The sequence below is a fragment of the Somniosus microcephalus genome, chromosome 12 (genome assembly GCF_052327205.1).
Source record: "Somniosus microcephalus isolate GS21.2 chromosome 12, FLI_Smic_1.0, whole genome shotgun sequence".
NCBI classification, from domain to species: domain Eukaryota; kingdom Metazoa; phylum Chordata; class Chondrichthyes; order Squaliformes; family Somniosidae; genus Somniosus; species Somniosus microcephalus.
In genome coordinates this window covers 16,292,416-17,445,848 of record NC_140998.1, presented here as the reverse complement: position 1 = coordinate 17,445,848, position 1,153,433 = coordinate 16,292,416, and the positions used below count along the sequence as shown (strand labels likewise).

The 1,153,433-nt window shown below is 46.5% G+C and overlaps 3 protein-coding genes and 1 pseudogene across 13 annotated transcripts; 1 reads left to right on the top strand and 3 right to left on the bottom strand.

Moving 5' to 3' along the window:
* Positions 1 to 37,800: 37,800 nt before the first annotated feature.
* LOC147109051 (calmodulin-1) lies at positions 37,801 to 55,998 on the top strand. Of its 2 annotated transcripts, XM_086002627.1 has the most exons (6): positions 37,801 to 37,956; positions 41,786 to 41,816; positions 44,496 to 44,639; positions 49,452 to 49,558; positions 51,338 to 51,473; positions 55,114 to 55,998. In XM_086002627.1, exons 1-6 carry the CDS (start codon positions 37,954 to 37,956, stop codon positions 55,140 to 55,142), a joined length of 450 nt encoding a protein of 149 aa, XP_085858753.1. In that variant the 5' UTR covers positions 37,801 to 37,953; the 3' UTR covers positions 55,143 to 55,998. The 2 variants fall into 2 exon arrangements, with proteins under 2 accessions (XP_085858753.1, XP_085858756.1); XM_086002630.1 differs by lacking the exon at positions 37,801 to 37,956.
* Positions 55,999 to 275,763: 219,765 nt separating this feature from the next.
* On the bottom strand, positions 275,764 to 775,191 carry ttc7b (tetratricopeptide repeat domain 7B). Of its 7 annotated transcripts, XM_086002625.1 has the most exons (23): positions 774,990 to 775,191; positions 771,591 to 771,745; positions 768,621 to 768,789; positions 728,847 to 728,980; positions 701,532 to 701,653; positions 660,846 to 660,924; positions 649,902 to 650,074; positions 628,532 to 628,595; positions 615,900 to 616,037; positions 600,546 to 600,629; positions 599,531 to 599,635; positions 568,744 to 568,861; positions 567,966 to 568,023; positions 566,164 to 566,236; positions 564,832 to 564,992; positions 552,535 to 552,603; positions 547,883 to 547,999; positions 511,169 to 511,266; positions 487,654 to 487,800; positions 485,366 to 485,405; positions 481,320 to 481,442; positions 479,676 to 479,816; positions 465,209 to 465,318 (listed from the first exon to the last, which is right to left on the bottom strand). In XM_086002625.1, the coding sequence occupies exons 1-23, from the start codon at positions 775,108 to 775,110 to the stop codon at positions 465,315 to 465,317; spliced, it is 2,493 nt and encodes an 830-aa protein (XP_085858751.1). In that variant the 5' UTR covers positions 775,111 to 775,191; the 3' UTR covers positions 465,209 to 465,314. The 7 variants fall into 7 exon arrangements, with proteins under 7 accessions (XP_085858748.1, XP_085858746.1, XP_085858749.1 ...); XM_086002622.1 differs by lacking the exons at positions 481,320 to 481,442; positions 485,366 to 485,405 and adding an exon at positions 275,764 to 276,182 and having other exon boundaries at positions 465,116 to 465,318; XM_086002620.1 differs by lacking the exons at positions 481,320 to 481,442; positions 485,366 to 485,405 and adding an exon at positions 384,528 to 389,902 and having other exon boundaries at positions 465,116 to 465,318.
* A 1,300-nt stretch (positions 775,192 to 776,491) lies between these two features.
* On the bottom strand, positions 776,492 to 778,290 carry LOC147109049 (tetratricopeptide repeat protein 29 pseudogene; annotated as a pseudogene).
* Positions 778,291 to 838,177: 59,887 nt separating this feature from the next.
* Positions 838,178 to 1,097,750, bottom strand: LOC147109048 (ribosomal protein S6 kinase alpha-5). 4 transcript variants are annotated; one of them, XM_086002616.1, is made up of 18 exons: positions 1,097,470 to 1,097,750; positions 992,798 to 992,869; positions 987,700 to 987,918; positions 967,399 to 967,514; positions 965,029 to 965,136; positions 901,593 to 901,676; positions 898,572 to 898,675; positions 897,533 to 897,683; positions 892,329 to 892,490; positions 885,631 to 885,756; positions 885,206 to 885,339; positions 882,502 to 882,595; positions 871,029 to 871,199; positions 849,199 to 849,390; positions 846,226 to 846,385; positions 844,862 to 845,025; positions 843,620 to 843,793; positions 838,178 to 842,960 (listed from the first exon to the last, which is right to left on the bottom strand). In XM_086002616.1, the coding sequence occupies exons 1-18, from the start codon at positions 1,097,525 to 1,097,527 to the stop codon at positions 842,856 to 842,858; spliced, it is 2,394 nt and encodes a 797-aa protein (XP_085858742.1). In that variant the 5' UTR covers positions 1,097,528 to 1,097,750; the 3' UTR covers positions 838,178 to 842,855. The 4 variants fall into 4 exon arrangements, with proteins under 4 accessions (XP_085858742.1, XP_085858743.1, XP_085858744.1 ...); XM_086002617.1 differs by having other exon boundaries at positions 838,178 to 843,793; positions 1,097,470 to 1,097,749; XM_086002618.1 differs by lacking the exons at positions 992,798 to 992,869; positions 1,097,470 to 1,097,750 and adding an exon at positions 990,208 to 990,310.
* Between the last annotated feature and the right edge of the window lie 55,683 nt (positions 1,097,751 to 1,153,433).

Genomic DNA, 1,153,433 nt, shown 5'->3' with positions numbered 1-1,153,433 from the left:
GATGTACACCGTGGACATTGGAGACAATATAATAAGGCGCCATGTTGACCAAATCATAGGGTCCGCCACAAATGGGCAACCGACTTCACCACCTTATCCGGGTAATGTTGAAACTGAGATACCCAGAACACCTACTTCCGATCTAGTGATACTGGAGTCAGCTGAACCTGACACGGCTTTTCAAGCCGAATCGACCTTGCCAGAAGCACCTCCTAGCCCGCCTGAAATGACGACACCACTGCGGCGTTATCCGGACAGAATCCGGAAACCCCCGGAAAGACTGAATCTATGAACTGTCTTACATAAACCTGTATATATGTTAGAATGTATGTTCACTATGGACTTAGTAAGTAATAAGCTAAAAAGGGAGGATTGTAGTGTATGTACCCGTCTACCTTTAAGGGAACTATTGAATGTAACCGTTCACCTTTAAGAGGACTACTTTCGGTGTGGCACTATTTGTTTGGCTTCTGTATACTGTAATACCGATAGTGACCACACCAGTATATAAGTGTTGTGGCAGGATTGCTGGGGCAGATTCGCCCGGACCTTCGAATAGTAAAGACCTGTTTGTTTGTTACTTCTGAAGTCTGTGTATTTATTAACTGCACAACCCACAGACTTTACAAGTGACAGTCTTGGAAACGGTGGTTTGATGTTAGGTCGAGGGGTCATGGTCCAGGTGGAGGTAGGAGGAGGTATCGGAGAGTTGGCGTTCAGCTTCCGCTAGGTAGAGGTCGTTTCGCCAAACAACAACAGCACCACCCTTGCCAGCAGGTTTAATGACAATGTCGGGGTTGGATCTGAGAGAATGGAGTGCTGCAAGTTCAGAGGGAGGTAGGTTGGAGTGAGTGAGGGGAGCAGAGAAATGGAGACGGCCGATGTCACGGCGGCAGTTAGCAATGAAAATATTTTAATTTAATTTGCTAAGTTTCCTTCTAAAGTTCTTTGTTAAGTTACATTTTTTATTTGTAGCGCCCCTTTAAAAAGGGGGCACATGCTGAACTTTTAATTGGCAATTGCCGGGATGAAGAAGAGTCAGCAATATGCTGCTAATGCAATAATATATATTTAAAGTGTTTGACACTTTTAAAAAAAAGCTGAGATGACACTTAATGCAACCTTATATAATCTATACCAGTAGTTATGTGTGCAGAAGGTTCAGCTCTATTCACAACTCCTCAGATAATGAAGCAGTCCATGCCCGCATGCAGCAAGAGCTGGATGACATTCAGGCTTGAGCTGATAAGTGGGAGGTAACATTCGCGCCACACAAGTGCCAGGCAATGACTATCTCCAACAAGCGAGAGTCTAACCACCTCCCCATGACATTAACCACCTCCCCATGACATTCAATGGCATTACTGTTGTGTATGTACCTTTAAGGGAATAACTGGTCTCAGACTGCAGTACCGGCAGTGACCACCCCTGTATAAAAGGCCCTAGCAGGCTTCTGTAGTTTCAGTTTCCAGGTTGTCTCCATTCAGTAAAGACTTGTTATAATCAACTCCTGCAGTCCGTGTCTCAATTATACACGGACATAATACTGGCGACGAGTACGAAACGAACTTACCTGCAACTCGGCAGCAACTCAGATGACATTATTGAAGGTTGAAGCCAGAAGAAAAAAAAAAAAAAATCCAAAGAAACTCGAGAAACGGGCGTCGACCGTGGGCAACCGCCCTCCATATCATCGAATTGAAAAGTGCAGGAGAGACTGTCGAGAGCCAGGCTTGGATCTCCAGTCTGTGGTTTCCCAGCTAATCGGGCTGGTGGCAGGTAGTGCACTGATCCTTCCTGGGCTGCGGCGGGCTAGAGCTTGATCGGGTGGCTCTGCAACGGGGCCGGGCAGCGAGTCGGGAAGCAAAGAGAGAGAGAGAGGGTGGAACACACAGGGCACGGCCGGTGTTTCGAAGCCAGGCAGTGTTCGGACCTAAGAAGAGGGAGGGAAGTGTCCCAGAGGGTCCGCTCCACGATGGGAACGGTTCTTCAATTAACGGAGCAAATATTGAAGCGCGATAGAAAAATAAAAATACCGCGGAGTGCGGCATTGGCAGCAGCGGCAGCGGCGGGAAAGCACGGGAGGCGCCATCTTAACTCGGCGGGGAAGAAGGAAAAGCGCGGGAGGCGCCATTTTGATCCATTGGGGACGAAGGCAAAGCGCAGGAGGCGCCATCTTAGATTTTCAAGATGCCAAAGACTGGCGATATCACTGCCTTCGATAATGCAATAGAAGACTGGACCACGTATGTGGAAAGAGTCGAGGTATATTGCGAGGCAAACAAAATAGCCGATGAGAAAAAGGCATCGGTATTGCTAAATTTAATGGGCGCAAGAACGTACGGCTTATTGCGGGACCTGATTACTCCAGCCAAACCGAAGGCGAAGAGTTTTAACGAAATTGTTGCTATCCTACAGGAACACCTAAATCCTACACCGCTGCTGATAGCAGAAAGATTTAAATTCCACAGGAGAACTCAACATAAAAATGAGAGCAATGCTGATTACCTTACGGAACTACGCAAGCTATAAAATCACTGCCAGTTCGGAGCAGGACTGGCAGATACCTTACGGGACAAATTTGTCTGTGGACTCCTGAGTGAAGGAACCCAGAAGAGGTTACTCTCAGAGAAAGAGCTGACGCTAGATAAGGCTTTCAGCGTGGCAGTATCGTACGAAGCAGCAGCAAGGGGAGCTGCGGAAATACAACAAAAGCCACAGGAATACGGCACCCACGAAATGACACGGGGATTTGCAAAATGTTATCGCTGCGGCAGAACAAACCATGACCAGAAGGACTGCTGGTCCAAGGACAAAATATGCAGGCAATGCGGAAAGATGGGACACATTGCACGAGTTTGCAGGTCTGGGAAGAAGACCAATGACAACAAAAAGGCTACTAAGGAACCGTACAGGAAAGTACAAAAGATGACGGACAGTAGTTCCGAAGACCAGATGAGCGATAGTGAATCCGGGAACAAGAGACTAAGCTGTCTCAAACTTCACAACGTAATCGCAAAAGAGGATCACCGAACCATTTGAGTCACCCTCACGATAGCAGGGTCCCAAGTCAAAATGGAATTGGATACAGGATCAGCTCTAACCGTCATGAATCGACGAGACTACGAGTGGCTATTCTCACACATACCCTTGAGAGAGACATCCATTGTCTTGAGGACGTATACGGGGCAAAAAGTATACCCCAGAGGAAAAATAAGGGTGCCTGTCGAATACAACGGCAAGAAAATACGGAAATTGTATCTCTATATTCTGCAAGATGGTGGACCACCGTTATTGGGACGTGAATGGATCAGAAAGATAAGTTTAGACTGGCACTCCATTCAGGCACTGACGGTGGCTGGTAAAAAGGATGACGACGTCACTCCTGGACGATTGTCAACAATCTTAGCTGACGCCAAACAGGTATTTCAACAAGAACTGGGAACTCTTAAAGACGTAACCGCCTCGATAAAAATAGAGGAGAATGCAATTCCCAAGTTTTTCAAAGCAAGACCGGTACCATATGCAATTCGCCCAGCCGTCGAGGCAGAGCTGGAGAATCTGGAGAATGCAGGCGTGTTATCTAAGGTACACTGGAGCGAGTGGGCGACACCCATCGTTCCTGTCATGAAGAAACGTTAAACAATAAGTCTGAGGAGCCAAGGAAGGTTCGTATCTGTGGGGACTTCAAGGTGACGGTGAACCCAGTCCTTCACACAGTACAATATCCTCTTCCAAGGATAGAAGATATCTTCACCTCACAATCTGGAGGGAAGCGTTTTACAAAAATTGACATGGCACAAGCATATTTGCAGATGGAGGTTGAAGAATCCTCTAGGAAGTATCTCACGATAAACACTCACAAAGGTCTTTACCAGTATAATCGACTGGTATTCGGAGTAGCATCAGCTCCGGCGATATGGCAAAGAGCGATGGAACAAGTCCTGCAAGGGATTCCGGGGACTCTGTTACTTGGACGACATCCTAGTGACAGGTGAAGATGACAGTGAACACCTTGCCAACCTAGAGCAGGTGCTCACTAGACTACGTGAACATGGGCTACGAGCCAATTGCCCCAAGTGCGAGTTTTTTAAGAAACAGATATCGTATTGTGGCCACGTGATTGATGAAGAGGGGTTGCATAAGTCCCCTGACAAAATTGAAGCGGTAGTTAAGGCTCCAGCGCCTGAAAATGTGTCGCAACTGAGGTCATTCCTCGGATTGGTGAATTACTACCATAAGTTTTTGCCGAATTTGTCCACAATTCTGCATCCACTGAACGCCCTACTATGAACGGGAGTAGCATGGAAATGGAGCGATGAATGTAAGCGGGCCTTTCAGAAGAGTAAGGACCTAATCACTTCAAGAGAAGTATTGGCTCACTACAACCCATCGTGTGATGCGTCTCCCTACGGCATTGGGGCCGTTCTGTCACATAAATTCCTTGATGGTTCAGAGAGGCCGATAGCTTTTGCGTCACGCTCGTTAACTTCTGCCGAGGGTAACTACGCCCAGATTGACAGAGAGGCCCTCAGCCTGGTGTGGGGGGGTGAAGAAGTTCAATCACTACCTGCACGGTTAGAAATTTACTCTACTAACTGATCATCAACCTCTCGTCTCCATTTTCAACCCTCAGAAGGGCGTACCGATAATGACGGCACAACGGCTACAGAGGTGGTCCCTTTTCCTAGGGGCACACCAATATGACATCGAGTACAAAGGAACTAAACAGCATGGGAATGCTGATGGATTGTCACGCCTACCGTTGCCAACGGTGGAAGAAGAACTGGCAGTGGATCCAGTGGAGTTATTCCACTCGACTATAGTCGAATGTCTCCCTGTAACGAATGCAAACATAGAAAAGGAAACACGAAATGACCCGACACTCTCCTGGGTCTATGATTTAACGGTGAAGGGATGGCCAGCACATGGCGAACCACTGCTGCCAGCATTCTCGCTGAGAAGAGAACAGCTGTCAGTGTGCAGAGGAACCTTGATGTGTGGATCCAGAGCAGTAATTCCACCCAAATTGAAGGATAGAGTGCTCAATGAGCTTCATGAGGGTCATCTGGGAGGGGTAAAAATGAAGAACTTAGCCAGAGCGTTTGTGTGGTGGCCGGGAATCGATAGAGAAATCGAAGAGATGACCAAGAGCTGTACAGGATGCCAGAAGGTCCAAAACGCCCCACCACAAGCCCCTCTACATCCATGGGAGTGGCCCTCATCTCCATGGCAAAGGGTGCACATTGATTTTGCTGGTCCCTTTATGGACTCGATGTTTTTAATTGCGGTGGATGCACATTCAAAGTGGCCAGAGGTAATAAAAATGTCCTCAACCACCACAGAAAAAACTATCACAGTCTTACGAACCATATTCGCCAGGAATGGGCTGCCTGAACAGATTTGCTCTAACAATGGACCACAGTTTGTGTCTGAAGAGTTCCGGAGGTTCTTAAAGAACAATGGTGTTAAGCATTACACATCCGCCCCATATCATCCAGCCACTAATGGATTGGCTGAGAGGTTCGTTCAAACATTCAAGAAGGCTATCAAGGCAATGTGTAATGAAGATATACCCCTACAACACAAGGTGAATAACTTCTTGTTTGCCTACCGGAATGCGACACATGCGGTTACCAACCAAACTCCAGCCATGATGTTCTTCAATCGAAGACTACGATGCTGCTTGGATTTGGTTAAGCCAAACATCAGAAGAGATGTGGAGAACAGGCAGTTTCAGAATATGAATGAAAGGCCGACCAGGAGTTTTAAGATAGGTCAACCAGTTTTGGCCCGGGACTACCGCACAGAGAAATGGCAGCCAGGAACGATCTGTACACGGCAAGGACCGCTAATGTATACCGTGGACGTTGGAGAGAGCATTGTAAGACGCCATGCTGACCAGATTCTAGAGTCACTGGAAAACGTCAACTCCACACCACGATCTGATACACCTGGCGATGAAACCGAAGTACCAATTGCATCTACCGCAGAATCGGTGATATTGGAAGCAGACGAACCAAACAACGACATTGATCCCGACGCAACCTTGCCAGAAGAACCTGATATCCCAAAGAGGCGTTATCCAGACACAATCAGGAAGCCTCCTCAAAGACTGAACTTATAATTGCTTAACTTCAACCAATGTATCTAGCAACCGTAATTGTAATTAGTTATTATTTAGTTGTCAAATGAATGTTATGTACTGTTTATCTAAAAGGGGAGGAATTGTTGTGTTTGTACCTTTAAGGGAATAACTGGTCTCAGACTGCAGTACCGGCAGTGACCACCCCTGTATAAAAGGCCCTAGCAGGCTTCTGTAGTTTCAGTTTCCAGGTTGTCTCCATTCAGTAAAGACTTGTTATAATCAACTCCTGCAGTCCGTGTCTCAATTATACACGGACATAATAATTACCATCGCCGAATCCCCCACCATCAACATCCTGCGGGTCACCATTGACCAGAAACTTAACTTGACCAGCCACATAAATCTTCTTCTTAGGCAATCCCTCGGAACCGAGGATGACTTGCTTCCACGTTAAAAATGAGTTCTCAGGTGACTGATGAGTCCAATGCGGGACCTACAGTCTCTGTCACAGGTGGGGCAGACAGTGGGTGGGGTGCTTGGGTTGACGTGCGCTCCTTGCACTGCTTGCGCCCGGCGAAGAGACTAGAGGTGTTCGGCGCCTTCCCGGATGCTTCTCCTCCACTTTGTGAGGTCTTGGGCCAGGGATTTCCAGGTGTCGGTGGGGGATGTTGCACTTTTTCAAGGAGGCTTTGAGGGTGTCCTTGAAGCGTTTCCTCTGCCCATCTGGGGCTCTCTTGCCGTGTCGGAGCTCCGAGTAGAGCGCTTGTTTTGGGAGTCTCGTATCATAGAAAAATAGAAGATAGGAGCAGGAGTAGGCCATTCGGCCCCTCGAGCCTGTTCCGCCATTTAATGAGATCATGGCTGATCATCCAAATTCAGTACCCTGTCCCTGCTTTCTCCCCATATCCCTTGATCCCTTTAGCCTTAAGAAATATATCTAACTCCTTTTTTAATATATTTAATGAATTGGCCTCAACTGCCTTCTGTGGTAGAGAATTCCACAGGTTCACCACTCTCTGGGTGAAGAAATTCCTCCTCATCTCTGTCTTAAATGGCTTACCCCTTATCCTTAGACTGTGACCCCTGGTTCTGGACTCTCCCGCCATCGGAAACATCCTTCCTGCATCTAGTCTGTCTAGTACTGTTAGAATTTTATAAGTTTCAATGAGATCCCCTCTCATTCTTCTAAACTCCAGCGAATATAAGCCCAATCGACCCAATCTCTCCTCATATGTCATTCCTGCCATCCCAGGTATCAGTCTGGTGAATCTTCACTGCACTCCCTCCATGGCAAGAACATCCTTCCTCAGATAAGGCGACCAAAACTGCACACAATACTCAAGGTGTGGTCTCACCAAGACCCTGTACAACTGCAGCAAGACATCCTTGCTCCTGTACTCGACTCCTCTCACTATGAAGGCCAACATACCATTTGCCTTCTTAACTGCCTGCTGCACCTGCATGCTTACCTTCAGCGACTGGTGCTCAAGGACACCCAGGTCTCATTGCACTTCCCCTTCTCCCAATCTATTGCCATTCAGATAATAATCTGTCTTCCTGTTTTTGCCACCAAAGTGGATAACCTCGCATTTATCCACATTATACTGCATTTGCCATGCATCTGCCCAATCACCCAACCTGTCCAAATCATACTGGAGTTTCTCTGCATCCTCCTCACAACACACACACACACCCAGCTTTGTGTCGTCTGCAAACTTGGTGATATTACATCTAGTTCCCTCATCTAGATCATTAATATATATTGTGAGTAGTTGGGGTCCTAGCACCGATCCCTGCGGTACCCCACTAGTCACTGCCTGCCACTCGGAAAAAGACCTGTTTATTCCAACTCTTTGCTTCCTGTCTGCCAACCAGTTTTCTATCCAAGTCAGTACCTTACCCCCAATCCCATGTGCTTTAACTTTGCACGCTAATCTCTTATGTGGGACCTTATTGAAAGCCTTCTGAAAGTCCAAATACACCACATCCACTGGTTCTCCCTTATCTATTCTACCAGTTACATCCTCAAAAAATTCCAGTAGATTAGTCAAGCATGATTTACCTTTTGTAAATCCATGTTGACTTTGTCCAATCCTGTCACTGTTTTCCAAGTGCTCTGCTATTACATCTTTTATAATGGACTCTAGCATTTTCCTCACTACCGATGTCAGGCTTACCGGTCTATAATTACCCGTTTTCTCTCTACCACCTTTTTTAAATAGTGGGGTTATATTAGCTACCCTCCAATCAATGGTATCGGGCATGCGGACGATGTGACCCGTCCATCGGAGCTGATCGAGCGTGGTCAAAGCTTCGATGCTGGGGATGTTGGCCTGAGCGAGAACACTGACGTTGGTGCGCCTATCCTGCCAATGAATTTGCAGGATCTTGCGGAGGCAGCATTGGTGGTACCTCTCCAGTGCTTTGAGGTGCCTGCTGTACATGGTCCATGTCTCTGAGGCACACAGCTGCTACTCTGTAGACCATGAGCTTAGTGCCGGGTTTGAGGTCCTGGTCTTCAAACACTCTCTTCCTCAGGCGACCGAAGGCTGCACTGGCACACTGAAGGCAGTGTTGGACTTCGTCATCGACGTCTGCCCTTGTTGACAGTAGGCTCCCGAGGTATGGAAAGTGGTCCACGTTGTCCAAGGCCTTGTCGTGGATTTTGATAATCGGCGGGGGCAGGTTGGTAGAGGACCTTTGTCTTCCAGATGTTTAGTGTAAGGTCCGTGCTCTCATATGCTTCGGTGAAGGTATTGACGATGGTTTGGAGTTCGACCTCCGAGTGAGCGCAGACGCAAGCGTCGTCTGCATAGTGTAATTCGATGACAGAGGATGGGACGACCTTGGATCTGGACTGGAGGTGACGGAGGTTGAACAGTTTCCCGTTTGTTCTATAAATTAGCTCCACTCCAGCGGGGAGCTTACTGAGGGTGAGATGGAGCATTGCAGCAAGGAAGATCGAGAAGAGCGTTGGTGCGATGACACAGCCTTGCTTGACCCCGGTCCGTATAAATACTCTGGCTACAAGCGCAGGTCAGAGGCTGGGTATTCTGCGGCAAGTGTCTCAGCTCCTGACTCCCCAAAGCCTTTCCACTATCTACAAGGCACAAGTCAGGAGTGTAATGGAATAATATCCACTTGCCTGGATGAGTGCAGCTCCAACAACACTCAAGAAGCTCGACACCATCCAGAACAAAGCAGCCCGCTTGATTGGCACCCCACCTACTACCTTAAACATTCACTCCCTCCACAACTGGCGCACTGTGGCTGCAGTGTGTACCATCTACAAGATGCACTGCAGCAACTCGCCAACACTTCTTCAGCAGCACCTCCCAAACCCACGACCTCTACCATCTAGAAGGACAAGGGCAGCAGGCGCATGGGCACACCACCACCTCCAAGTTCCCCTCCAAGTCACACACCACCCTGACTTGGAAGTGTATCGTCGTTCCTTGATAATCGCTGGGTCAAAATCCTGGAACTCCCTCCCTAACAGCACTGTGGGAGTACCTTCACCACACGGACTGCAGCGGTTCAAGAAGGCGGCTCACCACCACCTTCTCAAGGGCAACTAGGGACGGGCAATAAATGCTGGCGTTGCCAACGATGCCTACATCCCAGGAACGAATAATAAAATATATTCTACACCAGCACTTGTGTGCAGAAGGTTTAAAAAAGTTAACTGTGAAACTTTTACAGGTAAAATGTTATAATGTTAAATTGACATTCCAGTGATATAATGGTGTCACTTGATATTGGTCAAAAAATTATGCAGAGCACTTTTCCTCCCCTGGATGATGATATATATAAGGGAATAAACTCAGCTATCGTTTGCTTGTTACTTATCTCACCTTATTTATACACTGTCATAAATCGCAACTTCTACAAGAAGTAACTCAGGAAGTACTACTGGATGGCCAGCTGAGGGCGCCGTCCGAGGAGTATAAATACTCGGGCATGGGCCCAACTTGGCCAGAGACAATCTGGAAACAGGAAGCTAGTGACTACGAACTAGACCTCCATGTTTTGTTACAAGTCGATTAAAGCCTTGCTTTATGTTCAACCAAGTGCGTAGTGAGTCTTTATTACGTCACACTACATCAACAACTTGCATTTATATAGCACCATTAACGTTGTAAATCATCCCAAGGCATTTCACAAGTGCTTAATCAGACAAAAAAATTGGCACCGAGCCACATAAGGAGATATTAGGACAAGTGACCAAAAGCTTGGTCAAAAGAGGTAGGTTTTAAGGAGTATCTTAAAGAAGGAGAGAGAGGTGGAGAGGCACAGAGGTTTAGGCAGGAAATTCCAGAGTTTAGGGCCTAGACAGCTGAAGGCACGGCCCCCAGTGGGGGCGAAGGAAGTCAGGGATGTACGAGGCCAGAATTGGAGAAGCCCAGAGCAATGTTCCCTCTAATTTTTTCCCCTGCGCGAGCCCTTTAAATTAGCTGTGCTGTATCTCTTTCAGCGGCAGCAGCTGGTGAGCGGACTGCGCGGGACCTTGCGATCGGTGCGCAGCCGCGCACCTTAGGGGAAACATTGGCGCAGAGATCTCAGAGGGTTGTAGGGCTGGAAGAGATTACAGAGAAAGGGAGGGGCGAGGTGATGGAGGGATTGGAGCACAAGGATGAAAATTTTAAATTTGAGGTGTTGATGGTCTGGGAGCCAATGTAGGTTAGTGAGCACAGAGCACATAATGCTACTGCCACCAAGATTATATGACAGAACAGTAACCAGATACAGTGCAGTGACATTTACAAAATATTTTTTCCAGTCATTGACATAAACAGGAAATCTACAGTTGCTCAGCCAGCAGATAAAAGGGAAATTAAGTTGATGTTTCAGGTGGGATTGGAGTAGACTGGCTCCCTTAAGAGCATTCTATGGGAAAAGGTGGCGCATTGGAATCATTCATTGGGGCACTCGGGAATTCTCCCAATTTCCCATATGGCCTGTTACCATTGGGTGAGTTCCTTCATCAGAGCTGGCACAGTAAAGAGGGAGAATCAAGACAAACATAAGAACATAAGCATTAGGAGCAGGAGTCAGCCATGCGGCCCCTCGAGCCTGCTCCGCCATTCAATAAGATCATGGCTGATCATCGACCTTAACTTCACTTTCCCGCCCGATCCCCATATCCCTTGATTCCTCTGGAGTCCAAAAATCTATCGATCTGAGCCTTGAATATACTCAATGACTGAGCCTCCACAGTTTGGGGCACAGAATTCCAAAGATTCACAACCCTCTGAGTAAAGAAATTCCTCCTCATCTCAGAATTAAAAAGCCGGCCCCTTATCCTGAGACTATGCCCCCTAGTTCTAGACTCTACAGCCAGGGGAAACAATCTCTCAGAATCTACCCTGTCAATCCCCCTCAGAATCTTATGTTTCAATCAGATCACCTCTCATTCTTTTAAACTCCAGAAAGTATAAGCCCAATCTACTCAATCTCTCCTCATAGGACAACCCTCTCATCCCAGGGATCAATCTATTGAACCTTCATTGCACCCCCTCTAAGGCATATATGTCCTTTCTTGGATAAGGAGACCAAGCGGGAAACATTCAGTAGCTTTGCGTCTCGTTAGCGCCCTATAACTGGGCAAAAAGCAACTAGCGCCCGGGCGCGGCACCGCCAACACCTCCCGCGAAATTCAAGTGGGAGGTTAGCGGCGGCGGTAACTGTTAGTGCCCCGCGGCGCTAACTGTTAGTGCCCCGCGGCGCTAACTGTTAGTGCCCCGCGGCACTGCGCCGTCGGTGATGACGTCATCGCCGTGCACAGCGCCCCGCTCACGCCCCGGCCGCGATCTTTGGTAGCACCCCCTGACTTACCGCCGGATGCAATGTCCGACAGGGTCAGGGGGGGCCTACCTGTGGCCGGGGCAGCGCTATTTAAAGGCGAGGTGCCGGGCGGCCATTTTTTTTGCTTTCCGTCTGCCAGCACCTGCTTCCGCTTCCGTCCCCGGCCTCCTGACCCGCCCTGCCCCTGTGGCGTGCCGGCTGCGCTCCATGAGCCCGGCACTTCTCTTGAGTGCCGGGCTCTTTTGCCGGCACTCCCGATCCCCGGTGATCCAGCTGGGCCCCGGGCCGCGCTGCGCAAGGCCCCTCCCCTTTAAGAAGGGGAGGAAGGCCTGCAATACCACGGCACGTAGCGCCGTGATATTCCATCGCAGCACCCCAAGAGGGAGGCGGGACGTTTCCAGTAATGCCCCGCTTCCCTCTTGGGGTGCTACCACTCAATTTCGGCCGCGGGGGCGCAACATTTTCCGGGGCGCTAAAAGTAGCGCCCTGGCAAAGTTAGCACCCCAAAGGGGGTGCGACTCAATTTTTCCCCTGAAAACTGTGCACAGTACTCCAGGTGTGGTCTCATCAAAGCCCTGTACAATTGTAGTAAGACTTCCTTACTCTTATACTCCAACCCCCTTTGCCTTCTGAATTGCTTGCTGTACCTGCATGCTAACCCTCTGGGCTGGATTTTGCCGGTGCTCAGAGGGCGGGTTTGGAGGCGGGTCAAAGGGTAAAATCATTTTGATTGACGGCAGGTTGCGATCCCACCATCAACCCGCCTCCAAACAATTTTCCCAAGTGTCGGGTCCCTGATTTGCGCATGGACCCGACACCTTGTGGCGGGAAGAGGATTAAAGGCAATTACCTGCCTATTAATAGGTAGTTGCTAGTAGTTGACAGGCTATTTTTAAATTTTGCTGCCTCTGCCTCGGGTTTTCCAACGTCCGGACACCACACCAGGTAAGTGTGGCGTGTTGTGAGTCTGCTGTAATGTTTCTGGATTGATGACAGCTGCAGAAGTGGTGTGAAGGATTCAATGTTGCACTGGTGAATCTCAGAGGTAAGAAAATGTTGGGAAATTCATTTCTAATACATTTACACATTTCTTTAGGTTACAAGTTTTGAAATCCATGTCCAGTGCCACCTCATTGGGAGAACCTCTCTCACCAGTGACAGATCGCTTCTGTCACCTCACCTGCAGCTGCCATCTATTCCAGCCTATGGAGGGAGTCATTGGAGAGCCTGGGTGCAAGAGGTCACCTTTGTGCAGTGATTGTCAGTGTTTGCAGCACCTCAATGCTGTCAAACACTGAGAAATCAACTGTCAAAAAAAAATTGTGTGTGGTCCCTTTAAGAAAACCGGCAGATGACGCATCATCAAATTACATTATCTGACCGGCTTCCTCATAATTGGCCGGCAAGCCCGCAGGGCGGTCTTAACAAGTTCAATCAACGTAAAATCACGTCTGTGGGCCGGATGCAGCTGGGGGCGGGACTGGAAGCCGAAAACCACCTGACCCACACCCAACCCGCCTCCATTGATAAAATTGCGGCCTCTGTGTTTCTTGCACTAGGACACAAAATCTCTCTGAACACCAACATCTAATAGTTTCTTACCATTTAAAAAATATTCTGTTTTTCTATTGTTCCTACCAAAGTGAATAACCTCACATTTCCCCACATTATACTCCATCTGCTACCTTATTGCCTACTCACTTAACCTGTCTATATTCCTTTGCAGGCTCTTTGTGTTCTCCTCACAGCTTACTTTTCCACCTAGCTTTGTATCATCAGCAAACTTGGATACATTACACTCGGTCCCTTCTTCTAAGTCATTAATAAACACTCTCAGCAGAACCTCATTCCTAGTTCTACCTATGTCGTTGGTTCCTACGCGGACCACGACAACTGGATCCTCCCCGTCCCACTCCAAATTCTTCTCCAGCCACAAGGAGGTATCCTTAACTTTGACAGGCAACACAGCCTTCGGAACTCCCGATTGCAGCTGCAGAGAACAGTATCTATCCCCCTGACTATACTATCTCCTACCACTACAACATTCATAGAGACATAGGGGGATAAATTCGGTATCGCCCCGTTTGGGGCGCCATTATCGGCCGTGCGCAAAGTTTAGCGGCTGGCGCTAATTATCGCCTCTGACAGCAAACTTGGCTTTTTTCGCCCCTGGAGGTGATTGGAGCGCTAAATCAGGCGCTTCACACCTGTCTTAAGGCGCAAAGGCCGAGGAGCGAGGCGTTACCTCAGAGCGCTGGCGAAGCAAGGAAGGGCAAATCAAAATAAACCTGCAAAGTGCTGCTCAGTACCCAAAACTCCTTCACACAGCGTTGAATCTCTCCAGAAGTCTCTCTCTCTCTCTCAGAATGCGTGGTGCAAAAATGTCACCGACAAAAAAAGGCAGGAAGCGGTCGCCTTTTTAAATAGCGCTCCCCCAGTCCCTTTCTGACAGCATAATGCTCCCCTCAACCTGTTGTTGCTAGCGGCAGGCGGTAAGGCAGGGGGCGCCACTCAATATCCGGTCCGGGGCGCTAACGGGGTGTTGCGCACTCGACTGACGTCACAATCTGCCGGCGCAGGAGATCGTGGCGGTACTGTTTAGCGCCATTGCAAAATGTTTAGTTAATTTCGCGAGTGGCGCAAACATCGCCGCGCCCGGGCGCTAGTTGCTTTGCGCCCAATTAGCGCCCTCTTAAGGCACTAATGGGAGGCGCAAACAACTGAATTTTTCCCCCATAGAGTCATAACGGCACAGAAGGAGGCCATTCGGCCCATCGAATCCGTGCTGGCTCTCTGTAGAGCAATCCAGTCAGTCCCATTCCTCTGCTCTATCCATGTAGCCCTGCAAGTTTATTTCCCTCAAGTGCCTATCCAGTCTCCCCTTGAAAACATTGAGTGTCTCCACTTCCACCACTTCCGTCAGCAGCGAATTCCAGGTCATCACCACTCGCTGTGTAAAAAAGTTTTTCCTCACATCTCCCCCCTGTATCTCTTGCCCAAAACCTTAAATCTGTGTCTCCTAGTCCTCGTACCATCAATTAGTGGGAACAGCCTTTCCCCGTCTAGCCTATCCAAACCCGTCATTATCTTGTACACCTCTATCAAACCACCCCTCAAACTTTGCTCTAATGAAAACAAATTCAGCTTCTCCAACCTGTCCTTGTAGCTAAGATCCCCCATCCCCGGAACCATTCTGGTAAATCTCCTCTGCACCCTTTCAAGGGCCTTCACATCCTTCCTAAAGTGTGGTGACCAGAACTGGACACAATACTCCAGTTGTGGCTGAACCAGAGTTTTATAAAGGTTCAGCATAACTTCTCTACTTTTGTACTCAATACCTCTATTCCTTTTCACTCCCCCCACTTGAATGGCCTCCTGTACCACAGTGCCATTGTCAGTTTGCTCATCCACCCTACAGTCTTTGCCCTCATCCATACAGGCAGCAAGAACCTTGTACCTGTTGGATAAGGGCAAAGGCCGAGGCTCCTGCAGCACTGCACCTGGGGTCCCCTTACCTGCCTGAGTTGCAGTCACGCCCTGCTATCCCTGACCACTAACCAGACCTGTACTACTAGCTAACCTAATGGGTGTGGTGGAAAGGGTGGACAGCTTTAAGTTCCTCGGAGTCCACATCACGGAAGACCTCTCCTGGTCCCTCAATACCTCCTCTCTGGTGAAGAAGGCCCAGCAGCGCCTATATTTCCTAAGGAGGCTGAAGGGATGTAACCTGTCACCCCTGATCCTCTCTAACTTTTACCGCTGCACAATAGAGAGCATCCTGACGAACTGTATCACAGTATGGTATGGCAGCTGTAGCTACTATGACTGGAAAGCCCTGCAGCGGGTAGTCAAAACTGCCCAACGCATTACCGGCACCCGGCTACCGACCATAGAGCACATATACCAGAAACGCTGTTTACGGAGGTCACGGACCATCATCAAAGACCCTACCCACCCCAGCCACAGTCTGTTCGCCCTCCTGCCATCTGGGAGACGCTACAGATGCATTCGCACCCGTACGACCAGATTTAGGAACAGCTTCTTTCCCAGGGCTGTCATCCTACTGAACTCCACAAATAAACTCTAAAGCCTGCACATCTTCCAATGCACTTTATTATGGTTATGTTTATGTTAATGTATCACAAGCCAAATGTATGTTGAATGTTTAAATGTCTTAATCTAAATGTACACTCTCGGGAGCCGCAAGCCTACATTTCGTTGTACTGCACTTGTGCACTAACAATGACAATAAAGTTGATTATTATTATTATTATTATTATTAGAACTCTCCCCTCCCTGATGCCCCGCAATGTCTGCACCTCGGACTCCAGCCCAACAACTCTGAGCCGAAATTCTTTGAGTTGCAGACACTTACTGCAGACGTGGTTGTCCAGGATCGCAATGCTCTCCACAAACTCCCACATGCTGCAGTTGTGGCACACCACCTACACTGCCATCCCTTTATAACCTTGTTTTAATTATTTAGTTAATTAAAGTTTATGTATTTAATTAACTTAACTTACAGTTTAGTTTGTAACTAATTACCAGATCTAGTTTAAGTTCTAGGTAGATTAAATTAAATATTCACCTATAACACAAAGCACTCCAAGTTCTTGAGGCAGAAAGCAGCACCTCCTTCTTGCTCTGCTCCGAATTCCCACTCTCTCAACGGAGAGGAGGAGAGAAAGATGTAGGAGTCAAGAGTACCAGTTCTGATAAAGGAACCCAACTGAAACATTCACCTACCTTTCAGCTGCTCTCTGGCCAACTGTGTATTTCCTTGGGTTTTTCATTTATTTAGATTTCTAGCACTTCATCTTTTACATAGTTTGTGTTTATTCTTGGTGAGAACAGGACTTCTTTTTATTAAGAATCCAAGGCCCATGGTTGAAAAAAAAAAAAGAGATTTTAAGATAATTGGCAAAAGATTCAGCAGGAGCGAGGAGACATTTTTTTATTCATTGAGTTGTTATGATCTGGAATGCGCTGCCTGAAAGCAGATTCAATAGTAACTTTCAAAAGGGAATTGGATAAATACTTGAAGAGGAAAAATTTGCAGGGCTACGGGGAAAGAGCAGGGGGAGTGGGACTAACGAGATAGCTCTTTGAAAGAGGTACGATGGGCCGAATGGCTTCCTTCTGTGCTGTGTACTTCTAAGAGTCTAAGTGTTCGGATCTAGCTATTGAACTGATGTGGTTTCCAGCTGCTCAGAGCTACAAGACCTGCACTGTTAGCACAGGAAATCACACAACTATTTCTGTAGCTGTGCAGTCACTCAAACTGCACACTGCAAAGTGTTAAAGGTAAGTCTCCTGGTCATAATCGCAGCTGAGTAACCTCTCTGTGAGTAACCGCCCAGTCAAAAGTTACCTTTCTTTTAACCTTGAAAGCACTTGCTCGGCAGATTGTGCGGAATGAAAGAATTTTTGTACGAACACAGGAGTCTTCATAATCCCAGCATGGAAATTTGTGAACTAAATTCAACAGATCTGGTCATTTGTGGGCTGCCATCATGAAACGACCATGACTGCTGATGGATTGTCGTAAAAACCCAACTGGTTCACTAAAGTCCTTCAGGGAAGGGACTACATGTGATTCCAGTCCCACACCACGTGGTTGACTCTTAATGCCCTGACAGCAACCAGAGATGAATAATAAATACTATCTTGCCAGTATTGCCCACATCCCAAGAACATCACTGCAGGTGTTCCTGAGGGCAGTGCCCGAGGCCCAAGTATCTTCAGTTGTTTCATTAATGATCTTCCCTCCATCATAAGGTCAGCTTGCTGATGATTGTATAGTGTTCGGCTTCATTCGCAATTTCTCCGATAATGAAGCAGTCCATGCCCACATACAGCAATGCCTGGACAACATCCAGGCTGTTAAGGGCCAAGCAATATTCGTATCACTCAAGTGCCAGGCAATGACTGTTATGTGTATTAATAACTAGTCATTTTTTATTAAGAACAGCTAGCTTTTGCTAGACACTTTATTGAGCACATGTGGACTAGGTACAGTATCTGTAGAGGCATCCATCTTGACTGCTGCCTTGTAGGTAGCCTCGTGCATCATGGGTAGCCCACTCTTATATACATACAGCACCACCTAGTGTACCATTCCAGAATGACAGGTTACTGATCATTACATCCCCCTTTCTTTGAGGTTAAACAAAATCAGTATCAATTAATATCAATCAATAACAACATAAACATCTTCAACAGTCAATACATTTTCAATGCCGTTTTCTTTGTACTCAAAGATTAAGTCTATCAGGCTTTTTTACTTCACGTGTGGATCTTCTCAGCACAGGAAAGGCTGATGTGCTTTCATGAGAGCCTGTATGTGTATTTGTGTTAGATTGTTCTGGTGGTGAGTGACAAGATTCAGTTGCGGCATTGTCATCGATTTGCTCTTCGATAGTCTCTTGTGTTTTTAGGAGGGAACGGCGGTTCCTCCTGAGAATCTGTCCTTCCTCAGTTCTAACAGTGTATGACCTTGGTCCTACTTCCTCAAGAACTGTAGCTTTCCTGTTCCATGCATCTGGATCCTCAATCCTGACAACATCATCCCTTGTCAACAGTTTCAGAGTTTTGGATGACTTGTCATAGTATGATTTCTGTTTCAGCTTTAACAGTTGAAGTCTCTGTCTCAGTTCCTTACTCTGCTTTTCTTTTGCACAGCAGGGTAGCGTGGTACGCAACTTGCGACCCATTAGGAGTTCAGCAGGTGAAGAACCAGAGTCTAAAGGTGAGGCTCGGTAGCTCAGCAGGGCGAGATAAGGACCAGACTTGCTTTCTGTCGCTTTCTTCAGTAGCTGCTTGAGAACTTGAACACCTTTCTCTGCCTTACCATTCGACTGAGCATACAAAGGACTGGATGTGATGTGTTGAAAGTCATAATGTGCTGCAAACTGTTGCCACTCCTTACAGTTGAAGCACGGACCATTGTCGCTAACGGCAATCCTGGGAATTCCATGTCTGGCGAAGATGGATTTCACATGCATTATGACACTGCTTGCTGTGGTGCTTGAGAGCAGCGCCATCTCAGGATAGTTAGAATAGTAGTCAATCACTATTAGATAGTCTTTACCATTTAAATGAAAAAGGTCCATACCAACCTTTTGCCATGGTGCTGTTGGTATGTCAGCTACTATCATTGGTTCCTTTGCTTGTTTGTTTTGGTGTTTCTGACATGTCTCACATTTGCCTATCATGTTCTCAATGTCCTTATTTATGCCAGGCCAATAAACAGTGTCTCTTGCTCTCCTTTTGCATTTTTCAATTCCGAGGTGTCCCTCATGAATCCTTTTGAGCATGTCTTGACGTAGAGCCTGTGGAATGACTATTCTGTTCTGTTTTAGTAATAGTCCACTTGCGACACTCATATCTGACGTTATGTGAAAATATTTTGGACAGGAACTTTTTGGCCAACCATGATCAATGTTCTCTATTACTGTTTGTAATACTGTATCTTTTACTGTTTCTTCTGCTATTTGCTTTGATTTTGTGTCTGACACGGGCAGTGCAGCAGTGACCATACTCACATGAACATCCACGTCTTCTTCAGTAGAGCTCACATGACTCATTGTGGGTGCTCGGGATAGTGCATCTGCTAACACTATGTATTTGCCTGGTGTGTAGATCAGTTCAAAGTCATATCTTTGCAGCTTCATCATGAGTCGTTGAATCCTTGGAGACATCTCATTCAGGTTCTTTTTTATGATGGCAACCAGTGGGCTGTGGTCTGCCTCAACTGTGAAGGTGGGAAGTCCATATATGTAGCCATGAAACTTTTCTAGTCCAACTACCAAGCCTAGACATTCCTTTTCAATCTGGGCGTATCGACACTCAGTATCAGTCATAGACCTGGAGGCATAGGCAACAGGCTTCCAATCGTCACCCTCTGCTTGTAGCAAGACCGCACCTAGGCCATCTTTTGATGCATCCGTTGACACTTTGATTCTTTTGGTTGGGTCAAAGAAGGTGAGTACAGGTGTGGTTGTCAGCACTGTTTTGAGGTTTATCCACTCTTGTTCATGTCTTCCTGTCCATGCGAACTCATTTGTTTTATGTAGCAGGTCTCGCAGACAGGCTGTCTTGGCTGACAAGTTAGGAATGAACTTTCCAATGAAGTTTATCATCCCCATGATGCGTAGCACTCCTTTTTTGTCAGTGGGTCGGGGCATGTTGAGTATGGCTTTTACTTTTTCCATGTCTGGCTCTATTCCTTTACCAGATAGATTATCTCCTAGGAAAGTGACTCCCTGGACGCCAAACTGACACTTGGCTTTGTTGAGCTTCAGTCCATTCCGGCGTATGCTCTGTAGCACTTTAGTCAGTCTCTCATTGTGTTCTTTCAATGTGGAGCCCCAGATGATGATGTCATCAACATAGACCCGAACTCCTTCCAGACCTTCAATTATGTGTTCCATCGCTCTATGAAAGATTTCAGATGCAGATATTATCCCGAAAGGCATTCTGAGGAAACAATACCTGCCAAATGGTGTGTTGAAGGTACAGTATTTGGTGCTCTCTTCATCCAGTTTTAGTTGCCAAAATCCTTGTGAGGCATTGAGCTTTGTAAAGTATCTGGCACCTGACATTTCACTGGTGATTTCTTCTCGCTTGGGAATCTGGTAATGTTCACGTTTTATGTTTGCATTTAAGTCCTTTGGATCCATGCATATTCTTAGATCATTGTTCTTTTTCTTTACACATACCATGGAGTTAACCCAGTCTGTTGGCTCTTCGACTTTCCTGATGACTCCTAGTGTGGTCATTCTGTCCAGTTCATTCTTGAGCCAGTCACGCAGGGGTGCTGGAACTCTTCGTGGAGCATGTACCACTGGCTGAGCATCCTCCTTTAGCTGGATCTTGTAAGTGAATGGTAGAGCTCCAAATCCTTTGAACACATCCTGGAAATTATTCACTACAGAATCCATCGAGTCATCTGGTCTGCTTATGGCACAGTTTATACTGTAGACTCTCTTGACCAGTTCTAAGTCCTCACAAGCTTTGTCACCTAGTAGTGAATCAAGCCTTTCAGCCACAACAGAAAACATGAGATGATGCACTTTGTCTTTGACTGTCACTTTAAGTCTGCATACACCTAAGCTATCTATTTTCTGTCCATTATAGTCCTTCAGTAGTACTGACTTTTTCTGTATTTTGGGCTTTTCTTTCATATTGTTAATGTCACTCATACTGATTAAGTTTGCTTTTGCCCCAGTGTCTAGTTTCAATGTAACTAATGCTCCATTTACCTGCAGTGGGATCATCCATTTGTCCTCTTTTACTGCATTAACTTTATGTTCAGCATTGTTAATTCCTGAGGGCTGCCCATTTTCTGTATCCTTTTTGATATTGTCACATGACACCATTCGTACAAAACATGTCTCACTTAAATCAGTGTCCTCAATCACATTAACTCGTTGCCCTTTCTTTGTTTTTACTTTTGAAAAGCATTGTTTGGCAAAGTGATTCTTTCCATTACACTTTGTGCACATTTTTCCAAATGCTGGGCATTGTCTTAACTGGTGTTTGTAACCACAGCGTTTACAATTAAAAATTTCATCCTCCGATTGCTTTTCATTTCTGTTCTGCCCACGTTTCTTCCCCTTGTAGGACACAGCACCGACAGCAGCATTATCACTCATTACAATCGCATCATTATTGATTTCACTGAAAGTCTTCGCGTGCTTTCGAGCTAGCTCGCTGGCTTGGCATATTTTCACAGCAATTTCCAATGTTAGTTCGGTTTCTCTCAACAGACGTTCCCTGACTTTTTTATCATGAATACCAAACACAATCTGGTCACGAATCATGGATGCTTTCAGCTCAGAGAAATTACATGTCTGTGCTTTCAGTTTCAGATCAGTCATAAAGCTATCAAAAGTCTCATTTTGCTGCTGTGTCCGAGAACAGAAGATGTACCTCTCATAGGTTTCATTCTTTTTGGGAGAACAATGTGTATCAAACTTCTTTAGCACATCGTCTAATTTTTCTCTGTTCGCCTCTGGATTAAATACAAATGTATTAAATACCTCTATTGCCTGTGGGCCTGCAACCATGAGCAGCAACGCTATCTTCCTTGCGTCTGGCTTCGTACCGTACCCGATGGCAGCAATGTAGAGTTTGAATTGTTGTTTAAAAGTCTGCCAATTGTAGTCGATATTTCCTGCGAGTTTCAAATTCTCCATGTCGCATTGCACAATATTCAGCAGATCTTACCAATCCTGGTACCATGTTATGTTCATTAATATCTAGTCATTTTTATTGAGAACAGCTAGCTTTTGCTAGACACTTTATTGAGCACATGTGGACTAGGTACAGTATCTGTAGAGGCATCCATCTTGACTGCTGCCTTGTGGGTAGCCTAGTGCATCCTGGGTAGCCCACTCTTATATACATACAGCACCACCTAGTGTACCATTCCAGAATGACAGGTTACTGATCATTACATGCTCTTCTTCAAAATAGTGCATTAGAATATTTTACATCTGACTGAGAGGGCAGACAGGGCCTCGGTTTAACGTCTCATCCAAAAGACGGCACCTCCCTCAGCACTGCACTGGAGTGTCAGCCTAGATTTCTATGCTCAAGTCCCTGGAGTGGGACTTCAACCCACAACCTTCTGACTCAGAGGCAAGGGTGTTACCAACTGAGCCACGGCTGACACAAGTATGAGGGGGAATAATACAAATGACAGTAGCACCGCACTCAGTATTGTTACAGAGAAAACTGACTGGGCTGTTACTGCTTAGCAAACGCTTTGGTTGATTACAGAGTGGGATTAAAACATGGAGGGGTAAGAGTGGGGGAGCTAAAATGCAGGAGAGGGAAGAGAAAGAAAAAATCAAAATCTATGGGAAGGGAAAATACCTCAGTTTTCTTGCAACTTTTTAGTTACCTGGACGTCAAAAAGGGATACCAGGTGGCAATGCTGATTGAAGGTAGCAACTTGAAGGTGTGAGCCTTGGCTCAGTGGGTAGCACTCTCGCCTCTAAGTCAGAAGGCTGTGGGTTTGAGTGCCACTCCTGAGACTTGAGCCCATAATCCAGGCTGACACTGAGGGAGCGCGGCACCGTCGGGGGGGCCGTCTTTCGGGTGAGACATTAAACTGAGGTCTCTTCTGCCCTTTCGAGTGGACGTAAAAGATCCCACGGCACTATTTCAAAGAAGAGCAGGAGGGAGCTCTCCCTGCGGCTGATAATTATCCCTCAAACAACACCATTAATAACAGATTATTTGCTCATTATCACGTTGCTGTTTGTGGGATCTTGCTGTGTACAAATTGGCTGCCGTGTTTCCCTACATTACAACAGTGACTACACTTCAAAAAGTGGCTGTAAAAGTACTCTGGGACATTCTGAGGCCGTAAAGGCACTAAGACTGTGAGAATTGTCTCAGCAAACTTTCCCTCTGAGTTTTGCAGAAGGCTGTATAAATTGCAAGTTTTTTTTCTTTTTTTTTCCACGTTCCCCCATCACTTTATCACCGCTGCGTAAATATTGGCCCCAGGGAGAACTCCCCTGCTCTTCTTTGAAATAGTGCCCTGGGATCTTTTACGTCCACTCGAAAGGGCAGACGGGGCCTCGGTTTAACGTCTCATCCAAAAGACGGCACCTCCTACAGTGCAGCACTCCCTCAGTGTCAGCCTGGATTATGGGCTCAAGTCTCAGGAGTGGCACTCAAACCCACAGCCCTCAACTCAAGCAGCCAAGTAGTCAGTTGGAAGCAGCTGCTCTTGAATCACACACTGTAAAGTCTGTGCTGCAGCTCCAATAATACCACCAGGGGGCAGAGCTCATCTTACACAGCATCATGTTGGTAGCTGAGCGGAGTTTACTATAAAAAGGGGGTTACTCGTGCTTTGAAAATACCGTTTTCTTTTGAAGTCTAGACACGTCAATGGCAATCTGCTTTGTACACAAATCCCAGAAAGTGAAGTTAACATGCAGGTACAGCAAGCAATTAGGAAAGCAAATGGTATGTTAGCCTTTATTGCAAAGGGATTGGAGTATAAGAGTAAATAAGTTTCAGTGCAATTATATAGGGCCCTGGTGAGACCACACCTGGAGTAGTGTATACAGTTCTGGTCTCCTTACCTAAGGAAGGATATAATTGTCTTAGAGGGAGTGCAACAAAGGTTCACTAGACTGATTCCTGGGATGGGGGGATTGTCCTGTGAGGAGAGATTGAGTAGACTAGGCCTATATTCCTTAGGGTTTAGAAGAATGAGAGGTGATCTCATTGAAACATATAAAATTCTTAAGGGGCTTGACAGGGTAGATGCTGAGAGGATGTTTCCTCTGGCTGGAATGTCTAAAACCAGGGGTCACAGTCTCAAGGTAAGGGGTCGGCCATTCAGGACTGAGATGAGGAGAAATTTCTTCACTCAGAGGGTGATGAATCTTTGGAATTCTCTACCCCAGGGGGCTGTGGAGGCTCAGTCGTTGAGAATATTCAAGACAGAGATCGATAGATTTTTGGATACTAAGGAAATCAAGGGATATGGGGATAGTGCGGGAAGGTGTTGAGGTCGATTATCAGCCAGTGATCTGATTGAATGGTGGAGCAGGCTCGAGGGGCCGAATGGCCTACTCCTGCTCCTGATTTTTACGTTCTTATCGTTTCTCACCAAGGTGGAAACATTTTCATATTTTCATGTTTACAGTCCCATCACACAGTTCGCCAGATACTTACGGATGAAGCAGCGCCTCGTTTTTAAAATTCTCATCCTTGTTTTCAAATCCCTCCATGGCCTCGCTCCCCATCTCTGTAATCTCCTTCAGCCCCACAACCCCCCCGAGATATCTGCGCTCCTCTAATTCTGCCCTCTTGAGCATCCCTGATTATAATTGCTCAACCTTTGGTGACCGTGCCTTCTGTTGCCGAGGCCCTAAGCTCTGGAAATCCCTGCCTAAACCTCTCCGCCTTGCTACCTCTCTTTTTCTCCTTTAAGACGCTCCTTAAAACCTACCTCTGTGACTAAGCTTTTGGTCACCTGCCCTAATTTCTCCTTATATGGCTCAGTGTCAAATTTTTTGTCTTAAGATACTCCTGTGCAGCGCCTTGGGACATTTTACTATGTTAAAGGCGCTATATAAATACAAGTTGTTGTTATTGTTGAAGGTCATTTGGCTCCTCTAAAAGTATCTACCAAAAACGAACCTACACTTCCCCCCTGATATATTTGTTGAATGACAGTATTGTAATCCAGTTGTGTCATGAAACAGCGGGGAGAGGAGGGGAGGGGAGGAGGGCTTGTGTGTTCCACCTCTTTAATATAGTAATGTTTTTCACTTAACTTCTACATTGTGAAAAAACAGAGGACGAGTTTTCTCCGAGAATTCCCACAGACAGGCTTACAACAGGACTCCATTCCAGCAAACTACCCTTGGTAATACAACAAGAGATTCTTAGTTTAGAGGATAATTTGAGAGGGTTGACTAGGGAAATATCAAACCTTATTGTTGACAGAAAGAAGGAGAGACTTCTCCCAGTGGACCGAGTGTGGCAGACTCTGTCTGGAAAAAAAACACAGGAGGTTGTTTATCCACTGAAAAATAGACAGGGCAATTCTGACACTCAGAATATAGAATCGTAAAATAGCACAGCACAGGAGGAGACCATTCGGCCCATCGAGTCTGCTCTTTCGAAGAGCAATCCAGTTAGTCCCACTCCCTGGCTCTTTCCCCATATCCCTGCAATTTTTTTTCTCCTTCAGGTATTTATCCAATTCTCTTTTGAAGGCTACTATTGAATCTGTATCCACCGCCCTATCAGGCAGCGCATTCCAAGTCCTAACCACTCGTCACGTAAATTTTTTTTCCCTCATCTCGCCTCTGGTTCTTTTGCCAATCACCTTAAATCTGTGCCCTTTCGTTATCGGCCCTCCAGCCATTGGGAACAGTTTCTCTTTATTTACTGTCTCTAAACATGTGGAATATATTTTTAAGCTTGTTGATTATTGTGACTTTCTCTACATGATGTTCCTCGGCAAACATTTTTTTAACCCAATTTTTGGCCTTCCTCTCCTGAAGGTATTGAATCCCTTACAGGTTTCACTCCACTGGCTGCCCCTCCCCCGCCCCTCACACACAAGTGACCGTTCTTCATATAAAGATCAGCAGGCTATTTGACTGCAGGGGGCATCACCGACAAAGCTGCTCCTGCCTTCACCTGATGTCCACACATGCACTTTCCAACACGGAGCACTCGCAGTGATCAGGAGTGGACTTTCCTGTTTCTTGGCCCAGATTAAGTGGGTGTTTTTTCTTATAAGTGCTTTGATGACTGTAATTTTCTTTTTGTGACTCTTTAAAGCAAACTCTTTATTTCTTAGCTCATTAGACCCTTCTCTCCGCCCACCCACCACCCCCCCGCCTTATTTGTAGATCACCGCATGTCACATGGTGTACTGGTCATTTATTCCCAGGCTTCTTCTAATGCTGTTCCACAATGGCCTGACAAAACATGAGCAAGAACGGTGTGGGCTCCATAAGAAGTTTAATCAGCAGGGAAAAGATCTTTGGGCCTGGCATTTCTGCCCCCTTTTGATCGATTTCAACCCCACCTATCCACCTTCTCACTATGACTCTCAATCATTTCTCTCTCCAGATTCCTCCTGAATCTATCTACACTTCTTTCTTTGGTGACTTATTCTACAAGGCCTCGATATTACCTCCTCCCACCAACAAAGGGCAGGAGAGGGTCGGGGAGCGCGGGCGGGGGGGGGGCGGTGGGTGGGGTTACATAGAAACATAGAAACATAGAAGATAGGAGCAGGAGTAGGCCATTCGGCCCCTCGAGCCTGCTCCGCCATTCGATGAGATCATGGCTGATCATCCAAACTCAGTACCCCGTACCTGCCTTCTCCCCATATCCCTTGATACCTTTAGATCTAAGAAATATATCTAACTCCTTCTTGAATATATTTAAAGACTTGGCCTCAACCGCCTTCTGTGGTAGAGAATTCTACAGGTTCACCACTCTGTGGGTGAAGAAATTCTTCCTCATCTCTGTCCTAAATGGCTTACCCCTTATCCTTAGACTATGACCCCTGGTTCTGGACTCTCCGACCATCGGGAACATTCTACCTGCATCTAGTTTGTCCAGACCTGTCAGAATTTTATAAGTTTCAATGAGATCCCCTCTCATTCTTCTAAACTCCAGCGAGTATAAGCCCAATCGACCCAATCTCTCCTCATACGTCATTCCTGCCACCCCAGGGATCAGCCTTGTGAATCTTCGCTGAACTCCTTCCATGGCAAGAACATCCTTCCTCAGATAAGGTGACCAAAACTGCACACAGTACTCAAGGTGTGGTCTCACCAAGGCCCTGTACAACTGCAGCAGGACATCCTTGCTCCTGTACTCAAACCCTTTTGCTATGAAGGCCAACATACCATTTGCCTTCTTCACCGCCTGCTGCACCTGCATGCTTACCTTCAGCGACTGGTGCACAAGGACACCCAGGTCTCGTTGCACTTCCCCTTCTCCCAATCTATTGCCATTCAGATAATAATTTGCCATCCTGTTTTTGACACCAAAGTGGATAACCTCGCATTTATCCACGTTATATTGCATCTGCCACGCTTCTGCCCAATCACCCAACCTGTCCAAATCATCCTGGAGTTTCTCAGTATCCTCCTCACAGCACACACGCCCACCCAGCTTTGTGTCATCTGCAAACTTGGAGATATTACGTCTAGTTCCCTTATCTAGATCATTAATGTATATTGTGAATAGCTGGGGTCCAAGGACCGATCCCTGCGGTACCCCACTAGTCACTGCCTGCCACTCGGAAAAAGACCCGTTAATTCCTACTCTCTGCTTTCTGTCCGCCAACCAGTTCTCTATCCAAGTCAATACCTTGCCCCCAATCCCATGTGCCTTAACTTTACACGCTAATCTCTTATGCGGGACCTTATCGAAAGCCTTTTGAAAGTCCAAATACACCACATCTACTGGTTCTCCCTTATCTATTTTCCCAGTTACATCCTCAAAAAATTCCAGTAGATTAGTCAATCACGATTTACCTTTTGTAAATCCATGTTGACTTTGTCCGATCCTGTCACTGTTTTCCAAGTGCTCAGCTATTACATCCTTTATAATGGACTCTAGCATTTTCCCCACTACCGATGTCAGGCTTACCGGTCTGTAATTCCCCGCTTTCTCTCTACCACCCTTTTTGAATAGTGGGGTAACATTAGCTACCCTCCAATCCATGGGTACAGTTCCAGATTCCAGCGAATTTTGGAAGATGATCAGCAATGCATCTACTATTTCTAGGGCCACTTCCTTAAGTACCCTAGGATGTAGATTATCAGGCCCTGGGGATTTATCGGCCTTCAATCCCATCAATTTCCCCAACACCATTTCCCTACAAATACTGATTTCTTTCAGTTCCTCCCTCTCATCAGACCCTATGCTCTCCAACATCTCTGGGAGGTTATTTGTGTCCTCCTTTGTGAAGACAGAACCAAAATATGCATTTAATTGGTCTGCCATTTCTTTGTTCCCCATTATAACTTCCCCTGCTTCTGACTGCAAGGGACCTACACTTGATTTCACTAATCTTTTTCTCTTTACATTACATTACATTAAAAATGTAAAATATGGGGAACGCATCCCCAACACGCTGCGTATGGTGGTGGGTTCTTTGTCGTGCGTGTGTCCCGCCCTCGAAAGGCGGGCCACTTCATTAACATATCGGGCTCCCGCAGTGCAATGGAGAGCCCGATTTAAACTTGCCAGTTGCCGGTGCGGGTTTCCCAGGGCTTGGGAAACCTGGCAGCGAAAGGGAGGCGGGAGCTGCCATGTCAACAAGGTAAATACCTATTACAGCAATCCTTGTGGGCCAGGAGGAGCAGAAACGCTCCCCACCTCCATACACTGCTCCTACCAGCGCTCCCCCCCCTGACCCCCCCCCCCACCAGCCCCTCAAGGAAGGCTTCGGCTTCCCCTCTGCCGATCGCTAGATTGGAACAATGGGGAATCAGCAATGTAAAACTACCAAGGGAGTGTTTAAGACTGACTTTGCCTCTCATTTTTCCCTTCCTTCCCATGGTCAGCACTAACCACCTTACCCCTAGCAGCACATTCAAAACCATCAGTGTCAGCGTGGCTCAATGGGCAGCACCCTTGTCTTTGAGTCAGAAGGTTGTGGGTTCAAGTTTCACTCCAGAGACTTGAGCACAAAAATCTAGGCTGACACTTCAGTGTAGTACTGAGGGAACGCTGCACTGCCGGAGGTGCCGTCTTTCGGATGAGATGTTAAACCGTGGCCCCGTCTGCTTGCTTGGGTGGATGTAAAAGATTCCATGGCACTATTTTGAAGAAGAGCAAGGGAGTTCTCCCCGGTGTCCTGGGGCCAATTTTTATCCCTCAATCAACATCACCAAAACACATGATCTGGTCATTATCACATTGCTGTTTGTGGGACCTTGCTGTGTGCAAATTGGCTGCCACGTTTCCCACATTACAACAGTGACTACGCTTCAAAAATACTTCATTGTAAAGTGCTTCGGGATGTCCAGTTGTTGTGAAAGGTGCAAGTCTTTCTTTGTATCTCAGTATTACTACAATGACTTTAGCGTGCCCCATCTCACCCGGTAGACACTTAAGATTAGCTAAAAATGATCTGAAGGAACAGGATTGGGGGAGCGTTCATCATTGCGTAAACCTCAATAAGTAACATTGAAATATTTGCTCTGTTAAAATATGTAAATGAATTCTAGTGGGCTGCATTTATGTCACCCCACAGAGTACTTGATTTTTAAGCACATCAGCCTTTTGAAGACTTTATGTCGTCTGATTAGCCATTTTAGGCAGGTGACAGATTGTATAACCCATCACTGTTTCTAGTTACTAATGGCATCATCTGCTAGGTGAATACGCTGCCAGGGATGTTTTAGTAGCAAACATAATCAATGACGTAAATGCTCGATAATGAAATCATTATACTGGACTGGTTACTGTCATCCTTCTCTTACTTTCATTGTTAACTCAATGTGACACTGAAGTAATGGAGATAAAATGGGTCAATAATTGCTCCACCAATGCCTACACAGGAGCTTTGTATAGTCTGGAAAAGGCTTATTTTTTTCTTCCGCAGTTTTTGCAAGCATATCTTTAAACTGCGACTGTCTGTTGGCTTGAGCTGTTAAGCTGAAGTCCTTCCATGGCACTATGCAAAGTTTTCCTGGAGTCCTAGGCCAACATTCCTCTGTCACCCCGCACCGCTGAAACAGATTAACTGGTCATTCATCTCATTGCTGCTGTGTTTGCCTTCATAACAAGTCGGTGCACTTCAGAAAGCAATTCACTGTGTGAAGTGCTTTGAGATGTTTCAAAGACGTGCAATAAAAATGCAAGGATGTTTCAAAAACGCTGGCGCACTCAAAGACCCCGCTAAGAAAGCCCTATTCAGCCTGCGCCTCACAAACAACCTGACGACTCCCAGTGATGCAGCGACACAGAGTGTCCACAGCACCTGGTCTGCGCTCAAGGCCTCCATAATCAGCACCTGTGAAGAGACGCTCAGTCACTCGACCAGGAAACACCAAGACTGGTTCGACGAGAACGACCAGGAGATCCAGGAGCTAATAAGCTGCAAGCGCAAGGCATTCCTGACCTGGAAACAGCAACAGAACTCGAGAGCAAGAAAGCAGCTCTACAGACGCCTGAAGGCCGAGGTCCAACAAAAAACTCGTGACCTAAAGAACAGGTAGTGAGTCGAGAAAGCGCAGGAGATCCAGCAGCTAGCCGACCACCATAACGTGCGTGGATTCTTTAGCGCAGTCAAGACCGCCTATGGCCCAAGCACCCAAGGTCCTACCCCACTGCGGGCCAAGAACGGAGAGGTACTCATCAAGGACAGGGAGGCAGTCAGTGCCCACTGGAAGGAGCACTTTGAAGATCTCCTTAACTGAGACTCTGTCTTCGACGTGAGTGTCCTCAACTCCATCCCGCAGCATGCTACCCGTCACCATCTCAGCACAACCCCAGCTCGGCATGAGGTTGAAAAGGCCAACCGACAACGAAAGAACAACAAGATGGAATCCCTGCCGAGGCGCTAAAGCATGGCGGAGAAGCACTACTGCCGCGAATTCATGAACTCATTTCTCTTATCTGGAAGGAGGAGAGCATGCCAGGGGATCTCGGAGATGCCGTAATTGTGACCATCTTCAAGAAAGGTGACAAGTCCGATTGCGGTAATTACAGAGGAGTTTCCCTGCTGTCTGCCACAGGGAAAGTCATCGCAAGAATCCTCCTCAATCGCCTTCTCCCAGTGGCGCAAGAGCTCCTCCCAGAGTCGCAATGCGGATTCCGCCTACGAAGGGGCACAATGGACATGATCTTCACCATACGCCAATTACAAGAGAAATGCAGGGAACAGCGCCAACCGCAGTACATGGCCTTCTTTGATCTCACAAAGGCCTTTGACACTGTCAACCATGAGGGATTATGGAGTGTCCTCCTCAAATTCGGCTGCACTCAAAAGTTTGTCACCATCCGCCGCCTGCTTCACGACGACATGCAAGCTGTGATCCTGACCAACGGTTCCACCACAGACCCAATTCATGTACGGACCGGGGTCAAGCAAGGCTGTGTCATTGCACCAACGCTCTTCTCGATCTTCCTTGCGGCAATGCTCCATCTCACCCTCAGTAAGCTCCCCGCTGAAGTGGAGCTAATTTACAGAACAAGCGGGAAACTGTTCAACCTCCGTCGCCTCCAATCCAGATCCAAGGTCTTCCCTTCCTCTGTCATCGAATTACAGTATGCAGACGATGCTTGCGTCTGTGCACACTTGGAGGTCGAACTCCAAGCCATTGTTAGCACCTTCACCGAAGCGTACGTGAGCATGGGCCTTACACTATACATCCGTAAGACAAAGGTCCTCTACCAACCTGCCCCCGCACACAGTACTGCCCCCCCGATTATCAAAATCCATGACAAGGCCTTGGACAACGTGGACCACTTTCCATACCTCGGGAGCCTACTGTCAACAAGGGCAGACGTTGATGACGAAGTCCAACACCACCTTCAGTGTGCCAGTGCAGCCTTCGGTCGCCTGAGGAAGAGAGTGTTTGAAGACCAAGACCTCAAACCCGGCACCTTGGACTCATGGTCTACAGAGCAATACTCGACCTCCTGTATGCCTCAGAGACATGGACCATGTACAGCAGGCACCTCAAAGCACTGGAGAGGTACCACCAACGCTGTCTCTGTAAGATCCTGCAATTCCATTGGCAGGATAGGCGCACCAACGTCAGTGTTCTTGCTCAGGCCAACATCCCCAGCATCGAAGCTTTGACCACGCTCGATCAGCTCTGATGGACGGATCACATTGTCCGCATGCCCGATACGAGACTCCCAAAACAAGCGCTCTACTCGGAGCTCCGACACGGCAAGAAAGCCCCAGGTGGGCAGAGGAAACGCTTCAAGGACACCCTCAAAGCCCCCTTGAAAAAGTGCAACATCCCCACCGACACCTGGGAATCCCTGGCCCAAGACCGCACAAAGTGGAGGAGAAGCATCCGGGAAGGCGCCGAACACCTCGAGTCTCTTCGCCGGGAGCAAGCGGAAACCAAGCGCAAACAGCAGAAGGAGCGCACATCAACCCAAGCACCCCACCCACCCGCCCCTTCAACCACCGTCTGCCCCACCTGTGACAGAGACTGTAGGTCCCGCATTGGACTCATCAGTCACCTGAGAACTCATTTTTAATGTGGAAGCAAGTCATCCTCGGTTCCGAGGGACTGCCTAAGAAGGAGAAGAAGAAGCAAAGTTTTCCTGGAGCCCTGGGCCAACATTCCTCTGTCACGCCGCACCGCTGAAACAGATTAACTGGTCATTCATCTCATTGCTGCTGTGTTTGCCTTCATAACAAGTCGCTGTACTTCAGAAAGCAATTCACTGTGTGAAGTGCTTTGAGATGTTTCAATGACGTGCAGTAAAAATGCAAGGATTTTTTCAGAAAAAGATATAAACAAATATCTTGAAGGGTGGCTTAATAGTAAGGGTAGTGCAGAGCTGGACTATTATTATTTAGGGATTCTCCAACTTCAGATGCTAATAATTCTCAATGGGTAACTTTTATTAGTTCTTACAATGAGCACTTTCTATTACCAGAAAGTTGTATAATACTGTTATATTAGTTATAATATAACAATAAGTATATTAGTTATAATATATAATCATTATAATAATTAATCATCATTATTAATAATTCATTAGCATTGATTGCGGGTTAAAATTATTAATATTTAGTCCTATTAAATATTGTTATTTAATAGATAATATTTTAAATAGATTTAATCCATTAAAATATAGGTGTTTTTTCTATTGCTGTGGTATTTTGACACGTTGGTCGAGCTTTCAGCAAATGTATCTCTCCTATCTTTAGTCCTGAAGATGGAAGACAAGTCTTCCGAAAGATCAACGACCAGAGAGAAATAAAAGTGCCTGTATTTAAATTGTTAGTTCCTCGCTGCAAATCATTGGGTTGGCGTAGGTTGTTGTATCTCAGGAGGGTTGAAGGAAAAGCCATGTCTTGCCGAGCAGCCCACTTGTTATCGAATCATTAGTCAGCTGTGATTATGGCCATGCTGAAATCTAGACCTCAGATTAAAGTTGGTGGGAGGTGGCATCAGTGGGGTTGCCACAGGGGAGGAAGTGGGTGAATATTCTAAAAAGCAAAATCGCGTCACTGATTTTTCCCTAAGTTAAGCTTCCTAGAGGCCGTGCTTATTTCATTTCCAAAAACTGAAACTGAGCAGAAAAAATAAATGAAGGCCGCCGTTGTTCATTATAGCCATAATTGACCATGAACACAGTCAGATTGTCATAAAAACCCAACTGTTTCGGGAATGCCTTTCAGGAAAGGGAACCTGCTCCCCACACTCCCTGGTCTGGCTTGCATTTGACACCAGTTCTACGCTGTGTGGTTGACCCTTAATATCTTTCAAAATGGCCTGGCAAGCCAATCAGTTAAACAAACAATTGCTGATGCCATGTTCTCAGGGCAACTAGGGCTGGGCAATAAATGGGGCCTTACAGTGTTGCTCACATCCCTAGGACAAATAGAAAAAATAGCTTTGTATGCAGTTATGGAAAAACTATGATGTCACCATTAAGGTCGAGTCCTTATCAACAACAAGTTGCCTTGAACATAGCAATATGTCCCAAGACACTTCACAATTGGGAGATGAGAGCCTTTTGAGGAGCTTGTTATAGGTGGGAGAAATGTAGCAAGGCAGAGGTGTTTAAGGAGGGAAATAACAGAGCATGATAGTTGAAAGCGCTATCACTGATGGAAAGAACTTGCATTTATATAGCGCCAATCACATCCTCACGACATTTAAAGCCAATTAAGTACTTTTGAAGTGTAGTCACTGTTGCAATGTAATGAAATCTGACAACCAATTGCAAGCTCCCACAAACAACAATGTGATAATGACCAGATAGTTTGTTTTGGTGACGTTGGTTGAGGGATAAATATTGGCCCAGGACACCGGAGAGAACTTCCAGTTCCACGCTCTTCTTCAAAGTGTCATGGGATCTTTTACGTCCACCTGAGGGCAGACTCAATTTAACATTTCATCTGAAAGATGGCAACTCCAACAGTGCAGCACTCCCTCAGTACTGGCACTGGGGTGTTGGCCTAGATTATGTGCGCAAGTATTTAAATTAATTTCCCCCTCCTTAACAAAGATGCCAATTGTAATGTTTCTCCTGCCACCCTGGTTGAGATCAGTTAACTAATCAGAGACTGGGGATTGAATGTAGACCCTTCACAATCATAACGGCGGAACTACTGACTGCATAAACCTAGAGAGACATTGGGAGAACTTGGAATGACAGAAAGGATAGCAATAGTTTATTTGTGGCAGATTGTTCCACAATTTATATAAAAGTAATGCTTTGGAATCAGAGCCCAAATCAAGTTCGAAACTGAATTTATCTTTACCCTACTTTTTGGTTCCCGAACTCACATTTACGAGTGGATATACCACAGTGCGGCTCCTGGTAAATCAGATGATGTCAAATGACAGGAGCCTTAAGCTGTGTGATGCCCAATATATTATTCTGCAGGGGAGTTCTCCTCGGCGTCCTGGCCAATATTTATCCCTCAATCAACATCACTAAAAACAGTTTATCTGGTCATTCTCACATTGCTGTTTGTGGGATCCTGCTGTGTGCAAATTGGCTGTTGTGTTTCCTACATGACAACAGTGACTACACTTCAAAAAGCACTTCATTGGCTGTAAAGCACGTTGGGACATCCGGTGGTCATGAAAGGTGCTATATAAATGTAAGTCTTTCTTTTTTTTTGCTAAGATGGAATTGAGTCTAATGTGGCCTATCCCTTTAAGAGTATCATTGCTGTAAATATCTTGACATCAATTACAGGTTACCTGCTTTTGGTGAAGGTCTGCAGATTGACAAGCGATTATAAATGTTCAGCTCCATGTCAGAAGAAACCAGCATGAAATGACAGCCTTTCTTTTAAAATATTTTTTGACTTTTGAAGTGTGGCAGATGCACTCAAAAAATACTATATTCATTACATGGTACATACCCCGGAAAGTAGCCTTTAAATGTTTCCTAAGAGGTACAGTTTAATCTTTGCAGCATCTATCTAGTCAACCCACCTTAACAATGGGCTCACTGTCACATAACCGTATAATAATAGTGATTCTGCTTTTCAGACCATTAAGGTGCATTCTGCAATAGTACACCCCCATGGAATAAAGTTATTATGTTGTCTCACTGTTTAAGAGAGAGCTTAAATTAATTCAGAAAATCAATGTGCAGTATAAACAAGACAGAGGACTTTGTGATATGTGTATCCTCCATGCGATGCACAGTTCGGAGAAATGTCAGTGTCAGTTTGATTCAGTGCAAATCACCCACTGTTTTAGTGCTAGCTGTGTTTCCGCTGCTCCTCAGACCATCCGTGCCTCTCTTGATCTCACCCAAGTATCAGCCTGTACCCTCTCCGTATGACTTTTCTGACCAAATTTCTCCCCCCTTCCCCTTCAGTCTCCCCACTACTCCTGCAATTGCGGACAGTACAAGACTGATCATTGATGCTAACTACAAGACTGATCATTGATGCTAACTACAAGACTGATCATTGATGCTAACTACAGTGTTGCATGGCCTCTTCACCCACTGCCAAATCTCTGCTCTCTGCTTCAGCAAAGAAATTGTGCCGAGAATGGGGCAATTGCAGCAAGCTGCAGCATAAATAACAGAAGACTCAGCTGATTTGTGTTTCACCTCTTAAATGTGTCAATTTATATAACCCACCTAAATCAGCCAGTACTTTATTTTAACAACATTCATTTAACTCCAGAATCCATTTACGGACTAAAATATTCAATTTCCAAAAGCCTAATTGTTTTGCAAAAGAAATATTTCTACTAAAATGTACATGAGTTTTCTCTGGTAGATTCCACATTTACCTCCCTTGGCACATCAAAACAGTGGGTGGGTGGGGGTTAGTTGGTGGAGAAGGAAACTCCTTTCATAGAACGATACAGCACAGGAGGCCATTCAGCCCATTGTGTCTGTGCTAGCTCTTTGGTAGAGCTATCCAATTAATCCCACTCCCCTGCTCTTCCCCCATAGCCTTGTAATGTTTCTCCCCCCTTCAAGTATTTATCCAATTCTCTTTTGAAAGTTACTATTGAATCTGTATCCACCATCCATTCAGGCAGTGCATTCCAAATCACTGTTTAAAAAAAATGCTTCCTCATGTCGCCTGTTTCAAGTTAAAACAGAAACAATAAGAAAACAGGGTAGGATATACAGCACAAAAACAGGCCATTTGGCCCAAACGGTCCATGCCGGCGTTTATGCTCCACTCAAGCCTCCTCTCGTCTTTCCTCATCTAACTATCAGCATAATCCTCTATTCCCTTCTCCCTCATAAGTTTGTCCAGCCTCCCCTTAAATGCATTTATGCTATTCGTTTCAACCACTCCCTGTGGTAGCGAGTTCCACATTCTCACCACTCTCTGGGTAAAGAAGTTTCATCTGAATTCCCTATTTGATTTCTTGGTGACTATCTTCTATTGATGGCCTCTAGTTTTGCTCTTCCCCACAAGTTGAAACGCTCTCTCTGTATCCACTCTATCAAAACCTTTCATAATTTTAAAGACCGATTAGGTCACCCCTCAGCCTTCTCTTTTCAAGAGAAAAAGAGACCCAGCCTGTTCATCCTTTCCCGATCGGTATAAGTATCAGGAAAACGATGTAAGAAAACATCCTGATAAGGCATTATTCTTTTTCTCAATCTCTCTCTCTCTGCACCAGTGTTTCCGTCTTAAATTTGCAGTTTATTTGTTGGAGTTTCCACCTGGACACGGACAACCCAAAAGCTGCAAAGTCCACAACACTTCGATCCGCTCTCGCTCTCCCCTCCCCCAGGCCCCGCCAAATCACAAGCATCATGACTTGACGCATTGCAGGTACACGGCGACCAATCGCAGAGCGCGGCACATCCGCTCTCCCATTGCAGGTACGCCTGGACCAATCACAACGCGCGAGACAAACTCAACGGCCGTCCCCCTTTCCCCCCTCTCCTATCCCCTCCCCCTCTCTCACTCACTCGCTCTCTCTCTCTCGCTCGCTCCCCTCCCCCATCCACGCCAACCGAGCCTCACCGCGCAGCCTGCCAGTAGCCTTGCGCCCTCGCGATATAAGCCCCGAGTGGGACCACACACAATTAAGAGAAACGCGCAGATATTCGATAGCAGTCATCTGTTTCGACAAAGGGGTGGGGGAAATCTGGCGGAGGCGGACTGGCTTTCTTGCAGACGCAATTATTTTTTTTCTCTCACCACAGCGCCCCTCCTCCCCCCCCCCCTTTTCTCTCCTCCTGCTGCCGGCTGCGGCGGAGGGATACGCAGTATATAAGTAGTGGGTAGTGGAGGAAGAGCGCGGTAATCGGCGCCAGTGGCATCGCGGCGTGTGGAGTAGCTGCTTGGGTCTGCAGTTAGCGCGCAGTCTTCATCAGCATCGCCCCCCTTTTTACTCGACATGGTGCGTATATACCGGGCCGAGCGAGACAGAGAGACTTTATTCTCCTCTTAATCATTTATATATCTATCCAAAAATATATATTTTTAAAATTGTGTGGGGAAAGGAAGGAAAGCCATCAAAATGGCGGCGAGTGCGAGCGGTTGTCATGCGGCTCGCGCCGTTTTGTCGTGTCTTTTTTTGTTTGAATTAATTTCCCCCCCTTCCCCGGGAGGTTGTTGGCGGGTGGAGGATGGAGGACCGAGTTGAACAACTTCTGATGGTGTTGGGAGGGAGGTTGCGGGTGTTAGTTTTTTTGATTATGCGGCATAGCGGGCGAGTGTGAGAGAGACTGGTTTCCCCCCCCCCCCTCTCCTCGCCGCGAGTGGCGGGCTGGGCGCCAGCTCTCCCTTGATCCGCACCCGAGCGCTGGCCGGCCGGCTGGTTGGGAGCTTTGATGCTTCAACACCGCCCCGGCTCTGCATTTGTGTGTTTTCTGATATTGCAAAGTGGCTGGTTGAATGGAACGGGGTGGGTGCTGAAAGATTCTGCTGCATTCATCTCGATGCATTAATCAAGCTCGTAAAAGGCTTGGCCGGGCTGTTTATAATTTTAATTTTTTTGTACTATGCACTATTTAAAAAAAAAAAAAATTGCAAAGTGTGCGGTTTCCGCCTCCGTGTGGTGCATGCAGCAAATCTCTCAGTAATTTTTGTTCGCCCGCCCGCCCTGTGTCCCCTTTTTTTGCTTTGCTTAGAAATGTCTGGCCAAAGGGCGGACCACCCTCTTTTCCCCTCCCTGTGCCGGATTTCATTTTTTTTATGGCCGTGTTAAAGGTGGCTTTTTCAAATCTTTTACAATTCAAAGGTTATGACGAAGTGCACATGGTTTTTTTTTGGGTTGAGTAAATTACTATTAAGTTTCGCTTGGAGGCCCCATCTGCTTAGAGGTTCCTAATTAGTTTGACCGTCTTGCAAATTAAGAGTGGTGGTGGCTGATGCACCAATGAGCTGAACAAACTTCTAAATGTCCTCATGTGCACAGAACTGCCTTTACGGCGAGGACATTACGTAATTGCCGATTTCTCTCTCTCCAAGTGGTGATGCATTGTTTTGTCACTGGACTGTAGAGTTTGAAGTATCTTGTCTTTTTAGGCTAGCCTGCACTTCCGTTCTGTTGCGTTGCCAGCATATTCGTGACATTACCTGCACCAGCATATAAATCACTAATGTAAAATACTGTTTTTTTTTAAAAAGCCTCCAATATAAATACAATAAATTTGGATTGAACCTGACTGGCTTCTTGTATTTGCACGTGGATGTGGTTAGGTTTTGGGTGTGTTGGTTAAGAATTGGAAGCTGCAAATGTGGCTTAGTGCCTAAAGCAATTCACCTCTCGTGCTTGAGCTATTGAAATAGCAAAATTATATTTCTATCTATTTAAATTTATTTCAATTGTATCATTTTACCTGATGGTTATGTGCATGAAGTCATAAATTATGTAATTAGCATTGAATGGTTTATTTGCTGAGTCGATACTGCTTTAGCACTTATGAATTTACAAAAAGCATATGCTTATCAAGGATAGCAGGGTTTGAAGTGAATCCTAATGAATAATACACACCATGTCAATGTGTGCAGCAATTTTTCATGGTTGTGCATTAAAGGTGTTTGAATATTGAGGTGCTGAGGGCAACATATGTAAATTGAGTTTCATTGGATAACATCAATTGTGCTATATATTGCATGGTGGGAATTGTGATGCAGCTTTATTTTTGGAACTGAAGTTCAACTGATAAAGTTGGGCATAGAACAGCAAAAGGTATGGGGATCAGTCAGTTTATTTTGAGTAGACAAATCAAACCAGATTATGGATTATAAGAATGTCTTCTGTCTGCATACAGCATTTTATACCTGGATGGTTGCCAGTGACTTTGCACTGTTATACACCCAACTTTTTCCACCTTTCCAGGCCAGCTAAACATTTTTCCAGCTTAGAATGTGGGCCCCAGTATACAAACTTGCAGAACTGTCAATGGTACAATCTCCACCATTGGGGCAGTTCTGTGCAGACTGCAAAATAGGGAGTATCGCTGCCCCCTCCTGGTGAACAAACAAAGCATAGATAGAGTTTGACATTTTTCCTGGACCCCCTTCCTTTATGACATTAACATTCCATTCTGACTTTAAATTAATTCCTCCCCAATTTTTAAGATCCCAGTTTTTCCATTGATTTGAGTCAGAAATGCTGCTTTCAGCTCCCTGAAGACCCATATTTTATTAAAACTATCCATTCAATGTCACTATATACTTTGACCTAGCCTGACCACTTTGGGAAGAAAACTAGAAACTGGTACACAAGAAACTGAAGACCAGGCACTTGCCTGCAAACTTTGTTCCCTTCAAGATAGCTGCAAAGTGGATCAAATCAGGGAGCATCTTGCTGGCAAGTCGACCGCTAAACTGAAGGCCTGCATGGAAGCCGAGCTCTTGCAGCCACCTTAAGTATGGCTGAGAAAGTGGGATGCACATGTTACGAACAAGCTTGCTATGATGTACAATCTTTCTACCAAGCTGAAGGGTCCATTGGTGAAAATCTATCCTAATACTGAGCAGATTGGGAATGACATGTCAAGCATTTTGAAGCTCAGATATTTTGGATTACCTACCTTTTTGACTAATTGTGTAGTGGTTGAATCTGATTTGCAAACATTTTGTTATCACATTAGTGGTTGCATTGGCACATTATGGTCTATGTGGGAACTGATGGGGTTCAGCACAGATTCATTCTTGTACATGGCAAAATATGCACAGAAAATAGCTCCATGTTGAACCAAATCTAAGGCATATGCCCACCACACATAGACAACCTCCTTGAGAACAAAGATGGAAGTCCTTTCTGGTTGTCTTTGAAGCGGTCTTCAGGCATGATTGTAGACACATTTGCCTCTTGTGATGCTAGGAACCAAACACATTCAATGGAATGCCTCAACAGTTCCACGCTAAGATGAGCTTCTACAGTGCTACGGATCATGTTGCCACAATATGGAATATGCTGCCACAGTATGGAATATGCACATGTGGCGTCTGAAGTAATCTGTACTGTACTTTGATATTCTTCCTGAAGATTAACGAAGGGTGATTTCAGCAAATGTGACAAGACCATCAATGCAGATGTTTAAGTGGCATCTGGCATGCCATGCAACTACTAAACCCTCCTTTAATGGTGGATACATGATATCAACAAGTCTTTCAACAAAGACCTTCTGTCTTTCTAGGACCAACCTGAATTTACTGTGCATGGGAATGCCAGTTTCTTGCGATTTAAAAAAAAAAAAAAAAAAAATTAATTTGGATATCTGGCAGCTCCACATTCTGCCAAAGCTTGGCAGCTTTGCCCTTGTTAATCTTAAGGATTAGCCATGGCTTAAGCTTGAGCCTGAAAAATGACCACCAGTAAATGCTGATGAGACAGCTTATACCATGGTTTTCAGTTAGTGTGAATTTCCTTCCCTGATGCCTGTTTCTATTTAGCATCAAGATTGAGCTTCAATATACACAAACTTGACTTTTACTTCAAACTCCAACTTTCCATTGAGTGCCGTTGATCTGCCTTTTATGTTGACAGCATTGGAGAACACTGACTTGCTTGCTGTTATTTTGCAGAGTAGTGTTAATCTGCAATTTGTTCCTTGATTTCAAATTGCCTCTACCAGAAATGAGGTGACCAGTCAGTAGACTTGCACAAATTTCAGATTATTGCTTTCTAAAGTCCACCCACTTCTTGTAGCTTTTAATGTTACCACGCTTGCCTAAACTCAATTACATTTAAGGATTTGCTTTCTGTCTTGCAGGCTGACCAACTGACTGAGGAGCAGATTGCTGGTAAGTGACTAAATGATATTTCTATGCATTAATTACTGGAATTTGTCTAGACTTAGATCTGAACTGCAAACTAACTTGTACAAATGCAAAGAAAAAAATTAAGGTAGCCTATCAAATTTATGTTCCAACATAATTCCAAAGAATGGTTATAGCTGTTTTCCCCCACAATGAATCACTGATGTTTTGTGAGAAGGCTTTGTTTGCTTTTCTCAAGGAAGGCTAGGAAGGGTGACCAGGACTGAGGACCTGATGGCTTAATGTAGGCCAGGGACTATGCTGTCTATCTGCATTCTCTACCAAGATGGTGCATGGCCAGACTAAAAGCTGGTATGTACAATGGCTCAGCTTAGTCTATTTTTTAGTATGCATATCTACATCTGCTAGCCCATTTACACAATTAGGATTTTATTGTAAAAGTGAGCGCATTCAAAAAAACTAACTTAAATTGGGACATGTTTACATATGCATCAGACCAGTCAGTCAGTAAAATATACACTGGGAAGGGAAAGTTTTGCATAGGATAAACACCTAGATTTTTGTTTTGTAGGGCAGGCCTGGTAGCTCCAGCTGCAGGACTGTATTGTGATGAGGTGTCCCAGCTTTTTGATCTAGCGGAGGAGGACAGGAAAAAGGATGGGATTTCCAAAACTTGAGGGTACTACAAGCCCTTGGGCGAGGGGGTGAAGAGACAGGGCGGGGCCTTCACATTATTGTCAGCTGACGTTAGCCAGTCCTGCTAAGGATTCAACATGATATTCTCTGAGCAGTCTTGTTCAGAGAAAGCTGGTGTACATTGTAAATGTGGTGCAGCAAAGAATGTTCTCCTAATGGTTAGGAGGCCGTATGGAGGAGCTGCGAGTTCTACCTAATTTGTAGAGTATATTTGTCACGGTAAACTGAACTTTCGATCAGGAATTTTACTGATTGGAATTGTGCCCCAGGTTGGACTTTAGGTAGTCAGGATGGTGCAGGTTGTTAACAAGGAGTTGAGGCTTGAGGGCCATGTACAAATGCATTGTTGCTGCGACATTTGATACTTTGGCATTGGTGTATGTAGTGTTTTGAGCCGCGGTTATAGTTGTTTACTTAATTGTACTTAGCTACCTGCATGTCATCTAAGTGTTTTTTGGCCTGGAGAAGTTTCTTTAATCGGGTGGCAATGGTATGGACACTTAACTGCCAGCAGTAAACTTCAAATCAAAAAGCGCAAAGGAGGTAACCAGTGAACATTGCCCAGTTTAAAGCCCAGAATAGTGCCCATAACCGCTTAAAGATGAGCCACACAGGATGCTGTCCAGTAGGGTGGCTGCATTCTTCTAAAGTGACGTGGTAACTTATGCACTTCAATAGATACTAGGGCTTAGGAGATATATTTTCAAAACTATTCTTGCTCTGCCTGCATATTTCCACCTTAACTAAGTCACTCAATTTCTCTCCTGTGGATCTCTACTTAACATTGAGTGGATCCAATAATGTAGGCTACAGGGTGGAGTTGTCCAAGGCAGCTCCATGGTCTGTAATTCTTTATCTGGGATATTTTGAACTTGTGTAGGATGTCGTCTTGGCTGAAGTTTTGTCCAACAACAAAATGGATTTATTTCCTAATGGTTCATAGAATGACATTCAGACTAGGGCCCATAACCGTGCTGTAAGGACTTCAAGATGAGCCACAAAAGGCAAAACTGTTGGTTCCATTAACACAGGTGATGTAACCAGCGAATGCACCATTGTTTGGTTATGTCGGCTGTCTTGAAGTCCCCATTGCCCTGCAGCTTTTTTCTAGGGGGTGGGGGTTGGAACGATAAAGGAGAAATACACCAGCCAAATGTGAAGAAATGTCCCAAATTAGTTGAGGTGTAATACTGAACTGTTTGATTCAGATGTCTACTTTTGGAATTGAATGATGCTTATTTACTACACAGTACTGAACGAAGTGGGGATCTTAATTTTAAAATATAGCCTTGATACTCAAATCAGCTGAACATTTCTATAGCATGCAAGTTAGGCTATCTATAAAATGCTGGGGCACTTGCTTAGCAAAATTTGTGAACTTTATTTTTAAAAAAAATCCATGCCAAATTATATCAATGCTGGTTTCCTCCTACCAGTAACCATTTTTGACTAGATGGTGCCTTTTGAGTTGTTAAGAAATGATATACATCATTTCCATCTTTGCTGTGTTCATGTAGTTTTGGTTGCAAGCCTGAACATGCTGGTACTGTCACTGACTGCCCCACCAGATTGATTGGAGCATTGTCACTGTTGTGACCTAACTGCACTAGGGTGAAGCACTTGTCACAAGAAGTGAGTTTAAACATTGGTGGTGACTAAGCATTGTAGAATGTGGTTGTATGCTAGTGGTCACAATCTGAGAATTATTTCATCCCCTAATGGAAAAGGGGTGGGAAGAAATGACTTTCCTTCAGTGGAAAATAAAAATCTAAACCTTTGCCATGTTTTAGAAGGCAATTTTCAGTGACTGTGCATTTAACTGCAGCTGTCGTGTTAGCATGTTAATTGTCAAATCTGTTGCAGCCTGCTTGCACTGTTGCATTGCACAAAGTAAAACTTCGTTATGCTAAGACTTTCCTGGATAAATTGATTTTAGTGTCAAAAGTTATGTTGCATGTTGTGTAATTGTTTTATCCCATTGTTAACCAACTCATCTGATCTTTGCAGAGTTCAAAGAGGCATTCTCCCTCTTTGATAAAGATGGCGATGGCACCATCACAACGAAAGAGTTGGGGACTGTAATGCGGTCTTTGGGGCAGAATCCCACTGAAGCAGAGTTGCAGGACATGATCAATGAAGTTGATGCTGATGGTAAGTTTGACAGTTGATTTTTCACTTTGCTTCATGAAGGTAGCCAGATTAGAGCCCATTGTTTGTTTTCTCTTCTCTTTTCCCTTCCCCCCCCCCAAAAACCTGGGTCACATGACCATGTTAGCCAAAATGGGACTGCTTTGAATGCCAGAGCTAGTATTTGCTGAGTTATACTTGTGAACCTGTGCACTACACAGGTTTTTCCAGTGGTGATAGTTCTTGCTGTGAGTAAATACAATACTGTTTTTGGAGAACTTGCTTGCTTTACACTACTGGGCAGTTTTGACTACATGCCAAATCACAGCATTAAGCAAACTTAGAAAAAACTTGTATAGCAAACTGCTAGTGTTTGATTTGTTCACTCAATCACTGGCATTTACTGGTTACTGAGTGTGAAGGCTTGGAAGAGTTTGTTTTTGTGGTATTGGAGTAACTGACTCAGTTAAATTCGCTTTCACCTGTTGTGGGCTAGCTAGTTACAATTGTAAAGGTTCAGTAAGGCATAGCATTGAACATCATGCCTATTGGTAGTTTTAACATGTAGAATTACAAAGGTATTCTAAAATAAGATTGCATCATTCTGTTAACTATACTTGAATGTCACTGAAGATGAAAGTCAGTGTCTGCCCAGTGAGTGGTGAAGAGTTTGGAAAAAAACTTCACGAGGCTTGTTTTTGTTTATCACCTGACTCATGCAGCTGAGCACAGCATTCTGATATTTAGCCTTTTGAGCTTCTAGGACTCCAGGGATTGTTCTTTCCCACAGAGTAAACACCTTTTTTTGAGGTGTGTGCCCATTAGTAAAGGCTTGTTCCAAGTCTCATTTGTGAGCTGGCAATTAAAATTTGCTGCATCCCAGGCCTATACAGTCTGACTGCATTCCTGAAAGAAACTTGGCATTCCAATGTGCTCCCAACTATTATGCCGAGTATATGTCCATCCACACTCGGTTCTGTGCTGGAAGAAATAAAGACTTTCATTTATATGGTGCCTTTCACGCCCACTTGATATCCCAAAGCACTTACAGCCAATGAAGTAAATGTAGTCACTGTTGTAATGTAGGAAATGTGGCAGACAATTTGCGCACAGCAAGCTCCCACAAACAGCAATGTGATAATGACCAGATAATCTGCTTGATGTTGATTGAGGGATAAATATTGGCTAGGAAACCAGGGATAACACCCCTGCTCTTCAAAATAGTGCCACGGGATCTTTTACGTCCACCTGAGAGCAGACGGGGCCTCGGTTTAACGTCTCATCCAAAAGCCTCCCTCAGTACTGCACTGGAGTGTCAGCCTAGATTTTTGTGCTCATGTCTGGAGTGGGACTTGAACCCACAACCTTCTGACTCAGAGTTGAGTGTGACCCACTGAGCCACGGCTGACACGCAGTTGATCTTGGCTCGACTGGCAATGAGAGCAATTGACTTCTAGTTCTGTGGGTTAGGAGGAGGGGGATAAAATGGATTCCCTGCCCCTGATTTCTGTGGATATTGGGCAAGGATGGGATCCAGCTGGACTCTGCTGTTCCTCAGCCTCAGTAGTTAAATAGCTTGATGCTTTCTGCATAGGCACATGTTGTGACCAGCTAGTTGGACACGCTACTAGAGATTCTGGTACCCTTCTTGAAACACATCCTTAACTTACATGAGGGGGACAAGTCGCACATTACCAATTGACAAACATATAATCAGAGTCCAAGTAAACACTCTCTGCAAGAGTGCATCTTCTGTTTGTCACTTTTTAAGCCCAAGGTTTAATTAGCTTTAAGTCTTCTATAACACTAACTGGTTTAGGATACTTCGAGTGGCTGCATTATTAAATTAGGCCATTTCATTAATACTTTGTTGGTTTATATATTGGTTTCTAAAGTTTGTGCATTGTGTAGGAATGAGTTTGCAGTTCTGAAGTTGTGCTTAAATGTGTTCTCAAAAGGATTTTAAGTGGGCAATGGTAATAACCTTGCAAGTTGACTTAATTGAATTCCTGGTCAAGCAGAACATTTCTGATCCCTAATGGTTGAGAATAAATCTTCTGATGTGGTACTGAGCTGTACAGTAAAGGTCTCTGGTCTGAGTTTGCTGATCTTGACTGATGATGTCCCTAGGTTTTGGAGAAGATAGGTATCAGTCACTGTGCCTGCACCTGACCATCAAATCCAACAGAATATATGATCTAGGGAATGATGTGGTGAGCAGTTTTGAAATTACAGTACTTACTAACTTAAAATAAAATTTTAATCAGGATTTGGTTTCCCTTGAATTTAAGTTTCAAGACTTGGCTGCCTTGGATATGGCTGCTTTTTGATTGCACTGTACATATAGTGCATGCTGGCACATTTAGTTTTACATTTTTATCTCAGCCAGTGTGTAACAGGCATCTGGGAAAGTTGCAGGCCTAGTCTTTGGTTTTTCTAGTGCAGTGCCTCTAGTTGTACTGGCCTGTTCCTTCTGCCAACAGAAGGAAAACCAGGGAAGGCACAGCTGAGCATAATACCCAACTAATTAATGGTGTAACTCATTCATTACTAACCAAATTCAATCTATTCCTAACTTGGCTGAATGAGGGCATTTAATCTTTTTTTTGTTTAAATTGAATCCCTAGCTAATTGACTAATTGCAGACTTCTGTAATGCTTGAAAGATGAAGACATTTAAAAATTATCCCTGCCTCTTGGCAGCAAATTTTTTGTTCAGCTGACCAACTGTTTATTTGAGTTTTGAACGAGGCAGTCCATGGAAATTAAGTGAATCACACCCTCATGAGGCCATCAGTGTTCAGAAATGAAGTGACTTCACTGCCTGGAAAACATGAATTCAGTTCTTTGGCTTCACGATGTAAATCTATATCACTATTTCTCTTAGCTGTTCTTTGTAATTGATCACTTTGCATGCCCCTGGCTTTAGTGCACAGTGTAAACCTGTAGCTAGGGAAATAAGCAACCCTGCCCCTCTACTGTCAGTGGCTAAATGGATTTTTGAGTAGCAGAATTGGGGTATGGTGTAACTTGCACCCAAAATGCCACAATAGCATAGGTCATGAGGCAGGTATAAAAGTCTGTGATCCTTGACTATTTGTACTGCATTTCTTAAGTGGCTCATGTGTGAAGTCTCTAATCTGGAGATCCCCAGTCCCAGATCTTGATTCCTGGCTTGTTGGCTTGCTAGTGTCAGAGTTGGGGGGGAAATGAAGAAAAGTCACGGTTCTTACTGCTGTACAGCATAGGTTTTCAAATAAAGTTCCCTAACCCTGGGGGGTGGTTGTGATTTAAGGAATCCCAATAGTGCAGAGGTCCAGAGTTCTGCATTAATAATGCATTATTTCTGTTGTGAACAACTTGGTATACAACCATGATGGCACTGTTTCCCTTTTGGTAATTGGCATTGTCTTTGGGTAGTTATGATGGGGATCCCTAGGATTGTGCTTATTTAGGGGTGAAGACTGCTTTGCTGACTATACTTATGTGATGTGTATGTGCCAAAAATGTTGGTTATGCTTTGCATTTACCCACTTGCTCCCTTACTGGGATGTATACATAGTTCCCCAGAGCCCAGGTTGCTGGTTTCAAATAGGCAAAAGTGGCATGGAGCAGCAAGCGGGCTTTGTCGAAGTAGCAGTAATAGGCACACATTGCTGTAAAATGCATCACTGCAGCCTGTTCAGTGATTGGAGTTGCATTCCAGTGCCCAAACTAATTGCTGCTTCCTAAACCGATTCAGCATGGCAGAGGCCAATTCAGAAACAGACATGTCAACTGTACCTTGGAAATCTGGTTTTGGTCAACTTTGTGCCAAGGTGCATCAAACCAGGATATTGAAGACTTTGCATGCATTTAGTGGTGGTAATACTGGGTTTCTACATAGCTAGTGATACTTAAGTATTAAGGAAAATGTAGAAAGTCTGTACAGGAAGCATGGTACTATTGACTTGCTTTATAAAGTAGTGTTTATAGAGCATAATCCAAACGGTAATACAAAGAACCTCCATAATTGAGGATCCCTCCTTCCTCTGATCCACTGAATAATTGTGCCCCAAGCTTTGGCCCTTGATATGGCAGTTCCCTAGTTATGGAGAATGAAAATTTGAAGGCATTGTATTTAATCTATCCTGAGCTGTGTGATTGATTCCTGTTGGACAAGTTTGGTGTTTACAATCTGCAGAGGCAAAAGCTCGCCTAAGTCTTTTGTCTTGCAGAAGCTGATGAAATATCAGGAAGCTGGATAATTAGAGTGGAGATGCTGCTGGTTCCACTGTATCATGTAGTTAATTACAAGGTGAAAATTGTGCTGTAAGGTGCAATTGAAATGAGAACAATGAAAGCTATTAGAGTATAATTAACTATAAACAGTAAAGTTTCTCATTAACTTGGTGTCACCATGAACCTGCCGAGCTGGATAATTTCAGTCGGATCTATTTATGATTTAATGAGATTGGATCACAGCTTTAATTAGGTCAGCAGAAACGGTGTATGGGGTCACATCCTGGTTTAGAAAATTAAGAGTTGGTAGTTCTTGAGCAGCTTTTAATTGTAGCTATGACCAGCGTTTTAACTCCTACAGTTTAGTTCTTGTATAGTTGCATGTAAACATTGGATAAGTTCTTTAGCCTCCTAGAAGTATACAAAACAATACCTGGATGGGAGGTGTGCTTTTCTGCATCAAGACCTAACCAAGTTCAGTATCAACTGTTCAGCTTGTATCTAAAACTGGGTGCATCAGCTATTAAGTTCTGTAAAATTTGAGGTTCTGTGGTAGATTTTGCTTTAAGCCATAAATGTGTCATAATGGTTCTTCTGTGTTTTTCTGTTCCTTTAGGTAATGGAACTATTGACTTCCCTGAATTCTTGACCATGATGGCCAGGAAAATGAAGGACACAGATAGTGAAGAGGAAATTCGTGAGGCGTTCCGTGTATTTGACAAGGTAGGCATTTATATAAAATTAAAAAAAATACTGCTAGTGCAAAGTAATATAGCTATGGGGGCCCTTTTGTTGATTTGCCTTTGATTAACTTTGTAGTTGTGGAAACATTTTAAAAATGGAATCAGTGTAGGTTTAGTCTGAAGTGAATCGCTATCTTGGGGGTAGGTGGGTGAGCAAGTGAACTGCTACACTCCCACATGTTTTGCTAGTTTTTGGTTGCGTTGCTAACTGCAGCACTGACAGCAGAGGTTCTTTCTCCAGACGTCTCATGCTGCATGGTATGGACAGTCTTTTGAACAGCCATTAGTTCACTCTCTGACTAAGGTATGAAGCTGCAATTTGTAGGATACTTCAAGCTTAGCAGAAACCTAATGGTATTCCCAGTAGGCAAAACTGTTCTGTTGCAGAGAGTATTGACCACTCCATTTTTTCCCTTTGGTACACAGCCTGCCACAATCAATCCTAGCAGTGTCAGGGTTCAGCTCGCAGATCATTGACATTTGAGGAACTTTAGTGACCTTGAAAGAATATACTTTATCTCACTAACTTGAGATTGTGGGCTCAGTGCATGTAGTGTCATGGCAGACCTTGCCCTGAGCAAGGTGTGGCAGTATAACTTCAATTTGCTGTTAACTAATTGATTTCTCTAGCTCTAAGCCAACAGCTAATTCCTCCTCTTTCCAGTTGTGCTGCTTGTAAGTGAAGGTTGAAGTATTGATGCATTTCCAGTAGATCCAAATGCTTTTCTAATGTTCCTTTTTAACCTTTGTTGATTACTTAAAATGTTGAGTACCTTTCCCGCTCCAATTTGTCCCAGTCCAAAAGCAGCCCAATGAAGAAATGGGCACGTCGGCAATACCTTTCCCTGCTTGCCTCCGTGCAGGGCTCACGGCTTCTCTGATTCATTGTAAGAGATGCATTTAAGGGAAAGCTAGATAATTACATGAGGGAGAAAGGAAGAGATGATGGGGGGTACTGAAGTACGGTGTGAGGAGAATCGTGTGGAGCAGAAACACTGGCAGTGGGGTCGAATAGCCTGTTTGTGCTGTAAATTCTATGTAAAAACAGGAGATTCTCAGCTTGGAATGCTGCACAAGGTGCCTTTGGATCAAGGTGAATGCAGGTATTTCTAGAATATAGGAAGATTATTCTGTAAACTCCTGGGAGGTAGAATTCCCTCATGATGCCCTATTTGTTGCATTGCTGATGCAAATTAATTGGTTATGTTTATAGAAATTTAAATGGTGCCGTAGCAAGTTTAATGTGTAGTGCCAGCGTGACTGGACTCTGGGTCATGCCCAGATAGATCCCAATCTATTGAGGTGCCATTTTTTTTACAAATTGCCTTGTGATTGGCACACTGGTGTGTATTAAATTCATTGGCTGTGGGCATTGCAGGCAAGGCCAGCATTTATTGCCCTTGAAGGTGGGGGTGAGCTGCCTTGAACAGCTGCAGTCTTGAACCACTGCAGTCCATGTGCTGAACGTACTTCCACAGTGCTGTTAGATAGGGAGTTCTGGGGTTTTAACCCAGCAGCGATGAAGGAACGGCTGATATATGTCCGTTGGGATGGTGTGACTTGGAGGGGATTTTGGAGGTGGTGTCCCCACCTGCCTGCTGCCCTTGTCCTTCGAGGTGGTGAGGTGCTGTCGAAGCATGAATAGGGTCTATTCATTAGTGTGCAAGGATCTTAACAGGAGAAATTCTTTGGAAAAGAATTTCAACATTTTAAAAGTGCACTGCAGGACCTGGATAACTAATTTGAATTTCTCACGCAGGATGGTAATGGTTACATCAGTGCGGCAGAACTGCGTCACGTTATGACAAACCTAGGTGAAAAATTGACAGACGAAGAAGTAGATGAAATGATTAGAGAAGCAGATATTGATGGTGATGGTCAAGTCAACTATGAAGGTAAGTGTTTATTTCCTGCTTTTATTATCTAGGGTAGAAATGAGAAGTAGTGAAAAGTGGAACTAATTGAAGCTCGTGTATTGCAGTGAAAGAAATCTTGTCTGTCACTGGTCAAATTGCCACTTGATTGCAGTCTCTTGTCTGGCACTGGTGTAAAGCTGTATTGTACAAAATAATGCTTCCAAGTGATCCAATAAAGGATTGTATTTTGAGATTGAGCATGAATAAATTGTACAAACTTCAAACAGTAAATCAACCCCTTCCACCCCACCTGTTCCTTGAGACTTGTTTAAATGATTTTCTGTACAGGAACCATGTGGCAGCATCCTGAATGCACAAGATGTATCCATTTTTATTTCCCTGCCAACTCAATTTTGCCCCCCCCCCCACCTCTGAGAAGGTGTCAACTTGTGCTGTAGTGCATCCCCTCTGGCAGCTTTCCAGTATCTTGCCTGGGGCCATTTTTGTGTAAACCTGTGTTGGGGCCTCAGCAGAGCCCAGTCCTGTGCACTTTAAATGGGAATTGGAAGCAAGACCCTCAGCTGTTCTCTTTAGCTTAAATACATTGACATCTCTGGATTTAATTGTGTACTCTGCTACAGTGGCTGAGATCATAACTGGTGAAGGTTAAGAGAACAGTCAACTAGAAGAATTGAGGTAAATTATAAATTTTTAGACTCTAGGGGAATCAAGGGATATGGAGATTGGATGGGAAAGTGGCGTTGAGGTCAAGATCAGCCATGACCCTGTTGAATGATGGAGCCAGCTCGAGGGGCTGTATGACCTACTCCTGCTCCTATTCTATCTTTCTGCTTGGGCTAGATTTCATTGTTACATGCAGGGAGCTGAATTTGGTTTGGTGGGGAGGGGGGGGAACAAATGCAGCTTATTTGTAGTGTTACATGGCAATTTATTTCCCCTTAGAACACAAGGCAGTTCATTGTTCACTTAACTCCACCTGGAAGTGCCCAGTTGGCCAGTGTGCTGCTTTCTGCAGTACTGGGCTACAGAGACCACAAGGTCCTAGGCTTGCTTTCTGATCTTAAGGACAGTCTCAGCTGAGACGGTTGTCTAGGCATCAATGTTCCCTCTTAAGCTGCTGGCTTGTGTAGCCGTGCACTAATCTGCAAGGTATCCTGCAGGCTGCTCACAAGCTTCCATTCGCAATGCTGTGTGTGCAGAAATTTCAAGATCACGTTTTGAAATAAACAGGCTGTGCACAAAAGACAATTTAAGGGATCATGGGTCAAGATTACAATTGCCCTTGACATTTGAGCTAGTGGCAGTTTAAAAAATCAGCCAGAGTTCTGGCTCCTGATCACAAATGATCTGTTGGAAATTGTGTAGATGCTGTGCTTGACCAAGTCCCTTTTGTGGTCCATTAGCCTACTAATTTTGGGGTTCATATGGCAACTGGCCTTTTTGGATATTGGATGTGTGGTGCTTGTGGAACCACTGAACAGCGTGAATGAATTGAATATGTACGATTAAGTTTACCCAACTCTGGATCTGGCTCTTGTACAGTGAGTTTTGCATATTGTTTTGCATTTCTGGAAAATGTGCCACCGTGATATTTTTACAATGGGACATGTTTGTCTGATCTGGTTGTTGGCCTTGAGCCAGATGTGAAATGGTAAATCTCTCATCTTAAAGGTCACCTGGTCTTGGTAGCTTTATTTGAAGCAGTAATGGGATTTACCTGTTGGTCTGTTTTTATTGTGACCACTGTAAAGCCTTAATGTAACCTGCAACTTGTACTGTTGTGGCTTTTTATACCAATATTCCAACATACAATTTGCTTTAAATTACTTTGCCACATTGTTAAAAGTGACGCATCATTAATTTCAGGTTGCCATTTTCTGAATTCTGTTCCATTATTGCATACTTTCTGACTATACTTAATTTGTCTATTAAATCTCATGTTGGGTCAATTATGCAATAGATAGATATCCTTGCAGGTCACTTTTTATATATAGGTAAATGAGGGGTCTCAACACATTGTGTGGAATTCCTTTCCTTGCTCCCCTTCCCTACCCAGTCTGAGGCTATATCTTGCCAAGTTTGGGTTAACTTTTTAAAATGGCTTCTTACTCTGATTTGCCTGCATACTGAAACCAAATACAAAGCTCGTCAAATTGGCACACCAGAATAGAGGCTAGAAACCGAAGAATCGGTTATAGACTCGGTCAATATCATGGCAGGCTAGGAAGGTCCTCGGTTTGATCCCTACCCTGTGCAGAGTTGGCTCATCCCTGTGGGAATAGTTGTGGGGTGCTTGAACAACTGAAGTTTCCATTTCTGACTGCTATCTCTGGCCTCTTGTGCATTCCTTCTTTCCCCCTCTTCCTCCCCCCCCCCCCCCCCCCCCCCATTCACCCTATTGATGGCTCTGCTTTCAGTCACCTAGGCCCCACACTCTGGAATTCCCTCCCTCTTTTTTAAACCCACCTCTGACTGAACATTTGCTCACCCATCTCTTGCCTGTCCATTTTTTGATCGTGCCTCTATCACACATCTTGGGTGTGCTTCTACATTAAAAGTGCTATTAAAAATGCAAGTTGCTATTCTTTAACTGACCCTCCTAGTAGGATGCTAAGGAGTAAATCTGGCACCAATATGTTGCTGGCTATGGGTGAGTTACTGAGCACCTGCTGTGAATAGTTCATTGAACCTGTTCCACAAGTATTGTACTCAGTCATAAATCACTGCCTTGACAGATGATAGAAAAATGACAGCCAACATTTTTGTAAACACCTTTGACAATGTGCTGACATGGTGCAGCATAAAACAAATGTTTGCAGCTTAAAGTTCATAGAGGAACTCTAGTAAAGCTGGGTCCTGCTACAAGTGGTGAACATGTTACAAATTTGACCATATTTATAAATTCTATAACTTGATAGATTCAAATTTTGGCTGAGGATGGAGGTGCCGAGCAAAGTGGTTGCAGGGACTACTTTATTAACTGTTAATCTTAGTTCCCAGTCTGCCTGTTTGTGTACAGTATACAACATTACCATATGTAGCTATGCAGGACAGACTTTTCACCGATAACTCGAACTGTTCTACATGGGTGCAGATATGTATCGCTTCAAAAAGATTGCTCTGTTATGTGAGCATAACTGCTGAGTAATGGGTCTGTTGTCATGGGTGTTCATGCAGAATGAGACTTGTGCCATGACTGCTCTTTCTCTCCTGCCTCTCCCCATGCTAAATGGCAGAGGCACTTTTTTGGTGGCTTTTGACAGTAGTTTTTCATTTTTAGTGAAAGACTGCAATGCATTACAATTGGCTCACTGCCAATAGGAACATTTCTCTTAAATTTTGTATAAAGGTTGCTTAATACTATTCTGCTACTGCCTGTCTTGCTGGCAGTGTTTAGTTTCAAATCCGTTATGTGCTGGCTCCTTCAGTTTAGAAATAAACTATTTAAAAGTAGACAACTCAAATGAACTGGGTGAAATGAGGCACCAGAAATATGTTGCCACTGGCTTGGGCATATTAGTTGCTTGTTCAGAAGCAGCCATCCTTCCCTGCTCTGTGCAAGGAGGCTGATCTGAACAGCTGCTAATTGATTTGTATTGAACTACTGTTTGAAAGCGAACTTCAGTTAAATTCTCATGTGTTTTTTTTCTCTTCACAGAATTCGTACAGATGATGACTGCAAAATGAAGACTTTTACCTTTCCCCTTCCTAGAAAAAAAGTTGAAATCTTTTACTTACCTCTTGCAAAATGTTCATTTATTCATTCTGTTTCTGTATAGCAAAAGTTACTGAATGTCAAAAAGAAAAAAAAACCTGTCCACAAACTCTGCATGTAATGATCAGTGGTCCTGTCCCCAAAGATCTTCAAGCCATGCATCAGTAAAACTTGTACTACCTTAAAAACAAAGGCAATTGGACTCTATGAAGTTCCATGCTAATAAATACACTGTTTGGGCTGGCCAGTTTTTCATGCATGCAGCTTGACAGTTGAGCACAGCCTGGCTCTGTTAATTCCACTTTATGTTCTTTGTGGGAATAGTTTAGTCTTTTCCAGTTTGTATATTGTACCAGGATGATTGTTCCTGACAAGTTGGTTAATTTTTTTGAGTGCTAAGGCGCGCGAAAACTACAATAGAAGGTTGTAATTGTATGACAGTCCCTGGAGTGGAATCCTTTTCATACTTAACAGTGTGCTCACAAAACAATTACCAGGATTGAAGATCTTAATTTAAAAAAAAATTTAAAAAATGGATGGCATGTCTGTATAAAACTTGGTTAACGTGTCTGCATTGCACTATAGTGAAACGGATGTCAGGCAATTTACCGTTCACTGAATTTTTAAAAAAAGTTACCTATGATAAGGGAGTGTCTTGGACTCTCGCGTTTATCTTCTGTTCTGTACCATAACTTGGAGCCGTCAGAGTATATATCTACATAGGACTTCAGCACAATGACGACATGGCTGTTCGGCAAATTACAATTATGTCCATTCCAAGTTGTAAATGCTAGTCTTTTTTTTTCCAATAAAAGACCATTAACTTAAGTCTCTTGGGTGCCAAATTTATTTATCCACTATTGGTTATTCACATGACCTGTAGGTGACTTCAAATTATTTTCTTTTTTTGTCAGCCAATGATTGCTGTTTGCAATGAAATCTTTTTTTTTTTTTAAATAGGCCTATTGGGTGGCTCCTGTCCACAGTAAAAGTTGAATGCACCAAACCACTTTACCATGGCATGTATTTTAGCTTAGTTATATCCTGATTTTTTGATTTGCAGTTAAATATGAATTTGCTTACTAAAACTTGTCTTTCATGTTACTTGCTGCAAACTACAAATAAATTCATAATCAAACCAAGCAATTTCTCACCAACTTTTATATTTAAAGATTCTTGTTGGAAAAATGTGTATAAAATTTTCAGAAATGTTTTGAAAGTGGAACTACATGTTAGCCCTTGAAGAGTAGTTTATCCTTTTGGGTAAGTTTGCAGATTTTTGCAATGCACCTTGTCCTACCTTTCTGTTCACAGTTGACTGTCAAGGCTGATTTCCTCCCCTTGGGCTCTGGTGTCCCAATGTTTTGGAGCTGGGGACAGGATATGTGAGTAGGCTGCATATGATTATACAAAATTTGAGCTGCCATATGCACCAAAGCAAGGCCTGGCCATCCTCCTTTTCATCCCACTCTTGCACTGCTCAATTTATACCTCCCTGAAGCCTTGTTCTTTTTGCTCTCCTGTTTCCTTCTTCGGCATGAGCAGGCTCAGGATTGATGAAGGCTGCTCCCTGACTGGGGGAGCAGGGTCCAGGCCCAGGATCTTTCCGCAGCTCTAAGGTGCTGAAGGCAACTTCGCACAAACTCAATGAACGATCTGGTGGGAATGTTTCCCAGTCAAATCAAAGCAGCTTGAGGGCCTAGTGGAAGTTTTTGAATTTGAATTGTAGCCAAGACTGATGTGATGGCACTTGTAACTCCTGTTTAGCTAATGAGGTGCAGTCTTTCTAGGAATGAATGTGATGGGTCTATAATACTGGCGGCATATATGCTGATGCATTGCACCTTGATGCTGTTAGATGTGGGAGATACTGGTTTTGCAAATGTGTGCATCAGATGAACAAAATTTTAAACCTAATGAAATGTTACTATGTTGTAAATATTCAGACCAAACTTAATGCTTTATGTATTACAAAGTTTTAGCAAAAGCTACTAATAAACAGAGCCAATAGTGCTATTTGTGAATAGCATTGTGCATTTGTCACATCTTTCCCAACTTGTAAACGAAAGGGAAAAGTCTACTGCAAACTAATACCTTGAATTTAAAAGCAGCTGAGCTTTTCACTGATCACTACACTGATTGTTACTCTTTCTCCAGAGACTACACTGACAGGAAGTCACACTCTTTAGAGAAAGAGTATGACTTCCCGTTTGGAAATTATTAAAGCAGGATTTCACCATTTATAATAAATCTGAAAAATGGTATTCTGTAGATCAAGGTAATGCATTATTGGTTTCTAGCTGATTAACTCCTGACAAATGTTTGCAAGGTTTTGGGTACAAATGTCTAACTTGGAAAAACTCTCACCTCTTCACATTTTTGTAGTTTCAGCCAGTCTTGTGTGTAGTGCTCAGGTACAACTTTTTTTGGTGTTTATGTAGTATATTCTGACTGACTAATTACATGGCATTATTCCCCCCCACAATTTCTGGGAAGTACATAGGGAAATTGAAAAGTTGAGACTTAAATTTTTTTTTTAAATAAATAAATTGCAAGCCCCCATCACTGCTTATTTTAAGTGTTTATGGAGTTTTGTAGTAGGAACTTATTGTGGTAGTGAGTTCCACATTCTAACAATGAAGTATAGAATGATGCAGCTCTTTGGAAGAGCGATTCAATTAGTCCCACTCCCCTGCATTTTCTCCAATTATTTATTTCAATTCGCTTTTAAAAATTATTTAATCTGTTTCCACCACCCTCTCGGGCAGTAGATTCCAGATCACAACTCGCTATGTGACCTAATCTCTGCTCTTTTTTTGTCAATTACCTTAAATCTGTGTCCTCTGGTTCCCAACTCTTCAGCCACTGGCAACAGTTTCTCCCATATTTACTCAAAACTCATCAAGATTTTGAACACATCCATCAAATCTCCTCTTGGCCTTCTCTGCTGTAAGGAGAACAACCTCTGCTTCTCCAGTCTCTTCACATAACTGTCAGCCTTGGTGCCATTTTAGTAAATCTCTTCTGCACCCTCTCTAAAGTGTGATGCCCATAATTGGTCACAATATTCCAGCTGAGGCCTAACCACTGTTTGATAAAGGTTTATCATAACCTCCTTGCTTTTGTACTCTGCCTCTAAAGCCAAAGATCCCACATTCCTTTTTGGCTGCAGCCTTAACTTGTCCTGCCACCTTCAAAGACTTGAGTACTTACACCCCCAGGTCTCTGTTCCTGCAACCTAAAATTGTACCATTTAGTTTATATTGCTTATTCTTCCTACCAAAATAATCACTTCACACCTTGCTTAAATTTCATCTGCCGTGTCTCTGCCCATTTCCCCAGTCTGTCTCTGTCCTTCTGAAGTCTTACTATCCTCCTTTGCTACATTTGAGTTGTGTCCTCTGCAAACTTTGAATTGATGCCCTACACGCCCATGTGCAGGTCATTAATATCGATCAAAAAGGGCAGTGGTTTCCAGACTGACCCCTGGAGGATATCACTGCACACTTCCCTCCAGTCTGAAATACAACCATTCGCCACTACTTCCTAGGTCCAGCTTTACTGGACCTCGCATGGGCTCAACCCCTTTTAGGAACAGGATGAGGCCATTCTGATCCTTGTGCCTGTTATACCATTCAATTAGATCATAGCTGATCTGTATCTTAACTTCTAGCTACCCTTAAAACCCTTGCCTAACAAAAATCTATCCATCTTAGTTTTGAAATTACCCATTGACCCACCCCCAGCCTCAACAGCCTTTTTTTTGGGGGGGGAGGGGGGGAGAGAGAAAAGTGTTCCAGATTTCCACTACACTTTTTTGTGTAAAGTGCTTCCTAACTCACCCCTGAATGACCTAGCTCTAATTTTAAGCTTATGTCCCCATGACTCTCCCATGGGAGGAAATAGTTTCACCCAACTACCCTATCTAATCATCTTAAACACAATTAGTTCACTGCTTAATCTTCTATATTCAAGGGAATGCAAGCTTAGTCTATACAACCTGTCCTCATAATTTAACACTTTTAGCCCTAGTTTCATTCTGATGAATCTGCAGTGGAGGCCGTGCTGGTTCTGGGGGATGAGGTAGGCCAAGTGGAGCGAGTCAGTACGTGAACATTTAGGGAACAGTGATCATAGTATCATAAGGTTTAGATTAGCTATGGAAAAGGACAGGGCACAATCTAGAGTAAAAATGTTCAACTGGGGGAAGGCCAACTTCAGTGGGATGAGAACTAATCTGACCTGGGTAAATTGGAATCCAAGATTGGCAGGCAAAACTAATCAAACAATGGGCTGCCTTTAAAGAAGAAATAGTTCAGGTACAATTGAAGTACATTCCCACTGCAGGGAAAGGGTATGGCAACTGAAGTCTGCTCCCTGGATGACGAAACAGAATATGAAGCAGAAAAAGAGTGCGTATGACATGTCAGGTTGCAAATACATCTGAGAATCAGGCTAAATATAGAAAGGTCAGAAGTGAGAGAAAATAAGAGGGGCAAAGAGGGTGAGAGAATAGAATGACAGCCAACATAAGGTAATCCAAAAGTCTTCTACAGGCATATAAGTAGTAAGAGGGGGGTGGGCCGATTAGGGACCTATGCATGGAGGCAGAGGGTATGGTTGAGGTACTGAACAAGTACTTTACATCTGTCTTCAAGGAAGAGCATGCTGCCATAGACATCGTGAAGGAGGAGGTGGTGGATACACTTGATAGGATAAAAATTGCTAGTTATTAGAAAGGCTGGCTGTACTTAAAGTAGATAAATCAAGAGCGGATGGGATGCATCCTAGGATGCTGAGGGAATTGAGGGTGGAAATCACTGAGGTACTAGCCATAATATTCCAATCCTCCATAGATACAGGGCTGGTGCCAGAGGACTAGAGAACTGCAGATGTTACACCATTGTTCAAAAAAGGGTGTAAAGAAAACCAAGCAACTACAGGCCAGTCAGTTTAACCTCGGTAGTGGGGAAGCTTTTAGAAACAGTAATTGGACAAAATTAAGTCACTTGGATAGGTGTGGATTAATTAAGGAAAGACAGCACAGATTTGTTAAAATGCAAATCGTGTTTAACCAACTTGATCAAGTTTTTTGATGAGGTAACAGGGTTGATGAGGGTAATGCGGTTGACGTAGTGTACGTGAATTTCCAAAAGGCGTTCGACAAAGTGCCACATAATAGGCTAGCCAGCAAAGTTGAAGCCCATGGAATAAAAGGGACAGGCGCAGCATAGATACGAAATTGGCTAAATGACAGGAAACAGAGTTGTGGTGAACGGTTGTTTTTTCTGGATTGGAGGAAGGTATACGGTGGTGGTCCCCAGGGGTCAGTTCTAGGACCACTGTTTTTCTTGATATATTAATGACTTGGGTGTGGGTGTACAGGCACAATTTCAAAATTTGCAGATGACACAAAACTTGGAAGTATAGTGAACAGTGAGGAGGAGAGTGATAGTCTTCAGGAAGACAGACAGGTTGGTGAAATGGGCTGACACGTGGCAGATGAAATTTAATGCAATAAAGTGTGAATTGACACATTTTAGTAGAAAGAATGAGAGGACAAAAGTGTTGAAATTATGATGGACCTGTGTTGATAGACTGGAGAAGCTGCGGTTGTTCTCCTTGGAGCAGAGAAGATTGGGAGGAGATTTGATACAGGTGTTCAAAATCATGAGGGGTCTGGACAGAGTAGATAGAGACTGATTCCATTGGCGGAAAGGTCAAGAACCAGAGGATACAGATTTAAGGTGATTGGCAAAATAACCAAAGGCAACGTAATATAAAACATTTTTACGCAGCGAGTGGTTATGATCTGGAATGCACTGCCTGAAAGGCTGGTGGAGGCAGACTCAATCATGGCTTTTAAAAGGGAGCTGGAAAATTATCTGAAGGAAAGAAATTTGCAGGGCTACGGGGGAAAGGGCGGGGCAGTGGGACTAGCTGACGTGCTCTTGTAGAGAGCCGGCACGGGCCGAATGGCCTTCCATGCTGTAACCATTCTATGATTCTATAGTTCCTTATACTTGTAAGTATTACATTTCATCGGCCATTGTTTCACCCACTTACATATTTTGATTAATGCTTTCCTGAACTGCCTCTTCTGTATCAGCTGCCCCTTCTAGGCTGTACCATCTGCAAATTTGACTAATTTGCACAGCTTCTGAATCCAAGTCTTGATATATATTTGAAATAGTAGGATCGCAATACCAATTCCTGGGGCACTCCACTGGCGTTTACTTCTAATGGGTAATCACTGCTTTCTACCCTGCAGCTAATTTCTTACCTATTCATTCGCACCTTTTGTCCTAAACTTTAAGCTGGGTGTCCTTGTACATGAGTCATTGAAAGTGAATATGCAGGTGCAGCAAGCCATTAGGAAGGCTAATGGTATGCTGGCCTTCATTACAAGAGGATTTGAGTACAAGAGTAAAGAAGTCTTACTCCAATTATATAGGGTCTTGGTGCGACCACACCTGGAGTACTGTGTACAATTTTGGTCTCCTTACTTAAGGAAGGATATACTTGCCATAGAGGGAGTGCAACAAAGGTTCACGAGATTGATTCCTGGGATGGCGGGACTGTCCTATGAGAAGAGATTGAGTAAACTAGGCCTGTATTCTCTTGAATTCAGAAGAATGAGAGGGGATCTCATTGAAGCATACAAAATTATTACAGGGCTTGATAGGATGGATGCTGGGAGAATGTTTCCCTTGGCTGGGGAGTCTAGAACCAGGGGCCCCAGCCTCAGGATAAAGGGTAGGCCATTCAGGACTGAGATGAGAAGAAATTTCTTCACAGAGGGTGGTGAATCTTTGGAATTCTCTACCCCAGAGGGCTGTGAAGGCTCAGTCATTGGGTATATTCAAAACAGAAGTCGATAGATTTCTGCCTAGTAAGGGCATCAAGGGATATGGCGATAGGGCCGGTGAATGGAGTTGAGGCAGAAGATCAGACATGATCTCATTGGCGGAGCAGGCTTGAAGGGCCGAATGGCCTACTCCTGCTCCTATTTCTTATGTTTGTTTTATTTGTAGCTTTTGTATGTAACTTTGTCACATTTTTCTTGGAAGTCAAGGTACATTACATTATGGGGCTTTCCAATCTGGAATTGGAAAATTGATCTTTCATGTCATTTTCTCAAAAAAAAAGTCAAGTCAAATAGAATCTTCTCCTTCATGAAACTATATTGACTGCAGTTTACTAAACACTCTCGGGAGCCGCAAGCCTCCAGTTCGTTGTACTGCACTTGTGCACTAATAATGACAAAGTTGATTGTCAGTTAAGTACATTTTATATAATAATAATGAAGTGTACACATCTGGTGCCAGCTCCAGCCTGTTTTCTTACTGAGCCACAACAATCAAAAACCAGGATATGGCATTTTGTGAACAATGAATCTTTAAAAGTTTGCATTTCTGATCACTTCTGTGGGATTCATTTGAAACTTCAAATATTCATCCATATTTTTCCAACTGTTGTAATGTAGGAAAGGACTAATGTGAAGAATGACTGCTTGGATAGGAGGGAAATTAAGAAGTAAAAAAAATTCCTATGAAGATCGCAGGGTATTTTTTTGTTAATTATTCTGATACTGTGTTCAAATCCCTCCATAGCCTCCCTGTCTCTAACTTCCTCCAGCCCTATAACCCTCCAAGATCGCTGTGCTCTTCCAATTCTGTCCTCTTGCGCATCCCCGATTTCCGTTGTCCCATAACATCCCAAATCTGGAAAACTCTCCCCCAAAAAGCGGTGGATGCTGGGTCAAGACTGAGATCGATAGATTTTTGTTGGTTAAGGGTATCAAGGGATGTGGACCAAAGGTGGGTTAATTGTGTTCAGGTACGAAGTCAGCCATGATCTAACTGAACGGTGGAACACGCTCGAGGGGTTGAATGGCCTCATGTTCCTAAGCAGAGACCGGGGATCAAGCTTTGTCTCCTCCTGGTCTGTGTGGCTCGCATCAGCACTGAGCAATGTACTGTCTACCTGAGCTCTATTTTACAATTGAAAACAGAATTTATAAAGAGAAATGTTTTGTGAGAGGGATGCAAGGGGGAGGAGATGCCGGGTAGGGGAGTGGGGAGAGACGGGTGCGGGCAGGGGGAGGGAGATAGGGGGGGTGCGGGCAGGGGGAGGGGAAGAGGGAGGGATGCGGTGGAGGAGAAGAGGTGCAGTTGGGGAGGGGGGGAGGAGAAGAGGTGCGGTGGGGGAGAAGGAGGGATGCGGAGGGGTAGGGTTGCGGGGGGGAGGAGAAGGGTTGCGGGGGGAGGAGAAGTGCGGTGGGGGACGGGTTAGGGTGCGGGCAGGGGTGGGGGGAGAGGTAGGGGTGCAGGGGACGGAGGAGAAGAGGTGCGGTGGGGGACGGGTTAGGGTGCGGGCAGGGGTGGGGGGAGAGGTAGGGGTGCAGGGGACGGAGGAGAAGAGGTGCGGTGGGGGACGGGTTAGGGTGCGGGCAGGGGTGGGGGGAGAGGTAGGGGTGCAGGGGACGGAGGAGAAGAGGTGCGGTGGGGGACAGGTTGGGGTGCGGGTAGGGGATGTGGGGGGACAGGTTGGGGTGTGGGGGGAGGAGAAGAGGTGCGGTGGGGGACGGGTTGGGGAGGGGGGGTGTGGGGGGAGAAGGAGGGGTGTGGGGAGGGGGGGAGAAGGAGGGATGCGGGGGGGTAGGGGTGCGTGGGAGGAGAAGGGGAGGGGGAGAAGGAGGGATGCGGGGGGGGGAGGGGTGCGGGGGAGGAGAAGTGGGGTGGGGTGCAGGGGACGGAGAAGAGGTGCGGTGGGGGAGCGGTGCGGGCAGGGGGTGGGGTGCAGGGAGGGGCAGGTGAAGTGTGCGGGAAGAGGGAGAAGTGCGAAGGGTCTAGACTTTTCACCAGAACTGAAAACCGAGCATATCCACCTTTTAACATTTAGTCCTGTATTGAAATGAACAGCTGGCTACCCTCTGCTCTCATGTATTTCTGGTAATCTAAAGCTAGCTAAAATTTCAGGATCAGCTTTATTAGAATTTATTGCCTAATGCACAAATCCTCTTGCAGAAATCAAGTCACTTAGACTGTGACAACATTGTAGATGAATAAATCGGATTTGTGAAGCCAAGGTAATATGGGACTGGTGTCTCTGAAGACACCCAGTGAGGGAGGTGGGGCTGATAAACATGCAGAATGGAAATTGCAACACAGGTTTATTATGGTGGAAACAACGGGAGGGAGGAGAACGACAAACTGGTTGATGGATCATGAGAAGCTGTCCCAGGTTTCCTAGGGGCGCTCGGTTCCGGTTACTCTGCGTGGAATTCTATGGGGAAAAGGACTGGCCGGAGGAGACTGATTGCCTCCACGTTATCTCTGTTCCGTCTCAACATCAACAAGAACTTGCATTTATATAGGGCCTTTAATGTAGTAAAACGCTTCACAGGAATGTTATCAGACACAAAATTTAACACCGAGCCACATGAGGATATATTAGAACAGGTGACCAAAAGCTTGGTCATGGAGGTAGGAGCGCCTTAAAGGAGGTGGAAGAAGTAAAGAGATGGAAAGGATTAGGGAGGGAATTCCAGAACTTAGGACCCAGGCAGCTGAAGGCATAGCCGCCAATGATGGGGCGAAGGAAGTCAGAGATATGCAAAAGGCCAGAATTGGAGAAGCGCAGAGATCTCAAAGGCATATGGGGCTGGAGGAGGTTACAGAGATAGGGAGGGGCGAGGCCCTGGAGGGATTTGAACACAGTATCAACAGAATAATTAACAAAAAAAAACCTCGGCTCTTCATAGGATTTTTTTACTCCTCAATTTCTCTCCTTTCTAAGTCATTCTTCATATTAGTCATTCCCTACAAACGCAGGGGCCTGTGAGTGCAGCAAGCACAGAGTGAACAACTGGGAGTTTGGTAAGTGTGGGAGTTTTAAGGGTTAATCTCTTTTAAAATCTAGTGTTAATTGCTAGTAGCTCTTAAGTAAGATCAACTGTTTAAGTTAAAATTTAAACTTAAAATTTTTAAGTTTCTTCAGGCTTAAGCAGAGACAAACAAGGAAGCTCTCCTGCTGGAGAGCAGCTGTCGTTAGTTAATTAGCTAACTGGATTAAACTGGTTCCTGAAACAGTAGCAGAGCAGTGGTGACTCATCTGAGTCACAAAACAGTATAATCACAGGGGCCTGTGAGTGCAGCCAGCACAGAGTGAAAAACTGGGAGTTTGGTAAGTGTGGGAGTTTGATGAAGGAGGTGCTTGTTTTTCGTAACTTCTCCCACAGAGCGGCGGCGGACCTGAATGGGTGCAGACCGAGGCCCAAGAGTGGGGGTAAAAGCAGCAGCAGACCTGCATCAACAAGCGAAAACGGCAGTGTGACATCACAGATAAGGCAGGTAAGTGATTGGCAGTGACTGTGGGCCAAGTTTTAAGTTAATATATTACAATATTTTAAAAACTAAACTTAATTTAATAAACTAAACGAGGTAAATAATTTGATTAACACTAAACTAATTAAATAAATAAATAAAATAATGGGAGAACAGGAGATGTGTTGCTGCTGCAATATATGGGAGCTTGTGGATATTTTTGTCCAGGGCGACTACATTTACGGTAAGTGTCTGTGGCTCGAGGAATTTCGGCTCCGAGTTGAGGAGCTGGAGCCTGAGCTGCAGACATTGCGAGACATCAGGGAGGGAGAAAGTTACCTGGACCTTTTGCTCCAGGAGGCAGCCACAGCCCTTAGATTAAATACTTTAGAATTGACACGTGGTCAGGGACAGGAGGGTGTAACTGCGAGTGAGGCAGGTACGGGGATTCAGGAGGTAGTATTGAAGGAGCCTCAGTCCCTGCACTTGTCCAATAGATTCGAGGTTCTTGCAACCCTTGTGGAAAAGTGCGGGGACTGCGGGGAGGATGAGGAAACTGAGCACGGCACCGTGGTACAGGAAGCCGTTCAAGTGGGGGGAGTAAAAAGGAAGGTGGTTGTAGGCGAGAGTATAGTTAGGAGATAGACACTGTTCTCTGCAGCCAGGAGTGTGAGTCCCAAAGGCTATGTTGCCTACCCGGTGCCAGAGTAAAGGACATCTCCTCTGTGCTGGAGAAGAACTTGGAATGGCAGGGGGGGGGATCCGGTTGTCGTGGTCCACGTAGGTACCAACGACATAGGTAGGACAAAGAAAGAGGTTCTGCTGAGAGTGTTTGAGCAGCTAGGGACTAAATTAAAAAGCAGAACCACAAAGTTCATAATCTCTGGATTATTACCAGAGCCATGAGCAAATTGGCATAGGGTCAATAGGATCAGGGAGATGAATGCATAGCTCAAAGATTGGTGTGGGAGAAATGGGTTTCAATTCGTGGGGCACTGGCACCAGTACTGGAGAAAGAGAGAGCTGTTCCATTGGGACAGACTACACCTGCACCATGCTGGGACCAGAGTTCTAGCAAATCAAATAACTAGGGAGGTAGATAGGGCTTTAAACTAAATAAGGGGGGGGGAGGGGAGGGTTCCGGTGGAGAGAAATCTAGAATGCTAAAGAGAAAAGACAAGGAAGCAGTGCAGGAAAGTGATTGGGGTAAGGATAACCAGATTGTGTCAGGAAGGGACAGAGCGTATAAACAAAGGAGTGCACTAACAAATAGGGTCCGGGTAAGAAAAAATGGTTATAAGACAAATAGGGCCATAGTACAAAAAAATGTTAAGATGTCTAAAAATGTTAAAAAGACAAATCTAAAAACACTGTATCTGAATACATGAAGCATTCATAATAAGGTAGACGAATTAACAGCACAAATAGATGGAAACAGATATGATATAATTGCGATTACAGAGACATGGTTGCAGGGTGACCAAGGCTGGGAGCTGAATATCCAAGGATATTCGATATTTAGGAAGTACAGGCAGAAAGGAAAAGGAGATGGAGTGGCGTTGTTAGTAAAGGATGAAATCAGAGCAATAGTGAGAAAGGATATTGGCTCAGAAAATCAAGATGTAGAATCAGTCTGGGTGGAGCTAAGCAGCACCAAGGTGGGAGTTGTCTATAGGCCCCCAAACAGTAGTGGTAATGTAGGAGATGGCATCAAACAGGAAATTAGAGATGCATGTAACAAGGGTACTACAGTAATCATGGGTGACTTTAATCTACATATAGACTGGCCAAACCATATTAGCAATAATACTGTGGAGGATGAATTCCTGGAGTGTGTACGAGATGGTTTTTTTAGACCAGTACGTTGAGGAGCCAACTAGGGAACAGGCTATCCTAGATTGGGTATTGTGCAATGAGAAGGGGTTAATTAATAATCTTGTTGTGCAGGGTCCTTTAGGGAAGAGTGACCATAACATGATAGAATTCTTCATTAAGATGGAAAGTGAAGAAGTCCAATCTGAAACTAGGGTCCTAAATCTAAACAAAGGAAACTACGAAGGTGTGAGGAGTGAGTTGGCTATGATAGATTGGGGAGCTTCATTAAAAGGCATGATGGTGGATCGGCAATGGCTAACATTTAAGGAACAAATGCATGAATTGCAACTGTTATACATTCCTTTCTGGCGCAAAAGGAAAAGTGGCCCAACCATGGCTAACAAAAGAAATTGAGGATAGTATTAGATCCAAAGAGGAGTCATATAAAGTTGCCAGAAAAAGTAGCAAGCCTGAGGATTGGGAGCAGTTTAGAGTTCAGCAAAAAAGGACCAAGAGGCGAAAAATAAAATATGAGAGTAAACTTGCAAGGAACATAAAAGCGGATTGTAAAATCTTCCACAAGTATGTAAAAAGAAAAAGATTAGTGATGACAAATGTAGGTCCCTTACAGTCAGAAAAGGGAGCATTTATAATGGGGAACAAGGAAATGGCAGAGCAATTAAACAAATACTTTGGTTCTGTCTTCACGGAAGAGGACACAAATAACTTCCCAGGAATTAAAGGAAATTAGTATTAGTAAAAAAATAGTGCTGGAGAAATTAATGGGACTGAAAGCCAATAAATCCCCAGGGCCTGATAATCAGCATCCCAGAGTACTAAAAGAGGTAGCCATGGAAATAGTGGATGCATTGGTTGTCACCTTCCAAAATTCTATAGATTATGGAACAGTTCCTGCAGATTGGAGGGTGGCAAATGTAACCCCACTATTTAAAAAAGGAGGGAGAGAGAAAACAGGGAACTACAGACCGGTTAGCCTAACATCAGTAGTAGGGAAAATACTAGAGTCTATTATAAAGGATGTGATAACAGGACACTTAGAAAATATCAACGGGATTAGACAAAGTCAACATGGATTTATGAAAGGGAAATCGTATTTGACAAACCTACTGGAAACAGAGAGTAGGAATAAATGGGTCTTTTTCGGGGTGGCAGGAGGTGACTAGTGGGGTACCGCAGGGATCAGTGCTTGGGCCCCAGCTATTCACAATATATATCAATGATTTGGATGAGGGAACTAACTGTAATATTTCCAAGTTTGCTGATGACATGAAACTAAGTGGGATTGTGATTTGTGAGGAGGATGCAAAGAGGCTTCAAGGCGATTTAGACAAGTTGAGTGAGGGGGCAAATACATGGCAGATGCAGTATAATGTGGATAACTGTGAAGTTATCCACTTTGGTAGGAAAACCAGAAAGGCAGAGTATTATTTAAATGGGGATAGATTGGGAAATGTTGATGTACAGAGGGACCTGGTGTAGGTGGTTTGCCTTGGTGGTTCGAATCGCCTCCCCTACTTAGTTCCATATGACAGGAACTACGGTGAACAGGATTGGAACACAGACAAGCTTTTCGGACTCAACCGTATGGTGTTTAATGAGGTTAACACACACACCCACCTCCAGTACGTAAAATGCCTGGTGGCGTAAAACAATACAACTTGGCCCGTCGAACAGGCCCCTGTCTCGTATTAAGACGCCTAAAATAACACTGTGTTGCTATACAGAGTATCTTCTTCTTGGGCAGTCCCTCGGAACCGAGGATGACTTGCTTCCACATTAAAAATGAGTTCTCAGGTGACTGATGAGTCCAATGCGGGACCTACAGTCTCTGTCACAGGTGGGGCAGACGGTGGTTGAAGGGGCGGGTGGGTGGGGTGCTTGGGTCGACGTGCGCTCCTTGCGCTTGGCTTCCGCTTGCTCCCGGCGAAGAGACTCGAGGCGTTCGGCGCCTTCCCGGATGCTTCTCCACTTTGTGCGGTCTTGGGCCAGGGATTCCGAGGTGTCGGTGGGGATGTTACACTTTTTCAAGGAGGCTTTGAGGGTGTCTTTGAAGCGTTTTCTCTGCCCACCTGGGGCTCTCTTGCCATGCAGGAGCTCTGAGTAGAGCGCTTGTTTTGGGAGTCTCGTATCGGGCATGCGGACAATGTGACCCATCCATCGGAGCTGATTGAGCATGGTCAGAGCTTCGATGCTGGGGATGTGAGCCTGAGCAAGAACACTGACGTTGGTGCGCCTATCCTGCCAATGGATTTGCAGGATCTTGCGGAGGCAGTGCTTTGAGGTGCCTGCTGAACATGGTCCATGTCTCTGAGGCATACAGCAGGGCAGGTATCACTGCTGCCCTGTAGACCATGAGCTTAGTGCCGGGTTTGAGGTCCTGGTCTTCAAACACTCTGTTCCTCAGGCGACCAAAGGCTGCACTGGCACACTGAAGGCGGTGTTGGACTTCGTTGTTGACGTCTGCCCTTGTTGACAGTAGGCTCCCGAGGTATGGAAAGTGGTCCACGTTGTCCAAGGCCTTGTCGTGGATTTTGATAATCGGGGGGCAGCACTGTGTGGCGGGGGCAGGTTGGTAGAGGACCTTTGTCTTACGGATGTTTAGTGTAAGGCCCATGCTCTCGTATGCTTCGGTAAAGGTGTTGACGATGGTTTGGAGTTCGACCTCCGAGTGAGCGCAGATGCAAGCATCGTCTGCATTCTGTAATTCGACGACAGAGGCTGGGACGACCTTGGATCTGGACTGGAGACGACGGAGGTTGAACAGTTTCCCGTTTGTTCTGTAAATTAGCTCTACTCCAGTTGGGAGCTTACTGAGGGTGAGATGGAGCATTGTAGCAAGGAAGATTGAGAAGAGCATTGGTGCGATGACACAGCCTTGCTTGACCCCAGTTCGTACATGAATTGGGTCTGTGGTGGGACCGTTGGTCAGGGTCACGGCTTGCATGTCGTCGTGAAGCAGGCGGAGGATAGTTTTTTTAAATTCATTGATGGGATGTGGGTGTCGCTGGCTGGCTAGGTCTGCATTTATTGCCCATCCCTAAGTGCCCTTGAGAAGATGGTGGTGAGCCACCTTCTTGAACCGCTGCAGTCCATATGGTGTAGGTACTCCCACAATGCTGTTAGGAACGGAGTTCCAGGATTTTGGCCCAGCGACAGTGAAGGAACGGCGATACAGGTCCAAGTCAGGATGGTGTGTGGCTTGGAGGGGAACTTGTAGGTGGTGATATTCCCATGCGTCTGCTGCCCTTGTCCTTCTAAATGGTAGAGGTCGCGGGTTTGGAAGGTGCTGTTGAAGGAGCTTTGGCGAGTTGCTGCAGTACATCTTGTAGATGGAACACACTGCAGCCACAGTGCGCCGGTGGTGGAGGGAGTGAATGTTGAAGGTGGTGGATGGAGTGCCAATCAAGCAGGCTGCTTTATCCTGAATGGTGTCGATCTTCTTGAGTGTTGTTGGAGCTGCATTCATCCAGGCAAGTGGAGAGTATTCCATCACACTCCTGACTTGTGCCTTGTAGATGGTGGAAAGGCTTTGGGGAGTCAGGAGGTGAGACACTCGCTGCAGAATTCCCAGCCTCTGGCCTGCTCTTGTAGCCACAGTATTTATATGGCTGGTCCAGTTCAGTTTCTGATCAATGGTAACCCCCAGGATGTTGATAGTGGGGGATTCAGCGATGGTAATCCCATTGAATGTCAGGGGGAGATGGTTAGAGTCTCGCTTGTTGGAGATGGTCATTGCCTGGCACTTGTGTGGTGCGAATGTTATTTGCCACTTGTCAGCCCAAGTCTGAATGTTGTCCAGGTCTTGCTGCATATGGACACGGACTGCGTCAGTATCTGACGAGTCTCAAATGGTGCTGAACAGTGTGCAATCATCAGCGAACATCCCCACTTCTGACCTTATGATGGAGGGAAGGTCATTGATGAAACAGCTGAAGATGCAAGCATCGTCTGCATACTGTAATTTGACGACAGAGGATGGGACGACCTTGGATCTGGACTGGAGGCGACGGAGGTTGAACAGTTTCCCGTTTGTTCTGTAAATTAGCTCCACTCCAGTGGGGAGCTTACTGAGGGTGAGATGGAGCATTGCAGCAAGGAAGATTGAGAAGAGCGTTGGTGCGATGACACAGCCTTGCTTGACCCCGGTTCGTACTTGAATTGGGTCTGTGGTGGAACCGTTGGTCAGGATCACAGCTTGCATGTCGTCGTGAAGCAGGCGGAGTATAGTGACAAACTTTTGAGGGCAGCCGAATTTGAGGAGGACACTCCATAATCCCTCATGGTTGACAGTGTCGAAGGCCTTTGTGAGATCAAAGAAGGCCATGTACAGCAGTTGGTGCTGTTCCCTGCATTTCTCTTGTAATTGACGTGCGGTGAAGATCATGTCCATTGTGCCCCTTAGTGGGCGGAATCTGCATTGCGACTCTGGGAGGAGCTCTTCGGCCACTGGGAGAAGGCAATTGAGGAGGATTCTTGCGATGACTTTCCCTGTGGCAGATAGCAGGGAAACTCCTCTGTAATTACCGCAATCGGACTTGTCACCTTTCTTGAAGATGGTCACAATTACGGCATCTCTGAGATCCCCTGGCATGCTCTCCTCCTTCCAGATAAGAGAAATGAGTTCGTGAATTCACGCCAGTAGTGCTTCTCCGCCATGCTTTAGTGCCTCGGCGGGGATTCTATCTGCTCCTGAGGCCTTGTTGTTCTTCAGTTGTCGGATGGTCTTTTCAACTTCATGCCGGGCTGGGGTTGTGCTGAGATGGTGGCGGGTAGCATGCTGTGGGATGGAGTTGAGGACTTGTCCCACAAACATGGACTTGTCCCACAAACCCCGGAACATACACTATATAATACACACAGAACCTCCCCACTAAACCCCTCTGGATTAGTTGGGACACACAACACCCCCTCACACAGTAGCAGTGGTCTTAAGGATGCATGGGCTTGGACAATGCTCACCCCCATTGTCCATTTTCTTGCTCGCTGCTTTCCTGTGTAGAGCGTGTCTCCTGGTTCCGTATTGCCGATGCAGCATCCAAGTCCCAGTTTCGAGGTTCGTTTCTACAGTCGAAGAGCAAGGCAAGGCTCTTGTCGCTCATGGTGGTTTCTTCTCTCCGTCTCGGACGGAGTGCTCAGTTCTTGGTTCAGAGATGAGGGCACGCGAAGGCGAGAGCAAGCGAGAGAGAGAGAGAGAGAATGCCCAAAGCTGCTTTCTCTGTATACACTAAAAGTTCACTAAGGTCTGTGTATTGCAGTGATGTCTTTTAAATCACCCTTCTTTGTCTGGTTCCTGCCTTTTCGAGTCTGGGCCTTCCCCCAACTCTTGTATTCCAATCCACACTCAGTAATCCAAACCACAGGACATGTACAGGGCTGGGGGATGGAAGACAATTCCTTGTCTTGTCTCCCCCCTTCCTGTGGTACATATTTGATGTGATTTAGTCTTACTGCTGATGTGTTTTGCCCAAGGTTAAAGTGCTTTTCATTGAGGCCAGGAATTTCATTGTTCCAGCGAAACTGGCATCGTTGTCTTATCCAATTGTAGATCCATCGAAACCCATTAAAACACAAAGTCTCATTGTCCAAAGTTAAATCACCTATTCACAGTTAAATCACCTATCGAGACGCTCATTGTCCAAGCAAATGTCTTTTCCATAGTTAAATTGTAACTCACAGGTGTGTGTGTGCTTCTAGGTCCAACTGCACCGCCGCCCCTACCACTGGGCCAAACAGATTGCTGGTCAAACAGCAGTAACAATCACACAAATCCTTGGGGCCTGCTCCGATGCTTACACTGGGTGTCCTTGTACACCAGTCAATGAAAGCAAACATGCAGGTGCAACAAGCAGTTAGGAAGACAAATGGTATGCTGGCCTTCATTGCAAAAGGATTTGAGTACAGGAGCAAGGATGTCTTACTACAGTTATACAGAGGCCACCAACCTCATAGTTCCCCAACTCCGCACAACCCGCTTCTACCTCCTTCCCAAGATCCACAAACAGGACTGCCCTGGTAGACCCGTCGTTTCAGCCTGTTCTTGCCCCACGGAACTTATCTCTTCCTATCTCAACTCTATCTTTTCTCCCCTTGTCCAGTCTCTTCCCACCTACATCCGCGACTCTTCGGACGCCCTCCGCCACTTTAACAGTTTCCTGGCCCCAACTGCTTCCTTTTCACCATGGACGTACAATCCCTCTACACCTCCATCCCCCACCAGGATGGCCTGAGGGCGCTCCGCTTCTTCCTTGAACAGAGGCCCGACCAGTCCCCATCCACCTCTACCCTCCTCCGCCTGGCTGAACTTGTTCTCACATTGAACAACTTCTCCTTTGACTCCACTCATTTCCTCTAAATCAAAGGTGTTGCTATGGGTACCCGCATGGGTCCTAGCTATGCCTGCCTTTTTGTGGGATATGTGGAACACTCTTTGTTCCAGTCCTACTCAGGTCCTCTCCCTCACCTCTTTTTCCAATACATTGATGACTGTATCAGTGCTGTTTCCTGCTCTCGCCCTGAACTAGACAATTTCATTCACTTTGCCTCCAATTTCCACCCTTCCCTCACCATCACATGGTCCATCTCTGACTCTTCCCTTCCCTTCCTCGACTTCTCCGTCTCCGTCTCCATCTCTGGGGATAGGTTATTGAGCAACATTCACTACAAGCCCACTGACTCCCACAGCTACCTGGACTACACTTCCTCCAACCCCGCCTCCTGTAAGGACTCTATTCCATTCTCCCAGTTTCTCCATCTCCGCCGCATCTGCTCCGACGATGCCACCTTCCACACCAGTGCTTCCGACATGTCTTCCTTTTTCCTCAACCAAAGATTCCCCTCTACCGTGGTTGACACGGCCCTCGACCGTGTCCGTTCTATCTCCCACACTTTCACCCCACCAGCCTCCACATTCAACTGATCATCCTCCGCCATTTCCGCCACCTCCAAAGTGATCCCACCACCAAACGCATCTTCCCCTCCCCTCCCCTTTCAGCATTCCGCAGGGACCGCTCCCTCCGAGACACCCAAGTCCACTCCTCTATCACCCCCAGCACACCTTCCCCTTCACCTGGCACCTTCCCGCGCAAGCGCAGGAGATGTAACACCTGCCCTTATACCTCCCCCCTTCCCACTGTCCAGGGTCCCAAACACCCCTTCCAGGTGAAACAGCGATATACTTGTACTTCTTGCAATCTAGTATACTGTATTCGCTGCTCACGATGTGGTCTCCTCTACACTGGGGAGACCAAACGCAGATTGGGTGACCACTTTGCGGAACACCTCCGTTCAGTCCGTAAAGGTGACCCCGAGCTTCCGGTCGCCTGTCATTTTAATTCACCGCCCCATTCCCACTCGGACCTCACCGTCCTCGGCCTCTTGCATTGTTCCATGGAAGCTCACCGTAAACTCGAGGAACAGCACCTCATCTTCCGATTAGGCACTTTACAGCCTTCCGGACTCAATATCGAGTTCAACAATTTCAGATCATAACCTCGGCCCCTATTACATTTTTACTTATATTTTTTATCCACACCTTTGTTTTTCCCTCCCCCCCTTTTCTATTTTTTTCTCTCTCTCCCACATGGCAACTGTCTCTCATTCTGCGCATTTCACACCTAATCTGGAGCCGCCTTTTGTCTCCACTAGTCCTATCACCATCTCGTCTCGTTTTGAATACCTCTTAATGTCTCTTCACTTCTTTTGTTCTCTCCCAGCCCAGCCTCTTAATCTATTTCATTTCTTGTGCCTCTTTAGTCTTGACAAAGGGTTCACCCGAAACATTGACTCTATTTTCTCTCCACGGATGTTGCCTGGCCTACTGAGTTTTTCCAGCATTTTCTGTTGTTATTTCGGATTTCCAGTATCTGCAGTATTTTGCTATCGTACTAAGAAAGGATATACTTGCCATAGAGGGAGCGCAGCGAAGGTTCACCAGACTGATTCCTGGGATGGCAGGATTGTCGTATGAGGAGAGATTGGGTCGACTAGGCCTGTATTCACTAGAGTTTAGAAGAATGAGAGGGGATCTCATAGAAATGTATAAAATTCTGACAAGGCTAGACAGACTGGATGCAGGGAGGATGTTTCCCCTGGCTGGGGGGTCTAGAACGAGGGGTCACAGTCTCAGGATACAGGGTAGGACATTTAGGACTGAGATGAGGGGAAGTTTCTTCACTCGGAGGGTGGTGAACCTGTGGAATTCTCTACCACAGAAGGCTGTGAAGGCCAAGCCACTGAATATATTTAAGAAGAAGATAGATAGATTTCGAGACACAAAAGGCATCAAGGGGTATGGGGAGAGAGCAGCAATATGCTATTGAGATAGAGGATCAGCCATGATCATATTGAATGGTGGAGCAGGCTCGAAGGGCCGAATGGCCTACTCCTGCTCCTATTTTTTTCTATGTTTCTATTACAACAGTGACTCCACTTCAAAAGTACTTCATTGGCTGTAAAGCGCTTTGGGATGTCCTGAGGTCGTGATAGGCATGCAAGTCTTTCTTTTTCTTTCTTGGATGTCATTGGAAGGATGGTACGGGGTGGGGAGGATGAGTCGATGCATCAAATGCCCACAGGCTTTTATCAGGAGTCGCTGGATAACAGTAAGAGTGGGAAATCCTGGCTGATTTTTCCCCCTCTCCAATCCAGGGGCAACCTGGGCAATTGTGCTATTCACAATACGGAGTCTTCATGTGGGGGAGATCTGCTAACCCAGCACAGAACAGGAATCAAAGCTGGCAAGCACATGGGGGCTGAAGTTAGTGATGTTAGTAGTGACAGAATTAAAGAAACAGAAGAAAGTGTGTTTATATATCATCTCATCACACCCTCATGACATCCCAAAGGGCCTCTCATTGCTTTTGAAGTGTAGCCACTGCTGTTATGTTCAGACAGCAAGATCCCACATACAGAAAATGAGATAATAACCAAGCTATTTTGGGCTTTTTTTGCAGAGGGAAGAATGTTGGCTCGGCCACCACACAAACTCCCTACTCTTCTTCCAATAGTGCCATGGGATCAATCTTCTTTTATATCCACCTAAACATGGACGTTCAGGCTTGGGCTGATAAGTGGCAGGTAACATTTGCGCCACAGAAGTGCCAGGCAATGACTATCTCCAACAAATGTGAGAAGTCATACAACACCAGGTTATAGTTCAACAGCTTTATTTGAAATCACAAGCTTTCGGAGCGCTGCTCCTTCGTCAGGTGAAGTGAAGAGATGCACATAGGCACAGCATATATAGTCAGAGAACACTGCCAGATGATTACAGGTAATCTTTCTAATTGCCCTTTATCACACCTCGGCAGAGAGGTAATCACAGCAATCAAAGGTGTGAATGGTGTCCAAACAGGTCAGTCAGGAAAACATTACATCAAAGAACAATGAGGTGGGGTCACAAGGGGTCGAATGTTGCAGATGCTGGGGTCTGTATGAAAAAAAAGACAAAAAACAATAAATTTAAAAAAAAAAGTTTTTTTGCTGGAAATCACAGCAGGTCCGGCCGCATCTGTGTAGAGAGAACAAGCCAACGATGACTCGAGTCTGGATGACTCTACGTCGGGTGGGGTTACATGTAGCGTGTCATGAACCCAAGATCCCGGTTGAGGCCGTCCTCATGAGTACGGAACTTGGCTATCAGCTTCTGCTCGACGATTTTGCGTTGTCGTTTGTCTCAAAGGCCGCCTTGCCCGAAGATCAGAGGTTGAATGTCCTTGACTGCTGAAGTGTTCCCCGACTGGGAGGGAACACTCCTGCCTGGTGATTGTTGTGCGGTGTCCGTTCATCCGTTGTCGCAGTGTCTGCGTGGTCTCGCCGATGTACCATGCTCCGGGGCATCCTTTCCTGCAACGTATGAGGTAGACAACGTTGGCCGAGTCACATGAGTATGTACCATGTACCTGGTGGGTGGTGTCCTCACGTGTGCTGATGGTATCTGTGTTGATGATCTGGCATGTCTTGCAGAGGTTGCCGTGGCAGGGTTGTGTGGTGTCGTGGTCGCTGTTCTCCTGAAAGCTGGGTAATTTGCTGCGAACGATGGTCTGTTTGAGGTTAGGCGGCTGTTTGAAGGTGAGTAGTGGAGGCGTGGGGATGGCCTTAGCTATGGCGTTATAGCAGGGCACTTAGAAAAGTTCAAAGTAATCAGGCTGAGTCAACATGGTTTTATGCAAGGGAAATCATGTTTAACCAATTTATTGGAGTTCTTTGAGGAAGTAACATGTGCTGTGTATAAAGGGGAACCGGTGGATGTACTGTACTTAGATTTCCAGAAGGCATTTGATAAGGTGCCACATCAAAGGTTATTGCGGAAAATAAAAGCTCATGGTGTAGGGGGTAACATATTGGCATGGATAGAAGATTGGCTAGCTAACAGGAAACAGAGAGTAGGCATAAATGGGTAATTTTCTGATTGGCAAGATGTAACGAGTGGTGTGCCACAGGGATCAGTGCTGGGGCCTCAACTTTTTACAATTTATATAAATGACTTGGATGAAGTAACCGAAGGTATGATTGCTAAATTTGCTGATGACACAAAGATAGGTAGGAAAGTAAATTGTGAAGAGGACATAAGGAGGCTACAAAGGGATATAGATAGGTTAAGTGAGTGGGCAAAGATCTGTCAAATGGAGTATAATGTGGGAAATGTGAAGTTGTCCATCTTGGCAGGAAGAATAAAAAAGAAGCATATTATCTAAATGGTGAGAGATTGTAGCGCTCTGAGATGCAGAGAGATCTGGGTGTCCTAGTGCATGAATCGCAAAAGGTTACTATGCAGGTACAGCAAGTAATTAATAAAGCTAATAGAATTTTATCGTTTATTGCGAGGGGAATTGAATACAAAAGTAGGGAGGTTATGCTTCAGTTATACAGGGCATTGGTGAGACCACATCTGGAGTACTGTGTACAGTATTGATCTCCTTATTTAAGGAAGGATGTAAATGAGTTGGAAGCAGTTCAGAGAAGGTTTACTAGACTAATACCTGGAATGGGTGGGTTGTCTTATGAGGAAAGGTTGGACAGGCTAGGCTTGTATCCACTGGAGTTTAGAAGAGTAAGAGGTGACTTGATTGAAACATATAAAGATCCTGAGGGGTCTGGACAGGGTGGATGTGGAGAGGATGTTTCCTCTTGTGGGAGAATCTAGAACTAGGGGTCACTGTTTATAAATAAGGGGTCGCCCATTTAAGACAGAGATGAAGAGAAATTATTTCTCACAGAGGGTTGAGTCTTTGGAACTCTCTTCCTCAGAGGGCGATGGAAGCAGAGTCTTTGAATATTTTTAAGGCAGAGGTAGATAGATTCTTGTTAAGCAAGGGGGTGAAAAGTTATCGGGGGTAGGCGGGAATGTGGAGTAATCAGATCAGCCATGACCTTATTGAATGGCGGAGCAGGCTCGAAGGGCTGAGTGGCTTACTCCTGCTCCTAATTCGTATGTTCGTAATCTAACCCCTGGAGCCCTGGTAACATTCTGGTGTGTCTGGTAGCTCAGAGGTAGTGTTTTGGTGCTGTAGTTTGGATGACCAAAGTGAACAAGAGAGCCCGGATCCAAGTGCCCGGGCTGTCTGTTTAAGTGATGTAGGCCAGGCCGTGGTCCAGTGGGTCGCACTCTCGCCTCTGAGTCGGTAGATCGTGGGTTCAAGCCCCACTCAAGAGACTTGACCTCGGTTGACACTCCAGTCTAGTGCTGAGAGCGTGCTGCACCATCGGAGGTGCTGCATCGACGGCATGTACACTAAAATCAGACGATTAGCACGGCGCCTGTGCAAGAATGACAGGCAAATTCGTGAAGCGTCCTAACTCAAGAGGTCAAAGTACTACCAACTGGTCCGAGCTGCCACTTTGTGTGTTGGTATTAATTTCTCTGTCTGCCATTTTAATGAAGTCATTAACCTATTTCCTTTACATGGGTATGTTAAAACAGCAGAGTGAGGAGTTTCATCTGAAAGTGTTAATAAATCTATCAGTAAGATTGCAAAGCTAAGATTTCAACTCTACCAACTGAGCCTTAAGGAGCTCGCTCTTAAATTTTTTTTTTAGTATTTTCTTTTCCCCCTCTGTACATCTTCCCATCCCATGTACCTTCCTCAATTGAGAGAACATGCTAGAGAACTTGTGAACGTTCAACCAATACAGCGCCATAACCAGTTACTAGGCGACTAGAGAGAGCCAGTGTGACCAACCCTCCGACTGCCCCGTTAGGTTGTTCCTGACCTTCACTCGTTGCCCCCCCCCCCCACTCTTCCCCCCTCCCCCCCAACCACCCCACCACCAAGGCAGGAGGCCACTGGGTGGGAGACTTGTAAAAATTCTGAGAGGAAACCAAAATTTAGGGGTAGGCTGGCTGCCGCTAACACTTCATAAATCACTGTTTAGGCCTCAGCTGGAGTATTGTGGACAATTCTGGACCCCACACTTCAGGAAAGATGTAGAGGCCTTAGAAAGGGTACGGAGGAGGTTGACCAGGGTGTTACCAGGGATGAGGGACTTCAGTTATGAGGGGAGGTTGGAAAAGTTAGGGCTGTTCTCCTTGGAACAGAGAGGGTTAAGAGGTGAATTAATAGAAAGAAAAAGAAAGACTTGCATTTCTATAGCGCCTTTCATGCCCACCGGACGTCCCAAAGCGCTTTACAGCCAATGAAGCCCTTTTTGAAGTGTCGTCACTGTTGTAATGTAGGAAAAATGGCAGCCAATTTGCGCACAGCAAGCTCCCACAAACATCAATGTGGTAATGATCAATGTTCTTGCCATGGAAGGAGTGCAGCGAGGATTCACCAGGCTGATACCTGGGATGGCAGGAATGACATATGAGGAGAGATTGTGTTGATTGGGCTTGTACTCACTGGAGTTTAGAAGATTGAGAGGGGATCTCATCGAAACCTATCAAATTCTGTCAGGCCTGGACAGACTAGATGCAGGAAGGATGTTTATGATGGCCGGGGAGTCCAGAACCAGGGGTCATAGTTTAAGGATAAGGGGTAAGCCATTTAGGACTGAAATGAGGAGGAATTTCTTCACCCAGAGAGTGGTGAACCTGTGGAATTCTCTGCCACAGAGGGCGGTGGAGGCCAATTCATTAAATATATTCAAGAAAGAGTTGGATATATTTCTTAAGGCTAAAGGGATCAAGGGATATGGGGAGAAGGCAGGGACAGGGTACTGAATTTGGATGATCAGCCATGATCTCATTGAATGGCGGAGCAGGCTCGAAGGGCCGAATGGCCTACTCCTGCTCCTATCTTCTATGTTTCTATAATTCATTTTAGTGATGTTGATTGAGGGATAAATATTGGATAACTACCCTGCTCTTCTTCAAAATAGTGCCATAGGATCTTTTACGTCCACCTGAGAGGGCAGACATAGCCTTGATTTAACGTCTCATCCGAAAGGCTGCACCTCCGGCAGTGCAGCACTCCCTCAGTAATGCACTGGAGTGTCAGTCTAGATTTTTGTGCTCAAATCTCTGGAGTGGGACTTTGAACCCACAACCTTCAGACTCAGAGGCGAGCGTGCTGCCCATTAAGGCACGGCTCACACGAGAGAAGTTCAACATGATGAGAGGTTTTCATAGAGTAGCTAGAGAAAAAACTATTCTGGCTGGCAAGTGGGTCAATAACCAGGGGTCATAAATTCAAAATCATTGGCAAAAAGTCTAGAGGGGAGAATTTTTTTCACTCAGAGAATTGTCGTGATCTGGAATGCTCTTCCTGAAAAATGTGGCGGAAGCTGACTCCATCAATAATTTAAAAAGGGAGTTGGACAGGTACTGGAGGATGAGGAACTTACAGGGTTACGGACAAAAAGCGGGGGTGTGGGACTGAGCACAACTGCTCTTTCAAAGAGACAGCACAGGCACGATGGGCCGAATGGCCTCCTTCTGTGTTGTAGGTTTCTGTGATTTTATGAAGAAACTGTTCGAATGAAAGCCCCTCAAATGAGATGAATATATAAACAGAATGTGAAAAAGAAATGAGAGTGTGAGAAGCAAGAGAGACAGAAGGAAAGAGGGAAGGAAGGAGAAACCAGACTGGGAAGTCACAGATGTAGAATTGCGATGATTATACCTGTGAAGACTCAAATATTTAGCCGTCTGTTAGAAATAATTGTGATCTAAATTCTGCCGGGAGCTTCGGAGTGAGGTCTGACACTGTAATAAAGGCAAAGATCAAAAATAACAAGCCACATGTATAAAATCCTTAGAGCAACGGATGGCAGGTTAGCAGAAGAGTTTTGTACAGTCTGGGAGGTTATGTTACATGAAGTGGATTTTAAAATCGAGCCGTTGCTGGACTGAGAGCCAATGTAGGTCAGCGAGCACGGGGATGATGGGTGAACGGGACTTGGTGCGAGTTAGGGTACGGGCAGCCGAGTTTTGAATGAGCTGAACTTTATGGAGAGTGGAAAATGGGAGGCCGGCCAGGAGAGTGTTGGAATAGTCGAGCCTAGGTGTAAAGAAAGAAAGAAAGAAAGACTTGCATTTCTATAGCGCCTTTCATGACCACTGGACGTCTCAAAGCGCTTTACAGCCAATGTAGTCACTGTTGTAACGTGGGAAACACGGCAGCCAATTTGCACACAGCAAGCTCCCACAAACAGCAACGTGATAATGACCAGATAATCTGTTTTTTTAAGTGATGTAGATTGAGGGATAAATATTGGCCTGGGACACTGGGGAGAACTCCCCTTCTCTTCTTCGAAATAGTGCCATGGGATCTTTCACGTCCACTTGAGAGGGCAGTCGGGGCCTCGGTTTAACGCCTCATCCGAAAGGCGGCACCTCCGACAGTGCAACACTCCCTCAGTGTTGCACTGGAGTGTCAGCGTAGATTTACACGCTCAAATCCCTGGAGTGGGACTTTGAACCCACAACTTTCGGACTCGAGAGGTGAGGGTGCTACCCACTGAGCCACAGCTGACGCTAGCAAAGCAAAGTGCGCTGGTAATTAAACAGAAGATTTTTCTGTGTTATTGCTGGCCATCGGAAGGGGATTAAAAAAAGAATTAAATGCACTGATTTTCTGGATCAGCTTACACCTCAACCAATAACAAGGAACTGCAAAACAATCTGCAAACAAGTGTCTGATAACAATCTCTGTGAAGCTCTTACTACTGCTAGAAGTAAGTGAAAAGCATTCTGTTAGGAACTTGTTTTTGTTGGGTAGATGAAGTGATATGACCGAATTATAGTTACAAACTAGCTGCCAGTTGTGTGCTCATAACAAAGGACATTCTAATAATGAAAATATGTTTGGAGTCTTAGAATCATACAGCACAGAAGGAGGCCATTGGGCCCATCGTGCCCATTAGTCCCACTCCCCCACCCCGCTCTTTCCCCATAGCCCTGCACATTTTCCTTTTCAAGTTTAGTGCAACGAAGGTTCACCAGATTGATTCCTGGGATGGGGGGATTGTCCTATGAGGAGAGATTGAGTAGACTAGGCCTATACTCTCTAGAGTTTAGAAGAATGAGAGGTGATCTCATTGAAACATACAAAATTCTTACAGGGCTTGACAGGGTAGATGCTGGGAGGATGTTTTCCCTGGCTGGGGAGTCTAGAACCAGGGGTCACTTAGGACTGAGATGAGGAGAAATTTCTTCACTCAGAGGGTGGTGAATCTTTGGAATTCTCTACCCCAGAGGGCTGTGGAGGCTCAGTCATCGAGAATTTTCAAGACCGAGATCGATAGATTTTTGGATATTAAGGGAATCAAGGGATATGGGGATAGTGCAGGAAAGTGGAGTTGAGGTAAAAGATCAGCCATGATCTTATTGAATGGTGGAGCAGGCTCGAGGGTGTTATGTTCATTAATAACTAGACATTCTTATTATGAACACAGCTAGCTTCTAGCTAGTCATTTATTCAGTACACGTTCTCTAGGTACAGTGTCTGTAGAGATGCAGCATGTGTGCTCCTGTGTGCAGGCTGCCATCTTGACTGTTGCCTTGTGGGTAGCCTAGCCTCATGGGTAATGTAGTCTTAATATATATACAGCTGGGTAGTGTAGTCTAATACATACAGCTATATACAGCTCTACTGCTCCACCTAGTGTCCACCACAGAATGACATGTTATTGATCACTACATCCTCCTTTCTTTGAGGTTTAACAAAATCAATATCAATCCACTTTCAAGAAAACAATAAAGATAATATCAGTAACACTTTTGTTAGTGCTCTATAAACATAAACATTTTCAAAACAGTCAACACATTTTCAAAGCTTTACATTGTACTCAAAGATTGAGCCTATCAGGCTCTTTTACTTCACGTGTGGATCTTCTCAACACGGGTAAGTCTGATGTGTCTTCATGAGATTGTTCTGGCGGTGAATGACAGGATGCAGTTGCGGCATTGTCATCAATCTGCTCTTGTATAGATCGAGGTCTCCTTGCGATCTTTGCTTGGAGAGGGTTTCAGTGTTTCCTTCACTCTTCATGCCATAACTCTCAATGTAGTCAATGTACTCTCGAAAAACTGCTGGCAGCTGGATCCCATCATACAGCATAGTCCTCTCAGCAGCCTCGGCTAATGGAACACCAAAGATTGGCCTGAGGGAAGAAGGAGTATCCACCGGAACTGCTTCCTGCTCTGGTGCAGGCTTCTTCTTTTTCTTTTTCTCTTTCCACTGCTTAACAACATCTGCTGCAGTTATATCTTTGGACTTTTTCTCCTTGTGTTTTTCCTCTTTGTGCTTTTCTTCCTTTGGCTTCTCTTTGACCTTAAAGTCTTTTTCTTTCTTTTTGAAGAAACTAGGCTTTTTAAAGACATGGATACCCTTTGGCCTTTTCATCCTTGATGGGCTCTCTGCTTCATCACCTGAGTCATCTGGTCTGCTTATGGCACAGTTTATACGGTAGACTCTCTTGACCAGCTCTAAGTCCTCACAAGCTTTGTCACCCAGCAGTGAATCAAGTCTTTCAGCCACAACAGAAAACATGAGATGATGCACTTTGTCTTTGACTGTCACTTTAAGTCTGCATACACCTAAGCTATCTATTTTTTGTCCATTATAGCTCTTCAGTAGTACTGACTTTTTCTGTATTTTGGGCTTTTCTTTCATATTTTTTATGTCACTCATACTGACTAAGTTTGCTTTTGCCCCAGTGTCCAGTTTCAATGTAACTAATGCTCCTTTTATCTGCAGTGGGATCATCCATTTGTCCTCTTTTACTGCATTAACTTTATGTTCAGCATTGTCTATTTCTGAGGGCTGCACATTTTCTGTATCTTTTTTGATATCGTCACATGACACCATTCCTACAAAAAATGTCTCACTTAAATCAGTGTCCTCAATCACTAACTTGTTGCCCTTTCGTTGTTTTTACTTTTGAAAAGCATTGTTTGGCAAAGTGATTCTTTCCATTACACTTTGTGCACATTTTTCCAAACGCTGGGCATTGTCTTAACTGGTGTTTGTAACCACAGCGTTTACAATTAAAAATTTCATCCTCCGATTGCTTTTCATTTCTGTTCTGCCCATGTTTCTTCCCCTTATAGGACACAGCACCGACAGCAGCATTATCACTCATTACAATCGCATCATTATTGATTTCACTGAAAGTCTTCGCGTGCTTTCGAGCTAGCTCGCTGGCTTGGCATATTTTCACCGCATTTTCCAAATTTAGTTCAGTTTCTCTCAACAGACGTTCCCTGACTTTTTTTATCATGAATACCAAACACAATCTGGTCACGAATCATGGATGCTTTGAGCTCAGAGAAATTACATGTCTGTGCTTTCAGTTTCAGATCAGTTATAAAACTATCAAAAGTCTCATTTTGTTGCTGTGTCCGAGAACGGAATATGTATCTTTCATACGTCTCATTCTTTTTGGGAGAGCAATGTGCATCAATTTTTTTTAGCACATCTTCTAATTTTTCTCTGTTCTCCACTGGATTAAATACAAATGTATTAAATACCTCTATCACCTGTGGGCCTGCAACCGTAAGCAGCAACGCTATCTTCCTTGCGTCTGGCTTCGTACCGAATCCGATGGCTGCAATGTAGAGTTCGAATTGTTGTTTAAAAATCCGCCAATTGTAGTCGACATTTCCCTCGAGATTCAAACGCTCTGGTGTCTTCAAATTCTCCATGTCGCTTTTCACAATTTTCAGCAGATCTTCACCACCCTGGTACCATGTTATGTTCATTAATAACTAGACATCCTTATTATGAACACAGCTAGCTTCTAGCTAGTCATTTATTCAGTACACGTTCTCTAGGTACAGTATCTGTAGAGATGCAGCATGTGTGCTCCTGTGTGCAGGCTGCCATCTTGACTGCCGCCTTGTGGGTAGCCTAGCCTCATGGGTAATGTCTTAATATATATACAGCTGGGTAGTGTAGTCTTATACATACAGCTATATACAGCTCTACTGCTCCACCTAGTGTCCACCACAGAATGACATGTTATTGATCACTACAGAGGGGCCAAATGGCTGACTCCTGCTCCTATTTCTTATGTTCTTAGTTGCTTATTTATCCAATTCCCTTTGGAAAGTTACTATTGAATCTCCTTTCACCACCCTTTCAGGCAGCGCATTCCAGATCATAACAACTCGCTGCGTTAAAAAAAAAGGTACCTCATCTCCCCCTCTGCCAATTACCTTAATGGTGATTAAAAATAGTCTCCCCCTCCCCCCCCCCATGAAGCTGTCTGTAAATGAACTGACCGCCCTGTTACTGAGACCAAGAAACCCGTGGGCCTGGTCTGTATTGAGTTAGCTGAGCTTGGTCAGGGGCTGTGGTTGGAGAACGGGTTACATAGACTAGGCTTGTATTCCCTTGAGTTTAGAAGGTTAAGGGGTGAACTAATTGAGGCGTTTAAGATGATCAAAGGAGTTGATAGGGTAGATGGAGAGAAACGATTTCCTCTGGTGGGGGAGTCCAGAACAAGGAGACATAACCATTAAAATTAGAGTCAGGCTGTTCAGGGGTGATGTCAAGAAGCACTTCTTCACACAGAGGGTAGTGGAAATATGGAACTCTCTCCCCCAAAAGGCTGTTGAGGCAGGGGGGGTGGGGAGGTGGAGGTTCAATTGAAAATTTCAAAACTGAATTGATAGATTTTTGTTAGGTAAGGGTATTAAGGGATATGGAACCAAGGCGCAAGGCGGGCAGATGAAGTTAAGATATAGATCAGCCATGATCTAATTGAATGGTGGAACAGGCTTGAGGGGGCTGAATGGCCTCCTCCTGTTCCTCTGTTCCTCTATTTCCATAGCACTCCTAATCTAGGGAGGGAAGTAAATCGAGAACTCCTGATCACTCTCCAATGATTCCTACTTGAAAGTACATGAAGGTGGAAGATGGGTGAGGCCAGGATTGGACACAGCTGTATGGTCAACCATAGTCAAACAGCCTAATGACAGCACAGCCCTCCCTGAAGCCTCTACCAGCTAGAAGGACAAGAGCAGCAACATCATGGGCACACCATCACCTCCAAATTCCCCTCCAAGCCACACGACAACCTAACTCGGACATACATCACTGTTTATTGTCGCTGGGTAAATATTCTGGAACTCCCTACCTAACACTATTGTGGGAGCACCATTATCACAACCACTGCAGTGGTTCAAAGCAGAAGGCCTATGACCACTTTCTCAGGGCATCTAAGGTGCCAGCCAGTGGCTCAGTGGGTAGCACTCTAGAGTCTGAAGGCATGTGTTCAAGTCCCACTCCAGAGACTTGAGCACATAATCCAGGCTGACACTCCCATTGCAGTGCTGAGGGGGTGCTGCACTATCAGAGGTGCCACTTTTCAGATGAGACGTTAAACCGAGGCCCCGTCTGCCCTCTCTGCTGGACGTAAAAGATCCCACGGCACATTTTGGCAAAGAGCAGGGGAGTTCTCCTGGTGTCTTGGCCAGGAGTAAAGAAGTCTTACTCCAATTATACAGGGCCTTGGTGAGACCACACCTGGAGTACTGTGTACAATTTTGGTCTCCTTACCTAAGGAAAGATATACTTGCCATAGAGGGAGTGCAACGAAGGTTCACGAGATTGATTCCTGGGATGGCGGGACTGTCGTATGAGAAGAGATTGAGTGAACTAGGCCTGTATTCTCTTGAATTCAGAAGAATGAGAAGGGATCTCATTGAAGCATACAAAATTATTACAGGGCTTGATAGGGTGGATGCTGGGAGAATGTTTCCCTTGGCTGGGGAGTCTAGAACCAGGGGCCACAGTCTCGGGATAAAGGCTAGGCCATTCAGGACTGAGATGAGAAGACATTTCTTCACACAGAGGGTGGTGAATCTTTGGAATTCTCTACCCCAGAGGGCTGTGGAGGCTCAGTCATTGGGTATATTCAAAACAGAAGTCGATAGATTTCTGACTAGCAAGGGCATCAAGGGATATGGCAATAGGGCCGGTGAATGGAGTTGAGGCAGAAGATCAGACATGATCTCATTGAATGGGGGAGCAAGCTCGAAGGGCTGAATGGCCTACTCCTGCTCCTATTTCTTATGTTCTTATGTTCTTAATATTTATCCCTCAATCATACACCAAAAAACAAATTATCTGGTCATACATTCAATCGCTGTTTGTGGGAACTTGCTGTGCAGAAGTTGGCTGCCGCGTTTCCTACATTACAACAGTGACTACACTTCAAAAGAACTTCATTGGCTGTAAAGCGCTTTGGAATGTCTGGTGGTCGTGAAAGGCGCTATAGAAATGCAAGTATGTTCTTCCTTTTTCTAAGCATGGGCAGTAAATCCCAGTGTTGCCTCCATCCCAAGATCAAATATTTAAAACTAAAATCTCACTCTCTAGGCTCATATATAAGAATGGGGTTTCAGATGAGATGATGGGTCCCTGCTCAAGGGAAGATAAAGAGGTTGGAAAATGGGGAATTAAATGAGACATGAAACCCAAGAGAGATTTGACTGATGTTACGAATGATGAATTATCCTTCTCATTCAGACATCAGTCACTTTTGTTGACTCCAAACACAGGAAAGTGCTCAGGAAACAAGTATTAAAAGCAATTGGCTGCAAATTGGTTGTGAAATTCATCCAGAATTACTGAGAGGTTACACCTATCAGGAAAGATTGAAAAGGCTGGGCCTCTTTGCTCTAGAAAAGAGAAGACTGAGGGGTGACCTGATAGAGGTCTTCAAGATTATGGTAGACATGGGGTACGTGTAGAGAAGATGTTTCCAATTGTGGGGGAGGTCAAACTAGGGGCCATAAATAAAAGATAGTCACTAATAAATCCAACAGGGAATTCAGAAGAAACTTCTTTACCCAGAGAGTGGTTAGAATGTGGAACTCGCTACCACAGGGAGTGGTTGAGGCGAATAGCATCGATGCACTTAAGGGGAAAGTTGGATAAACACATGAGGGAGAAAGGAATAGAAGGATGAGGTTAGATGAAGCAGGAGGCTCGTGTGGAACATAAACACCGGATGGACCACTTGGGCCGAATGGCCTGGTTCTGTGCTGTAAATTCGATGTAATTCGATGTAATCCTGGTATATAAGTTGCCTGAGTCATGGGTCTATTGGCCCAGAACCGTTCGACAAAGTGTGCCACTTTGATAAATCATCTCATATATTATTTTGATTATGTACACGATTTGACAGAATCCAGCTACAGATAATGAAATTCATAACCAGACTTGCTGACTACAATTTGAATGTTAATGATAGAAACTCTTTTACTGACCCGATACCCACTGCAAATGTTTAGTTTTCCTCCGGCAGTTTCTCCTTCTTTGAGCATCTCACCTTATTCCACCCTTCCCACCTCTCATTTAAAATTCTTGTTCTCTACCACCCACCCAAGTACCATAAAAATTTTAATACTGAGATATCTTCACTGCTCTCCTCCCTCAGCCTCTGCATCGAATGACTTCTCATCCTCGGTAATTTCAACCTCCATCTCAATTCATCATGCTCTCTCTCCTCTGAGTTCACTAACCTCCTATCCTCCCTTAATCTCTCCCTCCATGTAAACTCCACAACCCATATTCACGGCCACCCCCTCGACCTTGCCAACTCTTGTGGCCTCGCTACTCCCATCGTGTCAATCGCAGATAAGGCCATCTCTGACTATTTCCTCATATCACTCTCCACCCACATCCCCCTTCCACCCACCCCAACCCTACTACCTTCTGTGTCTGCCGCTGGAAAAAACTCTCTCCCAACTCTCTTACAACTGCACTTATGAAATCCCAAGTGTCCAGCCTCTGGCCCTCCATTCACCATGACATTTCTGCAGCTACTGATCTGCTCAACCACACCCTCACCACCACCTTTGATGCCCTAGGCCCTACTAAAACAATTACCCTCTCTCACCCTGGCCGTTCCCCCTGGTGCGACTCTCATCTTTGCTCCCTTAAGTCCAAGGGACGCAGACTTGAATGGATATGGCAGACAACTGGTTTCGCCATTCACCGTCAGATCTGGCTGGTCCACATAAAGCATTATCGGGCCCTGCTCTCGTCTGCCAAAATTGCTCACGATTCCAGAATCATTCTGGAATACAAAGATAAACCCCGGCTCCTATTCTCTACTGCTAACCATCTTCTTAAACCCCTCTCCCCTGTCTCCTCCACCCTCACCTCCAATAAAAAGTGTGAGGAGCTCATGGACTTCTTTGTCTCTAAGATTGAGATCATCTGTTCAGCTGCTTCTGCCACTTCCCTTCCTTCCCCTAGCCCACTGGGCCAAACTTCCCCTAAGGTTCCCCCCTGCCCTAGTCCTGAACTCACATCTTTCTCCAGTTTCTCTCCGATCTCCCCTCATGACCTCGCCGCTCTCACCTTGTCTATGAGACCCACCTCCTGCTCCCTCGACCCTATTCCCACCAAACTGCTGACCACCCAAATTCCTTTTCTGGCTCCCATGTTAGCTGATATTGTTAACGGTTCTCTATCCTCAGGTACTGCCCCCCTCTCCCTCAAATCTACCGTCATCACCCCTCTCCTCAAAAAACCAACCCTTGATCCCTCCGCCCTTGCAAACTACCGCCCTATCTCCAACCTCCCTTTCCTCTCCAAAGTCCTTGAACGTGTTGTCACCTCACAAATCCATGCCCATCTTTCCCGCAATTCCATGTTTGAATCCTTCCGATCAATTTCCGCCCTTGCCACAGTACCGAAATGGCTCTCATCAAAGTCACAAATGACATCCTTTGTGACTATGACAAAGGTAAACTATCCCTCTTCGTCCTTCTTGACTTGTCTGCAGCCTTTGACAAAGTTGACCACTCCATCCTCCTCCAATGCCTCTCCACCATCGTCCAGCTGGGTGGGACTGCACTCGCCTGGTTCCATTCTTATCTATCTGATCGTAACCAGAGAATCACCTGCAACGGCTTCTCTTCCCGCTCCTGCATCGTTACCTCTGGTGTCCCCCAAGGATCTGTCCTTGGCCCCCTCCTATTTCTCATCTACATGTTGCCCCTTGGCGACATCATCCAAAATCACAGCATCAGTTTTCACATGTACGCTGGTGACACCCAGCTCCACCTCACCACCACTTCTCTCGACCCCTCCACGGTCTCTAAATTGTCAGACTGCTTGTCAGACATACAGTTTTGGATGAGCAATAATTTTCTCCAATTAAATATTGGGAAGACCGAAGCCATTATTTTCGGTCCCCACCACAAACTCCGTTCCCTAACCACTGACTCCATCCCTCTCCCCAACATCTGTCTGAGGCTGAACCACACTGTTCGCAACCTTAGTGTCATATTTGACCCTGAAATGAGCTTACGACCACATATCCGCAGCATAACAAAGACCGCCTATTTCCACCTCCGTAACATCGCCCGTCTCCGCCCTTGCCTCAGCTCATCCGCTGCTGAAACCCTCATCCATGCCTTTGTTACCTCTAGACTTGACCATTCCAACACTATCCTGACTGGCCTCCCACATTTCACCCTACATAAACTTGAGGTCATCTAAAACTCGGCTGCCCGTGTCCTAACTCGCACCAAGTCCCGTTCACCCATCGCCCCTGTGCCCGCTGACCTACATTGGCTCCCAGTTAAGCAGCGTCTCGATTTCAAAATTCTCATCCTTGTTTTACATAGAAACATAGAAGATAGGAGCAGGAGTAGGCCATTCGGCCCTTCGAGCCTGCTCCGCCATTCAACGAGATCATGGCTGATCATCCAAACCCTAGCACCCAGTCCCTACACCGACAGCCATCCCACCCAAGCCCTATCCCCGTAACCCCGTAACCCCACGTATTTAATCCCCCCTAACACTAAGGGTCAATTTCTATCATGGCCAATCAACCTAACCCGCACATCTTTGGACTGTGGGAGGAAACCGGAGCACCCGGAGAAAACCCACGCAAGCACAGGGAGAATGTGCAAACTCCACACAGTCACCCGAGGCCGGATTTGAACCCGGGTCCCTGGCGCTGTGAGGCAACAGTGCTAACCACTATGCCACCATGCTGCCCTAATCCCTCCATGGCCTTGCCCCTTCCTATCTTTGTAATCTCCTTCAGCCCCCCCCCCCCGAGATATCTGCGCTCCTCTAATTCTGCCCTCTTGAACATCCCTGATTATAATCGCTCAACCATTGGTGGCCCTAAGCTCTGGAATTCCCTGCCTAAACCTGTCCGCCTCGCTACCTCTCTTTTCTCCTTTAAGACGCTCCTTAAAACCTACCTCTTTGTCCAAGCTTTTGGTCACCTGCCCTAATTTATCCTTATGTGGCTCGGTGTCAAATTTTTTGTCTTAAAATACTCCTGTGCAGCGCCTTGGAATGTTTTACTACATTAAAGGTGCTATATAAATACAAGCTGTTGTTGTTTTCGTTCCATTTTCTTACATTACATATTTCGAGCATTCTATATTTTCCTGAAGGTATGCCCGCCAATGGTGGGTCATTGGAGGAGCGCAAAGCTCTTGGAGGGTTGTAGGGCTGGAGGAGATGACAGAGATAGGGTGGGGCAAGGTAGCAAGTATGCTTGGTGCCTGAGGAACTGAACTCCGACCCTTTTGGCACGAGTTAGCACCTGCAGCAGAGGAGAATATTTGGATGGTGGATTGTAACGGGGTCACTGCTCTGTTTGCCATGCTGGGAAATGCTCTCTGACAGCTGTGCCAACAGCTGTTCTGGGATATGAGTGAGCCTTTCACGAAACATATCCCTTTAATGAGGTGAAGACACCATCTTAATAACAAGGTCGGCATGCGAAACATAAGCTGAAGCCAGAAAGGCAAGTGAGACTCTCGAGATCATAAAGTGGCCACTTGAAAAGGATAAGATATGAAGGTGGAGAAAAGGAGAGTGTCCAAATGTTGGCCGTACAAGGGGTGACAAGAAGCCTGCATCATAATCTGTACAAATTTCACCAAACATCAAACAAAGACCTGAATAGATTCCAACTGGTAAATTCCTCAGAATGATTTCAACACATCTGGTTATTTAGACCACATCAATAAACTAAATATGGCAATTTTAGGGACTCTGTCTGGTACAAACATTTAGGGACATAGGAATTACGAGATGAAAAAAGACTCAGATCCACCAAGTTCGCCTTCTCCTGTCCTGGTAGTCGCACAATACAACGATAATGGAGTTGTTGACTAATCCTAGCCATCAGCCTCTTATCAATCAGTCTACAAGAGCAGGTCAGAGGCTAGGTATTCTGTGGCGAGTGTCTCACCTCCTGCCTCCCCAAAGCCTTTCCATCATTTACAAGGAGTGTGATGGAATACTCTCCACTTGCCTGGATGAGTGCAGCTCCAACAACACTCAAGAAGCTCGACACCATCCAGGACAAAGTAGCCCGCTCGATTAGCACCCCATCCACCACCTTAAACATTCACTCCCTCCACCAGCGGCGTACCGTGGCTGCCGTGTGTACCATCTACAAGATGCACTGCAGCAACTCGCCAAGGCTTCTTCGGCAGCACCTCCCAAACCCGCGACCTCTTCCACCTAGAAGGACAAGGGCAGCAGGCGCATGGGAACACCACCACCTTCAAGTTCCCCTCCAAGTCACGCACCATCCTGACTTAGAAGTATATCGCCGATCCTTCATTGCTGGGTCAAAATCCTGGAACTCCCTACCTAACAGCACTGTGGGAGTACCATCACCACACGGACTGCAACGGTTCAAGAAGGTGGCTCACCACCACCTTCTCAAAGGCAACTAGGGATGGGCAATAAATGCTGGCATTGCTAGCGACGCCCTGATCCCATAAAGGAATAAAAAACCAAGGCTTCAGCTCAGGTATCGCTTGGAGTGTCAGCCCAGACTTGTGCCTGAACCTGCAAACTTACATAGAATTACATAGAATGTACAGCCCAGCAAGAGGCCATTCAGCCCAACAGGTCTATGCCGGTGTTTATGCTCCACACGAGCCTCCTCCAACCCCTCTTCATCTCACTCCATCAGCATATCATTCAATTCCTTTCTCCCCCACGTGCTTATCTAGCTTCCCCTTAAATGCATCTATGCTATTCACCTCAACTACTCCTTCTGGTAGTGAGTGCCACATTTATAACTCTCTCTGGCTAAAGAAGCTTCTTCTACGAGCATGGGTACATAGCATAGTGGTTATGTTACTGGTGCATGGGAACACCACCACCTCCAAGTTCCCCTTCAAGTCACGCACCATCCTGACTTAGAAGTATATCGGCTGGTCCTTCATCGTCGCTGGGTCAAAATCCTGGAACTCCCTCCCTAACAGCACTGTGGGAGCGCCTTCACCACACGGACTGCAGCGGTTCAAGAAGGTGGCTCACCACCACCTTCTCAAGGGCAATTAGAAATGGGCAATAAATGCTGGCCTTGCCTGCGACGCCCACATCCCATAAACAAGTAAAAAAAAAAGACCCAGACATGAGGCGAGGAAAACCCCCAGTGGTGGAGAGCTTTAGAAACCATGACCTAGAATTTGAGAGATCGCCACCCATTACCGCCATAATTGGGCAACAAAATGGTGCCCACTGCCGCTCCTCTGCCTGCTGGTGACGGGTCCTGTGGCAGCCGCCATTCTCGGATGGCCGGCAGCGCTGCTGATAGAAGCGATCGCGAATGTCATTGAAATGAAGCAAGATCATGACGTCAGTGAGTGTGCAACGCTCACTTGACGCCCGACCTGCGAGTTTGGACATTGCCACTCCACTTACCGGCATGCCTTAAGTACGTCAAGCTGAGAAAGCATTGATAAGCAGGAAGGAGGCTGCAGCAGCGGTATTTAAAGGGATCATCAGCAATCACTTGCACCTGACATGTTTGTTCAGTTTGACCGGCTCTGTGCAACTTCAGCAGCTTTATTAACTAATTGCAAGGTTCTTAGGTAACAGGGAGTGTTGTTGCAAGTGGAGAATGCCTTCATTCTTAATTAAAGGATTCTGCTCACAACATTTGTTCACAGTTATTGGGGTCTCGACTCGCAGTCCCCCTCACGCTTGTATCTTCGGGAGAGGGAGTGGAGGCAGCGAAGATGATGAGAAGATGCGCACAAAGGTAGAAGGAGGAGAGCTTTCAACAGGAGGCCTTACCCATCCAGGTTTTTCCGAGAGCACTTCCCTTATATCCATTTATTTAAGTGAGAGGCCGTGTATTGGAATCATAGAATCATAGATTTTTACAGCATGGAAGGTGGCCATTCGGCCCATTGTGTCCGTGCCGGTTGACAAAGAGCTATCCAGCCTAATCCCACCTGCCAGCTCTTGGTCCGTAGCCCTGTAGGCCACGGCACCTCAAGTGCACATCCAAGTTCTTTTTAAATGTGATGAGGGTTTCTGCCTCTACCACAATTTCAGGCAGTGAGTTCCAAACCCCCACCACCCTCTGGGTGAAAAGATTTTCCCTCAAATCCCCTCTAAACCTCTGACCAATTACTTTAAATCTATGCCCTCTGGCTGTTGACCCCTCTGCCAAGGGAAACAGTTCCTTTCTATCCACTCTATCTAGGCCCTTCATAATTTTATACACCTCAATTAGGTCTCCCCTCAGCCTCCTCTGTTCCAAAGAAAACAACCCCAGCCTATCCAATCTTTCTTCATAACTAAAATTCTCCAGTCCTGGCAACATCCTCGTAAATCTCCTTTGCACCCTCTTTAGTGCAATCATAAGAACATAAGAAACAGGAGCAGGAGTAGGCCATTCAGCCCTTCGAGCCTGCTCCCCCATTCAATGAGATCATGTCTGATCTTCTGCCTGAACTCCATTCACCGGCCCTATTGCCATATCCCTTGATGCCCTTACTAGTCAGAAATCTATCGACTTCTGTTTTGAATATACCCAATGACTGAGCCTCCACAGCCCTCTGGGATAGAGAATTCCAAAGATTCACCACCCTCTGTGTGAAAACATTTCTTTTCATCTCAGTCCTGAATGGCCTACCCTTTATCTTGAGGTTGTGGCCCCTGGTTCTAGACTCCCCAGCCAAGGGAAACATTCTCCCAGCATCCATCCTATCAAGCCGTGTAATCATTTTGTATGTTTCTATGAGATCCCCTCTCATTCTTCTGAATTCAAGAGAATACAGGCCTAGTTTACTCAATCTCTTCTCATACGACAGTCCCGCCATCCCAGGAATCAATCTCATGAACCTTTGTTGCACTCCCTCTATGGCAAGTATATCCCTCCTTAGGTAAGGAGACCAAAATTGTACACAGTACTCCAGGTGTGGTCTCACCAAGGCCCTATATAATTGGAATAAGGCTTCTTTACTCCTGTACTCAAATCCTCTTGTAATGAAGGCCAGCATACCATTTGCCTTCCTAATGGCTTGCTGCACCTGTACATTCACTTTCAGTGACTCATGTACAAGGACTCCCAGGTCCCTTTGAGCATCTGCATTCCCAATCTTTCACCATTTAGGAAATACTCTGCCTTTCTGTTTTTTCTACCAAAGTGGATAACTTCACATTTAACCACATTATATTCCATCTGCCATGTTCTCGCCCACTCACTGAGCCTGTCAAGATCCCCTTGAAGCCTCTTCACATCCTCTTCGCAACTGACACTGCCACCTAGCTTTGTGTCTTCAGCAAATTTGGAAATGTTACATTTAGTCCCATTATCCAAATCATTGATATAGATTGTGAATAGCTGGGGCCCAAGCACCGATCCTTGCGGTACCCCACTAGTCACAGCCTGCCATCCTGAAAAAGATCCATTTATCCCTACTCTTTATTTTCTGTCTGTTAACCAATTCTCAATCCATGCTAGTATATTATCCCGAATTCCATGTGCCCTAATTTTGTTCCCCAACCTCTTGTGTGGGACCTTATTGAAGGTCTTCTGAAAATCCAGGTACACCACATCTACCGGTTCCTGTTTGTCTACTCCACTAGTTACATCCTCAAAGAACTTCAATAGGTTTATCAAACAGGATTTCCCTTTCATAAATCCATATTGACTCTGCCCAATCTTACTATTAGTTTCTAATTGCCCAGTTATTGCATCCTTTATAATAGATTCCAGCATTTTCCCAACTACTGATGTGAGCCTAACAGGTCTGTAGTTCCCCATTTTCTCTCTTCTTCCTTTCTTAAATAGCGGGGTTACATTTGCTATCCTCCAATCTGCAGGAACCGTTCCAGAATCTATAGAATTTTGGAAGATGACAACCAATGCGTCCACTATTCCAGTGGCCACCTCTTTCAAAACCCTAGGATGTAGGTCATCCAGTCCTTGGGATTTATTAACTTTTAGTCCCATTAATTTTGCTAGTATTGTTTTTTTACTAATAATAATTTCTTTAAGTTCCTCATTCTCGTCACACCCTTGGTTTTCTCATATTTCTAGGAGGTTTTTTGTGTCTTCCTCTGAAGACAGAAACAAAGTATTTATTTAATTTCTCTGCCATTTCCTCATTCCCCTTAATAAATTCTCCCGCCGCCGACTGTAAAGGACCTACATTTACCTTCGCCAGTCTTTTCCTTTTCACATACCTATAGAGGTTTTTACAATCCGTTTTTATATTTTTTGCTAGTTTGTGCTCATATTCCATTTTCCCGTTCCCTCCTAAAAACACAAGAGACTATCGAAGAGCAAATCGATGACAATGCCGCAACTGAATCTTGTCAGTCACCACCAGAACAATCTAACACAAATACACATACAGGCTCTCATGAAAACACATCAGACTTACCTGTGCTGAGAAGATCCACACGTGAAGTAAAAAAGCCTGATAGACTTAATCTTTGAGTACAAAGAAAACTACATTGAAAATGTATTGACTGTTGAAGATGTTTATGTTGTTATTGATTGACATTGATTGATACTGATTTTGTTTAACCTCAAAGAAAGGGGGATGTAATGATCAGTAACCTGTCATTCTGGAATGGTACACTAGGTGGTGCTGTATGTATATAAGAGTGGGCTACCCACGATGCACTAGGCTACCCACAAGGCAGCAGTCAAGATGGATGCCTCTACAGATACTGTACCTAGTCCACATGTGCTCAATTAAGTGTCTAGCAAAAGCTAGCTGTTCTTAATAAAAACGACCAGTTATTAATGAACATAACAATCATGATCTGCCGAGCCAAGATCTTTTATGTCGACCGTACCGATCTCATCCCTTATTAACAGCGCTACGCCACCTCCTTTCCTTTTTATCTGTCCTTCCTAAATGTTGACTACCCCCTGGAACATTCAGTTCCCAGCTTTGGTTACCCTGCAACCTTCCTGTAATGTGGTGACCAGAACTGCATGCAGTACTCTAGCTGAGGCCTAACTAATGTTTTATACAGTTCAAGCATAACCCCCCTGCTCTTATATTCTATGCCTCAGCTAATAAAGGCAAGTATCCCGTATGCCTTCTTAACCACCTTATCTACCTGTCCTGCTACCTTCAGGGATCTGTGGACATGCACTCTAAGGTCCCTCTGTTCCTCTGCGCTTCTCAGTGTCCTACCATTTATAGTGTATCCCCTTGCCTTGTTACCTCGCATTTGACACTCACTTCACCGCGCTTCAACTACAAGAGAAATACAGGAAACAGCACCAACCACTGTACATGGCCTTCTTTGACCTCACGAAGGCTTTCGACACTGTCAACCGAGAGGGATTATGGAATGTCCTACTCAAATTCGGCTGTCCTCAAAAGTTTGTCACCATCCTCCGCCTGCTTCACGACGACATGCAAGCCGTGATCCTGACTAATGGATCCACCACAGACCCAATTAACGTACGGACTGGGGTCAAGCAAGGCTGTGTCATCACACCAACGCTCTTCTCGATCTTCCTTGCGGCAATGCTCCATCTCACCCTCAGTAAGCTCCCCGCTGGAGTGGAGCTAATCTACAGAACAAACGGGAAACTGTTCAACCTCCGTCGCCTCCAGTCCAGATCCAAGGTTGTCCCATCCTCTGTCATCGAATTACAGTATGTAGACGACGCTTGCGTCTGCGCACACTCTGAGATCGAACTCCAAACCATCGTTAACACCTGCACCGAAGCGTACCAGAGCATTGGCCTTACACTAAACATCCATATGACAAAGGTCCTCTACCAACCTGCCCCCGCCACACATTACTGCTCCCTGATTATCAAAATCCATGTCGAGGCCTTGGACAACGTGGATCACTTTCCATACCTCGGGAGCCTACTGTCAACAAGGGCAAACATCGATGACGGTCCAACACCGCCTTCAGTGTGCCAGTGCAGCCTTCAGTTGCCTGAGGAAGAGTGTTTGAAGACCAGGACCTGTAACCCAGCACCAAGCTCATGGTCTACAGAGCAGTAATGATACCCACCCTCCTTTATGCTTCAGAGACATGGACCATGTACAGCAGGCACCTCAAAGCACTGGAGAGGTACCACCAATGCTGCCTCCACAAGATCCTGCAAATCCATTGGCAGGATAGGCACACCAACGTCAGTGTTCTCGCTCAGACCAACATGCCCAGCATCGAAGCTCTGACCATGCTCAATCAGCTCCAATGGACGGGCCACATCTATCCGCATGCCCAATACGAGACTCCCAAAACAAACGCTCTACTCGGAGCTACAACACGGCAAGAGAGCCCTAGGTGGGCAGAGGAAATGCTTCAAGGACACCCTCAAAGCCTTCTTGAAAAAGTGCAACATCCCTTAAGAACATAAGAACATAAGAGACACCTGGGAATCCCTGGCCCAAGACCGCACAAAGTGGAGGAGAAGCATCCTGGAAGGCGCCGAACACCTCGAGTCTCTTCGCCAGGAGCAAGCGGAAGCCAAGCACAAACAGCGGAAGGAGCGCACGTCAACCCAAGCACCCCACCCACCCGCCCCTTCAACCACCGTCTGCCCCACCTGTGACAGAGACTGTTGGACCCGCATTGGACTCATCAGTCACCTGAGAACTCATTTTTAATGTGGAAGCAAGTCATCCTCGGTTCTGAGGGACTGCCTAAGAGGAGAAGAAGAGAAGAAGATCTTGCACTTGTCCAGACTGAATTCCATTTGCCACTGTTCTGCCTGTTATGTTCATTAATAACTAAACATTCTTATTATGAACAGCTAGCTTCTAGCTAGTCATTTATTCAGTACACATTCTCTAGGTACAGCATCTGTAGAGATTCAGCATGTGTACTTCTGTGTGCAGGCAGCCATCTTGACTACTGCCTTGTGGGTAGCCTAGTGCATCGTGGGTAGTGTAGTCTTAAACACATACAACTAAATATACAGCTCTATACAGCTCTACGGCTCCATCTAGTGTACCACTCTAGAATGACATGTTATTGATCATTACATCCCCCTTTCTTTGAGGTTAACAAAATCAATATCAATCAACTTTCAAGAAAAACGATAAAGATGATATCAGTAACACTTTTGTTAGTGCTCTATAAACATAAACATTTTCACAACAGTCAATACATTTTCAATATAGTTTTTCTTTGTACTCAAAGATTAAGTCTATCAGGCTTTTTTACTACACGTGTGGGTCTTCTCAGCACGGGTAAGTCTGATGTGTTTTCATGAGATTGTTCTGGTGGTGAATGACAAGATTCAATTGTGGCATTGTCATCAATCTGCTCTTGGATAGTTTCTTGTGTTTTCAGGAGGGAACGGCGGTTCCTCCTGAGAATCTGTCCTTCCTCAGTTCTAACAGTGTATGACCTTGGTCGTACTTCCTCAAGAACTGTAGCTTTCCTGTTCCATGCATCTGGATCCTCAATCCTGACAACATCATCCCTTGTCCATGGTTTTAGAGTTTTGGATGACTTGTCATAGTATGATTTCTGTTTCAGCTTTAACAGTTGAAGTCTATGTCTCAGTTTCTTACTTTGCTGTTCTTTTGCACAACAGGGTAGCGTGGTGCACAACTTGCGACCCATTAGTAGTTCAGCAGGTGAAGAACCAGAGTCTAAAGGTGAGGCTCGGTAGCTCAGCAGGGCGAGATAAGGATCAGACTTGCTTTCTGTCGCTTTCTTCAGTAGCTGCTTGAGAACTTGAACACCTTTCTCTGCCTTACCATTTGGCTGAGCATACAAAAGACTGGATGTGATGTGCTGAAAGTCATACTGTGCTGCAAACTGTTGCCACTCCTTACAGTTGAAGCACGAACCATTGTCGCTAACGGCAATCCTGGGAATTCCATGCCTGGCGAAGATGGATTTCACATGCATTATGACACTGCTTGCTGATGTGCTTGAGAGCAGCGCCATCTCAGGATAGTTAGAGTAGTAGTCAATCACTATTAGATATTCTTTACCATTTAAATGAAAGAGGTCCATACCAACCTTTTGCCATGGTGCTGTTGGTAAGTCAGCTACTATCATTGGTTCCTTTGTTTGTTTGTTTTGGTGTTTCTGACATGTCTCACATTTGCCTATCATGTTCTCAATATCCTTATTTATGCCAGGCCAATAAACAGTGTCTCTTGCTCTCCTTTTGCATTTTTCAATTCCGAGGTGTCCCTCATGAATCCTTTTGAGCATGTCTTGACGTAGAGCCTGTGGAATGACTATTCTGTTCTGTTTTAGTAATAGTCCACTTGCGACACTCAATTCTGACCTTATGTGAAAGTATTTTGGACAGGAACCTTTTGGCCAATTATGATGAATGTTTTCTATTACTGTTTGTAACACTATCTTTTACTGTTTCTTCTGCTATTTGCTTTGATTTTGTGTCTGACATGGGCAGCGCAGCAGTGACCATACTCACATGAACTTCCACGTCTACTTCAGTAGAGCTCACATGACTCATTGTGGGTGCTCGGGATAGTGCATTTGCCAACACTATGTATTTGCCTGGTGTGTAGATCAGTTCAAAGTCATATCTTTGCAGCTTCATCATGAGTCGTTGAATCCTTGGAGACATCTCATTCAGATTTTATTTTAAGATGGCAACCAGTGGGCTGTGGTCTGTCTCAACTGTGAAGGTGGGAAGTCCATATATGTAGCCATGAAACTTTTCTAGTCCAACTACCAAGCCTAGACATTCCTTTTCAATCTGGGCGTATCGACACTCAGAATCAGTCATAGACCTGGAGGCATAGGCAACAGGCTTCCAATCAACACCCTCTGCTTTTAGCAAGACCACGCCTAGGCCATCTTTTGATGCATCCATTGACACTTTGATTCTCTTTGTTGGGTCAAAGAAGGTGAGTACAGGTGTGGTTGTCAGCACTGTTTTGAGGTTCATCCACTCTTGTTCATGCCTTTCTGTCCATGTGAACTCATTTGTTTTATGTAGCAGGTCTCGCAGACAGGTTGTCTTGGCTGACAAGTTAGGAATGAACTTTCCAATGAAATTTATCATCCCCATGATGCGTCGCACTCCTTTTTTGTCAGTGGGTCGGGGCATTTTGAGTATGGTGTTTACTTTTTCCATATCTGGCTCTATTCCCTTACCAGATAGATTATCTCCTAGGAAAGTGACTTCCTGGACGCCAAACTGACACTTGGCTTTGTTGAGCTTCAGTCCATTCTGGCGTATGCTCTGTAGCACTTTAGTCAGTCTCTCATTGTGTTCTTTCAATGTGGAGCCCCAGATGATGATGTCATCAACATAGACCCGAACTCCTTCCAGACCTTCAATTATGTGTTCCATCACTCTATGAAAGATTTCAGATGCAGATATTATCCCGAAAGGCATTCTGAGGAAACAATACCTGCCAAATGGTGTGTTGAAGGTACAGTATTTGGTGCTCTTTTCATCCAGTTTTAGTTGCCAAAATCCTTGTGAGGCATCGAGCTTTGTAAAGTATCTGGCACCTGACATTTCACTGGTGATTTCTTCTCGCTTGGGAATCTGGTAGTGTTCACGTTTTATGTTTGCATTTAAGTCCTTTGGATCCATGCATATTCTTAGATCATTGTTCTTTTTCTTCACACATCGCATAGAGTTAACCCAGTCTGTTGGCTCTTCGACTTTCCTGATGACTCCGAGTGTGGTCATTCTGTCCAGTTCATTCTTGAGCCGGTCATGCAGGGGTGCTGGTACTCTTCTTGGAGCATGTACCACTGGCTGAGCATCCTCCTTTAGCTGGATCTTGTATGTGAATGTTAGAACTCCAAATCCTTTGAACACATCCTGGAAATTATTTACTACAGAATCCAGCGAGTCATCTGGTCTGTTTATGGCACAGTTTATACGGTAGACTCTCTTGACCAGTTCTAAGTCCTCACATTACACTGCCCACCTGTCCAGTCCATTGATTTCTTCCTGTAGTCTGCAGCTTTCATCTTCATTATCCACCACACTGCCAATTTATGTATTGTCTGCAAACTTCTTAATCATACTCCCTACATTCAAGTCTAAATCATTGATATATATATCACAAATAACAAGGGACCTAGTACTGAGCCCTGTGGAACCCCACTGGAAACAGCCTTCTAGTCACAAAATCTCCTTTCGACCATAACCCTTTGTTTCCTACTTCTGAGTCAATTTTGGATCCAACTTGCCACTTTGCCTTGGATCCCATGGGCTTTTACTTTCGTGGCCAATCTGCCATGTGAGATCTTATCAAAAGCCTTGCTAAAATCCATATGCACTACATCAAATGCACAACCCTCATCGCCCCTCCTCAAAAATTCAATCAAGTTAGTCAGACACGACCTCCCCTTAACAAATCCACGCTGACTATCCTTCATTAAGCCATGTCTTTCTGAATGAAGATTTATCCTGTCCCTCAGAATTTTTTCCAATAACTTTCCCACCACCGAGGTTAGGCTGACTGGCCTGTAATTACTCGCTTTATCCCTTTCTCCTTTTTTAAACAATGGTACGACGTTAGCAGTCCTCCAGTCCTCCAGCACCACACCTGTAGCCAGAGAGGATTGGAAAATGATGGTCCGATCCGCTGCTATTTCCTCTCTTGCTTCTCTTAACAGTCTGGGATATGTTTTATCTGGGCCTGGAGATTTATCCACTTTCAAAGATGCTAAACCCCTTAATGCTTCCTCTCTCACTATGTTTATTTCATCTAATATTTCACACTCCTCCTCCCTGATTGCAATGTCTGCATCGTCCCTCTCTTTTGTGAAAACAGACGCAAAGTATTCCTTAAGGTCCATACCCACGTCTTCCGTCTCCACACATAGATTACCTTCATGGTCTCTGTTGTGTCTCCTTGTGTTCTTATTACTATGTAATACAGACACTTTTAACTCATTTAGTTTACGACTTTCACTCAGTTGTATTCTTGCTTTTATGATGTTGCTGCCGCATGGTGCGGAGTGATACAAGATGTCCGACCTTGCACTGCGCAATGCATTTCACAGTGTGCCACATAGCAATATAAATACACTAACCAAAGTAGTTCCATATAACGATGTAACAAGTAGTTCCATTTAACGATGTAATAATATAACGATGTAACATCCCTCTTTCTCAAAAAAACGAAAACATGAAATTTAATTAAATTAAAAAAATATTATACCTAAACTATTATTATCAAATACAAAGAATCATGAGTTTTCTTTTCTTATTCGCAATATCGCTCAGGTGGTTGGATGTTATCCCTTCATCTTGTGGATTTGGTGGTGACCACTCTTCTCTGCGGTGTTTTGGTGTGTTCCGCTCTTGTTGTTGTTGTTGCTGTCGCACTTGGAGTTGGAGTGTGCATGCTCGTGGTTGTTTGACTTGTGGCGCTTGTTTCTGGCATTGTACTGCTTGTGGTAGCTGGTGTTGTCAATGTTGCTGATGTTGTCTGCTGCTTAACCAGTTCAGGTGAAGGTCTGATGTGGCATCTGTTCCGTCTGTATTGGTTACCAGGTTTGGTCTCTATGAAGTAGGATCTTGGAGTATCAGCTTTTCTAATGACCTTGGCTGGATTCCAGGTTTTCAACACTGGGTCTTGCACATGCACTGATTGCCCATTCAACAATTCTGGTAGCATCTTTGCATGTTTGTCGTAATGTTTGCTCTCTACGACTTGTGCTTCTGCCAGCTTTTGCCTGAAGTCCTCCTGGTCCTGGGGAGGATGTATTTTTGCTGGTATGGTAGTCTTAAACTCCCTCCCATTCAGCAATTATGCAGGTGATTTCATGTCTGCTTTCAGTGGTGTTGATCTGAGTGATAGGATGGCAAGGTCTTGGTCTTCCCCCATCTCATTGCTTTTGATGAGAGTTCTCTTGACAGTCTGGATCTGTCTTTCGATGGACCCGTGTCCCCTTGAGAAATGTGGGGATGAGGTTACTATTTTGAACCCATACTTTTCTGCCAGAGCTCTGAATTCACTCGATGTGAACTGGGTTCCATTGTCACAGATTACCTTTTCCGGGATTCCTTGTTCAGCAAACAAGTTCTTTGCAATTCTGGTGGTAGTTGTGGCCCTCAGATCTTTCATCCTTCTCACAAAAGGAAACTTGGAATAGTAATCTGTCACTATGAGACACCATTCTTGATTGCACATGAAGAGATCTGCCCCAACAGTGTGCCATGGTCTTGACGGTATTTCACTAGGTATCATCTCCTCTTTCTGTTGTGCATTTCTGTATTTCTGGCATATACCACATGCAGAAACCATCTGTTCAATATTTTTGTACATGCCTATCCAGTATACAGCTGATCTGGCTCTCAGCTTGCATTTCTCCATTCCCATGTGGCCTTCATGTATTAGATGGAGAAGTTCTGTCTGCATCGTCTTTGGCGCGATGATCCTTGATCCAGCCAGAAGAATACCGTCTTCTATTGCGATGTCGTCTCTAATCATCCAGTATTGACGAATTGTCGCCTGTACCTGCTGGATTCTCTCTGGCCACCCCTGTATCACTTGTGTGAGTAGTTGCAATTCCTCATTTTTGCTAGTCTCACCTCTGATTTGACTGAGCTTTGTAGGGGTAACACTCACTAGGTGGTGGATTTTTACTGTTAGACCCTCCACCTCGTGTTTCTCATATGGTGACAATCGAGACAACGCATCTGCTAGCACCATTTCCTTTCCTGGCTTATATTTAAGCGTGAAGTCATGGCTTTGGAGCCTTAGAAGTAGTCTTTGCAGTCTTGTAGGTGCTTTGCACAGATTCTTCTTGTAGATCTGTACTAGTGGACGATGGTCACTCTCTATTGTAAACTGCCTTCCATACAGGTATGTATGGAATTTCTCGCATCCATACACTACTGCTAATAGTTCTCTTTCTATGTTGGCGTATCTCGTCTCGGCTGACGTCAAGGCCTTTGATGCGAAAGCTATTGGCTTTCCTTCCTGCACAAGAGCTGCCCCTAGTCCTCTGGTAGAAGCGTCTACTTGTTGAGTGACTGGTTTTCTTCAGTCATAATATGACAGACTTGTTTCTTTGCACAACAATTCTTTAAGTTGTTTAAAATTCCTTTCATGTGATTCAGACCACTGGTATTCAGTATCTTCTTTCATTAGCTCTCTGAGATTTGTTGTATGTTCCGACATGTGTGGGATGAAAGAACTCATGTATTGGACCAAGCCGAGGTAACTCCTCAGCTCTTTCTTATCTTTGGGTGGTTTCATTTCAGCAATTGCCACAATCTTCTCAGGACTTGGCTTGACTCCCTCTGGTGTGTAAATCATACCGAAGAATTGGCATTCCTTGACTTTAACTATGCACTTATCAGCATTTAACTTGATGCCAGCCTTCCTGGTACGCTCCATGGCCTCATGTAGGTGCATATCATGGTCTCTTTCATCTGCTCCATAGATCTGAACATCATCAGCTATTCCTATAGCTCCTCCACAGCCTCTGTATGTCTCGTCTACTTTCTGTTGAAAGATATCTTGACTGACCTTTAACCCGAATGGTAGCCGCAGGAATTTGTAACGCGCAAATGGTGTGTTGAATGTTGTCAGTGTTGTTGATTCCTCATCTAACTTCACGTTCCAATATCCATTTCTGGCATCTAGTTTTGAGAAAACCTTGGCTCCTGCCAGTGATGGCGTAATCTCCTCTAGCGTTGGGGTGGGGTAGTGGTCCCTCTTTATCGCCTGGTTTAGATCTTTGGGGTCCAAACATATTCTGAGACGCCCGTTTAGCTTTTCTCGCACCACAATTGAGTTTACCCAGTCTGTGGGTTCAGTGACCTTTATGATCACTCCCTTTTCTTCCATCTCCTTTAGCTCTCTTTCAAACTTCGTCTTCAGCTCGATGGGTACTTTTCGTGGAGCATGGATAACGGGCTTTACCTCTGGATCGATGGTGATGTGGTATTGGAAATCTCCGAAACATCCCACTGTATCATCGAAACATTACGGATACATGTCTATCAAGTCTCTTTTACTCTTGATTTGTAGGCGATTCTCCAGTGGGGTGTTACTGTCTATCCTCAGTGACGTTTCCATCAGCTCGTGATTCACTGAGATCAATCTCAACTTCTCGCAACTGTTTAATCCCAGGGTCGCTGGCCCCTCAGTGTCGGTGACATAGAACATGCAGTTGATGTTCTTTCTTTTATGTGTCCCTTTGACAAAGGTTGTTCCGAGTTGTTTAATCTCACTCCCCCCGTATGCTGTCAGCGTGACATTACTTGCCTTTAAACAACCCTTTTTCGGGAAGCCATCTTCTCTCAAGTTTTCAGGAAAGATCTGCTGGTACAGTCTCAATGGGAGAATGTTGCTCTGAGCCCCTGTGTCCAGCTTCAACTTTAAGTTGATGGTTGTGGGCTGACCTTTGACCCTCTTTTCGATTTGGATGATGGTGTGCAATTCTCTCTTCGGAGTATTTTCCGCTCTGGACATCTCGTGAAGCTGTACCTTTATGGTTTCGAAGTTTAGTGTATTGTCATGACCATAATCATCATCATCCTGTTCATCCATGGCATGGATATTGTGATTCTTTCTCTGGTTCTGCTGTCCGCCTTTGTTTTTGATGTATGTTCCTTCTTTCTTCGTTCTACACCTCTTTTCCCAGTGGTTTAGTTTGCCACATGCATTGCAGCTTGTTCCATATGCTGGACATTTCCTCCTGTCTGTATAATCGTGCGGTCTTCCATAGTTTCTGCACATGTTTCTCCCATTGTCATGTGCATGTCTTTGTGTGTTGTACTTTTCTCTCACTGTATCCACTCTGTTGTCCGTCTCAGAAGCCGTCCGCATGTCAGCCGTTTGAGAAATCAGCATTCTCATTTGCTGCTTCATGGCTTCATGAGCTCTCGCAGTATCTATAGCCTCTGTTATTTCGAGCTTTTCTTTCCCTACCAGGGCTTTTTGTACCTCTGCATGCGCTGACCCCCATATCAGCTGGTCCACAAGCCTTTCCTCCATTTCCTTAAATGCACACTTGCTGGCTTCATTTCTCAGCCTTGTCAGGAAATTGTCAGCTGTTTCACCGGGTTCCTGTCTTAGACTCTGGAATTTGTATCTGTGTATATGGTGATTGGATTTAGGCTCTAGATGGTTGCTGAATTTCTCAAAGATTGTCGCAGGGTTTTCCTTTTCCTCTTCAGTCAAACTCCAGCTATTATACAAATCTAGACCTTTTTCTCCTGTCCACAACAGAATGTAACTAACCTTTTCTTCGTTGGCAGTACCCTTCAGGAAGCTTTTGAATGTAAGGTCACATTTCTGTTTGAACTTGCGGAATGCCTCTACTATATCTTCGGCTTCATGTTCATGAGGGGTTGCATTTGTGTAGTCAGTGCAGCGGCAGCTGCCATCTTAGTTGCCCGTACGATTCATGCTCAATCACCACAGACACCGGCACTCACGATCAGCTTGTAGGAATGTCTAGTTCCTATCCAAAAGGTCCACTCAGGCGATCAAATAAACGAGGTTTAATGAAAAGTAACAGAGTTTAACAGATAACTACAGGAGAACATCGAATATAGGTCTAGTGAGTTCAGAGGCTCCACGAGGACTGCTAGGGCAGTCCCGTGGCTGACGTCATGATGTCATCACGTTTTTCCTGCCGGTGGGGGATCACGTGATGAACGGCGTGACGTCATCACGTTTGCCCGCGCTATTAAAGTGATCGCGCTCTGTACATGTAAACAGTGAAAACAAAGATACAGACTCAGGCTGCAGCCAACATATTATTAAAGGGAATTATATACAATTGATTGGAGTTCCTTAGTGGCTCCGCCATATGCGCCCCCCCAGAATTGTCTTTAATAGCTAAAGTAATACGGCGAGGAGGCTTGACAAGCCTGTCAGATCGACTTCTGTAGCCTTGAAGTGGAAGCTGATGGACGGCGGGCGAGCTGGCGGGCTGTTGCGTTTGATCTGGCACAGCGACTGTGGGCGGTCGGCCATGTTTTGGCGGTTGTGCGATCTCGACTGGGCGGTCAAGGCCCAAGTGAGCCGGCTTCAACCGGTCAACCGAAATGTGGTCCGGTTTACCCCCGACATCGACCGAAAAAGATTTGTCTCCCAGTTCTATCACACGGAAAGGACCAGTGTAAGGGGGTTTGAGCGGGTCCCGATGAGCGTCATGGCGGATAAACACATAGTCGGCGTTCTTCAGCTCAGCTGGGACGTGGGAGCTCTGCAAGCCGTGATGCGACGTAGGCACTGGAGCGAAACTTCTGGCTGCCTCCTGGTGGCTGATGAGCTGCTGGGACGCAGACCATGGCTCTGTTGGAGACGGAAGGAAATCCCCTGGTATGCGTAGCGGCTGGCCATATACGAGCTCCACCGAGGACGATTGAAGATCTTCTTTAGGTGCCGTATGAAGACCCAAAAGGACCCATGGAAGCCTGTCCACCCAGCCTGCGCCTTGAAAGCTGGCTCGCAGTGCGGGTTTGAGCGACCTGTGGAATCTTTCGCACAGGCCACTCACCTGTGGATGGTAGGCAGTGGTGCGATGTAGCTTGACGCTGAGCCCATGAGCCACAGCGTTCCAGAGCTCTGAAGAAAACTACGGCCCACGATCGGATAAGACGTCCGCCGGTACCCCGAAGCGGGCGACCCAAGAGGAGATGAATGCCCTGGCGATGTCTGCGGAAGTGGTGGAAGACAGAGGAACCGCCTCCAGCCATCGAGTGGTGCGGTCCACCATTGTAAGAAGATGAGTAAACCCGTGCGAAGGCGGAAGTGGCCCCACCAGGTCCACATGCACATGATCAAACCTACGTTCCGGAACGGCGAAAGTGGCCAATGGAGCCTTGACGTGACGCTGCACCATGGCCTTTTGGCAGACCACGCAGGTGTTGACCCAGTCGCGAACATCCATGTGCATGCCCCGCCACACGAATGTGGACGACATCAACTGTTGCGAGGCCTTCATGCCAGGGTGCGACAACCCGTGGATGGCGTCAAAAACTTTTCGGTGCCAGGCGACTGGGATGATAGGGCGAGGATCTCCTACGGAGACGTCGCAGAGTAGCATAGTGCCCGCTGCATGGAATTTGACGTCGGCCGCTTGGAGGTTAGAGGGGTTGGTTCTGTAAGATTGGACCTCCGGATCCGAGGCTTGATCCGCAGCCATGAGGGCATAGTCAATGCCGAGCTGGACTGCATGAATGGTCGCGCGGGAGAGGCAATCCGCCACCAGGTTGTCTTTACCGGACACATGCTGAATGTCAGTGGTGAATTCTGAGATAAACGTCAACTGACGTTGTTGCCGAGCTGACCACGGTTTGGCGGTCTTGGCCATAGCGAACATTAGTGGCTTATGGTCCACAAAAGCCATGAACGGACGTCCCTCTAGCAAGAACCAGAAATGGCGGATGGCCAGAAAAAGGGCCAGCAACTCCCGGTCGAACGTGCTGTACTTTCGTTCATTTCGCCGTAGTTGACGGCTGAAAAATGCCAGCGGTTGCCACGTCCCATGCACCCACTGTTCCTGCACTGCGCCGATGGCATAGTCTGACGCGTCGGTGGTAAGGGCGATGGTGGCACCTGGCAGCGGGTGTGCCAGCATGGTTGCATTGGCTAAAGCGCCTTTGGTGTCGACGAACGCCCGGTCCATGTTGACCGTCCAGCTGATCGGATCCTTGCTGGACTTGCCCTTGAGGGCCTCATACAGGGGCTGCATGAGCAGAGCTGCATTACGGATGAACCGGTGATAAAAATTTACCACCCCGAGGAACTCCTGCAGGGCCTTGGCGGACTGCGGACTGCGGGAATGAAGTAACTGCCTCCACCTTCGTTTGCAGGGGAATTGCGCCACCTGATGTGATGCGATGGCCCAAAAAATCAATCTGCTGCAGGCTGAACTGGCACTTGGCCGGGTTGATGATCACGCCGTGTTGACTGAGGCATCTAAAGAGGGTGCGGAAATGGCAGATGTGCTCCTCTTTATTAGGGCTGGCGATGGGGATGTCGTCGAGGTAGGCGAATAGAAACTTGAGGTCCCGAAGCACGGAGTCCATCAAGCACTGGAAAGCCTGTGCAGCGTTCTTCAATCCAAACGGCATCCGCAGAAATTCAAACAGGCCGAATGCGGTGATGACTGCAGTTTTTGGGACGTCTTGCGGGTGTACGGGGACTTGGTGGTAGCCATGGACAAGGTCGACTTTTGAAAAAATGGTATTTCCCGCCAAATGTGCAGAGAAATCCTGAATATGAGGGATCGGGTACCGATCAGGAGTAGTGGCGTTGTTCAGGCGTCGGTAGTCGCCGCAAGGCCGCCATCCATCACCAGGTTTCGGAACAATGTGGAGAGGCGAAGACCAGGGACTATTCAACCGGTGAATAATCCCTAGCTGCTCCATCGTGTCGAACTCCGCTTTCGCAGCCACGAGCTTGCCAGGTTCAAGGCGCCGGGCCCGTGCGTAGACCGGGGAGCCAGTAGTGGTGATGTGATGTTCGACACCATGTTTTGTGACCGTGGAAGAGAAAGTGGGTCTGGTCAGGTCTGGGAAATCTCCGAAGAGGCGAGTGAAGTCATCCAGAGGTGGGGACATGCAGGAGACAGTGCACACCACGGTGTTACCGCGGTAGCACGGGATGGAGTGAAAAGTGGCCACATTGATCAACCGGCGGTGCCGTACATCCACCAGGAGGCCGTTGGCGCACAAAAAATCCGCCCCGAGGATGGCTTGAGAGACTTTGGCCATGATGAAATCCCAGTAAAACCGCTGGCCGCCGAAGCACACCTGGACCCACCGGCTTCCGAAGGTCCGAATGGCCCCGCCATTAGCCGCCTGGAGGGAGGGACCATGCCCCCCAACTTGTAGATCAAGATTTGACGTGGGTAGGACGCTACACTGCGCCCCGGTGTCGCAAAGGAAACGTCGACCAGATAGGGAATCGTTGATGAAGAGGAGTTTTCCAGAATTACCGATTGCCATCGCAGCCGCGGGGCGCTCGTTATAACCGGTCCTCTTTCGACAGGGTGGCTGCTGATTTTTTTTTGGGGGGCAAAAAGCTGCAGGGAGGGTGGCAGCATCTTGCTTTCGCACCAAAATGGGCGTGGTAGAAGCACAACCCCGCAGGTGGAGGGGCTGGAGCAGCGTCTGTGGGGGATGGGCGCCTCGTGGCAGCGCAGTACTGCTGTGTCATCGTGAAGATCTTGTCCGCATCGGCAGCCAGCTCTGCGCAGTCAGTGACTTCTGACCTGGCTAGGGCAGCTTGAACTTGCTCCGGTAGCTGGCTGAGGAATAGCTCCCTGAAGAGGAAGCATTCCGGTTCAGAGCCCAGGAACGTGAGCATTTGGCTCATGAGCTCGGACGGCTTGGAGTCCCCGAGGCCGGGCATATTGAGCAGCCGGCGGGCACATTCCAATTTCGTGAGCCCGAAGACCTGTAACAACCACGCCTTTATCGTATCATACTTGCGATCTTCTGGTGGATTACCAAGCAGGCTGACAATCCGCGAGGCTGTGGCGCTGTCGAGGGCGGAGACCACGTGATAGTAACGGGTCTGATCCGCAACGATGTTCCTGATTGCGAACTGGGCTTCAGCCTGGATGAACCACGTGGCTGGCTGTTGCTGCCAGAACTGTGGTAGCTTCAAAGCAACGGCATTCGATTCCATGTTCAGTAACTTCTGCGAAAACCGTTCGCAAAAGTCGGGGTCACCAATGTAGGAATGTCTAGTTCCTATCCAAAAGACTGAGGTCCACTCAGGTGATCAAATAAACGAGGTTTAATGAAAAGTAATAGAGTTTAACGGATAACTACAGGAGAACATCGAATATAGGTCTAGTCAGTTCAGAGGCTCCACGAGGACTGCTAGGGCGGTCCCGTGGCTGATGTCATGACGTCATCATGTTTTTCCCGCCGGTGATCGCGCTCTGTACATGTAAACAGTGAAAACAAAGATACAGACTCAGGCTGCAGCCAACATATTATTAAAGGGAATTATATACAATGATTGATTGGATCCCTTAGTGGCTCCGCCACAAGCTCATATATTCACTTTTCGTCTTATTCGTAGTTCGTATGGCACAAGTTGTACTCACTTATACCGCTGCCACCGTGTTGTGTCTCCTTGTGTTCTTATTACTATCTAATACAGACACTTTTAACTCATTTAGTTTACGACTTTCACTCAGTTGTATTCTTGCTTTTATGATGTTGCTGCCACATGGTGCGGTGTGATACAAGATGTCCGACCTTGCACTGTGCACTGCATTTCACAGTGTGCCACATAGCAATATAAATACACTAACCAAAGTAGTTCCATATAACGATGTAACAAGTAGTTCCATTTAACGATGTAATAATATAACGATGTAACAGTCTCTAATAGAGTGGGTGAGCAATAGTGGTAGGGGATTCGATAGGGGAGCAGACAGGCGTTTCTACGGCTGCAGACATGATGCCAGGATGGTATGTTGCCTTCCTGGTGCCAGGGTCAAGGATGTCACTGAGCGGCTGCAGGACACTTTCAGGAGGGAGGGTGAACAGCCAGAGGTCGTTGTCCATATCGGTACCTACGACATAGGCAGAAAGAGGGACGAGGTCCTGCAGGCAGAGTTTAGGGAGCTAGGAGAGAGATTAAAAAGCAGGCCTTCAGAGGTACTAATCTCTGGATTACTCCCAGTACCACATGCTAGTGAGTACAGGAATAGGAGGATAGAACAGATGAATGCATAGCTGGAGAGATGGTGCAGGAGGGAGGGCTTTAGATTCCTGAGGCATTGGGACCGTTTCTGGGGAAGGTGGGACAAGCCGAATGGGTTATGCAATGATCAGTAACCTGTCATTCTGGAATGGTACACTAGGTGGTGCTGTATGTATATAAGATGGGCTACCCATGATGCACTAGGCTACCCACAAGGCAGCAGTCAAGATGGAGGCCTCTACAGATACTGTACCTAGTCCACATGTGCTCAATAAAGTGTCTAGCAAAAGCTAGCTGTTCTTAATAAAATGACTAGTTATTAATGAACATAACAGGTTACACCTCAACAGAGCCGGGACCAATATTCTCGTGGGGAGGTTTGTTAGTGCTGTTGGGGAGGGTTTAAACTAACTTGGCAGGGGGATGGGCACCAACATATAGGAGTAGAAAAGAGGAACAAGGTGCATAAAAGAGTGAGTGTGTTGGACAGTCTTATGTTCATTAATAAATAGACATTCTTATTATGAACACAGCTAGCTTTTGCTAGACACTTTATTGAGCACATGTGGACTAGGTACAGTATCTGTAGAGGCATCCATCTTGACTGCTGCCTTCTGGGTAGCCTAGTGCCTCATGGGTAATGTAGTCTTAATATACATGCAGCTGGGTAGTGTAGTCTTATATACATACAGCTATATACAGCTCTACACAGCTCTACGGCTCCACCTAGTGTCCACTATAGAATGACATGTTATTGATCATTACATCCCCCTTTCTTTGAGGTTAAACAAAATCAATATCAATCAACTTTCAAGAAAAACAATAAAGATGATATCAGTAACACTTTTGCTAGTGCTCTATAAACATAAACATTTTCAAAACTTTACATTATACTCAAAGATTAAGTCTATCAGGCTTTTTTACTTCACGTGTGGATCTTCTCAACACGGGTAAGTCTGATGTGTCTTCATGAGATTGTTCTGGCGGTGAATGGCAAGATGCAGTTGCGGCATTGTCATCAATCTGGTCTTGAATAGTCTCTTGTGTTTTTAGGAGGGAACGGCGGTTCCTCCTGAGAATCTGTCCTTCCTCAGTTCTAACAGTGTATGACCTTAGTCCTACTTCCTCAAGAACTGTAGCTTTCCTGTTCCATGCATCTGGATCCTCAATCCTGACAACATCATCCCTTGTCAATGGTTTTAGAGTTTTGGATGACTTGTCATAGTATGATTTCTGTTTCAGCTTTAACAGTTGAAGTCTCTGTCTCAGTTCCTCACTTTGCTTTTCTTTTGCACAGCAGGGTAGTGTGGTGCGCAACTTGTGACCCATTAGTAGTTCAGCAGGTGAAGAACCACAGTCTAAAGGTGAGGCTCTGTAGCTCAGCATGGCGAGATAAGGATCAGACTTGCTTTCTGTTGCTTTCTTCAGTAGCTGCTTGAGAACTTGAACACCTTTCTCTGCCTTACCATTTGACTGAGCATACAAAGGACTGGATGTGATGTGCTGAAAGTCATAATGTGCTGCAAACTGTTGCCACTCTTTACAGTTGAAGCACGGACCATTGTCGCTAACGGCACTCCTGGGAATTCCATGTCTGGCGAAGATGGATTTCACATGCATTATGACACTGCTTGCTGTGGTGCTTGAGAGCAGCACCATCTCAGGATAGTTAGAATAGTAGTCAATCACTATTAGATAGTCTTTACCATTTAAATGAAAAAGGTCCATACCAACCTTTTGCCATGGTGCTGTTGGTATGTCAGCTACTATCATTAGTTTCTTTGCTTGTTTGTTTTGGTGTTTCTGACATGTCTCACATTTGCCTATCATGTTCTCAATGTCCTTATTTATGCCAGGCCAATAAACAGTGTCTCTTGCCCTCCTTTTGCATTTTTCAATTCCGAGGTGTCCCTCATGAATCCTTTTGAGCATGTCTTGACGTAGAGCCTGTGGAATGACTATTCTGTTCTGTTTTAGTAATAGTCCACTTGCGACACTCAATTCTGACCTTGTGAAAATATTTTGGACAGGAACCTTTTGGCCAACCATGATGAATGTTCTCTATTACTGTTTGTAATACTGTATCTTTTACTGTTTCTTCTGCTATTTTCTTTGATTTTGTGTCTGACACGGGCAGCGAAGCAGTGACCATACTCACATGAACATCCACGTCTTCTTCAGTAGAGCTCACATGACTCATTGTGGGTGCTCGGGATAGTGCATCTGCTAACACTATGTATTTGCCTGGTGTGTAGATCAGTTCAAAGTCATATCTTTGCAGCTTCATCATGAGTCGTTGAATCCTTGGAGACATCTCATTCAGGTTCTTTTTTATGATGGCAACCAGAGGGCAGTGGTCTGTCTCAACTGTGAAGGTGGGAAGTTCATATATGTAGCCATGAACCTTTTCTAGTCCAACTACCAAGCCTAGACATTCCTTTTCAATCTGGGCGTATCGACACTCAGTATCAGTCATAGACCTGGAGGCATAGGCAACAGGCTTCCAATCTTCACCCTCTGCTTGTAGCAAGACCGCACCTAGGCCATCTTTTGATGCATCCGTTGACACTTTGATTCTTTTTGTAGGGTCAAAGAAGCTGAGTACAGGTGTGGTTGTCAGCACTGTTTTGAGGTTTATCCACTCTTGTTCATGTCTTTCTGTCCATGCGAACTCATTTGTTTTATGTGGCAGGTCTCGCAGACAGGCTGTCTTGGCTGACAAGTTAGGAATGAACTTTCCAATGAAGTTTATCATCCCCATGATGCGTAGCACTCCTTTTTTGTCAGTGGGTCGGGGCATTTTGAGTATGGCGTTTACTTTTTCCATATCTGGCTCTATTCTTTTACCAGATAGATTATCTCCGAGGAAAGTGACTTCCTGGACGCCAAACTGACACTTGGCTTTGTTGAGCTTCAGTCCATTCCGGCGTATGCTCTGTAGCACTTTAATCAGTCTCTCATTGTGTTCTTTCAGTGTGGAGCCCCAGATGATGATGTCATCAACATAGACCCGAACTCCTTCCAGACCTTCAATTATGTGTTCCATCGCTCTATGAAAGATTTCAGATGCAGATATTATCCCGAAAGGCATTCTGAGGAAACAATACCTGCCAAATGGTGTATTGAAGGTACAGTATTTGGTGCTCTCTTCACCCAGTTTTAGTTGTCAAAATCCTTGTGAGGCATCGAGCTTTGTAAAGTATCTGGCACCTGACATTTCACTGGTGATTTCTTCTTGCTTGGGAATCTGGTAATTGTAGTGTATGTACCTTTAAGAGCCCCTGTGTACTGTAATACCGGTAGTGACCACTCGGGTATATAAGCCTGTATAGTGTCTTGTATCTTTTAGTTCACCTCCAGACTTTGTTCAGTAAACACCTGTTAAACCAACTCCTGCATTCCGTGTCTCCATTAATACATGGATACAACAGTGGCGACGAATTGGAAACGGACTTACCTGCATTTCGGCAGCACCTCAAGGAGATTGATTCCTCAGACGAAGGTCGAAGAAAAAGAAAAAAAACTGTGGTTTCACCAGCTAGCCGGGCTGGTGGCAGGTACTGCACTAATCCTTCCTGGGCGGCGGGCTGGGGCTCGATCGGGTGGCTCTGCAGCGGGGCCGAGCAGCGAGTCGGAAGGCGGAGGCAAACAGAGACGGAGGGTGGAGCACTCAGGAGACGGCCGGCGCTGCAAAGCAGGTCGGCGTTCGGACCAAGCAGAGGGAGGGAAAAATCCCAGAGAGTCCGGCGGGAACGAGTCTCCAACTATTAAAATTATCTGTGTAAATAAAAACCACGGAGAACAGCGTTGTCAGCAGCGGCAGTGGTGGGAAAGTGCGGGAGGTGCCATTTTTTCTCGGCAGGGCAGAAAGGAAAGCACGGGAGGCGCCATTTTTGATTTTCAGAATGCCTAAGACTGGCAATACTACTGCTTTTGACAGTAATATAGAGGATTGGACCACATATGTGGAAAGAGTGGAGGTATATTGCACAGCGAATGAAGTCGAGGATGATAAAAAGGCATCGGTACTTCTAAATCTGATGGGCGCAAGGACATACGGGCTGTTACAAAACTTAATCACTCCAGCCAAACCGATGGGCAAGAATTTTAAGGACATTGTTGATACCCTACTGGAGCACTTAAACCCAACACCGCTGCTCATAGCGGAATGATTCAAATTCTTCAGGAGGAATCAGCACAAGAATGAAAGTAATGCTGATTACCTCACCGAATTAAGAAAGCTGTCAAAGCACTGCCAATTCGGGGCAGGACTGGCAGATTCTCTATGAGACAAATTCGTCTGCGGTCTCCTAAGTGAAGGAACACAGAAAAGGCTACTTTCTGAGAAAGATTTGACACTGGACAAGGCTTTCAGTGTGGCTGTATCATACGAAGCAGCAGCAAGAGGAGCTGTAGAGATACAGCAAAAGCCACAGGACTTCGGCACCCATGAAATAACACGGGGTTTCGAGAGATGTTATCGCTGCGGCAGATCCACCCATGACCAGAGGGACTGCTGGTTCAAGGACAAAGCATGCAGGCAATGCGGAAAGATGGGACACATTGCACGTGTATGCCGATCTGGAAACAAAAAATCCACTGACAGAAAAAAAATCAATAAGGAAAAGTACAGAAAGGTACAAATGATGACGATAGTAGCTCCGAAGACCAGAAGAGCGATAGCGACTCCGGAAACAAGAGACTAAGCTGTCTCAAATTACATAATGTAATTGCCAAAGAAGATTACCAGACCATTTGGGTTACCCTCACGATAGCGGGGTCCCCAGTTAAAATGGAGCTAGATACAGGATCAGCTCTGACCGTCATAAGTCGACGGGATTACGAGCGGCTATTTCCGCATATACCTTTGAAAGATACATCCATTATCTTGAAGACATATACGGGGCAGAAAGTATACCCCAGAGGGAAAATAAGGGTGCCTGTTGTATACAACGGCAAGGAAATACAGAAGTTGTATTTATACGTTCTGCAAGATGGTGGGCCACCGCTGTTGGGACGTGAATGGATCAGGAAGATACGTTTAGACTGGCACTGCATTCAGGCACTGACGGTGACCAGTAAGAAAAAAAATGATGATGTCGTCATACCTGAACGATTAAAAGACATCTTGGCCAACGCCAAAGAAGTGTTTCAACAGGAACTAGGAACCTTGAAAGGCGTCACCACCTCAATAAAAGTGGAAGATGCGGCAATTCCCAAGTTTTCAAAGGCAAGGCCGGTGCCATACGCAATTCGTCCAGCAGTCAAGGCAGAGCTGGAGAATTTGGAAAAAGCAGGCGTGTTATCCAAGGTAGATTGGAGCGAGTGGGCAACACCCATCGTCCCGGTCATGAAGAAAACGTTGAATAATGATAAATATGAAGAACAGAGAAAAATCCGCATCTGTGGGGACTTCAAGGTGACTGTAAACCCGGTCCTTCACACGGTACAGTATCCTCTTCTGAGGATAGAAGATATTTTCGCCTCACTATCCGGAGGGAAACGTTTCACCAAAATTGACTTGGCACAGGCATATCTACAGATGGAGGTTGAAGAGGCCTCTAAAAAGTATCTCACGATAAACACACACAAAGGCCTGTACCAGTACAATCGACTGGTTTTCGGAGTAGCATCAGCTCCAGCTATCTGGGAAAGAGCTATGGAGCAAGTCCTCCAAGGGATTCCGGGGACTCAATGCTACCTAGACGACATCCTTGTAACAGGAGAAAATGACAACGAGCACCTTGCCAATTTGGAGCAGGTGCTCACTAGACTGAGAGAACGGGGCCTACGAGCAAATCGCCCCAAGTGCGAATTTTTCCAGAAACAAATATCATATTGTGGCCATATAATTAACGAAGAAGGGTTGCATAAGTCACCTGAAAAAATTGAAGCTGTCATAAAAGCCCCAGCACCTGAAAATGTCTCACAATTAAGGTCGTTCCTGGGATTGATAAATTACTATCATAAATTTTTACCGAACTTGTCAACTGTTCTGCACCCTCTTAACGCACTGCTACAAACGGGAGTAATTTGGAAATGGAGCGAAGACTGTAAACGTGCCTTCCATAAATGCAAAGGCTTGATCACGTCCAAGGAAGTGTTGGCTCATTACAACCCATCACTGCCAATCAGACTAGCGTGCGATGCATCCCCTTATGGCGTAGGAGCTGTATTATCGCATAGATTCCCTGATGGCTCGGAGCGGCCGATAGCTTTTGCGTCACGCTCATTGAACTCAGCTGAGCGTAACTACGCCCAGATCGACAGGGAAGCACTCAGCCTGGTGTGGGGAGTGAAGAAATTCAACCATTACCTACACGGACAAAAATTTACCTTGTTGACTGACCATCAACCCCTCGTCTCCATATTCAACCCTAAAAAGGGCGTTCCCATTATGACAGCGCAAAGGCTACAGAGGTGGTCCCTTTTCCTAGGGGCACACCAATATGACATAGAATACAAAGGATCAAAACAGCATGGGAATGCTGACGGTTTATCGCGCCTACCGTTGCCAACGGTAGAAGAGGCACCTACAGTGGACTCAGTGGAAATGTTCCAGTCAACCATAGTTGAATATCTACCAGTAACAAATTCTACCATTGAAAAGGAAACGAGAAATGACCCGACTCTCTCACGAGTCTACGATTTAACGGTGAAGGGATGGCCAGCACATGGCGAACCACTGTTGCCAGCATTCTCGCAAAGAAAAGAACAGCTGTCAGTGTGCCAAGGAACCTTAATGTGTGGATCCAGAGTGGTGATTCCACCCAAACTCCAGGATAAAGTGCTAAAGGAGCTTCACGAGGGGCATCTGGGTGGAGTGAAAATGAAGAACCAAGCCAGAGCGTTTGTGTGGTGGCCAGGTATCGATGGAGACATCGAAGAAATGACCAAGAGCTGTCTAGGATGTCAGAAGGTCCAAAACGCCCCACCACAAGCCCCTCTACATCCATGGGAGTGGCCCTCATCTCCATGGCAAAGGGTACATATCGACTTTGCTGGTCCATTTATGGACTCAATGTTCTTAATCGCGGTTGATGCACACTCCAAGTGGCTGGAGGTAATAAAGATGTCCTCCACCACCATGGAAAAATCCATCACAGTATTAAGGACCATATTTGCCAGGAATGGGCTGCCTGAACAGATCTGTTCTGATAATGGACCGCAATTTGTGTCTGAAGAATTCAGGAAGTTCTTAAAAAACAATGGGGTTAAGCACTACACGTCCGCCCCATACCATCCCGCCACCAATGGATTAGCTGAAAGGTTTGTCCAGACCTTCAAGAAGGCCATAAAGGCCATGGGTAATGAAGACATAAATCTACAACATAAGGTAGATAACTTCTTGTTTGCGTACAGGAATGCAACACATGTGGTTACAAACCAAACTCCCGCCATGATGTTTTTCAATAGAAGACTAAGATGCCGGCTGGATTTGATCAAGCCAAACATCAGAAGGGACGTAGAGAACCGGCAATTTCAAGGCATGAATGAAAGGCCAACTAGAACCTTCCAGATAGGTCAACAAGTTTTGGCCCGGGACTACCGTACCGAGAAATGGCAGCCTGGAACTATTTGCACACGACTAGGACCTCTGATGTATACCGTGGACATTGGAGAAAGCAGAATAAGGCGCCATGCTGACCAGATCATAGAGTCATCCGAAAAGGGACAACCTACACCACAACTCTATACGCCTAATGATGAAGCAGAGATACCCATAGTATCTACCTCCGATCCGGTGATACTGGAACCAGATGAACCCGACACTGGCATTCAAGCCGAATCGACCTTGCCAAAAGAACCTACTACACCACCGAAAACTACTACACCACCGAGGCGTTATCCGGACCAAGTCAGGAAGCCTCCAGAGAGACTGACTTATAATTGATTAACTGCAGCAAATGTGCAGATTATTGTTCTTGTAAACATGTTAATTAATGATTACTTAAAATGTTATGTACTTATTATCTAAAAGGGGAGAAATTGTAGTGTATGTACCTTTAAGAGCCCCTGTGTACTGTAATACCGGTAGTGACCACTCGGGTATATAAGCCTGTATAGTGTCTTGTATCTTTTAGTTCACCTCCAGACTTTGTTCAGTAAACACCTGTTAAACCAACTCCTGCATTCCGTGTCTCCATTAATACACGGATACAACAGTAGTGTTCACGTTTTATGTTTGCATTTAAGTCCTTTGGATCCATGCATATTCTTAGATCATTGTTCTTTTTCTTTACACATACCATGGAGTTAACCCATTCTGTTGGCTCTTCGACTTTCCTGATGACTCCTAGTGTGGTCATTCTGTCCAGTTCATTCTTGAGCCGGTCACGCAGGGGTGCTGGAACTCTTCGTGGAGCATGTACCACTGGCTGAGCATTCTCCTTTAGCTGGATCTTGTAAGTGAATGGTAGAACTCCAAATCCTTTGAACACATCCTGGAAATTATTCACTACAGAATCCATCGAGTCATCTGGTCTGCTTATGGCACAGTTTATACGGTAGACTCTCTTGACCAGTTCTAAGTCCTCACAAGCTTTGTCACCCAGTAGTGAATCAAGTCTTTCAGCCACAACAGAAAACATGAGATGATGCACTTTGTCTTTGACTGTCACTTTAAGTCTGCATACACCTAAGCTATCTATTTTCTGTCCATTATAGTCCTTCAGTAGTACTGACTTTTTCTGTATTTTGGGCTTTTCTTTCATATTATTAATGTCACTCATACTGATTAAGTATGCTTTTGCCCCAGTGTCTAGTTTCAAGGTAACTAATGCTCCATTTACCTGCAGTGGGATCATCCATTTGTCCTCTTTTACTGCATGAACTTAATGTTCAGCATTGTCCATTTTTGAGGGCTGCACATTTTCTGTATCCTTTTTGATATTGTCACATGACACCATTCCTACAAAAAATGTCTCACTTAAATCAGTGTCCTCAATTACATTAACTCGTTACCCTTTCTTAGTTTTTACTTTTGAAAAGCATTGTTTGGCAAAGTGATTCTTTCCATTACACTTTGTGCACATTTTTCCAAACGCTGGGCATTGTCTTAACTGATGTTTGTAACCACAGCGTTTACAATTAAAAATGTCATCCTCCGATTGCTTTTCATTTCTGTTCTGCCCATGTTTCTTCCCCTTGTAGGACACAGCGCCGACAGCAGCATTATCACTCATTACAATCGCATCATTATTGAGTTCACTGAAAGTCTTCGTGTGCTTTCGAGCTAGCTCGCTGGCTTGGCATATTTTCACAGCATTTTCCAAATTTAGTTCGGTTTCTCTCAACAGACGTTCCCTGACTTTTTTATCATGAATACCAAACACAATCTGGTCACGAATCATGGATGCTTTGATCTCAGAGAAATTACATGTCTGTGCTTTCAGTTTCAGATCAGTTATAAAGCTATCAAAAGTCTCATTTTGCTGCTGTGTCCGAGAATGGAAGATGTATCTTTCATAGGTCTCATTCTTTTTGGGAGAGCAATGTGCATCAAATTTTTTTAGCACACCTTCTAATTTTTCTCTGTTCTCCTCTGGATTAAATACAAATGTATTAAATACCTCTATCACCTGTGGGCCTGCAACCGTAAGCAGCAACGCTATCTTCCTTGCGTCTGGCTTCGTACCGAATCCGATGGCTGCAATGTAGAGTTCGAATTGCTGTTTAAGATTCTGCCAATTGTAGTCGATATTTCCTGTGAGTTTCAAATGCTCTGGTGTCTTCAAATTCTCCATGTCGCTTTCCACAATTTTCAGCAGATCTTCACCAATCCTGGTACCATCTTATGTTCATTAATAAATAGACATTCTTATTATGAACACAGCTAGCTTTTGCTAGACACTTTATTGAGCACATGTGGACTAGGTACAGTATCTGTAGAGGCATCCATCTTGACTGCTGCCTTCTGGGTAGCCTAGTGCCTCATGGGTAATGTAGTCTTAATATACATGCAGCTGGGTAGTGTAGTCTTATATACATACAGCTATAAACAGCTCTACACAGCTCTACGGCTCCACCTAGTGTCCACTATAGAATGACATGTTATTGATCATTACAGACAGTACTACAGAAGATAGCACTAGAGGCGGTAGTAGTACGATGTTAGATAGGAGCAAACTAAGAAAGACTACGAAAAATTCAAAAATGGGTTTAGAATGCATGTACGTAAACGCACAAAGTGTGGTGAATAAGGTTGGTGAGTTACAAGCACAATTAGTTGTGTGGTAAACATAGAAACATAGAAACATAGAAGATAGGAACAGGAGTAGGCCATTCGGCCCCTCGAGCCTGCTCCGCCATTCAATGAGATCATGGCTGATCATCCAAATTCAGTACCCTGTCTCTGCCTTCTCCCCATATCCCTTGATCCCTTTAGCCTTAAGAGATATATCCAACTCCTTCTTGAATATATTTAATGAACTGGCCTCCACCGCCCTCTGTGGCAGAGAATTCCACAGGTTCACCACCCTCTGGGTGAAGAAATTCCTCCTCATCTCAGTCCTAAATGGCTTACCCCTTATCCTTAGACTATGACCCCTGGTTCTGGACTCCCCGGCCATCAGGAACATCCTTCCTGCATCTAGTCTGTCCAGGCCTGACAGAAGTTTATAGGTTTCGATGAGATCCCCTCTCAATCTTCTAAACTCCAGTGAGTATAAGCCCAATCGACACAATCTCTCCTCATACGTCATTCCTGCCATCCCAGGTATCAGCCTGGTGAATCTTCGCTGCACTTCTTCCATGGCAGGAACATCCTTCCTTAGATAAGGTGACCAAAACTGCACACAATACTCAAGGTGCGGTCTCACCAAGGCCCTGTACAACTGCAGCAAGACATCCTTGTTCCTGTACTCGAACCCTCTTGCTACGAAGGCCAACATAGCATTTGCCTTCTTAACCGCCTGCTGCACCTGCATGCTTACCTTCAGCGACTGGTGCACAAGAACACCCAGGTCTCTTTGCACTTCCCCTTCTCCCAATCTATTGCCATTCAAATAATAATCTGTCTTCCTGTTTTTGCCACCAAAGTGGATAACCTCACATTTATCCACATTATAATGCATTTGCAATGTTTCTGCCCAATCACCCAACCTGTCCAAATTGTACTGGAGTTTCACGACATCCTCCTCACAGCATACCGTCCCACCCAGCTTTGTCATCTGCAAATTTGGAGATACCACATCCAATTCCCTCGTCCAGCTCATTAATATATATTTTGAACAGCTGGGGTCCTAGGACCGATCCTTGCAGTACCCCACTAGTCACTGCCTGCCACTCGGAAAATGACCCATTTATTCCAACTCTTTGCTTCCTGTCTGCCAACCAGTTCTTTATCCAAGTCAGTACCTTGCCCCCAATCCCATGTACCTTAACTTTACATGCTAATCTGTTATGTGGGACCTTATTGAAAGCCTTCAGAAAGTCCAAATACACCACATCCACTGGTTTTCCCTTATCTATTCTACCAGTTACATCCTCAAAAAATTCCAGTAGATTAGTCAAGCACGATTTACCTTTTGTAAGTGAATGGTAGAACTCCAAATCCTTTGAACACATCCTGGAAGTTACTCGCTACAGAATCCAGTGAGTCACCTGGTCTGCTTATGGCACAGTTTATACGGTAGACTCTCTTGACCAGTTCTAAGTCCTCACAAGCTTTGTCACCTAGTAGTGAATCAAGTCCTTCAGCCACAACAGAAAACATGAGATGATGCACTTTGTCTTTGACTGTCACTTTGAGTGTGCATACACCTAAGCTATCTATTTTCTGTCCATTATAGTTCTTCAGTAGTACTGACTTTTTCTGTATTTTGGGCTTTTCTTTCATATTTTTAATGTCACTCATACTGATTAAGTTTGCTTTTGCCCCAGTGTCTAGTTTCAATGTAACTAATGCTCCATTTACCTGCAATGGGATCATCCATTTGTCGTCTTTTACTGCATTAACTTTATGTTCTGCATTGTCCATTCCTGAGGGCTGCACATTTTCTGTATCCTTTTCTATATTGTCACATGACACCATTGCTACAAAAAATGTCTCACTTAAATCAGTGTCCTCAATCACATTGACTTGTTGCCCTTTCTTTGTTTTTACTTTTGAAAAGCATTGTTTGGCAAAGTGATTCTTTCCATTACATTTTGTGCACATTTTTCCAACCATTGGGCATTGTCTTGACTGGTGCTGGTAACCACAGCGTTTACAATTAAAATTCCATCCTCTGATTGCTTTGCATTCCTGTTATGCCCACGTTTCTTCCCCTTGTAGGACCCAGCACCGACAGCAGCACTATCACTTACTACAGTCGCATTATTATTAATTTCATTGAAAGTCTTTACGTGCTGTTGAGCTAGCTCACTGGCATGGCATATTTTCACAGCTTTCTCCAATGTTAGTTCAGTTTCTCTCAACAAACGTTCCCATACCTTTTAATCATGAATACCAAACACAATCTGGGCATGAATTACATGTCTGTGCTTTCAGTTTCAGATTGGTCACAAAGCTATCAAAAGTCTCATTTTGCTGCTGTGCCCGTGAATGGAACACGCACCTCTCATAGGTCTCGTTCTTTTTGGGAGAACAATGTGTATCAAACTCCTTTAGCACATTGTCCATTTTTTCTCTGTCCTGCTCTTGATCAAATACAAATGTATTAAATTCCTCTATCGCCTGCGGGCCTGCAACCGTGAGCAGTAATGCTATTTTCCTTGCGTCTGGCTTCATACCGAATCCGATGGCGGCAATTTAGATTTCAAATTGTTGTTTGAAAGTCCGCCAATTGCAGTCGACATTCCCCGTGAGTTTCAAACCCACTGGTGGCTTCAAATTCTCCATGTCGTGTTTCACAATATTCAGCATATATTACCACTCCTGGTACCATGTTATGTTCATAAATAAATAGACGTTTTCATTATGAACAGCTAGCTTGAGCTAGTCATTTATTTAGTCATGTGGACTAGTGTACAGGCATCCATCTTGACTACTGCCTTGTCCATAGCCCACTACTAAACATACAGCTCCACCTAGTGTACCATTCTAGAATGACATGTTACTGATCATTACAGAAAGTACTGCCAGTTTGTGGTGATATCACCCCAAAATCAGGCAGTAATATCATGATATGGGGAGAAAGCAGGGACCGGGTACTGAATTTGGATGATCAGCCATGATCGCATTGAATGGCGGATCAGGCTCGAGGGGATGAATGGCCTACTCCTGCTCCTATCTTCTATGTTTCTATGCTTCTATATTTCTATATTACTGCCAGTTTTGGGGTGATATTACTGCCAGGTTTGGGCGTATATTACTTCCAGTTTGGGTGTGATATTACTGCCAGTTTTGGGGTGATATTACTGCCAGGTTTGGTGTTATATTACTGTCAGTTTTGGGATGATATTGCAGCCTGATTTGGGGTGATATTACTGCCAGTTTTGCGATGATAGTACTGCCAGTTTTGGTGTGATATTACTGCCAGTTTTGGTGTGATATTACTGCCAGTTTTGGGGTGGTATTACTGCCAGTTTTGGTGTGATATTACTTCCTGCTGTGGGGTGAACTTACTGCCAGTTTTGGTGTGATATTACTGCCAGTTTTTGTGTGCTATTACTGCCAGTTTTGGGTGATATTACTGCCAGTTTTGGTGTGATATTTCAGCCAGTTTTGGTGTGATAATTCTGTCAGTTTTGGGGTGATATTACTGCCAGATTTGGCGGTATATTACTGCTAGATTTGGTGTGATATTACTGCCAGATTTTGTGTGATATTGCTGCCAGTATAGGTGTGATATTACTGCCAATTTTGGGATAATATTACTGCCCATTTTGGAATGATATTATTGCCAGTTTTGGGGTTATAATACTGCCTGTTTTGTGGTTATATCACTGCCAGTTTTGGGATGATATTACTGCCAGTTTTGGGGTGATATTACTGCCAGTTTTGGTGTGATATTGCTGCCAGTTTTGGGATGATATTGCAGCCAGTTTTGGGGTGATATTACTGCGAGTTTTGCGATAATATTACTGCCAGTTTTGGTGTGATATTACTGCCAGTTTTGGTGTGATATTACTATCAGTTTTGGGGTGATATTACTGCAAGTTTTGGGGTGATATTACTGCCAGCTTTGGGGTGAACTTGCTGACAGTTTTGGTGATATTACTGCCAGATTTTGTGTGATATTGCTGCCAGTATTGGGGTGATATTACTGCCAGTTTTGGTCTGATAATACTGCCAGTTTTGGGCTGATATTACTGCCAGTTTTGGTGTGATTTTACTGCCAGTTTTGGTATGATATTGCTGCCAGTTTTGGGTGATGTTACTGCCAGTTTTGGGGTAATATTATTGCCAGTTTTGGTGTGATATTACTGCCAGATTGGTGTGATAATACTGCCAGTTTTGGGGTGATATTACTGCCCGTTTTGGGATGATATTATTGGCAGTTTTGGTGTGATATTACTGCCAGTTTTGATGTGATAATACTGCCAGCTTTGGGGTGATATTACTGCCAATTTTGGGATCATATTCTTGGCAGTTTTGGGGTGATATTTCTGCCAGTTCTGGGTGATATTACTGCCCATTTTGTCATGATACTATTGCCAGTTTTGGTGTGATAATACCGCCAGTTTTGGGCTGATATTACTGCCAGTTTTGGTGTGATATTACTGCCAGTTTTGGTATGATATTACTGCCAGTTTTGGGATAATATTACTGGCAGATTTGGGGTGATATTACTGCCAGTTTGGGATGATATTACTGCCTGATTTGGGGTGATATTACTGCCAGTTTTGGGATGATATTGCTGCCAGCTTTGGGATGATATTACTGCCTGTTTTGGGATGATATGTCTGCCTGATTTGCTGTGCTTTTACTGCCAGTTTTGGGGTGAAATTCATGCCAGTTTTGGGATGATATTTCTGCCAGATTTGGGGTGATATTTCTGCCAGTTTTCGGGTGATATTACTGCCAGTTTTGGGGTGATGTTACTGCCCATTTTGGGTGTTATTATTGGCAGTTTTGGGATGATATTCCTGCCAGTTCTGGGGTAATATTACTGCCCATTTTGGGGTGCTAATACTGCCAGTTTTGGGATTATATTACTGCCAGTTCTGGGATGATGTTACTGCCAGATTTGCAGTGATATTCCTGCCAGTTCTGGGGTAATATTACTGCCCATTTTGGGGTGCTAATACTGCCAGTTTTGGGATTATATTACTGCCAGTTCTGGGATGATATTTCTGCCAGTTTTGGAGTGTTATTACTACCAGTTCTGGGATTATATTACTTCCAGATGTGGGGTGATATTACTGCCAGTTGGGTTATATTACTACCAGTTATCGGATGATATTAGTGCCAGTTTTGGGATGATATTACTGCCAGTTTTGGGGTGAAATTCATGTCAGTTTTGGGATGATATTGCTGCCAGATTTTGGGTGATATTGCTGCCAGTTTTGGGGTGATATTACTGCCAGTTTTGGGATGATATTACTGCCAGTTTTGTTGTGATATTACTGCCAGTTTTGGTGTGATATTACTGCCAGTTTTGGGGTGATATTACTGCCCGCTTTGGGATGATATTATTGGCAGTTGTAGTGTTATATTATTGCCAGTTCTGGTGTGATATTACTGCCCATTTTGGGCTGATAATTCTGCCAGTTTTGCGATTATATTATTGTCAGTTCTGGGATGATGTTACTGCCAGTTTTGGAGTGTTATTACTGCCAATTTTGGGGTTATATTACTGCCAGATTTGGGGTGATATTACTGCCTGATTTGGGCTGATTTTACTGCCCGTTATGGGATGATATTGCTGCCAGATTTGGGGTAATATTACTGCCAATTTTGCGTGATATTATTGACAGTTTTGGTGTGATATTACTGCCGGTTTTTGGATGATATTACTGCCATTTTTGGAGTGATATTAGTAACAGTTTTGGGGTGATATTCCTGCCAGTTTCGCGATGATATTCCTGCCAGTTATGGGGTGATATTACAGCCAGTTTTGGGATGATATTCCTGCTAGTTCTGGGGTGATATCACAGCCAGATTTGGGGTGATATTACTGCCAGTTTGGGGTGATATTATTGCCAGTTTTTGGGTGATATTACTGCCAGTTTTGGGACAATATTCCTGCCAGATCTAAGCTGATATTACTGCCAGTTTTAGTGTAATATTTCTGCCAGTTTTTGGGTGACATTACTGCCAGTTTTTGTTGATATTACTGCCAGTTTTGGGTTGATATTACTATCAGATTTGGAATGACATTACTGCCAGTTTTGGGATATATTACTGCCAGTTCTGGGGTGATATTACTGCCAGTTTTGGGATGATATCCCTGCCAGTTCTGAGGTGATATTACTGCCAGATTTGGGATGATATTCCTGCCAGTTTTGGGATGATATTCCTGCCAGTTATGGGATGATATTACTGCCAACCTTGGTGTGATATTACTGCCAGTTTTTGGGTGATATTACTGCCAGTTTTTGAGTGATATTACTGCCAGTTTTGGGGTGATTGTTCCACCAGTTCTGGGGTGATATTCCTGCCAGTTCTGGGGTTATATTACTGCCAATTTTGGGCGATATTACCGCCAGTTTTGAGGTGATATTACTACCAATTTTGGATTGATATTACAGCCAGCTTCGGGATGATATTACTTCCAAATTTGGGATGATATTCCTGCCAGTTCTGGGATGATAGTACTGCCAGTTTTGGGGTTATATTTCCACCAGTTTTGGGGTGATATTCCTGCCAGTTCTGTGGTTATATTACTTGTAATGATCAATAACATGTCATTCTAGAATAGTACACTAGGGGGAGCTATAGAGCTGTAGAGCTGTATAGAGCTGCATGTTTAGTTGTATGTGTTTAAGACTACACTACCCACAATGCATTAGGCTACCCACAAGGCAGTAGTCAAGATGGTTGCCTGCACACAGAAGTACACATGCTGAATCTCTACAGATGCTGTACCTAAGAACGTGTACTGAATAAATTACTAGCTAGAAGCTAGCTGTTCATAATAAGAATGTCTAGTTATTATGAACATAACATGGCAGCAGGATTGGTGAAGATCTGCTCAAAATTGTGAAACGCGACATGGAGAATTTGAAGTAACCGGAGTTTTTGAATCTCACGGGAAATGTCGACTACAATTGGCGGACTTTCAAACAACAATTCGAACTCTACATTGCTACCATCGGGTTCGGTACGAAGCCAGACACAAGGAAAATAGCATTGCTGCTCACGGTTGCAGGCCCACAGGTGATAGAGGTATTTAATACATTTGTATTTAATCCAGAGGAGAACAGAAACAAATTAGATGATGTGCTAAAGAAATTTGATACACATTGTTCTCCCAAAAAGAATGAAACCTACGAGAGGTATGTGTTCTGTTCAAGGACACAGCAGCAAAATGAGACTTTTGATGGCTTTGTGACTGATCTGAAACTGAAAGGACAGACATGTAATTTCTCTGAGCTGAAAGCATCCATGATTCGTGCCCAAATTGTGTTTAGTATTCATGATAAAAAGGTCAGGGAACGTATGTTGAGAGAAACCGAACTGACATTGGAAAATGCTGTGAAAATATGCCAAGCCAGTGAGCTAGCTCGACAGAACGCGAAGACTTTCAGTGAAATCAATAATGATGCGATTGTAGTAAGTGCTGCTGTCGGTGCTGTGTCCTACAAGGTGAAGAAACATGGGCATAACAGAAATGAAAAGCAATCGGAGGAAGGAAATTTTAATTGTAAATGCTGTGGTTACAAACACCAGTTAAGACAATGCCCAGCGTTTGGAAAAATGTACACAAAATGTCATGGAAAGAATCATTTTGCCAAACAATGCTTTTCAAAAGTAACAACAAAGAAAGGGCAACAAGTCAATATGATTGAGGACACTGATTTAAGTGAGACATTTTTTCTACGAATGGTGTCATGTGACAATGTAAAAACTGCTACAGAAAATGTGCAGCCCTCAGATATGGACAATGCTGAACATAAAATTAATGCAGTAAAAGAGGACAAATGGATGATCCCACTGCAGATAAATGGAGCATTAGTTACATTGAAACTGGACACTGGGGCAAAAGCAAACTTAATCAGTATGAGTGACATTAAAAACATGAAAGTGAAGCCCAAAATACAGAAAAAGTCAGTACTACTGAAGGACTATAATGGACAGAAAATAGATAGCTTAGGTGTATGCAGACTTAAAGTGACAGTCAAAGACAAAGTGCATCATCTCATGTTTTCTGTTGTGGCTGAAGGACTTGATTCACTACTGGGTGACAAAGCTTGTAAGGGCTTAGAACTGGTCAAGAGAGTATACCGTATAAACTGTGCCATAAACAGACCAGATGACTCAGTGGATTCTGTAGTAAATAATTTCCAGGATGTGTTCAAAGGATTTGGAGTTCTACCATTCACTTACAAGATCCAGCTAAAGGAGGATGATCAGCCAGTGGTACATGCTCCACAAAGAGTTCCAGCACCCCTGCGTGACCGGCTCAAGAATGAACTGGACAGAATGACCACACTGGAGTCATCAGGAAAGTCGAAGAGCCAACAGACTGGGTTAACTCCATGGTATGTGTAAAGAAAAAGAACAATGATTTAAGAATATGCATGGATCCAAAGGACTTAAATGCAAACATAAAACGTGAACACTACCAGATTCCCAAGCGAGAAGAAATCACCAGCGAAATGTCAGGTGCCAGATACTTTACAAAGCTCGATGCCTCACAAGGATTTTGGCAACTAAAACTGGATGAAGAGAGCACCAAATACTGTACCTTCAACACACCATTTGGCAGGTATTGTATCCTCAGAATGCTTTTCGGGATAATATCTGCATCTGAAATCCTTCATAGAGCGATGGAACACATAATTGAAGGTCTGGAAGGAGTTTGGGTCTATGTTGATGACATCATCATCTGGGGCTCCACACTGAAAGAACACAATGAGAGACTGACTAAAGTGCTACAGAGCATATGCCGGAATGGACTGAAGCTCAACAAAGCCAAGTGTCAGTTTGGTGTCCAGGAAGTCACTTTCCTAGGAGATAATCTATCTGGTAAAGGAATAGAGCCAGATATGGGAAAAGTAAATGCCATATTCAACATGCCCCGACCCACTGACTAAAAAGGAGTGCTACGCATCTTGGGGATGATAAACTTCATTGGAAAGTTCATTCCTAACTTGTCAGCCAAGACAACCTGTCTGCGAGACCTGCTACATAAAACAAATGAGTTCGCATGGACAGAAAGCCATGAACAAGAGTGGATGAATCTCAAAACAGTGCTGACAACCACACCTGTTCTCACCTTCTTTGACCCAACAAGGAGAATCAAAGTGTCAACGGATGCATCAAAAGATAGCCTAGGCACTGTCTTGCTACAAGCAGAGGGTGAAGATTGGAAGCCTGTTGCCTATGCCTCCAGGTCTATGACAGATACTGAGTGTCGATACGCCCAGACTGAAAAGGAATGTCTAGGCTTGGTAGTTGGATTAAAAAAGTTCCATGGCTACATATATGGACTTCCCACCTTCACAGTTGAGAGAGACCACAGCCCACTGGTTGCCATCATAAAAAAAAATCTGAATGAGATGTCTCCAAGGATTCAATGACTCATGATGAAGCTGCAAAGATATGACTTTGAACTGATCTACACACCAGGCAAACACATAGGCCTAGAAATTCAGTTGCTTGCGCCAGCCGGTAGCGCCTTAGGAGGAGGAGATGTTGGGCGCTAGGCGGCTAGTGGCCGGGCGCAGCGCGATCTGCGCCTCTCCCCAACTTCACTAGAGATTTAGCGTCGGTGCAAAGTCTTTGCGCGCGCTCAGCTGCACGCGCAGATCCTGACGTCATTTCATCGTGCAACGCCCTTTGTACGCCCCAAACCGGAACTTCAGTGGCGCCGCCCTTCTTTGCGCCTGGCGCCCCCAGCGACTGGTAGAGGGGAACGGTTCCCAGTCGCTGCGGGGTGCGGGGGGCGCTATTTAAAGGGGACTCCTCCTGCATTATAAGTGACAGCCATTTTGTGCCAATCCTTCTGTGTGAGAGACAAAGGCAGAGAGCTTTCTGCTTTGACTCAGTGCTCGCACAGGTACTTCTGGCTTCAGGCCAGAGCTTTGCACTTGGATTTCACTTTCAGTGCCATAGCCTTGAGTCGCCACATATACTGTAATGGGGGCTACAATGGGTGGAAACGTTGGCTTTCTGCATTGCATTCAAAGGGATCAGAGACGCCGTGAGAGAGTGCCAGTCATGGCCAGACAGAGAAGGGCCAACAGGTGTCGGCACAGGAGGCCTTACCCACCCAGGGTATACCGCCAGCAGTTCTCATATCTGAACATGTCTGAGGAGCAGTGTGTTCGGAGGCTGCGATTCAGAAGGGAGGTGGTCACTGAGATCTGCCACCTGCTTCACAGAGATCTGCAGCCACAGCTGAGGAGCAGGACGTCTCTGTCGGTGGCAGTGAAGGTGACGGTGGCTCTCAACTTCTATGCCACCGGCTCCTTCCAATCCACTACTGGGGGCATTGCCAACATCTCCCAGTTCGCGGCACATTGCTGCATCTGACAGGTGAACAATGCCCTTTTCAGAAGGAGACGTCAGTACATCTCCTTCCCCATGACCCTGGACAAGCAGCAAGAGCGTACAATGGGATTTGGAAGAATAGCGGGCTTCACCACGGTCCAGGGCGTAGAACTGATGAACCAGCATTGGTCAGGCCTTGCTTCAGGGCTGCAGTGCGCAGGGCATGGCAGCCAGACAAGTCCACCCTCCCCCTTTAAGAGTTGACCGGCGCCAGACTGTCTGCCGTCAATCAGCAACTCGCCGCACCTGCGCTGCGCCCGCCCTCGGGGGTTTCGCCCCGGACCGCCGGCTTAGCGCCTAATGATAGTCATGCATCACCTGTTTTAGCACAGCAGCAACCTCTTGGGGCGATGTGACTGAATATCGGCGAAGGTGGCGCGAACTTGCGCCGGGCGCAAACTTTAGCGGCCGCCCGACTTTGGCGCCCCGAACGTGGCTATACTGAATTTCTAGGCCACAGTGTTACAAACAGTAATAGAGAACATTCATCATGGTTGGCCAAAAGGTTCCTGTCCAAAATACTTTCACATAAGGTCAGAATTGAGTGTCGCAAGTGGACGATTACTAAAACAGAACAGAATAGTCATTCCACAGGCTCTACGTCAAGACATGCTCAAAAGGATTCATGAGGGACACCTCGGAATTGAAAAATGCAAAAGGAGAGCAAGAGACACTGTTTATTGGCCTGGCATAAATAAGGACATTGAGAACATGATAGGCAAATGTGAGACATGTCAGAAACACCAAAACAAACAAACAAAGGAACGAATGATAGTAGCTGACATACCAACAGCACCATGGCAAAAGGTTGGTATGGACCTCTTTCATTTGAATGGTAAAGAATATCTAATAGTGATTGACTACTATTCTAACTATCCTGAGATGGCGCTGCTCTCAAGCACCACAGCAAGCAGTGTCGTAATGCATGTGAAATCCATCTTCGCCAGACATGGAATTCCCAGGATTGCCGTTAGCGACAATGGTCCGTGCTTCAACTGTAAGGAGTGGCAACAGTTTGCAGCACATTATGACTTTCAGCATATCACATCCAGTCCTTTGTATGCTCAGTCAAATGGTAAGACAGAGAAAGGTGTTCAAGTTCTCAAGCAGCTACTGAAGAAAGCGACAGAAAGCAAGTCTGATCCTTATCTCGCCCTGCTGAGCTACCGAGCCTCACCTTTAGACTCTGGTTCTTCACCTGCTGAACTACTAATGGGTCGCAAGTTGCGCACCACGCTACCCTGCTGTGCAAAAGAACAGCAAAGTAAGGAACTGAGACAGAGACTTCAACTGTTAAAGCTGAAACAGAAATCACATTGTGACAAGTCATCCAAAACTCTAAAACCATTGACAAGGGATGATGTTGTCAGGATTAAGGATCCAGATGCATGGAACAGGAAAGCTACAGTTCTTGAGGGAGTACGACCAAGGTCAAACACTGTTAGAACTGAGGAAGGACAGATTCTCAGGAGGAACCGCCATTCCCTCCTGAAAACACAAGAAACTATCCAAGAGCAGATTGATGACAATGCCGCAACTGAATCTTGTCATTCACCACCAGAACAATCTCATGAAAACACATCAGACTTACCCGTGCTGAGCAGATCCACACGTGTAGTAAAAAGCCCGATAGACTTAATTTTTGAGTACAAAGAAAAACTATATTGAAAATGTACTGACTGTTGTGAAAATGTTTATGTTTATAGAGCACTAGCAAAAGTGTTACTGATATCATCTTTATCGTTTTTCTTGAAAGTTGATTGATATTGATTTTGTTAACCTCAAAGAAAGGGGGATGTAATGATCAATAACATGTCATTCTAGAATAGTACACTAGGTGGAGCTATAGAGCTGTAGAGCTGTATAGAGCTGTTTGTTTAGTGGTATGTGTTTAAGACTACACTACCCATGATGCATTAGGCTACCCACAAGGCAGTAGTCAAGATGGCTGCCTGCACACAGAAGTACACATGCTGAATCTCTACAGATGCTGTACCTAGAGAACGTGTACTGAATAAATGACCAGCTAGAAGCCAGCTGTTCATAATAAGAATGTCTAGTTATTAATGAACATAACATTACTGTCAGTTTTGGGCGATGTTACTGCCAGTTTTGAGGTGATATTACTACCAATTTTGGAGTGATATTACAGCCAGCTTCAGGATGATATTACTGCCAGATTTGGGATGATATTCCTGCCAGTTCTGGGATGATAGTACTGCCAGTTCTGGTGTGATATTTCTGCTAGTCTTGGGATGATATTACTGACAATTTTAGAGGTAATATTACTGCCAGTTTTGCGTGATATTATTGACAGTTTTGGTGTGATATTACTGCCAGTTTTGGGTGATATTACTGCCATTTTTGGTGCAATATTACTGCCAGTTTTGGGGTAATATTACTGCCAGTTTTGGGGTGATCCTACTGCCAGTTTTGTGGTGATATTACTGCCAGTTTTGGGGTGATAATACTCCCAGTTTTGGGGTAATATTACTGCCAGTTTTGGGATGATATTCCTGCCAGCTTTGGGGTGTTATTACTGCCAGTTTTGGGGTGTTATTACTGACAGTTTTGGGGTTAAATTACTGGTAGTTTTGGGATGATATTCCTGTCAGGTTTTGGGATGATATTCCTGCCAGTTCGAGTGTGCTGCTACTGCCAGTTTTGCTTGATATTACTGCCAGTTTTGGGGTGATATTTCTGCCAGTTTAGGAATGATATTCCTGCCAGTTTTGAGAGCTATTACTGCCAGTTTTGGTGTGATATTACTGCCAGATTTGTGTGATATTACTGCCAGTTGGTGTGATATTTCTGCCTGATTTGGGATGATATTCCTGCCAGTTTTGAGAGATATTACTGCCAGTTTTGGTGTGATATTACTGACAGTTTTGGGATGATATTTCTGCCAGTTTTGGTGTGATAGTACTGCCAGTTTTGGGGTCGTATTACTGCCAGTTTTGTGTGATATTATTGCCAGTTTTGGTGTGATATTACTACCAGTCTTGGGATGATATTACTGACAATTTTAGGGGTAATATTACTGTCACTTTTCGGATGATATTTCTGCCAGTTTTGGGGTAATATTACTTTCTGTTTTGCTGTGATATTACAGTCACTTTTGTGATGATATTCCTGCCAGTTCTGGGGTGATATTACTGCCAGATTTGGGGCGATATTACTGCCAGTTTTGGGGTGCTTTTACTGCCAGTTTTGGTGTGATAATTCTGCCAGTTTTGGGATATTACTGCCATTTTTTTGTTGCTATTCATGCCCGTTCTGCGGTGTTATTACTGCTAGTTTTGGTACGATATTCCTGCCAGGTCTTGGGTGATACTACTGCCAGGTTTGTGGTGATATTACTAACTGTTTTTGGGTAACATTACTTCCAGATTTGGTGCTATATTACTGCTTGTTTTGGGATAATATTACTGCCAGTTTTGGGGTGATCCTACTGCCAGTTTTGGGGTAATATTACTGCCAGTTTTGGGGTGATCCTACTGCCAGTTTTGCATGATATTATTGACAGTTTAGGTGTGATATTACTGCCAGTTTTGGTTGATATTACTGCCATTTTTGCTGCAATATTACTGCCAGTTTTGGGGTAATATTACTGCCAGTTTTGGGGTGATCCTACTGCCAGTTTTGGGGTGATATTACTGCCAGTTTTGGGGTGATACAACTGCCAGTTTTGGGGTGTTATTACTGCCAGTATTGTGGTGTTATTACTGACAGTTTTGGTGTGAAATTACTGGTAGTTTTGGGATGATATTCCTGTCAGGTTTTGGGATGATATTCCTGCCAGTTCTGGTGTGCTGTTACTGCCAGTTTTGCTTTATATTGCTGTCAGTTTTGGGGTTATATTTCTGCCAGTTTAGGAATGATATTCCTGCCAGTTTTGAGAGCTATTACTGCCAGTGTTGGTGTGATATTACTGCCAGTTTGGTGTGATATTTCTGGCAGATTTGGGATGATATTCCTGCCAGTTTTGAGAGATATTACTGCCAGTTTCTGTGTGATAGTACAGCTAGTTTTGGGGTGGTATTACTGCCAGTTTTGGGTGATATTACTGCCATTTTTGGGGTGATATTACTAACAGTTTTAGGGTGATATTCCTGCCAGTTTTGGGATGATATTCCTGCCAGTAATGGGGTGATATTACAGCCAGTTTTGGGATGATATTCCTGCCAGTTATGAGGTGATATTACTGCCAGTTTTGCGTGATATTATTGAAAGTTTTTGGGTGATATTACTGCCATTTTTGAGGAATATTGCGGTAAAGCATTACACATCTGCCCCATATCATCCAGCCACAAATGGATTGGCTGAGAGGTTTGTTCAGACCTTTAAAAAAGCAATAAAGGCGATGTATAACGACAACATACCACTGCAACACAAGGTGGATAATTTCTTGTTTGCTTATCGGAATGCGACACATGCAGTCACCAACCAAGCTCCAGCCATAATGTTCTTTAACCGAAGGTTAAGATGTCACCTGGATTTGCTCAAACCAAGCATAAGACGAGATGTTGAGGATAAGCAATTCCAGCACATCAATGAGAAGCCAACCAGGAGCTTCAAGATAGGGCAACCAGTCTTGGCCCGCGACTACTGAACAGAAAAGTGGCAGCCAGGAATGATATGCACACAGCAGGGACCACTATTGTACACAGTGGACATTGGAGAGAGCATCATGAGACGCCATGCTGACCAGATTCTAGAGTCACAGGAACAAGTCAAACCCATACCATGAGCATGCGCACCTGGTGATGAACCCGAAGTACAGATTGCGTCTACCTCAGAATCAGTGGTATTGGAAGCTGACGAACCAACCAATGACAATGAGCCAGAATCGACTCCGCCGCAAGAACAGGATACTCGAGAAAGGCGCTATCCACACAGGATCAGGAAGCCTCCTCAAAGACTGAATTTATAAATGATTACTTCAGCTGATGTATATAGTACGGAGAAAATTGTAATTGTAATTAGTTATTATTTAATTGTTAAATGAAAGTTATGTACTGTTTATCTAAAAGGGGAGGAATTGTTGTGTATGTACCTTTAAGAGAGAACTGCTTTTATACTGTAGTACTGGCAGTGACCACACCTCTATATAAAGCCGTAGCAGGCTTCTGTACTTTCAGTTCCAGCATACCCTCTGTTCAGTAAACACCAGTTATTACCATTCTCCTGCAGTCCGTGTGTTATTGATATGCGGACACTACAATATCTAGCAAAACTGGTGGGAATATCATCCCAAAACTGGCAATACCAGCTCGCAAAACAGGCAGGAATATCATCCCAAAACTGGCAGGAATGTTATCCCAAAACTATCAGTAATATCACCCCAAACTGGCAGTAATATCCCACCAAAACTGGAAGTAATATTGCTCCAAAACTGGCGGTACTTCCACCCCAAAACTGGCAGTAATTTCACACCAAAACTGGAAGTAATATTACTCCAAAACTGGCAGTAATGTAATCCCAAAACTGGCAGATCACACCAAATCTGGAAGTAATATTAGTCCAAAACTGGCAGTAATATCACCACAAATCTGGCAGTAATATCATCCCAAAACTGGCAGTAAAATCGCCTCAGAATTGGCAGGAATATCACCCAAAAACTGTCAGTAATATCACCCAAAAACTGGCAGAGATATCACGCCAAAACTGGCAGTAATATCACCCCAGAACTGGCAGGAGTATTGTCCGAAAACTGGCAGTAATATCACCCAAATCTGGCTGTAATATCACCCCAGAACTGGCAGGAATATCACCCCAAAACTGGTGGAAAAGTCACACCAAAAGTGGCAGTAATATCATTCAAAATATGGCAGTAATATCACCCAAAAACTGGCAGTAATATCACACCGAGACTGGCAGTAATATCATCCCTGAACTGGCAGAAATATCATCCCAAAACTGGCAGAAATATCATCCCAAAACAGGCAAAAATATCATCCCAAAACTGGCAGTATCATCACCCCAGAACTGGCAGGAATATCATCCCAAAACTGGCAGTAATATCACACCAAAACTGGCAGTAATATCACACAAAAACTGGCAGTAATGTCATCCCAAAACTGGTGGAAATATCATCCAAAAACTGGCAGTAATATCACCCAAAAACTGGCAGTAATATCACCCAAAAACCTGGCAGTAATATCCCACCGAGGCTGGCATTAATATCATCCCAGAACTGGCAGGAATATCATCCCAAATCTAGCAGTAATATCATCCCAAAACTGGCAGGAATATCATCCCAAAACTGGCAGTAATATCACACCAAAGCTGGCAGTAATTTTGCCCCAAAATTGGCAGTAATATCACCCCAGAACTGGCAGGAATATCATCCCAAAACTGGCAGTAATATCACAACAAAACTGGCAGTAATATCGTCCCAAAACTGGCAGGAATATCACACCAAAACTGGCAGGAATATCATCCCAAAACTGGCAGTAATATCACACCAAAACTGGCTTTAATATCTCACAAAAATGGCAGGAATATCATCCCAAAACTGGCAGTAACATCTCACAAAACTGGCAGAAATATCATCCAAAAACTGGCCGGAATATCATCCCAAAACTACCAGTAATATCACCCCAAACCGACAGGAATATCACACCAAAACTGGAAGTATTATTACTCAAAAACTGGCAGTAATATCATTCCAAACCTGGCAGTAATAGGACCGCAAATCTGGCAGTAATATCACCTCAGAACTGGCAGTAATATCATCCCAAAACTGGCAGTAATATCACCTCAGAACTAGCAGGACTATCATCCCAAAACTGGCTGTAATATCTCCCCATAACTGGCAGGAATATCATCCCAAAACTGGCAGTAATATCACCCCAAAACTGGTAGTAATATCACGCCTAAAATGGCAGTAATATCACCCAAAATCCAGCAGTAATATAATATCAAAACTGTCAATAATATCATGCAAAATTGGCAGTAATATCACCCCATAACTGGCAGGAATATCATCCCAAAACTGGCAGTAATATCACCACAAAACTGGCAATAATATCATCCCAAAACCGGCAGGAATATCACCCCAAAACTGGAAGTAATATCACTCCAAAAATGGCAGTAATATCAACCAAAACTGGCAGTAATATCACACCAAAACTGTCAATAATATCTCGCAAAACTGGCAGTAATATCACCCCAAAACTGGCAGTAATATTACCCCAAATCTGGCAGTAATATTGCACCAAATCTGGAAGTAATGGTACCCCAAAACGGTTAGTAATATCACCACAAACCTGGCAGTAGTATCACCCAAGACATGGCTGGAATATCATACCAAAACTAGCAGTAATAACACCGCAGAACCGGCATGAATATCACCAAAAAAATGGCAGTATTATCATCCCAAAACTGGCAGAATTATCACACCAAAACTGGCAGTAACAGCACCCCAAAACTGGCAGTTATATTGCCCCAAAACTGATAGTAATATCACCCCAGAACTGGCCGGAATATCACCCCAAAAGTGACTGTAATATCACAGCAAAACAGGAAGTAATATTACCCCAAAACTGACATTAATATCATGCAAAACTGGCAGAAATATCATCTGAAAAGAGATGGTAATATCATCCCTAAAATTGTCAGTAATAGCATCCCAAAACTGGCAGGAATATCACCCCAAAATTGGTAGTAATATCACCCCAAAAATGGCAGTAATATCAACCAAAACTGGCAGTAATATCACACCAAAACTGTCAATAATATCTCGCAAAACTGGCAGTAATATCACCCCAAAACTGGCAGTAATATTACCCCAAAACTGGCAGTAGGATCACCCCAAAACTGGTAGTAATATTACCCCAAATCTGGCAGTAATATTGCACCAAATCAGGAAGTAATGTTACCCCAAAACGGTTAGTAATGTCACCACAAACCTGGCAGTAGTATCACCCAAGACATGGCTGGAATATCATACCAAAACTAGCAGTAATAACACAGCAGAACGGGCATGAATATCACCAAAAAAATGGCAGTATTATCATCCCAAAACTGGCAGAATTATCACACCAAAACTGGCAGTATCAGCACCCCAAAACTGGCAGTAATATCACCCCAAAACTGATAGTAATATCACCCCAGAACTGGCAGGAATATTACCCCAAAAGTGACTGTAATATCACAGCTAAACAGGAAGTAATATTACCCCAAAACTGGCAGTAATATCACGCAAAACTGGCAGAAATATCATCTGAAAAGTGATGGTAATATCATCCCTAAAATTGTGAGTAATATCATCCCAAGACTGGCAGAAATATCACGCCAGAACTGGCAGAACTATCATCCCAGAACTGGCAGGAATATCATCCCAAACCTGGCAGTAATATCATCCCAAATCTGGCTGTAATATCATTCCAAAATTTGTAGTGATATCACCTCAAAACTGGCAGCAACATCGCCCAAAACTGACAGTAATATAACCACAAAACTGGCAGCAATATCAACCCAAAACTGGTGCAAAATATAACCCCAAAACTGGCAGTAATATCACTCAAAAACTGGCAGTAATATCACTCAAAAACTGGCAGGAATATCACCCAAAAACTGGCAGTAATATCACACCGACACTGGCAGTAATATCATCCCAGAACTGGCAGGAATATCATCCCAAAACTGGCAGGAATATCATCCCAAATCTGGCAGGAATATCATCCTAAAACTGGCAGAATCATTACCCCAGAACTGGCAGAATATCATCCCAAAACTGGCAGTAATATCACACCTAAACTGGCAGTAATATCACACCAAAACTGGCAGTAATATCAACCCAGAATTGGCAGGAATATCGTCCCAAAACTGGCAGTAATATCACACCAAAACTGGCAGTAATATCATCCCAAAACTGGCAGTAATAACTTACCAAAAGTGGCAGAAACATCACGCAAACCTAGCAGTAATATCACACCAAAACTGACAGTAACATCTCGCAAAACTGGCAGGAATATTGTCCCGAAACTATCAGTAATATCACCTCAAACTGGCAGTAATATCACACCAAAACTGGAATCAATATTATGCCAAAACTGGCAGTAATATCACCCCAAAACTGGCTGTAATATCACCCCATAACTGGCAGGAATATCAACCAAAAACTGGCAGTAATATCACATGGACTCTGGCGGGAATATCATCCCAGAACTGGCAGCACTATCATCCCAAAACTGGCAGTATTATCACCCCAGAACTGGCAGGAATATCATCCCAAAACTGGTTGTAATATCACACCAAAACTGGCAGAAATATCACACCAAAACTGGCAGTAATATCGCCCCAAAACTGGCAGTAATATCACCCCAGAACTGGCAGGAATATCATCCCAAATATAGCAGTAATATACCAAAACTGGCAGTAATATCATCCCAAAACTGGCAGTAACATCACACCAAAACAGGCAGAAATGTCACACCAAAACTGGCAGTAATATCTTACAAAACTGGCAGGAATATCATCCTGAAACTGGCAGTAATATCACACCAAAACTGGAAGTAATATTAGTCGAAAACTGGCAGTAATATCACCACAAATCTGGCAGTAATATCATCCCAATATGGGCAGCAAGATTGCCTCAGAACTGGCAGGAATATCATCCCAAAACTGGCAGTAATATCACGCCAGAACTGGCAGGAATACCATCCCAAAACTGGCAGGAATATCACCCCGAAACTGGTAGTAATATCACCCCAAAAATGGCAGTAATATCAACCAAAACTGGCAGTAATATCACACCAAAACTGTCAATAATATCTCGCAAAACTGGCAGTAATATCACCCCAAAACTGGCAGTAATATTACCCCAAAACTGGCAGTAGGATCACCCCAAAACTGGCAGTAATATTACCCCAAATCTGGCAGTAATATTGCACCAGATCAGGAAGTAATGTTACCCCAAAATGGTTAGTAATATCACCACAAACCTGGCAGTAGTATCACCCAAGACATGGCTGGAATATCATACCAAAACTAGCAGTAATAACACCGCAGAACCGGCATGAATATCACCAAAAAAATGGCAGTATTATCATCCCAAAACTGGCAGAATTATCACACCAAAACTGGCAGTATCAGCACCCCAAAACTGGCAGTAATATTGCCCCAAAACTGATAGTAATATCACCCCAGAACTGGCAGGAATATCACCCCAAAAGTGACTGTAATATCACAGCAAAACAGGAAGTAATATTACCCCAAAACTGGAAGTAATATCGCGCAAAACTGGCAGAAATATCATCTGAAAAGTGATGGTAATATCATCCCTAAAATTGTCAGTAATATCATCCCAAAACTGGAAGTAATATCACCCCAAAAATGGCGGTAATATCAACCAAAACTGGCAGTAATATCACACCAAAACTGTCAATAATATCTCGCAAAACTGGCAGTAATATCACCCCAAAACTGGCAGTAATATTACCCCAAAACTGGCAGTAGGATCACCCCAAAACTGGCAGTAATATTACCCCAAATCTGGCAGTAATATTGCACCAAATCAGGAAGTAATGTTACCCTAAAATGGTTAGTAATATCACCACAAACCTAGTAGTAGTATCACCCAAGACATGGCTGGAATATCATACCAAAACTAACAGTAATAACACCGCAGAACGGGCATGAATATCACCAAAAAAGTGGCAGTATTATCATCCCAAAACTGGCAGAATTATCACACCAAAACTGGCAGTATCAGCACCCCAAAACTGGCAGTAATATCGCCCCAAAACTGATAGTAATATCACCCCAGAACTGGCAGGAATATCACCCCAAAAGTGACTGTAATATCACAGCAAAACAGGAAGTAATACTACCCCAAAACTGGCAGTAATATCACGCAAAACTGGCAGAAATATCATCTGAAAAGTGATGGTAATTGTAAAGTCTGTGGGTTGTGCAGTTAATAACGACACAGACTTCAGGAGTAACAAACAAACAGGACTTTACTATTCGAAGGTCAGGGCGAATCTGCCCTATAAATCATGCCACAGCACTTATATACCGGTGTGGTCACCGTCGGTATTACTGTATACAGAAGCCAAACAAGTAGTGCCACACCTAAAATAGTTCTCTTAAAGGTGAACGGTTACATACAATAGTCTCTTAAAGGTAGACGGTTACATACACTACAATCCTCCCTTTTTAGCTTACAACATACGTATTCCCCATTAAACATAACATATATTCAACTTCATGTAAAACAATTTACAGATATAGTCTCTGCGGAAAACAGTTCACAGGTTCAGTCTCTGTGGGAACAGTTCACAGATTCAGTCTCTGGTCTTGACTCGGTCCGAACAACATCTCTGTGGTGTAGCCGGTTCACATTGCTAGCGTGACTCATCCAATAGTCTTTCCCTTGACGTAACAGCTTGAACTTCCGTCCTGCTGAACCAGCAGTGCTGACTTTTACAAACAGCTGGACTGCCTTCGTAATTTTTCCCTACTTTCCCATTAGAAGTAATAATGATTTAGATGGTTATCATCTTCGGCTTCGTCTTTTCCTTTTTTGCTTCTTGGAGACTCTCGGGGCTCCCTTATCAGCTGCCAGCTGTAGCGCCACCATCTCCCTATGTTCTTTAGACTTTAAGTGCTTCATCCTGATTTCTGCACTTTGGGAGTTTTCATCACAAGCTGGGCAGACCAAGTCCTCGTAATATTCCGTGTCACTCAACAGGTCATGGTAATATTCGGTGTCATCCTGAGCTAGTCTAGCGAGAGGGCCTGCTACTTCTTCCTTACCCAACTGGATGTTAGCCGACTGTTGTTCCCTCCCTAGACATCTTTCCTGAAGAGACTTCTTTATGCGTTCATATTCATCCCACTCTTCCTGGGTTTCCTGCAAATCCTTCACTAATGACTTCAATACTTCCCCTTCCATCGGAGATTGATTGATCGGGCTATTCAATCCTTCTACTGGAGCATCTGTTTCAACAGTCTGTTGTTCCCATTGACGTGATTCAGCGTACTTTTGGCATCCCAGTAAAATCCATGTTGCACCCTCAGCTATATCCGTAACTTTTGAGAGCTCCGAACTCCTTCCCTCTGAAGATTGAAGCTCGTGTTCAGATTGTTCCCATTGCAGAGTCTTGTCCCTCAACATATGAAGGAGTTGGCTGACCGTTAACTCTTCCGCGGGAACACTGTGAATCAGAGTCTTCTCCATTTCATCCACCTTTTCCTCCAATGCTTTCACCTTCTTTTCCTCTTGGACTTTGGCTTTCAGCGCTCGGAGAAGTTGTGCCATGATGCTATCTAGCTCTTGTGCCATGATGCTCTCTAGCTCATGTCTTACAGTCTCTGTGTTTCTTACAGTTTCCTTTTCTTCCGCTGAAAGGATTCCCAGTTGAATCTGTTCTTCAAGTTGTTGAACCTCGGTCATTGCCGCCTCATATTTGTCTTGGGTTTCCTTCAATAATTTTCTGAGTTCTTGGACATCTTGCCTTTCATGTTCTGCCATGTCTTTCACCTCTAATTTCTCCTCTATGGATGGAACTTCTACCGATGAGTCTGTCTTGGCCTTGAGCTCATCAAGAATTTCCTGCAGCCTTTGGACTTCTTGCTCATGTTCAACCTTTAGTTGCTCATATGCTTCTACTGAAACTAGCTTTTCGGAGGTTGCCGAGTTAACCCCCTCCAGAATTGTAGCCTGGGCCTGTTCATACTGTTCTTTCAACTTCTCACACTCCGCTTGTAAGGAGTCGTAGAGAAGAACTGGAATAAAATCCTGGCTTCCTGAAGATTCCTCTTCATTTGCTTCTTTCGCAATTTTCTGTTGGAGTCCAGCCAAGGCTGCTATGCTATCTGGCTCTCGAAGTCTCACTGCCATCAAATCTTCTTTATTCTTGCAGTCTATCTCAGCCATTTTCCCTTTACTTTAATTTAACTGAGTGAGTAGTCCCTTATTCTGGGCTGAGAGATATTGCACCTTCTCCTGTAGACCATTGCACTCCTTCTCTGCTCGACAAAGCTGGTTACTGCTGATTTGGTTCTGTGTTTCAAGTTCCAACATCCTTTGCTTAGCTTCTTTCAGTTTCGCCCCTATAAGCTCCTCTTGCAACATGGCCACATTATTCTCATCAGGTAAAGAAGCGTTTCTCTTTTCTATGTCCAAGATTTTTTTCTGCATCTCTTTAAGTGCACACTGCGATTCAGCTTCTCTTAACCTTGCCTGCACTAGCTCCGTCTCCAATTGCAGAACAAAATCCTCAGTGTAGCGTGGTTTGCCTTTATGCTGTATCTCTAGATCATGCAAATATTCTAACTCCTGAACATCAGAAGGGAGATGTGATCGGTAATTGGTCACGATGGCTCTATGGTCGCTCTCTGCTTGAGCTAGCTGCTTCTGTTGTCTTTCCAGATTCTCCCATTCGGTGTCATAGAACTTTTTCATTGTTTTCATCTCTTGTACGAGATGGTAACTCAATTGTTCTAATTGTTGTCGTTGTTCGGTGGAGTTCTGTTCTGAAACTTTGTTCTTCTCTGGAGCATAAGCCTTTATGCATGCCTTCGTTTTTCCAACCTTCATCGGCAAGTCCATTTCAGCCTTGTCTTTCATATTTGGGTTGGTCTTATCGTCATCCGTTTCAGAATCTGAGCTGCTTGTCTGCACCGAGTCCTCACTCGTTAGGGCTTTTAGATAGTGCCATTCCCTGTCTATTTTCTTGATCCACTCCCGTCCTAGAAGTGGTGGTCCTCCCTCATGTAGTACATATAAGTTCATTCTTGGGTGTTCTTTACCCCTATCTCTCACTTTGACTCTTATCTTTCCCATGGGGTATACTTTATGCCCCGTGTATGTCTGCAATACGAACTTGGTATCTCTTAAGGGTATATGTGAGAATAGCCAGTGGTAATCCCTTCGATTTATGACTGATAGAGCTGATCCAGTGTCCAACTCCATTTTCACTTGGATTCCAGCTATTTTCAGCATGACCCAGATAGTTTGTAGGTCAGCTTCCTTACTCACATTGTGAATTCTCAGACTACCCAGCTCCTGGCCGTTTGGGTCTGAGTCTGAATTCTGTTCGTCTGAACTCTTCTCAGCCACCTTGTGTACCTTGTTGTACCTTTCCTGTGATGGCTTCCTTTGGTTGTTGGTCCTTTGGTTGTTGGTCTTCTTCCCTGACCGGCATACCTTAGCTATGTGACCCAGTTTGCCACATTTCCTACATTCCTGGTTCTTAAACCAGCATTGGTTCTGGTCGTGTGTTGTCTTCCCACAACGATAGCATTTTGTTGTTGTCGAGGTAATTTGATCCACACTTAGTGCTGCTGTCTTTAGCTGCATTTCCGCAGTTCCCTTCGCTGCGGCTTCGTGCGATGCTGCAATAAGGACAGCCCTGTCAAGTGTAAGGTCGTTCTCTTCGAGTAGTCGCTTTTGCATTCCTTCCTTTGCCAACCCGCACACGAACTTGTCTCGCAATGCCTCTGTCAGATTCCCTCCAAACTGGCAGTATTTCGCTAGTCTACGCAGTTCGACCAAGTATTCTGCGTTGCTTTCGTCTTTCCGTTGCGTTCTCGCATAGAATTTGAATCGTTCAGCCAACATCAACGGTGTAGGGTTCAAGTGGTCCTTCAGGACAGCCACAATATCATCGAAAGTCTGATCCGTCGGTTTAGCTGGTGCTAGTCGATGCTTCAAGAGCCCGTATGTCTTTGCGCCCATCGAGTTCAGCAAGGTTATAGCTTTGTCATCTTCTTTTATTTTATTGGCCTCACAATAGATCTCAATGCATTCCATGTACGTGGCCCAGTCTTCTACCTCAGAATTAAAATCGTTGATGTTACCATGCTTAGGCATCTTCCTCTCTTTGGGAACAACACAAGTATTTCTTTAAATTATTATTTCTTTTTTTTTCTAAGATGGCGGCTTTTCCCGCGAAAATGGCGGTTTCCCGCTCTTTCCTTCTCTCCCCGCCCCTTCAATGGCGGTTTCCCGCGTCTGTCGTCTTCTCCGCCTAATGGCGGCTTCCCGCGTTTCTTCCCTGGTGGGAGGGGTACGCTTTCCCCACAGCGGACAGGTTCAGCCGCTGGGCTGGCTCTCGCACAGTTCCCCTTACTCGGCTCTGTCTCTCTCTCTCCCGCCCGCTCGGCTCTACCGGCGCTGGGTACTCCCGTTGGCGGAGAACAGTTCAGCCGCTGGACTGGCTCTCGCGCAGTCTCTCTCCCCTTGCTCGGCTCTGTCTCTCTCTCTCCCGCCCGCTCGGCTCTACTGGCGCTGGGTACTCCCGTTGGCGGAGAACAGTTCAGCCGCTGGACTGGCTCTCGCGCAGTCTCCCTTGGTCGGCTCTGTTTCTCCCGCACGCTCGGTTCCCATTCGCCTCCCAGCCCTCTCGCAGTCCGGTGCTTCCCTCCCCGGCTGCGGCTGAGTTTCTCTCTTCCCGCGCCTACGCTCCCGGTCTCAGCGCTTCGTGGCTTCGGTCGCTGCCCGGCTTTCCCGCCGATCGCGGTCTGGCTGTCTCACGACGCCGTTGGACCCGACTTTCCGTCCGGCTCCTTTCCCCCTCAACCGTGGTCGAGTGCACAGCCCTTATCCTCCGGATATTCTTTACACTTTCCCTTACTCACAGTCTCCGTGGCCACCTTGCTTCCTGCTGATCGGCTCACTCCGCACCGTGGCAGAAGGGACAGTCAGTGCCTGTTGCTGATGGAAGCTTTTGTTGCTAAAGTCTTCCTCCTTTCTATTGCTGCAGCCTCGTGTTTTCTCCCAGCAGAACGACGAGGGCGGTTGCCTCTCTTCGACGCTCTTTAGTTGCTTTGGTAGTCTTGCCGCAGGGTACGATCGGACTCGTCGCCACTGTAAAGTCTGTGGGTTGTGCAGTTAATAACGACACAGACTTCAGGAGTAACAAACAAACAGGACTTTACTATTCGAAGGTCAGGGGGAATCTGCCCTATAAATCATGCCACAGCACTTATATACCGGTGTGGTCACCATCGGTATTACCGTATACAGAAGCCAAACAAGTAGGGCCACACCTAAAATAGTTCTCTTAAAGGTGAACGGTTACATACAATAGTCTCTTAAAGGTAGACGGTTACATACACTACAGTAATATCATCCCTAAAATTGTCAGTAATATCATCCCAAGACTGGCAGAAATATCACACCCGAACTGGCAGAACTATCATCCCAGAACTGGCAGGAATATCATCCCAAACCTGGCAGTAATATCATCCCAAATCTGGCTGTAATATCATTCCAAAATTTGTAGTGATATCACCTCAAAACTGGCAGCAACATCGCCCAAAACTGACAGGAATATAACCACAGAACTGGCAGCAATATCAACCCAAAACTGGTGCAAAATATAACCCCAAAACTGGCAGTAATATCACTCAAAAACTGGCAGGAATATCACCCAAAAACTGGCAGTAATATCACACCGAGACTGGCAGTAATATCATCCCAGAACTGGCAGGAATATCATCTCAAAACTGGCAGGAATATCATCCCAAATCTGGCAGGAATATCATCCCAAAATTGGCAGAATCATTAACCCAGAACTGGCAGAATATCATCCCAAAACTGGCAGTAATATCACACCTAAACTGGCAGTAATATCAACCCAGAATTGGCAGGAATATCATCCCAGAACTGGCAGTAATATCACACCAAAACTGGCAGTAATTTCATCCCAAAACTGGCAGTAATAACATACCAAAACTGGCAGAAACATCACGCAAATCTGGCAGTAATATCACACCAAAACTGACAGTAACATCTCGCAAAACTGGCAGGAATATTGTCCCAAAACTATCAGTAATATCACCTCAAACTGGCAGTAATATCACACCAAAACTGGAATAAATATTACGCCAAACTGGCAGTAATATCACCACAAAACTGGCTGTAATATCACCCCATAACTGGCAGGAATATCAACCAAAAACTGGCAGTAATATCACATGGACTCTGGCAGTAATATCATCCCAGAACTGGCAGCACTATCATCCCAAAACTGGCAGTAATATCATCCCAAAAGTGGCAGGAATATCATCCCAAAACTGGCAGTATTATCACCCCAGAATTGGCAGGAATATCATCCCAAAACTGGTTGTAATATCACACCTAAACTGGCAGAAATATCACACCAAAACTGGCAGTAATATCGCCCCAAAACTGGCAGTAATATCACCCCAGAACTGGCAGGAATATCATCCCAAATCTGGCAGTAATATACCAAAACTGGCAGTAATATCATCCCAAAACTGGCAGTAACATCACACCAAAACAGGCAGAAATGTCACACCAAAACTGGCAGTAATATCTTACAAAACTGGCAGGAATATCATCCTGAAACTGGCAGTAATATCACCCCAAAACTGGCAGTAATATTACCCCAAAACTGGCAGTATAATCCCCCCAAAACTGGCAGTAATATTACCCCAAATCTGGCAGTAATATTGCACCAGATCAGGAAGTAATGTTACCCCAAAACGGTTAGTAATATCACCACAAACCTGGCAGTAGTATCACCCAAGACATGGCTGGAATATCATACCAAAACTAGCAGTAATAACACCGCAGAACCGGCATGAATATCACCAAAAAAATGGCAGTATTATCATCCCAAAACTGGCAGAATTATCACACCAAAACTGGCAGTATCAGCACCCCAAAACTGGCAGTAATATCGCCCCAAAACTGATAGTAATATCACCCCAGAACTGGCAGGAATATCACCCCAAAAGTGACTGTAATATCACAGCAAAACAGGAAGTAATACTACCCCAAAACTGGCAGTAATATCACGCAAAACTGGCAGAAATATCATCTGAAAAGTGATGGTAATATCATCCCTAAAATTGTCAGTAATATCATCCCAAGACTGGCAGAAATATCACACCCGAACTGGCAGGACTATCATCCCAGAACTGGCAGGAATATCATCCCAAACCTGGCAGTAATATCACCCCAAATCTGGCTGTAATATCATTCCAAAATTTGTAGTGATATCACTTCAAAACTGGCAGCAACATCGCCCAAAACTGACAGTAATATAACCACAGAACTGGCAGCAATATCAACCCAAAACTGGTGCAAAATATAACCCCAAAACTGGCAGTAATATCACTCAAAAACTGGCAGGAATATCACCCAAAAACTGGCAGTAATATCACACCAAGACTGGCAGGAATATCATCCCAAAACTGGCAGGAATATCATCCCAAATCTGGCAGGAATATCATCCCAAAACTGGCAGAATCATTACCCCAGAACTGGCAGAATATCATCCCAAAACTGGCAGTAATATCACACCTAAACTGGCAGTAATATCACACCAAAACTGGCAGTAATATCAACTCAGAATTGGCAGGAATATCATCCCAAAACTGGCAGTAATATCACACCAAAACTGGCAGTAATATCATCCCAAAACTGGCAGTAATAACTTACCAAAACTGGCAGAAACATCACGCAGATCTGGCAGTAATATCACACCAAAACTGACAGTAACATCTTGCAAAACTGGCAGGAATATTGTCCCAAAACTATCAGTAATATCACCTCAAACTGGCAGTAATATCACACCAAAACTGGAATCAATATTACGCCAAAACTGGCAGGAATATCACCCCAAAACTGGTAGGAATAGCACCCCATAACTGGCAGGAATATCAACCAAAAACTGGCAGTAATATCACATGGATTCTGGCGGGAATATCATCCCAGAACTGGCAGCACTATCATCCCAAAACTGGCAGTAATATCATCCCAAAAGTGGCAGGAATATCATCCCAAAACTGGCAGTATTATCACCCCAGAACTGGCAGGAATATCATCCCAAAACTGGTTGTAATATCACACCAAAACTGGCAGAAATATCGCCCCAAAACTGGCAGTAATATCGCCCCAAAACTGGCAGGAATATCATCCAAAATCTGGCAGTAATATACCAAAACTGGCAGTAATATCATCCCAGAACTGGCAGGAATATCATCCAAAATCTGGCAGTAATATACCAAAACTGGCAGTAATATCATCCCAAAACTGGCACTAACATCTCACCAAAACAGGCAGAAATGTCACACCAAAACTGGCAGTAATATCTTGCAAAACTGGCAGGAATATCATCCTGAAACTGGCAGTAATATCACACCAAAACTGGAAGTAATATTAGTCGAAAACTGGCAGTAATATCACCACAAATCTGGCAATAATATCACCCCAAAACTGGCAGTAATATTACCCCAAAACTGGCAGTAGGATCACCCCAAAGCTGGCAGTAATATTACCCCAAATCTGGCAGTAATATCGCACCAGATCAGGAAGTAATGTTACCCTAAAACGGTTAGTAATATCACCACAAACCTGGCGGTAGTATCACCCAAGACATGGCTGGAATATCATACCAAAACTAGCAGTAATAACACCGCAGAACGGGCATGAATATCACCAAAAAAATGGCAGTATTATCATCCCAAAACTGGCAGAATTATCACACCAAAACTGGCAGTATCAGCACCCCAAAACTGGCAGTAATATCGCCCCAAAACTGATAGTAATATCACCCCAGAACTGGCAGGAATATCACCCCAAAAGAGACTGTAATATCATAGCAAAACAGGAAGTAATATTACCCCAAAACTGGCAGTAATATCACGCAAACCTGGCAGAAATATCATCTGAAACATGATGGTAATGTCATCCCTAAAATTGTCAGTAATATCATCCCAAGACTGGCAGAAATATCACGCCAGAACTGGCAGAACTATCATCCCAGAACTGGCAGGAATATCATCCCAAACCTGGCAGTAATATCATCCCAAATCTGGCTGTAATATCATTCCAAAATTTGTAGTGATATCACCTCAAAACTGGCAGCAACATCGCCCAAAACTGACAGTAATATAACCACAGAACTGGCAGCAATATCAACCCAAAGCTGGTGCAAAATATAACCCCAAAACTGGCAGTAATATCACTCAAAAACTGGCAGGAATATCACCCAAAAACTGGCAGTAATATCACACCGAGACTGGCAGTAATATCATCCCAGTACTGGCAGGAATATCATCCCAGTACTGGCAGGAATATCATCCCAAAACTGGCAGGAATATCATCCTGAAACTGGCAGTAATATCACACCAAAACTGGAAGTAATATTAGTCGAAAACTGGCAGTAATATCACCACAAATCTGGCAATAATATCATCCCAAAACGGGCGGCAAGATTGCCTCAGAACTGGCAGTAATATTATCCCAAAACTGGCAGTAATATCACACCAGAACTGGCAGGAATACCATCCCAAAACTGGCAGTAATATCATCCCAAAACTGGCAGTAATATCACACCAGAACTGGCAGGAATATCATCCCAAAACTGGTTGTAATATCAACCCAAAACTGGCAGTAATATCAACCAAAACTGGCAGTAATGTCACCCAAACACTGGCAGAAATATCACACCAAAACTGGCAGTAATATCACCCTAGATCTGGCAGAAATATTGTCCCAAAACTGGCAGTAATATCACCCAAAAGCTGGCAGCGATATCACCCCAAACTGGCAGTAATATTACCCCAAATCTGGCTGTAATATCACCCTAGAACTGGCAGGAATATCATCCCAAAACTGGCTGTAATTGTTGTGTATGTACCTTTAAGGGAATAACTGGTCTTAGACTGCAGTACCGGCAGTGACCACCCCTGTATAAAAGGCCCTATCAGGCTTCTGTATTTTCAGTCTGACGCTGCCTCCTGTTCAGTAAAGTACCTGTTAAACTGTTCTCCCGAAGTCCGTGTATTATTGAGGCGCGGACTTTACAGTGGCGACGAGTAAGTTCGAACTCACCTGCAGTGTGGCTTCATCTCACGGGGATCTCGCCTGAGAGGAGGGTCCTGGAAGGCCGTAGTCTGAGCAACGGGCGTCGATCGAGGGCAACCGCCCAAAGAATTCATCGGTGTTCGGAGAATTGCGGGAGAGACTGTAGAGTGCTGTGCTTGGCTCCCCAGTAAGGTGTTCCAGCAAATCGTGCTGGTAGCAGGACCCTTCCAATCGAGCAGCTCTACAAAACGGGCCGTGCAGCGTCGCCGGGAAAAGAAAACAAGAGAGAGAGAGGGTGGAGCGCACAGTGCGCGGTCGGTGCTCAAGAACAGGACAGCAGAGAGAAACCAAACGGGGGGGAAGGAAAGCGAGACGTGCCAAAGCTGCGGGTCGCCGCCATTACCCCGTAGAACGCTAGGAGCAGCGTGGCAGCAAGGGGACGAAGCAAAAGCACGGGAGGCGCCATTTTAAATCACCCAACATGCCGAAAAGTGGCAGTATCACTGCTTTCGACAACGAGGTAGAAGACTGGACCACGTATGTAGAACGAATTGAAGTGTACTGCAAGGCAAATGAGGTGTCCGATGGAAAGAGGGCGTCGGTATTATTAAATCTGATGGGTGCGAGAACGTACGGCCTATTGCGGAATTTAATTACCCCAGCTAAACCAATGGAGAAAAGTTTTGAGGAGATTGTTCATATCTTACAGGAACACCTAAGCCCTACACCACTGCTGATAGCAGAAAGATGTAAGTTCCATTAAAGAAACCAGCACAAAGATGAGAGCAATGCTGACTATCTTACGGAACTATGCAAGTTACAGAAGCACTGCCAGTTCGGAGCAGGACTGGCAGACACCTTACGGGATAAGTTTGTCTGTGGGCTCCAGAGTGTAGGAACCCAGAAATGACAAGAACTACTAAGGAACAGTACAGGAAAGTAAAGAAACTGACAGACAGTAGTGCAGAAGATCAGGAGAGTGATAAGCACTCCGGGAGCAGGAGACTAAGTTGTTTAAAGTTACACAACGTGATCGCAAAGGAAGATCACCGAACCATTTGGGTCACCCTCATGATAGCAGGGTCCCCAGTCTTATGTTCATTAATAAATAGACATTCTTATTATGAACACAGCTAGCTTTTGCTAGACACTTTTATTGAGCACATGTGGACTAGGTACAGTATCTGTAGAGGCATCCATCTTGACTGCTGCCTTGTGGGTAGCCTAGTGCCTCATGGGTAATGTAGTCTTAATATACATACAGCTGGGTAGTGTAGTCTTATATACATACAGCTACATACAGCTCTACACAGCTCTATGGATCCACCTACTGTCCACTATAGAATGACATGTTATTGATCATTACATCCCCCTTTCTTTGAGGTTTAACAAAATCAATCAACTTTCAAGAAAACAATAAAGATAATATCAGTAACACTTTTGTTAGTGCTCTATAAACATAAACATTTTCAAAACAGTCAACACATTTTCAAAGCTTTACATTGTACTCAAAGATTAAGTCTATCAGGCTTTTTTACTTCATGTGTGGATCTTCTCAACACGGGTAAGTCTGATGTGTGTTCATGAGATTGTTCTGGCGGTGAATGACAAGATGCAGTTGCGGCATTGTCATCAATCTGGTCTTGAATAGTCTCTTGTGTTTTTAGGAGGGAACTGCCGTTCCTCCTTAGAATCTGTCCTTACTCAATTCTAACAGTGTATGACCTTGGTCCTACTTCCTCAAGAACTGTAGCTTTCCTGTTCCATGCATCTGGATCCTCAATCCTGACAACATCATCCCTTGTCAATGGTTTTAGAGTTTTGGATGACGTGTCATAGTATGATTTCTGTTTCAGCTTTAACAGTTGAAGTCTCTGTCTCAGTTCCTCACTTTGCTGTTCCTTTGCACAGCAGGGTAGCGTGGTGCGCAACTTGCGACCCATTAGTAGTTCAGCAGGTGAAGAACCAGAGTCTAAAGGTGAGGCTCGCTAGCTCAGCAGGGCGAGATAAGGATCAGACTTGCTTTCTGTCGCTTTCTTCAGTAGCTGCTTGAGAACTTGAACACCTTTCTCTGCCTTACCATTTGACTGAGCATACAAAGGACTGGATGTGATGTGCTGAAAGTCATAATGTGCTGCAAACTGTTGCCACTCCTTACAGTTGAAGCACGGACCATTGTCGCTAACGGCAATCCTGGGAATTCCATGTCTGGCGAAGATGGATTTTACATGCATTATGACACTGCTTGCTGTGGTGCTTGAGAGCAGCGTCATCTCAGGATAGTTAGAATAGTAGTCAATCACTATTAGATAGTCTTTGCCATTTAAATGAAAAAGGCCCATACCAACCTTTTGCCATGGTGCTGTTGGTATGTCAGCTACTATCATTGGTTCCTTTGCTTGTTTGTTTTGGTGTTTCTGACATGTCTCACATTTGCCTATCATGTTCTCAATGTCCTTATTTATGCCAGGCCAATAAACAGTGTCTCTTGCTCTCCTTTTGCATTTTTCAATTCCAAGGTGTCCCTCATGAATCCTTTTGAGCATGTCTTGACGTAGAGCCTGTGGAATGACTATTCTGTTCTGTTTTAGTAATAGTCCACTTGCGACACTCAATTCTGACCTTATGTGAAAATATTTTGGACAGGAGCCTTTTGGCCAACCATGATGAATGTTCTCTATTACTGTTTGTAATACTGTATCTTTTACTGTTCCTTCTGCCATTTGCTTTGATTTTGCGTCTGACACGGGCAGCGCAGCAGTGACCATACTCACATGAACATCCACGTCTTCTTCAGTAGAGCTCACATGACTCATTGTGGGAGCTCGGGATAGTGCATCTGCTAAAACTATGTATTTGCCTGGTGTGTAGATCAGTTCAAAGTCATATCTTTGCAGCTTCATCATGAGTCGTTGAATCTTTGGAGACATCTCATTCAGGTTTTTTTTTGTGATGGCAACCAGTGGGCTGTGGTCTGTCTCAACTGTGAAGGTGGGAAGTCCATATATGTAGCCATGAAACTTTTCTAGTCCAACTACCAAGCCTAGACATTCCTTTTCAATCTGGGCGTATCAACACTCAGTATCAGTCATAGACCTGGAGGCATAGGCAACAGGCTTCCAATCTTCACCCTCTGCTTGCAGCAAGAATGCTGCTGTCGGTGCTGTGTCCTACAAGGGGAAGAAACTTGGGCAGAACAGAAATGAAAAGCAATCGGAGGATGAAATTTTTAATTGTAAACGCTGTGGTTACAAACACCAGTTAAGACAATGCCCAGTGTTTGGGAAAATGTGCACAAAGTGTAATGGAAAGAATCACTTTGCCAAACAATGCTTTTCAAAAGTACAAACTAAGAAAGGGCAACGAGTTAATGTAATTGAGGACACTGATTTAAGTGAGATATTTTTTGTAGGAATGGTGTCATGTGACAATAGCAAAAAGGATACAGAAAATGTGCAGCCCTCAGAAATGGACAATGCTGAACATAAAGTTAATGCAGTAAAAGAGGACAAATGGATGATCCCACTGCAGGTAAATGGAGCATTAGTTACCTTGAAACTAGGCACTGGGGCAAAAGCAAACTTAATTAGTATGAGTGACATTAACAATAGGAAAGAAAAGCCCAAAATACAGAAAAAGTCAGTACTACTGAAGGACTATAATGGACAGAAAATAGATAGCTTAGGTGTATGCAGACTTAAAGTGACAGTCAAAGACAAAGTGCATCATCTCATGTTTTCTGTTGTGGCTGAAAGACTTGATTCACTACTGGGTGACAAAGCTTGTGAGGACTTAGAACTGGTCAAGAGAGTCTACCGTATAAACTGTGCCATAAGCAGACCAGATGACTCGGTGGATTCTGTAGTGAATAATTTCCAGGATGTGTTCAAAGGATTTGGAGTTCTACCATTCACTTACAAGATCCAGCTAAAGGAGGATGCTCAGCCAGTGGTACATGCACCACGAAGAGTTCCAGCACCCCACTCCTGGTACCATCTTATGTTCATTAATAAATCGACATTCTTATTATGAACACAGCTAGCTTTTGCTAGACACTTTTATTGAGCACATGTGGACTAGGTACAGTATCTGTAGAGGCATCCATCTTGACTGCTGCCTTGTGGGTAGCCTAGTGCCTCATGGGTAATGTAGTCTTATATACATACAGCTACATACAGCGCTACACAGCTCTACGGCTCCACCTAGTGTCCACTATAGAATGACATGTTATTGATCATTACACCCAGTAAAGATGGAATTGGCCACAGGATCAGCCCTAACTGTCATGAATCGACGAGACCATGAGTGGCTATTCTCACACATACCCTTAAAGGACACATCCATTGTATTGAAGACATACACGGGGCAAAAGGTCTACCCCAGAGGAAAAATAAGGGTGCCAGTTGAATATAACGGAAAGGAAACACAGAAACTATACAGGTATATACTACGAGATGGAGGACCACCATTATTGGGACGTGAATGGATCTGAACACTACAATTGGATTGGCATTCCATTCTGGCACTAACTGTGTCTGACAAAAAAGATGATGACGTCGCACCTGGACGTCTGTCACAAATTCTATCTGACGCGGAAGAGGTGTTCCAACAAGGACTTGGGACTCTAAAAGGAGTAAAGGCAACCATAAAGATTGAGGATAACGCAACCCCAAAATTTTTCAAGGCCAGACCGGTGCCATATGCGATCCGCCCAGCCGTGGAAGCTGAACTGGAGAGTCTGGAGCATTCGGGGGTGCTGTCTGAGGTGGACTGGAGCGAGTGGGCCACACCCATCATTCCTGTAATGAAGAAAGCATTGAGCAGCATGCCTGGGGAGCCAAGGAAGGTTCACATCTGTGGGGACTGCAAGGTGACTGTGAACCCAGTCCTGCACACAGTACAGTATCCACTTCCGCGGATAGAAGATATTTTCGCCTCACTATCTGGAGGGAAACGTTTTACAAAGATTGACCTGGCTCAAGCGTATCTACAAATGGAGGTGGAAGAAGCATCTAGGAAATACCTCACGATAAACACTCACAAAGGTCTTTACCAGTACAATTGACTGGTATTCGGGGTAGCATCGGCCCCAGCTATTTGGCAGAGGGCAATGGAACAAGTCCTGCAAGGGATCCCGGGGACCCAGTGTTATTTGGACGACATCCTGGTTACGGGCGAAAATGACAATGAACACCTTGCCAACCTGGAACAGGTGCTCAGGAGATTGCAGGAATATGGGCTACGAGCCAACCGTCCCAAATGCGGGTTCTTCAGGAAACAAATCTCGTATTGTGGCCACATGATTGATGAGGAAGGGTTGCATAAGTCGCCGGGCAAGATTGAGGCTGTAGTCAAGGCTCCAGCACCGGAAAATGTGTCGCAACTGAGGTCGTTCCTCGGGTTGGTGAACAACTACCATAAGTTCTTGCTGAATTTATCGACAATTCTGCACCCACTGAACGCCCTGCTTCAAACTGGTGTAACATGGAAATGGAGTGATAAGTGTAAGCGTGCCTTTCAGGAATGTAAATGCCTAATCACTTCAAAAGAAGTATTGGCCCACTACAACCCAACACTACCGATTCGGTTGGCATGTGATGCGTCACCTTACGGCATTGGAGCGGTGCTGTCACACAAATTCCGTGACGGTTCAGAGAGGCCAATAGCCTTTGCATCGCGCTCGCTAACCTCAGCCGAGCGTAACTACGCCCAGATTGACAGGGAGGCCCTCAGCCTGGTGTGGGGAGTGAAGAAGTTCAATCACTATCTGCACGGGCAGAAATTCACCCTACTGACTGATCATCAACCCCTGGTCTCAATTTTTAACCCAAAGAAGGGCGTTCCGGTGATGACGGCGCAACGGCTGCAAAGATGGTCACTTTTTCTAGGGGCACATCAGTATGACAGAGTAAAAAGGTACGAAACAACATGGAAACGCTGATGGGCTGTCGCACCTACCGTTGTCTACGGCGGAAGAAGCACCTGCAGTGGACCCTGTGGAGGTATTCCATGCGACCATAGTCGAATGTTTGCCTGTTACAAACGCAAGTATTGAGAAGGAAACCCGAAATGACCCGACACTCTCTCAGGTCTATGATTTGCCGGTGAAGGGATGGCCAGCATACGGCGACTCACTGTTGCCAGCATTCTCGCCAAGGAGAGAACAGCTGTCAGTGTGCCGGGGAACCTTGATGTGTGGATCCCGAGTGGTAATTCCACCCAAGTTGAGAGATAGAGTGCTCCATGAGCTTCACAAGGGTCATCTGGGAGGGGTAAAAATGAAGTGCCTAGCCAGGGCGTTTGTGTGGTGGCCGGGAATCGATAAAGAAATCGAGGATATGACCAGGAGATGCACAGGATGCCAGAAGGACCAAAACGCTCCACCACAGGCCCCGCTACATCCATGGGAGTGGCCCTCATCTCCATGGCAACGGGTACACATTGATTTCGCTGGTCCATTTATGGACTCAATGTTTCTAATCGCTGTGGATGCCCATTCGAAATGGCCAGAGGTCATTAAAATGTCCTCCACCACCACGGAGAAAACTATTGCAGTCCTAAGAACCATCTTCACCAGGAATGGGTTGCCAGAACAGATTTGTTCCGACAATGGCCCACAGTTTGTGTCTGAGGATTTCCGGAGGTTCCTGAAGAATAATGGGGTGAAACATTACACACCTGCCCCATATCATCCAGCCACAAATGAATTGGCTGAGAGGTTTGTTCAGACCTTTAAAAAGGCCATAAAGGCAATGTATAATGAAGACATACCACTGCAACACAAGGTGGATAACTTCTTGTTTGCTTACTGGAATGCGACACATGCAGTAACCAACCAAACTCCAGCCGTACTGTTTTTCAACCGGAGACTAAGATGTCACTTGGATTTGCTCAAACCAAACATAAGACGAGATGTTGAGGATAAGCAGTTCCAGCACATAAATGAGAAGCCAACCAGGAGCTTCAAGATAGGGCAACCAGTCTTGGCCCGCGACTACCGAACAGAATAATGGCAGCCAGGAACGATATGCACACAGCAGGGACCACTAATGTACACAGTGGACATTGGAGAGAGCATCGTGAGATGCCATGCTGACCAGATTCTAGAGTCACAGGAACAAGCCAACCCTGTACCACAAGCATGTGCACCTGGTAATGAGCCCGGAGTACAGATTGCGTCTACCTCAGAAGCAGGGGTATTGGAAGCTGACGAACCAACCAATGACAATGAGCCAGAATTGACTCCACCGCCAGAACAGGATACTCGAGAAAGGCGCTATCCAGTCAGGATCAGGAAGCCTCCTCAAAGACTGAACTTATAAATGACTATTTCAGTTGATGTATATAGTACCGAAAAAATTGTAATTGTAATTAGTTATTATTTAGTTGTTAAATGAATGTTATGTACTGTTTATCTAAAAGGGGAGGAATTGTTGTGTATGTATCTTTAAGGGAATAACTGGTCTTACACTGCAGTACCGGCAGTGACCACCCCTGTATAAAAGGCCCTAGCAGGCTTCTGTATTTTCAGTCTGACGCTGCCTCCTGTTCAGTAAAGTACCTGTTAAACTGTTCTCCCGATGTTGTAGTGCCTTTTCCTTAGCGCTGGGTAATGACTCAATACACTCTTGTATTCGTCAGATGGACAGGCCTTTTATTTCACTTGCAAGGGGAATCAGTACCTCCACTCAAGGGGTGAGGCTACTATTCCAATGATACAGCATAAGCGTTCCATATTTATACAGTGTAACAAACAAGTTGAATTGACATTCCTTTGTTCCTCTATCAGGATACATTTTAGATTAATCATCAGGTCTTATGACATATTGACAGAAGGATCCTGGACACATAAGTCAACCGTTAATCTATAACAGTACATGAATCGTGTAACCGGAGGTCCTCTTTAATCTTAATCATGTATCGGGAGGCTAGGGTTGCTTACGGTCGCAAGTTGTTAGGTCACTGGGTACTTCAAACAGAACCCATTGTCTCACTTCTACATTCTCATTAAGAGGGCAAACATCTGTTCTTGGCTGTAATCCAAGTACGTGCAATAGCTCTAGTTACACATCGACTCTTGACCGGTGTCAAGTCTGAAAACATTTACCCAGCAAGCACCTGAAATTAACCCCTTATATCATGTAGATTTCCTCACCGAAGTCCGTGTATTATTGAGGCGCGGACTTTACAGTAATATCACCCCATAACTGGCAGGAATATCATCCCAAAACCTGACAGGAATATCATCCCAAACCTGGTAATAATATCACCCCAAAAATGGCAGTAATATCACCCCAAAACCGGCGGTAATATCACACCAAAACTGTGAATAATATCATGCAGAATTGGCAGTAATATCACCCCATAACTGGCAGGAATATCATCCCAAAACTGGCAGTAATATCACCCCAAAACTGGCAATAATATCATCCCAGAACTGGCAGGAATATCACCCCAAACTGGTAGTAATATCACCCCACAAATGGCAGTACTATCAACCAAAACTGGCAGTAATATCACACCAAAACTGTCAATAATATCATGCAAAACTGGCAGTAATATCACCCCAAAACTGGCAGTAATATTACCCCAAAACTGGCAGTAGGATCACCCCAAAACTGGCAATAATATTACCCCAAAACTGGCAGCAATATTGCACCAAATCTGGAAGTAATGTTACCCCAAAATGGTTAGTAATATCACCACAAACCTGGCAGTAGTATCACCCAAGACCTGGCAGGAATATCGTACCAAAACTTGCAGTAATAACACCGCAGAATGGGCATGAATATCACCAAAAAAATGGCACTAATATCATCCCAAAACTGGCAGAATTATCACACCAAAACTGGCAGTAAAAGCACCCCAAAACTGGTAGTAATATCGCCCCAAAACTGGCAGTAATAACAGCCCAGAACTGGCAGGAATATCACCCCAAAAGTGACTGTAATATCACAGCAAAACAGGAAGTTATATTACCCCAAAACTGGCAGTAATATCTCACAAAACAGGCAGAAATATCATCCGAAAAGTGACGGTAATATTACCCCTAAAATTGTCAGTAATATCATCCCAAGACTGGCAGAAATATCACACCAGAACTGGCAGAACTATCATCCCAGAACTGGCAGGAATATCATCCCAAATTTGGCAGTAATATCATCCCAAATCTGGCTGTAATATCACTCCAAAATTGGTAGTAATATCACCTCAAAACTGGCAGTAACATCGCCCAAAACTGACAGTAATATAACCACAGAACTGGCAGGGATATCACCCCAAAACTGGTGGAAATATAACCCCAAAATTGGCAGTAATATCACTCAAGAACTGCCAGGAATATCACCCAAAAACTGGCAGCAATATCACACCGAGACTGGCAGTCTGGCAGGAATATCATCCCAGAACTGGCAGGAATATCATCCCAAATCTGGCAGGAATATCATCCCAAAACTGGCAGAATCATTACCCCAGAACTGGCAGGAATATCATCCCAAAACTGGCAGTAACATCACACCTAAACTGGCAGTAATATCACAGCAAAACTGGCAGTAATATCACCACAAAACTGGCAGTAATATCACCCCAGAATTGGCAGGAATATCATCCCAAAACTTACAGTAATATCACACCAAAACTGGCAGTAATATCATCCCAAAACTGGCAGTAATAACATAACAAAACTCGCAGCAATATCACGCAAAACTGCAATAATATCACACCAAAACTGACAGTAACATCTCGCAAAACTGGCAGGAATATTGTCCCAAAACTGGCAGGAATATCATCCCAAAACTATCAGTAATATCACCACAAACTGGCAGTAATATCACACCAAAACTGGAAGAAATATTACTCCAAAACTGGCAGTAATATTACCCCAAAACTGGCTGTAATATCATCCCAAAACTGATAGTAATATCATCCCAAAACTGGCAGTAATATCAACCCAAAACCGGCAGGAATATCATGCCAAAACTGGCAGTATTATCACCCCAGAACTTGCAGGAATATCATCCCAAAACTGGCAGTAATATCACACCAAAACTGGCAGTAATGTCACACCAAAACTGGCAGTAATATTGCCCCAAAATTAGCAGTGATATCCCCCCAGAACTGGCAGGGATATCATCCCAAAACTGGCAGTAATAGCATAACAAATCTGGCAGTAATATCATCCCAAAACTGGCAGTAACATCACTCCAAAACAGGCAGAAATATCACACCAAAACTGGCAGTAATATCTAGCAAAACTGGCAGGAATATCATCCCAAAACTGGCAGTACCATCTCGCAAAACTGGCAGGAATATCATCCCAAAACTGGCCGGAATATCATCCCAAAACTATCAATAATATCACCCCAAACTGGCAGTAATATCACACCAAAACTGGAAGTAATATCGCTCCAAAACTGGCAGTAATATCACCCCAAAACAGGCAGTAATTTCACACCAAAACTGGAAGTAATATTACTCCAAAACTGGCAGTAATATCAGCCCAAAACTGGCAGTAATATCACACCAAAAGTGGAAGTAATATTAGTCCAAATCTGGTAGTAATATCGCCACAAATCTGGCTGTAATATCATCCCAACACTGGCAGTAAAATCGCCTCAGAACTGGCAGGAATATCATCCCAAAACTGGCAGTAATATCACGACAGAACTGGCAGGAATATCATCCCAAAACTGGCTGTACTATCACACCAGAACTGGCAGGAATATCATCCCAAAACTGGCAGTAATGTCATCCCAAAACTGATAGCAATATCAACCCAAAACTGGCAGTAATATCACCCAAAAACTGGCAGTAATATTGTAATGTATGTACCTTTAAGGGGGGAACTACTTTCTACAGCTCATGTATAGTGTAGTAGCGGCAGTGACCACACCTGTATATAACGCTGAGTAGTAATCTTTTGTTTCAGTTGCAGTTTGAGCCACGTTGAGTAAATACCTATTGTACCGTTCTCCGCAGTCCGTTTCTTATTATACACGGACGTAACAAATATCACCCAAAAACTGGCAGTAATATCACCCCACAACTGGCAGGAATATTGTCCCAAAACTGGCAGTAATATCACCCAAAAGCTGGCAGTAATATTACCCCAAATCTGGCTGTAATATCACCCTAGAACTTTCAGGAATATCATCCCAAAACTGGCTGTAATATCACCCCATAACTGACAGGAATATCATCACAAAACTGGCAGTAATATCACCCAAAAACTTGCAGTAACATCACACCAAAATTGTCAATAATATCACGCAAAACTGGCAGTAATATCACCTCATAACTGGCAGGAATATCATCCCAAAACTGGCAATAATATCACCCCAAAACTGGCTGTAATATCACCCCATAACTGGTAGGAATATCATCCCAAAACTGGCAGGAATATCACCACAAAACTGTTAGTAATAGCACCCCAAAAATGGCAGTAATATCACCCAAAACTGGCAGAAATATCACACCAAATCTGGCAGTGATACCACCCCAAAACTGGCAGTACTATCACACCAAAACTGGCAGGAATATCATCCCAAATCTGGCAGAAATATCACGCCAAAACTGGCAGTAATATCTCTCAAAACTGGCAGGGATATCATCCCAAATCTGGCAGAAATATCACACCAAACTGGCAGTAATATCACACAAATCTGGCAGTAATATCACACCAAAACTGGCAGTAATAGCTCTCAAAACTGGCAGTAATATCATTCCTAAACTGGCAGAAATATCACCCCAAAACTGGCAGTAACAGCACACCAGAACTGGCAGGAATATCACCGCAAAACCTGACAGGAATATCATCCCAAAACTACCAGTAATTTCACCCCAAAATTGTCAGTAATAACACCCCAAAACTGGCAGTAATAACACCCCCAAACTGGCAAGAATATCATCCCAAAACTGGCAGTAATAATACCCCAAAACTGGTAGTAGTATCACCCCAAAACTGGCAGTAATATTACCCCAAAACTGGTAGTAGTATCACCCCAAAACTGGCAGTAATATTTGTTAAGTCTGTGAATTATTTAGTTAATTAAAACAGACTAATGAGTAACAATAAAAACAGGTCTTTACTGGTTGGAGGTAGGGACTATACTGAATACAAGATTACTGCACAGTGCTTATATACCGGTGTGTTCACCCCCGGTATTACGTCTACAGCAGCCTGAGAAAGTAGTACATCTCTTAAGGTGGAACAGGCTTAAGCTCTCTTAAGGTGGAACAGGTTACATACACAACACTCCTCCCTTCTTAGCTTTATAGTCATCCCCCCATTTAACATAACGTAATAACATATATACATATATAACTTCATGTTTAACGTAACATATCACAGATTCAGTCTCTGCGGAAAACAGTTCACAGATTCAATCTCTGTGGTGTAGTCGGTTCACGTTACTCATTCAATAGTCCTTTCATGGATTTAACAGCTTGAACTTCCGAACTGATTTGGCTCCGTTCGGAGGGACCACGTGTGTGATCTGGTAGAGGTGATAATGGTTCAGATGGGTCATCTTCTGTTTTTACTTTTCCTTTTCTGCTTCTTGGAGACTCTCTGGGCTCCATTGTCAGCTGCCACAGCTGCCAGCTGCATGCGCAGTTCCTCCTTCTCTTCCTCCTGTTTCCGTCGTAGAGCCAGCTTCTCCCGATGTTCCGTAGACTTTTGGTGCTCCTCCATGATTTCTGCACTTTGGGAGTCGAAGTTACAAGCTGGGCAGGACAGGACATCGTAATATTCGGTGTTGTCCACCAGGTCATAGTAATATTCGGTGTCGTCCTGAGTTAGACCAGTGAGAGGGTCGTCTATTTCCTCCATACCCAGCTGGACGTTAGCCAGCTCTTGTTCCAAATCCAGACATCTTTCCTGAAGAGACTTCTTCATGTGTACCTCTGCATCCAGCTTTTTCTGGGCTTTCAGCAAGTCGTTTACTAGTGACCTCATTTGTGATTTTAATACTTCAACTTCCTTTGGAGATTGATTGATCGGACTATGCAATCCCTCTACCGGAGCAGCTGTTTCAGCGGTCTGTTGTTCTACGTTGACGTGAGTCAGCGTACTTTTGGCATCCAAGGGCTGCTCTGTTGCAGTCATCTCAGTCTGTGTTGCCACCTCAGCTCTTCCAATAACCTTTGAGAGCTCCGAACCCCTTTCGTTTGAATATTGAAGTTCATGTTCAAGTTTTTCCCATTTCAGAGTCCTGTCCTTCAGCATATGCAGGAGTTGGCTGACCGTTAACTCCTCTGACATCAGACGTTTTGTGTGCTCCTGCTCCATTTTCTCCATCAGCTGCTTCTGTTGTCTTTCCAGATTCTCCAACTCTATATCAAAGAACTCTTTCGTTGCATTCAACTCTTGCTCAAAACGGCGAAGCATTTGTTCTAATTGCTGTTGTAGTTTGAAATGGAGTTGAGTTCGAGCCCGGTGTCCCTCAGAAATGGGCACATCAGTAGACTTGCCAGACTCAGAATCCACAGTTAAACTATGTTGTTGTTGCTCAGTGGAATTCTGTGCTGAAACTTTGTCTTTTGCACCTGAGTTGGGCTTACCATCATCCGTTCCAGAGTCTGGGCCGACTATCTTCACCGAGTTCTCACTCGTTATTGTTTGTAGGAAATGCCAGTCCATATTCATTTTCCTAATCCACTCCCATCCTAGTAGTGGAGGACCTCCTTCAGATATCACATATAAGTCCATTATTTGACTGTCTTCGCCCTTGTGGACCACTGCAACCTCTATTTTCCCGATGGGGTACAATCTTTGCCCCGTGTATGTTTCCAATATAATCCCCGTATCCTGTAGGGGAATATGTTGGAATAACTTTCCGTAATCTTTCTTATTTATGACCGTCAATGCCGATCCAGTGTCCAATTCCAGTTTTACTTGGACTCCTTCTATCTGAAGAGTGACCCAAATTGACTGGAGGTCTGCACCCTTACCAGCGTTGAGTACTCTTAAGCTAGCCAGTTCATTACTGCTAGCATCTGAATCGGACTCCTGTTCGGTCACCTTGTGTACCTTTGCGTATTTTCCTTGCGGTGACTTCTTGTTGCTGGTCTTCTTCGCTGACCTGCATACTCTAGCTATATGTCCAAGCCTACCACAAGTTCTACATTCTTGGTTTTTAAACCAACACTGGTTCTGATCATGCGTTGTCTTTCCACAACGATAACATTTGCCAGAACTCACACTCAATTTGTGTGCACTGAGCTCCGGTGACCGTAGCTGCATTACTGCCGTGCCTCTCGCTGTGGCTTCGTGTGCTGCTGCCATAGTGGCCGCCTTCTCAAGCGTCAGCTCATTCTCCTCGAGCAGTCGCTTTTGTGTATCCTGTTTAAATAAACCACACACAAATTTGTCTCGTAGTGCCTCTGTCAGTCCCGTTCCAAACTGGCAATATTTCGCTAATTTACGCAATTCCAGCAAATATTCAGCATTGCTTTCATGCTGTAGCTGCCTTCTGTCATAAAATTTAAATCGTTCCGCTAGCATCAGCGGCGTGGGGTTTAGATGATCTTTCAGGACAGTAACAATCTCATCGAACGTCTTATCCGCCGGTTCATCTGGTGATAACAGGTATGTCTTCGCACCCATTAAATTTAATAATGTTAGAGCTTTATCTTGGTCACGAATTTTATTGGCCTTACAATAATTTTTTACTCTTTCAACATATATGGCCCAATCTTCGAGGTCACTATCAAAGGTGCTAATATTCCCGTGTTTAGGCATTGTAGATTTGCAATTTCTCAGATTTTATTTTCTTTACTTGTTATCAAAGATGGCGGCTACCCGCTCTTGCCGTCGTCCTCCGCCCACAAAATGGCGGTTTTCCCGCGCTTGGCGGTCTTCACCCGTCCCTCGACGCCGTCTTCCTTCAGCCCCCGAGTGCGGCCCTTATCAGCGGATGCGATCGATGGCCCGGCTGCGCCTCGCACTTGAAAGCGGCCCGGCCCTTATCTGCCGATCGCTATCGCCCTATACCTCTCTCTTCCCCAGTCCTGTCTTCTACTCCGGTTCACAAGCTGATGGAGGCTTCAGGGTCCTAATGCCTGTCACTTCCAGTGGGGTGGTGAGTGGTGAGGTTTGAAACCTCTCTTCAACCGCCGTGGAATAACTGCCGCAGGGTAAGAACCTGACTCGTCGCCAGTGTTAAGTCTGTGAATTATTTAGTTAATTAAAACAGACTAATGAGTAACAATAAAAACAGGTCTTTACTGGTTGGAGGTAGGGACTATACTGAATACAAGATTACTGCACAGTGCTTATATACCGGTGTGTTCACCCCCGGTATTACGTCTACAGCAGCCTGAGAAAGTAGTACATCTCTTAAGGTGGAACAGGCTTAAGCTCTCTTAAGGTGGAACAGGTTACATACACAACACTCCTCCCTTCTTAGCTTTATAGTCATCCCCCCATTTAACATAACGTAATAACATATATACATATATAACTTCATGTTTAACGTAACATATCACAGATTCAGTCTCTGCGGAAAACAGTTCACAGATTCAATCTCTGTGGTGTAGTCGGTTCACGTTACTCATTCAATAGTCCTTTCATGGATTTAACAGCTTGAACTTCCGAACTGATTTGGCTCCGTTCGGAGGGACCACGTGTGTGATCTGGTAGAGGTGATAATGGTTCAGATGGGTCATCTTCTGTTTTTACTTTTCCTTTTCTGCTTCTTGGAGACTCTCTGGGCTCCATTGTCAGCTGCCACAGCTGCCAGCTGCATGCGCAGTTCCTCCTTCTCTTCCTCCTGTTTCCGTCGTAGAGCCAGCTTCTCCCGATGTTCCGTAGACTTTTGGTGCTCCTCCATGATTTCTGCACTTTGGGAGTCGAAGTTACAAGCTGGGCAGGACAGGACATCGTAATATTCGGTGTCGTCCACCAGGTCATAGTAATATTCGGTGTCGTCCTGAGCTAGACCAGTGAGAGGGTCGTCTATTTCCTCCATACCCAGCTGGACGTTAGCCAGCTCTTGTTCCAAATCCAGACATCTTTCCTGAAGAGACTTCTTCATGTGTACCTCTGCATCCAGCTTTTTCTGGGCTTTCAGCAAGTCGTTTACTAGTGACCTCATTTGTGATTTTAATACTTCAACTTCCTTTGGAGATTGATTGATCGGACTATGCAATCCCTCTACCGGAGCAGCTGTTTCAGCGGTCTGTTGTTCTACGTTGACGTGAGTCAGCGTACTTTTGGCATCCAAGGGCTGCTCTGTTGCAGTCATCTCAGTCTGTGTTGCCACCTCAGCTCTTCCAATAACCTTTGAGAGCTCCGAACCCCTTTCGTTTGAATATTGAAGTTCATGTTCAAGTTTTTCCCATTTCAGAGTCCTGTCCTTCAGCATATGCAGGAGTTGGCTGACCGTTAACTCCTCTGACATCAGACGTTTTGTGTGCTCCTGCTCCATTTTCTCCATCAGCTGCTTCTGTTGTCTTTCCAGATTCTCCAACTCTATATCAAAGAACTCTTTCGTTGCATTCAACTCTTGCTCAAAACGGCGAAGCATTTGTTCTAATTGCTGTTGTAGTTTGAAATGGAGTTGAGTTCGAGCCCGGTGTCCCTCAGAAATGGGCACATCAGTAGACTTGCCAGACTCAGAATCCACAGTTAAACTATGTTGTTGTTGCTCAGTGGAATTCTGTGCTGAAACTTTGTCTTTTGCACCTGAGTTGGGCTTACCATCATCCGTTCCAGAGTCTGGGCCGACTATCTTCACCGAGTTCTCACTCGTTATTGTTTGTAGGAAATGCCAGTCCATATTCATTTTCCTAATCCACTCCCATCCTAGTAGTGGAGGACCTCCTTCAGATATCACATATAAGTCCATTATTTGACTGTCTTCGCCCTTGTGGACCACTGCAACCTCTATTTTCCCGATGGGGTACAATCTTTGCCCCGTGTATGTTTCCAATATAATCCCCGTATCCTGTAGGGGAATATGTTGGAATAACTTTCCGTAATCTTTCTTATTTATGACCGTCAATGCCGATCCAGTGTCCAATTCCAGTTTTACTTGGACTCCTTCTATCTGAAGAGTGACCCAAATTGTCTGGAGGTCTGCACCCTTACCAGCGTTGAGTACTCTTAAGCTAGCCAGTTCATTACTGCTAGCATCTGAATCGGACTCCTGTTCGGTCACCTTGTGTACCTTTGCGTATTTTCCTTGCGGTGACTTCTTGTTGCTGGTCTTCTTCGCTGACCTGCATACTCTAGCTATATGTCCAAGCCTACCACAAGTTCTACATTCTTGGTTTTTAAACCAACACTGGTTCTGATCATGCGTTGTCTTTCCACAACGATAACATTTGCCAGAACTCACACTCAATTTGTGTGCACTGAGCTCCGGTGACCGTAGCTGCATTACTGCCGTGCCTCTCGCTGTGGCTTCGTGTGCTGCTGCCATAGTGGCCGCCTTCTCAAGCGTCAGCTCATTCTCCTCGAGCAGTCGCTTTTGTGTATCCTGTTTAAATAAACCACACACAAATTTGTCTCGTAGTGCCTCTGTCAGTCCCGTTCCAAACTGGCAATATTTCGCTAATTTACGCAATTCCAGCAAATATTCAGCATTGCTTTCATGCTGTAGCTGCCTTCTGTCGTAAAATTTAAATCGTTCCGCTAGCATCAGCGGCGTGGGGTTTAGATGATCTTTCAGGACAGTAACAATCTCATCGAACGTCTTATCCGCCGGTTCATCTGGTGATAACAGGTATGTCTTCGCACCCATTAAATTTAATAATGTTAGAGCTTTATCTTGGTCACGAATTTTATTGGCCTTACAATAATTTTTTACTCTTTCAACATATATGGCCCAATCTTCGAGGTCACTATCAAAGGTGCTAATATTCCCGTGTTTAGGCATTGTAGATTTGCAATTTCTCAGATTTTATTTTCTTTACTTGTTATCAAAGATGGCGGCTACCCGCTCTTGCCGTCGTCCTCCGCCCACAAAATGGCGGTTTTCCCGCGCTTGGCGGTCTTCACCCGTCCCCCGACGCCGTCTCCCTTCAGCCCCCGAGTGCGGCCCTTATCAGCGGATGCGATCGATGGCCCGGCTGCGCCTCGCACTTGAAAGCGGCCCGGCCCTTATCTGCCGATCGCTATTGCCCTATACCTCTCTCTTCCCCAGTCCTGTCTTCTACTCCGGTTCACAAGCTGATGGAGGCTTCAGGGTCCTAATGCCTGTCACTTCCAGTGGGGTGGTGAGTGGTGAGGTTTGAAACCTCTCTTCAACCGCCGTGGAATAACTGCCGCAGGGTAAGAACCTGACTCGTCGCCAGTGTTAAGTCTGTGAATTATTTAGTTAATTAAAACAGACTAATGAGTAACAATAAAAACAGGTCTTTACTGGTTGGAGGTAGGGACTATACTGAATACAAGATTACTGCACAGTGCTTATATACCGGTGTGTTCACCCCCGGTATTACGTCTACAGCAGCCTGAGAAAGTAGTACATCTCTTAAGGTGGAACAGGCTTAAGCTCTCTTAAGGTGGAACAGGTTACATACACAACAATATTACCCCAAAACTGGCAGTAGGAGCACCCCAAAACTGGCAGTAATATTTCCCCAAAACTGCCAGTAATATTGCACCAAGTCAGGAAGTAATGTTACCCCAAAACTGTTAGTAATATCACCACAAACCTGGCAGTTGTATCACCCAAGACCTGGCAGGAATATTGTACCAAAACTGACAGTAATAACACCACAGAACGGGCAGGAATATCACCACAAAAATGGCAGTAATATCATCCTAAAACTGGCAAAATTATCACACCAAAACTGGCAGTAATATCACCCCAAAACTGGCAGTAATATCACCCCAAAACTGGCAGTAATATCACCCCAGAACTGGCAGGAATATCACCCCAAAACTGGCAGTAATATCACGCAAAACAGGCAGAAATATCATCCGAAAAGTGACCGTAATATCACCCCTAAAATTGTCGGTAATATCTGTGGTGTATGTAACCGTTCCACCTTTAAGAGAACTATTTTAAGAGTTGCACTACTTTATCTTGGCTGCTGTATACTGTAATACCGGTGGTGACCACACCGGTATATAAGTGCTGTGTAATGATTTATTGGGCAGTTCCGCCCTGACCTTCGACTAGTAAAGACCTGTTAAAATTTACTCTTGTGGTCTGTGTATTAATTCTCATTATAACACACAGACTTAACAGTGGCGACGAGTACGATCTTACCCTGCGGCGGAGATACATCCAAGGCAGTTTAACGGGCGTTGAGAGGAGGCATCCGCCCTCATCATCCTGCTGAGAAAAGACGCGGGTTTGAAGAGCAAAGGAAGAATTCTGACACGAAGCCTTCCATCAGCAACAGGCAGTAATCATCCCTTCTATCACGGTGGTGGGTAAGCCGATCAGCGACGAGCAGCAAGTCGGCCACGTTGGCTGTGAAGTAGGGGAGGGCAAAATGGAGGATACAAGGGCGGAGAACTCGACCACGGCCGGGGAAAAGAGCCGGACAGAAGTCGGGGCCAGAGGCGCTGAGACTGGGGCAGCGTAGGCACGGGAGCCACGGTGAAAAGTCGGGGCCAGAGGCGCTGAGACTGGGGCAGCGTAAGGCACGGGAGCCGCGGTGAATGCAAACGCAGCCGGTGTAAAAGACCGGGCTGCAAGCGGGCTGGGAGACGCAACAGCGTCGAGAGAGAGCTCGACCGCGACCGGTGAGAAAGGCTGGGCAGCTACCGAGGCCGCGAGGCGCAGCGACCGGGTCAGCGTAAGGCGCGGGAGAAATTTTTTTTTTAAAACGCGGAGAACTCAGCCGCAGCCAGGGGAAAGGACCGGACTGCAAGAGGGGCTGGGAGGCACGATTTGAAAACCGCTGGGGAGGGCGAACGCAGCAATACGGCAATCGCCATTACAGCCAGCGGGGGAGAAAGGCAAACGCGGGAAGCCGCCATTTTCGTAGGCTGGGGGGAAGAAGACAAGCGCGGGAAACTGCCATTTTGAAAAAAAAAAGAAAAGAAAAATTTCTTTTTGTTTCTCAAGAAGATTGCGAGGATGCCTAAGCGTGGTAACATCAACGATTTCGACCCCGATGTTGAAGATTGGGCCACGTATGTAGAACGCATAGAGGTATATTGTAAGGCAAATAAAATATTAGATGAAGATAAAGCACTAACCTTACTAAACTCAATGGGTGCGAAGACATACGGGCTATTGAAGCATCTTCTATCACCAGCTAAACCGGCGGATCAGACTTTCGCTAAAATTGTTGCTGTCCTGAAAAATCATTTGAACCCCACACCGCTGATGTTAGCGGAACGATTTAAATTTTATGCGAGAACACAACTGAAAGAGGAAAGCAACGCGGAGTATTTAATTGAACTGCGTAAGCTAGCGAAATACTGTCAGTTTGGGGAAAGTCTGACAGAGGCACTGAGAGACAAATTCGTGTGTGGATTGTCGAAAGAAGGAACACAAAAGCGGCTGCTTGAAGAGAATGATCTTACACTTGATAAGGCTGTCACTATTGCAGCATCGCACGAAGCCGCAGCGAGAGGCACTGTGGAAATGCAGCTGAAGGCAGCGGTACTCAACATAGATTAAATGGCTTTGGGTACAACTAAATGTTATCGTTGTGGAAAGACAACACACGATCTGAACCAATGCTGGTTTAAAAACCAGGAATGTAGAAAATGTGGCAAGCTTGGTCACATAGCTAAAGTATGCCGGTTGGGAAAGAAGACCAGCAACAAAAAGTCACCACAGGAAAAGTGCAGAAAGGTACATAAGGTGTCTGAGAAGGGTTCGGATGAACAGAATTCGGATTCAGACTACAACAGCAAGGAACTGGGTAGTCTGAGAATTCACAATGTGAGTAAGGAAGCTGACCGACAAACTATCTGGGTCACACTGCAGATAGCAGGAGTCCAAGTGAAGATGGAATTGGACACCGGATCGGTGTTGACGGTCATGAATAAGCAAGATTACAAAAGGTTATTCACACATATTCCTCTATGGGATACGGAGATAGTATTGCAGACATACACGGGGCAAAAAGTATACCCCATCGGAAAGATAAAAGTCAAGGTGATACACAAGGGCAAAGAACACCAAGGAATGGACTTATATGTACTACCTGAGGGAAGTCCACCACTTCTGGGACGGGAGTGGATCAGGAAAATAAATATGGACTGGCACTCCCTAAAAGCAATAACGGTAGATTCCGGAAAAAAAGATGTCAAACCTGAACGATTGTCCAGAATATTGGATGAGGCTAAAGAGGTGTTCCAACAGGGACTGGGAACACTGAGAGGAATTAAGGCAAAAATCAAGATTGCAGAACATGCAAACCCAAAATTTTTCAAAGCCAGACCGGTACCTTATGCGATACGACCTGCTGTGGAAGCTGAGCTGGAAGGGCTTGAACGTTCAGGAGTACTGTCTAAGGTGGACTGGAGTGAGTGGGCCACGCCCATTGTTCCCATCATGAAGCGTTCATCGAGTAACAAGCCAGGGGAACCGGGGAAGGTCCGCATCTGTGGAGACTTCAAGATCACAGTTAATCCGGTGCTTCACACGGTGCAATATCCGCTTCCGCGGATTGAGGATATCTTTGCTTCATTGTCTGGCGGGAAACACTTCACCAAGATAGACCTGGCGCAAGCGTACTTACAGATGGAAGTTGAGGAAGAGTCGCGCCAGTATCTCACAATCAACACGCACAGAGGCTTGTATCGATATAATAGACTGGTTTTTGGAGTGGCTTCGGCTCCAGCAATTTGGCAGAGGGCCATGGAGCAGGTATTACAGGGAATTCCAAGCACTCAATGTTACTTGGACGATATCCTGATTACAGGAGATGACGATGAGGAACACCTTGCAAATTTGAAACTGGTGCTCACCAGGTTGAAGGAATATGGCCTTCGAGTTAATAGCCAGAAATGTGAGTTCTTTCAGAAACGGATCTCGTACTGTGGTTATGTCATTGACCAGGAGGGGCTGCACAAGTCACCTGACAAGATCGAAGCTGTTGTGAAGGCTCCCGCTCCGGAAAATGTATCCCAGTTGAGGTCGTTCCTAGGGTTGATTAACTATTACCATAAGTTTCTGCCAAATCTATCCACGGTGCTGCACCCGCTGAATGCTCTTTTACAGAAAGAAGTACCATGGAAGTGGAGCGAGGACTGTAAGAAGGCCTTTCGCAAAAGCAAGGCATTGATCACCTCAGAGGAAGTGTTGGCTCACTTCAACCCAACGCTACCTATTCGTTTAGCTTGTGATGCTTCTCCTTATGGTATTGGAGCAGTACTCTCACACAAGTTGCCAAATGGCTCGGAAAGGCCAGTCGCATTTGCATCCAGATCATTGACCTCCGCTGAGCGCAACTATGCTCAGATAGGTAGGGAGGCTCTCAGCCTTGTGTGGGGAGTAAAGAAGTTTAATCATTACCTGCAGGGCAAGAAGTTTACACTGCTGACAGACCACCAGCCGTTGGTATCCATATTCAACCCTAAAAAGGGCGTTTCCATTATGACAGCGCAAAGGCTACAGAGGTGGTCCCTTTTCCTAGGGGCACACCAATATGACATAGAATACAAAGGATCAAAACAGCATGGGAATGCTGACGGTTTATCGCGCCTACCGTTGCCAACGGTAGAAGAGGCGCCTACAGTGGACCCAGTGGAGATGTTCCACTCAACCATAGTGGAATGCCTACCAGTAACAAATTCTACCATCGAAAAGGAAACGAGAAATGACCCGACTCTCTCACGAGTCTACGATTTAACGGTGAAGGGATGGCCAGCACATGGCGAACCACTGTTGCCAGCATTCTCGCAAAGAAGAGAACAGCTGTCAGTGTGCCGAGGAACTTTGATGTGTGGATCCAGAGTGGTGATTCCACCCAAACTCCAGCATAAAGTGCTAAAGGAGCTTCACGAGGGGCATCTGGGTGGAGTGAAAATGAAGAACCAAGCCAGAGCGTTTGTGTGGTGGCCAGGTATCGATGGAGACATCGAAGAAATGACCAAGAGCTGTCTAGGATGTCAGAAGGTCCAAAACGCCCCACCACAAGCCCCTCTACATCCATGGGAGTGGCCCTCATCTCCATGGCAAAGGGTACATATCGACTTTGCTGGTCCATTTATGGACTCAATGTTCTTAATCGCGGTGGATGCACACTCCAAGTGGCCGGAGGTAATAAAGATGTCCTCCACCACCACGGAAAAAACCATCACAGTATTAAGGACCATATTTGCCAGGAATGGGCTGCCGGAACAGATCTGTTTTGATAATGGACCGCAATTTGTGTCCGAAGAATTCAGGAAGTTCTTAAAAAACAATGGGGTTAAGCACTACACGTCCGCCCCATACCATCCCGCCACCAATGGATTAGCTGAAAGGTTTGTCCAGACCTTCAAGAAGGCCATAAAGGCCATGGGTAATGAAGACATAAATCTACAACATAAGGTAGATAACTTCTTGTTTGCGTACAGGAATGCAACACATGTGGTTACAAACCAAACTCCCGCCATGATGTTTTTCAATAGAAGACTAAGATGCCGGCTGGATTTGATCAAGCCAAACATCAGAAGGGACGTAGAGAACCGGCAATTTCAAGGCATGAATGAAAGGCCAACTAGAACCTTCCAGATAGGTCAACAAGTTTTGGCCCGGGACTACCGTACCGAGAAATGGCAGCCTGGAACTATTTGCACACGACTAGGACCGCTGATGTATACCGTGGACATTGGTGAAAGCATAATAAGGCGCCATGTTGACCAGATCATAGAGTCATCCGAAAAGGGACAACCTACTCCACAACTCTATACGCCTAATGATGAAGCAGAGATACCCATAGTATCTACCTCCGATCCGGTGATACTGGAATCAGATGAACCCGACACTGGCATTCAAGCCGAATCGACCTTGCCAAAAGAACCTACTACACCACCGAAAACTACTACACCACCGAGGCGTTATCCGGACCGAGTCAGGAAGCCTCCAGAGAGACTGAATCTGTGAACTGTTTTTACATGAAGTTGTGTATATATGTTATTATGTTATGTTAATGGGGAATATATATACTGTTAAGCTAAAAAGGGAGGATTGTGGTGTATGTAACCGTTCCACCTTTAAGAGAACTATTTTAACAGTTGCACTACTTTATCTTGGCTGCTGTATACTGTAATATTGGTGGTGACCACACTGGTATATAAGTGCTGTGTAATGATTTATTGGGCAGTTCCGCCCTGACCTTCGACTAGTAAAGACCTGTTAAAATTTACTCTTGTGGTCTGTGTATTAATTCTCATTATAACACACAGACTTAACAATATCATCCCAAGACTGGCAGAAATATCACACCAGAACTGGCAGTACTCTCATCCCAGAACTGGCAGGAATATCATCCCAAATTTGGCAGTAATATCATCCCGAAGCTGGCTGTAATATCACTCCAAAATTGGAAGTAATATCACCTCAAAACTGGTGGTAATATTGCCCAAAATTGGCAGTAATATCACTCAAAAACTGGCAGTAATATGACCCAAAAACTGGCAGTACTATCACACCGAGATTGGCAGTAATATCATCCTAGAACTGGCAGGAATATCATCCCAAAACTGGCAGGAATATCATCCCAAAACAGGCAATAATATCATCCCAAAACTGGCAGTATCATCACCCCAGAACTGGCAGGAATATCATCCCAAAACTGGCAGTAATATCACAATAAAACTGGTGGTAATATTGCCACAAAACTGGCAGTAATATCACCCCAGAAATGGCAGGAATATCACACCAAAACTGGCAGTAATGTCATCCCAAAACTCGTGGAAATATCATCCCAAAACTGGCAGTAATATCACCCAAAAACTGGCAGTAATATCACCCAAAAACTGGCAGTAATATCACACCGAGGCTGGCAGTAATATCATCCCAGAACTGGCAGGAATATCATCCCAAAACTGGCAGGAATATCATCCCAAAACTGGCAGAATCATCACCCCAGAACTGGCAGGAATATCATCCCAAAACTGGCAGTAATATCACCCAAAAACTGGCAGTAATATCACCCAAAAACTGGCAGTAATATCACACCGAGGCTGGCAGTAATATCATCCCAGAACTGGCAGGAATATCATCCCAAAACTGGCAGGAATATCATCCCAAAACTGGCAGAATCATCACCCCAGAACTGGCAGGAATATCATCCCAAAACTGGCAGTAATATCACCCCAAAACTGGCAATTATATCACCCAAAAACTGGCTGTAATATCACCCAATAACTGGCAGGAATATCATTGATAAACTGGCAGGAATATCACCCCAAAACTGGCAGTAATATCACACCAAAAATGGCAATTATATCATGCAAAACTGGCAATAATACCACCCCAAAACTGACAGTACTATCACACCAAAACTGGCAGTAATATCACGCCAAAACTGGCAGTAATATCTCTCAAAACTGGCAGGAATATCATCCCAAATCTGGCAGAAATATCACACCAAATTGGCAGTAATATCACACAAATCTGGCAGTAATATCACACCAAAACTGGCAGCAATAGCTCTCAAAACTGGCAGGAATATCATCCCAAAACTATCTGTAATATCACCCCAAACTGGCAGGAATATCACACCAAAACTGGATGTAATATTACTCCAAAACTGGCAGTAGTATCACACCAAAACTGGCAGTAATTGCACACCAAAACTGGAAGTATTATTACTCCAAAACTGGCAGTAATATCATCCCAAAACTGGCAGTAATATCAAACCAAACCAGGAAGTAATATTACTCCAAAACTGGCAGTAATGGCACCACAAATCTGGCAGTAATGTCATCCCAAAACTGGCAGTAATATCACCTCAGAACTGGCAGGAATATCATCCCAAAACTGGCAGTAATATCACCCAAAAACTGGCAGTAATATCACCCAAAAACTGGCAGTAATATCACACCGAGGCTGGCAGTAATATCATCCCAGAACTGGCAGGAATATCATCCCAAAACTGGCAGGAATATCATCCCAAAACTGGCAGAATCATCACCCCAGAACTGGCTGTAATATCACCCAATAACTGGCAGGAATATCATTCCAAAACTGGCAGGAATATCACCCCAAAACTGGCAGTAATATCACACCAAAAATGGCAATTATATCATGCAAAACTGGCAATAATACCACCCCAAAACTGGCAGTACTATCACACCAAAACTGGCAGAAATATCATCCCAAAACTGGCAGTAATATCACGCCAAAACTGGCAGTAATATCTCTCAAAACTGGCAGGAATATCATCCCAAATCTGGCAGAAATATCACACCAAATTGGCAGTAATATCACACAAATCTGGCAGTAATATCACACCAAAACTGGCAGCAATAGCTCTCAAAACTGGCAGGAATATCATCCCAAAACTATCTGTAATATCACCCCAAACTGGCAGGAATATCACACCAAAACTGGATGTAATATTACTCCAAAACTGGCAGTAATTGCACACCAAAACTGGAAGTATTATTACTCCAAAACTGGCAGTAATATCATCCCAAAACTGGCAGTAATATCAAACCAAACCAGGAAGTAATATTACTCCAAAACTGGCAGTAATGGCACCACAAATCTGGCAGTAATGTCATCCCAAAACTGGCAGTAATATCACCTCAGAACTGGCAGGAATATCATCCCAAAACTGGCAGTAATAGCACCCAAGATGTGGCAGAAATATCATCCCAAAGCAGGCTGTAATATCACCCCAGAACTGGCAGGAATATCATCCCAAAACTGGCAATAATGTCATCGCAAAACTGATAGTAATATCAACCCAAAACTGGCAGTAATATCAACCAAAAACTGGCAGTAATGTCACCCAAAAATTGGCAGAAATATCACACCAAAACTGGCAGTAATATCACCCTAGATCTGGCAGGAATATTGTCCCAAAACTGGCAGTAATATCACCCAAAAACTGGCAGTAATATCGCCCCAAACTGGCAGTAATATCACCTCTAATCTGGCTGTAATATCACCGCAGAACTGGCAGGAATATCATCACAAAACTGGCTGTAATATCACCCCATAACTGGCAGGAATATCATCCCAAAACCTGACAGGAATATCATCCCAAAACTACCAGTAATTTCACCCCAAAACTGTTAGTAATAACACCCCAAAACTGGCAGTAATAACACCCCAAAACTGGCAGGAATATCATCCCAAACCTGGCAGTAATATTACCCCAAAACTGGCAGTAGTTTCACCCCAAAACTGGCAGTAATATTACCCCATAACTGGCAGTAGGATCACCCCAAAACTGGCAGTAATATTACCCCAAAACTGGTAGTAATATCACTCCAAAAATGGCAGTAATATCAACCAAAACTGGCAGTAATATCACACCAAAACTTTCAATAATATCACGCAAAACTGGCAGTAATATCACCCCAAAACTGGCAGTAATATTACCCCAAAACTGGCAGTAGGATCACCCCAAAACTGGCAGTATTATTACCCCAAAACTGGCAGTAATATTGCACCAAATCTGGAAGTAATGTTACCCCAAAACGGTTAGTATTATCACCACAAACCTGGCAGTAGTATCACCCAAGACCTGGCAGGAATATTGTACCAAAACTAGCAGTAATAACACCACAGAACTGGCATGAATATCACCAAAAAAATGGCAGTAATATCATCCCAAAACTGGCAGAATTATCACACCAAAACTGGCAGTAAAAGCACCCCAAAACTGGCCATAATATCACCCCAAAGCTGGCAGTAATATCACCCCAGAACTGGCAGGAATATCACCCCAAAAGTGACTGAAATATCACAGCAATACAGGGAGTAATATTACCCCAAAACTGGCAGTAATATTACGCAAAACTGGCAGAAATATCATCCGAAAAGTGATGGTAATAACACCCCTAAAATTGTCAGTAATATCATCCCAAGACTGGCAGAAATATCACACCAGAACTGGCAGTACTATCTGTTAGATCCGTGATTCTGAGAGTATGCTGTTTTTCAATTACCACACGGATGCTGTAACTTAACGATAAACAGGTATTTACTGGAGGAGGGTGGTCTCAAGACTGGGAGTACAGAGGCATGCACAAAGCTTATATACAGGTGTGGTCACTGCCGGTACTACAGGAGCTGTAAAAGTAGTTCTGTCTTAAAGGCACATACACTACAATTCCTCCCCTTTTAGATTAGTAGTACCCCTAATATTCAAATAACAATTAACACTTTAACATGTACATTAAACAACAATAGTCCATTTATAGATTCAGTCTTTGGGGCGGCTTCCTGACTCTTTCGGGATAGCGCCTTTCCTGAGGTTCTTGTTCTTGGTGCAGAGGCGATTCTGACCCCTTTTCATCGGGTAGTTCATCGGGTTCCACTGCTACTGGTTCTGAGGTAGATGCTACCGGTATGTTGGGTTCATCCCCAGGTACTCGAGACATGGGGTTGACGCGTTCCTGTGACGCTAAGATCTGATCGACGTGGCGTCTCACAATGTTCTCCCCGACATCCACTGTGTACATTAATGGCCCTTGCCTTGTACATATCGTTCTGGGTTACCACTTCTCTGTTCGATAGTCACGGGCCAAGACTGGTTGCCCTACATTGAAGCTCCTTGTCGGCTTCTCATTGATATGCTGGAATTGTTTGTCCTCAACATTTCTTCGCACATTTGGTCTGAGCAAGTCCAGACGAGATCTCAACCTTCGGTTAAAGAACATCATGGCCGGGGTCTGGTTGGTAACTGCATGTGTCGCGTTTCGGTCGGCTAATAAGAAATTGTCCATCTTATGCTGTAGTGGAATTTCATCATCGCACATGGCCTTTATCGCCTTCTTAAAGGTTTGTACGAACCTCTCAGCCAATCCATTTGTGGCTGGATGATACGGGGCGGATGTGTAATGCCTTTTAGTGTTCCTAGTCCCTCCTGGAACACTTCTTTTGCGTCAGTTAGCATTCTTGACAGTTGTCCAGGTGTGATGTCGTCATCCTTTTTGGCCTCAACCTTCAGTGCCTGTATGGAATGCCAATCTAATTGTATCTTCCGGATCCATTCACGTCCTAGCAGTGGTGGTCCTCCATCTGGCAATACATATATATCCATTTTAGGTATTTCCTGGCCTTTATATATCACTTTCACCCTTATTTTTCCTTTGGGGTAGATTTTTGCCCCGTATACGTCTTCAAGACAATCTCTGTAGCTTTCAAGGGTATATGTGAAAATAGTCGCTTCTGGTCCCTTTGATTTATGACTGTTAGGGCTGATCCTGTGTCCAATTTCATTTTCACTTGGACTCCGTCTATCTGAGTGTAACCCAGATAGTCTGGTGATCCTCCATTTTGGTTACCTTATGTAGTTTCAGACAACCCAGCTCCCTGCTTCCGGAGTCTGTGTCACTTTTCTGTTCATCTGAACCACTGTCCATCACCTGGTGTGCCTTTTTGTACTTCTCCTGTGGAGATTTCTTACTGTTGGTTTTCTTCCCAGACCTGCAGACTCTTGCTATGTGTCCTGCTTTTCCACACTGTCTGCACACTTGGTCCTTGAACCAACAATCCTTCTGGTCATGTGTTGTTCTGCCGCAGCGATAGCACTTCCCTGTTCCATAGGACATTTCATTGGTGCCCCATATTCTTGCAGTCTCCGTTGTATCTCTGCAGCTCCCCTTGCGGCTGCTTCGTGTGATACTGCCATACTGAAAGCCTTGTCCAGCATAAGATCCTTTTCTGATAGAAGCCGTTTCTGGGTTCCTTCACTTTGTAGCCCACACACAAACTTGTCCCTTAACGTATCTGCTAGTCCCGCTCCAAACTGGCAGTGTTTTGATAGCTTGCGCAGTTCCGTTAGGTACTCAGCATTGCTTTCATCTTTGTTTTGGTTCCTTTTATGGAACTTAAATCGTTCTGTTATCAGCAGCGGTGTGGGGTTTAAGTGGTCCTGTAGGATTTCGACTATGCTTTCGAAATTTTTGTTCACCGGCTTCTCTGGGGTTATTAGATTTCACAGTAACCCATAAGTTTTTGCACCCATGGAATTTAACAAAACCAGTGCTTTACTAGCATCTGGCACTTCATTCGCCCTGCAGTACACCTCAATACGTTCCACATATGTCACCCAATCTTCGACTTCATTGTCAAATGTAGAGATACTGCCACTCTTCGGCATCCCTGGGTGTGATTTAACTGTCAAAAATGGCGTCTCCCGCGCTTCCTCTTCTTCTCCGCTGGCACAAAATGGCGTCTCCTGCGCTTTCCTTCCTTCCCGCGCTCGCCCTTCTTCTCCGCTGCGGCTTCTAAAAATGGCGTCTCCCGCGCTCTTCCTTCTTCTCCGTGGCTCAATGTCATCTCCTGTGCTCTCCCTTCTTCTCCCCGTGGACACTGTTCAGCCCTTGAGCCCTGGCTGTGCTCTGCGCGTTCTATTTTTTTTTTTTTTTTCGACGCCGCTTGGTCCTGAACCCGGCTGTTGCTTTACCCTCTCTCTCTCCGGTTTTTTTTTTCTCTCGACGCCGCTCGGTTTTCAACCCCGGCTGTGCCCTGTGCGCTTCACCCTCTGTCTTACCCCATCGACGCTGCTCGGCTTTCTCTCCGCAGTCGGTCGGCTCCAGCCGCCGCTGTCCAGGAAGGGTCTGCGCTGGACCTGTCATCAGTCTCTTGCTGATCATCATGGCTGGGCAACCAAGCCCGGCTCTCCACAGCCTCCCCTGCAATGTTCACTCTCTGCCGGACGACTGGGCGGTTGCTTGTGGTCGACGCCCGTGTTCCTGGCCTCGACTTTTTTTTTTGTTACACCGCCCTCCCGGAGCGAATCCTCGAAGGGAAATGCAGAGTTGCAGGTAGATTCGAATCGACACTCGTCGCCACTGTTAGATCCGTGATTCTGAGAGTATGCTGTTTTTCAATAACCACACGGATGCTATAACTTAATGATAAACAGGTATTTACTGGAGGAGGGTAGTCTCAAGACTGGGGGTACAGAGGCATGCGCAAGGCTTATATACAGGTGTGGTCACTGTCGGTACTACAGTATACAGGAGCTGTAAAAGCAGTTCTGCCTTAAAGGCACATACACTACACTATCATCCCAGAACTGGCAGGAATATCATCCCAAATCTGGCAGTAATATCATCCCGAAGCTGGCTGCAATATCACTCCAAAATTGGTAGTAATATCACCTCAAAACTGGCTGTAACATCGCCCAAAACTGACAGTAATATAACCACAAAACTGGCAGGAATATCACCCCAAAACTGGAGGAAATATAACCCCAAAACTGGCAGTAATATCACTCAAAAACTGGCAGGAATATCACCCAAAAACAGGCAGTAATATCACACCGAGACTGGCAGTAATATCATCCCAGAACTGGTAGGAATATCATCCCAAATCTGGCAGGGATTTCATCCCAAAACTGGCAGAATCATCACCCCAGAACTTGCAGGAATATCATCCCAAAACTGGCAGTAATATCACACCTAAACTGGCAGTAATATCACACCAAAACTGGCAGTAATATTGCCACAAAACTGGCAATAATATCACCCCAGAACTGGAAGGAATATCATCCAAAACTGGCAGTAATATCACCCCAAAACTGGCTGTAATATCACCTCATAACTGCTAGGAATATCACCCAAAAACTGGCAGTAATATCACACCGAGACTGGTGGTAATATCATCCCAGAACTTGCAGGAATATCATCCCAAACCTGGCAGTAATATCATCCCAAAACTGGCAGAAATATCATCCCAAAACTGGCAGTAATATCACACCAAAACGGTCAATAATATCACACAAAACTGGCAGTAATATCACCTCATAACTGGCAGGAATATCATCCCAAAACTGGCGGTAATATCACCCCAAAGCTGGCAATAATATCACCCCAAAACTGGCTGTAATATCACCCCATAACTGGCAGGTATATCATCCCAAAACTGGCAGGAATATCACCCCAAAACTGTTAGTAATATCACCCCAAAAATGGCACTAATATCACCCAAAACTGGCAGTAATATCACACCAAAACTGGCAGAAATATCATCCCAAAACTGGCAGTAATATCACACCAAAACTGGCAGTAATATCTCTCAAAACTGGCAGGAATATCATCCCAAATCTGGCAGAAGTATAACACCAAACTGGCAGTAATATCTCTCAAAACTGGCAGGAATATCATCCCAAATCTGGCAGAAATATCACACCAAACTGGCAGTAATATCACACAAATCTGGCAGTAATATCACACCAAAACTGGCAGTAACAGCTCGCAAAACAGGCAGTAATATCATTCCAAACTGGCAGAAATATCACCCCAAAACTGGCAGTAATATCAAGCAAAACTGGCAGTAACTGCACACCAGAACTGGCAGGAATATCATCCCAAAACCTGACAGGAATATCATCCCAAAACTACCAGTAATTTCACCCCAAAACTGTAAGTAATAACACCCCAAAACTGCCAGTAATATTACACCAAAATCGGCAGTAGTATCACCCCAAAGCTGGCAGTAATATCAGCCCAAAACTGGCAGTAGGATCACCCCAAAGCTGGCAGTAATATGACACCAAAATTGGCAGTAGGATCACCCCAAAACTGGCAGTAATATCACCCCAAAACTGGCAGTAATAACACCCCAAAACTAGCAGTAATAACACCCCAAAACTGGCAGGAATATCATCACAAAACTGGCAGTAATATTACCCCAAAACTGGCAGTAGTATCACCCCAACACTGGCAGTAATATTACCCCAAAACTGGCAATAGGATCACCCCAAAACTGGCAGTAATATTACCCTAAATCTGGCAGTAATATTACACCAAATCAGGAAGTAATGTAACCCCAAATCTGTTAGTAATATCACCACAACCCTGGCAGTAGTATCACCCAAGACCTGGCAGGAATATCATACCAAAACTGGCAGTAATTACACCACAGAACGGGGAGGAATATCACCACAAAAATGGCAGTAATATCATCCCAAAACTGGCAGAATTATCACATCAAAACTGGCAGTAATATCACCCCAAAACTGGCGGTAATATCACCCCAAAGCTGGCAATAATATCACCCCAAAACTGGCTGTAATATCACCCCATAACTGGCAGGTATATCATCCCAAAACTGGCAGGAATATCACCCCAAAACTGTTAGTAATATCACCCCAAAAATGGCACTAATATCACCCAAAACTGGCAGTAATATCACACCAAAACTGGCAGAAATATCATCCCAAAACTGGCAGTAATATCACACCAAAACTGGCAGTAATATCTCTCAAAACTGGCAGGAATATCATCCCAAATCTGGCAGAAGTATAACACCAAACTGGCAGTAATATCTCTCAAAACTGGCAGGAATATCATCCCAAATCTGGCAGAAATATCACACCAAACTGGCAGTAATATCACACAAATCTGGCAGTAATATCACACCAAAACTGGCAGTAACAGCTCGCAAAACAGGCAGTAATATCATTCCAAACTGGCAGAAATATCACCCCAAAACTGGCAGTAATATCAAGCAAAACTGGCAGTAACTGCACACCAGAACTGGCAGGAATATCATCCCAAAACCTGACAGGAATATCATCCCAAAACTACCAGTAATTTCACCCCAAAACTGTAAGTAATAACACCCCAAAACTGCCAGTAATATTACACCAAAATCGGCAGTAGTATCACCCCAAAGCTGGCAGTAATATCAGCCCAAAACTGGCAGTAGGATCACCCCAAAGCTGGCAGTAATATGACACCAAAATTGGCAGTAGGATCACCCCAAAACTGGCAGTAATATCACCCCAAAACTGGCAGTAATAACACCCCAAAACTAGCAGTAATAACACCCCAAAACTGGCAGGAATATCATCACAAAACTGGCAGTAATATTACCCCAAAACTGGCAGTAGTATCACCCCAACACTGGCAGTAATATTACCCTAAATCTGGCAGTAATATTACACCAAATCAGGAAGTAATGTAACCCCAAATCTGTTAGTAATATCACCACAACCCTGGCAGTAGTATCACCCAAGACCTGGCAGGAATATCATACCAAAACTGGCAGTAATTACACCACAGAACGGGGAGGAATATCACCACAAAAATGGCAGTAATATCATCCCAAAACTGGCAGAATTATCACATCAAAACTGGCAGTAATATCACCCCAAAACTGGCAGTAATATTGGCCCAAAACTGGCAGTAATATCACCCCAGAACTGGCAGGAATATCACCCCAAAAGTGACTGTAATATCACAGCAAAACAGGAAGTTATTATACCCCAAAACTGGCAATAATATCACGCAAAACTGGCAGAAATATCATCCGAAAAGTGATGGTAATAACACCCCTAAAATTGTCCGTAATACCATCCCAAGACTGGCAGAAATATCACATCAGAACTGGCAGTACTATCATCCCAGAACTGGCAGGAATATCATCCTAAATTTGGCAGTAATATCATCCCGAAGCTGGCTGTAATATCACACCAAAATCGGTAGTAATATCACCTCAAAACTAGTGGTAATATTGCCACAAAACTGGCAGTAATTGTAATGACCAATAACATGTCATTCTATAGTGGACACCAGGTGGAGCCGTAGAGCTGTGTACAGCTGTATATAGCTGTATGTATATAAGACTACACTACCCAGCTGTATGTATATTAAGACTACATTACCCATGAGGCACTAGGCTATCCACAAGGCAGCAGTCAAGATGGATGCCTCTACAGATACTGTACCTAGTCCACATGTGCTCAATAAAGTGTTTAGCAAAAGCTAGCTGTGTTCATAATAAGAATGTCTATTTATTAATGAACATAAGATGGTACCAGAGTGGGTGAAGATCTGCTGAAAATTGTGAAAAGCAACATGGAGAATTTGAAGCCACCAGAGCGTTTGAAACTCACAGGAAATATCGACTACAATTGGCAGACTTTTAAACAACAATTCGAACTCTACATTGCAGACATCGGATTCGGTACGAAGCCAGATGCAAGGAAGATAGCATTGCTGCTTACGGTTGCAGGCCCACAGGTGATAGAGGTATTTAATACATTTGTATTTAATCCAGAGGAGAACAGAGAAAAATTAGAAGATGTGCTAAAAAAATTTGATGCACATTGCTCTCCCAAAAAGAATGAGACCTATGAAAGATAAATCTTCCATTCTCGGACACAGCAGCAAAATGAGACTTTTGATAGCTTTATAACTGATCTGAAACTGAAAGCACAGACATGTAATTTCTCTGAGCTCAAAGCATCCATGATTCGTGACCAGATTGTGTTTGGTATTCATGATAAAAAAGTCAGGGAACGTCTGTTGAGAGAAACCGAACTAAATTTGGAAAATGCTGAGAAAACATGCCAAGCCAGCGAGCTAGCTCGAAAGCAAATGAAGACTTTCAGTGAAATCAATAATGATGCGATTGTAATGAGTGATAATGCTGCTGTCGGTGCTGTGTCTTACAAGGGGAAGAAACGTGAGCAGAACAGATATGAAAAGCAATCGGAGGATGAAATTTTTAATTGTAAACGCTGTGGTTACAAACACCAGTTAAGACAATGCCCAGCATTTGGAAAAATGTGCACAAAGTGTAATGGAAAGAATCACTTTGCCAAACAATGCTTTTCAAAAGTAAAAACTAAGAAAGGGCAACGAGTTAATGTAATTGAGGACACTGATTTAAGTGAGACATTTTTTGTAGGAATGCTGTCATGTGACAATATCAAAAAGGATACAGAAAATGTGCAGCCCTCAGAAATGGACAATGCTGAACATAAAGTTAATGCAGTAAAAGAGGACAAATGGATGATCCCACTGCAGGTAAATGGAGCATTAGTTACCTTGAAACTAGACACTGGGGGAAAAGCAAACTTAATCAGTATGAGTGACATTAACAATATGAAAGAAAAGCCCAAAATACAGAAAAAGTCAGTACTACTGAAGGACTATAATGGACAGAAAATAGATAGCTTAGGTGTATGCAGACTTAAAGTGACAGTCAAAGACAAAGTGCATCATCTCATGTTTTCTGTTGTGGCTGAAAGGCTTGATTCACTACTGGGTGACAAAGCTTGTGAGGACTTAGAACTGGTCAAGAGAGTCTACCGTATAAACTGTGCCATAAGCAGACCAGATGACTCGGTGGATTCTGTAGTGAATAATTTCCAGGATGTGTTCAAAGGATTTGGAGTTCTACCATTCACTTACAAGATCCAGCTAAAGGAGAATGCTCAGCCAGTGGTACATGCTCCACGAAGAGTTCCAGCACCCCTGCGTGACCGGCTCAAGAATGAACTGGACAGAATGACCACACTAGGAGTCATCAGGAAAGTCGAAGAGCCAACAGACTGGGTTAACTCCATGGTATGTGTAAAGAAAAAGAACAATGATCTAAGAATATGCATGGATCCAAAGGACTTAAATGCAAACATAAAACGTGAACACTACCAGATTCCCAAGCGAGAAGAAATCGCCAGTGAAATGTCAGGTGCCAGATACTTTACAAAGCTCGATGCCTCACAAGGATTTTGGCAACTAATACTGGATGAAGAGAGCACCAAATGCTGTATCTTCAACACACCATTTGGCAGGTATTGTTTCCTCAGAATGCCTTTCGGGATAATATCTGCATCTGAAATCTTTCATAGAGCGATGGAACACATAATTGAAGGTCTGGAAGGAGTTCGGGTCTATGTTGATGACATCATCATCTGGGGCTCCACACTGAAAGAACACAATGAGAGACTGACTAAAGTGCTACAGAGCATACGCTGGAATGGACTGAAGCTCAACAAAGCCAAGTGTCAGTTTGGCGTCCAGGAAGTCACTTTTCTAGGAGATATTCTATCTGGTAAAGGAATAGAGCCAGATATGGAAAAAGTAAACGCCATACTCTAAATGCCCCGACCCACGGACCAAAAAGGAGTGCTACGCATCATGGGGATGATAAACCTCATTGGAAAGTTCATTCCTAACTTGTCAGCCAAGACAGCCTGTCTGCGAGACCTGCTACATAAAACAAATGAGTTCGCATGGACCGAAAGACATGAACAAGAGTGGATAAACCTCAAAACAGTGTTGACAACCACACCTGTACTCACCTTCTTTGACCCAACAAAAAGAATCAAAGTGTCAACGGATGCATCAAAAGATGGCCTAGGTCCGGTCTTGCTACAAGCAGAGGGTGAAGATTGGAAGCCTGTTGCCTATGCCTCCAGGTCTATGACTGATACTGAGTGTCGATACGCCCAGATTGAAAAGGAATGTCTAGGCTTGGTAGTTGGACTAGAAAAGTTTCATGGCTACATATATGGACTTCCCACCTTCACAGTTGAGACAGACCACAGCCCTCTGGTTGCCATCATAAAAAAAAACCTGAATGAGATGTCTCCAAGGATTCAACGACTCATGATGAAGCTGCAAAGATATGACTTTGAACTGATCTACACACCAGGCAAATACATAGTGTTAGCAGATGCTCTATCCCGAGCACTCACAATGAGTCCTGTGAGCTCTACTGAGGAAGACGTGGATGTTCATGTGAGTATGGTCACTGCTGCGCTGCCCTTGTCAGACACAAAATCAAAGCAAATAGCAGAAGAAACAGTAAAAGATACAGGCCTAGAAATTCAGTTTGCACAGTTTTGGGGCGCTAAAGTCAGGCGTTCGGTAAATTTAGCGCCCGCCGGAAACTGCAGGGAACCGCGCCGAAATTCAGTGGATTTGGCCAAGAGTTTTGGCGAGCGCTGAAACCGGCGTTGCAATGCTCGGTTCCGGCGCTAAACCAGCGCTGCGGCCTGATAACGCCGATGCCGGGCGCAGCGCAGGTGCGGTCATGTGTTGCTTGACAGCAGACACCCTGACGCCGGCCTGCTCTTAAAGGGGGAAGGGTCAACTTTGACTGCTGCCACGCCCTGCACACTGGAGCCCTGCTGCTAGGCCTCAACAGTGCTGGTGGGACAAAATAGCGCCAGAACAGATGGAGATGGCCCGTGAAAGAGCCCAGCGCTTCTCAGACCATGCACTGAGGGTGCTGATTGATGCTGTCCAGGAGAGAAGACCCATCTTGTGCCCGGACAATGGCAGAAAGGCTCCCAGGAGAGAGTTCAGGAAAGCCTGGAGGAGCATCGCACGCAGGGTCTCCTCAAACTCAGATGTGCCCAGGACTGCGGACCAGTGCCGCAAAAAGTTCAATGACCTCTGTCGGCTGGTGATGGTGAGTACCCTTTCCACTGTCCTCCTCATCCTTGCATGTGAGCCTCACACTATGGGCAAAGGGACCTCAAAGGCATAATGGGCAGCCCTCCTCACGCAGCAATGCCACTGGCATGATCATCAGCAGCACTTTCTGCACTGACCACACTGGCCAGGCTATTCCACCATGGGAGGCAGTACACACAGCAACAGGGCACCACACTGTACTTAGAGTCCGTCCTTTCTCTTGCAGGCCAAGCTGGCAAGAAATGCGCGCAGCCGGCTGGAGACTGGTGGTGGACGGCCCCACTACCAGGCTCTAAGTGCTCTGGAGGAGAGCGTCGCTGGACTCCTGCGTCCCCGGGTGACTGGCCCTGTAGCCATCGGGGATGCGGACCCTGTGCTGGAAGCCACTGGTAAGGAGATGACCGCTTGCAGCTCTCTCGTTGCCCTAGTGCTTCCGATCTGAATCCTTCCCCACTGACGGACAAATGCGCATAATGCCACCGCTCAGGCGTCCCTCGCTGACGCCCTGTCCTCACTTTAAAGCTACTCTTGTGCCTTCCTGCTTTCAGCTGCTGAGGAGGAGGTGGTCCCTGAGGCGCCGGGTGCCAGGCCCTTGGAGGAGGAGGACGTCCAGGACGAGGAGGAAGCCGGGCCATCGGGCGAGCCCTCAGCCGTGCCAGGGGATGGCAATGAAGGGGGGACGTCTGGCATGCAGGAGAGCCAGGGGGAGGTGTTGCAGGGGAGGGCAGATCCTGCTTGCAGTGGGGTCCAGGCAGGCGGCAGGGGTCGGCCAGCTCGGCCGGCTTCTCCCCAGCTGCAGAGTCCTCTCTCCAGTCCGGAGAGTGGCCTCGGCCAGGAGGTGCGCCTCCTGCAAGAGATCTCGGTGGCGTCTGACCGGCGCCACCATGAGTTCATGGGGGTTGTGCAGCAGATGCCGCACGCCATCGAGTCCCTGGCTCAGAGTGTGGCAGCATTCGGCCAATCACAGGCCAGGGGGGTGGAGCAACTGGCCACAGCGCACGCCAGGGGGGTCAAACTACTCGCGGCACTGCAGGAGGAGAGTCGCCAGAGAGGTGGTTCCTTCGACACACTGTCACAGCAGCTGGAGGCACATACCCGGGCAGTGCGGTCACTGACTTCTGCCACACTCGCTTTGACGCAGAGGCGTCGCACCCGCACCCGCCGCCCTGCTGCAACACAGCGGGCTGGCCTCCAGCACATAGCTGCGCCAGCTGAACTGCCAGGCCGGACGACTGCCACTGTGTCTGCTGAGCCTCGCGCGCCTGGCAGCAGCCAGCTTGCCCCCCTTGGAGCATCCGACACTGCCACTCCCCCAACCAGGGTGCGAGGAGCTGCTGCTGCCACTGATGCTGGCCAGCCACAGCCGAAGCAGTCAGCAGCCAGCCCCTCCCGGGACGTGCGTTGTGTTGGCCGACCCCCAAGGGCATCTGTCGCGACGCATGGGGGCCCTCATGAGCCTTCCCCCAGCCTTGAGTCCGCCACAGGGCCCACGTTGAGGCAGAGCAGCAGGCCGGGCAGGGGCCGGGGAAGGCTCTCTAAGGACTCGCCCTCTCGGCACAGCCGCTAGAGTGTGGTCTCTGCGGCATTGTATATATGGGGGGGATTGTGTTTTGGGGGCTGATTTTTGTGGATGGCCGAAATTGAAGGCATTTTTTGTTTTTATGGGGGTCTTTCTGTTGGCGAGGGGGGCCCTTTTTTTGTTATGGCCAATGTTGAAGGCCATGTGGATGGCCAACTTTTGTTAGTCCTCCCCAGGTTGGGGGAGTGACATATGTTTGTGACTGTTTTTTGGGTGTGTTATGTGTTTTTGAGTTTCATGTGGGAAGGGGCCTCAGTTTGTTAAATAAAGGTTTTTATTTATTCAGCTTGTCCAGGTGTCATGTTTCAAGTGTTTGCTGCGTTAACCGGCTGACGGCTTCCGGAGCGGCTGCCTTCAGGTGCGCTCATTCCCACAGGCCATTCCCTCACAGCGGGCCTAGAAGTGTCGAGCAATAAGCCCCCGGCGTACGGCCCTTGGGCCTTCTGGCCCCCTCCTGGCCTGCTCCTCCTCCTCCTCCCCCTCCTCCTCCTGATGGTCCTCCTGCTCGTCCTCCTCAGGTGGTGGTGCAATGTCAGGTGGCAGTGCCTGCGTCCAGCGGATAGCCAGGTTGTGCAGCATGCAGCACACGACGACGAACTGGGACACTCTATCCGGCGAATACTGTAGAGAGCCGCCGGAGCGATCCAGGCAGCGGAAGCGTTGCTTGAGGACGCCTATGGTTTGCTCTATGATGTTCCTTGTTGCTTGATGGCTTTCGTTGTATGAGTCCTCCGCTGGGGTCCTGGGCGCGCGGAGCGGGGTCATGAGCCATGTGCACAAAGGGTAGCCCTTGTCCCCGATAAGCCATCCCCTTGGTGGAGGCTGTGCCTGGAACATGTCAGCCACAGTAGTCTGGCGCAGGATAAAAGCATCGTGGCTGCTTCCTGGGAAGCGGGCATTTACAGCTAGGATGCGCTGCCTGTGGTCACACACCAGCTGCACGTTGAGGGAATGGTAGCCCTTGCGGTTGCGGTAAACCTCGGGATTGTCTATAGGTGCCCGCATAGCCACATGCATGCAGTCAATGGCGCCCTGCACCATGGGGAAGCCCGCGATCCTGCCAAATCCCACTGCATGCTGCTGCTGCCTCTGTTGGGTCATGGGGAAGGAGATGAACTGGTGTCTCCTCGCGAACAGTGCATTGGTGACCTGCCGGATGCAGCGATGTACGGCGAACTGGGAGATGTTCGCGATGTCCCCAGCAGCGGCTTGGAACAAGCCGCTTGCATAAAAGCTGAGAGCCACCGTGACCTTCACTTCCACCGAGAGAGACGTCCTGGACATGAGCTGTGGCTGCAAATCTGCGTGAAGCAGCTGGCAGATCTCTCCAACCACCTCCCTTCTGAAGCGCAGCCTCTTTACACAAAGTGCCGCAGACATGGTGACATAGGACACCTGCTGCCGGTATTGCCTGGGTGCGTAAGGCCTACGTTGGCGACGCCTGATGGCCCTTCTGTGTCTACGCATGGCTGCCCGTCTCTCACAGCGTCTGCGAGCCCTCCGCACATAATGCTGCAACTCAATGTTGGCCCCCCATGCAGCCCCCATAATCAAGGTCGCAACAGTGAAATCAGCAAGAGTCAAATGTCAAAGCACTGGCCAGAAGCCAGAAAGACCTCTCCTATCTTGTCCCAAATCTGGAATCTCTGTCCCTTGGTCTCTGTGTAGAAATCCAAAGCAGTGAAGTCATTGAAGCAAAATGGCTGGGCTTTATAGGTCAGTGGAGGTGCCCTTTAATTTGCGCTCCCCGAGGCCCACAGGGCCTCTGCAACGTTCCATTTTACAATTCCTAATAGCGCCACGCCCACATTGGGCGGGTGCCACTCAATTTCCGGGTTGGGGCGCTAAAACAGCGTTGCGCGAGGATATGACGTCATAAGCTGCGCGCGCACCCGAGCGGACGCTAACACTTTGCGCCGGCGCTAAATCTCAAATGAATTTGGGCGTCGGCGCAGATCGGTCTGCATTCCGGCGCTAAGGCTTTATCGACGGAAATATAGCCCTTTTTTGGCGTTAGCGCCTGGCGCAGCCAACTGAATTTCTAGGCCACAGTATTACAAACAGTAATAGAGAACATTCATCATGGTTGGCCAAAAGGTTCCTGTCCAAAATATTTTCACATAAGGTCAGAATTGAGTGTCGCAAGTGGACTATTACTAAAACAGAACAGAATAGTCATTCCACAGGCTCTATGTCAAGACATGCTCAAAAGGATTCACGAGGGACACCTCGGAATTGAAAAATGCAAAAGGAGGGCAAGAGACACTGTTTATTGGCCTGGCATAAATAAGGACATTGAGAACTTGCTAGGCAAATGTGAGACATGTCAGAAACACCAAAACAAACAAGCAAAGGAACCAATGATAGTAGCTGACATACCAACAGCACCATTGCAAAAGGTTGGTATGGACCTTTTTCATTTAAATGGTAAAGAATATCTAATAGTGATTGACTACTATTCTAACTATCCTGAGATGGCGCTGCTCTCAAGCACCACAGCAAGCAGTGTCATAATGCATGTGAAATCCATCTTCGCCAGACATGGAATTCCCAGGATTGCCGTTAGCGACAATGGTCCGTGCTTCAACTGTAAGGAGTGGCAACAGTTTGCAGCACATTATGACTTTCAGCACATCACATCCAGTCCTTTGTATGCTCAGTCAAATGGTAAGGCAGAGAAAGGTGTTCAAGTTCTCAAGCAGCTACAGAAGAAAGCTACAGAAAGAAAGTCTGATCCTTATCTTGCCCTGCTGAGCTACCGAGCCTCACCTTTAGACTCTGGTTCTTTACCTGCTGAACTACTAATGGGTCGCAAGTTGCGCACCACGCTACCCTGCTGTGCAAAAGAACATCAAAGTGAGGAACTGAGACAGAGACTTCAACTGTTAAAGCTGAAACAGAAATCATACTATGACAAGTCATCCAAAACTCTAAAACCATTGACAAGGGATGATGTTGTCAGGATTGAGGATCCAGATGCATGGAACAGGAAAGCTGCAGTTCTTGAGGAAGTAGGACCAAGGTCATACACTGTTAGAACTGAGGAAGGACAGATTCTCAGGAGGAACCGCCGTTCCCTCCTAAAAACACAAGAGACTATTCAAGACCAGATTGATGACAATGCCGCAACTGCATCTTGTCAGTCACCGCCAGAACAATCTCATGAACACACATCAGACTTACCCGTGTTGAGAAGATCCACACGTGAAGTAAAAGAGCCTGATAGACTTAATCTTTGAGTACAATGTAAAGCTTTGAAAATGTGTTGACTGTTTTGAAAATGTTTATGTTTATAGAGCACTAACAAAAGTGTTACTGATATTATCTTTATTGTTTTCTTGAAAGTTGATTGATATTGATTTTGTTAAACCTCAAAGAAAGGGGGATGTAGTGATCAATAGCATGTCATTCTATAGTGGACACTAGGTGGAGCCGTAGAGCTGTATATAGCTGTATGTATAAGACTACACTACCCAGCTATATATTATATTAAGACTACATTACCCATGAGGCTAGGCTACCCACAAGGCAGCAGTCAAGATGGAAGCCTCTACAAGGTGCTGTACAAGTCCACATGTGCTCAATAAAATAAGTAGCAAAAGCTAGCTGTGTTCATAATAAGAATGTCTATTTATTGATGAACATAACAGTCACCCAGTAGTGAATCAAGTCTTTCAGCCACAACAGAAAACATGAGATGATGCACTTTGTCTTTGACTGTCACTTTAAGCCTGCATACACCTAAGCTATCTATTTTCTGTCCATTATAGTCCTTCAGTAGTACTGACTTTTTCTGTATTTTGGGCTTTTCTTTCATATTGTTAATGTCACTCATACTGATTAAGTTTGCTTTTGCCTCAGTGTCTAGTTTCAAGGTAACTAATGCTCCATTTACCTGCAGTGGGATCATCCATTTGTCCTCTTTTACTGCATTAACTTTATGTTCAGCATTGTCCATTTCTGAGGGCTGCACATTTTCTGTATCCTTTTTGATATTGTCACATGACACCATTCCTACAAAAAATGTCTCACGTAAATCAGTGTCCTCAATTACATTAACTCGTTGCCCTTTCTTAGTTTTTACTTTTGAAAAGCATTGTTTGGCAAAGTGATTCTTTCCATTACACCTTCTGCACATTTTTCCAAACGTTGGGCATTGTCTTAACTTGTGTTTGTAACCACAGCGTTTACAATTAAAAATTTCATCCTCCGATTGCTTTTCATTTCTGTTCTGCCCACGTTTCTTCCCCTTGTAGGACACAGCACCGACAGCAGCATTATCACTCATTACAATCGCATCATTATTGATTTCACTGAAAGTCTTTGCGTGCTTTCGAGCTAGCTCGTTGGCTTGGCATATTTTCACAGCATTTTCCAAATTTAGTTCGGTTTCTCTCAACAGACGTTCCCTGACTTTTTTTTATCATGAATACCAAACACAATCTGGTCACGAATCATGGATGCTTTGAGCTCAGAGAAATTACATGTCTGTGCTTTCAGTTTCAGATCAGTTATAAAGCTATCAAAAGTCTCATTTTGCTGCTGTGTCCGAGAACGGAAGATGTATCTTTCATAGGTCTCATTCTTTTTGGGAGAGCAATGTGCATCAAATTTTTTTAGCACATCTTCTAACTTTTCTCTGTTGTCCTCTGGATTAAATACAAATGTATTAAATACCTCTATCGCCTGTGGGCCTGCAACCATAAGCAGCAGCGCTATCTTCCTTTCGTCTGGCTTCGTACCAAATCCGATGGCTGCAATGTACATTTTGAATTGTTGTTTAAGAGTCTGCCAATTGTATCGATATTTCCTGTGAGTTTCAAACGCTCTGGTAGCTTCAAATTCTCCATGTCGCTTTTCACAATTTTCAGCAGATCTTCACCATCCTGGTACCATCTTATGTTCATTACTAAATAGACATTCTTATTATGAACACAGCTAGCTTTTGCTAGACACTTTATTGAGCACATGTGGACTAGGTATAGTATCTGTAGAGGCATCCATCTTGACTGCTGCCTTGTGGGTAGCCTAGTGCCTCATGGGTAATGTAGTCTTAATATACATACAGCTGGGTAGTGTAGTCTTAATACATACAGCTACATACAGCTCTACACAGCTCTACGGCTCCACCTAGTGTCCACTATAGAATGACATGTTATTGATCATTACAATTACTGCCAGTTTTTGGGTGATATTACTGCCAGTTTTGGGGTGCTATTACTGCAAGTTTTGGTGTGATATTACTGCCAGTTTTGGTGTGATATTACTGCTGGTTTTGGGAAGATATTACTGCCAGATTTGGTGTGGTATTGCTGCCAGCTGTGGGTTGATATTACAGCCAGTTTTGGGATAATATTACAGCCAGATTAGGAATGATACTACTGCCAGTTCTGGGCTGATATTACTGCCAGTTTTTGGATGATACTACTGACAATTTTAGGGGTGTTATTACTGCCAGTTTCAGAATGATATTACGGCCAGTTTTGGGGTGATATTACTGACAGTTTTCGGCGATACTACTGCCAATTTTGGGGTGATATTACTGTTGGTTTTGGTGTTATATTACTGCCAGTTTTTGGGTGATATTACTGCCAGTTTTTGGGTGATATTCCTGCCAGTTTTGGGTTGATATTTCTATCAGTTTTGGGATGACATTACTGCCAATTTTGGGATGATATTCTGGCCTGTTCTGGGGTGAAATTCCTGCTGGTTTTGGGTGATATTACTGCCAGTTTGGGGGTGATATTGCTATCAATTTGGGGATGAAATTACAGCCAGTTTTGGTGCGATATTAGTGCCAGTTTTGGGATGATGTTACTGCCAGTTTTGGGATGATATTACTGCCAGTTCTGGGGTGGCATTTCTTCCAATCTTGGGATGATATTACTGCCAATTTTGGGGTGATATTACAGTCACTTTTTGGGTGGTATTTCTGCCAGTTTTGCGTGATCTTACTGCCAATTTTGGGGTAATATTACTTCCTGTTTTGTTGTGATATTACAGTCACTTTTGGGGTGATATTACTGTCAGTTTTGTGGTGATATTACTGCCAGTTCTGGGGTGATATTACGGCCAGTTTTGAGGTAATATTACTGCCAGATTTGGTGTGTTATTACTGCCAGTTTGGGATGATATTACTGCCAGTTTTGGAGTGATGTTACCGTTACATTTGGGGTGATATTACTATCAGTTTTGTGGTGATATTACTGCCAGATCTGGGGTGATATAAATGCCAGTTTTGGTGTGATATTACTGCCAGTTTTGGGGTGATATTACTGCCAGTTTTGGGATGATATTACTGCCAATTTTGGGATATTACTGCCAGTTTTGGGGTGATATTACTGCCAAATTTGGGATGATATTACCACCAATTTCACGGTGATATTACTGCCAATTTTGGAATGATATTACTGCCAGTTTTGTGGTGATATTACTGCCAGTTTTGGGCTGATATTACTGCCAGTTTGGAGTGTTGTTACTGCCAGTTTGGGGTCATATTACTAGGAGTTTTGGGATAATATTCCTGCCAGTTTTGGGATGATTTTCCTGCCAGTTCTGGGGGGATATTACTGCCAGTTTTGGGGCGATAGTACTGTCAGTTTTGTGATGATATTCCTGCCAGTTTTGGGATGATATTCCTGCCAGTTTTGTAAGGTGTTACTGCCAGTTTTGGAATGATATTCCTGCCAGTTTTGCGAGATATTACTGCCAGTTTTGGTGTGATATTGCTGCCAGTTTTGGGATGATATTCCTGCCAGTTTAGGGATGATATTCCTGCCAGTTTTGTGAGATGTTACTGCCAGTTTTGGAATGATATTCCTGCCAGTTTTGTGAGATGTTACTGCCAGTTTTGGAATGATATTCCTGCCAGTTTTGTGAGATGTTACTGCCAGTTTTGGCATGATATTCCTGCCAGTTTTGTGAGATGTTACTGCCAGTTTTGGAATGATATTCCTGCCAGTTTTGTGAGATGTTACTGCCAGTTTTGGAATGATATTCCTGCCAGTTTTGGTGTGATATTCCTGCCAGTTTAGGGATGATATTCCTGCCAGTTTTGTGAGATGTTACTGCCAGTTTTGGAATGATATTCCTGCCAGTTTTGGTGTGATATTGCTGCCTGTTTTGGGATGATATTTCTGCCAGTTTTGCTGTGATATTACTGCCAGTTTTGCTGTGATATTACTGCCAGTTTTGGCATGATATTACTGCCAGTTTCCGTGTGATATTACTGCCCATTTTGGGATGATTTTCCTGCCAGTTCTGGGGTGATATTACTGCCAGTTTTGGGGCAATATTACTGCCAGCTTTGGTGTGATATTACTGCCAGTTCTGGGATAATATTTCCGCCGGTTTTCGGGTGATATTTCAGCTAGTTTGGGCATGATATTCCTGCCAGATTTGGGGTGAAATTACTGCCAGCTTTTAGGTGATATTTAGGCCAATATTGTGATGATATTACTGGTTCTTTTGGGATGATATTCCTGACAGTTTTGGTGTGATATTACTGCAATTTTGGTTGGATATTACTGCCAGTTTTGGTGTGAAATTACCATGGCCTAGAAATTGGGTTGGGGCGCCAAAGTGGCGCAAAAGTCGCCTGAGTGCAGGATTTAGCGCAGCGATCGGAGTAATACCGATCGCCAGAAATTCAGTTTCAGTGCCGCTCGAGGGACATGTGGCGAGGCTCGAGGCGCTCCGCGTCCCTCTTAGGGTGCTGAAACTGATTATCGCAATGCAACATGCCGCAGCGCCACACACTGCGGCACGGCACGCTGCGGTACTGCAGGCCTTCCTCCCACTGTTAAGGGGGAGGTGCCTGCAACAGCACGATCCCCGCTCGCGAGTGCCGGCAAATGAGCCCGGCACCAAGGAGAAGTGCTGGGCTCTTGGGAAACAGCCGGCAATGCCGCGGGGGGGGGGGGCGGTTAGGAGGCCAGGGACGGAGGTGCTGGCAGGCGGCCGCCGAAAAAGCGGCCGCCCCGCACCTCCACCTTAACTTGCGCCGCTGCCGGCACAGTAAGGCCCTGTGCACCAAGCGCGGGTAGCGAACGGCGCAACTGCGGCGTTCGCTACCAAATATCACGAACGGGGCACGAATGCGGCGCTGCGCACACCAATGATGTCATCATGGCGGTGCAGCGCAAATGCCTAACGCCACCATTAGCGCCCCTACTGAATATCGCGGGAGATGCAGCCAGTGGCGCTACAGCCACTGACTGCCTCTTTAGGCGCTAACAGGTGGCGCTACTCACCCAATTTCTCCCCCCATCAGTTTTGGGATGATCTTCCTGCCAGTTCTGGTGTGATGTTATTGCCAGTTTTGGTTTGATATTACTACCAATTTTGCATGATATTACTGCCAGTTTTGGTGTGATATTTCTGCCAGTTTTGGGATGATATTCCTGCCATTTTGTGATATATTACTACCAGATTCTGTATATTACTGCCAGTTTTGGGATTATATTTCTGCCAGTTTTGGGTGATATAACTGCCAGATTTGGGTGGTATTACTACCAGTTTTGAGGTGATGTTACTGCCAGTTTTGGAATGATATTCTTGCCATTTTTGGGGTGATACTACTGCCAATTTTGGTGTGATATTACTGCCTGTTTTGGGATGATATTACAGCCAGTTTTGCGGTGATATTACTGCCACTTTTCGGTGATATTACTGCCAGTTTTGCGGTGATATTACTGCCAGTTTTGGGGTGATATTACTGCCAGTTTTGGAGTGATGTTATAGCCAGATTTGGGATGATATTTCTGCTAGTTTTGAGATGGTATTACTGTCAGTTCTGGGATGCTATTACTGTCAGGTTTGGGATGACATTCCTGCCATTTTGGTGTGATATTACTGCCTGGTTTGGGATGATATTACATCCAGTTTTGGGATGATATTGTAGTGTATGTACCCGTCTACCCTTAAGGAAATTATTGTATGTAACTGTTCACCTTTAAGGGAACTACTTTAAGTGTGGCACTACTTGTTTGGCTTCTGTATACTGTAATACCGACAGTGACCACACCAGTATATAAGTGTTGTGACAGGATAACTGGGGCAGATTCGCCCAGACCTTCGAATAGTAAAGACCTGTTTGTTGTTATTTCTGAAGTCTGTGTATTTATTAACTGCACAACCCACAGACTTTACAGTGGCGACGAGTCCGATCGTACCCTGCGGCAAGATTACCAAAGCAAGAAGAGCGTCGAAGAGAGGCAACCGCCCTCGTCGTGCTGCTGGAAGAAAACACGAGGCTGCAGCAGGAGAAAGGTGGAAGACTTTAGCAACGAAAGCTTCCGTCTGCAACAGGCACTGACTACCCTTCTACCACGGTACAGAGTGAGCCGATCAGCAGGGAACAAGGTGGCCGAAGAGACTGTGAGTAGGGGAAGGTGTAGAGAATATCCGGAGGATAAGGGCAGAGCACTCGACCTCGGTCGAGGGGGAGCTGAGCCGGTCAAAAGTCGGGTCCAACGGCGTCGGGTGACAGCCGGACCGCGATCGGCGGGAAAAATCCGGGCAGCGACCGCAGCCATGAAGCGCTGAGCCTGCGAGTAGGCGTGGGAAGAGAAACCCAGCCGCAGCCGGGGAGGGAAACACCGGTCTGCGAGAGGGCTGGGGAGGCGAACGGGAACCGTGCGGGTGAGAGCCGGGTGCGGAGAGAGAGACTGCGAGGAGCCAGTCCAGCGGCTGAGCTGTTCTCCACCAACGGGGTACTCAGAGCCGGCAAAACCGAACGTGCGGGAGTGGGAGAGAGACACAGCCGAAAACGGGGTGAGAGACTGCGCGAGAGCCAGTCCAGCGGCTGAACTGTCCTCCGTTAACGGGGTGTACCCAGCGCCGGTAGAGCCGTGCGGGCGGGAGGAGAAGACAGAGCCGAGTAGGGGGAGCTGTGCGAGAGCCAGCCCAGCGGCTGAACCTGTCCGCTGCGGGGAAAGCGTACCCCTTCCACCAGGAAGAAACGCGGGAAGCCGCCATTAGGCGGAGGAGCCGACAGAAGCGGGAAACCGCCATTGAAGTGGGCGGGGAGAGAAAGGAAGAGCGGGAAACCGCCAAATTCGCGGGAAAAGCCGCCATCTTAAAAAAAAATACATAAGAATTTAAAGAAATATTTGTGTTGTACCCAAAGAAAGGAAGATGCCTAAGCGTGGGGACAGCAACGATTTTAACTCCGAAATAGAAGACTGGCCCGCGTACGTGGAATGTATTGAGATACATTGTAAGGCTAACAAAATAGCTAAGGAGGAAAAAGCTGTAACCTTACTTAACATGATGGGTGCGAAAACATTCGGGTTGTTGAAACATCTTCTCTCTCCAGCTAAACCGGCGGATCAGACTTTCGAGGATATAGTAGCGGTGCTGAAGGATCACTTGAACCCCACACCATTGAAGCTGGCTGAACGATTCAGATTCTATGCGAGAACGCAGAAGAAAGACGAAAGCAACGCGGAATACTTGGTCGAACTGCGGAGGCTAGCGAAACACTGCCAGTTCGGAGGGAATCTGACAGAGGCACTGCGAGACAAGTTCGTATGTGGATTGTCCAAAGAAGGGACGCAAAAGCGGCTACTGGAAGAGAACAACCTCACACTTGACAGGGCTGTCCTTATAGCCGCATCATACGAAGCCGCAGCAAAAGGAACGGCGGTAATGCAGTGGAAGGCGGTGGCACTAGGGGTGGACCACATCACCTCGAGGACTACGAAATGCTATCGTTGTGGGAAGACAACACACGACCAGAAGCGTTGCTGGGGTAAAAACCAAGAATGCCGGAAATGTGGCAAGATCGGGCACATAGCTAAAGTGTGCCGGTCAGGAACGACGTACAACAATAACGAGTCCTCACAAAAATGGTACAGAAAGGTACAAGAGGCGACTAGGAAGAGTCTGAAGGAACAGAAGTCGGACTCACACTCCAAACACAAAGGACTGGACAGTCTGAGAATCCACAACGTGAGCAATGAAGCCGACCGACAAACTATTTGGATAACGTTACAGATTGAGAAGGTCCAAGTAAAAATGGAAGTAGACACCGGATCGGCGTTGACTGTCATGAATAAGCATGGCTATAAAAAGTTTTTCAAGCATATTCCACTACGGAATACTGTAAAGTCTGTGGGTTGTGCAGTAAATAAATACACAGACTTTTGAAGTACAAACAAACAGGTCTTTACTATTCAGAGGTCAGGGCGAATCTGCCCTAGTTATCCTGTAACATCACTTATATACTGGTGTGGTCACTGTCAGTATTACCGTATACAGAAGCCAATCAAATAGTGCCACACCTAAAGTAGTTCTCTTAAAGGTGAACGGTTACACTCAATCGTTCCCTTAAAGGTAGACGGGTACATACACTACAATCCTCCCTTTTTAGCTTATTACTTACAGGGTCCCCGTTAAACATACATATCTTCAACTTCACATAACAATTTACAGATATACTCTCGGTGGAGAACAAACAATTTACAGAGATAATTCCGGTGGAGTCAACGTCATATAAAACAGTTTACAGATATACTTTCGGTGGGAACAGTTCACAGGTTCAGTCTCTGCGGAAACAGTTCATAGATTCAGTCTCTGATCTTGACTCATTCCGAACAGCATCTCTTTGGTGTAGCCGGTTCACATGGCTAGCGTGACTCCTCCATAGCCTTTTTCTTAACGTAACAGCTTGACCTTCCGTCCTGTTGAACCAGCAGTGCGGACTTTTACAACCAACTGGCTGTCTTGATAATTTTCGGGTTTTCAACTAATTTAGCTCCTTTCATGGTGTCCCGCCTGAGATGATAGTATTTTAGACAGTTATTATCTCCTGCTTCTTCTTTTTCTTTTCTGCCTTTTTGAAACTCTCGGAGCTCCTCTCTCTGCGGCCATCTGTAGCGCCACCAACTCTCTATGTTCATTAGACCTTAAGTGCTTCATGCGGATTCCTGTACTTTGGGAGTTTTCATCACAAACTGGGCAGACCAGATCCTCGTAATATTCAGTGTCACTCAATAGGTCATGATAGTATTCGGGGTCGTCCTGAGTTAGGCCAGTGAGGGGCCCTTCTACTTCCTTCTTATCCAACTGGACATTAGCCGATGGTGGTTCCTTCTCTGACCATCTTTCTTGAAAAGACTTCTTCAAGCATTCATATTCATCCCGCTCTTCCTGGGATGTCTGCCATTCCTTCACGCCTGGCCTCATTTGTGAGTTCAATACCTTCCCTTCCATCGGGGATTCCGTTATCAGGCTATTTAATCCTTCGACTGAAGTAGCTGTTTCCGCATTCTTCTGTTCCCCTTGACGTAATTCAGCATACTTTTGACATCCATGTGCAAGCTGTGTTGCCCCCTCAGCTCTCTCCGTGACTTTTGGAAGCTCCGAATTCTTTCCCTTTGAAACCTGAAACACGTGTTCCCATTTTGGAGTCTTGTCCCTCAGCGTGTATAAGAGTTGGCTGGCCGTTAACTCTTCTACGGGGACACTGTGGATTAGCGCCTTCTCCATTTCATCCACCTTTCCCTCCAATGTTTTCACCTTCCTTTCCTCCGGTCCTTTGGTTTTAAGCGCTCGAAGAAATTGCGCCTTGGTGTTCTCTAACTCCTGACCAGGGGCCATTCCTACAGTCTCTGTGTTCCTTCCATTGGCCTTTCCTTCCACTGTCCGGATTCCTAGTTGAATATGTTCTTCAAGTTGTTGGACCTCTGCCATTGCCGCCTCATATTTGTCTTGGGTTTCCTTCAATAATTTAACGAGTTCTTGGACATCTTGAATTTCACGTTCTGCTATGCCTTCCACCTCTAATTTTCCATCTACGGATGGAATCTCTACCGATGAGTCTGTCTTGGCCTGGAGCTCGTCAAACATTTCCTGCAGCCTTTGTAATTCTCGCTCATGTTCAAACTTTAGTTGTTCATATGCTTTCACTAAAACTAGCTTTTCGGAGGTTGCCGAGTTAACCCCTTCCAGGATTGTAGTCTGGGCCCGTTCATACTGTTCCTTCAACTTGTTACACTCTGCTTGCAACGAGTCGTAGAGATGAACTGGGATAAAATCCTGGCTTCCTGAAGATTCCTCTTACTTTAGGTCGTTCTGTAAATAGTCTAGTTCCTGAACAGTTTCAGGGAGATGTGATCGGTACTTGGCCACGATGGCTCTATGGTCGCTCTTTTCTCGAGCTAGCTGTCTCTGTTGTCTTTCCAGGTTCTCCCATTCAGTGTCCCAGAACTTTTCCATATTTTTCATCTCTTGTACGAGACGGTCACTCCACTGTTCTAATTGTTGTCGTACTTTGACATAAGTTTGAGTCCGAGCTCGGTGTTCTTCCGTCGTGGATGAATCCTTAGCTTGAACAGGCTCAGAACTCTCTGTCAACCTGGAGTTCTGCTCTGTAACTTTATTCTTCTTGGTGACATAAGTCTTTCTGCATGTCTTTGTTTCCTTCCCCATCGTCGGCAAGTCCCCTTTAGCCTTGTCATGCATATTTGAATTGGTCTTATCGTCATCCATCTCAGAATCTGAGCTGATAGCTTGCACCGAATCCTCCTTCATTATGGCTTTTAGGTAGTGCCATTCCATGTCTATTTTCTTAATCCACTCCCGTCCTAGAAGTGGTGGTCCTCCCTCAGGTAATACGTACAAATTCATTCTTGGGTGTTCTTTCCCTCTATCTCTCACCTTGACTCTTATTTTCCCCATCGGGTATACATTATGCCCCGTGTATGTCTGTAAGACGAACTTGGTATTTCTCAAAGGTATGTGAGAGAACAGCCGGTGGTAGTCCCTTCGGTTGATGACTGATAGAGCTGATCCAGTGTCCAGCTCCATTCGTACTTGGACTCCAGCTATTTTTAGTACGACCCAAATCGTTTGTAGATCAGTTTCTTTCCCCACATTGTGGATCTTCAGACTACCCAGCTCCTGGTTGTTTGGGTCTGAGTCTGAATTCTGTTCGTCTGAACTCTTTTCAGCCACCTTGTGTACCTTGTTGTACATTTCTTGTGGTGGCTTCCGTTGATTGTTGGTCTTTTTCCCGGACCTGCATACCTTCGCGATGTGACCCAGTTTGCCACATTTCCGACACTCTTGGTTCTTAAACCAGCAGTGATTCTGGTCGTGCGTGGTCTTCCCCCAACGGTAGCATTTTGTTGTGCTCGAAGTAATTTGGTCCACCCCGAGTGCTGCCGCCTTTAGCTGCATTTCGGCCGTTCCTTTCGCTGCGGCTTCGTGTGATGCAGCTATGAGGACAGTCCTGTCCAGTGTGAGGTCGTTTTCTTCCAGTAGTCGCTTCTGCGTTCCTTCTTTGGACAATCCGCATACGAACTTGTCCCGCAGTGCCTCTGTCAGATTCCCTCCGAACTGGCAGTATTTCGCTAGCCTACGCAGTTCGACCAAGTATTCCGCATTGCTTTCGTCTTTCCTCTGCGTTCTTGCGTAGAATTTGAATCGTTCAGCCAGCATCAACGGTGTGGGGTTCAAGTGGTCCTTCAGCACTGCTACAATTTCTTCGAAGGTCTGATCCGCTGGTTTAGCTGGTGCTATTAGATGCTTCAAGAGCACATATGTTTTTGCCCCCATCGAGTTTAGCAATGTTATCGCCTTGTCGTCTTCTTCTATTTTGTTGGCTTCGCAATAGATCTCTATGCGTTCCACGTACGTGGCCCAGTCTTCTATTTCAGAATTAAAATCGTTAATATTCCCTCGCTTAGGCATCTTTCTTTCTTTGAAGCAGCACAGTATTTCTTTAAGTATTATTTATTATCTTTTTTTTTCTAAAATGGCGGTTTTCCTGCGAAAATGGCGGTTTCCTGCTCTTCCCTTCTCTCTCTCTCTCTCTCTCTCTGCCCACTTCAATGGCAGTTAAGATGGCGGTTCTTTTCCCGCGAAAATGGCGGTTTCCCGCTCTTCCTTTCTCTCCCCGCCCACTTCAATGGCGGTTTCCCGCCTCTGTCGTCTTCTCCGCCTAATGGCGGCTTTCCGCGTTTCTCCCTGGTGTAAGGGGTACGCTTTCCCCACAGCGGACAGGTTCAGCTGCTGGGCTGGCTCTCGCACAGCTCCCCTTACTCGGCTCTGTCTTTTCCTCCCGCCCGCACGGCTCTACCGGCGCTGGGTAAACCCCGTTAACGGAGGACAGTTCAGCCGCTGGACTGGCTCTCGCGCAGTCTCTCTCTCCCCGTGCTCGGCTCTGTCTCTCCCTCTCCCGCACGTTCAGTTCTACCGGCTCTGGGTACACCCCATTAATGGAGGACAGTTCAGCCGCTGGACTGGCCTTCGCGCAGTCTCTCTCTCCCCGTGCTCGGCTCTGTCTCTCCCTCTCCCGCACGTTCGGTTCTACCGGCTCTGGGTACTCCGTAGGTGGAGAACAGTTCAGCCGCTGGACTGGCTCTCGCGCAGTCTCTCTCCCCGTTCTCGGCTCCTGTTTGCTCTCCCACTCCCGCACGTTCGGTTTTGCCGGCTCTGAGTACCCCGTTGGTGGAGAACAGCTCAGCCGCTGGACTGGCTCCTCGCAGTCTCTCTCTCCGCACCCGGCTCTCACCCGCACGGTTCCCGGTCGCCTCCCCAGCCCTCTCGCAGACCGGTGTTTCCCTCCCCGGCTGCGGCTGGGTTTCTCTTCCCGCGCCTACTCGCAGGCTCAGCGCTTCGTGGCTGCGGTCGCTGCCCGGATTTTTCCCGCCGATCGCGGTCCGGCTGTCACCCGACGCCGTTGGACCCGACTTTTGGCCGGTACAGCTCCCCCTCGACCGAGGTCGAGTGCTCTGCCCTTATCCTCCAGATACTTCTACACCTTCCCCCACTCACAGTCTCTTCGGCCACCTTGTTCCCTGCTGATCGGCTCACTCCGTACCGTGGTAGAAGGGTAGTCAGTGCCTGTTGTTGCTGGAAGCTTTTGTTGCTAAAGTCTTCCACCTTTCTCCCGCTGCAGCCTCGTGTTTTCTTCCAGCAGCACGACGAGGGCGGCTGCCTCTCTTCGACGCTCTTCTTTCTTTGGTAATCTTGCCGCAGGGTACGATCGGACTCATCGCCACTGCAAAGTCTGTGGGTTGTGCAGTAAATAAATACACAGACTTTTGAAGTACAAACAAACAGGTCTTTACTATTCAGAGGTCAGGGCGAATCTGCCCTAGTTATCCTGTAACATCACTTATATACTGGTGTGGTCACTGTCGGTATTACCATATACAGAAGTCAATCAAATAGTGCCACACCTAAAGTAGTTCTCTTAAAGGTGAACGGTTACACTCAATCGTTCCCTTAAAGGTAGACGGGTACATACACTACAAATACGGATCTAGTGCTGCAGGCATACACGGGGCACAAAGTATTCCCCATCGGAAAACTAGAGGTTAAGGTGAGATACCAGGATAAAGTTCACCACCGGTTAGATCTGTATGTGTTGCCTGAGGGAGGTCCACCACTTCTGGGACGAGAGTGGATCTGAAAAATAAAGATGGACTGGCATGCACTAAACACCATGACGGTGGAGTCCGAAAAAGAGGATGTCAAACCTGAACGGTTGTCCAGAATATTAGACGAAGCTAAAGAGGTATTCCAGCAAGGACTGGGAACGCTGCGAGGTATTAAAGCAAAGGTCAAGATTGCAGAACATGCAAGCCCAAAGTTTTTTAAGGCCAGATCGGTACCGTACGCAATACGACCAGCAGTAGAGGCAGAACTAGAAGAACTTGAACGATCAGGGGTTCTGTCAAAAGTAGACTGGAGTGAGTGGGCCACGCCCATTGTTCCCGTCATGAAATCCTCACCAAGTAATAAGCCAGGGGGACCGGGGAAGGTCCGTATCTGCGGAGATTTCAAGATCACAGTGAATCCGGTACTTCACACGGTACAATACCCGCTTCCGCGGATTGAAGATATTTTTGCTTCATTGGCTGGAGGGAAGCACTTCACGAAGATAGACTTGGCTCAGGCATATTTACAGATGGAGGTTGAGGAAGAGTCACGCCAATACCTCACCATCAACACTCACAGAGGCTTGTATCGCTATAATAGACTGGTCTTTGGAGTAGCTTCGGCGCCAGCAATTTGGCAGAGGGCCATGGAACAGGTGTTACAAGGAATTCCAAGCACGCAGTGCTACTTAGATGATATTCTAATCACGGGAAAAGATGAGGAAGAACACCTCACGAATTTGAAACTGGTACTCACCAGGTTGAAGGAGTATGGCCTTCGGGTTAATCGCAAGAAGTGTGAGTTCTTCCAAAAACGGATCTCATACTGCGGTCATGTCATTGACCGAGAGGGACTACATAAGTCACCGGAAAAGATAGAAGCGGTCGTGAAGGCCCCCGCTCCAGGAAACGTGTCACAGCTAAGGTCATTCTTGGGGTTGATTAATTATTATCACAAGTTTCTGCCAAATTTATCTACGGTGCTGCATCCGCTAAATGAGCTGTTGCGGAAAGAAACACCATGGAGGTGGAGTGAAGAATGCAAAAAGGCTTTTCGCAGGAGCAAGGAGTTGATTACCTCTGAAGAAGTGTTGGCTCATTTCAACCCAGCATTACCCCTTCGGCTAGCTTGTGATGCTTCCCCGTACGGAATTGGGGCAGTACTTTCGCACAGACTACCAAATGGCTCGGAAAGGCCGGTGGCATTCGCGTCCCGATCATTGACACCAGCGGAACGAAATTATGCCCAGATAGATAGGGAGGCCCTCAGTCTTGTGTGGGGCGTGAAGAAATTCAACCATTACCTGCAGTGTAAGAGGTTCACATTGCTGACGGACCACCAGCCGTTGGTGTCCATATTCAACCCAAACAAGGCCGTTTCTACCATGACGGCACAAAGGTTACAAAGATGGTCAGTTTTACTTGGGGCACACCAGTATGATATTGAATACAAACGGTCCAAACAGCATGGAAACGCTGATGGGCTATCACGCTTGCCATTACCGATGGTAGAAGAAGCGAGGACAGTGGACCCAGTAGAGTTGTTCCACTCATCAATAGTGGAGTGTCTGCCGATAACAAACTCAATGATTGAGAATGAGACAAGGAATGACCCGACTCTTTCACGAGTCTATGATTTAACGGTGGAGGGATGGCCAGCACAGTGCGAACCAACACTGCAAGCATTCTCACAGAGGAAAGAACAACTGTCAGTGTGTTGAGGAACCCTGATGTGTGGGTCTAGAGTGGTGATTCCACCCAAACTCCAAAAGAAGGTACTCAAGGAGCTGCACGAAGGACACCTGGGGGCGTAAAGATGAAGAATCTAGCAAGGGCGTTTGTGTGGTGGCCAGGCATCGATGGGGACATAGAGGAGATCACGAAGAATTGCCTAGGATGTCAGAGGGTTCAGAATGCGCCACCACAGGCTCCTCTGCACCCATGGGAGTGGCCCTCATCTCCCTGGCAAAGAGTACACATCGACTTTGCTGGCCCATTTATGGACTCGATGTTCCTAATAGCGGTAGATGCCCACTCCAAGTGGCCAGAAGTAATTAAGATGACCACCACCACGACGGAAAAAACCATCACGGTGTTAAGGACTATGTTTGCTCGGAATGGCCTGCCAGAACAGATCTGTTCTGACAATGGACCGCAATTTGTATCTGAGGAATTTAAGAAATTCTTAAAGAGCAATGGGGTTAAACATTACACGTCAGCCCCATACCATCCTGCCTCCAATGGATTGGCTGAAAGGTTTGTCCAGACCTTCAAGAAGGCCGTAAAGGCCATGAGTAATGAAGACATAAGTTTACAGCATAAGGTGGATAGTTTTTTGTTGGCATACCGAAATGCAACCCATGCGGTCACAAATCAAACTCCCGCGATGATGTTTTGTAATAGACGCCTACGATGTCGGCTGGATTTACTCAAACCAAACGTCAGAAGGGACGTAGAGAACTGGCAATTCCAGGGCATGAACGAAAGGGCCACTAGATCCTTCCAGACCGGTCAACGAGTTTTGGCCCGGGACTATCGTACTGAGAAATGGCAGCCTGGAACGATTGGAAAAAGGCTAGGCCTGTTGATGTACACTGTGGACATTGGAGACAATATAATAAGGCGCCATGTTGACCAGATCATAGGGTCCGCCACAAATGGGCCCCCGACTTCACCACCTTACCCGGATAAGGTTGAGACTGAGTTACCCAGAACACCTACGTCCGATCTGGTAGTTCTGGAGTCAGAGGAACCTGACACTGTGCTTCGAGTCGATTCAACTTTACCAGAAACACCTACTAGCCCGCTTGGAATGACGACACCACTGCGGCGTTACCCGGACAGAATCCGGAAACCTCCCGAAAGACTGAATCTATGAACTGTCTTAAATAAATCTGTATATATATATGTGATAATGTATGTCCACTATGGACTCAGTATGTTGAAAGCTAAAAAGGGAGGATTGTAGTGTATGTACCCGTCTACCCTTAAGGAAATTATTGTATGTAACCGTTCACCTTTAAGGGAACTACTTTAAGTGTGGCACTACTTGTTTGGCTTCTGTATACTGTAATACCGACAGTGACCACACCAGTATATAAGTGTTGTGACAGGATAACTGGGGCAGATTCGCCCGGACCTTTGAATAGTAAAGACCTGTTTGTTGTTATTTCTGAAGTCTGTGTATTTATTAACTGCACAACCCACAGACTTTACAGATATTATTACCAGTTTTGGGGTGATATTGCAGCCAGTTTTGGTGTGATATTACAGCCTGGTTTGGGATGATATTACAGCCAGTTTTGGGATGGTATTATTACCAGTTTTGGGATGATATTGCAGCCAGTTTTGGGATGATATTATTACCAGTTTTGGGGTGATATTATTACCAGTTTTGGGGTGATATTGCAGCCAGTTTTGGGATGATATTATTACCAGTTTTGGGGTGATATTATTACCAGTTTTGGGATGATATTATTACCAGTTTTGGGGTGATATTATTACCAGTTTTGGGGTGATATTGCAGCCAGTTTTGGGATGATATTATTACCAGTTTTGGGGTGATATTATTACCAGTTTTGGGATGATATTCTTGCCAGTTTTGTGGTGATATCACTGCCAGTTACTGCCAGTTTTGTGGTGATATTACTGCCAGTTACTGCCAGTTTTGTGGTGATATTACTGCCAGTTACTGCCAGTTTTGTGGTGATATTACTGCCAGTTACTGCCAGTTTTGTGGTGATATTACTGCCAGTTACTGCCAGTTTTGGGGTGATATTACTGCCCGTTTTGGGGTGATATTACTGCCTGTTTTGGTATGATATTACTGCCAGTTTTGGGATGATATTGCAGCCAGTATTGGGTGATATTACTGCCAGTTTTGGGGTGATATTACTGCCAGTTTCGGGATGTTATGCATGCCAGTTTTGAGTGATAGAACTGTCAGTTTTGGGCTGATATTACTGCCAGATTTAGGGCTATAATTTGGTATGTTCTGGGATGATATTACTGCCAGTTTTCAAATGATATTACTTCCAATATTGGGGTGATATCACAACCAATTATGGGATGATATTATGCCTAGTTTTTGTAGTGTCTGTGCCTTTAAGAGCCCCATGTGTACTGTAATGCCGGTAATGGCCACTCGGGCTATATAAGCCTGTATATTGTGTTGTATCCGTTAGTTACCCTCCAGACTTTGTTTAGTAAACACCTATGAAACCAACTCCTGTCTTCAGTGTCTCTATCAACACACAGACACAACAGTGGCGATGAAGTGGAAACGGACTTACCTGCAATTCGGCAGCACCTCAAGGACATCGATTCCAGAGTTGAGGAAGAATCAAGAAAGTGAAAGAAGCTGTGGTTTCACCAGCTGGCCAAGCTGATGGCAGGTACTGCGCTAATCCTTCCTGGGCATCACGCTGGGGCTCCAGCGGCTGGCTCTACAGCTGGGCCAAGCAGCGAAAGCGGAGGCACGCAGTAACAGATGGGGAGGGAGCACTCGGGAGATGGCCGGCGCTGCAAGCAGGTCGGCGTTCAGACCTAGAGAGAGAGTCCGGCGGGAACGAGTCTCCAACTTTAAATAAATAAATAAAAAAGAGCGGAAACCGCGGGAAACAGCGTTGTCATCGGCAGCAGCGGCGGGGAAGTGCAGGAAGCGCTATATCTTTTCTGCAGAAAAGAAAGAAAAGCGCGGGAAGCGCCATTTTATTTTCTAGGATGCCTAAGTCTGGCAATATTGATACTTTTGATAACGAGATAGAGGATTGGACCACATATGTAGAAAGAGTGGAGGTATATTGCACCGCAAATGGAATAGAAGATGAAAAAAAAGCTTTAGTACTGCTAAATCTCATGGGCGCAAAGACATACGGGCTGTTACGAAATTTAATCACTCCAGCCAAACCAAAGGACAAGAATTTTAAAGAAATTGTTGATACCCTACAGGAGCACTTAAACCCAACACCGCTGCTGATAGCGGAACGATTCAAATTCTTCAAGAGAAATCAACACAAGAATGAAAGTAACGCTGATTACCTCATCGAATTAAGAAAGCTATCAAAACACTGCCAATTCGGGGCAGGACTAGCAGATTATCTTCGAGACAAATTCGTCTGCGGTCTCTTAAGTGAAGGAACACAGAAAAGGCTGCTTTCTGAAAAAGATTTAACACTGGACAAGGCTTTCAGTATGGCTGTATCATATGAAGCAGCCGCAAGAGGAGCTGCAGAGATACAACAAAAGACACAGGACTTCAGCACCCATGAAATGACACAGGGTTTCGAGAGATGTTATCGCTGCGGCAGATCCACCCATGACCAGAGGGACTGCTGGTTCAAGGACAAAGCATGCAGGCAATGCGGAAAGATTGGACACATTGCACGGGTATGCCGATCTGGACAAAAAAAATCCACAGACAGGAAAAAGAAAATCAATAAAGAAAAGTACAGAAAGGTACAAATGATGATGGACAGTAGCTGCGAAGACCAGAAGAGCGATAGTGACTCCGAAAACAAGAGACTAAGCTGTCTCAAATTACATAATGTAATTGCCAAAGATGATTACCAGACCATTTGGGTTACCCTCACGATAGCAGGGTCCCCAGTTAAAATGGAGCTACATACAGGATCAGCTCTGACCGTCATAAATCAACGGGATTACGAGCGGCTATTTCCGCATATACCTTTAAAAGACACATCCATTATCTTGAAAACATATACGGGGCAGAAAGTATACCCCAAAGGAAAAATAAGGGTGCCTGTTGTGTACAACGGCAAGAAAATACAAAAGTTGTATTTATACATTCTACAAGATGGTGGCCCACCGCTGTTGGGACGTGAATGGATCAGGAAAATACGTTTAGACTGGCACTCCATTCAGGCACTGATGGTGACCAGTAAGAAACAAAATGACGATGACGTCATACCTGAACGATTAAAAGACATCTTGGCCAACGCCAAAGAAGTGTTTCAAGAGAAACTAGAAACCTTGAAAGGCATCACCGCCTCAATAAAAGTGGAAGATGCAGCAATTCCCAAGTTTTTTAAGGCAAGACCGGTGCCATATGCAATTCGTCCAGCAGTTGAGGGAGAGCTGGAGAATTTGGAAAAGGCAGGCGTATTATCCAAAATAGCTTGGAGCAAATGAGCAACACCCATTGTTCCAGTCATGAAGAAAGCATTGAATACTGATAAATCTGAAGAACAGAGAAAAATTCGCATCTGTGGAGACTTCAAGGTGACTGTAAACCCGGTCCTTCACACAGTACAGTATCCTCTTCCGAGGATAGAAGATATTTTCGCCTCACTATCCGGAGGGAAACGTTTCACCAAAATTGACTTGGCACAGGCATATCTACAAATGGAGGTTGAAGAGGCCTCTAAAAAATATCTCACGATTAATACACACAAAGATCTGTACCAGTACAATCGACTGGTTTTCAGAGTAGCATCCACTCCAGCTATCTGGCAAAGAGCTATGGAGCAAGTCCTCCAAGGGATTCCGGGGACTCAATGCTACCTAGACGACATCCTTGTAACAGGAGAAAACGACAACGAGCACCTTGCCAATTTGGAGCAGGTGCTCACTAGGCTGAGAGAACGGGGCCTACGAGCAAATCGCCCCAAGTGCGAATTTTTCCAGAAACAAATATCATATTGTGGCCACATAATTAACGAGGAAGGGTTGCATAACTCACCTGAAAAAATTGAAGCGGTCATAAAAGCCCCAGCACCTGAAAATGTTTCACAATTAAGGTCGTTCCTGGGATTAATAAATTGCTATCATAAATTTTTACCGAACTTATCAACTCTTCTACACCCTCTTAATGAACTGCTACAAACAGGAGTAATTTGGAAATGGAGCGAAGACTGTAAACGTGCCTTCCATAAATGCAAAGACTTAATCACGTCCAAAGAAGTTTTGGCTCATTACAACCCATCACTGCCAATCAGACTGGCGTGCGATGCATCCCCTTACGGCATAGGAGCAGTATTATTGCATAAATTCCCTGATGGCTCGGAACGGCCGATAGCTTTTGCGTCACGCTCATTGAACTCAGCTGAGCGTAACTATGCCCAAATCGACAGGGAAGCACTCAGCCTGGTATGGGGAGTGAAGAAATTCAACCATTACCTACACAGACAAAAATTTACCTTGTTGACTGACCATCAACCCCTCATCTCCATATTCAACCCTAAAAAGGGTGTTCCCATGATGACAGCGCAAAGGCTACAGAGGTGGTCCCTTTTTCTAGGGGCACACCAATACAACATAGAATACAAAGGATCAAAACAGCATGGGAATGCTGACGGTTTATCGCGCCTACCGTTGCCAACGGTAGAAGAGGCACCTACAGTAGACCCAGTGGAGATGTTCGACTCAACCATAGTGGAATGTCTACCAGTAACAAATTCTGCCATTGAAAAGGAAACGAGAAATGACCCGACTCTCTCACGAGTCTACGATTTAACGGTGAAGGGATGGCCAGCACATGGCGAACCACTGTTGCCAGCATTCTCGCAAAGAAGAGAACAGCTGTCAGTGTGCCGAGGAACCTTGATGTGTGGATCCAGAGTGGTGATCCCACCCAAACTCCAGGATAAAGTGCTAAAGGAGCTTCACGAGGGGCATCTGGGTGGAGTGAAAATGAAGAACCTAGCCAGAGCGTTTGTATGGTGGCCAGGTATTGATGGAGACATCGAAGAAATGACCAAGAGCTGCCTAGGATGCCAGAAGGTCCAAAACGCTCCACCCCAAGCCCCTCTACATCCATGGGAGTGGCCCTCATCTCCCTGGCAAAGGGTACACATCGACTTTGCTGGTCCATTTATGGACTCAATGTTCTTAATCGCGGTTGATGCACACTCCAAGTGGCCGGAGGTAATAAAGATGTCCTCCACCACCACGGAAAAAACCATCACAGTATTAAGGACCATATTTGCCAGGAATGGGCTGCCGGAACAGATCTTTTCTGATAATGGACCGCAATTTGTGTCCGAAGAATTCAGGAAGTTCTTAAAAAACAATGGGGTTAAGCACTACACGTCCGCCCCATACCATCCCACCACCAATGGATTGGCTGAAAGGTTTGTCCAGACCTTCAAGAAGGCCATAAAGGCCATGGGTAATGAAGACATAAAACTTCAGCATAAGGTGGATAACTTCTTGTTCGCATACAGGAATGCAACACATATGTTTACAAACCAAACTCCCGCCATGAAGTTCTTCAATAGAAGCCTAAGATGCCGGCTGGATTTGATCAAACCCAACATCAGAAGGGACGTGGAGAACCGACAATTTCAAGGCATGAATGAAAGGTCAACTAGAACCTTCCAGATAGGTCAACAAGTTTTGGCCCGGGACTACCGTACCGAGAAATGGCAGCCTGGAACTATCTGCACACGACTAGGACCGCTGATGTATACCGTGGACATCGGAGAAAGCATAATAAGGCGCCATGCTGACCAAATCATAGAGTCATCCGAAAAGGGACAACCCACACCACAACTCTATACGCCTAATGATGAAGTAGAGATACCCATATCTACCACGGATCCGGTGATACTGGAACCCGATGAACCCGACACTGGCATTCAAGCCGAATCAGCCTTGCCAAAAGAACCTACTACACCACCAGAAACTACTACACCACTGAGGCGTTATCCGGACCGAGCCAGGAAGCCTCCAGAGAGATTGACTTATAATTAATTAACTACAGCAATGTGTAGATTATTTTTCTTGTAACATGTAATTAATAATTACTTAAAATATTATGTGCTGGTTGGCTAGAAGGGGAGGAATTGTAGTGTATGTGCCTTTAAGAGTCCCATGTGTACTGTAATGCCGGTAATGGCCACTCGGGCTATATAAGCCTGTATATTGTGTTGTATCCGTTAGTTTCCCTACAGACTTTGTTTAGTAAACACCTATGAAACCAACTCCTGTCTTCAGTGTCTCTATCAACACACAGACACAACAGTTTTGGAGTGATATTTCTGCCAGCTGTAGGGCTATAATTTGGGCAGTTTTGGGGTGACATTACTGCAAGTTTTGGGGGTGATATTACAGCCAATTATGTGATGATATTATGGCCAGTTTTGTTGCCATGTTACTACCAGTTTTGGGGTGAAATTACTGCCAGATTTTGGGTGATTTTGGGGCCAACTGTGGGGTGATATTACTGCAAGCATTGGTGTCATATTACAGCTCCTTTTGGGGCTGATATTACTGCCAGTGTTGGGGTAATATTACTGCCAGATTTGGGGTGATATTACTGCCAGTTTGGGATGATATTACTGCCAGTTTTGGAGTGATGTTACCGTTACATTTGGGGTGATATTACTGTCAGTTTTGGGGTGATAGTACTGCTAGTTTGGGGTGATATTACTGCCAGTTTTGGGATGATGTTACTGCCAGTTTTGGGACAATATTCCTGCCAGTTCTGGGGCGATATTACTGCCAGTTTTGGTGTGACATTTCTGCCAATTTATGGGTGATATTACTACCAGTTTTTGGGTGATATTACTGCCAGTTCTGGGTTGTTATTACTATCAGTTTTGGGATGACATTGCTGCCAGTTTTGGGATGATATTCCGGCCAGTTCTGTGGTGATATTCCTGCCAGTTTGGGTGATATTGCTGCCAGTTTCGGCGTGATATTACTACCAATTTGGGGGTGAAATTACAGCCAGTTTTGGGGTGATATTAATGCCAGTTTTGGGATGATGTTACTGACAGTTTTGGGATGATATTACTGCCAGTTGTGGGGTGGTATTACTGCCAGTTTTGGGGTAATATTACTTCCAGTTTTGCTGTGATATTACAGTCACTTTTGGGGTGATGTTACTGTCAGTTTTGTGGTGATATTACTGCCAGTTCTGGGGTGATATTACTGCCAGTTCTGGGGTAATATTACTGCCAGATTTGGGATAATAGTCCTGCCATTTCTGGGACGATATTACTGCCAGTTTTGGGATGATATTCCTGGCAGTTCTGGGGTGATATTACTGCCAGTTTGGGGGTAATATTACTTCCAGTTTTGGTGTGATATTACTGCCAGTTTCGGGATGATATTCCTGCCAGTTTTGGAGTGTTATTACTGCCAGTTTTGGGGTGATATTACTAGTAGTTTTGGGTTGATATCCCTGCCAGTTTTGGGATGATATTCCTGCCAGTTCTGGTGTGATGTTACTGCCAGTTTTGCGTGATATTACTGACAGATTTGGTGTGATTGTAATGAAATCTGTTTGTCTTGATCCTGTATTCGTTTTGCACTCATGTATATTACCCTCCCCCACTGTGTATAGTTTCACTTCCTCTTTCCCGACTAACCTGGGAGGTTCCAGGTCTTGGCTCTTGGCTCCGCCCCTGACTTCTCTTACATAAAGATCCCAGGATCTGTATGACTCATTCCTGTGAACCAGTCAGCGTGTTGAGATGTTTGCTCTGATCTTAGTGATTAAAAGCCAATTTGTTTAAGTCTATAACTTCTAGTTTTGTGGTTATTGAAGGCCCATCAATTTTAATCACTAAAGAATACTAGGATGGATCGACTCCTAAAACCAGAGTGTCTGGACTTGGATCCACATTCTGCTGAAGCATCAAATCAATTTGGACACTGGCTCAAATGCTTCAAACTCTTCGCGGGGGCCTCATCCGCTAGCGAGGTAGATAAACTGAGTCTACTGACTACTCGCGTAAGTCATCGGATTTATTCGTTCATCCGGGACGCCACCTCTTACACGGAGGCCATCACTATCCTGAAGGCCGAATACCAGAGGCTGGTAAACGAAGTGTACGCCAGACATCTGCTGGCTACACACAGGCAGCGACCAGAGGAATCAATGGACGATTTCTTACAGGGCCTAAAGGACCTGGTCCGGGACTGTAACTGCAAGGCCGTGACGGCCAACGCGTACTCTGATGAATTGGTCCGCGATTCCTTCATCACGGGCCTCAAATCGAATTATATCCGGCAGAGACTGCTGGAGAAGGAGGTCCTGGACTTAAAAAAGGCAGTGGCCACTGCGCGATCGCTGGACGTGGCCCAGAAAAACTCTGACTCTTATTCTTCCGGCCATGCGGCCCTCACCGCCTCGCGCGCACCGAGGGGGCCGCCAACTTGGAATCAGCCATCTTCCCCATCCAGGTCTCAGACCAGCTCTACACCGCCGGAGTCCCCACACAGAAGTTCACCCAGGAGTCCTTCTACAGCGGCAATGTCTCGAGGCCCGAAATGCTACTTCTGCGGCCAGGCCAAGCACCCCAGACAACGATGCCCAGTGAAGGACGCTACATGCTTCAAATGTAAGAAAAAGGGGCATTTTAGCAAAGTCTGCAGGGGGAATCCGATTTCCAACTCCGTCACCGCCTCGTGCGTGCCGCCATCTTGGGATCCGCCATCTTTTCCCGACTCAACGGCCGCCCAGGGCCCAACAGTGGCTTCGTTCACGGTGGATCAATCCAGGCCACACCCGCTGACAAAATCCATGATGGACATACAGGTAAACGGGAATTTAACGAAATGTTTAATTGACTGTGGGAGTACCGAGAGTTTTATCCACCCTAGCCTGGTACGGCGGCACTCATTAACGGTAACCCCTACACGGAGCAGAATTGCTATGGCTGCTAAGCCCCACACTTCGGACATTTTGGGCTACTGTGTGGTAACACTGACTGTAAAAGGCATGGACTACAAGGATTTTAAACTCCTCATGATGCCAGAACTCTGTGTTAATGTAATCTTGGGCCTGGTCTTCCAGTGCCACCACGAAAGTGTCACGCTAGCATATGGCGGATCCCAGCCGCCACTCACAGTCTGTGGCCTATCAACCTTAAAAATCAGCCCGCCCTCTTTATTCGCTAATCTCGCTCCGAACTGTAGGCCCATAGCGACCAAAAGTAGATGGTACAGTCTGGAAGACAGACACTTTATCAAGGCGGAAGTGGACAGACTCCTGCGGGAAGGCATTATTGAATGCAGTACCAGCCCGTGGCGTGCCCAAGTAGTCATAGTTAAAATTAGCGAAAAGAAACGGATGGTAATTGACTACAGCCAGACTGTTAATATTTATACCCAGCTGGACGCCTACCCTTTATCCCGCATATCAGAAATGGTCAACCAGATTGCGCAATACCGAGTCTTCTCGACTATCGACCTCAAATCCGCGTATCACCAGCTCCCCATTAGAACGGAGGGCCGCCCATACACCGCCTTCGAGGCGAACGGACGCCTCTACCATTTTCTCAGAGTGCCCTTCGAGGTAACAAATGGGGTCTCGGTCTTCCAACGTGAGATGGACCGCATGGTTGATGAGAATAAACTACAAGCTACCTACCCTTATCTGGACAATGTCACTATCTGCGGGCACAACCAGCAAGACCACGATCTAAATCTTGCGAGATTTTTAAAAACTGCCCTAAAGCTGAATCTAACCTACAACGAAGACAAATGTGTCTTCAACACAACCCGTCTCTGTATCCTCGGCTGTGTGGTGGAAGATGGGGTAATTGGACCGGACCCTGACCGATTACGCCCCCTAAAGGAACTGCCCCTGCCACACAATCCCAAAGCTTTAAAAAGATGCCTGGGATTTTTTTCGTATTATGCCCAATGGGTGCCCAATTACTCTGATAAGGCCCGACCCCTCATTAAATCGACATCCTTCCCACTATCAGCTGAAGCTCGGGAGGCTTTCACCAGTATTAAACAGGACATTGAAAGGGCTGCAGTGTGTGCAGTGGACGAATGCATTCCCTTTCAAGTCGAAAGCGATGCGTCAGACTTTGCCTTAGCTGCGACCCTCAATCAGGCTGGGAGACCTGTGGCCTTCTTCTCCCGAACCCTTCAGGGACCTGAAATCAGGCACTCTTCTGTCGAGAAGGAGGCACAGGCTATAGTGGAGGCAGTGCGGCACTGGAGACACTACCTAGCCGGCAAACGTTTCACCCTGCTCACCGACCAGCGGTCGGTGGCTTTCATGTTTAATAACAAACAAAGGGGGAAAATCAAGAATGACAAAATACTCAGGTGGAGGATCGAACTATCCACGTTAGACTATGATATTATGTACAGGCCGAGAGCCCTTAATGAACCCCCAGATGCCCTATCGCGGGGAATGTGTGCCAGCATTCATACGGACAAATTACAGGGTCTCCACAACGACCTCTGTCACCCAGGGGTCACCCGACTATACCATTTTATAAAGTCCCGCAATCTGCCCCACTCCATCGAGGAGGTCAGGGCAATGACCAGAGCCTGCCGCATCTGTGCGGAATGCAAGCCTCGTTTCTACAGGCCTGACCGTGCACACCTTATCAAAGTCACACGGCCATTCGAGCGCCTAAGTCTGGACTTCAAGGGACCCCTTCCCTCTGCCGACCGTAACGTATACTTCCTCAATGTCATTGATGAATATTCCCGCTTCCCCTTCGCCATTCCCTGCCCAGACATGACCAGTGCCACGGTCATCAAGTGTCTCTGTAATCTATTCTGCATGTTTGGCATGCCGAACTACATACACAGCGATAGGGGGACGTCATTCATGAGTGACGAGCTGCGCCAGTTCTTGCTCTTGAAGGGGATAGCCACTAGCAGAACCACTAGCTACAACCCCCGGGGTAATGGGCAAGTGGAAAGGGAGAATGCTACTGTTTGGAAGGCTGTCACGTTAGCCTTAAAGTCAAAAGGCCTTCCGACCTCCCGCTGGCAGGATGTCCTCCCAGACGTGCTCCACTCCATAAGGTCTCTGTTATGTACAGCCACTAACGCTACCCCTCAAGAAAAGATGTTCGTTTTCCCCCGGAAATCCACCTCGGGCATATCTCTACCTGCATGGCTGACGTCTCCGGGGACAGTACTATTGCGGAAGCACGTGAGAGGCCATAAAACGGATCCCCTTGTGGAAAAGGTACAGCTCCTCCATGCAAACCCTCAGTACGCCTATATCGAATACTCTGACGGGCGAGAGGACACTGTTTCCATAAAAGACCTCGCTCCCTCGGGGAGCGGAGAGAACGACGAGAGACTACCCGATGAAGACCTACACTACAAAGAGACAGGACGCCCAGAGGTATCAATACCCAACTTTAACCTGGAGGACACTGCAGATAACCTGGAAGACACTGTGGAGGCCCGGACAGCGGAGGAACCAGAATCCACTCCCCTAGAGGCACCCCAACCGGCTTTGCGCCGATCACTGAGAACTGCAAAACCTCCTGACAGACTCACTTATACCAACTTTTAAGAAACATCACCCCGATGGACTAAATCTATAGAAGGGGTGAATGTAATGAAATCTGTTTGTCTTGATCCTGTATTCGTTTTGCACTCATGTATATTACCCTCCCCCACTGTGTATAGTTTCACTTCCTCTTTCCCGACTAACCTGGGAGGTTCCAGGTCTTGGCTCTTGGCTCCGCCCCTGACTTCTCTTACATAAAGATCCCAGGATCTGTATGACTCATTCCTGTGAACCAGTCGGCGTGTTGAGATGTTAGCTCTGATCTTAGTGATTAAAAGCCAACTTGTTTAAGTCTATAACTTCTAGTTTTGTGGTTATTGAAGGCCCATCAGAGATATTTGTTCCAGTTTTGGGATGATATTTCTACCAGGATTGGGGTGATATTACTGCCAGATTGGGGGTAATATTACTTCCAGTTTTGGTGTGATATTACTGCCAGTTTTGGGATGATATTCCTGCCAGTTTTGGAGTGTTATTACTGCCAGTTTTGGGGTGATATTACTAGTAATTTTGGGTTGATAACCCTGCCAGTTTTGCGTGATATTACTGACAGATTTGGTGTGATATTTTTCCCGGTTTTGGGATGATCTGCCAGGATTGGGGTGATATTACTGCCAGTTTTGGGGTGATATTACTGCCAGATCTGGGGTGATAGTACTGCCAGTTTTGTGGTGATATTACTGCCAGTTTTGGTGTGATATTACTGCCAGTTTCGGTGTGATAGCACTGCCAGTTTTGGGGTGATATTACTGCCAGTTTTGTGTGATATTACTGCCAGTTTTGTTGTGATATTACTGCCCATTTTGGGGTGATACTACTGCCAGTTTTGGAGTAATATTACTTCCAGTTTTGGTGTGATATTACTGCCAGTTTTGGGATGATATTCCTGCCAGTTTTGGGATGATATTCCTGCCAGTTTTGTGAGATGTTACTGCCAGGTTGGTGTGATATTGTTGCCTGTTTTGGGATGATATTCCTGCCAGTTTTGCTGTGATATTACTGCCAGTTTTGGCATGATATTACTGCCAGTTTTAGTGTGATATTACTGCCCATTTTGGGATGATTTTCCTGCCAGTTCTGGGGTGATATTACTGCCAGTTTTGGGGCGATATTACTGCCAGTTTTGTTGTGATATTACTGCCAATTTTAGGGGTGATATTACAGTCACATTTGGCGTGATATTACTGCCAGTTCTGGGATAATATTTCTGCCAGTTTTCGGGTGATATTTCAGCTAGTTTGGGCATGATATTCCTGCCAGATTTGGGGTGAAATTACTGCCAGTTTTTAGGTGATATTTAGGCCAATTTTGTGATGATATTCCTGACAATTTTGGGATGATATTCCTACCAGTTTTGTGAGATGTTACTGCCAGTTTTGGTGTGATATTGTTGCCTGTTTTGGGATGATAATTCTGCCAGTTTTGCTGTGATATTACTGCCAGTTTTGGCATGATATTACTGCCAGTTTTAGTGTGATATTACTGCCCATTTTGGGATGATTTTCCTGCCAGTTCTGGGGTGATATTACTGCCAGTTTTGGGGCGATATTACTGCCAGTTTTGTTGTGATATTACTACCAATTTTAGGGGTGATATTACGGTCACATTTGGCGTGATATTACTGCCAGTTCTGGGATAATATTTCTGCCAGTTTTTGGGTGATATTACAGCCAGTTTTGGGATGATATTCCTGCCAGATTTGGGGTGAAATTACTACCAGTTTTGCTGTGATATTGCTGCCAGTTTTGGCATGATAATACTGCCAGTTTTATTGTGATATTACTGCCCATTTTGGGATGATTTTCCTGCCAGTTTTGGAATGATATTCCTGCCAGTTTTGCGAGATATTACTGCCAGTTTTGGTGTGATATTGCTGCCAGTTTTGGGATGATATTCCTGCCAGTTTAGGGATGATATTCCTGCCAGTTTTGTGAGATGTTACTGCCAGTTTTGGGATGATATTCCTGCCAGTTTTGGAATGATATTCCTGCCAGTTTTGCGAGATATTACTGCCAGTTTTGGTGTGATATTGCTGCCTGTTTTGGGATGATATTTTTGCCAGTTTTGCTGTGATATTACTGCCAGTTTGGGGATGATTTTCCTGCCAGTTCTTGGGTGATATTACTGCCAGTCTTGGGGCAATATTACTGCCAGCTTTGGTGTGATATTACTGCCAGTTCTGGGATAATATTTCTTCCTGTTTTCGGGTGATATTTCAGCTAGTTTGGGCATGATATTCCTGACAGATTTGGGGTGAAATTACTGCCAGTTTTTAGGTGATATTTAGGCCAATTTTGTGATGATATTCCTGACAGTTTTGGTGTGATATTACTGCCAATTTTGGTGGGATATTACTGCCAGTTTTGGTGTGAAATTACTGTCAGTTTTGGGATGATATTCCTGCCAGTTCTGGTGTGATGTTATTGCCAGTTTTGGTTTGATATTACTTCCAATTTTGCATGATATTACTACCAGTTTTGGTGTGATATTTCTGCCAGTTTTGGGATGATATTCCTGCCATTTTGCGATATATTACTACCAGATTCTGTATATTTCTGCCAGTTTTGGGATTATATTTCTGCCAGTTTTGGGTGATATAACTGCCAGATTTGGGTGATATTACTACCAGTTTTGAGGTGATATTACTGCCAGTTTTGGGGTGATATTACTGCCAATTTTGGTGTGATATTACTGCCTGTTTTGGGTGATCTTATTGCCAGTTTTGGGATGATATTCCTGCCATTTTTGGGGTGATATTACTGCCAATTTTGGTGTGATATTACTGCCTGTTTTGGGTGATCTTATTGCCAGTTTTGGGATGATATTACAGCCAGTTTTGGGGTGATATTACTGCCACTTTTCGGTGAAATTACTGCCAGTTTTGCGGTGATATTACTGCCAGTTTTGGTGTGATATTACTGCGGGTTTTGGGATGATATTACTGCCAGTTTTGGGGTGATATTACTGCCAGTTTTGGTGTGATATTACTGCCAGTTTTGGAATGATATTCCTGCCATTTTTGGGGTGATATTACTGCCTGTTTTGGGTGATCTTATTGCCAGTTTTGGAATGATATTCCTGCCATTTTTGGGGTGATATTACTGCCAATTTTGGTGTGATATTACTGCCTGTTTTGGGTGATCTTATTGCCAGTTTTGGGATGATATTACAGCCAGTTTTGGGGTGATATTACTGCCACTTTTCGGTGAAATTACTGCCAGTTTTGCGGTGATATTACTGCCAGTTTTGGTGTGATATTACTGCGGGTTTTGGGATGATATTACTGCCAGTTTTGGGGTGATATTACTGCCAGTTTTGGTGTGATATTACTGCCAGTTTTGGAGTGATGTTATAGCCAGATTTGGGATGATATTTCTGCTAGTTTTGAGATGGTATTACTGCCAGTTTTGTGATGATATTACTGTCAGTTCTGGGATGATATTCCTGCCAGTTTTGGTGTGATATTTGTGGTGTATGTAACCTGTTCCACCTTAAGAGAACTTAAGCCTGTTCCACCTTAAGAGATGTACTACTTTCTCTGGCTGCTGTATACGTAATACCGGTGGTGACCACCGGTATATAAGTACTGTGTAGTGATATTGCTGTTAGTATAGCCCTGACCTCCAACTAGTAAAGACCTGTTGAAACGTTATTCTTGTAGTCTGTGTCAGTAATTAATCTTAAATACAACTGGAACACACAGACTTAACAGTGGCGACGAGTCCGATTCTTACCCTGCGGCAGTTTATATCCACGGCGGCTTCGTCCACAGAACGGGCGTCAAAGAGAGTCATCCACCCTCATCACCCTGCTGGAAGACACGTCGCGCGGCAGGCATCGAGAACCCGGAGTGCAGAAGATATCCTGAACTCGAAGCCTCCATCAGCGGCAGTCAGCTATCTTCCTTCTACCTCGGTGGTGGGTAAGCCGGTCAGCGACGCGAGCAGAAAGTCGGCCGCATTGGCTGTACAGACGGGGAGGGAAGACGGAGGAATAAGGGCGGTGAGATCGATCGCGACCGGAGATAAGGGCCGGGCCGCATTCGGGCCAAAAGGCGCAGCGCGGGGACATCGATCGCGGCTGGTGACAAGGGCCGGGCCGCATTCGGGCCAAAAAGGCGCCGTGTCTGGGGCGACGGAAGGCGCGAGAGCCGCGGTGAAGGCGAACGCAGCCGGTGCTAATAACCGGGCTGCAAGAAGGGCTGCGAGGTGCGACATCGGGAAAGCGCGAATGCCCGAGGGAGCCGCGGTAAAGCGGAGACAGCGTCGGGGGAGTTACTAACCGCTGGGAAAGAGGAGCAGCAGCGGCACGCCAAACGCCATTGCAGCCAGCGGGTGAAAAAGGCGAGCGCGGAAAAGACCGCCAAGCGCGGGAAACCGCCATTTTGTAGGCGGAGGACGAAGACAAGAGCGGGAAGCCGCCAACTTGGAAAAAGGGAAATCACTAAAAAAAAATTGCAACGATGCCTAAACATGGGAACATTAATACCTTTGATAGCGACATCAAAGATTGGGCCACGTATGTAGAACGCATACAAAATTATTGTAAAGCAAATAAAATCCCAGATGATGAGAAAGCACTAACTTTATTAAACTTAATGGGTGGGAAGACATACGGGCAATTGAAACACCTTTTATCACCAGATGAACCGGCGGAGAAGACGTTAGAGGAGATTGTTACTGTCCTGAGAAGTCATCTAAACCCCACGCCGCTGATGCTAGCGGAACGATTTAAATTTTACAGCAGAAAGCAGCTGAAAGATGAAAGCAATGCTGAATATTTAATGGAATTGTGTAAGCTAGCAAAGTACTGTCAGTTTGGAACGGGACTAACAGATGCGCTAAGAGATAAATTTGTGTGTGGATTATTAAAAGTAGATACACAAAAGCGACTGCTCGAGGAGAATGAGCTGACGCTTGAGAAAGCGGTCACTATGGCAGCATCACACGAAGCCGCAGCGAGAGGCACGGCAGTAATGCAGCTACGGTCACCGGAACTCAGTACAAATCAATTGGTTTTGAGTACTGTAAAATGTTATCATTGTGGAAAGACAACGCACGATCAGAACCAGTGTTGGTTTAAAAACCAAGAATGCAGAACGTGTGGCAGGCTTGGCCACATAGCTAAAGTATGCCGGTCAGGAAAGAAGACCAGCAACAAAAAGTCACCGCAAGGAAAATACATAAAGGTACACAAGGTGACAAAGAACAGTTCGAACGAACAGAAGTCAGATTCAGACGCCAGCAGTAATGAACTGGGTAGCTTAAGAGTACACAACGTTGGTAAGGATGCAGATCTCCAGACAATTTGGGTCACTCTTCAGATAGCAGGAGTCCAAGTAAAGATGGAATTGGACACTGGATCGGCATTGACGGTCATGAATAAGAAAGATTACAAAAGGTTATTACAACATATTCCCCTACGGGATACGGAGATTATATTGAAAACATACACGGGGCAAAGAGTGTACCCCATCGGAAAGATAGAGGTAAAAGTGGTCCACAAGGGCAAAGAAAGCCAAGTAATGGACTTATATGTGCTACCTGAAGGAGGTCCACCACTACTGGGATGGGAGTGGATTAGGAAAATGAATATGGACTGGCACTCCTTAAAGGCACTAACGGTAGATTCCGGGGAAACAGGTGTCAAACCTAAACGATTGTCCAGAATATTGGATGATGCTAAAGAGGTGTTCCAGCAGGGACTGGGAACACTGAGAGGAATTACGGCAAACATCAAGATTGATGAACATGCACACCCAAAATTTTTCAAAGCCAGACCGGTACCCTATGCAATACGACCTGCTGTAGAAGCGGAACTGGAAGCGCTAGAACGTTCAGGTGTACTGTCTAAGGTAGATTGGAGTGAGTGGGCTACGCCCATTGTTCCCATTATGAAACGTCCTTCGGGCAACAAGCCAGGAGAACCAGGGAAGGTTCGCATCTGTGGAGACTTCAAGATCACCGTTAATCCGGTGCTTCACACGGTGCAGTATCCGCTTCCGCGGATTGAGGATATTTTTGCTTCGTTGTCTGGCGGGAAACACTTCACCAAGATAGACCTGGCGCAGGCGTACTTGCAGATGGAGGTTGAAGAAGAGTCACGCCAGTAACTCACGATCAACACGCATAGAGGTTTGTACCAGTATAATAGGCTGGTTTTTGGAGTGGCATCGGCTCCAGCAATTTGGCAGAGGGCCATGGAGCAGGTATTACAGGGAATTCCAGGCACATAATGTTACCTGGACGATATTCTGATTACAGGAGATGGTGATGAAGAACACCTCGCAAACTTGGAACTGGTGCTCAACAGACTGAAAGAGTATGGACTTCGAGTTAATCGGCAGAAATGTGAGTTCTTTCAGAAGCGGATCTCGTACTGTGGTCATGTCATTGACCGGGAGGGGCTTCATAAGTCTCCTGACAAGATAGAGGCAGTTGTAAAGGCTCCCGCTCCTGATAATGTCTCTCAGTTGAGGTCGTTTCTAGGATTGATTAACTATTACCATAAGTTTCTACCGAATCTATCCACGGTACTGCACCTGCTGAACACTCTTTTACAGAAGGGGGTACCATGGGAATGGAGCGAAAACTGTAAGAAGGCATTTCGCAAAAGCAAAGAATTGATCACCTCAGAGGAAGTGTTGGCTCACTTCAACCCGACACTGCCTATTCGGTTGGCTTGTGATGCTTCTCCATATGGTATTGGGGCAGTACTCTCACACAAGTTGCCAAATGGCACGGAAAGGCCAGTCGCGTTTGCATCCAGATCATTGACCTCCGCTGAGCGCAACTATGCGCAGATCGATAGGGAGGCTCTCAGACTTGTATGGGGAGTGAAGAAGTTTAATCATTACCTGCAGGGCCAAAAATTCACACTTCTGACAGACCATCAGCCGTTGGTATCCATTTTTAACCCTAAGAAGGGTGTTTCGGTGATGACAGCACAGAGACTCCAGAGATGGTCCCTTTTCCTAGGGGCACATCAATATCAAATAGAATTCAAAGGTACAAAGCAGCATGGCAATGCTGATGGGCTGTCGCGCCTGCCACTACCTGAAGAAGAAGAGACGACAAAAGTTGACCCTGTTGAGTTATTTCATTCGACCATCATCGAGTGTTTACCAGTCACCAATGCAAGTATTGAAAGAGAAACCAGGAATGACCCGACACTGTCCCGAGTCTACGAGGTGACAGTGAAGGGATGGCCAACACATGGTGATCCTCTGTTACCGGCATTCTCGGTAAGGTGAGACCAGCTGTCCGTCTGCCATGGTACTTTGATGTACGGGACAAGAGTGATTATTCCTCCCAAGTTAAGGGAAAGAGTTCTAAAGGAACTGCATGAAGGTCACCTGGGGGGAGTTAAGATGAAAAGTCTTGCTAGGGCTTATGTATGGTGGCCGGGTATTGACCAACAGATAGAGGAGTTGACGAAAAGCTGCGCTGGGTGCCAAAAAGTGCAAAATGCACCTCCGATCGCACCGCTACACCCATGGGAATGGCCTTCAGCCCCATGGCAACGCGTACATATTGACTTTGCTGGTCCATTCATGGACTCCATGTTCCTAATTGCAGTGGACGCACATTCCAAATGGCCAGAAGTGATCAAGATGAATACCACTACTTCAGAAAAGACAATTGCGGTGTTAAGAACAATATTCGCAAGGAACGGATTGCCAGAACAGATATGTTCGGACAACGGACCACAGTTCATGTCGGAAGAATTCCAAAAATTCTTAAAGAAGAATGGGGTGAAACATTATACCTCTGCCCCATATCATCCGGCGACAAACGGGTTGGCCGAGAGATTTGTCCAAACATTCAAAAAGGCAATAAAGGCCATGAACGATGATCAGATTCCGCTACAACACAAGGTGGACAATTTCCTAATGGCATATCGAAACGCCGCTCATGCAGTAACTAACCAAAGTCCTGCCATGATGTTTTATAACAGGAGGTTGTGGTCCAGGTTGGACTTGTTAAAACCAAATGTGCGGAGGGAAGTGGAAAACAAACAGTTCCGGCATATTAATAACAAGACCACTCGAAGTTTTGACGTAGGACAACCAGTGTTGGCAAGGGACTATGGAAACGAAAAATGGCAGTCCGGAACAATTCGGGCCAGACAAGGACCTCTGATGTACACAGTAGATATTGGTAACAATGTGATAAGGCGTCATGCGGATCAACTGGTAGAATCGAGAGCAAGGGTCGAACCCATGGTTGCGACAGAGACAACTGTGGAAGACGTTAATGAACCTGAAGCATCTACCTCGGCAGGGAATGTACCTGATGATGACGTCCAATACATAGGAAACCAACTAGAGGAGTCACCTCAGCAACAAGAATCAGAGACCACTGAAAGGCGTTATCCAACCCGAATCAGAAGGCCTCCTGAGAGACTGAACCTTTGAACTGTTTATACCTGAAGTTATATATGTATATATGTTATTATGTTATGTTAAATGGGGATATGACTGTTAAGCTAAAAAGGGAGGATTGTGGTGTATGTAACCTGTTCCACCTTAAGAGAACTTAAGCCTGTTCCACCTTAAGAGATGTACTACTTTCTCTGGCTGCTGTATACGTAATACCGGTGGTGACCACCGGTATATAAGTACTGTGTAGTGATATTGCTGTTAGTATAGCCCTGACCTCCAACTAGTAAAGACCTGTTGAAACGTTATTCTTGTAGTCTGTGTCAGTAATTAATCTTAAATACAACTAGAACACACAGACTTAACAATATTACTGCCAGTTTTGGTGTGATATCGCTGCCAGTTTTGGTGTGATATTACTGCCTGTTTTGGTGTGATATTACTGCCAGTTTTGGGATAATATTACAGCCTGGTTTGGGATGATATTATTACCAGTTTTGGGGTGATATTACTGCCAGTTTTGGGGTGACATTACTGCCAGTTTTGGGGTGATATTACTGCCTGTTTTGGATGTGATATTACTGCCAGTTTTGGGATAATATTACAGCCTGGTTCGGGATGATATTACAGCCAGTTTTGGGATGATATTATTACCAGTTTCGGGGTGATATTGCAGCCAGTATTGGGTGATATTGCAGCCAGTTTTGGGATGATATTCTCGCCAGTTTTGGGGTGATATTACTGCCAGTTTTGGGGTGATATTACTGCCAGTTTTGGGGTGATATTACTGCCTGTTTTGGTGTGATATTACTGCCAGTTTTGGGATGATATTGCAGCCAGTATTGGGTGATATTACTGCCAGTTTTGGGGTGATATTACCGCCAGTTTTGGGATGATATTGCAGCCAGTATTGGGTGATATTACTGCCAGTTTTGGGCTGATATTACTGCCAGATTTTGGGCTATAATTTGGTATGTTCTGGTATGATATTACTGCCAGTTTTCAAATGATATTACTTCCAATATTGGTGTGATACCACAACCAATTATGGGATGATATTATGCCTAGTTTTGGAGTGATATTTCTGCCAGATATAGGGCTATAATTTGGACAGTTTTGGGGTGACATTACTGCAAGTTTTGGGGGTGATATTACAGCCAATTATGTGATGATATTATGGCCAGTTTTGTTGCCATGTTACTACCAGTTTTGGGGTGAAATTACTGCCAGATTTTGGGTGATTTTGGGGCCAACTGTGGGGTGATATTACTGCAAGCATTGGTGTCATATTACAGCTCCTTTTGGGGCTGATATTACTGCCAGTGTTGGGGTAATATTACTGCCAGATTTGGGGTGATATTACTGCCAGTTTGGGATGATATTACTGCCAGTTTTGGAGTGATGTTACCGTTACATTTGGGGTGATATTACTGTCAGTTTTGGGGTGATAGTACTGCCAGTTTGGGGTGATATTACTGCCAGTTTTGGGATGATGTTGCTGCCAGTTTTGGGACAATATTCCTGCCAGTTTTTGGGTGATATTACTGCCAGTTTTGGGTTGGTATTACTTTCAGTTTTGGGATGACATTGCTGCCAGTTTGGGATGATATTCCGGCCAGTTCTGTGGTGATATTCCTGCCAGTTTTGGTCATATTGCTGCCAGTTTCGGCGTGGTATTACTACCAATTTGGGGGTGAAATAACAGCCAGTTTTGGGGTGATATTAACGCCAGTTTTGGGATGATGTTACTAACAGTTTTGGGATGATATTACTGCCAGTTCTGGGGTGATATTACTGCCAGTTCTGGGGTAATATTACTGCCAGATTTGGGATAATAGTCTGCCATTTCTGGGACGATATTACTGCCAGTTTTGGGATGATATTCCTGGCAGTTCTGGGGTGATATTACTGCCAGTTTGGGGGTAATATTACTTCCAGTTTTGGTGCGATATTACTGCCAGTTTTGGGATGATATTCCTGCCAGTTTGGAGTGTTATTACTGCCAGTTTTGGGGTGATATTACGAGTAGTTTTGGGTTGATATCCCTGCCAGTTTTGGGATGATATTCCTGCCAGTTCTGGTGTGATGTTACTGCCAGTTTTGTGTGATATTACTGACAGGTTTGGTGTGATATTTTTTCCAGTTTTGGGATGATATTTCTGCCAGGATTGGGGTGATATTACTGCCAGATTGAGGGTAATATTACTTCCAGTTTTGGTGTGATATTACTGCCAGTTTTGGGATGATATTCCTCCCAGTTTTGGTGTGTTATTACTGCCAGTTTCGGTGTGATAGCACTGCCAGTTTTGGGGTGATATTACTGCCAGTTTTGCATGATATTACTACCAGTTTTGTTGTGATATTACTGCCCATTTTGGGGTGATACTACTGCCAGTTTTGGAGTAATATTACTTCCAGTTTTGGTGTGATATTACTGCCAGTTTTGGGATGATATTCCTGCCAGTTTTGGGATGATATTCCTGCCAGTTTTGTGAGATGTTACTGCCAGTTTTGGTGTGATATTTTTGCCTGTTTTGGGATGATATTACTGCCAGTTTTAGTGTGATATTACTGCCCATTTTGGGATGATTTTCCTGCCAGTTCTGGGGTGATATTACTGCCAGTTTTGGGGCGATATTACTGCCAATTTTAGGGGTGATATTACAGTCACATTTGGCGTGATATTACTGCCAGTTCTGGGATAATATTTCTGCCAGTTTTTGGGTGATATTACAGCCAGTTTTGGGATGATATTCCTGCCAGATTTGGGGTGAAATTACTGCCAGTTTTGCTGTGATATTGCTGCCAGTTTTGGCATGATAATACTGCCAGTTTTATCGTGATATTACTGCCTGTTTTGGGATGATTTTGCTGCCAGTTCTGGGGGGATATTACTCCCAGTTTTGGGATGATATTCCTGCCAGGTTTGTGAGGTGTTACTGCCAGTTTTGGAAAGATATTCCTGCCAGTTTTGCCAGATATTACTGCCAGTTTTGGTGTGATATTGCTGCCAGTTTTGGGACGATATTCCTGCCAGTTTAGGGATGATATTCCTGCCAGTTTTGTGAGATGTTACTGCCAGTTTTGGAATGATATTCCTGCCAGTTTTGTGAGATATTACTGCCAGTTTTGATTTGATATTGCTGCCAGTTTTGGCATGATATTACTGCCAGTTTTAGTGTGATATTACTGCCCATTTTGGGATGATTGTCCTGCCAGTTCTGGGATGATATTACTGCCAGTTTTGGGGCAATATTACCGCCAGTTTTGGTGTGATATTGCTGCCAATTTTAGGGGTGATATTAGTCACATTTGGTGTGATATTACTGCCAGTTTTGGGATGATATTCCTGCCAGTTTTGGAGTGTTATTACTGCCAGTTTTGGGGTGATATTACGAGTAGTTTTGGGTTGATATCCCTGCCAGTTTTGGGATGATATTCCTGCCAGTTCTGGTGTGATGTTACTGCCAGTTTTGTGTGATATTACTGACAGATTTGGTGTGATATTTTTTCCAGTTTTGGGATGATATTTCTGCCAGGATTGGGGTGATATTACTGCCAGATTGGGGGTAATATTACTTCCAGTTTTGGTGTGATATTACTGCCAGTTTTGGGATGATATTCCTCCTAGTTTTGGTGTGTTATTACTGCCAGTTTCGGTGTGATAGCACTGCCAGTTTTGGGGTGATATTACTGCCAGTTTTGCGTGATATTACTACCAGTTTTGTTGTGATATTACTGCCCATTTTGGGGTGATACTACTGCCAGTTTTGGAGTAATATTACTTCCAGTTTTGGTGTGATATTACTGCCAGTTTTGGGATGATATTCCTGCCAGTTTTGGGATGATATTCCTGCCAGTTTTGTGAGATGTTACTGCCAGTTTTGGTGTGATATTTTTGCCTGTTTTGGGATGATATTACTGCCAGTTTTAGTGTGATATTACTGCCCATTTTGGGATGATTTTCCTGCCAGTTCTGGGGTGATATTACTGCCAGTTTTGGGGCGATATTACTGCCAATTTTAGGGGCGATATTACAGTCACATTTGGCGTGATATTACTGCCAGTTCTGGGATAATATTTCTGCCAGTTTTTGGGTGATATTACAGCCAGTTTTGGGATGATATTCCTGCCAGATTTGGGGTGAAATTACTGCCAGTTTTGCTGTGATATTGCTGCCAGTTTTGTCATGATAATACTGCCAGTTTTATCATGATATTACTGCCTGTTTTGGGATGACTTTGCTGCCAGTTCTGGGGGATATTACTCCCAGTTTTGGGATGATATTCCTGCCAGTTTTGTGAGGTGTTACTGCCAGTTTTGGAAAGATATTCCTGCCAGTTTTGCCAGATATTACTGCCAGTTTTGGTGTGATATTGCTGCCAGTTTTGGGATGATATTCCTGCCAGTTTAGGGATGATATTCCTGCCAGTTTTGTGAGATGTTACTGCTAGTTTTGGAATGATATTCCTGCCAGTTTTGTGAGATGTTACTGCCAGTTTTGGAATGATATTCCTGCCAGTTTTGCGAGATATTACTGCCAGTTTTGATGTGATATTGCTGCCAGTTTTGGCATGATATTACTGCCAGTTTTAGTGTGATATTACTGCCCATTTTGGGATGATTGTCCTGCCAGTTCTGGGATGATATTACTGCCAGTTTTGGGGCAATATTACCGCCAGTTTTGGTGTGATATTACTGCCAATTTTAGGGGTGATATTAGTCACATTTGGTGTGATATTACTGCCAGTTCTGGGATAATATTTCTGCCATTTTTTGGGTGATATTACAGCCAGTTTTGGGATGATATTCCTGCCAGTTTTGTGAGGTGTTACTGCCAGTTTTGGAATGATATTCCTGCCAGTTTTGTGAGATAATACTGCCAGTTTTGGGATGATATTCCTGCCAGTTTAGGGATGATGTTCCTTCCAGTTTTGTGAGATGTTACTGCCAGTTTTGGAATGATATTCCTGCCAGTTTTGTGAGATAATACTGCCAGTTTTGGGATGATATTCCTGCCAGTTTTGGGATGATATTCCTGCCAGTTTAGGGATGATATTCCTTCCAGTTTTGTGAGATGTTACTGCCAGTTTTGGAATGATATTCCTGCCAGTTTTGCGAGCTATTACTGCCAGTTTTGGTGTGATATTGCTGCCTGTTTTGGGATGATATTTCTGCCAGTTTTGCTGTGATATTACTGCCCGTTTTGAGATGATTTTCCTGCCAGTTCTGGGTGATATTACTGCCAGTCTTGGGGCAATATTACTGCCAGTCTTGGGGCAATATTACTGCCAGTCTTGGGGCAATATTACTGCCAGCTTTGGTGTGATATTACTGCCAGTTCTGGGATAATATTTCTGCCAGTTGTCAGGTGATATTTCAGCCAGTTTGGGCATGATATTCCTGCCAGATTTGGGGTGAAATTACTGCCAGTTTTTAGGTGATATTTAGGCCAATTTTGTGATGATATTCCTGACAGTTTTGGGATGATATTCCTGCCAGTTTTGGCATGATATTACTGCCAGTTTTAGTGTGATATTACTGCCCATTTTGGGATGATTTTCCTGCCAGTTCTGGGGTGATATTACTGCCAGTTTTGTTGTGATATTACTGCCAATTTTAGGGGTGATATTACAGTCACATTTGGTGTGATATTCCTGCCAGTTTTGGGATGATATTCCTGCCAGTTTTGTGAGGTGCTACTGCCAGTTTTGGAATGATATTCCTGCCAGTTTTGTGAGATATTACTGCCAGTTTTGGTGTGATATTGCTGCCAGTTTTGGGATGATATTCCTGCCAGTTTAGGGATGATATTCCTGCCAGTTTTGTGAGGTGCTACTGCCAGTTTTGGAATGATATTCCTGCCAGTTTTGTGAGATATTACTGCCAGTTTTGCTGTGATATTACTGCCAGTTTTGCTGTGATATTACTGCCAGTTTTAGTGTGATATTACTGCCCATTTTGGGATGATTTTCCTGCCAGTTCTGGGGTGATATTACTGCCAGTTGTGGGGCAATATTACTGCCAGTTTTGTTGTGATATTACTGCCAATTTTAGGGGTGATATTACAGTCACATTTGGCGTGCTATTACTGCCAGTTCTGGGATAATATTTCTGCCAGTTTTTGGGAGATATTACAGCCAATTTTGGGATGATATCCCTGCCAGATTTGGGGTGAAATTACTGCCAGTTTTGCTGTGATATTGCTGCCAGTTTTGGCATGATAATACTGCCAGTTTTATCGTGATATTACTGCCTGTTTTGGGATGATTTTGCTGCCAGTTCTGGGGGGATATTACTCCCAGTTTTGGGATGATATTCCTGCCAGTTTTGTGAGGTGTTACTGCCAGTTTTGGAAAGATATTCCTGCCAGTTTTGCCAGATATTACTGCCAGTTTTGGTGTGATATTGCTGCCAGTTTTGGGATGATATTCCTGCCAGTTTAGGGATGATATTCCTGCCAGTTTTGTGAGATGTTACTGCCAGTTTTGGAATGATATTCCTGCCAGTTTTGCAAGATATTACTGCCAGTTTTGATGTGATATTGCTGCCAGTTTTGGCATGATATTACTGCCAGTTTTAGTGTGATATTACTGCCCATTTTGGGATGATTGTCCTGCCAGTTCTGGGATGATATTACTGCCAGTTTTGGGGCAATATTACCGACAGTTTTGTTGTGTTATTACTGCCAATTTTAGGGGCGATATTACAGTCACATTTGGCGTGACATTACTGCCAGTTCTGGGATAATATTTCTGCCACTTTTTGGGTGATATTTCAGCCAGTTTGGGCATGATATTCCTGCCAGATTTGGGGTGAAATTACTGCCAGTTGTTAGGTGATATTTAGGCCAATTTTGTGATGATATTCCTGACAGTTTTGGTGTGATATTACTGCCTGTTTTGGTGTGATATTTCTGCCAGTTTTGGGACGATATTACAGCCAGTATTGGGATGATATTACTGTCAGTTTTGGGCTGATATTACTGCCAGATTTTGGGCTATAATTTGGTATGTTCTGGGATGATATTACTGCCAGTTTCGGGATGTTATTCATGCCAGTTTTGAGTGATAGAACTGTCAGTTTTGGGCTGATATTACTGCCAGATTTAGGGCTATAATTTGGTATGTTCTGGGATGATATTACTGCCAGTTTTCAAATGATATTACTTCCAATATTGGGGGTGATATCACAACCAATTATGGGATGATATTATGGCTAGTTTTGGAGTGATATTTCTGCCAGATGTAGGGCTATAATTTGGGCAGTTTTGGGGTGACATTACTGCAAGTTTTGGGGGTGATATTACAGCCAATTATGTGATGATATTATGGCCAGTTTTGTTGCCATGTTACTACCAGTTTTGGGGTGAAATTACTGCCAGATTTTGGGTGATTTTGGGGCCAATTGTGGGGTGATATTACTGCCAGCATTGGTGTCATATTACAGCTCCTTTTGGGGCTGATATTACTGCCAGTTTTGGGGTGATATTACTGCCAGTTTTGGAATGATATTCCTGCCATTTTTGGGGTGATATTACTGCCAGTTTTGGTGTGATATTACTGCCAGTTATGGGTGATCTTAATGCCAGTTTTGGGATGATATTACAGCCAGTTTTGGGGTGATATTAGTGCCACTTTTTGGCGATATTACTGCCAGTTTTGCGGTGATATTACTGCCAGTTTTGGTGTGATATGCTGCAGGTTTTGGGATGATATTACTGCCAGATTTGGGGTGATATTTGGTCCAATTTTGGGGTGATATTACTGCCACATTTATGGCTATAATTTGGCCAGTTTTGGGGTGATATTACTGCCAGTTTTGGGGTCATATTACTGCCAGTTTCGGGATGATATTACAGTCAGATTTGGGGTAATATTACTGTCAGGTTTATGGCTATAATTTGGCCAGTAATGGGATGATATTATGGCCAGTTTTGGGGTCATATTACAGCCAGTTTTGGGTGATATTACAGTCAGTTTTTGGGTGATATTCCTGCCAGTTTTGGGGTGATATTACTGCCAGTTTTGGGGTGATATTACCGAAACTTTGAGATGATGTTACTGCCAGTTTTGTGGTGATGTTTGCGCCAATTTTGAGATGATATTACTACCAGTTTGGGGGTGATATTACAGTCAGTTTTGGGTTATATTATGTCCAACTTTGTGATGATATTTCGGCCAGATTTGAGGTGATATTACTTCCAGTTTTAGGTTTATATTACTCCTATTTCTGGGGTGATTTTACAGTCAGTTTTGGGGTGATAGTATTGCCAGTTTTTGGGTGATATTACAGTCAGTTTTGGGGTGATATTACTACCAGTTTTGGGGTGATATTGTGGCGATAGTTACCCTCCGCCCAGTAGGGGGTGAGGAAGAGTACACAGAGAAAGGAAATGAATAAAGAAGCCTCGTGCGAGAGGCTGGAGGCTGATGGCTCTTGCAAGAGTTGAGGAACCCACAGCCTGGTGCTCCGGAATGGCTGTAGTCCCAAAACCCAATGGGAAAATCAGAATCTGCATAGACCTAACAAAACTCAATGAAAGTGTCTTTAGAGAGCTGCATCTCTTACCCTGCGTAGAGCACACTCTGGGGCAGCTGAAAGATGCAAAGGTTTTTACAAAGCTTGACGCTCAATCTGGTTTCTGGCAAATACCCTTGCCAGAGGAGTCAAAATGTCTCACCACGTTCATCACGCCATTCGGACGTTACTGTTTCCACAGACTGCCCTTTGGAATATCCTCCGCCCCTGAGCATTTCCAGCGCCGCATGTCCCGCCTCCTTGAGGGACTTGATGGTGTCTTATGCCAAATGGATGATGTGTTGGTGTTTGGCGCAACCCAAGAACAGCACGATCAGCGACTTTTTACAATTCTCAGTAAACTACAGCAAGCTAGACTTACTCTTAATTCCAAATGTGAATTCGCCAAGACACAGGTGAAATTTCTCGGCCTGGTCATCGATGGGAACGGTGTCAGAGCAGATCCTGACAAAGTCAAGGCCCTCGCACACATGGCCGCACCAAGGAATGTATCTGAAATACGCCGCTTCATGGGCCTGGTCAATCACTTGGGCAAATACATACCCCATCTGGCCGATAAAATCAAGCCACTCCAGGATCTCCTCAACAGGCAGACATCATGGTATTGGGGATCCCAGCAGTCCCAAGCTTTCACTGAGATAAAGACGGAGCTAACCACCCTGCCAGGCCTTGCACTGTATGACTCCAATGCACTCACTAAAGTGTCAGCTGATGCCTCATCGTTTGGCTTAGGTGCAGTCCTTTTACAAAAGAGACCTGACACTGACTGGCGCCCTGTAACCTATGCTTCATGAGCCCTTTCAAAAACAGAGCAGCGCTATGCGCAGATTGAAAAAGAGGCCCTGGCCATTACATGGGCGTGTGAGCGCTATAGAGACTTCCTAATAGGCAGCACGGTGGCATAGTGGTTAGCACTGTTGCCTCACAGTGCCAGGGACCCGGGTTCAAATCCGGCCTCGGGTGACTGTCTGTGTGGAGTTTGCACATTCTCCCCGTGTTTGCGTGGGTTTTCTCCGGGTGCTCCGGTTTCCTCCCACGGTCCAAAGATGTGCGTGTTATGTTGATTGGCCATGATAAAAATTGACCCTTAGTGTTAGGGGGGATTAAATACATGGGGTTACGGGGATAGGGCTTGGGTGGGATGGCTGTCGGTGTAGGGACCGGGTGCTAGGGTTTGGATGATCAGCCATGATCTCGTTGAATGGCGGAGCAGGCTCGAAGGGCCGAATGGCCTACTCCTGCTCCTATCTTCTATGTTTCTATGTTTCTATGACATTCCAGGTCGAAACAGATCACAAGCCACTCCTTACACTATTGGGATCTAAAAACCTGGACGAGTTGTCCCCCCGCATTCAGCGCTTTTGGATGCGACTCATGCACTTTCACTTCACTATATCACATGTGCCAGGGAAGAGCCTAGCAACTGCTGATGTTCTCTCCAGGGCTCCCTACCAGCCGCTGGTGGATGATTCCCCTGAGGTGCAGTGCATAGAGAATTATGTACACTCAATACTCACTGCACTGCCCATTACCGAGAAATGTCTGGCTGCACTTCGTCAAGAACAGGAAACGGATGAGCTACTTCATCAGGTCTTCCCATACTGCCATGAGGGCTGGCCAGATCATGCGAAACTTGGCAACGCTCTTAGACCTTACACGGCCGTTTCAGGTGACATCACTATTGCACAAGGATTGCTGCTACAAGGGTGCCGGTTGGTCATTCCAGCATCAATGCAGAAAGACATTCTGGACAAACTGCATGATGGCCATCAAGGGTGTTATGTTCATTAATAAATAGACATTCTTATTATGAACACAGCTAGCCTTTGCTAGTTATTTTATAGAGCACATGTGGACTTGTACAGCATCTTGTAGAGGCTTCCATCTTGACTGCTGCCTTGTGGGTAGCCTAGCCTCATGGGTAATGTAGTCTTAATATAATATATAGCTGGGTAGTGTAGTCTTATACATACAGCTATATACAGCTCTACGGCTCCACCTAGTGTCCACTATAGAATGACATGCTATTGATCACTACATCCCCCTTTCTTTGAGGTTTAACAAAATCAATATCAATCAGCTTTCAAGAAAACAATAAAGATAATATCAGTAACACTTTTGTTAGTGCTCTATAAACATAAACATTTTCAAAACAGTCAACACATTTTCAAAGCTTTACATTGTACTCAAAGATTAAGTCTATCAGGCTCTTTTACTTCACGTGTGGATCTTCTCAACACGGGTAAGTCTGATGTGTGTTCATGAGATTGTTCTGGCGGTGAATGACAAGATGCAGTTGCGGCATTGTCATCAATCTGGTCTTGAATAGTCTCTTGTGTTTTTAGGAGGGAATGGCGGTTCCTCCTGAGAATCTGTCCTTCCTCAGTTCTAACAGTGTATGACCTTGGTCCTACTTCCTCAAGAACTGCAACTTTCCTGTTCCATGCATCTGGATCCTCAATCCTGACAACATCATCCCTTGTCAATGGTTTTAGAGTTTTGCATGACTTGTCATAGTATGATTTCTGTTTCAGCTTTAACAGTTGAAGTCTCTGTCTCAGTTCCTCACTTTGCTGTTCTTTTGCACAGCTGGGTAGCGTGGTACGCAACTTGCGACCCATTAGTAGTTCAGCAGGTGAAGAACCACAGTCTAAAGGTGAGGCTCAGTAGCTCAGCATGGCGAGATAATGATCAGACTTGCTTTCTGTCGCTTTCTTCAGTAGCTGCTTGAGAACGTGAACACTTTTCTCTGCCTTACCATTTGACTAAGCATACAAAGGATTGGATGTGATGTGCTGAAAGTCATAATGTGCTGCAAACTGTTGCCACTCCTTACAGTTGAAGCACGGACCATTGTCGCTAACGGCAATCCTGGGAATTCCATGTCTGGCAAAGATGGATTTCACATGCATTATGACACTGCTTGCTGTGGTGCTTGTGAGCAGCACCATCTCAGGATAGTTAGAATAGTAGTCAATCACTATTAGATAGTCTTTACCATTTAAATGAAAAAGGTTCATACGAACCTCTTGCCATGCTGCTGTTGGTATGTCAGCTACTATCATTGGTTCCTTTGCTTGTTTGTTTTGGTGTTTCTGACATGTCTCACATTTGCCTATCATGTTCTCAATGTCCTTATTTATGCCAGGCCAATAAACAGTGTCTCTTGCTCTCCTTTTGCATTTTTCAATTCCGAGGTGTCCATCATGAATCCTTTTGAGCATGTCTTGACGTAGAGCCTATGGAATGACTATTCTGTTCTGTTTTAGTAATAGTCCACTTGTGACACTCAATTCTGACCTTATGTGAAAATATTTTGGACAGGAACCTTTTGGCCAACCATGATGAATGTTCTCTGTTACTGTTTGTAATACTGTATCTTTTACTGTTTCTTCTGCTATTTGCTTTGATTTTGTGTCTGACACGGGCAGTGCAGCAGTGACCATACTCACATGAACATCCACGTCTTCTTCAGTAGAGCTCACATGACTCATTGTGGGTGCTCGGGATAGTGCATCTGCTAACACTATGTATTTGCCTGGTGTGTAGATCAGTTCAAAGTCATATCTTTGCAGCTTCATCATGAGTCGTTGAATCCTTGGAGACATCTCATTCAGGTTTTTTTTTATGATGGCAACCAGAGGGCTGTGGTCTGTCTCAACTGTGAAGGTGGGAAGTCCATATATGTAGCCATGAAACTTTTCTAGTCCAACTACCAAGCCTAGACATTCCTTTTCAATCTGGGCGTATCAACACTCAGTATCACTCATAGACCTGGAGGCTTGTAGCAAGACCGCACCCAGGCCATCTTTTGATGCATCCGTTGACACTTTGATTCTTTTGGTTGGGTCAAAGAAGGTGAGTACAGGTGTGGTTCTCAGCACTGTTTTGAGGTTTATCCACTCTTGTTCATGTCTTTCTGTCCATGCGAACTCATTTGTTTTATGTAGCAGGTCTCGCAGACAGGCTGTCTTGGCTGACAAGTTAGGAATGAACTTTCCAATGAAGTTTATCATCCCCATGATGCGTAGCACTCTTTTTTGTCAGTGGGTCGGGGCATTTTGAGTATGGTGTTTACTTTTTCCATATATGGCTCTATTCCTTTACCAGCTAGATTATCTCCTAGGAAAGTGACTTCCTGGATGCCAAACTGACACTTGGCTTTGTTGAGCTTCAGTCCATTCCGGCGTATGCTCTGTAACACTTTAGTCAGTCTCTCATTGTGTTCTTTCAGTGTGGAGCCCCAGATGATGATGTCATCAACATAGACCCGAACTCCTTCCAGACCTTCAATTATGTGTTCCATCGCTCTATGAAAGATTTCAGATGCAGATATTATCCCGAAAGGCATTCTGAGGAAACAATACCTGCCAAATGGTGTGTTGAAGGTACAGTATTTGGTGCTCTCTTCATCCAGTATTAGTTGCCAAAATCCTTGTGAGGCATCGAGCTTTATAAAGTATCTGGCACCTGACATTTCACTGGTGATTTCTTCTCGCTTGGGAATCTGGTAGTGTTCACGTTTTATGTTTGCATTTAAGTCCTTTGGATCCATGCATATTCTTAGATCATTGTTCTTTTTCTTTACACATACCATGGAGTTAACCCAGTCTGTTGGCTCTTCGACTTTCCTGATGACTCCTAGTGTGGTCATTCTGTCCATGTTCATTCTTGAGCCAGTCACGCAGGGGTGCTGGAACTCTTCGTGGAGCATGTACCACTGGCTGAGCATCCTGCTTTAGCTGGATCTTGTAAGTGAATGGTAGAACTCCAAATCCTTTGAACACATCCTGGAAATTATTCACTACAGAATCCACCGAGTCATCTGGTCTGCTTATGGCACAGTTTATACGGTAGACTCTTTTGACCAGTTCTAAGTCCTCACAAGCTGTGTCACCCAGTAGTGAATCAAGCCTTTCAGCCACAACAGAAAACATGAGATGATGCACTTTGTCTTTGACTGTCACTTTAAGTCTGCATACACCTAAGCTATCTATTTTCTGTCCATTATAGTCCTTCAGTAGTACTGACTTTTTCTGTATTTTGGGCTTTTCTTTCATATTGTTAATGTCACTCATACTGACTAAGTTTGCTTTTGCCCCAGTGTCCAGTTTCAATGTAACTAATGCTCCATTTATCTGCAGTGGGATCATCCATTTGCCCTCTTTTACTGCATTAACTTTATGTTCAGTATTGTCTATTTCTGAGGGCTGCACATTTTCTGTATCTTTTTTTATATCGTCACATGACACCATTCCTACAAAAAATGTCTCACTTAAATCAGTGTCCTCAATCACATTAACTCGTTGCCCTTTCGTCGTTTTTACTTTTGAAAAGCATTGTTTGGCAAAGTGATTCTTTCCATTACACTTTGTGCACATTTTTCCAAATGCTGGGCATTGTCTTAACTGGTGTTTGTAACCACAGCGTTTACAATTAAAAATGTCATCCTCCGATTGCTTATCATTTCTGTTCTGCCCACGTTTCTTCCCCTTGTAGGACACAGCACCGACAGCAGCATTATCACTCATTACATTCGCATCATTATTGATTTCACTGAAAGTCTTCGCGTGATTTCGAGCTAGCTCGTTGGCTTGGCATATTTTCACCGCATTTTCCAAATTTAGTTCGGTTTCTCTCAACAGACGTTCCCTGACTTTTTTATCATGAATACCAAACACAATCTGATCACGAATCATGGATGCTTTGAGCTCAGAGAAATTACATGTCTGTGCTTTCAGTTTCAGATCAGTTATAAAGCTATCAAAAGTCTCATTTTGTTGCTGTGTCCGAGAACGGAAGATGTACCTTTCATACGTCTCATTCTTTTTGGGAGAACAATGTGCATCAAATTTCTGTAGCACATCGTCTAATTTGTCTCTGTTCTCCGCTGGATTAAATACAAATGCATTAAATACCTCTATCGCCTGTGGGCCTGCAACCGTAAGCAGCAATGCTATCTTCCTTGCATCTGGCTTCGTACCGAATCTGATGGCTGCAATGTAGAGTTCGAATTGCTGTTTAATAGTCCGCCAATTGTAGTCGATTTTTTCTGTGAGTTTCAGACGCTTTGGTGTCTTCAAATTCTCCATGTCGCTTTTCACAATTTTCAGCAGATCTTCACCACCCTGGTACCATGTTATGTTCATTAATAAATAGACATTATTATTATGAACACAGCTAGCTTTTGCTAGTTACTTTTATCGAGCACATGTGGACTTGTACAGCATCTTGTAGAGGCTTCCATCTTGACTGCTGCCTTGTGGGTAGCCTAGCCTCATGGGTAATGTAGTCTTAATATAATATATAGCTGGGTAGTGTAGTCTTATACATACAGCTATATACAGCTCTATGGCTCCACCTAGTGTCCACTATAGAATGACATGCTATTGATCACTACAAAGGGGTCACAAAATGCAGAGCACGAGCCAGGTGTTCTGTCTGGTGGCCTGGATTAAGCGGTCAACTACAACGTAAAGTACAACAATGCCCAAGCTGCGCCCAAATGAGACAACAACCACCAGAGCCATTGATCCCAGATGGCACCCCTGAGGGCCCATGGCAGAAGGTTGGGGCTGATCTATTTCATTTGGATAACTCAACTTACCTGGTAATGTTTGACTACTTCTCAAAGTTCATTGAAGTTATCAAGCTCCTCTCCACCACCTCTCATGCAGTCATTGAATGTATGAAATCCTGCTTTGCCCGCCTAGGGGTCCCCTGCTGGTCCGAACAGATAATGACCCCCAATTTGCCTCGGACACCTTTCGCTCATTTGCCGACAGCTGGAACTTCACCCATGTCACATCCAGTCCTCTGTATCCTCAAAGCAATGGGGCAGCCGAGCGCACTGTCCAGACAGCCAAACAGCTTTTTAAAAAGTCACCTGACCCATACCGGGCACTCCTTGCATACTGCTCCACACCTCTTTCTAGCGGATTCAGCCCTGCTGAGTTGCTACAAGGCAGAAAACTTCATACTACCGTGCCAACTATACCATCACTCCTGACCCCAGGCTGGCCCGACCTCCAGAATTTTACAGACAAGGACAAACAATCTAAACTAAGACAACAGGCCAACTTTAACAGTCGCCACAGAGCTAAGCCCTTGTGTCCACTCCTTCCAGGTGACTATGTGTGGATACGTGACTCCCGCAAAAGAGGCATTGTGCAAGGACAGGCCAACACCCCAAGATCGTATCTGGTTGATATCCAGGGCCAGATTGTTCGCAGGAACCGCAGACACCTCGCACTTACCCAGCAGCCCCCAGACGCTGCTGATGAGCCTTCTATTCCCGATGACTGCAATGGGGATGCGGGTCCTGGAACTCCTCCACCCACAGGGGATACCCCACCTCCGTCTCCTCCACCCACAGGGGATACCCCACCTCCATCAGGTTCCAGACGATACCCTGAAAGGGTCCGCAATCCTCCTTCATACCTCCAGGACTATGCAACATGAATAGCTTAAGAACCAAGACGCCTCATTGGGCCAGAATAATACCCGAGGTAATTGGTGGAGGGTTCAGGCTGTCACCTTGTCCCTCCAAGCTTACTCTGCTTGCATTATTCGTGTTTCACAATTCACAATTCACAATTCACAATTCAAATCGCTTTATTGGCATGATAAGTTACATCTTATGTTGCCAAAGCATCAAAATACATTTATGGTTTAGCACATAAACGCAGTTCTATTCATACAGTGTATAAACAGGTATATCCCTGAGTGTATAAATATACATTCGCATTGTTTATATATATTCTTTTCTTAGTTTACTGGTTGTCCCTCTGTTCATGGCAAGCTGTAACATAGTGTGCCGCCAGTGTTATACAGCTTCTCTCCTCTCCCAGTAGGAATGGGAGTTTTTGGTTGTCATTCAGATTTCTGAAATCAGGGCATATTTGTGAGAATTTTTGGTAGAAATTCTCCCTGATGCCCTGATATTTTCCACAAGCTGTGAGGAAGTGCATCTCTGTCTCCACCACTCCCTGACTGCAATGAGAGCATATCCTGTCCTCTCTTGGCAGCCTGGTCTGCCTGTGTCTGCCTTTTTCGATCGCTAGGCTATGTTCGCTAAGTCTGTACCTTGTCAAGGTTCTTCTCAGTTTGTTATCCTTTACCATGGTCAGGTAATCAGCTATGTTGTATTGTCTGTTTAGGGCCAAGTAGCAATTGAGTTTGCTTTGGGTTTTTGTTGTTTCTGCCCAATATGTCAGATATTTTTCCTTTTGCTTAGCGACGATTGTGTTGGGTCGAATTCTTTGTGTTACCCTGTCACTGTCCTGGGGCTGGTTATTGTTAGTATTGTTAGTAGTTACTTCACTGAGTCCCAGGACTAGTTGACTGAGGGTATTCTTCTTTATGGTCAGCTGTTGGCATTTCAGGGCGTCGTAGTGATAGCATTGGGGATTGCTCATTTGTAGGTGATTCCAAAATTTGGTGGCTCTTTTTTGGATAGTGATTATTAATGGATATTGGCCTAGTTCCGCCCTGCATGCATTGTTTACTGTTTTCCTTTGAGTCCGGAGGATACTTTTACAGAATTCTGCATGTAGGATCTCAATTGGGTGTTTGTCCCATTTTGCAAATTCTTGTTGAGTTAGCGGTCCCCATACCTCACTGCCATAGAGTGCAATTGGTTCAATTACTGATTTGAAAATTTTGAGCCAAATGCTAATTGGGATTTCTATTTGGATTGATTTTTTGATGGCATAGAAAGCCCTTCTTGATTTCTCTTTCAGTTCATTCACAGCCAGTTTGAAGTTTCCCGTAGAACTGATTTTTAAGCCCAAGTATGTGTAGTTAGTGGTTTGTTCAATTTTGGTTGTTCCTACTGTGAAATTTATTTTGGGTCCCTGATGTTTGGATCTTTGCTGGAACACAAGGACTTTGGTTTTTTGGGGATTTATTGTCAGGGCCCAAGTCTGGCAGTACGACTCCAGCAGGTCCAGGTTTTGCTGTAGCCCCTCTTTAGTAGGTGACAGCAGAACCAGGTCGTCTGCATAGAGGAGGAATTTAACCTTGGATTCATATAGGGTGAGGCCGGGTGCTGTAGATTGTTCAAGTAGTTTTGCCAATCCATTTATGTAAATATTAAAGAGTGTCGGTGAGATTGGCGAGCCCTGCGTCACCCCCCGCCCCTATGGGAAGTATTTTGTTTGTTTGTCTCCAATTTTAACTGCACATTTGTTGTTTGTATACATTGATTTAATTACATCATATGTTTTCCCTCCTACCCCACTTTCGATAAGTTTCAGGAATAAACCGTCATGCCAGATGGAGTCGAAAGCCTTCTGGAAATCTACAAAGCATGCGTAGATTTTGCTTTTGTTATGGTGAACGTGTTTGTCAATTAGGGTCTGTAGGGTGAAGATATGATCGGATGTTCTATAGTTTGGCAGGAATCCAATTTGGCTTTTACTCTAAAAAAAAAAGATACATTGTACATTAGAGATGTTATGTTTGTTAGAGTTTGTTATTTCTTAAGCACAGTAAAAAAGTAATGATTTAAAAGAAGGTCATTTGAAATGTTAATAGTAAATGAATAGTATTCAAAGTCTGTTTAGAAAGGGAGATGTGGTGATAGTTACCCTCCGCCCAGTAGGGGGCGAGGGAGAATACACAGAGAAAGGAAATGAATAAAGAAGCCTCGTGCGAGAGGTTGGAGGCTGATGGCTGATGGAATACATCCTGTGTCTGTGTGTCAGTGTGTTGAGAACATTACAGATATTACTGCCAGTTTTGGGATGATATTACTGCCAGTTTTGGGTTGATATTGCTGCCAGATTTGGGGTGATATTGCTGCCAAATTTGGGGTGATATTACTGCCAGTTTTGGGGTGATATTACTGCCAGTTTTGGGTTGATATTACTGCCGGTTTTGGGTTGATATTGCTGCCAGATTTGGGGTGATATTACTGCCAGTATTGGGGTGATATTAGTGCCAGTATTGGGGTGATTTTACTGCCAGTTCTGGGGTGATATTACTGCCAGTTTGGGATCATATTACTGCCAGTATTGGGGTGAAGTTACTGCCAGTTTTGGGGTGATATTTCTGCCAGTTTTGGGGTGATATTATTGCCAGTTTTGGGATGCTATTACTGCCAGTTTTGGGATGCTATTACTGCCAGTTTTGGGGTGATATTACTGCCAGTTTTGGGGTGATATTACTGCCAGTTTTGGGATGATATTACTGCCAGTTTTGGATGATATTACTGCCAGTTTTGGGGTGATATTACTGTTGTGTATGTAATATGTGTGCTACTTGAACCTATGGACAGGACTGCACTACTTGTAGGGCGTAGTGATACGCAGTACCACTCCTGGCCATAGGGGTATAAATAGTACTGTGGGTACTGATCTCCCCTCAGTTCCCGCCTGTGGGCATGAAGTAAAGACCTACGCGCAGTCCCTACCTCCAACCAGTAAAGACCTGTTTGAGTTATACGTTTAAGTCTTTGTGTTAATTGTTCAATACAATACACATACTTAACACTGGCGACGAGTCGGTTCGAACCCTGCGGCAGTTATTCCACGGCGGCTTCGTCCAAAGACAGGACGTTGAAGAGAGGTTTCAATCCTCAACACCCCACTCAAAACTGAAGGGCAGGAGAAATCCTGACAGCTTCCAGCGACTGGAAGCGACAGGCATTAGGACCCTGAAGCCTCCATACCCTCGTGGGTAAGCCGAGCAGCGTGGGCTGCAAAGACAGGGCCACCGATCGGGAGATAAGGGCGATCGCAATCCCTGATAAGAGCCGCGGTGAAACGCGCGAGCGGGTAAGCCAGAGCCCGGGAGGGAGCGAGCAAGAGCCGCGCGAGCGGGTGAGCCAGAGGCCGGGAGCCACTTCAAGTGCGAGGCGCAGCGCGGGCCAGCGATCGGGACCAAAGATAAGGGCCGCACTCGGACTGAAAGGCGCGGCGGCTGCAGAAGCTCAAGGTGCGAGAGCCGCGGTGCACAGCGCGGGCTATCGATCGCACAGAAGATAAGGGCCGAGAGCCGCTTCGGTCGGGAGCCACTTCGCGATCCAGCGATCGCATCCGCTGATAAGGGCCGCACTCGGGCGATCACGGCGAAGATAAGGGCCGCACTCGGAGGCTGAAGGGAGATGGCGTCGGGGGACGGGTGAAGACCGCCAAGCACGGGAAAACCGCATTTTGTGGGCGGAGGACGACGGCAAGAGCGGGAAGCCGCCATCTTTGATAACAAGTAAAGAAAATAAAATCTGAGAAATTGCAAATCTACAATGCCTAAACACGGGAATATTAGCACCTTTGATAGTGACCTCGAAGATTGGGCCATATATGTTGAAAGAGTAAAAAATTATTGTAAGGCCAATAAAATTCGTGACCAAGATAAAGCTCTAACATTATTAAATTTAATGGGTGCGAAGACATACGGGCAATTGAAACACCTGTTATCACCAGATGAACCGGCGGATAAGACGTTCGATGAGATTGTTACTGTCCTGAAAGATCATCTAAACCCCACGCCGCTGATGCTAGCGGAACGATTTAAATTTTACGACAGAAGGCAGCTACAGCATGAAAGCAATGCTGAATATTTGCTGGAATTGCGTAAATTAGCGAAATATTGCCAGTTTGGAACGGGACTGACAGATGCACTACGAGACAAATTTGTGTGTGGTTTATTTAAACAGGATACACAAAAGCGACTGCTCGAGGAGAATGAGCTGACGCTTGAGAAGGCGGTCACTATGGCAGCAGCACACGAAGCCGCAGCGAGAGGCACGGCAGTAATGCAGCGACGGTCACCGGAGCTCAGTGCACACAAATTGGGTGTGAGTTCTGGCAAATGTTATCGTTGTGGAAAGACAACGCATGATCAGAACCAGTGTTGGTTTAAAAACCAAGAATGTAGAACTTGTGGTAGGCTTGGACATATAGCTAGAGTATGCAGGTCAGGGAAGAAGACCAGCAACAAGAAGTCACCGCAAGGAAAATACGCAAAGGTACACAAGGTGACCGAACAGGAGTCCAATTCAGATGCTAGCAGTAATGAACTGGCTAGCTTAAGCTGTAATGAACTGGCTAGCTTAAGAGTACTCAACGCTGGTAAGGGTGCAGACCTCCAGACAATTTGGGTCACTCTTCAGATAGAAGGAGTCCAAGTAAAACTGGAATTGGACACTGGATCGGCATTGACGGTCATAAATAAGAAAGATTACGGAAGGTTATTCCAACATATTCCCCTACAGGATACGGGGATTATATTGAAAACATACACGGGGCAAAAAGTGTACCCCATCGGGAAAATAGAGGTTGCAGTGGTCCACAAGGGCGAAGACAGTCAAATAATGGACTTATATGCGATATCTGAAGGAGGTCCTCCACTACTAGGACGGGAGTGGATTAGGAAAATGAATATGGACTGGCATTTCCTACAAACAATAACGAATGAGAACTCGGTGAAGATAGTCGGCCCAGACTCTGGAACGGATGATGGTAAGCCCAACTCAGGTGCAAAAGACAAAGTTTCAGCACAGAATTCCACTGAGCAACAACAACATAGTTTAACTGTGGATTCTGAGTCTGGCAAGTCTACTGATGTGCCCATTTCTGAGGGACACCGGGCTCGAACTCAACTCCATTTCAAACTACAACAGCAATTAGAACAAATGCTTTGCCGTTTTGAGCAAGAGTTGAATGCAACGAAAGAGTTCTTTGATATAGAGTTGGAGAATCTGGAAAGACAACAGAAGCAGCTGATGGAGAAAATGGAGCAGGAGCACACAAAACGTCTGATGTCAGAGGAGTTAACGGTCAGCCAACTCCTGCACATGCTGAAGGACAGGACTCTGAAATGGGAAAAACTTGAACACGAACTTCAATATTCAAACAAAAGGGGTTCGGAGCTCTCAAAGGTTATTGGAAGAGCTGAGGTGGCAACACAGACTGAGATGACTGCAACAGAGCAGCCCTTGGATGCCAAAAGTACGCTGACTCACGTCAACGTAGAACAACAGACCGCTGAAACAGCTGCTCCGGTAGAGGGATTGAATAGTCCGATCAATCAATCTCCAAAAGAAGTTGAAGTAGTAAAATCTCAAATGAGGTCATTAGTAAACGACTTGCTGAAAGCCCAGAAAAAGCTGGATGAAGAGGTACGCATGAAGAAGTCTCTTCAGGAAAGATGTCTGGACTTGGAACAAAAGCTGGCTAACGCCCAGCTGGGTATGGAGGAAATAGAAGACCCTCTCGCTGGCCTAGATCAGGACGACACCGAATATTACTATGTCCTGTCCTGCCCAACTTGTAACTTCGACTCCCACCATACAGAAATCATGGAGGAGCACCGAAAGTCTACGGAACATCGGGAGAAGGTGGCTCTACTACGGAAAAAGGAGGAAGAGAAGGAGGAACTGCGCATGCAGCTGGCAGCTGACAGTGGAGCCCAGAGAGTCTCCAAGAAGCAGAAAAGAAAAAGTCGAAACAGAAGATGACCCATCTGAACCATTATTACCTCTACCAGATCACACACGTGGTCCCTCCGAACGGAGCCAATTCAGTTCGGAAGTTCAAACTGTTAAATCCATGGAAGGACTATTGAATGAGTCACTCCAGCAACGTGAACCGACTACACCACAGAGATTGAATCTGTGAACTGTTTTCCGCAGAGACTGAATCTGTGATCTGTTTTGACATAAAGTTATCTATGTATCTATGTTATTCTGTTATGTAAACCTGAAGTTATATATGTATATATGTTATTACGTTATGTTAAATGGGGAGATGACTGTAAAGCTAAGAAGGGAGGAATGTTGTGTATGTAATATGTGTGCTACTTGAACCTATGGACAGGACTGCATTACTTGTAGGGCGTAGTGATACGCAGTACCACTCCTGGCCATAGGGGTATAAATAGTACTGTGGGTACTGATCTCCCCTCAGTTCCCGCCTGTGGGCATGAAGTAAAGACCTACGTGCAGTCCCTACCTCCAACCAGTAAAGACCTGTTTGAGTTATACGTTTAAGTCTTTGTGTTAATTGTTCAATACAATACACATACTTAACAATTACTGCCAGTTTTGGGCTAATATTACTGCGAGTTTTGGGGTGATATTACAGCCAGTTTTGGGTTGATATTGCTGCCAGATTTGGGGTGATATTGCTGCCAGTTTGTGGGTGATATTGCTGCCGGTTTTGGGATGGTATTACTGCCAGTTTTGGGGTGATATTACTGCCAGTATTGGGGTGATATTACTGCCAGTTCTGGGGTGATATTACTGCCAGTTTGGGATGATATTACTGCCAGTATTGGAGTGATGTTACTGCCAGTTTTGGGGTGATATTACTGCCAGTTTTGGGGTGATATTACTACCAGTTTTGGGGTGATATTACTGCCAGTTTTGGATGATATTACTGCCAGTTTTGGGGTGGTATTACTGCCAGTTTTGGGGTGATATTACGGCCAGTTTTGGGGTGATATTACAGTCAGATTTGGGGTAATATTACTGTCAGGTTTATGGCTATAATTTGGCCAGTTATGGGATGATATTATGGCCAGTCTTGGGGTCATATTACAGCCAGTTTTGGGTGATGTTACAGTCAGTTTTGGGGTGATATTACTGCCAGTTTTGGGGTGATACTACTGCCAGTTTTGGGGTGATATTACCAAAACTTTGAGATGATATTACTGCCAGTTCTGGGGTGATGTTTGTGCCAATTTTGGGATGATATTACTGCCAGTTTGGGGGTGATATTACAGTGAGTTTTGGGTTATATTATGTCCAATTTTGTGATGATATTTTGGCCAGATTTGAGGTGATATTACTTCCAGTTTTAGGTTTATATTACTCCTATTTCTGGGGTGATATTACAGTCAGTTTTGGGGTGATAGTACTGCCAGTTTTGGGGTGATAGTACAGTCAGTTTTGGGGTGATATTAATAGCAGTTTTGGGGTGATATTACTGCCAGATTGGGGGTGATTTTTGGGCCAATTTTGGAGTGATATTACTGCCAGTTTTGGGGTGATATTACTGCCAGTATTGGGGTGATATTAGTGCCAGTATTGGGGTGATATTACTGCCAGTTTTGGGGTGACATTACTGCCAGTTTTGGGGTGATATTACTGCCAGTTTTGTGATGATATTACTGCCAGTTTTGGGGTGCTATTACTGCCAGTTTTGGGTTGATATTGCTGCCAGTTTTGGGGTGATATTGCTGCCAATTTGTGGGTGATATTACTGCTGGTTTTGGGATGGTATTACTGCCAGTTTTGGGGTGATATTACTGCCAGTATTTGTAATGATCAATAACATGTCATTCTATAGTGGACACTAGGTGGAGCCGTAGAGCTGTGTAGAGCTGTATATAGCTGTATGTATTAAGACTACACTACCCAGCTGTATGTATATTAAGACTACATTACCCATGAGGCATTAGGCTACCCACAAGGCAGCAGTCAAGATGGAAGCCTCTACAGATACTGTACCTAGTCCACATGTGCTCAATAAAAGTGTCTAGCAAAAGCTAGCTGTGTTCATAATAAGAATGTCTATTTATTAATGAACATAAGATGGTACCAGGATGGTGAAGATCTGCTGAAAATTGTGAAAAGTGACATAGAGAATTTGAAGCCACCAGAGCGTTTGAAACTCACAGGAAAAATCGACTACAATTGGCAGACTTTTAAACAACAATTCGAACTCTACATTGCAGCCATCGGATTCGGTACGAAGCCAGACGCAAGGAAGATAGCGTTGCTGCTTACGGTTGCAGGCCCACAGGTGATAGAGGTATTTAATACATTTGTATTTCATCCAGAGGAGAACAGAGGAAAATTAGACGATGTGCTACAGAAATTTGATGCACCTTGCTCTCCCCAAAAAAATGAGACCTATGAAAGATACATCTTCTGTTCTCGGACACAGCAGCAAAATGAGACTTTTGATAGCTTTATAACAGATCTGAAACTGAAAGCACAGACATGTAATTTCTCTGAGCTCAAAGCATCCATGATTCGTGACCAGATTGTGTTTGGTATTCATGATAAAAAAGTCAGGGAACGTCTGTTGAGAGAAACCGAACTAAATTTGGAAAATGCGGTGAAAATATGCCAAGCCAGCGAGCTAGCTCGAAAGCACGCAAAGACTTTCAGTGAAATCAATAACTGTAGTGTATGTGCATTAAGTCAGAACTACTTTTTACAGCTCCTGTATACTGTAGTACCGGCAGTAACCACACCGGTATATAAGCTGTGCGCATGCCTCTGTACTCCAGTCTAGAGATGACCCTCCTCCAGTAAAGACCTGTTGTTTGTTTATGTACAGCATCCGTGTAATTCTTTATCCACTGAACCACGGATCTAACAGTGGCGACGAGTGTTGATGCAAATCTACCTGCAACATTAAACAAAAAACAAAAAAAAATAGTCGAGTCCAGGAACACGGCCGCAGCGGAGAAGACGGGCGAGCGTGGGAAGGAAGGAAAGCGCGGGAGACGCCATTTTGTGCCAGCGGAGAAGAAGGGGAAGCGCGGGAGGCGCCATTGGGGATAGTTAACGCACAACCAAGGATGCCAAAGAGTGGCAGTATCTCTACGTTCGACAATGAAGTCGAAGATTGGGTGACATATGTGGAACGTATTGATGTGTCCTACAGGGCGAATGAAGTGCCAGATGCTAATAAAGCACTGGTTCTGTTAAACTCCATGGGTGCAAAAACTTATAGGTTACTGTGAAATCTAATAACCCCAGAGAAGCTGGTAAACAAGGATTTTGGAAGCATAGTAGAAATCCTACAGGACCACTTAAGCCCCACACCGCTGCTGATAGCAGAACGATTTAAGTTCCATAAAAGGAACCAACACAAAGACGAAAGCAATGCTGAGTACCTAACGGAACTGCGCAAGCTATCGAAATACTGCCAGTTTGGAGCGGGACCAGCAGACACGTTAAGGGACAAGTTTGTGTGTGGGCTACAAAGTGAAGGAACCCAGAAACGGCTTCTATCAGAAAAGGACCTTACGCTGGACAAAGCTTTCAATATGGCAGTATCACACGAAGCAGCCGCAAGGGGCGCTGCAGAGATACAACGGAGACCGCAAGAATACGGCACCAACGAAATGACCTATGGAACAGGGAAGTGCTATCGCTGCGGCAGAACAACACATGACCAGAAAGATTGTTGGTTCAAGGACCAAGTGTGCAGACAGTATGGGAAAGCAGGACACATAGCAAGAGTCTGCAGGTCTGGGAAGAAAACCAACAGTAAGAAATCTCCACAGGAGAAGTACAAAAAGGTACACCAGGTGATGGACAGTGGTTCAGACGAACAGAAAAGTGACACAGACTCCGGAAGCAAGGAGCTGGGTTGTCTGAAACTATATAATGTAACCGAAATGGAGGACCACCACTGCTAGGACGTGAGTGGATCCGGAAGATACATTTAGATTGGCATTCCACACAGGCACTGAAGGTGGAGGCCAAAAAGGATGATGACGTCACACCTGGACGACTGTCAAAAATGCTAACTGACGCAAAAGAAGTGTTCCAGGAGGGACTAGGAACACTAAAAGGAATAACAGCAACAATTAAAATAGAGGATAATGCAAGCCCAAAGTTTCTGAAGGCCAGACCAGTGCCTTATGTGATCAGACCAGCGGTTGAAGCAGAGCTGGAAGAGTTGGAACGTTCAGGAGTACTGTCCAAAGTGGACTGGAGCGAGTGGGCTACACCCATTGTCCCTGTAATGAAGAAGTCGTTGAGTAATACGCCTGGGGAACCAAAGAAGATCCGCATCTGTGGGGATTTTAAGGTGACAGTGAACCCAGTCCTTCACACGGTGCAATATCCGCTTCCACGAATTGAGGGTATTTTCGCCTCGCTATCTGGTGGTAAACGCTTCACCAAAATTGATCTAGCCCAGGCGTACTTGCAAATGGAGGTAGAAGCAGCTTCGAAACATTACCTTACGATCAACACCCATAAAGGTCTCTATCAATACAACCGGCTGGTGTTTGGAGTAGCCTCAGCTCTGGCCATCTGGCAAAGGGCGATGGATCAGGCCCTGCAAGGGATTCCAGGGACCCAGTGTTATTTGGACGACATCTTGGTCATGGGCGAAAATGACGGTGATCACCTCGCTAACTTGGAGAAGGTGCTCGCCAGATTAAAGGAATATGGGCTACGAGCTAATCGCCACAAGTGCGAGTTTTTCCAGAAACAGATCTCATATTGCGGCCACGTCATCGATGAAGAGGGGTTACATAAGTCCCCTGACAAGATTGAGGCAGTAGTCAAGGCTCCAGCACCGGAAAATGTGTCACAACTGAGGTCGTTCCTCGGGCTGGTAAACTATTACCACAAGTTCTTACCAAATTTGTCTACGGTACTACACCCGCTGAACACCCTACTGCAAACAGGGGTACCATGGAAGTGGGATGACGAACGTAGACGAGCTTTCCAGAAGTGCAAAGAATTGATCACATCAAAAGAGGTGCTGGCCCATTTCAACCCAGCACTACCAATTCGTTTGGCATGTGATGCATCACCCTACGGCATTGGAGCGGTGCTGTCGCACAAATTCCCAGACGGGTTGGAGAGGCCAGTGGCCTTTGCGTCTCGATCACTAACCTCAGCCGAGCACAACTACGCCCAGATTGACAGGGAGGCCCTCAGCCTAGTATGGGGAGTAAAAAAATTCAACCATTATCTGCATGGGCAGAAGTTCACCTTGCTGACTGACCACCAACCACTTGTCTCCATCTTTAATCCTAAGAAGGGCGTGCCAGTAATGACTGCACAGCGGTTACAAAGATGGCTCCTGTTTCTAGGGGCGAATCAATATGAAATAGAATATAAAGGCATGAAACAGCATGGGAACGCTGATGGGCTATCGCACCTGCCACTGCCTACGGTGGAGGAAGCACCAGCAGTGGACCCTATCGAGATATTTTATTTGTCGATAATTGAACGATTGCCAGTAACAAATGCGGATATAGAGAAGGAGACCCGCAATGATCTGACGCTGTCACGGGTATATGAATTGACGGTGAGGGGATTGTCAACACATGGCGACTCACTGTTGCCAGCATTCTCATCCAGAAGAGAACAGCTGTCAGTATGCCAGGGGACAGTGATGTGTGGATCCAGAGTGGTGATTCCACCCAAGTTAAGGGAGAGAGTGCTAAAGGAGCTACATGAAGGTCATCTGGGGGGAGTGAAAATGAAATGCCTTGCTAGGGCTTATGTGTGGTGGCCGGGAGTCGATCAACAAATCGAAGACCTAACAAAGAGCTGCTTAGGATGCCAGAAGGTCCAAAATGCACCACCACATGCCCCTCTACACCCATGGGAGTGGCCCTCCTCTCCATGGCAACGGGTGCACATTGATTTCGCTGGTCCATTCATGGACTCAATGTTCTTAATAGCAGTGGATGCTCATTCAAAGTGGCCTGAGATGATAAAGATGTCTTCAACCACTACAGAGAAAACGATTGCAGTCCTACGGACCATATTTGCCAGAAACGGTTTGCCAGAGCAGATCTGCTCTGATAATGGACCACAGTTTGTGTCCGACGAGTTCCAAAAATTCATGAAAAGGAATGGGGTAAGGCATTACACATCCGCCCCATATCATCCAGCCATGAATGGATTGGCTGAGAGGTTCATACAAACCTTTAAGAAGGCGATAAAGGCCATGTGCGACGAGGAAATTCCACTACAGCATAAGATGGACAATTTTTTATTAGCCTACCAAAACGCGACACATGCAGTTACCAACCAGGCCCCGGCCATGATGTTCTTTAACCGAAGGTTGAGATCTCGTCTGGACTTGCTCAGACCAAATGTGCGAAGAAATGTTGAGGACAAACAATTCCAGCACATCAACGAGAAGCCGACAAGGAGCTTCAATGTAGGGCAACCAGTCTTGGCCCGTGACTATCGAACAGAGAAGTGGCAACCCGGAACGATATGTACAAGGCAGGGGCCATTAATGTACACATTGGATGTCGGGGAGAACATTGTGAGACGCCACGTCGATCAGATCTTAGCGTCACAGGAAGGCGTCAACCCCATGTCTCGAGTTCCTGGGGATGAACCCGACATACCGGTAGCATCTACTTCAGACCCAGTAGCAGTGGAACCCAATGAACTACCCGATGAAAAGGGGTCAGAATCGCCTCTGCACCAAGAACAAGAACCTCCGGAAAGGCGCTATCCCGAAAGGGTCAGGAAGCCGCCCCAAAGACTGAATCTATAAATGGACTTTTTGTTATTGAATGTACATGTAAAAATGTAATTGTTATTTGAATATTAAGGGGGTTGTTGTGTAGGTAATATGTGTGCTACTTTCAACCTATGGACAGGACTGCACTACTTGTAGGGCGTAGTGATACGCAGTACCACTCCTGGCCATAGGGGTATAAATAGTACTGTGGGTACTGATCTCCCCTCAGTTCCCGCCTGTGGGCATGAAGTAAAGACCTACGTGCAGTCCCTACCTCCAACCAGTAAAGACCTGTTTGAGTTATACGTTTAAGTCTTTGTGTTAATTGTTCAATACAATACACATACTTAACACTGGCGACGAGTCGGTTCGAACCCTGCGGCAGTTATTCCACGGCGGCTTCGTCCAAAGACAGGACATTGAAGAGAGGTTTCAATCCTCAACACCCCACTCAAAACTGAAGGGCAGGAGAAATCCTGACAGCTTCCAGCGACTGGAAGCGACAGGCATTAGGACCCTGAAGCCTCCATAACCTCGTGGGTAAGCCGAGCAGCGTGGGCTGCAAAGACAGGGCCACCGATCGGGAGATAAGGGCGATCGCAATCCCTGATAAGAGCCGCGGTGAAACGCCCGAGCGGGTAAGCCAGAGCCCGGGAGGGAGCGAGCAAGAGCCGCGCGAGCGGGTGAGCCAGAGGCCGGGAGCCGCTTCAGGTGCGAGGCGCAGCGCGGGCCAGCGATCGGGACCAAAGATAAGGGCCGCACTCGAACTGAAAGGCGCGGCGGCTGCAGAAGCTCAAGGTGCGAGAGCCGCGGTGCACAGCGCGGGCTATCGATCGCACAGAAGATAAGGGCCGAGAGCCGCTTCGGTCGGGAGCCACTTCGCGATCCAGCGATCGCATCCGCTGATAAGGGCCGCACTCGGGCGATCGCGGCGAAGATAAGGGCCGCACTCGGGGGCTGAAGGGAGACGGCGTCGGGGGACGGGTGAAGACCGCCAAGCGCGGGAAAACCGCATTTTGTGGGCGGAGGACGACGGCAAGAGCGGGAAGCCACCATCTTTGATAACAAGTAAAGAAAATAAAATCTGAGAAATTGCAAATCTACAATGCCTAAACACGGGAATATTAGCACCTTTGATAGTGACCTCGAAGATTGGGCCATATATGTTGAAAGAGTAAAAAATTATTGTAAGGCCAATAAAATTCGTGACCAAGATAAAGCTCTAACATTATTAAATTTAATGGGTGCGAAGACATACGGGCAATTGAAACACCTGTTATCACCAGATGAACCGGCGGATAAGACGTTCGATGAGATTGTTACTGTCCTGAAAGATCATCTAAACCCCACGCCGCTGATGCTAGCGGAACGATTTAAATTTTATGACAGAAGGCAGCTACAGCATGAAAGCAATGCTGAATATTTGCTGGTATTGCGTAAATTAGCGAAATATTGCCAGTTTGGAACGGGACTGACAGATGCACTACGAGACAAATTTGTGTGTGGTTTATTTAAACAGGATACACAAAAGCGACTGCTCGAGGAGAATGAGCTGACGCTTGAGAAGGCGGTCACTATGGCAGCAGCACACGAAGCCGCAGCGAGAGGCACGGCAGTAATGCAGCTACGGTCACCGGAGCTCAGTGCACACAAATTGGGTGTGAGTTCTGTTAAATGTTATCGTTGTGGAAAGACAACGCATGATCAGAACCAGTGTTGGTTTAAAAACCAAGAATGTAGAACTTGTGGTAGGCTTGGACATATAGCTAGAGTATGCAGGTCAGCGAAGAAGACCAGCAACAAGAAGTCACCGCAAGGAAAATACGCAAAGGTACACAAGGTGACCGAACAGGAGTCCGATTCAGACGCTAGCAGTAATGAACTGGCTAGCTTAAGCTGTAATGAACTGGCTAGCTTAAGAGTACTCAACGCTGGTAAGGGTGCAGACCTCCAGACAATTTGGGTCACTCTTCAGATAGAAGGAGTCCAAGTAAAACTGGAATTGGACACTGGATCGGCATTGACGGTCATAAATAAGAAAGATTACGGAAAGTTATTCCAACATATTCCCTACAGGATACGGGGATTATATTGAAAACATACACGGGGCAAAGAGTGTACCCCATCGGGAAAATAGAGGTTGCAGTGGTCCACAAGGGTGAAGACAGTCAAATAATGAACTTATATGTGATATCTGAAGGAGGTCCTCCACTACTAGGACGGGAGTGGATTAGGAAAATGAATATGGACTGGCATTTCCTACAAACAATAACGAGTGAGAACTCGGTGAAGATAGTCGGCCCAGACTCTGGAACGGATGATGGTAAGCCCAACTCAGGTGCAAAAGACAAAGTTTCAGCACAGAATTCCACTGAGCAACAACAACATAGTTTAACTGTGGATTCTGAGTCTGGCAAGTCTACTGATGTGCCCATTTCTGAGGGACACCGGGCTCGAACTCAACTCCATTTCAAACTACAACAGCAATTAGAACAAATGCTTTGCCGTTTTGAGCAAGAGTTGAATGCAACGAAAGAGTTCTTTGATATAGAGTTGGAGAATCTGGAAAGACAACAGAAGCAGCTGATGGAGAAAATGGAGCAGGAGCACACAAAACGTCTGATGTCAGAGGAGTTAACGGTCAGCCAACTCCTGCATATGCTGAAGGACAGGACTCTGAAATGGGAAAAACTTGAACACGAACTTCAATATTCAAACGAAAGGGGTTCGGAGCTCTCAAAGGTTATTGGAAGAGCTGAGGTGGCTCTACTACGGAAAAAGGAGGAAGAGAAGGAGGAACTGCGCATGCAGCTGGCAGCTGACAGTGGAGCCCAGAGAGTCTCCAAGAAGCAGAAAAGGAAAAGTCGAAACAGAAGATGACCCATCTGAACCATTATTACCTCTACCAGATCACACACGTGGTCCCTCCGAATGGAGCCAATTCAGTTCGGAAGTTCAAACTGTTAAATCCATGAAAGGACTGTTGAATGAGTCACTCCAGCAACGTGAACCAACTACACCACAGAGATTGAATCTGTGAACTGTTTTCCGCAGAGACTGAATCTGTGGTCTGTTTTGACATGAAGTTATCTATGTATCTATGTTATTCTGTTATGTAAACCTGAAGTTATATATGTATATATGTTATTACGTTATGTTAAATGGGGAGATGACTGTAAAGCTAAGAAGGGAGGAATGTTGTGTATGTAATATGTGTGCTACTTTCAACCTATGGACAGGACTGCACTACTTGTAGGGCATAGTGATACGCAGTACCACTCCTGGCCATAGGGGTATAAATAGTACTGTGGGTACTGATCTCCCCTCAGCTCCCGCCTGTGGGCATGAAGTAAAGACCTACGTGCAGTCCCTACCTCCAACCAGTAAAGACCTGTTTGAGTTATACGTTTAAGTCTTTGTGTTAATTGTTCAATACAATACACATACTTAACAGGGGTATTATTAATCTAAAAAGGGAGGAATTGTAGTGTATGTGCTTTAAGTCAGAACTACTTTTTACAGCTCCTGTATACTGTAGTACCGGCAGTAACCACACCGGTATATAAGCTGTGCGCATGCCTCTGTACTCCAGTCTAGAGATGACCCTCCTCCAGTAAAGACCTGTTGTTTGTTTATGTACAGCATCCGTGTAATTCTTTATCCACTGAACCACGGATCTAACAATAATGATGCGATTGTAATGAGTGATAATGCTGCTGTCGGTGCTGTGTCCTACAAGGGGAAGAAACGTGGGCAGACCAGAAATGAAAAGCAATCGGAGGATGAAATTTTTAATTGTAAACTCTGTGGTTACAAACACCAGTTAAGACAATGCCCAGCGTTTGGAAAAATGTGCACAAAGTGTAATGGAAAGAATCATTTTGCCAAACAATGCTTTTCAAAAGTAAAAACTAAGAAAGGGCAACGAGTTAATGTAATTGAGGACACTGATTTAAGTGAGACATTTTTTGTACGAATGGTGTCATGTGACAATATCAAAAAGGATACAGAAAACGTGCAGCCCTCAGAAATGGACAATGCTGAACATAAAGTTAATGCAGTAAAAGAGGACAAATGGATGATCCCACTGCAGGTAAATGGAGCATTAGTTACCTTGAAACTAGACACTGGGGCAAAAGCAAACTTAATCAGTATGAGTGACATTAACAATATGAAAGAAAAGCCCAAAATACAGAAAAAGTCAGTACTACTGAAGGACTATAATGGACAGAAAATAGATAGCTTAGGTGTATGCAGACTTAAAGTGACAGTCAAAGACAAAGTGCATCATCTCATGTTTTCTGTTGTGGCTGAAAGACTTGATTCGATACTAGGTGACAAAGCTTGTGAAGACTTAGAACTGGTCAAGAGAGTCTACCGTATAAACTGTACCATAAGCAGACCAGATGACTCAGGTGATGAAGCAGAGAGCCCATCAAGGATGAAAAGGCCAAAGGGCCATGTCTTCAAAAAGCCTAGTTTCTCCAAGAAGAAAGAAAAAGACTTTAAGGTCAAAGAGAAGCCAAAGGAAGAAAAGCACAAAGAGGAAAAACACAAGGAGAAAAAGTCCAAAGATATAACCACAGCAGATGTTGTTAAGCAGTGGAAAGAGAAAAAGAAAAAGAAGAAGCCTGCACCAGAGCAGGAAGCAGTTCCGGTGGATACTCCTTCTTCCCTCAGGCCAATCTTTGGTGTTACATTAGCCGAGGCTGCTGAGAGCACTATGCTTATGATGGGATCCAGCTGCCAGCAGTCTATCGAGAGTGCATTGACTACATTGAGAGTTATGGCATGAAGAGTGAAGGAAACACTGAAACCCTCTCCAAGCAAAGATCGCAAGGCGACCTCGATCTATACAAGAGCAGATCGATGACAATGCCGCAACTGCATCTTGTCATTCACCACCAGAGCAATCTCATGAAGACACATCAGACTTACCCGTGTTGAGAAGATCCACACGTGAAGTAAAAAAGCCTGATAGACTTAATCTTTGAGTATAATGTAAAGCTTTGAAAATGTGTTGACTGTTTTGAAAATGTTTATGTTAATAGAGCACTAACAAAAGTGTTACTGATATTATCTTTATTGTTTTCTTGAAAGTTGATTGATATTGATTTTGTTAAACCTCAAAGAAAGGGGGATGTAATGATCAATAACATGTCATTCTATAGTGGACACTAGGTGGAGCCATAGAGCTGTGTAGAGCTGTATATAGCTGTATGTATTAAGACTACACTACCCAGCTGTATGTATATTAAGACTACATTAGCCATGAGGCACTAGGCTACCCACAAGGCAGCAGTCAAGATGGAAGCCTCTACAGATACTGTACCTAGTCCACATGTGCTCAATAAAAGTGTCTAGCAAAAGCTGGCTGTGTTCATAATAAGAATGTCTATTTATCAATGAACATAAGAGTATTGGGGTGATATTATTGCCAGTTCTGGGGTGATATTACTGCCAGTTTGGGATGATATTCCTGCCCGTTTTTCTGATATTGCTGTCCATTTTGATGTGATATTAATGCCTGTTTTGAGATGATATTATTGTCAGTTTTGGGGGTGTTATTAGTCAGTTTTGGGGTGATATTACTGCCAGTTTTGGGGTGATATTACTGCCAGTTCTGGGGTGATATTACTGCCAGTTTGGGATGATATTACTGCCAGTTTGGGATGATATTACTGCCAGTTTGGGATGATATTACTGCCAGTATTGGGGTGATGTTACTGCCAGTTCTGGGGTGATATTACTGCCAGTTTGGGATGATATTACTGCCAGTTTGGGATGATATTACTGCCAGTATTGGGGTGATATTAGTGCCAGTATTGGGGTGATGTTACTGCAAGTTTTGGGGTGATATTACTGCCAGTTTTGGGGTGATATCATTGCCAGGTTTGGGATGATATTCCTGCCCATTTTCCTGATATTGCTGTCCATTTTGATGTGATATTAATGCCTGTTTTGAGATGATATTATTGTCAATTTTGGGGCTGTTATTAGTCAGTTCTGGGGTGATATTACTGCCAGTTTTGGGGCGATATTACTGCCAGTTCTGGGGTGATATTACTGCCAGTTTGGGATGATATTACTGCCAGTTTGGGATGATATTACTGCCAGTATTGGGGTGATGTTACTGCAAGTTCTGGGGTGATATTACTGCCAGTTTTCAGATGATATTATAGCCAGTTTTCGGGCAATATTACTGCCAGTTTTGGGGTGATATTACTGCCAGTTTTGGGATGATATTACTGCCAGTTTTGGGGTGATATTACTGCCAGTTTTGGGATGATATTGTTATGTTCATTAATAACTAGTCGTTTTCATTATGAACAGCTAGATTCTACCTAGTCACTTTAATCATGCCATGTGGACTTCTACAGCTTCCATCTTGACTACTGCCTTCTGGGTAGCCTAGTGCATCGTGGGTAGCCCACTACTAAACATACATACAGCTAGACATACAGCTCCACCTAGTGTACCATTCTAGAATGACAGGTTACTGATCATTACATCCCCTTTTCTTTGAGGTTAAACAAATCAATATCAATCAACTTTCAAGAAACACGATAAAGATGATATCAGTAACACTTTTGTTAGTGCTCTATAAACATAAACATTTTCACAACAGTCAACACATTTTCAAAGCTTTACTTTATACTCAAAGATTAAGTCTATCAGGCTTTTTACTTCACGTGTGGAACTTCTCAGCACTCTGATGTGTTTTCATGAGAGCCTGTATGTGTGTTTGTGTTAGATTGTTCTGGTGGTGATTGACAAGATTCAGTTGCGGCATTGTCATCGATTTGCTCTTGGATAGTTTCTTGTGTTTTTAGGAGGGAACGGCGGTTCCTCCTGAGAATCTGTCCTTCCTCAGTTCTAACAGTGTATGACCTTGGTCCTACTTCCTCAAGAACTGTAGCTTTCCTGTTCTGTGCATCTGGATCCTCAATCCTGACAACATCATCCCTTGTCAATGGTTTCAGATTTTTGGATGACTTGTCATAGTATGATTTCTGTTTCAGCTTTAACAGTTGAAGTCTCTGTCTCAGTTCCTCACTTTGCTGTTCCTTTGCACAGCAGGGTAGTGTGGTACGCAACTTGCGACCCATTAGGAGTTCAGCAGGTGAAGAAGCAGAGTCTAAAGATGAGGCTCGGTAGCTCAGCAGGGCGAGATAAGGATCAAACTTGCTTTCTGTCGCTTTCTTCAGTAGCTGTTTGAGAACTTGAACACCTTTCTCTGCCTTACCATTCGACTGAGCATACAAAGGACTGGATGTGATGTGCTGAAAGTCATACTGTGCTGCAAACTGTTGCCACTCCTTACAGTTGAAGTACGGACCATTGTCGCTAACGGCAATCCTGGGAATTCCATGTCTGGCGAAGATGCATTTCACATGCATTATGACACTGCTTGCCATGGTGCTTGAGAGCAGCGCCAACTCAGGATAGTTAGAATAGTAGTCAATCACTAATAGATAGTATTTACCATTCAAATGAAAGAGGTCCATACCAACCTTTTGCCATGGTGCTGTTGGTTCCTTTGCTTGTTTGTTTTGGTGTTTCTGACATGTCTCACATTCGCCTATCATGTTCTCAATGTCCTTATTTATGCCAGGCCAATAAACAGTGTGTCTCTTGCTCTCCTTTTGCATTTTTCAATTCCGAGGTGTCCCTCATGGATCCTTTTGAGCATGTCTTGACGTAGAGCCTGTGGAATGACTATTCTGTTCTGTTTTAGTAATAGTCTACTTGCGACACTCAACTCTGACCTTATGTGAAATTATTTTGGACAGGAACCTTTTGGCCAACCATGATGAATGTTTTCTGTTACTGTTTGTAACATTGTATCTTTTACTGTTTCTTCTGCTATTTGCTTTGATTTTGTGTCTGACACAGGCAGTGCAGCAGTGACCATACTCACATGAACATCCACGTCTTCTTCAGTAGAGCTCACATGACTCATTGTGGGTGCTCGCGATAGTGCATCTGCTAGCACTATGTGTTTGCCTGGTGTGTAGATCAGTTCAAAGTCATATCTTTGCAGCTTCATCATGAGTCGTTGAATCCTTGGAGACATCTCATTCAGGCTCTTTTTTATGATGGCAACCAGTGGGCTATGGTCTGTCTCAACTGTGAAGGTGAGAAGTCCATATATGTAGCTATGCAACTTTTCTAGTCCAACTACCAAGCCGAGACATTCCTTTTCAATCTGGGCGTATCAACACTCAGATTCAGTCATACACCTGGAGGCATAGGCAACAGGCTTCCAATCTTCACCCTCTGCTTGTAGCAAGACCGCACCTAGGCCATCTTTTGATGCATCCGTTGACACTTGATTCTCTTTGTTGGGTCAAAGAAGGTGAGTACAGGTGTGGTTGTCAGCACTGTTTTGAGGTTCATCCACTCTTGTTCATGTCTTCCTGTCCATGCGAACTCATTTGTTTTATGTAGCAGGTCTCGCAGACAGGCTGTCTTGGCTGACAAGTCAGCAATGAACTTTCCAATGAAGTTTATCATCCCCATGATGCGTAGCACTCCTTTTTTGTCAGTGGGTCGGGGCATGTTGAGTATGGCGTTTACTTTTTCCATATCTGGCTCTATTCCTTTACCAGATAGATTATCTCCTAGGAAAGTGACTTCCTGGACGCCAAACTGACACTTGGCTTTGTTGAGCTTCAGTCCATTCCGGCGTATGCTCTGTAGCACTTTAGTCAGTCTCTCATTGTGTTCTTTCAGTGTGGAGCCCCAGATGATGATGTCATCAACATAGACCCGAACTCCTTCCAGACCTTCAATTATGTGTTCCATCGCTCTATGAAAGACTTCAGATGCAGATATTGTCCCGAAAGGCATTCTGAGGAAACAATACCTGCCAAATGGTGTGTTGAAGGTACAGTATTTGGTTCTTTCTTCATCCAGTTTTAGTTGCCAAAATCCTTGTGAGGCGTCGAGCTTTGTGAAGTATCTGGCACCTGACATTTCACTGGTGATTTCTTCTCGCTTGGGAATCTGGTAGTGTTCACGTTTTATGTTTGCATTTAAGTCCTTTGGATCCATGCATAATCTTAGATCATTGTTCTTTTTCTTTACACATACCATGGAGTTAACCCAGTCTGTTGGCTCTCCGACTTTCCTGATGAATCCTAGTGTGGTCATTCTGTCCAGTTCTTTCTTGAGCCGGTCATACAGGGGTGCTGGAACTCTCCGTGGAGCATGTACCACTGGCTGAGCATCCTCCTTTAGCTGGATCTTGTAAGTGAATGGTAGAACTCCAAATCCTTTGAACACATCCTGGAAATTACTCACTACAGAATCCACTGAGTCATCTGGTCTGCTTATGGCACAGTTTATATGGTAGACTCTCTTGACCAGTTCTAAGTCCTCACAAGCTTTGTCACCTAATAGTCAATCAAGTCCTTCAGCCACAACAGAAAACATGATGATGCACTTTGTCTTTGACTGTCACTTTAAGTCTGCATACACCTAAACTATCTATTTTCTGTCCATTATAGTCCTTCAGTAGCACTGACTTTTTCTGTATTTTGGGCTTTTCTTTCATGTTTCTAATGTCACTCATACTGATTAAGTTTGCTTTCGCCCCAGTGTCTAATTTCAATGTAACTAATGCTCCATTTACCTGCAGTGGGATCATCCATTTGTCCTCTTTTACTGCATTAACTTTATGTTCAGCATTGTCCATTTCTGAGGGCTGCACATTTTCTGTATCCTTTTTGATATTGTCACATGACACCATTCCTACAGAAAATGTCTCACTTAAATCAGTGTCCTCAATCACATTAACTCGTTGCCCTTTCTTAGTTTTTACTTTTGAAAAGCATTGTTTGGCAAAGTGATTCTTTCCATAACATTTTGTGCACATTTTCCCAAACACAGGGCACTGTCGTGACTGGTTTTTGTAACCACAGCATTTACAATTAAAAATTCCTTCCTCTGATTGCTTTTCATTTCTGTTCTGCCCACGTTTCTTCCCCTCGTAGGACACAGCACCGACAGCAGCACTGTCACTTACTACAATCGCATTATTATTAATTTCACTGAAAGTCTTCGCGTGCTTTTGAGCTAGCTCACTGGCCTGGCATATTTTCACAGCATTTTCCAATGTTAGTTCGGTTTCTCTCAACAGACGTTCCCTGACCTTTTTATCATGAATACCAAACACAATCTGGTCACGAATCATGGATAATTTCAGATCAGAGAAATTACATGTCTGTGCTTTCAGTTTTAGATTGGTCACAAAGCTATCAAAAGTCTCATTTTGCTGCTGTGTCCGTGAATGGAACACGTATCTCTCATAGGTTTCGTTCTTTTTGGGAGAACAATGTGTATCAAATTTCTTTAGCACATTGTCCAATATTTTTCTGTCCTGCTCTGGATCAAGTACAAATGTATTAAATACCTCTATCGCCTGCGGGCTTGCAACCATTAGCAGTAACGTTATTTTCCTTGCGTCTGGCTTCATACCGAATCCGATGGCAGCAATGTAGTGTTCGAATTGTTGTTTGAAAGTCCGCCAATTGCATTCGGCTTTCCCCGTGAGTTTCAAACCCTCCGGTGGCTTCAAATTCTTCATGTCGCGTTTCACAATATTCAGCAGATTTTACCACTCCTGGTACCATGTTATGTTCATAATAACTAGTCGTTTTCATTATGAACAGCTAGCTTCTAGCTAGTCACTTTATTCATGCCATGTTGACTTCTACAGCTTCCATCTTGACTACTAAGTAGCTAAAAAGTAGGACCTCGAAGGTAGTAATCTCTGGATTACTACCAGTGCCACGTGCTAGTAAGAGTACAGAGAACAGGATAGTTAGGCTAAATACGTGGCTTGAGCAGTGGTGTAAGAGGGAGGGTTTTAAATTTTTGAGGCATTGGAACCAGTTTTGTGGTAGGTGTGACCTATACAAAAGGGACGGTCTACACCTGTGCAGAGATGGAACTGATGTTCTCGGGGTAATTTTTGATAAAGCAGTTCGGGAGCATTTAAACTAGTATGGCAGGGGGCTAGAAACCTATGTAGTGAAATAGAGGAAAGTGAAAGGCAGACAGAAATAAATGGTAAAAGGGTGAGGAACAAAAAACAAAGGGCCAAACTAATTCATAAAAAATGTGAGCATAAAAAAAGCCTGAGGGTTTTATACCTTAATGCGAGAAGCATCAGGAACAAGGTAGATGAATTAGCTGTGGAAATAGAGGTTAATAATTATGATCTAATTGGGATTACGGAAACATGGTTGCAGGGTGAGCAGGGCTGGGAGCTTAACATACAGGGGTATTCAGTATTTAGGAAGGATCGACAAAAAAGAAAGGGAGGAGGGGTAGCATTGCTAGTAAAAGAGGGGATAAATGCAATTGAAAGGAAGGATATTAACTCAGTTAATACAGAATCTATATGGGTGGAGCTAAGAAATAGCGAGGGGCGAAAAACATTAATAGGAGTGGTATATAGGCCTCCAAATAGTAAAATAGAGGTTAGGGAGGGCATCACGAGGGAAATTAGAGAAGCGTGCAATAAGAGCACAGCTGTCATCATAGGTGACTTTAACTTACATATAGATTGGACTAGCCTAATCAGTAAAAATAATGAGGAGGAGGAATTCCTTGAGTGTTTAAGGGATGGTTATCTGGATCAATATGTCGAGGAACCAACTCGGGAACAGGCTATATTGGACTGGGTACTGTGCAATGAGAAGGGACTAATCAGTAATCTTGTTGTACGGGGACCCTTGGGTCAGAGCGATCATAACATGATCGATTTCTCACTCGAAATGGAGAGCGAAGAAATTGACTCAGAGACTAAGGTCCTGAATTTAAACAAGGGGAATTATGATGCCATGAGACGGGAACTGAGTAGGTCTGATTGGACAACGTTCCTGAGAGGACTGGAGGTAGATAAACAATGGCAAACATTTAAAGATAGAATGACAAAATTGCAAAAATTGTTTATACCAATCTGGCATAAAAGGAAATCTAAAAAGGTGACTCAACCGTGGATAACAGGGGAAATTAGAGACAGCATAAAATCCAAAGATAGGGCGTATAAAATAGCCAAAAAAAGCGCCAGAGCGGAAGATTGGGAACAGTTTAAGATAGAGCAAAGGAGGGCAAAGGGCATGATCAAGAGGGGCAAAATAGCTTACGAAAACAAGCTGGCGGAAAATATAAAAACTAACTCCAAAAGCTTTTATAAATATATCAAAAGGAAAAGACTGGTGAAAACCAAAGTTGGTCCATTGCAGTCAGATACGGGGGAATATATAATGGGAAATAAGGAAATGGCAGATCAACTAAATGCATACTTTGGGTCAGTCTTTACGAAGGAAGACACAAAAAACCTCCCTGGGATATCGGGAAAAATAGGGACATTGGCAAAGGAGGAACTGACGCAAATCAATATCTCTAAGGATATGGTGTTAAGGAAGCTAAAGGGATTGAAGGTGGACAAATCCCCAGGGCCTGATAACATGCATCCTAGGGTACTGAAGGAGGTGGCCCTAGAGATAGCGGATGCACTAAGGATGATTTTTCAGAATTCATTAGACTCGGGAACAGTGCCGATGGATTGGAGGGTAGCTAACGTTACCCCACTATTCAAAAAGGGGGGTAGGGAAAAAGCAGGTAATTACAGACCTGTAAGCCTTACATCAGTTGTGGGCAAAATGCTGGAGTCCATCATTAAGGATGAAATAGCGGAGCACTTAGCAAATGGGGACAGGATAGGACAGAGTCAACATGGATTTACAAAGGGTAAATCGTGCTTGACTAATCTATTGGAATTTTTTGAGGGAGTAACTGGTAGAATAGATGGGGGAGAGCCAGTAGATGTGGTGTACCTGGACTTCCAAAAGGCCTTCGATAAGGTCCCACATAAAAGATTAGCATGGAAAATTGAGGCTCATGGGATAAAGGGGAAAGTTTTGGCGTGGATAGGGAACTGGCTGTCAGATAGAAAACAGAGAGTTGGAATAAACGGCTCATTTTCTGAATGGCAGGCAGTAACAAGTGGGGTACCACAGGGATCTGTCCTGGGCCCCCAGCTGTTCACAATTTACATTAATGACCTGGATCAGGGAGTCGGATGCAGCATTTCCAAATTTGCAGACGACACTAAACTAGGAGGTGGGGTGGGCTCAGAGGAAGAGACCAGGAAGCTCCAGAGCGATTTGGACAGACTGGGCGATTGGGCGGATAAATGGCAGATGCACTATAATGTGGACAAGTGCGAAGTTATCCACCTTGGGTGCAGGAACGGGAGGGCAAATTATTATTTAAATGGCAATAGATTGGGAGAGGGGGAAGTACAGAGAGACCTGGGTGTTCTTGTACACCAGTCACTGAAGGCGAGCATGCAGGTGCAACAGGCGGTCAAGAAGGCAAACGGTATGCTGGCCTTCATAGCAAAAGGGTTAGAATACAGGAACAGGGATACCTTGCTGCAGCTGTACAGGGCACTGGTGAGACCACACCTCGAGTACTGTGTACAGTTTTGGTCGCCTCATCTGAGGAAGGATGTTCTTGCCATGGAGGGGGTGCAGCGGCGATTCACCAGGCTGATACCAGGAATGGCGGGAATGACCTATGAGGAGAGACTATGTAGTTTAGGGATGTACACACTGGAGTTTAGAAGATTGAGAGGGGACCTCATAGAAGTGTATAAAATTCTGACAGGTCTAGACAGACTGGATGCAGAAGGAATGTTTCCCTTGGCGGGTGAGAACAGAACTAGAGGACATAATTTAAGGATAAGGGCTAAACCATTTAGGACAGAGATGAGGGGGAATTTCTTCACTCAGAGAGTGGTGAACCTGTGGAACTCATTGCCACAGAGGGCAGTGTACGCCAGCTCATTAAATATATTTAAGAGGGAATTAGATATATTTCTACGGGCAAAAGGGGTTAAGGGTTACGGAGAGAAGGCGGGGACGGGATACTGAATTAAAGGATCAGCCATGATCTCATTAAATGGCGGAGCAGGCACGAAGGGCCGAATGGCCTACTCCTGCTCCTATCTTCTATGTATCTATGTATCTATGTATGTACTGCCTTCTGGGTAGCCTAGTGCATCATGGGTAGCCCATGACTAAACATCCATACAGCTAGACATACAGCTCCACCTAGTGTACCATTCTAGAATGACAGGTTACTGATCATTACAGATATTACTGCCAGTTTATGCTCCACTCGAGCCTCCTCCCACCCCTCTACATCTAACCTCATCAACATATACTCTATTCCTTTCTGCTGTGTTTATCTAGCTTCCCCTTAAATGCATCTATGTTATTCACCTCAAATACACCCTGTGGTAGTGAGTTCCACATTCTCACCACTCTCTGGGTAAAGAAGTTTATCCTGAATTCCCTATTGGATTTATTCGTGACTCTCTTATATTTAAGGCCCCTAGTTCTGGTCTCCCTCGCAAGTGGAAACATCTTCTCTGCGTCTACCCTATCAAACCCCTTCATAATTTTAAAGACGTCTATCAGGTCACTGTAATGATCAGTAACCTGTCATTCTGGAATGGTACACTAGGTGGTGCTGTATGTATATAAGAGTGGGCTACCCAGGATGCACTAGGCTACCCACAAGGCAGCAGTCAAGATGGAGGCCTCTACAGATACTGTACCTAGTCCACATGTGCTCAATAAAGTGTCTAGCAAAAGCTAGCTGTTCGTAATAAAAACGACTAGTTATTAATGAACATAACAGTCACCTCTCAGCCTTCTCTTTTCTAGAGAAAAGCGCCCCAGCCTGTTCAGTCTTTCCTGATGGTTACTACCTCTCACTTCTGGTATCATTCTCGTGAATCATTTTTGCACCTTCACCAGTGCCTCTATATTCTTTCTATAATATGGAGACTAGTACAGTGCACAGTGCTCCAAGTGTGGTCTAAGCAAGATTCTACACAGGTTTAACATAACTTCGCTGCTTTTCAATTCTATCCCTCTAGCGCATTTAACTCTGCCTGAGTTCCTTTTTTCTTGACTTTATCAGGCAGGGTGGGAAGCGGGCTGTCGATTCCATGTCGCCCGTTTCACGCTATCGCCCAAGGCGAGCTTATACCCCGTGGGCCGAATGGTCTTCTTCTGTGCTATAAACTTCTTCAGTTCTCTAATCAGTGTCAGCTGTGACTCAGTGAGTCGCACTCACTTGGTGGGAGGGGCTAGGAGTGAGCAGGTGCTGCTGGGTGCTTGATTGCTGCAGGGAGTTGGAGTGAGTTTGTAAAAAGTTGGTGGGGTTTCTTGCGGGGGGGGGGGTTCAGGTTTTAGGGCCTTTTTGGTCCTTAAACAACTGCTGAGGGGCCTGGACAATATTCCCAAGATGAATTTAATCAAGTGAGAAAATGTTGGGGGAAGGGAGAAAAAAAGGCCCAAAGATTTGGGCCGGGACCCCAGGAGGTTTGGAAAAGAAAACACGGTGGTAGTTCAGTGCGAGGATAAGGAGATACAAGCTTGGGATATTATCCAGGCGGTACATGAGGACTGCAGCGAGGAAAGCTGCTTTGCCTGCTGACCAAAGCCAAATGTTGGGTTCAAGGTGACAGTCAGTGGCCGTGAGGAGATGGAAAGATTTTACTGAATTTGAAAGATTGGAGATAAGTTCTTGGAGGTAACTCTGCTATATTCTGAAGAGGAGGTGGTCTCATTCTTAAACCTGCCGGTTTATATTGAGGACGATGTGCTAATTAAAAAGTTGGAGTCATGGGACGTTAAAAATTTGCTCAGCAATAAAAAGGAGATACTATCCAGGAACGCGGGTAGCAGATGGAGCCCGTTATAGAATCATGGAATCATAGAAAGTTACAGCACGGAAGGAGGCCATTTCGGCCCATCGTGTCTGCGCCAGCCAACAAAGAGCTATCCAGCCTAATCCCACTTCCCAGCTCTTGGTCTGTGTAGTGTATGTACTTTGCAGAAGGAACTATATTCTGCAGCCCCTGTATACTGCAGTATCAGTAGTGACCACCCCTGTATATAAGCCTGTGTAGTAACTTTCCATAGTTAGTTCCAGTTTGTCTCCACTCAGTAAAGACCTGTTATAACCAACTCCTGCAGTCCGTGTCTCAATTACACACGGACATAATACTGGCGATGAGCAGATCCAAACTTACCTACAGTCTGCACCACCTCATGGGGATCCATCCCTGAAGCGAAGTTGTCAGAGGCCGAGGCCAGAAGAAAGAAAAAAATAAATAAATAAAATAAAACGATCAGAAGAAACGGGCGTCGACCGTGGGGCAACCACCTCTGATTCATCAGCGTGAAAGATTTGCAGGAGAGGCTGTCGAGAGCGAGGCTTGGTTATCCTGTCGATGGTGTTCCAGCTAATCGGGCTGGTGGCAGGTAGTACACTGATCCTTCCTGGGCTGCGGCGGGCTAGAGCTCGATCGGGTGTCTTTTCAACGGGGCCGAGCAGCATTGTCGGGAAGAGGAGAGAGAGAGAGAGAGGGTGGAGCACACAGGGCGCGGCCGGTGCTACGAAGCCGGGCAGCGTACAGACCCGAGAAGAGGGAGGAAAGTGTCCCGCAGGGTTGCTCCGACGACGGGGAAATAAAAGAAATTAGAAGCGCAGAAAGCCGTGAGGAGCTGCCATTTGCCACGGGAACCGCGGAGAGCGGCGTTAGCAGCAGCGCGGGGAGAAGTGCGCGAAGACCATAGGACGTCGCCATCAAGACATAAAACACCAGCAACAGCACTAGCAGCAGCGGAGAAGAAGGCAAAGCGCGGGAGGTGCCATTTTGTTAAATCGGGGAAGAAGGCAAAGCGCGGGAGGTGCCATCTTAGATTTCCAAGATGCCGAAGACTGGCAATATCACTGCCTTCGATAATGCAATAGAAGACTGGACCATGTATGTGGAAAGAGTCGAAGTATATTGCGAGGCAAACGAAGTAGCCGATGAGAAAAAGGCATCGGTACTACTAAACTTAATGGGCGCAAGAACGTACGGCCTATTGCGGAACCTGATTACTCCAGCCAAACCGATGGCAAAGAGTTTTAACGAAATTGTTGATATCCTACAGGAACACCTAAATCCTACACCGCTGCTGATAGCAGAAAGATTTAAATTCCACAGGAGAAATCAGCATAAAGATGAGAGCAATGCTGATTACCTTACGGAACTACGCAAGCTATCAAAGCACTGCCAGTTCGGAGCAGGACCGGCAGATGCCCTAAGGGACAAATTTGTCTGTGGACTCCTGAGTGAAGGAACCCAGAAGAGGCTACTCTCAGAGAAAGAGCTGACGCTAGATAAGGCTTTCAGCGTGGCAGTATCGTACGAAGCAACAGCAAGGGGAGCTGCGGAAATACAGCAAAAGCCACAGGAATACGGCACCCACGAAATGACACGGGGATTTGAAAAATGTTATCGCTGCGGCAGAACAAACCATGACCAGAAGGACTGCTGGTCCAAGGACAAAATATGCAGGAAATGCAGAAAGATGGGACACATTGCACGAGTTTGCAGGTCTGGGAAGAAGACTAACGACAACAAAAAGGCTACAAAGGAACAGTACAGGAAAGTACAAAAGATGACGGACAGTAGTTCCGAAGACCAGATGAGCGATAGTGAATCCGGGAACAAGAGACTAAGCTGTCTCAAACTTCACAATCGCAAAAGAGGATCACCGAACCATTTGGGTCACCCTCACGATAGCAGGGTCCCAAGTCAAAATGGAATTGGATACAGGATCAGCCCTGACCGTCATGAATCGACGAGACTACAAGCGGCTATTCTCACACATACCCTTGAAAGACACATCCATTGTCTTGAAGACGTATACGGGGCAAAAAGTATACCCCAGAGGGAAAATAAGGGTGCCTGTCGAATACAACGGCAAGGAAATACAGAAATTGTATCTGTACATACTGCAGGATGGTGGATCACCGTTATTGGGACGTGAATGGATCAGAAAGATAAGTTTAGACTGGCACTCCATTCAGGCACTGACGGTGGCTGCTAAAAAGGATGATGACGTCACACTTGGACGATTGCCAAAATCTTAGCTAACGCCAAAGAGGTATTTCAACAAGAACTGGGAACTCTTAAAGGCGTAACCACCTCGATAAAAATAGAAGAGAATGCAATTCCCAAGTTTTTCAAAGCAAGACCGGTACCATATGCAATTCGCCCAGCCATCGAGGCAGAGCTGGAGAATCTGGAGAATGCAGGCATGTTATCTAAGGTAGACTGGAGCGAGTGGGTGACACCCATCGTTCCTGTCATGAAGAAAACGTTAAACAATAAGTCTGAGGAGCCAAGGAAGGTTCGCATCTGTGGGGACTTCAAGGTGATGGTGAACCCAGTCCTTCACACAGTACAATATCCTCTCCCGAGGATAGAAGATATTTTCGCCTCACTATCTGGAGGGAAGCGTTTTACAAAAATTGACCTAGCGCAAGCATATTTGCAGATGGAGGTTGAAGAATCCTCTAGGAAGTATCTCACGATAAACACTCACAAAGGTCTTTACCAGTATAATCGACTGGTATTCGGAGTAGCATCAGCTCCGGCGATATGGCAAAGAGCGATGGAACAAGTCCTGCAAGGGATTCCGGGGACTCAGTGTTACTTGGACGACATCCTAGTGACAGGTAAAGATGACAGTGAACACCTTGCCAACCTAGAGCAGGTGCTCACTAGACTAAGAGAACATGGGCTACGAGCCAACCGCCCCAAGTGCGAGATTTTTTAAGAAACAGATATCGTATTGTGGCCACGTGATTGATGAAGAGGGGTTACATAAGTCCCCTGACAAAATTGAAGCGGTAGTTAAGGCTCCAGCACCTGAAAATGTGTCGCAACTGAGGTCATTCCTCGGATTGGTGAATTACTACCATAAGTTTTTGCCGAATTTGTCCACAATTCTGCACCCACTGAACGCCCTACTACAAACTGGAGTAGCATGGAAATGGAGCGATGAATGTAAGCGGGCCTTTCAGAAGAGTAAAGGCCTAATCACTTCAAGAGTAGTATTGGCTCACTACAACCCATCACTACCGATAAGACTGGCGTGTGATGCGTCTCCCTACGGCATTGGAGCGGTACTGTCACATAAATTCCTTGATGGTTCAGAGAGGCCGATAGCTTTTGCGTCACGCTCGTTAACTTCAGCCGAGCGTAACTACGCCCAGATTGACAAAGAGGCCCTCAGCCTGGTGTGGGGGGTGAAGAAGTTCAATCACTACCTGCATGGTCAGAAATTTACTCTACTAACTGATCATCAACCTCTTGTCTCCATCTTCAACCCTCAGAAGGGCGTCCCGATAATGACAGCACAACGGCTACAGAGGTGGTCCCTTTTCCTAGGGGCACACCAATATGACATCGAGTACAAAGGAACTAAACAGCATGGGAATGCTGATGGATTGTCGTGCCTACCGTTGCCAATGGTGGAAGAAGCACCTGCAGTGGATCCAGTGGAGATATTCCACTCAACCATAGTCGAATGTCTACCTGTGACGAATGCAAACATAGAAAAGGAAACAAGAAATGACCCGACAGTCTCCTGGGTCTATGATTTAACGGTGAAGGGACGACCAGCACATGGCGAACCACTGTTGCCAGCATTCTCGCCGAGAAGAGAACAGCTGTCAGTGTGCAGAGGAACCTTGATGTGTGGATCCAGAGTAGTAATTCCACCCAAATTGAAGGATAGAGTGCTCAATGAGCTTCATGAGGGTCATCTAGGAGGGGTAAAAATGAAGAACTTAGCCAGAGCGTTTGTGTGGTGGCCGGGAATCGATAGAGAAATCGAAGAGATGACCAAGAGCTGTACAGGATGCCAGAAGGTCCAAAATGCCCCACCACAAGCCCCTCTACATCCATGGGAGTGGCCCTCATCTCCATGGCAAAGGGTGCACATTGATTTTGCTGGTCCATTTATGGACTCGATGTTTTTAATTGCGGTGGATGCACATTCAAAGTGGCCAGAGGTAATAAAAAGGTCCTCAACCACCACAGAAAAAACTATCACAGTCTTACGAACCATATTCGCCAGAAATGGGCTGCCTGAACAGATTTGCTCTGACAATGGACCACAGTTTGTGTCTGAAGAGTTCCGGAGGTTCTTAAAGAACAATGGTGTTAAGCATTACACATGCATCCTATATCATCCAGCCACCAATGGATTGGCCGAGAGGTTCGTTCAAACATTCAAGAAGGCTATCAAGGCAATGTGTAATGAAGACATACCCCTACAACACAAGGTGGATAACTTCTTGTTTGCCTACCGGAATGCGACACATGCGGCTACCAACCAAACTCCAGCCATGATGTTCTTCAATCGAAGACTACGATGCCGCTTGGATTTGGTTAAGCCAAACATCAGAAGAGATGTGGAGAACAGGCAGTTTCAGAATATGAATGAAAGGCCGACCAGGAGTTTTAAGATAGGTCAACCAGTTTTGGCCCGGGACTACCGCACAGAGAAATGGCAGCCAGGAACGATCTGTACATGGCAAGGACCTCTAATGTATACCGTGGACGTTGGAGAGAGCATTGTAAGACGCCATGCTGACCAGATTCGAGAGTCACTGGAAAACGTCAAATCTACACCACGATCCGATACACCTGGTGATGAAACCGAAGTACCAATTGCATCTACCTCAGAATCGGGAATATTGGAAGCAGACGAACCCAACAACGACGTTGATTCCGAATTAACTCTGCCAGAAGAACCTGATACCCCAAAGAGGCGTTATTCAGACAGAATCAGGAAGCCTCCTCAAAGACTGAACTTATAATTGCTTAATTCAGCTAATGTATATGACAACTGTAATTGTAAATATGTTATTTAATTATTAATCGAATGTTATGTACTGTTTAGCTAAAAGGGGAGGAATTGTAGTGTATGTACTTTGCAGAAGGAACTATGGCCTAGAAATTCAGTTGGGCGCTGCAAGCTTTGCGCCCAGTTGGCGCCTAAAGAGGGTTTCTGCGCCAGTATAAGAGGTTGCGCTGATATTCAGCGCTGCAGTAATGGCGGCGGTAGCCGGTAGCGCTGCGCCGACACCGATGACGTCATCGGTGTGCGCAGTGCCCCGGTACCGCCCCGCTTCCGGCCCAAACCCCATATTTAGTTGCGGCCGCCTCTTCTGCAGCAGCCGCAGACAACGTTCGTGAAACGGGGCCGTACTGCTGCGCTACTGGGGCGCTTTAAGGTGGAGGTGCGGCCGGCCGCTTTTTCGGCGGCCGCCTGCCCGCCCCTCCCTCCCCGGCCTCCTCCACCACCCCCCCGCAGCATTGGTGGCTGATTCCCGTGAGTCCGACACTTTTCCGTGGTGCTGGGCTCATTTGCTGGCAGAATCCAGTGGCGATCTCACGGCTGCAGGCAGCTCCTCCTTAAGAGAAGGAGGAGGCCTGCAGTACCCCAGCCTGCCACACCGCATCGGGTGGCGCAGCGGCAGCTGGAGCGCTGAAATTCACTTTCAGCGCCCCAAGCGGAGGCGGGCACACCCTGGAACAGCGCCCGGTTCCGAATTGGGGCGCTAAAAGTGAATTTCTGGCGGTCGCAACGGGCTCCGCGCGCAGCGCTAACTTTTGGGCGTTAGCCTGCTGGCGGGCCTTAACTGAATTTCTAGGCCTATATTCTGCAGCCCCTGTATACTGCAGTACCAGTAGTGACCACCCCTGTATATAAGCCTGTGTAGTAACTTTGCATAGTTAGTTCCAGTTTGTCTCCACTCAGTGAAGACCTGTTATAACCAACTCCTGCAGTCCGTGTCTCAATTACACACAGACATAATAGTCTGTAGCCCTGCAGGTCACAGCATCCCAAGGGCACATCCAAGTACTTTTTAAATGTGGTTAGGGTTTCTGCCTCTACCACCCTTTCAGGCAGTGAGTTCCAGACCCCCACAACCCTCTAGATGAAGAAATTTCCCCTCAAATCCCCTCTAAACCTTCCCCCAATTACTTTAAATCTGTGCCCCCTGGTTTTTGACCCTGCTAAAGGAAATAGGTCCTTTCTATCCACTTTATCTATGCCCCTCATAATTTTATACACCTCAATAAAGTCTACCCTCAGCCTCCTCTGTTCCAAGGAAAACAGACCCAGCCTATCCAGTCTTTCCTCATAGCTAAGATTCTCTACTCCCGGCAACATCCTTGTAAATCTCCTCTGTACCCTCTCTAGAGCAATCACATCATTCCTGTAATGTGGTGACCAGAACTGCATGCAGTACTCTAGCTGAGGCCTAACTAGTGCTTTATACAGTTGAAGCATAACCCCCCTGCTCTTGTATTCTATGCCACAGCTAATAAAGGCAAGCATTCCATATGCCTTCTTAACCACCTTATCTACCTGGCCTGCTACCTTCAGGGATCTGTGGACATGCACTCCAAGGTCCCTTTGTTCCTCTACACTACTCAGTGTCCTATCATTTAATGTGTATTCCATTTCCTTGTTAGCTCTCCCCAAATGCATTGCCTCACACTTCTCCGGATTGAATTCCATTTGCCACTGTTCTGCCCACCTGACCAATTTATTGATATCTTCCTGCAGTCTACAGCTTCCTTCTTCAGTATCAACCACACAGCCGATTTTAGTATCATCTGCAAACTTCTTAATCATATCCCTTATATTCAAGTCTAGATCATTGATATATCCCACAAAAAGCAAGGGACCTAGTACTGAGCCCTGCGGAACCCCACTGGAAACAGCCTTCCAGTCACAAAAACATCCATCAACCATTACCTTCTGCTTCCTGTCTCTGAGCCAGTTTTGAATCCAACTTGACACTTTGCCCTGGATCCCATGGGCTTTTAACTTCGTGACCAGTCTGCCATGTGGAACCTTATCAAAAGCCTTGCTAAAGTCCATATAAACTACATCAAATGCACTACCCTCATCTACCCTCCTTGTTACCTCCTCAAAAAATTCAATCAAGTTCGTCAGACACGACCTTCCCTTAACAAATCCGTGCTGACTATCCTTGATTAATCCATGTCTTTCTAAATGAAGATTTATCCTGTCCTTCAGTATTCTGTCCAATAATTTTCCCACCACCGAGGTTAGGCTGACTGGCCTGTAATTATTCGGTCTATCCTTTTCTCCCTTTTTAAGTTCTAGGGTACTTAAAGAAGTGGCCCTAGAAATACTAGATGCATTGCTGGTCATCTTCCAAAATTCTATAGACTCTGGAACAATTCCCATGAATTGGAGGGTAGTTAATGTAACCCCACTATTCAAAAAAGGTGGTAGAGAGAAAACGGGGAATTATAGACCGGTAAGCCTGACATCGGTACTGGGGAAAATGCTGGAGTCCATTATAAAAGATGTAATAGCAGAGCACTTGGAAAACAGTGACAGGATCGGACAAAGTCAGCATGGATTTACAAAAGGTAAATCGTGCTTGACTAATCTACTGGAATTTTTTGAGGATGTAACTGGTAGAATAGATAAGTGGATGTGGTGTATTTGGACTTTCAGAAGGCTTTCGATAAGGTCCCGCATAAGAGATTAGTGTGTAAATTTAAAGCACATGGGATTGGGGGTAAGGTACTGACTTGGATAGAGAACTGGTTGGCAGACAAGAAGCAAAGAGTTGGAATAAACGGGCCTTTCTCCGAGTGGCAGGCAGTGACTAGTGGGGTATCGCAGGGATCAGTGCTAGGACCCCAGCTATTCACAATATATATTAATGTTCAAGACGAGGGAACTAGATATAATATCTCCAAGTTTGCAGAAGATGCAAAGCTGGGTGGGCGTGTGTGCTGTGAGGAGGATGCCGAGAAACTCCAATATGATTTGGACAGGTTGGGTGATTGGGCAGATGCATGGCAGATGCAGTATAATGTGGATAAATGCGAGGTTATCCACTTTGGTGGCAAAAACAGGAAGGCAGATTATTATTTGAATGGCAATAGATTGGGAGAAGGGGAAGTGAAACGAGCCCTGGGTGTCCTTGTGCACCAGTCGCTGAAGGTAAGCATGCAGGTGCAGCAGGCAGTTAAGAAGGCAAATGGTATGTTGGCCTTCATAGCGAGAGGATTCGAGTACAGGAGCAAGGATGTCTTGCTGCAGTTGTACAGGGCCTTGGTGAGACCACACCTTGAGTATTGTGTGCAGTTTTGGTCGCCTTATCTGAGGAAGCATGTTCTTGCCATGGAGGGAGTGCAGCAAAGGTTCACCAGACTGATACCTGGGATGGCAGGAATGACGTATGAGGAGAGATTGGGTCGATTGGGCTTATATTCACTGGAGTTTAGAAGAATGAGAGGGGATCTCTTTGAAACTTATAAAATTCTAACAGGACTAGACAGGCTAGATGCAGGAAGGGTATTCCCGATGGCGGGGGAATCCAGAACCAGGGGTCACAGTCTAAAGATAAGGGGTAAGCCATTTAGGACAGAGATGAGGAGGAATTTCTTCACCCAGAGAGTGGTGAACCTGTGGAATTCTCTACCACAGAAGGCAGTTTGTAATGATCAGTAACCTGTCATTCTGGAATGGTACACTAGGTGGTGCTGTATGTATATAAGAGTGGGCTACCCACGATGCACTAGGCTACCCACAAGGCAGCAGTCAAGATGGAGGCCTCTACAGATACTGTACCTAGTCCACATGTGCTCAATAAAGTGTCTAGCAAAAGCTAGCTGTTCTTAATAAAAACGACTAGTTATTAATGAACATAACATGGTACCAGGATTGGTAAGATCTGCTGAATATTGTGCAATGCGACATGGAGAATTTGAAGCCACCAGAGCGTTTGAAACTCACAGGAAATGTCGACTACAATTGGCAGACTTTTAAACAGCAATTCGAACTCTACATTGCTGCCATCGGGTACGGTACGAAGCCAGACGCAAGGAAAATAGCGTTGCTGCTCACGGTTGCAGGCCCACAGGCGATAGAGGTATTTAATACATTTGTATTTAATCCAGAGGAGAACAGAGAAAAATTAGACGATGTGATAAAGAAGTTTGATACACATTGTTCTCCCAAAAAGAATGAAACCTATAAGAGGTACATCTTCCGTTCTCAGACACAACAGCAAAATGAGACTTTTGATAGCTTTTTGACTGATCTGAAACTGAAAGCACAGACATGTAATTTCTCTGAGCTGAAAGCAGCCATGATTCGTGACCAGATTGTGTTTGGTATTCATGATAAAAAAGTCAGGGAACGTCTGTTGAGAGAAACCGAACTAACATTGGAAATTGCTGTGAAAATATGCCAAGCCAGCGAGCTAGCTCGAAAGCACGCGAAGACTTTCAGTGAAATCAATAATGATGCGATTGTAATGAGTGATAATGCTGCTGTCGGTGCTGTGTCCTACAAGGGGAAGAAACGTGGGCGGACCAGAAATGAAAAGCAATCGGAGGATGAAATTTTTAATTGTAAACACTGTGGTTACAAACACCAGTTAAGACAATGCCCAGCGTTTGAAAAAATGTGCACAAAGTGTAATGGAAAGAATCACTTTGCCAAACAATGCTTTTCAAAAGTAAAAAAAAGAAAGGGCAACGAGTTAATGTGATTGAGGACACTGATTTAAGTGAGACATTTTTTGTAGGAATGGTGTCATGTGACTGATATACCTATCAATTCATTCCATGAAAAGCGACGAGTTAAGATAGTAACTATAGGTTTTTATTGGCTAAATAACAGAGCCCACCCTCGTGGGTGATCGGTTCCAGCAAGGAAGAATACTAGCCAAGCAATCACCTTTATACCTGGGCAAGCAGGCGGAGCCATGGGCGGAGTCAGCTGAGGTATGCCTAGGTATAACAGCGTGCGAGGCAAGAGGTAACCTTGTGTAGTGATAACAACAGTGTAAACAATAACAGTGGTTTACCACATTCACCCCTTGTTTAAAATTGAGTCCGGCGGGGTGAAGTGTACTACTAGTTCGTGTATGTCAGTCTATCAGGAGGCCTCGTAAGCCTTTCTGACCGGCGCAGCAGCGGCGGCGGTGGTACAGTATCCGATGTTAATGCTGGTGTCTGCGTGGTCGACGAAGGCCCCTGGGGTTCCGGCATGCCGCCTACAGGAGCTGGATTTGGGGGAGTGGTGGGGGATAACGGTGGTGTCTCAGGGGTGCCCGAGGGTGCGAGGTCTCGCAAGGAGACTGTGTCCTCCCGCCCGTCTGGGTATTCCACATAGGCATACTGGGGGTTGGCGTGCAGGAGGTTCACCCTCTCGACCATGGGGTCCATTTTATGGGTCCTCACGTGCTTCCGCAGCAGGACGGGCCCCGGAGAAGTCAGCCATGTTGGTAGCGAGGTTCCCGTAGTCGACTTCCTGGGGAAAACGAACATTTGCTCATGGGGGGTGGCGTTACTAGCAGTACAAAGCAGTGACCGGATGGAATGGAGCGCTGCCGGGAGGACTTCCTGCCAGCGAGAGGTTGGGAGGCCCTTAGACTTTAGGGCTAAGAGGACGGCCTTCCAAACTGTCGCGTTCTCTCTTTCCACCTGGCCGTTCCCCCGGGGGTTGTAGCTGGTGGTCCTGCTCGCAGCAATACCTCTCACGAGCAGGAACCGGCGAAGTTCCTCGCTCATGAAGGATGAGCCCCGGTCGCTATGTATATAGTTCGGGAACCCGAACAAGGCGAAGAGGTCGTTCAGGCATTTGATGACCGTGGTACTGGTCATGTCTGGGCAGGGGATGGCGAAGGGGAAATGGGAGTACTCGTCAATAATGTTGAGGAAGTACACATTACGGTCAGAGGACGGGAGGGGCCCCTTAAAATCGATGCTCAAGCGCTCGAAGGGGCGGGTGGCCTTGATCAGACTTGCTCTGTCCGACCTATAGAAATGCGGTTTGCATTCGGCACAGACTTGGCAGTTCCTGGTCAAGGTCCTGACCTCCTCGATGGAGTAGGGCAGGTTGCGGGCCTTAATGAAGTGGTAAAGTCTAGTGACCCCGGGGTGGCAGAGGTCGTTGTGGAGGGTCCGCAGTCTATCAACTTGCGCGTTGGCGCATGTACCTCGTGATAGAGCATCTGGGGGCTCGTTGAGTTTACCAGGCCGGTACAAGATATCGTACTCGTAGGTGGAGAGCTCAATTCTCCACCTCAAGATCTTGTCGTTCTTGATTTTGCCCCTCAGCTTGTTATTAAACATAAAAGCAACCGAACGCTGGTCGGTGAGGAGGATAAATCGTTTGCCTGCCAGGTAATGCCTCCAGCGTCGTACCGCTTCCACAATCGCCTGGGCCTCCTTCTCGACAGAAGAGTGTCGGATCTCAGGGCCCTGGAGGGTCCTTGAGAAGAAGGCCACAGGTCTCCCCGCCTGGTTAAGGGTTGCAGCTAGGGTGAAGTCAGGTGCATCGCTCTCCACTTGGAAAGGGATGGACTCATCCACTGCGTGCATTGTGGCCTTCGCAATGTCTCCTTTTATGAGGGAGAAGGCTGCGCATGCTTCTGCTGTCAGGGGGAAGGAGGTGGACTTCATGAGGGGTCTGGCTTTGTCCGCATAATTGGGCACCCATTGGGCATAGTAAGCGAAGAGCCCCAGGGTTCTCTTCAGTGCCTTTTGACAGTGGGGAAGGGGAAGCTCCATGAGGGGGCGCATTCTTTCGGGGTCGGGGCCGATGACTCCGTTCTCTACTACGCAGCCGAGGGTGGCAAGGCGCGAGGTGTTAAACATACATTTCTCCTTATTGTAAGTGAGATTCAGCCGTTGGGCCGTACGGAGGAATTTCTCCAGATTAACATCGTGGTCCTGCTGGTCGTGGCCGCAGATGGTGACGTTATCTAGATAAGGAAACGTGGCCTGCAGCGCGTTCTGGTCAACCATCCGGTCCATCTCCCTTTGGAAGACCGAAACCCCGTTGGTGACGCCGAATGGAACCCTAAGGAAGTGGTAGAGGCGGCCATTCGCCTCGAAGGCGGTATACTGGCGGTCCTCAGGGCGGATAGGGAGTTGGTGATAGGCCGACTTAAGGTCGATGGTGGAGAATACCCGGTACTGTGCAATCTGGTTGACCATGTCAGATATGCGGGGAAGGGGGTATGCGTCCAGCTGGGTGTACCGGTTTATGGTTTGGCTGTAGTCGGTGACCAGGCGGTTTTTATTGCCGGTCTTAACGACTACGACCTGGGCATGCCAGGGGCTGGTGCTCCCCTCGATGATGCCCTCCTTCAGGAGACGCTGCACCTCAGAGCTAATAAAAGCTCTGTCCCCGGCGCTGTACCGCCTGCTCTTGGTAACGACGGGTTTACAGTCGCGGGTGAGGTTAGCGAACGAGGAGGGGGACGGGACTTTGAGAGTGGAGAGGCCGCAGGTGGTATGCGGCGGGCGGCTTAAAAACTGCTGGTTGTAGACTGTGAGTGGGGGGAGGGGTCCACCGTATGCCAAAGTGACACTTTGGAGGTGGCATTAGAAATCCAGCCCTAGTAGGATGGCAGCGCAGAGCTGGGGCAGGACGGGAAGTTTAAAGTTTTTATATTCCGTGCCCCTAACCGGCAGGGTCACCACACAGTATCCGCTGACGTCTGTTGAATGGGACTTAGACGCCATCGAGATCCGATGGCGCGTTGGCCGGACAGTGAGGGAGTAGCAGCGCACCGTGTCTGGGTGAATAAAACTCTCCGTGCTCCCGCTGTCGAACAGGCAGGTCATGGCGTGGCTGTTTACCTCGATGTCCATCATGGACCTGGACAGATGATGCGGGAGAGCTTGGTCAAGCGTGACGGAGGCCAGTGTATGGCTGAGTGAGCTGCTGTCGTCGGCAGGTGAGGCGGTGGTCGGGTCTGGAGACAACATGGCGGCCGAGTGCGGCGAACAAAATGGCGGAGAAGATGGCCACCCCCATGACTCACATGAGGTACTGCTGGCGTCTGTGGCCTTGATCAAAGATGGCCACCCCCACGATTCACATGAGGCACTGCTGGCGTCAGTGGCCTTGATCAAAGATGGCCGCCCCCACAACTCACATGAGGCACTGCTGGCGTCTGTGGCCTTGATCAAAGATGGCCGCCCCCACAACTCACATGAGGCACTGCTGGCGTCTGTGGCTTTCCCTCTGCAGGCGTTCGCGAAGTGGCCTTTTTTTCTGCAGCCGGAGCAGGTCGCGTTCCTTGCAGGGCAGCGCGCCCTTTGATGTCTCGCCTGGCCACAGAAATAGCAGCTGGCGGCCCAATCGCGGGGCTCCACTGCCGCAGCAGGTCCCGGGGGTGGCGGTCCCGATCGATTCCGGGACACCGACGCCGTAGTAGGTCCCAGGGGCAGCGGTGCGAGGGGTATTGCGGCCGGAGTCGGGCCCGAGTCCCACGGTCGCGCAGCACTGTACCCAGAGTACGCCTCGAGGTCCCGATGGGCCACTTCCAGGGAGCGAGCGAGGGCTGTAGCTGCTTTCAAGTCGAGGTCCTTTGATTCAAGCAGTCTTTGCCGTGAGTAGTCGGACCGAAGGCCTTTCATGAAGGCATCGCGGATATTTCCTTCAGCATGTTGTGCAGCCGATACAGCTTTAAAGTCACAGTCCCTGCCGAGTGTTTGTAGCGCCCGTAAAAATTCATCTACAGACTCTCCTGGCTGTTGCGAGCGGGATCTTAGGAGATGTCTGGCATACATTGAATTTACTGGGCTCCGATACTGCTCTTTTAGCAGGTCGAGGGCCTCCTCGTATGTAGTAAGGTCCCGGATGAATGCAAATACTTTAGGGCTCACCTGGGCGGTCAGAACTCTTAGTTTGTCGGCTTCCGATGGCACGCCGGAGGCTACCAGGTAGGATTCAAAGCAGCTCAGCCAGTGATCGAAGTCGAGGGCTGAATTCGCTGCCTGTGGATTTAGATCCAGGTACGGCGGTCGGAGGGCTCGCAGCCAAGTCGGCTGCTGGGGCTGGTCAGTCATTTCAAAATTTAGCCAATAAAATTGATATACCTATCAATTCATTCCATGAAAAGCGACGAGTTAAGATAGTAACTATAGGTTTTTATTGGCTATATAACAGAGCCCACCCTTGTGGGTGATCGCTTCCAGCAAAGAAGAATACTAGCCAAGCAATCACCTTTATACCTGGGCAAGCAGGCGGAGCCATGGGTGGAGTCAGCTGAGGTATGCCTAGGTATAACAGCGTGCGAGGCAAGAGGTAACCTTGTGTAGTGATAACAACAGTGTAAACAATAACAGTGGTTTACCACAGTGACAATATAGAAAAGGATACAGAAAATGTGCAGCCCTCAGGAGTAAACAATGCTGAACATAACGTCAATGCAGTAAAAGAGGACAAAGGATGATCCCACTGCAGGTAAATGGAGCATTAGTTACATTGAAACTAGACACTGGGGCAAAAGCAAACTTAATCAGTATGAGTGACATTAAAAATATGAAAGAAAAGCCCAAAATACAGAAACAGTCAGTACTACTGAAGAGCTATAATGGACAGAAAATAGATAGCTTAGGTGTATGCAGACTTAAAGTGACAGTCAAAGACAAAGTGCATTATCTCATGTTTTCTGTTGTGGCTGAAGGACTTGATTCACTACTGGGTGACAAAGCTTGTGAACACTTAGAACTGGTCAAGAGAGTCTACCGTATAAACTGTGCCATAAGCAGACCAGATGACTCGGTGGATTCTGTAGTGAGTAATTTCCAGGATGTGTTCAAAGGATTTGGAGTTCTACCATTCACTTACAAGATCCAGCTAAAGGAGCATGCTCAGCCACTGGTACATGCTCCACGAAGAGTTCCAGCACCCCTGCGTGACCGGCTCAAGAAAGAACTGGACAGAATGACCACACTAGGAGTCATCAGGAAAGTCGAAGAGCCAACAGACTGGGTTAACTCCATGGTATGTGAAAAGAAAAAGAACAATGCTCTAAGAATATGCATGGATCCAAAGGACTTAAATGCAAACATAAAACGTGAACACTACCAGATTCCCAAGTGAGAAGAAATCACCAGTGAAATGTCAGGTGCCAGATACTTTACAAAGCTCGATGCCTCACAAGGATTTTGGCAACTAAAACTGGATGAAGAGAGCACCAAATACTGTACCTTCAACACACCATTTGGCAGGTATTGTTTCCTCAGAATGCCTTTCGGGATAATATCTGCATCTGAAATCTTTCATAGAGCGATGGAACACATAATTGAAGGTCTGGAAGGAGTTCGGGTCTATGTTGATGACATCATCATCTGGGGCTCCACACTGAAAGAACACAATGAGAGACTGACTAAAGTGCTACAGAGCATACGCCAGAATGGACTGAAGCTCAACAAAGCCAAGTGTCAGTTTGGCGTCCAGGAAGTCACTTTCCTAGGAGATAATCTATCTGGTAAAGGAATAGAGCCAGATATGGAAAAACTAAATGCCATACTTAAAATGCCCCGACCCACTGACAAAAAAGGAGTGCTACGCATCATGGGGATGATAAACTTCATTGGAAAGTTCATTCCTAACTTGTCAGCCAAGACAGCCTGTCTGCGAGACCTGCTACGTAAAACAAATGAGTTCGCATGGACAGAAAGACATGAACAAGTGTGGATAAACCTCAAAACAGTGCTGACAACCACACTGTACTCACCTTCTTTGACCCAACAAAAAGAATCAAAGTGTCAACGGATGCATCAAAAGATGGCCTAGGCGCGGTCTTGCTACAAGCAGAGGGTGACGATTGGAAGCCTGTTGCCTATGCCTCCAGGTCCAAGACTGATACTGAGTGTCGATACGCCCAGATTGAAAAGGAATGTCTAGGCTTGGTAGTTGGACTAGAAAAGTTTCATGGCTACATATATGGACTTCCCACCTTCACAGTTGAGACAGACCACAGCCCACTGGTTGCCATCATAAAAAAGAACCTGAATGAGATGTCTCCAAGGATTCAACGACTCATGGTGAAGCTGCAAAGATATGACTTTGAACTGATCTACACACCAGGCAAATACATAATGTTAGCAGATGCACTATCCCGAGCACCCACAATGAGTCATGTGAGCTCTACTGAAGAAGACGTGGATGTTCATGTGAGTATGGTCACTGCTGCGCTGCCTGTGTCAGACACAAAATCAAAGCAAATAGCAGAAGAAACAGTAAAAGATACAGTATTACAAACAGTAATAGAGAACATTCATCATGGTTGGCCAAAACGTTCCTGTCCAAATATTTTCACATAAGGTCAGAATTGAGTGTCGTAAGTGGACTATTACTAAAACAGAACAGAATAGTCATTCCACAGGCTCTACATCAAGACATGCTCAAAAGGATTCATGAGGGACACCTCGGAATTGAAAAATGCAAAAGGAGAGCAAGAGACACTGTTTATTGGCCTGGCATAAATAAGGACATTGAGAACATGATAGGTAAATGTGAGACATGTCAGAAACACCAAAACAAACAAGCAAAGGAACCAGTGATAGTAGCTGACATACCAACAGCACCATGACAAAAGGTTGGTATGGACCTTTTTCATTTAAATGGTAAAGACTATCTAATAGTGATTGACTACTATTTTAACTATCCTGAGATGGCGCTGCTCTCAAGCACCACAGCAAGCAGTGTCATAATGCATGTGAAATCCATCTTCGCCAGACATGGAATTCCCAGGATTGCCGTTAGCGACAATGGTCCATGCTTCAACTGTAAGGAGTGGCAACAGTTTGCAGCACATTATGGCTTTCAACACATCACATCCAGTCCTTTGTATGCTCAGTCGAATGGTAAGGCAGAGAAAGGTGTTCAAGTTCTCAAGCAGCTACTGAAGAAAGCGACAGAAAGCAAGTCTGATCCTTATCTCGCCCTGCTGAGCTACCGAGCCTCACCTTTAGACTCTGGTTCTTCACCTGCTGAACTCCTAATGGGTTGCAAGTTGCGTACCACGCTACCCTGCTGGGCAAAAGAAAAGCAGAGTAAGGAACTGAGACAGAGACTTCAACTGTTAAAGCTGAAACAGAAATCATACTATGACAAGTCATCCAAAACTCTGAAACCATTGACAAGGGATGATGTTGTCAGGATTGAGGATCCAGATGCATGGAACAGGAAAGCTACAGTTCTTGAGGAAGTAGGACCAAGGTCATACACTGTTAGAACTGAGGAAGGACAGATTCTCAGGAGGAACCGCCGTTCCCTCCTAAAAACACAAGAGATTATCGAAGAGCAAATCGATGACAATGCCGCAACTGAATCTTGTCACTCACCACCAGAACAATCTAACACAAATACACATACAGGCTCTCAAGAAAACACATCAGACTTACCTGTGCCGAGAAGATCCACACGTGAAGTAAAAAAGCCTGATAGACTTCATCTTTGAGTACAAAGAAAACTACATTGAAAATGTATTGACTGTTGAAGATGTTTATGTTGTTATTGATTGATATTGATTGATACTGATTTTGTTTAACCTCAAAGAAAGGGGGATGTAATGATCAGTAACCTGTCATTCTGGAATGGTACACTAGGTGGTGCTATATGTATATAAGAGTGGGCTACCCATGATGCACTAGGCTACCCACAAGGCAGCAGTCAAGATGGAGGCCTCTACAGATACTGTACCTAGTCCACATGTGCTCAATAAAGTGTCTAGCAAAAGCTAGCTGTTCTTAATAAAAACGACTAGTTATTAATGAACATAACAGCAGTTGAAGCCAATTCATTAAATATATTCAAGAAAGAGTTGGATATATTTCTTGAGGCTAAAGGGATCAAGGGATATGGGGAGAAAGCAGGGATAGGGTACTGAATTTGGATGATCAGCCATGATCTCATTGAATGGTGGAGCAGGCTCGAGGGGCCGAATGGCCTACTCCTGCTCCTATCTTCTATGTTTCTATGTTTCTATGTTTAAACAAGGGTACCACATTAGCAGTCTTCTAGTCCTCCGGCACCACACCTGAAGCCAGAGAGGATTGAAAAATGATGGTCAGGGCCTCTGCTATTATGTAAAGGTACGGTTCCCAGAGGGGGTGAAGTCATTGTTGTATAGCATGAAATTCGAGACAATGGAAGGAGTGCAGTACTTCCAGGTACTGCATGATAACCAGGTAAAAGTTTGTTACTATAGTCTTGGATACGACCATCTTGTAAGAAGCTGTCCAGATGTGTACTGTTATAACTTTGGTGAGTCTGGACACATCGCTCGGAACAGCAAGGCAGAGAGCTGTGGGGTGTGTCACAAAGGCCCTACCTGCTGTGAGTGTGTGGCAGAAGGAAGCCCCTTGTGTGACAAGGAGATGGGAGAAGGAGAGGAGCAGGAGATGCAAGTGGAGCGGCAGGAGGAGCAGAACAGGCGGAGGACACAGCTGATGAATGGAAGGAGAAAAGAGCGCAGGAAGAGGCAGAAAATTGCGGAGAAGAGAACAGGATGGAGATGGTAGAAAACACACCAAGTGCGGTGGAAAAGACAAGGACAGCAGCGGGCAGCACGGGTCGAGGGCAGAGTCGAGCCATAATACGGCTCGGCTCTCCCTAAAGAATCTGGCGTCCGCGGGGGGAGAGGAGGCAGGAGGAAAGACGGGGAGTCAGACATCTCTGGGAGCAGGAGGGGGCAAGACAAGGAGAGGGTGCAAGAGGCAGGTGCCTTAAAGGGGCAGCAGGATAGGAGTGGGGAGTGTAGACATACAAAGACCCTTAATTGTTAATTTCGATATATATTGAAATGCTTTGCCAGGCCAAAAGGTTTTTTTCAAAGTGAAATATAAAGTTGTCACTGATAAGGCGACATGGGATTTGCTTTGATAGACAACAGAGATAAACAAACCCCCTTAGTTTTGCAGACATGGTGGGCTCGAATTTCGAAGCCCCGAGGAGGCGGGTTTGGAGGCGGGAGAGGTGGAAAAATTGCAGAATCAGGGGGCAGGAACCCATCCCGCCTCTGTGCCAATGTCCCAGGAGGCGGGTATTCGACCTGTGCTGGGAGCCGCCTCCCCGAGGCGGGAAGAGGATTAGTGCCAATTAACTGCCTGTTAACAGGTAGTTAACAGGCAGTTTTTTGCCTAATCCCTATTATTAGCCCTGAAGTGTGGGCTTCCCAACGGCTCCGAACCACGCCAAGTTAGCGAGATGGACCGTCGGTCTGCAGGGGTTGGAGGGGTCGAGATGTCCATTGTGCAGGTGAGTGATGGGTGCATGTGTGCAGAGGTAAGTGTGTGAGGTAAATGTAAAGTGTTTTAATAAGTTTTACTTTCCTTTACTTTCTCCTGCAGGCTTCCTCCCTTCAGTTCTCGGGAGTCCCTCAGCTCGTCGGCACAGAAAGCAGAATGCCCGCTGAACTGTCAAAAGCTGCAGCCTCTGCTTTCTGGTCTGGAGAGCTCTCTAACTGAGTCTGAGTAGAAGGACTCAAGTTAGATGACAGATTGTCCGTGTTGGACAGCTTCACAGAGCTGTCAAACGCTGATTTTTCATCTGTCAAAAGCTCTTGACAGATGAAATGTCAATCGCTGACGTCACCAGTAACCAGGTGTCCCTTAATTGGCCTGCTGAGCCCGCTGGTCAATCAAGGGAAAGTAGCGTGGATTGACCACAAGTCGATGGAGGCGGGGCTACAACCCAAAAAGTGGGAGTCCCGCCTCCATCATGTCCCCATTGATAAAATCGAGCCCGGTATCTCTGATGACTTTTTGGAGGTTAAAGGGGAGAAGTCAAACCTCTGAAGTTTTGAAATGTAGAATACAACGTAACTCATGAACTGAACCAAATGGTTTTCTGCCACTTTTGTAAACTTTAGGAGTGAATGAACAATTTTGGGCTGTGATAAAGACAACTAATGGATAGCCACACAGGATGAGTTAATGTGAATGTTTGACAGCTCAGACTGCTCAGACCAACATTAAAGGAACATTTCACCATTTCTGAATGATTGAGTTACTGCAAAAGGCAAGGAAAGCTGTATAAAACACGGCGGCTAAAGAATATCAGCACTGCAACCGGAAGAAGGCGGTTTGGCCAGTCACCTCGCCGAGGAGGATCAGGCTGCAGTCGGAGGAAGGAGGGGCCTGGCCAGTCTTTTCACTTACAAGGACCTACACTCAACGCTGGACTGATTATCGGTGGGTGGGTGTACGTATGATTTCCTGTAACATTATTGGTGAACTGTTCGAATAGTGGTTGGGGTTTTGAATCTGCCTTAGGAGCAATAAAAGGTTAAAGACAGAACCCATGTGTCTGGTGTAATTTCTCATAAGTCTCAAGTCCGAACTCTATAACCCGTTGGACGGGGCGAGGGGTAATTCTGCACGTCCCACAGGAGACAAAGACGCCAGAAGGGAGCAAGATAGGTGCAGATGCGCCATTGTCCCAGAGAGAGAAGAAACAGGGAGCAAGGGTCAGCAGTGGAGATAAGGCCGACGGGATTGGCACTGTTGGAGAAACCTCGCTAGCAGGAAGACTCTCTAAGGGAGATTATGTATCTGACGGGGAGCAGGGACAGGAGGTTACAGAAGAGCTCGAGAGTGAGGAGTCAGAGTGGGACAGAGATATGGAAGTGGGGGGTGGGGTGGCATCGTGTGGAAAGGGAAAGGTTAGTGAGGGGCAGAAGGAGGGAGAAGGGGCAGCTCCTCGGCCCAAACCTAATGTAAGGAAGAGGCTGAAACTACCAGGAAGATTCAAATAGGAGGTGAAAAAGAGCCGGAGGCTGCAGAAGAGAGCAACAGCTGCCCAAAAAGTTGGGAAGGAGCATGAGAGCAGGGAAGGGCCGGAGATTAAATGATGGGGGGAATATCAGGCACACTTCCCTTGTTCGGAGCCATGATTACTGATCAATTTTTAAAGTACAATAGATTAGTATATGTTATGGGAGACAGGTTTTGATGTTAATATGTGGTGGAGGAATGGCTGTGCAGAGCGGCGGAATGGATTTGTATGATACAATGGAATGATCACGATGTTGTAAATGTTTTTAATGTTTAATAAATCATTTTTAAAAAGTGGGTAGCACCCTCGCCTCTGAGTCAGAAGGTTGCGGGTTCAAGTCTCACTCCATGAGACTTACAGCACATAAATCTAGGCTTGCAGTGCAGTACTGAGGGAGTGCTGTACTGTCGGAGAAACATAGAAACATAGAAGATAGGAGCAGGAGTAGGTCATTCGGCCCCTCGAGCCTGCTCCGCCATTCGATGAGACCATGGCTGATCATCCAAACTCAGTACCCCGTACCTGCCTTCTCCCCATATCCCTTGATACCTTTAGCTCTAAGAAATATATCTAACTCCTTCTTGAATATATTTAAAGACTTGGCCTCAACTGCCTTCTGTGGTAGAGAATTCCATAGGTTCACCACTCTCTGGGTGAAGAAATTCCTCCTCATCTCTGTCCTAAATGGCTTACCCCTTATCCTTAGACTATGACCCCTGGTTCTGGACTCTCCGACCATCGGGAACATTCTACCTGCATCTAGTTTGTCCAGACCTGTCAGAATTTTATAAGTTTCGATGAGATCCCCTCTCATTCTTCTAAACTCCAGCGAGTATAAGCCCAGTCGACCCAATCTCTCCTCATACGTCATTCCTGCCATCCTAGGGATCAGCCTTGTGAATCTTCGCTGAACTCCTTCCATGGCAAGAACATCCTTCCTCAGATAAGGCGACCAAAACTGCACACAGTACTCAAGGTGTGGTCTCACCAAGGCCCTGTACAACTGCAGCAGGACATCCTTGCTCCTGTACTCGAACCCTTTCGCTATGAAGGCCAACATACCATTTGCCTTCTTCACCGCCTGCTGCACCTGCATGCTTACCTTCAGCGACTGGTGCACAAGGACACCCAGGTCTCGTTGCACTTCCCCTTCTCCCAATCTATTGCCATTCAGATAATAGTCTGCCTTTCTGTTTTTGCCACCAAAATGGATAACCTCGCATTTATCCACGTTATATCCTCATGGCACTATTTCAATAGAGGAGCAGGGGAGTTATCCCTGCTGTCCTGGCCAATATTTATCCCGCAATTAACATCACTAAAACAGATGAACTCACCTGCTCTTCTTCGAAGTAGTGCCATGGGATCTTTTACGTCCACCTGAGAGAGCGGATGGGGCCTCGCTTTAACATCTCATCCGAACGACGGCACCTCCGACAGTGCCGCACTCCCTCAGCACCGCACTGGAGTGTCAGCCTGGATTTTTGTGCTCAACTCTCTGGAGTGGGACTTGAACCCACAACCTGCTGACATCAGAGGCGAGGGTGCTACCCACTGAGCCATGTATCGTCCTTTCAGGTGTCCTTGCTCTTGTTCTCACCCAACACATAGTAAAGGGGTCACTAGATAGCGATCCAAAGTAAATGGGGACGAATCCTAGCCAAGCCTGCAGGTACCCTGGGTGAGGCCAGCTAACTAAGCATGGACCAGGAATCAGGAGAAGCTCACTCTCTTTAAACAAGTGAGAACAGGCTCACCAGATGCTTTGTCACGAACACGTAACAGCTTTAATCCTCACAATTACAACAGCAAAATACTGCGGATGCTGGAAATCTGAAATAAAAACAGAAAATGTTGGAAACACTCAGCAGGTCAGGCAGCATCTGTGGAGTGAGAAACAGAGTTAACATTTCAGGTCGATGAACTTTCGGCAGTTCTGACAATAGGTCAAAGACCTGAAACGTTAACTCTGTTTCTCTCTCTACATTGTCTGTTTTTATTTAAATGTCACAAACCTAGACTTTCATTTTACTAATCAACGTGGAACTGTATTAGCTTTAGTGTGTGTGTGTGTGTGTGTGTGTGTGTGTGTGTGTGTGTGTGTGTGGTGTGTGTGCGTGTGTGTGCGTGTGTGTGCGTGCGTGCGTGTATGTGTGCGTGCGTGCGTGTATGTGTGCGCGAGTGTGTGTGTGTGTGCGCGTGCGTGCGTGCGTGCGTGCGTGTGCGCGCGTGTGTATGTGTGTGCACGCGTGTGTGTGTGTGTGTGTGCATGTGTGTGTGTGCGTGTATGTGTGTGTGTGTGTGTGCGTGTGTGTGTGTGTGTATGTGTGTGTGTGTGTGTGTGTGTGTGTGTGTGTGTGTGTGTGTATGTGTGTGTGTGTGTGTATGTGTGTGTGTGTGTGTGTGTGTGTGTATGTGTGTGTGTGTGCGCGTGTGTATGTGTGAGTGAGTGAGTGAGTGAGTGTGTGTGTATGTGTGTGCGTGTGTGTGTGTGTGCGCGCGTGTGTATGTGTGAGTGAGTGTGTGTGCGTGTTTGTGCGTGTGTGCGTGTGTGCGTGTGTGTGTGTGCGCGTGTGTGTGAGTGTGTGTGCGCGCGTGTGTGTGTGTGCGCGTGTGCGTGCGTGTGCGTGTGCGTGTGTGTGCGTGTGTGCGTGTGTGTGCGTGTGTGTGTGTGTGTATGTGTGTGTGTGTGTGTGTGTTTCTATGGATGGGTGAGTGTTTGTGCATGCGTGCTCTTGTGTTTGTGAGTGTATTTGTGTTAACTAACCTTTCATCAATGACTGAAAAAGAAGGGTCTGTGTTGAAAGGAGCAGATAGGCTTAGCAGAGTTATACATTAAAAAATGTTATGTCTTAAATAACAGACTCAAAGATCTAAGTGGAGTCTGCAGACCTGCTCCGCCACTGCTCAGGAGAGGCCAGGGGCGAACAAAGCACCTGAGGCAGGCGCGGGTCTTTTACCTGCTTGAGGGAAGGGCTCCCATATCTGACTAAACACTTGCAGAAACATCAAACTGCTAATCAGCCGGTGCTGCATTGCACCGAGGAGTTAGTAGTCATAAAAAATGTCTCTTGCCTGCCCACATACACGTTCACAGGCAGACATGCATCAAAAGCTGCGGCACTGCAGACCTCAACAGTATAAACACAATAACCTCCAGACTGACTCGAAGCGAACCTACATGCTGAATGCTGAGTGACTTCAGTGCTGTAGAGATCCTGGGTGACTTTTTAAACTTGTTCTGCTCCGGTTCGATTCGGCCTAATAAAGATTGTTTTCAAAGCCTGCGGGTGGTGGAGACTGTTCCCCCTGCAGTTGCCTCCCTTACAGCACAAGGCTCGAGGGGCATTTCCTAGCACAGCTCCCACCGCCTTGTCACAATGTTGGCAGATACCAAGAGATTGACCATACCTTGATCATATCCAAAATCCGGACAAGCGGTGGGGGTTTGGGGGTGGCAATAGTACAGGATTCATTGGCTGTAAAGCACTTTGGGATGTCCTGAGGTTGTGAAAGGCGCTATATAAACAATAACAACTTGTATTTATTTAGCACCTTTAACATGGTAAAACGTCCCAAGGCGCTTCACAGCCAATGAAGTACTTTTGAAGTGGAGTCACTGTGGTAATGTGGGAAATGAGGGGCGGGGCCATGGACAGATTCGAAAACAAGGATGATCATTTTGAAATCGAGGCTCTGCTTAACCGGGAACCAATGTAGGTCAGCGAGCACAGGGGGTGATGGGTGAACGGGACTTGGTGCGAGTTAGGACACGGGCAGCCGAGTTTTGGATGACCTCAAGTTTACGTAGGGTAGAATGTGGGAGGCCAGCCAGGAGTGCGTTGGAATAGTCAAGTCTAGAGGTAACAAAGGCATGGATGAGGGTTTCAGCAGCAGATGAGCTGAGGCAGCGGCGGAGTCGAGCGATGTTACGGAGGTGGAAATAGGCGGTCTTTGTTATGCTGCGGATATGTGGTCGGAAGCTCATTTCAGGGTCAAATATGACAACAAGGTTGGGAACAGTGTGGTTCAGCCTCAGATAGTTGCCAGGGAGAGGGACGGAGTCGATGGCTAGGGAACAGAGTTTGTGGCAGGGCCCAAAGACAATGACTTCGGTCTTCCCAATATTTAATTGAAGTATTTCTTTCCTTCCTCCCTCCTTCCCTTCCCTCTCTCCTTTTCTTCCTTTCTTTACTTTCTTTACCTTCCTTTTCTTTCTTTCTTTCATTCCTGATCGCACGCTGTTCATTTGCTTTAACCGCCAACCTATTGAGCAATTGTGAGTTAAACTTTCTTGACATTGGCTCAAAGCGGTTGGGTTCCAAGTAAGCCGAAGCGAGCTGGGATGAAGCGGAGCCGTTGCTTGGGCCCGATCGACCCAGCCATGTTTGTAGAAAGGTAATGCCTTGCAGCTCCTGTCACAACTGTTGAAGGTGAAATCACATTGCTGAGGCAAAGTGGGCTCTGGGTGAAGTATTTAGCTTCACGGTTCCATTCGCTTTATAAATTGCTCATTAAAGATTCATTGGCGCCATTGTCTCTCAATCCATTCACCCACCACTTCCCATTTACAGCTGGGGATTGTACTCAGTCAAGTGGCTTAAAAACAGAAGAGGTCTACTAAGCACCAGATGGTTTATGAGTAATTGCTCTTCTATTTTTCATGAAGGGTTGGTATGAACGAGAAATTGTTTCCGTTTTTTTTAAATAAGATTTCCTTTTCTCCATTTTTGTCTCTTTGTGTCTCCTCTCTCCCCTGTCCCCCGCCGCCATCTAATCCTCCCCAACTCACCTAATGATCATTGGCAGAACCATTGGTTTATTGGTAACCAAATCATAGAATGATACAGCACAGAAGGTGGCCATTCGGCCCATCGTGCCTGTGCCAGCTCTTTGGTAGAGCTATCCCATTAGTACAGAGGGAGCGCTGCACCGTCGGAGGTGCCGCCTTCGGATGAACAACAACAGCTTGCATTTATATAGCACCTTTAATGTAGTAAAATGTCCCAAACGTCAAATAAATAAAGGCATGGCAGGGCATGCGGAATGCACATCCTGTGCCATGTGGGAACTCCAGGACGCTTCCAGTGTCCTAGACAACCACGTGTGCAGGAGGTGTCGTCAGCTGGAGGAGCTCGAGCTCTGGGTTTCGGAGGTCAAACAGCAGCCAGCGTCACTGCGGTGCATTCGCGAGGCTGAGAGCTATGTGGATAACACGTTTCAGGAGGTGATCAACCCGCAGCTTAAGAGCGTGCAGGCAGAGAGGGAGTGGGTGACCGCCAGACAGAAGAGGAGGATCAGGCAGGTAGTGCAGGAGTCCCCTGAGAGCATCTTGCTCTCCAACCAGTATTCTGTTCTGAGTACTGGTGAGGGCAATGGTTCCTCTGGGGAGAGCAGCCCACAGCACCACGGCACCAAGTCCACAGCTCAGCTGTAAAAGGGGGAGGAAGAAGATAGGGAAGGCAATAGTAGTAGGGGATTCGATAGTTAGGGGAGCAGACAGGCATTTAAGCGGCCGCAGACGTGACTCCAGGATGGTGTGTTGCCTCCCTGGTGCCAGGGTCAAGGATGTCACTGAGCAGCGGCAGAACATTCCGAGGGGGGAGGGTGCACAGCCAGAGGTCGTGGTCCATATTGGTACCAACGACATAAGTAGGAAGAGGGATGAAGTCCTGCAGGCAGATTTTAGGGAGCTAGGAAAGAGATTAAAAAGAAGGACCTCAAAGGCAGTAATCTCCGGATTACTCCCGGTGCCACGCGTGAGTGAATATAGAAATAGGAGGATAGAGCAGATGAATGCGTGGCTGGAGAGATGGTGCAGTGGGGAGGGCTTCAGATTCCTGGGACATTGGGATCGGTTCTGGGGGAGGTGGGACCTGTACAGGCCGGACGGGTTGCACCTCAATAGAGCCAGGACCAATGTCCTCACAGGGAGGTTTGCTTGCGCTGTTAGGGAGGGTTTAAACGAAGTTGTGAGGGGGATGGGCACCAGGATGCAGCATTCGAAAGGAGAAACAATGGGCACCAAAGATTGGGAGAGACAGATAGCACTAAATTAAGAAATAGTAAAGTATTAGGTGGGGTCAGACTAAGAGAGAACACAGGATGGTCTAAGACGGGTTTACAGTGCATGTATGTGAACGCACGAAGCATAGTAAATAAGGTTGGTGAGCTGCAGACGCAAATAGCCACATGGGAATATGATGTCGTGGCAATAACGGAGACCTGGCTCAAAAAAGGGCAGGATTGGGTATTAAATATTACTGGATATAGGGTGTTCAACAAAGATAGGGAAGTAAAGATAGGAGGTGGTGTGGCTGTATTGGCTAAGGAGAATGTTACAGTGCTGCAGAGAGAGGGTGTCATGGTGGGGTCACAGACAGAATCTATTTCAGTAAATTCAAAAAAAGTCAGTACAAAGAAGGTTCACTCGGTTAATCCCGGGGATGAGGGGATGGACATATGAGGAGAGGTTGAGTAGATTGGGACTCTACTCATTGGAGTTCAGAAGAATGAGAGGCGATCTTATTGAAACATATAAGATTGTGAAGGGGTTGGATCAGCTGGAAGCGGGGAGGATGTTCCCGATGATGGGTGAAACTAGAACTAGGGGGCATAGTCTTAGAATAAGGGGCTGCTCTTTCAAAACTGAGATGAGGAGGAACTACTTCACTCAGAGGGTGGTAGGTCCATGGAATATGCTGCCCCAAAAAGCTGTAGAAGCTACATCATTACATACATTTAAAACAGAAATAGACAGTTTCCTAGAAGTAAAGGGAATTAAGGGTTACGGGGAGCGGGCAGGAATTTGGACATGAGTCTAGGTTCGGATCGGTCATGGCCCTGTGGGTAGCGGAGCGGGCCCAGGGGCCGTGTAGCCTGATCCTGCTCCTATTTCGTGTGTCTAATTCTGTTAGATTCAGGAGATGGTTCTGTGATAGTAGATTGGCGGTTAGGATCAGATCAGCCATGATCTTATTGAATGGCGGAGCAGGCTCGAGGGGCCGATTGGCCTACTCCTGCTCCTATTTCTTATGTTCTTATTTGGTTAGAGTTAAGAAATAATAGAGGTGCCATTACACTACTAAGTGTATTCTATAGACCACCAAATAGTGGGAAAGATATGGAGGAGCAAATTTGTAGAGAAATTACAGAGAGATGCAAGAACTATAGAGTAGTGATAATGGGAAACTTCAACTATCCTAATATAGACTGGGATAGCAATAGTGTTAAGGGCAGAGAGGGGGAAGAATTTCTGAAGTGTCTTCAGGAGAACTTTCTTGAGCAGTATGTTTCCAGCCCAACGAGGAAGGAGGCATTGCTGATCTGGTTCTGGGGAATGAGGTGGGTCAAGTGGAGCAAGTGTCAGTAGGGGAACATTTAGGGAACAGTGATCATAGTATCATAAGGTTTAGATTAGCTATGGAAAAGGACAGGAAGCAATCTAGAGTAAAAATACTTAATTGGAGGAAGGCAAATTTCAGTGGTTTGAGAACAGATCCGGCCCGGGTAAATTGGAATTAAAGATTGGCAGACAAAACTGTAATCAAACAATGGGCTGCCTTTAAAGAGGAAATAGTTCAGGTACAGTCGAGGTACATTCCCACTGAAGGGAAAGGTAGGACAACTAAAGTCAGTGCTCCCTGGATGACAAAAGAGATGGAGAGTAAGATGAAGCAGAAAAAGAGCGCATATGACAGATGTCAGGTCGAGAATACATCTGAGAATCAGGCTAAATATAGAAAGTTCAGAGGAGAAGTGAAAAAGAAAATAAGAGGGGCAAAGAGAGGTTATGAGAATAGAATGGCAGTTAACGTAAAAGGTAATCCAAAAGTCTTCTCTAGGCATATAAATAGTAAACGGGTAGTAAGAGGAGGGGTGGGGCCGATTAGGGACCAAAAAGGAGACTTATGCATGGAGGCAGAAGGTATGGCTGAGGTACTAAATGAGTACTTTGCATCTGTCTTCATTAAGGAAGAGGATGCTGTCATAGACATAGTGAAGGAGGAGGTAGAGGAAAAACTGGATGGGATAAAAATTGATAAAGAGGAGGTACTAGAAAGGCTGGCTGTACTTAAAGTAGATAAATCACCAGGACTGGATAGGATGCATCCTAGGACACTGAGGGAAGTGAAAGAAGAAATCGCGGAGGTACTGGTCACAATCTTCCAATGCTCCTTGGATACATGGGTGGTGCCAGAGGACTGGAGAATTGAAAATGTTACACCCTTGTTCAAAAACGGTGTAAAGATAAACCCAGCAACTATAGGCCAGTCAGTTTAACCTCGGTAGTGAGGAAGCTTTTAGAAATGATAATCAGGGGCAAAATTAACAGTCACTTGAACAAGTGTGGATTAGTTAAGGAAAGCCAGCACGGGTTTGTTAAAGGCAAATCGTGTTTAACCAACTTGATTGAGTTTTTTGATGAGGTAACAGAGAGGGTTGATGAGGGCAATACGGTTGATGTGGTGTACACGGACTTCCAAAAGGCGTTTGACAAACTGGATAGACTGGAGAAGCTGGGGTTGTTCTCCTTAGAGCAGTGAAGATTGAGAGGAAATTTGATAGAGGTGTTCAAAATCATGAGAAGTCTGGACAGAGTAGATGGAGAGAAACTGTCCCCATTGGCAGAGGGGTTGAGAACCAGAGGACACAGGTTTAAGGTGATTGGCAGAAGAACCAAACGAGACGTAAGGAAAAACTGTTTTATGCAGCAAGTGGTTAAGATCTGGAATGCACTGCCTGAAAGGGTGGGGGAGGCAGATTCAATCACGGCTTTCAAAAGGGAGTTGGATAAGTATCAGAAAGAAAAAAATTTGCAGGGCTACGGGGAAAGGGCGGGGGGGTGGTGAGTGGACTAGCTGAAGTGCTCTTGCAGAGAGCTGCACGGGCTCGATGGGCCAAATGGCCTTCTGAGCTGTAACCATTCTATGATTCTATGATTCTAAGGCACTTCACAGGAGCGGTACCAAGCAAAATTTGACACTGAGCCACATAAGGAGCTATAGGACAGAGGTAGGTTTTAAGGAGCATCTTAAAGGAGGAGAGAGAGGTGGAGAGGTTTAGGGAGGGAATTCCAGAGCTCAGGGCCGAGGCAGCTGAAGGTATGGCCACCAAAGGTGAAGCGATTAAATCAGGGTGCGCATTGAAGGAGCGCAGAGATCTCGGAGGGTTGTATGGCTGCAGGAGGTTTCAGAGGTAGGGAGGGGCGAGGCCATTGAGGGATTTGAAAACAATGATGATCATTTTAAAATCGAGGCGTTGCTGGTCTGGGTGCCAATGTAGGTCAGCGAGCACAGGAGTGATGAGTGAACGGGACTTGATGCGAGCTAGGACACGGGCAGCAGAGTTTTGGATGACCTCAAGTTTATGGAGGGTGGAATGTGCGAGGCAAGCCTGGAGAACGTTGGAATAGTCAAGCCTAGAGGTAACAAAGGCATGGATGATGGTTTCAGCAGCGGATGAGCTGAGACGGGGCAGAATCGTGCGATGTTATGGAGGTGGAAGTAGGCGGTCTTGGTGATGGCGTGGATATGTGGTCGGAAGTTCATCTCGGGGTCAAATACAACACCAAGAAAAGTCTGGTTCAGCCTCAGACAGTGACCAGTCAGAGGAATGGAGTCGGTGGCTAGAGGACAGAGTTTGTGGTGGGGACCGAAAACAATGGCTTTGGTTTTCCCAATATTTAGTTGGATGAGACGTTAAACCAAGGCCCTGTCTGCTCTCTCAGGTGGATGTAAAAGATCCCATGGTACTATTTCGAAGAAGAGCAGAGGACTTCTCCCCGGTGTCCCGACCAATATTTCTACCTCAACCAACATTACTAAAACAGATTATCTGGTCATTGATCTAATTGCTGTTTGTGGGAGCTTGTTGTGCGCAAATTGGCTGCCGCGTTTCCCTACGTTACAACTGTTGTGTATGTACCTTTAAGGGAATAACTGGTCTCAGACTGCAGTACCGGCAGTGACCACCCCTGTATAAAAGGCCCTAGCAGGCTTCTGTAGTTTCAGTTTCCAGGTTGTCTCCATTCAGTAAAGACTTGTTATAATCAACTCCTGCAGTCCGTGTCTCAATTATACACGGACATAATACTGGCGACGAGCAGATACGAACTTACCTACAATCTGCACCACCTCATGGGGATTCTTCCCTGAAGCGAAGCTATCAGAGGTCGAGGCCAGAAGGAAGAAAGAAACAGTAGAAGCGGGCGTCGACCGTGGGCATCCGCCTCTGAGTCAGCGGAGTTGAAGATTTGCAGGAGAGGCTGTCGAGAGCAGGGCTTGGTTATCCTGTCGATGGTGCTTCAGCTAATCGGGCTGGTGGCAGGTAGTACACTGATCCTTCCTGGGCTGCGGCGGTCTAGAGTTCGAGCGGGTGGCTTGCAACGGGGCCGAGCAGCGTTGTCGGGACGAGGAGAGAGAGAGAGGGTGGAGCACACTGGGCGCGGCCGGTGCTACGAAGCCGGGCAGCGTACAGACCCGAGAAGAGGGAGGCAAGAGTCCCGCAGGGTTGTTCCAACGACGGGGAAATAAAAAAAATTAAAAAATTAAACGCACAGAAAGCCGCGAGGAGCTGCAGTTTGCCACGGAAACCGCGGAGAGCGGCGTTAGCAGCAGCGCGGGGGGAAGTGCGAGAAGACCATAGGGCGTCGCCATCAAGGCATAAAATGCCAGCAGCAGCACTAGCAACAGCGGAGAAGACAGAAGCGCGGGAGGTGCCATCTTAATCCAGCGGGGAAGAAGGCAAAGCGCGGGAGGCGCCATTTTGTTAAATCGGGGAAGAAGGCAAAGCGCGGGAGGCGCCATCTTAGATTTTCAAGATGCCAAAGACTGGCTATATCACTGCCTTTGATAATGCAATAGAAGACTGGACTACGTATGTGGAAAGAGTCGAGGTATATTGCGAGGCAAACTAAATAGCCGATGAGAAAAAGGCATCGGTATTGCTAAATTTAATGGGCGCAAGAACGTACGGCCTATTGCGGGACCTGATTACACCAGCCAAACCGAAGGCGAAGAGTTTTAACAAAATTGTTGCTATCCTACAGGAACACCTAAATCCTACACCGCTGCTGATAGCAGAAAGATTTAAATTCCACAGAAGAAATCAGCATAAAGATGAGAGCAATGCTGATTACCTTACGGAACTACGCAAGCTATCAAAGCACTGCCAGTTCGGAGCAGGACTGGCAGATACCTTACAGGACAAATTTGTCTGTGGACTCCTGAGTGAAGGAACCCAGAAGAGGTTACTCTCAGAAGAAGAGCTGATGCTAGATAAGGCTTTCAGCGTGGCAGTATCGTACGAAGCAGCAGCAAGGGGAGCTGCGGAAATACAACAAAAGCCACAGGAATACGGCACCCATAAAATGACACGGGGATTTGCAAAATGTTATCGCTGCGGCAGAACAAACCATGACCAGAAGGACTGCTGGTCCAAGGACAAAATATGCAGGCAATGCGGAAAGATGGGACACATTGCACGAGTTTGCAGGTCTGGGAAGAAGACCAATGACAACAAAAAGGCTACTAAGGAACCGTACAGGAAAGTACAAAAGATGATGGACAGTAGTTCCGAAGACCAGATGAGCGATAGTGAATCCGGGAACAAGAGACTAAGCTGTCTCAAACTTCACAACGTAATCGCAAAAGAGGATCACCGAACCATTTGGGTCACCCTCATGATAGCAGGGTCCCAAGTCAAAATGGAATTGGATACAGGATCAGCTCTAACCGTCATGAATCGACGAGACTATGAGCGGCTATTCTCACACATACCCTTGAGAGAGACATCCATTGTCTTGAGGACATATACGGGGCAAAAAGTATACCCCAGATGAAAAATAAGGGTGCCTGTCGAATACAACAGCAAGAAAATATGGAAATTGTATCGCTACATACTGCAAGATGGTGGACCACCGTTATTGGGATGTGAATGGATCAGAAAGATAAGTTTAGACTGGCACTCCATTCAGGCACTGACGGTGGCTGGTAAAAAGGATGACGACGTCACTCCTGGACGATTGTCAACAATCTTAGCTGACGCCAAAGAGGTATTTCAACAAGAACTGGGCACTCTTAAAGGCGTAACCGCCTCGATAAAAATAGAGGAGAATGCAATTCCCAAGTTTTTCAAAGCAAGACCGGTACCATATGCAATTCGCCCAGCCGTCGAGGCAGAGCTGGAGAATCTGGAGAATGCAGGCGTGTTATCTAAGGTAGACTGGAGCGAGTGGGCGACACCCATCGTTCCTGTCATGAAGAAAACGTTAAACAATAAGTCTGAGGAGCCAAGGAAGGTTCGCATCTGTGGGAACTTCAAGGTGATGGTGAACCCAGTCCTTCACACAGTACAATATCCTCTTCCAAGGATAGAAGATATCTTCGCCTCACTATCTAGAGGGAAGCGTTTTACAAAAATTGACCTAGCACAAGCATATTTGCAGATGGAGGTTGAAGAATCCTCTGGGAAGTATCTCACGATAAACACTCACAAAGGTCTTTACCAGTATAATCGACTGGTATTCGGAGTAGCATCAGCTCCGGCGATATGGCAAAGAGCGATGGAACAAGTCCTGCAAGGGATTCCGGGGACTCAGTGTTACTTGGACGACATCCTAGTGACAGGTGAAGATGACAGTGAACACCTTGCCAACCTAGAGCAGGTGCTCACTAGACTACGTGAACATGGGCTACGAGCCAATCGCCCCAAGTGCGAGCTTTTTAAGAAACAGATATCATATTGTGGCCACATGATTGATGAAGAGGGGTTGCATAAGTCCCCTGACAAAATTGAAGCGGTAGTTCAGGCTCCAGCGCCTGAAAATGTGTCGCAACTGAGGTCATTCCTCGGATTGGTGAATTACTACCATAAGTTTTTGCCGAATTTGTCCACAATTCTGCACCCACTGAACGCCCTACTACGATCGGGGGTAGCATGGAAATGGAGCGATGAATGTAAGCGGGCCTTTCAGAAGAGTAAGGACCTAATCACTTCAAGAGAAGTATTGGCTCACTACAACCCATCACTACCGATAAGACTGGCGTGTAATGCGTCTCCCTACGGCATTGGGGCGGTACTGTCACATAAATTCCTTGATGGTTCAGAGAGGCCGATAGCTTTTGCGTCACGCTCGTTAACTTCAGCCGAGCGTAACTACGCCCAGATTGACAGAGAGGCCCTCAGCCTGGTGTGGGGGGTGAAGAAGTTCAATCACTACCTGCACGGTCAGAAATTTACTCTACTAACTGATCATCAACCTCTTGTCTCCATCTTCAACCCTCAGAAGGGCATCCCGATAATGACAGCACAACGGCTACAGAGGTGGTCCCTTTTCCTAGGGGCACACCAATATGACATCGAGTACAAAGGAACTAAACAGCATGGGAATGCTGATGGATTGTCGCGCCTACCGTTGCCGATGGTGGAAGAAGCACCTGCAGTGGATCCAGTGGAGATATTCCACTCAACCATAGTCGAATGTCTACCTGTGACGAATGCAAACATAGAAAAGGAAACACGAAATGACCCGACACTCTCCTGGGTCTATGATTTAACGGTGAAGGGACGACCAGCACATGGCGAACCACTGTTGCCAGCATTCTCGCCGAGAAGAGAACAGCTGTCAGTGTGCAGAGGAACCTTGATGTGTGGATCCAGAGTAGTAATTCCACCCAAATTGAAGGATAGAGTGCTCAATGAGCTTCATGAGGGTCATCTGGGAGGGGTAAAAATGAAGAACTTAGCCAGAGCGTTTGTGTGGTGGCCGGGAATCGATAGAGAAATCGAAGAGATGACCAAGAGCTGTACAGGATGCCAGAAGGTCCAAAACGCCCCACCACAAGCCCCTCTACATCCATGGGAGTGGCCCTCATCTCCATGGCAAAGGGTGCACAGATTTGCTCTGACAATGGACCACAGTTTGTGTCTGAAGAGTTCCGGAGGTTCTTAAAGAACAATGGTGTTAAGCATTACACATCCGCCCCATATCATCCAGCCACCAATGCATTGGCTGAGAGGTTTGTTCAAACATTCAAGAAGGTTATCAAGGCAATGTGTAATGAAGATATACCCCTACAACACAAGGTGGATAACTTTTTGTTTGCCTACCGGAATGCGACACATGCGGTTACCAACCAAACTCCAGCCATGATGTTCTTCAATCGAAGACTACGATGCCGCTTGGATTTGGATAAGCCAAACATCAGAAGAGATGTGGAGAACAGGCAGTTTCAGAATATGAATGAAAGGCCGACCAGGAGTTTTAAGATAGGTCAACCAGTTTTGGCCCGGGACTACCACACAGAGAAATGGCAGCCAGGAACGATCTGTACATGGCAAGGACCTCTAATGTATACCGTGGACGTTGGAGAGAGCATTGTAAGACGCCATGCTGACCAGATTCTAGAGTCACTGGAAAATGTCAACTCCACACCACGATCTGATACACCTGGCGATGAAACTGAAGTACCAATTGCATCTACCGCAGAATTGGTGATATTGGAAACAGACGAACCAAACAATGACATTGATCCTGACTCAACCTTGCCAGAAGAACCTGATATTCCAAAGAGGCGTTATCCAGACAGAATCAGGAAGCCTCCTCAAAGACTGAACTTATAATTGCTTAACTTCAACCAATGTATCTAGCAACAGTAATTGTAATTGTAATTCGTTATTATTTAGTTGTTAAATGAATGTTATGTACTGTTTATCTAAAAGGGGAGGAATTGTTGTGTATGTACCTTTAAGGGAATAACTGGTCTCAGACTGCAGTACCGGCAGTGACCACCCCTGCATAAAAGGCCCTAGCAGGCTTCTGTAGTTTCAGTTTCCAGGTTGTCTCCATTCAGTAAAGACTTGTTATAATCAACTCCTGCAGTCCGTGTCTCAATTATACACGGACATAATAACAACTTCAATGGTACACCGTTGGCTGTGAAGCACTTTGAGACGTCCTGAGATCTTCAAGGGTTCTATATAAATGAAAGTTCTTTCTTGTTTCTTGTCTCAGGGCAGTGCGGCCCAATCAAGATCATCTGACCCAGCACCCACTGTGAGTGTCAAACCGAGCACCTTCCAGATCAGTATGCCTCAGTGTCACAACGCTTTGTGTATTAAGTGACTGAGGAGCCTTAATGGAACGTTTAGGATGTTGGTGTGTTCTGTGAAATGGGCCAGTCTGTTTTCTGATAGCAACAGATCTATATAATGCCACCCGCTTGTAACTCGCGTTATAATATATTCAAGGCTATGCTCACATCCGCACTGAGCTTAACAGATTCACAGATGCCGTGAAAAAGTGCCTGAACTGTTTTTTATTAATATATAATTTATTCAGGAAAAGGAAATCACATTTGTTATGCCTGCGATTTCCCACTTAAAGCACGGGTTTTTTTTCAGAATTTGTTTTGTTGACTCTTTTTTTTAAGTATTCGTTTTTTTCCCATCTTTTCATTCTCCTCCCCCCACCCCCACCCCGTTCCACGCTCTGTTCCGCAGCAGAGAGGTCACCAAGGTACCTTTACTGGGCCTCCTGCCAATGGAGTACAGGCAGGATGGTACGAGTATGGTGTGACTCGCCTCACGTCCTCCTTTCCCTCCTGTAGAACCAGCTGCCTACATCGAGTCGCCAACTCAGGTTGGCCCTATTCCTGGACGTTTCATCACATGACCTCCCGCCCGTCAAACAACCTCTTCCCCCCCCCTCTCAATTTCCAATATTTTTTATAAACAATCAATGAAAGTGTTCAAAGAACATTAAAAATAGACATTTCTTTTAATGCCCCCTATGATTTTTTTCTCCCGGGTTTTGCTCGCGGCAGTGTCCTGGAGATTAATCGTTTATTCCTGGAGACCCCAGGGCAACCCTGGAGGGTTGGCAACTCTGTGCCTACACTGGAGGGAGGTAAATGGGTGGGCTGAGTCCATGATAGGGGAGAGTGTACATGGGCTGTGGAAGGAGATTAAATGGGTGGGTAGAGTCCATTATAGGGTAGAGTGACCTTGTGTGGGAGGAGATTAAATGGGTGGGTAGAGTCCATGATAGGGTAGAATATACATGGGCTGTAGGAGGAGATTAAATGGATGGGTAGAGTCCATGATAGGGGAGAGTGTACATTGGCTGTGGGAATAGCTTAAATGGGTGGGCACAGTCCATGATAGGTGTAGGGGGTGGCGTGTGTGCCCAGTCAGCTTCGCCTCTGACTGTCTCTGAGCGGTTCGAATCGCTCCCACACCCCTGGATTCTAGACACCGGACTTAAGGTACAGGCGGCGATACAGAAAATCGAGCAGACAAGTGGTTTGGTGCAAGAAAACCAAAATTTTATTAAAAGCAGAATAAAACACAATCTTACTGAGAATTACTGATATAGTTACAGGCATAAACAATTACTCTTATATGGGAATGGGGAACACATGGCACATCGAGGGAAAACAAATACATTAAAATCCCCTTATCCCTATACCTAACTAGATTAAGCTATGAGGGGCCAGGAATTCATGCTCACCAATCCGAAACCTGTTAACTGGTGGGGTTTTGAGATCCGCTCTTGCTGTCCTTTGGGGTATCCCGTCGCCACGTGGTCTCAGGGCGCGGCGCTGAAGTTGTTGACACGAATCACCCTCCTTTTCCTCAGCTACCGCCGTCGTCGAGTCGCGATGGGTTTTCTTCTTCTTCTGCGGCCGTCGGTGATAATGTTGCGGTTGGGGGTCGGTTGGCGGTCTTTACCGTCTAAATGATTTTACTAACCAAGCTTTGAATGCCAGTTTATTCTTCAACCGGGCTATGACTCTGGGGTTTTACTGTCCATGCATGTAAACGCCAACTTATTTCACCAAACACCAGCTTATAACTGGGCGTTTGTCCCCCAATGCGTCTTTCCGCTGCCCTTCTCTGCCTTTACCGGTTTACCTTTTTCTTTGTCCCGTCTCGTCTTGTCTGCCCATTTGTGGCCTGTGTGTCCTGTGTGGTTTTGGACTCGGGTCTCGTTCTCCTCCCGCGTTTGGCCCTGGTGTAATGGGCGTCCTTGATTGTTGAGCGGCACGGGGAGCGAGAAGAGAGTCCGCCACGAGGCCAGGGCAGGAGAACGAGAGGCAACAAGCCAAGGCCACAGGCAAGCGATAAGAGTCAAGAGCCAAGAGATAAGAGAGCGATCCCCACTGATGGGCCTACAATTATACCCGTTCTTCATTCCTTATCTGCACACCAAATCAGGTCAGTCCTTTGTCTAACTTTTGGCGGGCTCGATTAAAATGATTACAGCCATTTACTTTAACGACTTGTGGAGTGGTTGTCTCCGGGTTTAATGGCCCCGATGTCCTGGTTGATTGTCGTGGATGAAACTTAATTGTCCCCATCCTGACTTGATGGCTACTGTGAGCTGTTACCGATTAAATATGCAGAAACCTAATGGCCTTGATTTTAGGCCCATTCTAGCTTGATCTGTTTCAAGTCGAATGAATGCATATTCTGTGTTTACTTTGGCTGTCTGGCTCCAGAGTCTTTTCACAGATTCCTGCATTTTAAGTTTCGTCTCCGGGCCTGCCTGTCTGCAGAGCCCTGCTTTAAAAATTCTGTTGATATTTGTCACGAGATTACAGAAGCCATTTTGGGTACCATGTTTTAATAACTTGTCCAAACAGAGTCCCTTGATCCATAATCTGGGGAGTGCGGGAATTTTGAGAACCCTGCACTTACACTGGGTAGAATGTACATGGGCTGTGGAAGGAGATTAAATGGATGGGTAGAGTCCATTATAGGTAGAGTGACCTTGTGTGGGAGGAGATTAAATTGGTGGGTAGCGTCCATGATAGGGGAGAGTGTACATTGGCTGTGGGAGGAGCTTAAATGGGTGGGTAGAGGCTATGATAGGGGAGAGTGTACATGGGTTGTGGGAGGAGACTAAATGGGTGAGTAGAGTCCATTATAGGGTAGAGTGATTTTGTGTGGGAGGAGATTACATGGGTAGGTAGAGTCCATGATAGGGGAGAGTGTACATGGGCTGTGGGAGGAGATTAAATGGGTGGGTAGAGTCCATGATAGGGGAGAATATACATGGGCTGTGGGAGGAGACTAAATGCGTGGGTAGAGTCCATTATAGGGTAGAGTGATCTTGTGTTGGAGGAGATTAAATGGGTGGGTAGAGTCCATGATAGGGGAGAGTGTACATCGGCTGTAGGAGGAGGTTAAATGGGTGGGTTGAGTCCATGATAGGTAGAGTGACATTGTGTGGGAGGAGATTAAATGGGTGGGTAGAGTCCACGATAGGGTAGAGTGATCTTGTGTGGTAGGAGATTAAATGGGTGGGTAGAGTCCATGGTAGGGTAGAGTGACCTTGTGTGGGAGGAGATTAAATGGGTGGGTAGCGTCCATGGTAGAGTGTACGTGGACTGCAGAAGGAGAATAAATGGGTGGGTAGAGTCCATTATAGGGTAGAGTGATCTTGTGTGGGAGGAGATTGAATGGGTGGGTAGAATCCACGATAGGAGAGAGTGTACAGGGGCTGTGGGAAGAGATTAAATGGGTGGATAGAGTCCAAAATCGGATAGAGTGACCTTCTGTGGATGCAGTAAGTTTGATGGGCCGAACAGCCTTTACATAAGGTGGATGAATTAGCTGCGCAAATAGATGTAAACGGATATGATATAATTGGGATTACGGAGAAATGGCTCCAGGGTGACCAAGGCTGGGAACTCAACATCCAGGGGTATTCAATATTCAGGAAAGACAGGCAAAAAGGAAAAGGAGGTGGGGTGGCATTGGTGGTTAAAGAGGAGATTAACACAATAGTAAGGAAGGATATTAGCTCTGATGATGTGGAATCTGTATGAGTAGAGCTGAGAAATACCAAGGGGCAGAAAACATTAGTGGGAGTTGTATACAGACCCCCAAACAGTAATGCGGCGGTTGGGGATGGCATTAAACGGGAAATTACAGATGCGTGCAATAAGGGCACAGCAATTATCATGGGTGACTTTAATCTACATATAGATTGGGCTAACCAAATTAGTAACAATACTGTGGAGGAGGAATTCCTGGAGTGTATACGGGATGGTTTCCTGGACCAATATGTCAAGGAACCAACTAGAGATCAGGCCATCTTAGACTGGGTATTATGTAATGAGAAAGGATTAATTAGCAATTTTGTTGTGTGAGGCCCCTTGGGAAGGAGCGATCATAATATGATAGAATTCTTCATTAAGATGGAGAGTGAAGTATTTGACTCAGAGACTAGGGTCCTGAATTTAAATAAAGGAAACTACGATGGTATGAGGCGCGAGTTGGCTAGGATGGATTGGGGAACGTTACTTAAAGTGTTGACGGTGGATAGGCAATGGCAAACATTTAAGGATCGCATGGATGAACTACAGAATTTGTTCATCCCTGTTTGGCATAAAAATAAAACAAAAAAGGTGACTCAACCGTGGCTAACAAGGGAATTTAGGGGTAGCATAAGATCCAAGGAGAGAACATATAACTTGGCCAGAAAAAGCAGCAAACCTGAGCATTGGGAGCAGTTTAGGATTGAGCAAAGGAGGACAAAGGGATTAATTAAGAGGGGGAAAAGAGAGTATGAGAGTAAGCTTGTAGGGAACATAAAAACTGACTGTAAAAGCTTCTATAGATATGTGAAGAGAAAAAGATTGGTGAAGTCAAGCGTGGGTCCCTTGCAGTCAGAATCAGGGGAATTTATAATGGGGAACAAAGAAATGGCCGACCAATTAAATACATACTTTGGTTCTGTCTTCACAAAGGAGGACACAAATAACTTCCCAGAGATGTCGGGGAACATAGGGTCTAATGAGAGGGAGGAACTGGATGAAATCAGTATTTGTAGGGAAATGGTGTTAGTGAAATTGACGGCATTGAAGGTCGATAAATCCCCAGGGCCTGATAATCTACATCCTAGGGTACTTAAGGAAGTGGCCCTAGAAATAGTAGATGCATTGCTGGTCATCTTCCAAAATTCTATTGACTCTGGAACAGTTCCCATGGATTGGAGGGTAGCTAATGTAACCCCACTATTTAAAAAAGGTGGTAGAGAGAAAACGGGGAATTATAGACCGGTATGCCTGACATCAGTAGTGGGGGAAATGCTAGAGTCCATTATAAAAGATATAATAGCAGAGTACTTGGAAAAGAGTGACAGGATCGGACAAAGTCAACATGGATTTACAAAAGGTAAATCGTGCTTGACGAATCTACTGGAATTTTTTGAGGATGTAACTGGTAGAATATATAAGGGAGAGCCAGTGGATGTGGTGTATTTGGACTTTCAGAAGGCTTTCGATAAGGTCCCGCATAAGAGATTAGCGTGTAAAGTTAAAGCACACGGGATTGGGGGTAAGGTACTGTCTTGGATAGACAACTGGTTGGCAGACAGGAAGCAAAGAGTTGGAATAAACGGGTCTTTCTCCGAGTGGCAGGCAGTGACTAGTGGGGTACCGCAGGGATCGGTGCTAGGACCCCAGCTATTCACAATGATCTAGACGAGGGAACTAGATGTAATATCTCCAAGTTTGCAGATGACACAAAGCTGGGTGGGCGTGTGTGCTGTGAGGAGGATGCTGAGAAACTCCAGTATGATTTGGACAGGTTGGGTGATTGGGCAGATGCTGCAGTATAATGTGGATAAATGTGAGGTTATCCACTTTGGTGGCAAAAACAGGAAGGCAGATTATTATCTGAATGGCAATAGATTGGGAAAAGGGGAAGTGCAACGAGACCTGGGTGTCCTTGTGCACCAGTCGCTGAAGGTAAGCATGCAGGTGCAGCAGGCGGTTAAGAAGGCAAATGGTATGTTGGCCTTCATAGCGAGAGGGTTCGAGTACAGGAGCAAGGATGTCTTGCTGCAGTTGTACAGGGCCTTGGTGAGACCACACCTTGAGTACTGTGTGCAGTTTTGGTCGCCTTATCTGAGGAACAATGTTCTTGCCATGGAGGGAGTGCAGCAAAGATTCACCAGACTGATACCTGGGATGGCAGGTATGACGTATGAGGAGAGATTGGGTTGATTGGGCTTATATTCGCTGGAGTTTAGAAGAATGAGAGGGGATCTCATTGAAACTTATAAAATTCTAACAGGACTCGACAGCCTAGATGCAGGAAGGATGTTCCCGATGGCGGGGCAGTCCAGAACCAGGGGTCACAGTCTAAAGATAAGGGGTATGCCATTTAGGACAGAGATGAGGAGGAATTTCTTCACCCAGAGAGTGGTGAACCTGTGGAATTCTCTACCACAGAAGGCAGTTGAGGCCAATTCATTAAATATATTCAAGAAGGAGTTAGATATATTTCTTAAGGCTAAAGGGATCAAGGGATATGGGGAGAAAGCAGGGACAGGGTACTGAATTTGGATGATCAGCCATGATCTCATTAAATGGCAGAGCAGGCTCGAGGGGCCGAATGGCCTACTCCTGCTCCTATCTTCTATGTTTCTATATTACTCATTCCTTCGGCTTTTAACTGATCCGTAGATCATGTTCTTGCTCAGACCAACATCCCCAGCATCGAAGCTTTGACCACTCTCAATCAGCTCCAATAGACGGGTCACATCGTCCGCATGCCCGATATGAGACTCCCAAAACAAGCGCTCTACTCGGAGCTCCGGCACGGCAAGAGAGCCCCAGGTGGGCAGAGGAAATGCTTCAAGGACATCCTCAAAGCCTCCTTGAAAAAGTGTAACATCCCCATTGACACCTGGGAATCCCTGGTCCAAGCCCGCACAAAGTGGAGGAGAAGCATCCGGGAAGGCGTCGAGCAGCTCCAGTCTCTTCGCCAGGCGCAAGCAGAAGCCAAGCGCAAACAGCGGAAGGAGCGCACGTCAACCCAAGCACCCCACCCACCCGCCCCTTCAACCACTGTCTGCCCCACCTGTGACAGAGACTGTAGGTCCCGCATTGGACTCATCAGTCACCTGAGAACTCATTTTTAATGTGGAAACAAGTCATCCTCGGTTCGGAGGGACTGTCTATGAAGAGATCGTGTAATTTTTTTTTTTAAAACAAGTTAATCCGGAAGAGCTTTGTGAAAATAGAGAACAGCAGCAGATCAGTAAATGAAAGAGGCTGCTTAGCAAGAAGGCATCCAAATCCATTTACTGATATACTGATTACTCCACCAGCTGCTGTGACGTTCACCACGGACTACACTGACTGGTGTCGCAGCGTGTTCAAACAGACAGGCTGGGACCCTCCACGGTGCTTTTACAATGTAGTGGGAGGTTAAGGACAATGTTACATTGGCTTTCATCATTCCGCCTTTCAGCCTCAGCCATCTCAGAGGAACATACAAGACACCGCCACGAAAAACAGGGAACGGTAGCATAGTGGTTATGTTACTGGGGTAGTAATCCCAAGACCTGGACTAATGATCCATGAGACATGAATTTAAATCCCACCATGGCAGCTGGGGAATTTAAATTCAAGTTAAAATAAAAAGCTAGTATCAGTAATGGTGACCATGAAACTAACAGACTGTCGTAAAAACCCATCTTGTTCACTAATGTCCTTTCGGGAAGGAAATCTGCCGTCCTTACCCGGTCTGGCCTATATTTGACTCCAGATCCACAGCAATGTGGTTGACTCTTAACCGCCCTCTGTGGTTCAAGAAGGTGGCTCACTGCTACCCTCTCAAGGGTGTGGTAAACCACTTTTATCGTTCACTATCGTTACACTATAGTTATCACTGTTGTATTGTTATCACTGTTCTCACTGTTGTATCACTATACGAGGTCGCCTCTTGTCGCGCTGTTATACCTGGGCTGACCACCTCCGACTCCGCCCATGGCTCCACCTACCTGCCCAGGTATAAAGGTAGTCGACTGGCTGGTATTCCTCCTTGTTGGACCCGATCACCCACGAGGGTGGGCTCTGTTATTTAGTCAATAAAAACCTTTAGTTACGTTCCTAACTCGTCGCTTTTTATTGGACGAATTGATAGGTATATCAATTTTATTGATGTCTACTACTGGCCAGCCAGAAGCCCTCCCAGAAGCACAGCCACAGCAGCTTTCAGACACCGGGCTACACCAGCCACACCAGCCGGCTTGGCTGCAAGCCCTCAAACCACCGTACCTGGATCTAAACCCACAGGCAGCAAACTCAGCCCTCAACTTCAAACACTGGCTGGACTGCTTCGAATCCTACCTGGAAGAATCCGGCGTCCCTCAGAGATCCAAACTAAGAGTTCTGAACGCCCAAGCGAGCCCGAGAGTATACGCACTCATCCAGGACACGACTACATACGAGGCCGCTATCAACCTACTGAAACAGCAGTACCGGAGCCCGGTAAATTACATGTACACCAGGCACCTCCTAAGATCCCGCCCGCAACAGCCAGGAGAGTCTGTAGCTGAATTTTTACGGGCGCTAAGAGCACTCGGCAGGAACTGTGACTTTAAAGCGGTGACGGCTGTTGAAAATACGGAAGATAATATCCGCGATGCCTTTGTGAAAGGCCTACGGTCCGACTACTCACGGCAAAGACTGCTTGAAGCTAAAGACCTCGACCTGGACAAAGCTGAAGCCCTCGCTCTCTCCCTAGAGGTGGCCCATCAGGACCAGGAGGCGTTTTCCAGGTACTGCTCGTGACCCTGGGACTCGGGCCCAACCCCTACCGCAATACCCTTCGCAGCGCCGCCCCCGGGACCTACCTCAGCGTCGGCGTCCCGGACCCGACCGGGACCGCCACCCCCGGTACCGGCTCCGACATCGGGCACCCGCGATCGGGCCGCCGGCTGCTTCTTTTGCGGCCAGGAGAAGCACCCGAGGTCGCGCTGCCCAGCCAGGAACTCTACCTGCTCAACCTGCAGGAAGAAAGGCCACTTCTCTAAGGCCTGCAGGAGCGGATCTTCAGAGGCCAGCAGTGCCTCATGCGAACTGTGGGGGCGGCCATCTTCTTTCAAGGCAACTGAGGCCAGCATCCCCACACGTGAGTCATGGGGGCGGCCATCTTTGATCAAGGCAACCGACCCCAATAGTGCCTCATGTGAGTTATGGGGGCAGCCATCTTCTCCGCCATTTTGTCCTACCTCGTGGGAGACGCCATTTTACCCACCACGCCCGACTGCCACCGGGCCCCCGGACCCGACGACCGCCTCGCCCGCAGACGACAACGACTCGCTTACCTACACACTAGCCTCCGTCACTCTGGATCAAGCCCGCCCACACCACCTGTCCAAGTCGATGATGGACATCAAAGTAAACGGCCACGCCACAACCTGCCTGTTCGACAGCGGAAGCACGGAGAGCTTCATCCACCCAGACACGGTGAGCCACTACTCCCTCCCTGTCCTGCCAACGCGCAACCGAATCTCGATGGCATCGAGGTCCCACGCCACGGACATTAGCGGCTACTGTGTTGTGACCTTGTCGGTTAAGGGTACGGAGTATAAAAATTTTAAACTCCTCGTCCTCCCCCAGCTCTGCGCTGCCGTCCTACTAGGGCTGGACTTCCAATCCCACCTCCAAAGTGTAACCCTAGCATACGGTGGACCCCTCCCCCCACTCACAGTCGACAACCAGTGAATGTTAAACCGCCCACCGCGTAACACCTGCAGCCTATCCACCCTCAAGGTGCCGCCACCTTCCCTGTTCGCTAACCTCACCCCCGACTGCAAACCCGTCGCTACCAAGAGCAGGCGGTACAGCGCTGGGGACAGAGCCTTCATTAGCTCTGAGGTGCGGCGCCTCCTGAAAGAGGGCATTATCGAGGGGAGCAACAGCCCCTGGCGTGCCCAGGTCGTGGTCGTTAAGACCGGCGATAAAAATCGCCTGGTCATCGACTACAGCCAGACCATAAACAGATACACCCAGCTGGACACATACCCCCTTCCCCGCATATCTGACATGGTCAATCAGATTGCACAATACCGCGTATTCTCGACCATCGACCTTAAGTCGGCCTACCACCAACTCCCTATCCACCCCGAGGACCGCCAGTACACCGCCTTCGAGGCGAATGGGCGCCTATACCACTTCCTTAGGGTCCCCTTCGGTGTCACCAACGGGATCTCGGTCTTCCAAAGGGAGATGGACCGGATGGTTGACCAGAACGGACTGCAGGCCACATTCCCCTATCTAGATAACGTCACCATCTGCGGCCGCGACCGGCAGGACCATGACGTGAATCTGGAGAAATTCCTCCGTACGGCCCAACGGCTGAACCTCACCTACAATAAGGAGAAATGTGTGTTTAACACCTCGCGCCTTGCCATCCTTGGCTGTGTAGTAGAGAACGGACTCATCGGCCCCGACCCCGAAAGAATGCGCCCCCTCGTGGAGCTACCCCTCCCCCACTGCCCTAAGGCACTTAAGAGAACCCTGGGGCTCTTCGCCTACTATGCCCAATGGGTGCCCAATTATGCGGACAAAGCCAGACCCCTCATGAAGTCCACATCCTTCCCCCTCACGGAGGAAGCGTGCGCGGCCTTCTCCCTCATCAAGGGAGACATAGCCAAGGCCACAATGCACGCAGTGGATGAGTCCATCCCCTTCCAAGTGGAGAGCGATGCATCCGACTTCGCCCTAGCCGCTACCCTTAACCAGGAGGGGAGGCCGGTGGCCTTCTTCTCAAGGACCCTACAGGGCCCCGAGATCCGACACTCGTCGGTCGAGAAGGAAGCCCAGGCAATTGTGGAGGCGGTACGGCGCTGGAGGCATTACCTGGCAGGCAAACGATTTACCCTCCTCACCGACCAACGTTCGGTTGCTTTCATGTTTAATAACAAGCTGAGGGGCAAAATCAAGAATGACAAGATCTTGAGGTGGAGAATCGAGCTATCCACCTACGATTATGATATCTTGTACCGGCCAGGTAAGCTGAACGAACCCCCTGATGCTCTTTCACGAATTACATGCGCCAGCGCGCATATTGATAGACTTCAGACCCTCCACAACGACCTCTGCCACCCCGGGGTCACCAGACTTTACCATTTCATTAAGGCCCGCAACCTGACCTACTCCATCGAGGAGGTCAGGACCATGACCAGGAACTGCCAGACCTGCGCCGAGTGCAAACCGCACTTCTATAGGCCGGACAGAGCAAGCCTGATCAAGGCCACCCGCCCCTTCGAGCGCCTGAGCATCGACTTTAAGGGGCCTCTACCGTCATCTGACCGCAATGTGTACTTCCTCAACATCGTTGATGAGTACTCCCGTTTCCCTTTTGCCTTCCCCTGCCCAGACATGACCAGTGCCACGGTCATCAAGTGCCTGAACGACCTCTTCGCCTTGTTCGGGTTCCCGAACTATATACATAGTGACCGGGGCTCCTCCTTCATGAGCGAGGAACTCCGTCAGTTCCTACTAGCGAGAGGTATTGCAGCAAGTAGGACCACCAGCTACAACCCCCGAGGGAACGGCCAGGTGGAAAGAGAGAACGCGACGGTATGGAAGGCCGTCCTCTTAGCCTTAAAGTCTAAGGGCCTCCCAACCTCCCGCTGGCAGGAAGTCCTCCCGACAGCGCTGCACTCCATCCGGTCACTACTTTGCACTGCTGTTAACGCCACCCCCCATGAACGAATGTTTGTCTTCCCCAGGAAGTCGACTACGGGAACCACTCTACCAACCTGGCTGACCTCTCCGGGGCCCGTCTTGCTGCGAAAGCACGTGAGGGCCCATAAAACGGACCCCCTGGTCGAGAGGGTGAACCTCCTGCACGCCAACCCCCAGTACGCCTACGTGGCTTACCCAGACGGGCGGGAGGACACTGTCTCCTTACGAGACCTCGCACCCTCGGGCACTCCAGAGACACCACCTTTACCCCCCCCCACCACCCCCCCAATTCCAGCCCAGGTAGACGGCATGCCGGAACCCCACGAGCCTTCGCCGACCACGCAGACACCAGCATTAACACCGGATAATGCAGCACCGCCGCTGCGACGATCGGAGAGGCTTACGAGGCCTCCGGACAGACTGACATACCAGAACTGATAGTACACTTCACCCCGCCGGACTCAAATCTAAACAAGGGGTGAATGTGGTAAACCACTTTTATCGTTCACTATCGTTACACTATAGTTATCACTGTTGTATTGTTATCACTGTTCTCACTGTTGTATCACTATACGAGGTCGCCTCTTGTCGCGCTGTTATACCTGGGCTGACCACCTCCGACTCCGCCCATGGCTCCACCTACCTGCCCAGGTATAAAGGTAGTCGACTGGCTGGTATTCCTCCTTGTTGGACCCGATCACCCACGAGGGTGGGCTCTGTTATTTAGTCAATAAAAACCTTTAGTTACGTTCCTAACTCGTCGCTTTTTATTGGACGAATTGATAGGTATATCAAAGGGCAATTAGGGATGGGCAATAAATGCTGGCCTTGCCAGCGATGCCCACATCCCATGAACGAATTAAAAAGAAATCCTGGCACGGTGGCATAGTGGTTAGCACTGTTGCCTCACAGCGCCAGGGACCCGGGTTCGAATCCGGCCTCGGGTGACTGTCTGTGTGGAGTTTGCACATTCTCCCCGTGTTTGCGTGGGTTTCCCCTGGGTGCTCCGGTTTCCTCCCACAGTCCAAAGATGTGCGGGTTAGGTTGATTGGCTATGATAAATTGACCCTTAGTGTTAGGGGGATTAAATACGTGGGGTTACGGGGATAGGGTGGGATATGTGTTGGTGTAGGGGTTACAGGGATCGGGTGGGATATGTGTCGGTGCAGGCTCGATGGGCCGAAATGGCCTCTATCTGCACTGTGGGGTTTCTGTGATTCTGTGATTCCAACCCTTCCTAACAGCACTGTGGGAGCACATTCACCACATGGACTGCAGCGGTTCAAGAAGGCGGCTCACCACCACCTACTCAAGGGACAACTAGGACGGGCAATAAATGCTGGCCTTGCCAGCAACGCCTCCAACAAGCAAATGAATTTTTAAAATGCACTATTAGACCCTAAAGAACTCCCTTCACAGCCCAGTGGGTCAGTGACCTGCCTTGTAAGTTACTGAGCCATAGAGACCAGCCAGGGTGCAGCCAATGCAATGCCAGCGGTGACAGTGGGCTGCAGGTCTGATTGTGGGAGGTGGCACAGACATGTGGCGGCCACCCTGGAGAAGCCCAGCCTCCTTATGCACGGCTCCCCCCTGCAAAGCGTATGTATGTAACTCTGGGTCTCGACACTCTGTGGGGGGTGGGGTAAGGATATCTGCAATCTCTCCTCCTTCCTCTGTGGTCTCCCTGCCACTGCCGCTGCTACTCCAAGTGGTTCCTCCACCTGTTGCCTTGTTCTTGTTCCTCCAGCCAGGATGGATCCGTCAAAAGGGTTTGAAGAAACAGACAGTGCCCCCATTTAGCTTACCGAAGGTTGAAGGTCAAAACGTTTTGGGTTCAAGTCCCGCTCCAGAGACTTGAGCACAAATCGAGGCTGACGCTCCCAACGCAGTACTGAGGGAGCGCTGCACTGTCGGAGGTGCTGTCTTTTGGATAAGGCCCTGTCTGCCCTCTCAGGTGGACATAAAGGATCCCAGGGCACTATTTTGAAGAAGAGCAGGGGAGTTCTCCCCGGTGTCCTGGCCCAATATTTATCCCTCAATCAACATCACTAAAACAATCACTAAAGCTGTCCGGGTCCACAGTTCCATTTCATCCTTCAACTCATCCGACTCAGCACCTCATCTTTCGATTCGGCACTTTACAGCCTTCCGGACTCAATATCGAGTTCAACAATTTCAGATAATTATCCCTGCCCCCATTTTTCATGCTGTATGATTTTGCCATTCCCATTTACAACATTTTATCTTTCCTGCCTCTTACATAAGCACTTCCTCCCTCCCCTCCTAACGCCCCGCCCCCACCCCGTCTCTGCACCTGCTTAATATCTGTTACATTTCCAGCTTTTTCCAGTTCTGATGAAGGGTCCCAGACCTGAAACGTTAACTCTTGTTTCTCTCTCCACGGATGCTGCCTGGCCTGCTGAGTGTTTCCAGCGTTTTCTGTTGCTATTTCACTAAAACAATTTATCTGGTCATTATCACATTGCTGTTTGTGGGAGCTTGCTGTGCGCCAATTGGTTGCCACGTTTCCTACATTACAACAGTGACAACACTTCAAAAAGTATTTCATTGGCTGTAAAACGCTTTGGGTCGTCCTGAGGTTGTGAAAGGCGCTATAGAAATGCAAGTTATTTCTTTCATCCAAATGTATAGAACTGTGTGAGGGTCTCAGCAAATGTACCACATAATCTGCAACATAGCAGTGTCCACTGGTAGACAGGGCTGAGCCTTTAAAATGAGTTTGCACCAACGCTGCAAAGGCATCCGCCCTGAATGCATCAGAGTACTGGCGCAGGGCAGCGCTGTACTATCAGTGTGTGGGAAGGGCTTCCAGCTTTGTGCTGTCCTCTGGTTGTGCCTACGTGCCCCCCTTGCCAAGGTCATCCTCTGCTGCAGTGACACTCGGCAGCGTTCTTCTGTGCAGTCCGCAGTCCAAGTTCCGCAGCCAATCGCAGGTCCACAAGACTAGGCTGCCCAGGCTCGTTCTCCTGCAGATCAATAACTGCACGAGGGTTTAAGCCACAGCTCTGCCTCGCGCTGGTCTTGACACTTTTGCGAAGCTTTAATACTCGGATTTTCCCGTCAGTGCTTTCAGCATTGGATTTCCATTCACTGCTATCAGCGCGAACATCATTTGATTGATGCGTCACTTATCGTGGCTCTGAGCCTGTTCAGCTGGGGCTCAGTGAGGGGAAATAATGAGCCAAATTCCACTCCTGATTGACCTCCAGTGACCCCTGCTACAAAGTTAAAATAAAGAACTTGCATTTCTATCACGCCTTTCACAACCTCAGGTCGTTCCAAAGTGCTTTACAGCCAACGAAGTGCTTTTTAAAGCGTAGTTACTGTTGTAATGTAGGAAACGCGGCAGCCAATTTGTGCACAGCAAGCTCCCACAAATAGCAATGTGATAAAAACCAGATAATCCATTTTAGTGGGTTTTTTGTTGATTGAGAGATAAATATTGGCCCCAGGACACCGGGGAGAACTCCCCCCCGCTCTTCTTTGAAATAGTGCCACGGGATCTTTTACATCCACCTGAGAGAGCAGACGACGCCTCGATTTAACGTCTCATCTGAAAGACGGCACCTCCGACAGTGCGGCGCTCCCTCAGTATTGCACTGCAGTGTCAGCCTAGATTTTTGTGCTCAAGTCTCTGGAGTGGGGACTTGAACCCACAACCTTCTGACTCAGAGGCGAGAGAGCTACCCACTGAGCCACGGCTGACAACGTTAACTATATAATAATGTCATAAGCTTTTCTATATTAATGTGCAGAAAAAGAGAAATGGTCAGTTTTCTTTGGAGCTCAAGTAACTGCTGTAAACGTGTCTTCCCTGTTCCCCATGCTGGTGTAGTGGCCCCTGATCCTCTGGGTTATTCTCCAAGTACGAGCCTGAATAGTAAGTGTAATGATCAGAAACCTGTCATTCTGGAATGGTACACTAGGTGGTGATGTATGTATATAAGAGTGGGCTACCCACGATGCACCAGGCTGCCCACAAGGCAGCAGTCAAGATGGATACCTCTACAGATACTGTACCTAGTCCACATGTGCTCAATAAAGTGTCTAGCAAAAGCTAGCAGTTCTTAATAAAAACAACTAGTTATTAATGAACATAACAGTAAGGATCATCAGGGCCGTCAACAGCGAAGCTTGATTCTGTCCTCACTCAATGGCTCCTACACACTTTCCAGTAGTTGGACTGAGACCAGAGGCTGGGTTTTCCTAACCCTTGCACATGGCACTGAAGCCAAATGCAGCAGCCATACTTTCTTATCAATTAATTCACAGGTTGTGGGCGTCGCTGGCAAGCAATTGCTGCTGGTGGGGAGCCACCTTCTTGACAACTGAATGGCTTGCTCGGCCATTTCAGAGGGCAGTCAAGAGTCAACCACAGACCAGGTAAGGACGGCAGGTTTCCTTTCCCAAAGGACATTAGTGAACCAGCCTGGGTTTATTATGACAATCTGGCAGTTTCATAACTTTCTATTACTGATAGTAGCTTTTTAATTCCATGTTTATTTAACTGAATTGTAAATTCTCCAGCTGCTGTGACGGGATTGGAACTACTTGTCCCTGGCTCATTAGTCCAAGCACTCTGCATTATTAGTCCAGTAACATGACCACTATGCGACCATTCCCGTACTGCTAATCTGGCTGGTCTCTACGACTCCGTAACACACGAGGCAGGTCACTTACCCACTCTGCTATGAAGGGAGTTCTACAGGGTGCATTTTATAAATTAAATCTCGGGATGTGGACGTCGCTGACAAGGCCAGCATTTATTGCCCATCCCTAGTTGCCCTTCAGAAGGTCGTGGTGAGCTGCCTTCTTGAACAGCTGCAATCTGTGCGGTGTAGATGCTCACGCAGTGCTGTTAAGGAGGGAGTTCCAGGATTTCGGAACCCAGCGGCGATGAAGGAGCGCTGATATATTTCCAAGTCAGGATGGTGCGTGACTTGGAGGAGAACTTGGAGGTGGTGGTGTTCCCATGCGCCCGCTGCCCTTGTCCTTCTAGGTGAAAGAGGTGGCGGGTTTGGGAGGTGCTGCCGGAGGAAGTGTCAGAATGCGCCCTGAGGTAAGTGTCAACGGCAGGTCAAATAAAAGCAAACATTTTCTGCTCCTCTGCCACCATGCAACACACTATTGAACATTCCAGCCCATTTCCAAGGAAGCAATCTCGTCACATCACGCACACGAGGAATGCAGATGGACGATGACTTTTTTGCATTGGCTCGTATTTTCTGTTTTTCCCATGGCAACTGTGAGTTTATCAAATTAAAAATAGCAGACCATTCTTGCAGGTCGAACTTCAATTCCATTATCGCAATCAGAATATGGAGGGGGAACTTGGAAATGGTGGTGTTCCCATTCACCCCAGCTGTCCTCAACTTCTTAACCTCCAGCTCCTTCCAGGCTGCAGCAGGGGGACATCAGTCAGTCTGCAGTTCATGTTTGCGTTAAGCAGGCGACCAATGTCATTTAATCAAGAACCCCCAAGAACAACTGGAAGCAGTGGGAGAAGGCCGTGGGGCTTGCGCAGATTGCAGGCTCTCCCCCGGCCCGGGGCCTCATTGACCGCACCCACTGTGGGTTCCTTCAGATGAACCCTCTGCTTCCATGCGCAACAAGGGCTTCCACTCCTTTAACGTGCAGCTGCTGTGTGATCACCAGCGGACAATCATGCAGCTGTGCGCCCACTTATCCGGCAGCTGCCATGGCAACTTTAGATTCGACTATTCCAATGCTCTGGTGGCCGGCCTTCCGCCTTGCACCCTTCGTAAACCTGAGCTCATCCAAAGTTCTGCTGCCCGTATCCTAACACACACAAAGTCCAGTTCGCCCCTGTGCTCACTGACCTACATTGACTCCTGGTCTGGCAATGCCTTGATTTTAAATTTCTCATCCTTGTGTTCAAATCTCTCCATGGCCTCGCCCCCGCCCCCCACCCCCCATATCTCTGTAATCTCCTCCAGCCCTTCAACCCTACTATGAGATCTCTGCGCTCCTCCAATTCTGACCTCTTCAGCATTCCTGATTTTCATCGCTCCACCATTGGTGGCCGTGCCTTCACCTGCCTGGGCCCTAAGCTCTGAAATTCCCTCCCTAAACCTCTCCGCCTCTCTCATAGAAACATAGAAACATAGAAGATAGGAGCAGGAGTAGGCCATTCAGCCCCTCGAGCCTGCTCCGCCATTCAATGAGATCATGGCTGATCACCCAAACTCAGTACCCTGTGTGGTAAACCACTGTTTGTATTCCACTGTGTACATGCCTGTACATGCCTCGGCTGACTCCTCCCACGAATCCAGGTATAAAGGTGACTGCTCCACAGCCCCTTTGTATTCTGGACCGGTCGACCACTCGAGGCACACCTTCATTCTCTTGTTAATAAAAGCCTGTTAATTACTCGCTTAATCTCAGTCTTTTGAGTTATTGATAGCGCATCACCCTGTCCCTGCCTTCTCCCCATATCCCTTGATCCCTTTAGCCTTAAGAAATATATCTAACTCCTTCTTGAATATATTTAATGAATTGGCCTCAACTGCCTTCTGTGGTAGAGGATTCCACAGGTTCACCACTCTCTGGGTGAAGAAATTCCTCCTCATCTATGTCCTAAATGGCTTACTCCTTATCTTTAGACTGTGACCCCTGGTTCTGGACTCCCCCGCCATCGGGAACATCCTTCCTGCATCTAGTCTGTCTAGTCCTGTTACAATTTTATAAGTTTCAATGAGATCCCCTCTCATTCTTCTAAACTCCAGCGAGTATAAGCCCAATCGACCCAATCTCTCCTCATACGTCATTCCTGCCATCCCAGGTATCAGTCTGGTGAATCTTCGCTGCACTCCCTCCATTGGCAAGAACATCCTTCCTCAGATAAGGCGACCAAAACTGCACACAATACTCAAGGTGTGGTCTCACCAAGGCCCTATACAACTGCAGCAAGACATCCTTGTTCCTGTACTCGAATCCTCTCACTACGAATGCCAACATACCATTTGCCTTCTTAACTGCCTGCTGCACCTGCATGCTTACCTTCAGCGACTGGTGCACAAGGACACCCAGGGCTCATTGCACTTCCCCTTCTCCCAATCTATTGCCGTTCAGATAATAATCTGCCTTCCTGTTTTCGCCACCAAAGCGGATAACCTCGCATTTATCCACATTATGCTGCAACTGCCATACATCTGCCCAATCACCCAACCTGTCCAAATCATACTGGAGTTTCTCGGCATTCTCCTCACAGCATACATGCCCACCCAGCTTTGTGTCGTCTGCAAACTTGGAGATATTACATCTAGTTCCCTCGTCTAGATCATCATTAATATATATTGTGAATAGCTGGGGTCCTAGCACCGATCCCTGCGGTACCCCACTAGTCATTGCCTGTCACTCGGAAAAAGAACCGTTTATTCAAACTCTTTGCTTCCTGCCTGCCAACCAGTTCTCTATCCAAGTCAATACCTTGTCCCCGATCCCATGTGCTTTAACTTTACACGCTAGTCTCTTATGCGGGACCTTATCGAAAGCCTTCTGAAAGTCCAAATACACCACATCCACTGGTTCTCCCTTATCTATTCTACCTCAAAAAATTCCAGTAGATTAGATCTCTCTCTTTGACCAAGCTTTCCATCGCCTGTCCTAATATCTCCTATGTGGCTCGGTGTCAAATTTTGTTTGGCCGAGAATAAATCTGTTCTCTAGGATGCTTCTGTTGCATTATCACATCATGAAAGGACCAGGTTACAAGAAAGGTTTTTGACCTTATGAATGAGGCTAGGGACCATTTGAAATGGATGGTGCTGGGCGAACACATAGTGGATAGCAACACTCTGACAGGGAGACAATCACTATTTGTTCGATAACACTCCTGTGAAGCGCCTTGGGATGTTTTACTGCATTAAAGGCGCTATAGAGATCCAAACTGTTGTTGCTGTTATCTTTGAAAGATTCCATTTGTCCTCAGCTGAGTTGTTAAGTAACACTTTCCGCCAGTCAATCTGTTGAAGTTCTTCGCTATACCCTTGAAGTTGGCTTTTTCTAAAAATGTACATGTGAGTGTTGGTCCTCCAAATCCCACATCACGTCAAACGTAATCATATTGTGATGCTGTCAGTCTGGAGTGCTGGGACATCAATTTTCTGCACCCTATCCGGGTCATTTCCTATTGCCAAGTCGAGCTCAAAGCTGCCTCTCGTGTCTTCTCTGTGGCACTGACTGGGTCGTGATGCTGATCGTGGATGACATTTACTAAGTCAAGCTCCAGACCACTTGGGGATTTCCAATTTCTACTGGGTTAGTTGAAAAGGCCAAGTGGTGTCACCTTGCTGCTTTTACATTGCTTAAGTGCCATGCAATGCATACAGGGAGCATTCCAGACCACCAGGAGGGTCACGTATAGATAGATGGGGCAGTTGCTTGTTTAGATGAGTCCTCCTTTAACAAATGTACATACAAAGAGGCTAATACAAAAGCAAAATACTGCGGATGCTGGAACGCTGAAATGAAAACAGAAAATGCTGGAAATACTCAGCAGGTCAGGCAGCATCTGTGGAGAGAGAAACAGAGTTAACGTTTCAGGTCAACATAGAAACATAGAAGATAGGAGCAGGAGTAGGCCATTCGGCCCCTCGAGCCTGCTCCACCATTCAATGAGATCATGGCTGATCATCCAAAATCAGTACCCTGTCCCTGCCTTCTCCCCATATCCCTTGATCCCTTTAGTCTTAGGAAATATATCTAACTCCTTCTTGAATATATTTAATGAATTGGCCTCAACTGCCTTCTGTGGTAGAGAATTCCACAGGTTCACCACTCTCTGGGTGAAGAAATTCCTCTTCATCTCTGTCCTAAATGGCTTACCCCTGTTGTGTGACTTCTTACATTTGTCCACCCCAGTCCAACTCCGGCATCTCCACACCATGGCTACTATCGACACCACAAACTGCCGGCTCAAAGTGGAGAGGATCTCCAAGAAGATCGCGCATATCGACACAGACATCAAGTTTCTACAGCGATGCAAGAAAGCAGACAAGATCCCGAAAGGACTACAGATCACGAACCCACTCAAGTCGACCTACAACACAGACTACGCTGAGAGACTCTGCCGTCGTACCTCTCGCACACTCCTCAACCATCTCGTACACCAGCTCTACAGCAGACGCCGCAACCTCGAAACCGAGATGGAGTCCATGTTCTCAGCCTGTGCTCAGGACACAGCAGACCAGCTACGAGACACCGCCAAACAAACAAGGCAACGGAACTACGCTACCTACATGCACACCAAGAACAGGAAGCTTGAGAAACTCGGCATCACCAGCAGCAGCAACCAAGCCTCCCCCGGTACCACAGTTGAAACCACAGGGAAATCCATCGTCAACCTGTCCGACCACACCCTTCAACCAGACGAAATTGAAGTTCTCAGCCGAGGGCTCAATTTCTGCCCCACCACCAAAATGGACCCGATCGGTCTCGCGGCAGACACAGAGGAATTCATCAGGAGAATGAGGCTCCGGGAATTCTTCCACAAATCCCAAGATGTCAGCAGCGAACCCAATGAGACAATCAATGATCCGGAACAGCAGACAGAGGGATTCGCAGTGCAGCAACCGAAGAAGAAAGAGTCAAATTGGACCCCTCCGGAGGGTCGCTGCCCTAAGCTTAACATGTATGCTCAAGCTGTCAGGAGATGCATCAACGCCAGATTCATCAGCCGCACTCACAAGACAGTCCAGAATGTCACCCGAGAACAACGCAACGCCATCCACGCTCTCAAGACCAATCGCAACATCGTCATCAAACCAGCAGACAAAGGAGGAGCCATTGTCATACAGAACAGAACGGACTATTGCAAAGAAGTATACCGACAACTGGACAACCAGGAACACTACAGACAGTTACCCGCAGATCCGACCAAAGAACACACCCGCCAACTCAACAGACTGATCAAGACCTTCGACCCAGACCTTAAAAGCATCCTACATGCTCTCATCCCACGTACTCCCCGCGTGGGAGACTTATACTGCCTCCCAAAGATACACAAAGCCAACACACCCGGACGTCCTATCGCATCAGGCAACGGAACCCTGTGTGAGAACCTCTCTGGATATGTCGAGGGCATCCTGAAACCCATCGTACAGGGAACCCCCAGCTTCTGTCGCGACACTACAGACTTCTTACAGAAACTCAGCACCCACGGACCAGTTGAACCAGGAACACTCCTCGCCACGATGGACGTCTCGGCACTCTACACCAGTATCCCCCACGATGACGGCATCGCTGCGACAGCCTCAGTACTCAACACCAACAACAGCCAATCTCCAGACACCATCCTACAACTCATCCGCTTCATCCTTGACCACAATGTCTTCACCTTCGACAACCAGTTCTTTACCCAAACACACAGAACAGCCATGGGGACCAAATTCGCACCCCAATACGCAAACATCTTCATGCACAAGTTCGAGCAAGACTTCTTTGCTGCACAGGATCTCCAACCAACGCTATACACCAGATACATCAACGACATTTTCTTCCTATGGACCCACGGCGAAGAATCACTGAAAAGACTACACGATAACATCAACAAGTTCCATCCCACCATCAAACTCACCATGGACTACTCCTCAGAATTGGTTTCATTCCTGGACACACGAATCTCCATCAAAGACGGACACCTCAGCACTTCACTCTACCGCAAGCCCACGGACAACCTCACGATGCTTCACTTCTCCAGCTTCCACCCCAACCACGTTAAAGAAGCCATCCCCTATGGACAAGCCCTGTGAATACACAGGATCTGCTCAGACGAGGAGGAACGCGATGGACACCTACAGACACTGAAAGACGCCCTTGTAAGAATGGGATATGATGCTCGACTCGTCGATCGACAGTTCCGACGGGCCACGGCAAAAAATCGCATAGACCTCCTCAGAAGACAAACACGGGACACAACCAACAGAGTACCCTTCGTCATCCAGTACTTCCCCGGAGCGGAGAAACTACGCCATGTTCTTCGCAGCCTTCAACATGTCATCAATGACGACGAACACCTCGCTAATGCCATCCCCACGCCTCCACTACTCGCTTTCAAACAGCCGCCTAACCTCAAACAGACCATCGTTCGCAGCAAATTACCCAGCTTTCAGGAGAACAGTGACCATGACACCACACAACCCTGCCACAGCAACCTCTGCAAGACATGCCAGATCATCAACACAGATACCATCATCACACATGAGGACACCACCCACCAGGTACATGGTACACACTCATGTGACTCGGCCAACGTTGTCTACCTCATATGTTGCAGGAAAGGATGCCCCGGAGCATGGTACATCGGCGAGACCATGCAGACACTGCGACAACGGATGAACGGACACCGTGCAACAATCACCAGGCAGGAGTGTTCCCTCCCAGTCGGGGAACACTTCAGCAGTCAAGGACATTCAGCCTCCGATCTTCGGGTAAGCATTCTCCAAGGCGGCCTTCGAGACACACGACAACGCAAAATCGTCGAGCAGAAACTGATAGCCAAGTTCCGCACCCATGAGGACGGCCTCAACCGAGATCTTGGGTTCATGTCACGCTACATGTAACCCCACCTGACGCAGGGTCATCCAGACTCGAGTCGACATTGGCTTGTTCCCTCTACACAGATGCGGCCGGACCTGCTGTGATTTCCAGCAAAAAAAATGTTTTTTGTCTGTTTTTTTGTTTTTCATACAGACCCCAGCATCTGCAATATTTGACCCCTTGTGACCCCACCTCATTGTTCTTTGATGTAATGTTTTCCTGACTGACCTGTTTGGACACCATTCACACCTTTGATTGCTGTGATTATCTCTCTGCTGAGGTGTGATAAATGGCAGTTGGAAAGATTACCTGTAAACATCTGACATTATTCTCTGACTGTATAAGCTGTGTCTTTATGCATCTCTCCACTTCACCTGACGAAGGAGCAGCGCTCCGAAAGCTTGTGATTTCAAATAAAGCTGTTGGACTATAACCTGGTGTTGTGTGACTTCTTACATTTGTCCACCCCAGTCCAACTCCGGCATCTCCACACCATGGCCCTTATCCTTAGACTGTGACCCCTGGTTCTGGACTCCCCCGCCATCGGGAACATCCTTCCTGCATCTAGTCTGTCTAGTCCTGTTAGAATTTTATGTTTCAATGAGATCCCCTCTCATTCTTCTAAAACTCCAGCGAGTATAAGAATTGGAAAACGTTAGAAATATAACAGGTTTTAAGCAAATACAGAGACAGGGAAAGGGGGGAGGGGAGGAGAGAACAAAAGGGAAGGTCTGTGATAGGATGGAAGGCAGGAGAGATTAAATGACAAAAGGGATGATGGTGCGAAGCAAAAGGAGATGGTAATGGGACAAGTAAAGAAACAAAAGATGGGTCTAGAGGAGGTGTAAATGGGAATGGCAGAATCATCAACAGCTGCCATGTGAAAAAATAAGGGCCGAGGTTATTGGCTGAAATTGTTGAACTCAATGTTGAGTTCAGAAGGCTGTAAAGTGCCTAATCAAAAGATGAGGTGCTGTTCCTCGAGCTTACGTTGTGCTTCATTGGAACATTGTAGGAGACCGAGGACGGAGAGATCAGAGTGGGAGTGGAGCGGAGAATTAAAGTGACAGGCGACCGGAAGCTCAGGGTCACCCTTACGGACTGAATGGAGGTGTTTCGCAAAGCGGTCACCCAATCTGCGTTTGGTCTCCCCAGTGTAGAGGAGACCGCATCGTGAGCAGCGAATACAGTATGCTAGATTGCAAGAAGTACAAGTAAATCGCTGTTTCACCTGGGGAACTGCAATAGCTGTCCAACTTGGAAAGTTACCCATTCAATTGAATGAGATGTGACTGTTGGGAATAAACAGCTTAGTTGCCATCTGCTTCAAGGTTAATGTTGTTTCTGAATTTGGCAAAGGGCTGAACTTTAAGATTGGATCACACCTGCTGAATGGCCTCCACACGAGAGTCTGCAAAGCCTGGATCTCATCTTGGAAACTTTGCTTTGCAGCTTCTAGTATTTCCTGCATCTCGCCCTGGCAATGGCTAATAACAACCTCTCCAATTTGATAAGGCACCAGCACATTATCTTCATCAAGCATCGTGATATTCAGTAACTGCTTCAAAATGTGCACTTTCTGCGATTGTTCAATTATGAGATGGCACCCCTAACTGCTGATTGGTCATTCGATCGAACAAGTTTCTCATGTAGCCAATAGATATGCTATAGTTATATATTCACTGACCCCACTCAACCACCCCCCTCATCCCTCCCCTCAACCCCCTTCAATCACCCCCTCAACCCTCCCCAACCACCCCCCTCAACCCCCAACCCCCCTCAACCACCCCAACCCTCCCTCAAACCCCCTCAACCACCCCCAACCCCCCTCAACCCCCCTAACCACCCTCGACCCCCCTCAACCCCCCTCATCCTCCTCAACCACCCTCACCCCCTCAACCACCCTCAATCACCCCCTCAACCCACCCTCAATCACCCCCTCAACCGCCCTCAATCACCTCCTCAACCACCCCAACCCCCCTCAACCCTCCCCTCAACCCTCAACCCTCCCCAACCCTCCCCTCAACCCTCCTCAACCCTCCCCTCAACCACCCCATCAACCCCCCTCAAACCCCCTCAACCCTCCCCAACCCTCCCCTCAACCCCCCCTCAACCCTCCCCACCCTCCCTCCACCCTCCCCAACCCTCCCTCAATCCCCCTCAACCCTCCCCAACCACCCCCTCAACCCTCCCCTCAACTCTCCCTAATCCTCCCCTCAACCCTCCCCTCAACCCCCCCTCAACCACCCCTCAACCCTCCCCTCAACCACCCCCCACCCACCCTGCATACAAAATAAAACAACTGGGAGGAGGAAAGGCAACTTCCTAGAGCAGAGACTGGGGGAAGATGAGTTGGCACCATCTGGCCATCTAACCTAACCGGCTTTGATGAATGGAGCAGGCATCAGGATATTGAGTGAATTAGAAATTATTGAATGAGCAATTTGGATTTTAAACAAAAAGAGGTTCAAATTTGGGATGTCTCAAGCAGGATTGAATTACATAGAATTACACGGAATTTACAGCACAGAAACAGGCCATTCGACCCAACAGGTCCATGCCAATCATTATGCTCCACACGAGCCTCCTCCCACCTCATCTCACCCTGTCACCATAACCTTCTATTCCTTTCTTCCTACTGCACTTACCTAACTTCCCTTCAAATGCACCTATGTTCTAGGATAAGTATTTCTACAGGCAGAAGGCTCGGTAACCAGAGGATACAGATTTAAGGTGATTGGCAAAAGAACCAGCGGTGACATGAGGAAAAATATGTTTATGCAGCGAGTTGCTGTGATCTGGAATGCGCTGCCTGAAAGGGCAGATTCAATAGTAAGTTTCAGAAGGGAATTGGATAAATACTTAAAGTGGAAAAATTAGCAGGGCTATTGAGAAAGAGCAGGGGAGCGGGACTAATTGGAGAGCTCTTTCAAAGAGCCAGCACGATGGGCAGAATGGCCTCCTCTGTGCTGTACCATTCTCTGAATCTATGATAAAGTGCAGAGAAATTCAGCTTGAAGTGTTCTGCAGAGCTCAGCAGAAACTAGCAAAAATCATTGAGTTAGCTTTCCATCAGCACAAATTTAAATCCCTGTCACACTTGGCAAAGCAACTCCGGCGCTGACTCAAGAGTTTTTTAAAATTCATTTATAGGATGTGGGCATCGCTGGCAAGGCTGGCATTTATTGCCCATCCCTAATTGGTGGTGGTGAGCCGCCTTCTTGAACCGCTGCAGTCCGTGTGGTGAAGGTACTCCCACAGTGCTGTTAGGGAGGGAGTTCCAGGACTTTGACCCAGCGACGACGAAGGAACGGCGATATATTTCCCAGTCAGGATAGTGTGTGACTTGGAGGAAAGTGAGGCAGAGAGGTGGGGAGGTTTAGAGGGGGGATTCCAGAGCTTGGGGCCCAGGCAGCTGAAAGCACGGCCACCAATGTCGGGGCTGATTAAAATCGGGGATGCGCGAGAGGCCAGAATTGGAGGGACGCTGAGATCTCAGGGGTTTGTGGAGCTGGAGGAGGTTGCAGAGATAGGGAGGGGTGAGGCCATGGGAGGGATTTGAAGACAAAGATGAGAATTTTAAATTCGAGGCGTTGCCGGACCGGGGGTCAATGTGGGTCTAGTTAGACTCTCTGACACGTTTCTTAATGTGAGCAGCAGGATAGACTTGCAAGTTGTTTTGCTGTGGGAACGATGGCTGAGAGATACATACAAGGTTCAATCTAGATCTGCAGAATACTCCCTTGATAAATAGGTTGCATTTTTAATCATTTGACTCATTTTGTTGGTTACTGACTTTCTGATATTTCACAGTTTGGTTCTTCCTTTTAAAAGAGATCAATCTTTTTTCTCAATGGGGCCGTTCATCTGTTCCAGCTGCCCCACAACTAAACAGCAATCTCTCGTTCCTAATCCCATCCTTATTAGAGTGAGATCTTTATTTAATTTGCCTGCAACTGATAAAGTAGTTTATCTTGTTAACTAACAGGATAGGACTCATTTAGTGGCCGGCCTAGCCGATTAACTGTTAGAAACAGCAAGGGGATTTCGTGCTTCCTGGGTCGGTCATTATTTAAAGCTTTTAGCTGGCGCATCGTTACACTGACATTGCAGGAGTAAAGATACTGATTTAACTGACAGGATAACAAAGATGCATTTTTATGTACTTACTTATATAGAGCCCTGGTGAGACCACACCTGGAGTATTGTGCACAGTTTTGGTCTCTTTACCTAAGGAAGGATATACTTGCCTTAGTGGGAGTGCAACGAAGGTTCACCAGACTGATTCCTGGGATGGGGGGATTGTCCTATGAGGAGAGATTGAGTAGACTAGGCCGATGTTCTCTAGAGTTTAGAGGAATGAGAGGTGATCTCATTGAAACATACAAAATTCTTACAGGGCCTGACGGGGTAGATGCAGGGAGGATGTTTCCCCTGGCTGGGGAGTCTAGAACCAGGGGTCACAGTCTCAGAATAAGGGGTCGGCCATTTAGGACTGAGATGAGGAGAAATTTCTTCACTCAGAGGGTGGTGAATCTTTGGAATTCTCTACCCCAGAGGGCTGTGGAGGCTCAGTCGTTGAGTATATTCAAGACAGAGATCGATAGAATTTTAGACTCTGGGGGAACCAAAGGATGTGGGGATAGTGCAGGAAAGTGGAGATGAAGTAGACCATCAGCCATGATCTTATTGAATGGCGGAGCAGGCTCGAGGGGCCGAATGGCCGACTCCTGCTCCTATTTCATATGTTCTTCTGTTCTTCAGATTTTCCCTGGGCATTCCGAGTATACCCGCAACTAAAGTTACACCGAGCTCACGTCCCACAGCACCCTCAGTATAACTGTTTCTTTTCACGTTGCAGTCAAGACCTGAAGCTCTTGGTTTTCACAGATAAAGGGACCAATTGTGTAATGTGATCGCTGGGGAAACGCTGGGGGAAGTCCCCATGGTCCTGTGCAATTAGGGTTGCCAACTCTGGTCGGGTGTATTCCTGGAGGTTGCATCACTTGACCTCTCACCTCGAACCACCCCTCCTGCCATTGGTCCATCCTCCAGGAGCACTTCATTCCAACGGACAATCGTAGAGGAACAGACTTTTTCTTACACAATTGGATTCATCTTGACGGTTAGTGAAACAGCCTTTTTCCTCCAATATTTTTATAGCTAATAAATGAAAGTGTACAAAGAAAATGAAATAAAAATCAATTTTTTTGTAATGCCCCTGTGATTTCTTTCCCGGGTTTTTGCGCGTAGCAGTGTCCTGGGGATGAATCTTCAATTCCTGGAGACTCCAGGATAATCCTGGAGGGTTGGCAACCCTATAAGCAATAGAACAAAATTAGTCTCCATAAAGCAATAGACTCTGGTAATAGGCCAACATTCAGGGCTGTTTTTCAGTTAAAGAAAAAGAAAGACTTGCAGTTATACAGCGCTTTTCACGACCTCAGGACGTCCCAAAGCACTTTACAGCCAAATAAATACTTTTAAGGTGTAGTCACTGTTGTAATGTAGGAAACGCGGTGATATGCCTATCAATTAGTCCAATAAAAGGCGACGAGTTAAGAACGTAACTGAAGGTTTTTATTGGCTAAATAACAGAGCCCACCCTCGTGGGTGATCCGATCCAACAGGGAGGAATACTAGCCAGTCAGCTACCTTTATACCTGGGCAGGTAATGGGCGGAGTCGGAGGTGGTCAGCCCAGGTATAACAGTGCGACAAGAGGCGACCTCGTGTAGTGATGTGACAGTGAGAACAGTGAGAACAATATACAGTGATAACTATAACAGTGGTTTACCACATTCACCCCTTGTTTAGATTAGAGTCCGGCGGGGTGAAGTGTATTACCAGCTCTGGTATGTCAGTCTGTCCGGAGGCTTCGTTAGCCTCTCCGATCGTCGCAGCGGCGGTGTTACATTATCCGGTGTTAAAGCTGGTGTCTGCGTAGTCGGCAAAGGCTCGTGGGGTTCCGGCATGCCGTCTACCTCGGCTGGACTCGGGGGGTTGGGAGGGGGGGGTGAGGGTGCGAGGTCTCGTAAGGAGACAGTGTCCTCCCGTCCGTCTGGGTAAGCCACATAGGCGTACTGGGGGTTGGCGTGCAGGAGGTTCACCTTCTCGACCAGGGGGTCCGTTTTATGGGCCCTCACGTGCTTTCGCAGCAAGACGGGTCCCGGAGAGGTCAGCTAGGTTGGTAGGGTGGTTCCCGTAGTCGACTTCCTGGGGAAGACAAACATTCGGGCATGGGGGGTGGTGTTAATGGCAGTGCAAAGTAGTGACCGGATGGAGTGCAGCGCAATCGGGAGGACCTCTTGCCAGCGGGAGGTTGGGAGGCCCTTAGACTTTAAGGCTAAGAGGGTGGCCTTCCATACCGTCGCGTTCTCTCTTTCCACCTGGCCGTTCCCTCGGGGGTTGTAGCTGGTGGTCCTACTTGCTGCAATACCCCTCTCCAATAGGAACTGACGGAGTTCCTCGCTCATGAAGGAGGCGCCCCGGTCACTATGTATATAGTTCGGGAACCCGAACAAGGCGAAGAGTTTGTTCAGGCATTTAATGACCGTGTTACTGGTCATGTCTGGGCAGGGGAAGGCAAAGGGGAAACGGGAGTACTCATCAACGATGTTGAGGAAGTACACATTACGGTCGGATGACGGTAGGGGCCCCTTGAAGTCGATGCTCAGACGCTCGAAGGGGCGGGTGGCCTTGATCAGGCTTGCTCTGTCCGGCTTATAGAAGTGCGGTTTGCACTCAGCACAGATCTGGCAGTTCCTGGTCATGGTCCTGACCTCCTCGATGGAGTATGGCAGGTTGCGGGCCTTAATGAAATGGTAGAGTCTGGTGACTCCGGGGTGGCAGAGGTCATTGTGGAGGGTCTGAAGTCTATCACTTTGCGCGCTGGCGCATGTAATGCGTGAAAGAGCATCAGGGGGGTCGTTCAGTTTACCGGGCCGGTACAAGATCTCATAATCATAGGTGGAAAGCTCGATTCTCCACCTCAAGATTTTGTCGTTCTTGATCTTGCCCCTCAGCTTGTTATTAAACATGAAGGCAACCGAGCGTTGGTCGGTGAGGAGGGTAAATCGTTTGCCTGCCAAGTAGTGCCTCCAGCGCCGTACTGCCTCCACGATTGCCTGGGCTTCCTTCTCGACCGACGAGTGTCGGGTCTCGGGGCCCTGTAGGGTCCTTGAGAAGAAGGCTACCGGCCTACCCTCCTGGTTAAGGGTAGCGGCTAGGGCGAAGTCGGATGCATCGCTCTCCACTTGGAAGGGGATTGACTCATCCACTGCGTGCATTGTGGCCTTGGCTATGTCTCCCTTAATGAGGGAGAAGGCCGCGCACGCCTCTTCCGTGAGGGGGAAGGATGTGGTTTTCAGGAGGGGTCTGGCTTTGTCCGCATAATTGGGTACCCATTGGGCATAGTAGGCGAAAAGCCCCAGGGTTCTCCTAAGTGCTTTTGGACAGTGGGGGAGGGGTAGCTCCATGAGGGGGCGCATTCTTTCGGGGTCGGGGCCGATGACTCCGTTCTCTACTACACAGCCAAGGATGGCAAGGCGCGCTGTGTTAAACACGCATTTCTCCTTATTGTAGGTGAGGTTCAGCCGTTGGGCCGTACGGAGGAATTTCTCCAGATTCACGTCATGGTCCTGCCGGTTGCGGCCGCAGATGGTGACGTTATCGAGATAGGGGAAAGTGGCCTGTAGTCCGTTCTGGTCAACCATCCGGTCCATCTCCCGTTGGAAAACCGAGACCCCGTTGGTGACACCAAAGGGGACCCTAAGGAATTGGTAGAGGCGGCCATTCGCCTCGAAGGCGGTGTACTGGCTGTCCTCCGGGCTGATGGGGAGTTGGTGGTAGGCCGACTTGAGGTCGATGGTCGAGAATACGCGGTATTGTGCAATCTCATTGACCATGTCCGATATGCGGGGGAGGGGGTATGCGTCCAGCTGGGTGTATCTGTTTATGGTCTGGCTGTAGTCGATAACCAGGCGATTTTTGTCGCCGGTCTTGACTACCACCACCTGGGCACGCCAGGGGCTGCTGCTCCCCTCAATAATGCCCTCTTTCAGGAGTCGCTGCACCTCAGAGCTAATGAAGGCTCTGTCCCCAGCGCTGTACCGCCTGCTCTTAGTAGCGACAGGTTTGCAGTCGGGAGTGAGGTTAGCGAACAGGGAAGGTGGCGGTACCTTGAGGGTGGATAGGCTGCAGGTGTTACGCGGTGGGCGGTTTAACTTTCGCTGGTTGTCGACTGTGAGTGGGGGGAGGGGTCCACCGTATGCTAGGGTTACACTTTGGAGGTGGGATTGGAAGTCCAGCCCTAGTATGACGGCAGCGCACAGCTGGGGGAGTACGAGGAGTTTAAAATTTTTATACTCTGTCCCTTTAACCGACAATGTCACGACACAGTAGCCGCTGATGTCTGTGGCGTGCGACCTCGATGCCATCGAGATGCGGCTGCGCGTTGGCAGGACGGGGAGGGAGTAGTGGCTCACCGTGTCTGGGTGGATGAAGCTCTCCGTGCTTCCGCTGTCGAACAGGCAGGTCGTGGCGTGGCCGTTGACTTTGATGTCCATCATTGAGCTGGCCAGGTGGTGCGGGCGGGCTTGATCCAGGGTCACGGAAGCTAGGGTGTAGATGAGCGCGTCGTTGTCATGACAAGATGGCGGCGAAGATGGCGGCCCCCGTAGTTCACATGAGGCTCTGTTTAAATCGTTTGCCCCACACAAAGATGGCCGCCCCTGCTGTTCCCATGAGGCTCTGCAGGCTTCGGCTGCCCCGCACAAAGATGGCCACCCCTGGTTTTCCCATGAGGCTCTGCAGGCTTCGGCTGCCCCGCACAAAGATGGCCGCCCCTGGTTTTCCCATGAGGCTCTGCAGGCTTCGGCTGCCCCGCACAAAGATGGCCGCCCCCAGGGTTCGCATGAGGCACTGCTGGCTTCTGAGGATTTGCTTCTGCAGGCCTTGGAGAAGTGGCCTTTCTTGAGGCAGGTTTTGCAGGTCGAGTTTTTGGCTGGGCAGCGCGACCTCGGATGCTTCTCCTGGCCGCAAAAGAAGCAGCCAGCGGCCCGATCGGGGTTGCCTGATGTCGGGGCCGGTACCGGGGCTAGCGGGCCCGGTCGGATCCGTGATGCAGACGCTGAGGTAGGTCCCGGGGGCAGCGCTGTGAAGGGTGGTGGGGTGGGGGTCGGGCCCGAGTCCCAGGGTCGCGAATAGTACCTGGCAAACGTTTCCTGGTCTTGCTGGGTGGCCTCTAGGGTGAGGGCGAGGGCTTCGGCCTTGTCCAGGTCTATGTCCTTAGCTTCAAGCAGTCTTTGCCGTGTGTAGTCGGAACGTAGGCCTCTCACCAAGGCGTCGCGGACATTGTCTTCCATGTTCGCAGTAGCCGTCACCGCTTTAAAGTCACAGTTCCTGCCGAGTTGTCTCAGCGCTCGTGAAAATTCAGCTATCGATTCTCCTGGCTGTTGCTGGCGAGATCTTAAGAGATGCCTAGTGTACATGTAGTTTACCGGGCTCCGGTACTGCTGTTTCAGTAGGTTGATGGCGTCGTCGTACGTAGTCATGTCCTGGATGAGTGTATATACTCTCGGGCTCGCTTGGGCTTTCAGGACTCTTAGTTTGGATCTCTGAGGGACGACGGCTTCCTCCAGGTACGATTCGAAGCAGTCCAGCCAGTGTTTGAAGTCGTTGGCTGAGTTTGGTGCCTGTGGGTTTAGATCCAGGTATGGTGGTTTCAAGGCTTGCAGCCAAGCCGGCTGGTGTGGCCCGTTGTCTGGAGGCTGCTGTTGCTGTGCTGCTGGGTGAGCTCCTTGCTGTTGCTGTTCATTATCAGACATCTTTAAAATTTAGTCAATAAAATTGATATGCCTATCAATTAGTCCAATAAAAGGCGACGAGTTAAGAACGTAACTGAAGGTTTTTATTGGCTAAATAACAGAGCCCACCCTCGTGGGTGATCCGATCCAACAGGGAGGAATACTAGCCAGTCAGCTACCTTTATACCTGGGCAGGTAATGGGCGGAGTCGGAGGTGGTCAGCCCAGGTATAACAGTGCGACAAGAGGCGACCTCGTGTAGTGATGTGACAGTGAGAACAGTGAGAACAATATACAGTGATAACTATAACAGTGGTTTACCACACGCGGCAGCCAATTTGCGCATAGCAAGCTCCCACAAACAGCAATGTGATAATGACCAGATAATCTGTTTTTAGTATTCCGTACAATTTAGAAGATTGAGGGGTGATCTGATCGATGTTTTCAAGATATAAAGGGGAACAGATAGGGTAGATAGAGGGAAATTATATTCCGCTGGTTGGGGAGTCTAGGACTAGGGATCATAGTCTAATAAATTAGAGCCAGACCTTTCAGGAGTGAAATTAGGAAACACTTCTACACACAAAGGGTGGTAGAAGTTTGAAACTCTCTTCTGCAAATGGCAATTGATGCTAGATCAATTGTTAATTTTAAATTGGAGGTTGATAGCTTTTTGTTAACCAAAGATATTAAGGGATATGGGCCAAAGGCGGGTATATGGAGTTGGGTCGCAGATCAGCCGCGATCTCATTGAATGGTGGAACAGGCTTGAGGGGCTGAATAGCCTCCTCCTGTTCCTAAGTTCCTATTATATGGGAAGTTCCTAAATATTGGGAAGTGTAATGATCAGTAACCTGTCATTCTAGAATGGTACACTAGGTGGAGCTGTATGTATATAAGAGTGGGCTACCCATGATGCACTAGGTTACCCACAAGGCAGTAGTCAAGATGGATGCCTGCACACGAAGTCCACATGGCTGAATAAAGTGACTAGCTCAAGCTAGCTGTTCATAATGATAATGTCTATTTTGTTGTGTCCGTTTGTTAATAGAGACACTGAAGGCACGAGTTGGTTTCACAGGTGTTTACTGAACAAAGTCTGGAGGTGAACTAACTGATACAACACAATATACAGGCTTATATAGCCCGAGTGGCCATTACCGGCATTACAGTACACAGGGGGCTCTTAAACGCACATACACTACATATTTATTTATGAACATAACATGGTACCAGGATTGGTAAAATCTGCTGAATATTGTGAAACGCGACATGGAGACTTTGAAGCCACCGGAGGGTTTGAAACTCACGGGGAATGTCGACTGCAATTGACGGACTTTCAAACAACAATTCGAACTCTACATTGCTGCCATCGGGTTCGACACGAAGCCAGATGCAAGGAAAATAGCGTTGCTGCTCACGGTTGCAGGCCCACAGGTGATAGAGGTATTTAATACATTTGTATTTGATCAAGAGAAGGACAGAGAAAAGGAAGATGTGCTAAAGAAATTTGATACACATTGTTCTCCCAAAAAGAACAAAACGTATGAGAGGTATGTGTTCCGTTCACGGACACAGCAGCAAAATGAGACTTTTGATAGCTTTATGACCGATCTGAAACTGAAAGCACAGACATGTAATTTCTCTGAACTGAAATCATCCATGACTCGTGCCCAGATTGTGTTTGGTATTCATGATAAAAAGGTCAGGGAACGTCTGTTGAGAGAAACCGAACTAACATTGGAGAATGCTGTGAAAATATGCCATGCCAGTGAGCTAGCTCAGAAGCACGCGAAGACTTTCAGTGAAATTAATAGTGGTGTGATTGTAGTAAGTGATAGTGCTGCTGTCGCTGCTGTGTCCTACAAGGGGAAGAAACGTGGGCAGAACAGAAATGAAAAGCAATCGGAGGAAGGAATTTTTAATTGTAAACGCTGTGGTTACAAACACCAGTCACAACAATGCCCAGCGTTTGGGAAAATGTGCACAAATGTAACAGAAAGAATCACTTTGCCAAACAATGCTTTTCAAAAGTAAAAACAAAGAAAGGGCAACAAGTCAATGTGATTGAGGACATTGATTTAAGTGAGACATTTTCTGTAGGAATGGTGTCATGTGACAATATTGAAAAGGATACAGAAAATGTGCAGCCCTCAGGAATGGATAATGCTAAACATAAAGTTAATGCAGTAAAAGAGGACAAATGGATGATCCCACTGCAGGTAAATGGAGCATTAGTCACATTGAAACTAGACACTGGGGCAAAAGCAAACTTAATCAGTATGAGTGATATTAAAAATATGAAAGAAAACCCCAAAATACAGAAAAAGTCAGTACTACTGAAGGACTATCATGGACAGAAAATAGATAGCTTAGGTGTATGCAGACTTAAAGTGACAGTCAAAGACAAAGTGCATCATCTCATGTTTTCTGTTGTGGCTGAAGGACTTGATTCACTACTAGGTGACAAAGCTTGTGAGGACTTAGAACTGGTCAAGAGAGTCTACCGTATAAACTGTGCCATAAGCAGACCAGATGACGCGATGGATTCTGTAGTGAGTAATTTCCAGGATGTGTTCAAAGGATTTGGAGTTCTACCATTCACTTACAAGATCCAGCTAAATGAGGATGCTCAGCCAGTGGTACATGCTCCACGGAGAGTTCCAGCAACCCTGCGTGACCGGCTCAAGAATGAACTGGACAGAATGACCACACTAGGAGTCATCAGGAAAGTCGAAGAGCCAACAGACTGGGTTAACTCCATGGTATGTGTAAAAAAAAAAGAACAATGATCTAAGAATATGCATGGATCCAAAGGACTTAAATGCAAACATAAAACATGAACACTACCAGATTCCCAAGCGAGAAGAAATCACCAGTGAAATGTCAGGTGCCAGATACTTCACAAAGCTCGATGCCTCACAAGGATTTTGGCAACTAAAACTGGATGAAGAGAGCACCAAATACTGTACCTTCAACACACCATTTGGCAGATATTGTTTCCTCAGAATGCCTTTCGGGATAATATCTGCATCTGAAATCTTTCATAGAGTGATGGAACACATAATTGAAGGTCTGGAAGGAGTTCGGGTCTATGTTGATGACATCATCATCTGGGGCTCCACACTGAAAGAACACAATGAGAGACTGACTAAAGTGCTACAGAGCATACGCCGGAATGGACTGAAGCTCAACAAAGCCAAGTGTCAGTTTGGCGTCCAGGAAGTCACTTTCCTAGGAGATAATCTATCTGGTAAAGGAATAGAGCCAGATATGGAAAAAGTAAATGCCATACTCAACATGCCCCGACCCACTGACAAAAAAGGAGTGCTACACATCATGGGGATGATAAACTTCATTGGAAAGTTCATTCCTAACTTGTCAGCCAAGACAGCCTGTCTGCGAGACCTACTACATAAAACAAATGAGTTCGTATTGACTGAAAGGCATGAACATGAGTGGATGAATCTCAAAACAGTGCTGACAACCACACCTGTACTCACCTTCTTTGACCCAACAAAGAGAATCAAAGTGTCAACGGATGCATCAAAAGATGGCCTAGGCGCGGTCTTGCTACAAGCAGAGGGTGAAGATTGGAAGCCTGTTGCCTATGCCTCCAGGTCTATGACTGATTCTGAGTGTTGATATGCCCAGATTGAAAAGGAATGTCTAGGCTTGGTAGTTGGACTAGAAAAGTTCCATGGCTACATATATGGACTTCCCACCTTCACAGTTGAGACAGACCACTGCCCACTGGTTGCCATCATAAAAAAGAACCTGAATGAGATGTCTCCAAGGATTTAATGACTCATAATGAAGCTGCAAAGATATGACTTTGAACTGATCTACACACCAGGCAAACACATAGTGTTAGCAGATGCACTATCCTGAGCACCCACAATGAGTCATGTGAGCTCTACTGAAGAAGACGTGGATGTTCATGTGAGTATGGTCACTGCTGCGCTGCCTGTGTCAGACACAAAATCAAAGCAAATAGCAGAAGTAATAGTAAAAGATATAGGCCTAGAAATTCAGTAAGGCGCTGCCAGCTTTGCGGCCAGTTACCGCCCAAAGAGGGCTTCTGCGCCAATAGAGGAGTTTGCGCTGATATTCAGCGCAGTGGTAATGGCGGCGGTAGCCGTTAGCGCTGCGCCGGCACCGATGACGTCATCGGTGTGCGCAGTGCCCCGGTTCCGCCCCGATACTGGCGCGACCCCCATATTTAGTTGCGGCCGCCTCTTCCGCAGCGGCCGCAAACAGCGATCAGAAAACAGGGCCGTACTGTAGCCTTAGTGGGGCGCTTTAAGGTGGAGGTGCGGCCGGCCGCTTTTTCGGCGGCCGCCTGCCCGCACCTCCTTCCCCGGCCTCCTCCACCCACCCCCCCTGCGGCATTGCCGGCTGCTTTCCGTGAACCCGGCACTTCTCCGTGGTGCCGGGCTCATTTGCCGGCCCTATCCAGCGGCGATCTCCCCGTTGCAGGCACCTCCCCCTTAAGAGGAGGAGGCCTGCAGTACCGCAGCCTGCCACTCTGCAGCGGGTGGCGCAGTGGCGCCTAGAGCACTGAAATTCAGTTTCAGCGCCCCAAGCGGGGGCGGGCACACCCTGGAATAGCGCCCGGTTCCGACTTGGGGCGCAAAAACTGAATATCCGACGCGCGCAACTGGCTCCGCGCTCAGCGCTAACTTTTGGGCGCACGCCAGCTGGCGGGCCCAAAGTGAATTTCTAGGCCACTGTTTATTGGCCTGGCATAAATAAGGACATTGAGAACATGATAGGCGAATGTGAGACATGTCAGAAACACCAAAACAAACAAACAAAGGAACCAATGATAGTAGCTGACTTACCAACAGCACCATGGCAAAAGGTTGGTATGGACCTCTTTCATTTGAATGGTAAAGAATATCTAATAGTGATTGACTACTATTCTAACTATCCTGAGATGGTGCTGCTCTCAAGCACCACAGCAAGCAGTGTCATAATGCATGTGAAATCCATCTTCGCCAGACATGGAATTCCCAGGATTGCCGTTAGCGACAATGGTCCGTGCTTCAACTGTAAGGAGTGGCAACAGTTTGCAGCACAGTATGACTTTCAGCACATCACATCCAGTCCTCTGTATGCTCAGTCGAATGGTAAGGCTGAGAAAGGTGTTCAAGTTCTCAAACAGCTACTGAAGAAAGCAACAGAAAGCAAGTCTGATCCTTATCTCGCCCTGCTGAGCTACCGAGCCTCACCTTTAGACTCTGGTTCTTCACCCGCTGAACTCCTAATGGGTCGCAAGTTGCGCACCATGCTACCTTGCTGTGCAAAAGAAAAGCAGAGTAAGGAACTAAGACAGAGACTTCAACTGTTAAAGCTGAAACAGAAATCACACTATGACAAGTCATCCAAAACTCTGAAACCATTGACAAGGGATGATGTTGTCAGGATTGAGGATCCAGATGCATGGAACAGGAAAGCTACAGTTCTTGAGGAAGTAGGACCAAGGTCATACACTGTTAGAACTGAGGAAGGACAGATTCTCAGAAGGAACCACCGTTCCCTCCTGAAAACACAAGAAACTATCCAAGAGCAAATCGATGACAATGCCACAACTGAATCTTGTCACTCACCACCAGAACAATCTAACACAAACACACATACAGGCTCTCATGAAAACACATCAGACTTACCTGTGCTGAGAAGATCCACACGTGAAGTAAAAAAGCCTGATAGACTTAATCTTTGAGTATAAAGTAAAGCTTTGAAAATGTGTTGACTGTTGTGAAAACATTTATGTTTATAGAGCACTAACAAAAGTGTTACTGATATCATCTTTATCGTGTTTCTTGAAAGTTGATTGATATTGATTGATATTGATTTTGTTTAACCTCAAAGGGGAGTGTAATGATCAGTATCCTGTCATTCTAGAATGGTACACTAGGTGGAGGTGTATGTATATAAGAGTGGGCTACCCATGATGCACTAGGTTACTCACAAGGCAGTAGTGAAGATGGATGCCTGCACACGAAGTCCACATGGCTGAATAAAGTGACTAGCTCAAGCTAGCTGTTCATAATGATAATGTCTATTTATTTATGAACATAACAGGAAGGACACTGGGAATAACTCTCCTGCTCTTCTTCGAAATAGTGACAGTGGGATCTTATACGTCCACCTGAGAGGGCAGACGGGGCCTTGGTTTAACGTCCGTCCAAAAGACGGCACTTCCGACAGTGCATCGCTCCCTCAGCACTGCACTGGAGTGTCAGCCTGGATTTTGTGCTAGTTTAAATTCTTGAGGTTTTTTTTCTGTTCAAGCTTTTGATGAGTTTTCTAGTTTCGTCATGAAAGGATACTTATTTAAGTTAGGTATCGGTACCAATAGCGGGGCGACACTGAGCTCCTAGTTCTGCTCTAAAATGTGGTCGCCCAGAGAGGCCAGTCTTTGAGTGTTGGTCAGGTGAGGCAGCCATTTTGGAAGTCTGAAAAATACACAGCTATTTGGAGAAGCTGAATCTTGTCACTAAAATAATGAATCCCGCATAAGAGATTAGCGTGCAAAGTTAAAGCACATGGGATTGGGGGTAAGGTACTGACTTGGATAGAGAACTGGTTGGCAGACAGGAAGCAAAGAGTTGGAATAAACGGGTCTTTTTCCGAGTGGCAGGCAGTGACTAGTGGGGTATTGCAGGGATCGGTGCTAGACGAGGGAACTAGATGTAATATCTCCAAGTTTGCAGACGACACAAAGCTAGGTGGGCGTGTGTGTTGTGAGGTGGATGCAGAGAAACTCCAGTATGATTTGGACAGGTTGGGTGATGGCCAGGTGCATGGCAGATGCAGTATAACGTGGATAAATGTGAGGTTATCCACTTTGGTGGCAAAAACAGGAAGGCAAATTATTACGATAGCAAAATACTGCAGATGCTGGAAATCCGAAATAACAACAGAAAATGCTGGAAAAACTCAGCAGGCCAGGCAACATCCGTGGAGAGAAATTAAGAGTCGACGTTTCGGGTCGAAACCCTTTTTCAAAACTGGAAAGGAAATAAAATAGATCGAAGGCAGGGCTGCGATAGAACAAAAGAAGTAAAGAGACATTAAGAGGTATTCAAAACCAGACGAGATGGTAATAGGACAGTGGAGACAAAAGACGGCTCAGATTAGGTGTGAAATGTACTGGCAGGATGAGAGACAGCTGCCATGTGGGAGAGAGAAAAAAAAAGGAAAGGAGGGCGGGTGTGGAAGGGTAGACCCAAAACAAAGGGGTGGAAAAAAAATATAAGTAAAAATGTAATAGGGGCCAAGGTTATGATCTGAAATTGTTCAAATTGATATTGAGTCCAGAAGGCTGCAAAGTGCCTAATTGGAAGATGAGGTGCTGTTCCTCGAGTTTACGTTGAGCTTCCGTGGAACAATGCAAGAGGCCAAGGACGGTGAGGTCCGAGTGGGAATGGAGTGGTGAATTAAAATGACAGGCGATCGGAAGCTCGGGGTCACCCTTACGGACTGAACGGAGGTGTTCCGCAAAGCGGTCCTTGGCCTCTTGCATTGTTCCACGGAAGCTCAACGTAAACTCGAGGAACAGCACCTCATCTTCCGATTAGGCACTTTGCAGCCTTCCGGACTCAATATCGAGTTCAACAATTTCAGATCATAACCTCGGCCCCTATTACATTTTTACTTATATATTTTTTTCCACCCCTTTGTTTTGGTTTCCCCCCCCCCTTTCCTTTTTTTTTTCTCTCTCCCACATGGCAGCTGTCTCTCATCCTGCCAGTACACTTCACACCTAATCTGAGCCGTCTTTTGTCTCCACTGTCCTATTACCATCTCGTCTGGTTTTGAATACCTCTTAATGTCTCTTCACTTATTTTGTTCTATCGCAGCCCTGCCTTGCGATCTATTTCATTTCCTTTCCAGTTTTGAAAAAGGGTTTCGACCCGAAACGTCGACTCTTAATTTCTCTCCACGGATGTTGCCTGGCCTACTGAGTTTTTCCAGCATTTTCTGTTGTTATATAAGGCAAATTATTATCTGAACGGCAATAGATTGGGAAAAGGGGAAGTGCAACGAGACCTGGGTGTCCTTGCGCACCAGTCACTGAAGGTAAGCATGCAGGTGCAGCAGGCAGTTAAGAAGGCAAATGGTATGTTGGCCTTCGTAGCGAGAGGAGTCGAGTACAGGAGCAAGGATGTCTTGCTGCAATTATACAGGGACTTGGTGAGACCACACCTTGAGTATTATGTGCAGTTTTGGTCGCCTTTTCTGAGGAAGGATGTTCTTGCCATGGAGGGAGTGCAGCGAAGATGCACCAGACTGATACCTGGGATGGCAGGAATGACGTATGAGGAGAGATTGAGTCGATAGGCCTTATACTCGCTGGAGTTTAGAAGACTGAGAGGGGATCTCATTGAAACTTATAAAATTCTAACAGGACTAGACAGACTAGATGCAGGAAGGATGTTCCCGATGGCGGGGGAGTCCAGAACCAGGGGTCACAGTCTAAGGATAAGGGGTAAGCCATTTAGGACAGAGATGAGGAGGAATTTCTTCACCCAGAGAGTGGTGAACCAATGGAATTCTCTACCACAGATGACAGTTGAGGCCAATTCATTAAATATATTCAAGAAGGAGTTGGATATATTTCTTAAGGCTAAAGGGATCAAGGGATATGGCGAGAAAGCAAGGACAGGGTACTGAGTTTGGATGATCAGCAATGATCTCATTAAATGGTGGAGCAGGCTCGAGGGGCCGAATGGCCTACTCCTGCTCATATCTTCTATGTTTCTATGAATATAAAACAGCAATGCGCACATACAATGATTCCCAAAAGATACGCCTGCATATAAAGATCCCTGGAAATAAATAAAAACAGTTTTGTAAGCAGAAAGTGCTTTAAAGTAGAGATTACGTGCGACTGTTCGACCAATTAAATGGTGCCACAATATAGATGGTATCACTGACTGGTTTCTGCTCAGGTTTTGGCTCTCATCCATGTAGTGAAGGGTTTAGATACAGATAAGACTCGTATGTGGGCTGTAATTATCATTGAGAGAGGGAATCTATCTATGTACACAGAATCATTTCAATACATTTAGTGCCTCTGTCTGCTTTATATATTAACTGTAAATCTTCGACAGTGGGCCTCTCTTTATGATCTTTGTGCATCTCACGTATCTGTTCCTGAGGTAAAAATGCTGTTGATTTACTCATTGGTATAATCACCCCATGCCTCGGTAGGTAAATGCATCATCCAGTTTAACACTGAGCTATACTGACCAGGAGGTCCTGTAATACTGAGCTATACTGATCAGGAGGTTCTGAAATAATGAGTTATACTAACCAGGAGTTCCTGCAATACTGAGTTATACTGACCAGCAGGTTCTGTAATAATGAGTTATACTGACCAGGAGGTCCTGCAATACTGAGTTATTCTGACCAGGAGGTTCTGTAATACTGAGCTGTACTGACAAGCAGGTTCTCTAATACTGAGTTATACTGACCAGGAGGTTCTGTAATACTGAGCTATACTGACAAGCAGGTTCTCTAATACTGAGTTATACTGACCAGGAGGTTCTGTAATACTGATTTATACTGACCAGGAGGTCCTGTAATACTGAGTTATACTGACCAGGGGGTCCTGCGATACTGAGTTATACTGACCTGCAGGTTCTGTAATACTAAGTTATACTGACGAGCATGTTCTCTAATACTGAGTTATACTGACCAGGAGGTCCTGTAATACTGAGTTATACTGACCAGGAGGTTCTGTAATACTGAGCTATACTGACCAGGAGGTCCTGTAACACTGAGTTATACTGACCAGGAGGTCCTGTAATACTGAGTTATACTGACCAGGAGGTTCTGTAATACTGAGCTATACTGACCAGGAGGTCCTGTAACACTGAGTTATACTGACCAGGAGGTCCTGCAATACTGAGTTATATTGACCAGGAGGTCCTGCAATTCTGAGTTATACTGACCAGGAGGTTCTGTAATACTGAGCTATACTGACCAGGAGGTTCTGTAATACTGAGTTATACTGACCAGGAGGTTCTGTAATGCTGAGCTATACTGACGAGCAGGTTCTGTAATACTGAGTTATACTGACCAGGAGGTCCTGCAATACTGAGCTATACTGACCAGGAGGTCCTGTAATACTGAGTTATACTGACCAGGAGGTTCTGTAATACTGAGTTATACTGACTAGGAGGTCCTGTAATACTGAGTTATACTGACCAGGAGGTCCTGTAATACTGAGTTATACTGGCCAGGGGGTTCTGTAATACTGAGCTATACTGACCAGGAGGTCCTGTAACACTGAGTTATACTGACCAGGAGGTCCTGCAATACTGAGTGATACTGACCAGGAGGTCCTGCAATACTGAGCTACACTGACCAGGAGGTCCTGTAATACTGAGTTATACTGACCAGGAGGTCCTGCAATACTGAGTTATACTGACCAGGAGGTTCTGTAATACTGAGCTATACTGACAAACAAGTTCTGTAATACTGAGTTATACTGACCAGGAGGTTCAGTAATACTGAGTTATACTGACCAGGAGGTCCTGTAATACTGAGCTATACTGACCAGGAGGTCCTGCAATACTGAGTTATACTGACAAACAAGTTCTATAATACTGAGTTATACTGACCAGGAGGTCCTGTAATACTGAGTTATACTGACCAGGAGGTCCTGTAATACTGAGCTATACTGACCAGAAGGTCCTGTAATACTGAGTTATACTGACCAGAAGGTCCTGTAATACTGAGCTATACTGACCAGGAGGTTCTCTAATACTGAGCTATACTGACTAAGGGATGCGAGGCTCAGTTCTGTGTTACATACGAACATATGAGATTGACGGGCGGGAAAAGACCAGCTGGTCCATCGAGCTTGTCCCCAGCACCACGGTGGCCGGACCATGATGGCTAAACACTTCTTCCCTCCCCCGACCTCCCCACTTCCCCTCCCCTACCTCACGCTCACCCCCTCAGCCATCTAATCTCCTGGGAGAGGCAAAAAAAACCAGAGGGAAAAACCCAGGGCCAATAAGGGAAACATTGCACTTTAAATTTCCTCTCCATTGAGTGAGCTCATCTCAATTTGGATAATGGGACGGATCCTACAATTGGCCTCAGCTTCCCCGGGCTCCAAGGGGACTAAAACCTTGTCCATGGCTCCTCCTCCTGCTGGTATCTTACTGTGCACAAATTGACTGCCGCGTTTCCTTAGATCACAACAGTGACTATGCTTCAAAAGTACTTCATCGGCCGAGAAGCGCTTTGCAACATTCTGAGGCCGTGTAAGGCACAAGTTCTTTCTTTCTTCCTCTCACTTTTCTCACCTGCAGCATACTTCACTCCTTGTTGGATCACGGGCAACCACATAATTCAGGCAAACGGTGCTAACCATTACCACTGAAGTCAATTACAAAGGCACCGTTTAGAACACATTGAGGGTGCCGACTATTTTGGGCATATTTAGTCGTGTCACTTCAGTCCTCTCCCACTCGATTGGATATAAGGCATCGTCCAGGAGCTGACAGGCAGTGAAAACCGTGCTCACTGACCTACATTGGCTCCTGGTCCATCTACGCCTCGATTTTAAAACTCTCATCCTTCTTTTCAATTCCCTCTATGGATTTGCCCCTTCATATCTCTGTAACCTTCTCCAGCCCTACAACTCCCCCCCCCCAACTGAGATCTCGGCACTCCTCCAATTCTGGCCTCTTGCGCATCCCCGATTTTCTTCACCCCACCATTGGCGACCGCGCCTTTAGCTGCCGAGGCCCTAAGCTCTGGAATTCCTTCCCAAGCTTCTCCAACTCTCTCTCTTCCTTGAAGGTGCTCCTTAAAACCTACTTCTTTGACCAAGCTTTTGGTCTCCCGTCCTGATATCTCCTTATGTGTCTTGGTGTCAAATTGTGTCTCATAACGGTCCTGTGAAGCACCTTGGGATGTTTTGCTATGTTAAAGGTGCTATATAAATGAAAGTTGTTGTTAAAATAGCTCAATTAAAGTAGAGCTTCAATGGCTCTCTTGGTCTTAAAGCCCTTACAGTTGCACGATTGAAGTCAGGAGTGGGGAAGTTTAAGGTGGCGAGCAAACAGAAGCACTCAAACTGTGTAATGGTTACAAGATTCTGAGGGAGATTGACAGGGTAGATGCTGAGAGGTTGTTTCCCCTGGCTGGAGTGTCCAGAACTAGGGGGCATAGTCTCAGGATAAGGGGTCGGCCATTTAAGACAGAGATGAGGAGGAATTTCTCCACTCAGAGGGTTGTGAATCTTTGGAATTCTCTGCTCCAGAGGGCTGTGAATGCTGAATCGTTGAGTATATTCAAGGCTGAGATAGATAGATTTTTGGATTCTAGGGGAATCAAGGGATATGGAGATCGGGCGGGAAAGTGGAGTTGAGGTCGATGATCAGCCATGATCTTATTGAATGGTGGAGCAGGCTCGAGGGGCCATATGGCCTACTCCTGCTCCTATTTCTTATGTTCTTACGCTGACAGCTCCTCTCCACAGCGGTCTTATTGAAATTCCTCTTCATTTTTATCGCAGAAGGACTTGTGGCATTCACTTGAGTCTAATTTTCCCAGCAGTTACAATCAGCCAACAGGTGTGGTTAGCTGCACACCTGCCTCAAGTCTTCCCGCTACCTGTCAAACTGTCCACCACCGTAATGCGGGAAAATCGCGTTATCACCAAGCGGTGGGGAACATATAGTGACTCATTGTACCCATGGAATCTCGAAATTATACAACTCCTCACCTTCCCTTCCTCCTACAATATGCAGGATCTTAAAACTCAAGCTTGGCTTCACCGAACCACTGCAACATGATTTGCATCGTATTCTTTTAAACACGGGTTGTATCCTACATCATGGGTCTTGGCCCTTCTCTACTTCAACCAATACATTCTCCCTGACTGAAGGAGATCTCTTTGATTCCCTTGACGATGTACAGCAGCTTCTCATACTCTAGTTCGGTTTCTATTAACCTTCAACTCATCAGCAGAAATCCCGCGATATCTACATAGAGTCCATTATAAAAGATGTAATAGCAGAGCACTTGGAAAACAGTGACTGGATCGGACAAAGCCAACATGGATTTACAAAGGGTAAATTGTGCTCGACTAATCTACTGGAATTTTTTGAGGATGTAACTGGTAAAATAGATAAGGGAGAAACAGTGGATGTGGTGTATTTGGACTTTCAGAAGGCTTTCGATAAGGTCCCGCATAAGAGATTAGCGTGTAAAGTTAAGGCACATGGGATTGGGGTCAAGATATTGACTTGGATAGAGAACTGGTTGGCAGACAGAAAAGAAAGAGTTGGAATAAACAGGTCTTTTTTCGAGTGGCAGGCAGTGACTAGTGGGGTATCGCAGGGGTCGGTGCTAGACGAGGGAACTAGATGTAATATCTCCAAGTTTGCAGACGACACAAAGCTGGGTGGGTGTGTGTGTTGTGAGGAGGATGCAGAGAAACTCCAGTATGATTTGGATAGGTTGGGTGATTGGGCAGAAGCATGGCAGATGCAATATAATGTGGATAAATGCGAGGTTATCCACTTTGGTGTCAAAAACAGGAAGGCAGATTATTATCCGAATGGCAATAGATTGGGAGAAGGGGAAATGCAACGAGACCTGGTGTCCTTGTGCACCAGTCGCTGAAGGTAAGCATGCAGGTTCAGCAGGTGGTTAAGAAGGCAAATAGTATGTTGGCCTTTGTAGCAAGAGGGTTTGAGTACAGGAACAAGGATGTCTTGCTGCAGTTGTACAGGGCCTTGGTGAGACCACATCTTGAGTATTGTGTGCAGTTTTAGTCGTCCTATCTGAGGAAGGATGTTCTTGCCATGGAGGGAGTGCAGCGAAGATTCACCAGGCTGATACCTGGGATGGTAGGAATGACGTATGAGGAGAGATTGGGTCGATTGGGCTTATACTCGCTGGAGTTTAGAAGAATGAGAGGGGATTGTAATGATCAGTAACCTGTCATTCTGGAATGGTACACTAGGTGGTGCTGTATGTATATAAGAGTGGGCTACCCACGATGCACTAGGCTACCCATAAGGCAGCAGTCAAGATGGAGGCCTCTACAGATACTGTACCTAGTCCACATGTGCTCAATAAAGTGTCTAGCAAAAGCTAGCTGTTCTTAATAAAAACGACTAGTTATTAATGAACATAACATGGTACCAGGATTGGTAAGATCTGCTGAATATTGTGCAACGCGACATGGAGAATTTGAAGCCACCAGAGCGTTTGAAACTCATAGGAAATGTCGACTACAATTGGCAGACTTTTAAACAACAATTCGAACTCTACATTGCTGCCATCGGGTACGGTACGAAGCCAGACGCAAGGAAAATAGCGTTGCTGCTCACGGTTGCAGGCCCACAGGCGATAGAGGTATTTAATACATTTGTATTTAATCCAGAGGAGAACAGAGATAAATTAGATGATGTGCTAAAGAAGTTTGATACACATTGTTCTCCCAAAAAGAATGAAACCTATGAGAGGTACATCTTCCGTTCTCGGACACAGCAGCAAAATGAGACTTTTGATAGCTTTTTGACTGATCTGAAACTGAAAGCACAGACATGTAATTTCTCTGAGCTGAAAGCATCCATGATTCGTGAACAGATTGTGTTTGGTATTCATGATAAAAAAGTCATGGAACGTCTGTTGAGAGAAACCGAACTAACATTGGAAATTGCTGTGAAAATATGCCAAGCTAGCGAGCTAGCTCAAAAGCATGCCAAGACTTTCAGTGAAATCAATGATGATGCGATTGCAGTAAGTGCTGCTGTCAGTGCTGTGTCCTAAGCACGGTGGCATAGTGGTTAGCACTGTTGCCTCACAGCGCCAGGGACCCGGGTTCGAATCCGGCCTCGGGTGACTGTCTGTGTGGAGTTTGCACATTCTCCCCGTGTTTGCGTGGGTTTTCTCCGGGTGCTCCGGTTTCCTCCCACAGTCCAAAGATGTGCAGGTTAGGTTGATTGGCTATGATAAAAATTGACCCTTAGTGTTAGGGGGATTAAATATGTGGGGTTACGGGGATAGGGTGGGATATGTGTTGGTGTAGGGGTTACGGGGATCGGGTGGGATATGTGTCGGTGCAGGCTCGATGGGCCGAAATGGCCTCTATCTGCACTGTGAGGTTTCTGTGATTCTGTGATTCTGTGAAGGGGAAGAAATATGGGCAGAACAGAAGTGAAAAGCAATCGGAGGAAGGAATTTTTAATTGTAAACGCTGTGGTTACAAACACCAGTTAAAACAATGTCCAGTGTTTGGAAAAATGTGCACAAAATGTCATGGAAAGAATCACTTTGCCAAACAATGCTTTTCAAAAGTAAAAACTAAGAAAGGGCAACGAGTTAATGTAATTGAGGACACTGATTTAAGTGAGACATTTTTTGTAGGAATGGTGTCATGTGACAATATAGAAAAGGATACAGAAAATGTGCAGCCCTCAGGAATAAACAATGCTGAACATTAAGTTAATGCAGTAAAAGAGGACAAATGGATGATCCCACTGCAGGTAAATGGAGCATTAGTTACATTGAAACTAGACACTGGGGCAAAAGCAAACTTAATCAGTATGAGTGACATTAAAAACATGAAGTAAAGCCCAAAATACAGAAAAAGTCAGTACTACTGAAGGACTATAATGGACAGAAAATAGATAGCTTAGGTGTATGCAGACTTAAAGTGACAGTCAAAGACAAAGTGCATCATCATGTTTTCTGTTGTGGCTGAAGGACTTGATTCACTACTGGGTGACAAAGCTTGTGAGGACTTAGAACTGGTCAAGAGAGTATACCGTATAAACTGTGCCATAAACAGACCAGATGACTCGGTGGATTCTGTAGTAAATAATTTCCAGGATGTGTTCAAAGGATTTGGAGTTCTACCATTTACTTACAAGATCCAGCTAAAGGAGGATGCTCAGCCAGTGGTACATGCTCCACGAAGAGTTCCAGCACCTCTGCATGACCGTCTCAAGAATGAACTGGACAGAATGACCACACTAGGAGTCATCAGGAAAGTCGAAGAGCCAACAGACTGGGTTAACTCCATGGTATGTGTAAAGAAAAAGAACAATGATCTAAGAATATGCATGGATCCAAAGGACTTAAATGCATACATAAAACGTGAACACTACCAGATTCCCAAGCAAGAAGAAATCACCAGTGAAATGTCAGGTGCCAGATACTTTACAAAGCTCAATGCCTCACAAGGATTTTGGCAACTAAAACTGGATGAAGAGAGCACCAAATACTGTACCTTCAACACACCATTTGGCAGGTATTGTTTCCTCAGAATGCCTTTCGGGATAATATCTGCATCTGAAATCTTTCATAGAGTGATGGAATACATAATTGAAGGTCTGGAAGGAGTTCGGGTCTATGTTGATGACATCATCATCTGGGGCTCCACACTGAAAGAACACAATGAGAGACTGACTAAAGTGCTACAGAGCATACGCGGAATGGACTGAAGCTCAACAAAGCCAAGTGTCAGTTTGGCGTCCAGGAAGTCACTTTCCTAGGAGATAATCTATCTGGTAAAGGAATAGAGCCAGATATGGAAAAAGTAAACGCCATACTCAAAATGCCCCGACCCACTGACAAAAAAGGAGTGTTTCGCATCATGGGGATGATAAACTTCATTTGAAAGTTCATTCCTAACTTGTCAGCCAAGACAGCCTGTCTGCGAGACCTGCTACGTAAAACAAATGAGTTCGCATGGACAGAAAGACATGAACAAGTGTGGATAAACCTCAAAACAGTGTTGACAACCACACCTGTACTCACCTTCTTTGACCCAACAAAAAGAATCAAAGTGTCAACAGATGCATCAAAAGATGGCCTAGGTGTGGTCTTGCTACAAGCAGAGTGTGAAGATTGGAAGCCTGTTGCCTATGCCTCCAGGTCCATGACTGATACTGAGTGTCGATACGCCCAGGTTGAAAAGGAATGTCTAGGCTTGGTAGTTGGACTAGAAAAGTTTCATGGCTACATATATGGACTTCCCACCTTCACAGTTGAGACAGACCACAGCCCACTGGTTGCCATCATAAAAAAGAACCTGAATGAGATGTCTCCAAGGATTCAACGACTCATGATGAAGCTGCAAAGATATGACTTTGAACTGATCTACACACCAGGCAAATACATAGTGTTAGCAGATGCACTATCCCGAGCACCCACAATGAGTCATGTGAGCTCTACTGAAGACGACGTGAATGTTCATGTGAGTATGGTCACTGCTGCGCTGCCCATGTCAGACACAAAATCAAAGCAAATAGCAGAAGAAACAGTAAAGGATACAGTATTACAAACAGTAATAGAGAACATTCATCATGGTTGGCCAAAAGGTTCCTGTCCAAAATATTTTCACATAAGGTCAGAATTGAGTGTCGCAAGTGGACTATTACTAAAACAGAACAGAATAGTCATTCCACAGGCTCTACGTCAAGACATGCTCAAAAGGATTCATGAGGGTCACCTCGGAATTGAAAATGCAAAAGGAGAGCAAGAGACACTGTTTATTGGCCTGGCATAAATAAGGACATTGAGAACATGATAGGCAAATGTGAGACATGTCAGAAACACCAAAACAAACAAGCAAAGGAACCAATGATAGTAGCTGACATACCAACAGCACCATGGCAAAAGGTTGGTATGGACCTTTTTCATTTAAATGGTAAAGACTATCTAATAGTGATTGACTACTATTCTAACTATCTTGAGATGGCAATGCTCTCAAGCACCACAGCAAGCAGTGTCATAATGCATGTGAAATCCATCTTCGCCAGACATGGAATTCCCAGGATTGCCGTTAGCGACAATGGTCCGTGCTTCAACTGTAAGGAGTGGCAACAGTTTGCAGCACATTATGACTTTCAACACATCACATCCAGTCCTTTGTATGCTCAGTCGAATGGTAAGGCAGAGAAAGGTGTTCAAGTTCTCAAGCAGCTACTGAAGAAAGCGACAGAAAGCAAGTCTGATCCTTATCTCGCCCTGCTGAGCTACCGAGCCTCACCTTTAGACTCTGGTTCTTCACCGGCTGAACTCCTAATGGGTCACAAGTTGCGTACCACGCTACCCTGCTGTGCAAAAGAAAAGCAGAGTAAGGAACTGAGACAGAGACTTCAACTGTTAAAGCTGAAACAGAAATCATACTATGACAAGTCATCCAAAACTCTGAAACCATTGACAAGGGATGATGTTGTCAGGATTGAGGATCCAGATGCATGGAACAGGAAAGCTACAGTTCTTGAGGAAGTAGGACCAAGGTCATACACTGTTAGAACCGAGGAAGGACAGATTCTCAGGAGGAACCGCCGTTCCCTCCTAAAAACACAAGAGATTATTGAAGAGCAAATCGATGACAATGCCGCAACTGAATCTTGTCACTCACCACCAGAACAATCTAACACAAATACACATACAGGCTCTCATGAAAACACATCAGACTTACCTGTGCTGAGAAGAGCCACACGTCAAGTAAAAAAGCCTGATAGACTTAATCTTTGAGTACAAAGAAAACTACATTGAAAATGTATTGACTGTTGAAGATGTTTATGTTGTTATTGATTGATATTGATTGATACTGATTTTGTTTAACCTCAAAGAAAGGGGGATGTAATGATCAGTAACCTGTCATTCTGGAATGGTACACTAGGTGGTGCTGTATGTACATAAGAGTGGGCTACCCAGGATGCACTAGGCTACCCACAAGGCAGCAGTCAAGATGGAGGCCTCTACAGATACTGTACCTAGTCCACATGTGCTCAATAAAGTGTCTAGCAAAAGCTAGCTGTTCTTAATAAAAACGACTAGTTATTAATGAACACAACAGTGATCTCACTGAAACTTATAAAATTCTAAAAGGACTAGACAGACTAGATGCAGGAAGGATGTTCCCAATGGTCGAAGAGTCCAGGACCAGGGGTCACAGTCTAAGGGTAAGGGGTAAGCCATTTAGGACAGAGATGAGGAGGAATTTCTTTACCCAGAGAGTGGTGAACCTGTGGAATTCTCTACCACAGAAGGCCGTAGAGGCCAATTCATTAAATATATTCAAGAAGGAGTTAGATATATTTCTTAAGGCTAAAGGGATCAAGAGATATGGAGAGAAGGCAGGAACAGGTTACTGAATTTGGATGATCAGCCATGATCTCATTGAATGGTGGAGTAGGCTCGAGGGGCCGAATGGCCTACTCCTGCTCCTATCTTCTATGTTTCTATGTTTGTCACGTCAAGCACGCACTCCACGTAAGACTTAGGATGCCTTATCTACAGCAACAAATCCTGGAACGTTTCTGCTGTCTAGACTGCTAAAGATTGCTTATGTGCTTGGAATACATTGAAGCTATGAGACGAGGTGATTTATTCTAAGCATGTCAACTTGGTATCCTTGGCTGAAGGGCCCAATGAGTGTAACCATCTCTATAACATCATTATGTTGTATATGCTCCTGTCTATTTTAAGAGGTAAAGAATGGGAAAAGGACAAATATTGTTTTTTTGAATAATAGAAAGGAACCACAGAATAAAGTCCCACCACTTACACCGTCCTCACTTATCACGGGCAGCCACCTATATATTAAGCAAATGGCGCCAACCATTTGTCATTACTATAGGCATCTATTATAAAGATGCTGCTTAAACTGTATTAAGCATGTCGGCCATTTTGTTCACCCATCACTCCTGTGCTCGCTGACCTATATTGATTCTTGGTCTGGAAACATCTTGATTTTAAAATTCTCATCCTTGTTTTCAAATCTCTCCATGGCCTCGCTCCTCCCTATCTCTATAACCTCCTCCAGCCCTTCAATCCTCCGAGTTCTCAGCGTTCCTCCAATTCTGGCCTCTTGTGCATCCCCGATTTTAATTGCCCCACCATTGGTGGCTGTGCCTTCAATTGCCTGGGCCCTAAGCTCTGGAATTCACTCCCTAAACCTCTCCACCTCTCTTTCCTCCTTTAAGATGCTGCATTAAGCAAGTCAGTGAGCTCAGGAGGGGAGGGCAATATACAGTTTGCAATTTTTATTATCGTTGATTGCATCATAAATTAATAGAATTTTACAGCACAGAAGGTGGCCATTCAGCCTATCACACCTGTGCTGGCTCTCTGCTAGAGCTATCCAACTTAATCCCACTCCTCTGCCCTTTCCCCATACTTCAAAAAAAAATATTTTCCAAGTATTTATCCTCTTCCCTTTTAAAAGCTATTATGGATTCTGCTTTCCCCCACAGCAGTTTCTGGTTGGGCATTCCAAATCCTAACAATTCCCTTGAATACAGAAAATCTAATCGAGGTGCTTAAGATGATTAAAGGATTTGATAGGATGGATAGAGAGAAGCTATTTCCTCTGGTGGGGGGAGTCCAGAACAAGGGGGCATAACCTTCAAATTAGAGCCAGGCCGTTCAGGGGTGGTGTCCGGATGCACTTCTTCACACAAAGCTGTTGAGGCTGGTGGCCAATTGAAAGTTTTAAAACTGAGATTGAAGGATTTTAAGCATATTAAGGGTTACAGAACCAAGGCGGGTTAAGATACAGATCAGCCATGATCTAATTGAATGGTGGAACAGGCTTGAGGGGTTGAATAGCCTACTCCTGTTCCTTTGCTCCTTCCTGTGTGTTACAAATTCTCCAAACCTCTCTTTTGGTTGTTCTTTCGCAGGTGATCCTGAATAATTTATGTTTTTTTTTATTTGTTCATGGGATGTGGGCGTCCCTGGCAAGGCCAGCATTTATTGCCCATCCCTAATTGCCCTTGAGAAGGTGGTGGTGAGTCGCCGCCTTGAACTGCTGCAGTCCGTGAGGTGAAGGTATTCCCATAGTGATATTAGGGAGTGAGTTCCAGGATTTTGACTCAGCGACGCTGAAGGATCGGCGATGTATATCCAAGTTAGGACAGTGTGTGACTTGGAGGGGTACTTGGAGGTGATGGTGTTCCCATGCGCCTGCTACCCTTGTCCTTCTAGGTAGTAGAGGTTGCGGGTTTGGGAGGTGCTGTCGAAGAAGCCTTGGTGAGTTGCTGCAGTGCATCTTGTAGATGGTACACACTGCAGCCACGGTGCACTGGTGGTGGAGGGAGTGAATGTTTAAGGTGGTGGATGGGGTACCAATCAAACGGGCTGCTTTGTCCTGGTGTCGAGCTTTTTGAGTATTGTTGCAGTGGCTTTGGGGAGTCAGGAGCTGAGACACTTGTCGCAGAATACCCATAGAAACATAGAAGATAGGAGCAGGAGTAGGCCATTCGGCCCCTCGAGCCTGCTCCACCATTCAATGAGATCATGGCTGATCATCCAAATTCAGTACCCTGTCGCTGCCTTCTCCCCATATCCCTTTAGCCTTAAGAAATATATCTAACCCCTTCTTGAATATATTTAATGAATTGGCCTCAACTGCCTTCTGTGGTAGAGAATTCCACAAGTTCACCACTCTCTGGGTGAAGAAATTCCTCCTCATCCCTGTCCTAAATGGCTTACCCCTTATCCTTAGACTGTGACCCCTGGTTTTGGACTCCCTGGCCATCGGGAACATCCTTCCTGCATTTAGTCTGTCTAGTCCTGTTAGAATTTTATACGTTTCAATGAGATCCCCTCTCATTCTTCTAAACTCCAGCGAGTATAAGCCTAATCGACCCAATCTCTCCTCATACGTCATTCCTGCCATCCCAGGTATCAGTCTGGTGAATCTTCGCTGCACTCCCTCCATGGCAAGAACATCCTTCCTCAGATAAGGCGACCAAAACTGCACACAATACTCAAGATGTGGCCTCACCAAGGCCCTGTACAACTGCAGCAAGACATCCTTGTTCCTATACTAGAACCCTCTCGCTACGAAGGCCAACATACCATTTGCCTTCTTAACCGCCTGCTGCACCTGCATGCTTACCTTCAGCAACTGGTGCACAAGGACACCCAGGTCTCGTTGCACTTCCCCTTCTCCCAATCTACTGCCGTTCAGATAATAATCTGCCTTCCTGTTTTTGCCACCAAAGTGGATAACCTCGCATTTATCCACATTATACTGCATCTGCCATGCATCTGCCCAATCACCTAACCTGTCCAAATCATACTGGAGTTTCTCGGCATCCTCCTCACAGTATACACGCCCACCTAGCTTTGTGTCATCTGCAAACTTGGAGATATTACATCTAGTTCCCTCGTCTAGATCATTAATATATATTGTGAATAGCTGGGGTCCTAAGACCGATCCCTGCGATGCCCCACTAGTCACTGCCTGCCACTCAGAAAAAGACCCGTTTATTCCAACTCTTTGCTTCCTGTCTGCCAACCAGTTCTCTATGCAAGTCAGTACCTTGCCCCTAATCCCATGTACCCAGCCTCTGACCTGCTCTTGTAGCCACAGCATTTATGTGGCAGGTCCAGTTAAGTTTCTTGTTAATGGTGACCCCTCGGATGTTGATAGTGGGGTGAATCGGCGATGATAATCTCGTTGAATGTCATGGGGAGGTGGCTTGACTCTCACTTTTTGGAGATGGTGATTGCCTGGCACTTGTGTGGCGAATGTTACTTGCCACTTATCTGAATGTTGTCCAGGTCTTGCTGCATGCGGGCACGGACTGCTTCATTATCTGAGGAGTTGTGAATGGAACTGAACACTGTGCAATCATCAGCAAACATCCCCACTTCTGACCTTATGATGGAGGGAAGGTCATTGATGAAGCAGCTGAAGATGGTTGGGCCTCGGACACTGCCCTGAGGAACTCCTGCAGCGATGTCCTGAGACTGAAATGATTGACCAACAACCACAACCTTTGTGCTAGGTATGACTTCAGCCAGTGGAGAGTTGCCCCCTGATTCCCATTGACTTATATATTATATGTTAAACCATCTGGAAATAGTTTCTCGGTGCCAGAGCCACCCACACTTGTTTTCGTTGCATTTTAAGTTGGACTGTCTTAAGGTCCCAGGACTGAGCCCGGTACAGCACAATTACCCACTCCACTCCACAACCTTTGAGCAGTCTTTGGAAACACATAAGCCTGGGTCAGATTCCCAAACAAAAGGCCAAGTGCATTAGTTAAATAAGATCGTATGCAAAACATATTAAACATTTATGGCCCTCGCAGAGGTATATGGCAAAGAAAGAGAGGTTTCATGATTCAATCAGCGGCATTGATGGAATCCCCTTGTCCACCTGCAGTAAGATTAGACCAAGCCCCAGATGGATATCGAGCACACAGAACATCTCTCCACTCCCGGCCTCAGTGTAAATTATTCAGTCACAAATGAAACTCTGGCTCTTTGTTTCAAAGCTGGCATCCTGTGCCTGGCGTTTGGCTATCAGCATGTTATGTAATCTCCTCAGTCAGAGTTCTAGAAAGTTCTTCCTCTGAGCCTCATGCTGTGTGCGTGTGTTTAATGCTTTCCAAAACCAGGATTTTATTTAAATTTCTTTCTCCCCCCCTCACCCCCCTCTATTCCAAACTATCACTTCATAGTACTCCCAAGAAACCATTAAAAAATTAAACTAATTTCTTGTTCTCAGGACTTAGCTAGTGGCTCAGTGGGTAGCACACTCGCCTCTGAGTCACAAGGTGGTGGGTTCAAGTCCCACTCTAGAGAGTTGAGCACAAAATCGAGGCTGACACTTCAGTGCAGTACTGAGGGAGTGTTGCACTGTCGGAGGTGCCATCTTTTGGCTGAGACATTAAATCGAGGACCCATCTGTCTTCTCAGGTGAACGTAAAAGATCCCATGACACTATTTCAAAGAAGAGCAGGGGATATCTCCCCAGTGTCCTGGGCCAATATTTATCTCTCAATCAACATCACTAAAAACAGACTATCGAGTCATTATAACATTGCTGTTTATGGGAGCTTGCTGTGCACAAATTGGTTGCCGCATTTCCTACATTATAACAGTGACTACACGTCAAAAGTACTTTGTTGGCTGTAAAGCGCTTTGGGACATCCTGAGGTTGTGAAAGATGCTATACAAACGGAAGTTCTTTTTTCTAAGTGTAGCACTGCATTTATTGCCCATCCCAAGTCATGAGAAGATGGTGGTGGACATGTTCCTTGAAGCAGTGGTTGTTTTTACAACTGAGAGGTTTACTAGGCTACCTCAGAGGGGCATTATGATCAACCATATAGTGTGGGCTAGAAGTACGTGTCGACCAGATTAGGTACAGTTGGTAGTTGGGTTTGTACGACAATCCAACACTTTTAATGGTCTCCCCCACCACCCCTGTTGCCAGCCCATAACCAGTTTTATTGAATTTGATGTCATATGCTTGGATTTGAATTCACTCTCTCTGGGTTATCGGTCTTGTACCAAACCACTACCCTACCCTACCCACCTCTTCTGCAAGTACGGACTCAGGCTGGGTTACAGCTCCCTAGGTGATGAGCCCTCCAGTACTTTCCTCAAGAGGCCATTATTCACTTGTGAGCTGAGACAGTGAGTGTCGCCAGCCTATTTGACTAAAGGGCATCACAGCCGAACCCGATCCTGGCGCTGTCTTGTCATCCAGCACACACACTGGACCAGCCACAAATGCCGTGGCTACTAGAGCAGGTCAGAGGCTGGGTATTCTGTGGCAAGTGGCTCACCCACCGACTCCCCAAAGCCTCTCCACTTCCTACAAGGCACAAGTCAGGAGTGTGATGGAATACTCTCCACTTGCCTGGATGGGTGCAGCTCAAACAACACTCAAGAAGCTTGTCAACCACCTAGGACAAAGCAGTCATTTCATCCACCACTTTGAAAATCCGCTCCCTCCAGCATTGGCGTGCCGTGACTGCAGTGTGTACTATCTATAGGATGCACTGCAGCACCTCCCAAACCTGTGACCTCCACCACCTAGAAGGTCAAGGGCAGCAGGTCCATGGGAACACCATCACATCCAAGCTCCTCTCCAAGTCACATAACATTCTGTCTTGGACATAAATCGGCTGTTCCTTCATCGTTGCTGGGTCAAAATCCTGGAACTCCTACCTAACAGCACTGTGGGAGTACCTTCACCACACGGACCGCAGTGGTTCAAGAAGGCGGCTCACCACCACCTTCTTGGGCAGCTAGGGATGGGCAATAAATGCTGGTCTTGCCAGAGATGCCGAAATCCCAAGAATTTGTATTAACACACACACACTTGGGCTATACTCTATGGGGTTTAGAAGAATGAGAGGTAATCTCATTGAAACATATAAGATTCTGAGTTGGATCGACAGGGTAGATGGTTCCCATGGCTGGGGAGTCTAGAACTAGGGGTCATAGTCTCAGGATAAGGGGTCGGCCATTTAAGACTGAAATGAGGAGGAATTTCCTCACTCAGACGGTTGTGAATCTTTGGAATTCTCTACCCCAGAGGGCTGTGGATGATTAATCGTTGAGTATATTCAAGGCTGAGATAGATAGATTTTTGGACTCCAGGGGAATATCTTCTTCTTAGGCAGTCCCTCGGAACCGAGGATGACTTGCTTCCACATTAAAAATGAGTTTGCAGGTAATTGATGAGTCCAATGCGGGACCTACAGTCTCTGTCACAGGTGGGGCAGACAGTGGTTGAAGGGGCGGGTGGGTGGGGTGCTTGGGTTGACGTGCGCTCCTTGCACTTGGCTTCCGCTTGCTCCCGGCGAAGAGGAATATAGGGATATGGGGATCGGGCGGGAAAGTGGAGTTGAGGTCGAAGATCAGCCATGATCTTATTAAATGGTGGAGCAGGCTCGAAAGGCCGAATGGCCTACTCCTGCTCCTATTTCTTATGTTCTTACCCACCCCACCTCAGACCATAAACACCGAGGCCAACTGTAGCGTCCCCTACTGCTGCCATAGCTGAGGTCAACTACCCCCAGCACAGGCCTGGAACCTGCTTTGGCTTCAAAACAAATACAGGGGTCAATGTATCATTTGCAAATGGAGATTGAATGACATTGTTTTTTTCCCCAATGACCTAAAATGCAAACATCAGTCAACATCATAATCTGATTGCGATAATGTAATTGAAGCTCGACCTGCAAGAATGATCTGCTATTTTTAATTTGTTAAACTCACAGTGCCAAGTGTTGCCATGGGAAAAACAAAAATATGAGCCAATGCACAAAGTCATTGTCCATCTGCATTCCTCGTGTGCGTGATGTGACGAGATTGCTTCCTTGGAAATGGGCTGGAATGTTCAATATAACAAAAGAAAATGCTGAGTTGACGTTTCGGGTTTGACCCTTCTTCAAAACTGGAGAGAAAAGGAACTAGATCGAAGGCAGGGCTGCGATCGGACAAAAGAATAAAAGAACCAAAAGAAGTAAAAGAGATTAGAAGCTAGACGAGATGGTAATAGGCTGTGATTAGGTGTAAAGTGTACTGGCAGGGCAAAAGATAGCTGCCAGGTGTGAGAGAGAAACAAAAGGAAAGGGGGGGGGGGGGCGGAAAGGAAAGGAGTGGAAAAATATAAGTGAAAATGAAATAGGGGCCGAGGTTATGATCTGAAATTGTTGAACTCGATATTGAGACCGGAAGGCTGCAGAGTGCCTAATAAAAATAGAAGTGAAAATGAAATAGGGGCCGAGGTTATGATCTGAAATTGTTGAACTCAATAGTGTGTTGCATGGTGGCAGAGGAGCAGAAAATAGGCTTGTTTGCTTTTATTTGACCTGCTGTTGACACTTACCTCAGGGCGCATTCTGACACATCCTCCGGCAGCACCTCCCAAACCCGCCACCTCCACCTTGACCAACTTTCTCTGTAACTTCATCAAAGAATGGGCATATAAATGGCAAATTAAGTTCAACACAGATAAATGTGAGGTATTACATTTTGGTAGGAAGAATAGGGAGGTCACTTATCACTTGGAGGGTGCGAGTCTGGGTGGGGTAGATCAAGGGATCTCAGAGTACAAGTACAGGTACACTATCCCTTATCCGAAAGCCTTGGGACCAGCTGAGTTTCGGATTTCAGAAGGTATTATTATAAGACTGGGAAATTTGTATTTAATATAAATTTTAAAAGTTCAGGCTACCTCTTGCAACTGTTCCGTGTCTCATTCCCCTTCCTGCTTCTCTGGAAAGCTGGAATCGGCTGACTCCTACTAAGCTGGCCCGCAAATCAGGTCGGGGGTTGGGTGGGGGGGGGGGGAGAAAAGAATATCGGACGGGCCGCGGTTCAGGTCGGGGGGGGGGATCGTCGGGGGTGGGGGGTCGGTGGTCGGGGGGGAGAAAAGAATATCGGACGGGCCGCGGTTCGGGTCGGGTGGGGGGGGGAGAAAAGAATATTGGACGGGCTGCGGTTCGGGTCGGATCGGGTGGGGGGGGGGGGGAGAAAAGAATATCGGACGGGCCGCGGTTTGGGTCGGGTCGGGAGGAGAAAAGAATATCGGATGGGCCGTGGGTCGGGTCGGGTGGGGGGTGGGGGGAGAAAAGGATATCGGATGGGCCGCGGTTCGGTTCGGGTCGGGTTGGGGGGGTGGGGGAGAAAAGAATATTGGACAGGCCGCGGGTCGGGTCGGGTGGTGGGGGGGGAGAAAAGGATATCGGACGGGCCGCGGTTCGGTTCGGAGGGGTGGGGGGGGGGGGGAGAAAAGAATATCGGACGGGCCGCTGTATTGTTGGGTTCACTCTCCCGGTACCTCCTTCACACTGCCCGGCTCGGCCTGCAATCTCCTACCCAGGAGGGAACTCTGTGACCCTCTGCCCTGCTCAGCGTAAGTCATGCGTGTTGTGTATGTACCTTTAAGGGAATAACTGGTCTCCGACTGCAGTACCAGCAGTGACCACCCCTGTATAAAAGGCCCTAGCAGGCTTCTGTAGTTTCAGTTTCCAGGTTGTCTCCATTCAGTAAAGACTTGTTATAATCAACTCCTGCAGTCCGTGTCTCAATTATACACGGACATAATACTGGCGACGAGTAAGAAACGAACTTACCTGCAACTCGGCAGCACCTCAGACGACGTTATTGAAGGTCGAAGCCAGAAGAAAGAAAAAAAAATAATCCAAAGAAACTCGAGAAACGGGCGTCGACCGTGGACAACCGCCCTCCAAATCATCGAATTGAAAAGTGCAGGAGAGACTGTCGAGAGCCAGGCTTGCTTCTCCAGTCTGTGGTTTCCCAGCTAATCGGGCTGGTGGCAGGTAGTGCACTGATCCTTCTTGGGCTGCGGCGGGCTAGAGCTCGATCGGGTGGCTCTGCAACGGGGCCGGGCAGCGAGTTGGGAAGCAAAGAGAGAGAGGGTGGAGCACACAGGGCGCGGCCGGTGCTTCGAAGCCGGGCAGCGTTCGGACCTAAGGAGAGGGAGGGAAGTGTCCCAGAGGGTCCGCTCCACGACGGGAACGGTTCTTCAATTAACGGAGCAAATATTGAAGCGCGATAGAAAAATAAAAATACCGCGGAGAGCGGCGTTGGCAGCAGCGATCGGGGAGGCGCGAAGACCATAGGGCGTCGCCATTACAGGATAGTAAAATAAATATAATCGCCAGCAACAGCGTTGACAGCAGCGGCGGGAAAGCGCGGGAGGCGCCATCTTAACTTGGCGGGGAAGAAGGAAAAGCGCGGGAGGCGCCATTTTGATCCATCGGGGACGAAGGCAAAGCGCGGGAGGCGCCATCTTAGATTTTCAAGATGCCAAAGACTGGCGATATCACTGCCTTCGATAATGCAATAGAAGACTGGACCATGTATGTGGAAAGAGTCGAGGTATATTGCGAGGCAAATGAAATAGCCGATGAGAAAAAGGCATCGGTATTGCTAAATTTAATGGGCGCAAGAACGTACTGCCTATTGCGGGACCTGATTACTCCAGCCAAACCGAAGGTGAAGAGTTTTAACGAAATTGTTGCTATCCTACAGGAACACCTAAATCCTACACCGCTGCTGATAGCAGAAAGATTTAAATTCCACAGAAGAAATCAGCATAAAAATGAGAGCAATGCTGATTACCTTACGGAACTACGCAAGCTATCAAAGCACTGCCAGTTCGGAGCAGGACTGGCAGATACCTTACGGGACAAATTTGTCTGTGGACTCCTGAGTGAAGGAACCCAGAAGAGGTTACTCTCAGAGAAAGAGCTGACGCTAGATAAGGCTTTCAGCGTGGCAGTATCGTACGAAGCAGCAGCAAGGGGAGCTGCGGAAATACAACAAAAGCCACAGGAATACGGCACCCACGAAATGACACGGGGATTTGCAAAATGTTATCGCTGCGGCAGAACAAACCATGACCAGAAGGACTGCTGGTCCAAGGAATTGGATACAGGATCAGCTCTAACCGTCATGAATCGACGAGACTACGAGCGGCTATTCTCACACATACCCTTGAGAGAGACATCCATCGTCTTGAGGACGTATATGGGGCAAAAAGTATACCCCAGAGGAAAAATAAGGGTGCCTGTTGAATACAACGGCAAGAAAATATGGAAATTGTATCTCTACATTCTGCAAGATGATGGACCACCGTTATTGGGACGTGAATGGATCAGAAAGATAAGTTTAGACTGGCACTCCATTCAGGCACTGACGGTGGCTGGTAAAAAGGATGACGACGTCACTCCTGGACGATTGTCAACAATCTTAGCTGACGCCAAACAGGTATTTCAACAAGAACTGGGCACTCTTAAAGGCGTAACCGCCTCGATAAAAAGAGAGGAGAATGCAATTCCCAAGTTTTTCAAAGCAAGACCGGTACCATATGCAATTCGCCCAGCCGTCGAGGCAGAGCTGGAGAATGCAGGCGTGTTATCTAAGGTAGACTGGAGCGAGTGGGCGACACCCATCGTTCCTGTCATGAAGAAAACGTTAAACAATAAGTCTGAGGAGCCAAGGAAGGTTCGCATCTGTGGGGACTTCAAGGTGACGGTGAACCCAGTCCTTCACACAGGATAGAAGATATCTTCGCCTCACTATCTGGAGGGAAGCGTTTTACAAAAATTGACCTAGCACAAGCATATTTGCAGATGGAGGTTGAAGAATCCTCTAGGAAGTATCTCACGATAAACACTCACAAAGGCCTTTACCAGTATAATCGACTGGTATTCGGAGTAGCCTCAGCTCCGGCGATATGGCAAAGAGCGATGGAACAAGTCCTGCAAGGGATTCCGGGGACTCAGTGTTACTTGGACGACATCCTAGTGACAGGTGAAGATGACAGTGAACACCTTGCCAACCTAGAGCAGGTGCTCACTAGACTACGTGAACATGGGCTACGAGCCAATCGCCCCAAGTGCGAGTTTTTTAAGAAACAGATATCGTATTGTGGCCACGTGATTGATGAAGAGGGGTTGCATAAGTCCCCTGACAAAATTGAAGCGGTAGTTAAGGCTCCAGCGCCTGAAAATGTGTCGCAACTGAGGTCATTCCTCGGATTGGTGAATTACTACCATAAGTTTTTGCCGAATTTGTCCACAATTCTGCATCCACTGAATGCCCTACTATGAACGGGAGTAGCATGGAAATGGAGCGATGAATGTAAGCCGGCCTTTCAGAAGAGTAAGGACCTAATCACTTCAAGAGAAGTATTGGCTCACAACAACCCATCACTACCGATAAGACTGGCGTGTGATGCGTCTCCCTACGGCATTGGGGCGGTACTGTCACATAAATTCCTTGATGGTTCAGAGAGGCCGATAGCTTTTGCGGCACGCTCGTTAACTTCAGCCGAGCGTAACTACGCCCAGATTGACAGAGAGGCCCTCAGCCTGGTGTGGGGGGTGAAGAAGTTCAATCACTACCTGCACGGTCAGAAATTTACTCTACTAACTGATCATCAACCTCTCGTCTCCATTTTCAACCCTCAGAAGGGCGTACTGATAATGACGGCACAACGGCTACAGAGGTGGTCCCTTTTCCTAGGGGCACACCAATATGACATCAAGTACAAAGGAACTAAACAGCATGGGAATGCTGATGGATTGTCGCGCCTACCGTTGCCAACGGTGGAAGAAGAACTGGCAGTGGATCCAGTGGAGTTATTCCACTCGACTATAGTCGAATGTCTCCCTGTGACGAATGCAAACATAGAAAAGGAAACACGAAATGACCCGACACTCTCCTGGATCTATGATTTAACGGTGAAGGGATGGCCAGCACATGGCGAACCACTGCTGCCAGCATTCTCGCCGAGAAGAGAACAGCTGTCAGTGTGCAGAGGAACCTTGATGTGTGGATCCATAGTAGTAATTCCACCCAAATTGAAGGATAGAGTGCTCAATGAGCTTCATGAGGGTCATCTGGGAGGGGTAAAAATGAAGAACTTAGCCAGAGCGTTTGTGTGGTGGCCGGGAATCGATAGAGAAATCGAAGAGATGACCAAGAGCCGTACAGGATGCCAGAAGGTCCAAAACGCCCCACCACAAGCCCCTCTACATCCATGGGAGTGGCCCTCATCTCCATGGCAAAGGGTGCACATTGATTTTGCTGGTCCCTTTATGGACTCGATGTTTTTAATTGCGGTGGATGCACATTCAAAGTGGCCAGAGGTAATAAAAATGTCCTCAACCACCACAGAAAAAACTATCACAGTCTTACGAACCATATTCGCCAGGGATGGGCTGCCTGAACACATTTGCTCTGACAATGGACCACAGTTTGTGTCTGAAGAGTTCTGGAGGTTCTTAAAGAACAATGGTGTTAAGCATTACACATCCGCCCCATATCATCCAGCCACTAATGGATTGGCCGAGAGGTTTGTTCAAACATTCAAGAAGACTATCAAGGCAATGTGTAATGAAGAGATACCCCTACAACAGAAGGTGGATAACTTGTTTGCCTACCGGAATGCGACACATGCGGTTACCAACCAAACTCCAGCCATGATGTTCTTCAATCGAAGACTACGATGCCGCTTGGATTTGGTTAAGCCAAACGTCAGAAGAGATGTGGCGAACAGGCAGTTTCAGAATATGAATGAAAGGCCGACCAGGAGTTTTAAGATAGGTCAACCAGTTTTGGCCCGGGACTACCGCACAGAGTAATGGCAGCCAGGAACGATCTGTACACGGCAAGGACCTCTAATGTATACTGTGGACGTTGGAGAGAGCATTGTAAGACGCCATGCTGACCAGATTCTAGAGTCACTGGAAAACGTCAACTCCACACCATGATCTGATACACCTGGCGATGAAACCGAAGTACCAATTGCATCTGCCGCAGAATCGGTGATATTGGAAGCAGACGAACCAAACAACGACATTGATCCCGACTCAACCTTGCCAGAAGAACCTGATATCCCAAAGAGGCGTTATCCAGACAGAATCAGGAAGCCTCCTCAAAGACTGAACTTATAATTGCTTAACTTCAACCAATGTATCTAGCAACCGTAATTGTAATTGTAATTAGTTATTTAAAAAGGGGAGGAATTGTTGTGTATGTACCTTTAAGGGAATAACTGGTCTCAGACTGCAGTACCGGCAGTGACCACCCCTGTATAAAAGGCCCTATCAGGCTTCTGTAGTTTCAGTTTCCAGGTTGTCTCCATTCAGTAAAGACTTGTTATAATCAACTCCTGCAGTCCGTGTCTCAATTATACACGGACATAATAGTGCGCCACTCTGGTCATGTCATGCGCACGACTTACGCTGAACGAAAAAACTTTCAGTTTTTAGAGGTTTTCAGTTTTCGGTGACTATTCTCTGACTATATAAGCTGTGTCTTTATGCATTTCTCCACTTCACCTGACGAAGGAGCAGCGCTCCGAAAGCTTGTGATTTCAAATAAAGCTGTTGGACTATAACCTGGTGTTGTGTGACTTCTTACATTCGGTTTTCGGATAAAGGATAGTCTACCTGTACACAAATCACTAAAAGTTGTGACACAGGTTAGCAAGGCCATAAAAAAAATGCAAACCAAGCACTAGGGTTTATTTCTGGAGGGACAGAATTGAAAAGTAGGGAAGTTATGCTAAACCTGTATCGAACCTTGGTTAGATCACACTTAGAGTAGTGCATACAGTTCTGGTCACATTATAAAAACAATGTAGAGGCACTGGAGAGGGTGCAGAGAAGATTTACAAGGTTGAAACCAGAAATGCGAGGGTACACATATCAGGAAAGGATGAACAGGCTGGGTCTCTTTTCTCTTGAGAAAAGGCTGAGGGGTGAACGAATAGAGGTCTTTAAAATTATGAAAGGTTTTGATGGAGTGGATACAGAGAGAATGTTTCCACTTGTGGGGAAGAGCATAACTAGGGCCCATTAAAAAAAGATAGTCACCAAGAAATCCAACAGGGAATTCAGAAGAAACTTCTTTACCCAGAGAGTGGTGAGAATGTGGAACTCGCTGCCACAGGGAGAGGTTGAAGCAAATAGTATAGATGCATTTAAGGGGAGGCTAGATAAACATAAGAGGGAGAAGGGAATAGAGGGTTATGCTGATAGATTTAGATGAGGAAAGACGGGAGGAGGCTCGTGTGGGGCATAAACGCCAGCATGGACTGGTTGGGGCGAATGACCTGTTTCTGTGCCGTATATCCTATGCAATTCAATCAAGTTAGGCAGATACGATTTGCCTTTAAAAAATTCATGCTGGCTCTCCTTGATTAACCCATGCCTTTCCAAATGAAGGTTTATTTTGTCCCCGATAATGGTGTCTAATAACCTCCCCACCACTACAGGCTGACTGTGGGGGTGTGGGATGAAGCACAACTGCTCTTTCAAAGAGCCAGCACAGGCACGACGGACCGAATGGCCTCCTTCTGTGCTGTAAGTGTGTATGATTCTATGATACACAGGGTTCTGTAGAACATGCAGAGGGATCACGTCTGCAGATTTTGTCTGGCCCCAGTCTCCGGATAAGAGATCTCGCCGGGTGGCCTCAATCACACAACATTACATTTATATAGCGCCTCTTACATTGTAAAACATCCCAAGGTGCTTCACAGGAGCGTAATCAAACAGAATTTGACACCAAGCTGCATAAGGAGATATTAGGACCGGTGACATAAAGCTCGGTCAGAGGTAGGTTTTAAGCAGCGTGTTAAAGGAGGAGGGAGAGGCGGAGAGATTTATGGAGGGAATTCCAGAGCTTAGGACCTAGGCAGCTGAAGACATGGCCGCCAATGGCGGAGCGATGAAAATCGGGGTTGCGCAAGAGGCCAGAATTGGAGGAGCGCAGAGATCGTGGCAATGTTCCCTTTAAGGCACGCGGCCGGGCATCTGTATCCAGCTTGAGCTCGAGCAACTGGCAGCACTTCCTGCACACATGGTTATACAGGATACATGAAGTGTGCTGAGTTCCCACATAGAACAGGATGCGCATGCAATGGGTCTTAGCTGGTCTGCCATGGTAGTCAATCCACTGACCTCTAAATCACTGAGACCCTGACCACTAAAATACTTAACACTGAACTCTAAAAATCTAAGAGACGGACGTCTAAGACATTGATCTATGTAACTCTAAGAAACTGACCTCTGAAAGACTGAGATACTAAAATAGTAAAACATTAACTAAAGGCACTGGAAATTATATCTATAAATCTAAATCACAATGGAAACTAACAACAATTTAATAAAACAAACTAACACTTACCTGTTACCCACCAATCCGCTCCCTCCACAGCAGTGACATCACTTGAACTTCTTTCTCAGGTTTCCATGTTCAGCTCGTGCTCTGACTCTAACTTGGTCCTCTTGCACGGTTTCCCCTCAGGCTCACTCTCTCCGCTATCACTGACTGTGCCGCCGGCTCTCCCACTTTTATCTGTTGTCCTCTCACACGGTTTCCCCTCAGGCTCACTCTTTCTGCTCTCATTGTATATGCACACATTTTCTGCCACTTAAAACCTACAAGTGCTAACCTTGCGTCAAATGAGCTGAGTTATTATCCTGCTTCCAAGACAGAACACTGGGGGTTTAAGACACCTAACGGACTTGAGTGTGTAACCTATCAGAGAATCTTTCAGCACAGAAGGAGCCCATTTGGCCCATCGTGCCTGTGCCGGCTCTATAAAAGAGCTATCCAATTAGTCCCACTCCTCTGCTTTCCCCGTAGTCCAGCAAATGTTTCCTTTTCAAGTATTCCCTTTTGAAAGTTATTATTGAATCTTCTCAGGTGGACGTAAAATATCCCACGGCAACATTTCGAAGAAGAGCAGGGGAGTTCTCCCTGGTGTCCTGGCCAATATTTATCTCTCAACCAACACCTAAAAACAAATGATCGGCTTATTACCACATTGCTGTTTGTGGGATCTTGCTGTGCACAAATTGTTGCGTTTCCTATACTACAACAGTGGCAGCACTTCAAAAAAAAAAGTACTTCAATGGCTGTAAAGTGCTTTGGGACATCCAGAGGTCACGAAAGGCACCACAGAAATGCAAGTCCTTCTTTTTGTGGAGTCCAACTGGTTGCTGTTCATTTGAAATCAGGTGAATTCAGATCGGGCGGGTGACTCGCTCTCGCTAGATTAATGCTCAGGAAATTTTCCCCACAACGTGAGGCCCTCTCCGAGAAGCCTGGGGAGCACAGAAAATAAAACCTACTGTGATGCAAATACCGAGGGAGACTGCGACAGAGCTAAAATTGAATGCCTTGCGAAATGGAACAGGGGAACTAGGCCCAGGCTGTTTAAAATGCTGAGGAGGTAGAACTGGTGATGGGAAAAAAACATTTCCCACAGTGCGTCGGATATCAGCCTTACCCCACGGTGCGGTGTGCAATTCATGTTCGAGCCAGCTTTCTGAACCAGGACAGGCTGGCCAGAGACACTGGCTGGCCAGGGACTGCACTTCATGGCCTAGCCATCGCCGTCCGCATGCCCGATACAAGACTCCCAAAACAAGCGCTCTACTCGGAGCTCCGGCACGGCAAATGAGTCCCAGGTGGGCAGAGGAAACGCTTCAAGGACACCCTCAAAGCCTCCTTGAAAGCCTCCGACATCTGGGAGTCCCTGGCCCAAGACCGCTCAAAGTGGAGGAGAAGCATCCGGGAAGGTGGCAAACACCTCGAGTCTCTTCGCCGGGAGCAAGCGGAAGCCAAGCGCAGGCAGCGGAAGGAGCGCACGTCAACCCAAGCACCCCACCCACCCACCCCTTCAACCACCGTCTGCCCCACCTGTGACAGAGACTGTAGGTCCCGCATTGGACTCATCAGTCACCTGAGAACTAATTTTTAATGTGGAAGCAAGTCATCCTCGGTTCCGAGGGACTGCCTAAGAAGAGAAGATTGGGGACAGGGGACAAACTCTCAGCATGAGTTTAAAGTGGTACATGGAATGTACAGCACAGAAATAGGCCATTCGGCCCAACTGGTCCATGCCGGTGTTTATGCTCCACACAAGCCTTCTCCCACCCTTCTCCATCTCACCCCATCAACATATCATTCTATTCCTTTTTCCCTCGTGTTTATCTAGCTTCCCATTAAATGCATCAATACTATTCGTCTCAACTACTCCCTGTGGTAGCGAGTTCCACCTTCTCACCACTCTCTGGATAAAGACATTTCTTCTGAATTCCCTATTGGGTTTTTTAGTGACTATCTTATATTTATGGCCCCTAGTTTTGTGCTGCTATTCTTGTAAGTGATTGGCTCGCTAATTGTTCATTACTCTGCACTTGCGGCTTGGGATGGATAACCAATGGCCTGGAAAATCAATTCAAATGGGAGAGATGTTAGAGTGCGCTATACACCAACTTACGTAATACAAAGAACTTGCATTTATATAGCGCCTTCCACAACCTCAAGATGTCCCAAAGCGCTTCACAACCAATGAAATACATTTTTTTGGAGTGTAGTCACTGTTGTAATGTGGGAAACGCGGCAGCCAATTTGCACACAAACAGCAATGTGATAATGACCAGATAATGTTTTTGTTACGTTGGTTGAGGGATAAATATTGGCCAGGACACCGGCGATAACTCCCCTGCTCTTCTTCAAAATAGTGCTGCGGGATCTTTTATGCCCAGCCGAAAGGGCAGACAGGGCCTCGGTTTAATGTCTTATCTGAAAGATGGCACCTCTGACAGTGCAGCACTCCCTCGCACTGCACTGCAGTGTCAGCCTAGATTATATGCTCAAGTCCCTGGAGTGGGACTTGAACCCATGACCTTCTGACTCAAGAGACGAGAGTGCTGCCCTCTGAGCCAAGGCTGACATTGCATTTATTCTGATTTTCTCCTCTCCCGAAGGTGATGCTGTACCATAGGTGTCGCTGGCCCACTGGTACCTTGTTATTCCTCCTGTGTGAACACAGGTGGCCAGTATTGGACCAAAGGAGGTCATCACAGCTGAGCCCAATGCTGTCGTTGTCCGTCACCTACACAGGCACCTTGTAGGGGTGGGAGGTCACTGAATGGGAACCAGGTGAAGGAACTCTGGCTGATTGTTCCCTTACCTTTGGCGACGAGGCCAATCACAGCCCCCGACACACCGCAGCTCTGGTCCTGGCTAACTCAGCATGGACCATTGCTCCAATCTAGCATCCTCCTGGTTTCGCGTGCCTCAGTTCCACACCCAAAATTCCCTTTGAAGTGAAAAGGAAATGCAGAGAAAAGGACCACAGGTGGTTGAAACTGGATTAACTTCACCACAAACAAGGGAGACAGAAATGAGCACACAAGGTCCGATTGAAAATAAATTTAATATCAATAAATATTGACCCATGGGGAAAAAATCCCTATTACACTGTGGGACAACACCGCAGTCACACTTAATTAACAATGTTGTCTTTATACATCTGTTGTACTGATAATGCATTGAGCGCAGCAGACTTGAGCTCAATATGTGACAGATATACACGAAACCTGCAGCTACAGTGCAGTGAAACCCTGATGTACACAGCACAGCGTTAAAGTCAATTTGAGATTAACCCAGAACACAGACTTGGCAGTTCCCCATATTAGAACCAACACAACAGATATTTTTACATAGTTTTAATTTTTAATGTGCCTCTTTTTTTTTTTTAAAAAAGGATCCAGTTATATATTTTTTCCCCAGACTGAATCTGACTCAGCATTCAGTGATCAATGTCACAGAGCTTTGCTCTTTCATTCTCCCTCCTCTCAAGGTGCTGATGCTTCCTGGAGTACGGTTCCTCGGGGGCGGGGAAGAGGGGACACACGCGGCCCTCTGGTAGCCTCCACCCCTTGTGTCTTGGCCTACACAAACAACGGGCTATTCCACCATGTGGGGCATCGCGCCCGAGCTCGACTCGATCCTGATCCTACCTCCAGCTGCGTTCATTTGTGTCCTGGTCTGCCCAGCGGGCAGTGCACTGTACCTACTAAGGGGAGGGAGAAAGTACGGACCGCTGCTCAAACATTGCGTTCTCTCCATGGCTTCAGGGTCTGGCTGCACACTCGGTCAAAGGGATTAATACACAGTGACCTTAGCATCACTGCAAGAAAATGTTTCACAGGATAGCACAATGGTTTGCAATCTGAGAGAGATATCAGTATCTGTTAACGCGCCTGCTCGAAACACTACACAGTCCTTGTATGTGGAGAACTTGGCCTGGATTATTGTTCTTTTTCCTTAACCTCCATTTGGACTGTGCAGCCTTATCCAGTGATTGCAAGAAGGGCTCAGTTCCAAACATTGTCACATTGCACCAGGTTGAGTTTCTGAAAGAATTCTCTGGATACACTGCTCGAATACTGATCAACATTCTACAGCACAGCTCAGGGAGTGCTAACTGACGGCCTCGTCAGTTTGATACTTTATAAAAATCAACCATCTTACACTCTGTGACAGATTGGTTTTCAGATGCTCGGTCAGTAAACTGATCAGCGAATCCAGAAAAAAAGTAACATTTACGTTTAAGTGGAATTTTGAACAGGAGTGTGCGTGTGTGCTTTCAAAGCCCGTTTCTAATGTTGGCCTTTAATGACCTGAGACACAGGCTATCCATCTCTTCAGCCTGTAATGGAGCCTCCATGGGTAGATATCATATCTCCACACTGTGATGTGAGTTGAGGGCCACAGTCCTGAACAGTGACGTGCTCCAGGGTCACTCTACACAGAGCCACGAAAATTCTCCAGCTACTTATTTTTTAAAAGTTTCTCTTTTGAAATGCCATTTTAAAAATCTCTCTCTTTCCCTGAATACAGATGAGGGGATGGTGGATACAGGTGAGGGGATGGTGGATACAGGTGAGGGGATGGTGGATACAGGTGAGTGTGTCACGGAGTTTGTTGGGAGCCCCTGTGTGTGTGTCACGGTGTTTGTTGGGAGTCCCTGTGTGTGTGTCATGGTGTTTGTTGGGAGTCCCTGTGTGTGCGTCATCGTGTTTGTTGGGAGTCCCTGTGTGTGTGTCACGGATTTTGTTGGGAATCCCTGGGAGTGCAGCATTTACTGGGTGAACCCAGGAGGAGTATGCGTCAGTATTTGCTGGAAGTGTGTCAGTATTTTTTGAGGTCTCCAAGAGTGTGTCAGAACCTGCTGGGGGATTGCCAACACAGAACAGTCTGAAAACCACTGATGTACATAGTTTTCTGACATACATGTTGCAACAGCTTCAGTGACTAAAGGCATCGCCAGGTGCAACACTGAGCCACAAAGGTCCGCAAGGTCCCAGCTTTGATCTCCAATCTCGTTAAGTGATCTAAGGAGTAAGTCCCCGGGTTTCTGGGCAACGACTTCAAGCAATGCTGCTCGGAGGTGCAGGGAGAGCGGCTCAGAATGAGTCCATCCAATTCCAGCTGAGCTGGGAGTCGGTTGGAAATGAAAGCTACACCCTCCCACTGCAGGGTCCTACTCAACAGAAATCACCTAGATAAGCAGAGTTTGCAATGTGATTACTGGCAATGGCTGACCTTGTAACAGTGCTTTGTAGTGTGCACAGAGCTAGTGCACAGCTCAGACTCAACCTGAACCTGCTGCTCACTGATGACCAACAGGCACGGAAGGGAAAGCAGATGAAAGGGTCCGTACCTTTCACTGCTACACCGCTCTCACACGGGAACTCAGAGAGGGTTGATTTACTTGAAATTGGCGCTTGTATTCTATAATGGATCTTCCAGATTTTACGATAAAAAGGTCAGAAACTACTGCCCCTTTTCCCCAACCTACTGAGGAGCACCATTCAGAACAGCCTGGTGCTGCTCCCTCTGTAAACTGACTGGCAGCGAAAGAAAGAATGAGAGAAACAAAGGAGAGGGGGAAAGAAATAAATAAAAGAGGGGGAGAAAGAAAGAAAGAGAGAGAAAAATGACTTGCATTTTATAGCGCTTTTCACGACCTCAGGACGTCCCAAAGCGCTTTACAGCCAATGAAGTAGTCACTGTTGTTATGTAAGATCCTGGGGACCCCCAGTAAATACTGACATACTCCCAGCAAACACGGAGTCACAATCCTGTGCACCCCCCAGCAAATATCTACAGTGCTGCAGTTATATAGGGATGCGTTTCCCATCCTTGCTCTCTTCTACCTGCGAGGTTATGGTTTATTTTTACAACACTCATGCCCCCAGCAGCATCACCTGACTTTAGCGACAAGGCTGTAAAATCAATGATACAAACCTGGGGGAACAGTCGGCGATGCTGCTGGACACAGCAGCGTCCTCAGTGGTAAACAGAAATAGTGCTACCGTCAAGGTGAGGCGACCGGTCTTGTGCCTATGGGTGGGCCGAGAGCTCGCCTGTAATGGCCAGTGATGCAGTTTTTCAGCTGTCAGAATGCGTAATTGCGCATTGAGCCAAGAGTCTGATTTCAAAATGGCAGAGGCGAACACAACCCAGTAGTTTTATATGCTCAGGGTTGGATTTATAGGGGGGAGGTGCAGGGGAAGAGGTGTCCTCAGGCTAAACTGTAATAAATCAGCACAAAGCAGATGCTTATGGGAGTGAATATCGAGTAAGTAGCTTTATTCTATCCTTGCTCCCACAGCCCAACTCAAGGCTTCTTTACACCAACGGGCCTCAATTTTCTTTTGTCAAAGGACATTTGAGAGCATTCAACTTCTTTAGTCCCATACAAGGATTTAACCATACAACTGGGCAGTTAGTGTGTACTGGAAATAACTCTGTGACACTTAATCTGTGTGGGTTTGTTTTCCATTTAAAGAGCACTCTTCCATTTATCATTGGTTGATCGTTTTCGCTATGTGGTCCCACAATTTGAATGCAGGTGAGTTCAAAGGTGAAAGGACGGTATTCCAACACACTGGCCCTGAAACCCAGTCGAATATGGGGTGCAAAGTTCAGTGCAAAGAGCAGTGATTTGGGGTTACACACCATCTCTTACTGAATAAACTCCCAATACATAAATATAATATCCTTACACTGCTGTACATAAATACACACATATATATATACATATATATCTATATGACCCATATATAGAGATTGACCACTTTCTAAAATTCATAATGGCTTATGGCGTGGGTTACAAATCTCGAAAGAGAAGGTAAATCTGTAACAATTTAGTTAAAGGTGTGGATTAGGGTGAATCTTACAGCACAGAGGGAACCTCGATACGAAGGCACCGGGAGAGGGAGGGGTACAGATTATGTAAGTGGAGCAGCTATTAATTTATGTGCAGCATTTTCCCACCGATTGGCTAAGGGAGGCAGATGTTAGGAAATGGAACTGTTTTCCCCTCCCTGAACCCAGTCTAAACATGCTGCACTCCCAGCTCAGGCATAGCAAGGGATGGACTAGGGGAGTTTGAACCCAGCCTCCTCCGTTCTATTTGCCCATAGATTTCTCACTCGCTGATTTGCTCCGTTTGAATTTTATGAGCCTGGAGATTTGGAAAGGGCTGTTCTTGGCACTATTGCCTCATTGGTGGATCAATCCTACATCGCAACACCACGATCTGTTACAGCCAGCACTGTGAGATCTACGGAAATGAATGGGAACTGGGATCGAAACTTGAGATGTGGTCTCTGAGACTCCAACTATGCGGCTCACAGGAGCAGGAAGTTCGGACACTCCTGGATTAGACGCAGAGTAAAACTCCCTCTATACTGCCCCAACCATGTTCAGTTTCCAAACATCCCTCACCTGGTTAAATAGCTGATTCCCAGCGGAGCTTCCCTACTGCACCACCAGGTTTTCTTAGCTCAATCTCACCCAGGACACGAGGATGGTTCAGTGCCAAATTCAGGGGGGCAAATTTTCTGCTGTGGCTGCTCATCACTCAGCACTTATTGCACTGAAGATCCATAACTCCACGAGAGACAGAGCCGGGTTGGCAGATTGGGAAAAGGAAGAGGCAGAACATAAAATAAAGCTCCATTAATATAGGTGCCGCGTGGTACTGAGGCACGCAAGCGGGGAAGGTCTCAGCTTGGCCTCCGATCTCCTGGGTTCGGGGAGATGTAAAATGAGCCAGTGACTCGATGCTGGAAAGTGCACAGAAAAGGAGCATCAAGTTGAAATAGGGTCAGACTCGGGTGCGATCCCAGCTCATTCCCCCACCCCTTTCCACGGTCCAATAGCCCTCCAGCAGGCTGATGCATGAAGAACGGGCGAGATACCAGAGGCACCTGCGGAACTGTAACCTTCGTAGGAGGAGGGGGATGGGTGAGATCTGGAAGAAATAAAAGGGGCGAGGGCGGGGGGAGGCGATAAAGATCAAATAAATTGGTCCATGGGATGCTTCAATCCACAGTAAAACACACCTGTAAAGTAACAGAACGAGCCCGGGAGGACCAGGAAGGGATTGTGCGTGTATTTAGTGCGTGGTTGTCCTCTCCCAGGTGGCAGCACTGTCTGACCTCTACGGGGCGGTGATAGGTACCCCACTGGAACCACACACCTGCGCCAACGGCTCAGAGTATCCTGGGGATGACGGTGAAGGGGACGATGGGGCTGCTGGCTTCCAGCTCCAGCGCGGTAAGGAAACATTCTGTCGCCGCGTCATTGCTGCCCTGGGCCTGCAGCACCTCCCCCAAGTTGTTCCACACCTCGTGGGCGGTGGAGTTGACCTGCACAGCGTCACGGAGGATCTTCTCGGCCAGGCTGTAGCGTCCCAGCTGGTGAAGGACCAGCCCCTGCAATAGAAGGAGGAGAGGGATAGGTTTAACCGGTAAACCTTTCTATAAGTGCAAAAAACCCCTCAAGACTTCATTTTTAATATTAGGCAATGTGCTTACCGACTCAATCACAAGAAAATGTATGTCATTCATAGAATCAAACAGAAAAGACTTGCATTTATATCGCGCCTTTCAAAACCTCAGGATGTCCCAGTGTACTTTTCAGCCAATTAAGTACTACTGAAGTGTAGTCACTGTTGTAATGTAGGAAACATGGCAGCCAATTTGCGCACAGCAAGCTCCCACAAACAACAATGAGATAAATGGGAAAATAATCTGTTTTTTTTTGTGATTTTGGTTGAGGGATAAACATTGGCCAGGACAGCGGGGAGAACTCCCCTGCTCTTCAAAATCGTGCCATGGGATCTTTTACGTTCACCTGTGCGGGCAGACGGGGCCTCAGTTTAACGCCTCATCCGAAAGACGGCACCTCCGACAGTGCAGCGCTCCCTCAGTACAGCACTGGGAGTGTCAACCTAAATGTTTGTAGGGTTTGGACTCTCAATCTTCTGACTCCAAGGGGGAGTGCTACCACTGAGTTGCAGCTGACACCATTCAGAAAGAGGCCATTCGGCCCACCGTGCCCGTGCCGGCTCTTTGAACGACCTATCCAATTAGTCCCACTCAACCGCTTTCTCCCCTGTAGCCAAGTATATATATCCAATTCCCTTTTAAAAGTTAGAGCCAGCACGGGAACGACTGCCTCCTTCTGTGCTGTATGATTGTATGAAATGTAGTGTGTTTATAAAGGGAGTGGCATATATAAAATGAGCAATACATTTCCCACTTGGTATCCAGACATTTTCAGCGGTGCAATGGATCATTCTCGTTTTGTAGCTGGAAAAAATAACTCAGAATGTAAAGCTCCGGGGGGGGGGATCAACCCTCTGACCTCCCGGCCTCTGGGGGGGAAACTTCAGCAAAGCAAACAGCTCTGGCATTTAACAATGCGGCTTCATATCTTTCCCTCCAATTTAGTGTCAGTATTTTGCAGAGTTATTTTTTTCAGTGTTTTGATGAGGCGTTTTTTCCCTTCCCAACGCACACCCTGGAAAATTGGAAAAATGTGACCAACGGTTTCATAAACAGCTGGTAACACTTGTCAAAAAAAAATCTTGCACAGCGGAAGTTTTGGCAGATGTTGCTGGGATTGTCCCGATTTGCTGGTGGAGATATTATGGGCTGTTGTAGATATGTATTGATACTCTTACATAGAATTTACAACACAGAAAGAGGCCATTCTTTGCCAGTGTTTATGCTCCACCCAACCCTCCACCTACCCTACTTCATCTCACCCCATCAACATATCCTTCTATTCCTTCGTATATGTATCTAGCTTCTCCTTGAATGCATCTATGCTATTCGCCTCAACTACTCCCTGTGGTAGCAAGTTCCACATTCTAACCACTCTCTGGTTAAAGAGTTTCTCTTGAATCCCTTATTGGATTTATTAGTGCATATCTTATATTTATGGCTGCTAGTTTTGGAGTCCCCTATAAGTGGAAACATCTTCTCTACGTCTACCCTATCAAACCCCTTCATAATTTTAAGTATCTCTATCAGGTCACCCCTCAGCCTTCACTTTTCTAGAGAAAAGAGCCCCAAGCCTGTTATTACATCTGAATGCTAAATTGTTTTAAAATTGTTTATCCAATTATCAGAGTGACATAGAGGCACACTTCTTCCACCTCACATCCCACTTCATGCAAGCATGCGGCTCCCCCATCTCTCTCAATTCACTCTGGTGATCTTCTCCCCCATTTCATGCCATCACTTTGGTCCCACCTCCCCTCCCACTCATGCTTAGAGTCGCCGCTCTCCTCCCACTCATGCTTAGAGCCGCAGCTCTCCTCCCACTCACGCCGCCGCTCTCCTCCCACTCACGCCGCCGCTCTCCTCCCACTCACGCCGCCGCGCTCCTCCCACTCACGCCGCCGCGCTCCTCCCACTCACGCCGCCGCGCTCCTCCCACTCACGCCGCCGCGCTCCTCCCACTCACGCCGCCGCGCTCCTCCCACTCACGCCGCCGCCCTCCTCCCATTCACGCCGCCGCTCTCCTCCCATTCATGTCGCCCATTCCTGCTGCCTCTCTCCTCCCAGTTCAATCGGCACACTTCCCGACCTCCTCCCCTCCCCGCCGCACCTACTCTGGGGGATGGCACTCTGCCGCAGCTGTGGGCAAGAATCCCTGATCCTGCAATACTTATTCAAGGTCAGGAATTCCCGCTCATAGTGTGCAGGTGAATTCCATCACTTGGATCATCAGGTAGGAGAGCCCAAAGTCCAAAGATGTGCGGGTTAGGTTGACTGGCCATGATAAAAAATTGGCCCTTAGTGTTAGGGGGGATTAAATACGTGGGGTTACGGAGTTACGGGGATAGGGCTTGGGTGGGATGGCTGTCGGTGTAGGGACCGGGTGCTAGGGTTTGGATGATCAGCCATGATCTCGTTGAATGGCGGAGCAGGCTCGAAGGGCTGAATGGCCTACTCCTGCTCCTAGTTTCTATGTTTCTATGAGAGGGGAGCGATGGCGAGAGCCGGTGCTGGGAGCGATGCTAATTTCCCTCCATGAATGAGATCACTGATCTCAAAATGGGAGACTAGCCTTGTACTGCTCCTATAGCATTTACACAAGCTGATAAAGGGCAGACTGCAGGAATGCTCCTTCTCTTATAGCGACAAATTCCAGTGTCCCAAGGATATTAGGACTAATATCGGGAAGATTTTGTTCACAGACCAACACTTGGAATGGACATCTAGCTAGAGTAGTGGGATCATTTGAGAAATGACTAGCTGTTAAGATGTAGTTTATTTGTAGATGGATGAGCTGAATGGCCTTCCTCATCTGTATACATCTTTGTACATTATCTTTATCTATGTGGAATTGGGGGCAGAAGAAGCAAATGTAGACCTGACTATGTACAACGTGAGCAAATTAATTTTACTCCAAAGTAACATGCACTCCCATTGCCATTATTAAGAAAAGGGGAAAGAAGGCAGACCAGGATTCGTGTCCCCAATCGATATCCAGTGAACCCTGCTGGAAAGTGCCCACGGATGGCAAGAGTTGGGGCCAGGATTATGCTGTGATGCAGCTCACAGTGGAATAGTCCGCTGAGATGCTTCACCAGGCTTAAAAATGAAGAATGGTTACTTGTGAGTGGCACTGGGGGGGGGGGGGGGGGGGGGGGGGGGGTGTAACTTGATGCCCATGGAACCATAGGCCCATCCTGAGTCAGTATCTTCAGCAGGGGAAGGTGGAACACACGTGGGATACAAAACTCAAAATATCAACTTGCATTTATATGGCACCTTTAACGCAGAGAAAACGTCCCAAGGCGCTTCACGGAGGTGGGAGGGAAAGGGACACAAAGATAAAGGAGCACTGGGGGGGGGGGGGGGGGGAAGTTGATAAAGTCTTGGTTAACAGTTTAAAGGAGAACGAGGTGGAAAGATGGGAGATAAATGCCAAATCACGAGGCCTAGGTGGATGAAGGCACGGCCACTGGTGGCAAACAATGGGAAGGGGAATGCACAGGAGACTGGAGTCAGAGAAATGGTGAGTTCAAGGGTAGGGCGGTTGCAGAGATAGGGAGGGGCGAGGCCGTGACATAAGAGGTTGAGAATTTAAAATTCGAGGTGTTGAGGGATCAGAACCGACACACACAAAACATACAAAGATTTTAAGCCTGAAAATGATGGTTAAACAGCATCATTAACCAAACAAGCACACCCCTTAACCTAAATACTAAACCTTAGCTTAAGGCTGTACAGCAAATACCAGCACAGGTTGAAATGCCTTGTGTACAGTACACTGGGAGTCCAACACGTCCCCCTCTCCCAGTGTAAACATTTATTTGCAATTCCACCTCTCACTTGTTCTTCAGTTTACTCCGAACTGACAGAGCGCACACAAACAGTTATGTGTGAGAGCTGTCAAGCCAAGATCTTTTATAACCCACCCACGCCAAATAAACACCTTTCCCTAACCATTGCAGAGAGATCTGCAGACAGGTTGCTAGGATGCAATCCGTTGCGTGGCAACAGCTTAAATCACCATCCAATCGTGCCAGTTTAAAGGGATGGTTCTAAGTGCGATGGGGTGGCGTCAGTAAAAACTGGAAAAGAAGCAGACACAGGGCAAGTGGGATGGTGATTATCGGGGTGGGGGGGCGGGGGGGGGGGTCTTTAACCGATCAGATTACAGTTTCACCCCTCCTGCAGTACCTGAAAATGTATTCCTGTGGATTTGGCTGCTATATATAGGTGACATCCAGTTTTGGATGAGCAGGAATTTCCTCCAATTAAATATTGGGAAGACCGAAGCCATTGTTTTCAGTCCCCGCCACAAACTCCGTTCCCTAGCTACTGACTCCATCCCTCTCCCTAACATCTGTCTGAGGTTGAACCACACTGTTCCCAACCTTGGTGTCAAATCCGCAGCGTAACCAAGACCGTCTATTTCCACCTCCGTAACATTACCCGTCTCCGCCCTTGCCTCAGCTTATCCGCTGCTGAAACCCTCATCCATGCCTGTTTTTACCAAATTTCCAACGCACTCCTGGCTGGCCTCCCACATTCTACCCTGCGCAAACTTGAGGTGATCCAAAACTCGGCTGCCCGTGTCCTAACTCGCACCAAGTTCCGTTCACCCATCACCCCTGTGCTCGCAGATCTACATTGGCTCCTGGTTAAGCAACGCCTTGATTTCAAAATTCTCACCCTTGTTTTCAAATCCCTCCATGGCCTCGCCCCTCCCTATCTCTGTAGTCTCCTTCAGCCCCACAACCCATCCCCCCCGCCCCCCCCCAGTAAACTGGCACTATTCATTGGAGCTAGGGTTGCCAACTCTGGTCGAATATCTTCCTGGAGGTTTCATCACGACATCCTGCCTCCAACCGCCCTGCCCCACCCCCGCATTTGGTCGCCTGGCATGCCCATCTTCATGGCGTCTCACCTTCCGACAGCCAATCAGAAAGCAGACTCTTCATTACCCGATTAGAATATTCTTGACTCTTGGTCAAACAGCCGTTTTTCCCCATCTCCGATATTTTTATAATTAATGAACAGAAGTGTTTAAAGAAAATGAAAGAATTTTTTTTTTACTGCCCCATTGATTTTTCTCCTGGGTGTTGCACGTAGCAGTGTCCTAGAGATTAATCTTCAATTCCTGGAGACTCCAGGGCAATCCTGGAGGGTTGGCAACCATAATTGGAGCCCTCTTCTAGCCCATCTCCTATAGGCGAATCATCAAAACGGAAAAAAAATTCTTAGGGAGCACTTGTTGTTCAAAATTGCTCCCTCTCCTCCAATCCCTATTTAAAACAGCCTAGTTAGTGATATTCGTAGAATCTTACAGCACAGGTGGTGGTCATTCGGCCCATCCTACCTGTGCCACCTCTTTGAAAGAGCTATCCAATTTGTCCCACTCATAAGAACATAAGAAGTAGGAGCAGGAATAGGCCATACGGCCCCTCGGGCCTGCTCCGCCATTCAATAGGATCATGACTGATCCGAATCTAGACTCACGTCCACTTCCCTGCCCTCTCCCCGTAACCCCTAATTCCCTTATCTGCTAGGAAACTGTCTATCTCCATTTAAAAATGATTTAATGTTGCAGCTTCCACAGATCTCTGGGGTAGCAAATTCCATAGATTTACTACCCTCTGAGTGAAGAAGTTTCTCCTCATCTCAGTTTTGAAAGGACCGCCCATTCTAAAATTATGCCCCTAGTTCTAGTCTCACCCATCAGTGGAAACATCCTCACCGCATTCACCCGATCAAGCCCCCTCACAATCTTATATGTTTCGATAAGATCGCCTCTCATTCTTCTGAACTCCAATGAGTAGAGTCCCAACCTACTCAACCTTTCCTCATACGTCAACCCCCTCATCTCCGGAATCAACCGAGTGAACCTTCTCTGAACCGTCTCGAGAGCAAGTATATCTTTTCTTAAATATGGAAACCAAAACTGCACACAGTATTCCAGGTGTGGCCTCACCAATACCCTGTATAACTGCAGCAAGACGTCCCTGTTTTTATACGCCATCCCCCTTGCAATAAAAGCCAAGATTCCATTGGCCTTCCTGATCACCTGCATACTAACTTTTTGTGTTTCATGCACCAGGACCCCCAGATCCCTTTGTACTGTAGCACTTTGCAGTATCTCTCCATTTAGATAATAACTTGCTCGTTGATTTTTTCTGCCAAAGTGCATAACCTCACACTTTCCAATATTATATTCCATCTGCCAAATCTCTGCCCACTCACTTAGCCTGTCTATGTCCTTTTGCAGGTTTTTTATGTCCTCCTCACTCACTGCTTTCCCTCCCATCTTTGTATCGTCGGCAAACTTGGATATGTTGCACTCGGTCCCTTCCTCCAAATCGTTAATATAGATTGTAAAGAGTTGGGGTCCCAGCACTGACCCCTGCGGAACACAACTAGTTACTGATTGCCAGCCCGAGAACGAACCATTTATCCCAACTCTTTGTTTTCTGCCAAGATCTGCCAATCTTCCACCCATGCCAGCATATTACCCCCAATCCCGTGATTTTTTTTATCTTGATCAGTAATCTTTTGTGTGGAACCTTGTCAAATGCCTCCCTGCTCTTTCACTACAGCCCTGTAAATATTTCCTTTTCAAATATTTATCCAATTCCATTTTGAAAGTTACTATTGAATCATCTTCTACCACTCTTTCAGGCAGTGCATAACTCGCTGCGTTAAAAAAAATTCTCCTCTCCTCCTCTGGTTCTTTTGACAATTATCTTAAATCTGCGTCCTCTGGTTACCGACCCTCCTGCCAGTGGAAACAGTTTCTCCCTATTTACTCTAACAAAACCCCTCATGATATTGAATACCTCTATTAAATCTCCCCTTAACCTTCTCTGCTCTGAGGAGAACAACCCCAGCTTCTCCAGTCGCTCCACAGAACTGAAGTCCCTCATCCCTGGTACCATTCTAGTAAATCTTCTCTGCACCGACTCCAAGGCATTAGCGAAGGAACACTCAACGCACCTTTCTATCCGTTGTTTTATCAATTATCGTAAATGGGTTAACGTCTCCTTTGGTTGGGGAGTTGGTGACAAGGGGGGGTCAATTTAAAATTGTAAATTAAGAGAGAGTGCGGAGAGATGCAAAGAGTTGGCACGGGCAGCGTCTTTTAAGAGAAAATTGGATAAATATTTGGAGCAGAGCAGGGCTATGGGAGAGAGCAGGGCAGTGGGGATTAGTATTGCATTATCCCATCACCAACAGCACTAAAAATGATTATGCAGTCATTTATCGCATTGCTGTTTGTGGGAGCTTGCTGTGCACAAATTGGCTGCTGCATTTCAACAGTGACTACACTTCAAAAAAGGTACTTCATTGGCTGTAAAGCGCTTTGGGATGCCCTGAGGTCATGAAAAGTGCTGTATAAATGCAAGTCTCTCTTTGTTTAGTCTTCCAGCAAAGTGCTGGCATTAACACAATGGACTGAATGGCCTCCTTCTGTGCTGTAAACTTCCATGGTCTCCACTAAAATAGTGGACCGGGGGAAATGTCATATGAACAGGTTAAGCTTTCATCTGTTCATTCTGGCACCAGTAACTTACAGGTTAATAGGTTTTTAAAAATATGCCATGATGTTTTATTCCCAGAGACCCACCATTTTAGGTCTCCTCGCCTCCAGATTTTACTGAACGGGAGGAGTGCTGTGTGCACTGCAGCAGCTCCAGTGATTGCACTGGGGCCACAACTTCGGATTGGCTCAGCAGATGAATCAGGGCAGCCTGACCCCGGGGGGAAGGGGGGGGGGGGGACTTACACAAATATATTGCTTTTGTATGGACAGTAGGGGAGTATTTTAAATTAAAAAGACTCCACCTGCTCCCCTCAGACTTTTCTATCCGTTGAGCAACGAACGCAGCATAGTCTGCAGATGGGCCACCTCATCAGCTCAACATGAGATGATAGCACACAGGCAAGGGGTGGGACAGGAGGGAGCAGATCAAAGTACAGTACGTTTAGTCCTATGAAGTCTAAACGCCATGGGAGCCACACAATCAGCATGATCTATCTTGTGAGAGAGGTTTTTGTTTCATGCAAGAAGGCTACCTGGAAAGTGACGTAATTGAAAAATCTGCAATTAAACTTCACTTGCTGTGCGGATGGCCTTTATCTCAAGGGGTCTGGAATACAAAAGTGTGGAAGTGATGCTTCAGTTGTACAGAGCCTTGATCAGACCCCATCAGGAGTACTATGTTCAATTCTGGGCAATGCACCTCAGGAAGGCCATATTGGGCTTAAAGATTTAATTATGAGGACAGGTTGCATAAACTTAGGTTGTATTCCCTTGAGTATAGAAGGCTGAGGGATGATCTAATTGAGGTGTTTAAAATAAAAGGATTCGATTGGGTAGATATGGAGAGCAATTCGCTCTGGTGGGGGGGGGGGGGGGGGGGGGGGGAGTCCAGCACAAGGGGATATAACCTTAAAATTAAAGCTAGGCCGTTCTGGAGTGAAATCAGGAAGCACTTTCCTCACACAAAGGATAGTGGAAATCGGAAACTCTCTCTCCCAAAAGGCTGTGGATGCTGGGGTCAATTGAAATTTTCAAGACCGAGATCGACAGATTTTTTTTTCTTGGGTAAGGGTATCAAGGGATATGGAGCAAACGTGGGTAGATGGAGTTGAGGTACCGATCAACCATAATCTGATTGAATGGCGGAACAGGCTCGAGGGACTGAATGGCCTCCTCCTGTTCTTTCCCGGCGATGAATATAGGAACAGGCCAGTCAGCCCGTTCCGCCATTCAATCGGATTATTGGGCAGGGGAGAGGTTTATGTGCTTTCAGCTGAGCACTTTTGTCTGTTGCACATAGTTGGCGGGGGGGGGGGGGGAGAGAAAGAAGAACGGGGGTAATAACTACACCTGATTTTCCCTGTGTAGAAGAAGCTGTGGTCAATCTGCCAATATAGGATTCATTTCTCTACAAATATTGTTCTGAAAACAATTGACCTTTTATTGACTCTGGAGAAACCCTTTGCAAAGGTAGAGAGGAAAAAGAGTTAAAAGAAAAAGCATCGGCTGATTTAGAATTTATAGAGCCCTGAACCTTGATTAAATCTTGCTGACCTTAACCAAGGTTTGAATATTGTACCGGAGCTAAGATAAATAAAATGTATACAGTTTTAATGAAAGGGTCAGAATGCCTAATGTAATGTCATGCATGTTTCTAATCTTTAGACAAGTCGAAAAGGAGGCTCTTGTCTAAATTTGAGGTTTTAGTCATAAACCGTTTTAAATTCAGAAGCAGTTTGAGGAAGAGAGGAGAGTTAGAGCGTGTTCGTAACACACCTCAGCGATGCGTCCCAGTGGTTGTGATCAGTGAAAGTATAGCATAACATGTTAACTGAAGTTGGAAGGAAGATGACTGCTGATGGTCTGCTGAAGGCCAACGTCATCCAAGGTACAGTCTTAAACAAGAGCACAAACCTTACCTGCTTCTTCACTATATAAACTAAACAAGTGTTAACTTGGCCAAGCATAAAGAGTAATCTTTTAAGGTGAACATTGTTGATGTGGTGCATTAAGATGAACCCAGTTAAGTGTTCTGAAGTGTAACGCAACATTACACTAAACATAGTTTGTGAGTTATTGTAATTCCTAAGCCAGTTTATTGTCTTGTTTGTGTGGATTAACATTGACTATGCAGAGGTAAAGCAATAAAGTGGCTATTGGTTGTGCTTCGACCTATGCCCTGTTCAGTCCCAGATATCTATGGCAAAGCATGGAGTTAAATGATTCCTTTTAACTGAATTGGTTTACGTACAACGAAGTTCAAGGAAGAGCCAAATTAGATATCACAAGGTAACCCTACACACAGACATAAATCTCAATCCATTGCTTGTACAGTTACTTGCATTGCACCCCCTGAACCAGTACTGACGGTGTACACAGGACAAAGAGCTTCACCTCCAAAGTTAGACGGTGAGCCAATCTACAAGAAGAGCGTAAATCCATTTTAAAGAAATAACAGAAGTAATGGGTTTGCAATATTTTTATTTATTTTACGTTACTCTCTGGAAGGGTTAAGCAGACTGGTTGAGGCAGCAGAGAGCTGGTTATTGGAAAGGCTAACGTGTACAATGAGGTAAGCTAAAAGCATATATATATGCTATTCAAACATCGGAAACAATAAACTGTAATATAAAACTAAACACCTAACACTATTTATTATATATATATATATATATAAATAAAAACCAACATTTTGCATGCGTTCACCCTAATACTGTTTCCTTCAATTCTCTTATTCCCTAATCTCTCTCCTTTTTTAATGTAATTTTAATTTGACCCTTTCTCTAACCAATATACTTTTTTCTACTTATTCGAAAGTTTTACGATTTTTTTTTTGGTTTTTTACTTAACTCTTTTTCTCTCCTGCCTCCCTGCTCCAACCATCCATTTTTGAGTTGGAAGCATGGTGACTGGAAAGGAGCTTTAATGACCAGTTTTGCAGCAAACGGTAAGCATGGATGGTGCAGGTTGTCGGTATCTTGATGTGGAAAATCGGGCCAAAACTACAAATTACTTGCCGCTGACCAGTAAACCCATCAGTAGTTCATGCGACCTGGGCGAACAAACTTACCAGTAACTCCAACATCCCACTCGGACCAGAATGGTCAATCTAGTCAGCGTCAAAGTTCCCCCTAAGGTGCGCGGCCACGCATCAATCGGGAGGTCCCGCACAGGCCGCTCACCAGCTGCTGCCGTTGGAAAAGATACCGCATCCAAGTAAAGCATCCAATTAACCACCAGACTGACAGCATCCAGACAAGTCACCTTGATTCCCCACCCCAAGTCTGACAGCGTCCAGGCGAGTTACCTTGATCCCCCCACAGTCTGACAGCGTCCAGACGAGTCACCCTGATCCCCCCCACTCAGACAGCGTCCAGACGAGTCACCTTGATCCCCCCCCAGTCAGACAGAATCCAGACCAATGTTCCCTTTAAAACTGCACAGCTCTCGGGACCTCCTGCGCAGACGGCTTTTCAATACGCCCCCCCCCCCAGTCTGACAGCGTCCGGACGAGCAAACAGGTTCGCAAGGCTTATAGGGTTAAGGGAAATTTTGTTCCCACACAGCAGACCTATAAAAAGCCACTTCCCTCTTCACCATGACAGAGTGCGTCTTTGTAATTAGCTTTCCAGCCTTCATTTCAGCAACTTTCCGTTCACTGCTGTTAGCTGACAAGAAAATAACATTTGAGATTCAAACAAAATTACTACTTTCACCCCTTCACAGACCTGCCATTTGGTGGTAGGAATTAAATCCTTAAAGAGTACAATTAATACATTACACTGTGCCATGATACTGTGTTGTGGGGATTGTTATTGGGGTGGTGGAAGGGGAATATTTTCCTGCGTTCTCTCCATTGCTAACTCTATATAATTTTTAAAAATTCAATTTGCTCCTCTGTTGTTCTGAGGGTGGAGGTGCTACGAATGGAGAGGGTCCTTGGCCAGGGATCCTGCTAATCACCGGTGCCTGTTGGAAAGTGTTGGTAGAGAATTGGCCTTGGCTGCGCAGGCGCCAGTCATCCTCTAGTACCTCAGCCAAGTGCCTATTCGGGTGTGAGCCTTGGCAGTTAGGTGTTGACTATGGAATCACGTCAACAACAATAGCCTGCATTTATATAGCACCTTTAATGTATTAATACATCCCAAGGCGCTTTAGAGGAGCGTTATCAGAAACAATGAGACACCGAGCCAAAGAAGGTGATGTGACCAAAAGCCTGGTAAGAGAGGTTGGTTTTAAGAAGCATCTCAAAGGAAGACGGAGATGTTTAGGGAGGGAATTCCAGAGCTTAGGGCCCAGGCAATTGAAGAGACAGCCGCCAATGGTCGTGTGAAGGAAGTTGGGGATGGACAAGAGACCAGAGTTGGAGGAACGCAGAGTTCTCAGAGGGTTGTAGGGCTGAAGGAGGTTACAGAGATAGAGTGGGGCGGGGCCATGGAGGGATTTGAAAACAAGGATGAGAATTTTACGGTTAATCCTATTCTCATGTAATGTCCACATGCACACTCATCACAACAGGGGCAACAGACATCAAGAGACACTACTGAATTCTCCAAGGTCTGCAATTGTGTTGCTGCTGAGATTCAGGGTCGGTATGCAGCAGTTGATGGGCTCTCTCTTCAACAGGAACGCTCCTTTCAAGAGGGGATAAGTACCCAAATCAGAACCTGCACATTCTACTTGGAAAGCCTCTGGTGTAAAAGGACAGTTCAAATGACAGACAGTGCTAAAACAAGTTGTTTGGGATTTCATTGAATTTTTTCCAATAGAAAGATATTTATGACTTAAAAGATTGCCTGTAAAAGTTTTTAGGTTGCTTGCTTTCCCAAATCATTGTGGCCATCGATGCCAACTTGTGTGAAACACTGGCAGTGCACTGTGTACATGCATCTTTTGGCTATTTTCTCCCTTTTTACCAGTTTTTTGGTCATCCTTTGCTGGTTTCTAAAGCTCTCCCAATCCTCAGGCTTACTACTATCCTTTGCAACATTATAAGCCTCTTCTTTCAATCTAATACTATCCTTAACTTTAGTTAGCCACGGATGTATTACTTTTCCCGTGAAGTTTTTATTTTTCAATGGAATGTATATTCGTTGAGAATTTTGGAATATTTCTTTAAATGTTCGCCACTGCTTACATACCGTCAAACCATTTAATCTAATTTCCCAATCTACCTTAGCCAACTTGCCCCTCATACCTATGTAATTGGTTGTTTAAGTTTAAAACTTTAGTTCTGGACTTAAGAATGCCACTCTCAAACACAATGCAAAATTCTATCACATTATGGTCACTCTTCCCTAGAGGATCCCTTACTATAAAGTTACTAATTAACCCTGTCTCATTACACAAAACAAGATCTAAAATAGCTTGTTCCTTGGTTGGTTCCATGACGTATTGTTCTAGGAAACTGTCGTCTCGAATGTATTCCGTGAACTCGTCCTCCAGACTACCCTTGCCAACTTGATTTTCTGAATCTATATGAAGATTAAAGTCCCCACGATTATTGCATTACCTTAGTTACAAGCTCCTATTATTTCTTGATTAATACTCTGTCCAATGGTATAGCTACTGTTAGGGGCCCTATAAACTACTCCCACCACTGTTTTCTGCCCTTCGTTATTTCTTATCGCCACCCATACTGATTCTATTTCCTGATCTTCTGAGCCAAGCTCCTTTCTCACTACTGTCCTTATGTAGTCCTTAATTATCAGGGCTACCCTCCCTCCTGTTCCAATCTGCCTGTCTTTTCGAAACGTCAAGTACCCTGGAATATTTAGTTCCCAACCCAGGTCACCTTGCAACCATATCTCTGTAATGGCTATTAGATCATACCCATTTATCACTATTTGTGCCACTAATTCGTCTACCTTGTTGCAGATGCTTCGTGCATTCAGGTAAAGAGCCTTTAATTTGAGCTTTTTTCCATTATTCCCTGTTTTCACCTTATTCGCAGATGCACTATTATCTTTAAACTCTCTTTCCCTTCCTGTCACACACTGCTTATCTCTACCCAATTTACTATACTGCTCTATTGCCTTGACTTTTCACTTTAGATTACTAAATTTCCCCTCATCTGCCCCCTCCCCCCTACCTTTTTAATTTAAAGCCCTATCTACAGCCTTAGTTATTCGATTTGCCAGGACACTGGTCCCAGCCCGGTTTAAGTGGAGCCCATCCCAACGGAATAGCTCCCTCTTTTTGAACCTACTTGAACCGCTGCAGTCCTTGTGGTGAAGGTGCTCCCACAGTGCTGTTAGGCAGGGAGTTCCAGGTTTTTGACCCAGTGACGATGAAGGAACAGCTATATATTTCCAAGCCAGGATAGTTTGTGACTTGGAGGGGGACCCGGAGGGGAACTTGGAGGTGACGGTGTTCCCATGCACCTGCTGCCCTTGTTTTTCTAGGCGGTAGAGGTCAGGGGTTTGGGAGGCAAGTGGAGAGTATTCCAGCACACTCCAGACTTGTGCCTTGTAGATGGTGGAAAGGCTTTGTGGAGTCAGGAGGCGAGTCACTCGCCGCAGAACACCCAGCCTCTGACCTGCTCTTGTAGCCACAGTATGTATGTGGCTGGTCCAGTTAAGTTTCTGGTCAATGGTAACCCCCCCAGGATGCTGAAAGTGGGGGATTCGGGAACGGTGATGCTGATGAATGTCAAGTGAAGATGGTTTGACTCTCTTTTGTTGGAGATAGTCATTGCATGGCACTTGTGTGACGCAAATGTTACTTGCCACTTATCAGCCCAAGCCTGAATGTTGTCCAAGTCTTGCTTCATTATCTTTGCTATCCTCACCCACCCCATATCTAACTCCTGACACTCTGATTGATTGCCAATAGTTTGCCTCTCCCTGCTTCTGATGCAACTGGTTGCAATGATGGACAAGCTACATTTGGCAAGATCCTGCTCCAGGTACCCTTGATTTAGCCAGATCAGGCTGGTAGCTGGAACATGCCTGTCAGAGGCTTATTGTCCACATCTATGTGTAGCAAAAATAAAAATAATTAAGCTTTAGATGACAGGTTGACTGATCTGCATTAGCTTTTACACTAACTGGATAAGCAGCTTTTTTTTCCATTTTTAATTTACAAAAATATTTCTGTCTAATCCTATGAGCCTGTGCTAAAGTGGAGGCGCAAAATTAAAGGCTGTTGCTACCATCCAACCAGTGCACTGAGGGCTGAATCATACTGACAACAAGCCGCAGCGACCTGCTGATGCTGAGTAAAGCTGATTGTATGCTTGTGTGCTGTTACATAGAGACTGTGTGAGGCAGCGCCTGCAGTCGGTAACCAGTCTCAGTGCAGCTTACAATACATCAGAAATCACTCAACCCAGCACTGAGCCATGCATCCGAAATGAAAGACTTGCATTTATATAGCGCCTTTCACCACCTCAGGATGTCCTAAAGCACTTTGCAGCCAATTAAGTACTTTTCGAAGTGTAGTCACTGTTGTAATGTAGGAAACGTGGCAGCCAATTTATGCACAGCAAGCTCCCACAGATAGCGATGAGCTAAAAAGATCAGATAATCTGTTTTAGGTGCTGGTTGAGGGACAATTATTGGCCAGGACACCAGGGCGAACTCTCCATGTCTTGTTCAAAATAGTGCCGTGGATCTCCGAGAGGGAAAACGGGGCTTCAGTTTAACATCTTATCTGAAAGACGGTGCTCGACAGTGCAACACTCCCTCAGTACTACACTGGGACTGTCAGCCTAGATTTTGTGCTCGAGAGCCTAGATATTGTGCTCGAGTCCCTGGAGTGCGATTTGAACCCACAACCTTCTGGCTTAGAGTGCTAGCCACAGCTGACACCTTTTATTGACAGTGTAGACGTGGAAACAGTAACAGTTTACTCCTTAAAATATTCCCAGTGATTTAATTGTCTGCAATACTAAAGTGCACGACTTGTACAGAAAACCAACCGAGGCAACAAAAGAGTCAGAAACTGAGGTACTTGCAAACTCTACAATAAGCTTACCAACACTTCTACACTCAGCATGATGCTCACAGATGAGTCTGTAATCTCTTGACCTTGGACTGTGATCACACATTGTGCTGGTGATTCCCATTTTTTTTCTTTTTAACTGGAAAATGGGAGCAAGCAAGAGAATCAGCTATGGGGTCAGGCCAGTCCCAGCAGCCATAGCAGCAATGGAAGCTCTCTATTAAAACTACAAGCATGGGCCAGATATCAAACAGCAATAAGTTATTTCATTGAAACTTATAACATTCTAACAGGACTAGACAGACTGGATGCAGGAAGAATGTTCCCGATGGCGGGGGAGTCCAAAACCAGGGGTCACAGTCTAAGGATAAGGGGTAAGCCATTTAGGACTGAGATGAGGAGGAATTTCTTCACCCAGAGAGTGGTGAACCTGTGGAATTCTCTACCACACAAGGCAGTAGAGGCCAATTCATTAAATATATTCAAAAAGGAGTTAGATATATTTCTTAAGGCTAAAGGGATCAAGGGATATGGGGAGAAAGCAGGGACAGGGTACTGAATTTGGATGAGCAGCCATGATCTCATTAAATGGCAGAACCTGCTCCTATCTTCTATGTTTCTATGTTTAATGGCTTCAAGGAGAGATGAAAAAAAAAGGAAAATAGTTTCGCTAGAGGACTCCTGCTGTTGCTGTGAATGCTGGGCCAATACGAATTCCATGGTATCCTCGTCCTCTCTCTTGCAATCCAGTAAGAGAGAATGGTCACAAACCCCACAGTTAGGTGGGCTGAGAGAGAGAGAGCAAGAAAGAGAAAAGGAAGCAGAGAGGAGAAAGAAAGAAATAAAAAAGAGAAAAGGAAATGGTAAGGAAATTAGTTAAGAGAGAGCGAGCACAGAATCAATGTTCCCTCTAATTTTGTTTTGGGCCACGCGGCCCCTTTAACAGGCTGCACGGGCCATTCAAACTTCTGCGCATGCGCGTTTTTTTCAATTTGAAAGCTGGCTGACCGGCAGCACGGGACCCCTACTGCGCTGCACGGCCGCGCAGCTTAAAGGGAACATTGCACAGGACACATTAAAGTTGGAGCTTTACATTTCAGGGATGGCTCAGGTAAACAGCTCAGCTGCTCAGTGAGGATGCGTCCAGTGCCAACAGATCTGATTAATAACTCTAGAAATTAAATCCCGCTGCACATTGAACTATGGTCTTCTCGGTGTTGTGCCAAGTGTTTCTCTTTGCCTAGTGCTCAATCTCATTTATTACTTCCGTTCTCCAAATATTTACATTCAACGGTGTTGCAGGAGTTGACTTGTTTTTTGCAATTCATCCCTTTAATTATTAATGTTTACAGTGGAGAGCCGCTCCCATACAAATACACCGGCAAAAATCAGCAGCCGTTTTGTTAGGTTTTTTTTTCCTTCTCGTGGCTTTTTTTCCCCCAACAGTCAGGCTCTGGAAAGTCTTTCTGAAGCTGTTGCTAAGCTACAGAGACGCTTCCAAGGTACGGGCCGACTGTTTAGAAGCTGTTGCTAAGCAACAGTGTTTGTTGTCAGATACGGAGATGAAAAGCTCCGTATGCTTCAACATTAACACTGGTGTGTCCGGCAGTTTTGAGGGAACGGCAACAGCTCGGTCCCGTCGGTGCCGGATAGCACAAAGTTTCCTGTATACAGATTAGTTTCCTACAGTGCAGTATAAAACTAATTAGTGCTACCCCCTGCCCCCAATCCACTGACATTAGTTAGTAAATACACTGCTCAGTATGATACTGAACCATCCAGGCCAGGAAGGTCCTCAGATTAGTCACGGGTCTGTGCTGAGTTAGCTGAATTCAGACAAGGCACATAGCAACATAAGAATTAGGAGCAGGAGTAGGCCATAAGGCCCTTCGAGTCTGCTCCGCCATTCAATAAGATCATGGCTGATCTTCAACCTCACCTCCACTTTCCCGCCCGATCTCCATATCCCTTGATTCCTTTAGAGTCAAAAAATCTATCTCAGCCTTCAATATACTCAATGACTCAGCATCCACAGCACTTTGGGGTACAGAATTCTAAAGATTCATAACCCTCCGAATGAAGAAATTCCTCCTCATCTCAGTCTGAAATGGCCGGCCCCTTATCCTGAGACTATGCCCCCCTAGTTCTAGACTCTCCAGCCAGGGGAAACAACCTCTCAGCATCTACCCTGTCAATCCCCCTCATAATCTTGTTTCAATGAGATCACTTCTCATTCTTCTAAACTCCAGAGGAGTATAGGCTCAATCTGTCCTCATAGGACAACCTTCTCATCCCAGGAATCAATCCAGTGAACCTTCATTGTACCATAGGGGCACCACAATTTATAAATCACTGGTTAGGCCCCGGCTGGAGTATTTTGTCCAATTCTGGGCACCACACTTTAGGAAGTCGTTGGAGAGGGTGCAGAGATTTACTAGAATTGTACTAGGGATGAGGGACTTCATTTATGTGGAGAGACTGGAGAAGCTGGGGTTGTTCTCCTTAGAGCAGAGAAGGTTAATAGGAGATTGAAAAATGGTTCAAAACTATGACGGATTTTGATAGAGTAAATAGGGAGAAACTGTTTCCACTGTCAGAAGGGTCGGTAACCAGAGGAGACAGGTTTAAGGCAATAGGCAAAAGAACCAGAGGGGAGATGAGGAGATTTTTTTTTTTTACGCAGCGTTGTGATCTGGAATGCACTGCCTGAAAGGCTGGTGGAAGCAGATTTAATAAAACCTTTCAAAAGGGAATTGGATATATACTTGAAAGGAAAAATTTGCAGGACTATGGGGAAATAGCAGAGAACTAAATGGATAGCTCTTTCAAAGAGTTGGCACAGGCACGATGGGCCTCCTCCTGTGCTGTATGATTGATTCTGTGAATTGGCTCGAATGCCTCTGGGCTAGGGAGGGGAGGAATCAGTCATGGCTGATATGTGTATGCGTGTGTATGGATGTTGGGTTTGGACTTGCCTATATCTTCCCATGGTCAAACAGCATTGTGGGTGTACCTACACCATATGGACTGCAGCGGTTCAAGAAGGTGGCTCACTACCATCTTCTCAAGGGCAATTAGGGATGGGCGCTAAATGCAGGCCTAGCCAGCGACGCCCACATCCCATCAATGAATTTTTTAAAAAAATATTCTGCTCATGACCACCATCTAGGGCTCACACAAGGAGGAGCACTTGGATGAGGTACATCAGTGCTGCAGTGCAGGAACCTGCGAAATGAGTTAAAAATAATTTTTAACTCAGTTAATCTAATACACTGGCTGTGACAGATTTGATGGACGACACAATGTCATGTTATCCTTGGTTTATACGAGCTAAGCTCCTGCGAGATACTTGATGCTGGCGAGACCTCGTGAAGGCGGCAAGCTCCACAGATTGCAGGGTCCTTGGATCTTTGACAGGTCTCATTCCTAAAAATGGGAAATTAAAAATTAAAATGGCTCAAACCATTTCAAATGGACCTTGTTGGCAACATGAGGGTCCTAGATAGAGTGGATAGGAAGGACCTAGTTCCTTTAGCAGAGAGGCCAATACCCAGGGGGCAGAAATTTAAAGTAATTGACAGAAGGATTAGAGGGGAGTTGAGAGCTTTTTTCACCCAGAGGATGGTGGGGGTCTGGAACTCACTGCCTGAAAGGGTGGTAGAGGCAGAAACGCTCATCACATTTAAAATGTACTTGGATATGCACCTGAAGTGCGGTAACCTACAGGGCTACGGACCAAGAGCTGGACAGTGGGATTAGGCTCGATAGCTCTTTTTCGGCTGGCGCGGACATGGTGGGTCGAATGGCCTCCTTCTGTGCTGTAAATTTCAATGATTCTATGGCATAATTTATGCACATAAACTAGTGATGTTTCTAGAAGCTTGTATTTAGTAGAGAAAAAAAAGGTTGACAGAAATATCTCGGCTGAATTTGAATATGGGATGTTGACAAGAATGTTAAGTTGAGCTTCAAATGCTAGAATTATCCAACCACACAAAAAAACTTCTATTTCACTGTAAATATATTCAAATTCGAACCCAGTAATTCTGACAATTGACAAGTCCTGCTATTAAAAATCAGACGCTGGTATACACAGGTCACAGCTGGCTGATTCTGAACTCAACAAGTTCTGCAGTGGTTGCTATGAGAGATTCCCTCCAGTATTCTCCACCTCCCTCTCCCGAAGGTTTTGACTTTTGCTGGGGAACGGCTCCACTACTATCAGATCCTATCTGGCATCGTGCCAAAATGGCTTCTTCATGTGCAAGCCCAGACAGTGAGAGTAGAGGGGATCACAATGGGGCCCGAGGCAGCCCCTTGTCCCATGTCCGCATGGGTACTTTATGTCTTTTGGATGAGACGTTAAACCGAGGCCCAGTCTGCCCTCTCAGGCAGACGTGAAAGGTTACACGGCCACTATTTCGAAGAAGAGCAGGGGAGTTCCTCCCACCCTGGTGTCCTGGTCAATATTTATCCCTCAACCAACATTAATAAAAACAGATTATCTGGTCATTAAGGGATTTAGGGATCGGGCAGGAAAGTGGATCAGCCATGATCTTATTGAATGGTGGAGCAGGCTCGAGGGGCCATATGGCCTACTCCTGATCCTAATTCTTATGTTATCACATTTCTGTTCGTGGGATCTTGCTGTGCACAAATTGGCTGCCGCGCTTCCTACATTAACAACAGTGGCTGCACTTAAAAAACAAAGTACTTTGTTGGCTGCAAAGCTCTTTGGGATGTCCTGAGGTCTTGAAAGGCGCTATAAAAATGTAAATTCTTTCCTTTTAACTTTGTAGCAGGAGTCACTGGATGTCAATGGGGAGTGGGATTTGGCCAATATTGTTCCTCTTCCGCACAGTACTGCTGAGCCCAACTCTAGCGCCCCAGCTGAAACTGCTCAGAACCACGATAAGGATTGCATCAATCAAATGAACCATCAGAGGAGCAACGTTGCAGCTTTAAAAGTCATACAATTACAACCAGCTCTACTGTTAGCCGGTTAGCCTAACATCAGTAGTAGGGAAAATGCTAGAGTCTATTATAAAGGATGTGATAACAGGACACTTAGAAAATATCAACGGGATTAGGCAAAGTCAACATGGATTTATGAAAGGGAAATCGTGTTTGACAAACCTACTGGAGTTTTTTGAGGATGTAACTGGTAGAATAGATAAGGGAGAACCAGTGGATGCGGTGTATTTGGATTTTCAGAAGGCCTTTGATAAAGTCCCACATAAGAGGTTAGTGTGCAAAATTAAAGCACATGGGATTGGGGGTAATATACTGGCATGGATTGAAAATTGGTTAACAGACAGGAAACAGAGAGTAGGAATAAATGGGTCTTTTTCGGGGTGGCAGGCGGTGACTAGTGAGGTACCGCACGGATCAGTGCTTGGGCCCCAGCTATTCATAATGGCCCTGAAATTAGGATCGGGAGCTTGCCGCGCATGCAAGCCCCCGATGTGCACTCACCCTGCGCGCAGACATCTGAAGCCCGGGCCTGCTTGCATTTCCTGTCACAGGCCCAGTTCAGCTGTCGGCGCGATGTGCTTACCTGATCCAGCGGCGTAGTTAGTGCGATGTGCCGGCTGGGATCAGGTGAGCACTGTGCAGCCAATCAGGGGAGGGGAAACTCATTCATGAGTTTGACAGAAAGAGCTGTCAAACTCATGAAAACTCCTGGCCCCAAAACACTACTTAAACCTGAAAGAAAATTTAAAAAACATTGCACTATTTAAATGAACAATAAAGAACTCTGAAAAACTATTTTAAACAATAATTTTAAAATTTGAAATTTTTTTTTTTTTTTTTTTTTTAAAATCAGGGCTAAAACTAAACTTACCTTACTGTAAATTCTTTAAAAATAACAAACCTGTGGAAAAAAATTTTCTCAATTGTACTAAAAGCCCACTTACCTGAAAAACTAAGTACTTACGTGTGGTTTTTCAATGCGTAAAGACCGGAGGCCTTTACACACGCGCAACTCTGGAAAAAAAAAAGGAATTTCACTGCGCACGCGCTGCCTGTGCAGTCGCGCGCGTTCTGCCTCTTAACCCCTTGGGTCAGAGGACAGGAAATGCCGGTTTTCAGCGCATGTGCTGTGCATGCTGAAAACCGGCAATTCCTCCAAGCACACGCGTGAGTACCCCGTCCGTACTCACGCGTTGTGCCCAGAATTACTGGGCCAATATATATCAATGATTTGGATGAAGGAACCAAATGCAATATTTCCAAGTTTGCTGACGACACAAAACTAGGTGGGATTGTGAGTTGTGAGGAGAATGCAAAGAGGCTTCAAGGCGATTTAGACAAGTTGAGTGAGTGGACAAATACATGGCAGATGCAGTATAACGTGGATGAATGTGAAGTTATCCACTTCGGTAGGAAAAACAGAAAGGCAGAGTATTATTTAAATGGTGATAGATTGGGAAATGCTGATGTACAAAGGGACTTGGTTGTCCTTGTACACCAGTCACTGAAAGCAAACATGCAGGTGCAGCAAGCAGTTAGCAAGGCAAATGGTATGTTGGCCTTCATTGCAAGAGGATTTGAGTACAAGAGCAAGGATGTCTTACTACAGTTATACAAGGCCTTGGTGAGACCACACCTGGAGTACTGTGTGCAGTTTTGGTCTCCTTACCTAAGAAAGGATATACTTGCCTTAGAGGGAGTGCAGCGAAGGTTCACCAGACTGATTCCTGGGATGGCAGGACTGTCGTGTGAGGAGAGATTGGGTCGACTAGGCCTGTATTCACTAGAGTTTAGAAGAATGAGAGGGGATCTCATTGAAACGTATAAAATTCTGACCGGGCTAGACAGACTGTATGCAGGGAGGATGTTTCCCCTGGCTGGGGGGGGGGCTCTAGAACGAGGGGTTACAGTCTCAGGATACGGGGTAGGACATTTAGGACTGAGATGAGGGGAAATTTCTTCACTCAGAGGGTGGTGAACCTGTGGAATTCTCTACCACAGAAGGCTGTGGAGGCCAAGTCACTGAATATATTTAACAAAATTGATAGATAGATTTCTAGATGCAAAGGCATCAAGGGGTATGGGGAGAGAGCGGGAATATGGTACCGAGATAGAGGATCAGCCATGATCATACTGAATTTTTTTATGTTTATGAATATTTTTCTATGTTTCTTCTTTGTTTCTACGTTGAGTTCAACATCAACATCCGAAGCTCCAGCAAGATTTAAAAAAACACTTCAGATCTTTTAAGTAATGTGTGCTTCTAAATAATCATCATTAATTCACGAGCCCTATTTTCTGCCCGAGTTGCTGTCTGAATATAATGCAGACACGATGCAGCACCTGTAACACAAGTGGATCTTGAGTAGCAGCATGTCCGCTGGCGGGAGAGGTTAACCTTGGCAAGACAGTGCCGTCTCTCTTTATATTGATGATGAAAACTCACTAGCAATGTTCCCCCTAAGGTGCGCACCAATCGGGAGGTCCCACGCAGGCCGCTCACCAGCTGAAGCCATTGGAAAAGATACCGCGCAGCAAATTTAAAGGGACCGCGCATCAAAAAAAAAGGAGCGCTCCATTTGCTGATTCGTGGAGGGTCAACATGGTTGGCAAGGAGTGGGAGCAATAGTTTCTGGGCCCTCTCACGCTACTGCGGTGTACTTCACTCTTCGCCCAGAATAAAGATACTGGATCAACAGCTTGCACCTTATGCTGTTCAAGTAACTTATTATCGGTTAAATTGTAAGTTTCAGTATCCAACAGGGGTGGGATGTAGCCATGCAGAGAATTGTGGGCGGAAAGCTATACCTCAGTATCCATGTTGGAACACAAATACATCAAAACCTAAGCTACAATAGTGATACTGAACTGTCTCCATATTCTAGCAGATGTCCCATGGCATTGCTCACGGTGATTTGGAAGATAAGCTGTTTTATAACAGGGACGTTAACAACAAAGTGTGATGGGGAAAGTGTGACAGGAAGTTTAACGGAATTGTTATACACAAAACTTTCAGTCTATGTATTAATAACCTTATGTCTACATACACTCCCTGTCAACTTTTTCATTATAAACTCCACATTTATAATAGAAATTTCATATGTAAACGAGTCACGCTGTAATTACACCCTCCTCCCAAAGGAGGCACTGCAGCACCTGAGATAATGCATGCTGCAAGTAATAGCCATTTCACTCCTCCACAAAATGTAATTACATTATAAACTCCTCTTTTTGAGACAAAGTCTAGTACAAAAGTATTATAAAATATTACAAATATATATTCTACTAACAAATTTCTTATTTTTTGAACCCTCCTCTGTTTTTGAAGGTGACCACTCTTGCTGGGATATGGTCCTAAAGGTTCCTCGGTTACCTCAGCCAGGTGGCCATTCTTCACGTGAACCTAGACAAGGTGGCAGCTGGCTATTTGGCCATGGGAGGAGCCAGCACACACAATTTCGATCCTGTTCTCACCTAATATTCACGGACACCGGCACTTTGGAGCAGGAACTGACTTCCAGCTCAGGGCCAGTGAAGTCGAGCGATGCCTGGACTAACTGAGCACAGACCAGGGATGACACCTGGAATCCTCCTGGTCTTAAGGGTCAGCTCCACACATCCCAAAGAGGATGAGAGAGAAATGACTGGGGGAGGAGGGTGCGGAGAGCAGAAGAAACACATTCAGATGTAATTTAGCAAAAACTGTAACTGTACAGAGAGGGGCTGATGACAGGATGGGGAATGGGTTACTAGAAAAAGATTTGATTCTAATTTTTTTTTTAACTTTTATTTAGAGTATGCAGCCTAGTGCACAGAATTAAATTCAGTGTTGCAATGATCAATCTTAGATACTTACAGAAAATTCCAACCCTTCTACCCAGATATAATAATTATTGTATACAACAATAATAACGTACTTATCAAACTACCCCTTAAATGCACCTCATGCTATTCCCGCTCCAGAGACTTGAGTACAAAAAATTTCAGGCTGACACTCCAGTGCATTACTGAGGGAGTGCTGCACTGTCGGAGGTGCCGTCTTTCAGGTGAGATGTTAAACCGAGGCCCCGTCTGTTCGCTCAGGTGGACGTCAAAGTTCCCAATGGCGCCATTTCGAAGAAGAGCAGAAGAGTTCACCCTGGTGTCCTGGGGCCAATATTTATCCCTCAATCAGCATCACTAAAACAGATTACCTGGCGATTATCACATTGCTGTTTGTGGGAGCTTGCTGTGCGCAAATTGGCTGCTGCGTTTCCCACATTACAACAGTGACTCCACTTCAAAAGTACTTCATTGGCTGTAAAGCAGTTTGGGACATCCTGAGTTCATGAAAGGCGCTAGTTCCTTCTTTCTTTGAATTGAGCCATGCATGTGTAGGCGTGTCCATGAATGTGTACGAGTGTATGCGTGCGTTTGTGTATGTGTGCTTGTGCATGCGTGTGTCTACCGTGCATGTTGCCAGGCTGAGTGACTGCCGGGGGCATCAGAGGCGAGCCTAATCCTGCTCTCACTTGATGTCCACGTTGTGCAGCATGGGACACTGGAGCAATTAGGAGAAAGGATTTAGGCCGATTCCGCCCCCCCCTCCCCTAAAGCCTGGGGCACTGAGGCACAAAACTGCTGCCTTGGCCAGGGTCAGATAACTCAACCAGAGGCTTGGAATCAAACTTGGGATCTTCTGCCCCTGATGACTTTGGAACGACACTGGGTTATAACCACTAAGCCACAGATGCAATGAAATTCAAGTGCCAATACAGCAAAGTGTTCTAAGAGATCAATCCCACAAATCCCTGGTCAGGCACGGCTTGCTCCACTGGGTGCTTGAAGAAAGATCGGCAAACACATTAATAAATCATCAGTCCTTGATGGCTTGCAATAATTAACCAGGTTACATCAAAGCTTTTGATCTGCACTAATGAATCAATACAGAAGGATGCTGTTATGCAGAAAGCCCGGTCACAGAGAGCAGTCTGAGCAGCTGGATCTCTGATGGAACACAATAATCAGGAGTTACACAATGCGTGACACTTTTGTGTGTCTGCCTCTGCAACAGTGCAATACAATCGCAGCCCCCACCTGCAGAGAGAGACACACACGGAGATGATGAGTGTCTTCAGGCAAGCCAAGATCAGGCTGGAAATAAAACACCACACACTGTTCTGCTAATTTGTTGACAGCCTGTTTCTTTTTCTGTAATGATATACGTTTTGTGCAATTTTAATGCGAGAGAGACCATGTATAATTTACCAAATTACATCTGGGAACCAAAGCAGATAAAACTCATCTGTCCGAGTTGAAGGGGCTTGAGAGCTGATGGGTCTGCTTTGCCAACATTTTACTGAGATTAAAATAATAATAATAGGCTTTACGACACAAACGAATGCAGGGAAAGGATCAGCTGGAGGGCTCGAGGGGAAGTGGAGCTGGTTTTGGTCGGAATAGGGTGGAAAAGCTGTGACGTCATGCACGAGTCACATAATTCTGCGATATGAATGATGTCATCACAACACATAACACAAACATCTTTAAGGGGAAGCTACATAAGTACACGAGAGAGAAAGGGATACGTTTAATCGCTCCACCATTGGCGGCCGTGCCTTCAGCTGCCTAGGCCCTAAGCTCTGGAAATGTCTCCCTAAACCTCTCCATCTCTCTCTCTCTTCCTTTAAGAGGCTCCTAAAAACTTACTTTTCTTAAGGCTAAAGGGATCAAGGGATATGGGGAGAAGGCAGGAGTTTGGATGATCAACCATGATTGCATTGAATGGCGGAGCAGACTCGAGGGGACGAATGGCCTACTCCTGCTCCTATCTTCTATGTTTCTACCTCTTTGACCAAGCTTTTGGTCGCCTGTCCTAATATCTCATGTGGCTCGGTGTCAAAGTTTGTGAAGTGCCGTGGGACTTTTTACTACGTTAAAGGCACTATATAAATGCAAGTTGTTGTTGGAGCAATGCTGTGCCTATATGTGTGGAGTGAGGACAAAATTGGGCTCTAGGTGTGCTCGAATAGACCATTAATATTCACTGTCTAGCATTCTACATGAAGACTAAGAGGCGTCACTTTGGCGAGGTACTGATGTTTGTGAAACTGTACCCCTGGAGTCAATGCCAGGAGGAAGAGGGATGGGGGGGGGGGGGGGGGAAACAGAGGTAAAGAAAGTGTCGGAGAATTTGTTCTCTACCTTGTATTGTTTACCTTCTGAAGCAGCACTGCCTTCTACTGTTCTACCATAGTTATCCACCACAGGCAGAAAATGCAGAATACCGACCTTAGCACTAAAAACTGACATAGTATTTTGACAAGCAGAGAATTTAGATACAGCAAAAAATAACCTCAGCACTTTTACTGACGTGCACACAGAGAATTAAACACACTTTTGCTTGAAGTAATCATCCTGTAAAGCATAATGCAGAAATATCACAGCAACAACAAGGAGAGGCACAGAAAATGTTCAATTTTCTGCAATATTAGCAGTAAGTACATATAATTAACAGAAACAGGCCATTCGGTCCAGTAGGTCTATGCCAGTGTTTATGCTCCACACGAGCCTCCTCCCAACCTTACTTCGTCTAACCCTACTTACTGCTATAAAGTGGCATGAAGCACACATGACAATTATAGATCAGAAGAAACACTGAGAAAGTTGGATGTCTGAAGTGCACAGTAGGTCGGGCAGCATCAGATAGAGAAAGGTAGGGTCCAACACAAAACATTAATCACAACCAGCGAAGGGTTCCATCCGAAACACAAGCCTATCTTTTCTTTTACAGATGCAGCCTGACCTCCTGTGCAGCCTGACCGCCTGTGCATTTCCCATTGCCATTTAAGATTCAAGAAGTGACTAGTGGGGTACCGCAGGGATCGGTGCTAGGACACCAGCTATTCACAATATATATTAATGATCTAGACGAGGGAACTAGATGTAATATCTCCAAGTTAGCAGACGACACAAAGCTGGGTGGGCGTGTGTGCTGTGAGGAGGATGCCGAGAAACTCCAGTATGATTTGGACAGGTTGGGTGATTGGGCAGATGCAGTATAATGTGGATAAATGTGAGGTTATCCACTTTGGTGGCAAAAACAGGAAGGCAGATTATTATCTGAACGGCAATAGATTGGGAGAAGGGGAAGTGCAACGAGACCTGGGTGTCCTTGTGCACCAATCGCTGAAGTTAAGCATGCAGGTGCAGCAGGCGACAAATGGTATGTTGGCCTTCGTAGCGAGAGGATTCAAGTACAGGAACAAGGATGTCTTGCTGCAGTTGTACAGGGCCTTGGTGAGGCCACACCTCGAGTATTGTGTGCAGTTTTGGTCGCCTTATCTGAAGAAGGATGTTCTTGCCATGGAGGGAGTGCAGCGAAGATTCACCAGACTGATACCTGGGATGGCAGGAATGATGTATGAGGAGAGATTGGGTCGATTGGGCTTATACTCGCTGGGGTTTAGAAAAATGAGAGGGCATCTCATTGAAACTTATAAAATTCTAACAGGACTAGACAGACTAGATGCAGGAAGGATGTTCCCGATGGCGGGGGAGTCCAGAACCAGGGGTCACAGTCTAAAGATAAGGGGTAAGCCATTTCGGACTGAGATGAGGAGGAATTTCTTCACCCAGAGAGTGGTGAACCTGTGGAATTCTCTACCACAGAAGGCAGTTGAGGCCAATTCATTAAATATATTCAAGAAGGAGTTAGATATATTTCTTAAGGCTAAAGGGATCAAGGGATATGGGGAGAAGGCAGCGACAGGGTACTGAGTTTGGATGATCAGCCATGATCTCATTGAATGGCGGAGCAGGCTCGAGGGGCCGAATGGCCTACTCCTGCTCCTATCTTCTATGTTTCTATGTTTAAGAACAAGGGCCCATTGAGTTGCTATTGGGCCTTGACAACCAACCAAGGTCCCCCAAACCCCAATAATGGAACGTAACAGTATAAGCTGGTAGTCTCATCAGTAGGATAGAAAGAACCTGCATTTCTATAGTGCCTTTCACAACAACTCAGAATGACCCAAAGCACTTTACAGCCAATGAAGTACTTTCGAAGTGCAGTCACTGTTGTAACATATGAAACGCGGCAATCAATTGGCGCAAAGCAAGCTCCCAAAAACAGCAATGAGATAATGACCAGATAATCTGTTTTGAGTGATGTTGGTTGAGGGATAAATATTGGCCCAGGACACCAGGGAGAAAAAGAAAAAAAGACTTGCATTTATATAGCGCCTTTCAGGACCACCGGACGTCCCAAAGCGCATTACAGCCAATGAAATACTTTTTTGAAGTATAGTCACTGTTGTAATGTACGAAACGCGGCAGCCAATTTGCACACAGCAAGCTCCCACAAACAGCAATGTGATGATGACCAGATAATCTGTTTTGGTAATGTTGATTGAGGAATAAATATTGGCCAGGACACCGGGGATAACTCCCCTGCTCTTCTTCGAAATAGTGCCATAGGATCTTTTACATCCACCTGCGAGAGCAGACGGGGCCTCGGTTTAACGTCTCATCCGAAAGATGGCACCTCCGACAGTACAGCATTCCCTCAGTACTGTACTGCAGTGTCAGCCTAGCTTTATGTGCTCAAGTCCCTGGAGTTGAGGAGAAATTTTTTCACTCAGAGTTGTCGGGATCTGGAATGCTCTACTGAGGTGGTGGAAGCTGATTCCATAAATAATTTTAAAAGGGAGTTAGACAGGTTGAGGATGAGGAACTTACAGGTTACGGACAAAAAGCGGGGATGTGGTAACAAAAAGCTGCAGAATATGGGGATCGTCAAATACAAAAAGCTCCAAATTGTCATTTGTTTTTCAGGGATTGGCTTTTTAGCGCCAGGGATGCGAAATGGCAACAGTGGAGTGGATCTTCTGTACCCCAGCTCTCCTGAAGGTGCTGACCTTTGTTGGGGTACAGTTCCACGAGTGCCAGCACTCTTTCAGTAACTCTCCCAAAAGCCTAGCTATTCAATTGTGCACAGAACTCAGTCCATTCCTGTCCTTACCCAATGACAACACACACACACGTGCGCAGAGACATGCACATTCTAGCTGGTGAGCAGTCAGCAATAGGAAGTTCGGCCGTTTGTCCCCCCCCTCTCCCCCACCACCACCACCTAGCTGAAACCACTGAGATCGACTCCGGCCAACTGCAGCCCAACGGTGACAGTGGCGGAGACCAGCTAACTCAGCACAGACCAGGGATGGACGTTGGCATCTTCCTACTCTGTATGGCTCAGTACCTTACCAGGCAGTGTATTGCCCAGTAATAAACTGAGATATTTATGGGTTTCGGGGGGAAGATCTATTTTTTTGGGGGGAGTTTTCTTTGGAGTTACATCTCATTGCTGTGAAATAAGATGATGAGTTTGAAAAATGAATGACCCACCCAAACAAGACTTCTGTTCAAGCAGACACCTTCCCAAGGCAACTAAGGACAGACAATAAAGGTGGCCTTGCCAGCGTTGCCCATGTCCTGAGATCAAATAAAAGAAAGGACTAGGATGTCTTGTTGGTAGTAGCCATGGGTAACTGGGCAGACATCCACAGGGGCTACCCTACCCAATCTGGGGGTGCCATTTTGTTGGGTCACCTTTGGTCTGCCAGGTGGGTGTGGCAGTGCCCTCTCATTTAGGCCCATCCTCCAACTACGGCGGGCTGTGGAGTTTTGGGGGTAATGGGAGGAGGCAGGGCGGATAAGAGGTGCAATTTGTACAGCAGGTAAAGAGAAGTCCTGTGAATCTATAGACTAATAGGAACATGGGAACAGGAGGAGGCCATTCAGCCCCTTAAGCCTGTTCCGCCATTCAATGAGATCATGGCTGATCTGTATCTTAACTCCATCCACCCGCCTTGGTTCTGCAACCCCTATAACTTTGCCTAACGTTACATTACAACAGTGACTACACTTCAAAAAGCACTTCATTGGCTGTGAAGTGCTTTGGGACACCCTGAGGTTGTGAAAGGCGCTATATAAATGCAAGTCTTTCTTTTTCTTTCTAACAAAAACTATCAATCTCAGTTTTGAAATTTTCCATTGCCCCCCAGCCTCAATAGCTTTTTGAGGAAGAGTGTTCCAGATTTCCACGACCCCTTTATGTGAAGAATTGCTTCCAGACATCACCCCTGAACGGCCTAGCTCTAATATTAAGGTTATGCTCGCTTGTTCTGGACTCCTCCACCAGAGGAAATAGTTTTTCTATATCAACCCTATCAAATCCTTTTATCATCTTGAACACTTCAATGAGATCACTCCTTAATCTTATATATGCGAGGGAATACAAGCCTAGTCTACGCAACTTAATTGTTTAACCATTGCCGAATCTAGTCATTTGTAAAGCTGAGCATTAGGAGCTCAGTGAAAGAGGTTATGAAAACAAATTCACATTTTGCACAATGCAAGGCAATTTACTACTCAATTAAGACAATGCATTTTCAGTAAGGAAAAGAGAAAGTGACGTGTAAAGAACAGATCAGAGACAGGCACCGCTGCTCTTTTTTAAGGGCGGCACGTAATTGGCTTTTAAACAGAAATCGTCAAGTGTCAGATGCAGCGTGAACAAGTTCCTTTTTACTGCAGCTCAGAGACAGGCTATGTGGGCTGCATGCTAGTCTATCTCTGTTTTTGACAAATATTGAAGATATGAAGAATACACTCAAAAGTGTTATTTTGGCAATCTGTACTAGGCAGTTGACGAACAATAATACAGTGTAGCATTTCATCAAAGGCCTCCCACTACATCTATCCCTGTTTTACAAAGAAAGACTTGCATTCATATAGTGCCTTTCATGACCTCAGGACGTTCCAATGCGCTTTACAGCAAATAAATACTTATGAAGAGTAGACACTGTTGTAATGTAGGGAAACACAGCAGCCAATTTGCGAACAAGGTCCCACAAACAGAAATAAGATAATGACCAGATAATCTATCTTAGTGATGTTGATTGAGGGATAAATATTGGCCTAGAAGAGCAGGGGAGTTATCAACATAAAAAAAAATTATCTGGTCATTATCACATTGCTGTTTGTGGGAGCTTGCTATGCGCAAAATTGGCTTCCCCGTTTCCTACATTACAACAGTGACTACACTTCAAAAGTACTTAATTGGCTGTAAAGCGCTTTGAGACGTTCGATGGCTGTGAAAGGCACTATATAAATGCAAGTCTTTTTTTACTTTCTAGGCGTCCAGGGAGAACTCCCATTCTCTTCCATTAAATAGTGCCATGGGATCCTTTACATCACCTGAGGGGGAAGACGGGGCCTCAGTTTAACGTCTCATCTGAAGGACCGCTCCTCCGACAGTGCAGCACTCCCTCACTACTGCACTGGAGCGTCAGCCTAGATTTTGTGCTCAAGTCTCTGGAGTGGGGCTTGAACCCACAACCCACTGACTTCATAGGCGCTAGTGCTACCCACCGAGCCACAACTGACACAGGAAACCAAAGCAGCAGCTTTTTAAATTGAGGGAAATTTTACTTACTCCTCTCAATTTCTCTCGTCATCCTGCGAAGGTGTTGACTCCTTGCTGGGGTACAGTTTTATTCTTCACCTGTGGGTCTATACAGTCAGAGCTGGCAGGCTATTCGAGGGCATCATGTCCAAGGCTGATTCTCTGGTTGCTCGGTGTGCTCATGAATTTGCAGCATGCGGAAGCATCGCTCCCACCCCGCCCCCTCCTCATGCGATGCCTGTGCGTGCTGACTTTCCACCAGGAGATGATAATCAGGAGCGGGACTTCTGCCTGGTTGTCCACTCCCTAGCCCAATTAGCTGGAGCACCTCTACTGTTCCCTGGCTCAGATCAGTCGACACAGCACAGACCAGGAATCGAACTTGGCTCCGCCTGGTCCGAATGGCTCGGTCACTGCCTTTACCGACTGAACCGCTGTCAAGTTTCTCTGCCCTCAGGTGTAGTGTGAGGAACTGCAGACGGTGTGATTCCCCCTTTCTCGGCACCATGTTTGGCCCAACTGCTGAACGCGCGTTCACTGTCTCAGACAACGCGACTCATAATTTACCACTCCCTTGCGTCGTGCATTCAAAACATCAACTGTCATTTAAACCCAGAGTTCATGATGAATGAAGTCAAAAAAGAAATGTAGAAGCACTGAAAATACCATAGGTTTTCTACCTTCTTTTTCCTTCTCACAGTAGCTCAGCCTTATCCTTCGTCCTTTTCCTCCCTCTCACTCTTTCTCCTTCTCCCCAAAAGGTGTAGTTACTAACTAACTAAAAACGTTAGGCATTCTGAATGGTTCTCTGGAGACATGCTGGTGCCAGATGATGATTTTAGTCAATGATTGCCATGGTAACACTAGCACAGCACTATCTAGCAGGCCGCACAGTACAAGGAGACTGAAGGACATTTCTCTCCAGTTTGTTTCCCTCTCTCTAAGGTGCTGACCCCTGAAGGCTCTTCCAAGGACGTTTGCAAACGTTCAGCATCTTGTCCAAGTGGACATTTTTCATTTGTAAACCTTGGACATCTATTCAACCATCGAAGGACATCCCAGCCAATCCTCATCTTGTCTTCCTCCTTCCAGGTTGCGGCAGAAATCACTGAGTAGCGATCAGGAGCAGAAGACCGACTTATCCCCAATGTAAGCACGCCGAGGTGCTGCAACTATCCTGGCCCACCTCAGTCAGCTCGGCACAGACCAGGGATTGAAGCTGGGACCTTCCTAGTTTGTACAACTCAGTGCAGTCATCATCTGAACAACAAAGTTGTTTAAAAGATGAAAAAGGCGCGCGCAAGAACACGGGGCGCCCGCTAGAACACAGAGCACGCGCTAGAACACAAGGTAGGTACTAGAACCCCAGGTATGCGCACTAGAACAAATGCGCTGCAAGTTAGTCTAAACTATATCAAGTCTTATATGATTTTAAATTATTTACAAAACCAATCTGCTTTTGAGCTTGAATTATTTACATTTTTTAAAAGGCTCAGGTTCAATTCAAATGAAATGTGTCTGATTGATGACTAAAGAATTTTTCTTAAATTCTATTCAAAGTTTGTATTTTACTTCATCTCCAGTTACTGCACAATATAACTCCAGTGCTCAGGCAGTCACTTGGCAAAGTATCCAGCTCACAGAGTTCCTTTGTGCCTTATGCTGTATGCCATCATGTGCTTTACAGAAACAGACAAGTGTTCATATTTGGGATATGCTTGCTATTACACACAAGAACAGTAGGCTGGAGATATTAATAAGAGTTCTTCACTGGCACAATTTCAGAAATAGAAATTAATCAATAGTCAATTTAGAACCAATGTCAGGATAAACTTTTGCTTAGAATGAGGAGGGTGTGGGATAATCTTTCAAGTGAAGCACTGGGGTTGTTCAAAATAATTAGAATTTATACATCGCCTGATCATGCAGTCAAACTATCTCAGTTAATTATTTTTTCAGCACAGTGGATACCATGACAGGAGAGTTAATGGACCAGATGGATGAGCTTCAATGGGCGCAAAAACCTTTTCTCATCCTTGAATGTTTTTAAAATTCTTCTTGCAATCCCAGCATTGTATCAAATAAATCCCCAGTGTTACAACTCGGTTATGTGGAGTTCTGGTGCCTTAACCCAGGATTTGTATTCTATGCAGATGGATTGAGTGGAGCTACTTTCTTTAGGAAGAAGTATAGCAACTTTCCAAACCTCAGGATGTCCCAAAGCGCTTTACAGCCAATGAGGTGCTTTTTGAAGTATAGTCACTGTAATAATATAGGGAAACCCGGCAACCAATTTGCGCACAGCAAGGCCCACAAACAGCAATGCGATAATGACTAGATAATGTTTTTAGTGATATTGGTTGAGGGATAAATATTGGCCAAGACACCGGAGAGAACTCACCTTCTCTTCTTCGAAATAGCGCCTTGATGGATTTCAGAGTTACTGACGTCTTGAGGTTGTGAAAGGTGCGATATAAATGCTTGTTATTCTCTTTTTATTAAACACACAGAAAGATTCCACATGTCAGGAAGGTCTGTGACAGATCACAGAATGGATTTGTAGTGGAAAAAAATTAACATAGGGCACTTTTTTTTGCATGCAGTCACAGAGAAATACTCTGATCGAAGTCAAATGTAAAATGGAACGACACCTCAGGCTGCATGAAAAATTAGGATGTTGATGTATTCCAACTGTGCCAGGGTTGTGAAGCAGCATTTTAAGTGACCCTTCTACCACTAAAGGTTCGGATTTGTTTTGTTTTGTCTTGTCACCTGCCACCCCCGCGCCTCAAACCTGTGCCCATTCTTCACGTGAAGTCTAGGCGATGTCCAGGTCGCTATTCAAACCCTGGCTAAACTCGTCTTTCCTCTCTCCCAGGACGCCGAGACCGATTTATCGTGCATTGCCATCACCCCAGGTTGATATGAGCTGACTCACCACAGACCGGGGATCGACCTGGCCCCTTCCCCGGTCTGTGTGGATCAGCTCCATACGGAGTAGTGCCTTTCCCAACTGAGCCATCAGCGGAAACTTCTAACTCAAGATTTTAGTTCGGTTTTGGTTCAAAACTGAAATAAACCTCAGTGATTATATGGTCTGTTTTCATTATAATCGGGTCTTATATTTGGGAAGGGTACAGAAGAAATTTACTAGAATGGTTCCAGGGATGAGGGTTTACAGTTATGTGGAGCGATGGAGAAACTGGGGTTGTTCTCCTTAGAGCAGAGAAGGCGAAAAGGAGATTTGATAGAGATGTTTAAAATCATGAAGGGTTCAGAAACTTTTTCCAATGGCTGAAGGGTCGATAACCAGAGGACACAGATTTAAGGTATTTGGCAAAAGAACCAGATGCAACGAGGGAAAACTTTTTTTTACACAATGAATGGTTAGGATTTGGAATGCACTGCCTGATAGGGCGGTGGAAACAGATTCAATAGTGGCCTTCAAAAGGGAATTGGATAAATACTTGAAGGAGAAAAAAAATTGCAGGGATATGGGGAAAGGGCAGGGGGAGTGGGACTAACTGGATTGCTCTTCGAAAGAGCCGGCGCAGACTCGATGGGCCGAATGGCCTTCTTCTGTGCTGTACAATTTATGATTCTGTAACAATCCACACAAAATAAGTTTAGCGAAATGACCCTTTGCTGCTAATTATTTAGATATGCAGTTAATAATTAGACAGAACCCGTGCAAGGCATAGTGAATTTAAGTTGCACAAAGAATGAGGCTCGAATAACCAGAATCGTTATTCACAACACTTATCTCCTGATGTTTCTCAGCAGTAGCATCTCGTCCAAGTCGGAAGGTAGTGAGTTCAAACCCCACTCCAGGACGCAAGTGCTCAATTCAAGCATCGGAAGCGGCTCAAAGAGCTACATGGCTGATCCCTAGAGCTAAAGGTATGAGGGAAGACTGGGGAAAAGTGGGCTTTTCAGTCTTTAATGGAGGCGTCTGAGAGGTATACAAGATAGTTAAGGAATAGGTAAATCTGGAATATTGCTTTAAGAGTAGGACAAGGGGAAACAGGTTCAAACTAGTAAAAGGCAAAGTTAGGACTGATATCGAAAAGCTTTTCTTCATGCAAAGAGTGATCAAAACATGACTCCCGGATAGAGTATCATAGAATTTAACAGCACAGGAGGAGGCAATTCGACCCATCGTGCCCATTCTGGCTCTTTGAAAGAGCTATCCAATTAATCACACTCCCCCGCTCTTCTCCCGTAACCCTGCAAATTTCTCCTTTTCAAGCATATATCCAATTCCCTTTTCAAAGTTACTGAGTTACTATTGAATCCGTGTCCTCTGGTTACCGACAAGAAAAAGTTAGATGTTGCAATGGGGCACTGTAGGGTCTTCGGGCTGGATGAATTAAGATGGGCCAAATGGCCTTCCTCCTCCATAATTATTTTGTGATCTAGGCTGTGCAGAGCAATACGATATCAAGACTGAGGGAGTAATCTTCTGAGAGGATGTCTTTCAAACTGAACGTTAAACCGAGAGCCAGTCTGCCTGTTCAGGTGGACATAAACGATCCCATTTGTCCCATAACCAAAACAGATGAGCTGGTCATTGACGGTACCACTGGCCCTCTGGTACCTCAGCATGGTCTGTCTTCGTGCACGAGTTTGGATAGCGTTTTTTGTGTGGCTACGAGCGAATCGTCATAGCTGAGGACAATCCTGTTTTCACCCACCATCTGCAAACATGCACTTTCCAAAAGGGGTTACTGGAGAGCAATGAGGAGCAGGAATCTTAAATGATTTTTCTCCTGCTTAGCCCAGGGGGACACTGAAGTCGATTGCTGTGACCTGATGTCCACCATTAATGAGTCCAGCGAACTAAAAACAGAGCAGGGTTTCAGGGTTTGAGCCTCGGATCTCCGTGAGGTGAATGGTTCAGTAGCATGTTGCTGGGGGGGGGGGGGGGGGGGGGGGGGAGGTGGTTGTGTGCAGCCACTGGGTTAATACTTCGATCCATCCCACTCTCCTACAGGAAAGGAAAGAGGGGATGGCCCCACTGACTTCTTGACAAGAGTCACAATTTCAATGAAGCTGTTGCTTCAGGGCCACTGGTACAAAGACTGCACCACATTGGAGCGGCAGAAAGCTGGGGCGTTCTGAGCCTGTGACTCTCCACAGACTGAGCTCCTCCCTTCAAAAAGAAAAAGAAAATAGGACTTGCATTTATATAGCGCCTTTCATGACCTCAGGATGGCCTAAAGCACTTTACAGCCACTTAAGTGCTTTTGAAGTGTAGTCACTGTTGTAATGTAGGAAACGCGGCAGCCAATTTGCACACAGCAAGTTCCCACGAACAGCAATGTGATAATGACCAGATAATCTGTTTTAGTGATGTTGGTTGAGGGATAAATATTGGCCCAGGACACCGGGGATTAATCCCCTGCTCTTCTTCGAAATAGTGCCATGGGATCTTTTACATCCACCTGAGAGCAGACGTGACCTCAGTTTAACGTCTCATCCGAAAGACGGCACCCTCCGACAGTCAATACCACTGGCCATGGCAAGGCCAGGCATTTTCCCCACATGTTGAAAAATAACATCAGGGGCCAGTAGTTCCATTAAATGAATAGAGGCCCAGCAGCACACAAATCAGCAAGTCTGCTTAGGTGGGGAGGGGGCTGCAAAGGGCACCCACCCATATTCGCGTACTCTATAACTCAGTCTGTCATTAGGAAGGAGCCTTGCTGATGGCTCTCCGTTGCCCTGTTTCTCGATGCCTGAAGTTTGGCTCTGTGTATAAAACAAACAAGAGCAGTGCAGGAAAACACTGCACTGTTGGCATTAGCAACCGTTGCCAGGAGACAGCTACTTAAGAGTTTCTTTTTTTTTAAAAAAACAGCACAACACAACAATGTTGTTGCAAGAGTTGTGCGGAGCTTCCTCAACACACGAAATGCGCAGGGCAGAAACTAAATCTTTTCTTTCACGGTCGTGAATCTGTACACGGGCTCAAGACAGTGGAGGGGGTTGCTGCAAAAAGTCAACTTTCCTCAGAGCTCCCCCTAATGGTTCAGTGGGTAAATGCACGGGCCAGCAGGACACTGACAGCTTCAATTGGCGGTTTATGGTCACGCCAGACACACTGTCAGCCTCAGCACCTATAATCTAAAGAGAAAAAGACCAGCCAGAATATCCACTCCTAGTTGCTATCTAGCAACCTCTTAATGGATAATGTGTGTGTGTATGTCAGGTGAGGGCAGGATTGGATGTGGCTGTAATCCCCCCACGGTTGAAATGCTTGCTGCCACTCACTGCCTCGGCTCACACATGAAGATTGGCCATTTGAGTGAGACATCGGAAAGCGCCCTGGGGGGCGTGTTACTATGTTAAAGGTGCTATATAAATGCAAGCTGTTGTTGTTGCCATGGAACCATACCCCAGTTTTAAGTCAGCGCCTCGAGCAACATAGGAACAGGAGTGGGCCATTCAGCCCCTCGAGTCTGGTCTGCCATTCAATGAGATCATGGCTGATCCGTTACCTAACTCCATCCTTGGCTCCATATCCCTTAATAACCTTGGCTAGCAAAAATCTATCGATCTCAGATTCAAAATAATTAATTAAGCTAGCATCTACTGCTTTTTGTGGGCGAGAGTTCCACACTTAAAAGAAAGACTTGCATTTCTATAGCGCCTTTCACGACCACTGGCTGTTTCAAAGCGCTTTACAGCCAATGATGTACTTTTGAAGTGTAGTCACTGTTGTAATGCAGGAAAGCCAATTTGCGCTCCGCAAGCTCCCACAAACAACAATGTGATAATGACCAGATCATTTGTTTTAGTGATGGTGGTTGAGGGATAAATGTTGGCCAGGACACCCTGTGCTTCTTCAAAATAGTGTCATAGGATCTTTTACATCCACCCGAGAGAGCAGACGGGGCCCTTGGTTTAACGTCTAATCCGAAAGACCCCCTCAGCACTGCACCGGGAGTGTCAGCCTAGATTTCTGTTCTCAAGTCCCTGGAGTGGGACTTGAACCCGCAACCTTCTGACTCAGAGACGAGGGTGCTACCCACTGAGCCACAGCTGACACTTCTACCACCCTCTGTGTAACAAAGTGTTCCCTAACTTCTCTCCTAAATGGCCTGGCTCTGATTTCAAGGTTACGTCCCCTTGTCTGAGCCTCCCCCACCAGCGGATAAAGTTTCTCTTGATCTACCCTATCAATTCCTTTCAAAATCCTAAAAGCCTCTAAGAGAGGAAGGGCAATAACATGGTAATGAGAAACCTTCACACGAACAAGGATCCGGTGAAATTTGACGTTCTCACTCACTGCTGTATATCCTAACCTTCAGCAGTGGATCGCCACTTGAAGTGTCAACTTATATTTTCATTACATGTTCATTAAGCATGTTCAGTTTTTTTCCCTATCTCGGGGGTGGGTACGGATTAATCCCTGGTGGTGTAATCGAACTCCTAACTACTAGCAGGTGGTGTGACACTAAGCGAGTGAGATCAAGGGGATGCACTTTGTGTGTGAACCGTTGGCCGCTTGGGGACTTCTAACTCAAATAAAAAAAGATTACTTTAGATTAGATGCTGTGTTTGAGCAGGGGTTAGTTCTGTTTAATTATTACACTGGCAAAAATGAGCCTTTCTTTGGAAACAATGCAACAAGAGGTCGCTTTGTTAACATTAAATGATCAAATATCCTCTTAATTTATTTGCAGAATACACGGTGAATATTTTAGTTGCAGCTTGTTGACGCAACCAGTAAATATAAATAGGTAAAATTCTATTCCTTCCAGCCTACCTCATCATAATCTCCTCCTTTCATTTTGTCCTATTAGCTCTACTCAATCATTTCTTTACTGGTAATTCCCCCTCCCTTTTCCATTTCTTGCAGCTCAACACTGAGGGAGTGCTATGCTGTCGCAGGTGCTGTCCTTCAGATCCATGCACTGTCTGCCTGGTCCACTGGTTCAGGTAGATATTAAAGATCCCATGCTTGATCTGGAACAGGGAGTTCTACCAGTGCTCTGTCCAACAACCTTCCCCCAACCAACACCACCGCTAATAAGATAAAATGGTCCAAAAGCAAAATACTGCGGATGCTGGAAATCTGAAATAAAGACAGAAAATGCTGGGATTATTCAGCAGGTCAGACAGCATCTGTGGAGGGAGAAACAGAGTTAACGTTTCAGGTCGATGCGGTCACTGACCTGAAACGTTAATTCTGCTTCTCTCTCCACAGATGCTGCTTGGCCGGCTGAGTATTTCCAAGATAAACCGGTCATTCACCTCATTGCGCTCCTCCAATTCTGGCCTCTTGCGCATCCCCAATTTTAATGGCGGCCATGCCTTCAGCTGCTTAGGCCCAGACCCTAAGCTCCGGAATTCCCTCCTTAAATCTCTCCACCTCTCTCTCCTCCTTTAAGTCGCTCCTTGTTAGAATATTTTAAAGTGGCCCAAATGGTTGGGGAGTCCCAGCATGCTTTGTTTTAGAATTTTAGCCAGAGAGCGAATGAGGAGGAAAGGAGGAGTTGAATCTTGTCTCTATGTGAACAAAAGACAGTTTGGAAACTGATAAACAACCAGGTCGAGAGACAGCCTTTACCTAGATAAGGGACGTGGTTGCTAAGAGACCCAGATATCTAAAGGCCCAATAACACTGTAAACTGTTCGGGCAGTAGACTTGATGGTACCATACAAGGCCAGTGGCAAGTTCCTTTTCTGATAACAGAAGCTTATGCATTCCTAAGAGGGACATGCTGCTTCTTCAGCCAAGATAAGAGATGAGGTCTGAAAATACGTGGCACAACCCATCCATGGTTAACACAGTCAGGATGGGGGTGAACCTCCGTTCAGTCCGCAAGCGTGACCCCGAGCTTCCGGTCGCCTGTCACTTTAATTCTCCACTCCGCTCCCACTCTGACCATGGCCTCTTACACTGTTCCAATGAAGCTCAACATAAGCTCGAGGAACAGCACCTCATCTTTCGATTAGGCACTTTACTGCCTTCTGGACTCAACATCGAGCTCGACAATTTCAAATCATAATCTCTACCTCTATTTTTCCAGACGGCAGGTGGTGATGATTCTGACATTCCCATTTACACCTCCTCTAGACCCATCTTTTGATTCTTTACTTATCCCATTACCATCTCCTTTTGCCTCGCACCATCATCCCTTTTGTCATTTAATCTCTCCTGCCTTCGACCCCATCACAGATCTTCCCTTTTGTTCATTCCTCCCCTCCCCCTTTCCCTGCCCTTGCATAAAATCGGTTACATCTCTAACTTTTTCCAGTTCTGACGAAAGGTCATTGACCTGAAATGTTAACTCTGTCTCTCTCCACAGAGGCTGTCTGACCCGTTGAATATTTCTAGTATCTTCTGTTTTTATGCTATAAAAACCAATACTGTTGCTAGTCAATGTCTAATAAAGCTTGTTGTTTAAAACCACTCTTGGACCCGATTCACGTGGAGGCTATTGTTGCAGGATTAACGGCCCTTTGTTGCGACCCTAACCACGGGAAATCTGCTAACACTCCTTAAAACCTAGCCCTTTGACCAAGCTTTTGGTCACCTGTCAAGATTTGCCTGATTTGGCTCCTGTGAAGTGCCTTGGGATGTTTTACTATGTTAAAGGCGCTATATAAATGCAAGGTCTTGTCCAGCTCAGTGGAATTGCCCTCGCTTGGTCCCACGAAGCGGAGGTGTTTTTTAAATAAAAAAATAAAAGCGGTTCCATTTCCTACTCTGCTTCCGCCAATTCCGGATTTTAACACCACTGGTTTGGCGGCAGCTGAGGTCCCTGCCGGACTTAGGTGGGCGCCTGATGAATGAATGCAGATCGGGATCCCATGACGCCAACATTGTAGCCAGGTAAAACTAGGTTGGCAGCTTTCGGGAGGACACAGAACACGTCCTTCAAGGCGAGTGAAGGAAAGTTCAAGCCCGCTCTGCCCCTGGACTCCCCCCATCCCTTCTGTGAGACACTCCTGACGCGCGCCGCCCCCCCCCTCCCCCACACAACCCGCCTGGGGCCCACAGCCACCCAATCTTCCACTCCCGCACCCACCCCGGTCAGCTGCCGCATTCAGTCTGTCAGTTTAAATACCCCGGGCCTCAAAGTTAGTCCCGAGTACATTTTGAATTCACTATGCCCAAAACTCACTGGGGGTTAAAATCAACCGCCCGCCTCCCCTGCCCACCGCCCAGTCTTGGACAAGCTGCAATTCCCTCCAGATACACAGAGCAAAGACCAAAGCCATCATCTTCGGCCCCCGTCACATACTCCGTACCACCGCCACCGATTCCATCCCTCTCCCCGGCCACTGTCAGGTTGAACCAGACTGTTCGCCACCTCAGTGTCCTATTCGACCCCAAGTTGAGTTTCTGACCCCATCTCTATCTCAAAGACCGCCTATTTCCACCGCTGTAACATTGCCCATCTCATCCAATCTGCTGCTGAAACGCTCATCCTTGCCTTTATTGCCACCAGAGGACTTTCTAAAGTTCTCCTGGCCCGCCTCCCAATTTTCACACTACGTAAACTTCAGCTCATCTAAAACTCTCCTGGCCATGCCAAGTACCGCTCACTCATCTCCTTTTCAGTGCTCACTGACCTACATTGGCTCCCAGTCCTCCAACACCTCTAATTTAAAAATTCTCATCCTTGTGTTTAAATCCTTGAGAGGGAGCAGTCAGAGGCACCGAGGCCCACAGCCCCGAGACCGGAGGAGCAGCGGACCTGCGCGGAAGCAGCCCGAGGCGGGAGAGCTTAAAGGCTTGAGAGGGAGCAGTCAGAGGCACCGAGGCCCACAGCCCCGAGACCGGAGGAGCAGCGGACCTGCGCGGAAGCAGCCCGAGGCGGGAGAGCTTAAAGGCTTGAGAGGGAGCAGTCAGAGGCACCGAGGCCCACAGCCCCGAGACCGGAGGAGCAGCGGACCTGCGCGGAAGCAGCCCGAGGCGGGAGAGCTTAAAGGCTTGAGAGGGAGCAGTCAGAGGCACCGAGGCCCACAGCCCCGAGACCGGAGGAGCAGCGGACCTGCGCGGAAGCAGCCCGAGGCGGGAGAGCTTAAAGGCTTGAGAGGGAGCAGTCAGAGGCACCGAGGCCCACAGCCCCGAGACCGGAGGAGCAGCGGACCTGCGCGGAAGCAGCCCGAGGCGGGAGAGCTTAAAGGCTTGAGAGGGAGCAGTCAGAGGCACCGAGGCCCACAGCCCCGAGACCGGAGGAGCAGCGGACCTGCGCGGAAGCAGCCCGAGGCGGGAGAGCTTAAAGGCTTGAGAGGGAGCAGTCAGAGGCACCGAGGCCCACAGCCCCGAGACCGGAGGAGCAGCGGACCTGCGCGGAAGCAGCCCGAGGCGGGAGAGCTTAAAGGCTTGAGAGGGAGCAGTCAGAGGCACCGAGGCCCACAGCCCCGAGACCGGAGGAGCAGCGGACCTGCGCGGAAGCAGCCCGAGGCGGGAGAGCTTAAAGGCTTGAGAGGGAGCAGTCAGAGGCACCGAGGCCCACAGCCCCGAGACCGGAGGAGCAGCGGACCTGCGCGGAAGCAGCCCGAGGCGGGAGAGCTTAAAGGCTTGAGAGGGAGCAGTCAGAGGCACCGAGGCCCACAGCCCCGAGACCGGAGGAGCAGCGGACCTGCGCGGAAGCAGCCCGAGGCGGGAGAGTTTAAAAGCTCACCTTTCGCGGGCTTTTTCTTTCACAGCTGGTGCAATCAGGAGAGCAGGAGGCCAGTAACTCTTATATAGGTGGAGCTGTTGCTAAACCCGAAACACTACAGTGTAGTGTCTCCCACCCTTCCACCTCCTCTAACCTTTTAGGGGTTAGGGGAAGTTGAAAAGGTAGGTTCAATTTATTTTATTTCAGGAGCCTAACCTAGGTGGAAAAGGTTCCAGGACAGGAGGCGGCAGTGAAAATACAACACCAGAAAACAGGTAGGTGACTGGTTGGTGAGTACTTTCACAAACTTATTCTAAGTAGAATTCAATAATTAAGCTAAATCGTAGTAAATAAAAGGGTATTGCAAGGGTTAAGTCATGGAAGGGCAGCTCGGACCCGTGCCATGCTCCTCCTGTGCCATGTGGGAAATCAGGGACACTGTCCCTGACAACTATGTGTGCAGGAAGTGTGTCCAGCTGCAGCTCCTAGCGGACCGCATGGCGGCGCTGGAGCTGCGAATGGACTCACTCTGGAGCATACGCGATGCTGAGGATCTTGTGGATAGCACATTCAGTGAGTTGGTCACACCGCAGGTAAAGGCTAGCTCAGACAGTAAATGGGTGACCAAAAGGCAGGGTAAAGGCAGGAAGGTAGTGCAGGAGTCGCCTGCGGTCATCTCCCTCCAAAACAGGTTTACCGTTTTGGGTACTGTTGGGGGAGATGACTTATCAGGGGAAGGCACCAGCAGCCAGGTTCAGGGCACCATGACTGGCTCTGCTGCACAGAAGGGCGGAAAAAAGAGGGATAGGGCTATAGTGATAGGGGATTCAATTGTAAGGGGGATAGATAGGAGTTTCTGTGGCCGAGACCGAGACTCCAAGATGGTATGTTGCCTCCCTGGTGCAAGGGTCAAGGATGTCTCGGAGCGGGTGCAGAGCATTCTGAAGGGGGAGGGGGATCAGCCAGTTGTCGTGGTACATGTAGGTACCAACGATGTAGGTAAAAAGAGGGAGGAGGTCCTACAAGCTGAATTTAGGGAGTTAGGAGCTAAATTGAAAAGTAGGACCTCAAAGGTAGTAATCTCTGGATTGCTACCAGTGCCACGAGCTAATAAGTTTAGAGAGAGTAAGATAGATAAGCTAAATACGTGGCTTGAGCAGTGGTGCAAGGGAGAGGGATTTAAATTCCTGAGGCATTGGAACCAGTTCTTGGGGAGGAGTGACCTGTACCAAGGGGACGGTCTACACCTGAACTGTGAGGGAGCCGATGTCCTCGGGGTAATATTTTCTAGGGCGGTTCGGGAGGATTTAAACTAATTTGGCAGGGGGATGGGAACCTAGGTAGTGGAAAAGAGGGAAGTCATATGAAGTCAGAAATAGATGGTAGAAAGGTGAGAAGCAATAAGCAAAGGAGAGAAACACAAAGGGCCAAACTAATTCATAATGAGAGTGTGAAAAAAGCAAGCCTGAAGGCTTTGTATCTTAATGCTAGAAGCATTAGGAACAAGGTGGATGAATTAGTTGTGGAAATAGAGGTAAACAAGTATGATTTGATTGGGATTACAGAAACGTGGCTGCAGGGTGGGCAAGGCTGGGAACTTAACATCCAGGGATATACAATATTTAGGAAGGATCGGCAAAAAGGTAGGGGAGGTGGGGTAGCATTGCTGGTAAAGGAGGGGATTAATGCAATGGAAAGGAAGGATATTAACTCGGATGAAACGGAATCTGTATGGGTAGAAATGAGAAATAGCAAGGGGAGGAAAACGTTAGTGGGTGTGATATATAGGCCTCCAAATAGTAATATGGAGGTGAGGGAAGGCATAAAAAGGGAAATTAGAGAAGCGTGCGATAAGAGCACAGCTGTCATCATGGGTGACTTTAATTTACATATTGATTGGACTACCCAAATTAGTAAAAATTCTGAGGAGGAGGAATTCCTGGAATGTTTTCGGGACGGTTATCTGGACCAATATGTCGAGGAGCCGACTCGAGATCAGGCCATTTTAGACTGGGTATTGTGCAATGAGAAGGGACTTATCAGCAATCTTCTTGTACGAGGCCCCTTGGGTCAGAGCGATCATAATATGATCGAGCTCTCAGTCGAGATGGAGAGTGAGGAAATTGAATCAGAGACTAAGGTCCAGAACTTAAATAAAGGGAATTACGAGGGTATGAGACGGGAATTGGGTAAGATTGATTGGGTGGTGTTTCTGGGGGGATTGACAGTGGATAGACAATGGCAAGCATTCAAAGATAGAATGGAAGAATTCCAGAACATGTTTATACCGGTTTGGCATAAAAATAAACCTAAAAAGGTGACTCAACCGTGGATAACGAGGGAAATTAGGGACAGCATAAAATCAAAAAAAAGGGCATATCAACTGGCAAAAAAAAGCACCAGACCGGAAGATTGGGGGCAGTACAGGATACAGCAAAAGAGGACAAAGGGATTAATCAGGAAGGGGAAAATAGAATACGAAAGTAAACTTGCAGCAAACATAAAGACAGACTGCAAAAGCTTTTATCGGTATATCAGGAGGAAAAGACTGGTAAAATCCCAAGTCGGTCCCTTGCAGTCCGATTCGGGAGAATATATAATGGAGAATAAGGAAATGGCAGACCAATTAAACTCATACTTTGGTTCTGTATTCACAAAGGAGGACACAAATAACCTCCCAGGAATATCGGCAAACATAGGGACTAATGAGAGGGAGGAGCTGACAGAAATTAGTATCTCTAGGGATATGGTGTTGGGTAAGTTGAGGGGACTGAAGGCCGACAAATCCCCAGGGCCTGATAAACTACATCCTAGGGTACTTAAGGAGGTGGCCCTGGAGATAGCAGATGCTCTAAGGATCATCTTCCGGAACTCCATTGACTCGGGAACAGTACCCGTGGATTGGAGGGTAGCTAATGTTACCCCAATATTTAAAAAGGGGGGTAGAGAGAAAGCAGGGAATTATAGACCAGTAAGCCTTACATCGGTTGTGGGCAAAATGCTAGAGTCCATTATTAAGGATAAAATAGCGGAGCACTTGACAAATGGGGAAAGGATCGGACAGAGTCAACATGGATTTACAAAGGGTAAATCGTGTTTGACTAATCTGCTGGAATTTTTTGAGGAGGTAACTGGTAGAATAGATGGGGGAGAGCCAGTGGATGTGGTGTACCTTGACTTCCAGAAAGCCTTCGATAAGGTTCCACACAAAAGATTATCATGCAAAATTAAGGCTCATGGGATTGGGGGCAAAGTATTAACGTGGATAGAGAACTGGCTGGCGGATAGAAAACAGAGAGTTGGAATAAACGGCTCGTTTTCGGAGTGGCAGGCAGTGACCAGCGGGGTGCCGCAAGGATCTGTCCTGGGACCCCAGCTGTTCACAATATATATATAAATGATCTGGATCAGGGAATTGGATGCAATATTTCCAAATTCGCTGACGACACTAAACTAGGAGGAGGGGTGGGCTCTGATGAGGATGTCAGGAGGCTACAGTGTGATTTGGACAGGTTGGGGGAATGGGCGGATACGTGGCAGATGCACTATAATGTGGATAAATGCGAGGTTATCCACTTTGGGGGTAAAAACAGGAGGGTAGATTATTATCTAAATGGCAATAGATTGGGAGATGGGGAAGTGCAGAGGGACCTGGGTGTTCTTGTGCACCAGTCACTGAAGGAGAGCATGCAGGTGCAACAGGCGATTAAGAAGGCAAATGGTATGTTGGCCTTCATATCAAGGGGGTTCGAGTATAGGAATAGGGATACCTTACTACAGCTGTACAAGGTGCTGGTGAGACCGCATCTGGAGTATTGTGTACAGTTTTGGTCGCCCCATCTGCGGAAGGATGTTCTTGCCATGGAAAGAGTGCAACGGCGATTCACCAGGCTGATACCTGGAAAGGCGGGAATGACCTACGAAGAGAGATTAAATAGTTTGGGCTTGTACTCACTGGAGTTTAGAAGATTGAGAGGGGATCTCATCGAAACATATAAAATTATGGCAGGCCTGGACAGGCTGAATTCAGAGAGAATGTTTCCAATGGCCGGGGAGCACAGAACCAGGGGCCACAGTCTAAAAATAGCGGGCAAATCATTTAAAACAGAGATGAGGAAGAATTTCTTCACTCAAAGAGTGGTGAGCCTGTGGAATTCCCTGCCACAGAGGGCTGTGAAGGCTAATTCAATAAATATTTTCAAGAGAGAATTGGATATATTTCTGAAGGCTAAGGGGATTAAGGGTTACGGAGAAAAGGCGGGGACGGGGTACTGAACTGGTAAGATCAGCTATGATCTCAGACGAAGATCAGCCATGATCTCATTGAATGGCGGAGCAGGCTCGAAGGGCCGAATGGCCTACTCCTGTTCCTATCTCTATGTATCTATGTATCCCTTGTAGACTCTCCCCTCCATATCCCTGCAACCTCCTCCAACCCTACGAGAACTCTCTGTTCCTCCTCCTCCCTTGCTCCACCATTGGCGGCCGTCCCTTCAGCCACCTAGGCCCTATTCTCCGGAATTTCCTCCACGAACACCTCTGCCAGTCCACCTCCCTCTCCTCCTTTAAGACCCTTCCCAAAACCCTCCTCTGAACAAGTTATCCTGCCTAATCTTTGGCTCGGTGTCCATTGTTTTTGGTCTGATTACGCCTCTGTGAAACGCATCAAACTAAAACTAACCCTACTGACCTGTTCTCTCTCCCCACAGCCCTGTATGATCACCCCATCAACCTGAGTTGCATTCAAAGTGAGATTCATGAGGTGAAATGACAAGAGTTTCATCGGCTGAACCAAGTTAGTTCCCAATTTCTCCCTCTTCTCATTACTTTCAGTAAATGTGATTGTTGGATGCCTTGGTGTTGGGCATTTTAATTAACTATTATTCTGACCAGCAGTGTTTCTCGGCGCTGGTTATTTTATCCCTCTTTGGATACATTGGGGGCTATTTTAACTTAACCCGCCCGTCAGGAAACTGACAGGATCAGATGCAACGGTGGTTTTTATATCCCACCCAATCTTACTCTCCATTTAAGTCACAGCCGAGTAATATCGGGCGGAGTGTAAAACCGGCACGGCACCTGATCCCGTGGCGACTTATGTTAAAATGACCCCCTCAACGTCTGATTACAGCCCTCAAGTTGCGGTGCCCCTATTCACAGCATGTATTGGTGTGGTTTGAACACATTTATTACAGTGATCACAGAAGGGTCAGTGCGAAGTTTACCGCCGACAGACCAGGGAACACAATCCAAACAAAACAGCCGCGCTGAGCAAAGCGAATGGATGCAGATCCGCACATGGCACCAAAAGGCAGGCGGGCACTCCACCTCCTACAGGCAATTAGACAAATGTGCAGATGGGCACTAGGACTAAAAGGCCCTTTGCAACCCTTGTAAAGTGCTGGCAGACACTCTTCTAATAAGGGATCCTGAACCAAAAAAAAAAGCATCAAAAAATTTAAAGACTTGCCTACAGATGCCGCTTGTGAATGAAAGTCTGGGGAGGCCGAGCGAGCGGCATATGTCAGGCACCCGGTTGCTTTCATTACTATAAAAGCTTCCAGCTCATGCTAAGGCATAAAGTATTTATACAAAATTACAACACGAAGCAGCCCTGAAGGCACCATGGCCCTTCTCTTGTGAAGTAGATATGTTCCAACGTACCCTGTTTATTAAACTATTTATTTTTTATTGTTGGAAGAAACCACATGCTCTCTGCTGGGGCAGGAATCCTACAATTGGGCTGCGTACTCCGGACTGGAATACAGCGACCCTCCCTCAACATTACTCAATCTTACATCCGGGACACATCTTTTTCAATATGTGTACCTTGGTTAGATCACACTGGAGTACTGTGCACAGCTCTGGTCTATATAGAGGCACTGGTTAAGGTGCAAAAAAGATTCACAAGGATGATACTAGAACTGAGAGGTTACAACGATCACAAAAGGTTGAACAGGCGGGGGCTCTTTTCTCTATAAAAGAGAAGGTTGAGGGGTGACCTGATCGAGGTCTTTATGATTATGAAAGGGTTTGATAGGGTAGATGTAGAGAAAATATTTCCACTTTTGGGGTGTCCAAAACTAGGGGTCATAAATATAAGATAGTCACTAATGAATCCAATAGGGAATTCAGGGGAAACTTCTTTACCCAGAGAGGTGAGAATGTGGAACTCACTACCACAAGCAGCGGTCGAGACAAATAGTATCGATGCATTTAAGGGGAAGCTAGATAAACACATGAGGGAGAAATCATTATAGGGATATGTTGATGGGGTTCGAGGAAGAAGGGTGGGAGGAGGCTCGTGTGGAGCATAAACACCGGCATGGACCAGTTGGGCCGAATGGCCTGTTTCTGAGCTGTAAATTCTATGCAAGTTGGTTTGGGAAAGACTTGTTTACGTACAGATAGATATATCGCATGACAGTGCAGAGCTACGCCAATTCCTTTTCAACTGGAAACTTCAATGTTATCACACTTCTTTGCATTTGTTTTACAGGAGCGATCAATCATCCGATAATGGATTAAGGTGCTGGAGGTGTTGTACGCAAACAACTGGATGATGGGAATCTGAAAAACCAGGACCGGAGACAGAACAGCTGGATTCAGCAACAACAACTTTTATTTATATAGCACCTTTAACGTAGTAAAACGTCCCAAGGCGCTTCACAGGAGCGTTATCAAATGAAATTTGACACCGAGCCACAAAAGGAGATATTAGGTCAAAGACGCAGGTTTTAAGGAGCATCCTAATATCTCCTTACGTGGCTGTGTCAAAATTTCATTGCCATGTTTCCTACACTATAACAGGGACGACACTTCAAAAGTGCTTCCTGACATCACCCGCGAATGGCCGAGCTCTAACTTTAAGGTCCAGCCCCTCTCTTGTTCTGGACTCTCCACACCAGAGGGAATGGTTTCTCTCTAGCTACCCTATCAACTCCTTTAATCATCTTAAACATCTCAATTGTGCTTTTATGGTGTTTAGCTTAGCAGTTCAGGGTTAATATTACAGTATTGCAGTTACTGCTGATGCCCGAGTAGCTTTATTACTGTAATGTTCGTGTTTATTTGGGTGTCACGGCTTGCGAGCTAAAAACAGGCTGCGACAAGATAACAAGCTGCCCGTCGCCCCGCTCCAAGGCACATGTAACAGCTCAGTGAACCGAGAGGAGGTTTGAAATGTGGCTCAATGTGCAAACTGTAGCAAATGCAATAAACGTAACTCAGTAAAAGCTGCCCCAAATGGCACAAAGGGAAAGACTGCATCACCGCTAGGCAGGAACAGCCTGGAATCACATCCCTCCTTTGCTGGTTAATTGTGTCAACTGAAACAGTAGAAGCAGTCTGATAACACCGCGTCTCAAGCCAGCTGACCACGGGAACCCAGCAATCTCCCAGAAACAATTCCATCGCTGCTCTATGCAGCGACAATTAAGCAACGACAGAAGTGAAATTTCAAATTCCCAGAGGACTGCAGCGTTATCTTGCTAACTGGAAAGCCATTTTGTATTTGCAACTATATTGCTACCCAAGCATCACACGGTCACTGTAGCCTCACCCCTGCCCTTTGCAGGATTAAGATGCCGAAACAGTTTTCTAAAAGCAAAGAAAGAACATGGCACTTACATATAGCGCCTTTCATGACCTCAGGACATCTCAAAGTGCTTTACAGCCAATGAAGTACTTGTGTAGTGTAGTTACTGTGCAGGGAATCGTTTTTAATTAAATCAAATCAAATTAAAAACAGCAAATGCTGGATGTGCGCAGCATGTCTGAATAAGGAAGGATATTGCTTCAGGGGACCCTTTAACACAACATTTCTGCTTCCTAAATTGACTTAGTATTGCCCAGTTATCTGTTATTCTCTTCTGCTTCCTGCCCCCTTCTTGTGAAGATGCTGGTTCTGGACGTGCACCTTGTGGCGCCTTGCCAAAATCTTCACGGGTAAGTACTCGCGGGATAGTCAACTGTGAGGGCATCACCTTCGCTCCTCTCAACACGCGTATACACAGTTTGCAGTGGGTGGGGTCACTCGATAATGATCGAGGACAGGAACACTGACTAATTCCCTCCCCACCTAAGGGACTAACGTCAATTGCAGCCTCAGGTCAGCTGACACAGCTCCAACGTTCCCGCTAAGCTGCACGGCCACGCAGCTGTCTGGAGGTCCCACGCAGGCTGCTCACCGGCTTTTCAATGCGCAAAATTTTGAATGGGCCGCGCAGCCCGTTAAAGGGACTGTGCACCCAAAAAAAAAATTAGGGAAATATTGCTCAGCTCCTGTCGTTCTTTTTGTACATAATTAATTGAGTTTCTGCACCTTCAACACTGTGCGGATATACCCCTCAAGGATGTTTTCAGTCGCTGCCTCAAGTCCTCATCAGTTTATTTATTATTAGACTTCAAGGTCCAGTGAGCTATTCAGTGAGCAAAAGTGAAAACCAAGCTCAGCATGGAATCCTGAGCGCACCAATTGACTCTCAACAAACAGATAAACATAGGTGCTCAATTTAGATATACAGTAAAATGATTATGTTTGGGCAGTATGAATCTAGTTGCCCACAATATTTAACTGCCCCAATTCACCACGAATTGGCAATTTCACTCAGCTGGTACACAGGATGGCTGGTGCACGAACAAACATAAAACATTGACGGGCAGGTAAAGAGCAGCTGATCCATCAAGCCTGCCGCACACCCCATGATGGCTGGAGCATCAAGACTAGACACTTCCTTATTCCCTCCTCCCCGTTCCCCGCAACCGTGTAATCTCCTGGGAGAGGCAGTCCAGGAGATCGCAAACCTGTCCAGGAGATCACAAACCAGTCCAGAGAATCGCACACCACATAGATACTGTGGCAACAAGAACAGGTCAGAGGCTAGGTATTCTGCGGCGAGTGTCTCACCTCCTGACTCCCCAAAGCCTTTCCACCATCTACAAGGCACAAGTAAGGAGTGTGATGGAATACTCTCCACTTGCCTCGACACCATCCAGGACAAAGCAGCTCGCTTGATTGGCACCCCATTCACCACCTTAAACATTCACTCCCTCCACCACCGGCGTACCGTGGCTGCAGTGTGTACCATCTACAAGATGCACTGCAGCAATTCGCCAAGGCTTCTTCGGCAGCACCTCCCAAACCCACGACCTCTTCCACCTAGAAGGACAAGGGCAGCAGGCGCATGGGAACACCACCACCTCCAAGTCACACGCCATCCTGACTTAGAAGTATATCTCCGATCCTTCATCGTCACTGGGTCAAAACCCTGGAACTCCCTACCTACCAGCACTGTGGGAGTACCATCACCACACGGACTGCAGCGGTTCAAGAAGGCGGCTCACCTTCACCTTCTCAAGGGCAACTAGGGATGGGCTTTAAATCGCCCTGATCCCATAAACGAATAAAAAAGTGTCCAGGGCATCGCAAACCTGTCCAGGGGTAGGCATGAGGATTAACAGAAAGCAAGATGATAATTAATATCTAAATAATTGAAAGCAAAATCTGTTAGGATGGGCTGAGTAATTAATTGGGAGATACTGCCCTCAGACACATGCCCAGATTGATGGTTGCTGTATCTGCATTCCGCCACTGGCAGGACAGATAATGATGTTCCTATCACTAGGTAGCTAGAGTTCACTGGAAAGAAAAAAAATGTTGTTTCAAATTAGATAAAATACTCCCGCACTTTACTTTATGTGCCAGCTATGGCTCGGTTGGTAACACACTTGCCTCTGAGTCAGGAAGGTTGTGGGTTCAGGTCCCACTCCAGGGACTAGAGCACATAAATCTAGGCTGAGTGCAGTGCTGAGGGAGTATTGTACTGTCGGAGGTGCTGTCTTTTGGATGAGGTGTTAAACCGAGGCCCCGTCTGCTCTCCCTGGTGGATGTAAAAGATCCCATGGCACTATTTCGAAGAGCAGGTGAGTTATCCCCGGTGTCCTGGGCCAATATTTATCTCTCAACCAACATAACAAAAACAGATTATCTGGTCATTATCACATTGCTGTTTGTGGGAGCTTGCTGTGCGCAAATTGGCTGCCGCGTTTCCCACATTACAACAGTGACTCCACTTCAAAATTGGCTGTAAAGCGCTTTGCGACGTCCGGTGGTCGTGAAAGGCGCTATAGAAATGCAAGTCTTTCTTTCTTTCTGCAATTTTCAACGCAACTGCAGCCAGATTCTTTCAAAAATATAGACACCTCCCCCCCACCCCCAGAAAACTATATAAGAGAACCATCCTTTGTCACATGCTGCTATTTAATTCTATAATTGATTAGGTATTTTTCAAGTGATCATTTCCGAGTATAATATACGGTTTGCCGTTTCTTGCACACGGCAATATTTTAACCCAAAGGATGATTCTTCTGCCCCGAGATGCAGGGTGATATAACACTAATAATGCTGCTGTCTTTATACTAAAGGGGAGAAAATAAACAGCAACGGCCTAGCAAGCCACTCAGTTGTACCCAGGGCACCTAGGGATGGACAATAAATGCCAGCGACGCCCATATCCTGGGAATTAATTTTGGAGTTCACTGATCTCCAGAGCAACACCGGCTACAGTAGAGACTTGCAGCTCCCTGCACTGTGTTGAAATCAAGACTCATCACACCGTCACTGTCACAATTCTTTCACAGGACCTCAAAACTGTAGAACGCCTTCCTCGCTCCCTGCGCCGAACACCCTCCCCCCACTCCTGAGCCTTCCATGCACTTTGGCAGGAAAAATCGTAGAGCAAGTTATTATCTTAATGGCAAGAAACTGGAAAGTACTGAAGTACAAAGGGATCTGGGGGTCCTGGTGCACGAAACTCAAAAGGTTAGTATGCAGGTGCAGCAAGTGCTTAAGAAGGCCAATGGAATGTTGGCTTTCATTGCTAGGGGGATAGAATATAAAAATAGGGAGGTATTGCTTCAGTTGTACAAGGTATTGGTGAGGCCGCACCTGGAATACTGCGTACAGTTTTGGTGTCCATACTTAAGAAAAGGCATACTTGCTCTCGAGTCAGTACAAAGAAGGTTCACTCGGTTAATCCCGGGGATGAGGGGATGGACATATGAGGAGAGGTTGAGTAGATTGGGACTCTACTCATTGGAGTTCAGAAGAATGAGAGGCGATCTTTGTGGTAAACCACTGTTATAGTTATCACTGTATATTGTTCTCACTGTTCTCACTGTCACATCACTACACGAGGTCGCCTCTTGTCGCACTGTTATACCTGGGCTGACCACCTCCTATTGAAACATAAGATTGTGAAGGGGTTGGATCTCAATCTTATTGAAACATAAGATTGTGAAGGGGTTGGATCGGGTGGATGTGGGGAGGATGTTCCCGATGATGGGTGAAACTAGAACTAGGGGGCATAGTCTTAGAATAAGGGGCTGCTCTTTCAAAACTGAGATGAGGAGGAACTACTTCACTCAGAGGGTGGTAGGTCCATGGAATATGCTGCCCCAAAAAGCTGTAGAAGCTACATCATTACATAAATTTAAAACAGAAATAGACAGTTTCCTAGAAGTAAAGGGAATTAAGGGTTACAGGGAGCGGGCAGGAATTTGGACATGAGTCCAGGTTCGGATCGGACATGGCCCTGTGGGTAGCGGAGCGGGCCCAGGGGCCGTGTAGCCTGATCCTGCTGCTATTTCGTGTGTCTAATTCTGTTAGATTCAGGAGATGGTTCTGTGATAGTAGATTGGCGGTTAGGATCAGATCAGCCATGATCTTATTGAATGGCGGAGCAGGCTCGAGGGGCCGATTGGCCTACTCCTGCTCCTATTTCTTATGTTATGTTCTTTCCTCCTACAACCTGCAGGTTTTAAAATCCCAAATTTAGTTTCCCTCAACCGCTACTTCTTGATTTACCTCATCTCCTCTCCTCCTCTTTTCAACCTCTCTGGTCCTTCCCTTGGGTTTCTCCATTTACACATATATAAAAAAAAACAGTATGAATGCTGTTCAGCCCAATTCTAAATATTTTGCAAATATTTCATAATGACAGAGATTAACGCAGGAACAGTGCAAACTTACTCCGAGAACTCTGCGCTCCTCCAATTCTGGCCTCTTGCACATCGCCGATTTCTATCGCTCCACCATTGGCGGCCGTGCCTTCAGCTGTCTGGGCCCCAAGCTCTGGAATTCCCTCCCAAAACCCCTCTGCCTCGCGACCTCTCTCTCCTCCTTTAAGAAGCTTCTTAACACCTACCTCTTTGACCAAGCTTTTGGTCACCTGTCCTAATATCTCATGTGGCTCCATGTCAAATTTTTTGATAACATTCCTGTAAATGTATAAACTTGCATTTATATAGCGCCTTGGGGCATTTTACAACATTAAAAGCGCTATATAAATTCAAGTGGTTATGTTTTTTTAAACTCAGATTGAAATGTAATGCAATTAAAACGTTGCTAATGATTTAGCTCTCCTACAAACGCCTTATCATCAGTCCCAAATATTTTCTCCTCATTAACTAGTATGCTCATAGATTAACTTTTACAACCGTAACCAGTGTTAAAACGCTATGTTGTTCATGACCTTTCTCCTTCTCCAGGTATACCTTACCCTCCCATAGTACATTGGGATTCAGCCCCTCATTCCAAAGCAGGCAATCAAACACCTTAGGACCTCAGAGGGCCTGTGTGATTCCCCCTTGTCTCTCACGTTGTCAGGGCTTCAGACTAATCCACACTCTTCCTACTAGGCAATGGGGACGAGGAGGTAGTGAATGAGGAATATTCCCATTTGCAGTGTCAATAATGAGTTATTAAATTGTCTGGGACAAAATTACACACTGAATCTGGAGAGACTGGCAGATAAATGCTCATTTCCAATATACGCTTCAGGCAAAATGGTAGCCGATAACAAAAATTATTAATTCCACTGGAAGAGGCCTAGAACTGAATGGAAAAATATCCACAAGAGAGGATAAAAATGAATATTAAATCGCAGCCCGCTCTTAGCTGAATGAAACCCATAAATCCCGATGGAGCCTTCTTAAAGCAAGTACCAATTTCCATGCCCCACAGGCCCAGTTTGCCTGAAGCTCTTATATTGATCATTTACACTGCTATTCTAGGGAAAGCGAGTCAGCTCTTAGGCGCAGTTTCAAATCAAAGAAGTGGGACTTTTTTTCTTAAACAGAGACAAAGAGTGCTTGACCATCACATGGAAGCTGATCGCTTCAGGCACAATGATGTCATTCCAGCTGCTGCTTTCTGAATGAACAAAATACTTCCAGATGTTGGTTTCTTTTTATTTTAAACCATATTTGGGAATATCGCACCACTCGTCCATTTACAGGATACTGATTCACTGTACATTCATGGAGACAGGGAGGAGTGATCGGTGACAATGTGCAGTGGTTATGTCACATCCGATTTGACAATCGAGAGCAGTGTTGTCCAACAGAAATCGCTGACTAGCCACAGGTGTGGCTATGGCGGCACCGTTTTAGTCACATGAGACACTAAGAGAAACGATTTCCTCTGATGGGGAGAGCCCAGAACAAGGAGGCATAACCTTAAAATTAGAGCTAGGCCATTCAGGGGCGACTTCAGGAGGCACTTTCACTTAAAAGGGTCATGAAAATCTGGAACTCCTCCCCCCAAAAAGCTGTTGAGGCTAGGGGTTAATTGAAAATGTCAGAACCGAAACTGATAAGATTTTTGTTAGGCAAGGGCATTAAGGAATATGGAACCAAGGCGGGTAGATAGAGTTAAGGTAAAGATCAGCCAGGATCTCAATGAATGGCGGAACAGGCTCGAGGGGCTGAATGGCCTCCTCCTGTTCTATGTTCTTGGGTCTCCGTTGTGAACACTCAGAAAAATCCCTTGACGTGCAAGCTGCCCTCCATTATACTGCCATGGAACTTGCTAAAAAAAACAAAGGGAACACTCCAGTACCTCTCCAACCTACTGGGAATTACAAGGCACCAGGTGCTGGCAATATCCAATTCCCAGCCAGAAGGAGAAGAGACAATAGCATAATCCTCACAGCGGTGGCCGCAATCTCCTGCGCCAACTGGAGCTCGATGAGCTTTCTTCCTATTCTAAATCTTCAACTCACTGTCCTGCTGGTTACTCTGCACTGAAACAATTCTCACATCAGCATCTTAGCTCCGTCTGTCCTCTCAGGTGGAGGTAAAAGATCCCATGGCACACTTTGAAGAGCAGAGGCGTTATCCCCGGTGTACTGACCAGTATTTATCCCTTAACCAACATCACTAAAAAACAGATTATCTGGTCATTATCACAGTCACAGTACTTCACTGGCTGTAAAGTGCTTTGGGACACCCCGAGGTTGTGAAAGGTGCTATATAAATGCAAGTCTTTCTTTCCTTAGTGCTGCCTGCTGCTGGTACAGGGGCCTTGTGCAGCTAGCATCAGCAAAGCAAAGTTGCCAGATTTGCTAAAGCTGGCAGCTGGGAGGGCTTGGCATAAAAACAGGCCTTCCTGGCCATCAGCCTTGGGTAACAGGCAATGTGTTACTGCAGGCTGCCTGATGCCCATGTATCAGTAACTGCAGAAATAGCACAGCATTAAACTCAATATAAAAGCAGTTTATTTAGTCCTTGTTGGGGACATTGAGATATCTACGCTCCTCCAATTCAGGCCTGTTGAGCATCCCCAATTATAATCGCTCCACCATTGGTGGCCATGCCTTCTGTTGCCAAGACCCTAAGCTCTGGAATTCCCTCCCTAAACCTCTCCGCCTCTGTACCTCTCTCTCCTCCTTTAAAACACTCATTAATACCTACCTCTATGACCTTCTGCCCTAATATCTCATGTGGCTCGGTGTCAAATGTTTTTTAAAACGCTCCCGTAAAGCCCCTTGGGACTTTTTACTACGTTAAAGGCACTATATAAATAAAAGTTGTTGTTGACATTAGCAGCAAAAAAAAAACTTGCCTTCCTCAGTACTCGGGCATAAAAAGACCGGAAATAATTAGGTCAGTCAGCGTCTGATAAATGACAGGGTAACGTTTCCAGTGCAGAACCCTTTGTCAAAACTGGAAGGTAATTAAACGAAGGTTGCCAACTCTGGTTGGACGTATTCCTGGCGGTTTCATCACATGACCTCCCACTGTCCTGCCCGGTCAAACAACCGTTGTCCCCCTCCCACCTCCAATGTATTTACAACTAATAAACAAATTTACAGACAATGACAAAAAAAAACCCACAATTATTCCTGGGTTGTTCAAATCTGCGCCCGAGAAATTAACCTTTAATTCCTGGAGACTCCAGGACAATCCTGGAGGGTTGGCAACCTGAAGTTAAGCTGGAGAAAAAGAGAAAGGAAAGGTAAGGGGAGCAGCAACAGGGACCCAATCAGGGGGTGGGAGTTAATGGACTGAACGACCAGCAAACTGTAATGTATTGGGTGATGTCCTGCAGCAGATCTGAAGAGTTTCCCCATAACATACAAAACTGATGAGCAGGAAAAGATCAGCTGGTCCATCAAGCCTGTCCCCACACTCCATGACGGCCAGAGCATCATGACTAAACACTTCCTCCCTCCGTCCCTCCCCCACCAACCCTCCCCGCAGCCAGACTTCCTGGGAGAGACAAAAAGAAACAGAGAAAAAAACCCTAGCGCCAATAAGGGGAAGAAATAATCTGGTCTGGAAAAACTCCTCTCCGACCCCCTCAGGTGATCGAAACCAGTCCAGGAAATCGCATGAAGCTCGCTCGCTCTCTCTGTCACCAGCTCACCTGATGTGTAATTCCACAATTTCCTGTTTTGATTTTACATAGCCAGAGTCTGCAGTTGTTACAACTCTGACATTTGCCACGTCACTGAACAGAAAACACCCTCCCCTAGAATGAAGAGGTAACTTGTTCTGGGAGCAGCAGGCTGCCTGTGGGAGGTGTCTGAGTGCTTTATTTGTGTCTGTGTATTACCGGCTTCGATCCTTTCTCCACTCATCGGCGGATTGTCTTCACAGTCGAGCACTTGCCAAAGACGCACCAGCAGCCAACGGAAGCACCTTCTGCCCACCCCGGGTTTCTGAAAACTGGATTCCTTTGGCTCGGGATCAGGCAGACAGCTCTGCAGCTTGTGGCTATGGCGCTTCCTCCATCCAGACCCATAGCAGCGTACTTTTTCCCCCATTCCAACCACAAATACTCGAATCCTTTCATTTTTCGTGCTCAGTTTTCCGCCCACATGACATTATACCGGCTTACAAAAACAAATGGAAGTTACGGACAAAACGAAAAACAAGAAAGCTATTCAAAAAACAGCTAAATGGGAAGGAGGTAAGATTAAACAAATGAAGGAAAGAACTTGCATTTATAGCGCGCCTTTCAGGACCTCAGGACACCCCAACACACTACACAGCCAATGAATACTTTTTGAAGTGTAGTCACCATTGGAATATAGGGAAACGCCGCAGCCAGTTTGAGCACAGCAAGGTCCCACAACAGCCATGAGATAAATAACCAAATAATACTTTAGTGAGGTTGGTTGAGGGATAAATATTGGTCAAGTCACCGGAGATAACTCCCCTGCTCGTCTCGAATAGTGCCACCAGATCTTTTACGCCCACCTGAGAGAGCAGACATGGCCTCGGTTTAACATCTCATCCAAAAGACGGCACCTCTGACAGTGCAGCACTCCCTCAGTATTGCAATGGAATAGTTTCTCTCTCTCTTCTGTCTAGACCCCTCATGATTTTGAACACCTCTATCAAATCTCCTCTCAATCTTCTCTGCTCTAAGGAGAACAACCCCAGCTTCTCCGGTCTATCCATGTAACTGAAGTCCCTCATCCCTGGAACCATTCTTATCAATCATTTCTGCGCCCTCTCCAAGGTCTTCACATCCTTCTTAAAATGCACTGCCCAGAATTGGACACAATACTCCAGTTGAGGCCGAAACAGTGTTTTATACAGGTTCATCATAATTTCAACGCTTTTGTACTCTATACCTCTATTCATGAAGCCCAGGATCTCATAAGCTTTTTTTAACTGCTTTCTCAACCTGCCCTGCCACCTTCAACGATTTGTGCATATATACCCCATGGTTTCTCTGTTCATGCACCCACTTTAGGATTGTACCCTTTAGTTTATATTTCCTCTCCTCATTCTTTCTACCAAAATGTATCACTTCACATTTTTCTGCGTTAAATTTCATCTGCCACGTGTCCGCCCATTCCACCAGCCTGTCTATGTCCTCTTGAAGTCTATCACTATCTTCCTCACTGTTCACGATACTTCCAAGTTTTGTGTCATCTGCAAATTTTGAAATTGTGCCCTGTACACCCAAGTCCAAGTCATTAATATATATCAAGAAAAGCAGCAGTCCTAGTACCAACCCCTGGGGAACACCACCTTCCTCCAGTCTGAAAAACAATTGTTAGTTAAACACGATTTGCCTTTAACAAATCCGTGCTGGCTTTCCTTAATTAATCCATAATTGTCCAAGTGACTGTTAATTTTGTCCTGGATTATTGTTTCTAAAAGCTTCTCCACTACCGAGGTTAAACTGACTGGCCTGTAGTTGCTGGGTTTATCCTTACACCCTTTTTTCAACAAGGGTGTAACATTTGCAATTCTTCAGTCCTCTGGCACCAGCCCAGAATCTTTGGAATTCTCTCCCCCAGAGGGCTGTGGAAGCTCAGTCATTGAGTATATTCAAGGCAGAGATCGCTAGATACTAAAGGAATCAAGGGATATGGGGATAGTGTGGAAAGGTGGAGTTGAGGTAGATCAGTCATGATCTTACTGAATGGCGGAGCAGGCTCGAAGGGCTGAATGGCCTACTCCTGTTCCTATTTCTTATGTTCTTAACCCAAGTTGGTATTCATGAGTCAGCAGCTATTTGACTGTGGAGGCCTTCAAAACCAAGCCTTGTCTGGTATTCAGATACACACATCTCCCAGCAATGGGATAGATTCAGAACAGATCTAGCAGCTCAAAACTGGGTATCCATGAGGCGCTGTGGGCCATCGGCAGCAGCAGAATTGTATTCCACCACAATCTGTTACCTCATGGCCCGACATATCCCTCACTCTACCATTACCATCAAGCCAGGGGACCAACTCTGGTTCAATAAGGACTGTAGAAGAGCATGCCAGGAGCGGCACCAGGCGTGCCTAAAAATGAAGTGCCAACCTGGGGAAGCTGCAACACAGGACTACATGCATGCGAAAAAGCGTAAGCAGCATGCTATAGACAGGGCTAAGCAATCCCACAATCAACGGATCAGATCAAAGCTCTGCAGTCCTGCCACAACCAGTCGTGAATGGTGGTGGACTATTAAACAACTAACGGGAGGAGGAGGCTCCATGAATATCCCCATCCTCAATGATGGTGGAGCCCAGCACGTGAGTGCAAAAGACAAGGCTGAAGCATTTGCAACCATTTTCAGCCAGAAGTGCCAAGTGGATGATCCATATCAGCCTACTACTGAGGTCCCCACCATCACAGAAGCCAGTCTTCAGCCAATTCGATTCACTCCACGTGATATCAAGAAACGGCTGAGCGCACTAGATACAGCAAAGGCTATGGGTCCTGACAACATCCCGGTTATCACGCTGAAGACTTGTGCTCCAGAACTAGCCACGCCTCTAGCCAAGCTGTTCCAGTACAGCTACAACACTGGCATCTATCCGACAATGTGGAAAACTGCCCAGGTATGTCCTGTCCACAAAAAGCAGCACAAATCCAACCCGGTCCATCAGTCTACTCCAAATCATCAGTAAAGTGATGGAAGGTGTCATCGAAAGTGCTATCAAGCGGCACTTACGCACCCAATAACCTGCTCACTGATGCCCAGTTTGGGTTCCGCCAAGACCACTCGGCTCCCGACTGCATTACAGCCTTGGTCCAAACATGGACAAAAGGTGCTGATTTCCAGAGGTGAGGCGCGAGTAACTGCCCTTGACATCAAGGCAGCATTTGACCGAGTATGGCATCAAGGAGCCCTAGTAAAATTGAAGTCAATGGGAATCGGGGGGGGGGGGGGAGGAAACGCTCCACTGGCCGGAGTCATACTTAGCACAAAGGAAGATGGTTGTGGTGGTTGAAGGTCAATCATCACAGCCCCAGAACATCACTGCAGGAGTTCCTCAGGGCAGTGTCCTAGGCCCAACCATCTTCAGCTGCTTCATCAATGACCTTCCCTCCAACATAAGGTCAGAAATGGGGATGTTTGCTGAAGACTGCACAGAGCTCAGCGCCATTAACAACTCCTCGGATAATGAAGCAGTCTATGCCCACATGCAACAAGCCCTGGACGACGTTCAGGCTAGGGCTGATAAGTGGCAGGTAACATTTGCGCCACAAAAGTGCCAGGCAATGACCATCTCCAACAAGCGAGAATCTAACCACCTCCCCTTGACATTCAATGGCATTACTATCGCCGAATCCCCCACCATCAACATCCTGGGGGTCACCATTGACAAGAAACTTAACTGGACCAGCCACATAAATACTGTGGCAACAAGAGCAGGTCAGAGGCTAGGTATTCTGCGGCGAGTGTCTCACCTTCTGACTCCCCAAAGCCTTTCCACCATCTACAAGGCACAAGTAAGTGTGATAGAATACTCTCCACTTGCCTGGATGAGTGCAGCTCCAACAACACTCAAGAAGCTCGACACCATCCAGGACAAAGCAGCCCGCTTGATTGACACCCCATTCACCACCTTAAACATTCACTCCCTCCACCACCGGCGTACTGTGGCTGCAGTATGTACCATCTACAAGGTGCACTGCAGCAACTTGCCAAGGCTTCTTCGGCAGCACCTCCCAAACCCGCAACCTCTTCCACCTACAAGGACAAGGGCAGCGGGTGCATGGGAACACCACCACCTCCAAGTTCCCCTCCAAGTCACACACTATCCTGACTTAGAAGTGTATCGCTGATCCTTCATCGTCGCTGGGTCAAAATCCTGGAACTTCCTACCTAACAGCATTGTGAGAGTACCTTGACCACACGGACTGCAGCGGTTCAAGGCAGCGGCTCACCACCACCTCCTCAAGGGCAACTAGGAATGGGCAATAAATGTTGGCCTTGCTAGCAACGCCCACATCTCATAAACAAATTTTTAAAAAGTAACTGGCCAGCTATGAGCTGAAACCCTGGCTAAAGGTTTGTATTATTAGTCCAGGGTTGTTTCACTAATTAAAGGGCCTGATCTGAAACATTCGGCATTGAGCACCCACCGACATCGCTACAGATATGGATCAGCAGCTTTAATCCTAATAGATGGACCAAGGAGGGCTTCTGTAACACACTGGGCTGGATGGTGGAATGCCTGCGAGACAATAACATTTTTGTTTAATCGTTCTCTTTGACAGCTGCATCATGCTGTGAGTGGGAGTGGAGGCAGTAAACAGGCTTAAAAGTGAAATGTGTGTAAAATTTGACTAAATTCTGGCAAAGTCACAAGTCACCAGAGCCAGATGGGCAGTTAAGCGGTTTTCATACTGGTGTTTAATTGGGTCGGGTTCCAGGAATCTGTGAGCTGTCCTCTGGCTAAATCCAGCAATCTTATCCTTACGTCAGAACAGTAGACCCACGAAAAACTGGGTCAATGATTGTTCCGGCTGGAGAAAGCAGCTGGATTTATCGGGTTAAATGTGGGAGGATGCTCACAGAGATCTGTGTCCCAGTCGGGGAATTGAAATAAAACTCAGTCATTAGTTCTGATGAGGGGGGTCTATCCTGCCTTTTCTCGTTAGAGATGCTGATAGATCTACCGTGTATTTCCAGCATTTTCTGCCTTTATTTCAGACTTCTGACATTGTCAATTACTAGAGATAAGAAAAAGTGACAATGTAAAGCAGGCTAACAGTGACTGAAGGACATACTGACAACATCTCCACAATAGTTGCTCAGTGACCAGGTTCCATTTTGGTTCTTCTGCATCATACACACTAGCGACCAAGAACATTCAATGTGGTAGCGCCGAGTCAGCTAACTGACTAAAATTGATAAATACTTCCAAGGATGGCCCGAATGATTCCCTTTTAAAATAGGAGAGGAGCTGCTACCTAACAGATAGCGATCAATTAATATTCTCGAGGAGGACATTGCAGATGAAACAACTGCGCAATTAGACTGTCCACGCCTTCAGGCCAACCGCGCCTTCAGGCTGCAAACTGACCGCGCTATGAGACTGACCGCGCCTTGAGGCCAACTGCACTGATTGCATCTGGCATTTTAAAGAATAAAAATAAAATTTACTCAAGGAAAAACTTGAGGTTCAGATCCATCAAGAATCGAGCAACATTTATTCTCGGTTGTTTTTTTGAAAAGGCTCCCGGCCAACTCCCAAATGTTCCCAGGATTAGCCCACTTTCTTCCCCTTTAAAAAATGAGCAGGCCTGACACCTAATAAAACTCAGACCATTCAATTAATACTCTCAAGCAGGACTGTATGGAAACTGGCAATAACATTTGCAGGGCTATGGGAAAAGAGCAGGGTGGGAGGGGGGCGTTGGACTAATTAGATGGACCGAATGGCCTCCTTCTGTGCTGCAAGATTCTATGAAATGTCAAAGGAAGACAGCCGTGTAAGCAATAAATGCACCTTTTGGGAGGGTGGGGTTGATGGTCTGCTACATTGTGGAGGCTCGTGTTTCTCTCCTTTGACAATGGACCAATAATAACTACATGTATTTTTTAATTTGATCTACGGATGTGGGTGATGCCAACAAGTCTGCGTTTATTGCCCATCCCTAGTTACCAGAGCGGCCGTAACTGCTGAGACCCAGTGGTAGCTTTAACAACGCACATCGAAGCAGTCTTCCAGCCCCAGCTCAAGACCGTGAAGGGATTCGCAAAATTTCATATGTTCCCCCCCCGAAGATTAATTGGAGTTATTAAAGAAACCTTGGAGTGACTGTGTTTTAAAAATCCAGGGCCTCTCAAAATGGCTGCGGTCAGACACATGGCAAAAGGGCCTGCGGCATCCATATGGATTTTCTGATAGCTTCACAGACTGCATGTTTAATTTGAACAATGCAGTGAGGCAAGCTCAGTTGTATTCACGCCCTGAGGCAGGTTATCAGTTGTTTGCCGACACAATCTAAGTTCGGGCGGAGATAGTCCCAGTTGCTTGAGGAACATTCAGAACAATTGAGGAACATTCAGAACAATTAAGGACATTCAGAAAACAATGGAAAGGCAGTTGTGGTACTGATCGGTGCCATCAACGTAAATGGGCCAAAATCAAGGTCCTCTTGTCTTACGTTTTCGAGCCCAAATCGGACAATGGAACGGACTAATGAGGCGCGATAATGACCCATTGCCGAGAGGATATAACTGGGGCGGCCCAGCACCTCTCTCTCTCTCTCTTCGCCTCGGCCCAGTGTCCTGTTTGTCTGCTAGCAACCAAGGAGGAAAACCATCTAGAAAGCATCGCAAGCACATTTTGACGGCAGCAGCGGGGCACAAAGGCCAGGCCTTTTCATCTGTTTCACCGGTGAGCATTATCTTTCTGGCCGTCACAAGACAACCTAGCTAGGTGTAAGGGTGGGAGTTAAAGGGGTATTACAAAATTGTGATTTTAGAATTTTTCCCTCGTTGTGTCCGTTTCTTCTCCCGTTAAGTGTAAAACTGTATTGCATCCATAGCGATTTCTTTCATCTTCTGTATAATACTGTTTTTCTTGTAGTGTTAGCTTTTCTAATTAATAAACATTGGTTTTCCTTGCACCAATCCACTGGTCTGTTCGTTTGTCCTTGTTACCACTCGATAAGTCCTGAGCTCAGAATCAGGAAGGGGAAAGCGATTCGCAACCGCACAGCGGGCAGGGCAGCTCAGGAAAACATAATTGGCTGACCTACAATAAGCCCCTGGAACAAAACCCCCTACAACCGCCGTAGCACTTGTGGACCTGTCAGCGGTGTATGACGCAGTATGGAAGCATGGAATACTTTTCAAACTCGCCATCATTTCATCCTGCAGAAAAACGATCCATCTTCTCAACTCCATGCTTTGCATCCAACGCTTCCGTGTACTCTCTGGCACCCAGAAGAGCAGATATAAGACATTGAATAACAGATTCCCACAGGGTTCTGTCCTGGCATGCATGTTATTCAACGTTTACACCAGTGACCTGCCTGAAACAGAGTCCCACAAGTTCGTATACGCTGGTGACATTGACTTGGCCACGCAAAACATGAATCTGTCCATAACTGAAGAGACCCTAACCAGTAATTTATAGAGGATGGAGGCCTACTTCCGCCGATGGCGACTTCGGCCAAACCCGCAAAAGACCATCACCTCGACATTCCACCTCAATACCCATTAAGCAAACCAAGCTTTGAAAGTCTCCTTTTGCGGCGCAGAGGTAAACCATGCCAAAAAAAACCTCCTATTTAGGAGTCACGCTTGATCGCACCCTCTCCAGAACCTTGGGAAGAAACTTAAGAGTAGGATCAACTTGATCCAGAAACTCACCGGATCCACATGGGGAACAGACGCTCAAACCCTCTGTACGGCAGCACTTGTCCTGGTGTACTCTACAGCGGAGTACTGCTCTCCGGCATGGCTATCAAGTCCGCATGTCAAATCCGTTGATGTCCAGCTGAATTCTACGATGAAAATTATCACCAGTACACTTTTATCAACACCAACACCTTGGCTGCCCGTGCTTGCAAACATTGCACCGCCACACCTATGCTGCGAATATGCAGTCTCCAGAGAATGCAATAGCTACACCAGCAAAGACATGCCAATCCAGGCCGACTTGAACAACCTACCATCAATCAAATCTGGTCATGGTAGATGCTGTCACCATCTCAATAGATGGAAGATTAAAGCACCCCCATCATACAACTGTGGAGCTCCTAATCAGACCCTGGAGCACATCATTGAGCACTGCCCTCAGAGGAAATTTGCAGGCAGCCGACAAGATATCCACGCTGCTGCACCGGAAGCTTTGGTCTGGATATCCAACTTAGATATTGACATTTGATTTGCTACTACCATACGAAAGAAGAAGTTACCATAGTTAAATTATTTTTTAAACGGAGTTGTTTGCTAGGCCATTTTAATGGGCATTATGAGTCAACAACATATTGCATTTACGGGGAAGCTAGATAAGTACACGAGGGAGAAAGGAATAGAATGATATGCTGATAGGTTTAGATGAAGTAAGGTAGAAGGAGGCTTGTGTGGAGCATAAACCAGTTGCGCCAAATGGCCTGTTTCTGTGCTGTAAATTTTATACAATATTGTGCGACTCAAATCACACGTAGGCCAGACCACGTCAATTAACTAGTTCGTTTTTTTTAATACAACAATCCAGTAGCTTCCATGGTCATTTTTCATTTACTGAATCCAATTTCACAATATGCTACAGCGGAACTTGGACCGACATTCTCGGGGCTGCTAGCCCAGTACCGTAACCTCTACACCACTGTACACATTCATGAGCATCAGACGCTCCTTCTGGGCGAATTGAAAGTTTACAAACATCATCCAGTAAGACATTACTGGAGGAGAATAATTTACAAAATGAAAAACTATTAAGGAAACCATTTGTAAAAAAAAAAATGATCCCCCCTTTAGACTTACTTCAGTTAAGGAAATCCTGATGCAAAATTCTCTTTCACCCAGCACTTAGACAGATAAATTATTTATGTTTTCTGCAGCTCAGCATGTCTTGGTTACTGATCTAATCCAGAGGTAACACGGTTTAGAGCATCACTGAGCTGGGGGCTGACTGCAGCCCGATAGAAACCACTGTTGGTAATTTAGGATTTGAGTGCATTTATTTCCGGTTTTGTCCCCTCTGCGTGCTGAAAGGCTGACTCACGCTGGGTATAATTTCACGGAGCCAGGTGGCCAGTCCTCGTGCATTGGTCAAGGTATTGAATGTTGGTAGGCTACTCGGCCGAGGGTCGTAACCCGCATAGCCTTAAAATTAGAGCTAGGCCGTTCAGGCGTGATGTCAGAAAGCAGAAAGCACTTAAGACCATAAGAAATAGGAGCAGGAGTAGGCCATTTGGCCCTTCGAGCCTGCTCCGCCATTCAATAAGATCATGGCTGATCTTCTACCTCATCTTCACTTTCCTGCACTATCCCCATATCCCTTGATTCTCTTAATATTCAAAAATCTATCGCTCTCTGTGTTGAATATACTCAACGACTGAGCCTCCACAGCCCTCTGGGGTAGAGAATTCCAAAGATTCACCACCCTCTGAAGAAATTTCTCCTCATCTCAGTCCTAAATGGCCGACACCTTATTCTGAGACTGTAAGCCATGGTTCTAGGCTCCCCAGCCAGGGGAACATCCTCAATGCATCTACCCTGTAAGAATGTTGTATGTTTCAATGAGATCACTTCTCATTCTTCTAAACTCCAGAGAGTATAGGCCCAGTCTACTCAATCTCTCCTCATAGGACAATCCACCCATCCCAGTAACCAGTCTGGTGAACCTTCATACAAAGGGGTAGTGGAAATCTGGAACTCTCTCCCCCAAAAAGACTGGTAGTAAATTGAAAATTTCAAAACTGAGATTGATAGATTCTTGTTAGGCAAGGGTATTAAGGGTTAGGGAATCAAGACAGGTAGATAGAGTTAAGATACCATGATCTAATTGAATGGTGGAACAGGCTTGAGGGGCTCAATGGCCTGCTCCTGTTCCTACGTCACAGCCAAGCTTGACCTGTCCTCACCTGAAGTCCCAGCACTTTCCAGCAGGAGTCACTGGGTAGCAATCAGGAATCACTGGGTAGCAATCAGGAATGGGGAGAGTCTAGATATCCCCAACCCCCACCCCTCCCTCCCAACCCCCCCCCCCCCCCAAAACCCTGGTCATGGTCCATATAGCATCACTACTGACATCCTGAATAAGGCCAGCTAACTCAGCACAGGCCAGGGACTGAACCTGGGACTTTCCTGTGGCTCAGCAGCACATTGTTCACTAGCTTGATTCCTGGCATGAGGGGGCTGTCCTACGAGGAGAGATTGAGTAGACTAGGCCTATATTCTCTGGAGTGGAGAAGAATGAGAGGTGATCTCATTGAAACATATAAAATTCTTAGAGGGCTTGACAGAGTAGATGCTGAGAGGCTGTTTCCCCGGGCTGGGGAGTCTAGAACTAGGGGTCATAGTCGCAGAATAAGGGGTCGGCCATTTAGGACTGAGATGAGGAGATATTTCTTCACTCAGAGGGTTGTGAATCTTTGGAATTTTCTACCCAAGAGGGCTGTGGATGCTCAATCGTCGAGTATATTCAAGACTGAGATAGATACATTTTTGGACACTATGGGAATAGTGCAGGAAAGTGAAGTTGAGGTAGATGATCAGCAATGATCTTATTGAATGGTGGAGCTTGAGGGGCCATATGGCCTACTCCTGCTCCTACTTCTTGTTTGTATTGGACCGTACATTTGCTCACCGAGTCAAAACCAGGGATCAGTGGATTATTTAGACAAATGTTATCCCATCAATACTATGCGGGTTAAATAGGGAATTATTTTTTCCTCCAGTAGGAAATCCAGAACAAGGCGACATGAGTTTAGAATCCAAACTAAGCCAGTTCAAAGTGCATCCAGGAAAATGAATTCTTCACACAAAGGGTTGTAAGAATGTGGACCATACAGCTCCAGCAGATCAGAGACGCAAAGGGAAAGATTTCTTAACCAAATGCTCTTGCGCTATTTCCATTTACCCAAAACAAGTCTCTAGAATTGAAGAATATTTGGTGTTTAACTCATGAATCTCACAATTGGTCCCTTTATAAAAATAATCTTGCAACAGTGCCCTATGACAATGAGGAGATTATCAAACGGTGACTCATTATCAGATTTCACACAGCCTTATTTATAATTAAATCAATGACTCCCGATTTATTTTTAAAATGCCAGTTGATTTCCTGAGGTGTAGTACACGGTGAATCAGGATCGTCTAGTTTTTTTGGGTGACGAGAGTTTTAAAATTATTAATATTGTATGTAAGCATCAGCGCAGACCCCAAGGATTTTTGTATCGGACATTTTGTATGATCGTTATTGCTGATTGACCAGCAGCCTGTTTGGAGAAGATGGGAGGGGCCCAGGTGTTCGTGATGGACAGGAGATTCCAGCCAGGCCTACAAACTGATTACGGGAGAATGTCTGAGCAGACAGCGTTCTCTGGGAAACAATGGGCTCGGGTAGCTGATTCATATGGTAACAGGCAGAAGATGGAGGGCCATTGTAAATTAATGGGAAACCACTTAACCCAGGATCGGGTGAGAAGTGCGGCCCATCATCTGCCATTAACACTAGCACCTAGGTGGGATAGCCCCGAAAGGCGGGAAACCAGACAAAGAAGGGTGATTAAAAAGACATCCCTGCAATACACAGACCTTAATGAACTTTTAGGGTATAAGAGAAGGCAGCTTTGGCCATTCTCGCTCGCTCTCGCCTTCGGGTGCCCTCATCTCTGAACCAAGAACCGAGCACTCCATCCAGGATGGAGAGAAGAAACCACCACGAGCGACAAGAGCCTTGCCTTGCTCTTCGACTGTAGGAGCGAACCTCGAAACTGGGACTTGGATACTGCATCGGCGATACGGAACCAGGAGACATGCTCTACACAGGGAAGCAGCGAGCAAGAAGAAGGGACAATCGGGGTGAGCATTGTCCAAACCCACGCATTCTTAAGACCACCGGTACTGTGCGAGGGGGTGTTGTGTGTCCCAACCAATCCAGAGGGGTTTAGTGGGGAGGTTCTGTGTGTATTATATAGTGTATGTTCCGGGGTTTGTGGTACGAGTCCATGTTATACTCTATATAGCAAGAGTGTGATTTTAGGCGTCTTAATACGAGACGGGCCTGTTCAACGGGCCAAGTTGTATTGTTGCACTGTTTGTTTTACGCCACCAGGCATTTTATGTGCTGGAGGCGGGTGTGTGTGTTAACCTCATTAAACACCGTACGGTTGAGTCTGAAAAGCTTGTCCGTGTTCCAATCCTGTTCACCGTAATTCTTGTCGTCTAGAACGAAGTAGAAGAGGTGATTCGAACCACCAAGGCAAACCACCTACAATATTCATTCTTGGGATATGGGCGTCGCTGGGAAGGCCAGCATCTATTGCCTGTCCAGAGTTGCCCTGAGAAGGTGGTGGTGGGCCTTCCCCTTGAACCCTAGCGTTTGATACAACGGAGTGGCTTGCTAGGCCACTTCAAAAGGCAGTTAAGTGTCAACCATGTTGATGTGGGACAGGAGTCACAGACCGGGTAAGGACGGCAGATTTCCTTCCCTAAAAAGGACATTAGTGAACCAGTTGAGTTTTTACAGCAATCCGACAAGCTCCATGGTCAGTTTTGCTGCTGCCAGCTTTTTATTTCCAGAGTTTAAAACGGAATTCAAATTCTCGGGGCGGGGATAATTGGATCAGGCAGGCAGTTGTAATTCAGTCTCTATTCTAAAGTCATAGAAATATAACATGAGGACAGAATCTATTAAAAATGCTTGTGTGCACAGAGATTTTAATTGCTGGTTTGATTTGTTGTTTGAAGGCAACCCTCCAGATGCTTACTTTCATGTTTTTTTCTCCCTTTTTTCTGTTTGTAAGTAAGAGTTCATTTACAGCCCTACTGGTTCGATTCAGTCACGTTATCGTCCACCTGCGAATGTGAACGCTGACACTCCCATCAGCAGCAGCGTGTTCTAGTGCTACGACCCAAGGCTGCCGCTGTTTGTCCCCCCTCCTGTGCTCTGCCTCCTCAGGCCCTGCACTATCATGAGATCTGAATGCACTCGGCCAGCAATATTGATCTCAGTTTATTAAACACAGCTACTCTTGCCCGTCTCGTGCTGCGACGCAGTCTGCACTCCCTGTTTTTCCCCCACCCCGCATGTGCTCAGAGGCTGATGTTGTGCGGTTGTTTAGCATTGCTGGGCTGCTGCTGGTCTGCACACAGCCGCTTTGTTTGTCTCTCTGTGCCTGTCCAGCTCTCAAGTCTATTTATTTTGCATGAGTCATATCTTTGTTACATTCAGATCTCGATCAGCAGAAAACATTAGTGCAGTTAAAAGTTTATCGATTGAAATGTTAATCCAGCCAAGTAGGAGAATATAACCGAGTAACATAGCCAACTGGAGCATTAGATACACACGATATATCACATCTATAAGGTAACTATTTATTTTAACGCATCAGCCATATGAATCTAAGAAGCAATAGAAATTTTATCAATCGTTTTTAAATATATTTTTCTTCATATAGTTAACGTAAGATATTCCCTGTTTTTATTGCATAAATTCTGGTAGAATTTAAAATGTCACTTTTTGTTTTTTTTTAAGGCAACCTCACAAATGCTTTTAATGTTGAAACTTAAAAGTAATAGCAAATAAAAACAAAGTTTTTGACGTAGAACAACAATGGGAAACATTTAAAACAGTGTTCAACAGAGTCTAGGATAAATATATTCCGCTAAAAAACAAGAACAAGCTAAACACTAATGAGACACCATGGGTGAATAAAGCCATAAGGGAAAAATTGAGGGTAAGGAAAGAGGCATACATGGACAGCAGGGGAGAGCATGATAAGGAAGAATACGAAGCGATTAGGAGAGAAGTCAAAAAAACTATTAGGAAAGCAAAGAGGAACTATGAAAATAATTATCAAGGAACATAAAACAAAATAGTAAAATATTATACAGACACAGCAATAAAAAAAGGAAGGTCAGGATGGGATTGGGGCCACTAAGGGATGGACAGGATAATACCACAGGCAGTGAGGGAGAGATGGCAGAAATATTCAATAATTACTATGCTTTAGTATTTACCAGGGAGATAGAACAGGTGGACATGACATTGGATCATGAGATTAGTAATGAAATAACTGCATTTAAAATAAAAAGAGAACTACCAAACTCCAAGAGGAAAAAACCCTGGTCCGGACGGATTACATCTGCGCATTTTAAAAGAATCTAGGGAAGAGGTGCCAGAGGACTAGCGGATAGCTAACATAATACCTATATTTAAGAAGGGAGATAGAACATGTCCAGAGAACTATAGACCAATTAGCTTATCATCGGTGGTAGGAAAAATAATGGAATCCCTACTAAAGGAGAAAAAAGAACATTTCGAAGCCAAAAATATAATAATGAATAGTCAGCATGGATTTTAAAAGGGAAACTCTTGCTTGACCAACCTCACTGAATTTTTTGAAGAGTTAACAGACAGAATAGATAAGGGTAATGCAGTAGATGTAATTTATCTAGATTTTCAAAAGGCCTTCGATAAGGTACCCCATAATAGACTGATGAACAAGGTCAGAGCATGCGGAGCCAGGGGTCAAGTAGCAGAATGGATAGTTAGCTGGCTTCAGGACAGATAGCAGGGAGTAGGGGTAAAAGGTAGCTATTCACAGTGGCAGAAGGTGGGTAGTGGTGTTCCACAAGGACCAGTGCTGGGACCACTGTTGTTCACAATATAGATTAACAATTTAGACGTTGGAATCAAAAACACAATTTCTAAATTTGCGGATGACACCAAATTGGGCGGGGGGGGGGTGATAGATAGTTAATACTGAGGAGGATTGCAACAAATTACAGGAAGATATTAATAAACTTGCAGAATGGACATATAATTGGAAATAAAATTCAACACAGATAAATATGAGGTATTACATTTTGGTAGGAAGAATAGGGAGGTCACTTGTTACTTGGAGGGTGCGAGTCTGGGTGGAGTAGAGGAGCAAAGGGATCTCGGAGTACAAATACACAAATCACTAAAAGTAGCGGCACAGGTTAACAAGGCCATAAAAAAAAAAAAACAGGCACACGGGTTTATTTCTAGAGGGATACAATTGAAAAGTAGTGAAGTTATGCTGAACTTGTATCGAACTTTGGTTAGACCACACTTGGGAGTACTGCGCACAATTCTGGTTGCCATATTATAAAAAGGATATCGAGGCACTGGAGAGGGTGCAGAGAAGATTTACAAGGATGATACCAGAAATGAGAGGGTATACCTATCAGGAAAGGATGAACAGGCTGGGTATCTTTTCACTTGAAAAAAGGCTGAGGGGTGACCTAATAAAGGTCTTTAAAATTATGAAAGGTTTTGATAAGAGTAGATACAGAAAGAGTGTTTCCACTTGTGGGGAAGAGCATAACTAGAGGCCATTAATATAAGATAGTCACCAAGAAATCAAATAGGGAATTCAGAAGAAGCTTCTTTACCCAGAGGGAGCTGAGAATGTGGAACTCGCTACCTCAGGAAGTAGTTGAGGCAAATAGTATAGGTGCATTTAAGGGGAGGCTAGATAACCGTATGAGGGAGAAGGGAATGGAGGGTTATGCTGATAGAGTTAGATGAGGAAAGACGGGAGGAGGCTCGAGTGGAGCATAAATGCCGACATGCACTGGTTGGGCCAAATGGCCTGTTTCTGTGTCATATATCCCATGTAATAATGGTAATTGCCTATGTACACTGTCACGCTGTAATCACACCTTTCCACCATTGGTGGCGCTGCAGTCATATAATCTTTCCATTATAAAAACACATACAGGTACAAGAAAGCTGGATGGAAATAACATTAGTGGCACTTAAACCATCGATACAAAAAGCTTTTTCACTACATGGTTATGCAAATACACTTAACTAGAACTTGGGGTTTAATTTACAGGCTGTAACATCAGTATAGAAACAAAATAATTCACTTACTAGTCTTTGCATTGTCTTGACGTGAGTGGGACTGATGGACAGAGCCTCTTCGTACCAGCGCTTGGCTTCATCGCTATTCCCTCGGAGCTCTGCCACTTGACCACGCATGAACAACACATTGTGCGACGTGGGGAAGAGGTTAGCTGCCTCCTGGATGCACGCTGTGGCCTCGGTCGGCTTCCCTAATCCAATGTATACTTCAGCTGAAAGATAAATTAAACTGGAGCTTATTAACACTGCATATTCCCAACTTTCTCCACTCCACCACCGATGGACCTGACTTAAGGAGGCGTGCCGTTCCACAGGAGCTGGCCTACACATCAGCAAGTCTAGCCAGTATGCTTTGGCGTGTTATTGTACCTCGGGGGGGCATTACAGCTGATCTTGATATTTACCGTACCGATTCTCGTACTGGATAGCGACTAAGAGTGGGAACCTTGGCCTACCCAACCCAGCAGCACTGAAGCAATTTGGAGCAACTCTATTGCTGCCCCAGTTGAAATGAGCTAACCCCGCACTTGTTAGAGATTCACATGGTTCGACACCACACTGGAAGGTGCATTTAGCCATAAAAAAGAAAACATGAGCAAGCTACTGGTTTTCTCAGAGAAAAGATGATAAAGCCCAGGGAGAGGGGTCGTTTGGCCTCTCTCGTATTTCAACTCTCTCAGCATAGCATCCAGCAGCATCCTGAACTTCCCCTTACTACATTGATTCCACCACCTTACCTGGTAGATCATTCCAAATGTTCATCCCTCTGAGTAAAGACGGTTTCTTTCTAAGACTGGTTTTCAAGTTACATTTATATTCGAGTGGCCTAAATGATAAACTAATGCTCTGGGTCACCAACTGGCCTTCATGCAGCAGATTATTAAGGTAGGGTCAAGCATAAGAACATAAGAAATAGGAGCAGGAGTAGGCTATTTGGCCCTTTGAGCCTGCTCCACATTCAATGGCTGATCTTCCACCTCAACTCCACCTTCCCACATTATCCCCATATCCCTCGAGTCTCTTAGTATCCAAAAATCTATCACTCTCCGTCTTGAATATACTCAACGACTGAGCATTCACAGCCCTCTGGGGTAGAGAATTCCAAAGATTCACCACCCTCAGTGAAGAAATTTCTCCTCATCTCAGTCCTAAATGGCCGACCCCTTATTCTGAGACTGTGACCCCTGGTTCTGGACTCCCTAGCCAGGGGAATATCCTCCTAGTATCTAAACGCAGAATAATACTTTATACACCTCAATGGGGTTACCTCTTAACCTTCCCTATTAAACCTTGCTCATCTTTCCTCATAGCTCATCCCCTTTACACTTGGGACCACTCTTCTCTGCACTCTTTCCAGTGCATCTGTGCTCCTTTTAAAGTATAGTGACCACCACCACGTATAGTTTGACTAGTGCATTGGAAAGCCTTGGCACAATCTCAGGAGACTAATACCCCACTGCTCTGGCTACGCATCCTAACATTCCATCTGATTTTTTTCTTAAATTGCCAATGTCCTTTGGCATTCAAAATATTTATCAACCTCACCGTCCCCTCAAGTAAATAACCCAAAGAGTGGAAAGGGTTAAAATTTGTGGCCAGCCAGCTGGCCTTCACTCAACAAATTACTGAAGGAGGGTCAACATTTTCTATCAACAAATTAAACAGTGTTATGTGCGATAGGTAATGTAATCCAGAGGTTCTGCTAACATTACAACCTGAGCATTGTGTTTGTCTTAAAGGGAGAGTGTCATTATTTCAGCAGCTTTGTTCTGAAGGAGCTTATTTTCATTTCTCATCATTCTGATGTTACATGCAATTTTTTTTTGCAATGTGAATGATTGCACCGTAATGCACATAGAACAAGTTAACATCTATAAAGAACCTTTTATGTTACAAAAATGTTGTAAAGCTCTTCTATAGTTAAAGAAAAAAGGAACTTGCATTTTTATAGTGCCTTTCACAACCTCAGGATGTCCCAAAACTATCAAATGAATTACTTTTAAAGTGTAGTCACTGTTGTAACGCAAGAAACGCAGCAGCCAATTTGTACACAGCAATGTCCCACAAACAGCAATAAACAGAGCAGCAGACCCCGAGCAGGAAATGGACAGGTCAGGGGAGATGACCAAAGCTCTGTCAAAGGGTTAAGATTTAAGGAATGAAGCGAGACAGCAAGGCAGAGGTTTAGGGAGAGAGCTTCAGAGTGCAGAGGTACGATAGCTGAAGCTCGGCCATTGACAAGAGGAGGGCCCAGGAAATGTACAGTAGACCAGAAAGAAAGAGCAAAGAGTGTTAGTTAGGGTGCAGAGCTAGGCGAGAGTACAGAGACAGGGTGTAGCAAAACTGTGGAGGGAGGTGAAAACAAGGGCAGGAACTTTGAACACTGCAGGGACAGGGTGTTACAGTGGAGGGTTTCATAAATAAAGCTAGGGAATTAGGTGTTGCAATGAGTTATCCCACATGTCTTGGGACCTGGCGTTGTTTCCAGCCCAGATTGATGGGACAAAAGCCTACTCTTGATGATCCTGTATGGTTCCTTTATGAAATGAGCTTGGACAGTCCGAACACAGTTCCTACTAGGCATGGACAAACTGGTTCATCTCACTCAGTGAAGCTAAATGGATTGCATTTTGGGAAATGGAAATGTTACAATGGTAGAGTGGGTGAGGCTCCTCTGAGGTTAGAGGTACACAGTGGAGAGAGCTTTATTCTGCAGCTACCCTCTGTTATACCTCAATCTTTAACACTGCCCCTCGTGTCCCAAATGACAAAAAGTTTCATTTCTCTGTGCCACAATCCTTCACTTTTGAATACCACAAAATAAAAGGTCAAGAACATTGCCAGTAAATTTACAGAAATAATGCTGCTCGATAAATGCACCATCCAGTGTGGTACGAATGCATAAACACCAAGAAGGTCCCAGGTTTGGTTTTCCGTGCTGTACTGAGTTAGTTGATCGCAGCTAGGTGGTCGTAGGGTTATGATAATTGGCTGCAGTGCGCCTAGGATAAGGAGTGGTAGAATTAGACTAGGAAAGAATGGGGTTCCTGCTCCTGCTCCGTACGCAGAGACTCCAACTGGAAACTGCACTCGCGTGTGGATTTTAGCTGTCATGCCCATGACAAGAATTGTCTAGTCACATGTGACAATGATCACTTGGGCGAAGTAGAAGAGGGCTGCCCCCAGATGTGGTATCATAGCCCACCCTGTAAAAGGATGGGCCCCAGCTGTGAAATCATAGCCTACCCTTTAAAACTGCAGCCGCCAGCTGTGGAATTATAGCCCACCCTACAAAAGGTCAGCCCCTTGTGTGGTGTCAGCTGTGGTTCAGTTGGTAGCACTCTTGCCTCTGAGTCAGAAGGTTGTGGTTTCAAGTCCCACTCCAGAGACTTTTGAGCACAAAAATCTAGGCTGGCACTCCAGTGCAGTACTGAACTGTCAGAGGTGCCGTCTTTCGGATGAGACGTTAAACCGAGGCCCTGTCTGCTCTCTCAAGTGGACGTAAAAGATCCCATGGCACTATTTCGAAGAAGAGCAGGGGAACTATCCCTGTGTCCTGGTCTCAATCAACATCACTAAAAACAGATTATCTGGTCATTACCACGTTGCTTTTTGTGGGTGCTTGCTGTGCGCAAATTGGCTGCCGCATTTCCTACCTTACAAAGAAGACTACACTTCAAAAAAAAGTGCTTCATTGGCTATAAAGTGCTTTGGGACGTCTTGCGGTCGTGAAAGATGCTATATAAATGCAAGTCTTTCTTTCTTTCTTTATCATAGCCCACCCTGAAAAAGATCAGCCCCTGGCTGTGGTATCATAGGCAACCCTGCAAAAATGCAGCCTCCAGCTGTGGAATCATATCCCACCCCGAAAGGGTCAGCACTACCAGTTAAGAACAATAAATGGAAATGTTTTCCATTTGCAGTATTTTGTATTTAATGTCAATGAATTGAAAATGCTGGTGCAGGTTGACGTTCTGCGAGTTGATATTCTAGTCACTAGGAACATCTTCCAGCCAGGCTCATGATTAAATATTTTCCACTCAACAGTACTCTTCTTTTATTGCGCCATTTAAATCAGCTTCATCTTGATTCACAAGTCCTTGCTGGGAAAAAAATGTGATTTACTGAAGACAATTCCAGGCACAAGAAAAACCACTGTCTCTGAAAGATGCAACTGCACTGCTTTAGAAAGGCTCTTTTTAAGGTTGAATTTTTTGTTCGGTTTTGGCCGAGATTCCAGAGGAACAGGTGTTATACCTTTGGGCTCTATTCAAGCAGTGGTAGCATTCTCGCCTCTGAGCCAGAAGGTCGTGGGTTCAAGTCCTACTCCAGAGACTTGAGCACAATAATCTACGCTGACTTTCCCGTGCAGTACTGAGGGAGTGCTGCACTGTTGGAGGTGCCGTCTTTCGGATGAGACGTTAAACTGAGGCCCCGTTTGCTCTCTGAGGTGGACGTAAAAGATCCAATGGCACTATTTCAAAGAAGAGTGGAGGTGTTCTCCCCGGTGTCCTGTTCAATATTTATCTCTTAACCAACATCACTAAAACAGATGATCTGGTCATGCATCTCACTGCTGTTTGGGGGATCTTGGTGTGTGCAAATTGGCTGCTGCGCTTACACTACATTACAACAGGGACTACTCTTTAAAAAAAAAACTTCATTGGCTGTAGAGTGCTTTGGGACGTTCTGAGGTTACACTGCATAAATACAAGTCTTTCTTTCTTTACCAGGAAATAAAGAAATAGGCTAATGTGCTCCCAGGGTTGGCATGAAAATTTGTCACTTGATATTAGCGAACAATATCCCCTGTAAGCTGCGTGGCTGCACAGCGCTCCAGGGATTCCGCGCAGCCGGCTTCTGAATGCAAAAACCCGCACATGCGCGTTATTTTGAATAGCTCGCGCAGCCCGTTTTAGGGGCCGTGCGGCGCCAAAAAAAATTACAGGGAACACTGAGAGTGATTTCACCAACTTTCAAACTGTGATTGGAACTGATGCGGGAAGCAGTGGGATCGGAGAATAGCACTAACAGTGTTAAGCCTTGAACAGGTCTATATTGGTAAGAGCTTCCCTGATGTCATGGTGTGGTACTGTGCCAGTTAGGTGAGGAAGGCCCCACATTGTGGTACCGAGAGAGCAGATCTACTGTTGGGGCAGTGGTAGAGATACAACTCGCCTCAGTGCCCGTGTTAGGGAGGGGAATAAAAATCAGCTACGCATAGTAACTTGAGATGTGAGCTGTTCATTCTTTCAACTCAGCAAATTGAGCAGCCATCCTCAATGTCATTAAGGAATCAGTAAAGAGACGCCAGCAAACATACATATTACTAAAATATCAGTGTGTGAAGTGTTTCTCTAAGGAAATGTACATCCGAATACATTGTCATGAAATGCGTTGGCGCATGGGACTAGACCGGTGGACCATAATGGGGTTTTCTGGCCCTGTAGATTCATGTGTAAGAGTTTGTGATTACATGCCGCCAATCTTGGCTTTTAACTGATTGTAGAAGGAAGAGAAGGCCGAGAGAGGTAAGAGTGAAGGGATATTTTCTAGTCCTAGCCTCTTTGGGGCTACCCTGGATCAGGCGTATTTCTCAGATGTTCACTTTCAACTAAAATTTGAGGTAGCTGAATCCTAAAGACGCTTAATTGGGTCTAAAGGTCCGGACTATCTCTCCCTAAAGGAAAGGAACAGCCTGAGAATGTTACCATCCTCCAGATAGCGGTCTAGTCCCAGTGTTTCGGAAATACCACATCCCACAATACCCATCATACCTCTCTAGCAAATGTTTTACCAGGCATTTGAATTTGATGATACAATCAACCTTGGCAGTTCTTTCCTTACAACCATCATCTGTGTAACAGTTAAACCTAAACTGCCTTTTCACCCTCCGTCTTGAGGCTGTGCCCTCATGATCTATTTTGCCTTCTCTCCAATCTGGTTTCTGTCCTGGGCCAATCGCAAAATCACCAAGGCCAAAGTTACAGATGACATCTTGGATACCCCTCATCAACCTCTCTGTGCCCTGGACCATTCCATCCTCTCCCACTGCCTCTCCTCCACAGTCCACCACTGTGGCACTGCTCTCTCATGATTCCTACCTGTTTTAATGCAGCCATTATATCTCCTACAGTGACCTCCTCCTGCGTCTGAATTGCGCCCCAGGTTCTATCCATGTTCTCCTTTAGGGAGGAAATTCCAGAACTTAGGGCCTAGGCAGCTGGAGGCATGGCCACCAATGGTGGAGTGATGAAAATCGGGGATGCGCACGAGGCCAGAATTGGAGACGCGCAGAGATCTCAGAGGGTTGTAAGAGGTTACAGAGATAGGGAGGGGCAAGGCCATGGAGGGATTTGAAAATACACAGTGGCTTATTTCTCAGTAAAATAATTGACTTCCAGATTTATTCTGCATTTCAAGTACAGAATTATGACTCATTGAAATAAGTATCCACAATGGAACTGAAGAAAGTATTTTTGGTGAATGTTTAAATATTATTTGTTGATGAATATGTCACCTTATACAGTCGCACATACAGGAAACTGAAACCTCTGTGAGCTGGGAGCTGCCAGCGTTTCACAGAAATCATCTGCATGAACATTGATATGAAGGTGTTCACTTCCTCCGTATGTTCAAGCTGATTATTTAACTTTTTTAGTGCTGGATTTCTTTTGGCTGCACAACAACTATTCCATTTCAACATCATTTTTTAATCCTCTCTCTCGAAGCTTTCCCCTTGCACCTTCCTAGCTGGAGATGTGCTGTCCACTGCTAAAACTATTCTAAGAGGGTCAACTAATAGCCCAGGGTGACTGCCCCTACAATTGGAAGTGGCTTTCACTCTACAATAGACACGGAGATTGGAAACACACTGTGCAGCAGGCTATTCTAACATTTTATGGAGTTCAAGCTCACTAGAACAGTGTTCCATTCTGCCCCCCTGTTGCCTAATAAAAATCGATCGATCAGTCTGTCTTGATATTTTCAATTGTCCCCCAGCATCCACAGCCTTTTGGGGGGGGGGGGGGAAAGAGAGTTCCAGATTTCCACTACCCTTTGTGTGACAAGGTGCTTCTCGATTTCACTCCTCAATGACCTAGCTTTAATTTTAAGATTGCACCCCCTGGGTCTGAATTCCTCCACAAGAGCTTCGCCATAACTTCTCTGCATCTACCATATCGGATTTATCATTTAAAATCTCAATTTCAGTAAAACGCGGGGCCAAAAATACCCAGCTAACTGTTAGATTCTGCCCTTCCAAACAAGAATGTTTGCGTTGTACAACTCTAGGATAAAGTACTGGTGGTTACAGGTTGCGACAGAATTATGATCAATTTGAAGTGATGAATTAAGGGTATCACAGGAAATTTACTCCACAGCATTAAAGAACATATACTGGTACCAATACGCTTTTAAATAAGACCACTAGAATCCTAAAGCAGCCAAAGAATTACTTTTAAAACATAGAAACATAGAGATAGGAACAGGAGTAGGTCATTCGGCCCTTCGAGCCTGCTCCGCCATTCAATGAGATCATGGCTGATCTTCGTCTGAGATCATAGCTGATCTTACCAGTTCAGTACCCCGTCCCCGCCCTTTCTCCGTAACCCTTAATCCCCTTAGCCTTCAGAAATATATCCAATTCTCTCTTGAAAATATTTATTGAATTAGCCTTCACAGCCCTCTGTGGCAGGGAATTCCACAGGCTCACCACTCTTTGAGTGAAGAAATTCTTCCTCATCTCTGTTTTAAATGATTTGCCCGCTATTTTTAGACTGTGGCCCCTGGTTCTGTGCTCCCCTGCCATTGGAAACATTCTCTCTGAATTCAGCCTGTCCAGGCCTGCCATAATTTTATATGTTTCGATGAGATCCCCTCTCAATCTTCTAAACTCCAGTGAGTACAAGCCCAAACTATTCAATCTCTCCTCGTAGGTCATTCCCGCCATTCCAGGTATCAGCCTGGTGAATCGCCGCTGCACTCTTTCCATGGCAAGAACATCCTTCCGCAGATGGGGCGACCAAAACTGTACACAATACTCCAGATGCGGTCTCACCAGCACCTTGTACAGCTGTAGTAAGGTATCCCTATTCCTATACTCGAACCCCCTTGATATGAAGGCCAACATACCATTTGCCTTCTTAATCGCCTGTTGCACCTGCATGCTCTCCTTCAGTGACTGGTGCACAAGAACACCCAGGTCCCTCTGCACTTCCCCATCTCCCAATCTATTGCCATTTAGATAATAATCCACCCTCCTGTTTGTACCCCCAAAGTGGATAACCTCGCATTTATCCACATTATAGTGCATCTGCCACGTATCCGCCCATTCCCCCAACCTGTCCAAATCGCACTGTAGCCTCCTGACATCCTCATCAGAGCCCACCCCTCCTCCTAGTTTAGTGTCGTCAGCGAATTTGGAAATATTGCATCCAATTCCCTGATCCAGATCATTTATATATATTGTGAACAGCTGGGGTCCCAGGACAGATCCTTGCGGCACCCCGCTGGTCACTGCCTGCCACTCCGAAAACGAGCCGTTTATTCCAACTCTCTGTTTTCTATCCGCCAGCCAGTTCTCTATCCACGTTAATACTTTGCCCCCAATCCCATGAGCCTTAATTTTGCATGATAATCTTTTGTGTGGAACCTTATCGAACGCTTTCTGGAAGTCAAGGTACACCACATCCACTGGCTCTCCCCCATCTATTTTACCAGTTACTTCCTCAAAAAATTCCAGCAGATTAGTCAAACACGATTTACCCTTTGTAAATCCATGTTGACTCTGTCCGATCCTTTCCCCATTTGTCAAGTGCTCCGCTATTTTATCCTTAATAATGGACTCTAGCATTTTGCCCACAACCGATGTAAGGCTTACTGGTCTATAATTCCCTGCTTTCTCTCTACCCCCCTTTTTAAATATTGGGGTAACATTAGCTACCCTCCAATCCACGGGTACTGTTCCCGAGTCAATGGAGTTCCGGAAGATGATCCTTAGAGCATCTGCTATCTCCAGGGCCACCTCCTTAAGTACCCTAGGATGTAGTTTATCAGGCCCTGGGGATTTGTCGGCCTTCAGTCCCCTCAACTTACCCAACACCATATCCCTAGAGATACTAATTTCTGTCAGCTCCTCCCTCTCATTAGTCCCTATGTTTGCCGATATTCCTGGGAGGTTATTTGTGTCCTCCTTTGTGAATACAGAACCAAAGTATGAGTTTAATTGGTCTGCCATTTCCTTATTCTCCATTATATATTCTCCCGAATCGGACTGCAAGGGACCGACTTGGGATTTTACCAGTCTTTTCCTCCTGATATACCGATAAAAGCTTTTGCAGTCTGTCTTTATGTTTGCTGCAAGTTTACTTTCGTATTCTATTTTCCCCTTCCTGATTAATCCCTTTGTCCTCTTTTGCTGTATCCTGTACTGCCCCCAATCTTCCGGTCTGGTGCTTTTTTTTGCCAGTTGATATGCCCTTTTTTTTGATTTTATGCTGTCCCTAATTTCCCTCGTTATCCACGGTTGAGTCACCTTTTTAGGTTTATTTTTATGCCAAACCGGTATAAACATGTTCTGGAATTCTTCCATTCTATCTTTGAATGCTTGCCATTGTCTATCCACTGTCAATCCCCCCAGAAACACCACCCAATCAATCTTACCCAATTCCCGTCTCATACCCTCGTAATTCCCTTTATTTAAGTTCTGGACCTTAGTCTCTGATTCAATTTCCTCACTCTCCATCTCGACTGAGAGCTCGATCATATTATGATCGCTCTGACCCAAGGGGCCTCGTACAAGAAGATTGCTGATAAGTCCCTTCTCATTGCACAATACCCAGTCTAAAATGGCCTGATCTCGAGTCGGCTCCTCGACATATTGGTCCAGATAACCGTCCCGAAAACATTCCAGGAATTCCTCCTCCTCAGAATTTTTACTAATTTGGGTAGTCCAATCAATATGTAAATTAAAGTCACCCATGATGACAGCTGTGCTCTTATCGCACGCTTCTCTAATTTCCCTTTTTATGCCTTCCCTCACCTCCATATTACTATTTGGAGGCCTATATATCACACCCACTAACGTTTTCCTCCCCTTGCTATTTCTCATTTCTACCCATACAGATTCCGTTTCATCCGAGTTAATATCCTTCCTTTCCATTGCATTAATCCCCTCCTTTACCAGCAATGCTACCCCACCTCCCCTACCTTTTTGCCGATCCTTCCTAAATATTGTATATCCCTGGATGTTAAGTTCCCAGCCTTGCCCACCCTGCAGCCACGTTTCTGTAATCCCAATCAAATCATACTTGTTTACCTCTATTTCCACAACTAATTCATCCACCTTGTTCCTAATGCTTCTAGCATTAAGATACAAAGCCTTCAGGCTTGCTTTTTTCACACTCTCATTGTGAATTAGTTTGGCCCTTTGTGTTTCTCTCCTTTGCTTATTGCTTCTCACCTTTCTACCATCTATTTCTGACTTCATATGACTTCCCTCTTTTCCACTACCTAGGTTCCCATCCCCCTGCCAAATTAGTTTAAATCCTCCCGAACCGCCCTAGAAAATATTACCCCGAGGACATCGGCTCCCTCACAGTTCAGGTGTAGACCGTCCCCTTGGTACAGGTCACTCCTCCCCAAGAACTGGTTCCAATGCCTCAAGAATTTAAATCCCTCTCCCTTGCACCACTGCTCAAGCCACGTATTTAGCTTATCTATCTTACTCTCTCTAAACTTATTAGCTCGTGGCACTGGTAGCAATCCAGAGATTACTACCTTTGAGGTCCTACTTTTCAATTTAGCTCCTAACTCCCTAAATTCAGCTTGTAGGACCTCCTCCCTCTTTTTACCTACATCGTTGGTACCTACATGTACCACGACAACTGGCTGATCCCCCTCCCCCTTCAGAATGCTCTGCACCCGCTCCGAGACATCCTTGACCCTTGCACCAGGGAGGCAACATACCATCTTGGAGTCTCGGTCTCGGCCACAGAAACTCCTATCTATCCCCCTTACAATTGAATCCCCTATCACTATAGCCCTATCCCTCTTTTTCCCGCCCTTCTGTGCAGCAGAGCCAGTCATGGTGCCCTGAACCTGGCTGCTGGTGCCTTCCCCTGATAAGTCATCTCCCCCAACAGTACCCAAAACGGTAAACCTGTTTTGGAGGGAGATGACCGCAGGTGACTCCTGCACTACCTTCCTGCCTTTACCCTGCCTTTTGGTCACCCATTTACTGTCTGAGCTAGCCTTTACCTGCGGTGTGACCAACTCACTGAATGTGCTATCCACAACATCCTCAGCATCGCGTATGCTCCAGAGTGAGTCCATTCGCAGCTCCAGCGCCGCCATGCGGTCTGCTAGGAGCTGCAGCTGGACACACTTCCTGCACACATAGTTGTCAGGGACAGTGTCCCTGATTTCCCACATGGCACAGGAGAAGCATGACACGGGTCCGAGCTGCCCTTCCATGACTTAACCCTTACAATACCCTTTTATTTACTACGATTTAGCTTAATTATTGAATTCTACTTAGAATAAGTTTGTGAAAGTACTCACCAACCAGTCACCTACCTGTTTTCTGGTGTTGTATTTTCACTGCCGCCTCCTGTCCTGGAACCTTTTCCACCTAGGTTAGGCTCCTGAAATAAAATAAATTGAACCTACCTTTTCAACTTCCCCTAACCCCTAAAAGGTTAGAGGAGGTGGAAGGGTGGGAGACACTACACTGTAGTGTTTCGGGTTTAGCAACAGCTCCACCTATATAAGAGTTACTGGCCTCCTGCTCTCCCGACTGCACCAGCTGTGAAAGAAAAAGCCCGCGAAAGGTGAGCTTTTAAACTCACCAGTTACTGGCCTCCTGCTCTCCCGACTGCCCCAGCAGTTACTGGCCTCCTGCTCTCCCGACTGCCCCAGCTGTGGTCTCGGGCCTCGCTGGTCGCCGGGTTTTCTCCCGAGCTCCTCCTCGCTGCTCCCGCTGGTCCCGACTCCGCCTCCACCCGCTGCCGATGCCGCACTGGGGCCTACCTGAGCCTCTGGGGCCTCTTGTAGTCGCTCTGCCGCTCAGCTCCGCCTCCACCCGCTGCCGATGCCGCACTGGGGCCTACCTGAGCCTCTGGGGCCTCTTGTAGTCGCTCTGCCGCTCAGCTCCGCCTCCACCCGCTGCCGATGCCGCACTGGGGCCTACCTGAGCCTCTGGGGCCTCTTGTAGTCGCTCTGCCGCTCAGCTCCGCCTCCACCCGCTGCCGATGCCGCACTGGGGCCTACCTGAGTGTAGTCACTATTGTTTTGTAGGCAAATGCAGCAACTAATTTGCACACTGCAAGGTTCCACAAACAGTAATGAGACAAGTGTCTAGTTAATCTGTTTTGGTGGTGTTGGTTGAGGGATAATGTCGGTCAGAATAGTGCCGCGGGAACTTTTCCATCCACCTGAGCAAGTAGATGGGGCCTTGATTTAATATCGCATTTGAAAGACAGCACCTCTGACAATGCAGCATTCCCTCAGTATCAGCTAAGCCATCTGGGGATTACTGTCAATTGACTCTGAAATTCGCAGATAGCCCTTTCAGCCGATAGTTTTAGGAACAGGCAAACAAATTCGGCAGCATAAACAGCTTCCAAACTTTTTGCCTATTTATTTGTTACCAATTATGTAACTGTAACTCAAAAATCAGCAGTTGCAACACTGACTTTGAAACAAAAAGAAATAATTTCAGTAATATTTTTAGATCAACAAATCTTGAACACTGGAACCTGTAATTATCAATAAATAAATAGACCAACCACTCGTGTTTCCTCCTGTAGAAGCTGCTTCTCGTTTACTTGATTGTATATTCCTTTCTTTGGTTTTAACCGATGCTCCATTTAATTTGAACAGCTAAAATATACCAGCATAACACATTCTCCAGTATACCAGATAACCCTCCTCTCCTTATCAAACAGCACGTCAAGTGCAAATATACAGACAATCATGGAATTCAAGACTCTCCAATACCTTTCATAGTGTTGTTGCTTCCCAGATGCCCATCTATCCTGCACTCATTTGAATCCCTTCAATCAGGTTCCCCGCAGCACCAAACAGCCCTAACTAAAGTAATGAATGACATTCTCTGTGACTGTGGCACATTATCCCTCCCTCCGCTTCCTCTCTGCAGCCTCAATCACACCATCCTCCTCCAATGCTTCCCCTCTGCTGTCCAGTTCGGTGGGACCGCCCTTACTTGGTTCCACTCTTATTATCCAATCCTATCCAATTGTAGCCAGAGCATCTGTAGAAATGGCTTCTCTTTCCAACCCTCTATTGTCACCTTGGGAACCCCTTCGCCCAAGGATCTATCTTTGGACCCCCCCCCCACCTCCTCTTCCGCATCTACCTGATGCCCTCTGGCAACATCCACGGACATGGGGTCAGCTTCCACATGTACGCTGACGGCACCAAGCTCTACCTCTCTGGACGCCTCCACTGCCTCTGTACTATCCAACATCCAGTCTTAGGTGAGCTACAATTTTCTCCAGCTAAACACTGGGAAAACCAAAGCCATTATATTCAGTTCTTGCCACAAACTTCATACCCTTGACACCGATTCCATCCCCCTCCCCGTCCCGTCACAGGCTGAACCAGACTGTTTGCAACCTCAGCGCCATATAGGAACCCCAGCTGACCTTCTGACCTCATATCCTCTCCATCACAAAGACCGCCTACCTCTACCTCCGTAACATCACCCGCCTCCATCCCTGCCTCAGCCCATCTGCTGCTAAATCCTCATCCATGCCTTTGCCACCTCCAGACTCAATTACTCCTATGCTTTCCTGATTGGCCTCCCATCCTCCTCCACCCTTCGTAAACTACAAATTGTCCAAAACTCTGCTGCCCACATCCTTTCCTACACCAAGTCTTGCTTGCCCACTACCCCTTTTCGAACTGACCTGGATTTAGTTCTTGATTCCCCCAATGCCTGAAATTTAAAGTTCTTATCCTTGTGTTTATATCACTCCATTGCCTTGTCCCTCCCTATCTCTATAACCTCCACCAGCCTTACAACACCCCCCACCCCCGAAATCTCCATTCCTCAGACACCAGCCTCCTGTGCACCTCCCTACCTTTCTCCCACCATTGGCAGGCATGCTTTAAAGCCTCCTAGGACCCCCACTCTTGACTTCCTTCACTAAATCTCTCTCCTCCTTTAAGACCTTCCTTAAAATCTACTTCTTTGACCAAAGCTTTTGGTCTACCCTTCTAATCTCTTCTTTGGCTTGGTGTCTCTTTTTCCTTGCACCTTGTGAAGTTTTTCAATGCTAAAGGCGCCATATAAATGCAAATTGTTGTGCATTGTGCAATACATGGTATAAAGCTCCTGTCATTGTAAAACCGCATATCTTCTGACTTACCAGGAGGACACGCTAGCAATGCTGCAGAATTTTGCAGAAAATGCTTATGTAGTTTGAAAAAAATGCATGTGTGTGTGTTGGGAATGTTACTTTGCATCTTTTTAACCGCACTTGCATTCCGCGGCTGAATACAAAATAGAATTCAAAAGAGCGGCACAGAATCACCGCAAGTTAACCTGCGTGCAACCAGATCTGAGCCAGGGTCATCCAGGGGTGCATCGGCCCCTGCTTGGGCATGCTGCTCTGCAAGGACGAGGCCACCTCCGACAGTGCTTGCTCCACTCTCGAGGCTGCGATCGACGTGGCGTGCACCGAACCTGCAGGGGGTGCAAAAGAGAGAGACGGCCATCATTAACACTGATAGCAGGCCAAAGTTTCACGAGGACTCAAAATAGACGCACTAACGAGATGGTACAGTACTTCACATCGTCAGACTCAACAACCACACACTGAAGCAGCCCCTCACCTGCCAATGCTAAGCTGCCCTTTGTAGAAATGTATCAGGGGTGTTAATGTGCCTGAAAATCTACCTCTTTGACCAAGCTTTTGGTCACCTGTCCTAATGTCTCCTTTTGTGATTCGGTATCAAATTGTTGTCTGATTACACTCCTGTGGAGCTGTATAAATGCAGGTTGTTTAGTCGGGATTTCTTTTTAGTTTTAGCTGAATCTGCACTGGGCAAGAAACTAAAAGGATTTAGAGCTGTATTTTTATTAGCTGGCTGGAGAAATGTTAATTAAATTATATTATGATATACAATTAAAAAAAAAAAATTCTTATGAATGGAAGTAAACGAGACTGCAGATTCTGTAATTGAGGACAACTAAAAATGAACAGGCCGCCATTTACTTCTTCTCTAACAGAATGAGATTAATTGATGATTTCTGACAGTATCAAACCTACTCAAGATTTGCTTCCAGCTAAAGCCTTTGATAGGCTCACAGTGAAAGTAAACTGCAGTCGAGCCCAGAAATGCGATGGTTTAACTGGATTTATTTTCGGCTAATTTCTGGTTTGGGCAACAGCCCCATGTAGATGCTGCCTACATTGCCTCTGTGTATATCCCGCTGTGTGTGCAGTTATACTGCAGGTACTGTTTTACAGAGTGTATACCCGCTGGCGCTGAGTTCTGCTGTTATCTCCACACCTCTCCCAAGCCCAGGAACCTGAGTTACTTTTATTTTTAAAACATTAGTAAAGTTTAAAAAGTGCCCATGTCGGATTGCCTTGAAGTTAGGGCTTTACCAACATTACACTGCTTGCAGTTATACTGGTTCGTACAGTGTGAAATTAACTCGTTGAGCTGATCTTATATCCAAACTCAAATCTAAAAGCTCTCCGTTAACCTGTAAACTGGCTGCACTTTATAGGCTGGTTACTCCCTCCATGTACAGAATGGCATTACCCTACTTGCTTATGCATGAGTCTGTCTCTTGAGTAGATACACAGTCTTCCTACGCTCCCACAGGAGTTATTAACGCAGTGGGTTGCCCGTGAATGGAGGGGAAGGGTGTGAATTGTTGCGCACTGTTTGTTATTTACCCCACAGTGACCCCCTGCTGGAGGACAGACATGTCTACAGTCACTTGCCCAGCAGCTAGAACCCAGAGTGCGCATTCAGAAAGCATGGAGAGGGCTCCATCAGGATTAAAAATACAAAAGAAAACTGAGTGTCTTGTGGCCAGGAAATACATTATTATGCTGTGTTTACAGTCAGACATGGGATCCAAACCAAAAAACCCCACAAAAGCTGTATGTAAAATATTCTGAATACCTTTAAGCAGGGAACTACTGCCAGTATAAATTCAGGTGCGCCTTACCTTGGGTGATAAGATATTATGTAGAAGCTGAAACGTAACCCCTTGGAATAGATCTTGACTTTGTGCGATAGTGTAAGATGGCGAATAGCGAGTTGGCAGCCTGTTTTACATCTCTCCCGATCACTGAAGTCAATGGAAATAAAAATGGGGACAGACATAAACCGAGCTGCCGACTCGCTATCACCCTCCTTTCTACACTATCACACAATGTCAAAATTACCCGACTTGTGTCTAACCCAGTAGGCCTATTTCGAGCCACTGCTGTACTGAGGGAGGTGCCATGTTGCAAGGTATCCAGATGATATCTGTTGTTGTCCCCCCCCCCACCCTTTGCTAGCCAGTTCCACAATGGGACCGTCCCAGTCTGAGAGTGTGGGGTTCTGATGAAGGCACCAATTCGAACCGTTTATCATCTTCTTTCAGATGCTGATTGCCCCGCTGTGTATTTCCAGCATTTTCTGCTTTGATTTTTATGATTCTTTCACTGTTCAAAAAGATTTGAAATCTACGGGTTTAACATTAACACTTTAATTAGGATCACGTAGGATATATGGCCAGAAACAGGCCATCTGACCTAACCAATCCATGCCGGCATTTATGCTCCACTCGAGCCTCCTCCCTTAAATACTTCTATACTATTTGCCTCAACCACTCCGAGGTAGCGAGTTCCACATTCTCACCACTCTCTGGGTAAAGAAGTTTCTTCTGAATTCCCTATTTGATTTATTGGTGACTATCTTATATTGATGGCCTCTAGTTATGCTCTTCCCCACAAGTGAAAACACTCTCTGTATCCACTCTATCAAAACCATTCATAATTTTAAAGACCTCTATTAGGTCACCCCCCAGCCTTCCTTTTTCAGGACAATAGAGACCCAGCCTGTTCATCCTTTCCTGATAGGTATACCCTCGCATTTCTGGTATCAACCTTGTAAATCTTCTCTGCACCCTCTCCAGTGCCTCGATATCCTTTTTATAATATGGCGACCAAAGTTCAACATAAGTTTAGCATAACTTCACTACTTTTCAATTCTATCCCTCTAGAAATAAACCCGTGTGCCTGGTTTGCTTTTTTTATGGCCTTGTTAACCTGTGTCGCTACTTTTAGTGATTTGTGTACTTGTACTCCGAGATCCCTTTGCTCCTCTGCCCTATCCAGACTCGCACCCTCCAAGTAATAAGTGACCTCCCTATTCTTCCTACCAAAATGTAACCTCACATTTATTAGTGTTGAATTTCATTTGCTAATTAGATGCCCATTCTGCAAGGTTAACATCTTCCTGTAATTTGTTGCAGTCCTCCTCAGTATTAACTACCCCCCCCCCCCCAATTTGGTGTCATCTGCAAATTTAGAAATTGTGTTTTTGATTCCAAAGTCTAAATCGTTAATAGAAACTGTGAACAGCAGTGGTCCCAGCACTGATCCTTGTGAAACATCACTACCCATCTTCTGTCACTGTGAATAGCTACCCTTTACTCCTACTCTCTGCTTCCTGTCTTGAAGCCAGCCAGCTATCCATTCTGCTACTTGTCCCCTGGCTCCGCATTCTCTGACCTTATTCATTAGCCTATTATGTGGTACCTTATCGAAGGCCTTTTGAAAATCTAGATAAATTCCATCTACTGCATTACCCTTGTCTATTCTCTCTGTTACCTCTTCAAAAAATTCAATGAGGTTGGTCAAGCAAGACTTTCACTTTTGAAATTCATGCTGACTATTCATTATATTATTTTTGCCTTCTAGATGTTCTTCTATTTTCTCATTTATTAGAGATTCCATTATTTTTCCTACCACTGATGTTAAGCTGACTGGTCTATAGTTCCCCGGACATGTTCTATCTTCCTTCTTAAATATAGGTATAATGTTAGCTATCCACTAGTCCTCTGGCACCTCTTTCCTAGATTCTTTTAAAATGTGCGGATGTTATCTGAGGAAGGATGTCCTTATCTGAGGAAGGATGTTCTTGCCATGGAAGGAGCTCAGCGAAGATTCACCAGGCTGATACCTGGGATGGCAGGAATGACGTATGAGAGATTGGGTCGATTGGGCTTGTACTCGCTGGAGTTTAGAAGAATGAGGGGGGATCTCATTGAAACTTATAAAATTCTGACAGGACTGGACAGACTAGATGCAGGAAGGATGTTCCCGATGGTCGGGGAGTCCAGAACCAGGGGTCATAGTCTAAGGATAAGGGGTAGGCCATTTAGGACAGAAATGAGGAGGAATTTCTTCACCCAGAGAGCGGTGAACCTGTGGAATTCTCTACCACAGAAGGCAGTAGAGGCCAATACATTAAATATATTCAAGAAGGAGTTGGATATATTTCTTAAGGCTAAAGGGATCAAGGGGTATGGGGAGAAAGCAGGGACCGGGTACTGAATTTGGATGATCAGCCATGATCGCATTGAATGGCGGAGCAGGCTCGAGGGGCCGAATGGCCTACTCCTGCTCCTATCTTCTATGTTTCTATGTAATCCATCCAGACCAGGGTTTTTTCCTCTTTGAATTTGGTTAGTTCTCTTTTTATTTTAAATGCAGTTATTTCATTACTTATTGCATGATCCAATGTCATGTCCACCTGTTCTATCTCCCTGGTAAGCACTAAAGCATAGTAATTATTTAATATTTCTGCCATCTCTATCACGGCCTGTGGTATTATCCTGTCCATCCTAGTGGCCCTATTTCCATCCCGACCTTCCTTTTTTGATTGATGTGCCTGTAAAATATTTTACGATTTCGTTTTATGTTTCTTGATAACTTAATTTCATAGTTCCTCTTTGCCTTCCTAATTGTTTTTTTGACTTCTCTCCTAATCGCTTTATATTCTCCCTTAGTTTAAAAAGGAATAAGAGGAGTACAGTATACATTGGTCTAAGTAAGCTTCGGGAAAACAAAAGTCGATAAATAAACTAAAACTAGAAAATTAAAAGTAATATAAGGGTTAAGTCATGGCAGTAGAGCTCGGACCTGTGTCATGCTCCTCCTGTAACATGTGGGAAATCAGGGACGCTTCCTGTGTCCCTGACGACTATGTGTGCAGGAAGTGTGTCCAGCTGCAGCTCATGTGGGACCGCATGACGGCCCTTGAGCTGCAGGTGGACTCACTTTGGAGCATCCACGATTCTGAGAGGGGTGTGGATAGCACATTTAGTGAGTTGGTCACACCGCAGGTTAAGGCCAGCGTAGACAGTACATGGGTGACCAAAAGGCAGAGCAAGGGCAGGAAGGTAGTGCAGAAATCCCCTGGGGTTGTCTCCCTTAGCAACAGGTTCACCGCCTTAGGTACTGTTGTCGGGGGGGGTGACACATCGGGGGAAGGCACCAGCAGCCAGGCTCATGGCACCATGACTGGCTCTGTTGCAAAGAAGGGAGGGAAAAAGAGTGGCAGGGCTATAGTAATAGGGGATTCGATTGTAAGGGGAATAGATAGGGGTTTCTGTGGTCGCGACCGAGACTCCAGGATGGTATGTTGCCTCCCTGGTGCAAGGGTCAAGGATGTCTCGGCGCGGGTGCAGAACATTCTGGAGGGGGAGGGGGAACAGCCAGTTGTCGTGATACATGTTGGTACCAACGACGTAGCTAAAAAAAGGGAAGAGGTCCTACAAGTAGAATTTAGGGAGTTAGGAGCCAAACTAAAAAGTAGGACCTCGAAGGTAGTAATCTCTGGATTACTACCAGTGCCACGTGCTAGTAAGAGTACAGAGAACAGGATAGTTAGGCTAAATACGTGGCTTGAGCAGTGGTGTAAGAGGGAGGGTTTTAAATTTTTGAGGCATTGGAACCAGTTTTGTGGTAGGTGTGACCTATACAAAAGGGACGGTCTACACCTGTGCAGAGATGGAACTGATGTTCTCGGGGTAATTTTTGATAAAGCAGTTCGGGAGCATTTAAACTAGTATGGCAGGGGGCTAGAAACCTATGTAGTGAAATAGAGGAAAGTGAAAGGCAGACAGAAATAAATGATAAAAGGGTGAGGAACAAAAAACAAAGGGCCAAACTAATTCATAAAAAATGTGAGCATAAAAAAAGCCTGAGGGTTTTATACCTTAATGCGAGAAGCATCAGGAACAAGGTAGATGAATTAGCTGTGGAAATAGAGGTTAATAATTATGATCTAATTGGGATTACGGAAACATGGTTGCAGGGTGAGCAGGGCTGGGAGCTTAACATACAGGGGTATTCAGTATTTAGGAAGGATCGACAAAAAAGAAAGGGAGGAGGGGTAGCATTGCTAGTAAAAGAGGGGATAAATGCAATTGAAAGGAAGGATATTAACTCAGTTAATACAGAATCTATATGGGTGGAGCTAAGAAATAGCGAGGGGCGAAAAACATTAATAGGAGTGGTATATAGGCCTCCAAATAGTAAAATAGAGGTTAGGGAGGGCATCACGAGGGAAATTAGAGAAGCGTGCAATAAGAGCACAGCTGTCATCATAGGTGACTTTAACTTACATATAGATTGGACTAGCCTAATCAGTAAAAATAATGAGGAGGAGGAATTCCTTGAGTGTTTGAGGGATGGTTATCTGGATCAATATGTCGAGGAACCAACTCGGGAACAGGCTATATTGGACTGGGTACTGTGCAATGAGAAGGGACTAATCAGTAATCTTGTTGTACGGGGACCCTTGGGTCAGAGCGATCATAACATGATCGATTTCTCACTCGAAATGGAGAGCGAAGAAATTGACTCAGAGACTAAGGTCCTGAATTTAAACAAGGGGAATTATGATGCCATGAGACGGGAACTGAGTAGGTCTGAGTGGACAACGTTCCTGGGAGGACTGGAGGTAGATAAACAATGGCAAACATTTAAAGATAGAATGACAAAATTGCAAAAATTGTTTATACCAATCTGGCATAAAAGGAAATCTAAAAAGGTGACTCAACCGTGGATAACAGGGGAAATTAGAGACAGCATAAAATCCAAAGATAGGGCGTATAAAATAGCCAAAAAAAGCGCCAGAGCGGAAGATTGGGAACAGTTTAAGATAGAGCAAAGGAGGGCAAAGGGCATAATCAAGAGGGGCAAAATAGCTTACGAAAACAAGCTGGCGGAAAATATAAAAACTAACTCCAAAAGCTTTTATAAGTATATCAAAAGGAAAAGACTGGTGAAAACCAAAGTTGGTCCATTGCAGTCAGATACGGGGGAATATATAATGGGAAATAAGGAAATGGCAGATCAACTAAATGCATACTTTGGGTCAGTCTTTACGAAGGAAGACACAAAAAACCTCCCTGGGATATCGGGAAAAATAGGGACATTGGCAAAGGAGGAACTGACGCAAATCAATATCTCTAAGGATATGGTGTTAAGGAAGCTAAAGGGATTGAAGGTGGACAAATCCCCAGGGCCTGATAACATGCATCCTAGGGTACTGAAGGAGGTGGCCCTAGAGATAGCGGATGCACTAAGGATGATTTTTCAGAATTCATTAGACTCGGGAACAGTACCGATGGATTGGAGGGTAGCTAACGTTACCCCACTATTCAAAAAGGGGGGTAGGGAAAAAGCAGGTAATTACAGACCTGTAAGCCTTACATCAGTTGTGGGCAAAATGCTGGAGTCCATCATTAAGGATGAAATAGCGGAGCACTTAGCAAATGGGGACAGGATAGGACAGAGTCAACATGGATTTACAAAGGGTAAATCGTGCTTGACTAATCTATTGGAATTTTTTGAGGGAGTAACTGGTAGAATAGATGGGGGAGAGCCAGTAGATGTGGTGTACCTGGACTTCCAAAAGGCCTTCGATAAGGTCCCACATAAAAGATTAGCATGGAAAATTGAGGCTCATGGGATAAAGGGGAAAGTTTTGGCGTGGATAGGGAACTGGCTGTCAGATAGAAAACAGAGAGTTGGAATAAACGGCTCATTTTCTGAATGGCAGGCAGTAACAAGTGGGGTACCACAGGGATCTGTCCTGGGCCCCCAGCTGTTCACAATTTACATTAATGACCTGGATCAGGGAGTCGGATGCAGCATTTCCAAATTTGCAGACGACACTAAACTAGGAGGGGGGGTGGGCTCAGAGGAAGAGACCAGGAAGCTCCAGAGCGATTTGGACAGACTGGGCGATTGGGCGGATAAATGGCAGATGCACTATAATGTGGACAAGTGCGAAGTTATCCACCTTGGGTGCAGGAACGGGAGGGCAAATTATTATTTAAATGGCAATAGATTGGGAGAGGGGGAAGTACAGAGAGACCTGGGTGTTCTTGTACACCAGTCACTGAAGGCGAGCATGCAGGTGCAACAGGCGGTCAAGAAGGCAAACGGTATGCTGGCCTTCATAGCAAAAGGGTTAGAATACAGGAACAGGGATACCTTGCTGCAGCTGTACAGGGCACTGGTGAGACCACACCTCGAGTACTGTGTACAGTTTTGGTCGCCTCATCTGAGGAAGGATGTTCTTGCCATGGAGGGGGTGCAGCGGCGATTCACCAGGCTGATACCAGGAATGGCGGGAATGACCTATGAGGAGAGACTATGTAGTTTAGGGATGTACACACTGGAGTTTAGAAGATTGAGAGGGGACCTCATAGAAGTGTATAAAATTCTGACAGGTCTAGACAGACTGGATGCAGAAGGAATGTTTCCCTTGGCGGGTGAGAACAGAACTAGAGGACATAATTTAAGGATAAGGGCTAAACCATTTAGGACAGAGATGAGGGGGAATTTCTTCACTCAGAGAGTGGTGAACCTGTGGAACTCATTGCCACAGAGGGCAGTGTACGCCAGCTCATTAAATATATTTAAGAGGGAATTAGATATATTTCTACGGGCAAAAGGGGTTAAGGGTTACGGAGAGAAGGCGGGGACGGGATACTGAATTAAAGGATCAGCCATGATCTCATCGAATGGCGGAGCAGGCACGAAGGGCCGAATGGCCTACTCCTGCTCCTATCTTCTATGTATCTATATCTATGTAATATATTTTTCCTGGACTCTGTTGAACACCGTTTTAAATGTTTCCCATTGCTGTTCTACATCAAAAACTTTGTTTTTATTTGCTATTACTTTTAAGTTTCAAAATTAAAAGCATTCGTGAGGTTGCCTTAAAACACCCCAAAAAGCAAAATTTTAAATTCTACCAGAAATTATGCAATAAAAAGGGAATATCTTATATTTTTCTTCATATAGTTAACATATTTAAAAACAATTGATAAAATTTCTATGGCTTCTTAGATTCATATGACTGATGCGTTAAAATAAATAGTTACCTTTTAGATGTGATATATCGTGTGTATCTAATGCTCCAGTTGGCTATGTTACTTGGTTATATTCTCCTACTTGGCTGGATTAACATTTCAATCAATAAACTTTTAACTGCACTAACGTTTTCTGCTGATCGAGATCTGAATGTAACAAACATATGACTCATGCAAAATAAATAGACTTGAGAGCTGGACAGGCAGAGAGAGACAAACAAAGCGGCTGTGTGCAGACCAGCAGCAGCCCAGCAATGCTAAACAACCGCACAACATCAGCCTCCGAGCACATGCGGGGTGGGGGAAAAACAGGGAGTGCAGACTGCGTCGCAGCACGAGACGGGCAAGAGTAGCTGTGTTTAATAAACTGAGATCAATATTGCTGGCCAAGTGCATTCAGATCTCATGCTAGTGCAGGGCCTGAGGAGGCAGAGCACGGGAGGGGGGACAAACAGCGGCAGCCTTGGGTCGTAGCACTAGAACACGCTACTGCTGATGGGAGAGTCAGCGTTCACATTCGAAAGTGGACGATAACGTGACTGAATCGAATCAGTAGGGCTGTAAATGAACTCTTACTTACAAACAGAAAAAAGGGAGAAAAAACCATGAAAGTAAGCATCTGGAGGGTTGCCTTCAAACAACAAATCAAACCAGCAATTAAAATCTCATTAAAACCTCCTGCAAGTAGATTTGAGATTATTTTCAATATTAAAAATAAATAAAGTGTTGCTGACCCATTCTTGCGTGTACGTTCAACCTTTAAGTAACCATGAGATTGAGGGAGGAAATGGATGGCAGCCACTTTAGGGCAATGCTATGGCAGATTCAAATATGGATGCATCTCCATCTCTCCTGATGGCACTGAAGGAATACGGCACCGCAGCCCTTCAACACCTCGCCTAAATGGCTGTTCTTCACGCGTAATGAAGGTCAACAGGCTGTTCGACTGTGGAGAGCATCAGGGCCAAATCTGAACCTGTCCTCACCGGACATCCACATTCATACTTTACTTTTTTTTTTTAAAACAGGAGACCAGGAGCCGGGACCCTTGCCATTTATAGCGCAGAGCTGTAGTAGCATCCCTACTGCTGCCTGGCTGAGGTCAGCTTAGCATGATCGTGGGATCGAACCTGGGACATTCCTGGTCTGCATAGCTCAACACCATACTTACCAACATTGGGGAGCTCTGGCATTGAAATCCTTTCCCGCTGTTGCAGAAATGCACATTAGGAAAGCAGGTACATGCCTGCTAACAAGCACTGCTCATTAATGTAGCTGGATCGCATGCCTTCTCTTAACTGAAGATAAGACAGGGCATTTGAAAGCCTTTTGCTGTGAAGCAGAATAAATTGGTGGCCCATGGCTGCGTGTGTCACGGGTCCACACCGTTTATTTATACATAAGGCCAAACAGAATGAAACGCGGAGATCTGCACTACCCGATAGCACGCAGCAGTTTGTTGTTACAATTTACAAGATAGATTCTGCCCTCCCTCTCTTGAAGCTTCTACTCATTGAGGAGGTACAGCTCCAATGGGCGTCTGCTACCTTGCTCAAGTGGCCATTCTTCATGGGTAAGCCTAGACAGGGTGTGCCAGCCAGCAGGCTATTCTTCTGTGAGGGGCTTCACAGCCTAGCGCAATCCTGTGCTCACCGGATGCCCATACACATGCACTTCCAGGAGAGGTAACTGGATCAGGAATGAGAATTCTGGCCAATTTTCCCCTCCCTAACCCACAGATGCCGAGGCCAATCGAACACTAATTGTTATGGAATCAACGTTGTCCACAAAAAGTTGCACACTAGCGTCCAATAGACAGTCAGAATACTTCATGGGCTTCCTCCTCCTCTCCCTGCTTCATTCCAGTTCTGTTGTCATGAGCACTTGTAGACAGCAATGTCTGGCTAAACCTTTTGCGGATTTCTCATTGTAAAACTTCCTTTCAGATGTCACTGGGATTTCAGTGAAGCAAAAGGTTGCGTGCATCTGACATTTTCATCTTACGTCAACCAGAACAGTGACGAACATGCAGTACAATTACAGGTTTTTCTCCTTGCAAACTGGGATTGTGTCAGGAGAAAGTATTTGGAGCTGTTTAACACTAAGGTGAAGTACTGGTGGTCACAGGTCGGTCACTGGTACTTGTAGTGGTGGAAGTACTTTGAGGTGACTAGAGTTGATAACTCTGGTCAGACATATTCCTAGAGGTTTCATCACTGCTGCCCCGCCCGGTCAAATGGCATTTTTTCCCCACATTTTCAATATTTTTATAACTAATAAAACGGAAGTATTCAAAGAAAATTTAAAAACACAGCATTCATTTTTTTAATGCCCCTATGATTTTCCTCCTGGGTTGCCCAGGAGATTCATCTTTAATGCCTCGGGACTCCAGGGCAATCCTGGAGGGATGGGAACCCTAGAGGTGATGAATTAACAGCATCACACAAAAGGTGTATTGGCACAACATCAACTTGCATTAGTTTAGGTTTTCTCTATTCCAATGCCTACTGACGCCTGTACACTAAATCTCCAAACTGGGCTACATGCAGCCCGAGGCCTGGCAAACCCCTCCTCGAAGCTCAGGCACTCCGTGCAATCTGCGCTTACATTTCCATTTTGAATTTTGCGGGGCTGGATGTTTGGACAGGGCTGCTTTTAGCAGCTGCATATAGTGACACTACTATCCCCGGTCAGAATGGAGATGATTGGATAATTCCCCCGTCAATCAGGCCCGGAGACTGCACTGCTGCAAGTGGCTGGGACTGATTTTAATCGTATTCAGTAACTATCCTCCACTCACTGCATTTTGCTGGAGAAATCACCCTGCTTTTATTGGGAAACGTTGCTGCAGTTTCGGTCATGAGTTTTGTTTGCTGTAGTTCGTATAGACCCTTTTTTAAATGGACTCTGTAGTCTGTTTGCTACAGTGTGCTGTTTAAACAGACTCTGCTGAGTAAATAGATTTTCTTTGCTGTAAGATATACTATTTGCTGCGAATCCTGCCATAAGTTTCCTCATTGGCTGACACTATTCAACTCACTGGCTGACACAGTGGTGTCAACAGACAGTCTGGTTTTTAGCACTGTTGCTTCACTGGTGGATCAATCTTAAATCGGAACACAGAGAGCTGTTAGTATCAGCAACGTGGGATATATGGGAATGAATGGAAATAGGGATTTCGAATTTGATGGGGTTGGTTTTCCTGTTAGGAGTGTGTGGGCAGTACTTATTTTCCAGGCATTAATGACAGGAATTTGGAGCAAAGATCAGTAACATCTGTTTACCGCCTCCTTCATACTGACCCAGGATTTCCAGGGCTTTCCCAAAGGAGTGGACCTGGACCCGTGCTGGTAATTGGCGCAGGACAAGTGCGCCCATGGAAATGAAGCCCGGGAGTGGGGGGTCCCATCTCCATTTCCCCAACCAAAAGATACCCAGACTTGGGGTGGGTCTTAATTCTGGGACCCCTCCAACTGGAGGGTCTGATGGGGCCAGGCAGCAAGGTGAAAAAAGCCCAGAAGTGAGCAGCCTTTTTTTTTTTTGCAGGGATCCTTGGGATCCTATGGTCAGCTGGTAATGTTAGCCATGGCTCAAGTGGGGAGCACGATCCGAGTCGAAGGTCGTGGTTTCAAGTCCCACTCCAGACTTGAGCACAAAAATCTAGGCTGACGCTCCAGGGCAGTACTAAGGGAGTGCTGCACTGTTGGAGGTGCCGCTTTTCGGATGAGTCATTAAACCAAGGCCCCATCTGCCCTCTCAGGTGGACGTAAAAGAGCCCATGGTACTATTTTGAAGAGGAGCAGGGGAGTTCCCCCTGGTTTCCTGGCCAATATTTATCCCTCAACCAACATCACTAAAAACAGATTATCTGCCCATTTATCTCATTGCTGTTTATGGGATTTGGCTGCCGCATTTCCTACACTTCAAAAGTACCCGATTGGCATGTCCTGAAGTCATGAAAGTTGCTATATAAATGCATCCTTCTTTTACATCCTCAGTTCCTGGCACAAGGCCCAGTGCTAGGGGGTGCGACCAAGCTGTGAACGACCAGACTCAGGTACTTTGAGGTCTGGACTGGTGGTCCACACTTCAGGCGCCCTGTGCCCCAGACAAGAGGGCAGGGCCATGAAATTTGGTCCCTATATCTGTCCCACACGCCCCCTGCACCCCCCCCCCCCACCGCACCCCACCCCCCCCACTCCCGGCCACCTCTGAGGCTCATTGGCTCACATAGCTATTCAGGCCAAGACGACAAAAAGCTTGGACATTCAATTGTTTTCAAGTATATATCCAATTGGACAGCTCTTTCACAGAGCCAACATGGGCACTGTGGGCTGAATGGCCTCCTTCTGTGCTGTGTGATTCTATGATCCACGCACTAAATGAGCCCAGTGACATCACCGGGAAAAGCTTTCAGATCTGAAGCCTCCGAAATAAAGATTCAACAGAAAAAAAATGAGCACAATGTATAACTGGAGTCCGCTATTTCTGGTAGTGCTGTTGCTGTTCGGAGAAACATTTGCATATTTTACATGTAAACAACTGCTTGTGGCAGCAAGTTAAAAATGAAAGAGGATCCAACCAAAAATTCAAAACACATCTCCGATCTCCCACAAGGGTTCCATTGGAAACAACCCACTCTCTTAGCCCCTGATCCATCTAGAATCAGACAACACAGAAGGAGGCCACTGATATGAAACAGCATGCAAGTATTGAGTGGAGTTAGTTGCCACAAAGATACCCGAGTGTCCTTGGGACCTCCCTTTTGTTTGGGTATCAACAAACAGTAATTAAATGAGAAATAGAAACAGAAAATGCTGAAAATTCTCAGGTCGGGCAGGGTCTGTGGACCAAGAAACAGAGTTAATGTTTCAGGTTTCTCCCTCTCCACAGATGCTGATTATTGCCAGCATTTTCTGTTTTTGTTTCAGATTTCCAGCACCCGCAGTATTTTGCTTTGTATTAGTAATCAAATGAGAGATTGCTATCGACTCATGTCACATAGCATACGCCCAATATTCCCTTTAAGCTGCGCGGCGCTCAGCAGGACCAGAGCACCCGGTGAGCCGGCTTTTAAATAGAAAATTTTGAATGGTCTGCGCAGCCCGTTAAAGGGGCTGCATGGACCAAAAGAAATTTAGAGGGAATATTGCATACGCCCCCCTCACACAATGGACAAAACAGCTTCCTGTTCTGCATATAAATGCAGGCTATCTGTTCTAATTAGATTAAAAAGTATTGTCCCCTCAGGTTGCAGCCTTTCACTTCAGGCACAATAAATCATTCTCACCCACTTCTACAACTGTCCCAAGGACACTCGGGTATCTTTGTGGCAAATAACTCCACTCAATACTTGCATGCTGTTCCATTTCAGTGTGACTGCACGCATACACCACAGTCACGTCTTCTGGGATGAATAAGAAGCAATGTTAATCTTTCTAGGTTTCTCTCTGTCACTGTTGTTTGTCAGACTTCAGCATTAATAAACAAGACACATTTATGCAGGCCTAGTACAATAATGAAATTGAGCTCAAATCCATTTTTTTGGAACAGTCCTGTTTTTCAAACAGATAGATAGGCTGAGAGGATGCGTCAGAACTGCAATAAATATCTCCCACAAAGTGAAGCTGACTGGATAGCTCAGGAGTGACAAAGTCTTATTAGTCTAATGAGTGGAGACGCCGATCACAAAGTGAGGCTGCCTGGACTCTATACATTTGTGGTCGTACGGTGGCATTTCCCCACTGGGGCAGCGGACCCCACCTTCAAGGTGTGCTTTCTAGAATAATGGAGATCCAACCTGTGGTGTTCCAGGGGAACTGCAGACAAGTGGGTCGATCTGAAGGAGGTCATCGTCAGTAGCTGATTTGTTGCCTTATTTTTGTGTTGCAGTTCAGTGCCTGGGTTTCAGCCGCAGTGGAGAGGCACTTTTAGATTTTTTTATTTGTTCATAGGATGTGGGCGTCGCTGGCAAGGCCCGCATTTATTGCCCATCCCTAATTGCCCTTGAGGTGGTGGTGATGAACCGCCTTCTTGAACCGCTGCAGTCCTTGTGGTGAAGGTGCTCCCACAGTGCTGTTAGGGAGGGAGTTCCAGGATTTTGACTCAGCGACGATGAAGGAATGGCGATATATTTCCAAGTCAGGATAGTGCGTGACTTGGAGGTGATGGTGCTCCCATGCGCCTGCTGCCCTTGGGAGCACCATTACCTCCAAGTTTCCCTCCAAGTCGCACATTATCCGGACTTGCTCTTCGAAAGAGCCAGCGCAGACTCGATGGGCTGAATGGCCTCCTTCTGTGCTGTACTATTCTATGATTCGTAACATGCTGAAAGGGCAACTGACTGTCAACCGGTCTTTTAGGTGCCAAGGAGTAACTGGGCTCACCCGAGTTAAGATGAACAACACACAACTAATCCGCCACATGATCAGTAGTCCGAATCCCATGGCACTATTTGAAGAGCAGGGAGTCCCCCAGGCCAAGATTCATCGCTAGCACAAGGAATAGTTGAGGCGACCAGCATTGATGCATTTAAGGGGAAGCTAGATAAACACACGAGGGAGAAAGGAATAGAAGGTTATGTTGATGGGGTTAGACACAGGGGTGGGAGGAGGCTTGAGTGGAGCATAAACACCCCAGCATGGATCTGCTGGGCCGAGTGGCCTGTTTCTGTACTCTCAATGCTATGCATCATTGCTGTTGGCAGTACTGGTGCCAGAGAGGCACCAACACATCCTCCCCAAATCATTTCATTATTTTAATGGATGTGAGCTGGATTTAAAGCCAATGAATGATCACTACACCTTGATGTGTGAAAGGGTGCCTTCAATGTTGATATTCTAACAGAGCTAGGGTAGTTAAATCAAAATCCTTCAATAGGTGTACTGAAATTATGTCTGCCACCATGCAGTTCCAGCAACCGGTTTGAGGAATTGCTGGTACCAGTAATTGAGTATTTCACTGTTTGCTGGAGCGGCCCAGGACCACTCCTTTTTTTCACTGCCCGAGTAAACTGCTTAGCTTTCTGATGTTCTCGACAGTCGCTGTAACTGCATGAATCTGCAACAAAAAGCTTGTACCTGCAGGGAAAATATTAATTCCTTCATTAATAAAAAAAAACCACTTAGTCGAGTAGATGGCGCCTCTGGAGCAGGACAAGTCTTTCTCTGTCTAGTCTTCTGTCACACGGGGAAATGGATTGGACCAATTAAACTGAGTTGAAAACAGGTCACGCCAGCTAATTGAAATGAGGAGAAGAATCCCACAGTGTACGCTTGGAATTGTTATTTGTCCTTTTGTTTCAAAACACTGTTTCCCCGTGTACAAATAGAATATAAACAGTCCAGGTCAGAATCAGTATCCTGCATCCTGATCTTCACAAAGTGCAACAACAATCCTAACCTCAACCTATCAGCCTAATGTTTCCATTCATGATTCTTTACCAGACCTCTCACAGCTAAGGCTCTTTAATTATTCCACAATACAGATTCATTCATGTCATTAATGAGATTTGTGCTCAAATTACCCTTGCAACCCTCATTGAGATACCTTTATTCCTCTGCCTCCTTAGATCTGTGCTTGGACTTAGTCTTAAAACAAAGGGACTTACATTGACTACATCTTAAAGCTGAAACACGATCAAACTTGTAATTAAATCAAACATTATGCCAGCAACTCTACTGAGGACTCAGTTGGTTAGTGCACTGTCCATTGTTGGGAGCTGAGCCAGCAAACTAAAGGTGGTCATTGGTTTAATCCCTGGTCAATACTGAGTTAACTGGCCTCAACTTGGGTAGCAGTAGGAGTGCTACAATTGGCCCTACTGCCTTGGGTTTGGGGCTGAGGGGGGGGGGGGTCGGGAATCCCCAATGTGTGTTTGGTTGGGGGGGGGGGGGGTGGTGGGGGGAGGGTGTGGAAATCAGTTTGGGTCCTGCACCAGATCACCAGTGACCCTTGCTGGAAAGCGCACATGTAACAGGCAAGGATAGGATGATTCTTGGTGTGAAGACATCCCCCACATTTGAATAGGACACTCACTGTCTAAACTCACACAAAGAACGGTCGCTCGTGTGAGATACAGGAGGGGAGCTGGTGCTTATGGGACTGTACTGTAGCACGAGGAGTGGAAAAATAGTCAGTCAGACTGCTCCGAAGGAATCACCACCCAATATTGCACAGTACTGACTGAACACAATGACTTATAATACAGAGCTTATATTCAGACATCGGAAGTTTCTAAGTGGGATTATGGTGCAGAATAGAACGTACCATTCTTCAGCCAGAAGTGCCGAGTGGATGATCCATATCGACCTCCTCCTGAGATCCCCACCACCACAGAAGCCAGTCTTCAGTCAATTTGATTCATTCAACGTGATATCAAGAAACAGCTGAGCGTACTGGATATAGCAAAGGCTGTGTGCCCCGTCAACATCCCGGCTGTCATGCTGAAGGCTTGTGCTCCAGAACTAGCCGTGTCTCTAGCCAAGCTGTTCCAGTACAGCTATAACACTGGCATCTATCCGACAATGTAGAAAACTGCCCAGGTATGTCCTGTCCACAAAAAGCAGGACAAATCCAATCCGGCCAATTACCACTCCATCAGTCTACTCTCAATCATCAGCAAAGTGATGGAAGGTGTCGTCGACAGTGCTATCACGTAGCACTTACTCACCAATAATCTGATCACTGATGCCCAGTTTGGGTTCCGCCAGGACCACTCGGCTCCAGACCTCATTACAGCCTTGGTCCAAGCATGGACAAAAGAACTGAATTCCAGAGGTGAGGTGAGAGTGACTGCCCTCGACATCAAGGCAGCATTTGACCGAGTGTGTCATCAAGCAGCCCTCGTAAAACTGAAGTCAATGGGAATTGGGGGGAAAACTCTCCACTGGGTGGAGTCATACCTAGCACAAAGGAAAGTGGTTGTTGGAGGTCAATCATCACAGCCCCAGGACATCACTGCAGGAGTTCCTCAGGGCAGTGTCCTAGGCCCAACCATCTTCAGCTGCTTCATCAATGACCTTCCCTCCACCATAAGGTCAGAAGTGGGGATGTTCACTGATGACTGCACAGTGTTCAGTGCCATTCGTAACTCCTCAAATAATGAAGCAGTCCATGCCCGCATGCAGCAAGACCTGGACGACATTCAGGCTTGGGCTGATAAGTGGCAGGTAACATTCGCACCACACAAGTGCCAGGCAATGACTATCTCCAACAAGCGAGCATCTAACCACCTCCCCTTGAGATTCAACAGCATTACCATCGCCGAATCCCCCATCATCAATATCCTGGGGGTCGCCATTGACCAGAAACGTAACTGGACCAGTCACATAAATACTGTGGCAACAAGAGCAGGTCAGAGGTTGGGTATTCTGCGGCGAGTGTCTCACCACCTGACTTCCCAAAGCCTTTCCACCATCTACAAGGCACAAGTCAGGTGTGTGATGGAATACTCCACTTGCCTGGATGAGTGCAGCTCCAACAACACTCAAGCAGCTCGACACCATCCAAGACAAAGCAGCTCGCTTGATTGGCACCCCATCCACCACCTTATCTGAGGAAGGATGTTCTTGCCATGGAGGGAGTGCAGCGAAGATTCACCAGGAATGACTTATGAGGAGAGATTGGGTCGATAAGGCTTATATTCGCTGGAGTTCAGAAGAATGAGAGGGGATCTCATTGAAACTTATAAAATTCTAACGGGACTAGACAGACGAGATGTAGGAAGGATGTTCCCGATGGCGGGGGAGTCCAGAACCAGGGGTCACAGTCTAAAGATAAGGGGTAAGCCATTTAGGACAGAGATGAGGAGGAATTTCTTCACCTAGAGAGTGGTGAACCTGTGGAATTCTCTACCACAGAAGGCAGTTGAGGCCAATTCAGTAAAGATATTCAAGGAGTTAGATATATTTCTTAAAGCTAAAGGGATCAAGGGATATGGGGAGAAAGCAGGGACAGGGTACTGAATTTGGATGATCAGCCATGATCTCATTGAATGGTGGAACAGGCTCAAGGGGCCGAATGGCCTACTCCTGCTCCTATCTTCTATGTTTCTATGTTTAAACATTCACTCCCTCCATCACCGGCGTACCGTGGCTGCAGTGTGTACCATCTACAAGATGCAATGCAGCAACTTGCCAAAGCTTCTTCGACAGCACCTCCCAAACCCGTAACCTCTACCACCTAGATGGACAAGGGCAGAAGGCGCATGGGAACACCATCACCTCCAAGTTCCCCTCCAAGTCACACACCATCCTGACTTGGAAGTATATCGCCGTTCCTTCATCATCGCTGGGTCAAAATCCTGGAACTCCCTGACAGCACTGTGGGAGTATCTTCACCACACGGACTGCAGCGGTTCAAGAAGGCAGCTCACCACCACCTTCTCAAGGGCAACTAGGGATGGGCAATAAATGCTGGCCTTGCCAGCAACGTTAACATCCCATGAACGAATAAATAAAAATGAAATCAATGAGAAGCATTAAGCATAGGAACAGGAGTAGACCATTTAGCCCCTCGAGCCTGAGATCATGGGTGATCTGCAACCTAGCTCCATATACCTGCCTTTGCCCCATATCCTTTTAATACCTTTAGCACCAGCTTCCATTTGCGGAAGAGAGTTCCAAACTTCTACCACCCTTTGTGTGTAGAAGTGTTTCTTAATTTCACTCCTGAAAGGCCTGGCTATAATTTTTAGGCTATCCCCCCCTAGTCCTAGACTCCCCCACCAGCAGACACCGTTACAATTACTGAGCTTCCCCGATGGTTCAGCTAGTTTACATAGCGAGTAGCTGTGCCATGCAGACCAGCGCGATCCCAAGGTTTGATCGCCTGTGTGTGCTGGGTTACCTTAGCTCAGCCAGGGCAGCTACAATTAGCTTCAGTGCCTCATGGGTAGGGGAAAGGGAAATAAAATTGGTCAGTCATCTCTCTCCTGGTCTCCAGCTGGTAACTCCCACTTGGAAAGTGCTCGTGTGGACAGGATTGGACTTGACCCTGACCCCCACCCCACCACCGTGACTGAATTACCTGCAGACGTTCACATCCAAGTCTCAAGTATTAATAACGGGCACCTGGGTGAGGGACTGGAGGGCGCCCAGTGCCCGTGTAAATGTACCCCGGCAACAAAATGCTTTTTGGATTGAGTATAGGAAAAAAAAAATTGGCAAGCGTTAGTTTCAGTTGCTAGCAATCTGAGTGTTTAAACAGTAAAATTATTAACCTGTGTTTAACAGCGACTTTGAGTGGCTGTAAAATGGGTACTCAGTTCTCAGAACTGACTCGAATCTAATCTACAACTTCCTGTTGTTGCCGCCAAACAAAATGGACTGTCTCCTGCTGCAGTTCATGAAATACCTAATCACTGATGCAGCACAAATTCTGTCATTTTCCCCCTGCTAGTTTCTCTCCTTAATTTAGTCCTTCATGTCTGCACCATCTTCCGTGCAGGATAATCCAGCCCATTTATGCTATCGGTTCAATTCCTTGTTTGATCTAATTGGCAACATGATTGAGCCGTTAATGAGTGTGCCCATCCCTGGAATGGTTCACTCCTTCCCCTCCGCAGGTAAGCAGGCCAAGATTGGCAAAGGTCTCTGTGATTCCCCTCCCCCCACCCCCAAATTGGACAGAAGTGTGCGCATGTGAGAGCGCGCGGGCGCGAGTGAGCATGTGTAAGAGTGTGAGACAGGGTCTGTATGACAGAGTGCGTGCGAGTGTCTGTGTGCATTTGTGCGTGTGACAGTGTGTGCGTGCGTGCGCGCGCGAGCGAGACTGTGTCTGAGTGTGTGAGGGATTGTGCGCGCGTTGGGTGTGGAAACTGGATTCAGATACTTATTTTTCTTTTTTAACATTTCAATTCTTTCTTTCCCTTCCATTTTCATTCTTTTTATCCAGTATGTCCCAGAATCATATTTCTCTCTTGCTTAAATTGTTGGAGTTTTGTTTTCAAAGACTGGGCAGATGCTGAGCTACAGAATTGTCACAGAGGAGACAGTCTGTAGTTAGCAAGCCCCGATGTTCAGGAGGACAGGGTCTCAGGCTCACAATGAGATGACAGGAGGGGGACAGTAAAGACCATTTACATAGAAACATAGAAGATAGGAACAGGAGTATGCCATTCGGCCCCTCGAGCCTGTTCCGCCATTTAATGAGATCATGGCTGATCATCCAAACTCAGTACCCTGTCCCTGCCTTCTCCCCATATCCCTTTAGCCTTCAGAAATATATCTAACTCCTTCTTGAATATATTTAATGAATTGGCCTCCACTGCCTTCTGTGGTAGAGAATTCCACAGGTTCATCACTCTCTGGGTGAAGAAATTCCTCCTCATCTCTGTCCTAAATGGCTTACCTCTTATCTTTAGGCTGTGACCCCTGGTTCTGGACTCCCCCTGCCATCGGGAACATCCTTCCTGCATCTAGTCTGTCTAGTCCTGTTAGAATTTTATACGTTTCAATGAAATCCCCTCTCATTCTTCTAAACTCCAGCGAATGTAAGCCCAATCGACCCAATCTCTCTTCATACGTCATTCCTGCCATCCCAGGTATCAGTTTGGTGAATCTTCGCTGCACTCCCTCCATGGCAAGAACATCCTTCCTCAGATAAGGCGACCAAAACTGTACACAATAGTCAAGGTGTGGTCTCACCAAGGCCCTGTACAACTGCAGCAAGACATCCTTGCTCCTGTACTCGAATCCTCTCGCTATGAAGGCCAACATACATTTGCCTTCTTAACCACCTGCTGCACCTGCATGCTTACCTTCAGCGAATGGTGCACAAGGACACCCAAGTCTCATTGCAGTTCCCCTTCTCCCAATCTATTGCCGTTCAGATAATAATCTGCCTTCCTGTTTTTGCCACCAAAGTGGATAACCTCGCATTTATCCACATTATACTGCATCAGCCATGCATCTGCCCAATCACCCAACCTGTCCAAATCATACTGGAGTTTCTCTGCATCCTCCTCACAGCACACACTCCCACCCAGCTTTGTGTCGTCTGCAAACTTGGAGATATTGGCCTAGAAATTCAGTGCCCTTAGCACCGATTTTGCGGCGCTAGAGGGCCTAGCGCTGCAATTGGCGCCGGTTCCTAAATTGCCTGGGGCCCTTCCGCGGCGGTAGACCGGTAGCGCTGCGCCGGCACCGATGACGTCATCGGTGTGCGCAGCGTCCCGGTTGCCGTGGTAACCCGGCCCCAAGCCGAAATTCAGTTGCGGCCGCCTCGCCAGTGGCAGCCGCAACTAAGACTCCGGCAAACGAGTGCTGCCGGAGTCTGCGCCGGCGCTTTAAGGAGGCGCGGCGGCCGGCCGCTTTCCCGCCGGCCCGCAGCTCCCTCCCCGGACTTCTCCCCCCACCCCCCCCCGGAACAGATGCAAGCCCGGCACTTGTCCGAGGTGCCGGGCTCATTTTTGAGGAGATTTGCGCGGACCGCGGCCGGGTGCAGGCAGCTCCTCCTTAACGGAAGGAGGAGGCCTGCACTTCCCGAGCCTGCTGCACCGCAGCGGGCGCCGCAGCGCCGGAATAGCGCCGCAATGCGGCGCGTTGCGCCAGTTTTCAGGCGCTAAAACCCTTCAGTAGCGCCGGCAGCTGTTTGGGCGCGGCGCTACTGAATTTTTGGCGCGCGCAAAGCGACTTAGCGCCGGCGCTAACTTCCGGCGCTAAAGCCCTGGCGCAGCGCAAACTCAATTTCTAGGCCATTACATCTAGTTCCCTCGTCTAGATCATTAATATATATTGTGAATAGCTGGGGTCCTAGCACCGATCCCTGCGGCACCCCACTATAGTCACTGCCTGCCACTCGGAGAAAGACCCGTTTATTCCAACTCTTTGCTTCCTGTCTGCCAACCAGTTCTCTATCCAAGTCAGTATCTTGCCCCCAATCCCACGTGCTTTAACTTTACACGCAAATCTCTTATGCGGGACCTTATCGAAAGCCTTCTGAAAGTCCAAATACACCACATCCACTGGTTCTCCCTTATCTATTCTACCAGTTACATCCTCAAAAAATTCCAGTAGATTAGTCAAGCACGATTTACCTTTTGTAAATCAATATTGACTTTGTCCGATCCTGTCGTTGTTTTCCAAGTGCTCTGCTATTACATCTTTTATAATGGAATCTAGCACTTTCCCCACTACCAATGTCAGGCAGGCAATGCATCAAGACACCCGAGAGAGTACGGAGTTCAGCATTAATACTGACAGAAACTTGGCAGCGCAGTGGGTTTAGTTGGAATGTATTGAAATGGGAAGACAGTGACTAAAGCAGGGATTCCTTCTGACAGCTGGACCCCTCAGAAATTTAAGTACTGGGACAATTATGACAAATAATCAGACAATATACAGTGGAGGCTGGAAAGACACAGCAGCAGAAAACAAAGAGAGAACTTGCATTTAAATGGCACTTTTACGTACTGAGCATGTCCCAAAGTGCTTCAAGCCAATAAATTACTTTTGAAGTGCAGTTACCATTACATAGATAAACAGGAAAGAAAATAAAGAATTTGCATTTATACAGCATATTTCACGACCTCAGGACATCCCAATGCAATTTACAGCCAATTAAATACTGTTTAGTGTAGTCACTGTTGTAATGTAGGGATTATTTACACACAGCAAGGTTCTACAAACAGCAAGGAGATAAATGGTCAAGTTGGAGGTTACAGAGTGCGGGGGGCCAGTAAAGAGCGCACTGGAGTAGTTTACTCTGGAAGTGACAAAGGTAGGAGTCAGAGTCATAACGGCACAGGAGTCTGCACCGGCTCACTGCAGAGCAATCCATGTCAGTCCCACGCCCCCGCTCTATCCCCGTAGCCCTGCAAGTTTATTTCCCTCAAGTGCCTATCCAGTCTCCCCTTGAAAACATTGATTGTCTCCACTTCCATCGGCAGCGAGTTCCTGGTCCTCACCACTCACTGCGTAAAAAGGTTTTTCCTCACATCCTCCCTGCATCTCTTGCCCAAAACCTTAAATCTGTGTCCCCTAGTCCTTGTGCCTTCAACTAGTCCTTGTACCATCAACTAGTGGGAACAGCCTTTCCCCATCTAGCCTATCCAAACCCGTCATAATCTTGTACACCTCTATCAAATCACCCCTCAACCTCCTTTGCTCCAATGAAAACAAATCCAGCTTCTCCAACCTGTCCTTGTAGCTAAGATCCCCCATCCCCGGAACCATTCTGGTAAATCTCCTCTGCACCCTCTCAAGGGCCTTCACATCCTTCCTAAAGTGTGGTGACCAGAACTGGACACAATATTCCAGTTGTGGCCTAACCAGTGCTTCATAAAGGTTCAGCATAACTTCTCTGCTTTTGCACACAATACCTCTATTTATGAAGCCCAATATCATATATGCTTTGCTAACCAATAAGGATTTCACCAGTAGCTGGAAAATTGTTACGGAGATGCAAGTAAGCAGTCTTTGTGACAGAGAGGATATGGGATGTCAAATTTGGTTCAGGGTCCAAAAGGACGTCAAGACTGTGAATGGTCTAGTCGAGCTTGGGACAGTGGTAAGGAAGGGGGGTTAGGTTCACTGGCAAGAGAGCAGAGTTTGTGATGGGGGCAGAAGACAACAGAAAGGACAAGAGCAGCAGCTGCAGGAGAACTCCATCACCTCCAAGTCACATATCATCCTGACTTGGAAATATATCGCCGCTCCTTCATCGTCGCTGGGTCAAAATCCTGGAACTCGTTCCCTAACAGCACGACGGGGGTATCTTCACTACACGGACTGCAGCGTTTCAAGGCGGCGGCTCACCACCATTTTCTCAAGGGCAATTAGGGATGGGCAATAAATGCTGGCCTTGCCAGCGACGCCCACATCCCAGGAACAATTTTTTTTTAAGGTTTTGAGGGAGCTGTGACTCATCTACATCGGACAAGCAGTCTGACAACACAGAGGCAGTTGAGGGTTTGAGGAAGGTAGTAGAGAGGTGGAGCTGAGAAAGACAGACTTGTATTTAGGTAGCATTTTACCACGTTTCAAAATGCTTCACACATCCAATGGATTACTTTCAAGTGCAATGACTTGTTATGTAGGCAATATATTCTACTGTACAAGCCTTTGATTGTACTTGGTAGCTGGATTATTAAATACAATAATAGTCTTTCGGCTGGAGAAATTCATTAGACAACAACAATTTTTAAAAAACTGTAAATGGGAGAACTTCTCCTCACTTTAAGAGGGTAACATTAGGACTGATACAAAAGCTGTAATTATGATGATCCAGCTCAGAGTTACTTGGCATTTTCAACAACAACTTGCAATTATATAGCGCCTTTAATGTAGTAAAACGTCTCAAGGCACTTCACAGGAGCCTTGTCAGACAAAATTTGAGAGAGAGAGATATTAGGACAGGTGACCAAAAGCTTGGTCAAAGAGATAGGCTTTAAGAAGTGACTTAAAAGGAGAGAGGTGGAGAAGTTTAGGGAGGGATTTCCAGAGCTTAGGACCTCGGCAGCTGAAGGAGCGGTCGTCAATGGTGGAGCGAAGAAAATCGGGGATGCTCATGAGGCCAGAATTGGTATTTTCAGAATTTTTCCTGAGTATCATGGAATAATGTTCTGCTTCAGATACAATGACACTGATATATGAGTGAATGCACTGCTGGGAATGCATTGTCCAGTCTTTTGAGAGACTATTTCTACACAGAAGGCAAGTGTGTGAACGGTTAAAAAGGATTTGAACTGGCGGCATCCGTTCATCTACTTCTCATGCAAACACTAAAGTACTCACATTGGGTCCTGCCTGCTTGTCCCCATTAACAGCGAAATATCCGTTTTTCCCTTGATTCTTTTCCATTCCTGCCCACTGCCAAGATTGATGAGAAAACAATCAACCTGCAGCTGGCTTGGCACCTTGCCTCTGTAAGGAACAACCCTCTCCTACAGCAACCCTAGCCTGCTCCCAGTGCATCGGGCCTTAATCCGATTGTCTTAATCGTCTGGTTGCTCAGGTTCATGTTTTCATTCATCAGGCCTCGCCACATTCACGCCTGAAGTGTTAAGCCATTCCCCCCCCCCACACCCCTCCCTTTCGAATACAGTATAGTTAGGGGGATAGATATTGTTCTCTGTAGCCGAGAGCGTGAGTCCCAAAGGCTGTGTTGCCTGCCCGGTGCCAGGGTTAAGGACATCTCCTCTGGGCTGGAGAGGAACTTGGGAGTAGGAGGGGGAAGATCCAGTTGTCATGGTCCACCTAGGTACCAATGACATAGGTAGGACAAAGGAAGAGGTTCTGCTGAGAGAGTATGAGCAGCTAGGGGCTAAATTAAAAAACAGAACCACAAAGGTAATAATCTCTGGATTACTACCTGAGCCACGAGCAAATCTGCATAGGGCAAATAAGATCAGATAAATGAACGAGTGGCTCAAAGACTTGTGTGGGAGAAATTGTTTTTGATTTGTGGGGCTCTAGCACCAGTACTGGGATAAGAGGGAGCTGTTCCGTTTGGACGGGCTTCACTTGAACCATGCTGGTGCTAGAGTCCTGGCGAATCAAATAACTAGAGCTGTAGAGAGGGCTTTAAACTAAATAGTAGGGGGGAGGATCCAGGAGAGTGGGAATTTAAAAAGGCAATGAGAAATGAGAAAGCAATAGAGAGGATAGAGATGGGGGAAATAATAACCAGAGTGCGACAGGAAGGGACAAAATGTTTAAAAATAAGAGTGCAACAGAAAATGGGGCCAAAACAAGGAGAAATGGTAAAAAGACAAAGTTAAAAGCTCTATATCTGAATGCACGCAGCATTCATAACAAGATAGATGAGTTGACGGCACAAATAGATACAAATGGGTATGATCTGATCGCCATTACAGAGACGTGGTTGCAAGGTGACCAGGGCTGGGAACTGAATATTCCAGGGTATTTGACAATTCGGAAGGATAGACAGAAAGGAAAGGGAGGTGGGGTGGCTTTGTTGGTAAAGGATGGGATCAGTGCAGTGGTGAGAAGTGATATTGGTTCAGAAGATCAAGATGTAGAATCGGTTTGCGTGGAGATAAAAAATAATAAGGGGAAAAAGTCTCTGGTGGGCGTAGTCTACAGGCCCCCGAACAGTAGCAATACTGTTGGACAGAGTATAAATCAACAAATAACGGAGGCCTGTAAAAAGGTATGGTAATAATCATGGGTGATTTTAATCTCCATATTGATTGGACAAATTAAATTGGCCATGGTAGCCTTGAGGAGGAGTTCATAGAGTGCATCCGGGATGGTTTCCTACAACAGTATGTAATGGAACCAACCAGGGAGCAGGCTATCTTGGATCTGGTACTGTGTAATGAGACAGAATAAATAAATTATCTCAAAGTAAAGGATCCTCTAGGAAAGAGTGATCATAGTATGGTTGAATTTCAAATTCAGTTGGAGGGTGAGAAAGTTGTATCTCAAACCAGTGTCCTGATCTTAAACAAAGGCAATTACAATGGCATGAGGGCAGAACTGGCTAAAGTGGACTGGAAAAATAAATTTAAAGGGTAAGACAATTGAAATGCAGTGGCGGACATTTAAGGAGATATTGCATAACTTTCAACAAAAATATATTCCAGTGAGAAAGAAAGATTTTAAGAGACGGGAGCCCCATCCGTGGCTAACTAAGGAAGTAAAGGATGGTATTAAATTGAAAACGAAAGGCATACAATGTTGCCAAGATTGGTGGGAGGCCAGAGGATTGGGAAATTTTTAAAAGCCAGCAAGGGATGACTAAAAAAGAGAAAAGATGAATTATGAGTGTAAACTAGCAAGAAATATTAAAACAGATAATAAGAGTTTCTACAGCTATATAAAAAGAGAGTAGCTAAAGTAAACGTTGGTCCCTTAGAGGATGAGAATGGGGAATTAATAATGGGGAACGGGGAAATGGCAGAGACTCTGAATAAATATTTTATATCTATTTTCACGGTAGAAGACACCAACAACATCCCAATAATGGATAATCAAGGGGCCACAGGGAGCGGGGAACTAAAGACAATCACTATCACTAAGGAAAAAGTACTTGGTAAAATAATGGGACTAAAAGATGACAAGTCCCCTGGACCAGATGGCCTGCATCCCAGGGTCTTAAAAGAAGTGGCTGCAGAGATAGTGGATGCATTGGTTGCAATATACCAAAATTCCCTGGACTCTGGAGAGGTCCCAGCAGATTGGAAAACCGCAAATGTAACACCTCTATTTAAGAAAGGAGGGAGACAGAAAGCAGGAAACTAGAGACCAGTTAGCCTAACATCTGTCGTTGGGAAAATGCTGGAGTCCTTCATTAAGGAAGCAGTGGCAGGGCATTTGGAAAATCATAATGCAGTCAAGCAGAGTCGGCATGGTTTTATGAAAGGGAAATCATGTTAAACAAATTTGCTGGCGTTCTTTGAGGATGTAACGAGCAGGGTGCATAAGGGTGAGCCAGTGGATATGGTGTACTTGGATTTCCAGAAGGCATTCGATAAGGTGCCACATAAAAGGTTACTGCATAAGATAAGAGCTCACGGAGTTGGGGGTAATATATTAGCATGGATAGAGAATTGGCTAACTAACAGAAAGCAGAGAGTCAGGATAAATGGGTCATTTTCCGGTTGGCAAACGGTAACTAGTGGGGTGCCACAGGGATTGGTGCTGGGGCCTCAACTATTTACAATCTACATTAATAACTTGGATAAAGGGATCGAGTGCAATGTAGCCAAGTTTGTGGATGATACAAAGATGGGTGGGAAAGCAAGTTGTGCAGAGGACTCAAAGAATCTGCAAAGGGATATAGACAGGCTAAGTGAGTGGGCAAACATATGGCAGATGGCGTATAATGTGGGAAAGTGCGAGGTTATCCACTTTGGCAGGAAAAATAAAAAAGCAAATTATTATTTAAATGGAGATTACAAAATGCTACAGTTCAGAGGGACCTGGGGGTCCTTGTGCATGAAACACAAAAAGTTAGCATGCAGGTACAGCAAGTAATCAAAAAGGCAAATGGAATGTTGGCCTTTATTGCAAGGGGATTGGAGTATAAAAGCAGGGAAGTCCTGCTACAACTGTACAGGGTATTGGTGAGACCACACCTTGAGTACTGCGTACAGTTTTGGTCTCCTTATTTAAGGAAGGATATACCTGCATTGGAGGCAGTTCAGAGAAGGTTCACTAGGTTAATTCCAGAGATGAGGGGTTTGACTTATGAAGAAAGGTTGAGCAGGCTGGGCCTATACTCATTGGAATTTAGAAGACTGAGAGGTGATCTTATTGAAACATATGATACTGAGGGGGCTCGACAAGGTAGATGCAGAGAGGATGTTCCCCTTGTGGGGAAATCTAGAACTCGGGGGCATAGTTTCAGAATAAAGGGTCGCCCTTTTAGAACTGAGATGAGGAAGAATTTCCCCTCAGAGGGTCGTAAATCTGTGGAATTCTCTGCCCCAGAGAGCCGTGGACGCTGGGTCATTAAATACATTTAAGGTGGAGATAGACAGGTTTTTTGCAAGATAAGGGAGTGAAGGGTTTTGGGGAGCGGACAGGGAAATGGCTTTGAGCCATGATCTTATTGCATGGCGGAGCAGGCTCGAGGGGCCAAATGGCCTATTCCTGCTCTTATTTCTTATGTTCTTATGAATGCTGCCGGACCCATTTCGAGCACATTTCTGGTTTTTTTAAATTTCAGGGACATACAGGAAACTTTGATATCCGGCACTGACGGGACCAAGCTGGTGCCGTACCATCAAAAGTGCCGGACATACCAGCGTTAATGTTGAAACATACGGAACTGAAAAGCTCTGTGTGAATCAACAAACCCCAACAGCTTCAAAACAGTCGGCTGCAGCTGCAAGCATCTCTAGCTGAAGCTGTTGCTATAGCTACAGACCTTGCAGTGCCTGACTGGGAAAAAAAACGCAACGAGAACTAAAAAAACGGCTCCTGATTTTTGCCATTAGATCGAGTATTCCGGACATATAACCTCCGGATAAACCAAAGTTTCCTGTACAGTGCCTGGTTTACAGTGGCAGGAAGCAGCTTTGAAAAACATCAGATGGAGGAAGACAAAGAGCACAGCAAGTAAAACCAGTGACAAGTGCCAAGGTTTAGTACCCGTCACTTTAAGAATTGTGCATTGATGGCAATGAGAGATAATGTTAAAACTTTCAATACATGCAGCCTTCCAGTATGGAAAGTGTGGCTATATGGTGTTGGTTAAGACTGGTTAATTAGAGCTCTGCAATGGTTTAAGTTGGTAGTCCATTGTCTGCTGTGCAAGAGTGCCACACAGTCCAGGAAGGCCCCAGGTCCGATCCCTGTGCTGAATTTTGATCTCAGGAGCACTGTGGCCAGTTGAACTACCTATTAACCAATGCCATGGCTGCAGCAGTGTCCATTTTCTGTAACAGTCACTGTTGCCAAGCGCCATCAGTGACCCCTTCTGGAAAGCATGCTGGCACTGGAGGGAAAGCAGGATCGGGCTGGACTGTGATCCCCCCCCCCCGCCACAAAACCACCACCCTGCGGACTGTCTCTCGGCTTAGGCACTGACACGGAGATAGCCATTTCGGTGATATAACAGAGGGTGCTCAGGGCACCATGGGCCTGTACCCTAGCACAAGTCAGCGCCGTCGAGGGAGAGGAGATTTACCAGACTGGTACCAGCCAAGTTGTTATGATCTGGAATGCACTGCCTGAAAGGGTGATGGGAGCAGATTCAATAGTAACTATCAAAATGGAATTGGGTAAATACTTAAAAAGAAAAAACTGCAGTGCTATGGGGAAAGAGTAAGGAAGTGGGTCTAATTGGACAGCTCTTTCAAGAGTCGGCACAGGCACGATGGGCCGAATTGCCTCCTTTTGTGCTGTATGATTCTATAAAGAGCAGCTGCTGGGAATGGAGCTGTTGGAATATTTAGCGGGTTTACAAAAAGGCAAACTTGGAGGTCGCTTCCACCACATGTATTTACTGATCCATAAAAATAATCTCTGGTTTATTTTGTACTGCAGATGCTTTTAAATTGTTCCTTTCAGCCGGTTGGGCTAGTAAATCCACTTTCTATAACCCACCACCAAACTCAAGAGGCTCAGTTTTACCTACAGAAAAGGGACTGAACAGCTGGGAGCCTGTTTATGGCCGAGTCCCTGGACTCTTAATTTAAACAGTATAAATATACAAGGGAGAAGGGAATAGAAGGATATCGTCATAGGGTTAGATAAAGTAGGGTGGGAGGAGGCTCGAGTGGAGCATAAACATCGGCATGGACCAGTTGGGCTGAATGGCCTGTTTCTGTGCTGTAAATTCTATGTAATATAAAAGCAGTTTCTGTTTCTTAAAGCAAATGCATCAAATTTCCTCTGCCTCCAAAGGACTTCAAAAAAAAAGGTAATTTTAAACCTCTCAAAAATCAGTGTAAACGTTACTTTAAAGAAGTGCTGGGCCCCGTCCATTTCATGCACACATGGTGCTATTTTACTGCTCACTGTGGGAGCCTGCACCATGTTCACTCTGGTCTCCGATCATTAACGTGAGCTGTTTGCCTCCTGTTGCAGCGTCTTAGAACCGTATACAGATCGCAGAGGCAATGGACAACGGAGTGAACTCTTAAATTAGCAACGCGCCTATGTAGCTTGTCCAGAACAAGACGATAATGATTAAGGAAGACGGAAGATAATATTTACCTGTCTCAGGATCACTGAAATCGGGCAGAGTGATGGTGTTAAGGTTCCGCCTGTCGGCTATGACTCTGTCCAAAAGGCTGCTCCCTCTCCCTGAATCACTGCAACAGATTTCAAAATTCACTACAACAAAGTAAAAGGTGATGGGCTAAACAGTTAACGTGTTAAGTGTTGCGGATTAAGAAAGAAAGAAAGATAAATTTGCATTTCTATAGCACCTTTCATGACCTCAGGACGTCCCAAAGCGCTTTACAGCCAATGAAGTAATTTTTTGAAGTGTAGTCACTGTTGTAATGTAGGGAAACGCGGCAGCTAATTTGTGCACAGCAAGATCCCACAAACAACGTGATAATGTTGGTTGAGGGAACTTCCCTGCTCTTCGAAATAGTGCCATGGCATCTCTTACGTCCACCCGAGAGAGCAGAAGGGGCCTCGGTTTAATTCTCATCCGAAAGACAACATTCCCTCAGTACTACACTGGAGTGTCAGTCTAGATTATGTGCTCAAGTCTCTGGGGTGGGACTTGAACCCACAACAATGTAGTAACTCCACTCGGCTGCATACTTTGTCGGTCTTTCTGTTCAGTGAGTAAAAACCAGAAGAAACACCACAGTTACTGCACTCAGTGCTGTTAATTCCGTTTCATTAGCGTGTCCTTCACTTCTGAATAATCAGGTCAGATCACCAATATCGGACTGTCAGATTTTAATTTGTTTATTTGTTCCGATTGAGGTTAGTGGTGGGGAAGGGAATGCTTTCTATTTCAGACACCCAGGGTCAGCATCAAGCACTCCCAGGTCAGGTATAGGATGCTTAGATGCAAACTGAACCTCCCTCCTCTCTGTCCCAACACTGTGCTAGTGCATCAGTGTGACATTGTTGCATTTCTCACACGAGCTAACCACGTGTGGGATCCCGGAGTGAGAAATTGAAATAGGGGCAGTTGATACGCCCAATAGGAACTTGATTTACACTTGCCCAACTCATTTCATGTAGGACCTTAAAAACTTATCAAAAAAGAGCAAAGAGAGAGGTTCAAAAGGATAGGAAAGGATAAGGATAGGGTTACTGAATATCTCGAAAATTTTCAGTTGATCAGAGAGAGCCAGCATGGATTTGTGAAAGGCAGGTCATGCCTCACAAACCTGATTGAATTTTTTTGAAGAGGTGACTAAAATAGTGGACATGGGAATGTCTATGGATGTCAGAGGCACCGAGGCCCACAGCCCCGAGACCGGAGAAGCAGCGGACCTGCGCGGGAGCAGCCCGAGGCGGGAGAGCTTAAAGGCTTGAGAGGGAGCAGTCAGAGGCATACCAATCCAGGTTCCAGGAGAGAGGTAAAAAGTAGTCCAAGTGTGACGGTAGCAGGTAAGTGATTGGTTGGTGAGTATTTTCTCTCTTTTCAATACAAGCTTGAATTCTGTGGTTAAATTTCTAGGGTCTCTGTGGTGTAGTGGGGACAGTTGGTAAATAAAGCGCCCAAGAGTATACCTGTAACTGGGGTATTGAATAAATTTTTTAATTAATTAAAAGGAGTAAGCCATGGCAGGAGAGTTCAGACCCGTGTTCTGCTCATCTTGCTCCATGTGGGAAGTCAGGGACGCTGCCAATGTCCCTGGCGACCATGTGTGCGGGAAATGCATCCAGCTGCAGCTACTTGTAGACCGCATTGCGGCGCTCGAGCTGCGGGTGGGTGAATTTTGAAGCATGCGCGATGCTGAGAGGGTCGTGGATAGCACGTTTAGCGAGTTGTTCACGCCTCAGGGTAGGGCTGCACAGGGGGTGACCATCAGGCGGAGCAACAGAGGCAGGCAGGAAGTGCAGGGAACCCCTGCGGACATCCCCATTTCAAACAGGTATACCAAGTTGGATACTGTTGAGGGGGATGACTCACCAGGGGAAGGCAGCAGCAGCCAGCTTCCTGGCACCAGGGATGCTTCTGCTGCTCAGGAAGGGAGGAAAAAGAGTGGGAGAGCAATAGTGGTAGGGGATTCTATCGTAAGGGGAACAGATAGGCGTTTCTGTGGCCGCAAACGTGACTCCAGGATGGTTTGTTGCCTCCCTGGGGCCAGGGTCATGGATGTCACTGAGCGGCTACAGGACATTCTTAAGGGGGAGGGTGAGCAGGCAGAGGTCGTGGTCCACATTGGGACCAACGACATAGGTAGGAAGGGGGATGAGGTCCTGCATCAAGAATTTAGGGAGCTAGGTAACAGATTAAAGGGCAGGACCCCAAAGGTTGTAATCTCTGGATTACTCCCAGTGCCACGTGCTAGTGAGTATAGGAATAGGAGGATAGTGCAGATGAATGCGTGGCTAAAGAGTTGGTGTAGGAGGGAGGGTTTTAGTTTCCTGGATCACTGGGCCTGCTTCTGGGAAAGGTGGGACTTGTACAAGTCGGACGGGTTGCACCTGAACCAGAGCGGGACAAATATCCTTGCGGGGAGGTTTGCTAGCACTGTTGGGGGGGGGGGGGGGGGGGGGTGTTTAAACTAACTTGGCAGGGGGATGGGATACAGAGGGGAGCTGAAATAGGGGGTGATGTGCTGCCAATTATAGAGAAAAAAACAAGTCAGCTTGGTAGACAGGGCAAATATATAAGGGCAAGGCTGGATGGCATCTATTTTAATGCAAGGAGTCTTGCAAATAAGGTGGATGAACTGAAGGTGTTGATAAACACATGGGAGTATGATATTGTTGCTATCACGGAGACATGGTTGAGGGAGGGGCAAGACTGGCAGCTCAATATTCCGGGGTACAGAATCTTCAGGCGAGACAGAGGGGGAGGTAAAAGGAGGGGGTGTCGCAATATTAATTAAGGAGTCAATTACTGCAGTAAGGAGGGATGATATATTAGCAGGTTCCTCTAATGAGGCCATATGGGTGGAGCTTAAAAACAAAAAGGGGGCAAGCACTTTGCTGGGAGTGTACTATAGGCCTCCAAACAGTCAGGGGGAGATAGAGGAACAGATATGTAGGCAAATCTCAGAGAAATGTGCAAATAATAGGGTAATAATAATGGGGGATTTCAACTTCCCCAATATTAACTGGGATAGTCAGAGTGTGAAAGGCTTAGAGGGTGCAGAATTCTTAAAGTGCATCCAGGAGAGCTTTTTGAGCCAGCATGTAGAAAGTCCTACAAGAGAGGGGGCAGTACTGGACCTAATTCTAGGGAATGTGGCCGGCCAAGTGGAAAAAGTGCTAGTAGGTGAGCACTTTGGTGACAGTGACCATAATATGGTGAGATTTAAGGTGGTCATGGAAAAGGACAGGGATGGGCCGGAAATAAAGGTTCTAAATTGGGGGAAGGCCGATTTTAATAGGATAAGGCAGGATCTGGCCAAAATGGACTGGGATCAGCTACTTGTAGGAAAATCCGCATCGGAGCAATGGGAGGCTTTCAGAAGGGAGATTGAGATCATACAATGGCAACATGTTCCCGTAAAGGTCAAGGGTAGTTCCAAAAACCACAGGGAACCTTGGATGTCAGGGGATATACGAGAATGGATTAGGAAAAAAAGGAGGGCTTTTGGCAGATACAAAAGGCTAAAGACGGAGGAAGCCCTAGAGGAGTACAAAAAGTGCAGGGGGATACTTAAAAAAGAAATTAGGAGATCAAGGAGGGGCCATGAAATAACACTGGCGAGCAAAATAAAGGAAAATCCTAAGATGTTTTATAAGTATATTAAGGGTAAGAGGATAACTAGGGAAAAAATAGGGCCCATTAGGGACAAAAGTGGCAATGTGTGTGGAGCCGGAAGATGTAGGAGGGGTTCTAAATGAATTTTTTGCATCTGTTTTCACTATGGAGGAGGACGATGTAGACATAGAAATAGGGCGGGGGGACTGTGATATGCTCGAACATATTCACATCGAGAGGGAGGTGGTATTGGCGGTTTTAGCAGGCCTAAAAATGGATAAATCCCCAGGCCCGGATGAAATGTATCCCAGGCTGCTGTGTGAGGCAAAGGAAGAGATTGCGGGGGCTCTAACACATATATTCAGGACCTCTCTGGCCACAGGGGATGTGCCAGAGGACTGGAGAACCGCTAATGTAGTACCATTATTCAAGAAGGGAAGTAGGGAAAAACCGGGGAACTACAGGCCAGTGAGCCTAACATCAGTGGTAGGAAAATTATTGGAAAAAATTCTGAGGGACAAAATTAGTCTCCACTTGGAGAGACAAGGATTAATCAGGGATAGTCAACATGGCTTTGTCAAGGGAAGATCATGTCTGACTAATTTGATTGAATTTTTTGAGGGGGTGACTAGGTGTGTGGATGAGGGTAACGCAGTGGATGTGGTATACATGGATTTCAGTAAGGCCTTCGATAAAGTCCCGCACAGGAGACTGGTCAAGAAGGTAAGAGCCCATGGAATCCAGGGTGCCTTGGCACATTGGATACAAAACTGGCTTAGTGGCAGAAGGCAGAGGGTGATGGTCGAAGGTTGTTTTTGTGACTGGAAGCCTGTGGCCAGTGGGGTGCCACAGGGATCGGTGCTGGGTCCCTTGCTGTTTGTGGTCTACATTAATGACTTGGATGAGAATGTAAAAGGTATGATCAGTAAGTTCGCGGATGATACAAAAATTGGTAGGGTGGTAAATAGCGAGGAGGGTAGCCTCAGTCTGCAGGACGATATAGATGGGTTGGTCAGATGGGCGGAACAGTGGCAAATGGAATTTAACCCGGAAAAGTGCGAGGTGATGCACTTTGGGGGGACTAACAAGGCAAGGGAATACACAATGAATGGTAAGACCCTAGGCAAGACGGAGGTGCAGAGGGATCTGGGTGTGCAAGTACACAGATCCCTGAAGGCAGCGGAACAGGTGGATAAGGTGGTAAAAAAGGCATATGGGATACTTGCCTTCATTAGCCGAGGCATAGAATATAAGAGCAAGGAGGTTATGATGGAGCTGTATAAAACACTGGTTAGGCCACAGCTGGAATACTGTGTGCAGTTCTGGTCGCCACACTACAGGAAGGATGTGATCGCTTTGGAGGGGGTGCAGAGGAGATTCACCAGGATGTTACCAGGGCTGGAGCGCTTCAGCTATGAAGAAAGACTGGGCAGATTGGGTTTGTTTTCCTTGGAGCAGAGGAGGCTGAGGGGGGACATGATTGAGGTGTACAAAATTATGAGGGGCATAGATAGGATGGATACTGAGGAGCTTTTTCCCTTAGTAGAAGGGTCAATAACTAGGGGGCATAGATTCAAGGTAAAGGGCGGGAGGTTTAGAGGGGATTTGTGAAAGAACTTTTTCACCCAGAGGGTGGTTGGAGTCTGGAACTCACTGCCTGAAAGGGTTGTGGAGGCAGGAACCCTCACAACATTGAAAAAGCATTTGGATGAGCACTTGAAATGCCATAACATACAAGGCTACGGACCAAATGCTGGAATATGGGATTAGATTAGACAGGGCTTGATGGCCGGCACGGACACGATGGGCCGAAGGGCCTCTATCCGTGCTGTATAACTCTATGACTCTATATGGACTTCCAGAAGGCATTTGATAAAGTCCCACAGAAGAGACTGTTAACTAAGGAACCCACGGAATTGAGGGCAAATTATTGACCTGGTGAAGAAATTGGCTGAGCGGCAGGGGACAGAGAGTAGGGGTAATGGGTAGGTACTCAATATGGCAGGTGACTAGTGGTATCCTGCAGGGATCTGTGTTGGGGCCTCAACTATTCACAGTATTTATTAATGACTTAGAAAGTCATATATCAAATTTGCAGATGACACAAAGGCAGTGTAGATGGAAGCATAAAATTACAGAGGGATATCGACAGATTAAGTGAATGGGCAAAAATGTGGCAAATGGATTTCAATGTAGGCAAATATGAGGTCATCCACTTTGGACCTAAAAAGGATAGAACCGGGTACTTTTTCAATGGTGAAAGGCTAAAAACAGTGAAGGTTCAAAGAAACTTGGGGGTCCATGTACATACATCATTAAAACGTCATGAACAGGTACAGAAAATAATCAAAAAGGCTAATGGAATGCTGGCCTTTAGATCTTGAGGACTAGAATACAAGGGGGTAAAAGTTATGCTGCAGCTGTACACACCTAGACCACACCTGGGGTACTGTGAGCAGTTCTGGGCACTACACCGTAGGAAGGATATATTGGCCTTGGAGGGAGTGCAGCGTAGGTTTACCAGAATGATACCCGAACTTCAAGGGTTAAGTTACGAGGAGAGATTACACAAATTAGGGTTGTATTCCCTAGAATTTAGAAGGTTAAGGGGTGATCTGATCGTAGTTTTCAAGATATTAAGGGGAAGAGAGAGAGTAGATAGAGAAAAACTATTTCCGCTGGTTGGGGAATTCTAGAACTGGGTGCATAGTCTAAAAATTAGAGCCAGACCTTTCAGGAGTGAAATTAGGAAACACTTCTACACACAAAGGGTGGTAGAAGTTTGGAACTCTCTTCCACAAACGGCAATTGATGCTGGGTCAATTGTTCATTTTAAATCGGAAATTAATAGCTTTCTGTTAACCAAAGTTATTGAGGGGTATGGGCCAAAGGTGGGTATATGGAGTTAGGTCGTGGATCAGCCATGATCTCATTGAATGGCGGAACAGGCTCGAGGGGCTGAATGGCCTCCTCCTGTTCCTATGTTCCTAGAATGATTTTTTTATGTGGAGGGTGTTTAGGACATGGAATGCCAGACCCGAAACAGCGATGAAAGCAGAATCCATAATAACTTTTAATAGGGAAATTAATAAATATTTGAAAAAGAAAAATGATAAAAGGTGAAGGAATGGGACTAAGTGGATAGCTATTATGAGAGATGGTGCAGGTTCGATGAGCTTAATGGCCTTCTCCTGTGTTGTAAAATTCTGTGATTCAAAGTATAACATAGCAGCAATAATTCCAGACTGAGGAATCTGAAAACTGCATCCTTATCTGATTTGTTCTAACTTGGAAAGAACAAACTTGCATTTCTATAGCGCCTTACATGACCTCAGGACGTCCCAAAGCGCTTTATAGTGGGTCCCCAATGCCGTTGGTTTGCTGAACTTTGGATTGTTTACACTCAGAGATGTGGCTGAGTGAAACCTGTGCATCTGCCACTGTCTGTACCAGTCCAGTGTAAAACCTCCGCTAGGCTCCTGGCTGGTTCAGAGAAACTAGTGTCTTTTGGCCAAGCACTTTTTTTGTTGTTGTTTTGTCAGCTCACTGACTGTGGCATTGAAATAAACACCAATTCTGTATTACATTAATAACTGGTCAAACATCAGCACAGTTTTAGTACTGTATATCGGTCATTAACAACTAACTCCCAAAATCAAAAATGTTCACAAAAGATTTTTTAAAAATTACATAGTTTATTTGGTGTTTGACCAGTTTCCCTTTTTCCTTCTATTCTCTTTCATTTTAATTTTCACCTCTGTGGAGCGCTTTGGGATGTTTTATTATTTTACGGTGCAATATAAATGCAAGGCGTTAGTTATTTTAATTTTCCTCTTCATAATCTCTATTCTAATCCTTTTCTGATGTTCATTGAGCATCCCCGATTTTCATCGCTCCACCATTGGTGGCCGTGCCTTCAGCTGCCTGGGCCTTCAGCTCTGGAAATCTCTCCGCCTCTCTTCCGCTCTCTCCTCCTTTTAGGCACTCCTTAAAAACTACCTCTGTCAGCTGTCCTAATATCTGCTTATGTGGCTCGATGTCAAATTGTGCTCGATAACGCTCCTGTGGAGCACCTTGGAATGTTTTACTATGTTAAAGGCGCTATATAAATACAAGTTGTTGTTTAAATGTTTATTTTATCTCTACTCTTCCTGTCACCGTGCTCCTAACAGCCAATGTTCATTTGCTGAAATCTAGTATTAGAGAGGCAATGTTCCAGTCAATGGACAGCTTAAATTCGGAAGCTGAAATGGTTCTATCACAGACGTAAAACTCACATGGAAGCCAGGAAATACTTCCGCCAAGCAAACTCGTCAGTGCTCAGAGGGTTAAATTTCAAAAATACCTCATTCATTCTAACATGGTGGGCAGGTAACTATCAGGAAAGAGGCCATAGGGTCGTAGAAATCTACGGCACAATGGAGGCCATTCGGCCCATCGTGTCTGTGCCAGCCAAAAAAGAGCTAAATCGCCTAATCCTACTTTCCAGCTCTTGGTCCGTAGCCTTGTAGGTTACGGCACTTCAAGTGCCAAGTCTGAATGAGTGGTACTTTGTGGAGCAGATGGACTGCATGATGTGACTGAGTATAATTTCTATGTACTGTAAAAGAGAGAGAGAGGAAGAGAGTGTTTGTGTGTGTGAGAAAGATATAAATAGATATGACAGAAGGTTTGACGGTAAATTACTGAGAAGTCCGTCTACAGTTTACACATGTAACAAATACAATTAAATCCATTCTCGAGAACACAAGGCTTTGTAGCGCACCTCAACCAGCCCACTGTTCTATATATAAAAGGGGAGTCTGTAAGCAGGTGCTGATCAATCCTCAAGGCTAATGCTGAATTCCTGTCTGGGACAAAACTTCTTAATTTCCACAATAAATACAATCTCCCCAATAGCCCTGTCACTCAAAACCTGGAGTTAATGCCATCATCACTTCACTCTATGGATATAACAAGCTGATGACAACTCAACACCTGCACATTTTCCACTATAATCTTTAGTTAAAGGAACCCTAATTAACAACCAATAAAGCATTAGTGACTGGATTTTTGGATACCTGTTGAACTCTGTGTTTAAAGAGCAGTTCTTTTGAAGACAACTTTGCCAGACTCTGCTGATGGTTCAACATCAACAACTTGCATTTATATAGTACCTTTAACATAGTAAAATGTTCCAAAGGAGGCGGCCTTAGGACAGGTGACCAAAAGCTTGGTCGAAGAGGTAGGTTTTAAGGAGGGTCTTAAAGGAGAGAGAGGTGGAGAGGTTTAGGGAGGGGATTCCAGAGCTAAAGGTCTAGACAGCTGAAGACACGGATGCCAATCGTGGTGTGGAGGAAGTATGGGATGGACAAGAGGCCATAATTGGAGGAACACAGAGATCTTGGGGGGGTTGTAGGGCTGGAGGAAATTACAAAGATAGGGAGGGGCGAGGCCATGGAGGGATTTGAACATGAAAATTAGAATTTTTAATTGGAGGCATTTGGGGACTGGGAACCAATGTGGTCAGTGAGCACAGGGGTGATGGGTAAATGGCACTTAATTTGAGTTAGGATATGGGCAGCAGAATTTTGAATGAGCTCAAGTTTATGACACAAAGATAGGTGGCATTGTAAGCAATGTAGACGGAAGCATAAAATTACAAAGAGATATCAATAGATTAAGCGAATGGGCAAAACTGTGGCAAATGGATTTCAATGTAGGCAAATGAAAGATCATCCAACTTTGGACCTAAAAGGGATAGATCAGAGTACTTTATAAATGGTGAAAAGCTAAAAGCAGTGGACGTCCAGAGAGACTTGGGGGGGTCCAGGTACATAGATCATTAAAATGTCATGAACAGGTACAGAAAAGAATTTTTTAAAACAGCTAATTGAATGCTGGCCTTGATATCTAGAGGACTAGAGTACAAGGGGGTAGAAGTTATGCTTCAGCTGTACAAAGCCCTGGTTAGACCACACCTGGAGTACTGTGAGCAGTCTGGGCACCACACCTTAGGAAGGATATAATGGCCTTGGAGAGAGTGCAGTGTAGGTTTACCAGAATAATACCCGGACTCCAAGGGTTAAATTATGAGGAGTGATTACACAAACTAGGGTTGTATTCCATGGAATTTAGAAGATTAAGGGGTGATTTGATCGGAGTTTTCACGATATTAAGGGGAACTGATAGGATAGATAGAGAAACTCTTTCTGCTAGTTGGTGAATCTAGGACTAGGGGATGTAGTCTAAAAATCAGAGCCAGACCTTTCATGAGTGAAGTTAGGAAACACTTCTACACGCAAAGGGTGGTAGAAGTTTGGAACTCTCTTCTGCAAACGGCAATTGATGCTAGGTCAATTGTTCATTTAAAATCGGAGATTGATAGACCTTTGTTAACCAAAGTTATTAAGGGATATGGGGCAAAGGCCATAATGGAGTTAGGTCACATTGAATGGCGGAACGGGCTCGAGGGGCTAAATGGCCTATGCCTGTTCCTAAGAGTGGAAGCTGGGAGGCCAGCCAGGAGGGCACTGGAATAGTCGAGTCTGGAAGTATCAAAAGCATGAAGGTGCTGAAGAGATGGAGACAAGCCAGAATCTCTGTGTATTGTTTTTCTGAAGTGCAAGTGGCCCATCAATGCAGCTCAACACAATTTCACATCATTGCAGTGTATGGTTACAAACAAAATTAGTTTTTCCACGAAGGTAGCGTCCCTTTAAGAAATCTATTTCATTGATCTGGTTCGATATATTTTTCGGGGCCCACACATTTACCCACAGATTCAGTTGGGGAGCTACATTCAAAGTAATATGCAGCAGAGAAATTTGAACAAAATGGTGGATTTTATTTCCAATATCCTTTGGTATCTGCCCGTAAAGGACAAAAGGAAACTGGCACTCTTTGCTTAAAGTAATGAGCCTTCCATGAAGGTTCGACTGGCTCTCAGTCCCTGCACGGTGCCGCGTTGCAAGTCTGGTCTGTCCTCTCTCGACTGACTGCGGATGTGGTGCTAATGAGCAGGTCTGTAAACTGGGGATGGTACTGTCTTTTCCCTGTGGATTCCCATGAGCGTCTTGCCATTTGCTTAATTGGAAAAAATTGCCTGGTTAGAGCATCCCTGTCATAGAGGATCTGATTTGCTTCACTTAGAGTCACAGGTGAAGTAAAACTAAATGGAGGAGTGTTTTCCCCATTTTGTATGCAGAATTTCTAGAATTAACAGTTGTGTCGGTTTTCATTGAAGGGTACAAGGGGAGATGGAGCGATGGGATAGGGTAACTATAATAAGGATGCGGTACTGATAAAGCTGGTGGAACACAAAAAAGAGACAGGACCCTGACGGCATGAATCTAAGGGAAAGCAGAGAGGAGGTAGCAGAGAATCTGACACAATCTTTCAAACATCATTGGATACAGATTTTGTGCCAGGATGGGGTAACCCAACAGAAAAATTTAGATGGAGGAGCAGGAAGTGAAGAAAAACAGAGCCAAACACATGGAACATGCTGTGATTGGATAATAAGAACGGAACTAAAGACACTAAACTCCTGGTAGGTGTATAACGGCAGGGTTATACCCATCAGGAAAGACTAAACAGCCGGAGGTTCTTTTCTCTAGAAAAGAGAAGGCTGATAGAGCTCTTTATGATTATGAAAGGATTTGATAGGCTACATGTAGAGAGGGTGTTTCAACTTGTCAGGGAGGCCAAAACTAGGGGCCATAAATAAAAGATAGTCACCATCAGGATTCAGGAGAAACTTCTTTACCCAGAGAGTGGTTAGAATGTGGAACTCGCTACCACAAGGAGTAGTTGGGACTAATAGCATAGATGCATTTAAAGGGAAGCTACACACACGAGGGAGAAAGGAATACAAGGATACGCTGATAGGGTTAGCTGAAGTTGGGCTGGAGGAGGCTCGTGTGGAGCATAAACACTGGTACGGACCAGCTGGGCCGAATGGCCTGTTTCTGTGCTGTAATTCTATGTACTGTAAAAGGATATTTTGCAGCTTGTTATGCACTAGGTGAGTGTATATAGTTAAGAGACACTTAAATTACACTACAGTTACAAACTTAGATAAAAATGTCTGTTTTATATCCACATCAATAGGCTCAGCGAGGATTGTTGGAGCAGGATACCTACTTTGACTCAATCCCAGCTGGTAAACAAACCATCATCAAAGGTCTTCTCTTAGCCAGTAGGTGTATACGCCACCAGGCTTGCTTCACAGGTGTCGAGCGAGGACAGGATCAGGCTCAGTCATGGTGCCCCCGTCCACAGTCAAATAGCTTAATAGGTAATCACAACACCCTGTTTGCTTCACCATGGTGGGTGAGGACTGGATCAGGCCTGACTTTCCAGTTAATTCCAGCCCATTGATACTTTCTGTGGAGGCTCACAAATGACTATCAGGCGGGTGAGAGCAAGGCACTCATCCTCTGGCACAACCTCTCCATCCAATGATGTTTGAAAGATTGTGTCAGGCCTCTGCTACCTCTTCTCTGCTTTCCCTCAGATACATGCCATCAGGGTCCTGTCTCTTTTCCACTCTTGTTCCACCAGCTTTATCAGTACTGGATCCTTAATATAGTTATCTTATTATCTCATCGCTCCACCACCTCTTGTACCCTTTTATTCCCACTGTGCCAACAGAATTGTACTCCAGCAAGGAGTCAACATCTGCAAGAGAGAAGTAGAAAATGACTGACAAAAAAAAAGCTTTAGAATGACAGAATTGAATTGGTTAACCACTCAATTGGAGTAGGTGGTGATTTTTGGCTATGAAACAGAAATTCTTCAGGCTGGGTACTTCAACACTAGCACATAAACCTATGTGTAAATTCCACTGTAATTCTGGAAGAGTTTATACCTATCAATCACAGTTTAAGCCAACAAGATATCTTCCCTGAATAAGTCAGTAAAAGTCTTTATCCCCAGGGCTATTCTTTCCCCTAATGAAAGTTTCCACATTGTGCCTGCAAACTGGCTGTTCCTGGATTTACTGCTGGGATTTACAGTATTCGTTTTTATTTTTAGTGCAAGGATCTAGAATTCTATCGACAGGCGTTGTTGCCATTTCTGGTTACACTAGACACACAGATAGACGCTGGGACTTATTTCAGCCAGGCTAAAACAATACACTGCGTTCACTGTCAGCCTAAACCAGGGCTTTCTGACCTTTCCAATCCTATGGGCCACTTTGGTTTGTACATAAGGGACTGTTTACATTATAGGCTCGATCTTAGGACAGCAGCCTAAGGTTGCTGCTCTCTCAAAGTTACTTACAGATTGCAAGATTGGTTTCTCTGTGAATTGGTGGTGAAAGGTACATCCAGGCAGAGACTGACCGTGACCTTTTGACCAGTCAATGTGCAGAGTATTGACAGCAACACTAATAGCTTGCATTTATATAGCGCCTTTAGCGTAGTAAAATGCACCAAGGTACTTAAAACGTTAACACCTTCCTATCTCTGTAACCTCCTGCAGCCCTACAACCGTCCGAGATCTCTGCGCTCCTCCAACTCTGGCCACTTGCGCATCCCCGATTTTCATTGCTCCACCATTGGCGGCTGTGCCCTCCGCTGCCTGGGCCTTAAGCTCTGGAATTCCCTTCCTAAAGCTCTCCACCTCGCTTTCCTCCTTTAAGTTGGTCCTTAAAAGCTCTCTCTTTGACCAAGCTTTTGGTCGCAGTGTGTTTCATCGATATAGTCGCCGGCTGGAGGAGACTCATGCTACGGGAGTTGGGGGCGGGTGAAGAGCAATCTAAAATCAGCTCAAGTTTAAATCCATGCTCCCATTAGTTTGCGTACAGATCCTGGTGTTCTGATTTATAAAACACTGGTTAGGCCTCAACTGGAGTATTGTGGACAATTCTGGGCACCACACTTCAGGAAAGATGTAAAGGCCTTAGAAAGGGTACAGAGGATGTTACCAGGGATGAGGGACTTCAGTTATGAGGAGAGGTTGAAAAAGTTAGAATTGTTCTCCTTGGAACAGAGGTGATGAGAGGTTTTCATCGAGTAAATAGGCAAAACATATTCCCTCTGGCGTGTGGGTCAATAACTAGAGGTCATAGATTCAAAATCATTGGAAAAAGTGCTAGAGGGGAGATGAGGAGAAATTTTTTCCCACTCAGAAGGTTGTCGGGGTCAGAAACGCTCTACCCGAGGTGGTGGGAGCTGATTCCGTAAATAATTTTAAAAGGGAGTTGGGCGGGTACTGGAGGATGATGAGCTTACAGGGTTACGGACACAAAACGGGGGTGTGGGACTGAGCACAACTGCTCTTTCAAAGAGCCAGCACAGGCACGACGGGCCGAATGGCCTCCTTCTATACTGTAAGTTTCTATAATTCTATGATTTAGGATTTATCTAGCAGAGGCGATAACCCTTTTCAAACCTCCTCCAGCCCTACATAATTCAAACAGGACAGACCAGAGAATAAGAAATAGAAGTGCAAATGGAAATTAAATTTCCTAGCTTTGAGGGCCAGTGTGCCAGGAACTGGGGTTTGCAGGTAGCCAATGGGCATGGTTCACAGACCCTTGGCCTAAACTACTAACGCTGTAGGAAGCTCATCCTGTACCTCTCTGCCTTGCCACTTCTCTCTCCACCTTCAAAAGGCCTCCTAGAAATCTGCCCTCACCTCCCCGACTCTTCTCTCAACTCCTGCTTACTATCCGATTCCTACAATTATGCTCTACCATGTTAAAGGTTCCATGTAACAGCAAGAAGAAGGCTGGAACTAAATCCGCAAACGGCAGTTGATGCTAGGTCAATTGTTAATTTTAAATCTGAGGTTGATAGATTTTTGTCAGCCAACTGTATTAAGGGATATGGGGCAAAGGCGGGTGTATGGAGTTATGTCACAGATCAGCAATGATCTCATTGAATGGCGGAACAGGCTTGAGGGGCTAAACGGCTTACTCCTGTTCCTATGTTTCTAAGTCGTTGTTGTGGGTGCAGAGAGCGGTGGGTGGTAAAATTTGCAATGGCTAAATTAACCTGTAATAAGATTAGCGGGAAGGGATTTGGCAGCCACACAGCACAGAGCTCCAGGCAGAGGACGTATTCTGCACAGGACTGATTTTATTAGTGTGATGAAATGAACACTGGGATGTGGGTATAAATTTCAGCTTAATAGCTGTCCAGATGATGTGTACCAGATAAAAAGTGTAATATGGGTGGCCTGGCAGGGGTTGGTGCAAACAGTGACTTCACACATCCAATTTCACACACAGCAGGCTGCCGACTGGGTTGTTGGAGGCGGGGGAAACAATTGCGAGCCAGGTGCTGTTTTCAAAGGAACACCAACAACAACTTATATTTATATAGCGCCTTTAACATAGTAAAACATCCCAAGGCGCTGCACAGGAGTATTATAAGACCAAAAGATTTGACACCGAGACACATAAGGATAAATTAGGGCAGGTGATCAAAAGCTTGGTCAAAGAGGTAGGTTTTAAGGAGCGTCTTAAAGGAGAAAAGAGAGGTAGCAAGGCAGAGAGCTTTGGGCAGGGAATTCCAGAGCATAGGGCCTAGGCAACAGAAGGCACAGCCACCAAAAGTTGAGCGATTATAATCAGGGATGCTTGAGAGGGCAGAATTAGAGGAGTGCAGATATCTCGGGGGGGTTGTGAGGCTGAAGGAGATTAGAGATAGAGTGATTTGAAAACAAGGATGAGAATTTTGAAATCGACGTGCTGCTTAACCGGGAGCCAATGTAGGTCAGCGAGCACAGGGGTGATGGGCGAACGGGACTTGGTGCGGGTTAGGACACAGGCAGCCGAGTTTTGGATGACCTCAAATTTACGTAGGGTAGAATGTGGGAGGCCAGCCAGGAGTGCGTTGGAATAGTCACGTCTAGAGGTAACAAAGGCATGGATGAGGGTTTCAGCAGCGGATGAGCTGAGGCAAGGGCGGGGACGGGCGATGTTACGGAGGTGGAAATACGCAGTCTTTGTTTTGCTGCGGATATGTGGTCGGAAGCTCCTTTCAGGGTCAAATATGACACCAAGGTTGCAAACAGTGTGGTTCAGCTTCAGACAGATGTTAGGGAGAGGGATGGAGTCAGTGGCTAGGGAACGGAATTTATGGTGGGGACTGAAAATAATGGCTTCGGTCTTCCCAATATTTAATTGGAGAGAATTTTTGCTCATACCGAACAAGCAGTCTGACAATTTAGAGACCGTGGAGGGGTCGAGAGAAGAGGTAGTGAGGTAGAACTGGGTGTCGTCAGCGTACATGTGGAAACTGATGCTGTGTTTTCGGATGATATCGCCAAGGGGCAACATGTAGATGAGGAATAGGAGGGGGCCAAGGATAGATCCTTGGGGAACACCAGAGGTAACGATGCGGGAGCGGGAAGAGAAGCCGTTGCAGGTGATTCTCTGGCTACGATTAGATAGTTAAGAATGAAACCAGGCGAGTGCAGTCCCACCCAGCTGGACGATGGTGGAGAGGCGTTGAAATGTGTTCATGGGAGAAACAACAACTTGTACTCATGTAGCGCCTTTGATGTAGTAAAACATCCCAAGACGCTCCACAGGAGCATTATCAAGCAAAATTTGACAGGTGACCAAAAGCTTGGTTGAAGAGGTAGGTTTTAAGGAGCATCTTAAAGGAGAGAGAGAGAGAGAGAGAGAGAGAGAGAGAGAGAGAGAGAGCGAGAGAGGGGGGGGCGGGAAAGAGGTTTAGGGAGGGAATTCCAGATCTTAGGGCGGAGGAAGCTCAAAGCACGCATGCCAATGGTGGAGCAATTAAAATTGGGAATGCTCGAGGGGCCAGAATTAGAGGAGCGCAGAGATCTCGGAGGGTTGATTTGGCAACACAACTGAGGATAAAGACCAACCAGAGGTATTAATGTAAGTATTAAAAAAATCAGTTCAAGCATTCCCTTAAGTACAATAATGAAACAGATTCAAATTCCATATATTTCCAGTGAGTCAACTGGGAGTGTTAAAGAAATCTCACACTTTATACAACAGCATAATAGGAGCCGGGCAGTGGCACTTTACAGCCTTCAGGACTTAACACTGAGTTCAACAATTTCAAACCATAACCACTGCTCCCATTTTTTTGGACAGCAGGTGCTGGCAATGATTCTGCTGCTGCCATTTATAGCTCCTCTAGACCCATCTTTTCTTTCATTACTTGTCCCATTACCACCCTCTTTTGCCTTGCACCATCATCCCTGTTGCCATGATATCACACCCTGCCTCTGCACTTGCTTAAAAACTATTATATCTGTAACATTTTCCAGTTCTGGCGAAGGGTCATCGACCTGAAACACTAACTCTGTTTCTCTCTCCACAGATGCTGCCTGACCTGCTGAGTATTTCCAGCATTTTCTGTTTATATTTCAGATTGCCAGCATCTGTAGTATTTTGCCTGAGCATTAGTGTAGTTTGCACCTTCTTTAGTTCAAAGGCCCCCTTTTTTAGTCTCATTGCCTTTAAAAATGAAAAAAAATCAATGCCCCTGTGGCACAACCAGAGTTGGCAATCCTAGGGTGAAGACTTGGTCCCAAAATGGAAGACAAAACAACAAACTATGAATGATGCCAAGAGGATAGGGTTGCCAACGCTCCAGGAATTAAAGATTAATCTCCTGGATACTGCTGAGAGCAACTCGGGAGAAAAATCATTTCCACCCCCATCTCCAATATGTTTATAACCAACAAACAAATGTGTTCAAAGAAAATGAAAAGTAAACACACAATTTTCTTGACAAAGGGTTTCGACCTGAAACGTTGACTCTATTTCTCTCTCCACGGATGTTGCCTGGCCTGCTGAGTTTTTCCAGCATTTTCTGTTGTTTTACACAATTTTCTTTAATGCCCCTATGATTTTTCTCCAATGTTGCTCTCAGCAGTGTCCAGGAGATTAATGTTTAATTCCTGGAGACTCCAGGCCAATCCTGGAGGGTTGGCAATCCTACTTCACCCCCTTTCGTTAGGTGCTCTGCTCTGATATTGTTACAGTCATAGAGTCATAACGGCACAGAAGGGGGCCATTCAGCCCATCGAGTCCGTGCCAGCTCTCTGTAGAGCAATCCAGTCAGTCCCATTCCCCTGCTCTATCCCTGTAGCCCTGCAAGTTTATTTCCCTCAAGTGCCTATCCAGTCTCCCCTTGAAAACATTGAGTGTCTCTGGTTCCACCACTTCCGTCGGCAGCGAATTCCAGGTCCTCACCACTCGCTGCGTAAAAAAGTTTTCCTTCACAGCCCCCCCGTATCTCTTGCCCCAAACCTTAAATCTGTGTCCCCTAGTCCTTGTACCATCAACTAGTGGGAACAGCCTTTCTCTGTCTAGCCTATCCAAACCCGTCATAATCTTGTACACCTCTATCAGATCACCACTCAACCTCCTTTGCTCTAATAAAAACAAATCCAGCTTCTCCAACCTGTCCTTGTAGCCAAGATTTCCCATCCCCGGAACCATTCTATAAATCTCCTCTGCACCCTCTCAAGGGACTTCACATCCTTCTTAAAGTGTAATGATCAGAACTGGACAGAATACTCCAGTTGTGGCCTAACCAGCGCTTTATAAAAGGTTCAGCATAACTTCTCTGCTTTTGTACTCAATACCTCTATTTATGAAGCTCAAGATCACGTATGCTTTGTTAACCACTCTCTCAATATGTCCTGCCACCTTCAGGGACCTATGCACATTAACTCCCAGGACCCTCTGTCCCTGCACACTCTTTAAAACTGTGCTATTAAGTGTATATTGCCTCTCTCTGTTCCTTCTGCCAAAATGCATCACCTCACACTTCTCCGTAATAAATTCCATCTGCCAATTGTCTAACCATTCTGCTAACCTATCTATGTCCTGTTGCAGTCGATTGGTATCATCTTCACTGTTTGCCACACCCCCAAGTTTGGTGTCATCAGCAAATTTAAAAATTCAACTCAGTATTCCAATATCCAAGTCATTTATATATCTCAATAAAAGCAGTGGCCCCAGCACTGATCCTTGGGGAACACCACTGTCTACCATCCTCCAGTCTGAAAAACAGCCATTTACCACAACTCGCTGTTTTCTGTCCTTAAGCCAATTCCTTATCCAAGCTGCCACTTACCCACCTATTCCATGAGCCTCAATTTTGTTAGCCAGCCTTCTATGTGGTATTTTGTCAAACGCCTTCCTAAAATCCATGTAGACAACATCCATTGCATTCCCTTCATCAATCCTCCCTGTTACGTCATCAAAAAATTCAATTAGATTAGTCAAACACGATCTGCCTTTTACAAATCCGTGTTGGCTCTCCTTAATTAGCTTAAACCTCTCCAAGTACCCGTTCATATTTTCCTTGATTATTGTTTCTAAAAGTTTACCCAGCACTGATGTTAAACTGACCGGCCTGTAATTACTAGGATTGTCCTTTCACCCTTTCTTGAACAACAGTGTCACATTTGTCACTTTCCAATCCTCAAGCAGCTCCCCTGCATCTAGGGGAGATTGGAAAATTATGGCAAGTCCTTCCGCTACCTCCACCCTCACTTCCCTTAGCAACCTGGGATGCAAGCCATCTGGACCAGGCGACTTATCCACAAAGCATACCCAGCCTTTCTAGTGCATCCTGTCTATCAATATTCACCCCTTCCTTTGCTTCTACCTTTTCCGCTTCTACCGATATTTTGTCAGCATCCACCTCCTTAGTAAACACCGATACAAAGTACTATTCTCGCCTTGCCCTGCGCCTCTAAGCAAATGTCACCTTCTTCGTCCCCAATAGCCCCCATCCCGCCTCTTACTACCCACTTACTGTTTACATGCCGGTAGAAGATTTTTGGGTTCCCTTTTATGTTAACCGCCATTCTACTCTCATATTCTCTCTTTTCCAATCTTATTTCTGTAATGTATATACCTTTTAAGTGGGGAACTGTCTTTTACAGCTCATGTATACTGCAGTACCGGCAGTGACCACACCTGTATATAACGCTGAGTAGTAATCTGTACAGATCAGTTGCAGTGTGAGCCACGTTGAGTAAACACCTGTTGTACCGTTCTCCGCAGTCTGTGTCTTATTATACACGGACGCAACATTGACGACGAGGCAAGTTCGAACCTACCTGCAACTCTGCATCACCTCCCGGGGATTCGTTCCTGGAGATCAGTGGATTGGAGGTCAAGGCCAGAGACTCGGGCGTCGACCACGGGCAACCGCCCAGTCATCCAGCAGAGACTCGAGAATTGCGGGGGAGGCTGTCGAGAGCCAGGCTTGGCTTTCCAGTCGAGGTGGTCCAGCGAAACGGGTTGGCAACAGGTAGTGCGCAGACACTTCCTGGACAGCGGCGGGCTAGAGCCAGACCGAGCGGCACAGCAAAGGGCCGAGCAGCGTCGACGGGGGAGAGAGAGAGGGCAGAGCGCACAGGGCGCAGCCGGTGTTCAGGGGCCGAGCAGCGTCGGAGAGAGGGAGAGAGAGACGCGCAGAAACCCGCGAGGCGCCGCCATTGCAACGAGAACCGCCGGGAGAGGCGTTAGCAGCAGCGGGGGAGGAAGGAAAGCGCTGGAGACGCCATTTTAAGCCATTGGGAGACGCCATTTTAAACCACACCCAAAATGCCGAAGAGTGGCAGTATCACCGCATTTGACAATGAAGTCGAAGATTGGACTACATCTGTCGAACGAATAGAGGTGTACTGCAAGGCAAATGAGGTGTCAGATGACAAGAAAGCGTCGGTATTGTTAAATTTAATGGGTGCAAAGACGTATGGTTTATTACGAAATCTAGTAACCCCAACAAAGCCAATGGAAAAGAGTTTTGAAGACATAGTAACAATACTAAAGGAACATTTAAACCCCACACCGCTGCTGGTAGCAGAAATATTCAAGTTTCACAAACGGAACCAGCATAAGGATGAAAGCAATGCTGATTATTTAACAGAACTGCGCAAACTATCGAAACACTGCCAGTTTGGAGCGGGACTGGCAGATACCTTAAGGGACAAGTTTGTGTGTGGGCTTTAAAGTGAAGGAACCCAGAAACGGCTTTTATCTGAAAAGGACCTTACGCTGGAAAAGGCTTTCAGCATTGCGGTATCATATGAAGCAGCAGCACGGGGCGCTGCAGAGATACAACAGAGACCGCAAGAATATGGCACAAACGAAATGTCATATGGAACAGAGAAGTGCTATCGCTGCGGCAGAACAACACACGACCAGAATGATTGCTGGTTCAAAGACAAAGTGTGCAGTGTGGAAAAGTAGGACACATAGCACGAGTCTGCAGGTCGGGAAAGAAAACCAATAAGAAACCTATCAAAGAAAAGTACAAGAAGGTACATAAGATGACGGAGAATAGTTCAGACGAACAAAAGAGTGATAACGACTCCGAAAGCAGGGAACTGAGTTGTCTGAACTACATAATGTGACCACAACGGAGGATCACCGAACCATTTGGGTCACTCTCAAGATAGCAGGAGTCCAGGTAAAGATGGAATTGGACACAGGATCAGCCCTAACAGTCATAAACCGACGGGACTACGAGCGGCTATTCTCACACATACCCTTGAGAGACACAAAAATTATTTTGAAGACGTACACGGGGCAAAAAGTCTACACCAAAGGAAAAATAAGGGTGACTGTTATATATAACGGTAAGGAAACACCAAAACTAGACCTGTAGGTATTGCAAGATGGAGGACCACCATTACTGGGACGTGAATGGATCCGGAAAATACAACTGGATTGGCATTCCATACAGGCACTGACTGTGGCTGACAAAAAGGATGACGATGTCACACCTGGGCGACTGTCAAAGATCCTAACTGAAGTGAAAGAAGTGTTCCAGCAAGGACTCGGAACACTAAAAGGCATGACAGCGACGATTAAAATTGAAGAAAACGCAAGCCCAAAATTTTTTAAGGCCAGACCGGTACCTTATGCGATCCGCCCAGCCGTCGAAGCAGAGCTGGAGAGTCTGGAACGTTCAGGTGTACTGTCCAAGGTAGACTGGAGCGAGTGGGCTACTCCCATCGTCCCTGTGATGAAAAAGTCATTGAGCAGCACGCCTGGGGAACCAAGGAAGGTTCGCATCTGTGGGGACTTGAAGGTAACAGTGAACCCGGTCCTTCACACCGTACAATATCCACTTCCGCAGATTGAAGAAATTTTCGCCTCGCTATTTGGAGGGAAACGCTTCACTAAGATTGATCTGGCCCAGGCGTATCTGCAAATGGAGGTAGAAGAAGCATCAAAAAAATACCTCACAATCAACACCCATAAAGGTCTCTACCAATACAACCGGCTGGTATTCGGGGTAGCATCAGCTCCGGCTATTTGGCAGAGGGCAATGGAACAAGTCCTGCAAGGGATCCCAGGGACCCAGTGTTATTTGGACGACATCCTGGTCACGGGCGAAAATGACAGTGATCACCTTGCCAACCTGGAGCAGGTGCTCACTGGATTGCAGGAATATGGGCTCCGAGCTAACCGCCCCAAATGCGAGTTTTTTAGAAAACAGATCTCGTATTGTGGCCACGTTATCGATAAAGAGGGGTTACATAAGTTCCCAGAGAAGATTGAGGCAGTAGTCAAGGCTCCAGCACCGGGAAATGTGTCACAACTGAGGTCGTTCCTCGGGCTGGTAAACTACTACCATAAGTTCTTGCCAAATTTGTCTACAATACTACACCCACTGAACACCCTACTGCAAACTGGGGTGCCATGAAAGTGGAGTGACGAATGTAGACGAGCTTTCCAGAAGAGCAAAACACTAATCACATCGAAAGAGGTATTGGCCCATTACAACCCAGCATTACCAATTCGGTTGGCATGTGATGCGTCACCCTACGGCATTGGAGCGGTGCTGTCGCACAAATTCTCGGACGGCTCAGAGAGGCCAATAGCCTTTGCGTCACGATCACTAACCTCAGCCGAGCGTAACTACGCCCAGATTGACAGGGAGGCCCTCAGCCTAGTGTGGGGAGTGAAAAAGTTCAATCACTATCTGCACGGGCAGAAATTCACCTTGCTGACTGATCACCAGCCTCTTGTCTCCATTTTTAATCCGAAGAAGAGCATTCCGGTGATGACTGCGCAACGACTACAAAGATGGTCACTTTTTCTAGGGGCGCACCGCTATGAGATTGAATATAAGGGCACGAAACAGCATGGAAATGCTGATGGGCTATCACGCCTGCCACTGCCTACTGCGGAGGAAGCACCAGCAGTGGATCCTGTCGAAATATTCCATTCGACTATAGTTGAATACCTACCGGTAACTAACGCTTGTATCGAAAAGGAAACCCGAAATGACTCGACACGGTCTCGGGTATATGATTTGACGGTGAAGGGATGGCCAGCACATGGCGACTCACTGTTGCCAGCATTCTCGACAAGGAGAGAACAGCTGTCAGTGTGTCGGGGGACCTTGATGTGTGGATCCCGAGTGGTAATTCCACCCAAGTTAAGGGATAGAGTGCTCAATGAGCTTCATGAGGGTCATCTGGGAGGGGTAAAAATGAAAAGCCTAGCCAGGGCTTATGTGTGGTGGCCGGGAATCGATAAACAAATCGAGGACCTGACCAAGAGCTGCTCAGGATGCCAGAAAGTCCAAAATGCACCACCACAGGCCCCTCTACACCCATGGGAGTGGCCCTCATCTCCATGGCAACGGGTGCATATTGATTTTGCTGGTCCATTCATGGGCTCAATGTTTTTAATAGCCGTGGATGCGCACTCGAAATGGCCTGAGGTCATCAAAATGTCCTCCACCACCACGGAGAAAACTATTGCAGTCCTACGGACCATTTTTGCCAGGAATGGCTTGCCAGAACTGATTTGCTCCGACAACGGACCACAGTTTGTGTCCGAAGCGTTCTGGAGGTTCTTGAAAAAGAATGGGGTAAGGCATTACACATCCGCCCCGTATCATCCAGCCACAAATGGATTGGCTGAGAGGTTCGTACAAACCTTTAAGGCAATAAAGGCTATGTACAATGACAACATTCCGCTGCAGCACAAGGTGGACAATTTCCTGTTCGCCTACCGGAATGCAACACATGCAGTCACCAACCAGGCCCCAGCCATGATGTTCTTTAACCGAAGGTTAAGATCTCACCTGGATTTGCTCAGACCAAACGTACGAAGAGATGTTGAGAGTAAGCAATTCCAGCACATCCATGAGAAACCAACAAGGAGCTTCAATGTAGGGAACCAGTCTTGGCCCGCGACTACCGAACAGAAAAATGGCAGCCAGGAACGATATGCCCACTAATGTACACAGTGGACGTTGGGGAGAGCATCGTGAGACGCCATGCTGACCAGATCCTAGTCACAGGAACAAGTCAACCCCATGCCTCGCCCATACGTACCTGGTGATGAACTCGACGTACAGGTCGCATCTACCCCAGAAACAGTAGCATCGGAAGCTGATGAACCAACCGACGACAGGGGGCCAGAATCGCCTCCGCACCAAGAGCAAGACACTCGGGAAAGGCGCTATCCAGAAAGGATCAGGAAGCCTCCCCAAAGACTGAATATATAAATAGACTATTTTCAGCTAATGTTGCATGTTAAACGTGTTAATTGTAATTAGTTTGATATTTAATTGTTAAATGAGTGTTATGGTACTGTTAATCTAAAAGGGGCGGAATTGTAATGTATGTACCTTTAAGGGGGGGAACTACTTTTTACAGCTCATGTATACTGTAGTACCGGCAGTGACCACACCTGTATATTGCCCTGAGTAGTAATCTGTACAGATCAGTTGCAGTGTGAGCCACGTTGAGTAAACACCTGTTGTACCATTCTCCGCAGTCTGTGTCTTATTATACACGGACGCAACAATTTCCATCTTCACTTCCCCTCTCAACTTATTGCATTTGGTCTGGTTCTCACTAAGAATTTACCTGACATGCATGATACACCCTCTTTTTTTGTTTCGTCATCTTCTCTATCTCCCACATCATCCAAGGAGCACTTGCTTTGGTTCCCTTACCCTTCTCTCTTGTTGGAATGTACCTAGCCTGTACTTGGAACATCTCCTCCTTAAAGATCATCCATTGTTTCGTTACAGTTTTTCCTGTCAGTCTTTGGTTCCATGTTACCCTGGCTAGTTCCTTTCGCAACCCATTGAAGTTAGCCCTATTCCAGTTTAGAAGTTCCACTCCAGATTGTTCCTTGCTCCTCTCCATTGCTAATCTAAATCTTATGATACGCTGATCACTCGTACCCAAGTGTTCTCCCACAGACCTGGGCCACCTCATTCCCCAGCACCAGATTCAGCAATGCCTCCTTCCTAGTTGGGCCAAGAATATACTAGTCAAGGAAATTCTCCTGAACACAATTCAGAAATTCCTCCCCCTCCTTTCCCTTTGCATTATCCCAATCATATTTGGATAATTAAAGTCCCCCAATACCACCACTCTATAGCTCTTGCATATCTCTGCGATTTCCCTGCAGATTTACTCCTCTACCTCCCTCTCACTATCCGTTATTGTCACTACATCATATTGCACACGGCTAATTGTGCTTGTAGCTCACCAACCTTATTCACCACACTTTGTGTTTACGTACATGCATTCTAAACCCATTTTTGAATTTTTCGTAGTCTTGCTTAGTCTGCTCCTATCTAATATGGTACTACTACCGCCTCTAGTACTACTTTCTTCTCTAGTGCTATCCAACAGTCTCACTCTTTTATGCACCATATTCCTTCTTTCTACTCCTATATGCTGGTGCCCATCCCCCTGCCAAGCTAGTTTAAACCCTCCCCAACAGTACTAGCGAACCTCCCCGCGAGAATATTGGTCCCGGCTCTGTTGAGGTGTAACCTGTCCAGCTTGTACAGGTCCCACCTTCCCCAGAAATGGTCCCACTGCCTCAGGAATCTAAAGCCCTCCCTCCTGCACCATCTCTCCAGCCACGCATTCATCTGCTCTATCCTCCTATTCCTGTACTCACTAGCACATGGCACCGGGAGTAATCTGGAGATTACTATATTTGAGGTCCTGTTTTTTAACCTCTCTCCTAAGTCCCTGTCGTCTGCCTGCGGGACCTCATCCCTCTTTCTGCCTATGTCGTTGGTACCGATATGGACAACCACCTCTGGCTGATCACCCTCCCCCCTCAGAGTGTCCTGCAGCCGCTCAGTGACATCCTTGACCCTGGCACCAGGGAGGCAACATACCATCCTGGAGTCACGCCTGCAGCCACAGAAACGCCTATCTGTTCCCCTAACTAATGAATCCCCTATCACTATTGTCCTTCCACTCTTGATCCTCCCCCCCTCTGCAGCTGAACCACCCGTGGTGCCATGGGCTTGGCTCTGTCTGCTCTCCCCAGAGGAACCATCACCCCCACCAGTTTCCAGAACTATGAACCAGTTAGCGAGCAAGATGCACTCTGGGGATTCATGCCCTACCTGCCTGGTCCTCCTTCTCTGTCTGGCGGTCACCCATTCCCTCTGCCTGCACATTGAGGCTGCGGGGTGACCACCTCTAGCAACGTGCTATCCACGAAGTTCTTGGTCTCGCGAATGCACTGCAGTGACTCCAGCTGCCGCTCAAACTCTGAAACTTGAAGCTCGAGTTGTTGCAGTTGGTGACACTTACTGTACACATGGCCGTCTAGGCCGCAAGAAATGTCCAGGATTTCCCACATGGCACAGGATGTGCAATTCACGGGACTGAGCTGCCCTGCCATGCCTCTATTTACCAGAAATAAACTTAAAACTGTGCGAGAACCACACTGGAGCCGCCACGTTCCCAAAGTGCTGGTCTTGTGCAGGCGCCTGCAAACTAAAAGTAAAAGTGCCAGGATTCCCTTCAGCTGCTGGGGAAACCTATTTTTAAAGTGGGTTTGGGTCCTTGCAAGTCCCAGTGGCTTTTACGATTGGCTCACGGCAAGCTGCAAGGGACCGGCATGTTACATAGTAGTATTACACAGTATTTACAGCACAGAAACAGGCCATTCGGCCCAACAGTTCTCTGCTCCACATGAACCTCCTCCCACCCTTCCTAATCTAACCCCATCAACAGGGTAGATGCAGGGAGGATGTTTCCCCTGGCTGGGGAATCTAGAACCAGGGGCCACAGTCTCAGAATAAGGGGTCGGCCATTTAGGACTGAGATGAGAAGTTTCTTCACTCAGAGGGTGGTGAATCTTTGGAATTCTCTACCCCAGATGGCTGTGGAGGCTCAGTCATTGAGTATATTCAAGACAGAGATCGATAGATTTATGAATATTAAGTGAATCTAAGAATATGGGGATAGTGCAGGAAAGTGGAGATGAGGTAGAAGATCAGCCATGATCTTATTGAATGGCGGAGCAGGCTTGAATGGCCAAATGGCCGACTCTTGCTCCTATTTCTTATGTTCTATCAATAGGATTCTCCCGTCGCACTGCGTCACTTCTACTGAAAGGTGCCATTGAAACATTAACTCGTCGATCTCTTTACTGATGCTGATCAACCTAATGGAGAGTGCTGCACTGTCGGAGGTGTCGCCTTTCGGATGATGCATTAAACCGAGGCCCCGTCTGTGCTCTCAGATGGACGTAAAAGATCCCATGGCACTATTCGAAGAGTACAGTTCTCCAAGTGTCATAGTCACTGTTCCTGTTAATTTTTTTTTTGTTGCATGGCCCATTCAAAATACCATGCGTGCGTGGTTTTACATTGAAAAGCCGGCGAGCCAGCTGCGTGGGAGGTCCAGAGAGCTGCGCGGCTGCGCAGCTTGAAAGGAACACTGGTCCCGGCCAATATTTATCCCTTAACCAACATCACAAACAGATTACGGGTAAACTCCAACTTCAATGGGGCTGTAAAGCGGGCATTAAAATTGAACGAGGTATATAATGCACAGTCGATCCGCTGACGCCCGTTTTGTGCCTGCACCGAAGTTGAAATTTACCCCCATTGTTTGGTCATTTATCTCATTGCTGTTTGTGGGACCTTTGTGTGTGCAAACTGGTTGCGTCATTTTCCTACATTACAACAATAACTGTATTTCAAAAGTACATCAATGGCTGTGAAACGCTTTGGGACATCTTGAGGTCATGAAAGGCGCTATATAAATGGAAATTTCTTTCTTTCACTGGGCTAAAATGTTCTGCCAAGTTTACCTTCAACACCATCAGCCGCGGCAGACTTCCAATACAGTGCTGGCAGTGGCGCAAGAATATGAAAGCGACTTTAATGATAGCTAGCTTCTGGGTAGCCATCAGTCACGAGTCCAATCAATCCTGAGTATTCTAAGATGTGATTCATTTTTGTCACTGAACTCGTTGCCAGTAAACATGCTTCTCCCCTCAAGCGCAGAATCACAGGAAGTTACAGCATTGAAAGAGGCCATTTGGCCCGTCAAGTCTGGCAGTGTTTGTCTCCACATGTTTGTCCCGCATATTAATATTCCATTTTTTCAAGCAACTATCTAATTCCCCTTTCTAAAAATGTATTCCTCAGGATGTGAGCGACGCTGACAAGGTCACATCTATTATCCATCCATCGGTGCCTTCAGAAGGTGGGGCTGGGCCATCCTATTGAGACCAATTGTTGTTGAGCAGTTTGCTAGGCCACTTCAGAGTCAACCACACAATCTGGTACTGGAGTGACGTAGGCTAGACCAGGTAGGGAAGGCAGGTTCTCTTCCCTGAAGGATATTAATGAACCAATTGCATTTTTACAACAATCAGACAGCTTTTATTGTCCTTTTCTCTTGTGCCAGCCCACCCCAAATTACCAGAGTTATTCAACTTGATTTCCACAATTTGCCATGATGTGTTTTGACAAATGAAATCAAACAATCGTTATTTATCCTATCATGACCCTTCGTAATCTCAAAGACCTTGATCAGGTCACCCCTCAACTTTCTCAGATCTAGTGAACAAAGCCCTAACTTCTCAAGTCTTTCTTCATGACGGTTACTTTTCAATCCTGGTAACATCTTAGTGAATTTACATTATACCTTTTCATTTGCTTTTATATCTTTCCTATAATGGGATTCACAAAACTGTACCCAAGGAGTAGGACAAGGAGAAAGACTGCAGGGAGGGCAGCCACAATGCAGACCAAGGCACCGTGGCTCAGAAGGTTGTCGAAGGGAGGGAAGAGCAGAATAGAAATGTGGTAGTGATAGAGTACGCTATAATTAGGGGGATAGATAGCGTCCTCTGCAGCCAAGAATGAGAATCCCGAAGGCTGTGTTGCCTACCCGGTACCAAGGTATGGGTTATTTCACAGCGGCTGGTGAGGAACTTGGAAAGGGAGGGGGTAAATCCAGTTGTCGTGGTCCATGTTGGAACAAACGACATAGGTAGGATCAGGGAGGAGGTCCTTCTGAAAGAGTATCCGGAGTTAGGCTCTAAATTAAAAAGCAGGACCTCGAGGGTAATCATCTCTGGATTATTGCCTGAGCCACGTGCAAATTGGCATAGAAGCAGTCAGATCAGGAGAATTAACACGTGGCTAAAGGGCTGGTGTGAGAAAGAGAGGTTCCTTTTCATGGGACACTGGCACCAGTTCTGGGACAGGAAGGAGCTGCACCGATGGGATGGGCTCCACCTGAACCGGGATGGGACCCGTGTCCTAGCGGAAAGGGTAAATAGGGAGGTGACAAAGGCTTTAAACTAGTAAGATGGGGGCGGGATCTACAAGAAACGTAACCAGCCTAATTATAAACAAAACAGGAAAAGAGAGCATCGGAAAGAATAAAGTAAGGGAGGGCATTGATGGCAAGGGAATAAATAGAGTTATAGAACAGGAGTCTAAAAAGATGGTTAAACATAGACATAAAGTGAGAGGTAATCCTATTAAAAATGAGTTAAACTGTCTGTACAGCAATGTACACTGTCCGAAATAAAACAAGGGAGCTGGAAGCAATCATGCGTTGCGAGGTACCAGACATAGTAGGGATACAGAAAAATCAGGACTGGGAATTAAACATTGCAGGGTATAACATATTTAGAAAAGGTAGCGGTAAAAACGGAAGGTGGAGTAGCTGTACTTATTGGGGATAACATAATAGCAGTAGAAAAAAGTGACGCAGCTATCAGCAAGACAAAAACAGAATCCATATGTGGATAGAGATAAAAGATAGTAAGGATCAATTACACTAATAGGTATAGTCTACAGTGGAAGGGAGGTGGAGGAAGAAATATGCAGACAAATTAGGGAAATGAGTAAAGAACAGAGAATAATCATCATGGGGGATTTCAACTACCCCGATATTAATTAGACAGAAGAGGTAGGTAAAGGGGATAAGAGTTCCTACAATGTGTACAGGACTCCTTTCTAACCCAATATGTAAAATGCCCAACAAGGCAGGATTCGCTATTGGATCTAGTAATGGGGAATGAACCAGAGCAGATAAGAGAAGTAAAAAGTAGGGGAACATCTAGACAACAGTCACCATATAATATAATACGCTTTAAGATGATAATTGAGAAGGACATAAGTATGAGAAAAAACAGGGTACAGGAAACTCTCTGGTATCCGGCACTGACGGGACCGGGATGGTGCCGGTTGATTAAAAATTCTGGATGACGGAGAGGGTTATCTACCGAGGCTATTTTTAACAAAGAGTCAGACTCCTGTTATTGAGGTGTTCGGACTTCCGACAGTGCCAAGAAGCCGAGTAGTGTCAGTTTGGAGAAGTACCCACACTAACTAACTCAGCCACCGTGGGAGACTCGGACTCCGCAACATTTCCGGTTATTGAGCTGTTGTTTTCGGAGTATGAATTTTGCCGGTTAATAGAGAATTCCGGATATTTAGGTGCCGTTTAAACGAGAGTTTCCTGTAATAGATTGGAGGAAAGCTGATTTTGAGGGGCTGAGAATAGAACTTGGGAAAATAAAATGGGCAACAATATTGGCAAACAACGATGTAGAACAGCAATGGGAAACATTTAAAACGGTGTTCAACAGAGTGCAGGAAAAAATATATTCCACTAAAAGGAAAGAACAAACTAAACACCAATGAGACTCCATGGATGAATAAAGCCATAAAGGAACAATTGAGGGTAAGGAAAGAGGCATACATTAAGTACATAGACAGCAGGGGAGTGCATGTTAAGGGAGAATATAAAGAGATTAGGAGAGAAGTCAAAAAAACAATTAGGAAGGCATGAACAACTATGAAATGATATTATCAAGGAACACAAAACAAAAAATAGTAAAATATTTTACAGGCACATCAATAAAAAAGGAAGGTTGGGATGGGAATAGGGCCATTAAGGGATAGACAGGATAATACCACAGGTAATGATAGAGAGCAGAAATATTAAACAATTATTTTGCTTCAGTATTTACCAGGGAGATAGAACAGGTGGACATGACATTGGATGGTGAGATTAGTAATGAGATAAGTGCATTTAAAATGAAGAGGGGATATATTAAATAAACTAATCAAACTCAAAGAGGATAAAACCCCTGGTCTGGATGGATTACATCCACACATTTTAAAAGAATTAGGGAAGAGATAGCAGAGGCATGACTACACATATTTAATAATTCGTTAGAAAAAGGTGTAGTGCCAGAGGACTGGCAGATAGCTAACACAATACCTATATTTAAGAAGGGAGATAGAACATGTCCAGGGAATTATAGGCCAGTCAGCTTAACATCGGTGACAGGAAAAATAATGGAATCCCTACTAATGGAGAAAATAGAAGAACATCTAGAAACCAAAAACATAGTAATGAATAGTCAGCATGGATTTCAAAAGTGAAAGGGGTGACCTAATAGAGGTCTTTAAAATTATGAAAGGTTTTGATAGAGTGGATACAGAGAGAATGGGGGCAAAATTCAGTGTCGCCCCGTTTGGGGCGCGATTATCGGCCGTGCGCAAAGTTTAGCGCCTGGCGCTAATTATCGCCTCCAACTGCAAACTTGGCTTTTATCGCCCCGGAGTTGATTGGAGCGCTAAATCAGGCGCTACACACCTCTCTTAAGGCGCAAAGGCCAAGGAGCAAGGCGCTAACTCAGAGCGCGGAAGCAGCGCAGGTGCTGTCAGTTAGCGATGGAACACAGACACACTGGCGCCAGACAGTTCTTAAAGGGGAGGGTCGATCTTGCTCTCCAGCCACACCCTGCTCATTGGAGCCTTGAATCTCGGCCTGGAGACCTGTGCCTAAATCTTGCAGCCAAGAACTATGGAGAGGGCCAGGGAGCGAGCACAGCACTTCAGCGAGCGGGCCTTGGAGGCTTTGGTTGGCGCGGTGGAGCGCAGAAGATCAATACTGTACCCAGAGAGTGGCAGGAGGCCTTTGCCGCGCGATTACAGAAGTGTGTGAGGGAGGTGGCACAGAGCGTCTCCTCCAGGAGCATGGTGCCCAGGATCCATATACAATGTAGAAAAAAGTTCAACGACCTCACTCGGGTCGTCGGGGTGAGTGGCTTTTTTTCAATACCTCTCCATCCCAACCTCACTATGGCCAGAGGGTCTTAAAACCCCAATGCCCAACACTCATCCAACACCTATGGCCCTCTCATGAAACACACACGCACATTCCACACTTTGCATACAGTAAGGGCTATTCACCTATGGGAGGCACATCAGGCAAGACCTTGGCTGTATACAGTAAGGGCTATTCACCTATGGGAGGCACATCAGGCAAGACCATGGCTGTATACAGTAAGGGCTATTCACCTATGGGAGGCACATCAGGCAACACCAAGCTATCTCATAATAGGAGACAGCAGCAACGGACGGGTGGAGGGCGGCCTCAGCTGCAACCCCTCAGCAATCTTGAGGAGCACGTCCAGAGGATTGTGGCAAGCTGGGTGATCGGTCCGGTCGCCAATGAAGAGGCCGACCCTGTTCTGGACAGCAATGGTAAGGTCATTACCTTTTTGTCCTCTCTCCTTCCACTTGTCCCTCACAACACCAGCCGTTGACACTTTCAATCCAACTTACTAAATCGCTGCACTCATTCCTCCCTTACTGCCGCCCTGTCCTCACGCTAAAGCCACACTTGCACCTCCCTGCTTTCAGATGGTGATTCACCAGCTGAGGAGACGGGCCCTCAAGCTGCCAGTGGGATTGAAGCTGCAGGCGACGAGGAAGATGAAGCCGGAGCATCAGTGCCACCCTCTCCCGAAGGAGCCCATGCCCACACTGGGAACAAGTCTTCCCTGGAGTGGAGCAGGGGGGAAGGGTCTGATGAGGGTGAAGCTCCAGGACCCAGCGGGCTGCAGCAACGCGATGGGGGTAGGGAAGCTCGGGGGCCTTCTCCCCCGAGGGAGAGTATGACAGTGAGTCCTACTGCACTGGAAGCAGAGGAGGAGCGGCTGATCGCTGAAATGAACACCCAGGCGGTGGACATGCACACTGAGCTCATGGGTGCAGTGGGAAGGGTGCCCGAATGCATTGAATCACTGGCAAGGACTAGCGCAGGCGGATGCCACGCAAATGTTTAGTGCTGCAATTCAGTCACTGGCTGCCGTGGCCCCATCTCTGACTGCTCTCATGCAGACTCAGATTGAGGTCACACGAGCACTGACTGCTGCCATCTGCGCTGGTTCAGACACATTTCCCTGGGGCTCTCACCGCGCCGCAGCAGGCCAGCAATCTGTGCTCCAGCAGATTGCTCCGGATGCTGAAGTGCTGCCCCGTGGGAGTGCCAGTGGGTCGGTCAAGCAGGGAGTTGCTGTCCTCTCTCAAGATGACAGCATTCCTGCTGCCACCACTGTCACTTTTCCACTGCACTTGCCACCGTCTGTAGCACAGACTGCTGCCGCCCATGCAGAGTCGGTGCAGTCTGCAACCGGGCCCTCCAGGCCGAGAGCTGGTCGAGGCCGTCCTTCAAGGGCATCTGCAGTCTCAGGTTCTGACAATCAGCAGCCTTCCACCAGCCTTGCTGCAGCCACTGGCGTCCCATTACGGAGGAGCAGTAGGGTGGGAAGGGGGGGAAGTGCGCAAGGGAAGATCACCCTCGAAGGGCAAAAAGTAGGAGGTGTGACAAAATGTTGGTCATTTTTTAATTAAAGGCCGAGGTTCATGGTCAAACTTTTGTTTAGTGTTTTGGACATTATCTCCAGGTTGTGAGAACCAGTTATGTTAATGACTGTTTTTTTGTGTTTCTTTCTATTAGTTTATCATGAGGAAGTGACACACACAGAGTTTGTAAAATAAATAAGTTTTTGTATTCAAAATGTACATGTTTGGTCTTTGCAATCATTGCTGCCTTGGCCGGCTTAGGGGTTGCGGGTTGGTTTCATTCATGCTATTCTCAATGGCAGAAGCCATTTCCTCAGCAGGGGCCTAGAAGCGGCTTGCTATCAGCCGTTGACGGACGGCCCTTCCAGTTTCTACATTGTGGGCCTCCCTCCCGCCTTGGTGGTGCTGCTGATGATCATCCTCCTCCTCTTCCTCCTCCTCCTCCTCTGGTGGTGCTCCAAGGCTGGTGGCATTGCCTGGGTCCTGAAGATTGCCAGGTTGTGCAGCACACAACGAAGAAGGAGACTCACTCAGGCGAGTACTGCAGGGCTCCTCCAGAATGGTCCAGACAGCGAAACCGTTGCTTGAGCACATCGATTGTGAGCTCAACGATGTTCCTGGTAGCTAGATGGCTCTCGTTGTACCGCAGCTCAGCAGGGGTGTTGGGCGTACGGAGCGGTATCATCAGCCAGGTGCACAGTGGATATCCCTTGTCCCCGAGAAGCCAACCACCTGGGTGATGCGGTGCCTGGAAAAGTTCTGCCACAGTAGTCTGGCGCAGGATGTATGCATCGTGGCTGCTGCCAGGATAACAGGCATTGACAGCGAGTATCAGCTGTCTGTGGTCACAGACCAACTGCACGTTTAAGGAATGGAACCCCTTTCGGTTGCGGAAATCCTCTGCATTCTCATGCGGAGCATGCAAAGCCACATGTGTGCAGTCAATGGCGCCCTACACCATGGGGAAGCCCGCTATCCTCGCAAAGCCCAAAGCGCGTTCATGCTGCTTGTCCGGGGTCATGGGGAAAGAGATGTACTCTCGTCTCCTTTTATAGAGGGCATTTGTGACCTGACGGATGCAGCAATGGACCGCGAACTGGGAGATATTGGCGATGTCCCAGTAGCTGATTGAAATGAGCCGGTGGCATAAAAGTTGAGAGCCACTGTTATCTTCACTGCCACCGACAGAGACGTCCTGCTCCTCAGTTGAGGCTGCAGATCTGGCTGAAGCAGGTGGCAGAGCTCAGTGACCACCTCCTTGCTGAAGCGCAGCCTTCGCAAACACTGCTCCTCAGACATATTAATGTAGGGGAACTGTTGGCGAAAAACCCTGGGAGGGTAACGTCTCCTGTACAGAGGCCTGTTGGCCCTCCTCCATCTGGCCATGATTGCCACTCTCTCTCTGCGTCTCTGTGGCCTCTGATTCTGCTGGCGCAGGACGACGCCCCCAATGTCTCTTGGCAATCAAAGTAATGAAAGTCAAAAACCAAAGTACCTGCAAATTTATGCGCAGTAGCCAAAACTACTTCACACAGCGTTGACTCAATGCAGAAGTCTCTCTTTCTCTCTCTCAAAATCTCTCTCTCTCTCTCAGAACGAGTGGTGCAAAAATGTCTACCACAGAAAAAGCCAGGAAGAGGCCCCCTTTAAATAGCGCCCCCCCAGCGACTGGCAAGCGTTCCAGTCTACCTGTCGTTGGTTGCACCAGGCGGAAAGGAGGGGGGCGCCACTCAATTTCCGTTCCGGGGCACCCCAAGGGCGTTGCACGCTCGAACGACGTCAAGATCTGTGTGCGCAGGAGATCGGGGCGGTATTGTTTAGCGCCGCCGCAAAATGTCCGGTCAATTTCGCGAGAGGCGCAGATATCGCCGCGCCTGGGCGCCCTCTTAAGGCGCTAATGGGAGGTGCAAACCAACTGAATTTACCCCCCAATGTTTCCACTTGTGGGGAAGAGCATATGAGGGAGAAGGGAATAGAGGGTTATGCTGATAGATTTAGATGAGTAAAGACAGGAGGAGGCTCGAGTGGCGCATAAACGCTGGCATGGACTGGTTGGGCAGAATGGCCTGTTTCTGTGCCATATATCCTATGTAATCCAATACTCCAACTGCAGCCCAACTAAAGTTTTATATGAGCTCGATGTTACCTCATTGTTGTTGTACTACATGTCTCTAGATACAAAACCAAAGATTCCATTTGCCTTTTTATGGCGTTATCTACCTGTGCTGCTACAGTGTACCTGCAGAGCAAGGTCCCTGTTTCATTTGAAAAGTTACAGATAAAGTATACTTTCTTCCCCTACTCTTGCTTTCAAAATGAAAGATTTCAGATTTCTCTACTTTAACTGTAGCTGCCACCTATTTGCCCATCCTGCTGGCCTATCTAAATCCTCTTGCAGTCTTTCACAATTCCTGTCTTAAATTGCCATACCCCCAAACTTGGTGTCATCAGCAAATTTCAAGACTGTTCCCTCAATTCAGATTGCTTACGTAATTGGCTGCTGTGTTTCCTAAATTACAACAGTGACGACACTTTAAAAGTACTGCATTGGCTGGGAAGCCATTTGGGACGTCCTGAGGTCATGAATGACGCTATATAAGTTCAAGTTCTTTCTTTCTTTACAGTAAATAGGGCGGCCCCAACAAAGCGCCCAGTGTGACAAACCAAACGTCATCCCCTAGACTTTGTTTTTACATTCCAACTGTCTATGTGGCCCCATTCTCCTTAATTCCATGTGTCAGCGTAAATTTCTCATGTAGTAACTTATCAAATGCTTCTTTGTATGAAATTAAATATACAAGTCACATACAGGAAACTTTCGATTAACCGGCCCCTAAATAACCAGAACGCTCTATCCACCGACAAAATTCAGGAGTCGGTTCAGGTAACTTTTTTTACTTTTAGTTACTTTTTTAAAAAATTGATTTGTTGCTGTGCAAGGGTGTAGCTGAAGCTGTTGCTAAGCTACAGAGACGCTTGCAACTTGTGCCGATTGTTTTGAAGCTGGTTTGTTGCTTTATACGGAGCTCGGTATCTTTTACTATAGCGTTCGGTTATCCGGAATTGTTGATGAACCGGCAACACGTCGGTCCCATCCGTGCCGGATACCAGAACGTTTCCTGTACATTGCATTTCCTTTGTCTGTCTTCTGTTATTTCTTCTAAGTATTCTAGGTTTAGAATTTAGATTTAGGAGCCCCCACTTGCGTACCTGGGGTTTGTGAGTTTGTAGCATGACTTCCAGATCTGAAGCATGTGCTTGCAGGTGAGCAAAGCTTCGTCAGGCCCCCTGCACACCGACTCCAGCTTTACTTTGGTGAACAGCAATCTGTGAGGAAAGAAAGCAGGGTTAATCCTCAGATATCATAGAATCTTATAGCTAGAAGGAAGCCATTCGGCCCATCGTGCCTGTACCGGCTCTTTGAAAGAGCTATCCAATCAACTCCCATAAAAATAAGACACTCAGGCTACTTAAGAGAGCAACTGGCGCCACTGATCTTCAGCAGACCAAATTTGCAACAATTACATAAATAAGGTCTGGAATTCCCTCCCTAAAACTCTTTACCTCTCTTCCTTAAAGATGCTTCATAAGAACATAACATAAGAAATAGGAGGAAGAGTAGGCCATTCGGCCCCTCGAGCCTGCTCCACCATTCAATAAGATCATGGCTGATCTGATATTGGCCTCAACGCCACTTTCCCGCCCGCTCCCCATAACCCTCGACTCCCCTGTAGTTCAAAACATCTGTCTATCTCCGCCTTGAATATATTCAGTGACTCCGCCTCCACAGCTCTCTGGGGTAGAGAATTCCAAAGATTCACGACCCTCCGAGAGAAGAAATTCCTCCTCATCTCAGTTTTAAATGGACGACCCCTTATCCTGAAACTGTGCCCCCTCGTTCTAGATTCCCCCATGAGGGGAAACATCCTCCCTGCATCTACCCAGTCAAGCCCCCTCAGAATCTTACATGTTTCAATAAGATCACCTCTCATTCTTCTAAACTCCAATGAGTATAGGCCCAACCTGCTCAACCCTTCCATCCCAGGAATTAACCTCGTGAACCTTCTCTGAACTGCCTCCAATGCAAGTATATCCTTCCTTACATAAGGAGACCAAGACTGCACGCAGTACTCCAGGTGTGGTCTCAGCAGCGCCCTGTACAGTTGTAGCAAGACTTCCCTACTTTTATACTCCATTCCCTTTGCAATAAAGGCCAACATTCCATTTGCCTTCCTAATTACTTGCTGTACCTGCATGCTAACTTTTTGTGTTTCATATACAAGGACCCCCAGATCCCTCTGTACCGCAGCATTATGTAGTCTCTCTCCATTTAAATAATAATTTGCTTTTTTACTTTTCCTACCAAAGTGGATAACCTCAGATTTTCCCATATTATACTCCATCTGCCAAATGTTTGCCCACTCAGTTAACCTATCTATATCCCTTTGCAGACTCTGTGTCCTCCTCACAACTTGCTTTCCCACCTATCTTTGTAACATCAGCAAATTTGGCTACAGTACACACGGTCCCTTCTTCCAAGTCATTAATAAAGATTGTAAATAGTTGAGGCTCCAGCACTGATCCCTGTGGCACCCCACTAGTTACAGTTTGCCAACCTGAAAATGACCCATTTGTCCCGACTCTCTGCGGCTGGAGTCACTGTGGAGCATCCGCGAGGCTGAGATCTTCGTGGATAGCATGTTTAACAAGGTGCTCACACCATATGGTAAAGAGTGCAGAGGCAGACAGGGAATGGATGACTGCCAGACAGAGTAAAAGAACTAGGAAGGTAGTGCAGGAGTCCCCTGGGCTCGTCTCCCTCTCCAACAGATTTTCCGTTTTGGATACCGATGGGGGAGATGGTTTCTCAGGGAAATGCAGCAAGAGCCAAGTCCGTGGCACTACGAGTGGCTCAGCTGCACAGGAGGGGAGGAAAAAGAGTGGGAGAGCAATAGCGATAGGGGATTCTATCGTAAGGGGAACAGATAGACATTTCTGTGGCCGCAGACGTGACTCCAGGATGGTATGTTGCCACTCTGGTGCCAGGGTCAAGGATGTCACTGAGCGGCTGCAGGACATTCTGAAGGGGGAGGGTGAACAGCCAGAGGTCGTGGTCCATATCGGTACCAACGACATAGGTAGAAAGAGGGACGAGGTCCTGCAAGCAGAATATAGGGAGCTAGGAAATAAATTACAAAGCAGGACCTCAAAGGTAGTAATCTCAGGATTACTCCCAGTGCCATGTGCTAGCGAGAGCAGAAATAGGAGAATAGACCAGATGAATGCGTGGCTGGAGAGATGGTGTAGGAGGGATGGATTTAAATTCCTGAGGCATTGAGACCGATTCTGGGGAAGGTGGGACCTGTACAAGCTGGACAGGTTACACCTCGGCAGAAACGGGACCAATATCCTCGCAGGGGGGTTTGCTAGTGCTGTTGGGAAGGATTTAAACTAGTTTGTCAGGGGGCTGGGAACCTAAGTGTGGGCCCAGAATGGAGAGAAACAAAACTGGAAGTGCAAGTTAGAAAAGTAGTCAGCAAAACCAGTAGGGAGCAGAAACAAAGGCCAACAGTAAAGAGGGTCAAAGTGCAGAAAACTATTAAACAGGCAAAGGTGAAGGCACTTTATCTAAATGCACGTAGCATTCGCAACAAGGTGGATGAATTAATGGCACTAATAGAAGTAAATGGGTATGATGTAATTGCCATTACAGAGACATGGTTGCAGGGTAACCAAAGCTGGGAACTGAATGTTCCAGGGTACTCAACATTTAGGAAGGACAGACAAAAAGGAAAAGGAGGTGGTGTAGCGCTGTTAATAAGGGATGAGATCGGTACGGTAGAGATAAAAGACCTTGGCTCGGCAGATCATGATGTAGAACCGGGATCAGTTTGGGTGGAGCTAAGAAACAACAAAGAGCGGAAACATTGGTGGGAGTTGTGTATAGGTCACCAAACAGTAATGGTAATGTAGGGCACAGTATCAATCAAGAAATTAGAAGTGCATGTAACAAGGGCAATACGGTAATCATGGGGGACTTTAATCTACATATTGACTGGGCAAATCAAATTACGACTAATGGTGTGGAGGACAAATTCTTGGAATGCATGCAAGATGGTTTCCTAGATCAGTATGTGGAGGAACCAACCAAGGAACAGGCTATTCTGGATCTGGTACTGTGTAATGAGAAAGGGCTAATCAATAATCTTATGGTAAAGGGGCCTTTAGGGACAAGTGACCATAACATGATTGAATTTTACATTAACTTTGAGAGTGATGTAGTCCAATCTGAAACTAAGGTCTTCAATCTAAACAGAGGAAACTACAAGGGTATGAGGGACAAGTTGGCCATGGTAGATTGGGAGACTACACTAAAAGGTATAAAGGTGGACATACAATGGCTAACATTCAAGGAAATAATGCATCATTTGCAACAAACATATATTCCTCTAGGGCATAAAAACCCAAAAGAAAAAGTGATCCAACCATGGCTAACAAAAGAAATTAAAGCTAGTATTAAGTCAAAGGAGGAAGCTTATAAAGTTGCCAGAAAAAGCAGTCAGCCTGAGGATTGGGATCTTTTTAGAAATCAGCAAAGAGGGACCAAGAAATTGATAAAGAAAGGGAAAATGGAATATGAGCACAAACTAGTGAAAAATATAAAAACGGATTGTAAAAGCTTCTATTGGTATGTGAAAAGGAAAAGACTGACGAAGGTAAATGTAGGCCCTTTACAGTCAGAGACGGGAGAATTTATCATGGGGAATGAGGAATTGGCAGAGAAATTAAATAAATACGATAGCAAAAATAAATATCTTGCTTCTGTCTTCACGGCGGAAGACACAAAAAACCTCCCAGAAATACAAGAAAACCAAGGTGTGACGAGAATGAGGAACTTAAAGAAATTATTATTCGTAAAAAACAGTACTAGCAAAATTAATGGGACTAAATGTCGATAAAACCCAAGGACCGGATGACCTACATCCTAGGGTTTTGAAAGAGGTGGCCATTCGGATAGTGGATGCATTGGTTGTCATCTTCCAAAATTCTATAGATTCTGGAACGGTTCCTGCAGATTGGAGGATAGCAAATGTAACCCCGCTATTTAAGAAAGGAGGGAGAGAGAAAATGGGGAACTACAGGCCTGTTAGCCTCACATCAGTAGTTGGGAAAATGCTGGAATCTATTATAAAGGATGCAATAACTGGGCAATTAGAAACTAATAGTAAGATTGGGCAGAGTCAACATGGATTTATGAAAGGGAAATCCCAGCATCACTAAAACAGATTATCTGGGTATTTATCTTATTGGTGTTTGTGGGAGCTTGCTGTGTGCAAATTGGTTGCATTGGTCTACATTAAAAGAGTTAATAACATCATCTGAAAATATTTCATAATGGCGGAGATGTAAAGCAGGAACAGCACAAATTTACTGTTAGCTGTGGCTCAGTGGGTGGCACTCTCACCTCTGAGTCTGAAGGTTGTGGGTTCAAGTCCCGCTCCAGAGACAACGCTTACTACACTTCAAAAGTAAAGTGCTTTAGGATGTCCTGAGGTTGTGAAAGGACCTGCATAAATACTTTCTTTACATGGCAAAGTAATGCAGACTCGAGCCAAATCACAATCACAAACCTACAGAATACCTATGGCGCGTCACAAAAATCAATACAGCAAAACCATCAGCAGACGTTTATTTAAGGTCAAACAAGACTGCAGCCCAAAGCATAAACGTAACTGAGAACTCCCCACTGCTCAACACTTGGGGTTGCATGACTTCTCATCGCCTACAGTGTGCCTCCCAAGCATGATATTAAACATTACAGTATTAGATATTAAATTAACATGTACAGGCTGATCAGTAACCTCAAGTGTACCCAGTATGTTTCCACTTCCATGACAGTGTCAGCTGTTACTTGTGTCCCTTCTGCTAACCTGCAACACAATAACAGCATTCATTGTTTCAAGGATCTGGTGTGAAGCAGCCACTTCCCTGGCTTCCTCCATCTCAGGTCATAAGTGAACTCTTTAAAAAAACAAAAGACTTGCATTTCTATAGTGCTTTTCATGATCACAAGACATTCCAAAGTGCTTTGCAGCCAATTAAGAACTTGAAGTGAAGTGTAGTCACTGTTGTAATGTAGGAAACGCAGCAGTCAAATTCTGCACAGTAAGCTCTCACAAACAGCAATGAGATAATGACCAGATACTCTGTTTCACTGATGTTGATTGAGGGATAAATATCGGCCAGGACACCGGGGAGAACTCCCCTGCTCTTCTTCAAAATGGTGCCATGGGATCTTTTACGCTCACCTGAGGGGGCAGACAGGGCCTCGATTTAACGCCTCATCCGAAGGATGGCACTCCCGGCAGTGCAGCACTCCCTCAGTACTGCACTGCAGTGTCAGGCTGGATTTTGTACCCAAGTCTCTGGAGTGGGACTCGAACCCAGAATATTCTGACTCGGAGCAAGAGTGCTACCAACTGAGTCACAGCTGACACCAAAAATTAAATCATTTAAGATTTCAAGAAATGTAAAACTGCCACAATTACAGAAATATTAGCTGTGGAACTCTGACACTAAAGTTAATAAGTTCAGGCGGAAAATATACTGCATGACATGGTAGCAAGTCATACAGACCATGAAGCTTCTAAGTGCATTTGCGGTCTCTTCTTCAGTTATCTAATCTCAGCTAGGATGACGATGGCACTTCAAAGGGCCCTAACACCCTTGGAATAGTGTAGGGGGAATAAATGAATCAGCCCAGGCTCTGAAACCCAACTGCGATCCAATGTCCCCTATTGGAAAGTCGCATGCGTTGAGTGATGACAAAAATAGAGCTCGCTCTATTTGATGCTGGGTCAATTGTTAATTTTAAATCTGAGATTGATAGATTTTTGTAAACCAAAGTTATTAAGGGATATGGGGCAAAGGCAGGTCACAGATCAGCCATGATCTCACTGAACGGTGGAGCAGGCTAGATGGGCTAAATGGCCTCCTCTTGTTCCTATAATGACGTCCTGCCACCATGGTTCAATAATCTGCCAATATTCACTGACATGCATGAAGATTGGGCGAGATACTTGGGGGGAGGAAGCAGGGCTCCCAGCCAGTGGAAATGTGAGCCAGTACAAGTCCTCACATTTGGGAGCGACGCGAAGAATGGGCAAGGGGGACTGAAAATTTAAAAATACAGATAGGTGCAGAAAGTTTAAACATACGTCTAGTACAGTGGGGCTAAGCCTTATAGTCAACGCTACTCTTGCAATGACAATTTAATTGTGGAGGCGCTGTAGTATTTTAAGTAACTATAATTACAAGAATAAAAACTTGAAAAAGCCTTCTTTGTGATTAGGAGCTGAGAACTCCTGCAGTTTTACTCCCCCCCCGCCACAATTTTCTCCTCTCCATTACTTCACTCAAGTGTCCGTTCTTCTTGTGAGACCAGACATTGGGTGCCACCAGGCCACTTGACCATGGGGCCTGTAATGAAATCTGTTTGTCGTGCCTGTATTCGTTTTGCACTCATGTATATTACCCTCCCCCACACGGTGTATAGTTTCACTTCCTCTTCCCTGACTAACCTGGAAGGTTCCAGGTCTTGGCTCTTGGCTCCGCCCCGGACCTCTCTTACTTAAAGATCCCAGGATCTGTATGACTCATTCCTGTGAACCAGTCAGTGTGTTGAGATGTTAGCTCTGATCTTAGTGATTAAAAGCCAACTTGTTAAAGTCTATAACTTCTAGTTTTGTGGTTATTGAAGGCACATCAATTTTAATCACTAAAGAATACTAGGATGGATCGACTCCTAAAACCAGAGCGTCTGGACTTGGATCCACATTGTGCTGAAGCATCAAATCAATTTGGACACTGGCTCAAATGCTTCGAACTCTTCGCGAGGGCCTCATCCGCTAGCGAGGTAGATAAACTGAGTCTACTGACTACTCGCGTTAATCATCGGATTTATTCGTTCATCCGGGACGCCACCTCTTACACGGAGACCATCACTATCCTGAAGGCCCAATACCAGAGGCCAGTAAACGAAGTGTACGCCAGACATCTGCTGGCTACACGCAGGCAGCGACCTGAGGAATCAATGGACGATTTCTTACAGGGCCTAAAGGACTTGGTCCGGGACTGTAACTGCAAGGCTGTGACGGCCAACGTGTACTCTGACGAATTGGTCCGCGATTCCTTCATCACGGGCCTCAAATCGAATTATATCCGGCAGAGACTGCTGGAGAAGGAGGTCCTGGACTTAAAAAAAAGCAGTGGCCACTGCGCGATCGCTGGACGTGGCCCAGAAAAACTCTGACTCTTATTCTTCCGGCCATGCGGTCCTCACCGCCTCGTGCGCGCCGCCATCTTGGAATCAGCCATCTTCCCCAACCAGGTCTCACACCAGCTCTACACCGCCGGAGTCCCCACACAGAAGTTCACCCAGGAGTCCTACTACAGCGGCATTGTCTCGAGGCCCGAAATGCTACTTCTGCGGCCAGGCCAAGCACCCCAGACAACGATGCCCAGCGAAGGACGCTACATGCTTCAAATGTAAGAAAAAGGGGCATTTTAGCAAAGTCTGCAGGGGGAATCCGATTTCCAACTCCGTCACCGCCTCGTGCGTGCCGCCATCTTGGGATCCGCCATCTTTTCCCGACTCAACGGCCGCCCAGGGCCCAACAGTGGCTTCGATCACGGTGGATCAATCCAGACCACACCCGTTGACAAAATCCATGATGGACATACAGGTAAACGGGAATTTAACGAAATGTTTAACTGACTGTGGGAGTACCGAGAGTTTTATCCACCCTAGCCTGGTGCGGCGGCACTCATTAACGGTAACCCCTACACGGAGCAGAATTGCTATGGCTGCTAAGCCCCACACTTCGGACATTTTGGGCTACTGTGTGGTAACACTGGCTGTAAAAGGCACGGACTACAAGGATTTTAAACTCCTCGTGATGCCAGAACTCTGTTAATGTAATCTTGGGCCTGGACTTCCAGTGCCACCACGAAAGTGTCACGCTAGCATATGGCGGGTCCCAGCCGCCACTCACAGTCTGTGGCCTATCAACCTTAAAAATCAGCCGGCCCTCTTTATTCGCTAATCTTGCTCCGAACTGTAGGCCCATAGCGACCAAAAGTAGACGGTACAGTCTGGAAGACAGACACTTTAACAAGGCGGAAGTGGACAGACTCCTGCGGGAAGGCATTATTGAATGCAGTACCAGCCCGTGGCGTGCCCAAGTAGTCATAGTTAAAAATAGCGAAAAGAAACGGATGGTAATTGACTACAGCCAGACTGTTAATATTTATGCCCAGCTGGACGCCTACCCTTTAGCCCGCATATCAGAAATGGTCAACCAGATTGCGCAATAGAGAGTCTTCTCAACTATCGACCTGAAATCCGCGTATCACCAGCTCCCCATTAGAACGGGGGACTGCCCATACACCGCCTTCGAGGTGAACGGGTGCCTCTACCATTTTCTCAGAGTGCCCTTCGGGGTAACAAATGGGGTCTCGGTCTTCCAACGGGAGATGGACCGCATGGTTGACGTGAATAAACTACAAGCTACCTACCCCTATCTGGACAATGTCACTATCTGCGGGCACAACCAGCAAGACCACGATCTAAATCTTGCGAGATTTTTAAAAACTGCCCTAAAGCTGAATCTAACCTACAACGAAGACAAATGTGTCTTCAACACAACCCGTCTCTGTATCCTCAGCTGTGTGGTGGAAGATGGGGTAATTGGACCGGACCCTGACCGATTACTCCCCCTAAAGGAACTGCCCCTGCCACACAATCCCAAAGCTTTAAAAAGGTGCCTGGGATTTTTTTCGTATTATGCCCAATGGGTGCCCAATTACTCTGATAAGGCCCGACCCCTCATTAAATCGACGTCCTTCCCACTATCAGCTGAAGCTCGGGAGGCTTTCACCAGTATCAAACAGGACATTGAAAGGGCTGCACTGTGTGCAGTGGACGAAAGCATTCCCTTTCAAGTCGAAAGTGATGCGTCAGACTTTGCCTTAGCTGCGACCCTCAATCAGGCTGGGAGACCTGTGGCCTTCTTCTCCCGAACCCTTCAGGGACCTGAAATCAGGCACTCTTCTGTCGAGAAGGAGGCGCAGGCTATAGTGGAGGCAGTGCGGCACTGGAGACACTACCTAGCCGGCAAACGTTTCACCCTGCTCACCGACCAGCGGTCGGTGGCTTTCATGTTTAATAACAAACAAAGGGGGAAAATCAAGAATGACAAAATACTCAGGTGGAGGATCGAACTATCCACGTTCGACTATGATATTATGTACAGGCCGGGAGCCCTTAATGAACCCCCAGACGCCCTATCGCGGGGAATGTGTGCCAGCATTCATACGGACAAATTACAGGGTCTCCACAACGACCTCTGTCACCCAGGGGTCACCCGACTATACCATTTTATAAAGTCCCGCAATCTGCCCCACTCCATCGGAGGAGGTCAGGGCAATGACCAGAGCCTGCCGCACCTGTGCGGAATGCAAGCCTCGTTTCTACAGGCCTGACCGTGCACACCTTATCAAAGCCACACGGCCATTCGAGCGCCTAAGTCTGGACTTCAACGGACCCCTTCCCTCTGCCGACTGTAACGTATACTTCCTCAATATCGATGAATATTCCCGCTTCCCCTTCGCCATTCCCTGCCCAGACATGACCAGTGCCACGGTCATCAAGTGTCTCTGTAATCTATTCTGCATGTTTGGCATGCCGAACTACATACACAGCGATAGGGGGGCGTCATTTATGAGTGACGAACTGCGCCAGTTCTTGCTCTCAAAGGGGATAGCCACTAGCAGAACCACTAGCTACAACCCCCGGGGTAATGGGCAAGTGGAAAGGGAGAATGCTACTGTTTGGAAGGCTGTCACGTTAGCCTTAAAGTCAAAAGGCCTTCCGACCTCCCGCTGGCAGGAAGTCCTCCCAGACGTGCTCCACTCCATAAGGTCTCTGTTATGTACAGCCACTAACGCTACCCCTCACGAAAAGATGTTCGTTTTCCCCCGGAAATCCACCTCGGGCATATCTCTACCCGCGTGGCTGACGTCTCCGGGGACAGTACTATTGCGGAAGCACGTGAGAGGCCATAAAACGGACCCCCTTGTGGGAAAGGTACAGCTCCTCCATGCAAACCCTCAGTATGCCTATATCGAATACTCTGACGGGCGAGAGGACACTGTTTCCATAAAAGACCTCGCTCCCTCGGGGAGCGGAGAGAACGACGAGAGACTACCCGAGGAAGACCTACACCAAAAAGAGACAGGACGCCCAGAGGTATCAATACCCAACTTTAACCTGGAGGGCACTGCAGATAACCTGGAAGACACTGCGGAGGCCCGGACAGCGGAGGAACCAGAATCCACTCCCCTAGAGGCACCCCAATCGGCTTTGCGTCGATCACTGAGAACCGCAAAACCTCCTGACAGACTCACTTATACCAACTTTTAAGAAACATCACCCCGATGGACTAAATCTAAAGAAGGGGTGAATGTAATGAAATCTGTTTGTCGTGCCTGTATTCGTTTTGCACTCATGTATATTACCCTCCCCCACACGGTGTATAGTTTCACTTCCTCTTCCCTGACTAACCTGGAAGGTTCCAGGTCTTGGCCCTTGGCTCTGCCCCTGACCTCACTTAAAGATCCCAGGATCTGTATGACTCATTCCTGTGAGCCAGTCAGTGTGTTGAGATGTTAGCTCTGATCTTAGTGATTAAAAGCCAACTTGTTAAAGTCTATAACTTCTAGTTTTGTGGTTATTGAAGGCACATCAGGGCCTCAATCGGAGAGCCCAATAAATACTGTGGCAACAAGAGCAGGTCAGAGGCAGGGTATTCTGCGGCGAGTGTCTCACCTCCCGACTCCCCAAAGCCTTTCCACCATCTACAAGGCACAAGTCAGGAGTGTGATGGAATACTCTTCACTTGCCTGGATGAGTGTAGCTCCAACAACACTCAAGAAGCTCGACACCATCCAGGACAAAGCAGCCCGCTTGATTAGCACCCCATCCACCACCATAAACATTCACTCCCTCCACCACCGGCGTACCGTGGCTGCAGTGTGTACCATCTACATTAATATGCTTGCAGAATGGGTAAATAATTGGCAAATGAAGTTCAACACACACAAATGTGAGGTATTAAATTTTGGTAGGAAGAATAGGGAGGTCACTTATCACTTGGAGGGTGCGAGTCTAGGTGGGGTAGAGGAACAAAGGGATCTCGGAGTACAAATACACAAATCACAAAGTTGTGACACAGGTTAGCAAGGCCATAAAAAAAAAAGCAAACCAAGCACTAGGGTTTATTTCTAGAGGGATAGAATTGAAAGGAAGTTATGCTAAACCTGTATCGAACCTTAGTTAGACCACAGTTGGAGTACTGCGTACAGTTCTGGTCGCCATGTTATAAAAAGGATATTGAGGCACTGGAGAGGGTGCAGAGAAGATTTACAAGGATGATACCAGAAATGCGAGGGTATACATATCAGGAAAGGATGAACAGGCTTGAAAAAAGGCTGAGGGGTGACCTAACAGAGGTCTTTAAAATTATGAGAGGTTTTGATAGAGTGGATACAGAGAGAATGTTTCCACTTGTGGGGAAGAGCAAAACTAGAGGCCATCAATATAAGATAATCACCAAGAAATCCAATAGGGAATTCAGAAGAAACTTCATTACCCAGAGAGTGGTGAGAATGTGGAACTTGCTGCCACAGGGAGTGGTTGAAACAAATAGTATAGATGCATTGAAGGGGCAGCTGGGCAAGCACATGAGGGAGAAGGGAATAGAGGGTTATGCTGATAGATTTAGATGAGGAAAGACAGGAAGAGGCTTGTGTGGAGCATAAACGCCAGCATGGACTGGTTGGGCCGAATGGCCTATTTCTGTGCCGTATATCCTCTGTAATGTAAGAGGTAGGTTTTAAGGGGCGTCTTAAAGGAGGAAAGAGAGGGGGGAGAGGTTTAGGCAGGGAATTTCAGAGCTTAGGGCCTAGGCAACAGAAGGCACGGCCACCAATGGCTGAACGATTATAATTAGAGATGCTCAAGAGGGCAGAATTAGAGGAGCGCAGATATCTCGGGGGGGTTGTGGGGCTGGAGGAGATTAGAGATAGAGAGGGGCGAGGCCATGGAGGGATTTGAAAACAAGGATGAGAATTTTGAAATCGAGGCGTGGCTTAACCGGGAGCCAATGTAGGTCAGCGAGCACAGGGGTGATGGGCAAACGGGACTTGGTGCGAGTTAGGACACGGGCAGCCAAGTTTTGGATGACCTCAAGTTTACATAGGGTAGAACGTGGGAGGCCAGCCAGGAGTACGCTGGAACAGTCAAGTCTAGAGGTAGCAAAGGCATGGGCTGAGGGTTTCAGCAGCGGATGAGACTCTTTGGGCCTCCACTGTTTTTATCTTTTCACCATTTAGAAATGTTCTATCCTTTTTAGGTCCAAAGTAGATGACCTCTCATTTGCCTACATTGAAATCGATTTCACCAGTTTTGCCCATTCACTTCATCTATCGATATCCCTTTGTAATTTTATGCTTTCATCTACACTGCCTACAATGTCACCTATCTGTGGAATCGGCAAATTTAGATATATGACTTTCTATGCCATCATCTAAGTTATTAATAAATACAGTGAATAATTGAGGCCCCAACACAGATCCCCGCAGGTCATCACTAGTCACCTCCTGCCAATTTGAGTACCTACCCATTATCCCTACTGCCTGTCTCCTGCCGCTCAGCCAATTTCCTAACCAGGTCAATAATTTGCCCCCAATTCTGTGGGCTTCTACCTTAGTTAACAGTCTCTCATGTGGGACTTTATCAAATGCCTTCTGGAAGTCCATATAAATATCCATAGACATTCCCTTGGCTGCTACTTTAGTCACCTCCTCAAAAAAATCAATCAGGTTTGTCAGTCATGACCTACCTAGCACACTGATAAACTGAAAATTTTCGAGGTGTTCAGTCACTCTATCCTTAATTATAGACTCTTGCAATTTCCCGATAACAGTTGTTAGGCTAACTGGTCTATAATTCCCTGGCTTCCCTCTCTCGCCATTCTTAAATACCGGAGTGACATGCGCAATTTTCCAATCTAAATGAACAGTTCCTGAATCGAGAGAACTTCGGAAGATTATAGTTAAGGCATCTGCAATGTGCACACCTACTTCCTTTAGAACCCTGGGATGGAAACCATTTGGTCCTGGGGATTTGTCACTCTGGTGCCATTATTTTCTTCATTACTGTTATTTTACTTACGTTAATTTTATTGAGTCCCTGTCCCCGATTCAATATTAGTTTCTCCTTCTCTTTCAAGCAAAGAGAGACCCAGCCTATTCATCCTTTCCTGATATGTATACCCTCGCAGTTCTGGGATCATCCTTGTAAATCTTCTCTGCGCCCTCTCCGGTGCCTCGATATCCTTTATATAATATGGCGACCAGAACTGTACGCAGTACTCTACAAGTGTGGTCTAACCAAGGTTCAATACAAGTTTAGCATAACTTCACTACTTTTCCATTCTATCCCTCTAGAAATAAACCCAAGTGCTTGGTTTGCATTTTTTATGGCCTTGTTAACCTGCGTCGCTACTTTTAGTGATTTGTGTATTTGTATCCGAGATCCCTTTGTTCCTCTACACCATTTAGGTTCTTATTTTCCAAGTAATATGCAACCTCCTTATTTTTCTTACCAAAATGTACACTTATCTATGTTGAAATTCATTTGCCAATTATATGCCCAATCTGCAAGTTCATCTTCAGCTGCTTCATCAATGACCTTCCCTCCAACATAAGGTCAGAAATGGGGATGTTCGCTGATGAATGCAGTGTTCAGCACCACTCAACTCCTCAGATAATGAAGTAGTCCGTGCCTGCATGCATCAAGACCTGGACGACGTTCAGACTTGGGTTGATAAGTGGCAGGTAACATTCGCGCCACAGAAGTGCCAGGCAATGACTATCTCCAACAAGCGAGAGTATAACCACCTCCCCTTGACATTCAATGGTATTACCAACGCCAAATCCCCCACCATCAACATCCTGGGGGGTCACCATTGACCAGAAACTTAACTGGACCAGCCACATAAATACTGTGGCAACAAGAGCAGGTCAGAGGCTAGGTATTCTGCGGCAAGTGTCTCACCTTCTGACTCCCCAAAGCCTTTCCACCATCTACAAGTCAAAAGTAAGGGGTGTGATGGAATACTCTCCACTTGCCTGGATGAGTGCCGCTCCAAGAATACTCAAGAAGCTCAACACCATTCAGGACAAAGCAGCCCGCTTGATTGGCACCCCATCTACCACCTTAAACATTCACTCCCCCCACCACCGGCGTACCATAGCTGCAATGTGTACCATCTACAAGATGCACTGCAGCAAATCGCTAAGGCTTCTTTGGCAGCACCTCCCAAACCCGCGACCTCTTCCACCTAGAAGGACAAGGGCAGCAGGTGCAATGGAACACCACCGTCTTCAAGTTCCCCTCCAAGTTACACACCATCCTGACTTGGAAGTATATCGCCGATCCTTCAAAATCCTGGAACTCCCTACCTAACAGCACTGTGGGAGTGCCTTCACCACTCGGACTGCAGTGGTTCAAGGCGGCAGCTCACCACCACCTTCTCAAGGGCAATTAGGGATGGGCGGTAAATGTTGGCTTTGCCAGTAACGCGCACATCCCATAAACAAATTTTAAAAAGTTTATTAATGTCTTCTTGTAATTTGTTCCATTGTGCACCTTAGTGGGCGGAATCCGCATTGCGACTCTGGGAGGAGCTCTTCAGCCACTGGGAGAAGGTGATTGAGGAGGATTCTTGTAATGACTTTCCCTGTGGCAGACAGCAGGGAAACTCCTCTGTAATTACCGCAATCGGACTTGTCACTTTTCTTGAAGATGGTCACAATTACGGCGTCTCTCAGATCCCCTGGCATGCTCTCCTCCTTCCAGAGAAGAGAAGTGAGTTCATGAATTCGCGCCAGAAGTGCTTCTCCGTCATGCTTTTCCGTCATGCTTTAGTGCCTCGGCGGGAATTCCATCTGCTCCCGAGGTCTTGTTGTTCTTCAGTTGTCGATGGCCTTTTCAACCTCATGCCAGGCTGGAGTTGTGCTGAGATAGTGGTGGGTAGCATGCTGTGGGATGGAGATGAGGACACTCGAGTCGAAGACAGAGTCGCAGTTAAGGAGATCTTCGAAGTGCTCCTTCCAGCGGGCACTGACTGCCTCTCTGACCTTGATGAGTACCTCTCCGTTCTTGGCCCGCAGTGGGGTAGGGCCTTGGGCCGTAGATGGTCTTGACTGCGCTAAAGAATCCACGCACGTCAATTACAAGAGAAATGCAGGGAACAGCGCCAACCGCTGTACATGGCCTTCTTTGATCTCACAAAGGCCTTCGACACTGTCAACCGTGAGGGATTATGGAATGTCCTCCTCAAATTCGGCTGCCCTCAAAAGCTTGTCACCATCCTCCGCCTGCTTCACGACGACATGCAAGCCGTGATCCTGACTAACGGTTCCAGCACAGACCCAATTCATGTATGAACCGGGGTCAAACAAGGCTGTGTCATCGCACCAACGCGCTTCTCGATCTTCCTTACTGCAATGCTCCATCTCACCCTCAGTAAGCTCCCCACTGGAGTGGAGCTAATTTACAGAACAAACGGGAAACTGTTCAACCTCCGTCACCTCCAGTCCAGATCCAAGGTCGTCCCATCCTCTGTCGTCGAATTACAGTACGCAGATGATGCTTGCGCCTGTGTTCACTTGGAGATCGAACTCCAAACCATCGTCAACACCTTCACCGAAGCGTACAAGAGCATGGGCCTTACACTAAACATCCGTAAGACAAAGGTCCTCTACCAACCTGCCCCCACCACACAGTACTGCCCCCCAATTATCAAAATCCACGACAAGGCCTTGGACAACGTGGACCACTTTCCATACCGCGGGAGCCTACCGTCAACAAGGGCAGACGTCGACGACGAAGTCCAACGCCGACTTCAGTGTGCCAGTGCAGCCTTCGGTCGCCTGAGGAAGAGAGTATTTGAAGACCAGGACCTCAAACCCGGCACTAAACTCATGGTCTACAGAGCAGCAGTGATACCCGCCCTGTTGTATGCCTCAGAGACATGGACCATGTACAGCAGGCACCTCAAAGCACCGGAAAGCTACCACCAACGCTGCCTCCGCAAGATCCTGCAAATCCATTTGCAGGATAGGCGCACCAATGTCAGTGCTCTTGCTCAGGTCAACATCCCCAGCATCGAAGCTTTGACCACGCTCAATCAGCTCCGATGAATGGGTCACATTGTCCGCATGCCCGATAAGAGGCTCCCAAAACAAGCGCTCTACTCGGAGCTCCGGCACGGCAAGTGAGCCCCAGGTGGGCAGAGGAAACGCTTCAAGGACACCCTGAAAGCCTCCTTGAAAAAGTGCAACATCCCCACCGACACCTGGGAATCCCTGACCCAAGACCACACAAAGTGGAGGAGAAGCATCCGGGAAGGCGGCGAACACCTCGAGTCTCTTCGCCGGGAGCAAGCGGAAGCCAAGCGCAAACAGCGGAAGGAGCGCACATAAACCCAAGCACCCCACCCACCCGCCCCTTCAACCACCGTCTGCCCCACCTGTGACAGAGACTGTAGGTGCTACATTGGACTCATCAGTCACCTGAGAACAGATTTTTAATGCGGAAACAAGTCATCCTCGGTTCCGAGGGACTGCCTAAGGAGGAGGAATTTGTTGCAGTTCTCCTCAGTATTGACGAGTCCCCCCTCCCCCACCTCCCACCAATTTGGTGTGGTCTGCAGATTTAGAAATTGTGTTTTTGATTCCAAATTCTAAATCATTAACATAAATTATAACAAAGGCATGAATGAGGGATGCAGCAGCAGATGATCTGAGGCAGGGGCGGAGACGGGCGATGTCATGGATGTAGATGTAGGCGGTCTTGGTGATGGAGAGGCTATAGCGTCGGAAGCTCAGCTCAGGGTCAAATAGGGTGCCGAGGTTGCGAACGGTCTGATTCAGCCTCACGGAATGCTCTTCAGTACAGTGACTGTAGTGTTGCAGTAAAGCTTACTAATTCCCCACTAGTATTTAAAAACCCGAAAGGGTTGGGTACTCACATGAAGTGTTCAGGGTATTCACTCAGTGCCATGTCGATAATGCTTACAGCATCGTGATAGTGTTTCTGGGCTGAAAGCAGCAACGCCAGTAGGTGCAGCGAGTTCACGTCGTCTCCCTGCAGCTGCAAAGCTTGTCGGACGTAACCCAGCGCTTCTGGGATCTGCAAGCAACAAATCTCGTCACGCACAGTAATATGGCAACTAGCCTGGAGTGCAATGAACTCCTCTGAAAGCACCGTGCTCATTGTGGCGCTGCTTTCAGTCTCACTGCATTATTTGCAAATGTTGAATCGCCCACTCCTAGTGCTCAAACAAGCAATTAAAACAAAAAGGACACCTGGCATGATTTTGTTCAAACAAGTCAGGTAGAAAAAGAGACCCATGATATTTGAAGGGGAAGGAAGTTCAAAGCTATCCATACACCCCATCCCAATTTATACTGAAAAAACTACAAATGAGAGATATTCTTTGATGTTTCTGTAAGCATCACGGTGGCATAGTGGTTAGCACTGTTGCCTCACAGCGCCAGGGACCCGGGTTCGAATCCGGCCTCGGGTGACTGTCTGTGTGGAGTTTGCACATTCTCCCCGTGTTTGCGTGGGTTTCCTCCGGGTGCTCCGGTTTCCTCCCACAGTCCAAAGATGTGCGGGTTAGGATGATTGGCTATGATAAATTGACCCTTAGTGTTAGGGGAATTAAATACATGGGGTTACGGGGATCGGGTGGGATATGTGTCGGTGCAGGCTCGATGGGCCAAAATAGCCTCTATCTGCACTGTGGGGTTTCTGTGATTCTGTGATTGTGATATACCCAGCTGGTAGCGTGTTTTTCCAGAGTCACGTGGCTCTTGATTGCTTCCCGATCAAAGTCACGACCCCTACTGCTTCACTGGTGTCCCTCTGACACGTTCCCTAGTGGTGATATCACATTGTGACTGAGCACCAGAAAGATCAAGAACAAGAGATTTCGATTGCTACAGGGCCCTGTTCCTAATTACCGAGAAGGTGTTGATCATTAAGAACCAACTAGGTCACGTGGCCTAGAGTCGTGTGCAGGCCAGACTGGGTAAGGACGGCAGGTTCCCTTCCCTGAAGGACATAAGTGAACCAGTTGGCTGTTTGCAACAATCTGGTAGCTTTCATGGTCACAAAGATTTATTACACTCAATTTCACAATATGCTATAATGGGATTGGAACTCAAGACCTCTAGTTCTATACCCGCTACACTGTTCTACCCTATATACTCCAATAATCTGCTCTCTAAACTGCAAAGAAACAGTCACAATTCACTGAACATGTTAAAGAAACCAATGTGTGGTGTGCAATACTGACCTGCCTTGATATGGCGAGCTGGAGAGCCAGGTAGAAAGCAACCAGGTGATCAGTCGGAGATAACCCATTAGCTCTGGGGTAGGAAAACGACAGGAAAGGCAACAGTGAGTATGAAGGCCTGCTTTTGTCTAAAAGAGTCAAGTTAATGCTGCAGTACTCCGCAGAGGTCAGAATCTTTTTCCTGTTGGTTTTCTCCACAGCTCACTTTATGACCGCAGATCCTCCATGAAACAACAGCTCATCCAAAACTCCGCTGCCTGTATCCTATCCTGTACCAAATCCCACTCGCCCATCAATCCTCTCCTTTCTGACCTACATTAGCTCCTGTTCCCCTTACGCCTCAAATTTACTATGTTCATCCTTGTGTTTAAATTACACTGCACCATGCTATATGGACAATCTAATGGACACTACACTGTGTATGGACAATCTTGTGGACACTACACTGGGCTGTAGAGGAGATCTAGTGGGAATTGCGCTGGGCTGTAGAGGAGATCTAGTGAGCATTGCATTGGGCTGTCGAGATCTAGTGGGCATTGCATTGGGCTATACAGGAGATCTAGTAGGCATTGCACTGGGCTATACAGGAGATCTAATGAGCATTGCATTGGGCTGAATAGGTGGTCTAGTGGGCATTGCATTGAGCTGTCGAGGAGATCTAGTGGGCATTGCATTGGGCTGTTGGGATCTAGTGGGCATTGCATTGGGCTATACAGGAGATCTAGCGAGCATTGCATTGGGTTACACAGGAGATCTAGTGGGCATTGCGTTGGGCTATACAGGAGATCTAGTGGGCATTGCATTGGGCTGTACAGGAGATCTAGTGAGCATTGCATTGGGATGTACAGGAGATCTAGTGAGCATTGCATTGGGATGTACAGGAGATCTAGTGGGCATTGCATTGGGATGTACAGGAGATCTAGTGGGCATTGCATTGGGTTATACATGAGATCTAGTGAGCATTGCATTGGGTTATACAGGAGATCTAGTGGGCATTGCGTTATACAGGAGGTCTAGTGGGCATTGCATTGGGTTATACAGGAGACCTAGTGAGCATTGTACTGTGGATCACTGTTCCAGCTGAGACTGATGGCACAAAACTCTCTTCTATCTGATACTTGTAAGCGTCCCACCTAAAATGAATTTGGATTAACTCCTAATGGGTACACGCCAACAGCACAGACGGCTTTTACTTTGACACTAAAATTAGCAATGTCACTCAGGCAGGCCACGAGGACAGCTGGCGTGGAGATAGAATTCTTATATTTGCACAGTGGAGGTCCACTGTCCTGAGGGTGGAGTAACGTGCCGTAAGCAGTATACTGTGGTCTTCCGAGGGTGGGCTGAGACACATAGTTGGGGGAAGATTAAAGGCAACTTTATTCTGCAGCTGGCAGTACTTCAAAGAGGATTGTTCCATTTTCTCAGTGCTAACATCCCTCCCATGGTGAGCACAAAAACTACCGAAAAAACACCATTTCCTCTCCTTTACTTCCACGCTCTGGTGACGAGTTTTCTTCCCCCCACACATGATGACTATCAGACACCTACACAAATATATGCTCCAATTAATCCTAAAAATAGGCCTCATACTGCTGGTAATTTGCTAGCACTTACTTTGTAGTAGGAAATGGTGCTTGCTCTCCAGTGGAGAGCTGAGAGAAGTGCTGTGTGTGAGTAAAGCTTGCAAGTAAAATGTCTCATCCATTTTAGTTGTCATGGTAACGGGAAGAGATTATGTTTTACCTTTTCAGACAAAGAAGTTTATATATATATATAATTTTAATAAAACACACACACACCTCTGAAATGCTCGAAGTGCTTTTTTCTGCAGATCCTCTTGCATTCCTCTCAATGTTGCTTTAAAAAAAAATCAATATGTTGTCAATAAAAATGTGCACAGACCAGGATTTGATGGATGAAAGATGGATCAGGGGGAGACCTAGAGGTGAGGCTGGTGCCTAAATAATACCAGAGGGGTTGGAGTATAGATTCAACAGTAGCTTTCAAAAGGAAATTGGGTAAATACTTTAAGGAGAAAAATTGCAGGGATAAGGGGAAAGAGCGGGGGAGTGGAACTCTTTCAGGCAGTGAGTTCCAGACCCCCACCACCCACTAGGTGAAAAAAGTTCTCAACTCCCCTCTAATCATCCTACCAATTACTTCAAATCTACGCCCCTGGTTATTGACCTTTTTACTAAGGGAAATAGGTCCTTCCTATCTGTCCTATCTAGGCCCCTCATAATTTTATACACTTCAATTAAATCTCCCCTCAGCCTCCTCTGTTCCAAAGAAAACAACCCCAGCCTATCCAATCTTTCCTCACAGCTAAAATTCCCCAGTCCTGGCAACATCCTCATAAATCTCCTTTGTACCCTCTCCAGTGCAATTACATCTTTCCTGTAATGTGGTGATGTAATGTAAGGAGCTTTGAAGCCCTGGGAAAGAGTGAGTTAGAGTAGGAAATGGTGATGAGCCTCAATTTCATCACAATGAGAATACGAGGAGGAGGAGTGCGTGACACCGCACATACCATGGGGCCATGTTGCCAAGCTTTGTGGGTTTCTACGGTGCCCTTACCATCTGTGGCCTGGAGACTGTAGGTCAAGCCGAGAGCCAAGAAGCCTTTAGCTCGAAACTCAGCTGGTTTTTCATTCATCTCGGTCACCATCTTAGCAAACTTCTCACCCTCTCCCAACTGCACAACAAAAATAAAGACAGAGATCATGTTAAAAGAAAAGAATTGCAGAGGATAAAAAAGGGCAATGTTGTTTTCTGGCTTGTAAATGCTTACTTCCAGAATTTACCACCAATTAGGTTAAATTTAGGTGTGATAAACTTACAGGAAGATTATGGCTAAAGAATTTGCAATTGCATCTGCAATGGGAGTACCCCCACGGGGACCGCAGTGGTTCAAGAAGGCGGCTCACCACCACCTTTTCAAGGGCAATTAGGGATGGGCAATAAATGTTGACCTTGCCAGTGACGCCCTCATCCCATGAACAAATACAAAATGTGCTCACCTACTTCCTTTAAAACCCATGAGTGGAAACCATCAGGTCCGGGGGATTTGTCAGTCTTTAGTGCTATTGTTTATTTCCAATACTGTTTTCTTACTAACATTAACTTTAGCGAGTTCCCATCCTTGATCCCTTATTAGTTTCCCTAGAATGTCAGGAATATTAACCTCTTCCTCTACTGTGAAGACTGACACAAAAGTAATCATTCAACAAGTCTGCCAATTCCTTATTTTTATTTGCAATATTACCCGCATCTGTTTTTACCCTCGACTACCCTTTCAGAAACATAGAAGATAGGAGCAGGAGTCGGCCATTCGGCCCCTCGAGTCTGCTCCGCCATTCAATGAGATCATGGCTGATCATCCAAATTCAGTACCCGGTCCCTGCCTTCTCCCCATATCCCTTGATCCCTTTAGCCTTAAGAAATATATCCAACGCTTTCTTGAATATATTTAATGAACTGGCCTCCACCGCCCTCTGTGGCAGAGAATTCCACAGGTTCACCACTCTCTGGGTGAAGAAATTCCTCCTCATTTCAGTCCTAAATGTCCTACCCCTTATCCTTAGACTGTGACCCCTGGTTCTGGACTCCCCGACCATCGGGAACATCCTTCCAGCATCTAGTCTGTCCAGGCCTGACAGAATTTTATAGGTTTCAATGAGATCCCCTCTCAATCTTCTAAACTCCAGTAAGTATAAGCCCAATTGACACAATCTCTCCTCATAAGTCATTCCTGCCATCCCAGGTATCAGCCTGGTGAATCTTCGCTGCACTCCTTCCATGGCAAGAACGTCCTTCCTCAGATAAGGCGACCAAAACTGCACACAATACTCAAGGTGCAGTCTCACCAAGGCCCTGTACAACTGTAGCAAGACATCCTTGTTCCTGTACTCGAACCCTCTTGCTACGAAGGCCAACATTCCATTTGCCTTCTTAACCGCCTGCTGCACCTGCATGCTTACCTTCAGCGACTGCTGCACAAGAACACCCAGGTCTCTTTGCACTTCCTCTTCTCCTAATCTATTGCCATTCAAATAATAATCTGCCTTCCTGTTTTTGCCACCAAAGTGCATAACCTCACATTTATCCACATTATAGTGCATTTGCCATGTTTCTGCCCAATCACCTAACCTGTCCAAATCGTACTGGTGTTTCATGACCTCCTCCTCACAGCATACTCTCCCACCCAGCTTTGTGTCGTCTGCAAATTTGGAGATATTACATCCAATTCCCTTGTCCAGATCATTAATATATATTGTGAACAGCTGGGGTCCTAGGACCGATCCTTGCGGTACCCCACTAGTCACTGCCTGCCACTCGGAAAACGACCTGTTTATTCCAACTCTTTGCTTTCTGTCCGCCAACCAGTTCGCTATCCAAGTCAATATCTTGCTCCCAATCCCATGTGCCTTAATGTTGCACGCTAATCTCTTATGTGGGACCTTATCGAAAGCCTTCTGAAAGTCCAAATACACCACATCCACTGGTTCTCCCTTATCTATTTTACCAGTTACATCCTCAAAAAATTCCAGTAGATTAGTCAAGCATGATTTACCTTTTGTAAATCCATGTTGACTTTGTCCGATCCTGTCACTGCTTTCCAAGTGCTCTGCTATTACATCTTTTATAATGGACTCTAGCATTTTCCCCACTACCGACGTCAGGCTAACCGGTCTATAATTCCCCGCTTTTTCTCTGCCACCTTTTTTGAATAGTAGGGTAACATTAGCTACCCTCCAATCCATGGGTACTGTTCCAGAATCTATCAAGTTCTGGAAGATGACCAGCAATGCATCGACTATTTCTAGGGCCACTTCCTTAAGTACCCTAGGATGTAGATTATCAGGCCCTGGGGATTTATCAGCCTTCAGTCCCATCAATTTTCCTAACACCATTTCCCTACAAATACTGATTTCTTTCAGTTCCACCCTTTCATCAGACCCTATGTTCCCCGGCATTTCTGGGAGGTTATTTGTGTCCTCCTTTGTGAAGACAGAACCAAAATATGTATTTAGTTGGTCTGCCATTTCTTTGTTCCCCATTATAAATTCCCCCGATTCTGACTGCAAGGGACCTACGCTTGACTTCACCAATCTTTTTCTCTTCACATATCTATAAAAGCTTTTAGTGTCAGTTTTTATGTTCCCTGCAAGCTTACTCTCATATTCTATTTTCCCTTTCTTAATTAATCCCTTTGTCCTCCTTTGTTGAATCCTAAACTGCTCCCAATCCTCAGGATTATTGCTTTTTCTGGCCAATTTGTATGTCCTCTCCTTGGATCTTATGCTATCCCTAATTTCCCTTGTTAGCCACGGTTGAGTCACCTTTTTTGTTTTATTTTTATGCCAAACTGGGATGAACAACTTCTGTAGTTCATCCATTCGGTCTTTGAATGTTTGCCATTGCCTACCCACCGTTATCCCTTTGAGTGCCATTCCCCAATCAATCCTACCCAACTCGCTCCTCAGACCATCATAGTTTCCTTTATTTAAATTCAGGACCCTAGTCTCTGAGTCAACTACTTCATTCTCCATCTTAATGAAGAATTCGATCATATTATGATCGCTCCGACCCAAGGGGCCTTGTACAACAAGATTGCTAATTAATCCTTTCTCGTTACATAATACCCAGTCTAAGATGGCCTGATCTCTGGTTGGTCCCTCGACATATTGGTCCAGGAAACCATCCTGTAAACACTCCAGGAATTCCTCCTCCACAGTATTGTTACTAATTTGGTTAGCCCAATCTATATGTAGATTAAAGCCACCCATGATGACTGCTGTGCCCTTATTGCGCGCTTCTTTAATTTCCCTTTTAATGCCATCCCTAACCGCCGCCTTACTGTTTGGAGGTCTATATACCAGTCCCACTAATGTTTTTCACCCCTTAGTATTTCTCAATTCTACCCATACAGATTCCACATCATCAGAGCTAATATCCTTCATTACAATTGTGTAAATCCCTTCTTTAACCAGTAATGCTACCCCACCTCCCTTTCCTTTTTGCCTATCTTTCCTGAATATCGAATACCCCTGGATGTTGAGTTCCCAGTCTTGGCCATCCTTGAGCCACGTTTCCATAATCCCAACCAAATCATATTCGTTTACCTCTATTTGCGCAGCCAATTCGTCCACCTTATTACAAATGCTCCTCGCATTAAGACACAAAGCCTTCAGGCTTGTTTTTTTTAACGCTCTTAGACCTATGAGAATTATTATTTACTGTGGCCACGTTTGATTTAAACCGTTGATTTCTCTGACTGCCACTTTTGTTTTGCTCCTTCCTATCTTTTGCTTTTATCCTTGTTTCCCTTTCCTCTGTCTCCCTGCTCAGGTTCCCAACCCCCTTCCATTTTAGTTTAAACCCTCCCCCACAGCACTAGCAAACACTCCCCCTAGGACATCGTTTCCAGCCCTGCCCAGGTGCAGACCGTCCGGTTTGAACTGGTCCCACCTCCCCCAGAACCGGTTCTAATGTCCTAGGAACTTGAATCCCTCCCCCTGGCACCATTCCTCTAGCCACGTATTCATCTGAAGGATCCTTCTAGTTCTACTCTGACTAGCACGTGGCACTGGTAGCAATCCTGAGATTACTACCTTTGAGGTCCTGTTTTTTAATTTACCTCCTAACTCCCTATATTCCGCTTTTAGGACCTCATCCCGCTTTTTACTTATATCGTTGGTGCCTATATGCACCACGACAACTGGCTGTTCACCCTCCCCTTCCAAGATGTTCTGCAGCCGCTCGGAGACATCCTTGACCCTTGCACCAGGGAGGCAACACACCATCATGGAGTCTCGTTTGCGGCCGCAGAAAAGCCTATCTATTCCCCTTACAATAGAATCCCCTATTACTATAGCTCTACCACTCTATTTCCTCCCATTCTGTGCAGCAGAGCCACCCCTGGTGCCAGGAAGTTGGCTGCTGCTGACTTCCTCTGATAAGCCATCCACCCCAACAGTACTCAAAGTGGTGTATCTGTTGGAGAGGGGGATGGCCACAGGGGACCCTTGCACTACCTGCCTGCGCCTAGTACTCTGCCTGTTGGTCACCCGTTCCCTTTCTTCCTGTCCAACCTCTACCTGTGGTGTGTCCAACTCCCTAAACGTGCTATTCACGATGTCCCGAGCATCGCGAACACTCCAGTATGCATCCAATCGCAGCTCCAGTGCCGCAATGTGGTCTGTCAGTAGCTGCAGCTGGGTGCACTTCCTGCACACGTAGTTGTCAGGGACACAGGAAGTGTCCCTGAGTTCCCACATATCGCAGGAGGAGCATATCACGGGGCCGGGCTGTCCTGGCATGATTTACCCTTTAATTAATTGAGTTTAAATTAAATCAATCAATCCCATTAATTACACTACAGTTAAATAGTTTACCAACAGTGCCCGCTACACCAGAGAGACCTTAGAAACTATAAACCAGAGTTAAAGTTTAAAAAAAAAGAAATACTCACCAACCAATCACTTACCTGCTTCCTGCTGACGTCACACTTGGATTACTTTTTACCTCTGTCCCCTGCTGCTGAATTGGTACTCCTCGCTGAATCCGACGGTTTTAACTGCCGCCGCGCTCGATGCTGCTCTCTCTCCGGTCCAGCCGCTATGGTCGGGCCTCGCTGAATCCGCTGGTTTTAACTGCCGTCGCGCTCGATGCTGCTCTCTCCCAGGTCCAGCCGCTGTGATCGGGCCTCACTGAATCCGCCACCGCGCTCGATGCTGCTCTCTCCCAGGTCCAGCCGCTGTGGTCGGGCCTCGCTGAATCCGCCGGTTTTAACTGCCACTGCGCTCGATGCTGCTCTCTCCCATTCGGCCCCTCGAGCCTGCTGCGCCATTCAATGAGATTATGGCTGATCATCCAAATTCAGTACCCTGTTCCTGCCTTCTCCCCATATCTCTTGATCCCTTTAGCCTTAAGAAATATATCTAACTCCTTGAATATATTTAATGAATTGGCCTCAACTGCCTTCTGTGGTAGAGGATTCCACAGGTTCACCACTCTCTGGGTGAAGAAATTCCTCCTCATCTCAGTCCTAAATGGCTTACCCCTTATCTTTAGACTGTGGCCCCTGGTTCTGGACATCCTTCCTGCATCTAGTCTGTCTAGTCCTGTTAGAATTTTATAAGTTTCAATGAGATCCCCCCTCATTCTTCTAAGTATAAGCCCAATCGACCCAATCTCTCCTTATACGTTATTCCTGCCATCCCAGGTATCAGTCTGGTGAATCTTTGCTGCGCTCCTTCCATGGCAAGTACATCCTTCCTCAGATAAGGCGACCAAAACTGCACACAATACTCAAGGTGTGGTCTCACCAAGGCCCTGTACAACAGCAGCAAGACATCTTTGCTCCTGTACTCTAATCCTCTCGCTATGAAGGCCAACATACCATTTGCCTTCTTAACCGCCTGCTGCACCTGCATGCTTACCTTCAGCAACTGGTGCACAAGGACACCCAGGTCTCGTTGCACTTCCCCTTCTCCCAATTTATTGCCATTCAGATAATAATCTGCCTTCCTGTTTTTGCCACCGAAGTGGATAACCTCGCATTTATCCACATTAAACTGCATTTGCCATGCATCTGCCCAATCACCCAACCTGTCCAAATCATACTGGAGTTTCTCTGCATCCTCCTCACAGCACACACGCCCATCCAGTTTTGTGTCGTCTGCAAACTTGGAGATATTACATCTAGTTCCCTTGTCTAGATCATATATATATATATATTTTGTGAATAGCTGGAGTCCTAGGACCGATCCCTGCGGTACCCCACTAGTCACTGCCTGCCACTCGGAAAAAGACCCGTTTATTCCAACTCTTCGCTTCCTGTCTGCCAACCAGTTCTCTATCCAAGTCAATACCTTGCCCCCAATCCCATGTGCCTTAACTTTACATGCTAATCTCTTATGCGAGACCTTATCGAAAGCCTCCTGAAAGTCCAAATACACCACATCCACTGGTTCTCCCTTATCTATTCTACCAGTTACATCCTCAAAAAGTTCCAGTAGATTAGTCAAGCACGATTTACCTTTTGTAAATCCACGTTGACTTTGTCCGATCCTGTCACTGTTTTCCAAGTGCTCTGCTATTACATCTTTTATAATGGACTCTAGCATTTTCCCCACTACCGATGTCAGGCTTACCGGTCTATAATTCCCCGTTTTCTCTCTACCACCTTTTTTGAACAGTGGGGTAACATTAGCTACCCTCCAATCCATGGGAACTGTTCCAGAGTCCATAGAATGTTGGAAGGTGACCAGCAATGCATCTACTATTTCTAGGGCCACTTCCTTAAGTACCCTAGGATGTAGATTATCAGGCCCTGGGGGTTTATCGGCCTTCAGTCCCATCAATTTTCCTAACACCATTTCCCTACAAATACTGATTTCATTCAGTTCCTCCCTCTCATTAGACCCTATGTTCCCCGACATCTCTGGGAGGTTATTTGTGTCCTCCTTTGTGAAGACAGAACCAAAGTATGTATTTAATTGGTCTGCCATTTCTTTGTTCCCCATTATAAATGCCCCTGATTCTGACTGCAAGGGACCTACGCTTGACTTCACCAATCTTTTTCTCTTCACATATCTATAAAAGCTTTGAGTCAGTTTTTATGTTCCCTGCAAGCTTACTCTCATACTCTATTTCCCCCCTCTTATTTAATCCCTTTGTCCGCCTTTGCTGAATCCTAAACTGCTCCCAATCCTCAGGTTTACTGCTTTTTCTGGCCAATTTATATGTCCTCTCCTTGGATCTTATGCTATCCCTAATTTCCCTTGTTAGCCACGGTTGAGTCACTTTTGTTTTATTTTTATGCCAAACAGGGACGAACAAATTCTGTAGTTCATCCATGCGATCTTTGAATGGTTGCCATTGCCTATCCACCGTCAACCCTTTGAGTAACATTCCCCAATCAATCCTATCTAACTCGCGCCTCATACCATTGTAGTTTCCTTTATTTAAATTCAGGACCCTAGTCTCTGAGTCAAGTACTTCACTCTTCATCTTAATGAAGAATTCTATCATATTATGATCGCTCCGCCCCAAGGGGCCTCGCACAACAAGATTGCTAATTAATCCTTTCTCATTACATAATACCCAGATGGCCTGATCTCTAGTTGGTTCTTCGACATATTGGTCCAGGAAACCATCCCGTATACACTCCAGGGATTCCTCCTCCACAGTATTGTTACTAATTTGGTTGGCCCAATCTATATGTAGATTAAAGTCACCCATGATAACTGCTGTGCCCTTATTGCACGCGTCTCTAATTTCCCGTTTAATGCCATCCCGAACCTCCGTATTACTGTTTGGGGGGTCTGTATACCACTCCCACTAACGTTTTCTGCCCCATGGTATTTCTCAGTTCTACCCATACAGATTCCACATCATCAGAGCGAATATCCTTCCTTACAATCGTGTTAATCCCCTCTTTAACCAGCAATGCTACCCCACTTCCTTTTCCTTTTTGCCTGTCTTTCCTGAATATTGAATACCCCTGGATGTTGAGTTCCCAGCCTTGGTCACCCTGGAGCCATGTTTCCGTAATCCTAATATCATATCCGTTTACCTCTATTTGCGCAGCTAATTCATCCACCTTATTACGAATGCTCCTCGCATTAAGACAGAAAGCCTTCAGGCTCGTTTTTTTAACACTCTTAGACCTTTTAGAATTATTATTTACTGTGGCCTTGTTTGATTGAAACCCTTGATTTCTCTGACTGCCACCTTTGCTTTTCTCTCCTTCCTGTCTTTTGCTTAATATAAGTGTAAAAACATTTTGTGTTAATCTTGGTATCCCTTTCTTTCGGTAAGCCTTATTGCTGCTTGGCTGAGGTCAGTAAACTCAACGCAGCCCAGTAGATATCCTAGTCTGTATGGTTCAGATACTCACTGCCTTAGCTAGCTGATATACTGGCTCCACAGTAATATACCAGGATGCCCGCTGATACCTTAAACATAGGAGATCTTCAGTGTGCTATTAATATTACAGCCATCTATTCTACTGGGGTATAAATTTAGGCCACAATGTACAAAACCCTTTGTCGAGGGTTTAGCTCAACTGTGGACAAGTTAAAAGTGCAGACAGACCCCGCTCTGCTCAAATGTACCCTGATGTGTTCAAAGTCACATAGGTAAACATTTGAGTTTATTTTTGTACTGTTTAATTACAGGCTTGAGCACTTGTTGTTCATTCATTCCCTCATCCAGATTTCAGAGCTGGAGCTCAATCACAGATCAGATGCTCTGAGATTCAGTCTGTTCAATTCAATTCAATTCAAATCGCTTTATTGGCATGACAAGGTACATCTTATGTTGCCAAAGCATCGAAAAACATTCATGGTTGAACACATAAATACAGATCTATCCATACAGTGTATAAACAGATATATCCCTGAGTGTATAAATATACATTCATATAATTTGTATATACTCTTTTCTTATATTTAGTGGTTGTCCCTCTGTTTATGGCAAGCTGTAACATAGTGTGCCGCTAAGGTTACACAATTTCTCTCTTCCCCTAGTAGGTATGGGAGTTTTTGGTCGCCATTCAAATTTCTGAATTCCGGGCATATTTTTGTGAATTTTGGGTAGAAATTCTCCCTTATGCCCTGATATTTTCTACAAGCTGTGAGGAAGTGCATCTCTGTCTCTACCACTCCCTGACTGCAGTGAGAGCATATCCTGTCCTCTCTTGGTAGCCGGGTCTGCCTGTGTCTACCTTTTTTATGTTGGTTATGTTGGCCCTCCCTTCCCCCGCACCCTCACCCCCACCTTAAACACAATTCTTTAAACCAATCTGAATCCTTAGATCATTCTTACTCACTAACTTTTCATTGCTACTAATCAGCATGTTGCTTGAATGCTACTCTCAGGAATGCAGCAACAAAGAGTGACAGGCCGGGAGACTGCATTTATGATCCCTGCACAAAGTGATTTCATTCATGCCACTTGGGGGCAGTTGCCAAGTGGAGACCGGAAGAGAGGAATAAAGCTCTAGGACCTCCAGTTCCGTTTAGCAGTTCGACTTTACCAGGGCCTTTCCCTTGTTCTATGGGAGTTGGCTCCTCGTCACATTCTGTTGCCCTCTTTTGCTGGAGAGCAAGAAAAGGGAGGGAACGACACTGAATGCCAATTTGGTCAACTTGAATGGAGGGCCATGGAAAAACCGAAGGTCAGAGAGAGAGGAGGCCGTTCAACAATCGCTCCCGAGACTATGTGATAAGTCGACACTGTTTTCAACCTGCCTACCCAGCATCCAATGGAAAGGGTAGAAAAAACAGATCGACTAAAACCTGTTCACGAATCCATTTGCAATAGACACACCTTGATAACAACAGTGAGAGGGAAAGAGAGAAAGAACTTGGATTTGTTTGGTGGTTTATCATGCCTCTCCAAATTACCCAAAAAGTGTTTTGCACGCAGTGAGTTTCCTTAAAGAGCAGTGGCTGCAGATCTGAAGGCAGTGTGTCAGCTAGCATGCACATAGCAAGATCCCACAGTCAGCAATGATATGAATGACCTGTTGATCTATTTTTTTTTTTAGCAATGTTGTTTGAGGGAGTAAAGTTGGCCACAATGTCAAGAGAACTCTTGGCTCTCCACTGAAGAGTGCAACATGATCTTTTACGTCACCCTTGAACAGGCAAACATGACCTCGGTTTAACGTCTCATCTGAAGGGCGGCACCGCTGTCAGTGCAGCACTCCCTTAGTACTGCACTGGAGTATCTGCCTGGATTAGGTGTTCAAGGCTCTGGGGTGGAGCTTGATCCCACAACCTTCTGACTTGGAGGCAAGAGTGATACCAACTGAGGCAACCAGCTAAAGAGAGAGATCAATCATGGAGAGGTAAAAAGCTTTTGCATGCTGAAATCATCATTAAAATACTTGAGCAGCTTCCTTAATCCAAGAGTTAATTAATTTGTTGCTGCAAATGACACGAGACAGAAGTCATTTATTATCATAATAAATTAAAGGATGTATATCCAATTATACCATCAGTCCAGGTGTCCTCACTCAGCAGCTCTTCAATATTTCATTGTATTAACCGCTTGCCTGAGCATCCATCTCAACAGCACTAACTTGGAAGAGCAACTAATTAAGTAATTATTAATTCTACTGATACAGCTACACTGTGCAATGTACGAATGCAGAAAAGGCCAGACTCTGGCTCACGTTGTCCTCTTAACTGTCTCTAGAAATGGGCCGCAGGGACCTGCAGCAGTCCATCATTCAGAACCGTGCCTTCTAGGACATTTGAGTCAAACAATATCTGCCTCGCCCTCTCCAGAGGAGGAGGGAGGGAGGGAGGGAGGGGCGCGACGAGCGAGGGAGGGAGGGAGGGGCTCGACGAGGGAGGGAGGGAGGGGCGCGACGAGGGAGGGAGGGAGGGGCGCGACGAGGGAGGGAGGGAGGGGCGCGACGAGGGAGGGAGGGGCGCGACGAGGGAGGGAGGGAGGGGCGCGACGAGGGAGGGAGGGAGGGGCGCGACGAGGGAGGGAGGGAGGGGCGCGACGAGGGAGGGAGGGAGGGGCGCGACGAGGGAGGGAGGGGGGAAATGGGAGGGAGGGGGGAAATGGGTGGGAGAGGGGGGAGGGGGGTAAATGGGAGGGAGGGAGGAATGGGAGGCAGGAAGGACGGGCAAGGGGGTCATGGGACGGGGATCATGGGACGGGGACGGGGGTCATGGGACGGGGGTCATGGGACGGGGACGGGGGGTCATGGGACGGGGGGTCATGGGACGGGGGGTCATGGGACGGGGACGGGGGGTCATGGGACGGGGACGGGGGGTCATGGGACGGGGACGGGGGGTCATGGGACGGGGACGGGGGGTCATGGGACGGGGACGGGGGGCATGGGACGGGGGGGGAAATGGGGGAGGGATTGGGGGGAAATGGGAGGGAGTGAGGGGGGAAATGGGGGTGAGGTGGGATGGAGGGGGCTGAGATGGGAGGGAGGGAGAGGGAGAAATGGGAGAGAGGGAGAAATGGGAGGGAGGGGGAAATGGGAGGGAGGGAGGGAATGGGGAAATGGGATGGAGGATGGGAGGGGAAATGGGAGGGAGGATGGGAATGGGGAAATGGGAGGGAGGATGGGAATGGGGAAATGGGAGGGAGGATGGGAATGGGGAAATGGGAGGGAGGATGGGAATGGGGAAATGGGAGGGAGGGGAAGAGCCAATGGGCGGGAGGGGAAGAGCCAATGGGCAGGAGGGGAAGAGCCAATGGGCAGGAGGGGGAGAAAATGGATGGATGGGAGGGAGGGGGGAAATGGATGGGATTGGGGGAAAAGGGAGGGATTGGGGGAAAAGGGAGGGAGGGAGGCGGGAAATGGATGGGAGGGAGGGGGGGAAAGGGAGGGAGTGTGGATGGGAATGGGTGGAATGCGAACGGAAGGGAGGGGGAAAGGGAGGGAGGGGAGAAGGGGGAAGTAGGAGGGGGGCGTGGGAGGCAGGAAATGGGAGGGAGGGGGGATTGGGAGGGAAGGAGGGAGGGAGGGAGGGGGGATTGGGAGGGAGGGAGGGAAGGAGGGGGGAATGGGAGGGAGGGAGGGGGGGAATGGGAGGGAGGGGGGGGGGAAATGGAAGGGAGGGAGGGAGGAAATGGGAGGGAGGGAGGGTGGGAGGGCGGGAGGGGGGAATGGGAGGGAGGGAGGGAGGGAGGGGGGGATGGGAGGGAGGGGGGAATGGGAGGGAGGGGGGATTGGGAGGGAGGGAGGGAAGGAGGGGGGAATGGGAGGGAGGGAGGGGGGGGAAATGGGAGGGAGGGAGGGGGGAAATGGGAGGGAGGGAGGGAGGAAATGGGAGGGAGGGAGGGTGGGAGGGGGGAATGGGAGGGAGGGAGGGAGGGAGGGGGGAATGGGAGGGAGGGGGGATTGGGAGGGAGGGAGGGAAGGAGGGGGGAATGGGAGGGAGGGGGGGAGGGGGGAATGGGTGGGAGGGGGGAATGGGAGGGAGGGAGGGGGGAATGGGAGGGAGGGAGGGGGGAATGGGAGGGAGGGAGGGAGGGAAATGGGAGGGAGGGAGGGTGGGAGGGCGGGAGGGGGGAATGGGAGGGAGGGAGGGAGGGAGGGGGGAATGGGAGGGAGGGAGGGGGGGAGGAATGGGAGGGAGGGAGGGGGGAATGGGAGGGAGGGAGGGGGGAATGGGAGGGAGGGAGGGAGGGGGGAATGGGAGGGAGGGAGGGAGGGGGGAATGGGAGGGAGGGAGGGAGGGGGGAATGGGAGGGAGGGAGGGAGGGGGGAATGGGAGGGAGGGAGGGAGGGGGAATGGGAGAAAGGAATGGGGAAATGGGAAAGGGAGGGAGAGGAAATGGGAGGGAGGGAGGGGGGAATGGGAGGGAGGGAGGGGGGGAATGGGAGGGAGGGAGGGGGGGAATGGGAGGGAGGGAGGGGGGGAATGGGAGGGAGGGAGGGAGGGGGGGAATGGGAGGGAGGGAGGGAGGGGGGGAATGGGAGGGAGGGAGGGGGGGAATGAGAGGGAGGGAGGGAGGGGGGGAATGGGAGGGAGGGAGGGGGGGAATGGGAGGGAGGGAATGGGAGGGAGGGAGGGGGGAATGGGGGAGGGAGGGAGGGAGGGAGGGAGGGAGGGGGAATGGGAGGGAGGATGGGAATGGGGGAAAGGAATGGGGAAATGGGAAAGGGGAAATGGGAAAGGGGAAATGGGAAAGGGAGGGAGGGAGAGGAAATGGGAGGGAGGGAGGGAGGAAATGAGAGGGAGGGAGGGAGGAAATGAGAGGGAGGGAGGAATGGGAGGGGAAGGCGGGAGGGAGGGGGGGAAGGCGGGAGGGAGGGGGGGAAGGCGGGAGGGAAGGGGGGAAGGCGGGAGGGAAGGGGGGAAGGCGGGAGGGAGGGGGGAAGGCGGGAGGGAGGGGGGAAGGCGGGAGGGAGGGGGAAGGCGGGAGGGAGGGGGGAAGGCGGGAAGGAGGGGGGGAAGGCGGGAAGGAGGGGGGGAAGGCGGGAAGGAGGGGGGGAAGGCGGGAAGGAGGGGGGGAAGGCGGGAAGGAGGGGGGGAAGGCGGGAAGGAGGGGGGGAAGGCGGGGGGGGGGAAAGCGGGAGGGAGGGGGGGGAAGGAAAGCGGGAGGGGGGGAAGGCGGGAGGGAGGGGGGGGAAGGCGGGAGGGAGAAGGCGGGAGGGAGGGGGGAAGGCGGGAGGGAGAGGGGGAAAGCGGGAGGGAGAGGGGGAAAGCGGGAGGGAGAGGGGGAAAGCGGGAGGGAGAGGGGGAAAGCGGGAGGGAGAGGGGGAAAGCGGGAGGGAGAGGGGGAAAGCGGGAGGGAGAGGGGGAAAGCGGGAGGGAGAGGGGGAAAGCGGGAGGGAGAGGGGGAAAGCGGGAGGGAGAGGGGGAAAGCGGGAGGGAGAGGGGGAAAGCGGGAGGGAGAGGGGGAAAGCGGGAGGGAGAGGGGGAAAGCGGGAGGGAGAGGGGGAAAGCGGGAGGGAGAGGGGGAAAGCGGGAGGGAGAGGGGGAAAGCGGGAGGGAGAGGGGGAAAGCGGGAGGGAGAGGGGGAAAGCGGGAGGGAGAGGGGGAAAGCGGGAGGGAGAGGGGGAAAGCGGGAGGGAGAGGGGGAAAGCGGGAGGGAGAGGGGGAAAGCGGGAGGGAGAGGGGGAAAGCGGGAGGGAGAGGGGGAAAGCGGGAGGGAGAGGGGGAAAGCGGGAGGGAGAGGGGGAAAGCGGGAGGGAGAGGGGGAAAGCGGGAGGGAGAGGGGGAAAGCGGGAGGGAGAGGGGGAAAGCGGGAGGGAGAGGGGGAAAGCGGGAGGGAGAGGGGGAAAGCGGGAGGGAGAGGGGGAAAGCGGGAGGGAGAGGGGGAAAGCGGGAGGGAGAGGGGGAAAGCGGGAGGGAGAGGGGGAAAGCGGGAGGGAGAGGGGGAAAGCGGGAGGGAGAGGGGGAAAGCGGGAGGGAGAGGGGGAAAGCGGGAGGGAGAGGGGGAAAGCGGGAGGGAGAGGGGGAAAGCGGGAGGGAGAGGGGGAAAGCGGGAGGGAGAGGGGGAAAGCGGGAGGGAGAGGGGGAAAGCGGGAGGGAGAGGGGGAAAGCGGGAGGGAGAGGGGGAAAGCGGGAGGGAGAGGGGGAAGCGGGGAAGGCGGGAGGGAGGGGGGAAGGCGGGGGGGGGGAAGGCGGGGGGGGAAGGCGGGGGAGGGGAAGGCGGGGGAGGGGAAGGCGGGAGGGAGGGGGGAAAGGCGGGAGGGAAGGGGGGGAAGGCGGGAGGGAAGGGGGGAAGGCGGGAGGGAAGGGGGGAAGGCGGGAGGGAAGGCGGGAGGGAGGGGGGAAGGCGGGAGGGAGGGGGGAAGGCGGGAAGGAGGGGGGGAAGGCGGGAAGGAGGGGGGGAAGGCGGGAAGGAGGGGGGGGGAAGGCGGGAGGGAGGGGGGGAAGGCGGGAGGGAGGGGGGGAAGGCGGGAGGGAGGGGGGGGGAAGGCGGGAGGGAGGGGGGGGAAGGGGGAAAGCGGGAGGGAGGGGGGGGAAGGCGGGGGGGGGGGAAAGCGGGAGGGAGGGGGGGGGAAGGCGGGAGGGAGAAGGCGGGAGGGAGGGAAGGCGGGAGGGAGGGGGGGAAGCGGGAGGGGGGGAAGCGGGAGGGAGGGGGGGAAGCGGGAGGGAGGGGGGGAAGCGGGAGGGAGGGGGGGAAGCGGGAGGGAGGGGGGGAAGCGGGAGGGAGGGGGGAAGCGGGAGGGAGGGGGGAAGCGGGAGGGAGGGGGGGAAGCGGGAGGGAGGGGGGGAAGCGGGAGGGAGGGGGGGAAGCGGGAGGGAGGGGGGGAAGCGGGAGGGAGGGGGGGAAGCGGGAGGGAGGGGGGGAAGCGGGAGGGAGGGGGGGAAGCGGGAGGGAGGGGGGGAAGCGGGAGGGAGGGGGGGAAGCGGGAGGGAGGGGGGGAAGCGGGAGGGAGGGGGGGAAGCGGGAGGGAGGGAGGGGGGAAGCGGGAGGGAGGGAGGGGGGGAAGCGGGAGGGAGGGAGGGGGGGGAAGTGGGAGGGAGGGAGGGGGGGAAGCGGGAGGGAGGGGGGGGAAGCGGGAGGGAGGGGGGGAAGCGGGAGGGAGGGGGGGGAAGCGGGAGGGAGGGGGGGGGAAGCGGGAGGGAGGGGGGGGAAGCGGGAGGGAGGGGGGGGAAGCGGGAGGGAGGGGGGGGGGGGAAGCGGGAGGGAGGGGGGGGGAAGCGTGGACAAGCCATTGGTTGCCGATTAGGAGCAGGAAGGCCTAGTTGATTTGCCCCTCTCTAGCACAGGAGTTCTAGTACTCCAGGGGTGTCGACCTCTATTGATATGGTGAGCCTGCTCTGACATCCTGGCACTTGGCATGGGCCACATTCAGCAGCAGTTACTTGGACACACTGGGGTAGAATTGCTATGTGTTTCGCCCACTTTATCGGTGGAAAATGGACGCAATGTATACTAATTTCTGTGTGCGAGGTTTCACCCCTCCACCAGACGGTTGTGTTTCCAGTCAGTGGATGGCGGCGGTGGGGGGGGTGACGTCACGAAGCGGGGGGGAGGGGAATGCTGCTGTGCAAAGAGATTGAAAAGGTGCAGTTCTCTCGGGCTGTTGGAAGTGGTGCCTGGGAGATTCATGCCCCATTCCGGGAGACTAAGCACAGTCTACGGGCCGCATGGAACTGTTCCACGATCAAGATCAGTTCACTCAACCCTGATTGGGGATTAAACATGCTCCCCCGCCCCCCCCAGACCCTTGGCTAAGTTTCACAAAAGGCACTGCATTTATCTGCAAATTTTATTTTAAACAATTAGAAAACCTTGAGCCGGTCACTGCATCAAATGAAATGTAGGTTGTGCCGGGCTTATTTCCCCCTTCCCCTTTATGCTTCTGCTTTGGGCTTCTCTATTCCCCCATCTGGCAGACTGCCTCATTCTGAGCACTGTCAGTATCAGTCAGTGGTAGCGATGAAAATTAATCACTAAATTTGACAGCCATCGTAACCACCTATGCTCTATGGGCTTTGGTCCTGCCCCTTTACACTGAGACGCCAGTGACAACACTGTCTGCAATTTAATGAGCTTCAGTCTAACAATACTGCACTCACAGAATGCTGAGCAGCTCAAACCTGCCACATCACAGATCAATGCTCTGGTTTACAAGGGGTTCTGAAACAAAAAAACTTCAGAGAGTGTGTATGTATTCACAGCCACCTTCACAAAGGGACTCGCTGCCCGTAAAACAACGGGTGTGCATATTTAAGCTCTGATCAGCACCTAGAATCATAAAATAGTTACAGCACAGAAGGAGGCCATTCGGCCTGTTGAGCCCATGCTGGCTCTCTGTGAGCACTTCAGTTAATCCCGCTCCCAGGCCCTTTCCCCGTAGCCCTGCACATTTTTTTCCTTCAGGTACTTATCCAATTCCCTTTTGAAAGCCACGATTGAATCTGCCTCCACCACCCTTTCAGGCAGTGCATTCCACATCATAACTACTCGCTGCGTAAAAAAGTTTTTCCAAGATGTCGCCTTTGGTTCTTCTACCAGTCACCTTAAATCTGTGTCCTCTGGTTCTCGACCCTACTGCCGATGGGAACAGTTTCTCTCTACTCTGTCTAGGCCCCACAAGATTTTGAACACCTCTATCAAATCTCCCCTCAACCTTCTCTGCTCTAAGGAGAACAACCTCAGCTTCTCCAGTCTATCCAGGTAACTGAAGTCCCTCATCCCTGGAACCATTCTCGTAAATCTTTTCTGCACCCTCTCTAAAGTCTTCACATTCTTCCTAAAGTGCGGTGCCCAGAATTGGGCACAATACTCCAGTTGAGGCCGAACTAGTATTTTATAAAGGTTCATCATAACGTCCTCGCTTTTGCACTCTATGCCTCTATTTAGGAAGCCTAGGACCCTGTATGCTTTTTTAACTGTTTTCTCAACCTGCCCTGCCACCTTCAACGTACATATACGCCCAGGTCTCTGTTCATGCACCGCTTTCGAATTGTACCCTGTATTTTATATTGCCTCTCCTTGTTCTTCCTACCAAAATGTATCACTTCGCCCTTTTCTGCCACATGTCCGCCCATTCCACCAGCCTGTCTATGTCCTCTTGAAATCTATCACTATCCTCCTCACTGTTCACTATACTTCCAAGTTTTGTGTCATCTGCAAATTTTGAAATTCTGCCCTGTACACCCAAGACCAAGTCATTAATATATATCAAGAAAAGCAGTGGTCCTAGTACCGACCCCTGGAGAACACCACTGTATACCGTCCTCCAGTCTGAAAAACAACTGTTCTCCACTACGCGATAGCAAAATACTGCAGATGCTGGAAATCCAAAATAACAACAGAAAATGCTGGAAAAACTCAGCAGGCCAGGCAACATCCATGGAGAGAAATTACAGTCGACGTTTCGGGTCAAACCCTTTTTCAAAACTGGAAAGAAAATGAAATAGATCGAAAGGCAGGGCTGGGAGAGAACAAAAGAAGTGGAGAGACATTAAGAGGTATTCAAAACGAGACGAGATGGTGATAGGGGACTAGTGGAGACAAAAGACGGCTCAGATTAGGTGTGAAATGGTCTGGCAGAATGAGAGACAGCTGCCATGTGGGAGAGAAAAAAAAAAGGGAAGGGGGGGGGGGGGAAACGAAACCAAGGGGTGGATGAAAAAATATAAGTAAAAATGTAATAGGGGCCGAAGGTATGATCTGAAATTGTTGAACTCGATATCGAGTCCGGAAGGTTGCAAAGTGCCTCGTCGGAAGATGAGGTGCTGTTCCTCAAGTTTACATTGAGCTTCCGTGGAACAATGCAAGAGGCCAAGGACGGTGAGGTCCGAGTGGGAATGGAGCGGTGAATTAAAATGACAGACGACCGGAAGCTCGGGGTCACCCTTACGGACTGAACGGAGGTGTTCCGCAAAGCGGTCACCCAATCTGCGTTTGGTCTCCCCAGTGTAGAGGAGGCCGCATCGTGAGCAGCGAATACAGTATACTAGATTGCAAGAAGTACAAGTAAATCGCTGTTTCACCTGGAAAGGGTGTTTGGGGCCCCGGACAGGGGGGAGGTATCGGGGCAGGTGTTACATCTCCTGCGCTTGCACGGGAAGGTGCCAGGCGAAGGGGAAGGGGTGCTGGGGATGATAGAGTGGCATAGACTAGGGTGTCTCAGAGGGAGCGGTCCCTACGGAATGCTGAAAGGGGAGGGGAGGGGAAGATGCGTTTGGTGGTGGGATCACTTTGGAGGTAGCGGAAATGGCGGAGGATGATCTGTTGAATGTGGAGGCTGGTGGGGTGAAAGGTGAGGACAAGGGGAACCCTATCGTGGTTCCGGGAGGAAGGGGCAGGGGTGAGGGCAGACGTGCGGGAGATAGAACGGACACGGTCGAGGGCCGTGTCAACCACGGTAGAGGGGAATCCTCGGTTGAGGAAAAAGGAAGACATGTCGGAAGCACTGGTGTGGAAGGTGGCATCGTCGGAGCAGATGCGGCGGAGACGGAGAAACTGGGAGAATGGAATAGAGTCCTTACAGGAGACGGGGTGGGAGGAAATGTAGTCCAGGTAGCTGTGGGAGTCAGTGGGCTTGTAGTGAATATTGGTCAATAACCTATCCCCAGAGATGGAGACGGAGAAGTCGAGGAAGGGAAGAGTCAGAGATGGACCATGTGAAGGTGAGGATGTATACCACATCAACCGTATTGCCCTCATCAACCCTCTCTGTTACCTCATCAAAATGCTCAATCAAGTTAGTTAAACACGATTTGCCTTTGACAAATCCATGCTAGCTTTCCTTAATTAATCCACACTTGTCCAAGTGACTGTTAATTTTGTCCTGGATTATCGTTTCGAAAAGATTCCCCACTACCGAGTTTCAACTGACTGGTCTGCAGTTGCTGGGTTTATCCTTACACCCTTTTTTGAACAAGGGTGTAACATTTGCAATTCTCCAGTTCTCTGGCACCACCCCCATATCTAAAGAGGATTGGAAGATTATGGCCAGAACCTCCGCAATTTCCACCCTCAGCATCCAAGGATGCACCCCAGCCGGTCCTGGTGACTTATCTACTTTAAGTACAGCCAGCCTTTCTAGTGCCTCCTCCTCATCAATTTTTATCCCATCCAGTATCTCAACGACCTCCTCTTTTACTATGACTTTCGCAGCATCTTCTTCCTTGGTAAAGACAGATGCAAAGTGCTCGTTTAGTACCTCAGCCATGCCCTCTACCTCCATGCATAGGTATCCTTTTAGGTCCCTAGTCGGCCCCACCCCTCCTCTTACTACCCACTTATTATTTACATACCTATAGAAGACTTTTGGATTCCCTTTTATGTTAGCTGCCAGTCTCTTCCCATACTCTCTCTTTGACCTTCTTATTTCCTTTCTCACTTCCCCTCTGAACTTTATATATTCAGCCTGGTTCGCACTTGGATTCTCAACATGACGTGTCACACGCCCCTCTTTTTCTGCTTCATTTTACTCTCTATCTCTCTCGTCATCCAGGGAGCTCTGGTTGCCCTACCTTTCCCTCTCGTGGGAATGTACCTCGACTGTACCCGAACCATCTCCTCTTTAAAGGCAGCCCATTGTTCGATTACAGTTTTGTGTGCCAATCTTTGATTCCAATTTACCCGGGCCAGATCCGTTCTCAACCCACTGAAATTGGTCTTCCTCCAATTAAGTATTTTTACTCTGGATTCACCCTGTCCTTTTCCATAGCTAATCTAAACCTTATGATACCATGATCATTATTCCTAAATGTTCCCCCACTGAAACTTGCTCCACTTAACCCACCTCATTCCCCAAAACCAGATCCAGCAATGCCTCCTTCCTCGTTGGGCCGGAAACATACTGATCAAGAAAGTTCTCCTGAACACACTTCAGATATTCTTCCCCCTCTCTGCCCTTTACACTAGTACTATCCCAGTCTATATTAGGATAATTGAAGTCTCCCATTATCACTACTATAGTTTTTGCACCTCTCTGTAATTTCCCTGCAAATTTGCTCCTCTATATCCTTCCCACTAGTTAGTAGCCTATAGACTACACCTAGTAGTGTATTGGCACTTCTATTGTTTCTTAACTCTAACCAAATAGATTCTGTCCTTGACCCCTCCAGGACATCCTCTCTTTCCAGCACACTAATATTCTCCTTCATCAATACTGCCACCCCAATTCCTTTCTTTCCTTCCCCATCTTTCCTGAACACCTTATATCCAGGAATATTTAGTACCCACTCCTGCCCTTTTTTGAGATGTCTCCGTTATCGCCACAACATCATATTCCCACGTGGCTATTTATGCCTGCAGCTCACCAACCTTATTTATCACGCTTCGTGCATTTACATAACTATCTTAGACCTTCTTGTATTCTCTCTTAGTCTGACCCCACCTAATACTACTCCTTACTCTAGTACTATCTGTCTCTCCAAATCCTTTGTACTCCTTATTTCCCCTTTCTAATGCTGCATCTTGGTGCCCATCCACCTGCCAAATTAGTTTAAACCCACCCCAACAGCACTAGCACACCCCACCGTGAGGATATTGGCCCCGGCTCTGTTGAGGTGCAACCCGTCCAGCCTGCACAAGGCCCACCTCCCCCAGAACCGGTCCCAATGTCCCAGGAATCTAAAGCCCTCCCCTCCTGCACCATTTCTCCAGCCACGCATTCATCTGCTCTATCCTCCTATTTCTATACTCACTAGCTCGTGGCAGCAGGAGTAATCCGGAGATTACTAACTTTGAGGTCCTGCTTTTTAATTTCTTTCCTAGCTCCCTAAAATCAGCCTGCATTGTAATGATCAATAACATGTCAGTCTATAGTGGACACTAGGTGGAGCCGTAGAGCTGTATATAGCTGTATGTATGTAAGACTACACTACCCAGCTGTATAGATATTAAGACTACATTACCCATGAGGCACTAGGCTACCCACAAGGCAACAGTCAAGATGGAAGCCTCTACAAGATGCTGTACAAGTCCACATGTGCTCAATAAAAGTAGCTAGCAAAAGCTAGCTGTGTTCATAATAAGAATGTCTATTTATTAATGAACATAACATGGTACCAGGGTGGGGAAGATCTGCTGAAAATTGTGAAAAGCGACATGGAGAATTTGAAGCCACCAGAGCGTTTGAATCTCGAGGGAAATATCGACTACAATTGGCGGATTTTTAAACAACAATTCGAACTCTACATTGCAGCCATCGGATTCGGTACGAAGCCAGACGCAAGGAAAATAGCGTTGCTGCTTACGGTTGCAGGCCCACAGGCGATAGAGGTATTTAATACATTTGTATTTAATCCAGTGGAGAACAGAGCAAAATTAGAAGATGTGCTAAAAAATTTTGATGCACATTGCTCTCCCAAAAAGAATGAGACGTATGAAAGATACATCTTCCGTTCTCGGACACAGCAACAAAATGAGACTTTTGATAGCTTTATAACTGATCTGAAACTGAAAGCACAAACATGTAATTTCTCTGAGCTCAAAGCATCCATGATTCGTGCCCAGATTGTGTTTGGTATTCATGATAAAAAAGTCAGGGGACGTCTGTTGAGAGAAACCGAACTAAATTTGGAAAATGGGGTGAAAATATGCCAAGCCAGCGAGCTAGCTCGAAAGCACGCGAAGACTTTCAGTGAAATCAATAATGATGCGATTGTAATGAGTGATAATGCTGCTGTCGGTGCTGTGTCCTATAAGGGGAAGAAACATGGGCAGAACAGAAATGAAAAGCAATCGGAGGATGAAATTTTTAATTGTAAACGCTGTGGTTACAAACACCAGTTAAAACAATGCCCAGCGTTTGGAAAAATGTGCACAAAGTGTAATGGAAAGAATCACTTTGCCAAATAATGCTTTTCAAAAGTAAAAACAACGAAAGGGCAACAAGTTAATGTGATTGAGGACACTGATTTAAGTGAGGCATTTTTTGTAGGAATGGTGTCATGTGACGATATCAAAAAAGATACAGAAAATGTGCAGCCCTCAGAAATGGACAATTCTGAACATAAAGTTAATGCAGTAAAAGAGGACAAATGGATGATCCCACTGCAGATAAATGGAGCATTAGTTACATTGAAACTGGACACTGGGGCAAAAGCAAACTTAATCAGTATGAGTGACATAAAAAATATGAAAGAAAAGCCCAAAATACAGAAAAAGTCAGTACTACTGAAGAGCTATAATGGACAGAAAATAGATAGCTTAGGTGTATGCAGACTTAAAGTGACAGTCAAAGACAAAGTGCATCATTCTCATGTTTTCTGTTGTGGCTGAAAGACTTGACTCGATACTAGGTGACAAAGCTTGTGAAGACTTAGAACTGGTCAAGAGAGTCTACCGTATAAACTGTGCCATAAGCAGACCAAATGACTCAGGTGATGAAGCAGAGAGCCCATCAAGGATGAAAAGGCCAAAGGGTATCCATGTCTTCAAAAAGCCTAGTTTCTCCAAGAAGAAAGAAAAAGACTTTAAGGTCAAAGAGAAGCCAAAGGAAGAAAAGCACAAAGAGGAAAAACACAAGGAGAAAAAGTCCAAAGAGATAACCGCAGCAGATGTTGTTAAGCAGTGGAAAGAGAAAAAGAAAAAGAAGAAGCCTGCACCAGAGCAGGAAGCAGTTCCGGTGGATACTCCTTCTTCCCTCAGGCCAATCTTTGGTGTTCCATTAGCCGAGGCTGCGGAGAGGACTATGCTGTATGATGGGATCCAGCTGCCAGCAGTTGTTCGAGAGTGCATTGACTACATTGAGAGTTATGGCATGAAGAGTGAAGGAAACACTGAAACCCTCTCCAAGCAAAGATCGCAAGGAGACCTCGATCCAGACAAGAGCAGATTGATGACAATGCCGCAACTGCATCTTGTCATTCACCGCCAGAACAATCTCATTAAGACACATCAGACTTACCCGTGTTGAGAAGATCCACACGTGAAGTAAAAAAGCCTGATAGACTTAATCTTTGAGTACAATGTAAAGCTTTGAAAATGTGTTGACTGTTTTGAAAATGTTTATGTTTATAGAGCACTAACAAAAGTGTTACTGATATTATCTTTATTGTTTTCTTGAAAGTTGATTGATATTGATTTTGTTAAACCTCAAAGAAAGGGGGATGTAGTGATCAATAGCATGTCATTCTATAGTGGACACTAGGTGGAGCCGTAGAGCTGTATATAGCTGTATGTATATAAGACTACACTACTCAGCTGTATAGATATTAAGACTACATTGCCCATGAGGCACTAGGCTACCCACAAGACAACAGTCAAGATGGAAGCCTCTACAAGATGCTGTACAAGTCCACATGTGCTCAATAAAAGTAGCTAGCAAAAGCTAGCTGTGTTCATAATAAGAATGTCTATTTATTAATGCACATAACATGCATGACCTCATCCCTCTTTCTACCTAGGTCATTGATACCAATATTGACAATGACCTCTGGCTGTTCATCCTCCCGCTTCAGAATGTCCTGCAGTCGCTCAGTGACATCCTTGATCCTGGCACCAGGAAGGCAACATACCATCCTGGAATCACGTCTGCGGCCACAGAAATGCCTGTCTGTTCCCCTAACTATTGAATCTCCTATCACTATTGCTTTCCAGATCTTCCTCCTACCCTCCTTGTACAGCTGAGCCACCCGTGGCTCTGGCTGTACTCCCCAGAGGAACTATCGCCCTCACTCGTATTCAATACTGAATACCAGTTAGAGAGTGAGATGCACTCGGGGGACTCCTGCACTACCTGCCTGGTCCTCCTTGTCTGTCTGGCAGTCACCCAGTCCCTCTCTTTCTGCACACTCTTATGCTGAGGGATGACCACCTCCTGAAACGTGCTAAAATTTTGTTAAAACGGATACATTGCCCAAAAATTCTCAACAAGCCTCCTGTTCCCCGTTCCCGGTGTATCCTGTTCTATGGATGAGAGATGTCACTTATAATTGTAACCACAGTACGGTGAAGTGTCAGCATAACCGTGCTGAAAGAGGGGTTGTAGGATAGTGGGAGGGAGTACGGAGGTCTGGGAGTAGCATGCCAGGCGATGGGAGGATGTGTTGTTTGTATGTGATAGTACTAGGGAGCTTGGGTCTGAGACTGGGAGTCATGAGGTACAGACTGCATGAGGTGTAGGCACATTGGGCTGAGTGTGGGGGTATTGGAGAATTGGGAAGGGGGAGGTTACAGCCTCCAGCAGCACTTAGGAATAGGGTACCAGGCTGTTGGGGAGGGAAGAATCCTGGGGTGTGGGGAGAGTAGCATGGTGACAAGGGTTTTGTTGGGGATGGGTGTCAGCAGTGAGGGAAAAGGTATGGGTGCTTGGTGGGGCAGGGGCAGTGGAACTTGGCAGGACGGAGTGTGAGGGATAAGCTACTGATGCTTGGGGCAGGAGTGGTGATATGCAGCATCAAGTACAGACAAAGGGCAAAACAGACAGGCATTCGGAGTGGGAGTGGTGGCATGTGGCACAAAGGAGCGGGGAAAAGCAAGGAGATGCAATATGGCAAGAGGGGAGGGGATGGGGAAAGGCATGGGTGCTGCGGTGGGTATGGCTGCTGAGAGGCAGTTGGATGGAGTGGAGACAACAACAACTTGCATTTATATAAAGCCTTTTAACACAGTAAAACATCCCAAGGCACTTCACAGGAGCATTATCAGACAAAATCTGACACCGAACCAAATAAGGAGATGTTAGGACAGGTGACCTAAAGCTTGGTCAAAGAGGTAGATTTTAAGGAATGACTTAAAGGAGGTAGAGAGATGGAGAGGTTTAGGGAGGGAATTCCAGAGCTTAGCGTCCAGGCAGCTGAAGGCATGGTCCCCAATGGTGGAGCGATTAAAATCAGGGATGCGCAAGAGGCCAGAATTGGAGGAGTGCAGAGATCTCGGTGGGTTAATAACAGAAGACGAGCAGGAGTAGGCCATATGGCCCTTCGAGCCTGCTCCGCCATTCAATAAGGTCATGGCTGATCATTGACCTCAACTCCACTTTCCCGCCCGATCTCCATATCCCTTGATTCCCCTAGAGTCCAAAAATCTATCTATCTCAGCCTTGAATATACTCAAAGACTCAGCATTCACAGCCCTCTGGGGCAGAGAATTCCAAAGATTCACAACCCTCAGTGAAGAAATTCTTCTTCATCTCAGTCTTAAATGGTCGACCCCTTATCCTGAGACTATGCCCCCTAGTTCTAGACACTCCAGCCAGGGGAAACAATCTCTCAGCATCAACCCTGTCAATTCCCTTCAGAATCTTTTATGTTTCAATGAGATCACCTCTCATTCTTCTAAACTCCAGAGAGTATAGGCCCAATCTACACAATCGCTCATCATAGGACAGCCCTCTCATCCCAGGAATCAATCTAGTGAACCTTTGTTGCACCGCCTCCAAGGCAAGTATATCCTTCCTTAGATAAGGATGCCAAAACTGTGCACAGTACTCCAGTTGTGGTCTCACCAAGGCCCTGTACAATTGTAGCAAGACTTCCTTACTCTTATACTCCAACCCCCTTGCAATAAAGGCCAACATGCCAATTGCTTTCCTTATTGCTTGCTGTACCCGCATGCTAGCTTTCTGTGTTTCTTGCACGAGGACACCCAAATCTCTCTGAACACCAACATTTGAAAGTTTCTCACCATTTAAAAAATATTGTTTTTCTATTCTTCCTACCAAAGTGAATAAGCTCACATTTCCCTACATTATACTCCATCTACCACCTTACTGCCCACTCACTTAGTCTATCTATATCCCTTTGCAGACTCTGTGTTCTCCTCACAGCTTACTGTCCCACCTAGCTTTGTATCATCAGCAAACTTGGATACATTACACTCGGTCCCTTCATCTAGGTCATTAATATAGATTGTAAATAGCTGAGGCCCCAACACTGATCCTTGCGGCACCCCACTAGTTACAGCCTGCCAACCTGAAAAAGATCCATTTATCCCTACTCTCTGTTTTCTGTCCGTTACCCAATCCTCTATCTATGCTACTATATTACCCCCAACCCCATGAGCCCTAACCTTGTGCAATAATCTTTTATGTGGCACTTTATCGAATGCCTTTTGGAAATCCAAATATACTACATCCACTGGCTCCCCTTTATCTATCCTGCTCGTTATATCCTCAAAAAACTGTAATAAATTTGTCAAACACGATTTCCCTTTCATAAACCATGTTGACGCTGCCTAATCATGTTATGATTTTCTAAGTGACTTGATACCACTTCCTTAACAATGGATTCCAGCATTTTCCTGACGACTGATGTCAGGCTAACAGGCCTGTAGTTTCCCATTTTTTCTCTCCCTCCTTTCTTGAATACATTTGTGACCTTCCAATCTGCTGGTACGATTCCAGAATCTAGGGAATTTTGGAAGATCAAAACCAATGCATCTAGTATCTCTTCAGCCACCTCTTTTTGAACCCTAGGATGTAGGCAGTCAGGTCATGGGGATTTGTTGGCTTTTAGTCCCATTAGTTTCTCTGGTACTTTTTCTCTACTTACATTAATTACATTAAGCTCCTCACCCTCATTAGGCCCTTGGTTCCCCACCATTTTTGATATGCTTTTGTGTCTTCTACTGTGAAGACAGATACAAAATATTTAACGTTTCTGCCATTTCCTTATTCCCCATAATAATTTCTCCTGTCTCAGCCTCTAAGGGACCAACGTTTACTTTTGCTACTCTTTTCCTTTTTACATATTTGTAGAAACTCTTACAATCTGATTTTATATTTCTTGCTAGTTTTCTCTCATTCTATTTTTTCCCCTTATCATCAATTTTTTGGTCAACCTTACAAGGTCTAAAATAGCCTGTTCCCTGGTTGGTTTCATGACATATTGTTCTAGGAAACAGTCCCGAATGCATTCCATGAACTCATCCTCCAGACTACCTTTGCCAATTTGATTTGTTCAGTCAATATGGAGATTAAAGTCCCCCAAGATTATTGCATTACCTTTGTTGCAAGCTCCTACTATTTCTTGATTAATATTCTGTCCAATGGATTAGCTACTGCTAGGGGGCCTATATACTACTCCTACCAGTGTTTTCTGCCCCTTGTTATTCTTTGTAACATTATAAGCTTCTTCTTTCATTCTAATGCTATCCTTAACTTCTTCAGTTAGCCACGGTTGGATCACTTTTCCTATGGAGTTTTTGTCTCAATGGAATGTATTTTTGTTGAGAATTATGAAACATTTCTTTAAATGCTAGCCACTGCTTATCTACCGCCATACCTTTTAGTCTATTTTTCCAATCTATCTTAGCCAACTCGGCCCTCACACCTATGTAATTGGCTTTATTTAAGTTTAAGACTCTAGTTTCAGACTTAGGCAAATCACTCAAAATTACAGTAATGTGAAATTCTATCATATTATGATCATAGAGTTATACAGCACAGAAAGAGGCCCTTCGGCCCATCGTGTCTGCGCCGGCCATCAAGCCCTATCTATTCTAATCCCATTCCAGTACTTGGTCCGTAGCCTTGTATGCTATGGCATTTCAAGTGCTTATCTAAATGCTGCTTGAATGTTGTGAGGGTTCCTGCCTCTACCACCCTTTCAGGCAGTGAGTTCCAGATTCCAACCACCCTCGATGAAAAAGATTTTCCTCAAATCCCCTCAAAACCTCCTGCCCCTTACCTTGAAACTATGCCCCCTGGTTATTGACCCTTCTACTAAGGGGAAAAGTTCCTTTCTATCTACCCTATCTATGCCCCTCATAATTTTGTACACCTCAATCAGGTCCCCCCTCAGCCTTCTCTGCTCTAAGGAAAACAACCCCAGCCTGTCCAGTCTCTCTTCATAGCTGAAGCGCTCCAGCCCAGGTAACATCCAGGTGAATCTCCTCTGCACCCTCTCCATTGCAATCACATCCTTCCTATGGTGTGGCGACCAGAACTGCACACAGTATTCCAGCTGTGGCCTAACTAACGTTTTGTACAGCTCCATCATAATCTCCCTGCTTTTATATTCTATGCCTTGGCTAATGAAGGCAAGTATCCCATATGCCTTTTTAACCACCTTATCTACCTGCCCTGCTGCCTTCAGGGATCTATGTACATGCACACCAAGGTCCCTATGATCCTCTGTCCTTCCTAGGGTCCTACCATTCATTGTGTATTCCCTTGCCTTGTTAGTCCTCCCAAAATGCATCACCTCATACTTTTCAGGGTTAAATTCCATTTGCCACTGTTCTGCCCATCTGACCAACCCGTCTATATTGTCCGGTAGCCTGAGGCTACTCTCCTTGCTATTTACCACCCCACCAATTTTCGTGTCATCTGCGAACTTACTGATCATACCACCTACATTCCTATCTAAATCATTAATGTACACTACGAACAGCAAGGGACCCAGCACCGATCCCTCGGTACACCACTGGACACAGGCTTCCAGTCACAAAAACAACCTTCGACCATTACCCTCTGCCTCCTGCCACTAAGCCAATTTTGGATCCAATGTGCCAAATTGCCCTGGATCCCATGGGCTCTTACCTTCTTGACCAGTCTCCCATGCGGGACTTTGTCAAAAGCCTTACTGAGGTCCATGTAGACTACATCAACTACACTACCCTCATCCACACACCTAGTCACCCCCTCGAAAAATTCAATCAAATTGGTTAGACATGATCTCCCCCTGACAAAGCCATGCTGGCTATCCTTGCCTCTCCAAGTAGAGACTAATTCTATCCCTCAGAATTTTTTCCAATAATTTCCCTACCACTGGCCTGTAATTCCCTGGTTTATCCCCACTAACCTTCTTGAATAATGGTACTACGTTAGCTGTCCTCCAGTCCTCTGGCACCTCCCCTGTGGCCAGAGAGGTTCTGAAAATTTGTGTCAGAGCCCTTGCAATCTCCTCCCTTGCCTCACACAGCAGCCTGGGACACATCTCGTCTGGGCCTGGGGATTTATCCACTTTTAAGCCCGCTAAAACCGCTAGTACCTCCTCCCTCTCGATGCTAATTTGTTCAAGTATATCACAATCCCCTGCCTGATTTCTATGTCTACATCATCCTTCTACATAGTGAACACAGATGCAAAATATTCATTTAAAACCTCACCTACATCTTCCGGCTCTACACACAGATTGCCACTTTGGTCCCTAATGGGCCCTACTCTTTCCCTGGTTATCCTCTTGCCCTTAATATACTTATAAAACACCTTGGGATTTTCCTTTATTTTGTCCGCCAGTGTTTTTTCATGCCCCCTCTTCGCTCTCCTAATTTCTTTTTTAAGTACCCCCCTGCACTTTCTACACTCCTCTAGGGCTTCCACTGTTTTTAGTCCTTTGTATCTGCCAAAAGCCTCCCTTTTTTTCCTGATCCATTCTTGTATATCTGGACTTGTTGGTCCCACCCTTGACCTTTACGGGAACATGTTGGCGTTGTACTCTCTCTATTTCCTTTCTGAATGACTCCCACTGCTCTGATGTGGATTTTCCTACAAGTAGCTGATCCCAGTCCACTTTGGCCGGATCCTGCCTTATCATATTAAAATCGGCCTTCCCCCAATTTAGAACCTTTATTTCCGGTCCATCTTGGTCCTTTTCCATGACTACCTTAAATCTCACCGAATTATGGTCACGGTCACCAAAATGCTCTCCTACTGACACTTCTACCACTTGCCCGGTTACAGTCCCTAGAATTAGGTCTAGTACCGCCCCCTCTCTTGTAGGACTTTCTACATGCTGGCTCAAAAAGCTCTCCTGGATGCACTTTAAGAATTCTGCACCCTCTAAGCCTTTCACACTCTGACTATCCCAGTTAATATTGGGGAAGTTGAAATCCCCCACTATTATTACCCTATTATTTCTACACTTCTCTGAGATTTGCCTACATATCTGTTCCTCTATCTCCCCGACTGTTTGATTTTAATTAGATTTTATATTCTCATCCTTGTTTTCAAATCCCTTCATGGCCTCCCACCCCCTCACCTTCACTCTGCCCCTATGAGATTGCTAATTAACCCTGTCTCATTACACAATACAAGATTGAAAATAGCCTGTTCCCTGGTTGGTTTTATGACATATTGTTCTAGGAAACAGTCCCGAATGCATTCCATGAACTCGTCCTCCAGACTACCTTTGCCAATTTGATTTGTTCAGTCTATATGGAGATTAAAGTCCCCCAAGATTATTGCATTACCTTTGTTGCAAGCTCCTACTATTTCTTGATGAATATTCTGTCCAATGGTATAGCTACTGTTAGGGGGCCTATATACTACTCCTACTAGTGTTTTCTGCCCCTTGTTATTCCTTATCTCCACCCATACTGATTTTACTTCCTGATCTTCCGAGCTCACTACTGTCCTTATGCCATCCTTTATTATCAGGGTTTGAGGTGGTTACAGGGATAGGGGGTAGGAGGCCATGGAGGGATTTGAAAACAAGGATGAGAATATAAAAAATCTAATTAAAATCAGTATTTAAATACGAAGGGAATTGACATGACTTACCCAGTGAAGAGATCCGATGCACAATTTGGTAGCGAGGAGTGGAATTGTGGGATCATCTGGTTTGAGCCTTATACATTCCCTCAGTACCCTCACTGCCCGGGCAGACTAGGGCAAGACAATGGTAGAAAAACATCCTGTTTTAAAATTATTCATAGACCTAACTGTCTCAATTTATATTTTCATTTTGCTTCTTCTGGGTCTCATCCAGCTACGTCAGGAACCAGGAGAGACTGAGAACGACTTTACAGCTTCAGTTCCAACTGCCACACTTAGTATCATAGAATTATACAGCACAGAAGGAGGCCTTTCAGACCATCGTGCCTCTGCCGGAGGTGCTGTCTTTTGGATGAGACGTTAAACCGAGACCCTGTTGACCTTCTCAAGTTGGTGTAAAATATCCCATTGGCATATTCGAAGACGACTAGGGGACTTCTCCCTGGTGTCCTGACCAAGATTTATCCTTCAACCAACACCTAAAACAGATCATCAGGTCATTATCTCATTGCTGTTTGTGGAACCTGGCTGTGCGCAAATTGGCTGCCGCACTTCCTACATTGAGTGGTAAAGAAAGATTTGAAGTTATAGCTCCTTTCACAACCTCACGACATCCCAAAGCGCTTTACAAACAAATGAAGTACTTTTGAAGTGTAGTCACTGTTGTAATGTAGGAAATGCAGCAGCCAATTTGCACACAGCAAGCTCCCACAAGCAGGAATGAGATAAATGACCAGGTAAACTGCTTTGGTGAAGTGTATTGAAGGATAAATATTGGCTAGGGCACCCCCTGTTCTTCTTCGAAATAGTGCCGTGGGATCTTTTACAGTCACCTGAGAGCAGACGGAGCCTCGATTTAACCTTTTGTCTGAAAGACGGCACCTCTGACAGTGCAGCACTCCCTCAGAGGAAATATAGCAGAGTAAAAAACTAATGGGAAATAATTGTTTTGGCTGTTGCAATTTTATGTGAATTGATTTAATATATTGCCCCAACTCACATTTATTTAATTTGTACTCACCTTGCCTGCAGCCATCAGCGACAATGCAAACTGGTACCAAAGGTGAAACTCTTCAAACGTAAACTTCATCGCTCGTTCCAAGCACTAGAAATGAAGAAGAAAATTAAAACACCTTCATTTCAAAATCTCTCGTATCTGCTTCATTATCGGAGCAGACTACTTCTCAACTGTTGAAAAGAAACTTTTTTCATGATTCTCAAAGGCTGCATTCAGACTATGAAATGTGGCAGCCGTGTGAAGCTGCAGTGTAAATCTGGACCCCAAGGCTCGACATGGCTCCAGAACGAAGTGGAGCGAGACGCCCTTCGCCAGGCGCTTTAGTAGTGGTTAGGGGCAAAACTGACCTGTACCAATACGAAAGTTCCAGTGTAATTGCAGCCTAATAAGTGTGCTTCAGCCCATCTGCTGCTGAAACCCTCATCCATGCCTTTGTTAGCTCCAGACTCGATTATTCCAAAGCTCCCCTGGTCGGCTTCCCATTTTCCACCCTCCATAAACTTGAGCTCATCCAAAACTCTGCTGCCATATCCCAACTCGCATCAATCCCTATTCATCCACCACTGCTGTTTGCTGACCTACATTGGCTCCCGGTCCGGCAATTTTAAAATTCTCATCCTAGATTTCAAATCCCTCCATAGCCTCGCCCCTCCCCGTCTCGGTAACCTCCTCCTGCCCTACAACCCTCCGGGAGCTCTGCGTTGCTCCAATTCTGGCTTCTTGTGCATTGCCGATTTTCATCGCTCCACCATTGGCGGCCGTGCCTTCAGTTGCCTGGGCCCCGAGCTCTAGAATCCCCTCCTCAAACCTCTCCTCCTTGAAGACGCTCCTTAAAACCTACACCTTTGACACGCTTTTGGTCAGCTGTCCTAATATCGCCTTATATTGCTCAGTGTCAAATTCTGTTTGATAACGCTTCTGTGAAGCACTTTGGGACGTTTTACTACGTTCAAGGCGTTATAGAAATGCAAGTAGTTCTTGTTGTAGAAAGGTTGCCGTCAGTTTGCCGATTTGTAAAAATATATTTGTTCCTGGGATGTGGGCGTCACTGGCAAGGCCAGCATTTATTGCCCATCCCTAATTGCCCTTAACGATTCATAACATAACACATGTTCCAGATGGCCCAGCAACACATGTTCCAGACGGCCCAGCAACACATGTTCCAGACAGCCTAGCAACACATGTCCCAGACGGCCCAACAACACATGTTCCACAGACCGCTTAGCAACACATGTCCCAGGCAGACAGTCTTTCTTCATGATACGATTACCAGAAGATTAATTGCTAAATTAATTAATGGTCAAGATCAGAGAATTCACAGAACATTATTTGACCCATTACCCCTGTGCTGGTGTTAACTCAACTGCAGCAATCTATTCTAATGCCTTGTCTCTTCATCCTTTGATATTCCTTTTCAACTATTGAATATATTCTCTCAGATGTATGCAGACTGTTAGATCTTCCTAATATAGTATGCTTCTGAAGTCACTGGGTGACTCAAATCCGCAATTAATCTTGGGGGAAAAAATGGGTTCCATATTCTCTCAAAAAAGACATAACACAAAACTTAAAAAAACTTCCACTCTAGGTAAACTCTAAGAATTGCGTCAGCAAAGAGCCAAACAAAATCCAGTAGATTTATTGTGACAGCCTGAAGCTCACCAACTTGATGCACCAAAACTAAGGCCAGGAATGTGATTAAGCATAAGCAATACAAGGCCAAAACATTACACAAGTTTAGAGATGTACAATATTTTCATCTCCTTTTCTCAATTGGCTAAAATTATATATTTTCTGAGGTCAACAACAGACAGGCAAGCTCCATCATCATTCAGTCTCTGAGCTCTTTGTCTATTTCCTGTCGCTAAAAAGACTTGCATTTATATAGCGCCTTTCACGACCACTGGACATCCCAAAAAGTACTTTTTGAAGTGCAGTAATGTAGGAAACACAGCAGCCAATTTACACACAGAAAGCTCCCACAAACAGTAATGTGATAATGACCAGATAATCTGTTTTAGATGTTGATTGAGGGATAAATATTGGCTAGGACACCGGGGATAACTCCTCTGCTCTTCTTTGAAAGCTAGCGAGCAGATGGTGCCTCAGTTTAACATTTCATCCGAAAGACGGCATCTCTGACAGTGCAGCACTCCCTCAGCACTACATTGTGGAGTGCCAGCCCAGATTTTTGTGCTCTAGTCTCTGGAGCGGGACTTGAACCTACAACCTTCTGACTCAGAGGCGAGAGTGCTACGAACTGAGACGCAGCTGACACTGACATAAGCTCATCTTATGCGGTGCCAGAGAGTTTGCATCAAGTTCCACCTCCTGTCATGCTGATGGACAGCCGCCTCTCATGGGAGAACAAAGCTAACTTGAGGAAAGGGGAGGAGTGAATGAAAGGTAAGCAAAGAGCAGAGCTCAAAAAATGGACATGTAATTGAGAGAAAGAGGACTGATGATCCTTTTGGGCGCTCTTATAAACTACTAGTGCTGTTTTTGGGGATAGGTCATGTAGAGCAGCCTCCTCACCATGGCTCAGTTCACAAAGTGTCAGTTTAGCTCGTTAGTAGCTCTCTGTGCATTTCTATGTTCTGAAGTCCTGGAGTGGAACTTGAACACACAACCTTCTGATTCAAAGTTGGGAGAGCTACTGTGTGTTTAAGTTCCACTCCAGGGCTTCGGAACATAGAAATGCACAGAAGTTACAGCATGGAAACAGGCCATTTGGCCCATGTTGGTGTTTACCCTCCAAACGAGCAAATAGTTCTAATCATATTACCCACCCTGTTGCCACATCCCTTCAAATCCCTTATTCTTCATCCACCTATCCAATCTAATCTTGAATGCTGACACGGTTTCTGTCTCAACCACTAACCTTGGAAGTGAATTCCATACCCTGTGTACAGTTGTTTCTTCTGCCCTCTGTTCTAAACCTCTAACCTATCTATGGATGGCGTTCTTGGCCCTTCAACCGCTGGCTACAGTTTGCTTCTATCTACCTTGTCACATCCTTTTATAATTTTAAATACCTAGTCTAGGCTGAGGGAGTGCTGCTTTGTTAGATGTGCCATCTCCTGGATGAGACGTTGAACAGAGGCCCTGTCTACTCTTTCAAGTGGATGTAAAAGATCGCATGGTATTAATGGAAGAAGCTCAAGAGAGAATTCTCCCAGTATCCTGCCCATCATTTATCCTTCAATCAACACCACCCAAAAAGATTAACTGGTTATTTATCTCACTTTTCTTTGTAGGACCTGGCTGTGTGCAAATTGGCTGCTGTGTTCACCTGTATAACAGTGGCTATATTTTAAAAGCTAATTCATTGAAGTGCTTTTGGACGTCCTGAGGACATGAAAGCGTTATATAAAAACAAGTTAATTCTTTCTTTATAAATTAAAAATGCCACACAGACCAGGAAGGTCCTGGGTTTGCTCCCTAACCTGTACTAAGTTAAATGGTTCACTTAAGGTAACAGTCAGGTCACTACAAAGGCATCAGTGTCCTCAGACAAATGTAGAGAAAAGGACAGAGTTCCCATTCCTGATTGCTCTTTAGTGGCCCCGATAACAAGTGTATGTGGGCACCAGCTGAGGATTGGACTTGGCTTGGCTGAGGTACCCCATGGTCAAATAGCCAACTAGCATTCACTGCCTGGGCCTAAACATGAAGAATGGGCACTTGGGTAAAACAGTAGCAGGCTGACGCCCATGAAATCATACCTCACCACTTTCAGGAAACGAAAAGTAAAGGGAGAAAACTGGAGGTGGTAGGTAAGTCCTATGAGAAATTGAGTAGAATGGTCCTATATTCTCTGGAGTTTAGAAGAATGAGAGGTGATCGCATTGAACCGTATAAAATTCTTAGAGGGCTTGACAGGATAGATGCTGAGAGGCTGCTTCCCCTGGCTGGAGAGTCTAGAACTAGGGGGCATGGTCTCAGGATAAGGGGTCGGCCATTTAGGACTGAAAATTAGGAGAAATTTCTTCACTCAGAGGGTTGTGAATTTTTGAAATTTTCTACCCCAGAGGGCTGTGGATGCTGAGTCATTGAGTATATTCAAGATGGAGAGCGACAGATTTTTGGACTCTAGGGGAATCGAGGGATATGGCGGGAAAGTGGAGTTGAGGTCGAAGATCAGCCATGATCTTACTGAATGGCGGAGCAGGCTCGAGGGGCAGTATGGCCTACACCTCTTCCTATTTCTTATGTTCCTTTAATGGCCTTAAGGATTGGGTTTATCTACCAGGCCGTTTCCACAATCTCTGACCCCAAGCAATGCTCTCCTGTGCATTTTTATCTACTAGACACAGAAAGTTGCAATAGTTGGTGAATGATGCTACCACGTTTGAGGTTCCAATTAGGCAATGCTGCATATGCATCATGATTGTCTGAATATCACAACTAATGGCAGGAAGCACTAGCCTAAACACCAGAGCACAAAGTTCTGCCACTTAGTCCTCATTCTGCCTGTAGAATGGAAAACTGTTTGCATGCCTAAAGTATATTTACCACTGAGGAGAACATGTGTAAGAGCCAAACAATCTGTGCAGGGTCCTGAGAATTCCTACGCCAGATTTAACTGTCACTCTGGGAGGGCGGACCCAGTTTGCGATGGAAATCTGGAAAAGTTCTCTGTCCAACAATCAAACCCTCATGACTGGAGCTGGTCTTTGCTTCACCCACCCAGAGATTCTGACAATCCATCAGGATCCAAAAGAAATATCCAGATGATTATTCCCTCCTTGAGAGTGTATTCATCAGACTCTGTTGAGAGCGGGTTGGAAGGAAAGCTACTCTTTGTTGATTTTGGATCTAATTACAGATGTATTGCACGTCATTATTATTTACTTTAGGATTTTAAAAAACTGGATCCATTCTTCTAAGGTTAGTCTGGCCTGGTGTCTTATACTTCACTCAGCCGGAGAGATATTAATCATCAGAGTGAGGCCCATTAGAGGGATCAGTAAACAGACCATGTTATGAATTTAACTCTTGTGAGATCATTACATCTTAACTGGCTTTGTTGGTAAATGCAATCCTGATGTGATAATGAAGCCAGACGGTCCAGAAAGGTCGCAGGTTTGATCCCGGTTCGGTGCCCTGAGTTTCGTGATCTCAGCCAGGACAACGGTATAATTGGACTCAGTAACCCCTGACCCCTGAGGGGAGGTGAGGGAGGGTCATGTGTAGTGTGGGGAAAGTGCACATGTATGGCCCCTGGGTCAGGCTCGACTGCGAGTGTCTTCCTCTCAGCAATAGCCTGCTAACACCCACTCATGTATGAAAAGTAGTCACTTGAACAAGGCATCAGAAATATGGCTGGCGCTGGTAGAAATGTACCCAGCAGCTCCAGGAAAGGATGGGAGATAACTAGAGGAATTAAAAGTAAACATAAGAAATAGGAGCAGGATTAGGCTATACGGCCCCTCGAGCCTGCTCCGCCATTCAATAAGATCAGGGCTGAACTTCTACATCAACTCCACTTTCCTGCCCTATCCCCATACCCTTGATTCCCTTAATGCCCAAAACTTTATCTATCTCCATCTTGAATATACTCATCGACTGAGCATCCACAGCCCTCTGGGGTAGAGGATTCCAGACACATAATCCTGAGTGAAGAACTTTCTCCTCATCTCAGTCCTAAATGGCTGACCCCTTAACCTGAGACTACGACCCCTAGTTCAAGACTCTCCAGCCAGGGAAAACAGCCTCTCAGCATCTACTCTATCAAGCCCTTTAAGAATTTTATACATTTCAATGAGATCACCTCTCGTTCTTTTAAACTCTAGAGAGTATCGGCCCATTCTACTCAATCTCTCCTCATAAGACAGCCCTCTCATCCCAGGAATCAATCTAGTGAACCTGCTGCTGCTTCCTGATTAATCTCAAAGTTCTAACATAGAGATCAATGCAATTGATGACTGGTGGTTCTGATAGGCCAAGCACCCAAGGGAAATAGATAGCAGGATTTTCTGAGCAGCTCCAACATCAGCTGTGCCGAGAGCACTGGAACCAGCTCCAACAAAGAGCGGGCTGTATCAATGTCTGACTTGTTGGTATATCACTCAGAGTATTTTTAGATAGAAAAAGGAATACTTGCATTGATATAGTGCCTTTCATGAGCTCAGGATGTCCTAAAGTGCATCACAGCCAATCAAGTACTTTTGAAGTGTAGTTACTGTTGTAATGTAGGAAACATGGCAGTCAATTTACACACAGCAAAATCCCACAAAGAGCAATGTGATAATGACCAGATTATCTGTTTAAGTGATGTTGGTTGAGGGATAAATATTGTCCAGGACACCGGGGAGAACTCCCCAGCTCTTCTATGAGTAGCCACGGGAACTTTTTTTTATTCGTTCATAGGATGTGGGCATCGCTGGCAAGCCTGCATTTATTGCCCATCCCTAGTTGCCCTTGAGGTGGTGATGGTGAGCCACCTTCTTGAACCGCTGCAGTCCATGTGGTGAAGGTACTCCCACAGTGCTGTTAGGGAGTGAGTTCCAGAATTTTGACCCAGCGATGATGAAGGAACAGCGGTATACTTCCAAGTCAGGATGGTGTGTGACTTGGAGAGGAACTTGGAGGTGGTGGTGTTCCCATGCGCCTGCTGCCCTTGTCTTTCTAGGTGGAAGAGGTCACGGGTTTGGGAGGTGCTGCTGAAGAAGCCTTGGCGAGTTGCTGCAGTGCATCTTGTAGATGGTACACACTGCAGCCACGGTACGCCGGTGGTGGAGGGAGTGAATGTTTAAGGTGGTGGATGGGGTGCCAATCATGCGCGCTGCTTTGTCCTGGATGGTGTCGAGCTTCTTGAGTGTTGTTGGAGCTGCAATCATCCAGGCAAGTGGAGGGTACTCCATCGCACTCCTGACTTGTGCCTTGTAGACGGTGGAAAGGCTTTGGGGAGTCAGGAGGTGAGACACTTGCTGCAGAATACCCAGCTTCTGACCTGCTCTTGTTACCACAGTATTTATGTGGCTGGTCCTTAAGTTTCTGGTTAATGGTGACCCCCCAGGATATTGATGGTGGGGGATTCGGTGATGGTAATGCCGTTGAATAGCAAGGGGTGGTGGTTAGACTCTCGCTTGTTGGAGATAGTCATTGCCTGGCACTTGTGTGGCGCGAATGTTACCTGCCACTTATCAGCCCAAGCCTTGCTGCATGCGGGCATGGACTACCTCATTATCTGAGGAGTTGCAAATGGCACTGAACACTGTGCAGTCATCAGCGAACATCCCCACTTCTGACCTTATGATGGAGGGAAGGTCACTGATGAAGCAGCTGAAGATGGTTAGGCCTAAGACACTGCCCTGAGGAACTCCTGCAGCGATGTCCTGGGTCAGTGATGATTGACCTCCAACAACCACGACCATCTTCCTTTGTGCTAGGTATTACCCCAGCCAGCGGAGAGTTTTCCCTCCGATTCCCATTGACTTCAGTTTTACTAAGGCTCCTTGAAGCCACACTCGGTCAAATGCTGCCTTGATGTCAACGGCAGTCACTCTCACCTCACCTCTGAAATTCAGCTCTTTTGTCCATGTTTGGACCAAGGCTGTAATGAGGTCTGGAGCAGAGTGGCCCTGGCGGAACCCAAACTGGGCATCAGTGAGCAGGTTATTGGTGAGTAAGTGCCGCTTGATAGCACTGTCGACGACACCTTCCATCACTTTGTCGATCATTGAGAGTAGACTGATGGGGCGGTAACTGGCCAGATTGGATTTGTCCTGCTTTTTGTCGACAGGACATACCTGGGCAGTTTCCCACATTGTCAGATAGGTGCCAGTGTTGTCGCTGTACTGGAACAGCTTGGCTAGAGACATGGCTAGTTCTGGAGCACAAGCCTTCAGCACAACAGCTGGGATGTTGTCGGGGCCCAGAGCCTTTGTTGTATCCAGTGCGTTCAGCCGTTTCATGATATCACGTGGAGTGAATCGAATTGGCTGAAGACTGGCTTCTGTGGTGGTGGGGACCTCTGGAGGAGGCCGATATGAATCATCCACTCGGCACTTCTGGCTGAAGATGGTTGCAAACGCTTCAAGCTTTGTCTTTTGCACTCGCATGCTGGGCTCCACCATCATTGAGGATGGGGATATTCATGGAGCCTCCTCCTCCCGTTAGTTTTTTAATGGTCCACCACCATTCACAACTGGATGTGGCAGGGCAGCAGAGCTTTGATGTGATCCGTTGATTGTGGGATTGCTTAGCTCGGTCTATAGCATGCTGCTTCCGCTTTTTAGCATGCGTGTAGTCCGGTGTTGCAGCTTCCCCAGGTTTGCACCGCATTTTTAGGTACGCCTGGTGACATAAATCGTGCCATTCATGTAGAAAGGGCTTATGAAATATACTGGGCGGCCTGCTGGTGGCGCAGTCCAGGGAGAGTATAAATACTCGGGCACGGGCCCAGCTTGCTCAGGGACATTTTGTAAACAGGAACTAGTGAAGGATAACTAGACTTCCATGTTGTGAAACAGTCGATTAAAGCCTTGTTTAATACTCTGACCAAGTGCCTAGTAGTTTTCTTACGTCACCTGGTGCTGCTCCTGGCATGCTCATCTACACTCCTTATTGAACCAGGGTTGGTCCCCTGGCCTGATGGTAATGGTAGAGTGAAGGATATGCCGGGCCATGAGGTTACAGATTGTGGTGGAATACAATTCTGGTGCTGCTGATGGCCCACAGCGCCTCATGGATGCCCAGTTTTGAGCTGCTAGATCTGTTCTGAATCTATCCCATATAGCACGGTGGTAGTGCCACACAACACGATGGAGTGTGTCCTCAGTGTGAAGACGGGACTTTGTCTCCACAATGACTGTGTGGTGGTCACTGCTACCAATGCTGTCATGGACAGATGCACCTGCGACAGGTAGATTGGTGAGGACGAGGTCAAGTAGGTTTTTCCCTCATGCTGGTTCTCTCACCACCTGTCGCAGGCCCAGACTGGCAGCTATGTCCTTCAGGAGTCAGCCAGCTCCGTCAGTGGTGCTGCTACCGAGCCACTCTTGGTGATGGACACTGAAGTCCCCCACCCAGAGTACATTCTGTGCCCTTGCTACTCTCGGTACTTCTTCCCAAGTGGAGCTCAAAATGGAGGAGTACTGATTCATCAGCTGAGAGAGGGCGGTGGGTGGTAATCAGCAGGTTTCCTTGCCCATGCTTGACCTGAAGCCATGAGACTTCATGGGGTCCAGAATCAACGTCCACCTGAGGACAAATGGGGCCTCAGGTTAACGTCTCATTCAAAAGACAAAAGACTTTTGGTACACAGATCTGAACATTGTGTGAAAACAGCTCATGTCAAATTTTGAGACTTTTTAGCTGGCCCTCTTCATCAACCAGAGATTATCGTTTTGGATTACCAAAAGACTGAGATCCAGAATGAGTAGACGAAGAGATCCAGCTGCTGGGAGGGCAGAGTACCACTAGAATGAAAGTTAGCGCTCAGGCTAGCATTGAAGTCGCGGAGATCTGTACTTTGCACCTGGTACTCCCACATCATCACTAATCAGCAAAGCAAGGGATTGGCACTCGCGGCTGTAATGGTTCATCGATATAGTAACATCTCAGATCTACTATATGTCATTAAGGTTTTAAACACTGTAATAGAAATACTTGCAAATGCGACTGAAGATAATCCTACAATTTGGTGGACTCTCAATATTAACGACAAGATCTCAAACTAGGCAGCCCATATACTGATTAAAGGCTATCCATGGGTACTAATGGGCTACTTTTCAAAGTAGAATAATCACACATGTATGATAGTGGGGTTTAATCAGAAATATTAAGGCTGTAGGGCCTCTCTTTATATCCAATAAGCAGCTGTTTAAAGGAATTAACAGGACTAATTTCTCCCACCCCGAGGGCTTTGAATAATATTAAGTCTAGGACCACAAGGGAGCTGTGAATGAGCACATATTTTAAAAAACACACTATGCTGCACTGTACCGGTGACAGCCGTGGCTCAGTGGGTAGCACCCTTGCCTCTGAGGCAGATGGCTGTGGGTTCAAGTCCCATTCCAGAGACTTGAGAACAAAAATCTAGGCTGACACTCCAGTGCAGTGCTGAGGGAGTGCTGCACTGTCGGAGGTGCGTCTTTCAGATGAGACATTAAACCGAGGGCCCGTCTACCCTCTCAGGTCGACATAAAAGATCCCATTGTACTATTTCGAAGAAGAGCAGGGGAGTTAGCTCTGGTGTCCTGGCCAATATTTATCCCTCATCAACACCACCAAAACAGATCATCTGGTCATTATCATTGCTGTTTGTGGGAGCTTGCTACGCGCGAATTGGCTGCCGCGCTTTCTACATTACAACACTTCAAAAGTACTTCATTGGCTGTGAAGCGCTTTGGGACGTCCTGAGGTCATGAAAGGCGCTATATAAATACAAGTCTCTTTTTTTTGTACAAAGTATGGCAATTATTTATTCCTTCAGAAAAAATTGTCCTGGCTAAAATCTGGTCAGAGCACCAAGGCACGAGGCTTCTGCTGGAGTCCAGGGGTCATCTCCATAGAAAGAGGGAGATATGGGAGATTTGATTTTCTATTTCTCAAATACGACCTCTTTAGTTGAAATGTTCTCATTAATTGTAACAGACTTTAGGGAAGAAAAATCTTACGCCATTCATTAAATGTTCAGCACTCTGAGTATTACTTAAATGGTGAAAAGCTAGGAATAGTGGAGGTCCAAAGAGATTGACGAGCCCATGTACATAAATCACTAAAATGTAGTCATCAGGTCCAAAAAAAATAATCAAAAAGGCAAATAAAATGTTAGCCTTTATAACTAAGAGGGCTTGAATATAGAGGGGGAGGAAGTTTCGATACAGCTATACAAAGCCCTGGTTAAACCACATCTGGAGTACTGTGTACAGTTCTGGATATACTGGCCTTGGAAGGAGTGCAGCGCAGATTCACCAGAATGCTACCAGGGCTCCAAGGGTTAAATTATGAGGAAAGATTCCAAAAACTAGGCTTGTATTCTTTGGAATATAGACAGTTAAGGGGTGATTTGACTGAGGTTTTAGGATTTTGAAAGGAATAGATAGGGTAGATATAGTCTAGCACAAAGGGAGATAACCTTAAAATCAAAGCCAGGCCAGTCAAAAGAGAAGTTAGGAAACATTTCTTCATGCAAAGGGTGGTAGAGGTGTGGAACTCTCTCCCACAAAAAGTAGTACAGGAAACTTTGTGCTATCCAGCACCCACGGGACCGAGCTGCTGCCGTTGCCTCAAAACTTCCGTACTCTCCAGAGTTAATGTTGAGAGATACGGAGATTCTTATCTCCGTATTTGACAACAAACACTGTTGCTTAGCAACAGCTTCTAAACACTCGGGTGTGGCCCTAAAGCTCTGTAGCTGAAGCTGTTGCTATAGCTACAGACCTTGCACAGCTTGACTGTTCAAACAAAGCAAAAAAAACCAAAAAGAATAAAAAACGGCTGCTGATTTTTGCCGGTGGCTCCAGTTTTCCGGATAGCTCACCTCCGGATAGCACAAAGTTTCCTGTAGATGTTAGCTCAATTAATAACTTTAAATCTGAGACTGATAGGTTTTTGCTAGCCAAGGGTATTAAGGGATATGGAGCCAAGGCGGGTAAATGGAGTTAAGATGCAGATCAGCCGTGATCTCACTGAATGGCGGAACAAGCTCGAGGGGCTGAATGGCCTACTCCTCTTCCTATGTACAGTATAGCCAGACATAGAGTAAAGCTCCCTCGAGTCTGTCCTAATAATGGGCTGTAGCCCCAGTCCCAAAAGGCGTCCCTTGCTACACCAGTGTGACATTGCTTCCATTTCCCACACTAACCACTCTGCACACTTGAGTGAGATCAGCAATCACGTCCAATTTTATGCTGTAGGTCCATTCCCATTAGGAATTGGATTGAGATGGGTCAAAATCATTGCACATAGGACCCTTACACCTAGCAGACACAGGAGATTTTCACTATCAGCCTGGGCCGGATTCGAATCCAGAGATGAAAGGAACTTTGTATTGCAGTGCCTCATAATTTATAAATTATAACAAACAACAACAACTTGCATTTATATAGCACCTTTAAAGTAGAAAAATATCCCATGGTGCTAGATAGCAGGGTAAGGAAAAAATGTGTGCCGAGGTTAGGAGGAGGGCCAAAAGTTTGGTCAAAGAGGTGGGATTAAAGAAGGGCCTGGGAGGTGGACAGGGAGGCAGAGTTTAGGAATTGCTATGTATGATAATTCATAGTTTTCTTTCATTTTTACAACACTCTGTTTCAGGCAGCAATGTTTAGGTTTTCATCCATAGTTTACTATCATGTTAACTGTGCGTGGTCTGCACAGAGTGATCCTTAACGGAGGGCTTCTAAACAGAGTGCTAAAGTTGGGAATTTGGAGAGAGTGGAAATCCAGAGCAGAGGGGGAAGGAGGAGAGAGCGAGAGGAGCGGGCGGAGATAAAGGTAGGCCAGAGAGCCCGGAGGGAGCACGAGCGTTATGGAGCAAGGTAAGTGATGTCAGCATAAGGGAAGGAGCCGAAAAGAAAAAAAAATTGGTTAGTAGCTGGTGATTGCTTTTTTTAAGTCGAGTTTATTTCTGTTAAGTTAGTTAATAGTCTATTAAGTAGAGACATGGCAGGGCACCTCAGGTCCCTTGGAATGCACATCTTGTGCCATGTGGGAACTCCAGGACGCTTCCCGTGTCCCGGACAACCACATGTGCAGAAAGTGTCGTCAGCTGGAGGAGCTCAAGCTCTGGGTTTCGGAGCTTGAGCAGCAGCTGGTGTCACTGCAGTGCATCCGCAAGGCTGAGGGCTACATGGATAGCACGTTTCAGGAGGTGGTTACTCTGCAGTGTAAGTGTGTGCAGGCAAAGAGGAAATGCATGACCGCCAGACAGACAAGGAGAGCCAGGCAGGTAGTGCAGAGTCCCCTGAGTGCATCTCACTCTCTAACCGGAATATGGGTGAAGGTGACGGTTCTTCTGGGGAGTACAGCCAGAGCCAAGTCCACTGCATCACGGGAGGCTCAGCTGTACAAGGGGGGAGGAGGAAGATCGGGAAAGCAAGAGTGATAGGAGATTCAATAGTTAGGGGAACAGACATGCGTTTCTGCAGTCGCAGGCGTGATTCCAGGATGGTATGTTGCCTCCCTGGTGCCAGGGTCAAGGATGTCACTGAGCAGTGTATAAGGATAAACCTAGCAACTACAGACCAGTCAGTTTAACCTCGGTAGTGGAGTTTTTAGAAACGATAATCAAGGACAAAATTAACATTCACTTGGACAAGTGTGGATTAATTAAGGAAAGCCAGCACAGATTTGTCAAAGGCAAATCGTGTTTAACTAACTTGATTGAGCTTTTTGATGAGGTAATAAGAGAGGGTTGATGAGATCAATGTGGTTTGATGTTGTGTACATGGATTTCCAAAAGGTGTTTGATAAAGTGCCACATAATAGGCTTGCCAGCGAAGTTGAAGCCCATGGAATAAAAGGGACAGTGGTAGCATGGATACGGAATTGGCTAAGTGACAGGAAACAGAATAGTGAACAGTTGTTTTTCGGAATGGAGGAAGGTACATAGTGGTGTTCCCCAGGGGTCAGTACTAGAACCACTGCTTTTCTTGATATATATTAATGACTTGGACGTGGGTGTACAGGGCACAATTTCAAAATTTGCAGATGACACAAAACTTGGAAGTATAGTGAACAGTGAGGTGGATAGTGATAGACTTCAAGAGGACATAGGCAGGCTGGTGGAATGGACGGACACGTGGCAGATGAAATTTACCACAGAAAAGTGCCAAGTGATACATTTTGGTAGGAAGAACAAGGAGTGGCAATATAAACTAAAGTTGACAATTCTAAAGGGGATGCATGAACAGAGAGACCTGTGTACAAATCGCTGAAGGTGGCAGGACAGGTTGAGAAAGTGGTTACAAAAGCATACGGGATCCTGGGCTTCATAAATAGAGGCACAGAGTACAAAAACAAGGACGTTATGATGAACCTTTATAAAACACTGGTTCGGCCTCAACTGGATAGTGTGTCCAATTCTGGGCACCGCACTTTAGGAAGGATGTGAAGACTTTAGAGAGGGTGCAGAAAAGATTTACGTGAATGGTTCCAGGGATGAGAGACTTCAGTTACGTGGACAGACTGGAGAAGCCGAGGTTGTTCTCCTTAGAGCAGAGAAGGTTGAGAGGAGATTTGATAGAGGTGTTCAAAATCATGAGGGGTCTAGACAGAGTACATACAAAGAAACTGTTCCCATTGGCAGAAGGGTCGAGAACCAGAGGACACAGATTTAAGATGATTGGCAGAAGAACCAAAGGAACAACTTTTTTACGCGAGTGGTTAGGATCTGGAATGCACTGCCTGAAAAGGTGGTGGAGGCAAATTCAATCATGGCTTTCAAAAGGGAATTGGATAAGTACCTGAAGGAAATAAATTTGCAGGGCTACGGGGAAAGGGCGGGGGAGTGGGACTAGATGAAGTGCTCTTGCAGAGAGCCGGCACGGGCTCGACAGGCCGAATGGCCTCCTTCTGTGCTGTAACCATTCTATGATTCTAACTGCCTGGTTCTCGCAGTATTACCCTACTTTGGGGGGGGGGGGGGGGGGGGAGGGGGTCAGTGGTGAGAGACAGGGCAACGAGGCAGAGGAAGATTACAGAAAATAATATGGGGGTCGGGAACAGGAAGAGAAGAGAGAGATAAAAACTGAAAGCCAGGAGGGGAGAGCACGAGAGAGGGAAGCAAAGAACATAACCAGAGGAGGGAGGAAAGAATGAAAAACAGACGGACAGTGAGAGAGCGCCAGCCAGAGAGGGAGAAAAGGGAGAATACACAAAATAACTGGGAGGGGGCAGGGGGAGGAAAAAGAGAAGAGAAATATGAAAACAGAAAGAGAGGGAAGAGTGAGAGAAGGAGGAAGAGAGCGGGAAGGAGACAAAGAGTAAAGAAAATAACACGTGGGAAAGAAAACGCACAGAAAACAGAGGGTGAAAGGTGGGCAGCAGAGAGAGAAAGAGTGAGGAAGAAAAAAAGTGTGTGGAGGGAAGTGGAAAGGGAGGAGAGTGACAGACCGTGCATGCACTCTTCACTTCTTAAAGAGGAAGTGTATGCTACTGAACTTCTCCTTAATTCCTAAATGTAAATAGAGAGATTTGTACACTTAACATTATCTCAGTCATTTCCTGTCACTGAACTTTATATTGTAAAACTGCTGGGGGTATAGACATTTTGTGCGATGTGAAATAAATGGGCTATGGGCAATACTCCAAGTGGAATGTCATGATGGGTCGTATGGAACATATTTGACTGGCGCAGTGTTGCGTGAAGGTAAGCCTGCAATGAACTGGCTTTTGGGCTGGACTCACCTCTGACAGCATTTCGTATTGGCAGCGTCTTCCCAGTGCTATTGTTAGAAGGTCATAGACAATGGAGGCACTCTGTAAACTGATAACGCGATCGTTGTGGTGTTCTGGGATCCTGCTCAGCACTGCATCCCTGTTAGCCTGGAAAACACGACAGAGTGAAGTCACTGGCCATAAAAGTACTTTCAGCACTTCAACAAAGTTTTACAGTTTTTTTTGCCATGCTTAACTAAACAATTGGAACTGGAGCCAAACCATCCTGGAACTAAGATTAAAAATTAACATCTCAAAATTTTGCTTAAAGCTCAAATCTCACTGCCAGTTGAAAAGTAGCATCAGCTTTGGCCTTCCTTTGGTTTCTCCCCAGTCTTCTTCCCTGCTCTCCTGGAGATACAGCGAGTTCTACAGGTTCTTTTTTATTTGTTTTATGGGATGTGGGCGTCGCTGGCAAGGCCAGCATTTATTGCCCATCCCTAATTGCCCTGGAGAAGGTGGTGGCGAGCCACCTTCTTGAACCGCTGCAGTCCGTGTAGTGAAGGTACTCCCACAGTGCTGTTAGGGAGGGAGTTCCAGGATTTTGACCCTGCTAGCCCTCCTGTACCTTACCCGCGGACCACTCTTTATGTGTGTGCCTCGACAGTGAGGCTACTGAAACTGAGGGGAGGGGCAAGAGAGAGGATCACAACCGAGTCGAGCCATGCACTCACCTACCCTCACTTTACGAGAAGACCTACAGGATAGTGACCAGGATTTTTTTTTAAACTCGGGGTCACCGACACTAATCGCACTGCCTCTTCTCTGTCCCGGTCAAGATCAGCACAGGCCAACGAAAGAACATGGAACCGTCTGATCTACGTACCATACCAGGTGCTATTTTCACCCAGCGAGCCACCAGTGTGCCCTCAGAGGACTGACGGAGACTGAGTTTATTGAAAACAAAGAAAATACATTGACTCACGTTTCTGGAAATAGAAAGCTTAAAAATAGAACACAATGAGCAACACGAGGGAAACGGTGCAGCACAGCTTGAGAAAAATACACAAGGAAATACATTCTAATCAATTTGTTGTGTCAGCTGTGGTTCAGTTGATAGCACCCTCTCGCCTCTGAGTCAGAAGGTTGTAGGTTCAAGTCCCACTCCAGAGACTTGAGCACAAAATCTAGACTGACACTCCAGTGCAGTACTGAGGGAGTGCTGCACTATCGGAGGTGCCATCTTTCAGGTGACTCGTTAATCCGAGGCCCCGCTTGCGCTCTTAGTTGTACATGAAAGATCCTGTGGCACTAATTTCGAAGAGCAGCATGGGGGTTATCGCGGGTGTCCTGGCCAATATTTATCCCTCAATCAACATCACTAAAAACAAATTATCCAGTCACTATCACATTGTTGTTTGTGGGAGCTTGCTGTGCACAAATTGGCTGCTGCGTTCCCTACTGAGTGACTGCGCTTCCAAAGTAAAGCGCTTTGGGACATCCAGAGGTCGTGAAAGGTGCCATATAATAGGAACAGTAGTAGTCCATTGAGTCCCTCGTGCCTGTTCCGCCATTCAATGAGGACCTAACTCTGTGTACCTGCCGCCTTTGGCCCAAACCCCTTAATACCATTAGTTAACAAAAAGCTATCAGTCTCAGATTTAAAATTAATTGATCCAGCATCAATTGCTGTCTGCGGAAGAGTGTTCCAAACTTCTACCACCCTGTGTGTGTAGATGTGTTTCCTAATTTCACTCCTGAAAGGTCCGGCTCTAATTTTTAGACTATGTCCCCTAGTCCTAGAATCCCCAACCAGCGGAAATAGTTTCTCTCTATTCCCCTTAATATTTTGAAAACTTCGATCAGATCACCCCTTAGCCTTCTTAGGGAATTCAACCCTAATTTGTGTAATCTCTCCTCGTAACTTAACCCTTGAAGTCCGGGTATCATTCTGGTAAACCTACACTGCCCTCCCTCCAAGGCCAATATATCCTTCCTAAGGTGTGGTGCCCAGAACTGCTCACAGTGCTCCAGGTGTGGTCTAACCAGGGTTTTGTATAGCTGCAGCATAACTTCTACCCCCTTGTATTCTAGTCCACTAGATATAAAGGCCAGCATCCCATTAGCCTTTTGAATTATTTTCTGTACCTGTTCATGACATTTTAATGATCTATGTACCTGGGTCCCCAAGTCTCTTTGGACCTCCACTGTTTTTAGCTTTCACCATTTAGAAAGTACCCAGTTCCATCCTTTTTAGGTCCAAAGTAGATGACCTCGCATTTGCCTACATTGAAATCCATTTGCCACAGTTTTGCCCATTCACTTATCGATATCCCTTTGAAATTTTATGCTTTCATCTACACTGTCTGCAATGCCGCCCATCATTGTGTCATCAGCAAATTTGGATATATAACTTTCTATGCCATCATCTAATTCGTTAATAAATACTGTGAATGGTTGAGACCCCAACACAGATCCCTGCGGGACACCACTAATCACATCCTGCCAATTAGAGGGCCCATTATCCCGACTGCCTGTTTCCTGCCGCTCAGCCAATTTTCTAACCAGGTCAATAATTTGCCCTCAATTCCAATACCCATATAAATAATACCCATAGACATTCCCTTCTCCACTACTTTAGTCACTTCCTCAAAAAATTCAATCAGATTTGTCAGGCATGACCTACCTTTCACAAATGACCAGGAGATCCAGGAGTTAATAAGCCGCAAGCGCAAAGCATTTCTGATCTGGAAACAGCAACAGAACTCGAGAGCAAGAAAGCAGCTCTACAGAAGCCTGAAGGCCGAGGTCCAACAAAAAACTCGCGACGTAAAGAACAGATGGTGGGTGGAGAAGCGCAGGAGATCCAGCAGCTAGCCGACAACCACGATGTGCGTGGATTCTTTAGCGCAGTCAAGACCATCTACGGCCCAAGCACCCAAGGCCCTTCCCCACTGCGGGCCAAGAACGGAGAGGTACTCATCAAGGACAGGTAAGCAGTCAGTGCCCGCTGGAAGGAGCACTTCGAAGATCTCCTTAACCACAACTCTGTCTTCGACACGAGTGTCCTCAACTCCATCCCACAGCATGCTACCCGCCACCATCTCAGCACAACCCCAGCCCGGCATGAGGTTGAAAAGGCCATCCGACAACTGAAGAACAACAAGGCCTCAGGAGCAGATGGAATCCCCGCCGAGGCACTAAAGCATGGCGGAGAAGCACTACTGGCGTGAATTCATGAACTCATTTCTCTTATCTGGAAGGAGGAGAGCATGCCAGGGGATCTCAGACGCCGTAATTGTGACCATCTTCAAGAAAGGCGACAAGTCCGATTGCGGTAATTACAGAGGAGTTTCCCTGCTATCTGCCACAGGGAAAGTCATCGCAAGAATCCTCCTCAATCGCCTTCTCCCAGTGGCCGAAGAGCTCCTCCCAGAGTCGCAATGCGGATTCCGCCCACTAAGGGGCACAATGGACATGATCTTCACCGCACGTCAATTACAAGAGAAATGCAGGGAACAGCACCAACCACTGTACATGGCCTTCTTTGATCTCACAAAGACCTTCGACACTGTCAACCGTGAGGGATTATGGAGTGCCCTCCTCAAATTCGGCTGCCCTCAAAAGTTTGTCACTATCCTCCGCCTGCTTCACGGCGACATGCAAGCCGTGATCCTGACCAACGGTTCCACCACAGACCCAATTCACGTACGAACCGGGGTCAAGCAAGGCTGTGTCATCGCACCAACGCTCTTCTCAATCTTCCTTGCTGCAATGCTCCACCTCACCCTCAGTAAGCTCCCCACTGGAGTGGAGCTAATTTACAGAACAAATGGGAAACTGTTCAACCTCCGTCGCCTCCAGTCCAGATCCAAGGTCATCCCATCCTATGTCGTCGAATTACAGTATGCAGACGATGCTTGCATCTGCGCTCACTCGGAGGTCGAACTCCAAACCATCGTAAACACCTTCACCGAAGCATACGAGAGCATGGGCTTTACACTAAACATCCGTAAGACAAAGGTCCTCTACCAACCTGCCCCCGCCACACAGTGCTGCCCCCCGATTATCAAAATCCACGACAAGGCCTTGGACAACGTAGACCACTTTCCATACCTCGGGAGCCTACTGTCAACAAGGGCAGACGTCGACAACGAAGTCCAACACCGCCTTCAGTGTGCCAGTGCAGCCTTCGGTCGCCTGAGGAAGAGAGTGTTTGAAGACCAGGACCTCAAACCCGGCACTAAGCTCATGGTCTACAGGGCAGCAGTGATACCTGCCCTGCTGTATACCTCAGAGACATGGACCATGTACAGCAGGCACCTCAAAGCAGGATAGGCGCACCAATGTCAGTGTTCTTGCTCAGGCCAACATCCCCAGCATCGAAGCTCTGACCACGCTCAATCAGCTCCGATGGACGGGTCACATTGTCCGCATGCCCGATACGAGACTCCCAAAACAAGCGCTCTATTCGGAGCTCCGGCACGGCAAGAGCCCCAGGTGGGCAGAGGAAACGCTTCAAGGACACCCTCAAAGCCTCCTTGAAAAAGTGTAACATCCGCACCGACACCTGGGAATTCCTGGCCCAAGACCGCACAAAGTGGAGGAGAAGCATCCGGGAAGGCACCGAACACCTCGAGTCTCTTCGCCGGGAGCAAGCGGAAGCCAAGCGCAGGCAGCGCATGTCAACCCAAGCACCCCACCCACCCGCCCCTTGAACCACCGTCTGCCCCGTCTGTGACAGAGACTGTAAGTCCCGCATTGGACTCATTAGTCACCTGCGAACTCATTTTTAATGTGGAAGCAAGTCATCCTCGGTTCCCCTAAGAAGAAGACGACCTTTCACAAATCTCTCTGATCAACTGAAAATTTTCGTAGTGTCCAGTCATCCTATCCTTAATTGCAGACTTTAGCAATTTCCTGACAACAGACGTTAGGCTAACTGGTCTATAATTCCCTGGTTTCCCTCTCTCGCTATTCTTAAATAGCGGAGTGACATGCGCAATTTTCCAATCTAAAAGGAACGGTTCCTGAATCTAGAGAACTTTGGAAGATTATAGGTAGTGTGTTCACCTACTTCCTTTAAAACCCTGGGATGGAAACCATCTGGTCCTGGGGATTTGTCACTCTTTAGTGCCATTATTTTCTTCATTACTGTTATTTTACTTACATTAATTTTATTGAGCCCCTGTCTCTGATTTAATATTAGTGCCCTTGGAATTTCCGGCATGCTTTCCTCTTCCTCTACTGTAAATACTGACGCAATGTAATTATTCAACATGTTCGCCATTTCCTTATCATTTATCACCGCTTTCAGTTTTTAAGGGGCCAACATTGCTCCTGACTTTTCCTAGTATAATTGTAAAAATTCCTTGCGTTGATATCCCTTGCAAGTTTCTTTTCATACTCCGTTTTTGTAGCTGTAACTCTGTTTTTGCTGTTCTTTGCATGTTTCCCTTTCGCCAGGATCAGTGGCATTTTTTGCATTTTTGTATGCTTTTTCTTAGTTTTATGCTCTTCGTTACCTCTTTAGACGTCTATGGCTTTTTTTTGGCAAGTGGAGCTCTTGCCCCTCAGGGGTATAAACTGGTCCTGTATCACCTTAAATTCATTTTTGAACATCTCCCATTGATCTTCTGTCGTTTTACCCATTAACAGATTTTCCCACTTTAATGTGGACAGTCTCTGCCTCATCCCGTTAAAGTCAGCCTTACCCAAATCTAGAATCTTATAAATGCAAGTCTTTCTTTCTTTTATGTGAGAAGAATACGTGAGCGTTTCACAGAAGGTCAGAGGTAGTGAACAGAAAACCAAATCTAGCCATCTTCTAGGAAGGGATCAGTGAGGTTATTTTTTTTTTTTTTTTATATTCGTATATGGGATGTGGGCATCGCTGGCAAGGCCAGCATTTATTGCCCATCCCAAGTTGCCCTTGAGAAGGTGGTGGTGAGCCACCTTCTTGAACCGCTGCAGTCCATGTGGTGAAGGTACTCCCACAGTGCTGTTAGGTAGGGAGTTCCAGGATTTTGACCCAGTGGCAGTGAAGGAACGGCCATATACTTCTAAGTCAGGATTGTGTGTGACTTGGAGGTGGTGGTGTTCCCATGCGCCTGCTGCCCTTGGCCTTCTAGGTGGAAGAGGTCGTGGGTTTGGGAGGTGCTGCCGAAGAAGCCTTGGCGAGTTGCTGCAGTGCATCTCGTAGATGGTACACATAAGAAAGTAAGAACATAAGACGTAGCAGCAGGAGTCGGTCATTTGGCCCCTCGAGCCTGCTCCGCCATTCAATAAGATCGTGGTTGATCTGATCTTGGCCTCAACTCCACATCCCTGCCCGCTCCCCATAACCCTTGACTCCCTTACCATTCAAAAATCTGTCTATCTCCACCTTAAATATATTCAAAGACCCAGCCTCCACAGCTCTCTGGGGAAGAGAATTCTAAAGATTCACAACCCTCAGAGAAGAAATTCCTCCTCATTTCCAATTTAAAAGGGTGTCCCCTTATTCTGAAATTATGCCCCCTAGTTCTAGATTCCCCCACGAGGGGAAACATCCTCTCTGCATCTACCCTGTCAAGCCCCTTCAGAATCTTATGTTTCAGAAGATCCCCTCTCATTCTTCTAAACTCCAATGAGTATAGGCCCAACCTGTTCAACCTTTCTTCATAAGACAACCCCATCATCTCCGGAATCAGCCTCGAAACCTTCTCTGAACTGCCTCCAATGCAAGTATATCCTTCCTTAAACAAGGAGACTAAAACTGTATACAGTACTCCAGGTGTGGTCTCACCAACGCCCTGTACAGTTGTACAAAACTTCCCTCCTTTTATACTCCATTGGCTTTGCAATAAAGGCCAACATTCCATTTGCTTTCCTAATTACTTGCTGTACTTGCATGCTAACATTGTGATTCATGTACAAGGGCCCCCAAATCCCTCTGTACCTCAACATTTTGTAATCTCTCCATATTTAAATAATAATTTGCTTTTTTATTTTTCCTACCAAAGTGGATAACCTCGCATTTTCCCACATTAAACTCCATCTGCCAGATTTTTGCCCACTCATTTAGCCTATCTATATCCCTTTGGAGATTCTTTGCATCCTCCGCACAATTTGCTTTCCCACCTATCTTTGTATCATCAGCAAATTACACTCAGTCCCTTCATTCAAGTCATTAATATAGATTGTATCTATAATAATATAGGCTTACAGTGCAGCTAGGACCAACCTAAAAAAGGGTATCAGGACTGCCAAAAGGAAACAGACACTGCGGATAGAGGATCACTTCCGCAACAACTCGGACCCCCGGCGCATGTGGCAAGGCATCCAGTCCATCACTGACTACAAGGGCAAAAACACCAGTCCCCCGGTTAGCGATGCCTCCCTTCTGGAGGAGCTTAACAACTTCTACGCTCGCTTCGACAGGGACAACAGGGAGCCGGCTACCAAAGCCTTGCCACCCCCGGAAGACCAGGTGCTCACTCTGTCGACCTCCGACGTAAGGGGTGTTCTACGCGGAGTGAACACACGAAAGGCTGCTGGACCGGATAGCATCCCTGGACGGGTACTCAAGGAATGCGCTGATCAGCTGGCTGATGTCTTCACCGCCATCTTCAATCTGTCATTGGCCCAGGCAGTAGTCCCTACATGCTTCAAGACCGCTACCATTATTCCTGTGCCAAAACAAATGGCTGTGACGTGCCTGAACGACTATCGACCTGTCGCACTCACACCCATCATAATGAAGTGTTTTGAGAGACTGGTCTTAGCCCACATCAAAGCCAGTGTTCCTGCCTCTTGACCAACACCAGTTTGCCTATCGTGCAAACAGATCAACCGAGGATGCAATCACAACTGCTCTACACTCGGCACTGAATCACCTAGATGGTAAGGAGACCTACATCAGAATGCTGTTCATAGACTACAGCTCAGCATTCAACACTATCGTCCCCAACAAGCTGGCCACCAAACTCCAAACTCTTGGCCTGAACACTTCCCTCTGCAACTGGACCCTGGACTTCCTAACAAACAGACCCCAGTCTGTCAAATTAGGTAACCACACCTCCCCCCCCCCCGACCCTGAACACGGGGGCCCCACAAGGATGTGTGCTGAGCCCCCTCCTCTACTCCCTCTTCACCCACGACTGTGTGGCTGTTAATGGTTCCAACACCATCATCAAGTTTGTGGATGACACCACGGTAGTAGGCCAGATCACCAACAATGATGAGTCAGCCTACAGGGAGGAGGTCCAGCATCTCGTGAAGTGGTGCGCCAATAACAACCTAGCCCCTAACACCAAGAAAACAAAAGAAATCATTGTGGACTTCAGGAAGTCCAAAGGCGGAAGTCACACCCCCCATCCACATCAATGGGGCTGTGGTGGAAAGGGTGGACAGCTTTAAGTTCCTCGGAGTCCACATCACGGAAGACCTCTCCTGGTCCCTCAACACCTCCTCTCTGGTGAAGAAGGCCCAGCAGCGCCTATATTTTCTAAGGAGGCTGAAGGGATGTAATCTGTCACCCCTGATCCTCTCTAACTTCTACCGCTGCACTATAGAGAGCATCCTGACAAACTGTATCACAGTATGGTATGGCAGCTGTAGCTACTATGACCGGAAAGCCCTGCAGCGGGTAGTCAAAACTGCCCAATGCATTACCGGCACCCGGCTACCGACCATAGAGCACATATACCAGAAACGCTGTCTACGGAGGTCACGGTCCATCATCAAAGACCCTACCCACCCCAGCCACAGTCTGTTCGCCCTCCTGCCATCTGGGAGACGCTACAGATGCATTCGCACCCGTACGACCAGATTTAGGAACAGCTTCTTTCCCAGGGCTGTCATCCTACTGAGCTCCACAAATAAACCCTAAAGCCTGCACATCTGCCAATGCACTTTATTATGGTTATATTTATGTTAATATACTACAAGCCAAATGTATGTCGAATGTTTAAATGTCTTAATCCAAATGTACTCTCTCGGGAGCCGCAAGCCTACATTTCGTTATACTGCACTTATGCACTACAATGACAATAAAAGTTGATTTGATTTGATTTGAAATAGTTGAGGCCCCAGCACCGATCCCTGCGGCACCCCACTAGTTACAGTTTGCCAACCTGAAAATGACCCATTTATCCCGACACTCTGTTTTCTGTTAGTTAGCCAATCCTCTATCCAGGCTAATATATTACCCCCAACCCCGTGAGCTCTTATCTTGTGTAGTAACCTTTTATGTGGCACCTTATCGAATGTCTTCTGGAAATTCAAATACATGACATCTACTGGTTCCCCTTTATCCACCCTGCTCGTTACATCCTCAAAAAATTCCAGCAAATTTGTCAAAACATGATTTCCCTTTCATAAAACCATGCTGACTCTGCTTGACTATATTATGATTTTCTAAATGTCCTGCTACCACTTCCTTAATGATGGACTCCAACATTTTCCCAATGACAGGTCGATAGTTGCTTGCTTTCTGTCTCCCTCCTTTCTTAAATAGGGGCATTATATTTGCGGTTTTCCAGTCCGCTGGGACCTCTCCAGAATCCAGGGAATTTTGGTAGATTCCACACTGCAGCCACGGTATGCTGGTGGTGGAGGGAGTGAATGTTTAAGGTGGTGGATGGGGTGCCAATCAAGTGGGCTGCTTTGTTCTGGATGGTGTCGAGCTTCTTGAGTGTTGTTGGAACTGCACTCATCCAGTCAAGTGGAGAGTATTCCATCACACTCCTTACTTGTATCTAGACTGAAGAAGTCAGAAACCTGATTTATACTTGTAACTGCTTAGTTTCAAACTGCATCCAGCATCAAGTAGATTAACTATGAACACCATTCACACCAAAGTACACAGCGAGGGTTGTGTAAACTGACACACATCCAAATATAATCTGCACAATATCAGGCAGGAAACAGGCGGGTAGGAAAATCACAACCTGCATCATGACAGCACATGCAACTCTTGGCAGGATGCGTGCTCTCAATAACAGTTTAAATGATCACAATTTCAACTCAGGCACTTACATCAGTAGCTCTCCTGATCCACGCTGAAGATATGATGAACTGGGCACTCAGTATGTTTTGGTTTTAAACAAAGAAAAAAAAATTGGAAGAAATATATGCAGGAAGAGTGCGTGAGAGTTCTCTGACATTGTTTCGTGATAGATCAGAGGTATTGAAGAGGGGACTGAATCAGAGAGATTCTCCTCAACTACAAGGAGAGGTTCAGTCTAAAAATAAGATGACGACTCAAATGGAGAAGTCAGATAGCCCATTGATACTGGTACGGGCAACTGCTTAGTTTCAGGTTTAAATACTGTTGGTTTATATGGGAGTCGTCACACTGGGTGCACAAAGCGGAAACATACTCCAATCCTTCAATAAAAGCTACAAATCATCATTAAAATGCCTTGATTTTAAAACTGTCATCCGTGTGTTCAAATACCTCCATGGCCTCGCCCCTCCCCAGCTCTGTAAACTCCTCCAGCCCTACAACCTTGAGAACACTCCGTTGCTCCAATTCTGGCCTCTTGCGCTTCCCCGATTTCCTTCGTCTCACCATTGGCGGCCGTGCCTTCAGCTGCCTAGGTTCTAAGCTCTAGAAATTCCCTCCCTAAACCTCTCCGCCTCTCTCTTCCTTTAAGACGCTCCTTAAAACCTACCGCTTCAACTGATACCATTCCTGTGAAGCGCCTTGGGACATTTTACTACGTTAAAGGTGCTATATAAATGCAAGTTGGTGTTGTTGTTAAAAGCAATATCTAGTTTAGAGCTTGCGGCCTTGTGCTTTTTGTTCCATGAATATATCTGTAAAAAAATTGATAGCTTCCCCTACAGGTGCCCCTGGCCCACACACTGTTGTCTATCTAGGAGGTCAGGAGGGTGGGCTCCCAGGTTTGCAGCGTCTAATACTCAGAAGATGCCCGAGTGAGTTCTGGGTAACTCGCCCACCTATTTCCTTGCTCTCCCAATCTTTGCTCAGCACTTCCCTTAGATCGAGAACTTTCTGTGAGGGAATCACTTATGAAAGTTCAACTGTCCATTGATTGGAGAGGAAAAACAATGATAAACCAAAATAGGAAAACCTTTTGCAAACTGAACCCTCTACATAGATTGGGTAAATGTAAACATTAAATAAGAATACAATAAGAATTTTTATGTGCTCGTTGATCTCCCAAACATTGCTCAAAGAGCAAATGCTTTTCAAAAAAAGCAGTTTGAGTTTCCATCTGTGGTGACTGTTAGGAGACATGGGTAAGAAAGGGTTAAAACGTAGCTTCAGCACAGAGTGAAAGACAGGCAGGAAGATTCTCTCTTTATCCCAAAGCCCAAGAGAGAGAAATAAATCCCACTTGACAAACACGTGCATCTTCAACATGGTATGGACCATGAGAGAGACACTAGCCCATTAAGACTTAATTAAAATGGTGACCTCGGGAATGAGATAAGAAAGCTGAGAAAATTGAAAAGAAAGATGAAGGATTAAGATATCTCCACCCATGTCAAAGTATAACTTTACCCACTGATTTTATATATAGCTTAGAGAGGTAGTTGCATGCCTTATATAGGCATTTAGATTAGTGATTTGTAGTCAAGAAAGGTATATAAACCCATGAATTGTAATGGGAATTTGGTTGTGTCTCAGGAAGATTGAACTGTATGCTCGATAGACCCCATTTCCCCCAATCAAGTTTGCTTGACTTGTAAGTATTTCCCCTTATTTGGAGCATTAAAATTTGAGTAAGTTAAATTGTGCTTGGGATCGTATTGTCTCACCATCATTGATTGAACTCACATAAATTTAGCTAGCAAGGCAACATATTAGGGATGGGCAATAAATGCTGGCCTTTCCAGCGATGCCCAGCGAATGAATACATTTAAAAAAAAACACAGACCAGGGATCAAATCTGAGATCTGCCTAGTCTGTATGACTCAGTGCCACAACAGTCAGTGTTGTACTCACTAAACCACTCCGGTGGGGGGGGGGGGGGGGGGGTGGAGGGAAAGAGAAAGAGAGAGAGAGAGAGAGAGAGAGAGAGAGAGAGAGAGAGAGAGAGAGAGAGAGAGGCAAAACTACCAATTTAATTCCGTAGACAATAAAAGTGACAACACCAGGAGCGAGAGATGGGCCACTTGTTGAACCCAAGCGTCAGCCATGGCTCAGTTGGTAGCACGTTGCCTCGGAGTCAGGGATTTGAGCCCCATAATCTAGGCCGACAGTCCAGTGCAGTACTGTGTGAGTGCTGCACGGTCGGAGGTGCCATCTTTCGATTGAGACGTTAAACTGAGGCCCCGTCTGCCATTTCAGGTTAGACATAATAGATGCCACGGTGCTACGTTGAGATGGAGTTAGGTGGGAGGAGGCATAAACACTGGCATAGACCTGTTGGGCTGAACGGCCTGCTTCTGTGCTGAAAAGTTCTATGTACTTGGGAGCTTAGAGTTCTCAGTTAAGTGCACAAGTATGATTCTTTCCTTGCTGATGCTGTAGTTGTGCAGCCCAACGTGCCTGTCAAAGCGAACAATCAGAATTTATTAACACGCTATTTCTTCACACCGGCTCCATTTCTCAAGCATCAAGTTATCACTTGCGTTGGGACAATTATAATTACATTAAATGTCACCACACTGAACTTTCCTCTTGGCTGTGAAGCAATCACACTTACCATAGATTCACTAATGAGCAGCAGCAAAAGAGCTTCTTCTGTGTTTTCTTGAGGACAGAAAATGCTGGAATGATAAGAGGATACAATAATGCAATTAACAGCTTCATTCGGCAGTCTTTTTAAAAAAAAGTCAAGAAAAATCTATAATTGCAATTTGTGAACTTCTCAGGGGGAAGTTTCTCCTGACACCAATTTTAGTGAAAAAGTCAATGTGAGGAGTTCCCATTTTGTACTCATGCTAATTTTTTTTGCACTAAAAGGAATTTAATCCCCTCCCTTGTGAATTGGCAAAAGACGCTCGTATATTCCCCTCAGTCGAGGGAAATACAAAGTGGGGACAGGGAAAGCACAAGATGGCGGTTGGACAAAAGTCTATTGACGGTAAATATCTTCAATATCACCATGAATTAATTGCATCAGAACTATCCGTTGGTTCAATATTTGTTTTTTTTTATTCCCGCCCTGAAGTATTGAAGCATTCCACGGGAACTCACCTCAATAGTCTTTCTTCACATCTGAGGCTAGGCAGAAAGTGTTGGCAGACTATGGGACCACAGCCCAGAATCACAGCCTCTCCCATCTACATATGCAAACTTGCAAGCAAGGATCCAGTGGATCTTGATCAGGAAGGCTGACTGATTTTTTTCCCCTCCACTTCCATCTCCACCGCTGAGATCAGCTAACCCAGCACAGAGCAGCAATTGAACCTCGCACCTTCCTGATCTGCATGGATTTGTCCTCTAAGTCATCAGGGGAGCCTATAATATACATTGATACGTGCTGTATCAGAAGGGAACATCAACTTTGCATCTGTCGGTTGCATCCCCATCTTGAATATGTCATGTGCTTCTAAGTTAAAGAGGATCATAGAATTATAGAAATTTACAGCACAGAAAGAGGCCATTCGGCCCATCTTGTCTGTGCCAGCCGATAGAGCTATCCAGCCTAATCCCACTTTCCAGCACTTGGTCCGTATCCTTGTAGGTTGCGGCACTTCAAGTGCATATCCAAGTACTTTTTAAATGCGATGAGGGTCTCTGCCTCTACCACCCTTTCAGGCAGTGAGTTCCAGACCCCCACCACCCTCTGGGTGAAAACATTTCTCCTCAACTCCCCTCTAAACCTCCTACCAATTACTTTAAATCTATGCCCCCTGGTTATCGACCCTTCTGCTAAGGGAAATAGGTCCTTCCTATCCACTCTATCTAGGCCCCTCATAATTTTATACACCTCAATTAGGTCTCTCCTCAGCCTCCTCTGTTCCATGCTTTCTTAACCACCTTATCTACCTGTCCTGCTACCTTCAGGGATCTGTGGACATGCACACCAAGGCCCCTCTGATCCTCTGCACTTCTTGGTATCCTACCATTTATTGTGTATTTCCTTGCCTTGTTAGCCCTCCCCAAATAAATTTGCCACTGTTCAGCCCACCTGACCAGTCCACTGATATCTTCCTGCTGTCTACAGCTTTCTTCTTCATTATCAACCACACAGCCAATTTTTGTATCATCTGCAAACTTCTTAATCATACTTCCTACATTCAAGTCCAAATCATTGATATATAACACAAAAAGCAAAGGACCCAGTACTGAGCCCTGCGGAACCCCACTGGAAACAGCCTTCCAGTCACAAAAACACCCTTCGACCATTACCCTTTGTCTCCTGCCTCTGAGCCAATTTCGGATCCAACTTTCCACTTTGCCTTGGATCCCATGGGCTTTTATTTTCATGACCAGTCTGCAATGCGGTACCTTATCAAAAGCCTTGCTAAAATCCATACAGACTACATCAAACGCACTACCCCTCATTGACCCTCCTTGTTACCTCCTCAAAAAATTCAAACAAGTTAGTCAGACACGAACTTCCCTTAACAAATCCACGCTGACTGTTCCTGATTAATCCGTGTCTTTCTAAATTAAGATTTATCCTGTCCCTCAGAATTTTTTCCAATAATTTTCCCACCACCAAGGTTAGGCTGACTGGCCTGTAATTACATGGTCTATCCCTTTCTCACTTTTTAAACAATGGTACCACATTAGCAGTCCTCCGGCACCAAACCTGTAACCAGAGAGGATTCAAAAATGATGGTCAGAGCCTCTGCTATTTCATCTCTTACTTCTCTTAACAGTCTGGGATATATTTCATCCAGGCCTGGGGATTTATCCACTTTCAAAGATGCTAAGCCCCTTAATGCTTCCTCTATCACTATGCTTATTTCATCGAATATTTCACACTCCTCCTCCCTGATTGAAATTTTTGCATCGGCCCTCTCTTTAAGAACCATACCCATGTCTTCTGCCTCCACACACAGGTTATCTTTATGGTCCCTAATAGGCCCTACTCTTACTTTAGTTATCCTCTTGCTCTTAATGTATTTATAAAACATCTTTGGGTTTTCCTTGATTTTACTTGCCAATATTTTTTCATGCCCTCTCCTTGCTTTCCTAATTTCCTTTTTAATTTCACCCCTGCACTTTCTTTACTCCTCTCGGCTTTCTGAAGCTTCCCTTTTTTTCCTTTATCCTTCCCTGTATGCCCCTTTACATCCAGGGAGCTCTAGATTTGTTAGTCCCACCCTTTATCTTTAAGGGAATTGTGGTAAACCACTACTAACTCTGTACATGTCTGTGTGGTAAACCACTGTTAACTCTGTACAGGTCCAGGCATGTCTCCACCCCTAAGCCCGGGTATAAAGGTGACTCACCACCCTTCCCCCGGGAGCTCTTAGGATGGATCCACTAGCAGAGGCATGCTCCAGTTCTTAGTCAATACGTGAGGCCTGTTAACGAGGTCTACGCCAGACACCTCCTGGCTACCCGAAAACAGCGCCCCGGGGAATCGGGCGCCGAATACTTACTGGCACTGAGAGTCCTCGGCCGGGCCTGTAATTGCAAAGCGGTGACAGCCAAGGAATGCACGGAAGACCTGATCCGAGACGCCTACGTAGCCGGCATCAGGTCCAACTATACTCGGCAGAGGCTGCTGGAACAGAGGGGGCTCGACCTGCAGAAGACGGTGGCCCTTGCTAACTCGTTAGACGTGGCCCTCCAGAACATGGACGTCTACCCCCCTGACCGGATGGCCACGTGGATGTCACGGGAGCAGCCATCTTGGGACCCGGTAAGGCCACAAGCCGCCAGCAGCCCAACTACAGCTGCAATGACCAGAGGCCAGAAATGCTACTTCTGCGGCCAGGCCAAGCATCCCAGACAGCAATGCCCAGCAAAGGACGCGACCTGCTCCAAATGCGGCAAGAAAGGCCACTACGTGAGAGTGTGCAGGGCGAAATCGACCCCCAATTCCAGCAGTGCCACGTGTGAACCGTGCAGGCCACCATTTTGGACCCCACCAACCACGTGTGAGCCGTGCGGGCCGCCATTTTGGGCACCACCAGCCGCGGGGGAGCCGCCATCTTGGACACCATTTCGAGACCAGGCCCCCAGCGCGGGCGAATACTACAGCGACCCACCGACCTCGACGATGGCCTCCATCACCCTGGACCAATCTAGGCCCCATCAACTAGCCAGGTCCATGATGAACGTAAAGGTAAATGGCCATGCCACAAATTGCCTTTTCGACTGCGGAAGCACGGAGATAGCAGATAGCACAATACCGGGTATTCTCGACGATTGATCTGAAGTCGGCATACCACCAGCTCCCCATCAGGCCCGAGGACCGCCAGTACACGGCCTTCGAGGCAGACGGTCGCCTCTACCACTTCCTCCGAGTCCCCTTCGGCGTCACCAACGGGGTAAAGGTCTTCCAAAGGGAGATGGACCGGATGGTTGACCAGAACGCGCTGCAGGCCACCTTCCCCTATCTAGACAACGTCACCATCTGCGGCCATGACCACGACGCCAACCTAGAAAAATTCCTCCGTACAGCCCAACGGCTGAATCTGACATACAACAGAGAAAAATGTATGTTCCGCACCACGCGACTTGCTATTCTTGGCTGCGTGGTGGAAAACAGAGTCATCGGCCCCGACCCCGACCGAATGCGCCCCCTCCTGGAACTACCCCTCCCCCACTGCCTAAAAGCCCTGAAGAGATGCCTAGGGTTCTTCTCTTACTACGCCCAGTGGGTGCCCAACTATGCGGACAAAGCCCGACCCCTCATCAAGTCAACCTCCTTCCCCCTGACGGCAGAGGCCCGTGCGGCCTTCACCCTCATAAAAGAGGACATTGCGAAGGCCACAATGCACGCAGTGGATGAGTCCATCCCTTTCCAAGTGGAGAGCGATGCATCCGACTTCGCCCTAGCCGCAACCCTTAACCAGGCGGGGAGACCCGTGGCCTTCTTTTCACAGACCCTCCAGGGCCCCGAAATTCGACACTCCTCAGTCGAGAAGGAGGCCCAGGCGATAGTGGAGGCTGTACGGCACTGGAGGCATTACCTGGCCGGTAAACATTTCACCCTGCTCACTGACCAACGGTCAGTAGCATTTATGTTTAACAACAGGCAAAGGGGGAAAATCAAAAATGATAAGATATTGCGGTGGAGGATCGAGTTATCCACCTACAACTACGATATCTTATACCGGCCCGGGAAACTTAATGAGCCCCCAGACGCCCTATCCCGTGGGACATGTGCCAACGCACAAGTCGATAGGCTACGGACCCTCCACAATGATCTCTGCCACCCGAGGGGTCACCAGGTTCTTCCATTTTATTAAAGCTCGCAACCTGCCTTACTCCATCGAGGAGGTCAGGACCATGACCAGGAACTGCGCCGAATGCAAACCGCATTTTTATAGGCCAGACAGGGCACACCTGGTTAAAGCCACCCGCCCCTTCGAACGTCTCAGCGTCGATTTCAAGGGGCCCCTTCCCTCCTCTGACCGCAACACGTACTTCCTCAATATTATTGACGAGTACTCCCGTTTCCCCTTCGCCATCCCCTGCCCGGACATGACCAGCGCCACAGTCATCAGGTGCCTCAACGACCTGTTCGCCATATTTGGCTTCCCCCAATTACATCCACAGCGACAGGGGCTCGTCGTTCATGAGCGACGAGCTGCGCCAGTACCTGCTCGAGAAGGGCATAGCCACGAGCAGGGCTACCAGCTACAACCCCCGGGGTAACGGACAGGTAGAGGGGGAGAACGCAACGGTGTGGAAGACCGCCATGCTCGCCCTAAACTCCAAGGGCCTCCCAATCTCCCGCCGGCAAGATGTCCTCCCCGATGTGCTCCACTCCATACGATCACTGCTCTGTACTGCCACAAACGCCACCCCTCACGAGAAGATGTTCGTCTTCCCCAGGAAATCCACCTCGGGGACATCACTACCGCCATGGCGGACGTCTCCGGGACCCGTCCTGCTCAGGAAACACGTGAGGAGCCATAAGACGGACCCCCTGGTCGAAAAGGTTCACCTCCTCCACGCCAACCCACAGTACGCCTACGTGGCGTATCCTGACGGGCGGGAGGACAGTCTCAATTCGAGACCTCGCACCCTCAGGTACCACCCGAAACACCATCGATCACCATCCACTACCTCCACCCACCACCACTACCCACGACGCACCACCGGGGTGTCTACCACGAACTGACGACATGCCGGTGCCATCCCTACCTCGAGAGGACGACACGCCAGTGCTCCGTCCCACGCGAGAAGCGGCCGCGGGCAAAGAACCGCCGCAACCGGCACCACGAAGATCATTACAGCAGACAAGACCCCCGGAGAGACTTTCGTATACGAACTTTTGAAACACTTCACCCCGCCGGACTCTTTTTTAAACGAGGGATGAATGTGGTAAACCACTGCTAACTCTGTACATGTCTGTGTGGTAAACCACTGTTAACTCTGTACAGGTCCGGGCATGTCTTCGCCCCTGGCTCCACCCCTAAGCCTGGGTATAAAGGTGACTCACCACCCTTCCCCCGGGAGCTCTTAGGATGGATCCACTAGCAGAGGCATGCTCCAGTTCTTAGTCAATAAAAGCCTACTTTGTATAAGTTCAACTCGTAGTCTTTGGTGTTGTTAATAGTGCATCAGGAATATACTTGCTCTGAACCCTCACTATCTCCTCCTTGAATGCCTCCCACTGCCCTGACACTGATTTACCTTCAAGTTTCTGTCTCCAGTCCACTTTGGCTAAATCACATCTCAGCTTAATAAAATTAGCTTTACCCCAATTGGAGAACTTTTATTCCTGGTCTATCCTTGTCCTTTTCCTTAACTACGCTAAATCTAACTGAATTATGATCACTACCACCAATATGCTCTCCCACTGATCCCCTTTCCACCTGTCCAGCTTTGTTCCCTAAAACTAGGTCCAGAACTGCCCCCTCTCTTGTTGGGCTTGCTATGTACTGGCTAAAAAAGTTCTCCTGAATGCATTTTAAGAATTCTGCTCCCTCGATACCTTTCACACTAATTTTATCCCAGTTAATATTGGGGAAGTTGAAATCCCCTACTATTACTGCCCTATTTTTGTACGTCTCAGAAATTTGCCTACATTGTTTCTTTAATCAATATTGTGATCCCCCCCTTTTTTTATCCCCCTATCTCATCTGAAAACCCTGTAACCAGGAATGTTGAGCTGCCATTCCTGCCCTTCTTTCAGCCATGTCTCAGTAATAGCTATAATATCATACTCCCACGTGTCTATCTGTGCCCTCAGCTCATCTGCTTTATTCCCTAGATTCCTTGCGTTGAAGTATATACCATTTAGCACCGCTAAACTCCCATGTTGTCTATTTTCTAGCCTTTGTTTCCTCTGCCTTCCAAACTCGCTTACGCTGTCATCTTCCAAAATTCTATAGATTATGGAACAGTTCCTGCAGATTGGAGGATGGCAAATGTAACCCCACTATTTAAAAAAGGAGGGAGAGAAAACAGGGAACTACAGACCGGTTAGTCTAGCATCAGTAGTAGGAAAAATGCTAGTCTCTTATAAAGGATGTGATAACAGGACAATTAGAAAATATCAACGGGGATTAGGCAAAGTCAACATGGCTTTATGAAAGGGAAATCGTGTTTGACAAACCTACTGGAGTTTTTTTGAGGATGTAACTGGTAGAATAGATAAGGGAGAACCAGTGGATGTGGTGTATTTGGATTTTCAGAAGGCCTTTGATAAAGTCCCACATAAGAGGTTAGTGTGCAAAATTAAAGCACATGGGATTGGGGGTAATATACTGGCATGGATTGAAAATTGGTTAACAGACAGGAAACAGAGAGTAGGAATAAATGGGTCTTTTTCAGGGTGGCAGGCGGTGACTAGTGGGGTACCGCAGGGAGCAGCGCTTGGGCCCCAGCTATTCACAATATATATCAATGAATTGGATGAGGGAACTAAATGTAATATTTCCAAGTTTACTGACGACACAAAACTAGGTGGGATTGTGAGTTGTGAGGAGGATGCAAAGAGGCTTCAAAGCGACTTAGACAAGTTGAGTGAGTGGGCAAATACATGGCAGATGCAGTATAACGTGGATGAATGTGAAGTTATCCACTTTGGTAGGAAAAACAGAAAGGCAGAGTATTATTTAAATGGTGATAGATTGGGAAATGTTCATGTACAAAGGGACCTGGGTGCTCTTGTACACCAGTCACTGAAAGCAAACATGCAGGTGCAGCAAGCAGTTAGGAAGGCAAATGGTATGTTGGCCTTCATTGCAAGAGGATTTGAGTACAGGAGCAAGGATGTCTTACTACAGTTATACAGGGCCTTGGTGAGACCACACCTGGAGTACTGTGTGCAGTTTTGGTCTCCTTACCTAAGAAAGGATATAATTGCCAGAGGTAGTGCAGCGAAGGTTCACCAGACTGATTTCTGGGATGGCAGGACTGTCGTATAAGGAGAAATTGGGTCGACTAGGCCTGTATTCACTAGAGTTTAGAAGAATGAGAGGGGATCTCATTGAAACGTTTTAAATTCCGACAGGGCTAGACAGACTGGATGCAGGGAGGATGTTTCCCCTGCTTGGGGCTCTAGAACGAGGAATCACAGTTTCAGGATACGGGGTAGAACATTTAGGACTGAGATGAGAAGAAATTTCTTCACTTTTGAGGGTGGTGAACCTGTGGAATTCTCTACCACAGAAGACTGTGGAGGCCAAGTCACTGAATATATTTAAGAAGGAGATAGATAGATTTCTAGATGCAAAAGACGTCAAGGGGTATGGGGAGAGAGCGGGAATATGGTATTGCGATAGAGAATCAGCCATGATCATATTGAATGGCGGAGCAGGCTCGAAGGGTCGAATGGCCTACTCCTGCTCCTATTTTTCTATGTTTCTATCCCTAATTGCCCTTGAGAAGGTGGTGGTGAGGCGCCTTCGTGAACCGCTGCAGTCCTTGTGGTGAAGGTACTCCCACAGTGCTGTTCGGGAGGGAGTCCCATGATTTTGACCTAGGGACAATGAAGGAACAGCGATATATTTCCAAGTCAGGATGGAGGGGAACCTGGAGTTGATCGTGCTCCCATGCCTGCTGCCCTTGTCCTCCTAGGTGGTAGAGGTCGCGGGTTTGGGAGGTGCTGTCGAAGAAGCCTTGCTGAGTTACTGCAGTGCATCTTGTAGATGGTACATACTGCAGCCACGGTGCGCCGGTGGTGGAAGGAGTGAATGTTTAAGTTGGTGATGGGGTGCCAATCAAGCGGGCTGCTTTGTCCTGGATGGTGACGAGCTTCTTGAAAGTTGTTGGAGCTGCACTCATCCAGGCAAGTGCAGAGTATTCCATCACACTCCTGACTTGTGCCTTGTAGATGGTGGAAAGGCTTTGGGGAGTCAGGAGGTGAGACACGCACCGCAGAATACCCAGCCTCTGACCTGGTCCAGTTAAGTTTCTGGTCAATGGTGACTCCCAGGATGTTGATGGTGGGGGATTCGGCGATGGTAATGCCGTTGAATGTCATGGGCAGTGGTTATACTCTCTTTTGTTGGAGACAGCGCAGAAACAGGCCATTCAGCCCAACTGATCTATGCCGGTGATTATGCTCCACACAAACCTCCTCCCATCTTAATTCATCTCACCCTATCAACATATCCTTTTATTCCTTTCTCCCTCATGTACTTATCTAGCTTCCCCTTAAATGCATCTATGCTATTCACCTCAACTACGTTAATGTGGTAGCAAGATCCACATTCTAACCATTCTCGGTAAAGAAAGTTTGGTTTCCCAAACCGATGCGCAGTGAGATTTTGCTGACTGTCTCAGGACTTTCCTTTAATTCTGGGGCTGCAGCTGTTAAAGTCACAAGTGGAAATCTCGGGAAGAGCCCCAGAAAGCATAAGCTCCAAGTTACTGAAGGGTGACAATTCAAGGCAAATGTTGTTTCCCAGGTCAGTGGTGGTGCCAAAAGAACATGCATCGATGTCTCTTGCCTTGCAATATGGTTCAGAGCCAGAAGGGAAAGAAAAGCTTTCCCCTTCCCTTAGACTAAGCACATATTCCCATTATGGGCAATTAAGGGGTGATCTCATTGAGATGTTTAAGATGGTCAAAGTAGTTGACAGGGTAGATAGAGAGAAACTCTTTCCTTTGGTGGGGGGAGTCCAGAACAAGGGGACATAACTGTAAAATTACAGCCAGGCCATTCAGGGGTGATGTCAGAAAGCACTTCTTCACACAAAGGGTAGTGGAAATCAGGAACGCTCTTCCCCAAAAAGTTGTTGAGACTGGGGGGTCAATTGAAAATTTCAAAACTGAGATTGATAGCTTATTAGGTAAGCGTATTAAGGGATATGGAACCAAGGAGTTAAGATACAGATCATCCGCGATCTAACTGAATGGCGGAACAGGCTCGAGGTGCAGAACAGCTTACAGAATTCCTTCCCTGACTCCCAGATACCAGATAGTAAATTATAATTGATCACATCCCTCTTCTCCTCCCCGAGTCTGCACCAATTAATCAAAATCTACAAAGCTTTCATTTTACATGTCTGATGCACTTTAGGAAGGGAGCATCAAATTTTTTTTTTTATAACAGCTGAATTCCTAACCTTTCTGTACTAACAAGCTGAAAATGTGTGCAGTCGGAGCTAACAGCAGCTTTTCAAAATTCAAATACTAAGAAACGTAAACCTGACAGATTTTATCAGTCAGAAGTTCTATTTTGGATAGAACATAATTAGAGGTTTGGTAGATAAAAGAAAAAAAAGCTCTTTAATAAAAGTCAAAATGTGCTCCCTGGAATTATATACAATCTACAGCACAGAAACAGGCCATACGAACCAACTGGTCTATGCTGGTGTATGTGCTCCATATGATCAGATTCACCATCCTTTCATTTCTCCCCTCCTCTCTAGAAGGCCGTGACTCGAACTGAGGTACGATCCCTCCACTACTGGCAGCTCATGGACATTTTTCGCCTGTGGTGCGAGGCAGTGAATGCTGTTTGAAATACATTATAATTGAGCCAATTCTGCTCTCACTTGAAGTCCATTGGGTACGTCAAAGCCTTGCTCTTCAGACCTTACCACAAACTCCACTCCTGAACCACTGACTATTCCGTCCCCCTTCCCTGCCAATGTCTCAGTCCAAACTAGACTGTTCGCAACCTCTTCAACCCCAAGCTGAAATTTTGACTCCACAATCTCTCCATCAGAAAAGCTCCTCCTCTGTAACATCACCTGCTTCCTCCCCTACCTCAACCCATCTGCCACCGAAACTATTATACATGCCTTTGTTACCTCAGGACCCTATTTAGGAAGGATGTGAAAGCTTTGGCGAGGGTACAGAAAAGATTTTCTAGGTTCCAGGGATGAGGGATTACAGTTACGTGGATAGACTGGAGAAGCTGGGGTTGTTCTCCTTAGAGCAGAGAAGGCTATGAGGAGATTTGATAGATACATAGAAGATAGGAGCAGAAGTAGGCCATTCGGACCCTCAAGCCTGTTCCGCCATTTAATGAGATCATGGCTGATCATCCAAATTCAGTACCCTGTCCCTGCTTTCTCCCCATATCCCTTGATCCCTTTAGCCGTAAGAAATATATCTAACTCCTCCTTGAATATATTTAATGAATTGGCTTCAACTGCCTTTTGTGGTAGAGAATTCCACAGGTTCACCACTCTCTGGGTGAAGAAATTCCTCCTCATCTCAATCCTAAATGGCATACCCCTTATCCTTAGACTGTGACCCCTGGCTCTGGACTCCCCCGCCATCGGGAACATCCTTCCTGCATCTAGTCTGTCTAGTCCTGTTAGAATTTTATAAGTTTCAATGAGATCCCCTCTCATTCTTCTAAACTCTAGCGAATATAAGCCTAATCGACCCAATCTCTCCTCATACGTCATTCCTGCCATCCCAGGTATCAGTCTGGTGAATCTTCACTGCACTCTCTCCATGGCAAGAACATCCTTCCTCAGATAAGGCGACCAAAACTGCACACAATAACTCAAGGTGTGGTCTCACCAAGGCCCTGTACAACTGCAGCAAGACATCCTTGCTCCTGTACTCGAATCCTCTCGCTATGAAGGCCAACATACCATTTGCCTTCTTAACCGCCTGCTGCACCTGCATGCTTACCTTCAGCGACTGGTGCACAAGGACACCCAGGTCTCGTTGCACTTCCCCTTTTCCCAATCTATTGCTGTTCAGATAATAATCTGCCTTCCTGTTTTTTCTACCGAAGTGGATAACCTCGCATTTATCCACATTATACTGCATTTGCCATGCATCTGCCCAATCTGTCCAAATCATACTGGAGTTTCTCTGCATCCTCCTCACAGCACACACGCCCACCCAGCTTTGTGTTGTCTGCAAACTTGGAGATATTACATCTCGTTCCCTCGTCTAGATCATTTATATATATTGTGTTTAAAGTCATGAAGGGTTTAACTAATAGAGAAACTGTTTCCAATGGCTGAAGGGTCAATAACCAGCGGGCACAGATTTAAGGTAATTGGCAAAAGAACCAGAGGCGACATGAGGAAAATGTTTTTATGCAATGACTGGTTAGGATTTGGAATGCACTGCCCTATAGGGTGGTGAATACAGATTCTAGTAGCTTCCAAAAGAGAATTGGATAAATACTTGAAGGAGAAAAAATTGCAGGGATATGGGGAAGGAGCCAGGGAGTGGGACTAACTGGATTGCTTTTCGAAAGAGCCGGCGCAAGCTCGATGTGACAAATGGCCTCCTCCTGTGCTGTACTGTTCTATGATTCTAATTACTCAATGATCTTCTTGCTGGCCTCCTTCCTGCACTCTCCAGAAACTCCAGATTGCCCAAAGCTCTGCTGGTTGGATTCTATCGCCAACCCAATCCCACTCGCCCAATGAGCCCATCCTCACTGTACTACAGAAAACTTTGTTATATCTGGCACCGACGGGACCGAGCTGTTGCCGATCTATCAAAACTGCCGGACATACCAGCGTTAATGTTGAAGCATACGGAGATTTGCAGCTCCGTATCTGGCAACAAACACTGTTGCTTAGCAACAGCTTCGAAACAGTCGGCCGTACCTTAGAAGCGTCTCTGTAGCTTAGCAACAGCTTCAGAGAGACTTTGCAGAGCCTGACTGTTGGAAAAAAAAAGCCACGAGAAGAAAAAAAACCTAACAAAACGGCTCCTGATTTCTGCCGGTAGATCGAGGTTTCCGGACATACAACCTCCGGATAAACCAAAGTCTCCTGTACATTAGTTCCCAGTTCCTCCAAAATCTCAAATTTAAAGTTCTTGTCCTTGTCTTTAAATCACTCGCTCCGTATCTGTGACCTCCTCCAGTGCTACAACCCATACTCACTGTTCCTCTGACACAGGCCTTTTGCCCGCCCCCACTCCTTATGCACCCACATTAGCGGCTGTGCCTTTAATTGCCTAGCCCCGTACTCTAGAATTCACTCCCTATTTAATGTTCCCTTTAAACTGCGCGGTTGCGCAGCGCTCCAGGGATCCTGCGCAGCCGGCTTGTCGGCTTTTCAACGCAAAACCTGTACATGTGCGGCATTTTGAATGGCCCACAGAACCCCTTAAAGGGGTCGTGCAGCTCCAAGAAAGATTATGGGGAACATTGCTCCCTACTGAACCTCACCACGGCACCACCTCACTCTTCTCCTTTAAGACCTTTCTTAAAACCCACTTCTCTGGCCAAACTTTAGGTCAGCCCTCCTATGGCTCCTTTCCTCATATCTCTCTGAAACAGTTCAGGATGTTTTTCTATGGTAAAGGCATTACATTAATGCTAGTAGTAGTTATTGCAGTTATAGTAGTTGTATTGAACTGCATCTGCTACCTACCTGCCCACTCTACTAACTTGTCCACGTCCTCCTGCTATCTCCCTCAGTTTTTCATGCACCCTAATTTGGCATCATTAACAAACTTTAATACCATTCCTCTTGTGCTCATGTCGAAATCATTTCTAATGAAAAACAAAAAAAGTCCTAGCAGAGATCCCTGGGGCACACTGCTACTCAAATTCTACCAATCCAAAAAACACCCATTTACCCTAACTGGTTACTTTCCATTCCGTAGCCATTTCTCTGTCCATTCAGCTGCATTTCTTTTAGTACCATGTACCCTAATTTTTGTAACAAGATTCTTAAGTGGCAATTTATAAAATACCTTCTAAAAATCCAGGCATATAACGTCCATTCTGTGACTTCGTCAAAAAATACAATGAAATTCGTCAAAAATGGCCTGCTCTTTACCAATCCATGATATTGTCCCTGATTAGCCTATGCCTATCTAAATGTTCACTAAATTTCATTAGGGACTAAAGCAGTTTACCTACTATCGAGGTAAAATTACCTAGCCTAGATTTTCCTGGTTGTTCCCCTTCATGAATGGGGTGCAACATATGCCACTCTCCAGTCCTTGGTTCCATTCCTCTTTCTAAAGTTTTCTGGGACATTCTGGTTAGTGCCACCATGATCTCTTCACCCAACTTCTTTCATTATTCTGGGATGCATACCATCTGAGCCTGGTGACTCATCACTACCTTTATCAACTGAATAGATTACATAGGATTTACGGCACAGGAACAGGCCATTCAGTCCACGCCGGTGTTTATGTTCCACTCGCGCCTCCTCCCATCTTTCCTCATCTAACTCTATCAGCATAACATTGTGGCAGAGCCACTGAGGGACTCTGAACAACTGTACATAATTCCCTTTAACGATGTGTTAGCTACAGACTAAATCTGTACCATTGTATATACTGTTTGCATGTACAGTGCGTGGTCCCTTTAAGAGCGTGGGCAAACGCAATGACGTCATGCCGCTAATCACGTGATCACCCAAACGCGGGAAAAACGTGATGACATCATGACTCCATCCATAGGACCGCCCTGGCAGTCCTCGTGGAGCCTCCGACCTGTTAAGACCTGTATTCATAGTTCTCTTGCATCAATCTGTTTAAACTCGTTAGTTTGACATTAAAAACCTTTTTGATTGATTGCCTGCGTCGAACTCAATCTCTAGATAGGAATTTGACCATTCCTACATTGGTAACCCCGACTTTTGTGAACGGATTTCGCAAAAGGAACACAGCATGGAGGCAAACGCCGTTTCGTTGAAGCTGCCGCAGTTCTGGGAGCAACAAGCGACCTCGTGGTTCATCCAAGTTGAAGCCCAGTTCGCTCCGAGAGGCATCGTTGAGGATCAGACCCGATACTTATACGTGGTCTCCGCACTCGACGGCTCTACCGCCTCGCGGATCATCAGTCTTCTCGGGAACACCCCAGCGGACCGCAAGTATGAGACCCTCAAGGCGCGGTTGCTACAGGTTTTTGGGCTCACGAAATCAGAGCGCGCCCGTCGGCTGCTTGCTATGCCCGGGATCGGGGACTCCAAACCTTCCGAGCTGATGAGCCAAATGCCAAATGCTCACACTCCTCAGCTCCGAACCGGAATGCTTTCTCTTCAGAGAGTTATTCCTCAGCCAATTACCAGAGCAAGTGCAAGCGGCCTTGGCGAGATCCGAGGTTGAAGACTGTGCAGCGCTCGCTGCCGAGGCAGACAAAACATTCGCTGTTATGCAACAGTACTGCGCTGCCATGAGGCGCCCATCCCCCACAGACGACGCCCCAGCTCCTCAGCCCGCGGGGCTGTGCTTCTACCACACGCGGTTTGGCGCGAATGCGAGATGTTGCCGCCCTCCCTGCAGCTTCTCTCAAAAAAAAACAACTCCGTCCAACGAAGAACAGGTCTAACGGGTGCCCCGCAGCCACGATGGCAATGCAGGCAAGTTGCTCTTCATCACAGATACCCTCTCCGGTCGTCGGTTCCTGTGCGACACCGGAGCACAGTGCAGCATTCTACCCACGTCAGCTCTTGATGTACAGGCTGGGAGGCACGGCCTCCCCCTCGAAGCGGCTAATGGCGGAGCTATTCGGACCTTCGGCAGACGGCGGGTCCAGGTGTGCTTCGGCGGCCAGCGGTTTTTCTGGGAATTCGTTAGGGCCAAGGTTTCGCAAGCCATTCTCGGTGCAGATTTCCTGTGCGCCAACGGCCTCCTGGTCGATGTAAGGAACCGACGGCTGATCAACACGGCCACGTTTCACTTTATCCCTTGCCACTGCAGTAACACCATGTCGCGCACCGTCTCCTGCGCTTTCCAGACTCCAAATGAGTTCGCTCGCCTGCTAGGCGATTTTCCAGACCTGACCAGGCCCACGTTCTCCTCCGCGGCCACGAAACATGGTGTGGAACACCACATCACCACCACCGGCCCCCTAGGCCATGCGCGGGCCCGGCGCCTCGAACCTGGCAAGCTAGCGGTCGCGAAGGCGGAGTTCGCAACAATGGAACGCTTGGGGATTATTCGCAGGTTGAATAGTCCCTGGTCTTCGCCTCTTCACATCGTACTGAAACCTGGCGGCGGATGGCGGCCCTGCGGCGACTATCAGCGCCTAAACGACGCCACCACTCCTGATCGATACCCGATCCCCCACATCCAGGATTTCTCTGCCCATTTGGCAGGAAACACCGTTTTTTCCAAGGTTGACCTTGTCCAAGGCTACCACCAGGTCCCGGTGCACCCGCAAGACGTCCAGAAGACCACAGTCATCACCCTTTTCGGTCTTTTTGAATTTTTAAGGATGCCATTTGGGTTGAAGAACGCCGCCCAGGCTTTCTAGCGCCTCATGGACTCCGTGCTGCGGGACCTCAAGTTTCTTTTCGTCTACTTAGACGATATTCTCATCGCCAGTCCTAATAAGGAGGAACACATCTCTCATCTACGCACCCTCTTTCGATGCCTCAGCCAACACGGCCTGATTATCAACCCAGCCAAGTGTCAGTTTGGTCTGCATCAAATTGATTTCCTGGGACATCGCATTACCGCAGAGGGAGCAGTTCCTTTGCAAGCAAAGGTGGAGGCGGCGACATCCTTTCCACGCCCGCAGAACATAAAGGCCCTGCAGGAATTCCTCGGCATGGTAAACTTTTACCACCGTTTCGTGCCTAAGGCAGCACTGCTCATGCAGCCCCTGTACGAGGTCCTCAAGGGCAAGTCTGGCAAGGATCCGGTAGGCTGGACGGGTGACATGGATCTGGCATTCACCGACACCAAGAGCGCCTTAGTCAACGTGACCATGCTGGCGCACCCGCTACCAGGAGCCACCATCGCCCTCACCACCGACGCGTCAGATTACGCAATCGGCGCTGTTCAGGAGCAGTGGGTGACCGGGATGTGGCAGCCGTTGGCATTCTTCAGCCGTCAACTGCGGCGTAACGAGCGGGCCTACAGTACTTTCGACAGGGAGTTACTAACCCTTTTTCTGGCCATCCGCCATTTCCGGTTCTTGTTGGAAGGACGTCCTTTCACCGCCTTCGTCGACCATAAGCCACTGACCTTTGCCATGGCCAAGACCGCCGAACCGTGGTCATCTCAACAACAACGTCAGCTGACATACATCTCCGAATTTACCAGATATTCAGCACGTGGCCGGTAAAGACAACCTGGTGGCAGATTGCCTCTCCCGCGCGACCGTGCATGCGGTCCAGCTGGGCATCGACTACGCCCTCATGGCAGCAGACCAAGTCTCAGACCCAGAAGTGCAGACTTACCGCACCAACACCACTAGCCTCCAGTTGGCCGACGTCAGGTTTCATTCGGCTGGTACATCGTTGCTGTGTGACGTCTCCGTTCGGGACCCTCGCACTATTGTGCCGGTCGCCTGGCGCCGCAAGGTGTTTGATGCCATACATGGGTTGTCACACCCAGGAATGAAGGCTTCTCAGAAACTAATGTCATCTAAGTTCGTTTGGCGGGGCATGCATAAAGATGTCCGCGACTGGGCCAACACCTGCGTGGTCTGCCAAAAGGCCAAGGTACAGCGCCACGTCAAGGCTCCATTGGCCACCTTTGCAGTTCCTGAGCGACAGTTTGACCACGTTAATGTGGACCTGGTAGGACCACTTCCACCTTCCCATGGTTTTACGCACATCCTGACCATAGTAGATCGCACCACCAGATGGCTGGAGGCGGTTCCCCCGTCATCTACTACTTCGGCGGACGTGGCCAGGGCGTTCATCTCTTCATGGATCAACTGTTTTGGAGTGCCTGCTGACATCTCTTCGGACCGGGGACCACAGTTTTCCTCCGAACTCTGGAATGCGGTGGCTCAACGACTTGGTGTCAAGTTACACCGCACCACAGCCTACCACCCACAACCGAACGGTCTGTGCGAACGTTTTCACAGATCGCTTAAGGCCGCACTGAGGGCCAGCCTCCAAGACGCTGGATGGGCAGACAAGCTGCCGTGGGTCATGTTGGGCCTTCGCACGGCCCCCAAGGAAGATCTTCACTCTTCCGTGGCAGAGCTCGTTTATGGTCAGCCGCTGCGAGTGCCAGGGGATTTCCTGCCAATACCAACTGAGCCATGGTCCGCCTCACGCCAGCTTATCAGCCACCAGGAAGCAGCCAGATGTTTCGCGCCGGTTCCCACATCGCATCATGGGTTTCAGGGCTCTCACGTTCCAGCAGAGCTGAAACAAGCCAACTACATGTTCATCCGCCACGATGCTCACCGGGATCTGCTCAAGGCCCCATACACTGGTCCTTTCCGCGTGTTAGAGGCAGGAGACAAAACCTTCAAGGTGGATGTCGGTGGTAAACCACATTTCGGTCAACCGTTTGAAGCCAGCACACCTGGACCTTGACCGTCCCGTCGAGACCACACAGCCACCGAGACGAGGTCGGCCGCCCACCGTCGTCACGCCAGAACAAGTGCAACCACCCGCCAGACCGCCCGTCGTCCAACAGCTTCCGCTTCGGGAATACAGGAGTCGTTCAAGCCCCCCTCACCGTTTGACGTTTTCTGTTAAAGACAATTTGGGGGGGGGGGGGGGGGCGCATGTGGCAGAGCCACTGAGGGACTCTGAACAACTATACATAATTCCCTTTAACGATGTGTTAGCTACAGACTAAATCTGTACCATTGTATATACTGTTTGCATGTACAGTGCGCAGTCCCTTTAAGAGCGCGGGCAAACGCGATGACGTCATGCCGCTAATCACGTGATCACCCAAACGCGGGAAAAACGTGATGACGTCATGACGCCATCCACGGGACCGCCCTAGCAGTCCTCGTGGAGCCTCCGACCTGTTAAGACCTGTATTCATAGTTCTCTTGCATCAATCTGTTTAAACTCGTTAGTTTGACATTAAAAACCTTTTTGATTGATTACCTGCGTAGAACTCAATCTCTAGATAGGGATTTGACCATTCCTACAACATAAGATAAATCTGAATGGAAATTTTTACGAAGTATTTACAGCACAGAAACAAGCCATTTAGGCCAACTGGTCTGTGCCGGTGTTAATGCTCCACACGAGTCTCCTCCCTCCCTACTTCATGTAACTCTATCAGCTTCTCCCTCATGTACTTATCTAGCTTCCCCTTAAATGCATCGATTCGTCTCAACTACTCAATGTGGCAGCAAGTGCTACATTCTAACCAGTCTCTGGGTAAAGAAGTTTCTCCAGAATTCTTTATTGGATTTATGGGTGACTATCTTATATTTATAGCCCCTAGTTTTAGACTTCCTCCTTCTCTATGTCTACCCAATCGAAACCCTTCATAATTTTAAAGACCTCTATTAGGTCACCCCTTAGCCTTCTCTTTTCTAGAAAAAAGAACCCCAGCCTGGTCAATCTTTCTTGATAGAATCATAGAATCATAGAATGATACAGTACAGGATGAGGCCATTCGGGCTCCTCATGCCTGTGCCAGCTTTTTGCTAGAGCTATCCAACTAGTCCCACTCTGCTGTTTTCCCATAATCCTGCAAAATGTTTCCCCTTCATGTATCTATCCAATTCCCTTTTGAAAGTTACTATTGAATCTGCTTCCACCGCCCTTTCAGGCAGCGCATTCCAGATTATAACAACTCACTGTGTGGAAAAAAAAAAGGTTTCCTCATGTCGCCTCTGGTTCTTTTGCCAACCACCTTAAATCTGTGTCCTCTGGTTACCAGCACTTCTGCCACTGGAAACAGTTTCTCCTTATTTACTCTATCAAAACCCTTCACAATTTTGAAAACCTCTATCAAATGTCCTCTTAACCTTCTCTGCTCTAAGGAGAAGAACCCCAGCTTCTCCAGTATCATCCTGTTATCTCCAGAAGGGTCTACTGTTAACAGAATTAAAGGAAACTAAGTTGTAGATTTGATTTTGGGTTTGATAGCTTACAAAAGCAGCTTTAAAAAAAAAAAAATTAGCAGGGGCTCCTTTTAGAACTATCGACTGCTTTCTGCAACAACCAGGTAAACCTAAGCAGACATGGCATCTGGTTTTAACAGAATAAAAGCAAGCCTGAAAATAAATTGACATGTACCGGGTTGCTGCTGTTAGCTTAAGAGGATTAGGCAGCATGCACCTTGGGAAATATATGTTCATCATCCAAAATCTGTACAACTGAGCTTCTGTCCCAGCTGTGTGATCAATACGTACGCTGTAATTTATCACCATAAAACCACAATCATTTTCTGTGCAAACTATCAAATGCAATTCTTCAGCTCTTAAGGATCACAATTATTACTGCTGCTGATATTAAGGACACTTTAATTAGTTAAACCATCTGGGGCCAAACATTCATAAGCTTCAGCAACTAAAAACCTCCCAGGGCACCTGAAATGGTCCATTCTGAAGCTGAATGACGATTATGATATTTTACATGAACAAAGACCAGCGGAAACCAGAGGGAGAGAAATATAAAGCCTTCAACGCTTCTATAAGTTTCATGATGCCATTGTTAGCGTCGTGTAAACTCATCACCCTTCAAGTGCTGCATCCACACAAGTCGGTCATTTTTTTGGGCTTGAAAAAAATTCTAAATGACCCAGTAATTCAAATGAAACACTTTGGAATAAAACGGAACGGGAGCCATTTGTTTTGCACAATTTGAATGTGAATGAATAAGATAATTCAAAATAATCAACTTCAATTTTAAGAGGAGACTGTACACTATAAAGCCAAAGTGTGGAACCGATCTAGACAAGAGCAGCAAGGTCCCAGGTTTGATCACTGGTGCGTGCTGAGTTAGCTCGTCACAGCTGGGTCAGCAGTAGAGGACTAGTAATGACCTCAGCTTCCCAGCACTAGAGAGAGAAAGGGGGGGGGGGGGGGGGAAATCAGCAGGTTTCCCATCCCAATGGTTATCCAATAACCTGTGTTGGAAAGTGAATGTGCGCGTGTAGATGTCGGGTGATGACAGGATGAGGCTCGGCTGTAATGTTTTCCATGGGTGTGTCAGCTCACAAGTGAAGGATGATCACTTGGCTGAGGTAGGGGAGGCCTGCCAATGGCCTTTGGAACTACACCCAGGCATCAATCAGCGCCTTCAGAAGAGGACAAGAAAGAAAATGCACTGATGCTTGACACGGCACAAACACTATACAGAGGCATCGGGCAAGTGACCCATCATTGGCCACGTTACAATGGTCTGACAAATGACTCGTTGTTTAAAAAGTGCAGATTCATCAGAATGGTATCGGGGCTAAAAGGGTTAAATTATGTGGACCATTTGTACAGACTCGGCTTCTATTCCCTCGAGTATAGAAGATTGTGGTGCTGTAATTGAGGTGATTAAGCTGATTAAAGGAGTTGATAGGGTAGAGAGAGAGAAACTATTTCCTCTGGTGGGGCGGGGGGGGGGGGGGGGGGCCAGAACAAGGAGGCATCACCTTAAAATTAGAGCCAGGCCATTCAGGGATTAGATCAGGAATCACTTCTTCACACAAAGGGTAGTGAAAATCTGGAACTCTCTCCCCAAATATGCTGTTGAGGCTGGGGGGTCCCTTGAAAATTTCAAAACTGGGATTGGTAGATTTTTGTTAGACAAGAGTATTAATGGTTATGGAACCGAGGTGGGTAGATGGAGTTAGGATACAGATGAGCCATGAGCTAATTGGATGGCAGAATAGGCTCAAGAGGCTGAATGGCCTACTCCTGTTCTGATGTTCCTGTGACTTACCTATCTCCAGTGTACACTTTCGGCCTCCGGCTGAGTGCATAGTTCTTGGTATTGGAGCCCGGGTGTAGAGAGTCGTCCAATAGTGAATGCAGTGGGGGATCTTCCAGTGGATTCCAGTAACTCTGTTCACACATTCCTCGCAAGAGTATCTCTGCCAGCTGCCTGGCAATTGTCTGCAAGGTAAACATGTGTGTGAAAAAGGTGCACGTGAAACAAAGAGAAAAAGGTGCACTTCTAATATTAGCAGTTTTACTACCAACAAAGATATATATTTCAGTGACAAACACTTTAACATTGCTTCTTACCGCCACATTTTTTTATCCTTCTACAAATTCCTCCTCCAATTTTCTCCTTTAGCCAAGGCCCAGACTCGTGCTGAGGAACTTGAGTACAATATTCAGGCTGACACTCCCAGTGCAGTATTGAGGGAGTACTGCACTGTTGGAGGTGCCGTCCTTCGAATGAGACGTTAAACTGAAGCCCTGTCTGCCCTCTTAGGTGAACGTAAAAAATCCCACGGCACTATTTCGAAGAGTAGCTGGGCAGTTCTCCCTGGTGTCGTGGCCAATATTTATCCCTCAACCAACATTGTAAAAAAGATTATGTCACCCGTGGCTCAGTTGGCAGCACTCTCGCCTCTGACTCAGAAGGTTTTGGGTTCAAGTCGCACTCCAGAGACTCGAGCACAAAAAACTCGGCTGGCACTCCAGCGCAGTGCTGAGGGAGCGCTGTCGGAGGTGCCGTCTTTCGGATGAGACGTTAAACCGAGGCCCTGTCTGCTCTCTCAGGTGGACGTAAAAGGTCCCATGGCACTATTTCAAAGGCAAGTGCAGGAGATTTCTCCCTGGTGTCCTGGGGCCAATATTCATCCCTCAATCAACATCACTAAAAAAAACAGATTATCTGGTCATTATCACATTGCTGTCTGTGGGAGCTTGCTGTGCGCAAATTGGCTGCCACATTGCAACAGTGAGTACACTTTAAAAGTACTTCATTAGCTGTAGGCATTTGGGACGTCCTGAGACACTGAAAGGTGCTATATAAATGCAAGTTCTTTCTTTTCTTTCCAATGAAACACGTTAGACCAGTGACCAGGCTAAAGTAAGGCAGTAAAGAGACTCAAGATCTGTTGATAAGCACTTGGTCATTTCTCTTAAAAAAACAGAAATGCTGGAAATACTCAGCAGGTCAGGCAGCATCTGTAGAGAGAGAAACAGAGTTAACATTTCAGGTCGATGACCCTTCGTCAGAACTGAAAAAAGTTGGAGGTGTAACAGGTGTAGGGGAAGGGAGGAAAGAACAAAAGGGAAGGTCTGTGATAGGATGGAAGGCAGGAGAGATTAAGGGGGAAAAATGAGTCACGCCCCCTTTGGGGCGCTAACTTTGCCGAAAAAATTAGCCCCCACCCCCCACCCCCGAAATTCACCGGTAGCGCCCCAAGAGGAAAGCGGGGCACTAATGGAAGCGCCCCATCTCGGGGCTCTGCGAGAGAATATCTCCCTCCCAGAACCACGATAGGGTTCCCCTTGTCCTCACCTTTCACCCCACCATCCTCCACATTCAACGGATCATCCTCCGCCATTTCCGCCACCTCCAGCGTGATCCCACCACCAAACACATCTTCCCCTCCCCTCCCCTTTCAGCATTCCGAAGGGACCGCTCCCTCCGTAACACCCTGGGTCCACCACTACTCCATCACCCCTTCCCCTTATACCTTCCCGTGCAAGCGCAGGAGAGGCAACACCTGCCCTTTTACCTCCCCACTTCCCACTGTCCAGGGCCCCAAACACTCCTTCCAGGGGAAACAGTGATTTACTTGTACTTCTTGCAATTTAATATACTGTATTCACTGCTCACGATGCGGTCTCCTCTACATTGGGGAGACTAGACGCAGATTGGGTGACCGCTTTGCGGAACACCTCCGTTCAGTCCGTAAGGGTGACCCCGAGCTTCCGGTCGCCTGTCACTTTAATTCGCTGCTCCACTCCCACTCAGACCTCACCGTCCTCAGCCTCTTGCACTGTTCCAGTGAAGCTCAGCGTAAGCTCGAGGAACAGCACCTCATCTTTCGATTAGGCACTTTACAGCCTTCTGGACTCAACACCGAGTTCAACAATTTCAGACCATAACCTCGGCCCCTATCATTTTTTTTCTCTCTCTCACATGGCAGCTGTCGATCATTCTGCCATTGCCATTTACACTTCATCTAGAGCCATCTTTTGTTTCTTAACTTGTCCCATTACCATCTCCTTTTGCCTCGCACCATTATCCCTTTTGTCTTTTAATCTCTCCGGCCTTCCACCCTATCACAGACCTTCCCTTTTGTTCTTTCCTCCCCTCCCCCCTTTCCCTGCCCCTGCACTTGCTTAAAAACCTGTTCCATCTCCAACTTTTTCCACTTCTGACGAAGGGTCATCGACCTGAAACATTAACTCTGTTTCTCTCTCCACAGATGCTGCCTGACCTGCTGAGTATTTCCAGCATTTTCTGTTTTTATTTCAGATTTCCAGCATCCGCAGTATTTTGCTTTTGTATTGGTCATTTCTCTTGACTGATTTCTCGCCGTTGCTGTTCTAAACTGTGATAGCCTGTTCATAGTTAGTAGATCTCTGCATTTTTGAAAAATGGCAGAGGTATTTTTTGAGGGCGTTTAAAAAATAGTTTTAATAAACGTAAAGAAAATAAAGTCACAACTTTGGTGGAGATCGGAGCAGGGGTGCGGTAAGAATGATATTATTCAGCTGGAAAAAGTTATCAATATTTATTCTTAAAGTACAACTTGTAGCTGCGAATGTGGAAAATTAAAATCTTTATAATAGGACTCCTAATTTGATTGGAATGCAGAGCAGGAAGAGAAGAACAGATATTTGGAAAGCCAGGAACACTTGCAGTTCAAATAATTGGGAAAAAAATAGCTCTTGATTGCAGCATAATTAAACAGATGGTCAAGGGCGAAAATCAGGAGTGTAAAGAATGATCCAAGGGAAGACAATGTGGCAACAGTTCAGTGAAAAGTGAAAACACAATGTCCTGGTGTAATTAAGAAAGCTATTCATTCTGTGTGACACCCACACTGTCTATATTTAACTGCAAATCTTCTGATGGAAACAGATTTTATGCCAGTGAAAGTGACTCAGCTTTCAGTTCTCCCACAGGTCGTATCACAGTTGATAACTCTGCCAAAATGTCGAACAACAGATTATTGAAAAAAACTGTAAGTGATATAAGGATCCTATGTGAAATGAGTTTGTCCAGTCTCAGCCCAGCATCTAGGGAGTTGTGGGTTCACAGCATGTGCCCTTAATTTGGGAATCTCTCTTAGAGAGACCATGAGGATGGATAATGTGGGCAAGACTAGTGCAACAGGGAGCTGTTCCTTCTGCAGCTGAGGTAAAGAGATACAGGCACAAGGGCCGGAGCCCCGTTCACACAGGCACAGGGGCCGGAGCCCCGTTCACACAGGCACAAGGGCCGGAGCCCCGTTCACACAGGCACAGGGGCCGGAGCCCCGTTCACACAGGCACAGGGGCCGGAGCCCCGTTCACACAGGCACAGGGGCCGGAGCCCCGTTCACACAGGCACAGGGGCCGGAGCCCCGTTCACACAGGCACAGGGGCCGGAGCCCCGTTCACACAGGCACAGGGGCCGGAGCCCCGTTCACACAGGCACAGGGGCCGGAGCCCCGTTCACACAGGCACAAGGGCCGGAGCCCCGTTCACACAGGCACACGGGCCGGAGCCCCCTTAACACAGGTACAAGTGCCGGAGCCCCGTTCACACAGGCACAAGGGCCGGAGCCCCGTTCACACAGGCACAAGGGCCGGAGCCCCGTTCACACAGGCACAGGGGCCGGAGCCCCGTTCACACAGGCACAGGGGCCGGAGCCCCGTTCACACAGGCACAGGGGCCGGAGCCCCGTTCACACAGGCACAAGGGCCGGAGCCCCGTTCACACAGGCACAAGGGCCGGAGCCCCGTTCACACAGGCACAAGGGCCGGAGCCCCGTTCACACAGGCACAAGGGCCGGAGCCCCGTTCACACAGGCACAAGGGCCGGAGCCCCGTTCACACAGGCACAAGGGCCGGAGCCCCGTTCACACAGGCACAAGGGCCGGAGCCCCGTTCACACAGGCACAAGGGCCGGAGCCCCGTTCACACAGGCACAGGGGCCGGAGCCCCGTTCACACAGGCACAAGGGCCGGAGCCCCGTTCACACAGGCACAAGGGCCGGAGCCCCGTTCACACAGGCACAGGGGCCGGAGCCCCGTTCACACAGGCACAGGGGCCGGAGCCCCGTTCACACAGGCACAGGGGCCGGAGCCCCGTTCACACAGGCACAGGGGCCGGAGCCCCGTTCACACAGGCACAAGGGCCGGAGCCCCGTTCACACAGGCACAAGGGCCGGAGCCCCGTTCACACAGGCACAGGGGCCGGAGCCCCGTTCACACAGGCACAAGGGCCGGAGCCCCGTTCACACAGGCACAGGGGCCGGAGCCCCGTTCACACAGGCACAGGGGCCGGAGCCCCGTTCACACAGGCACAGGGGCCGGAGCCCCGTTCACACAGGCACAGGGGACGGAGCCCCGTTCACACAGGCACAGGGGACGGAGCCCCGTTCACACAGGCACAGGGGCCGGAGCCCCGTTCACACAGGCACAGGGGCCGAAGCCCCGTTCACACAGGCACAGGGGCCGGAGCCCCGTTCACACAGGCACAGGGGCCGAAGCCCCGTTCACACAGGCACAGGGGCCGGAGCCCCGTTCACACAGGCACAGGGGCCGGAGCCCCGTTCACACAGGCACAGGGGCCGGAGCCCCGTTCACACAGGCACAGGGGCCGGAGCCCCGTTCACACAGGCACAGGGGCCGGAGCCCCGTTCACACAGGCACAGGTGCAGGGGACCAGGTTACACAACCAGAGGTGCAGGAGCCATGATTACACGACAAAAGGTATGAGAACCCCAGTTACACAGCCACAAATATACAGTATATGGAAGCCTCAAAACCTACTCCAGACTTTTGCCAGTTATTAGAGAACTCCGGGTAATTAGGTGCCGTTTAAACAAGAGTTTCCTGTAATGACCAGATAATCTGTTTCAGTTGGTTGAGGGATAAATATTGGCTCGGACACCGGATACAACTCCCCTGCTCTTCTTCAGAATAGTGCCATGTGATCTTGTGTCCACCTGAGCGTCTCATCCAAAAGACGGCACTTCTGACAGTGTAGCACTCCCTCAGGACTACACTGGAGTGTCAGCCTAGGTTTTTGTGCTCAAGGCTCTGGAGTGGGACTTGAACCCACAACCTTAAGAACATAAGAAATAGGAGCAGGAGTAGGCTATTCGGCCCTTCGAGCCTGCTCCGCCATTCAATGAGATCATGGCTGATCTTCTGCCTCAACCCCATTCACCGGCCCTATCGCCATATCCCTTGATGTCCTTAGTCAGAAATCTATCGACTTCTGTCTTGAATATACCCAATGACTGAGCCTCCACAGCCCTCTGGGGTAGAGAATTCCAAAGATTCACCACCCTCTGTGTGAAGAAATTTCTTCTCATCTCAGTCCTGAATGGCCTACCCTTTATCCTGAGGCTGTGGCCCCTGGTTCTAGGCTCCCCAGCCAAGGGAAACATTCTCCCAGCATCCACCCTATCAAGCCCTGTAATAATTTTGTATGCTTCAATGAGATCCCCTCTCATTCTTCTGAATTCAAGAGAATACAGGCCTTTTTTGAGGATGTAACTGGTAAAATAGATAAGGGAGAACCAGTGGATGTGGTGTATTTGGACTTTCAGAAGGCTTTCGATAAGGTCCCGCATAAGAGATTAGTGTGCAAAATTAAGTCACATGGGATTGGGGGCAAGGTATTAACTTGGATAGAGAACTGGTTGGCGGATAGAAAGCAGAGAGTTGGAATAAACAGGTACTTTTCCGAGTGGCAGGCAGTGCCTAGTGGGGTACCGCAAGGATCGGTGCTAGGACCCCAGCTGTTCACAATATACATTAATGATCTGGACGAGGGAATTGGATGTAATATCTCCAAATTTGCAGACGACACAAAGCTGGGTGGGCGTGTGTGCTGTGAGGAGGATGTTGTGAAACTCCAGTACGATTTGGACAGGTTGGGAGATTGGGCAGAAACATGGCAAATGCACTATAATGTGGATAAATGTGAGGTTATCCACTTTGGTGGCAAAAACAGGAAGGCAGATTATTTCAATGGCAATAGATTGGGAAAAGAGGAAGTGCAGAGAGACCTGGATGTTCTTGTGCACCAGTCGCTGAAGGTAAGCATGCGGGTGCAGCAGGCGGTTAAGGCGGCAAATGGTATGTTGGCCTTCGTAGCAAGAGGGTTCGAGTACAGGAGCAAGGATGTCTTGCTGCAGTTGTACAGGGCCTTGGTGAGACCGCAGCTTGAGTATTGTGTGCAGTTTTGGTCGCCTTATCTGAGGAAGGACGTTCTTGCCATGGAAGGAGTGCAGCGAAGATTCACCAGGCTGATACCTGGGATGGCAAGAATGACGTATGAGGAGAGATTGTGTCGATTGGGCTTATACTCACTGGAGTTTAGAAGATTGAGAGGGGATCTCATCGAAACCTATAAAATTCTGTCAGGCCTGGACAGACTAGATGCAGGAAGGATGTTCCCGATGGCCGGGGAGTCCAGAACCAGGGGTCATAGTCTAAGGATAAGGGGTAAGCCATTTAGGACTGAAATGAGGAGGAATTTCTTCACCCAGAGAGTGGTGAACCTGTGGAATTCTCTGCCACAGAGGGCGGTGGAGGCCAGTTCATTAAATATATTCAAGAAGGAGTTGGATATATTTCTTAAGACTAAAGGGATCAAGGGATATGGGGAGAAGGCAGGGACAGGGTACTGAATTTGGATGATCAGCCATGATCTCATTGAACGGCGGAGCAGGCTCGAAGGGCCGAATGGCCTACTCCTGCTCCTATTTTATGTTTCTATGTTTACTCAATCTCTTGATATGACAGTCCCGCCATCTCAGGAATCAATCTCGTGAACCTTTGTTGCACTCCCTCTATGGCAAGTATATCCTTCCTTAGGTAAGGAGACCAAAATTGTACACAGTACTTCAGGTGTGGTCTCACCAAGGCCCTATATAATTGGAGTAAGACTTCTTTACTCCTGTACCCCAATCCTCTTGTAATGAAGGCCAGCATACCATTTGCCTTCCTAATGGCTTGCTGCACCTGCACATTCACTTTCAGTGACTCATGTACAAGGACTCCCAGGTCCCTTTGAGCATCTGCATTCCCCAATCTTTCACCATTTAGGAAATACTCTGCCTTTCTGTTTTTTCTACTAAAGTGGATAACTTCACATTTATCCACATTATAATCCATCTGTCATGTTCTCGCCCACTCACTGAGCCTGTCGAGATCCCCTTGAAGCCTTTTCACATCCTCTTCGCAACTGACACTGCCACCTAGCTTTGTGTCATCAGCAAATTTGGAAATGTTACATTTAGTCCCCTCATCCAAATCATTGATACAGATTGTGAATAGTTGGGGCCCAAGCACCGGTCCTTGCGGTACCCCACTCGTGACAGCCTGCCATCCTGAAAAAGACCCGTTTATCCCTACTCTTTGTTTTGTCTGTTAACCAATTCTCAATCCATGCTTGTATATTACCCCCAATTCCATGCGCCCTAATTTTGTTCACCAACCTCTTGTGTGGGACCTTATCGAAGGCCTTCTGAAAATCCAAATACACCACATCTACCAGTTCCCCTTTGTTACTCCACTAGTTACATCCTCAAAGAACTCCAACAGGCTTGTTAAACAGGATTTCCCTTTCGTAAATCCATGTTGACTCCGCCCAATCTTGTTATTAGTTTCTAAGTGCCCAGTTATTGCATCCTTTATAATAGATTCCAGCATTTTCCCAACTACAGGAAACTGTGTGTTATCCGGAGGCTAAATGTCCGGCAAGCTCGAGCCACCGGCAAAAATCAGGAGCCGTTTCGTTAGGTTTTTTTCTTTTCGTTGCTTTTTTCTCAACAGTCAAGCTCTGCAAGGTCTGTAGCTAAGCAACAGCTTCAGCTAGAGATGCTACAGAGACGCTTGCCGACTGTTTGGAAGCTGTTGCTAAGCAACAGGGTTTGTTGATTCACACGGAGCTGAAAATCTCCGTATGTTTCAACATCAGCGCTGGTGTATCCGGCAGTTTTGAGGGAACGGCAACAGCTCGGTCCTATCGGTGCCAGATAGCACAAAGTTTCCTGTACTGATGTGAAGCTAACAGGTCTGTAGCTCCCCGTTTTCTCGCTCCCTCCTTTCTTAAATAGTGGGGTTACATTTGCTATCCTCCAATCTGCAGGAACCGTTCCAGAATCTATAGAATTTTGGAAGATGACAACCAATGCGTCCACTGTCCCAATGGCCACCTCTTTTAAAACCCTAGGATATAGGTCATCCGGTCCTTGAGATTTATCGACTTTGAGTCCCATAAATTTTGCCAGTACTGTTTTTTTTACTAATAATAATTTATTCTTAGAGACGAGGGTGCTACCAACTGAGCCACGACTGAATGATGGCATGGAAAAGGTCAGGTGATGCACTGGCATCACCACAGGACCATGTGGTGTACTCTTGCTGTCAATGGTCACTTGGCCTGTGCTCTGGGATTGTCCTCAATTATTGAATGGAGGAAGGAATTCGTTTCAGCTTTATGCCTTCGCAGAGGGCACTTTGAATGCCACGATAGGATCCTTTACAACTGTCAATTATTACCGCTTGCTCCTGGTTCAATCAGATGGGAATCTTAAAAACATTCCCAGATTTGGATTTTTTTTTTTTTTTTTTCCATTCACTCGCGCCCTCCCTCCTCCCCACTTTCTCCTGAAGGCGCTGACCCTTCCTGCAATATAGATCCGCAGCTGCCAACTGACTTCCGATTCCTCATTCGAGTAACCATTCTTCATGTCTGACAGCGAGTGTTGAAGCTACATCACAGCTGAACCCAATCCCGTCACCCACAAACATGGGGTCATGGGATAGTGACCAGGAGTAGGAACCTTGATGGATTTTTCCTTCTTTCACTCAACAACTTGCATTTATATAGCACCTTTAACATATATAACCAGAAAATCTCAAAGCACATCATAGAGACGTAGTAAAAAAAAAAAGAAATTAAGGCAAATTGCAGCAGCTCATACTCTTGCCCTAGCTGCGATCAGCTGACTTGGCACAGGGCAAGGACCAACCCTGCGACTTTCCTGGGCTCTATAGCTCAATACTGCAGCCAATGTAGCATTGACCACAAAGAGGTCAAGGGGGCCTTAGTCCATCACTTTTAAATGATTGTGGCTTGTACTTTTGTAGAATAGTGATCTCCAGGCACTTGCTGCTAAACCATTGCTGTATCTGGATACATTTTAAAAGGCTGCAAAGAGTTGCCGGTAATTGGACAGCTCTTTCAAAGAGCCGGCACAGGCACGATGGGCCAAAAGCGCTCCTTCTGTGCTGTATCATTCTATGATTCTATAATTCTGATGAAAGGTCATCGACCTGAAACGTTAACTGTTTCTCTCTCCACAGGTGCTACCTGATCTGTAATATTTTGTTTTGTTTTGCCAATAATTCTCTTCTATTTCAATGAAGCGTCAATCAGATGTTATACATCAGGAAGAAGATAAAATGCCTCAGCTACTCTTTATAGGCATTTAGTCACAAAAAAACAGGAATGGGACTTGACCGGCATAGACTAGTTGGCCATGTTACTGTGCTGAAAATTCTATGTAAACGTGTAACCAATTTAATTGGTGACCATTTTCTCACATAAACTACCTGGCCAGTACAGAGCCGTACAGACCAGGAGTTAAACCCCAGACTAAGCCGAGTTGGCAGATTATCAACGAGATCAGCAATTGAGACGCTATAATTGGCCACAGTACCAGAGGGGGAAAAAATAATGAGCCCGGGTTCCTGTCTTGATCACTATCCAACAACAACTTGCATTTATATAGTGTCTTGAGGCGCTTCACAGGAGCGTTATCAAACAAAATTTGACACCAAGCCACATAAGGAGATATTAGGACAGGTGATAAAAACCTTGGTCAATGAGGTAGGTTTCAAGGAGTGGCTCAAAGGAGGAGAGAGAAAGGCAGAGAGATTTAGGAAGGGAATTTCAGTGCTTAGGGCCTAGTCGGCTGAAGGCACGGCTGCCAATGCTGGAGCGATGAAAATCGGGGTTGCGCAAGAGGACAGAATTGGAGGAGCACAGAGATCTCGGAAGGTTTGTAAGGCTAGAGGAGGTTACACAGATAAGGAAGGGCGAGGCACATGCAGGGTTTTGAAAACTGAGAATTTTAAAAATCGAGGTGAGAGGGGGGACCGAGAGCCAAAGTAGGTCAGTGAGCAGAAGAGTGATGGATGAACAGGACTTGGTACGAGTTACGATACGGGCAGCACAGTTTTGAATGAGCTCAAGTTTACGGAGGGTACAAGGTGGGAGGCCAGCCAGTAACCAGTGTGCGTGTATTGGCTCAGTAATAATGCTATCTATGGTGCAGCAGCCTGCTGACACACTCAAGTTCACAGATGAAGAACAGTCACTTGGGCAAGGTGTTAGAAGGCAGCTAATACCGTGGAAATGCAGCCCAGCAGCTTCAGTAGAGGAAGAACACTGGAGATGGTGGAGAAATGCCCTTTCTTCAATAAGAAAATAACTGGAACAATAAATATTCTGTAATTACCCAGAGTCCTGCAACGCTGCACAGTGATGGCACTTGGCTGTTAACCAGCGTTTTGTAGGACCGCCCATGGCAAGCAACCCCATATTGTAAGTGGCTACTTTGACAGTGTTCAGATTGCTTTAACAGTTACTGTACCTTAAATATTACCGATCTGGGCTCACTTTTGATAATGAGCCCAAAATAGCGAGCTCCCCTTTCACACTGTGGGGCATGTCTGGTCACTCACCATCCGCAAATTCTGCGTGGTCCTTGTTTCCACAGCTCTCAAGATTTCTCGAAACCGGGTAACTCCTCTAGTCAAGTTTCTGTGTAAATGTAACGTAGAAGAAAAAAAAGGGTAATTAAGAAATTAGCAAAGACAGCTTTCATTCTAAGATGAGCACAATACTCCAACAAGTTATCAACTGAAAGACATTCCGCCGGTATCAGTAAAAATGACCATAAAGCTGTCGGATTGTTGTAAAAACCCAACTGATTCACTAATGTCCTTTAGGGAAGGAAATCTGCCGTCCTTACCCGGTCTGGCCTATATATGACTCCAGACCCACACCAATGTGATTGACTTTTAACTACCCTCTGAAATGGCCTAGCAAGACACTCAGTTGTATCAAACTGCTATAAAAAAAATGAAATTGGACAGATTACTCCGCTGCGATTAGGCATCAAATTCGCTGGCAAGGCTGGCATTTATTGCCCTTCCTAGTTGTCCTTGAGAAGGTGGTGGTGGGCCGCCTTCTAGAACTGCTGCATTTGTGCAGTGAAGGTGATACCACAGTGCTGTTAGGTAGGGAGGTCCAGAATTTTGACCCAACGACGATGAAGGAACGGCGATATATGCCCAAGTTGCACTGGTGTATGACTTGGAGGGGAACTTGGAGGTGATGGTGTACCCATGCACCGGCTGCTTTTGTCCTTCTGGGCGATGGAAGTTGTAAGTTTGAGAGGTGCTGCTGAAGAAGCCCTGGCATGTTGCTGCAGTGCATCCTGTGGATAGTGCACACCGCAGCCACTGGGTAGCATAACAGTAAGGTACTGTCAAGACCACTTTAGACAACAGACACCGTAACGATTTGTACCTGGTGGTGGTATGTAGCAGAAAAAAAACTGCAGGACAAAGGCAGCCGGTGCATGGGAATTCAATTTGATTAAATTCTTCGAGGGGGTGACTAGGTGTGTGGATAAGGGTAGTGCAGTTGATGCAGTCTACATGGACTTCAGTAAGGTTTTTGACAAAGTCCCGCATGGGAGACTGGTCAAGAAGGTAAGAGCCCATGGGATCCAGGGCAATTTGGCACATTGGATCCAAAATTGGCTTAGTGGCAGGAGGCAGAGGGTGGTGGTCGAAGGTTGTTTTTGTGACTGGAAGCCTGTGTCCAGTGGTGGACCGCAGGGATCGGTGCTGGGTCCCTTGCTGTTTGTAGTGTACATTAATGATTTAGGTATGAATATAGGAGGTATGATCAGTAAGTTCGCAGATGACACGAAAATTGGTGGAGTGGTAAATCGTGAGGAGGGAAGCCTCAGGCTACAGGACGATATAGACGGGTTGGTCAGATGGGCAGAACAGTGGCAAATGGAATTTAACCCTGAAAAGTGTGAGGTGATGCATTTTGGGAGGACTAACAAGGCAAGGGAATACACAATGAATGATAGGACCCTAGGAAGGACAGAGGATTAGAGGGACCTTGGTGCGCAAGTACATATCTACCTGTCCTGCTGCCTTCAGGGATCTAAGGTGGTTAAGAAGGCATATGGGATACTTATATTCTATGCCTCGGCTAATGAAGGCAAGAGCAGGGAGGTTATGATGGAGCTGTACAAAACGCTAGTTAGGCCACAGCTGGAATACTGTGTGCAGTTCTGGTCGCCACTATAGGAAGGATGTGATTGCATTGGAGAGAGTGCAGAGGAGATTCACCAGGATGTTACCTGGGCTGGAGCGCTTCAGCTATGAAGAGAGACTGGACAGGCTGGGGTTGTTTTCCTTAGAGCAGAGAAGGCTGAGGGGGGACCTGATTGAGGTGTACAAAATTATGAGAGGCATAGATAGGGTAGATAGAATGGAATTTTTCCCCTTAGTAGAGGGGTCAATAACCAGGGGGCACAGTTTCAAGGTAAGGGGCAGGAGGTTTAGAGGGGGTTTGAGGAAAAACTTTTTCACCCAGAGGGTGGTTGGAATCTGGAACTCACTGCCTGAAAGGGTGGTAGAGGCAGGAACCCTCACAACATTCAAGCAGCATTTAGATGAGCACTTGAAATGCCTTGGCATACAAGGCTACGGACCAAGTGCTGGAAAATGGGATTAGAATAGATAGGGCTTGATGGCCGGCGCGGACACGATGGGCCGAAGGGCCTCTTTCTGTGCTGTATAGCTCTATGACTCTAGTGTTATGCCGACAAGATAAATCGGAGAGGATTGCAGCATCCCTAATGCTACCCCAGGTAACTCGGGATTTATACAATTTAAAGCAGTATGTTAACTTCATTGAATAAACTCAGCTAATCAAGAGATCCTGCTTTAATTGGCCATTCATTTTCAGGTGCTGTCACGAGGAAGGAGAAAAATCAGTCCGTTCATTTGCGGAAACTGTCAGGGGAGTGCTGCAACATTAAGTGATGTGGCACTGCTTGCTGCTGCATTGGTTTACTGTGTGATAACTTACAGTCCGCAGTGGCTATTAGATTGGCTCTCTATCTTCTTACACTTAACAGAATTGCAAGCAAGCCTCTCTAGAAAAGTGAGTAGGATTAGAAAACAATAAAGCCAGTTATTGGCTGTTCTAAGACCTTAAACATTCTTCCCTTCCCAGAAGTTTATCCACGGATTTACATCATTCTGTCAAAGAAGCAATGGAAACTCAGTGCAATTTGACTGTAAGATCTCCCCCACCCACCCCCAACACAATGTTAACTGGATGTTTTATCGTTAGAGATTGCTGGTTGGTTTTGAATCTAATCTCGCCTGTTCCACCTGCAATAGCGGTTTGATAACCCTGAGCCCTGATCACACCATTAGCAGACAAATCATGGCTCAAAGAACTGCAGTTAATGCTGTACAGAACAAACACCAATTTGCCACGTTAAACATTTGTGTGGGTGCTTGGTCTATGCTGGGGTATCAACTGCAAATCTAATTTCACATGTGCTGTTCCCTTCCCTGACTGAGCAACTGACACTGGACTCGGAGCAAGTCCCTAATTCTGTTGTATCCCCCTGGGAGTCGCCAATGTTGCTGCCACGCGCTCCTGTCAGTGCCCAATGTTGCTACCTCTCCCTTCCATCAGTCCCCAAAGCTGCAGCCTCTCTCACCCCCCCTCCCAAAGCTGCTGCCTCTCACCCACTCCCCAAAGCTGCAGCCTCTCTCACCCCCCCTCCCAAAGCTGCTGCCTCTCACCCACTCCCCAAAGCTGCTGTCTCTCTCACCCCCCATCAGTCCCCGATACTGCTGCCTCTCTCCCCTCAGTCCCCGATACTGCCGCCTCTCTCCCCTCAATCCCCGATACTGCCGCCTCTCTCCCCTCAATCCCCGATACTGCCGCCTCTCTCCCCTCAGTCCCCGATACTGTCGCCTCTCTCCCCTCAGTCCCCGATACTGCCGCCTCTCCCCATCAGTCCCCGATACTGCTGCCTCTCCCCATCAGTCCCCGATACTGCCGCCTCTCTCCCCTCAGTCCCCGATACTGCCGCCTCTCTCCCCTCAGTCCCCGATACTGCTGCCTCTCTCCCCTCAGTCCCCGATACTGCCGCCTCTCTCCCCTCAATCCCCGATACTGCCGCCTCTCTCCCCTCAATCCCCGATACTGCCGCCTCTCTCCCCTCAGTCCCCGATACTGCCGCCTCTCCCCATCAGTCCCCGATACCGCCGCCTCTCTCCCCTCAGTCCCCGATACTGCCGCCTCTCTCCCCTCAGTCCCCGATACTGCCGCCTCTCTCCCCTCAGTCCCCGATACTGCCGCCTCTCTCCCCTCAGTCCCCGATACTGCCGCCTCTCCCCCCTCAGTCCCCGATACTGCCGCCTCTCTCCCCTCAGTCCCCGATACTGCCGCCTCTCTCCCCTCAGTCCCCGATACTGCCGCCTCTCCCCATCAGTCCCCAATACCGCCGCCTCTCTCCCCTCAGTCCCCGATACTGCCGCCTCTCTCCCCTCAGTCCCCGATACTGCCGCCTCTCTCCCCTCAGTCCCCGATACTGCCGCCTCTCTCCCCTCAGTCCCCGATACTGCCGCCTCTCTCCCCTCAGTCCCCGATACTGCCGCCTCTCCCCATCAGTCCCCGATACTGCCGCCTCTCCCCCCTCAGTCCCCGATACTGCCGCCTCTCTCCCCTCAGTCCCCGATACTGCCGCCTCTCTCCCCTCAGTCCCCGATACTGCCGCCTCTCTCCCCTCAATCCTGCCGCCTCTCTCCCCTTAATCCCCAATACTGCCGCCTCTCTCCCCTCAATCCCCGATACTGCCGACTCTCTCCCTTCAATCCCCGATACTGCCGCCTCGCTCCCCTCAATCCCCGATACTGCCGCCTCGCTCCCATCCGTCCCTGGCGCTGCTGCCGCTGCTCATCTCCCAAGTCTAAATGATAAGGACACTGAAAATAGACAACGCAGATGCAGAGCAAGACACCATTTCATAGAGTCATAGAGTTTTACAGCACAGAAAGAGGCCCTTCGGCCCATCGTGTCTGCGTCGTCCATCAATCCCTGTCCAGTCTAATCCCATTTTCCAGCATTTGGTCCATAGCCTTGTATGCAATGGCATTTCAAGTGCTCATCCAAATGCTTTTTGAATGTTGTGAGGGTTCCTGCCTCTACCACCCTTTCAGGCAGAGAGTTCCAGATTCCAACCACCCTCTGGGTGAAAAAGATCCTCCTCAAATCCCCTCTAAATCTCCTGCCCCTTACCTTGAATCTATGCCCCCTTGTTATTGACCCCCCTACTAAGGGGAAAAGTTCCTCTTTATCTACCCTATCTATGCCCCTCATCATTTTGTACACCTCAATCAGGTCCCCCCTCAGCCTTCTTTGCTCCAATGAAAACAACCCCAGCCTGTTTAGTCTTTCTTCATAGCTGAGGCGCTCCATCCCAGGTAACATCCTGGTGAATCTTCTCTGCACCCTCTCTAAAGCAATCACATCCTTCCTATAGTGAGGCGACCAGAACTGCACACACTACTCCAGCTGTGGCCTCACCAGCGTTTTGTACAGCTCCATCATAACCTCCCTGCTCTTATATTCTATGCCTCGGCTAATGAAGGCAAGTATCCCATATGCCTTTTTAACCACCTTATCTACCTGTTCCGCTGCCTTCAGGGATCTATGTACATGCACACCAAGGTCCCTCTGACCCTCTGTACTTCCTAGGGTCCTACCACTCATTGTGTATTCCCTTGCCTTATTTGTCCGTCCAAAATGCATCACCTCGCACTTTTCAGGGTTAAATTCCATTTGCCACTTTTCCGCCCATCTGACCAACTCGTTTATATCTTCCTGTAGCCTGAGGCTTTCCTCCTCACAATTTACCACCCCACCAATTTTCGTGTCATCTGCGAACTTACTGATCATGCCTTTTACATTCTCATCCAAATCATTTATGTAGATCACAAACAGCAAGGGACCCAGCACCGATCCCTGAGGTACCCCACTAGACACAGGCTTCCAGTCACAAAAGCAACCTTCGACCATCACCCTCTGCCTCCTGCCACTCAGCCAGTTTAGGATCCAACGCGCCAAGGATCCCATGGGCTCTTACCTTCTTGACCAGTCTCCTATGCGGGACTTTGTCAAAAGCTTTACTGAAGTCCATGTAAACCACATCCACAGCATTTCCCTCATCCACACACCTAGTCACCCCCTCGAAAAATTCAATCAGATTTGTCAGACATGATTTACCCTTGACAAAGCCATGCTGACTATCCCCGATTAATCCTTGCCTCTCCAAGTGGAGACTAATTTTGTCCCTCAGAATTTTTTCCAATAATTTCCCTACCACAGATGTTAGGCTCACTGGCCTGTAATTCCCTGGTTTATCCCTGCTACCCTTCTTGAATAATGGTACTACGTTAGCTGTTCTCCAGTCCTCTGGTACATCCCCTGTGGCCAGAGAGGTTCTGAAAATTTGTGTCAGAGCCCCTGCAATCTCCTCCCTTGCCTCACACAACAGCCTGGGATACATCTCGTCCGGGCCTGGGGATTTATCCACTTTTTGGCCTGCTAAAACCGCTAGTACCTCCTCCCTCCCGATGCTAATATGTTCAAGTATGTCACAGTCCCCTTGCCCGATTTCTATGTCTACATCATCTTTCTCCATAGTGAACACAGATGCAAAAAATTCATTTAAAACCCCGCCTACATCATCTGGCTCTACACACAGATTGCCACTTTGGTCCCTAATGGGCCCTACCCTTTCCCTGGTTATCCTCTTGCCCTTAATATACTTATAAAACATCTTAGGATTTTCCTTTATTTTGCTCGCCAGTGTTATTTCATGGCCCCTCCTCGCCCTCCTAATTTCTTTTTTAAGTATGCCCCTGCACTTTTTATACTCCTCTTGGGCTTCCTCCGTCTTTAGTCTTTTGTAACTGCCAAAAGCCCCCCTTTTTTTCCTAATGCATTTTTGTATATCCCTTGTCATCCAAGGTTCCCTTTGCTTGTTGGTCCCACCCTTGACCTTTACAGGAACATGTTGGCGTTGTACTCTCTCTATTTCCCTTCTGAAAGCCTCCCACTGCTTTGATGTGGATTTTCCTATAAGTAGCTGCTCCCAGTCCACTTTGGCCAGATCCTGCCTTATCATATTAAATATTTCTACTGCCACTGATCTGTTTCATGTTAAAAGGTGAAATATTCACAGATCTGTTGCCATTTGCACCAGAATAATCACATTGCTGCCGTTCAGTGTGGGAACTCCAGCCTTCCAAGGGACTAATTTGATTGTTACAAACCTGTAATTCATTTATTAAGTGTGTGGTATTTACAGAGTTAAATTACACTCTATGTATGACATTAAACTATGTGGATTACAGACAGGGATTTATTATAGGTCGGTGCACTTTAAGAGGCTGCGTACTTGATATGAATGAAACTCTTTTAGCTAAATAATTAGTTTTAATGCTTGCCATTTTCCAGCAGTAGCGTCCAGTTAAGCAACTTTATACAGTTTTTATATATATAGGAATAGCTGGGGCTGCTGCAGCTGGAAGAACCAAGCTACGTGGCATCCAGATTCCAAAAGAGAGATCAGGTCAATATAATTAGCAGTGAATACTCAAGTAGCATCTGTGCATCAAATCACTAACATTTTACAGAATCATAATTATTTACAATGGAATTATGGCAGATGGTTTCTTTACTTGAAGGGAAGAAAACTGCAGGGCTATGGAGAAAGAGCGGTGGGGGGGAGGGAAATGGGACTAATCGGGTAGCTCTTTCAAATAGCTGGCACAGGCATAATGGGCTGAATGGCTTCTTTCTGTGCTTTATGATTCTAGTTCAAGGTATTCACACTTGCTTGCTCTCTCTATAAATATAAAAAATCTTACGGCTGCCTAAATGCACCCCGCCCATAAGATTTAATGCCTGTCACAGTGTTATTGGTCACACTTTTGTGTCAACTTTTCCCATTGTAAGTTCCTGTGTCCACATTTTCCATTCATTTTCCTGTGCCGTCGTTCACCATCAAGGTTAGTTAAGGAACCAACCGAACTGCTCAAAATGTTGTGTGAAAAAAAAGGTTTTCCATTTTTCTCAGTAACTGAAATTTCTAATGTCCAAAATAAAACATTAAATGAAAAACATTCCATGTTTCACAGTAACATGATTAAATTTAGCAATTAGATTGTGTGCCTTTTAATAGCATAATTAAAGTTTTTACTTAAAGGCTTCAATCTCGCCAAAAAGCCTGGACCTTTTGTCAAGAGTGGCAACTGTTAGCCAAAGGGCAGGTCCTGTAGTGAGTATATGCAGTGAATTGAATTATCCCATTTAAGCTATCCAAACAATTGTCTGCTTAAGGAATTCTCTCCGCATCCCCCCCCCCTTCAAAATTATTTGAAGGAAAGCTAGAGAACAAATTTCAAAATTCAGTAAAATTTGTGTTGACAGTTTTTTAACTCTCTTTTTGTCTCTGACCAAGGTTTCTACACGTCACTCTTGGCCTGCATTTAGACTACCACTAATGCTGCTCTATAACTCGCCACTAGGGACCGCTCAAGGACAGTGTGCGCTGATTGGCTCTCTTTCGGATGTAGCTGGCTTCCACTCATCTCTGATCCACACAACTGTGATAAGAAAGCTGGGAGTGGATGTGTGTGTATGGACAGAATCGAAGCTCAGCTGCGATTCCTCAGTCAGGCAGGTTGTTGACACTCACTGTCAAGGCTCACATATGAACAATAGCCATTTGGACAAGGAGTTGGAGAACATCCAGTGTCCATGGAAATATATCCTAGCACAGGTCAGTAGAACAGGGAAGAAAATTGGATAGGTAAAAGAAAATTACGAATTTGGCTTTTCGCATCAATCCAGAATTGCTCTTTTTAAAAAAAAAAAAAAAAAAAATTTTAAACATCAACCACCAAAGCCACCGTATAAACTGTGTAAAAGTAAATGGAATGAATTATGCTATCTTGGTTAAGTCCGTAAGACAGACACCTGTTGCATTTACATAATGTTTGTGAACTGCTGCCTTGAATGCTTGTAGTTTTTCAGATAAACATTAGTTAGAAAGCACCCCAGGGGTGAATCATTCTACGGGGCACAGTCCTCGGTCTAAGAGCCTGTATGATGGACAGTCGGTGAGAATGACTTCTACTTTTATTTATAATCTAAAACCACAACTGTTGTGTATGTACCTTTAAGGGAATAACTGGTCTTAGACTGCAGTACCGGCAGTGACCACCCCTGTATAAAAGGCCCTAGCAGGCTTCTGTAGTTTCAGTTTCAAGCTGCCTCTTGTTCAGTAAAGTACCTGTTAAACTGTTCCCCCGAAGTCCGTGTATGATTGAGGCGCGGACTTTACAGTAGCGACGAGTAAGTTCGAACTCACCTGCAGTGTGGCATCATCTCACGGGGATCTCGCCGAAAGGAAGGTCCTGGAAGGTCGTAGTCTGAGCAACGGGCGTCGACCGAGGGCAACCGCCCAAAGAATCCATCGGTGTTTGGAGAATTGCGGGAGAGACTGTGGTTCCAGCGAATCGTGTTGGTAGCAGGTAGCGCGCTGACCCTTCCGGACTGCGGCGGGCTCAAGCTTGATCGAGCGGCTCTACAAATCGGGCCACGCAGCGTCGCCGGGAAAAGAAAACGAGAGGGTGGAGCGCACAGGGCGCGGTTGGTGCTCGAGAACAGGACAGCGGAGAGAAACTAAACGGGGGGGGGGAAGGAAAGCGAGACGCGCCGAAGCTGCGGGTCGCCGCCATTACCCCATGGAACGCTAGGAGCAGCATGGCAGTAAGGGGAAGAAGCAAAAGCGCGGGAAGCGCCATTTTATCCCGTTGGGGAAGAAGCAAAAGCGCGGAAGGCGCCATTTTATTCCATTGGGGAAGAAGCAAAAGCGCGGGAGGCGCCATTTTAAATCGCCCAAGATGCCGAAAAGTGGCAGTATCACTGCTTTCGACAACGAGGTAGAAGACTGGACCACGTATGTGGAAAGAATTGAAGTGTACTGCAAGGCAAATGAGGTGGCTGATGGAAAGAGGGCGTCGGTATTATTAAATCTGATGGGAGAGAGTACGTACGGCCTATTGCGGAATTTAATTACCCCAGCTAAACCAATGGAGAAAAGTTGAGGAGATTGTTCATATCTTACAGGAACATCTAAGCCCTACACCACTGCTGATAGCAGAAAGATTCAAGTTCCATAAAAGAAACCAGCACAAAGATGAGAGCAATGCTGACTATCTTACGGAACTAGTCAAAGTTATCGAAGCACTACCAGTTCGGAGCAGGACTGGCAGACACCTTACGGGATAAGTTTGTCTGCGGGCTCCAGAGTGAAGGAACCCAGAAACGACTACTTTCAAAAAAGGACATGACGCTAGAACAGGCTTTCAGCGTGGCAGTATCCTACGAAGCAGCAGCACGGGGAGCTGCGGAAATACAACAGAAACCACAAGAATACAGCGCTAACGAAATGGCGTATGGAGCCGAAAAGTGCTATCGCTGCGGCTGAACAACCTATGAGCAGAAGGACTGCTGGTTTAAAGACAAAATATGCAGGCAATGCGGGAAAATGGGACATATAGCAAGAGTCTGCAGGTCGGGAAAGAAGACCAACACGACAAGAACTACGAAGGAACAGTACAGGAAAGTAAAGAAACTGACAGATAGTAGTTCAGAAGATCAGGAGTGATAAGGACTCCGGGAGCAGGCGACTAAGTTGTTTAAAGTTATACAACGTGTTCGCAAAAGAAGATCACCGAACCATTTGGGTCACCCTCATGATAGCAGGGTCCCCAGTGAAGATGGAATTGGACACAGGATCAGCCCTAACTGTCATGAATCGACGAGACTATGAGCGGCTATTCTCACACATACCCTTAAAGGACACGTCCATTGTATTGAAGACATACACGGGGCAAAAGGTCTACCCCAGTGGAAAAATAAGGGTGCCAGTTACATAGAAACATAGAAACTAGGAGCAGGAGTAGGCCATTCGGCCCTTCGAGCCTGCTCCGCCATTCAACGAGATCATGGCTGATCATCCAAACCCTAGCACCCGGTCCCTACACCGACTGCCATCCCACCCAAGCCCTATCCCCGTAACCCCGCATATTTAATCCCCCCCTAACACTAAGGGCCAATTTTTTTTTTTTTTTTTTAAATCATGGCCAATCAACCTAACCCGCACAGCTTTGGACTGTGGGAGGAAACCGGAGCACCCGCAGGAAACCCACGCAAACACGGGGAGAATGTGCAAACTCCACACAGACAGTCACCCGAGTTGAATATAATGGAAAGGAAACACAGAAACTATACATGTATATACTACGAGATGGAGGACCACCATTATTGGGACGTGAATGGATCCGAAGACTACAATGGGATTGGCATTCCATTCTGGCACTAACTGTGACTGACAAAAAAGATGACGACGTCGCACCTGGACATCTGTCACAAATTCTAACTGACGCGGAAGAGGTGTTCCAACAAGGACTTGGGACTCTAAAAGGAGTAAAGGCAACCATAAAGATTGAGGATAACGCAACCCCAAAATTTTTCAAGGCCAGACCGGTGCTATACGCGATACGCCCAGCTGTGGAAGCTGAACTGGAGAGTCTGGAGCATTCGGGGGTGCTGTCTAAGGTGGACTGGAGCGAGTGGGCCACACCCATCATTCCGGTAATGAAGAAAGCATTGAGCAGCACGCCTGGGGAGCCAAGGAAGGTTCATATCTGTGGGGACTTCAAGGTGACTGTGAACCCAGTCCTGCACACAGTACAGTATCCGCTTCCGCGGATAGAAGATATTTTCGCCTCACTATCTGGAGGGAAACGTTTTACAAAGATTGACCTGGCTCAAGCGTATCTACAAATGGAGGTGGAAGAAGCATCTAGGAAATACCTCACGATAAACACTCACAAAGGCCTTTACCAGTACAATCGACTGGTATTTGGGGTAGCATCGGCCCCGGCTATGTGGCAGAGGGCAATGGAACAAGTCCTGCAAGGGATCCCGGGGAACCAGTGTTATTTGGACGACATCCTGGTTACGGGCAAAAATGACAATGAACACCTTGCCAACCTGGAACAGGTGCTCACGAGATTGCAGGAATATGGGCTACGAGCCAACCGTCCCAAATGCGAGTTCTTCAGGAGACAAATCTCGTATTGTGGCCACATGATTGATGAGGAAGGGTTGCATAAGTCGCCGGACAAGATTGAGGCTGTGGTCAAGGCTCCAGCACCAGAAAATGTGTCGCAACCGAGGTCGTTCCTCGGGTTGGTGAACTACTACCATAAGTTCTTGCCGAATTGATCTACAATTCTGCACCCACTGAACGCCCTCCTTCAAACTGGTGTAACATGGAAATGGAGTGATGAGTGTAAGCGTGCCTTTCAGGAATGTAAATGCCAAATCACTTCAAAAGAAGTATTGGCCCACTACAACCCAACACTACCGATTCGGTTGGCGTGTGATGCGTCACCTTACGGCATTGGAGCGGTGCTGTTACACAAATTCCTTGACGGTTCAGAGAGGCCAATAGCCTTTGCATCGCGCTCGCTAACCTCAGCCGAGCGTAACTACGCTCAGATTGACAGGGAGGCCCTCAGCCTGGTGTGGGGGATGAAAAAGTTCAATCACTATCTGCACGGGCAGAAATTCACCCTACTGACTGATCATCAACCCCTGGTCTCAATTTTTAACCCAAAGAAGGGCATTCCGGTGATGACGGCGCAACGGCTGCAAAGATGGTCACTTTTTCTAGGGGCACATCAGTATGACAGAGTAAAAAGGTACGAAACAACATGGAAACGCTGATGGGCTGTCGCGCCTACCGTTGCCTACGGCGGAAGAAGCACCTGCAGTGGACCTGGTGGAGATATTCCATGCGACCATAGTCGAATGTTTGCCTGTTACAAACGCAAGTATTGAGAAGGAAACCCGAAATGACCCGACACTCTCTCGGGTCTATGATTTGACGGTGAAGGGATGGCCAGCATATGGCGACTCACTGTTGCCAGCATTCTCGCCAAGGAGGGAACAGCTGTCAGTGTGCCGGGGAACCTTGATGTGTGGATCCCGAGTGGTAATTCCACCCAAGTTGAGAGATAGAATACTCAATGAGCTTCACGAGAGTCATCTGGGAGGGGTAAAAATGAAGAGCCTAGCCAGGGCGTTTGTGTGGTGGCCGGGAATCGATAAAGAAATCGAGGATATGACCAAGAGATGCACAGGATGCCAGAAGGTCCAAAACGCTCCACCACAGGCCCCGCTACATCCATGGGAGTGGCCCTCATCTCCATGGCAACGGGTACACATTGATTTCGCTGGTCCATTTATGGACTCAATGTTTCTAATCGCTGTGGACGCCCATTCGAAATGGCCAGAGGTCATTAAAATGTCCTCCACCACCACGGAGAAAACTATTGCAGTCCTAAGGACCATCTTCGCCAGGAATGGGTTGCCAGAACAGATCTGTTCCGACAATGGCCCACAGTTTGTGTCTGAGGATTTCTGGAGGTTCCTGAAGAATAATGGGGTGAAACATTACACATCTGCCCCATATCATCCAGCCACAAATAGATTGGCTGAGAGGTTTATTCAGACCTTTAAAAAGGCCATAAAGGTAATGTATAATGACGACATACCACTGCAACACAAGGTGGATAACTTCTTGTTTGCTTACCGGAATGCGACACATGCAGTAACCAACCAAACTCCAGCCGTACTGTTTTTCAACCGGAGACTAAGATGTCGCTTGGATTTGCTCAAACCAAACATAAGACGAGATGTTGAGGATAAGCAGTTCCAGCACATAAATGAGAAGCCAACCAGGAGCTTCAAGATAGGGCAACCAGTCTTGGCCCGCGACTACCGAACAGAATAATGGCAGCAGGCACGATATGCACACAGCAGGGACCACTAATATACACAGTGGACGTTGGAGAGAGCATCGTGAGACGCCATGCTGACCAGATTCTAGAGTCACAGGAACAAGCCAAACCTGTACCACAAGCATGTGCACCTGGTAATGAGCCCGGAGTACAGATTGCGTCTACCTCAGAAGCAGGGGTATTGGAAGCTGACGAACCAACCAATGACAATGAGCCAGAATTGACTCCACCGCCAGAACAGGATACTCGAGAAAGGCGCTATCTAGTCCGGATCAGGAAGCCTCCTCAAAGACTGAACTTATAAATGACTATTTCAGTTGATGTATATATTACTGAGAAAATTGTAATTGTAATTAGTTATTATTTAGTTGTTAAATGAATGTTATGTACTGTTTATCTAAAAGGGGAGGAATTGTTGTGTATGTACCTTTAAGGGAATAACTGGTCTTAGACTGCAGCACCGGCAGTGACCACCCCTGTATAAAAGGCCCTAGCAGGCTTCTGTAGTTTCAGTTTCAAGCTGCCTCTTGTTCAGTAAAGTACCTGTTAAACTGTTCTCCCGAAGTCCGTGTATGATTGAGGCGCGGACTTTACAACAACCGCTAGGAAAACGCAGCTGTGTTTTTTCTATTCTGGAAACCATGAAAATCACACCGCTCAGTAAAAATTGTGTCCACCAAAAATTCGGCTTGTTCTATTCTCTGAACGTGTCCCTCACCCCCAGCATGCTGTTGATGGGAATTCCTAATGCCATGACAGTTTTCGAAGAAATTCTACCCACATCGTACAGCAGAGCTCGATCCCTTGGAGCAGTGTCAAATAGGAGTCGAGAATGGCAGACCGAGATGAACTGGGGAAGATTGGCTCTGTCAAAGAGCCAAGCACCTCTCCGCAGGGAGGGAGAGAAAATGTAAAGAGAGAAGCATCCTCAGTGTGTTCTTCGTTTGGGGGGGGGGGGGGGGGGGCGGGGGCGGGGGAGGGGAGGGTATGAGAAGTTTGAAGAGGAATAGAACTGTGCCTGCATGCACGAGGTAAGGGATATAGGAGGGAAGATGGCTCATGTGTACTGGGAGAAGGGGGCAAGAAGTGAAGCTCCATGAACTGGGTGGATTAACAAACAATTTTAAAATAATTTAACAACTTTACAATCAGATTTGTACACACAGTACTTCAGTCCACACTTTTGCAACAAGAAATGAGAAAAGCGCCCGCAATTATTGCGGATTTTCTTAAGTTGTCCAAAGTCCACAACATAACCTTAAATGCCATTCCTAACCAGTTATTTATCCGGTTCCTTTTTGAATGAGTTAGTCAACTCAGGATTAACATGCTTCTGCTGAATTCTACACATTCACTGCTCGGTGGAAGATTCAATTCTTCTTACCTCTAGTCTCACTGAAGGCTGATTGATTTTGTGTATGTGGCCTACAGTTCTGTGGTCATACACAAGGCCAAAGAGCCAGCTGACATCTTCATCCTCATCACTGCCTCTCAACACATTTTAAAGACTTCTTTGGTGCTCTGCGATAATGGTTGCACAGAAAATCAAGTCTGCGTGTGAAAATTTCAGCTAATGGGCTATTTTATACTTCCCTGTCACTTTGCCCATCTCCGGTTGAGAAGTTGATGGGAAGTCCTACTCTTGGACTTCTACCAATGCGGCTGTGAAACCAGCCGCTAATGAGTACCTGAGAACACACCGAGGATGCTTCTCTCTTTACATTTTCTCTCCCTCCCTGTGGCGAGGTGCCTGGCTTGCAAACAGAACTAAGCAGGTGCTTAGTGTAGCCTCCGGTACAATTGCATGGGATCAGAGATGTTTATTGGGTTATGTCATTAGACAGTCCCCACTGAAAGGAATTAAATTGATATCCCATTTATATAGAGCCACGTTCCAGTTTGCAAATTCACTTTATACTGTTCTGGCAGCAACACCAGAGCAGCTGTGCATGGGCAGTTTTTGCAATGTCACATTTGCTACTTACCAGTCTGGACACAGACCCTCCCTAATGTCAAGACAGCAATGTCAAAATCAGATTGCTGACCTAAATGTGCAGGCTGAGAGCTCAGCCCATTCACAGCTAGAAGAAAAATATTAGCACTGTAATGTAAATGGAGTATTAGAGTCACTCAGTACAAACATTTACATTTCTGTAACATGCAAATTCTCCATTGAGTTAGTAGGGGAGTACCATTTAGTCAAATGAACGTCAATATTATGATCAAATTGAGAACCAAACATGTGGCTCAGGGTTTCGCTGTTTTCTTTGCGTTCCTTAGTAACAGAAGCTAAATATCAAAATGGAAAGGCTTGCACTAAGGGACTACAGTGCGAGACTGATCACTTTAATGGAGATAGTCTAAACTGTACAAACATGCCCCATCTCACTTTTATGGAATTGAGGCGGCACTGGAAAACCCATAAGTGTGATGGATTCCATCTTTCACACTTTGCTTCCCAGAACACTAACACAGGGACGAGCAGCAGGAGAGTCACAGACCGGCTGCCCAACCCCTGTACCGACAGTGGGATTTTGGTGGAAACTGAAAACAATTCATTTTATTTTTTTCCTCCTCTGCTATTTTTTAGATGGGTTTAGATCTTTAAGACTGTACTAAACTAATAATTGAAATTAATCGGTCAATTGATATGTTTAATTGACAGATATTTTAATAACCAGAATTGCAAAGTTATAACTATCTGAACAGGCTGGGGCTCTTTTCTCTAGAAAAGAGAAGGCTGAGAGGTGACCTAATAGAGGTCTTTAAAATTATGAAGGGGTTCAATAAGGTAGAAGTAGAGAAGATGCTTCCACTTGTGGGGGAGTCCAAAACTAGGGGCCTTAAATATAAGAGTCACCAATAAATCCAATAGAGAATTCAAGAGAAACTTCTTCACCCAGAGAGTGGTGAGAATGTGGAATTTGCTACAACAGGGAGTGGTTGAGGCAAATAGCATAATGTATTTAAGGGGAAGCTGGAGAGACACATGAGGGAGAAACAAATAGAGGATATGCTGATAGAGTGAAATGAAGTAGGGTGGGAGGAGGACCGTGTGGAGCATAAACACCGGCACTGACCAGTTGGGCCGAATGGCCTGTTTCTGTGCTGTAAGTTCCATGTAATACTGTGCAACAGATGAATTGCTACATTGAACTAGCCAGCTAGGGCACGGTTCAGCAGTGGACAGATATTCGATTGGCTGTTGAAATGCTGCTCTGTGCTATACTGCTGATGCTTCTCAGGAAGAAAACAATCCCCGAAATGTGTCTGCAGCTCGTTAGCTAGGCAACTGACATTAGTATTGACTAAAAAACATAACGCAAGCAAGCTGATGTATATTCAGTAAGATCTTATTACTGTGAAAGCCTATGAGACTATTTACCTAGCAAGCTGTGCAATGGCTACGATTGTTTTTGATTTTAGCGATTTCATTGCAAAACAATGAGACATTTGGTGGAACGCATACAAACATCCCCAGGTTTCTGAACAGGTTTATTGACTAATGGTAAGAAGATATACAGAACAATGCCAACCATGATAGCAACGCAAAGGTTGCAAGTTCAAATCCCAACCATGGCATATTGTGAAATTGAATTCAATAAATCTGGTACCAGAAAATGATCATGAAAGCTGCCGAATTGGTGTAAAAACCCATGTGGCTCACTAACGTCCTTCGGGGAAGAGAAACCTATCTGGCCTGCCTACAGGCAAATCCAGTCCCACATTATGTGGCTAACTCTTCATGCGTCACGGCAATGAGGCATGGACAGTGACATTCACATCCCAAGAACAAATATTTTTTTTTAAAATGCAATTACATCTCACAGTGCCATCAGGTGGGGATATGGAGGGTGGAACTATGATACAGACAACATCCTGATGCTCAGTGAGGTATCCAGACAGTGTATCATAGAAATTTACGGCACAGAAGGAGGCCATTCGGCCCATTATGTCTGCGCCGGTTGAAAAAGCTATCCAGCCTAATCCCACTTTCAAGCACTTGGTCCGTAGACTTGTAGGTTGCAGCACATCAAGCGCATATCCAAGTACTTTTTAAACGCAATGAGGGTTTCTGCCTCTACCACCCTTTCAGGCAGTGAGTTCCAGACCCCCACCACCCTCTGGGTGAAAATAGTGCTCAACTCCCCAACTCAATCCTTCTACCAATTACTTTAAATCTATGTACCCTAAAACAAACATCAGGCCTGAAGTTCCTAATGTAGTCATTGTGGGAGCTTGAGAAAGGGAGAATATCCAATGGATGACTCAATTATAGAGAAAGACTGCGCATAAAAAATTTTTTAAAGGTTGAAATGAGTGATAATACAAGCGGTGACAGCACATGATGGAAGAGAGGAAGGCAGAGAAGGAGGGATATTAAGCTAGAGAACATGCTTGAGGGGGTTGTGAAAGAAAAAGGCAGAGAGAGAGAAAGCGCGCACACATACGAGCGCAAGACAGACTGCACCCTTACTGAAACTAATTTTGAATTATCTGGAGTTTTGCTGTTTAATCCACTCTAATTTTAAGCTGGCAGCTCCTAATTCTACATCGGTTTTCAAGTCAAGGATTTGCTTCATCACTAACACACGTCAGTAGGAGCAGTAGTTACATTCCGAAATAAGTTACCAGGAAAGGCCATTGAAGCATACAGTATCTAAATAGGTTCAAAAGACAATTCGATGCATTACTGGAATTGAAGGATACAGTGACAAGTTCGGTACATTGGGCTTGTTGAACTAATGGTCCTATTGTTATCCTAAGGATCTCTATATTCTTATGTAAACCTTTCAGTTTCCAGAGCAAAATCAGTGTGTTACAGACACAGCCATCTTCATACTCTGCTCCTGCTGGTTAATAATGACAGTTAGCTGATTTGTTCCAGTGTAGCTCCCAACACAGGAATAACACTTTCTGAAGTGTCATTGCTGTGCCCACTCCACATTGAGTGTTCCGCCACGCATCTTTAATTTACTAATCATTTTCCGATAGAAATCTTCAGAGTAGAAATCCAGAGCACCCCAGAAAGTCCTTAATTTTATCAGCACCTTCTTAGTACCTACATTACAACAGTGACTACCCTTCAAATGTACATCATTGGCTGCAAAGCGTTTTGGGACACCGAGATCAGGAAAGGCGCTATAGAAATGCAAGTTCTTCCTTGGTAACGGAATTGATCTGGACTATTGACACCTAGCAAGAGTACCCCAAGTTGAATTTTCCATGAACTTCGCTGCGATGTTTCAGAAGCTCAGCGTTCTTGATGAATAAGCCTGCCAGCCAAGCTGTACAGATGTTGGGGTGTATTTGCTCAATCTATCTCTTTATCTGGCAGCAGCCATCTCATTTATATTTCATAGCTTTCTCTCTCTTGCTGCACAGGTCGAAGGTCTCCACTGAGATCATTCTTACATGGTATATGGCATAAATTACAATTACCATCAGAGCAGAAGGCAGACATGAACCTCGAGCTTGTAGCGATGTGAGGTTTAATTACATTAAGATACATTTAATTAGCGCTGCAGCCAGCTTAGTGCAGCAATAGGGCCTGCTGCAGCTGGTATTTCACACTTTCCCCTCCTTAATACAAAATAATATAATAGGGCACATAAATGGTTCGATACCGAAAGTGTTTCTGAGGGCGAACTACAGCATTCAAAATAGGCCAGGGACAAAACTAACTGGAAGGGGCCTGCTCTGGGAAAGGTTAAGCTTTATTTGGGAATGCAAGAGAAAAGGGTGTACTGCAGGTTTGCTCGCCCAAGCTTTTTACCTTGCAGACAAGTTGTTTTTCCCGAAGGCACCAGGACTGGAACACAGATCTTTACACCACAATACATTCTGCTTCACCATATCGAGCAGTTTTTTAAAATCTGAATTTAACATGAGAATTTTTAGGAACAGGGTAAGGGCCCCATTTTTCAGAAATCAAAATATTCACTGCTTGAAATACAAATGAAATGTTTCATTATTTAAGTGACCCAGCCGTACCGTGAATACTCGCCTCCCCTTGCTAAAAATGCCAGTTTTAGTGCGTACGTGAAACTTGCCCAGTGCAAGATACAGTTTACTTGTGCCCCCTTACGCTTCTCACTTCAGAATCAGAGGATGGATTTGTAAAGTTTACTTTTATATCCTATGCGTTTTTGTTCAAAAATTATACAGCAATCAAACAATTACACAGTACGGAATGTGTAGCCACATTCAGATAGGTCACCAAATAGTATATCAACAGTCAAGCTACAGAACTGGGTGACCTTACTGATCTATGATAGTCACCAAGAAATCCAATAGGGAATTGAGAAGAAACTTCTTTAACCAAAGAGTGGTGAGAATGTGCAACTCACTATCACAGGAATTAGTTGAAGCGAACAGTATAGATGCATTTAAGGGGAGGCTAGACAAGCATATGAGGGAAAAGGGAATGGAGGATTATGCTGATAAGAGTTAGATGAGGAAAGACGGGAGGAGGCTTGTGTGGAGCATAAACGTCGGCATGGACTAGTTGGGCCGAACGGCCTGTTTCCGCGCAATATATCCTACTTAATATGTAATCCTAACCCAGAAAGATGATCCAAGATCACAGGACCCCTTGGGCTCCTCGGCTAATTCCTTTAGATGAAGCTGCCTTGTTGGGTAGCACTAAACACTTCTCCCACAAAATGCTCTAGTTTTACAGAATAGCCCACTTGATTTTCATGACTAAACAGCAAATCAATAAAGAATTGTGTCATGGCTGCAGAATATTTCTCTTTGGGTTACCATGAGAATCAATTGTCAATGGTAAGAGCAGGCAAAGTTCTACAGTCGAGAATTTGCTTTTTTTATACCTATTGAGAAATGCAAGTGAAAACACCAAACCCCATAGCGCAGGATAGCATTAAGACTGAAAAGAACTGTAGATGAGATAACAGAAAAAAAGAACTTGCAGTTATACAGCGCCTTTTTACAACCTCGGGACGTCCCAAAGCACTTCACAGTTAATTATTCACTTTTGAAGTAAAAACAGAAAATGCCAGAAACACTCAGCAGGTCAGGCAGTATCTGTGGAGATAGAAACAGAGTTAACATTTCAGGGCAATGACCTTCCAAGGCCATTGACCTGAAACGTTAACTCTGTTTCTCTCTCTTCACAGAGACCTGTTGAGCATTTCCAGCATTTTCTGTTTTTATTTGAGATTTCTAGCATCCGCAGTATTTTTCTTTTGTTTTAGAATTACTTTTGAAGTGTAGCAAGGAGGGAAACACAACAGCCAATTCGCATACAGCAAGGTCTCACAAAAAAGAGATAATTGACTAATTAAAATGTTTTTAGGGATGTTGGTTGAGCGATAAAGATGAGGGTAAATTAAGAGGTAGTGGTTAGGTGATTAATGAGTTATGTTAAACTTTTACAAAACCTTGGTTAGACCACACCTGGAGTACTGTGAGTAGTTCTGGTCTCCATATTATAAAAAGGCTATAGAGGCACTGGAGACGGTGCAAAAACAATTTACTAGAATGATACCAGAACTGAGAGGTTATACCCATCAGGAAAGATTGAACAGGCTGGGGCTCTTTACTCTAGAAAAGAGAAGACTGAGAGGTGATCTGATAGAGTTCTTCAAGATTATGAAAGGGTTTGACAGGGGAGGCATCGAGAAGATGTTTCCACTTGCGGACAAGACCAGAATTAGGGGCCATAAATATAATATAGTCATAATAAATCCAATAGGGAATTCAGGAGAAACTTCTTTACTCAGAGTGTTTAGAATGTGGAACTCGCAACAACAGGGAGTAGTTGAGGTGAATAACAGATGCATTTAAGGGAAAGCTGGATAAACACACGAGGTAGAAAGGAATAGAGTATATGTTGATGGGGGGGGTGGTAAGATGAAGAAGGTTGGGAGGATCCTCGTGTGGAGCATAAACAGCAGCATGGCCAGTTGGGCCGATGGCCTGTTTCTGTGCTGTAAATACTCGAAGTAAGCATTTACACTACAACGCCCACATCCCATGAACAAATTTAAAAAAAAGCGAGAGTGTACATTCTTACACGAAACAAGTGGCACACCTTTCATCACCAATATTGAAGTAAATCTAGAGGAGCATCTGTGGAAAGCAGATGAATAACAACCGATTTGATTACTGAGGAGTGTCCTGATGCAATCTCACTGACGACGGCTGTTTGTCATATATGCGAGAAATGAAAGTCCTTGGTCAGTCCTGGCTGTTGGTGAAAAAGGCTACCGGGTGCACAGCAGTTGAACTCCAGGGTCTAGTCGAAGACCTTCTCGGGAGGAGCAATCGGGAAGTGCAATTGGGTCACTGTTCATATCCATCAGGAAAACCAAAGCCTCAGGAAGCACCCAACCTATTTTACTAAATTGTTTATTGCAGCTGAAAGTCTGACTGAATTATGCACTAGGGCCTCTCGTTCAGCCAGCTACTCGTGAACCACATTGCTGCTCTGCTCCATGTTTATTACGACGACTGTGATCCGCCTGATCTCATCTCCTGACAAGTCAATTCTATTACTGAAGGAAATGGAATTTACCTGTTCAGTCTGGTAACTCATCCTGCCGCCCTGTGACTCTCAAAAGATACAATGCAGTTAATCCCTGACTTTTGTCCCGCACTGTTTGAGCAGAAGAAACTTTCAATCTTTTCTGTGATGTGGAACATTGTGAATTGGACATTGCAGACACAGAAAATTAATTGTCTTAAGTTTTCAGTGCAGTGTGGTTGTTTCGAAGCTGCCATTTGTTGTCAAAGATTGTGATGTTGGGAGTTTAGTGAAAAATGACCATACCAACTAATAGATTCATATCAGTCCTCAACTCATCGTTCACGTGGTGTTTTCATTTCGCCCCCTCCAATGTAAATGGTCCTATCGTGTGTCAGCTGTGGCTCAGTGGGTAGCACTCTCGCCTCGAAGTCAGAAGGTTGTGGATTCTTATCACAAAAGCACATAGCACAAGGAGTGCTGCACTATCGGAGGTGACGTCTTTCGGATGAGACGTTAAACCGAGACCCTGTCTGCTCTCGCAGGTGGACGTAAAAGGACATAAGTATGACAAAACCAGGTTAATAGATTGGAGAAAAGCTGATTTTGAGGGGCTGAGATTAGAACTTGGGAAGATAAAATGGGCAACAATATTGGCAAACAACAATGGGAAAAATTTTAAACGGTGTTCAACAGAGTGCAGGAAAAATATATTCCACTAAAAGGAAAAAACAAACTAAACACTAATGAGACTCCATGGATGAATAAAGACATAAGGGAACAATTGAGGGGTACATTAAGTACATAGACAGCAGAGGAGTGCATGATAAGAGAGAATATGAAGAGATTAGGAGAGAAGTCAAATAAACTATTAGGAAGGCAAAGAGGAACTATAAAATTAAATTATCAAGAAACATAAAACAAAATAGTAAAATATTTTACAGGCACACCAATAAAAAAAAGGGTTGGTTGGGATGGGAATAGGGCCATTAAGGGATAGGCAGGACAATACTGCAGGTAACAATAGGGAGATGGCAGAAATATTAAATCATTATTTTGCTTTGGTATTTACCAGGGAGATAGAACAGGTGGACATGACATTGGATGATGAGATGAGTAATGAGATAAGTGTAATGTATATACCTTTAAGTGGGGAACTATCTTTTACAGCTCATGTATACTGCAGTACCGGCAGTGACCACACCTGTATATAGCCCTGAGTAGTAATCTGTACAGATCAGTTGCAGTGTGAGCCACGTTGAGTAAACACCTGTTGTACCGTTCTCCGCAGTCTGTGTCTTATTATACACGGACGCAACAATAAGTGCATTTAAAATAAACTAATAAAACTCAGAGGATAAAACCCTTGGTCTGGATGGATTGCATCCATGCATTTTATAAGAATCTAGGGAAGAGATAGCAGAGGCATGACTACACATATTTAATAATTCATTAGAAAATGGTGTAGTGGGCTGGCGGACAGCTAATGTAATACCGATATTTAAGAAGGGGGATAGAACATGTCCAGGGAATTATAAACCAGCCAGCTTAACATCGGTGGTAGGAAAAATAATGGAATCCCTACTAAAGGAGAAAATAGAACATCTAGAAACGAAAAGTATAATAATGAATAGTCAGCATGGATTTCAAATGGGAAAATCTTGCTTGACCAACCTCATTGAATTTTTTGAAGAGGTAACAGAGAGAGTAGACGATGGAATTGCAATAGATGTAATTTATCTAGATTTTCAAAAGGCCTTCGATAAGGTCAGAGAATGAGGAGTCAGGGGACAAGTAGCAGAATGGATTGCTGGCTGGCTTCAAGACAGAAAGCAGAGAGTGGGAGTAAAAGGTAGCTATTCACAGTGGCAGAAGGTGGGTAGTGGTGTTCCACAAGGATCAGTGCTGGGACCACTGCTGTTCACAATTTATATTAACGATTTACACTTTGGAATCAAAAACACAATTTCTAAAGTTGTGGATACCACCAAAATGGTGGTTGGGGGGGGGGGGGATAGTCAATACTGAGAAGGATGCAACAAATTACAGGAGGACATTAATAAACTTGCAGAATGGGCAAATAATTGGCAAATGAAGTTCAACACGGATAAATGTGAGGTATTACATTTTGGTAGAAAGAATAGGGAGGTCACTTATCACTTGGAGGGTGCGAGTCTGGGTGGGGTAGAGGAACAAAGGGATCTCGGAGTACAAATACACAAATCACTAAAAGTTGCGACATTTAAAAAAGCAAACCAAGCACTAGGGTTTATTTCTAGAGGGATAGAATTGAAAGTAGGAAAGTTATGCTAAACCTGTATCGTACCTTGGTTAGACCACACTTGGAGTAGTGCGTTCAGTTCTGGTCGCCATATTATAAAAAGGATATAGAGGCACAGGAGAGGTTGCAGAGAAGATTTACAAGGATGATAGCAGAAATGCGAGGGTATACATATCAGGAAAGAATGGACAAGCTGGGTCTCTTTTCTCTTGAAAAAAGGCAACTGAGGGGTGACCAAATTGAGGTCCTTAAAATTATGAAAAGTTTTGATAGAATGGATACAGAGAGAATGTTTCCACTTGTAGGGAAGAGCAAAGCTAGAGGCCATCAATATAAGATAATCACCAAGAAATCCAATAGGGAATTCAGAAGGAACTTCTTTACCCAGAGGGTGGTGAGAATGTGGAACTCGCCATCACAGGGAGTGGTTGAAGTGAGTAGTATAGATGCATTTAAGGGGAGGTTGGACCAGCATATGAGGGAGAAGGGAATAGAGGAATATGCTGATAGAGTTAGATGACACAAACACCGGCATGGACTGGTTGGGCCGAATGGCCTGTTCCTGTGCCGTATATCCGATGTAATCCTATGTAAAAGATCCCATGGCACAATTTTGAAGAGGAGCAGGGGAGTTATCCCCAGTGTCCTGGCCAATATTTATCCCTCAATCAACATCACTTAAAACAGATTATCTGGTCATTATCACATTGCTGTTTGTGGGAGCTTGCTGTGCGCAAACTAGCTGCCGCATTTCCTACATTACAACAGTGACTACACTTCAAAAGTACTTCATTGGCTGTAAAGTGCTTTGGGACGTCCTGAGGTCGCGAAAGGTGCCAAATGAATGCAAGTCTTTCTTTCTCTTCGCCTGTGCCACCAGAAGGGCCAGTCTGCTCGGAGACCCTTCAATGACCAGTTAATGGGAAGTGCAAGGCACCATCTGGGCACAGTATCCCCCATGTGGGAAGATATTGCAGACTCCAGCCAGTGCCTGCTTACTTTGCATGGCTTAGATCGGGAGCGAAGTGGAGTGGGGGTGGATTGACCCGGCTCACTCGCACTGAATGTCACTGCTCCAAGGCTCAATTCATTTTGCTTCTCATCTACTTTTTATCACACGTTCAATCAGTGATCGAGTCATGGGTTCAATTGTCGCTGCAGCTGGGTTATGTCATACAAAAATAAATCAAATATTTTTATGGATGATGTTTGATTAGGGGCTTGTTTTAGCAAGAGAGCCATTCCAACATTCGTCAGTCATGAGTTGTGCCTCTTTCATTTTTATGTACCATTCTCTACAGACTGATTAATGTGATGACAGAAACCCGGGTTCACAATGTAGTTTTAATATTTCAGGAATAACCAAGCTAACTGGGCAACGGGTATGGATTTATATATACACACACACTAAAGTTACTAATCTGTGCAGGAGAGAGCTTGTAAATAATCGCTAATCTGCACTGCTGCACGCTTGTTCCAAGAAAAATGACAGACAGGGAAGGGATATTTGATCAGCATTAACTAAACACAGTCTAAGTTGATGCTTAGCTCCAGAAAATACTAAAGCGTTGGTGTGGAAACAAACACTGAACAAAAGAACTATTGAGACTGCAATCCATTTCCCATCACTGGAATAAACCATTCCTGCTCTTTCTCATGAGGTGAAGAATGACAGCTATTTTAATTATTCAGTCTCTTAAACTTATTCGTTACTTCAAACTGACCTTTCAAAGCTATTCTGAAGTACTAGGATGAAATATCATCGACCTGAAACGTTAACTCTGTATCTCTCTCCACGGATGCTGCCTGACCTGCTGAGTGTTTCCAGCATTTTCTGTTTTTATTTCAGATTTCCAGCATCCACAGTATTTTGCTTTTGTATTGTTGAAGGACTATTCTGTGTCTTTGACAACCAAAATCTTAAAAAGACACTGCAACTTTATTGAACTCTGGGAATTGTGATTTATCCTGCAGTATGCAAAGCTTTTGGATCCTAAGAGCTCTGGGAGGAGATCCCAGAGGGTCCCGAGGTTATTTTGTTTCTGGACATGCCAACAGATATGTCTATTTTATCCTCCAATGGTTACTTTTATTTCATGTGATATTTCTGTTGCTCTACACTACTAATGCGATGCAAGCACTGTTTGGATAGCTGACATCTTTCAAAGTTGGGCTGGAGGGGGGTCACTGGCATAGTGTTAGCATTTGCAGGGCTCCTACCCACCAAATGGAGCAGATTGGCTGTGTGGCGTTTCACTATCGTTTACTGGCATGCTCGTTCAGTATGACCAGTACTGTATGTGCATCACTCTCCAGTGAATCTTCAGCAGTACCTAGTGACCCCTGCTGGAAGGCGCATGTATGTGTGAGGACCGGTTTGGGCCCAGTTGTGAGGTTGTCCCACAGTCGAATGGTCTGTTGACATGCATTGTCAAGGCTCACAATGAAGAATGACTGCTTGGGTGAGGTGTGTGAGGGCAGCTGGTTCATATGGAACCCATACTGCCCAAGAAGGAGCGGACCTGAGCGAGAGCAGAACAGGGATAAAGAGCATAGCGAGAGCAGGCCCAAGACCAGAAGGAGCAGACCTGAGCGGGAGCGGAGCGAGAGCTGAGCGGGGATAAAGAGCGTGGCGAGAGCAGGCCCAAGACCAGAAGGAGCAGACCTGAGCGGGAGCAGAGCGAGAGCTGAGCGGGGATAAAGAGCGCGGCGATAGCAGGCCCAAGACCAGAAGGAGCAGACCTGAGCGGGAGCAGAGCGAGAGCTGAGCGGGGATAAAGAGCATAGCGAGAGCAGGCCCAAGACCAGAAGGAGCAGAACTGAGCGGGAGGGGAGCAAGAGCTGAGCGGAAATAAAGAGCGCGGCGAGAGCGGAGCAACTCAACACAGGCAGAATTTGAAAGAATGACGTCAGAGTAAAAAACCCAAAGTGACGTCAGCACAAAGGAAGGAGCTGATTGGTGAGTAACTGGTGAATGGTTTCTTTTTAGTTTTAGGTTTATTTCTGCTAAGTTCTGCTAAAGAGCGCAATCAGAAAGGGCTCTTCAAGTTAGGGGGCGGGGTTAAATAACTGGTTAGGGATAAAGCAGGAGCTTGGAGATTAGCATTTGTTAATATTACATTAAATTAGTAACTGTAAATACTGTATTAAATTAGTAACTGTTAATATATTATATTAATAACTTGAATTAGCTACATCTTAGTCTTAAGTTTCTGTAAAGTTAGTTAATAGTCGAATAAATAAAGGCATGGCAGGGCAGCTCAGTCCCGTGGAATGCGCATCCTGTGCCATGTGGGAAATCCAGGATGCTTCCCATGTCCTGGACAACCACGTGTGCAGGAAGTGTCGTCAGCTGGAGGAGTTCGAGCTCCGGGTTTCGGAACTTGAGCAGCAGCTGGCATCACTGCGGTGCATCCGTGAGGCTGAGAGATACATGGATAGCACGTTTCAGGAGGTGGTCACCCCGCAGCTAAAGAATGTGCAGGCAAAGAGGGAGTGGGTGACCGCCAGACAAGAGGAGGACCAGGCAGGTAGTGCAGGAGTCCCGAGTGCATCTCACTCTCCAACCAGTATTCTGTTCGGAGTACTGGTGAGGGCGATGGTTCCTCTGGGGAGTACAGCCAGAGCCAAGTTCACGGCACCACGGGTGGCTCAGCTGTACGGGGGGGGGGGGGGGGGGGGGGGGCGGGGGGAGGAGGAAGATAGGAAAAGCAATAGTGGTAGGGGATTCAATGGTTAGGGGAGCAGACAGGCGTTTCTGCAGCCGTAGACGTGACTCCAGGATGGTGTGTTGCCTCCCTGGTGCCAGGGTTAAGGATGTCACCAACTAGTGGGAAAAATATGGAAGAGCAAATTTACAGAGAAATTACAAAGAGATGCAAGAATTATAGAGTAATGATAACGGGGGACTTCAACTATCCTAATATAGACTGGGATAGCAAGTGTAAATTGGAGAGAGAGGGGGAAGAATTTCTGAAGTGTGTTCAGGGGAACTTTCTTGATCAGTATGTTTCCGGCCCAATGAGGAAGGAGGCATTGCTGGATCTGGTTCTGGGGAATGAAGTAGGTCAAGTGGAGCAAGCGTCAGTAGGTGAACATTTAGGGAACAGTGATCATAGTATCATGAGGTCAAGATTAGCTATGGAAAAGCACAGGGCGCAATCTAGAATAAAAATACTTAATTGGAGGAAGGCCAATTTCAGTGGGATGAGAACGGATCTGGCCCGGGTAAACTGGAATCAAAGATTAGCAGGCAAAACTGTAATGGAACAATGGGCTGACTTTCAGGAGGAAATAGTTCGGGTGCAGTCGAGGTACATTCCCACTAGGGGGAAAAGGTATGGCAACTAAAGTCAGAGCTCCCTGGATGACGAAAGAGATAGAGAGTAAGATGGAGCAGCGCGCATGACAGATGACAGGTCAAGAATACATCTGAGAATCAGGCTAAATATAGAAAGTTCAGAGGAGAAGTGAAAAAGAAAATAAGAGGGGCAAAGAGAGGGTATGAGAATAGAATGGCAGCTAATGTAAAAGGTAATCCAAAAGTCTTCTATCGGCATATAAATAGTAAATGGGTAGCAAGAGGGGTGAGGCCGATTAGGACCAAAAAGGAGACCTATGCATGAAGGCAGAAGGTATGGCTGAGGTACTAAATGAGTACTTTGCATCTGTCTTCATCAAGGAAGAGGATGCTGTCATAGACATAGTGAAGGAGGAGGTAGGGTAGATACTGGATGGGATAAAAATTGATAAAGGAGGTACTAGAAAGGTTGGCTATACTTAAAGTAGATAAGTTAGATGGGATGCATCCTAGGACACGGAGGGAAGTGAAGGAAGAAAACGTGGAAGTACTGGCCATAATCTTCCAATCCTCCTCAGATACGGGGGTGGTGCCAGAGGACTGGAGAATTGGAAATGTTACACCCTTGTTCAAAAAAGGTTGTAAAGATAAACCCAGCAACTACAGGCCAGTCAGTTTAACCTCAGTACTGGGAAAGCTTTTAGAAACAATAATCAGGGACAAAGTTAACAGTCACTTGGACAAGTGTGGATTAATTAAGGAAAGCCAGCACGGATTTGTTAACGGCAAATCGTGTTTAACCAACTTGATCGAGTATTTTGATGAGGTAACAGAGAGGGTTAATGAGGGTAATGCGGTTAACGTGGTGTACATGGAATTCCAAAAGGCGTTCGACACAGTGCCACACAATAGGCTTGCCAGCAAAGTTGAAGCCCATGGAATAAAAGGGACAGTGGCAGCATGGATACGAAATTGGCTAAGTGACAGGAAACAGAGAGCAGTGGTGAACGGTTGTTTGTCGGACTGGAGGAAGGTATACAGTGGTGTTCCCCAGGGGTCAGTACTAGGACCACTGCTTTTCTGGATATATAGTAATGACTTGGGTGTGGGTGTACAGGCACAATTTCAAAATTTGCAGATTACACAAAACTTGGAAGTATAGTGAACAGTGAGGAGGAGGATGGTGATAGACTTCGAGAGAGACTCAGTCACGGCTTTCAAAAGGGAGTTGGCTAAGAAAAAAATTGCAGGGTTACGGGGAAAGGGCAGGGGAGTGGGGCTAGTTGAAGTGCTCTTGCAGAGTCAGCATGGGCTTGATGGGCCGATTGGCCTTCTTCCGTGCTGTAACCATTCTATGATTCTATGCGTCAGCGCCTTCAGAAGCAGAGAGGCACAGGCAGAATATACACATCAGGATGGGTGTTAGTATAATTAGACAAACATTTTTCTTTGGTCTGTAAACAGTGTGTTTGTGGCTATACTTTGCTTCACAGGTTAACAGAAAACTAATTATTTTCTTGTTTGCAGTTTCAGTCTTGATATTAATTGATCTCTTCTGCTATTCCAAAAGAATATTCAAATGTAATTGCAATTACTGATGACCTTGGGTATATTTAAAACAGGACAGTGCTGTCCCCACCCACACAGGGTTCCAGTGATGAAACTGTAATCTTTACTGACACTAAGGAATTACGGCTAAATGGTGCTTGCTCTATTGATATATAGTGTTTACCTTCACAGACATTCTATCTGGAATGCAATGTTAAAAGAAGTCGTGCAATACTATGGAAATCTGTAATTGTGAAACATGTTCACATTCTTAGTTCGAAGCAGAATAGTAGAAACCCTTACACACGTGTGCGCACGCTCACACACAGGTCAGGATCAAAATGTAGTGTGATTTGGGATTTTGTTTCTGGTACTTCCTCTTCCTAGAGTCTCCCTGTATTAAGTGCCACACAAGTGCCACTTGACTATCTCCAACAAGCGAGAGTCTAACCACCGCCCCATGACATTCAATGGTATTACCATCGCCGAAACCCCCACCATCAACATCCTGGGGGTCACCATTGACCAGAAACTTAACTGGACCAGCCACATAAATACTGTGGCAACAAGAGCAGGTCAGAGGCTGGGTATTCTGTGGTGAGTGTCTCACCTCCTGGCTTCCCAAAGCCGTTCCACCATCTACGCATTGCTTGTGGTCAATGGGAAGGGACAACCCGCTCCCAGTATTCCAGCACTGCAATTCAGAATCAGTTGATAGAATATTATGACCAATATTTATCCCTCAACCATCACTAAAAAAAATTATCTGGTCATTATCACATAGCTGTTTGTGGGAGCTTGCTGTACGCAAATTGACTGCCGTGTTTCCTAAAATACAACAGCGACTACTCTTCAAAATTACTTCATTGGCTGTAAAGTGCTTTGGAAAGTCCTGAGGTTGCGAAAGGTGCTATATAAATGCAAGTCTTGTTTTTCTATGCAAGCACATCCCCAAAGATAACTCTCCATATTATTTTCCCCCCTCCTCTTCCTGACAACTCCTATCTAGTGCAAGGCAACAATGAGGAACTCAGCAGAGTGCAGAATCAGGCCAGTGTCTCTTCTGACGCACAGCATCACCTTAAATACCACTACTAACATAATGGATATCTGTGTAATGAATAGCTGATTCATTTTACATGCTCAGACTGACTGGTCAAATCATACACTAACCCCAAACCACACATATTCAAAAATTTGGAATTTAAAAGTTAGCACAAACAACCTATGACTAGCTGTGACGCAATTGCCCATTAGGTTCAATTCTGGAGTCAGCGAGCTTGACCAGATCTAACCACTTGGTCATCACGGGCATGTGTAACCACCTCTGGTCTTCTAACCCAGAATAGAAACAGCATGGGATTGTTTATTTACTCATGTGGAAAGACACACAATTTAATTAGAAACCGACATTAAATTCCTCAGGGAATCAATACGAAGTTTGGCAAATATACATTTTACACTCATTTGAGGTGAAATTTCCATACTTATTACATCCTAGTATTTAAAGCTGAACCTTCTTTGACCCATTGACATAAGTGACTTAAGGAATTGTGGAATGACACAGTAGACTGAATAAGAAATCAGGCCAATATCTTCCTCAATTTAATCATTGTGAACTCCCTAAACTCTCAAGTTTTTTTTTACTGTCCTAGTTAGTTATCAGTAATATCGACTGCAAACCAGAGGGTTCCACCTGGAGTTTACAGTGAGGCAGCACTCAGGAGATCACTCAGTTTATATCACCCGGCAAATAACTAACTTCATTCCAGCAATAAAAGCTAAACTCATCTTAAAAGCAATCCCATTCCCAACTTGCTTCACTTCATCTCAGTAAAACTGATGCAGGACTTTTTTTTTTCAGTCTAGTTGATCTCCTGTATTGTTGCACACAGGAAGTCAAAGACCAAGCGCAGTTTTCCAATGAAAGGGGTTACAAACATAGAAACATAGAAGATAGGAGCAGGAGTAGGCCATTCGGCCCCTTGAGCATGCTCTGCCATTTAATGAGATCATGGCTGATCATCCAAATTCAGTACCCTGTCCCTGATTCTCCCCATATCCCTTGATCCCTTTAGCCTTAAGAAATATATCCAACTCCTTCTTGAATATATTTAATGAATTGGCCTCAACTGCCTTCTGTGGTAGAGAACTCCACAGGTTCACCACTCTCTGGGTGAAGAAATTCCTCATCTCAGTCCTAAATGGCTTACCCCTTATCCTTAGACTGTGACCCCTGGTTCTGGACTCCCCCGCCATCGGGAACATCCTTCCTGCATTAGTCTGTCTAGTCCTGCTAGAATTTTATAAGTTTCAATGAGATCCCCTTTCATTCTCCGAAACTCTAGCGAATATAAGCCCAATCGACCCAATCTCTCTTCATACATCATTCCTGCCATCCCAGGTATCAGTCTGGTGAATCTTCGCTGCACTCCCTCCATGGCAAGAACATCCTTCCTCAGATGAGGCACCAAAACTGCACACAATGCTCAAGGTGTGGTCTCACCAAGGTCCTGTACAACTGCAGCAAGACATCCTTGCTCCTGTACTCGAATCCTCTCGCTATGAAGGCCAGCATGCCTTCTTAACTGCCTGCTACACCCTCATGCTTACCTTCAGCAACTGGTGCACAAGGACACCCAGGTCTCGTTGCACTTCCCCTTTTCCAAACTATTGCCATTCAGATAATAATCTGTCTTCCTTTTTATCACCAAAGTGGATAACCTCGCATTTATCCACATTATACGGCATCTGCCATGCATCTGCCTAATCACCCAACCTGTCCAAATCATACTGGAGTTTCTCTGCATCCTCCTCACAGCACACACGCCCACCGAGCTTTGTGTCGTCTGCAAACTTGGAGATATTACATCTAGTTCCCTCGTCTAGATCATTAATATATATTGGCCCAGAAATTCGGGTCGCCACGGGGGAGTACACGCTGGGTACTCACGCGTGGGCCCGATGGAAGTGCCAGTTTCCTGCATGCACTGCGCATGCGCGGGAAACCGGCACTTCCGTTCCTCTAAAAGCAGGGGTTGAGGTCGAACGCGTGCGCGGGGGAGTCTGCGTGTGCGCTTTGAACTTTTTTTTTTTTTTATAAACAGGTTTCTCCGGGACGGTAAGCCTTTAGAATTTAGAAATGTAAAAAGCAGGCGTAAGGCCTGCTTTTTACAAGGTAAGTGGTCAATTAATTAAAATTAAAACATTTTTTCCACTGGTTTATTATTTTTATATACTTTAAAGCAAGGTAAGTTTATTTTTAGCCCCGTTAGAATATAAAATTATTTTTTTCAAAAATGTAAATTATTGTTTAAAATAGTTATTTAATGTAATTTATAGTTTATTTAAAAAGTGCAATTTTTAAGAAAAAATTATTTGAAGGTTTACTGCTATTTTGGGGCCGTAGTATTTATAAGTCTTGACAGGTCTTCCTGTCAATACTTATGAATGGAGCATTCCCTGTTCCGATTGGCTGCCCATGGCCCACGTGATCCCAGGGGATGCATTGAACTAACTGCGCCCCTGGGATACGCAAGCACTGCGCGCCGGCAGCTGGGCCAGGCCCCGGATCGGAATTCCACGGGGCACTACAGCTCAATTGCCGGCGCGCAAGGTAAGTGCACCCGCGGGAAGCCCCCGACCCGAATTTCTGGGCCATTGTGAATAGCTGGGGTCCTAGCACCGATCCCTGCGGTACCCTACTAGTCACTGCCTGCCACTCGGAAAAAGACCCGTTTATTCCAACTCTTTGCTTCCTGTCTGCCAACCAGTTCTCTATCCAAGTCAATACCTTGCCCCCAATCCCATGTGCTTTAACTTTGCATGCTAATCTCTTATGCGGGACCTTATCGAAAGCCTTCTGAAAGTCCAAACACGCCACATCCACTGGTTCTCCCTTATCCTACCAGTTACATCATCAAAAAATTCCAGTAGATTAGTCAAGCACGATTTACCTTTTGTAAATCCAAGTTGACTTTGTCCGATCCTGTCACTGTTTTCCAAGTGCTCTGCTATTACATCTTTTATAATGGACTCTAGCATTTTCCCCACTACCGATGTCAGACTTACCGGTCTATAATTCCCCGTTTTCTCTCTACCACCTTTTTTAAATAGTGGGGTTACATTAGCTACCTTCCAATCCATGGGAACTGTTCCACAGTCAATAGAATTTTGGAAGATGACTAGCAATGCATCTACTATTTCTAGGGCCACTTCCTTAAGTACCCTAGGATGCAGATTATCAGGCCCTGGGGATTTATCGGCCTTCAATCCCGTCAATTTCCCTAACACCTTTTCCCTACAAATACTGATTTCATTCAGTTCCTCCCTCTCATTAGACCCTATGTTCCCCGACATCTCTGGGAGGTTATTTGTGTCCTCCTTTGTGAAGACAGAACCAAAGTATGTATTTAATTGGTCTGCCATTCACCTGGAAAGTGAGGAATGATTGGACCAGGGTACGCCGACATAATTCAGTCCCTATTTTAAAGTTATATATTCGGTCCTTATTTTTTTTTTTAAATATAAAGTATTTTGATTGTATGTCTTTATTTACAGTTAAATAGAAAATCAACAATTTGGGAAGCAGATTTGTTCGGAGTAGAGGTTGAGGAGTTGGGTAGGCAAAAAAAGGCACAGCAGTGCCTCCACTGGCGGGAGGGTGTAATTACAGCGCGACAAGTTTACATAGAAACATATAAGATAGGAGCAGGAGTGGGCCATTCGGCCCCTTGAGCCTGCTCCGCCATTTAATGAGATCATGGCTGATCATCCAAATTCAGTACCCTGTCCCTGCCTTCTCCCCATATCCCTTGATCCCTTTAGTCTTAAGAAATATATCCAACTCCTTCTTGAATATATTTAATGAACTGGCCTCCACCGCCCTCTGTGGCAGAGAATTCCACAGGTTCACCACTCTCTGGGTGAAGAAATTCCTCCTCATTTCAGTCCTAAATGGCTTACCCCTTATCCTTAGACTGTGACCCCTGGTTCTGGACTCCCCGCCATCGGGAACATCCTTCCTGCATCTAGTCCTGCTAGAATTTTATAAGTTTCAATGAGATCCCCTCTCATTCTTCTAAACTCCAGCAAATACAAGCCCAATCGACCCAATCTCTCCTCATATGACATTCCTGCCATCCCAGGTATCAGTCTGGTGAATCTTCGCTGCACTCCCTCCATGGCAAGAACATCCTTCCTCAGATAAGGTGACCAAAACTGCACACAATACTCAAGGTGTGGTCTCACCAAGACCCTGTACAACTGCAGCAAGACATCCTTGCTCCTGTACTCGAATCCTCTCGCTATGAAGGCCAACATACCATTTGCCTTCTTAACTGCCTGCTGCACCTGCATGCTTACCTTCAGTGACTGGTGCACAAGGACACCCAGGTCTCGTTGCACTTCCCCTTCTCCCAATCTATTGCCGTTCAGATAATAATCTGCCTTCCTGTTTTTACATAGGCAATTTCCATTATAAATTTCGATATACGAATTTATAATGCAAAACAGTGTCACAACAGGAAGTGGGTTCCTTTCTTTCATCTCTAATATATTATACAGGAAACTTTGTGTTATCCGGAGGCTAAATGTCCGGCAAGCTCGAGCCACCGGCAAAAACCAGGAGCCGTTTTGTTAGGTTTTTTTTCTTCTCGTGGCTTTTTTTTCCCCAACAGTCAGGCTCTGCAAAGTCTCTGTAGCTTAGCAACAGCTTCAAAGAGACACTTCCAAGGTACGGGCCGACTGTTTAGAAGTTGTTGCTAAGCAACAGTGTTTGTTGTCAGATAGAGAGATGAAAAGCTCCGTATGTTTTAACATTAACGCTGGTGTGTCCGGCAGTTTTGAGGGAACGGCAACAGCTCGGTCCCGTCGGTGCCGGATAGCACAAAGTTTCCTGTATATAGATAGACGGCCAACTTTGAAAATACAAAGCAGGGGAGAATTAGCTAACTTGATGGCTTCATCAATAAATGCATCACTCTGTGCGGAACTGTGTCATATCCCATGCCTGTGAGAAGCTAGCTGATCTCACTCAGAGTAGAATGCTGCAATTGATCTAAGCGCACCATGGTCACACAGAAGATCACCCAAGGCTGCCACTCCTGATCACAATTCAGTGATTCTTGTTGGAAGTGCGTATTTGTGAGTGAGGTGAAGACTGTTTTGTGCTACGCTGTGATGTGCTCCATGGTTTTCGCTTTCTACGTAGGCTCACACAGCAAGAATAGCTTCCGGGTGAGGTACCAGAAGTAGGTTTGCCAACCCTCCTGGATTGTACTGGAGTCTCCAGGAATTGAAGATTTATCTCCTGGACACTGTTGCGAGCAACGCAAGAACTAAAGTCATGGGGGCATTAAAAACAATGGTGTTTAAAAAAAAATTCTTTTAACACTTTTGTTTCTCCGTTATTAAAATTTTGGAGATAGGGAAAAAACTGTTGGGGGGGGGGGGCGGGTGTTGGAGGTGGGAGGTCAGGTGTTGTAACCTCCAGGAATACGTCTAATCCGAGTTGGCAACGCTGACCAGAAGGTGCCCAGTGCCTGTTGGATTGAGCCCACCAAAGAGTCTACAATTTTGGGAGCAAGTGGGGGGGGAAGAAAAAAAGAGAAAATGGAAGTAAGCAGATTAAAAATACAACCTGTTTTCTCAAAAAAAAGACCAAAGTAAATTGGAACAGAGAAGAACTAGGAAGAAGAAAAAAAAGAAATGGCGATATCAAAAAGAAATCACTCCAAAAAGGGGAAAAATATAATAAAGCACAGACAAAGCAGCAGAAATCAGAAGAGCAGACAAATAGGCAGGATTGGAACAAGCAGGGGAGGAAAAAAAAGTAAAATGATGAAAATATGTCAGCTTTCCCTAGCTGTCAGGCCGTAGGTTAACGATCGTGCTCATTAGCGCTGGGGTCCATTGGGAGCTAGCCTGCAGCTGCCAGAACTAATTTCAGGGACAGGCCTTGCCATATAAACTCCCATACAAGATGTGAAATTCATGCCCCTGTTTGGGCCTGAAAGTAAAGGTGTCATCCTTATGCATTTGTTCTATGCTCCTCTGGTTTCCCTCGTAGGAGAGAACATTTTTAAGGCCCCCTGCCACAGCACCGAGTAAACACAACCTCTGCTTTCTGAGTTTGTAGGAGTGGGGAAAAAAGCATCCATCAGAGAAATCGTTTGAAATACAATGGAACAGGAGGCCATTCAGCCCCTTGAGCCTGTTCCACCATTCAATTAGATCATGGCTGATCTACCCACCTTTAATCCATATCCCTTGATGGCCTTGCTTAATAAAAATCTGTCGATCTCAGTCTTGAAAATTTCAATTGACCCCATTACATTACAACAGTGACTACACTTCAAAAAGTATTTCATTGGCTGTAAAGCACTTTGATACCTCCGGTGGCCATGAAAGGCGCTATATAAATGCAAGTCTTTCTTTTCTTTTTACAATCCACAACCTCTCGGGGGAGTGAGTTCCCGATTTCCTCTATGCTTTGTGTGAAAAACTGCTTCCTAATTTCACTCCTGAATGGCCTAGCTTATTTTAAGGCTGTGATTCATTTGAAACTAGTTCCTCTCGAAATTTATATGACAGAAAGACTATCTACTATTTAACGAACTACAAAACAAATCAGAATCACCGCTCTCTGTAAATCATAGAATAATACAGCACAGGAGGAGGCCATTTGGCCCATTGAGTCAGAGACGGCTCTTTCGAAGAGCAATCCAGTTAGTCCCACTCCTCCACTCTTTCCCCATATCCTTGCAATTTTTTCTCCTTCAAGTATTTATCCAATTCCCTTTTGAAGGCTACTATTGAATCTGTTTCCACCGCCCCATCAGTACAAACATAGCTTGACCTTTGGGTTAAATCACCAAGACCTCCTATTTCCACCTCAGTAACGTCACCCGACTCGGTTCTTGCATCAGCTCATCTTCTGCCGAAAACCTCATCCATGCCCGTTACTTCTAGACATGATTATTCCAACGCACTCGTTGGAATCGTCATCCAAAACACGTCTTAACTCGCACCAAGTCCCGTTCACCCATCACCCGTGCTTGGCTCCCGGTCCAGCAACGCCTCAATTTTAAAATTCTCATTTGTTTCAAACAACAAAGGAGGACAAAGGGATTAATTAAGAAGGGGAAAATAGAATATGAGAGTAAGCTTGCAGGGAACATAAAAACTGACTGTAAAAGCTTTTATAGATATGTGAAGAGAAAAAGATTGGTGAAGTCAAGCGTAGGTCCCTTGCAGTCAGAATCAGGGAAATTTATAATGGGGAACAAAGAAATGGCAGACCAATTAAATACATATTTTGGTTCTGTCTTCACAAAGGAGGACACAAATAACCTCCCAGAGATGTCGGGGAACATAGGGTCTGGTGAAGGGGAGGAACTGAAAGAAATCAGTATTTGTAAGGAAATGGTGTTAAGGAAATTGATGGGACTGAAGGCCGATAAATCCCCAGGGCCTGATAATCTACATCCTAGGGTACTTAAGGAAGTGGCCCTAGGAATAGTAGATGCATTGCTGATCATCTTCCAACATTCGATGGAATCTGGAACAGTACCCATGGATTGGAGGGTAGCTAATGTTACCTCACTATTCAAAAAAGGTGGTAGGGAGAAAACGGGGAATTACAGACCGGTAAGCCTGACATCGGTAGTGGGGAAAATGCTAGAGTCCATTATAAAAGATGTAATAGCAGAGCACTTGGAAAACAGTGACAGGATCAGACAAAGCCAACATGGATTTACAAAGGTAAATCGTGCTTGACTAATCTACTGGAATTTTTTGAGGATGTAACTGGTAAAATAGATAAGGGAGAACCAGTGGATGTGGTATATTTGGACTTTCAGAAGGCTTTCGATAAGGTCCCGCATAAGAGATTAGCGTATAAAGTTAAGGCACATGGGATTGGGGGCAAGGTATTGACTTGGATAGAAAACTGGTTGGCAGACAGAAAGAAAGCAAAGAGTTGGAATAAACGGGTCTTTTTCCGAGTGGCAGGCAGTGACTAGTGGGGTACCACAGGGATCAGTCCTTGGACCCCAGCTATTCACAATATATATTCATGATCTAGACAAGGGAACTAGATGTAATATCTCCAAATTTGCAGACGACACAAAGCTGGGTGGGCGTGTGTGCCGTGAGGAGGATGCCGAGAAACTCCAGGATGATTTGGATAGGTTGGGTGATTGGGCAGAAGCATGGCAGATGCAATATAACGTGGATAAATGTGAGGTTATCCACTTTGGTGGCAAAAACAGGAAGGCAGATTATCTGAATGGCAATAGATTGGGAGAAGGGGAAGTGCAGAAACCTGGGTGTCCTTGTGCACCAGTCGCTGAAGGTAAGCATGCAGGTGCAGCAGGCGGTTAAGAAGGCAAATGGTATGTTGGCCTTCGTAGCGAGAGGGTTCGAGTACAGGAGCAAGGATCTCTTGCTGCTGTTGTACAGGGCCTTGGTGAGACCACATCTTGAGTATTGTGTGCAGTTTTGGAGGCCTTATCAGAGGAAGGATGTTCTTGCCATGGAAGGAGTTCAGCGAAGATTCACCAGGCTGATACCTGGGATGGCAGGAATGACATATGAGGAGAGATTGGGTCGATTGGGCTTGTACTCGCTGGAGTTTAGAAGAATGAGGGGGGATCTCATTGAAACTTATAAAATTCTAACAGGACTAGACAGACTAGATGCAGGAAGGATGTTCCCGATGGTCGGGGAGTCCAGAACCAGGGGTCACAGTCTAAGGATAAAGGTTATGCCATTTAGGACAGAAATGAGGAGGAATTTCTTCACCCAGAGAGTGGTGAACCTGTGGAATTCTCTACCACAGAAGGCAGTAGATGCCAATTCATTAAATATATTCAAGAAGGAGTTGGATATATTTCTTAAGGCTAAGGGGATCAAGGGGTATGGGGAGAAAGCAGGGACCGGGTACTGAATTTGGATGATCAGCCATGATCACATTGAATGGCGGAGCAGGCTCGAGGGGCCAAATGACGTACTCCTGCTCCTATCTTCTATGTTTAAATCCCTCCATGGCCTCGCCCCTTCCTATCTCTGTAATCTCCTCCAGCCCCACAACCCCCACCACCCCCCGAGATCTCTGTGCTCCACCAATTCTGGCCTCTTAGCAGCCCCGATTTTAATCACTCCACCATTGGCGGCCCTAAACTCTGGAATTTCTTCCCTAAACCTCTCTGCATGTCTACCGCTCTTTCCTCCTTTAAGGCGCTCCTTAAGACCTACCTCTTTCATCTGCTCTAATATCTCCTGTGTGGCTCGGTATCAAATGTTGTTTAATAATGCTCCTGTGTAGCGCCTTGGGACGTTTTACTACATTAAAGGCACTACATAAATGCAAGTTGTTGTTGTTAAATCAGTCACTCATTTTCACTCGGCTTTGCAAGGAAACAGGTGAATAATTCAAGGTTCCCCGCTCCACAATCCTGAAGCTGTTCCTAATCAATCTGTTTATTGGAATTTTCCTTACCAGATTTCCCCTCTGCAACTTTTTAATTATTTTCCCTGAATGTATTTTAATTGAAGAAATACAGATCCACATCTGCAGACACACGTGCGACTGTGTACTTGCGCGCACAGACTCCAGCACGCTAACCTACATTTCCTGCACATGCCCAGCACATACCCATGCTAGCTCATACACATCTACGCACGTACACACACCTACACCCACAGGTGCACGCGCACACATATACACAAAGCTCCAACAATGGATCTCACCCATTTTTGAAATAAATGACGTGTGCTCTTTGAAGTCCTGTTTCGAGGAAGAATCCCAATTCTTGTTCTTGGAATGCTGAACCAGGCTTCGGACTCCTGTTCTGGATATTAGTGTTCAATGCCTGACTCGGAAAACAAGAACAATTTGTTATTCTTTGCCAATCTGTCTTAACTTGGTTAAGGAAAAAATAATACACACCTCTCTTATACATAAGCACATATGACTGATGCTAGATACAGTATACGGAACAGAAATTAACAAAAAGAGAGGAAAATGCAGGCTTTGAACTGAGGTGATGGAGTGAAATATATTTAATTCTCTAACAGTTATAGCATGTTTTGAACAGATGCAAATCAGTTGCTCATCAACATAAAATGTGCAACTTACGCCTGGTACAAAGTTGCCCAAAGCGGATTTAGACAAGGAATGTAAGACCATCGCAAGGAGGTACTTTAACTCAATTCCTGCTGCAGTATTGCTGCAATTTGAGCAAATCAAACTTCGAATTATTCTAATTGACTGCCTGGGGTTGCATTTGAAAATTAAATTTTCAACTTTTTATTCACAAAGTAGCTGTCCCCCCGACTCTATTTTTTGACACCATTTCTACACCAGTGAGCAGAGCTCTGCCCAAGCGTATATAAAAGATTATGCTGATAGAGTTAGATGAAGCAGGGAGGAAGGAGGCTTGTGTGGAGCATAAGCACCGGCATAGACCTGTTGGACCAAATGGCCTGCTTCTGTGCTGTAAATTTTATGTAATATGCACAACTGTGTCCATGTGTGTGTGTGTGTCCATGTGTGTGTGTGTGTCCGTGTGTGTGTCCGTGTGTGTGTCCGTGTGTGTGTCCGTGTGTGTGAAGTTGCGTGGGTGAGTGCATGGGTATTATATTATACCATAGAGCACATATACCAGAAACGCTGTTTATGGAGGGCACGGTCCATCATCAAAGACCCTACCCACCCCAGCCACAGTCTGTTCGCCCTCCTGCCATCTGGGAGACGCTACAGATGCATTCGCACCCGTACAACCAGATTTAGGAACAGCTTCTTTCCCAGGGCTGTCATCCTACTGAACTCCACAAATAAACTCTAAAGCCTGCACATCTGCCAATGCACTTTATTATGGTTATGCTTATGTTAATGTATTACAAGCCAAATGTATGTTGAATGTTTAAATGTCTTAATCTAAATGTACACTCTCGGGAGCCGCAAGCCTACATTTCGTTGTACTGCACTTGTGCACTAACAATGACAATAAAAGTTGATTTGATTTGATTTGTGGAAGTGTGGATCTGTGTGCTGGAGTTTGTGCGCGCGTACAAGTGAGTATGTGCCTGCAGGTTTTTCTTTAACTAAAATATATTCAGGGAAAACGATCAAACGAACTGTCCAAGCGTGTATACGTGCGTGGAGCTCGGTCTTCCCTCACTGGAGAGCAATGTGGAGGTGGCAGCAATAACATGAAGGTGCCAGTCCGACATTCCTCGACACACACACACGGCTCAAACCGGTACCCCGAGAGTGTAACCAAGCCACAAACACAGGAAGATTTCGCATGGAATTTCCACCAGGGTGGGGGCTCTCCCATTCTCTCACTGTAACTTCGGTGGGAGGTCGGAGACACCCCGGGGACACAGCCACTCACTCCGTTTCCCTGGGGTTTCCATCAATCTACCACCAAAGTTATGGGGGAGATTGGGGAACCCTCAGCGGAAATTCTAGCCTGTTGTCTCTCTAGCTGCCTAAATAGGAATCAAAATGATGGTATCTCAATCGCAAGTCGTTTATGGAGTTTACAGGGATGTGTGCAAGTAGAAGCCAATTATCGTAGCTGGAAGGTGATTCTCCCTTTGAGTCTGAAGAGTATATAGACATTAACAGGCATTTAAATTTACAGTACGTAGCCAGCAGTTTGAACACTAAGCGCAACTATTATCCCAGCTCAAGAACAGCAATAACGCTCTCTAACCGTTCACTAGTTTGGCCTATATATAGCAGGGCAATCTTTACTTGCAGTGTAAAGCAAAAGCAGCCCTTTGACATTCCAGATTGAAGACCTGCGATTTTCTTATAAACGCACAAAAGCGCCGTCCTGTATATTTGTGTATATCTGCACATGGCTCCTTGACTGACTGGACTGTGAATGACTTTGCCCATTTAACCTTTTCAATGACATAAAAGCTCAAGTATATCGAGGGAGTCACTGTTGTCTCTGCCCATTAGTAAATTCGCCCGTCACTGTTTTGATAAACTGCCTGTATTTTTTTACTCGCCATCTGGATATTAAGTTTCAAAAGTAAATAAAAATTCAGGTGCGAGAAATAAGATAACACAATCTCGGCTCCATTGTACCATCTAATTTTTTTTTTGCGCCGCGCGGCCCCTTCAAAATACTGCGCATGCGTGGTTTTTATATTGAAAAGCCGGTTGCCTGGAGCGGCTGCGCAGCTTAAAGGGAACATTGCTCTGCTCTTCATTCACAAATTACAGGTGCCCAGAGTGTGGGGCGATAGACTGATACAAAAAGTTAGTACATTACAAATCATGCACTACGGAAGTAAGCAAACAGGTTGACAATTTCTTTATATTCCTTTCAGGTAAATTACCACTTTTCTTCAGTTCAGATTTTAGGAAATAAAAAATAACAAAAGAAAGAAAAAAAAGGGGGTATTAAAATAACATTAAATATGGCACAATAGCACCTGATACAGTTAACCAGAGTTATACCATTGACAACAACAACTTGCATTTATATAGTGCCTTTAACGTAGTAAAACGTTCCAAGGTGCTTCATAGGAGCGATGATCAAACAAAATTTGACACCGAGCCACATAAGGAGATATTAGGTCAGTTGACCAAAAGCTTGGACAAAGAGGTAGGTTTTAAGGAGCGTCATAAAGGAGAGAAAGGTGGAGAGGGAGAGGTGTTTAGGGAGGGAATTCCAGAGCTTAGGGCCTAGGCATCTGCAGGCACAGCCGCCAATGATGAAGAAATGAAAATCGGGGATGTGCAAGAGGCCAAAATTGGAGGAGCACAGAGATCTCGGAGGGATATAGGGCTGGAAGAGGTTACAGATATCTCAGAGGGTTGTAGGCTGGACGAGGTTATAGATATCTCGGCGGGCTATAGGCGGTTACAGATATCGCAGAGGGTTGTAGGGCTGGAGGCGGTTACAGATATCTCGGAGGGATATAGGGCTGGAGGCGGTTACAGATATTGCAGAGGGTTGTAGGGCTGGAGGCGGCTACAGATATCGCAGAGGGATATAGGGCTGGAGGCGGTTACAGATATCGCAGAGGGTTGTAGGGCTGGAGGCGGTTACAGATATCGCAGAGGGTTGTAGGGCTGGAGGCGGTTACAGATATTGCAGAGGGTTGTAGGGCTGGAGGCGGCTACAGATATTGCAGAGGGTTGTAGGGCTGGAGGCGGCTACAGATATCGCAGAGGGATATAGGGCTGGAGGCGGTTACAGATATCGCAGAGGGTTGTAGGGCTGGAGGCGGTTACAGATATCGCAGAGGGTTGTAGGGCTGGAGGCGGTTACAGATATTGCAGAGGGTTGTAGGGCTGGAGGCGGCTACAGATATTGCAGAGGGTTGTAGGGCTGGAGGCGGCTACAGATATCGCAGAGGGATATAGGGCTGGAGGCGGTTACAGATATCGCAGAGGGTTGTAGGGCTGGAGGCGGTTACAGATATCGCAGAGGGTTGTAGGGCTGGAGGCGGTTACAGATATCGCAGAGGGTTGTAGGGCTGGAGGCGGTTACAGATATCGTAGAGGGTTGTAGGGCTGGAGGCGGTTACAGATATCTCGGAGGGATATAGGGCTGGAGGCGGTTACAGATATTGCAGAGGGTTGTAGGGCTGGAGGCGGCTACAGATATCGCAGAGGGTTGTAGGGCTGGAGGCGGTTACAGATATCGCAGAGGGTTGTAGGGCTGGAGGCGGTTACAGATATCTCGGAGGGATATAGGGCTGGAGGCGGTTACAGATATCGTAGAGGGATATAGGGCTGGAGGCGGTTACAGATATCGTAGAGGGTTGTAGGGCTGGAGGCGGTTACAGATATCGTAGAGGGTTGTAGGGCTGGAGGCGGTTACAGATATCTCGGAGGGATATAGGGCTGGAGGCGGTTACAGATATCGTAGAGGGTTGTAGGGCTGGAGGCGGTTACAGATATCTCGGAGGGATATAGGGCTGGAGGCGGTTACAGATATCGTAGAGGGTTGTAGGGCTGGAGGCGGTTACAGATATCTCGGAGGGATATAGGGCTGGAGGCGGTTACAGATATCGTAGAGGGTTGTAGGGCTGGAGGCGGTTACAGATTTCTCAGAGGGTTGTAGGGCACAAAGATATCCGAGGTATTGCTGTGTCAGGGAACTCGAGCCAGTTTGGCTGCTTTTTACTTTTATTCATTTAGAACAGGCAACAGAGCTCCAATACAATGATCAATGTGCGTCCACCAGTATTCTGCCTCCCTGAACAAAAGTGGCTGGGAGAGGGAGGGTAGAAGTCTGAACACAGAAAGTGGATTTCAAATGAATTTTAGGAAAGGAAAAAAACAAAGTCAAATGATGTTGGAATATTTAGTATTTGTGGCAGAAGTGCCTTATATAACCTTGCATCTCCTGAAGACATCTGAGAGTGCCAAGACAGTAATAGTTGGCAGCAGTTTGCAATACAACCAGCACAGACTTCACTTCAGGATCAGCGCTGGCTTCTTGAAAACATGATAAGGTAGGTACAACCAGAGGAAACAATTGACAGATTTCGAGGACTGAGTCACCTTTTGTGAAAGCCCAACAGAGACAGCAATATGGGTAAAGGAAAGGGTGTGTACTTGCTCCGACCAAAGGTTCAGTTTTGCAATGCACCAACATGTCAGCTGTGGATCAGTTGGTAGCACTCTCGCCTCCGAGCCAGAGTTTGTGGGTGCAAATCCTACTCCAGAGATTTGAGCATAAAAATATAGGCCAACACTCCAGTGCAGTACTGGGGGAGTGCTGCACTGTCAGAGGTGCCATCTTTCGGATGAGACGTTAAACCGATGCCCCATCTGCTCTCTCAGGTGGACGTAAAAGCTTCCGTGGCACTAATCCGAAAAGGAGCAGGGGAGTTCTCCCCAGTGTTCTGGCCAACATTTATCCCTCAACCAACATTGCTGTGTGTGGAACCTTGCTTGCCGAACATTGTCGGCCGCATTTCCTACATTACAACAGTGACTACACTTCAAAAAAGTGTTGGCTGTGAACCGCTTTGGAACGTCCCGAGGTCGTGAAAGTCGCAAAATGCAACTTCTTTCTTTCTATAGGAATGTGGAAATTGCTGGACGAAAAGAGACCTTTCGCCTTCTACCATCCTGTAGTCCCATGATACAATAATAATGGAGCAGTTGACTAATCATAACAATCAGTGTCTATCAATTAATCTGCAACTGACCCAGAATTGAACCATATGACCCTCAAGACTCCAGGTTAATGCTTCAGTCTGTGGAGAGTTAGCAGATCTCACTCAGGCAGCAGATGCTTCTTGTATCTGGACTGGGCCAGGAAGGGCGGGGGGAAAAAAATCTGGCAGAGTCCCTGATCCTGATCGCTATTCCAGCTGGAATGAACACATCTGTACACCCACGCAGATGTGCAGTTTTCAACAAGAGGATGAGCAGATAGGAGAAGATCATGCTTGGTTGTGGTGCCCCTTATGGTCCAATAGCCCAGCAACAGTCACTACAACTCACATGTAAGAAATGGGAGTCTTGGGAAAGTGCTTGGCATACGTGGGAATCCACACTGACAAAATTGCAGAACTTACAGCACAGAAACAGGCCATACGATCAGAAGTATGTATTTTTGATGGTAGAGAAGTATTAGTGCAAATTACAAATCTAAACTCATCTTTATGATCAAATTGGAACTTTGCGGCACAGCTCCAGATGAGTCTAAACTGTGCTGTGGATTTAGAAACATTCCCCCCCTCCTCCCCCCGTCGAGCTGAACTGGTGCCAATTCTCTGCCACCTTGGAATGCAAATCAGCTAGTTATGACAAAGACGATTACTGTGGAAAAAAATAACAAATCACATAATTTCATGACTTCAACCCTGAAATATGTCTTTCGCACATACACAAGAAAGTAATTAATGAGCTCCTTGGCTTTTCGAAGGCATTGTTAATAAGACAGGGTACGCAGTGAGGAGCTCCAGACAATCTCACCCATACATCACTGTAATTAGCTCCATACACTGAGCTGCAGTATTAAGCCAGGCAGCGGTTTCGTGCTCCCCTGTACTTATTTGGTACAATGCCTTTTGTTACATGAATCCGTGAATGTTGTGTACGTCTGCTTGGGCACTTGGCATCCGGAGTGGCATCATTCCATTATCCACATCGGTTTTCCCCAAAAAATAAATGATACTTCAGATTGCAGCTCATCAGCACTTTTGGACATTTTCCGCCTTCTTGGAGGACGGATAAAGAAAGGAGAAAGACAACTTGATTTCATACGATGTTTTCCATAAACTCAGGGACATCCCAAATCATTTCACAGGCAACACAGTACTTTTCTGAAGTGTCGTCACTGTTGTAATGTGGCAAACAGCAATGTGATAATGACCAGATAATCTGTTTTAATGCTGTTGGTTGACAGATAAATATTGGCCAGGACACTGGGGAGAACTCCCCTGCTCTTCTTCAAATAGTGCCATGGGGTCTTTTACGTCCACCTGAGAGGGCAGACGGGGCCTCGGTTTAACGTCTAATGATTCGGAGACGCGAGTTCAAATCGTACCACGGCAGCTGTTAATTAAATAAATCTGGAATAAAAAGCTAGTATCAGTAATGGTGACCATGAAACTACCAGACTGTCGTAAAAACTCAACTGGTTCACTAAGGAAACCTGCCATCCTTACCCGGTCTGGCCTATGTGTGACTCCAGACCCACAGCAATGTGGTTGACTCTTAATTGCCCTCTGACATGGCCCAGCATGCCACTCAGTTGTACCAAGCCGCTACAAAGAAGTTTAACAGCACTGTGGGAGTACCTTCACGGTTCAAGGCGGCGGCTCACCGCCACCTTCTCGAGGACAATTAGAGATGGCCTTGCCAGTGATACCCGCAACCCGTGAACAAATTTTTTTTTTTTAATCCAGGAACAACTGCATAGGTGTTACATACCTCACCCTATTCATCTTGCCCCAGCTCATCTCCCAGAAGGGCTAACTCACTTTGGCCTATGGCTCAACACCTCTTCGATTAAGTTTAGAGATGAGGAAAGCCCAGTAATTTCACAATTACTATACCAGTTAGACTGACTTTGTTGAGTCACATAATGGCTCAAGAACAACCGTAGCTAATTCACTTCAAAGATAACTCCCTTCATATTACGTAAGTTTACTTCAAAGCAAACCCCAAATTTAGTCAAGATTATTGGCCCCTGCCAATAAATCACTCTGATCTGATATATACAACACTGGTATACCAGTACATAGAACAAAGGCAAACTTGTTATTTTAGTATATATCTTCCTGTAAATGTCATATTAGCAGTGTACAATTGAACCAGTTTGTAGGTGTGTTAAACTGTATAAAAATTACACACAAGTAGCAGGTTTGCTCCCCCATCGGTGCGGAGTCAGCTGAACCCAGCTAGGGCGGGTGCAGGGTGCTACAATGGGTTTCAGTGCACACCTTCCCCCCCCCCTCACCGCCCAGCCCCGATGATTAGGAAGGGGGAAAAGGTTCCTGCTCGGCATCCAGTGCCGCTCCGCTGAAAGTGCGCTCGTGGACATATGGTGAGGAAAGGGAGCAGGTTGTGCTGCGGTGCCCCCTTCTGTGGTTGCATAGCCTGCTGGCACTCACTGTGTACACTCAGACGGTTACTTGAGTGAGTCACCAGAGGGCAACTGGTACCCGGGGTGCCCCAGCAAATCAAAATTACATAGATTGTACAGAAACAGGCCATTTGGCCCAACTGGTCCATGCTGGTGCTTCTGTTCCACATGACACTCCATCCACCACACTCCATCTAACCAGCATAACCTTCCTCCCTCATGTGCTATTCCAGCTTCCTCTTAAATGTATCTATGCTATTTGCCTCAACTACTCCATGTGGAAGCGAGTTCCACTTTCTAACCACTCTCTGGGTAAAGATGTTTCTCCTGAATTCCTTATTGGATTTATTAGTGACTATCTTATATTCATGGCCACTAGTTTTGGACTCCCCCACAAGTGGGAACATCTTCTCTACACGTCCCCTATCAAACCCTTTTATAATCTTAAAAGACCTCTATCAGGTTACTTCTCAGCCTTCTCTGAGAGAAAGGAGCTCCAGCCTGTTCAATCTTTCCCGATAGGTAGAACCTCTTAGTTCTGGTATCATCCTTGTAAAAAAAGTCAACCTTCTCCAGTGCCTCTATATCCTTTTTGTAATATGGAGACTAGAACTGTGCACCGTACTCCAAGCGTGGTCTAACCAAGGTTAACATAACTTCTCTGCCTTACAATTCTATTCCCTCTTGGAATGAACCCCAGTTCTTTGTTTGCTTTTTTTTTTTAAGTTTTATTACCTGCGTGGCTACTTTTCATGATTTGTGTGTCTTCGGGGGAGGAGGAGTGGGTAGAAAAGAGGGGAGGGTCGGGAAGAAGAATGAAGAAAATAAATTCCACAGCTTTACTTTAGGGCTAAACAGAAATTCAGACAAAGATAATGAATGACTTTTTAAAAATCTGTTCTAAAACAGAGCACTAGAAAGCAGACATAAATGAAATGGTGGAACTTTCCATTGTGTAATGCTGCCAGCAGAGCTTAAACACCAGGGAGACATTGTTCTGATTGGAGCATTACTGGCTGACAAGGAAAGGTACCATATGGCTGCATCATTCGCAGATCCATGAATAATTCTCTGTGAAATCATAATACTGGATGGACAAACTCGTGTGCTGTGCTAGGTCTCCACCCTTTAGCAAATCAGCACTGCTCCCCAGCCCCAGCGAGCAAGACTACGGATCGGTTCAACTCCAGGGCACCATTTAATGAATCCCGGCTGCCTGACCGCTGCACTTTAACCAAAGCAAGTTAATTTTTAAAAACTAGACATCAATGGGATTGGGGAAAAACAAACTGAATACAAGTAACCCTTTCCTGCAGCATCAGCAGATCACAGTTTTTTGGATATAATACACTGCTCACGGCTACCCATTTAATATAGCATGCCTTCTTTTTGACATATCCTTCATTACAATCTTGGTTTTGTATCTCTAGGGAAATGCCTCGTACTGAGGGGACGCCACATCCTCATTAGAAGTGCAGGCAAATACCTGTTTTTTTTCTTAAAACCACCATCATCCGTCAAACTGATCCTGTCCTCACCAATGTCAATACATTCGCAGTGCACGGCAGGGGTTATAGTCAATCATCAGGAACAGAGGCCCCCGACTCATTTACCCCCTCCCTAGCCCAGGGGCAACGGTAGTATCCTCAATTATTGTCCCAACTGAGGTCAGCTAACTCAGCATATACCAGGGGTCAAACCAGGGACCCTCCTAGTCTATAGGGCCCAGTATTACTCCAACGGGTGCATTTAACTAGGTCAGACTTTCCTGTCTCCATGGACACACAAAGATTAAATGAACATTCAGCTGTAATTTGCAAGTATCTCAAACTACTGATACTAACAGATCTTGGTGTTGTGAATTAGGTTTCATCCGCCAAGCACTAATAACAGCCCTTTCCAAAATCTCCACGCCCACAAAACTCAAACGGGACAAATCGGCGAGTGAACAATAGAAACACAAATAGAACTGTGTTGCCTGGGTTTCAGAGGCTGCGTACAGCTCGTGGGCTGCAGTTTGGACACCCCTGCATGAGGTTATCAAGGTATCTGCTCTTTGTCTGTTTTATACCGACAGCAGCACTTCAAATGAGGTCAGCCGCTGACATGAGCCAAAGCTATAGCTGATGTTAACATCACTGGCTAATGGGCAATTAAGCAGTGAGAAACATTAGCATCTGAAAAATAGCTCTCGCATTATGTTTTATACAGAGGTAGGAAAGTACATTGTCACCATCAATTAAACAAGCTCTACTCTATCATCCTGAAAATGGGATGACTCAATAATAGTGCATAATTGTACAATTATTAATACAATCCAGCCGATCTCCTATGTTGCTGCTCATGAGTCAGATATGCTCGATTATAAAGACAAGCAGCATTATAACCTGCAATGCACAACGTATTATTCTGCTAAAATGCAGCCTAATTGCTGTAAATAGTCCAACGAACTTTTTCCTCGATAACTGCCAGCACACTATTAGCCATGTCAGTCTTCCCACTTCCCTCATTTGCTCAATTTCCCTCTGAACGTGCAGTCTTCCATTCTCTCGGGTCCAATCCAGGCATCGTTATCAAACCCTCTGATAAAAGGGGGCGCAGGAGAATCTCTACCTCACAGAGGCGGAGCGCCATCTTCTATCTTCCCCTGGACCACAACCACACTACTGAGTGCCAAGCCATCATTTTCCAGACCACTACTGACCTTAGCTCCTCTGGAGATCTCCCCCAACAGCCTCTAACGTCCCAACTCCCCAATCCCGCACAGCTCCCTCCTACCTACTCCCCAAGATAAACAATAAGGGCTGCCCCAGTAGACGCACTGTTTCAGCATTCTCCTGTGCTACTGAACCAACTTCCACTTGACTCTATTTTTTCCCACCCTGTCCTACCTACATCCATGACTCCTCTGACCCTCTCCTGGTTTTCTGTCGCTAACCTTCTCCTTTTCACTATGGATGTACAATCCTTCTACATCTCCAACCATCCCCAGGTTGCCCTGCGAGCCCTTCACTTCTTCCTCAAGCAGCACCCAACTAGTCCCCACCCACCACCACCATCCTCCGACTGGTTGAACTTGTTCTCACAAATTTTTCTTTTCACACCATTCACTTCCTCCAGATAAAAGTTGTTGCAATAGGAACTCACACGGGTCCCAGCTATGCCTGTCTTTTGGTAGGATATGTTCCCACACTCTTTGCAGGTCACGAATTGAGAGGTTATACCCATCAGGAAAGACTGAAAAGGCTGAGGTTCTTACCTCTAGAAAAGAGAAGGCTGATAAAGACATCTGTTAGGTGACCTAAGATTATGAAAAGAGTTTGATAGAGTAGACGTAGAGAAGGCGTTTCACTTTGGGGGTAGTCCAAAACGAGAGGTCATAAAAATAAGAGAGTCACTAATAAATCCAACAGGGAATTCAGGAGAAACTTCTTCATTCAGCAAGTAGTGGGAATGCAGAACTCGCTGCCACATGGAATGGTTGAGACAAATAGCATAGATGCATTTAAGGGGAAGCTAGATAAGTACGCAAGGGAGAAAAACCATGACTAACAAAAGAAATTAAAGCTAGTATTAAGTCAAAGGAGGAAGCTTATAAAGTTGCCAGAAAAAGCAGTCAGCCTGAGGATTGGGATATTTTTAGAAATCAGCAAAGGGGTACCAAGAAATTGATAAAGAAAGGGAAATAACAACAGAAAATGCTGGAGATACTCAGCAGGCCAGGCAGCATCCGAGGAGAGAGAAACAGAGTTAACGTTTCAGGTCGATGACCCTTCGTCAGAACTGGAAAAAGCTGCTGGGCGAGAACATGGCAGATGGAATATAATGTGGATAAATGTGAAGTTATCCACTTTGGTAGAAAAAACAGAAAGGCAGAGGATTTCCTAAATGGTGAAAGATTGGGGAATGCAGATGCTCAAAGGGACCTGGGTGTCCTTGTACATGAGGCACTGAAAGTGAATGTGCAGGTGCAGCAAGCTATTAGGAAGGCAAATGGTATGCTGGCCTTCATTACAAGAGGATTGGAGTACAGGAGTAAAGAAGTCTTACTCCAATTATATAGGGCCTTGGTGAGACCACACCTGGAGTACTGTGTACAATTTTGGTCTCCTTACCTAAGGAAGGATATACTTGCCATAGAGGGAGTGCAACGATGGCTCACGAGATTGATTCCTGGGATGGCAGGACTGTCGTATGAGAAGAAATTAACTAGGCCTGTATTCTCTTGAATTCAGAAGAATGAGAGGGGATCTCATTGAAGCGTGCAAAATTATTACAGGGCTTGATAGGGTGGATGCTGGGGAATGTTTCCCTTGGCTGGGGAGTCTAGAACCAGGGGCCACAGCCTCAGGATAAAGGGTAGGCCATTCAGGACTGAGAGGAGGAGAAATTTCTTTACAGAGGGTGGTGAATCTTTGGAATTCTCTACCCCAGAGGGCTGTGGAGGCTCCGTCATTAGGTATATTCAAAACAGAAGTCGATAGATTTCTGACTAGTAAGGGCATCAAAGGATATGGCGATAAGGCCGGTGAATGGAGTTGAGGCAGATCAGCCATGATCTCATTGAATGGCAGAGCAGGCTCGAGGGGCCTACACCTGCTCCTATTTCTTATGTACTTACGAATAGAAGAAAATGCGGATAGGGTTAGATGAAGTAGGGTGGGAGGAAGCGGATGTGAAGCATAAACACCAGCATAGAGCTGTTGGGCCGAATAGCCTGTTTCTGTGCTGTAAATTCTATGTCCCTTCCCATTAATTCAAGGACTGTGTTGGTGCTGCTTCCTGCTCTCACCCTAATTTAGAGAATTTCATTGACATCTATTATAATCCTACTGACACCCACAACAACCTGGATTATATTTCTTCCCATTCCAGTTTCCTGTAAGGACTTGGTTCCTTTCTCCCAGTTCCTCCATCTCACCCACAGCTGCTCTGCTGATGCCACCTTCCACACCCGAGCTTCCAAAATGTAATCTTTCCATATCTGAATATTCCCCTTAAATAGACAGGACCCTAGACCAGGTCCATCCCATTTTCTCTGCTTCTGCTTTGCCCCTTCCCCGAGGGAGTGCAGCACTGTCGGAGGTGCCATCTTTCGAATGAGGCGTTAAACCGAGGCCCCGTCTGCCCTCTCAGGTGGAAGTAAAAGATCCCACGGTACTATTTCAAAGAGGAACAGGGGAGTTCTCCCAGATGTCCTGGCCAACAATTATCCCTCAACCAACATCATTAAAACAGATTACCTGGTCATTATCACATTGCTGTTTGTGGGAACTTACTGTGCACAAATTGGCTGCCACATTTCCTCCATTACAACAATGACTACACTTTAAAAGTACTTTATTTGCTGTAAAGCACTTTGGGACGTCCTGAGGTCATGAAAGGCGCTATAGAAATGCAAGTCTTTCTTTTTCTTTCTTACTTCACAACTGGATAGGGACAACTTGTCCTCACCTTCCACCCCACCAGCCTCCGCTTCAACAAATCATTTTCCTCCATTTCTGCCATCACCCAACATGTTGCCATTAGCAAGGAAATCTTCCGCTCTTCCCTTCTGCTTTCTAAAAGGCCCATTCTCGCTGTGTGGTGTGGTGGAGATCCCTTCGTTAGTGCATGGCATGGGAACACCATCAGACTGGTGGGACAGTCTGCACCCTCGGTGTTGACTTGCTTTTTTATTCTCTAAGGCCGCTGGAGCCTCTTCCACATTGCCAGTTTTTCAGGCGTCCGTTTCTACCTGCATTGCCCCCCTCCTCAGCTAGTCACACATTCTCTGTCATTTATTTGATTTCCCTGATTGTGTCTCTTACTATCTTATGTTAATATCACTTTTGCCATGTAATCATCATCTACTTTTCACTCAAGCATTTTACAGGCCATTCTATTTCTTCTTTCCTGTGAGTGACGTGTCTGTATGTAAGTATGTGTGTGTGCATGTATGTATATAGGTGTGTGCGTGCGTGTCTGTGTGCACACAATGGAACGTTCCATCATTTCATTTTTATACTTTAATCTCATCTTTCTAGTGCTCTGTTTTAGAGCAGGTTTTTTTTTTTTTTATATAAAGACATTCATTGTCTTTGTCTGAATTTCTATTTAAACCCAAAGTAAAGCTGTGGAATTTTCTACACTCTTTCTCCCCTCCCTCCTCCCTTTTCTTCCCACTCCTCCTCCCCTGAAGGCACACAAATCATTAAAAGTAGGGATGCAGGTTAATAAGCAAACAAAGCACTGGGGTTCATTTCTTGAGGGATAGAATTGTAAAGTAGAGAAGTTATGTTACACTTGTATAGAACCTTGGCGAAAGCACACCGAGTACTGTGCACAATTCTGGTCTCCATATTACAAAAAGGATATGGGGCACTGGCGAAGGTGTGCGTGTGCATATCCTCCACTTCGCTTTTTTTTTGTTCCATTTTAAATTCTCTTCACCTGTAAAGACTCCCAGTTCTAATTAGGGTTGCCAACCCTCCAGGTATTGAAGATTCATCTCCAGGACATTGCTGGGAGCAATCCAGGAGAAAAATCATAGGGGCATTACAAATACATGTTTATTAGTTATAAAAATGTTGGTGATGGGAAAGAAAATGCTGTTTGACTGTCAAGAATCCTCCAATCAGGTAATGAGGATTCTGCTCACTTTGCGATATGCGGTGTGAGAATGGACACTTTGGGCGAATGGGGGGTCGGTTTATGCAGTGAAACCTCCAGCATTACATCCAGCTGGAATTGGCAACCCTCGTTCTAATTGCAGGGTTCACACCTGAAACATCAACTTGTCTGCACTCTTCAGGGATACTGCTCGACCGGCTGAGTGCCTCAAATATATCCAGAGGTGAAATGCAGGTTAACTGCCGTAAGCTAAGTGAAGCTGGTCTGCGTACTGGAAGCTGTTTGGAATTGCCCACTCCTCTCCTTGGGATGTTATTAAGGCGAGAAGAGGCACCAGCAGGAAATGACTTTATTGCACTCTCATTTTTTTAAGTATACTTTTGCTAAAAGATGTTACAGGCTTTTTGGTAGGTTCCCTATCTGTTCAGTTGCTGTTTTGGGAGTTCCATATTTGAGTCAGTCAATGCAAATGAGACACAAACATTGCGATGCTAACCCCTTTATATGGGACGGACAAGCTAAATGCAAGAGACAAACAGATAGACAGATAATACTAATAAAATAAAGGTTAGGGAAAGCCACAGAAACGGAGTCTAGATTGATTTTGGACTACACCCTCTCACCATGCAAATGACCCTTTGGTCGGTCTCCCTCACTCACTCTGTCAATACATCTGTTCTGTGCCAACCTCTGAGCTTTCTATATTTATCCGATGGTTCATTTTGTTCTTCTTTCCTTTGCTGTTGTTACCTCACACCACTCTTCCAGATGAACACACTTTTTTAAAAATGCTCAACAATCTGAAGGAGATTACTGCTGGGGAATTGGAATAATCTGCAGTAAGACCTGGACAACATCCAGGCTTGAGATGATAAGTGGCAAGTAACATTCGCGTTACACGTGCCAGGCAATGACCATCTCCAACAAGTGAGAATCTAATCACCACCCCTTGACATTCAATGGCATTACCATCGCCGAATCCCCCACCATCAACATCCTGGGGGGGGTTAACCACTGACCAGAAATTTGACTGGACCAGCCACATAAATACTGTGGCAATAAGAGGTCAGAGGTTGGGTATTCAGCGGCGAATGTCTCACCTCCTGGCTCCTCAAAGTCTTTCCACCATCTACAAGACACAAGTCAGGAGTGTGATGGAATACTCTCCACTTGCCTGGATGAGTGCAGCTCCAACAACACTCAAGAAGCTCGACACCATCCAGGACAAAGCAGCCCACTTGATTGGCACCCCATCCACTACCTTAAACATTCACTCCCTCCACGGTGTACCGTGGCTGCAGTGTGTACCATCTACAAGATGCACTGCAGCAACTCGCCAAGGCTTTTTCGACAGCACTTCCCAAATCCATGACCTCTACCACCTAGAAGAACAAGGGCACCAGACACATGGGAACACCACCACCTCCAAGTCATACATCATCCTGATTTGGAAACATATTGCCGTTCCTTCATCGTTGTTGTGTCAAAATCCTGGAACTCCCTCCCTAACAGCACTGTGGGAGTACCTTCCCCACAAGGACTGCAGCGGTTTAAGGCGGCGGCTCACCACCACCTTCTCAAGGGCAACTAGGGATGGGCAATAAATGCTGGCCTTGCCAGCGATGCCCACATCACCTGAATGAATAAATAAAAAAAATACTGCCACACTGTCAGCATCAAGCACTGCCCGCTTTGGTAAAGTACAGACAGTTATAGGATGAAACTCTCTTGATTCTGCCCCAATTAAGTGTCTCGAGTCCCCCACTGCAGCAGTGTCACATTTCCACTTCACACAAAAGACTTTTGCAGCTTTTCCGAGTCAGATTGTCCACTTAGCCCCGACTGTTGTAAAGGGTGTCTCCTCTCTCTGCTAGCTGTACATGACATGATCCTGGACAGTCTTAACCCAGCTCCGAATGTACACAAGCCCAGAACACCAAACTGCCCTAATGATCTGGAACTAGGCAATCCCATCGCCCACCACTCGGGAAGACCTCCACTGGTTGCTACCCGTTGACACGTGGCAAGTAAAACTCGGGAGAAATCATCAGCATGTTCACACAGAACGGGGTTTCAACTCAACTAAACTAGTAATCTTGTCCAGAGAACATCTTCCTACGTTTATTTATGATGTTTGTACACACAATGACTGCAGGAAATAATTCCCATCGATGAGCAGAGGACTCAACCAAAACATATCAATTAAAAAAACCTCTCTACACGGTAGACAATGATCCTCAACAGTAGGCACACAATCTGCACGTGGAAAAATAAATCAGTAAATTGACACTTGGGTTTCGTACATCATCCAATTTCCAGCTTAGATTTATTTATATGTTCGATGCCTGCAATGTTAAAAAGAATAAATCACCGAGCATTTATTTTAAGTATTTTCTGTCCTGTGTGAAGGACAATGCCTCCAGCATTGTTAAAAGGACAGACACGAAACTAAAACCAAAGGAGCTATAATTACAGGAGTCAGTATCCTGCCATAGTGTTAAAAATGCGCTGACGACTGGTTGGCTTTATGGTGGCTTTCCATTGGTGCGCTACCAATAAATCGGTCACTGTATGCGCCAGTGAGAAAATCAGCCTTCTGTTTCACTCCCAATCAAAGCTGCACCCATTTACATCCGTGTGCCATGGGAAACCTGCCATTTTGGGAGCGATAGGCAAGAACCAAAGTCCTATCACTTTGTGCTATAGCATGCTGAAGCAGTGACACCCAATGTCACCATCTACCTGGGAAGCTGGGATTGTTCTCCTTAGAGCAGAGGTTAAGAGGAGATTTGAAAGAGGTGTTCAAAATCCTTTGATAGAGTAAATAAGGAGAAACTGTTTCCAGTGGCAGAAGGGTCAGTAACCAGTGGGCACAGATTTAAGGTACAGGAAACTGTGTGTTATCCGGAGGCTAAATGTCCGGCAAGCTGGAGCCACCGGCAAAAATCAGGAGCCGTTTTGTTAGCTTTTTTTTCTTCTCGTGGCTTTTTTTTTCCAACAGTCAGGCTCTGCAAAGTCTCTGTAGCTTAGCAACAGCTTCAGAGAGACGCTTCCAAGGTACAGGCTGACTGTTTAGAAGATGTTGCTAAGCAACAGTGTTTGTTGTCAGATACGGAGATGAAAAGCTCCGTATGCTTCAACATTAACGCTGGTGTGTCCGGCAGTTTTGAGGGAACGGCAGCAGCTCGGCCCCGTCGGTGCCGGATAGCACAAAGTTTCCTGTAATTGGTAAAAGAGTCAGAAAAGAAATGAGGAGAAATTTTTTTACACAACAAGTTATGATGATCTGGAATGTAAGAGTGGTGGAAGCAGATTCAATATTAACTTTCAAATGGTAATTGGATAGTTGAAGGGGAAAAGATTGCAGGGCTAGGGGAAAAGATTGCAGGGCTGGGGGAAAAGATTGCAGGGGAAGGGGAAAAGAGCAGGGAGTGGGACTAATTGGAGAGCTCTACCAAAGAGCCAGCATAGGCACGATGGGCCAAATGGCCTCCTTCTGTGCTGCATCATTGCGACACCTCAGCTTAACCATGCATCAAACTACTTCACCAACCCCCCCCCCCCCCCAGTCACTACTTCACCCCCCCCCCCACCCAAAAGTACTTCTCACCTTACCGCCTCCTATCTTCCCTGCTGTGCTGAGGTTCTGCAGTGAGAGCCTAGATATTTCACCTGAGATTTATACTTTAAAACAAGTCCAAAATTTACAACCAAGTCTTTTTGCCTATGGAGCAACAGTTACTGCACTTCAAAGTTAAATCACCGTGCACAGTGCTCAGAGATGTTTCAGCGGGATAAGGCACTGCATAAATGCCATTATTACTTGTTATTATGGTTAATAGTACAGAATCTTGAACCTGATACTTTTACAAGCAGATCGTGTTTGACTAATCTAATTGAATTTTTTGATGAAGTAACAGGGAGGATCGATGAAGGGAATGCAATGGATGTTGTCTACATGGATTTTAGGAAGGCGTTTGACAAAGTACCACATAGAAGGCTGGTTAACAAAATTGAGGCTCATGGAATAGGTGGGTCAGTGGCAGCTTGGATAAGGAATTGGCTTAAGGACAGAAAACAGCGAGTTGTGGTAAATGGCTGTTTTTCAGACTGGAGGATGGTAGACAGTGGTGTTCCCCAAGGGTCAGTGCTGGGGCCACTGCTTTTTTTGATATATGTAATGACCTGGATATTGGAATACAGAGTAGAATTTCTAAATTTGCCGATGACACCAAACTTGGGGGTGTGGCAAACAGTGAGGATGATATCAATTGACTGCAACAGGTCATAGAAAGGCTAGCAGAATGGGCAGACAAGTGGCATTGTGACAGAAGGAACAGGGAGAGGCAATATACACTTAATGGCACAGTTTTAAAGAGTGTGCAGGGACAGAGGGACCTGGGAGTTAATGTGCATAAGTCCCTGAAGGTGGCAGGACATATTGAGAGAGTGGTTAACAAAGCATACGTGATCTTGGGCTTCAAAGAGGTATTGAGTACAAAAGTAGAGAAGTTATGCTGAACCCTTATAAAGCGCTGGTTAGGCCACAACTGGAGTATTGCGTCCAGTTCTGGTCACCACACTTTAGGAAGGATGTGAAGGCCCTTGAGAGGGTGCAGAGATGTACCAGAATAGTTCTGGGGATGGGGGATCTTAGCTACAAGGACAGGTTGGAGAAGCTGGATTTGTTTTCATTAGAGCAAAGGAGGTTGAGGGGTGATTTGATAGAGGTGTTCAAGATTATGACAGGTTTGGATAGGCTAGGCGGGGAAAGGCTGTTCCCACTAGTTGATGGTACAAGGACTCGGGGACACAGATTTAAGGTTTTGGGCAAGAGATACGGGGGGGAGATGTGAGGAAAAACATTTTTACGCAGCGAGTGGTGAGGACCTGGAACTCGCTGCCGACGGAAGTGGTGGAAGCGGAGACACTCAATGTTTTCAAGGGGAGACTGGATAGGCACTTGAGGGAAATAAACTTGCAGGGCTACGGGGATAGAGCGGGGGAATGGGACTGACTGGATTGCTCTACAGAGAGCCGGCACAGGCTTGATGGGCCGAATGGCCTCCTTCTGTGCCGTTATGACTCTCTGACAATGCACCACAGTTTGTACAATCATTACATTCATCTTCATATCACACACATCAAAACTGGAAAAGAACTGGTGTAGTTTGTCTGGAGGTGCAGGTCTGCAAGTAGGTTTCTTGTTGCTTTGCTCCTGGTAAGTCAGATGATGCATTGTTTTAAAAAGAGGGTATAGTGTTATACCGTGTAACGCACAATGCATTATTCTGCTAAGATGCAGCTTTTCCCATTACAACAGGGACTACACTTCAAAAAGTATTTTATTGGCTGTAAAGTGCTTTGGGACATCATGAAAGGTGCTGTATAAATGCAAGGCTTTCTTCTTTCTTTTTTTTCTTAAGGTTAAGTAAAAAGCTCGGGTCACTGAGAGTTCAATTGTTGAACTTTGTAAAGTACTTGTCATTTGCCACTCCGGGTCAGAAGCTCCAGCAGTAAGTAACTGGCTTTTTTTCTCTTTTCAAAAAAAAATTGCATTTGTCATAAAGCGTGACCTCTGCAGAGTTGTATCTACTGAACTAACGTGAAATGTTAACACAAATACATATAAAGGAGATAAAAAGAAAATGCTGCACAACGTTAATAATAAAAAAGGAAATGCAGAGATTTAGCAGCATTTGCAGAAAAGACAGATTAATGCTTTGGGAGTGACCCTTATTTACAGCTGGCCAATACATCCAGAACATCTTCCTTCCTTTCTCTTTCAGATGCTCAGAGGATGGCATCAGATAGTTAATGTCCCTATTTTCAATACATATCAAGTCCCTTTAGAAAATGAGCTCCAAGCGACGTTGCCACTAAGCTGCGCAGCCATGCGGTGGTTTGGAGGTCCCGCGCAGGCCGCTCAGCAGCTTCTACAGGGAAGAAACCGCGCGTGCGTGAAAATTTGAATGGGCCGCGCACCCAGTTAAAGGGACCGCGAACTAAAAGAAAACATAATATAAGAAATAGGAGCGGGAGTAGGCCATTTAGCCCTTCGAGCCTGCTCCGCCATTCAATAAAATCATGGCTGATCTTCTACCACATCTCCACTTACCTGCACTATCCCCATATCCCTGGAGTCCCTTAATAATCAAAAATCTGTCGATCTCTGGTTCCAAGGCGCAAGCCATTTTTAACCTGGCTTATTGCCTCGCCCATGAGATCACATGGTTTTGGGTGGGGTAGAGATTGTATGGGACAGGCTCGATAGGCCAGAGGGTCTTTACCCGTCCATCATTGTTCGTATTCGCATGTTCGTACATTACGGATTGCTGGCCCACAGCACAGAGGAGAACTGGGCTCCTTTGGGGCCTTAGAAATAGTGCCATCATCATCAAATGGACTACTGCAGGTGGATCTCAATGAGTACTCAATACATTCTGATGCCTAGATGCTGTATTTCAAAAAAAAAAAATCACAGCAGACCCGCAGTCTGCGTCACGTTTGATGGGCGCTGTTGTTGCTAACAACTTAAGTTGCTCTGGGTTACTCTCTTACCAGGTGTAGCATTTGCTCTTGGAACGTTGCCGATAATGGATTTTAAGAACAAGTTTGTGGTCACAATATGAACATTAAGTCAATCATGCCACATTCCCAGCAACTGTTGTGCAATTCATGATTCTGTGGTGTTCAGGTGCCAAAATAGTGAGCATGCATACACAGCAGGAGCACTGAGGGGGGCGGTCTATTAGAGGGAAACTGCTTACAGAGCTATGTGACATGCATTTATGTGTAATCTACTTTGCTGCACCCTCTTCAGGCAGCCAGAGGAAAACATACAGAGCAAGTTTGCAGTGCTATTCAAGTGCAGAACGGGGAGGGACTATGGAGTTAAGACACAGATCAGGCATAATCTAACTGAATGGTAGAACGGATTCAAGGGGCTGAATGGCCTACTCCTGCTCCTATGTTCCTTCAAAATTAGCGCCCACTTTTTCCTGCGCTTTGCATCTATTTCTCGGGCTCTATTTAGGCACTAAATCCAGTAACAACTGTCTCCCAGCACTGCTCTCGTACCAGGTGATTGGCAGAAGAACCAAAGGCGACATGAGGAAAAACATTTTTACGCTGCGAGTGGTTAGGATCTGGAATGCACTGCCTGAATTGGTGGTGGAGGCAGACTCAATCATGGCTTTCAAAAGAGAATTGGATAAGTACCTAAAGGACAAAGATTTGCAGGGCTACAGGGAGTGGGACTAGCCGAAGTGCTCTTGCAGAGAGCCGACACATTGGTTACCATATGGAACATTCTTTTTTTTATTCGTTCATGGGATGTGGGCGTCGCTGGCACGGCCAGCATTGATTGCCCATCTCTAGTTGCCCTTGAGAAGGTGGTGGTGAGCTGTCTTCTTGAGCCACTGCAGTCTGTGTGGTGAAGGTACTCCCACAGTGCTGTTAAGGAGGGAGTTCCAGGATTTTGACTCAACGATGATGAAGGAATGGCCGATATATTTCCAACAAGTCAGGATGGTGTGTGACTTGGAGGTGATGGTGTTCCCATGCGCCTGCTGCCCTTGTCCTTCTACGTGGTAGAGGTCGAGGGTTTGGGAGGTGCTGCCAAAGAAGCTTTGTCGAGTTGCTGCAGTGCATCTTGTAGATGGTGCACACTGCAGCCACGGTGCGCCGGTGGTGGAGGAAGTGAATGTTTAAGGTGATGGATGCGGTGCCAATCAAGCGGGCTGCTTTGTCTTGGATGGTGTTGAGCTGCACTCATCCAGGCAAGTGGAGAGTATTCCATCACACTCCTGACCTGTGCCTTGTCGATGGTGGAAAGGCTGTGGGCATACAGGGGGTGAGACACTCACCGCAGAATACCTAGCCTCTGACCTGCTCTTGTTGCCACAGTATTTATGTGGCTGGTCCAGTTAAGTTTCTGGTCAATGGTGACCCCCCAGGATGTTGATGGTGGGGGATTCGGCGATGGTAAGGTCGTTGAATGTCAAGGGGAAGTGTTTAGACACTCGCTTGTTGGGAGATGGTCATTGCCTGGCACTTGTGTGGCGCGAATGTTACTGCCACTTATCAGCCCAAGCCTGAATGTCGTCCAGGTCTTGCTGCATGCGGGCATGGACTGCTTCATTATCTGAGGAGTTGCGAATGGCACTGAACACTGTGCAGTCATCAGCAAACAACCTCATTTCTGACCTTATGATGGAGGAAAGGTCACTGATGAAGCAGCTAAAGATGGTTGGGCCTTGGACACTGCCCCGAGGAACTCCTGCAGCGATGTCCTGGGGCTGTGATGATTGGCCTCCGACCACCACAACCATCTTCCTTTGTGCTAGGTATGAACCCAGCCAGGAGAGTTTCAATATGTAATGGGACAAGCTTAGCTGCATTTCAGACCTTGGTTAGAGAACATCGACACTGTTTACAAACGATCAACGGGGCACTCAGACTGGAATGGCCCCATCACGAAACCAGTTGGACAAAGGGGAACACTGAGGAGGCGTTTAAAACCGATTAACCGGCCATCCAGGTCGATGGGCCCAGATCGGTTTCCTTTGTATGAGCTTCAACACGTCCAGGTCAGACAAAGAAATAAGCTGATCTGGCGGGAGATAAGGGCTACCGGGAAGGGTATAACTAGTCCCTCGGGAAGCCATCGCTCTCTCTCGCCTCGCCTCCAGTGCCCTGCCGTATCATCAACCCAGCGAGAGGATCGGCGACGAAGAGCCCATCCGGGGAAGTAGGACACCCGCAGTTACGTTTGAATTACTGGGGTATCTCTGCTCTGGGGCGGTGAAAACCTAAAGACATCGACAGGCAACAGGGCACGGAACAGGCGTTTTAACATCCTAGACTGGTGAGCATCACAAGACAACCTAGATAGGTGTAAAAGGATGGGAGTTAAGGGGAATTGCTAAAAAGTGTCATTTTAGTCATTTTCCCTCGATGCGTCCGTTTCTCCTCCCCCGTTAAGTGTAATTGTGTTGCATCCATAGTGATTTTTCTCTGTATAGTAATTGTTTCTCTATTTTAATAAACATTGGTTTTCTTTGCACCAAACCACTGGTCTCGTTTGTCTATATCGCTACTTGTAAATAAGTCCGGTGGTCAGACCAAAGGGGAAGCGATTCGAACCGCACGGGGCTGGAGCAGCTCAGATACGACTGACTGGCCAGACACAAAACCCCAAACCAAAACCCCCTACACCTTATTGAACCAGGGTTAGTCCCCTGCTTGATGGTAATGGTAGAGTGAGGAATATGCCAGGCCATGAGGTTAGAGATTGTGGTGGAATACAATTCTGCTGATGCTGATGGTCCACAGCGCCTCACGGATGCCCAGTTTTGAACTGCTAGATCTGTTCTGAATCGATCACATTTAGCACGGTGGTAGTTCCACAGAACACGGTGGAGGGTGCCCTCAGTGTGAAGACAGGACTTCGTCTCCACAATGACTGTACGGTGCTTACTGCTACCAATGCTGACTTGGACAGATGCATCTGCGACAGGTAGATTGGGGAGGACAAAGTCAAGTAGGTTTTTCCCTCGTGTTGGTTCTCTCACCAGCTGTCGCAGGCCCAGATTGGCAGCGATGTACTTCAGGACTCGGCCAGTTTGGTCAGTAGTGATGCTACCGAGCAACTCTTGGCGATGGACATTGAAGTTCCCCACCCATATGTGCCCTTGCTACTCTCAGTGCTTCTTCCAAGTGGTGTTCAACACGGAAGAGTTATGATTCATCAGCTGGGAGGGAGGGCAGTAGGTGGTAATCAGCTTGAGGTTTCCTTGCCCATGCTTGACCTGAAGCCATGAGACTTCATGGGGTCCGGAATCAATGTTGAGGACTTCCAGGGCCACTCCTTCCCGACTTTATACCACTGTGCCACCCCTGGTGATGGAGGAGTTTGGGACATTGGCTGAAAGGTATGATTCTGTGAGTACGACTATGTCAGGCTGTTGCTCGACTAGTCTGTGGGACAGCTCTCCAAATTTTGGCACACGTCCCCAGATGTTGGTGAGGAGGACTTTGCAGGGTCGACTGGGCTGGGTTTGCCATTGTTGTGTCCGTAGCCGGTGCCGAGGTCGATAGTGGTCAGTCCGGTTTTATTCTTATTGTTTATCATTACTGTTTTTTTTTACAACTGAGTGGCTTGCTAGGCCATTTCAGAGGGCAGTTAAGAGTCAACCACATTGATGTGGGTCTGGGGTCACGTATAGGCCAGACCAGGTGAGGACAGCAGATTTCCTTCCCTAAAGGACATTAGTGAACCAGATGGGTTTTTTACAACAATCCAATAGTTTCATGGTCACCATTATTGATGCTAGCTTTTTATTACAGCTTTATTTAATTAACTGAATTTAAATTCCCCATGGTGGGATTTGAACTCACGTCTCCGGATCATTAGTCCAGGCCTCTGGATTACTAGTCCAGTAACATAACCACTGTGCTACCGTTCCCATTCTACTTATGGGATAACTACAGCATTGTTGTATTCACACAGAACTACACAGGCAATATGACCAGCTGGGATTAGGATCACAGGGTGTCAGATTGTAAAGTTTATATTTTTGACCTTGGTGGCATCTCAAATGTTCAGTTCTATAATCTTCTCAAGAAATTATCATCCCAAACAGCAATAGTGAATTTGAAGTTCCCGCTGCCTGCATCTTGCCCTGAGCAAGGTCATACCCATTAGAATTCATTTAACTAAAATACTGGGATACCATTCCCTTAAATGTGAAATTGGCTCGAGCTCCTCGAGCCTTCAGATGTATGCTCGTCAGAAAGGTTTTAGAAAAATTATTAGCTGGACTATCCGGAGACTGCTTCATTTTAAATGGATCTACTAAGTCATAAAATTTCCACAGCCATTTACTTTGTATTTTTAATTAGTTAGCTTAAATTTTTAATGTGGTAATTTATAGTCTCGCCACAGGTCCTAGCTGAAAGTTAGTTTGAGCTAATACAGGTCTGTCTTTCATTATTCTTCAATGCCGTGGCTGTGAATTCTCCTGCTAAACCAGCAAATAAGCTGGCTGAAAGAAAAGACATGCATTTAGATTTCATTCCACCAGCTCTCTCGCAAGCGTCTCAAAGGGCTTCACATATCCTTCGATTCCCTTCGTGCCCAAAAATCTGTCGATCTCAGTCTTGAATATACTCATCGACTGAGCATCTACTGCCGGCAGGGGTAGAGAATTCCAAAGAGTGGAGAAATTTCTCCTCATCTCAGTCCTAAATGGCCGACCCCTTATCCCGAGACCATGACCCCTAGTTCTAGACTCTCCAGCCAGGGGAAACAACCTCTCAGCATCTGCCCTGTCAAGCCCTCTAAGAATTTTATACGTTTCAATGAGATCACCTCTCATTCTTCTAAACTCGAAAGTGTACAGGCCCATTCTACTCAATCTCTCCTCATAGGACAGCCCTCTCATCCCAGGGATCAGTCTAATGAAGCTTCATTGCACCGCCTCTAAGGCAAGTATATCCTTATTTAGGTAAGGAGACCAAAACTGTACACAGTACTCTAGGTGTGGTCTCACCAGGGCCCGATATAATTGCAGCGACTTCCTTACTCTCATACTCCAACCCCTTGCAATAAAGGCTAACATATCATTTGCCTTCCTAACTGCTTGCTGTACCTGCATATTAACTTTCTGTGATTCATGTACAAGGACACCCAAATCCCTCTGAACACCAACATTTACAGTCTCTCACTTTTTAAAAGTATGCAAAGATATGGGCATGCAGAAAGGAGAGAATGAAGGGGGGGGGGGGGGGAAAGAGAGGGGAAAAAAAGAGAAAGCATTTATATAGTGGTTTATCCCCCAATGTGCTTTAGAACTGATGAATTGCTTTTCTTTCTTCAGTGTGTCGGGAAATGGCTGCTGATTTGTACAGCACAAGGTTCCACAAACGGCAATGAGATGAATGACCAGTTGGTCTGTTTTTGGTGGTGTTGGATAAGGGAGGGACACTGGCCAGGAGGAGGTGAAGGTATAGCGATTCCAGTCATTGCATTGCAAGAAGAGTGAAGGTGGTGAGCAATGGCAGTGTGCAATGTGGAGGAATGTAAAGTGGAATCGTCAGCAAAAGATGATGGTAGAGAAGGTTTGAAGGACAACCATCAGGAAAGACGGAACAGGCGGAGGCTCTTTTCTCCAGAAAAGAGAAAGCTAAAGAATTCAGGAGGAACTTCTTTACCCAGACAGCGATTACAATGTGGAACTCGCTACCACATGGAGAGGAGGCGAATAGCATAGATGCAGTTAGGGTGGGAGGAGGTTCGCGTGGACCATTAACGCCGGCATAGACCAGTTGGGCAGAATGGCCTGTTGCTGCGCTGTAAATTCTAGGTAATTCTATGAAAGAGGGCCAGAGTGGGAGGATACAGCCTTGGAAAAACCTGGTTAAAGGAGAAAAGTGACGGGCCATAGACGACTGCGCAAAGAGAATACTCTCAGACAAAACGAGATAACTGCGTGCGAGGTTTAAGTGAGCGGCTGCGTGACGGTTCCCTGTTTAGTAGTGCAGGCTGCCAGATATCCAAGACAATAGCGGATGGTTCATCAAGGTGTTCAAGAGCAGAGTTTCAGAGACGCATAACAAACAACAAGATGACCAGTGGAATGGCCATGATTAAAATCATACTGCCAACTGGTCAGAACTTTCAAGGTGATGGATAATTTGAGTGAAGTGCAACTTTAGAAAGGACTGATGGAAGGGCAGTACTTAGAAGGGATCACCTTTCTCAGAGATTTCGATGAGGAATAAAACAAAAATTTAGAAGCACAGAACGTACATTACAGAACAGTGTGATCCTATCAGCATTAGCAGTAAAACCCAAGCAGATTCTTCTTACCCTTTCGGTTTCTTGTAAATAAAGCAGAGCTATGTCACCAGCTTTCTCATAACATGTAATTATTTCTTGCTCCAGATCAGGCTGCAGATCATTTCTTGGCGATGCTGATGCCACCAGCTTCTCCAGACACAGACCTAAGGAGAGTAAACATAATTAGATGTGCTGATTTATAAACTAAACTGGGTTCGACTCCCTCAATGGCACAATAGAGAACTGCACCGAGCTGAACTCAACACTATGGCCCCAGATTTGATTGCTGACCTGTACCGAGCCTGCTGATATCAGGACAGTGGTGAGGGAGCTACAATTGGTTTCAGTCTTGGGGGCTTAGTCGAGGAACGTGGTCAGGGATACTCATCATCAACAACAGCAACTTATATAGCGCCTTTAACGTAGAAAATACATCCCAAGGTTCTTTACAGACGTATAAGGAACAAAATGAGCTAGAGAATTGAATTAAATACTAGGAGGGTGATCAAAATTTGGTCCAAGAGGTGGGTTTTGAGGAGGGCAAAGGAAGAGAAGGAGACAGTGAAGCCGAGGGGTTTAGGGAGGGAATTCCAAAACGTGGGGCCTCAAAAAAATTAATAAATCACACATTCTGTCCGCTCTGTGGGCTGACTTGCTTGCTTGCTTTTGGCAGTACCTTTCTTTCAAAGCTACTCCTAACCCCAAGCCCCAAGTCTACACCTTTCCGTCTCCTGGATCACTGCCACGTGTCTCTTTTTAAAGAGGGGAAAAATAGAGTATGAGAGTAAGCTTGCAGGGAACATAAAAACTGACTGTAAAAGCTTCTATAGATATGCAAAGAGAAAAAGATTGGTGAAGTCAAGCGTAGGTCCCTTGCAGTCAGAATCAGGGGAATTTATAATGGGGAACAAAGAAATGGCAGACCAACTAAATACATATTTTGGTTCACAAAGGAGGACACAAATAACCTCCCAGAGATGTTGGGGAACATAGGGTCTAATGAGAGGGAGGAACTGAATGAAATCAGTATTTGTAGGGAAATGGTGTTAGGGAAATTGACAGGATTGAAGGCCAATAAATCCCCAGGGCCTGATAATCTACATCCTAGGGTACTTAAGGAAGTGGCCCTAGAAATAGTAGATGCATTGCTGGTCATCTTCCAACATTCGATAGACTCTGGAACAGTTCCCACGGATTGGAGGGTAGCTAATGTAACCCCACTATTTAAAAAAGGGGGTAGAGAGAAAACGGGGAATTATAGACTGACATCGGTAGTGGGGAAAATGCTGGAGTCCATTATAAAAGATGTAATAGCAGAGCACTTGGAAAGCAGTGACAGGATCGGACAAAGTCAACATGGATTTACAAAAGGTAAATCGTGCTTCACTAATCTACTGGAATTTTTTGAGGACGTAACTGGTAGAATAGATAAGGGAGAACCAGTGGATGTGGTGTATTTGGACTTTCAGAAGGCTTTCGATAAGGTCCCGCATAAGAGATTAGCATGCAAAGTTAAAGCACATGGGATGGGGGTAAGGTACCGACTTGGATAGAGAACTGGTTGGCAGACAGGAAGCAAAGAGTTGGAATAAACGGGTCTTTTTCTGAGTGGCAGGCAGTGACTAGTGGGGTACCGCAGGGATCGGTGCTAGGACCCCAGTTATTCACAATATATATTAATGATCTAGACGACGGAACTAGATGTAATATCTCCAAGTTTGCAGACGACACAAAGCTGGGTGGGCGTGTGTGCTGTGAGGAGGATGCAGAGAAACTCCAGTATGATTTGGATAGGTTCGGTGATTGGGCAGATGCATGGCAGATGCAGTATAATGCAAGGTTATCCACTTTGGTGGCAAAAACAGAAAGGCAGATTATCTGAATGGCAACAGATTGGGAGAAGGGGAAGTGCAACGAGACCTGGGTGTCCTTGTGCACCAGTCGCTGAAGGTAAGCATGCAGGTGCAGCAGGCGGTTAAGAAGGCAAATGGTATGTTGGCCTTCGTAGCAAGAGGATTCGAGTACAGGAGCAAGGATGTCTTGCTGCAGTTGTACAGGGCCTTGGTGAGACCGCACCTTGAGTATTGTGTGCAGTTTTGGTCGCCTTATCTGAGGAAGGATGTTCTTGCCATGGAGGGAGTGCAGCGAAGATGCACCAGACTGATACCTGGGATGGCAGGAATGACGTGTGAGGAGAGATTGGGTCAACTGGGTTTATATTCGCTGGAGTTTAGAAGAATGAGAGGGGATCTCATTGAAACTTATAAAATTTTAACAGGACGAGACAGACTAGATGCAGGAAGGATGTTCCCGATGGTGGGGGAGTCCAGAACCAGGGGTCACAGTCCAAGGATAAGGGGTAAGCCATTTAGGACTGAGGTGAGGAGGAATTTCGTCACCCAGAGTGTGGTGAACCTGTGGAATTCTCTACCACACAAGGCAGTTGAGGCCAATTCATTAAATATATTCAAGAAGGAGTTAGATATATTTCTTAAGGCTAAAGGGATCAAGGGATATGGGGAGAAGGCAGGGACAGGGTACTGAATTTGGATGGTCAGCCATGATCTCATTAAATGGTGGAACAGGCTCGAGGGACCGAATGGCCTACTCCTGCTCCTATCTTCTATGTTTCTATGATTTCCTTTTCATTTCTCTGTTCCCAGCAATTGGGAGGGCTGTCTTCAACCCCTTCTGTGTAGGGTTGTCAACCAAACCAAGTACCTACTCTCCCAAGAGTATATTCTAAGCAGGCAGCTTACACTGACTGGACTCACGCAAACAGAACTAGCCCTGCCATAATGGGTGTGGCAGCTTCGTTAGGGCATTGGAAAACAGATTTCACAAAGTTCCTGGTCAACATGGACAACAATAAGATTGGTTAGCTCATACCACATTAATCTCACCGCCCCCTCCCCCTTCCCCCCCTCCCTCCCCTTCCGTCTCAGGAGCTGCAGCCTGTGGCTTGTCAAAGTATGAATTTGTTTTAAATATTATTACGATCTGGAATGCACTGCCTGAACAGGTGGTGGAAGCAGATTCAATATTAACTTTCAAAAGGGGATTGAATATATACTTGAAAACAACTTGCATTTATATAGCTCCTTTATCATAGTAGAACATCCTGAGGCACTTTATAGGAGCGTTTTCAAACACTGAGCCAAATGAGGAGATATTAGGACAGGTGACCAAAAACCTGGTCAAATAAGTAGGTATTAAGGAGGGTGGAGAGGTTTAGGGAGGGAATTCCAGAGCTTAGGGCCCAGGCAGATGGAGGAGGAGAAATTTGCAGCGCTATGGGGAAAGAGCGGGGGACTGGGACTAATTGAATAGCACATTCAATGAGCCGGCACTGGCACAAAGGGATGGGCCGAATGGTCTTCCGTGCTGTATGATTCTATGAATCTAACTCATTCCAAAATCCTCTCCATGAAGGGAAAAAAAGATTAAAAATCCTTAAATGTGATGTCCCATGGCCACATCTGCTCTCTCGCATCGATGTAAAAGATGCCATGGCACACTTTTGAAGAGGGGAATTTCCCCCCCACCTGCTCCCCGCTGATGTCCTGGACAATATTTATCCCTCAACCAACGTTACTAAAAACAAATTATCTGGTCATTGTCTCATTGCTGTTTGGGGGAATCTTGCTGTGCACAAATTGGCTGCCGCGTTTCCTATATTACATCGACTACACTTCAAAAGTACTTCTTTGGGTGTAAAGCGCTTTGGGGCGCCCTGAGGTCACGAAAGGCGCTATAGAAATACAAGTCGTTCCAATCCTCCTTAGATACAGGGGTGGTGCGAGAAGACTGGAGGATTGCAAACTACAGGCCAGTCAGCTTAACGCTGGTGGTGGGAAAACTTTTAGAGACGATAATCTGAGACAAAATTAATTGGCATTTGGAAAAGTATGGGTTAATAAATGAAAGTCAGCACAGATTTGTTAAAGGCAAATTGTGTTTGACTAACTTGAGTTCTTTGATGAAGGTGGAGCAGTTGATGTTGTGAATATGGACCTTCAAAAGGTGTTTGACAAAGTACCACATAATTAAAGCAAAACTAAAGCCCATGGGATTAAAGGGACAGTGGCAGCATGGATACAAAATTGCCTAAGGGACAGAAGAGTCTAGTGGTGAACGGTTGTTTTTCAGACTGAAGGGAAATATACAGTGGTGTTCCCCAGAGGTTGGTATTAGGATCACTGCTCTTTTTGATATATATTAATAACCTGGACTTGGATGTACAGGGCATCATTTCAAAGTTTACAGATGACTCAAAATTCGAAAATATAGTAAACAATGAGGAGGATATTAACAGACCTCAGGAGGACACAGACAGACTGGTGAAATGGGAAGACACACGGCAAATAAATTTAAGGCAGAGAGGTGCGAAGTGATAAATTTTGGTAGGAAGAATGAGAGGCACTATAAACTAAATGATACAATCTTAAAGGGGGTGCAGGAACAGAGAGACCCTGGGGTATATATACACAATTCTTTGAAGGTGGCAGGACCAGTTGAGAAGGCTGTTAAAAAAGCATATGGGATCCTTGGCTTTATTAATAGAGGAATAGAGGACAAAAACAAGGAAGTTGTGCTAAACCTTTATAAAACACTGGTTCGGCCTCAGCTGGAGTATTGTGTTCAATTCTGGGCACCGCACATTAGGAAAGGATGTCAATGCCTTGGAGAGGGCCCTCTTCACCCACGACTGTGTGGCTGTTCATGGTTCCAACACCATCATCAAGTTTGCGGATGATACCACGGTGGTAGGCCAGATCACCAACAACGATGAGTCAGCCTACAGGGAGGAGGTCCAGCATCTCGTGAAGTGGTGCGCCGATAACAACCTGGCCCTTAACATCAAGAAAACCAAAGATATCATTGTGGACTTCAGGAAGTCTAAAGGCGGAAGTCACACCCCCATCCACATCAATGGGGCTGTGGTGGAAAGGGTGGACAGCTTTAAGTTCCTCGGAGTCCACATCATGGAAGACCTCTCCTGGTCCCTCAATACCTCCTCTCTGGTGAAGAAGGCCCAGCAGCGCCTATATTTCCTAAGGAGGCTGAAGGGATGTAACCTGTCACCCCTGATCCTCTCTAACTTTTACCGCTGCACAATAGAGAGCATCCTGACAAACTGTATCACAGTATGTTATGGCAGCTGTAGCTACTATGACCGGAAAGCCCTGCAGCGGGTAGTCAAAACTGCCCAACGCATTACCGGCACCCGGCTACCGACCATAGAGCACATATACCAGAAACGCTGTTTACGGAGGTCACGGTCCATCATCAAAGACCCCACCCACCCCAGCCACAGTCTGTTCACCCTCCTGCCATCTGGGAGACGCTACAGATGCATTCGCACCCGTACGACCAGATTTAGGAACAGCTTCTTTCCCAGGGTTGTCATCCTAGTGAACTCCACAAATAAACTCTAAAGCCTGCACATCTGCCAATGCACTTTATTATGGTTATGTTTATGTATTACAAGCCAAATGTATGTTGAATGTTTAAATGTCTTAATCTAAATGTACACTCTCGGGAGCCGCAAGCCTACATTTCGTTGTACTGCACTTGTGCACTAACAATGACAATAAAAGTTGATTTGATTTGAGAGGGGTTTTACCAGAATGGTACCAGGGATGAGGTGCTCAAAATCATGAACGGTTTTGATCAAGTAAATGAGAGGAAACTGTTTCCAGTGGCGAAAGGGTCGGTAACCAGAGGACACAGATTTAAGGTGATTGGCAAAAGAACCAGAGGCGACATGAGGAAACTATTTTTACGCAGTGAGTTGTTGTGATCTGGAACGCGCTGCCTGAAAGGGCGGTGGAAGCAGATTCAATAGTAACTTTCAAAAGGGAATTGGATAAATACTTGAAGGGGAAAAATTTACAGGGCTACAGGAAAAGAGCAGGGGAGGAGTGGGACTAATTGGATAGCTCCACCAAAGAGCCTACACAAGCACAATAGGGCGAATGGTCTCCTTCTGTGCTGTATCATTCTATGATTCTACCTAATTGCACCCATTTGGGCCCAGCTGTTGGCCAGGGCCCAGGTAGACTATGTAGCAGCATCATAGGAAGGTCAGGTATGTGTCCAAAGGTGGAAACACTTGTCCACGACTTTTGAAATCCGCGCAAGTCTGGGGTGTGCAGAGTTGCTTCACCGGTTGCTCTGGATCCGACATGCGGTGTAAACAAGCCGAATTCAGACCGGACGCCACTTCCGGCAACAGCAGATCTGAAATAAAAACGTTCTGCGAGACATTCATGCAATAGCAACTTTCAGCAACTTTGCTCACAGGTTGCCATGGAAACCGAGTTGTTAATGACCATGATTTATTCATAATTTTTTTTTTTTTTTTTACAGCATACAGCAGTAAAAAATTTGACTACTAAATAACAGGAAGTGCTCAGGAGTAGGTAGTTGTCATCTGGCACAGAAGACTCAAAACGTCCTATTTCTGTTCACTTATACATTGCGATGCTTTTAAACAATTTATTTTGTAGCCATAGGAACTCTACGTGATCAGACAAACCTTCTTTCGCTCCCAACCAAGTCACAGCGTCGCAATGCTTCTTACTAAATGTGATTGCAGTGATGTTTACAACCCTCTGGCAACACCTTAAATTGCAGGGCCAGTTCTAACGAATTGCCGCATAATTTTGAATGTCATTCACAACAGCTTGCAGTTGTGCAGCCCCCTTTAATGTAGAGAGCATCCCGGGCCCTTCACAGAGTGGAAATGGACGGCGAGCAATAGTGAGAGAGTCAAGGGAGATGGCTGAGAGCACAGTTTGAAAAAGGCAGGTTTGCGGAGGTCCTTAAGGTTGGGGGGGGGGGGGGGGGGGGGGGTGGTGAAAGAGAGAAACAGCAAGGTTTTAAGGACAGAGTCCCAAAGAGTGGGATCAAGGCAGCTGAAGGCTCTGCCACCAATTGTGGAGCAGAGGCACAAATGCACAGCAGGCCAGAACAAGGAGAACTGGCTATGACACAGGGTTGAAGCAGTTTGTAGGTTAGGGGTGAAGCCAGGGAAGGATTTGCAAGATGAGGATGATGGTTTTCATGCATTGGAAATGGAGGTTGGCAAGGACAGGAGGGATGGTGAAATAGAGCTTAGCACAAAGGCAACAGAGCTTCGATTGTGTTGCAGCATGTAGCTCAGCTCAGGACACCGGCAAGGAAAAAGACTTGTTCAGTATTTACAGAATGCCTTTCATGACCTCAGGACATCCCAAAGCACTTCTGAAGTGTAGTCACTGTTGTAATGTAGGAAACGCGGCAGCAAAAGTGCACACAGAAAGCTCCCACAAGAAGTTTGTGATAATGACCAGATAATCTGTTTTTCAGTGATGTTGTGTAAGGGATAAATGTTGGCCAGGATACGGAGAGAACTCCCCTGGTTCTTCCTCGAAAGTGCCGTGGGAGCTTTTACATCCACCTGAGGGGGCAGACGGGGCCTCACTTTAACGTCTTAGCCGAGCACTGGAAAAGCCGAGTCAGGGCAAGGGTCTCAGCAACAGTGAGTTGAGGTAATGGCAGAGGCGGGTAAATCTGATATATAGAAACTGACCACGTAACTTCAGATGCTGCTGCCCAGAGGTAACATGTAAGCAAGGACAAGGAAGAGACCAAAGAAGGGATCTTGGGTAATACAGGAATGACTGTGTGGCGGCAAGGGGAGCAGTCACTGATGGAGATACGCGAGGGAAGTCTTGCAGAGGTGGGCACAGTTGAGCTGAACAGGGAGGAGAGATGATGGAAAAAGGTGAAGTGGTCAATCATGTTGAATGCTGCAGAAAAGACCAAGGAGGAGAGGTCAAGAGATTATCTGCTCCTCCTGAACATTCTTACCCTTTTTTATGCTGACTGTTGGCAGGCTTTTTTTTATATTGTGAAAAGATTTATTGAGACGCAGCCTCCCTACATGTGTAGGGTGGGAATGATGAATTGGATCTCCAGATACTTTTCTGATGGTGTATCGGGGATTTGTGAGTGATGTACTGGGAGACAAAGCAAACGGTTAGTGGTAAAGTGTTTTTTAGTTTATTACTGGGAAGCATGAGCCAATCAGGATAAGTGGATAGCAATGAAGTGTTTACTTTTGATTGGTTCCTGAGAAATTTAAATAAATCAGAAGATTTTTTTGGTGCAAGGGGCACATTTAAAGTGCAATGTGCCGTGTACAAGCCTTTAATATATAATTAGATAGGTTTCCCGGAGGGTCTGAGGGAGATTTAGAATATGTTGAGGAGTTGTAAACTATATGGGATGTGGGGGAAGACGAAGGCAGTGAAACACCGGACTACCTACAGTATTCAATACTGAACAACCAGATCAGATGTGTGTAGAATGCTACCACTCATCCAAATAAGGAGCCGTTCTACAGTACAGCAAGTAGGGATTGTAACTGGGGGACACGTCCCAGAAAAACATAATTTCTCCAAATGGAGAGACCATATAGGTGGTGAGCAGTGAAGTCAGCCTTAAACAAAGACTTGCATTTATACAGCGCCTTTCACAACCTAGGAAATGTGGCAGCCAGTTTGCGCACAGCAAGCTCCCACAAACAGCAATGTGATAATGACCAGATAATCGGAGTTGGTGATGTTGGTTGAGGGAGAAATATTGTCCAGGATAGCACGGAGAACTCCCCTGCTCTTCTTTGAAATAGTGGGATCTTTTACGTCCGCCTGAGAAGACAGACGGGGCTTCGGTTTGCCGTCTCATCCGAAATACGACACCTCCAACAGTGCAGCACTCCCTCAGTACTGCACTGGAGTGTCAGCCTGGATTATCTGCTTATGTCTCTGGAGTGGGACTTGAGCCCATGACCTTCTGGCTCAGAGGCGAGAGTGTTACCCACTGAGCCACAGCTAACACCTAGGTATGGAAGTGGAACCAGCGCCACACCATCCTTTATTCTGTTTGCAATACAGGAAACTTGGCGCTATCCGGCACCGACGGGACCGAGCTGTTGCCGTCCCATCAAAACTGCCGGACAAACCAGCGCTAATGTTGAAACACACGGAGATTTTGAGCTCCGTATCTGGCAACAAACCCTGTTGCTTAGCAACAGCTTCTAAACAGTCGGCCGTACCTTGCAAGCGTCTCTGTAGCTCAGCAACAGCTTCAGCGAGACCTTGCAGAGCCTGACTGGTGGAAAAAAAAGCAACGAAAAGAAAAAAAACCTAACGAAACGGCTCCTGATTTTTGCCGGTGGCTCGAGCATTCCGGACAGTTAACCTCTGGATAAACCAAAGTTTCCTGTACTATTGTTATAGGAGCTTTCGTGTGGTGTGGCAGTGATCCATACAGTCCCCACTGATCTCAACTGGTATGAGAAGTTTAACGGGGCTAACGAGGGGAGAAAGGAGAAAAAAAATCAATTGTTCCCGATTGCTATCCTGAGATTCCTGCTGGAAAAACAGGCATGTAGAGGTTTGGGTGAGGGTTAAGTTGGGCTCAGTTGTGATGCCCTCCACTATCGAATAGCCGGCCAAATTCACTGTCTAAGCCCACACAAGGAAGAATGGCCACTTGAACCAGGTGAAGAGGAGTCCCCAGCATCTGTGGAACTGTACCTCTATGTAGACACAGAGAATATGTTTCTATTTGCGGGCGAGAACAGAACTATGGGCCATAAATATAAGATAGGCACTAATAAATCCAATAGAGAATTCAGGAGAAACTTCTTTACCCAGAGAGTGGTGAGAATGTGGAACTCACTACCACAGGGAGTGGTTGAGGTGAATAGCATTGATGTATTTAAGGGGAAGCGAGATAAGCACGTGGGAGAAAGGAATAGAAGGATATGTTGATGGGGTGAGATGAAGTAGGGTGAGAGGATGCTCGTGTGGAGCATAAACACCGGCATGGACCAGTTGGGCCGAATGGCCTGTTGCTGTAAATACTATGTATCATGAGGTATTACAGAGTTACATATACAGCAAGCATAAGTGAGCATCTTCAAGGGGGCAGTGGAGTAAAGTGGGGAGGGGGGAAACTTTAAAGGGTGTTTTCACCCTTTCTTTTTAAGATCATCACTACTTAAGTGTTAAGTGAGATGTATTTTCACAATTCTCAGACCACTCCAGCATTGTTAAATGGAGCACTGGCCAGTGAGAGATGCGGGGAATACTTATCATAGCTCACCATGGGTGATCCAACTCTATTTGTAACACTGAGATGATATTTCTAACAATATAAAAGAACAAGATGGTTAGTAGAAGTTCCCCCTCTACCACAGTAAAACCACATTGATGGAAATCCACTCACTTCCATCGGTGTTACTTCCTCCCCTCCAAGCAGTACGATCAATCACTTTTATTTAGTGCAGTCAGGGTGCATTAGTCAGCTCTCAGACATGGATTTGCTGTCTCCTTGTCCAATCTTTGAGGAAGAATGGTGGACAAAGGCCTTTAAAGAGGCGGCGGCCTAAGAATTCTGTGATACCTTGTATTACTGCGCACACGTGATAAAACCAACGACTGGGACTATCACTGTAGCCCCAAGATTACCTTAGCCATAAGCCCAGCATCACAGAAAGACTTCCTATACTGGACTGAAGTGATTCCGAAGCTCTCATCCATTACAATGCAGCCCCTGTCCCCAGCCAGCCCCATCATATTGTTTTACATCACGGTTTAATGTCTCACTCTCTATTGTTTTGAGTATGATACAGATTTTAGAAAATTGGTACCTATTAAAGAATTAAAACAACCTTGCTCCCATTTTATAGAATTTTACAGCAGAGAATGGAGGCCATTTGGCCCATCGTGTCTGTGCCGGCTCTTTGAAAGAGCTACTAATTACTCCTATTCCCCCGCTCTTCAGCCCTGCTTCACTTCCTCTGCTCTTTTAGCTCCTCCTCCATGCACTGCCAACACTCACCGTGCCACTGACCAACACTCCAACATTTTAAATACCTTGATCGGCTCACCCTTAATCTTCCATACTCAAGGGAATACAAGTCAAGTTTATGCAACCGGTCCTCATAACTTAACCCTTTAAACCCCGGTATCAATCTGGTGAATCCGAGCTGCACCCCTTCCAAGGCCAATACATCCTCCCTGAGGCGCAGTGCCCAGAACTGAACCAGTTAACAAAAGATCAACAACGGGGGTAAAATTCAACTTCGACGGGGGCGCAAAGCCAGCGGGAGCTGATCGACGCCGGACTGAATGTTCCTTTCTGCAATGGCTGGTCAATCTGCCCCCACCTGTTTTGGACTCCTCGCTGAATTTATTCCCATTGATCTAAACGTCGTGTATTCCTGTGGGAAAGGTACAGGCTAATGCTGCAGTAGCAGAGCTTTGGGGCTGCGTTAGGATTGGTTATGGTCTAGGGTTGCCAACTCTGGTTGGACGTCTTCCAGGAGGATCCAACACCCGACTTTTCCGCCTCCCAACTGTCCCGTCCACCCCCACCACTCTCGCCAATATTTTTATAACTAAGAAAGTATTCAAAGAAAACAAAATAAAACACTTCTTTTTAATGCCACCCATGACTTTTCTCCTGGATTGCTCGCAGCAGTGTCCAGGAGATTAATCTTTAATTCCTGGAGACTCCAGGCCAATCCTGAAAGGTGGTCATAATAGGATTATTGCCAACCAATCAGCTATTAAGTACAATCCGAGACCCCAGTCTGCAATTTTCAATTTAACACGCGTCAGGTTCAGAGACACAGTTAAGTCCTGCTGAGGATAGAGTTTCCCAGCACAATTTGCAACATGGAGGACAAGGATTACGATTCAGACATTACCTATCAGACAGATAAGCTTTTATATTTCAAAATAAAGATGGAGCCTTCCAACATCAGAAGGGATGTGATGCAGCTAACTGCAAATAATCAATCTTATCTACAGTGTGAAGACACGGAGCCTGGATTCTACCATTATCTGTCACATAGACAGTTTTAAAAGGATTTTATGACAAGCGTCCGTCTGATCTGCGACTACACCGGGTCCCATGGAGACACAGTACTTGTAACTATGGCAACACGACCTATGACAATACAGAATTTTAATGGGATGACTGATGAGCAAAATTTAACCTCCTGCATGCTCACCAACCTGCGTTCAGGGTGCACGTCAATATCCAGCTAATCACAGAATCATACAGCGCAGAGGAAGGCCATTCGATCCATCGTGCCTGTGCCGGCTCTTTGAAAGAGCTACCCAATTAGCCCCCCTCCTCTGCTCTTTCCCCACAGTCCTGCAAATTTTTTCCCTTCAAGTTTTTATCCAATTCCCTTTTGAAAGTTACTATTGAATCTGCTTCCTTTCAGGCAGTGTATTCCAGATCACAACAACTCACTGCACAAAAGAAAATTCCTCTCATCTCGCCTCTAAATACATTCCCTCTTTCCTCTATCCCCTCTTTCCTCTATCCCTCGCCTTCCTGAAAACTTCTTATTCTCAATTAAGATGATCACCCTATACAGTAATGAACTGTTTAAAAGCTTTGAATGAAGAAACCTGGAAACATTTCACCTTTTTTATAAACAACAGAATTTGCCAGAATTCATCTAATTATATTCAAGGAAAAATTAGAAACTTCCTCCCCCGCCCCCCCCCACCACCCACAATTTTCTCCTTAAAGGAGCCATGTCCTCGCTGTAATATGGGGTCCACGATATCAACTGCTCTACAGTACCCCGGGCACAACTGTCTCTTCTGAGTTGAACAACAAAGGAGGGGCGTTGGAGGAGGATGGTACGGTCGACTGTGTCAAAGACTGTGGGAAGGTCGAGGAAATGCACCACGGTCACAGATTATGTTGATTAGTGCCGTGGCAGGGGTCTCAGCCCAGTTCCCAGTGGCCACGTAGCATGAAACCGCCCCAGGTTCAGCACTAAATTGCCAATCTCACTCAGAGAGGCCACACTGGTGTGAGAAATGGGCAGTACTACATTCGAGGTGCTCTTTCGAGTTTGGAGCTATGTACATAGGAAAAGAAGTAGGCCATTCAGCTCCTTGAGCCTGCTCCTCCAATTAATTAGATCATTGTGGGCTAGAGTAGCGGGAGATTTGCTTCGCACTATTGCTGCTACAGCTGACCAGAGAGTTTGGTACTTTGTGTATTCCATTTTCCCAACACTAACACCCTTCACCCTGATGAGCACAAAATGCACCCCAAATTTTTTTTTTTTTTAAACTCAAAAGAGCACCCAGAATGTAGTACAGCCCCGTCTGCCCTCTCAGGTGGACGTAAAAGATCCCACTATTTAAAAAAAAACTGGGGCGTTCTCCCCAGTGTCCTGGACAATATTTCTCCCTCAACCAACATCGCTAACACAGTTACCTGGTCATTATCACACTGCTGTTTGTGGGATCTTGCTCTGCACAAAAGAACTGCCACATTTCCTAAAATACAACAGTGGCCACGTTCCTGCTAAGCTGCGCAGCCGCTCAGTGGTCTGGAGGTCCCACGCAGGCCGCTCACCAGCTTTTCACCAGCATGCGCAAAATTTGAATCGGCCACGCACCAAAAAAATGACAAGGATCATTGACAGTGACTACACTTCAAAAGTACTAAAAGTTATGCACTTTGGGACATCCTGAAAACGTGAATGGCGCTGTATAAATACAAGTCTTTCTTTCTTTATTTCTCTGTGTTAAATGTAGACACTGAAAATTCTGTTAACGGACTCGTCCAGAGAAGGCTCACAAGAATCCTGCCTCCTAACATCAAAAGTTAAACTTAGCTATGTTGGTTGAGGGATAAATATTGGCCAGGACACCGGGGACAACTCCCCTGCTCTTCTTCGAAATAGTGCCATGGGACCTTTTACGTCCACCTGAGAGGGGGCCTCGGTTTATCATCTCATCCGAAAGACGGCACCTCCGACAGTGCACTCCCTTAGTACTGCACTGGGTGTGTCAGCCTGGGAAAAGTGAATCCAGATGTTTCTCTCAGCCTTTGAAAAGAGAAAGTCGGGGGCCATATTATCTGCTCATAGCACTTCCCTGACGTCTGTCTGAAGGAAAATCCACTTGCAAAATTTCCTCACGTCTTCAGCCTTTGCAGGGGTCGGCCGTTTAGCATCTGCTTCGCACCAGGTCATCTCTCTCTGGTGATGTGACTGACAGGGAAGCCTGCTTGCAATGCCTGAGCGGCTGCACACATTTAATAGGATCTGCACCCCCGGAGCACTGAGCCACAGGCACCCGAGGCCAGGAAAGCATAACTGTTGTCTTGAGTACAGTGCATACTGCCCATTACTGAGACGTGTATGGTGTGATGGAAATGCAAACTCTCTGCAAAGGCGGATACGCCAAGGAGATTTTGGTAATTTTAGAATATACAGTATATTTCTAATTGTACTTTTTCCTACATAAATATTCAGACAGTTCTTTGAACAGAGAGGAGAGGGAAGTTCCCGGAATTCTCTCTGGAGTGAGCTCCGTGGGCCAAATTGCCTTTCCTCACTTCGCATTTTATTATATTCTTACACCTTTTCTTCCCCTTTAATCGACAGAGATTTGACCAGATGTATCTTGATGGATTTTTAGGCAGCTGTATGAAGTGCTGAGAATTAGATCAATCTTACCTAGGTTGATGTAAGACACAGAATCGCTGTCCTAAAGAACCAATTCCTTGAATCTGTCTGTCTCTCCATCTCCCTCGGTTTGTTTTTTTTCTTTCTTGCTGTCTGTCTGTCTTACTTTCTCTCTTACTCTTTTTCCCCTCTCTGTCTGCCTGACTATCTCACACATTCTAACAGTCTAAGAATAGAAAAGATGAAACAAGGGTTTTTCATAATAATTCCATCAACTAATAAAGCAAACTTCAAATGCAGCCCCAGGTCAGTCTGATTCTGCTCCGTAACAACTTGCACACTTGACCAGAATGATAACAGGGCTAAAAGGGTTAAATTATGAGGACAGGTTGCATAGACTAGGCTTGTATTCCCTTGAGTATAGAAAATTACAGGGTGATTTAACTGAGGTATTTAAGATGGTTAAAGGATTTGATAGGATAGATAGAAACTATTTCCTCTGGTGGGGGGAGTCCAGAACAAGGGGACATAACCTTAAAATTAGAGCTCAGCTGTTCAGGGGTGGTGTCAGGAAGCACTTCTTCACACAGAGGGTGGTGGAAATCTGGAACTCTCTCCCCCAAAAAGGTATTGAAGCTGAAAGTCAATTGAAAATTTCAAAACAGAGATTGATAGGTTTTTGTTAGGTAGGGGCATTAAGGTTTACGGAACCAAGGTGGTTAAATGGAGTTGAGATCACAGATCAGCCATGATCTCATTGAATGGCAGGCCAGGCTCGAGGGGCTAAATGGCTTCCTCCTGTTCCTATGTAACTGATACATAGGGGCTGTCATCTAGAGCGGTCTTTTGTCTCCACTAGTCCTATCACCATCTCGTCTCATTTTGAATACCTCTTAATGTCTCTTCTCTTTTGTTCTCTCCCAGCCTGGCCTCTTAATCTATTTCATTCCATGTGCCTCTTTAGTCTTGATAAAGGGTTTTGACCCGAAACATTGACTCTTAATTTCGCTCCACGGATGTTGCCTGGCCTGCTGAGTTTTTCCAGCATTTTCTGTTGTTATTTCCTATGTAACTGATGTTTATTACACACAACATGTTGTGTTGGAAGATCGCTGCACCTCATTCTGGGCACAGTCCTCGTGTGTTGGTGGCCATCTGGTACCTCGCTCAAGTGGCCATTCTTCACGGGTGTACCTGTTGGCTATTTGACTGCAGAGACATCAGAGCTGAGCCCAATTTTACCCAATTCTTAGGCCTCAGCTAGAGTACTGCATTCAGTTCTGGTCACCACATTACAGGAAAGATGTGACTGCACTAGAGAGGGTACAGAGGAGATTTACAAGGATGTTGCCAGGACTGGAGAATTTTAGCTACGAGGAAAGATTGGAGAGGCTGTGGTTGTTTTCTTTGGAACAGAGAAGGTTGAGAGAAGATTTAATTGAGGTATATAAAATTATGAGGGGCCAAGATAGAGTGGATAGGAAGCATCTATTTCACTTAGCAGAGAGGTCAATAACCAGGGGGCATAGATTTAAAGTAATTGGTAGAAGGATTAGAAGGGAGTTGGAGAACTTTTTTTACCCAGAGGGTGGTGGGGGTCTGGAACTCAGTAGGGTGGTAGAGGCAGAAACCCTCATCGCACTTGGAAAGTACTTGGATATGCACTTGAAGTGCCGTAACCTGCAGGGCTACGGACCAAGAGCTGGAAAGTGGGATTAGGCTGGATAGCTCTGTCGGCCGGCACAGACACGATGGGCCGAACAGCTCCTTCTGTGCTGTAAATGTCTATGATTCTCCCGTATTTCACTTTCAGCGGGGGTCAGTGAGTAGGGACCAGGAGTGGGAACCCAGGGTGATTTCCCTCCACCCCTGCCTAGCGCAGGGGCGCTGCTGCACGGAGGCCAGTGGCAGTGCCCAACTCTTTTGCTGGCTGAGATCGATTAACTCCATACGGATTGGAGTTTCAACCTGATCTCATCTGGGGTGGAGTGGTAATGGACACTGCAGTTGGATTCAGCACCCGTACTAATAGCGCCGAGAATGAGGGGTGTCTGATGCCTTTGGACCTGTGCGCCAATGAGAAGCCAGAATTTTTTGAAGTGTAGTCATTGTTGTAATGTAGGAAACGCAGCAGCCAATTTGCGCACAGCAAGATCCAGCAATGTGATAATGACCAGATACTTTTTTTTTTAGTGATGTTGATTGAGGGATAAATATTGGCCAGGTTAACTCCCCTGCTCTTCTTCAAAATAGTGCCGTGGGATCTTTTAGTCCATCCGAGAGCAGACAGGGCCTCGGTTTAACGTCTCATCCGAAAGACGACACTTCCAACAATGCCTAGATTTTGTGCTCTAGAGTGGGACTTGAACCCACGAACTTCAGACTCAGCAAGTCCTACCCACTGAGCCACAGCTGAGGAGGGGAGGAAATTGTCAAAAAAAAGGACATGAGAAACTTGGGTTGTAAATTGTTTGGCGGGGGGGGGAAACTGAGGAAAGTCAGAGGCTCCAGGGTTTTGAAGTCCTTGGAAGATTCTGTTCTTCATGGTTCATTACCAACCATATGGTGCGTTTATTCATGAAGTCATCGTGGGATGGGCCTCTTTCTCTGCGTTTGAGCTCCGGCTCCCAGTGCAAAGATCTTGCTGGAAGAGAAAGGATAAGCTGCACTGAAGAGGAGGGAAATGCTTTCAGATACTGATTTTCGTTTTAAGCCGATGCTCCGTCTGCTCTCAGGATCCCACAGCACTATTTCGAAGAAGAACAGGGGGAGTTCTCCCCAGGGTCCTGTCCCAATATTAATCCCTCAAACAACAATCACAAAAAAAAAAAGCAGATGATGTGGTCCCACTGCAGGATTTGAGCATATAATCTAGACGGACACCGGCAGTACTGAGGGAGTGCTGCATTGTCAGTGGTGCCGTCTTTTAGATGACGCATTAAATCAAAGCCCCCATCTGCTCGTTCAGGCAGATGCAAAAGATCCCGTGGCAGTATTTGAAGAAAAACAGGGCAATCTGCCCATTCATCCCTCAACCAACATCACCAAAACAGATTGACTGGTCCTTTATCTCACTGCGTTTGCTTACATAACAACAATGACCACACTTCAGATGTAATCCATTGGTTTAGGACTTCCTGCAACTGCCAGGATGGTAGAAGGCGAACTAGATGAACTTTTGCCTTTTTCCGTCTAGCACTTCCTATGTTTCTGGGATAATGAAGAGTGTAATATGGATGCAAGTTTCTTATCGAAGTGTTCCATCTAGTGCACGTCACGCCTGAAAGAATCACACTTGCACCTGGACGGTTCAAACATCATTTAAAAAGAAACTACTCACAACCAATCTGAACATCCCCCAGCAGCAGCAATTAGCCTCTAAATGACCTCAGGCTGTGCCTATTTGGAGCACGTCCCCAAAGGCCACATTAAACAGAGCTCCACCAGAGCAGCTAAGGAACTCAAGGCAATCCCTTGCACCATTAGGAAAAGGCCATCAAGATATAAACTCTTCGTTATTATAGAACACACAGTGCATTGCGTGACGTTCTGCTTCCGTCACTGTTACACGGCATATGGTCCGACTTACTACAACACACACCACAGGGTATCCTCTAGTGCATTCGATGCTCACCCAGTTTCTCACTATTCCTGGCTGGAGAGTCTAGAGCTAGGGGGCATAGTCTCAGGATAAGGAGTCAGGCATTTAAGATTGAGATGAGGAGGAATTTCTTCAGAGGGTTGTGAATCTTTGGAATTCTCTACCCCAAAGGGCTGTGAATGCTGAATCGTTGAGTATATTCAAGGCGGAGTTAGATTTTTGGACTCCAGGAGAACCAAGTGATATGGGGATCGGGCAGGAAAGTGGAGTTGAGGTTGAAAATCAGCCATGATCTTATTGAATGGTGGGGCAGGCTCGAGGGGCCGAATGGCCTACTCCTGCTCCTAATTCTTATCTTATGTTCTTACACAAGTCTCTGTGTTAGCCGTGGCTCAGTGGGCAGCACTCTCACCTCTTCAGTCAGTGGGTTGTGGGTTCAAGCCCCACTCCAGAGACTTGAATACAAAATCTAGGCTGACACTCCAGTGCAGTACTGAGGGAGTGCGGCACTGTCAGAGGTGCCGTCACTGGGATGAGACATTAAACCGAGGCCCTGTCTGCTCTCAGGTGGTTGCAAAAGATCCCATGGCACTATTTTCAAGAAGAGCAGGGGAGTTCTCCCCAGTTTTCTGGCCAATAATTAGTCTTCATCCAACATCACTAAAAACAGATTATCTGGTCATTATTACATTGCTGTTTGTGGGAGCTTGCTGTGCAAAAATTGGTTGTCGCATTTCCTACATTAGAACAGTGACTGCACTTCAGAAGTATTTCATTGGCTGCAAAGCACTTTGGGACATCCTGAGGTCGTGAAAGGTGCTATAGAAATGCAAGTTTTTCTTTTCTCTAAGCTTTTTATTTCGGTTGCTCCTTCCTTCCTACTTCAGAAGAAACTGTGTCTCTCTCGTCCTTTCCCCCCACACCCCATTACAAACAGAGCCATTTGACCAGCAGGGGGCTTAAACCAGCAGTAGGCAGAGCTGCTTTTCAAAGTGGCTGTAAGCTATAAATGAAGTAATAAGAATGCAACCTCGATTTCACAGCCTCAGACTGTTTTGGACCTTTAAGGCTCGCTCCCTCTACAAAAGTCACTGCGGAAGTAGACAGTGGCAGCATCTGAGTCACAGAAACACCGTTTAGCAAGCCAATGCTAGCGCTGGACACTGTATGCAATACAAAAAAATGCACCAGTTCTGTTTGGAGAGAGCTGCCATCAACAGCAGCGACGACCGACCTGAGACAGTCTGTTAACGACATATTTTAAGAGCCAAAGTTACAACTCACACAACCCATTAGGAGTTTGCTTTGCGCTCAGGAAAAGAAATTCAGATTTTTTAACGTCAGGGCAGTGAAGTATTGTACTGCACGTACATGTTCAAATGAACGCCTGCTTGTTACTGCCAGTGTCTGCAATGTACAGTACAATAATATTTGTATTTACACAGCACAGGGCTTACAGATTTTTGACTAGCATGTGTGTTACTGTAGCTTCGTTTCGCAGGCACACGGAGTTGTACATCAGCTGATATGTTACACTGTTCGTCATGTATACCTTACCGTGCAATTATATAAAAAAATACAAGTAGTTTCTTAATTTGAAGTCAGTTCATTCAAATTTCTTTGCACTATTTTAGCGTCACAATTTTAATTAATTCAAATTTACAGGGCTATGGGGAAAGAGCAGAGAAGAGACATTCGCGCCACAGAAGTGCCAGGCAATGACTATCTCCAACAAGAGAGAATCTAACCACTGCCCCTTGACGTTCAACGGGATTACCATCGTCGAATCCCCCACCATCAATATCCTGGGGGTCACCATTGACCAGAAACTTAACTGGACCAGCCACATAAATACTATGGTTACAAGAGCAGGTCAGAGGCTGGGTATCCTACGGCGAGTGTCTCACCTCCTGACTCCCCAAAGCCTTTCCACCATTTACAAGGCACAAGTCAGGAGTGTGATGGAATACTCTCCACTTGCCTGGATGAGTGCAGCTCCAACAACACTCAAGAAGCTCGACACCATCCAAGACAAAGCAGCCCGCTTGATTGGCCCCACAACCACCACCTTAAACATTCACTCCCTCCACCACCGGCGCACCATGGCTGCAGTGTGTACCATCTACAAGATGCACTGCGGCAAATCGACAAGGTTTCTTCGGCAGCACCTCCCAAACCCGCGACCTCTACCACCTAGAAGGACAAGGGCAGCAGGCGCATGGGAACACCACCACCTCCAAGTTCCCCTCCAAGTCACACACCATCCTGACTTGAAAATATATTGGCCGTTCCTTCATCATCGCTGGGTCAAAATCCTGTAACTCCCTCCCGAACAACACTGTGGGAGTACCTTCACCACACGGACTGCAGCGGTTCAAGAAGGCAGCTCACCACCAACTTCTCAAGGGCAATTAGGGATGGGCAATAAATGCTAGCCTTGCCGGCGACGCATCCCAGAAACGAAAAAAAAAAGTGGGACTAATTGGAGAGCTCTAACAAAAGGCTGGCAGACACAATGGGCTAAATAACCTGCTTCTGTGCTGTATCATTCTATGAGTCCACTGGTTAATTCAATATTTTAGTGCAAAAAAGGACTGAATTATCAGGAGCAGATTCTAATGCAGTAAAGGCATGTGAAGTAAATTTCCAGCAGATCGTGCTCTTTTAATAGATGGGTCAAAATCATTTAACAGATTCCAAACACTAACACCACAACCCATAATCAATCACCAGGGCTCCTCATAAGCCTATACCGATTTACGATTCTACAGCGCTCCTCGTGCACAGGAAGTGATTGACAGTGAGTGGGGGGGGGAGGAGGGAAATCGGCAGGAAATGGGAGGGAAATTCATGGGAGAGGAAGGAAGGTGCCTTGGAGGAGGCTTTTGAAAACAGGGAGAAAAATAGCAAGCTGGAGGGTTGGTTTTAGCAGGCTGAAAGCTGTGGATTAAACTGAAATGTAAAACAAGTGCAGCATCAAGAACAAGCAGGTGGCCAGGAGCAGTATTTATGAATGCCCAGCTGTAACATGATCCCAATGTTACTGTAATAAGGAGGAAGCTACAGCACTATCCTCACAGCGGTTTTAATTCTCACTACCGTGTCAGGAGTGAAACTATTAAGGATGCAATGATTTCTAAACAGATCCATATTTATACCAGTAAATTACATCACCAGTCTCACCTCATAGAAAGCTCCAGCCAAGATTTAAGGTGATTAGCAGAAGAACCAAAAGCGACATGAGGAAAACTTTTTTTTATGCAGCGCGTGGTTAGGATTTGGAATGCACTGCCTGAAAGGGTGTGGAGGCAGCCTCAATCGTGGCCATCAAAAGGGAATTGGATAAGTACCTGAAGGACATTTTTTTGCAGGTATGGGGAAAGGGCGGAGGAGTGGGACTGGCTGAAGTGCTCTTGCAGAGAGCCACCACGGGTTCGGCGGGCCGAATGGCCTCCTACTGTGCTGTAACCATTTTATAATTCTATGATTCTAAGAAGATGCAATTAATATACCATCGCCACTGCTTGACATATTTATTCAACACTAGCATTTATTGACCACCCCTAATTGCCCAGGGAAGCTGGTGGTCGGCCAATTCAAAGGGCATTAAGAGTCAGCCATGTAATGATGGGACTGGAGTCACATCTAGGCTAGATCAGGTAAGGGTGTCAGATTCCCGAATAATCAAGCAGCTTTTGCAAGCCCACAAATTAAATTTCACACCTGCCATGGTGGGATTTGAACTCGCAAGCTCGAGGTTGCTAGTCGAGTACCATAACCATTACACTCTCAGTAATGTGACCAGTTCTGATCTGTAGGCTGAAGGTCTCTGTTATCCCTATTCTTTTTAATCTGATTAAAAAATAGACACACAAGAAGATAATCAATGTTAATTGCAGGGTAGATCTTGCATGCACGCACACACACACAAAGGAAATGCAAAACTGTGATCAGCCTCTGCAACAATCACTGAACCTGAAGGTGATCCCAAACAGCAATGAGTTGGTCATGTGTACCCTGCCGCCCCCATCTGGTACAAAAGCAGAACTGCAGCAACAACACATTACCGTCTCAATGAACATTTTCAGAAACTGTGCATACATAAAACGCCTCCCACTCTTCCTACACACACCCAGCAGCTTTTTTAAGATCACGTACAGCGATGCGTGCGAGCTGCAGTTTTCATTTATATAGCTACATAGGAAGCTGGGGTGTGTGAATGCTGAGGAATTCACACTATACGCTTTCAGGCATCGAGTCCCAGCACCAAGCATGGTCAGGTGAGGTCAGGATACAGCACAGGTTAGATGCTCTTTTACCGATCCTAACAGTGTGCCTCAGCTCCAACCTCAGAACAGCACCCACCACTGCACCCGTGACACCACCTTCTTCTTCTTAGGCAGTCCCTCGGAACCGAGGATGACTTGCTTCCACATAAAAAATGAGTTCTCAGGTGACTGATGAGTCCAATGCGGGACCTACAGTCTCTGTCACAGGTGGGGCAGACGGTGGTTGAAGGGGCGGGTGGGTGGGGGGCTTGGGTTGACGTGTGCTCCTTGCGCTGCCTGCACTTGGCTTCCGCTTGCTCCCGGCGAAGAGACTTGAGGCGTTCGGCGCCTTCCCGGATGCTTCTCCTCCACTTTGTACGGTCTTGGGCCAGGGATTCCCAGGTGTCGGTGGGGATGTTGCACTTTTTCAAGGAGGCTTTGAGGATGTCCTTGAAGCGTTTCCTCTGCCCACCTGAGGCTCTCTTGCCGTGCCGGAGCTCCGAGTAGAGCGCTTGTTTTGGGAGTCTCGTATCGGCCATGCAGACAATGTGGCCCGTCCATCGGAGCTGATCGAGCGCGGTCAGAGCTTCGATGCTGGGGATGTTGGCCTGAGCAAGAACACTGACGTTGGTGCGCCTATCCTGCCAATGGATTTGCAGGATCTTGCGGAGGCAGCGTTGGTGGTACCTCTCCAGTGCTTTGAGGTGCCTGCTGTACATGGTCCATGTCTCTGAGGCATACAGCAGGGCGGGTATCACTGCTGCTCTGTAGACCATGAGCTTAGTGCCGGGTTTGAGGTCCTGGTCTTCAAACACTCTCTTCCTCAGGCGACCGAAGGCTGCACTGGCACACTGAAGGCGGTGTTGGACTTCGTCATCGACGTCTGCCCTTGTTGACAGTAGACCCCCGAGGTATGGAAAGTGGTCCACGTTGTCCAAGGCCTTGTCGTGGATTTTGATAATCGGGGGGGGGGGGGGCGGGGGGGCAGCACTGTGTGGTGGGAAATAACAACAGAAAATGCTGGAAATACTCAGCAGGCCAGGCAGCATCCGTGGAGAGAGAAACAGAGTTAACGTTCCAGGTCTGGGACCCTTCATCAGAACTGGAAAAAGCTGGAGATGTAACAGATATTAAGCAGGTGCAGAGACGGGGGGGGGGGGCGTTAGGAGGGGAGGAAGGAATAGAAAGAACATCCTGTACTTTTGTAAGAGGCAGGAAAGATAAAATGTTGCAAATGGGAGTGGCAAAAATCATACTGCATGAAAAATGGGGGCAGGGCTAATTATCTGAAATTGTGGAACTCAATGTTGAGTCCGGCAGACTGCAAAATGCCCAATCGAAAGATGAGGTGCTGTTCCTCGAGCTTAATTGGAACAATGCAATAGCCCGAGGACAGAGAGATCAGAGCGGGAGTGAAGCGGTGAATTAAAGTGACAGGTGACCGGAAGCTCGGGGTCACCCTTACGGACTAAACGGAGGTGTTCCGCAAAGCGGTCGCCCAATCTGCGTTTGGTCTCCCCAATGTAGAGGAGACCGCATCATGAGCAGCGAATACAGTATATTAAATTGCAAGAAGTACAAGTAAATCGCTGTTTCACCTGGAAGGGGTGTTTGGGGCCCTTGACAGTGGGAAGGGAGGAGGTAAAAGGGCAGGTGTTGCATCTCCTGCGCTTGCACGGGAAGGTGCCAGGTGAAGGAGAAGGGCTGTTGGGGGTGATTGAGGAGTGGACCAGGGTGTCGCGGAGGGAGCGGTCCCTACGGAATGCTGAAAGGGGAGGCGAGGGGAAGATGTGTTTGGTGGTGGGATCACGTTGGAGGTGGCAGAAATGGCGGAGGATGATCCGTTGAATGTGGAGGCTGGTGGGGTGAAAGGTGAGGACAAGGGGAACCCTATCATGGTTCTGGGAGGGAGGGGAAGGGGTGAGAGCAGAAGTGCGGGAAATAGAACGGACACGGTCAAGGGCCGTGTCAACCACGGTAGAGGGGAATCCTCGGTTGAGGAAAAAGGAAGACATGTCAGAAGCACTAGTATGGAAGGTGGCATCATCAGAACAGACGCGGCGGAGACGGAGAAACTGGGAGAATGGAATAGAGTCCTTACAGGAAGCGGGGTGGGAGGAAGTGTCGTCCAGGTAGCTGTGGGAGTCGGTGGGCTTGTAGCGGATGTTTGTTGAAAGCCGATCGCCCGAAATGGAGACGGAGAAGTCAAGGAAGGGAAGGGAAGAGTCGGAGATGGACCATGTGAAGGTGAGGGAAGGGTGGAAATTGGAAGTAAAGTGAATGAACTTATCTAGATCAGGGCGAGAGCAGGAAACGGCACCAATACAGTCATCAATGTACCGGAAAAAGAGGTGAGGGAGGGGACCCGAGTCGGACTGGAACAAAGAATGTTCCACATATCCCATGAACAGGCAGGCATAGCTAGGGCCCATGCGGGTTCCCATAGCAACACCTTTAATTTGGAGGAAGTGAGTGGAGTTAAAGGAGAAGTTGTTCAATGCGAGAACAAGTTCAGCCAGGCGGAGGAGGGTGGTGGTGGATGGGGACTGGTTGGGCCTCCTGGTGGGGGATGGAGGTGTAGAGGGATTGTACGTCCATAGTGAAAAGGAGACGTTTGGGGCCAGGAAACTGGAAACTGTTGAAGTGGCAGAGGGCGTCGGAAGAGTCGCGAATGTAGGTGGGAAGAGACTGGACAAGGGGAGAAAAAAGAGTCGAGATAGGAAGAGATAAGTTCCGTGGGGCAAGAACAGGCTGAAACGATGGGTCTACCAGGGCAGTCCTGTTTGTGGATCTTGGGAAGGCGGTAGAAGCGGGCTGTGTGGGGTTGGGGGACTATGAGGTTGGCGGCCATGGAGGGAAGATCTCCAGAGTTGAGGTCAGTGACACACTTGGAAACAATGGCTTGATGTTTGCTAGTGGGGTCATGGTCCAGGTGGAGGTAGGAGGTGGTGTTGGAGAGTTGGCGTTCAGCTTCCGCACGGTAGAGGTCGGTTCGCCAAACAACAACAGCACCACCCTCATCAGCAGGTTCAATGATAATGTTAGGGTTGAATCGGAGAGAATGGAGTGCTACAAGTTCAGAGGGAGGTAGGTTGGAGTGAGTGAGGGGAGCAGAGAAATGGAGACGGCCGATGTCACGTCGGCAGTTAGCAATGAAAAGATCTAGAGAGGGTAAGAGGCCAGAGGGAGGGGTCCAGGTAGAACGAGAATTCTGAAAGTGGGAGAAAGGGTCAGCCGTGCGGGGGGAAGACTCCTGGCCAGAGAAGTGGGCACGGAGACGAAGGCGACGGAAAAAGAGCTCAGCATCGTGCCGAGCTCGAAATTCATTCAGATGGGGGCGTAAGGGGATGAAGCTCAGGCCTTTGTTGAGGACTGATCGTTCGGGGTCAGTATTTCCAGCATTTTCTATTGTTATTTCAGATTTGCAGCATCCGCAGTATTTTGCTATTATACTGTGTGGCGGGGGCAGGTTGGTAGAGGACCTTTGTCTTACGGATGTTTAGTGTAAGGCCCATGCTCTCGTACGCTATTCAATTTCCTTATGTGGCTCAGTGTCTGATAACGCTCCTGTGAAGTACCTTGGGACGTTTTACTATGTTAATTTCCATTCAATTTCAATATTCAATTTCCAACAGCAGACAACCTCTGGGCATCCTGAGATTGCGAACTAGTGTAAAATTAGGGCAGTTTCACACTGTAAGCCCATGCCCACAAAGAACTTTGCTAAGTAAGACTGATCAGACTCATTTTACACAGCTAGCGCACAAAGGAGGATTTAAACCCAGGTCCCAGAGGTGAAAGGCCAGTGCTGACACACTTCACAACCCAGTCATCCTGTACCAGACAGGAGACAACCATTTAAGTTTGGAATGAAAATTCACATTTTATGACCAAATGAGCTGAAATCCACTTTCCAGCCCTTGGTAAAGAGTCTCAACAACAACTTGCATTTATATAGTGCCTTTAACGTAGTAAAACGTCCCAAGGTGCTTCACAGGGGCGCTATCAGACACCGAGCCACATAGAGATAATAGGACAGATGACAGAGAGTTAGGTTTTAAGGAGCATCTTAAAAGAGGAGCGAGAGGCGGAGAGGTTCATTGCTTCTGGGACCCCCCCAGCCACCCACAAATCCTTGTCCGAGGCACCCTACTGCCCTGCGCTGTGCAGTACCTCACCAGACCTCCAGCCAGCATTTCTCCTCGCTTCATGGGGCTTATTTGTGTTAACGAGAAAATAATGTGAAGAAATTGGCAAAAGAACCAGAGAGCAGACGAGAATTTTTTTTTAATATAAACACAGCGAGTTGTTCCGATTGGGAAGGCACTGCCTGAAAGTATGGTGGAAACTGATTCAATAGTAACTTTCGCAGGTGCCGTCTTTCAGATGAGACGTTAAACCGAGGCCCCCGTCGGCTCTCAGGTGGATGTAAAAGATCCCATGGCACTATTTCGAAGAAAAGGGGAGTTCTTCCCCAGTGTCCTGGCCAATACTTATCCCTCAATCAACATCACTAAAATAGACTGTCAGGTCATTATCACATTGCTGTTTGTGGGAGCTTGCTCTGCACAATTTGGCTGCCACATTCTCTACAGTGCAACAGTGGCTGCGCTTCAAAAAGTACTTCATTGGCTGCAAAGCGTTTTGGGACATCTGGTGGTCATGAAAGGCGCTATGGAAATGCAAGTCTGTCTTTCATTCTGTGTCAGCTGATCTCAACTATGGTGGTGGTTGGGGTGCTGCAATTGGCCCCAGTATTCCTGATAAATCAATATGGGTTCCCACTGCTGATCAGTAGCCAGTGACCAGAAAGTTTCATCACTAGACTATGTTGTGTTAACTGATCTCAGTCCGGATGGTAAGGAGGCTTCAATGGATTGAGTGGGCCTGGGCTAGGGAGAGGAAAGATCAGCTGGGGTTCCCGCTCCCAAGGGCTCTTCAGTTCCCCCTGCTGAAAAGTGCACGGGTGTTGTTGTCAGGCGAGAACAGGAGTGGGCCCAGCTGTGATGGCCTTACAGTTGAATAGCCTGCCAGCAATCACTAGCTAGACATGCACGCGAAGGGGGCCAGTTCAGCAAGATACTTGGGGATGGTATGTGCCTGGGAATCATCTCCCAGCAAGAATCACCATCTTCCCAGGACTTCAAAACCCTGGAGCCTCTGACCACCTTCAGTTTCCTCTCCCCGTACAATTTAAAAACCAAGTTTCTCATCTCCTTACCCCGACATCCTGATTCAACAACAATTCGCATTTATATAGCGCCTTTAAAAGTCCCTCCGCAGGAGCATATTCAGACAAAATTTGACACTGAGCCACAGAAGGAGATGTTAGGACAAGTGGGATGGAGGTTTTATGGAGCGTCTGAAAGGAGAGAAAGGTAGAGAGGCGAGATTTTGGGAAGAAATTCCAGAGCTTATTTGCATCATTGCTACAAATTTGGGTCTGCGGGCGATCAGTGGCGCCAGTCGCTCTCTCAAGCAGTCCGAGTGTCTTACTTTAGTGGGAGTTGATCGGATAGCTCTTTCAAAGAGTCGACACAGGCATGATGGGCCAAATGGCCTCCTTCTGTGCTGTATGATTCCAAACGGAGCAGTGTCCAACTGGACCTAAAAGGATCTTTCAGATTCACCTTCCCCGCCCTCCCCCAGGGTAATGTGTGTAAATTTCCCCCCCCCCCGACAAAAATAATCCACCAGCAATCTATATGTTCTCATGACCACCCTTACTGCCCGGGATTGGGGCTACAACAGGGAGATATGCCTCACTGGAAAGTAAAGACTGCGACATTTAATGTGAAGCCTGGCAAAGAAGCTGCTTTGGAGCCCTTTTTTTTCCCTGACAGATGCTGTGATTAATAGCTGACCTTGAACCCAGACAGACTGACCTCAAACAGTTCTACTGGCCATCCTCCAAGACGAGACAGCAGCATGCTCAGAGCCTATTGCACAGTAAGTAAACAGTCTTCAACAGGAATTCAAAGAGAACGCTTGCATTTAAAATGTTTTGAGAGCAAAAATTAGGCATGGAACGCTCTAGTAATCAACTCCCACTAGTCCTAAATCCCACTGATGTGAGTAAAGAAATAGGAGGATACAGCAAATGTGAGTATAGAAATAGGAGGATAGAGCAGATGAATACGTGGCTGGAGAGGTGGTGCAGGAGGGAGGGCTTCAGATTCCTGGGACATTGGGGCCGGTTCTGGGGGAGGTGGGACCTGTACAGGCTGGAGGGGTTGCACCTCAACAGAGCCGGAACCAATGTCCTCACAGGGGGGTTTTGCGAGTGCTGTTGGGGAGGGTTTAAACTAATTTGGCAGGGGGGTGGGCACCAGGATGTAGCATTAGAAAGGAGAAACAAAGGATGGGGAGAGGCAGATAGCACAACAGTAAGAAATAGTAAAGTATTAGGTGAGGTCAGACTAAGAGAGAAAACACAGGATGGTCGAAGATAGATTTACAGTGTATGATATTAGGTGGGGTCAGATTAAGAGAGAATGCAAGAAGATCTAAGGCAGGTTTACAGTGCGTGTGTGTGAATGCACGAAGTGTGGTAAATAAGGTTGGTGAGCTGTAGGCACAAATAGCCACATGGGAATATGATGTCATGGCGATAATGGAGACCTGGCTCAAAAAAGGGCAGGATTAGGTTTTAAATATTCCTGGATATAAGGTGTTCAGGAAAGATAGGGAAGGAAAGAAAAGAGGTGGGGTGGTAGTATTGGTTAAGGAGAATATTACTGTGCTGGACAGAGAGGATGTCCTGGAGGGGTCAGGGACAGAATCTATATGGCTAGAGTTAAGAAATAATAGAGGTGCCATTACACTACTAGGTGTATTCTATAGACCACCAACTAGTGGGAAAGATAGAGGAGCAAATTTGCAGGGAAATTACAGAGAGGTGAAAGAACTATAGAGTAGTGATAATGGGGGACTTCAACTATCCTAATATAGACTGGGATCGTAATAGTGTAAAGGGCAGATGGGGAAGAATTTCTGAAGTGCGTTCAGGAGAAATTTCTTGATCAGTATGTTTCCGGCCCAATGAGGAAGGAAGCATTGCTGATCTGGTTCTGGGGAATGAGGTGGGTCAAGTGGAGCAAATGTCAGTAGGGGAACATTTAGGGAACAGTGATCATAGTACCATAAGGTTTAGATTAGCTATGGAAAAGGACAGGGAGCAATCTAGAGTAAAAATACTTAACTGGAGCAAGGCAATTTTCAGTGGGTTGAGAACGGATCTGGCCTGGGTAAATTGGAATCAAAGATTGGCAGGCAAAACTGTAATCGAACAATGGGCTGCCTTTAAAGAGGAGATGGTTCGGGTACAGTCGAGGTACATTCCCACGAGAGGGAAAAGTAGGGCAACAAAAGCCAGAGCTCCCTGGATGACCAAAGAGATAGAGAGTAAGATGAAGCAGAAAAAGGGTGTGTAAGACAGATGTCAGGTTGAGAATACAAGTGAGAATCAGGCTGAATATAGAAAGTTCAGAGGGGAAGTGAAAAAGAAAATGAGGGCAAAGAGAGAGTGTAAGAATAGATTGGCAGCTAACATAAAAGGGAATTCAAAAGTCTTCTATAGGCATATAAATAATAAAAACAGGTAGTAAGAGAAGGGGTGGGGCCAATTAGGGACCAAAAAGGAGACCTATGCATGGAGGCAGAGAGCATGGCTGAGGTACTAAATGAGTACTTTGCATCTGTCTTCACCAAGGAAGAAGATGCTGCCAAAGTTATAGTAAAAGAGGAGGTAGTGGAGATACTGGATGGGATAAAAATTGATAGAGGTACTAGAAAGGCTGTCTGAATTTAAAGTTGATTGAGTCACCAGGACCAGATGAGATACATCCTGGGATGCTGAGGGAGGTTAAAGAGGAAATCGAGGAGGTAGTCGCCATAATCTTCCAATCCTCCTTAGATACGGGGGTGGTGCCAGAGGACTGGAGAATTGCAAATGTTACATCATTGTTCAGAAAAGGGTTCAAGGATATACCCAGCAACTACAGGCCAGTCAGTTTAACCTCGTTAGTGGGGAAGCTTTTGGAAACGATAATCAGGGACAAAGTTAACAGTCACTTGGACAAGTGTGGATTAATTAAGGAAAGCCAGTACGGATTTGTTAAAGGCAAATCACGTTTAACTAACTTGATCGAGTTTTTTGATGAGGTAACAGAGAGGGTTGATGAGGGCAATGCGCTTGACGTGGTGTATATGGACTTCCACTAAGGCGTTTGATAAAGTGCCACATAATAGGCTTGCCGGCAAAGTTGAAGCCCATGAAATAAAAGGGACAGTGGCAGCACGGATACGAAATTGGCTAAGTGACAGGAGACAGAGAGTAGTGGTGAACGGTTATTTTTCGGACTAAAGTAAGGTATACAGTGGTGTTCTCCAGGGGTCGGTACTAGGACCACTGCTTTTCTTGATATATATTAATGACTTGGACTTGGGAGTACAGGCCACAATTTCAAAATTTGCAGAGGACACAAAACTTGGAGGTACAGTGAACAGTGAGGAGGATAGTGATAGACTTCAAGAAGACATAGACAGGCTGGTGGAATGGGCAGACACGTGGCAGTTGAAATTTAACGCAGAAAAGCGTGAAGTGATACATTTGGGTAGGAGGAACGAGGAGAGGCAATATAAACTAAAGGGTAGAATTCTAAAGGGGGTGCATGAACAGAGAGACCTGGGGGTATGTGTACAAATCGTTGAAGGTGGCAGGGCAGGTTGAGAAAGCGGTTAAAAAAGCATACAGGATCGTGGGCTTCAGAAATAGAGGCATAGAGTACAAAAGTAAGAAAGTTATGATGAACCTTTATAAAACACTGGTTCAGCCTCAACTGGAGTATTGTGTCCAATTCTGGGCACCACACTTTAGGAAGGATGTGAAGGCCTTAGAGAGGGTGCAGAAAAGATTTACAAGAATGATTCCAGGGATGAAGGACTTCAATTATGTGGGTAGACTGGAGAAGCTGGGGTTGTTCTCCTTGGAGCAGAGAAGGCTGAGAGGAAATAACAACAGAAAATGCTGGAAAAACTCAGCAGGTCAGGCAACATCCGTGGAGAGAAATTTGAGTTGACGTTTCGGGTCGAACCCTTCTTCAAAACTGGAAAGAAAAGAAAATAGATCGAAGGCAGGGCTGCGATCGGACAAAAGAAGTAAAAAGATACAAAAAAAGTAAAAAAGAGACAATAAAAGGTATTCGAAGCTAGACGAGATGGTAATAGGCTGAGATTAGGTGTAAAGTGTACTGGCAGGGCAAGAGATAGCTGCCAGGTGTGAGAGAGAAACAAAAGGAAAGGGGGGGGGGAAAGGAGTGGAAAAATTACAAGAAAAAATGTAATAGGGGCTGAGGTTATGATCTGAAATTGTTGAACTCGATATTGAGTCCGGAAGGCTGCAGAGTGCCTAATCGGAAGATGAGGTGCTGTTCCTCGAGTTTACGTTGAGCTTCCGTGGAACAATACAAGAGGCCAAGGACGGTGAGGTCCGAGTGGGAATGGAGCGGTGAATTAAAATGACAGGCAACCGGAAGCTCGGGGTCACCCTTACGGACTGAACGGAGGTGTTCCACAAAGCGGTCACCCAATCTGTGTTTGGTCTCCCCAATGTAGAGGAGACCGCATCGTGAGCAGCGAATACAGTATACTAGATTGCGAGAAGTACAAGTAAATCGCTGTTTCACCTGGAAGGGGTGTTTGGGGCCCTGGACAGTGGAAAGGGGGGAGGTATAGGGGCAGGTGTTACATCTCCTCCGCTTGCACAGGAAGGTGCCAGGCGAAGGGGAAGGGCTGTTTGGGGTAATAGAGGAGTGGACTAGGGTGTCTCGGAGGGAGCGGTCCCTACGGAATGCTGAAAGAGGAGGGGAGGGGAAGATGCGTTTGGTGGTGGGATCACTTTGGAGGTAGCGGAAATGCCGGAGGATGATCCGTTGAATGTGGAGGCTGGTGGGGTAAAAGATGAGGACAAGGGGAACCCTATTGTGGTTCCGGGAGGGAGGGGCAGGGGTGAGGGCAGAAGTGCGGGAGATAGAACTGACACGGTCGAGGGCAGTGTCAACCACGGTAGAGGGGAATCCTCGGTTGCAGAAAAAGGAAGACATGTCTGAAGCACTGGTGTGGAAGGTGGCATCGTCGGAGCAGATACGACAGAGACGGAGAAACTGGGAGAATGGAAGAGAGTCCTTACAGGAAGCGGGGTGGGAGGAAGTGTAGTCCAGGTAGCTGTGGGAGTCAGTGGGCCTGTAGTGAATATTGGTCGATAACCTATCCCCAGAGATGGAGACGGAGAAGTCGAGGAAGGGAAGGGAAGAGTCAGAGATGGACCATGTGAAGGTGAGGGAAGGGTGGAAATTGGAGGCAAAGTGAATGAAATTGTCAAGTTCGGGGCGAGAGCAGGAAACGGCACCGATACAGTCATCAATGTATCGGAAAAAGAGGTGAGGGAGGGGACCCGAGTAGGACTGAAACAAAGATTGTTCCATATAGCCCACGAAAAGGCAGGCATAGCTAGGACCCATGCAGGTATCCATGGCAACACCTTTGATTTGGAGGAAATGAGTGGAGTTAAAGGAGAAGTTGTTCAATGTGAGAACAAGTTCAGCCAGGCGGAGGAGGGTGGTGGTGGATGGGGATTGGTCGGGCCTCTGTTCAAGGAAGAAGCGGAGCGCCCTCAGGCCATCCTGGTGGGGGATGGAGGTGTAAAGGGATTTGTTAGAAGTATTCAAAATCATGAGGGGTCTAAACAGAGTAGATAGAAACTGTTCCCATTGGCGGAAGGGGCGAGAACCAGAGGACATAGATTCAAGGCGATTGGCAAAAGAACCAAAGGCGACATGAGGAAAAGCTTTTTTACACAGCGAGTGGTTAGGATCTGGAATGCACTGCCTGAGGGTGGTGGAGGCAGATTCAATCGTGGCTTTCAAAAGGGAATTGGATGAGTACCTGAGGGGAAAAAATTTGCAGGGCTACGGGGAAAGGGCGGGGGAGTGGGGCTAGCTGAAGTGCTCTTGCAGAGAGCCGGCACGGGCTCGACGGGCCGAATGGCCTCCTTCTGTGCTGTAACCATTCTATGATTATATCAGGCTCGGTACTGTGGAAGAGCTCAGGGATTTGGGGGGGACAGGTTCACAGGACACTAAAGGCAGCACCCCTCTCCTTATCCCAGTTTGATAAGGCTGTTAAATAAAAAAGGAATTCAAGGCTTTATCACAAGAGGTATAGAATATAAAAGCCAAGAGGTAATGAGCCGATATATAAAACCTCAATTAGAGTACTGTGTGCAGTACTGGGCTCCAAGTTATAGGAAGAATATTCAGGCTATAGAAAGGATTCAACACAGATTCACTAGGATGCTGCCTGGTCGAAAAGTTTTGAGTTTTTTCATTAAAACAATGCAGATTACAGGTTCCAAATTATGAAAGGATAAGACAGGGTAGGTGGTACCAGACTGTTTCCAGTAGTTCAGGGGTTTAGAACAAGGGACCACAGATACAAGATTAAATGTAAGAGATTTAGAACAGAGGGCAAGAGAAACTTCTTCACAGAGAGAGTTGCGAGGCAGTGGAATTCACTTCCACAGTTAGTGGTTGAGGCAGAAACTGGGACAGCATTTAAGATTAGATTGGATAAGCTGATGAAAGAAAAGGGGTTGAAGGGATATGGAGACTGGACATGTAAATGTGATTAGTACTAGTTGCTTGCGAGGAGGGTAAATGTCAACACGGATTGGTTGGGCTGAATGGCCTGTTTCTGTGTTGTAACTTCCTTGTATTTTTATGATTATGTCTCTGAGGAACACAGAAACAGAAGGCAGCCATTTAGCCCCTCGAGCATATTCCGCCATTCAATCAGATCATGGCCTAACTCCATTTTTAAAATATTAATTCCTGGGAGGTGGGCATCACTGGCATTTATTGCCCATCCTTAGTTGCCCTTGAACCGCTGCAGTCCGTGTGGTGAAGGTACTCCCACAATGCTGTTAGGGAGGGAGTTCCAGGATTTTGACCCAGTGACGATGAAAGAACAGCGATATACTTCCAAGTCAGGGTGGTGTGTGACTTGGAGGGGAACTTGCGTTCCCATGCACCTGCTGCCCTTGTCCTTCTAGGTGGTAGAGTTTGCGGGTTTGGGAGGTGCTGCCGAAGAAGCCTTGGCAACTTTTCTGTGCACAGCAGGTCAGTGAGCATGAGAGAGGGATAAAAGAGAGACGGGTTTATCTTTTGGGTGAGTCACGTCCCACCCTAAACACTAATACATCTCTCTTCTCTCAAAAGTCGACTCATCTGCAGTGTATTCCCATTCTTAATTCAGAATTCCAGCCTTTGCCGGTTTTTCCTTTATAAATCTCTTTGTGCGATTGTTATCACAAATAGTTTTAAAAGGGAATAGAAAAAATATTAAAGGGTGTGGAGAGAATAGGACAGTGGGATTTGACCAGATGGCTCACATGGAGAAATTCCAGCATAGATTTGATGGGAGAGATGTCCTGTTTCTCTGCCGTAGCACTGTGATTCTACTGAGAGAGCGAGGGTAGATCCCGGCAGAAAATAATGGGTATAAACTGCTCAAGATTCACATTTGTAATTTGAGATGACATTGGAACCCCTCAGCTTCCAGCTATGTAATCACTCCTCCCTGCTCCAGTATTCTCTACTGTATACACTTATTGTTACGGGCAGCTAGTAAAATAAATTTCACAAGTCCCCCAAGGCCAGCCAACATTAGTATTTTGGAAATGGTTCGCCAACAACTAGATACTTCTTGAATCTACACTTAGTATTTTTACAAGAGATATTTAGCACACTGGCAATAGTAACACAGTAAGTTTCAGGCCCATCTAGCCCTGCTATCCACAGTATTCTAATAACCCAGAATGCCAATTGTTGAGAAGAACCTGCCTAGTTCCTTATTGAAACCCACAGGTTTCTTGTTCCACAACCCATGCTGTTAATCTGTTCCACATACTCAGCAGCCTTTTATTAAATAAGTTCCTCCTGCATTTCCTAGTTTCTGGTCCTTAATTTGTAAATATGACCCCTTCTGCTTAGATTCTGAACACGGCAAAAAAGCTTACTTGGATCCAAATTGGCCAAACCTTCTCATAATTTTAAACACTTCTACCATATCCTCTCTCTGTCTTCTCTTTTCAAGAGAGAAAAGGGCCAGGGTAGTCAATCTTTCCTCGTAAGTCATTCCCTAAGTTCTAGGATCAATGTGTAGCCCTCCTGTATGGCCCCTCCAATAACCAAATATCTTTTTTGAAACAGGGAGATTAGAATTGCATGCAGTACGCCAGATGAGGTCTCTATGATTTCTATGCTGTACCCTTTGCTATGCAACACTCTGTTTGCTTTTTTCAACAGGATATGATAGGGTGAGATGAAGTAAGGTGGGGAAGAGCCTCGTGTGGAGCATAAACATGGACCTGTTGGGCCGAATGGCCTGTTTCTATGCTGTAAATTCTATGTAACAGCCTGGAAACAGTGTGCTGATGGTTTTAGTGACCTGACCATTAAAACCCCCAAGATCTCTTTCCTGCTCAGATACCTCAAGCACATTCCCATTTAGCACATAATCCACATCAACCTTCCCTTTCCCTGTATTTAAGTTGCATCTGCCCACTGATCGAGCGACTTTTCCTCATCAATTTGTGCGCATTGATATTCATCATTTGCCACCGCTTCCAATTTGGTCTTATCTGCAAATCTGGGCACTTGGACACAATTCCTTCCTCTAGATCATTTACTAAAAATTAGAAATAGTGACCCAATAATGAACCCTGTGACACCCTACTGGTAACTGGCTGCCAACAACAACAACTTGTATTGCCAAGCAGATACTTGCCCATGCACTGCTAGTTGTTGTCTACCAACCAATTCCCAATCCATTCCTATCTATCCCATAGGCTTGAACCTTATATATTAGCCTATTATGTAGGACAGTGTTGAATGCCTTCCTGAAATCCAGGTAAATAACACCCACTGTCTCTCCCCGATCTACCTGGTCTGTCATCTCCTCAAAGACATCCAATAAATTAGTCCGACATAATCCCACCACTCCTAAAACCATGGTAACTGTCTCTGATTAACACATGCCCCCTCAAGATGCTCCCTTATATTATCCCTCAGAATATCTACAATCACTTTCCCAACAGTGGAAGTAAGGCGTACAAGGTCCATAAACTGATGGTTCGCCCCTCACCCCCATTTTTTTTTTTTTTTTTTTTTTGAAGATGGGAAGTCACATTTGCGGTTTACCTAACCCTCTGGGATCAAGCCCCAATGAACACTGAAAAATACCCGTGAGAGGACTCGCAATCGTTTGAGCCAATCGCTTCAGAACCCGGGGTGGAAAGCAGTCAGAACTAGGAGCCTTATCTACCGTGAACTTTAACAACCTCCCCAATATGTCCTCTCGAGATTTTTTTTTTTTTTTTTTTTCAGTCTCTGCTCACCTTAACCTGTGAATCATAGAATCATATAGCAGAGATGGAGGCCAGCTTCTCCACATAACTGAACTCCCTCATCCCTGGTATCATTCTGGTAAATTCCTCTGCACCCTCTCCAAGGCCTTGACATCCTTCTATATTCCCAATTCTAGCCTAACCAATTCTGGCATTTCTTTTGTGAACACTGTTGAAAAATAAAATGGTTAAATACTTCAGCCATTTCTCGATCTTCAGATACTACAATCCTATTGTCATTTTGTAGTGGGCGCGCAGCGCTCCAAGGGTCCCGCGCAGCTGGCTTTTAAATAGAAAGGCCGCGCATGCACAGTATTTTAAAAGGGCTGCACAGCCCGTTAAAGGAGCCACGCAGCCCCAAAAAAAAGTTACAGGGAACATTGCTCCTGACATACTTAAAGCATCTTTTACTGGTCTGCTTTATGTTTCCATAACCCTGCTGCCCGTATCCTAACTCGCACTAAGTCCCGTTCACCCATCAGCCTTGTGCTCGCTGACCTACATTGGCTCCCGGTCCGGCAACGTCTCAATTTAAAAATTCTCATCCTCGTTTTCAAATCCCTCCATGGCCTCTCCCTCCCTATCTCTGTAACCTCCTCCAGCCATACAACCCTCCGAGATCTCTGCGCTCCTCCAATTCTGGCCTCTTGAGCATCCCTGATTTTAATCGCTCCACCAGTGGCAGCCGTGCCTTCAGCTGCCTGGGCTCTAAGCTGTGGAATTCCCTCCCTAAACCTCTCCCCCTCACTCTGCGCCTTTAAGACGATCCTTACAACCTCTGACCAAGCTTTTAGTCACCTGTCCTAATATCTCCTTACAGGAAACTTATTTTTATCCGGCACCGACGGGACCGACGTGGTACCGGTTCATCAAAAATTCCGGATAACCGAAAGCTATAGTAAAAGATACGGAGCTGAGAGCTCTGTATAAAGCAACAAACCCTGTTGCTTAGCAACAGGTTCAGAACAATGGCCACAAGTTCCAAGCGTCTCTGTAGCTTAGCAACAGCTGCAGCCACACCCTTGCACAGCAACAGATCGAGGAAAGCAGAAGTAAAACTTACCTGAACCTACTCCTGAATTTTGCCGGTTAGCCGAGATTTCCGGTTATTTAGGTGCCGGTAAATCGAAAGTTTCCTGTATGTGGCTCGTTGTCATATTTTGTTTGATAATCAATCCTGTGAAGCGGTGTGGGATGTTTTACTATGTTAAAGCTGCTATAGAAATGCAAGTTGTTGTTGTTCCAGGTATGTTTTCCTCATGATCCCTCTTTGCAGTATTGATGTATATTATAGAAGGTTATACCAGAGAAGGAAGCCATTCAGGACAGCTCTTACTAAAGCAATCCAAAACGAACCCCACTACCCCACTCTCTCCTCACAGGCTTTACTTCAAATATTTACAACATTTTTCCTTAAAGATACAATGGTCTCTGCCTCAACCACCATGCTGCAGTAACCCTCTGTGTAAAGACATTTCTCTTAACCCCTCTCTTCACTCTCTTAGTGAGGCTCCTTATCACTGACTCCCCAACATTGAGGAGAAACTTTTTGTTCACTATCAAAACCCTTTATTATTCTGAAATCCTCCATTAAATCTCCTCAGGCTCCAGTGTAAAATGTCTCAATATCACTCATCTCTCCTTGCACTTAAAGGGGAAGGAACATAGGAACAGGAGTAGGCCACAGCCCCTCGAGCCTGTTCCATCATTCAATGAGACCATGTGACTTAACTCCATATACCCGCCTTGGGCTCATATCCCTTAATACCCTTGGTTAACAAAAAGCTATCAACCTCAGATTTAAAATTAACAATTGATCTAGCATCAATTTCCATTTGCAGAATAGAGTTCCAAACCTCTACCACCCTTTGTGTGTAGAAGTGTTTCCTAACTTCACTCCTGAAAGGCCTGGCTCTAATGTTTAGACTACGTCCCCTAGTCTTAAGACTCCCCAACCAGCGGAAATAGTTTCTCTCTATCTACCCTATCAGGTCCTCTTAATATCTTGAAAACTTCAATCAAATCACCCCTTAATCTTCTAAATTCCAGGAAATACAACCCTGGTTTGTGTAATCTCCCCTCGTAATTTAACCCTTGGAGTCCAGGTATCATTCTGGTAAATCTACGCTGCCCCTCCCACCAAAGCCAATATATCCTTCCTAAGGTGTGGTACCCAGAACTGCTCACAGTGCTCCAGGAGTGTTCTAACTCGGGCTTTGTATAGATATAGCATGACTTCTACCCTCTTGTAGTCTAGTCCTCTCGATATAAAGGCCAGCATTCCATTAGACTTTCTGATTATTTTCTGTACCTGTCCTCGACATTTTAATGATCCCCGAGGTCTCCTTTGAACCTCCATTTAGAAGGAACTCTGATCTATCCTTTTGGTCCAAAGTGGATAACCTCACACTTGCCTACACTGAAATCCATTTACCAATCTATTAATATCTCTCTGTAATTTTATGCTTCCATCTGCACTGCTTACAATGTCGCTTATGTGAGACTGGTACCAAGTATTTCGCACATCAATTGCAGCGACGGGACCAAGACCCGTAAATGATCGGGTCCTCGCTGCGAGACTCCTCTGGTGCTGCACCAATTAGAGAATGTACCTCCAGGCAGCAGCAACTCCATTTCAAACAGTGGGTGGGAGGGAGTGAAGGGGCAACTTCAGACTGGACTGAGGTGCGCTCAGCCCCTTCCCCCTTCCCCTTGGAAACCTCAATACAGGTTGCTTCTCTTTCCATCTGGGCCATACTTTGTTGGGTAGGATGGGGAGGTTGACTCAGTACCGTACCAGTCGGGCGAAGTCATCAAGGGCGCTTCCAATTGATTAAAGCTAAACATCCGAGGGAAGCGAAGACAAAGCCCCCTCTTCCAAAACAACATATCATCACAGGAGGTTTTTCAGTTGACAGCACATGATCAGGAAGGAGCTCGAGGTTAATTAAAAAAGCGGTCTCACCTTTTGTAGCATAGGACTCGGCGATGATTCGGAGCCTGTAGGCAGGCACTGCCACCAACTGCATCTTGTCCAGAATTATCTTGGAATACAGGGCGAGAGATTGTGCGTGGTCACCCTCCACGTAATAACACTTGGCCAAAGTCAAGTTGGCTTCCTGCGCAAAGTCTTGCTGAAAAAAGAAGATGCAAACAGTATGAACGAACAGTGCGTCAACATCTCACAAAACACTAGCACATCTCCCCATGGCCCCTGCTCACAGTATGTTGCGGTTTCATAATGACAGGAATATTTAGATCATGCAATGCACAGTGCATTATTCAGCTGCTACGGTTGCCTGCCCCATTAAGCCCACAAAATCTAATTCCTGTAAAGCCCGATTTCTGCTAATAAGACACATTTACAGATTAGGTGTAAATTTCCAGCTTCAGGTGGATCATAAGCTTCCATCAACAAATGACCTGTAACTGACCTGAGCATGGCCATTTTTCAAAAAAATACTCGTGACCTTTTGAAGTGTGAAGTCTAAGGTGCAATAGACACTCTCAAAACTTTTATTCATGACTCACGAGTCTCCCGTGGTGATGCTCACGGTAAATCAGGCAACTAATTGCATTTATATAGCACCTTTAATGCACAAAAACCGCCCAGAGGCTCTTCACAGCAGCAGATCAAAATGGACAACGAGCACAAAACATACCCAAAGCATAACTGAGAAACTAAACGCTACACCCAGCTCCACTACATCTTCTTAGGCAGTCCCTCGGAACCGAGGATGACTTGCTTCCACATTAAAAATGAGTTCGCAGGTGACTGATGAGTCCAATGCGGGACCTACAGTCTCTGTCACAGGTGGGGCAGACGGTGGTTGAAGGGGCGGGTGGGTGGGGTGCTTGGGGTGACGAGCGCTCCTTGCGCTGGGCTTTCGCTTGCTCCCGGCGAAGAGACTCGAGGTGTTCGGCGCCTTCCCGGATGCTTCTCCTCCACTTTGTGCGGTCTTGGGCCAGGGATTCCCAGGTGTCGGTGGGGATGTTGCACTTTTTCAAGGAGGCTTTGAGGGTGTCCTTGAAGCAATTCCTCTGCCCACCTGGGGCTCTCCTGCCGCGTCGGAGCTCCAAGTAGAGCGCTTGTTTTGGGAGTCTCGTATTGGGCATGCGGACAATGTGACCCGTCCATCGGAGCTGATTGAGCGTGGTCAAAGCTTCGATGCTGGCCTGAGCAAGAACACGGATGTTGGTGCGCCTATCCTGCCAATGGATTTGCAGGATCTTGCGGAGGCAGCATTGGTGGTACCTCTCCAGTGCTTTGAGGTGCCTGCTGTACATGGTCCATGTCTCTGAGGCATACAGCAGGGCGGGTATCACTGCTGCTCTGTAGACCATGAGCTTAGTGCATGGTTTGAGGTCCTGGTCTTCAAACACTCTCTTCCTCAGGCGACCGAAGGCTGCACTGGCACACTGAAGGCGGTGTTGGACTTCGTCGTCGACGTCTGCCCTTGTTGACAGTAGACCCCCGAGGTATGGAAAGTGGTCCACGTTGTCCAAGGCCTTGTCGTGGATTTTGATAATCGGGAGGTAGTACTGTGTGGCGGGGGCAGGTTAGTGGAGGACCTTTGTCTTACAGATGTTTAGTGTAAGGCCCATGCTCTCGTACGCTTCGGTGAAGGCGTTGACAATGGTTTGGAGTTCGACCTCCGAGTGAGCGCAGCCGCAAGCGTCGTCTGCGTACTGTAATTCGACGACAGAGGATGGGACGACCTTGGATCTGGACTGGAGGCGACGGAGGTTGAACAGTTTCCCGTTTGTTCTGTAAATTAGCTCCACTCCAGTGGGGAGCTTACTGAGGGCGAGATGGAGCAAGGAAGATCGAGAAGAGCGTTGGTGCGATGACACAGCCTTATTTGACCCCGGTTCATACGTGAATCCTCCTCAATCACCTCCTCCCAGTGGCCGAAGAGCTCCTCCCAGAGTCACAATGCGGATTCCACCCACTAAGGGGCACAATGGACATGATCTTCACCGCACGTCAATTACAAGAGAAATGCAGGGAACAGCACCAACTGCTGTACATGGCCTTCTTTGATCTCACAAAGGCCTTCGACATGGTGAGGGATTATGGAGTGTCCTCCTCAAATTCGGCTGCCCTCAAAAGTTTGTCACCATCCTCCGCCTGCTTCACGATGACATGCAAGCCGTGATCCTGAGCAACGGTTCCACCATAGACCCAATTCACGTACGAACCAGGGTCAAACAATACACATACACAATAGACAGCACCGTACATAGAAGATAGGAGCAGGAGTAGGCCAATCAGCCCCTCGAGCCTGCTCCGCCATTCAATGAGATCATGGCTGATCATCCAAACTCAGTACCTGTCCCTGCTTTCTCCCCATATCCCTTGATCCCTTTAGCCTTAAGAAATATATCTAACTGCTTCTTGAATATATTTAATGAATTGGCCTCAACTGCCTTGTGTGGTAGAGAATTCCACAGGTTCACCACTCTCTGGGTGAAGAAATTCCTCCTCATCTCTGTCCTAAATGGCTTACCCCTTATCTTTAGACTGTGACCCCTGGTTCTGGACTCTCCCGCCATCGGGAACATCCTTCCTGCATCTAGTCTGTCTAGTCCTGTTAGAATTTTATAAGTTTCAATGAGATCCCCTCTCATTCTTCTAAACTCCAGCGAGTATAAGCCCAATCGACCCAATCTCTCCTCATACGTACCGCACCACAACACCCGGCATAACTCAGCTCATTACACCGCAGCCAGCTTAACCTCGAGAGAGAGCAGCATGAATGTTAAAAAAAAATAATTCATTAATGAAGTTAGAGAATGCCAGCCTTGGGATTGGACGAATTCTGTCGACAGCAGCTGCTGATACTGTATACATAAGGCGTGATTTGCAAATTGGTGTCAGAAATGTTCTACTGTACCCAGGTTGCAGCGAGCCCCTGAACGGAAGGTGAATTACCTTTAAGTTGCCTCGGTCGAGTGCAGCGGTCAAGTGCTTCTTCACCTCGATTAGCTTTGGCTTGGTGCCTGAAGGACTGGCCCCCGGTTTGACTGGGTTTTTCTTCAGGTACTGCTCCAGCTTTGACTCTGCGAGTAGCAGTTCCGCTAGGTCATCTGGGGAAAGAGCAGAGAGGACAGAGTCTTAAAGAAAAGAAACTTGCATTGACGTAGCGCCTTTCAGGACCTCCCAGAGCGCGTCACAGCCAATCAAGTACTTTGTGAAGTGCGGTCGCTGTCGGAAGATTCGTGGGACTGCTGGTTCCTTATTCCACCAGCTTGAACTGCACTCGTGATAGTTATTTAAACATCCGCATTCTGTTCCCAACACTGGCGTGCACTAGATGATTACAGCACAAACTCTTCAGGGGACAAAGGGATCACCACACGGCACGGTGGCTCAGTCGGTAGCACTCGTCCCTCCGAGTCAGAAGGTCAGAGGTTCAAACCCCACTCCAGGACCTGAACACTTCATCTGGCCAACACTTTGGTGCAGTCGCGAGGGAGTGCTCCCTTGTAGCAGGTACTTCACTGGCTGTGACAGCCCGAGATGTGAACGGTGCTATTTAATGTAACTTCTTCCTTCTTTTTCCATCTACCCACTGGATGGAACACAGTTTTTCAGGAAAAGGGGCATTAGGGTCTGACATTTTCTAAGGAGCAGCTCCACCACATCTGATCTGAACCCCACCGACTCACCCTTCTCTCCAGAGACACATCGACTTGTCTCTCAAACCCAGTTATAGCCAACTTCAGCTACCTTATCCACACCTCTCACACTGCGGGCGAAGACTGCCACCCAAATTCCTAATGATGAGGAGTTATGCTGGGTGTGTTTTTTTAATTCATTCTGGGGAGGTGGGCATCGCAGGCAAGGCCGGCATTTATTGCCCACCCTTAGCTGTCCTTGAGAAGGCGCTGGTGAGCCGCCTTCTTGAACCGCTGCAGTCCCTGTGGTGAAGGTGCTCCCACAGTGCTGTTCGGGAGGGAGTTCCAGGATTCTGGCCCGGCGACAATGAAGTCAAGATGGTGTGTGACTTGGAATTGAACTTGGGAGGTGGTGGTGTTCCCATGTGCTGCCCTCGTCCTTCCAGGTGGTGGTGGTGGTGGTGGAGGTCATAGGTTATTGAGGTCGCAGGTTATGGAGGTACTGTCGAAGAAGCCTTTAACGAGATGCTGCACTGCATCCTGTGGATCGTACACAGCAGCCATGGTGCGCTGGTGGCGGAGGGAATGGACGTCTAAGGTCGTGGATGGGTTGTCAATCAAGCGAACTGTTTTGTCCTGGTGTATGGTGAGCTGTGCCGTGAGTGGTGTGGGGTGTGGTGCATGGTGAGTTGGGGAGGAGAGCGAGGGTCGGCGGTGGAGGGGGGGGGGGGGGAGGGCGAGGATCGGCGGGGGGGGGAGGAGGGCGAGGATCGGCGGGGGGGAGGAGGGCGAGGCTCGGCGGGGGGGGGGGGGAGGGCGAGGATCGGCGGGGGGGGGGGAGGGCGAGGATCGGCGGGGGGGGAGGAGGGCGAGGATCGGCGGGGGGGGAGGAGGGCGAGGATCGGCGGGGGGGAGGAGGGCGAGGATCAGCAGGGGGGGGGAGGAGGGCGAGGATCGGAGGGGGGGAGGAGGGCGAGGATCGGCGGGGGGGGGAGGAGGGCGATGATCGGCGGGGGGGAGGAGGGCGAGGATCGGCGGGGGGGAGGAGGGCGAGGCTCGGCGGGGGGGAGGAGGGCGAGGCTCGGCGGGGGGGAGGAGGGCGAGGCTCGGCGGGGGGGGAGGAGGGCGAGGCTCGGCGGGGGGGGAGGAGGGCGAGGATCGGCGGGGAGGAGGAGGGCGAGGCTCGGCGGGGGGGAGGAGGGCGAGGATCGGCGGGGGGAGGAGAGCGAGGATCGGCGGGGGGGGGGGTGGAGGAGAGCGAAGATCGACGGGGGGGGGGGGGGGGAGTAGAGAGAGGATCGATTCGGGGGGGGGGGATGAGTGAAATTAGGAAACAGTTCTACACAAAGGGTGGTAGCAGTTTGGAACTCTTCCACAAACGGCAATTGATTTCGATCAATTGTTAATTTTAAATCTGAGACTGATAGCTTTTTGTTAAGCAAAGGTATTAAGGATGATGGGCCAAAGGCGGGTATGTGGAGTTAGGTTGCAGATCAGCCAAGATCTCAATGAGTGGTGGAACAGGCTCGAGGGGCTCAATGGCCGACTCTTGTTCCTATGTTCTTAAAGCTTAAACTCCTTCGGCCGGACAAGGGCAGAGGAGCTACAGGTCACTCTCATCGCAACAATGTCACCATCCTGCAAGAGATCTGCTTCCCAGGGTTGTCACTGAGCAGCACTGATCCCACTTAATCCATTACACTTCACGTCGTGTGTGCTAAATAATCATCTCAAATTGGACTGACTGCCACCAGTACTTGACCCTAGTGTAATAGAACTACAAGTTTTCGCACCCTCAGCTAGTTTGTAACATAAACTGCCCAACGTTTCCTGTACTGGCAGAGGCCCACCAAGGACAACAGAAGGAGGGGTCGTGACTGAGGAGAAGGGGCAGCAGAGGGGAACAGCGGATAGCAGTGGGAGGGAGCGGAGAATATCAACAGAATAGAGAGCCGGGGGGGGGCGGTGGTGGCATGAGGGGAGAATGAAAGGGGTGTGCGGGACAGAGGGGGGGACAGTGCAGCAACAGGGAGGGGGAAGCGACCGCGCCGTGACGAGGGGGCAAATGCGCCGTGACGGGGGACGATCGCTCCGCGACGGGCGAATGTGCCACGACAGGAAGGGGGACCGCGCCGTGATGGGGAGGGTGAGCGCGCCGCAACGGGGAGGGGGGTGACGAGCGCGCCGCGACCAGGGGGGGGGGGGGGAAGACCAGAGGTAGGTGTTGTTTGGGGGGGGGGGGGGGGGGGGAAGAGGGGTGAGACCAGAGGTAGGTGTTGTTGGGTGGGGGGGGGGGGGAGGGGTGAGACCAGAAGTAGGTGTTGTTGGGGGGGGGGGGGAGGAGGGGTGAGACCAGAGGTAGGTGTTGTTGGGGGGGAGGGGTGAGACCAGAGGTAGGTGTTGTTGGGGGGGGAAAAGAGACCAGGGGTAGGTGTTGTGGGGGCGGGGGGAAGGTGTAGAGTAAGCGGTATAACTCCGGTCTCCGGGGTAGTCCGGTTGCTGGAAGGTTCTTTTGGCGGCTCGGACAACCTGAGGTGAAAATCCCTGGCGTTCTGCGTTCCGGCAACAAGCTGGAAAGGGTCTAAATGGAACCTTTGAAATTAATTATCGATAAAAACTCCATTCAGCGGCCGGGCCCGGGACCTCCCGTCTCACCGGCTCCGCACTGACAGGGGAGGCCGAGGCTGTGGCCGGCCGGGCCGCGACTCCTTACCGTTCCCGATGAGTTTTGCCGGCAGCTGCTTGATGAGCTCCGGGATCTTCTCCCACAGACACTCGTTCCGGCAGCGCTCAATCTCGATCTCCAGCCGGGTTCCTGACTTCTTCGCCGCCATTTCAGCGGCTGAGGCCGAGCGGTGAGTCCGCCAACTACAGCGCCTCCTCCTCCCCCAGCTGCGGGTCCGCCAACTGCAGCGCCTCCTCCTCCCCCAGCGGCGGGTCCGCCAACTGCAGCGCCTCCTCCTCCCCTAGCGGCGGGTCCGCCAACTGCAGCGCCTCCTCCTCCCCCAGCGGCGGGTCCGCCCACTGCAGCGCCTCCTCCTCCCCCAGCGGCGGGTCCGCCAACTGCAGCGCCTCCTCCTCCCCTAGCGGCGGGTCCGCCAACTGCAGAGCCTCCTCCTCCCCCAGCGGCGGGTCCGCCAACTGCAGCGCCTCCTCCTCCCCCAGCGGCGGGTCCGCCAACTGCAGCGCCTCCTCCTCCCCCAGCGGCGGGTCCGCCAACTACAGCGCCTCCTCCTCCCCCAGCGGCGGGTCCGCCAACTGCAGTGCCTCCTCCTCCCCCAGCGGCGGGTCCGCCAACTGCAGCACCTCCTCCTCCCCCAGCGGCGAGTCCGCCAACTGCAGCGCCTCCTCCTCTCCTAGCGGCGGGTCCGCCCACTGCAGCGCCTCCTCCTCCCCCAGTTGCGGGTCCGCCAACTGCAGCGCCTCCTCCTCCCCCAGCGGCGGGTCCGCCAACTACAGCGCCTCCTCCTCCCCCAGCGGCGGGTCCGCCAACTGCAGTGCCTCCTCCTCCCCCAGAGGCGGGTCCGCCAACTGCAGCGACTCCTCCTCCCCCAGCGGTGAGTCCGCCAACTACAGCGCCTCCTCCTCCCCCAGCGGCGGGTCCGCTAACTGCAGCGCCTCCTCCTCGCCCAGCGGCGGGTCCGCCAACTTCAGCGCCTCCTCCTCCCCCAGCGGCGGGTCCGCCAACTGCAGCGCCTCCTCCTCCCCCAGCGGCGGGTCCGCCCACTGCAGCGCCTCCTCCTCCCCCAGCGGCGGGTCCGCCAACTGCAGCGCCTCCTCCTCCCCCAGCGGCGGGTCCGCCAACTGCAGCGCCTCCTCCTCCCCCAGCGGCAGGTCCGCCAATGCAGCGCCTCCTCCTCCCCTAGCAGTGGATCCGCCAACTGCAGCGCCTCCTCCTCCCCAGCGGCGGGTCCGCCCACTGCAGCGCCTCCTCCTCTCCCAGAGGCGGGTCCGCCCACTGCAGCGCCTCCTCCTCCCCAGCGGCGGGTCCGCCCACTGCAGCGCCTCCTCCTCCCCCAGCGGCTGGTCCGCCAACTGCAGCGCCTCCTCCTCCCCCAGCGGCGAGTCCGCCAACTGCAGCGCCTCCTCCTCTCCTAGCGGCGAGTCCGCCAACTGCAGCGCCTCCTCCTCCCCCAGCGGCGGGTCCGCCCACTGCAGTGCCTCCTCCTCCCCCAGCAGCGGGTCCGCCAACTGCAGCGCCTCCTCCTCTCCTAGCGGCGGGTCCGCCAACTGCAGCGCCTCCTCCTCTCCCAGCGGCGGGTCCGCCAACTGCAGCGCCTCCTCCTCCCAATTTCAATTTTTTTCAATTTCAATTTTATTTGTCACATAACCAAATACAACAAGTGAAATCCAGTCAGTGAAATGCTTTTTTCTTAACGAGCCGAGCGCACCAAGCAGCAAAGGACGGCAGCCATCTTCATCGGCGCCATCACAATAGGGTCCGCTCTCGCCTCGCTCCGCCTTTCCCGCACTCCTGCCCGACAGTTTTCAGCTGCCGTGGTACCGACGTCATTATGATTATCAAAATCATTTATGATTTTGCACCTTCTATAATGGGGTCATTGAATGTGTCTTTTCTACTGTTCTTCCATGTTGCCAGACGCGCAAGATTGACGTGACCAGCAGCTTCTACGTGGCGACAATATATGGTCATCATTGCGTGAGCTTTGAAAATGCCGAAGTGAGCCTGCATGATCTCTAGAAGATGTAGATCACCCAAAGTCATGGCAATCTCATACCCTCGCCAAATATACTTGCAAGCTATATCATATTGACCCAGATTATTATGCATAATTCCAAGGAATTTCCAGGCATCCACCAGACTCTGTTTATCATCACTTTTCTCTGCCAGGCCCAGAAACGTTTTTAGATATTCAAGAGCTTCAGAAGAATGCCCTGTGCTTACCAAGGCCTTAGCCAGAGCTTCATAGGTTTTGCCTAAGCCAATATCATCATCCATGGAATTGGACAATTCCAAATACATTTGCAAGTAACCGATTGCTGTGTCTGGGTCTCCAGCACTAAGGTAACCTAAAGCCACACGATACAGAGCTGCTAGTTCCATCTTCCTATCGCCCCCTTCCTTAGCTATGTCATAAGCTTTTCTGAGACTTTTGTTTGCGTCTCTGTATTGTCCGCTTTCAAGCTTTTTGTCTGCTGGTTCCGTGTAAATCCTCCAGAGATTCGTACAGCCCTGTGCAAAGTGACTGCAGCCATTCTCATCTTGCCATGTCTTTCCCACAGTGAATACCTCGCTTTCTGTCCCCCAACTGGCGTGATCATTTCAGTGGTGGTGAGGCACCATTGAAAGAAGTGATCTGAAAGCAGTTTGTTCCCAATTCTTTTAAAGTAACATGCCAGCGAAAGTTGATCATTATAGACTTCCTCAAACAGTCCTGCTCTGTGAGCTGCCTCAGCCCTGATCAGGAAGTACTGAAGATGATCCAGCTTATCGTGCTGCTTGTCCAGGGGTTTTTCCAACCATATGTCTGACCCAGGCCCTGCAGCCTCCCTTAAGGCATTCCAATTCAGGATCAGAGTGGTAAACTCTGTAAAGGACTTGTGATAACCCTGTTGCAGCATGTCTAAGCAGATGTTGTGTTTGTATGAATTCCTGTAAACATTAACGTCATGTTTGGAGAGTTTCAAATTCTTAGTCCGTGTTTCTAAGCGTTTTGCTTCTGCTATTTGTTCCTTTTTGTTGGTACCCTAGATGTTGGCCTCTGAAATTGTCTGCTGAATGGTAAATCGCAATTTTGCAGCTGTTCCTGCAGATTAGGTGGTGCCCCTGCTGAAAGTTGCTTTTCAACTGTTGACATTTTAACTTTGTAGTAGGGTAGACAGAACACTCTGCAAATATTGAACGCCGATCCGGGGCGGGAATGAAGGGCAAAGTAGCGAATTGGGTCAGCAGCGTGTGGGACGGGAGCGGAGATTTGATGAAACGAGCAGGCGCTGCCAGCCGCCGGCCTCTTGCTGCGAGTCCACCAACTGCAGCGCCTCCTCCTCCCCCAGCGGCGGGTCCGCCAACTGCAGCGCCTCCTCCTCCCCCAGCGGCGGGTCCGCCAACTGCAGCGCCTCCGCCACCCCCAGCGGCGGGTCCGCCAACTGCAGCGCCTCCTCCTCCCCCAGCGGCGGGTCCGCCAACTGCAGCGCCTCCTCCTTCCCCAGCGGCGGGTCCGCCAACTGCAGCGCCTCCTCCTCCCCCAGCGGCGGGTCCGCCAACTGCAGCTCCTCTCCTCCCCCAGCGGCCACTGCGCCACCTGCAGCGCCTCCTCCTCCCCCAGTGGTGGATGCATGAACTGCAGCACCTCCTCCTCTCCCAGTGGTGGATGCAGGAACTGCAGCGCCTTTCCTCCCCCAGTGGTGGATACAGGAACTGCAGCGCCTCGTCCTCCACCAGTGGTGGATACAGGAACTGCAGCGCCTCCTCCTCCCCCAGTGGTGGATACAGGAACTGCAGCGCCTCCTCCTCCCCCGTGATGGATACAGGAACTGCAGCGCCTACTCCTCCCCCAGTGGTGGATACAGGAACTGCAGCGCCTTTCCTCCCCCAGTGGTGGATACAGGAACTGCAGTGCCTTTCCTCCCCCAGTGGTGGATACAGGAATTGCAGTGCTTCCTCCTCCCCAGTGTGAAGATGCCGGTGTTGGACTGGGGTGGACAAATGTAAGAAGTCACACAACACCAGGTTACAGTCCAACAGTTTTATTTGAAATCACAAGCTTTCAGAGCGCTGCTCCTTTGTCAGGTGAAGTGGAGAGATGCATACAGACACAGCTTATATAGTCAGAGAATAATGCAAGATGATTACAGGTAATCTTTCTAACTGCCATTTATCACACCTCGGCAGAGAGATAATCACAGCAATCAAAGGTGTGAATGGTGTCTCAACAGGTCAGTCAGGAAAACATTACATCAAAGAACAATGAGGTGGGGTCACAAGGGGTCAAATGTTGCAGATGCTGGGGTGTGTATGAAAAACAAAAAGTATCTTTTTTTTGCTGGAAATCACAGCAGGTCCAGCCGCATCTGTGTAGAGAGAACAAGCCAACGACGACTCGAGTCTGGGTGACCCTACGTCAGGTGGGGTTACATGTAGCGTGACATGAACCCAAGATCCCGGTTGAGGCCGTCCTCATGAGTGCGGAATTGGCTATCAGTTTCTGCTCTACGACTTTGCATTGTCGTGTGTCTCGAAGGCCGCCTTGGAGAATGCTTACCCGAAGATCGGAGGCTGAATGTCCTTGACTGCTGAAGTGTTCCCCGACTGGGAGGGAACACTCCTGCCTGGCGATTGTTGCGCGGTGCCAATTCATCCGTTGTCGCAGTGTCTGCATGGTCTCGCCGATGTACCATGCTCCGGGGCATCCTTTCCTGCAACGTATGAGGTAGACAACGTTGGCCGAGTCACATGAGTATGTACCATGTACCTGGTGGCTGGTGTCCTCACGTGTGATGATGGTATCTGTGTTGATGATCTGGCATGTCTTGCAGAGGTTGCCGTGGCAGGGTTGTGTGGTGTCGTGGTCGCTGTTCTCCTGAAAGCTGGGTAATTTGCTTTGAACGATGGTCTGTTTGAGGTTAGGCGGCTGTTTGAAGGCGAGTAGTGGAGGCGTGGGGATGGCCTTAGCAAGGTGTTCGTCGTCATCAATGACATGTTGAAGGCTGCGAAGAACATGGCGTAGTTTCTCCGCTCCGGGGAAGTACTGGACGACGAAGGGTACTCTGTTGGTTGTGTCCCGTGTTTGTCTTCTGAGGAGGTCTATGCGATTTTTTGCTGTGGCCCGTCGGAACTGTCGATTGACGAGTCGAGCGTCATATCCCGTTCTTATGAGGGCGTCTTTCAGCGTCTGTAGGTGTCCATCACGTTTCTCCTCGTCTGAGCAGATCCTGTGTATTCGCAGGGCTTGTCCATAGGGGATGGCTTCTTTAACGTGGTTAGGGTGGAAGCTGGAGAAGTGGAGCATCCTGAGGTTGTCCGTGGGCTTGCGGTAGAGTGAAGTGCTGAGGTGTCCGTCTTTGATGGAGATTCGTGTGTCCAAGAATGAAACCGATTCTGAGGAGTAGTCCATGGTGAGTTTGATGGTGGGATGGAACTTGTTGATGTTATCATGTAGTCTTTTCAGCGATTCTTCACTGTGGGTCCATAGGAATAAAATGTCGTCGATGTATCTGGTGTATAGCGTTGGTTGGAGGTCCTGTGCAGCGAAGAAGTCTTGCTCGAACTTGTGCATGAAGATGTTGGTGTATTGGGGTGCAAATTTGGTCCCCATGGCTGTTCCGTGTGTTTGGGTAAAGAACTGGTTGTCGAAGGTGAAGACATTGTGGTCAAAGATGAAGCGGATGAGTTGTAGGATGGCGTCTGGAGATTGGCTGTTGTTGGTGTTGAGTACTGAGGCTGTCGCAGCGATGCCGTCATCGTGGGGGATACTGGTGTAGAGTGCCGAGACGTCCATCATGGCCAGGAGTGTTCCTGGTTCAACTGGTCCGTAGGTGCTGAGTTTCTGTAAGAAGTCTGTAGTGTCACGACAGAAGCTGGGGGTTCCCTGTACGATGGGTTTCAGGATGCCCTCGACGTATCCAGAGAGGTTCTCACACAGGGTTCCATTGCCTGATACGATAGGACGTCCGGGTGTGTTGGCTTTGTGTATCTTTGGGAGGCAGTAGAAGTCTCCCACGCGGGGAGTACGTGGGATGAGAGCATGTAGGATGCTTTGATGGTCTGGATTGAAGGTCTTGATCAGTCTGTTGAGTTGGCAGGTGTGTTCTTTGGTCGGATCTGTGGGTAACTGTCTGTAGTGTTCCTGGTTGTCCAGTTTTCGGTATGCTTCTTTGCAATAGTCCGTTCTGTTCTGTATGACGATGGCTCCTCCTTTGTCTGCTGGTTTGATGACGATGTTGCGGTTGGTCTTGAGAGCGTGGATGGCGTTGCGTTGTGCTCGGCTGACATTCTGGACTGTCTTGTGAGTGCGGCTGATGAATCTGACGTTGATGCATCTCCTGACAGCTTGGGCATACATGTCAAGCTTAGGGCAGCAACCCTCTGGAGGGGTCCAATTTGACTCTTTCTTCTTCAGTTGCTGCACTGCGGATCCCTCTGTCTGCTGTTCCACATCATTGGTTGTCTCATTGGGTTCGCTGCTGACATCTTGGGATTTGTGGAAAAATTCCCGGAGCCTCATTCTCCTGATGAATTCCTCTGTGTCTGTCGCGAGACCGATGGGGTCCATTTTGGTGGTGGGGCAGAAATTGAGCCCTCAGCTGAGAACTTCAATTTTGTCTGGTTGAAGGGTGTGGGCGGACAAGTTGACGATGGACTTCCCTGTGGTTTCAACCGTGGTACCGGGGGAGGCTTGGTTGCTGCTGCTGGTGATGCCGAGTTTCTCAAGCTCCCTGTTCTTGGTGTGCATGTAGGCAGTGTAGTTCCGTTGCCTCGTCTGTTTGGCGGTGTCTCGTAGCTGGTCTGCTGTGTCCTGGGCACAGGCTGAGAACATGGACTCTATCTTGGTTTCGAGATTGCGGCGTTTGCTGTAGAGCTGGTGTACGAGATGGTTGAGGAGTGTGCGAGAGGTACAACGGCAGAGTCTCACAGCGTAGTCTGTGTTGTAGGTTGACTTGAGTGGGTTCGTGATCTGTAGTCCTTTCGGGATCTTGTCTGCTTTCTTGCATCTCTGTAGAAACTTGATGTCTGTGTCGATATGCGCGATCTTCTTGAAGATCCTCTCCACTTTGAGCCGGCAGTTTGTGGTGTCGATAGTAGCCATGGTGTGGAGATGCCGGTGTTGGACTGGGGTGGACAAATGTAAGAAGTCACACAACACCAGGTTATAGTCCAACAGTTTTATTTGAAATCACAAGCTTTCGGAGCGCTGCTCCTTTGTCAGGTGAAGTGGAGAGATGCATAAAGACACAGCTTATATAGTCAGAGAATAATGCCAGGTGATTACAGGTAATCTTTCTAACTGCCATTTATCACACCTCGGCAGAGAGATAATCACAGCAATCAAAGGTGTGAATGGTGTCCAAACAGGTCAGTCAGGAAAACATTACATCAAAGAACAATGAGGTGGGGTCACAAGGGGTCAAATGTTGCAGATGCTGGGGTCTGTATGAAAAAAAAACACCAGTATCCCCCACGATGATGGCATCGCTGCGACAGCCTCAGTACTCAACACCAACAACAGTTAATCTCCAGACGCCATCCTTCAACTCATCCACTTCATCCTTGACCACAATGGCTTCACCTTCGACAACCAGTTCTTTACCCAAACACACGGAACATGGGGACCAAATTCACACCCCAATACACCAATATTTTCATGCACAAGTTCGTGCAAGACTTCTTAGCTGCACAGGACCTCCAACTAACGTTATACACCAGATACATCGACAACATTTTCTTCCTATGGACCTACAGCGAAGAATCACTGAAAAGACTACACGATAACATCAACAAACTCACATGGACTACTCCTCAGAATCAGTTTCATTCTTGGACACACGAATCTCCATCAAAGACGGACACCTCAGCACTTCACTCTACCGCAAGCCCACGGACAACCTCAGGATGCTCCACTTCTCCAGCTTCCACCCTAACCACGTTAAAGAAGCCATCCCCTATGGACAAGCCCTGCGAATACACAGGATCTGCTCAGACGAGGAGGAACGTGATGGACACCTACAGATGCTGAAAGACGCCGTCATAAGAACAGGATATGACACTCGACTCGTAGATCGACAGTTCCGATGGGCCACAGCAAAAAATCGCATAGACCTCCTCAGAAGACAAACACAGGACACAAACAACAGAGTACCCTTCGTCGTCCAGTACTTCCTTGGAGCGGAGAAACTACGCCATGTTCTTCGCAGCCTTCAACATGTCATCGATGATGATGAACACCTCGCTAAGGCCATCCCCACGCCTCCACTACTCACCTTCAAACAGCCGCCTAACCTCAAACAGACCATCGTTCACAGCAAATTACCCAGCTTTCAGGAGAACAGCGACCACGACACCACACAACCCTGCCACGGCAACCTCTGCAAGACATGCCAGATCATCAACACAGATACCATCATCACACATGTGGACACCACCCACCAGGTACATGGTACATACTCATGTGATTTGGCCAATATTGTCTACCTCATACGTTGCAGGAAAGGATGCCCCGGAGCATGGTACATCGGCGAGACCATGCAGACACTGCGACAACGGATGAACAGACACCGTGCAACAATCGGCAGGCAGGAGTGTTCCCTCCCAGTCGGGGAACACTTCAGCAGTCAAGGACATTCAGCCTCCAATCTTCGGGTAAGCATTCTCCAAGGCGGCCTTCGAGACACACGACAACGTAAAATTGTAGAGCAGAAACTGATAGCCAATTTCCGCACTCATGAGGACGGCCTCAACCGGGATGTTGGGTTCATGTCACGCTACATGTAACCCCACCTGACGTAGGGTCACCCAGACTCGAGTCGTCGTTGGCTTGTTCTCTCTACACAGATGCGGCCGGACCTGCTGTGATTTCCAGCAACAACAAAAAAATGTTTTTTTGTCTGTTTTTCATACAGACCCCAGCATCTGCAACATTTGACCCCTTGTGACCCCACCTCATTGTTCTTTGATGTAATGTTTTCATGACTGACCTGTTTGGACACCATTCACACCTTTGATTGCTGTGATTATCTCTCTGCTGAGGTGTGATAAATGGCAGTTAGAAAGATTACCTGTAATCATCTTGCATTATTCTCTGATTATATAAGTTGTGTCTTTATGCATCTCTCCACTTCACCTGACGAAGGAGCTGCGCTCCGAAAGCTTGTGATTTCAAATAAAACTGTTGGACTATAACCTGGTGTTGTGTGACTTCTTACATTTGTCCTCCCCAGTGGTGGATACAGGAATTGCAGCGCCTCCTCCTCCCCCAGTGGTGGGTACAGTGACAGTGACAGACCGGAACGCCGTACTGCTATCGTTGCCCGGGAGCTCAGACGTTTCGACATTGACATCACTGCCCAAAGTGAGACCCGGCAGTCAGGGGAAGGTCAGCTGAGGGAGCAAGGCGGTGGCTACACCTTCTTCAGGAAAGGCAAACTTGAAGAAGAACGCTGCCTCCATGGGGTAGGCTTCGCCATAAAAAATGAAATAGTTGAGCGTCTCAGAGCCTCTCCTAGCGGTATAAATGAGCGCCTCATGATTCTTCAGCTCACCCTAGCCTGGAACCAGTGCTCTATGGTCATCAGTACGTACGCCCCAACACTGGAAGCCACAGACGAGACCAAAGAGCAATTCTACTCCAGCCTCGAACAATCCCTGTCCCAAGTTGTTGTGTATGTAATATGTGTGCTACTTTGAACCTATGGACAGGACTGCACTACTTGTTGGGCGTAGTGATACGCAGTACCACTCCTGGCCATAGGGGTATAAATAGTACTGTGGGTACTGATCCCCCTCAGTTCCCGCCTGTGGGCATGAAGTAAAGACCTATGTGCAGTCCCTACCTCCAACCAGTAAAGGCCTGTTTGAGTTATACGTTTAAGTCTTTGTGTTAATTGTTCAATACAATACACATACTTAACACTGGCGACGAGTCAGGCTCTTACCCTGCGGCAGTTATTCCAGGCGGCTTCGTCCAAAGACAGGACGTTGAAGAGAGGTTTCAATCCTCAACACCCCACTCAAAACTGAAGGGCAGCAGAAATCCTGACAGCTTCCAGCGACTGGAAGTGACAGGCATTAGGACCCTGAAGCCTCCATCAGCTTGTGAACCGGAGTAAAGACAGGACTGGGGAAGAGAGAGAGGTAGGGCGATAGCGATCGGCAGATAAGGGCCGGGCCGCTTTGAAGTGAGGGGCGCAGCCGGGCCAGCGATCGGGACCAAAGATAAGAGCCGCACTCGGACTGAAAGGCGCGGCGGCTGCAGAAGCTCAAGGTGCGAGAGTCGCGGTGCACAGCGCGGGCTATCGATCGCGGCGAAGATAAGGGCCGCACTTGAGGGCTGAAGGGAGACGGCGTCGGGGGACGGGTGAAGACCGCCAAGCGCGGGAAAACCGCCATTTTGTGGGCGGAGGACGACGGCAAGAGCGGGAAGCCGCCATCTTTGATAACAAGTAAAGAAAATAAAATCTGAGAAATTGCAAATCTACAATGCCTAAACACGGGAATATTAGCACCTTTGATAGTGACCTCGAAGATTGGGCCATATATGTTGAAAGAGTAAAAAATTATTGTAAGGCCAATAAAATTCGTGACCAAGATAAAGCTCTAACATTATTAAATTTAATGGGTGCGAAGACGTACGGGCAATTGAAACACCTGTTATCACCAGATGAACCGGCGGATAAGACGTTCGATGAGATTGTTACTGTCCTGAAAGATCATCTAAACCCCACGCCGCTGATGCTAGCGGAACGATTTAAATTTTACGACAGAAGGCAGCTACAGCATGAAAGCAATGCTGAATATTTGCTGGAATTGCGTAAATTAGCGAAATATTGCCAGTTTGGAACGGGATTGACAGATGCACTACGAGACAAATTTGTGTGTGGTTTATTTAAACAGGATACACAAAAGCGACTGCTCGAGGAGAATGAGCTGACGCTTGAGAAGGCGGTCACTATGGCAGCAGCACACGAAGCCGCAGCGAGAGGCACGGCAGTAATGCAGCTACGGTCACCGGAGCTCAGTGCACACAAATTGGGTGTGAGTTCTGGCAAATGTTATCGTTGTGGAAAGACAACGCATGATCAGAACCAGTGTTGGTTTAAAAACCAAGAATGTAGAACTTGTGGTAGGCTTGGACATATAGCTAGAGTATGCAGGTCAGGGAAGAAGACCAGCAACAAGAAGTCACCGCAAGGAAAATACGCAAAGGTACACAAGGTGACCGAACAGGAGTCCGATTCAGACGCTAGCAGTAATGAACTGGCTAGCTTAAGCTGTAATGAACTGGCTAGCTTAAGAGTACTCAACGCTGGTAAGGGTGCAGACCTCCAGACAATTTGGGTCACTCTTCAGATAGAAGGAGTCCAAGTAAAACTGGAATTGGACACTGGATCGGCATTGACGGTCATAAATAAGAAAGATTACGGAAAGTTATTCCAACATATTCCCCTACAGGATACGGGGATTATATTGAAAACATACACGGGGCAAAGAGTGTACCCCATCGGGAAAATAGAGGTTGCAGTGGCCCACAAGGGCGAAGACAGTCAAATAATGGACTTATATGTGATATCTGAAGGAGGTCCTCCACTACTAGGACGGGAGTGGATTAGGAAAATGAATATGGACTGGCATTTCCTACAAACAATAACGAGTGAGAACTCGGTGAAGATAGTCGGCCCAGACTCTGGAACGGATGATGGTAAGCCCAACTCAGGTGCAAAAGACAAAGTTTCAGCACAGAATTCCACTGAGCAACAACAACATAGTTTAACTGTGGATTCTGAGTCTGGCAAGTCTACTGATGTGCCCATTTCTGAGGGACACCGGGCTCGAACTCAACTCCATTTCAAACTACAACAGCAATTAGAACAAATGCTTCGCCGTTTTGAGCAAGAGTTGAATGCAACGAAAGAGTTCTTTGATATAGAGTTGGAGAATCTGGAAAGACAACAGAAGCAGCTGATGGAGAAAATGGAGCAGGAGCACACAAAACGTCTGATGTCAGAGGAGTTAACGGTCAGCCAACTCCTGCATATGCTGAAGGACAGGACTCTGAAATGGGAAAAACTTGAACATGAACTTCAATATTCAAACGAAAGGGGTTCGGAGCTCTCAAAGGTTATTGGAAGAGCTGAGGTGGCAACACAGACTGAGATGACTGCAACAGAGCAGCCCTTGGATGCCAAAAGTACGCTGACTCACGTCAACGTAGAACAACAGACCGCTGAAACAGCTGCTCCGGTAGAGGGATTGCATAGTCTGATCAATCAATCTCCAAAGGAAGTTGAAGTATTAAAATCACAAATGAGGTCACTAGTAAACGACTTGCTGAAAGCCCAGAAAAAGCTGGATGCAGAGGTACACATGAAGAAGTCTCTTCAGGAAAGATGTCTGGATTTGGAACAAGAGCTGGCTAACGTCCAGCTAGGTATGGAGGAAATAGACGACCCTCTCACTGGTCTAGCTCAGGACGACACCGAATATTACGATGTCCTGTCCTGCCCAGCTTGTAACTTCGACTCCCAAAGTGCAGAAATCATGGAGGAGCACCAAAAGTCTACGGAACATCGGGAGAAGCTGGCTCTACGACGGAAACAGGAGGAAGAGAAGGAGGAACTGCGCATGCAGCTGGCAGCTGTGGCAGCTGACAATGGAGCCCAGAGAGTCTCCAAGAAGCAGAAAAGGAAAAGTAAAAACAGAAGATGACCCATCTGAACCATTATCACCTCTACCAGATCACACACGTGGTCCCTCCGAACGGAGCCAATTCAGTTCGGAAGTTCAAACTGTTAAATCCATGGAAGGACTATTGAATGAGTCACTCTAGCAACGTGAACCGACTACACCACAGAGATTGAATCTGTGAACTGTTTTCCGCAGAGACTGAATCTGTGATCTGTTTTTGACATGAAGTTATCTATGTATCTATGTTATTCTGTTATGTAAACCTGAAGTTATATATGTATATATGTTATTACGTTATGTTAAATGGGGAGATGACTGTAAAGCTAGGAAGGGAGGAATGTTGTGTATGTAATATGTGTGCTACTTTGAACCTATGGACAGGACTGCACTACTTGTTGGGCGTAGTGATACGCAGTACCACTCCTGGCCATAGGGGTATAAATAGTACTGTGGGTACTGATCCCCCTCAGTTCCCGCCTGTGGGCATGAAGTAAAGACCTATGTGCAGTCCCTACCTCCAACCAGTAAAGGCCTGTTTGAGTTATACGTTTAAGTCTTTGTGTTAATTGTTCAATACAATACACATACTTAACACAAGTCCCAATGGGCGACAAGCTGATCCTCCTTGGTGACTTTAACGCCAGAGTTGGAAAGGTCACAGACCTCTGGGGAGGTGTGATCGGCAGAGAGGGGGTAGGGAAAGCCAACTCCAACGGTACCCTCCTCCTGTTGAAATGTTTAGAACATGGCCTTGTCATAACCAACACCTTGTTCCGTCAGAGAGACAAGTACAAGGCTTTATGGCAGCACCCTCGCTCCAAGCACTGGCATCTGCTGGACTACGTCATCGTCCGAGCGAGGGACCGCAAGGACGTCCGCATCACCCGCGCCATGACAGGAGCTGACGACTGCTGGACAGACCTCTGCCTAATCTGCTCTGTCATCTCCATCAATGTAGCCCCAAAACAGCGGCGGCAACAGAAACAATGCCACAGGAAAATTAACGCTGGAGCACTCAAAGACCCCGCTAAGAAAGCCCTATTCAGCCTGCGCCTCACAAACAACCTGACGACTCCCAGTGATGCAGAGACACAGAGGGCTGAAGTTTCATTGGGCCGTGGAGTTGGGATTGGAGGCGTGTGGGGGTTTAAAATCCCGAAATCGGGGGTCTCGACCCCATCCCGCCCCCATGCCAGTTTCAAAGGAGGCGGGTACCCGCCCCACACTGGGAGCCGCCTCCCCGAGGCGGGAAGGGGATTAGTGCCAATTAACTGCCTGTTAACAGGTAGTTAACAGGCAGTTTTTAGCCTAATCCCTATTTTCATTGTTGAAATGTGGGATTCCCGACGGCTCCAAACCACGCCAAATTAGCAAGGCGGGTCGTCGGGATGAAGGGTTTGGAGGGGTCGAGATGTCCGGTGTTCAGGTGAGTGATGGGTGCATGAGTGCAGAGGTAAGTGTGTTTGGTCTGTGTAAAGTGTTTAAAGAAGTTCTACTAACCATTACCTAGCTTTACAGCCTTCCTTCCTTCAGGTCTCGGGAGTCCCTCATCTCACCGGCACAGAAAGCAGAATGGCCGCCAGCTGTCAAAATCTGCAGCCTCTGCTTTCTGTTCCAGGGAGATCTCTAAATCAGCCTGAGAGGAAGGAATTAACCTGGAGTACAGATTGTCAGTGTTTGACAACTTCAAACAGCTGTGAAACGCTGATATTTCATCTGTCAAAAGGTCTTGACAGATGAAATTTCAATCTGTGACGTCACCTGTTGCCGGGTGACCCTTAATTGGCCTGCTGAGTCCGCTGGGCGGGCTCAACATGGTTAATCAAGTCTGAATCACGTGGGTTGGCTAGAACTCGATGGAGGCGGGACTACAACCCCAAAAGTTGTAGTCCCGCCTCCTACCCAACTCCTCAATGAAAATCCAGCCCAGAGTGTCCACAGCGCCTGGTCTGCACTCAAGGCCTCCATAATCAGCACCTGTGAAGAAACGCTCAGTCATTCGACCAGGAAACACCAAGACTGGTTCGACGAGAATGACCAGGAGGTCCAGGAGCTAATAAGCCGCAAGCGCAAGGCATTCCTGATCTGGAAACAGCAACAGAACTTGAGAGCAGGAAAGCAGCTCTACAGATGCCTGAAGGCTGAGGTCCAACTAAAAACTCGCGACCTAAAGTACAGATGGTGGGTGGAGAAAGTGCAGGAGATCCAGCAGCTAGCCGATAACCATGACGTGCGTGGAATCTTTAGCGCCGTCAAGACCATCTATGGCCCAAGCACCCAAGGTCCTACCCCACTGCGGGCTAAGAGGTACTCATCAAGGACAGAGAGGCAGTCAGTGCCTGCTGGAAGGAGCACTTCAAAGATCTCCTTAATCAAGACTCTGTCTTCAACGCGAGTGTCCTCAACTCCATCCCGCAGCATGCTACCCGTCACCATTCCAGCACAACACCAGCCCAGGATGAGGTTGAAAAGGCCATCTGACAACTGAAAAACAACAAGGCCCCAGGAGCAGATGGAATCCCTGCCGAGGCACTAAAGCATGGCGGAGAAGCACTACTGGCGCGAATTCATTAACTCATTTCTCTTATCTGGAAGGAGGAGAGCATGCCAGGGGATCTCAGAGATGCCGTAATTGTGACCATCTTCAAGAAAGGTGACAAGTCCGATTGCGGTAATTACAGAGGAGTTTCCCTGCTGTCTGCCACAGGGAAAGTCATCGCAAGAATCCTCCTCAATCGCCTTCTCCCAGTGGCCGAAGAGCTCCTCCCAGAGTCACAATGCGGATTCTGCCCACTAAGGAGCACAATGGACATGATCTTCACCGCACGTCAATTACAAGAGAAATGCAGGGAACAGCACCAACCGCTGTACATGGCCTTCTTTGATCTCACAAAGGCCTTCGACACTGTCACCCGTGAGGGATTATGGAGTGTCATCCTCAAATTCGGCTGCCCTCAAAAGTTTGTCACCATCTTCCGCCTGCTTCACGACGACATGCAAGCTGTGATCCTGACCAATGGTTCCACCACATACCCAATTCCTGTACGGACCGGGGTCAAACAAGGCTGTGTCATCGCACCAACGCTCTTCTCGATCTTCCTTGCTGCAATGCTCCATCTCACCCTCAGTAAGCTCCCTGCTGGAGTGGAGCTAATTTACAGAACAAACAGGAAACTGTTCAACCTCCATCGCCTCCAGTCCAGATCCAAGGTCGTCCCATCCTCTGTCGTCGAATTACAATATACAGACGATGCTTGCATCTGCGCGCACTCAGAGGTCGAACTCCAAACCATTGTCAACACCTTCACCGAAGCGTACGAGAGCATGGGCCTTACACTAAACATCCAGAAGACAAAGGTCCTCTACGAACCTGCCCCTGCCACACAGTACTGCCCCCCGATTATCAAAATCCACGACAAGGCCTTGGACAACGTGGACCACTTTCCATAACTCGGGAGCCTACTGTCAACAAGGGAAGACATCGATGACGAAGTCCAACACCGCCTTCAGTGTGCCAGCGCACCCTTCGGTCACCTGAGGAAGAGAGTGTTTGAAGACCAGGACCTCAAACCTGGCACTAAGCTCATGGTCTACAGAGCAGCAGTGATACCCGCCCTGCTGTATGCCTCAGAGACATGGACCATGTACAGCAGGCACCTCAAAGCACTGGAGAGGTGCCACCAACGCTGCCTCCACAAGATCCTGCAAATCCATTGGCAGGATAGGCGCACTAATGTCAGTGTTCTTGCTCAGGCCAACATCCCCAGCATCGAAGCTTTGACCACGCTTAATCAGCTCCGATGGACAGATCACATCATCCACATGCCCAATACGAGACTCCAAAAACAAGCGCTCTACTCGGAGTTCCGACACGGCAAGAGAGCCCCAGGTGGGCAGAGGAAACACTTCAAGGACACCCTCAAAGCCTCCTTGAAAAAGTGCAACATCCTCACCGACACCGACACCTGGGACTCCCTGGCCCAAGACCGCACGAAGTGGAGGAGAAGCATCCGGGAAGGCGCCAAACACCTCGAGTCTCTTCGCCGGGAGCAAGCGGAAGCCAAGCGCAAGGAGCGCACGTCAACCCAAGCACCCCACCCACCCACCCCTTCAACCACCATCTGCCCCACCTGTGACAGAGACTGTAGGTCCCGCATTGGACTCATCAGTCACCTGAGAACTCATTTTTAATGTGGAAGCAAGTCATCCTCGGTTCCGAGGGACAGTCTAAGAAAAAGAAGGGTACAGGAACTTATTTTTTTATTCGCTTATGGGATCTGTGTGTCGCTGGCAAGGCCAGCATTTATTGCCCATCCCTAGTTGCCCTTGAGAAGGTGGTGGTGAGCCACCTTCTTGAACCACTGCAGTCCGTGTGGTGAAGGTACTCCCACAGTGCTGTTAGGGAGGGAGTTCCAGGATTTTGACCCAGCGACGATGAAGGATCAGCGATATACTTCTAAGTCAGGATGGTGTGTGACTTAGAGGGGTACTAGAAGGTGGTGCTATTCCCATGCTCCTGCTGCCCTTGTCCTTCTAGGTGAAAGAGGTCGAGGGTTTGGGAGCTGCTGCCGAAGAATCCTTGGTGAATTGCTGCAGTGCATCTTGTAGATGGTACACACTGCAGCCACGATACACCGGTGGTGGAGGGAGTGAATGTTTATGGTGGTAGAGGGGGTGCCAATCAAGCGGGCTGCTTTGTCCTGGATGGTGTTGAGCTTTTTGAGTGTTGTTGGAACTGCACTCATCCAGGCAAGTGGAGAGTATTCCATCACACTCCTTACTTGTGCCTTGTAGATGGTGGAAAGGCTTTGGGGAGTCAGGAGGTGAGACACTCGCCGCAGAATACCTAGCCTCTGGCCTGCTCTTGTAGCCACAGTATTTATGTGGCTGGCCCAGTTATGTTTCTGGTCAATGGTGACCCCCAGGATGTTGATGGTGGGGGATTCGGTGATGGTGATTCCGTTGAATGTCAAGGGGATGTGGTTAGACTCTCGCTTGTTGGAGATAGTCATTGCCTGGCACTTCTGTGGCGCGAATGTTACCTGCCACTTACCAGCCCAAGCCTGAATGTCATCCAGGTCTTGTTGCATGCGGGCATGGACTGCTTCATTATCTGAGGAGTTGTGAATGGCACTCAACACTGTGCAGTCATCAGCGAATATCCCCATTTCTGACCTTATGTTGGAGGGAAGGTCATTGATGAAGCAGCTGAAGATGGTTGGGCCTAGGACACTGCCCTGAGGAACTCCTGCAGCGATGTCCTGGGGCTGTGATGATTGACCTTCAACAACCACAACCATCTTCCTTTGTGTTGGGTACGACTCCAGCCAGTGGAGTGTTTTTCCCCTGATTCCCATTGACTTCAGTTTTACTAGGGCTCTTTGATGCCACACTCGGTCAAATGCTGCCTTGATGCAGCACTTCCTCCTCCCCCAATGGCGGGTTTGGGTATTACAGCGCCTCCTCCATGATACAAAGATAATGGAGTTGGTGACTAATTAAAGCAATCAGTCTCTATCAATTAGTCTACAACACACCCAGACATGAAAGAAAGACTTGCATTTATATAGTGCCTTTCATGACCACCGGACGTCCCAAAGCGCTCAACAGCCAATGAAGCGAGGATAACCTCAGTGGTGGAGAGGTTTGGGAACTTTAACAACAGTTGGCATTTATATAACGGCTTTAACGTAGTAAAGCGTTCCAAGGCACTTCACAGCACTGTTATCAGACAAACTTTGACACCGAGCCACATAAGGCGATATTAGGACAGGTGACCAAACTTTGGGTCAAAGAGGTAACATAAGAACATAAGAAATAGGAGCAGGAGTAGGCCATTCGGCCCCTCGAGCCTGCTCCGCCATTCAATGAGATCATGGCTGATCTTCTGCCTCAACTCCATTCACCGGCCCTATCGCCATATCCCTTGATGCCCTTACTAGTCAGAAATCTAGCGACTTCTGTTTTGAATATACCCAATGACTGAGCCTCCACAGCCCTCTGGGGTAGAGAATTCCAAAGATTCACCACCCTCTGTGTGAAGAGATTTCTTCTCATCTCAGTCCTGAATGGCCTACCCTTTATCCTGTGGCCCCTGGTTCTAGACTCCCCAGCCAAGGGAAACATTCTCCCAGCATCCACCCTATCAAGCCCTGTAATCGTTTTGTATGCTTCAATGAGATCCCCTCTCATTCTTCTGAATTCAAGATAATACAGGCCTAGTTTACTCAATCTCTTCTCATACGACAGTCCCGCCATCCCAGGAATCAATCTCGTGAACCTTCGTTGCGCTCCCTCTATGGCAAGTACATCCTTCCTTAGGTAAGGAGACCAAAATTGTACACAGTACTCCAGGTGTGGTCTCACCAAGGCCCTATATAATTGGAGTAAAACTTCTTTACTCCTGTACTCAAATCCTCTTGTAATGAAGGCCAGCATACCATTTGCCTTCCTAATTGCTTGCTGCACCTGCAGATTCACTTTCAGTGACTCATGTACAAGGACACCCAGGTCCCTTTGAGCATCTGCATTCCCCAATCTTTCACCAGTTAGAAAATACTCTGCCTTTCTGTTTTTTCTACCAAAGTGGATAAGTTCACATTTATCCACATTATATTCCATCTGCCATGTTCTCACTGAGCCTGTCGAGATCCCCTTGAAGCCTCTTCACATCTTCTTTACAACTGACACTGCCACCTAGCTTTGTATCATCAGCAATTTTGGAAATGTTACATTTAGTCCCCTCATCCAAATCATTGATATAGATTGTGAATAGCTGGGGCCCAAGCACCGATCCTTGCGGTACCCCACTAGTCACAGCCTTCCATCCTGAAAAAGACCCGTTTATCCCTACTCTTTGTTTTCTGTCTGTTAACCAATTCTCAATCCATGCTGGTATATTACCCCCAATTCTATGTGCCCTAATTTTGTTCACCAACCTCTTGTGTGGGACCTTACCGAAGGCCTTCTGAAAATCCAAATACACCTACTGGTTCCCCTTTGTCTACTCCACTAGTTACATCCTCAAAGAACTCCAATAGGCTTGTTGAACAGGATTTCCCTTTCAGAAATCCATGTTGACTCTGCCCAATCTTACTATTAGTTTCTAAGTGCCCAATTATTGCATCCTTTACAATAGATTCCAGCATTTCCCCAACTGCTGATGTGAGGCTAGCAGGTCTGTAGTTCCCCGTTTTCTCTCTCCCTCCTTTCTTAAATAGCAGAGTTACATTTGCTATCCTCCAATCTGTAGGAACCATTCCAAAATCTTTAGAATTTGGGAAGATGACAACCAGTGCATCCACTATTCCAATGGCCACCTCTTTCAAAACCCTAGGATGTAGGTCATCCGGTCCTTGGGATTTATCGACTTTTAGTCCCATTAATTTTGCTAGTAGGTGGGTTTTAAGGAGCGACTTGAAGGAGGAGAGAGAGGTGGAGGGATTTAAAGAAAGACTTGCATTTATAGGGAGGGACTTCCAGAGCTTAGGGCCTAGGCAACAGAAGGCACAGACATCAATGGTGGGGCGAAGAAAACCGGGGATGCAAAAGAGGCCATAGGTCCAAAGTCACCTGTTCTTCCTGAGCACGCAACACTCACCACACCTCATGTCTCAAATTACTCAGATGGTAGCCCAGAATATTATTTTCTGAAAGAAATGTATCTAATTTGCATTTGAATGAATTGATACTAACTGATCCCACCGTCTCCCGAGGGAGCCTGTCCCATAGATTGACCGCTCACTCACTGAAATAATGGGGGTGATTTTCATTCAGAAGTCGGGAAGGAGGCGGGACTACAACTTTCGGGGTTGTAGTCCCGCCTCCATCGAGATGCGGCTAATCCACGTGATTTTAACTTGATTGACCTTGTTGAGCCCGCCCAGCAGGCTCAGCAGGCCAATTAAGGGCCACCCGGCGACAGGTGACGTCACAGACTGAAATTTCATCTGTCAAGACGTTTTGACAGATTAAATATCAGTGTTTCACAGCTGTTTGAAGCTGTCAAACACTGACAGTCTTACTTCTAACCTGAGTCCTTCTACACAGACTCAGTTAGAAATCTCACCGGCACAGAAAGCTGCAGGCTGTCACTTTTGACAGTTCACAGCCATTCTGCTTTCTGTGCCGGTTAGATGATGGACTCCCGAAACCTAGAGGAAGGAAGGCTAAAAAGGTAAGTACAGTTAATTTAAACTTCTTTACACACTTTAGACACACCAAACACACTTACTGTACAGATAACTGTAGCTGTAGTAAAGACAGCTGCTTTACGGTAGCTGTAGTAAAGACAGCTGCTTGACGGCAGTCGTATAAATAGGAAGCCATCTTGGCCATGCAGCAGTACTGCATGAGCTGGCACTGACTCAAGACCTAATAAAGAGTACTCAACGATATCTACTTGTAAGCCTCTTAATACTAAGATATAAGATAACGTTACATGGTACCAGGATTTATAGGACGCACGATACGGGCATACCACAACAATGGAAGGGATAAAACCACCGACTAGCCTGCAACTTGAAGGAAATCTGGACGAAAATTGGCGTGAATTCAAACAACGCTTTCTTCTCTACCTCACAGCGATCGACGCCACAACTAGCTCTGGAACACGTAAGGTAGCTTTGTTGCTAACAGTGGCTGGCTCGCAGGCAATTGAGCTGTATAATACATTTACATTTGCAGCTGAAGGTGACAAAAATGATCTGGACAAGGTGATAGATTTGTTCGATAAATACTGCACACCTAAAAAGAATGAAACGTTCGAGAGATTTGTTTTTCACTCCCACGTGCAAAAGCAAGGAGAATCCTTTGATGTTTTTCTGACGGACTTGAAAACAAAAGCACAAACATGTAACTTTGGAGACTTGAAGGAATCGACGATACGCGATCAGGTCGTTTTCGGAATACTTGACAAGAAGGTGAGTGAGAGAATGCTTAGGGACAATGACTTAACTTTGGATGCTGCAGTAAAAATATGTCATGCTAGTGAACTCTCAGCCATGCACACGCAAACATTCGATGGGAGAACTACAGCAACGGGCGTGAGAGCGCTGGGACTGGACAACCTACCAGTGGATGTAGTACACAGAAGGGACACAAGAGGGCGCACAGAGTTCAGGACTATGACACCATACGATTGCAGACGGTGCGGCAATAGACACGTGGCAAGACAATGTCCGGCTTATGGGAAGAACTGCGCAAAATGTAAAGGCAGGAATCACTTTGCTAAAATGTGCTTTTGGGAAGAGAAAACCGAAGGTAAAAAGACAGTGCATGCTATTGAGACTGAAGACAAGGAATCGGAGACTTTGTATGTTGGAATGGTGCAAAATGACTTAAAACAGGGTAAAGATATGGAAAAGGAAGTACATTCCGTAGGACTAAAGACTGAAGTTTGGATAACCCCCTTGCTGGTAAATGGCACCATTGTTCCCTTCAAGCTAGATACAGGTGCTAAGGCAAACCTCATAAGCTGGAGTGATGCACAGAATCTCAAAGTGAGACCAAAAGTACTGAACAAGACACTGGCTTTGAAGGCGTACAATGGACAAAGTATTGAAACAAAAGGAACGTGTAGGCTGAATGTTAAGGTAAAAAATCGCATTCACCCATTGACGTTTGTTATAGTGCCTGAAGGACATGAGTCACTGTTGGGGGATAAGGCATGTGTGGATTTGGGCTTGGTAAAATGAGTCTATACTATTAATGAACTGAACTGTGTGTAGAGTGGCCCCCAAGACAGTACAAATATAAAGCATGATGCTATAACACACAAGTACGCAGATGTATTTCAGGGTTTCGGAGCACTGCCCTTTACATACTCCATCAAACTGAGAGATGACGCACAACCTGTGATTCACACACCCAGGAGAGTTCTGGTGGCCCTCCGTGAGAAACTGCAGAAAGAGCTAAACCGCATGGAGGGACTAGGTGTCATAAAGAAGATTGAGGAACCGACTGACTGGGTAAATTCCATGGTTTGCGTCAATTCAAAAAAGACTGATAAATTGCGTGTCTGCATGGATCCCAAGGACCTTAACGTTAATATAAAAAGAGAGCACTATCAAATCCCTAAGCGAGAGGAAATAGTCAGCGAAATGACAGGAGCAAAATTCTTCTCCAAGATGGACGCCTCGCATGGATTCTGGCAGCTGAAACTTGGTGAAGAGAGTGCTAAGCTGTGCACCTTTAACACCCCGTTTGGTCGATACTCTTACCAGCGCCTGCCCTTCGGCATTAGCTCCACCCCAGAAATCTTCCACAGAGCAATGGAGCAAATCATCGAGGGCCTGGATGGTGTGCGGGTGTACGTGGATGATCTGGTAGTATGGGGCTCCACTCAGGGAGAGCATGACACCAGACTGGAAAAAACACTTCAGAGGATACGGCAGTATGGACTCAAACTAAATAAAGACAAATGTCAGTTCAGCGTCAATGAAATCACATTCCTCGGGGACAAGGTTTCTTCAGAAGGGATTCAGCCAGACAAGTCAAAGGTAAAGGCCATATATGACATGGAAAAACCAAAGGGCAAGAAAGGGGTTCAGTGGGCCCTTGGCATTGTTAATTACCTAGGGAAATTCATTCCAAATCTGGCAGTGAAAACCGCTCACTTGAGAAAACTGCTGCACCAAGAGTCAGAGTTCCAATGGGGACATGAACATGAGAATGAATGGAAGGGGCTGCTACACATTCTAGCAAGTGAACCCCTACTGAAGTTCTTCTGCCCTGAAAAGAGGACAAAAGTGTCCACAGATGCCTCTAAGGATGGATTAGGGGCTGTCCTTCTACAGGAAGATGAAGGAGAATGGCGACCAGTGGCATATGCGTCACGCTCCATGACGGCTACAGAGTGCCGGTATGCGCAAATAGAGAAGGAGTGCCTGGGCTTGGCATTTGGGTGTGAAAAATGTCATACCTACATCTAGTGACTTTTTAAAAATTCATTGATGGGATGTGGGCGTCGCTGGCTAGGCCTGCATTTAGTGCCCATCCCTAATTGCCCTTGAGAAGATGGTGGTCAGCCGCCTTCTTGAACCGCTGCAGTCCATATGGTGTAGGTACACCCACAATGCTGTTAGGAAGGGAGTTCCAGGATTTTGGCCCAGCGACAGTGAAGGATCGGCGATACAGGTCCAAGTCAGGATGGTGTGTGGCTTGGAGGGGAACTTGTAGGTGGTGATGTTCCCATGTGTCTGCTGCCCTTGTCCTTCTAAGTGGTAGAGGTCGCGGGTTTGGAAGGTGCTGTTGAAGGAGCTTTGGCGAGTTACTGCAGTGCATCTTGTAGATGGTACACACTGCAGCCACAGTGCGCCGATGGTGGAGGGAGTGAATGTTGAAGGTGGTGGATGGAGTGCCAATCAAGCGGGCTGCTTTATCCTGAATGGTGTCGAGCTTCTTGAGTGTTGTTGGAACTTCCCAAGGTTATCCTAGAAACTGACCATAAGCCACTGCTAGGGATCGCAAAAAAGAATCTGTGTGATATGTCATCACGGATACAGCGCCTAATGATGAGACTACAATGTTATGATTTTGAGCTCACATATGGGCCAGGGACACAAATGTTCATAGCAGATACACTATCTAGGGCTGCGCCTCGTGCCACACAAAACAGTGAAACAGAAGAGGATGTGGCCCTTCATGTGGATATGGTCTATGCAGCATTGCCCGCCTCACAGGAACAACTATCAAAGATAGCCACAGAGACATCAAAGGACCCTGTTCTGAGGAAAGTGATGAGAAATCTTCAAGAGGGATGGAAGAAAGGGTCATGTAAACAATATCATCATATTCAGTCTGAGCTTTCTGTGGTCAATGGACTACTGCTTAAGTGTGACAGGATTGTAGTGCCCATCTCTATGCGACGAGAAATGCTTCACAGGATACATGAAGGGCACCTGGGTGTGGAAAAGTAAAAAAGGAGAGCACGTGAGGCACTCTACTGGCCAAACATGAACTCGGATATTGACCAGATGATCAGTGAGTGTGCTACATGTCAGGAGTATCACTACAAGCAAACAAAAGAGCCCCTCATTGTAGTGATCAATAACATGCCATTCTGTGGTGGACACTAGGTGGAGCAGTAGAGCTGTATAGAACTGTATGTATAAAACTACACTACCCAGCTGTATAGATATTAAGACTACATTACCCATGAGGCTAGGCTACCCACAAGGCAACAGTCAAGATGGCAGCCTGCACACAGGAGCACAATGCTGCATCTCTACAGATACTGTACCAAGTCCACATGGCTCAATAAAGTAACTAGCAAAAGCTAGCTGTGTTCATAATAAGAATGTCTATTTATTAATGAACATAACATGGTACCAGGGTGGTGAAGATCTGCTGAAAATTGTGAAAAGCGACATGGAGAATTTGAAGCCACCAGAGCGTTTGAAACTCACAGGAAATATCGACTACAATTGGCAGACTTTTAAACAGCAATTCGAACTCTACATTGCAGCCATCGGATTCGGTACGAAGCCAGACGCAAGGAAGATAGCGTTGCTGCTTAGGGTTGCAGGCCCACAGGTGATAGAGGTATTTAATACATTTGTATTTAATCCAGCGGAGAACAGAGAAAAATTAGAAGATGTGCTAAAAAAATTTGATGCACATTGCTCTCCCAAAAAGAATGAGACGTATGAAAGATACATCTTCCGTTCTCGGACACAGCAACAAAATGGGACTTTTGTTAGCTTTATAACTGATCTGAAACTGAAAGCACAGACATGTAATTTCTCTGAGCTCAAAGCATCCATGATTCGTGACCAGATTGTGTTTGGTATTCATGATAAAAAAGTCAGGGAACGTCTGTTGAGAGAAACCGAACTAAATTTGGAAAATGCAGTGAAAATATGCAAAGCCAGCGAGCTAGCTCGAAATCACGCGAAGACTTTCAGTGAAATCAATAATGATGCGAATGCAATGAGTGATAATGTTGCTGTCGGTGCTGTGTCCTACAAGGGGAAGAAACGTGGGCAGAACAGAAATGAAAAGCAATCGGAGGATGAAATTTTTAATTGTAAACGCTGTGGTTACAAACACCAGTTAAGACAATGCCCAGCGTTTGGAAAAATGTGCACAAAGTGTAATGGAAAGAATCACTTTGCCAAACAATGCTTTTCAAAAGTAAAAACGACGAAAGGGCAACAAGTTAATGTGATTGAGGACACTGATTTAAGTGAGACATTTTTTGTAGGAATGGTGTCATGTGACGATATCAAAAAAGATACAGAAAATGTGCAGCCCTCAGAAATAGACAATGCTGAACATAAAGTTAATGCAGTAAAAGAGGGCAAATGGATGATCCCACTGCAGATAAATGGAGCATTAGTTACATTGAAACTGGACACTGGGGCAAAAGCAAACTTAATCAGTATGAGTGACATTAACAATATGAAAGAAAAGCCCAAAATACAGAAAAAGTCAGTACTACTGAAGAGCTATAATGGACAGAAAATAGATAGCTTAGGTGTATGCAGACTTAAAGTGACAGTAAAAGACAAAGTACATCATCTCATGTTTTCTGTTGTGGCTGAAAGGCTTGATTCGATACTAGGTGACAAAGCTTGTGAAGACTTAGAACTGGTCAAGAGAGTCTACCGTATAAACTGTGCCATAAGCAGACCAGATGACTCAGGTGATGAAGCAGAGAGCCCATCAAGGATGAAAAGGCCAAAGGGTATCCATGTCTTCAAAAAGCCTAGTTTCTCCAAGAAGAAAGAAAAAGACTTTAAGGTCAAAGAGAAGCCAAAGGAAGAAAAGCACAAAGAGGAAAAACACAAGGAGAAAAAGTCCAAAGATATAACCGCAGCAGATGTTGTTAAGCAGTGGAAAGAGAAAAAGAAAAAGAAGAAGCCTGCACCAGAGCAGGAAGCAGTTCCGGTGGATACTCCTTCTTCCCTCAGGCCAATCTTTGGTGTTCCTTTAGCCGAGGCTGCTGAGAGGACTATGCTGTATGATGGGATCCAGCTGCCAGCAGTTTTTCGAGAGTGCATTGACTACATTGAGAGTTATGGCATGAAGAGTGAAGGAAACACTGAAACCTTCTCCAAGCAAAGATTGCAAGGAGACCTCGATCTATACAAGAGCAGATTGATGACAATGCCGCAAACTGCATCTTGTCATTCACCGCCAGAACAATCTCATGAAGACACATTAGACTTACCCGTGTTGAGAAGATCCACACGTGAAGTAAAAGAGCCTGATAGACTTAATCTTTGAGTACAATGTAAAGCTTTGAAAATGTGTTGACTGTTTTGAAAATGTTTATGTTTATAGAGCACTAACAAAAGTGTTACTGATATTATCTTTATTGTTTTCTTGAAAGTTGATTGATATTGATTTTGTTAAACCTCCAAAGAAAGGGGGATGTAGTGATCAATAACATGTCATTCTGTGGTGGACACTAGGTGGAGCAGTAGAGCTGTATAGAACTGTATGTGTAAAACTACACTATCCAGCTGTATAGATATTAAGACTACATTACCCATGAGGCTAGGCTACCCACAAGGCAACAGTCAAGATGGCAGCCTGCACACAGGAGCACAATGCTGCATCTCTACAGATACTGTACCAAGTCCACATGGCTCAATAAAGCTAGCTGTGTTCATAATAAGAATGTCTATTTATTAATGAACATAACACTCATTACCACAGAGCTCCCATCACAACCTTGGGAAAAGGTAGGAACTGATATTTTTCACTACGAAGGAAAAGTCTATTTGTTAGTTATTATTACTCTAATTATCCTGAGATTGCTCTCCTACCCAGCACCACATCAAGAGCTGTGATAACTCACCTGAAGTCAATCTTTTCCAGGCAGGGCATCCCTCTAACTCTGGTCTCTGATAATGGCTCTCCCTATGCCAGTCATGAGTTTCAGTCGTTTGCTACAGAGTATGGCCTAGAAATTCAGTTGCTTGCGCCAACAGTTTGCGCCCAAAGAGGCCACTCAGAGGCTTTAGCGCCTCTGGCCACAACCACTGCGATATTTAGCAGGGCGCTAATGGCGGCATTAGCCTGTAGCACTGCGCCGCCACCGATGACGTCATCGGTGTGCACAGCACCCCGCTACCGCCCCGATGACCATATTAGGTCGTGCCCGCCTCTTCCACGCCGGCCGCAAATAGCGACCGGTACACTGGGGCCTACCTGTGGCGGTAGTGGGGCGAGTTAAGGTGGCGGTGCGGCCGACTGCTTTTTCGGCGGCCGCCTGCCCGCACCTCCGTCCCCGGCCTCCTACGCCCCCCCCCCCGTGGCATTGCCGGCTGTTTCCCGAGAGCCCGGCACTTCTCCTTGGTGCCGGGCTCATTTGCCGGCACTCGCGAGCGGTGATCGCGCTGTTGCAGGCACCTCCCCCTTAACAGTGGGAGGAAGGCCTGCAGTACCGCAGCGTGCCATGCCGCAGCGGGTGGCGCTGCGGCACTTTGCGCGCCGATATTCAGTTTCAGCGCCCCAAGCGGGGCACCGGAAGCCTTGTTTAGCGGCCGGCTTCCACTTGGGGCGCTGAAACTGAATATCCTGATGGCGCAAGTGGCTCCGCGCGCAGTGGTAATTCCGGCGCCCAGGCGAGCTTGGCGCCCCAAACTGAATATTTAGCCCATAGAGTTTAAGCATGTAACCTCCAGCCCGCTCTACCCTCAAGCCAATGGAAAAGCGGAGAAGGGCGTACAGATTGTGAAAAGACTATTAAAGAAAGCAGCACACAGCAACACTGACCCATATCTGGCCATGATGTCGTACAGGGCGGCCCCGCCGGAAAGTGGCAAGTCTCCAGCTGAGCTCTTACTGGGTCGCAAAATCCGTACTCGACTTCCCAGGCATGTCACACCTGATCACAGAGATGAGGTATGGGCAGACAAGGCCCGGAAACTTCAGCGGAAACAAAAAACGCTCCATGACCGCACAGCCACTGCACTAGTGCCTCTACAGGAGAAGGATGTAGTTCACATTGAAGGGCCTGCGTCATGGAATCAAAGAGCCACCGTTCTACAACAGGTTGCCCCCAGGTCGTACAGTGTCATGACAGAAAATGGCAATGTGTATCGCAGAAACAGGAGGCACCTACTGAAAACCACCGAGACCTATCAGCCGCAGGAGGACAGAGAGGATGAGTTGATGATGCAAATCCGACAGAGTGACGAGGAGACGAGGGCAATGCCACAAAGTGATGAAGTACACAGGGGTGACAATGAGACAAGGGATCCGTGTGGTACAGACATGAACTTGATGGACACAACTGGGTTGGCCCAGCAAATAGCCGCTCAGCTACGCAGGTCACAGCGCACCAGAAAGCCTGTCGTTAGACTCGACCTGTAGACAAGGGAAAGACTGTAAACAGCTAATGGACTTCTGGGTTTGGGTAGTGTTTATATGTACCGGCAGTTATTGCAAGGTATAGTTACACTGACAGTTTTTACATGTTGTTAATAGTAATTAATAGTAGTTACACTGACTGTTTTTATATGTTGTTAATATGTGTTCTATGTGTTATGTTATGTTATGGTGTTGTCAGGGCGAGGCTGGTTCTGGACCCAAGTGCAGACAGACGAGGCGAGAAGCAGGTATGCAGTCTTAAATAAAAGTACTTTACTAGAATCACACAGGTAAACAGTTACAAACATAGGAGCTCAAGACAAGCTACCACTAGGCAAACGGCTTGTCAAGACTGAGCACAGAGGGAAGAAACCACAGAACTTAAATACAAGCAAAAACAGGTGAAACCAATAAACCTGATAAAAGGCAGTTAAGTAATAAACACAGGAGAAACTAGTAACAATTAGCAAGGTGAAGAAAACAAGTGAAGGTGCCATCTAGGGGTTACTGAGGGAACTAACCGGCACCCTCACAGGACCCCCTCCCCTAGGAACGGCTCCTGACGTTCCTCCTGGACGATCAGGATGGCAACGGTGAAAATCCCTGATGAGTTCAGGATCCAAATGTCCCGGGCCGGAACCCAGGAATGCTCTTCAGGACCATAACCCTCCCAGTCGACCAGGTATTGAATGCTCCTCCTAACCCGGCGACTATCAAGGAGGCGATGGACAGTGTAGGCTTGCTGACCGTCAATCATGCGGGGCGGGGGGGAGGTCTGAAAGCAGGAACCAAGGGACTGGTAAGTACCGGCTTGAGGTGAGAGACGTGGAACGTATCTTCATCGACCGAGGAAGGAGGAGCCGGTAGGCCACAGGGTTTACTTTTTCCAAAATCCTAAAAAGTCCGATGAACCGGGGAGCCAACTTGCAGGACTCCACATGGAGCAGAAGATTCCGGGTAGACAGCCAGACCTTCTCTCCGGTCCGGAACCGAGGAGCTGGGCGGCGGTGTCGGTCAGCCTGCACTTTCTGCCGAGAAGAAGCGAGCTGCAAGGCGGATCAGACCCTCCTCCAGGTACGGCGGCAGCGTTGGACGAACCCCTGGGCAGCTGGGACTCCTACCTCCCTCTCCTGTTCAGGGAAGAGTGGCGGTTGGAAGCCATATTGACATTCGAAAGGTGAGAGGCCAGTGGAGGAGCTCTGAAGGGTATTGTGCGCGTACTCCACCCAGACCAGATACTTGCTCCAGGTGGAAGGATTGGAGGACACAAATCTTCTTAGCACCCTCTCCAGATCTTGGTTGGTTCTCTCAGTCTGGCCGTTAGACTGTGGGTGGAACCCAGAGGAGAGACTGACGGAAGCGCCCAGGAGGGAACAAAAAGCCTTCCAGAACCTGGATGAGAACTGGGGACCACGGTCAGAGACGACATCCAGGGGCAAGCCATGGAGGCGGAAGACATGCTGGACAACCAGCTGGGCAGTCTCTCTGGCAGAGGGAAGCTTGACAAGAGGGACGAAGTGAGCAGCCTTGGAAAAGCGATCGACCACAACTAGGATGGTAGTGAATCCCTCAGATGGAGGTAGCCCGGTGATGAAATCCAGGGCAATATGAGACCAGGGACAGCTGGGGATGGGCAAGGGATGCAGGAGACCAAGCGGAGGTTGTTGGGATGTCTTGTTCTGGGCACAGACGGGACAAGCGGAGACAAAGGCCCGGGTGTCGGCTTCAATAGAGGGCCACCAGAACCTCCTCTTAAGGAACTCGAGAGTCCAACGGATCCCAGGATGACCAGTCAATCGAGAAGAGTGCCCCCATTGAAGGACCTGGGCGCGCACCGACTGGGAACATAAAGGCTATGAGGAGGGCCTCCTCCAGGGTCAGCCTCCTGAAGTTGGGCCCCTTGCACCACAGTCTCAATCTCCCATGCGACGGGAGCAATGATGCAGGAACTGGGGATGATAGGTTCCGGGGTCCGGTCCTTTTCCGAGGGGTCAAACTGGCGAGAAAGGGCATCCGGTTTGAGGTTCTTAGACCCTGGGCGGTAAGACAGGAGAAAGTTGAACCAGTTAAAGAGAGCCCACCTGGCCTGCCGAGGGTTGAGGCGCTTGGCGTCCTGGATATATGTCAGATTTTTATGGTCGGTCCAGACGACAAAAGGATGCTTTGCTCCCTCTAACCAGTGTCTCCACGCCTCCAAGGCCAACTTAACTGCCAAGAGCTCCCTGTTGCCGACATCGTAGTTACTCTCTGCTGGCTTCAGGCGACGGGAAAAGAAGGCACAGGGATGTAGCTTTTGGTCCTTAGGGGAGTGCTGGGACAGGACAGCCCCGACTCCAATATCCGAGGCATCCACCTCTACGATAAAGGGCAGGGAGGGCTCAGGGTGTACCAGAATGGGAGCAGAGGTGAAGCATTGTTTGAGCTCCTGGAAGGCCCGTTCCGCTTCCGAAGACCAACTGAACCGTAAAGACGAGCCCTTGGTCAATGCGGAGAGGGAGGCGGCAAGGGAGCTGAAGTTGCGGATGAAGCGTCTGTAAAAGTTGGCGAATCCCAGGAACCGCTGAACCTGCTTAACCGACGTGGGACGCGGCCAGTTCAAGACGGCTTGAACCTTGCTAGGATCCACCTGGACGCTTCCACAGGAGATGACGTAGCCCAGGAAGGTGACCTTAGAGACGTGGAATTCACATTTCTCGGATTTGACAAAGAGACGGTTCTCCAAGAGCCTCTGCAGCACCCGTCTGACGTGTTAGACATGCTGCTGGGGGGACTTTGAGAAGATGAGAATGTCATCCAAATAAACAAACACGAACTGGTTCAGCAGGTCCCGGAGCACGTCATTGACCAGAGCTTGGAAGACAGCAGGAGTGTTAGTGAGACCAAAGGGCATGATGAGGTATTCCCAGTGACCGCTAGGGGTGATAAAGGCAGTCTTCCATTCATCCCCCTCCCTAATGCGGACCAGGTTGTACGCGTTGCGGAGGTCAAGTTTGGAGAAGATGGTAGCTCCCTGCAGCTGCTCAAACACTGAAGACATCAAAGGGAGAGGATAGCGGTTCTTAATGGTAATTTTGTTAAGCCCCCGATAGTCTATGCAAGGCCTGAGACCACCATCCTTCTTCTTTACAAAAAAGAAGCCAGCACCCGCTGGGGAGGTGGACGGGCGAATGAAACCTGTAGCGAGGGCTTCCTTGATGTATTCTTCCATGGAAACATTCTCAGGACCAGAGAGAGAGTAGAGCCGACCCCGAGGGGGGCTAGTGCCAGGCAGGAGATCAATGGCACAGTCGTAGGACCAGTGTGGGGGGAGTGTAGTGGACCGCCTCTTACTAAACACAGCATGGAGGTCCGAATATTCAGGGGGCACATGAGCAAGGTTCAGCTGATCAGCTGGCTCTGGAGAGGAAGGACGGGGCCAACTAGGGAAGACCTTAAGACAGTTGGCTAGACATGAAGGACCCCACTCCAGCACAGTCCCGGTAGTCCAGTCAATGTGAGGGTTGTGAAGAGAGAGCCACGGATGTCCAAGAATGAGAGGGAGCTCAGGTGAATCGATAAGGTGAAACTGCAGCAACTCTTGATGCTCTCCCCTACTTGGACATGTAATACTCCGGTGATATGATGAATGCGCCCAGAACCAAGGGGCCTGCCGTCGAGGGCAGTGACTTGTAAAGGCTTGTCAAGGCGGGAGAAAGGAATTTTCAGGCTGCGCACAAGGGTGGCATCGATAAAACAGCCAGCGGCCCCGGAGTCAACAAACGCTTGGAGGTTGTACTGTTGTCCCTCCCAAGAGAGACGAGCAGGAAGCAGGGTTTGGAAGACAGAAGGGGTAGGAGAAGGGATTTGATCTGTCAGTATTTTCCCAATCCTCCTGGCTTTTTTCTGAAGCTCAGGGCATGTGGCTCTGAGATGGCCAGACAGGCGACAGTAAAGACAACGCCCCTCTCTCAATCTCCTCTGTCTCTCAAACTGGGAGAGCCGAGTTCTGCTGAGTTGCATAGGTTCCTCTTCAGTGCTAACAAGTGGACTCGGGGGTACTTGGAAACTCTTGGTCAGATTCGAAACACCGGAAGATCTCACCTCTGTGGAAGTAGTGAATCTCCTCTCTCTACCATGCTCCCGGAGGCGGTTATCCACTCTGATGGCAAGGGAGATGAGCATGTCAAGGTCCTCCGGAACCTCTCTGGACGCCAGTTCATCTTTGATAGATTCGGAAAGGCCATGAAGAAACATGGAGAGAAGGGCCTCGGTGTTCCAGCGGCTTTCCGCAGCGAATGTGTGGAACTCAATGGCGAAGTCGGCTACGCTGCAGTTGCCCTGGCGGAGATTCAAAAGTCTCTTAGCTGCCTCCCATCCACTCACAGGATGGTCAAAGACTTTGCTCATCTCTTCGGCGAAAAGGAGAATGTCCGAGCAGACGAAAGATTGCTGCTCCCAGATAGCGGTAGCCCAGGCGAGAGCTTTTCCCAAGAGTAGTGATATGATGAATGCTACATTAGAGCGAGGTGATAGGAACATGGAGGGTTGGAGTTCAAAAACTAGGAAGCACTGGGTCAAGAAGCCGCGACACTTGCCCAGATGACCGTCATAGCGCTCTGGCGCGGGAAGGCGAGGCTCTCGGTGAGTCTGGAGGTCGGCGACCGGTGGGGTAGTACCCAAAGGAACTGACTGAGGAGGAACATCCTGAGCAGAAGCCACAGCGGCTGGGTGTTGAATGGTCTGAGTCCACGTATTTACCTTGTCCGAAATGCTTTGGAGAAGTTGCTCAAGGCGGCCGAGGAAAGCACCTTGATGGGAGAAAATAGAATGAAATTCCTCCATCACTGCTGGGTCCATACTGGCTCAGTCTTGCTGTCAGGGCGAGGCTGGTTCTGGACCCAAGTGCAGACAGACGAGGCGAGAAGCAGGTATGCAGTCTTAAATAAAAGTACTTTACTAGAATCACACAGGTAAACAGTTACAAACATAGGAGCTCAAGACAAGCTACCACTAGGCAAACGGCTTGTCAAGACTGAGCACAGAGGGAAGAAACCACAGAACTTAAATACAAGCAAAAACAAGTGAAACCAATAAACCTGATAAAAGGCAGTTAAGTAATAAACACAGGAGAAACTAGTAACAATTAGCAAGGGGAAGAAAACAAGCGAAGGTGCCATCTAGGGGTTACTGAGGGAACTAACCGGCACCCTCATAGGTGTTTACTGTTTATGTCATCGTTGAGGGGGAAAGATGTACAGATAACTGTAGCTGTAGTAAAGACAGCTGCTTTACGGTAGCTGTAGTAAAGACAGCTGCTTGACGGCAGTCGTATAAATAGGAAGCCATCTTGGCCATGCGGCAGTACTGCACGAGCTGGCACTGACTCAAGACCTAATAAAGAGTACTCAACGATATCTACTCGTAAGCCTCTTAATACTAAGATATAAGGTAACATTACACTTACCTTTGCACTCATGCACCCATCACTCACCTGAACACCGACATCTCGACCCCTCCAAATCCTTCAACCCGATGGCCCGACTCCTCTAACTTGGCATGGTTTGGAGCCGTCGGGAATCCCACACTTCAGCATCAAAAATAGGGATAAGGCTAAAAACTGCCTGTTAACTACCTGTTAACAGGCAGTTAATTGGCACTAATCCCTTCCCGCCTCGGGTAGGCGGGTCCCAGTGCGGGGCGGGTACCCGCCTCCTTTGAAACTTACATGGAGGCGGGTTGGGGGCGGGATGGTGTCGGGACCCCCGAATTCAGGACTTTAACCCCCCCGCACGCCTCCAATCCCGACTCCACGGGTCAATGAAAATCAACCCCAATGTTTCCGCAGATTAGTTTAAAATTTAGTCCCCTTCAAGCGCAGGTCGTGTCCTCTGGTTCTACTGTTCTGGACACAGTGAAATAGCTTGTCATGGTCGACATTATCTGATGATCCCTTCAGAATTCTGAAAAACAGCAAGCATAATATTGAGGTATCCCTAGGCAGTGGGTTAATAAAATTGCACTAGCGCCCTTTTAGAAGATCACCTGATCTGCAGCAGTATCCCCTGACAGTAAGTGCACTGAGCTGCAGCATTAACTGCAGCATTGTGTTCGCAGTAGGTATCGCAGCATTGCCCCTTACAGTAGATAATTGCAGCCCTAACTCGAAGCAACAGATGCACTAAACCGCACCAGCCCCCTCCAGTGGCAGTCTTATCAAACTGCAGCAATCCCAGCTGGTCGCAGGCAGCAACCCCTCCAGTGGCGGAAGTGCTGGGAATACACAGACATAAGAACATAAGAAATAGGAGCAGGAGTCGGCCATTCGGCCCCTTGAGCCTGCTTCGCCATTTAATGAGATCACAGCTGATCCGATTCTGGCCTCAACTCCACTTTCCTGCCCGCTCCCCATAACCCTTGACTCCCCTGTTGCTCAAAAATCTCTATCTCAGCCTTGAATATATTCAATGACTCAGCTTCCACAGCTCTCTGGGGTAAAGAATTCCAAAGATTCACGACCCTCTGAGAGAAGAAATTCCTCCTCATCTCCGTCTTAAATGGCAACCCCATATTCTGAGACTTTGCCCCCTCGTTCTAGATTCCCTGATGAGGGGGAAACATCCTCTCAGCATCTACCCAGTCAAGCCCCCTCAGAATCTTATATGTTTCAATAAGATCACCTCTCATTCTTCTAAACTCCAATGAGTATAGGCCCAAACTGCTCAACCTTTCCTCATAAGACAACCCTTCCATCCCAGGAATCAACCTCGTGAACCTTCTCTGAACTGCCTCCAATGCAAGTATATCCCTCCTTAAATAAGGAGACCAAAACTGTACGCAGTACTCCAGGTGTGGTCTCACCAACGCCCTGTACCGTTGTAGCAAGACTTCCCTACTTTTATACTCCATCCCCTTGCAATAAAGGCCAATATTCCATTTGCCTTCCTAATTACTTGCTGCACCTGCATGTTAACTTTTTGTGTTTCATGTAGGAGGATACCCAAATCCCTCTGCACCGCCGCATTCTGTAGTCTTTCTCCATTTAAATAATATTTTTCTATTCTTCCTACCAAAGTGGATAACTTCACATTTTCCCACATTATACTCCACCTGCCAAATTCTTGCCCACTCACTAAACCTATCGATATCCCTTCACAGACTCTTTGGGCTGGATTTTACCAGCCCTGAGGAGGCGGGTTTGGAGGCATGTCAGCAGGTAAAATTGGAAAAAATGGCTTCAGACACCCAACCCGCCTCTATCCCGCCTCCACGCGATTTTCCTGAGTGTCTGTTCAGCTGCTTCCAAACTGACCCGACTCCAACCGATGGGACAGGTAGTTAAGGCAGTTAAGAGCCCGTTAACTGCCTTGATAATCCTATTCTGACAGAGGTTTCCCACTTTCCTGCCTCTGGCTCCTGTTTCCCGTCTTGTCAGAAACAGTCCTGCTGCAAGGAGACGAGTTGGTGGAGGACATGATCTGTAGTCATTATTGGTGCAGAACTTTAAAAGCATCCCTGTAACACGGCTGGCATTCAAATGTAACAACTTTGGTGTTGGAGGTTTGGGATAAGATTGTGCAAATCTACTGACCTTGTGACTGGTCAGGCTGACACACATCTGCTGCTTGAACTGATTGGAATAATTTCAGGCCACTTTGAGTGTGCGCTGGCAAGCTTCTTACCTCAACTGTAATCTATAACAACGGGATGGGAACCATTTACATCCTCTCATCCCGGTCACCAGATTTGGAGGAAGAGCAGCGCGGCTTAGTGCTGCCGGATGAACAAGTGGCTCAGCACACAGCCTCCTTGGAGGACGAGGAAGAGGACGAGGAGGATGGGGAGTGACGCCTTGCGGGGTCGGATGTGGCCAATCCAGCAGCAGACGACCACATTGCTGGCCGTCAGGCAAGGGATGCACTCAACCATGCCAGATTCACGTAATCTTACGCTTCAACCACAGGTGGCTGGCACATGGAGATGAATATAGGTCCGACATTCTCAAAACCCCAGGCATCATCTGTCCAATAAACGGTGGTTTGCGCTCAGTGTCACCAGCAACATTCTACATTCTTGAACTTCCATTTCCCAGAACACAGAGGCCACACTTTAGGTGATCTCAGCAGATCATTAAACCTTTTTCCACACTGAACCCATGTGCGTCTGCACACAGACCTCGAGCTCACCTCCTCAGCAATTTGCAGCCAAGCTGCCTTGGTTTGCTGAGGAGGCCTCCTCCTTACGTTTCCAGGGAAGAGGAGCTCCTGACATCCTCTAACTCCCTCCACAAGAGCATGGAGGGAGCCCTCATTGAACTTGGATGTAGCCTTAGTTAGTGGGGCTGCCGTTCCTGCAGCAGCTGGCACCTTTAAGAGAAAAAAGCATTACTATCACTAAGCCAATGATTGGAACAAATCTGGCATCTTTTTCATTTCATAGTCAGATTATAAATTGATATATACAAAAAAGTCATTAAAATCTTTCTGGAAAAATATGACCAGCAATTTCATTCATTAACTTTTGTTCAGAACAGACGCTGTCAACTCCCCTTTCTGTATATTACAGCACCAAACCATCACATTGACATTTTTCCCAAAGGGGACATGGCCCCTTTAAATTTTCTTTCAAACAACACGTCATCAGATGTGAGAAACTGACAGCCTCCAAGCAATTGCCTGGAGGGACCTGCACTTTGGCCGTAACGAGGCCAATCAACGCAAATTCGTAAGTTCTGGGAGGCGGCTGCCGGGAGCAGGTCGGAAACTCTCCGAGCAGCGGACCCGCACTCAAGCCGCCTCCATTAGTAAAATCGCGGCCTTTATGTCCTCCTCACAACTTGCTTTCCCACCTATCTTTGTATCGACCGCAAATTTGGCTACAGTACACTCGGCCCCTTCATCCAAGTCATTAATATAGATTGAAAATAGTTGAGGCCCCAGCACTGATCCCTGTGGCACCTCACTAGTTACAGATTGCCATCCTGAAAATGACCCATTTATCCCGACTCTCTGTTTTCTGTTAGTTAGCCAATCCTCTATCCATGCTAATATATTACCCTCAAAACCATGAGCTCTTATCTTATGTAGTAACCTTTTATGTGGCACCTTGTCGAATGCCTTTTGGAAATCCAAATACACTACATCTACTGGTTCCCCTTTATCCACCCTGCTCATTACCTCCTCAAAGAACTCTAATAGATTTGTCAAACACGATTTCCCTTTCATAAAACCATGTTGACTCTGTTTGACAGTACATCTGTAAAGAGCAAAAACAGGTGAATGTTTCGAGTGTTGATCTTTCATAGGTGTCAGCATGGCTCAGTGGTAACACTCTCACCTCTGAGTCAGAAGGTTGTGGAGAGGTTTGTCTGGGCTGACACTCCAGTGCAGTACTGAGGGAGTGCCGTCTTTCGGATGAGATGTTAAACCCTCTCAAGTGGACGTAAAAGATCCCATGGCACAATTCAAAGAAGAGCTAGGGAATTTTTACCCGGTGTCCTGGCCAATATTTATCCCTCAACCAACACCACTAAAAAAAACAGATTATCTGGTCATTTATGTAATTGCTGTTTGTGGGAGTTTGCTGTGCGCAGATTGGCTGCCGCGTTTCCTACATTACAACAGTGACTACACTTCAGAAGTCCTTCACGGGCTATAAAGTGCTTTGGGACATCCTGAGGTCATGAAAGGCGCTGTAGAAATTGATGTGCCTCAATAAATCCGAGACTCGATGTTAGCGAAACAAAACAAGGCTTTTATTGACTTAGAAGGTAACACACAGAGGAGAATGTATCTTCCATCCAGAGGTCTGCCGTACTGGATGTGCTGCAGGCTGGGCCAGCTTACATAGGAGCCAGGTATGGGCGGAGCCCTACACACAGTACAATACAATGGAAATGAAACTGAAACCAACCACAGTCACAGGCAGAGAAATACTGATGAGTGATGAATGGAATATTTCATCACAGAAATGCAAGCTCTTTCTTTTATCCCTCTATTGCCTTCTTCTTCAAGTATACCTCAAGCCTCCCGTTAAATGCATCAACTAATCTATGTGGCTGAGAGTTCCACATTCTCGCCACTCTCTAGTGTCTGAGTAGGACCTGTCATAATCCATTTTATCAGTCTGATTCCAGGAACTTGGGATCTGTGAGCCGGCTCCTGATATTTAAAGACTTACGTCTGGCTTTTGCAGTCTGTGGGCAGACTTGTAGATCTAGGAAAATGGAAGGACTGTGCAAGACAGGTAAACACAAGTCTGGAGTTAACTTGTTAATTAGTGTAATTTTCAAGTTTCTGATAGAGGATTTCCCTCATTGTTTACCTAGAATCCAGTAATTGTGTAAACCACCTCCACACTGACCTCGCGGTCCTCGGCCTCTTACACTGTTCCAGTGAAGCTCAACGTAAGTTCGAGGAACAGCACCTCATCTTTCGATTAGGCACGTTACAGCCTTCCGGACTCAACATTGAGTTCAACAATTTCAGATCATAATCTCTGCCCCCATTTTTTCCAGACGGCAGCTATTGCTGATGATTCTGCTGTTCCCAGTTACACCTCCTCTAGACCTGTCTTTTGTTTCTTTACTTGTCCCATTACCATCTCCTTTTGCCTCACACCTTTTGTCATTTAATCTCTCCTGCCTTCCATCCTATCACAGACCTTCCCCTTTGTTCTTTCCTCCCCTCCCCCCTCTCTCTGCCCCTGCACTTGCTTAAAACCAGTTGCATCTCTAACTTTTTCCAGTTCTGACGAAGGGTCATCGACCTGAAACGTTAACTCTGTTTCTCTCTCCCCACTGATGCTGCCTGACTTGCTGAGTGTTTGCAGCATTTTCTGTTTTTATTTCAGATTCCCAGCATTCGCAGTGTGTAAACCACGTTGATCTTGCTACATGCGATATTAAATATTAATATTTGATATTAAACAAGACTTCTCAATTGAATTATCAAAATTATAAATGGTTATTTTTCCCTCATGGGAGAAAACAAACAGAAGGTCGTGGTTTACCTCAGTGAAGAGATCATTAGAGGAGTGCTAATTATCCTCTCACAGTGTGTGGTCCTGGATCAAACAGCAACACAGGACGCTGTGAGATTTCAGTCACATAGCAACCAGAATAAAGACTTGCATTTATACAGCAACCTATCAGAAACATCTCATTAGTATTTCACGTATAATGAATTACATTGAAGTGTAGTTACTCTTGTTATGTGGTGCCCACTTTGTGCAACCATAAATAACAATAGGTTTGTTTGGGACAATAGCAAAATACTGCGGATGCTGGAAATCTGAAATAACAACAGAAAATGCTGGCAGCACTCAGCAGGCCAGGCAGCCTCCGTGGAGAGAGAAACAGGGTTAACATTTCAGGTCTGGGACCCTTCGTCAGATGTTAACTCCACGGATGCTGCCTGGCCAGCTTTGTTTGGGACGTTGGTTCATAGAAGCATAAAATGAAACAGTACAGGAGGGGATCATTCAGCCGATTGTGCCTGTGAAAGAGCTCGCCAATTAGTCCCACTCTTCCCGTAGCCCTGCAAATTGTTCCCCTTCAAGTAGTTATCCAATTCCCCTTTTGAAAGTTACTATTGAATCTGCTTCCACCGCCCTTTCAGACAGCACATTCCAGATCATAACAACTCACAGCATGAAAAAAATTCTCCTCATCTCCCCTCTGGTTCTTTAGCCAATTATCTTAAATCTGTGACCTCTGGTTATCGACCCTCCTCCCGGTGGATACAGCTTCTCTTTTATTTACTCTATCAAATCCCTTCATGATTTTGAACACCACTATTAAATCTCCCCTTAACCTTCTCTGCTCTAAGGAGAACAATTCCAGCTTTTCTAGTCTCCACATAACTGAAGTCCCTCACCTCTGGAAAATCTCCTCTGCACCCTCTCCAAGGCCTTGACATCCTTCCTAAAGTGCGATGCCCAGAATTGGGCACAATACTCCAGCTGGGGCCTAAGCAGTGATTTATAAAGGTTTCGGTTGACAGGGGCGTGTTGGCCACTCTGTGGATAGGACCAAAGGACCTTTAACATCCACATGAACCACAGAACTGGTAAACGGGATCCTGGCTTAATATCTCATCTGAAGTACTGCACTGGTGAGTCGCCCTACATTATGTGCTCAAGGCCTGCATCAGACTTGAACCCACAAACTTCTGACCTGAGTCAGAAGTCCTACCAACTTAGCCAAACTGACATTAAAATAAAATAACTAGAAGTAGAAATGTTAGGATAGAAAAGTAGGTCCATAGGATTTGAGACAAAGAAAGTGAAAAGAAAATAAAGTCTTGCATTTATATTGGGCCTTGGTGAGACCACACCTGAAGTACTGTGCACAGTTTTGGTCTCCTTACCTAAGGAAAGATAGACTTGCCATAGAGGGAGTGCACCGAAAGTTCACCAGACTGATTCCTGGGATGGGGGGATTGTCCTATGAGGAGAGATTGAGTAGTCTAGGCCTATATTCTCCAGAGTTTAGAAGAATGAGAGGTGATCTCATTGAAACATACAAAATTCTTACAGGGCTGGACAGGGTAGATGCAGGGAGGATGTTTCCCCTGGCTGGGGAGTCTAGAACCAGGGGTCACAGTCTCAGAATAAGACTGGTTAGCTGCTTACTCAATCATTCATTCATTACTTTCACTCCAGCTTAAAAGATTTTGTGGTTTTAATTTATCGTGCACTTGACATGACCCTTTGAGTACCACAAGTTGCATTATTATTTTTTGTGTCCCCTCCCACCCCACCCCATTCCAAAATGACAAAATCCAAACTGTCTAAAATATTTTGTGGTTTTAATTTATTCAAAAGCACACATTGGCCCAGAAATTCGTGTCGGGGCCTTCCCACGGGTGCAAGCCCCCAACCTACCTAGCGTGCCGTCAGTTGAGGCCTGGGCCTGCGTGGATTTCCTCTCTGTGGCCCGGTCCAGCTCCCGGCGCGCTGTGCTTGCGTGATCCAGCGGCGTACTTAGTGCGATGCGTCGGCTGGGGTCACGTGAGCACTGGGCAACCAATCGGAGGAGGGAAAAGCCCATTCATGAGTTTGACAGAAAGAAGTGTCAAACTCATGAAAACTCCGGGCGCCCAAAACAGTACTTAACCTTAAAATAAATTTGAAAAAAACATCACACTATTTAAATCAACTATAAATAACATTAAATAACTATTTTAAACAATAATTTAAATTTTTGAAAATAATAATTTTATAAAAAATCGGGGCTAAGAATACACTTACCTTACTGTAAAGTATTTAAAAATAATAAAACTGTGGAAAAAATGTTCTAATTTTAATTAATTGACCACTTACCTTTTAAAATGAAGTCCTTACGTCTGTTTTTTTAATGTGTAAAATGTAGAGGCCTTCATGCACGGGCAAACCTGTAAAAAAAAAGGAAGTTCAACGCGCACGCGCAGACTCCTGCGCGCACGCATTCGACCTCTGAACCCCTTGGTTCAGAGGATCGGAAATGCCGGTTTCCCGCGCATGCGTAGTGCATGCAAGAAACCGGCACTTCCATCGGGTCCACGCACGAGTACTCCGTGCTTACTCACGCGTTGGGACCCGAATTTCTGGGCCATTGTATATATATATGTAAAGAAATATTAAATGGTGCCGTACTTTCCTCCAGTATCGATTGACTGGTTTTCTCTGGGGAATCCAAAACTAGGGGCCATAAATCTAAGATAGTCGCTAATAAATTCAAAAAAGGAATTCAGGACAAACTTCTTCACCCAGAGCACTGAGAGGTTATAGTCATCAGGGAAGATTGAACAGGCTGGGGCTATTTTCTCTAGAAAAAAGTGAAAACTGAAGGGGTGTCCCGATAGAGGTCTTTAAGATTATGAAAGGGTTTGATAGGGTAGACGTAGGGAAGCTGTGTCCAAGAACATCAGCTGTGGCTCAGTGGGTAACACTCTCGCTTCTGAGTCAGAAGGTTGTGGGTTCAAGTCCCGCTCCAGATACCTGAGCACAAAATCCAGGCTGACACTCCCAGTGCGGTACTGAGGGAGTGCTGCACTGTCAGAGGTGCCGTCTTTCAGGTGAGACGTTAAACCGAGGCCCTGTCTGCTCTCTCAGGTGGATGTAAAAGATTGCATTCGAAGAAAAGTAGGGGAGTTATCTCTGGTGTCCTGGGCCAATATTTATCTCTCTACCACCATCACTAAAACAGATAATCTGGTCATTATCACATTGTTGTTTGTGGGAGCTTGCTTTGTGCAAATTGGCCGCTGTGTTTCCTACATTACAACAGTGACTACACTCCAAAAGTAATTCATTGGCTGTAAAGTACTTTAAGACATCTGGTGGTTGTGAAAGGTGCTTTTTCAATGCAAGACTTTCTTTCTTATGGGGGAGACCAAAACTAGAGGCCATAAAATATGAGATAGTCACTAATAAATCCAATAATGAATTCAGGAGAAACTTCTTTACCCAGAGAGTGGTTAGAATGTGGAACTTGCTACCACAAGGAGTGGTGACTGGGAGGAGCGGACCTAACCGGGGACTGGAGCAGAGAGATAGAAAAATAAAATCAAGGAGTGACGTCACAGGACAGCCGGTAGGTGATTGGTTGGTGAGTATTAGAGCGTTTTTTTTTGTCTCTAGACTAGTGCGGTGTTTTAAACTAAAAGCGAGGGAGCAATAACTAATACTTTATTGGATTGATAACTAGATAAACGAATTAATTAATATAACTCTAAATAATCACGATTAAATACTTTAACTAATTTAAATAAGCATATAAATAAAAAATCTCAAGAGATGGCAGGGCAGGCTATGTGTCGGGACTGTAGTATGCGGGAGTTTGTGGACAGTGAGACTGTCCCAGCTTCCCACATCTGTAGGAAATGTCTCTGCTTTCAGTCATGCCGGCTCAGAATCATTGAGCTGGAGTGCGAGTTAGAGACACTCCGAAACATAAGGGATGGGGAGGAATTTCTGGATAGTTTTATCCAGAATACAGTCATACCCCAGAGGAAAGCACAGGGTCAGGAAGGGGAGGGTGTGACTGCTAGGGAGAAGGGTAGCGGAGACTTAGGAGAGGTTGCGAAGGAAGTCCCGCAGACACTGGTCCTGTCCAGCAGGTAGTCATGGGCCATGGTTTTGTCATCAGTGTCGGGATGGGTGCGGGACAGCTGGTTTCCGGCTTCCAGTCCCGCCCCCAGCTGCCTCCGCTCCACAGACATGATTTTACCTCGATTGACCTTGTTAAGCCCGCCCTGCGGGCTTGCCGGCCAATTAACAGGAAGCAGGTCTGATGACGTAATTTGATGATGCATCATCTGCCGGTTTCCTTAAAGGGACCACACACAATTTTATTTTGACAGTTGGTTTCTCAGGGCTAGATTTTCCTGGAGCCGTCAGGCGGGGTTTCAGGCGTGTGGGGGGGGGGGGATCCTGAATTTGGGGGTCCCGACACCATCCCGCCCAAAACCCCACCCCACGTAAGTTTCAGGGGTGGCAGGTACCCGCCCTGCACTGGGACCCGCCAAAACCAGGCGGGAAGGGATTCATGCCAATTAACTGCCTGTTAACAGGTAGTTAACAGGCAGTTTTTAGCCTAATCCCTATTTTGAGGGGTTTCGCGTGGGATTCCCGACGGCTCCAAACCACGCCAGGTTAGAGCAGGTGGGCCGTCGGGTTGAAGGAGTTGGAGGGGTCGCGATGTCGGCGCTCAGGTGAGTGATGGGTGCATGAGTGCAAAGGTAAGTGTGTTTGATGTGTCTAAAGTGTGTAAAGAATTTTTACTTACCTGTACTTACCTTCACAGCCTTTCTTCCTGTAGCCGTCGGGAGCCCATCACTCACCCGGAACTGAAAGCTGAACGGCTGCGATCTGTGAAAAGTGACAGCCTTCAGCTTTGAGTGCCGATAAGAGTTCTAACTGAGTCTGTGCAGAATGACTCATGGTAGAACTCAGACTGTCAGTGTTTCACAGCTTCAAACAGCTGTCAAACACTGATATTTCATCTGTCAAGAACTCTTGACAGATGAAATTGCAGTCTGTGATGTCACCTGTTGCCGGGTGGCCCTTAATTGGCCTGCTGAGCCCGCTGGGTGGGCGCAACAAGGTCAATCAAGGGAAAATCGCACGGATTGGCTGGACGTCGATGTAGGCGGGTCAAAAACCCGAAAGTTGAAGTCCCACCTTCTTCCCGACAGGTTCGGGAAAATCTACCCCTCAGTGTTTGACAGCATTGAGGTGCTGGAAACACTGACATTCACTGCACAAAGGTGACCTCTTGCACCCAGGCTCTCCAATGACTCCCCCCATAGGCTGGAATAGATGGCAGCTGCAGGTGAGGTGACAGAAGCGATCTGTCTCTGGTGAGAGAGGTTCTCCCAATGAGGTGGCACTGGACATATAGTTGTATTTAAAAACTTGTAAGCTAAAGAAATCTAAATGTTTTAAAAATGCAGTACCCAATAGTTTCTTTGCTCTGAAACTCACCATGTGCAGCATTGGATCCTTCACACCACTTTTGCAGCTGTCATCATTCCACAAACAGCAGACTCACTACACGCCACACTTACCTGCCGTGGTGTTTTGGACGTCAGGAAAGCCGACCCAGAAGCGGCAAAATCCAAAAATAGGCTGAAAACTTCTGACAAGTACCTGTTAATAGGCAGGTAATTGCCTTTAATCCACTTCCCGCCACTAGGTGTTGGGTCCATCCGCAAATCAGGGACATGACACTTGTGAAAGCTGTTCGGTGGCGGGTTGACGGCGGATTCAGAATCCGCCATCAATCAAATCGAATTTAACCTGACCCGCCTCCAAATCCGCCCTCTGAGCAAAATCGCGGCCATAGAGTCATAACGGCACAGAAGGCGGCCATTCGGCCCATCGAGTCCGTGCCGATGTATTCGCTACCTGTGAGGACAAGGAGAAAGACTGCGGGGAGGACAGCCACAATGCAGACCAAGGCACCATGGCTCAGAAGGCCGTCCAAGAGGGGGAAGAGCAGAATAGAAATCTGGTAGTGATAGGGGATTCTATAATTAGGGGGATAGATTGCGTCCTCTGCAGCCAAGAATGAGAATACCAAAGGGTGTGTTGCCTACCCGGGTAAGGGATATCTTGAGGCGGCTGGAGAGGAATTTGGAAAGGGAGGGGGTAAATCCAGTTGTCGTGGTCCATGTCGGAACAAACGACATAGGTAGGAACAGGGAGGAGCTACTTCTGAAAGAGTATCCGGAGTTAGGCTCTAAATTAAAAAGCAGGACCCCAAGGGTAATAATCTCTGGATTATTGCCTGAGCCACGTGCAAATTGGCATAGAAGCAGACAGATCAGGAGAATTAACACATGGCTAAAGGGCTGGTGTGGGAAAGAGGGTTTCCTTTTCATGGGATACTGGTACCAGTCCTGGGACAGGAAGGAGCTGTGCCGATGGGACGGGTTCCACCGGAACCGGGATGGAACCCGTGTCCTAGCAGAAAGGGTAAATAGGGAGGTGGCAAAGGCTTTAAACTAATAAGATGGGGGCGGGATCTACAAGAAATGAAACCAGCCTAAATATAATAACAAAACAGGAAAGAGTAAAGTAAGGGAGGACATTGGTGGCCAGGGAATAAATAGAGAACAGGAGTGTAAAAAGATGGTTAAAAATAAAGTGAAAGGAATTGCTATTAAAAATGAGTTAAACTGTCTGTACAGCAATGCACATACTGTCTGTAACAAAACAGGGCAGCTGGAGGCAATCATGTGTTGCAAGGAACCAGGCACCGTAGGGATTACTGAGACATGGCAACAGAAAAATCAGGACTGGGAATTAAACATTGCAGGGTATAACATATTTAGAAAAGATAGAGAGGGAAAAAAGGAAGGTGGAGTAGCTGTACTTATTCGGGATAATATAATGGCAGTAGAAAAAAGTGACGCAGCTATCAGCAAAACAGAAATAGAATCCATGTGAATAGAGATAAAAGATAATAAAGGATCAATTACACTCATCGGGGTAGTCTGCAGACCACCTAATAGTGGAAGGGAGGTGGAGGAAGAAATATGCAAACAAATTAGGGAAATGAGTAAAAGATATAGAATAATAATCATGGGGGATTTCAACTACCCCAATATTAATTGGACAGAAGAGATAGGTAAAGGGGATAAGGGAATGGAGTTCCTACAATGTGTACAGGACTCCTTTCTAACCCAATAAGTAAAAAGCCCAACAAAGGAGGATTCACTATTGGATCTAGTAATGGGGAATGAACCAGAGCAGATAAGAGAAGTAAAAGTAGGGGAACATCTAGGCAATAGTGACCATAATATGGTATGCTTAAAGATAATAATTGAGAGTTGACCAACACCAGTTTACCTATCGTGCAAACAGATCAACGGAGGATGCAATCACAACTGCTCTACACTCTGCACTGAATCACTTAGATGGTAAAGAGACCTACATCAGAATGCTGTTCATAGACTACAGCTCAGCATTCAACACTATCGTCCCCAACAAGCTGGTCACCAAACTCCACACTCTTGGCCTGAACACTTCCCTCTGCAACTGGACCCTGGACTTCCTAACAAACAGACCCCAGTCTGTCAAATTAGGTAACCACACCTCCCCCCCGACCCTGAACACGGGGGCCCCACAAGGATGTGTGCTGAGCCCCCTCCTCCACTCCCTCTTCACCCACGACTGTGTGGCTGTTCATGGTTCCAACACCATCATCAAGTTTGCGGATGATACCACGGTAATAGGCCAGATCACCAACAACGATGAGTCAGCCTACAGGGAGGAGGTCCAGCATCTCGTGAAGTGGTACGCCGATAACAACCTGGCCCTTAACATCAAGAAAACCAAAGAAATCATTGTGGACTTCAGGAAGTCTAAAGGCGGAAGTCACACCCCCAGCCACATCAATGGGGCTGTGGTGGAAAGGGTGGACAGCTTTAAGTTCCTCGGAGTCCACATCACGGAAGACCTCTCCTGGTCCCTCAATACCTCCTCTCTGGTGAAGAAGGCCCAGCAGCGCCTATATTTCCTAAGGAGGCTGAAGGGATGTAACCTGTCACCCCTGATCCTCTCTAACTTTTACCGCTGCACAATAGAGAGCATCCTGACAAACTGTATCACAGTATGGTATGGCAGCTGTAGCTACTATGACCGGAAAGCCCTGCAGCGGGTAGTCAAAACTGCCCAACGCATTACCGGCACCCGGCTACCGACCCTAGAGCACATATACCAGAAACGCTGTTTACGGAGGTCACGGTCAATCATCAAAGACCCTACCCACCCCAGCCACAGTCTGTTCGCCCTACTGCTATCTGGGAGATGCTACAGATGCATTCGCACCCGTACGGCCAGATTTAGGAACAGCTTCTTTCCCAGGGCTGTCATCCTACTGAACTCCACAAATAAACTCTAAAGCCTGCACATCTGCCAATGCACTTTATTATGGTTATGTTTATGTTAATATATTACAAGACAAATGAATGTTGAATGTTTAAATGTCTTAATCGAAATGTACACTCTCGGGAGCCGCAAGCCTACATTTCGTTGTACTGCACTTGTGCACTAACAATGACAATAAAGTTGATTATTATTATTATTAAAGACATAACTATGATAAAGATAGGGTAATAGATTGGAGAAAAGCTGAGAATGGAACTTGGGAAAATAAAATGGGCAACAATATTGGCAAACAATGATGTAGAACAGCAATGGGAAACATTTAAAACGGTGTTCAACAGAGTCCAGGAAAACTATATTCCGCTAAAAAACAAGAACAAGCTAAACACTAATGAGACACCGTGGATGAATAAAGCCATAAGGGAAAACTTGCGAGTAAGGAAAGAGGCAGACACTAAGTACATGGGCAGCAAGGGAGAGTATGACAAGAGAGAATATGAGGAGATTAGGAGAAAAGTCAAAGAATAATTAGGAAGGCAAAGAAGAACTGTGAAATTAAATTATCAAGGACCATAAAACAAAATAGTAAAATATTTTACAGGCTCATAAGTAAAAAAAGGAAGGTCAGGATGGGAATACGGCCACTAAGGGATGGACAGGACAATACCACAGGCAATGATAGAGAGATGGCAGAGATATTAAATAATTTCTTTGCTTCAGTATTTACCAGGAAGATAGAACAGGTGGAGATGATATCAGATGATGAGACTAGTAATTAGATAATTGCATTTAAAATAAAATGAGGAGATATATTAAATAAACTAATGAAACTCAAAGAGGATAAAACCCCTGGTCTGGACGGATTACATCCGTGCATTTTAAAAGATTCTAGGGAAGAGATAGGAGAGTGGACAAGGGTAATGTAGTAGATGTAATTTATCTAGATTTTCAAAAGGCCTTTGAGAAGGTACCACATAATAGCCTAATGAATAAGGTCAGGGAATGCAGAGTCAGGGGACAAGTTGCAGAATGTATAGCTAGCTGGCTTCAAGACAGGAAGCAGAGAGTAGGAGTATAGGGCAGCTATTCAGAGTGGCAGAAGGTGGTGTTCCACAAGGAGTGGTGCTGGGACCACTGTTGTTCACAATTTATATTAACAATTTATATTAATGATTTAGACTTTGGAATCAGAAACATAATTTCTAAATTTGCGGACAATACCAAATTTGGGGTATAGTCAATACTGAGGAGGACTGCAACAAATTAAAAGAAAACATTAATAAACTTGCAGAATGGGCATATAATTAGCAAATGAAATTCAACACAGATAAATATGAGGTATTACATTTTGGTAAGAAAAATAGGGAGGTCACATATTACTTGGAAAATAAGAATCTAAATGGGGTAGAGGAGCAAAGGGATCTCAGAGAACAAATACACAAATCACTAAAAATATCGACACAGGTTAACAAGGCCATAAAAAAGACAAACCAAACACTCAGGTTTATTTCTAGAGGGATAGAATTGAAAAGTAGTGAAGTTATGCTGAACTTGTTTCGAGCCTTAGTTAGACCACACTTGGAGTACTGCGTACAGTTCTGGTCACCATATTATAAAAAGGATATAGAGGCACAGGAGAGGTTGCAGAGAAGATTTACAAGGATGATACCAGAAATGCGAGGGTATACCTATCAGGAAAGGATGAACAGGCTGGATCTCTTTTCTCTTGAAAAAGGAGAAGTTTTGATAGAGTAGATACAGAGAGTGTTTCCACTTGTGGCGAAGAGCAAAACTAGAGGCCATCAATATAAGATAATCACCAAGAAATCCAATAGGGAATTCAGAAGAAACTTCTTTACCCAGAAAGTGGTGAGAATGTGGAATTCACTACCACAGGGAGTGGTTGAAGCGAATAGTATAGAAGCATTTAAGGGACGGTTAGATAACCATATGAGAGAGAAAGGAATAGAGGTTATGCTGATAGAGTTAGATGAAGGGGGGCTGGAGGAGGCTCATGTGGAGCATAAACACTGGCATGGACCAGTTGGGATGAATGGCCTGTTTCTGTGCTGTACGTTCTATGTAATGTAATATTCTATTTTTGATCATTTATTCTACATTCGCCCTTGAATAGTTGACAACATTCCAGAGTGAATCAATTATAAAGGGTCTGTTTTGGAAAACATTGGGAGTATAGGATTTGTTAAACTCAGAGATAATTGGAGCTGTAATGAGGATTATGTTACTGTAGGATTCGAGCAAGACTTTAAGCACAGAATGTTGAAGCAAATCCTTTGAGTAGCACATCCCAACAGTGAAGAGTGTAATCTGGTGAGCAGGAATTAGCTGCTGTAATGGTTAAGCTGGGTGGCAGAGGATGCATGTGTACTCGATTCTTCACGCAGCAATATCTGACTCTTGCTTTCACACAGGGAGCGATGGGGTTGGAATGAGCTGTCTGTGCTTCTGTCACAGCAATTACCATCAAACCCTTCTTTGCACCAAGTTACAGGGACCCTTGTCCAGCCCCGCAGTGATCATGGGACTGTGTGGTGGGGGCAGGACATCCAGAGGGACAAAAACAAATTAAAAATTGGATTCAAAATGAAATCCCTTCCCATTTTCTCCCCTCCTTTCCTGTTTCCTCCAACTAAATATTGGGAAGACCGAAGACATTGTCATCGGTCCCCGCCGCAAACTCCGATCCCTAGCCATCGACTCCATTCCTGTCTGTCCACAATCTGAGGCTGAACCAGAACGTTGGCAACCTTGGTGTCATATTTGACCACATATCCGCAGAATAACTAAGACCGCCTATTTCCACCTCCGTAACATCACCCATCTCTGCCCTTGCCTCAGCTCATCCGACTTGACTATTCCACTGCACTCCTGGCTTGCCTCTCACATTCTACCCTACATAAACTTGAGGTCATTCAAAACTCAGCTGCCCATGTTCTAACTCACAAGTCCCGTTCACCCATCACCCCTGTGCTTGCTGACCTACATTGGCTCCCGGTTAAGCAACGCCTTGATTTCAAAATTCTCATCCTTGTTTTCAAATCCCTCTATGGCCTCGTCCCTCCCTATCTCTGTAATCTCCTTCAGCCCCACAAACCCCGCCCCACCCTCCCCCCCACCCCGAGATATCTGCGTCCTCTAATTCTGGCCTCTTGAGCATCCCTGATTATAATCGCTCAACCATTGGTGGCCGCGCCTTCTGTTGCCTGGGCCCTAAGCTCTGGAATTCCCTGCCTAAACCTCTCCACCTCACTACCTCTCTTTCCTCTTTTAAGATGCTCCTTAAAACCTACCTCTTTGACCAATCTTTTGGTCAGCTGCCCTAATTTCTGCTTATGTGGCTCGGTGTCAAATTTTTTTGTCTTTTAAAACTCCTGTGCAACACCTTCGGATATTTTGCTATGTTGAAGGCGCCATATAAATACAAGTTGTTGTTGTTGTTGAGATGAGCTCTGACCTCATATCCGCTCCATCACCAAGCCTGCCTACTTCCACCACCGTAACATTGCCTGTCTCCGACCTTGCCTCAGCTCATCTGCTGCTGATAACCTCATCCATGCCTTTGTTACCTCGAGACTCGACTATTCCAACGCTCTCCTGGCCGGCCTCCCATTTTCCATCCTCCATAAACTTGAGCTCATCCAAAACTCTGCTGCCCGTGTCCTAACTAACACCAAAATCTGTTCTTCATCACCCCTGTGCTCACTGGCCTACATTGGCACCCAGTCTGGCAACGTCTCGATTTTAAACTTCTCATCCTTGTTTCCAAATCCCTCCATGGCCTCGCCTCTCCCTATCTCTGTAACATTCACCAGCCCTATAACTCTGAGATCTCTGCGCTCCTCCAATTCTGGCCTCTTGCGAATCCCTGATTATAATCGCTCCACCATTGGCGGCCGTGCCTTCAGCTGCCTGGGCCCTAAGCTCTGGAATTCCCTCCCTAAACCTCTCCGCCTCTCCCTCCTCCTTTAAGACATTCCTTAAAACCTACCTCTTTGACCAAGCTTTTGGTCTACTATCTAATAATTATGTGGCTCGGTGTCAAATTGTGTCAGATAACACTTCTGTGAACAGCCTTGGGATGTTTTACTATGTTAAAAGTTCTATATAAATGCAAGTTGCCATTGGCTCTTTCTGGGGTTCAATTTCACAGGTACCCTTTGGTAATGTAGCTACTGGCCATTCTTAGTCGAGACTATCCCACCATGAGGGGCTTTGCCGACAAGCTCCATCCCATCCTCATCCGACGTTCGTTTTTCCAGCAAGGGCCACTGGATAGTGATCGTTTACGAGAGTCCTGGCTAGCAGCTTTTCCCTCGTCCCCCCAGCTCAGGGACACCTCCTACCATTACTCTCATCCAACTCAGCAGAGTCTACGAATGAAACCTGGGACCTTCCAGATCCGTACAGCAGAGTTCCACACTTGGTAAAATGTTCCTGCCAATCAGCAAAATGATATGGCTGTTGAAATATCAGGGTCTACCGGAGGTTATAATCACCGCTAAAGGGATGTACAGTAAATTCATTAGCACCTCAACTAATCTAATTAGGGACCTAACTGATGATCAAGATGATACATCTTATGGCTGGTGTACTGGATGTGATTTCTTCACCCAAAGATGAATACTGAATAATGGGCCACCAGAGATGTACACAATCACAGATGTTGCCAGAGACTTGAGCACAAAAATAGAGGTCGACATTCTAGTGCATGCTGAGGGAGTGCTGCATTGTCGGAGGTGCCGTCTTTCTGATGAGACGTTAAACCGAGGCCCTGTCTGCTCTCTCAGGTGAACATAAAAGATCCTATGGCATTATTTCGAAGAGCAGGGGAGTTATCCCTGTTGTCCTGGCCAATATTTATCCTTCAATCAACATCACTAAAACAGATTATTTGGTCATTATCACATTGCAGTTTGTAGGAGCTTGCTGTGCGCAAATTGGCTGCCGCATTTCCTACAACAGTGACTACACTTAAAAAAAGTACTTCATTGGCAGTAAAGCGCTTTGGGACGTCCGGTGGTCATGCAAGGCGCTATATAAATGCAAGTCTTTTTTTCCTTTTTATTATGTGGAGTTGAATATGTTTGAATAATTCCATTCAAGTCTGTAGTTTTTTAAAATTTGTTCATGGGATCTGGGCTTCACTGGCAAGGTCAGCATTTATTGCCCATCCCTAATTGCCCTTAAGGTGGGGGTGAGCCACCTTCTTGAACTGCTGCAGTCTCTGTGGTGAAGGTACTCCCACAGTGCTGTTAGGGAGGGAGATCCAGGATTTTGACCCAGTGACGATGAAGGAACGGCGATATACTTCCACATCAGGATGGTGTGTGACTTGGAGGTGGTGGTGGTGTTCCCATGCACCTGCTGCCCTTGTCCTTCTAGATGGAAGAGGTTTGGGAGGTGCTGTCGAATAAGCCTTGGCGAGTTGCAGTGCACCTTGTAGATGGTACACACTGCAGCCACGGTACACTGGTGGTGGATGGGGTGCTAATCAAGCGGGCTGCTTTGTCTTGGATGATGTCAAGCTTCTCGAGTGTTGTTGGAGCTGCACTCATCCAGGCAAGTGGAGAGTATTCCATCACACTCCTTACTTGTGCCTTGTAGATGGTGGCAAGGCTTTGGGGAGACAGGTGAGACACTCGCCACAGAATACCTAGCTTCTGACCTGCTCTTGTAACCACAGTATTTATGTGGCCGGTCCAGTTAAGTTTCTGGTTAATGGTGACCCCCAGGATGTTGATGGTAGGGGATTCGGTGATGGTAATGTCGTTGAACGTCAAGGGGCGGTGGTTAGACTCTCACTTGCCGGAGATAGTCATTGTCTGGCACTTGCGTGGCGCGAATGTTACCTGCCACTTATCAGCCCAAGCCTGAATGTCGTTCAGGTCTTGTTGCATGTGGGCATGGACTGCTTCATTATCTGAGGAGTTGCGAATGGCACAGAACACTGTACAGTCATCCACGAACATCCCCATTTCTGACCTTTTAAGTGTGTAGTGTGCGTATTAATGTAGTTACCTACCTTTTCTTTATTAGTTGGATGCAAATGAAATCCTGCATATGGATTAGGTCCAACTTCAGATCAGGAGACAGGGAATGGAGAGGCAATGTGTCTTTAAGGACTTTGTGATTACTTCCAGCTCCCCTTTAATTTGCTCTCCTCCTCTCTTAAAAGTGCTGATCCTTTCTGGGGAATGCAACCACGGGACGATGGCAGTTCTCCAATTCTGGCCTCTTGCGCATCCCTGATTTTCATCACTCCACCATTCAGCTGGGGGTCCTTGTACACGAATCATAGAAATGCAATATGCAGGTACAGCAAGCAATTAGGAAGGCAAATGGTATGTTAGCTTTTACTGCAAGGGGGTTGGAGCATAAGAGTAAGAATGTCTTGCTGCCATTATATAGGGCTTTGGCGAGACGACAGCTGAAGTACTGTATAAAGTTTTGGTCTCCTTACCTAAGAAAGGATATACTTGCCTTAGAGGGAGTGCAACAAAGGTTCACTAGATTGATTCCTGGAATGAGAGGCTGCCTTATGAGGCGAGATCGAGTAGAAAGGGCCTATATTCCCTGGAGTTTAGAAGAATTAGAGGTGATCTCATTGAAACGTATAAAATTCTGAGAGGGATTGACAGGGCAGATGCTGAGAGGCTGTTTCCCCCCCGGCTGGAGAGTCTAGTACTAGGGGTCATAGTCTCAGGATAAGGGGTAGGCCATTTAGCACAGAGATGAGGAAAAATTTCTTCACTCCGAGGGTGGTGAATCTTTGGAATTCTCTACCCCAGAGGGCTGTGGAGGCTCAGTCTGAGTATATTCAAGGCTGAGATATAGATTTTTAGACACTAAGTGAATCAAGGGTTATGAGGATAGGGCGGGAAAGTGGAGTTGATGTAGAAGTTCAGCCATGATCTTATTGAACGGCAGAGCAGGCTCGAGGGGCCGTATGGCCTACTCCTGCTCCTATTTCTTATGTTAAGCTCTGGAATTCAGTCCCTGAACCTCTCCTCCTTTAAGCTGCTCCTTAAAACCTACCTCTTTGACCAAGGTTTTGGTCACCTGCCCTAAAATCTTGTGTGGCTCGGTGTCAAGTTCTGTTTGATAATGCTCCTGTAAAGTGCCTTGGGATGTTTTACTACGTAAATTTATATATTTATATACATATATAAACGCAAGTTGTTGTTGCTGCTTGAGTGGCCACTCTTCATGAGTGAGCCTAGACAGAAAGTGTCGGCAGGGAAACAGATCATAGACGAACCTGATCCCATCATCGCCATGTCAACTGTGGCTCATTTGGTAGCACTCGTGCCTCTTGAGTCAGAAGGTCATGAGTTCAAGTCCCACTCCAGACACGAGAACAAAATATAGTCCAGGAGAGCTCCCCCAGTGTGCTGGCCAATGTTTATCCCTCAACCAACATCACTAAAACAGATGATCTGGTCATTATCTCATTGTGGTTTGTGGGACCTTGCTGCGCGCGACTTGGCTGTCACATTACAGCAGTGACTACACTCCAAAAGTACTTCACAATAGCTGTAAAGCGCTTTGGGATGCCTTGAGGGCGTGAAAGGCGCTGTAGAAATGCAAGTCTTTCTTTTGTTTCACCAGACATTAGAAATTTCCACTGGGGGGGACTGGATAGTTCTCAGGAATGGCAGAATTTTCTCCACACTGGACCAAGGGGCGAGGAGGCCAACTGCAGCATCCTTACTACCCTGCTAGCTAGCCCAGTGATCGTAATGAGGTGCTCCCTGGTCTGTATGGCTCAGTACCACACCGGGCTGCGCAAATGTCCACTGAACCTCCAGCGAGAGCTGCCACATCAGCTTCTGGCAAGACAGCGCAATGACAGACAAATCAATACTGCAAAAAAACAAAACAATGCACTTCTTTCATACTATTGGCAAGTTTATTTCAGTTCAAAAGACAGTCAGTAACAAGTACATTTATTCACACAAATGTCTCTGAAAGTGTGAGCCCTTGGTTTCAATAGTAATCCTATACTTAAACTGAATGAAACTGAAGCAAGCACATTAGTACATGCCAAACACTGCACCACTTCTTAAAATAGCATTAGTTTACAAAGCACAATTTTCCCCATCGTCCAACGCAAGTTGTCAAGTTGATACAACTTATTCAGTAAATTCCCTAAAGGAAAGGATTGTTTCCATTAGGACTAACTCCCGACACCAAGTTTACAAACTCTGTCCTTCTCTGCACCATTAAAATACTCTTGATTTGGTTATCATCTCTGCAATAAATAAACCATATTATAAAACCCAAGTCACCGTGTAATATACGCCTGTACTAACCATCACCATAATTAATCAGTTTATATAACAAGCTGATATTTCTCTCTATGGCTGAGCAGATATGTACAGCGAGGGGTGAAAATACAATACTTTGGCATTTTTCTTTTTTCCCCCCTTTTAAAAACCTTCGCTATCAACTCGATGTTGCCAAAGTTCTACACAGAAATGCTTCAACACTTTCAATTCCTAGCCCAGCTAGAAAACAAAGAGACTAGTTCCGGACAGACTACTGGATACCTAACGTACGAGTACGGTCTTGTGTTGCATAAAGTGTAAAACTGCTAGTAGGATTTCCACAGTGTGTAGCTTACCTTATACAGGGAGAAATATTTGTATGACACACGAGAACTGCTGTGTGTTTTTTTTCCCTGTTACAACAGCAATGTGTGTGAAATATATATATAATATATATAAATAGGAATTATTCTCTTAAGTCAAATATATCGAGCCATATTAAAGAAGTACAGTAGCTATTCACATTGTAACTCCCCACTCCCTCCCACTTTTAAAAACTTTCTATCAAATCCACTATTAAAAAAAATCCTACAGCTTATTTAAATTGCTATGTCCTTATCTGGTGGGCCTACTATAAGCTATATTCAGACTTGGCAAGTCTTAAGTAGTTGCTAGGTTGGGGACAGAGAGATCATTTTGCTGGTGATTTTTTTCTCCAAACTTTTAGGCTCTCTCCACCCAAGTACTAACAGCCAACCCAGATCTCCAACGGAGCCCCTCCTTTCCGGTAGAGCCAAAACAGGCCTACAGATCAGTGCGCAGGATAATATGGAGCACGAGAAGCTTATACTATCCTGTAGGACAGCATCGTTCTCCTCATGTGTGAAGGGCGCCTCAAGACTGCAAACTCTTAGTACAACCAGGAACGGCTCCAAACGCAGAGCAGGTCAGTCAGGATCTGAAAGCGGGAAAAAAAGGAGGCAAGTTAACCTTTCGAGGACCCTCTGTGCGTTCCAACGGGGAGCCCCATCTGAAACGCTGACCTGACTCTTCCCTTTCAGACACCGACCGACCAGCTCGCTGTGTATTTTCAGCATTTTCTGTTACAGTTTTGGATTTTCAGCTATGGTAATTTTCTTTTTAAAACTCAGCGCTCGTGATGAGGGGGGAAACCCAGTCAATGGTGCAGAGCGATCCATGAGCCACCAGCAAAGATGGTCTCCCTCCTTTAGCCCAACCACAAGAAGTTAAGTTTATGCAGTTCGAATTGTATTAAGCCCTGCTGGTTTATTTACTCCCGGACTGGATGTAACGAACTGGAAACCTGAAGATAAACAGGATTAGCACTAAAACAAGTATTAAACCTCGGTAGGCTATACTGCCCACAGCATTGACAATGTATTCTGCAGTCCACTATAAGTCTGTATTCTTGCAAGTTAACAGGGAATGCTATTGCAGCAGACAGTTATCAATGGATTCAAGAAAGTTAGCCTTGTTTCTAGAGTTTGAAGGGATTGGGGATGTGGTGAAGCTGCCGGTAGGTGGGATTGATTATCAAAAAGGAATCCTGCTTGTTAGGCCTAATGGCCTGTTCCGATAATGTCCGTGTGCTTGTATCTATCTCCTTCTACGGACTGGTGACTAATATATTTCAAAAGTTTTACCTTTTGAATTAAATTATTACACTATAATTTAGGAATGAAGAGAAACATCCCCAATCCCTTCAAACTCTAGAAACAAGGCTAACTTTCTTGAATCCATTGATAACTGTCTGCTGCAATAGCATTCCCTGTTAACTTGCAAGAATACAGACTTATAGTTGGCTGCAGAATACATTGCAGGGCAGCACGGTGGCATAGTGGTTAGCACTGTTGCCTCACAGCGCCAGGGACCCGGGTTCAAATCCGGCCTCGGGTGACTGTCTGTGTGGAGTTTGCACATTCTCCCCGTGTTTGCGTGGGGGTGCTCCGGTTTCCTCCCACAGTCCAAAGATGTGCAGGTTAGGTTGATTGGCCATGATAAAAATTGGCCCTTAGTGTTAGGGGGGATTAAATACGTGGGGTTACGGGGATAGGGCTTGGGTGGGATGGCTGTCGGTGTAGGGGCCGGGTGCTAGGGTTTGGATGATCAGCCATGATCTCGTTGAATGGCAGAGCAGGCTCGAATGGCCTACTCCTGCTCCTATCTTCTATGTTTCTATGTAAACAGAACAATTTTCAAGTGAGTATTCAAAAAATTAATTTATGGGTTATCGTAAAATTGTAGGATCTCTTTCCAAGGTGACTTCTACAGTCATTCTTTGATGTGCAAAACTCATTAGAACTCACTCATAAGTTGTCATAATGAACCTCACTATTCTTAAAAATGGGAGGTAATCTAGTCCGAGATGAATTCTTGAAGTAACAGGTTGGATTAATGGGGTATGATGCTTTCTGAAGGATCAACTTAGCCACAATAAGCTAGCCTCCATTCTCTAAACTGGCTTCTTAACTCACCCAATTCCTGGCTCTTGGAACAGGTATCACTTGTGTGCGGTGTCTCAGCAATAAGTTTTCATAATGATGAAGGATGGGCAGAAATTCACCGTCACTAGTGAGAGATATCCTATCTACCTTATAGCGAATACAAAAATAGCACGCGCCTTGGCAAAGTTTTGAGGTATGTACGTATAATTGAAGAGCTTGACGCACAGCCCGAATAGCCCAACCCTTGTAATGCTGTCTTCTGGACTCACCAGCATCCACACTCGAGCTGCCTCACTGTCTAGCTTACAAAGTTACGATAACACAACACCCATTTCCTGGGGAATCTAGACACTAAGAAAAAGTACAGTAAATATTTGCTCATACTTTTTCAAAAAGGTACAAACATCCCATTAATTAATGCTCTTGTTTCTTAAAACGTGTAAAAAAAATACCATTCTTGGCGCGAATATAGATCTAGTATAATATTAACAGCTGTCCCTTGATTGAGAAAAAAATTCCTGATATGTATTCAGAATAAACCAAACTCACAGGCTCAAAGGTCTCCTCGCAGGCTAAGCAATTGTTTTTGGAGGTCAGTACTAACACATCACAATTGTTTGCAGTACACCCACTAAACGGCAATGCGATTTGAAGTTGCAAAGCACAGGTTTTCAAATCGGGGTTTTTTGAGGGAATGCCAGCAATCCACAAGGTTATCGAGCAATGGCTCGAGAGTTCTGTATTGTATATTTTTTTGCTGTATATTTGTTGATTCACCGGCACATTCATTGCTGTACACCAATAAGGTTTCCTGCATTAACAGTATTCTGACAGCTTTGTTTTCCTATGAGATAGATTTTTTTGAGGTCTGTGGAAGGAAATTTTGTGTTAAAATTTGAATTTTAAAACATTAATATTTGTCAATATTTGTGGGAGATCCCCAGGAGTGTCAACATTTGCAGGAGGTCTCTGGCAGTGTGGCAATAGATGTGGGAGATCCCTGGGCATGTGTCAATAGTTACAGAGCTTCCCCTACACACAAGAAAGTGTGAAGACCTTTGTTTAAAACCCCTCTTCACACTGCAATTAAATGGGCAACATCATGGAATTATCTAGCAGCTACATTCTCCTCCCTCCTTCCTAACAGAACAGGTTATGTGAAAATTATTAGGAAATCTGACTAAAAACATCCCGAGAGTCAGACTTTAATGAAAATCCTCTAAATATTTAACATTCAGCAATTTAGTTGCAGTGTGAAAGACAGGATTAACTTTTATTAATTCTGAAAAAAAATTGTATAAACACTACTTCAATGTTTAAACAGCGATTGTTACGTGACTGTGCATAAACAACCAGGTATCACAAATCCCTAAACAGTCTGTACACGTAAGCAGGCAGGTTTTACATCTCGTTAACTGCTTTCCACATTAAAAGGACTCGTTCTGTACAAAAATATACCAATATTCATCATGCAAGACGTTGAATCGCTTGAAAAGTTACCATTTACCCGGCGAGAATTTACTTGGAAATGACTCAACCCAAGACGCTGTACAAAAGCAGAAGAGCACAAAAGCTAAACACATTATCGTGTGTCGTTCCCCTGGTTGTTGTCTAAAGGTGAAAAAATGATTGGATTTATTGCGCTACTGCTGTGATTTAATTTCACTGTACATAGGTTTTAGACTGGGACCATTACTGTGAAAGATTCCAGATGTGATTGGCGCTTGTTAAACAAACCTAGAAAAAGAACAGAAAATGCTGCAAACAGAACAGAACGTTTAAATTAACGTTACGGCTGTAACCTTTCGTCAGAATACCTGAAAATGAACTTTTCTGTCCCCTCCACAGATGCGGTCTTGTTTCCTGCATTTTCTGGTTTTGTTTTAGATTGCCAGCATTTGCAGGTACAAATCTAGATTCGTTCCGCTCTGCCTACACAAAAATAAATAAAACTTAATCTTTGGGCTCCTCTTTGGCTGGACTGCCAGCTGAAACTGTGTAAATTGTGCTAAACTGACCCCTATTTGCATATTGAAAGGGCCTACCGCCTGAAACAGGCCAGGGCAAATGGGCGGTAAGCAATGTTCCCTTTAAGCTGCGCGGCCACGCTCTGCAGCTCCCACGCAGCCGGCTCACTGACTTTTAAATTAAAAAATTATTTTAAAGGGGTCGCGCACCCAAATTTTTTTTTTTAAAGGGAACACTGGAGGTAGCCATTATCAGGCCACGACCGACCGCTAAGTTTACACCAGCTGGCCCAAGTAAAAATCTAACTCAAGGATTCATTAGCCATTACTGAGCACTCGCTGTTTATTGTGTGAAGGACCATAACATAGTTCCTAATGTATTATGAACATTTCACCCAATATAAAGGAGTCATAGCTCACTCCATTGTGTGATTTCTTCAGTCACTCCATGATGCGATATTCTCTGTGCATTTCATAGCTCCTATTGTGTCTCTTAACAGTTTGCAGTGGTGATAATCTGCAATGTGCTGTGCCCTACGCAGCACATTTAGAGTGGAGGAGAAGCATCCGGGAAGGCGCCGAACACCTCGAGTCTCTTCGCCAAGCGCAAGCAGCGCACGTCAACCCAAGCACCCCACCCACCCACCCCTTCAACCACCGTCTGCCCCATCTGTGACAGAGACGGTTGGTCCCGCATTGGACTAATCAGCCACCTGCGAGCTCATTTTTAATGTGGAAGCAAGTCATCCTCAGTTCTGAGGGACTGCCTAAGAAGAAGACATTTAGAGAGAGGTGCATCTGCACTGTCATACTGGTTTACAAAGCTCTACCTTAAACTGCAGTGAAGCTGTCCTGCAGAATCAGTCCAGTTTGAGCAGAAAATGTCAACCTGCGCATACTGACGATGCTGCATTTGCAGCAGATCTAGACACTGACACGTGCTGCGGATAACAGAGCCACATCACCGACCTAAGCACTGCAGGAAAAAGTCAACCAGAAATCTTCCCATTAGCGAAGGAATTCAGGAGAAACTTCTTTAGCCAGAGAGCGGTTAGAATGTGAAATTTGCTACCACAAGGAGTAGCTGAGGCAAAATAGCATCGATGCATTTAAGGGGAAGCTAGATAAGCAAATGAGGGAGAAAGGAATAGAAGGATATGGTGAGATGAAGTGGGGTGGGAGGAAACTCGTGTGGTGCATAAACACTGGCACAGACCAGCTGGGCCGCATGGCCTGTTTCTGTGCTGTAAATTCTATGTAACTCTATGTAAATCAAATTCTTATGTTATTTTAACAGGGGTGTTAACCCATCAAATATAATACATTTGTCTGCTAATACTGCACAGTGTGGCTTCAACCCACATGGGTTTTAATACAACTGAGACACTACATCAATTTCAGAATTATGTCAATATATTCATTGCACTAACACACCTTTATTGCTGAAAGTAAAAGAAAAACTGAGAAGTCACACAACACCAGGTTATAGTTCAACAGCTTTATTTGAAATCACAAGCTTTCGGAGCGCTGCTCCTTCGTCAGGTGAAGTGAAGAGATGCATATAGGCACAGCATATATAGTCAGAGAACACTGCCAGATGATTACAGGTAATCTTTCTAACTGCCCTTTATCACACCTCGGCAGAGAGATAATCACAGCAATCAAAGGTGTGGATGGTGTCCAAACAGGTCAGTCAGGAAAACATTAAATCAATGAACAATGAGGTGGGGTCACAAGGGGTCAAATGTTGCAGATGCTGGGGTCTGTATGAAAAACAAAAAACAATATTAAAAATTTTTATTTTTTATTTTTGCTGGAAATCACAGCAGGTCCGGCCGCATCTGTGTAGAGAGAACAAGCCAACGACGACTCGAGTCTGGATGACTCTACGTCAGGTGGGGTTACATGTAGTGTGACATGAACCCAAGATCCCGGTTGAGGCCGTCCTCATGAGTGCAGAACTTGGCTATCAGTTTCTGCTCGACGATTTTGCGTTGTCGTGTCTCGAAGGCCGCCTTGGAAACCATCCACACCTTTGATTGCTGTGATTATCTCTCAGCTGAGGTGCGATAAAGGGCAGTTAAAGAGATTACCTGTAAACATCTGGCAGTGTTCTCTGACTATATATGCTGTGCCTATATGCATCTCTTCACTTCACCCGACGAAGGAGCAGCGCTCCAAAAGCTTGTGATTTCAAATAAAGCTGTTGGACTATAACCTGGTGTTGTGTGACTTCTCACAATTGTCCACCCCAGTCCAACACCGGCATCTCCACATCATAAAAGAAAATCGGTCACCAGAAAAGAGGCAAGAGAAGGTTGTCAGCTTTAAGTATCACACTGCCCTGGCATTTGAGGCAGGGGTCATACCACTACTCCAAAGAGACTTCTGACAACTATATTATACTTATAAATAACAAATGTATCAATTAATTTCAAACAAAGTGCCTCCAGAATGCCACAAAGTTTGCATGGCTAGCTTTCGCCCCCTTTCCCTGTAGGTTTGTAGAGTGATAGCGAACCTGTGTTTGTTTTGTCACGAAGCAGGGACACCTCTCATCAAACAGTCCCCCTAATTTCCAGCTCTGATAGGGAAGCCTGCAGGGAATAAGTATCAGTTTCCAAAAAAAAACCAAACAGGTATCTGGTAACTGTATAATCTGCATCCCTTTAAAAAAATAATCACAACAAGTTGAGGTTCCTCCAATCAGATGTTATCTTTTGAGGCTAGAAAATGCACGGTACGCTGTTCTTACACAAACACTTAACGCAGCCATACCGAATTCCTCTCTCTGCTGTTTTAACGCAGGTGGTAACCCATTTAAAAAAGCCAGGTTAGAGCCTGCATTAAAACAGCACAGAGAGAAACTCGGCGCTAGTGTGCTCACTTGAGATACCAGGAATATTCCCACTGGAGTAGAGGAGGCCAAGTGGAGATTTAATTAGAGGCGTTTAAAATTATGAAGTGTTTTGATAGGGTTAATAGGGAAAGACAATTTCCTCTGGTTGAGGAGTCAGTGACGAGGGGCCATCAATGTAAAATAATCACTAAGTCAGTGAGGAGAAGTGTCTTTATGCCAAGGATTGGTGGTGCATAGAAATGAAGTGGTTCAGGCAGAGGCCATTGCACCTTTTAAGGGAAAAATGGATAAATATTTCAAGCAGGAATATACAAGGCTGTGGGGGGTTAGGGTGGTGGCGGGGGTATGGAGCAGTGGGTTACGTTTTGGATTACTCTAGCAAGAGCCAACACAAGAATGATGGGCTGAAGGGCCTCTTCCTGTGCTGTAAACTTCCTACAGTTAGATGGATTTGTACAAGAATTACACCAATTGGAACTTCTACCCTTTAGTTGCTTAAGTTATGTTTGCTGCAGATGTTATTTTATTCCTTTAGACAACAACCTTGAACGCTTCGATTTATTATTATTTTTTTTTTACAGCAAAAATGTCCCAAGGAAAAAAATGAATGCTATTTTCCTGTAAGTGTAAATAAAGTATAATCCTTGTATGGGGCATGCTCCCCTTGGAGGGGATTTCAAATGATCTGCAACACTGTTTATTGAAACTTTTTTGTTGTAAATATATATATATTAAATTGCATCAATTTCATAGCACATTTGCACAGTGGGACAATTCTCACCACACACAACAAAACCACAATTAAATTCTCTTAAAAATATGCAATTTGCCAACCTCCTTTAAGGAGTTGCCATTTAAACAAGTTGACTTTAAAGTTCTAAAAAATCTTAAAAGCTTTCACTGACTCACCTGAATAAAGCTACCAACTTTTAAAAGTTAGTACAAGTCGCTAGAAAGTTGCATTAAACTCTTCAGTGTTTTTAAATTATTTTCCCTCATTAAAATTCTTTAAATACCTAATAAATATAGCAACGTGGCAGTGCCCTGCAACAAAGATATTCAGATTTCAATTTTTTAAGTTGACTGTAAAAGTCAGTATTACACAGGGTTAAAAATTGTATGCAAAAACACATATGTTCAGTATAATCTGTTGTTATGCATGCGCGACTTCCTCAACAGTGTAAATCTGTAAGGAGAAAAAGCTCTGAATTGTTCTGCAGTGAGGTGTGCACAGCTCTGCAGAAATGTAATTTCAAACAGCAAGTTTCACCCAGACTGAAGATCTGCAGCTCTTTCAAACTATCAGCTCCATTTAACCGAGACGCGAAAAAAATCAACACCTCAACCTGCTCAGTAGCTTAAGTTAATATTTACAAAGTCCCACTGGAGATGTTGAATTCACTACGAAAATAGCATTTAGAAGAGACTGTAGATTTCAGTCTGAACCGTGCACCAAACATTCAAAAATCCAATGATCTGACGCCCACTCCCCCACATTACAGCACCTTGCACATGCTCAATACGGAGGTCGAGAGTTCCTATAAACTTAGCAAATTCCTAGGCTGAGCAAGTCTCATGAATGTCAAGAAAAAAAAAGCAAGCTCAGTATTGAGAGGCATTTAAAAATGAACTTCCTCTCCCCAGATACTGTCTGGGAGTGCAGGATTAACATATACACAATGTAGAAATACACCACTCTGCAGTGCAACATGCCCAGCACCATGTAACACCAGAGAATGCAATCACAATGGTCCGCAACTTCCTGGAAAGTTCTGGCACAGCTGCGACACATGAGTGGCGTCGCATTATTTTCCTGAGGAAATTTGCACGTAACCCGTTCCAACCAGTTTTACGTTGGAACATCGCAGAAGACAGCAGCCCACTCGCTAGCGCACCTATAGTCGGTGCAGCACTTGCGCTTGCTTTACGCCAGTTGTAGAGCAAATGATCTCCGGAGGAAATTTCAGCGCAATTTCCCATCGGCAGGATCGGCGTAGAAACTGGTGTGAAGTTCGGCGTCATTTCTGCACAAGTGCAATCCAGGAAATTTGGGGTCAATTATGTCAGCAGTCTCCAGCTCCAACTCCAAGCCAGATCTGGCCTTCAATGCTCCTCTAGCCCTCAACTGAGACAGGATGCAAACAAATGCATGTAGTCGCCAATCAATCAACTGAAGCACAAAGATTTGTGCTTTTTTTTTTAAAAAAGAAAAAGACAACTATTGGGCTAGGTTATACTGGTATAAAAAGTTACTTGGCCCTTTATTTGGTCAAAAGGTTGTTGATCATGAAGATCAAGTTTTCTTTTCAATAAAACACTGGGTGCTGAAAGCTTATAAGTTTCCTATTCACATAAAAGTAGTCAGAGACAACTGGCTTTCAAAAACTCATGAATACCAAGACCATTTATAAATCTTTTTACATTCCCTGCATCTTTACGACTGACAAAGGAAGCTTTGAATAATAAAAGCAGGAAATGCTGGAAACACTCAGCACGCAGGCAGAATCTGTTGAGGGAGAAACATGGGGTTAACGTTTCAGGTCGCCCGATAGGTCATCGACCCGAAACGTTAACGCTCGGTTTCTCTCTCCACTGAAGTGGCCTGACCCGCTGAATGTTTCTAGCACGTGCGGTTTATATTTCAGATTTCCAGCATCTGCAGTATTTTGCTTCCCCCACCCCTTTACATTCAGCACTTCTTCGCAGGGTGTAAAATCTACCAATGGAAGAACCAAAAATGGGAAATTGAAACTTAACTAAAAGCCACTCCTTTCCTGCAGTTGACAAATTCAGCGAGTTTTTGAAGGCATGTTACCTTCTACCATATAGGAGCAACAATATCCACCAGCAACCTCTGCAGGCCAGGCAGAGTCACTTTCTTTCCATTCCCTTGGATTCCTATGGGTCACCATTATCACGATGTTTCGTTAACACCGCAGCTGCACTTTACTAGCGCAGCCTGGCAAAAAAAAACGATGCGATTCCACCCAACTGGAACCTGCACTTCTTCTAAGAGTCTCCGCTGCGTAAACAGGGAGTAAACATCGCGCAGAGCTACACAATCCGGATTTCTTGCATTAATTGTATTAATCTGCGCCACTCAGCTACCTAGTTACCGGTCACGCAAAAAACACAACTACGAAAAAAAATCAAAGATGTCAAATTGTTGGCTGTGACGCCATACTAGTTAAATTAATGGTTGCAACACAATTCTTTAAACTTGTACTAACAGGTTTTCTACACGATTACCACCCATGCAAAAAAATAAACAGACTACATGCCAAAGAATACATAAATAACAAAGTACGTGGCATACGGAGCACACATTACTATCAATTAGCCTTTGTTTCAATGTATAAGCAAATTCCCCATATGGCCCCCTAAAAATAGAACATATATATTTAAGGTCGTCTTAAGACTCAGATTTCCCATATGGGTCACTTACTTCATGCTTCGCTTGAAAAAAAAATCCTGCAGAAGTCAGAATTGGTGACATAGGTACATTTTGAGGGGGAAATTTTCTCCCCCCTTTGGAATACAGATTTCCTCTTCAGACGCTACCACTGCATCACCAGGAAGCAGTCAGCACCTAAGGGAACGGGCAGACAACATGATCCCGAGGCCTCCATCCCTCGGAGCAAAACGCGTCACCTGCCAGGTGCCTCGGAGGGTGTGGGGTGGGGGGCAGGGGAACCGCGATCCCATCACATAGAAAAGGCAGCTGAGCGCGATTCCTGTATGCCGCCACACTGGAGCAGGACCACGGCGGAATACAAATTAAATGTCTGAATTTTTTTTTTAAAACAAAACGGTGACGGTTATAAAGCTGCACAGTGTAGGTGATTAACATGAGAAATCTGAGCCGACTGCACATCTCTGTTGCATATGTTGTGTCCGTCGTAGCTCTGTTTGTACAGTAAATTTCTTATGTTTGATACAGTCTTTTAGACAAAGGTAGCACAGCGCTTTCATCTTACTTCGTACCTGGTAGGACCTGCGGGACAGAAATATGTGCGAATGTTCTTTGAAAAGTGCACCCGATAGCGTTTGTGTACTGCAGCCATTCTTTCACACTTTAAAAAAAAAACACAGAAAAGTAACTAAAAGGACTTTGAGTGCCAGACTGTGGAGTTTTATTTTCCCCAGAATATATATATTTTTAAATTGGTTATTCTGTCCTTTTTCTATCCTCTTCCAATAGACATAATATTACGTAGAAATTACAGCACAGAAACAGGCCATTCAACCCAACTGGTCAGTGCTGGTGTTTATGCTTCACACGAGCCTCCTCCCACCCTACTTCATCTCACCCTATCAGCATACCCTTCTACTCCTTTCTCCCTCATGTGTTTATCCAGCCTCCTCTTAAATACATCGATGCTATTCACCTCAACCACTCCCTGTAGTAGTGAGTTCCACATTCTAACCACTCTCTGGGTAAAGAAGTTTCTCCTGAATTCATTACTGGTTTATTAGTGACTATCTTATATTTATGGCCCCTAGTTTTGGATTCCCCAGAGAAAACCAGTCAATCGATACTGGAGGAAAGTACGGAACCATTTAATATTTCAATGCAACTTGTGGTCCTCAAAGGGTCAAGTCAAGTATATGATAAAAAAGTATGAGCGTGACTTTTTTTAAATTGTGAAAGAGGGACTGTAGCAGCTTAATCGGAGAACTGAAAGATACTGTCCGGGTTACTGCTGTCCGCTGGGTTGTTGGGCTGTAGCACCTCGGTTGGTGTGGTTTTGCTGTGGGACTGAGAGGAGGAGGAGTGGGAACTTTCACTGGAGCTGCTCCGCGTCTCAGTGCTGGTGCTGGTCTTCTTCATCTTGCGTCTTTTTGCCAGCGGCGCCTTGTCCACGTTCTGAAGGCAAAAGCCTTCCCTCTTGCATTTGTTGAAGGCCTGCGCGGAGGTCAAAAAACAAACGGGCAGAATTCATTTTATCATCCATGTCATAAACAAGTACAACAACAATAATGTGCACTTATATAGCGCCTTCAACATCGTAAAACGTCCCAAGGCACTCCACAGGACCATTATCAGACAAAATTTTGACACCGAGGCACTGAGAGATATTAGGACATGACCAAAAGCTTAGTCAATGAGGTAGGTTTTAAAAGGAGGAGAGAGTAGAGAGGTTTATGGAGGAAATTCCAGTGCTTGGGGCCTCAGCAGGTGAAGGCACGGCTGCCAATGGAGGGCTGAAGGAAACTGCAGATGTGCCAGAAGCCAGAATTGGAGGAACATGGCGTTCTCGGAGGGTTGTCGGGCTGGAGGAGGTTACAGAGACAGGGAGGGGCGAGACCATGGAGGGATTTGAACACAAAGATGAGACTTATAAAATCAAGACGTTGCTGGACCGGGAGCCAATGTAGGTCAGCAAGCACAGGCTCCTTGCTTAAATCGCTTCAGTCTGGTTTCTGCAATGCCCACATCAGGCTCAGTCAATTCCTATATTCCACTCCAGAGACTGGAGGACATAATCTAGGCTGACACTCCCAGTGCAGTACTGAGGGAGTGCAGTCGGAGGTGCTGTCTTTCGAATGAGATGTTAAACAGAGGCCCTGTCTGCTCTCTCAAGTGGACATAAAAGATCCCATGGCACTATTTCGAAGAGGAGCAGGGGAGCTATCCCCGGTGTCCTGGCCAATATTTATCCCTCAATCAACTTCACTAAAAACAAATTATCTGGTCATTAACATACTGCTGTTTGTGGGAGCTTGTTGTGCGCTAATTGGCTGCTGCGTTTCCTATATTACAACAGTGACTGCACTTCAAAAAGTACTTCATTGGCTGTAAAGCGCTTTGGGACGTCCTCAGGTCGTGAAAGGCGCTATATATGTGCAAGTCTCTCTTTTTTTCCCAATGTCCTGAGCTGAGCTTTCTTTCTTTAAAGGCACCATGTAAATGCAGGTTGTTGTAGCCAAAGAACAATCACAATTAAAGGGAAAACGGAATGAGTTTCCTTACGTGAAAGGTTGCCTTGACATACGTGTGGACAGAAACACCCGAAGAACCAAGAATGTCTGGAGTCATAAGTGGGTTGGATGATAACTGACTGCTGTCCTGAAGCCATTCATTGAAACGCAGGCTCGACATTTTAATCCGTTTATTTGGATCAACGGTTAGGAGTCCTACAAGTGAAAAATGCGAAGTATTACAGTACTGCAGATATTTTACCTTCTAGTTTTACAGGTCTTCTGTCAGTGTAACTCCACCCCTCCCTTCAGCTGGAGTGGTATCCCTCGGATAATCTTCCCCAGATGCAGGTTTCTCGTAAGCGACAAAGAGAGAAACTGGGACTGCTGGAAATCTGAAATAAACACAGAAAATACTGGCAAGGCACAACAGGTCTCACTCAGCATCTGGTGAATGGCAGGGTTAGTGTTTGGAGTACAGACCCTGTGCCTTTTCTCCTTTCAGATGCTGTTTATTCACAACTTTTGAAGATTTAAATGAATACTAAAAGGATCCTGTTTGGCCACAAACAATGAAAACTACAGCACTTTGTAAAAATACAGGAAAATGGCCAAATTTAGACACCTATGCTTTTAACACAAAACCTGTGAAACAATTTTCTCTTCCTCTCCTCCACACCCCCACCCCCCAGAAAGAATTGCCACACGCTGAGGTATTGGTTCCACGAGAGCCCGATCTGTCCCCTGAGCAGATCAGGTCACCTTTATAGCTCGGATGAAGGGGGCTCTGCTGACTTCATCTGCAAGGAGGCACCTGGAGCGGTTCTGCTCATTGCAATGGGGGCTGTGGCTATCAGAACCGAGAGCCTGCCCTAGGATCCTTACTGGCGGCTGTAATGATCAGTAACATGTCATTCTAGAATGGTACACTAGGTGGAGCTGTATGTTTAGTAGTGGGCTACCCACAAGGCAGTAGTCAAGATGGATGCCTGTACACTAGTCCACATGGCTGAATAAATGACTAGCTCAAGCTAGCTGTTCATAATGAAAACGTCTATTTATTTATGAACATAATAACAGCGGCTGGAGGCGAAGGAAAAGGAAAAGGAGCAAAGTGTTGAAGAGCAGGGAGGCACTGGAGCTCAGGCCGACTAGGACCAGGGGTTCTGGTCTTTTGACGCAATAACCGCGCTTTGTTATTTTCACTGAGCGTTTTGCCACAGTGACGTTTTAGAAAAGGAAGCATCAGGCTGGAGTTTCAGGAGCTGTTCACTTTACCGTCGCTATGTTTATATTAAAATGAAAGGCCAGAATCTAACTTCAACAGCGGCTGAAGCAGTGAGGGTGGGGGGGGGGGGGGGGGAGGAGGATGCTACAATTGGCCCTGGGTGGGAAAATCCAGTCACTGCCTATTACCTTGTATCAATTCCTTGGCCTCTTGCGAGACGTTTCTCCAGGCTTCTCCTTCGAAAGAGAAGTCCCCTTGTTTTATTTTCCTCATGATTTCTTCTGCGCTGGTGGAGGTCAATGTCTTTTCCTCACACTGGAATGGAACTTTCCCCGATAACATGGTATACTGCCAGAGGGAACAGACGACAGAAATGAAAACGCACCGAGTTTAAACCCTGAAAGGGAAATTATTTGCTTAGCCACAACCTATGTATCTGGGTCCATGATAATATTTTTGTGCAAATCACCAATTTTTTTTTTTCAAATAAGTAGGGTGTGCATTAAATGCTTTGACTTTAAACAGTGGGCCCTCCCACAAATGAGATCATCCAGGAACCCCAACATCAGCTTTGTGGAGTGGAGATTCTCCCCATCCCCCAACCCACCCCGCAAACTATTAAAACTAGAGATTAAGGCCCCAAAATTCCTGGAGAGATGGGGTGGGGGGCAGAGCAGAGAAAGAGCTGATCTAGTACAGAGTGGAACTTCCACCAACCCCCACACCCTGCTGACATCCGTAACCCTTTTGGAAATCCCAGAGTCAGGGTAATTCAAATGTTCTGAGTTAGCACCTATTCCATTTCCAGCATATCTGGGGTGCCCACCTGATCAGGCTTTTTTTGGGGGAGGGGAAGGAATTTCACTGCAGCACCGTGCCACAGCGTTTGCTGTCATGCAGTGTTCTTGGAGGGAAGGGGAGGGGGTGGGGAATTGAAAAGCTCCTTTGTGTTCCCTCATGCCAGTTTCGGCACTGCTCTGTGACTGACTGCATAGCTGAAACTGGTCTGGCAATTTAATAGGTGTATTATGGAGATTGCCCCAAAGAATTTATGATGGGGCTGAGAAGGGGTGAAGCTCTGGTGGTTCTCGGTTCCACCCCAAATTCCTCACCCAAGCCCTTTCCAGCCTCAGTAATTTCGGGGCCCGATTATTTTTTTAGCCAAGTAGTAAATCAACTTTCAAGAAATTACTATACAATATTACGAGGAGTTATGATAAAGTAAATATTCCCACTGCTGGTAAATAGAGGGCATAAATTTAAAATAAAAGCAGAAAATGCTGGAAATACTTAGCATTTAAAAAAGGAGGGAGAGAGAAAACAGGGAACTACAGACCGGTTAGCCTAACATCAGTAGTAGGGAAAATGCTAGAGTCTATTATAAAGGATGTGATAAAAGGATACTTAGAAAATATCTATGGGATTAGACAAAGTCAACATGGATTTATGAAAGGGAAATCATGTTTGACAAACCTACTGGAGTTTTTTTGAGGATGTAACTGGTAGAATAGATAAGGGAGAACCAGTGGATGTGGTGTATTTGGATTTTCAGAAGGCCTTTGATAAAGTCCCACATAAGAGGTTAGTGTGCAAAATTAAAGCACATGGGATTGGGGGTAATATACTGGCATGGATTGAAAATTGGTTAACAGACAGGAAACAGAGAGTAGGAATAAATGGGTCTTTTTCAGGGTGGCAGGCGGTGACTAGTAGGGTACTGCAGGGATCAGTGCTTGGGCCCCAGCTATTCACAATATATATCAATGATTTGGATGAGGGAACCAAATGTAATATTTCCAAGTTTGCTGATGACATGAAACTTGGTGGGATTGAGAGTTGTGAGGAGGATGCAAAGAGGCTTCAAGGCGATTTAGACAAGTTGAGTGAGTGGGCAAATACATGGCAGATGCAGTATAACATGGATAAATATGAAGTTATCCACTTTGGTAGGAAAAACAGAAAGGCAGAGTATTATTTAAATGGTGATAGATTGGGAAATGTTCATGTACAAAGGGACCTGGGTGTCCTTGTACACCAGTCACTGAAAGCAAACATGCAGGTGCAGCAAGCAGTTAGGAAGGCAAATGATATGTTGGTCTTCATTGCAAGAGGATTTGCATACAGGAGCAAGGATGTCTTACTACAATTATACAGGGCCTTGGTGAGACCACACCTGGAGTACTGTGTACAGTTTTGGTCTTCTTACCTAAGAAAGGATATACTTGCCATAGAGGGAGAGCAGCAAAGGTTCACCAGACTGATTCCTGGGATGGCAGGACTGTCGTATGAGGAAAGATTGGGTCGACTAGGCCTGTATTCACTAGAGTTTAGAAGAATGAGAGGGTATCTCATTGAAACGTATAAAATTCTGACAGGGCTAGACAGACTGGATGCAGGGAGTATGTTTCCCCTGGCTGGGGGATCTAGAATTTGGGGTCACAGTCTCAGGATACGGGGTAGGACATTTAGGGCTGAGATGAGGAGAAATTTCTTCACTCAGAGAGAGGGTGGTGAACCTGTGAAATTCTCTACCACAGAAGGCTGTGGAGGACAAGTCATTGAATATATTTAAGGAGATAGATTTCTAAACACAAAAGGCATCAAGGGGTATGGGGAGAGCGTGGGAATATGGTATTAAGATAGAGGATCAGCCATGATCGTATTGAATGGTGGAGCAGGCTCGAAGGGCCGAATGGCCTACTCCTGCTCCTATTTTATTTTCTAGATCAGGCAGCATCCGTGGAGAGTGAAACAGAGTTAACATTTCAGGTTGATGACCTTTTGTCAGACCTGGAAAAAGTTAAGAGATATTACAGGTTTTAAACAAGTGCAGAGGCATAAATTTAAGATTATTACAAAAAATGAAGGGAGAGTTCGGAGAATTTTTTTGTTACACAGAGGATTACTGGGACATGGAATGCCCTACCACAAACAGTGGTGGATGCAAAATCCATAATAGAATTTAAAAGGAAAGGTCAAGGGGAAATGGAATAAGTGGATAACTCGATCAGGGAGCCAGTACAGACACGATGGGCTGAATGGCCTCCTTCTGTGCTGTAAAGTTCCATGATTCGATGTTTCTGATCATGAGTGGGTTGTAAAGAGATCAATGAGCAACTAGCTGCCCTGGGATATCGACCTCTACCACTCCACCAACTTACCAGGATGACACCCAAACTCCACAGATCGCAGGATTCATCGTAACCATCATCCTTCAGTAGCTCGGGAGCTGCGTAATGCAGCGTAAAGCACGGCGTCTTCAATGGCTGATTATCAGGAGGTTTCAATCGCGCAAACCCAAAATCTATGACTTTAATTTCCATGCTGTCACTATCATCAGCGTATAACAAATTCTACAGAAGAAAGGGCAAGTGGGGGGGGGGGTAGAAAATGGAAACGACTATTAAATTTTGTCACCCAATAGCTACAAAACGTTCTGTGAAGCACTGAACCAAGATAGCCTTTTTATAGCATGTTCCTGCAAAATGTAGCATTCTTTTATTAGATTATTATCTGCAAATGAGGATAATTTTTTGTTTTCATAAAAGCTGACACAGCAAACTAAAAATACCAATTACATCAGTGGTTTCTGATTCAAAATCAAATTACAAGCAGTTGCTCACCTCAGAGAACGAAATGTAAATGGATAAATCGGATTCATACCCCATTTACGTTCACCACACGAACATGATCAGTTTAATTTACTGGAGCAAACGGCCAAATGGAGCTGAATATTGGCAATTATTTAGCATCGGCCCTCTCGTCACATTGCATTTCTCAATGCTTCAGCATACAGCATGCCCCCCTACCATAGCTTGAGCTATGCATTTACAACAGACTGTACATGCACAGCCACACACAAAAGTCTACTGGGAAGCTCGCTTGAGAGCTCCACTCACACTTTTCAGCTGAAGCAGGGATCACCCCCCACTCCAGCTGTCAAAGGAGGTCACACCCGAAAGGTTAATCTATTTGCGCTTTCTGATACAGAGTGACTTGCTGGATTATTAAGAATAACTTTGCCACTTCTCAGTTGAATTCACAATGAGAGGTATTGTTTTATCAATGCTAGAGGGTGGTCATTGAGCCACAGTGTAGCCCACATCACAATTCTCTTGTACGTGAAGATCTTTGAAAAGACTCTGACAAAAACACGCAGTATAGGTACTGACACACGCAGCAAAAATGCACAAGACATATAACAATGTATGACTGAACCCATTCAATACAGAGGAATATTAAGAAGTGCTAAAGCTAACGCTTCTAGGGAGAGTTTGCCGGTCTGACTCGGTCAATTGAAAGGACGAAAATTGGGAAGGCTTCTCTCAATCCTGCTCCAAAGAGTACTATGCAATTTATCTAAACACGACACCGGTGGTATTTAGCAGCAGAAAAAAGTGCATATCACTGGCACAACAATGTCAAGACATGTAGTGAAGCAGTACAATATGGGTCAGGTATTTTACTTCAAAGGTTGCCTTTATCTGGCAGAACTGTGTGCAGGGCATGTAAAAAAAAAACTGAAAGGGGTTCAAGTTCAGTTCTGGGTTCCTCTCAGTGGCTCTCCTCCAAATTAGAAAATGAGCAGTGGCTACATATGACCCATTCTAAAAAACAGGGCCACAGTGGCAGTGGACCAACACTGGGGAACAGTATAGAGAGCTAAGGCAAGGTACAACCATCTGAAACTGGGCACCAAAGTAAACGGATTGCCTGAAAATCTCTCGTCCCCATAAATGGCAAATTATTACGTGCGTGTGCGAGAGAAAATGCGTGCAAGAGTGAGAGAAAGCGAGCGAGAGTACGAGTGAGAAAGTGCGCATAAAAGTGAGAGTGCGCGAGAGAAATGCGAGTGTGTGAGTGCAAGAGAGGGAGAGAATGCAAGAAAGAGTATGGGCTCGATTTTGCCAGGCTCGAGGAGGCGGGATTGGAGGCGTGTGAGGTGTTAAAATTGCAAAAAATGGCGGGTGGCTCCAATACCGCCTCCAGCCCACCTCTGAGCAATTTTCCCAGATTAGGGGTTTCAGACCCCATTTCCATCCCACCTCCAAGAGGCGGGCTAGACCCTTAACAATCAGTTAATTGCCACTATAATCCCATTTGAGAGGCTTGCCCTCAGAAATATACCGCTTTGGATATTGGAAGGGGAGATGGCTTATCAGAGGAAGGCAGCAGCAGCCGCCAACTTCCTGGCAGTTCTGCTGCACAGGATGGGGGGAAAAAGAGTGGGAGAGCTATAGTGATAGGGGATTCTATTGCAAGGGGAATAGATAGGCATTTCTGCGGCCGCAAACGAGACTCCAGGATGGTATGTTGCCTCCCTGGTGCAAGGGTCAAGGATGTCTCAGAGCGGCTGTAGGGCATTCTGGAGGGTGAACAGCCAGTTGTCGTGGTGCATATAGGTACCAACGATATAGGTAAAAAACCGGATGGGGTCCTAAAAGCTGAATACAGGGAGTTAGGAGGTAAATTAAAAAATAGGACCTCAAAAGGTAGTAATCTCAGGATTGCTACCAGTGCCACGTGCTAATCAGAGTAGAAATAGAAGGATATTTCAGATGAATACGTGGCTAGAGGAATGGTGCAAGGGGGAGGGATTCAAATTCCTGGGACATTGGAACTGGTTCTGGGGGAGGTGGGACCAGTACAAAACGGACGGTTTGCACCTGGGCAGGACCGGGACCGATGTCCTAGGGGGAGTGTTTGCTAGTGCTCTGGGGGAGGGTTTAAACTAAAATGGCAGGGGGTTGGGAACCTGAGCAGGGAGACAGAGGAAAGGGAAATAAGGATAGAAGCAAAAGACAGGAAGGAGAAAAACAAAGGTGGCAGTCAGAGAAATCAAGGGTTTAAATCAAACATGGCCACAGTAAATAATAATTCTAAAAGATCCAAGAGTGTTAAAAAAACAAGCCTGAAGACTTTGTGTCTTAATGCGAGGAGCATTCTTAATAAGGTGGATGATTTAGCTGCGCAAATAGAGGTAAACGGATATGATATGATTGGGATTATGGAAACATGGCTCCAGGGTAACCAAGGCTGGGAACTCAACATCCAGGGGTATTCAATATTCAGGAAAGATAGGCAAAAAGGAAAAGGAGGTGGGGTAGCATTGCTGGTTAAAGAGTCATAGAGTTTTACAGCACAGAAAGAGGCCCTTCGGCCCATCGTGTCTGCGCCGCCCATCCATCCCTGTCCAGTCTAATCCCATTTTCCAGCATTTGGTCCATAGCCTCGTATGCAATGGCATTTCAAGTGCTCATCCAAATGCTTCTTGAATGTTGTGAGGGTTCCTGCCTCTACCACCCTTTCTGGCATTGAGTTCCACATTCCAACCACCCTCTGGGTGAAAAAGTTCCTCCTCAAATCCCCTCTAAATCTCCTGCCCCTTACCCTGAATCTATGCCCCCTTGTTATTGACCCCCCTACTAAGGGGAAAAGTTCCTCTTTATCTACCCTATCTATGCCCCTCATCATTTTGTACACCTCAATCAGGTCCCCCCTCAGCCTTCTTTGCTCCAAGGAAAACAACCCCAGCCTGTCCAGCCTCTCTTCATAGCTGAGGCGCTCCATCCCAGGTAACATCCTGGTGAATCTTCTCTGCACCCTCTCCAAAGCAATCACATCCTTCCTATAGTGAGGCAACCAGAACTGCACACAGTACTCCAGCTGTGGCTTCACCAGCGTTTTGTACAGCTCCATCATAACCTCCCTGCTCTTATATTCTATGCCTCGGCTAATGAAGGCAAGTATCCCATATGCCTTTTTAACCACCTTATCTACCTGTTCCGCTGCCTTCAGGGATCTATGTACATGTACACCAAGGTCCCTCTGACCCTCTGTACTTCCTAGGGTCCTACCACTCATTGTGTATTCCCTTGCCTTATTTGTCCGTCCAAAATGCATCACCTCGCACTTTTCAGGGTTAAATTCCATTTGCCACTTTTCTGCCCATCTGACCAACCCGTTTATATCGTCCTGTAGCCTGAGGCTTTCCTCCTCACAATTTACCACCCCACCAATTTTCGTGTCATCTGCGAACTTACTGATCATACCTTTCACATTCTCATCCAAATCATTTATGTAGATCACAAACAACAAGGGACCCAGCACCGATCCCTGAGGTACCCCACTGGACACAGGCTTCCAGTCACAAAAGCAACCTTCGACCATCACCCTCTGCCTCCTGCCACTCAGCCAGTTTAGGATCCAACGCGCCAAGGCACCCTGGATCCCATGGGCTCTTACCTTCTTGACCAGTCTCCTATGCGGGACTTTGTCAAAAGCTTTACTGAAGTCCATGTAAACCACATCCACAGCATTTCCCTCATCCACCCCCCTAGTCACCCCCTCGAAAAATTCAATCAGATTTGTCAGACATGATTTACCCTTGACAAAGCCATGCTGACTATCCCCGATTAATCCTTGCCTCTCCAAGTGGAGACTAATTTTGTCCCTCAGAATTTTTTCCAATAATTTCCCTACCACAGATGTTAGGCTCACTGGCCTGTAATTCCCTGGTTTATCCCTGCTACCCTTCTTGGGGATTAACACAATTGTAAGGAAGGATATTAGCTCTGATGATGTGGAATCTGTATGGGTAGAACTGAGAAATACCAAGGGGCAAAAAATGTTAGTGGGAGTGGTATACAGACCCCCAAACAGTAATGCGGAGGTTGGGGATGGCATTAAACGGGAAATTAGAGACGCGTGCAATAAGGGCACAGCAGTTATCATGGGTGACTTTAATTTACACATAGATTGGGCTAACCAAATTAGTAACAATACTGTGGAGGAGGAATTCCTAGAGTGTATACGGGATGGTTTCCTAGACCAATATGTCGAGGAACCAACTAGAGATTAGGCCATCTTAGACTGGGTATTATGTAATGAGAAAGGATTAATTAACAATCTTGTTGTGCGAGGCCCCTTGGGTCGGAGCGATCATAATATGATCGAATTCTTCATTAAGATGGAGAATGAAGTAGTTGACTCAGAGACTAGGGTCCTGAATTTAAATAAAGGAAACTACGATGGTACGAGGCGCGAGTTGGGGAATGTCACTCAAAGGGTTGACGGTGGATAGGCAATGGCAAACATTCAAAGATCGCATGCATGAACTACAGAATTTGTTCATCCCTGTTTGGCATAAAAATAAAACAAAAAAGGTGACTCAACCGTGGCTAACAAGGGAAATTAGGGATAGCATAAGATCCAAGGCAAGGACATAAAAATTGACCAGAAAAAGCAGTAAACTTGAGGATTGGGAGCAGTTTAGGATTCAGCAAAGGAGGACAAAGGGATTAATTAAGAGGTGGAAAACAGAGTATGAGAGTAAGCTTGCAGGGAACATAAAAACTGACTGTAAAAACGTTTATAGATATGTGAAGAGAAAAAGATTGGTGAAGTCAAGCGTAGGTCCCTTGCAGTCAGAATCAGGGGAATTTATAATGGGGAATAAAGAAATGGCAGACCAATTAAATACATACTTTGGTTCTGTCTTCACAAAGGAGGACACAAATAACCTTCCAGAGATGTCGGGGAACATAGGGTCTAATGAGAGGGAGGAACTGAAAGAAATCAGTATTTGTAGGGAAATGGTGTTAGGGAAATTGACGGGATTGAAGGCCGATAAATCCCCAGGGCCTGATAATCTACATCTTAGGGTACTTAAGGAAGTGACCCTAGAAATAGTAGATGCATTACTGGTCATCTTCCAAAATTCGATAAGACTCTGGAACAGTTCCCATGGATTGGAGGGTAGCTAATGTTACCCCTCTATTCAAAAGAGGTGGCAGAGAGAAAACAGGGAATTATAGACCGGTAAGCCTGACATCGGTAGTGGGGAAAATGCTAGAGTCCATTATAAAAGATGTAATAGCAGAACACTTGGAAAACAGTGACAGGATCGGACAAAGTCAACATGGATTTACAAAAGGTAAATCGTACTTGACTAATCTACTGGAATTTTTTGAGGATGTAACTGGGAAAATAGATAAGGGAGAACCAGTGGATGTGGTATATTTGGACTTTCAGAAGGCTTTCGATAAGGTCCCGCACAAGAGATTAGCATGTAAAGTTAAGGCACATGGGATTGGGGGCAAGGTACTGACTTGGATAGAGAACTGGTTGGCAGACAGGAAGCAAAGAGTTGGAATAAACGGGTCTTTTTCCGAGTGGCAGGCAGTGACTAGTGGGGTACCGCAGGGATCGGTCCTAGGACGCTAGCTATTCACAATATATATTAATGATCTAGACAAGGGAACTAGATGTAATATCTCCAAGTTTGCAGATGACACAAAGTTGGGTGGGCGTGTGTGCTGTGAGGAGGATGCCGAGAAACTCCAGCATGATTTGGACAGGTTGGGTGATTGGGCAGAAGCATGGCAGATGCAGTATAATGTGGATAAATGCGAGGTTATCCACTTTGGTGGCAAAAACAAGGCGGCAGATTATTATCTGAACGGCAATAAATTGGGAGAAGGGGAAGTGCAATGAGACCTGGGTGTCCTTGTGCACCAGTCACTGAAGGTAAGCATGCAGGTACAGCAGGCGGTGAAGAAGGCAAATGGTATGTTGGCCTTCGTAGCGAGAGGGTTCGAGTACAGGAACAAGGATGTCTTGCTGCAGTTGTACAGGGCCTTGGTGAGACCACACCTCGAGTATTGTGTGAAGTTTTGGTCGCCTTATCTGAGGATGTTCTTGCCATGGAGGGAGTGCAGTGAAGATTCACCAGACTGATACCTGGGATGGCAGGAATGATGTATGAGGAGAGATTGGGTCGACTGGGCTTATACTCGCTGGAGTTTAGAAGAATGAGAGGGGATCTCGTTGAAACATAAAATTCTAACAGGACTAGACAGACTAGATGCAGGAAGGATGTTCCCAATGGCCAGGGAGTCCAGAACCAGGGGTCACAGTCTAAGGATAAGGGGTAAGCCATTTAGGACAGAGGTGAGGAATTTTTTCACCCAGAGAGTGGTGAACCTGTGGAATTCTCTACCACAGAAGGCAGTGGAGGCCAATTCATTAAATATTTTCAAGAAGGAGTTAGATATATTTCTTAAGGCTAAAGGGATCAAGGGATATGAGGAGAAGGCAGGGACAGGGTACTGAATTTGGATGATCAGCCATGATCGCATTGAATGGCGGAGCAGGCTCGTGGGGCCGAATGGCCTACTCCTGCTCCTATCTTCTATGTTTCTATGTTTAACACATTTCCCCGTCCTGCACATCTCCTCTGGAACACGCCAGTTAATCCTGGCGGCCTCACAAGTGGATTGCTTACCAACAGCTGCAGCTCCACCATTAAAAAGGAGTTTTCACCAATGATCATTTGCAGGTGGCGGAACTTTGTTGTCTCAGGTCTGGGGGAACTTTTAGCAGACATACTCATTGTTGTGGAAGTTTGGAGCCTGACACCCATCTCCAGTGTGACCTCCTGGGAAACCCCTCTCCCCACCTTGACTGAGCGCTTCCTCAACTGAGGCGTATACCAGAAAAATGGGAACCATTTATTTCCTTTCCTCCTGGACATCAGATTCGGACGAAGACCAGCCGCTGCAGCAGCAGAACCATGAACAACAGCAGGAGCGCCAAGCTGCTGCTCACCTACCTGAAGCTGCACAGGCCAGAAGGCGTCAGTGCGCGGCCACATTGTTGCCCGGGATGCAAGGGACACACTCATGTTGGCCAGATTTGCTTAGCCTGCACAATCAAACATCTTTGCCTCGCACCTTCTTACCAGAGCATCGACAATGGACAAGAACCTGCGGATTCCTGTCACTCTGACCACCATACTGGCAATTGCAAGTCGCCCTAAGCCCTCAATGTGGAAGTCCCATTTGCGAGATGACACAGGCCACAACTTCAACAGTTTGCCATCAAATCTGTTTATCATAACAAGGATGGCTTGTCAAAAAACAATACAACAGAACACCCAAGTGACTACTTGTGCTTTATCTTCCTCTTATGCGTGCTCCTACGTGGTGCTTCCCCTGTGGCTTCAGCAGATGTGGAGGCCCCTTGCTCACTTTCTTGCTGCTCCTGTCTCGACAGCTTTGGCGGCCGTCCTCTGGGGTTGTGAGCCTGTGAGGGCTTGGCAACAGTCTGCTGCTTCTATGGCTATACAGGGGCTGAGATGCCCATCTCAGTTGGGTGGGGACTCTGGTGGGGCTCTGACCGAGAGCTTTGCAGTGGCATGGGCGTGTGCGCTTGGAGAGGAGCCCCCACTTCCTTGTTGTCTGCCACCAACATCCCTCTCATGGGTCAGCCCCACTTCAGAGCTAGCAAGTGGCTTGACAGCACCCTGCTGCACTTCAGGGAGGACATGAGGTCCCGTTTCTGCAGTGGAAGTCCTACTGCCAGAGGACTTCCAAGAAGGTTAGGTTTCTATGCTCAATAGCTGACCATCGCTCCTCAAGAGATGTCAGTCTATTCTGAACAATGACCATGTTTTCAACACTCTGGCGACTTCGCTCCTCCATGGCCGTAGCCATCCTCTCCTCTACCGTAGACATGCTTTCCATGGAGGTTGCCATCCTTTCCATGGTGATGCGTTCATGCGCCAATGCCTCCACAAAGGCTCTGCTCATGTTCGCAATGGACTCCTCCATTCGCTCCACACGCGCAGCGACCCTGGAGACAAAACCTGCCAGAGACTCCTGCACCTGTTCCTGGAGTTCCAGCACCGCTCTCCTTCTGGATGGACCCGGAGGCACAGGGTCGACATGCAGCTGAGCCGAGCTGGCAGAGTCCTGTGCCCTCCGACGAGGACTCTCCACTGCTGTCCCCGTCTCCACTATCTGCTGATGCACACTTGTGAGCTATGATACACCAGGTGACAACACTACTCTATCTCGCGAAGGTCCCACCAAGGTGTGAGTGTCTGCGCTGGTGCTGGGTGCGCTGAATTCTGCTGACGCTGCGCCCTCAGAAGTTGCAGCTTCCTCTGAGGAGGCTTCAGGATCAGGCTGTTCCTCCTGGACAGTGGGGATGGGGGCTGTCGATAGTCCTGTGGGGGAGTAAAGGAAAGAGTTAGAGATGCGAGGTAAAGGTTGCATGCACATTGAATTGTGCAGATGATCATAAGTCAATCTGTTATAGCATCAGAATCATTATCAGTCACTCATGCAATGTCAATGAGAGAGATGCCAAACTATTCTGTCACCAGCTTGCTGTGATGCACCCGTCTGTCCGTCCCCCACTTGCGAATCGTCCTTGACACCGGCGATTTCCAGGGCCGCCTCCTCCGAGGTGGTGAGTTGGGCTACTGAGGGTGGCCCTCCTCCTACCCTCGCTCTTTCCCTCTTATTGTGGGCTCTCTTTTCCTGCAATGATGGACACAAGTGGAGTTTGAGTGAGAATGAAGGAGTGAGAGTAGAGAATCCATGGCATAGATGCTTAGAAGGAGACAAAGGGCCCTCCCTGTGTGTTGTAAGTTGTTGTCATTGCATCACAGTGATAGGGAGTGTGAGGGCTGCATGGTCAAATAGTTAAGTGAATGTGACCATAGAGAGTGAGGGAATGGGTAAGGGATGTATGTGTCAAGTGGGATGTGGAGGAAGAGGTTGGCAAAGCAGCGTGCTGGTGAGGAGAGGCGATGGGGATCAGATTGAGGGTGATGGGAAAATCATACTCACTTTTCCTGTGCAGATGAAACCTCTTCCTGCACTGCAGCCAGGTTCTGCGGCACATAGAGATTGAGTTGACCTCCTGGGCCACTTGCAGCCACACAGCTTTAGTCTGCTGGGGAGACTTTTTCCTCCCTGAGGAAAGGAAGAGCACCTCCTTATTGGATCTTGCTCCCTCCACCAGAGCTTGGAGGGAGGCCTCATCGAACCTTGGAGCACACTTTGGCCTCCTGGTGGACATAGTTGCTGAATGAAGCGATCACAGCAATGGGCATAAAGTTTAAAGTCTCCAGAAGAAGCAAGGCTGCTTGCAGGCCTTAAATCCAGCAGCCAGCGGAGGCGACTTTCTGTATGAAAAGACTCACTGGGCCAGGGGTTTCCTCACGCTGGAAATCAAGTGTCCAATTAGGGCAAAATCGCACTTTTTCCCCACTTCACATCGGAGTCAGGGTCCTGACAACCCCCAACCCGCCCCCAATGGCAAAATCCAGCCCTATGAGCGAGTGAGAGAAAGAGATTTGTTGAATTTATGACCGATTTAACTTTAGTCCAGAGCGGAGGTAACCTGTAAAATGGCTCATATGGAAAAAGCTACTGATCAGAAACATCTACTATTCAGGAGTTTAATCTTCTCTTAGGCAGTCCCTCGGAACCGAGGATGACATGCTTCCAAAAAATATAAATAAATTAAAAAAGCGCGGAGCGCATGGACGCAGCGGCGCGCATGGACGCAGCGGCTTTGTCTCTCCCGAGACTGAGCGTTTTTACCCTCTTTGAGTCTCTTCTGGACTCTGCTAATGCGGGAATTGAGGGCGGACCTACTGTACAGCCGGCAGACGCTTCGATATCGGGGCCGATTGCGTGCGGCTCACACTCGGCACCGTCGATCTGCCTCCCGACATCGCCCGATCCCCGGGACCAGCGTGGCGTCATTCCCCAGTCGGAAGTCGGCACAGACCGCGCAGAGAGCACAAACAGAAGCGGGGCAAGAGGGCCGGAATCCACAACAGGCTGAAGAGGGCCCCACACAAACCCTCCCTCCCAAGTATTTTCCTGGCCAACGTTAGGTCACTGGAAAATAAAATGGATGAGATCAAACTTGATCTTTCTTCACAGAAAAGGACAAAGGAATGCTGTGCCATGATCTTCACAGAGACCTGGTTGAACAACGGCATCCCTGACACCACCATTCAGCTAGAAGGACGCACGGTCTTCCGCGCCGACAGAACTGCTCCGGTAAGAGCAAGGGAGGCGGTTTGTGCATTTACACTAACAATGCCTGGTGCACTAACACGGACATAATCGATAGATCCTGTTCTGCTGATTTGGAATTCCTCATGGTAAGGTGCAGACCCTTCCACCTGCCTCGGGAATTCACGGCTGTTATCATCACTGCGGTCTACATCCCACCACACGCTAATGCCAAACTAGCACTGAAGGACCTCTAGAGGGCCATCAGCGAACAACAAACTGCGCACCCAGACGGAGCTTTTATCGTCGCGGGGGACTTCAATCACATAAACCTAAAATCTGTACTCCCGAAATTCCACCAGAATGTTTCCTGCCCCACAAGAGGGGAGAACACACTGGATCAAGTCTACACGAGCATTGTAGATGCTTATAAGGCCATTCCCTGCCCCCACCTTGGGAAGTCTGACCACCTCTCCTTGTTTCTAGCCCCGGCATACAAACCGCTCATCAAAAAGAGTGAAAACATCAGTAAGATCAGTGAAAGTATGGCCAGATGGGGCAGTCTCAGAGCTTCAGGATTGCTTCGAACGCACTGATTGGAGCATGTTTGCCCATACTGACATCGAGGAATATGCATCCACAGTGCTATTCTACATCAACAGTTGCGTCGAGGTCGTCACGACCCATAAAAATATCAGGACATACCCCAACCAGAAACCCTGGATGAACGGGGAGGTCCGCTCGCTGTTGAAAGCACGCGACGTAGCATTTAAGTCTGGCGACGCGGCGGCTTACAGTGCAGCTAGGACCAACCTAAAAAAGGGTATCAGGACTGCCAAAAGAAATCAGACACTGCGGATTGAGGATCATTTCCACAACAACTCGGACCCCCGGCGCATGTGGCAAGGCATCCAGTCTATCACCGACTATAAGAGTAAAAACACCAGCCCCCCCGGTTAGCGATGCCTCCCTTCCGGAGGAGCTTAACAACTTCTACGCTCACTTTGACAGGGACAACAGGGAGCCGGCTACCAAAGCCTTGCCACCCCCGGAAGACCAGGTGCTCACTCTGTCGACCTCCGACGTAAGGGGTGTTCTACGCGGAGTGAACACTCGTAAGGCTGCTGGACCTGATAGCATCCCTGGACGGGTGCTCAAGGAATGTGCTGATCAGCTGGCTGATGTCTTCACCACCATCTTCAATCTGTCACTGGCCCAGGCAGTAGTCCCTACATGCTTCAAGACCGCCTCCTTTATTCCTGTGCCAAAGCAAACGGCTGTGACGTGTCTGAACGACTATCGACCTGTCGCACTCACACCCATCATAATGAAGTGTTTCGAGAGACTGGTCCTGGCTCACATCAAAGCCAGTGTTCCCGCCTCTCTTGACCAACACCAGTTTGCCTATCGTGCAAACAGATCAACGGAGGATGCAATCACAACTGCTCTACATTCTGCATTGAAACACTTAGACGGTAAAGAGACCTACATCAGAATGCTGTTCATAGACTACAGCTCAGCATTCAACACTATCGTCCCCAACAAGCTGGCCACCAAACTCCACACTCTTGGCCTGAACACTTCCCTTTGCAACTGGACCCTGGACTTCCTAACTAACAGACCCCGTCTGTCAAATTAGGTAACCACACCTCCCCCCCCCCCCCCCACCCCACCCCGACCCGGAACACGGGGGCCCCACAAGGTTGTGTGCTGAGCCCCCTCCTCTACTCCCTCTTCACCCACGACTGTGTGGCTGTTCATGGTTCCAACACCATCATCAAGTTTGCGAATGATACCACAGTGGGAGGCCAGATCACCAACAACGATGAGTCAGCCTACAGGGAGGAGGTCCAGCATCTCGTGAAGTGGTGCGCCGACAACAACCTGGCCCTTAACACCAAGAAAACAAAGGAAATAATCGTGGACTTTAGGAAGTCCAAAGGCGGAAGTCACACCCCCATCCACATCAATGGGGCGGAGGTGGAAAGGGTGGCCAGCTTTAAGTTCCTCGGAGTCCACATCACGGAAGACCTCTCCTGGTCCCTCAACACCTCCTCTCTGGTGAAGAAGGCCCAGCAGCGCCTATATTTCTTGAGGAGGCTGAAGGGATGTAATCTGTCACCCCCGATCCTCTCTAACTTCTACCGCTGCACTATAGAGAGCATCCTGACAAACTGTATCACGGTATGGTACGGCAGCTGTAGCTCCCATGACCGGAAAGCCCTGCAGCGGGTAGTCAAAACTGCCCAATGCATTACCGGCACCCGGCTACCGACCATAGAACATATATATCAGAAACGCTGCCTACGGAGGGCACGGACCATCATCAAAGACCCTACCCACCCCAGCCACAGTCTGTTCGCCCTCCTACCATCTGGAAGACGCTACAGATGCATTCGCACCCGTACGACCAGATTTAGGAACAGCTTCTTTCCCAGGGCTGTCATCCTATTGAACTCTGCAAATAAACTCTAAAGCCTGCACATCTGCCAATGCACTTTATTATGTTTATGTTACAAGTCAAATGAATGTTAAATGTCTTAATCAAAATGTACACTCTCGGGAGCCGCAAGCTTACATTTCGTTGTACTGCACTTGTGCACTAACAATGACAATAAAGTTGATTATTATTATTATTATATTATTACAGTCTCTGTCACAGGTGGGGCAGATGGTGGTTGAAGGGGCGGGTGGGTGGGGTGCTTGGGTTGACGTGCGCTCCTTCCGCTGCTTGTGCTTGGCTTCTGCTTGCTCCCGGCGAAGAGACTCGAGGTGTTTGGCGCCTTTCCGGATGCTTCTCCTCCACTTTGTGCAGTCTTGGGCCAGGGATTCCAAGGTGTCAGTGGGGATGTTGCACTTTTTCAAGGCGGCTTCGAGGGTGTCCTTGAAGCGTTTCCTCTGCCCACCTGGGGCTCTCTTGCCGTGTCAGAGCTCCGAGTAGAGCGCTTGTTTTGGGAGTCTCGTATCGGGCATGCGGACGATATGACCCGTCCATCGGAGCTGATCGAGCGTGGTCAAAGCTTCGATGCTGGGGATGTTGGCCTGAGCGAGAACACTGATGTTGGTGCACCTATCCTGCCAATGGATTTGCAGGATCTTGCGGAGGCAGCGTTGGTGGTACCTCGCCAGTGCTTTGAGGTGCCTGCTGTACATGGTCCATGTCTTTGAGGCATACCACAGGGCGGGTATCACTGCTGCTCTGTAGACCATGAGCTTAGTGCCAGGTTTGAGGTCCTGGTCTTCAAACACTCTCTTCCTCAGGCGACCGAAGGCTGCACTGGCACACTTAAGGCGGTGTTGGACTTCGTCATAGACGTCTGCCCTTGTTGACAGTAGGCTCCGGGGGTATGGAAAGTGGTTCACGTTGTCAAGGCCTTGTCGTGGATTTTGATAATCAGGGGACAGTACTGTGTGGCGGGGGCAGGTTGGTAGAGGACCTTTGTCTTACGGGTGTTTACTGTAAGGCCCATGTTCTCGTATGCTTCGGTGAAGATGTTGACGATGGTTTGGAGTCCGACCTCCGAGTGAGCGCAGACGCAAGCGTCGTCTGCATACTGTAATTCGACGACAGAGGATGGGACGACCTTGGATCTGGACTGGAGGCGACAGAGGTTGAACAGTTTCCCGTTTGTTCTGTAAATTAGCTCCACTCCAGCGGGGAATTTACTGAGGGCGAGATGGAGCATTGCAGCAAGGAAGATCAAGAAGAGCGTTGGTGCGATGACACAACCTTGCTTGACCCGGTCCATACGTGAATTGGGTCTGTGGTGAAACCATTGGTCAGGATCATGGCTTCCATGTCATCATGAAGCAGGCGGAGGATGGCGACAAACTTTTGAGGGCAGCCGAATTTGAGGAGGACACTCCATAATCCCTCACGGTTGACAGTGTCGAAGGCCTTTGTGAGATCAAAGAAGGCCATGTACAGCGGTTGGTGCTGTTTCCTGCATTTCTCTTGTAATTGACGCGCGGTGAAGATCATGTCCATTGTGCCCCTTAGTGAGCGGAATCTGCATTGCGACTCTGGGTGGAGCTCTTCGGCCACTGGGAGAAGGCGATTGAGGAGGATTCTTGCGATGACTTTCCCTGTGGCAGAAAGCAGGGAAACTCCTCTGTAATTACCGCAATCGGACTCGTCACCTTTCTTGAAGATGGTCACAATTACGGCGTCTCCGAGATCCCCTGGCATGCTCTCCTCCTTCCAGAGAAGAGAAATGAGTTCATCAATTCGCGCTAGTAGTGCTTCGCCTCCAGGCTTTAGTGCCTCAGCAGGGATTCCATCTGCTCCTGAGGTCTTGTTGTTCTTCAGTTGTCGGATGGCCTTTTCAACCTCATGCCGGGCTGGGGTTGTGCTGAGATGGTGGCGGGTAGCATGCTGCGGGATGGAGTCGAGGACACTCGCGTCGAAGACAGAGTCTCGGTTAAGGAGATCTTTGAAGTGCTCCTTCCAGCGGGCACTGACTGCCTCTCTGTCCTTGACGAGTACCTCTCCATTCTTGGCCCGCAGTGGGGTAGGACCTTGGGTGCTTGGGCCGTAGATAGTCTTGACTGCGCTAAAGAATCCACGCACATCGTGGTTGTCGGCTAGCTGCTGGATCTCCTGCGCTTTCTCCACCCACCATCTGTTCTTTAGGTCGTGAGTTTTTTGCTGGACCTCAGCCTTCAGGCATCTGTAGAGCTGCTTTCTTGCTCTCGAGTTCTGTTGCTGTTTCCAGATCAGGAATGCCTTGTGCTTGCGGCTTATTAGCTCCTGGATCTCCTGGTCGTTCTCGTCGAACCAGTCTTGGTGTTTCCTGGTCGAGTGACCGAGCGTCTCTTCACAGGTGCTGATTATGGTTATGACAAGGCCATGTTCTAAGCATTTCGACAGGAGGAGTGTGCCGTTGGAGTTGGCTTTCCCTACCCCCTCTCTGCTGATCACACCTCCCCAGAGGTCTGTGTCCTTGCCAACTCTGGAGTTTAATAGTGAAAAACACAGAATATTGGTGGTGGTACTCAACAAACCTATCAAATTTTCCTAAAATCTGAAAGAGATCTCAACGAGGAAGGATATTGCAAAGTGTACAATTTCAGCCGCGTTGCCAGACAGCTTTTCCGTCTTTAGTTTCACACTCCCTTTTGTTTTCCCAGTATTACCCTTTGTTCCCCCTGGCACTAGCAGCCCTCCAGTATCTTGCTAAGGTGTCCAATCTTCATAAGTGAGCCTAGCTAGTGAGTGCTGGGAGGCTCTCCAATCATTACTTTGTAAAGTAATTGGTAGAAGGATTAGTTTGGAGTGGAGGAGAACATTTTTTCACCCAGAGGGTGGTGGAGGTCTGGAACTCACTGCCTGAAAGGGTGGTGGAGGCAGAAACCCTCATCACATTTAAAAAGTACTTGGATATGCACTTGATGTGCCGTAACCTACAAGGCTACGGACCAAGAGTTGGAAAGTAGGATTAGGCTGGATAGCTCTTTTTCAGCCGGCACAGACACGATGGGCCGAATGGCCTCCTTCCGTGCTGTAAATTTCCATGATTCTATGAAGGATGTCACAACCAATCTTGATCCTGTTCTCCTCCAACATCCACATATAATTGTTACTAAGGACCACTGGACAGTGTGCAGGAATGGGGAACTTGGTTGAATTTTATCCCTCACAAGCCCAGAAGCACTGAGGCCACCATCACCTCTCAGCTAACTCAGAATGAAACCGGTGGCCTTCTGGACTGTATGGTTTAGTATTACCTCACACACTTTCCTTCAATTCAGAAATGTGTCTATGTGACAGGCAGGAAAGAATATTGAAGCATTCAAACGAATTTATTAATTTAAACAAAATTCATTCTCCCGAGAAAAGTTACAAATTAAAATAGTTATTAAAAGAACTATGAACTTCTACTTTTCATATTATATCAAAGATAAATAAAAGGCAAAGAGAAAAGTACTTTCATTCACAGAGTGCCATATCGCATTAACACATCTCAAATTGTTTCACACAAATAAATTCTTCTGAAGTGCAGTGACTGTTGTTATGTAGGCAAACACGACAGCCTCTCTTTTCACCATTACAGTAGACACAGAAGGAGGCCATTCGGCCCATCGTGCCGGTGCCGGCTCTTTGCAAGAGCTTTCCAATTAGTCGCACTCCCTGCTCTTTCCCCATAGCCCTGCAAATTTATACTTTTCAAGTACAATTCCCTTTTGAAAGTTACTATTAAATCTGCTTCCACCGCCCTTTCAGGCAGTGCATTCCAGATCATCACAACTCGCTGCGTAAAACAAAATTCTCATCTCCACCATGAAGTACACATCTCACCCATTTTTCCTTCCTATGAGTACTTTACATTGTCTGCACTATATGTCATCTGTCCTAATTCTGCCCACTAATATATTTTGTCCAACTCAATCTAGAACTCCTGAACTGCCTCCTTCAGTTTCACTGCCCATTCTGGTCCAGTATCACCTGCTAATCCAAGCAATTAGTTTCTGAATCCATGTCAGTAATGTAAATTAGATTCAGTAGTGGTCCCAACAACAGGCTCTGAGGCACCTCACTCAGACATCCACCAACCTCAACTGTGACATAACTCATTTATTCTGCCTTTCAGCCAATTTTTTAAATTTTTCTCAAGTTTTACCCTGAATCAGCACAGCTTTGAAGCTAATGAATAGCCCCTTGTGTGAGACTACAAGGATTGCTGATGTAATAAACAGAAACACCACTCCGAAGCAATACAACGAGCGAGGTTTGTGCTGTTGGAGCTGACCTCTGCTGTGTCAGATCTGCAGGTGCTCAATGATGGTACACTGTCAAAAACAAAGTATGGAAATTGTTTCCATCCCCCCACCCCCAAAATAAGCATTCCTAACTTCAAAGATCCCACAATACCCCAACCACTCCCATAACTACCCACCCTCCCCCAAACAAAAGAAACACCGCCTGAGGTAGAATAATACTGGAAATTTAACAAAATACTTTTTTTTCCCCAATCGACAGAGAGCAGCAGAACTTTACAGTAAAATGACAGGGGAACAAGAAAGTACAATTGTAAATAACAACAGAAAATGCTGGAAAAACTCAGCAGGTCAGGCAACATCCGTGGAGAGAAATTTGAGTTGACGTTTCGGGTCGAAACCCTTCTTCAAAACTGGAATGAAAATAATAGATCGAAGGCAGGGCTGCGATCGAACAAAAGAAGTAAAAGAGACAATAAAAGGTATTCAAAACCAGACGAGATGGTAATAGGCTGAGATTAGGTGTGAAGTGTACGGGCAGGATAAGAGATAGCTGCCAGGTGGGAGAGAGAAACAAAAGGAAAGGGGGGTGGGGGGGAAAGGAAGACCCGAAACAAAAGGGTGGAAAAAATTATAAGTAATAGGGGCCGAGGTTATGATCTGAAATTGTTGAACTCGATATTGAGTCCGGAAGGCTGCAAAGTGCCTAATCGGAAGATGAGGTGCTGTTCCTCGAGTTTACGTTAAGCTTCCGTGAAACAATACAAGAGGCCGAGGACGGAGAGGTCCGAGTGGGAATGGAGCGGTGAATTAAAATGACAGGCGACCAGGAGCTCGGGGTCCCCCTTACGGACTGAACGGAGGTGCTCCGCAAAGCAGTCACCCAATCTGCGTTTGGTCTCCCCAATGTACAGGAGACCGCATCGTGAGCAGCGAATACAGTATACTAGATTGCAAGAAGTACAAGTAAATCGCTGTTTCACCTGGAAGGGGTGTTTGGGGCCCTGGACAGTGGGAAGTGGGGGGAGGTATAGGGGCAGGTGTTACACTTATGATAATATAGTGGAGTGAAGGTCCCCAGCAAACATTCAATTCTGGGAAAACTCTTGTTGTAACAATGAGAAGCTATTACTAATGCCCTTGTCACACCATAGCAGTGTAAATGCAAAGCAAAAAAATCATAACATGGAGCTGTTGCATTTCAATCCCCTCTGATTACATCATCTCCAGCCGTGGAATAGCATGCCATTGCTCTTTTAAGATACAGAGTGGCCTGCCTACCCGCTCGCATTGGCTCCACTGCTTGCATTCACAGAAAAAGGATGGGCAGCATAACAAGTGTGGAGAGCATACTGCCCGTGTACACTGGATTCCTTCAAAACTCCAACGATTAATGTGCACGAATGCGCAATGCTAATGACACAGTATATACAGGTCTGGCCATACGCAGCCTATGTTCTGTGCTTTAAGGCACAAGTGCCGAGTGTGTGGCCAACAGAACCTGGCTCATGTAACTTTAATGTGCTACGCTCATCCCAGTATGTTTGCACAATAAAGGCATTAGACAGCTAGCTTGATACCTCTCTGTTATTTCCTGAATAAATGCATGCAATTAAAGCAAAATATTTATTCTAGTCAGTTTATTAGGAAAGTTACGGTATTCAATTATTAAGAAAATCATTCTCCCTGACCTCCAGCACTATCAATAATTCCCAAGCTTCACATGCTGCTTAGATTACAAAGAACCAAAAGGTACAATTTATTCTTTCTACTGTATAATTAGTGCTTTATACCACTCGGTACAGCAAGCAGCTTTTCATGGCACCGGAGTACGAATACACAATGGCAATTTGTTGCAGGAGAATTCAGGTTGGTTATACACTTGACTGACATGTCGAATTAAATTTAACAATAATAAATGTAAAGTGTTGCATATAGGTTTAATCAAAATCTGCATAAGTATAAAAAGACTTGCATTTATATAGCACCTTTCACGGCCACTGGTCATCCCAAGGCACTTTACAGCCAATGAGGTACTTTTTTTTTTTTTTTGAAGTGTAGTCATTGTTGTAATGTAGGAAACACAGCAGCCAATTTGCACACAGCAAGCTCCCACAAACAGCAATGTGATAATGCCCAGATAATTTGTTTTAGTGATGTTGGTTGAGGGATAAATATTGGCCCAGGACACCGGGGATTACTCCCCTGCTCTTCTTCGGAAGAGTGACATGGGATCTTTTACGTCCACTTGAGAGAGCAGACGGGGCCTCGGTTTAACGTCTCATCCAAAAAACATATACAAGAATGGAAGTGAATTAGCAGGAGATTTAAAAAAGGGGTCAATAAAATACTAAAAGGTATATCCAGAACAGTAGAATAGAAATCTACACGGGGCATGGTAATAAGGCCTGACAATAACAACTTGCACTTGTATAGTGCCCTTAACGTAACAAAATGTTCCCAAGCACCTTACAAAGAGGGATAGATCACCAAGATTAGTGAGATTTAAAAGGGGACCAAGAGGAATAGTAGACTTGTCACTTTCAATGCCCCAGACAATGTGACTGAGCAATTAAGAAAGCTAATTGGCCAGATTTTGCTGTAGGGGGGAATCTAATGGCGTCTGCCGTTAGTTAAACTTGCCCTTGCACGCATTTGCTTTTAAAATTTTTGCGTGGAAAGTTGCTCAAAGTGCGAGCTGATAACATCGAAGTGAGGGAAACAGGGAATCTGGAACCTGAGTGAACAGGCCGAGAAACTGTGTACAGGAAACTTTGGTTTTAACTGTCCGGAATGCTTGAGCCGCCAGCAAAAATCAGGAGCCGTTTCGTTAGGTTTTTTCCTTTTCGTTGCTTTTTTTTCCCCACCAGTCAGGCTCTGCAAGGTCTCGCTGAAGCTGTTGCTAAGCTACAGAGACGCTTGCAAGGTACGGTCGACTGTTTAGAAGCTGTTGCTAAGCAACAGGGTTTGTTGCCAGATACATGGTTAAACTCCAATTTCCAAAATTTGCTGTCCGAGTTGTGCCGCTCCGCCATTTTCTTCTCAAAAACGACATTGCATTGTCTGGCTCACCTTTGAAATGCATTGACTGCCGTGAAGTTGTTGTATTTGCACGGTAGATACGAGCTAATCTCGCCACAGAAAGTTAAGTCTTGCCCATTCCAGTCCAAGTACCTGTTTAACAAAGTGATATTTACTGCCAATCAACCTCTCTGGCACTGAAAATTAACTGTCTGAAGTTGCTGTAGCATTTGCGTGTAAATAATGGCGAATGCCATTAGCCTCACCGTTATTTTGACAGGAAAATCTGGGCCAATTAAATACTACAAGGTATATCCAGAACAGTAGGATACAAATCTACACGGGGCATGGTAATAAGGCCTTACAATAGCAACTTGCACTTGTATAGTGCCTTTAACGTAGCAAAATATTCTGAAGCACCTTACAAAGAGGGACAGAAACCGAGGAAAGGCTTGGGAGAAGCGTTATTGTTGGCGACTGAAGGTACAGTTGAAGGGGTACGTTTTGTGGCGACTGTTGTAAGTGTAGAGAGAGATATGGCAACGTGGAGGGCTTTAGGAAGGGTTTTCGAATTATGGACCGTGTTAATTGATGCTGCAGCATTTGGCGGGATGAGGGGGAAATGCACAGAAGGCCAAATATTTGGAGGGGGAGTGGGGGCAGAGTAAGGAAGCAAATAGTAGGCTCAAGTCTGGAGTGGACATGCCAGCTGGAGATGATTGCAGAGAGAGGCTGGGGAAAAGTCATGAAAAGATTCATAGAAAAGGACATCTAACAAAGGATGCCTTTAACTTGTTCACAAGCAATCTCATTATTAGGCTTGCATGCTTGACACTGCACATCTGCATTGCAGGCATACATTACACTTTAAGAAGTTCACAATAGCTGCAAGTAGAATTTGTGTAATTCTCCATACAGTGAGGGGCCACATAGAAGCAGCAAGCCTAGACACCAGGTGCTTCCTAACAGCTAGTTATAAAGTGGTAGTTTTACTCACCTATTTGGCTGGCAATAGCAAATGTATTTCACGGAAAGGAATGGGTAGAAAAATACTTTATATATATAAAAAAAGTACAAATAGTCTACTAGTTAAATATTTGAGTTATATACAGCAGTTCTACAATAGTGCAAGAAGTAGTTATTGTCACTCAGGCTTTGGTGACCATAGACTGGAACAGCCAAACTGTGCCACCAATGGAATTTGGGTTCACTGGGCAAGTTTAGCCAGTTAAGAGCAGAATGGCTGCAGAAGTGTCAGAGAACTGAGGCAGGGAGCACAGCAAAGGGGAACTATAGTCAACGGTAAATGATAAGTGCGGGGAACAGAAAGGTAAAATAGCTTTAAAAACGAACAGGCAGGGCTGACCAACATGGGAAATCCAGATGTTTGCTCCACCTTCCTTACTTTGTAATATTTTGAACACATTCAATACCTCAGGCTTTAAGTCCCTGTGGACAACTCCCACATCGTGCATATGGCTGACAGCAGAGACCAATTTGCGCATTATGTGACTGGCTTCCGTTTCACTGAAGTGTTTCTTCTTTCGGATCCGCTCGAGCAGTTCCCCGCCTTTCAGCAGTTCCATCACTAAGAATGTGTGCAGCTAAAGAAAGAGGAGAAAGGAAAAAAATCAACATAAAACGTTCTGCTAATCAAGAGAGTAGGGATATCAGAACTTCTTTCAGTTACTCTAGTTAAGCCATGCAGAACATTACGGATTTTCTCAACGACTTTTGATGGAACAATTAAAATCTTGTTTCTTTTCATTCTTTCATGGCACAATTTCTTCAGGTCTTTCACAAGCCTTACTTTAATATGCAAGTCAAGTCAAATATCCAAATATACAGGAAACTGTGTGTTATCCGGAGGCTAACTGTCCGGAATGCTCGAGCCACCGGCAAAAATCAGGAGCCGTTTCGTTAGGTTTTTTTTCTTCTCGTTGCTTTTTTCTCAACAGTCAGGCTCTGCAAGGTCTCGCTGAAGCTGTTGCTAAGCTACAGAGACGCTTGGACTGTTTAGAAGCTGTACAGGGTTTGTTGACAGATACGGAGCTCAAAAGCTTCCGTTTGTCCGGCAGTTTTGAGGGAACGGCAACAGCTCGGTCCCGTCGGTGCCGGATAGCACAAAGTATCCCGTATCTTAAAAACTGCCCTCACAGTCTGATGCCAGAAGCTCATTAAAGTTAATTTTCCCAATTTCATGGGTATTGCACTTGAAATGCAGTCTTTTGATCAAACCAACAAATCATCTATATATATAAATCGGTACTTCTGTCATTCTGTCTTTCTATCTGTCTGTCATCGCGTGTGCGTTGCGGGTATGCACTCGAAAGTTACAGGGCGTACCTATGCGCGCGTTACCTCCAAAGAAAGCTTACGCTTCCGAGACGGTTTTAAGCGTATTTACGTTTCGGCCGGGCTAAAATTGCGCCCGCGGTATCCCAAAAACCTTCAACATTCCGCTCATTAGCATCTCATTATCCGCTCATTAGCGACAGAGTGACCTCGAGCTCGACCAATCGTACGCCGGGTTGCTGGCGTGTGCCGCCGGGCCAATCGGTGCGCGTGTGGCCGGGCTTCATCGTTCTGAACCGAGGTGAGTCGCCGCCATCTTGTTTCCAAACTTTTCCTTTCTTTTTCCCGCTTTCTGCGTCTTAAAAAAAAACGTTGCTTTTAAAACACATTGTTTTAAAAAAAAATGATTTAGAAAGTAATTAACTTATCTAATCTCATTAATTTTCCTACCTTTCCCCGTTTTTCCAGGTAGGCCTAGAAGCCTCGGCGTCTCCTCCGCACCCACGCCCGAGCTAGGCACCTCCCGGCCCCACTCGAAGGCTGGAGGGCCAAGCCTCAGCCCAGCGCCGCTAGGGTGCGCGCGCAGCAGGAGCTGAGACGTCTCTCTCTGCCGGGGCTTGCTGAGCGTCCAGCGTTACCCTGGCAACGGGCGCAATCGGCGGTCTTCACCTCGGGGGGAGGGCGGCCGCGACCCTCGGGGGGGGGGGGGGGGGGGCGCGCGCGCGCAGCAGGAGCAGCTGAGACGCGGCGTCTCTCTCTCTGGCTTGGTCAGCGTCACGGTTGCCCTGGCAACCGGGCCCACCGGCCGAGAGAGACGCCGCGTCTCAGCTCCTGCTGCGCGCGCAATCGGCGGTCTTCACCTCCGGGGGGGGGGGGGGGGTCGCGACCCTCGGGGGGGGGGGCGCCCGCCGCCTTCCCTCCGCCCTCCATCCCCCCCTCCCCTCCCCTCCCCTCCCTTCCCCCCCTTCCCTTCCCCCCTCCCTCCCCCTCCCCTGCCCTCCCCCCCTCCCCCCCGCCCTCCCTTCCCCGCCCTCCCCCCTTCCCCTCCCCCTCCCTCCCTTCCCCTCCCCCTCTTCCCCCCACCCCTCCCCTCCCTCTCTTCCCCCCAGTCGCTCTCTCTCTTCCCCCCAGTCGCTCTCTCTCTTCCCCCCCAGTCGCTCTCTCTCTTCCCCCCCAGTCGCTCTCTCTCTTCCCCCCCAGTCGCTCTCTCTCTTCCCCCCCAGTCGCTCTCTCTCTTCCCCCCCAGTCGCTCTCTCTCTTCCCCCCAGTCGCTCTCTCTCTCTCTTCCAACAACAACATGCCCTCGAAAAAGCCTCGGCACCGCCGGGCACTTCAGCTAGTATGACATAAAAGAAATGAAGGACTTCAGTTACGTGGAGAGACTGGAGAAGCTGGGAATGTTCTCCTCAGAGCAGAGAATGTTAAGAGGAGATTTGATAGAGGTGTTCAAAATCATAAAGGGTTTTGATGGAATCAATAAGGAGAAACGGTCTCCAGTGGCAGAAGGGTCAGTAACCAGAGGACACAGATTTAAGGTAATTGGTAAAAGAACCAGGAAGCGACATGAGAACATTTCTTTTTTCTGCAGCGAGTTGTGATGATCTGGAATGCACTGCCTGAAAGGACGGTGGAAGCAGATTCAATAGTAACCTTCAAAAGGGAATTGGATAAATACTTGAAGGGGAAAAATATGGAGGGCTCTGGGGAAAGAGCAGGGTGGGACTAATCGGAAAGCTCTTTCAAAGAGCCAGCACAGGCGCGATGGGCCGAATGGCCTCCTTCTGTGCTGTATCGTTCTATTTCAACTGTTATCTTCTTTAATGAAAGCAAACACAGTGATTAAAGAACAGTAAGTGCATGATTTTTTAAAATTTTATTAAAAGGACTGTATTCTTAGTGCTATTACTGGCAAAATTATAAAACACACAGAAATCCAGCATTTGTTGCATTATTAACACCACGTTGAGAGAATATTTTTTCATCTTTCCATCTTGCAGGCAAAATTCACCGTGGACACTTTTCCCAGCAAACGTGGTCCCAGGTGGGAAAACTTACCCGGAATATTTGGTTGTAAAACACAGGCACATCATAAACTCAAGGCATGCTGAGTATGAATGATTTCCTCGTTGCTCAGTGGCGAGTCTCATAGAGCAGCCGCACCGTGAATTTGCTTTCTCCAGTGCGTTACAGGCACCATTTCTGACAATGTTCAGCATCAAAAACCTATTCAACTCTTCACCATTCAAAACTTTGCAAGAATTTTCACCCCTTCCTCCCCAGAGTTCCAAAGTTCCTTTGCATTATCTCACCAGAATGCTTAACCTTTTTAAAAAAAAGAGATGCAAAGCTATTCCCATAAATCCGTTCGAAAAAGAGATGGAAAAAAATAGTACCTTATATGAAATAATCCAATGCTAACAATTCTCTCCATTTGCTGCTGGCTAGTGTTGCTGAAACGCACTTATTTCATGTGCTAATTAAGGAAAAAGAAGCTGTATTATCTCAGTGAGGGTACACTCCTGACTAAAACACAAAGCTATGCCTCAAAACCAAGCACAGCATGGACACTACAGATGAAAAGAAATTAGTAGTTTTGATGGTGTGAATGTTACTGCATTTGCCATGAAAGAATTGGTATAGCGTGTTTAGGTGGCACAAGAATCTACAGGTATCTGTATGGTTAGGTTTCTTAGGGAAATTTAGCCAGCAAGAGGATTGTAATCAGATTCTACCAAGTCAGACTACAATGAAGAAGATGCCTATGTATTCCTGTTGCTTCTATCTGGTCCTGTGTAAATACAATTATGTGAGTGTTTGTAGAGCAATTAAATGCTATATTTTGAAAAAGAAAAAAAAAATTGCATTTCTATAGCGTCTTTCACGACCACTGGAGGTCCCAAAGTGCTTTACAGCCAATGAAGTACTTTTTGAAGTGTATTCACTGTTGTAATATAGGAAAGCAGCGGCCAATTTGCGCACAGCAAGCTTCCACAAACAGCAATGCGATAATGACCAAATAGTCTGTTTTAGTGATGTTGATTGAGAGATAAATGTTGGCCAGGTCACCAGGGATAACTCCCCTGCTCTTCTTGGAAATAGTGGCATGGGGTCTTTTACGTCCACCTGAGAGAGCAGTTTAACATCTCATCTGAAAGACAGCACCTCCGACAGTGCAGCGCTCCCTCAGCACGGCACTGGAGTGTCAGCCTAGATTTCTGTGCTTAAGCCCCTGGAATGGGGCTTGAACCCACAACCTTCTGACACAGAGGCAAGGGTGCTACCGACTGAGCCACAGCTGACCGATTGTGGCAATTACTTGATGTTAACATGTTTGTATGTATGTTAATATTGCACAAGGCTAATCTACCTTTTTTTTAAAGAAATAAACCTGGTCTCATTTACAATTTAGAAAGCACAAACCTACCATAAGAACATAAGAAATAGGAGCAGGAGTAGGCCAATCGGCCCCTCGAGCCTGCTCCGCCATTCAATAAGATCATGGCTGATCTGATCCTAACCGCCAATCTACTATCACAGAACCATCTCCTGAATCTAACAGAATTAGACACACGAAATAGGAGCAGGATCTGGCTACACGGCCCCTGGGCCCGCTCCACTACCCACAGGGCCATGTCCGATCTGAACCTAGACTCATGCCCAAATTCCTGCCCGCTCCCCGTAACCCTGAATTCCCTTTACTTCTAGGAAACTGTCTATTTCTGTTTTAAATTTATGTAATGATGTAGCTTCTACAGCTTTTTGGGGCAGCATATTCCATGGACCTACCACCCTCTGAGTGAAGTAGTTCCTCCTCATCTCAGTTTTGAAAGAGCAGCCCCTTATTCTAAGACTATGCCCCCTAGTTCTAGTTTCACCCATCATCGGGAACATCCTCCCCGCATCCACCCGATCCAACCCCTTCACAATCTTATATGTTTCAATAAGATCGCCTCTCATTCTTCTGAACTCCAATGAGTAGAGTCCCAATCTACTCAACCTCTCCTCCCATGTCCATCCCCTCATCCCCGGGATTAACCGAGTGAACCTTTTTTGTACTGACTCGAGAGCAAGTATGTCTTTTCTTAAGTATGGACACCAAAACTGTATGCAGTATTCCAGGTGCGGTCTCACCAATACCTTGTACAACTGAAGCAATACCTCCCTATTTTTATATTCTATCCCCCTAGCAATGAAAGCCAACATTCCATTGGCCTTCTTAATCACTTGCTGCACCTGCATACTAACCTTTTGAGTTTCGTGCACCAGGACCCCCAGATCCCTTTGTACTTCAGTACTTTCCAGTTTCTTGCCATTAAGATAATAACTTGCTCTACGATTTTTCCTGCCAAAGTGCATAACCTCACACTTTCCAGTATTGTATTCCATCTGCCAAATCTCTGCCCACTCACTTAGCCTGTCTATGTCCCCTTGCAGGTTTTTTATGTCCTCCTCACTCACTACTTTCCCTCCCATCTTAGTATCATCTGCAAACTTTGATATGTTACACTCGGTCCCCTCCTCCAAATCGTTAATATAGATTGTAAAGAGTTGGGGACCCAGCACTGACCCCTGCGGAACACCACTGGTTACTGATTGCCAGTCTGAGAATGAACCATTTATCCCAACTCTCTGCCTTCTGTTAGATAGCCAATCCTCTATCCATGCCAGAATATTACCCCCAATCCCGTGATTTTTTATCTTAAGCAATAATCTTGTTTGGCACCTTGTCAAATGCCTTTTGGAAGTCTAAATACACTACGTCCACTGGTTCCCCTTTATCCACCCTATATGTTACTTCCTCAAAGAACTCCAGCAAATTTGTCAAACATGACTTCCCCTTCATAAAACCATGCTGACTTTGTCCTATTAAATTATGATTATCCAAATGTCCTGTTACTGTCTCCTTAATAATGGACTCCAACATTTTACCTACCACAGATGTTAGGCTAACCGGTCTATAGTTTCCAGCCTTCTGTCTACTGCCCTTTTTAAATAAGGGTGTTACATTAGCAGTTTTCCAGTCTGCCGGGACCTTTGCTGAGTCCAGGGAGTTTTGGAAAATTGTTACCAATGCATCCACAATCCCTACCGCCACTTCCCTCAAGACCCTAGGATGTAAGCCATCAGGTCCAGGTGATTTATCTGCCTCGAGTCCCATTATTTTACCGAGTACCACTTCCTTAGTGATTTTGATCGTGTTTAGCTCCTCCCCCCCTATAGCCCCCTGTTTGTCCAGTGTTGGGATATTCTTAGTGTCCTCTACTGTAAAGACTGATACAAAATATTCATTGTGTTTTTGCCATCTCCATATTTCCCACCATTAATTTCCCGGTCTCATCCTCTAAGGGACCAACATTTACTTTAGCCACCCTTTTTCTTTTTATATAACTATAAAAACTCTTACTATCTGTTTTTATATTTTTTGCTAATTTACTTTCATAATCTATCTTCCCTTTCTTAATCAATCTTTTTGTTATTTTTTGCTGTCTTTTAAAGTTTTCCCAATCCTCTATCCTCCCACTAGATTTGGCTACCTTATATGCCCTTGCTTTTAGTCGAATACTATCCTTAATTTCTTTACTTAGCCACGGATGGCTGTCTTTTCTTTTACACCCTTTTCTTCTCAGTGGAATATATTTTTTTTGGAAGTTGTAAAATAACTCCTTAAATGTACACCACTGATCATGTATTGTCTTACCCTTTAATCTATTTTCCCAATCCACTCTACTCAATTCCACTCTCATACCTTCATAGTCTCCTTTATACAAGCTTAGCACGCTTGTTTGAGATCCAACCTTCTCACCCTCTAATTGAATATGGAATTCAACCATGTTATGGTCACTCATTCCAAGGGGATCCTTTACTAGGACATTTTTAATTAATCCTGTCTCGTTACACAGGACCAGATCTAAGGTTGCTTGCCCCCCTGGTCGGTTCAGTTACATACTGCTCAAGAAACCCATCCCTAATACACTCAATGAACTCATCCTCAAGGCAGCCCTGCCCAATTTGATTTGTCCAATTAATATGATAGTTAAAATCCCCCATAATTATAGATGTTCCCTTATTACAAGCCTCAACTATTTCCTGATCGATACTCCGTCCAACAGAGTTGCAACTGTTCGGAGGCCTATAGACTACGCCCACTAGTGTTTTTTTCCCCTTATTATTCCTTACCTCCACCCAAACTGTTTCATTATCCTGATCTTTTGACCCAATATCATTTCTCTGTATTACAATGATTCCTTCCTTTATTAACATAGCCACCCCACCTCCCCTTCCTTGCTGCCTGTCCTTCCTGATCGTTAAATAACCTGGTATGTTTAATTCCCAGGCATTGTCACCCTGCAGCCATGTTTCTGTAATGGTCACAAGATCATACCCATATGTAGTTATTTGTGCCATTAACTCGTCTATTTTGTTACGAATGCTACGTGCATTCAGATAGAGAACTTTCAAAGATGTTTTGTGACACTTAGTTCCTGCTTTTGCCCTTTTTATTACTTCACCTTTTACTCCATACCTTCTGCCCCTTCCTGACACGCTCTGGTTTTTAATTTCCCCACTGCTACCTAAGTCTATGACCTTCTCTGTTGTCATTTTTATTATTTGCTCTCTAGGAACCTCCCCCCCACTAGTTAGTTTAAAGCCCTCTCTACAGCCCTAGTTATATGATCCGCCAGGACTCTAGTCCCAGCACTGGCCAAGTGAAGCCCGTCCCAACGGAACAGCTCCCTCCTGCCCCAGTACTGGTGCCAGTGTCCCAGGAAGCAAAACCCATTTCTCCCACACCAGTCTTTGAGCCACGCATTTAACTCTCTAATTTTATTTGTCCTAGCCAAATTCGCTCGTGGCTCAGGTAATAACCCAGAGATTACCACAACATGAACTGGTAGAACATGTTGTGATGAACTTGATCTGCTTGGTTCAGGTGTTTCAAAATTATCAGATGTTTTGATCGAGTAAATAGGGAGAAACAGGAGGGTCAGTACATAAGAGTATAAGAAATAGGAGCAGGAGTAAGTCATTCAGTCCTTCGAGCCTGCTCCGCTGGTAACCAGAGGAAAGAAGAGATGATGAGAATTTTTTTTATTGCAGTGAGTTGTCATGATCTGGAATGCACTGCTTAAAAGGGTGGAAGAAGCAGATTCAATAATAACTCTCAAAAGGGAATTAGTTATATACTTGAAAAGGAAAATATTTGCAGGGCTACAGGCAAAGAGCAAGGAGTGGGAATCACTGGATAGCTCTTTCAAAGAGCTGGCACAGGCACGATGGGCTGAATGGCCTCCTTCTGTGTTGTAAGATTCTATGATTCTAGGTAGGCCCTGCTCCCCACAAGGAAGATAGGAGCAGGAACTGTGAGAGGCATAGAGCCAGCAAGCACAAAATAGGATGCTGTAGGCACTTGGCAGGGGGTGCAGTAATTTAAGTCAGACTGAAAATACAGCTGAAACATAAAGCGAGGCTGGACGGGAGGGGAGGGAAATGGTTCTCAGGATGAACGGCAGGATTTTGCTCTTGCACAAAATCATTGCAAAGCTCTGTGCGTGTAGAACGACTGTCTGCAATTTTTAAAAATCACAAGACATAAAGCAAGCACTAATGTAATCATAAGGTGAAAATTAACAGGATTATTTATGAAAATGTATAGGCTAGCAGAAACATGGAGCAAAGAACAAAACCCCATAAAATTTGGTTTCCTTTTACGATCACTGGAAGCTTCTCAGCTTCCAGTCACAGGTTGAAGATATCAAGGACGCATCTCTACAATAGCTGCAGTCTTATTGTGTGGGAGTGATGCGTCTACTACTGATACCAAGGCTGTCTTACAGAAGTATTAAACCATTTCCTCCATCATACTGTCACCAAACTGGATTTCCATGTAAAAGTGAAACAGCATAGAAGTGTAAAAATTAACAAATTTTATTAGATTTTTTTTTTTTTTTAAGACTAATTGATATCCCATGGTGTTGTACACAGGTAGTCAAGACCAATTTGAATCTTTTTAGGTCAAGCAGAGTTGGAGGATTATGGAACCACTGTGGCGGAGGAAGCGGCGGGGTAGATGCACAAGGGAGAAAGGTAGGAGGGGGACAGTGTGAGGTAGGAGGAAGGAAAGGAAAGGGAGGAAGAGGAGGGAGGGGTTAGGGTTCAAGGGGAGGGAGTGGAAAGTGGAGGGAGAATAGAAAAGAGGAGAAGGGTACAGGAGGGAGTGCAGTTTAGTTAACTGCGTTGCTGCCTGGGAAATGCTCTCGGTGTGAGGGGTGGGGGTTGCCAATGACAATACAGCTGGGGGAAGGTGCTGTGAATAGGAAAAACCGTTGGGGATGGGGTTTTCCAGTAAAAAGGGATATAAAGCAGGTATGGGGTAGTCTTTGAAGGGGAACTGCATACAGTTGGGAGAAAGGGATGGGCAACCAGCAGGTGGGTTGCGATAGAAAATGTTACCAGCGGGGAGGAGTGGAGTGGAGAGGAATGGGAGATACAGCCAGAGGTGGACAAATGAGAATTTAAGCCAGAAGGGTGAGAGGAGGTTGAATGGATTGTGCCTTGGGAAATGGGGAAGCAGAGGACCAAAACGGAGAGAGATGGGGAAGGAAGCGGTGGTGGAGAACAGGTAGATGGAGTGGCTGAGAGAGTGAGGCACATAGAGGGGAGGTGAAAGTGGAGAGAGGGAATTTTGTACTACTGTAGTACAAAGGGATCTGGGGGTCCTGGTGCACGAAACTCAAAAAGTTAGTATGCAGGTGCAGCAAGTGATCAAGAAGGCTTTTATTGCTAGGGGGATAGAATATAAAAACAGGGAGGTATTGTTGCAGTTGTACAAGGTATTGGTGAGACCGCACCTGGAATACTGCATACAGTTTTGGTGTCCATACTTAAGAAAAGACATACTTGCTCTCGAGTCAGTACAAAGAAGGTTCACTCGGTTAATCCCGGGGATGAGGGGATGGACATATGAGGAGAGGTTGAGTAGATTGGGACTCTACTCATTGGAGTTCAGAAGAAGGAGATGCGATCTTATTGAAACATATAAGATTGTGAAGGTGCTTGATCGGGTGGATGTGGTGAGGATGTTCCCAATGATGGGTGAAACTAGAACTAGGGGGCATAATCTTAGAATAAGGGGCTGCTCTTTCAAAACTGAGATGAGGAGAAACTTCTTCACTCAGAGGGTAGTAGGTCTGTGGAATTTGCTGCCCCAGAAAGCTGTGGAAGCTATATCATTAAATAAATTTAAAACAGAAATAGACAGTTTCTTAGAAGTAAAGGGAATTAGGGGTTACGGGGAGCGGGCAGGAAATTGGACACGAGTCTATGTTCGGAACGGTCATGGCCCTGTGGGTAACGGAGCGGGCCCAGGGGCCGTGTAGCCTGGTTCTGCTCCTACTTCTTGTGTTCTAATTATGTGTTAGATTTCAGGAGATGGTTCTATTCCTGTTCCTGGCTGGGGTGGAGATCACCTTTTACAGAAGGTAAGTGCTGTAGAAAATATAGGGACAGTGATCTCCTGGACGAGTTTCGATCGCCTAGATGGGTCGGAGAGGAATTTCCCAGATTTTTTTCTCCCAAATTGGCCATTGGGTTTTTCGCCTCTCCCAGGAGATCACATGGGTTCGGGAGGGATGTGGAGTGATAGTAGATTTGAGGTTAGGATCAGATCAGCCATGATCTTATTGAATGGTGGAGCAGGCTCGAGGGGCCGATTGGCCTACTCCTGCTCCTATTTCTTATGTTCTTATGTTGACAGCTGGGAATGGGAATAGCCTATTTTGCCCTCAGGAAGCGGGTACGTGAGTCATATTTGGTTTTAATGATGGTGACAGTGCTGGCGGATAATTTTGGTTTTGGCATGCTGTTGGGGGGGGCGGTGGGGGTTGGGGTTGGGGCGGCGACGGTGAAGGGTGGTGGTGGTTTGCGGTATATGTTTCCCTCCGCAGCTTGGTGTAGGAGGCAAGTGGCTAATGAACAATATTGTCCTCAGCCCTTCAACAGCTAGAAAAAAAGAATGAACTTGCATTTAGATAGCACCTTTCACACCCCAAAGATTTTCCAAGGCACTTCACAGCCAATCAATTACTTCTGAAATGCTGTCTCTATTGCTTTGTAGGCAAATGCGGACAACAGCGGCAACATAAATAATCAGGTCATCAGTTTTGCTTAGTATTGGTTGAGGAATAAATGTTGGCCAGGACGCCAGAGAAGTCAACCGTCCTTCAAATAGTGCCATGGGATCTTCTACATCCAACTAAGGAGGTAAACGGGACCTTGGTTTTATGTCTCATCTGAAAGATGGAACCCCCGAAAATGCGACACTTTCTCAGAAGCTAGAAATGATGGCATGCACTCCCTTCAGCTGTAACATTTACTGTGCCGCAGCCTCCGCAGTGTCTGGTGAAACCCGTATTGTTGTAGCCTCAGTACAGCATTAGTGGCACTCGTGATTCTCAAGTTAGTTGATCATTATTGTCCTTTTACCATCAGATGACTCCCACCAAGTTAACAGGATGAGACTATACTACAGCTGCTACTGGAAGCCCAAGGTGCACTTAAGAGAGAATCTTTTAATGCTAGATTGCCAAGCCACTCATCTCTTTTGTAACATACCTGGTCATGATAAACATCATGCAGTTTCACAATGTTAGGGTGCCCTTCACACAGTTTCAGAGCTGCTATCTCTCTTTGAGTGTTAGCTTCCATTCTGTAAAGAGGAATTTAAAAAAAGTAACATTTGTTGAACAGGCCGGTGATCAAACAGACACTAAGGGCTGGATTTTGCTACGGGGGCGGGTTGGAGGTGGGAAACCCACATTCGGGCTTGTTGTCCCGCCTCCATGGAGATGTGGCCAACCCACTGGATTTTCCTCTGATTGACCTTGTTGAGCCTGCCCTGTGGGCTCAGCAGGCCAATTAAGGGCCACCCGGCAACAGGTGACGTCAGAGATTGACATTTCATCTGTCAAAAGCTTTTGGCACATGAAATATCAGTGTTTAACAGCTGTTTGAAGCTGTCAAGCACTGAAAAACTGCTAATTCAGCCTCAGTCCTTTCTCAGGATAACTTTAAAATCATTTTGCTGTAGAAACAAAGAAGCTGATTTTTTTTTTTTTTATAAATCGGAGCTTCTGTGGTTCTTGCAGCCGACTCCCGACACCGGAATGCAGGACTCCTGTAAAGGTAAGTAAAAGTAAGTTAAACTGATTTAAACACTTGCAAAACACTTACCTTTGCACTCCTGCACCCCTCACTCACCTGAACACTGGGCATCTCGACCCCTCCAAGACCTCAGACCCACGTCCCGCCTCGAAAACTTTTCGTGGTTTGGAGCTGTCGGGAAGCCCACAAACCTGCAATAAAAATCGCGAATAGGCAAAAAACAACCTGTTAACAGGCAGTTTAATTGCCTTTAATCCCTTCCCGCCTCTGGGAGTCGGGTTCCAGCACTTGTCGGGAACCCGACTCCTATGAAATTGACATGGAGGCGGGATGGGGTTGGGACCCCCGGATCTCCGATTTTTAACGCCCGCACGCCTCCAACCCGACTCCAGGGGCTTAGGAAAATCCAGCCCTAAGTTACAGGTTAGAAAAGATTTTTTTTTTTTTTTTTTTTTTTTTTTTTTTTTTTTAAATCGCTTAATATTGAAACCAAGGTGGAATGCCCACCAATCTGCACACACCACAGTTTAAAGATGAGTGTTAACCCCTATCCTACTGGGATGCTCAGCCCGGTTTCAGTTTCCATGGTTCCTGTTCTTATAATTATGCTTTCTGTCAGTCCCATTGCTCCTTGATTAAAAAAAATAAATGCACTCAAAGGAACCTATGGTTAAAATGTCTTGTACAATTTATAGTTCATTTTCAGATCTGTGGGCACAACACTCAACTAGGGGCACACTAAAGACAATCACTCTGTTAATTGAACTGCATTCAACAGTCTAGGATATCTGTTTTGTCAACCTGTGTGTGGCACTGTGCTGAGTGAGAGTATAGCAGAAGCTGGTGGTGCTGGAGAATAATGGGAAATTGCTTTAAGGCTTGCTGATGGCAGTGGCTGACAACAGTGGTGCTATAACGTGATAGAGGAAGGAAATTCATTCAGTGGATTTTTTTGGTGATTTTTATAAATGGAGAGTGAAGTGGTAAAGTGATGTCTCAGTGTATACACTTAATCCATTCGAGAATATTCATCCCATTTGCGGTCTTTAGAGCGTAGTGAACCTTTACAGAATTAAAAATACAAATAACTTGTCAAGTACACAAGGTCTCAAATTAGGAATTCTCGCACAGTACTTTAGGCATTCGGCAAGAGTATTGGCAAACGTTTATCATCTCTATTTCCAAAGTGCCAAAAAACAGTTCGTATGCGGTACGCTTCCACTTCTGCTAGCTGACAGAATTTTTATTTAGGTCAAAGAGAATAAGTTAGAACCTTCATAAGAAATAAATGATAAGAAATGAATACAGAGTTGGATTTGCTTCAATAGCAAACATCTATTTTAGGTTTCAACAAAATGTCCAAAATGTGGTGCAAATCTCCAAGTGGAAATTTGTACTGCCACCACCGTAGAACATAAGAAATAAGAGCAGGAGTAGGCCATACGGCCCCTGAGCCTGCTCCGCCATTCAATAAGATCATGGCTGATCTTCGACCTCAACTCCACTTTCCCGCCCGATCCCTATATCCTTTGATTCCCCTAGAGTCCAAAACCTATCGATCTCAGCCTTGAATATACGCAAAGACTCAGCATTCACAGCCCTCTGAGGTAGAGAACTCCAAAGATTCACAACCCTCTGAGTGAAGAAATTCCTCATCTCAGTCCTAAATGGCCAACCCCTTATCCTGAGACTCTGCCCCCTAGTTCTCGACTCTCCAGCCAGGGGAAACAACCTCTCAGCATCTACCCCGTCAATTCCCCCCTTAGAATCTTATATGTTTCAATGAGACCACCGCTCATTCTTCTAAACTCCAGAGGGTATAGGCCCAATCTGCCTCTTATGCAATTGTTATCATCTCAGATCTGGGTGGTGTTATGAGAATAAGGGACAAATAAAGCCAATTCAATGCCTTAAGTGTATATAATTACACAAATACATTTTTAACATTCATCCTGCCCATAGAGCTTTGAATAGAAATACAGTAAATCTACTATTTGGTTATATATTGCTGTTTTTGCTTGTAATCAGTAAAAACAATGAATCTGGATAAACAGAATATAAAATAGCGTAAATTTATTTCACTGGGGCCCAGAATACTGGATTAGGAAGAATCATACAAATAAAAAAAAAATTAACCATCATGGTTTGGCATTACCTTTTGCTGACAATTTTCACGGCAAACTCCTGCCCAGTTTTCTTATTACGACACCTCCTACAGATAGAGAAACTTCCTTCGCCTAGTGGACTGTCTCTTAGATCCAGATCATAGTGTTGATAAAATGGGGAATCCTATTTCGGGGGGGGGGGGGGGGGGGTGGATGGAGGGGGTGCGGGGTTGGGGAGAAGAGGAGGAATTCAAAAATTGTGTTAACTTAAATCTGAGTACAGGTGCATTTAAACCAGAATGCATTATAAACTGGAGGTGTCCAGTGTTATCACCTCATTTGTATTACTAAAAGTCTTGAAAAGACTAAACTGACAAAAGTGATGCCTAAGTGCAGGTTGTTTCATTAAAATGGTCACATATAATAATAAACTCACAAAAGGCAAGCACTGCGTCATACTTAACAGGATAAATACCTTCATCATAGCACTGCGTGCGATGGCAGTACTGCCAGGACGATCCACTCCCATATGGAGCTGAATGGGATCAGTCATCACAGCGTTACGTTTGAAGAGAATGGAGGGAGCAATGAAAGAGTAGCCCTGTCAGGAGAATACAAAGAGTAATCTTAAATCTGAATCTTACATATAGAAGAAGTTTACAGAACATAAGGCGGTCATTTGGCCCATCATGTCTGTGCCAAAGCAACACAAAACTTGACCCACTGCCCTGCTCTTTCCCCATGGCCTTATATCTTCCTTGGCTTCAAGTGTTTATCCACTTTTCTCATAAGATACAATGGACCCTGCTCAACCGTTCCCTCTGGAAAAGCATTCCGTGCTCTAACAACCCTCTGCACAAAGACATTTCTCCTAATCTCCCTTTGTGACCATTTAAAATTGATGACCCCTCATCAGTAACTCCCCAGCCAGAGATAATACTACTCACGATTTAGCCCATCAAAACCGTTCATAATTTTGAAAACCTAGTGCCAGCAGCACAAGGACAGCAGTGGTTCAAGAAGACCTGGACGACGTTCAGGCTTGGGCTAATAAGTGACAGGAAACATTCGCGCCACAGAAGTGGCAGGCAATGACTATCTCCAACAAGCGAGAGTCTAACCACCTCCCCTCGACATTCAACAGCATTACCATCGCCGAATCCTCCACCATCAACATCCTGGGGGTTACCGCTGACCAGAAACTTAACTGGACCGGCCACATAAATACTGTGGTAACAAGAGCAGGTCAGAGGCTAGGTATTCTGTGGCGAGTGAATCACCTCCTGACTCCCCAAAGCCTTTCCACCATCTACAAGGCGCAAGTAAGGAGTGTGATGGAATACTCTCCACTTGCCTGGATGAGTGCAGCTCCAACAACACTCAAGAAGCTCAACACCATCCAGGACAAAGCAGCCCGCTTGATTGGTACCCCATCCACCACCGTAAACATTCACTCCCTCCACCACCGGCGTACCGTGGCTGCAGTGTGTACCATCTACAAGATGCAATGCAGCAACTCGCCAAGGCTTCTTCGGCAGCACCTCCCAAACCCGCGACTTCTTCCACCTAGGAGGACAAGGGCAGCAGGCGCATGGCAACACCACCACCTCCAAGTTCCCCTCAAAGTCACACACCATCCTGATTTAGAAGTATATCGGCCGATCCTTCATCGTCACTGGGTCAAAATCCTGGAACTTGCAACCTAACAGCACTGTGGGAGTACCTTTACCACACTGACTGCAGCGGTTCAAGGCGGCGGCTCACCATCACCTTCTCAAGGGCAACTAGGGATGGGCAATAAATGCTGGCCTTGCCAGCGACGCACAGATCCCATAAATGAATTTTAAAAAAGGTCAACAAGATATGGCCCATAATTGCACCTTGTAACATCATGAGAATAAAATTAAAAAACTCCTATTAAATCTCTTCTTGACCTTCTCTAATTCACTGAAAATAGTCCCAGCCTCTCAAAGTCTCTCCTCATAACTATAGTTTCTCATCCATGGTATCAGCCTGGTGAAGCTTTAATGTCTTTTCTATAAAGGGACAGCCAAAACTGCTGACGGTGCTCTGACTGTGGTCTAATCATTGCCTCGTCAGCTGTGGCTCAGTGGGTAGCACACTCGCCTCGGAGTCAGAAGGTTGTGGGTTTAAGTCCCACTCCTGGGACTTGAGCGCATAAAGCTAGGCTGACACACCAATGCAGTACTGAGGGAGTGCTGCACTGTCGGAGGTGCCGTCTTTCGGATGAGACGAAAAACTGAGGCCCCGTCTGCTCTCTCAGGTGGACGTAAAAGATCCCATGGCACTATTTCGAAGAGGAGCAGGGGAGTTATCACTGGTGTCCTGGCCAATATTTATCCCTCAACCAACATAACAAAAACAGATTATCTGGTCAATATCACATTGCTGTGCGGGACCTTGCTGTGCGCATATTGGCTGCCGTGTTTCCCACATTACAACAGTGACTCCACTTCAAAAGTACTTCATTGGCTGTAAAGCACTTTGAGACGTCCAGTGGTCGTGAAAGGCGCTATATGAATGCAAGTCTTTTTTTTGTACAAATTTATTATCTCTTTGCTCTTATTTATAAAACCCAAAACACTACAGGTTTTTTATTAATGCTTTTATCTACATGCACTGTGTGCAAATTATGTATTTGAAGCTCTGCATTTCTCTCCCCCTCCACATTCTGCCGCATCTTTCCTTTGAATTTATACTCCTATTCTTTGTTTTTCCTTCCAAAATGTACCGCCTCACTCTGCATTGCATCTGAATGCCCACTCTATTAGCCTATTTTCTGCTGAAGTCTTTTACAGTCCATTCTCACTGTCTGACAAACTTCCTACTTTTGTGTCATCAGCAAATTTCAATATCATGTTCCCTATGCCCATATTTATTATATAATATACTAGCTGAAGTGCCCGGCGGTGCCGAGGGTCTTTTGAGGGCATGTTGTTGTTGGAAGAGAGAGAGAGCACGACTTGGGGGGGGGGGGGGGGGGAAAGAGAGAGAGCGACTGGGGGGGGAAGAGAGAGCGCGACTGGGGGGAAGGGGAGGGGAGGGGGGAAAAGGGGGAGGGGGGAAAGGGGGAAGGGGGGGAGAGGAGAGGGGAGGGGGGGAGGGGAGAGGAATGGGGGGAGGGGGGCAGGGAGAGGAGGGGAGGGGTGGGGGAGGTGGGGGAAGGAGGGGGGGGGAGAAAGGGAGGGGGGAGCCAGCAGACCCTCTCCCCTCTGCCGGCGATGGCTCCGCGCCGCCCCACGCACTGACATGCCGAGCGCAGCGCCCCGGTCAGCCCGAGCCCCGCCCTCCCGAGGCCGGGCCTGATGCGGCTTGAGACGGCCGATTGCGGCTGGCCGGGCCCGGTTGCCTTGGCAACCCTCCTCCCCTCTCCGCCTCCCAATCTCCGGGACCGGGCCTGAGCAGCTTGAGACGGCTGATTGCGGCTGGCGAGCCCGGTTGCCGGGGTAACCCTCTCCGCTCCCCCTCCCAAGCCCCCCCCCCCCCGCTAACCTGCTCGCTTCCCTCTGGCCGCGCTCTGTGTGGAGGTGCGCGTGCGCCGTGCAGCGCGAGCGTGAATTTAGCGCGAGGAGGTTGCAGCGAGCCCAGCCAGCCTTTACCAAGATGGCTGGCCGCTGGTTCGGAATCGGGCCCAGCGGGGGTGGGTGGTGAGGGGTGGGATGAGCTTGCCACAAAACAATTGCCTAGGGTCCAGCATGGCTGGCAACAGACGCCCAGGCTTCGAGGCCTACCTGCAAAAACGGGGAAAGGTAGGAAAATTAATGAGATTAGATAAAAGATTTAGAAAGTAATTAACTTTTTTTTAAAACAACGTGTGTTTTAAAAGCAACTTTTTTTTTTTTTTTTTTTAAAGACGCAGAAAGCAGGAAAAAGAAATGAAAAGTTTGGAATCAAGATGGCGGCGACTCACCTCGGTTCAGAATGATAAGGCCCGCCCACACACGCACCGATTGGTCAACCATCAGGTCACTGAACTGTAGGATTGGTCAATCATCACGTCATGTCACTCAACTGTAGGATGGCCTGCCCGCACACACAATGAACCCGCCCCCACTCGATGCAAATGAGCGGATAATGAGAGGAATTTTGAACATTTTTTGGATACCATCGGCACAATTTTTGTCCGACCGTCGGCACAATTTTTGTCCGAGCAAAAAGTAAATACGCCTACAAGAGTCCCCTAATGATGAGCTTTCTTTTGATATAACATATGTGTAGGTACGCTCTATAACTTTTGATTGTATAGCCGGCCAGAGAGACAGACAGAGAGACATATCCTTTTATATATATAGATATATATGTAAAAAATAATGGGCACAAGTGAGATTTTTCCCGTCCCATTATTGAAACACAGGACTATGTTGTTGAAAGGAGCTCAAGGATCTATTTGAGACCAAAAAACACTTGAGCTTTATAAAGCATCTATAAAATCAAAAACTGTCCACAGAAGGGACAGCTGAAGACTATAAATTGCTGACTAAGTACATCTTCCATTTTAATGAAATGAAGTGATAGAAGTAGGCTGAACTGCATGATTCATCTTTCAAAATGATAGTTCCCCCATAATCTCGTTCCACAGGAAGTCAAGCATTTTTGCTCATCCACCCCAAAAACTCGCTCGGTTTCCAGCATCCATGCATCACCAGCTGAAGCTCCCCCACATCAGACTGAATTTGGCATAAACTTGCTGGGTAATTATCGCACTGGCAGCTTTACACCCACAAACAAGGTCAAGACCCCAAGGTGTTTTTCATTTAAACCTACTTTCTGGGTGTAAACACATCAAACCAGAACTTACTACTGCTGTTCACAGGAAGCTATGTTGTGAACAGCACTAAACATAGTTATCATTTTACCTCCACGGCTTTGATCACAATTCAAGATGCCACCTGCAAGAGCGGTGAAATAACAACTTTTTATCTAGATAACCTTTTTATTAAACTTCTGGTGTTTCATTCCCCCTTTCAAATAATTCTATTAGCAGTATAGCTGTTTTTAAAATCTCTTCTCATTTGCTAATTGTTGTCACTGGGAATTTACTAAACCACAACAGTGAGCTTATGAACATTTCATGGCATGTTCATATTAGCTGTGGAAAAACAAGCAGCAGCACAATTATAGATTACATCCTTCCAAAGTTAGGCTAGGTCTGGAGAGAGCATTTTAAGACTAGACTGAAAGACGTGATGGGTGGATGAATTAAAAGTATCACACGGGAACCAAACCATAGAACATTGAAAGGTGAGGGGGAGAAGGGGGGAGGGAAAAAGAGGAGAGGAGACGGGGAAGGGAAGGGCGAGGGGGCGGGGAAGGGAAGGGCGAGGGGGCGGGGAAGGGAAGGGCGAGGGGACGGGGAAGGGAAGGGCGAGGGGACGGGGAAGGGAAGGGCGAGGGGACGGGGAAGGGAAGGGCGAGGGGACGGGGAAGGGAAGGGCGAGGGGACGGGGAAGGGAAGGGCGAGGGGACGGGGAAGGGAAGGGCGAGGGGACGGGGAAGGGAAGGGCGAGGGGACGGGGAAGGGAAGGGCGAGGGGACGGGGAAAGGAAGGGCGAGGAGAAGAGCGAGGGGATGGGGAAGGGAAGAGCGAGGGGACGGGGAAGGGAAGGGCGAGGGGACGGGGAAGGGAAGAGCGAGGGGGCGGGGAAGGGAAGGGCGAGGGGACGGGGAAGGGAAGGGCGAGGGGACGGGGAAGGGAAGGGCGAGGGGACGGGGAAAGGAAGGGCGAGGGGACGGGGAAAGGAAGGGCGAGGGGACAGGGAAAGGAAGGGCGAGGAGAAGAGCGAGGGGACGGGGAAGGGAAGAGCGAGAAGAGCGAGGGGACGGGGAAGGGAAGAGCGAGGGGACGGGGAAGGGAAGGGCGAGGGGACGGGGAAAGGAAGAGCGAGGGGACGGGGAAAGGAAGTGCGAGGGGACGGGGAAAGGAAGTGCGAGGGGACGGGGAAAGGAAGTGCGAGGGGACGGGGAAAGGAAGTGCGAGGGGACGGGGAAAGGAAGTGCGAGGGGACGGGGAAAGGAAGTGCGAGGGGACGGGGAAGGGAAGAGCGAGGAGAAGAGCGAGGGGACGGGGAAGGGAAGGGCGAGGGGACGGGGAAGGGAAGAGCGAGGAGAAGAGCGAGGGGACGGGGAAGGGAAGAGCGAGAAGAGCGAGGGGACGGGGAAGGGAAGGGCGAGGGGAAGAGCGAGGGGACGGGGAAGGGAAGAGCGAGGGGACGGGTAAGGGAAGAGCGAGGAGAAGAGCGAGCGGATGGGGAAGGGAAGGGCGAGGGGAAGAGCGAGGGGACGGGGAAAGGAAGAAGAGCGAGGGGACGAGGAAGGGAAGTGCGAGGGGACGGGGAAGGGAAGTGCGAGGGGACGGGGAAGGGAAGAGCGAGGGGACGGGGAAGGGAAGAGCGAGGGGACGGGGAAGGGAAGAGCGAGGGGACGAGGAAGGGAAGAGCGAGGGGGAAGAGCGAGGGGGCGGGGAAGGGAAGGGCGAGGGGACGGGGAAGGGAAGAGTGAGGAGAAGAGCGAGGGGACGGGGAAGGGAAGAGCGAGGGGAAGAGCGAGGGGACGGGGAAAGGAAGAAGAGCGAGGGGACGAGGAAGGGAAGTGCGAGGGGACGGGGAAAGGAAGAGCGAGGGGAAGAGGAAGGGAAGTGCGAGGGGACGGGGAAGGGAAGTGCGAGGGGACGGGGAAGGGCGAGGGGACGAGGAAGGGAAGAGCGAGGGGAGGGGGAAGGGAAGAGCGAGGGGACGAGGAAGGGAAGAGCGAGGGGCCGGGGAAGGGAAGGGCGAGGGGCCGGGGAAGGGAAGGGCGAGGGGACGGGGAAGGGAAGAGCGAGGGGACGAGGAAGGGAAGAGCGAGGGGAAGAGCGAGGGGCCGGGGAAGGGAAGGGCGAGGGGACGGGGAAGGGAAGTGCGAGGGGACGGGGAAGGGAAGTGCGAGGGGACGGGGAAGGGAAGTGCGAGGGGACGGGGAAGGGAAGAGCGAGGGGAAGAGCGAGGGGCCGGGGAAGGGAAGGGCGAGGGGACGGGGAAGGGAAGAACGAGGAGAAGAGCGAGGGGACGGGGAAGGGAAGGGCGAGGGGGCGGGGAAGGGAAGAGCGAGGAGAAGAGCGAGGGGACGGGGAAGGGAAGAGCGAGTGGAAGAGAATATTGTTTCAACAAAGCTCACCTGAAAGATCCTATCGGAATTCTGAGGCAACGCGGCAGGTGAGTATGTAGGGTCCATTTCTGTGAACTCTTCAGCAAAATTGCTAACGTCCAACTCATCCCTGATAACCGGTTTAAATGGAGCTTCAATGCTTTTGGCAGATAACTCATCCCAGTTTATTTTCTGCCGATATCAAAAGCAGAAGAGAGGAGGTTACCAACAACAACTTGCATTAATATAGCTCCTTTAACAGAGCATAGAAATAAAATGTGACAAATCTATCTGCTCGTCTGTTAATTACAATTAATAGCTGTAATTCTAGGTATTTGAAAAATTCATACAATATACTCCACCTAGAATACATTAAAAATGAAAGACTTGCGTTTACATAGCACCTTTCACGACCACCCAAAGTGCTTTACAGCCAATGAAGTACATTTTTCTGAAGTGTAGTCAATGTTGTAAGAAACGCAGCAGTCAACTGCGCAGAGCAAACTCCCCCAAACAGCAATGTGATAATGACCAGATAATCTGTTTTAGTGATGTTAATTGAGGGATTAAGGACACCGAGGATACTCTCCTGCTTTTCTTTGAAATAATGCCATGGGATCTTTTACGCCCACCTGAGAGCAGGCTTGGTTTAATGTCTCATCAGACAGCACCTCTGACAGTGCAGCACGCCCTCAGTACTGCACTGGAGTGTCAGCCTAGCTTTGTGCTCAAGTCTCTGGAATGGGGCTGGAACCCACAACCTTCTGACTCAGAGGCGAGGGTGCTGCCCACTGAGCCACAGCTGACACACAAAAAAGCAATAGTTTAGTTACTCCCCACAAACAATTCTTAAAACTTTAAGAAAGCTGCAATATCCAACTAATAGCTTATTTTCTTTTTTAACCTCCAATTTTCTCTCCCTCCCCCAGGCACTGACTTCAGTTCAGCATGGTTCCACAGGCACCAGTCGCCCTCCAATAGATCACTCAAGTGGCTGTTCATGTGTAAGGCTCGTGTCAGCAGACTATTCGACTGCAGGAAAAACATCATAGCTGAGCCCTGTCCCATCACCACCATACCATGCATGCACACTTGCAGCAGGGGTTGCTGGATGATGATTAGGAAAGGGAACCCTGGCTGGCTTTTTTCTCACTAACCTGGGCCACTGAGGCCAATCAATGTCCCTACTAACTAGACACAGAGGAGGGAAATCAAACATGGGAGCCAGAATTTGAAAAGATTAATTCTGGATTGCAGGATCATCCTCGGCTTGTCTCTTACACAGTAGAGATGAAGAACAGAAAAATACACTGCAAAATTATGATGGATATATTAACTGTCACAGCTGTCATTTATTTTTCCAGTCTAACACTTAGTGGAGAGTATGAACGGCTGATTATCTTATACCCTGTACTACAAGCATTTTGAAATTGATGTGCACAACAGATCACTTTTGCTTCTTTAATCTCAGATGTCGAAGGTGCTGTCTTTCATGAGATATTAAACCGAGGCCCCATCTGCCCTCTCAGGTGGACGTAAAAGATCCCACGGCATTGTTTGGAGAAGAGTAGGGGAGTTTTCCCTGATGTTCTGGCCAATGTTCATCCCTAAAAAAAGATTATCTGGTCATTTATTTCATTGCTGTCTGCGGGACTTTGCTGTGCGCAAATTGGCGGCCAGGTTTCCTCTGTTACAACAGTGACTACACTTCAGAAAGTACTTCATTGGCTATACAGCGCTTTGGCACGTCCTGAGATTATGAAAGGCGCTAAAAAAATGCAAATTCATTCTTTCATTCATAGATATACATACAACAATTCTCTGTCTACTACTTGAATGGAGCATTAACTTGTTTAAAATATTGCAAATAATAATCAATAGCCTACAGGGTAAAAATTCGGTAACGCCCCATTGGGGTGCTACCTTTGCCGGGGCGCTAATTTTAGCGCCCCAAAAAGTTAGCACCCCCGCGGCCGATTTTTACAGGTAGCGCCCTGAGAGGGAGGAGGGGCGCTACTGGAAGCGCCCCACGTCCCTCTTGGGGCGCTGCGAGCCAAAACCGCGGCGCTACGTGCCGCAACGCCATGTCGCACCGCAGTACTGAAGGACTTCCTCCCCTTCTTAAAGGGGAGGGGCCTGGCGCAGCGCATCCCGGCGCCCAGCTGGGCCACCAGGGATCAGGAGTGGCGGCCTCACGGAGAGCAGCCGGCACCTCGTGGGGGTGGGGGGGGGGGGCTCCATGGGGGCCGGGGGCAGCAGCGGGGGGGCAGGTGCGGACAGGCGGCCAGCAACAAAAATGCCAGTTTTGAAAAAGGGTTAGACCCGAAACGTCGACTTTATTTTCTCTCCACGGATGTTGCCTGGCCTGCTGAGTTTTTCCAGCATTTTCTGTTGTTATTTCGGATTTCCAGCATCTGTAGTATTTTGCTATCGAACAAAAACAGCACCTCCCTTTTAACTGGCGCCGCCCCGGCCGCAGGTAGGCCCCCCTGACCCCGTCGGACATAGCATCCGGCGGTAAGTGGGGGGGGGGGGGGGGGGGGGGGCGGCGGGTGCCACCCAATATTACAGCCGGGGCGCTGCGCATGGTGATGATGTCATCGCCGGTGGCACAGTGCCGCCGCTAACCTCCCGCTGAAATTCATGGGAGGCGTTACCGGCGCCGCGCCCAGGCGCTAGTTGATTGGCGCTAACAGGAGGCGCAAATCAACCGAATTTAGCCTCCTACGGATTTAATGACATTGTATCTTTGAACTATTTAAATATAGACGTATACATTATACACATTCATCCCACCAATTGTTTTTAATAGTAGTATTGCATAGCAAAAAAACTGTGGTATTAAAGCATGCAGAACAGGATGGTTCCAGCCAGGTTCAATCACTGTTTTCAGTTAAGCTAGCTAATCCCAAGCAGTAGCTGTACTAAAGTGGGCCAGAGCACTTGGGTTTGGAATGGTTGGTGGGGGTGGGGGGTGGTGGGAGGGGGGAGAAGTACAGAGGGTGGAAATTAGCCAAGATGCTGCTTTTTATTAACTCCCATTAAAATTGCACAGAAGGTTATGGTTTCAAGCTCCCATGCAAGGGACATGAGCACATATAATCTACGCTAACACTTCAGTGCCGTACTGAAGGAATGCTGCATTGTTCAAGGTGCTGTCTTTCAGATGAGATGTTAAACCAAGGCACCATCCACCTGTTTAGGTGGATGCAAAAGAGACTATGGCACCATTCGAAGAGCATGGGGGTTCTCCCGGTGTCCGAGCCAACAGTTATTCTCAAATCACCTCAGTGACTATACTTCAAAAAGCAACTCATTGGCTGTGAAGCGCGTTGGAACAACCCGAGGATGTGAAAGGCACTAAAAATAAATGCAAGTTTTTTTCTTTATTTCTCTAGCAAGAAACTGCTGTAACCCAGCAGACACCTAAATTCTACTGTCTAAGCTCAATCCAGAAATGATAAGCAGGTAAGCATCTGTTCCAATTCGCAGGTGCAGGAAGTATCAAACTATATTTAAATTAAAATTTGCAGCGGTCAATAAATAAATCATTTATTTGATAAGATAAAGCCGTGTACTCAGAATTTCTGTAACTCAGATTTAGTTGCCAACAGCTGTTGAGGTTCGGTGACCTTTTGAAAACACTGTAATTTCCTGAGTTCAGTAGCAATTTCCAAAGATGAAGTACCTAGTGTATAATCAGCACCTTTCCCTTTAATTCGGGACGGTAGCAGAGCTCGGTTTGGCCGACTGGGGAGGGTCGAACTCGAGATCTGTCCGACTTGGCAGGAAAGAGGACCGAGCTGGGAACTTGCGGACTGCCGACTTACCCGGTCCGATGGCCGAGCTGGGAACCACACAGACTCACGGTCCGAACCTGGGGGTCGAAGACGTGGGACAGAGGTTCCTGGGAGTGAAATGGAGGCAATCCTCCAAAGCCGGTTTGGCCGACCTTAAAATGATTGAGGGAAGTCATGACCCGAACCCCCCACTCCCCATGGCTCCGCCAGTGACTCCGAATACACCTTTGAGGGCAAATTCTTAACTTTGTCTTGGACAAGGGTACCTCATTGATGGTCTCTCCATGCAAGTGCCCTTCATTGCCATTTACTGGCTGTTGTCGAGTACTCTGAATAAGATCATAAGCAATGTTCCCTTTAATTTTTTGGGGGCGCACGGTCCCTTCAAGGGGCTGCGTGGCCCAAAGTACCACACATGCGCAGTGTTTCCCATTTAAAAGTCGGTGAGTCAGCTGCGCAGGATCTCCAGAGCGCTGCATGGCTTAAAGGGAACATTGGTCATAAGTATCATGTCCTGGGAAAGACTTCTGTGGCACTGGGTAAGGGCTACCACTAGGGGGTAGTGCAGTTATTAAAAGATTTAAAACTTTCACTTCATACAAGTGTCCTTCATGTACCTATCGAAATTGAACATACTAAGAATTCTAACGTGTTGGAGGACTAATTTCAAAAGCCATGAATGCACACTCAGTATTTATCAAGACACTTAAAATAGTAAATGAAAAGGAAAGGTTAAAACTTCGGTTTGCTCAAAAACAGTTACTGTAAGAATCATTTATACAGAAATGTCTACAGAATGATGATCCATCACCGATACAATAATCAATTTCCACCTTAGAGCGCTCAAATTAAAAAATGTTTGGACCAGACTAAATAGTACCATGGTTATGAGACACAGATACAAAGGAGCTAGTGCTACAATTCCACACAGAACCTTTACACTGAACAAAGTATGAGCATGTCGCAACACTGTAAAGTAAGGACAAGCAGAGCTCCTCACACATGCACTCAATCAGCCTCCAAACTCAGATTTATTATTTGTTAAATGGAAACAGCTTGCTGGAAGAAGCAGGAACAAGGCGGGCAAAAAGCACAAACAAACATACACTGATACAAACGCAGACTAATATTTGCTCCTCAAATAACAAGCTAGTGTTCTGACGAGGGGGCCTACGCCTGCTCTCTCCACAGACACCGTCTGACCCGTTGAGCGTTTCCAGCATTCTTTTGTTTCTGACCCAGATTTCCAGCGTCTCCAGTGTTTTGTTAACACAGCTAGTTATGGTCCAAACAAACATGGTTACAAACCATGTTTTTGTCTGTCCTAATCTATTGCATATAAACAGGATTCCAACTGACAACTATCGAAAGGACCACACGTTTCAATATTAGCCACTGAAGAAGTCCCAGTTTCCAACATTTTTCTTTCCTCACCTGGAAGAAAGGGTGAGACTTAATTTCGTCAGCACCTCCTGGACCAGAACCCAACCTTTTCTTAGGATCTTTAATCAGGAGCTGCTTCATTACATCTTTAGCTAAAGGACCAATTTCTGGAGGATATGGAGGATCACTTTTCAGAATTCTCCTGGGGGGTGGGGGGGAAAAAAAAGACAAGTCGTTTAATTGTTAAACTGTGAAAAGGCAACTTGATCACTCAGTGAGCTTAAATGCTATCCTTTCAACTTCATGTTGGATTGGGTGGAAAAGATTGAGTGGGCTACCTACCTCCGGGCTAAGTGTCATATATTTACATATAAATGACGCAGATTCAAAAACTTAATGCAAAGTGATCAAATTTACAAGTAATACCAAACTGGTTGGGGCTGTGGAGGAGACAACTCAGCAATTACAGAATGAGCAGGGCAAAACGACGGCAGATGAGGTTTAATGCAGACAGGTATAACGCACTACACATGGGAAAGAGAAATAGGCGACACATACTTCACAGATTGGGTTTAAATAACTTAGGATAAAGCTGAAAGAGACTGGAGTTCTGGAGAAACTTGGGCTTTTCACTCTAGAAAAGAGGCATTGGACGGGTGATCTGACTGATATACAAGATTGTTAAGTCAAGGAAAAAGTAAACCTGGATCAGGATTTTGAACCAAATTGTGGGAGTAGAATAAGGGGACATAGATTCAAAACTAGTTAAAGGCAATTTTAAGACTGATAACAGGAAATTCCCCTTCACACAAAGATTGGCCAACACAAAATGGATTTCCAGTTCGAGTCGTAGAGGTGAAAACTCTGGAATCATGTAGGGAACTACTGGATGCTCCAATGGATTACACAAGAACAAAAACAGGCCATTCGACACAACTGTGCCGGTGTTTATGCTCCACATGAGCCTCCTCACACTCTACTTCATCTAACCCTGTCTTTCTGAATGGAGAAACTAAAATGGGCCAAACGGCCTCCTTCATCTGTAATTATCTGGTGAAGTTTGTCTTCCAACAGCAATTGCACTCCTTACTTTGAAATTTCGGTTTGTGAATTCCTTTCTCCATCAACAGTAAAAGGTGATGCTCCAGTTTTCAGCTCATACATCAGGACTCCAAGGCTCCACCAATCTACAGCCTGAACAAAGAAGAGGGCTAATGTTAAGTTACAAAAAGACTGTGCATCATACAGTCTGATCTGCTACTGCATTCACTTGTACGTCCTAGAGGGAAAAAAAACCAGCAAAAGTATATGGGCAGAAGAAAATTCCTGGTTGTAACCTTTAATTAGGTTCTCTGTTGAACAATGCAAATGTTGTGCAGTGTTTACAACCCATTTTTGTTGGCTAAGAGCAGCTCTGCTTAATGAGATTCACTTTACAAGTACAGAACTATGGCATGTAACACACTGCAGCAATGCAGTCATTAAAAATATAATCACAGTTGGTAACCCAACAGCTCCAATGTTAAGAACTTTGGGCTCTCAACTGCAAAGAATTGAGTTTACAGTTATGTCATTCACATCCAGGCTTTCCCCCTGGGGGGTGGGGACGGGGAAGGGAAGAGACCAGTTTTCTAATCTTAACAAGGTCATCTGAAGATGGTCTCCCCATACTTCGAGGCATGAAAGAAAAAAAATGACTTGCATTTATACAGGGCCTTTCACGACCTCAGGCTGTCCCAAAGCATTTTACAGGTAATGAAGTACTTTTGAAGTGTAGTCACTGTTGTAATGTAGGAAACAGTTGCGCACAGCAAGCTCCCATGAACAGCAATGTGATAATGATCAGATAATCTGTTTTAGTGATGTTGATTGAGTCGTCGTCGTACGTGTCTTCATACTGTTCCCTTTGGGGAACTGTATGAAGTGGTGGAAGGATTTCTGGCCGCGATTAATGCTCCTTCCGTGACCGTAACCATCTTCGTACCAGCCATTAGGGTGGTTAGTCCTATGGCGGGAGGGTTTTACGGGCTCCCACAACCCATACGAGGGGGGGGGGCCACCCACACCCACGGACGCAAGTATCCCGCTGGATGTCAACCCAGAATTTAGAGCCGGAGCTCCGACTCCACTTGCCGGGACTGTCTGGAGCGGGGTTCGAAACCCTACGCCTTCTGGCCCAGCGGTGGGGATGCTACCGCTACACCAAAGGCCCACTCCTTGTTGATTGAGTGATACATATTAGCCCAGGACACCGGGGATAACTCCCCTGCTCTTCTTTGAAACAGTGTCATGGGATCTTTTAAATCCACCTTAGAGAGCAGACAGGGCCTCGGTTTAACGTCTCATCCGAAAGACGGACGCCACTGGTTGGGCAGGGAGTGACATTAAAACGTCTGCGGGTAGACTAATGTACACCCCTGATCGAAGTGCTGGTGGAGGAAAAGGAAAATATATGGATCTGGAGGAGGCAAATAACACAGAATACAGTTAGGGGAAAATTGTAAGAAGATAAAGATTGTAGCAATGAAAATCATATACAATACATAACCGTCCACAGACAAATACAGATTTAAGCTCACGGTTGAGCTGACTTACAAGTGACTAAATCAAGAGTGAGCGGCATAAAGCACTCTCAATAATAACATACAAACCCACTATTACCCTGTAGATAATCAGGTTTACAGATACACATGTATACTCACGCAGCTCCTGTCCACAATCCCTAGTCCTAGTTGTAGTTCTTGCAGTCAAAATTTGAGTCATGCTTTCATTGTCAACATTTAACATTTTAAAACAGTCCATGAAAACATTTATAATGGGAATTTCTAATGTAAACAGTTGCCCGTCACAGTTTCTTAATGAACCAGTCAAGTTGTTCAAAATAATTTTGAAAAAGTTTTCCCAGCTTGCATCAGTAGACGCCAGAACTGGGACCAAAGGATGTCTCCCTTCCTTTCTGAGGATTTCGAAGTTTCTTTGCTTTTACCAAAAGACTTTCAAACAACATGAAGATTGACTTCTCAAGATTCACTTCAGACAAGCCTCATTTAAAATATTAATGATCCGGAATTTGTGGTCAGCGGCGAAGCAACGGCAATTGCCGCTGACCTCGAAGAAAGCTGCCCACAAAGATCTCATGATCTCTGTGACAAAAACTTAAGCTTTCTCGATGTTAAATCGATTGTAGCGCTGTCAAAGGGGATCCCTAGCGTACAGCAGCAGTGATGTCATCAAGCTGTCTAAGCAGCCAATCACACTGACGAATTCTTACAGATAGCAAACCAGGAAATAAAAAGCACCGATTCAATTCACTTTTTAAAAGTTTTACAGAGAGCGAAATAAAGATTGGGACATACACATGGGGTTAAGGTAGAAGCAGAAATATCATAAACGAACTTAAAAAAATTGATTATTAAAATAATAACTTTTTTTTTAGTAATTTTCTATCATAATGGAGAAATCTGACACTCCACAGATATAAAATTTGTTTTTCAGGGCCAGAACGATTGTTCAGCAGTCAATACGCCATAAAAACCCCAGTTACACCTATTCCAACAAGGCTTAACTTTTAATGGTGTGTTTAAAAGCTAAGTTAGATTGGAAAAGCTTAAGTTTTCATCAGTTCAACTGATTCCACTGATTGCCGGCTATGGGGAGTTACACAGTGCAGCCCATGGTGGAGCAGGGAGTGACTGACCGTAACTGCAGGATTTCCACATTTAGCTGCCAGTTCGCCATCATTACCACCGCAAAATCTGGGCTATTAACTTTTCTACTATAAAGTGCTTGGTTAGGCAAGACCAGTGATTAGCAGCAGCTGCAGCTCCTTGGTTTTCCTAATTGTCAACAATAATTGTTTATGGAATGGATTGCTTGTTCCTTAATTGAAAGGTTAAAAATTCAATTAAAAAATCTTCTGAATCAATTATGGGGTTAATGGCATTTTTTTTTAAATTAGGGACCGTGAGCCAAATTTACAATGCTGTGGATGTGAAGTGTAAAACTCCTACTGATGCACAGAATAGTACTACTACAGTGAATATCCACACCCACTACTGATTCCAGACAAATCACTTGTGATGCAGCGCAAGCTTTGACAGATTTCATATACCTTATCATGTCCTGCATCTCCTCCTTGAACTATTTCTGGAGCCATGTACTCTATAGTTCCACAAAAGGAATATGCTCGTTCATTCTGGAGTTAAAAACAAAGAATTAAAATTAGAATCCTGGTGTCTGTTTCAAATTGATCTGAAACACAATTTTAAAACTAGCACTATATCAGAATTTTTCCATAACATAACATGCTGGAGAAGCAATCGAAGGACTTCAGCCATAGCTCATGTCAGCAAAATCCTTCTTCCACCTCGGAATGTCAATCGGAGATGAATAATATGCTTTATATCTTACAGTGCCAGCCAGGGAGTACACAATTCTTGGGGGGAAATTTTTCGGGGAGGTCAGCGGGTGGCGGGTTAGGTGGGACCTGCTGTCAACCTGCTACCACACGACTTTCCCAGATGTCGGGTCTGTCAGGGCTGAACATACCCAACACGCAGCGGTGGGGGAGGCAATTCAGGTCATTATGACCTTGTTAACAGCCCATTAAAAAGTATTTTGAGCTCACCCTTACATTTTACGAGGTCGCCCACAGGGTCCATGCTGCTTGGGGATCACGGCAGGTAAGGAGGTCGGGAGTTGTATGACCGTGGAATCATCTCATTACTTGACAGCTGCAAATGTGCTATAAAAGCTCCCATTTCACAGCTGTTCACTTTCCAAGCCCAGAAGCTGTTGCTTACAGCATTTGGAAGACAGATTGAGCTTTATACAGGTTGCAAGTGTTTGGAGTAAATTCTCTATCCAGTGTCACCTCATTGGAACAACCGCTCTCACCATTGACAGATCGCTTGTCATCTCAAGTTCACCTGCCATCTATTACATTCGCATCGGTGCCCTTGAAACTATTTCACCTCGGTCCTCAGAATCCCACCATGAACAGCCCCAACACCAGCAGCACCAACAACAACCACCTACTCCGCAATCAACTGATGCTGCACAGGACAGAGGGCATCAGCACCCGACCACATTGCTACCCGGAACGCCAGGGATGGCCTCACCATGGCCAGATTTACTTCACTTGACACTGTACACCTTGGCTGCCACATGATGCGCCAGGTTGGCACCATCCCACACCAACACCATAAAGCATCCCTACAATGCCCAAGCCATTCCTTTCACACTCATGACCATTGCAGGGGGGTACTGTTATGTCACATCATTCACTGCAATTCACTAAGCCATTTCCAAAGGTGCACACAGATCTGTCCAAGAACGCAAAATGTTCAAAATAAAGGTTTCAATGTTTGACACCACATTAACAGAAACTTTACATGAACATTGGCTAAAACACCCAAGTGCCTACCCTTGTGTGTTGTTAGTTGGTATGATTGGACAAGGATGAGGGTGAGTGTGAGAGGTGGCTAGTAAGATGGGGAAGTGATAATGTAGATAGAGAGGGATGGGTGGAGGTGCAAGGTAAGTTGGGGTGAGTAAGGATGTGCAGGAGTAGGGAAGGCAGAGTGATGGGGATGTGATGAGTGGCACAGCAGGATGAGATTGAGTGTGGCTTTGCAGTAATGTTTTGTGATCTACTGAGATCATTGAAAGGTTTGCACCACTGCAGCCTAGTCCTCCTGACGACATCCTTGCTTGTGCTCTCCTGTGCAACGTGCAATCAGGCTGTATTGATCTCCTGGGGAAGTGTCTTCCGCCCATTGGAAGGGAAGAGGACCTCCTTGTGTGCTTATGGAGGGAGTCATGGGAGAGCCTGGGTGCAGCCGTGCACTTCTGTGCAGTGCTCGTCAGTGTTTGCAGCACCTCAATGCTGTAGAACACAACAGCACAAATGTCAAAATAAATTTGCGCATGGTCCCTTTAAGGAAACCAGCTGATGACGCGTCATCAAAATGATGTCATTAGACCGGCTTCCTTCAATTGGCCGGCAAACGCGCTGGGTGGGCTTAACAAGCCCAATCAAGGTAAAATCATTCTACACAGCGGGCTGCAGCCAGCAGTGAGGCCAGGACCCACCACCGACGCCGTCCGCCACGGACCCGCGAGATAGGAGAAATCGCGGCCCTAGTGTGGAGAGAAAGCTTCCCATTCTTTTGCTGGACTTGGAACCATACAACGACCTCCATGCTTTACTATTGGTTCATGAAATAAAGTTCAAGGCATTCTGTGATCTCTCCATACTGGATGTTATAAAACTGACAAACTTATCCCATCCCTAAACTCCTTTTGGCAGCACACAAGAGTAACTATATGTTGTGGCTATCAGAAGATGTTGAGAATTAATCCCATTTATGTGGCAGGGTTTAGCATCCACAATTTCAGTATTATTCATATTTAATTTGTTCAGTTTTCTTCCTGGAAGGCTGCAAATTTCTGTTCACTCACCGCTTCCCCCCAACCCCCCGGCTAAAAACCTCCCATTTGAATTGAATTCCAGATGAGGGATTTCTCTGGTTGATTTATAACATCTGGCTCTGATCCAAGGAAAGGTCTAATCCCTGGAGTCATCGGTATCAAGATAGGTGCCAATTCTTTAGTGATCACATTACTTATGAAGAAACCCCCACAGTTATGATACATTGGCTACAGGTCCACTAAAGAAAAACACCACCTAGGTCGACTTCAAGACCAGCTACTATCTTGCCTCACCTTAAGCTCATCAATTCAAGTCAATGGTCTCAGTTATGGCAACATCATGGATTTGAACATGGTCCAGAAATGGGAACTAGGTGCCAACAGGGTCTCCAGGTCAAAAAAGAAATGCGGGGAAGAGGAATGCCAGGCAATACTGAGCCCAATCAAACAGTTCTTCTGTCATAACCAGGTAAATGTAAGAAGTCACACAACACCAGGTTATAGTCCAACAGCTTTATTTGAAATCACAAGCTTTCGGAGCGCTGCTCCTTCGTCAGGTGAAGTGGAGAAATGCATAAAGTCACAGCTTATATAGTCAGAGAATAATGTCAGATGTTTACAGGTAATCTTTCCAACTGCCATTTATCACACCTCGGCAGAGAGATAATCACAGCAATCAAAGGTGTGAATGGTGTCCAAACAGGTCAGTCAGGAAAACATTACATCAAAGAACAATGCGGTGGGGTCACAAGGGGTCAAATGTTGCAGATGCTGGGGTATGAAAAACAAAAAAAGACAAAAAACATTTTTTTTGCTGGAAATCGCAGCAGGTCCGGCCGCATCTGTGTAGAGAACAAGCCGATGACTCGAGTCTGGATGACCCTACGTCAGGTGGGGTTACATGTAGCGTGACATGAACCCAAGATCCCGGTTGAGGCGGTCTCATGGGTGCGGAACTTGGCTATCAGTTTCTGCTCGATGATTTTGCGTTGTCATGTGTCTCGAAGGCCGCCTTTGAGAATGCTTACCCGAAGATCGGAGGCTGAATGTCCTTGACTGCTGAAGTGTTCCCCAAGGTGTGATAAATGGCAGTTGGAAAGATTATCTGTAAACATCTAACATTATTCTCTGACTATATAAGCTGTGTCTTTATGCATTTCTCCACTTCACCTGACGAAGGAGCAGCGCTCCGAAAGCTTGTGATTTCAAATAAAGCTGTTGGACTATAACCTGGTGTTGTGTGACTTCTTACATTTGCCCACCCCAGTCCAACACCGGCATCTCCACACCATAACCAGGTAATGTTACACACCCTCTGGTGTCAAAAGAAGATCTTATTATTTCTCCAGAAACCCACACCGATCAGTCCCAGTCTCCAGTCACTGGACGTAGAGAATAAACCTTGGTCTGAAGACCAAGCAGCATCGATGATGCCCTTTGGGCAGGGACAGGGTGGTAACAGATAAGGTCAGCTCACTGCGAGTGGACTCCACAAGTTCACTCCAAGTTCTTGTTGATGTGCCGTAAAAGTACCTCCATTTCTAGCTATCCAACCAGATATAAAAAGAGAAATCTGAGCAGATTTTATACAGCACCAAGCCATGCCTGTACAAGAGATATCAAACAGAAGATTGCCACATTCCAACACCATCTCATAGACTTGAGTAAAGGCTTTACAGAAATATACAAACATAGAGGTCACTACTAAAAGCTTGTGGGGTAAGAACTGATGATCACTCTAGGCTGTATTTATAGGACACAGAAAAAAAGCAAGAAAGGCATGTGTTTGGTGCAAGGCCAGTCATCTTACAAAGATTTTCCTCAGATGGCCTCTTGGTTACAGTTCTTCAGCTGCAGAGAATACACAAGTGAAGAAGAATATTTTGTTAAGAAAATATAGGTTTTTATATTGCTCATCTTGTCCTTTTGGTGATTAGAGCACATCTGTGGCTAATAAACTGTGGTTTATATGAGTGTTTGAACTATAACTAAGTGCTGCCTTCTAAGGAAATGCTAGACCTCAGAAAGATGTATGTCACATTATCTCCAGTTACCATCTCGAAGGGACAGGAAGCTGCCTTGTCACTAAACACAGCAAAGAAAAGGGAATGAAAGAAAACACATCAAAATAAAAAAAAACTAGCAGTTAAATGGAATCCAGATTTATCTACATGGCTAGGAGAAGGTTAAAGTGGTTTTGTCAATACACTATAATCTACCTTACACTTGGGATGCTGAAATAGCTGCCCTGAGTTTGTAATGCAAATTCCTTTTCTAAAGAGCAATATGATGCAGCCAAAAAAAAACCCCATTGTTTCCTGGATAAACTAGATGTTTTGACGCCTTATTTGCCATCAATACAGACTGTAGCGAGAGCTGAACACCATTGTGGTCATCTCTCCCTCCACCCAGTGTCGTTTGCCTTCGCTTCTTGCTTCCCTGAAGTGCCCCAGGTTTAATTTCTATCTCCACTCAGGGCCGTACACTTTGAAGCAGTCCCACCTACCACATAATAACCAAGTGGGCTTCATGGCGAAGAACTACGTATGGACTTTCTGGGGCTTATTTTAGCCTTTTTGTTTTGGTTGAAATAATTTGGTTTTCATTTCAAGCTTTCAGTTTTGCTTTAAAAAAAATGTTGAACTGTATGTAAAAATATGAAACAATGTACTGTAAGAATGTCCAGTTCCTATCAAGAGACGGAGGTCGACTCAGGCAATCAATCAAAAGATGTTTAATGTAAAACTAACTGAGATTAACAAACAAACGCAAGAGAACTACGAATTAGGTCTTATCAGTTCGGAGGTTCCGCGAGGACTGCTTGGGCAGTCCCGTGGCCGGCGTCATGACATCATCACGTTTTTCCCGCCGTTGGGGGATCACGTGATGAACGGCGTGGCATCATCGCGTTTGCCCGTGCTCTTAAAGGGACCGCACTCTGTACATGCAAACAGTATATACAAAGATACAGATTCAGGCTGTAGCTAACACATTGTTAAAGGGAATTATATACAGTTGATCAGAGTCCCTTAGTGGCTCTGCCACAGTACAGCATTTTCATTTCATCGCTGACGGGGTAGATCCAGTATTATTTGACAGACGGAATATGGGCACTTTCTGTGTACTGCTGTTGGGGTAAATATAACATTTTACATTGGGCAAAGCATCATTATCACAAAGTTAACATGCAAAAAGTAGATATAACAAGCAAATATGGAGCTTCGGTTATACGGCAATTATCTATTTAAAACTAAAAACAAGAAACATGATTTAAGATTAGCAAAGTGTTCAACGTTCTGGTGTTAATGCAGTCGTTCTATTCCTGGCTACAGAGAAAACATTCAATGAAGGTAAACGGATCTCGTATCCCCTAATACATTACAATTTGAGCCTGCTTTCAAATAGATTCATACACTGTATAGTAATCCCCAGGCCTAATTGACAATAACTGGAGCCTGATCAACACTTTGAAACTATGGTCTGTGATGCCCCACTGCACCACTTGTTTTAAAAAAAATAAGTTTTGAGCCACTGGCATCAACACGAACGGCATCCCAGGAGTGAACAATGGGCGTTGCTGTCACCAAGCTTATTTAGCATATTAGTACCAATACATCATAGGGAAAATAGAAAAAGAAAATTGCACTTGTCAATATATTTTAACGCTATGCGATATGCCCGATTTATAATCTGAAACTGCTCTCATGACTAAATTCATGAATACTTCACCCTACCACAATACAGCTCAAAATGCTCTCTCCGGGCACAGCTCGTATTTCAAAGTATAGAATCTACAAGTGTACTTACTGTATGCTGTTCAGGGTTCAAGTGGTGATAATGCGAATATTGAACACGCGCACCATTACGCTATATTGGAATGTCAAATATCGAAAGTCCATGTATAATGATAAATATAGGTTGTATGTTAAGCAATTTGAGGGGGTCATCTCTCAAAACAAGTAGCAAAGTTTGGAAGATTGCTGGGATGAAAAGTGGCCTCCGGAGGGGAATTGGCAAAAATCACTTCCACTTTGGAAGGGAGGAATAATTGCACTATTATGGGAGACCACCACTTAGGTAAACCCAATATATTAGGGTTAGGTCTAACCTAGTTTGTATTGTGGCAGAGCCACCAAGGGGTTCTTATATTGTTGGACATAATTGCCTGTAACAAAGTCAATCGGTATCTGTATTTGTTTGCTGCATGTTAACAGCGTGGTCTCTAAAGGGTTAAGGCCAAGCGCGATGACGTCATCACGTGGGTCACGTGACGTTCCCAACAGCGGGAAACGTGATGATGTCAGACTGAGGAGCCTCCCCTCTTAGTCCTCGTGGAGCCAGCTTGAAGCAAAGACCTGTGTTTGAGTTCTCCTGTGTTTTTGAATGTTACTTCCACCAGTTTGCATTAAACATCGTTTTGGTTAGCTGATTGCCTCGCTCTTAGTAATTTCGGCAGGAATTCATGAATTCCTACAGTGGTGACCCCAATTCTTCGCGGACGATCTTCGCGGAGGAAGCGAGACGCAGTGACATGATGGAGGCCAACGCAGTGGCTTTGAAGCTCCCTCAGTTCTGGGAACAACAGGCGGCCTCCTGGTTTGTGCAAGTGGAGGCTCAGTTCGAGCTCCGGAACGTGGTGCAGGATCAGACCCGTTACCTCTACGTGGTCTCCGCACTCGACAGATCCACAGCTTCGAGGATTATCAGCCTGCTGGAAAATCCCCCGGCCGACAGCAAGTACGACACCCTTAAGGCGCGGCTTATCCAGGTATTCGGGCTCACAAAGTTGGAACGCGCACGGCAGTTACTCACGCTGCCCGGGTTAGGCGACTCCAAGCCGTCGGAGTTAATGAGTCAGATGCTCACACTCCTTGGTTCAGAACCGCAGTGTTTCCTATTTCGGGAATTGTTCCTGAGCCAATTGCCCGAGAAGGTGCAGGCAGCCCTCGCGAGGTCGGAACCTGCGGATTGTGTGGCGCTCGCGGCCGAGGCTGACAAAATTTACGCCATCATGCAACAATACTGCGCTGCCTCGAGGCCTCCCTCCCAGAAAGGCCCTGCCCTGACGCCTCCGCCATCCGGCTAGTGTTATTACCACGCCCGTTTCGGCCCAAAGCTGCCGTCCTCCCTGCGGGTTCAAGCCTAAAGCAACGAAGAGACACCGGCACCAACAGCGCGACGGGAAGACCGAACCTGAAGTTTGCCCCACGGCCGCGATGGCGATTGGCGATTCCAGGAAGCTACTCTATGTCACCGATTCCATCTCAGACCGGCGGTTTTTATGCGACACGGGAGCGCAGTGTAGTATCCTTCCCGCATCGGTCCTCGACATCCGGACTGGGAGGCGCGGTTGTCCACTCCAAGCCGCCAACGGTGGCGCTATTCGTACATTTGGGAAACGGCGGCCCAGGTGTGTTTCAGCGGTCAACGCTTCCAATGGGAGTGTATCACTGCCAAGATTGCGCAAGCGATCCTCGGCGCCGACTTTTTATGCGCCAACAGCTTGTTAGTAGATTTGAAAAATCGTCGACTGATCAACGCCGCCACGTTCAACTCCATCCCGTGTTTTCAAGGTTCCGCCGCGTCGCACGCGGTCTCCTGCGCCTTGCCAGCGTCCAACGATTTCACCCGCCTCCTTGGGGAATTCCCAGAGTTAACCAGGCCCACCTTCTCTGCAACAACCGGCAAGCATGGGGTGGAGCACCATATTACGACGACCAGCTCCCCGGATTACACACGGGCTCGGCAATTGGAACCCAGCAAACTCGCGGCCGCGAAGGCAGAGTTCACCGCAATGGAGCGGTTGGGGATTATTTGCCGGTGGAATAGTCCCTGGTCCTCGCCGCTCCATATCGTCCCTAAACCCGGTGGCGGATGGCGGCCCTGCGGTGACTACCGACGGCTTAACGAGGTCACAACTCCTGATCGGTATCCCATACCACACATTCGGGAGGGAATTCGATTTTTTCCAAAGGCGACCCCATCTGTGGGTACCATCAGGTGCCTGTGCACCCCCAGGATGTCCCGGTTATTACCCCTTTCGGCCTATTGGAGTTTCTCCGAATGCCATTCGGGCTCAAGAATGTGGCACAGGCGTTTCAGTGCCTTATAGATTCGGTACTGCGGGGCCGTAAGTTTTTGTTTGTGTACCTTGATGATATTCTAATCGCCAGCGCCACTAAAGAGGAACACATCGCTCATCTGCGCTTACTCTTTCGCCGCCTCCATCAGCATGGCCTGAAAATCAACCCGGCCAAATGCCAGTTTGGGCTGCAGCAGTTGGACTTTTTGGGCCACCGCATCACTTCGGAAGGGGCGTTGCCACTTCCGTCAAAGGTGGAGACGATCGCAGCATTTCCGTGGCCACAGTCCGTCAAGGCCCTCCAGGAGTTCCTGGGTATGGTGAATTTTTATCATCGGTTTGTGCCCAGGGCCGCACAACTAATGCAGCCACTCTACGAGGCTCTCAGAGGAAAGCTGGGAAAGGGACCCGTGGTTTGGACGCCGGAGATGCATTGTGCCTTCGGGGACATGAAGGCTGCTCTCGCGAACGTAGCGATGCTGGCACACCCACTGCCTGGCGCCACCATCGCCCTCACGACCGACGCTTCTGATTTCGTGATAGGAGCCGTGCAAGAGCAGTGGGTCAACGGTGCGTGGCAACCACTGGCGTTTTTTCGTCGCCAACTGCGCCGTAACGAGCGCAAGTACAGCACGTTCGACAGGGAGTTGTTGGCGTTGTTTCTGCCTATCCGCCATTTTCGTTTTCTTTTGGAAGGGCGCCATTTCACCGCGTTTGTGGACGACAAACCGCTGACGTTTGCTATGGCCAAGACTACCGAACTGTGGTCGGCTCGGCAGCAACGGCAACTCACCTTTATTTCAGAGTTCACCACAGACATCCGTCATGTGGCCGGCAAGGACAACGTGGTGGCCGATTGCCTCTCGCGCACGGCCGTCCAGCTGAGAATAGGTTATTCACACATGGCTGCCGACGAAGCAGCTGACCCCAAAACTCAAGCTTTCCGTACCGACTCCTCCTGCCTTCAGCCGATGGACGTACATTTCCACTCGGTGGGTACCTCTTTGCTCTGCGACGTCTCCATGGGGCCTCCCCGCCCGATCGTTCCGCTTTCCTGGCGTCGCAAAGTTTTTGACGCCATACACGGACTTTCACATCCTGGCATGAGGGCGTCTCAGAAGTTACTGGTATCCAAATTCGTCTGGAGAGGGATGCGCAAGGACGTTCACGACTGGGCTAATACCTGCGTCGTTTGCCAACGAGCCAAGGTGCAACATCATGTTAAAGCCCCCTTGGCCACCTTCGAAGTGCCGGAACGCTGTTTCGACCACGTCAACGTCGACCTCGTTGGGCCACTTCCACCGTCACACGGTTTCACTCACCTCTTGACCATGGTCGACCGCACTACGAGATGGCCGGAGGCGGTTCCGCTGATGTCCACTACCTCCACGGCTGTCGCCAGGGCTTTTATTTCCTCGTGGGTGGCACGGTTCGGCGTCCCATTGGATATTTCGTCCAACCACGGCCCACAATTCACATCCGAGCTTTGGAATGCTGTGGCTATTGGTTTGGGCACCAAGCTCTATCGCACCACGACCTACCACCCGCAGGCCAATGGGTTAGGTGAGCGCTTTCATCGGTCGTTGAAGGCGGCGCTCAGAGCCAGCCTCCAGGGCACCGCATGGGTAGACGGGCTGCCTTGGGTTATGCTTGGTTTGCGTACGGCACCAAAGGAAGACCTGCTGTCGTCTGCCGTGGAACTGGTGTACGACCAGACACTCTGGGTGCCAGGCGAGTTCCTGCCGTCACCAACGCAGCCGTGGTCCGCAACCGAGCAACGCGACGCCCACCGGGACGCTGCCCGGATGTTCCAGCCGATTCCGACGTCACATCACGGTCTTCCGGCCTCCCACATTCCAGTGGAGCTAATGCGGGCCAAGTTCGTTTTTGTTCGTCACGATGCCCATCGCAGTCCACTCAAGCCTCCTTACGCGGGGCCTTTCCGAGTTTTGCGGGCGGGTGCCAAGAGTTTTTTGGTCGACATCGGCGGCAAACCCGACCACATTTCAGTGGACCGCCTCAAGCCCCCGCACCTGGACCTCTAACAGCCAGTCGAAATCGCACAGCCACCGCGTCGTGGTCGGCCGCCCGTCGCTGCCACGCCCGGCCAGATCGTTCCACCTGCCAGTTCATCAACTGCCCAGCACATTCCTCTCCAGGAATATAGGAGTCGTTCGAACAGGCTTGTCCGACCTCTTCAATTGACTGCTGTTGTTAAAGGACAATTCTGGGGGGACGCATGTGGCAGAGCCACCAAGGGGTTCTTATATTGTTGTACATAATTGCCTGTAACAAAGTCAATCGGTATCTGTATTCGTTTGCTGCATTTTAACAGCGCAGTCTCTAAAGGGTTAAGACCAAGCGCGATGACGTCATCACGTGGGTCACGTGACGTTCCCAACGGCGGGAAACGTGATGACGTCAGACTGAGGAGCCTCCCCTCTTAGTCCTCGTGGAGCCAGCTTGAAGCAAAGACCTGTGTTTGAGTTCTCCTGTGTTTTTGAATGTTACTTCCACCAGTTTGCATTAAACATCATTTTGGTTAGCTGATTGCCTCGCTCTTAGTAATTTCGTCAGGAATTCACGAATTCCTACAGTATAAAATAAGCATGTTGCAAATGAGACTCACTCCTGTCAATTTTAATCCTTTCTAAAGATTTCTCATGCACGAAACATTTAGTTTGCCTGTGGCTTGGACACCTCTTCCTGAGAAAAAGAAAAAGACTTGCATTTCTATAGCGCCTTTCATGACCACCAGACGTCTCAAAGTGTTTTACAGCCAATGAAGTACTTTTGGAGTGTAGTCACTGTTGTAATGTGAGACTCCACTCCTGCGTAGTTGTGTCAGATGCAACACCTAAATTAACTCGACTGGTGCAGCCTCAGGTATACATCTACATGACTCAAAGCTTGGCTCGCAACAGACTGAATTTTCAGAGCTAAATGCATTTTACCACAACTGAAAACATTAAATTCAGCTCTCTACTTGTAACTAGCATGGTTTGCTTTTTAAAGGCTATATGATTTTATTTTTTATAAATCTACAATGCCTATTATTAATGCTTGTTCAGATGCAGCAAAGCAGCCATTGGTTTCCTTATAACAGCTTCACTGAAGGATTTTAAGCCATTCTTGTCATGTTGTGCTCTTCCATCTTAGAGTTTCTCTGACAGCACTATACAGTTAAAGGAGGAATTTAGGTCACAGTCGATCTCAGACCAGATTTGGTTTAAAAATGTGACCTATTTTGATGTAGGTCGCTCTTAAAAATAAACACATCTCATATCTGTAAGTAGGTTTGCAATCTGTGCCACTCCTGCAGATTATATAAATGTCTTTTTCAGCATGTCCCTAAACTGACAGCTGTGCAGCTTCTTCAATTCAAGTCACTCCACTTTCACAGAAATCACAGAAACCCCACAGTGCAGATAGAGGCCATTTCGGCCCATCGAGCCTGCACCGACACATATCCCACCCGATCCCCATAACCCCAACAGATATCCCACCCTATCCCTGTAACCCCACGTATTTAAGCCCCCTAACACTAAGGATCAATTTATCATAGCCAATCAACCTAACCTGCACATCTTTGGACTGTGGGAGGAAACCGGAGCACCCGGAGGAAACCCACGCAAACACGGGGAGAATGTGCAAACTCCACACAGACAGTCACCCGAGGCCGGATTCGAACCCGGGTCCCTGGCGCTGTGAGGCAACAGTGCTAACCACTATGCCACCGTGCTGCCTTTATATTACACTCGGGTCTTCCTGCTTGTTGTTGTTGCAGCTGCTGTTATGTCAGCCGTGGCTCATTGGCAGCCCTCTTATGTCTGAGTCAGAAGGTTATAGGTTCTAGGTTCAAGTCTGACTTCAGGATTTGAGCATTTAACTTTGGCTGACACTCGAGGGCCGTGGTCGAGAGAGAGTGATGCGTTGTCAGAGGTGAGTTTAATTTTTTTTTTAATGGGATGTGGGTGTCGCTGGCAAGGCCAGCATTTATTGCCCATTCTTAATTGCCCTGGAGAAGGTGGTGGTGAGCTGCCTTCTTGAACCGCTGCAGTCCCTGTGGTGAAGGTACTCCCACAGTGCTGTTAGGGAGAGAGTTCCAGTATTTTGACCCAGCAACGATGAAGGAACAGCAATATATTTCCAAGTCAGGATGGTGTGTAACTTAAAAGGGGAACTTGGAGGTGGTGGTGTTCCCATGTGCCTGCTGCCCTTGTCCTTCTAGGTGGCAGGGGTCGTGGATTTGGAAGGTGCTGTTGAAGAAGCCTTGGCGAGTTGCTGCAGTGCATCTTGTGGATGGTACACAATGCAGCCACGGTACGCCGGTGGTGGAGGGAGTGAATGTTTAAGGTGGTGGATGGGGTGCTAATCAAGCGGGCTGCTTTGTCCTGGATGGTGTCGAGCTTCTTGAGTGTTGTTGGAGCTGCACTCATCCAGGCAAATGGAGAGTATTCCATCACACTCCTGCCTTGTAGATGGCGGAAGGGCTTTAGGGAGTCAAGAGGGCTTTGGGGAGGTCCTCTGGATGAGACTTTAACTAAGGTCCTGTCTCTCTGTTCACGAGCACATTAAAGTATAATGTGAAGACGACAGGGAAGGTATTCCAGGATGATATAGGACTTCTTCATCCAAACCTTTCCTGTAAAACAGTATATCCTTTGTAATGTGCTCAGTTAGATTTTACAAAATGGCCCTCACAAACTTGATGTTAAAACTCAGATAACTTCCTAATTACATATGTCCAGGATCCATTGGTTACGTTCTAATTTCAATAATCGCTTACATAACAGCTACAATATTAGTGAACGAACAGTGAAACTCAGGTGGAATCAAATCCCATGCACAGAGTAATAATTTTATTCAGGTCAACCCAAAATTCACCGTTCTAATTTAAAATATATACTACGAAGAAAAAGATCACAGAACAAGTGCAGCACATGACCCAATGTCCTGCACCGACAGATGGTAGGAAATGGGTTTATGCTCATTATTGCCCACACAGTGAGTGCACGAGCTCAGTTGGTTGTTTCATGGTTTTCTGCTTTATCACAGGATATACAGCACAGAAACAGGCCGTTCAGCCCAACCAGTCCATGTCCGCATTTATGCTCCACTCGAGCCTCCTCCTATCCTTCCTCATCTAACTCTATAGAATAACCCTCTATTCCCTTCTCCCTCATATGCTTATCTAGCTTCCCCTTAAATGCATCTATACTATTCACCTCTACAACTTTCTGTGGTAGCGAGTTCCACATTCTCGCCACTCTCTGGGTAAAGTCGTCTCTTCTGAATGCCCTAGAATTATGAAGCCAGTAAAAAGAGAGAAAAACAGAATGAAAGACAAGAAAAATACTGCGGATGCTGGAAATCAGAAAAACAGAAAATGCTGAAAATACTCAGCAGGTCAGGTAGCATCTGTGGAGAGAGAAACAGAGTTAACGGGGTCGATTTTAACTGAGCCATGAGGCAAGCTTTGAGGCTTGCGGGGGGTTAAAAATCGCTAAAACTGGCGGGCTGGGCCACCTCCCTCCCCCCCCCCCCCGCCCCCCACCCGGTTCCCGACCCCGAGCCATTTTAACCCAGGCGCCTCAAACAGCAATAATTGGCCTTTATAATGCCATTGTAACAGGCCCTTGCATTTTTAACCCTTTTCCCACGTAAAACACGCCTGGTGGGGATCACGCCTGTGAAACCTGGCGTGAGCACTATTGGCTTGCCGACTATCAGCTGCAGGTCAACCATTAAAGAGGAGATTTGATCAGTCATCATTTGCAGGCGGCAGGACTTTGTTGTTTCAGGCCTGGGGCAACTTTTACCAGGCTTAACCACACCTGTGGAAGGTTGGAGCCTCTCACAAATCTCCAGTGTGAACTCCTGGGAAACCCCGCTCGCCACCCTCACTCAGCGCTTCCTCAGTGGAGGCATATGCCAGAAGCATGGGAGCCATTTTTCTCCTTCCCTTCTTGGCATTAGAGGAGCTCGAGCACCAGGCGCGGCAGCAGCAGAACCAAGAACAACAGCAGCACCAGCAACAGCAGCAGCAGGAGCGACAGGCTGCTGCTCACCCACCTGAGGCATCACAGCCCAGAAGGGGCCAGCGCATGGAAGCCCGTCAGCACAGGAGATACCCCCCAAACAGGGTCTACAGTCACAGGGTCAGCTACCTCAACATGACTGAGCAGCAGTGTCAAAAGCGGCTCCGACTTTCGCGACAGGTAGTGACTGACATCTGCGCAATGATACAGCAAGACCTGCTGCCCAGAGGACCAGGTGGACACTCCTTACTAGTGGCCATCTGAGTCACCACCGCACTCAACTTTTTTGCCTCAGGCTCATTCCAGGGATCATCAGCAGACATCAGCGGCATCTCCCAGTCGGCCGCACACGCTTGCATCACGCAGGTAACCGATGCCCTCTTTGCCCTCGCGCACAATCACATCCATTTCACCAGGGATCGCACGAGCGGTTGGATTAGCTCATCTGGCAGACTTTCCAAGGGTGCAGGGAGCCATTGACTGTACACATGTGGCCCTTAGGGCACCCCATCGCAATCCAAGTATTTTTGTCAACCGCAAGGGCTTCCACTCCCTTAACGTTCAGCTGGTGTGTGACCACAAGGAGATTTTGCATGTTTGTGCCAAGTACCCTGGCAGTTGCCATGACTCCTTCATACTGCACCAGTCTAGTGTGCCTCCGCTATTCAGGCCGCCAGACCAACTTCACGGATGGCTACTTGAAGACAAGGGCTACCCCCTGAGGACTTGGTTAATGACGCCGTTGAGGCCAGCCAACAAAGCTGAGGAGCGCTACAACTCCAGCCACATTTCCACCAGATCCATAATCGAGCAAACCATCGGCTTGCTGAAGATGCGCTTCAGATGCCTGGATAGGTGGTGCCCTACAGTACTCAGCAGCCAGGGTCTCCAGAATCGTCGTGGTTTGCTGTGCACTCCACAACATGGCACAGCGTCGTGGCTTGCAGATTCCTGAGGACCAAGTGGCTCCTCACATACCCTCCTCAGATGATGATGATGATGATGAAGGAGGAGGAGGAGGGCGAAAACGAGCATCCTGCAGAGGCCCATCAACCAGCGGCAGCATTACACGAGAACATTGCTGCCTGGGATGCAAGGAATGCACTCATCCTGGCCAGATTTGCTTAGCCTAGTAAATCAAACTCTTTTGCCTCGCAGCTTCTTACCTGAGCATCGACAATGGCCAAACCCTGCGGATTCCTAGCTATTTGACCAGCATCCTGACAACTGCAAGTAATCCTAAGCCCTCAATGTGAAAGCCCCATTCGTGAAATGACACACGCCAGAACTGCAACAGTTGCCATCAGAATTTTTATGCACAAGAACCAACTGATGGCATTTTTACAATATACACAACATTTCACCCAAGTGACTACCCTTGTGACTACTTGTGCTTTATTTCCCTCTTACGCGTGCTCCTACGTAGTGGTTCCCCTGTGGCTTCAGCAGATGTGGAGGCCCCTTGCTCACTTTCCTGTTGCTCCTGTCTTGACACCTTTGACGGGCATCCTCTGGGGTGGCGAGCCTGTGAGGGCTCGTCAGCAGTCTGCTGCTCCTGCGGCTGTGCAGGGGTTGAGACGTCTATCTCACTTGGGCGTGGACTCCGGCGGGGCTCTGCAGTGGCATGGAAGTGAGCGCGCTTGGAGAGGAACCCCCACTTCCTGAGGCCTGCCACCAACCTCCCTCTCATGGGTCAGCTCCTACTCCGCGCCTGCAAGTGGCTGGAGAGCACCTTGCTGCACATCAGGGGGGCTATGGGGACCCGTACCTGCAATGGCAGTCCTACTCAGAAGGACTTCCATGAAAGTCTGGATTCTCTGTTCAATAGATGCCCATCGCTCCTCAAGAGATGTCATTCTATTCTGAACACGCACCATGTTTTCCATACCCAGGCGACTAACCTCCTCCATGGCTGTAGCCCTCCTCTCCTCGGCTGCCGCCCTCCTCTCCTCTACTGTAGCCAGCCTTACCACGGAGGCAGCAATCATTTCCACGTAGGTAGCCATCCTTTCTGTGTTGATGCGTTCATGCGCCACTGACTCCACAAAGGCTCTGCTCATGTTTGCTATGGACTCCTCCATTCGCTCCACACTTGCAGCGACCCTGGAGACAAAACCTGCCAGAGACTCCTGCATCTGTGCATGGAGTTCCATCACCTCTGATCTTATGGATGGACCCAGAGGCAGAGGGTCGACATGCAGCTGAGCCGAGCTGGCAGAGTCCTGCGCCCTCTGACGAGGACTCTCCATTGCTGTCCCTGTCTCCACAATCTGCTGATGCTCACTTGTGAGCTGTGATACACCAGGTGACAACACTACTCTATGTCCCGAAGGTCCCCCCGAGGTGTGAGTGTCTGCGCTGGTGCTGGGTGCGCTTATTTCTGCTGACGCTGCGCCCTCAGAGGTTGCAGATTCCTGTGAGGAGTCTGGAATCTCAGGCTCTTCCTCCTGCACAGTGGGGACGGGGACTCTCGATGGTCCTGTGGGGGAGTCAAGGAAAAAGTTAGAGATGTGATGCCAAGGTTACATGCACATTGCATTTTGCAGATGATCATAAGTCCATATGATGTAGCTTCAGAATCATTATCAGCGACTCATGCAATGTCAATGAGAGAGATGGAAAACTATTCTGTCACCAGCTTGCGGGGTTGCACTTGTCTGTCCTTCCCCAACTTCCGCATCTGTATCAGCCCCGACAATCTCCAGGACGGCTTCCTCCCAGGGGGTGAGCTGGGCTAATGAGGGCGGCCCTCCTCCTGTCCTGGCTCTCGCTCTCCTGTTGTGAGCTCTCTTCTCCTGCAATGAGGGAGACAAGTGGAGGTTGAGTGAGAATGAAGGAGTGAGTGTAGAGATTGCATAGCATAGATACTTAGAAGGAGACAAAGATGAAGTGAGGTTGCAAGACCAAGGGCCTTCCCTGTGTGTTGTCAGTTGTGTTCAAAGCATCAGAGTGTGAGGGCTGCATGGTCGAATAGTTAGGTGAATGTGAGCATAGGGAAAGAGGGAATGGCTAAGGGTGCATGGATGTGAGTGTCAAGTGGGATGTGGAGGAAGAGATTGCTAAAGCTGAGTGCTGGTGAGGAAAGGCAATGGGGATCAGATTGAGGGTGATGGAAACTTCATACTTACTTTTCCAGTGCGATGAAGGTCATGGAATCTTTTCCTGCATGCATCCAGGTGCGCCGTGTGAGGCCCAAGGAGTTGACTTCCCCAGCCACCTGTAGCCACACAGCCTTGGTCTGACTGGGAGGCCTCTTCCTCCCTGAAGAAGGGAACAGGACCTCCCTGTGGGCCCTTGCCCCATCCAACAATGCCTGCAGCGATGCCTCATCAAATTTAGGCGCAGCTCTTGCCCTCCCGCTGGCCACTGTTCCTGCAGGCTCCTGTGCCATCATAAGGGGAAAGCTTGGAAGCCTGCAGAGGAAGTAAGGCTTGCTGTGGACCTTAAATGCAGCAGCAATGATGACGTTGTGGCAGAACCACTGAATGACTCTGGCTAACTGTATATAATTCTCTTTAACAATGTTCTAACACCAGCCTAAACCTGTACCATTGTGTTAGGCATTACTGTGTTTTGTATATAGAGTTTGCATGTACAGGGCGTGGCCCCTTTAAGAGCGCGGGAAAACGCGGGCAAACGCGATGACGTCACGTCGCAAACCACGGGGCTGCCCAGGCAGTCCTCGTGGCATCTCCGTTGAATAAAGACCTGTTTAATTGTTCTGTGTCGATCTCCGTTATTCGTTGGAATTCGTTAATTCCTACATTGGTGACCCCGTTTTTGTAAACGTTTTCACAAAAGAAGAGCACAGCATGGAAGCAAACGCTGCTCGCTAAAGCTACCGCAGTTCTGGGAGCAGCAAGCGCCCTCGTGGTTTATTCACGTCGAGGCCCAGTTCGCCCTGAGGAACATTGATGCGGATCAGACCAAGTACCTTTATGTGGTCTCTGCACTCGACAGCTCTACCGCCTCTCGGATCATCAGCCTCCTCGAAAACCCCCCAAAGGAGCACAATTATGAAACCCTCAAAGCGCGGTTACTGCAGGTTTTCGGGCTCACAAAATTGGTGCGCGCCCGTCGATTACTCGCTATGCCCGGGCTCGGGGACTCCAAGCCTTCAGAGTTGATGAGCCAAATGCTCACACTCCTGGGCTCAGAACGGGACTGTTTCCTATTCCGCGAGATTTTCCTCAGCCAACTGCCTGAACAGGTACAAGCTGCCGTGGCCAGATCTGAAATTGAAGACTGCGCAACACTCGCTGCGGAGGCTGACAAAATTTTCGCTGTAACTCGGCAGTACTGTGCCGCCACGAGGCGCCCATCCCCCGCAGACGCTGCCCCAGCTCGTCAGCCTGCTGGGCTGTGTTCCTACCACGCGCAGTTCGGCGCGAAGGCGAAGCGTTGCCGCCCTCCCTGCAGTTTTCCCCAAAAAAACAAACAACTGACACTGCGACCACCGAGGAACGGGTCTAATGGGCACACCGCAGCCGCGATGGCGATCGGCAACGTGGGAAAATTGCTGTTCATCACGGATACTCTCCGGTCGTCGTTTTCTGTGCGACACCGGAGCGCAGCGCAGGATTTTACCCGCGTCTGCCCTCGATGTGCAGACGGGGAATCACGGCCCCACCCTTGAAGCGGCCAATGGCGGAACAATTCGGACCTTCGGCAGACGGCGAGTGGAGGTGTGCCTCGGGGGGCAACGTTTTCACTGGGAGTTTGTTACAGCCAAAGTTTCCCAGCCCCTCCCTGGCGCGGATTTCCTGTGCGCCAACAGCCTCCTGGTCGACGTTCGGAACCAGCGGCTGATCAACGCAGCAACTTTTAATTCTCTTCCGTGTTACCGCAGTAACACTACGTCACGCACCGTCTCCTGTGCATTCCCGACTCCTGATGAGTTCGCTCGCCTGCTCGGCGAATTCCCCGACCTGACAAGACCCACGTTCTCCTCCACAGCCACGAAACATGGTGTGGAACACCACATCACCACCAACGGCTCCCCCCCAGGTCTACGCGTGGGCCCGGCGCCTGGAACCTGGCAAGCTGGCGGTCGCAAAGGCGGAGTTCGCCACCATGGAACGGTTAGGGATTATTCGCCGGTCGAATAGTCCCTGGTCTTCACCCCTCCATATCGTCCCGAAGCCTGGCGGCGGATGGCGGCCATGTGGCGACTATCGACGCCACCACTCCTGATCGGTACCCGATCCCCCACATCCAGGATTTCTCTGCCCATTTGGCAGGGAACACCGTGTTCTCAAAAGTCGACCTCGTCCGGGGCTACCACCAGGTCCCAGTTCATCCACAAGACGTCCAGAAGACCGCAGTCATCACCCCATTCGGCCTCTTCGAGTTTTTACGAATGCCGTTTGGGTTAAAGAACGCCGCCCAGGCTTTCCAACGCCTGATGGACTCCGTGCTGTGGGACCTCAAGTTCCTCTTCGTCTAACTGGATGATATTCTAATTGCCAGTCCTACTAAGGAAGAACATACCTATGCACCCTTTTTTGACGCCTCAGCCAACACGACCTGATTATCAACCCGGCCAAGTATCAGTTTGGCCTGCACCAAATTGACTTCCTGGGGCATCGCATCACCTCAGAGGGAGCGGTTCCTTTACCTTCGAAAGTAGAGGCGGTGACATCCTTTTCGCGCCCGCAGAACATAAAGGCCCTGCAGGAATTCCTAGGCATGGTAAACTTTTACCACCGTTTCGTGCCTAAGGCGGCACTACTCATGCAGCCCCTGTATGAGGCCCTCAAGGGCAAGACTGGCAAGAACCCGGTAGACTGGACGAATGACATGGCCCGAGCGTTCGCCGCCACCAAAAGCGCCTTAGACAACGCGACTATGCTGGCGCACCCGCTGCCAGGAGCCACCATCGCCCTCATCACCGACGCATCGGACTACGCAGTCGGTGTCGTGTAACAACAGTGGGTGAACGGGACGTGGCAGCCGTTGGCATTCTTCAGCCGTCAACTACGGCAGAACGAGAGAGCATACAGCACGTTCGACTGGGAGTTGCTCGCCCTTTTTCTGGCTATCCGCCATTTTCGGTTCCGACTGGAAGGACATCCTTTCACCGCCTTTGTGGACCATAAGCTGCTAACCTTTGCAATGGCCAAGACCGCCAAACCGTGGTCAGCCCGACAGCAGCGTCAACTGACCTACATATCCGAATTCACCACGGATATACAGCACGTGGCCGGTAAGGCCAACCTGGTGGCAGACTGCCTCTCCCGCGCCATCGTCAATACGGTTCATTTGGGCATCGACTACGCCCTCATGGCAGCGGACCAAGCCTCAGACCCGGAAGTCCAAGCTTACAGAGCGGCCATCACTGGCCTCCAGTTGGCCGATGTCAAGTTCCATTCGGCAGGTACCACGCTGTTGTGTGACGTCTCCATACAGGATCCTCGCCCTGTCGTGCCGGTCGTCTGGCGCCGCAAAGTGTTTGACGCCATACATGGGTTGTCACACACAGGAATGAAGGCCTCTCAGAAACTGATGTCAGCGAAATTTGTATGGCATGGCATGCATAAATATGTCCGCGACTAGGCGGACACCTGCGTGGTCTGCCAAAAGGCCAAGGTACAGCGCTACATCAAAGCTCCGTTGGCCACCTTCACAGTTCCGGAGCGATGTTTTGACCATGTCAACGTGGACCTGGTAGGACCACTCCCACCTGTAATGATCAGTAACATGTCATCCTAGAATGGTACACGAGGTGGACCTGTATGTATATAAGAATGGGCTACCCACAATGCACTAGGTTACCCACAAGGCAGTAGTCAAGATGGATGCCTGCACACGAAGTCCACATGGCTGAATAAAGTGACGAGCTCAAGCTAGCTGTTCATAATGATAATGTCTATTTATGAACATAACATGGTACCAGGATTGGTAAAATCTGCTGAATATTGTGAAACGCGACATGGAGCATTTGAAGCCACCGGAGGGTTTGAAACTCACGGGGAATGCCGACTGCAATTGGCAGACTTTCAAACAACAATTCGAACTCTACATTGCTGCCATCGGGTTCGGTACGAAGCCAGACGCAAGGAAAATAGCGTTGCTGCTCACGGTTGCAGGCCCACAGGCGATAGAAGTATTTAATACATTTGTATTTGATCAAGAGGAGGACAGAAAAAAAATTGACAATGTGCAAAAGAAGTTTGATACACATTGTTCTCCCAAAAAGAACGAAACCTATGAGAGGTAAGTGTTCCATTCACGGACACAGCAGCAAAATGAGACTTTTGATAGCTTTGTGACCGATCTGAAACTGAAAGCACAGACATGTAATTTCTCTGAGCTGAAATCATCCATGATTCGTGACCAGATTGTGTTTGGTATTCATGATAAAAAAAGGTCAGGGAACGTTTGTTGAGAGAAACCGAACGAACATTGGAGAATGCTGTGAAAATATGCCAAGCCAGTGAGCTAGCTCAGAAGCACGCAAAGACTTTCAGTGAAATTAAAAATAATGCGACTGTAATGAGTGACTGGGCTGCTGTCGGTGCTGTGTCCTACAAGGGGAAGAAACATGGGCAGAACAGAAATGAAAAGCAATCGGAGGATGGAATTTTTAATTGTAAACGCTGTGATTACAAACACCAGTTAAAACAATGCCCAGCGTTTGGGGAAATGTGCACAAAATGTCATGGAAAGAATCACTTTGCCAAACAATGCTTTTCAAAAGTAAAAACAAGGGCAACAAGTCCAAGTCAATGTGATTGAGGACACGGATTTAAGTGAGACATTTTCTGTAGGAATGGTGTCATGTGACAATATCAAAAAGGATACAGAAAATGTGCAGCCCTCAGGAATGGACAATGCTGAACATAAAGTTAATGCAGTAAAAGAGGACAAATGGATGATGCCACTGCAGGTAAATGGAGCATTAGTTACATTGAAACTAGACACTGGGACAAAAGCAAAATAATCAGTATGAGTGACATTAAAAATATGAAAGAAAAGCCCAAAATACAGAAAAAGTCAGTGCTACTGAAGAACTATAATGTACAGAAAATAGATAGCTTAGGTGTATGCAGACTTAAAGTGACAGTCAAAGGCAAAGTGCATCATCTCATGTTTTCTGTTGTGGCTGAAGGACTTGATTCACTACTAGGTGACAAAGCTTGTGAGGACTTAGAACTGGTCAAGAGAGTCTACCGTATAAACTGTGCCATAAGTAGACCAGATGAATCGGTGGATTCTGTAGTGAGTAATTTCCAGGATGTGTTCAAAGGATTTGGAGTTCTACCATTCACTTACAAGATCCAGCTAAAGGAGGATGCTCAGCCAGTGGTACATGCTCCACGGAGAGTTCCAGCACCCCTGCATGACCAGCTCAAGAATGAACTGGACAGAATGACCACACTAGGAGTTATCAGGAAAGTCGAAGAGCCAACAGACTGGGTTAACTCCATGGTATGTGTAAAGAAAAAGAACAATGATCTAAGAATATGCATGGATCCAAAGGACTTAAATGCAAACATAAAACGTGAACACTACCAGATTCCCAAGCGAGAAGAAATCGCCAGTGAAATGTCAGGTGCCAGATACTTCACAAAGCTCGATGCCTCACAAGGATTTTGGCAACTAAAACTGGATGAAGAGAGCACCAAATACTGTACCTTCAACACACCATTTGGCAGGTATTGTTTCCTCAGAATGCCTTTTGGGATAATATCTGCATCTGAAATCTTTCATAGAGCGATGGAACACATAATTGAAGGTCTGGAAGGAGTTTGGGTCTATGTTGATGACATCATCATCTGGGGCTCCACACTGAAAGAACACAATGAGAGACTGACTAAAGTGCTACAGAGCATATGCCGGAATGGACTGAAGCTCAACAAAGCCAAGTGTCAGTTTGGCATCCAGGAAGTCACTTTCCTTGGAGATAATCTATCTGGTAAAGGAATAGAGCCAGATATGGAAAAAGTAAACGCCATACTCAACATGCCCCGACCCACTGACAAAAAAGGAGTGCTACGCATCATGGGGACGATAAACTTCATTGGAAAGTTCATTCCTAACTTGTCAGCCAAGACAGCCTGTCTGCGAGACCTGCTACATAAAACAAATGAGTTCGCATGGACAGAAAGACATGAACAAGAGTGGATGACCCTCAAAACAGTGCTGACAACCACACCTGTACTCACCTTCCTTGACCCAACAAAGAGAATCAAAGTGTCAACGGATGCATCAAAAGATGGCCTAGGCGCGGTCTTGCTACAAGCAGAGGGTGAAGATTGGAAGCCTGTTGCCTATGCCTCCAGGTCTATGACTGATACTGAGTGTCGATACGCCCAGATTGAAAAGCAATGTCTAGGCTTGGTAGTTGGACTAGAAAAGTTCCATGGCTACATATATGGACTTCCCACCTTCACAGCTGAGACAGACCACTGCCCACTGGTTGCCATCATAAAAAAAAAATCTGAATCAGATGTCTCCAAGGATTCAACGACTCATGATGAAGCTGCAAAGATATGACTTTGAACTGATCTACACACCAGGCAAAAACATAGGCCTAGAAATTCAGTTGCTTGCGCCACCAGTTTGCGCCCAAAGAGGCCACTCAGAGGCTTTAGCGCCACTGGCCACAACCACCGCGATATTTAGCGGGGCGCTAATGGCGGCGTTAGCCTGTAGCGCTGCGCCGCCACCGATGATGTCATCGGTGTGCGCAGCGCCCCACTACCGCCCCGAACGCCATATTAGGTCGCGCCCGCCTCTTCCGCGCCGGCCGCAAATAGCGACCGGTACACAGGGGCCAACCTGTGGCGGTAGTGCCGCTAGTTAAGGTGGAGGTGCGGCCGGCCGCTTTTTCGGCGGCCGCCTGCCCGCACCTCCGTCCCCGGCCTCCTACACACCACACACCCCCCCCCCCCGCGGCATTGCCGGCTGTTTCCAGAGAGCCCGGCACTTCTCCTTGGTGCCGGGCTCATTTGCCGGCACTCACGAGCGGGGATCGCACTGTTGCAGGCACCTCCCCCTTAACAGTGGGAGGAAGGCCTGCAGTATCGCAGCGTGCCATGCTGCAGCGGGTGGCGCTGCGGCACTTTGCGCGCAGATTTTCAGTTTCAGCGCCCCAAGCGGGGCGCGGGAAGCCTCGTTTAGCGGCCCGCTTCCATTTGGGGCGCAGAAACTGAATATCCCGATGGCGCAAGTGGCTCCGTGCGCAGCGGTAATTCCGGCGCCCAGGCGAGCTTGGCGCCCCAAACTGAATTTTTAGCCCATAGTGTTAGCAGATGCACTATCCCGAGCACCCACAATGAGTCATGTGAGCTCTACTGAGGAAGACGTGGATGTTCATGTGAGTATGGTCACTGCTGCACTGCCCGTGTCAGACACAAAATCAAAGCAAATAGCAGAAGAAACAGTAAAAGATACAGTATTACAAACAGTAATAGCGAACATTCACCATGGTTGGCCAAAAGGTTCCTGTCGAAAGTACTTTCACATCAGGTCAGAATGGAGTGTCGCAAGTGGACTATTACTAAAATAGAACAGAATAGTTATTCCACAGGCTCTACATCAAGACATGCTCAAAAGGATTCATGAGGGACACCTCGGAATTGAAAAATGCAAAAGGAGAGCAAGAGACACTGTTTATTGGCCTGGCATAAATAAGGACATTGAGAACATGATAGGCAAATGTGAGACATGTCAGAAACACCAAAACAAACAAACAAAGGAACCAATGATAGTAGCTGACTTACCAACAGCACCATGGCAAAAGGTTGGTATGGACCTTTTTCATTTGAATGGTAAAGACTATCTATTAGTGATTGACTACTATTCTAACTATCCTGAGATGGCGCTGCTCTCAAGCACCACAGCAAGAAGTGTCATAATGCATGTGAAATCCATCTTCGCCAGACATGGAATTCCCAGGATTGCCGTTAGCGACAATGGTCCGTGCTTCAACTGTAAGGAGTGGCAACAGTTTGCAGCACAGTATGACTTTCAGCACATCACATCCAGTCCTTTGTATGCTCAGTCGAATGGTAAGGCAGAGAAAGGTGTTCAAGTTCTCAAGCAGCTACTGAAGAAAGCGACAGAAAGCAAGTCTGATCCTTATCTCGCCCTGCTGAGCTATCGAGCCTCACCTTTAGATTCTTCACCTGCTGAACTCCTATTGGGTCGCAAGTTGCGCACCACGCTACCCTGCTGTGCAAAAGAAAAGCAGAGTAAGGAACTAAGACAGAGACTTCAACTGTTAAAGCTGAAACAGAAATCAAACTATGACAAGTCATCCAAAACTCTGAAACCATTAACAAGGGATGATGTTGTCAGGATTGAGGATCCAGATGCATGGAACAGGAAAGCTACAGTTCTTGAGGAAGTAGGACCAAGGTCATACACTGTTAGAACTGAGGAAGGACAGATTCTCAGGGGGAACTGCCGTTCCCTCCTGAAAACACAAGAAACTATCCAAGAGCAAATCGATGACAATGCCGCAACTGAATCTTATCACTCACCACCAGAACAATCTAACACAAACACACATCAGACTTACCCGTGCTGAGAAGATCCACACGCGAATGTTGAAAATGTATTGACTGGTGTGAAGATGTTTATGTCGTTATGATTGATTGATATTGATTTTGTTTAACCTCAAAGAAAGGGGGATGTAATGATCAGTAACATGTCATCCTAGAATGGTACACTAGGTGGAGCTGTATGTATGAGAGTGGGCTACCCACGATGCACTTGGTTACCCACAAGGCAGTAGTCAAGATGGATGCCTGCACACGAAGTCCACATGGCTGAATAAAGTGACTCGCTCAAGCTAGCTGTTCATAATGATAATGTCTATTTATTTATGAACATAACACCACCATCCCATGGTTTTTCACACATCCTGACCATGGTTGACCGCACCACCAGATGGCCGGAGGCGGTCCCCCTGTCATCCACTACTTCGGCGGACATGGCCAGGGCGTTCATTTCCTCCTGGATCGCCCGTTTCGGAGTGCCCGCAGATATTTCGTCAGACAGGAGACCGCAGTTTTCCTCCGAACTCTGGAATGCAGTGGCCCAAGAACTCGGTGTCAAATTACACTGCACCACAGCCTACCACCCAGAGGCGAATGGCCTCTGTGAACGCTTCCACCGGTCAATGAAAGCCGCCCTGAGGGCCAGCCTCCAGGATGCTGGATGGGCAGACAAGCTACCGTGGGTCCTGTTGGGCCTTCGCACGGCCCCCAAAGAAGACCTTCACTCTTCATCAGCGGAGCTTGTGTATGGTCAGCCGCTGCAAGTCCCAGGGGACTTCCTACCAACATCGACGGAGCCATGGTCCACGTCTGCCCAGCTTGCTAGTCACCAAGAGGCGGCCAGATGTTTCGCACCGGTGCCCACTTCGCACCACGGGCTGCAGAGGTCACACGTTCCCACGGAGCTTCACAAGGCTGAATACGTTTTTATTCGCCATGACGCACATAGGGATCCGCTCAAGGCCCCATATACCGGTCCCTTCCGCGTGTTGGAAGCAGGGGACAAAGCCTTCACGGTAGATGTCGGTGGTAAACCGGACCACATTTCGGTCGACCGCTTATAGCCAGCACATTTAGACCTCGACCGCCCCATCGAGACAGCACAACCGCCGAGACGGGGTCGGCCACCCATCGTCGTTACGGCAGACCAAGTGCGACCGCCCGCCGGACCGCCAGCCGCCCAGCAGCCTCGAGAGTACAGTAGTCATTCTGACAGGCTCGTCAGACCCCCTCACCATTTGACTTTGTCCGTTAAAGCGAATTCTGGGGGGGCGCATGTGGCAGAACCACTGAATGACTCTGGCTAACTGTATATAAGTCTCTTTAACGATGTTCTAACACCAGCCTAAACCTGTACCATTGTGTTAGGCATTACTGTGTTTTGTATATAGAGTTTGCATGTACGGGGAATGCGGGCAAACGCGATGATGTCACGTCGCAAACCACGGGGCTGCCCAGGCAGTCCTCGTGGCATCTCGGTTGAGTAAAGACCTGTTTAATTCTTCTCTTGTGTCGATCTCCGTTATTCGTTGGAATTCGTTAATTCCTACAACGTCATCGGAGGGGACTTGCAGTCATGAAAAACCCATTTGCAAAGGCTTCCCACACATTGGAAATCAATTGGCCAATTGAGTTAAAATTGCATCAATCTCACACATCCATTTAGATTCGTGTGGGAATCACGAAATTCGGGGAACCTGACAATTGCCTGCACCAGAGTTAAAATCGACCCCAACATTTCAAGTCGACGACCTTTTGTCAGAACTGAAGTTAAAGATGTAACAGGTTTTAAGCAAATACAGAGGCAGGGAAAGTGGGGGGGGGGGAACAAAGGGGAAGGTCTGTGATAGGATGGAAGGCAGGAGAGATTAAATGACAAAAGGGATGATGGTGCAAGGCAAAAGGAGATTGTAATGGGACAAGTAAAGAAACAAAAGATGGGTCTAGAGGAGGTGTAAATAGAAACAGCAGAATGAGCAACTGCCATCTGCTACAATGAAAATGCTTACAGCTTCCCTAATGCCAAATGGGGAAATGCACTGTGGAGCCATACAGGTCAGAACTCTGTGCGGAGCTGGTTGCTCTGAGCTAGGGAAGCAGCAAAGGTGTTTGATAAGCCACAGTGCCTCTGGGTTAATAATGAAAAAAAAAGACAGGCCAGGCTTCCTGCTAACGTGACCTCTGTGTGGTAAACCACTTTTATCGTTCACTATCGTTACACTATAGTTATCACTGTTATATCGTTACTCTATGGTTAGCACTGTTCACACTGTTGTATCACTATACGAGGTCGCCTCTTGTCACGCTGTTATACCTGGGCTGACCGCTGCTGACTCCGCCCATGACTCCACCTACCTGCCCAGGTATAAAGGTAGTCGACTGGCTGGCATTCCTCCTTGTTGTATCCGATCACCCACGAGGGTGGGCTCTGTTATTTAGCCAATAAAAACCTATAGTTACTTTCTTAACTCGTCGCTTTTCATTGGATGAATTGATGAGGGGCCCCTTAAAGTCGATGCTCAGGCGCTCGAAGGGGCGGGTGGCCTTGATCAGGCTTGCTCTGTCCGGCCTAAAGAAGTGCGGTTTGCACTCGGCACAGGTCTGGCAGTTCCTGGTCATGACCTCCTCGATGGAGTAGGGCAGGTTGCGGGCCTTAATGAAGTGGTAAAGTCTGGTGACCCCGGGGTGGCAGAGGTCGTTGTGGAGGGCCTGAAGTCTATCACTTTGCACGCTGGCGCATGTAATTCGTGACAGAGCATCGGGGGGTTCGTTCAGCTTACCTGGCCGGTACAAGATATCATAATCATAGGTGGAGAGCTCGATTCTCCACCTCAAGATCTTGTCATTCTTGATTTTGCCCCTCAGCTTGTTATTAAACATAAAAGCGACCGAACGTTGGTCGGTGAGGAGGGTAAATCGTTTGCCTGCCAGGTAATGCCTCCAGCGTCGTACCGCCTCCACAATCGCCTGGGCCTCCTTCTCGACCGACGAGTGTCGGATCTCAGGGCCCTGTAGGGTCCTTGAGAAGGCGGCCACCGGTCTCCCCTCCTGGTTAAGGGTGGCGGCTAGGGCGAAGTCGGATGCATCGCTCTCGACTTGGAAGGGGATGGACTCATCCACTGCGTGCATTGTGGCCTTGGCAATGTCTCCCTTAATGAGGGAGAAGGCTGCGCACGCTTCCTCCGTAAGGGGGAAGGATGTGGACTTCATGAGGGGTCTGGCTTTGTCCGCATAATTGGGCACCCATTGGGCATAGTAGGCGAAGAGCCCCAGGGTTCTCTTCAGTGCCTTTGGACAGTGGGGGAGGGGTAGCTCCATGAGGGGGCGCATTCTTTCGGGGTCGGGGCCGATGACTCCGTTCTCTACTACACAGCCGAGGATGGCAAGGCGCGAGGTGTTAAACACACATTTATCCTTATTGTAGGTGAGGTTCAGCCGTTGGGCCGTACGGAGGAATCTCTCCAGATTAACATCGTGGTCCTGCCGGTCGCGGCCGCAGATGGTGACGTTATCTAGATAGGGGAACGTGGCGTGCAGCCCGTTCTGGTCAACCATCCGGTCCATCTCCCTTTGGAAGACCGAAACCCCGTTGGTGACGCCGAAGGGAACCCTAAGGAAGTGGTAGAGGCGGCCGTTCGCCTCGAAGGCTGTATATTGGCGGTCCTCAGGGCGGATAGGGAGTTGGTGATAGGCCGACTTAAGGTCGATGGTGGAGAATACCCGGTACTGCGCAATCTGATTGACCATATCAGATATGCGGGGAAGGGGGTATGCGTCCAGCTGGGTGTACCTGTTTATGGTCTGGCTGTAGTCGATGACCAGGCGGCTTTTTTTGCCGGTCTTAACGACCACGACTTGGGCACGCCAGGGGCTGGTGCTCCCCTCGATGATGCCCTCCTTCAGGAGACGCTGCACCTCAGAGCTAATGAAGGCGCTGTCCCCGGCGCTGTACCGCCTGCTCTTGGTAGCGACGGGTTTGCAGTCGGGGGTGAGGTTAGCGAACAGGGAAGGTGGCGGGACCTTGAGGGTGGATAGGCCGAGCTAGGGAAGCAGCAAAGGTGTTTGATAAGCCACAGTGCCTCTGGGTTAATAATTTTAAAAAAAAGACAGGCCAGGCTTCCTGCTAACGTGACCTCTGTTGACAGTATCCCGACCGGGCTATCAGGTGATGCAAGGGTTGTGCTTGGCCCTGTGGTCAAACGTCCTGTAAATACTCCTCGCTCAGGCTCACTTGTGCAAGAAAGCCACTGGGGTGAAGATACGGGAGAGGCACACCTGCGCAGGGAACTGTACCGCAGCGTGAGATCACCTCTAGAACTGAACAGTAATGGGAGAAAAATTGAAGAAAAAAGTTTTTAATGTACGTGGTGAATGTAAATATTACATAAAATAAAAATCACAAAGTAAATAGTTTTGATTGCATGTTTGAATTAAAGGGGAACTATTAGAGTGAAGCCATTCCATTGCTTACTTATCTCTTTAATTAGTACACACTGGTTTTCTATCATTCTGGTTCTCCGTACTCATTCACTGAAGCCAACTAAAGGTACTTTTACCTTACTAGCGACTGCCAGTTTGCAGATCTCACCCACTCTCAAGTATCAACAGCCCGACCACCAGACAACCTATGGTAGCAGAGGCCCACTTTACCGGTGGACTCACCACCACTCCGCGGTCCTGTCGAACACGCTCGAACTGCTCACGATGTCAGCGTGCCCGTATCATGATGTAACATAACGCTGTAATGCAAGCACAATGACACACAGGACTGGCTCAGTGTTAAATTCCCCGGCCTGCTCATTGTATGCAATCAGGTCATAACAAGACTGGAGATCTGTTTTATTTCAAATCACAAGACTCAATAAAATTTCTTTATGGGAGTTCATGGCCTGTGTTATCATCATCTTAAACTGGTTACTGCACAGCTGGGAGCAGCCGGATGGAATACATATTTTATCTGGACCAGGAGCCCCACCATCTGTGACTCATCGCTATGCAAATATGCATAACCATTAATAAACTAGGGCAAGCAGAAGCTTTCTCTTATTGTTTACAAGAGAATGCTGGAGACGGTTGTCTGTAACGACCAAGCCAGGCTCCTTGATCTGGACAGAGCTATGGGGTAGAGGATAAATAGGTAGCTATTCATGCTCCCTTGGCCCAGAAAGATGCAATAGGATTGTTGACCCAGCAGGGGTCTGTTGTAGCAGTCAAAGGACTAGAAATTGGATCGCCAATGAATTCGGGCGTGATTCGGGTGCATGCTCCTAAAGAGGCTGGCAGCAGAACCACACAAAATTGGTCCGTCGACCTGCGGGCGACAGACACGGCCCCAGAGGCAGCTCGCCGGTCGCGGAGGGAGCGAGATCAGTCGGTTTGGACGCCGCACAAGTGCAGCAGGTATGTCGGGAGGGGAGGGGGAAAGAGAGAGATAATCCTTTAAGCTACAGTGCACGCGCGCCCGAGAAAATTAATCGCAGCATGCACAGTCACAAATCAATTTGGCAAAAGGGGCTGGAAACAGGGGACAGCCCCGTGATTTGCATAGGCAATGGGCCTCATGCCCGTTTGAGGCAGGCGTCCTGGACAACTGCAGGTACCCTACGGAATATGGCGCCCAGCGCTCTTCCGGCACAGACTGAGGGTGCGCATGCCATATTGGACCCTTTGTCCGAAAAACAGATGCTGCACAATTGAATTTCTCGGCTAGGGTGTCTGATACTGGTGTTGATTCCATGCTCCAAGCCCACCTGACAGAGGAATTAATACTGGAACCTTTTCCCAGTTTGACACATCCCTTCTTGCTGTACCACTATATGTATATAGTGTCAGGGTTAACGAAAAGAGTTCACATTGTCAAGGTGAGGGATGTTGATGCTGAGAATTGAAGCGCTTCCCATTTCAAGCACCGCCAAGTCAGGATAGCACAGTCAGATCCAGAGTAAAACTCCAACAGACCACAGCCTCAACCTCAGAACAGCATCCTCTATTGTGTAAACGCATCTCCCACACCAACCATTCTGTGGCCTCTCAGTGAAACTGCTGATTAGTGGCAAAAACCGGTGCCCACCAGGAAGTGAGACGTCCCCAACTCTTACAGCAAATCAGAGAAGACTTTCATCCCACTGGTCTGGGCTGGATTTGAACCCAATTTCCAACTTGGCCCCAAAACAATTTTATTATTTTTAAACAGGAACTGAGTTAAAGAAAGCGCTTGCTTCTGTTTAATTATCTCTCTTAATAAATATGATTCATAGTTTGTAACTTGAGATTCACGATCAGATTGTCCAGCAACTGCTTCTAGTGAACAGAGAGACAGTAAACGGGTATTTTTTTCCCCGTCCAGGGCACACTACTTTCTAGATTACTTTGTACAAAGGGTCACATTTCAGTTCATAGGAAGCAGTCCTTTGCACCGAGAAGTACCTGGAGAGCACCTGAATTGTAACAATGATATTCCTTGAACAGAGCCTATGATGACACCAGAAGGCAGCAACAGTGGCCCTGAAATTAGGATCGGGAGCTTGCCGCGCGTGCAAGCCCCCGATGTGCACTTACCCGGCGTGCTGACATTTCAATCCTGGCCCGCATTGCATTTCCTCTCACTGGCCTGCTTGAGGTCCTGCCGCGCTGTGCGTGCGTGACCCAGCGGCGTACTTAGTGTGATGAGCCGGCTGGGATCACGTGAGCACTGGGCAACCAATGGGAGGTTGCAAAAGTTCATTCATGAGTTTGACAGTGAGAGCTGTCAAACTCATGAGAACTCCTGGCCCCAAAACACTACTTAAACTTGAAAGAAAATTTAAAAAAACATTGCACTACTTAAATGAACCATAAATAACTGTAAAAAACTATTTTAAACAATAATTCTAAAATTTGAAAAAAATTATATTAAAAAATCGGGGCTAAAACTAAACTTACCTTACTGTAAATTCTTTAAAAATAATAAACTTGTGGAAATTTTTTTTATAAATTGTATTAATAGACCACTTACCTGTAAAACCAAGTACTTATGTGTGGTTTTTCAATGCGTAAAAACCGGAGGCCTTTACACATGCGCAACCTCTCTAAAAAAATAAATAAATAAAGGAAATCCAAGTCGCACGCGCTGCCTGTGTAGTTGCACGCGTTCAGCCTCTTAACCCCTTGGGTCAGAGGAGAGGAAATGCCGGTTTTCCCCGCATGAGTTGTGCGTGCTGAAAACCGGCAATTCCTCCGGGCACGCGCGTGAGTACCCCGTCCGTACTCACGCGTTGGGAGAGGAATTACTGGGCCAGTATGTATAAACTTGTAGGTCACGTTAGCGTCGCTTTCCCTGCTTAAAAAAAAAGAAAGACTTGCATTTACACTTCAAAAGTACTTCATGACCTCAGGTTGCCCCAAATGCTTTACAGCCAATGGAGTACTTTTGAAGTGTAGTCACTGTTGTAACATAGGAAACACAGCAGCCAATTTTGCACACAGCAAGGTCCCACAAATAGCAATGTGATAATGATCAGATAATCTGTTTTAGTGATGTTGATTGAGGGATAAATATTGGCCAGGACACTGGGGAGAACTCCCCTGCTCTTCTTTGAAATAGTGTCATGGGATCTTTTACGTCTTCCTGAGAGGGCAGACGAGGCCTCGGTTTAATGTCTCATCTGAAAGACCTCCGACAGTGCAGCACTCACTCCCTCAGCACTGCACTGGAGAGTCAGTCGGATTGTGTGTTCAGGTCTGCTACCACTGAGCCACGGGCTGTACCAGATCTCCCTGGACCCTGAAGGTGAAAGCCCCTTAATATTACAGATGACCACTCAGAATTCACCTGTTTTTTGAGCTGGCTTTTTGCAATTTGGAAACATAGGTGATCCAAAACTGAACCTAAACTTCAGGTTTTTGCAAACAACTCAGCTATCGGAAACCAATTTCATACTTTGTGTGCCTGAAGTCTGGGTCATGGGAGAGGAAGCTAAATGCGCCCTCCCCGTGTTCATGTAGATCTTCTATGATGTTAATCCCCACAACCTGCACATGCGCAGTTGGCTGCAAATCTCTGGCCAGTGAATGGGTGAAGTACTGATTGGTTGACATCAGTAATAAGTGACAGCAAGACGCCCATAACATAGAGATTTGTTCTGCATCCATTTTGAACACAACCTCTCTGTTCATCCGCAAGTGTTTCCAAAGCAAGTGCACCAATTGTGTGGCGAAAAACGAGGGTGATCTAGCACTGACCCGAGTCATTTAAAACCCAGCGCTGGGAGAGGACCGAAAATTTAATAAAGCCTATCGTGGCATCAGCGTGCATGCTGAGATGGCCACCTGCGTCTGTACATTCACGTCACGATGCAAACGCAGGGACCGAATCCAACTCAACCCTTTTGCTGGATACTCTACTGGACTCTGAAGACTGGCAGTAGTCAAAATGATCCAGTAAAGTCAGTCTCTGTGGACACTGGCCTTAGCAAGGTTGACAAGTTTGGCCAGGGCCCATACATTGGAAGACAACAGCGCTAGTAAAATATAAGACTAGAAACTGGAAAAGTTTGGCTCTGCCATTCAAAGCCAAAGACCTGAATATTCATCCTAACCAGGCATGCCACTTCATCCTCCCCCGGTTAGGGATTGCAGCCAAACAATGCAACACGTCAGTACCTATGAAAAACTCATAGGCATAGCTAGCTTATTTCTTTTCACTTCGATGGAAATTACAGCACTGAGACAGAGATTGTATAGGAACAGAGAGTCAGTGAGTTACATTATTTACCCATAATTCTCAATCGAGGAACAAAAGAGTGTCACGGCAACTTAGATGACCTAAATTAATAAGCAGAGTTCTTAGCAGATGAGCAAGAAAACATTCACAGTAATTAGGAGGGGGAAGTAAGAATGACTTGGCCATGTGTTTAGCTGCCCTTGAACAGAAAAGCATTGAACTCACGAAGCACTACCTGCAACCTTAGACCTTCAGTAATTTTGCCATTACATGGTTCTCGATACATGACTGAGAAACAGCCCTTTCCCCTTTATGGCACAGTAAGTAATACATTACAGAAGAAAGAAATGAATCTTGCTTCTTCACACAATTGCTACCCACATCCTTTCAGACAATGACACAGCAGGTTCTCTGTGTTCATATTACTTCAATCTCTCTAACAAGCAGCGTAGGGCTCATTAAATCCAGTACCGTTTCCTTTTTACAGTGCTGCTCTGCAGTCATTTTAATGACAATTTAATTGATGAAGGCTATATTCAGACACCAAAGTGAAAGATTAATTTTGGCTTCAGTGTTGTGTCTTGTGACAATGTGATCTGGTTCCACAACAGCTGAAAATACACTGCAGGCCCATACTGTTGGCATGAGGGCAAAAAAAAAGCTATCTTGCCAGCTGGCACTTCCTGCAGTCCAGGCATCATGACACAGTAACAGCCGGGCAACAAAATAGGAGAACCTGGAGTTACACTGCAAAGAAAAGAAAGGTTCTGTATTATTATAGCACCTTTCAAGTCCTCAGGTCATCCCAAAAGCACTTCATAGCCAATGAGGTATTTTTGAAGTGTAGCCACCACTGTAGTGTAGGGAAATGCGGCATTCAATTTGCACACAGCAAGGTCCCACAAACAGCAATGAGATAGATGATCAGATAATCTGTTTTTGAGGGATAAATATTGGCTAGGACACCAGGAGAACGCTCCTGCTCTTTGTTGCATATTGCCGTGGGCTCTTTTACATTCACCTGAGAGGGCTGATGGAACCTCAGTTTAACGTCTCATCCGGAAAACTGAACCTCCGACAGACCCGCGCTCCATCAGCACTCCACTGGTGTGCCAACCTGGGTTAGGTGCTCAAGTCCTGGGGCTTGAACCCACGACCTTCTGACTCAGAAGCAAGAGGGCTACCACTGGGTCAAGGCGGACATCTAATGCATGGAAATTAAAAATTAACAACACAAAGATTGCTTGCAATTCAGGAGGGAGCAGGGGTTGTGAAAATTGGCACATGACAACAAAAACAAATCGTATTCCAAGCCACAAGTATGCCTGTTGCAGCTTCCCCAGGTTGGGACCTCATTTTCAGGTACGCCTGGTGCTGCTCCTGGCATGCTCTTCTACACTCCTTACTGAACCAGGGTTGGTCCCCTGGCTTGATGATAATGGTAGAATGAGGGATATGCCGGGCCATGAGGTTACAGATTGTGGTGGAATTCAATTCTGCTGATGGCCCACAGTGCCTCATGAATGTCCAGTTTTGAGCTGCTAGATCTGTTCTGAATCTATCCCATTTAGCACGGTGGTAGTGTCACACAACACGATGGAGGGTGTCCTCAATGTGAAGACGGGACTTCGTCTCCACAATGACTGCTACCAATAAGGTCATGGACAGATGCATCTGCGATGGGTAGATCGGTGAGGATAAGGTCATGTAGGTTTTTCCCTCGTGTTAGTTCACTCACCAGCTGTCGCAGGCCCAGACTGGCAGTTATGTCCTTCAGGGCTCGGCCAGTAGTGGTGCTACTGAGCCACACTTAGTGATGGACATTGAAGTCCCCCACCCAGAGTACATTCTGTGCCCTTGCTACTCTCAGTGCTTCTTCCAAGTGGTGTTCAACATGGAGGAGTACTGATTCATCAGCTGAGGGATGGCAGTAGGTGTTAATCAGCAGGGGGTTTCCTTGCCCATGCTTGACCTGAAGCCATGAGACTTCATGGGATCCAGAGTCAATGTTGAGGGCTCCCAGGGCCACTCCATCCCGTCTGCATAGCACTGTGCCACCACCCCTGGTGGGTCTGTCCTGCCGGTGGGACAGGACATACACAGGGATGGTGATGGAGGAGTTTGGGATATTGGCTGAAAGGTATGAGTCTGTGAGTACGACTAGGTCAGGCTGTTGCTTGAGATCTTCTGTGGGACAGCTCTCCCAATTTTGGCACAAGTCCCCAGATGTTGGTGAGGAGGACTTTGCAGGATCGACTGGGCTGGGTGTGCCATTGCCGTGTCCGTAGCTGGTGCCGAGGTCGATGTCGGGTGGTCCATCCGGTTTCATTCTTATTATTGTGTTTCGTAGCAGTTAGTTACAACTGAATGACTTGCTAGGCCATTTCAGAGGGCAGTTAAGAGTCAACCACATTGCTGTGGGTCTGGAATCACATATAGGCCAGACCAGGTAAGGACGGCAGATTTCCTCCCCTAAAGAACATTAGTGAACCAGATGGGTTTTTTATGACAATCCTATTGTTTCATGGTCACCATTACTGATACTAGCTTTTTATTCCAGATTTATTTAATTAACTGAATTTAAATTCCCCAGCCCCAGTGTTTTGACTAACCACAGAGAGGCCACACTGGTGTTGGTATTACTGAAAACATTGAAGATTTATGTCATTAGAAAGCACTGGCTCTTCAAGTAACATGTTCTTGCTCTGTAACAATGGAAGCCTATTTAGGGAAGTATTACTGGCCATTTCAGCTGCAATCCACTAGCGTTTAAAGGGGTTACATGAAGAGAAAAAACCACAGACTATGGGCCCCATTTTCGGCTTGTGTGGGAAATGGTCGGATTTCCCCGAATGTGGGGTTTCTGACACACATAAAAAAAAGTGTCAGCCAGCCCCACGCAATTTTCCCTCAATTGGCCAATTAATTCCCAGCATGTGGGAAGCCTTGCTAATTGTCTAAATCGAGTCAGGAATCCCCACAGTATGATGTCATCATTCGTGGTGCTTTCAAGGTCCATAGCAAGCACTGCATCATCTGAAGGCTTCCAAATGAACCATACAGGATGGCAGAAGGAGCCTTCAGCAGCTGTGGCCAGTGCCAGACCCCGAGCTGCCTTCAAATTCGACGAGGCTTCACTGCAGGCATTATTGGATGGGGTTAGGGCCCACAGGGAGGTCCTCTTCCCTAGGTCAGGGAGGAAGAGGCCTCCCACTGAGACCAATGCTGCATGGATGCAGGTGTCAGCAGATGCCAACTCGCTGGGAGTCACCAGAGGAACCTTGGCATTATATCTCTAACTCCTTCCTTTACTCCCCCACAGTACCATCCAGAGCCCCCGTCCTCACTGTGGAGGAGGAAGAGGCTGTGCAGCCAGACTCCTCAGAGGAAGCTCCAACCTCTGAGGGTGCAGCGTCAGCAGAAGTAAGCGCACCCAGCACCAGCGCAGACACTCACACCTCGGGGGGGCCTTTGGGACATAGATTAGTGTTGTCACCTGGTGTTTCACAGCTGACAAGTGAGCCTCAGCAGATTCTGGAGACAGGGACAGCAGTGGAGAGTCCTCGTCGGAGGGCGCAGGGCTCTGCCAGCTCAGCTCAGCTGCATCTCGACCCTCTGCCTCTGGGTCCATCCGCAAGAGAAGAGGTGATGGATCTCCATGCACAGATGCAGGAGTCTCTGGCAGGTTTTGTCTCCAGGGTCGCTGCGAGTGTGGAGCGAATGGAGGAGTCCATAGCGACCATGAGCAGAGCCTTTGTGGAGTCATTGGTGCATGAACGCAGCACCATGGAAAGGTTGGCAACCTCCATGGAGGAGATAACTCGCCAGCATACGGAAAACATGGTGAGTGCTCATAAGAGAATGACATCTCTTGAGGAGCGTTGGCCATCTGTTGAACAGAGAAACCAGATCTTCATGTAAGTCCTTCTGAGTAGGACTGCCAGTGCAGAAATGGGTCCCACTGGCCCCCTAAAGCGCAGCAAGGTGCTCTCAAGCCACTTCCAAGCGCTGGCCCCTTCTGGCTTGTGCAGCCTCAGGTGAGTGAGCAGCAGCCTGGTGCTCCTGGTAATCATCCTGCTGTTCCTGGTTCTGCTGCTGCCACCTCTGCTGTTGGAGATCCTCTAATGCCAGGAAGGGAAGGTGCCAAAGGCCTCCCATGCTTCTAGCAGATGCCTCGGTTGAGGAGGTCCTGAGTTAGGGTGGTGAGAGGGGCTTCCCAGGAGCTCACACTGAAGTGTGTGAGGCTCCAACTTTCTGCAGCTGCTCCCAAGGCTTCAAATAGTTCCCCCAAGCCTTGATCAACAAGGTCCTGCAGCCTGCAAATGCTGCCTCTTTAAATATCTTCAGCCCTCAGCGACCTGCTACTGCAAGCAAGCAAGCCAGCTGTTTTCACGCCAGCTCTCATCGGCGGGGTTCCCCGCAGGCGGGTTTCAGGTGGGGAAAGCCCCAAAGTCGCAACGGCACGGGAAAATCCACTTCAACAAGCAGATAATTGCTTGTTAGTGCTCCGACGACCAGTCCCGCCAGCGGCGGGCGAGACTGAAGCGGGGCGCGTGAAAACGTCAGTCCGAAAGTCGGACGGGGCGGGGAATCAGGCGGGGGGGCGGGGGGGGGGGGGGGTCCCGACCCGCTTTTTCCGTGATTTTCGGACCACGGCCGCATGAAAAGCCGCCCGACAGCTGCCCGAAAATCGGGGCCTATGACTCTAAGCTAGCACAAGCTGTAAAAACACTACGGAATAGTTAAAATAAAAACTGACCAGCTATCAATGAAGAACACCGAGTAGTATGCTTAGCGTTTGATGATTTTGTACAGCAGTCGAATGGAAGACGCTTTGATCTAGCTACAGATCAAAAGGCTCACTGCGGAAACTGCAGTTAGTTTAGCAAATACTGCGTGGATATCTGTGTCTTCAGTTGACTGTCATCTGTATAGGCTGCTTGTCACAATTTGAACAGTAGTTGATCATAGAATCGTTACAGCACAGGAGGCTGCCATTCGGCCCGTCGAGCCGGTCAGCTCCTGTAGCCCTGCCATTTTTTTTCCTTCAGGTACTTATACAATTCCCTTTCGAAGGCGATGATTGAGTCTGCCTCCACCACCCTTTCAGGCAGTGCATTCCAGGTCATAACCACTCGCTGCGTAAAAAAGCTTTTCCTCATGTCGCCTTTGGTTCTTTTGCCAATCACCTTAAATCTGTTTCCTCTGGTTCTCGACCCTTCTGCCAACGGGAACAGTTTCTCTCGCTCTACTCTGTCTAGACCCATCATGATTTTGAACACCTCTGACAAATCTCCTCTCAACCTTCTCTGTGCCAAGAGAACAACCCCAGCTTCTCCAGTCTATCCAGGTAACTGAAGTCCCTCATCCCTGGAACCATTCTCGTAAATTGGTTCTTTTATTCTTTTGTCCGATCGCAGCCCTGCCTTCGATCTAGTTCCTTTTCTCTCCAGTTTTGAAGAAGGGTCAAACCCGAAACGTCAACTCAAATTTCTCTCCACGGATGTTGCCTGACTTGCTGAGTTTTTCCAGCATTTTCTGTTGTTATCTCGTAAATCTTTTCTGCACCCTCTCTAAGGCCTTCACATCCTTCCTAAAGAACGGTGCCCAGAATTGGACACAATACTCCAGTTGAGGCCGAACCAGTGTTTTATAAAGGTTCATCATAACTTCCTTGCTTTTGTACTCTATGCATTCAGAGGGTGGTGAACCTGTGGAATTCTCTACCACAGAAGGCTGTGGCGACCAAGTCACTGAGTATATTTAAGAAGGAGATAGATAGATATCTAGACACAAAAGGCATCAAGGGGTACGGGGAAGAGAGCGGGAATATGGTATTGAGATAGAGGATCAGCCATGATGATACTGAATGGCAGAGCAGGCTCGAAGGGCCAAATGGACTATTCCTGCTCCTATTTTTCTAGGTTTCTATTTATGAAGCCCAGGATCCCGTATGCTATTTTAACGGCTTTCTCAACCTGCCCTGCCACCTTCAACGATTTGTGCACCTATACCCCCAGGTCTCTCTGTTCATGCACTCACTTTAGGATTGTACCCTTTAGTATATATTGCCGCGCCTCGTTAGTCCTACCAAAATGTATCACTTTGCACTTATCTGCATTAAATTTCATCTGCCACGTGTCCGCCCATTCCACCAGCCTGCCTATGTCTTCTTGAAGTCTATCACTAGCCTCCTCACTGTTCACTGTACTTCCAAGTTTTGTATCATCTGCAAATTTTGAAATTGTGCCCTGTACTCCCAAGTCTAAGTCATTAATATATATATCAAGAAAATCAGTGGTCCTAGTACCAACCCCTGGGGAACACCACTGTATACCTTCCTCCAGTCTGAAAAACAACCGTTTCACCACTAGTCTCTATTTCCTGTCACTTAGCCAATTTTGTATCCATGCTGCCACTGTCCCTTTTATTCCATAGAAGGTAGGAGCATGAGTAGGCCGTTCGGCCCCTCGAGCCTGTTCTGCCATTTAATGAGATCATAGCTGACCATCCAAATTCAGTACCCTGTCCCTGCTTTCTCCCCATATCCCTTGATCCCTTTAGCCTCAAGAAATATATCTAACTCCTTCTTGAATATATTTAATAAGTTGGCCTCAACTGCCTTCGATGGTAGAGAATTCCACAGGTTCACCACTCTCTGGGTGAAAAAATTCCTCATCTCAGTCCTAAATGGCTTACCCCTTATCCTTAGACTGTGACCCCTGGTTCTGGACAAGGACACCCAGGTCTCGTTGCACTTCCCCCTTTCCCAATCTATTGCCATTCAGATAATAATCTATCTTCCTGCTTTTGCTACCAAAGTGGATAACCTCGCATTTATCCACATTATACTGCATCTGCCATGCATCTGCTCAATCACCCAACTTGTCCAAATCATACTGAACTTTCTCTGCATCCTCCTCACAGCACACACGCCCACCCAGCTTTGTGTCGTCTGCAAACTTGAGATATTACATCTAGTTCCCTCGTCTAGATCATTTATATATATAGTGAATGGCTGGGGTCCTAGCACCGATCCCTGCGGTACCCCACTAGTGACTGCCTGCCACTTGGAAAAAGACCCGTTTATTCCAACTCTTTGCTTCCTGTCTGCCAACCAGTTCTCTATCCAAGTCAGTACCTTACCCCCAATCCCATGCACTTTAACTTTGCATGCCAATCTCTTATGCGGGACCTTATCGAAAGCTTTCTGAAAGTCCAAATACACCACATCCACTGGTTCTCCCTTATCTATTCTACCAGTTACATCCTCAAAAAATTCCAGTAGATTAGTCAAGCATGATTTACCTTTTGTAAATCCATGTTGACTTTGTCCAATCCTGTCACTGTTTTCCAAGTGCTCTACTATTACATCTTTAATAATGGACTCTAGCATTTCCTCCACTACCGCTGTCAGGCATACCGGTCTATAATTCCCCGTTTTCTCTCTACCACCTTTTTTAAATAGTGGGGTTACATTAGCTACCCTCCAATCCACGGGAACTGTTCCAGAGTCTATAGAATTTTGGAATATGACCAGCAATGCATCTACTATTTCTAGGGCCACTTCCTTAAGTACCCTAGGATGTAGATTATCAGGCCCTGGGGATTTATCAGCCTTCAATGCCATCAATTTCCCTAACACCATTTCCCTACAAATACTGATTTAATTCAATTCCTCCCTCTCATTAGACCCTATGTTCCCCGACATCTCTGGAAGGTTATTTGTGTCCTCCTTTGTGAAGATAGAACCAAAGTATGCATTTAATTAGTCCGCCATTTCTTTGTTCCCCATTATAAATTCCCCTGATTCTGACTGCAAGGGACCTACGCTTGACTTCACCAATCTTTTTCTCTTCACATATCTATAGAAGCTTTTAGTCAGTTTTTATGTTCCCTGAAAGCTTACTCTCATACTCTATTTTCCCCCTCTTAATTAATCCCTTTGTCTTCCTTTGCTGAATCCTAAACTGCTCCCAATCCTCAGGTTTGCTGCTTTTTCTGGCCAATTTATATGTCCTCTCCTTGGATTTTATGCTATCCCTAATTTCCCTTGTTAGCCACGGTTGAGTCACCTTTTTTGTTTTATTTTTATGCCAAACAGGGATGAACAAATTCTGTAGTTCATCCATGCGATCTTTAAATGTTTGCCATTGCCTATCCACCGTCAACCCTTTAAGTAACGTTCCCCAATCCATCCTAGCCAACTCGCGCCTCATACCATCGTTGTTTCCTTTATTTAAATTCAGGACCAGAGTCTCTGAGTCAACTACTTCACTCTCCATCTTAATGGGCTTCAACTTTGCTGGCAAGCCTATTGTGTGACACTTTATCAAACGTCTTTTGGAAGTCCATGTACATCACATCAACCATATTGCCCTCATCAACCCTCTGTTACCTCATCAAAAAACTCAATCAAGTTAGTTAAACATGTTTTGCCTTCAACAAATCTGTGCTGGCTTGCCTTAATTAATCTACACTTTGTCCCTGATTATCGTTTCTAAAAGCTTCCCCACGACCAAGGTTAAACCGACTGGCCTGTAGTTGCTGGGCTTATCCTTACGCCTTTTTTTGAACAAGGGTGTAACATTTGCAGTTCTCCAGTCCTCTGGCACCACTCCTGTATCTAAGGAGGATTGGAAGATTATGGCCAGTACCTCCACGATTTCCACCTTAACTTCCCTCAACATCCTAGAATGCATCCCATCCGGTCCTGGTGACGTATCTACTTTAAGTACAGCCAGCCTTTCTAGTACCTCCTCTTTATTATATTTTATCCCATCCAGCATCTCAACTATCTCCTCTAAGTATTTTTAATGGGGGGGGGGGGGGGGGGGGGGAAGAAGAGGAGGGAGGAAGAGGGGAAAGGGGAAAGAATCAAAGCCTGGAGAGATAATTACAGCAAATTTCCTGAAAATCTCAGAAAATTAGTGTGCAATATATCTCACGGCATAAATCTTCAATGTTTTCAGTAATACAGACACCAGTGTGGCCTATCTGCGGCGAGTGACTCACCTCCTGACTCTCCACTATCTGTAAGTCACAAGTAAGGAGTGTGATGGAATGCTCTCCACTTGCCTGAATGAGTGCAGCTCCAACAACACTCAAGATCATCCAGGACAAAGCAGCCCGCTTGATTGGCACCCCATCCACCACCTTAAACATTCACTCCCTCCACCATCAGCACACCGTGGCTGCAGTGTGTACCATCTACAAGATGCACTACAGAAACTCGTAGGCTTATTCGGCAGCACCTCCCAAATCCGTGACCTCTACAACCTAGAAGGACATGGGCAGCAGGCACATGGGAACACCACCACGTGTATATTGCCCTCCAAGTCACACACCTTCCTGACTTGGAATTATATTGCCGTTCCTTCATCGTCACTGGGTCAAAATGCTGGAACTCCCTCCTTAACAGCACTGTGGGAGCATCTTCACCTCACAGATTGCAACGGTTCAAGAAGGCAGCTCACCACCAACTTCTCAAGGGCAATTAGGGATGGGCAATAAATGCTGGCCTTGCCGGCGATGCCCAGATCCCATGAATGAATTTTTTAAAAATCAAGTGGAAACAGATACAATCTTGGAGAGTTAAAACAGATTATTTCCTCTACGTGGAATAGCAAGGACATCCTGATTAAGTACTTCCAATCACTGGGGATAAACTGGCGTGCAATACATCCAGCCATGTGGCAACCAAGAGCTGTCTTTTTAACACATTCCCTATCAAATTTTGCAACACGTTAAAACTTAGAAGTGCTTGATGCTGACAAGATGTGAAAATTGATGCAAAGGAATCAGAGGGTGCCTCATCAGTCTATAACTAGACCAAGCAATCAATTGTAGCCAGCAGCCATGTTCCTGAGTATCCCCATGCCTGGTGACAATGCAAGTACACTCACGTCAATTTTTCTTGGATGAAATGTTAAAGGACTGCTCCATAGAGCTTCGATTAACTAAGCATTATTTAGGGATTTTATGGATGTACAAACCGGACAAATCCCCAGGACCAGATGGTTTCCATCCAGGGTTTTAAAGGAAGTAGGAGAGCACATTGCAGATGCCCTAACTATAATCTTCCAAAGTTCTCTAGATTCAGGAACCGTTCCATTAGATTGGAAAATTGCACATGTCACTCTGCTTTTTAAGAATGGGGAGAGAAGGAAACCAGGGAATTATGGACCAGTTAGCCTAACATCTGTTGTCAGGAAATTACTAGAGTCTATAATTAAGGATAGGGTGACTGAACACCTCGAAAATTTTCAGTTGATCAGAGAGAGCCAGCATGGATTTGTGAAAGGCAGGTCATGCCTGACAAACCTGATTGAATTTTTTGAAGAGTTGACTAACGTAGTGGACAGGGGAATGTCTATGGATGTTATTTATATGGACTTCCAGAAGGCATTCGATAAAGTCCCACATAAGAGACTGTTATCCAAGATAGAAGCCCATGGAATTGAGGGCAAATTATTGACCTGGTTAGGAAATTGACATAGTTTGGAAATTGGCTGAGCGGCAGGAGACAGAGAGTAGGGATAACGGGCAGGTACTCAAATTGGCAGGATGTGACTAGTGGTGTCCTGTAGGGATTTGTATTGGGGCCTCAACTATTCACAATATTTATTAACAACTTAGATGATGGCATAGAAAGTCACATACCCAAATTTGACAATGACACAAAGATAGGCGACATTGTAGGCAGTGTAGATTAAAGCATAAAATTACAAGGGAATTGGGTAGATTAAGTGAATGGGCAAAACTGTGGCAAATGGATTTCAATGTAAGCAAATGTGAGGTCATCCACTTTGGACCTAAAAAGGATAGAACAGGGTACATTCTCAATGGTGAAAGGCTAAAAACAGTGAATGTCCAAAGAGACTTGGGGGTCCAGGTACATAGATCATTAAAATGTCATGAACAGGTACAGAAAATAATCAAAAACGCTAATGGAATGCTGGCCTTTATATCTAGAGGACTAGAATACAAGGGGGTTGAAGTTATGCTGCAGCTGTACAAAGCCCTGGTTAGACCACACCTGGAGCACTGTGAGCAGTTCTGGGCACCACACCTTAGGAAGGATATATTGGCCTTGGAGGGAGTGCAGCGTAGGTTTACCAGAATGATACTCTGACTTCAAGGGTTAAGTTACGAGGAGAGATTACACAAATTAGGGTTGTATTCCCTAGAATTTAGAAGGTTAAGGGGTGATCTGATTGAAGTTTTCAGGATATTAAGGGGAACAGATAGGGTAGATAGAGAGAAACTATTTCCGCTGGTTGGGGATTCTAAGACTCGGGGGCATAGTCTAAAAATTAGAGCCAGACCTTTCAGGAGTGAAATTCGGAAACACTTCTACACACAAAGGGTGGCAGAAGTTTAGAACTCTCTTCCGTAAACGGCAATTGATGCTAGATCAATTGTTCATTTTAAATCCGAGATTGATAGCTTTTTGTTAACCAAAGGTATTAAGGGACATGGGCCAAAGGCGGGTATATGGAGTTAGGTCACAGATCAGCCATGATCTCACCAAATGGTGGAGCAGGCTCGAGGGGCTCAATGGCCTACTCCTGTTTCTATGTTCCTATTAAACTTAAAAGCTATAAAGGGAGGGTTTCAAGCACTTACATACTTTGATGGACTACAGGTTGAGTACCAACCTGCTCCAAAAAGTTCATATAGGGACCCTCGGAGATGGTCACTACAGTTCTACTATTGTAACAGGTCTCAAAATGGCATGGCTTGTCAAAAAACCAAAAGCCCAGGAGGCTGGGAAATTGACAGCTCTGTACTTAGCCCTGCAAGCTTGGATTCCAAAAACTCTGACCGGTGGATTTCTGACCCTTGCAAATTAAATTTTAAAAAACTAATGGCATGCATGTTTATAATTTTTGCAGAATTATCTGTAGCTGTGTTTGAGTGCTTGGACAGTCACAATAAATTCACGTGGTGTTTTTTTAAAGCTAATTGAGGATCATTTAGAAAGCATGCAATAATGCAGGTTTTATCTGATGCTGACAATGAACAGATATTTTCTGTTTGTCCTGTTGGGGATGTGGAGGATATCACACGGGAAACTTAAAATATACTTATTCCACAAGTAAAGGAAATAGCATACTATCTTGAGCGTCAAAGTCACAAGAAAGTTCCAACGGTCTCCGTCACAAGTGGGACACACACCATCATTAACTTCCTATGCAGAATTCTATTTGGACAACGTGCATTTCCACTCTCATGCCATTTTCTTCAAAAGACAATAAACAAACTTCCATTATGTGGCAGAATTTTGGTTGATTTTTTTTCTTATTGCATGGATGAGAGCATTATAATAAAATCATAGAATGATACAGCACAGAAGGAGGCCGTTCGACCCATCGTGCCTGTGCCGGCTCTTTGAAAGAGCTATTCAATTACTCTCACTCCTCTGCTCTTTCTCCACAGCCTGCAAATTTTTCCTTTTCAAGTATTTATCCAATTCCCTTTTGAAAATTACTAGTGTATTCCAGATCATAATTTGCCGCCTAAAAATGTTGTTCCTCATGTCGCCTCTGATTCTTCTGTCAGTGACCTTAAACCTGTGTCCTCTGGTTACCGACCCTTCTGCTGCTGGGAACAGTTTCTCCTGATTTACTCTGTCAAAACCCTTCAAGATTTTGAACACCTCTATACAATTTCCCCTTAACCTTCTCTGCTCTAAGGAGAACAACCCCAGCTACTCCAGTCTCTCCATGTAACTCAAGTCTTTCATCCCTGGTACCATTCTAGTAAATCTCATCTGTATCCTCTCCAAGGCCATGACATGTTTCCTAAAGTGTGGTGCCCAGAATTAGAAATAAAAAACTCTAACTGGGTCCTAACCAGTGTTTTATAAATGTTTAGCATAACTTCCTTGCTCTTGTACTCTATGCCACTATTTATAATAAGGCATATGGAATCTTTGGCTTTAACAGCTTTCTCAACTTGTCCTGCCAGCTTCTCCCTGTTCCTGCACCCCCTTTAAAATTGTACCATTTCGTTTGTATTGCCTGCCATTATTCTTCCTACCAAAATGAATCACTTCACACTTCTCTGTGCTAAATTTCATCTGCCATGTGTCTGCCCATTTCACCAGTCAGTCTATGTCTTCCCAAAGTCTGTTACCATCCTCCTCACTATTTACTACATTTCCGAGTCATCTGCAAACTTTGAAATTATGCCCTGCATACCAAAGTCAAAACAAACACTTTTATATCCACCCGAGAGGTTTAATACCTCATCTGAAAGATGGCACCTCTGTCAGTACTGCACCGAAATATCAGCCTAGGTTATATGTTCAAGTCTTTGGAGTGGGGCTTGAATCTACAATGTTCTGACTCAGAGATGAGAGTGCTACCACTGAGCCATGGCTGACTCAAATCTGTGGGAATCCAGGACAGAATGTGGGACTGGTTAAGAAATTGGATAAAAATAGCAAACAAGCGTATTAGAGCGAGGCACAGTGACAGGCTTGGGGGTGGGGGGGGGGGGGGAAAGAGAACGGTGCTGAATGCGGGGGGGGTTTAAACTAAAATGGCAGGGGGTTGGGAACCTGAGCAGGGAGACAGAGGAAAGGAAAACAGGGATAAAAGCAAAAGATAGGAAGGAGAAAAACAAAAGTGGCAGTCAGAGAAATCAACGGTTTAAATCAAACGTGGCCACAGTAAATAATAATCCTAATAGGTCTAAGAGCGTTAAAAAAACAAGCCTGAAGGCTTTGTGTCTTAATGCAAGGAGCATTTGTAATAAGGTGGATGAATTGGCTGCGCAAATAGAGGTAAACGAATACGATTTGGTTGGGATTACAGAAACGTGGCTCAAGGATGGCCAAAACTGGGAACTCAACATCCAGGGGTATTCGATATTCAGGAAAGATAGGCAAAAAGGAAAGGGAGGTGGGGTAACATTACTGGTTAAAGAAGGGATTAATACAATTGTAATGAAGGATATTAGCTCTGATGATGTGGAATCTGTATGGGTAGAATTGAGAAATACTAAGGGGAAAAAAAACATTAGTGGGAGTGGTATATAGACCTCCAAACAGTAAGGTGGAGGTTGGGGATGGCATTAAAAGGGAAATTAAAGAAGCGTGCAATAAGGACACAGCAGTCATCATGGGTGACTTTAATCTACATATAGATTGGGCAAACCAAATTAGTAACAATACTATGGAGGAGGAATTCCTGGAGTGTTTACGGGATGGTTTCCTGGACCAATATGTCGAGGAACCAACCAGGGATCAGGCCATCTTAGACTGGGTATTATGTAATGAGAAAGGATTAATTAGCAATCTTGTTGTACGAGGCCCCTTGGGTCGGAGCGATCATAATATGATCGAATTCTTCATTAAGATGGAGAATGAAGTAGTTGACTCAGAGACAAGGGTCCTCAATTTAAATAAAGGAAACTACGATGGTCTGAGGAGCGAGTTGGGTAGGATTGAGTGGGGAATGGCGCTCAAAGGGTTGACGGTGGATAGGCAATGGCAAACATTCAAAGACCGAATGGATGAGCTACAGAATTTGTTCATCCCAGTTTGGCATAAAAATAAAACAAAAAAGGTGACTCACCCGTGGCTAACGAGGGAAATTAGGGATAGCATAAGATCCAAGGAGAGGACATATAAATTGGCTAGAAAAAGCAATAATCTTGAGGATTGGGAGCAGTTTAGGAGTCAACAAAGGAGGACAGGGCAGCACGGTGGCATAGTGGTTAGCACTGTTGCCTCACAGCGCCAGGGACCCGGGTTCGAATCCGGCCTCGGGTGACTGTCTGTGTGGAGTTTGCACATTCTCCCCGTGTTTGCATGGGTTTTCTCCGGGTGCTCCGGTTTCCTCCCACAGTCCAAAGATGTGCGGGTTAGGTTGATTGGCTATGATAAATTGACCCTTAGTGTTAGGGGGATTAAAATATGTGGGGTTACGGGGATAGGGTGGGATATGTGTTGGTGTAGGGGTTACGGGGATCGGGTGGGATATGTGTCGGTGCAGGCTCGATGGGCCGAAATGGCCTCTATCTGCACGGTGGGGTTTCTGTGATTCTGTGACAAAGGGATTAATTAAGAAAGGGAAAATAGAATATGAGAGTAAGCTAGCTGGGAACATAAAAACTGACTGTAAAAGCTTTTATAGATATGTGAAGAGAAAAAGATTGGTGAAGTCAAGCGTAGGTCCCTTGCAGTCAGAATCAGGGGCATTTATAATGGGAAACAAGGTAATGGCAGACCAACTAAATACATACTTTGGTTCTGTCTTCACAAAGGAGGACACAAATAACCTCCCAGAGATGCCGGAGAACATAGGGTCTGATGAAAGAGAGGAACTGAAAGAAATCAGTATTTGTAGGAAAATGGTGTTAGGAAAATTGATGGGCCTGATGGTCTACATCCCAGGGTACTTAAGGAAGTGGCCCTAGAGATAGTAGATGCATTACTGGTCATCTTCCAGAACTCGATAGACTCTGGAACGGTACCCATGGATTGGAGGGTAGCTAATGTTACCCCACTATTCAAAAAAGGTGGTAGAGAAAAAGCGGGGAATTATAGACCGGTAAGCCTGACATCGGTAGTGGGGAAAATGCTAGAGTCTATTATAAAAGATGTAATAGCAGAGCACTTGGAAAGCAGTGACAGGATCGGACAAAGTCAACATGGATTTACAAAAGATAAATCATGCTTGATTAATCTACTGGAATTTTTTGAGGATGTAACTGGTAAAATAGATAAGGGAGAACCAGTGGATGTGGTGTATTTGGACTTTCAGAAGGCTTTCGATAAGGTCCCACATAAGAGATTAGCGTGCAAAATTAAGGCACATGGGATTGGGGGCAAGGTATTGACTTGGATAGAGAACTGGTTGGCGGACAGAAAGCAAAGAGTTGGAATAAACGGGTCATTTTCCGAGTGGCAGCCAGTGACTAGTGGGGTACCACAAGGATCGGTCCTAGGACCCCAGCTGTTCACAATATATATTGATGATCTGGACGAGGGAATTGGATGTAATATCTCCAAATTTGCAGACGACACAAAGCTGGGTGGGAGGGTAAGCTGTGAGGAGGATGTCGTGAAACTCCAGTACGATTTGGACAGATTGGGTGATTGGGCAGAAACATGGCAAATGCACTATAATGTGGATAAATGTGAGGTTATCCACTTTGGTGGCAAAAACAGGAAGGCAGATTATTATTTGAATGGCAATAGATTGGGAGAAGGGGAAGTGTAAAGAGACCTGGGTGTTCTTGTGCACCAGTCGCTGAAGGTAAGCATGCAGGTGCAGCAGGCGGTGAAGAAGGCAAATGGTATGTTGGCCTTCGTAGCAAGAGGGTTCGAGTACAGGAACAAGGATGTCTTGCTACAGTTGTACAGGGCCTTGTTGAGACCGCACCTTGAGTATTGTGTGCAGTTTTGGTCACCTTACCTGAGGAAGGACGTTCTTGCCATGGAGGGAGTGCAGTGAAGATTCACCAGGCTGATACCTGGGATGGCAGGAATGACGTATGAGGAGAGATTGTGTCGATTGGGCTTATACTCACTGGAGTTTAGAAGATTGAGAGGGGATCTCATCGAAACCTATAAAATTCTGTCAGGTCTGGACAGACTAGATGCAGGAAGGATTTTTCTGATGGCCAGGGAGTCCAGAACCAGGGGTCATAGTCTAAGGATAAAGGGTAAGCCATTTAGGGCTGAAATGAGGAGGAATTTCTTCACCCAGAGAATGGTGAACCTGTGGAATTCTCTGCCACAGAGGGCAGTGGAGGCTAGTTCATTAAATATATTCAAGAAAGAGTTGGATATATTTCTTGAGGCTAAAGGGATCAAGGGATATGGGGAAAAGGCAGGGACAGGGTACTGAATTTGGATGATCAGCCATGATCACATTGAATGGCGGAGCAGGCTCGAAGGGCCGAATGGCCTACTCCTGCTCCTATCTTCTATGTTTCTATGACGGGGTGAATGCTTGGACCCTTGCTGTTTCTTACTAATATATAAATTATCTGGATGCACAAACCAATTGCAAGCTTCTTAAATTTGTAGATGAGGCTATAATTAGGGGGATGGATAGCATCCTCTGCAGCCAAGAACGAGAATCCCGAAGGGTGTGTTGCCTACCCAGTGCCAGAGTAAGGGATATCGCATGGCGGTTGGAGAGGAATTAGGAAAGGGAGGTGGTAAATCCAGTTGTCGTGGTCCATGTCGGAACAAACGACTTAGGTAGGAACAGGGAGGAGGTCCTGCTGAGGCTCTAAATTAAAAAGCAGGACCCCAAGGATAATAAAATCTGGATTATTGCCCGAGCCACGTGCAAACTGCCATAGAAACAGTCAGATCAGGAGAATTAACACGTGGCTAAAAGGGCTGGTGCGGGAAAGTGACAGGTGACATTGGCACCAGTACTGGGAGGAGCTGTACCGATGGGACGGGCTCCACCTGAACCTGGTTGGGATCCGTGTCCTAGTGGAAAGGGTAAATAGGGAGGTGGTAAAGGCTTTAAACTAGTAAGATGGGGGGAAGTATCTACAAGAAATGAAACCAGTCTAAATAATCAAAATAGGAAAGGAGAGCATAGGAAAGAGTAAAGTAAGGGAGGACATTGATAACCAGAGACTAAATAGAGTAATAGAACAGGAGAGTAAAAAGATGGTTAAAAATAAAGTGAAAGGAATTGCTATTAAAAAGGAGTTAAACTGTCTGTACAGCAATGCACATACTGTCTGTAACAAAACAGGAGAGCTGGAGGCAATCATGCGTTGCAAGGAACCAGACCTAGTAGGGATTACTGAGACATGGCTACAGAAAAATCAGGACTGGGAATTAAACATTGCAGAGTATAACATATTTAGAAAAGATAGAGAGGGGAAAAGGGGAGGTGGAGTAGCTGTACTTATTAGGGATAACAATGGCAAAAGAAAAAAATGATGCAGCTATCAGCAAGACAGGAATGGAATCCATGTGGATAGAGATAAAAAATAATAAAGAATCAATCACACTAATAGAGGTAGTCTACTGACCACCTAATAGTGGAAGGGAGGTGGAGGAAGAAATATGCAAACAAATTAGGGAAATTAGTAAAAAAGAGAATAATAATCATGGAGAATTGCAACTACCCCAATATTAATTAGACAGAAGAGGTAGGTCAAGGGGATAAGGAAATGGAGTTCCTACAATGTGTGCAGGACTACTTTCTAACCCAATATGTAAAAAGCCCAACAAGGAAGGATTTGCTATTGGATCTAGTGATGGGGAATAAACCAGAGCAGATAAGAGGGGTAAAAGTAGGGGAACATCTAGGCAATAGTGACCATAACATAATATGCTTTAAGATAATAATTGAAAAGGACAGAAGTATGATAAAGACCGGGTAATAGATTGGAGAAAAGTTGATTTGAGGGGTTGAGAATAGAACTTGGGAAAATAAAATGGACAACAATATTGACAAACAATGATATAGAACAGTAATGGGAAACACTTAAAACGGTGTTCAACAGAGTCCAGGAAAAAATATATTCCATTAAAAAAAATTAAACACGAATGGGACACCATGGATGAATAAAGCCATAAGGGAAAAATTGAGGGTAAGGAAAGAGGCATACATTAAGTACATGGACAGCAGCGGAGAGCATGATAAGGGAGAATACGAAGAGATTAGGAGAGAAGTCAAAAAAAGTTAGGAAGGCAAAGAGGAACTATGAAATTAAATTATCAAGGAACATAAAACAAAATAGTAAAATATTTTACAAGCACATCAATATAAAAGTCAGGATGGGAATACAGCCACTAAGGGATGGACAGGATAATACCACAGGCAGCGATAGAGAGGTGGCAGAAATATTAAATAATTACTTTGCTTCAGTATTTACCAAGGAGATAGAATAGGTGGACATGGCATTGGATCATGAGATTAGTAATGAAATAACAGCATTTCAAATTTAAAAAAAAGATACATTAAACAAACTAATCAAACTCAGAGGAAAAATCTCCAGGTCCGGATGGATTATATCCATGCATTTTAAAAGAATCTAGGGAAGAGATAGCAGAGACATTACTACACATATTTAATAATTCATTAAAAAAAGTTGTAGTGTCAGAGGACTGGCAGATAGCTAACATAATACCACAATTTAAGAAGGGAGATAGAACATGTTCAGGGAACTATAGACCAGTCAGTTTAACATCAGTCGTAGGAAAAATAATGGAATCCCTACTAAAGGAGAAAATAGAACATCTAGAAGCCAAAAATATAATAATGAATAGTCAGCATGGATTTCAAAAGGGAAAGTCTTGCTTGACCAACCTCATTGAATTTTTTGAAAAGGTACCAGAGAGAATAGACAAGGGTAACACAGTAGATGCAATTTATCTACATTTTCAAAAGGCCTTCGATAAGGTACCACATAATAGACTAATGAATAAGGTCAGAGAATGCGGAGTCAGCAGAATGGATGGCTAGCAGGCTTCAAGACAGAAAGCAGAGAGTAGGGGTAAAGGGTAGCTATTCACAGTGGCAGAAGGTGGGTAGTGGTGTTCCACAAGGATCAGTGCTGGGACCACTGCTGTTCACAATTTATACTAACTATTTAGATTTTGGAATCAAAAACACAATTTCTAAATTTGCGGTCGACACCAAATTAGGGGATAGTCAATACTGAGGAGGACTGCAACAAATTACAGGAGGACATTAATAAACTTGCAGAATGGACATATAATTGGCAAATTAATTTCAACACAGATAAATGTGAGGTATTACATTTTGGTAGGAAAAATAGGGAGATCACGAGTCTGGGTGGGGTACAAAAGAAATAGGAGCAGGATTGGGCCATTCGGCCCCTTGAGCCTGCCCCGCCATTCAATAAGATCATGGCTGATCTGATCTTAGCCTCAACGCCACTTTCTTGCCCGCTCCCCATAATCCTCGACTCCCCTGTAGCGCAAATAAGGGTAGAGGAGCAACAGGATCTCGGATTACAAATGCACAAATCGCTAAAAGTAGCGACACAAGTTAACAAGCCCATAAAAAAAGCAAACCAAGCATTAAGGTTTATTTCTAGAGGGACAGAATTGAAAAGTACTGAAGTTATGTTAAACCTGCATCGAACCTTGGTTAGACCACACTTGGACTACTGCATACAATCCTGGTCGCCATATTATAAAAAGCATATAGAAGCACTGGAGAGGGTGCAGAGAAGATTTACAAGGATGATACCAGAAATGCGAGGGTATACCCATCAGGAAAGGATGAACAGGCTGGGTCTCTTTTCTCTTGAAAAGGGAAGGCTGAGGGGTGACCGAATAGAGGTATTTAAAATTATGAAAGGTTTTGATAGAGTAGATACAGAAAGTGTGTTTCCACTTGCAGGGAAGAGCATAATTAGAGGCCATCAATATAAGATAGCCACCAAGAAATCAAATAGGGAATTCATAAGAAACTTCTTTACCCAGAGGGTGGTGAGAATGTTAAACTCGCTACCACAGGGAGTAGTTGAGGCAAATCATATAGCTGCATTTAAGGGGAAGCTAGATAAGCATATGAGGGAGAAAGGAATAGATGGTTATGCTGATAGAGTTAGATGAGGAAAGACGGGAGGAGGCTCGAGTGGAGCATAAACACCGGCATGGACTGGTTGGGCCGAATGGCCTGTTTCTGTGCCGTATATCCTGCGTAATAATAGGAAGTGCAGTAGGGACCAAGAATATAGTTAAGATTTTGCAGAAGGATTTAAATACGTAATGCAGGAACGGTAGTATAAGTGGTAATGTCACTGGGCTAGAAGCGTTTCCAACCATCTTCAGCCAGAAGTGCCGAGTGAATGATCCATATCAGCCTACTCCCGAGGTCCCCACCATCACAGAAGCCAGTCTTCAGCCAATTCGATTCACTCCACGTGATATCAAGAAACAGCCGAGCACACTGCATACAGCAAAGGCTATGGGCCCCGACAACATACCGGCTGTCGTGCTGAAGGCTTGTGCTCCAGAACTAGCTGCGCCTCTAGCCAAGCTGTTCCAGTACAGCTACAACACTGGCATCTATCCGACAATGTGGAAAACTGCCCATGTATGTCCTGTCCACAAAAAGCAGGACAAATCCAATCCAATTACCGCCCCATCAGTCTGCTCTCAACTTTCAGCGAAATGATGGAAGGTGTCATCGACAGTGCTATCAAGTGGCACTTACTCACCAATAACCTGCTCACTGATGCCCAGTTTGGGTTCCACCAGGGCCACACGGCTCCCAACCTCATTACAGCCTTGGTCCAAACATGGACAAAGGAGCTGAATTCCAGAGGTGAGGTGAGAGTGACTGCCCTAGACATCAAGGCAGCATTTGACCGAGTGTGGCATCAAGGAGCCCTAGTAAAAATGCAGTCAATGGTAATCGGGGGGAAAACTCTCCACTGGCTGGAGTCCTACCTAGCACAAAGGAAGATGGTTGTGGTGGTTGAAGGTCAATCATCACAGCCCCAGGACATCGCTTCAGGAGTTCCTCAGGGCAGTGTCCTAGGCCCAACCATCTTCAGCTGCTTCATCAATGACCTTCCCTCCAACATAAGGTCAGAAATGGGAATGTTCGCTGATGACTGCACAGTGTTCAGTGCCATTCACAACTTCTCAATGAAGCAGTCAATGCCCGCATGCAACAAGACCTAGACGACGTTCAGGCTTGGGCTGATAAGTGGCAGGTAAAATTCGTGCCACACAAGTGCCAGGCAATGACCATCTCCAACAAGCGAGAGTCTAACCACCACCCATTGACATTCAACGGCATTACCATCGCCGAAACCCCCACCAACATCCTGGGGGTAACCACTGACTAGAAACTTAACTGGACCAGCCACATAAATACTGTGGCAACAAGAGCAGGTCAGAGGCTAGGTATTCTGCGGCGAGTGTCTCACCTCCTGACTCCCCAAAGCCTTTCCATCATCTACAAGGCACAAGTCAGGAGTGTGATGGAATACTCTCCACTTGCCTGGATGCAGCTCCAACAACACTCCAGAAGCTCGACACCATCCAGAACAAAACAGCCCACTTGATTGGCACCCCATCCACCACCTTAAACATCCACTCCCTCCACCACCGGCGCACCGTGGCTGCAGTGTGTACCATCTACAAGATGCACTGCAGCAACTCCCCAAGGATTCTTCGGCAGCACCTCCCAAACCCGCGACCTCTTCCACCTAGAAGGACAAGGGCAGCAGGCGCATGGGAACACCACCAGCTCCAAGTTCCCCTCCAAGTCACACACCATCGTGACTTAGAAGTATATCACCGATCCTTCATCGCCGCTGGGTCAAAATCCTGGAACTCCCTACCTAACAGCACTGTGGGAGTACCTTCACCACACAGACTGCAGCGGTTCAAGGCGGCGGCTCACCACCACCTTCTCAAGGGCAAATAGGGATGGGCAATAAATTCTGGCCTTGCCAGCGACACCAACATACCATATACAAATTTTTAAAAAAACTGGGCAGATAAATGCAAATTAAATGTTATACTGACAAGTGCAATTGGGCAGAAAGGATGAACAACATATGTCTATATTGAAGGGAAAAGCCGTCGCACAGGGAGACTTTTAAAGAGATCCGGGAGTGACAAAACAATATGCAGAAGCAATTAAGCAGTCTAGAGCCCAATTTTGGAGGTTTACTCGGCTCAAACTGTACTTCCAGCACAATGGGAATCTGCATAACACTGCTTGAACACGTCGCGTTCACCGCCATTTTCACGCAGCGGACGTCGGGGTGTCTGACTGTCCTGAGTGGAGGGATGTTTATTAACGTACTTAAATCAGGTTCCTACAGTGCAATTGGAAGCCAAGTTTGAAATTTACTGCTGCTACACAGGTTTCCCAGGGGTCGGGAAAGTCGGCAGTGATTCGGAGGCCTGGAGCTGCTGGCTCTAACAAGGCTCTTGTGGCATTCCTTGTGGGAAAAGAGGAGCAGGAGGGCTTCCCCAAGGAAACCTTCAGACTCCCCCAGTCCCAACCTCCAGCATTCCCCCGTCCACAGCCTACCTGATTGCAGGCCACCCGCCCCCCCCCCGCAACCTCCTTGATCACGGCCCCCCACCAGCCTTCCCAATCGCAGGCATCCCCCCCCTCCACCACACCAGCCCTCCTGATTGAGAGCTTCATGCCACCTACTCCCCATCTCAAGTCTCCCCTTCTGCCCCCACCAGCACTACCGATCGCAGGCCTCCCCCTCCAGCCCTCCCAATCGTAGGACTCCCCTCCCCACCACTCCCGATCGCGGGCCTCCTTCCCCCTCCAGCCCTCCCAATCGCAGGCATTCCCCCCCCCCCGCCCCAGCCCTCCCGATCTCAGATATCTCCCTCCCCCTCCCCACCCCTCCCGATCGCAGGTCTCCCCCCACACCCACTGCACCCACCCCCAGCCCTCCCTAAATTAAACTAAATAGTTGGGGGGGGGGGGGGGGGGGGGGGAAGGATCCAGGTGAGCGGGACTTTAAAAAGTCAATGAGAAATGAGAAAGCAATAGAACAGGATAAAGATGGGGAAAATAATAACCAGTGTGACAGGAAGGGACAGAATGTTTAAAAATAAGAGTGCTACAGAAAATGGGGCCAAAACAAGGAGGAATGGTAAAAAGACAAAGTTAAAAGCTCTATATCTGAATGCACGCAGCATTCATAACAAGATAGATGAGTTGACGGCACAAATAGATACAAATGGGTATGATCTGATCGCCATTAGAGACGTGGTTGCAAGGTGATCAGGGCTGGGAACTGAATATTCCAGGGTATTTGACAATTCGGAAGGATAGACAGAAAGGAAAGGGAGGTGGGATAGCTTTGTTGGTAAAAGATGGGATCAGTGCAGTGGTGAGAAGTGATATTGGCTCAGAAGATCAAGATGTAGAATCGGTTTGGGTGGAGATAAAAAATAATAAAGGGAAAAAAGTCTCTGGTGGGCGTAGTCTACAGGCCCCCAAACAGTAGCAATACTGTTGGACAGAGTATAAATCAACAAATAATGGCGGCCTGTAAAAAAGGTACAGTAATCATGGGTGATTTTAATCTCCATATTGACTGGGCAAATCAAATTGGCCATGGTAGCCATGAGGAGGAGTTCATAGAGTGCATCCAGGATGGTTTCCTAGAACAGTATGTAATGGAACCAACCAGGGAGCAGGCCATCTTGGATCTGGTACTATGTAATGAGACAGAATTAATAAATGATCTCATAGTAAAGGATCCTCTAGGAAAGAGTGATCATAGCATGGTTGAATTTCAAATTCAGTTGGAGGGTGAGGAAGTTGTATCTCAAACCAGTGTCCTGACCTTAAACAAAGGTAATTACAGTGTCATGAGGGCAGAACTGGCTAAAGTGGACTAGAAAAATAAATTAAAAGGGTAAGACAGTTGAAATGCAGTGGTGGACATTTAAGGAGATATTTCATAACTCTCAACAAAAATATATTCCAGTGAGAAAGGACGATTTTAAGAGAAGGGAACACCATCCTGGCTAACTAAGGAAGTAAAGGATGGTATCAAATTAAAAACGAAGGCATACAATGTTGCCAAGATTGGCGGGAGACCAGAGGATTGGGAAATTTTTAAAAACCAGCAAAGGATGACTAATAAAGAGATGATGAATTATGAGTAAACTGGCAAGAAACATTAAAACAGATAGTAAGAGTTTCCTACAGGTATATAAAAAGGAAGAGGGTGGCTAAAGTAAACGTTGGTCCCTTAAAGGATGAGACTGGGAAATTAATAATGGGGAACGGGGAAATGGCAGAGACTCTGAACAAATATTTTGTATCTGTCTTCACGGTAGAAGACACTAACAACATCCCAATACTGGATAATCAAGGGGCCATAGGGAGGGGGAAACTAAAGACAATCACCATCAATAAGGAAATAGTACTTGGTAAAATAATGGGACTAAAAGACAAGTCCTCTGGACCAGATGGCCTGCATCCCAGCGTCTTAAAAGAAGTGGCTGCAGAGATAGTGAATGAATTGGTTGCAATATACCAAATTTCCCTGGACTCTGGAGAGGTCCCAGCGGATTGGAAAACCGCAAATGTAACACCCCTATTTAAGAAAGGAGGGAGACAGAAAGCAGGAAACTAGAGACCAGTTAGCCTAACATCTGTTGTTGGGAAAATGCTGGAGTCCTTCATTAAGGAAGCAGTAGCAGGGCATTTGGAAATGGAGTATAATGTGGGAAAGTGCGAGGTTATACACTTTGGCAGGAAAAATAAAAAAGCAAATTATTTGAATGGAGAGAGATTACAAAATGCTACAGTTCAGAGGGACCTGGGGGTCCTTGGGCATGAAACACAAAAAGTTAGCATGCAGGTACAGCAAGTAATCAAAAAGACAAATGGAATGTTGGCATTTATTTCAAAGGGGTTGGAGTATAAAAGCAGGGAAGTCCTGCTACAACTGTACAGGGTATTGGTGAGACCACACCTGGAGTACTGCGTACAGTTTTGGTCTCCTTATTTAAGGAAGGATATACTTGCATTGGAGGCAGTTCAGAGACGATTCACTAGGTTAATTCCAGAGATGAGGGGGTTGACTTATGAGGAAAGGTTGAGCAGACTGGGCCTATACTCATTGGAATTTAGAAGAATGAGGTGATCTTATTGAAACAGATAAGATACTGAGGGGGCACGACAAGGTAGATGCAGAGAGGATGTTCCCCTCGTGGGGAAATCTAGAACACGGGGGCACAGTTTCAGAATAAAGGGTCGCCCTTTTAGAACTGAGATGAGGAGGAATTTCTGTGGAATTCTTTGCCCCAGAGAGCTGTGGAGGCTGGATCATTAAATACATTTAAAGGTGGAGATAGACAAATTTTTGCAAGATAAGGAAGTGAAGGGTTATGGGGAGCGGGCGGGGATGTGGCTTTGAGCCCAAGATCAGCCATGATCTTATTGAATGGCGGAGCAGGCTCGAGGGGCCAAGTGGCCTATTCCTGCTCCCATTTCTTATGTTCTTCTGTTCCCGATCATTTGGTTGGCTGCTGCGCTGGAGGCGGAGCTACAAGATGCAAATGAGGCCCTGTCAATATTTTAAAACTTTTCCAACACTTAATGACTTACAAATGATGTTTGATTCAGTAATGTGACATTATTTACAAGTTTGCAGTCCACATATAGCTTAAAACAAATTTCTAGGGTGCAAGTGTTTGAGAGTCACACGAGCATATTTGATTCAGCACTAGACAAATAAAACCTCACTTGTATCTGGTATGATTTTGCATGCGAACACTAATTATTTGACTCATAAATGTACAAAATATACGGTATTTTTATTTGGAAGGGCTTTACAATTATCAAATTGTGCTCCAAAACTTGTGCGTCTAATTCCATTTTGCAATCCAGTATTTTTTTCCCCAAATAAAAGACTGCAGCTGTAAGCTGCATCTCAATTAGTAGCTCTGTGCTGCTCATAAAATATTAAAATATAACTCTTACATCTGACATTCAACTGCACAGAAGCCATTGTCTGATAATATTGTGTACCACGTGTACAATTTAAATGTGGCAAGATGTATTTACATAAACTTGCGCTTGACTGGGGAAAAAAAACACATTTTAACTAAAGAAAAAAGACAGACTTGCATTTATATAGCACCTATCATGACCTCAGCTCGTCCCAAAGCGCTTTACAGCCAAAGTAGTAATTTTGAAGTGTAGTCACTGTTGTAATGTAGGAAACGTGGCAGCCAATTGCGCACAGCAAGCTCCCACAAACAGCAATGTGATAAGGACCAGATAATCTGCTTTTGTTATGTTGACTGAGGGATAAATATTGGCCCAGGACACCAGGAATAACTCCGCTGCTCTTCTTCTAAGTAGTCCCAAGGGATGTTTTACGTCCACTTGAGAGAGCAGATGGTTTGACGTCTCATCTGAAAGATGGCATCTCCGACAGTGCAGCGCTCCCTCAGTATTGCACTGGAGTGTCAGCCTAGATTTTTGTGCTCAAATCTCTGGAGTGGGAGTTGAACCCACAACCTTCTGACTCAAGAGGAGAGAGTGCTACCCACTGAGCCACGGTTGACACTATAGACTTTCAGCAGTTACAGAGTACTACCGATTTGTCTAGGGGTACACAGCACTACTGATCTGTCTGGGGGTACACAGCACTACTGATCTGTCTCGTCAGTGCACAGTGCGGATTCTGTCACGATTTGTTCTGTAGGTTCACATAGTTCTTATTCTCCTATGGCCACTTAATCTCTGGCCAGGCGGATGATTATTAATACATGGCAGAAACTTGTAGGGGCGGCACGGTGGCATAGTGGTTAGCACTGTTGCCTCACAGCGCCAGGGACCCGGGTTCGAATCCGGCCTCGGGTGACTGTCTGTGTGGAGTTTGCACATTCTCCCCGTGTTTGCGTGGGTTTTCTCCGGGTGCTCCGGTTTCCTCCCACAGTCCAAAGATGTGCGGGTTAGGTTGATTGGCTATGATTTAAAAAAAAATTGACCCTTAGTGTTAGGGGGATTAAATACGTGGGGTTACGGGGATAGGGTGGGATATGTGTTGGTGTAGGGGTTACGGGGATCGGGTGGGATATGTGTCGGTGCAGGCTCGATAGGCCGAAATGGCCTCTATCTGTACTGTGAGGTTTCTGTGATTCTGTGAGAGGTGAAAGATTGCTTCAGGGCAGTTTTCTCCCTTCTCCTCACACCCCACCCCCCCAACACCCAAAAGCAGTAATTAAGGCAAACCATAACCCAAAATTACAAACACACGCAAAAGACACCTTGGACTAGTTCTGCAAGACAAACTGGTTGCAGGCAGCTTCATGGCCACATACCAACCATCACTGGCGCACGGTGACTGCAGTGTGTACTATCTATAGGATGCGCTGCAGCAAGTTACCACGGCTTCTTTAACAGCACCTCCATAAGTGGCAATCTCCACCACTTAGAAGGACAAGGGCAGTAGGCGCATGGGAACACCATTACCTCCAGATCCTCCTCCAAGTCACACACTATCGCGAATTGGAAATAGATCACTGTTCCTTTAGCGTCGCTGGGTCAAAATCCTGGAAACCCTTCCCTAACAGCACTGTGGGAGCACCTTCACCGCACGGACTGCAGCGGTTCAGGAATCGCCTTCTCAAGGGGCAACTAGGGATGGGCAATAAAATCCAGCCTTGCCAGCAACACGCACATCCAGAGAATGAATTTTAAAAGAAACAACTAAGAGGGCTGGAAGGTGAATGACCCCCAAGCATGTTTGTCAATGCCGGTCTGTAGCCAGCTGCTAGGATGTGCAAGCCTCCGTGTGATGCCCGGACTGATGTTACTTTCCAGACTAGGAGAGAATGGAACATGAAGATTCTGTATAAAAAAGTAATGACGGAGGCAGCAGCTCACAGATGCAAACCATCATGCTGCCCATGTGTTCCAGTCTGCAGGCCTAAAAACAGAGGAGCCCTACCGACAGCATAAAAGTGTAAACAAAGCAACGTCTACTGGCCTACTGGAATCCAAGGCCAAGCAGTGAAATCAGCAACCCAGCAATACAAGGTATACAAGACATTTGTTTGATCCGGTGCTTGGACATCCAATGACACCACTCGAGCCACAGGCTTAAAGATTTGTCTAATTTTGAACAGGGTTTGGCAAATTCTGAGAAAAACTTTACTGTAGTAAAATACAACAAATTCACAGCATTATTAAACACTGCTCTCCCATTCTAATATTTGATATTAGTTTAAAACACGCTATTGCATCTCATCAGTACATTATACATGCTGTTGCAAGAAAGTTAAAAGAAACACTTACTTCATCTGTTAAAAACTCTTTACTGAGTCCAAAATCAGTTAGAACCACATGGCCATTACTGTCAAGAAGTATATTCTCCAGTTTAATATCTCGATATATAATTCCAAGCTGTGGAAAACACAGTAAGCAAAAGTCAAAATATATAGGAACTTCTTTCCACAATATTGCACTTTTAAAACTTGAAACCCCATGTAGCTTTTCCACAGAGAGCTTTGTCCTTTTTTAATATGTTTTTAACTATTTAACTACACATTAGATATAGACAACACGGCGCTCTACATTTCTGCACCGTTTTAAATAGTTTCTCCTGAAAATCCTATCGCCTGCCACACATCACTCCTGGTGCGATCCTCAACAGCAAGTGTCAGCAGGCTATTTGACCAACTCGGGGTAGAGGTGTCATCGTGGCCAAGTCTGATACTGCCCTCACCCAATGTTCACGTTTGTGCACTTCGAACATGGAACATTGGATAGTGATCAGGAACAGAAAGCCTGGCCAAATTCCGCTTCCCTAACCCAGGCACCGAGACCAATGTAGCATCCCCACCACTGCTCTGGCTGAGGCCAGGTGACTCGGCACAGGCCGGGGATCAAACCTAGGACCTACCTACATTAACTACTACAATCCCATTTCGATGTTCTTTTGGCTGAATTATTTTATATTCTTTCTTTTCACATAATCCAAAATTTTCCAATTCCCTTTTAAATGATGTTCCAGTCTCTGCCTCAATAATCAGCTGCAATAAAGCATTCCACGTTTTAATAAACCCCTGTGTGAAAACATTTCTTCTCACTTCCCTTCATTCCTCTACCGCTGATTCTCAGTCTATGGTCCATTTTTATCAACTCCCAACCAGTGGGAACAATCTTTCACTATTTACCCTCTTAAAAGCTTTCACATTCTCTTTACTAGGTCTGTTTGATTCACATGGGAGTTAGAAAGAGAGCAGAGATATCTTGGGAATGAGAAATGTATTCCGATGACAGATAGAAGCTTGAACTCAAATCAGTGATATCTTACATAGCATCTACAGCACAGAAACAGGCCATTCGGCCCAACTGGTCTATGCTTGATACTCCACACACGCCTCCTCCTACTCTAACTACCTCTTCCCACCTTGCCCCTGTATCCCTCTCCTTCATGTATGGGTCGTGGGAGAATTTGCGTTGACTGAAAAAGATTTTGAGGCTTTTAAAGAGGGTGGAAGAAGTAGCAAGACAATTAGGTTCAGGGAAGGCATTACAGAGGGTAGAGCCTATACCGACTAAGGGTGCTAAAAGGAGGAATGCACAGTAAGCCAGAGGCAGAGGACTGTAGGCTGGGGCGTACAGCTGGAGGTGGTTGCAGAGGTAGGGAGGGGTTCATAAAAGAGAACAAGGATGTTGAATTCGGTGCACTGGGGGCCAGGGAAGTTTGTGGAGGATAAGGGGTGATGGATGAACAGGACTTGGTGTGGGACAGGATGCTTTGGACAAGTTAGACTTTGCGTAGGGAAGAGGTCAGGAGGCTGACGTTTGCAAAGTTGAGTCTTGAGGTGACAAAACTGTGGATAAGGGTTTCAGCAGCAGTGATGATGACAAATCAGAGGTGAAGGTGGGTGATGCTGTGGAGGAGCATGCAAGTGATCTTAGTATTGGAATGCATATAGGATTCGAAGCTCCGCTCCAGATCGAACAGGACATCCAAGTGGTGCAATGTATCAAACCAGTGTGACATTTCAAATCACAAACTGCTTTGTATAATAAAATGTGGGGCCCGACATTAGATGATATTTTATAAGTAAAATAATTTTTTTTTAAGTTAGCCCCTGAAATCCACCTGCTGGCAAAGGACTGGAATAGGGGACCGAGCAACGATTAAGTTGCGATGTCATATTCAAACATAAAAGATGCTGGAATTTTGATATTACCACATTGTAATCGGCATAAAATATCTCTGCAACGCTGCTCCCTTGGCATTTATCCCACACAGTTTATTACCTTGATTGTATCTCATGGGTTTATCCCTTAAATAGATGCCTTCTACTGTGCAAAATAGAGGGAACTTTCTATAGGAGGAAATAAACTGGTATTTGAACCACTTGAAGAGATTATACTGATTTCAGATTACTCCCAGGTGTCCGTAATTCTATACTTCAAGTAACAGAAACATTTTCTTCTTTAAACTAAACTAACTGCACCATGTGTTGGCACAGATAAAGCAAAACATTCAATGCACTTTGCAACAAGCTCTCAAACTTTAGAAGCACTGATGTTAAGATGTTCTCCTAGTCCATGAAGTAAACCAGGGTTATTGTGTATCCCCTATACCTAGTCAATCCCAGAAGTAGACAGATAATGCAATCCTTGGCCAGCAGTGGTGCACCTTACCTTGTGTAGATGTTCCAGTGCCAGCACTATCTCCCCACTGTATATTCTCACTGCATTCTCTGTGAAGCGCTCCCTCTGTGACAAGTGAGTGAACAATTCGCCTCCATTCACATAATCTGTCATACAAAATAAAACATTACACACGAGGAGGAAACCACAGTAATCTCCAGAATACAATAAGATAGAAAAAAATATATAAACAGGGCAGATATTACCATACAGAAACAGAGGTTCAGCAGCATGAAGCCATAACATTTTATGTAAACAAAAATCCAGCATTCAATTTTTGCCATGTTTGTTTATAGAATAAAAACTGATTTTACAACTGTATCCACGTAATTCTAAAATACTGCTTTAGTTTCACACAAAATTTAACAAACATAGCTTAGCAAAGAAATAACATTTATGAAACCACATTTTTCTTACGATTCCTTTCATATCCCTGCTGTGTTTTGCAGAAAAATTTGATGGCAAAAAGTTCTAATGGTTAAAAAGTTGGATTTTTTCTTACCCCAGAACATGCTGTGCACAGTTTTACATTAGAGCTTCACTTGAGAAACTTTGACTACATTTGAAATTTAAATATAAAAACTTGCATTTACATAGCGCCTTTCACGACCTTTTACAGCCAATGAAGTACTTTTGAAGTGTAGTCACTGTTATAATGTGGGAAACACAGCAGCCAACTTGTGCACAGCAAGCTCCCACAAACAGCACTGTGATAATGACCAGATGATCTGTTTAGTTATGTTGATTCTACCCTGCTCTTCTTCAAAATAGTGCCATGGGGTCTTTCACGTCCACCTGAGAGCGCAGACGGGGCCTCGGTTTAACGCCTCATCCGAAAGATGGCACCTCTGACAGTGCAGCACTCCCTCAGCACTGCACTGGGAGTGTCAGCCTAGATTTTTGTGCCCAAGTCTCTGGAGCGGGACTTGAACCCACAACTTTCTGACTCAGAGGCAAGAGTGCTACCCGCTGAGCTGCGGCTGACACATATACAACAAGCAATACGGAACTAAAGACATTCTGGTTGAATCAATAAACACAGGAATGAAAAGGGATAAGCCGTTTGGGAGGGCTGTACAATCAACCCCCCTAGCAAAACATTTAAAAAACCCAGCAGGCCGGCATCTGGCTTGCTTTTCTAAGCAAGGGAACACTCAAGGCAAGTCAAATTGGATGTTCAAGTTTCCTTAAGCTCCATTTGTGCCAAGCAGGTGGCGGTCACCAACATGCTGTGCTTTGCAGGGCTCATTTCAAAGAAGAAACATTTGAGTTTGATACATATATTCAAAGCTTACAAAGCAAAAAGAACAAAAAAATAAACAACACAGCTAAAGCACAATTGCAAGTTTTGATTCTAAATGAAAGAAACAGAAGTGTAATCTCATTAGTTTTCTGCTGGCGATGTTGGGACAGTCACCCAACATAACCCTATTAATAGATCTAACAGCGAGAGATTCCAAAGACTAACATGATCGTAGAATCATACAATAGTACAGCACAGAAGGCGGCCATTCGGCCCATCGAGTCTGCACCGGCTCTTTCAAAGAGCAATCCAGTTAGTCCCACTCCCCCGCTCTTTCCCCGTATCCCTGACATTTTTGCTCCTTCAAGTATTTATCCAATTCCCTTTTGAAGGCTACTATTGAATCTATCTGTAAAGTTGACCTGGAATATTACTATATAAACTGTGGGAATGGAATTAGGGTGCATCAGTTCAAACAAGTAAAAGGTAATTTTAGGACTGATATCAGTAAATTCAATGGACTTCCAGATAATGTAATTAAGACAAAAAAACCTAGAATCATTTAATAAACAATTGGGAGCTAATGAGAAGACAGTAGGAGCTCTCTGGGTGGATGAATTAAATGGGCCGAATGGCCTTCCTCATCTGTAATTATCTTGTGATGTTGTGAATTTCAAGGCAAACAAGCTGTAAGATAATCAAATGATCTTCAGCAATTTGCTAATCATCAACCAGACTATATCAAATTAATCCAGTAGTACCTGCTTAAATGAAAAACATCAACGTCCTATATCACTTAACAGGAGTGCTGTTCACTTTTATGTGTTAAGAGATTACTAGCCATTAATAGTAAAACATTTAGGCAGTAATATTTTGTTCAACCTATAAGAGGTACCCATGTCACAGAGCGTTAGAAATCTATGCCCCTAGTCGCAAAACATTTGCAGTCATTTCTCCAAATTAGTTCTAGGTTTGAAATTAACATTAACCAGCCAGAAAGAGGCCAGTATAGCTCAGTTATATTCTGGAACCAATTCCTCTAGAAAAAGTGATTCCACAATTGAATCCGCTCCAATTAATGCCGAAGCTGGCCAACCCCCTCCGTGTCACTTTATAATGTGGGCAGTTCCCGCAATGGAACAATGCACCTGTGAACTTGACTTCACTATAAATCAACTGTGCATGCTCAGTTAGAAGACTATCTGTCCAGTCACAGGGGAATGTCCATACAGGCTCAGAAAGCATATGCTAGCCTGTATGGGCAGACTGAGCTCAACCCACTATAATCCAGGCCCCAGATGGTAGGTCTAACAGCAGACACCATCAGTGGGAGCCATTTAGCTTCGACACGCACAGCCCTTTTGGTTAGAGGCACCCAGTGAAACCTGTGTAGCGAAGGTTTTGGTCATCTGCCCTAATATCTCCTTATATGGCTCGGTGTCAATTTTATTTTTGTAACACACCTTAGGACGTTTTATTATGTTAAAGGCGCTATATAAACAGAAGTTGTTGTTCTGGTGCCTTCAACATTTTGAGCACTGGCCCTTTAAGTTACAGAGATATTGCTGTTAAAGGAAAGGAGGCATTAGTAATAAGGCAGCAACTGTGGGAGGGTGACTACTACAATGCATTGAACACCAAAGCATGCTCACTGTACTGTCCTCCAATGTTCTGAAGAGAGGGGGTTATACATATCATCTCGAATTTAATGCTAAGAAACTTTAGAAAGTGTCATTTGAAAGGTTCCATTACTTTAGTGGGCAGTGATCTATGCTACAAACCAAGGACAGTCCCTTAACCATCGAATCATAGAATGGTTACAGCACAGGAGGCCAGTCGGCCCCGTGCTGGCTCTCTGCAAGGGCACTTCAGCTAGCCCCACTCCCCCGCCCTTTCCCCGTAGCAATGCAATTTTTTTTCCTTCAGGTACTTATCCAATTCCCTTTTGAAAGCCATGATTGAATCTGCCTCCACCACCCACTCGGGCAGTGAATTCCAGATCATAACCACTCGCTGCGTAAAAGAGTTTTTCCTCATGTCGCCTTTGGTTCTTCTGCCAAGCACCTTAAATCTGTGCCCTCTGGTTCTCGAGCCTTCCACCAACGGGAACGGTTTCTCTCTCTCTACTCTGTCTAGACCCCTCATGATTTTGAACACCTCCATCAAATCTCCTCTCAACCTTCTCTGCTCTGAGAACAACCCCAGCTTCTCCAGTCTATCCACATAACTGAAGTCCCTCATCCCTGGAACCATTCTCGTAAATCTTTTCTGCACCTTCGCTAAGGCCGTCACATCCTTCCTAAAGTGCAGTGCCCAGAATTGGACACAATACTCCAGTTGAGGTCGGACCAGTATTTTATAAAGGTTCATCATAACTTCCTTGCTTTTGTACTATATGCCTCTATTTAAAAAGCCCAGGATCCCATATGCTTTTTTAACCGCTTTCTCAACCTGCCCTGCCACCTTCAAGTATTTGTGCACATGCACCCCCTTTAGAATTGTACCCTTTAGTTTATATGTCCTCTCCTCGTTCTTCCTACCAAAATGTATCACTTCGTACTTTTCTGCGTTAAATTTCATGTCACACTTCCGTCCATTCCACCAGCCTGTCTCTATGCCCTCTTGAAGTCTATCACTATCCTCCTCACTGTTCACTATACTTCCAATTGTTTAGTTTAGTGTGTCCAAGGCTTTACTTTTTAAACCTAATTATCTGTAAATTAGCTTTTTTTTTTAAAAAAAAAGCTTTTATTCCATCTTGCAGGATTGGATTTTTTTTTTGCAAAACCAATCTGTTTCATGTACTTATATATTACAGCCAAATACAATTTTAGTCAGGATCAAAAGGTTTCTGTGAACATATATAACCAACATGCATGCCAACTTCAGGGATGCAACCTGATGAAGTGTTAATGAGTGCCTTGGAATCGATCTCAATCTTGTTAAGAACGTCACTGTTTCAGGTTGAGCTCCAGGATTTTACGGAACAGTCCCAACATCATGATCTAACAAAGCAGCGAGTCACAGGACAGCAACCTTTTGATGCAGTACAAGATCAATTTTGGATCAAAATGAAACAGATGTTGCACTTCATTAAAAAGTGGCAATGCTGAGATTATGCACACTGCTGAAAATTGATCGCACTGCTCGCTCCATTTCACTATGCAGAGAAACTAACCTTGCATCTCCTTCAAGGGGCTGTTTATTATTGGTAATTGTGTCAGCTGTGGCTCAGTGGGTAGCACCCTCACCTCTGAATCAAAAGGTTGTGGATTCAAGTCCCACTCCAGAGGCTTGAGCACAAAAATCTAGGCTGACGCTCCAGTTGTGCGGCACTGTCGGGAGTGCCATCTTTCAGACGAGACGTTAAACCGAGGCCCTGTCTGCTCTCTCAGGTGGATGTAAAAGATCCCTTAACGCTATTTCGAAGAGCAGGGAGTTATCCCCGGTGTCCTGGCCAATATTTATCCCTCAATCAACGTAACAAAAACAGATTATCTGGTCATTATCACATTGCTGTTTGTGGGAGCTTGCTGTGCGCAAATTGGCTGCCGCATTTCCTGCATTACAACAGTGACTGCACTTCAAAAAGTACTTCATTGGCTGTAAAGCACTTTGAGATGTCCGGTGGTCGTAAAAGGCGCTATATAAATGTAAGTCTTTCTTTTTGGTGGGTGCTGGGTCTGGATTACTGCTGGCTCTTACATTCTTGCTACATGAATTGTGAATCCATCAAGATTTTTTTTTTTTTTTTTAAATTGCAACACCCTAACTTTCCATATAAAACCGTCACCTGTGTCACCAATTCCCTCCAACACTCCTTTTTTTCTGTACTCGTTAACATGACGATAAATCTTCATGCTACAATAGTGATCAATTAAAATTTATTGGTGAATATCATAATGAATAAATGTCTCATATGCATCCCACACTTCCCCCGCGAAACCCCTGCATTTCTCACCAAGTGTCCTGTTGATCCTGCCCTTGTTGCTCTCTCTCTGTGGCAACATACTACTTGGGCAATGGTTTTAAAACTTTTTTGTATGGAGGACTCCTTGAGAATATTAATATATTCCTAGGAACCTCCTGCAGATACAGGAAACTTTGTGCTATCCGGCACCGACGTGTTGCCGATCTATCAAAACTGCCGGACATACAGCTAATGTTGAAGGATACGGAGGTTTTCATCTCCGTATCTGACAACAAAAACTGTTGCTTAGCAACAGCTTCTAAAGAGTCGGCTGCAGCTGCAAGCATCTGTAGCTGAAGCTGTTGCTATAGCTACAGACCTTGCAGTGGCTGACTGGGGAAAAAAAAAAGAACGCGATCTAAAAAAACTTACAGAAAACGGCTCCTGATTTTTGCCGTTAGATCGAGTATTCCGGACATACAACCTCCGGATAAACCAAAGTTTCCTGTACTAATAAACTCCAGGAGCACACTATTCCAATACCCAAAAGACAGCATAGGCAAACCAAAAAGAGAAAACATTGTTATAATTGCAGAAAACTTGCTTTCTAATGTGCATATGTGAACAAATACAAAAACCTGATTACGTGGAAGACACCTTGGTATCCCCTCATAGAACCCTTTATGATCTGAGGAACTAGTCTGAATATCTATTAGATGACAACATCAAGTGGGGACTTGCATATTAGAATTGAGGAACAATGGCAGGACAAACATCACTCCCTGATTTGCGTGACTCTGGGCTCAGTTTCTCAGACAAATGCTAAGGAAGACTCAACTCTTCGAGTGGGGCCGAAACAGTTTATTAACTCCGATGCCCAGACAATCATCCTCTCTGCAATGAGCCAAGTTGGAGTTTGCTGTGGCATGCACCTGCTCATGGATACCAAGAAAGAAAAGTAACTTGCATTGCTGTAGCACTTTTCACACTCTCTTGATGCTCCAAAGTGCTTGTTGCAGAGCAGTTATTGTTGTCACATAGACAGACATGGCAGCCAATGAGATAAATGGCCAGTTAATCTGTTTTTAGTGGTGTTGGTTGAGGGATAAATGTTGGCCAGAACAAGAGGAGAAATCATCTTTGAACAGTGCCATGGGATCTTCAACATCCACCTGAACAGGGAGACGGGATGTTAAACCCCACAATGTAGCACTCCCTTAATACTGCACTCAAGTATCAGTCTAGATTATGTACTCAAATCCTGACGTGGGGGCTTGAACCCACAACTTTGAGTCAGAGATGTGAGCCCCATCACTGTGCCTAAGCTGGCACTTTAGTAAGCGATGATAGACAGCTAAACACCCTTCACTAATGCTAGACTGCAATTATTCTCCAAGAGCTTACTGCTAACTGCGGATTATTTGGACAGTAGTGTCGAGGTCAGACAGCCATGATCAGAGTATCTTGCATTGATTCTCAAGTCCTGGAGATAATGACCATTTTGTAGCAGTCATCACCACAGATAAGCTTTCTTTTATGGAGGGTCAGCATAACAGCCAGACAGACCGCTGGTGCAGAATCTACCTTGATAGAAATTTCTGCATCCGTCCCAACCTCTCATCAATCACATTGTTGGCTGTCCTACAGTACTTCCAGCTATACATTGATTTGACCAGTTCATATGCCACCGGCTGTCCTGCTACCTACAGAGCATTACATTCAAGTTCATGTGGTGGTCACAATCAGGCATATGTGCAGGTGCCTCAATCTCTATTCTGGCGGGTGGAACAGTGTGGACGCTATGCTTCAGGGCAGCGGTATTATGTGTTGTTTTATCTAGTGTTGGAGTCAGGATGACTATTTCATCTGTGGAGAGGAAGGAATAGAGTATCACAGGGCTTTCATAACATTACCCCGAACTCTCCATTGCTCTGACTCCAGACTTATGCGCAGCTCCCCACCCCTTCCTTCATCCCACCATTGGAAGCCATGCCTTTATCTGCCTAGGCCCCATACTCTGGAATTCCCTTCCTAAATGCCTTGCCTTTCCATCTCTCTCTACTTTAAAACCCTCCTTAAAAAACACCTCTTTGACCAAACTTTTGGTTAAGTTTCCAAATATCTCCTTTGGTTCAATCCTTTAACCTCTGTGAAACACCTTGAAAAGCTCTTCTGTTATTCAAATGCAAGTTGTATTTACACTACTGATGATTATTTCTGGGCACTCACTATTGGTCACATTTGATACCAATGAACAGTTGAGCATGTATAACTGTGCATATTGGGGTGGAATTTCTCGTATTTTTGCCCAGAAACAAGGCGCCAAGCAAATATGCAGCATAAAAGAGGGCTGTGGATGCTCAGTCGGAGTACATTCAAGACAGAGATCGATAGCTTTTTGAATATTAAGGGAATCAAGGGATATGGGGACAGTGCGAGAAGGTGGAATTGAGGTAGATCAGCCATGATCTCATTGAATGGCAGAGCAGGCTCGAAGGGCTGAATGGCCTACTTCTGCTCCTATTTCTTATGTAGCAAGGATAGTCTTCCTGTGCTGTGCCCTGCACAACTGCGCCTTGATAGAATGCCTGAACCTTGACATACAGGGGTGGGGGAAGGAGCCAACGAAAGCAGAAGATCCTGGACTGTGGGCGCTGGAGCCGAGGGACGTGGAGTGTCCGCAGGAGGAGTCAGTTGAGAGGGCGAGGCAGTCAGTCAGAGGGTAGCTTGTGGTGCAGGCGTTTACCCAGTGAGTGTCTCTGCAAAGGTTGCAACCAGAAGAAGGGTCAGACACAGCTTTCTTCAACTTCAAACACGGTTTTATTAAAAAAAAAGTTTCATAGGATTAGTAAAAGTTAACTAGAAACTTTAACAACTACAAATGTTTTCTGAAAAAGTTAAACTCGACTTAAGACATTTGTACAAATTCTTACAGAAACGCCAATAAAACCTTGTGGTAAACCACTGTTTGTATTCCACTGTGTACATGCCTGGACATGCCTCGGCTGACTCCTCCCACAAGTCTTAGTATAAAGGTGACTGCTCCCCAGCCCTTTGTATTCTGGACCGGTCGACCACTCGAGGCAGACCTTCATTCTTTTGTTAATAAAAGCCTTTAGTTACTCTCTTAACTCTCAGTCTTTTATGAGTAATTGATAGCGCATCAATTTTATTAACAAAATTTTTATAATGGAGAAGATCCTCACACCAGCATGCCTGGACTTAGATCATCGGGAGGCGGACTCATCCACCAAGTTTACTCACTGGCTTAAGTGTTCGAAAAATTCCTGACCGCCTCCGCAGCAATCAAATCGGACGAGGACAAACTGGATGTCCTGACCTCCAAAGTGAACCACCGAGTGTACTCGGTCATCCAAGACGCGACCTCGTACGTGGACGCTATCAAGCTCCTCAAGGACCAGTACACGCGCCCAGTGAACGAAGTGTACGCCAGGCACCTTCTGGGGAGTCGTAAACAACAACCTGGGGAATCGACCGTGGAATACCTTCAGGCACTGTCTGTGCTTGGCCGGGCCTGTGGTTGTAAGGATGTAAAGGCCGCCGTGTACACAGAAGAACTTATCCGGGACCCTTTTGTAGCGGGCCACAGATCCAATTACACCCGACAGCGACTGTTGGAGCAGAGTGACCTCGACCTCAACAAGGCCTCTGAACTCGCACTATCATTGGATGCAGCCTACCGGGGCATGGATGCCTACTCCTCTGCACCGTGGACGCCACGGGGAATGACAGCCTGGGACACAGTAGGACCGCCTCATAGCGCCGTGCCACCCCAGCCACACCCCAGCAACGGCCCAACTACCGCAGCAGTGTCCCAAGGCCAGACAGCAGTGCCCCAAGGCCAGAAATGCTACTTCTGTGGCCAGGCAAAACACCCCAGAGCGCGCTGCCCGGCGAAAAACGCGATCTGCTCGGGCTGCGGGAAGAAGGGACACTACGCTAACGTCTGCAGGGCCAAAGCCACCCCGAACCCCAGCAGCGCCGCGTGTGGGCCATGCGGGCCGCCATCTTGGGCCTCCCCGGCCATGTGCGAACCACCGGTACAGCAGCCATTTTGGACACCTCCAGCCACATGGGGATCATGGACGCCGCCATCTTGGACGACAGCCGGAACGCAGCAGGCCCCCAACACCGCCTCATCTGATACCCGCAGCGACACACCGACCCCTACGCTGGTATCCGTTACACTGGACCAAGCGAGACCGCACCAGCTGGCCAGTTCCACAATGGACATTAAGGTAAATGGTCACGATACAGTCTGCCTTTTTGACTCTGGGAGCACAGAGAGCTTCATCCACCCCGACACGGTGCGGCGTTGCTCTCTCCCAGTCCTGCCTGCGCACCAGCGGATTTCTATGGCCTCCGAGTCAGAGTCCCAGTCGGCGGACATCGGCGGCTACTGTGTGGTGACACTCGTAGTAGACGGGACCGTGTACGATCATTTTAAACTTCTGGTCCTGCCCGACCTCTGCGCTGCCGTCCTGCTGGGGTTAGATTTTCAGTGCCACCTTAAAAGTGTTACGATGGCGTACGGTGGACCCCTACCCCCACTCACAGTCCGTAGCCAGCAGCTTCCAAATTGCCCGCCGCGCACCAGGTGCAACCTCTCCACACTCAGAGTCACCCCCCCCCCACTGTTTGCTAACCTCACCCCCGACTGTAAGCCCATCGCCACAAAGAGCAGGCGATACAGTGCCGGGGACAGGGTTTTCATTAAAACCGAAGTGGAGCGGCGCCTGAAGGAAGGGATTATTGAGGGCAGCACCAGCCCCTGGCGAGCCCAGGTTGTGGTCGTTAAGACCGGTGAGAAGCAGCGCCTGGTCATCGACTACAGCCAGACAATAAATCGCTACACCCTGCTGGACGCCTACCCACTCCCCCGCATAGCTGATATGGTCAACCAGATCGCGCAGTACCGCGTCTTCTCGACCATTGACCTGAAATCAGCGTACCACCAGCTCCCTATCCGCCCTGAGGACCGCCAGTATACTGCCTTTGAGGCAAACGGCCGCCTCTATCACTTCCTTAGGGTTCCCTTTGGCGTCACCAACGGGGTCTCCGTCTTCCAAAGGGAGATGGACCGGATGGTAGATCAAAATGCGTTGCAGGCCACTTTCCCATATCTGGACAATGTGACCATCTGCGGCCGTGACTTGCAGGACCATGACGCAAACCTCGAAAAATTCCTCCGCACCGCCCAACTCCTGAACCTGACATATAACAAGGAGAAGTGCATATTCCGCACAAACCGCCTCGCCATCCTTGGCTGTGTTGTGGAACACGGAGTCATCGGCCCCGACCCCGACCGGATGCGTCCCCTTATGGAACTCCCACTGCCCCACTGCCTCAAGGCCCTGAAGAGGTGCCTAGGGTTTTTCTCCTATTACGCCCAGTGGGTCCCCTACTATGCGGACAAGGCCCGTCCGCTGATCAAGTCCACCTCTTTTCCTTTGACGGCAGAGGCCCGCTTAGCCTTCCACCGTATCAAGGAGGACATTGCCAAAGCCACCATGAATGCAGTGGACGAATCCATCCCCTTCCAGGTGGAAAGCGACGCGTCCGACTTTGCCCTGGCCGCTACCCTCAATCAGGCGGGGAGACCCGTGGCCTTCTTTTCACGAACCCGCCAAGGCCCGGAGACCAGACACTCCGCTGTTGAGAAGGAGGCCCAGGCGATTGTGGAGGCTGTGCGTCATTGGAGGCACTACCTGGCCGGAAAACGATTTACCCTGCTCACTGACCAGCGTTCAGTTGCTTTCATGTTTAACAACAAGCAGAGGGGCAAAATCAAAAATGACAAGATCTTGAGGTGGAGAATCGAACTTTCCACCTACAATTACGAGATCTTGTACCGGCCCGGGAAGCTCAATGAACCCCCGGATGCGCTATCGCGTGGCACCTGCGCCAGCGCGCAGATCGATAGACTGCGGGCCCTCCACAATGACCTCTGCCACCCGGGGGTCACCAGGTTCTTCCACTTCATCAAGGCCCGCAACCTGCCTTACTCTATTGAGGAGGTCAGGACCATGACCAGGAACTGCCAAGTCTGCGCTGAGTGCAAACCGCACTTTTATAGACCAGACGGGGCCCACCTGATAAAAGCCACTCGCCCCTTCGAGCGCCTGAGCGTTGATTTTAAAGGGCCTCTCCCCTCCTCCGACCGCAATGTGCACTTCCTCAATATTATTGATGAGTACTCCCGTTTCCCGTTCGCCATCCCCTGCCCGGACATGACCAGTGCCACGGTCATTAAATGTCTGAACGACCTCTTCACCCTGTTCGGTTTCCCCAGCTATATCCATAGCGACCGGGGCTCATCGTTTATGAGCGACGAACTCCGTCAGTACCTGCTAACTAGGGGTATTGCCACAAGCAGGACCACCAGTTACAACCCCCGGGGGAACGGACAGGTGGAAAGAGAAAATGCGACAGTTTGGAAGGCCGCCCTGCTAGCCTTAAAGTCTAGGGGCCTTCCAACCTCCCGCTGGCAGGATGTGCTCCCCGATGCGCTCCACTCTATTCGGTCACTGCTCTGCACTGCCACTAACGCCACCCCTCATGAGAAAATGTTTGTCTTCCCAAGGAAGTCCACATCGGGGACATCGCTACCGCCATGGCTGACGTCCCCAGGGCCGGTCCTACTGAAGACACGTGAGGACCCATAAAACGGACCCCCTGGTCGAGAGGGTCGACCTCCTCCACGCCAACCCCCAGTATGCTTACATTGCATACCCGGACGGGCGGGAGGACACAGTCTCCATAAGAGACCTTGCACCCTCGGGGGCCGCAGTAACCCACTACTCACTACCACCCCCCCCCACGACCCAATATCCAGCCCCAGCAGACGGCAGGCCTGGGCCCCGCGACCCGCTCGACATCTACGAGGACGACACGCCTGTGCCACAGCCTACGCAGGACTCGACGCCGGAAGCTCCACTACCCCTGCCGTCGCCACGCCGATCACAGCGGCAGACAAGACCTCCGGAGAGACTCCAATACACTAACTTTTAATACACTTCACCCCGCCGGACTCAATTTTAAACAAGGGGTGAATGTGGTAAACCACTGTTTGTATTCCACTGTGTACATGCCTGGACATGCCTCGGCTGACTCCTCCCACAAGTCCTAGTATAAAGGTGACTGCTCCCCAGCCCTTTGTATTCTGGACCGGTCGACCACTCGAGGCAGACCTTCATTCTTTTGTTAATAAAAGCCTTTAGTTACTCTCTTAACTCTCAGTCTTTTATGAGTAATTGATAGCGCATCAAACCTTAAATAGACCCCGAGATGTGTAGCTTCATTACAGTGCTTTATGGCAATGTTAAACTCTTCTTCGAAATTGGAACAACTATTTACAACGATAAATCATTAATCAACATTGGAAACCTGGATTAAACTTATTTTAACTTTAGAAAATGTCACAACTTTGGCAAACTTTGACAAATTTAAATAATGTAGAAAGTTTTTACTTGGCAGTAAGAACAGTTCAAAATCAAAGAAGCAGGAGAGCAGTGACAGTCACAATCTTCCAGCCAGGCAGCCTCCTCCCACCAGCCCTGCCCCACCCCGCCGACAAAGGGGAGTTAGTAGAGACAGGAATTAAACTCCCCCTACTCACCTCAGGCACCCCGCTTGGCCCTGGCACCTAAACGAGCCCTTCGTTTAGCTGATCCCCTGCGCTGTGTCTCAGTAAACTCTGGACCGGAAAGGTGGGGCGAGGTGGAAAGATGCCCGGGCTAATGAGTCGTGGGCTTGTGGTCAGTCCTTGAACAAGACCGCAGGCTCCTGAACTAGGGCTGCTGCTGGCTGTGACCCACGAGGGAGAACATGAGCTGCCTCATGCAGCCTGCCGTGTACAGGTGGCGCCACGCCTTCTGTTGGAAGGCCAGAGCCCGAGCTGCTGCTGTCGCCCAGAGAGGTGACAGCAGCAGCCTCTTGGACCACATCTGCCGCCCTTCCACTGCGTTCTTTATCTGCAGCAATCAGCCTGATGGCTGCCGTTGGATCCTGCAAGGCCTCAGTAGGAGACTGAAAGCCACGATTCATAGCACCTCTCAGTATGTCACCCAAAGCCTCAAGAGTAGAAGTCTAAGCGTCCATCAAGGTGGAAGCCCAACTGCTCCCTCACCGTCCGCTGCCAGTTGACCTGTGCGTCCCTAATGCAGCAGCCACCTGCTGCACTGGTTCTCGCAGCTCGAACATCGCTTGCGCAATGTTGGCGCATTGCAGCAGGCTCGGATGTCTCACCCGCGAGAAGCGCCATGTTACTACTGATAGATTCCAGAGTCCTCATGCAGAGTCCTCATGCACATCAGCAAGCACCTCCTCAGGACTGCAGCCGTCAAATCACACTCCACTAATTCACTGGTCCGTGGCTTACTTCTAGCCGGTCTCTCTGGAGAGGTGGCAGCATCCTCCACCTCCTCAGAGTCTCCTCTTTCCTCAAAACTGGATTCTGATGCTGCAGAACTCACCTGGCCGTGAGACACTCACTCACGCCCGGTGAAATGTGTCCACTCTGGTACCCAGTTGTGGAGAACTGGGTGACTCTGTTTGGTGATGGCATGAAGGTGGGGGCAGGGGGTTCACTCCCAGGAAAGAAGGACGTTGTGCGGATCTGGTTTTCCATTGCTCCTTCATCTGGCATCTCAAATGGGGCAAGTTGCACATCAAAGCCAGGGTCCACATTCTCCAGCTCCTCTGGAAGCTGCTCCCCCACCCTTACCCCTTCCTCTTTGTCTCACTCATCAACGGCAACTGCCTTCCAGCACCTTGAATGACCTGTGGAAAGAACAAAAGAGAGGTTAGAATGGTTGCCTTTGCCACTGCTAGGATGCCCCATAGGGGAGGGAAGGCTGGGCCCCAGTCCTGGAGCAATGAGACCCCACAAGGGGACAGGTACTCACCTGGTTCTGGACACCCCGCCGCACCCCCCCACACCACACTGGTACGGCAGCCTAAGAGCTCCACCATCTTCTCCTCATGGGAGATATCAGAGAGAGTGAAGGGAACGGAGTGCAATTTCTGGGTTACACCCCTACAGGGAATTCCAGCCATATATTTTTGGAAACCAACACCAAATTGAGAAGACCTTTACCAGAGTCAACTAATGAGCCCAACATTCAATCACCCATAAACTGCCACCAGACAAGAGTTTTTTTTTTGTTCCTGGGATGTGGGCATCACTGGCAAGGCCAGCACTTATTGCACGTCCTTAATTGCCCTTCAGAAGGTGGTGGTGAGCCGCCTTCTTAAACCGCTGCAGTCCTTGTGGTATATATTTAAGAGGGAATTAGATATATTTCTACGGGCAAAAGGGGTTAAGGGTTACGGAGAGAAGGCGGGGACGGGATACTGAATTAAAGGATCAGCCATGATCTCATCGAATGGCGGAGCAGGCACGAAGGGCCGAATGGCCTACTCCTGCTCCTATCTTCTATGTATCTATGTATCTATGTACTCCCACAGTGCTGTTAGGGAGTTCCAGCATTTTGACCCAGCGACGATGGCGATATATTTCCAAGTCAGGATGGTGTGTGACTTGGAGGTGATGTTCCATGCGCCTGCTGCCCTCGTCCTTCTAGATGGTAGAGGTCGTGAATTTAGGGGCGGCCTTCGAAGAAGCCTTAGCGAGTTGCTGCAGTGCATCTTGTAGATAGTACACACTGCAGCTACGGTACGTTGGTGGTGGATGGAGTGAATATTTAAGGTGGTGGATGGGGTGCCAATCAAACGGGCTGCTTTGTCCTGGATGGTGTCGAGCTTCTTGAGTATTGTTGGAGCTGCACTCATCCAGGCAAGTGGAGAGTATTCCATCACACTCCTTACTTGTGCCTTGTAGATGATGGAAAGGCTTTGGGGAGTCAGTAGGCGAGACACTCGCCGCAGAATACCCAGCCTCTGACATGCTCTTGCAGCCACAGTATTTATGTGGCTGATCACTAGTGGCCCCCAGGATGTTGATCGGCCATGATCTCATTAAATGGCAGAAGAAGCTCGAGGGGCCAAATGACCTACTCCTGCTCCTATCTTCTATGTTTCTATGTTTCTGGTGGAGGATTCGGCGATGGTAATGCCAAGGGGCAGAGGTCAGATTATCTCTTGTTGGAGATAATCATTGCCTAGCAATTGTGTGCGCGAATGTTACCTGCCACTTATCAGCCCAAGTCTGAATGTCGTTCAGGTCTTTCTGTATGCAGGCATGAACTGCTTCATTATCTAAGGAGTTGTGAATGGAACTTAACACTACAATCATCAGCGAACATCCCCACTTCTGACCTTATGATGGAGGGAAGGTCATTAATGAAGCAGAAGAAGATGGTTGGGCCTAGGACACTGCAGCGATGTCCTGGGGCTGAGATGATTGGCCTCCAACAACCACAACCATCTTCCTTTGAGCTAGGTCTTATTCTAGCCAGAGGAGAGTTTTCCACGATTCCCATCGACTTCAGTTTTACTAGAGCTCCTTGCTGCCACACTCAGTCAAATGCTGCCTTGATGGCAAGGGCAGTCAATCTCACCTCACCTCTGGAATTCAGCTCTTTTGTCCATGTTTGGACCAAGGCTGTAATGAGGTCTGGAGCCGAGTGATCCTGGCAGAACCTAAAGTGAGCACTATGGAGCAGGTTATTGGTGAGTAAGTGCCGCTTGCTAGCACTGTCGATGATACCTTCATCACTTTGCATATGATTGAGAACAGACTGATGGGGCAGTAATTGGCTGGATTTGTGTTTTTTGTGGACAGGACATACCTGGGCAGTTTTCCACATTGTCGGATAGATGCCAGTGTTGTAGCTGTACTGGAACAGCTTGGCTAGAGGTGCGGCTAGTTCTTGAGCACATCTTCAGCATGACAGCCGGAATGTTGTCTGGGCCCATAGCCTTTGCTGTATCCAGTGCGTTCAGCCATTTCTTGAGTGAATCGAATTGGCTGAAGACTGGCTTCGGTGATGGTGGGGACCTCAGGAGGAGGCCAGGATGGATCATCCACTCAGCACTTCTGGCTGAAGATGGTTGCAAACGCTTCTGCACTAGTGTGCTGGGCTCCGTCATCATTGAGAGTGGGGATGTTCATGGAGCCTCCTCCCATTAGTTGTTAATTGTCCACCACCATTCATGACTGGATGTGGTAGGACTACAGAGCTTTGATCCGATCAGTTGGTTGTGGGATTGCTTAGCTCTGTCTATAGCATGCCACTTCCGCTTTTCAAAATGCATGTAGTCCTGTGTTGCAGCTTCCCCAGGTTGGCACCACATTTTTAGATGCGCCTGGTGCTGCTCCTGGCATGCTCTTCTACACTCCTCATTGAACCAGGGTTGCTCCCCTGGATTGTGGTAATGGTAGAGGGATGGATATGCCGGGCCATGAGGTTACAGATTGTGGTGTAATACAATTCTGCTGCTGCTGATGGCCCACAGTGCCTCATGGATGGCCAGTTTTGAGCTGCTAGATCTGTTCTGAATCTCTCTCATTTAGCACGGTGGTAGTGCCACACAACACGATGGAGGGAGTCTTCAGTGTAACGATGAGACTTCGTCTCCACAAGAACTGTAAGGTTACCAATACTGTCATGGACACATGCATCAGAGATGAGTAGACTGGAGAGGACGATGTCAAGTAGGTTTTTGCCCTCGAGTTGGTTCTCTCACCGCAGGCCCAGTCTGGCAGCTATGTCCTTCAGGACTCGGCCAGCTTGGTATTGGTGCCATCGAGCCATGCTTGGTGATGGACATTGAAGTCCCCTATCCAGAGTAAATACTGTGCCCTTGCTACCCTCCGTGCTTCTTCCAAGTGGTGTTCAACATGGAGGTGTACTGATTCATCAGCTGAGGGAGGGCGGTAGGTGGTAATCAGCAGGTTTCCTTCTCCATGTTTGACCTGAAGCCATGAGACTTCATGGGGTCCGGAGTCAATGCGGAGTACTCCCAGGGCCACTCCCTCCCGACTGTATACCACTGTGCCGCCACCTCTGGTGGGTCTGTCCTGCCTGTTGGATAGGACATATCCAGGGATTGTGATGGAGTAGTCTGGGAGATTGGCTGAAATGTATGATTCTGTAAGTATGACTGTGTCAGGCTGTTGCTTGACTAGTCTGTGGGACAGCTCTCCCAATTTTGGCACAAGTCCCCAGATGTTGGCGAGGAGGACTTTGCAGGGTCGACTGGGCTGGGTGCGCCTTTGTCCTGTCCGAAGTCTATCCCATCTGGTTTTATTATTATTGTTTTTTTGTGGCTGTTTGAGTGGCTTGCTAGGCCATTTCAGAAGGCAGTTAAAAGTCAACCACATTGCTGTGGGTCTGGCAAGGTAAGGACAGCAGATTTTCTGAAGGACATCAGTGGATTTTATGACAATCCGGTAGTTTCATGGTCCCCATTACTGAACTAGCTTTTAATTCCAGATTTATTTAATTAACTGAATTTAAATTTCACAGCTGCCATGGTGGGATTTGAATTCACAGTTCCGGATCATTAGTCCGGGCCTCTGGATTACTAGTCCAGTAACATAACCACTATGCTACCGTACCCCTTGGTCTCAGGATTGGTCAAGATCACAGATGCAACATCGCGTAACTGTGATTTCCCAGACCTAGTGATTGAACAATATTCAGTCTTTTCAGCATCATAAAATTGTTTGAAAGCTGCTTACCAGCTGCTTCTGGTAGTAGAAGTTGTGTTCATCTATCAAATGATCTCATTCCTTTCTTGAATGAAGATTTGGTGGGCACTGGGAGTGAAGAGGAAGGGGAGTGATGAATCCCATAACCAAAATAGAGGCTCTCCTGGCCACTTCTTTATCCACGATTAGGATCACCTTGTAATCTGTGTATATGTGCTTTTCTCATTCTCGACACAGGTTTTAGTTTCCAAACAATGCAACTGAATTAATGGCCACTGATCGTCTTATTGGGTTAAAGTGCAATTGCCAACTTTTATGGTACTTGATACAGGATCGCTACAGACTGTGTCTTGAATGAGTGCATTAAATTACTGCTAGTAGTAGATGCTCTTTGTCAGACACTGCTCCGTTCCCACGAGTCATTACTGGCAGAAACATACCTACCTACATGGCCTTAACACCCAAAATTCGGATACGTACCTCCCACAATTCTAGATTTCACTCTGACTCAAAGATGTGATGTTTATCACATTCTGACTTATCAAACCTGAAATAACGAAACATGAAACACTTCCAAAACCAGCTGTCTTCGGCACGCATCTGAGAAACAATATTTAGAGTATCCGCGCTCTCCAATACATTATGACCTTTAAAATGCACTGTTTACAGTTTTTTCACATGATACAGAAGCAATAGAAACACCTTTTACGGCAAGTTTTTTGCATTGCTCCCAGACAGGATTATGGAGATGGTCTACTCTATTTCTGAGAATACTTTGGAGGGTGGTGCTGGGGGGGGGGGGGGGGGAGAAGTAACTTCTATTTTTCCCCAAAACAAAGTTGGCCAACTGGAAATGGCTTTGGTTCTCCTAAAACATGTTGGCTCTCAACTGTCAAGTCAACAAGAAGGATCCACATCTTTCAGAAGCTTTGGCTGAAATCTAGTATATACTCGTGTTATTCTATGTTGATATAACTACCACTTGAGTCATACTACTTGAAGCTGTAACAGTTACTGGGGGTTTGGCAGCCTATGCTGCACTCAGAAAACCGAAACCTTTAAAACGCTAGTCTACTCTTGCCTGGTCAGAACCACAAAAGAATTAATTTATTAGAAATGAAGATTATTACATTGAACTTACAGCACAATATAGGCCATTCGACTCAAAATGGCCTATGCCGGTGTTTATGCTCTACACGAGCCTCCTCCCACTCTACTTCATCTCATCCTATCAGCACACTCTTCTATTCCTATCTCCCTCATGTACTTATCTAGCTTCCCCTTAAATGCATCGATGCTATTCGCCTCAACTACTCCAAGTGGTAGTGAGTTCCACATTCTCACCAGTCTCCGGGTAAAGAAGTTTCTCCTGAATTCCTTATCTTGGATTTATTAATGATTATCTTATATTTATGATCCTTAGCTTTGGATCCCCCCACAAGTGGAAACATTTTCTCTGTGTCTACCATATCAATTATATTCTTGTTCATATTCTAGTTTTTACAAGGGGTTAGCAATGGTCAGGAACTCAATAATACATGACATTTGGAAAACTGGTAATAGGTGCAACACAAGAGCTTCCTTGTACAAGTAATTGTTTTTCACCTCACTCAAGTCTGCACACAGCTACAATTTATAGCAGTATTGAAGATGAAAGTTTCAAAATGGCAGTCCATCTTAACCAGCAATAAAAGTCAACATCAACGCAAATGCCAGAGAGCAATGTCATTATGGAAAAGGAAAAAGATACAGTGAATCTTCGCTGCATAAGGAAATAAGAGTACAGTTGCTAAATACATTAGATCAGCAAACAAGAAGAAAAAATAAACAAAGACGCAGGTTTCCCTTCTTTACAATGTTGCTCACAGTACGTATCGTCATGATAAACTGACCTATTGCACTCTGGAGTTTAACTGTTCCATGAGAAAAGTAAGTAATTGTAATCAGGCTTTGTAAGATTCCACCATTATTTGAGGTCACATGCCTAGTGTGGTTGTCCGGCAGTGAAACTAGCTTATGTTGTACTGGGGTTTACACAGCAATATCCTAGAAGATAAATTCAGTGGTTCAGTGAGTTTATACAGCAAATAACTAAGCCAGACAGCTCAGGAAAGTCCCAGGTTAGGCCTTTAATCTGTGTTCAGTTGGAGGATCACAGCCAAGACAATTGGCCTCAACCTTGTATTAGGGAGGGAGGGCGGGGGGGGGGGGGGGGGGGGTGTAAAAGAGACATCAAAAAAAAAAATCAGAAAGTTCTACTGACATCCATCCTACAACCCCTACTTAAAACGTGGATGTTGAGTGAGATCACAAACAGGCTGATTCAAAAGTCTGCGGACACTCACCATCAAAGATTCCACATAACTGATAATCACTTGGGCGAGATACCAGTGATATCTGTATAACTGCACCCAATAAAGGAGTAAACCCCTTCAGGAGAGGAAGGGGAGGAGAGAAAATTGGCAAGTTAAAAAAATAAGTAAAAGCTTTTTGTGATGTTACCTAAAATAAGATGGAGTTTTGTATCTGTCTGGAAAGCATAATGTAATGTGACAAGGAAAGGTGACTGTCGAATGTGTTCCAATACTTGACGCTCTGTCCTGGTGTGCTCTGCAGTCTTTGCTTTTTGAACTATTGTTGCCTTCTTCAGCACCTTCATGGCAAAAAGCTTTCCGGTGTCATGGCCACTCATTTTCCTCACAAGAAATACTTTCCCATAAGCTGGAAACAGAATAAAAGGCATCAAGGTCAAGAATATGCACCCAGTTAACGCTTCATTTAAAATACTGTTACTACAAAAGGCAACATTACCAAATATATTTATGAATAAAACAAGAATTACTGGCAGGTAAAGCCCACACTCTCTTTCCCTCCCCCCACCACCCAAAATGTTAGGAAGTTTACACACTTTCTAACTATTGCTTTATGAAAAGCACTGCAGCTGGTTTCATTAGTTGAAGTTTCAGCCACTCACTCTCTTTTTGAAGATGACCCTAGGAATATCCTTAAAGATTTCCAACTAGCAAAGCTTCCTCCTTCTGTTACAGTTTGTTTCATGAATTCTTTGCTGAACATTTCTTTTGAGAAGGGTAAAGTTTATCTTCATTCATTCCCCCCCCCCCCCCCACTATCTTTCCATTTCACACTATGCTTTAAACTGTGATAGCAAGATGTGATGGGCCAGTTACTTTATGTCTTCCCGATTAACTTTCCTCTCCAAAATGGAGTACTATATCTGTGCCTAGAACTGATTAGGAGTCTGAATGTCACTTAAAGCTGGGATTTGAAGCCAGATACTCTAAATGGGAATTCAAAGCTCCAACATTGAGGCTTTCAGTTGAGCTTGCAACATGACCAGAAAAGCCCAAGAAATTATTGGTTTATTAGGATACCCTCAAGATCCCTTCACCCCATCATTGGTGACCATGCCTTCAGCTGCCTAGGTCCCATCCTATGGAAATTCCCTCCCTAAACCCCTCCACCTCTCTCCTCAAAACCCACCTCTTTGACCAAGCTTTGGGTTCCTTCTAATATCTCCCTATGTGGCTCAGTTTATTTGTTTGATTGCACCTGTGTGCGCGCCTTGGGACATTTTTCTATGTTAAAGGTGCTACATAAACTAAAGTTGTTGTTGGTGCTGATAATTCACCTTTTGACCAGGTTATTATGGAAGACACGTCAAGGTTGATTGAATATCAACTAACCAAAACACCGTGAACACAACATGGGGACTTACTGCAAGTTAGCCAACCAGGACAATAAGGAAGCAGGCTAACAAATACAAAAACTGATTAGCCTATCAAAGAAGGGTAGACTATAGAGAGTACTTCAGTGTACCGAACATCCACTGCATATTATACGTTAAAATTACTGAGTGGTAGCATGACTGTGCGTAACATGGCAGGGCCATGTAAAAAAAAATTAATCCACCTCTGCAACCAAGCAGGTTAAAGAAAATTAGAAAGGTTTATTTGGGGAAAAAATGAAGGAAATCTGAACTATCAAAGGAAAATTCAGTAAACAAATAGAAAATGACCCCCAGCTGCGCACAGCCAAAAAGAGGCATCAAAGAAGATGATGACGTTAACCCTGCAGAGGTAACTGGAAAGCAAAGTATAAAAATTTAATTAAAATGTCATGATTCGGACAAAATAAAAAAAGTGGTGAAACCAGGAAACGGAAGAGGGAAGGAAAACTGACAAAGTATAAATATCACGAGGGAAAGCAAACCCACCAGTGAGACATACATGTTCCCCTCCCTCACCCTCCTATTCCTCTCTTCCCCCTTCCCCTCATGTTTAACCCCGATAGATTGTAAGTAGTAAGGAAGGGGTAATGCCCCATTCTTTGACCTCATACAGGCACAGCCTTGTGACCTAGCAATAAAAGCAGATCAGTGAATGGAGAAACGATAAATGAATTTGATGAACTATTACGAGCTACTTTTTAAAATGTTTTGTTTGTAAATTGCTTCTTAATTTAATTTTTCACTATTTGTGCTGAATTTTCAGATTTTCCAGGATTCAGTTTTTGTTTTTTTATAATTGTCCAAACCACATCTCCACTTCTTAGCTCTCCAGATATTCTTCCTTCTACACAATTTCACTTTCGCTCCAGCACCCTTACTTTTTACTACTTTTCTTTTTTCCCCCAATTCTTTGTATCATTTTCAGTTGAGTCAGCAGAGAGGCAGAACCAACAGGGCAGAAGAAGTGCTGAAGCAAATCAGCCCACCAGAGAGCTCCATACCCATGACGGCACACAGAAGAGTGACACTTGTTCAACAAGAACCGCCAGCTCTAAATTGCACAAGTCATGCTGGAGTACAAAGTGAACTGGAATATTAATAATAGATGTACTTATAACAGTGTTGTGGGTGAATTGAGCCTCTGCTTGTGACCTGGAGCTGTGAAGAACAATAGTGAGAACCGATTTTATAGGCAGCTGTTAATTAGTGAAGAAAGCAGGCGCTGTGTTTGGTCTATCTTTGAACAGAGATTGAGAACTCACCCATAGAACAGTTTGGCAAGGTACTAAAAAAAGGAATTTATGTTTCTGCTGTGAAAGTGCTTTTCTGAGAAGGGTAAACAGCAGCTGTAGATTGAGGAAGCTACATGGCTGTAGGAATGTTGGCCGTTTCAAGAGCTTCATGCTGAGCCAAATCTAAAAAAAAGGATAGTAGCTTGAATACCCATAATAGACTGAAATGAGAAAAATCAAAGCCCAATTCTGAAACAGTGAGCTACACAACAACAACTTGCATTTGCATAGTGCCTTTAACTTAATAAAACGTCCTAAGGCGCTTCACAGGAGTCTCCCACTAAATCTGGAATAACTACAGTAACATTATTGTTGTGTTTGTTAACTATTCTTGGGAAATAAAACTGATTTAAAGTGTCAATGGGTGTGGACCTCTGTGTAACTGTCAATGATTTGCTGGATAGCGAAGATGTTCTCTTAGAAAAATGTAAACAGTGCACGTTTTTGGGCAGGCCCAAAGCAGGTCTATGATGAAGTGGAACAACTATTTCACCTATTTTCTTGCAGTAGTTAATTATAAAAAGGGCCTTTATTTTAGTGGTTTGAGACAGTTTACAGAGCAGTTCCCCATTACTCTTACATAAGTGCTCAAGGGGCACTGGAGAATTGTAATTCAGGTGAATATTGCCATGAACATGTTAAAAGGCAACAAATGAAGGAGGCTGCCCAATTAGATTTTAACAAGCCCATTAGAGATTAAATTAGCCTTAATCACAAGAATGATAGTATTAAACAGAAAGTGTGGCAACTGAGGAACAGCTACCAGGTTCACTACAAAAGTGTATGGCACATCAAGGATTGGTAACAGAGCAAATTGATTTGAATAATATACCCAAGCAGAAGGCAGGGAAGAGGAGCTCTTTATATTAACCTCACAGCCCATCCTGGAATCAAAACAGAGCCAGAAAACAATGGGGAAAAAAGTCATTTCCTCAAGGGAGTTGAAGAGGTAGGTCAGGCAGCTTACCGTTACTAGTTCAGTATAGAGACCGCCCCCCACCCCTCCCATACACCAGCTAACAAAACAGTATTCCAAGAAATTAGCCACCCCAAATGGGCAACACAAATCGGCAGAGGAAAACCATCCCAGAACAATGCAGGATACCCAGAGATAGCCCTACCTGGATCAGGGGAAAGGAAGCCAACCTCAAATACCAAAATCTACAAAATCACACACACACAACCCAAAGTGTTGACTTCACTTGGCAGGTGTGAACACCACAAAACATGATAACTATTGAATGTTGAAAGCAAAACAAAGGGCTGTAGACTCCTGCAGCACACAGAAATTGGTGGAATCCACAAGCTCCGCAAGTACAGCTATGCACACAGAGGACTAGCCAATCATATAAGACTGAGCAACTTTTGACAGATCATTCACCTCCTAAATACAAATTACAATCTCAAAAAGGGGTGGGAATGGCAATCACTAAACTTCCTCAATCTTGCCAAGGAGAGCCAAGCAGCAAATATAACGCCTCCAATTTGGAAAAGCCCTGGCCCCAGTGGCTACCCAATCAAGTTCTATAAGCTTTACTCCAGGAACTAATACCTTCTTGTTGAAATCCTTCCACCATGTTCTAGCAAGAAACATTTCCCCTGAAACTGTCAAGACAGTTGCAACTCCATTAATACCCAAAACGGACAAGGACCTGACTCTCTGCTGATCTTATAGACCCAGATCCCCAATACTGATCAAGATCCTGCCACCCAACTGGATGTGGATGTCCCTGGCCTAGTTTGTGACAACCATATGGTGTTCCTATACAACCTCCACTCAGAAGACATTAGGTGCCAATCCAGTTTAATGCACCACTGCACCACCGACAATTCCCTGGACACAGAAGGCATATGGCTGGGTGGAATGAAAATTAATTCTGTCCGCACTCAAGCAAATGGTCTTTGACGACATGTTCAGAAGTGAATTAAATTCCTATACTCAAACTCCACATCCGCCGTGAGCGCCAATGGCCTCAGCTATCCCATATTCCCCCTCTGGGGAACCAAACAAGGGTGCCGCTTATTCCCTCCTCTTTGCCTTAAACCATACAGCCTCTGGCAGCAAGCATCAGGATAAATACTGGTGTTCAAAGAGTTGAGGCTGAAGGAAGTTCAAATTCATCAAATCAGAACAGGAAACTTTCTTCCAAAAACAGAAACACACCAGACCAAAGCCAGGGCATGCATTGCAAATGTGCCAGCAAATGCCTGGTGCGAATTCCTTTGGACAAAGGATCACGCCTAAAATGTTCAGTGAAAGGACTGGCACTTAAATAGCACGTTGTCAAGTCTCAGGACATCCGAACGTACTTCACAGCCAATGGATTATTAATGAAGTTATGCAGCATCTTTCGCATACAAGTACTGTCTGATGTGCTGTGCATTTCTTGCATTTTCTGTATATTTTATCCCCATATTCCAGATATCGTCCCTCAAGTGAATGCAAGAAAGTAAAATATCTCAGCTCACTAAATTAGAACAAGGAAACAAGGATTGCCTCCACTATTAAAATATGCAGCAGTACTGTATAAAATTGACAGAACTAAAATTATTCACTTACCTCCTGTTCCAAGGACCTTCAGTAGTTCAAAGTTTTCAATCCCAACTTTTTCTGCATGCCCTGTTAAATTAGCTGTAAAACAACACAACTGTTAGCCACAGCCTATTTTTAAAGTCATGTTTTTCTTTAACAGATTTGGTATTTGAATTCTTTTAAATTTCTTTCAACGTTTTGAATCCTATCTGGACACAGATGGATGTTGTGCGCAGATTAGCCACCTCAAAAACAATTATCCAAAGGGGAGAGAGACAAATTCTACTACTTCTGCAGAGTACAAACTGCAGTCAAATACGCACATTAAAGTACACTGCAGCAGAGCCTAAAGGCACTGCCCATTTGATTATGTACATGCAGGTGTCATTATTTATTGGCCAGAACTTTCAAAGGAACTATTTATGAGAACATATCATCTTCACCCCTGGTGGTGCCCTGCATTATGGGCATTGACCTTTCAGGTATGTTTCGCAAGTCAAAAGACTGACATGCACCTAGCTGAGATTTAACAGCAGGGTTAACTGGCAGATTAGTCTGAAAGTGCCACTTTAGCGCTAGTTCAGACACATCCCAAAAAAATCTGAGAGTTCAGGTGGGACCAGTTCTCATAGAATCATATAGAAATTTACAGCACAGGAGGCCATTCAGCCCATTTTATCCACGCCACCCGACAAAGAGCTATCCACTCTAATCCCACTTTCCAACACTTGGTCCGTATCCTTGCAGGTTATGGCTTCTAGTGCGTATCCAAGTACTTTTTTAACGTGATGAGGGTTTCCGCCTCTATCACCCGGTCAGGCAGTGAGTTCCAGACCCCCACCACCCTCTGGGTGAAAACATTTCTCCTCAAATCCCCTCTAAACCTCCAACCAATGACTTTAAATCTATGTCCCCTGGTTATTGAACCTTCTGCTAAGGGAAATAGGTCCTTTCTATCCACTCTATCTAGGCCCCTCATAATTTTACACACCTCAATTAGGTCTCCCCTCAGCCTCCTCTGTTCCAAAGAAAACAACCCCAGCCTATCCAATATTTCCTCATAGCTAAAATTCCCCAGCCCAGACAACATCCTCGGAAATCTCCTCTGCACCCCCTCTAGTGCAATCACATCCTTCCTGTAATGTGGTGACCAGAACGGCACTCAGTATTCTAGCTGTGGTCTAACTAGTGTTTTACACAGTTCAAGCATAACCTCCCTGCTCTTATATTCTATGCCTCGGCTAATAAAGGCAAGTATCCCGTGTGCCTTCTTAACCACCTTATCTACCTGTCCTGCTACCTTCAGGGAATGGTGGACATGCACTCCAAGGTCCTTCTGATCTTCTACACTTCAGTGTCCTGCCATTTACTGTATATAGTGTATTCCCTTGCCTGGTTAGCCCTCCCTAAATGCATGACCTCACACTTCTCCAGATTGAATTCCATTTGCCACTGTTCTGCCAACCTGACCATTGATATCTTCCTGCAGTCGCCTTCATTATCAACCACACGGCCAATTTTTGTATCATCTGCAAACTTCTTAATCATACTTCCTACATTCAAGTATTCAAGTCCAAATCATTGATATATACACCACAAAAAGCAGAGGAGCCAGTACTGAGCCCTGCAGAACCCCACTGGAAACAGCCTTCCAGTCACAAAAACACCCTTCCACCATTGCCCTTTGTTTTAAGATGGAGTTGAGGAGGAATTTCTTCTCTGAGGGGCGTGAATCTTTGGAATTCTCTACCCCAGAGCGCTGTGGAGGCGGAGTCATTGAATATATTCAAGGCGGAGATTGACAGACATTTGAACTACAAGGGAGTCAAGGGATATGGGGAAAGAGCGGGAAAGTGGTGCTGAGGCCAAGATTGGATCAGCCATGATCTTATTGAATGGCGGAATAGGCCAATTGACCGACTCCTGCTCCTGTTTCTTGCCTCTGATCCAATTTTGGATCCAACTTGCCACTTTGCCTTGGATCCCATGGGCTTTTACTTTCATGACCAGTCTGCCATGCAGGACGTTACCAAAAGCCTTGCTAAAATCCATATAGACTACATCAAACGCACTACCCTCATCGACCCTTCTTGTTGCCTCCTCAAAAAATTCAATCAAGTTAGTCAGATACGACATAACAGAAAATGCTGGAAAAACTCAGCAGGTCAGGCAACATCCGTGGAGAGAAATTTGAGTTGACATTTCGGGTTGGACCCTTCTTCAAAACTGGAAAGAAAAGAAACTAGATCGAAGGCAGGGCTGCGATCGGACAAAAGAATAAAAGAAACAAAAGAAGTAAAAGAGATTAGAAGCTAGACGAGATGGTAATAGGCTGGGATTAGGTGTAAAGTGTACTAGCAGGGCAAAAGATAGCTGCCAGGTGTGAGAGAGAAACAAAAGTAAAGGGGGGGGGGGAAGGAGTGGAACAATTACAAGAGAAAATGAAATGGGGGCCGAGCTTATGATCTGAAATTGTTGAACTCGATATCAAGTCCGGAAGGCTGTAAAGTGCCTAATCGGAAGATGAGGTGCTGTTCCTCGAGTTTACGTTGAGCTTCCGTGGAACAATACAAGAGGCCAAGGACGGTGAGGTCCGAGTGGGAATGGAGCGGTGAATTAAAATGACAGGCGACCGGAAGCTCGGGGTCACCCTTACGGACTGAACGGAGGTGTTCCGCAAAGCGGTCACCCAATCTGCGTTTGGTCTCCCCAATGTAGAGGAGACCGCATCGTGAGCAGCGAATACAGTATACTAGATTGCGAGAAGTACAAGTAAATCGCTGTTTCACCTGGAAGGGGTGTTTGGGGCCCTGGACAGTGGGAAGGGGGGGGAGGTATAGGGGCAGGTGTTACATCTCCTCCGCTTGCACGGGAAGGTGCCAGGCGAAGGGGAAGGGCTGTTTGGGGTGATAGAGGAGTGGACTAGGGTGTCTCGGAGGGAGCGGTCCCTGCGGAATGCTGAAAGGGGAGGGGAGGGGAAGATACATTTGGTGGTGGGATCACTTTGGAGGTAGCGGAAATGCCGGAGGATGATCCGTTGAATGTGGAGGCTGGTGGGGTGAAAGGTGAGGACAAGAGGAACCCTATCGTGGTTCCGGGAGGGAGGGGCAGGGGTGAGGGCAGAAGTGCGGGAGATAGAACTGACACGGTCGAGGGCAGTGTCAACCACGGTAGAGGGGAATCCTCGGTTGCAGAAAAAGGAAGACATGTCTGAAGCACTGGTGTGAAAGGTGGCGTCGTCGGAGCAGATACGGCGGAGGCGGAGAAACTGGGAGAATGGAATAGAGTCCTTACAGGAAGCGGGGTGGGAGGAAGTGTAGTCCAGGTAGCTGTGGGAGTCAGTGGGCTTGTAGTGAATATTGGTCGATAACCTATCCCCAGAGATGGAGACTGAGAAGTCGAGGAAGGGAAGGGAAGAGTCAGAGATGGACCATGTGAAGGTGAGGGAAGGGTGGAAATTGGAGGCAAAGTGAATGAAATTGTCAAGTTCGGGGCGAGAGCAGGAAACGGCACCGATACAGTCATCAATGTATCGGAAAAAGAGGTGAGGGAGGGGACCCGAGTAGGACTGGAACAAAGATTGTTCCACATAGCCCACGAAAAAGCAAGCATAGCTAGGACCCATGCGGGTACCCATGGCAACACCTTTGATTTGGAGGAAATGAGTGGAGTTAAAGGAGAAGTTGTTCAATGTGAGAACAAGTTCAGCCAGGCGGAGGAGGGTCGTGGTGGATGGGGACTGGTCGGGCCTCTGTTCAAGGAAGAAGCGGAGCGCCCTCAGGCCATCCGGGTGGGGGATGGAGGTGTAGAGGGATTGTACGTCCATGGTGAAAAGGAAGCGGTTGGGGCCAGGAAACTGGAAACTGTTAAAGTGGCGGAGGGTGTCCGAAGAGTCGCGGATGTAGGTGGGAAGAGACTGGACAAGGGGAGAAAAGATAGAGTCAAGATAGGAAGAGATAAGTTCCGTAGGGCAAGAACAGGCTGAAACGATGGGTCTACCAGGGCAGTCCTGTTTGTGGATCTTGGGAAGGAGGTAGAAGCGGGCTGTGCGGGGTTGGGGAACTATGAGGTTGGTGGCAGCAGGGGGAAGATCTCCAGAGGAGATGAGGTCAGTGACAGTCTTGGAAACGGTGGTTTGATGTTCGGTAGTGGGGTCATGGTCCAGGTGGAGGTAGGAGGTGGTGTCGGAGAGTTGGCGTTCAGCTTCCGCTAGGTAGAGGTCAGTACGCCAAACAACAACAGCACCACCCTTGTCAGTGGGTTTAATGACAATGTCAGGGTTGGATCTAAGAGAATGGAGTGCTGCAAGTTCAGAGGGAGGTAGGTTGGAGTGAGTGAGGGGAGCAGAGAAATGGAGACGGCCGATGTCACGGCGGCAGCTAGCGATGAAAAGATCTAGAGATCGCAGCCCTGCCTTCGATCTAGTTTCTTTTCTTTCCAGTTTTGAAGAAGGGTCCAACCCGAAACGTCAACTCAAATTTCTCTCCACGGATGTTGCCTGACCTGCTGAGCTTTTCCAGCATTTTCTGTTGTTATTTCGGATTTCCAACATCTGCAGTATTTTGCTATCGTACTAGTCAGATACGACCTTCCCTTGACAAATCCATGCTGGCTGTCCCTGATTAATCCGTGTCTTTCTTGATGAAGATTTATCCTGTCCCTCAGAATTTTTTCCAATAATTTTCCCACCCCTGGCCTGTAATTACTCGGTCTATCCCTTTCTCCTTTTTTAAATAACGGTACCACGTTAACAGTCCTCCAGTCCTCTGGCACCACACCTGTAGCCACTGGATTGGAAAATGATGGTCAGAGCCTCTGCTATTTCCTCTCTTACTTCTCTTAACAGTCTGGGATACATTTCATCGATGCTAAACCCCATAATACTTCCTCTTTCAGTATGTTTATTTCATCTAATATGTCACACTCCTCCTCCCTGATTGCAATGTCTGCATCGTCCCTCTTGTGAAAACAGACGCAAAGTATTTATTAAGAACCATACCCATGTCTTCCGCCTCCACACACAGGTTCCCTTTATGGTCCCTAATAGGACCTACTCTTACATTAAGAGCAAGAGGATAACTAAAGTATTTATAAAACATCTGGGTTTTTCCTTGATTTTACTTTGCTTTCCTAATTTTTTATTACATACTAGTCACTTTTCTTATCAGTCAGAAGAACAAAGATTTTAGGAAGAAAATTGTCCCCAAAAATATTTTCCAATCTACCTGCCTTCACACCATATTCTTTAATTGCTTCTCTCTAGAGAAAGAAATTTTGTTGCCTTTTGAACCCATTTTCAGTTGCCTTCACTGGTATGCTACACCACAAGTCTATTATCCTTTCTACAAAACGGTTTCACTTACGGCCCAATCTCCTAAGCCTTGTCTCAAGTCTTTCTATTCATTCCAAACATTCAACTCCAAAGAGGCCAGTGTCGGGAGGAGCAGAGAACGGCGGTACAGTGAGTACTTACTCACTTTCGCAGGCTTTCTTTCAGAGGCTTACCAATCTCAGACCGGCGGCGGCGTTCCGGAGCCACGTCACGATTCAAAAAGTGACGCGGGCAGAGGATGCAGCTGATTGGGTGAGTATAAATACTCTATAGTTTGACAGTTGAGATGAATAGTTTATTAAATTTAGACGGTCTTAATTTTTGTGGTTATAGTTTCTAAGGTCTCTTGTGTATCGGGGAGTGCTAGTAACCAAGGGCTCTCGAGTATATCATTTAATTGTAGTATAATTAGTGGTATTGATTGATTTAATTTAATATAAATTAAAGGGTAAGTCATGGCAGGACAGCGCGGCCCCATGGCATGCTCCTCCTGTGCTATGTGGGAAATCAGGGACACTTCCTGTGTCCCTGACGACCACGTGTGCGGGAAGTGTGTCCAGCTGCAGCTACCGACAGACCGCATTGCGGCGCTGGAGCTGCGAATGGATACATACTGGAGCATACGCGATGCGGAGGACATCGTGGATAGCACATTCAGGGAGTTGGTCACACCGCAGGTAAAGGTTGCACAGGCAAGAAGGGAATGGGTGACCGCCAGGCAGAGTAGTAGGCGCAGGCACGTAGTACAGGAGTCCCCTGTGGCCATCCCCCTCTCAAACAGATATACCACTTTGGATATTGTTGAGGGAGATGGCTTATCGGGGGAAGGCAGCAGCAGCCAACTTCCTGGCACCATGGGTGGTTCTGCTGCACAGGACGGGAGGAAAAAGAGTGGGAGAGCTATAGCGATAGGGGATTCTATTGTAAGGGGAATAGATAGGCGTTTCTGCGGCCGCAAACGAGACTCCAGGATGGTATGTTGCATCCCTGGTGCAAGGGTCAAGGATGTCTCTGGGCGGCTGCAGGGCATTCTGGAGAAGGAGGGTGAACAACCAGTTGTCGTGGTGCATATAGGTAAAAAAACAGGACGAGGTCCTAAAAGCTGAATATAGGGAGTTAGGAGGTAAATTAAAAAATAGGATCTCAAAAGGTAGTAATCTCAGGATTGCTACCAGTGCCACATGCTAGTCAGAGTAGAAATAGAAGGATATTTCAGATGAATACGTGTCTAGAGAAATGGTGCAAGGGGGAGGGATTCAAATTCCTGGGACACTGGAACCGGTTCTGGGGGAGATGGGACCAGTACAAACTGGACGGTTTGCACCTGGGCAGGACCGGGACCGATGTACTAGGGGGATTGTTTGCTAGTGCTGTTGTGGAGGGTTTAAACTAAAATGGCAGGGGGTTAGGAACCTGTGCAGTGAGACAGAGGAAAGGGAAGCAAGGACAGAAACAAAAGAGAGCAAGGAGAAAAGCAGAAGTGGAAGGCAGAGAAATCAAGGGTGTAAATCAAAGAGGGCTACAGTAAATAATAATTCTAAAAGGACCAAGTGTTAAAAAAACAAGCCTGAAGGCTTTGTGTCTAAATGCAAGGAGCATTCGTAATAAGGTGGATGAATTAGCTGTGCAAATAGATGTAAACGGATATGATGTAATTGGAATTACGGAGACATGGCTCCAGGGTGACCAAGGCTGGGAATTCAACATCCAGGGGTATTCAATATTCAGGAAGGACAGGCAAAAAGGAAAAGGAGGTGGGGTAGCATTGCTGGATAGAGGGGATTAACACAACAGTAAGGAAGGATATTAGCTCTGATGATGTGGCATCTGTATGAGTAGAGCTGAGAAACACCAAGGGGCAGAAAATATTAGTGGGCGTTGTATACAGACCCCCAAACAGTAATGCTGAGGTTGGGGATGGCATTAAATGGGAAATTAGAGACGCATGCAATAAGGGCACAGCAGTTATCATGGGTGACTTTAATCTACATATAGATTGGGCTAACCAAATTAGTAACAATACTGTGGAGGAGGAATTCCTAGAGTGTATACGGGATGGTTTCCTGGACCAATATGTCGAGGAACCAACTAGAGATCAGGCCATCTTAGACTGGGTATTATGTATTGAGAAAAGATTAATTAGCAATGTTGTTGTGCGAGGCCCCTTGGGAAGGAGCGATCATAATATGATCGAATTCTTCATTAAGATGGAGAGTGAAGTATTTGACTCAGAGACTAGGGTCCTGAATTTAAATAAAGGAAACTACGATGGTATGAGGCGCGAGTTGGCTAGGATGGATTGGGGACTGTTACTTAAAGGGTTGACGGTGGATAGGCAATGGCAAACACTTAAAGATCACATGGATGAACTACAGAATTTGTTCATGCCAGTTTGGCACAAAAATAAAACAAACAAGGTGACTCAACTGTGACTAACGAGGGAAATTAGGGATAGCATAAGATCCAAGGTGTGGACATATAAATTGGCCAGAAAAAGCAGCAAAACTGAGGATTGGGAGCAGTTTAGGATTCAGCAAAGGAGGACAAAGGGATTAATTAAGAGGGGGAAAATAGAATGAGAGTAAGCTTGCAGGGAACATATAAACTGACTGTAAAAGCTTCTATAGATATGTGAAGAGAAAAAGATTGGTGCAGTCAAGCGTAGGTCCCTTGCTGTCAGAAATCAGGGGAATTGATAATGGGGAACAAAGAAATGGATGACCAATTAAATACATACTTTGGTTCTGTCTTCACAAAGGAGGACACAAATAACCTCCCAGAGATGTCGGGGAACATAGGGTCTAATGAGGGGGAGGAATTGAATGAAATCAGTATTTGTAGGAAAATGATGTTAGGGGAATTGACGGCATTGAAGGCCGATAAAGCCCCAGGACCTGATAATCTACATCCTAGGGTACTTAAGGAAGTGGCCCTAGAAATAGTAGATGCATTGCTGGTCATCTTCCAAAATTCTATAGACGCTGGAACAGTTCCCATGGATTGGAGGGTAGCTAATGTAACCCCACTATTTAAAAAAGGTGGTAGAGAGAAAACGGGGAATTATAAGCCTGACATCAGTAGTGGGGAAAATGCTGGAGTCCATTATAAAAGATGTAATAGCAGAGCACTTGGAAAACAGTGACAGGATCGGACAAAGTCAACATGGATTTACAAAAGGTAAATCATGCTTGACTAATCTACTGGAATTTTTTGAGGACGTAACTTGTAGAATAGATAAGGGAGAACCAGTGGCTGTGGTGTATTTGGACTTTCAGAAGGCTTTTGATAAGGTCCCGCATAAGAGATTAGCGTGTAAAGGTAAGGCACATTGGATTGGGGGCAAGGTACTGACTTGGATAGAGAACTGGTTGGCAGACAGGAAGCAAAGAGTTGGAATAAACGGGTCTTTTTCCAAGTGGCAGGCAGTGACTAGTGGGGTACCGCAGGGATCGGTGCTAGGACCCCAGCTATTCACAATATATATTAATGATCTAGACGAAGGAACTAGATGTAATATCTCCAAGTTTGCAGATGACACAAAGCTGGGTGGGCGTGTGTGCTGTGAGGAGGATGCCGAGAAACTCCAGTATGATTTGGACAGGTTGGGTGATTGGGCAGATGCATTATAATGTGGATAAATGCGAGGTTATCCACTTTGGTGGCAAAAACAGGAAGACAGATTATTATCTGAACAGCAATAGATTGGGAAAAAGGAGATATTATATTAAAAATAAATTGCAACGAGACCTGGGTGACCTTGTGCACCAGTCGCTGAAGGTAAGCATGCAGGTACAGCAGGCGGTCAAGAAGGCAGATGGTATGTTGGCCTTCATAGCGAGAGGATTCGAGTACAGGAGCAAGGATGTCTTGCTGCCGTTGTACAGGACCTTGGTGAGACCACACCTTGAGTATTGTGTGCAGTTTTGGTTGCCTTATCTGAGGAAGGATGTTCTTGCCATGAAGGGAGTGCAGCGAAGATTCACCAGACTGATACCTGGGATGGCAGGAATGACGTATGCAGAAAGATTGGGTCAATTATGCTTATATTCGCTAGAGTTTAGAAGAATGAGAGGGGATGTCATTGAAACTTATAAAATTCTAATAGGACTAGACAGACTAGATGCAGGAAGGATGCTCCCGATGGCGGGGGAGTCCAGGACCAGGGGTCACAGTCTAAGGATAAGGGGTAAGCCATTTAGGACTGAGATGAGGAGGAATTTCTTCACCCAGAGAGGTGAACCTGTGGAATTCTCTACCATAGAAGGCAGTTGAGGCCAACTTATTAAATATATTCAAGAAGGAGTTAGATATATTTCTTGAGGCTAAAGGGATCAAGGGATATGGGGAGAAAGCAGGGACAGGGTACTGAATTTGGATGATCAGCCATGATCTCATTAAATGGCGGAACAGGCTCGAGGGGCCGAATGGCCTACTCCTGCTCCTATCTTCTATGTTTCTATGTCTAAGACTATGGCGGGATTCAAAGTATCCCCGATCTTCAGAACAGAGGAATGTCCATGTTACAATTTGAGAGTCGGTCTTAGATATGGCAATGTTGATAACTAAACGGTGCGAGCATCATATGCCCAGGATAGTGCCTGTACTGCCCGATATTGCAACAATAAGACTTCCTTGTGATCAGAATTGCACATCATGTCTTTCATATACATGCCCTCACGTGTGCTTCTCCAGTCTCTTGAGACGGACTGAAACACATGGTGAGACAAGGCTAGATACAAAGTGCTAAGCAGCTTTATTTTACAGACAGCAATGTGAATGCACAGAGCAGAAGATATAATCAAATCTTACCTTGATACAACTAACTACAATACACCCCCCAATACACTATACTACTCTCATTAGAGAGTTCGCTTAATCTTTTCCTGGTCAGTTCTCTGATCCTGAACGGCTCGCAATTGAGTTTCCCTACGCTGGGCCGTGCTTGCTCCCCAGACCTACCTGATTGGATGGTTGTCCATGTCTCCTTCTGCCTCTTTCTCCGTGAATTCACAGGAAGTCGAAGGACTGTCCCTCTGGCTTCCTACCCATTTAGTGAGTTGCCAGTGTGCCGGTCAATAAAACCAGCTACATCATCCCCTCCAAGATGCAGGTTTAAGGAAACATTTCCAGCAGTTCTCAAAACAGATTAGGGACATCCTGACTTGCGTCTGGGATGAGACAACTGACTCATGGTATTAGCTTGTAATAACCGTGGGCACTGATGTTCCACAAACTGGCTCATCTGGATTAAATACACATCTTCAATACCTGCAGGTTGTAGCTATATATATATATTTTTTTAAACTGTGCAAATTCACGGTTTTAGGAGTTAGATATATTTAAGGCTAAAGGGATCAAGGGATATGGGGAGAAGGCACGGACAGGGTACTGAATTTGGATGATCAGCCATGATCTCATAGAAAGGCGGAACAGGCTCGAGGGGCCAAATGGCCTACTCCTGCGTTTCTACATACCATTTGCTTTGCTAATTGTTTGCTGTACCTGCATGTTAACTTTCAGTGATTCATGTACAAGGACACCCAGGTCCCTCTAAACACCAACATTTCCCAATCTCTCACCATTTAAAAAATACTCTGCTTTTCTATTTTTCCTACCAAAGTGGAAAACTTCACATTTCTCTACACTATATTCCAATTGCCATGTTCTTGCCCACACACTTAGCCTGTCTACATAGAAGATAGGAGCAGGAGTAGGCCATTCGGCCCCTCGAGCCTGCTCCGCCATTCACTGAGATCATAGCTGATCATCCAAACTCAGTACCCTGTCCCTGCCTTCTCCCCATATCCCTTGATCCCTTTAGCCTTAAGAAATATATCTAACTCCTTCTTGAATATATTTAACGAATTGGCCTCAACTGCCTTCTGTGGTAGAGAATTCCACAGGTTCACCACTCTCTGGGTGAAGAAATTCCTCATCTCTGTCCTAAATGGCTTACCCCTTATCCTTAGACTGTGACCCCTGGTTCTGGACTCCCCCGCCATCGGGAACATCCTTCCTGCATCTAGTCTGTCTAGTCCGGTTAGAATTTTATAAGTTTCAATGACATCCCCTCTCATTCTTCTGAACTCCAGCGAGTATAAGCCCAATCTCTCCTCATACGTCATTCCTGCCATCCCAGGTGTCAGTCTGGTGAATCTTCGCTGCACTTCCTCCATGGCAAGAACATCCTTCCTCAGATAAGGTGACCAAAACTGCACACAATACTCAAGGTGTGGTCTCACCAAGGCCCTGTACAACTGCAGCAAGACATCCTTGTTCCTGTACTTGAATCCTCTTGCTACAAAGGCCAACATACCATTTGCCTTCTTAACCGCCTGCTGCACCTGCATGCTTACCTTCAGCGACTGGTGCACAAGGACACCCAGGTCTCGTTGCACTTCCCCTTCTCCCAATCTATTGCCGTTCAGATAATAATCTGCCTTCCTGTTTTTGCCACCAAAGTGGATAACCTTGCATTTATCCACATTATAATGCATCTGCCCAATCACCCAACCTGTCCAAATCATACTGGAGTTTCTCGGCATCCTCCTCACAGCACACACGCCCACCCAGCTTTGTGTCGTCTGCAAACTTGGAGATATTGGCCTAGAAATTCAGTGGGCTTTGCGCCCAGTTACCGCCCAAAGAGGGCTTCTGCGCCAGTCTGCAAACTTCGGGCGAACTTCATTGACGCGCTAATTGCGGCGGTAGCCGTTAGCGCTGCGCCGCCACCGATGATGTCATCGGTGTGCGCAGCGCCCCGGTACCGCCCCGACCCCCATCTTCAGTAGCGGCCGCCTCTTCTGTGGCGGCCGCTAATAACATTCGGAGACCGGGTCCGTATAGCAGCCTTAGTGGGGCGCTTTAAGGTGGAGGTGCGGCCGGCCGCTTTTTCGGCGGCCGCCTGCCCGCACCTCCTCTCTCTCTCCCCCCCCCCCCCCCCCGGCGGCATTGCCGGCTGGTTTCCGGGAGCCCGGCACTTCTCCGTTGTGCCGGGCTCTTTTGCCGGCACTCGCGATCGGGGCTCCGGCTGTTGCAGGCACCTCCCCCTTAAGAGAGGGAGAAGGCCTGCAGTACCGCAGCCTGCCGCTCCGCTGCGGGTGGCGCTGCGGCCACTAGCGCGCCGATATCCAGTTTCAGCGCCCCAAGCGGGGGCGGCCACACCCTTGAACAGTGGCCGTCCTCGACTTTGGGCGCTGAAACTGAATATCGGCTGGGCGCGAGTGGCTCCGCGCCCAGCGGTAAATTCTGGCCGCCAGCGAGCTGGCGGGGCTATAGCTAATTTCTAGGCCATTACATCTAGTTCCCTCATCTAGATCATTAATATATTGTGAATAGCTGGGGTCCTAGCACCGATCCCTGCAGTATCCCACTAGTCACTGCCTGCCACTCGGAAAAAGACCCGTTTATTCCAACTCTTTGCGTCTATATCCCCTTGAAGCCTCATTGCATCCACCTCACAACTTACATTCCCAACTAGCTTTGTATCATCAGCAAACTTGGATATATTACATTTGGTCCCCTCATCCAAATCATTGATATAGATTGTGAATAGCGGAGGCCCCAGCAGTGATCCCACTAGTTACAACCTGCCAACCCGAAAATGACCCGTTTATTCCTACTCTGTTTTCTGTCGATTAACCAATCCTCAATCCACGCTAGTATATTACCCCCAATCCCATGAGCCCTAAATTTTGTTTAATAACCGTGTGGCACCTTATCGAATGCCTTCTGAAAATCCAAATACACCACATCCACTGGTTCCCCCTTATCTATTCTGCTAGTTACAACCTCAAAAAATTCTAAGATTTGCCAAACACGATTTCCCTTTCATAAATCCGTGTTGACTCTGCCCAATCCTGTTATTACTTTCTAAGTGCCCTGTTACCACGTCCTTAATAATAGATTCTAGCATTTTCCCTACTACTGATGTCAGGCTAACTGGTCTGTAGTTCCCCATTTTCTCTCTCCCTCCTTTCTTAAAATGGTGGGGTTACATTTGCTACCTTCCAATCTGCAGGAACTGTTCTAGAATCTATGGAATTTTGGAAAATGACAACCAATGCATCCAGTATCTCTATAGCCACCTCTTTCAAAACCCTAGGATGTAGGCCATCAGGTCCAGAGGATTTATTGGCTTTCAGTTCCATTAATTTCTCCAGTACTATTTTTTAAATACTACTAATTTCTTTCAGTTCCTCATTCTCGCTGGAGACCCTTGGCTCTCCACTATTTCCAGGAAATTGGTTGCATCTTCTTCCATAAAGACAGACACAAAGGCCTAGAAATTCAGTATCGCCACGTTTGGGGCGCTACAGCCGAGCATTCACTAAATTTAGCGCCACCTTCGCCGAAATGGAGTTGCATTGCCCCAAGAGGTTGCCGCTGCGCTAAAGCAGGCAGTGCACGACTATCATAAGGCGCTAAGCCGGCGAGCCGAGGCGCTACCACCGAGGGCGAGTGCAGCGCAGGTGCGGCGAGTTATCGATTGCAGGCAGACACGTTGGCGCCGGTCAGCTCTTAAAGGGGGAGGGTCAATTTGGTTTGCAGCCACGCCCTGCACACTGCAGCCCTGATTCTAGGCCTGGACAGACCTGCTTCGGCAGCGTTACGCCCACGACCATGGAGAAGGCCAGGGAGCGAGCGCAGCGCTTCAGTGAGGGTGCCCTGAAGGTTCTGTTTGGTGCAGTGGCGCGCAGGCGACCTATCCTCTTTCCTGACAGTGGCAGGAGACCGCTGCGCAGCGAATATAGAAAAGCTTGGAGGGAGGTGGCACACAGTGACCTCCAGCAGCATGGTCCCTAGGACACCAACGCAATGCAGGAAGAAGTTCAACAACCTCACTCGGGTTGTCAGGGTGAGTACCCTTTCCAGTATCCTCTTCATCCCTGCACGTGCACCTCACTTTATGGCCAAAGGGTCCTGAAAGCCCCAATGCCCAGCCCTCATCCAACACCTATGGAACTCTCATGAAAATCACATGCACATTCACCACTTGACACACTGTCAGGGCTATTCCACCATGGGAGGCAGTGCAGGCAAGGTGAGGGCTTCACACTGTACTCAGAGCCCATCCTCTCTCTTGCAGGGCAAGCTGGCCCACAATAGGAGGTGGCAGCAACAGACCGGGGGAGGCCGTCCTGAACGTAAAGACCTCAGCGACCTGGAGCAGCGAGTGGAGCGGATTATGGCAGGCCGGCTGATTGGCCCCATCGCCACTGGAGATGCCGACCCCGTTCTGGACAGCAATGGTAAGGTCATCACCTTTTTGACCTCTCTCTTTCCACTTGTGCCTCACACCAGCATCCTTTGCCACTCTCGAACCAATGCAGTGCATAGCAGCACTCATGCCTCCCTGTCCTCACACTAAAGCAACTCTTGTGCCTCCCTGCTTTCAGATGCTGATTCGCCAGGTGAGGAGGCGGGCCCACAAGCTGGCACTGTGAGTGAATCGGAAGGCGAGGAGGAGGAAGAGGAAGCCGGATCATCAGTGCCACCCTCAGCCGAGGCAGCCCATGGCCATGATGGGGACACGTCTTCCCTGGAGGGGAGCAGGGGGGTGGGGGGGGGGGGAGCAGGGGGGGGGGGGGGGGGGGGGGGGGGGGAAGGGTCGGAGGAGAGTGAAGCTCCGGGGCCCAGCGGGCTGCAGCAACACTGGAGGGGTAGGGAAGCTCGGCGGCCTTCTCCCCGGAGGGTGAGTGCGGCCTCCAGTCCTGCTACAGTGAGCGCAGAGGAGGTGCGGCTCCTTGGTGAAATGGGCGCCCAGGCTGAGCGCAGGCACATTGAGCTCATGGCTGCAGTGGCAAGGATATCTGACTCCATAGAATCACTGGCAAGGAGTGTACAGGAATTCGGGGCAACACAGGCCAGGAGTCTGCAGCACGTCGCTGCATCACATGCGGCTTCCAGCCAAGTGCTTAGTCGTGCCATGCATTGACTGGCTGGTCTGATGCAGACACAGGTCAGGGCCACACGAGCACCAACTGCTGCCACCCTCGCTGGATCGGCCAGGAATCGCCGGGGCCCTCGCCGCACCGCAGCAGCCCAGCAGTCTGTGCTTCAGCAGATTGCTGCGCATGCTTCAGTGCTGGCCCGTGCGACTGCCAGTGTCTCGTCCGACCAGGGAATGCCTGTGCTCTGTCAGGTTGGCAGCACTCCTGCTGCCAACACTGTCACTCCGCCACTGCAGCTGCCACCACCCGTAGGACAGACTGCTGCCGCCCAAGCAGAGCTGGAGCAGTCAGCAGCCGGGCCCTCCAGGCCCAGGCCGTCCCCCAAGGGCATCTGCCGACTCACTATCTGACCCTCCACAGCCTTCCCCCAGCCTTGCTGCAGCCACTGGGGTCCCATTGCAGAGGAGCTGCAGGGCAGGACGGGGCCAATCTCGTAAGCGAGGCAGATCACCCTCGCAGGCCAAAAAGTAGGAGGTGTGGCAAAATGTTGTTTATTTTTATGAAGGCCGAGGATCATGGTCATTTTTGTTTTACTGTTTTGTTCATTGTCTCCAGGTTGAGAGAGCCAGTTATGTGTCTGACTGTTTTTTGGGGGGTTTCTCTGTATTTGTTTGTCATGCGGGAAGGGCACAGAGTTTGTAAAATAAAATATTGTCTTTATTCAGATTGTGCATGTTTGCACTTTGAACTATTTGTTGCCTTGCCCGCCTCAGGGTTTGCGGAGCAGCTCCATTCATGTTCTTTCAATGGCACAAGCCATTCCCCGAGAGGGGGCCTAGAACCGACTTGCAATAAGCCGCTGACGGATGGCCCTTGCACTTTGTGCCTCCCTCCAGTCTTGGTGCTCCTCCTCTGGTGGTGCTCCAATGTCTGCTGGCAGTGGCTGAGTCCTGAGGATAGCCAGGTTGTGCAGCATGCAGCACACTACAATGAAATGGGAGACTCGCTCAGGCGAGTACTGCAGGGCTCCCCCAGAATGGTCCAGACAGCGGAACCGTTGCTTCAGCACGCCGATTGGGTAACACAAAGAATTCGACCCAACACAATCGTCGCTAAGCAAAAGGAAAAATATCTGTCATATTGGGCAGAAACAACAAAAACCCAAAGCAAACTCAATTGCTACTTGGCCCTAAACAGACAATACAACATAGCTGATTACCTGACCATGGTAAAGGATAACAAACTGAGAAGAACCTTGACAAGGTACAGACTTAGCGAACATAGCCTAGCGATCGAAAAAGGCAGACACAGGCAGACCAGGCTGCCAAGAGAAGACAGGATATGCTCTCACTGCAGTCAGGGAGTAGTTGAGACAGAGATGCACTTCCTCACAGCCTGTGGAAAATATCAGGGCATCAGAGAGAATTTCTATCAAAAATTCTCACAAATATGCCCTGAATTCAGAAATCTGACTGACAACCAAAAACTCCCATTCCTACTGGGGGAGGAGAGAAGCTGTGTAACACTGGCGGCACACTATGTTACAGCTTGCCATGAACAGAGGGACAACCAGTAAACTAAGACAAGAGTATATATAAACAAGGCGAAAATATATTTATAAACTCAGGGATATACCTGTTTATACACTGTATGAATGGAACCGCGTTTATGTGTTCAACCATAAATGTATTTTGATGCTTTGGCAACATAAGATGTACCTGATCATGCCAATAAAGCGATTTGTATTATTGTATTGTATTGTGTGCTTAATGATGTTCCTGGTCGCTTGATGGCTGTCATTGTATCGTTCTTCAGCAGGGGTGGTGGGCGCACGGAGCAGAGTCATCAGCCAGGTGCACAAAGGATAGCCCTTGTCCCCGAGAAGCCAGCCTCCTGGGTGAACCGGGGCTTCGAAAATGTCTGACGCAGGATGAAGGCGTCGTGGCTGCTGCCTGGAAAGCGGGCATTGACAGCTAGTATGAGCTGCCTGTGGTCACACACCAACTGCACGTTCAGCGAATGGTACCCCTTCCGGTTGCAGTAATCCTCGGCATTCTCTAGAGGCGCCTGCAAAGCCACATGCGTGCAGTCAATGGCGCCCTGGACCATGGGGAAGCCCGCTATTCTTGCAAATCCCATTGCACGCTCTTGCTGCTTGTCCAGGGTCATGGGGAAGGAAATGTACTGACGTCTCCTTCTGAAGAGGGCATTCGTGACCTGGCGGATGCAGCAATGCACCGCAAACTGGGAGACATTGGCAATGTCCCCAGTAGCGGATTGGAAGGAGCCGGTGGCATAGAAGTTGAGAGCCACTGTCACCTTCACTGCCACCGACAGACGTCCTGCTCCTCAGATGAGGCTGCAGATCTCTCTGAAGCAGGTGGCAGATCTCAGTGACCACCTCCCTTCTGAATCGAAGCCTCCGAATGCACTGCTCCTCAGACATGTTGAGGTAGGAGAAGTGCTGGCGGTATACCCTGGGAAGGTAAGGCCTCCTGTGCTGACGCCTGTTGGCCCTTCTCCGTCTGGCCATGATTGGCACTCTCTCTCGGCGTCTCTGAGCCCTCTCAATGCAATGCAGAAACCCAACGTTTCCACCCATTGCAGCCCCTATTATATGTGGCCACTCAAGGCTATGGCACTGAAAAATCAATCCAACTGCAAAGCTCTGGCCTGAAGCCAAAAGTACCTGTGCGAGCGCTGAGTCAAAGCAGAAAGCTCTCTCCCTTTGTCTCTCTCCAAATCTCTCTCACACAGGAGTGGTACAAAATGGCTACCACAAAGAATGCAGGAAGAGTCCCCTTTAAATAGCACCCCCCCCCCCCCCCCAAAGCCCCACAGCGACTGGGAACCGTTCCACTCAACCAGTCGCTGCGAGCACCAGGCGGAAAGGGGGGCGCCACTGAAGTTCTGGTTCGGGGCGCACCAAGGGCGTTGCACCATGAAATGACATCAGGATCTGCGCACGCAGCTGAGCGGGCGTTGCGGTTTTGCGCCGCCGCTAAGTCTTCACTCAAGTTCACGATAAGCGCAGATCGCGCTGCACCCGGGCGCTAGCCGCTTCGCGCCCCACTTATCGCCCTTTTAAGGCGCTAGCGGCTGGCGCTACCAACTGAATTTCTAGGCCAAAGTATTTGTTTAATTTCTCAGCCATTTCCTTATTCCCCATTATAATTTGTCCTGTCTCAGTCTGTAAGGGACCCATATTTACTGTCGCTAATCTTTTCCTTTTCACATACCTATAGAAGCTTTTACAGTCTGTTTTTATGTCTCTCGTTAGCTTATTCTCAATCCATTTTCCCTTTCTTTATCAATTTCTTGGTCCTCCTTTGCTGAATTCTAAAATCCTACCATCCTCAGGCTTACTACTCTTTTTGGCAACATTATAAGCCTCTTCCTTTGATCTAATACTATCTTTAACTTCTCTTGTTAGCCACAGTTGGACCACTTTTACTGTGGGGTTTTTGTGCCTTAAAAGGAATGTATATTTGTTATAAATTATGTATTAATTCTTTAAATGTTAACCATTGCTTCTCTACCGTCATACATTTTAATGTAGTTTCCCAATCTACCATAGCCAACTCGCCCCTCATACCTACGTAGTTTGCGTTTAGATATAAGACCCTAGTTTCAGATTTAACGAAATCACTTTCAAACTCAATATAAAATCCCATCATAGTCTGGTCACTCTTCCCTAAAGGCCCCTTTACTACAAGGTTATTAATTAACCCTTTCTCGTTGCACAATACTAGATCTAAAATTGCCTATTTCCGAGTTGGTTCCTCAACATACTGATCTAGAAAACTATCTTGCATAAATTCCATGAATTATCCTCCACACTAATACTGCAAATTTGGTTTGCCCAGTCTATACGTAGATTAAAGTCCCCCATGATTACTGTATTACCCTTGTTACATGCACCTCTAATTTCCTGATTTATACTCTGCTCTACATTACAACTACTGTTTGGGGGCCTATAAACAACTCCCACCAATGTTTTCTGCCCCTTGTTCCTTGGCTCAACCCAAACTGATTCTACTACTTGATTTTCAGAGCTAAGCTCCTTTCTCTCGACCGTCTTTATCCCATCCTTTATTATCAGGGCTACCCCGCCTCCTTTTCCATTTTGCCTATCCCTTCTAAAAGTTAAGTATCCTGGAATATTTAGTTCCCAACCTTGGCCACATTGCAATCACATTGTTGGCCTTCATAGCAAGAGGATTCGAGTACAGGAGCAAGGATGTCTTGCTGCAGTTGTACAGGGCCTTGGTGAGACCACACCTGGAGTATTGTGTGCAGTTTTGGTCACCTTATCTGAGGAAGGATGTTCTTGCCATGGAGGGAGTGCAGCGAAGATTCACCAGACTGATACCTGGGATGGCAGGAATGACGTATGAGGAGAGATTGGGTCGATTAGGCTTATATTCGCTAGAGTTTAGAAGAATGAGAGGGGATCTCATTGAAACTTATAAAATTCTAACAGGACTAGACAGACTAGATACAGGAAGGATGTTCCTGATGGCAGGGGAGTCCAGAACTAGGGATCACAGTCTAAGGATAAGGGGTAAGCCATTTAGGACTGAGATGAGGAGGTTCTTCACCCAGAGAATGGTGAACCTGTGGAATTCTCTACCACAGAAGGCAGTTGAGGCCAATTCATTAAAATATATTCAAGAAGGAGTTAGATATATTTCTTAAGGCTAAAGGGATCAAGGGATATGGGGAAAAAGCAGGGACAGGGTACTGAATTTGGATGATCAGCCACAATTTCAATAATGACGGAACAGGCTCGAGGGGCCGAATGGCCTACTCCTGCTAGTATCTTCTATGTTTCTATGTAACTTCTTCTCTCAGAGGGTTGTAAATTTGTGGAATTCTCTGCCCCAGAGAGCTGTTAAGGCTGGTTCATTAAATACATTTAAAGTGGAGATAGACAAATTTTATGAAAGATAAGGGAGTGAAGGGTTATGGGGAGCAGGCTGGGAAGTGGCTTTGAGCCCAAGATCAGCCATGATCTTATTGAATGGTGGAGCAGGCTATTCCTGCTCCTATTTCTTATGTTCTTATGTCTCCATAATGGCTATTAGATCAAACCTATTAATTTCTATCTGCACTATTAATTCATCTATTTTGTTGCAAATTCTTCATGCATTCAGATATACTGCCTTTAGCTTTGACTTATTTCTATTATTCCCTGATGTCCCCTTAGTCACTGATGCCTTACTCTTTCTTTCCCTTCCTGACCCACTCTGCTTATTTTTACCCAAAACTCTACTCTGCTCTAGAGCCTTGACATTTCTCTCGCTGCTTTTAAATTTACTCTTTCCCGAATCCTCCCACCCCCCTTCATTAGTTTAAAGCCCTGTCTACTGCCCTAGTTATTCGGTTCACCAGGACACTGGTCCCAGCACGGTTTAAGTGGAGCCCATCCCAATGGAACAGCTCCCTCTTCCCCCAGCACTGGTGCCAGTGCCCCATGAACCGAATTCCCCTTCTTCCCACACCACTCAGCATTTAAACCTCTAAATTAGTTTGTCCCTGGCTAATTTGCACGTGGCTCAGGTAACAATCCAGAGATTATTACCTTTGGAGGTTCTGCTTTTTAATTTGGATCCTAACTCCTCAAAATCCCTCAGCAGAGCCTCATTCCTAGTTCTACCTATGTCGTTGTTTCCTACGTGGACCACGACAACTGGATCCTCCCCCTCCCACTCCAAGTTCCCCTCCAGCCGCGAGATGTCTTTAACCCTGGCACAGGGCAGGCAACACAACCTTCGGAACTCTATCGCGGCTGCAGAGAACAGTACCTATCCCCCCGGACTATACTGTCCCCTACCACAACTACATTCTCTTTCACTCCCCCCACTTGAATGGCCTCCTGCACCATGGTGCCATGGTCAGCTTGCTCATCCATCCTGCAGGCTTTTCCTTCATCCACACAGGCAGCAAGAACCTCATACCTGTTGTGCAAGGGCAAAGGCAGAGGCTCCTCCAGCACTGCAGGTGGGGTCCCATTACCTGCCTAAGTTGCAGTCACACCCTCCTGTCCCTGACCACTAACCAGACCTGTACCACTACCTAACCTAAGGGGTCCAGGTAACTCTCCCCATCCCTGATGCCCCGCAACGTCTGTACCTCAGACTCCAGTTCAGAAACTGATACAGGCACTTTCACTGCAAATGTGGTTGTCCAAGACCACAAACTCCCACATGCTGCAGTTGCAGCACACCACCTGCACTGCCATCCCTATGACCTTGTTTTATTTAATTACGTTTGTAATTAGGTAACTTAGCTAACTGTGTAAGTTTCTTGACTACTTACTTGATCTAGATTAAGTTATGGGTACTGAAATTAAAGATCTACCTGTAACACAAAGCACTACAAGTAGTGTAGGCAAAAAGCAGCAATTCCTTCCCCCTCTTCTCTGAATTCCCACTCTTTCCAAATTCCCAAATAAAACACTCTGTTTAAGTACACTCCGTTTTAATCCCGCTCTGTGCATATAACTTAATTTTTCATTATAGCAAGGAGGAAATCCTGCTGGATTTTATTCGATACATAATCCAGCAGTCTCATCATAACTAGCGTGTTATGGGCAAGATTCATCAACAAAGGGTGCTTTACAAAATATCAAAATCGCTCAGAATTACTGTTGTGCCCCAAGTATTACATATTCCTCACTTATGTAGGTACATAGGAGCTGAACTCGCCAGTCACTGGAAAATATTCAACATCTTCTAATGTAGGTCAATGCTGATCTTATCTGCAGACTAAATTTTTGGCCTGCACTCTTCACCTTTGAGCTCTATTAGTTTAAGATTTTTATCAATGTCAAGTATACAGCTGAAAGTTACTTGCGAGGGAGGAAATGCATAGGCAAAGTCAGAAGAGTAATTTTTCGGTTCTTATCTATTACAATGTAATCACGTGCAATGGAAGAACACTGGTTTTAAATCCTTGCCCTAGGAAAAGATTTTAACATTTAGTTCACAAAGCAAAACGAAAAAGAAAAAGGGTGGCTAAAGTAAATGTTGGTCCCTTAGAGGATGAGACCGGGAAATTAATGGTGGGAAATATGGAGATGGCAAAAACACTGAATGAATATTTTATATCAGTCTTTACAGTAGAAGACACTAAGAATATCCCAACACTGGACAAACAGGGGGCAATTTGGGGGGGGGGGGGGGAGCTAAACACGATCAAAATCACTAAGGAAGTGGTACTCGGTAAAATAATGGGACTCAAGGCGGATAAATCACCTGGACCTGATGGCTTACATCCTAGGGTCTTGAGGGAAGTGGCGGTAGGGATTGTAGATGCATTGGTAATAATTTTCCAAAACTCCCTGGACTCGGCAAAGGTCCCGGCAGACTGCAAAACTGCTAATGTAACACCCTTATTTAAAAAGGGCAGTAGACAGAAGGCTGGAAACTACGGTTAGCCTAACATCTGTGGTAGGTAAAATTTTGGAGTCCATTATTAAGGAGACAGTAACAGGACATTTGGATAATCATAATTTAATAAGACAAAGTCAGCATGGTTTTATGAAGGGGAAGTCATGTTTGACAAATTTGCTGGAGTTCTTTGAGGAAGTAACATATAGGGTGGATAAAGGTGAACCAGTGGACGTAGTGTATTTAGACTTCCAAAAGGCATTTGACAAGGTGCCACACAAAAAATTATTGCTTAAGATAAAAAATCACGGGATTGGGGGTAATATTCTGGCATGGATAGAGGATTGGCTATCTAACAGAAGGCAGAGAGTTGGGATAAATGGTTCATTCTCAGACTGGCAATCAGTAACTGGTGGTGTTCCGCAGGGGTCAGTGCTGGGTCCCCAACTCTTTACAATCTATATTAACGATTTGGAGGAGGGGACCGAGTGTAACATATCAAAGTTTGCAGATGATACTAAGATGGGAGGGAAAGTAGTGAGTGAGGAGGACATAAAAAACCTGCAAGGGGACATAGACAGGTTAAGTAAGTGGGCAGAGATTTGGCAGATGGAATACAATACTGGAAAGTGTGAGGTTATGCACTTTGGCAGGAAAAATCGTAGAGCAAGTTATTATCTTAATGGCAAGAAACTGGAAAGTACTGAAGTACAAAGGGATCTGGGGGTCCTGGTGCACGAAACTCAAAAGGTTAGTATGCAGGTGCAGCAAGTGATTAAGAAGGCCAATGGAATGTTGGCTTTCATTGCTAGGGGGATAGAATATAAAAATAGGGAGGTATTGCTTCAGTTGTACAAGGTATTGGTGAGACCGCACCTGGAATACTGCGTACAGTTTTGGTGTCCATACTTAAGAAAGGACATACTTGCTCTCAAGTCAGTACAAAGAAGGTTCACTCGGTTAATCCCGGGGATGAGGGGATGGACATATGAGGAGAGGTTGAGTAGATTGGGACTCTACTCATTGGAGTTCAGAAGAATGAGAGGCGATCTTATTGAAACATATAAGATTGTGAAGGGGTTGGATCGGGTGGATGTGGGGAGGATGTTCCCGATGATGGGTGAAACTAGAACTAGGGGGCATAGTCTTAGAATAAGGGGCTGCTCTTTCAAAACTGAGATGAGGAGGAACTACTTCACTCAGAGGGTGGTAGGTCCATGGAATATGCTGCCCCAAAATGCTGTAGAAGCTACATCATTATATAAATTTAAAACAGAAATAGACAGTTTCCTTGGAGTAAAGGGAATTAAGGGTTACGGGGAGGAATTTGGACATGAGTCTAAGTTCGGATCGGTCATGGCCCTGTGGGTAGCGGAGCAGGCCCAGGGGCCGTGTAGCCTGATCCTGCTCCTATTTCGTGTGTCTAATTCTGTTAGATTCAGGAGATGGTTCTGTGATAGTGGATTGGCGGTTAGGATCCGATCAGCCATGATCTTACTGAATGGCGGAGCAGGCTCGACGGGCCGATTGGCCTACTCCTGCTCCTATTTCTTATGTTCTTATGTAAAACGGAGTCAGAATAGATCTAGATGAACCATGTATAAATTACACATACCTGCACCAGACTAATCCCTGGGAAGTCTTAGTCATATCAGGCTTTACAGAAAACTGGATCGATTTCAGAGACAAACAAGGTAAAGGCTTAAGTGCATTTATCCAGTGAGTGGCTGAGCTACTCAGACTAGAAATGTCCTAAATTCGACCTCTTGGTGCATGCTTAGAGTTAGCTGATCTCGGCTAGGGCAGCAGTAGGGTTGCTACAGTAGTCTTTAGTACTCAAGATTAAAGGGAGAATAGAAAAATAAAATCAAAGTCGGCAAGCCTTCCCGCTCCTGATCACTATGGAAGTGTGACTGTGGATGTCAGGTGAAAAAACATGATTGATTCACCTGTAATAACCCCTATGGATGAATAGCCTAATGACCCTCACTGTGAAGGCTTACAGGAATAACAGCCACTGGGGAAGAGGCGCTGGAGGCTGTCCAACCTCCAGCAAACTGCATCATAACGAGGATTAAATGGATGGAAGAGATAATTTAAAAAGAAAACTAAGAAAAACACATTGTGCAGAAAAGATCAATAACAAATAGTAATTCTGAATTGCAGTTCAATTACTTTTGTACTAATCAACTTATACTTGTTGGTGGTCAGGTTAATAAAAAATACATTCGCAAGGTTCCCTTGATAATGGGCCAAATCTTGCTGGAGTGGGGCATCTCGCGGTGTGCACCCTTCGTTAGACTTTTTCCTGCATCCTTCAGCTCGAATATAATTTGCAGCATAACTTGCTGGAAGTACGAGCTGATAACAAGGGTAACAGGGCATCTGGGACCTTAGTGAACAACAAGACCAACAGTATATCTATCTCCTTAACCAATAATAAGGATTAAGAAACAGAGGAACGATGGAGATAAAATTAGGGTTAATTAGAGTCAAATCAGGTACAGAAAGAGAAATAGAGGGACAGAAAGATTGGATTGAGAGAGAGACAGAGCGAGAGAGAGAGCGAGAGCGAGAAAGAAAAAGAGACACTAAGGAAAAGTAGGAAAAACATTTAAAAATTTAATATTTGAAATTTTTTAAATCTCAAACAATTTACTTCATGCAGGAGTGAGAAAACAGTTTAATTTGTTTCCTTTCTGGGCCAGAGGTTAATTGGCATTGCATTAACAATTATCATGTTGTTAAAAGGGTACTTATGCTGTTAATTATGAGCCCCAACTTTCTATGAAGAGTTTAATGGGCAATTAATGTACAAATCCAGCAAGTTCTTAAAAATAACAGGGAGGCTGAGGGCGAGATGCTGTTTGTGTGAAGCAAATGAGAGCAGCACAAATCGACCAACAAGTTCTGAAGATTTGCAACTCGCGCTGCATCTCTTCATCCACTGAACTTGCTGGCCAATTTGTGCAATAATAATAATGGCATTTGTTAGCACAGCGTTATTTTTGTGGGAAGATTTGGCCCCATACCTTTTAAAAGAAAAAAAACTTGGATTGCACTTGTTAATACTGTAGCTGCGGTATATTTAACTGGCGATTGGGGCAACCGGTTGACTTTAACACTTCCACCTGCAAATCCCCATAACGCATGGAGACATTTAATTGCAGTGGTGCCATTACTGTGTACATGGCCATAAATCAAACTACTTCAATTTCCTACTCTGCTAGAAGGCAGTTTTTGCTCGAAACATTTTCAGTATTTACACAGCCACTATTCATTTGCTGACTGACTCACTGTGTATAACCAGCATTTAAATGTTGTTGTTTCAGGTTTACAGCATTTATAGTTATCATTTTAATTACAACAAAACTGGAGATCCCTGCAGCAGCAACAGCACAGGTAGTAGAACACAGAAAACAGCTGTAGAACAGATAATCAGAACAGTATTTTGGCTAACCACTGGACGTTGAGATTTTGGTTCTTTCGCTTTGCAATCTCACGATCAGTCATATAACATATGCATATCAAATGGCTTGGAACATGCTAGCTTCCGATGGTAGCTTCACAAATTCAATATCTAGAGATGTAAAGTGGAAATCTGTATGGTTAACATTTCCATATATCAACTGATACAAACCGTTAGCCGTTTTTGGTATTGAGGAGATTAGCAAATTAATGTGTTGGAAACCACCAAGACAGGAAACATTAGGAGACAAAAATCCATTAGTAAATCCATTTGTTCCAGTCCTACTCTGGTCCCCTCCCTCACCTCTTTTTCCAGTACATTGATGACTGTATCGGTGCCATTTCCTGCTCTTGCCCTGAACTAGACAATTTCATTCACTTTGCCTCCAATTTCCACCCATCCCTCACCTTCACATGGTCCATCTCTGACTCTTCCCTTCCTCGACTTCAGTCTCCATCTCTGGGGATAGGTTATTGACCAACATTCACCAGAAGCCCACTGACTCCCACAGCTACCTGGACTACACTTCCTCCCACCCCGCCTCCTGTAAGGACTCTATTCCATTCTCCCAGTTTCTCAGCCTCCGCCGCATCTGCTCCGACGATGCCACCTTCCACACTAGTGCTTCCAACGTGTCTTCCTTTTTCCTCAACCAAGGATTACCCTCTACCGTGGTTGACACGGCCCTCGACCGGGTCCATTCGATCTCCCGCACTTCAGCCCTCACCCCTACCCCTCCCGGAACCACGATAGGGTTCCCCTTGTCCTCACCTTTCACCCCACCAGCCTCCACATTCAATGGATCATCCTCCGCCATTTCCAACGTGATCCCACCACCAAACGCATCTTCCCCTCCCCTCCCCTTTCAGCATTCCATAGGAACCGCTCCCTCCAAAACACCCTAGTCCACTCCTCTATCACCCCCAGCACCCCTTCGCCCGGCACCTTCCCGTGCAAGCGCAGGAGATGCAACACCTGCCCATATACCTCACCCCTTCCCACTGTCCAGGGCCCCAAACACCCCTTCCAGGTGAAACAGCGATTTACTTGTACTTCTTGCAATCTAGTATACTGTATTCGCTGCTCACGATGTGGTCTCCTCTACACTGGGGAGACCAAAACGCAGATTGGGTGACCGCTTTGCAGAACACCTCCGTTCAGTCTGTAAGGGTGACCCCAAGCTTCAATTCACTGGAAATTGGAGGCAAAGTGAATGAAATTGTCAAGTTCAGGGTGAGAGCAGGAAACGGCACTGATACTGTCATTTCAATTCACCGTTCCATTCCCACTCAGACCTCACCGTCTGCGGCCTCTTGCATTGTTCCACGGAAGCTCACCGTAAATTCGAGGAACAGCACCTCATCTTCCGATTAGGCACTTTACAGCCTTCCGGACTCAATATCGAGTTCAACAACTTCAGATCATAACTTCGGCCCCTATTATATTTTTATATTTTTTATCCACTTTCGGTTTGTGACTTTTTCTTTTTTTTCTCTCTCCCACATGGCAGCTGTCTTTCACTCTGCCAGCACATTTCACACTTCATTTAGAGCCATTGTTTGTTTCTTTACCTGTCTTATTACCATCTCGTCTCACCTTGAATATCTCTTAATGTCTCTTCTTTCATCCCCTCCCCCATTTCCCAGCCCCCAAACTGCCTTTTGTTTCATTTCCTGCCTTTTCACTCGGGTCTGTAGAAGGGTTTCGACCTGAAACGTTTACTCTATTTCTCTCTCCAGGATGTTGCCTGGCCTGCTGAGCTTTTCCAGCATTTTCTGTTGTTAATCCATTAGTAATGTCTGGGTGACACCAAACATTTAAAAATCTGTAGTTTGAGAGAGGAAGAGGGAGGTAAGCAGTTCCATAATTTGAAAAGAATGTTTTTGAATAGGTCACAGTGCAGTGAGTCTTGATTTCAACACAGTGAAGGTGCAGGGAGTAGAAATAGCGAGCAGGGTGGCATGTAAAGTTCCCGTTAGCTCGCGCATAGCCGGCGCACCGGTTTTTAAATTTAAAAAAACGCGCATGGCAGAAATTTGAATGGGCCATGCAGCCCGTTAAAGAGGCCGCACACCAAAAAAAAATTAAAAGAAACATTGGTAGCACGTTTGCAGTTTAGGAAGAAGAAAGTTGAGCACAGTAATGACCTTAGTAGCAGTACCGATTCCGGTGTCGCTTCCAGTTGTTTTACTAACATGCAAGAAACTAGACTTCAACAGGAGTACGTACTACTATAGTATTGGCTAATATGCTCGATCAACGTATTCGTTACAATAAAAAAAATTACAATATTTAATGATGAAAATCCAATATTGAGGCGCACCTTCATGTCTATTATTGGGTTCTGTAAGTATGCTTGCAAGGTATGAAGTAAAAGCAACTGAACTGCATTTGCCTTTAGATGTAATCAGTTGTGAATGCCTAGAGGTAGGTATTGTCAGTTTCCAAAAATGTAGTCTAGAGTTGGTTTCTGCTGCTAGACTCACATCATTAAAAAAAACTAGGGAAGGATAAAACTGCCTCAGTGACTTCTACTAAACCTTCTTTCAATATGCAACACAAGAGGCTATAAATGTTAATGCTGGCCTCAAAAAATTGTTATTTTAAATGTGAATCCATAGTTTAAATACTTCAACCCTCAACAGTTTTTTTTTATATAGGAATTCACTAAACGTTCGTGACCCTAAATTTTCAGTCCACCAAAATAGTTCAGATTTGATAATCATGCACAATCACAACAGCAGCATATTCTAAAAGAAAAAAAGACTTGCATTTATATAGTGCCTTTTATAACCTCAGGACATTCCAAAGCGCTTTACAGCCAACTTAATACTTTTGAAGTGTAGTCAGTTATAATGTAGGAAATGTGGCATCCAATTTATGCCCAACAAGATCGCACAAAAAGCAATGAAATAAACAGATAATCTGTTTTAGGTATTGGATGAGGCATAAGTGTTGGGCAGGACACCAGAACTACCCTGTTTTTCGAATATGCCATAGGATCTTTTACATCCACCTGTGAAGGCAGACGGGGTCCTCTATTAAGAAGCTCAAATATAAAATCAACATAACTAGCAGACTATTGCATTTAGGAGTGGTTTGTTTTTGTTGTCAATCTGAGTGGGAGATGGTTAACACAAAGTTCAGCATGACTCATTCCAATATTCAGCAAGATAAGCACTTGTGTGTACCGAAATACAAATGCAGCTTTTCTAATGCCATTTATGTAATACAGATTCGGTTTCCCTGTGCTGAGTTAAGAGGTCTCAGCAGTAGGATGATTCAGGGGCAAAGAGGAAGAACTGCCAGGGCGCCCATTTCAGATTGCTATCGTGATCCTGTTGGAATCAGTGTATAAATATGGATTGGGCTATGCTACAAAGCCCAAGCCCAGTGGTTGAATAGACTCCTGACTTACCCAGACTCACACAGGAAGAATGGCCATTTTGGAAAGGTGCTGGGAGGATGACAGCCATGTATAGGCCTGTATCCCAGCAAGAGGCAGTGCCTTCGGGGAAGGGTGGGGGGGGGGGGGGGGGGGGAGAAAATGCCTCCTTTATTTTTATCAGTTTATTCACGAGATCTCTGTAGCAAGCTGCTCCATCCACTAATCTGCTTCTCACTGTGACTATAACCATTAATCGATATCAGAAGTAACGTTAGATTGAACTGATGTGAATCTAACTTCTAGTCACGCATGTTTAAGATTCTGATTGAATCAATGCCAGGAAGTTGTTTAAAATCAATTGAAAAAGTAGTTTAGCAGAAATGACAGGTTATCTTAGGACATCATAAAAAAAGTGAAGCATAGATACAGTACTAGTGACGGAGCTTCAAATGCTTAGCTACAAGAGTCGGCATGCTAGAGCTATGCCACTCCACAGCAGACCACTGTCTGGTGCTAATCCAGCTTCCACTGCCCAACAATAGTCATTGTACTGCTCTGAAATTAATATCCATATAGAATCACAGTGTAGAAGGAGGCCATTCGGCCCATCGTGCCTGTCCTGGCTCATGGTAGAGCTATCCAAATAATCCCACTCCCCTGCTCTTTCCCCATAGCCCTGAAAATGTTTCCCCTTCAAGTATTTATACATTTCTCTTTAGAATGTTACTATTGAATCTGCTTCCACCGCCCTTTCAGGCAGTGCATTCCAGATCATCACAACTAGCTGTGTAAACAAAGGTTTCCTCAGGTTGCCTCTGGTTTCTTTTGCCAATCACCTTAAACCGGTGTCCTCTAGTTACCAACCTTTCTGCCAATGGAAACAGTTTCTCCTTATTTACTCTATCAAAGTGTGGAGATGCCTGTGTTGGACTGGGGTGGACAAATGCAAGAAGTCACACAACACCAGGTTATAGTCCAACAGCTTTATTTGAAATCACAAGCTTTCGGAGCGCTGCTCCTTCGTCAGGTGAAGTGGAGAAATGCATAAAGACACAGCTTATATAGTCAGAGAATAATGTCAGATGTTTACAGGTAATCTTTCCAACTGCCACTTATCACACCTCGGCAGAGAGATAATCACAGCAATCAAAGGTGTGAATGGTGTCCAAACAGGTCAGTCAGGAAAACATTACATCAAAGAAGAATGTGGTGGGGTCACAAGGGGTCAAATGTTGCAGATGCTGGGGTCTGTATGAAAAACAAAAATAAGACAAAAAACATTTTTTTTGCTGGAAATCACAGCAGGTCCGGCCGCATCGGTGTAGAGAGAACAAGCCAACGACGACTCGAGTCTGGATGACCCTACGTCAGGTGGGGTTACATGTAGCGTGACATGAACCCAAGATCCCAGTTGAGGCCATCCTCATGGGTGCGGAACTTGGCTATCAGTTTCTGCTCAACGATTTTGCGTTGTCGTGTGTCTCGAAGGCCGCCTTGGAGGATGCTTAGCCGAAGATCGGAGGCTGAATGTCCTTGACTGCTGAAGTGTTCCCCGACTGGGAGGGAACACTCCTGCCTGGCGATTGTTGCGCGGTGTCCGTTCATCCGTTGTTGCAGTGTCTGCATGGTCTCGCCGATGTACCATGCTCCGTCCGGGGCATTCTTCCTACCAAAATGTAGCACCTCATACTTTTCTGCGTTATATATCCCTGCCTATTTGCAGGCAATAGCGAGCAAGTATCAGTAGATGAGCTTTCACTAGTATTACTGTGAAACACGGTATAGCATAAATTATTATTCAGGATGACAATCCAAGATCACATCTCTAAACAAACTGCACCAGGACGTCTCTGAGCTAATTTCTATATTGATTGATCGCCACTTTAGAACATACAAATGTCACACTTAATACAGTGGAGGAGGAAAAAAAAAGTAATCATGCTGTAGATGAAACAGTGAAATCATATTTGAAAAGAGCCACATTTCGCTGAGCTACTGTGCAAAGTGCTCAAGGTCTATACAGGCTGCTTCAATATCAGGAATAAAAGTTCACCATTAAGTTACTTGTTTAGTAAGCAGCTGTCACCATACCTTTCTCCCACTGAATTATCATTTGTCATTGGAAGATACAGCAGAGCCACATGAATAGCAGCTAGTCATAGCACATTAAGCCTACAGAGCATGCTCTAATGTGATTAATTGGATAGCTTTTTCAAAGAGCCAGCACCAGCATGATGGGCTGAATGGCCTCCTATGCTGTAACAGATTCTACTCCAACAGATAAATTCTCTGCAACATAAACCATTTCCTTGGGCAGCACATGGATCCTGCATACTGTTTCGGATTCTTTGTGGTGCAAAACATAAGAATTAGGAGCAGGAGTCGGCCATTTGGCCCCTCGAGCCTGCTCCACCATTCAATAAGATCATGGTTGATCTGGTCTTGGCCTCAGCTCCACTGGATGGTATGTACTAAATATCCATACTGATATTAAAACTTGTTGGAAAAAAGTATTGCGATAGGAGCTGCAGCAATAGAACTCAAGTCACACGCAGATTGTTCCTAATTTTTGGGAGTGCATAGGTTTTCGAACTGGGAGCCACAGGAGATTATAGAGTCCTCAGAAATGTATGGTGCAGAAATGTTGTTATAAAGTAAGAAACTGTAGGCTTAATGTGCCATGACTAGCAGCTAGTCATGTGGATGTATGGTATCTTCCCATGACAAAATTCTGACAAATCACTGGGAGAAAGATATTACAGCGATAGCTGCCTACTGCTTAATGGTGAACTTTTATTCCTGATAATGTTGAAGCAGCCAGTGTAGACCTTCCAGTGCTTTGAACAAAAGAACACAAGAATTAGGAGCAGGAGTAAGCTATACAGCGCTTTGATCCTGCTCTGCCATTCAATAAGATCATGGCTGATCATCGACCTCAACTCCACTTTCCCGCCCAATCCCCATATCCCTTGATGCCCCTAGAGTCCAAAAATCTATCTATCTCAGCCTTGAATATATTCAATGATTCAGCATCCACAGCACTCTGGGGCAGAGAATTCCAAAGATTCACCACCCTGAGTGAAGAAATTCCTCCTCATCTCAGTCCACTTGGCCCCTTGAGCCTGCTCCACCATTCAATAAGATCATTCCATTTGCCTTTTTGATTACGTGCTGCACCTACATGCTAACTTTGTGTTTCGTGCACAAGGAGGTCCCTCTGAACTGTAGCATTTTGTAATCTCTCTCCATTTAAATAATAGTTTCCTTTTTTATTTTTCCTGCCAAAGTGGATAACATCCCACTTTCCCATCGGCATCGGCAGCGGGTGGAGGCGGAGCAGCGCGACTACAAGAGGCTCCAGAGGCTCAGGTAGGCCCCAGTGCGGCATCGGCAGCGGGTGGAGGCAGAGCTGAGCGGCAGAGCGACTACAAGAGGCCCCAGAGGCTCAGGTAGGCCCCAGTGCGGCATCGGCAGCAGGTGAAGGCGGAGCAGCGCGGCAGAGCGACTACAAGAGGCCCCAGAGGCTCAGGTAGGCCCCAGTGCGGCATCGGCAGCGGGTGGAGGCGGAGCTGAGCGGCAGAGCGACTACAAGAGGCCCCAGAGGCTCAGGTAGGCCCCAGTGCGGCATCGGCAGCGGGTGGAGGCGGAGCAGAGCGGCAGAGCGACTACAAGAGGCCCCAGAGGCTCAGGTAGGCCTCCGTGCGGCATCGGCAGCAGGTGGAGGCGGAGCAGCGCAGCAGAGCGACTACAAGAGGCCCAGGTAGGCCCCAGTGCGGCATCAGCAGCGGGTGGAGGCGGAGCAGCGCGGCAGAGCGACTACAAGAGGCCCCAGAGGCTCAGGTAGGCCTCACCAATCTCCAATCTCAGGGAAGGAGAGGGGTAAAAAGTATTCAAGGTGTGACATCACCACAAAGCGGGTAAGTGATTGGTTGGTAAGTATTGCTCCCTTTTTAAGCTTAAATCTCCTTGGTTTATAGTTTCTAAGGTGTGATATTCACCATCTAGAATCGAGGCAGAGGGTATTTAAGAATAATATTAATAAATTTAATTAATTACATAGAATGGGGGATCAGGCGATGTGTTGCTGCTGCAATATGTGGGAGCTGGTGGACACCAGTGATGCTCACGGTGATCACATTTGCAGTAAGTGTTGGCTGCTCGAGGAATTCCGGCTCCGTGTTGAAGAGCTGGAGTCCGAGCTTCAAATACTGAGACACATCAGGGAGGGGGAGAGTTACCTGGACTGTGTGTATCACGAGGTATTCACACCAATTAGATTAATTAATTCAGATGTAGTCCGTGGCCAGGGTCAGGATGGTGTGACTATAAGTGAGGCAGGTACGGGGATCCAGGAGGTAGTGTTGGAGGAGCCACAGCCCTTGCACTTGTCCAACAGGTTCGAGGCTCTTACTCCCTGTGAGGATGGGAACAGGGACTGCGGGGAGGATGAGCAACCTGGCCACAGCACCGTGGAGTGGGGGGCCATTCAAGTGGGGGGAGTTAAAAGAAATGTTGTAGTGGTACGATAGTATCGTTAGGGGGATAGATAGAGTTCTCTGCAGCCGAGAGCGAGAGTCCCGAAGGCTGTGTTGCCTGCCCGGTGCCAAGGTTAAGGACATCTCCTCTGGACTGGAGAGAAACTTGGAGTGGGAGGGGGAGGATCCAGTTGTCGTGGTCCATGTTGGTACCAACGACATAGATAGGACAAGGAAGGAGGTTCTGCTGAGGGAGTTTGAGCAGCTAGGGGCCAAATTAAAAAGCAGAACCACAAGGGTAATAATCTCTGGATTATTACCTGAGCCACGAGCGAATTTGGCTAGGACAAATAAAATTAGAGAGTTAAATGCGTGGCTCAAAGACTGGTGTGGGAGAAATGGGTTTTGCTTCCTGGGACACTGGCACCAGTACTGGGGCAGGAGGGAGCTGTTCCGTTGGGACGGGCTTCACTTGGCCAGTGCTGGGACTAGAGTCCTGGCGGATCATATAACTGTAGAGAGGGCTTTAAACTAACTAGTGGGGGGGGGAGGTTCCTAGAGAGCAAATAATACAAATGACAACAGAGAAGGTCATAGACTTAGGTAGCAGTGGGGAAATTAAAAACCAGGGCATGTCAGGAAGGGGCAGAAGGTATGGAGTAAAAGGTAAAAAGGGCAAAAGCAGGAACTAAGTGACACAAAACATCTTTGAAAGTTCTCTATCTGAATGCACGTAGCATTCGTAACAAAATAGACGAGTTAATGGCACAAATAACTACATATGGGTATGATCTTGTGGCCATTACAGAAACATGGCTGCAGGGTGACAATGCCTGGGAATTAAACATACCAGGTTATTTAACGATCAGGAAGGACAGGCAGGAAGGAAGGGGAGGTGGGTGGCTATGTTAATAAAGGAAGGAATCACAAATACAGAGAAATGATATTGGGTCAAAAGATCAGGACAATGAAACAGTTTGGGTGGAGGTAAGGAATAATAAGGGGAAAAAAACACTAGTGGGCGTAGCCTATAGGCCTCCGAACTGTGGCAACTCTGTTGGACGGAGTATCAATCAGGAAATAGTTGAGGCTTGTAATAAGGGAACATCTATAATTATGGGGGATTTTAACTATCATATTAATTGGACAAATCAAATTGGGCAGGGCTGCCTTGAGGATGAGTTCATTGAGTGTATTAGGGATGGGTTTCTTGAGCAGTATGTAACTGAACCGACCAGGGGGCAGGCAACCTTAGATCTGGTCCTGTGTAACGAGACAGGATTAATTAAAAATGTCCTAGTAAAGGATCCCCTTGGAATGAGTGACCATAACATGGTTGAATTCCATATTCAATTAGAGGGTGAGAAGGTTGGATCTCAAACAAGCGTGCTAAGCTTGAATAAAGGAGACTATGAAGGTATGAGAGCGGAATTGAGTAGAGTGGATTGGGAAAATAGATTAAAGGGTAATACGATACATGGTCAGTGGTGTACATTTAAGGAGTTATTTTACAACTTCCAAAAAATATATATTCCACTGAGAAGAAAAGGGTGTAAAAGAAAAGACAGCCATCCGTGGCTAAGTAAAGAAATTAAGGATAGTATTCGGCTAAAAACAAGGGCATATAAGGTAGCCAAATCTAGTGGGAGGATAGAGGATTGGGAAAACTTTAAAAGACAGCAAAAAATAACAAAAAGATTGATTAAGAAAGGGAAGATAGATTATGAAAGTAAATTAGCAAAAAATATAAAAACAGATAGTAAGAGTTTTTATAGTTATATAAAAAGAAAAAGGGTGGCTAAAGTAAATGTTGGTCCCTTAGAGGATGAGACCGGGAAATTAATGGTGGGAAATATGGAGATGGCAAAAACACTGAATGAATATTTTACATCAGTCTTTACAGTAGAAGACACTAAGAATATCCCAACACTGGACAAACAGGGGGCTAAAGGGGGGGGGGGGGGGGGGGGGGAGGAGCTAAACACGATCAAAATCACTAAGGAAGTGGTACTCGGTAAAATAATGGGACTCGAGGCAGATAAATCACCTGGACCTGATGGCTTACATCCTAGGGTCTTGAGGGAAGTGGCGGTAGGGATTGTGGATGCATTGGTAACAATTTTCCAAAACTCCCTGGACTCGGCAATGGTCCCGGCAGACTGGAAAACTGCTAATGTAACACCCTTATTTAAAAAAGGGCAGTAGACAGAAGGCTGGAAACTATAGACCGGTTAGCCTAACATCTGTGGTAGGTAAAATTTTGGAGTCCATTATTAAGGAGACAGTAACAGGACATTTGGATAATCATAATTTAATAGGACAAAGTCAGCATGGTTTTATGAAGGGGAAGTCATGTTTGACAAATTTGCTGGTGTTCTTTGAGGAAGTAACATATAGGGTGGATAAAGGGGAACCAGTGGGCATAGTGTATTTAGACTTCCAAAAGGTATTTGACAAGGTGCCACACAAAAGATTATTGCTTAAGATAAAAAGTCACAGGATTGGGGGTAATATTCTGGCATGGATAGAGGATTGGCTATCTAACAGAAGGCAGAGAGTTGGGATAAATGGTTCATTCTCAGACTGGCAATCAGTAACTAGTGGCGTTCCGCTGGGTCCCCAACTCTTTACAATCTATATTAACGTGTAACATATCAAAGTTTGCAGATGATACTAAGATGGGGGGGGAAAGTAGTGAGTGAGGAGGACATAAAAAACCTTCAAGGGGACATAGACAAGCTAAGTAAGTGGGCAGAGATTTGGCAGATGGAATACAATACTGGAAAGTGTGAGGTTATGCACTTTGGCAGGAAAAATCGTAGAGCAAGTTATTATCTTAATGGCAAGAAACTGGAAAGTACTGAAGTACAAAGGGATCTGGGGGTCCTGGTGCACGAAACTCAAAAGGTTAGTATGCAGGTGCAGCAAGTGATTAAGAAGGCCAATGGAATGTTGGCTTTCATTGCTAGGGGGATAGAATATAAAAATAGGGAGGTATTGCTTCAGTTGTACAAGGTATTGGTGAGACCGCACCTGGAATACTGCGTACAGTTTTGGTGTCCATACTTAAGAAAAGACATACTTGCTCTCGAGTCAGTACAAAGAAGGTTCACTCGGTTAATCCCGGGGATGAGGGGATGGACATATGAGGAGAGGTTGAGTAGATTGGGACTCTACTCATTGGAGTTCAGAAGAATGAGGCGATCTTATTGAAACATATAAGATTGTGAAGGGGTTGGATCGGGTGGATGCGGGAAAGATGTTCCCGATCATGGGTGAAACTAGAACTAGGGGGCATAGTCTTAGAATAAGGGGCTGCTCTTTCAAAACTGAGATGAGGAGGAACTACTTCACTCAGAGGGTGGTAGGTCCATGGAATATGCTGCCCCAAAAAACTGTAGAAGCTACATCATTACATAAATTTAAAACAGAAATAGACAGTTTCCTAGAAGTAAAGGGAATTAAGGGTTACGGGGAGCGGGCAGGAATTTGGACATGAGTCTAGGTTCGGATCGGTCACGGCCCTGTGGGTACCGGAGCAGGCCCAGGGGCCGTGTAGCCTGATCCTACTCCTATTTCGTGTGTCTAATTCTGTTAGCTGCAGGAGATGGTTCTGTGATAGTGGATTGGCAGTTAGGATCAGATCAGCCATGATCTTATTGAATGGCGGAGCAGGCTCGAGGGGCCGATTGGCCTACTCCTGCTCCTATTTCTTATGTTCTTATGTTCTTATTATACTCCATCTGCCAAATGTTGCCCACTCACTTAGCCTGTCTATATCCCTTTACAGGTTCTTTGAGCCCTCTGCACAACTTGCTTTCCCACCCAGCTTTGTATCATTCGCAAACTTGGCTACATTACACTCGGTCCCTTCATCCAAGTCATTCATGTAGATTGTAAATAGTTGAGGCCCTAGCACCGATCCCTGTGGCACCCCACTAGTTACCATTTGCCAACCGGAATATGATCCATTTATCCCAACTCTCTGCTTTCTGTTAGTTAACCAATTCTCTATCCATGCTAATATATTACCCCCAACTCCGTGAGCTCTTATCTTATGCAGTCACCTTATCGAATGCCTTCTGGAAATCCAAATACACCACATCCACTGGCTCACCCTTATCCACCCTGCTCATTACATCCTCAAAGAATTCCAGCAAATTTGTTAAACTTGATTTCCCTTTCATAAAACCATGCCGACTCTGCTTGACTGCATTATGATTTTCCAACTGCCCTGCTCCGGCTTCCTTAATGAAGGACTCCAGCATTTCCCCAACAACAGATGTTAGGCTAACTGGTCTCTAGTTTCCTGCTTTCTGTCTCCCTCCTTTCTTAAATAGAGGTGTTACATTTGCGGTTTTTCAATCCGCTGGGACCTCTCCAGAGACCAGGGAATTTTGGTATATTGCAACCAATGCATCCACCATCACTGCAGCCACTTCTTTTAAGGCCCTGGGGTGCAGGCCATCTGGTCCAGGGGACTTGTCATCTTTTAGTCCCATTATTTTACCAAGTACTATTTCCTTCGTGATAGTCTTTAGTTTCCCCCCCTCACTGTGTCCCCTTGATTGTCCATTATTGGGATGTTAGCGTCTTCTACCGTGAAGACAGATACAAAGGCAGTGCACTTTCCTGCACTATCCCCATATCCCTTAACATCCAAAAATCTATCAATCTGTGTCTTGAATATACTCAACGACTGAGCCCCCACAGTCCTCTGGGGTGGAGAATTCCAAAGTTTCATCACCCTCTGAATGAAGAAATTTCTCCTCATCAGTCCTAAATGGCCAATCCCTTATTCTGAGACTGTGTCCCCTGGTTCTAGACTCCCCAGCCAGGGGAAACATCCTCCCTGCCAAGTCCTGTAAGAATTTTGTATGTTTCAATGAGATAACCTCTCAACCTTCTAAACGATAGGGAATATAGGCCTAGGAATCTTTCTATTACCTTTGTTCTCTCTTCATAGCATCCAATGTATTTTGAACAACTTCAACTTTTTTTTGCCTGTCTGATACATTCTACATATTTATCATGAATGAGAAAGTCATGCAAATATTGTATATTGATCACCAAGCATAGTGAAAGGCTTATGGCTTCAGAGGGCATAGTACAAGAACCCACAAATGCAGACAAAAGCAAGGAGATTAATGAGGGCAAGTGGATAGTGGCTGACTCAATAAATGAGTCATCATGGGCCAGTGAACAGATTGATCTAGCATACAGATTGAGCTAGCATTAGACCTTGAACGAATCATCAGAGATCATGTTGATCCAATGAAGTTTGTTACCTGTGGGCTGACGGTTGGTTAATTCAATGTAACATTTTATTGTAACATTAAGGAAATGAGTGTTTCAAATTTTTTGATCCATAGGCACATGGAGTAAGGGGGATGGTCATGTGTTTAGGATCTGGAGGTGTTTCTTCCAATCTGCATTGCCTATGTAACCCGAATTCCCTCTGTCCATTTGCGTGCGCATTTTGGCTGCCTCTCCAGACCCATGCCCATTACTTCTTTTTTGTCTTTTGTTTTCAGATGGCTCCTCTCGGGCACTATTTTCATGTTTCCTCTCCTTCCTGTCACCTAGTCATTTCACCTTTCATTTCTCCTGTCCTGGGTTCAATCCCGACCCCAACTCATCAAGGAATATGGGGATCGGGCGGAAAAATGGAGCTGAGGTTGAAGATCAGCGATGATCTTATTGAATGGTGGAGCAGGTTCGGAGGGCCGTATGGCCTACTCTTGCTCCTAATTCTTATGTTCATCATTACTCCTCTGCCTTCTTGCTCTACTGCCACAGTCCCAGACTTCAGTTCTCCTTAAATAAGCCCACAGCTGTCCTCTGCATCTTGCCATTCTCTGAAGGGCCCAGTGAGGCACCCATCGCTGCCTCGTTACCAGCAGCACCCCACTGCCTCATTCTCCTCTTCTGACTCTGGGCAAACCTTGCCAACCTCCTTCCCATCCTATTCACCCCACCCACTACTACCCCCTTTGACTCTAATGCCAATTAATCGATGTCCCTCTCCGTATTTCCCTTCAGAATGTCCATCACTCATGAACAAGCCCTGAACCAACCAGCTTATTGTGGATAATTGCATTGACATTCTGGCTTTGACTAAACCTTGGCTCACAGGTGGCGACACCTTATCCCTTACTGAAACCTGCTTGCCTGGCTATAATTTCCACTGCTTGCCTTGCCCAAACCACAGTGGTGGTGGTATAGCCCTGATCAAGTCACACCGTGGTCCTTCCCCCTATTCCTCTGGCACCTTCTCCTCCTTCCAGTGCCCTACCTTGTGACACCCCTCTCGCCTCGCCTTTAAATTCTTCGATGTCTAACGCCCCCTCTCTTCTCACACCCCCCTTCCCTAACAAATCTCACTCCAATTTCTCACCAAAATATCCCCTCTCCCTCCTTTCCTCTTGGCATCTGCACCAAGAGACTCTTCATCTTTGGTGACTTCAATCACCATCGGCTCCACTTGCTCGGTCTCCTCTAAATTCATTGCCGTTCAGTACTTCCTAACCTCTCACTCAATATAAACCTTCCTATCAATATTCACGGCCACCCCCTCATCTTTGTCCTCCCATGGCCGCTCTACTCCACTGGCCTTGATCACAGACAAGGCCATCTCCGACCACTTCCTTGTATCCCTCACCACTCTCAACCACCTTCCAACCCTACATCTTTCTGTATCTGTCCTTGGAAACCACTCTTCCCCAACTTATTTACAACTGTACTTTCAAGTTCCCAACTGCCTAGCCCTTCGCCTTCCACTTGTCACAATATGTCTGCAAACGGTCGATCTGCCTTTGTCCCCAGTGAAATGTTTAATCTCTCCCATCTTCATCAATTCCCCTGCTATGGCCCCCATCTTCACTCTCTCAAATTCAAGAGGCGGAGACTTGAGCATATTTAACGCAAAACCAGTTTAATCATCCATCACCAGATCTGGGTGGACCACATCAAGCGCCATCAGGCCTCACTCTCCTCTACCAAAACCACCCACGGCTCCAGGATCATCCTGGAAAGCAAAGATAACTTATTTTCTCCACTACCAACCATTTCCTTCAACAACAACTGCGAGAAGCGCATGGATTTCTTTGTCAGTAAGGTTAAGTTCATCATTCAGCTGCCTCTGTTGCTTCCCCCACCTTTCCCTTTCCCAACAATCCAGACTTCCACCTAGGCTCCCCCTGCCCTGGCCTTGCACTCTAATCTCTCTAATTTCTCTCTCTCCCCTCATGCCCTCTCAGAGCACATCACGTCCATGAAACCCACCTGCTCAATTCACCATATTCCCACTAAACTGCTGACTACCCAACTTTTCTTTCTGGCTCCCATGCTAGCCGAAATTGTAAGTGGTTTCCTCTCTCGGTTACTGTCAGCCCCATTTCAAGGGAAGTTGTCATCACTTCCCTCCTCAAAGAAAAATCCTCGACCCTTCTGCCCTTGCAAACTACCACCCCTTGTCCAACCACCCCTTTCTCGTCAAAGTCCTTAAACGAGTTATCGTCTCGCAATCCATGACCATCTTTCCTGCAATTCCATTTGAGTCTCTGATCAGATTTCTGCCCGTCATAGTGCTGAAGTGGTCCTAACCAAAGTCACAAATAATATCCTATTCGACTCGAGCCATTTCTGACCCCGTATCTTCTCCATCATAAAGATCACCTACTTCTGTACTGAGAAATACCAAGGGGCAGAAGACGTTAGTGGGAGTGGTATACAGACCTCTAAACAGTAATGCGGAGGTTGGGGATGGCATTAAACGGGAAATTAGAGACACGTGCAATAAGGGCACAGCAGTCATCATGGGTGACTTTAATCTACATATAGATTTGGCTAACCAAATTAGTAACAATACTGTGGAGGAGGAAATACTGGAGTGTATACGAGATGGTTTCCTGGACCAATATGTCGAGGAACCAACTAGAGATCAGGCCATCTTAGACTGGGTATTATGTAATGAGAAAGGATTAATTAGCAATCTTGTGCGAGGCCCCTTGGGTCGGAGCGATCATAATATGATCGAATTCTTCATTAAGATGGAGAGTGAAGTAGTTGACTCAGACTAGGGTCCTGAATTTAAATAAAGGAAACTATGATGGTATGAAGCACGAGTTGGGTAGGATTCATTGGGGAATGTTACTCAAAGGGTCGACGGTGGATAGGCAATGGCAAACATTCAAAGATTGCATGGATGAGCTACAGAATTTGTTCATCCCTGTTTGGCATAAAAATAAAACAAAAAAAAGAGGTGACTCAACCGTGGCTAACAAGGGAAATTAGGGATAGCATAAGATCCAAGGAGAGGACATATAAATTGGCCAGAAAAAGCAGTAAACTTGAGGATTGGGAGCAGTTTAGGATTCAGCAAAGGAGGACAAAGGGATTAATTAAGAGGGGGAAAATAGAGTATGAGAGTAAGCTTGCAGGGAACATAAAAACCTGACTGTAAAAGCTTTTATAGATAGGTGTGAAGAGAAAAAGATTGGTGAAGTCAAGCGTAGGTCCCTTGCAGTCAGAATCAGGGGAATTTATAATGGGGAACAAAGAAATGGCAGACCAATTAAATACATACTTTGGTTCTGTCTTCACAAAGGTGGACACAAATAACCTCCCAGAGATGTCGGGGAACATAGGGTCTAATGAGAGGGAGGAACTGAAAGAAATCAGTATTTGTAGGGAAATGGTGTTAGGGAAATTGACGGGATTGAAGGCCGATAAATCCCCAGGGCCTGATAATCTACATCCTAGGGTACTTAAGGAAGTGAAATAGTAGGTGCATTGCTGGTCATCTTCCAAAATTCGATAGACTCTGGAACAGTTCCCATGGATTGGAGAGCAGCTAATGTTACCCCACTATTCAAAAAAGGTGGTAGAGCGAAAACGGGGAATTATAGACCGGTAAGCCTGACATCGGTAGTGGGGAAAATGCTAGAATCCATTATAAAAGATGTAATAGCAGAGCACTTGGAAAACAGTGACAGGATCGGACAAAGTCAACATGGATTTACAAAAGGTAAATCATGCTTGACTAATCTACTGGAATTTTTTGAGGATGTAACTGATAGAATAGATAAGGGAGAACCAGTGGATGTGGTGTATTTGGACTTTCTGAAGGCTTTCGATAAGGTCCCACATAAGAGATTAGCGTGTAAAGTTAAGGTACATGGGATTGGGGGCAAGGTACTGACTTGGATAAAGAACTGGTTGGCAGACAGGAAGCAAAGAGTTGGAATAAACGGCTCTTTTTCCGAGTGGCAGGCAGTGACTAGTGGGGTACCGCAGGGATCGATCCTAGGACCCCAGCTATTTGCAATATATATATACACACACCGAGAAACTCCAGTATAATTTGGACAGGTTGGGTGATTATACTGCATCTGCCATGCTTTTGCCCAATGTGGATAAATGCGAGGTTATCCACTTCGGTGGCAAAAACAGGAAGGCAGATTATTATCTGAACGGCAATAGATTGGGAGATGGGGAAGTGCAACGACACCTGGGTGTCCTTGTGCACCAGTCGCTGAAGGTAAGCATGCAGGTGCAGCAGGCGGTTAAGAAGGCAAATGGTATGTTGGCCTTCGTAGCGAGTGGGTTCGAGTACAGGAGCAAGGATATCTTGCTGCAGTTGTACAGGGCCTTGGCGAGACCACACCTCGAGTATTGTGTGCAGTTTTGGTCGTCTTATCTGAGGAAGGATGTTCTTGCCATGGAGGGAGTGCAGCAAAGATTCACCAGACTGATACCTGGGTTGGCAGGAATGACGTATGAAGAGAGATTGGGTCGATTAGGCTTATACTCGCTGGAGTTTAGAAGAATGAGAGGGGATGTCATTGAAACTTATAAAATTCTAACAGGACTGGACAGACTGGATGCAGGAAGGATGTTCCCGATGGCGGGGGAGTCCAGAACCAGGGGTCACAGTCTAAGGATAAGGGGTAAGCCATTTAGGACTGAGATGAGGAGGAATTTCTTCACCCAGAGATTGGTGAACCTGTGGAATTCTCTACCACAGAAGGCAGTGGAGGCCAATTCATTAAATATATTCAAGAAGGAGTTAGATATATTTCTTAAGGCTAAAGGGATCAAAGGATATGGGGAGAAGGCAGGAACAGGGTACTGAATTTGGATGATCAGCCATGATCTCATTGAATGGCGGAGCAGGCTCAAGGGGCCGAATGGCCTACTCCTGCTCCTATCTTCTATGTTTCTACTTCCATAACATTGCATGCCTCCTGCCTCAGCCCATCTCTTGCTGAAACCCTCATCCATGCCTTTGTCACCTCAACATTCGGCCATCGCCAACGCTCTCCTGTCCGGCCTCCGATCCTCCACCTTCCATAAACTTCAGCTCATCTAAAACTCTTGTGCATGTACCCTATACTGCACCAAGTCCTGCCCACCTTTTACCACTGTCCTTTCTGACTTGCCTGGGCTCCTGGTCCCCCAATGTATCCAATTTTAAATTTCCATGAATCCCTTCATGGTCTTTCCCCTCCTCCTCTCTGTAACCTCCTCCAGCCCTACAACCCCCTCTAGAGTCCAGAGGTTGACGTGGTCAAGTTTTGAAGTAGTTTGCAGTGTCAAACCAGGAAGTGCTACCTATGGATGTGGTCTCTCGATGGCAGCATGATGTAGCTATTCCTTGACTTTGCGTTTGTATTGAAGATCACAAAAATGTACTAAACCCACTTGTGACAGAGCTTCATTTCAACAGGTCAGAGAAATAGATTTGAGTCACAAAGCAGAATTAATTAATTTTTATAATAGCAAAATACTGCAGATGCTGGAAATCTGAAATAACAGAAAACGCTGGAAATACTCAGCAGGCCAGGCAGCATCCGTGGGGAGAAACAGTTAACGTTTCAGGTCTGGGACCCTTCATCAGAACTGGAAAAAGCTGGAGATGTAACAGATATTAAGCAGGTGCAGAGACGGGGTGGGGGGGTTTAAAGAGGGGAGGAAGGAATAGAAAGAACATCCTGTACTTTTGTAAGAGGCAGGAAAGATAAAATGTTGCAAATGGGAGTGGCAAAAATCATACAGCATGAAAAATGGGGGCAGGGATAATTATCTGAAATTGTTGAACTCAATGCTGAGTCCGGCAGGCTGGAAAGTGCCTAATCGAAAGATGAGGTGCTGTTCCTCGAGCTTACATTGAGCTTCATTGGAACAATGCAATAGCCCGAGGACAGAGAGATCAGAGTGGGAGTGAAGCGGTGAATTAAAAGTGACAGCTGACCGGAAGCTCAGGGTCACCCTTACGGACTGAACGGAGGTGTTCCGCAAAGCGGTCGCCCAATCTGTGTTTGGTCTCCCCAATGTAGAGGAGACCGCATCGTGAGCAGCGAATACAGTATATTAAATTGCAAGAAGTACAAGTAAATCGCTGTTTCACCTGGAAGGGGTGTTTGGGGCCCTGGACAGTGGGAAGGGAGGAGGTAAAAGGGCATGTGTTGCATCTCCTGCGCTTGCACGGGAAGGTGCCAGGTGAAGGACTGTTGGGGGGTGATTGAGGAGTGGACCAGGGTGTCGCGGAGGGAGCGGTCCCTTCGGAATGCTGAAGGGGAGGCAAGGGGAAGATGTGTTTGGTGGTGGGATCGCGTTGGAGGTGGCGGAAATGGCGGAGGATAATCCGTTGAATATGGAGGCTGGTGGGGTGAAAGGTGAGGACAAGGGGAACCCTATTGTGGTTCTGGGAGGGAGGGGCAGGGGTGAGAGCAGAAGTGCGGGAAATAGAACGGACACGGTCAAGGGCCATGTCAGCCACAGTAGAGGGGAATCCACGGTTGAGGAAAAAGGAAGACATGTCGGAAGCACTGGTATGGAAGGTGGCATCGTCAGAACAGACGCGGCGGAGACGGAGAAACTGGGAGAATGGAATAGAGTCCTTACAGGAAGCAGGGTGGGAGGAAGTGTAGTCCAGGTAGCTGTGGGAGTCGGTGAGCTTGTAGTGGAAGTTTGTCGAAAGCCGATCGCCAGAAATGGAGACGGAGAAGTCAAGGAAGGGAAGGGAAAAGTCGGAGATGGACCATGTGAAGGTGAAGGAAGGGTGGAAATTGGAAGTAAAGTGAATGAACTTATCTAGTTCAGGGCGAGAGCAGGAAACGGCACCAATACAGTCATCAATGTACCAGAAAAAGGAGGGGACCCGAGTAGGACTGGAACAAAGAATGTTCCACATATCCCATGAACAGGCAGGCATAGCTAGGGCCCATGCGGGTTCCCATAGCAACACCTTTAATTTGGAGGAAGTGAGTGGAGTCAAAGGAGAAGTTGTTCAATGTGAGAACAAGTTCAGCCAGGCAGGGGAGGGTGGTGGTGGATGGGGACTGGTTGGGCCTCTGTTCAATTATCTCATTATATCAATTATTACTTATCTCTTCCTATCTCGACTCTATCTTTTCTCCCCTTGTCCAGTCTCTTCCCACCTACATTCGCGACTCTTCCGACGCCCTCCGTCACTTCAACAGTTTCCTGGCCCCAACCGTCTCCTTTTCACTATGGACGTCCAATCCCTCTACACCTCCATCCCCCACCAGGATGGCCTTCGGGCGCTCCGTTTCTTCCTTGAACAGAGGCCCAACCAGTCCCCATCCACCACCACCCTCCTCCACCTGGCTGAACTTGTTCTCGCATTGAACAACTTCTGCTTTGACTCCATTCACTTCCTCCAAATTAAAGGTGTTGCTATGGGAACCCGCATGGGCCCTCGCTATGCGCCTGCCTGTTCATGGGATATGTGGAACATTCTTTGTTCCAGTCCTACTCAGGTCCCCTCCCTCACCTCTTTTTCCAGTACATCGATGACTGTATTGGTGCCGTTTCCTGCTCTCGCCCTGAACTAGATAAGTTCATTCACTTTACTTCCAATTTCCACCCTTCCCTCACCTTCACATGGTCCATCTCCGACTTTTCCCTTCCCTTCCTTGACTTCTGTCTCCATTTCTGGCGATCGGCTTTCGACAAACATCCACTACAAGCTCACCGACTCCCACAGCTACCTGGACTACACTTCCTCTCACCCCGCTTCCTGCAAGGACTCTATTCCATTCTCCCAGTTTCTCCATCTCCGCCGCGTCTGTTCTGACGATGCCACCTTCCATACTAGTACTTCCGACATGTCTTCCTTTTTCCTCAACCGAGGATTCCCCTCTACCGTGGTTGACACGGCCCTTGACCGTGTCCGTTCTATTTCCTGCACTTCTGCTCTCACCCCTTCCCCTCCCTCCCAGAACCACGATAGGGTTCCCCTTGTCCTCACCTTTCACCCCACCAGCCTCCATATTCAACGGATCATCCTCCGCCATTTCCGCCACCTCCAATGTGATCCCACCACCAAACACATCTTCCCCTCAGCTCCCCTTTCAGCATTCCGAAGGGACTGCTCCCTCCACGACACCCTGGTCCACTCCTCAATCACCCCCAACAGCCCTTCTCCTTCACCTGGCACCTTCCCGTGCAAGTGCAGGAGGCAACACATGCCCTTTTACCTCCTCCCTTCCCACTGTCCAGGGCCCCAAACACCCCTTCCAGGTGAAACAGTGATTTACTTGTACTTCTTGCAATTTAATATACTGTATTCGCTGCTCACGATGCGGTCTCCTCTACATTGGGGAGACCAAACGCAGATTGGGCGACCGCTTTGAGGAACACCTCCGTTTAGTCCATAAGGGTGACCCTGAGCTTCCGGTCACCTGTCACTTTAATTCACCGCTTCACTCCCGCTCTGATCTCTCTGTCCTCGGCCTATTACATTGTTCCAATGAAGCTCAAGGACTCAACATCGAGTTCAACAATTTCAGATAATTATCCCTGCCCCCATTTTTCATGCTGTATGATTTTTGCCACTCCCATTTGCAACATTTTATCTTTCCTGCCTCTTACAAAAGTACAGGATATTCTTTCAATTCCTTCCTCCCCTCCTAAACCACCCCCCCCCTGTCTCTGCACCTGCTTAATATCTGTTACATCTCCAGCTTTTTCCAGTTCTGATGAAGGGTCCCAGACCTGAAACGTTAACTCTGTTTCTCTCTCCACGGATGCTGCCTGGCCTGCTGAGTATTTCCAGCATTTTCTGTTATTTTTATTATTAATTAATTTTTAACCCTCTACATAGTAAAAATCCTACCAGTTCAATCGAAGCACCAAACAAATTTTTGATGGACAAATTTATCTTGCATCATTGGATTGTAATCGCAAATCCATCTGCAAAGGGGCAGTCTTAGATTAAATTCCATAAAACTGTTTACATAAAACTGAAAAGGGTTAATAATCCAATGGCACAACGCAACATTTTGTGTGCCTTTTAGACATTTTAGAAGTTGTTATTCAAATACATAACATATCCAAATGAGTAGATATGAGCGAACACGGTGCATAATGTAATAAAGCCAGTAGCCAAATCCCTCCACCAAAATAGAATCAGCTGTGCTGATCCCTCAACACTGCATCGCCAGCGGTTACTTAACAGAAAAAGCAAGCTTTGCTACACTAGTAGAATGGGAAAAAGCCCCAGTTCAAGCATTCTCCGAATCTTGCAGCACTGAAACCTTTGAGTCATATGGTGCCCGTTTATAATTCAAGGAGTTCTCCATTGTCAGCTTGTCAAATAGAGTCAATTGAAAGATCACATTCGAAAGACACTCCAGAACAGTACCCATTATTATCATTATCGTCGCTACAAGCCATGCATTAATATCTTAGGCGCTATATTTTATCAGCCTAGCCTAATAACATTATATTGCCGTAACATTTAAAAGGAATGTGTTTGATTTTTTGTTAAGTACTCTGGCCACCCCTGTCCATGTACCTCATTACCCTACCCTCATTACTTTTCAATACTCCACTGCTGATCAACCACATTAACTCAGTTAGATAGCAAAATGTGCTGGCAACTTCTCCACAACCTTAATCAATGCCACTTCATAAATGACCAACAGTACATAACCTCAGAAGCAACCTACATTAAATAATGCAACAGAAGTACTTACGGAGCTGGAAAAGCATCATTTGATCTCTAGAATCTACAAAGCATAGTCAAAATTAGAATATTCTCAGATCAAGCAAATGATTGTTCTGAATTCCCTATTTGTGAGTAATTTAAAAATCGCCAACTATTACAATTCAGCCCGGAGGAAGTGCAAGTTCTGCAAGCCAGACTAGTCTGCCAATGGTTTCTACTGCCTTTACTGGAGCTTTCTAATGTTCCACAGCACCCCAAGTACTGGCCTGGCTGAGGACAGGTGAAAGTGACCTCGCAATGGGGTGCTTTCAAATTCCACAACTCCCCTTGCTGCAGGTTCAATGCTCTGGCCTCCAGAACTAGAAAACCACTAACAAATGATTAGTTTCAAACTAGAGTCAATGTTGTACACGAAGGCAGTGATTATACTGTACTTGGATACTGGGAACGAACGAGAGTAGTTCGTAGCCAGCAGCAGAGGTGCAGTCTGTGAATCCGCGTTCCTACTGCCGTGAGAGTAGGAGATTAAATATAAAGGTATGCCAGTGAAACCAGTCTGATTGTTTAATGGGAAACTTAAAACAAAGTCCTGGTCTGAGGAAAAGTAATTTTGCTCATCAAGTCATCGCCTTTCATCAAATCCATCTTGCACAATTTGCAATGTTATGGATTATCACTAATTTCATCTACTGTACAAGGAAAGCCACAGGTAAAGCCTCCAAGGAAAGAAAGCTAAAAGATAACACATTTACGCTACAACTACAGCATCAGTGCCAAGTGGGTTCTACTTGGTACCAACGTTAAAAGTAATGTTAATCCAGAGAAAAGTGGAGTGAAACTGAAACTGCAGTTTAAATGCACCCTAAATTTTTTCCAACCTTTACAGAACCTTAAGCAACCAGTTGGATATGATTATGATACAACAGCTAGACTCCTTAACAGAGGTTTCATGGTGATACAATCACTGGCCATAGTTTATTGTATACTTTATCACTATTAAAAGTCAAATTAAGGGGTAAACAGGCTCAATGAACTTGTTATTAGTGAATGATATCCCTTTCATCAGCAAATTCAAGTCATTTATACAAGTCCGAAATGCAACCTTGAATCAAAATCAGCAAGGAATGGAGATCAAACGGAGGACTGAGAGCAAGGGAAGAAAATAAGAGCATCCAACATCAGACACGGGGGGGGGGGGGGGGGGGGGGGGGAGAATGCAAAAGCCTGGGAAGGATTTAAAAAATAGAGCCGCAAAGAACAGAGGAACAAACCAGACTTAAAGATGTTATCACACTCTAGCAAAATGTCAACAGCATATTTATATACAGATCGAGATACCCAAAACAGCCAGATTATTTTATTACTTTACTCATCTTCCACCCTCCTACACTAAAAAAAAGTCAGATCCTAACAGAACTGAATTCCTTTACACTAAATGAGTGTTTTGGGGGAAAAAAAAGACCTATGCCTTTGGTAATCCACTGACCAGGAAAAAGAATTGTTTTATGAATCTAGAGTAAAAACCAAAGGCTTGCATTTCTATAGCGCCTTTCACAACCACAGGACGCCCCAAAGCTCTTTACAGCCAATGAAGTAATTTTGAAGTGTAGTCACTGTTGTAATGTAGGAAACGCGGCAGCTAATATGCGCACAGCAAGCTCCCACAAACAGCAATGAGATAATGACCAGATATTCTGTTTTAGTGATGTTGCTTGAGGGAAAAATATTGGCCCCAGGACACCGGGGATAACTCCCCTGCTCTTTGAAATAGTGCCATGGGATCTTTTACATCCACCGGAGGTCAGACGGGGCCTTCATCCGAAAGACAGCACCTCTGACAGTGCAGCACTCCCTCAGTACTGCACTGGAGTGTCAGCCTAGATTTTTGTGTTCAAATCTCTGGAGTGGGGCTGGAACCCACATCTTCTGACTCAGAGGCAAGAGTGCTACCAACTGAGCCACAGCATTTTACCTGAAACCTGTACTTATAGCAGCACCTAACCCACAAAGGCCACAAACCTTCAATCATTTAACCCAATGAAATGCACTAGACAAAACAGATTACATGTATAGATGCATGGACACGGTGTAGTATGGCCGGCTTAATCATAACAGTCCTATGTAAAATTAGTATGACTGACAGCAGAAAGCTGCCTCTAATTGGCAATCTCACTCAGAGGCCACATGATGCCTGGTGTGGGAAATAGAAATGTTGTACTGGCACCATTGGAGGTACCTCTTTGGAGAGTGGCACTGAGGCACGCTAGGGAAAGAGCAGCATACATACATGGGATGTGGGCGTTGCCGGCAAGACCAGCATTTATTGCCCATCCCTAATTTCCCCTCGAGAAGGTGGTGGTGAGCCGCCTTCTTGAATAAGTGGCATCTCAGAGGGCAGTGAAGAGTCAACCACATTGCTGTGGGTTTGGAGTCACATACAGGCCAGACCGGGTAAGGACACCAGTGAACCAGATAAGTTTTTTAAGCATTCCAGATTTACTTCAATTCCCCAGCTACCGCGGTGGGATTTGAACTCATGTTTCCAGATTAGTCCAGGCCTCTGGATGACTGGTCCAGTAGCATAACCACTATGCTATCGTACCCCTAAGTCTGCATACAACCCTACTATACCCAAGCTGCAAATGCTGGCGTCAATACTGGGTCCATAACATGGGAAAGTCTTCCATCCCACTGCAGAATCTCCAGGAGCGCAAAAATCCACAAAAAGATTTTGTTTTACAAAAGAAAATCACTGGGTCTGTAGTTTTATATTGGACATTCTTCTCAGAAATCATAAAACTCGGTTTAATAAAGAAAATCTTTACAGAGCACAAAATCTTGGTTTCAATAAACTACTATTCTAAATGGAAACAATCACCCCAAAAGAATGCGATGCTTTGAGTCAGCTGCAAGTCAAGGTTTCAGACTGCTACGAAAAGAAAGCAACACTCGCACCATTCTCTGTGGGCTTTTCAACAACGCTTCTAATTAAATCTAGAATATCAAACTCCAAGTGTGAATAAGCACACAATAGGGAGAGCTCCCTTGACACCCAATAAATCCGTACCAGTCCAAATATTTGTCTGTCGGGATTACAGTGACCTAAAATGAGCACTGGCTGCATTGTATATGTTGAAGCGGAAGTTAAACCCCTCCAAAAAGAATTATTTATTGTGCGTATAAAAAGAAACCTGCTTAAAATAGTGGGATGAGGAAGAGGAAGGGGGGGGGGGGGGGGGGGTTAAAACCTTACACAGATGCCACAATCACCAGCATTCTCTAGAGGTTGAAATACTGACTTACAAATGAGAGTGAACCTATATTATTTACACAGCTGTATCACTTTGGTTGCATACTTTCACCTGATAAAATTAAGAAATAAATTGCTCTAGCTCTACATATTTAGGGCTCCTGCCAACACCATTGGGAATTGGGAAATTTTTAAAAACCAGCAAAGGATGACTAAAAAAGAGAGAAGATGAATTATGAGAGTAAGCTGGCAAGAAACATTAAAACAAAAAGTAAGAGCTTCTACAGGTATATAAAAAGGAAGAGTAGCTAAAGTAAACATTGGTCCCTTAGAGGATGAGAATGGGGAATTAATAATGGGGAACGGAGAAATGGCAGACTCTGAACAAATATTTTGTATCAGTCTTCACGGTAGAAGACACTAACAACATCCCAATAATGGATAATCAAGGGGCCACATAGAAGGGGGGAACTAAAGACAATCACCGTCACCAAGGAAAAAGTACTTGGTAAAATAATGGGACTAAAAAAAGACGGCAAGTTCCCTGGACCAGATGGCCTGCATCCCAGGGTCTTAAAAGAAGTGGCTGCAGAGATAGTGGATGCATTGGTTGCAATATACCAAAATTCCCTGGACTCTGGAGAGGTCCCAGCAGATTGGAAAACCGCAAACGTAACACCCCTATTTAAGAAAGGAGGGAGACAGAAAGCAGGAAACTATAGACCAGTTAGCCTAACATCTGTCATTGGGAAAATGCTGGAGTCCTTCATTAAGGAAGCAGGAGCAGGGCATTTGGAAAATCATAATGCAGTCAAGCAGAGTCAGCATGGCTTTATGAAAGGGAAATCCTGAATAACAAATTTGCTGGAGTTCTTTGAGGATGTAATGAGCAGGGTAGATAAAGGTGAGCCAGTGGATGTGGTGTATTTGGATTTCCAGAAGGCATTCGATAAGGTGCCACATAAAAGGTTACTGCATTATATAAGAGCTCACGGAGTTGGGAGTAATATATTAGCATGGATAGAGAATTGGCTAACTAACAGAAAGCAGAGAGTGAAGATAAATGGGTCATTTTCCGGTTAGCAAACGGTAACTAGTGGGGTGCCACAGGGATCGGTGCTGGGGCCTCAACTATTTACAATCTACATTAATGACTTGGATGACGGGACCGAGTGTAATGTAGCCAAGTTTGCAGATGATACAAAGATGGGTGGGAAAGCAAGTTGTGCACAGAGCTCAAAAGAACCTGCAAAGGGATATAGACAGGCCAAGTGAGTGGGCAACATTTGGCAGACGGAGTATAATGTGGGAAAGTGCGAGGTTATCCACTTTGGCAGGAAAAATAAAAAAGCAAATTATTTAAATGGAGAGAGATTACAAAATGCTACAGTTCAGAGGGACCTGGGGGTCCTTGTGCACGAAACACAAAGGGGGAAAAATTTGGTTGCTTAGCACCTCCCGTTAGCGCCTCCGGGCGGCGCTAGGAAGTTAGCGCCGCTCGCGAAATTGACCAGACATTTTGCTGTGGCGTTAAACACTACCGCCACGATTTCCTGCGCCCGCAGATCGTGACGTCAGTCGAGCGTGCAATGCCCCGGACTGGACATTGAGTCGCGCCCCCTGCCATTCTGCCTGCCGCTAGTAACGACAGGTAGAGGAGAACGTTTTGCAGTTGGGAAGGGGCTGGGGGAGCGCTATTTAAAGGTGGCCGCTTCCTGCCTTTTTTTGTCGGCGACATTTTTGCACCACATATTCGGAGAGGGAGAAAGACTTCTGCAGAGATTCAAATCTGTGTAAAGGCGTTCTGGGTCCTGAGCAGCACTTTGCAGGATCATTTTGATTTGACCTTCAATGCAGCGATTTAGGAGAGACTATGGGGGCTGCACTGAATCGGGGCATCATCCTGCACCTGCAGAATCGGAGGCAGCAGAGATAGAGAGAGAGAGTGGCAAACATGGCCAGAGGGAGGAGGGCCAACAGGCCTCTGCACAGAAGACCTTACCCTCCGAGGGTATTCAGGGAGCAGTTCTCATACATTCATTTGTCTGAGGAGCAGTGTTTGTACAGGCTGCGCTTCAGCAAGGAGATGGTCACCGAGCTCTGCCACCTGCTGCAACCAGATCTGCAGCCTCAACTGAGGACCAGGACGTCTGTCATGCAGTGAAGGTGACAGTGGCTCTGAATTTTTATGCCAGCAGCTCCTTTCAAGCTTCTACTGGAGACATCGCCAATATCTCCCAGTTCGCTGTCCATTACTGTATCCGGGAGGGGACAAATGCCCTGTATAAAAAGGAGACACCAGTACATCTCTCTCCCCATGACCCGGGCCAAACAGCATGAACACACATGTGGCTTTGTTAGGATATCGGGCTTCCCCATGGTGCAGGGCACCATTGACTGCACGCATATGGCATTGCAGGCACCGCATGAAAATGCAGAGGTATTCCGAAACCGTAAGGGCTACCACTCCTTAAATGTGTAGTTGGTCCGTGACCACAGACAGCTCATACTCACCGTCAATGCCCGCTATCCTGGCAGCAGCCACGATGCTTTCATCCTGCGCCAGACTGGTGTGCCAGACCTTTTCCAGGCACCACATCACCCAAGTGGATGGCTCCTCGGGGACAAGGGTTATCCACTCTGCACCTGGCTGATGACACCGCTCCGTAACCCCAACACCCCTGCCAAGCTGTGGTATAATGAGAGCCATATCGCCACCAGGAACATAATTGAGCAGACGATCGGCATGCTGAAGCAACGGTTCCACTGTCTGGACCACTCAGGAGCCCTGCAGTACTTTCCAGAGCAAGTCTCCCTGTTCATTGTTGTGTGCTGCATGCTTCACAGCCTGGCAATCCTGAGGACCCAGCCAATGCCACTAGGGATTGGTGCACCACCTGAGGAGGAGGAGGAGGAAGAGGATCAGCAGCAGCAGCAGCAGCAGCAATGTGGGAGGGAGGCGCACAATGTTGCCAGTGCAAGGGCTGTTCGTGAACGGCTGATAAGAAGCCGCTTCTAGGCCCCTACTCAGAAGATGGCTTCTGGCATGGAGAACAACATCATGGAAAGCAACCCGCACCCACTATTGCCAGCCAAAGCTGGAATGATTACAAAGGCCAAAAATGTAAATTTTGAATAAAATATCTTTTTTCTTTAACAAATTCTGTGTTCGTCATTTATTCAGGACAAACAATTAGAAACAAACACAACAAAATCATGAACTAACAGAAAAAATTACTGATCAAGATAAAAAAAATCACAGGATTGGGGGGAATATACTGGCATGGGTGGAAGATTGGCTATCTAACAGAAAACAAAGAGTTGGGATAAATGGTTTGTTCTCGGGCTGGCAATCAGTAACTAGTGGTGTTCCGCAGGGGTCAGTGCTGGGACCCCAACTCTTTACAATCTATATTAACGATTTGGAGGAAGGGACCGAGTGCAACATATCCAAGTTTGCCGACGATACAAAGATGGGAGGGAAAGCAGTGAGTGAGGAGGACATAAAAAACCTGCAAAAGGACATAGACAGGCTAAGTGAGTGGGCAGAGATTTGGCAGATGCAATATAATGTTGGAAAGTGTGAGGTTATGCACTTTGGCAGAAAAAATCAGAGCAAGTTATTATCTAAATGGAGAGAAACTGCAAAGTGCACAGTACAAAGGGATCTGGGGGGTTCTGGTGCATGAAACACAGAAGGTTAGTATGCAGGTGCAGCAGGTGATCAGGAAGGCCAATGGAATCTTGGCTTTCATTGCAAGGGGGATGGAGTATAAAAGCAGGGAAGTCTTGCTGCAGTTATACAGGGTATTGGTGAGGCCACACCTGGAATACTGCGTACAGTTTTGGTTTCCATATTTAAGAAAAGATATACTTGCTCTCGAGGCGGTTCAGAGAAGGTTCACTCGGTTGATTCCGGAGATGAGGGGGTTGACGTATGAGGAAAGGTTGAGTAGGTTGGGACTCTACTCATTGGAGTTCAGAAGAATGAGAGGCGATCTTATCGAAACATATAAGATTGTGAGGGGGCTTGATCGGGTGGATGCGGTGAGGATGTTTCCACTGATGGGTGAGACTAGAACTAGGGGGCATAATCTAAGAATAAGGGGCTGCCCTTTCAAAACTGAGATGAGGAGAAACTTCTTCACTCAGAGGGTAGTAAATCTATGGAATTTGCTACCCCAGAGAGCTGTGGAAGCTGCAACATTAAATAAATTTAAAATGGAGATAGACAGTTTCCTAGCAGATAAGGGAATTAGGGGTTACGGGGAGAGGGCAGGGAAGTGGACGTGAGTCTAGATTCAGATCAGCCATGATCCTATTGAATGGCGGAGCAAGCCCAAGGGGTCATATGGCCTACTCCTGCTCCTATTTCTTATGTTCTTATGTTAACTCGTTCTCACAAGATGGACATAAATGGCAAAACAGTAAATAAATGTAATCACCCGAACCTCTACCTTTACCACAAACATTCCCACCATTTATTTAGACCTCCTACTGTTTGCCCTTCGACTGTGATCTCCACCCCCCTGCTCCTCCGTAATGGGGCCCCTGTGGCTGCAGCAAGGCTGTTGGAAGGCTGCTGAATGTCAGATCTAGAGACTACAGATATCCTTGAAGGACAGCCTCGACCAGCTCTGGGCCTGGAGGCCCCGGCTGCAGACTGCACCAACTCTGCATGGGCGGCAGCAGTCTGGGCTGGCTGTGTTGCAGGCCGTGGCAAGCGCAATGGGGAAGTGCCAGTGATGGGAGCAGGAATGCTGTCATCCTGAGGGGACAGCACCTTCCTGCTCGACCGACACACTGGCACTCCCACGGGGCAGTACCTCAGCATCCGGAGCAATCTGCTCGAGCACAGATTGCTGGCCTGCTGCGGCACCGTGTGAGCGACCCAGCGAGGATGGCAGCAGTCAGTGCTTGCGTGACATCAATCTGAGACTACATGAGAGCAGTCTGAGACTGGATGGCACCAGCCAATGATTGAATTGCAGCACTAAGACGTTGCTTTGCGTCAGCCTGTCCTGGAGCGGACTGCTCCACACTCCTAGCCAGTCCATCCATGCTTTCGAGCACCCTTGCCATTGCACCCATGAGCTCAGTGTGCATGCTCAAGGCCTGGCTATTCATGGCCGCGATCCTCATCAGAGTCCTGTGCAGCAGGACTCGTTTGCCTACTCGCCCTCTGGGGAGATGGCCCCAGAGCTTCCCTACCCCCATGGCGTTGCTGCAGCCCACTGGGTCCCAGAGCTTCGCCCTCATCAGACCATACCCCCCTGCTCCCCTCCAGGGAAGGAGTGTTCCCAGTGTCAGAATGGGCTCCCTTGGAAGATGCAAGCGTGGGGGTCCGGCTTCCTCCTCGCCTGGGGCGTCGCTGCCACTGGCTGGCTGAGGGACAGGCTGGTCAGCTGGTGGTTAACTATCTGAAAGCAGGGAGGTACAAGAGTGGCTTTAGCATCAGGACAGGGGGGCAGTAAGGGAGCAAGGGCTGGAAACATTAGTAAGTTGGATTGAAAGTGTAAAAGGCTGGTGTTGAGAGGCAAGTGGAATGAGAGGAGAGAAAGCTGATGAACATTGCTGTCCCCAAGTGGGTTGACCTCTCCAGCAGCCACGGCACCTATAACCTGGATGGCAACGATCCAGTGTACGCGCGCCTCCAAAACGGTGAGGGTGTGTAGGTCAGTTGGTCTTCCTCCCGTGCGTTGCTGCTGCTGCCTGTTATGAGAGAACTTGGCCTGCAATAAAAAGAACGGCGCGTCTGAGTGAATATGCAGCCATGTGCTTGCCTGATGTGCCTCCCATAGTTGAATAGCCCTTAATATATGCAAGGTGTGGAATGTGCATGTGTTTTTTGAGATGGCCATAGGTCTTGGAGGAGTGTTGGGAATTTGTTTTTTTTTTAAACCCTCTGGGCACAGAGTGAAGTTGAGATGGAGGGATGTAGAGGTATTGAAAAGCAGCCACTCACCCTGACCACCCGAGTGAGGTTGTTGAACTTCTTACGACATTGGGTGTGGGTCCTTGGCACCAGGCTTCTCGAGATGTGCAGAGCCACCTCCCTCCAGACTCTTCTGTATTCACGGGGCAATGTCCTCCTGCCACTGTGGGTAGAGCACTGCCAGTCGCCACTCCACAGCGCCAACCAGAGCCCGGTCGCTGAAGCGCTGAGCTCTTTCCCTGGGCCTCTCCATTGGTGGTTCCAGCACAATTGCTTTACAGGTCTCTCCAAGCCGAGATTCAAGGCTGCAATGAGCAAGGTGTGGCTGGACAGCAACATGGGCCCTCCCCTTTAAGAACTGGCCGGCGCCAGTCTGTCTGTGCTCCATTGCTAACTGACATCACCTGAGCTCCGGTAGCGCCTCGCTCCTCGACGTTAGCACCTTAAGACAGGTGTGTAGTGCCTCATTTAGCACTCAAATCATCTCCAGGGGTGATAGAGACCAAGTTTGCAGTCGGAGGCAGTAATTAGCGCCGGGCGCTAAACTTTGCGCCCGGCCGATAATAGCACCCCAAGCGGGGCGATACCGAATTTCTTCCCCAAAAAGTTAGCATACAGGTACAGCAAGTAATCAAAGAGGCAAATGGAATGTTGGCCTTTATTACAAGTGGGTTGGAGTATAAAAGCAGGGAAGTCTTGCTACAACCGTACAGGGTATTGGTGAGACCACCTTGAGTACTGCGTACAGTTTTGGTCTCCTTATTTAAAGGAAGGAAATATTTGCATTGGAGGCAGTTCAGTGATGATTCACTCGGTTAATTCCAGAGATGAGGAGGTTGTCTTATGAAGAAAGGTTGAGCAGGTTGGGCCTTAAGATACCAAGGGGGCTCGACAAGGTAGATGCAGAGAGGATGTTTCCCCTCGTGGGGAAATCTAGAACTTGGCAGCATAGTTTCAGAATAAAGGGTCGCTCTTTTAGAACAGAGATGAGGAGGAATTTCTTCTCAGCGGGTTGTAAATCTGTGGAATTCTCTGCCCCAGAGAGCTGTGGAGGCTGGGTCATAAAATACATTTAAGGTGGAGATGGACAGATTTTTGCAAAATAAGGGAGTGAAGGGTTACGGGGAGCGGGCAGGGAAGTGGCTTTGAGCCCAAGATCAGCCATGATCTTATTGAATGGCGGAGCAGGCTCGAGGGGCCAAGTGGCCTGTTCTTATGCCAATGCATCCCAAGGGGTAACAATGTAGTAACATCTGCATTTCCCATTACCTGGCTCAATTTGACAAGTTTATATTATGTTTGGATTCAGTATGCATTGATCCAGATTGCACAGATTTCAGCTGAATCTTCCAATTTTTTTTTTAAAAAAGGTAAATACTCCAAGTCGCAATATGGGATTTGTAGACGTAAAGGCAGTTGGTAATAGCTCAGCATGGGCCGTATCCATGTTCCACTGCGTTGATGATATTCAGTTTACCAATCTATTACTTAGCATGAATTCACAGTATAGCTTGCTGTTATAGTGCAAATGAAATCTCATTCCATTCACTTCAACGTCTGTTTTGGCCTTCACACCCGATTTACACTCCACAAATTTAGCATTGGCACGAAGTTGAAACAGCTTCACGTTTAAATGAACGCACCATTAAATTACTGCCATCCTAGTACTGGATGTTAGCAATAATTGCATACAAGTAGCAAAACAAGATCAAAGATTATGAGCCCTATACATCACCATATTGTTAATCAACAGCAAAACTGAAAAGGTGGTTATTAAAAGCTAGTCAGATTCATTAGGCCATTCGACTACCTTGCAGTGGAGTGGTAAATTGCCAAAGGGCTTTGACTTTGGAAGGAACCCAAATGAATCAATAACTCACTGGAGGACGCTAATCTCCAGATAAGTAGAAATCTGGCATGACATGCACAAGTAGCAATAGCAGGATCGCCATGGGGAAAATATGTCATAACAGCAAAGCAATAGAACAAAAGAGCTCTCATCTATGGAGAGGGCAGTCCAGCTGCTCAACCTGAAAAGTGTGAAAGAGGTGTGGTAAATTTGCATTAAGGTCTGGTGGTTGCAAAAAGTGTGATTCTCTTTGCAAAACATCAATATTGTGACTACAGAATGCACATCATTACTTGATAAAGGAAAAGTTATGATTAATGATATGGTTATTAAGGCACAGTTATAAGATTCTTAACTTAATATTTTTCGTACTTCTATAGATGATCCAGAACTATCTAAATTTCAATCATTTACTGCACAAGCACTGACAAATTCTACTACATCACCACATGTCCACACCTGGCTTAGAGGAAACAGCACCACTAGTGAAAAAAAATTACTCATAAATCTTCAAGGCAAAGGAGTGTCGGAGCGCTCGCATGCAAAAATTATTTTGATTAGTTGTAAAAGTCAACAAATGGTAATTTGCAAAATATTCAAAGCTCAATCTCAATTTAGCAGGTGACAAATTACATCCGCCAGAGATGGCAGACGGGGCTTTTTAACGTCTCATCTGAAAGACGGCACCTGTGACAACGCAACACTCCCTCAGCTCTGCACTGAAGAGTCAGCCTAGATTATGCAATAGTGTTTCAATTCCCCCCCCCAACCCAAAATTAATAACAGCACAAGACTAGGGAAGGGAAGAAGCCAGCGTACAGATACCTAATGGCCTGGCAATAATCACTGTCCCATTTCTATGTGAGGAATGGCCACATGGTGCTGGAAGGTGGCCGGTGTCTGTAGAACCACACTCGAGCAAGAGTCAGCTACTCCCCTCAGTTTTCCTGAATTCAGACTCCAAGGAGGTTGGGGGTCGGTGGGGTGGTGAAGGGTCAAACTTCTTGGAGTCCCACTCCACTGCCAGACGGCAACAATTGAGGCACAACAAAGGAGACTGCCCCAATGAGTAGCAAGAAGTCACCCTGGGCAAGGCCAAAGAAAAATGACACCAACATTCTTTTTGACTTCTGAACAAGTAAAAGGGCAGGGTTGAAAATGTAGTTCATCACTCTGGGATTGATTTAAACTTTCTTACCAGCAATCTTGGGGCCAACTTAAGGCTCAGTACAGGCGCAGTATTATTAAGAGTCAGCATCTGGTGGGTTTTTGTTGTGCTATCACAACTTTGCGAGTGCCCCTATTTGGGGGAAATAAGGGGGGACTCCTTCCTGCACAGCACTTAAATCTTTGGTGAATCTTTGGAATTCTCTACCCCAGAGGGCTGTGGAGGCTCAGTCGTTGAGTATATTCAAGACAGAGATCGATAGATTTTTGAATATTAAGGGAATCAAGGGATATGGGGATAGTGCAGAAAAGTGGAGATGAGGTAGAAGATCAGCCATGATCTTATTGAATGGCGGAGCAGGCTCGAGGGACCGAATGGCCTACTCCCGCTCCTATTTCTTATGGTCTTATGTTCTGCACAGCACTTAAAGTAGTGAATTTGTCAGCAGTGCAACTGTATCTGGCAGGATGCCCGGTACAGAGATCAGATTTCAGCTGCACCAAGTACACAATTGCCTATTTTATTTTACACTGTATTGATCAATATTCACTAGGTGCATCTGTCTTCCATCACCTCAGTCGCATGTCATCAGGCTACAGTTAGGAGAAAGTTCAAGAATTTACTAATATTCAGATGTGGGGGGGAAAAAAATCACTATAGGGGGAAAACAAAAATTCAACTTTTTTAAATGCACTCTGGCCAATCAACACAAAAAAATTTCCATAATTTCCAGGCTCGACTATGATACTGCAGTGTTAGGGGCAGACTCGATGGGCAAAATGGCCTCTTAATTAAAGGTGTTGCTATGGGAACCCGCATGGGTCCTAGCTATGCCTGCCTTTTCGTGGGATATGTGGAACATTCTTTGTTCCAGTCCTACTTAGGTCCCCTCACTCACCTCTTTTCCTTGTACATTGATGACTTATTGGTGCCATTTCCTGCTCTCACCCTGGACTAGAAAATTTTCACTTTGCTTCCAATTTCCACCCTTCCCTCACCGACTCGTCCCTTCCTCAATTTCTCCGTCTCCATTTCTGGGGAGAGATTATTGACAAACATTCACTATAAGCCCACTGACTCCCACAGCTACCTGGACTACACTTCCTCCCACCCCACCTCCTGCAAGGACTCTATTCCATTCTCCCAGTTTCTCGGTCTCCATCGCATCTGCTTAGACGATGCCACCTTCCATACTAGTGCTTCCGATAGGTCTTCCTTTCTCCTCAACCAAGGGTTCCCCTCTACCGTGGTTGACATGGCTCTCAACCATGTCCGTTCCATTTCCCGCACCTCTGCGCTCACCTCTTCCCCTCCCTCCCAGAACCATGATAGGGTTCCCCTTGTCCTCACCTTTCACCCCACCAGCCTCCACATTCAACGCATCATCCTCCGCTATTTCCACCACCACCAAACACATCTTCCCCTCACCTCCCCTTTCAGCATTCCGAAGGGACCGCTCCCTCCACGTCACCCTGGTCAACTCCTCCATCACCCCCAGTGCACCTTCCCCTTCCCAAGGCAACTTCCCATACAAGCACAGGAGATGAAACACCTGCCCTTTTACCTCTTCCCTTCCCACTGCCCAGGACCCCAAACACTCCTTCCAAGTGAAACAGCGATTTACTTGGACTTCTTGCAATTTGGGATACTGTATTCGCTGCTCACGATGCGGTCTCCTCTATATTGGGGAGACCAAACACAGATTGGGTGACCGCTTTGCGGAACACCTCCATTCAGTCCGTAAGCATGACCCCGAGCTTCCAGTCACCTGTCACTTTAATTCTCCACTTCACTCACACCCTGACCTCTCCGTCCTCGGCCTCTTGCACTTTTCCAAATGAAGCTCAACATAAGCTCGAGGAACAGCACTTTATCTTCCGATTAGGCACTTTACAGCCTTCCGGACTCGGAGTTCAACAATTTCAGACCATAACCTCTGCCCCTATTTTTTCTCCTCACATGACAACTGTTGATCATTCTGCCATTTTCATTTACACTTCATCTAGACCCATCTTTTGTTTCTTAACTTGTCCCATTACCATCTCCTTTTGCCTTGCACCATCATCCCTTTTGTCTTTTAATCTCTCCTGCCTTCCACCCTATCACAGACCTTCCCTTTTGTTCTTTCCTCCCCTCCCCCTTTCCCTGCACTTGCTTAAAAATCTGTTACATCGCTAACTTTTTCCAGTTCTGACGAAGGGTCACAGACCTGAAACGTTAACTCAGTTTCTCTCTCCAAGATGCTGCCTGACCTGAGTATTTCCAGCATTTTGTTTTTATTTCAGATTTCCAGCACCTGCAGTATTTTGCTTTTGTATTGGCCTCTTTCGATGCTATACTATTCTATGATTCTAGTTTATTACATTCAATAACCAGAAATGTTTATTATGCATCCTTATGTAGTCCTCATAAAAACATGTGGGCCTAGGACTTTGTCTCGGGCGGTGGCGAAAAACAGGCAGTATCTGATCAGCCGCCCGATATACGCAGCGCCTGACATTCAGTTCCATTGACTGCAATCAATATATCAGACGCTGCGCATAACGGGCGGCCGATCCGATACCGCCCGCTTTGCGCCATCACCCAAGACAAATTTCTAGCCCGTGGAATCTTAACTCATCAACATTAATCACAAGGAGGATAATTAAACCCTCATTTCTCTTAGAAGTTATTCAATCAGCCAGGGAAAAGGTGGGGTGGCTTCAGTATCCCCAGGCTTACAAGGCCAAAACATCCTCAAACTTGGACAGGGTTCCCATTCCCGTTTGCTGGATAGTAACCAGAAAGTGCAAACAGGGAACAGGATCAAGCTCAGCTGTAATAACTTCATAGGTTAACATGCCATTTTTAAAAGTTAATTCTTGGGATGTGGGTGTTATCGGCAAGGCTGGCATTTATTGCCCATTACTAGTTGCCGAGAAGGTGGTGGTGGGCCTTCTTGAACCACTGCCATTCATTGTAGCGGTTTTACACAATGGAGTGTCTTGCCAAGCCATGTCAGAAGGCAGCTAAGAGTCAACCTCGTTGGTGTGGGACGGGAGTCACATACAGCTCAGACTGGCTAAGGATGGCAGGTTTCCTTCCCTAAAGAACATTAGTGAACCAGTTTGGTTTTCACAACAACGTGATAGCTTTATGGCCACCTTTTATACTTTTGTTATTTCCAGATTTTATAAACTGAGCGCAAATTCTAAAACTTCTATGGTGGGATTTAAACTCACATTATCTGGATTATTAGTCCAGTAACATAACCACTACAGTACAGACACCTAGATGCTATCCACTATGTAGACTCACACTTGTTGAATGGCTACTTGGGTGCAATACCAGCAGGCCACTATTGCCAACATAACTATACCCCAGCGTGAGTTGCCACCAAGAGTGACTAGAAAATTTCAGAGAGAAATATAAAAAATGCACCTATTTCCTGTACACTAGCACAGAAAATAGATTAATTCAGTACATTTGTTGGTCAAACAAAAGTAATTTTAACTAAAACTTTATAAAATTCTGGATATAAAAAAAACAACCTTTATAGTAGATGTATTATGCATTCTGATAGATATATTATGCATTCTGGCACACACATCCCCTTGTGGGTAGTTTGGAGAATATGCTGTTCTACCCCATATAATGTAAAATAGGTTAACAGAGTCACTGATTAACAGTGATGGAATAAATAAAATTGCTTTTCTACAGTATTATGGGAGCGTTTATGGTATTTTCGACTTCACATGGATACAAAATTGACTAAGGGACAGAAAGCAGAGAGTATTGGTGAAGGATTGACAGGAGGAAGTATAGTGGTGTTCCCCAGAGGTTGGTATTAGGACCACTGCTCTTTTTGATATATATTAATGACCGGGACTTGGGTACACTGGGCATCATTTCAAAGTTTGCAGGTGATACAACACTCAAATGTAGTAAACAATGAGGAGGATAGTAACATACTTCAGAAGGACAGACTGGAAAAATGGGCAGACACATGGCGGATGAAATTTAACGCAGAGAAGCGTGAATTGATACAATTTGGTAGGAAGAATGAGGAGAGGCAATAGGAACTAAATGGCACAATTTTAAAGGGGGCGCAGATCCTTGAAGGTGGCAGGACAAGTTGAGAAGGCTGTTAAAAAAAACGCATATGGGATCCTTGGTACAAAAGCAAGGAACTTATGCTAAACCTTTATAAAACACTGGTTAGGCCTTAGCTGGAGTATTGTGTTCAATTCTGGGCACCACACATTAGGAAAGATGTCAAGGCCTTGGAGAGGGTGCAGAGGAGATTTACTGGAATGGTACCAGGGATGAGGGACTTCAGTTATATGCAGAGACTGGAGAAGTTGGGGTTGTTCTCCTTAGAGCAAATAAAGTAAGAGATTTGATAGAGGTGTTCAAAATCATGAATGGTTTTGATAGAGTAAATAAGGAGAAACTGTTACCAATGGCAGAAGGGTCAGGATATAGAAGGCACAGGATATAGAAGTTGATAGCAAGGACGATAGATATTTGAAATAGAGGAAGTTACAGTGCTATGGGGAATAAGCAAGACAGTGAAATTAGCTTTGGAATGCTCTTGTAAAGAGCTAGCACAAACACAATAGGCTAAATGGCTTCCTTCTGTGCTGTAAACTTCTATGGCTCTGTTCTGGCTTGAAGATAGATAGGAGGTAAGAGTGCAGGTATTCTATGCAACAGTACTGGAGAGTGGAGGGCAGGCACAAATAGTTTGTTGGTCCTGGAATGTGGTAGCACTAGAAGAATTAGCGAGAAAAGTCTTTGGGTGTGGGAGTAGTGAGGAGGTGGTCATGGCGTGTGAGAGCATATGGGGGCTGGGAGGTAAGAAGAGAAAATAAAGTTGCTTTAGGGGCTGAAGTAATTTTAGTGATAACACTGACAGCTACAAAGTAATTAACATTTATTGTGCAGAAACAACTGTGGATTGACTCATACATTGGACAAGAATTATTTGTACATCCTCTCCAAAAATTTAAATATTACAAATCTACATGGCTTAGTTTCAGAGATTAGTATGACTGTTCTGGATTTCAAAATATTGCATGTTGAAGATTGCTGTGGGAAACATGACAGCACATGAAATGTATATTCTTAAAAAAACGAATTAAAAATTATGCTTGAGGTTAATAAGAGTGCATAGCTGACAGAAAGTACAGAACATGGGACAGCAGTTTAGTGAAAAAAATTAAATAGGCCAATGTCAGACCACATAACTAGGAACGAAAGTGCAAGAGAGTTGTCGACAATGATGACGACAATATGCATTTATATAGCTCCTCCAAAGTAGTAAAACATCCCAAGGCACTTCACAGGAGCGTTATCAAGCAAAATATGACAGATATTAGGACAGGTGAAAAAGGTAGGTTTTAAGAAGCGTCTTAAAAGGGGGAGAGACAGCTAGAGACGGAGGTTTAGGGAGGGAATGCCACAGTTTAGGGCCTAGATTAAAATCGGGGATGCGCAAGAGGCCAGAATTGGAGGAGCGCAGATATCTCGGAGGGTTGTAGGGCTGGAGGAGGTTACAGAAGATAGGGAGGGGCCAGGCTATGGAGGGATTTGAAAACAAGAATAAGAATTTTATAATCGGGGTGTTGCCGGACTAGGAGCCAATAGTTAGGATACAGGCAGCAGAGTTTTGGATGTGCTCAAGTTATGGAGGGTGGAAAATGGGAGGCTGGCCAGAATAGCATTGGAATAGTCAAGTCTAGAGATAACAAAAGGCAATAATGAGAGTTTCAGCAGCAGATGAGCTGAAGCAGGGTCACAGCGCCAGGGACCCGGGTTCGAATCCGGCCTCGGGCGACTGTGTGGAGTTTGCACATTCTCCCCGTGTTTGCGTGGGTTTCCTCCGGGTGCTCCGGTTTCCTCCCACAGTCCAAAGATGTGCGGGTTAGGTTGATTGGCTATGATAAATTGACCCTTAGTGTTAGGGGGATTAAATACGTGGGGTTACGGGGATAGGGTGGGATATGTGTTGGTGTAGGGGTTACAGGGATCGGGTGGGATGTGTGTCGGTGCAGGCTCGATGGGCCGAAATGGCCTCTATCTGCACTGTGGGGTTTCTGTGATTTCTGTGATTTTCCGGAGGTGGAAATAGGTGCTCTTGGTGAGGACGCAGATATGTGGCCAGAAGCTAATCTCGGTCAAAAAGGATGGCAAGTTTGTGAACGGTCTGCTTCAGCCTTAAACAGTGGTCAGGGAGAAGGATGGAGATGGCGGTTAGGAAATAGAGTTTGTGGCGGGGACCGAAGATAATGGCTTTGGTCTTCCTAATATTTAATTGGAGGAAAGTTCTGCTCATCCAGTATTGGATGTCGGACAAGCAGAGTGACAAATCAGAGAAAGTGGAGGGGTCAAGAGCGGTGGTGGTGAGGTAGAGCTGGGTGTCATCAGTGTACATGTGGAAACTGATGCTGTGTTTTCGGATGATGTTGCAGAGGGGCAGCCTGTAGATGAGAAATAGGAGGGGGCCAAGAATAGATCCTTGGGGGACTCTAGAAGTAACGGTGCAAAAGCGGGAAGAGAAGCCATTGCAGGAGATTCATTGGCTACGACTGGACAGATAAGAATGGAACCAGGCAAGGGCCGGTTCCAGATAGTACATCACTCATTTTCTGGGTAAATCACAGCTACAAAGTTTACCGCATTGGGTACAATAAACTACTTGCACTTCAGATTACATTTAAGCATGCAAAAATATTTTAACCCATTTTGCAGTAGTTTAACAATTAAATACAAATGATGTAATGTCAAGGTTGCATTGTGGAGCATTTCAGTTTGCTGCTGCTCAAAGTATTTGGAGAAAACAACTCTTTACTACTGTATTTGTGTGATAAAATGGAGAATGGAGCAAGACTAGGAATGATTAAGACAGAAATGAGGAAATACCAGGCTGAACAGGCATGCTGTTGGAACTAGACAGCAAAACAGACTATGAGCTGCAAATACCAACATGGAGGAAGAGGTTGTGGGAAGATGGGAGAGGTAGTAATGAGAACAAGAGGGACACGTTGGAAGGGAGTGCTCAACAACAATGAGACATTCAGGCCTAAAAGCAGCAAGAGTATGGAAGATATTTAATAGCAGGTATGGTTGGCTGCTTGTTTTGCTGTGATGACGCTAGTTTTTCAGTAAAAGTGTAATGGTGGGTGTGTGAAACGTTCATACTATATATTCACTTGAACTGTGAAAAACACTCAACTGTACAATCACAGATACTGTTCTTCCAAACCTTGGTTGTATCTAGAGAGAGCATTTTGAGCAATACAACACTGAGGTGACGTACAGTACTGGTGATTATAGGTCTTTAACAGATGGCTGTGGTGGGAACAATTTAAGACATAAGTCAATAGTATAAGAAGCATGTCACACAACACTGAAGCATATTGAGCAAGGTGTGATTTTTCATTAGTGTGTTAGTACCAATACACTAAATATGCCTAATGACAAAAGTAAGATTTTAATCAGGTACAGTACAACTTAACTCTCCAACAGTCAGCGGTAAAATAACCCAGACCACTCTAGATCACCATCATAAAGCAAGTTTATAGAACAGGAATGCAGCCAAAGATCTCCCTCGCTCAGCTACACTTTTTAAAAAAATATATCGATTTATCCTGGAGATGTGGAACACCGTGGCAAGGCCACATTTAGTTGCCCTGAGAAGATGGAAGCAAGTCATCTTGAACCACTACAGTCCTTGTGGTAATGATGCTCACATGAATTCTAGGATTTTGAAGCAACAATGATGCAGGAAAGACAATATTTGCTGAAGTCAGAGGGGAAATTGGGGGTGATGGTGTTCCCATGTTGTTGTTGCTCTTGGCTTTTTTGGTGGTAGATGTTGCAGGGTTGGAGGTGCTGTTGAAGTAAAACAGTCCATAGTCTAACACAACAACAACTTCCATTTATATAGCACCTTTAATGTAGTAAAGCATCACAAGGCACTTCGCTCCCTGATGTTCAGATATCAGACAGTGATTGGATCTGCATATTACATGCTGAAGTCCAGAAACCACAACCTGCTAAAATAGATCAAAAGTGGGAGAATGGGCAAATGAAATTTGCTCTACTTAAACTCTACAGGAACAACTGCACAAGTATAAAAGTGTGTTCAGTCAAAAAATAGTTCTTGGCGTGGCAGCCACCATTCTCACCACACATAAAAGCCATTAACAAAATGCCATTCTAATATCAAATCTGCTCTGAAACAACTAACACACACTGCACTTTTAATGGAGTCAGATGTGAATCCTCCATTCCTTTGTAAAATGGCCTACTCTTGCTCCTATTTATGTTAAATACCAGAATATGTTAAGGAAAACCCAAAACATAGTTACTTGTAACTGTCCAGAATGTTTCTCTGCTCTTCCTTATTCCTGTGAATCATAGAAATTTACAACACAGAAGGCGGCCCATCTTGTCCGTGCCGGCCGACAAATTAGGTCTATTTTCCAGCACTTGGTCCGTATCCTTGTAGGTTACGGCACATCAAGTGCACATCCAAGTACTTTTTAAAATGTGATGAGGGTCTCTGCCTCTACCACCCTTTCAGGCAGTGAGTTCCAGGCCCCCGCTACCCTCTGGGTGAAAACATTTCTCCTCAAATCCCCTCTAAACCTCCGACCAATTACTTTAAATCTGTGCCCCCTGGTTATCAACCCCTCTGCTAAGGGAAATAGGTCCTTCCTATCCACTCTATCTAGGCCCCTCATAATTTTATACACCTCAATCAAGTCTCCCCTCAGCCTCCTCTGTTCCAAAGAAAACAACCCCAGCCTATCCAATATTTCCTCAGTTAAAATTCCCCAGCCCAGGCAACATCCTCGTAAATCTCCTCTGTACCCCCTCTAGTGCAACCACATCCTTCCTGTAATGTGGTGACCAGAACGGCACGCAGTATTCTAGCTGTGGTCTAACTAGTGTTTTATACAGTTCAAGCATAACCTCCCTGCTCTTGTATTCTATGATCAGCTAATAAAGGCAAGTATCCCGTGTGCCTTCTTAACCACCTTATCTACCTGTCCTGCTACCTTCAGGGATCTGTGGACATGCACTCCAAGGTCCCTCTGTTCCTCTACACTTCAGTGTCCTACCATTTATAGTGTATTCCCTTGCCTTGTTAGCCCTCCCCAAATGCATTACCTCACACTCCTCTGGATTGAATTCCATTTGCCAATGTTCTGCCTACCTGACCAGTCCATTGATATCTTCCTGCAGTCTGCAGCCTTCTTCTTCATGATCAACCACACGGCCAACTTTTGTATCATCTGCAAACTTCTTAATCATACTTCCTACATTCAAGTACAAATCATTGATATATACCACAAAAAGCAAAAGGACCCAATACGGAGCCCTGCGGAATCCCACTGGAAACAGCCTTCCAGTCACAAAAACACCCTTCGATCATTACCCTTTGTTTCCTGCCTCTGATTCAATTTCAGATCCAACTTGCCACTTTGCCTTGGATCCCATGGGCTTTCACTTTCGTGACCAGTCTGCCATGCGGGATCTTATCAAAAGCCTTGCTATAATTCAAAAACACTACATCAAAACGCACTACCCTCATCGACCCTCCTTGTTATCTCCACTGTATTCTTGGCCACTTGGTCAGTCCATGCCGTTTTTCCTGCCAATTACAGGAAAAGATGATCAAAAGATCTATTCATTTCACCTGAAATACCAAATAGGTTGTCTAACCACCGAGATGTTTTGAAAGTCATCTTAACTCAGATAAGAACTCACCTTATTTTGCGTGTATGCAATAGTCATTCTAAACAGAAGGAATAACCTAACTTTTACAAGTAACACCCAATGTCACATTTTCAACAAATCTTTCCGCCCTGGTCCACACCATTTGCACTGCAGGGTGAAATCCACAGCACCAAAAAAAAAGTCAGATTTGAGACTAATTTACTGGCCACAAATATGTTTCGAAGGAGCCTGTATGGGCTTGGAATACAAAAAGCAGCTGTTCTCTTGCATGGTTGGACGGAGAGCACAGCCACCTACAGCTAAAAACATGGCAGTTTATTAAGTGACACATAAAAACACAATTATTACCTAGAATTACATGAAATTTGCAGCACAGAAACGGGCCACTCTGCCCAACTGGTCTACACGAGCCTCCACCCACATCTCACTCTATTCCCTTCTCCCTAATGTATGCATCAAGCCTCCCTTGCTTCAACCACTCCACGTGGCAGCGTGTTCCACATTCTCACCACTCTGAAAGAAATTTCTCCTAAATGTTGGCTATCTTGTATATGCCCCCCTGTTCTGGACTCACCCACAAATGAAAAAACAGTTTCTCCACATCCAACCTATTGAACCCTCTTCATAACTTTCCAAGACCTCCTCTTTTCCAGAGAAAAGAACTCAAGCTCAATCTTTCCTGATAGTTGCATCCTCCCAGTTCTGGCAACATCTTTGTAAATCTTCTCTGCACTCTCTTTCTCCAGTGCTTCAATTTCCTTTTTGTCATATGGAGACCAAAACTACATCCACTACTTCAAGTGTGGTCTCACCACACGGACAGCAGCGGTTCAAGGCGGCGGCGGCTCACCACCACCTTCTCAAGGGCAGTTCGGGATGGGCAATAAATGCTGGCCTTGCCAGCGACGCCCACATCCCATAAACGAATATAAAAAAAACACAAGGTTCTATTGAGCATTACGTCCCTGATTGTTTGCACTCTTTATGGCCTGATCAAGTTGTGTTGCTACTTTTAGCATTTTATGTATCTGTATTGGCAGACCTTTTTGCTCCACTGCCCCATTTAGGTTCTTGCGTTCAAAAAGGAACAAGTTGCTTCCTTATTTCTCCTACCAAAACAAACCACCTTACACTTCTCTGCATTGAATTTATCAACTGTGTTCATATTTTCATTGTTTGATGGCACAGAAGCAGGTTTAGATGTGCATTAATACAGGGTTGATGGCTGGTACTGTCTGAGGTGCCGTCTTTCGGATGATACGCTAACCGAGGCCCTGTCTGCCTTCTGTCCCTCAACCAACATTATTAAAAACAGATTATCTGGTCATTTATCTCACTGCTGTTTGTGGGACCTTGCTGTGTACAATTTGACTGCTGTGTTTCCTACACTACAACAGTAGCTACACTTCAAAAATACTCCATTGGCTGTAAAGCGCTTGGCAAAGTCCCGAGACCGTGAAAGGCACTATATACTGTAAATGCAAGCTTTTTCTTTTAAAGCGATTGTGTAACTGATATAAGGAATACATTCGAGACAGTATCCTAGAACAATACATTTTGGAACTAAGCAGGGAACAGGCTATTTTAGATCTTGTATTGTGTAATGAGACAGGGTTAATTAGTAATCTCATAGTAAAGTATCACCTGGGGAAGAGTGATCATAATAGGATAGAATTTCACATTGAGTTTGAGTGTGACATACTTAAATCCAAAACTAGAGTTTTAAACTTAAATGAAGCCAATTACATAGGTATGAGGGGTGAAATAACTCAGCAGGCCAGGCAGCTGTTACTTCATATTTCCAGCATCCGCAGTATTTTGCTATGGTATGAGGGGTGAGTTGGCTGGTAGATTGGGAAATTAGATTAAAAAGGTATGATGGTAGATAAGCAGTAACAAACATTTGAAGAAATATTCCAAAATTCTCAACGAATATACATTCCATTGAGAAATAAAAACTACAGGAAAAGTGATCCATTCATGGCTAACTAAAGAAGTTAAGGATAGTATTAGATTAAAAGAGGCTTATAATGTTGCAAAGAATAGTAGTCAGCCTGAGGATTGGGAGAGCTTTAGAAACCAAAGGATGGCCAAAAACATTTTAGAAAAAAGGGAGAAAATATGATAAGTAAGAAATACAAAAACAGATTGCAAGAGCTTCTACAAGTCGAAGAGAGCAGCGAAAGTAAACGTGGGTCCCTTAGAGGCTGAGACAGAAGAAATTATTATGGGGAATAAGGAAATGGCAGCAACTTTAAACAAATATTTTGTATCTATCTTCAAAGTAGAAGACACAAAAAGCAGACCAGAAATAGTGGGGAACCAAGGAGCTAATGACAGTGAGGAACTTAAAGTCATTGGGATCAGTAGAGAAAATACTTTGGGACTAAAAGCCGATAAATCCCCTGGACCTGATGGCCTACATCTTCGGGTTCTAAAAGAGGTAGCTGCAGAGATAGTGCAGCTATTGGTTGCGATCTTCCAAAATTCCCTAGATTCTAGAACAGCTCCAGCGGATTGGAAGGTAGCAAATGTAACCCCGCTTTTCAAGAAAGGAGGAAAGAAAACAGGAAACTACAGGCCAGTTAGCCTGACATCAGTCGTAGGGAAAATGCTGGAATCCATTATTAAGGAAGTGGTAACAGGGCACTTAGAAAATCATAATATGATTAGGCAGAGTCAACATGGTTTTACGAAGGGAAAGTCATGTTTGACAAATCTATTAAGAGTTTTTTGAGGATATAACTAGCAGGGTAGATAAAGGGAAAGGATGTAGTATATTTGGATTTTTAAAAAAAATTTGATAAGGTGCCACATAAAGGTTGTTACACAAAATAAGGGCTCATGGGGTTGTGAGTGATACCAGCATGGATAGAGAATTGGTTAACGGGCAGAAAACAGAGAGTAGAGATAAACGGGTCATTTTCAAGTTGGCAGGCTGTTACTAGTGGGGTGCTGCAAGGATCAGTGCTTGGGCCTCAGCTATTTACAATCTATATTAATGATTTAGATGAAGGTTCCGAGTATAATGTATCCACGTTTGCTGATGATACAAAGTTAGATGGGAAAGTAAGCTGTGAGGAGAACACAGAGTCTGCAAAGGGATATAGACAGGTTATGTGAGTGGGCAATAAGGTGACAAATGGAGTATAATGTGGGAAAATGTGAGTTTATTCACTTTGGTAGGAAGAATAGAAAAACAGAATAATTTTTAAATGGCGAGCAACTATTAAATCTTGGTGTTCAGAGAGATTTAGGTGTCCTCGTACAAGAAACACAGTTAGCATGCAGGTACAGCAAACAATTAGGACGGCAATTGGCATATTGGCCTTTATTGCAAGGGGGTTGGAGTATAAGAGTAAGGAGGTCTTTCTACAATTGTACAGGGCTTTGCCGAGACCACACCTGGAGTACTGTGCACAGTTTTGGTCTCCTTATCCGAGGAAGGATATATGTGCGTTAGAGGTGGTGCAACAAAGGTTTACTAGATGAGAGGCTTGTCCTCTGAGGAGAGATCGAGTAGATTGGGCCTATACTCTCGAGTTTAGAAGGAGAGGGAATCTCATTGAAACATACAAGATTCTGACAGGCTGTTTCCCCTGGCTGGAGAGTATAGAGCTAGGGGGCATAGACTCAGGATAAGGGGTCAGCCTTTTAAAACAGAGATGAGGAGGAATTTCTTCACTGAGGGTTATGAATCTTTGGAATTCTCTACCCCAAAGAGCTGTGGATGCTGAATCATATGAGTATATTCAAAGCTGAGATAGATAGGGAATCAAGGGAAATGGAGATTGGGCAGGAAAGTGGAGTTGAGGTCAAAGATCACCCATGATCTTATTGAATGGCGAAGCAGGCTCGAGGGGCAGTATGGCCGACTCCTGCTCCTAATTTTTATGTTCTTATGAGAGTTGAGAAAAATAATGTGATGGTCAAGGCCAGGAAAAACACTTTAGTAAAAAGAGGAAAAGCAGGAACAAACACAGCATGACAGATAATGACAAGTTTATAACCAGGCAAGGTGTAGGAAGGTCAGGCTTGTAGGCTCATGCCCAGACAATGAAAGTAATCCCAAAAGGAGTAACCTAGATGCTACATAGGTAGTACAAACTGCCCCTTCCTGAGCCAAGCTGTGCTCTGAAGAGCCCTTTTGTAAAATCTGCATCTGGACATTATACATGCACTTCAATAATCCGTTCCTCCTAACCTCAAAATACGTTATTTTGCGCCCTTCTCTTTCTCGCTGCATCGTAAGCGCGTTGAATCAAGATTGACTAATTCATTCATTTCCCAGGACATAAAAACATAAGAAATAGGAGCAGAAGTAGGCCATATGGTCCCTCGGGTCTGCTCCAACATGCAATAGAAACATAGAAGATAGGAGTAGGCCATTCGGCCCCTCGAGCCTGTTCTGCCATTTAATGAGATCATGGCTGATCATCCAAATTCAGTACCCTGTCCCTGCTTTCTTCCCATATCCCTTGATCCCTTTAGCCTTAAGAAATATATCTAACTCCTCCTTGAATATTTTTAATAAGTTGGCCTCAACTGCCTTCTGTGGTAGCGAATTCCACAGATTCACCACTCTCTGGGTGAAGAAATTCCTCCTCATCTCTGTCCTAAATGGCCTACCCCTTATCTGGAGACTATGACCCCAAGTTCTTGACTCTCCAGCCAGGGGAAACAACCTCAGCATCTACCATGTCAAGCCCTCTAAAAAAAATTATATATTTCAGAGATCACCTCTCATTCTTCTAAATTCCAAAGTACACTAATGAGACACCATGGATGAATAAAGCCATAAGGGAAAAATTGAGGGTAAGGAAAGCGGCATACATTAAGTACATGGACCGCAGGAGAGTGCATAAGGGGAAATACGAAGAGATTAGGAAAGAAGTCAAAAAAACAATTAGGAAGCTAAAGAGAAACTATGACATTAAATTATCAAGGAACATAAAACAAAATAGTAAAATATTTTACAGGCACATCAATAAAAAATGGAAGGTCGGGATGGGAATAGGGCCACTAAGGAATGGACAGGATAATACCACAGGCAGTGAGGGAGAGATGGCAGAAATATTAAATAATTACTTTGCCTCAGTATTTACCAGAGAGATAGAACAGGTGGACATGACATTGGATCATGAGATTAGAAATGAAATAACTGCATTTAAAATAAACTAATCAAACTCAAAAGAGGAAAAAACAGGTCCCAATGGATTACATCTGCGCATTTTAAAAGAATCTAGAGGAGATAGCAGAAGCATTACTACACATTTAATAATTCATTAGAAAAAGGTGTAGTGCCAGAGGACTGGCGGATAGCTAACATAATACCACAATTTAAGAAGGGAGATAGAACATGTCCGGGGAACTATAGACCAGCCAGCTTAACATCGATTGTAAGAAAAATAATGGACTCCCTACTAAAGGAGAAAATAGAAGAACATCTAGATGCCAAAAATATAATAATGAATAGTCAGCATGGATTTCAAAAGGGAAAGTCTTGCTTGAGCAATCTCACTGAATTTTTCGAAGAGGTAACAAAGAGAATAGACAAGGATAATGCAGATGTAATTTATCTAGATTTTCAAAAGACCTTTAATAAGGTACCCCATAATAGACTGATGAACAAGGTCAGAGAATGCAGAGTCAGGGGACAAGTAGCAGAATGGATAGCTGGCTGGCTTCAAGACAGGAAGCAGAGAGTGGGAGTAAAGGGTAGCTATTCACAGTGGCAGAAGGTGGGTTGTGGTGTTCCACAAGGATCAGTGCTGGGACCACTGTTGTTCACAATTTATATTAACAATTTAGACTTTGCAATCAAAAACAATTTCTAAATTTGCGGATGACACCAAATTTTTTTTGGGGGGGGGGGGGGTAGTCAATACTGAGGAGGACTGCAACAAATTACAGGAAGACATCAATAAAATTGCAGAATGGGCATATAATTGGAAATAAAATTCAACACAGATAAATGTGAGGTATTTGGTAAGAGGAGGGGGGAGGTCACTTATTACTTGGAGGGAGAGAGTCTGGGTGGGGTAGAGGAGCAAAAGGATCTTGGATTGCAAATACACAAATCACTAAAAGTAGAGACCCAGGTTAACAAGGCCATAAAAAAGCAAACCAGGCACTAGGGTTTATTTCTAGAGGGATAGAATTGAAAAGTAGGGAAGTTATGCTAAACTTGTATTGAAACTTGGTTAGACCACACTTGGAGTGCATCGTACAATTCTGGTCGCCATATTATAAAAAGGATAGAGGCACTGGAGAGGGTGCAGAGAAGATTTACAAGGATGATTCAGAAATGCGAGGGTATACCTATCAGGAAAGGGTGAACAGGCTGGGTCTCTTTTCTCTTGAAAAAAGGCGGCTGAGGGGTGACCTAATTGACATCTTTAAAACTATGAAAGGTTTTGATAGAGTAGATACAGGGAGTGTTTCCACTTGCGGGGAAGAGCATAATTAGAGGCCATCAATATAAGATAGTCACCAAGAAATCAAATAGGGAATTGAGAAGAAATTTCTTTACCCAGAGAGTGGTGAGAATGTAGAAGTCACTACCACAGGGAGTAGTTGAGGCAAATAGTATAGATGCATTTAGTAACAAACTTTTGAGAGCAGCCGAATTTGAGGAGGACACTCCATAATCCCTCACGGTTGACAGTGTCGAAGGCCTTTTGTACAGTGATTGGTGCTGTTCCCTGCATTTCTCTTGTAATTGACATGCGGTGAAAATCATGTCCATTGTACCTCTTAGTGGGCGGAATCCGCATTGCGACTCTGGGAGGAGCTCTTCGGCCACTGGGAGAAGGCGATTGAGGAGGATTCTTGCGATGACTTTCCCTGTGGCAGATAACTCCTCTGTAATTACCGCAATCGGACTTGTCGCCTTTCTTGAAGATGGTCACAATTACGGCGTCCGAGATCCCCTGGCATGCTCTCCTCCTTCCAGATAAGAGAAATGAGTTCATGAATTCGCGCTAGTAGCGCTTTTCCACTATGCTTTAGTGCCTCGGCGGGGATGCCATCTGCTCCTGAGGCCTTGTTGTTCTTCAGTTGTCGGATGGCCTTTTCAACCTCATGCCGGGCTGGGGTTGTGCTGAGATGGTGGCGGGTAGCATGCTGTGGGATGGAGTTGAGGACACTCATGTCGAAGACAGAGTAGTGGTTAAGGAGATCTTTGAAGTGCTCCTTCCAGCGGGCACTGACTGCTTCCCTGTCCTTGATGAGTACCTCTCCGTTCTTGGCCCGCAGTGGGGAAGGGCCTTGGGTCATAGATGGTCTTGACTGCGCTAAAGAATCCACGCATGTCGTGGTTGTCGGCTAGCTGCTGGATCTCCTGCGCTTCTCCACCCACCATCTGTTCTTTAGGTCGCGAGTTTTTTGTTGGACCTCGCCCTTCAGGCTTCTGTAGAGCTGCTTTCTTGCTCTCGAGTTCTGTTGCTGTTTCCAGATCAGAAATGCCTTGCACTTGCAGCTTATTAGCTCCTGGATCTCCTGGTCATTCTCGTCGAACCAGTCTCCGCCTGCTTCACGACGACATGCAAGCCGTGATCCTGACCAACGGTTCCACCACAGACCCAATTCACATACGAACCAGGGTCAAGCAAGGCTGTGTCATCGCACCAACGCTCTTCTCAATCTTCCTTGCTGCAAAGCTCCATCTCGCCCTCAGTAAGCTCCCCACTGGAGTGGAGCTAATTTACAGAACAAATGGGAAACTGTTCAACCTCAGTCGCCTCCAGTCCAGATCCAAGGTCGTCCCATCCTATGTCGTCGAATTACAGTATGCAGACGATGCTTGCGTCTGCGCTCACTCGGAGGTCGAACTCCAAACCATCGTAAACACCTTCACCGAAGCATACGAGCGCATGGGCCTTACACTAAACATCCATAAGACAAAGGTCCGCTACCAACCTGCCCCCGCCACACAGTGCTGCCCCCCGATTATCAAAATCCACGACAAGGCCTTGGACAACGTGGACCACTTTCCATACCTCAGGAGCCTACTGTCAACAAGGGCAGACGTCGACGATGAAGTCCAACACCGCCTTCAGTGTGCCAGTGCAGCCTTCGGTCGCCTGAAGAAGAGTGTTTGAAGACCAGGACCTCAAACCCAGCACTAAGCTCATGGTCAACAGGGCAGCAGTGATACCTGCCCTGCTGTATACCTCAGAGACATGGACCATGTACAGTAGGCACCTCAAAGCACTGGAGAGGTACCACCAACGCTGCCTCCGCAAGATCCTGCAAATCCACTGGTAGGATAGGCACACCAACGTCAGTGTTCTTGCTCAGGCCAACATCCCCAGCATCGAAGCTCTGACCACGCTCAATCAGCTCCGATGGACGGGTCACATTGTCCTCATTCCCGATACGAGACTCCCAAAACAAGCACTCTACTCTGAGTTCCAGCACGGCAAGAGAGCCCCAGGTGGGCAGGGGAAACGCTTCAAGGACACCCTCAAAGCCTCCTTGAAAAAGTGTAACATCCCCACCAACACCTGGGAATCCCTGGCCCAAGACCGCACAAAGTGGAGGAGAAGCATCTGGGAAGGCGCCAAATACCTCGAGTCTCTTCGCCAGGAGCAAGCAGAAGCCAAGCGCAGGCAGCGCAAGGAGCGCACGTCAACCCAAGCACCCCACCCACCCGCCCCTTCAACCACCGTCTGCCCCACCTGTGACAGAGACTGTAGGTCCCGCATTGGACTAATCAGTCACCTGCGAGCTCATTTTTAATGTGGAAGCAAGTCATCCTCGGTTCCGAGGGACTGCCTAAGAAGAAGATAGATGCATTTAAGGGGCAGCTAGATAAGCATATGAGGGAGAAGGGAATTGAGGGGTTATGCTAACAGAGTTAGATGAGGAAAGACGGGAGGAGGCTCGAGTGGAGCATAAATGCCGGAATGGACTGGTTGGGCTGAATGGCCTGTTTCTGTGCCATATATCCTCTGTAATCCTATGTAATATAGGCCAATTCTACTTAAATCTCTCCTTATAGGACAGCCCTCTCATCCCATGAATCAATCTGGTGAACCTTCATTGCACCCCCTCTAAGGCAAGTATATCCTTCCTTTAGGTATATGGAATTAGGTCACAGATCAGCCATGGCCTCATTGAATGGCGGAACAGGCTCAAGGGGATAAATGGTCTATGCCTGTTCCTATAAAAAGGAGACTAAAACTGTACACAGTACTCCAGGTATGGTCTCTCCAAAACCCTATATAATTGCAGCAAGACTTCCTTACTCTTGAACTCCAAACCCCTTGCAATAAAGGCCAACATACAATTTGCCTTCCTAATTGCTTGCTGTACCTGCATGTTAACTTTCTGTGATTCATGTACAAGGACATCCAAATCCCTCTGAATGCCAACATTTACCAGTCTCTCATCTTTTAAAAAATATTCTGCTTGTCCATTCTTCCCACCAAAGTGGATATTTTCACACTTCCCCACACTATACTTCATCTGCCACCTTCTCACCCAATCACTTAACTGGTCTATATCCCTTTGCAGCCTCTTTGCATCCTCCTCACAGCTCAAAAACTAGGACCTCAAGACTATGGAACTTCTCACCTTCCACTGTCTTCACTTGTTTCTGCTGGCTTTTAAAATCTAAGCACAGCATCCCCCACCCAATATTTCTGGATTTGCTTCATCATTTCTTATCATGGAATGATACAGCGCAGAAGGCCATTTGGCCCATCGTGCTGTGCTGGCTCTTTGGTGGAGCTATCCAATTAGTCCCACTCCTTGCTCTTTCCCCATAGCCCTGTAATTTTTTTCCATTCAAGTATTTATCCAATTCCCTTTTGAAAGTTACTACTGAATCTGCTTCCACCAGGCGGTGCATTCCAGATCATAACAATCCACTGCATAAAAATGTTTTTCTTACGTCACCTTTGGTTTTTTTGCCAATCACCTTAAATCAGTGCCCTTATACTTTTTAATTTTGGCAGGATCCTGCATGGTAGGCCTCGACCTTTTCCTTATATTTCTTACTAAAACCCATGTAAGACAGGACTGCAAAGACTGATGGGATACTAATACAGGTAGACTACCCTTTATCCGGACTTCCGAAAACCGAAACCCTCTAAAAACCGAAGGTTTTTTCGTTCAGCGTAAGTCGTGCGTACGAACGAAAAAACCTTCGGTTTTTAGAGGGTTCCAGTTTTGGAAGTTCGGATAAAGGGTAAGTCGTGCGCACGACCCCCCGCCGGCCCCGACAACCGCCGACCCCCCCGCCGGCCCCGACAACCGCCGACCCCCCCGCGGACCCCGCCGGCCCCGACAACCGCCGACCCCCCCGCGGACCCCGCCGGCCCCGACAACCGCCGGCCCCGACCCCCCCGCTGACCCCGACAACCGCCGGCCCCGACCCCCCCGCTGACCCCGCCGACCCCCCCCCCCGCGGACCCCGCCGGCCCCGACAACCGCCGACCCCCCCCGCGGACCCCGCCGGCCCCGACAACCGCCGACCGCCCCCCGCGTACCCCGCCGGCCCCGACCCCGACTGACTTACGCTGAGCGTCAGCGTAAGTCGTGCGCACGACCCCCCGCGGACCCCCGCCGACCCACCTTCCGAAATCCGAAATTCTCCTTTATCCGAAACTCGGCTGGTCCCGAGGTTTTCGGATAAAGGATAGTCTACCTGTACTCATCATGAGAGCAATACAAACACAGCCCACAAAATTTAATTTAGCAGCAATGACAGGAAACTGCACAATTCATGCTCGAAGCAATACTTACTGTCAAAAATAAATATTTTACAAGATCTACACAACAATTCCAATTCATCCTCATTTCTCAGGGCCTCAATATTACAACTGTTAAATTACTGCACAGAAACTGTGCAACAGTTATACATTAACAAAATTGATTAACAGACAGAAAACAAAGAGTAGGGATAAACAGGTCTTTTTCAGGATGGCACTCTGTGTCTAGTGGGGTACCGCAAGGATCAGTACTTGGGCCCCAGCTATTCACAATCTATATCAATGATTTGGATGAGGGGACTAAATGTAACATTTCCAAATTTGCTGATGATACAAAGCTAGGTGGCAGTGTCAGTTGTGAAGAGGATGTGAAGAGGCTTCAAGGGGATCTCGACCGGCTCAGTGAGTGGGCGAGAACATGGCAGATGGAATATAATGTGGATAAATGTGAACTTATCCACTTTGGTAGAAAAAACAGAAAGGCAGAGTATTTCCTAAATGGTGAAAGATTGGGGAATGCAGATGCTCAAAAGGGACCTGGGTGTCCTTGTACATGAGGCACTGAAAGTGAATGTGCAGGTGCAGCAAGCCATTAGGAAGGCAAATGGTATGCTGGCCTTCATTACAAGAGGATTTGAGTACAGGAGTAAAGAAATCTTACTCCAATTATATAGGGCCTTGGTGAGACCACACCTGGAGTACTGTGTACAAGTTTGGTCTCCTTACCTAAGGAAGGATATACTTGCCATAGAGGGAGTGCAACGAAGGTTCACTAGATTGATTCCTGGGATGGCGGGACTGTCGTATGAGAAGAGATTGAGTAAACTAGGCCTGTATTCTCTTGAATTCAGAAGAATGAGAGGGGATCTCATTGAAGCATACAAAATTATTACAGGGATTGATAGGGTGGATGCTGGGAGAATGTTTCCCTTGGCTGGGGAGTCTAGAACCAGGGGCCACAGCCTCAAGATAAAGGGTAGGCCATTCAGGACTGAGATGAGAAGACATTTCTTCACACAGAGGGTGGTGAATCTTTGGAATTCTCTACCCCAGAGGGCTGTGGAGGCTCAGTCATTGGGTATATTCAAAACAGAAGTCGATAGATTTCTGACTAGTAAGGACATCAAGGGATATGGCGATAGGGCCGGTGAATGGAGTTGAGGCAGAAGATCAGTCATGATCTCATTGAATGGCTGAGCAGGCTCGAAGGGCCGAATGGCCTACTCCTGCTCCTATTTCTTATGTAATAGTATGTCCAGATTTGGGGGATTATTTCCATCCTTCCAAACCAGTTTTTATCTTGGTAGGATTTTAGCAACAGAATATCCTCAGTATCATTTTCATAATAGCATGATCATTGAAGTGTAAATGGGACTTCAGAACAAGAAGAAAAACCCCTTCAGGGTAATCCCTACATAGAAGCTGAAAATTTTATACGCCATGCCTTAAAATCAGAATGCTGCACCCCACCGCCCAAGTCCGCAACCTCTACCACCTAGAAAGACAAGGGCAGCAGGCGCATGGGAACACCATCACCTGCAAGTTGCCCTCCAAACCACACACCATCCTGACTTGGAAATACATCAGCGTTCTTTCATCGTTGCTGGGTCAAAATCCTGGAACACTCTCTCCAACAGCACTGTGCGAGTACCTTCACCACACGACTGCAGCAGTTCAAGAAGGCAGCTCACCACCACCTTCTCAAGGGCAATTAGGGATGGACAATAAATGCTGGCCTTGCCAGCAACACCCACATCCCATGAATGAATTTTTAACAAACACATTCTCCCAACTCTCCCCTACTTCCTAGGACAAACATTGGAAATGCTAGAGTAATACTACAACTGCAATTATTTCTCTTGCTCTGTGCAAGATGTTCTGATGACTGATTAAAAAAAGATATGAGGATACAGACTGTGGTCTAAGTGAAACTCAAGGTCAAGACCCTTTCCCATCCACTAAACAATGGTGGGGAACTGAGGTGCAAAAATCAAACGGAATGAATATTGCCACTGCCGCCAGGCTGATGCAAATGCTTGCAACACTCAGTCACTCAAGCCTGGCCCGAGTGTTAGTGCCGTGTAACAAACTTCAATGCATGCATCAAATTACACATTACACTTCTTCATTAAATGTACCGGCAGTGTAACTAAATGCAGCCATTAACATCCCACAGGATTGTAATGGAAGAGCCCCAGAGTTGGGCCCCTTCTACAGTCCCACTCGGTAGTGTTGACCAATGTTCTGGTTAGGTCCCGCGCAGGCCGCTCACCAGTTTTTAAATGGGAGAAACCGCGCATGAGCAAAAATTTGAACGGGCCACACAGCCACTTAAAGGAACGGCGCACCCCAAAAAAAATTAGAGGGAACATTGGTGTTGACTGCATCAAATTACACATTCCAGGCGAAGTGTTAAGTGATTATTTCCCTCCCACTTCCTGGTGGTGCAACTACAAATCTTGTTAATTACACAGGGTGGTGTCACTAAATGCAGCCAATGTTAAAATGATCGAGCACAAAAGTAAGACAAATAATTAACGTGTGGATTAGGCAACACCCTAATCACCAACAATGAAAAGGTAAATTAGCAGCAGTTACTGTTTCCAGAGGAGCCTAGGCCCTCCGCAAAGAAGTAATTCTCTAAGGCTCTTCTAGAGCAGTGGTTCGCAGACCCCTGGAGTCCAGAGAGACTTTCCAAGGGGTCCACAAAATAATGCGAGTACCAAGCAGGACTGGTCTTACCGGGGGGGGGGGGGGGGGGAGCATTGGTCAAAAGTAAGCGAATGAGCTGCAACCGGAGATGGGCTTGGTGTGAGCCAGGAAGCAGGAGTGGAGTGCAGCCGCCAGATGTGCAGAGCAGAGCGGGCTGACCGTCACACCTAGGAGGAGCGAACGCATGGAGGAGCGCTGAGAGCGACACGAAGATCACCAGGTAGACCCAGGGTTACCAAGGCTGGTGATGGGTGTCACTGATATTTGTAAGTAAATACCTGTTTTCTTAACAGCATTATTAAAACACTCTTTACATGCAGCACTTTCATATTATGAGTACTGTATTATAATTTAGAGGGGGGTTCAGTGATTGTTAATCCATTTGAAAAGAGGTCCTTCAACTAAAATAGTTTAAGAACCACTGTTCTAGAGGCAGTAATGACAAAGCATTGATGTAATAAGGGGATCATTCCCGCTCCCGTCCCCACCCAACACAAGCTGAATGCTGAGCAACCTATAGAGCCCACCAACCTAGTTTTCCAATTAACAGCCTGTACAGACAATTTCCAAACATGAGGAAAGATAAAGGCTACTCCAAAAGAAACCCAGTCAACTTTACATGCATTCTGTGTAATGCAAATAGAGCAGCTTCCACAGCATTGCCAGTCCGAACAATACCACAACCACTCCTAGAAACACCACCAATTGTGGATGGTCCCTAAGGCATTGTACATTACATCTGAAGTATTGAACGGAGGACGGCAATACAAAGAATATAATCAAGAACCCTGCAAGTACAGATTGACCCAATATGACTTGAAAAGGCAGTACTTCAGTCAGTCATTAATGTTAACTGTTCCCTTTCCTCAGGTACTGTTCCCCTCTTCAAATCTGCCGTCATCACCCTCAAAAAACCCACCCTTGAACCCTCTGTCCTTGCCAACTACCGCCCCATCTCCAACCTCCCTTTCCTTTCCAAAGTCCTTGGACGTGTTGTCGCCTCCCAAATCCGTGCCCATCTTTCCCGCAACTCCCTTCCAAATCAGGTTTCCGTCCCTGCCACAGCACTGAAACAGCCCTCAGTCACAAATGTCATCCTATGTGAGCATGGTGAACTACCTGCTTGACCTGTCTGCAGCCTTTGACAGAGGTAAACACACAGTCCTCCTCCGTTGTCCAGCTGGTTAGGACTGCACTCACCTAGTTCCATTCTTATCCATCCAGTCGTAGCCAGAGAATAACCTGCAATGGCTTCTCTTCCTATGCTCACACCATTACTTCTAGAGCCCCCAAAGGATCTTTCCTTGGCCCCCTCCCATTTCTCATGCTGCCCCTCGGCGACATCTTCCTTAAACACGACGTCAGGTTCCACATGCATGTTGACGATACCCAGCTCTACCTCACCACCACCACCACCTCGCAAACCCTCCACTGTCTCCAAGTTGTCACACTGCTTGTCCGACAAACAGAAATTTCCTCCAACTAAATATTGGGAAGACCGAAGCCATTGTCTTGCCCCGCCACAAACTTTGTTCCCTAGCCACCGACTCTATCCCTCTCCTTGGCCACTGTGAGGGGCTGAACCAAACCGTTCACAGCCTTGCCGACCTATTTAACCTCGAGATGAGCTTCCGACCACATATCCGCTCCATCACCAAGACCGCGTACTTCCACCTCCGTAACATCGCCCAACTCTGATCCTGCCTTGGTTTACTTGCTGCTGAAATGCGCTTCCATGCTCATGTTACCTCTAGACTTGAATATTCCAAGGCTCTCTTGGCCAATCTCCCATCTTCCACCCTACATAAACTTGAGCTCATTCAAAACTCTGCTGTCTGTATCCTAACTCGCACCAAGTCCCATTCACCCTTCACCTCTGTGCACCAAGTCCCATTCACCCTTCACCTCTGTGCACCAAGTCCCATTCACCCTTCACCTCGGTGCACCAAGTCCCATTCACCCTTCACCTCGGTGCACCAAGTCCCATTCACCCTTCACCTCTGTGCACCAAGTCCCATCCACCCTTCACCTCGGTGCACCAAGTCCCATCCACCCTTCACCTCGGTGCACCAAGTCCCATTCACCCTTCACCTCTGTGCACCAAGTCCCATTCACCCTTCACCTCTGTGCACCAAGTCCCATCCACCCTTCACCTCTGTGCACCAAGTCCCATCCACCCTTCACCCCTGTGCACCAAGTCCCATTCACCCTTCACCTCGGTGCACCAAGTCCCATCCACCCTTCACCTCGGTGCACCAAGTCCCATCCACCCTTCACCTCTGTGCACCAAGTCCCATCCACCCTTCACCTCTGTGCACCAAGTCCCATTCACCCTTCACCTCTGTGCACCAAGTCCCATCCACCCTTCACCTCTGTGCACCAAGTCCCATCCACCCTTCACCCCTGTGCACCAAGTCCCATTCACCCTTCACCTCGGTGCACCAAGTCCCATCCACCCTTCACCCCTGTGCACCAAGTCCCATTCACCCTTCACCTCTGTGCACCAAGTCCCATTCACCCTTCACCTCGGTGCTCGTGACCTACCTTGGCTCCTGGTCTGGCAATGCCTGGACTTTAAAATTCTCATCCTGGTTTTCAAATCCCTCCATGGCCTCGCCCCTCCCCATCTCTGTAATCTCCCCCAGCCCTTCGAAATCTCTGCGCTCCTCCAATTCTGGCCTCTTGCACATTCCCGATTTTCATCACTCCACCTGCCTAAGCCTTAACGCTCGGAATTTCCTCCCTAAACCTCTCAGCCCCTCTAGCGTGCTCTCTCTTCCTTTAAGCCACTCCTTAAAACCTAACATCAGAAGTCCTAATCAAAGGATCAGAAAAGATATCAAGACATTTAAGATAGAAAGCGAGATAATTGATAACCTAATTAAATTTAGAGAGGATAAAACCCCTGCCCCGGATGGATTGCATCCACACATATTAAAAGAAGTTAGGAAATAGATAGCAGAGGCACTATTACATATATAAAAATTAGAAAAGGGAATAATGCCAGAGGACTGGCGGACAGCGAATGTGATTCCTATATTTAAAAAAGGGAGATAGAACAAGTCCAGGAAACTACAGACCAATTAGCTTAACGTCGGTGGTAGGAAAGATAATGGAATCCTTACTCAAAGATATAATAGATAGAAAAACATCTAGAAACTGAAAATATTATAAAGCTGGGAAGATCACACTTGACCAACCTTATTGAATTCTTTGAGGAACAGAAAGGGTAGATAAGGATAATGCAGTACATAAGAACAAGACGTAGGAGCAGGAGTCGGTCATTTGGCCCCTCGAGCCTGCTCCGACATTTAGTAAGATCATGGCTGATCTGATCTTGGCCTCAACTCCACTTCCCTGCCCGCTCCCCACAACCCTTCACTCCCTTACCTTTCAAAAAATCTGTCTATCTCCACCTTAAATATATTCAAAGACCCAGCCTCCACAGCTCTCTGGGGCAGAGAATTCCAAAGATTCACGACCCTCCGAAGAAATTCCTCTTCATTTCCGATTTAAAAGGGTGCCCCCTTGTTCTAGATTCCCCCATGAGGGGAAACATCCCCTCTGCATCTACCCTGTCGAGCCCCCTCAGTATCTTATATGTTTCAATAAGATCACCTCTCATTCTTCTAAACTCCAATGAGTATAGGCCCAACCTGCTCAACTTTTCTTCATAAAACAACCCCTTCAGCTCCAGAATCAGCCTCGTGAACCTTCTCTGAACTGCCTCCAATGCAAGTATATCCTTCCTTAAGTAAGGAGACCAAAACTGTACACAGTACTCCAGGTGTGGTCTCGCCAACGTCCTGTACAGATGAAATAGGACTTCCCTACTTTTATACTCCAACTCCCTTTGCAATAAAGGCCAACACTCCATTTGCCTTCCTAATTACTTGCTGTACCTGCACGCTAACTTCTTGTGATTCATGTACAAGGACCCCAGATCCCTCTGTACCTCAGCATTTTGTAATCTCTCTCCATTTAAATAATATAATTTGCTTTTTTATTTTTCCTACCAAAGTGGATAACCTCGCATTTTCCCACATTAAACTCCATCTGCCAGATTTTTGCCCACTCACTTAGCCTATCTATATCCCTTTGGAGATTCTTTGCATCCTCCACACAATTTGCTTTCCCATCTATCTTTGTATCATCAGCAAATTTGGCTACATTACACTCGCCCTTCATCCAAGTCATTAATATAGATTGTAAATAGTTGAGGCCCCAGCACCGATCCCTGCGGCACCCCACTAGTTACAGTTTGCCAACCTGAAAATGACCCATTTATCCCAACTCTCTGTTTTCTGTCAGTTAGCCAATCCTCTATCCATGCTAATATATTACCCCGAAGTAGGCGTAATATATTTAGATTTCCAAAAGGTACCGCATAATAGACTCATGGCTAAGGTCAGAACATGTGGAGTCAGGGGACAAGTAGCAGAATGGGTAGCTAGCTGGGTACAAAACAGGAGAGAGAGCGAGTAAAAGGTAGTTAAAGGTAGTTACTCAGACTGGCAAAAGGTGGGAAGAGGTGTTCCACAAGCGTCAGTGCTGGGACCACTGCTGTTCACCATTTACATAAAATGATTTGGACTCCGGTATCAGAAGTACAATTTCAAAATTTGCGGGTGACACCAAATAGGGGGGGGGGGTGCAAGACGACTGCGATAAAATTAATAAACTTGCAGAATGAAGTTAATTTGCCAATTACCTGCCCAAAGACAAGTGTGAAGTGGTACGCACACTCCTTGGAAAATGCGTCTAAATGGCATAGAGGAGCAGTGGAATCTGGGGCTTTAGATACACAAATCACAAAGTAGTGATGCAGTTTAATAAAGTCATAAAAAAAGCAAACAAAAGCACTAGGGTTCAATTCTAGAGGGATAAAACTGAAAAGCAGAGATGTTATATTAAACTTGTACAGAACCTTGGTTAGTCCACACTTGAAGTACTGTGAGCAGTTCTGTACCAATCAGGAAACACTGAACAAACTGGGGCTCTTTTTACATAGATTACATAGAAGATAGGAGCAGGAGTAGGCCATTCGGCCCTTCGTGCCTGCTCCGCCATTTAATGAGATCATGGCTGATCCTTTAATTCAGTATCCCGTCCCCGCCTTCTCTCCGTAACCCTTAACCCCTTTTGCCCGTAGAAATATATCTAATTCCCTCTTAAATATATTTAATGAGCTGGCGTACACTGCCCTCTGTGGCAATGAGTTCCACAGGTTCACCACTCTCTGAGTGAAGAAATTCCCCCTCATCTCTGTCCTAAATGGTTTAGCCCTTATCCTTAAATTATGTCCTCTAGTTCTGTTCTCACCCGCCAAGGGAAACATTCCTTCTGCATCCAGTCTGTCTAGACCTGTCAGAATTTTATACACTTCTATGAGGTCCCCTCTCAATCTTCTAAACTCCAGTGTGTACATCCCTAAACTACATAGTCTCTCCTCATAGGTCATTCCCGCCATTCCTGGTATCAGCCTGGTGAATCGCCGCTGCACCCCCTCCATGGCAAGAACATCCTTCCTCAGATGAGGCGACCAAAACTGTACACAGTACTCGAGGTGTGGTCTCACCAGTGCCCTGTACAGCTGCAGCAAGGTATCCCTGTTCCTGTATTCTAACCCTTTTGCTATGAAGGCCAGCATACCGTTTGCCTTCTTGACCGCCTGTTGCACCTGCATGCTCGCCTTCAGTGACTGGTGTACAAGAACACCCAGGTCTCTCTGTACTTCCCCCTCTCCCAATCTATTGCCATTTAAATAATAATTTGCCCTCCCGTTCCTGCACCCAAGGTGGATAACTTCGCACTTGTCCACATTATAGTGCATCTGCCATTTATCCGCCCAATCGCCCAGTCTGTCCAAATCGCTCTGGAGCTTCCTGGTCTCTTCCTCTGAGCCCACCCCACCTCCTAGTTTAGTGTCGTCTGCAAATTTGGAAATGCTGCATCCGACTCCCTGATCCAGGTCATTAATGTAAATTGTGAACAGCTGGGGGCCCAGGACAGATCCCTGTGGTACCCCACTTGTTACTGCCTGCCATTCAGAAAATGAGCCGTTTATTCCAACTCTCTGTTTTCTATCTGACAGCCAGTTCCCTATCCACGCCAAAACTTTCCCCTTTATCCCATGAGCCTCAATTTTCCATGCTAATCTTTTATGTGGGACCTTATCGAAGGCCTTTTGGAAGTCCAGGTACACCACATCTACTGGCTCTCCCCCATCTATTCTACCAGTTACTCCCTCAAAAAATTCCAATAGATTAGTCAAGCACGATTTACCCTTTGTAAATCCATGTTGACTCTGTCCTATCCTGTCCCCATTTGCTAAGTGCTCCGCTATTTCATCCTTAATGATGGACTCCAGCATTTTGCCCACAACTGATGTAAGGCTTACAGGTCTGTAATTACCTGCTTTTTCCCTACCCCCCTTTTTGAATAGTGGGGTAACGTTAGCTACCCTCCAATCCATCGGCACTGTTCCCGAGTCTAATGAATTCTGAAAAATCATCCTTAGTGCATCCGCTATCTCTAGGGCCACCTCCTTCAGTACCCTAGGATGCATGTTATCAGGCCCTGGGGATTTGTCCACCTTCAATCCCTTTAGCTTCCTTAACACCATATCCTTAGAGATATTGATTTGCGTCAGTTCCTCCTTTGCCAATGTCCCTATTTTTCCCGATATCCCAGGGAGGTTTTTTGTGTCTTCCTTCGTAAAGACTGACCCAAAGTATGCATTTAGTTGATCTGCCATTTCCTTATTTCCCATTATATATTCCCCCGTATCTGACTGCAATGGACCAACTTTGGTTTTCACCAGTCTTTTCCTTTTGATATATTTATAAAAGCTTTTGGAGTTAGTTTTTATATTTTCCGCCAGCTTGTTTTCGTAAGCTATTTTGCCCCTCTTGATCATGCCCTTTGCCCTCCTTTGCTCTATCTTAAACTGTTCCCAATCTTCCGCTCTGGCGCTTTTTTTGGCTATTTTATACGCCCTATCTTTGGATTTTATGCTGTCTCTAATTTCCCCTGTTATCCACGGTTGAGTCACCTTTTTAGATTTCCTTTTATGCCAGATTGGTATAAACAATTTTTGCAATTTTGTCATTCTATCTTTAAATGTTTGCCATTGTTTATCTACCTCCAGTCCTCTCAGGAACGTTGTCCAATCAGACCTACTCAGTTCCCGTCTCATGGCATCATAATTCCCCTTGTTTAAATTCAGGACCTTAGTCTCTGAGTCAATTTCTTCGCTCTCCATTTCGAGTGAGAAATCGATCATGTTATGATCGCTCTGACCCAAGGGTCCCCGTACAACAAGATTACTGATTAGTCCCTTCTCATTGCACAGTACCCAGTCCAATATAGCCTGTTCCCGAGTTGGTTCCTCGACATATTGATCCAGATAACCATCCCTCAAACACTCAAGGAATTCCTCCTCCTCATTATTTTTACTGATTAGGCTAGTCCAATCTATATGTAAGTTAAAGTCACCTATGATGACAGCTGTGCTCTTATTGCACGCTTCTCTAATTTCCCTCGTGATGCCCTCCCTAACCTCTATTTTACTATTTGGAGGCCTATATACCACTCCTATTAATGTTTTTCGCCCCTCGCTATTTCTTAGCTCCACCCATATAGATTCTGTATTAACTGAGTTAATATCCTTCCTTTCAATTGCATTTATCCCCTCTTTTACTAGCAATGCTACCCCTCCTCCCTTTCTTTTTTGTCGATCCTTCCTAAATACTGAATACCCCTGTATGTTAAGCTCCCAGCCCTGCTCACCCTGCAACCATGTTTCCGTAATCCCAATTAGATCATAATTAATAATTATTAACCTCTAGAAAAAGACGGAGGGGTGACCGATACAGGTCTTTAAGATTGTGAAAGGGTTTGATAGGGCAGATGCAGAGATGTTTCCACTTGCGGGGGGGGGAGACCAGAACTAGGGACCATAAATTCAAGATAGTCACTAATAAATCCAATAGGGAATTACCCAGAAAGTGGAACTCGCTACCACAAGGGGTAGCTGGCGACTAGCATAGATGCATTTATGGGGAAGCTAGATAAACAAGAGGGAGAAAGGAATAGAGGGATATGTTGATGGGGTTCGAGGAAGAAGGGTGGGAGGAGGCTCGTGTGGAGCATAAACACCGGCATGGACCAGTTGGGCCGAATGGCCTGTTTCTGTGCTGTAAATACTCATTTTGTTTGATAACATTCCTATGAAGTGCCTTGGGACATTTTACAATGTTAAAGGCGTTATATAAAAATGCAGGTTTTTATTGTAGTCATAAAATTGTTCCACGCACAAATCATTTCAAATTTCAGGCTGAATTTATGCTTCGATATGAAACAAGCCATGTACAAAGCAATGTGAATTCAGAACTGCATTCACTAAACGCTAACCTGTTTAACAGGTTTTGATAGATCACTCTCAAACTCGTCCTAGTGTTTCTTTAAATCAAGATTTAAACTCAAAACCAATCGAAACTATTCCTCAGTGATCCAAGGAACTAGCAGATGCATGGACAGGTTCGTACACAGGGAGAAAATTAATCTTTGTTCCAAAGAACTCTGCCTAATTCTGGAACTCTGAAATGTAGAAAAACTATTGTTTTTCTTCACAGGTGCACTCTTTGCAAACAGCAATATCATGTAGGCTACAAAGTTATTACGACCTGCCAGAGAATTTCTGCTTACAGAGAAAATATTAAAAGACAATTTGTAAGATGCTTAATTTTTCCCATATCAAAGTTATTTTTAATTGCTTGCTTCCCCCCACCCCCCCCCTAACCCTTTGAGGGCTCTAAACCCTCAATGTTTTAAAGTTGCCTTTTTAGTAGGCTAGAGACCCATCAGGGGATTTGACTCCTGATGTGCAGAGACCAGCAGCCGGCAAAACCTGGTAAAAATGTGTCTTCTCAGCGCAAATCCCGGTAAGTATACTTTTACCTCTGGCATTCTCTTTGTGAATGCCCCCAGGGTGGCCTCCAAGTAAAAGATATTGGCCAAAATACCAGGTTACAACATTATCTTTTTATTAAAGGCAAATTATGATGTAAAACTGTTAAACTGAGTAATTGAGCCACTCTCTCCTACCTGGGACCTGTTTGCACTGAAGCGTGATAAACCAAATGAATAAGTACACAAAGGAGACTCGTTACACACAATCAACAGATTCAACCAAATGATGCACAAGCAGCCTTGACTGCACTCACCAATTAATGATAGGCCTGACATTTGTGAAAAGTATCCTATCCAACAAGTATTCAACATTTAAAAAAAAAAGGTCTGAATACTCAAATACAAATTGGCCAGAAACAAAAATCAGAATTAATGCAAGACAGAATTAATTTAGATTCAAGTGCTTCAAGTTGGCTCCCCGGCTGGCAGCTCCTTAATTGAGCTCTTCTCCTTTACAACTCTACCCTTGGTCATCCATTGCCATCCTCTACCCTTTCTCCCCTCTTCCACTGCTCAACAGCCCCTGGCTCGAATAGTGGGTGCAATTTAGCCCAAAGTACAAGTTCAAGCAACAGGTTTAAAGCTACCTGTGCACAGCCCACTGCCCACCCTTCGACCCTGCTTCTTCTGTGCTTCCTCTGTGCCCTTTTCAATGGATGGAACTCTGCTTAAAGTGGACTTCCCAGACTTCTGGATTCCTCTGCCATCAGGACTAGGCTGCTGTACTGGACTACATTGCAAGAATCGGCTTCATACCTCCAACATACCTTCATTCATTTCTCCCACTCGGGTACTTTGCCCGCTTTCCAAATCCCTACACCAACCTTTCATTATTCCTCTACGTGCCTGCCTCCTTCCCAGGTTTGATTACCTCTTGGATAAGCCCACAGCTTCCCTCTGCCTCTCTCAGCATTCTCCCAAGGGCCTATCGAGGCACGTCACTGACTCAAGAGCAGCAACCCCAACTGCCCCATCCTCCTCTCTCGCCGACCTACCCGCCCAGCATACCCGCTGAGGGATAATCTCGCTAGCCCCTTGCCATCCCACTCACCCCTCCTACCACTGACTCTGGGACATTTTCCTATGTTAAAGGCACCATATTAATGCACATTATTGTTGGATTAAAATATGCAATATAACAATGTGACAAATATAACTGGTTCAGTTAGCATGACTGACTTTAAGCAACCATTTTAATTGGTTAGTACAGGAATCAAGTTCTTTGTGGCAGGCAGATTGTGTGGAGTGGGGGGGGGGGCGGTGGGGTGGAAGAGAAAGCTTTACTGTTAACTGAAGCAAACTGGTTCATGGGTGAAAGAGACATAGAATGTACTCTTCCGTTTTTACAATCTGACAACTATCAGTGATGTCCAAGCTGAGGCCCAGGATCTCAATGCACCCTTTTGCCAGCACGGACAGGAGGGGCCGAATGGCCTCCTTCTGTGCTGCGAGATTCTATAATTTAAGCCCCGACACTCCAGCCCTTTAAGCCCAGGCATCTCTTCTATCTGCATTTATAGTTCCAATTTACCGATTCGTACTGTTTGAATTTTGCGGGTTTTGCAGCTTGAAATGAGTTAGAATGTATCCATCAATGAGGAAATCAAAATACCAAGGTTTGTTAGTTGCCACAACTTGAGGTACGTGCAAAAAATGCTCCATGCTATGTACCTAAGCGGCCCATGATAATAAAAAGCTGGCTATATTCATATATGGAACAGTAATAGTTCCGTGGGTGTTATTTCACAGCTGGAGTAAGTCTTTGATCTAAAAAAATCCTCACTTTGCTAAATCAGGGGAATATCCTTCCAGTACGAACAACTTGTATTTATATAGCGCCTTTAACGGAGTAAAACATCCCAAGGCACTGCACAGGAGTATTTTAAGACAAATAATTTGACACCGATCCCAAGGATAAATTAGGGCAGGTGAAAGAGGTAGGTTTTAAGGAGTGTCTTAAAAGGAGGAAAGAGAGATAGTGAGGTAGAGAGGTTTAGGCAGGGAATTCCAGAGCTTAGAGCCCAGGCAACAGAAGGCACAGCCGCCAATGGTGGAGCGATTATAATCAGGGATCCTCAAGAGGGCAGAATTAGAGGAGCGCAGATATCTCGGGGGGGTTGTGGGGCTGAAGGAGATTAGAGATAGGAAGGGGCGAGGCCATGGAGGGATTTGAAAACAAGGATGAGAATTTTGAAATCGAGGTGCTGCTTAACCGGGAGCCAATGTAGGTCAGCGAGCACAGGGGTGATGGGTGAACGGGATTTGGTGCGAGTTCGGACACGGGCAGCCGAGTTTTGGATGACCTCAAGTTTACGTAGGGTGGAATGTGGGAGGCCGGCCAGGAGTGCGTTGGAATAGTCAAGTCTAGAGGTAACAAAGGCATGGATGAGGGTTTCAGCAGCAGATGAGCTGAGGCAAGGGCGGAGACGGGCAATGTTTCGGAGGTGGAAGTAGGTGGTCTTTGTTATGCTGCGGATATGTGGTCGGAGCTCATTTCAGGGTCAAATATGACACCAAGGTTGCGAACAGTGTGGTTCAGCCTCAGACAGATGTTAGGGAAGAGGGATGGAGTCAGTGGCTAGGGAACGGAGTTTGTGGCGGGGACCGAGAACAATGGCTTCGGTTTTCCCAATACTTAATTGGAGAAAATTTCTGCTCATCCAGAACTGGATGTCGGACAAGCAGTCTGACAATTTAGACACCGTGGAGGAGTCGAGAGAAGCAGTGAGGTAGAGCTGGGTGTCGTCCACGTACATGTGGAAACTGACGCGGTGTTTTCAGATGATGTCGCCAAGGGGCAACATGTAGATGAGGAATACGAGGGGGCGAAGGATAGATCCTTGGGGGACACTAGAGGCAACGATGCGGGAGCGGGAAGAGAAGCCATTGCAGGTGAGTCTCTGGTTACGATTAGATAGATAAGAATGGAACCAGGCGAGTGCAGTCCCACCCAGCTGGACAATGGTGGAGAGGCGTTGGAAAAGGATGGAGTGGTCAACCATGTCAAAGGCTGCAGACAAGTCAAGAAGAACGAGGAGGGATAGTTTACCTTTGTCACACTCACAAAGGATGTCATTTGTGACTTTGATGAGAGCCGTTTCGATACTGTGGCAAGGGCGGAAATCTGATTGGAGGGATTCAAACATGGAATTGCGGGAAAGATGGGCACAGATTTGGGAGGCAACAACACGTTCTAGGACTTGAGAGGAAAGGGAGGTTGGAGATGGGGCGATAGTTTGCAAGGACAAAGGGATCAAGGTTTGATTTTTTGAGGAGAAGGGAGCGGACAGCAGATTATAGAATTTTAAATGAAGCGAGGGGGAGACAGTACCTGAGGAGGGAGAACCGTTAACAATATCAGCTAACATGGGAGCCAGAAAAGGAAGTTGGGTGGTTAGCAGTGTGATGGGAATAGGGTCGAGGGAGCAGGAGGTGGGTCGCAGACAAGATGAGTGCAGAGAAGTCATGAGGGAGATCGGAGAGAAACTGGAGAAAGGTGAGTTCAGGGCTAGGGCAGGGGGGACCTTAGAGGAAGTTTGGCCCAGTGGGCTAGGGGAAGGAAGGGAAGTGGCAGAGGCAACTGAACAGATGGTCTCAATCTTAGAGACAAAGAAGTCCATGAGCTCCTCACACTTGTTATCAGAGCTGAGGGTGGAGGAGACAGGGGAGAGGGGTTTAAGAAGACAATTAGCAGTAGAGAATAGGAGCCGGGATATATCTTTGCATTCCAGAATGATTCTGGAATAGTGAGCAATTTTGGCAGACGAGAGCAGGGCCCGATAGTGCTTTGTGTGGTCTAGCAGGATCTGGCGGTGAATGGCTAAAGCAGTTATCCGCTATATCCGTTCGAGTCTGCGTCCCTTGGACTTAAGGGAGCGAAGATGAGAGCCGTATAATGGCCAGGGTGAGAGGGTAATTGTTTTAGTAGGGACTAGGGCATCAAAGATAGCGGTGAGGGTGTGGTTGAGCAGATCAGTAGCTGCAGAAATGTCATGGTGAATGGAGGGCCAGAGGCTGGACAGTTGGGCTTTCATAAGTGCAGTTGCAAGAGAGTTGGGAGAGTGTTTTTTCCAGGGGTGGACACAGAAAGAAGCAGGTTGTGGGGGTGGGTGGAAGGTGGCTGTGGTCAGAGATGGCCTTATCTGCGGTTGACATGATGGGAGTAGTGAGGCCACGAGAGATGCCAAGGTCGAGGGGGTGGCTGTGAATACGGGTTGTGGAGTTTACATGGAGGGAGAGATTAAGGGAGGATAGGAGGTTAGTGAACTCAGAGGAGAGAGAGCATGATGAATTGAGATGGAGGTTGAAATCACAGAGGATGAGAATTTGTTCGGTGCAGAGGCTGAGGGAGGAGAACAGTGAAGATATCTCAGTAATAAAAGTTTTATGGTACTTGGGTGGGCGGTAGAGAACAAGAGTTTTAAATGAGGTGAGAGGGCAGAATAAGGTGAGATGCTCAAAGGAGGAGAAACTGCCAGAGGTATAGGGGGACAGACCAAGGTGTGATTTGGTGATGAGCCACACCGCCACCACGGCAGTCTGAGCAAGGCAAGTGGTGAAAGGTATAGCCAGGCGGGGAGGCTTCATTTAACTAAGTTTCCGTCAGGGCCATGATATCGATGCAGTCATCCACGATAAGCTCATGGATGGCAAGGGCCTTGTTTGCAAATGAACGGACATTCTTGAGGGAAATGCGGAGCGAGTCAGTGATGGCTGCCCCATTGCCAACTTACTCAAAATACACGGCAGCAGATATCTTGAGATTACATTAATTTGCTTGCCCTTTCTAAAGGGAATTCAATTTCCACCAATACTGGCACATCCCTGTATGGCATTAGATTAAAAAACAAAAATTCTGATCCCAGGATAAACACCTGCTCAGGGTCAATGCAAAACATTCCTTAATGATCTGAAGGAACAGCAGATAGCAAGAGGATTCGAGTACAGGAGCAAGGATGTCTTGCTGCAGTTGTACAGGGCCTTGGTGAGACCACACCTTGAGTATTGTGTGCAGTTTTGGTCGCCTTATCTGAGGAAGGATGTTCTTGCCATGAAGGGAGTGCAGCGAAGATTTACCAGACTGATACCTGGGATGGCAGGAATGACGCACGAGGAGAGATTGGGTCGACTGGGCTTATATTCGCTTAGAGATTAGAAGAATGAGAGGGTATCTCATTGAAACTTATAAAATTCTAACAGGACTAGACAGACTAGATGCAGGAAGGATGTTCCTGATGGCGGCAGAGTCCAGAACCAGGGGTCACAGTCTAAAGATAAGGGGTAAGCCATTTACGACAGAGATGGGGAGGAATTTCTTCACCGTGAGTGGTGAACCTGTGGAATTCTCTACCACAAAAGGCAGTTGAGGCCAATTCATTAAATATATTCAAGAAGGAGTTAAATATATTTCTTAAGGTTAAAGGGATCGAGAGATATGAGGAGAAGGCAGGGACAGGGTACTGAGTTTGGATGATCAGCCATGATCTCATTAAATGGCGGCGCAGGCTCGAGGGGCCGAATGGCCTACTCCTGCTCCTATCTATGTTTCTATACATAGAAGATTCATACTCACCAGGGGGGGGGGGGGGGGGAAATTAGTCTAGTCAGAAGTGTCTTTGTTCCCAAGCGTGATAGGGTTGGTACAAAGAACATTCCTGTCAGTTCCTTGTGTTGCAGTCGATAAACATTACCAGCTCCAGTGAGACAACATTAATCCCCACTGCGATGCCATCACCGATCACAATGAGGACTAGAACTTCACAGGCAGTTATATACTTCGGTTTAAGTGCCATATATAGCAACATAAATGCAGCAGTAAGTTTAAAAGTGGACATCAGCCACAAGAGTACAAAGCTGCTTATAGGCAGCAGTGTCATTAGGCTTATTCGGTGTATTAGTAGCAGTACACGACAGGAAAAATCTTGTTTACTCCAACATAGAACACTGCGCAATACGTTTAATTCATCACCTTAAATTGCTTCCACCACTTCCATCAGCAGTGATAGACCTGTAAATATCAGTATGTCACCCATGGTTTCTTTAAGTTACAAATGCTCTCTCTAATTATACTGCTGGGTGTACAATTAAAGAGGATATAGATTGAAAATTACACAACCACCTTTACGCTTTGCTGAAACCTTTGTGACAACACTGAGGCTATTGGGCTTAATGTTCAAAAGGACAAATTTAGACCATCAATAGGAATAGGAGTAAACCATTCAGGCTCTCAAGTCATTCAATCAGATCATAGCGGATCTGTACCTTTGCTCCATAATAAAAATCTGTCGCTCTCTGATTAGAAATTTCAATTGACCCAGACTTCCTTTTGGAGGAGAGACTTCTAGATTTCCATTACCCTTTGTGAAAAATTGCTTCCTGATTTCCCTCCTAAATGGCCATTGTACCCCCTTGTTCTGGATTCCCCCACCAGAAGAAATTGTTTCTCTGTATCTAACCTATTGAATCCAGTTATCATTTTAAACACCTCAATTAGATCACCCCCTCAACCTTCTAAACACTTATTATATTCTGGCCTGGGAAAGATTATATTTTACATCTACACAATACCAACCTAAAGTTAGAGATTACAATAAAAACAGGCATGCAGCACACTACTGCTGGAACTGTGGGAAGGTCATCTGCAGAACTCAACCAGTAAGATTTGAACATAACAGAAGGCTAATAACCTGGTGTTAACATCGAGTTACCTTTCAGCCTCAGGACAAAGTTTTACAAGTGCTTTCTCGTCTTCAAAGCATTGTACTACCTGTCACCATCCCGAAACTCTGGAATTCCCACCCTAAACCTCTCCACCTCTCTATCCTCCTTTAAGACGCTCCTTAAAACCTAGCTCTTTGACCAAGCTTTTGGTCACCTGGCCTGATATCTCCTTACATGGCTCAGTGTCAAATTTTGTTTGATAACGCTCCTTGGGACATTTTACTCCATTAAAAGGAGTTATATAAATGCAAGTTGGCTTGCTCACCATATTAGGGAAACAACCATAACAGCACAAATTGAAAACAACTTGTTAGAAGGAGTGGGCGCAAAGGATTGGATAGCTTCTTATTTAATACTTTCTATATTCTTTTGTATAGTTGCTACCTATATTACATATTAAATCAGCAGTATTGTCATAAATACAACCATCCTCTGAATCTACATGGATTACCCAAGCTACTGGTTTTATTTCTACAATGACTTAATGCTCTGTGATCGATAGGCCCTTCATTGGTATGTGTAAAAATTCAAATTGATATAGTAGACACCAATACCAAAAATTATACCCATGATAATTATTGTGCCTTTTTTTCTTTACATACTGCCTTCAAACAAACCACTGCATACACATTGATGGGCTAACGTTACACTTTTAAAGGGATTTTTTTTTTTTTTTTTTTTTTTTAAATAAACGCCCCATATAGAGATCCCATCTCGGTACACCCATCAAGAAGTTCTTAATTCGGCCTTGCTTCACTAAATTAACATGACAGCCTTCGGAGCTTCTGCACCTGTCCTGAAGCAATTCAAGTAGTTGCTGCCGAGCAGAAAATTGAAGTATTCAGATAACATTTACTTATCAATAAAAGTCACAATCTCTACTTTTAAATACGCATCAAGTTCTTAGTAATTATTTAGGCATTTTATAAAATAGCAACTCCTATTAAAAGGACATTACATCAGACGTTACCTATTCCAGGCTCATCTCTATATAAAATTTAAAACTGAAACCAGCAGGGGCTGTATTTAATAACTGTGTAAATGTCTACCATCACCCCAAACTTAAAAACAGCTGTGGCAAGTAATTACTTGTTTACTCTATAAGCACAACAGGATAAGCATCCAGAAAACAACACTCTATCGAAGTGCAGTCAATGGGAGACAGCAGTTGTTCATTTAAATTCTTCAAGGACACAAGCCTAGATTTTCCCAAAAACGGTACCGAAATAATGTGAGCAGATAATCTCGGCGGCAGTTTCTTCAGGAAATAACACAACTGTGAAGCGCCTTGGGATATTCTACTACATTAAAAAGGCACTATATAAATACAAGTTGTTGTTGTTGTGCTTAACAACTTAACGCAGGTTATTGATCTGAGCAAGCAGTGGCCAAATGCCTCTCTGAATCCACTTTTGTTGTACGAGATTGTCAGAAGCATAAAATAAGGCAATAAAAAGGTCTTCCCCGACAATCCATCAGATAGCACAACTTAAATTCAAAGCAAAGCTTCCATTCATGTATAACTTAGGTAGGAACAGAGCAGAGCTCCCTCCACTTGCTCAACCCTCGCTGTTATTTTGACAGCAAATTATGGGCCAATGTGTCTTAGCCTCAAACTCAGAATAACCCCTAGTGCAAAGTGATACATCCTTTTTCCGCAATAGCCATCCTGTGGCCTCCAAAGTGTTAGCACACTTACCTCCAAGTTAGAAGGTTGCGAGTTCAAGCCTCGCACCAGAGACTGAAGCACAAAATCTAGGCCGACACTTCCACGCAGTACTGAGCGAGTACTGCACGATTAGACGTGCCGTCTTTTGCATGTTAAACGGAGGCCCCGTCTGTCTCTCATCTGGAAGTAAAAGATCCTACAGCACGATTTTGAAGAACAGCAGGGGAGTTTCTCCCAGTGTCCTGGCCAATATTTATCCCTCAACCAATATCATAAAGCAGGTTATCTGGTCATTGTGGGACCTTGCTGTACACAAATTGGTTGCCACGTTTCTTACTCATTGGAGTTCAGAAGAATGAGGGGCGATCTTTTCGAAACATATAAGATTGTGAGGGGGCTTGATCGGGTGGATGCGGGGAGGATGTTTCCACTGATGGGTGAGACTAGAACTAGGGGACATACATAGATACATAGATACATAGAAGATAGGAGCAGGAGTAGGCCATTCGGCCCTTCGTGCCTGCTCCGCCATTCGATGAGATCATGGCTGATCCTTTAATTCAGTATCCCGTCCCCGCCTTCTCTCCGTAACCCTTAACCCCTTTTGCCCGTAGAAATATATCTAATTCCCTCTTAAATATATTTAATGAGCTGGCGTACACTGCCCTCTGTGGCAATGAGTTCCACAGGTTCACCACTCTCTGAGTGAAGAAATTCCCCCTCATCTCTGTCCTAAATGGTTTAGCCCTTATCCTTAAATTATGTCCTCTAGTTCTGTTCTCACCCGCCAAGGGAAACATTCCTTCTGCATCCAGTCTGTCTAGACCTGTCAGAATTTTATACACTTCTATGAGGTCCCCTCTCAATCTTCTAAACTCCAGTGTGTACATCCCTAAACTACATAGTCTCTCCTCATAGGTCATTCCCGCCATTCCTGGTATCAGCCTGGTGAATCGCCGCTGCACCCCCTCCATGGCAAGAACATCCTTCCTCAGATGAGGCGACCAAAACTGTACACAGTACTCGAGGTGTGGTCTCACCAGTGCCCTGTACAGCTGTAGCAAGGTATCCCTGTTCCTGTATTCTAACCCTTTTGCTATGAAGGCCAGCATACCGTTTGCCTTCTTGACCGCCTGTTGCACCTGCATGCTCGCCTTCAGTGACTGGTGTACAAGAACACCCAGGTCTCTCTGTACTTCCCCCTCTCCCAATCTATTGCCATTTAAATAATAATTTGCCCTCCCGTTCCTGCATAATCTTAGAGTAAGGGGCTGCCCTTTCAAAACTGAGATGAGGAGAAACTTCTTCACTCAGAGGGTAGTAAATCTATGGAATTTGCTACCTCAGAGAGCTGTGGAAGCTGCGACATTAATTAAATTTAAAACGGAGATCGACAGTTTCCTAGCAGATAAGGGAATAAGGGGTTACGGGGAGAGGGCAGGGAAGTGGACGTGAGTCTAGATTCGGATCAGCCATGATCCTATTGAATGGCGGAGCAGGCCCGAGGGGCCGTATGGCCTACTCCTACTCCTGCTCCTACTTCTTACATTACAACAGTTGAAAAGTACGTCATTGGCTGTAGTGCTTTGGGGCGTCCAGAGGTCGTGAAAGGTGCTATATAAGTGCAAGTCTTTTTCTTTTAACCGCTCTTACTATTCTCAACACAATACAAAGGAACACTATAGCAAAGTTCTGCGATACACTACAATGAAATATGACAGAAGAAATTGGAGGTATAAATACGCGCACACACACACTTCTTGATAAAAGGTGCTTATTCTTCCAATGCTTGTCATTAAATAAAGCATACACTGCAGAAAAATATTCTTTGCCCAAATAAATAAAATTTTAGCTCTGCACAATTTCGTAGAAGTGTTAGATAATCGTGCCCCGTCTTTTCTATGCCATGGCATCACTGGAGGTGTTAACTGCTCCCATTACTGTCTGTTCAGTCTAACTCTCGTCTCCTCCCACTTACTTTGCAGCCTCGCAAATGCATTAGAATTTTTTTTTTTTTTTAAACTCAAACCAGCTTCAATTGCAGCAAAAAGGAAAACGAATATACAAGGATTTTACTGATGATGAGAAAACACTCCCACCAGATTGTTCAAATGCAATAGTTGTACGTTAAGTGAATTTGATTCTACAAAAATACTTCGCGAGCCAAGTTTTTTTTTAAAAATGAGATATCGCTTCATAATAAAAAAAAAGGAAAAAAATAAAATCCAGCCTCGTTCTGCTGTTCTGAGACATTCAACAAATATAAATCTGTTTGGACACATTCCCTAAACAGACCTCCTACGACTAAAAACAAATGTATTTTTTCCTGACAAGTTGTCAAAAATAATGCCTTTGCAGACGGTGCAAACATGGTTAACTCCGTACAACAACAAATAAATGTTCCGACTGGGGAGGAAATACCTTTGGGGTCCATCGTTACTAATCCCAGCAGCAAGAACAATTGCGGATTACTTCCCTTCTCCACCCCCGGAAAGATTACAACAGCAACAACAACAAAAAAGCATTCGCAAAATTCTAGTTCCTACGACTTTTAATGCCACTGAACATCAGGAGAGACACATACCACGCAAAATTTCAGTGCAAGGACGGGTGCAACACATCCCCATTGCAAACTCATTCTTTTTTTTACAAAAAAATAAAAATAAAATGCAGATATACTATCAAGTACAGTAATGGCATTTAATAATGTCATAATCTCAGCCTTAAAGCGGCGAACGAAAAAAACACACACACACACCAAATTGCACACAACACAAAAAGATTGGGGTTTTTTTTGCCATTATCATTTGTCTGCAAACATCCAGCTGGAATGTCTTTAAAAATGATGCTTTTTTTTTGGCAGCTATAAACTTTCCACTCTGCAAAAGGATTTTCCAAAAATGCAGTAAATTTTCCAAAAGGTGCATTGGTAATCGTGCACGTTATTTTATCGGCGTAAACGTTAAAACCGGGATTTGTCTGTGGAAAAGACGCTGGTCAGGGTTAAAAATCCCGTTAGCGCTCCGGGCCGGGCTAGCGCGCTCTTACCGTTCTTCAGCTCGTGTTCAACTGTAAACATGTCACCTTCACCGGACCCTTCTTCCATATTTAGAATTATCACACCGCGACGGCAACCTCGGTGCTTTAGTGATTAAAATACCAAGGCGGGTGGGGGGTTAAAATATTTTTTTTTACACAAACACAAATTTAAAATCTCCTCACAAGGGAGACACACCACATAAAACTCCCCCCTCCCATTGACGGCTGCCGCTACTTACTACGCTGCCCGTCAACCGAACTTTGACAGCGCCAGCCGGACTGGCCCGGCCCCGCCCCGCCCCGCCCCGCCCACACGCGCGCGCCATTGGTCGGAGGCCCCGCCGCTCGGTGGTTGGGGGGGGGCGTCCTTCGCTGCATCGGCTCTCATTGGAGGAGAGGGATGTCAATCGGCCGCCGCGCGCGCCGTTGGTCGGAGGCCGCACCCCCCCCACCCTGCCGCTGGGTGGGCGGGTTATTCGCTATTGCCAGCTGTCATTGGAGGAGAGGGATGTCAATCGGCCGCCGCGCGCGCCGTTGGTCGGAGGCTCCACCCCGCCGCCGCTCGGTGGGCGTGTTCTTCGCTGCAGCCGCCTGTTATTGGAGAAGAGGGATGTCAATCGACCGCTGGAGGGCCGGAGGGCCGGAGGGGGCGTCAGTTCCGGTTGTCAGGTGAGATTGGCGAGCTGCTCCGGTGCTTCCCCTTCACCCCGCCCGCCCTGATGGTTGGAGGAAGGCTCAAACGCGACCAATCGATTGTGGAGTAGGTTTCCCCAGCCGAGGGCGCGGACAGCAAGGCCTTAAAGGGGCACTGTCTTAAAGGGGAACGATGTTTGGCAAATCTTTCAAACCCCCCTTTCCCAAACCTCAACCTTGTGTCAGCCAGTGGCTCAGCAGTGGGTAACAATACTCGCCTTCTCAGTCAGAAGGTTGTGGGTTCAAAGTCCCACTCCAGGGATTTGAGCGCCTAAATCCAGGCCGGCAGTACTGAGGGAGTGCGGCACTGCCGGAGGTGCCACCTCTTTCGGCTGAGATGTTAAACTGAGGCCCCGTCTGCCCTCTCAGGTGGACGTAAAAGATCCCACGGCACTATTTCGAAGAAGAGCAGGGGTGTTGTCTGCAGTGTCCTGGGCCAATATTTATCCCTCAATCAACATCACAAAAAGATAGATTATCTAGTCATTATCACATTGCTGTTTGCGGGAGTTGCTGTGCACAAATTGGCTGCCGCGTTTCCCCACATTACAACAGTGACTACACTTCAAAAATACTTCATTGACTGTAAAGCGCTTTCAGATTTCCGGTGGTCGTGAAAGGCGCTATAGAAATGTAAGGGGGCAAAATTCAGTATCGCCCGTTTTGGGACGCTAATATCGGCCGGGCGCAAAGTTTAGCGCAAAAATTTGAATGGGCCGCGCATTTGGGGAGGAAGGCCATGCAGGAGGCAGAGTAGCTTACAGGGGTCATTGGTAGATACCCGTCCGATCAAAAAGTATTTTGTCATAAAGATAATGTACTTCTGAAGACCGCTCCCTTCCACCCAACCAACACTCGCACTCACACAAACACACACATGCATACACTCAGACGCACATAGACACACATACACACACACATGCACAAACACATACATACACACATGCATACGCACACACAAACACACACTCGCATACACACGCACATAGCCACACGCATACACAAATACATAGCCACGTGCACACACACACACATGCACACACACATGCACATAGACACATAGAAACATAGAAGATAGCAGCAGGAGTAGGCCATTCAGCCCCTCGAGCCTGCTCCGCCAATTAATGAGATCACGGCTGATCATCCAAATTCAGTACCCTGCCCCTGCTTTCTCCCCATATCCCTTGATCCCTTTAGCCTTAAGAAATATATCTAACTCCTTCTTGAATATATTTAATGAATTGGCCTCAACTGCCTACTGTGGTAGAGAATTCCACAGGTTCACCACTCTCTGGGTGAAGAAATTCCTCCCCATCTCAGTCCTAAATGGCTTACCCCTTTATCCTTAGACTGTGACCCGTGGTTCTGGACTCCCCCGCCATCGGGAACATCCTTCCTGCATCTAGTCTCTCCAGTCCTGTTAGAATTTTATAAGTTTCAATGAGATCCCCTCTCATTCTTCTAAACTCTAGCGAATACAAGCCCAATCAACCCAATCTCTCTTCATACGTCATTCCTGCCATCCCAGGCATCAGTCTGGTGAATCTTCGCTGCACTCCCTCCATGGCAAGAACATCCTTCCTCAGATAAGATGACCAAAACTGCACACAATACTCAAGGTGTGGTCTCACCAAGGCCCTGTACAACTGCAGCAAGACATCCTTGCTCCTGTACGCGAACCCTCTTGCTACGAAGGCCAACATACCATTTGCCTTCTTAACCGCCTGCGGCACCTGCATGCTTACCTTCAGCGACTGGTGCACAAGGACACCCAGGTCTCGTTGCACTTCCCCTTCTCCCAATCTATTGCCGTTCAGATAATAATCTGCCTTCCTATTTTTGCCACCAAAGTGGATAACTTCGCATTTATCCACATTACACTGCATCTGCCATGCATCTGTCCAATCACCCAACCTGTCCAAATCACACTGGAGTTTCTCTGCATCCTCCTCACAGCACACACCCAGCTTCGTGTCGTCTGCAAACTTGGAGATAATACATCTAGTTCCCTCGTCTAGATCATTAATATATATTGTGAATAACTGGGGTCCTAGCACTGATCCCTGCGGTACCCCACTAGTCACTGCTTGCCACTCGGAAAAAGACCCATTTATTCCAACTCTTTGCTTCCTGTCTGCCAACCAGTTCGCTATCCAAGTCAGTACCTTACCCCCAATCCCATGTGCTTTAACTTTGCACGTTAATCTCTTATGCGGGACCTTATCGAAAGCCTTCTGAAAGTCATCCACGCCACATCCACGGGTTCTCCCTTATCTATTCTACCAGTTACATCCTCAAAAAATTCCAGTAGATTAGTCAAGCACGATTTACCTTTTGTAAATCACGTTGACTTTGTCCGACCCTGTCACTGTTTTCCAAGTGCTCTGCTATTACATCTTTTATAATGGACTCTTGTGGCGGAGCCACTAAGGGACTCCGATCAATTGTATATAATTCCCTTTAATAATATGTTAGCTACAGCCTGAGTCTGTATCTTTGTTTTCACTGTTTACATGTACAGAGCGCGATCACTTTAATAGCGCGGGTAAACGCGATGACGTCACGCCGTTCATCACGTGATCCCCCACCGGCGGGAAAAACGTGATGACGTCATGACATCAGCCACGGGACCGCCCAAGCAGTCCTCGTGGAGCCTCCGAACTGACTAGACCTATATTCGATGTTCTCCTGTAGTTATCCGTTAAACTCTGTTAGTTTTCATTAAACCTCGCTTATTTGATCGCCTGAGTGGACCTCAGTCTTTTGGATAGGAACTAGACATTCCTACATTGGTGACCCCGACTTTTGCGAACGATTTTCGCAGAAGTTACTGAACATGGAATCGAACGCCGTTGCTTTGAAGCTACCACTGTTCTGGGCGCAACAGCCAGCCGCGTGGTTCATCCAGGCTGAAGCCCAGTTCGCAATCAGGAACATCGTTGTGGATTAGACCCGTTACTATCACGTGGTCTCCGCCCTCGACAGCACCACAGCCTCGCGGATCGTCAGCCTGCTTGGTAATCCACCAGAAGATCGCAAGTATGAAACGATAAAGGCGCGGTTGTTGCAGGTCTTCGGGCTCACGAAGTCGGAGCGCGCCTGCCGGCTGCTCAATATGCCCTGCCTCGGGGACTCCAAGCCGTCCGAGCTCATGAGCCAAATGCTCACGCTCCTGGGCTCCGAACCGGAATGCTTCCTCTTCAGGGAGCTATTCCTCAGCCAGCTACCGGAGCAAGTTCAGGCTGCCCTAGCCAGGTCGGAAGTCACAGACTGCGCAGAACTGGCTGCCGATGCGGACAAGATTTTCGCGGTGACACAGCAGTGCTGCGCTGCCACGAGGCGCCCATCCCCCACAGACGCCGCTCCAGCCTCTCAACCTGCGGGGTTGTGCTTCTACCGCGCCCGTTTTGGCGCGAAAGCAAGATGCTGCCGCCCTCCCTGCGGCTTTTAGCTCAAAAAAAAAACAGCAGCCACCCTGTCGAAAGAGGACCGGTTATAACGAGCGCCCCGCGGCTGCGATAGCAATCGGTAATTCGGGAAAACTCCTCTTCATCAACGACTCCCTATCTGGTCGACGTTTCCTCTGCGACACCGGGGCGCAGTGTAGCATCCTACCCGTGTCAAATCTTGACCTACAAGCCGGGGGGCACGGCCCCTCCCTCCAGGCGGCTGATGGCGGGGCCATTTGGACCTTCGGAAGCCGGCGGGTCCAGGTGTGCTTCGGCGGCCAGCGGTTTTACTGGGATTTCATCACGGCCAAAGTCTCTCAAGCCATCCTCGGGGCAGATTTTTTGTGCGCCAACGGCCTCCTGGTGGATGTACGGCACCGCCGGTTGATCAATGCGGCCACTTTTCATTCCATCCAGTGCCACCATGGTAACACCGTGGCGCGCACTGTCTCCTGCGTGTTCCCACCTCCGGATGACTTCACTCGCCTCCTCGGAGATTTCCCAGACCTGACCAGACCAACTTTCTCTTCCACGGCCACGAAACATGGTGTCAAACATTACATCACCACTACTGGCTCCCCGGTCTACGCACGGGCCCGGCGCCTCGAACCTGGCAAGCTCGCGGCTGCGAAAGCGGAGTTCGACACGATGGAGCGGCTAGGGATCATTCGCCGGACGAATAGTCCCTGGTCTTCGCTTCTCCACATTGTTCTGAAACCTGGCGGCGGATGGCGGCCTTGCGGCGACTACTGACGCCTGAACGACACCACTACTCCTGATCGGTACCCGATCCCTCATATTCAGGATTTCTCTGCCCATTTGGTGGGAAATACCATTTTTCAAAAGTTGACCTTGTCCGTGGCTACCACCAGGTCCCCGTACACCCGCAAGACGTCCCTAAAACTGCAGTCATCACCCCATTCGGACTGTTTGAATTTCTGCGGATGCCGTTTGGATTGAAGAACGCTGCACAGGCTTTCCAGCGCTTGATGGACTCCGTGCTTCGGGACCTCAATTTTCTATTTTTCTACCTCGACAACATCCTCATCGCCAGCCCTAATAAAGAGGAGCACATCTGCCATTTGCACACCCCCTTTAGACGCCTCAGTCAACACGGCTTGATCATCAACCCGGCCAAGTGCCAGTTCGGCCTGCAGCAGATTGATTTCTTAGGCCACCGCATCACATCGGACGGCGCAATTCCCCTGCAGACGAAGGTGGAGGCAGTTACTTCGTTCCCGCGCCCGCACACTGTCAAGGCCCTGCAGGAGTTCCTCGGGATGGTAAATTTTTATCACCGGTTCGTACCTAATGCAGCTCTGCTCATGCAGCCCCTGTACAAGGCCCTCAAGGGCAAGTCCGGCAAGGATCCGATTAGCTGGACGGTCGAGATGGACCAGGCGTTTGTCGACACAAAAGGCGCTTTAGCCAACGCAACCATGCTGGCACACCCGCTGCCAGGTGCCACCATCGCCCTTACCACCGACGCATCAGACTACGCCATCGGCGCAGTGCAGGAACAGTGGGTGCATGGGACGTGGCAACCGCTGGGGTTTTTCAGCCGTCAACTATGGCGAAACGAACGGAAGTACAGCACGTTCGACCGGGAGTTGCTGGCCCTTTTTCTGCCCATCCGCCATTTCCGGTTCTTGCTAGAGGGACGTCCATTCACGGCTTTTGTGGACCATAAGCCACTAACGTTCGCTATGGCCAAGACCGCCGAACCGTGGTCAGCTCGGCAACAATGTCAGTTGACGTTTATCTCAGAATTCACCACTGACATTCAGCATGTGTCCGGTAAAGACAACCTGGTGGCGGATTGCCTCTCCCGCGCGACCGTTCATGCAGTCCAGTTCGGCATTGATTATGCCCTCATGGCTGCGGATCAAGCCTCGGATCCGGAAGTCCAATCTTACAGAACCAACCCCTCTAGCCTCCAAGCGGCCGACGTCAAATTCCATGCCGCGGGCACTATGCTACTCTGCGACGTCTCCGTAGGAGATCCTTGCCCTATCGTCCCGGTCGCCTGGCGCCGAAAAGTTTTTGACGCCATACACGGGTTGTCGCACACTGGCATAAAGGCCTCGCAATGGCTGATGCCGTCCAAATTCATATGGCGGGGCATGCACATGGATGTTCACGACTGGGCCAACACCTGCATGGTCTGCCAAAAGGCCAAGGTGCAGCATCACGTCAAGGCTCCATTGGCCACTTTCGCTGTTCCGGAACGTAGGTTTGATCATGTGCATGTGGACCTGGTGGGGCCACTTCCGCCTTCGCATGGGTTTACTCATCTTCTTACAATGGTGGACCACACCACTCGATGGCCGGAGGCGGTTCCTTTGTCATCAACCACTTCCGCAGACGTCGCCAGGGCATTCATCTCCGCTTGGGTCGCCCGTTTCGGGGTACCGGCGGACATCTCGTCTGATCGTGGGCTGCAGTTTTCTTCGGAGCTCTGGAACGCTGTGGCTCAGAGGCTCGGCATCAAGCTACATCGCACCACTGCCTACCATCCACAGGCGAACGGCCTGTGCGAACAATTCCACAGGTCGCTCAAAGCCGCACTGCGAGCCAGCCTTCAAGGCGCGGGCTGGGCGGACAGGCTTCCATGGGTCCTTTTGGGTCTCCGTACGGCACCTAAAGAAGATCTTCAATCATCCTCGGCGGAGCTCGTGTATGGCCAGCTGCTACGCGTACCAGGGGATTTCCTTCCGTCTCCAGCAGAGCCATGGTCCGCGTCCCAGCAGCTCATCAGCCACCAGGAGGCAGCCAGAAGTTTCGCTCCAGTGCCTATGTCGCATCACGGCTTGCAGAGCTCCCACGTCCCAGCTGAGCTGAAGAACGCTGACTATGTGTTTATCCGCCACGACGCTCATCGGGACCCGCTCAAACCCCCTTACACTGGTCCTTTCCGTGTGATAGAGCCGGGAGACAAATCTTTTTCGGTCGATGTCGGGGGTAAACCGCACCACATTTCGGTTGATCGGTTGAAGCCGGCTCACTTGGACCTTGACCGCCCAGTCGAGATCGCACAACCGCCGAAACGTGGCCGACCGCCCACAGTCGCTGTGCCAGATCAAACGCAACCGCCCACCAGCTCGCCCGCCGTCCATCAGCTTCCACTTCAAGGCTACAGAAGTCGATCTGACAGGCTTGGCAGGCCTCCTCGCCGTTTTACTTTTGCTATTAAAGACAATTCTGGGGGGGCGCATGTGGCAGAGCCACTAAGGGACTCCAATCAATTGTATATAATTCCCTTTAATAATATGTTAGCTAAAGCCTGAGTCTGTATCTTTGTTTTCACTGTTTACATGTACAGAGCACGATCACTTTAATAGCGCGGGTAAACATGATGACGTCACGCCGTTCATCACGTGATCCCCCACCAGCGGGAAAAACGTGATGACGTCATGATGTCAGCCACGGGACTGCCCAAGCAGTCCTCGTGGAGCCGCCGAACTGACTAGACCTATATTCGATGTTCTCCTGTAGTTATCCGTTAAACTCTGTTAGTTTTCATTAAACCTCGTTTATTTGATCGCCTGAGTGGACCTCAGTCTTTTGGATAGGAACTAGACATTACTACACTCTAGCATTTTCCCCACTACCGATGTCAGGCTTATCGGTCTATAATTCCCCATTTTCTCTCTACCACCTTTTTTGAATAGTGGGGTTACATTAGCTACCCTCCAAACCATGGGAACTGTTACAGAGCCCATAGAATTTTGGAAGATGACCAGCAATGCATCTACTATTTCTAGGGCCACTTCCTTAAGTACCCTAGGATGTAGATTATCAGGCCCTGGGGATTTATCAGCCTTCAATCCCGTCAATTTCCCTAACACCATTTCCCTACAAATACTGATTTCATTCAGTTCCTCCCTCTCATTAGACCCTATGTTCCCCAACATCTCTGGGAGGTTATTTGTGCCCTCCTTTGTGAAGACAGAACCAAAGTATGTATTTAATTGGTCAGCCATTTCTTTGTTCCCCATTATAAATTCCCCTGATTCTGACTACAAGGGACCTACGCTTGACTTCACCAATCTTTTCTCTTCACATATCTATAGAAGCTTTTACAGTCAGTTTTTATGTTCCCTGAAAGTTTACTCTCATACTCTATTTCCCCCCTCTTAATTAATCCCTTTATCCTCCTTTGCTGAATCCTAAACTGCTCCTAATCCTCAGGTTTGCTGCTTTCTCTGGCCAATTTATATGTCCGCTCCTTGGATCTTATGCTATCCCTAATTTCCCTTGTTAGCCACGGTTGCGTCACCTTTTTTGTTTTATTTTTATGCCAAGCAGGGATAAACAAATTCTATAGTTCATCCATGCGATCTTTAAATGTTTGCCATTGCCTATCCACCATCAACACTCTAAGTGACATTCCCCAATCCATCCTAGCCAACTCGCGCCTCATACCATCGTAGATTCCTTTATTTAAATTCAGGATCTAGTCTCTGAGTCAAATACTTCCCTCTCCATCTTAATGAAGAATTCTATCATATTATGATCGCTCCGCCCCAAGGGGCCTCGCACAACAAGATTGCTAATTAATCCTTTCTCATTACATAACACCCAGTCTAAGATGGCCTGATCTCCAGTTGGTTCCTCGACATATTGGTCCAGGAAACCATCCCGTATACATTCTAGGAATTCCTCCTCCACAGTATTGTTACTAATTTGGTTAGCCCAATCTATATGTAGATTAAAGTCACCCATGATAACTGCTGTGCCCTTATTGCACGCGTCTCTAATTTCCCGTTTAATGCCATCCCCAACCTCAGCATTACTGTTTGGGGGTCTGTATACAACTCCCACTAACGTTTTCTGCCCCTTGGTATTTCTCAGCTCTGCCCATACAGATTCCACATCATCAGAGCTAATATCCTTCCTTACTATTGTGTTAATCTCCTCTTTAACCAGCAATGCTACCCCACCTCCTTTTCCTTTTTGCCTGCCTTTCCTGAATATTGAATACCCCTGGATGTTGCATTCCCAGCCTTGGTCACCCAGCTCTAGCCGACAACCACGACGTGCATGGATTCTTTAGTGCAGTCAAGACCACCTACGGCCGAAGCACCCAAGGTCCTACCCCACTCCTGGCCAAGGACGGAGAGGTACTCATCAAGGACAGAGAGGCAGTCAGTGCCCGCTGGAAGGAGCACTTCGAAGATCTCCTTAACCGAGACTCTGTTTTCGACGTGAGTGTCCTCAACTCCAACCCGCAGCATGCTACCCGCCACCATCTCAGCACAACCCCAGCCTGGCATGAGGTTGAAAAGGCCATCCAACAACTGAAGAACAACAAGGTCTCAGGAGCAGATGGAATCCCTGCCGAGGTGTTGAAACATGGCGGAGAAGCACTATTGGCACAAATACATGAACCCATCTCTCTTATTTGGAAGGAGGAGAGCATGCCAGGGGATCTCAGAGATGCCGTAATCGTGACCATCTTCAAGAAAGGTGACAAGTCCGATTGCGGTAATTACAGAGGAGTCTCCCTGCTGTCTGCCACAGGTTGTCATCACACGCACATACACATACACGCACACACACACACACACGCACATAGACACACACACGCACACACACAAACATACACACACATACATGCACACACACACATGCACACACATACACTCACACAGACACACACATACACAGACACACACATATGTTTTTATGAGTGTGAATTTCCATGGAAGGGAATTCCTAATGCACATCTGCTGTAACTTTGGGGTTTACTCTGTTTTCCCGGACTTTCCGCAGCTCTTAAGCCGGACAAGTGGGAGAATCCACCCTTCCCTCCCGCGCCCCCCCACAACCAACCATAGAAATGTAGACAACACCCTTTTTTGTTTCACTCTTGTAACCAAATTAACTGTAACGTTTGAGATCAATACTTTTTCATTTAAAAAAATGGCTGTTTTGCCAAGATAAAGCATCACTAATGAAAAAATAAATAATCCTAGACAATGACAAGCTTAAATTAGTCATCATGACTAATAATCAGGCCTTTAAAGTCCATTAGGGACCTGGCAATGATTTAAACAGTGATGACAAACAGTGCAATCAAGTTTGTTTAAAGCATAATTTTTTTTTTTAAGTGGTCATGGTAACAGAGTCGTGCAATGTCAGGACAGCGGAAGTAACATTTTCAGTATTGCAAATTCTCACATTTCTTCTTTTTTTTAATTTATTCATTCTCGGGATGTGGCTGTCGCTGGCAAGGCCGGCAATTGTTGCCCTTTTAGAAGGTAGCGGTGAGCAACGTTCCCTCTAAGCTGTGTGGCCGCGCAACTGTCTGCCGGTCCCGTGCAGCCTGGGACTGGCTTTTCAATTGTGAAATTTTGCACATGCGCAAAAATTTGAATGGGGCGCGGAGCCCATTAAAGGGACCACTCTCTCCCCAAAGAAAATTAGGGGGAACATTGGTGGTGGGACGTCTTGAACCACTGCAGTCCATGTGGTGAAGCTGCTCCCACAGGTGCTGGTAGGAAGAGCATTCCAAGATTTGGACCCCAGGGGGGTCGACCTCTCCAGCAGCCACGGCACCTATCACCTGGCTGGCTGGTGATTGGAGCGCTAAACCAGGCGCTACATGACATAAGAAAACTACTAGGCACTTGGTCTAAGCGTTAAACAAAGCTTTAATCAACTGTTTTACAACATGGAGGTCTAGTTGTGTCCTTCACTAGTTCCTGTTAAGAATGTCCGGCACAAGCTGGGCCCGTGCCCGAGTATTTATACTTTCCCTGGACAGCGCCACCCGTAGGCCGCTCAGTATTATTTCATAAGTCTTTCTTTCATGAATGACTGATGCATGTCACTACACATAGAAACATAGGAGTAGGCCATTCGGCCCCTCGAGCCTGCTCCGCCATTCAATGCGATCATGGCTGATCATCCAAATTCAGTACCCGGTCCCTGCTTTCTCCCCATACCCCTTGATCCCTTTAGCCTTAAGAAATATATCCAACTCCTTCTTGAATATATTTAATGAATTGGCCTCAACTGCCTTCTGTGGTAGAGAATTCCACAGGTTCACCACTCTCTGGGTGAAGAAATTCCTCCTCTTTTCTGTCTTAAATGGCTTACCCCTTATCCTTAGGCTATGACCCCTGGTTCTGGACTCCCGACCATCGGGAACATCCTTCCTGCATGTAATCTGTCCAGTCCTGTCAGAATTTTATAATACACACCTCTCTTAAGGCGCTAACGTCGAGGAGGGAGGCGCTACCTCAGAGCACTACCGAAGCTCAAGTGATGTCAGTTAGCAATGGAACGTAGACAGACTGGCGCCGGCCAATTCTTAAAGGGGAGGGTCGATCTTGCTGTCCAGCCACACCCTGCTCATTGCAGCCTTGAATCTCGGCCTGGAGAGACCTGTACATCAATTCTGCTGGAACCACCAATGGAGAGGCCCAGGGAAAGAGCTCAGCGCTTCAGCGACCGGGCCTTGGTGGCTCTGGTTGGCGCTGTGGAGTGGCACTGGCAGTGCTCTACCCACAGAGTGGCAGGAGGCCATTGCCCCGTGAATACAGAAGAGTCTGGAGGGAGGTGGCTCAGCACGTCTCCTCGAGGAGCCTGGTGCCAAGGACCCACACCCAATGTTAGAAGAAGTTCAACAACCTCACTCGGGTGGTCAGGGTGAGTGGCTGCTTTTCAATACTTCTACATCCCTCCATCTCAACTTCACTCTGTGCCCAGAGGGTTTAAAAGCCCCAAATGCCCAACACTCATCCAAGACCTATGGCCATCTCATAAAACACACACGCACATTCCACACCTTGCATACAGTAAGAGCTATTCAACTATGGGAGGCACATCAGGCAAGCACATGGCTGCATACATTAAGGGCTATTCAACTATGGGAGGCACATCAGGCAAGCACATGGCTGCACACTCACTGCCTTCCTTTTTCTTGCAGGCCAAGCTATCTCATAACAGGCGCCAGCAGCAACGAACAGGAGGAGGACCAGCTGAGCTACACACCCTCAGCGATCTGGAGGCGCGCGTGCTCAGGATCGTTGCCAGCCAGGCGATAGGTGCCGTGGCCGCTGGAGAGGTCGACCCCCTTGGGGACAGCAATGGTAAGTGCATCAGCTTTCTCTCCTCTCTCATTCTAATTGCCCCTTACAACACCAGCCTTTTACACTTTCAATCCAACTTAGTAAATGTCTCCAGTCCTTGCTCCCTTACTGCCCCCCTGTCCTGACGCTAAAGCCACTCTTGCCATCTCCTGTGGCCTCTCTACTCCCATGGTCTTGATGGCAGACAAGACCATTATTATGTCCGTGTGTAATTGAGACACGGACTGCAGGAGTTGGTTACTGAGTGGAGACAAAACTGGAACTACGATGCAAAGTTACTACACAGGCTTATATACAGGGGTGGTCACTACTGGTACTGCAGTATACAGGGGCTGCAGAATATAGTTCCTTCTGCAAAGTACATACACTACAATTCCTCCCCTTTTAGCTAAACAGTACATAACATTCGATTAATAATTAAACAACATATTTACAATTACAGTTGCTAGATACATTAGCTGAAGTTAAGCAATTATAAGTTCAGTCTTTGAGGAGGCTTCCTGATTCTGTCTGGATAACGCCTCTTTGGGGTATCAGGTTCTTCTGGCAAAGTTGATTCGGGATCATCGTCGTTGTTTGGTTCGTCTGCTTCCAATATCACCGATTCTGAGGTAGATGCAATTGGTACTTCGGTTTCATCACCAGGTGTATCGGATCGTGGTGTGGAATTGACGTTTTCCAGTGACTCTAGAATCTGGTCAGCATGGCGTCTTACAATGCTCTCTCCAACGTCCACGGTATACATTAGAGGTCCTTGCCGTGTGCAGATCGTTCCTGGCTGCCATTTCTCTGTGCGGTAGTCCCGGGCCAAAACTGGTTGACCTATCTTAAAACTCCTGGTCGACCTTTCATTCATATTCTGAAACTGCCTGTTCTCCACATCTCTTCTGATGTTAGGCTTAACCAAATCCAAGCGGCATCGTAGTCTTCGATTGAAGAACATCATGGCTGGAGTTTGGTTGGTAACCGCATGTGTCGCATTCCGGTAGGCAAACAAGAAGTTATCCACCTTGTGTTGTAGGGGTATGTCTTCATTACACATTGCCTTGATAGCCTTCTTGAATGTTTGAACGAACCTCTCAGCCAATCCATTGGTGGCTGGATGATATGGGGCGGATGTGTAATGCTTAACACCATTGTTCTTTAAGAACCTCCGGAACTCTTCAGACACAAACTGTGGTCCATTGTCGGAGCAAATCTGTTCAGGCAGCCCATTTCTGGCGAATATGATTTGTAAGACTGTGATAGTTTTTTCTCTGGTGGTTGAGAACATTTTTATTACCTCTGGCCACTTTGAATGTGCATCCACCGCAATTAAAAACATCGAGTCCATAAATGGACCAGCAAAATCAATGTGTACCCTTTGCCATGGAGATGAGGGCCACTCCTATGGATGTAGAGGGGCTTGTGGTGGGGCGTTTTGGACCTTCTGGCATCCTGTACAGCTCTTGGTCATCTCTTCGATTTCTCTATCGATTCCCAGCCACCACACAAACGCTCTGGCTAAGTTCTTCATTTTTACTCCTCCCAGATGACCCTCATGAAGCTCATTGAGCACTCTATCCTTCAATTTGGGTGGAATTACTACTCTGGATCCACACATCAAGGTTCCTCTGCACACTGACAGCTGTTCTCTTCTCGGCGAGAATGTTGGCAACAGTGGTTCGCCATGTGCTGGCCATCCCTTCACCGTTAAATCATAGACCCTGGAGAGTGTCGGGTCATTTCGTGTTTCCTTTTCTATGTTTGCATTCGTCACAGGTAGACATTCGACTATGCTCGAGTGGAATATCTCCACAGGATCCACTGCAGGTGTTTCTTCCACCGTTGGCAACGGTAGGCGCGACAATCCATTAGCATTCCCATGCTGTTTAGTTCCTTTGTACTCGATGTCATATTGGTGTGCCCCTAGGAAAAGGGACCACCTCTGTAGCCGTTGTGCTGTCATTATCGGGACGCCCTTCTGAGGGTTGAAAATGGAGACAAGAGGTTGATGATCAGTTAGTAAAGTAAATTTCTGACCGTGCAGGTAGTGATTGAACTTCTTCACCCCCCACACCAGGCTGAGGGCCTCTCTGTCAATCTGGGCGTAGTTACGCTCGGCTGAAGTTAACGAGCGTGACGCAAAAGCTATCGGCCTCTCTGAACCATCAAGGAATTTATGTGACAGTACCGCTCCAATGCCGTAGGGAGATGCATCACACGCCAGTCTTATCGGTAGTGATGGGTTGTAGTGAGCCAATACTTCTCTTGAAGTGATTAGGTCTTTACTCTTCTGAAAGGCCCGCTTACATTCATCGCTCCATTTCCATGCTACTCCAGTTTGTAGTAGAGCGTTCAGTGGGTGCAGAATTGTGGACAAATTCGGCAAAAACTTATGGTAGTAATTCACCAATCCGAGGAATGACCTCAGTTGCGACACATTTTCAGGCGCTGGAGCCTTAACTACCGCTTCAATTTTGTCAGGGGACTTATGTAACCCCTCTTCATCAATCACGTGGCCACAATACGATATCTGTTTCTTAAAAAACTCGCACTTGGGGCGATTGGCTCGTAGCCCATGTTCTTTTAGTCTAGTGAGCACCTGCTCTAGGTTGGCAAGGTGTTCACTGTCATCTTCACCTGTCACTAGGATGTCGTCCAAGTAACACTGAGTCCCCGGAATCCCTTGCAGGACTTGTTCCATCGCTCTTTGCCATATCGCCGTAGCTGATGCTACTCCGAATACCAGTCGATTATACTGGTAAAGACCTTTGTGAGTGTTTATCGTGAGATACTTCCTAGAGGATTCTTCAACCTCCATCTGCAAATATGCTTGTGCTAGGTCAATTTTTGTAAAACGTTTCCCTCCAGATAGTGAGCCAAAATGTCTTCTATCCTCGGGAGACGATACTGCACTGTGTGAAGGACTGGGTTCACCGTCACCTTGAAGTCCCCACAGGTGCGAACCTTCCTTGGCTCCTCAGACTTATTGTTTAACGTTTTCTTCATGACAGGAACGATGGGTGTCGCCCACTTTCTCCAGTCTACCTTAGATAACACGCCGGCGTTCTCCAGATTCTCCAGCTCTGCCTCGACGGCTGGGCGAATTGCATACGGTACCGGTCTTGCTTTGAAAAACTTGGGAATTGCATTCTCTTCTATTTTTATCGAGGCGGTTACGCCTTTAAGAGTTCCCAGTTCTTGTTGAAATACCTCTTTGGCGTTAGCTAAGATTTTTGACAATCGTCCAGGTGTGATGTCGTCATCCTTTTTACCAGCCACAGTCAGTGCCTGAATGGAGTGCCAGTCTAAACTTATCTTTCTGATCCATTCACGTCCCAATAATGGTGGTCCACCATCTTGCAGTATGTACAGATACAATTTCTGTATTTCCTTGCCGTTGTATTCGACAGGCACCCTTATTTTCCCTCTGGGGTATACTTTTTGTCCCGTATACGTCTTCAAGACAATGGATGTCTCTTTCAAGGGTATGTGTGAGAATAGCCGCTCATAGTCTCGTCGATTCATGACGGTCAGGGCTGATCCTGTATCCAATTCCATTTTGACTTGGGACCCTGCTATCGTGAGGGTGAGCCAAATGGTTCAGTGATCCTCTTTTGCGATTATGTTGTGAAGTTTGAGACAGCTTAGTCTCTTGTTCCCGGATTCACTATCGCTCTTCTGGTCTTCGGAACTACTGTCCGTCATCTTTTGTACTTTCCTGTACTGTTCCTTAGTAGCCTTTTTGTTGTCGTTAGTCTTCTTTCCAGACCTGCAAACTCGTGCAATGTGTCCCATCTTTCCACATTGCCTGCATATTTTGTCCTTGGACCAGCAGTCCTTCTGGTCATGGGTTGTTCTGCCGCAGCGATAACATTTTTCAAATCCCCGTGTCATTTCATGGGTGCCGTATTCTTGTGGCTTTTGCTGTATTTCTGCAGCTCCCCTTGCTGCTGCTTCGTACGATACTGCCACGCTGAAAGCCTTATCTAGCGTCAGCTCTTTCTCTGAGAGTAACCTCTTCTGGGTTCCTTCACTCAGGAGTCCACAGACAAATTTGTCCCGTAGAGTGTCTGTCAGTCCTGCTCCGAACTGGCAGTGCTTTGATAGCTTGCGTAGTTCCGTAAGGTAATCAGCATTGCTCTCATCTTTATGCTGATTTCTCCTGTGGAATTTAAATCTTTCTGCTATCAGCAGCGGTGTAGGATTTAGGTGTTCCTGTAGGATATCAACAATTTCGTTAAAACTCTTCACCATCGGTTTGGCTGGAGTGATCAGGTTCCGCAATAGGCTGTACGTTCTTGCGCCCATTAAGTTTAGTAGTACCGATGCCTTTTTCCTCATCGGCTACTTCGTTTGCCTTGCAATATACTTCGACTCTTTCCACATACGTGGTCCAGTCTTCTATTGCATTATCGAAGGCAGTGATATTGCCAGTCTTCGGCATCTTGGAAATCTAAGATGGCGCCTCCCGCGCTTTGCCTTCTTCCCCGATTTAACAAAATGGCGCCTCCCGCGCTTTGCCTTCTTCCCCGCTGGATTAAGATGGCGCCTCCCGCGCTTTCTGTCTTCCCCGCTGCTACTAGCGCTGTTGCTGGCGTTTTTATGCCTTGATGGCGACGCCCTATGGACTTCGCGCACTTCCCCCCGCGCTGCTGCTAACGCCGCTCTCCGCGGTCCCTGTGGCAAACCGCAGCTCCTCGCGGCTTTCTGCGCTTCTAATTTCTTTTATTTTCCCGTCGTCAGAGCAAACCCTCCGGGACACTTTCCTCCCTCTTCTCGGGTCTGTACGCTGCCCGGCTTCGTAGCACCGGCCGCGCCCTGTGTGCTCCACCCTCTCTCTCTCTCTCCTCTTCCCGACAACGCTGTTCGGCCCCGTTGAAAAGCCACCCGATCGAGCTCTAGCCCGCCGCAGCCCAGGAAGGATCAGTGTACTACCTGCCACCAGCCCGATTAGCTGGAACACCATAGACAGGATAACCAAGCCCCGCTCTCGACAGCCTCTCCTGCAAATCTTCAACTCTGATGAATCAGAGGCAGTTGTCCACGGTCGACGCCCGTTTCTTCTGTTTGTTTTTTCTTCTTTCTTCCGTCTGGCCTCGACCTCCAACAATTTCGCTTCAGGGATGGATCCCCATGAGGTGGTGCAGAACTGTAGGTAAGTTCGGATCTGCTCGTCGCCAGTATTATGTCCGTGTGTAATTGAGACACGGACTGCAGGAGTTGGTTACAACAGGTGTTTACTGAGTGGAGACAAAACTGGAACTACTATGCAAAGTTACTACACAGGCTTATATACAGGGGTGGTCACTACTGGTACTGCAGTATACAGGGGCTGCAGAATATAGTTCCTTCTGCAAAGTACATACACTACAACCATCAATCACATTTGCTTTGTTTAAAATTCCGACCTGGAAGGAAAACACAGACAACTAAATTCTGATGGAAGAACAGCCATAAAAAGATCCAAACGGACTGGCGTTTCCAGAATTTATCACTGTTTATGTTCCAGAAGGCCCCTTGATCAACAAATAGGTCAACCTTTCCCTAGTTGATAGTCAGAACCATTCCTTATCAGGGAGTGTCTTTAAAATGGCCAGCAGAGATCAGCCTTAGACAAAAAAGATTGAGAGATTGCAAGATGGAGCCATTCAACCATTGCTAGGTGGCCTATGGAGGGAGGAAGGGTCGCTCTGGCTGCCTGCCTCTCTTTCGTGGTCTTGTCTGTGCCTGCGTGGCCCCGGAGAAGGAGCACGTGGTGTCCGCTGGTACGCTTGAGGCTTTCCGTCACCGGTGGGTACCGCAAGGACTGGTACATAGTGGGCACGCGTAATAGTATTATTATTTAATTTGGATAATTTTCCTTTGTTTTTTATGATTTAGTTTTCTATTAGTTGTACCCTTCTAAAAAAGGGGGAGTTCTTGGTTTTTTTCCCCGTTTGATGACACTGAGGCAACCCAGTGTCTCCTTATCGTTTTAATTTAGAAAAGGCATTCAACCATTGGTTGCATGTACATCCCTAACCAGCAGTCGTCCAGACATCCAGTACCTCAAAAATCATCAACAGCATATCAAAGGCCTAAAAGTGGTTTTAGAAACTAAAAGTAAGACTTGGGCCCAAATCGTTAACCAAGCACCTGAGACAAGTCATACATTCCTTTGGAGCTACCCTGAGTCTCAGGTTTGAGGCTCCTTCAGCCCCACTGCTGCAGAACATTAAGGGAGATAAAGAGAGCTGAAGATAGACTGGCAATGACTGAAGCAAAAGGAAGCTAAGATGTTAGAAGAGCTCCGTTCTGCTTGCTACTCTGTAACCCAATTGTGGTAGATGGTAAACCCCAGATACGAGTTTCTGTTCCTATGTGGGCTCCTTCCACCAGCTGTCATCCCCAAATGTAGAGTTTTCTCATCAGCTATATACAATGGACAGTTGTCATCAATGGCAAAGCTTGCAATGCGCCACCCAGCTTGCTGTATCATAGAATCTTACAGCACAGAAGGAGGTCGTTCAGCCCATCATGCCTGTGCCTGCTCTTTGGTAGATCTGTCCCATTCTTCCTGCTCTTTCCCCACAGCCCTGCAAATTTTTCCCCTTCAAGTATTTATCCAATTCCCGTTTGAAAGTTACTAGTGAATCTGCTTCCATCGCCCTTTCAGGCAGCGCATTCCAGATCATAACAACTCGCTGCGTAAAAATGTTCTTCCTTAATTCAGTAACAGCTAAGAAGAAACAGAGAAGGCCCCTGTTGAACCAGGAACGTAAGTCGATCGTTGAGGACTTGTTAATGGCATGACCTGGATTCCATTCACATCACAGAGAGAGAGAAAGAGAGAGATGGAACCAGATTGCTGCAGAAGGGGACTGCATTGATCCAATGGTCCAAACATTTCCATGAGCAAAGAGGTTGTAAGATTTTTTATTGATACCGTAAACTTAAATAGAGAGCCTGTGATTTCGACCAGGTTCACTGATAGAGTGTGCAGGGACAGGGGGACCTGGGAGTTAATGTGCATAGGTCCCTGAAGGTGGCAGGACATATTGAGAGAGTGGTTAACAAAGCATATGGGATCTTGGGCTTCATAAATAGAGGTATTGAGTACAAAAGTAGAGAAGTTATGCTGAACCTTTATAAAGCGCTGGTTAAGCCACAACTGGAGTATTGCATCCAGTTCTGGTCACCACACTTTAGGAAGGATGTGAAGGCCCTTGAGAGGATGCAGAGGAGATTTACCAGAATGGTTCCGGGGATGGGGGATCTTAGCTACAAGGACAATTTGGAGAAGCTGGATTTGTTTTCATTAGAGCAAAGGAGGTTGAGGGGTGATTTGATAGAGGTGTACAAGATTATGACGGGTTTGGATAGGCTAGACAGGGTAAGGCTGTTCCCACTAGTTGATGGTACAAGGACTAGGGGACACAGATTTAAGGTTTTGGGCAAGAGATACAGGGGGAATGTGAGGAAAAACTTTTTTACACAGCGAGTGGTGAGGACCTGGAACTCGCTGCCGACGGAAATGGTGGAAGCGGAGACACTCAATGTTTTCAAGGGGAGACTGGATAGGCACTTGAGGGAAATAAACTTGCAGGGTTACGGGGATAGAGCGGGGGACTGGGACTGACTAGATTGCTCTACAGAGAGCTGGCACAGACTCGATGGGCCGAATGGCCTCCTTATGCGCCATTGTGACTCCATGACAAGTACAAAAGACGACACGTAGTGTAATCATCCAGCTAAGGCTGGGAGGCTCTATTGCTAAATTGAGTTGTGTAATCTTAAATTGAACTCAACTAATGCGATGACATTGTGATTCCGAAGCCCAGTTATGGGGCAAATAAAGCAACTTCACACTGTTCAATGCATTTCAATGTCATCTTCACACTGAGGACACCCTCCATCGTGTTGTGTGGCACTACCACCATGCTAAATGGGATAGATTCAGAACAGATCTAGCAGCTCAAAACTGGGCATCCATGAGGCGCTGTGGGCCATCAGCAGCAGCAGAATTGTATTCCATCTCGATCTGTAACCTCATGGCCTGGCATATCCCTCACTCTACCATTACCATCAGACCAGGGGACCAACCCTGGTTCAATAAGGAGTGCAGAAGAGCATGCCAGGAGCAGCACCAGGCATACCTAAAAATGAGGTACCAACCTGGGGAAGCTGCAACACAGGACTACATGCATGCTAAAAAGCGGAAGCAGCATGCTATAGACAGGGCTAAGCGATCCCACAATCAATGGATCAGGTCAAAGCTCTGCAGTCCTGCCACATCCAGTCGTGAATGATGGTGGACCATTAAACAACTAATGGGACGAGGAGGCTCCTTAAATATCCCCATCCACAATGATGGTGGAGCCCAGCACGTGAGTGCAAAAGACAAGGCTGAAGTGTTTGCAACCATCTTCAGCCAGAAGTGACGAGTGGATGATCCATATCGGCCTACTCCTGAGGTCCCCACCATCACAGAAGCCAGTCTTCAGCCAATTCACTCCATGTGTGAATTGGTCCCTCAATACCTCCTCTCTGGTGAAGAAGGCCCAACAGCGCCTATATTTCCTAAGGAGGCTGAAGGGATGTAACCTGTCACCCCTGATCCTCTAACTTTTACCGCTGCACAATAGAGAGCATCCTGACAAACTGTATCATAGTATGGTATGGCAGCTGTAGCTACTATGACCGGAAAGCCCTGCAGCGGGTAGTCAAAACTGCCCAACGCATTACCGGCACCCGGCTACTGACCATAGAGCACATATACCAGAAACGCTGTTTACGGAGGTCACGGTCCATCATCAAAGACCCTAACCACCCCAGCCACAGTCTGTTCGCCCTCCTGCCATCTGGGAGACGCTACAGATGCATTCGCACCCGTACGACCAGATTTAGGAACAGCTTCTTTCCCAGGGCTGTCATCCTACTGAACTCGACAAATAAACTCTAAAGCCTGCACATCTGCCAATGCACTTTATTATGGTTATGCTTATGTTAATGTATTACAAGCCAAATGTATGTTGAATGTTTAAATGTCTTAATCTAAATGTACACTCTCGGGAGCCGCAAGCCTACATTTCGTTGTACTGCACTTGTGCACTAACAATGACAATAAAAGTTGATTTGATTTGATTTGATTTGTGATATCAAGAAACGGCTGAGCGCACAAGATACAGCAAAGGCTATGGGCCCTGACAACATCCCGGCTATCGTGCTGAAGACTTGTGCTCCAGAACTAGCTGCGCCTCAAGCCAAGCTATTCCAGAACAGCTACAACACTGGCATCTATCCGACAATGTGGAAAAATGCCCAGGTATGTCCTGGCCGGGTCAAAATCCTGGAACTCCCTTCCTAACAGCACTGTGGGAGTACCTTCACCAGACGGAATGCAGCGGCTCAAGAAGGCGGCTCACCACCACCTTCTCAAGGGCAATTAGGGATGGGCAATAAATGCTGAGCTTGCCAGCGACGCCCACATCCCACGAATGAACACATTTTAAAAACCGGCAAGCCTTGGAGAGGAGAAAATAACAAGAAGAATATCTAATGAACCATGGTGCTTCACAACAGAGTGAGGGGTTGGACACCAAGCAGAATTTGGGGCAAGATATAGGGCAGCTGACCAAATGCATACATAAAGAAATAGGTTTTGAGAAGACTTTTAAAGATGTACCAAGGCTTTAAGAAGTTGCAAACCTGCTACAAAAGGTAGCAATAGAATAAGCATGCCTTTCCGCTCACGAGTTGTCCAGGTCTGTTTCACTTGTGGAGATCATGACCTGCCTGCTCCCACCAGAAATGTTTGTTAAAGTTAATGGATGGAAAATCGTGAGGAGTCAGCCTACCCGTGAGTTCCCGATATGTGCTCCCAACAAGATGGCTCCATATTGGGAGCATGCATTTAGAAGATTGTCTCTCCTGTCAATATATACCTCGGTCCTCCCTACCTCTTACAACAATACACTTGCTAGACGTCACATAACCACTATCCCTTGATTTATCTCACCTTCTCTCAGAGTATTTTCAACCCTGGTTGTGCCCTGTACTATGGGCCCCGGTTTTAACCTAGGTACCTTATATATTGGGCTGGAACTTCAGTTGGCTTTGCGCCCAGTTTTCGCCCAAAGAGGGCTTTTGCGCCAGTAGGGGTGGTAGCGCTGATATTGAGCGCCGCGGTAATGGCGGCGGTAGCCGGTAGCGCTGCGCCGGCACCGATGACGTCATCGGTGTGCGCAGTGCCCCGGTTCCACCCCGCTACCGCCCCGACCCCCATATTTAGTTGCGGCCGCCTCCTCCGTGGCGGCCGCTACTAACATCCGGAGACCAGGGCCCTCCTGCAGCCTTAGTGGGGCGCATAAAGGTGGAGGTGCGGCCGGCCGCTTTTTCGGCGGCTGCCTGCCCGCACCTCCTTCCCCGGCCTCCTCCACCACCACCCCCCGCGGCATTGCCGGCTGCTTTCCGCGAGCCCGGCACTTCTCCGTGGTGCCGGGCTCATTTGCCGGCACAATCCAGCGGCGATCTCCCCGTTGCAGGCACCTCCACCTTAAGAGAAGGAGGAGGCCTGCAGTACCGCAGCCTGCCGCACCGCATCGGGTGGCGCAGCGGCACCTAGAGCGCTGAAATTCAGTTTCAGCGCCCCAAGCGGAGGCGGGCACACCCTGGAACAGCGCCCGGTTCCGACTCGGGGTGCAAAAACTGAATATCTCACGGGCGCAACTGGCACCGCGCACAGCGCTAACTTTTGGGCGCACGCCAGCTGGCGGGCCCAAACTGAATTTCTAGGCCATTATGTTTATGTACGAGCCCTTTGGCCGTCTAAAGTAATCAAGAAAACATACTGTAGTGACTTCTAAGATGAAAGCTTTTTTTTTTGATTCATGCTTGTGGTTTTGAGCTCTCTTGTCATCACTAACCACACAGACACAGAAAGGTAGGGCTGAAGCTACTGCTGAGTAATTTCTTGCATGTCATTGTAGAAGCTTCCTCTCTTACTTCGCTTTATTTTATTCCGTATTTCTTTGCCAGATTTCCTCTAAGGCGCTACTTGCCACTGCTAAGACTCCTTCCTCCAGATCAGCTGAAGGCCTTGGCTTATCACTAACATCGCTTGAATGACCAAGATGGAGGTCTTCTTTTGTAAGGTATCGGCTGTGGTACCACTCTCGCCTCGGAGTCTTGTGGGCCGTGGGTTCAAGTCCCACTCCAGAGACTTGTAGAACCTAATCCACTATTCTTTAGGAAAAGAACCACCTCCCGACATCTGACCTTGTACAACCTAAATTTGTGACCCCTGGTCCTCCCTAACCTATTTAATTGGAACAGACTGTCCCTTCATCATCTTACAAACCTCAATCAGACCCCCCATAATCTGCGCTTCTCTAAAGTGTAGAGTCCCAACTCTTTTAGACTATCTTGATAACAAAGATGATTTACACTGGGAATTAGTCTAGTGGCCTTCCTCTGCATCCTTTCCAAAGTCTTAGGATCACCCACCATGTGAGAAAACCAAAACTGGACACAGTAGTCCAAGTGAGGCCTGACCAAGGTTTTGTAAAGGACAAAATAGTATGCCTCGTCTTATAATCAATTGTCCTATTAATGCACCCCAAGACCCTATTCACACTAGCTATCGCGTCACGGCATTGCTCATGTACCTTTAGAGATGTATGCACTAGAATGCCAAAGGATGATGCCTCCTACAAAGGAGGACTCCCTCAGTGTTTCAATGAAGTGTCAGCCCAGATTATGAGCTTATCGTGTGGGGTTTGCACCGAAACCTTTTGACCCAGTGATGAGTTATTGCTTTCACCACAGGCATTGCATTTATCAGAAGAGGCAATAACCCAGAAACTCAGACAGAAATCCACTTAATTAGGACTCTCTCCCTCTCCCTAGCATTTGTCTGAGGCTGAACCAGACTGTTCGCAACCTTGGTGTCATATTTGACCCTGAAATGAGCTTCTGACCACATATCCGCTCCATAACAAAGACTGCCTACTTCCACCTTCGTAACATCGCCCGTCTCCGCCCCTGCCTCAGCTCATCTGCTGCTGAAACCCTCATCCATGCCTTTGTTACCTCTAGACTTGACTATTCCAACGCACTCCTGGCTGGCCTCCCACATTCTACCCTACGTAAACTTGAAGTCATCCAAAACTCGGCTGCCCGTGTCCTAACTTGCACCAAGTCCTGTTCACCCATCACCCCTGGCTCCCGGTTAAGCAACACCTCGATTTCAACTTCTCATCCTTGTTTTCAAATCCCTCCATGGCCTCGCCCCTCCCTGTCTCTGTAATCTCCTCCAGCCCCACAACCCACCGAGATATCTGCGCTCCTCTAATTCTGCCCTCTTGAGCATCCCTGATTATAATCACTCAACCATCGGTGGCCGTGCCTTCTGTTGCCTAGGCCCTAAGCTCTGGAATTCCCTGCCTAAATCTCTCCGCCTCTCTACCGCTTTCCTCCTTTCAGATGCTCCTTAAAACCTACCTCTTTGACCAAGCTTTTGGTCACCTGCCCTAATTTCTCCTTATGTGGCTCAGTGTCAAATTTTGCTTTATAATGCTTCTGTGAAGCTCCTTGGGACATTTTACTATGTTAAAGGCGCTATATAAATGCAAATTGTTGTTGTTGGACAAAAATGGGAATTAATAGAAAGAAGAATGAATTTGCATTTATATAGCGCCTTTAATGTCCTCAGCAAATCTCAAGTGCTTCACAGCCAATGAATTACATTTGAAGTGCAGTCATTGTTGTTATGTAGGCAAATGTGGCAGACAGTTTGCACACAGGAAGCTCCCAGATAATCTGTTTTGTGGATGCTGGGTGTGAGATAAATATTGGCCAGGACACCGGGGACAATGACTCTGCTCTTCTTCGAAGAGTGCCGTGGGATCTTTTACATCCACCTGAGAGGTGAGACGGGGCCTCGGTTTAACATCTCTTCCGAAAGACGGCATCTCCAACAGTGCAGCACTCCCCCAGCACTGCACTGGGAGTGTCAGCCAAGATTACAGTGGGGGTCTGAACCCATTTTTTGTCACCATTGAAAGTGAAAATCTACCTCTCTACCTCACTAGCCATAGGACCAGGAGGAGACCATTCAGCCCCTCACATCTGTTCTGCTATTCAGTTAGGTCTTGGCTGATCTGTACCTCAACTCCATTTACCCGCCTTTTTTCCATATCCCTTACCCAACAAAAATCCATCTCTAAGTCTTGAAAATTTCAATTTAAGCCCAGCATCCACAGCCTTTTGGAGGAGAGCCACGTGTGGTAATGCAATCCTTTAATTAGTTCTAATACCCACTGTGTGGAAAAACTTTATTCTCATTTCTAATTTGTTTATGTATGTGTGTAATAGTGTGTGTGTGTGTGTAAGTGAGTAAATGAGTAAGTGTGTAAATGTGTGCATTTAAGTGTGCACACATATACGTGTGTTTACACATGTATGCATGTGCACTCAATGGTGCAAAAGTGCACATGTAAACATACAAATACATGTGTGTAAATGTATATTGTGCACGCAAGAATGAGCATATGTGTAAGTGTGCAAATATGTGTGCGAATGTGCACAAATATATGTGTGCCCATGTGTAAGTGTGCACATGTACATAAACATATGCACGTGTGAAGTGTGTGTGTGTATGAGTGTGTCTTTGTATGTAAATGTGAGTCCATGTGTGTAACAAAGTTTGTGTCTGTGTGGTGCATGTGTGTGTAAGGTGTGCACATATGTATGTGTGAGAGCATGTACATAAGTGTGCATGTGTATCTGAGTGTGATTGTGTATGAGTAACTGTGTGTTTAAGAACTTCTTCACTCAGAGGGTAGTAAATCTATGGAATTTGCTACCCCAGAGAGCTGTGGAAGCTGCAACATTAAATAAATTTAAAATGGAGATAGACATTTTCCTAGCAGATAAGGGAATTAGGGGTTACGGGGAGAGGGCAGGGAAGTGGACGTGAGTCTAGATTCAGATCAGCCATGATCCTATTGAATGGCGGAGCAGGCCTGAGGGGCCGTATGGCCTACTCCTGCTCCTATTTCTTATGTTCTTATGTTCTTATGTAAGTGTGTGCCTGTATGTAAGAGTGTATATGTAAGTGCGTGATTGTGATACTGTGTGTGTAGAACAGATGTGCATAGGTTTCCAGGTGTAAGTGTGTGTATAGTTTAAGTTATTCTTTCCTAGAATCTCTAAATCGTGGAATTCCCTCAATCTTCCCTTCCTCCACATTTAGCATAACCTTATCTTCTCTTGCACTCCTTTCAACCTTGCTGCTGTCCCACACGATAGATTTTGGCCCTTCATCTAGGTTTCTCAATAAATTTCAACCTAGAACTCGCTAAATTTAAGTTGTTTCCAATTCTACTTTAATTGAGATGGAAAGATGCTATGAGCTACGTCCTTACTTATCAGGTCATCCAATGATCGGAGGAAAAAGGTGAATCATTTGCTAATGATGAAAAAGGAACTAATACAGATTTTGGTAGAAAACAGAAGATATTTTTCACATTAAAATAGGTCACAGGAAGTTTACATTGAAAATGGTTTCACATAGAATTTACAACACAGAAACAGGCCATTCGGCCCAACTGGTCTATACTGGTAACAACAGAGAATGCTGGAAAAACTCAGCAGGTCAGGCAACATTCGTGGAGAGAAATTTGAGTTGACGTTTCGGGTTGAAACCCTTCTTCAAAACTGGAAAGAAAATAAAAAGATCGAAGGCAAAGCTGCGATCGAACAGAAGAAGAAAAAGAGACAATAAAAGGTATGCGAAGCCAGATGAGATAGTAATGGGCCCGTGGAGACAAAAGGCAGCTGAGATTAGGTGTAAAGTGTACTGGCAGGATAAGGACAGCTGCCAGGTGAGAGAGAGAAACAAAAGGAAAGGAGGGCGGGGGGGAGAAAAAAAGGACCCAAAACAAAGGGGTGGAAAAAATTTAAAGGAAAAAAGTAATGGGGGCCGAGGTTATGATCTGAAATGATTGAACTCGATATTGAGTCCGGAAGGCTGCAAGGTGCCTAATCGGAAGATGATTTGCTGTTCCTCGAGTTTACGTTGACCTTCCCGTGCAAGCGCAGGAGATGTAACACCTGCCCCTATACCTCCCCCCTTCCCACTGTCCAGGGCCCCAAACACCCCTTCCAGGTGAAACAGCGATTCACTTGTACTTCTTGCAATCTAGTATACCGTATTCGCTGCTCACGATGCGGTCTCCTCTACATTGGGGAGACCAAACGCAGATTGGGTGACCGCTTTGCGGAACACCTCCGTTCAGTCCGTAAGGGTGACCCCGAGCTTCCGGTCGCCTGTCATTTTAATTCAACGCTCCATTCCCACTCGGACCTCACCGTCCTTGGCCTCTTGCATTGTTCCACGGAAGCTCAACGTAAATTCGAGGAACAGCAAATCATCTTCCGATTAGGCACCTTACAGCCTACCGGACTCAATATCGAGTTCAATAATTTCAGATCATAACCTCGGCCCCTATTACTTTCTTCCTTTTAATTTTTTCCACCCCTTTGTTTTGGGTCCTTTTTTTCTCCCCCCCACCCCCCTCCTTTCCTTTTAAGAACATAAGAACATAAGAAATAGGAGCAGGAGTAGGCCAATCGGCCCCTCGAGCCTGCTCCGCCATTCAATAAGATCATGGCTGATCTGATCCTAACTGCCAATCCACTATCACAGAACCATCTCCTGAATCTAACAGAATTAGACACACGAAATAGGAGCAGGATCAGGCTACACGGCCCCTGGGCCCGCTCCACTACCCACAGGGCCATGACCGATCCGAACCTAGACTCATGTCCAAATTCCTGCCCGCTCCCCGTAACCCTTAATTCCCTTTACTTCTAGGAAACTGTCTATTTCTGTTTTAAATTTATGTAATGATGTAGCTTCTACAGCTTTTTGGGGCAGCATATTCCATGGACCTTGATGCGCTATCAATTCTAATAAAAGGCTAGGCAGAGTTCAGAACAACAGGCTTTTATTAACTACTGAATTGCACTTCAGACAGATCAGGACTATGCCTCTAGTGGACGACCGAATGCCAGGAGCTGCCATGTGGCCGCTCTTATACTCGGTAGCCCAGGGGCGGAGTCAGCTGAGGCATAGTCAGGCACAACAGTGAAACAAGAGTGAACGACAACAACAACAACAACAACAGTGAACACAGTGAACTACAGTGGTTTACCACATTCACCCCTCGTTTAAAATTAAGTCCGGCGGGGTGAAGTGTATCAAAAGTTCGAGTAGGCGAGTCTGTCGGGCGGCCTCGTTTGCCGTCGAGATCTTCGTGGCGACGGTTGCGATGGTACAGCTTCCCACGACGCGTCTTGAGCGGGGTCCAGCACCGGCGTATCGTCCCCTTTGGTGTTGGGTGGGCGAGTGGGCTCCGGCTGGTCCTGGGGGCGCGGCATGCCGTCTACTGGGGTGGAATGGACAGGGGTGAGAATTGGGTCTACTGAATTTTGGGCCGTGTCGGAGGGGGTCGTGGTGGGGGGCAATGGTGGCGGGTCAGTGGACCCCGAGGGTGCCAGATCTCTAATGGAGACTGTGTCCTCCCGCCCGTCCGGGTATGCCACGTAGGCATACTTGGGGTTGGCATGGAGGAGGTGAACCTTCTCTACCAGGGGAGCCGTTTTGTGGGACCTTACATGCTTCCTCAGCAGAACGGGCCCTGGGGACGTCAGCCAGTGTGGTAGTGAGTTACCGGATGTGGACCTCCGGGGAAAAACAAACATTCGCTCATGGGGGGTTGCGTTGGTGGCTGTACACAGCAGTGACCGGATGGAGTGGAGCGCATCAGGTAGGACATCCTGCCAACAGGAGGTCGGAAGGCCCCTAGATTTTAAGGCTAGGAGGGCCGCCTTCCAGACCGTCGCGTTCTCTCTTTCAACCTGTCCGTTCCCCCGGGGGTTGTAGCTGGTGGTCCGGCTTGAGGCAATACCTCTCATGAGCAGGTACTGACGGAGTTCGTCGCTCATGAAGGACGAGCCCCGGTCGCTATGAATATAGCTGGGAAAACCGAACAGAGCAAAGAGGTTGTGCAGGCATTTAATGACCGTAGCGGTGGTCGTGTCCGGGCAGGGGATGGCAAAAGGGAAACGGGAGTACTCACCAACTATGTTGAGGAAGTACACATTGCGGTCAGAGGAGGGGAGGGGCCCTTTAAAGTCGATACTCAGGCGCTCAAAAGGGCGGGTGGCCTTGATCAGGTTTGCTCTGTCAGGCCTATAGAAGCGCGGCTTGCACTCTGCACAGACTGGGCAGCTCCTGGTCATGGTCCTGACCTCCTCGATGGAGTAAGGCAGGTTGCGGCCCTTAATGAAATGGAAGAACCTGGTGACCCCCGGGTGGCAGAGGTCGTTGTGGAGGCCCCGTAGTCTATCGATCTGCGCGGTGGCGCATGTGCCTCGCGATAGAGCGTCTGAGGGTTCGTTGAGTTTCCCTGGCCGGTACAAGATGTCGTAATTGTAGGTGGAAAGTTCGATTCTCCACCTCAAAATCTTGTCATTTTTGATTTTACCCCTCTGCTTGTTGTTGAACATGAAAGCAACTGAACGCTGGTCAGTAAGCAGGGTAAATCGTTTTCCAGCCAGGTAGTGCCGCCAGTGGCGCACCGCCTCCACAATGGCCTGTGCCTCTTTTTCCACAGAGGAGTGTCTGAGTTCGGAGCCCTGGAGGGTTCGTGAAAAGAAGGCCACGGGTCTTCCCGCCTGGTTAAGGGTAGCGGCCAGGGCGAAGTCGGATGCATCGCTCTCCACCTGGAAGGGGATGGACTCGTCTACCGAGTGCATGGTGGCCTTGGCAATGTCATCTTTTATACGGTGAAAGGCTAAGTGGGCCTCCGCCGTCAGGGGGAAGGAAGTGGACTTGATAAGTGGACGGGCTTTGTCCGCATAATGAGGGACCCACTGGGCGTAATAGGAAAAGAAGCCCAGGCACCTTTTGAGGGCCTTGAGACAGTGGGGCAGGGGAAGTTCCATCAACGGGCGCATCCGGTCAGGGTCAGGACTGATGACTCCGTGTTTCACCACGCAACCAAGGATAGCGAGGCGGGCTGTGCGGAGTATGCACTTTTCCTTGTTGTACGTGAGGTTTAGGAGTTGGGCCGTGCGGAGGAACTTATCAAGATTGGCGTCATGGTCCTGCAGGTCATGGCCGCAGATGGTCACGTTGTCTAGGTAGGGAAACGTGGCCTGTAACGCATTCTCGTCGACCATCCGGTCCATCTCCCTCTGGAAGACGGAGACACCGTTGGTGACGCCAAAAGGAACCCTGAGGAAGTGAAAAAGGCGGCCGTTTGCCTCGAAAGCTGTGTACTGGCGGTCCTCAGGGCGGATAGGGATTTGGTGGTATGCTGCCTTGAGGTCAATGGTCGAGAAAACGCGGTATTGCGCTATCTTATTAACCATGTCGGCTATGCGGGGGAGCGGGTATGCGTCCAACTGGGTGTACTTGTTGATAGTCTGGCTGTAGTCGATGACTAGGCGCTGCTTGTTGCCAGTCTTAACGACTACCACCTGGGCTCGCCAGGGGCTGGTACTATCCTCAATAATCCCCTCTTTCAGGAGCCGCGTCACCTCAGATCTTATGAAGGATCTGTCCCCGGTGCTGTATCGCCTGCTCTTTGTGGCGATAGGCTTGCAGTCGCGGGTGAGGTTGGCGAACAGGGGGGGGGGGGTGATTTTGAGGGTGGAGAGACTACAGGTGGGGCGTGGCGGGCAATTTAAAAACTGCTGGTTGCAGACAGTGAGCGGGGGAAGAGGTCCACCGTATGTCAAGGTGACACTCTTAAAGTGACAATGAAAGTCCAACCCCAGTAGAACGGCAGCGCAGAGATGTGGCAGGACGAATAGCTTTACATTTTTATATACGGAGCCCTTCACCGAGAGGGTCACTACGCAGTAGCCGCCGACGTCTGCTGAGTGGGATTTCGAGGCCATGGAGATCCGATGGCGCGTTGGCCAGACCGAGAGAGAATAGCGCCGTACTGTATCAGGGTGTATGAAGCTCTCCGTGCTCCCGGAATCAAAAAGGCAAGTTGTGGCACGGCCATTTACCTGGATGTCCATCGTGGACCTGGCTAGCTGATGGGGTCTGGATTGATCCAGCGTGATGGAGGCCGCTGTGGAGTCGGTAGCGTCGCTGTAGAACCCCGGTGAGGCGGCGGTGGGTGAGTCGGGGGCCCGTTGGCAGAATGGCAGACAAGATGGCGGCGTCGGAGAGGAAGGACAAAATGGCGGCGCCCATGACGATCCCGATCCCCACGAGGCTGGAGGGAGGCAAGATGGCCGCTCCCACGAATCGCACGCGGCGCTGCTGGAGGTAGGGGTCTTCTGGCTTCTGCAGACGCCAGCGTAGTGTCCCTTCTTACCGCAGGCAGAGCAGACCGCGTTTTTCGCCGGGCAGCGCGCCCTGGGGTGTTTGGTTTGGCCACAGAAATAACATTTCTGGCTCGGGCGGGACATCGCTGCAGCAGTTGAGGCCAGGGCCCGTGGCGGCGCTGCGTCCCAAGGTGGCGGCGGCTGCGGCATCCATGAGGCGGCCGCGCGGTCCGGGGAGTAGGCCTCCATGTTCCGGTGGGCTACGTCCAACGAGAGGGTGAGTGAAATCGCCTTCTTCAGGTCGAGCTCGCTACTTTCCAGCAGTCGCTGCCGTGTGTGAGTGGACCTGAGGCCCGCCACGAGGGCGTCCCGGATGAGCTCCTCCGTATGTTCCGTGGCTGTCACTTGCTTGCATTCGCAGGCTCGGCCGAGTTCCTTCAGCGCCCGTATGTATGCTTCTGTGGGTTCCCCGGGCTGTTGTTTGCGAGACCCCAGGAGATGTCTTGCGTAAACATAGTTGACCGGGCGTGCGTATTGCTCCTTCAAGATGTCGATAGCCCCCTGGTAGCTCGTAGCGTCCCGGATAAGGGCAAAAGCTCGGTGGTTTACTTTAGAGTTCAGCACCCTGAGCTTGTCGGCATCGGCGGCGACGGTCTCGCCGGATGCAGTCAGAAAGGACTCAAAACAGTGCAGCCAGTGCGAGAACTTAGCAGTCGAGTCCGGTTCTTGCGGGTCGAGTTCCAGGCACTTGATCTTAAGAATCTGCAGCATCGTTTTTTTTTTTTCAGCAGTTAATAAAATTGATGCGCTATCAATTCTAATAAAAGGCTAGGCAGAGTTCAGAACAACAGGCTTTTATTAACTACTGAATTGCACTTCAGACAGATCAGGACTATGCCTCTAGTGGACGACCGAATGCCAGGAGCTGCCATGCGGCCGCTCTTATACTCGGTAGCCCAGGGGCGGAGTCAGCTGAGGCATAGTCAGGCACAACAGTGAAACAAGAGTGAACGACAACAACAACAACAACAACAGTGAACACAGTGAACTACAGTGGTTTACCACAGACCTACCACCCTCTGAGTGAAGTAGTTCCTCCTCATCTCAGTTTTGAAAGAGCAGCCCCTTATTCTAAGACTATGCCCCCTAGTTCTAGTTTCACCCATCATCGGGAACATCTTCCCCGCATCCACCCGATCCAACCCCTTCACAATCTTATATGTTTCAATAAGATCGCCTCTCATTCTTCTGAACTCCAATGAGTAGAGTCCCAATCCACTCAACCTCTCCTCATATGTCCATCCCCTCATCCCCGGGATTAACCGAGTGAACCTTCTTTGTACTGACTCGAGAGCAAGTATGTCCTTTCTTAAGTATGGACACCAAAACTGTACGCAGTATTCCAGGTGCGGTCTCACCAATACCTTGTACAACTGAAGCAATACCTCCCTATTTTTATATTCTATCCCCCTTGCAATGAAAGCCAACATTCCATTGGCCTTCTTAATCACTTGCTGCACCTGCATACTAACCTTTTGAGTTTCATGCACCAGGACCCCCAGATCCCTTTGTACTTCAGTACTTTCCAGTTTCTTGCCATTAAGATAATAACTTGCTCTATGATTTTTCCTGCCAAAGTGCATAACCTCACACTTTCCAGTATTGTATTCCATCTGCCAAATCTCTGCCCACTTACTTAGCCTGTCTATGTCCCCTTGCAGGTTTTTTATGTCCTCCTCACTCACTACTTTCCCTCCCATCTTAGTATCATCTGCAAACTTTGATATGTTACACTCGGTCCCCCCCTCCAAATCGTTAATATAGATTGGAAAGAGTTGGGGACCCAGCACTGACCCCTGCGGAACACCACTAGTTACTGATTGCCAGTCTGAGAATGAACCATTTATCCCAACTCTCTGCCTTCTGTTAGATAGCCAATCCTCTATCCATGCCAGAATATTACCCCCAATCCCATGATTTTTTATCTTAAGCAATAATCTTTTGTGTGGCACCTTGTCAAATGCCTTTTGGAAGTCTAAATACACTACGTCCACTGGTTCCCCTTTATCCACCCTATACGTTACTTCCTCAAAGAACTCCAGCAAATTTGTCAAACATGACTTCCCCTTCATAAAACCATGCTGACTTTGTCCTATTAAATTATGATTATCCAAATGTCCTGTTACTGTCTCCTTAATAATGGACTCCAAAATTTTACCTACCACAGATGTTAGGCTAACCGGTCTATAGTTTCCAGCCTTCTGTCTACTGCCCTTTTTAAATAAGGGTGTTACATTAGCAGTTTTCCAGTCTGCCGGGACCTTTGCCAAGTCCAGGGAGTTTTGGAAAATTATTACCAATGCATCCACAATCCCTACCGCCACTTCTCTCAAGACCCTAGGATGTAAGCCATCAGGTCCAGGTGATTTATCCGCCTTGAGTCCCATTATTTTGCCGAGTACCACTTCCTTAGTGATTTTGATCGTGTTTAGCTCCTCCCCCCCTTTAGCCCCCTGTTTGTCCAGTGTTGGGATATTCTTAGTGTCTTCTACTGTAAAGACTGATGTAAAATATTCATTCAGTTTTTTTGCCATCTCCATATTTCCCACCATTAATTTCCCGGTCTCATCCTCTAAGGGACCAACATTTACTTTAGCCACCCTTTTTCTTTTTATATAACTATAAAAACTCTTACTATCTGTTTTTATATTTTTTGCTAATTTACTTTCATAATCTATCTTCCCTTTCTTAATCAATCTTCTTGTTATTTTTTGCTGTCTTTTAAAGTTTTCCCAATCCTCTATCCTCCCACTAGATTTGGCTACCTTATATGCCCTTGTTTTTAGTCGAATACTATCCTTAATTTCTTTACTTAGCCACGGATGGCTGTCTTTTATTTTACACCCTTTTCTTCTCAGTGGAATATATTTTTTTTGGAAGTTGTAAAATAACTCCTTAAATGTACACCACTGGCCATGTATCGTCTTACCCTTTAATCTATTTTCCCAATCCACTCCACTCAATCCCGCTCTCATACCTTCATAGTCTCCTTTATTCAAGCTTAGCATGCTTGTTTGAGATCCAACCTTCTCACCCTCTAATTGAATATGGAATTCAACCATGTTATGGTCACTCATTCCAAGGGGATCCTTTACTAGGACATTTTTAATTAATCCCGTCTCGTTACACAGGACCAGATCTAAGGTTGCTTGCCCCCTGGTCGGTTCAGTTACATACTGCTCAAGAAACCCATCCCTAATACACTCAATGAACTCATCCTCAAGGCTGCCCTGCCCAATTTGATTTGTCCAATTAATATGATAGTTAAAATCCCCCATAATTATAGATGTTCCCTTATTACAAGCCTCAACTATTTCCTGATTGATACTCCGTCCAACAGAGTTGCCACTGTTCGGAGGCCTATAGACTACGCCCACTAGTGTTTTTTTCCCCTTATTATTCCTTACCTCCACCCAAACTGTTTCATTATCCTGATCTTTTGACCCAATATCATTTCTCTGTATTACAGTGATTCCTTCCTTTATTAACATAGCCACCCCACCTCCCCTTCCTTCCTGCCTGTCCTTCCTGATCGTTAAATAACCTGGTATGTTTAATTCCCAGGCATTGTCACCCTGCAGCCATGTTTCTGTAATGGCCACAAGATCATACCCATATGTAGTTATTTGTGTCATTAACTCGTCTATTTTGTTACGAATGCTACGTGCATTCAGATAGAGAACTTTCAAAGATGTTTTGTGACACTTAGTTCCTGCTTTTGCCCTTTTTATTACTTTACCTTTTACTCCATACCTTCTGCCCCTTCCTGACACGCTCTGGTTTTTAATTTCCCCACTGCTACCTAAGTCTATGACCTTCTCTGTTGTCATTTTTATTATTTGCTCTCTAGGAACCTCCCCCCCACTAGTTAGTTTAAAGCCCTCTCTACAGCCCTAGTTATATGATCCGCCAGGACTCTAGTCCCAGCACTGGCCAAGTGAAGCCCGTCCCAATGGAACAGCTCCCTCCTGCCCCAGTACTGGTGCCAGTGTCCCAGGAAGCAAAACCCATTTCTCCCACACCAGTCTTTGAGCCACGCATTTAACTCTCTAATTTTATTTGTCCTAGCCAAATTCGCTCGTGGCTGAGATTATTACCCTTGTGGTTCTGCTTTTTAATTTGGCCCCTAGCTGCTCAAACTCCCTCAGCAGAACCTCCTTCCTTGTCCTATCTATGTCGTTGGTACCAACATGGACCACGACAACTGGATCCTCCCCCTCCCACTCCAAGCTTCTGTCCAGTCCAGAGGAGATGTCCTTAACCCTGGCACCAGGCAGGCAACACAGCCTTCGGGACTCTCGCTCTCGGCTGCAAAGAACTCTATCTATCCCCCTAACGATACTATCCCCTACCACTACAACATTTCTTTTAACTCCCCCCACTTGAATGGCCCCCTGCTCCACGGTGTTCTGGCCAGGTTGCTCATCCTCCCTGCAGTCCCTGCTCCTGTCCCCACAGGGAGTAAGAGCCTCGAACCTGTTGGACAAGTGCAAGGGCTGCGGCTCCTCCAACACTACCCCCTGGATCCCCGTACCTGCCTCACTTCTAGTCACACCATCCTGACCCTGGCCACGGACTACATCTGAATTAATTAATCTAATTGGTGTGACTACCTCGTGATACACAGAGTCCAGGTAACTCTCCCCCTCCCTGATGTGTCTCAGTGTTTGAAGCTCGGACTCCAGCTCTTCAACACGGAGCCGGAGTTCCTCGAGCAGCCAACACTTACTGCAAATGTGATCACCGTGAGCATCAATGGTGTTCACCAGCTCCCACATATTGCAGCAGCAACACATCACCTGATCTCCCATTCTATGTAATTAATTAAATTTATTAATATTATTCTTAAATATCCTCTGCCCCGATTCTAGATGGTGAATATCACACCTTAGAAACTATAAACCAAAGAGATTTAAGCTTAAAAGGGAGAAATACTTACCAACCAATCACTTACCCGCTTTCTGGTGACGTCACACTTGGATTACTTTTTACCTCTCTCCTTCCAGACTGGAGATTGGTCCGCCTTACCTGGTCTCTGGGGACTTTTATAGCCCCGCTCTGCCGCTCAGGCTTCCCGCCGACGCACTGAGGCCTTACCTGGTCTCTGGGACTTTTATAGCCCCGCTCTGCCGCTCAGGCTTCCCGCCGACGCACTGAGGCCTTACCTGGTCTCTGGGGACTTTTATAGCCCCGCTCTGCCGCTCAGGATTCCCGCCGACGCTGTGAGGCCTTACCTGGTCTCTGGGACTTTTATACCCCACTCTGCCGCTCAGGATTCCCGCCGACGCACTGAGGCCTTACCTGGTCTCTGGGGCTTTTATACCCCGCTCTGCCGCTCAGGATTCCCGTCGACGCACTGAGGCCTTACCTGGTCTCTGGGGACTTTTATACCCCGCTCTGCCGCTCAGGATTCCCGCCGACGCACTGAGGCCTTACCTGGTCTCTGGGGACTTTTATACCCCGCTCTGCCACTCAGGATTCCCGCCGACGCACTGAGGCCTTACCTGGTCTCTGGGGACTTTTATACCCCGCTCTGCCGCTCAGGATTCCCGCCGACGCACTGAGGCCTTACCTGGTCTCTGGGAACTTTTATACCCCGCTCTGCTGCTCAGGTTTCCCGCCGACGCTGTGAGGCCTTACCTGGTCTCCGGGGACTTTTATACCCCGCTCTGCCGCTCAGGTTTCCCGCCGACACTGTGAGGCCTTACCTGGTCTCTGGGGACTTTTATAGCCCCGCTCTGCCGCTCAGGTTTCCCGCCGACGCTGTGAGGCCTTACCTGGTCTCTGGGGACTTTTATAGCCCCGCTCTGCCGCTCAGGTTTCCCGCCGACGCTGTGAGGCCTTACCTGGTCTCTGGGGACTTTTATACCCCACTCTGCCGCTCAGGTTTCCCGCCGACGCTGTGAGGCCTTACCTGGTCTCTGGGGACATTTATACCCCGCTCTGCCGCTCAGGTTTCCCGCCGACGCTGTTTCTCTCTCTCACCTGGCAGCTGTCCTTATCCTGCCAGTACACTTCACACCTAATCTCAGCTGCCTTTTGTCTCCACGGGCCCATTACCATCTCATCTGGCTTCGCATACCTTTTATTGTCCCTTTTTCTTCTTTTGTTCGATCGCAGCTTTGCCTTCGATCTTTTTATTTTCTTTCCAGTTTTGAAGAAGGGTTTCAACCCGAAACGTCAACTCAAATTTCTCTCCACGGATGTTGCCTGACCTGCTGAGTTTTTCCAGCATTCTCTGTTGTTATTTTGGATTTCCAGCATCTGCAGTATTTTGCTATTGTACTGGTCTATGCTGGTGTTTATGCTCCACATAGGGAATTCAGGAGAAGCTTCTTTACCCAGAGATCGGTTAGAATTTGGAACTCGCTCCCACAAGGAGTAATTGAGGTGAATAGCATAGATGCATTTAAGGGGAAGCGAGATAATCACATGAGGGGGAAAGGAATAGAAGGATATGTTGATGGGGTTCTTATGTTCATTAATAACTAGACATTCTTATTATGAACACAGCTAGCTTTTGCTAGACACTTTTATTGAGCACATGTGGACTAGGTACAGTATCTGTAGAGGCATCCATCTTGACTACTGCCTTGTGGGTAGCCTAGTGCCTCATGGGTAATGTAGTCTTAATATACATACAGCTATATACAGCTCTACACAGCTCTACGGCTCCACCTAGTGTCCACTATAGAATGACATGTTATTGATCATTACATCCCCCTTTCTTTGAGGTTTAACAAAATCAATATCAATCAACTTTCAAGAAAACAATAAAGATAATATCAGTAACACTTTTGTTAGTGCTCTATAAACATAAACATTTTCAAAACAGTCAACACATTTTCAAAGCTTTACATTGTACTCAAAGATTAAGTCTATCAGGCTTTTTTACTTCACGTGTGGATCTTCTCAACACGGGTAAGTCTGATGTGTCTTCATGAGATTGTTCTGGCGGTGAATGACAAGATGCAGTTGCGGCATTGTCATCAATCTGCTCTTGAATAGTCTCTTGTGTTTTTAGGAGGGAACGGCGGTTCCTCCTGAGAATCTGTCCTTCCTCAGTTCTAACAGTGTATGACCTTGGTCCTACTTCCTCAAGAACTGTGGCTTTCCTGTTCCATGCATCTGGATCCTCAATCCTGACAACATCATCCCTTGTCAATGGTTTTAGAGTTTTGGATGACTTGTCATAGTATGATTTCTGTTTCAGCTTTAACAGTTGAAGTCTCTGTCTCAGTTCCTCACTTTGCTGTTCTTTTGCACAGCAGGGTAGCGTGGTGCGCAACTTGCGACCCACTAATAGTTCAACAGGTGAAGAACCACAGTCTAAAGGTAAGGCTCAGTAGCTCAGCAGGGCGAGATAAGGATCAGACTTGCTTTCTGTCGCTTTCTTCAGTAGCTGCTTGAGAACTTGAGCACCTTTCTCTGCCTTACCATTTGACTGAGCATACAAAGGACTGGATGTGATGTGCTGAAAGTCATAATGTGCTGCAAACTGTTGCCACTCCTTACAGTTGAAGCACGGACCATTGTCGCTAACGGCAATCCTGGGAATTCCATGTCTGGCGAAGATGGATTTCACATGCATTATGACACTGCTTGCGGTGGTGCTTGAGAGCAGCGCCATCTCAGGATAGTTAGAATAGTAGTCAATCACTATCAGATTGTCTTTACCATTTAAATGAAAAAGGTCCATACCAACCTTTTGCCATGGTGCTGTTGGTATGTCAGCTACTATCATTGGTTCCTTTGCTTGTTTGTTTTGGTGTTTCTGACATGTCTCACATTTGCCTATCATGTTCTCAATGTCCTTATTTATGCCAGGCCAATAAACAGTGTCTCTTGCCCTCCTTTTGCATTTTTCAATTCTGAGGTTGTCAGCACAATTTTGAGGTTTATCCACTCTTGTTCATGTCTTTCTGTCCATGCGAACTCATTTGTTTTATGTAGCAGGTCTCGCAGACAGGCTGTCTTGGCTGACAAGTTAGGAATGAACTTTCCAATGAAGTTTATCATCCCCATGATGCGTAGCACTCCTTTTTTGTCAGTGGGTTGGGGCATTTTGAGTATGGCGTTTACTTTTTCCATATCTGGCTCTATTCCTTTACCAGATAGATTATCTCCTAGGAAAGTGACTTCCTGGATGCCAAACTGACACTTGGCTTTGTTGAGCTTCAGTCCATTCCGGCGTATGCTCTGTAGCACTTTAGTCAGTGTTAGGGAATATATATATATATATTTTAATAACATAGATTTTAATATGATTAAAATCTAATGATTTAAAGAAATCTGAATGGTGTGATGTATCAGATCCAATCACAGCTGGTAACGTCACATCGGCTGACTTAAAAAGTGAGAACAACGAAAATGCTGATTTAGCTTAAACTGTGAAAGCGCTGATCTTAGCTTAAAACTGAAAGTGATGATTCTGCTTAACTAGAGAACAAAGGAATGATTGATGTATCAGAGATCCAATCAGTGTGATGTAGTTGAACCAACCATAGCTCTGCATGCATGCTGCTGAGCCAATGGTAATAAAGGGGGTGGGTACATCTGCTGCTGTATAAAAACCAGCCATTTTGAATATGATGTTAGTTGGATAAAGGAAGTCAAACAGTGTAAATCAAGTGATGCAATAAATCGACTATTTAAAACTTACCACCGGACTCGCAAACTTTTATTTTAGTGTGTTGACCTCAGATCAGTGTGGTCCACTGAAATTACCTCGATCTAACAATTTGGCGCTGTGAGCAGGGTTGCTGAAGGAAGAGACTGAATCTAAGACACCAGACCTATATTGGAGGTAAGGACTCCTCATTTTAAAAGTCCTCGGTTGGTTGTCTAGTCATCTCCCCTCCACGCAACTCCGCAAACCTCCCGGGTAGCGAACCCTCTGGGTGGTAGACGGCCTCGAGGTCCCATATAGAGTTCTAACTTCGGCGGTGTTATTTAATTAAGCCTACGACTCGAGACCCCCAAGTAAAGTAATCGATATTATGGCATCACTCGATAAACCTACAACTATTAAAGGGGGGCGTGCCCCACCTGAGATTTCAGAAGATGAAATTCTGTGGGAGTTGAAAGACTATATAGAATTACAGTTTGACTTACCTAAAACCTGGTTCGAAATCGAACAAAAGTACAGTACCTCCTCCGGACAATGGTCTTTGGATGACATAAAAAGGGTCTGGGGAAAAACGACCCGTATGAAAGATAAAAGACGGATCAGATGGTCCTTGGCAGTTATGAGTCAGATCCGACAGCGAAATGAGATTAAGACACAATCCCAACATAATCACGATTTGACCAGTGCAAAACAGCAAAAAGATGCGATTTATGAACAATTGAAAAAGAAAACAAATGAGCTTGAAAAGTCAGAAGTGGAAGTTAAAAAACTTAAAGATGAGCTTGAAAAGTCAAAAGTGGAAGTTAAAAAACTTAAAGATGAAGTTAAGGACTGTAAAAAACAATTGGATAAACAACCGATAGTCCCGGTAGTTGAAGAAAAGGGAAAATGTGTCGGGACCTGGAAGGGTTACCCAGATCTAAATGAAATAAAGGAGGAAGGTCGTGGGAGACAAAGACAAGAAGCAGGTCAAGAGACTGACTCGGGATCCTCTAGTAATGTCAGTGAAAGTGAAGAAGAGAAAACAGGACCCCATTTGGCCCCATTGAGACAGAAAAGGAAAAGAGTAGCAAAGGAGTATGAGAAGAAAGAAGATGGGGAAGAAAGGGCGAAGTACCAACTCCACCCGTGTGACGGAGTCCAAATTCTGATTGTAATGATACCCAGGAGAGAGGGAAATAAGTTACACAGCAAAGTAAAGACTGGCCTGGGAAATGATGAGCAAGAATTAGATGCCGGATAGGATGCGATCCAACAGTGGTTACAAGTGATTAGCCCTGCAAAAACGGATTGGGGAAAGATCATAGCCTGTCAACAGAAAGGGACGGAGGAAGTGTTAGAGTACGACGGGCGATTTAAAACTAACTGGTTGGAACACTCGGGGCTGAACACAGCAGAGATAAAGAAGGAAAAAGATCTAGGGCTAGATTTTCAGTTGCTTGCGCCAGCAGTTAGCGCCTTAAGAGAAGTGATTTCCGGGCGCTATGCGTGTAGCGCCCGGGCGCAGCGCAGTTTGCGCCCCGCCCCAAATTAAGTTGCCCGTTAGCGCCGGCGCAAAGTTTAGCGCCCGCCCGGATGCGCGCGCAGAAAATGACGTCACATCCTCGTGCAACGCCCTTTGGCCGCCCCGATTGCAAACTTCAGTCGGACCGCCCCATTGTGCGGCGGGCGGCCGGAGCGTTTGGAAAAAGGAACGCAACACAACCAGCGCGGGCCCCGGGGGGCGCTAATTAAAGGGAACGTCCTCTCCAGTATAAAGGCCATCCATTATTTCAGAAAACAGTCTTGTGCAACGCATTTCTGGAGACACAACAAGGAGGATAGCTAACTGGTTTCAAGCAGCAAGAGCCAGGTATTTTTGGACTCAGGCAACAGCGCTGCAAGTGGCCATTTGGAAATTAGAGTGTTTGCCAGGATTTGATGGGGGTTGCATGGGGTGCCAACGCGGAGCTGCAGCTCCATGTCCGTAGGGCTCGCAGACGTATTGTGAGAGGGGCAGCCCTGGCTAGAGGCAGAGGGGGCTACAGGCGTCGGCCACGTAGGCCTTACCCAGTCAGGCTATACCGCCAGCAGCGCTCCTACCTAAACATGAGTGCCGCGCGATGTGTTAAAAGGCTCCGATTCCGGAAGGGGGTGATTGCAGAGATCTGCCACCTGCTTCGCCGAGATCTGCGGCCAAAGCTCAGGTGCAGGACGTCTCTGTCGGTGGAAGTGAAGGTGACAGTGGCATTGAACTTCTATGCCACCGGCTCCTTCCAATACGCTGCTGGGGACATAGCAAACATCTCCCAGTACGGCGCGCATCGCTGCATCCGCCAGGTGACCGAAGCACTGTTCAGAAGGAGAAGCCAATTCATCTCCTTCCCCATGGCCCTGGAGAGCCAGCATCAGCGCGCATTGGGATTTTCCAGACTCGGGGAATTCCCCTTGGTGCAGGGCGCCATTGACTGTACGCATGTGGCTTTGCGGGCCCCTCTGGAGCATGGCGAGCAGTATCGCAACAGGAAGGGCTACCATTCTCTGAATGTGCAGCTGGTCTGTGACCACAAGCAGCGCATCATGGCAGTCAATGCCAGCTTCCCAGGCAGCAGCCACGATGCCTTTATCCTGCGGCAGAGTACTGTGCATGACATGTTCCAGGCACAGCCTCCCCCAAGAGGATGGCTACTCGGGGACAAAGGCTATCCTTTGTGCACCTGGCTCATGACCCCGCTCCGCGCGCCCAGGACCGCTGCTGAAGAGGCCTACAACGAGAGCCATCAAACCACCCGCAACATCATCGAGCTAACTATTGGGGTCCTCAAGCAGCGGTTCCGCTGCCTTGATCGCTCCGGAGGAGCTCTCCAGTATTCGCCGGACCGGGTCTCCCAATTTGTGGTGGTTTGCTGCATGCTACACAACCTGGCTATCCGCAGGACTCAGGCACTGCCACCTGACGTTGGACCAGCACCTCAGGAGGAGGAGCAGGAGGAGCATGAGGAGGAGGAGGAGGAGGAGGAGGAGGAGCAGGAGTACGTTCCCAGGAGGGAGCGACCAGGGCCAAGGGCCGCACGACGCCACCTTATTACACGGTACTTCTAAGCCCCCTGTCAGGGAATGGCCAGGGGCCATGAGGGAAGATGAATGCAGCCGCTCCGCAAGCCCTCAGCCGGCGAAGCCAACAAACACTAAGAAGAACAACCATGGAGACTGCATGAATAAAGATAATTTTTTATTAAACAAAAATGAAAAGCCCTTCCCACATGAATCCCCAAAAACAATAAACGGGCCCCACAAAAAGCCCAACAAACGACTCACTCCCACAAACTGGGGAGGAGCCACTCCACCTTTATTGAAACCGGGCCTCAACGTCGGCCTAACGCAAAAAAAAAGCCCTCCAAAAGCACAACCATGGGCAAAATAAAGATGGCCACCGCCATATTAAAGGAAAGCTGGCCACACCCTCTACTGAGTGGCCCGCGAGGGCGAGACCTTGGCCAGCATTTTGCCTCCCCTGCCCTGCCTGCTGCTCCTTCGCAAGCTCTGCCCAGTGGCTGCTGCGAGGCTGGGGGAAGGCGCCTGAGGCTCAGATGCCCTTCCGCCAGATGCCGCTGGGGGGCGGCCTACACGGCGTTTGGGCCTCGAGGGGCCGTCTCCTGAGTGGCGCGCCTGAGCCTGGCCACCATCAGCTGCAGCCGCTTGCCCTTGACGCCCCAGAGGGGGAATGGCGGCGACGGATGGTGCAATGTGGGCCAGCTGGCGTCTGGGATGCGCTGGCTGGTGCTGTGGCGCGGTGGCACTCGGCCGGGCCCGCACTGCAGGATCCGCAGCAATCAGCCGACGGCCGGCTTGCTGGGATGGTCCAGCGCGGCGCCTGCCCTGGCGATGCCTGCCTGAGACAGCGCGTGTGGCAGCAGTGAGTGGCCCTGTGGTCCTGGTGTGCGCGTGCATCACATCCGCCAGGGTCTTGACGGCATCAGTTAGCATGCGGCCAGTCGCGGCAGTTGCTGCCCCGAACTCGCGCACACTGGTCGCCAGCGACTCGATGGCCTCAGGCATGCGCCCCACCACGCTCATGAGCTCCGTGTGGCGCCGGTCCGAGTCGTCGGCCATCTGATCGAGCTTCCGCACCTCCTCCGAAGTGAAGGTGTCCGGACTGGAGTCGCGACTCTCCCGCTGGGGAGGAGGGGGCCGAACTAGGGGACCCTTGCCGCGTTGGTGACGGCGAGTGTGCCGAGCAGCAGCACTCCCCTCTGATCCTTCCCCCCTTTGGGGGGAAGGCCGCGGGCCACGCGCACGGCTGCTGGGTGGCTGGACGCCACTGGTCCCAGAAGCTGCATTGCCCTGCGACAGTTCCTCCAGGCACTCGTCCAGTGAGGAGGTGTCGAGCATTTCCTCCTCTCCTGCGGGACGTGACTGTTCCCCCGAAGGTCCGGCTTGCTCCTCCTCCTCCTCCTGGTTGGAGGTGCTGTCACTGGCAGCCTCAGGGTCCTGGTCGTCACCAGCTGAAAGCAGGAATGCACAAGAGTAGCTTCAGAGTGAGGAGACGGCGTCAGCGAGGGAGTTAGGACTGGTGGGATTCAGCGCATTGGTGGGACAGTGGCAAAGGAGGTAGCTCGGATGGGCCAGTGCGACGCGAGAGGGCCAAAAGGCGAGGTCCTTACCATTGCCGGGCAGTGGAGGGTCGGATACACCGCACGCTGTGGGGACAATCACACGTGCTCCCATGAGCACACACACGCGCTCCTCCAGCCGAGTGAGCTTCTGCAGCTTGGCGCGGCCACCCCTGGCACGGGCCTGGTGATTAAACGCTACTTTAGCCTGCAAGAGAAAGGACGGGCTGTAAGTGCGCAGTGAAGCCCTGATGTAGTGTGCACTGCCTCCCATGGTGGAATAGCTTGGACAGAGTGAAGCCCTGATGTAGTGTGCACTGCCTCCCATGGTGGAATAGCTTGGCCAAAGTGTAGAGTGCCGAATGGCCATTTGATGCTCATGACTGTCCCAATGCTGCTGGCTGAGGGCTGGCCAAAAGGACTTTCAGGTCCCTTTGCCCATCATGTCAGGTGTACATGCAAGAATGAGGAGGAGACTGGAAAGGCTACTCACCCTCACAATCCTGGTCAGATCGTTGTACTTCTTACGGCATTGTGTGTGGGTCCTGGGGGCCTCGCCGGTGAACGTCACCCTCTGGGCGATCTGCTTCCAGGCTTTGGTGTAGTCGTGGTGGGTTGGATTCCTCCCACTGTCTGGAAACAAGATCTTGCGCCTCACCTCCAGAGCTGTGAGCATGATGTCCAGATCACCCTCTGAGAAGCGCAGGGCACGCTGACGGGCCTTCTCTGGCGTTGCCATGACTCCCTGGGGCTGAGCAGTAGTGTTGAGGCCTCTTTGCAAGGCTGCAGTGTGCAGGGCGTGGCAGCAGACCAATTCGTCCCTTCCCCCTTTAAGAGCTGGTCGGCACCACGGGGTCTGCTGTCAGTGCAAAAATGACCGCACCCGTGCTGCGCCCCGCCTGGGCGCTATCCCTCTGGACCGCCGGCTTAGCGCCTAAAGAGAGTAGTGGAACGCCTCTTTTAGCGCTCCACCAACCTCTTAGGGCGAAGCCACTGAATTCCCGGCAACGGGGCGCTACTTTGGGGCGGGCGCTAACTTCGGGCGGGCGCTAAGGTTAGCGCCCCAAAACTGCCTATACTGAAAATCTAGCCCCTAATTTGCAGGCTAACCAATCTGAAAACTCAGCAAAGGAAGAAAAAAAACAGGGATTTGGAAAGCCAGGAAATGCTGAGACGCCGATGGAAAAAGAGGGAAAAAAAAGAGAAACTTAGGGCTAGATTTTCAGTATAGACAGTTTTAGGGCGCTAACCTTAGCGCCCGCCCGAAGTTAGCGCCCGCCCCAAAGTAGCGCCCCGTTGCCGGAAATTCAGTGGCTTCGCCCTAAGAGGTTGGTGGAGCGCTAAAAGAGGCGTTCCACTACTATCTTTAGGCGCTAAGCCGGCGGTGCAGAGCGCAGCGCCCGAGCTCGGGCGCAGCGCACGGCAGACACTCTGGTGCCAGTGAGCTCTTAAAGGCGAAGGGTGCATGTGTTATTTTAGGAGGAGGAGGAGGAGGAGGGTTTATAGTGCAGGAGGAGTGCCCTTTAATTTGCGCTCCCCAGGGTGTGTTGCGTTCCATTTTACAAACGCTCTGGACGCCAGCCGCACAATGGGGCGGTCCGACTGAAGTTTGGAATCGGGGCGGCCAAAGGGCGTTGCACGAGGATGTGACGTCATTTTCTGCGCGCGCATCCGGGCGGCCGCTAAACTTTGCGCCGGCGCTAACGGCCAACTTAATTTGGGGCGGGGCGCAAACTGCGCTGCGCCCGGGCGCTACACGAATAGCGCCCGAAAATCACTTCTCTTAAGGCGCTAACTGCTGGCGCAAGCAACTGAAAATCTAGCCCTTAAAGTTTTACTGACATGGAAGTTATTAACATCTGTGCTGAGACAAATAAAACACAAGATTTGCTGAGTGAAAGGAACCTTGAAAAATGACTATGAATGTTTAAGAAGTTACAGTATTTCTTTTGTCTGATTAAATGTTCTTTAAAAGAAAGATTCTGTTATGTGTGCTTTAGCTCCACCCACTTCTCTGTGTTAAAAGCGTTTAAATCTTTTGTCTTGTCTTGGATTTTGGAAGTTTTAAGAATGTGCGAATAAGATTGTGCCCCAAGAATTAAAAAAAAACCTTTGAAATAATTTAAGTTAAGCTGGTGTGTAAAAAGTGAGAAGAGCAACAAAAAGTTTGTTTAACAAAAGATAGATTTTTGTACTTGCAGTGCAAACTGTACAATGTTACATTAAGTTTCAGTCTAAGATTTAACCTTGGAGTCGCGGTTGCTATGGTGAAATCTTCTAAAGCAGTTTGATTTGATTTGTTTAAATGTGAAAAACTAATTTTTCTCCAGTTATGTTTTTACAGTATTTTGGAAAGACATTTGAAGAAAGGACAATAAGAAATATGACGTAATTTACTGTTTTCTGCAAGAATGTGCTATTTTGTTTTGTTTTATCTGTTCTGTTCGTGTTTAGTTAAAGTGTGAAAACACAACTGTCTTTTTCGATCAGGAAAGTTTTTTTTAATTTACGTGAAGTGACGCAATTGCGCCTGATAATGTTTTGCTCCACCTTCTTAAAAACCTGCAAAGGAGTTAACCCTTCCCACTGACAGCTTAAGTTCACCAAGCAACAACTTTAGTATGAAATTTAAAGATATGGGACATTATTAAATTTAAGTTTCTTAATTTTAAGTTAATATTTCCCCACAATGATAGAAGGAAAATTATGATTTGATAAATGGAAGTTATCTTGTAAACTAATTGCATGATAAGGTGCAACATGAACTTGTACTGGTAGTGCTAGATTTAACCGATATGGCTTTACCTACGTGGTGTTCTAAGAAAACTCACTACTGAATGGGCTCCTAGGGTTGGTATTGGTAATACCGTAATGGCACCCCAAGCCCAAGGACGAGAGGTGTACCGAATACAGAATATTGGGGTAGTGTGGTAAACCACTGTTTGTATTCCACTGTGTACATGCCTGGACATGCCTCGGCTGACTCCTCCCACAAGTCCTAGTATAAAGGTGACTGCTCCCCAGCCCTTTGTATTTCTGGACCGGTCGACCACTCGAGGCAGACCTTCATTCTTTTGTTAATAAAAGCCTTTAGTTACTCTCTTAACTCTCAGTCTTTTATGAGTAATTGATAGCGCATCAATTTTATTAACAAAATTTTTATAATGGAGAAGATCCTCACACCAGCATGCCTGGACTTAGATCATCGGGAGGCGGACTCATCCACCAAGTTTACTCACTGGCTTAAGTGTTTCGAAAAATTCCTGACCGCCTCCGCAGCAATCAAATCGGACGAGGACAAACTGGATGTCCTGACCTCCAAAGTGAACCACCGAGTGTACTCGGTCATCCAAGACGCGACCTCGTACGCGGACGCTATCAAGCTCCTCAAGGACCAGTACACGTGCCCAGTGAACGAAGTGTACGCCAGGCACCTTCTGGGGAGTCGTAAACAACAACCTGGGGAATTGACCGTGGAATACCTTCAGGCACTGTCTGTGCTTGGCCGGGCCTGTGGTTGTAAGGATGTAAAGGCCGCCGTGTACACAGAGGAACTTATCCGGGACACTTTTGTAGCGGGCCACAGATCCAATTACACCCGACAGCGACTGTTGGAGCAGAGTGACCTCGACCTCAACAAGGCCTCTGAACTCGCACTATCATTGGATGCAGCCTACCGGGGCATGGATGCCTACTCCTCTGCACCGTGGACGCCGCGGGGAATGACAGCCTGGGACACGGTAGGACCGCCTCATAGCGCCGTGCCACCCCAGCCACACCCCAGCAACGGCCCAACTACCGCAGCAGTGTCCCAAGGCCAGACAGCAGTGCCCCAAGGCCAGAAATGCTACTTCTGTGGCCAGGCAAAACACCCCAGAGCACGCTGCCCGGCGAAAAACGCGATCTGCTCGGGCTGCGGGAAGAAGGGACACTACGCTAACGTCTGCAGGGCCAAAGCCACCCCGAACCCCAGCAGCGCCGCATGTGGGCCATGCAGGCCGCCATCTTGGGCCTCCCCGGCCATGTGCGAACCACCGGTACAGCAGCCATTTTGGACGCCTCCAGCCACATGGGGATCATGGACGCCGCCATCTTGGACGACAGCCGGAACGCAGCAGGCCCCCAACACCGCCTCATCTGATACCCGCAGCGACACACCGACCCCTACGCTGGCATCCGTTACACTGGACCAAGCGAGACCGCACCAGCTGGCCAGTTCCACAATGGACATTAAGGTAAATGGCCACAATACAATCTGCCTTTTTGACTCTGGGAGCACGGAGAGCTTCATCCACCCCGACACGGTGCGGCGTTGCTCTCTCCCAGTCCTGCCTGCGCACCAGCGGATTTCTATGGCCTCCGAGTCCCAGTCGGCGGACATCGGCGGCTACTGCGTAGTGACACTCGTAGTAGACGGGACCGTGTACGATCATTTTAAACTTCTGGTCCTGCCCGACCTCTGCGCTGCCGTCCTGCTGGGGTTAGATTTTCAGTGCCACCTTAAAAGTGTTACGATGGCGTACGGTGGACCCCTACCCCCACTCACAGTCCGCAGCCAGCAGCTCCCAAATTGCCCGCCGCGCACCAGGTGCAACCTCTCCACACTCAGAGTCACCCCCCCCCCCCACTGTTTGCTAACCTCAACCCCGACTGTAAGCCCATCGCCACAAAGAGCAGGCGATACAGTGCCGGGGACAGGGTTTTCATTAAAACCGAAGTGGAGCGGCTCCTGAAGGAAGGGATTATTGAGGGCAGCACCAGCCCCTGGCGAGCCCAGGTTGTGGTCGTTAAGACCGGCGAGAAGCAGCGCCTGGTCATCGACTACAGCCAGACAATAAATCGCTACACCCTGCTGGACGCCTACCCACTCCCCCGCATAGCTGATATGGTCAACCAGATCGCGCAGTACCGCGTCTTCTCGACCATTGACCTGAAATCAGCGTACCACCAGCTCCCTATCCGCCCTGAGGACCACCAGTATACTGCCTTTGAGGCAAACGGCCGCCTCTATCACTTCCTTAGGGTTCCCTTTGGCATCACCAACGGGGTCTCCGTCTTCCAAAGGGAGATGGACCGGATGGTAGATCAAAATGCGTTGCAGGCCACTTTCCCATATCTGGACAATGTGACCATCTGCGGCCGTGACTTGCAGGACCATGACGCAAACCTCGAAAAATTCCTCCGCACTGCCCAACTCCTGAACCTGACATATAACAAGGAGAAGTGCATATTCCGCACAAACCGCCTCGCCATCCTTGGCTGTGTTGTGGAACACGGAGCCATCGGCCCCGACCCCGACCGGATGCGTCCCCTTATGGAACTCCCACTGCCCCACTGCCTCAAGGCCCTGAAGAGGCGCCTAGGGTTTTTCTCCTATTACGCCCAGTGGGTCCCCTACTATGCGGACAAGGCCCGTCCACTGATCAAGTCCACCTCTTTTCCCTTGACGGCAGAGGCCCGCTTAGCCTTCCACCGTATCAAGGAGGACATTGCCAAAGCCACCATGCATGCAGTGGACGAATCCATCCCCTTCCAGGTGGAAAGCGACGCGTCCGACTTTGCCCTGGCCGCTACCCTCAATCAGGCGGGGAGACCCGTGGCCTTCTTTTCACGAACCCTCCAAGGCCCGGAGACCAGACACTCCGCTGTTGAGAAGGAGGCCCAGGCGATTGTGGAGGCTGTGCGTCATTGGAGGCACTACCTGGCCGGAAAACGATTTACCCTGCTCACTGACCAGCGTTCAGTTGCTTTCATGTTTAACAACAAGCACAGGGGCAAAATCAAAAATGACAAGATCTTGAGGTGGAGAATCGAACTTTCCACCTACAATTACGAGATCTTGTACCGGCCCGGGAAGCTCAATGAACCCCCGGATGCGCTATCGCGTGGCACCTGCGCCAGCGCGCAGATCGATAGACTGCGGGCCCTCCACAATGACCTCTGCCACCCGGGGGTCACCAGGTTCTTCCACCTCATCAAGGCCCGCAACCTGCCTTACTCTATTGAGGAGGTCAGGACCATGACCAGGAACTGCCAAGTCTGCGCTGAGTGCAAACCGCACTTTTATAGACCAGACAGGGCCCACCTGATAAAAGCCACTCGCCCCTTCGAGCGCCTGAGCGTTGATTTTAAAGGGCCTCTCCCCTCCTCCGACCGCAATGTGTACTTCCTCACGGTGGCATAGTGGTTAGCACTGTTGCCTCACAGCGCCAGGGACCCGGGTTCAAATCTGGCCTCGGGCGACTGTGTGGAGTTTGCACATTCTCCCCGTGTTTGCGTGGGTTTCCTCCGGGTGCTCCGGTTTCCTCCCACAGTCCAAAGATGTGCAGGTTAGGTTGATTTGGCTATGATAAATTGACCCTTAGTGTTAGGGGATTAAATACGTGGGGTTACGGGGGTAGGGTGGGATATGTGTCGGTGCAGGCTCAATGGGCCGAAATGGCCTCTATCTGCACTGTAGATTCTGTGATTCTGTGATTATTGATGAGTACTCCCGTTTCCCGTTCGCCATCCCCTGCCCGGACATGACCAGTGCCACGGTCATTAAATGTCTGAACGACCTCTTCACCCTGTTCGGTTTCCCCAGCTATATCCATAGCGACCGTGGCTCATCGTTTATGAGCGACGAACTCCGTCAGTACCTGCTAACTAGGGGTATTGCCACAAGCAGGACCACCAGTTACAATCCCCGGGGGAACGGACAGGTGGAAAGAGAAAATGCGACAGTTTGGAAGACCGCCCTGCTAGCCTTAAAGTCTAGGGGCCTTCCAACCTCCCGCTGGCAGGATGTGCTCCCCAATGCGCTCCACTCTATTCGGTCACTGCTCTGCACTGTCACTAACACTGCCCCTCAATGAGAAAATGTTTGTCTTCCCAAGGAAGTCCACATCGGGGACATCGCTACCACCATGGCTGACGTCCCCAGGGCCGGTCCTACTGAGAAGACACGTGAGGACCCATAAAACAGACCCCCTGGTCGAGAGGGTCGACCTCCTCCACGCCAACCCCCAGTATGCTTACATTGCATACCCGGACGGGCGGGAGGACACAGTCTCCATAAGAGACCTTGCACCCTCGGGGGCCGCAGTAACCCACTACTCACTACCACCCCCCCCCACGATCCGATATCCAGCCCCAGCAGACGGCAGGCCTGGGCCCCGCGACCCGCTCGACATCTACGAGGACGACACGCCTGTGCCACAGCCTACGCAGGACTCGACGCCGGAAGCTCCACTACCCCTGCCGTCGCCACGCCGATCACAGCGGCAGACAAGACCTCCGGAGAGACTCCAATACACTAACTTTTAATACACTTCACCCCGCCGGACTCAATTTTAAACAAGGGGTGAATGTGGTAAACCACTGTTTGTATTCCACTGTGTACATGCCTGGACATGCCTCGGCTGACTCCTCCCACAAGTCCTAGTATAAAGGTGACTGCTCCCCAGCCCTTTGTATTTCTGGACCGGTCGACCACTCGAGGCAGACCTTCATTCTTTTGTTAATAAAAGCCTTTAGTTACTCTCTTAACTCTCAGTCTTTTATGAGTAATTGATAGCGTATCAGGTAGTGAAAGACGGAATGCACATATCCCACATGTAATTAAAGGATAGTGATTGAGAGTGTAAGATTGAAACAGGAGAATTACACTACTGAATGAGAACTTGCAAAATGCTCTCAGGCAGTTTAAAAGAGCGGAAACAAAACTGGAAAAAAAATCAGTCTGAACTCGATGATCTGAAACAAGAAGAAAATAATTTGAACGACCGCTTACTAAATCTCCAGGTAGATTGCCAGACCAAGGAAGAACTGGTTTCAGACTTGGAGAATAAATTAATGAAGTTAAAGCAGAATGAAAATTCTCTTGCCTCCCTTCTAGCTGAGAAGGAAGATGCTTTACTTGAAAAAGTTGACAGGTTAAAGCAGTTTTCGGAAAACATTGAGAAAAGTCAGGCAACAATAGAGACCGTGGAAAAAGAAATGTTGAATCTTGAGAATAACTTTAAGCAACAGATTATGCTTTTAGAGAGCCTAATAGCTGAGAAAACCGCATTAGTGAAAGCACAACTACAGGAAAGAGCACTTCAGGAGAAAGAAATGGAAGAGATTAATGTAGAGCTAGTTACTGCTAAAAATCAGCTTGAAATCAAGCAGGCTGAAGTGGCCAGATTACAGGCAGAGGGCCAAGAGCTCAGGTCAAAGCTTAAATAGCAGCAAGTAAGACCCTGAAGAAGTATTCAGCCATTAGACGACTACAATCTTTCGATAAGATACCTGAAAGCCGAGAAAGGCTTGTATCGGATGGCATGGGTGGCATGATATTGAGATACCGGTATGAGTGTGCAAATGTGATTTGTTATGTATGAAGTAATTACCATCCAGGAATGTATGGTGAATCTGCACTGAAGAACGGGTCTCAGACATGCTCAGTTACTTGACAACAGCAAGACATGAAATGGTTAATGTGGCTCAGCAGAGCGAGACAACTTTTAAAGCATTGACACATACTCCATCGAGAAACTATCTAATTTATGAAACAATCAGAATAGAGTTAAACACACTGGTACCTGTTAGAGGGATTGAAATTGAAGTTGAAGTAGAGAGTTACGTGGAATCTGGATTGGGACAATTGAGGGCCAAGGAGAAATCATGTTTAGTAAGAAGTATCCACAAGATGGATACAAGTAAAAGAGATCTGGAGGATCTTTTAAATCCATGATTTGTTGCTTAGATGTTAAACTGTAATGTCGCTTGAAATGATTGTAAGACTGAATTTAACTGTGACTGTAATAATTGTGTTTTGTAGGTAACAGCGCGTGGGAAAAACCAGTACGAATCCAGTATGAGGTGGTTTTGGTGGTGCCTCCTGTATCACTACTACTGCAATTACCATGCTTTACGGGTCTAACAGGACCTGTCCCATCAACCAACACATTTTTAAGTATGAGCTACACAATTATGTGGCACAATTCGGATACTCGGATACGACATTCCCCTGTTGTTTGTGGGTTTCAGTGAGCTCATGATGCGACTGAACTCCTCCCTAAAGCATTTTTATGTTTTGGAGCAAGACAACTCGAGAATAGATATTGAAATTGACAGCATAGGGGACAACTCACATTGGTGGGATATTGGGCTTAATACATCAGCACACCCTTAGGTTCGTATTATTTCACATGCTCTGGTAGCTATCCAACTTGTAATGATAGTGTATTTGATATATGTAACGTGTGTAGTAAGACTTTGATACATAAGCCAATTGGGTACTCATGCCCATGACTGACAAGCACTAACAAATTAATTGAGCACACCGAAAGAGAAGATCCGAAGTAATGTAGAGGAGACCCCAGGTGGGGTAACATCAGGAAAGATAGAAAAAAACAGAGGATATCCCAGGCGGGGCAGAATTGGAACACCGGAACAGTGAATTGAATTTGAGTAAGGGGTCAGAGGTTGCTCCTCCCCCTCAAAGGAATGGACTGTAAGGAAGGGAGAAATCTTTAAGACTCCCTACTAACTAACGCCCAAGTTGAGAGTGCAATAAGAGCTAGCTAGATTAGTCAAGAGCCGATTGTGAGAAATCAATAAGGATATTTCCTTCTCAAAGAAGGGAATTGTAAGAAATAGCTGTTAGATTCAAAGATGGGTTTTAATTCTTAGACCAGGGACTGACAACAGGCAAGCGGAAAAAGATAGCATATATGCCAGCAAGGTCGAATATCAAGCATCAAAAGACAAATAGAAATGATAAGGGAATGGTAAAATGCAAGGAAACAGGGAGGATAGCACCTGCTAGATAACAAGGAGCCACGAAGCCATAAAATGCCATTGAAGAATCTTGACAAAACACTCCTCAGAAAGATAAGAGGGCGGCCTTGTACAATAGGATGGGGATCAAATTGTGTGTTTCTGTTGATTAAATGTGCTTGCCACCAGGCGGCTGCTGCCCCGCGGCCAAGACGCCTTGCAGGTCACCGCAGACCGTTTTTACATCTTAAAGGGGCATGTTATATTTAGTTGCTAGATTGTTTTGTACCTTTTTACTTTTTAATTTTTACCTGAATGTATTTTTCAAAGCCATAAGCTGAGGGGAGCTCCTCCCACTTTTTAAGATGCACTAATTAATTTAAGATCATGAAATCAATTAACTTATTAAAATCAGGCTTTTACTGTGGCCACGTAAAATCCTGGTTGATGTAAATTTGTGCAAAAGCCACTGATCCGGACAGTGGCAAAACACAGCAATGATTGATTATATTTTTAATCTGACTCTTTATTTTTATGATTCAATTTTTGAAAGAATCAAAGGGGGGAGTGTTAGGGAATATATATATATATATTTTAATAACATAGATTTTAATATGATTAAAATCTAATGATTTAAAGAAATCTGAACGGTGTGATGTATCAGATCCAATCACAGCTGGTAACGTCACATCGGCTGACTTAAAAAGTGAGAACAATGAAAATGCTGATTTAGCTTAAACTGTGAAAGTGCTGATCTTAGCTTAAAACTGAAAGTGATGATTCTGCTTAACTAGAGAACAAAGGAATGATTGATGTATCAGAGATCCAATCAGTGTGATGTAGTTGAACCAACCATAGCTCTACATGCATGCTGCTGAGCCAATGGTAATAAAGGGGGTGGGTACATCTGCTGCTGTATAAAAACCAGCCATTTTGAATATGATGTTAGTTGGATAAAGGAAGTCAAACAGTGTAAATCAAGTGATGCAATAAATCGACTATTTAAAACTTACCACCGGACTCACAAACTTTTATTTTAGTGTGTTGACCTCAGATCAGTGTGGTCCACTGAAATTACCTCGATCGAACAGTCAGTCTCTCATTGTGTTCTTTCAGTGTGGAGCCCCAGATGATGATGTCATCAACATAGACCCGTACTCCTTCCAGACCTTCAATTATGTGTTCCATCGCTCTATGAAAGATTTCAGATGCAGATATTATCCCGAAAGGCATTCTGAGGAAACAATACCTGCCAAATGGTGTGTTGAAGGTACAGTATTTGGTGCTCTCTTCATCCAGTTTTAGTTGCCAAAATCCTTGTGAGGCATCGAGCTTTGTAAAGTATCTGGCACCTGACATTTCACTGGTGATTTCTTCTCGCTTGGGA

What these genes read in the sequence shown, in the direction of transcription:
- LOC147109051 (XM_086002627.1), top strand. An exon ending in CGTTCCGTGTATTTGACAAG is followed by an intron (nt 49,559 to 51,337) that starts GTAGGCATTTAT and finishes TTTCTCACGCAG; the next exon opens with GATGGTAATGGTTACATCAG. An exon ending in TGGTCAAGTCAACTATGAAG is followed by an intron (nt 51,474 to 55,113) that starts GTAAGTGTTTAT and finishes TTCTCTTCACAG; the next exon opens with AATTCGTACAGATGATGACT.
- LOC147109048 (XM_086002616.1), bottom strand. Translation starts at nt 1,097,527, where the DNA reads ATGGAAGAAGGGTCCGGTGAAGGTGACATGTTTACAGTTGAACACGAG. An exon ending in AAGAGTTTTTAACAGATGAA is followed by an intron (nt 901,677 to 965,028) that starts GTAAGTGTTTCT and finishes TTTTAACTCCAG; the next exon opens with AATGAACGAGCATATTCCTT. An exon ending in GCAAAACCACACCAACCGAG is followed by an intron (nt 842,961 to 843,619) that starts GTGCTACAGCCC and finishes TTTTTTTTAAAG; the next exon opens with TGTGAAAGAATGGCTGCAGT.
- ttc7b (XM_086002620.1), bottom strand. Translation starts at nt 775,110, where the DNA reads ATGGCGGCGAAGAAGTCAGGAACCCGGCTGGAGATCGAGATTGAGCGC. An exon ending in ATTTACAAGAAACCGAAAGG is followed by an intron (nt 701,654 to 728,846) that starts GTAAGAAGAATC and finishes TTTCCGAGTCAG; the next exon opens with GCATTGAACACTAATATCCA. An exon ending in TTTCAGTGATCCTGAGACAG is followed by an intron (nt 487,801 to 511,168) that starts GTAAATATTATC and finishes CTCTCCTCATAG; the next exon opens with GTCATTCCCGCCATTCCTGG.